The sequence below is a fragment of the Osmia lignaria genome, chromosome 7 (genome assembly GCF_051020975.1).
Source record: "Osmia lignaria lignaria isolate PbOS001 chromosome 7, iyOsmLign1, whole genome shotgun sequence".
NCBI classification, from domain to species: domain Eukaryota; kingdom Metazoa; phylum Arthropoda; class Insecta; order Hymenoptera; family Megachilidae; genus Osmia; species Osmia lignaria.
In genome coordinates, this window is record NC_135038.1 from 8085897 (window position 1) to 9079186 (window position 993290).

Below are 993290 nucleotides of genomic sequence, written 5' to 3' on the forward strand. Positions count from 1 at the left end.
AAAATAGAAATAACCATGCCCAGTATGAAGATAGATCCTCTAATCTAATTTTTCTAATGTTAGGGGCATCTAAAATTTTCCTTCCTGTTTCATTATTTAACAATACGGATCACTAAACACATTAATTTTCTAATCTAACACTTCTAAAAGTGTTCCCCCCTATTAATATTTGGATTTATTAAAAATTCTAAGTTAAACTAATTCTACTCTTTTCTGATGAGAGCTCGTCGAGCTACTGTCTCTATCTCGAAACCACCCGTACGCTTATACCTTCCCATTCCTCAGCCGAAATTCCCTCTTCCTCTTTTTTCTGCGATTGCACGAAGCTAGCTGGCTATTGACCGACCAGCATCATAGTATTTTCCTCGAAGCTTTCTCGAGAAAGCTCGCCTTTGTTTTTATTGCTCGAACGCGGAAGGCGGCGAGGCAGCCGTACGTAAAGGATGGAAAAAGAAGATTCCGCGAGCAAAGAGAGCGAGAGACGGTGAGAAGGAACGAAGGGAATGGGTAAACTGGAGAGGAAAAGCAAATGAGGCTCGATGCTCCGTAGCTGAAAGGATGAGGCCAGTTACGCGAATGGTATGCAAGAAATCGCCAGTCGTTTTCTGTTTTTCCCTTTCGTAACGAGATACTTTTACCTTCCTGCAAAAACTCGTCGGGCATGTACCGCGGCTTTTAAAAGAAACCGATCGAAAATGAAAGGAACCCTCGCGATCGAACACGTTCGACCTTATACATCCGTGTCTTTTGAATCTTTTCAAATCTTCCACGCCGTCTAGCCTTCAAACGACCGACGTTTCAATTCCTCCTAGCTGTTTCACGATTTTAAAAGGTTAGCCGAGACTGTCGGAAGTTCTGGCAACAATCGGACGCTTCGAAATTAATGCTCTGGAGAGAATTCAAACTGCAGACACTCGCGGGACGCACAGATACATTAATTACGCGCGTTAAGCGGCCGTCTGGTGATTAAACGCAACCCTCGAAAGGAGTAGACAACACTGAAGCCGAGTACGCCGCGAGTACGGTATAAATATGCGTATGCGTAACGCGCGTCCTATGACCTTACAAACGCGTTCAACCGGTATGCAAAACACGAACCGCTGACCATCGTCCCTTGAAAAAGACCCACTTCCGAAAATCTTTGCCGAGGGTTGAATTTCGAGCAGCTGCTGCTTCGCCCCTCTTTCACCCCTTGCCCATAATCCCTGTCCATGATCTCTGCGTTTTCCTGGCCGGATAGAATTAACTTTGGATAAAATTTACCAACAGTTAACCCCGTGGATAAACGACGTTACTTGAGAATCATACGAAACCCTTTGTAAATGTAATCGTTTCGGGTTCGAATTTTTATACGTATTTTTCTGAATGATTTTAACGATGTAGCGACAAAGTAATTGGAAGTTACACGAGACAGGACATAAAATTATAGAGGGTACTGGGTGGGGGATGATACGAGGTCAGCAAGCGCGACAGTTTATTGATTTAATTGCACGGCAATTAGTTGGCCGTTTGTCGTTAAATTTCAACCGGAACGAGGGAATCGTCGATTCGCTTATTTAACTAATGATTAATAGTAGCCAGTTTTATCTGCAGCTAACAAATGACGCTAATGGGTAACCAGAAATGCCATAGCCACGAAATATCGAGCAGCACCGCGTCGACATTAGCGGTTACTCGCGCGAATCCCCGCAACTTCGATGCTCCTTCATTCAGTGCCGATCGAGATAGTTTTTCAATTTTCACGGACGATTGGTCACCCTCCGTTCGCAATTTTCCCGTCGCTTGGCTTTTCGATTATCCGCCGATCGCGTTGAAACGACCACGCTGAACTAACGCGTCGAAAATCATCCACGATCCGTCTTACCTCGCTCGATTATGCTGATTGCTCTCGCAAATGAGCGTTTCCCCGACTGTATACCAATCCAGTCAACCCATTATATAATTCTAATTTTTAAAACGGAGGAATAATCTCGGGAAAGAACAATAGACAGAAAAAGAAGGATGAAAAACACAAGAGAATCACGTTGGATAAATTGCGACGTGATAAGAAAAGGCGAGCAGCAAAAACAAAAGGTGATGGCTAGATTGCGAAAATAATAAAGACTTTTTGATTCTACTATAAATTTAAGAGGCTTTGTCTTCGAGACGGGAACATCCAATCGTTGCGACTACATCATTTTTCTTTTCTAAGGGATGAATTGTTTCTCGAGAGACTGTTAATTCGTGGAAGGAAGGTTAGTGGGGCAGGAGAACGAAGGGTTAGCACAAGGGGTTGGGGACGGAAGACTACCGGCTTGAAAACTCGTGTATCGTTAAACAGGTTTCGGACACCCGGAAACCCTTTGGTCAGCTCTTTTTTCGAGCGTCTCTAACCCTTTTTCAGGGCTGTCCAAAATGAGATCCTTTTGCTTTCGGACTTGTGTACACTTAGTGATAAAATTCGAAGGAAGAAACGGTTCTAATTATATTAGAATTTCTTAAGTGCGTTAATTATGAAAGAGAAATATGGGGTCTTGAAGTTATATGGGTCACCTATAATAGGAAAAATGTTGAAACTGTGCATACCGAAATTTGATAAGTAAAACAAAATTGTCGAGAACGCTAGGAAAATTTCAACGAAGCTCGGACGTTCTTAATTAAAGAAAAGTCGAGGATCATTAAACGAGAAACCACCCTCGCGAGTGTAGGGCAGCATATAGATGCCGTTGATCGCGGGACCACTAAAAACTCCAACGTTTTAAACGTCGTTCGGCTCTTTTACGCGCTTGTAAAAAGTACCGGGCAGGGTGATAAAGAATGACCCTGCGGGGTGGCCTCGTAAATTCGGTGAAAATACAAAGGACCCTGGCCTAGTCGTAAAAAGGGGCGTCTAAAAATCTTTAAACTCTCCTCAAAGATTATCCATTCCTTTCTCTCTCCCTTCACCATTTTTCTCCAACGAAAGGAGAGAGAGAGAGAGAAATTAAAGATCCACCCCTTATAACCGTAGGCTCCCCACCAACGAGGTCATCCCCTCCTTTCTTTCGTTTCTTTCCCAGCTTTTTCCTCGTTTCGAGGAGCGTAGAAAACCACCCCGGCGGAGGAGTCTGAAAGAAGAAAGAGGAGTAGGAGCGTGGAGGGTGGCGGAGGGTTAGAAAGGCAGGAAGAAAGAGCGAGGGAACCTCTTGTCGGCCACCTTCGCCGTTCCAGTATTTCAGATAAGAATAAAGTAAACGGCGAATGGGGTTGTTGGAGGGGTGGCTGCAATAACGGCCAGGCTGGGGTGACGGCGATGGGGGAGGGTGATGCTACTCCGACTGGGCCGTATCAAAGCGAAAGGGGTGAAGCAAAAAGTACGACGATCGATGCTACCGGCCACACGGAATACAATGAAGACGCTGCGCGTTACTTTTCATCTTTGCTCCTTGCTTTCTCTTTTGAAATCGGATCTTTCACAATTTTCATCGAGTTCCCGCGATACCATGCAATTATCGAGCTATTGTACGGCTTGCTTTATTGCAATCACTTTACGAAAATGAAGCACCATTTTTATACAGAGCGTATAGATACCGTGGCTTTAATTTCCTACTAATTATTTCTGAACGCAAAAAGGTCAGCTCGTGTCTACTAGCCGCCATTCAATGAGCTGTTAACACGTTTACAGCTGCGAGTGCCCGTAAGAAAAACTACAGCCGCCTAAACGACATCCCCTTTGTTCGTTGTTCGGTAATAGCCCCGTACAAACAATATTTCCTCGACGAGAAGTTCGTGTTTTAATACTCGTTAGAAGTTCGCTACAATTTTCCTCGGTGTTAACTGAAAAACGACGATCGTTACCCCTTTTTTCACCGCCCGTCCGTTCAGCAGCCTGTCTTCGGGGCGAGCTCGAGCGTAATAGAGGCGAATGGGGCGGCGGGATGAATTTCCTAATTAAAACTCGCGGGAAACTATTTAAAACTTAAAAAGGAACCAGGCTAGACCCAAAGCAACCCCGGGCCCCATTATCGCCCTCGCCACGAGTAACTTTGGCAAATTATAAATTTCATCGGACTCGACTCACCCCTTCTTCCGCGAATCAACCCACTCTTCTAGCTTGTTTTATTTTTCTTCGTCTCTTCGCTACCTCCTCGTCCCTCTTCTTTTTCGTTTCGTACCGGGAAAATTGCGGCTCACCAGTGAATTTCCTCTTTGCAAATTGCTTTAATACACCGTTTCTTTTCTTCTTAGGGGTAATTTATACGTTTTACCCCGTTTCAATATGAAATCCCTTTTGATACGTAACGCCTGAAATCGAGAGGATTAAATTAAAGAGGGGGTGGTTCGTGAAAAACTCGTGGCTGGTGCAATTAATCGCATCAAGGGTTTACGTTTCGCTCGCTCGTTTTCTGGGAAATGCAGAATCCAGGAAATACCTCGAACCCACCCTTCTCTTATTGTTCTTTTTATTTCCAGGAACGCTTGCATCCCTTTTAGAGACTTACTTTAACTGCCTTTAACGTGGCGGGCAATTAGAAGCGGCGCCTTTTAAGCCGGGTCATAGATTTTTCCGCGCAGCTACCTCGCTTAAAGCACGGAAATTTAAGGGCAGTTTACAAGCCACTTGATGCATGTGGTCGAAAATGCATTCAATTTCCTCGCCGCTTTCTCATCGACTATCTTTTAAAGTAATTATACAATTCATTTTTCTTTAATTAATTCATTAATAATCACCTAAAATTGTTGATGAGTATCTAGACAGAATTTTTGCTCCACACTGTTCGATCATTTTAGGGGTAGTTCTCGAGGGGTGAGTTTTGGAGAATAGAAAAGGCAACTGCATTATCGGCTTTGGAAACTATACACCCTGCCATCTGCGTTCTTTCTAGGAACTATGCATACAGTTTTCTCTCCGTCGATCAGGGAAAAAGCTTTTCCTCCAGTTGAAAAGCTCTGATAAATAGTAGAAGACAGAGGGCGGCAGGATAAAAGAATTTGATAAAAAACCGAATACTTTCGCGTTAGAAATTCTTAGAAAAATTAAATGTTCAATAAAGAAAAATTAATAACGAATAATTAAAATGATTATTGAACAAAGTTAAAATAAATTTCCATCCCTCCTTGCGTTTTCAATACAAACGGTTTAATTAGAAGCGCAAAGTCGAAGTGAGTAGGCAGCCGGAAATGTCGACGAATCTTCTATTTGTACACGTTAATTAATTCCTAAGTAGCGTGTCACGGTTGCTTGATTCTAGCCTCGGTAAATTCGTAACAAGTCCAGCCACGCGAGTGCCCTTTGAATAAATAAAATCGGCTACGGATCGATGGTGCACGCTCCGGCAAAAATATGTACTCGCCGACGGTGCCTAAACGTCATACAGCTGGGAAACGCTAATGAACTTTATAATTAACGCGACAGACGAGCTCGCAACGCGACCGGATTACATCGTGTCAAACGAATCGCGGCAAATGAAACGATTACCGTCTGGCCAGTACCGTGAAATTCGACGACAGGGAACGTGTGCAGCAGGATCGGCTACGAAATTAATCAACCGATCGCATTTCCTGTCATACGCTTTACATCATCGCTAGATCGTTCTATCATCGATCTCGACTTTCTATCATTCCAACATATTCGACCTCTTAACACGTTGCCATTCACCGATCGTTATTAATATTTCAGTGGTAGAAAAATTTTAGTAACTTTGATAAATTACATTATCGTTAACAAATGGAATAAGTAACTTGAATCGCTTTCTAATTCGATAGCAATTAAAAATTGAAATGAATAACCAGTCAATAATTGTTAGTATATCGATAGACCTCGAGTCAGCAAGGTATTAACAGGTTGGCATGGTAGAAACAGGCATGCGTAGTACGGCAAACTATAATTGCAATTATTCAAGATACGATAGTTTCATTTTTCACTTTGAGCCTTCCACGTGCTACCTTGCGTAATTAATATAATTTAATTAGAGAGGAGAATACATCGCGTTGGCATATATTGCATACGGGATAAATTAATTTCATCGTAGTTAAACGTATTTTATGAGACTCTAGTTTTCGCTTTTAATTTGTAATAAAGATAAAGGGAATGTTTGCAATTCGATTCATCGATCGAATTGTGTTGATGAAAGGTTTAAAAATTCAGGGAATAAGTCGCGTAAGTATCTCTTTCGCGTACGGAGAATAAAATGAATTTTTTATTCGTTGAAACGCGGATAATTTCGAGGAACAATGTGACTTTTTGTCTGCATGAAATCGATACCTATTCGATGGAGCGTCGATATGGCGCAATTATGATAAAATCATTCGCGAGCGTGGTTCGACGCGGGCCCCGAATTTCCGTGGGAAATTAAATACGCGCAATTATACGCTTCCCCGTCCGGTTAATTATTCAGTCGATCGGCCAATTAATTTTTGTAAGCGTCTCCGGTCCCCGCTTGTAATTCGATACGCGTGTATTGGCGGTCCTGATAATCCATTTTCGCTGGCGTGTCCCATGTATCAGCGTGAAATTAAATGACTGCTAACGAGCCTGGTAAAAAGTCTACGACCTAATTTCACTGATCACGCGGCCGTACATCGTTTCACGGCACTCGCTGATTTCCCGATTTATTCAATGTAAATACACGCTGCCGTCGGCTTTTAATTTTACCCGCGAGCGTTAATACCTCACTCGTTCAAGCTCGTTCCACGCTTTTAATTTACTTTTCGCGCGAATCTTTGACACTGATAAATTTTTCTAGAAGCGTAAAAGGATTTTGAAATATTTAAAAAGTATTAGAAAGAAGAAAATGCCAAGGGTAGTTCTCGTCTGAAGTGGTTAGAAGGGTTTGAGATCTTTTTCCACAAAAGCGGAAGCTTAGGGGTTCGTTTAGAAGGGTAAAAGTGCGTTTAGAGTTTCGTGTCGAAGGGACAGAAAGGTGGAGGAGCGAAGCAACCATTGCTAAGGGTTGCCTAAAAATTTCATCCACCTCCCAGCCTGATCTCATCCTTTCGCCAGTAGGAGCACGTCTTTTTTCACCCTTCGCGAACAGCCTTTCTATCTTGCTCGCTCTCTAAGCACGGCTAATTCAAAATGGCGTCCCAGCCCCTATATCATTCGCAGCCCTGCCTGGCCTCCCCGCACCCTCCTGCCGCTCCTACGATCCTCGACCCTAGCCGAAGCAACGCGTCAGGGGTGGGGCCACCGAACTATGGCGCCCCGTACACCCTCCGACCTACACCCTAGATCCTCACGCTCTCCGCGTCTCGGAACTCGACCAACAAATTGAAATCCCGCATTTTCCACGAGCCTAAGCCTAGCTAGCTTCCTGTCTGCTCTGGCTACGATTTCTCGCGGGGCTTCTTGTAAACCTTCCAATATACCGCATGCTTTTTCTTTCCTCTATCAAAAGAATACTATTGAAATTTTATTGTGCTGCGCGAAAATAGAGACAGTAGAATATTTTTCACGATGAGAAAAGTGGTGAAAAAATTGCACGCGTTTCAAGAAAGAATATCATAAAAATATAATGGATGGCTAACTTTCACTTACTTACGCAATTATTTTCTTCAACCTTTTCTAATTTCAATCGAGAAATATATAAAAGAGGATTGAAATTTTATTCGAAACTTTTCGCTGCACCGACTGGTTGATCGTTTCGTCGAAAGCAGGAAACGTGGGGTCGGTGTTGCAACGAGGGTGGCAAAAGAGGGGATGGTTTGGTGTGTTGGAATGCGAATTCGGACATCGTGGCGGAACGGGCGTTCAGAAGGGGAGAGGGAGGGCCGCGTCCGTCCCGCAAATTTCGACGACCGCCGAGATTTCGCTGTCCTGTCCATATAATCACCGTGCTCCGAATTCCTGCAGCTAGATAGTTAGGGCACTTGTGGCGTCCGCGCGGCACTTTCGCACTTTCTTCCGCTTTTTTTCACCCCGTTCGGCCCCGAATTGCCGACGAAATTGCACCGGCCCCGTCGCATAATCGTCGTTCGTCGCAAACCGCATAATCGAGTGCCAGTTCGATGACGGCCACCGCGTCGCGCCTTGCGTACAATTTGGCATTCGGAAAAAACAAATCATCCGTCCACCTGCGCATTTCCTGTCGCTCATGTGTCAGCCAGGAATTCGATTAACCGTTTCGCGTGACAATTTCACTCGGCGATCGTCGGTATGATATTTTATTTCTTTATCAAGTACCACGTCGAAAAGTTGAAAGACAAATTGTTCTCCACTTAAGAAATGAATTCCGAGTTAGAATAATTTATTTTTCAAATTGATTTGTTCACCCTTAAATTATCACCAATTACCAATCACGGCTCGTTTATTACTAGGCAACTTAATTATTCTCAGATTTATCACAAATCGCGTGAAGAAACAGTTTGCTCTCGAAGCGGTGGTTCGTTGGAAGCTTAAAAAGTAGGCCGAGTATTCGCGAGGAATTGCGTGGATTTTTCCACGGCCCGCGTCCAACTGACCTCGCCCTTATTTTTCGCCCCTATTCCTTGTTCCCTACCGCTCCCTTCTCGTCTCCAACCACTCCTTCCAGCCGCTGTGGATTTTTACGATTCTGCGCGTGGAAAAATCGCCTTTTTCCACCGACGGAGCCTGCGCGTTTGTTCGTTCGCAAAGTTTTTTCAAACTTTCGAACAGGAAAGTTACGGAATTTCTACTGACCTACAATTCGCTATAAATCGTGCGCCGTAAGCAACGAAAACTTTCAGACGAGGCGCACGTTGACGCGCGTATCTGGATTATTATTTAAGCGTAGTTAAAAATTGTTAGACGAGGTATGGAACGTGAGAATCGCGTGTCCCTACAGGGCTCCAATCTCAAGGGCCACTGTCGTGGAATAAATCCAGCAAAAGCCCCTGGATTGTCGAGTCGTTGGTGGATGGGATGGCGAGCACGGAAGCAGGCAACTATTATTCAAGAAGATCGGTCGGGGTAGCGGGTATCGGATAAGGGTGCCGTCTGAAGCCGGACGAAGTCTAAAGGAATAGCCAGAGACGAGACGTGGCCGAGGGTGGGTTGAAGGTGGCTGAGAATCGAGCCTCGCGAGACCATAAATTCGCTGCTGGTTCCGAAATTCTCGCACACCTACGCGCACGTGGTGGGAAAGAGAGACACGGATGAACAACACGTTACGACAAGGTGTTCGTTCGCACGTATACACGTACACGCGAAGAGAAAGAGGGTGAACATATAAATTCGCTTCGCGGAATAAGGATCGGCCCCTTTCAGACGTCGGCTGGGTGGCGTAGTGGCAAGGGGGTGGCGTGAGTTCTAACCGGGGGTAGGTCGAGGCGAGGTAGGAGGGTGAGTGCCACCTTCTTGGATCAATAAATGATTTAACATTCACAAAATGGCGGGTGAGCCCCCGGCGGGGGCGGAGAAATAATATAATCTACCTTAGACTCTCTCTGCCGGCTTCCTCCACCCTCTTCGTGGCCGTGGTATCGTCGTTCAGGGGTTGACGGAGGGGTAAGGCAAGACGTAAGGGGGCTCTCGACGGGTAGCAGTTAGAGAGGGTGGGCGCGTCCCCCTTTTCCAACTACCTCCGAACCACCGCACCGGTCCTACACCCCTTCCCCCGCCTTGTCAGCAGACTAGAGACCCTGAGAACTCCGGCAATACCTACGTTTCTGCTTGCACACCGCGTTTACCACCTAAGAGGGAGCGTACCAAGGGTTCGAAAAGGCGGACTCCGACTGCGAATTTTGACTTTTCACGTTCCGCGAATAGTTTCGCGAACCGATTCGAATCCGCGCACCCTCCTTACCGTCGAACGTGCAACGATATTGCTGAAATTCGAGACGGGGGAGGGAGGGTTCGAAGAAAGAACAAATTTTAAGATACATCCTATTACTAATATAAATGCCATTACGCATGTTTTTAGAATTATAGATATCCTGTTCTTTAAAAGGAGATACAAAGTAAGCCTCGAATGTATTTAACCGTAAGAGTAAAGTGGATTTTAAGAGGGTGCAGGGTAAAAGTGTCGGTCGTATGGCTTCGAGGCGGGCGGGACACGCTAGATCCCTAAATATTAAGGGGGCATTAACGTGGTCGGCCATTTTGCAAGGCCACAGAGCTGCGCGTATGCAAACCTTCTCCGGCGAATATTATTATATTATAAGGGAGGGCTATAGAGGCACCCAAGATTACGGAAATCGCGATGGGTATTAAAGGAGGGTGGAGTAAGCGGCGGAAAGGGATCGCAAAGGAACGCGGAACGCAAGCCCTTACCATCCTCCGTCCGCCAATTCCTTCGAGATTAAAAGTGATAATTGATCTTACAACTTGATAATAACTGTTTCTTATCGATAAAGATGGTTCAAAGGGTACGTACATTCCAAGAAACATCTAAGAAATTAGAGGTGGGGAATGTTTGAAGGAGGGTGGAGCGGCGAGATTCGTACGGTGGTTGGTTCTGTCACATATCTTCATTAAGGGGGTGGTAACTGGTAGGACAGGAGGGTACTTAGTTCGCGGAGGGTGGCTGAGGGTGGAACGGGAAGGAGGCAGTAACTACTGTCGGAGAACCAGCTTCGGAGTTCCTCCAAGTTTGTTGTGTGAGAAAACAGGGACTGATTTGAATTTATATTACTTGGCCTCCCCTCTGAATACGGCGCTGGCTAAGGAAATTTCCATATATCTGAGAAAGCCCGGCCGAGTCGAGTTCGCCGCGAAATGAATACCCGTGGCAAATTCGAATTTTGAACGTCGCCGAACTACCGCAAATCTCAATTCGTCGATCGGTTCGGTACGGTTCGATTCGGTTCGGTACGCAGTTTGATTCCTACCACCTTCGTTATCGACTAAACGCCAGGCCACCTGTGTTGCCAGAAATTGCAGCCAAAAATCGAGGGGACAATAATTTCAGTTTCAGCAATTTCTCAACGTGAACGAATCGATTCGAGGACGCGTAAACAGGGAGATCGAAATAGGCTCGTTTAATTCACTTCAACCAGTTTTCCATGCCGGCTCTTAATTCTCGCTTAACCTGCGGCTTTTTACGCTAAATTTTCACCGGTCTCACCCTTGTTACCGCAAACAGGGGTAGGTTAGGTGGCCAGCTATGCGTTTAAGCACTTTTTAAACGTCCCGTATATTTATACCACCCCCGTAGCCAGAACTCGTTCGAGCAGCCCCGCTTTTCTCTTCATCTTTCTCTTCTACCTTCTCGCGCCACGAACACGAAACAATTAAAACGTCGAAACGAGGGTCCGACTGTTTCACGGAGAACCGTGTTTTCGCACCACCATTTTCCACCACCCCCGGCCCGTCCTCTCGCACCCTCTCGGTTACATAATCCGGAATGAGAAAGAAGGTGTCTGCTGGCAGCTCTCCATTTTCCACCGATTCCCCCCTTTTCCTACGAGCAACCAGTATCGCGGAAAATGATTTAATTCTCGCACGTCCAGTTGCATTACCGCGGATCGATTAACCTTCTCTTCGACTTCACTCCGCGACCATCAATCGCGCGATTATACGTTCGAATAATTTTTCGCACGTATTCGTTAAGAGTTCTAAAAATTTTGATCTTCTATTTTATTGAAAATTAATCGTCAACGAAATTTGGATACCGGGGAGGTCGCGAATTTTTCACCGGGGGTATTTCTCGAGGGTAAATAGAAAATCGCGATGTTCCTTCGGCCAGAAACGATACGACACTGTCAAGTTTCGTATCTGAGATCGCCGGCGTCGACGTCTCGTCCACTTCCGAAGATAAACCTGTTGGACACCCGTTGCTGACCAGTCACGTGAGAATCGCAACGCGGTGGCCCGATGAACATTGTGAAAACAGACTCGCTTTCCGTGGCCCACGAATATGGGACAGCTCTACCAGAATTCCCACAGGACTGGTCCTAGTAACCTGTTATCGTTGTTTCTACTTGCATGCACAGCAAATAGATACTGACCAGTCGGCGACTGGTCAAGTTGGCTCGTCAAGCTACCAAGGAAACGACGTCTACGAACCTTCCCCTTTGACAATCAAGCGAAACTTACGACATTGGCGACTTTTACGTGACAACAAGTTTCGCATATTTCTTTAGAATATAACAAATTGAACGTTGGAATTGTTTTTCATTCAAAATAAGGAAGAACTGTTTCGATAAATTAACAGTGTAAATTAACAGTAAGTGTGAATAAAATAAAGATACATTTTTTGATTAAATGGAACTGGAATAAAATCGTAATTATGAGACTCAGCCATTTTCCCGACGGCTCGGTTACGTCGCGACGCTTGCAACAAAAATCTAGGAAATTAGCTACATTAAGCACTTTTGTTATTAAAAAAAGTATCAATTTTTCTTTAAAAAAATTTACATATTTTCATGAACTACTTTAATTGTGACTCACGTACTTGAAAATTTTGACAGTGTTACGAATTCTTCGTACAGCAAACGTCTAATGAAAAAGTTCTAATTGGTTAATTAAAACACTAAGGTCGTGCATTGTTTTCGATCCTTTTTTCGGCATGGTTCATGTAAATCGCGATTGGCAGCGGGTCCGGTGTACGACATTGCGAACAACAGTGCGTCCACAAAGGCCGACAATGCTCATTGTCGTAGCCCGCAGGAGAAACTTAAGTTCTCAAAGGCGACAAGTGTACAATTAAGTCGTTAGGGGGACTTCCGGGAACTTGGACCGTGCAAGTTTTCGCACGAGAATGGACCTAAGCGGCCGTTAAATGGTTTGCAAATTGCAATTTCACCGCTCTTCCGTGCCCGCCGTAGAGATTGATCGCTGGTCCCGCCTGCTCCGTTTCCGGTAAACAGATCAAAACACCCCGAAAGCGTCCCGATGAAAACATACTTCATTGCCGCGTTTTATAAATAAACTTATCCTATTAATAAATGAAAATTAATAACCTGATTCGAATAGGATTAACCGGAGCTGGTAGATACTATTTTTAAACAGAAATCTCAACGAGGAAATGAGAGAAAATTGTTGAATCGAAGCTCCAAAAGCTATTTCATTCGTCGAATGGAAGATTCTTTGGGCAAAAAGCGGCTTCCTCGGCCGTGTCTCGATAGCCCTCGAGGAAATCGAGCGGACGTGTTTTCAGAGGGGTGGGTGGTGATCGAAGTAGGTACCCTCGCGGGAAGCGTAGAGACGTGGTCGGTAGATTCGTAAGACCGACAAAGAGAAAGGTGGAAAGCGAAGGTCGTAGCTCGCTCGAGTCTGTTCGTTCGATTCGATATTCATCTCGAGATTGAATTCAATTTCCCTGTAGGTATCCCGGCGACGTTGGTGTCGAGAATCGCGAGTCATTGGACAGGGTTGAGAGAGAGAGAGAGAGAGTGAGAGAGATATGGTCTCGTTGGAGAAGCTGGAAAATAGGAAGGTGAAAGGGTGGGCCACAGGATGCAGCATTGAAAACCACCGCCTACCACCTCGCCGTGTCTAAGAGGAGATAAAACGAGTCTCGTGAACTACCCCTCGCGAACAACACCCCCTCTGATGAGGCTGACACCCCCGTGGTACCCAGCCTCCTCGTCACCCAACTCTCTCACGATGCCAGAAGGTACTACGCCGTCTCGAGAAACTCTCGTCGAGAGTACGAGGGTGGTTGGGGGTTGCAACGAGGCAAGGACGGGGTTGGAAACTGTTTTCCACTCGGTCTTACTGTACTAACTGTACCTAACCTACGCTCGTATCATTAATTATCTAAATTGAAGCTGCCACGGCGCACCCGAGTGTCTTACATCGAAATTCTCAAAGGAACGCTCCACCCCTCGCATCCCCGTCTCTCTCTCTCTCTCTCGATATCTTTCCCTCTTATGGGAAAATGGCGGATGTTCGCGGGTAGACTATAAGGTTTCGTCTTTGCGTCGTTTCGACCCCTCCGAGATGGATAGTTTCAATTAATTCAGGCCCCGGGAAAACGATACGAAGCTGTTGCTCTATGAAAGCTTTTTAAGGGTACTGATGGTCCTCCGATAAAGGAGACCGGATCTAGCAAGAAGGAAACTTGATGCTACGAAAGTGCTTAGAAAAATTTGGTAAATTAACTGTATAAAAAGTAACGTAATACTACCATAAAATTCTTTAAAATTAAATGAATAATTTTAAATAAAATACTTGCAAAGTTTTTGATCGACGGTGTGTATAAACTGTCCGGTGGAATGGTTATTAAAAAATACACAGAAAATTTAATTAATCGTCCCTGAAGTATCAGATTGAAAGCAAGTTTGTTCTGTCCCCTTGGAATAACGTTCAGAGTAATCAGGACCCTCGTATAAACCTGAGAGAAGTTCCGAGTAAACCCCCATGAAATTTTGCTTTCGCTCAAAGAAAGCTGTCGGTGGTATGGAGAACGGCGGAGCGAAGACGGGCTTCCTCAGGTTGCCTCATATCGACGTATTTTAGGCGTTTTCCCCGGGATCGTCTTGCTTGAACCTAGACGGAGGGTCGTGTGTGGCTGTGTGTGTGTATGTGTGTGCGTGTATGCATGGCCGTGAGTGCGCACGAATCTCCCTCTTTCAAGCCCCAGAGTCTCTACGCTCCCCTACGCCCTCGCTCTACCCTCTCAACCCTCGACTTCCCCGCGACTAGTGAGTAACGATTTTCCTCCATCTTACCCCGATTCCGGAACACACCCTTGGGGCACCATCCCTCTCCGTGCACCGCCGTCAACCCCTTTCCACTGCCGCCATCCCTGATTCCTGCAAGCTGCTGCTCTCGCGTGAGCTGAATTCGGATGAAACCAAACGAGCCAGCAAACTCATTTTTCTTTTCCTTAATAAAGTTGTAGACAATTTTTTTTTTTCTTTTTTTTTTCCCATACAATTTCGGCTGAAGGTTATATCCGATCCTGTTCGTTTCCTCTGGTATTCTCCTTTAATCGCCAGCAACCTGAAAAGAAAACGATTGGTTAGCGAAGTCCTGCAACGATTATGAAAAACGTATTTTCGAAAGAAGGTGGGAGGTGGCCAGTATAAAATCTCCTGACGAGTACAGGTGGATTTTTAGCGGAATCGCGCGCACGCTTCCAAGGGTAGTTTTATCCCGCGCCGCACTTTACCACTCTCTGCGGCGCGAAGCAGTGGTAGGGTGAAATGCGAGGAAAAAACGGGGATTCGTCGGTGGAAAACGAAAAGTCACACCCACTGGGTCGCGGAGACATCGATGCAGGGTGCAAGAATATTCTTTTCTCCGGTAATACATTCATTTTTTCGTGCAGCCTACTGTATCACGCTTAACCGTCCTAATTAACTATCTGAAAATGTGACAAATATTTCTCGGATCCTAATTAGTAAATCTTCGTTCCGTCAAAATATTCATAATTAAGTGATAAAACTCGATATATTAAATGTTCAGTTTTGCTAAGAGTAAGTAACGCGTTAAGACGAGTGTATAGGGGGTGAGGAATGATTCGAATCTAGTCCCTAGACATCCTGCGAGTCGAGCCATTAAGTAAATACGCAGATACGTCATCAGTGATGCGCGTATACTACTGCTAAGCGGATCCTTTTCCAGCTTCCTTGAAGAGGAAAGGGGGACGAAATGGAACGAGGTGCTCTAAGCAGTAACAACGGTTCCAGAAGGAGGTGTAGCGGAGGATGACGGTTCAGCAAGGAAAATCAGACGCGTCTTCGTTGATTACACGAGACGAGCCTCGCGGGTGGTGTTGTCTTGGCTGTTACCATGAAACGTTCCTCGCAAATTCCGTCGTGTTTGGTCTTGGCGCGTTTTCAAAGAGTTGCTCCTCGTCAAAATTTCAACGAACTTCGAACAGGTTCGTTTATTCTGAAAACAGCTGACAGCTATTAACAGTAATTAATGGAAATAATTATTCTACTTTGCAGAGAGTTAATCAGATTCCAGGATCCCTGTTTGAATGTTCGACAACAAAGTTCCATTGCTGGAAGCACGGTTACCAAGGGGTGATTCTTTCCCCGTCGAGGCAAGCCCCGTGAAGCAGCTTGCAGAATCTTGTAAAATGTATAATCAGATGCAAATGGAATCGGGAGTTGGTGGCGGCCATATTCGAGGAAACGAAGCGGGTGTTCCCAAGACAGTGGGTGGTTTTAGTAACGAGTCGGAGGTGCACAGGCATCGAGGAATGTACGCCAGTGTCACGGAAAGAGAGGGAGAGGTTGGAGGGCGGTGGTGGATGGGGGAGTAAGACAAGGAGACAGACAAGCTGCACCCCTTCCTCGAGCGGTGTCTTAAGTCTTACAGGGTGGCTCGGTACGCCTGACAAGCGACGTTAATGTATGTATGAGATCCAAGAGCGCGAAGCCCGTACCCCATCCATCGTTTCATCCCCGTTTTCATTCGGCAACCACCTCGTGGGGGGGCATCCCACCCCTTCCCCCCTCGGTTCGTCCTTCCAACATCCTCCTGCCGTGATCCATCTGTACGTGTAGCAGCGCCTTTGGGATTCTAAGGGGGGCTTGCACAATGAAACGAGAAACATGAGAGACCAAGTAGAGAGTCGAGATGTATCCCCCGACCATTCCGTCTTATTCGAAGCTATCCCTCGTCAGACGTCGCGTATACTCATCCGTTGGAGACGAATAACCCCGGGAAGGCGCGCCAAAGCCGATGCGCGTAGCCTCGTTTCCAAGGAATCTTCCTATTTGAATGACAAAGTGACACGACGCGTTGCTTGCGTCTTGCGTAATCAGAAACGAGACGACGCGACGTTTCGCTGGAATGCCAGCCTTTGCCGGAAATACCTTTGCCCTTCCGAGTAAGAACTGATTTGCCTGCAATCTCTACGCTCTGCTATCACTGATCGTATTCGTCTGATTTTTTCATATGGAAACTTTGTAGGTGAATTTTCAATTGCAAGGCGGAAGGTTTTGAAAAGTCGAGGTTATCGAGTCGAAGAAGCATCGGTAGGACGAAGGAAGAGGGCTAGATTCGGGTAGAAAGAGGAAAGGATGGTGGGGTGTGCAAAGGTTGTGCTGGGGTTTACAGTACAGCATAATATAAGGGTAGTTTGTGTAGGAACAGCTAGTGGTAGTGCGGAGCGCACGTGTCTCCCCCTTCGTCGACACCCGCCACCCCCCCAAGACGCCCGAGCGGGCCTTCTGATTGGTCGACATTATTCAAAATGGCGTCTTCGCCACATAAGATCCGTTTTATTAGCATACCGGGAAAGGAGACGTCGCCCGTTCTCCTGATGACGGGCGAAAAATTATCGAGCGAAGCAAAGTCTTTCGCCGGTCGATCGTTTTTCGCAAATCCATCGCGGTCCGCGCCGTCGATGTTGCATTATGGTCGATCGGTGAACGGTTCGAGGTCATCGATGCTGACCTTGAAGGAAGTACGGTAACTCGGAGGAGCTTTCCACGGACAACACTTTCCAGAGGAGGGTTTTAAGCTGGCAGCTCTGTCTAGGGGGCCAAGGGAGGCAGAGGATCATAATGTTGGATCCCAGGAGCCTTGGATGTTCGGAGGGAAACTTTCATTACTATACCGGAGCTATATATTTATCGCTATGTACTTGGCGCTAGGCAGCGCGCGGTCGGCTGGGTAACGTAAATCCTATATTAGCGTCCTCTGTCTGAAGTCCGTTGCAAGGAAATTTCGTTACGTTCTACTTCCTCTCGTATCATCAATTACGCCAAGGCGGAATTAAATTGGAATCCCCTAGCTGGCTCCGAGCAATCCTCGCAAGTATTCGTCCTGCCGATAAAGGGAGAACTTGAAAATTGAACGGCGAATTCTGCGGATTCTGTAATTTCCGGTCGAACAAAGAGTCCTCCCCCTCCCCCCATCGCCCCCTCACCCGTTGGTGAAGCTTGCCGAAGCAAGAATCGAGGATTCTTGTTCGACCGGTAGAAAGGACAAGCCTGTCTCTGATTAGGCGAACGTGGGATTTGCAAGAATTTTGAAAAGAAGTCTAGCGCGACCGGTTCCTTTTCACCCCCAGATTTTCGAGCGTCCTCGAAGGACGAGCCACAAAGGCAACTTTTGCTCGCCCTTCGCAAACTCGTCCGACGAGCGAGTTGCTTTCGGGTTAGACGCGTACTCTTGCTAGTTATTGTATCCATCGTCACGAACTCGTGCTGCTACATCTTTTCGTCGAATTTCCAAGGTGGCCGACCACCTCGAAGGAAACCAGTTCACCTTCTACCCAACTTTCAGTCGCTTGAGAATCGCGTGAAAATTTGATCGAAACAAGTTTATCGAGATACGAAGCGGACAGTGGGAAAGAAACGGAACTGGAAGTCGATGATCCTGATTTCGTGAGAAACTTCCCCGGCGACTGGTATCGTGAGACAGGATTATAATTAATAATATCAAACTGGAAAGAACATAATCGCATCTGGGATATCGTTTGAATTTAATCAAGCTATTCCGAGCGGTTTCCCGGCGATATTATGACAATTATCGCGCGACGGAAATCGAAGTCTGTCAAAAGTAAATCAAGAATTCTGATGGTATTCTTTGAAGGGTTCGTTAAGAAGTAACAACATTCTCGAAGGAGATTATACGAGTCAGTTTCGTGAATAATTTACACGTGTTATTTTAGATAATTTCTTGACATTTGAAATTTAGCATAATGAGAAACGATACATGTTTCTTACGAGGATTCGAAAGAAAATTCTACAAGTCTCAGAGATCTATTCGAAACTAGTAATACCGGTAGAGTTTCTGCAACCATACGGCACTTTCCCACCGCTGACCAGCGGTCAAGCAACACCGGAGACCCTTGAACTGTCACGTACTAGCCGATACCGAGCGAATACGGAGAAACAATTACTCCAGGTATCGAGCTACGTCAGAACGAGATTATTTCAAGGATAAGGGGTCAGCTAACAGGCTGTACAAGTATCCTTTAAATCAACCAGTCTAAACATTCCTCAAGATCCTGTCTTATAATTCATTGTAAAAATCCCTGTGAAAATTTCCAGCAAGATTCAACGATACAAAGAACCAGTGCAGGTAATACGGTGAACTCGGAGAGAGAAATTTCCGGCAAAGCCGGTGATCTTTCATCGATCTTGCTTGTGTACAACGTGTCCAGACAGCGAGACGGATTGTCAGAGGAGAGTTGCAATCCGAAAATCCCATTCGGACATTAGGAAAGTTCGAGACGCGCGCACGGTCTGGAACAACAAACTCTAATTACCGTAATTAATCCCGTTTAACTCGGTAAATCGGATTTTTCAGTTAGCAGTTGCGGCGGTCGTGTCGCGGCCCGAGTTCCTCGACTGACGTCGCTCGGACATCGAGAAACATCTCCGAGACAATTAGCGAAGACCGAAGGACCGGAGGAAACGCTGATGAAGACGGTTCCTTCAAAATTGTCTCCTTGTTTCCCTAACTGGCCCCTTTGTTTCGTCGTATCGCCACGACAGAATAGAGAGCGAGTACTGTTTTTGTGTATCTTTGAAAGAATAAAAAGATCTTGCAAAAATGTTGAATCTAATCAATTATAAATGAGCTCCTTCCTTGATATAATTTCAAAAATTTCGATTAAGAGCTTTCTCGGGAAAGAAGACGATCAATTTTGTAGAGAATTTAAGAGGCAAGATCTCAGACTGTTGCAGCAAGACACCGATCACATATTCTTCCTACGACACCGTCATAATCCATCTCTGTAGGAACTACTTCGCTAACTACCTCCGCAGACTTGCCCGGGGTGGGTTCTTTCAGGCTAGGACGATCATACTGGCGCGACGTAAGGAGGGAGGGTGAGGGTGGTGAAGCTGCTTTCGGGGCACATTAACGTCAATTTCCATCCAGGCTCTCGAGAACTTACTTCCAGTCCAAGTTGCTCGCAACCAAGGCAGCCGTAAAGTCTAAGCAGGTGGAGGCGGAACAGGGGGACGAATGGGTGGCTGGGTGGGTACGTGGCAGTTCCCTCTTCGCTCGCATTATTAATGTTACGAGACACGCGAGCGTACGATAGAGGAACAGAGAACGCGTACCCGTTTCCGGATAAGACGGATTTAGGAAGAGAGGCGCGCTAAGGCACTGTAAGAGCAGCGAACGGAGGAAGATCAGCGTATCCAGTTGAAGGAACTACCCTTCTGCCGCTTCTGCTTGTGCTGCTGTTGCTGCTCCAGCAACCCTGCACCACTCGCCTGTCCTTTAGTCTTTGCTAATTGTCTCACGGATGTTTCCCGGGGCTACTTCGGGTTCGAGCTCAGCCGAGCAGTAACGAGGGAAATGTTGCGAACTACGAAGAATATTTTCTATAATTTTTCAAGTTCGCCTGGTGAAACGTCTTTTCACCGTTCGGGGAAGGAACGATACTTTTCGAGGGACAGCACGGACTTACCCCAGCAAGGGGCAGTAAATTTTGGTGCAGAATTAAGTTGATTAACCGTTCCTGGGAATTAGAGACGATTAACCGTGATTGAAGCGTCCCTCGACCAAGGGACTTGAGTTTCTCGTGAAAAGTAGGGTTACACCGAGAGCAGACGGGAGTCTCGTTTCTTGAATCGAGGGTTGCCTCGCTCGGAATACAGTTCGAGAGACATAAATTTAGCTGGAAACCGGATTACCCTAGTAATTGCGTAATCGAGTAAAATATCGTCTTTCGAGAGGAGGCTGCGAATCGAAGGACAGAGGGAGGCTTTCCTGTAAGGGAGGCGACGTTAGGAGCGAACGAACAATTCTGAGAGTCAAACTTATCGATTTCTCGGCTTCTCCTTTCGTTACGGATCCGGATGTGCCATTGGTCACTGTTAAAGGTTCGGGAAAAACGAAGAAAAAGTATGGCGGGACCAATGGCCGTGCCGTTTGCCTCGGTTTTCTCTTTTTCCGACTGATTTTTCCGCCGCGGCGGCGCCTCTAAGAAAACGGATTGCAGCGAATCGCAGCGGCGCAAAATCGACCGGTGGCTTCGCGATTGGCGGAGCTGCAGCGTCTTGACGCCGCCCCTCGAGGAACAACCCGGGAAAACAGAGCTCTCGTCGCTTCGTTCCCTCTCTCTTCCAGGCTTTTGCTTCCTCCGTCGGGCCGTGCGTTCGTTTTCTCTCGCTTTCGCCTCGGTTTCTTCTCCGTTCCCTCTTTCTCGGCCACCTGGCGCGTCTCTTATCGTCCTTTTCCCTTCCCCACCGACCAGACACGTTCGCAAACCTCGTTCACCGCGTCTTTCCTCTCTTTCTCTCGCTCGTTCCACCCCTGTCTTCCGCGGTCCTAGCTTCCTTCTTTCCCCCTTTAGGTCTTTCCAACAGCGCCTCCCCGTCGCTTCTACCCGCAACGAACACGTTTCGTTTCCTTCTTGCGCCCGCCGCTACGTCTACGCGTTTGCTCGGGGTGCTACGCGACGAACCAGAGCCTTCCTACGGGCTGGAACAGGCGTGGAGGAAGGGGTAGAGGAGCAAGAGGGCCAACTACTCCGACTAGCGGTACGACGTCGCTTCCTCAGATATTAGATTTTACAAGGAGCGTGCTGGGATTTTAGAGGGGTTATGAAGAGGCAAGGAGGGTACCGTCGGCTCGTACACAGACCCGTCGGCAGGGGGGTGGGAGGGTGGGATAAATATTAATTACGTTCCTAAGGGTTGCCTGCGGCTACCGACCGTTATACTTCCCGGTGTATCGGTGTACGAGCAGTCTTACCTCCAACGAATCTACCGGATTACCTTGCTCGCTTGCTTTCTTATTGATCATCTTATCGCGGTTTCTGGGAACTCGTTACGTCAGACCGGAGAAAATTGTTCCTTAGCTGAGTCTGTGTTTGTTGCTAGGTTCAACACGGAGAACGGGGATCGTTAACCCTTTGATTAGGGAAACAGTTGAATAGCCACCAATTACAAATCGTTCCGAAAAATTAATTTAGAAAATTAATATAGCGGCACAGGACACCTTAAGAGTATCTTAAGGGTTACATCAATTAGCCTAATACATTTGAGAAGAGATCGAAACAGTATTTTGTTCGAAAGCAACGAATGCGGGTATTTTTAAGTAGTACGAGTCAGCGAATAGTCAGACGCGCGTGATACCTAAGGACACTGTTACTTTCAATCGTCTCGCTGGAGAGCGACGTTTATTGGAGAGGAAAAAATACTCGATAGCAGTGGGTAGAAGAACAAAAAGTGGATCGCTGTGTCGTTCGATCGAATTCCACAGTCGGTCCATTATCTCTCCCGCGGGTAAATTGATTCCCATTATTAAACGCAGCCTGAATTGGCCGCGAAAGTTTTTCAATTTCCCTGCCACTGTCTCCGGCCGTAAATTACATTGATAAATTACACAATGCCGCTATTGGGAGAAAGCTGCGTTCGAAGACACGTACCTGGACGTCTAGACGCGTTTGTGTATCTCGGACGAGACGAAAATTTCATTTGCGAATGAAACGCGGAAAATCGACGAGAGTCGAAGCAAACAAAAGAGAATATTTTTAAAGGAAAGAGAAATCAATTCCTACATAGTTTTTTTATTTATCCCCTAAAAGGTGTTCACTGCTTTTTCGTTACGATGGAGATTGATAGGACACGATTAAATCACTTATCGTCGCCCGAGGCATCCGATAGTTGATCCATCGAATCTGCGGGTAATTATACGGGGTGGCGATGGTTGAAATGGAACGAACGCATGATTTCGTGTTACACGTGGTTGGTGATCGCGTCCGATTACCCGTCGAGCACTCTTCCGCTCGCTGGGTAACGAAGCAAATAGCTGTGACTGGTTGGGAACACGGTAGGGAATTGAATTCAAGGGGTAGTTGGTTCGAAACCAGGCTAAGATAGTCGGTGCTGCCACGTCGTGGACGTTTTGACAATTTAGGGGTAGGTAACCCTGCCACCCTTTCACATACAACATATATTTAACAATCAGAAAATCCTTGCTAGTGTAACGTTTCTAGCAAGTTCAAGGTTTCGATGTGTAACGTCAGTTCAACGCGTTACATTTTAACAAACTATGTTTCCAACAAAGTTAAATGATTTTCAAAGACAGTTGTTTGTCAGATACATGTATAAGATACTTTCTGTATCAAAGTACTTGAAATTTTCTGAAGATCGTTAATGGGAATTGCCAGAGGCAAGGGGTTCACGATCGATCGATCGATTCGCAAGATCATCAGCAAGCCTGGACGCAACGCGTTATGGCAATCGAACTCCGCCATTAACCACAAATGACGTGCTTAGGCGGAGGTGATTTCCCGCTGATTCGATCTGACCGTCAATGCTCTGTTCCTTCGGACAATGATTCCGGCCCCTTGGGAGTACACGCGTAGGTTCATGCCCCCTTCTTCGTTCACCCTATTGATTTTCCATTCGCAAGAGGTTCGCTGTTCGAGGCGGCAAACGTCCGTGCGAGCCACTCCGCCGATTGACCGACATTCGATTATCAATCAACGCGTCTCCATCGATCGCCTCGTAACAATTAGCAAAACACCCTTGATACACCTCACGCTTCGAGTGGACCATCGGAATCTAGCGAAACTGGTCTTGGAATTTTTCTTCTTCACCTTTCATTTTATTATTTTATATATCATTCGTTTGATCGAAGAAAAAGCAACCCCCGAATATTATAACGTAAACAGGCGGTGTGATGAAAGGGAAAGACGACGCCGGTAATTAGTCGTGATGTTTGATTTGGACGTCACGGAAGATTCGCGAGTCTGATTGGATGGCTTTCCAGTACGTCTCGCTTTTCGAAGGAAAGAACAGCCCGAGGCCTTTTCCTTTGGGATACGAGACGAGACGGAGGCTAGAGAAGATGTCGGTAGAACGCGACTTAACAACCGACGAAGTCGTCGAGGTCGGATGAGATGCAACACGACGCAACGCGACTCGACGCGGCTACAGGCACCCGCGATGAGACAAGATGAGAAACGCCGGAATGAGATACGCTGGGATGATAAGGGTGTACAAAGCTGGCCCGCGAGGCTGTCTCTTCTGCTTGCAATAACAACACCGAACCCCTCTATTATCGGTCCAACCCCTTCTTTTTCCAATTTCAAATAATGTATTTTTTAATTCGACATCGTATAAGTAGAAAAGGAAGAAATTTGATATTAAGGTCGTAGAAATTCTTAGACTAAAAATATGGAAAGAGTTTCGGAAAGGATAGCTGGTATTCAAGAGTTGAAATCTCCGATTCTATTTTTCTATTCTCGAAACAGCCTTCAATTTTAAAAGAGAAAATGAAGAAATTGAACCATCGAAAGACTGAATTTACTACTATCTTTTAAACAAAGAATCTTATACGGTGATAATACAGAGGAGTGTTGGAAATTACATTTTTTTTACGTTGAGAAATAAAAATGTTAAATAACTATGCTAATATATGGATGATATTTAACAGGATTCTTCAGAGGTTTTCCTAGCTCGCGGGTATTTACTTCGCCAGTCGCGAGGCGGATTTTCCGGGGGCGAGGATGAAGGCAGCGAAGAGGGTGGAAAAGCGAAAGGAAAGGAAGGCAGAGGGGGACGGGGTGAGGAAGAGGGTGCTGGATGTAAGACGAAGGAGGCGTGGCCTCGGCATTGATCCAGAACCCCCACTCCCGTGCTTAAAAGTACGGCCCTGGTTGCTCCGTACCGTACTCACCCCCGTGTCGACCTCCTGTAAGAAACCGGCAAGAAATGAATATTCATGAGCAACCGGCTTCGTCGTCTCTGCCTTCTTGATTCGACCCGGATCAACGGGGAAAAAACGGGATATTCCACGGGAAGATATGAGGACCTTTATTAAATTTCGTGACCAAACTTTGTCTAACAATCAGTTTAATCCTTGTTCCCAACACCGTTGTTTCTTCTTTATTATATCTGCATTATATTTGTAAAACATTATTTGAATAAAGTTCTTGTAATCTTGAAATTCTGTGTCGTTTATTTATTTGTTTCCTTGCACTAGCAAACAGTTGAGTATATTTTACGGTGAAGCTCCTTCTGTCGAGAATTGTGCGCGATCGATTAATCGAACTCTAAAATCTCGATAAATTGGCACATTCTTAAGGAGGGTAGAGTTAGATTTAATTAACAGAGGCTAGAATTTGCGGAACAGTTTCCGCTGGAAATATCCAGCTTCGGATGTATTTAGATTAATTATAGCAATCCTATTCCTATTTACTGTCACAGGATATTGCTTTATCTAATTATCGGTGAGAAGCGAAAGGGAGGAAACGTAGATCTGTCGTTGGATCGGTGGCAACGGGATAGAAAGTTTCACCCACCTCGTTTCACGGGTAACATTGAAATTCGACAAGTTTTCATAGGAAGCATTTCATATAAAAGAATTCCTTTCATTTTCAAGCATCGTACACTTGCGGATCTACCGACCCCCAGGCTCCTTATCGCGGGATTTAACGTTCCCTCGTCAAAACGGTCCCTCGTTTTCCAAGCTTTTCAGTCTCTCATTAAAAAGTACCTTTATCGCGCCGTTACAGAAAACCGCAAGGATCATTTTCAGAAATTTTGCAAAATTACTAGATCCTACGTGGAACGACAATTATAATTAACTCTGCGTACTTTCGACCCTCTTGCTGCGGCGTCCGTAGCGAGATAACTGTGAATCTATTATTAAATTCGACGATCAGAGAAAATATCTGTGCTTGCGGTTTAATTCGGCCTACCTTAAAATTGTCTTCGAGCAGAGGATTGGATGCGTATGAAACCGTATTTTTTCGCGACAGCCACGGACTAAGGTGATCCCCGTTTCTAGATCGACCGCGGACGATGTTATTTTATCCAATTTCGGAGATGCTCGTGATAGACGAAGAGAGAAACGAACGCGTCCAGAAGGAGAGGGTGAAAGAGGGTGGTACGCCGGTGGATTGGTTGCCGGCTACGACGTTCCCAGAGTACACTGGGAGTTTGTTCTAACTTGCAGTCGGTGCCAGTTCTCCTCAAACAGGATAGATTATATTCCACGTCTCTCCATTTCGTTCCCGCCTAGCTCGCGAATCGCTCGCGCGCACCGATTGCTCGTGTTTGTTCAATCTAACTCCACTTCGCCACCGCCATTTCGCTGATTGCGAAAAATTGCCACATGATGACTGCTCTCAGCCAAAGGCTTCCCGAAGACAACGATCCCGGGAGACAGACGGCGAAAGTTCGAGGGAAATCCTGATCGCGATACGACCTTGCTTTCCAATTTAGAATCTTAGGCTATAAACTTTCTGTCCCACCCTTGTTTGATATTTTATATTATTTACTGGAATAATAATCAATGGAAGAATCAAGGAGTTTTTAAAATAATTGAATTCAGATTTACATCGTCCAGTACCGGTATTAAACCCTAAATAGATCCAAGAAGGGTTGATTTACGAAGTAGTTAAGGTATCCGATAAAATAGAAGCATCAATTTTATTGCGGCCATTCCGAGACGAGGAGTTCTCGAGACGGAACGCGTCTCCGTTCGTCCCCTTTCACCTACTCCGCGTCTTGATCGCGGTAATTTCAATTGGCCGTAACGAGCGCGTTACCCCTGCTGATATATTTTTGGAGGGTGACACGGAAAGGGAGAAAGGGAGGATAGAGTCGCGCATACCTCTCCCCATCCCCGCGATTTAATTCACTTTGATCGCGCGGACCGAGTCGGCCGCGAGTGTATAACAGAAAGCTCGAATTCAAATCCGAAAGATAGGATTAACTGGGCTTCGCGGAATATATTGTTCGTGCCGTACTCTTCTCTCGTTGAATCGTTGAATCGTCGCTGTCCAAGATTTTTCTTCAGCCTGGATTGTGCTGAAAGATCGATGAAACTCGCAGGCTGGTTCATCCGTGTCAACTTGCAGCGAGGAAACACCGTTCAAATCGAATTATCGAAGATCGTGTCCGCGTGCTGTGGTCAAAGTAGTCTGCAACATCAAATTAAAATGTCAGCTCACAGGTTAATTACGGTCACTTTAAGGGCCCTTTGAACGCGACGACGTTAAAGGGCGACTGCACACAGGGTCCAGCCGGTGCTGTGATCGGAGACGCTTCGAAGGAGGGATATTAATATCGATGGGGGATGCAGTTTTCCAACGATTCAGCTACAACATCTTTAAACTAAAACGTTAGCAACATCGCGGACAAACTCATAAACTACATTCTCGTGATCCTTTAAAATATTTAGAGGATCTAGCGGAGGAACGGGGAGGACAGAGGGGTGGCGACCGGCAGGCGGTGTAGGTGTAGCTGGCGGAGGAGAGACTCATCCAAGTTGGCAACTTTCGGTCGTATTAGCTTTTGTATATATATTACCTCATTTGCGAGAGGAAAGCTTATACTTCTACCCCCTGTAGACACTATATAGATATATGTGCACTCACCTACCGCCTCCCTTTACAATATACTCGTGCACGTGTTCCGGCTCCGCTGCAGCCTTGTCGCGACCGAGCCGGTTATCGTACCCCAGTCGATCGTCAAGAACATTTTTTTTTTTTCTTTCGAACTTAATATTTATTTGGAAAAACTCGACCGAAAGGGTAGTTTCGTGATCGATAACTCGTCTGTATAGAGACGGTAAACGATGGACGATAAAGGATTGATTGCAATGTTGCGAACGGGCTTTCAAAGAGTCGAAGAAGGGAAGAGGAGTTTCGAAGCGAGAGAGGGTAAGAGAAAAATCGCGAGACGGGAAGCAAACGAGGCGAGAGGAGCAACGAAGGGTATACGGGTGCATGGGTGCAAGTATTGGCCGGTTGTCAGATGGTAGGTAGTAGATAGAAGGTTGGTAGAAGGAAGGTACCTACGCGAAGGTTAGGTCGGAATATAGTTTAAGCTAGACGAATGGGCTGGTGGGTGGTTCTGGAGGCAGAAGAGTGAGCCGAGGCGGGTAGTTTTGCCTGGGTACCTCCACTCCACCTCGCCAACCTCCAGCCCCGCTCCTTCCCGTCACCCCTCTCGAGCCTTCACCCCCCTTTCAGTTACTACTCCACCACCTTCTCCACCTCCTCGACGACGCCATACCCTCGTTCATAATATCCTGCACGTCAGACTTTGAAAACTCCAACAATTTCCTCCTGCCGCCTGGTTGGGGAACCGAAAGAGGAGGAGGCCGGAGGAGGAAGGGGATGGCCGGGGCTCAGGGGGGTGGTTCTACCCGCTACGCGGAGATGGTTCCATGCTGCTGATGCCGGTGCTAGCTCGTCGTGGTGGTAGTGGCGGTAGTGGTGGCGAACCGACGGTGCGAGGGAGACGAGTTTCGAGTTTATATAAAGTTCGGGCCACATCAATAATTATAAGTAGAGAGCCGAGGCAAGATGGCGCGCCCGACTGGCAAACCCCCATCCCCCCGCGTGCCAACCGAGTCATTATTCAAACCATCTCTTACTTCCTCTTGTTTCCTCCTCTGTATCGTCCTTCGCCGCTTCTCCTTGCTGGCTCGGATGATCGACGATCGATCTCTCTCCGATCAACATCTGCCATCTTTTACGCAACGTATCACTAGCTTCCTTGATCCGTCGCGTACAATCCAAACGCGTGCCACCTGAAAACAAGTTGAATGGGTTAGTACATTGACCCTTTGCACCTTTTTCATAGTCCACCACGTCGGCTGTTCTCGATTCTGTTTTGGATTTTCATTCCATAACTGTATCTATCCGTTCGATTCATCCTTCTTCCAAACACCGTCTTCCTCTCGACTCTTGACCCTTGACCCTTCATCCGAACTCGTTTCAAGGGACATTGGCAAAGTTTCGTCTAACCGCAGGAGACCGAAGGTCACGACGGATCGCTTTCGGTATTTGCAATCGCAAATATTCCTCGAATTCGATCGCTTTCGCTCGACAAGGTCCATTCTCAAGAACCGTTCTCACGATCGTTTACAAATTCAACCAACAGCAAACGACTGTACAAAGACAAGTAATACTCGTTCGACTTGCTCAAAGATTCAACGAAGCATAGAATTATTAAGGGGACTAAAAACACGCGAGGGAAGGCGATAGGAGAACGCTCGGTTTCCTGCAAAGATGACGGTTGATTAATGTTGGGGGTAGTTTCTTACTCACCCCCAGCGGTTCGGGATATTCGGTTACAATGGCGGCCGCCACCTTAGATAACGCCGAGAATTAATATCGCGCGTACACCGAGTCAGCTACAGTTCCACCCTGTTCAATTTATAATTTTAAAGATCTCTCTCGGTTGCTGCCTCAACATGGCCGGGGTAGTAAATATCGAACAATTATTCTACTAGCAATCCCTGCCAGATACTGAAGTATGAAAACTGCGTAATTCTTTTATAAAGGATCGAAAGTTTTTCACAAAGGTCCCAATAAACGAGACAGCGGGAAAGCTCGATTTGCCGAAGGAAAAGCGAATTTTTCAACCGGTGGATCGGTTTCCTCGAGTTGGTCGTTACTTCCGGCGCCAAAGGGCGTCCGTCTACAACCGGCCACGTAGATACACAGCGGTACGTTGGCCAGGGGATCGGTTCGAATCTGTCCCTAACGTAGTTTCCAGTTGAAACGCAGATTTGGTGTTACCCTAACTCGGCTGGGGAAACTCAGAAATCTAATGCCAGGAGGACACACACAGGCCGCGCCAACCAGCCAGCCAGCCCGACGTTAACTTTTAATGCACGGGATTAGTAGCGCGGGTGCACGCGGGGCCGCTGGCCAAACTTTGCGCTAATTTGTTCGTCTATTAATCTCGTACTTCCAACAACCGGTCGTGAACTAGTGGCGGAAAGAACGAGTATAGTTCAGCCATACCACGTTTTTCGTTTACACCCTCTGCGCGTTATTTATGCCTTTTTATTCCTTGCATCTTGCAACGAACGACGCGTGCTGCATTGCGAATGAAAATATAAAACAACTCCCTCAATTGAATTTCGAAAGAAAGAGAAGGTATTTCAATTGAAAAAAAAAGAATACTGGAAAGGAAAAGTAGAAAAGCAATCAGGGATAATCGTGCGGGTGAGCGAGGAATCTGGGTCGAACGGTTCGTGCGGCGACCGGACAGTGTAAAAAGAGAAGAAAATTGGGGTATCGGGGGTTGCAGAAGCGACGAGTGGAAAAAAAGAGGAAAAAAGGTGGTTCGTGTGTAACCGGCGCCGCAATGGGATGGGACAGAGGAAAGAGGGTCTGCGCTCAATTTACCGGCCGCGGAAAAAAGGAACGCGGGAAAAGACGGGAAACAGCTTAACGGGGTTAAAACCAGCCCTTCGGGAGCTACGAGGTAGGAGGTAAAAAAGCTAAGCGGCGTTTTATAGACCCAACAAGCAGCCCGCGTACACCGACCCGAGTGGCAACCCCGTTTTTACACCCTCGTTGGAAATTAGAGGCTTTTTGTGCTAAATATACCCCCCTCCTCTTTATCCTCTTCTTCTTTTACTTCCACCCCGTCTCTTTTTCTCTTACGCTTCCGGCCCGGCTCCACCAGTGAATCTCATATTAATTTCAATTCCACGCGAATCTGACCGTGCCATAAATTACTGAATGACACTCTCTTTAATCGTTTTCCAGTAAAAGACCGGCTTTACAGGCGATAACGAGGGTTGTTGTTTTTCATTCTCTTTGAATGAAACTTAATTGAAATATAGCTGGTTAAAAGAAAAAGATGTTGGAAATATGTTGAATGTGTTAAACACGAAGCGAAAAGAGAGGAAGAAAAGGAAGTTTGAGGAGAATCTCGTACGAAGGTCTAAGTGAAAATAAAACGCTCGAGCTAGCGGGTAAGAGGGTGTGAAACGAGGGTGGCGTTTCTCTCACATAAATTAGCCCGCAGGAGTAAAATGCAAAACATTCGTTCAAACCGCAGTTTAACACGGACGAGATTGGTCACGTTGTGGCTTTGTCTGTCCGAATTTGCTAGGGGGTGACCTCGTCCCTTTCCCCTCTCGTACTTGATCTTCCCTCTGACCGCGATCTCCCAGATTTCCCCATTTCACATTCTATGTTTTTATATTTTCTCATAACAAAAATCTTCCACCTTCCACCATCGTTAAATTTTTTACCAAAACAAAAATTCTGTCTTGAAAAATCTTTCGATTCGAACGAAGAAAATGCAACCAAACTGCAATCAGTTGCATCAAGACCCGGAGTTTGCAAAAGCGAAACGATAGAGGAAACGGTGACCATAGTCGAGGCAACATCCGGTCCAAGAAGTCGTAAACGGAACGGAGCCAAAGGGGTGTCCTTAACGGGGTCATTTTTAGCCGTGCGTTATCAGCGATTACGGGGGACGCAAATACCCAGGGGTTCCATCGAAGATGCAGCTAGCTGAAAATTCATGGGTCGCACGAAGGAATCGAATATCGCCGGTGCATCGGAACCGATGCATCTCTGCCTCGTTATTCCCCCGGGGGTGGAATCGGAACGGCGAAGGTTGCTACTCGAAGGTGAAACGTTTCTCTAGGCATTGGAACGGGCTATATGGGGGTGTGTGTGGGCCCAGATAGCGGCCGATTCTAGGAACGACTACGAGAGGTTATAGGTACCGACAGAAAGGTGCAGTAGAAGAGAAGGGACGAGGCATCGACGAGGAAGAGAGGCGAGAAGGGTATAGAAGAGCGAAGAGAACGATGGAGAAGGAGGAAGGTGGTATAGCTGAAGTGGCTCTCTCTTACTCTCTCTTTCTGCTCTTCTCTCCTCTCCTCTCTGCCGCTTCTGGCTTTCGAGGCAATATAACTCGAAAATGGTGGCTGGCTTGCGAGTGCCGTTATCATTTCTTAGCCCGGTATCAGCCCGCCCTCCCGGTTATTACTGCACCCCCGGGGCTACGCCATGGACTCTTAGATAAGCCACCCACCGCGAAGGTGTATTGTCTGTTTCACCTACCCGCTCGCCTTTCTATACAATCCTCCTTCTCCTTTACTCGTGCCCTTCTTGCTTACCGTTCCCTATGCCACCATCTCGCTCTTTCTACGCCTCTCCTCTTACTATCCTCCCCCGCTTACCAGCCACTTCCGACACTCGGGAGATGTATAGAATTGTTTGAGAATCGCCCGAAGCGCCGCGAGATTACTTGGGAAAACGGATATGTCGTTCGTTGCTGCCGGCCGATATCATCGATAAGGATGTCCTTTAACGATTCTTTGTCTGTATACCGGGAGATCCGGCGGGAAACCCTTCGACGTCTTATTCGCATCGAGCTGATAATCCGCCGAAGAATACTCGATATCGCGCGTTGGAATTCCTGTCGCGTGACTGAGCGCGATAAGGCGATTAGCAGAATTCATTTCTACGATCTTTCTTAAAAGAATTATTTATCCTAAGAGCGCGGATTCTTCGTTATATTTTAGAATAAATAAATTTTTCAAAGTACGAGTTTTAATTAGAGACGTAGCTTTGGTCTTGACCAAAGCTCACCTCGGGATGAGGTGTGAAAATAGCTTTCGCTGGGATGGAATGTGTCAGCGTTGAGCGATCAGAGATGGAGATTCACCTGGGACAGGAAATAAATTCGCAGAAGGAGGCGGGTATCCGCGAGCGGCTCGACGATGGCGAAGAAAGGATTTCCATGATGGTTCGAGAGCGAAAGCGCGGGATGGCTTCGAGAGTGCGAACGATTCCAAATGAGGTCGGGCCGACTGACTGATGACGTCATTACTGTCAGGCTTAATGAAAATTTCCGGAAAGTTACCGCTCGCCTCGACTGCTGACGCCATGTTACCTTCGCCAGGGCACAGGAGGCAGCAGTCGTGAGGGGGGAGGGGGGCGTGGGAGAACGGGGGGCGCAGAAGAAGGGGTGGGCTGGCGCCCGCGAGCGAACGAGAAATTTTACGAGAATTTCCGAGACTAATTTCTCCGGCGCTTTGCGCTCGAGGCAGGCGGGCGTCGTTAATTTCTGACGTTAATTGCTAAACCTGAAGTTTCTAGAAATTTCCTGGGCGCCCCTAACCTCGCCTCCACCCAGTCCGTCTCTATCCTCTCCGAAACGTTTCGTCCTCTCTCTTTCGCCGCTACTTCTATCCGTGTACGTGTACCGATCCTCCCGACTCGGTATCCTCTTTCTACCGACCCGTTTCGCCCGCTTTTCTGATATGAAGATTAAGCATCATTTATTCAGACGGAAGCCTGGCCCGCGTACTTCTTCACGCGGCCTCCGAGACACACGGTCATTTTGCGTTCTTCGCTGTGTTGCTTTTGTCCTTCGTGAAAAATTCACGAGGGGATTCCAACAGGGTATTTTCTGCTGAAATTAACTAGGAAGACCGTTCGATAACTCTTTAATTTTCACAACCTTTTTGTCATTTATTTCAACGAAAATGATCTTCTTTAACGGAGAGAAGAAATCGTTCGTTGCGGGAAAGGTCTCGCGGGAAACCACAACAAAACCTCTAGTTCTCTCCTTGGAACGTCGAAAGGGGTCAACGTAGGACGGCGACGGAAAGGGTTACGTCCCTTGATCGGACTCGTGTGCCAGCACGGGAACGGCGTGAGAAGGAGGCGCGGGGTTGTCGAATTGGTCGCGATAAAAGATGGAAAGAGGAAGCGAGAGGGGAATTGTTCCTTGCGCCCTTGCCTAGTTGTTTAGTTTTCCGCCATCTTTGTTCGCGCTTAGACGAAAGGGGGTGCAACGGGCGACGAAGGGGGGCCTGCGGGAGGAGCAGAAGGGAAAGGAGCGGGTTAATAGCGGGCTCCAGCGGTTCTGCAGCCCCGTCGAGGCTTTCCGTCGAGGCAAAGAGAGAGAGAAAACGTGGCGAAAACGGGTGAGAGCGCGGAGGGTGGCCGACGGGGGGTCGACGGGAGGCTAACGAAAGAGGAGCTTCCATGGAAAAGGAAAGAGACAGAGTAGAAAGCGTTTCTAGAGAGGGTGGAAAGAAAGATAGAGAGAGAGCGAGTGAGAAGCGAGTAGAAATAGCAAAAGAGAGAGATGAACGGAGGGTGAAAGAGGGGAGAGAGAGACTTTACTTACTTACACCCTCGCCGAGCTCTCTGTCCGTGGCGAGACGAAACGATGCGAGGTTGGATGCGAAGGAAAAGGAACACCGGAGGTAGGTATTTCCCGTAGCGCGCGCGCAAAAGGCACCGTAACGATTTTCTGCTCCTTCGAAGGAATATGAAAGGCGATATTTGCGCGAACCCAGGACCAGAACACGTTCGCCTGGGACGAGACGGGGACGAGCAGGGTGGGTAGTACGCGAACCGAAGAGGGAGAAGACACGTCGAGCTTCTTCCTCCCTTGCTCCGTTTCACCCTTTCTTTCTCTCTCGCTAATGATGGAAAGCGAGGGAGGCTGGGTCGCCCTGGCAAATACCACTCGGGTGGGATTTAAGGGATGAAAAGGGGCAGGAAGCCTTCTTTGCTGCCTCCGGCAGAGAGAGCTCTTTGATGTCACTCGACCTGCTGCCTAATTTTCACTCCGGCTCGGCGACCTACTCGAAAGACGCGCGAAAAATTATTAATGCTTCCTTGGACGGATTATTAATGCGAGAATTGAACGCGACGAAAGTTCGGGGGCGTCTTCTGGAAAATTTATACGGGACCCTTCGTCTACCTTTCTGCCGGGATCGAGCAGAAACTATCTCAATGATTTATTCAATCTTTTCGTACCTTTGCGAACGATCGCAGAACTTGAATTCTAAGAATCGAACGGAAGACTGTTGAATTTGGAAGGAGATCTTGTATGTCTTGATTACCTTGATTAAAAATTACCCGATGAAAAATCAGCAGAAAATACTCTCTATCCTCAATTGCTTACAACAAAAGCTTCTACTAAAGAATCAGTAGAAAGATTCCATTATGATCAGACGTTCCAAGACGCCCCGCGTTCTTTCTAACGAGAAAAGTTTCTTTAGCCAGAAAGGATAACTAGGCTCGAGCCGCGACGAGAAAACAAGAGTGCGGAGGAATTCCAGGAGTCGTTTAAAGCAAAAGCACGGCGAGGTTGGCATTCGGAAGAAGAGACGTGGGGGAGAAGGTTGCGGGCGCAGAAACGGGGCTCGAGGGTGGCTGTGGATGGTGGCGAAGAAGAGGTGTGCCCGGGTGGAAGCTCCCTCATTCCCGACTGGAGACTTAGAGTTGGTAATTAAATACAAGGAACCTTGCTTCGCCTCGTCTCGCATGGAGTCAGCTCGTGCTCACCGTCTCTTTCCCTTCCCGCCCCCCCCCCCGTCTTCTTGCATCCCCTTTCGGTATGCCCGGAATACAGAGAGGGCTGTATTTAATTCGAGACTTCATTCGATTTACTTCGACTCGCGGATTAGGCGCTGTCGAACTTCGAGCAAACGACCGACTGACGCCATATCCGCGATTGCTTGGAAAACTGGTATCAACATCTGTCGTGATACACAGATTTCCAAGCTACCACTTTTCCTTTTCTATTTACGAAGATCCGAGCTCGAGAAACGAGAAATTCCAAACGATTCGAGGACTAATTATCCTCTAAATTGAAATAAAAGTTAGACAGAGACAGTTTTGTTGCGAAACTGTTGAGAAATATCCAAAATAAGGACAGAAGAGACAGAAGGTGTATCGAGAAGCTTGAAAATCGCACGGCGGACCAGATAATTCTTTTCGTAAATCAATTTCTCGATCAACCAGCGAAGCATGTACGCGCATAGTCGTGCCATTATTGGCAATAACAGTGTTACAGCAGCCCATCCAGCCAGCCAGAGGCCTCTCTCTCCTCTTCCCTCGTCGCGGAATCGAGCTTTCTCCTCGTCTCGTAGGAGCGGCTCCTCTCCGCAGTCTCCTCGCTCTCTCATGAGGCGAAACTCAATTCCCTAGAGCGTGCGGAACGAAGAGGGTGCGCGTACACTTTGCTTGCTCCCGCTACACAAGACGAAATTTCATTCCCGCCCGCGCCCATCCTGTGCCCGGTAATTGTGCACGCGAAGCAACCTGAAACCTGCATTTGCCCTGTAGGTTCGCAAAGGAGCGCCACCTCCTGTCCCCGCTGTCACCCCCTGCCCCCAAGATTCCAGCTACGACCCCGCTTTGGCCGTCTGCCCCCAAGACGATATCGTTCCCAGCACCATCCTACCGTGATTTATCGTCGACCAAAACAAATTGGAAGAAAATCATTCGATGCTATAGAAAGAACAAATTTAATTTTGTACAACGTTTTTTCATAAACATACACGTTGATTTGGAAGATTCTGAACCAGCAACTCTCGAAGGAACTTTCGTAAGCGCGAACGCGTTCTATGAAAAATTGATTTTCCTTCGAGGACGATTATCGTGGAGGAGGTTGCGGCGCAACAATCCTCCACCCACGGGATTTGCGGGATAATCTGAGCTTGCGAGAAGAAGGAACAAGGAGCCGTTCGTACGACCTTCTATTCGACGAGAAAGGCGGTGGGTGAGGAGGGTGAAAGAGGGTGTTCGGCCGGAAAGGCAAAAGCTGAGGAAAGGAAAACAGCGGACGTAGGGAAACAGAGCCGCTAACGTCGTTGGAAACTTGAAGCGGGACCGGCACAATAAGACGGCTCAATGAAAAGCGTCCTTTACTGCGGCTGCATCGTGAATGCTTATATGCCGTTCTCCAACGGTTTCTCTCTTTCCCTCTTCACCCGAATCCGTGCTGTTTCGCTCTGTTTCTCTCTTTCTCTCTTTCTCGCTCCACGTGGCTCGTCGTTTCGTCGTCGCTATTTGCGCGATATCTCGCTCGTTGGGTGCCGGCTCAGCCAATGAAAGCGCGCGGAGGCGAGCTTTTACGGCGTTCTTACGGTATGGCGGGGATTGCAGGGGGTTGGGACCGCTGCCTCCGCAACGTTCTTATTGTTTCAGCCAGCCGAGCCACCCTCGGCAACTACCCCACAGCCTCGCAACCATCCTCCCGGCACCGCTACGCCGGTTTACTCCCTCTTCCCTGGCTGCCGCGGCACTGTGCTTAGAATTTTAATGGACCGGCTTAGAAATTGTTGGCGGAATTAGATTTTAGGACGAGATTAGGCGGGGCTGCTCTCGAAATTACTGCAAGGAGCACGGGAGAAAACGGAACGGGTGGCTGGCCGGGCGGTGTTCGCGCGAAAGAGGCCTCTCCATGGATTTATGCCATTGTGGAAAGAGCACGCGGTCCTACTCGTGAATCTCGGCTTGCTTCGTTGAATTTCCAAGGGGTTGCGAATTTTACGATCGACCCCTTCGCCTTCGGCTTCGCACCCTTTCTCGCTCCGCAGCCTCCTTTCCCAAGGAGACTCGAGGATTTTCTGTTCGAACACCCACGGTAAAACGGCAAGGAACTCTTCTGTTCCTGTGTAAATTCTAATTAACGAAGAACGTATTGGTGGCTAATTCGAAACATGATAATTGTAAGAAATCCGTAAGAAGCGTCTAACGTTTTGAAGAATTGCCGCATTCCAGGGTTAAGGGAATCGTAAGCAGATCATCACCCTTGAAAATCTCAGTCGTCCTAGGCGCGAGAAGAACGGAGAGACGGGAAGCCGGGGGTGAATCGGCCCCCGGTGGTGTTTGAGTTTGAAATTACGAAGCGAGAGAATTTATATGCCTGTGCCGGCTGCTCTTGCGCGGCGCGGTAGAAGTTTCATTTATTTAAGGCATCTTGCGCGAAAGCGAGAACGAGAGGCAACCCCTTGAGAAGAGGGCGAGTAAAGCTAGGGTTTCGTCGGCTCTCTCTCACCCCCGTCAACTTTCTTCCGACACGTCTGAATTCAACTTGCCATGGGAACGCGAGTGGTCTTTCGCCTTATGTTAGTGTCAGCCAACTGCTTCCCCCCAAGAACGAGGAAAATTGAATCGTCGGAAAAGCGAGCAAGACGAGGGGTTAATTGAAAAATATAGAGGCATTCGTTTCGTTCGCGCCTGATATTCAAAACCATTTGGCTAGCGAACGATGTTCCTTCGCGAAGTTTCAGAATTTCGCAGAGAATCAAACGAAACGATGCGATGGATGAAACGACGGGGGGGTCGAAGCGACTTTGAGCTGGTTGCACGAGAGGTGCCCCAAAGTTCTGTAGGTATCTGGTGCCAGCCTCTCGTACCCGCTGGTTCCTTCGTTTCAACGGAATGCTTCCACCTCCCCTTGCCCATCCTAGCCTGCAGCCGGTGTCCTCTGCCTCGCCGGCTTTGTCTGCAACTTCAGAGCCGGGGTGTTTCGCGATTATAATTTAACGACGCCGGCAACGAAGCGAAGTTGGCCCCAGAAATCAATGCGCGCACCGAGACAAAAGCCAGCGACGACAGAAAGTCGGTGACAGAGTGAGAGGAGGAGAAAGAGGGAGGACAGGCAGTCGAATGAAGGAGGACGAAGACAGAACGCGAGAGTTGAGGACCGAGCGGGGCTGTTTTCAGAGAATATAAGGGAGTCGCGTCTCGAAAGGGAACACCGAATGCTTCGAATGTCTGGATCGAATTGTGTACGAATAGGTTCAAAGTATCTTTTGAAACAAGAGAAAGATCTAGAGACTTTGTTATCTCGATCCTTGGTCAAGATTTTATAATGAAATATGAAACAATAAGAGGATACCCGTTATGCAATGATACGAGACAAGTTTCGTCCGTGGAGGCACGTGAACGTTTATGGTATCGTTAGAGCATTGCACCCTCTTCCGATCCAGCCGCGCGACAGAGACCGCCCCCGATTCCTGAACGACGCGGGCACAGACGCCAAGCATTTGCGGCGGGTATTAAGAAATCTCTGCGGACGTTTGGCGGTCCGCCAACATTCCCGACGAATTAAAATACCGTGCCGAACGTGCGGGGTAGTATCCTCGCATTGCCGAGGTTTTCCTAGCTGCCGCAAAAGTGCCGGACGATTTGTCTTCCTAAAGAGGGAAGCCACGTTTCGATAAATTGAGGGAAAAAAACCTTGCGATATTTCACCGTTTCCTTTCACCGCACACATTCGTCTCGGAGCGTGTTTCAACGTCGCTTTAAACGAAGTAACTTGTCGGCTGTTCTCGAAGAAACGTAATCATTGATAAGAGAGAAATTATTTCAACGGCTGACAGAAACAGAAACGGTTGGCGAACGAATAGCGAACAGGCGGTAAGGGCGTTAAGGAAACGGGAGAGACGACGTTTTCAAGGTATTCCAAAGGGGGACGAAAGGGGGGCATAGTACCTGACAGTCACGGACTGGAGCGTTTGCAGACGCGTGTACCCGGCGTACAAAGTCGTAGCTTGCGGCCCTTTCATTTGTAAACGAAATTACAGAATAAGGCTAGCGAGGAGAAGCTGCAGGGCTGAAGAAAGAGAGGAATAGAGAGCTGGCGTCAGCATCGAGCCGACGACGGTTATGCGACGAAGCCGGCGAGGCTAGGCTAGGCGAGGCAAGACGAGGGGGTCTGTTAGAAAAGCGGAGGAAGGGCGGACAGAAGGGGGTGGATTTTACTCCGGAGCAAACGGCTCAAAGGAAATTAAGGAGCATTCACTCTGCGAGAAGCTCCTACGGAGAAATATCTTCTCTCTGAAGAGAGGCAGAGAGAGAGAGAGAGAGAGAAAAGGAAAGGGAGAGAGAACTGAAAGCTATGGACTGGTTTGGAATACGAGAGAATCCGGTCTGAATCTTTCCTTGCAAAGGGCAAGACTTCCCTTTCTCTCTTTAGCGACACAACACTCTACGCGAAGACGGAGAAGCATGCTTTTGATAAATAGTAAACAGTGTCTCTTGCTCTTGAGAAGGTTTCCGTATTTCTTGGAGAAAGATCTGAATGAATTCTAAAAACGATTCATTTTTTATGAACACCCGATTAAGTTATTCTTCATCGATCCAAATGTCGGCCAGTAAAAAGATCAAAAGCATTCATAAATAATTTCGCGGAAGCTTTCTACGTTGCACGAATAAATTGCGTAAAATGAAATAGAAATTTGTTTGTAAAATCAAGTCACACTCGTTTCAGAGATTTTCGCGAGACGCAATTTCTAACGGTAGGAAAAGCAATAAAGGCGACGGGTGGAAGGGTGAATTCCCGATGAAGCTTCGCAAGCAAGGCGGTATGCTTGAGAGCGCTTCCAGAAGCACCATTGCCCTCATCCTGTTTTTCATCCCTTATTTTGCCAGCGGGGGTAGAAGAGGGTCGGTAAGACGGGGGTGGCAGTATGGCCGCTTTACTCCGGGACTCCGCCCTCGAGTGGCTTCCCTCGAAAGGGGAGAGAACTTGGAAAACCTGACTATCCTACAGGGTAGCACAAAGTACGTACTTACGGAGTAGCACGAAACGAAATGGGGGGTGAAGCATTCTATGGCAGGCGGGGGTGGAACGTCGTTTCCTGCGTACCATATACCAAGCGTGCGACGTGCTACGTTTATTTTTATCACCTCGCTAACTGCGATACGCGCTACATTGACCAATGTTTCGACGAGAATAACGTTTATTTTCAAACGGGAAGAAGTAAGAATTATTCAAAGAAATTTAATTTTCAATGGAACTACAAAGAAGACATTGTATCAATTTACTTAAGAACTACCAGCAATACTTAATACTTTCGAACACAGGTAACACTTTAAAATCTCGACTAACCACCGGGTGCACAGGATTTAACTATTTAACATACGGAAGAGATATTATAATAAGAGTGGTTGAGAAAAATGAAAGTAATACCTGAATTATCCAGTTTCTCGTCAGAGAGTTTCAACAGTCGAAAGAAAGAGGCACCGTCGATCACGGGACAAAATCGTAAACTGACCAAAGGACGAGAACGCATCCAGGAACTGGTCACTTCTGGTGCCCCACTCTTCCTGTTCCCCCTGAGTGACCGGTCAGGCCCGTAGATATGTGGGAAAGAAAACCAGTTTCCGTACGGGATAGCGGGCCAAGGAAGATGGACAATCGACCGAAAGGTCAATCTGATTCGGACACTACAAGGAGTACCGAGGAGAAGAAAAAAAATGTGAAGCGAAGGAGACAAGAAGGAAACCTGTTCCGGGTCAGTCCGTGGCCCTTGTGACCCAGAGAAGGGATTCGAACTTTTACCCTCCCCCCTTTCACCTTAAATCTGACCGCGCAGAGCGGTGGGAAAGCAACAAAGTAACAAGTTCAGTTCAAGATTTGTATCAAAGAAAATTTTGGAAGTAGCAAATATTGATAAATCATCGCGCGATTTTCAAACACTCTTTGCAGGATATTTTCTATTATTTCCAACGTGATACTGTTTCTGTAGCGAATCCAACGTGGATTTGAAGCGAAACAAGAGTGACCGGATTTGCAGCCGGCCAATTGGGACCAGTTCCAACGAATCGGTTTCGTGGCGCCTATTCGGCAGAGCGTCTAGTTCGACCAGTTTTCAAATATTTCTGGGACAGGACAATGTCCAGTGGAACGGCAGATGCGGGGCTCGATGAAAGAGCCGCACACCCCGAATGAAATTTACTTTTTGATTCAAATGTCTCGCAACGAAAAGGATTTATCGCGAGCCGTGGATCGAGACTTCCTTTTTCCCTTCTTCGACCTTCTTTCTTTACGTCTTACAATCGTCGAAAAACACCGGTCCGCGACGGAAGATCCGTGAAAATAATGGAGAGCAGTTTCTCCGTGAGTTTCGTGTGCCGATACGCCGGAAGGTAATGACGGCTGCAGCAGCGACGTTCATTAAGAAACTTTAATTAAGTTCCATCAAGTTCGGGCGAAACGACGGACGAATAAGAAGTCCTTCTGGCGTGTTAAAATCGACGTCAGACGCGAACCTCCGTCGTCCTGACGTGGATTACTCTAATCGTGACGAAGGATCTAAACGAAGATTCGTGGAAATATGAATACTAATTAAAGGTACCTAATTTAGCAATCAATTGTTGAATAAAAGGGGTTGCATTCTGCGTCGTTCGATTCAGAATCTCTGCGTGGCGTGCAAGGGACCGGTGCATACATTGCTCGATCAAAGGGGTGCATATAACACAGAAGAAAAGAAGAAAAAAAAAATAAAATTGAGCTTCGGAGTAACAGTGTGACCAGTGGTCAAGCAGCCTTTCTTCGTGGCATCATTAGCCCAGCAGTGGCGTCAATAGGCAACAATAAGGCCGAATCTCTCGCGTGCGGTCAGTTGATCATTAATAAGCAATTATTCAACGGCTCATTAGATCGCGCGGACGCATAAGATCGCGACAAAAGGGTCTGGATGGTTGGAAGAAGAGGGACGCGTGTGTGCTGACCACGTAGGTAGACGCGATGCACACGGTCAACTTGTGTGTGACTTTCTATTAGAGCAAGCATCGCCCCAAGGCATAGGCACCCCTCTGTCCGGTCCTTCTGCCGAACTGCCACTGAACTAGTTCCTGGTCATTGGTCACTCCGAGTCAGATTAACACTCAGAGCTATTAATCCATCGAAACTGAATGATGATCGCTAAATCCCGTTTCCTTCTGATCGGACAGTAAAACGATAGTTGTAATCTCGATACTAATAGAAAAATAATTTCTCAAACAAAAATCTTCAAAGATATTCGTTCGACTTCGATGCCCGAGAAGGAGTTCCTAGCTTCTTTATTCCCCTCATCGGGTATCTTATTAACGAATGATGCGCAGTCTTCGAGTCTCTTCGAGTCAAGTTAATGAATAGGTCGAGTAAGAGGAGCAGAGACGACATAGAAGGAACGAAGGGAAACAGAAAGGGGGTTTCTGATGATGCAAAAGGCAGAGGGGGGGGGGGGGGGGGGGGGGAGAGGATAACATGCCAGGAGGAAGATAGAAGAGCTAAAGAGAGCAAGAGAGAAAGAGGAACGCGGGGCCAGAAGTGGGCGCATGCGGATGGTAGTGCCGAGCATATAAGTAAAGTTTGTTCGCAACTTATAATAGGGACGTCCCCCCTTGCCGCATCGCGAGAAGGATAAGGTAGCAAGGTTTCAGGCTACGTTACTCTCTCGCAGACGAACTTGCACGGTAATAGACCGTGCAGGTGCAATCTACGGGAGCAGGCAAATTGCAAAGAGGACTAGTGCAGCCAGGACGTGGTTATCGATGCTTTGTGCGCGGCCCTCTGTTGCGCTTCTCCTCGCTACCTCTTGTCTCTACGTGCATCGTTACACGCGCTTGAAAACGCGAGACGTTTCGTAACGAGCAATCTCCTACGAAAATATAACACGTACGGGTCTATATCCTGATGCAAAGAATTCAAAACGTTCGCAAAGAATCTCCGCAGCATCTCTGAAACGTTAAACGCAGCTGCACTTGCATACAACTGCATATTGCATTCGTGACTACGTGGGTGGTAATTGGAAATAATGAAATTAAAGTTTTTTGGGGTAGCTAAGGAATTTTAGTGGGGTTAAATGGAGCGTAGAAAAATTATCTGTAAAATCATCTACAGCTAGAAAGGTACCGCCCCTAATGCAAGGGGTACTGTTTGATGCCAGGCCCACAGGGGTACCGAGGCGGGGCCTATTCCAACCCCCCGACTGGAGCGAATCATTGGAAATATGGACGACTAGAAGTGCTGAGAAGAATTCTTCTAAAAGAATTTAATAATCTAAGTTCTGATTAAATCAATTAATTGAAAGTCTCTGCAATCAACAAATGCATCTATTGTAAATTATATGTACTATAAAAAGTTACTAATAATAAAAAGTACTATACTATAAAAAGTATTAATGAATAAAAAGAGAGGAACTTGATTAGAGACATTCATAAATACTCTTTAGAAATAATATGGCACAAATTTTACGTTCTAATAAAAAAATCAAATAATTTTGTATCTAGATTTTCAGTTCATAGTTTTAGCTCGGGGTAGAAAAGTTTCGTGCACGCAGTCGATAGGAAAAAATAGAATGGTCTTTCTATTTCCACTGCAGAGGACGGGGTAGTATAATTCCAGACGGTAATACAGGGTTGGAAAGTTTCCTGTAGGACCAGCAGATGTCGGGACGATTGCGACAGAAAAAACCGGGCTAAAGGGGTGGCATAGGAATTTTTTTCTGTTTTGAAACCGACCCCTCGAGGGTGCAAAAAAATACTCTCATAGGAAACCTATACCCTACTTAATCTAACACCTGTAAAATGAATTTTTCTTTTCTGTACTCGCTTCGTTACATCAAATGAATATTTTAATTGCAGTTTGACGCGTAAACTAAAATTTCATCAGAATGCTAATACATACAGAAACAGTTTAAATAATGAAGGAAAGATTAAGGAAAGATTTGGTTGCTCATTGAGAGAATGCTGGAACCAGTCACTGACAGACGTTCCTGGAAAATATAAAACACACCCTCTCTCCACCCTCCGGCAATTATTCGCAACCCTCGCAGGCACGGCGAATTCTTCGGTTCGCTCGTGCGTCCATCCCCAGACACGGGGAATTATTAAAATCCAGATTGAGACGAGAGCGATCGCTCGCGAAAATCCCGCTCGCAGCCACGAAACAAAACCCGGCGGACCCCTTTCTGCCTGCTAATCGGAATAATCTAGCGGAGAGTAGAGGCCGCCCCGAACCCCTTTCCGCGAGCTCGTTTTCTTTTCCAAACGGCAGAAGATGCTTACGATAACTTCCACTCGGAGAACAATGCTTCTAATTCTAAGGAAACAACCGCGTCCATCCTTAATTGCCAACTTATTCAAAGACGATTTCTACCCCAATATCATCGTTTCGCTTGGAAATCTAACCATGAAATTCGAGTGTGTTTAAATAAATACGAAGAAGCGTAAATTAAGGTTTTCTCGAATTCCTGGTCGAATGTTCGCTTTTCAAGGGCGCTTCCGTCGGTGGCCAGGCGGCTGGAAAGGGCAACAAAAGGAGGATACCCCGGGCAGCTCGCTCGCACAGTTATAAAACGCTTGTTACCGCTGCTGGCTCTCGCAATGTTTAATAATTACAACGGTCGAAGAGGTAAGGTCGGATGGAGCGGACCCGACGGTGAAAGAAACGAGCTGGCTGAACCGGAGAAACTAAGGAAACGATAAAGAAAGACGGAAGGCGCGCGCGGCAACGGCCAGAGGGTGGTTCGAGGGGGGCTTGAAAGCAGGACGAAAGGAACGGACGGTAGCGCGAGGGTGGCTGGCAGGTTGAACAAGAGGGAAAGAAGGCGAGAAAGAGAAGAAGAAATAGAAGAAGAAGAAGAAGAAGAAGAAGAAGAGCCGGGTCGAGGTAAAGTGAAAGAAAGAGAGAGGACCTTGGTAGACTGGAGGTTGGAGGTGGCGAAGAAGGTTCGTGGAAGAGGCAACGCAATGAACGGTACGATGTGCGAGAGCGAGATACAAAGAGGGAGAAAGAAGCGATCTCCGTGGATGTTGGGAGATCTCGTGGCGCGAGAGAGCAGCAGGGAAGGAAAAAGGGGGGAAAATAAATTGAAAGCAAAATTGTACTCGCACAAGAAAATGGAATTATTCCTCGACGCTGTTTCAGCGAGATACGAAGAAAAAGAAGGGTGGCGGCAACGGCGGAGAGTCGAAGGAGAAGCCGGGTAAGGAGGGTAAGGTTGTCCGAGATGGATTCGGGCTCCATTGTGCTCGCAGGAAGAACCGGAAGAGGAGGTGAGGCGGAGGTGGTGTAGCTGGTAGGCAAGCCTGGTCGACGGTGGGTGGCTTGGAGGAGGGGGAGGGCCGGCAACGGTGCCGGGGATGGAAAACTGAAGAAGGCTGCGAGGGAGGTCGGGAGGTACCGTCCGTGTTTCGAGAAATTTTCACCCTCCAGAAAAAAGTAAACTCTGATCCGAGAGAGGCATCTTGGAAACTGGTACACTTTACAACCCTTTCGCGGTTCCACGCGAAAGGACCACGAGAACAGGTCATAGAAGTCAACGAGATCTCTCGATCCTACCAAACAGCTGATTTCCTGTCTATTAATTCATCAAAGAATCTGCCGTCGTTAAAAATATTTCTCACTCAGAGAGTTTGAATTCTCTGCAATGGAAAGCGCGTTGCAATAAAATTACAACGTCCACCGTGAAATCAAAATGAAATTGTGTATCGCGAGCGGGAAAAGAGTGGAGGAGACTAAGGACGGAAGTAGGAAGCGATAAAGAGAGAGTGTCCGTTCTTAAAGGTCTTGCCAGGAGGACGGTCTCAAACGCAAGCCCTAACTAAGTTCCACCGATAATGGCAATTAACGGAAAACACACGACTGGGGTAATGATATTCCCACGCGCGTACGTCGTCTCGGTGTGTATCGTCGTTTCGACGCAAACGCTCGCGTATACAAACGCGCCGGTTAAAGAGGGTGCACTGAAGGGTTGAGAGGGGTGGTATCTGTGTACGCGCGAGCCTACCACCCAATAAGGTCGCCCGCTCTTGGTCTTTTGAACGCGACCTCTGTGCAGCTGCCTCGTACGTTACCTATCTATCTATCCATCCATTTATTGGAAGACAGAATGGAAGCTGGAGGAAGAAGAGGGAGAGGGTGAACGTTGGCGGTAGAGGTGGATGCTAGAGTACTTAGGTCCTCTCAACATCGCTAATTACCCAACGCGATACCGGTGGGCGTCTGTGTGCACGCGTTGCGGGGAATAGCCACCCTCCTCTCGATCGACCATGCCGAACCTCTAGCTGCCGGTTACGCGGAAAAATACCGCTCCCAGCCTATTTTCTACGATGCTCTTTCATGGAACGCGCGAATGGCCAGAGACACGAGAAAACGCTTCTATGGTCGGGTTGAAAGGAGAACCGTTCCGAACGAACTTGCATTTTTTGCTGCTTTTCTTTGCCTCGTATCGATAAGTGCCTCGCGCTTTTAATTGGAAATGCGCGAGCGAGGATAGAGTGCTGCATCGGCAACAGAATGATAAACTGTACGCGTGGGCGATTGGTAATTTTACGATAAGACGTAACAATTAAACGTTTTCGCATTGTAAAAATAACTTTCTTTCTTATTGTTTAAAAATAAAATTAGTGCAACGCAAATTTTACACTTTGTTATTGTACCAACTAATTTATCGGTAAACATCGCCAATAGAAATTTCAAAATTTTGGCATACCTCATACAGTGAGTAATTGGATTTCCTGGTACGTTCGTGTAGATCGAAGTCAAGTCAATGCCGTATCATTGCCAAAAGCTCTTCCCTTTCTCCGATCACTTTCACAACGCGCACGTCTAGTCAGCAGTCACTGAACGCTTTCACATCACTAAAATTCGATCGAAAACCGAATAGGAATCGAACTGAACGTTTCACGACGTGAAATACCGAAGAGACAGACGTACGTTAAATCAAACGCGTCGACACGCGAAGACAACAGCGCGGTGACTGAACTTGTGTTTATCATTTGTCGAGGAATACAGAAGCCGGTTCTATTATTATAGGTCAATCGGCACTTAGCTCGGAAATCGTCGAAGCGAGTATTGTATACATTTGTTGGCCTTGAATGCAAAGTGGAACGCGCGCGACTCTTAAACATACACCGACTAGTTGAGAATGTATATTCTTTTTACAAACAAGTTGGCAATTAATTTATACGCAATATATGTAGATAGATAATGGTTTTCCCTATAGAAAAGACATACAAACTTTGATCCATTTTCAACCATCGACACACATACGTGCCATTCACAAATTCTTCCCACAAAGAGCTATTCAGGAGACAAATTTAGTTTATCCTGTCTCCGAAAACTGCGAAGTAAGCATAGAATTACAGACGCGTATTTACCAGAAGTTTCATTATTCATCGGAGAAGAACGATCCAAGGTAAAAAGCGTGTCGCGAAAACGATTCTCGCGATGAGAAGGCACGAGTGCGGAGGATGAGATGGGGGTGGAGGTGGGTGTCGTTGGGGAAGGACGTTAATATTTTCGCAGGGGTTGGTGGCACGGTGACACGGCCAGAAAGAAGAGGAAGGAGCTTTAGCGAGCGAGCAAAGAAGCGATTCGAAAAGGTGGACGTGGAGAGAGGCGAGAGAGGGCGAACGAACGGAGAAAGGAAGACGGAGTGTCGAGAAGCAAGAACGAAAACCGCAGGGGTAGGAATCCCTTAAAACATTCGTGCAGCTTCCATCTTGCCGATATTATTGACGTTTTTTGCCACCCCTATTTTTCCACCACCCTCCTTCACCACCCATCGTCACGGTGGGGTTGACGGGGTGGTTCAGGGACGAAGAAGTAGGAGGAGGACGAAACGAGGGTGCGAGGGGGTACGTTGCTAGCTCGAACGAAAAGGGGGATGAGGTTGGCTGAGACGGGCGGAAAGGAGCGAGAGGAAGTAAGACGGCTCTTATTCGCGCGGGGTTTTTAGAATACTTTATTGACTGAGCCTTCCTGGAACGAGGGGTGCCGGGCGAGTGGGTGGCCGAGTGGGTGGCTGGTTGGTACTGTTGAAGGAGAGCGGTTTAGGGGGCTTGCCGGGTGAGCTTCGAGAGAAGGATGAGAAACGAGAGAAAAACATTAGGAAAGTCCTTCGGCGGGACGAGGATACAGTGAGAGAAAAGGAAGCAGAGAGTTGGCTCGCTCTCGTTTTTGAATTTAAATACCAGAGCGGAGACTCGGGTCCCCAGGAGCCCCTGCTGCCGGAAAACCCCCGTGACTCTGACACTGTCTTTGCGAGAAATTAATGAAGCGAAATGGGTACCATGGCCGAGATGCCGGCAACAACCTCTCCTTCATCTCTTTCTTCCTCTTTCTCCCGATTCCTCTTTATTCCGACCTCTTCCATTCGCTTTGCGTGCCCCGTCCTCCCTTAAGAACGCCGTCTCTTCGTTCTTCTTTTTTTCTTTTTGCTCTGCTCGAAACGCGTATTGTGAGCAAAATGTTTTGCGTTCGGCCATTCTTGCAGTCTGACGAAAAACACCGACTTCTTATCCTCGTGGCCTCCTTCGTTTTCCATCGCCTTTGATCAAAGACGTTTGCATCGAATTCCTTTGATCCTCGAGTGGAACACGTACTAAGCGATCCATATTTTAAGTAGGAAGCATTTAAACTCGTACACGGGCGAAATATTGAAAGTAAAATGAATTCGCCGTGTTGCTTGAGCGTGATACCGTAGAGAAAAAGGGAGGCGGGTATGGAGAATTGTCCGAAATCAGGAGGGGATCGAATTCGTACGGCGTAATGACTGCTTGGCCCAGGATTTGGGCCATATGTCGAGTGACCCTCGCCGCTGACCCTACAGCCTTCCTCCGAAACGGCTCGTTTGGTACTTTCAATAGATTCGCGGTACAGTCCTGGATACAATTTTACCCTTTCCATCGACAATGTATTCCACTTTTTTTTTCAACTCATTTTCAACCAGTTCACGATATGTAGATTTGCTACCCTTCGAACAGAAGTTTTGTAAACAATTCGATTACTTTGTGTAGTTCTATTGGATTTCGTAAACATTCGCGATGACAAGAATCAGTTTCGGAAAAAGCTTGATCGAGAATAAGTACGAAGGATGATGGCGAAACATCCTTCAAAGTCAATTTTGATATCCGTCCACGTTGTGCCGGTCGACGGGGAGGGAAAGAAGAGAAAAAGGCCGATGGAACGGCAAAGGGTTGGCCGAAACGAAGGATGACCCGTACGCTTCTCTTAGAGAGCAGACTGAGAAGGAAAACTTTCTAATCGAGAATTATGAAAGTTATTTGCTATGCCGGGGCTTCGCGATGAGGGTGGTTTCGACGAGCAGTGTGTCGACGGACCAAAGGGCGACGAAAGAAGACGAACGAGCTCGCTGGCTCGCTCGCGACGGAGAAAGATGAGAAGCTTGGAATCGGAAAAAAGGAAGGAACGCCCAAGGCAAATCGGTAATTTCGTTCTGCGCGTGCGGCTATGATATTTCCAACCGTTTGGCCCCTTCTTCTTCGTCCCCCTGCTCGCCATCCCTCTTACCTTTCTTCTTCCACCCCTCTGGAGAAAGTAGCTAGGCTCTCCGGAGCTCTGCAAAAGACAAGGGCGGCTGGGTGGTGAGCGAGACGGAAGGTGGCTGCGGGGGAACGGGGATGCAAATTAAAATCCTCGCCGTTTTCCCGTTTCTTATTTTCCACGATGGTTCTCAACCATACCGACCATCGCCAGCTACTTTCCTCTCCTTTCTGCGACTGTTTATTCGATTAATATCATCGTTCCTAAGTTGCTGTTTTCATTTCTTCGCTCAACTTTACGTGTGCGCCCAATAACTCAAGTTACGACCTACAAAATAAAGTATTTCTGTAACTGAAACGAGAATGCAATTGAAAGCGACAGATCTAAAACGTAGACTACCCTTTAAGGATCTCGCTTGATTCTTCAACATGTAAGGTCTGCTTGTTTGGCGGAAAAGGCATCGTTAAGGGAGTATCAGGGGTAGAAAGGAACGCGGTCCGTCGTTGCGTGTTTCTCGAGACGAGAAGGCAGCGATCGTCGTCCTGGAACAACAGTTGCATTTGACAACCTCGCGCGGCTCTGGACTAAGACAGATTAAGTATTTTAAATTGAACAGAGGAAGGAGAGGTTCCGTGGCCGGGAAGGCCGTCAGGATAGGGTGGGTGGCAGTCGTTGGAGTCGGGGGCTTTTTCCCTCCTTATCTGCTTCTCTCTTCGTTCTCTCCTGGCCGGAGGGAGTTCAGTTTTTATAATAAAAGACCGTAATTAATGCCGCCCTCCTTCTACCTCGTCCGCCAGCCCCGTCTTCCTTCTTACTTACCCCCGTTGCTCACCCTCCTACGCCCGACCCTTTTCTCTTCGTTGCCTTCTCTGTCCGATTCTCCGGCAAGAGGGGGGTGCGAGAACCGCCCTGAGCTTTGCTTTCTTCTTTTCTCCTTTTTTCAATCCCTCGGACCCGGGGCAGAACGACTCCCGCTTTCGAATTTCTTTTCACGTGAAACTCTGCAGCGTCGTTGATCGCCTTTCAAACGGACGATGCAACTTTATTTTTCAGTCGGACACTCTGGGGAACTCGGTATCGGGGCTAAAAGATTCGGGGTCATCGTTTGTTTGCCGGCAAGCCAACCCGGCTATCGAGAAGTCATTAAGCAAATTGGTCTGTTAGAGGGAAGACCGCCGGTCAAAGGAAAAGAGACCTGTTCAAAGCGATTTCGTTTTCCGTCCAGGCTACATCGTCGCCAGAGTCTACTGTCTCTCTTTATCTCTCTCTCTCTCTCTCTCTCTCTCTCTCTCTCTCTCTCTCTCTCTCTCGGGAGATTCCTGAAGTTTCCAACTCGCTTTTCTGTCGCTCGGAATTAACGTTTGGACGCGTTCGATACGTCTTGCTCGCGATTTATCGCGGTCTACGCTCGACCGTCTTTTCTCCTCGTGGATCAACCGGTGAAACGCTAAATGTGGACGAGAATGAACTTTCCAGAGTAACAACTTCGTATGGTTACGTTAGATACCTCGAAGGCCGCTCTCAAAGTATTCCATGGCTGAAACAAAGAAATCTTTAAGTATCGATTCGAGGGACGAGTAAACGTGGACGCAAAAGTTACAAATCACCGTGTGATCGATGAATGGATGACCAGTGGAAGACAGGGTTGCGTCGACGGCAAAGGAACACGTGTCGTCGAAAACGAGGAACATCGACCGATGGTTGTTGGCACGTTTACCTGAAGGTACGACTCGTTGCAGCCGTTCCCATCCGGGTGACCGTTAAACGTCCGAAAAATCCCGTGGGCTAGGCTGAAAACCGGTTCGGCAATTTTTATGGGGTCATCCGGTCGGTCTAGAGGGGAGGTCATCTCTCATTGAGGTCAGATCTCCCCTTTACGCAAGCCGCCAGGCCAGCACGGGCATCTGGTCATCGGGAATTAAAAAGTGCGAAAAAACTTACCTGACCAGTTCTCGAAGCCCCCTGGCATACCGGTGCACACGTGGACAGCTCTCGCAAGGGTTATGCTAATGTGGAAAGGGCCGTTTGGAAGCTGTTCCTCTACTTCTCTCTCTCTCTCTCTCTCTTTCTCTCTCTTTCCTTCGTTCACCATTCTCTTATACTCTTCTCCTCCCCTCACATGTTCGATCCTTCTACAAAGGCTACGCACACGCCAGGTAGGGTCACTTTTGAGGAACGGGTTTCTGGATTTTTTCGCGCCGATCAAAGGGTCCCTTCGTAAGGGTGGGGGTTGGCCAGCGCGATCTCCGACACGAAACCGAGTTAAACGGCTTGCTGGACACGGGCGAACAACCACTTCCAGATTTCACCTACGATTTCTGTGCTTTCCTTCATTCTACGCGGATGGAATCTGGGAAAGAACATCTTTTCCGGCGGAACAGTTTCGGCTGAGAATAGTGCGTTTTAATTGTAATAGCCAGCTGGGAGGATTTCTTCATACGTCGTCTGCCACGGTGTTAACAGATAGGTTTAGTGAGATTCTTTTTCGTTTTTTGAGTGTTTTGTTTTGGTGACCACCGTGGCAGTCAGCGTGTTCAATGGGAAATTCATGAAAAATCGAAACACGTGGATACTTTTTGGTTCGGGGTTGTTTCTCTTTGAAGATCAATCGAAATTTGTGCAGTTCAGTGACAAGTGTCCGAAAAAGAAAAATTTGCGAGGAAACTGTACCGTCTAGTTGCACGCGCGATCGACTTTAAAGTTTCATCCCAAGGCAGCGCCGCTTTAAGTTCCCTTCGGAATCGCTTTGATTCCAGCGTGTCGTTGCTAAGATTGTCGAAACACTGGAAGCATAGTTAACAACTACCATTATTGCCATAACAATGCTGCCTTTTCTCATAATGTTTTGATAGTGTGACTTGCAACTCGTTTCGTTCACGATTTTTTCTCGTTTATCATCCGAATCCTATAATCGAGGATTTTTCCCGGCTCGAACGAGTGATTAAAACGAAATTAAAACTGCAAGTTTCGCCAAAGCTTCGTTAATCTGCAAGTAAAACGGAACTTTCGAAAAGGGCTACTCTCTGATGAAGCTCTATCTCGAATATCGCGATTTTAAATCAAGCCCGGAACAAAAGTTTTCCCCCGTTCTAGTCTCATTTTTCCAGATACTCCTTCTCGAACGAAAAGTCATCATAAATTCACAGGATAAAATCGTTTATATGGCTTGCAAAGTGTTCCAAAGTTCTCAGTTTCAAAACTTGTTTGTTCTTCTCGACTATGCTCGCACGTGTTTCCCCGAGACTAAACAGATCCCGAAAGTAACCAAGGTTGAAACGTTAGATTACAGACTTCTCCTTTAAACATAACATTTCTCGTGCGAAAGGGGGTTGTCTAAAAATTACGACGACGATCGATTGTCTTCTATTTGTACGGTTTTGTTTTACAGCAAAACATGAGAACAAAGTGACTCGCCTGTCCTTCGAGGCTGATAAGAGAGGCAGAGAAGAAAAACGAGGCAAGTCGACGGGGCTCGGCGGCGAAGTAACGACGAGACGAGAAATGGAAAGAAGGATAAAAGGAATCTGCCACGGCCATTTTACTTCGGAGTTTCTTTTTCCAAGCAATCCCCTCGTCGACTGGCTGCCAGTGGTCCGCAATGGCGAAAGGGGATGGAAGAAAACTCGGGGGAAGGAAGGGTGGCTCAATTGGACGGGGGTGGTTTTTCTGACGTCAACCCACCCTCGAGAACTCTGTCTACCCGCCTCACCCTCGGTTTTCGGCTACGAATGAAAGACGAATAACATGGCCGATAGGTTGCTTAATACCCGCAATGTGCGCGACAGAAGCAAGATTGTTTCCCAACGCGACTATGTCATACGGAAAAGGACCTCGATCCTTGATAGACGCGTTGATAATGAAGGAATAGTAACAAAAGAAATGCCTCCTTTCACAGTTTTCTTTTCTTCTTTCATCGATTCTATAAACAGCTCAAGCAATTGGTTTATGTTTCGCCAAGAAAGTTTTGTTATTTGAAAAAATTATAGATACTAATGAAATTGCTTTACAAGGATCGTTGCAAAAAATGTTGTCAAGTAAATTTTTGAAATTGAAGGCAAGTTAAAACGCGGCCGGAAAATGTGTTCCATTACATTCGATCGTGCAAACAAGCCGAAATCGAATTCAGCGTCTTTCCGCGAGCAAGCAAAGTACCAAACCAAGTTTCCATATTGAGTTTCCGATTAGAGAAACCCTGCCACGAGATTTGCTCGTACTAACATCGTTATCGTTTAATTTCCCGATAGTTATAGCTCGCATAGCCTGGAAGAATCGTTTCAGACTTTTCCTCGAAAAAACTGCCTACGAATTCCACTGAAGAGCCTTAATCGTACCGATTCGTCCGCGAGCCAGCCAACCGGCGGGGGAGGTATTTTTTGTTGGCGGATAAGGGTAATTAAAGTTAGAAACACAACTGCATATCGAAGAAACGGTCAGGGGGTGCGAAAGGGGATGAATCTCGGTACTTGGAAGAGGGACGCTTTTTGTCACTTGAAATATGTCGAGCGACGAGGGGTGCGTTTTCGTTCGCTACGGGGGCGAAGAATGATAAAATGGCGTCACCGAGACAAAGGGTCTTAGGATTTTTACCCCTAACCAGCTTTCTCGCCATCCCTTTTATTCTGCTTCTTTAATGCGACGCCGAGTCAACTCTCGGTCGATCGACCATCTCGCGGCGACTCTCGACAATAATCCCTGTTGACCTACGTGAACCATTGCTCAAAGTTCTTGCAACTTCTTCCTCTTTTCTTTTTCCAACGCGAACCTTTCAATTTTCTTTACCGTAGAACAAACTTCCCTCAGATTTTTCCATTTTCAAATGTTTTGATATCCTTTTATTAACTTTTCCGCGTATATCATTATTTGTTATTGTCGGAACGTTACAACCTGTTGTTTTAGCGTCGAGCAACATTGTAATAGCAAGATGTCGATTGCATTAAACGTAACACCTTGTTTTCTCCCTTTTTCAGCTTCGCTCGACGCTGGAAACGATCGAAACAAACGACAACCGTTAGCCTGGCCGGTATCCTTGCTTTGCATTTTAACGCAGTATTTATAAGCGACGCTCGAGGGTTTTAAACAGGCGTTCACGAAGCTCCTCGAGTACCGCGACCGTTCCCTTCCATACCGAAGAAAATCTTTCGCGGCACGAAGAAGGAACAAAAGAACGTAGCCCCGGATGATTTGCCGGATCGCGGGGGTGTGGGAGGGGCGCGAAGGAACGAGGGTAAAAGAAGCGGGGGATGCCAGCCAGTCTTCGAAGGGGTTGTATTTTAAGATTCACCCTCGGCTATCTCTGCCGCTCTATCGAGAAGGGGTGGATTTTTCCTTCGACTCAGCCGCCCGGAGAAAGGGACGGGTGCACACCTCGATTACCCTACTCGACTCGATACCAAAATATTTATTCCTTATTATTTCTTACAACAAACATTTTTTTCCATCTTTCATGGACAAACAAAATTCTTATATATTCATTCTGAGAAAGTCAAGTAGAATAAGGCAGTGTATAGTCAGACATTGACGAACAGTGCGTAGCTACGTTCTACATGTAGGAAAACAACCCTGGAGCCCTTTAATAGGGTTTCTACACGATGATGTAAAGACTCGATATACTGAAATTTATTCCTTATGTACGCTTATCGCAACAAACTTCTCTCATTATCAAATTATATAAAGCTTTCGTAGTCAAAGGAGGTACCTTTGTACTCGCTTTGATGAAGTTAAGTGAAAAGGGACAGCGTATGATCAGACATTGACGAATACGATGTTGTAACAATGTTCTACGTGCAAGGGAACAATGCTGATTTTTCGGAAAAAGTTTCTGCCTAACGATGTGAATAATTAATGCTTCTTTAGAAGGGAATAAAAAATGTTTGGCGGGTTTGAAACGTTTGCGTTATAGGCGTGAAGCGTCGGTCAAACATTTGCCAGCTTCTTCGAGGAGCGCTTTGCCTTACGAGCACCCTCGACTCTCGAAGGCACTTTGCCACGATCCAGGAACGAGGTGAGGCTAGTTCGAGGGACGCGACAAGGTTCAAGTGCCGCCAGCGGCGCAAAACACATGCCATCACACTTGTAAGCGCGGCAGGAACGCGATGCTATGCTCTACGTTCAAGAAGACCATGCGCGTTAATTTGCAACTACGTAGAGAAATAACATTCTGCGACATTGTTGTAAATAAAAGATTAAATAAAGATGAAAAATTGTAATCTTTCTTGTTGTTTTGTTTTCCCTGAAAATGCATGTCGCTATGCGTTTTCCCAGAGCATTTCCTTATCCTCTTTTCTGAAATTTTTAAACAGTTTCGTGCTGGCTTCGCAGACGCACATTTCAGCCGACAGTTGGCCAGTACCCGAAGAAACACTTTCGTATTTTTATTGATTTGCCTCGTAAGGGGTAGTTAAGGGGCGCCAACCACCAGTCTTACCCCCACCGTTGGTCCAGCGACCCGGCCACCCCTTTTTCAGAGAAGCCGAGGGGGATGGATTCTCCTTACCTCCCTCCTGCTTCTTTTCCTTTCAAACTCCCCCCACCCTGTCCGCGGACTAACTCTCTCCATCCTTGGCTTTTCCGTCGGACGCCGTTAAAGAAAAGTACCCACGAAAAAGAAAGAACTTTTCCCTCCGTTCTCCCTTCTATGCCCGCGTCTTTTTCCGCCGTTGCAAAAGGAAATTTCAGGATGGGGAGAGGAGCTAGAACTATCGCACGCGGCACGGCGAAAAGATTTCCGGTTCCACCAGGGGGCCAATGCAGCGAGAAAAGTGAAAAGTTTCCGTTGATCTCATTGGCCGGACGGCGGAGAGAGCGCGAGAAAAGAAACAGAAGAAAAGGAGAAGTTTTACCGCGGTTTCTCGCCCCGCGGAAAAACTTCGCGGCTGAGATTTCATTTTGCCCAGGCAACTGCAATCTCCTTTGCAGTTTCAATCTAATGGGATTCGTTCTCTGGCTGCTCCTTTTTCACCCTCGACCCGACGTTAAAAGAAGAAATCGCCGGGCTTCTAACGTTTGTAGTAATCGTTCGACTTTGTTTGAGAGGTAAAGAAGGTGCTTTGCCAACTTTGCCGCGGGTATTCGATTAAAATTTCTTCCGTAAATCCTGCCGACTGATAGAAAAAGAAAAACTTGACGGTACACTGAACCGTATAGACGTATGTAGAATTTTAAATCTCTTTCGTTCCAATTATCATTCCAATTCGAAGATCAACATTACGGTCGAAGAAAACGTAGGACCGTTTCGGTGACGCAAATTATACAGCCAAGTATCTCGGCTCGTTTTCACTGCACGCTAATTAACTCTTCACCCCGTGTAATGTCCTGAATGTGTAAAACCGTCCAACGAGGAGACAAAGAGAGCTACGAGGGTTGGCGGAGGGAAAAAATAGCGGCGCTGCGAAGCAATTTGCGGAGCGTGAAAGGAAAAAGACACCGTTCCCGGCATTTTCCCCTGCTATCTTTCTTTCTCTCTTTTTTTCCCGTGTCCGCGCAAAGCGAACGGGGCAGCAGTTTATGACCTCTAATTAAGTGAAAAAGCGTCGAGCAAGTGGCCACTCTGGTCTGCGGTGAATGAATAGGACACCGATGCGAAAGCGGAACCGGGGATAATGGGTGCACCTGTAAAAAAAAAAAAAAGAAAAAAAAGAAACAGACAGGGTGGAACGCGAAAGAAACAGGGAGAAAAAAAACTGCACCGCTGTGGGCCACCACCTGTTAGAAAAAGTACCCTCCCCTGGAGGATCACGAGCCGGGGGATGAGGGAAAAAAACGAGAGAGCCGGGAACGAGCCCGCACACATACACACGAGTACACGTGGGCCGACCAGAGGAAATCTGGGGTGGCGAAGCGTGCCACGTGCCGACAGTCAACCAACCAACACCGACAAACTTACACCAGAGTATAAAAGCTCAAACTTTCATCTCGTTTTAAATTCCTGAGATTTTTTTTCCGAAAAAGTGTTTGGCTAGGTTCAAGATTCCACAAAAATTATTTCTTCCCTCTCTTGTCACGTTTTCGTAACACTTTACGGGGACGAGGTTTCTCGAGGCCTCTGAAAAATTCAGACAACGGTTTTTTAACGCAGCTGCTTTCTAATTTCTTTCGCTATTAAACGCTTTTCGTTAAAGCGAAGTTGCGAGGAGGAAAGATAAAAACTGTGGAAAGAAAGGCGGAAGATAAAGGGTGGACGGCACTTTGCCAGTGAAGAGGGTAAAACACGAGCGGTCGTAAAGTTCCGTGGAAATTGGCTGATAAATTTAAAACACCGTTAAAACAATCCTAATGAAATCTGCACGGTGGATAAGCTCGAATTTTTCTGTAAAAATAGTGTATACAAATTAACAATCAAGGAAAAATAATATATGTGCTCGATATCGAAAAGTGTAAATTGTTCAAGACAGTCTAATCTTCTATGTAGAGTTCAATAAATTTCAATATAGCCGGGATGCGAACCACCGAGGGTAGAACAACCCTGCTGTTGCCATCTACCGTCAGGGTGGCGCACTTTGTGGTAACAGTGCTACCCTACACGACCAACTCGTATTTTTTCAACCCTCTGAGAAACATTCAAAACCTACCCTAAGAAAAAATATAATAAACAATAATTTTGGACCTATTAATAACCACACATACATCCTATCCAATTATATATTTTCAAATCGATATCGAAATTGCACCTGAAACCCTGATCAACCCCTTGGTTCGCGATAAATTTTCCCAAAACGATCAAGCAGTAAATTCTTGTACGTTATAGCACGCGTTGCTGGAGTATCGATGTCCCGATATTCTAAGAGTAAACCACGAAATGAAATATCCTCTGTAAATAGAAAGGGGGTGAGTCTGTAGCGTGGCGCGACACTCGCGGGGAATAAGCGTCGCGGCGTTAAATCTTCATGGAAGTCTGGAAGACCGCGTTAATGTTCGGCTAACCATGTAAAACCGTACTTACTTATCTCGAGGACTGCACCAGCCCCTTGACTGAGGCGGCGAGAGGGTGGCAACTAGAAAAGAGGAGGGCGAACGTAGGAGACAGCGGGTCTTTTGCCTAGCGTTTGCTTTTTAACGAAAATTAACGGCCACGAACCGAGATTCTGCAGATGCTCCTCGTAATCTAATAGCCGGCAAAGTTACCGCGCCAAGGGTGGCGGGTTCGGGCCAAGACGGGGTAGCCCGTGGCTTTTTCTAATTTATTATATCGCCCACGCAGACCAGACCGCCTCTGGACCCCTCCATCTCCTCCCTTGCTTCCTTTCCTTTCCCGCTCAGATTCCACCTACGCCGACAAGTTATTTCTACGATATTACTTGCTCGTAGCCGGTGGAACTCCGGCTACCAGCAGAGTTTTCCACAAATTTATTCCGCGAATCATGTCGATAAGTGTCTGCCTTTCTATGCTTTCGTTTTACAACAGTCTCGTAAATTTTCCTCGTCCGAGCATTCCGTGGGCGCGGAATTATAAACTATGGTACGTGGTCAAATAATTTGCAACAAATTTTAAATTATACGAGATGGTAGTGATGGTTTGTTCATGGAAGTAAACGTAGAGGAAACTTGAGGATCAATTGTGATTTGATTTTTATAATTCTAAAAACTTTCAAGGAGCTATAATAAATAATCCACATCATTTTATTATGATCTCGTTGCAACAAATACATTATAGCTTCTATGAAAATTCATATGTTAATCATCTTAAACGAAAGCACTTTGTATAATGTTTACCCTCGTGAATATAAAATAATTACACGTTTATCCAGTTCCGATGGGACGAGAAACGGGGACGCTTTTATGGCGAAACGTAAAAATCCCAGCTCGGAAGAAATAATCGCAACGCTTGGCCCAGGGCAGCTTTCTAAATTCACATCCGGGGAATTGTATCAAGTAGGAGAATTTTCGGTGGTCCAGCAGAGGGTAACGGGTATACCGTGGGTCAAGGGTAGGAACCCTCTTCGGGGCCGGTGCTTTTTGTACAGTAGCAACGAAGACAGTATGTTTTCACTTAAAGGGCGGTTTAGTCACGATATTCCCAGTGGCACGGAGACGCGACGAGTCCGAGGCAATTTTTCACTCGGCCCGAGCCCCAACGTTGCGAGCGGACGTCGCCGACCACTTCATAAAATTACTTTATTACTTGTCCGGCCCTTGCGGTGGCCCCTGCTGTCCCTTTTCCGAGACCATTTTTTACCGCGACATATGTCGACGAGGGTTTCGCCCTCTGAGGAGGTTACGGCCCGTACCGAGCACACTTTTTCCTTCACCGATTCATCCCGTCCTGGAAACTCTCATTGGATATGGAACTACCCTTTGATCCTTCTTATCGAATGACTAGCGCGACTACAGATGTTGAGTGACAAAGTGGTAAGTCACGCGAGAAGCATAATCTATCCCACAGTAAAATAGCATGAATTACTAAAGGTATTCAATGAATTCATGAAAAATCATCCAGCTAAATTCAGTGTAATCACGTATGGTTAGCGCGTGATCGCAAGCGTCGCGTTTATGTCCGAGTAACGTCGGGTAAGATTTTTCTTAGCGGTTAATTGACTGAGGGGTAATATCGAGCGAACGATGGATATAATTAAAGTTACGGGAGAGAACGCGGGAGCATTATGGTGGACAAGCATGGTGATTCGATCGATAGCAACGCATCCCTATGGATGAACAGGCTATTGTTGATGAAATTATCAACGAACCGCAGCGTCACGAGTCACTTGACAAATGAACTGTAAGTTTCCAACGTTTTCGCGTATCCTCGACTGAATGAATTTACCTGGAACGTTCAGTAACTCTGTGAAAACGTATATACACCGAGGACTTTTTTCAAACGATTCCCTTATTATTCTCTCGGAACAATTATGAGAGGCAGCCCGTGAATCTTTATTTAAAAAATCTAAAGAACAGAGAAATGAACGAAGAAACCTTGCCGTTTAATCGATCCTCGAGATTGCGTTACTCGAGACAGCCTTCTGTAATCTATCCACGCAGCAAACCGACCTGCGACACATTTCCCGCGATGTACACCAATCTAGTCGAGTAGCAAGACGCTGCGGAGATGTAATTTCATTGCATCCAGTCCAATGATACGTTGCCCTGATGGCATCGGTATTACGCACATCGACGTCAACCCTACGTACCGCCACTTTCCCTTCCTCCGCTCCTCCATGTCGTCAGGCTTTCGCATCCTCTCGCTCTTTGCTTTTCTCTCGTTCCTACGCGTCGCATATTAGGGCAATTTTTTACCTGTTCACCTTGTATAGTTGGGTGAAAAATTAGGTGGCTACGAACGGAGAGAAAGGGAAACGAGCGATCCGGGCATCGGATATAAATCCAAAACGGGTACGGGACACGTTCGCACGGGGAACAGGCTGGATTCTCACGTTTTAAGCGCGCCTTGCAGACAAAGTTGGCGACTTAGCTGAACATTTTTCGGGGTTATCTTAATCTCGCCGGGATTAGATGGCTGCGACATCTATGGAAAGGAGCGGGCGTACACGCGCACAGAGAAAGGGTTGAGACCAAACGTGAGTGCAAACCCTCGGTTCCACGAGCCGTACACACACCACTGGCCGGCACGTCGTTGCACATGCACTTGCAATGTGTGCGCGCGAGAGAACACGTTATTGTGTACGTTTCCGCACGAAAAGTTTGCCGCCGTGGATACGGCAACTTCATCGCGATAGCCTTTCCGAAATTTGTCGCCGGTACCTGCGGCAAATCGAATTGGAAATAAAAACCGGACGATGATTTCTCGATATATATGTATAAAATAGAGTGGCATTGAATTGCACCGGTAATTCGAAATGGCAAATTGCATTATCGGATTCGGGAATTAATCCTTAATGCTCTTAATAATCCGAATTATTGTATGACGTAGCATGCATGGTTATTTCTACAGTCAATATGTCAACAATGATTCCGTGAACGATCGTGCGTTATAAAGCGAAAAGAATTTTAATATTTGTCGGAGATCCTTCGCGTTGTCAATTTTTCTCGATAAGGGAAAACGCGAAAAACGCTTCGACGGAGAGTAGGATGGGAGAAAGGGGACGCAAAAGGATACAGGATACACGGCAGAGTCCCGTATTCTCTCGTTGGCGGCTTGTGGTTACAAGCAACAACCTCCTTCCCCGTTTCGTGCCGCGAACACCACCCCCGCTCGACGAGCGAATGAGCACCACCGGTAGAAGGAGGTGGCGTGTAGGTGCGGGTGGCCGCTCGTTATTTTTATTGGCCGCGTTTATCGAAGGGCTCACGGGGCGAGAAAAAGAGAAGGGAGAAAAAAAATGCGCGAAGCAGGCGAGAAAAAGCAGGGCGTCGAGTGAGTCAATCCGGTGATTTTTTCCGCTCTGATTTCACGGGGGATGAGCGGTTCTCGACCCGAGGGGTGAAAAACACAGAGCCGAGTTTTTTTGTCGTGGTTTTTTCTGACAATCACTGTACCGTATGAATAGCGATCTGCTTTTTTTCTCTGTCACCGATCCTGTCTAATTCAACGTGATTTTTAAGACTCGAATCATCCCTTACCGCTGATGAATATTCAACTAATTAAGCTGTATAATTTCTCCGCCTGCCTTCAGCTTCCGTAATATAAATCCTCGATCAGGGAAACGCGTAATAGAGCAAGATGAATAAAAGAAACGTTAAATTTTACACAACAGACAAATGTATTCCACGGTGGAAGCCATCTTGCCCTCGGACGAGGCAACGTAGGGTTTTTCCGGTAGCTTTCCTGGCCATTTTCCGCGGACTATGCGGAAGCACTAAATAATGCGGATGCTAGTGGCGTCCTGAAGGGGCGGCAAGAAGGGAGATGGCTCTACTTTAGGCCACGGGGAAACAGGCGGAACGGGGGTTGGGTAAGGAAAGAGGGGATAGCAGGACGAGCTGGAGATTTTGCGCGCAGAGTTATAGTGAAACTTTCGAGCATTTATTTCACGAATCTGCATACTACGTCCGCCGTCGTGGCTGCCGCGCGAAAGAGGCTACTACCTCTAGCAGCGGGGAGGGGGTTGCACCGAGTAGACGAGTGTCCTCGACTTAGTAAGTACATGCACCGCGAAGAAGAAGGGGTCTTGTGTGTTTTGCTGGCGTCCAGAAAGGGGTTGCGAGAGACGGCCGACTTTGTGACTCCAAACCACGTCCGACGTGGACGCGAAACCCTTTCAGAAATCGCTCTGATTTGCGGCTCGATCCTAATCTCACCCCCTTTCATTTTTCATTCCTGCGGAGAATTTCTACTCGTAGACAAAGTCCAGCGTGTAGAAGCTCTCTGACAGGAAAGTTCTACAGCGAATTTATCTCGACGGCAATTTTTCAGCCCGCCCTTGCTGCATTATCGCGGTGCACAAGTTCGCGGTAAGTTTCACGAGGGAATTATTGATAGAAGATGGTGGAAAGATATGTGGCGGAGGCGAGCGTTCGCGTTTGCCCGCGGCCCTTAACTCCACCCCCTCCTCCACCCCCAGTAACCCTCCCCGCCGTCGGGACCGGGAGAAAATTTACGGCCACGCGAACTACCCTCTTAAACTCCGCGAGACCAGCACCCGCCCCCTTCGACGCCCCCAGTACGCCGCCATTACAGGGAACTTTCAAAATTCGGCCCATAAAACTTTTCGAGAAACTACCGTTTCGTGCTCGGCCACCCGCTTTCTCGATTTACCGAAATTCGTGATCGGCTTTCCAACCTTTCCATCTACGGCGATCGTTTCCCCGTGCTAACATCCCCTTCTTATCTTGAGTATAGCTACGAAAAGAACGCTCGAACGTTTCGACAGAGAATTTCAACCGGGAGTTGAAAATAAAGTTGCAAGTGCAACGCGATAGTCGCACGTCATCAGACGCGTGTCATTTTCGCAGCGTTTCAGGTGGCGCGCGAGTTTCCCGTTACTCCGTTGGAAGAAAATTTCTCAACCCTTTGGGAAAGTGGACTGCCGACGTAAATACTGGTCTCGCGTAAGGTTCACGACAACGACGACGACGGCCTCTCGAGAGCGTTAAGCGATCCGACGGAGCCTCGTTTTAAGAGGCGACATTTTTGAAGAGGTCATTAGCGCACACGTGTAGATGCGTGTCCGCTCGCCACCTTTCTCTTTGCCTCTTTTTGGAGTGGAAACGATTACGTTACAGGGGTGTACAGCCAGCCACGAAGCAGAGTAACGCGTACGTTCGCGTTTCAGCCAAGTAACACGAGTGGCTGAGAGCGAAACGGAGACGGCGAATCGGGTTGGAGAGGGAAAGCAAGCGGAACGAGAAGGATGAGAGGCTTTGCGGGGGCGTGAGGAAAGGGGACGGAAGGGTGGCTGAGCTGCATCCCTGTCTGAACGAACACGAGGGGTGGGTTAAGAGGGTGTATCACTTGTTTACTACCCGGCCGCAAACCGCCGACAAAAACATTAATGTCGAACGTTAACGGCGATAATGCAGCCGACCCAAAGTCCCTCTCTTTCTCTTCTACCCTGAGTACGCTTCAGTCGTCAGACGACCCATTTATCGAATTTGATGCTGAATAAACGTACAGGTGATCTCTTCTGCTTCGTTTACGAATAAAGAGCACGATTACGGTTCACCGTACCAGCGACATTAGAACCGGCGATTTTACAGAAACACGTGGATCGATGATCATTGAAGTAAACGATAGTTTTTCTAACGGGAAACCCCTTGCGAGATCATGAAACGTCTTCGCTGCTGATGGCGGACATAATTCCGAAGAAAATGGCCTCGTTTATCTGAAAATTCTCCGGTGTGGCGTGCTCTAGGCTGAAGAGGATTGGACGAAACTTTATCCATTTTTGCCCCTGCCGGTTCTCTTCTACCCCGACAACCGTCTCATCCACCACCATCCTACCCCTACCCATAGCGGCCCTTCGGAAGCTCGAACCACTTTGCCAGTCTACGAGTGTTAGCATCTACAGCAACCGCTTCGCTAACCGCCCGAAGGCTGCTCTTCCGACTCTTCCAGCTAGCATCGCGAGCACAAAGAAAGAGAAACGCCGCTGTTGCTCAGCGGGGGTGCGACGAGGAGAGAAATCGGGAAGGCAAAGTTGGGCGGTTAGGAAGCGTGGCAAGATGATATTTTCTTATCTTCTCGTTACTTAATTTTACGATTGTCCCTGATACCGGGTCCGTCGCTATGGTTACTCCACTTAAGTGGCCCATAAAAAGATGAATTGCAAGGCAAGCATATTTCCCAACGAGCAGTACCGGAACTCGCTTTCTTCCATCCGCTTTAGACTGCGTCTGGGAATCGTGCGTTCGCGGTAGACAACGAAATCGATTCGGTGTTTAAAGGAATATCAGACACCGGTCTAGCGAAACACGGTTCGTATTTCAAGGACGAGCGATCGTCTCCAGTATTTTATCGGCGACCGCGGCATGGGCTAAAGTTCGCTTCGAAGAAGGGACGAAATTGATCGCGGCGGTGCCGAGCGATTACACAGCGGCGTGCTGGAAATCTTCCGCGCGATCAAGTCCTCTTCTGAGCTATTTCTTGCTGATCGTCGGAGCCAGCCGGGCCAGCTCGAACCCGTTCCGCAGTCTTCTCTCCTCATCACCGTCGTCACGGCTGCCTTCCTCCGAGCTCCTTTATCCTGCAGTATCTATCTTCATTTTCTTAATCGCTTCCAGCCACCCCCTCCCGCTTCCTAGCCACCTCTCAACCCCCTCTCGACCCCTCGTAGCTGGCCAAGATGGCGTCGTTGACGAAGACGTATTACCCGGCACGGCAACGGCTGAAAGGGATCGGCTGCGGATTTCTAAGAGATTGGACTTGCTTCCCGAACGAGTAAGATTCTTTGCCAGTCCAATCGCTGGTAATCCCGGCGTCTTAGGAGGACGGGATTAAGTCGCGAGTTTGCGACGATATTGGCTGAGCAGTTGACGATTTAACGGCGAACAGGATTGTTTGTTTAGCCCCTTCGAGAAACGCCGGGCAAAGTTTTTGGAACCGAAATCCGATTAGAATCACGTAGCTGGTAATGGAAGAGTAACGAGTACCATCCCCCCCCTCCACCCGTGCGAACGTTAATGATCAAAGATAAATGAAAAAATGATTTAGCGGTTACGAGATCGCGTATACTAATTCGACTGCTTTCGTTAATCTCGGTGAGCGCGCGTATACGCACCGGCTGCGCCACGTGTTCCAGCTTTCTCTCTCGAGGTAATCCGTAGACGGGTAAACGTACGCGTGTACGCACATACTCACACACCCCCGAGCCCCGTTCAGCCGGAAGCCGGGAGCACGGAGGAAGCCCGAATGTGGGACAAACTCATACTCCATTCATCCGAACCACGCTAGCCGCGTTTGCCTTTCGGAGAAAGTCGAGAAACCTGTCTCTATCGTTCCGTCTCTTGTACTCCAGCTGTTTCTGTCGTTAAATGTCATTTTTTTCTATCGAATTTAATTTCAAAAATTAAAGAAAAAGATTTTTCAAATTGGAGCATCAAGGATTTTGCAATAACTCGTTGCTATCCGAAAAACGATGAAATCAAGACGGCCTCGAATATTTACAAAGCCGAAATGAAGAAGAAGAAGAAGAAGAAGAAGGCGATGGTGGTGGATGGCTGAAGGAAGTTGCCGGCGAGAAAACGAGTTTCTGCACGGAAAGTCTGGCTGCAGCCCCTTCGCGGAGGCAGGGTGCACTCCCACCCCTAGTGCCGGTGGCAGTATCAACCCCTGTGCCCAGCGGTGGCGTCCTGTAACTCCGTAGGTGTGCAAGAACCAAGTTGCCGGTGTCGGAAAGCGGCGAAAGACAGAGGGGATGAGGAGACGCTGAGACAGAAGGTTGAAGAGAAGCGCAGAAAGAGTGAGAGAAGGAGAGTAGGAAGAAGAAGAAGAAGAAGAAGAAGAAGAAGAAGGGTGCGAGACGATGGAACGAAGCTTTTCCTTAGCTCGCGAGTGGGGGCGGCCATTTTCCCGAGTTCTTAATATTTTCATGATGGCGGCCGGTGCTGGCGGAGCCGCTTGGAAATGGGGAGTGGGTGGCGGTGGGTATCTCGAGGGTGGTTAGGTGTGGGGTGGATGAAAGAGGGTGGGCAAGCGGAACGGAGTAGCAGAGGCGGGCTAAGGGGGGCCAGGCGCGGCGAGAGGGGAGAAATTAGAAAAGGGGAGATTTAAATATCAAGCTCCGAGGGGCGGATCGCGCTCTCTTTCTCTCTTCGTTCACCGCTTCTACTCGCTCTTTCCACCCTCGCTTTCTCGTCTCCGCTTCTTCTCTTTCCCACCCCCTGCCCGTTCGCCCCGCATTACCGTTCTTCGCTTATGCACCCACACTAACCTGTCGCGGACCTATATACCTACAGAGAACAAGTACGCTCACGCACACACGCCTATATCGATCCTCGGCCAGAGAAAAGGAGTCTTAGAGCAGTTCGACGTCGGAGAGGACACTGCTAAGGCGATGCAACGTGCTAATTGGGCGGCCCCTGCCGACGCTTTTGTTCTTCCTGGACCCGACACCAACTTTGTCGATATAACGACACCCTCTGCCGACCACCGTATGCGCGGCACCAACTCCTATCGCGTGCCCGCCTATCTCTCTCCCTCTACCACCTCATCGCAATACACCGGCTGAATATTGACTCGCGCAATTTGGAAAAACTAGAAGACTCCCCCGTGTCACTGAAATCACGCGACACTCTATTGTCTGCTCTCGGAGAATCCTCCAGCGACACCTTCAATTCTCCTCGTCCAAGGAACTTTGCTCTCGCCTTTCGCACCCTTACATCCTTGCTTTCCAACTTGCAACGCGTGTTAAACAGAAATTATTAGTTTCGCTTGCGAAACATCTACGCGTAATCGTATACCAGATTTTCTAATTAACCGATGAACGAAAAATTTCACGAAGAAAAGGGTAAGTTTCACGCGGGAGCCGGAATTGCTCTGTGTTCGAAACGCACGTGTGCCGCATCACGTGTGCGGTGTCACGTGTTTGATGTAGGTCAATGTCTTCGGCATCGGACAACGTTCCAAACGCGTTGCCACAAATCAAATAACTGTGTACTTGCTCTCAAATATAGTGGCCATTTCCAGCGCGTTGAGGATTCAGCAGGATAATTTCCAGCCGGCCGTAACCACCCTACCGTTCGATCGAAAGATCGAGCGAGCAATCGTCGACCCGACTTTACACCCAGCGAATAAGTTCTTTTGATAATTCAACGTTCGCAGCGAAGCGAAATACCAATTACTCGTTCAGACTCGAGGGAGACTCTAGTAGAATTATTCACCGTGGCATTATTTCTTCGTTGCTGCGCGAACGAAGGGGCCTGATACGGAAGTAAGGAAACTTATGAAAATCTATATAAGGAAAATTCTCAAGAGTAAGATCGCGGAGGGTGGGAGGCGACCTGTAGGGGGGGTGGCTGAAAGGGTGGAAGAAGGTGAAAGGGAAGAGGGCGCGAAGAAGGAAGAAGGCGAAGCGAGGGGCAAGGAATAGGTAGGGAACTCGAATTCGTCCTTTGAGAGGCCGACAGCAGGCGCCAGCCGGAGGAAACAGAGTAAAATGTCCTGGAAACAACGAAGTCTTTCGCTACCCCGACCCTTTACCCTTCTCTTTCTCACTCTCTCTCTCTCTTTCGTTCTTTCCTGCGCAGGTATAATACCCCCTCGTTCCAAGAAGCTTACCCGCCCTATATTTTCCGTATCTGGAATAAGTGTGCAGGGGTTTGCAAGACTGTGTTACGCCCCCTTCTTTAATTACGTTCAGCCACCCCTCGCCAGCAACTACTCCACGAGGTACCCCTTCCGAGCAAACCACCCTCGAGCGCCCGACTCGAATACGCCACCCCCGCGCTCACAGACCGCTTCGTTTTATCTATTCATCCTCTGGTATCTTCTGTTTTTAGAGAAGAAAATTTTAATTGGAATTTAGACAGTATCCCCCCCCTCGAGATCTCCCTCGGTCCTTACCGTCTCCCGGTTCGCAAGGCAACAGAGCTCCCTCGCGCAACCCCCGCGACTTCGAACAGAACCGATAATCCAATAGTCGTCGTCTTCTCCGCAGGGTGGTAGATGGATGCATATTAAACGAAGCCTACGATGGCATCGATCCCTCTCTTCGTGGTAGAATGAAATTCAGAGAAAATATCTGCTCTTTTTTCCAACCCCCCCGTTTCGCTGAAACTTCTCGCAATTACACGCGCTTTTCTTCGGGCGTCGATCGCGTCGCGAAGGGATCCAGGATAGAAAGGGACAAGAGGTTGAGAATTACTTTCTTACTAATTGCAAAATCGATAGAAGACGACGGGGCGAAGAAGACGGCTGGGTCGGTCGGCAGACGAGCGTCGGAGACGAGAAAAAATGAAGCCCGGGGTAGGAAAAATTGAAAGCCGCTTAATTAAAAATAGCGGGCCGCGCGTGAAGCGACGCATTACCACCCCCCCCCCCCTATTTGTGACAGCCCAGGAGACGTAGGTGTACGCGTGTATGTGTATGCCGAAGCAAAGCACCGTGTGTTTGCTGCCGAAATAAAGGACGGTTGATTACCCTGACTTTCGCTCCGCTGCCTTTCGACTACCTGCCTCCACCGGCACGTGTTTCTTACGAAATCGTTGAAAATTTTGGCCAAATTGAAAATACGAGAATTACGTCGAAGAATTTCACCGAAGAATCGAAGAACAATAGATCCAAAGAGAAACAAAACGACAATCAATGACCGATTGTCTCGGCTCCTTTCGAAGAAGAAAATGAACACGAAGAAGAAGAAGAGAAAACATTTCCGGCCGACTGAAACGCACAGATTGGCCCCGGCGAAAGAACGAGAAAGGGATAGAGAGGAAAGGATGGCGAACAGAGAGGCGAGGAGAACGAAGCCGGAGATAGAACCGCTCGATTGAGTCCACTGAAACAGTTTGTGTCTGCGGTCCACCGAAATTGATCCGGCAACACCGCGGCAACTGTCTCCAACACTCTCCAACCCTACGCCCACGCTCCTCTCTTCTCTTTCGATCCCTCTTTCTCCCTTTCCGCCGCCATCGGTAACCGCCACCACATCCTCTCGTTCTGGCCACGTGGACACCTGTGGTACGCGTCCTCCAGGATCTTGACCTTCTGCGACAATTTTATCTCGCATCTCGACGATTCCAGACTATCACGATCGAGAAATTCTACGCGCGAAAAGTCGAAAACGATCTTTCTACCATCCCTTCGTCTTCACGAGCCGCCAAGTTTCTTTGCTCGCAAAGCTGTTCTTGGCATTTAGTCACTGAACGTCTACGAATTCTTTCGGAACTAAAAGCTTCTTTGCATCGAACTTCCGTTAAGGCTCTTTACCGTCTCTCCGGCTGATCCTGAAGCGCGATGGTATTCGGATCGATTCGGCTCGGCGAGTACCTCGTCAGCTCGAAAAGTGGTCGATCATCTTCGAGAAGATTCAAACAATGACTTCCAACTATCGCGGGAGAGCCCGCGTTTCCCTGTGCTTTCCTCGTTACCAGCCTTACCTCCTCTAGACGATGGCATAGAGAAGAGAAAAGGAGAGCGCGGCTCGGATGGAAAGCGGTTGGAAGAAGTAGCGGAGGGTGGATGCAAGAATAAGAAGACGTCGAAAGACACGGTTCGAGGGTTCTGGTTTCCTAAAGGTCGAGCTGGCACGCGTGCAAGAGCGACGAAGAGGTACGGCGAGAGAATGGTGAAAGAAGGAGAAGCGAAGAGAGAAAGAGATGGCAAGAGTTTGGGGGAGGAAAAAGAGGGTGAGCTTGGCGAGGCAAGACGGATGGAGGTCGTAGGACCTAGCCCGGAGAAGATGGAGGAGACGAAAGGAGGAGGTGGAGGAGTAGAGGGTCGAGGTGGAGGGTAGGAGAGAAATAAAGATGGCCGCTCGTGCCTCCGGGGCCGAACTACCCACTCGAGCCACCTTACTGCTCACGGTAATAAAAGGAAAAAGGGGAGAAAACTGAGGAGCAGAGCTGAAGGTGGTAGGTTGGCCTGTGGGGGTGCCACGGAACGAACAGCGACGAACGGGGGGGCATCTGCGGGGGAAACAGTTCTTATTGATTCAGAGGAGCCACCCTCACGGAGGAGCAAAAGCCTGGTGGACCCGCTCCTGGACTTCTCTCCTTCTCGGTCTTCCCTCGCCTCATCCCCCGCGTCAGCCTCTGCCTTTTACGAACCATACTCTACTCGCGATCTCCGGTCGCTTCTACTCCACCTTTTCTTACTCCACTCGACATATTCCTTCGACCATCGTATCCTTTTTTTTTCTTTCTCTCCTTAATTTACCTCGTCCCGAATTTCCATCTTCTTTCCTTTCAAATTTCATCCCTCTATCCTAACAGGTACGCGTCCCGAGTCTCAAAGAATCTGGGCCACCGGTCAATATTTACCCGCGGTTAAAAAGTAACGAAGACCGATTAAAAAGTAAAGTGGCATCACGTACAAAGTTTACAAAGTTTACCCTGATTATTAAAGACCCGGCCGGGCTAACAACTTTTGCCAGATTGAAACGAGTACATAATTGCCGGCTACCTTTTTTCCTTTACCCCTGTGTACGTACGTATCATCCTCCACGGTCCGGCCACGTTTGCGTTAACTGTCGGCATGGCCCACGGGTCAAATTGACTCGAGCGGACTTTTTAGCTGTACCGCGTAACGCTCTCGTAAGAGTAGCCGGAGTTTACGAAGGGAAAAGCGATTTCAACCACTTTTTCCGGAGGGCCACCGCCGTCTGTTTACGTTGCCGACACACGGCTCGTACGTTCGCAGGTGTGCGTTTACTCGCCACTGATGCGTCGTCAAATATAAAACGAGTTCGCTTAAAAAGCTTCCTCGTGTCTCTATATCGTGCCTCACTTTGCCTGTCCCATAGCCAAAGTAAAGTAGCAAATTTCCCTTGGTTCGGCTACGTCGAATCGTGAGAACGTTTTCCAGAAATTTTCTTCGGTTGCAGCTCGAAGAGAAACACGTAGGACCTCGATGAAAATTCTCGAAACGATATTCCTCGAAAGGAAGGTAACGCGAAAGGAGAAAGGCAACGTCGTAATTTTGCAGGACTTTTCCGTGAGGCAGCAGCTCGGCAGAATCGCCCGCCCCTTTGCCACCCCCCTTTTCTCTTTCTCCGTACCTCTCTCGCCCGTTCGCCCGGCTCTCTGGGCAAATTGACTTTTCCTAATAAACCAACTCGCGAGGCAACTTCGGCGAAAATCATTTAAAACTTTGCCAGACTCGAATTCGCCTCTCGTTTTAATGCGGAGGCCCGCAGAAAGCTCGCACACGATGCGTGCATCCTCGTCTCATCCCGTCTCCGCTTCGCGCTCCTTCCTCCTTTCTTCCGCTCTTTCCGCGCCGCTTACACGCTACTCTCGCTTCCGTTCATCGTTTTCTCGTTTCGCATTGTGCCGCTTCGCCTTTGTGCGCTAATAGCCGCCGCGTCTAACCGCGGACCCGCTTTTCTCACCGCGTCTCGTGGAAAAACTGACGGAAAATTGAAGATAACCAGCGCCGACGATCATTTCGTATAATCTTCGCGCGAGATATCTTGGAATTTTCGTTCGCGCGATCGACTGTTCGAATAGAAACGTCTCTAGAATTGCCTGCTCCTTTTGAAGAGCGAGCCTAGATCGAAGAATACGATATTGACTACGCGGCTCGATCCCTTACCGCATTAAACTTGCACACGATTCTCGCTTCAACATTATTTCATCCTGGTGAATAATTCAGCAACCGCTTTAACCTGGCTGGCACGCGAGAGCGTCGTAAAACCATGCAGAAGAAATGACGAAGAAGCGGAAGGAGTAGCTGTCGTTGAAGAATTGTCGATGGTAATCGAGTTTTCTCTTAGACGGAGCAACGAAAAAATACCAGAAAGAATGAGCCAGTATTTAATGAACTCGGAGTAAACGTTTCCTCGATTTCTACCACCCCAAAGGGATGGAAAGATCTCGTTCTTCTTTCGAAACGTGCTGGAATTTCAATCTCTGATTAGTTGCATAAACATTAATGCAATGTATGAAAGTTTTTCGCGGATGGAAATCCGGTATATCCGAGAAATTGCGGCTGGTACCTCGTCTCTGAGCTTGTTATTCCTGGTTTATGGGTTTTCGCGTCGTGCTGCAACGACGTCGCTGGTCGTTGGGGGGTGGCTCGTACGTAGAGGATTCCGTTACTATTTATTTCATGGCACACGCCCTGCACATGATCGCTTTGAAGACGGGACAAACAACGGTACATCGCGAACGCCGACACAAAACGAACGACGCGTTTCGATTAAAAATATCTCGGGAATTTCGATTCGTTTCGCGGCGGACACGGGCGATCTCTTGAAGGGTGGATAACGCGTATTCAATTCTTAGAAAAAAAAATGCAATTAAATAAGAAGATAAAATGAATATAGAAATCATTCTTGAACAGCTGTGGATCTCGTTTAAAATTTAAGCCCTCGTTAGGCAGGGGATGACGGAGGGAAGAGTATCTCGAGATAATAACGAGTCCTTCCTTTCGTTTCCTCTTTTTCTCGGCGATGATACACGGGGAACGGGTGCGCGCGGTCTCGAAAAATTAATTATATCTCGAAAGTTAAAATCGAGTTTGGGGGGAGGAAAGGGGGTGGAGCGGCGCGCGTTTGTTTTTGTTCGGCGTCGACCCCCGGCCGCTTCCCAGGGAACGGCAGAAATTTTAAACGAAAGTTTACTAATGAAGGCGACTTCCCTTCCCTCCCCTTACCACCCTCAGGCCACCCTGTAGCGCCAACGTTGCAACGGAGACCGCGAGAAGAGAAGCGATGAGAAGGGAAGAGAGAAAATCGTGGTACGCTTTTCCCGCGGTAGTTTTCCCCGCGTTTCATCGTCCCCGTACGATGCAGACTTTTCTCGAGTATCCTCTTTTTTCACGGACGTCGTCTGTTTCAATGGAGCCGCGCGTCGTCGTCGGGACGCGGCGTGAAGACACCGGTAGCCAGAGGAAATGCGTTTTTCCTGCGCGTTCCCCGTTTTCAATGCGCTCTTGTTTTACACGCTACGCGATTCTGTCCGCTTCTACACAACGTTTTGTGCTTGCTATTCGTTGAGCTGCTCGTTCTTTACCATCGTCAATTTTCTATGTTGATTTATACGCTTCGAACTAGCATCGTTCTTCGATTATTTCCAAATAAGATCAATTTGAAATCGTTTTTAATTAATGATATTTCATGAAAGAGTATCCTTCGAGTATCGACGTTACGAAGTGAATCCTTCGTGGCACGAATCAGTGACCACGAATCAGGACCAAACGGTCAGACGATCAATTGAAAAGGTGGAAATCATTTTAACGCTCAATAAGACATTAACCCTTTCGCTACGACTGAATTCGGTCACACGGATCACTAAATCAGAGCAAAGACTACGGTACAATTTTGAACATCGTTTCGATTCACTTTCATACTGAGACTCTTAGTTTTGGATAACAGAAACGAAATTTTATTCAAATCTACGAAGAGAAGGGTTAATCGGTGAGTTGTGCCGAAGATAAAAGGTTGGCGATCCGCGAGAGAAGAGGTCGAGAAAAAATTCATCGAGCGTGGAATCGTTCGTCAAGTCGACGATCAAAGAGCCTGGCAAACAGCCGTTTTCTCCGTCGGATGTCCCGTTTTTCGAAGATCGATAAGGGAGGAGTTCTTCGAAGCGTGGAGAGAAGCCGAGGGACCAGGCATAATAGAAAGAGATCCCTCCATTTTGCCAGCCATCTTTCGCGCAGGGCCGTCTAACCCACCCTCTCTCGTTCTACTAGCTTTTCTTTCCCCTCGCCGTATCTCTTTCTCTCGTCGTACACCCGGCCGAAACAAACCACCCCCTCCCCTGAGCCCCACGCAGCCTTTCGCCACGGGTAAAAGCTACGAGGATAGCTCGCGAGAGAACCAAGGGTTCCTGCCGAAAGTAAGGGCTTAAAAATGCCCCTCCACGCCTTCCTTCACCCGCCACGAGAAAGCCTGCCTTTCCTGGCAACCCCCAAAAATCATTAAAACCATCCCTCGACGAGTACTCCCTTACCAGAGACGGCAATTCCATCCTCTAGAATGATACTTCGGGAGATTCTTTCCGCGGCAAAGTAGTCCGATTAAACGAGTCTCTGAATTTAAGACCGGCTACGTCGGGAAATTTCTATGAATATCAAAGAATAGGTGAGTCAGTCGCTCGATCGAAATGGAAGGGAAATTACGAGGAAGAAAATAACCGGTTAGCCAACAAAGCGCAATAATTTCCTTGCCGTATCCAAGCTAGCGACGTCCACAAAAATGGTGGTACTATCGAGGGTGGCACGCGAAGGATCCTCCCCCTCGATACGACAAACGCCAGCATCGGTTACCACCCCTCGTTCATCGAAGAAAATTACGGAATCGCTTTCTCCATTGTAATTTATTTACTGTGGGAGCCGCGACACTCGTGATATCCAGAAGAAGGTGGTTGCGTAAGTGGACCGGAAGAAGGTGGTATCGTTAAAAAAATCCAAGAACTGGGTGAAAAAATCACGATGCCGGCCAGATGCCGCGTCATGTGCTCTTCCCTAACCAATTATACACCCCGTGGAAACGACACACGGAACGCTGTGTATTCACTTTCTACTGAAACTTTCTCTCGGAACTTACTCTAACAACAATGCGTATGAGTTTTTCAGGTTTGAAAAACTGAGCTCGTCCGCACGAAAGCACGAAAACGCGATTTCTGTCGCACAAGATCGATGTTCGAGTGTCACTTTTCTCCGATCGCTGAATCGCAGGGGTGTGCGATATAAATTCGTTCAATCTAAATTGAGCCGACTTCAATTCCCTAGATCTCGTTCGAGCCTCGTTGTCGTCTCCTTTTCGCTTAGCTAGTCGCCGAAGATCCTCTGCCTCGTTGCACCTTGTATTCTAGATATACGCTTTCTCTCTCTCTCTCTCTCCCTTCGTCCTTGGTGTTCGCGAGCGAGCGAGTCCTGTTATTCCAGGATTCCAGTTGCCTAAGACGCCTTCGCCGACCGCAGAGTAAAGTATGGGGCCATACTTCACCCACGGGGGTTTCCTCGCTTTCCAAGCCGGCTCCCTGCTCGCTCTATCTAATGAAACTTTGAAAAATCACCGGAATTAACCGAATTTGAATTACACCGAGTTTCCCGGTGAACCTGGGGACAGAGGAGCGAGTCGGAGCAGGTTGAAAAGTGACGCAACGATCGCTTAAAGGGGCTTCGACATTCCTCGAAGCCTTTTCCTCCCTTTCGGATTGCCTCTCCGCCGTCACGAGCCCGTGTTTTCTTAGCTTATTGATATCGATCCTAATCCCACTAACGCACTAGATGACTGTTCCCGTAAAACGTTGTTCCCTAAGAAACCGACGCGTATACGAGCGAAAACTGTCCGGGATGGAGCGTCCAGTGACGACGACTGGAACGGACTGGACTGCCGTTTGAAAAAGTGACCGTCGCAATGGTGTCCCCCGTGGGCCGGCTGGACTTGCTTCTTTTGGGTCCACTCGCGGCCGGCCAACCCCACTGCAGTCGAATAAAGAGGCGAAAACTGGACAAACCAGTTTGCCGTTTACGAAATTAGGCTCCCCCGGCGAACGGGACCTGGACTGGCCGATGTCCACTGTCCGAGGGGTGCACCTATGCCACCGGGCGTTCGAAGCGTTCATGAATAACCAGCAACAATGTCCTGCCTGCGACCGGTTACTCTTTCTTTCCCATTGTCGCCTACCAAGGAGTGTTCTATTGAAACCGCGACGCGAACGAGTCATTCGACTCGTCGAATTGCGTCCATATGCCGATCGCATCGCGATAAGCGTAGGAAACGAAGATCCAAAAGAGATCTCGTGTGAGAAAAACAGTATCCGTTCGACGGGACAACGCGAGACTAGGAAAGGGAAGAAGAAAATGTGATAAAAAGAAAAACGATTCCGCGGACGATCAAGTTCTTGCGGGTCGAGTTTATCAGAGGGGGTGTGCAGCCGTGGAACGAAAGGGGTGACATGGCTCGCGCGTCACGAGGATTGCGAAGAACGCAAAGTGGCAGCCGAGGGGTGTAGGGAGGATAGGAGGGATTAGCGTAGACGAGAGGAAGAACGCGAGGTGGACGAGAGAGGCGAGAAGGGGGTGAGAAGAAGGTGGTTCGGCGAACGAAGCAAAAAGGGGGCCGCAGCATCCAGAAGCCTCGGCCGGGGCTCGTAAACACAGCGACAGAGTCTCTTGTTTTCTTATCTACGACGGCAACAATGGGCCCCCAAGAAACAAAAGACGAAAGACGGGCTATTTATTTCGGTCCATTGTTTCGCAGTAGCTCGCAGTCAGGCTTGCTCGGTTGCTTGGCGTACACGAAGAGAGCGGCAGCGAGATCTGCGAAGGGAGGAGGGTAATGTGGAGAGAAGAGCTACCTCGAGATGGCTGCAGAACCACACGCCATAAAGACTAAACGCTATGAAACGTTCCGCGGGTCCTCCTACCAAGCCGTACATTGCCTCTCACCCGGAGCCAAGGGTCTATCCTACCTTTTGCGGAGATAACGAGCTTACGAGCTTAATACGACGATGAAATACTTACAGCTATAAGTATCGCGAGCTCGTGTAATTATGCCCGTGCATCGTTTCAAATTAACAAATCCCATTTATAGAAAGTAGACCCGCGGTGTGTATGCGTCGCTCGCGAGCATACAAAGGGGTGGTGCAGAATCGCAACCTGAATCGGAACCTTTGCCAGCCTTCAACAGCCACGATATGCAATCTTCTCGTGCGCCTTCTGTCGGAGAATCGCAATCCTCTTCCTGTCCCGTGTTCCGTAGATAAACGGTGGAAAAAATATCGATCGAAAGCAACTAATTGACTGGAGATTATCGTAGAGGGATCAAATCGCGTTCCCGATCGCGAACAGGAAATCGTTTCGTTACCTTTCGCCGCTAGTGGTTCTTGTCCCTAGCCGTTCACGGGGTACCTGGGGAGTTGGTTGAATTAATTAAAATTTTCACCGACGAGACGAGACGACGGTGGGCGGCGAGAGGCTAATTTTCTAGCAAGAAAATTCTGATTCTAATTTCATGCAAATGGCCGCTTGTGCCGGGGCACCGAGCCGTTGGAAGAGGGTTACGAGCGAGTAGAACGGAGAGTAGAGGGTTGCGTGACGAGGGTGGGGGCTAGGGTGGCCCCCCCGACGACTCAACGACAACGATGCCTTTCTTCACGGGGGTGGGCCAAGAGGGGCGTAAGAAGAGCGACAAAACAATGGAACGAAATTTAAATTATGCTCCCCGCAAAATGGCGATCGTATGCAAAACCGATGCTTATCCAACGATGTAGAAAGTGAAGAGGCGCCGACTTTGCAGATGCCGGCAACCGCTTCCATGATTCTTCTTTTCTGTCGTTCCCTGTTTCCTCTTAATCTTGTCCCCTTTTCTTCGGAGACGACCAGCTCGTTGCGCGCACCTTGCATGTCGCTTCTGCACGCGATTCTATCCGGCCTTTCGTGCATCGATACCTATACTTATTTATCTGCTTCGACCACGGGGGAGGCTACCGAACAAGGCTATCGATAATTCAACGGATATAAATAATCAATAGCGAAGCGATTCAAAAGTTCCTTCCTATCCTATAACCCGATCATCGTTTTACTTTCAAATATAATTATAACTTAAACGAGCTGTTAGTAATTAAAACGAATCACAATGTAATATAATTTATCTCGTACCGAAGGCTATTTTAAAACCGTGGAAGAAACATCAACGATGTAAAGCAATTACCCCTGGAGATAATTCTATTCGTTAGCTTCTTTCCCCGGGAAAATGGCAGCGATTTACGAACCGACACGACGGAAAGCAGCCGAGTCGCTATTCTTGTTGCGGCTGATTTTCTCTTCTCTTGCGAAAGTGGGTGGTGGGTGAAGAGGGGCGAACGAAGAGAGACAGCAACGGCGGCGGGGGTAAGAGGATGGATTCATTTATCTTTCCCGTAGATCTAGCTTATATTTCACCGCCCCCTGAGGCAGATACTAAGACGAATGGTCTCTCGAGCAGATCTTGCAAAACATCACCCTCCCCCCCGCGTTTCCTCCATGCCCCGTCCTGGCCCACCCACCGGTGACTTGCCATCGAATGCAAATGTAAAACACTGAAGAGGCGAGCTGAACTCCTTCAACCTACCGTCAACCTATGTCGCGGGTATACGCGACCGATAAAATTCCACGAGAATTATTTTTTAACGATCGTGCTTGTTACTTTAACCTTGAGAATAACGGTGAATTACGAAGCGACAACGGTTCGATCGTGAAGGGATCCGGAAGCAGAGGGAGGGAGGGAGGGTTAAGAGTGATCCGAACCAGGGTGGTCAGGAAGTGACCACCTGGACTTACGTACGTTTGGCTGACCGGTCAAACGGGTTCGCGATAAAAATTCGATGGAAAAATCCTTGCCGTGGTACGGTATACGCGTACGAAAAACCGGTTCCCATAATGCCGAAAGCCAGGGGTTCGCTGACCGTTGGTCGACCCTGAAGGGTAGCTCGCGGCCAGTAGGGTAGCGTAAGAAAGGACCAGGTCACGATAAAAAGGCCGACGCGTCGTTCAAGAAGCCTAAGCTTTCCCACGAGTGCATCCGTTGGACTTTTTCTCATTCACAAACGTGCTTCGAATCATTTTCCTCGAGCAGATGCAACCAGAATGCAATGTTTCCTTTTTTTTTTTAAATAAGTACCAAGAAGGTAAGATTGAAATTGAAGGAAAAATATCAAGGTTAATTGGCAATTTTCTTCGAGAAACAAATCGTTTCTTATAAAGCAAGCTTCAGACCAGGAGGGTTGAACGAAGCTGAAGGGGCGAGAGAGATGGTATAACGGGTTCAAATTGGTAACTCTAGAAGATCAAGATGAAAAACGAGCTAAACACCTCTTACTCCTCTCCTGGCGTGGTCTTTCAACCCCCGCCTACGTTCGCCGTACCTCCAGCGAAGCGAGCACAGTCTGGTATACAGCAGCACCCCTCTTTGAAACAGCCCTCGCGAGGCCACGCTACCGTTTTAATATTAATGGAAAGGCTGATGGGAAAGCTGAAAGGAAGGAAATTGAAGGAAAATAAAAGGAGAAGCGTCCTAATATCTACGTCATACTGAAACACTGAGTCTCGTCCATCCTTCAACTCCTTCGAACTCGAAATTTTCGTTCACCATTGAAACTTTCTATACCCGATTGGAGGATTATTTTTAATAAACCTCGAAAGGTTTGCCGAGCACGTGGATCGAGGGTGCCGTCTTCCTGGTCGACAGGAAATGACTGCGCACCAAGGACTGCTCGATAATTCACGGTTCAGCTGACGTACACCGAACCGAGTAACGCAAAAAGGGCGCGAGACTAATCTCGAAGGCCAACAACGATCGTAAAACAAAGCGGAAGGACAAGAGACGGGACACGGCTGTTGGACGACTCGATTAGACACGATTCTTTTCTACTCTGTCCAAGTTTGTTGGAACGTCATCGCGACATATGCGATGGAAAAAGAAGGGAACGAGAAAGTGACACGAGAATGGACATACGAGGGATAATTAAGTTTAAACAAGCCTCGTTTGGGACGGTCAACTTTTTCGACGAGTGACCTGTACACACTTCTGGCAGGAAGATGTTGAGAGGGAAGATGGATCGATTCTCGATGATTCGTCCGAAAATTAAAATTTCTATACGAAACTCGACGAAGCTGACGTTAATTCGATGAGCATAAACGACATTACGAGTTGCTTGGTATACGAAGAAAAACATTAAATCAAATCAAACTCGGATAAAGGTAAAAGAACCCTTAAACATATTCCACGTGCAATTTTCTAGCGAGAAAAGTAGAAGAAGCAAACGAAAAGGACACCGGTCGTTATCCTTTGTAACGAGAGGATTCAGGAGGACTAGGTAGCGCGGTCCACATAAATCCTGGAAGGTTTCATGAAAATTATAGAACGCGGGGTGGATGGTCCCGCGGTTCGTCTCCAGGAACGGCTTTCGTCCTTTTATCTGGAACTGCGGTGCCGCTCTCTCGCGCCGGGCAAGCCGGGCGTCTTGGAGCGGGCGTCTCCTGGACGACGCCTCGGATCAATACCGACGCCCAGCGTCTCATTGGCCCCTTCTCTTAGGTGCCGTGGAAAATCGCCCAGGAGATGACGGCCAGGAAGAGGCAGGAGGGTGCCTGTGCGAGGGCGGACGGAGGGGGTGCTTCTAAGGGGGTGAACCGAGCGGACCTTCCTTCCTCCATCCTTCCACAGCCTCCAGCCATTCTTTGCAGCCGCTTCACCCTCCGACGCCTCCCTCCTTCCATCTTCTTTTCTGGCCATCGCTCGTTTTCCATAACGCGTCTCTACGACGCTCGCTGACGTCTACGTCCTCTCGTTCCACCGAGAATACCTCTTTCCTTATTCAACGTCGTTTTCCAAAGAGAAACTGTCTCCGCCATTCAAGTTATTACGTAGAAAAATTCAATGTTTCAAACTGAAAGAGCTGCTCCTTTGTACCTCGGTAAAGTATTTCAATTCGAAAACATGCTGATATACTCGGAACAGAATGGATCCTCTCTGTATATTTCATAAAGAAAACTCGCATAATAGCCTCTTCCTTTTTCCAACGCATCGGCGAGTTAAGCATGGTCTAGTAGCTCGTCGAGTAAAACCTCGAACAAACTCACCCTCTTTCCATCGATCCAGGTGACCAAAGTCACGGAGCTTTCCATTCACTTTTTTCCAACCTTTAATCGAACGGGGATGAGAGTCGAGGGAGGTTCATTAGGGCGGGCGAGTAAACTACACGACCACGAGCCAGCACCGGGCGGATTCGCTTTAAAAGCCGAATCGTCTTTTTCTTGCGTAAACTTTCGCGGTTATCGGGAAACGAGGGGGATGGAATCAATGAGAGAGGATCGAGGCGACAACACATACGCGTGGCCAAGTGATTTTTTGCCCGGTCAGCCCCTTTTTTGCGTATCCTCTTTACACCCTCTTGCCCCGTTCCCTTGCTCCTTTTCACCGTCCACCTTTTTTCTCCCGGTTCCTGGCGAACGCAACGCGCGCCACGGGACACATTATTAGCTTAATAACTCCGAGGGACCTTTTTTAATCCCGCCACCGTTTTCGGCAGAAGCTGTGCCCGCGGAAGACTTTAATTAAAAAATAAACAAGCAGAGAGCCGGTAAACGCGAGTGCGGGAAAAAGATTTAAAGCTCGCCCGGACCGGGGACCGCCTCGGGACATTTGCATTTCGATTCTTCTTCCACGATTTGCTTCTTTATCGCGTGTCCGCCAGGCCGGTCGTCGTCGACGCAAAGTTTTGCAACAAATCGTCCGTTCAAACAACGGCCACGCTTTTCAAATCACGCCGCGGCGATTTCCAGCTGGCTGTTGTCGCGGTGAAAAATTAAATTGATCCACGATGAATTATGAAATAACGCGGCTGTCGGTGAAAAGTTCAAAGGTGTGCAAACAAGTGTATTTACCACAGTCGACGGTGTACATACGCAGAGGGAAAAGGAGGGAATGCAAACGCGTATCGCGAGCCACCGAACACCGTTTACGAAACGATAAACAGTTTGCATTTTGTTGCATGGACGACCGTATAATTAGCACTTAATAAATCCGTGGCACGCTTCTACCGTCGCTCTCTTTTACGCGCTGCGCCACTGATAAACAATCGACCGGCAGAATTTGATGAAACAAAGCTCGCGCGAAAGAGTTTCGAACGATTGATCCGTCAAAAATTTATCGTCCTTCGCTTATCCATCAAACGACGACGGTTAAACAAAATGTCGAAGAGAATTGAATAAAATTGAAGGGAGAAAGAAAAATAATCTTCTATCGTGGTTTGGGTTTCAAATGCAACATTTTACTCGTTGCAAACGTTTTTCTAATCGACAGAAATCGAAAGACCAAAAGGATACCATTTTGAACGTCGAAATTTCCGTAGACAAGGCAAAGTCCAAGTTAGCCACGGCTTAAGAAGGACCAATGGTAGGTGGTTCGAGAGGCACGGCAAGGTGTCCAGCGGCTTATTTTTCCAGGAGGGTGGGTGTCCAGGGTGGGGATAAGTCGCGAAGGCGGTAGGGTGAGTGGGATGGCCAGCTGTATGCGAAAGAGGGGAAAAGACGCGAAAGTGGGGTAAAATAGGCCGCAGGGTGGGGAGGAGAGGGCGACACTTAGATGGTTAAATCGAGGGGCAAGAGGGTGCGGAAGAACCGGGGGCCGAGGGAGGGTCGGTTGTCCCGATAGGCGTCCGAGCGACGGAGTCTACACTTCGTTAACCCATCGCAATGTTATTTAATTTGCAAAGTACACGACGAGACGAGAGGCTGCCCCGGGTAATTCCGAAATTTCAACCCGGTGACTCGATGTTAAGACGAACTTGCCTCGATGAAAAACATTCTATAGAAACAACCCTCGACGACTAATAATTTTCTCCATTACATAAACTTCGGCTTATTGAATTGTTTTGGAAATTTATAATCTTAAATCTCTCGAAACTTAGCGTAGAATCTAAGGGGTTGATCGTCTAAATTTGATCATAAGAAAATTACCCGAAAAAAACTTGTCACAAAAAACGTAACACACATCCCATCTCGACCCAGAGCAGAAAAAAGCGTGACCCCTCGCAGCTGGAGGAGATAATCACCCGAAAATGAGGCACCCCCTCGGCTGTTCACCCCGGGTCTCCTTCAGACAGGTGCGCAAAAAATCACAGTTGGAAAACAGGGGTGATGATCTACCCCTAAACAGTGCAACACCTTTTTCTCTCTCTCGGATACAAGTTTTTTCTCGACGCTTTTTCGCATTCTCCCATGGTGCGCCGAGGGTGTAACCGGGCACAGGTAAGCTCGTTGATCTATGGACGAGCTCGTTGACAAAAACGCTTCACCCTCGGCTAGAATGGTGACGACAGTTTGGCTGTTTATATTTATACGGCGCGTTGACCAGACGATGATGATTTATCTGCACGGATGCACGCGTACGGCCGAAAAACATTCGGTAAATATCAAATCTCCTGCGTCCGGCTGTTGACTGATGATAGTAAAAACCCATTGGCCGGACAAACAGCGACGGCTGAATTTAACCGAGGCCCCATTTTGCGCTATTTGACGAGTCGCGGAATTCGAATGAAAAGAAATATTGGACTTTCGGGCAGGTCGTACATTCGAAATTCAATTATCCTTCAGTGTATTTAAAAACCAAACTACCCCTGACGTCCTTTAAAAAAACAACAGATACGAAAAATGTATTAAAATCGTATCATTTGCCATTTGTTACAAACTACGTTTCTCAGCTTGAGACGAAGAAATTCTTTTATAATCGAAGGAGGGTGGAATTAATGAAATTCCCGCGGTCCCATAATATAGCCGAGAAGCAAACCAACGGCATAGCGCGCCGCTTGAAATGTAGTTCGACGATCATCAGTAGGTACCGGAGGCGCCACGAGTCATCTCGATTCGAGGAAAACGGTTGAGTCGGTAAAACGGAATTATTTTTGGATCTCGTCCAATCTAAGAGGATTATTCGATCCTGCCATCGGGCCACCCACGCTCCGCTGACAATCCTTTCTCACCAGAGTAATCCTTTCTACGATGCAACGTTTTCACTCAACCGAGAACCTTTGGCTTCAATGTAGCAAATTGAAAACAACGTTTCCATACCGATCTACGATTATAATTTTAAATATTTTTTCAAAACAACTAACGCGTAGAATGAAATCGCTCCTTTTTTTAAATCAATCATTTGATAATTAGTTAAGATACTTTGTAGTTTGAACGAAAATGATGCAAACAAGTAACGCGAGGTGCCTTCGAAGAATTTCTTTCAAAGGAAAGGTATTTTTTAATTTCGCGCGTAGAAGGTATGGTCAGTTCACCGAGATATTTTCATCAAGGTCGACGTTGTTGGCTCCCTTCTCTCACCCGTGATTTCTTTCTCGTTCTTTTTCAATGGTGCAGTCTTACATCCCTCTCTCTTGAACTCTTTTAGGCGCAAGTGCAATCTCAACCAAAGTCTCATGGAAAACACGCTTTCTGCACCGCTTCCTACTTTGTTCCCAGTTAAATTCGTGAAACTGAACGCTTTTACTCCCCTCTGTTTGGTGGGATGATTTTTTTCAGATAACTAGTGAATTTTCTATCTGATTTCATTCGAGTTACAAATCAGTCGGCGTTAAAAATGATTCTCCGTTCGACTCGGTCCTTCATTTTCAGACGCTTCAGAATTCACCCTCCAGCCACCGCGATATATCAATTCCCTCTTTGCAACGAAGGGGATGATGAATCGCGCGAATCCTCCTGTCCTGCCCTGACGAGTCTCCTCACCCCGCACTTGTTACTCTCTATTGCGAATTGCGTAAGCCTCGAGAATATCGATAGTCTAATAATATGCGACGCGATGCGTTCGTTTGTTAGCGGCGCATCACATCGGTTCGTGCACGGCTTTTTGCCGTTCCTGTTGTTTGCGGTTTCGGGTGCATTCCTCGCTATTTCCTCCCGACGCGTCTCTCTAGCTTCGTATGCCACTATTCTGACGCGAGAAACCATCTCAGCACGCCATAGGGAAAACAGGGATCGCGGTGTATTGGCAAACCCGGTCCCGCCAATTTTAGATGCTTTCCCGGCTTCTTTTTTTCCCTCTGCTCTTCCTCCACCTTGCACACCGCTGATCGGTCGACGCTGCTTTTCGTCTTCGTCCTCTTCTTCTTCTGCCACTGGTCGCACGCGGGTTGCCATTTTATTTTCACGAGCGCGTCCGCTATTTTTGGCTGTTCTAGAAAACCCGCCTGCCTCTCCTTTTTCCGAGTCTTGGCAAGCAGGTTCGAGAGGCGATCGTGCGCGATACGCGCTCGTCGCGAATTTATTTTTATGCATGACTACGAAAAATATTGAAAGGAACCGAGATTGCCAAAAAGCAAGACGCGAGGTCCAGCTTGTAAATTTTTGACGGACGTTCGAGTCTGCCAGGAGGGGGGGTGGAATCTTTCCGCTGTTCCTTTGCCAGAAACTTGAAATTCGTAAACATTGTATCTACTACGTATTTGTATCGAGCCATCCAGCTTTTACTCGCTTCGCGCCATTTCCTCGTTTTTTACCGACGATCAAAATGCAAAGCATTCGCGTCGAAATATCCGATAAATTTCGTAGAGGCACAGAATCGGCGAAAATATTCAATTCGATGTATTTCAAGGGACAGGGTGCAACGGGGTGGGAAATTTATTTAACGCGTCGTGTAAATAACGCGCGCACAGCACACGCCGGGTGAAGCGTTGCACGGATAATGTGTGCAGTCCCAACAGAATTGTGAGTATTGATCGTTTTGTAGTAAATATATATAGTTTGCACTAGCGCGTCCTAGTGTATCCTAATATGTCGATAAATATGGCGGAATAGTGTCCATCGGATGATGACTATCGGGCAAAAGTAGGCACATTTCGTTTCTTCTGCGCGGCGAGCGAGGGGAGCGAAAGGAGGGTCAATGACCTCACGGAAAATCGATCGACTCGAGATCAGAAAGGACGAGGGTCAACGTAGAAATTGCAATCTCGCTAATAACGAATCGCGCGAAAACCGTTCAACTATGAAACACGCAACCCCTTCGTTTTTTCTTTCCTCCGCTTCTCTTCGACCGAAGGATCATCGATCCAAGAATCGAAGAATGCGAAAAATTACCCCCAGCGGTGAAAATTTATATTTAACTTCCTTGTTCACTGCAATTAATCAAGGTTCTCTATTGATAGAATTCCTATAACTTCGGGTTGAATTAGTTAAAAAATTAAAAGTGCTATTCATTATAAACGAAACGAAGTATGAAAAAAGGATCGCAACTGGGAAACGAACGAAGAGAAGATTCTCAAATAGCCGGTAGAAGTGTGTTCGAATGAGTACGCGTGCATCGACGAGGAATACGCAACGTCCCCGTGCGAGGCGCGTCAAGGTGCAGCAGGGGGGTTGCGATCGAATCCCAGGGATCGAGGAAATCTTTTTCGTCGCGCGTTGCTCACGCGTATTGGCTCACCGTGTTTCGTATCCGCGTATTTTCGGACGATTTTCTCCTCTGTCCGTCGCGTGTGAACGATAGAGAGCGGAGAAAGTGAGACGGGAGCAGAGACAGAGAGAATGACTCTTCTCTCTTTCGCTTCGTCGCTCTTCTCTTCTGCCCCTACGCTTTTCCTCCTGCTTTCTCTCGGTCTCTGTCGGTGGCCCGGTGCTCGCCCCTCGGCAACTCTCGCGCGTCTCTGCGGAACGGGAGGCAACGGACCAACGTTTAATGTAAATCGCCACGCACGGGCCGCGCGCGCGCGCCTGTCCGAGAGAGAAAGGAAGAGGGATGCTCGAGAGCGCGAGAGGGTGGCCGAGCGCGAGGGCGAGGACAGGGACGAGGAAACATGCATATGTATAGGTAAATGTGTACCTACGCCCGCACCTCCCTCTTGCACTCGTTCGTTCCTCTCTCATTCTCTCCCTCTCCCCATTCTCTTCATCCTTCTCTTCGATCCTCTCCTTCTCTCCTATCCTCCCACATCTCTTTCACTGGATACTTCCATCCCGTTCGGTGGACGGTCGGCTCTCTTTTTCGTCCTAGCTCCATCCCTGTTCCTCTTCGCGCCACTTCGATCGCTTCACCTTCCTCTCTCCTCGCGCTTTCTTCCTCGCCTCCTCTCTTTCTCCCTCGGTTTCGCGTGACCGTTCTTCATGGACGTGGCAGAGTGGTCCTTTTTTTTTCCCCGTCCTTTTTTCCCCCGTCACGCCCCCAGGCCGACGAGTGATTTTTATAATCTGCTACTTGTTGCGCGGCTCACCGGCGGCCGGCGTGCAGCCCGCCCGGAAAAACCGGAAAATAAAGGAAAATAAAAGCGAGCGGGCCGGCGCGGAGACCGGCTACGTCCAGAGAAGCGGACAGGGTGCCCTGGCCAACGGGCAACCGGGGTGGGAGAATCAGCAGGGTTGGGGCGGGGGAGAAAAAAAAGAAAAAGGCATCGCGGGACCAGCCGACGACGGATGATCAGCGCGCGCCTCTGCACGCTACGCTCGTTTTTACCACCGATTCTGTCCCGTGTCCGCCAATCGGACGGAGACACTTTCCTCTTCAAATTTTTCTTCCAAAGTTCGCTTAATTTCTCGACGAATATTGCCATCTCAGTGACCACTCGAGAAAGATAGAAAGAATAGGATCATAGTCGAGGGGAGGAAGGGAAAAAAGAAACGCGGTGGCGTACGGACGTGGCGCGGAGGAATTATCCCGCGCGCGGCGAAGAGCCGAGAGCGGCGCAAAATGGCTTCCTCCTTTTCAGGAATTATCGCGATGTAGGAAGTCTCGGTGGACGGTGGTGGGGTTGGAGGTGGCCACGAAGCGGCTGTCGGCCGAAAGTTTAAAATAGAATATCTCGCGCGAGTAACTTTCATCGGTCGTCAAAAAATCATACAGTGTCGTACCTAGCGGGGGGCACTGCTTCCCACCCACCACGGCGAAAGAGGCTCGAGAGATTGAGAAAGAAGGAGCAGCGGTGAGGAGAGGAGAGGAGTGAAGGGAGAACGGAGAACGCCGCGGGAAGAACGGTGGAACGAGAAAGAACCGAGGGGGAGAGTAGCCCTCTCCTCTGCACGCCGCGATCCGTCGAGCTCTAGGATAGGCCACGCGGTTCGACGGTGGAAACGCCAGAATGCACGCAGACACATGCACGCGGGCAAACTGTGCCGCGCGCTCGATGCACCGCCGTGCAACGGCGCGACGCGGCAACGAAGAACCGCTCGCGTGCAAGTGTGTGCGGACCGCGACGCGGCGTTCCGCGAGAATTTACCACCGGTAACTGCGCCCAAGGCAGGAAGTTCTCGCACGGCCGAGGAAAGATATTTCAGAGCTTTTGTTGATCCCGCCGACCGATGCCGTATTAGGAATTACCGAGTCAGGGACGCAACCATACGATCTCGCGCCCATTGGAACCAACTTTCCCTTCCGCGACACGCGACCGCTATGAGAAACTTTCAGGGAGACGTTCGCTTTCCTTCGAACCAGAAGGGGGTGCAACCGTACACGCTGTCGCAACGTTCCGATAGCTTTCCAGTCCGGAAAATACGAAATTTCGCCAAAACGATTGAAGCAGCCTTTGAAAGCGTGGTCGGAGGGACGCGTTGCCGATTTACCGGTCGCGCGGAGAGAGCTCTGATTTTCAATCTCCACGCCAATGAATGACGTAGCGAAGATACACCGCGGCGGCGGCGGACGGCGACGACGACGACGACGACGACGACGGCTGCGGCGGCGGGCCGATCCGTTCGCTCATATTCGCTAGAGCTCGCGTTCGCCTAGCCGCGCGCGCGAGTAGAGTACACACGGTCTGATCGAGGGCGCATGCGCAGACGCGTTGCGCGCCGCGACTCGACTCGACTCGCTTCGGCCCGACTTCTCGGCTCTCCGTGGCTCGCCCTCCCCGCCGCCAAGGTGCATGCATGCATTCTATGCGGCGTGCACCGCATTAGATGCATTTCTAAGTCGCGCCGCAATAAATCGCAGAAATATCGAAGTGGAGAAGAGGCCCGCGCGTTCGCACCGAGAGCCTCGAAATCGTGGCCGCGTGACACGCGCGAACGCAACCCGTCTACGAGGACGCGACGCGACGCGACGCGGCTGGACGCGAGGCGAGGCGACCGCATCCAACAGGAAGCAAGCAACACGGGCGTACGAAGAAAAGAGAGAAGGAAAAGGAGACAGCCGGTCGAGGGAACACCGGGACAGAGATACGCTGGCTGCTCGATTTTCCTAGAATCCGATAATCCGGTAAGCGACTCGGGGAGTCTGCTTGCTGTTTCGCGACTCTCTCTCGAGCTACGGATCCCGAGGGAGGAACACGCCGCTACGCAACGCTCGCTTTCGCTACGGACTTCGCTACGGAGATCGTTTTTCGTGGCAGCGTGCGCCGCGTACCTGTACACGCACGTGTAAACCTGGTGACGTCTTCCGACTCGTATCCCGTATAAATCCTTCGCGTTTTCCATCCCGCTACTACCTGGGGTAAGGGCAGTTCGACGTCGCGATCTTTTTCCGTTCTCCTTCCTCTTCGGAACGGACAGGTGAAAAATCGGGACGCGTTGCAGTGATCCGAGGCCCGGAATCGTGATGAACGCTCGTCATTGTCGAATTGGAATAATGATCCACGCTCGTCGTTCAACCGGCAGGAAGTGATAAAGGTTACGTTCACCGACCCGGACGCGCGCTAGCGAGAGAAGCGACGCGAACGCGCGCGCAATTTTCACGGAAAAAGGGCTACCACGGAGCTACGGGAGCACTTCGAAGGAGGAAGAAAAGAATACGACACACTGAGTCACGTGCGAACCAGTCCCTCCCACTTGCGGACGTGGTGCCGCGGATTTCAGTACACGCTGAAAATCGTAACGTCGTCCAACTCGAACAGCTCCGATCGACGTTGTTTAGAGAAAGAAAAGAAAGCAACCAGAGGACCCGGCTGGATCGAGATCGATAAAGAGAAACGAGTGGTAGACACCGAGATACGGTGCCAATATCATCGGGCGCCCCCTCTAGCCGCGAGAAGCGTACAGCCCTGGTGCACGTTTTCACCGATACGGCACACGGCACGGCACTTACGAAAAACTGTACCGCGGAGCTGATCGGAAAGCACACGGCGTTTTTCCACCAGACGGAGAAGACGAGACTCGATCGTACAGTGTGATCGTCGACGTAACGTCGAGTTGAACCGCGGACGTGTGGCCGGAGCGATGCACGCGGAGATCAGTGCTCGTCAGCCAGGGGATCTTTGAAAGAAAACCGGAGAAAGTGGGAAGAATCGGCGCGTTCTTGCATCGGTTACTCGCGATTCTTTGCGAGTCGCTTCGATAAAGAAGTTTGCGCTGCAAACACAGAGGTGTCCTTCCGCGTTTCGTCGAGTTTGCCTGTTTTTCTTTTTTTTTTTTGTTTTTTTTTTTTCGATAATTCGGCAACGTTTTTCTCGCTGATAAGCGGCCGCGAGTGAGTGAAACGAACGAAACTGATCGGTCTCGCGAAACAGTGTCGGATGAACTGGAAAGACGGATTGCATCGAGTGGAAGAGGATGGTGACGAGGACGACGGCGAGAAGGAAGACGACGACGACGACGACGGTGACGAATACGATACAGACGATGATAACGAAGGCCTGCTAGGGAAAGATAATTCGTATTCAGGTAACGTCGTACAATAATTACTTTGAATTCTACTAATATCGAGCTTTGTACTATCGTTGCTAACGTCGAAAAGATCCATCGGAACGATCGAAGAAATTTTACATTTCGCCACGATGCATCTGTTCGACGAAATAATTCGTCTTTCTGCGCTAAACTCTAACAAGTATTAATATTGCTTGCTTGCAGAATTCTGACCGGTACGCTTTAGCCGCAAACTAACAAACCGAAAACACGCGGATTGGAGGAAATTTGCTGAACCAGCTCTGGGCACAGAAAACCTTCGCGTTTTCTTCAGTCTTCCAATCGCTGTGTCGCTTCGTAGCGATGCTGCTTTCTCCGTTGCTTCGCTGATCTGGTCGCACGCACGCTTCGTTACTCCCCCACTCGTTCCTCTTCGAAAGAATGAAGGAAATTCAACGGTAAAGATCGCGATGGAAAATTCGCTGGAAACGCGAAGAGGGTATCGAGGATCGAGCGTAAGCGAGCCATGCCAGGCTTTTGCGGAACGATCGATCGAATAGGTGGCGGAAGGAGAGGGTGGTGTACGGAAAACAGGCTGACCGAGAGACGGGGGGAGGGGGGAGGGGGGAGGGACAGGGTGTAGCGTGGTGATTAGTTGCAGTGTTTTGGAAAACAATGCACAGAATTTCGCCGGTAATAAATAATAAAAGACAAATAAAGTGTATCATCGGGGATGGGAAAGGGTGATGCGGTGTGCGGACCGTGCGTATGAATAAACAACGCGGCCATATGTATTATACATTATCGAATAAAAACTAAATAAAATACAAGCTAGAGAGGTTGTCTGCAAACTCGAAACATTTGTCCGTCCCTTTATTGTCACCTATTCTTGAACGTACCTGAATCGAAATCTTGACGAGTCCATTGCCCTCTAACGTCTACTTCGTCGTAGAATTAAAAAAAAAAAAAGACAGAAAAGAAGACAAAGTAGCAAGCATTATTGTCCCCTCTTCGGTGTGTAACATGCAAAATATACCTGGCTGGAAACGAGGCAATGTTGCAATTCACGCAACGCGTATTCGATTCACCCCTGTCCCACACCCCTCTTCTCCCCTTCCATCCCACCGAGGGAGCCTCGAATTAAACCCCTAAACAGGTCCGACCTGGTGGCACCTTGAAACGCGTTTGCTACCAAGAGACGAGATAATGTTCGAGCAAGGAGTACGCGAAAAGGGAAGAACGAACGGTCCTCTCGAGGGGGTAGAAATATCGATGGAGATGCTGAAGTAGTAGAAAAACTAGAATGAGAAGAATAATAAAATAATTCCAGATAACTCGATGCTCTTTCCCCTTTGTTAGCCCCCACCTATGGACACAGGGCATCACCGATGGGCTCGCCCTTCCCTCTGGGCCCCGTTCCACCCCCCTTTTTTAAGGCGGCCAGCTGCGGGGTCAGTTTTCGACGGGCGCGCGGCGCATTAAGATGCTACGCTCAAAATTTCTCTTTATCGGCCCGGTGTCATCGTGTCCCGATATCGCGTGAAAATTCGTAATTTGGTTCGTTCACTTGTTCGCTCGTACGTTGCAAGCAACGCAACACCGCCACCATCAGACACCCCCGAAAATTTCCAATGGAGAGGAGGTACGAACGTTGGCCAAAGGAAGAGCGCGAGAGAGAAGGGAAGAAAAAACAGCGTGGCGCGAGAACAACCGCCGGATTGCTTCTGCAGTGATGAACGCGTGATGGATATTAAATGGGTGCACGGTACGCATCGACAGATTAATTCCATTTTCAGCAGGCCCTGCTGCTTTTCACGAGCAAGGTTTTAACAAATACGCGACCGAGCCGCGAGCCAGACGTTCCAAAATATTTAACGTTCCTTTCTGTCTCTTTCTTTCTCCCTTATCCATACCACCTACCCTCGTTTTTTTTTGCTCCTCATTTTATCGTTGCTCGAATTTTCATGAACAAATATTTCCCAATCATTCGCCATTCTCGTACGATGGAACAAGCTGGTCCATTGAAACTTTGCTCGTTCAAGCAACCGAGTGCCCTAATTTTAAGGATTACCGTGTTTACTTGGAAAAATAGTGCGAGTTCATTGAAAAATATCGAAATCATCGAAGGGTTGAAAATTCGAACGGTTTCTCGATACCCGGTCGATAGGTAACCACCCTTCGTTTGACGTGCCAATCGTTTCGCGTCGTGCAAATAATTAATCGCAAATAATGCTGTTTTCCGGTGGAAGTAGCGAGGGTGAGATTCCCCTCGATCCTAAAAACGCCGCGGCTACATCGGCTCGTTTAATTTCGCTAATTTCTTTTCTCCCGTTCAAAGTGTGCTCGTCCGCGAAGCAAGGGTCGTCCTCAGCCCTTCGCCGTTTCCTTCTGTCTCGGCCGCGACAGAACAGAAAGAGAGACAAAGGAGGAGAGTCAGAGACGTTAAAGGGTTTGCGAGAGGTTAAAAATCTCAAGGGGGTGCGAGAAGGGTGGAAAAGAGGGTAGAGGGAACGTCGCAAGGATGACGGACCGGAAAAATAATTACTTCTCGTACGCGGCGAGCGGAAGGTATCTGAAACCGCGAGAATAATTGCGGGACTCTGGCGAAATATTTTGACCGAGGAAAAAAAGGAAACTGCGTTTCAAAAATGAAATTAATTTGCACGGTAAAAGATCGCCGAGTGGGCTAAGAAAAATATTAGGAAGCAAGAAATTAATAAACAAAGGAACTTTTCTAGGAATGGAAATTGAAATTAAAAGATGAAACTGCCACTGTGTTCTATTTATTCTACGTTTCATTAAAGAAGCTCGAGGTTGAGCGAGATGCTTGGCAAGTATCGATCCGCGAAAACAATGGCTTAGCAAATTGCGCAAAAGTACGGAAAAACGTTCCCAAAGAATTCTATTATCGTTACCACTGATTGAATCGGCCCAATCATTATCCGGAAATTGGATCTTCTTGTTCCTTTTTAAGCGACAAAAACTTCTCTCTCGTTTTCTTATCACTGAATTACCTATAAAAGTTCCGAATAACAGGTTCCTTGTCAGGGTACAATTGCATCCCTCGATTCGAGCGTGTCTATTTTCATCCCCCGACTCTTAGATTAAATGAAATTTTCTTCCAAACAAATTGCTTATCCTGCACGCGCGTATATCTTTTGTACATATTAAAAGAAAAGAAAAATGAACTCGAGCGTTATTGATTAAAACAATCGAAGAGAATTCGTCTTTCTGCGAGAAGAGTGTCGAGCGAAAGCGTGAAGAACGACGGACAAAGATAGCCGGCGATCCTAAAAGGGGACAGAGCGACGAAGAGAGGGTGGATCGTCGGCGGGAAAAGATGGCGTAAAAATGGAGGGTGAAAAATACGGAGTGGGATGGGTTCCTGTGAATCCCCACCCCCGTTCTTCTCTCGACACTCCTTTTCGGCTGTTCCACTGGGAATACAGCCGCTCGAAAGATCTCAAAATTCCGCATCCCTCGGGCGGGTAGCAACTTTTTAAGACTCTTCCATTAGCGAGGCGTAATGGTTGATGGATACTGATTGTTTAGTCGCATCATTTACAAATGGAAATCGCACTTAGAAGCGGCGTGACGGTTCATCGAAGAAAGGATTTTCCTCTCAAGTATTTTTAAATTTTTCCGCTTGTCGGAGAAACAGTACGCGACCAGTTTGGCAAGACAATAATTCGCAAAAGATTCAACTCGGTATCGAATCGGAAAAGCGGAAGATCTAATTTTACAAAATATTCTGACATTCCGAATAATTCAAGGCTTCGTGCGAGGCTAGCAGGTAGACGGGTGTGTGTGGGGGAAGGCGGCACCGAGTTAAAACAAACATTTTTGCGCGTGCGAGCTTCGGCCATAAAGCTCTGCCCGGCCAAATGCATTGGCCGGCAGTTGCATAACACTCTAGAATAGCTTCGGAAAATGGTGGACCTTCTCTCGCGGCTGGCTTTTTCTTTTTCGGTCTATGCTAGCTGTTCTGCGTCTCAATACCAAGAATTCTCATCCTCCCTTCCCTCGCACCTCATCTCCTCCTTGGATTCCTTTCCGAATACGCGTTTCTTTCAAAAAAAAGAACGATTTTTTCAGAATAGACCATCTGCAACGATCAAATTTTCCTCGCGTTTAATTGTTTCCCTCTCTTAACAATGCGGACGTATAACCGACACGTTTACTATTTTCAAGCTTAAAACAACTTTGTACCGCATTGAATACAATGCTTTATTTATCTTGGCGAGAAAAATGACAATACTGAACGTCAACTAATAACTTGTCAGGCATCGTGCAGACTTTGGATTGTTGTCGCATCCAAGAGCCAAAGTTTGTTCGAGAGAAACACGTGGTTCAGGTTTTATCGTCGCGATTTTGATCCCCGATTACGCGTTGCGCAACGATAGGACCGCTTAAAAATAGCACGCGAAATGGCGGATATTTTTTGGAGGGCTTGAGAGAGGGACGTTTGTAGAAGCCAACACTCCGATGTCTCGAACATTGCGAAACGTAAAACCACGTGGGTAATGAGAATCACTTTTAAAGAAAAAAAGATACGATTCCATGGGGGGTCGATCCCTTTCGAACACTGTCTGAGGCAATTAAAATTATTTATTAAAAGGCACCGGTCGAAAGTAAACAGATAGCGCGAGCAGAGGATTTGGTGAAGAGGCGCGATCCGATTAAAATCTAATTTTTCACGGATACTCTCTTAATTAAAACATTAAATTGATTGCGGCGTGAGGCTGAGGTGGCAAGGGTGCAGTAGCAGCAGCGGCTTCTCGAAGCGGGACGAAGTTACGAGAGACAGGATCGGAGAAAAAGAGAGGAAAAGACGAAGAGGTTCGCGCGAAAATAAATGAAAATGAAATCAATTATAAAACTGTTTGAGGAGACTCCGAGCAGCAGCCAGAGGAGCCGATGGATGGATAGACGGATGGATGGACCGGTATGGGTCGATCTTGAATTTTCTTAATTAAAAATCTACAGACTTTGCTTTCAATTAAAAACCGAAATGCCGTGGCTCGTTCGTTACCGATTCCCTGGTTTCCTTGCCAATCGAACCGGCTGACGTTGCATCTGAAACGATTTCTTCGACACTGCCATCTCGCAGAAAGATAAAGAAAAGAATTGTCACGCTGGTTTAGCGAGAAGCAAGATTTCTACGTCTCTGCCAAAGTTCGTTAGACCGATTCGAGAGAGAAAGGGAGAAAGGAAGAAAGAGTGAGAGTGAGCCTCTAATCTTCGCGAGATTTTCACGGCACCAAGACGTCGCCTCGATTTATGATCCTCCTAAATCTCGACCGTCCTCCCCTCGGTCGGGTTCCTTTGTCCCTCGACACTTTTGCACTTTTAAAACTTACTTCCCCCGCGGAAATTTCATTATAAGTGTCGCGGCTCTCGTCGCGGCGATAAGAGGACGCCAACTTGTTCAAGGCGCGTTTTACATCGCTCTCGCCCGTACCGCCCGTCCGCGCGCGGCCTTTTGAAATATTGCCCTGGATTTCACCGTGTCGCGTCCCTCCCTTACCTTCTGTTTACCGGCCCGACTTTTCCGCGACTTAATCAGCAACGCCACTTTATAGATAAACAAAGTTAACGCGCCGCGAACTCGCCCGCCGAAATATCGCCGCTGCAATTGCCAACTCCGGCTTACAACTAGCCGGGGAAAAACTGAATCAGCAATCGCGGACCTCGCAATCAGCGCGACGATTCTTCAAACTTCACTCTGGCTCGACCAACGACCAAAGAAAAAAACTATATTTATGCAAATTAACCTAATCTATAGAAGGATCACAAAAAAATCTCTCGGAGCTTAGAAAAGCAGACAGAACAGTGTTAGGACCTCTGGTCCTCATTTTTTCCCGACTTTCTGCCTCTTTTGTTCGCCGTCGAAGACGGAACAGACAGTCGAGTACAAAGGGAAGCGAGATGCAAAGGGGTTGGAACAATGAAAAGACTCGGACGACGCGGTGTGACCTCGAAAAGAAACGAGGCCAGGCAACCGCGATTCAAAGGGGAAGAAACTCGAAAAATCACCGCGTATGACGCGAGATTTGCGAAATCGCAGTTTCCTTAGGGACGATAATACACCTTCTCCGCCACTTCCGGGCCCAGGTTTAGCGGGATTATAGCGCAATCGCGATGTCTCGCCGGCGAAGAGTGCAGCTGCCGGTGCTCCGTTAGGCGGCATATGCCGCGTGGTCGGCGCTGCTCTTCCGATTATCCACATGCTACACGTATACCTTCGAGAATGGACATCTGGCCTACCCGCGGTGCTTTGCGGATTATTTGCTCGTTTGTTCGAATCCGCGTATCCGATAGACGCCCGATACGAGGCTTCGAAGAGCCTCGGAAATTCGCAGCCCAGGCGAAAGTTTAATTGAATCGCTTTTCGAGCGTGGTTAGGTGTGGAACCAGCGACAAAGAAGAGAGATTTGTTTATTTAAAAAGACGTACCAACGTTCGATGGGACATTTTAGGATTTTGAAGAATTTTTCTACCCTTTCGACTCGATTAAATTTTTAGAAACGCTAGGAATCTCACTCTTGGCCAATGACGATTTAAGTGATAATAAAAGTATTGTTAGAAAAATAGAAATATTAAAATACTAACGAATAATAAATCGTCATTGCTCGATGGAAACCACGAGAAGGTGGTGAGCATCTTCCATCGGGAACAAAGGAATAATGTAGGATAGGATAAAAAGGGATTTCAGCAGCGTATCGGATCTTTATCAGAGTAGAATTAATGAGAATGAAAGCATCTTAGCTTGCAACGTCTTGGTGAAAAGTGTCCAACGGAGGTGGATCGAAGCGAAGAAAAGGCAGTCGAAGAATAGCTGTCGGTTGAAGAGTAGCCCGAGGGGGTGGTTCACGGTTGAATCGTCCGCAAATTGCGGCGAAAAAGGTAAAAGTTGGCCGCGTAACTTTCTTCCGCTTCGAGGTTGGCCCGTGATTTTTGTTTTCATTTGATTACCTCCGTTCATCGTGGCTCACAGTTTCAACGAAAGGGGGGGGGGGTAGGAAAACGGCTGGTTAGCAACGTGGAGGGCGCGTGCAAGTTGGCGAAAGCTCGCCACGAGAGATTCCGTTATTTTCATGGGTCGGAATCGATAGGGGCCACCCACGCGTACTTTGCCCTCTTCACGCCGCGCCCCGCGTGTGTCGACGCGGTAGCTTGGGTTAGGTTAAGCTCCCGCTTAGCCCGATAGCGCGGCTAGGTCACATCGCACGCTAGGTGTTTACATCGGGGAAGACCACGCGAGGATATCCAGGTGCCATGACCTACCACGAAGAAGGAGTCGCGTGGTCAAAACGCTACCGCTTCCTCTCTTTTCTGCCCCGTTCGTTTTCTATCCTCCTCTCCTTCTTTCCCCGTTACTCGGATCCCGTCGTTCGCCCGTCGCGACTTCGAGGGATTACTTTCTCATTTAGATTTTATCTGGAACTCGCGCACCGCGCCGCGCTGCTTTTCTTATGTTCCTCTCAGACGGCCATTTCCTGCCTCCTTCTCGCGCTCGGGATTCTCCTTTGTTTTTACTAATTACCCGGGACAAGCGAGCCATCGAGTTACCTTCGTCTTCCACCCCGTCTTACTCGCCGATCATTAGGCGGCTGGCCAAAAGGGCGTCCCCGGTGATTCGCTCGATTTCTCTCTTTTAAAGAAAACGCGATCAAACTATTGTTCCAACTATTGTTCGAGGGACAGATTACCTCGGATTCATCAATTTTTCATCCTCGATATCCTATCTTCGGGATGATCGAGTGGGGTTGAACGATATTCTCTTCAACGTACGAAACGTGGCCAATCGTACGATACGTCCAGCCGGGTCGAATCCGTCGAATCGACAGAGGTTTGTCTGCCGCTGCAGCTGTCCCGACAAAAAATCAGCCTCCGATTGTTTTATCGTCCCCAGCGGTTCTATCCGCTGGTCAACCGGTCCTTCTCTACTTATTATGATTATCCTAGCGAAGGGTCGCCAAAGGGGAGAAGCGAACGGTCTCATCCCCGTTACGTTCGAGAGTTTCGAAAGGCTGCCAGCCAGTTTTCATCCCTCTGAAATCGAAGAGAGAAGCTCGTTGCGAGGAGACTGGCTGCTCAAGGAGATCCGTCAAAATTTCACTTTTTTTCCAACTCCTCGGACGCTTGTCTCGTGGTCGACGCTCGACAGAGACGTCCTCGTCGTCGAAATGGGATGTACCACGTGTCACGGTGCCGCTAGTTCGCATATGCAAATGAAACCGTACCATTGTGCCTCCCGTCGTCCCTCCACCCCTCTTTCCTGACAAAAAGATCCAGGTCAAACTTTCATCCGGTTAAGAATTTTTATTTTTCGATGAACGAAACAACAAAAGGGGTCAACCCTGACGTCGGGCCGCGTAGAATACCCGAGGGTCTTTTGGAGGGTGCCAGGGGGAGGGAAGCGGCATTCACCTTTTGGGACGACGCTCAACGGTCGGGACAGTGTCGTGCTAAGACAATCGATACAATTACGAGGAACCGCCATCGACGCTCGAAAGACGACGCGAGAGGGTCGGTCCGCCACTGGAATCCCTCTTTTCTTCGCCGACCACCCCTCCGCAACTTTTCATGCCCCCTCGATCTCGCCCTTGTTTCCTTAACGCGTAAAAAAAAAGGGGTGCGATGAATTCTTAGTCGAACCAGACGCGTCTCAAAATGTTATCCAATCGAGTTTTTATAAATACCTCGCACCATAATGGAACCTGATTCTCAAAAAATAAATTCGTGATTGTAAAACGATTCGCAACTGCATGCATCGAAGTTGCATTTCGTCGATGGCGTATAGTCTAGCAGTCGTAATAAGATTTGGTCTATCGATGAAAGGCTCGCGCTAGGGAATGCAGCTCGAGAATTTCCAGAGGCGAGGCACGCCGTTCTGGCGGTGGTCGATCAACCCCCGTGGATACGCGATGGAGCGAGTTGCGGTCACCGCTAGGATTCGAAATACGACGGTGTACTACTCTGTTACGTCGCGTACGCAACGATGTTATGTTAACCTTATAGTCAGTATGGTGGAAAGGCACGTAGTGTCGTGCTAACACCCCTCGAATTCCTATTTTACCACTGTGAGTCGACGAAATTTTGAAAACTGTTTTTTTTTGGAAATTAATCCTCCTTTCATTATCGTTGAAACGAAAAATTGGAGACTTCGTATGTCGTAAAGTTCGTTCCGCTTCCTCGTCTCTGGAAAGTGATCTGTGTCTCATAAAGCGAGGAGGAGACGAGTTGTGGTCGACGTTGGTATTCGAAATACACGGCGAACGCAAAGTCCATTCTGGCGTGCACGCAACAACGGCGTGCTAACCTTACTGTCACGCCGGGGCCAAAGGGATGTAAAGCCGCGATAACACCTCCGAATCGTTATTGGGTGTGATAGAGAAGCCACCCCTCGCCGTTTACAAACCGGTCTATCATGAAAACGAAGCATCGTAAACAATTGAAAGGTCGATGCGTATCGTCAAAAAATTCTTCACAAATTCTTAAAAAGATTTATAAAATTAATGGACTGCAAAATTGCTATCAAAGATTTTAGTAGATCCTTCGTGGAATTTCAGTCGTGTCGATGAAAAAGAATCATCCAAGTATTTTCCCCCGAATGTAGGAACGTTCGTTCCCCCCCAAAACGAAACTCGAGGCAATAATTCGAAACGGGAATGCTCGTACCGCCGAATCACCGGCGTAGCAATCGAAATAATCGATAAAACGAATGCACCCATTGGTGCGAGGATAACGTTCGGAAGAGGAAACGATACCCCTGTGGTCTTGGTCGTGATAGAAATGGCAAGAGTAAAAACAACTTCCTCGATCGTACGACATTTAGGAGGAAGGTGTCTGAAAAGTGATTTATCTAGGAGATCGAAACGTAGCCCTAAAGACGACACGGATAAACGAAGAGAAATGTAGAGAAACGGTTGGTAAGAGAGAGGTGGACGATGAATTCAGAGTGGAGGACGAGATGATCGGCGTAGGCGGCGGGTATGTCGTTATCCACCTGGCGGGGTTTGCGCAGCGCAAAACGCAAACGCAGGAAAGCGCAGAGAGAGGCGCTTCAGCGCATGGGGCATCGGAGCGCTGGTTAACGAGGGTGTCCGAGGGGGTGGATGGTCGAGAACGGGACAAGGTCCGGCAGAGAGGGCTGCGATGATTCGAGGGAGAGGCTACGAGGGCCACGGTGGAGTTGGGGAGGTCGAGGGGCGCGCGTCCGAGAGAGGGTTGGTGGCTCGGCGGTGCGATAGAGGCGGTGAGGAGGTGAGGTGGGGGTGCCCGGCACGGGGCCACGGCGCAGTTGCTACTCAGACACGGGGATGCTCGCAATGCCTCTATCAAAGGTTACCGAAAATTTCCTAAAATAACCGTGTTTCGTATCGCGATCGGCGAAGAAATCGTGTACGGTGCGGGCCAGGTGTTGCTAGACCGTACGGCAAGATCGGGAAGTCGCGAACCTCTCTCGGGGAGAGGATGATAATCGTTGGGGCACGTCGCGTCCGCTCGCGTTCGCGTACGCCTCGCGTATCGTGCCGTATCCTGGAGTTTCGCGGAAAAGAAGGGCCGAGAAGCGCGGGTCGTGGTTGATCGTGGGATGTCCGATGGTGCGATCGGCGTGTTCGCGAAGGGGACGATGCCGCGGGACGAGGTGAAAGACCTAGGAGAGAGAGAGAGAGAGAGAGAGAGAGAGAGAGGGGGGGGGGGGGGGGTTCAAGGAAGAGCGAAGGAGCAAGGAAGAAGGAAGAAGGCAGAAGGAGCCCTGCTTTCTAGCCAAGATCACCGTCCCGCGACGTGCCAACAGACACTGGCGAGTCGCGAGGAGCACGTGAGGGAGAAAAGTCCGGGAAAGCACGAGGAGCGAGCAAGAGAAAGAGGCTAGGCTGCGAGGGCCGATGAGAGCGAGGGAGAAAGACAGAGTCAGCCTCCCGACGCGTCTTACCACGACGCGCAAGGAGCGACGCCGCGCGCCTCCCTAGAAGGGGAACCACCATCTGGAGGGGAAGGCAAGGGGGTGGATGCGGCGGGGGTAGCAAAGACGCTCATTCGTTCCTCGGGTCACGTGGACCCCTTCTTACAAGCAAGCTTTTTCCTTTCGTCCCGCGGGAAATTCGAACCCTTTATGCCGACGCCACTTACTACCCCCCACTGAGGGCTGACACCTTCGACACCAGGCGCCACGATCTTCGTCTTCGTTTATGCGATGCTTACAGATTCCAATCGAGTTGTTGCGCTTTTATTTTTTCTTATCTTTCGGTTATTTCGTTCATTCTTCGATTTCGCGATACCTTTTCTTCATGGGTTGGGATAAGAAATTCGATTTTCGCGATTCGGATTTTCTCGAGTTAGCTCTTCAACGCTCGGTCCTTCGATTCTTATACCGCGTAAACGCGCACCGCGACTCGTATAACTTCGTTGATAAATCGTGAAAATGAAAATTTGACGCTGCGACGAGCCCCCTCGTATTCTTTCTGTTTCAGACGCGTCGCACTGTGTTGTTATGTGTTGTCATAGTTATTTCATTGAAAAATTAATTTCACCGTTTCCGAAACACGCACCGATTTCTGTCTGTGAAACACACAAAGTCTGAACAACTCCTCTTAAGTTTCTGCCGAAACCGGACTTGATTATTTAGACAAAGATTTCGTTCGAGCGTTCCTCATTTCGAAATTACGACAAATAAGAAGCAGAAGAAGACGACGAAGAAACGAAAGAAGAAGTGGAAAAGAGATATAGGAAACCAAGAAGAAGAAAAAAAATACAAAAAAAGCCAAAAAAAAAGAGAAGAAACGAAATTAAACAAAAAAGCATTGCCTTAAGAGAAAAGAAGAGTATACCTACACTGTCGAAGGAACAAGCAAGAAACACAGGGGGGGAAAAAAGAATAATAAAAAAAAATAATAAAATAACAAAAAAACACTTTAGACGCCTAAACAAAGTAAATTGTAAAGATATGACTAAAGTATATTTTTAACAAGTTTTGAGAAACTTTAGATTTTAAACGTAAATTTTAAAAGCGAAAAATGAAAAAAAGCGATAAAATTCTTAATAAACTAAAAATGTGATCTAAAAGTCGTTGCTACCAAGAGAAGCCTTATGTCCTTGTTTCAATTAGTTCGGTTCCAAACGTAAGTACCCAAGAAACCACGTAAGAAACCAAGTTAATAATAGAAATTTGCATGGCATGTCGCATGTGTTCCGTTCCCCTTTTGCGAAAACGAAGGCTCGCGTCCATTTCGTCGAGTTTCGGATACGCGGCCGATTCGTGGATCGTCCGGGACGATCATCTCGATCGCGTAGCTAGGAAAACCGTGAATCTGGAACGATAAATCGTCTAAACGCCGCTTTCCTTCCCTACAAGTCTTACCAAGTCGTAATAATAATAGCCCTTTACGGAACGGCACACCCAGCAACGACCGCCACGAAAGTTGCCTCTCGTAATTGTATACTTTCGTGCGTACAGCACCGCTTGCCACGGCTCCGCCACTTATTATACTAAATCGGTTAAACGCGAGAGCGTCCGTAATCATAGCAACTACACCGTAATCACTACTGTTAACCGTAGTATTGCCATTACGTGTATTATCATTATAATTCGCAGATTATTAAGTAGTGTGCGACGCCGCTGATGACCGGTCGCCTCGGCGTCCACTAGTTACACGCGAGACGATTCAACTATTTCTACGAGTAAATAGACGTTGGCGATAGTAATCGTAGGGCGAACGTAAAGGACCTTCGTATAGCCAGGGAAACTTCGGTAGGAGTCATTGACCAGTTGGTCTTCTAAGTTTCAGCAAAATGGCGACAGGATTATAACAAACGCGTTTCGGTAGAACGGTTGGAAAATCGGGATAGGTGGATTTCGATGGGTAAAATTTATCGTCGAGGCGAATGGTGAAAAAAAAAAATAAAAAAAAAAAATAGAGACGCGAAGGGTGTGGGGGAGGTAGAAAAATTGCGAACCGGCCGAACGAGCGGCTGGTGGAAATGATTTTATTTTTCATGGAACAATGACGCACAGCTAGCAGACCCGGGAACGGTATCGATGATCAGGGGGTGAGGTGGGCGCGGAAACAAGGTAGAGGGATTCGAGGGGGGGTGTGCAGCAGTTCGATTTGAAATTTCCTATTTCGCAACTGGCAACGAAAGCCTGGCTTGAAAACCAAACGGCGCATGCAACGTAGCAACGAGCAACACGCGAGCAGTTACCTTCTCGTTGGCGAACGAGAAATGATGACGGGGGTGGGTGGGTGGGTGGTTGGATGGTGTTGCAGGGGATCGGCAACAGCGCGCTTTCGCCGAGCATTTTTTCGATGATTTTCAAACGAGAGGGTGCATTTGTTTCGCGCACACATACACACACACGTGCGAACTCAAACGAGTACGGGGGTGTAGAAACGAATGTAGAGGGCTGCAAGGTTTAACGTGTAGGAGCCGGTACGAGTCTATCATCCCATTTGGCTGGGTTCGACGATGGTCGGTCGGTGTTGTTGCGCCGGGAATGCCAGCAGGGGGTGGTGGATAGGAGCGGAAAGGCGTTAGGGTGCCCCGTCAGTGGAAAGAGAAGGCGATGCAACTCGGTGTCGGTGGTAGCATGAGCTACCGAGGGTGAGCGAGAGAGGAAGGGTGAGAGAGGGTGGCGGGCCTGCATGCATTTTTTTTCCACACCCCGCGTATTGATCCCGGAGTCATTCAAAATGGCGGCCGGGGCCGAGTCAGCCAATGACTGCCTGAATCGATGACTGCAGCGAGCCACCCCCGGACCGGCCAATGGGAGGCCAATGGGAGGCCGTCGCACGGCGTTCTATGCGGGAACCACCACCCCGCTCTTGCTATACCAGATACCGGCCTACCACCTTCCTGCTACCGTTCGTACGTGCACATGCGTTTGCACGCGTGTACGTTTCGTGTTCCGGGTTCGAGCTCGTCGATGACCCGGGACACGTCGATGATTTCCACGGAAAATTCCCCTTCCCACGGCGACCGGGCTGCATTTCGACCCCCGAAAAACCGTTCAACTTTCCACCACCGCGCACTCTCGCCGATTTTCGTCCAGACCGTTCGCATTTGCTACGATTCACCCCCTTGCACCCTCTCTTTTATTCCTCCCTCGCGGCACGACGCGAAAATTGCACCCGATGCCCGACAGGCTCGATCAATTTCTTCTATCTCTACCATTTTTTGCCCATAGTATCGTTACACATATTTCAATGATTCTTCCAAGTTTTCGCAATCAATCTAGACCGTCTAGTCGGCTGATTCTTGACACGGTTCAATTTCTAGCGAAGACGCTATCTTGGTCACCTTGATCCTGGATACGCGCCTTCTCTCTTATCTTATCTGCCAGCGTTAGTTCGCGGTGAGTCGCAAAAAAAGTTTCCGACCAATGTCGCGGAAAGAATCTTTTCTTTTAGCCCGATCGTCGAAATCGTTCGGTGGTTGAAAACGAAATCGAGACAAGAGGAGTAACGGACACCGCGGGCACGGCGTGCATCTGCCTCTGAATCGAAGCGCATCAATTTTCTGCGACGGCACTCGTTGCCGCACTTTGTGCTGTGAACGCGGGGCAAAGAGAATGTCGAAACTGCACGAGGCACGAGGCACACGATTGCATCACGGTCTACAGAGCGTGCACTGCGAGCTGCATTACATCTGTGTGTGCATATGTACTTAGATTGGCTTCTATTGACATAGCCACAGACGATGACAGTGGTGGTACAGTCGGGAAAAATGCGAGCGACGCGTTCCACAGTCTCGTCGCGGCGTGTCCGCGCCACGCCGAACCGAGGCCGACACTTTGATCTTCAACGGGGAGACACGCCAGGCTACTCCCGATTTTCCGTCAGAATGAATTAATAGGAATTCGAACGTTTGTTCGCGATACCTTTCCCTCCGAATCCTCGATCGACTTGTAAAAAATTCATCTTCGATCGAAAAGATACGATCATCGATACGGCCGATAAGATTTTTCATTTAATTCGTATGCACGCTCCGGGGAGCGCATAAACGAGCTGGCGTGTTTGTCGAATCGATGCTCTGTACATCGTTCGCGCGGATTTTGTTGATCGTTGTCAATAACGAAGCCGTGTAAACAGCTCCGACAAATTAGCGGTGTCTCGTCGCTATGTGTAATGATTTTGAATCGCTCGACTCCACTCTGACAACCACTGAATCGCTCTACCTTCGAAGTTGATTGTTTCTTCTTTTACCTTCTTCATTTTTTTTTTAATTCGATCACAAGTCTTGCTGCAACTAAAATAGAATGATCGAGCCCCAAACATGTTGTTGTTTCTTTAAAATTATTGCGATTGTATTTGATATCGCGAAGGGAGGGTAGGAACTTTCTGTCGCAGCTGTACTAAACGTACGATGGAATGGTTTTTCTAGCGCGGGCAGTTTTTCTATTAAGCTTCATTTGTTTCTTTCATTGCGTAATGCGCCGGACGCGTCGCTCATTTCATCCTACTGGCGAGCACTCCTACCGTTAGAATTCTTAATCCGGATTGCAGTTTCGATAGTTTGCGTGACGTTCATTCCTCTAATTCGTTGTTCCGATCGTAATCGACGCGAACGAGCTTAACGCCAGCTCTGAATCGTATTCTGTGCGTGGGCTGGATTTACCAGAACTTTGTTTCACCTCGAATCGACAGGTAGTCGATCAATCTTGTGCTAAACTCCAAAAAGTTTGTCAACTTTTTTTATCTTCGTTTAAACGAGCGATCGCGCTTCTCCGTTCCACGCGATCGATACTTTGCGTCGCGTTTAGCACGGACAGAAACCAAAGAACCGAGTCACCCTTTTCTCTACTCGTTCGACCCTTGTTCCCTGCCTCGCCGCCAGGCGTCACCTCTCCACGGGGTGGTTTTCTCTCGAGGGGATGAATCGCGCGGAGAGCAAACAAAAATTCGTACCGTATAGCGAGAGATAAAATTCGACTCGTTCTTTTGTCGTCGAAGAAAAAAGATTCCGACGAAGAAATTTCAAAGAAGACTGGCATCTTCTTCTTACCGAAACCGAACGTCTGAAAGCGCAAAAGTGCGTATCGCAAAACTTTACACACCCAGCAGGAAGCGATGGTACGATCTGACAAGCAATACCTTGGCTCGCGATGCTGAAAGGGTATCGAGAAAACGCGCCCGCGGTTGGCAATTGAAGAAGTAGACGGTTTGAACAGCGAGCGGGTGGAGGGTCTGTCTGGTTTTGGCCGAGAAGTCGGACAATCGAAAGAAAGAAAGCAGGATCGGGGTCAGAAGACAAATGTCTTCCTACGCAAAGCCGTACGCGGAGCGTTCTATCAGCGGAGTCGATCGAGTCGATTTGCAGACGGAGAGAAAAAGGTATAAGAGAGAAGATTGAGGGAGGGTGGGAGAGAGAGAGAGAGAGAGAGGGAAGGAGAGTTGAATCGCGCCGGCATGGCACAACTGGCCGCCAAGATGTAAGTGCACGTGTACGACGATCGTACGCACCGAGTCGAGTATCCTCCTCCACCTCCTCCTCTTCCTCTTGTGTCGGTTAGTTTCGTCGATGTTCCAGCTGCCGAGCGGGATCGGGGGAATCGGGATCGGGATCGGGATCTAAAATGTTACATGAACGTGTGCGCGTACGTAGGTGCAATTGGTCGTTCGCTGGCCGGGCCCGTGTGTACGCTAACCGGTGCATATGTGCGCATGCAGCTCCGCGATCCACCCACCCTTCCTGAAAGAGCCTCGACTCTCACCTGTTTTTACCCTGCCGGTTCATTTGTAATTTAAAACGAGCCTCGATTGCCCAATGCGTTCTTTCCTCCCCTCTGGCCACCTCGCCCCTCCGCACTTATCGCCGTAACCCATAAATTCGTCCGTATTTTTCCCGTTGTTAAACTCGCCAAATACACTTGCTAAAATAACCTCGGGCCTGGTATCCTGTTATTTGCGACAGATCTAATTTGTCGTTCCATCAGTTTACGGTACTCGCGAACGGAATATATCATTGTTGCACGCTGAAATTTCTACCACGGTAACAGGCTGTCGCGGCCGGAAGTTCGATCGTGATCGTGGTACAGGAGCCCTTCTTTATACTGCACTCCCCCGCGCCGTTCTTTCGCGTGTTTATGCAGATGCGTGATCGAAAAATGCGAGTGCGGTTACAGACATCTGTCAGATTCGCCGGTAGATAGATCGTCGGGGTAGGCGTGCGCCGACATTCTCGAACAAATGTGTTTCCCGACTCCTCTGCCTGCGTCTTCTTCTTTCCATCCCCCTACGTTATACACGGTGCTTTTGTCACCGGCCGAAAAATCGGTCCATCGAGGGTGACCGTCACGCGTGGATTGCCGTTTGAACGCGCGTGTCGCGCAAGGGTAGTAAAGGGACAAAGAATCAACATCCACGGTTGGACTGCCTTCTTTGCGAGAACTCGTCCACCTGAAGCGTGGAAAGCGCCTCGTGGCAGGTAGTCGCGTAGGGTGAGCGTCGTGTACAGAACGAGGGTGGGGGTTGTGGCGGAAAAAAAGAGGGTGCGCTTCTCCGCCCTCCGGACTCACACTTCCACGTGGCGTACACGTGGAAAAAAGGACGAGAGCAACGTAAAAAAGCGGCGCGTGGGGGGTCGTTGGCTCCGGTGGTGGGAGACGTGAAAGTAGTGGAACGAAGGAAGGGAAAAGCGGGTTGAGAAAAGGAAGGATTCGCAGAGGGTGGAAGGTTGATGGTGCGAGAGTACGAGCGAGAGAAGAAGCGGTAGAGGGGAAAGACTTTGTCGAGGCAGGAAGGGATGTAAAGCTACTACGGTGGTGGGGTAGTAGACACGTTAGATGGCCGCGGAGAAGGGGCGAGAAGAAGAGAGAAGGGTAGCTCGTCTATTTGACGAGGAGGGTGCGTAAGACGAGTAGGATGACCATCGACCACCCTCGACTATAAAATGAACATCGTCGCGTCCGTTGAAAAGTCGACGTCCTTCTCGAGGTCGACGATCTATCTTTCGATCGAGATCTCGAGCAAACGGAAACAAGCTTCCCTCTTCGAGCATTCTTGGGAGAAAGGTCGCAAGATTCGAATCGAGACGATCGGTGATTACGAGAGAAACTGTTTGACGTTGTACGAAGAAAACGTTTCGATTCGAAGGGTCGACCTAGTGGGAAGGGATAGAAAAAAAGAAAGCTCGTCCCACTCCCCCTCGTTTTAGTTAGTCACGCGTGTGTGGCCATACGGAGCATAAGGGAGGAGGCCATTTTTATACGACGGTCCCCTTCTTTTTATTCGTACCTCAGACTGCCGCTACACCCCCTTACAAGAGCCGCCGACAACAATTTTTCGGTCAGTCGAATTCATCGGTTCGTGACGTTCGCACGTCGCGTGCGAACGGACGGGAAACCTTCGGTAGAAGAAAAACGTCAAAGTGATGTGTATCGGATAGATATTGTTAAGAAGTTGGAGAAGAAAATTTCAAGGGCGATCTCGGTGAAAAGAGAAGAAAAATAAGCGCGCGCCTGTTTATATTGGCGTAGGAAGGCAAAGGTCCGTAAGGAAAGACGGAGGGTGGTATCGGCGATCCAGGTACATAGAGAAAGATGGTCAGAGTTCTTGCACCCTGCTTTTCCGCTGGGTTTCCTTTAGCGTTATGATAGAGAGAGAGAGATAGATAGATAGATAGATAGACAGATAGAAAGAGAGGGAGAAAGAGTGTCTGGTGGAGTAAGGAAGGTGGTGAAAAAGAGGAAAAGGGAGAAAGAGAGAATGGCAACCCCACCACTGGTCGTCTTTCTCATCCCTTTAGAAAGGCTACCCCCGTCGGAGACGTCGACGGAGTCGGCAGCATAGTGTCCCCCACCCACGATGAGGAGCTTGGTCCGAAGAAACGGGGCAAGAGGGGTGGTCGAGCGTTGAGGAAAAGGGGGAGAAGACAGAGCGCGCGCCTCGCGCCTCGCGCCTCGTCGTAGGTCTGGTGGGGTCAAAGGAAAAGAGGGGTAGCTTGAAAACTGCTGTCCTAGGGCAGGCTCAGTTTTTCGTCCTCTGCGAGGTAGATTTTGGTCGTGGGAGGACCGGTCAAGTGTCGGACGTCGGTCGAGGGTGACCTGGGCCGGGGCCCAGGTCCGAAGGACCCTGGCTCGCGAGCCTCTTAGGCGGAAAAGGGAGCCGGCAAAGGGAGACGGAGGCAGCCAGAAATTTCGCGACCGCGCACCACCTAAGACAACGCCCCTACCCGAACACGCGTTCTTTAAGGCACGAGGGGGTGGCTTTTAGTCAGACGCACGCGGTCTGAGAAGCGCGCCACCACCGGCCCCCGACGGAGAAGGACTTAGCGTTTCTCGCGAGCCGCAGACCCGAGTCAGTTTCGGTTCCTCCTCCGTCAAGGACTCGAGAACGCGGAAGAGGAAAGAGCTTTTTCCTCGATCGTACACGCGCCGTTGTTGTATACTCGCCGTCGTGAATCGTCGTCGTCGTCATCGTAGTTGTACTTATCATCGTCGTCGTGCTGCTCCTTCGTCTTCGCGACTGCTACGGGATACTGGAACAACGCATCATCATCTTCTTGTCTGACAGACACATTTTGCACGCTCGATTCTGAGAAGATACTTCTGTCGGTCAAGTGCGTTTACACGATCGTCGACTTCTTCGATCAGCTATCGTCGCTTCTCTCTCCAAGAGAGATCCTTCGATCCGCTCGGGAACGTAAGGGATACAGGATTTTTTCTTCGATTTCCGTGCTTCCTTTGCCTCGTGTTCCGACAGTGTTCTCGATCCACCGTGGGACTTTGAATAAAGTGATCAACCGCTCGGTATACGGACGGTCCTCGCGATCTTTTCTCTTTTTTCCTTCGTGATTTTGGTCAGTTTTCCCCTCTTTCGGCCAACCACCGCTGATCCACCCCCTCCATCCGAGTTCTCTGACATGCCCGGTACACGTCATCGTCGTCTACAGTGTTTCGTCGCGATCGTCAACGACTCGATCCTTTCACGATCTCGCTTCCAGGCCGGATATGGAGTGGCCCGTTAACGCACCACACGACGGACGGAAAAAAGTACGCCAAGAAATCGTCGCATTCGTTTACCGTTCGTCCATGGATTTGCTGAAAGTTTGACAGATTCGTTCGCGAAAATCAAGATCCCGCGAGATCCTCACGCGACCGGCGACGAGTGTCGATGTTGAGCGAAATTTTCGATGTCAAATACGATACGGGTGATCGGTTGCAAGCTGACGAGGAATACGGTTTTCCACTCGACACACTGACGAATCACGATTTTATTAACAATTTCTCCTCGTCTTTTCGTAACGTCCCACGTTGTGGAAATATAAATTCCTCGAGGAAGGAATGCCTCCGCGGAACGTGTCACCCACGCGATTCGGTGTCGCGTTTTAATTAAAGGAATTAAAAACGTATCTCGGCAAATGGAAGCATTCGTCGAATCGCTAATAGTTCGTCAGAATCGTTTCAATCGATCAAAATAACAGTGTTTCCTCGTTGTCTCTGTGCGTGAAAACCTGTGTTGCAACACGACAAGACTGAAAATCGCGATCATTCGGAGATCAGTTTCGATTCCCTGATTTTAGACGATTCCTTTCCCTTCGAAAGTCTACCAGACAATCGCGAAGGTGCGATGTCCACTATTCTATCGCGACACGTTCGGGTTTCCTCAACCGGTAGCCGAGTGTGACGCGACGGCAAAACGTTTCGCGACTCACGTGTTCTCAGGAGTTAATTATCAGCAACTGGAATAAACGAATCGTGATTAGAAATTCAAGCTTAGTTTAGTGATTTTCAACCTGGACCGGTTACAGTGATACGTTTCTAGTCTTGTGATCCAAAACCCTATCCCTCGTCTTCTCCGATCATTGTTCGTTTCGTTTTCAACCTTTTATCCGGAATAGCGATCGTTCGCGAACGAAGGAACGAAAAATAGTTTGCAGTGTGTGAAAATACGTGTGTTCGACCAAAACGATTATTTTCCGAGATCGTGTTTAGTGAGAGGTTGACGACGGCCTGTAACCCTTCCGCTTAGAAACTTTAGATTAATTCGCGTTGCATGATTCGAGCCGCGTCGCTAGATCGAGTGACAACTTGTGCCGGTTCGTCGAGTAAAGTTAGTGAGAAAGGAGCGGCATAAAAATAGCGTTTTCTTTCTGAATTGCAGCTTCAAGCGGGAGACGCGTTGCAGCAAGAGATTCCCGCGCAGGAGAGGAAGACTGGACAAAGCGGAAGAAGCAGAATAAGACGAGCAAAGCAGAAGAAGCGGAGGAACACAAGAGTAAAAGAAGAGCGAAAGCGAGACGCGTAGAAGCGGGGTTGCGACGGAAGTGATTTGATAGCGAAGAAGAGAGCAAGGGAAAAAAAGAGAACGAGTGAACGAAGAGAAGAAGAAGAAGAAGAAGAAGAAGAAGAAGAAGAAGAAGAAGAAGAAGATCTGGAATAGAGATAGAAGTGAACGTTACAAGAAGCAAGAGAAAATCAGTTGAAGAAAGGAATAAAGAAAGGACAAAGGAAAAGGGGAAGAAGAAGACGAAGAAGAAGCAGCAGCAGCAGCAGCTCGTTAGAGAGAAACCTCGCGCCGCATACATATATATTTCAGTGTGTTCAAAAAACGAGTGTACCTAAGTGCAATATTAATAAACCTAAACGATAATAAGAAGCAACCACAACTACCATCGACGATATATCGGTAACGGCGAGCGGTTAAATCGATAATCGAATAGAATTCCTTTTAAAGAGTTAAAGAAAGAAAAAAAAAAAAACCCTAGAGTCGCATTTCGAGGAGGAGTCGTGAACGGACGCGAAAATACCGACGTTCGACGAAGGGAAAAAGTCGTAGTCGTCGAGAGGAAGTGGCAGCGGAAGAAGCAGCGACTTCGTCGACGTGAATTCACACACACAGATACACGCGCGAGAAGAGTGCGGACGGAGTGACCGAAATCCTGTGAGAAGAAGAACTGTCGTCCCGGTTCGAAGAAATCACACGACCTATCATTGGTACACAGTGAACGCGCGAGTCCTTCCTTTTTCACGCTTTCGACCGAGGGCTTGCACGTTCGCGTACACTCACACACGTACACACACACACGTACATCGACATAACGGGGCTACTAACTACTCAGGGCAAAACGGGACGAGCAGTATCATCAATCCGCGAGTGAGATTTCACCACCCGCCAGCACTAAAACGGCCAACGACGACTTACTTCGAACCGAACGAATTCGCGTCTGAACGGACTGTCCTTCTCGTTCACACCGTCCGGGCTGGGCAATCCTGAATTTTAACCTGAACTTAAGTGTACGATAGACTTTAAGTTAGATAGAAGAAAGAAATCGGCTGTTCTCCGCGCAAAAGGAGGACGTCCAATTCGCGCGCGCACTGATTCATCGAGCAGACGACACGCACAAATACGCAATCACGCACATACACAGACACACGGTCATACACGACACTTACACGCGAGAAACAATCGCTACGTATCGACGCGAATACAGACCAGAGGAAGGAGGAGTTGAACGAAGAGTGAAAAGAGAGAGGAGGACGAAAAGTTGAAGAGACAGCAAGCGGGAAACACCGAACCGCGAATACGTACGCACGCACACGATCGAGCAGTAAAGATTCCATGAGCGATCGGTGATCGAGTTACGGGAGACGAGTTTCAAAGATCGGCAAAGGTGGAAGAAGAAGAACCGTGGTTTACGCTACGCGATTCCGACAAATACCAATAAATCGAGGATAGAAGCCGGGGAGAAGCTGCTCGGACAACAAATTCGAAGAAAGAGACGTAGGAGAGGAAGGGACGAAAAACGAGAACAGCGGTGTATCGAAGGAAAGAGTTTGATGAGCCAGCAAGCAGCGTTAGTGAACAACAGAAGCAGAAGCAGCAGCAGCAGCAGGCCCGGAAAGTCAAAGCAGGTGGCGAGTAACTGACGTTGCCCGCCGCCCACGTCGAGCGAGGATCGTTGTCCTTTGGACGATCCTGGGCTAAGGAGAGCAGGATAAAGCGGGTAGCAAGGTAGGAAGGAACGGCGGCAAGCGCGGAAGTGTGCCGGCCGTCGAGCTGCTTACCGAAAGGGTTGCGAAAAAGCGGGCAAGCTGCGCCGGAAGGGGGTAGCCCGGGCTTCTCGCGAAGGCCTCAAAATTTCGGACGCGACGGCGGCCCTGGACCTACGTGCCCAGACGCAAACCCAATCCGACTTTGGCTTGGACCACCACCAGCAACAGCATCACCATCAACAACAGCAGCAGCAGCAACAACAACAACAGCAGCAGCAGCAACACCAACAGCAGCAACAGCAGCAGCATCACCATCATCACCAGCAGCAACAACATCAACAGCAGCAAAGCCAAAATCCAGAGTCGCGTCCACACCATCACCTTCAGCAGCATCATCATCATCAGCATCACCCCGGAAATCATCTCCACTCTGGCGATTCGGGGGGTGGGATAGGAGGTGGAGGAGGTGGCGGTGGAGCCGTTGGAGGTGGCGGTGGTGGTGGCGGTGGCGGTGGCGGAAACGGCGGCGGTGGAAGCGGCGGTGGTGTTGCTGGTGTTGGTGGAGGAGGAACGGTCGGCAACGAGACCCTCGATCCATCGAGATCCATCAAAATCCAGGAAGAGGACGACGAGGATATCACCGAGAGGGAGGACGACGAGGAGGACGAGGATCCTTGTAGCTCGCCCGAACCTGACCTCGACAACGAACCGGAACCCATGGAGGTTCAATCCTCGGCCGTCACGGCGGCCGCTAACCTTCACGTCTTGCGACAACACGTCTTCAAGATGTCCGACTATTGGCAACAGCCGCAACGGGGCCCGCCTCAGCATTCGCCGGGGATACAACACAGCCCTATCTCCAATTCGACTCAACAACAACAGCACCAACAACAAGTGCAACAAATGCACAGTCCTCTCGGCCAACAACAACAGCAACAGCAGCAGCAACACCAGCAGCAACAGACAAACGTCTCGCAGGTGCAACAGACTGGCAACTCGGGATTAGGACAGACCGCCAGTCCGCAACAGCAGATGCAACAACAACAGCACGCCATGTCCATGAACCAACAAACGGCTCAAGGAGGCCAGCATCAATCGTCCCCGGCGCCGACGACGCCGTCGCCACAGGCTGACCACCAGGGTGCAATCGCGTCCAGCATGGCCCAAAGTCTTCACAGCCTGGCGCAGGCACAACAGACCATGTCGCAGGCCTCGAGTCCGTCGCTGGCCGTTCAGGCGGTCCAGGCCGCTCAAGCGGCCCAGGCGCTCAACCAAAATTTGGGACAGGCGTTGACTCAAGCCTTGACGCAGAACATGCAACAGAACCTGGGCCAAACTTTACAGCACAATCTCGCGCAGAACCTCACGCCGAGTTTGTCGCCGCAGCAACAACAACAGCTGCTCAATCAACCGCAAAACCTTAGCCAGACCAGCCAGAACCTGCAACAGAACATCCAGAGTCAGGCGCAGAACCTGTCGCAAACGCTGCAACAACAAGCGCAGAATTTGACACAGAACCTTGGCCAAAGCCTCAGCCAACAGGCGCTGCAGCAACAAGCGGCTCAAAATCTCACGCAAAATTTGCAGCAGCAGGCTCAAAATCTCACGCAAAACCTGCAACAACAGGCGCTGAACATGTCCGGCAGCATCGCTCAAAACGGTGCACTCGCCGGGATGAAGATGTCCAATCAACAACAAAACTCCCAGAACTCGATGCTCAGTCCCGGTGCTACCAGCCAGGACTCCCACGACATCAGCCTGACGGAGAAGCTCGTCAACGAGTTACAGGTGAGCATACGTCTACGATCCATCTATGCAAATCACTATCAGCTTCTCCTTTTTTTTTTTCTCTCTCGCTGTTATTTTTTCCGATCTCGGTTATATTTCTCTCCTCCGTAGCGGCGGAGAGAAGAGATAAATAACTGGGACGAGGCGACCGCGATAAAAGTGCATAATGCGTCGATAAATAGGGTCATTCACTTAGGCCGACCGACGCCGGACAATACTTTCAAGCATTTTCTGCGAACGTAGAAAAACATCTGTCCTCCCTTTTTTCCAAAAACTTTGCCTTCTCGATTGCGAACGCTATCTGAACGCAAACGGTTCGAATATGATCTCGAGTCGATCGTAGATTTCCGAAAAGAGAGTAAAAAGAAATGCTATCAAGCTGAATGATGATCCAGCGATCGCGTCGCGTCAGGGAGGAAAGAAAAAGCTGGCAAAACGTGGCGTATCGGCTTAACTGGATGACATTCGATAAATCGCGTTACATCGTCGACAATTTCGCTGACTGTTTGAATCTACGACTGTACCGAGAGATACACTGACCATGGTTCACGCACATCGGAATACGTTGACTTACCACATCGCGTACTTGGACTCGGCGCGTACGCGTACCCGTTCACGTCCACCCATACACCGAGTTTCGCTGAAACCTACACGCATACACGTAAACGTACACGCATGCAACTAAACGAGCAAGAGAGCGAGAGTGAGCGAGAAAGAGAAAGAGAGAGAGATCGAGTGCAAGAGAGAGTGAATGTTACACGCGCGCAAACAGCCAGCCACGCACGCACACGTTCGAGTCACCGGGCCACAAATGCAAACGCGGCCCACGCACACCGATGCGACCAGATGCAGATACGTCGTCTCTCGGGGTTCTTGACCCGCGCAACACAGATAATACTATACGCATACGTCATACGGTACGCCGAGAAGATGTTCCCGAGAAAATATCGCGGCGTGCTTCTGCGATGCCACAGTCCGCGAGCTTCGATACGAGGAAACTAAGTAAATATATCCCTGCGAATCTGCTTCGCTCTCACCGCTAATAGGAACCCGAACCTTTCTGCTTATTTTTTTTTTTTTTTTTTTTTTTTTTTCTTCTCGTTTCGTTTCTTGCACGGATTATTTCAACAGATTTTCTATGTTTTCCATGTTGCACAGGGTGATTCTAGAAAATAGATTATAATAGCTCTCTTTTGAAATACCCTCAGGACCAAGGTATCGAAATATGAATTTTTAGAATCACTCTGTGTGGAAAGAAAAGGATTTTGTAGTATTGCTGGTTAGATGAAAGGGCAAAGGAAAGTAAACTAACACGAGCCTCCTGTCTTGCCCCGATAGTCTCGTGCCTCTGCGGCGGGACTTGGAGGTGCAGGAGGCGCCGGCGGAGGCGCAGGAATGGGCAACCTCACCTTCGAGGAGTGCTGGTCCGTCGTGCAAGGAGTGAGTTGTACACTCAACCCGTTCAACATCCCATTATTATATCTCTTCCTGATCGTAAACAGCTTCCTCTTATCAATTTATTTTTTTTTTGTTTCGCCCAATTCGTTCAAGCTCGTCGTGGAATGTTTTTTTTTTAATCATACGTTCCTCCCGCACGATTTTCCGTAGAGATCTTTAGTTTCGTTTCGATTCAGTTTCCTCCCGAGGAGCGAGAAAAGCTCTTCGCCAGTGTTTTTCACATCGTTTCTCCCTAATTTTTCGTTGTATTTCTTTGTTTTCTGTCGCAGCTGGCATGCTCTACGTGCGTGTGCTCGTTTGTTTGTCATTTATCTCTTAATTTTTATTCCGTTTCACCTTAACACAAAGGTAACAAGTTCGTCGACTAAACGGACGAACTACGCACACAGGTGCGTGTGCATCGTGTTGTTCCCGTGTCGATCGTCGACACGTCTGACCGTCGTAGCGGTTCGAGAACGATCTTGCAATTCACCAGAAGAGCAGACAATAAGCGGAAAATTTTCGTGATAGACAACGGACGAGAACAGGTAGACGGAGAACGGAACGTCTCGAGGAACGGTACCTACCTCGATACCCCGCGGGACAATACCGCGTTTAATTGTTCCATACGCGTATTCCACGCACGATGTAACCGATTTAATGGGACAGTCCGTCACGATCGATAGTAGCGGTCTTCGCGTATATGGTGTTGTCCTTTTACGAGACAGCACCGAAATGAAGGGAAAGGAAGCACCGCTAACGAGCCGTGAATCCAGTCGGACTATCGTTTGCCTCGAAACAACGGCATGCCCGACGAGTGACGAAGAAAGAAATTAAACCGTAGATATAGAGAGACAGAGAGAAAGAAGGGGTGAAGTGGTGGAAAGTAAGGTAGAACAGGGAGTAGAGGAAAGGCTCGCGGAAACTTTTAAATTCTCGTCCCGAGTACGAAACAACAATTTGTTTCGCTAAGTAGCCGTAGCTTTCTTTTGTTTTTCCCACTTCTTTTATTCTCACCAACTACTGCGAGGGTTGCGAAGAAAGAGTAAGGGAGGGGAAATGGAAAGGTGGAAAATAGGTGGTTAGAAACTGTACCACCCCCGTCTCGTCCATCGCCACCTTGAAAGCGAGTCGCGGGACGAGGCGAAACTTTCGGAAAATCGCAAAAACGCCGCACGATGGCAAAGTTTTCACGTTTTGCAGGGATTTAATTAAAACATTCGCCTCCTTTGTGAAGCTCCTCCGGCCGCGTATCTCCGTCGAAACAGAGTACCGTTACCCTGTATTCCTGATAAAATATTACCGCCGAGTCGTTGCCTGCGCACCCCCTTTGCTAATTTACCCGATCGTTTACGCGATTATCGATAACGATTAACGATCGTTCTTCGCGTCGACGAACGCCATCGAACTCGCTGCCCGGACAATTATAAAACGGTACGAATCGTGGGAAAACAAAGGGCGAGAAATAAAATGGAAAGTCGAAAAACATTAATGCCGTGCAACGTTGTATAAACACTCGTTGCGGAGTGATTCTCATGGCTGTCGATCAACGGAGGAGAGAGCGGTTTTGTTCTTTCACCGGCTTGAAAATTAAAATCCAATTATTTCGACACCTCTGCTCCACGACCCTCCGGCGATTCAAATGAATTTTTTGCGCCCAACTCTTTCCCTCTAAATCTCTCGTTCACCCCGGCTTTAAACCGGTTCGACGTCGAAGGTAACGTTACCAACACATCCAGCTTACCCTTGACCGATCCACCGTCTCGATTTTGAATCGACGACGACAGCTGCGAGAACCGGAACTGCGCCACGGGGAAAAGAAGAAGACGATGGTACAGGGGGGAAGACAAAGGCGAAGAAGAACTTGAACGCGTTCTCGATCGATACCCGCAGAATCTTCGACCGCGTATCGTTCGATACATTAACAGATTTTCACGAATAATCAACAGGAATTATTCTAAATATCCAGGAAAACGATAGTCAAATGAATTTTCGATTCGAAGTAAAAATGACGAGGAAGCAAGCGGTAGATTTCTCTCACGGAACCACGCGTCTTTCTCACGTTCGGTTTCGCATCCCCTTGAGCGCAAGTTTTTTTGCCTTCAACCCCGGCTGAGGTTCCATCGTATTATTTAAATAACGGTGTTCGCGCACGTGCCATTGTTTCACTAACCCTTCTACTATTACGAAGAAGGGGCGAGCTGCTTTCTCTGTGTTTCGAATCGAAGAAGAAAACGCAGAGAGGATGAAAGAGAGAAGAAGGTCGGGCGAGAGGGGCAGGGAACTTCCGTGCCTTGTAGCCGTTATGGCGAAGGCAAAATTACGACATCTCAAGTCCACGGGCAACCGTACCTTCTGCCCGGTTCAGAACGTAGCGCAAACTTTCCTGGCTTTTCAGTAATTTTCTATGATTTTCAGATCGCATGATCGCTAACAATAACGCCGGCCCCGCTTCGGCTGTTAAGATCCTCCTAATCGAATTGTTCGATCTTCGGTGAAACTGTGGGCGAATCCGTTCGAGTCCGGGGTTAATACAGAAATTTCTAAAAGATCCCTGTAAGGAGCGTAGCTCGCCAAGAAATATCGTGGAAATTCATGGAAATCGTTACCGTCTAGTAATCCAAAGACAAATAACTCGTCAAAAACGTGGTCGAACAAAGTAGAAGGGAAAAGGTACGCGTTACAAAGTCGTGCGCCGACGAAACGTTGCACACTCGCGACTCGCGGCGTACGGTTCTTTCTTCCTCTTCTTTTTTCGCCTCCGTCGTCATTCGCTCGCGCGGTTCCGCCATGACCTACCCTAAGCGGTCCACGAGGAAAAGAAGGAGAAAAAGAGCGTGGCTGAAAGCGATGGACGGCGAAGGGCGAGGAGGTAGGCTCACGCGCCCACACACGACCGCCAAGAGCTGCAACGCGGATGAAGAGAGGAAGAGAAGCGGGAGAGAGATGGAAGCGCATCGCGTCGAGTGCAGCGGAGAGAGGAAAAAGGGAGGGCCAGTGCAGCACGGAACAGAGTTTATTCTTTGTGTCGCGTGTATGGCTACGCGCTTTTTTTTTATCGTTCGTTGACTCCGCGCCGTTTTGCACTCGCGTTCGTCACATCGCTCTTTCCACGATAAGATTAGGTTCGCACAGGGGCGGTGGTCATGCGCTACGTTCGTGCATTCCAAAACATCCGTACGCTTTTTCCCTCGACAAGTTTTCGCGACGAGGCTCGTCGCGATTCCGAATTCGACCTCGTTCCGATGAATTCTTATCGCAGAATCCGCGAGACGATGCATAACCTAACCTAACGTTAACGTTCTGAGAATGAAAATCTATACGCGCTTTTCGTTACGTTTTTCGTGCTTATAACCCCCTGGAAACGGTACGCCGAGCGATTAAGAATCAGTCTGTACCGTAGCAAACTCATTAAACAAACCGTTATCCCACGCGTCACCAGTAATTATTACAATCTGGAAACGTGACGTGTACGCGATTGCCATTAATTCTCGTGGTCGTCGGTCTGTAAATGCCTAGAATCCGACTATCGTTCGTTTCGAATGAAAAGAAAATTTCATCGAAGGGTGGTGATAAAGGTGGAAAATGCGAAAGGAGGATAGATGGATAAACTGGTAGGCCTGCGGAGAGTTGAGAAATCTCAGCGGCCGGTCACGAGAGAGACCGCGCGCGTATCCCAGAATCTTTCCTCTCCTCTGGTTGGAGCTGCCGCGGCAAAAGATCGTTGCCCTTCTAAATATAAGTTTGCAAAATCGAACAGCAAAACTGTGGAGTTTTGCCGTGGTCTGTGCGGCTCTGTGTGTATATTGCCGGTAGATCAGCCCCCTTCTTCTTCTTCTTCTTCTTCTTCTTCTTCTTCTTCTTCTTCTTCTTCTTCGTCTTCTTCTTCTTCCTCTTCTTCTGCTTCTTCTTCTTCACTGGCTACACGTTGCTCTCGCGCTCCTCTTTCTAGCATGTCGCTTGGTCCTCCTCCGCCAGACCGTATCCTCCATCGACTCTCTCTCCTACTCCCTCGGCTCTTCGCCCATATCCACCACCTTCTTCGGACCCCCTCTTCGAGTCCCTCCGACGCCGATCCCCACTGCAACATCGTGACCTCGAAGGCCTGCGAATCCGCTCTTTCGTTCGCGTTGACTTTCGGACAAAATTCGCCTGCTCCCCTGGTGCACGTAGTCGTAGGTCAGGATCCGGCCGGGCCACGACTACTGCCGGCCGACCGGCAACCGGAACATCATCTGGAACCCCTTCTTACCCAACGACCGCCATCTCGAAACCTTTCGGCCCGTTTAACCGCTATCCATTCCCAACGTTTCTTCTTTCGCGTGTATCATTTTTTAACGATGTCGATTGAAATTCATTTTCATTGCCATCGGGATAACTGTCGATTAGTGGAAATTCCAAATTCAAAGGGGAGACTGATGGAAAGTTCGGCTCCATGATGGAGCTGGAAAATATTCGCGAGACGATGTCGTCGAGACGTAGCTGGCGATGCTCGAAACAACAGAGATAAAAAAATCCGACAGCGTGGAAAAAATAACCGAGGCGGAATCTGGGTCAGCGGGGCTGTGCAATCGCAATGTGCCAATGTCAGTCGCGTAGATCGCAAGGCCAGCAAAATCGTGAGCAATGAGAAGTCTCTCGATCGAGCATCGATCTTTCCGAACCGATCTGACGAAAAAACTCGTCTCTCTGCTCGCGGTTCGAGCAAAAAGGTGCAACCGATAGATCAAACTAGTCGGAATCATGATCAGAAATCGCGAGATTAGACATGACGACCGGTGTGGAATTTTGATCGGTTGCGTTTTTCCTCCTTTTCTTTTTTTTTATCCTCGACGAACACGTTGATCCCGTGAAACGTACGAAAGAGCAAAGAGCGCTCACAGTGTACGCGTTGTAGCGGCGAGCGGTCGGCGTCATCGTCATCGTCATCTCGTGCATGCGTGGGTGAATAGCCTGGCCGGTCTCGAGCAGCACAGGCGGGACAGAAAGACGAGAGCGTTTCGAGGAGAGAAGAGATGGAGAGGAAGAGAGAGAGAAAGAGAAAGCGAACAAGCCGACAGATCAGAATGAGAAGTTGTCTGAAAAGAAAGACAGCGAGTATCGCGAGGCAAAGGGGGGCGCAGAGAGAAAGAGTTGGCAAGAAAGAGACACCCTGTTACCACTCTGCGCATTGACTCAATTTTGTTTCCTCTTTTCATTATCGGATTTCAAGGCATTCGTAAAAATTCTTGTACGATTCTCCTTTGACCGAGTCCATTAAGTGGACCAGAATGAAGTAGGAAGAGTAACGAAAAAAGAAATCTGGTCCATTGAATCGGGAGCAAAGGTAACTCAACATTCGGAGATTCGTCGAGGGTTGTTCTCGAGGGGCATCGCGATCCCTATCCGTTCGGATGTAGGGAAAACGTAGGCGAATCGCGTTAGCGGGATAGCAAAGGCGCACAACCCCACTCCAAAGTGTCGTGGATCCGCTCTGGTAGCTTCTCGAGGCGAGTATTCTACCTTCGGACCTTCGCGCCAGTGTCCCCCACCGGTTGGTATCCGGCCAATCGGCCGCGAGGACGCCGGCGTGAAGCCTACGCGACGGCGGGCAGGCCGATTCTCGCCGGCGCCCCAGCATTTTATACGGAAAAGACTCTTTAACGAAGCACAAGGTGCGCACGCACGACCAACTTCACGCGACACCACGCGCGCACCGCGTCACACGCACACGGGGAGGCAAGAGTGCGACCAAGACCAAGACGACCACGACCACGACCGCGACCGCGACCAACACGACCGGTGACAGTAACAAAGTTTCTCCTCTCTTCTTCCTTTTCCTTCATCCATCCTTCCTCCCCCTTTCCACGCAATATTTTTACCAGTGCAGACGAGTTGCAAACAGCGGAGAGAACAACATCGAGATAGAGCGTCGGTGCCGCGTAAAACGTGTTAATACGATCGGTGATCGGGAACGGTGAAAGCTCGAAACGTGAAACGTAGCGCAGGAACGAAGGGATTATCGAATTGGAATCGGGATCGTTCGAATGTATCGCGAGGAGAGGATCGAGGAGAGCATCAGCATCAGCATCAGCATCAGCATCAGCATCAGCAGCACGTCAGAGTCTCGCGTCGCGAGGAAAAACCACGCAGGATGAGTGACAACGTGCGCGACATTGACAGCTGACAGCGCGCGAGGAATACCTCTCCGTCTCTCTCCTTTTCCTCTCTTCGTCTTCTCTCCAAGTGTTTTCCCGCTAGCGTTCCTTTCTAGGCTCCCTTCGTACCACATCTTCTTCGTCATTCTCCTCCACCCGTGCTTCGCCGCCCCCACCAGTAAGCAACCGCGCCGCGAAGTGCCGAACGATGAACTCGGGCAACAGTGTGCCATATTTTGTGATCTTTTTACCTAGCTCCTACCACCGCGTTTTAACTGTGATCCACCTACTCTAGAGAACCGTGCACGAGAGGTAAGGAGACCATATACTTGTACTCTTTAATCTCGCTTTAAAACCGAGACCACCCGTTCATTTCGCCCTCCGACTTTCTTTCGTGTATTATTCCGTGGCCTGAAATTCAAGGAAACAGAGAGAGAAAAAGAGAGAGAGAGTTTTAATCGAATTTCCTCGATCGCCATCCACGTGCGTCTGCCGTGTCCGGAGCAAACAAACCGTCCTTCCGCGGAATCGCGTAAGCCGGCTACGCGCATTCCAGAACGAGGACGACGCGCTCCTTCGAGCGCGAAACACCGTCAACTGGATCGACTCCAAGTCAACGTATCTCCACGGAGAAAGATCCTTTCGTCTCCCCCAACGGATGAAACGTACACTTCTCGCGACTGCACGCGTTCCACGCTCTCTCGAAATCGAACGGGGCTCCCTTCCCGATACGTTCCACCCGGTTCTACAAAGAAAGTATTCATCGGTGAAGCTCTGGTCAGCCTCGTTGCAACGATCCTTCACCTTTTGACACGCGTTTCATTGTCCGTTTCTTCAATTCTCTCGAATCGGCACTACGTTTCCGAAGCGTACTGCTACCCGGCGTAATTAATCTCCTCGTCGGAGGAACGGATCCAGCCGATTATCGATACGGCTTTCCATCAGATTATCGTCGATCCGCGCAAATGGAGACGTTTGCATCGATCCGTAAATGGGAAAGGAGCATTGGATCGGATCGAATCGGAGCACCGATCCGAATCCGAGGGTCTCCGGAGATTCGGTCGCGACTCTTTTTCGGCCGGTTGTTACCGGTGCTGTTCGAAGGCGGCCGAGCTTCGGGCCGAACCACGACCTACTCTAACCGTACCACTGATCGAGCTGTCGTTCGAGCTCGACGCTTGCCGCTCGCCGAGAAACTTATCCCGAAACAGTTTCGTACACCTCTCTCCCGGTGCACGTAGAACGCGGCAGGGCATTTTTCACCGGGCCCCATGGCTCCACGGTCGCGAGGAAAGCGATTCTAAGACGGAGAAACGGCGCATTTGCATGTGCCGCGGAGAGAAAGAACGAGGGGGAGAGGAGAGAGAAGGGACAGAGAGATAGAAGGGGGCGGGAGAGAGCTCTGCCGGTTGAAGAGGGACGGTAGATGAGCAAGAGGGAGAAGGAAACAGGCTCTGCTCGAAGGAAAAGAACAGATAAACGGAGATAGATAGCGCGTATGCAGATCGCGGCAGAGCGCTCAAAGAAAAATTCCTTTACCGGCAAAAACTCGACCCTTTGCTGGTGCAAGCCGTGGGAAATTTCGTTGGTCGCGAGCGAGGGGAGGAGCGTTTCGAATTGCGACCAGTGCAAAAACCATCTTGCTAGTGACGATGCTGCTAGTCGATCTAGTTGCGAATCTTCGATCTTCGACCAGTTCGATCGCTTTTCTTCCATTTTTTTTTTTCTTTTCTTTTCGTTATTTCGAGTTCAACGGACTGCCGGCTGACCAGTCGGAGGTGGGACACGGGTTTGAGAAATGTCAAGAAATGCAGGCACCGTCGCGAAGCGGGTCGCAGGGCACGAGAGAGCGGAGAGGACGAGCAGACGAATGCGAAAAGAGAAAGAGAAAGAGACGGAGAACAGTTAAGACAGTCGGACAGATAGAAAAGGAGGATGGGGATAAAGAAAGAAAGAGAAAGAAATAAAGAAAGAAAGAGCCGAGGAGATGCAGCAGACGTGGCAACGGCGCAAATGCAGAATGCACGCTGACATAAAACATACATATATGCAGGATGCAGCGTGCAGCATCCAGGCCTTCTCTTCTAGGAGTGTTGCGAACGTTGCTCGACGCAGCTTTACTCCGAAACGCGGCAAAACTCCCAAAGAAACCATCTGTCCGGCTTCTTTCCCGATACGCGTTTCGCGCCGATCGATCTTTATCGCGGTTCCATCTATACAGGGTGTAACTTAACGTAACGTAACGTGCGCTAAGGCTACGATTTCGAGCGTGGATACGTTTCGAGCAGACCACCTTCGACAAGGTAAATCACTTTCATAGAGTCTTGTCGCGTCCCGAACAGGGATAGCCTTTGTATCAGACCTCTCCGCATCGTTTTTTACAATCTAAATCCACTTGCGTGCAATTGCACGGATCTCCACGCGTTACAAATCACGCACTCTGTATAGTCTGACGACGGCGGCGGCGGCGGCGGCAGTGGAGGCGGGGGGGAAAAAACGGGGTCGTCGACATCGCGAGTTTGTAGATTTTCCGAGCGACCAGACCAAAGGAAACCAACAACCTTCCTATTCTACTTCGGTCGGTCCGATATTTTCGGCATCGAACCCCTTTCTTTTATCTCCGAGCGTGGCTGACTGAACGAGGGACGAATGAAGAGAGGGAACGAACGCATCGTGGCTGCTGAACCTGACCTCCGACAATACGCCGGCGTCGCCGGCATTCCGTCCAAGCCTCCGCCGCGCCGCGCCGCGCCTCGCCATGCCGCTCGCGATCCGCCTCTCTTTTCTTCTCTCCCCGAGTCATCGCGTGCTCGTTATTAAAATAAATTAGAGATCGCGAGAGTCTGTCGCGAGCCTTTCTTTCGATTCCATCCACCCCTCCTCGACGTTTCGCGCTCTTCTACTCACCGCGACCAGCTCCACCGCCCTTAAGAAATGAAAGAGAAAAGAAATCGAACGACGAAATTTCGCGAAAACTTTGTCCGATGCCCTGTCGCGAAACTCGAAGGACATCAACTTCTTTGTCCTTGGCTCGTGATTTGTACGCTGTTACGCGAATGCTTCAGGGTCGTCTCCAGTGTCGAGGATTCAGCAATCGGTCGTACACTCGGTCAAGGTTGCCCGATTATCGCCGCGTTACTACCTTGCTGATCCGCTGTGCAAACCATCCGTTGCGATACCAACGGACCACTCTTTCCCCTCGACTTTGCTAAGTCGGCCCGTGTTGTTCAGTATTTCTGATTCAGAGACGTTCGCGACTTGTGTCAGGCTCGTAGGAGCAGCGAAAGGAATTATATTCCATGGACTGTAGCGGCAATACTGACCGCGGACAAACCCGTTCATATTGTCTTACCTTGCCGCAGCCGCGGCCGCGACCGCGGCCAGGTTCGCCATGTCCACTGTTAGCGTACGCGTGATATGATAAAAGAAAAAAATACTCTGACGCGGACACAAGGTTACTGCCACAAGACGGTGATACGCACCACCCCACCAAGGCTAGCCAGAGTCTTTCGCGGTCGTCTCGGCTGGCCTCTTTAGTTTCGTCAAAGGTGTTCGAAAAAATGTTCTAAACCAACAATTTTCGGTAATCGAAAGTATAAAGAAACACGGCTGGTGTTTCTGTGAATCGACCGTACAATCCCTCGGGCCACGATTCGATTAACGTCGTAAAAGCGCGTTTATAGCTGTTCGTTCGTATCCCGGGTCTCTAAGATTGTGGTTCTGCAACAGGCTGTCGGAGTAGTGCAAGCTAAAGAGCGCAAAAAGAAGAGAGGAGAACAGCGTAGGAAAAGACAGAGAACCGGCGCGTAATCCGACACGTTCTTACATAGATGCAGTTGGATGTTAAATTCAATACACGCCTACTTCTTTTTCTCGACGACGATTACGTTCGATTAATTTCGATCGGTAATTATTCTGAACGACGCGAACGGCGGATAGGTCTCGAACGATCATGAACGCTCGGTTGGCCTAGAGAACGACCGATCTTCGGAGTCAATGGGAACCGTTAGTCGAGAAGGGATCCTGGCCGGTCGAGTCGTATGCAAAACTAGATGACGCGATGCGACTGCATCCTCGCTGCAGCTGCGCCGATCGTCCTCGCTTATAATTCGCGGGAATGCGGAAACAACGTCCCGGCAGACTCGGAGTTCCGTGTACGGGCGTCAAGCCCAACATCGCTAGGAGAAGAAAAAAAAAAAATGAAAACGGCTACCATGAAAAATTGCAACGTGTAAAAGGATACGATGTAGACAGGCGGGTAATCGGGTATCCTGTGTCGTCGCTTCAGACGCGATCCGATTCCTTCTTTTCCTGTATTTCATTCGAGCGGGCGGTAAAGTTGGTCAATTCTCGTGATAAAGAAATAACGCGTGTACTCGCGATTCATTAACTCGAATGATAAAAAGAAAAGCCATCGCTAGGATGGTACAACACGTGTACAATTTCCATATCTAGCAAAGCGCGCGTAACGGAAGGCCGATGTTCCAAAGGGAATATACTTGGCAATTTTCAAGATTATCAGACGGCTTACGGTTTTCTCGCTCGTCGACTAGAAAGAAGGCAGACGTTGCGTCGCTGGCAGCACGGAATACGGTGCGTGTCTCCGAAAAATAAGGGGTTATAAATAAAACGGCAGAATTTCCACGTGGATTTGCTAATAAACATACCACCCATCGTGATGCCCGGTATATTTGTATGCAAATCGATTGTAATGTGCGGCAAAGGGGCGAGGGGGGAACGAAGAGGGACGGAGGAAGAGTGGCAGAGTGTAAATGCACATTTGCCGACGTCGGTTGTACGCAACGTGTACGTGTGTACATACATATTTATACGCGTGCAGAGTGTAAAGCACGAACGCGTGCACGTTAAATACGCATGCGCTCGCGAGAGTGCATGCGTGCACGCACGATGACTCAGAAACGAGTCCACGCGACAATGCGAGTAGCAAGTAGCAGAAGGAACCGAAATCTTGAGAATCGTTTTCTTTTTTTTTTTTTTTTCTACTTCCAAGCAGAGTTTTCTCTCTTACGAGATGGCTAGACTAAACTGGATCGTTTTTCGAATAATGAAAAGTGTCCTCTGACCGAAGATGAATACGTTGCTCCGAATCTCGTCAGGGGAGAGACGGTAGCAGGCGCGAATCGAGCGATCGCGATTCAGGACTCGGGGTGAAAAAGCAAGGCTCTTCGATCGGGAACGTAATCTTTCCCGATGAGAAAAATTGGGACGCGATTTTTTTCAAGATACCAAAGGCCAGGCCGGCGAACTATGATAAACAAATGAGACTTGGCAACGCGGCTTGCAACAACTGCAACTGCAGCAGCCAAGGCCTGCCAGACTTTTCTCTCTCTTTGGTCCTCTCGCTTTTTCTCTTCTCTTCCGTCTTATACCCGCGAGTTAAACTCCGTCTTTCTCGCTGATTCGACCATCTTTCTCCCGTGGCCACGGCTGCGTCTTTCTCTCTCGATGCCAGGGATTTTCCCTCTCCGGCTGTCCCGTTCTCGCCTTCTTGTTCCATTGCTGCTCCCCTCCAGCCGGTTCGGCTACGTGAAAGAGGAGGTTACGCCACTGTAGTGGGGAAAAGCGGAGGAGGAGAAAGAGGAAGAGGCACACAGAGAGACTCTTATTTGCTTCTTTCGTTGTTCCTCTTATTTTCCTGCCCGCCTTCAGCACCGGCACCTTCTTCTTTCGTTGCTCTGCTTCTTCCGAACACCGGAGCCACGGAACTACTCTTCAGCCCCTCGCGAGCACGCGGGTAGATATCGTAGCAGCGTCGGCGGCGGTGTCGGCCACGGTGGTGCTTTATTTTTATCGCAATCTTTTCTTCCCCTCTGTCTTTCCGCCCCTTCCCTCTATCGCTCTTTCTTCCTTTTTTTTCGCCTCCTCCTTCTCCTTCTTTTTCTTTTCCTTCCCTGTTTGCCTCGCACCGCTGTTGTCCGTGGTCAGTACTTTCCAAGAGGGATGGCGACGAGAACGCGCGGCTCGGCCTTCGCCAGATACCTACTCTTCTTCTTCTTCCTTTTTTTCACATTCCTCCATCTCCCTTTCTCGCTTTCTTTTTGCCGCTTCTTTATTTATTCGCGGGATAATCTCGCGCGCACGACTACGTTGAATCACGATCGTTGTAAGGAAAACTCTTGAATCAGATATGTAGATTTTCGGAAATGAAAAATCTGACAAACGGACTTTGCGTTTTATTTTATGACTCGATCGACGCTGCGGGCGGACTTTGAATACGGTATCTCGATTGTCCTGCATTGCTCGATATCGGCCGATACACTTTCTCTGCAGCCACGATGCAACGCAACTCGCTCCGTTCGCCATCGCCGCGCTTTTCCTCTCTTTCTGGTAAAAGCATCCTGATTGATTTCTTCACGCGGCATGGTTTTCGATTAAATCTGCTAGTTTGATTTATTTCTGAAAATCGTCTCGCGTTTTCTACGTTTCCGTATCCGCCGCGAAACTGGAATTCATCCGGCAGAAAAGAGATCTGATCCGATTGGAAAGTTTTCATTGGTGCGCGGGAGGAGCGTGTCTCTATTTTTTCCGAAGTGAAAAAAAAAAAAAAAAAAAACGACGACGAGGGTGAAAACTCGTCGGTTTCGATCTTCCGTTCTCGTTCGAGAGTCTCACGGGTGATAGGCGCGTGCAGCTGTGCGTGAACGTCTTATCATGACGTCATTGATAAAGCGGCCATGATGGATAGGCAAAGTCTGTTCACAAAGAGAGACAGACCCCGCCCTATTTTTTTCCACTCTGCCTCTGGCCGGACACGATTTGAACCGGCCGCTAAACTATGGCACTAACCTTCGGCCGCGTTCCACGCCCAAAATAATTTCTACAAGCCAGGGAAGAAAGATGGCGTACGATTCGAAGAAGTCGGCGCCACGCCGCCGCTGCGCGGAAACTTTTTCCATCGCCGCTTATTTTCGTTCGCCTCGCGAAATCCCGCATCGTCGACGGCTAGGCGATTACGTAAACGTTGTACAGACCGCTTAGAATAGAAAAATTTTCTCAAGGACCTACGTCGTCGATAGTAAAATGATTAGAAAAAGAAATATCGATTCCGCGAAGAGGAGCGTCAACAAAATGATAAAAATACGAGAGTTAATACGATCACATACACCATACGTCTTTCGAGCTTTTCACCATTTTATTTCCCGCGGAGTTGAAACTCTGTCCACTGGAAATTCGTCGAGAGTAAATGAAATCGCCCCTAACGTGGAATCATCGAGTTCTCACCGCGAAAGACATCGGTGGCCGTCGAAGAGATAACTGGAGCTTCTCCGCAGCCCCGAAAGCCGAGTAGTCCGCGAAGAGGATGAAAAATAGGGTGGAATGGAAAAATCCTAATCGTCGGGGGTCGAGGATGACTGTATCGGCAGATAGATACTTCCTGAACGCCGCGGCGGCGTAACGCGTTCGTTCCGTCTCTCGTACCCTGCCTGATCGCGATATCTTTTTATCTCTTTCTAAGAGAGCCGTTGGTCGCGAGGGTGGAGGAAGAGAAGCAGCAAGGTACGTAAGGTTGAGACGGTGGCAGTAGTACGAGTAGCAATACGATGAGGAGTAGTAGTGGAGGAACAAGCTGAAGGAGAAGGAGAGAAAGGGGGAGAGCGGTGTACGCGTATGACGAGAAGAAGTAGGGGAGAGAGCGAGGGAGGTTGTGAAAGAGAGATAGAACCGGGCACGATTGGCCCCTTCCGCAGTGTCAGCGGTGCCGATTGGTTCGCGTTCCCCGGAATCGTGTTATTTCAATCGATATCTCTTCGAGTAGCCGGCGATTTTTCGTCGCGGCGCGTTATCAGCGCCTTTCCACCTTTTTTCTTCCCCCGTTTAGCACACGCACAGCGCGGCAGACCAAGAAATCGCGCTGTCCCCCCCTTCGGATTGCTTAGTTCGCCAGAGACGCCACACGCTGGCGTACAGCGCTGCGTCCGCGATTTTCTCGATTCGGACGCGCCAACCACCCCCGTGGATTACTTTTAAAAAGAAACTAATCGTAAGGAACCCGCCGCGCTCGGACCAGTGACAAATTTCTTAACCGCGCGTCCGTTCTTCGTCCGCGTCGTGCCGATCCGCCCTCCCACTCTTTTCGCGCCAGCTAATTACCGATTTCTCGTCGCCCGATCGTTCCAACGTTCCGTGATAACACAGTGATTCGAAAGCGGAAACGCTTTCGCCTACGTGAAAATAGTGCCTTCGAAAGTATTAAGTGGTTCATCCACCGTGTGTGTTCGTTTCAGTTTTCGTGAACAGCAAAAGGATAGGGCTCGATCGTGTTCAAACGCTTTTCTTCAAGAGGAAATCAAACCAAAGACGTACAATTTACGATAAGCATCCAACTACCGTCCATTCAAGTCCATCCCATAGTCGAAGTACCATGAAACAGACTAGACGAAACGTGTTATCTTCTTAAGTATATCATTCTTCGAACGAAGAAATCGTACACTTATGCAACTGGTCGTTCGTTTCGATTGCGTAAAGAACGAAGGAATACGCGTGCCCGTTGGGGGTGAATCGCGTGGTAGCCTGAAAAAAGGTTCGCGATTCTATTCTGAAACGCTTTTCGATCAGCCAGTCGAGTGGAAAGTACGCGAGTCTGAAAAAGTAAGCACGTGAAAGTGGAACGATACTGTTCTCACACGACGGGATACTAGACGAGGCGACGGACAAAAGAAGAATCACGCCCTCGCGCGTACATGTGCTTCTCAGAGTGTCGCATTCTCACGCAGGAAATTTCTCTTAGTTGGTTGCGCAAACATCACCGGCGGGTACATTATTCTTCGTTATAGAATCTCTTCGAAAATGGAAGAGAATTCGATCGAGACTATAAACTGATACCTGGATAGTTGATTGAGAGAAAGAAAAGAAATCAAAGGAAAGGGGTGGTCGATGTGGAAAGTTGTGGTGAACGATGCGGATAACGTTCGACGGAAGAAGGACTGGTTGGAATCGAGCGTGTCGCGGGTGCTCGCAGAAATAAGGATAGCCATGTCAGTATCAGAGACTTTCGTATCACCGTGCGTGGAGGGCGGGAGGGACTCTTCAGGTCGCGTGCTCGAGATTCTTCCCTGAAGATGTATGGCACCAATGAAAGCCACGGGCCGAACCACGGGCCTTGGACACCGCCTCCTGCGCCCGAACCGCTCCCGCCGCAAGCCCAACATCACAACCATCCCCGACCTCACCTCCACAACCATCCGAGCCACCCGCCGTACGTACCGCCGCCGTATCAGCATCCTCATCACCACTTGCCGCCCGAGGTAATTATTGACGATATTCCTGGCCGCTCGAGCCCGATGTCTTCCCTACAACTCCAAGAATCTTTCGAAATGCTCTATGCCCCCAAGGGCCGACCGTTTGCCCCCGAAATGCGTTCAACGTTCAACCCTTTAGCCGCGTGACTGCTACGAGTCATCGCACGATTCAGACTCCACGAGCCGAGTTACGTCTTTGAAAGTAACTCGAAAAATTCCATTTGCATCGAAGGACACAATTAGCGCTTTACATAGACTCGATTAAACGATGTAATTATTAACTCGCTATGTTATTCGAAACCTCTGACCCGTTTATCTAAAAACCTCGACCAACAGTCGTTGATCTCCGCTTGATCTTGTTTACGAAATTAAAAGCTAGTTTCGATCGTTTAAGGAGACCGAGAGTAGAAAGTGAGCGAAGCACAAGTATGTAAAGCCGTTCGTTCGTTCGTTCGTTCGTTCGTTCGTTCGTTCGTCGTTGCCCTCTTATTGGGCTAATCGAGCACACCGTTTGATCGTGGATTAGAGATTGTTACTTCGCGGTTACACGGCAAGGCGTACGCGTGATTAATATCGTAAAGGAAACCTACAACGATGACTCCTCCAAGTGGCTATAGCACAAGTTCGCTTCCCACCACAAGCTTCGGGTGGTACACAGTCGCAAGTTATAGACGCATAGTGTCCCGTTCGCCAGACAAGTATCGACGATTATTATAGAGTTTGCCGGTGTACGTTTCCAACGTGCTATTTTGACACCGAGTCCGGTTAACCGTCTGGTAACTCAGCTAACCGCCTTTTCCCTTGACGCTTGCATTGGGACTCGTTTCTTCGTGAAATTCAGAATCTTTAATTGGTCACCGGTGGTTCGCGTGTAACCGGCCGACACATCGGCAGAGATTAGTTTCTCGATTCTTGCCACGCGGACAATGACAAAGCAAACATGTCGTTGACGAGCTGTACTTTCCCGACTCTCTCCGTCTCTCCGCTGTTCGCGAGATTATCGAGAAAACAATTTACCGACACCTTTCTGCGTTTCTCCATTCTCCTTCGCAGTCCTATCGAGATTCTTGCAAAATTCTCTACGCTAATATACTCGTAAACAAGATAGCTCAAAGATTATTTTTCAAACCGCTATTACGTGCATACTTAGAGGAACAAAATCAGCGAAAGTAGAATCGATTCAAGGTTTCTCGCGCCTCTCACAATCGCTCGTATTGTGTTTGACGCTATAAAAAGCGAAGGAAAAATCCTAAACTCCATCGCAGATTCGTAGCCTAACTTCTATCTCGGTTGAAATCCGCGTCGTTTCTTTCGTCAGGTGTTCCAAAGATTGAGGGTCAACGGGAGATCCGAAGGGAACGGTACCATTTTCGCGTATCCTCTAATCAGATCCTATCCCTCCAGGATCAAGGGATCTAAAGACAGAAAATAAAAAAACCCGACGAGTCGGTGTTATCGGCAGGTTGGCTTATAACCGGAAGCGTGGGGCACACGAGGCAACGGATCATCGTGCCGCGATTCAGACAGATTAAAGCCGACGATTACGGAAAGAGACGGAGAGCGACAGAAAGAATGAGGGAGATGAAGAGAGAGAGGCGGAGAAGGTCCACCTTTTCCTTTATATTACGGCACTATTCGCGGCCGCAGTTTAGACAGATAGGTGGGTAGGTAGGAGAATGAGTCAGGCAACGCTAGGTAGGTTAGATTGGACGTTGTCTCCGCGCAGCCACTCGCACACACAGCCAGAAATTCGTGTTCACACGTATGCAAAGCCGCGCGAGAGAACACGTGTGCTGTACGTACAGAGAGGCACACATACCTTCGAGTTAATAGCACATGCGAAGTGCTAGATGGCCGGCGTGCGTGGGTGGACGGAACACGTTACCTCTACGTATGTGTGCCATGGAGAAAAGGCATATGGTCAGCAGGTGAGACCTTTGCTTTGTGTTCCAAGTGTATAAAGTAGCCTACTTCCAGTGACCAATGTTATTCCATCGTAATTTACTGCGCCAAGGGAGAGACAAAGGGTTGCGTTGCTCAGCTCCTTCGGATCCCTTCCGAAAAACGGGCCAACTACTCCTACTCCGGCTACGTTCGATCGCGAGCCAGTCTTTCGAATCGAATCACTCGACTTTAAGTTGGAAGGAGACATCTTTAGCATGCGAAGAAAAGCATTACTTTGAATCGAAATTATAAAAGTTCCGACCGAGAGACGAAGAAACGAGAGCAAAGGGTGAAACTGGAATGAGGAATGCCTTTTAGGAAATACACTGGGTGTCGCTTGATATATTTTTCCATTATTAAGGACATTAAGCCGGCGGCCCGCAGGCAACCAACTCTTTCCGTTTTCTTCTTCCTCTTTTCATTTCTTCTCGGAGAAACAGCCGTTCTCCTCTTTTGCTCTCCTTTTTTTCCGCGGCGACGACGACGACGATAAATCAGAAAAAAAGATTCAAACCACCGCTATGGCCCGGGCGACGGAACGCAATTTTCCGTCTGCCAAGAGATAAAAATATGATTAATGGACGTATGGTGTTCGGGTTTGTGAAAAACCAGGAAAACCTTCGTAAGTGAACGACCAAGCCTAATTAGCATTCGCTCGAAACGTCATGATAGAGAAGCGTAAATGTTCGAAACGAATTCGATGACGACTTTCGCGGGAAGTTTACCGAAAAATCTCCACCGTCCACTCGAGACGGTCGTTAAAAATTCGTAACTCGACTTTGTTGCCATCGAATCGTCCCTCGCCCTCTTGACAGCCCTTGGCTACGGTTAATCGCCGCGAAAACGTTCTCCGAGCGTAGATTCTATCATTTCGCGAAGAAAGCGGAAAGGGTGAGCGAGGGAAAAAAAATTACATTCCAACATCCCCGCGGTCTAAATACCGACATCGATATCTCCGGGGATGTTTCCGAACGCAAGCAATTTTATTCAAATCGACGCGAAACAGGACTCGGATTGATTTGTCTCCGGGCGAAAGAAGCGTCCCGGAGAAAAAACGAGGAACGAAATCAAGTTGCAGCCTCTCCCTCTCTCACGGGGATTAAGAATCAGGGATGCCCCGAGTCGAAGGTCGCCCGTCAAATATCCAGGCGTCGCGTCGTCCACCAAAGAAAGGGTTGAAAGTCGTAGAAACTTGAGAACCCTTGGCGACAATTTCAATTCTCTCTCTTTCCCTCTGTCTCTTACTCTTTCTCCGATCTCTCTACCACCGTTCACCGTCTCTCGGGGTTGTCTTTGTCGCGCCCGTTCGCGACAAGGGTGGCCTAAGATTCTTAAAACTTCTCGCGAGATTTTTCGATTTTAATTACAGTTTTAACATATTTTAATAAAATCCTCCCCGGTTCGCCTTTCTCTCGCGCTCGTTCCACGTCCGTTCAACGCTGGCCCCGTCCCCGTCTTTAATTCCGACAACTTCTCTCGGTCTACTCGTCCGAAATTCTCCGCGCTAAATCTCCCTCCTCTCTCTCGACTTTTGCCACGAACTGTACCGCTCGTTTTAACGTTAACCCTTTCGTTCGTTCACCTACACCCACACCGACGACGAGGAGCAACACCTGTTCCCTCAACGAAAACCCGAAATCAAGCGTTCCACCCGCTCGTATACGGCCCTTCCAGCAGTTTTACGTTCCTCCTGATCGCGTCGAGGAATAGCCAAGCGTGCCGGGCCGAGTGCGGAACTTGCGCTCCGTACCCTACGCGTACAATTCGAAAAGCATCGATCGTGTATGGTTGCTTTCGAAAACCACCGGGACGGACGTTGACCCCTTTACCGACCAGCTGTTCCATACGCTTCCTATTTAATTCGCGTAGAATCGTTCTATAATGATGCGAGACGATGCAACAATGTGTCCCTGTACGCGCAAATGAATCGACGTAAGTAAGAAACTTGCGTTTCCCTGTAATTGCGAAAGAATGCTACGAGGATCGCTCGAACCGTCTACGGATAACAAACCAGGTGAAGCTGATCGTTTACTCGCGCGGCTAGTAAAATGATCCCCTAGAAAGATATGGGAATAAATGAAGATTCGTGAATGAAACGAATGAAACGAATGAAACGAATGAAACGTATCAGCCGATCCTTTGAAAGTCCAGGCAGCGATGGCGATCGGCGGTAGCGCGACGGTCAGGGCTCCCGTCGATCGACCATCCTCCGTTTTTCGACCAAAAGTGCAGCGTACCAACTAACTCCGGCAGGTCTTCTCGCAGATCCTCATGCACAAGAGCGCGATGCAGATGCACGCGAGGGAGCTCGGCGCAGCGGGTGCACTGACGGCGAGAGCTGGCGGCGGGATGGCGGGCGGATTGGCAGCGCTTGCACCGATCGGCGTCGGGCCAGGCGGTATGATCGCCGGCAACGAGGTAAAGCCACACCAGTGCCAGCAATGCCTCAAGTCATTCTCCAGCAACCACCAGCTCGTGCAGCACATCAGGGTCCACACCGGCGAGAAACCGTACAAATGCAGCTATTGCGACCGCAGGTTCAAGCAGCTCAGTCATGTACAGCAACATACCCGCTTGCATACGGGTGAGTATCTCTCCTACCCTCTAACGATGCCTGTCCGAAATCCTGCTGGACCGACCTCGGTCATCCCGTTCTCGTCAGGCACGGCAGGATTTTTGCCCCGGTATTAGATACGATCGATCGCGCCACGCGGTGAACTTGATTTCTTTCCTACGCGAATCTTTCTTTTTTCTTTTTTTTTTTCTTTTTCTTAAACGTGACATTCGACGTATCTATTTATTTCAATACACATATTCCTTTTTTTGTTCTCCGCGAGAAATTCCGCCTCCCACTGAACGCGTTTCGATATTAATGTTTCTTCATGGAGAGAAAACCAGTTTGCCGATACAATATTTTTCGATCGCGTGGCGAAATCGACGAGTCACCGAGCTTAATGCATGCGTTCGGTATAGCCGGGACTCTGATAGTAAATTCTATGAATACCGCATTGCATCGCGACCAGTCGATAATCAATAAATTAATATACTATTATAATCTGTACGAGCGATCGTGCGTTCCGATTGTGGCTAATTTTAATGCATACTGCGAGATTGCTCAATGCCCCTCGTACCACGGCCAGAACAGAGCGTGGCTTCCAAGACACCGTTGACTGAACACGTTGTCGTACACCGCGGTGCCCGCCATGCCATGCCATGCCATGCCGTACGTGCGGTATGCATACAAGTTGCGCGTATTGCTGAGATAAGTTCAATTTACGCGGGGCGAACGATCGAATTTATCGAACGACTTGGTCGACTAAGAATAGCAGTGACGGAGAAACGTAGAGAGCAGACGAGGGACCCGTAATAATGAGAAAATTCGACGGCGCAAAGCCAGCCAACGGGTCGCGCTCGGGTAGAAAGAATTTCATTAAGGGATGAGCGTAGTCAATCGGAAGGTATTAGCCTCGAGAAGCGAACGGTCAGCGCCGCGTATGACCGGACCCTTGCGAAAAGTCTCGTTCATCTCGTTCAAGATCTGCTTCCGAATCGGAAGAAAAAAGAAAGGAAAAGAAAAACGAAACGTTGTCGGTATGCCAGCTATTTAATCGAAACGTCCAACGGTAGTATCTACTCTTTGGCTGCTCGCGAGAGGATAACAGAATCGATTCTTAAGAAAACATTCCTTTGTAATCATTGCTCGGAAAACTAATTTCCCCCCAACTGGACACCGATCGGCAAGCGAGCTTCCTTCCGTAGGCTCCTTGGAAAAATAAATTCACCAGCGTTTGCCTTAATCGCGTCTAACGAGGAAAAAAAAGGGCCGACATTGATTTCAACGCAACACTCGTTTCACCCCTTCGTCCTTTTCGACGACTACCAACGAGCAAGTAACTACTGCTCGGCAACCCCTTACATTAATAATCACCCTTCCCGCGTACCGAGCCCCCGTTCAACGTTATTGCGACTGGTACTTCAGCTAACGTCGGTGTACGCGCATCTATCGCATGCACCGTTTACGGGTTCCTCCTTCTTATCGATGAAACGTTTTAAACAGCCGCGAAAGGGTTTGCCGGCCGATATTCTCGATCGACCGTGTGCATCGTTCGATATTCAAAGTTCCGAAGAAGATGGAATTCCTCATTTATAATCGGTGTTTCGCCACGTCGGCATAGCAATTTCTCACGATCGAAAAATCGGCATACTCGCGGCTGAAATTCCTTTCGGATTCCCATCTCGGTCCTCGCCGCTGTTTTCCCAAACGATACCACCGCTTCCGTACACCATTTGCATACCATATTGATTTCTCGTTTCGCATCTCGTTGGCGGGTCGCGATTGGCCGATCAAAGTCAAAAAACGGCGGGAATTTACTGCACCAGTGTCGCGTTCACGCGGCATCCCCGAGCCCACGCCCGCCCCTCGCGCTCACCCCCTTGCTGACCGTCCTATAACGCGAGCGTTACAACAATTTCCATCCGACATAGTCGAATATATACGCGAACGACTATAAAATTTCCAACGTATATGCATATAATTCATTAACCGAAATTCGATAGAATTCGTGCTGTTGCGAGCGGTAGGCAAAACGAGAAACACGGCAAGGTGGGAGGAAGGGTAGGGGCGATAGGGAGAATCAGGGGGAGGGGGGTGGGAAATACTAGCGAGGGTGACAGAAACGAAGGATGGCGAATATAATATCGGTGAGTGTCCACGATATCGATAGCTGGTCAATAGCTGCTGCAGCCTAGACAAATACCTGCCGAGGGTGTACAGTCCATCCTCCCCTCTCTTAAGCGGGCTTACGAGGGTGACTGGGCTCGCGGCCAATAGGAGGTCAGTATTCCCCACTCGGCGAGTCGCACGCGAAAAAGCGCGGGAATTTTTCGATCGTCCGATCGCTCAATAATGGAACCGAAGTTACGCGCCGCCACCGTCGCACGCGCACACCACCACCACCACCACCACCACTGTTTCACCTCCAGCGGCACACCACCGTCGTTACTGGCGCGCGTTACATCAACGCACACATACAGACAACCTACGTGCAACCTAATAAATAGCCGTGCGCATTTGCAAATGTGTTACCGGATAGACGACAGAGTTCGTATGCACCGGGGGGGGGGGGGGGGGTGGGGGAGGGGAGGGGACCAGAGGCTAGCAAAGATTATCCCTTCAGCAACGAGGAAAACTCAATTTTCACGGGGCGAAATCTAATGATCGGGTCCACCCCACGCGCGCGGAATTAATCGGTTTTCCTGAACGCTACGAGCGGTCGCGTTAGCTTTCGAAAGCACCGGCGATTCCTGGCTGGTCGCGCGCGACCATTTGCCACTTTTTAATGAAACGCAATCAAGCAACCCCTCTAGGAGGCACCGGTAGGAAGAGGTTGACGCGAAGAACACGGAGGCTCGCATTAAAATTCGATAGAGTAATAAAGGTGTTCTCTTGAAGAACGTTACAGCGAAACGAGTTCATTAATACCGATACAAACGAGGAGAAGGTGGCAAGGTAAAGTCATCCCTTTCCAGCGAGACGATGGTACGCGCGTGTTTGAAAAAAGGGGCACGTTCCTCGGGCGAAATTGACCGGACAATTTTAAAGCCCACTTAAGACTGCGAAAAATTGCCGTATCGCCGGTGCATGAATAAAAATTAAGTCCTCCGACGCGGGATCTCGTAGAGCGGAAAAACGGGGTAGCTCCGTCATCGGCACGCTTTCGAAAACGAGCTCGCGAAAAAGAGACGACGAGAAAGGATCGAGTACTCTCGAATTCATAGTCATGCTTCTTGTTTTTCCCTCGACGTAGTTTCCGGTTCCCTTTGCCACTGCCGATGCTGACCTCCTGACAGAACCGTGAAGACGCGCCTCCCTTTTCTCCTCCACCTTTTTCCCTTCCTCCCTCCTACTTTTAATTCGCTAATTTCACCCAGTTAAGAATTTATGCGACGGAATGTCTTGCCAGACGTCTCGAGAAAAATCAAAGCGGCGCAGCGGAAAGAACGTCGTCCAGCCCTTTATCACAAATGACGCGAAATGAAAGATTAAACAAAAGCGGCAACGTTTTATGCGTCCAGCGCGAAGGGTGGCGCGGGCAAACGGGAAACGTAAATCGTATCTCGTTTGTAACAGGCAATTTCTTCTTTTCCTCCGGCAATAATATTCTTTCCTACTTCGAGCCAAATTTATAATTATAACGCGTTCTGTTGATTGTTTTCTCGTTCGAGTAGCCGATCGATCGAACGAACGTACGAAACGAACGCGATACCAGTTCGGCACAGCTTACTTAATTAATTCGCGTAATATGAGCTAATCAACTCTCCCCGTAGCCGTACCGTAAATATTTTAACGGCCGATATTAATCCTAATATTAGTTTGCGCGCGGTCATCGTAAATTATTCGTGTATCAAAATTATGCGGTTCGGTTCGAAACGCGGAAAGGCTTTTTGCAACTCGAAACGTCGAGGGTGCGATTCCCTGCAGCCAGCTTATCGGCAATCGAACGATGAAAACCCTCGAAATTCATACGGAACTCGCGTCGGTGCAAGATAATGTAGAGGCGCGTTTGTGAAATTATTGTGAAATAATGAAATTCGCTGGAAAAGACGAATTCTCTAGTGAAATCGAGAATGCAGAGAAGAAGTAACGGTCAGAGAGTTCTGTTGCCCGATAGCGAAGAGAAAGGCAATTAAAGCGTTAAAAGGTAAAAGGTAAAGATAATTAAAACTCGAAGACACCGTATGGCCTGCCAGAAAATGAACGTAGTCATGCCGCATATGCATAGGCCATCGACCAATGAGTCTATTCTAATTTTCTACGAACCCTTCCGCGGCGCTGCATTTTTTCCATGAGGGTTAATTTGAATAGGGTCGCTGGCCCTATACACACCGAGGATGGGATGGTTCGGCGATACGCCTACGCTTTTTTTCAACCTCGACCTACTCTTCTTTCTTTTTTTTTTCCTTCCGCCTTTTTTGGTTCTCGTCGAACGAAACCCGGGCTCAATGCGGCCCGATTGTCGTTGTTTTTTTTTTTTCTCCTCTCTACGCGTGTTTCTCCTTGGGGGTTGATTTCGACGCGGTTGGTCGCGCAACAAACGTTCCATTCGGCAGCCTGCGAAAACGCCACGTCATTTTTTTAAGGTCACCTTTCAACAATCACACGCGTCATTGTCACTGTGTGTACCGTTTGTGATCCGAGATAAGTAATCTCTGTTTCCGCGATGTTTGCTCGAAACCTTGTTGATAGATTCGCATAGGGAACGAGCGATTGCCTATTCCGACCGTCTTTCCATCGCGATTCATAATGAAACGAATTCCTTGAAAAGTTGAATACTAAATAATTAGTATCGAAGAAAAACTGCCATTTGAATTTTTCTTTAAATAAAAAAGGAATTAAATATTTCACGACTTCCTTCCGGTGAAAATGAAAGATCTCTAAAAGCGTCGAACATTTTCCGAAAATAAACTCTCCTAAAAAGAAATATTCAATTTTTCTATAAACGTGATCGGTGAATATTCTTTCAGTAATATTTATCGTTCTATTAGTTTTTCAAAAGCGCACAAATCTGCAACGCGTTCTCAGATTGTTGCCATGAGAGTGATTTTTTTCTACGAGTTATCTTATCTCGCGCGTTACTGATATAGAATAGAATCCGACGATGCACTTACAAGTAATAAGTGTTCTTCAAATCGTAAAAAGCAAAATCAATGCAAACTTTTTGTTCGGGCGTCGTCGGAAAATGCAGTTTCACGAGTTTTCTTGAAAAACGAACAGGATCCTTAATCGAATACTTGGTCGTGTTCAAACGGCACGAGATTATTAATTCATCGCAGACTCGTTTCGCAGGACGAATATCATTTAAAAATTCTTAAAGAGACGCGACTCTTTCGGCCCCTTAGAATCGACGTAACCCTTTCAACCCTTTCGTATCACTGACTTACTTTTCGAAACCTTTAGGGACGAGCGGGAAGTTGCATAATAACTTCCTTGCCAGTCGGAGGAACATCCCTTCGTCCCGTGACCTTGTCTCTTACGTCAGGAAAGAAAGGAGAAAACGGTTATGAAAATATTCCATAGAAATACGTGGACGAATTTAACGAAGGAAAAACTGTTTCTCAACGGTAGGGACAAGATACGCGCGCGATCCGTGTAAGCGTACCAGCAGAAGGTTGTAATCTCGCTTCATACCAGTTCTCTATCTAACGTCTACTCGCATGCGGTAAACGGTCTACGAAATCTAGATTGACTTTCTAAGCTGGCACGAAAGCGACTTTTTGCTCAAAATCAGGTACGATCTTCAACGAGGACTGCACGATCACGCTTCAACCGCAGAACCGGTCTGTAGGTTAAGGATACTTTGCTCTGCTCCGCCACCGGTGTGGCAATAATTTCGCACAAATTCCACTCGGGGCCTTATTAAATTACCATTTTCTCATTCCCCTCTCGTTACTGTGACATTCTTCGTCGTTTACAAACAAATATCCACCGATTAATCGTCGAAATAAAAGGAATCATATTCTGTCCGGTATGAAAACGTGCAGTAAACTGTGAAACCAGTTTCTCGAAACGGCCGCATCAACGACTCTTCCCCGTTAACCGTTCCTAATTAGAGCAGTGATAAAAAAATCTTTATAAGAATATTGATCCTTCGCGATACTTTCTATACTCCGGCAAAAATATCTTTCATTTTTTATTTTTTTTTATTTATATATATATATATATATATATATCTCTTTAGAAAAATAGAATCTGAAAGGAGAAAAGATTTAACATTTATATATCGGACGGTCGGGCGGACGCGGCCGGTTAAGAATATTGAGCACGGTCGGCCGTAAAATAAGATATAGATTTCCATCTAGTAAACTTTCTACACGGCATGTGTGGGAGGCAACGCAGAAACGCCATACGGCATACGAGAACAGCTCTGGCGTCTTACGTTAGAAACTTTGGGCGCAGCCTTGTGTGCACTGCTCGAGTTATACGCTTCGCACACCTAGACGCTGATGTATACCTTGCACCAAGGAACGGGGTTTAAAGACGTGTGGGCACTCGAAACCGGCATTCGAGCTCAACTTTGCTTCCAATGTGGGACGATCTCTACCTTTTCTAAGCTTCGACAATGTGTCTCGAAAAGTCGGCGAAAAAGGACGCAAACGATTAAGAGGACGGCAACAAGAATAAAAACATCTTTGGGGGAAAGTTTTCAACCCCTTCGTAAGCTCGCCATCCTCTTTTGTGTTTGAAGCTCGTGCCGTACGAAAGAATGGTTCGATTCGGGGTTTCTTTGAGCGTCGGTAAACCAGAAACGAGCTCCTCGTCATTGGGAACGTCGGTCCTGTCAATAGCAGGTGGAGGATCTGGTTCCTCCTGGTTTAATAGGTGTTCATTACCCAACCTACTGACCTGCTTCGATTCCTATTACGAATTTTCTGGCTCTTTCATGAGACTTCATTAGCTGACCACCCTTTTCTTCTATTCTCTTTATTCTACCACGACTGGTAACAGTATGATGTAACGCGAACACGACCCTCCGAGTGTAGAAACGATCGTTAAAATTATTACACAGAGACGATGACTACGAGAATCTCTCTCGAGCAAATGGTTCGCGATGAAAAATCGTAAAGACGCGAGAAGGACCATCAGGACTTAGCTTCGGCCACTCGACAGGCCGAACATTCGTTCTGAGACATTAATTTTTACCCCTTTTTACCCCCGACTGCCTAATGACCCGAAGTCTTCTACGACGAGGACGAGGAGGAGGACAGAGAGATTGTAGAAAGAGGTAGGAAAAAAAAAAGGTCTCGACGAACTGTCCGTTAAGTGGCGAGCATCGTCGCCAGGGAAATGGTTCAAGATCTTGTCCTGCATCCAAGAACGATCGTTACCAGTCGGACGGATGTGCCAGAGAACAAGGGTGCTCCTGTCGGTGGGCCGTGTACACTCCTTCCTTCCTTCCGGTATCTTACATAATTCCTCCTCGTCCGTTTTTCTCCACCGCTTCAACCCTTCTTCGTACGACCCCCTTGGCTCGTTTTCACCCCCTTCAAGACGAGAGCGGCAGCCACATCGTCGCAACAATGGGTCTCATCAGGCATCGGGAATAAATTATGCTCGGCTAGGTCTGCCAGAAAAATGACCGAGCCTCGAAATTAGAGCTTGTAGTCGCTAGAGGAGAGAGAGAGAGAGAGAGAGAGAGAAAGAGAAAGAAAAAAAAGCTGCTAGCGAGAGGCTGCGTTTCCACTCGAATTGTTCCTACAATTTCTCGCTAATTAATACTTTGTCGAACGAAACGGAAAGAAGCGAGGTGTATCCTGGCAGGCTGTACTTAAATGGCCGAATCGAAAACGTTCGAACACGGGACACCCCGATGGAGGGGAGGCGAAAAGCGAAGAACAGAGCAACGAGCGTATAACAAATCGGTGAAAATGAGTTCGTCGGCCTGGTTGGGGTAAAAGTAAGCCACAGGAAGAAAGGGTTTCGAGAGCCTGCAGGTCACCGACCCTGACGCTCCCTCGAAGCATTCTAAAAAAACGCGAAGGTATCGGTTGAAAAGAAGAAAAAAAAAAAAAGAGAGAGAGACGATAAAGAGTTTCGGACAGGGCAGGTGAAACGGTGCGAGAGGGTTAGAGGGAGAAAGATGGAAGAAGCTACCATATGCCCGAATAATGTTCCACCCGCGTACGATCCGACCAACCGGCACAACGAGTTTGTTGCCATCAACTCGAACGGGAACCTTCCGAAATACCTGTCGACTCGAAACGTCCGGCTTCACGATGATCGCTCTTCGAAGGATACATCTGGATTCGCTGGGCCGAGATCTCGGTCGATGAATCGAAAGACGCGAATTACAAGGATATCGATCGCGAACGATCGCCTAAACGTCTGCCACTCGACGATTCTCAAACACTCTCGGCACGTTCGGCCGTCGTCGTTCGCGAAGATATCTGAGAAACTAGATTGCTAGACATAGCTATTCGACGCAAACTCCCCGAGCTGCTGAAAATGGTATCGAGCAGCGTACGTATTCCAGAGAAAACAGCCGAAGACTCTACCGAATGATTCCCCCGATCGTGCTTCCGAGTCATTCACCCTTCGCGAACGATTCCGTTCACCCCCCGTCCCTTTCGACTTTGCCATTGAATTTTTTACTTTGAATAAAGAAACATTCAATTGAAGAACGTTGAAGATGGAAGAATGAAACGTTGAAATGTACGGGGTGGTGATTTCGTCGGGATAGCTAAGTAGATTTTGAAGAGGATGTACCGGGGTGATTTGGCCTAGACTACTGATGATGACTGTACCCCGCGTATGCGAGGGATATAGGCACACACACTCGTGAAATTTCGCACGTACGTAGGTGCGGTACATTCGCCAGGGGGTAGAAATCATTAAAGGGGCGTGGCGTGCCCGTGGTTGCCCGGATGACGGTCACGTGAACCAAGATGGCCGCCAAGCGGGAGGGCTCCCCTCTTTGCAACAGTCATTTGTTATCGGCCATTTTATTTTAATGATTTCCATGCATGCGTGAAACGCTCGGCTGCATCGCTCGGGAAAGGGATGTTCTCTCTCTCGCTCTCTCTTACTCTCACTATCTTTCTCGGTATCCATCTCTCTCTGGCTTTCTGTGCTCTCTAGCCGGTTCGTTCGCTCCCTATGCGCCTGGTAACGCGTTCTCCTAGCGCAATACACGTTATATACCACACCGAACGCGCCGCTAACGCTGCTTTCATGGTAATTTCAAAGCCTATAAATTTCAACCGCATCCGCGTTAATGCTCTTCCTTCTTTCGATAAATTTCGTACGATTTCCCGATCATCATTTCCGCCAAATACATAATTCCGCCCGCCGAACCTCCCGAAACGTTAACCCCCCCCCCTAGTTCCAGCCATCGTTCCACGATTTTCTCCCGAAATTACGATCGATCGCAAGAAAATATTGAAATCGAGCTACACAATTAGAAGACGATGAATTTAAATCGTTTCTGTGGCGAAACTCGGTTAGTCGGTGTCGGAGAAATTCATGTAACGACCGATGCCAATGTAATCGTCGATTTGATTATTGAAAATGGAAGGATTTCGCATCATCGGCGACATAATTAATACAGGCTTGTTCGAACAGCAACGCGATCGATGTCTTTTTATATCAGTCTAAGTGATTGCCACTTTCTACCGATTGGAACTTCATTCCATCAAATTCTATCCAATATTTTCACCGTTACAAGTGAAACCGATAGAATTTACCTATTTATATACGCACATATAATGATTACACATCCATTTGAGTTACTCTTGAATTAGTCGCTTTACCGAAACAAATAGCGAGCAAAGCTGTTTTGATTAGCGCGAAACCGAATGTCGCAGCACTCTCTAAAAATACTTTTCGATCGAATCCCGTTGATGTGCCTCGGTCAAACGAACAACCCTCTACCGGCTACCGTCAAATATTCCTCGTTCGTCGAATCGAAGCTGTATAAATTACGCGTGAAATTTCACGTTCGATCGTATTCCCGAGAATAAATTCAGATGTATGCGCGTTATTTCATTCGAATTTCACTGGACAGGGCTGATTCGGCTCGCCGATGAAAAAGAAACGAAAATCATCATCGAACGGGGGTGAGACGCGCATTCGACAAATATCATCGCAACGTACACAAACATTCCAACCGATTCGGGCATAACATTCTCGTTCCCGATTTTTCCCATCCAACTATGCATTTGCTCTTCCCCCTTGTCGCGAAATTCAAGGTATCGCTCGTACGAATAACTCCACGCTAGTATAGCACCGTGCGGAGAGAAAGAGAGAAATAGCGAAAAAGATGGAGGGTGTGGTAGAGCGAGGAGAGGAACCGAGACGAGGTCATCGCAACGAGCGCGACGCACGTGCGTGTGAGTGCATGCAATTTAATGATTTCCAGCCGGAATTTCGATGATGGCAACTGGAATTGTGGGCGCGGGAAAACGCGGAGAAAGAGGAAATCGGCAGGGTGTTCAAAGAGAGGGAAAGAGAGAGAAGGAGAGTGTCGGTCGTATGCAAGTACGGGTTGGTCAGGGCTGGCTTGTTGCACACGCGCAAAATCTCACTAGAGAAACAAAGAACGGAAGAGAGAGAAATAATCAAGGGAGAGACACGAAACGGCTGAAAGAGAGGCAACAAAGGGAGAGAGAGAGAGAGAGAGAAAGGTTGGAGGAAAGCGTGCTCGAGGGAAAGAGAGGGCTGAAGGGGGTGAGAGAGATAGGACGTAAATTTTCTAGCGGTGCGTTCATTTGTTCGTTCAACGAAATGCGAATGCATTATACATGGATTGCAGGGGACATTAATTTTCTGGCGTGGACGTGTAGTGGGCCGTGGAGGGCCGCTGGGTGGTCGGCGCTACGAGGCCGGAGGGGGCTCGTCGTTTCCACGGACTAGGCAAGAGGGTTGCATAGGGTGGGGTGTGTACGAGCATCGAAGAGGGTTAGAGGGAGTAAGCAAAGCAAGAGAAAGGGCAGGATGATGTGTATAGAAGGGATAGTAAAGACAAAGATGGAGAGTACGACGATGGAAAAGAGAAGAAGAAGAAGGCGCGAATCCGTCGCTTGTTTCTCGTACTGGCACACGCGTGGAACCACGTGCCAGCTCGACTTTTTTCCCACCGCCGCCGGACCTTTCTACCTTTTACTTTTACAAGCTCTGCTTCCCGGTGATTTTGACGAGTGGACAAAACGGGCGTACCAGCGGCGGGATAAAAAAAAATCTGCACACGCGCCGAACGAGCGTCCGAGGCGGTGGAAAAACGCGGCAGGAATTTTTCAGCCGAACGGTGGGTGGGAAACGCACGCGCCTGCGAAACCGTCGCACTGACAAATAATCAAATATATCGCCCACTCTCATTTGATATTCGGTGCTAGTGTAGGTGATGAATGTAATGACGTTATACACCGTCGGGGAATTACGGTCGTCAAGCAAAATTTAATGTCGATGCATGTTTAGTGTCGTCAGGACAGATACAGGGAAAGGCATTAAATCGAGGGGAGTAAAAAGAGCATCTCGGGACGGGAGTCGCGGTTGAAAAAAGGAAAAAGGGTTCGAATTATCGCTCGTTCATTCGACCGAATCGAGATCAATTCACTTTGAAATCGTTTCGCGATTTTAATGTATCAGCCTGATTGAAACTCGTCCAACTTTATATCAATCGACGATTCTAAACGCTAACATCAAGAGTGTACTATAACAGTGAAACATTTCAAAGTCGAAGAATCCGTTGAATAAACGTCAACCTATGTCGTTTAATAAATACCGTGGAACGTGGTACGAAGAAAGCGTCATTGATAAATTCATTGGTGATGCGTAAAACGGCTACGTTTCAAAGTAGATGCAAACACGATAAAATTTTACTCCCGTACACGTAGCTCCTAAATAAACGCGTCTCGTAAAACGTAGCCTGGTCGTGCTTACAAAAATGATAAAGTAAAGCTCGTAAAAGTAATAGTTTACGTATTGGCTATAACTTTGCGCCGTGTGTGTTACGCACTATCTTTCAGTATTACTTTACCTCTCTATCTTTCCTGTGTTCTCTTCTTTCAATCGACAAAACGACAATCTCTCATAAATATTAATATATTTAGTTAATATAACGAACGCTACGACACCTCGTAATAAACAATTGACGCATTACCTCTTATTCGATAATAATTATTGCTTGGCTATATACGAGGGAATAAAGCGAACATAAGTACAAGTGGAAAGTGCACGCGACAGATGTTTAGTTAATCGTGAAATTATGACGTTTCGTGTACCACTTTGATCGCGGTAATCAACGCGGTTTTTATCATCTACGATTCTCTATATTCCTGATAATCTATAGATACCCCGCGGGGTAGAAATTTTCTCATTTAGGATACCGTTCAAACTTGACGTTTCTCCGATAGAAAGTTTCCTTTTACATTTTTCTTTTCAAAAGAAGATGATAATTTTTACGCGATCCACATCAAAAGTTATAAAGTGTTATAAAGAATGCAATATCCTGAAGATATTCGATTCGAAAGAAGTTGCGATTCTCCTCGCGGTGTTCGATTGTTGCAAATCGTTGCTTTTAGCAATTTCATTGTTTCCATGTTTTAAAGATAACACCTCGGAGGGAGGTAACGAGCGGAGGTATCGTAAAACGCGGCCAATCTTCTCCGAGTTATTTTTATTAAAACATCGATCGATCTGAATAAAAGATGAATCCCGGTCGAGCAAAGAAACGGAAAGAAGAATTGGCCGGGGTTGAAAAAGAAAGGGAAAAAAAGAACAGGAGCCGAGGAAGAATGTCGATATTAATAAAAGTTAGATCGAATTAGAATAGACGAGGTGAACGAGGAACCGTAGAAAAATTCCAATAAAAGTTGCATCGATGAGCTCTGTTCCTTCAACGTCGAATCAATAGAATAGATTAAACGTCCTTGAAGATATTTCCTCGCTAACATCATAACTGTAATATTAATCGAATTATAAAGTAATCACGAAACGCGCGGATCTCGCGTTAATACGAGAATCCACGAGAGAGACTTTGCCAGTTTGGAATTTATAAAAGCTATCATTGATCTTGCGAACGAGCGACGGGGGTTAAGGTTATTAGCACATGTTAAAAAGAACGAAACGACATCGATTAACGGGTTCACGGTTACGCTTTTAAATCAGGCCACAGGTTACGCGTCGAATTAAAATACCGTCCTCTCTAATGGCCGTTTTAAATCGACTGGCATTTTTTACGCTCATCCCTGAATCTTCTCGCGGCTGATACCTGTTGCACGTGCCCGGAAAAAAGTCATTCGACCGCCGACATCCGTTCGCGTACCTCTGAACCAGCGTTCCCATTAATCTTTTATATTCGAAACGATTGCGTTGTCCCGACGCATTAACCCCCCCTTCGTTTAGCCCGTTTGTTACGTAACAAGCTGAAATCTCTTTAATTAACTCGCCTACAATTTTTCTCCCCGTTAATTCGATTTTTCGCCGCTCCAACGTACGGTTAATTACGAAATTGATTTAAACTGTGCATTCTTTTTTTTTTTTTTTCTTTTTTACCTGGTTACAGGAGAACGACCGTACAAGTGCCATCTACCGGATTGCGGGCGGGCATTCATTCAGCTATCGAATTTGCAGCAACACCTTCGAAATCACGACGCCCAGGTGGAACGGGCGAAGAACCGGCCGTTCCATTGCAACATCTGCGGCAAAGGCTTCGCCACAGAATCCAGCCTTCGTACCCACACGTCGAAGGTCAGTCATGTATGTACCAAATCCGACGTCCAACAACAACAGGCATTTTGGCTACTTAACGCGGTGCTCGCACACGATTTAATCAAAAATCGAACCATGGTCGGAAAGATCCGGAGAACCGAGTCTAGAAAAAAAAAAGATATATCAATCATGTTACACGGTTGTACACGTGCGATACTGTTCGTACAATATCTACATATATAATGCATATAATATCTTATCATACGTAACTCGCAAATTCTCCTCTATTTATTAGACGTAAAATTGTGTAGCCTTTCCTTGCGCGGTACGGAACACGTTTCTCTGAATGCACACATGGTGGTGGGTCACACGCTTCTGTCCTGATGATTTCTGTCAGCAGACCGGTCAATTCCATCGAAAGATAGGCTCCGTTTTATCCTCTCGAATCGTGCAGCCTAGCTGTAACAAACTATCGGTTGACCATCAGAGAGAATTAGTCGAATCGACGGCTAACCGATGTTCGCGAAATGATCGCTCCATGTACGGTACCACCGATCGTTGCGAGGCAGGTTTTAGCGACAGTGATTAACAAACTGTTTAGCAGAAGAATATTCATGGTAGACCGTGCATGGGGTTTCGTTTCGCGACTCGCGGGTAACTTTATCACTATCTCCGCGTGTTGCTGGTGTCGTAACAATAGGGAAAGAGATCCTTTAACGGTAGCTTAGATCGTTCTGCTGGGTTTCCCTGTAACAACGCTTGGGACTGCTTTGGTTGTGGTTTTTTTTTTTTTTTCTTTCACCGACCAGACGCTTCGGACTTGAACGGGATTTCGCAGAGCGATGCACAATTTTCTCGTGGCTTCGATCGTCCATTTATCAATCGCAAACTGACTGCTCGTCGAACGGCATCCTCGACGCGACGTCATCGACCTAAAACAGAAAAAAAAATATGTTACAACGAGAAACTCGTTTCAAAATACGACGACGACGATGTTTGCATAAGAGACGCGACGAGGGAGCGAACAATAAGCGTTCGTTGACGCGTCGATATCGCGTGAAACGCAATGAGAAAAAAGGGAGAAAGCATCGAAGAAGGAGCATCCATTACGAATAGTACGTGAAAGGAAAAAAAAAAAAATGCAACGATCTGGGAAAAAGATCGCGTCTACGACGCTTAATCGAATTCACCCCTGACGGTGAATCGCGGCACGTAGCGATTACCAAAGGAATCTTGTACCGTGGGGTGCTTTTTTGCCCGGTTCGCTCGACCAACTGAATTTCTCAACCCTTTCGCCGCGCCAGGCACATGTCTTGACGAAAAAACGTGGGAAGGCATCTGTCGAGTCCTCTGTACGTGAGTCGGTCTTTTCTCTTGTTTCTCTTCGCTGTCTTCTCGCGCTTCTTTCGTCCCCATGAAAAACCTATATCGACTTCTTTCTCTCCTAGCCAATTAGACCCGAGGAGCACGTTGCGTAACCAGTCGTGAAACTGACATTCTCCCTACACGAGTTCGAAAAGTGGACCCGATCAAGACGATTATCGATTAACGCTGCGATGGCAACGATACGCGTTCCCGTTTAAAAAATACAGAAATTTAATTGATCCGATAGCAAAGCCTCGACGATCTCATCCGAGGCAAGGATGTTGGGAGGAAAAGATGCTCCCCAGGCTGCTTCAGCCTTCTCGAACCACGCTCTCGTTTCGTTGTGGAATCAGGTGCAAGTTTGACGAGCCACGCGACCGTAATCCAGCCCCGCGTCGTTTTCTTGCCAATAAATATCCTTCTTTTAACGCGTCCGGCCCGTCGAGATCCTCTAATTGAAAGCTAATCCTCGGTTAAGACCCTCGGATTCCCCCCTTTTCACAGGAGTTTTCGCATCTCGATAAATTCTCCTGGAGAATCCCATTTTCAACTCGCATCGATTCGCTTCTCGTCGTTAGCAAAATAGACGAACAATCGTGGACGTATTCGTCGCGAGAGGAGGAAGGATTCGAGTTAAACGTAGCCGGTGGTGAATCGCGGTTAAAAGCACAGCCAGAAAGTGGAGAAGTGGAAGATGACGATGACGTGGAAGAGGAACGCGAACACGAAGAGAAGATGTTGCGCGAGAGTGCGGAGAAGTAATTAAAAGCCGCCAGCGCGACAGAAACAGAGTCGGTCCGGTCGGTGAAAATAAAACGAAAGGAAAGGAAAGGAATGGAAAGGAAACGAAACGAAACGAAACGAAACGAAACGAAACGAAACAAATGGAGGGACGAAAAGAGTAAGAGAGAGCGAGAGAGAAGTACCTCGAGAGAGCCCATCTTGCGCGGCTAATCGAATTTTCGCCGGGGCAGATTTCTTGAAATTGTTTTCGCTATTCCAGGCTATCTACTAGCCCCCATCCCTGCCTCGACTACCCTGATAGCTAATGGATCGTTGTTTAAAAAGAAAAAAATAACCGAGAGCGAGAGAGGTTGGCAAGAACCGAAGGAAGAACGATAGAAAGGGGAAATGAAAGAGTTACGCTGTGGGTCGAGACCTGGCGTGTCGGCGAAACATTATCTCGACCAAGAAAGACAATACACTCCGAGTACAATATTATAATAGGGCAGAGTGTAAATGTATTATAGAGAACGATCGGTAGCCAGCCGTAGAAACTTGGATTTCCTCCCTCTGCGCTTCCTTCGTGCGTCTTACGAACTGTATTATCCCTTTCTTTGTTTCCAACCAGCCGAAGAACAAACGGGGCTGATGTGTTTCTTCGAATTCTCCTGAGCTTTACGCGTACACCGACAGGCAACGTGTTCGATCATGAAATTGATCAGCAAATGCAAAAACAAAAGCGTCAGAGTACTGGTGTACGTAGAGAGAGGAAAAAGGGGGTGAAAAATTTCAAGCAAAACCGCTGCCAACTCGCACCCTGCCTGGGTTTCTTTCGCTGCTATTCCCTCTCGTCGCGTCTTACCCACTTTTCCGTGGCACACAGCCTTCGTATTTATCTGTAGTTTAGCGGTACAAGGGTTGAATGTCGTGCAACACGATACACAACCCCTTTTCTGCTGGCGGACTTTCTCGTACCTTCGACCTTCTTCCGATTCACCTCCGGTACTACACCTACCCCCATCGAGCCCCTCTTCTACCCTCTTCTTAATTGCCCAAGCACGGAGCTCGGTAAAAACTCGTTAGCCATTAGATTTATTTTTCCTCGCCACGGGGATTCATTTTCGTGTTCTAGAAAGCCGCGCTCGCGCGCTCGTTATGCTGTGCTTCTTTTTAACTACTTTTGCTTTCGGTTCGCGTCCAATCAAAAATATTCCAAATTTTCTCTCGGATCATCGCGCGCGATTTTACATTAAAGATAATAATTCAAAATAATAAAGAAACGCGCGCGTTACAAAGCACCGTCGAGTCGAAAACGAAACGCTTGTTCATCCTTTTCCTATCGTGCAAAGGACGTTGGAATATGGGCATTCTAAAAAAAAAAAAAAAAAATGCAACTGATTTATTAACTGTCTCGAATTAATGAAAATTGATCTTCATTTCATGCTGGTCTCTCTTTGTCGCAGTGTTCCAAGTACCCGTGGCAACGATTAAAGGTAAAACGATCGGGTCAGAATATTTTCGAGCCCATGGGAATTCCTTTCGAGTGTAATTCCAGTTCGCTTGCAAAATTTCGCTTTTCATTCTCCACGAGAACGATCGGCAAACCGCGGCTCGTACTCTCCATATCCTTCGACTATTATTTCCCCGAAATTCGATGAAATTCGATGAAATTCAGCGGAAATTCGAATACGTTCCACGTGTCTGGTATCTGGCATTCGTTAATGGATCACGTCCTTTGCATCCATCCTAACGATCACGTTTCTTTCTCTCGATTCGACGTCGATCTAAACGATTTCAATATTTTTTTTTCTTTTCTCTTTCATCTTATCCCTCCAGCAGGAACGCGTTTAACGAAGTCGTGAAATTAATACCTACGGTTCAAGAGTCGTCCTTCGATGAAAACCGCAAACCCGTCTCTAGGAAGAAACAGGGCGCAGGGTGCAACATTTACACCTGCTTCGACGTTTTTACAATTGAACCAATTTCCGCTCTTAGCCGAAATAATCTCCTCCCTGCTGTGTTACGCGTCCCCGCGTGAACCGCTCTCGTCGTTAAACATCGCTGTCTGGCGCATCTCCAGAAGAACTATGCTGTTTGTCTCTTTTACGGCGTTAAAATAGAAAAGTGGGACGAACGGAGCTTTCCCGAGAACTTCTTTATACGCGTGTTCGATAGAAAAGCACGACGCGTCGCTTGTTCCGACGAGATCTCCTCTTCGATTCCGGCATTTTTTTTTTCTTTCCTTTCTCTCGCAACCCCCTCGATATTAATTTTTTGCACAGTCTCCGCCCCTGCGGGCCCCCTTTTTTTTCCTCCCTCTGGCTACCGTGTATATGCTCCATCATCGAGACCGAGACCTAATGAAATCATTCCCGCGTCGATTCCGTTGGGGTGGGATTTCTGCCTATTGTGCAACGACACCCCTGCGTTTTTTCGCTCTCCTAGTCGAACGAAAGCGCTAGAGGGTCGCGTCGAAACTGCTATTGGTACAACACTCGGGGGGGATAAAGCTGCGTCCTCAACCCTTTCCCGGTTGTTACATTTTGTTGTGTTTTTTTTTCTCCTCTCTCTGTCTGTATATGCCGGTAGCCTTTCCTCGCTCTTCGGGGGTGATTGGACACGCATAACGCGCGGATTACCAGCGCGTGATACGCCAAAAAACGCGACGGCTCGGAATAATACGCGATAGACGATAGAATGGAAGCAAAAGAGACGCGACAAATCAAACAGCCCGTAATGAAAAAGATCACACGTGTCCCGCCGCGGATTATTTCGCGTTCGTTCAATCTCTGACGCGTACACGTTTTTTATTTTTCTTTTTTTTTTTTTTTTTTTTTTCAATTACATTCGCGGCGATGAAGCGTGACGATCAGGCGTTAATAGCCGGCAGGGATTTTTGTCGCGACACGTTCGAGGACCGAGTTCTTCTTCGAGGATCGCCTTAAGATCGAAGCGAAGATGACGCGGAAAGGGTTTCGCGGCAAAAATCGAGCATCTGGCTGAGAATAAAAGAGGTGAATACCTTTCACAGATTCAAAGTTTATCGGTGTAGCCGAGTATCGTACGAAGGTTGTCTGCCGGCGAGGCTCGCGCGGCCTCGTTGCGGCTAAAAAAGCCAAGGAAAGGAGACGGCCGAGGAAGAAAAAAAAAAAAAGAGGAGAAATGACGCGAAAAGAATTGCGTGTCGCGAGAATAACCTTCGGGCTTTATCGCGTTGCACCGAGAAAAACAGAAGGACCGGCCATAGATTCTCTGGTTCCTACGCGAATTTCCGTCAAAAACCTTTGTCGCGACTTCTTAGAGAGGAAACGCTTTTCTTCGACTCGATCAAAGATGGTCCCTTTTCTTTGAACACAAAATGGCTCCATACACGGCCCAACGTCACGCGTCGCTACGCGTGTGCTCACACCCACTTCCTTTTTACGCCACTCCCTGGTTCGAACCTGCTTTAAACACTCCGACGAGCTTGACCGGATAAACACATCGGTGGTAAACCGGTGAAAACCGAGCAGACATACTCGCGCGGTATCCTAAATCGAGCAGGATCGACGGGACTAGGTCGATCGACAATTTTTTCCCTCGCGTCACGAATGCTGACCCAGATACGGGTCGAGACTGGGCCGATGGATCAGGAAGCATGGAATTGGGAATAGAGGCGAGTAATCGAGCTCGGAGTTAGCTGCTACAGCCACGTAGGTACGTGTAGCGGAGAAGAGAGATGAATCTGGTCACGGCGAATCATAAAGTCCCTTGGGGATTCGCCCACGCTCCAACCACTCTCTCTCGAGTCAGCGCGGCGTGCGAAGAGAGACGGCAAGCGGGGCAAAGAGAAAGGAGAGGAGAGGAGAGAGGAGAGAAAAGCAATGGCCTGCGAAAGAGATAAGAGGAGGACAGATGCATGCCGTGCAGAAGAAACGAGAAGAAAGAGAGCGACGGCCAGGAGAGCCGAGGTATTCGCGGTGCAAAAAGCGAGGATGCAGGCAAAAAAGGAAGAGTGCAACGAAGAAACCGGTTTTTTCCAGTTGGGCCAGGTCGGGGCGTCGAACCTACGGACCGCAGCCTCCCTCCGAGAATAACTTGCATGCTGCTGCTGATGCTGCTGCACCAGCAACACCAGCACCCAGCGACGCCGAAGACGTCGACGACCAGCATCTTCTTCGCGGCGTGCCGTGTCGGCTCGACCGGCTCGGGCTTGCCCTAGGTCCGGGAAGAAAGAAGGACGCCCAGGTCTTTGGCCTGACGAAAACAAGCGAGAAGCGTGCCTTGAAAAGAATATCGTTTATCCGCAAAGAAAGAACGCCGAGAGGAGAGCGTGGGTGTTCGAACGAGCAAAAAGAAGAAGAAGCGAAAGCGGTGGAAGGAAGAAGGGCAAGGACCTCCTAAACACCGGGGTTCGTTCACGTTCTTCTTCCTCCCTGCTGCTATTTTTGCCAACATCTTTTTCTCTATTTTTTTTTTTTTTTTTTTTTTTCATTCGAATCGACCAAGGCTGCCTACGTAGATTGACCCTGGTCAAGGAAGTTTGCACGCGCAAAGAATACGACAGGAACAAAAGCAACTCGGCGATTGCCCTATACCTTAGCGAGAAAAGAAAGGAGTCCTTGACGCTTGAAATATACGCTAATCGTGGGATAAAAAGAAATCATGGAAGTCTGGGAAAAAGTAAGAAAAATAAAAAAACGTGCAATCAGGTGGAAGGTCGAAGAAGTAAAAGTCATTGTTATAAACAATGGAGCCTGATACTTTAGTCGGGTTGACGAAGGGTCGGGGAAGGGGGTAAGGGAAGAATCGCGAGAAAAAAAGGCTAGCCGAAACGTAAGGTCGACGACGCACGCCTGGGTGTTATTTTAAACTGGTCCTGCCCGAGATTCGGCTCTCCACCGTTCGTTGATCGCCTCAACTCGGTTGCGGTTGCCTTAGGTCCGGGAAAAAAGAAGGTTACGAATCGCTTCGGTAAAGATAGAGGTAGGATAAGAGGGGGGGAGGAGAAAAATAAAGAGAGAAGGACGACTCGACGCGATGAGAAAGGAAAAGTTGAAGATGAGAGAGAAACGAGGTGGAGGAAAGAAGAAGAGGAAAAGAAAAAAAAGGAAAAAGGATTCGTTGTATCAAAGTCGAGGGCGGGGAGTAGACAGGAAGAAAGGAACGAGTGGCGCGAAGATCCCAAAACTTTGGGGTCATTGCCGTCCGGTCTCGTTTTAGCCTTTCCTTCCTCCCACCTCGACATCCTCCTTCTTCTTTCCCGCCTTTTCGTATTCTTTTTCTCTCCGTTTTAAGCACTCTTTCGAGCAAGGTTGGCCGCCATGTTTTTCCTCAGCGCGTGCCCCTACCGCCTCGTGTGCCTATAACCGACCTTCGCGTGTGCGAGAGAGAAAAGAAAGAGAAATAATAAAAAAAGAAAGAAAAAATGAAAAGAAAGATCGAAATGATACCACCGCAAAATTGTATCTCGATACGAGGTCGCCAATGACGAAGACAGATACTTGCAATGAGGACGTCGAATTTCGTTCATTACTCTTCGTGTTTGTCCATTCTTAAGGATGGCCTTTGTTGTTCGGCAAAAAGACAAAAGAGCTATGTATTGAACAGAATCGCGAATAGTACGATAATGCAACAGAGGCCATCTTAATTGTGTAGTTAGCTAGTCATGTGATCTATGCTTTGCATTCCCGTTCATCTGCGAGGTCTAACGAGATCAATCGGAGATTCACCAGAGATCTTTTCGCGTTCTTTTCCAAGTAACCACCACAGAAACTTTCTTTGATCGCGTTAGCGGTTCCGATCGTTCTCCAGACCTCGCGCTTTTAATACATTCGTCTGTCTGGGCTTTGCTTTCTCCCATTTTTCCACACAAGTGTCCTTTCACCCTTTCATCGTCTCAGATTACCGAACAATTCCCAAAAGAACGAAACGCATCCCTGTTACCTTGGATCCTCTCGTATCTTACCAGACACTCGAGGTGAATTCCCTTTGCAATATGAAATAGTCTGTGTGGTGGCGGCGGCAAATCGGTGCCCTAACTCTCACTGGTCAATCGTTCTGTTCTGTGCGCTGCCTGTCCTGCGCTTCTGGTTCGCGACTCTGTGGTGGTATTCTGTGGGTCGGCTCTCTACCGGTGCACCGCGTCTGCCTGCTTCCGGTTCCTCTTCTTCCGGCCACCAAAAAAGGAGTTGCAACAGCGTGTTGTGTTCCAGCAACACGCCGCCTTGATCGGCGGCCCGAACGCAACCAGCTGTCCTGTCTGCCACAAACTCTTTCTCGGTGGCGAAGCTCTTATGGAGCACATGAAGCACACCCACAAGGATCCGAATGCCTCCGGCGTAGCCAGTAAGTATCTACGATAACCGAGACCGCCCCTCGATATCGTCCGTCTCATTCTTTCTTTCTCCTTGCTTTTTATCGTTTCACGCGTCTACACGAAAACACCGGCTCTTCTCTTCTCTGTCTGTTTTTTTTAACTCTTTCTTCTTTTTTTTTTTTTTTTTTTTGTCAAATTTTGCATACTAACGCTGAAACACTCTGTCCTCGACTAACGCACGATCCACACGTGTTAATCAAATCTTTTCTGCTTCTCGTCCGTTGGACACGACGCGGAGGAGAGCGAGTTTGCACGCGTTATCCAAGTTATCGCATTTTCACGCGGATTACGATTCGTTACGATCGCTTCCTCCTCGTGGTCTCCGACTTTCGCTGGCGATTCCATCCGGTTCGTCCTTTCTAACACCAGCTAACGAGGGTTTCCCGCGAGAATTCCTTCGAGGAGAAAGAAAGAACGGAGATAGACGTAACGAGGGTACCTTAATTGCGAATAAGACTAAAAGGAAGGAAAGAAAGGGAACTAGGGAGAGAGAGATTGTGTATGCGTGTATACATGATAAGAGTGAAAAGGAGGGTGAATGTAAGAAAGTGAGAATGAGAGAGCGAGAGTGAGAGAGAAATGAAACGACCACTCGTCGAGACACGAGGGGTGGTTCGTCCTTTAGTCTTTTAAGTACGTTTCACATCCCCCACCTAAGAACTTGCTTTGGCGCGGGCGATATGCACACATTGTCCTGTCACTTTCTTCGTACTGTTTCGCTGAACGGGATAAAAGGGGGTGTAGCACTTAGCGCACTCACCGACTAATACTTGCGTACTACTATATTCGCTAATACAAAACCGGTGCTTTAAGAAGGGTGTTTCGTTCGACTTTGGTGCGTGTTCTGTCAAGTGTGTGGGGCGAATACGTATGGATAGACGTACAGAGAAGAAGAATCGACAAAGCGTTGCTTCGCGCCAATGAAAATGAGAATCTCTTGATCTAACGAGAAACAGCATGCCCAGTTTTTCGACGCGTCGTGTCTCCTTTCCTCCATCGTGTTTTTCATAACGTAGACGGAAAAAAAAAAAAAAAAACGAAGGTGTTGAGTGTTTTGTCAAGTAAGACGAGAAAGGTGTTGATAAAATGGTAAACTTTCGTCCGAATGCATCGTTAAACGCATGATTTCCCCTCGTCCGTTTGAAGAAGGCGTTCGAATGTCTCTTCGAAGAGAAAAGGGAGAGAAACGGAATGGCAGAGGGAGAACGAACAATAAGGGAGAAAATAATGAAAAAAAGGGGGAGCGAGCGAGGGGGAGGAAATGGGAAAAAGACTGCTAGAGAAACAAAAGTAAATAGAAAAAAAATAAAAAAATCGAATATAATGAAAGAGAGAGATTCGTCGAACTTTTCTTTGTGCGTCTATAAGCGTGCAACAAGCGCGCGTACGTGCGTGTGCATCTTGGTTTTTGGGCCGACGACCTCGCTCGTGAAAGGGAGTCAGCAACGGCAGAAGCAGCGCTCGGTGCGTCCGAGGTCAGTGCTCTCCTGGTCCTCGGCTATCCGTGTCTGCAAGGATTCTCCCTTCGCCTTCGAGGTCGACTGGAATGTCGACGTACGTACGCGCGTCTGTACACGCGAATGCGTGAGAAATAAGGTGGAGGAGGAGGTGGAGGTGGAGGAGAAGGAGGAGATGGAGGAGGAAAAGAAGGAGGAGAATGATGATGATGATGATGATGAAGATGATAGTGATGATGATAATGAAAAAAAAAAAAATAATAATAATAATAATAAATAAATAAATAAACGAAGAAGGATGATAATGACGATGGTGATATGACGATCGTGACGATGATATGATATGATATATTGATGATTATGATGATGATGATGATGATGATGATGATGATGATAATTGATGGTGGTGGTGGTGATGATAATGATGATGGAGGAGGTGGCTTTCGTTCCTTGGGAAGCTTTATCCTGCTTAGCATTGACCTTGAAATTGTGTCGCCCTATTGTTCCCTCCGCTGACTGCACAACCTCCGTTGTCGGGGTTTACATAGCGAAGCGACGGACCGCCAACCACCCGTGTCCAGTGTGCGGAAAACACTACGTCAACGAGGGTAGTCTTAGGAAACACCTGGCCTGCCATCCTGAGACCAGTCAACTAAGCACGAGCCTCAGGATGTGGCCGTGCTCGGTGTGCCAGGCCGTCTTCACTCACGAGAGCGGTAAGTATATTTTTCTTCTTCACAAAAATCGTATCAAAAATGCAATCTCTTACATTAACTACGTATATATTATATTCCTTCTTCTCCATTATATATTATACATATATGTGTATTCTTCTTACCGTTACTTTCATCTAAACGTTACTCTATCGAACCTTCATTAACTCAATAATTCTTATTCGTTCATCCAAGCTTGCCAAACTAACTGAAAAACTCTATCGAGCGTCTGCTCTGCTTTGCTGTTAAGGTTTGTTGAGTCACATGGAGCACATGAGAATGGACCCGAAGCATCAGTTCGCGGCGCAATATGTTTTAAGTCGCGCCGCCGCCGAGAGGCGGGAGAGAGAGATCCTGGCATCCTCGAGTTTAGGTATGAAACAGAAAAATGAAAAAAAAAGAAAATATAAATCAGCTAGGAAAGAATCGATTCGGATACCGGCAACGATCGTAACGATACATACGATTCTCGTGTACAGGTGCGGGATTGGGTGTGTTGGGAAGTCAATCGGGCGGACCACAAAATTTGCAACAACCACCGATGTGTCCTTCGCCGTCGGCTCACTCGGACAGCAGCAGCGGAAACGGAAGACTATCGTCGGCCGGTAGTGAACCTGGTACGCTCCGATCTTGTTCTTGCAAATGGTCCGTCTGGAATAATGGTTAGAGTGTCGTGAATATGTCGTAGAGTACGAGTAAACCTACTATTTTAAACACCGAAGCGACCTTTCTTTCGTACACACGTTCGCTGTAATCGTCGTGGTGTATCATCGTGTATGGAACTACTAGCGATTTAAGTAAACCACCAAAGCTTCGAAACACAGCGACAGTTATTGTAGTAAACACTATTACACTTGATCTGAGTCAAATAAATCATCTACGAATTCCTGTTGTGAGTAATTTCGTCATACGAACGTTTCGGCTCACTCCGTCATTTTTTTTTTTCTATCATCATTTCTAACATAATGTCTGTGTACTTGCGTATCATCCAACAATACCGACAAACATCGATTAGATGATATTATAAAAATAGGTATAGAGTTAAACGCGCGCGACCTGTTCGCCGTTCGTCGAGCGTACTAACGTGAGCAGACTTTTGCGTAGGTACCGGTCTACTCAACAACAACAACAATAACAACAACAACAATATGGCGTCGCCGGGACCGAGCAGCAACAAGCTGAGCGACATGCTACGAGCGGGAAGTCAGCCAACATCCGCGCAACAGTACCACGACGAGATGCAGTCGCAACAGCAACGCATGGCAGTAATGGCCGCCGCCGTGTCAGCGGGTAAGAATCTCTTCTCTCTCTAATCTGCTTTTCCTCGATCGATCGGTCAACAGAATTGCCGAGATATCCGTTCAAGGCCGTCGATAACGAAGCCTTATCGAGAGACGCGACGTCGCTCGCGACGACAACAGACACGACGGATTCGTTCTAATTATTCCCGATAAAGCTTGATTTACAATTATGTTTTTCCATTCCTAAGATTTTTCCCCCTTATCTATGGTCCAAACTAGCGCGCTCCTCGCGACCGAGCAATAGTTCAACGAGCAGGCCGAATAGAAAAATGAAATTTCCGTTTGACGTTCCGCAGGTTTGCAAAACTCCGTATCGCCGAATTTGTCGCCGGTGGACATGGCGTCCTTGGCGGCGGCGATGAGAATGGGAAACAACGGTGACATGAGCGGCGGTGCGCAAGGATCGACGGGACCGCAACAGCAGGGAGTGCAAGCAACCGGACCAGAACAAACGTTGAGAATGCACCAGGCGGAAGCTTTGTTGCGTTCTCAGGCCGAAGCTGCGCTTAGACTGGCTGTAAGTGTACATCCACGAACGAAGTGGAGATCCTCCTATTTCGAAACAACTTACCATTCCTGATGATTCGTTCTCTAGGTATCGCAAGCAGCAGCGGCGGCGGCCAGTTCCGCGGTTGGCGGAGACGTGAGACATCACCTGGGCCAGCACAACGGTGGCAACACCTCTGGCATGCCTGGACATCACACGAACCAACAGATGTCTCAGCAAGACACCTTACCGCCCGACCTTGGTAAGTTCACCTCCATCGATGCCAACTAAAAAACGTTGAAACTAAAGTTCTCCAAAGGGAAAGATCGTAACTACTTACACGTTTCGCAGGGGAAGCGTTGCGATTACAAGAACAACGACTGGAACAAGCGTTGAGGCTTCACGGTGATCCTCGAGCCTTGAGTTTCACCATCCAGCAGGTCGTCAACCAGCAGAACAGTCAGCAACCATGAAAATTCAGTTACTACTGAGACGAGTGGACCCCTTGGACGTCGGAGCAGTCGAACCTGCAACAGCAGCAACAGCAGCAACAGCAGCAGGCTGAACGCCTCAATCAGCAATCCATTCAATCAGCCGATCGTCCAGGATCTCTGAACGATCAGCAGCAGCAGCAGCAAGGTTCGTCTGGCATCGGTCTTCATTACCATCACCAACAGCAGCAGCAGCAGCAGCAGCAACAACAACAGCAGCAACAGCAGCAGCATCCTGAAGACCGTGGTGTCAAGAGGAAAGCCGACGACATGATCGGTAACTCTGACAACGTGTAAAGAACGACGTACACGGACGATAAACCGATCGAATCGTTGTTTGTCGTCTTCTACGTCGATTCGAGCACAGGCGTCCAAGTGTGGTCACCCGCGAAAACACTAATGTCTCAGCAGTACGAAAGAATTAATTAATCAATCAGAGAGAGGTTCGAAAGGCCTCTCGGCAATCCTATTTTCGCTCATCGTGAAATTCTTCTCTCTCTCTGAATGAATTCAGGGAGAAAGATCAGAGGTCATACGTATCTAGAAATCCGTTAGACGGTGTGTGACTACGGCAGCTGTGGCAACGGTCTTTCAGCAACGCCTGATTTTCTCGCGTTGATCGTGTTGTTCCTACTTCGGTCCTGGATCTAGAGTTCCTAGAACGACGATGCCCGCCGAACGAGAATACCTAAGGCGGTGTTCTCCGTCGTGCGGTACGTCACCTCGATTTCGTCGAGTCGCTCTTTCAGAATTCACAGGACGCGTTGTCACGGCCGCTATCCAAAGTCGCCCCTGAAACGTGCCATAATATTATCGAATGAAAAACTGCTAACTGACGCGTTCGTCTCGGGTTCGTCCCTGTTTTGTCCAGGGATGCTACCCGGAGAGCGCAGAGTACTAAGGTTTTTTTAGTACAAGAGCCGAAAACTCGTAGACCACGATTCAGCTGAGAGAGGTTCAATTCACCTCGGATCCAGCGGTCGGTCTAAGGCTCAACAAACTAACCTATATACATATATACATACCTAAAGATCAACTTAAGGTTCCCCCGGTAATCTTAGCTCCCGTAACGTTTAAGGCAAACAATACGCGTCTGATACGTGCGTAAACGCGGTCAGCTGGATCAGCTTATCGAACGCGTACCCCTTCCCGTTTACCGGACAAACGCGGAAACTGCAAAACGGACGGTCTGATCCGCGATCGAGCGGCACGACGACGACACGGATCGTCGTTGTCCGTCGACCACGTTAGTGATACATGTACACAGAGAACACAAGAAAAAAAAAAAAAAACAAAATTACCCTGTTATACAAAGATACACGAAACACAAAAGTTTTCACAAAACAGCTACACTTATATATATATATATAAATATAGATACACGGACACACACAGATCTACTCGAGAGAAGAATATAAAATGCGCGCAACATGTGCTGATCGGCAGCACGAAAACTATTAGCTCGTAAGCGAACAAACAAAATATAATTATTACAAACAGTTATATTATATATATTATATATATATATATACATACAGAGAGTCTGGAGTGTATGATGAAGATAAAAAAAAAAAAAAATGAGAACACGGGACGGTGGCTAGGAAACAGCCCCTCCTTTGTTGTACATGTGCACATTTTCAAAGAATCGTTAGAGTGTGCGAAGCATTTTTTTTTCGTGAAGATAAACAAAAGAAAAAGCACGCGAGAGATGACGAAGAACATGAAAAAGAAGTTAAAAAATAATGATGAAGAAAGAAAGAGAGAGAGAGAAATTAAAGAAAACTAAATGCTAAATATTATATATATTATATATATAAATATTATAAATAATAAATATAGGGTCTATGAGACTAGGATAAATTAGGCGAAAAAGAAATTGAAGCGAACGAGGTTACGCGTGCCCGTGCACCGCTACCAAGGATCCCGAGCCGCGACGAACGTTAGAACGAAGCAGAAGAGCTGCTGCCAGAACACGAGAGTACACGATGAAAGACAGAGGAGCGAGAGAACGATCGAGAGAACGGGAAACAAGAGTACAAGAGTGCACAGGGTGCAAGATTTTCGTGAATGAAACAACGAGCTTGGGATCGTCGCTAACGTGTACGGGCAGGCGGTCGTATGAATGCGAAGACGAGCGAATCTGAATGCTTCGTGAGCATCAAGGATGAGAGAATGAGAAGAATGAGACGAGAGAATGAGAGAATTTTAGAGTGGCGTGCTTCAGGTAATCTGAGGTCCTGTGATCGTTATAAGCGAAATATTTTTTTATTTCCGGGTATATATCTGAACGCGTAAAAATACTTGCGTCGTTTCGAACTTTTACTTGCAATATACCGTTACGTTCTCGCAATACTTAGAAAGAAGAAGAAGAAGAATAAGACGAAGAAAGGAGAAGCAGAACAGAGAGGTGGATCGATTTAAAAAGAACAACAACAAAAAAAATATACGAAGATGAGGATGACGAGGGAGAGGAGAAGAAGAAGAATATAGAAAGTCCGTAGGTTTGATCGTGGAGCGAACTTTACAAAACTCGGGCCAACCCCTTTACCCCCTGAATACCGTACCCCCTTTGTGATACCCCATCAATCTCGACCCCGATTCCCCTTTTTCCAACCTTTTACAAAACTCATGGACTGTCCGTACTTTCGATGGGGTTTCTTTCGACCGGACCAGACGAGATGAAACGAAACGTTGACCGTGTTTGCCCGCCTGCTATACTCTTGGAACTTGAATCGCGGTTAAAAAATGAAAAATTCCAAAAAGCGGAACCGGTCCAAAGGGCAAAATTCATCAAAAGTATATAAAGGGAAAAAAAAGAAGGTCGTTTCACAAGAAAAATTACCTACGACACGTTCGATTTCTTCGTTTCTTCGACTGGCAATCGCGGACTGAAGTGTGCGGAATTGAATGGTAGCGTGCCGAATTTTTTCTTCCCCGTGACAAATCGAACGTCGACCGCGTTGTTGTTGTTGTTGTTGTTATTCCAAACTTTGGAGATTCTCGACGGATTCCTTTGACTGTTTTACGTTTCATTGTTCCTGGTATCTTCCACACCTTCCGTTCCTTTCAACGATTTTCCTCATTCTGTCCCGAGATAATAGAAAAAAAAAGAATCCTAGAAAGAGGCAAACGTTTCGGCGAAAAGAAGTAATTTCATGAAAAATTATCGAGTAAATGGAAATCCATAGATTCTAAATTGTATCCTCTCCGTTCCTCTTCAGGGGATGCCTTTAATTCAACCCCTTTGTTCGCCACTTACGAAAGTAGCCTAACGTCGTCATCTTCGTTGAACGTAAAAATGAGACACGCGCCGAGAAGCCGCCGGATAGCCAGGCTTTTTTCACCATCTGGGACGAGAGAAGGAAAGATTGCTAAAAAGATTCATCGTCAAAGCTACATTTAACGATTGCACTCGCCTCGCGACTGGAACTCGTAGGACATTCTCACCTGAAAATGAAGCTTTCAATTACCTTCGAAATCGATTAAAAGCAATTTCAATTTCGCATCGAAACGTTGGACATTAGAAATCTATTGGGAAAAATTTGAAAGAATTTGGAAAAATCGGAGCACCTCGAGTTCCGAGTACCGTGCACGCGAGTCGATCATTGGTCGTTCTTATTATAACAGTTTTTGCGTTACAGGGCGTTTTTTCCTCGGATTAAGTAGTATGTAAATACACCTTGATATCACAAGCATAAACTGAGAATTTACTGGTAAACTTAAATCAAGTACATAATGCGAAATAGGGTTAGTTTCTATGTAAATACCTAAAGCTGGACGAGTGCATACACCTCGTTCATGCAACCAACGATAATCGTTTTTATCGAATCAATGCTTCTGTTCGTCGTCGGTGCACGCCTGATCGTTCGACGATCGCTCTTGACGATTTAACGCCATAGCATTCACCGAAACGGGCGTGTTGCCGATCGGGAAATTTTTTTTTCTCGACACCGGTACACCAATACACACCTACACGGACACGCTCACAAACACACACACACACACACAGCATTGCGATGGATTGTACAGCTACGATAGGATAGATAAGTAAGCCTAAAGAAAAAAAAGAAAAACACACAAATTCTTCACACACTCGCACCACCGGCACCGACCAGCCTCCAAATTAAGACAGGGACCAAACGTTTGGCGAACACAATTTCCCGAGATATTTCAGGAGGTATTCGTAGGAGAACGCGACAACAGTTTCTTTTGGAGATAATCACGTTTCCGGCGCGAACACGATTCGTTTGTTTCGGCAAAGGTGCAAAGATTTCTTCGATATAGGGAAAGGTGCTTCGAATGAGAGAGCGAATGAGCGAGTATCTGTGAGATTAGGCAACGATTAGGGGTGTAATTCCTAAAAAGATTAGATATTGAAAAGAAACGAAAATGCAATTGAAAACCAAAGAATAAAATTAAATCAAGGATGGCAAAGAATCATCGCTGGATTATTAAAAAAAAAAAAAAAAAGAGTCATCTTTCCAAAACAAACGAAGAGACAAAAGAGATTTTTCTACGGTCCCTCGACAAAACATACAATCGAGCAACAAAAGGAAAAAAAAAATCAATTATACAAAAAGGAAAAAATAACAATGGTGCACGAAAGTAGGAGCGGAGGAGATGATACGAAGAGATTTAAAAAAGCAACAGCATCACCACTTTTCACCATCACTTATCGCCATTATTCAGCTAATGTTTAAACAAAAAATCAAAAAACAAAAAACAAAAATTTAACAACAACAACAATTATACAATAAACACAAAACCACCACCACCAGCACAACGTCGAGATCCTTCATGACGGTGATGAGAACTGCATGCAACACGACGGTCATGAAACGATTCCGAGACGACAGCTTTTCACCGGTGCATCCTGCCGTGCGCCGAGGGTTGCTTTTTTATTCGGAACGAAGTTCAAGACGAAAAAGGGAACGTAAGGATGATGGTAAAAAAATGTTCAGAATCGGTAGAAGTACGGGGCAGCCGACTAAAAACTCTCCCCGCAACAACCTCAACCACCCCCGCGCGAAACGAAGGAATGTTCATTCCCGAGGCGCCGGCCCATGCCCCGCGAACGTGTACCATAATTATTAAAAATTAAACAAAACACACAGCAAGTTACAATAGCTCTAGTAGTGTATGTTCTGTAATCAAAGAATGATAAGCGAAGATAACGAATTAAAATAAAATAAATAAAAAAAAAAAATGGCGTGCCCGCCGTCGCAGGCGTGCCGGCAGAAAAAAAAGCACAAAAAAATAATTTACAAATATATTGATTTACATATGCCCGTAACTCGTAAGCGGGCCGGTGGCGCAGATACGTCTACCTTCGACGGATTTTCACCGAGCTTTACCCACTGTCGACGAGTTAGAAACGCAACATCGGGACCTAGCAAAAGGACAGAGTAACCGTGTAAAACGAAGAAAGCGAGTCCCGAATGAAATTCGGAAGAATTCATGCGACCACCCACCGACTCGGGGAAAAAAGAGAAACCGAACAACAGCCTCGTCGTGGTCGTCCAAGTGATTCGACTCCTTAAGAACGATGGACGATCGAAAGGGATGATCGATCGACGCGAAGAAACAAAGATTAACGACGCGACCGAGGTAAACGAGTACGGCGGCAGGAAACTAAACGCGACAGGAAAAGCGACGGAAATGTTGTGAGGAAAATCTAACGGCCGAGGGAAGCGCGCGTTCTGCAAAACTAGCCCGAAACCATAATCTTAATCTCTTTCATGTAAATTTGCTAAATGTTTAAATAATCTAAAAAATGCCATAGCCCGGATGCGCTGGTGTATACTCCCAGTGCATACACACTCACAAATACGACTCGACCTCACGAATTAAACGCAAAAAAGAAAACCGTGTCACCGATTCTTCGGATAAAACGGTGCCACGGTAGAATTGGTATTCTCGCCAAGGAGCAAACAGTTCACAAGAACAGAATCACAGACAAGCACACACAGAAGAAGACAAAATGACCGAGAATCGCGTGGATTCTCTTGGTGACGAGCGAAATGAAATACGAGATATCGTCACGGCAGACTCGCGATCTCGGTATCGATACACAATCGAATCAAAGTTGCCCTGGTTCTCGAGCGTGCAACCCCGCGCGCTCAAACACTCTTCATACACAAGGTGCACTCGTCGCATCGTCGACGATTGTATCCTACACTCTTGCGCGAATCGCATGCACGCACACTTACACGCGTACACATAATGTACACTCGATTACACTTAATTACACTTAATTACACACGCTACGGATATGTAAAGCCAATTGATTTTGTAAATTGTCCATGAGAAAGAAAATGAACAAGAAATTAACAGCGGACTTTGAAAAAAACCATGAAAAAATACGATTCGGCCTCACACGGTACTTTTTCATCATATATTAATATAATATATACATTGCGGAAAATAATGAAAACGTTTACTACCGATTCGTTTGAAAAGATCCGCGCGTGGATCGTAACCGATTCGTTCTCGCTTTTCAAGCGGAGAGGAATCGTTTCGAGCGGCAGTGAACGAGGATTTTACGGTCAAAATGAAATGCAATTGATTTCAAAAAGCATGTTAAAGTAAATAGAAAAACACGATGCAAAATTCGCGGCCTTTGGCATACGTTTGGATGCAGAACCGATGATGAAACGGCGTTCGCGTCTCGACGCGGTCGTCAACCATGCATCCCGGACTTGACGCCACTATACCCGAACACGACGCGACATCATACTCTTTATCGAGGAATGTCGAAAATACCGTGGGGACCAGGCTAAACGAGGTGAACCGCTCGATACGAACAACAACCAAATGCAAATGAAACGTTCAAAGATGGTGAACGTTGCTAAAAGGATAATGCTGGTCCCTCGATCGTTAAACGAGCACGAGAAAAGCCTGTGTCCCTTGCGATGAAACCAACTGAAATAAAAACCATTCTATAGCAAAAGTAGCAGCGGCATTAGAAGGAAGAGCCGTTGTTCAAATTCGCGGCTTTACAAGCAAAAACCGTTGATTTGTTTTCGATCGGGTTTTAATTTTTTAATGAAATAATCTCACAACGAATATACCACGTACGATCGTACGGTTGCGGTTCGTTCCGCGATGCGACGGACCCAGCTTCCAGACGTATGTGTATATTCGTGAACAGTGTGTATCGTAAGTGCGCAGCATATGATAAAACCGACAGTCTAGCAGTGCGAGCGCCTCGGCGGCATTCGCGTTTTCACGCGGTGTCTCTGACCGAGCCTCCGTGATTAAAAACCGGAATAAGTTGTTTCAATGTCCACTATATAAATGAAGAGGCATAGCTGGTAAGACGGAGGGTTCGCGTTCGCCGTTCACGAATCGTTCGCCGTTCGTTCGTCCCGCTTCGTTCGGACGAAGCAAGTGACGCGTTTTTGACGATCGAAGCGTAATCGAGAGATCGCTTCGTTCGAGACGTACAATGGATTAATACTCAGTACAAAATGGAGGCTGTTGCGATAACATCCCCGGAGTTCTAAGGACCAAACCCGTTATCTTCTTTCTTTTTTTTTTCGCGAGCTTAATCGACGAACCCTTTGGAATATCAAATTGAACAAACGTATTCGTCCGATCTTATTTGGCTAAAGTTGATCAAGTTCGGTTTCAAATTTCAAAGTAAAATCAAAATTTCCTGAAAATTTCTGTCGATCGTCTTGATGATCTTCAGGCACTTTGGCAAAGTAGAGAACACAAAACTGGCTACAAAAGGAAAGACGAGAAGACAAAATCTCTTCCTAGGAAACTCGAGCAGAGTAGTAACGTGCCGTGAATATGATCGATCGAGACGACAATCGATAAAGCGATCGTCGGCGACGAACGTGCGAACCCACCGTGCTCAGGCTGGTCGTTGAAATTCCTCGGATCGTCGTGATCCGATGAATTTCCCGACGAGCCGATACTCTTTTCAAAATATTCTTCAAATTTTCGTTCACGGGAATGTGTTTTCTTTACCCTGGATCCAATCGAAACCCCCCGTATGCGCGTTCGAGCTGAATCACCGAGTCCACCAATTTTCTATTGGCATTATAGAATAAGAAAAACGAATAGGAATCGGATCTATCCGAAAATAAGAAACAATCTATAACAAGTTGAAAAGAAAGGAATTTTAACGAGTTACAGATTAAAGTACAATCAGATTCAACGTTAATGATGGTAAAAAAAAAAAAAAAAATTGCAAAAATAATATGAAAATATGAGATAATCAAAATCCGTTTAGTGGGTGCCTTCGTCAGGGTTTTATGTTACAGTTAAACAAACGTTCTCAAGTATAACTCACAAGTAGTAGTACTATGGTAGAGCAGTTATTACAGTGTACCACAATAAACAATTAACTAAGTAAGTATACAGGAAACACGTGGTCTTTTTCAGTGTTTACAGTCTCGTCGTACACCACCGCCAATCGCGTAGTGGAACGACCGGAAATACCGGATTCATTTCGTACGCAATTTCCTTCACCCCCGATGAAACATCTCCCTTGACCCGATTATCAAAATTCAATCCCCGATTAACGTTCAAAATTCGTCCGGCTCTCAAGAAACGGCGGTCTGTACTAAACGAGAAAAAGATCGTTCGAAGCATACAAAATTCTCTTTGAGAATGAAAGAAAAGGAAAACGAAGCTTAGAAATTAAAAAAAAAAAAAAAAAAGAAAGAAAACTTCCAATTTCCCAGCCGTCCGATCCGACCGCCGTTTTCCTCCCCGCCCCCGACTTCCCGTTTCTTCCCAATGTCCAATCAGTATTTAACGGAATAAATATGCTAATAAGTGTACTAAGTGTTTGTAGTTTAGGCAACGTGTACGTTGTATACTCCGAATAGGTTGAGAGAGATAGGTACCAAGAGTGCGAGAGCGAGAACGCGAGAGGGAGACGATTGTACGGTGGAGTCACACATATTTAAACTAACAGATAATAATTAATTAATTACAGTACCGTAACCATTTGTCAAGTCAAGTTAATTAACAGGTAACCGTAACGCATACACGCATAATTATTAATTAAACGTACTCGACTCTATATTCTAAGGACAGGAAGCGATCGCACCCACAGCGTCGCGTTTATTCGATAAATCGCGAAGGCACTTACTACGGGGAAAGGGAAGTTAAAGGGCTACGGTGCTCGGACACGGATCGGAGGGTGCTTGAACGAACGTCGAGTCGCGGTTAGAGGTGGTGAAATCGATGATTGTTGAAAATCTCCAGGCTACGTTTAGAAACATCTTCGAAGGACAGCGAAACGACGAACGTTCAAGTTTCCCCAGTTTTTCATTAGTCTTTCAAGTGCAGCGTTCAGTTACTTCACTTATAACGTTGCTTTCAACACAATACAAAACACCCCGCCACCCATCCCTACAGATCAACCCATTCACCGTATCCTCAATCCACTGGTAATCCTCTCAGAACCCATCACACCCAGTTTCACGTGTACGCATTGTTTCAAATTCGTTCGCGAACTTTCAATTATGGGTTTCGTGCCTCGTCAATCATTCTCCCGATCGTGTTCACCTGGCCTTCATTTTCGGATCGAAGAAAAATCAGCCGTTCGATTTACACGAGAACGAATCACGTGAAAAATAATTATTAGATATGAAAAATAAAGTGATCGTTCGATGAAATTTTGTAGAAACGGGAGGCGATTGACGTGGAGCATTGAAAACAGGCAAAAAGAAAAAAACTAGTTGAGTTTCAATTTCAGAACGTTTACGTACGGTTAGTTATCGAGTAACACAAACGCAAATTATCGTTAATTTTTGGCGCCCGTTTTCGTCGCGTTTCTATCGTCTCCGATGAGGATGAAACTATTAAAACGTTATCGAAGAAACTGCGAAGCAATTGGTGGCAAAACGGCAGTCTGGCACGATGCGACGAAAATGTGCGTGCAGGTTTAATGGTATCGATTGAGTTTGGTCGAAGTCCCCTTTTGGGCAAATTATATATCGACGCACTTCCGGTCCCGCGGGCCTGTCTAAATTCAGATCGAAATACGAGCCTCCTTTCGTCCTGATCTTCCATTCGAAATTCAATTCTAGTCAAAAAAGGGTACAAAGCCGAGGCGAGTTGTCATCGTACGGCAAAATCGGTACTTATATTTATCGCGAAACGAACGATTCGATCGTTGGGAAATCGATTGATGTCGATCGACACGAAGGGTGGGAAAAGAAATACTAGAAAGACTAACGTGTCGATCGAAATTGGCGTAGAGGGGAAAAAAAGAAGCAAAACGAGGACGAATTCTGAAAGAAAAAATGGGTCAGCGGGATCGTACACGAAAAAAAAAAAAATAATAATAATATCCGCGTTGTTGACAAAAGCAAGTAGCCTCTTTTCGTTATAAACAAAAGTCGGCCAAAGTCCGATCGATCCTTGTATAAGCAAAAACGACACTCTTTCAAAAATCGTAAAAAAATGGATGTACGGTGCGAATGAATCTTTCGAAAGCTTCGATGATAAATTGTTATTGTTCTTTCGTGTTTTCATTTTTGTATTTTGTAAAATGCCTGCCCATTCACGCTTTCTAGCGAGGGCGCTCTAACTGGATCCTTGTTCGCGTTTCGTTTAATAAAACATATCGTTCGATCCAACATTCTTTTTTTCGAACAGATCGAATTAAAAATTATATATCTTGAAGAATCAAAGGAATAAACGCGACACGATGATCCGTTAAAGGTCCGAGCATTTAGATACTGCGATTAATCCACTACCTATTATTATTATCACTATTATTACTGCTATTATTATTATCATTATTGCTATTATTATCGCTATTAGCTAATAACGACTAGTTAATTATACCAGAAAATTGCTAAGAGGGCAATTGGAGGCGTATTTTTTAGAGAGAACCGAGAGGAAGAGCAAGGTACAAGTTCGCTCGAATCATCCAGGCCATATGTTTAGAATTATCAAACGATCGTTTGTGATCTTTCAAACAGCGAATCGACGAAAAAAAACAAAATCGATAGTAAAAGGATAGTAGCCACGTTTCGAGATTCTCCTTTTTTTCTGTTTAGTTTTTTTTTTCCTCTATTATCCTTTTTTTGTAAGAACATAGCGCATATAGATTTATATATATATATATATATATAAAGAGAGAGAGAGAGAGTTATACTCGTTAAATATTATATTTTATTTGTATACTTATTTATACACGAGCGAAGCCGGTACGTAAAAGTTGTAAGTAGAAGAAGCGCGTTTCAAAATGATCGCCAAGTTCTCTAATCTCGTTTTTTTCACATTGGCACGGAATGAAAATGATGTTATCGAGAAGATTTCATTTCTACGTGGCCCCTTTATTTTGTGTTCGATGTCTTCCCTTTAATTTTAATTATAATCTTACGCGTAATATCGCGCACGACTGACAGTTATACGTACGTCACTGACACTCGTGTCGTTTGTTAAGCTTTATACTTCTTACGTTATCGTAGATACACGAAAAAATCCTCGCCCTTCTCATTTCATTTCTTTTCTTTTATTTTGTCATTGAAAAGTCGCGCGCGCTTTAGTTGATCGAGGAGTTTAACAAAAATATATATTCGCGTTATACGTTCCTCTTTGTCTCTTTTATGTATACCATACATTGTATGTACATCCTCGTTCGAGTTCGAAGAGTATCGCGGAGAAGAAAAGGAACCCCCTTTGTTTTCTATTTCGTCACTTTCAAAATGAACGACTCGCTGCTTTTGGATCTAAAAGAAAAGAAAAATATTCTCCCGTGTTACTCTTCAATCGCACTTCGCTACGTTTTTATTCACCGTTCGTCGCGTCGCGAATGAGAGTTCCTACTTCGAGAGCTAAGAAATTGAAGGTAAAACGAAAAGAAAATTGATAAACTTTCGTGAGATTCAGGAGAAACGGAATTGTTTTGAGTTTTATAGATAGAAACGGGTCGATCGGTGAATAGAAACACCGCGTCGAGTTATGTTTGCTAGTCAGAATTGGTTAAAACGAAGGATGAAGCAACAATCTAGGAAGTTTACGATTAGTTACTGCCTATTAAATTAATTAATTTTGTTTAATCGTTTTTATCGTCTAACTAGTGGTTTAATGACACGGCTCCGATAAACATCGAGCCATACGCGTCCTTAAGTAAGAACGGATAGAAACGTACACGCGTACTCGCGTAACACGTGTATACAAAACTACGGTTCTTTAGTTACTATTCGCGTAGAAATGTCGCGCCGAATCGCCGGTCTTAACGAAAATTTCTCACCATTACTATTTTCCAAGCGTCGAGTTGTAAACGTCTCGAACGCAGTATCGTTTCGTTCAAATTTCTATTCCGAACAAACATATGATTTTCATTCTAACGTTTATCCGGCTCGCGACCGGTGTACTGCTACTATTATTACTACCGTCTGTCGCCAGGAGACACCATTAGTTTATCACTTTTTATTACCTTTAATCTTCGTACTATTAGTTACGCTACTATTACTATTACGATTAGTTACTATTAATTAATTGCCATCGTTATGATATCATCACTTTGTCATTGCACATCGGAAACATCGTCGTGATTCGCGTTATTTTTCACACGTCCAGTTTTGTTCTCACGGCAGTCTAGCCATCTTAAACCCTTTTTTTTTTTTTTTTTTCGTTTTATCGTTAGATTAATTTGTCTCATCAATGTGGTTCCTTGACGCCGTGGTTCGCTATCGACGGCCAAACTAAAGCATCCCTCCACGGAGGGATTGCGTCGCGATTAACAAATCTCTGAAATACGCTGACGATTGTCACACGAAATTTAGGACACGTGCATTTATTAAATATTATCGTTACCTATTGTTCCGTTGACGAACCGTTGCAAGTGTACATTCAATCGGTAAATCTTTTCGAAATTCCAACAAATCGGGAGGAGTTTTATGTTCGACCGAAGGATCACACTTTCAACGGTACCTCAATCTTATCAGTTGTCGCTATTAATTATCATTAGTTAGTGCTATTGCTATTATTACCACTATTATTAGTTATCGCCATCGATTCTTGATGCGAGCCTACTATCGATCGGCGAGCAAGGTAACCGTTTCGATCGCTTCTCGTCTCTTTTCGTGAAAACGAACCACTATCTTATCGCGAATTATAATTGACGATTAACATCGATGGTCAATCAATCAAACGAACGATCTATATATAAATATATCAAATACGGATAGTCCAAGAGACGAGAAGAGCGTGCGATTAAAAATATATTTCGAAGAAAGGTTAACATCCGGAATGCGATAACGAGCTGAAGATACAAAATTTCTATATAATCCACGATCACGTCGTCGAACACGAGTATCGTCCAAAAGACGTTCCTTTCGACAACGTCGTCCTGGAAACGAATACACTTTCGAAGATGCCGTATCCACAAGAATCCTCGAAGCGCCGCGTACGTAGTGAGCAGCGTTTACAATTTCGATTTTCGGAAATGGTCGACGCAGAAAAAAAAAATAATAAATGATAAAAAAAAAAATAAAATAAAATGGGAAAAACAAGCTGGTAAACAATCCTGAAAAGAAGCAATGTGAGAAATATAAATATATATAGAGCGAGAAATAGAGAGATAGCGAGAGAAAAATATAACGAAACGATAATTCAGCAGTCTCTTTCGGTTACGAGCAAGTTCCGCATTGTGTAGGATTTCTCATTAAATGGTTCTATGTATGATGATATACATGTGATGCAATATCTAGGAGAAAGAGCAACGTTTTCGATGATTGCGAGAAACGATGAAATGAACAATCTAAAGAATTTTAGAAATCGCGAGAGCCTTTTTTGCGTAAGTCTATTCAAAATACAACAACAGTCTAGGATCCAACAACAAAGGCGTTTTTTTATTCTTTTCATCATCGTTACGTTCGTCAACGAGTGCTTCCGTGCGACGGAACCACTTCCGGGCACACGCGGAAGAACAAATCGAAATTTTCAAACTCTTACCGTGCCACCAGCGTCAACCCTTTGCGACCATGGTGGGCAGTGTTCGATGCGATTAACTACTTTTGGTATCGGAAATTAGGGAGAACAAAGTTGAAACCGTGTATACCGGAAAAAGGAAATGTTCTTGGAGAAGCTTTTCCCTCGATTCACGCTTCTCATAGCATTTTTTTCGTCGCGAGAAGGTTGCGGTTGTTTCGTCGGAAAAGCTTGTTCAAAATTTTTTCATGAAAATTTCTTCCAACTATCGTTTGTACTCCAAGGGAGCTCTGTTTCGTCGGAGCGTCTGCCCCAAACACGATTATATCCAGATAATATTTCACAATCGCCGCTCGAAAGCACGCGAAAACGCTTAAATTTAATCTTCCGGTTGTTCGAGCGACCAGTAACGCAGGCCACTTTGAAACAGGGCTGCCGAATCTTAATTAGACATATCAAAACGATATAAATTATTTTCAACTGTCTAGAAGTAAGAGAACGTATATCCTTTGAAAAAGGACAGCGCAAGCAGTGTTTCAGATACTTGCAAGTAGATACCATTGAACACTGCAAAATCAAATGTTTTGCAAATAATAGTGTAATCGCGAAAGGAAGAAAAAAGCAACCATATGTTATGTATGAAAAGTGTTTCGGGCTTCCTGTAAAAAGCGTACCGGTTCGTTTCAACGAAAGTTCCTCGAGACAGGGTCGGTTTCGTGTGAAAAAATAATCCCCGTTTCTGGAAATCAAAGTCGCGAAACCGATCGTCCAAACGAAGCGCGGAACGAAATTCTTTCCGCGCGGAGAAACACGTCCCGATGACAAAACTAAAATAAAGAAGATTGTTGTTTAGCGAAGTCTTGAAGCTTTTGTTTGGACGAGTTTGTACGCGAGCCGAGTCAGAATTAAAGCCGTTCGAGTTGTCGAAGAAGAAACTTGACGAAATGCAATCGAACGACTGTAAATATACTATAACGTGAGGTAGAGTAGAAAATTAAGCGCGTATTTCCGGTGAAAATTTTGTTCTGGTTGCGAGCGCCGTTGGAAGCTCGTCGATTCTGGAAGCACGCGATTGGCCAGCCGAAAATTTCATGTCTTTTCGATGTTAAAGGCAAAAAAAGGCTGATGTATCGCGACAGCGATTATCGCTAAAATTTTGAATGAAAGGTGTACGATCCGAGTGTGTTGAATATTAAAATTACGAGAAAATGTGAATATGTGATACGTGAGAGAAGCGTGCAGATATATCGAGCAAATGGAAGAGAAAGAATGAAAAACGGAACGTGTGATAATTTGGTATAAATCAAATGAAAGAGTGAAAGAGAGGGAGAAAGAGTAAGGAAGTTAAAGAGAAAACGAGCACGAATGAGAGCGTGTGAAAAACTAAACAAAATTTTACTACCAAGTGGACTAGAATCGCAACCGATGGGCATTATTAAGCGAAAATAAAATTTTCGGAGCGTTTTTTCGACAAAGAAAAGCGTCCAAAATTGTACCTATTTTCATTTTATAAATTATATATATATATATGTATATGTATATGTATATGTATATGTATAGATATACGACGACCTAAACGATCATTATTGTGAAGATGTAACGCGAAAGAAAGAAAGAAAGGGCGGGAGAAGTTGAAGAGAGATGATGATGAAGAAGAAAAAAAAAATTATTGTATCTATATTCGGAGGTGATCGATGATGTATTCGAGTCGTGATTATTATGATTATTATTATTATTATATATTATGATTATTGTGTATAGTTAAGGCGAAAATGGAATTTTAGACGAAATTATCGAACTCGAAGTATATAGGGAGCGCGAATAGTGAGAGAAAGAGAGAGAAAGCGAGAGAAAAAGAGAGAATGAAAGAGTTGCGAGAAAAAATTTTTTTTTCTACGGTGATTGCACACTGTAATTGTCGGCAGGTAACAAAAGTCCCCCTCCCCTCGAGCGAAAATGAGCAAAAAGATAATGAAACAAAACGATAACTTTTCGGCCATTGGAAAGGAAGGAAAAAAAAGAAAGAACAGAGGAAGAAAGGTAGAGAGCACATGCGACGAAAAAATCAAACAAACATCCGTTTCGACACAAACGCATAATAGAAGCAACAATAGCAGGCAATAGAGTTTGGGTTCACTGGAATGATTTCTTTGTTTCCGATACACATAGAGAATTTTCGTAAATGCAAAAGACAAACGACTCAGATCCTTGGTTTCTTTTCGTACGACCATCAAAAGCAGAGATAAATAAAAATAACAAAATAGCCGATGATACAAACGAATGTTATATAATATATCTATATATAAAGATATACATATATGTATGTATGTACGCACGCATACGTACATCAAATGCAAAAACGCGAACGCGTACGCGATGTGCTTCCTCGTTCGTGACAATGTCGCCCGATCAAACATCCATTTCCGACGAAATCCCAAATGCTCGTTAAGAAACATCCCCCGGTTTTCATTTCAACCTTTTTTCACCCAACCAGAAGTGGAACCACTGAACAAACACGATTCGAAACCGCGAAAGGGCGCATTGTCGCGTTCCAGGACGAGCAGAGGAGGAGAGGCGACGGAGACGAAAAAGAAAAGAAAAAAAAGAAAAAGAATAAATAGCTCGGGCAGTGAGAGATAAAGAACGGAATTCGATAGAGAATCGCGTTAGACGAGCGCGACGAAATCGCGGAAATCCAGATCGAACTTCGGTTTCCCAATCGCGCGATCGTAGGCGACTGTTATCGATTTTCGACGCTCTCGGCACCGCGGAAAATGTCCCTCGGTCGACGAATTTCGGACGGTTTCGGAGAACATTAATCAGATAAAAAAAATCCTTGGAAAAGATTCGGTCAAAAATAGGGTAAAGCAAACGTTGGTCGCCAAATCAAACAAACGTCAAAGTGAAAAAAAAAGAAAAAAGAAAAATAGAAATAGGTCCGTTGACCGGAGGGGGCAACATGTAATATAGAGCCTTCTGTTTTCACCGCGTCATATCCATTTTCCTTTTAATTAATTCTTTCCTTCGATCCTTCTCCCGAATCCTTACCATACGTCGTTATTCACCTACACCCGCACCCACCCTTCTCCACACTCCTCAACCACCAACGGCACACCCACCTCTCAACTTCCAAATCCACAGCCACCCCCTTTATAGTCCCTCCACTAGCGAACCGATTAACCAATGTGAGTGAATGTGTCAACACGTGCTACAAGGAAAAATAGCGGATTTCAAAGAGGATGTGGCGGAAAATGCAAAATATTTAAAAAACAAAAAAAAGGGTATAATAATAATATCATAGAGAAAGCGTCGAGCAAACGATCTACGACCCGGAGGAAGAAAAAAATCGATCGATCGGAAAAACGTACACACACACACATTCGTCGGACTGTGTAGGGACATTTTGCATCAATTGTGTAAACACGAGACAGAGGGAGAAAGTATGCGTGTGTGTGAGAGAAAGAAGTCGAAAAAAAAGGCGAGAGAGAATGCGCGTGTGGAAGAGCGAGAGCGAGAGGTAAAGAAGAGACTAAAAGAAAAAAAAAAAGAAAAAGCGCGAGCGAGAAGAATAAGACGACGGAAGCTAAAAGAAAAAAAAAAAAATGTATGAACGAACAATTGATACTGTCTTCGTTTTTTAAGGTCGTTTCTCCGTTCGACACGCTACTATATGACTATTGACATTTGTCATTGGATTATTACCGACGACGATGAATTGTCATTATTATTATTATGAAACTATTGCTATTATTATTATTATGACGAATGATTATTATTATTATTATTAACATTTTATTATTGACATTATTATCACAATTTATTATTGCGATGATGATTATTGCGATTATTACTATTGTCATTATTATTATTATGATTATTATTATTATTATTAATTATTATTATTATTACGTGGTACAATAAAAATTTAATAAGCATTCGACGTGTACAGGTCTTGTGACTATCACCATCTCCCTTCCTATCGCGAACATATGCTACAGATACTCCAACGGTGTTCTATTTGCTCTTATCGTTTCCGACTTTAATACCACGCTGACCTCTCTTACGCGCGAAAATAACGATAACTGTTATTGGTGGCCCGGTATCATGAGAGAAAATATCAATTTATCGCGAGGCCTTCCTTTATCGTTCCTACGTTACAACATCTATAGTACACCAGATGCTTGGGCAACGTTTCTCGAACAACAATCAGGAGCGCACCGGTAAACAAACGCGGCTCAAAAAAATATCTCGAGTTTCGGGGAAACATGAAAATGAGCACGTCGAAGAATTTACATAATTCGTGGACGCAAAGCAATTTCCAGAAAATTTCTCTTTCTACTCCTCATCTCTTCCATCATTGATTACTGAAGTAATAGATTCGAAATAACCGACATGCATACGCGTATTTCATAACGTATCGTGTACTTATCGAAATAATAATAGCCTGTGTTCATCGAACAAATTATAAAATCGTATTTGCGTCACGAACACAACGGCTGATTACCGAATCCGAGTCTGAAATATGCCTCGTGTCAACGGGGTCATCGTGGTAAGCACCATTTCTGCTTCGACCGGCATTCTTCTCAGTACACGAGATACCGGTACCAAGAAAGAACGATGCTTCGTTTCGGTGTACGCGGCCAGCCAATTTGCTTGGACAATATCGAGAAATGTTTCGAGACGATAGGAGGCATACGGGAATCGTCTAATTTCGCTGCGATCTCGAGGACCAGCGCGAAACACGCCGTCCCAAAGTGCCGTTCGAGATGTTTGATCGATTTGAAAGCAAACGGAACCGAATGCCGTCGTTTGTCGACGACCACGCAGGCGCCTGAGCCAAGGAAAACTAGTCTGTACGATTTTCACGTGAAAAATCGAGGTAAGAATCGAGAAATTACTTTCCACGCTGACAGGATCTGTCAATCGTATCTTTTTCAGGTAAAATGGTCGATTTCTCGGGTTGGTTGTTACCAGTCCAGTATCAAGAAGCGATAGCTGCATCGCATCAACACACGAGAACGTTCGCGTCGCTTTTCGACGTCAGTCACATGATGCAGACACGAGTTTCCGGTCGCGACGCCACCGATTTCTTAGAATCCCTAACTACCAGCGATCTGAAGAACCTGAAGAACGGTTGCGCGGTTCTTACGGTGTTCACAAACGAAAACGGGGGCATCCTCGACGATCTGATCATCACGAAAGACGACGAGAGCACATACTTCGTGGTATCGAATGCCGGAAGACGGGCAGAAGATTCTAATTTACTGTTTCAACGACAGGTAAACTTTCCCAGTGAGTTGAAAGAAATATGACGAATTTCATTTTCTACAACTATCCGATGTCATTTTCAGAAAGAATTCAGAGCCCAAAAGAAATCAGTGCACCTAGAGTTCTTAGATCCCGAGGAACAGAGTTTAGTTGCATTGCAAGGACCTACCGCAGCATCGGTTCTACAGTCTATATTAAAAATCAATTTGAGTTACTTGAAATTCATGAACAGCGTAGAGACCGAACTGTTAGGGAATGAAATCAGAATAACTCGATGTGGATACACAGGTGAAGATGGTTTTGAGATCTCTATGCCGTCTGAAATTGCACCTCAACTGGTGGAAACGATCTTAGCAACGTCTGACACGAAACTGGCCGGTCTAGGGGCCAGAGATAGTTTAAGGTAAATCATTTACGAGTGTTTAATCTGTTCGCAATTAACAATTACTACGAATGTTTGTAGACTAGAAGCAGGCCTTTGCCTCTATGGACACGATATCGATGAAAATACAACTCCAGTCGAGGCTAGTCTTACTTGGCTAGTAGGTCGGTACAAAACCTCCATTATTGCTTTATAATTAAAAATTCAATGATTAATAGAAATATTTCTATTTCTAGCCAAGAGAAGAAGAGCAGAGGCAAACTTTCCAGGTGCTCAGAGAATACTGTCGCAGATCAAATCGAGCCCTAGTAAAAAACGAGTAGGATTGACGATAGTACACGGACCGCCAGCTAGAGAGGGTGCGTGTATATTAACACCGGAAGGTGAACGGGTAGGTAAGATCACATCCGGTGGCCCTAGTCCAACCCTTGGACGCTCTATCGCTATGGGGTACGTTCCTACGGAACTATCTCAATGCGGTCATGGAGTATTGGTCGAAGTTCGTGGGAAAACTTACAAAGCTACCGTCACAAAAATGCCTTTCGTCAAGACGAACTATTACACTGCAAAGTGATCGATAACGCTTCTTTGATTCACCTGTGCTATTTGAAAAGAACATTAAACATTCGTTTTTACTCTCGATGATAATCAGTCAGTGTTTCTGTACAAGTTTGTAGTTGACTTCAAGGTAGAAGGATAAGCAACGAACCTCAGAAGTATTCTCTTTCAAAAACCAATATTAAAAATTTTGTTACAAAGTAACAATCGTTGAACATTGTTTTTTAATAATCACACGTCGTAAACAAGAAAACATTATACAATACTCTAACGTATAAAAGTATTTTTATAAATGAAAACTAATTATTATTTTCCTATAAAAATAAACTATATGAGAAGATGGCATCATTACTTGTTGGTGTTAAGGCAAACCTTTTTACCAACTGCAGAAGGGAACAAGACTACGCGTCGGTATGAAATTAATGCATCATAAGTATCTGCAGAAAAGGTCTGACCAGATATCGGTATTAAAGTGAACTATTTTATAAACTATTGATTCTACAGTATACTAAATTACCATCAGTGGCAAAAAACAATTTCTATATGCAACACTTTAATTACAAACTAGGGCGATTTGTTAATCTTTTAGCCCAATATACTATAATAACGTAAAAATGAAATGAAAGTTAATTAAAGTTAATGCAAAAATTAATGAAAAAGTATAACAGAAATAAAATAGAAAAGCAAACAACAAATCTCGCAGCCAATTAGCTCGTATTAGTTGTTGCATGATTAATAAATCTACCATAAAAATAATGATGCACTTATTAATTATCCACCAAATAATACGATTGCCCAGGTCTCACCACGAGGAGGTTGCCGCGTTTTGGAGACCCGCCCTACCTCATCCCATCCACCCTCCATTTATGCAAATTTCTATTTTCATTCAACAAAATCATCCTCTTGATGCACATTTGCAAAACGTTTTGACTGTTGTGCAAACGAACAACAAAAGGAGCATTATCTTTATTCACTACCTAATTTTAATTACAGATCTGTAATTAATAATATGCAATTGCATATTTTATATTTTATATGCAATTGCATAGACATAAATACTAAGAATAAATACTAGTATAATGACAAACATTTGCTTAAATCTAAAATTTCCTAATTAAACACTGCAGTGTTTAAACTTAAATACATACTTATTCAATTACCTAATCCTACCAAATCATTAATTGACAACCTGTCTGTATAATTTGTTGATTTGGTTATCCTTACCACAGTACTTCCTGAAATAAACTAAAAAAGATTAAACATAATTTAACATAATTAAATAAAGCTTATATTGACTTAACCATAGACGTACAACCCGCCTATATAAAAATCTAAAAGGATATAAACAAATACCTGTAATACATTTGCTGGTTCGATTTTTCTTAACAGCATATTTCGTGAAACAAACTAAAAAGGTTTAGGTAAAATTTTAAATTATTTTTACACCATTTTAGTTAATTGAATACCTTAACTTCCTACTTCCTATAAAGATATTTCTCTGTAACAGAAACTGATTAATTGAATCCAGATAAAGACAAATAAATTAATAGCTGGAAAGAAGATACATTAGTAACAATAAAATTTTACAAAAATCAAAACGATTGTTAATAACACAATATGAATTAAAAGCAAATTTCTGTACCAATAAAATTAGCTTCTCCGTAAGCTTGAAACGTAACATCGCGATACTTTAGTTTAAATAAAGTAGAAATAAATTTTAATAAACTATTTCAAATGAACAAATATTCCTTGAAATAATTTATCACCAATTATCACAAAATAAAATGAATATCCATTTTAAATAAAACTTTGAATAAAGTTCCATTTAAAACTTTATTGTATTTAATAATATTCTGGAAACATTAAAATCATATATTATTTAACATTATTTCCAACAACCGAATGCTCAAAATTTTCAAAATTAAAAAAAAAAAAAAAAAAAATGAAAAACCTGAAAAGAAAAGTTTGATTGCCCATAAGAGCAATCCCTAAGCAAACCCTATAAAACAAACCGAAAATACACGCAACACTAATTTAATAAATGCAAAAAAGTGACAAATTTAATAACAATCACGAATTCATTCGCAACACTAATTTCATTAATATATAATACAAAAGGCTTTCGCGTAAAGGCTGCTCCAATATACGCAACGCTAAGCTGAAAAAAAGAAAAGAAAAAACCCGAACTATAACGCAACACTACTCAAATCTACCGAATTTTGTAAAACGCAACACTAATCTAAAAGCCATTCCAAGGCTGTTCTTCTGCAGCTTGTCCATAGCTGCCTTATGAACCATGGCAGCTCCATTGGATCGTTTTTGGGCATTTCATCATTTCATATATCGCAACTCTAATGCAAAACGCGAATATTCATTATCGCAACACTAATTAATAGGGAACTCTATAAACTAATGCAAAGCAATCGCGTATTTATAAGTCGCAACACTGGGAAGCAATCGCGCTAATGTCATTCGCAACGCTATCTTTAACAGACTTGTAATTAAAATGCAAAATAAGGGGATTCTCAAACCGTGAATTTTTTATTCGCAACATTAAAGCAATCAACATCGGAGAGCAAAACTCTAAAAAATCTTAAAGCAATCAACATTGGAAAGTTAAATTCTATTTTGAAGCAATGCAAGGGAAACGCGATATTTAAAGTTTGCAACACTAAATGATAATCGCGATAATCATGCATACGCAACACTAAATTGAACCGTGACCAATATTCGCAACACTAAATTGAAAACGCGATTTGCCCAAAATCATGGGGGTCACGGGCCCCCTCTTCTCCTGAAATTACAAAACTACAACTACAGGCGAGCACAGTGACAAAGTAGTAACGATAATGATTTTCCATTCCTTTTTGCAAAAGGATGCAAAATCATTAGTAGTTCCCCTCTTGAAAGACAGTTTGTCGGGGCGCTTCGGCATATAGCCACTTCTTTCTTCGGGCGGTCCACCCACCTGAAACTTATATCTAAAGCTCGAGACTTGCAAATTCGCAAAACAAGAAACAAACAATGAACAAAAAAGAAAAATCGCGAAACTCTAATTGACACGTGGACGAAAAAGGACTTTATATAAGTCGTTGTTCGTGCACACGTGCCGTGCTCGAGCAGAACTTGTACGTTTCGTGCCATCGCGATCGCGTATGACGACTTATGAAGTCGCCAAAAATTTGAAAAATTGTACAGATAGAATCGAAGGCGAACGGCATACTCCGTTCGTATTGATTGGATCGTCAATTCTTCAAATATATTCCAGGTACAGGTTGATCACGCGAAATCGCGCCTACCCGACCTAGAGACTGTGACAACCTGTCCCGGCCCTACCTACTTACAATCTATCACACACACCAGAAGGTATACTACCTACCTACCTAACGCTATATTTAAAAAAGGCAAAATCATATTCTCACAAAAATTCATTCCACGACCCCCATACACTCCACCCGGGCGCAAGAGCCTAAACTAGGGAGAACGTCCCGGGACGCCTCCGTCACCCGAGTTTCATCTCACATCACACTCTACGGTACGTACCATTTTTCACTGAAATCGTCTGGCAAGGCTAGCAATCATTGCGTATAATGATAATTACAAAATTTAATTAACTACTTTGATATAGAATATTTCATAATAATGGTAATAATCATGGTAATAGTAATGGCAATATATAATAGTAATAGTAATGGTAATAATACTATTTGGTTTGTACGTTCATTGTACATCTTGTTGAATAAAATATTATTTCAAATTAAAAGTTAAATGAAAAACTTATTAAACCGACGCAATCCCACAGCCTAAAACCACACACACCATATGTGGAAATTACGTCGTGCACGATATACTAACACAATGCCAGCCGCTTATTAATTATTATTCTTATGAACTAAGTCATCGTGCCCATTGCCTCTACCCATCCAAGTAGCACCTGGGCACGTGAATGGGCTTTGGCAATAAACACGGAAAGGGTTAAACCTGAAAATCCTGATCTACAAACATGATTAGTACATAAACATCTAACGGGCTAATATTTCACTATTTTAATAAAAGTGACTCGACTCTGTAAATATAAAGCTTTAAGAACAAATACAGAAAAGTAACATTGAGCAACTATGACGCAAACATGGTGCACTGCTAATACCAGCTGGCAACGAAGGGTCTCACGCCCCCTAGACTTACGCCAGACGCTACATACCACCCACCCCGCCTGGACGTCGTAACGCCAGGACAGAGTGCACCCCTTCGCTAAGAACGCTACCCGCCCGTCCAACACGTTGCATCCAACGGTGTCAGATTGACGGACGCCCATAGTATAGACAAAAGGACTACAGTTTAGAATATGGTAACATATTTTCATATGTTCCGCATTCTAAATCTGCGCCTGCAAAGGCCTAGTAATGCATGGGTATATCTCCCAGAGATGGTGTTCACGGTCTTATGCCGCGGAATCCTTATAACTAATTTGATTAATTAAATAATACATAGGATTGAGATTAAAAACCAAAAGGATTCCCACCGAATACTAGTCAGTGCATCGTCATATTTACTCTCGCGTCGGAAATTTCTCGCAACACTAATTTAATAAAGGCAAAACTCTAATAAAAAGGAATTTAATGTCAAAATTGAATTTGATATTTTATTAAAAGCAAAATGACTAATTAAAAATTCTTTACAATGAAAAAAGAATATATTGTGAAAATTAATAAAAAATTAAAACATCCTCGGGCGACTCCCTCCTCAGAGTAACTTTTCAAGAATACGCAAAATGTGTTGAAATAAATCACTCTGACTTGGAAGTCTACCCGTCACGAATTGTCTTCTTGCACATAAATTGTTCATTTTTTCATGAACGTGTAAATAAGTTAAACTACTCGGAAAAAATTCTCAAATTATATTTGAATTTATAATGTACAAAATGTAATTAAATCAATGTAATAGCATCATTAATATGTATATCCAATATACATATTACATAATACTATCGATATTATATTGCTTTGAACCATCGCAATAACTAAGTATTTGACTTCTCTATTACAGACAAACTAAATAAAATTGTTTCGGTATTAAAAAATTCTAATTCCACATTTAAGAACATTTAAGAACATTTAAGAGCATTCATATATTTCAGAAATATCTATTAGAATATGTGGAATTGAAATGATATTAAAACGCGGAGTGCAAGAAGACCTAGCCTAACTAAATGAAATGAAACAATAAAAATGTTACTACTCATGGGTATGTATAATCATACCCATGGTCACTATGCTCGCCAAACAAGTATACAACCAGTAACCCGTGTCGATTCGGACCATTCGTCCTACGACATGATTGGGCACTGGAGGAACCATAAAACATGCGACTCACCGTTCGCAGATATACTCTTCGTCCGACACTCAAGAGTAGGAGGATGCCCAACAGCCAAGTAGCAGGTTGCCTTATAGAAGAAGACGGAAGTTGTGAAGAAAGCCATCAGGATATCCAGGAACTCGGCAAAATAATAAAAATTCATCTGTAACAAAACAAAAAAGAATTACGATTAATTTTGCAAATTATCAATCTTTATTCTAATAAAATTATGTATGAATTTGGATTTTATAAAATATTAGCAATAGCAATTATTCTATTTTAATAAAAAGCAATTAAATAAAGTAATAAGATACTTACACTCTTTCCTTGCGAAGCAACTGCCAAGACTCCTCTTCAGTAATGACTCCTCTTCAAGACTCTAATCCTTTTCAATAAACAAAGTTCAATATATAATTAATCATACTTAAACAACATGTAATTTAATAACGTGATTATATTTTAATTTTAATTTGCACCGAAAGCTGTATGTTATAATACATTTACTATGATTTAAGGAGAACAGATTGATTAAAATAATCAAAATATAATTAAATAATTGCAGAAGAAAGGAATTATTTGCAGTAAAATACAAAATGTTTCAATTTTGTTCTAATTTACAACAGATGCATGAAACTACTATTTAAAATTATTCAATAAAATGAAAAATTAATTATTCTTTTTCTATTAATTGATCAAAGAAAATAAAGTTCCTCAAATCTTTTCTTCCTTGATCTTGGTACCAATAATTAATTATCAAAGATGGTTACAATTAACAACCAATAAAAGTCATTTAACAATCAATTTTTAAAAAGTAATAAGAAATATTACTAATTGATTACAATAAATCAAAACCTTACCAATTTTTTACGAAATTCTGTTTCAAACCAATATGAAGTGTGATGATGTCGTATCGCATTGCGCCTTTTCAGTATCGATAAAATATCTGTAACAAATAAGAAAGAGAAATTTATATAAATAAAATTTAACCAACAGCAATAAAATTATGATTAACAAATGATCGAACTTTGTAATTTATTTAAAATATTTGAACAGATGAACTGCGCGTGCCGATTATGTATGTACGCTGAGTTGCATTGAACTTGTCACAGTGAATTTGTAGCCAACTTCACTGCGACAAGTTCAATGCAACTCAGGGTACATACTACCGGCACTGTTCGGTACTATTCGGTATTGTTCGACACCGAAGCCGGTAAACGAACAGATCTCATAATATTACGACGTACAAGGAATAACATCATTAATAAAACAATAAATTATAGGAAACAGTAGTAAAATTACTAAATGATACTAAAACATTCAGTAATATTTAAGAAATAAACGATATAAAAGGGAAAGTAATTGAGATTCTGCTATTCCAACCTTATTCTGTATTCGCGGCAAGAGCAAAAATTTTTAACTCACGTATTATTGAAGCAAACGCGGAATTAATGCCAAAAATCAAGAATCTAGACCTTTCTTCGAATTTTCTTTTTGTTTTTTGTACCTCTAACACCCGAAAGACAATTTAATTTAATATTTGAAGATAATTTAATCTTACCTATTGCAGACGCGTGCAAAACGGACGAAGCTTCGAAGAGCAATGATGCACTGCGCCACACTCTGCACACTTCAACTTGTAACCGACGAATCTGATTGGTCGAAAAGAGAGGACGCCATAATGGATGACCAATCGTAGCCATTGGTAGAAATTTCATATTGCTTCGAAGCTTTAACAGTAAAATAAGGAAAAGGTTCGTTAAAAATTATCAACGCCATATTGAAATAAAATCTCGATTATTTTTTTCAACCTAAAGCACCAAGATATAGAAAAAAAGTAGGAAAAAACATAAGATATTAGTGATTTTGAATAAATCATCGCTATAAAAGCAGAATAAATGAAGAAAATATTATTTTAATTCGTATTTATATGGGCAGAATACTTAGTCAAAAACGACGAAATTGATCATTACAATTTATAATAACAAATTATTGGAAGAATGTATTAAAAACATGAAAAATGTAATAATATTCAAGAAATAAACGATATAAAAGGGAAAATGATTGAGATTCTGCTATTCCAACCTCATTCTGTACCCGCGGCAAGAGCAAAAATTTTCAATTCAGGTATTATTGAAGAAAACCCGGAATTAATGCCAAAAATCAAGAATCTAGAGCTTCCTTCGACTTTTCTTTTTGTTTTTTGTACCCCTAACACCCGAAAGACAATTTAATTTAATATTTGAAGATAATTTAAACTTACCTGTTGCAGACGCGTGCAAAACGGACGAAGCTTCGAAGAGCAATGATACACTGCGCCACGCTTTGCACACTTCACTCGGTAACCGACGGATCTGATTGGTCGAAAAGAGAGGACGCCATAATGGATGACCAATCATAGCCATTGGTAGAAATTTCATATTGCTTCGAAGCTTTAACAGTAAAATAAGGGAAAGGTTCGTGAAAAATTATCAACGCCATATTGAAATAAAGTCTAGATTATTTTTTTCTACCTAATTAAGTTGAAAAAGCTAAATCAATTTCCAAAGTTTGAAACAGTAAATTAAGAAAACAAAGTAAGAAATTGTCGATATAGAGAAGAAACAATTGAAATAATACTACGTCAATGTGATTCTGAATTCGGGGAAAGAGTAGAAAATATCACCTCACGCATTATTGAAGACAACGTGGAATCGATGTCAGACATCATGAAGCTTGACTTCTCTCCAACTTTTCTTTCTGTTTTTCGTACTTTTTATAGCACGAATACAATTTAATATAATGTTTTAATGCAATTTATTATCACTTTCCACAAACGCGTGCACTCACGGCCAAGACAGTTGCGAAGGGAAGTGACGTACTAAGTCAGACCTGCGCACATCACCTATAGCAACGATTCTGATTGGTCGAAATTAGATGGCAACTGCCATTGGTGGAAATTAAAGGTTGCGTAGTTCAAAACTTTAATACTAAAATAAAAATTTAAATCATAAATACAAACAGAAAAACTAAATAATATAGTTTTGTAGTTTCCTTACAGTACCCAAGCTTTAGTTATTTGTAATTAACTAATGAATAAAGCGAAATATTAATTTAATATGTATATGGTAATATACATCCTTCCTTATCTTCAATGGTAAGTAAGATATTGAAGAGTAAATAATTACGTGAGAAGCCGGGTATTTAATTAATAAGTTTAAAAAGATCTAAATACAAAATGCTTGAAGAACAACAACAACGATACAAAGATCAGACAAGTAAAGTAGTCGAAGAAATTAATAAACCAATAAGAAAAATGCAGGTACTTCAAGCCCACACTGTATTTTCAGGTTATATTGTAAAACATGCTGCTTTCAACGTTATAATTTATCGTCACATTTTATACAAATTATATTATGGTTTACAAAAATCATGAAATAAAGAAATAATGAAAAAATGTATTTAATTGTAGGGTGATGCATATAGATGTGCAGCGAATTGTTGTGATAATGAAAAGTATAGCATGCAACATTTACAGGACTGTGTAGAAAATTGCACAGATTCATGGGATAGAGCACAAAAATACGTCGGTGGAGAACTTGAAAGGGTGCAGGTATATTTTGGATTCTTAAAGATTTGTAATAATAATTATAAACCATGTCGTGTATAATAAGTATTATGTTTTCAGAATCGATTACAAAGATGTTTTATGGATTGCTATGATAAAATAAAAGATCAAGTTGGACCAAATCCATCACAGCGTGATATGGATATATATAAAGATCAAATGGATAAATGTTCAACAAAATGCTTAGATAATTATTGTGAAATGTTACCTACTTTAGAAAAAAGAATAAAAGAAGTTCTAGCTGAAAGAAAGTATGAATAGGAATATTAATAAAATTAATAATTCAATAATGTACAGTCATCAGATTTATTGAAACCAACTTGCCAATAGAAGTGTACTGCCACTAAGTATGCATTTGCATGTTTTCTCAAGTGCAACCACTAGATTCTTTTTACGCAAATGAGATCTTCTTATCATGTGTACATAATTCTTCTTATCTGTATATAAAAATTCTAAAATATTATTGTACTGGTGCACAAAAGAATTTATATGATGAAAAGATGATCCTTATTATGATATTTAATTTTCTCTATTAGTTTTGGGAACTTTTACATACAACAAAGCTATAGTTTGTTCCAGTTCCTAAAATCAACTTGTATATACAATAAACAATTGATTGTATCGTAAGAAATAATATATATTTGAACAATGTGCAACTTGTCTCTTTTTTCCTTTCTCTATGAATCTTATGTATAAGAAGAAAAGCAGAATATAATGAATTTCATGATCATTGTATTTATTAACTAATACATTTGATGATCGCAATGGTACATTTTTGTTTCTTTTTATTTTCTCTCTCTCGCTCTCGCTCTTTCTCCCTTTCTTTCGCTCTCTCGTTCGTTCAATGTAATAACAAATTCACTGTTGCAATTAATATCATTTCTTTATTGTTACAATAGACATTACGCTTATTGCACACTTGTTCATGATATAAAACCTTTCCACCACTCTCGCTTGATACAAAATAATCGGTCAAAATGTGTTGCGTAAATTCTGATCTAAACTGTAGAAATGTCTGCAAATAAATTGTTTAAATAGTAATAATAATTTAAATATAAATATCAACACAACATAATCCACTTTCTTCTTCGTATGTTTGTGTACAAGTTTCTATGAAAAAGGTAGACATTCAGCTTTGGATTGTTTTCCATTTATCTTTCTCGTATAAGATTAAAACAGAATGAACGTTCGATTCTTGTATATAATGTAGCTGCATAGATTGAGGTGGTTCTTGGTGCACTGATTTGCGCAATGTAATTAGATGAGCGAAGTGACTTTTTGCAACAAGCGACTCTTCTTCGCTGATATGCAAACTCGCAAAAAAATTCAACGAGAGTGATTACATATCGGCAACGACACAACTTCGCTAATTCTTCTTCATACGCGTGTCTCAAAAATTCCTAAATGTGACTCGTACACGTGTTTTTATCAATTGTGGCTCAATGTCGTTAAGTGGAATGGCATGAGTTTTGGAAAAAAATTGTCAATTTCTTTTTTTCTCAGATGTCACGAGATATTATATATTATTAGTGAATGTTCGGGTAATATTTCGCACCTGGCATCGCACAGATTGAGAAAAAAAAACGAGGTCTATGCGTAACATTTTGTATCCCAATCAGTTAGACACTTCGGACTAGATTTTATTTTTGTTTTTAGTTAGATTGAGATTTACGCTTGATTTCTTTATCAAACGCTGGTCATAAATGTTGAATAACTGTAGGTACATCTGGTAGAAAAAAAAAAGAATTGAAGGTACAAGGTGAATGTTAAGTTATGGCGCTGTGGCAACAAATTTGGCCAGTGTGTTTCGCCTTATACGAAAATTTCATTTCCAATCATTGCGTGTGTTATATTTTTGCTTGAATCTTTTTCTTTTGCATCTTCATATGGAAATTGAACTAGATTCGATGATGGTACAAAACAAGACAAAGTACCTACGTATTTTCTGTTCCTTCGATTTTGAGGTAATTGTATATCACAAAAATACAAATAACACGGTGTTCATTTTTTTTTTCTTCTTTTTAGGAAATTACTGCGTTGTAATATGCAAAATTAGAAAATGTTGGACAATGCTTTGAAACGGATGTAAACAATTTTACAACACCTTTCAAGCGATAAACTTTTCGTAGAAATTCAACTAATAAGTTCGTAAGATAAAATAGAAATCACATATGATTCACATTCAATTAAATTGCAATTCTTTCTAATCTCTTTTCCTCTCTCTCTCAAGGAGAGGTAGAAATCACTTTTCTAACACCAAGGACGGGTCTTCGTTTTCATCTTTGTCAAGCACCCATCCTCATTTAAACCATAATGCGAAACATATTAAGAGTACTGGTCAAGTTTGCCGGAACATCCATTCGAAAAATTTCTAAATAGAACTGCGTTTCTTGGTCCTATCCTAAGCTATCACCGATTGTAAATTAGTTTTCTTCGATCTTCATTGCTTAATTAATATCGTGTTTAATTGTGCACCTGCAGAGTGGAACTATCACAAGTATCCTATCAGCAGGTTCACACCGCACTATATTATAATGCTATGATCGCGGAGCAAAACAGTCGTTTTCGCAGCTGTGTGTGCAACTAGTTCATATGATCACCAGAATTTTCTTTTCTTTCGTGTGTGTATATGTGTTTATGTGTGGTGTGTCTCTTCACTCTTGTAGAATTAGATCTCAAGTTCTCAGAAAATAGCACATTGTTATTGTTAACAATTCTGCATTGTATATAATCGTAGGCGTTACGAACTCGCTGCGTTGCTTGCCGTATCATCATCATCGTCATTATCATCATCATCATCGCAACTCGCCTAATATGGCTGACACAAGGGCTTGTCCACGTCGTTACGAATTTTCCCTCTACTTACATTGATATTCAATTTGTACTTTGAAATTGAGTCAACTATTTATTTCCTTCGTGTGCTTTGGTTGAAATCAATTTCCATACAGTTGCTAGAAAACTATTTTCAAATAAGATTTTACTTGAACAAAAGAAATTTAAGTGTCATTTAATAAATGAGTTAATTAATACTTTTACTGCGACGAAGTTGTAACTATATACTTTAAACATTACCTGAACAGGTAGTTGGAAATTGATAAATATTTTATGGCGAATATCTCAGACACATTTGATGTTATTGATTTCTATCAAAGCACAATTTAACCTGCTTAAAGAAACTCGAACGCCATGGACAAGCCTTTCATTTCAATTAAATAATAACTTTGTTAGCCAACCTAGCTAATCTGCGTTTAAACAAAAAAAAAAAGAAAGATCAAACAACTAGGAAGAAAGACTACTGATTTTAAAGAAGAGAGTGCGTACTTTTAGGTAGAGTTAGTAAGTATCTTCGAAGTCGTCGAATACGTGAGAATCGTTTTATTTTTTGTTTGGCACTCGAGCCTTAAACATTACCTCTACTTTTTCTCTTAAGTCATAAAAAGGCGTTTTAAAACCAATGATTCTAACGATATCGAAAAGAAACGTTTTGAGGTCTGTAATTATTCATTTTCATCAAAATTTTCTATAAGAAAAATGGAACTTTGAAGAGTTTTATTATCGATTGATTCATTAAATTCAAAATAAGAAAGCGCGACGTTTAGCATCGCAAGTATACGAATGACTCTCACGCATTCCTCAGACTCCTATCACGTACATATTTTTTTCTTCTCTCTAAACATTAGGGCTACCCATAATGATTACGTTACAAAGTAGTGACTTTACTTTGGAAAACAGACCTCGCTAGAGTGTCGACAACATCGGGGGAGTAAAAAAAAAAACATCGAAAAAAATATATAATCGTGTAGAAAGTAACAGAAATAACGTGAGCAGCCCCTTTAACTCTTCAGCCTGCCTTGCAGAAAACCAAGTCGCGCTTAAAAAAGGCTTAGAACACACTTTGAATATCGATCCCTGTAGGCGAATGAGACAACTCGCATCCACTGGTGCGCGTATTTACCCGTTAACTCTAAAAAGAAGAACAACGCCGTGTTCCCTACTCTCGCTCACGTTTAGTAAACCTTTCTATTTAAATGAAAAAAAATGGAATATCTCGTGCGCCTTGGAATATATGTTAACTGCAGAAAGATCGAGCAAACCGTACTTGAAAGTTATTGATCAATTTCCAAAGAAATTTTGTAAGATTCTAAATACTGAAAATATTTCACTCTGTATATCGTGTGGGAGCCGTATAATTTAAAAAGAATATTTTGTCCTTCGAGTTAGAATTATCATCTTAAATTCTATTTTAAGTACGTCAAAAGATTCATGTATCGCTCGATCATCTCGTAAAGTCACCATCAATGAGTGTAATTTACTATCAGATACCAATTCAGAGACAGGATCAATTCGTTGATCCTTAAGAAATTTCCATGCATTTTAGTTGTACAAAATACGGTCTTTCTTACTCTCTTTCTCTCTCTCTCTCTCGCTCTCTTGTTCTCTTAGTTAAATTTAATTAGCAGTTTTGAAATTGTATAAACGAGCGTCGCACGAGTCTTCCTTTCTTAAATGTTCTTCTTAAATCTTAGTATATTCGATGCGCCGACCAATTGCCAAGATCTTGAAATCACATATTTTTTAAATGTTTTTTTTTGTTTTTTTTTTTTAATTTTTTTTTTTTTGCTTTTACAATAAATCAGCAAACCACCTTGCCTATTGGAGTCCATGGAAAAAAAACAAACTAACAAAAACGTACTATGCTTTGGAACGTCGCGAATTTCGCGTAGGAAAATGCCATCTTCGCGATCGGTCCACGCATAAAATATACTAATCAATAGCTGCTCCCAATGTGAAAATAGTAGAACTCTAACACAAATCAGATTTGCCTACATGGATCATCTTGACAACAATGCCTTTGTTTAGACTTAGTGTTTCACAAAAGGTTTATAATGTTTACCAAAAGGTGTAACCGCCTTCTGTTCCTCCTCCTAGGAAGTTTTTCTTTTGCGATATAGCCACACTGTGGCTTGCCATTGCAGCTAATTGGGCCGCATTTGGAACTGTTGGTGGCGGTGGCAAGACGGGTTGTGAGATACTATCAAATCGATTGGTAGCATCGAACCCATTCTTTAAAATACAAAGTACAAATCAACGATTGTTCAAAGTATTACAAGAAAATGAATGAAAGTTAATCCGAACAACTTACGGGCATCACAAGTGTAGGAGGTCTAACTGGAGGCTGCATCGCTGGGTAATACGCTGCAGCTGCAGCCAACGGGGGATAATATTGCAATGGCCCATAGGCAGGATAACATGAGCCCGCTAAGTATCCTGGATATCCTTGACCATACATAGGTTGATACATCTAAAAATATTCATGATATTACTAAAATGTAGATGACCCTTCTACAACATAGCACTTTTATAACACATTTTCATTAATGATTCAAAGAATAAAGTAACCAAGAAGATATTTATTACCTTTAATCTTAAAATAAAAAAGTGTATTTTTGATATGGAATTCTCACCATCGGATGGGTAAGAGTTTGATCATATGTAGGCGGTGGTGGACCTTGCGCTGCATAAAGTTGTGGTTGATTAGGAAACACTCCATACGGTGCGGCACCTGCAACTAATGTTAAAAGCTCGCATGTAATCCGGCTCGTTTGGAACACCTTTGTAGAAAAAAAAAAAAAAAACGGCACATCGAAACACATTGAGATGATTCTCTTACGTGTACCACCGTAGGTAGCAGGTTGTGCCGGCGCAGGGACAAAACCTGTTGGTGGATGAGGTGTCACCGGGTACGCTGTAACACATGCAATGCAAAATGCAGGTCCGTTCATTTTGTTGGCCGCAGGTTCGATCTAAGCCAACGGTACGTGGTACCACTGCCAGAAAGGACAGATGACAACACGTTTTAACAATAATACAGGAAACGTTGGAACCATTCAACTTAAAACATAAATTAACATCAATTTCTTTGGTAAGTTCCTCCTATCGTTTCCTAATCATCGTGTAATTCGTGTTGTCGTTATCGAGACATATTTGACGCGTGTCTTTTTGTCAAATAAAAATTTATGTTCACTTGAATTATTGATACTTATGTGTGTATATATATAGAGAAATGATCTTATTCAGACTAGGCATCTAATATATCTCGATTTAACAAGTGGTACTCCCACACCCAAGTATATCTTACACATGACATACACCGTTTTTATCAAGGTACTATTCAAAGCTCAAACAATGTTAGTCACTAAATAATGGTGAAAAGAAATAACCGAAAAAACGGTATTGTTGCCTTCTTGTTACCCTTCGAGTTTACACTGCAGTTCGCAATCGTTTGATTCATACAAGTGGAGAACAAGAATAACAATCGGAACGTGTTAGAAATTAAATAAAAAAAAAAGAGAAAAAAAAGAAAACTAACAATGCATAGCCGCGTAAACTTCAATGGCACAAGACAGGCTTTATTTTAATAATAAAAGACATTTACGACTCTTTCGAAAATCCATGTTCCATGTACAATTTGATTTTCCTTTAATTATCAGAAAAATGGTAAAACATGTAATGAGAAAAATTTCTTTCATTTACTTTGGAGGATTCTCGATAGAAACGTAGTTGAAAGCGAGACACTTGAGAATAGCTTAGCAAACTATGTTTCTGATATCTTAACCGTGAATAAATGAACAACAGCACGTATATTATATATATATTTGGAATCTGACATGGAGCAATCTGTGGTACATCTTGTCACTAAAATTCAATGGAAGTCTCGTTTTTTTTTTATTTTTCATTTTTTTAAAGAAAAACAAAATGGAAAAGTTCGTCGAATTCTTTTCACCTTCTTAGAACGTAAATACACAGAAAAATTGTACAAACAAGTCTAACAATACAGCCACTACGGATGATGTGTAAATGTTCGACAGTCAAAAGAATCGTCAGGCAGTCTGTCAGAAATATTGAAGGTGGAAAAAAAAAAAGAAAAAAAGATACAAAAAACAGAGGGAGGATAAGAACGAGAAGAAGAAAATGAGAAACTATTCTCAAATGAAAACTCGCGTTAATTGACCTACCTTTTACTTCTAAAACTAAGATATAATACGAAACCGATCTCAAAGCAAATAGCGTTACGCAATCAAAGGTAAAAGCCAAATACATTCGTCTAAATTAGTCGAACCTTAAAATATTTATCAACTGACCACTCTATGCATTGTAGAAAGAACTTTGATCTCAAATATACAAAGATTACAATTAAAAATTGCAAACGATCTTTAAACACAGTCGTGAAACATTCAGGTTCGACTACGTCAAAAAATAAAAGAACGAAAAAAAATATATATATAAAAAAAGAAGGAAATGACAAATAGAAAAAAAACAGAGCTAAAAAATAAAGCCATGGGTTAAGAAGGGTAAACAGTTTGTTCCATATAAAAGTGATGTTAAAAAAAAAAAAAACAAGCCCAGTTAATTAAAATTCGATTAAGTAAGACTTAATGTTCCAATTCAATTACGATTTTTCGTTTCGATTAACCGAAGAGAAATTATTCAATCGTATCGGGCGGTGAATGTGTAATTTATACAATGAGTACAGTGGTACGATGAAAAAAAAAGAGAAGTATACATATACATATGTACGTATACACGTTCATGGTACAATATATGTGTATACATACGTGCATATATGTATACATATAACAAGTTCCACACATTCAAAAAAAGTTGTGACAAGATTCAGCAAACCACAAATTTCTGCAAATATCCATAAATAAAGGTCAAACATGATTAAAAGTTCTTTGTAATTGCGTAATATATATATATTATTAATTGGGCGCTGCTCGCTTAATAATACACTTGCCACGAGCAAACTTTGTCGTATAATATGATTAAATTGCTCATTCCTTCGCTAGCAATCGCAAGAACGCCCAATTTCCTTTTTTTTTCTTTTTTTTTTTTTTTAAGTAGAGACTAAATTGCGCCCTGTGCCATTGCTATTTAATATACGCAAATTGCATTCACGCTAACCAACTGCAAGGAAGGATGAAGCAAGCTGTGTGTTTCATTCTTTCTTCTTTTTTTTTTTTTTATTATACACATAGTTCAATAAGTTGTCTAGCCAATTCAGTGAATTTAACGTTAAAATAGATTTAGCCTCGCGTATGATAAATAGCTCAAGCTCAGCGACAGTGGATGGACATGTTGTACTCTAACATAGACGTCAGCCCACACCAAATTGTCCATGATAATTGAATACTGGTCCAACGCGTGGAAACGAGCACTCTTCTCGAATTACGTTATATTACTCTTTATCATCTCGTACAGAAGTGTAGGATGATACCGTTTCCGGTTTGCTGGAAACGGTGTTGAACGTCGGGGCTCGTGGATCCTCATTGATCGGATCAGTATTCAATGGAATAATAAATTCATGTGTCAGTGCCACGGTGCAAACAATCATCGAATCCAATAACAATTGATCAATAATATTTATATGCTAGTACGAGTTTACTGGGTAAGTTTTTCAACAATGTATTCTCTGCTTCTTTCTCTCATTACGTTCTTTCTCCTAATTTTCTTTCTTTTTTCCCCCGACTCTCTGTCTCTGCCTCCCTCTTTTTTTTTTCCTTCGACTCTTTTTCTTTTTTTTTTTCCTCCCTTCCTTTCTCTCGTACACGCACGCATTCCTCTCATCTTTCTCTCTTTTGTCTTATCTTCGAAACCTAATTTTGTCCCAATGAGCATGTTCGACCTAATTTGCTGAATGATCTTTTTTTTTTTCTCGCGCAAGAAACTGGGCTAATCACGCCCCTGTTCTTGTTTCTTTCTTTTCATTGTTTTGCGGCCCATCTAGGATTGCTAGACGATTTTCATTCATCGACAATGCTTCGGTGGAACAGTCTTCGTACCTCGAGCAACCCAGCGACCAAGGGATGTGATCGACAATCTGATTTTCCAAATATGAAAAGCTTCTTTATGCTTAAAGACTACCACCAAATGTTTCCATTAAAGATAAGTCACTGCGTACCCAATATCGAGCTTCTTTTATAAATGAAAATTAATGAACAAGTACTCTAAAAACATTAAAATATTTCACAGGTGTATCTCCAGTAAAAGAAAATATTATCTTTCTAAAGCAGAAGTCGGCGCTTCGCGATGCTTTCTGTTTTCTCATTTTACTTTAATAGCAATCATTTTATTCTACTCTATTAGAAAAAATTCAAATGATTAAAATTGATCCATAATTAATTGACTAGATTCCCATTGATATATTAAAATATTTAAACCAAAAATCACATTTCCCTGTTTAATGATTGTCGTTCCTCGAACATATCCAGGCCGCTGGGTTTCAGAAAGTAGAGACACTTTTGTATTCTTGATACCTCTCGATTAATATCATTGAATACTTTGTATCTCATATTTTAAGCTCACTATTAACAGTATACATGATATACTCTGCCAAACATGCACATGCAGTTCAAAAATGCTCGAGAGATTCCTATGACCATTTTCGTCTTTTTCCTTGTATCGTTTGAAGGTATCAAATAGTGATTCAATCGAACCAATTTTTCCAACGATTCTTGAAATCTTTCAATTTCATGATGTTAATGAATTCGATGGTTCGTTCACGACAGGAATATATAGGAACGTCTCTGTATCGAGTCTAAGACCTTTACACGAGATTGTTCAGCTGCACGACGATCAAAAAACGACTAAAACAATTCGCTCGATTCCTTCTCAACGTCAAGATTCAAAGTCAATCTGTAATGATTAATTTAAATGTAAATAATACAATTGTTGAGAGAAAGATCGAATGATTTGACAATTTGAGAAGGCAACGAGCGTCGAACAAACGTAAAAAAGATAGAATTATGGAAAAATCTATAATAACAACATATCATAAACATGCAGTTATTTTAAACATGACGTGCGAGCTACTTTTTTAAATAAATCTTAAATCCGTCATTTTTCAACCGACTTCTCTCGGTCGTTGCTCGATGAAAAAGATAACACTGATAAATTATTAATCACGATAAAGAAACTCGCACGTCCCTGTGTTTCTCTAGCAAACACATTCCAAGCATGCAAACTAAAATACAAATACGTGAAAAATGATCAAAGCTACGTATACATGTATATACTTGCACATTAAAATCGATTAAATATGCGGACGAACGTAATTTCTTTCAAAATTTCTCTCCCTACGTCATACAGTTTGAATAAATCAGAGACGAAATTTTGTAAAACACGTTTCATCGCTTTTCATTCTATTTTCTTCGAATCGATGAACCATGTTCTATGTTCATTTTCTTCTTTTATCATTTGCAACACTTTAATTGCAATATTAATATTGACTTTGGAACGAGTTAAAAAATTGCTCAACGAGTATCTTGTACGTAAGTGTACGTATGTATACGTATATACGCTATACTTTATGTTTTCTTTTCCAATTAAACGGAAATAAACAATATGCTACTGTTTTTTTGAAGGAAGAAATATATTTATCATTATATATTAACTACACGTACGTGCAAAATCGACCACAAGTTTCATCTGTTAATAAAACTGGTTTAATCCTGATTTACTTTGTATCATGATCTCAAAAAAAGAAAATAGACATTCGATCATGTAACTCGCGTAAAGTACATAAAAAATAGATCAATTAGCATTCTTATTTTTCTGTAATTAATTTTTTTACATTAAGAAACTTGTAGCCCAAGTCGAAGCAACATGCACTATTGTTAAAAGTGAGCTACCAAGTTTCTATTGAGTAGAAGTATTATAAATACGCTGAGCTTAAATACAGCATTCGTGTCCACCCCGCTAACTCGCCGTACCATCTTGTAACATATCATTTTTCTAAGAGAAATTAATTTATTCGTAGAAAAAAAAAGAAGAAAAGAATCATTAATGTTTCACTCTCCTCAAATGCTAATTTTTCGCTCTTGAAAATTTGTCACAAGATAGACGGCGAGTGTTAAAACAGAAAAAAATATTTTTAAAAAAAATAGAAAAAAAATGTAGAAAAAATGAGAAGAAAATAAGCAATCAGCCAATACCACGGTTTCAGTACAAAGTAATTTGTACACCCATATCAATATCTTACGTTCATATTGATTTGGATATATAGCAGCCGACGTCTCCAATTCAAAAAGTATAAGTGTCGATCGATAAATTCATTTTTCAAAGAACTTACAAATACCATTGATGATCCTAAGCGATCTCTATTTAAGCGATTTTTTAGAATGTCGCGAGGCGACGGCTTCGTTCGAGAAGCCCGCCATTTAATTGTACGCGGCGGTTGGAAGTTATGTGTCATTTCTTCAATCGTATACACGAGGAGCACGCTCGTGTATCATACTTCCGTTTTAGACCGGCAGATTTTCAACGAGCAACCACTTTTTAACTCGTATTTCTCGGATTTCTTCCGATGCTTTTTTTTAATACTTGCCGACTCTGAGTAACATAACCAACGCAGGCCTGGAAAAACGAGGAAACTAGCATTAGTCTATCGAATCAATTTAGTTAACGTGGCATTTCCCAATATTGTTTCGCGATATTCATTCTTTATGTTGCTTTTACAAACCAGTAGGTAAATCCACGATTTCTTGTGGGGTCTGAATCTGCCGATAGGGCGTTTAACGACACCGGACGAGGCTGGTCAAAAATTGATCACTTGAACGACCGGAAGGTGGGAAACAAAGGCAATTCGATGTTCACGAATTTCATTTTTTTTTTCCTTCACTTTTTGAATCGGGAGGCGCACGGTGCGTCTATATCTTCATATATATATTTGGTGGAATATATATATATATATATATATGTGTGTGTGTGTATACGTAATATATGTTGGTATATAAACACGTAGTGAGTTAGGTAATATATAGAGTAAGGTGAGGTTAGATACGTGGCTTAGGCTGCGCGAACGCCGGTCTCCGAAGCTCCACCTACTGACTGGGATCAAATCGTCTTTGTAATGGTCCGCTGCAAACATATTGACAGCCACAACTGTAGGCGCTATCCTTCAGTTTTTTAGCGGCTATACCGTCACGGTAATACGCTCGCAGATTTGCACCAGTATTATCCTCGATTCTCGTATTAACTCACGTTGTATCACTAACAGTGTATACTGATTTACTTACAGACTAAACTTTTACACATCCCTTAAACGCTATGCTCTGTAATCATATGTCTGCCTTAGGAACAGAGCGGACTGAATTAGGAATAATCACATAAGTGTCCGAGCTGTTAATTAAGTATGACAGTAGATTACTATGAAATCGTGTAGTGGTCCAAGCTGTATGTCAAGTACTTCCATATGGACGTATAAAATTTAAGAAAATCAGTGATAATATTAAACTACATACCTCACTCGTACGAGTTATTAACCAACTTCTTTATGAAAGCTTTAATATGTACCAATTATTAAGAACTGGTCTTTGATATATAGTATCAATTGATTTTGATACACAAAGATTAGAAATCTTAATGAAAACAATTCAAAACTCATTTCTATCAAATAGATGTGATATCAATTCTTATTTTCTTTTTTGCAAAGAACTTATTTTGTGTATAATAAACTTTAAGTTATCAAAATTATATTATTTGAATACTGTAAATTATAAAAATAACAATTATATTTTATTACGAGTATTTTAAGGTCATAAATAAACACAATTTCTAATCATTTTTATACATTTGTATGCACCATCATGAAATAAAACCAAAATATAAATGGCTTCCAGGAATATTTCACAATCAAATCCTGCATCATTTTTTAGCATAATATCAATTAAAATTACTTGATTACATTTATTACAAAGAGCAAAATATTTTATTACAAATTAATCATACTATAGAAATGTATGACATAAAGTATTTTATTTATTTAATTGTTTCTGCATATAAAAAGAGTAGTACTTCTTGTGTTCAATTCAAGTATCATTCAAAAAAAATTTCTATACTTTCTTTATCATTAACATTATTAATATTTTTAAATGTTATATAAAATATTTTATAAAAATATTTCAATTAATATTTTTCCTGTTTTGTAGTAAAAAAAAGTAAGAATATATAATGAAATAGTATCATTTGCTCTAGCGTTCAATAAATTGTTTCAAACGCGTACAGCATATCACAATTGATATACATATATATGTATATAGATATATGTAATGCGTTCTTAAGTATGCTACATCAGTTGTTCCAATGAAAAATAGACAAGTGAAGTTACATATGACACAAAACTAACAATACTGATATTATTGTACAAAAATAGGATGTTTTAAACAACATAAGACTCTTAATAAAGATTCATCGCGAAAATTATTCAAGACGAACTCTGGAAGCCATTTTGTATTTCCCACACACAATGCGGTATTGATTTATCTGTCACTGGGCAGAAATTCAAGTTTTCTTCATCGTATTAAGACGAGAATTCGTTTGTATAATAAAGATACGAGCTTTGATCGAATTTAAATGTGCACCATTTTTCACAAGTATCGAATAATATCGCTAACATAAAAAAACTCCGTCGTACGAGTGACAAGTGGTATTCCCGACTCGAAAACACGAAATATTCTTAACGTGTGTAACACATATTGCTAGTCGAATTACGCGATTACGATGTATAGTTACCTTTCTTGTCGGTCATTATTGCTTAAAGTTTCACAAATTCTAGAAAAAAATACGTTATTCCTAATTAAATCACCGATTTAAGTTACAATACTGAAGAGACGAGCAACGGCTGTGACACTTGACGGACACTAGCGCCCTTTATTGAGCTTGCCCCTGGCTCTCCTGATGCTTCGATTCCTATTCGTCCAAAATTTTACACAGTATTCTCCAATGGATGCAAAGGACTCGATCTACAATTGGGCGGCAAATATTTGATAAATTTTACTGAATCATAAATGTTTAAACATTTCCATGTAGAAACAAAAAGTATTTGAATACAAATTTGTATAATTAGTTTACAAGCCTTTTACTTTAAGTAGAGTAGAAACCAAGCCAACTTTACCTTAGCTTTCTACTTTAATTTAGGATATCTATTCTTTTTTTACGTTTCTTTTTTTCATTTAATGCAGCAAGCAATATAAAAAACAAACTTTACTAATAAAAAGAAAACAACTCATAAATGTAACATTTAATGTTCTTATTATATTTCTTGTGCACTGCATGTTTATGATAAATTTTCAGGATTTTGATACAATTAAATAATTGTTGAGATCCTAAGTAACCTTGTATATACTTTTTATTTTACCCCATTGCAAATCACAATTGCAGTTATTTAATTGTAAAAAATTATTAATATAAAGCCAATTGCACACAAGGCTGTAAAAATGCGTCGCCTGCATTGAAAAGACAACCAGAAATAGAGTGCACCATATGCAATTGATTGTATAGGTGCGTCGTTATCATATGTAAAGTTGATTACGTTTGTTTTGGAAAAAGTAAGTTGTCAGTATGCATTTTACAAGAAACATTAATATTATTCACATGTTTGTTAATAAATCAATTTTTAAAAACGCACGAAAACGTACTTTATTTGACAATTTCACCTATTGTGATAGTATTATGTATTCTGTCGTTATATTTGACAATGTTTAATATAACATTACTAAAGTTGATTGTAATTAAGTATTATAAGAAACAATTCTCCGTGCAACAATTTGTCATTTTTACATTATTATTTACTTAATATTTAAATTTTAGTTCTCTAACCTCAATGATTTCAAGGTTTTGCATTAGTTTTGCATTATTTGTTACAGACAATTGAATAAATTAGTTAAGAATTTTCCATGGCTCATGATAAAAAGACTGTAAGACGAAGTCGGTCGCGTGAACGTGATCGCGATCGTGAAAGAGAACGAGAACGACGAGATCGAAGGCGATCAAGAAGCCGATCAAAAGATCGAAAAAAGGATAGGAAACGATCGAGATCACGAGAACGATCAAGAGAAAGGGATAGATCCCGTGAAAAAGATCGGGATAGATCAAGAGAAAGACGAGAATCTAAAGATAAATCAAAAGATGATAAAAAACGTAAACCAAGTCCTATATTTGTCTTAGACGATGAAAATAAAAAGGACAACAAGAATGAACAAAAAAAGGAGGAAGAGGAAGGTGAAGAAAAGACAAAATCTCTTCCAAAGAAGGAACCGCTCAGTTTGGAAGAATTGTTAGCTAAAAAGAAAGCAGAGGAGGAAGCACGTGCTAAACCAAAATTTTTAACTAAAGAAGAACGTGCTGCTTTAGCATTGCAAAAGCGACAAGAAGAAGTTGAAGCTATGAGAAAGCAACAAGAGGAAGCACGAAAATCTTTCTTTCATAATGAAAATACTGGAAAAGATAGAGAATGGGATGATAGGGATAGGTATATAATGTTCAAGTATATTAATTAAATTTACATTATGTAAATATATTCATTTAATAATTCACGATATAGGCGTAGAGAAGGCCAACGCGCGAGAGAAGAGGAAATTAAGGACAAAGATAAGGAGAAAGAAGTAGAAGCTATTAAGGAGCGTTATTTAGGATTGGTAAAGAAAAAACGTCGTGTTAGAAGACTAAATGATAGAAAATTTGTGTTTGATTGGGATACTTCAGAGGATACATCTGTTGACTATAACAGTATTTATAAAGAAAGGCATCAGGTTCAATTCTTTGGTAGAGGAAATCTTGCTGGTATAGATATCAAAGCACAAAAACGAGATCAAAGCAAATTTTATGGAGAGCTTCTAGAGAAAAGAAGAACAGAAGCAGAAAAAGAACAAGAGAAGTATGTTACCTTTTGTTTTTGTTAATATAAATATTATTAATGTCTCTATATTTTTTTATATTTTTGTAGAATGAGATTGAAAAAGGTGAAACGTAAAGAAGAGAAGCAGAAGTGGGATGATAGACATTGGTCAGAGAAAGCCTTACACGAGATGACAGAAAGAGATTGGCGTATATTTAGAGAGGATTATAATATCACAATAAAAGGAGGACGTATTCCTGATCCTATTAGGTCCTGGAAAGAATCAGGATTTCCAAAAGAAATTCTTGACATTATTGATAAAGTGGGGTACAAAGACTTAACGCCTATTCAAAGACAAGCTATTCCTATCGGATTGCAAAATCGCGATATTATTGGCGTTGCTGAAACCGGATCTGGAAAAACCCTGGCATTCTTAATTCCTCTATTATTATGGATTACCAGTTTACCAAAGATCGAAAGATTAGAAGAAGCAGATCAGGGTCCTTACAGTATAATCTTAGCACCAACCCGGTAAATTTATCATTCGTAAAGTTATTTAATTACTTCTATTTGTTATTTAAAATATTGAAATTTATTTTAAAAAAACTATAATTCTAGTGAGTTGGCTCAGCAAATTGAAGAAGAGACAAATAAATTTGGGCAACCACTAGGTATAAGAACAGTCGTCGTTGTTGGTGGGCTTTCTAGAGAAGAACAAGGATTTAGATTAAGAATGGGTTGTGAGGTATTTTCTTAATACAATACAAAAAAAAAACAGTGCACTACCCATTATTTGTTTTTGATATTTCAAATAACTTTTTACTATTACAGATTGTAATAGCCACACCAGGACGTTTGATAGACGTATTAGAAAATCGATACTTGGTTTTAAATCAGTGTACATATATTGTATTGGATGAAGCTGATAGAATGATAGATATGGGTTTTGAACCAGGTAAGTTCCTCAGTATGTGTTTCTTTATATCCAAATACTGATTTTTATATGAATTTCCAGATGTTCAAAAAATTTTGGAATATATGCCAGTTACAAATCTAAAACCGGACAATGAAGATGCCGAAAATGAAGAAAAACTATTAGCCAATTATAATACGAAGAAAAAATACAGACAGGTAAGAAATAATAGTTTATTCCATGGTTTTTAATGCCTCAAAATAACAACTATTATTACTTTTGTTTTCAGACTGTAATGTTTACAGCAACTATGCCTCCTGCGGTAGAAAGACTAGCCAGAACTTACTTAAGGCGGCCCGCGGTTGTATATATTGGTAGCGTGGGCAAACCAACAGAAAGAACAGAACAAATTGTTCATATAATGGGAGAAGCTGATAAACGCAAGAAACTTATGGAAATACTTAGCAGAGGTGTTGAACCACCAGTTATTATATTCGTTAATCAAAAGAAGGGCGCTGATGTTCTTGCAAGAGGTCTAGAAAAACTAGGCGTACGTTTGTTCTTCAATTATTTTCTATAACATCTTGCTATCAAATATTACATTATTTTTTCACTATCTTTATTATTTTTCAGTATAATGCTTGTACCCTTCATGGTGGTAAAGGGCAAGAACAGAGAGAATATGCGCTTGCATCTCTTAAGAGTGGAAGCAAAGATATATTAGTAGCTACCGATGTCGCAGGTCGTGGTATCGATATTAAAGACGTATCTATGGTTATTAATTATGATATGGCTAAGACTATAGAAGGTAAATATCCTATACATATTATTACAAAAAAAAATTTTTTTAAATTACTAACAATTTTTTACCTGTTTGTAGATTATACACATCGTATTGGTAGAACTGGTCGTGCAGGAAAAGCTGGTCTTGCTATTTCATTCTGTACAAAGGATGATAGTCACCTGTTCTATGATCTAAAACAAACAATCCTTTCGAGTCCAATATCTACCTGTCCTCCTGAATTGTTGAATCATCCAGACGCTCAACACAAACCTGGCACAGTAGTTACGAAAAAACGTCGAGAAGAGAAAATATTTGCCTAAGAACATAAACAGTTGATTGTAAGATTTGCTTATAAGTAACTCGTACGTTCATGTTTTATATAAGTACATATTTTTTATAGCAAAATAATAGACTATGTGAAATGTTAGTATGTATATGGAATGAAATAAATTCAATTGTAAATATGTGTGTATAACGAAACTTGAAATTATTTTATTTCTGCTAATACTTCCGGAAATATGTAACATATTTTATCCTGTAATTTTTATTTGTGCGTTACAGAATTAAAATTTTTAATAATAAAATCACTTATTGCTCACTTTACATTTTTATAAAATAAATTATATTCAAGGAACTGGAGCGGGTGGGAGTGTATAATCTCCATCGACTTTACATTCTTCTTCCCAATTGTCTGGTATCATGGGTTTTAAAATGTGTATAAATTTTTCAAGAGGACAAATTGTTGTACATCCAGGAATCGTCAAACGATACGGTTCACGTTCAGTGGTATTTCTTAGGAAAACCTAAGAAAAAATTGTTGCAGTGATTTTTATATCCGCGCAGTTTTAAATTGTTAACTCGACGCATAAACAATATGAATTTTTACCTGAACATTCCATCCACAACTATCTTCATGTAATTCAATCATTGTCATGATATTGTAATTCGGAATTTGATTATTCCATACATGCATGACATCTAACAAACTTACAATAGAACTGTCATGACCAATATACATAAACATTTTCCTTTCTTGAGGCTTTAAAGTATTGTCTTTTTTTGCCAGCATATCAATAACAATCTTCTTAAGAAAAGGTCCTCCTTTCAGTCTTTTTAAAGGATCATTATATACATTGAGTTGGAGATCATATAATGTTAATGGTATTAATTTATCAGGATAATAATCATTAGTCCACTCGGGAAGAGTTAATTTCATATGTTTCTAAAATATTAAAAATGTTGATGAAACATGATTTTAATGTATACTTATTTCATTTTCAGTTTACAATTAAAATTGACATAAACCTCTGCTGTTAATGTTGAATAAAGCGAACCTACGTCAGCTGGATTTGAAATTACCATACCCGTTAAGTTTGTTAATTTCTTGTACAATTGTTTATTATCTTCTTGAACTTTTTGAACTTCCGGTAAACTATTAACTGTTTGTCGTAATTTGGTATATTTTGGGCATGTATCCCATATTAGCATCAACTATGAATATATAAATTACTAATCAACACAAACGCACAATGAAAATCATTCATGCTGTAAAATAAAATATATGCATACCGTGTCTTCTGAACGTGGTTGATAGAATAAAGTGACAGGTTGCCAAGGTAGATCAGGCTTAAATGACTGTTTTTCGTTTGGTTTCCATAAAGCTGCTGCTTCCAACATTGCAGACATTTTTGTACGATCAACCGCAGTACATTGTAAATAAAATATGTCGGGACTGTACGTTGGACCCAGAAAATGACTATAACGTTCTCGTAAGAAAAGTCCTTGATTGTACTGATTTCTTCGTCCTTCCTACATAAATACATATATACGCATATGTAACACAGTATTAAATCGGATAATGCCGTATGAAAATTGAATAATCTATTACATTTGTCAGTTGACCCCAACCATAAGGTTCCATTGAGTTATTAACATAAGGATCATTTGGATAAGTATCCTGTGGTGCTCTGTCCCCATGCCGCATTACCTACAAATTTATTTCCACAATCATTAAAAGAGCAATGATAACTATCGAAACAAGCAATAAGCATATTATTAACTTAAAAAATTAAAAGTTCAAGATAAAGATAGGATCAGACATTGTCAAAGAAATACTAAAGATCCTACCATATCTCTTTTATTGATCATATGATAACGTTAATCTAACTGCAAATACCTTCAATATATGTACATGGTAGTTGAAGTAAAAATAAAAGTAACATAAAAACACTAAACAATAGAACTTTAATATTTTTTACCTAGTTCTTTAGTTTATACTTACTATTGTAACTAAACGAAGCGTATTACTCTTAGCTTTTTCATGATCTTTATCGTCACTCCTCTCAGGGCTTTTAATTTGTACAGGTGATTCTAAAAGTAATGAAAATATGATACTTTAAAATATTGCAATGACGTGTTTGAAACTGAATACTCGAGCGTTGAAAATAATATCTTAATAGAAATCTTAGCTTAATTGTTTGGAAATCATAATTTCTTTCCAATTTTTGTAAAACAATTAAATAACAATTACCTAAAGTAAAACTGATAGTAGCCAAGAAGAGTAGAAGTTTAGGTATAATCATTATTGAAAATCTAGAAAAAAATTTTTGAAAATTGTCTTCCTATTTACCAATGAACTCCCACGAGTTACTACACGTGCGGAACGAGCACGTACTGGGACTTTAAGAACTGTCAGTAGATAAATCCTATGTCCCCACCATTTGAAAAGCAGTATTATACAATACAATGTTACTTGCAATAAGGCTATATGTTGTATACTCAAGTGCCCAACATTTATTCCATTGGTGTCAACTGTATAGCCGCATGAAATATAAAAGATATACTCTTCGTATGTAGGCCAATTTTTGCACTCCACATGTCTGCTTACGTTTTGGGTGTATCTGAAAAAATACACAACGAAAATATTAATAAAAAATTTGTCAATTAGTCTTGTTTATTTAATAAACATTATATGCAATTTATTCAAGGCATTGTTCTTTATAATTGTATTCTACAAAATTTTAATCAGCAACTTTTTTTATCTACTTCTAACAATTTACGATATACGATAATGTATGCAATCGAAAGAAGTATAAAGGAAACGACGACTACGTAGTTATGCAATAAGCTCATTGACTTGCAATCATTTTTGCCTGCTATTATTTCAAATTTATTACCTAATAATGTTTTAATTTATTACTTTTTTACGTAGATCAATCTACCTTCATTTTCACTATTGTTAAACAAAAATTCAATGATATTAAGAATACGTTTATAAGACACTGTTACGGTAGATTTTGAAAATTTGTAATACTAACAAGTCATCGTACAAATTACATTGAATCGAGTCAAAATTATAGTTTTCAATCGTTGAATTCATAATTGTGGGACAATACGTCAAAAAAATGATTGTGCGAAAAATAAGCGGGCATTCAAGTCACTACTTGCAAATATAAAATGCAAATATAATAGCAGTATTGCGATAAAAATAAAATATTATTTGACATAATGAACATATTTAAACATAATTATATGTAATAGGCAAATATTTAGAGCATATATTAAAGGAAAAACACGATTACTGCATCACAGTCACGTCGACAGATAATTATTATCCCTTTCGCCTTGAGTCTCCTTATTGATTGCTTCTTATTACCATTGAAAAATTGCAATAAAATGAAACATATATCGCGCTGAAGAATATATGTATATAAAATTAAGAGAATGGTTGCATAAATGTTTCATTTAGTTCTAAATACTTTTATAAAATGAGGCAACTCGTACTTTCAAAGTAGATCAAGAACTGTAAGAGAAAAGGAAACTGCATTTACCTGTTTGTTTATATTATAACTAAATATGATCATGATATTTCAAACGCTGTGCATGATTGTATCCTTACATAAAATTAAAGAACACAATCAATTAAGTATCAAATAAATTGTTCCATTTGAAATGTTCCTACTGCTAGTCTCTTGTCATTTTTTATTGTCAGGGCAACGAAGCAATCAACCAAGACACTCATTTGTTTCAATCGAAATATCATCTAATCGCATCATCCTCAGTAGAAATCTCTACACAAATCCGAGTATTGGTTTCCTTGAAGCGATCCACGAAATCGTGGGATCACAGAAGAAAAAAAAAGGCAAGGCTGAAGTCACACATGCGAGCATCTTCGTGAAATCAAATAGTAGAAAACTTGCCAAAGACGTGGCAATTCTTTGTAAGAACCTGAACTTGTAGGTACTTAAAACCGTTTCAGCCGTGGATCGCCTAAACGAGAGTGGTCAAACGGCGGTGTCGAAACCCCGGAAATCCCGTCGTAAGAAGCCAAAAAACGCGGCCGCCAATTCCAAGGTCTTTTTCCAATTCTTTAGCTAATGATCCGTGAAATGTTTATTAATAGAATTCCATTTCCGTTAACTTTCCCCTTTTGCAATGAAATCTCATTGACTTGTTCCTATGTAATTAATTGTAAAGATATTTGTTTCAGCTGACTTTGTACATCCCTTTCTTCCTTATTTCTTCTTTCTTATTGAAGATTTTAATAATTTTTATTTCTTATTATTAATTAAAGGCAAAAGCTATGGCAACTCCTTGCGGCGAACATCGAAAAGAAATCCAAAAGTGTAATGCTCAGACAGGAAGCCAAGTGGTGAACCAATGTTCTATGTCAACAATTCAAAATCAAACTACCTCAACGGCACCCATGCGACCCAGATCTCTTTACACGGCGCACAGTTATCACTCGCAGACAGATGAAACTAATTTTCAGGTACTTTCAAGTATATTTTTCAACGAGGACTAAATAATCTTCAAAAGTTAACTCTTTGCCTGTTCTTTTTCTATCTTTCGTTCGCTCTCTCTCTCTCCCTCTTTCTATCTCTCTAGCGATACAGTGAATTTTCCAAATATTTCGAAGCACCTCCGTCAGAACAGTGGGGCGGACTGGCTGGTGCAACAGCATATTCTAATTCAACAGGATTTTGGCGGCAACCACGTAATTGTAAAACGATTGCACCGTTCTATGAGGAATCGTGTGTCTATGCAGAAAACTGGCGTGAACATGACACTGATGCTGCGATCGTTACAACACCGCATGGTACAATTTCTCTGAGACTTCATAATAGGATTCGGGTTGACATGACGATCGATCGTGCAGTTAGAGTAATCAATCTTAAGGTATCCTCTTTTTCTTCTATTTTATACCGAGAGGAACTCCCTTTCTGAAGAACTCATAAATGATGTTGATTAGAATTTATATATGTATACTAAGTAATATGAAATTATGAGTTTACTAACTCAAACAGAAAATAAACATATAATGCTTACATGATTCTTATGTGAATTGCATTTATGGTCAGCGTAGAATAACATTGTACTATCGTTGAGTGGTTCTGGATCAACTGCAGCATTATTACATCCAAATGGAAGAATATATCAGTACGGTTCGCGAGTTGAAATCTTGGCCCACGATGCCCACGGCAATAACAAGTTAGTGGTATCTGTAACATGATTAAAGTACCATTAATAAGGTTTATTATCTTTCCTCAGATATGCAAAGATGTGGTATAAAGGAGTCAGCTTTACTTCAGAGCAGTGTGCTCTTGTGTATTTAGTTGATACGGCAGGGACGAGAACAACGACAGATTCATTTTCAGACATGAGCCAGGTATAGGAAGAAGATATTTTAAATATAAAATAGAATGAACTCTATTAAAGGAATATTCCAACTTTCAGGACTTTTCTTTAAGCGTTTTTTACTCTCGTTCTCGTCATGGTTCAGCATGTTTGCAAGAAGCTGCAGCTGCATTAAATGCTGCTCAATATTGGTTGACCAATGAGGGTGTGGAAAACTGGATTGTTAATAATGTTCGAGTTTCACAAACACCTGATGGTCTTGTTAGGTATTTCATTTAATGACAGTAATTGAAAAGTAGTAGATAAAAACATGATTTATCTCTTTGATAGGATTGCACGTAACAGTAACAAGTATCAATTACGTACGTCACCTAGTAATGGAACAGCTTCATTGACAACGCCATTTTTACATTGTACCGCATCCCTGGGTCAGACGTCTCATCTTTTTGTACGTCGAGGTGAACGACGCATGCACTACGATGGAACCAGTTTTATCGTACGAAATGCAGGTCACAGTGCTGGATTTGATGATAATAATCAACTAAAAGTTTATTAATAAATTCTAGTGTGAACTTATTGCTGCGAGCCTTATAGATGTTTATTCGCGGCAATGTAACAATTCTATTCAGTATATAGATTTATTACTAACGTCATAAATACACACACACAGTTATGTGAAAATGAAAAGTTACATGTTTGGAATTAATCTCTGATAAAATAACTTGCACCTGAAATCTATAAAACATTCTATCCAGTTTTTAAGTTCAGAAATTTAATTTCATTTTAAAGATGTTTACATCATTTAATTGAATTGTCTTCATTTAGAGTCTGTACAAAATGCAGTTACAATAAGATAGAGCATAATGTATTCTATAAAAGATTTCTTTAAATTTTGAATGATTGATATTTTCACTAACTTGTTCCTGATACTTATTTTGTACACTTCTCAATAAAAAAAGATAATTTAAATACATTATTCTCCCTATTATGAACCTATTATAGTTTATTGTTACAGTATAATACACTTACAGACAAAAGATGTATTCTTTATTAAATGTTCTTTTCGTTTTTTTTCAGTCAAAATTTTCTGTCGAATCAGAGTCATAATCTTCAACATCTAATGCTTCATCTTCTGAATTATTAGAATCTGATTGAAAGCCACCATTAATATACGAGCGTATTTTTTTCTTATAATTACCTTTCCTAAAAAACATAACTCTATATAAGTTAGTAAACAGTTAATAGAAACATCTTATTATGTGAATATACATACATATGAGATAATTTTTTATGTTCCTCTTTTGAAGTTGAAGGATATATCTGTTCTTTATCAATTTCATTTTTTATTTGCTGCCTTTTTCTTTGTTCTTCTAAAGCTTGAATGTCACCCACAATTTCCTCAGCTATATTTGCATTAAATAATTTTAAAGAACCATCTGCATTACTTCTACATATCAGTGCCTGTTTCTTAGATTCATAAATTTTGCTTAATTCACTAATCTTTGATAATACTTGTCCCTTTTCAGTTAAATCTTTCAAACTTGATAATACAGAATATGGATTAAAGCACTGTGCATTTTTCACACGATAATGTTTCTCTAAACCAAACTAAAACCAAAAAAGATAACATGAGAATGAAATTTGTAAAATACTGTTTATGTTAGAAACATTCGATTAAATGTACCTCTTGATCAAACATACAAAAAATAAATGCATTATCTGTAATTAGTTTACATAATATATAATTAGCATCCAAGTGTTCTGCCTCTTTTATTTCTGCATGAAGCTCCATAATATTTCGCCAATCATCTAATTTCATTCTAATTTTGAACTGCTCTACTGGCATTTTGTAGTATATTCCGTACAAAAGGTACAATCCTCCAATACGTTCTTTGAAACGAGGAGGCAAAAGAAGAAACTGTTTACATATATTTAAAGCTTCTTCACAAAATTCTAACAATTCTAAAAAGCTTGGACGACCCCTAAAAAGTAAATACATATAAATTAAAATTAGTTATCTCTCATATGCTTAACCATAGTATGTAAAAATGTTACTGTTCTTTTTTTCTCAATACTCACGTAAAGATCAATGAGAATTTCATCTCTTTCCATATTTCGCAAAAAGTCTGAAATCTAATATCGTCCGCTCGTTCGAAACGAACAATTAATTCTTCACAATCTTCTATAAAACCGTTCAAAATCGATGATTTGTCTGCTGCCATTTTTACATCATAAAAACCCACAACTGATTTAAAATCAATTATCACAATAATAAGGTAATTAAACAATATCTTCTCAACTACGTATTTACTACTGTTGCTGTTATTTTAATCTACACTGTATACATCTTCAAATACTATAGTGAGTGTATGTATTTACAGATGCAAAAAGATGCCATCCCGGGGGGTCCTAAACACCCCGAGTTGATATTAGGTTTACATATACAGACCACAGTTCGTATAACAATCGTGCCAGTTTCACCAGTTTTTTTTCTACCACACTTTGCACTTACAACTGAAAAGACACAATTTTAACTCCCATTGATTCTATTTTTTTAGAAATCAGTCAAAATCAGCTCAAGAGCGAATAATTGGATTTTAAAAAGACCGCCATAAAGCAGGTATTGCTTTTAAAAAATCGACTCCGGCGCCATCTATACGAAAACGGCTGAAACCACTCGATGAGTAGTTTCCACCTCTTTTTAATAGATGGCGCTAGTGTTCCAGTCGATAAGTCAATCGGTAAGTTATTCCGTCGATAAGTAGTTTCCACCGTTTTTGTATAGATGGCGCAAGGATCGAATTTTTAAAAAATTGTAATTTATAGCGGTATTTTTAAAATACTAGTACTGATCTTGACTGATCGAATTTAAGATTCCCTTTTATGGGCGATTTAATTTTGCAATTAAGTTATAATTAATATGTAATGCTACTAAAAGCTTCATAATGAAGCCTTCATCTGGTACGAGATTTTTTCACACGCGGTGTATTCAAAATTAATACCTATAAACCAGGAGCAGATATAGCACTTCCCTGTTTGTAAATTTTACATTCATATGATTACAATATCGATATGATTACTTACAAAGAAATTCTGGGCACTTAAAACTTTTATAAAATTATTTATTTACCAATTAGTGCTAAATAATTGCACAATTATATACGTTATATACTTAAAAATAACATTATATAAGCAGTTTGAAATTTATGGAGTAATACGCTTAGGATCGCGAGGGAACATAGAAACTTTTCTAATATTATCTAAACCAAGATACAACATAACAACACGCTCCATTCCAATCCCACCACCGGCATGAGGAGGGCAACCGTATTTGAACGCATCGATATACGACCTTATCTTTTCTAAGTCTAAAATACAGAAAAAAGAACTGTAGATGTACTGCGTTATAATTATTAACATATAAAAATCAGAAGTATGCATACCAATTCCATGATGTTTCGCACGTTCGGTAAGAAGTTCAGGATCGTGAATACGTTGCGCTCCTGAAATAATTTCTTCACCGCGCATAAACATATCGTAAGAATTCGATGTTTTCTGTAAGAGAATTAACAGTGTACAATCGCTAAAAGATCACAATAAGTTATGTAAACTCACAGGATTATTAGGATCCGGCATTGTATAAAACGGTCTCACTGCCAACGGATACTTATCCAAGATATAAAAGTCAGTATCGTACTGAAAAGAGATAAATTGATGTATACAAGCAGTATATTTTGATAATGTAAATAGCGTGCAACGAAACATTACTTTTGCCTTGACAAGTTTACCCAGCAGTTTTTCATCTGGTGTAGACAAATCATCTTCTTCGCCTAAAGTTACACCAGCTTCTGCCAATAATTCAATTGCATCGCTAAATTCTAACTTCAGAGGCGGATCTAAAAACTTGAAAGGCTCGACATTATATTGTTGACGAACGGCCTCGATATCAGCAGCGTAACTGAAAATAAGTTTGATAAAAAGATTCTAATACACTTAAAAAACAACTTTCAATGTTTAATAAACAATTTTTACTAACTTGTCGCGAAGACCTTTAAACATCTCGGTAAATAACTGCCCAATAGTATCAATTACTTCATGGTAATGATATTTGAATGCCATTTCTAAATCCAATCCAACAAATTCCGTTAAGTGCCTATGTGTATTGGAATCTTCAGCTCTAAAAACTATTACAAATAATTGTAATACATAATAAATATAAATGATAAATGGTAAATTACCTGCTCCTACAGTAAAAACTTTGTCGAAATCGGCTGCTATCGCCATTTGCTTGTAAAGTTGAGGAGACTGTGCTAGATAAGCATTTCCTTTAAAATATGACACCGTAAATACATTTGCTCCACCTTCACTTGCTGCAGATATGATTTTTGGTGTATGAATTTCAACAAAACCCTATTAATAAAATACAAAGCATGCAATTTCATATAATTGTAATAGTTTAATAAGAAAGTTATTACACAGTTTCACTATCTACTTACTTTACTTGTGAGAATGTCTCTGAATAACTTACAAATGCCTGCTTCTACTCTGTATATAGCTTGATTAGCTGGAGTCCTGAGATCTAAGACTCTATTATCTAATCTAGTGTCTTGATTTACTTTAATATTAAGAGTATTTTCATCTGCTTCTGTTACAGGTCTTGATGCATCTTCAATTTGTAAAGGTAACTGTGGTTTTGCAGCACTTACTACAAAAACTTTTTCGATATGAACCTCTACATCTTTCTGTGTACATGATTCAATTTTAGAAGGCACGCGTTTTACGACTGCTTCTACATCCACAATTGATTCTTTAGTAATACTATAAAATTACTTTGTTAAATATGAAACGATATTGATGTAGTAGTTATTTTATTATTTTTATAACTTACTTAGATATAAATTTAATCATTTGCTTGCTAATTGTTTCATTTACTGCAGCCAAACCTTGCACTGTAGATGATTGTTGTCTTAAAACAATAAAACACTGTTTACCTGTAAAAATATATTGTACATATTTTGATTCAATAGATAAGTAAATAACATATGATGTAATAACATACCTTTGGCACGACTAGTGTGCAAACGACCTCTCAGCCATACAGTCTGATTCTCTAGCTCAGGTTTCAAATTTTTAATGTCAATAAATTTTCTCTCTGAGTATTTTTCTTTACTTTGTATCAACCCCATCTCTCCATATTTTCCAACTGATACATCTTCTTGATTCATTTCTTGTTGTGCTTGCTATGTAGATATATTTAAACATACTTTGTTACTAAATAAAATTATGTATTATATAAAATTAATTAACATAAAATAACTTATTTTACATTTTGAACTTTACGTTCAGCTTTCTTTGCTGCTTTCTCTGCTTCTTTCTGTTGTTTCTTAAGAGCCTTCTTAGACAGTTCATCTCTTTGTGTTTAAGAGAAAAAAGGTATTTTTAAAATATTGTTGAATTCCATAAAGTTTTGAGAAACATATGATTTGCCTTACCCTCCTGAAGATGATTCCATACTTTTATCTTCTCCCATCTATAAAAATGATGTAATATCACTTCAATAGAATATAATAATACTGTATATGTACAAAAAGTACATAAACAGTATAGTGTATGTATAATATTATATACTTCAAATGTAAATGTAATAGATCATATTCCTTTATGAAGAGTACTTCATAAAAAACAGATAGAAGTAAAGGTTAACTCGAAAATATGACCCATATGATAATATTTACATAAATATATATATTGTTGCTTGAAAAATACATACCTTTAGTGTATTTCAATCGAAATATACTATAAGAAACTATTAAAAATAGATTATATTATAAGAAATTATTTATTTTCCGTGTGAACACTTTAAAAGCTGCCGGAAATTTATCGCGTAGCTCCAAAGTATCTTTTGAAATTATCTAATGTTTTATTCTTTTCTATTTAATCTATCATTAATTAAAACTTCAGATACACCGACTTATTAGTATTGGTAACAAACTATAATTAAATTGTACTAATTCCAAAAAAATGATATTTATAACAAAAAATAGTTCATAAATTTTATTGTTTATACAAGTCTTATAAATCCCTTAAAGTAGCTTTTGGTTTAACAAAACTTTTATAGAAACATCTATATACATTAAAATGACAAAACATGAATAGTACTTATGTAGAAAGTTCATGATGAAGATATATAATAAACTGTACCCAGATTTTAAGACTTGCAAAAATGAAATTTTTTAAAATTATTGAGATAATCGTTCATATGATTAAAAAATAGGTTGTTTTATTTTGCAGCTTCGACAAAATGAGGATAATAGATTGGATAAGGAACGTGTTAGAAAAGACGAGCTCGCATCGCAAAATCTCTTTGAAGCCTAAAATTGAAATTTTGAATTTATGATACTATAATTTTTGCTCCATTATCTGCTGAATCCAATAAAATACTTATTTGTTCTTCTGGAGGTATTGATACAGATGATTTAATCAATGGATTTTCGTAATTTTTCACTGTCGGCTGATGGTCGGACACTAAAGATTTCATTGCGCTTTGCGTAGCATCATTCCAGTTTTTCGGGTTCGTCCTTTCAAGACCTAGAAACACACGAACTCGAGATTTTCGAGCGAGCTTCATCGTCGTACAGGATATAAAGATTGAAACATGAATATGTATAATGATATCTTTATATCTACAGCCATCTAATATATCTTATTAACAATAATTGTTTTTCTTAATTACAATGTAGCATTAAAAATCATTTGCAATTATACAAAATTAAACATAACAAAAAAGAGAATAAATGCATGAAAAAATATGCCTGTATTTGTTTTTATTTCTTACTTTTTAATTTGTCTGATGCAACATCAAATGCTGGATCTTGAATATTCAACATCAAACTGTTACCGCTAAGGTATAGACGATTTGGAGAGTTTGCGATCTGAAACGAAAATTATTTTTAGACTGTAATTATTCTTTAAATTATCGGAAACAATACAATTTTTACATTAATTACCATGCGAGAAATAGTTTGCGCTGCCCGAATTTTTCTCAACTTTAAATAACCAGGATTTTGACTAAGAGCTAAACCAAGGTACACTGGAGTTAAGGATAATTGTATCTAAACGTGTGATAATAAAAATCTATGAATATGATTGTTAGTTTTTAAAAGGATATCATTTTAGCTGCTTCTGCTTCACCCTCAGCCTGAACAATTTTTTGCTGCTTTTCTTGTATCGCTTTTTCTACAAAGAAAGCTGCTCTTTGTGCCTCCTGCTGGGCAACCTGTTTAGATTCTACAGCAGCAGTATATTCTTTACCAAAGCTTAATTCAGTTATTGATACATCATCCAAAACAATGTTGAAATCCCTAGCACGTTCAGTTAATTCTTTTCTTACCATATTTGATACTTGCTGTCTTTGTGTAATTAGCTGAGATGCATTAAACTTTGCAACCACTGATTTTAATACTTCATTACAAATACTTGGTAAGACCTATAACATATTTTTTCTTATTGAAATAAAATGTAACAACATTATAATAATATTTTCACTTACCTTTTCATCATAATCAAGACCTAAGTTACGGTATACTATAGGTAATTTACTTGCATCAGGCCTAGAAAGTACACGAAGAGAAATATTAACCATTTGTAAATCTTTAGATCCTGTAGGTGAAGATAATTTTCTAGGTCTGCTCCTAATATCGTAAATAATTGGCCAATGGAACCATGGAACACGGAAATGAAGGCCTTCAGTCCTAATTTCTTCTTGAATACCTCCCAAACGGGAAAATATAATTGCTCTGTGACCAGCATCCACTGAAAAAAAATATACTTATGTATTGAAAAGTATTTAAAAGTAACTATTGCTATAAGTATCATGAAATAATATTTCAAATATATTCCAATAAAACTAAGTAATTAAAAATAAAAGTGTTCCTTAATCTACTGCTGATTTATGGCATAAAATATAATAATTTAGTATATATATAATAAAAAGTTTTTTACATAGAACTATATTAGTAGTTATAATTAAAATTAGTTATTAAAATACAGATAACAAACCCGTATACATGGACTTCGAGATACCATAAGCAGCCATGCCGGCTGCCGCAAGACATGAAACCCCAAGGGACATCCCATTTGGAGCTTTCGGTATCTTAATATCAATCATTTTATTTTATATTAATAGTTGCCGTTAAAATAAAAATTGACCTCTTGTAACAAAATATATCCTAACGTGGTTGAAATCAAAATTACAATAACGATCTTCGGTTGAAAATGGAAAGCACAGTTTAGAATATGTAAAGCAGAACACAATAGAGGGAGTCCGCAGCTATTTTACCACAGACGAGATATAAGATAGAGTAACAACCCGATGTTATTTACATTATTTTATTTTTCATATGAGATAATTTTTGTTTCTTTTATCTGATCTGTTAAGTAGAGCTTATGTAATTTATCTGTAAGAACCAAAATAAAAAAATTATAATTCGTAACTTTGTCACGTGGATAAAACATTCATTTGTGTAATTAAAAGGACAGGGTACATACAAGAAACATGGCGCTGTGTTATACGAGGTAACAAATTATAGCCTACATTTTTATAATATTTTATTGTATTCGAGAATTATATGAAAATAATTTGATGTTTTTCAGACTGCTATGTCGCCGTACTGTCGATTTTCGTAATTTTCGAAATTTGTATACGTGCAGGTAAAATGTTATGTAACACGTTATACCCTTCGTTTTAGTTAAATGTCACCTATGTTTTCAATATATTTTAATCTGTTGCTTGCATTGACACAAGTTAGAATTAATTAAACTTTTTGTCTTTTAGTATTTGCTACTTATCAGATTTTGTTTTTATGAAATATAGACAACAATTATTGAAATAAATTTTTTTAGCCCACGTAATGTTGCCATCTCAGCACCATGTATGGGAAGCACAATTTGTGAATCTCATGATGAGAGAAATATGCGCCTTAAGAGACCTATGTCACCACACTTAACTATTTATCAAGTTCAAATAACATCACTTCTTTCCATTACGCATCGTACAACAGGCCTAATATTGTCAAGTTATGCAATGATGCTTGGTTTAGGTAAATTCTTTTTTAATCTCAGCATGAAAATGAAGAAAAACTTTTTAAATCAATAATTGATATTATAATTACAGGAACATTACTTATCCCTGGAGGTATTCCTTGCCTTATAGAAATGATTTCAGATTTAGGTTTATCACCTCCTATTCTTTTTGTTGGCAAAACTTTACTTGCTCTTCCTGCTACTTATCATACACTCAACGGATTTCGTCATTTGGTAATATAGATCTTAAAAAAATTGATGTCAACTAATAATTAAATAGTTAGTATAGTTCTTTCTTAGCATTGGTTGATATTTAAATTTTCATTGTTACACTTTGCAGTTTTGGGATTTAGGAATGTTCCTTACAATTAAAGAAGTATATAGTACTGGATATGCAGTGACTGCATTGTCTGCAATTGCTGCTGTTCTTCTTGCTGCATTGTAAGTTTCATCAATTACATTGTCATACAATTTTTACTGAAAATTAACTGTATTATCAGATCAATTTGTCCGACAAATTGTACAAAATTTAGAGTAAAACATTAGAATAACAAATCTAAAAAATACAGATTGTTATTAGTTACTTTATAAATAATAAATATACATGATTTAGAAATATAAGAACTTATTTAACAAATTTGTATTTGCATAATTGTATTTGAAATGTATGTAAGTACATGAATTAATGTATTAAACAAAGCCTTCAAGAGATGAATCAATGAATTTTTTATAAATTGCCATAAATCGCGCGACAAATGCTTCCAAATGAAAAATTGATTTTGATCCTCTATGCATTTTATGCTCGTATTCAGCCGCAACAGTTGCGATTTCAATTTTTAGCTGAAGATCACAATTTTTTATACATTCTTGTAAAAGACCTTTAAATATTAAATCACAGGGTATAGCATGGGTAAGTAATTCATAAAGTCTGTTTCTTATTTCAAGAAGTTTCTTTGGACTCTGTTCACTGACCATCATATTAGCTGTATTACGAATATATACTTGCCAATCTGGTTCTGCAATTTTTTGATCTGCAGTAAATGGATACCTAATAAAAAACAATTAATGAAACACTAAAATTTGTATTACATTCATAGACATGTAGACATACTTACTGTTCAACCTTACAAGCTTCAAGCATTAATATCGCTCTTCTAAGATTTCTACCACTAGCTTCAGCTACTCTGGTAGCTAATTCATTTGGTAAAGTTAAACCTTCACGTTTACAAATTGAATACAAAATATTTTTTATATCTGATACTGTTGGAGCTGGTACCCTGATTCCTAAACACCTTGATCTAATAGCTGGTAAAACACGTGATGTTGAATTTGCACAAAGTATCAGTCTACATGTAGCAACATATTTTTCCATTGTTCTTCTAAGAGCATGCTGTGCATCTTTTGTAAGTTGGTCCACATTAGTTAACAATACCACTAATATCAATTTATTATGATTAAAAGAACATGAAAACAATCGTATAATGGTATTAGTTTTAACTTTAATATTTACCTTTAAATTCTCTTTGTCCACTTGGATCTATTTGATGAGTTTGAGCAGTAGTTTTTACCAAATCCATTACTACAACTCTATCATATATACCCACATCACTGGGGTTTACCTCAATGTGATAGTTACTACTTATTGTTGTTATCTCTAGCTTCTTTTTAGATGGTGTCTAAAAATATAGATATGTTAATTATTCACAAAATCAATAATTAACAGATTGTATATTTTGATGAAAGCAAATATAAGATACTTCAAATGTCATAGATTCCATCCTCAGCTTCTCAACTCCACTTCCATACAATTCTTTTATGATACATAGTATACGAGTTTTCTTTCCTGCACCTGATGGTCCATACACTAATAAATGCGGAAAATCACCTTTCTTCACCTATAATTATGATATAAAAATAACTGATTAAAAATAAAGTCTTTGGGGTAGTTAAAAACGTAAGTTCATAACAAATAATGGCGCGTTTTCGATATAACCTTTTCAATTCATGTAATGTTATGATATAAGTTATTACCATATTTCTCAAGTATTCTGCTTGTTCTCGATGATAATCCAATTTCCCGAGTGTTGTCGGGCGATATTTATCCACCCACAAGCTCATATTTGCTTAAATGTTGTAGAATCTGACTTGGTTTATGATTTTACCTATTATGAATTGTTATTAAATATCACATTCTAATAATGTATTCTTATTTCGAATATTTATACTTTATAAGAAATAAAATATTTTATTCAATTATTTATGTATTTCAACAATTATGAACTAAAGACAGAATACGGATATCTTCTGCGAAATAAATTGAATAAATGTGACGACTTTAAAAGCGCGCGAAACTAAACAGCCATACGTAAATGTATACCGCAGTTCACCAGAGTCCATAACTGCGACGCGCAGGTTGGAAGATGGTGCGATGGTGGGGGAACGCAGCGAGCTCTCTGCTAATCGCTTTCCACTTCGTTTGGGAGTATCGCCAATCAGGGCGAAGATGCGCACTGGAGAAGCGCGAAGAACGAAAACTGGTCTTTTCGCAGTTATGGACTCTGGTGAACTGCGGTATACATATATATACATACATATATAGTATAGAACAGTTTCTGTATGTGTTAATTAAAATTTTTAGGTAATTAATTATAGAAATTCTTAATAATATAAAAGCAATATGTTTACATCGTACCGCAATATTTTATATCGATAATTTTGGTATTTCTATTTATTTCTACTGTATGCAATTAATTAATTAATTAGCATTCAGCCATTTTTTATTAAGAATATTAATGAAGCGCCTAGATAATTATCTTCAATTAGGTTTAAACTTTAAATTGATATACTATAAGTGCCATTTTACGGTACTTTTATGTCATAAAATCATGCGATAAGATCCCATCTATCAGATAACGTTGTCAAATTTTTAAAAATTGGACGCCGAGCGTTATCGATGGTGTACATTAGCGTGATGCTTTTTTAATTAATAATTGTGATAATTTTAAGTAAACTGACTTTAATCAAGGAAATATAATAATATGATGATTTAATTTATAAAAAGAATATGACGTGGTAAGTTGCATAAGATGTTTTGATAACCTGAAAAGTTAATATGACAATTTTGAATTACATTTATACAGGAATCCTTTAAAGAAAAATCATTTGACTCAAAGACCTACACCAGCACCTCCTTTGTTATCTCATACAGAAGATAGAGAGCTTGATGTTGCCGTTCAAAAGCTCATTTAGTATGTAATGACTGCAATCTAATTTGTCTGTCCTACAGATTATTAAAGAGTATTTACATATTATACATATTCTTATATAATTTTCAATTTTATCTTTAAGTGTTGAAGACACAATTAGAAAGCTAACAAAAGAAATGAAAAGGTACATAGAGTCTATAGTAAACTTGGATCGAGCAGATCAGAGATTAACACTAAATTTGACAACTTGTGGCTTAGCGCATCTTAGCGACGAATTTAGAAAAGTAGTAGAAGATTATCATTCAGTCACAACACAGGTATGTTTATAAGAATACTTTCCTTTAATGTTGAACAGAATGAAGATTTTTATATTTGTAACAGGTTGGAAAAACTGTGCAAGAAATGGCAGTACTTTGTCAGAAAACTTTTATAGAACCTTTAAAAAAGTTACGAGACGAGTTTGTTTTAATAGCTGTAGCAATAGCCAAACGAGAGGAGTTGGTAACTGCTTGGAAATACTCTTATAATCGCGTGAAAAAGTTGCAAGAGAAAAAAGATAGAACCGCTAGTCATATTGCGAAATTAGAAAGAGAACGTCGAGCTGAAGAAGCTGCTGCTAAGGATTTAAAGACTGTACATGCTCAATTACTTGTAGAACTACCCCTGTTTTTAGATAAGAGATTGGAATACATTAAGCCTAGTGTACATGCTTTAATCATGATACAGTTAGATTACTATGGAAGTACAACACAATTATTTACACATTTAATGCCAGTTCCAAATGCTTCAGGATCCCCGTCTAGCGCTATGATGCCTGAACACGAATATCAACAAGCAGTGTCTAATCAAATGAATAGAATAAGAGCTCTTACCATTGTTAAAGATCACTGAAGATCGTAAGGATCGTTACAGCAATAATACAGTATGACGATATTGTGTAGGGGTTCAGGTACTATGGAGGTATGGGTACGAATGTATTTATCACATGGCAGTATTTACACTGTTATTGTAAAAGTATAAGTAGATTTAAGATGGAATCATTCCTTGATTTCGTTTGTACTGAGCACCAGAACGACGATTATGATTAGCTTGCGTCGATTTATGGGCATTCTTTTGTTGTCTGTTGTGCATGACGTTCTTCTCTTGCCCTCGCCCTTTTGGTTTACCTATGTATAATGCAATAATAACAACTGTTACAATATTTGTAACGCCACCTTACTGCGTTACACAAATGCTGTACGCAAATTAAAAAGCATACCAGTTACATTTGGTGTAGATTTTCCGCCTCGCATTGCTTGCCTTCGTTGTTCAGCTCTAGCACGTAGTTCTTCCGGATTCTGTACAAAGTGATCTTTTCCATTTTCTACCGCCGTCTCTTCGTCCTCTGATTCCGATTCATCTACAGTTTCTACCTTCTTCTTTCCAAGAAGCACCTAAAATTATTGCTCGTTTTAAAAATGATTGTAACTAATACTTGTTAGTAATAAATGTGTTATATATTTATAAATACTAACTCGTGGTGTAGTGAACGGTCTTGAATCTATTTCAACGGAATTGTCTTGTGCATTGCCGCGTATATCACGATTGTCGTACGTATCGTCGTACTCATCTTCGTAATCGTCTAAGACAAGGCTGTAGCTGTAATATATTTTTTGTTAGACTCAATAAAAATATTTTTATATGTTGTGCGTATTAACGAGTAAATAATTATTCAGTTCCTGAACGCTTACTTCTTAGTTATATAATCCTTTGGTACTTCAACAATTTCGCGAGTTTTGACGCGAACGGTATCATCGGTATAATCCTCAAACATACTAAGGCTTTCAATGTTAGAAATCAGATTATCATTGTTTACAGTCTCCTAAAAGAATAAAAAATTCGCATCTACATTGTGTAAAATATTAAAGTTTATCTTTGTATAATAAACGAAATTTATTTACCATGTAACTTGGTAGTGCATTATTTACTGAAGCTTCTGAATCTTTTAATTTCTGCAACTTAGGTGGTAATGTTTCTTCTAATACAGCATTTATCACAGATGCAGCATTATAATCGTAATGATCCAAACACAACTGTAAAATGTTAAACATGTTCTTGCAATCCACTTCTTTATTATTTATTAAAGTATCGAAATCGTTACCTCAATAAAACGTTCATCTAGATCGCATAAAATATCCTTAACTTCCGAGATAAGAGATAATAATTTAACAGAATCCTCTTTTATAGACATTTTTTTCTTATTTGATGAGTTTGTATTATTGGATGTGATTGCTTGCCTTGTAACACCACTAGGTCCAGCAACTGCTTCCTATAAAAGACAAATATGTAAAAATCATATGGAAATGATATTGATTTGTATTTTTTTCGTTAACTTACATTTACATTATTAGATAAAGTAACAGGTGAAGTAGTTGATTTGCCAGTAACTACGTTCACCGATTGTAATACATAGTCATACTTTATTTTATCACTGAATATTTGTTAAGTATTAAAAAAAATGTATGCTCATAATCGTTTTAAATATATCGTATCAGAAAAGGATACAATTCAGGACAAATATTTAATAACATCATTAAATCTCGTTGAACGGGATAAAATCGATCATAATCTGTAATGAATTCTTTTTCAGAACTGGCATTGGCTAAAAGGTTGATATAGTCATCCATTCGTTCTTTTATTTCTGCTTCCGAAATTGTGTTTCTATGTATAATTTTAATTATGTTCGTAAACTTTATATTAATTAAAACACATAATAAACTTTTACATCTTTTAACTTACAAATTTTCTTGGGTATTCAATACTGGCTCGTATATAATAACGCGGTAAAGGTTTAGAAGTTCGATCCTTGTTACATCCAAACGATGTTTCAATTCCATGTATTTCGGCATGTTCTCTTCATTACATGCAAGTTTGTCTAACGTTTTATACATTTCAGGTATTGTATTCCCATATATTGAAACGATTCTAATTATTGTTAAATGATAAGATATGAATAAAAAAGTCTTTGGAAACAAACAACAGTATAAATTTAAGCACTTACTTATTCATAAAATCCTCTGTGTGAAATATACTCACTGCAGGAGGATGATTTTTTAAAAATATAGTGATTGTTGATGATATATCTAGCACATATAACGTCATATCTTCTAAATTACATAGTGTAAGTTTTGGAATAGGTCTATATCTCTCTGACAATGAAACTGCTTCATTGGTATATCCAGTGGAATAATTATCAAACTTCCTTTCAACATTTTCAAGAGCCTAAACTAACAATACTCATGTTTAGTTCTACTTTTATATAATATTAATTAGTCTGTATATATTAATATGTCACCTCTATGAAACAAGGAACAGCTCCTTGAAGATCGATATTGTATCGTGGTTCTAATATAAATAAACAATTTAAAAGTTTTCCGATTATTTTTTCGTTTTCTCGTCCGTAAAGTTGACAGAGATCTAAGATAATTGGAACCGTAAATATGTATTTCTCATACAATAAATTTCCAAGAAATGGACGGCTCATATGTTCTTCTTCGCTCTCCTTGTTTGTTACAAGTCTTGTGAAAACCATAAGAACATAACGGTGGAGTGCCTCTAAGAGTTTTAACATTTCAGGACAATTTGGAAAACTTTCTAAAGCATAAAATGGTGGAGCTTCTTGTAAAAAAGATACCAATACATCTATGATCGACGTATTGAATACAATGTTTGACCAAAATCTAAATAAAAAAGGAATATAAAACATGACACAGGAAAGTATACACTTGTAATAAATTACTACCTTATTAATTTACTAATTATATTTACCTATAAAAAGGAAGACTAAGTAACCATTTTAAATCATTAATAATATAATTGACAATATTCATCCAGTGTTCTTTTGCCCCCGAAATTTCACTTCCATCATCGTCGTATATAGCAGGAGCCTCATAATGCAAAAAATAACGATCACTTGCCCATCTTTTGTTCTAAAAAATTAGTAAAAAATAAAATATGTTTCAAAGTTGTAAACATAATTAAAATCTAGGTATCTTCAGCTGTGTACTGCTTTTTATAAACATACCAAAGCGTTAACGTATTCAACGATTCCTTCGGTTTTGATTTTTAATTTTAATTCCTCCAACGGTAAAAGATCAGGATTCTATTAAACATACAAAATCATTATGTGATATAACAATTATAATCAACCTAACCCTATACTGTTAATAATTTTATATTTAGAAACTGTGTAAAAATAATTGGAAATATGTTACCTCGTAGGGATCCATGTTCTCGTATAATTCATTTTCCGTCATAAATACTTTTAAGCGTCGTTAAACAATTGAAGATATAATAAATTAATTGTTAACCAATACGCTTTCGATAACGCACGGTGTAAATGCGATTGTCTTTTCACCGACTAACCGTCAAATTTCAAGAGCATGCACATCGGGTAATCCCAGAGGAAAAACATGATGATTTTAACAATGATTGGTAGTATGTATGTATGTATGGTCAAAGGACAATCCGGACATCAGACGAGACACGAGTACAAATTGTCAAACTTGATTATTGCGTTATAACAAATAAGTTTATCGTTTTTAAGCTATATAAATACATATGTAATAGAAATTTAACATAAACTGTAACGTGTTAAGTGTCATACGCAATAGAAAATGAAAATTAGTGATATTTTATATATACAGTCGGATCAAACTGGTTATTTATTTTCCTTCGAATTTACATGGTCGAATCAGTTGTGAAGAGTGTCTTTTCTCTGTAAATACCCTTATTAGAAACTGTTGTATTGGACTGCATTTTAGCAGGACCAGCAGGACTCAATCACAGATTAAAGAGAATATACATATAAATAGGGTTGATAATAAGAGATTAGTCTAAGATTTTACAGTCAATTGTTTAAGTTATATGTAAATATATAATTCAGCAACTATGTTGTCAACAAACTCTGTGATAGAAGAAATTTCGAAACTTCAGTGTGTTAAACGTATGCGGGCTTCTGTTAATATTGCAATAAAATATGGAACTATGGTTGGAGCGATAACAATTACATCTGGTATTCTTGGTGGACCAGTAGGATTAGCAGTTGGTAATTATTAAATAATTCAATATAATATTTAATTTATTCTCTTTGTCATGTCTTGCATAAATTTTTAGGTGGTATGATCAGCAGTTGTGCATTAGGTTTTATGTCACAAGGAGAGTTAAAATCGGTTCCTGATATTCTTCTTTATGATACCACTCCAGAACAAAGGGAGAAACTGGCAAAGTTAATAATGCAACTTGTAAAATCAAAACCCACAACAATTTGCGACTTTATATATGATATAGGAAATGATACACAATTACAACAAACAATAATACAAGTATTAACAGCATTTTTATTTGCTGAGCTTGGTGTAAAAGTTCAGGTATGAAAAAAGAATATAAACAAATATGTAAACACATTTGTTATTAATTTTGCAATATAAAAATTCATTGATTGCTTTGCACAAGAAAATTTTAAGTATATTAAAAAATTGTTATGGTGTTTTGTTTTTTAACTAATTTATACCATTTTCTTGAAATTTATCTTGCATTCAATAAAATTAGCTATGTCATAAATGAAACAGTACGAATTGATTTTAATAAGGTAGATCTAATAATGGTATGAAATATCTTTCTCTACATAATATATAATGTAAAAATAATAAAAAATAGTATTTGTACACATTTGTAATCCTATTATTTTATTAATCTTATACCACTGAAGCTGAATATTAATGTAAAATTACAATAAATACTATTCTATACCATTTACATAAGTGTATCTTTTCCTTACTCAAATTTTTTCTCATTTTATATTTTGATTTTCAATTATGAATATAACAATAATAAATTGCTAAATCATAAACTATTTATTCTTCAATTACTCGCAACTTTCTTTTTTAAACCATGACGTAAGAATTGTTAAATGTTCGGTGATATTGATGCGAAGAATTAATATAAAGCCGTGTTTCTATATGTTCAAATATATTGAAGATTTATGATTATTAGCATAAATATGTAAAGTTTTTATTTTCAATTGAATAAAATTAAATACTCTTTAATTATGGATAATTTAGATTATAAAATTGTTTAGTATATTTATAAATGAATTAAATTTGTATAACACCAGATGGCGTTAATTATTTCTTCAATTCAGAGTATCCTCACTATCAATTTCTTTCCTTATGTGCATGGCGTAGTTGAAGGTAAGTTTTACAATAAATCTTGAAAATTATTGAAAAATAAGAATTGTTTAAGCGTTCCATTTATATTGTTTATATTTACAATTTTTATAAATGCATTCAAAAGAGTCAGTGCATTTATAGTTGTTCTATCTTACTTACTTTCAAAGTACATTTCGATTGAACACATGGCACGTTGCAATAAATGTGATTGATACACCTTATAATTAATAAAAACCAATTTAATGTATCAATATTTTTATGTATAATGAAACTGTGTATTAAATATTACAAATTTTTGAAAAGGTAATATTTTTAATAGAAGCAAAGTGAACAATATTAATTGTATTGTTACCATTTATTTGAATTTCACAATGCTGTGAAATATGCAAGCAGAATTCTAGTTTACATTTATACGTGCACAATTCGTGAACAATTTAATGTATTTAAATGTAAAACAGCAAGTTATAGGTATATATATATAGGTAGGTATAATTATATATACTATGTATTGGTATCGTAAACTTGTTGTAACATATATAAAATGTATTAGAATTGAAACTTTCCATTTTCAGAATTTTCAAACCAAAGTAATTTATTTTATAGATAATTTGCAACTGAAGGTGTAACAACAATCATCATGCCACAAAACGAATACATTGAAAGACACCGTAAACTGTATGGAAGACGGTTGGATTATGAAGAAAGGAAAAGAAAAAGAGAGGCTCGTGAGCCTCACAAACGAGCAGAGCGCGCTCGTACTTTGCGTGGTATCAAAGCAAAGATCTTTAACAAAGAGAGACGAAATGAAAAGATACAAATGAAAAAGAAAATTAAATCTCACATGGAAAAGAAAGTAAAAGAAAAGTCGAACGATGTACCTAACGGAGCGTTACCTGTATATCTATTGGATCGTGACGTTAAGAAGGATGCAAAAGTTTTATCCAATATGATAAAACAAAAACGAAAAGAAAAAGTTGGCAAATGGGATGTACCGATACCAAAAGTTAAAACGCAATCAGAATCAGAAGTATTCAAAATAATGAGAACCGGAAAGTCTAGACGTAAATCTTGGAAACGAATGGTAACAAAAGTAACGTTTGTCGGTGAAAACTTCACAAGAAAACCACCAAAATTTGAAAGGTTTATTAGACCTATGGCGTTGCGTTTTAAGAAGGCGCACGTAACTCACCCTGAATTAAAGGCCACCTTCTGTTTACCAATTATTGGAGTTAAAAAGAATCCAAGCTCATCAATGTATACGAGTTTAGGTGTTATTACTAAAGGAACAATCATCGAAGTAAATATTTCGGAATTAGGTCTTGTAACACAGTCTGGAAAAGTAGTTTGGGGAAAATATGCTCAAGTTACAAACAACCCTGAAAATGATGGTTGCATTAATGCTGTATTACTTGTATAAATGATCATTATTGTATGATTAATTTACATGTTTACAAGAAGCGTCTGTAATAAAAAAGAAAATAAGCTTGAATACAAATTGCTGTTTTAGTTATTTCCTTAAATTCTTCGTGAAATTTGATAAATTATAAGACAGTTTTTTTTATTATAAATATTTAAGATTGTAAAAAATATGGGAACTGTTTATTTTTTACAGTTACCTTGATTTCACCATGCAGATATTTGTGAAGACTCTTACTGGGAAGACCATCACCCTCGAGGTTGAGGCATCGGACACTATCGAAAATGTGAAAGCAAAAATTCAAGATAAAGAAGGTAATAATATAATAAAATGATATTAGTTGTTTTATGGAAAGTTTGTAAATAACATTTTCATTTACATTTTAGGCATTCCACCTGATCAACAAAGATTAATTTTTGCTGGCAAACAATTGGAAGATGGTAGAACTTTGTCAGATTACAACATTCAAAAAGAATCTACGTTGCATTTGGTGTTACGTTTAAGAGGAGGAGCTAAGAAACGTAAGAAGAAGAATTATTCGACTCCGAAAAAAATTAAACACAAGAAGAAGAAGGTTAAGCTTGCTGTACTCAAATTTTATAAAGTATGTAAATATTTTTTAATATGTAAATAGGATAAAGTTATAGATTATTTTCTTACATAAAAATTTGGTATTGTACAGGTAGATGAAAATGGAAAAATTCATCGATTGAGAAGAGAATGCCCAATGGAACAGTGTGGTGCAGGAGTTTTTATGGCTGCAATGGAAGACCGACATTACTGTGGCAAATGTGGTTACACGCTTGTATTTAACAAGCCAGAAGACAAATAAAATGTAAAATGTATGATTACTTAATTACAAAAGTTTGATAAATATATAGGTATTATTTGTTTTTATATACCCTAATATCGGTTCATAATTATAAAAAATTCAATTTATACTTTTAACTGCCCAATGAAGTAAAATAAAGGGCTGTTGTTCTAAAAATTATTTATTTTTCTGCTTTACATTGTGCTAATATACATCTTCTATCCACACACATAAACATTATAAATATAAATATTATGTATATTATTAATATTCATACTTATATATATTTGGGTGTGTGTATTTATATACAAAGAATATATTGAAAATGTAACTTAATTTAACTTAACATTTTATACGAAAAACTTTTATATATATATAATATTCTACAAATACTTAAACAATATAAATGAATAAATTTAAATCACATTTTCTGTAGATCATAAATAATTTACATGCGTATTGTTGCGCATTTGAAGTAATCAGCAATCATCATCACAGCGTACTTGTTTACCTAATTACGTTATATGCAAGTACAACAATTATATATAACATTGGTGTCATTAAGTACACTTAAGTTGTATTAATAATGATTTTCAATAATATTTCCTGTTAATACTCACGTTATTTTTAACCAAGATATTTTACATATGTTTCATTTTACATTTCCGAATGACTTCGCTGCTCTGTATGCGAATTAAAACTCTTGAGACTTGGTTTCAACACTGAAAACATTTTTTCCGTTGCAGTCGGATGAATACTCATTTGTAATTCCGTTAATGATTCTTCTGTCTTTAAGTACAATGAAAGAATTTGATTAATTCATACGATTAAATACAACATAATATAAATATTAAACTAAATGTTTTACTTGTCTAAGTAACTGTGCAGCAGTATGAAGTACTCTTTGCCATTTTCTCATCTCTACATTATGCAAGCTTTCTTGTTGTTGTAACAAATGAATCCAATCTTCTTCAGTCTTTGGAGTATTCCTGACAAGTCAAACAATTTGTAACAAGTTATAAATATATATTATATTACATGTTAAATATGTGTATAGCATCGAGCGAAGTAGACTTCGAAGACCGCCTACCGGTCTTTCCGGAGAGGACCGAAAACCTGGGAATCCAGATTTGCGGTATGTCTAATACGTACTTTAGTACATGTAAGTCCATAATTGTATAGGCTGCAGCTTCTTCTAAACCCCATAGTTTATAGTATAGTAGACCATTGATCACCATTAAGCATAATACCGCAATTAGAAGCATCGAACTAATTATCATGTTAGAATCACCTCGAGCACCGGAAACTAGATATAAAAATATATAAATTATTGATATTCTTATATCGATGTAAAGTACGTGTTATAGTGGAATGTTGTACCATTCATTTCATACCAGTATTATCATTAATATGTGGCAAATTCAGAGAGTTCTGTAAGCTTGGAGACGTAAGATCAGCAGAATGAGTTTGTAAAACGATCCCGGGACCTGTAGCACGACGTCTTCTCCTTGCTTTCCTTTTTACTCCTCCAGTTCCGCTATTTTCTTCACATTCTATAGTTAATGCTTTTATCAAACTCGTAAAATATTCTTCTAACCCAGCCCAGCAGTTTTTCTCAATAACACCTGTGTTTTATTATTTAAAGTATTTAATTATTTTTTTTATCATTAATTGTATTTCATGTATATTTACCTTTCACAAAACCCCATACACTTTTTTTGTACTTTATTTGAGCGTAAACTGAGATACTCGTTTCATTTTCAGTAATGCTGTTCATACAGTAATGAACGAATACAGAAAAAGAGTCTGCGTATGGAATTCCAGCGTTTACACTTTCTACGTCGATACTATACAAATGACCTGGCCTGCTACATGGTAACATTATCTAAAAATATATTAAACAGTTCTTTGGACAGTTGATAAATTACATTAGAATAAAGATATACTAAATAAATATTGATACATATTTAATGAACTTAAAAAGAATTACCTGAGTTTCTGAAATATGACAACTCCTTGGTCCAATAGCTTGAGAAAGTGCCATTGTAAATGACAATGTTCTAACTTTCTGACCTGTTTGCTCATTTTGCGTCCATGCTGACTGTACTAAATCTTAATAACAGAAATATTGGGTAATATAATATTTCAAAGTAACTTTATTTCAATAATAATTACCTATCTTATGTACTGTATCTTACCGGTAGTTTTGCGAGCAGTTTGAAAATCTAAGAAAAACTTTGAATTTGTAAACAGCAAAGTGAATAATTGATCGATATGAATAGGAAATATAGCCTTGCTTATTTGACGACCTTCGTGCAGTGAAGTACATACTATATTACTTCGAACGCTTGATTTCACTGTAAACATAATATTAGAGACAATTAAATACAAAGACAGAATGTTTCATTTGTTAAGCATTCAACTGTGTCAACTTTCGAAAATTGTACATATAATAACTCTTCAATTCCTTAAATGGTGTCATCAATATAGATTTTATTACATACATGCGTGTTTTTCGGCTTCACTTTCTGTTGTATCGCTTAGATCAGTTGCGTCAAGAATAGGGTTTGACCGAGGTAGATGATGAACTTCTGGTTTCGATTCAATAATTGCATCCATTGTTCCAGTCATCGAATGATCCATATTACTATGTTCTACCTTTAATTTAAAATATACAAAATAAAATTGTTTTTTTCTTCTTCACATAATCACATATTAAATTACCTCTGAAAATGATTCAATAGACAATCTTGTAGACAACTTTTCATCGTCAACTGGAGGTAATGGTGGAACATAGTCTTCGTCGTCCGATGTTAAACCCAATTCATCTCCGTAACAAGAGTGTACAAGTTGCCACATTTCAGCTGCATTCATTGGCTAAAACATTAAACATTACAAATACAAATTTTAATAACAGCATGGAAAATAAACTTAACGTGTTGGCTAGTGGTAAATTAATACTTCGTGATGTTAGAGACATTTTATACGGTTCTCGTACCTTGCCGATAAGAGCATTTTGCCAGACACGAAATAACATAACGTATGTTTTATCTCTTGCTCCGAACGATGTGAAAAAAAACTTATCAGTGGCAGTGCATATTAAAATTGCGTTAGGAATAACGAGTGCAGTTTTTTCTTTGGTAATAGATGTAACATCCTTCCAACGTAGACATACTAAAGTTTCCCAACTGAAGATATTTGCGTAAAAGCATACATAATTTTGAGAAACATAAAGCCTACCATGAACTAATATTTCACGTTGTAGTGCACACGAATAGTCTGAAAAGCATGTATTTTGTTATATTAATGATATATTTATAATTTAATTCATACCATTAAAATTACAAAAAAAATTATTTTATTAAATAAGTATTTCATTGAATTCTAACGAGTACTAAAATATGCCATTATTGGACCCAGAAAATAATTAATTACCCTTCTCTCAGCGGTCTCCGGGTTTACTAAGATCTAACTTATAAACTACTTATCAGTCGTACATAGATGTTTGTGTCGTTTCGGTAGCTTACATTGCGCACATTTCTTCTATAATCCATTTTCTTATAGTCATCTTGTTTACATTATTGGAAAAAAAAAAAAAAAACACCACCCTATAGTGATAAAGTGAAATGTGTGCATCTGAGAAGTATGTTTAAAATTTAGTAGATGCGTAAAAAAAAATATGTTTATAACTGTTAGCAATATTTAATATTATCTATTTTCAATCATTAGGGATAAATATTATTTATTCACTCTTCCCCCTTTTTTTATTTAATATAATTTTGAATAAGGAAAGAATTTGTAATACAAAATTCAATAATTTAATAGCAAATAAGACCAAATATACCCAGAGTCCGCCTAGGGCACTATGTTACGCGACCGTTAATTACTTACCAACAACTAATCTTTCATCATCTGGTACATCTTTAAAAATTCGCTTAAAATCTTCAGATCGAGATTTATAGGTAGGATATAGAACATTATACCAAGATGATTTCTTTTTACTTCGTTCGCTTCCACGCGTTTCTTTCTTCCCTTCGTGCGAACTTTTCACAGCTTGAGAGGAGTCCGATGACTTGTTTGCTAAATCCTGTTGCTACATTATGAATATTTGAAAAACTAAACATAAATTTTATGAGGAAATAAAATGATAAAATCTTACATGTAAATCATCCGTTTTGTTCACATTATTATGTTCTTTGGCAGTTGAATCGTAATTAGTCTTAGAATGATCTCGTTTAGAGCGTACTTTTGGGCTAAGACGTGGAGACAAATTTGGACTAGAAACTGGGCTACCTCGATCTCCTGTTCCTCCAGTGATTGTTTCCTGAACATTATCTGATATACCATTTCCCACATTTGGTGCTGAATTTTGATTTTCTAATCCAGTGGAATTGACGGTGTTCATGACTTCACGGCTAGATATTAGCAAATCTTCCACTGATTTATTCCTGTTTCAAGCAATATTGAATATCATTAAAAATAATTATACATTAAAGCATCTGTTTTAGAAGATAAATAAATAAGAAAATAAAAGTATTTTGAAATAATAATATTTTAATTTTACGTACATAGTTGGATATTTTTGAATAGATTCCACTTCAAAGTACATAATAATTTGATAGTACAAATTATTAACTTTGATAGATCTGTGAATATGTCACAGCTTTATAATATACACTTGATTAGACTGTATTTAAAGATAGTATTAGAACGTTCAATGACAGTTATCATTAATAAAATACACTATTTTTATTGTAAATACATTTTGAAAACACACTGTATATACGATACTCGAAAAATGTGTAATCGTTGCGGTAGTGACAATCCATTTCAAGAAAAAATGTTGACAATCATAGATCACACGACAGTTCGTACAGTTTAGATATAATTAAACTGCTATCATGTTTTCGTGTAATCATTAGATCCTCACTTCCTTATCAAAATTTTTATCAATGCAAAGCCACTGTTCAAAATGAAACAAAAAACAGTGACGATCTCAAAAATTTTCCACCATATTGAATTATTCTATCCTTGTCTATCCCTGACACAAAATGGAACATAAAGTTTTTCAAAAATTATTACTAATTCAGCTTTTTTAAACAATAAGTCAACATTAGTTATTTAAAAATAAGCAAATTTCATTTTTAAGTACGCCTGCAAATCCTTATGAATGCAATTCCATCGGTTTTTATTAATCGGTACAGATTAAAACAATACAATTGTATATATAGTTATAAAAATGAAACTTCATAAAAAATTTCTAATGTAATGTATATATTTGTTCAATTATTTATGAATTATTAATCTTAAACTAGTTTCTATTTATATACTTAGGTAAAATTTTCAATGTAATATTCGCGCAATGATTCTCATGAACAGTATTAATTCGTTGATTTGTATAGTTGTATCTTGCATTTTACAGATTGCATTCCGCAGATGTGAATTATGTATCAACTGAAAAAGAAGATATAAAAACTTATAAGGATATATGATTCAAAACTGCTACTTATTACTTGTGGCCTGAGCGTACGTTGCCACTGTTATAATGCTTGATAGTTATCTGTAAGGTTACATGAAACTGACACGCTTCCATTAAAATAAAAAAAAAACACCCGGTTTTATAATACTTGACTCATTTATCAGGATTGAAAATTACTTCCATCAGTTTAAGAGTTATAAGTGAAATTTAATGATGGAATTTAAACGCCCTGATCTACCAAGTCGTTGCTCGTGGAAACCAAATGCAACAAATTCACCACATACATGTAGAATGGGGTGAGTTGATAAAAGAAAATATTCATTAATTAAACAAATTTAAAACTAACAAAAACCTCATATTATGATTATTATTTCAGGAAACCTGATCGTAGCAAGATTCTCCCTGATATTTTAACTACTATTGGACAGACACCACTTATAAAATTAAACAACATTCCTAAATCTTATGGGATTAAATGTGAAATATGTTAGTATTAACAAATACATTACTTGTAAGCTTGTAATAATACATATGTTTAATTTCAGATGTAAAATGTGAATTCTTTAATCCTGGTGGGTCTGTGAAAGATAGAATTGCATACAGAATGATTCAAGATGCGGAGGAAAAGGGTCTTATAAAACCAGGCTATACTATTATTGAACCCACAAGCGGTAATACGGGAATCGGTTTAGCTATGGCTTGTGCGATTAAAGGATATAGATGTATCATTGTTATGCCAGAAAAAATGTCAAATGAAAAAGCTTCTACTTTAATCGCGCTTGGTGCTGAAATTGTTCGAACGCCGACTGAAGCAAGTTGGAATAGTCCAGAAGCACATATCAGTGTTGCGCAAAAAATACAAAGCGAAACACCGAACAGTATTGTTCTGGATCAAGTAATATTTTATATAAGTATGAATATTAAGTATTTTTATTGTATTCTTATCACATTATATTTCTAGTACACTAACCCTGGAAATCCATTGGCTCATTACGATCAAACCGCGACTGAAATCTGGGAACAATGCGAAGGGAAGATAGATTATTTGATAGCCGGTGCAGGTACAGGTGGTACTATTAGTGGTATTGGACGAAAATTGAAAGAATTATCGCCGGATATAAAAATTATTGCTGTGGATCCTAAAGGAAGTATTTTAGATCCATCCGCTGAGTCTGAGAATGAAATTGGTTTTTATGAAGTGGAAGGAATTGGGTAGATAATGTTTTTCTATTGTATTTAACGTACAATTTAGATTGAAAAATATTAATTAATATCTTTTCAGATATGATTTCGTACCTACAGTGTTAGATCGTAATGTAATTGATAAATGGATACAGACTGAAGATGCTGAATCATTCAATGCTGCAAGAATGCTTATACGTCAGGAAGGTTTATTGTGCGGCGGTAGTAGCGGTACTGTACTCGTAGCTGCTCTTAAACTAGCCAAAGACATTCCCGAAGGAAAACGTATCGTTCTTATTTTGCCTGATGGAATACGAAATTATTTGACTAAATTTGTGTCTGATCATTGGATGGAAGTTAGAGGATTCTTGGTAAATTATTTTATTTTGTTGTATGTAGAACGTAAATATTACACATTTGACTAATACATTGTTATAATAAATTATAGGAACCTAAATGTAACAATGAGGTGAACAATTGGTGGTGGAATATGCAAGTTTCAAATTTATCATTTGATAAACCACTATTGTTAAAGGAAAATACGATAACGTGTCACGAAGCTATTCATATTTTTGAAGATAGAAAATCTCAGCCATTAGTCATTAGCAATGACAATGTACATGTAAAAGGTGTTATTATCTTGAATAAACTCATGTCGAATTTAATATCTGGTACAGTAAAACACACAGATTTTGTAGAAAAGACTATGATTAAACAATATGTGAAAGTTAAACCTTCAACAACTATTGGTTTATTATCGCGTATTCTTGAAAAAGAATCACACGCGATTATTTTAGATGACGAACGCGATGATGCTTTTGTTGGGATTGTAAACCAATTTCACATTCTAAATTTTATTACAAAAAATAACGATAAATTAACATTGAATAATTCAACCAATTAAATCGTTAAAATACAAAATACAATGTTATTCGCATTTCCATTTTTTATTATCTTTATTAATAAGAAAAAAATAATTTTATGCGAGAACTTGTATGTTAAACACAGATTCAGTTGTATTCTACGTTTAGGCTGATTATGTTAACATAAAAGTACAAATACATAATGTAAGGGATTGCTACAGTATAAGTAATACTTATGTACAATTATATGAACCTTATACTGAATTATACAAATTATAATATACGAATAAAATGCATTTATTATTTTGTTGTATAATTTTTTATGATTAAATATATCAGGTTTATTAACATTAAATTCGTTGTACTTGTACATGAAATTTACAACTTGGTAATGTAGAAATTTCCGCATTAACAGTACTAATAATTCCAAGATTTGCTAAACTTCCTCTTAGAAGTCCACAAGTAAATGCTAATAACCGTGGACTTTCTTGAAGATATTGTTTATTATTACTAGTACCTATTTTTTCTAATAATCTAAATGAGTTATCTTGTAATACATATACACCATGATGATTTGTTCTTAAATTATCGATTTGTTTATGATATAGACTAGACCAAAAATCTGTACAGATAAATTTGATCATATCCAATTCATCTTTAAATCGATTCCATTCCCGTGTCAATCGTTCAATGATTCTGTAACCAACACTGAATCCCATCCATTCAAGTCGAGACAATTCTTCTTCCCCTTCCTTGATATTTCAAATATTACAAACAAGCATAATTTTAATCAAGTTTATTATAATTTATGAATAGTTACCTTATTTTTACAAGTTTTGCTTAGAGCATAGTTAACCATTTCTGTATGTAAATATTCAAACAGACATTCATCAGCTTCTCCAGAATTATGAGAACTGTTTTTTGCGTCAAGTATTTGTTGTCTCATTTTGGTTTTAGTAAAATTACGAATTTACAGAACCCTTGACACACAAGTAATAAATGAATTACTAGGTTAACTATCAAGAAAAAGACAATCAGTGTACAATTTGTTCATCTTTTAAATGATATAATACTAATTTTAATCTTACTACATTGTCACAAAATTTGATACAATAAAAAGTAAATTTTTCAAATATATTTTGATAAGATAATCTATTTTTTTATAACGAAATCCACTGGTATGCATGTGTATGTTTATAACCTTTATAACCAATTAACCCTTTGATTACAATTAATATAGACTTACCTTAACCTAAGTTGATTTTCTATTATTATTTAAAAATTGTTACGTGAAAATATTCTTAATTATAGAAGAAAAAAATATTGCATTATTCTTTCAACAAGAGACCATAGCTGTCATATGCTGTCATACGAGTAGGGACGAATTTTCGTTCATTCTGCGCATGTTAGAGCATTGACCATGCGTATTCAACTTGTTTCTTTTTGAATTCAAATTTATTTTCAAAATTGTAGAGGTGAAAATAAACGAAACATCAAACATATATTAATAATATGTTTTTATTTCTGTTATTCAATATTGCTGTTGTTATAAGTGAAAACTTGATTCTCACCGAAGTGATTGAGTACCGGTAAAAATACATTATCGCACTGGGTGCGGTAATATTTGAAGTCAAATGTATTATAGTCACAATGTCCTCGTTTTATTTATTTCCCCAACCCCAAAGACCTTTAACAAATCCTGTAAGACCAGCTTGACCAGTTTTCTTAGCTTGATCACCGAGTTTTTCGCTCAAATCTGGAAATTCGACCATATTGAAAGCTAAATCGAAAAACAGTGGTTTGCAAGGAATAGGTTGCATAGATGGTGGTAATTTAAAAACGTTAGGTTGCTTGGTAAGAAGTGCAGAATCCTCTCTGTACTCGTGTAGACGTTCATACAGTGGTTTCTTCGATTTTGTATATTTATTCACTCCAGATTCCTCTTCTTGTCCTTCTTCTAAAACGCTGTGCGCGTGTGCCGCATACTTGGCACCTTCTATAGAAGTCTCCAATTTCTCTAGAGTATTTCTCAATGATTTTGGAAGTGCTTTACCATATTCTAACGCATCTTTTACATGTCGTGCAGATCTTTGATACAAAGCCATCGCTTCTCGCCATCGATGAAGATTCGCCAAAGATTGCGCCATGTAGTAACATCTAAAGGCTCTGTAACCTCTGGTCTTAGCTTCCTGTTCACGCAGAAATTCCTCGTCCTCTTGTAATTGTGATATTTCTACAAGATTGTGAAGAGTTGCTTCGTACAATCGTACGATATCTTGTGGTTTTGCTTTTGCAGATTCTTCAGCTACTTTTATCAAAGCTAAATTTCTCTCTAAAGTACGGGATAATCTGATATATTGTAAGTAAGTAATTAAATGCTGTGATGGTGATAGTTTATCGTTATCTTTGCTCTTCAATTCATTCTTGAAGTGATCTCGTACAGCTGAAATCGCATCTTTACAGTCTATCAAGTGCGCTTCCAGCAGATCGATCTTAGTTTGATTCGTAGCTGCTTTCTCCAACGTTTGATTTAATCTAGAATCGGCAATCAAAAGACCCGCCGCTCTTGATGGGACTACACCGCACGATTTTCCACGCCAGGTTACTTCCTCTGCGCTTGTTTGCTTCTCTCGTGTTTGTGCTATAAGCGAATCTAAACTAGCTAGTAACTCTCCACTCAGTTGACCTCTCATTTGCATCAGATCGTCTATGGCAGTGGTATCTCCAATATTATAGGCACAGTATCTAAGGCTAGGATTGAGTTCCTCAACACGCGCGTTGTACATTACTTGTTCGGATTCCGGTAGCGCGGAAGCCAGCTTTCCATACACTACCTGAGCCTTTTTTAAATTCTCCATAGCTTTCTTCCATAGTTGTAATTCAAAGTGTAGGGAACCGTGTATCCAAGCTGTGTAAGCTTGAGCTTCTAGCTTTGTTCTTGCATCGCAATTGATATTCTGTAATAATTGTTAATAATGAAAGCTCAATATTGGTTGGTATATCAAGATTTGGCTTACCTCTATTAACTCTTGTAACTGTAAAGAATATGTAGCAGCTTTTCTCAACCTGGATATCAAATGAAACTTTTTTCTTGGTTCTGTGTTAGATTCCTGACGTAGTTGCATGGCATAACTCCAAGCTCTCTCTGCCATCATCAAAGGAACTTGTAGAAATTTATCATCGGTAACCATTATAGATGTTATGTCTTTTCTCTTGAAATGCCGTCTGTCTCCTTGTGGAACTTTTAATACTTTCCTTAGGCGTCTGAGCCTTCTGGAGCAGTAACCACGATACCGTTGGTAATCACCATGTCTTAACCCATGTTGTTGTTGAGCTTCTTTTATTATTTTTAAAACTATATGACTATTAAGTGTTCATACAATTTATACAGGTGTCTCAGATATTAAAATAAGATCGTCAATTAATCACGTATAACAATATTCCATTAATATGGCAATAAATATTAATATTTGTATAAACATAAATTAAAATATTACCGCAGTTTTTAAACAAAATTTTCTACAATAGTTTAATGATAGGTAGATTTACGTAAACAAATGTTCTTGCCATAATTTTAGGCAGGAAAAAATGTATTTGATTTTAAAGAGCATCATGATAGAAACAGGTTAGAAAATGACATATGGCATTGACAGAACTCTGTCTGTGTTTAACAAACTTTTTAAAAAGGATACTTTCCAAGGAGTATGTCTTTTGTTCCTTCGATACTGCGTCATCGTTTACTTGATTTTCTTTTAATGATTCGCTACTTTTCTCCTCGATAACCATTGTACCTTTACCACGTATCCAATTTTCACCAAATTTTCTGCTATGTCCTCCTCAATTACAAAATAATATGATGGCGCGATTCACGTTCCAGCAAGTAGACGTATGGCGGCTACTTCAAATATATCCTAAAAATAACAGAATACTTGCATGAAATTATAAAGTAAGTTTAGAAAATACATCGTTTACCATTTATCTTTGCCCTATATTTATTAACTCTTTCCTAATGTATTCCTTTGTTGTAATTAGAAGTCACAAAGTAACCCTTAAGTACTCATACATACTGTTTGTACTTTTTTATTTGATAATAATAAATTAAAATGAACGAAGAACATTTATTAAACATCATACCACATCATACCAGCAGTGTAAGTTATTAGAACTTCCTAATGTGTATAATACTTTTAAAAACTAATGGTCAGTAAACTAATTAGAAATTGAACCATTGCGCCATCTATTAAAAGACGCCGGAAACTATTCAACACCTTGGCGACCGATACCGGCTGTTGAAGTTGGTAAGTAGTTTCCCCTGCTCTTTAATAGGTGGCGCCGTTAGTTTATTTAAGTTATCATAAGGTGTTGAAAAGTTTCCGCTGTTTTCAAATAGATGGCGCAGAGATCGAATTTGGAACTACTTTTGCGGGCGATTTAATTTTGCAATTAAATTATTAATTAACGTTTTAATTTTGAAACTGAATGCAGCTAAAACTTGGTTATCAATAAATTACGCGTTTACACATTCATTTCACAAGCTAATAAAAGAAGTCTGCCAAAAACTAGAAGTATGTTAATTACCTTATGTCAAATGTCAACTCATCTGTTTCAGATTGATAGCGCTTCCGAAATATTTATAGTATTCTATGTAATTGTTGTATTTAATAAATTTATAAATAAGCTACACGTATCTTATAATTCATTGCTTTAACGATAATAATTTATTGTTATGTATGTATTATGTAGGTATGTAAGTATGTAAATACATACCGGGATTGTTTGTTTTGCAATTTGCGGGGCATTTATGTTACGTATATGTGCATAAATAAAAAATGTCTTTAGATCAAACAGTTTGTGAAGGTAAAAAGAAGAATCTATTAATTGAAAATATTTATTAATTGATGTAGCGAAAGATATAGTCCTGTACTGACGATGTATACGGCGATAAGAGTGAATAATTTTAAGGTTATCTCTTTTTTTCATTATTTCCAGACCTAAAAGCTTTCGAAAGACGTCTTACTGAAGTTATTGCGAGTTTGCAACCAGCTACTTTGCGATGGAGAAGTACGTTTTTATATTTATCTGTACGTGTTATGTATCAATTTTGTGCATTCAAAAATTTATCTTCTAAAATAATAACATATATTTTCTATCGTTTCTTTACTTAAATTTCTTACTGTATTAATTTAAAAATAATTTTAGGATTATCATAATTAATATTATTTACAGTGCTACTGGGTTTTATCTCTGTTTGTACTGCTGTGGGTGCATGGCATTGGTTGACAGATCCAAATACACCTGCTGTATCATTCACACAGAGCTTATGTAACCATCCGTTTTTTGCAATTGCTAGTATTATTTTAGGTAAGTATAATACTACACAGCTTTTATTAATGTACAGAAAGAATATTATCATCTTATTTTAGTGATATTATTTATGATGGGAGTTCATAGACGTGTTATAGCACCAAGTATCATAACTCAAAGAGCTAGAAGTGTTCTTGGTGACTTTAATATGAGTTGTGATGATACTGGAAAGCTTATTCTTAAACCAACAAGACCACCACATCCACACGAAACTTAAAAAAAAGACAATCTTAAATTTACGTTACCTTTTTAAATGACTGTACAAGATGTCCACAAAGAATGTATGTATGAAACCCACTTTCAGTGTTAGTATACTATTCAAAATATTTCGTTTTCTTTGTCCTTAGAATAAAAAATTAATAATCATGTTAAAATATGTAAACTTTCAATTATTTGATATTATTTAAAGTGTTAATATTACATTGAAAGTGGAATGCCAGTACTGAAACTTTCTAAATTGCATTATGTTTAGTTATGAAAATATTTTAAAGAAGTGCTAAATATTCGTTGTTTTTATTTATTGTATATATTGTGATAGAAATACCTATAAAACAATGACAAATATTTGTCCCTCAATCAAAGAAATGTACAATACAGCTCTTGCCAAATATACTTGCCAAGAGTTAGCACAAGTTCAAATTTTTGTATAATATAATTTGATTAGTTTAAATCGTACGTGGAAAAAAAACAATTACAAATATGAGCGTTTCATTAAATTCTTCCAATCTTATAAATATATACAATATAATAGTATATATGAGTAATGTAAAATAAATTTGTTAAAATACTTTCAACAGATACAATTCATTGTGACAAGCTTTAATTAAAATTTTTTATCACACTAGTACCGTTCTATTGTTTACTTTTTATTGTATGAAAACAATTAAGGGTTTAAAACAATCATATTATTTTATGTACAAATAATTAAATAAAAAAGTAACAAATAATACAAATTTATTTTTCTAAATGATAATCAAAAAGTTTAATGAATATTATACCTTTTACTTTTAACTGTCTATTCTATTTTCTTTTTCTTCTTCATTAGTATCAAACATTGAAGTGCAACGTTAAATAAAAGATACTATTATAACGATCAAAACATTTATTCGTATTAATATTTTGCATATTATTACAATTTCGCCAATGCACAATCACGCTATTTACTTCGTACCATATTACATATACAATATTATTTATTTACGCACGTCAGTATTTGTTCAAAATCAACTGTAACGTTATATTTTAAGACATGTTTCTCAGTCCAAGAATTATATTACCTACAATATATATATATACAAGGGATGATTACCAAATGTTGTAAGTGCAACATTCTAAGCACTGCTTGCAAATAAAGATCGGATAACTAAAAATTTTTAGTATATGAGATATATTTTTTTTCCTTCTACTGGAATTCTTCATAACAATTAAGTTAAAGTAATTCAATATTTGAAATTATTATATACTTATTAGAATGTATTATACGTTTTACTTTTTTTATAATAAACTCTGTGAGTAACGTATTCAAAAATTATTTGTCGATTAAATACATTTGTTTATTAGTATAAAATGAGACTGTAAGAAATTGTACAATGTTTTAAGTTCCTTATGCATTGTGCATATGACAAAACAGGAACATTATTACTTTTAAACAAAAATTTCTATAAATTTTCATTTTGAAGTCCAATCATAAAACAGAATTTACATATGTTCTTTATTAACTTTCACTTGGAGAAACAAAAAACATACTCAAATGAGTAATTTTCAACAAAACTACAACACTGAAAATTACTGGCACAACAGTTTCAAGAATTTTGAATTGTATATAATTACTTGGTTCATTTGTATCTTCGTGTTATTAAAGTGTTGTGTAAAATGATTTTACATTATCACTTATCAGTACTTTTTCCTTTCATAATTTGTAATTACATGCGAGGAGTTTAATCAATATTTAATATATTAAATATTGAAAAGTAGAAAGTTATTATATATTTCATCACAAAAACCAAGCTAACATAGCATGGTTGTATTCATTTATGCGTGGAACTCAAAAATAATTCAATGATCGTGCTCTTTAAACTCACGTGCTAGTGCATAGAAAATAAATCACCAGCTGAAGGAAGAGGTGCTAAACCACCTGTGACATCGGGTAACTGTGTTAAATCAGGCAAATTGGAAATATGTGACTTTACTTCAGATCGGACTGCACACACTTTTTTAAGCTTCTCCTTATAATCCTGCAACATATCAGTACATCCATATTCAGTAAAAGTTATATGTTTAATAAGTGCAGAGTAAAAAGAGTAAAAAATAGTCATACTTCTAAAGTTGATTGTGCCTGTTGAAGTAATTGCCTTTGTGCCAAAGTATAATCTCTAAGCATAGTTAATAATCTTCTTCTATCTTCCATTTCTGCTTGCAACCGTCCATTGTAGTCTGCTAACAGTGCAGCAGCTTCATTTACTGCAACACTCAATTGATCTGCAGCTGCTCGATCAGCTAGGTTTGCAAGAAGCGAAACTTCAGAAACTTCCGGTGGTAAAGATGCGATACGTTCTCTAACGCCAGCATCCGAGGATGCTGTATTTTCCAAATCCTGAAATAAAGAAGGCGTTTTAGTGCTTGCCTTCGATATTTTTATGTACAGATATCTTATACTTTTCATATACGATATTTAAGTAAAACTTGAGTAAAAGAAAAAGAAACCTCGTCGTATAAAAACATTAATTCGCTTAAATAAAATTATAAACTAACTACTTATTATGTACATGTACAAAAAATTAATGTAATAATTTTCCTGCTTTGATAGTAGACAACGAATATAAAAATTTAGAGTAAAATCGGAAATAATATATCGTAAAACACATTAAGAGTAAAACAAATCATCGTAAATAGAATAAAATTACTGTTGGGGATGGACATATCAAACTGTATAAATATGCCTGCCAATATGCCTTATGGATTCAACATATATTTTTCTATATATAAGATAGTTTATTGCTAACGATACATATTCCGAATTTTTGATGGTTTTATAAATGGTATTAACCATTAAGGCTTTGATGAGTTCCTCTGTTTCTGGTGGATCTCCAGCAGGAGTACGAGGACTTAAAGTTACATGTAGCTCTTTGGTTCCATCCACTTCAATTTCAGTCTCTGACTTTTTCCTCTCCTTTTTCTCCTTCTACAATATAAAATAAATATATTAATCAATTACAAATATTATATTCTGTGCTATTTAAAATTAATATCTTTATTACCTTTACTTTCTCTATGTCATTCTTAAGTTTCTTTTTTGGAGGTGGTGTTGCTGAATCTTTTGATGTATCTGTAAAAGCAGCTTTAAATTCTGAAATTTGTGCCTTATCATAAACTCCTCTCTCTTCCCAAATCTGAAGAAGCCTATTTAATCTTTCTCTTGTCTTTTCATCAAATCCTTTCATATGTTCAAAAGCTTTTGGTAACACTGTTTCAAATTCTTTTCCAAATTCAGGCCCTTTCTTTTTACTGTTTTGAATAACATCATTTGCCAGATACATGAACATTAGTTTACGATTATCCTTTACTGCAAAAATATATAACTTAATATACTCTAAACAATTTCAGAACACATTGATTTGTATTTTATCTATGTTGAAAAAAAAAGCGTTTAACAATCAATTAAATATAATTGACTAAATTTTATTGATTATAAGTCAATATAAACAATATATTTACATAGGTATGTTTAATTATCATTATTATTGTCACTATTGTTATTACTACTATTTGGATGATTTTATAACAAATAAATGATAAAAATGAATGAAGATTTTAAAAAAGTCGATGAATAAAACTATAAACAATAAATTTGTTTTACAATTATAGGTGAAAACATATTACTGAATTAGCTTTGTGTCAAGTATAATATTGTGTAAAATGCAATTTTGGCTACAACAGATAATTACTAGCAATTTAACTGCAATTTTGCAGTTGACAAGTTGTTAAAAGAAATATGTCTACAATTACGTAGTGAAGATCCAATACAGAAATTAACCTAGAAATTTTGACAAAAATTACTTCGTCTTTGTTACGCCTGGATGTCTTTTAAAATAAATCTGCGGCGACATAATATTCGAAATGCAGAGTTTCGAAGATAAAACATATGAATAAAGATATACTTACGAAAATTGTCACGTACCTTTACACATCTCTTTAAACCAGACTTTCACGATGGTCGGATGATGTTTTCTGTGATGAATTAACCAAAGAGAAAGTGTTTGAATACTTTGTTGAGAAGGATTTAAGTCCATTAATCTTTTCACAAGTGCACTTTCTGTAAATCCTGTCATTTTCTAATTATAACGTTTCGTCAGCAAAAAATATAGGGAACAGTTCGTATCCCAACTCACGAGCCGCACAAGTGTACGACTCAACAGCTGAAATACAAACATGAACGGCATATAAAACCACGCAACTCTACCGCATATTGTCTATATAATTTGTGGCGTATTTATAATTACTAAAATATTATTTCAACACTTCTCGATACTATATGATATATTATTTATAATTCAACATGATTTATTATCACAATTTAATTTAATCAATTAATTTATTTAAACTTTTTACAAACTTTACCTCACTCAATTAATACGCTATGACATCTCGAAACTCTGTAACTTTTTATAACATGAATTGTACCGATCATGAAATTAAAATAAATGAAATATATGATCAATGTTATTAAATATTTTTAAATTATAAAGAAAATAAGTGATGTAACTGGAACAATCCATAAAAAACAGAACTGTCAGTGCCATCCAATGGATAGCAGAGAAACTAAGAAAAACAGAAAACTGCGTCGTTTTCATCAAGCTCCGTAAGATGGTGATCTGGTACCGTCGGTAAATGAATCTAACAGTGTAAGTGTAAATAAGTGTAGAACACTAATTTATCCACCGCATCGACATCGGTGTCCACTGTAACTGCTTCCAACGACAAGATATGTCTTGCAATTACCCCGTCGGTGCTGCTTCGAAAAGAGCAATTATGTTCATTCTTGCGCATCATCCCATGTAAGATTCCATGAAGATATGGTTCACTGATTTGGCTTCTGTTATATTTCTTATTTCGATCTCTATTCTAGAGGGCGTTAAAGAACAGCGAATTTTTCAGGAGACTCGATATTCCATAAGGCTGACAGTCTTTAATAGCATCTCGTCGGTGATTTTGGTTTTCCAAAATTTCAAAAATGTTCAGTTTGAGTTCAGTCGATAAGATATTATCGATTAGTGGCGCATGCGCAGTAACGCGTAACGGAAAGAAGGGTGCGGGCGTATAGGCCATGATTCGGTTTAGGACGCCAGCAGTCGCCACTGGTCTAACTGGTAACCTGGAGTCCAGTCTGCCATGACAGTCGTCGGTGTCACACGAGTGCGACGTTAAAACTTTTCCTCGATTTTGGACTGTCTTTCTGACAAGAGGAACGATCCAATGGGCTAGGTTGTTATAAGTTCCGATGGGCACGTATACGATAGTTATGGAGCGATGGCATAGCTGTTTCAAGTAATAGTCCAGTGCAAAGTTAACAAGAATCGCACGCGTCTTCGGTTTTAGTGAATGGCGGCGGGTGGTGTGGTGGCGGTGTTGTGACGTGTGTCTCGTGCCGTGCTGGCTGTCAGTTTCTTAGAGTATCGAAAATCGCGTCGGTGTTCGATTCTCGTATGACATCGCGGAGAAGTTTTAACGTTCTGCTCGATCGTGGCGTCGGAGGAATTAGTTAACGCGTGTTGCATGCCGCAACGCATAAGGTTCATTCTCAACGTTGCCCGTTGGCATTTGTTTACAAGCAGAAGCTTTCCGTTAGTTAAAGAGCATGCGAGTAAGGTGTGGTGAAAAATGACATGTAGATTCTCGTTGCTCTTTCACTCGTACTTCTCTTTCTCCTTTCTAACCCTCCCCCCTTCCTCTTTGTTCTAGGCACGCGTATTCCTATCCTTCCCTTCCGCCTTCCCCCGTTGCTTGTACCGGCGACTCGAAAGCCTCGCGAAGGCAAAAGTTCGCTGTCACGCGCTGATCGTCACGATATTGTTTTCGCATGAAACACCGATGCATTTTTATTGGCCAAGCTAACGAGCAAAAGTTCACGCGACCAACATAGAGACGTATCGTTAAAGTTGTGCTTTTCATTAAACTTACTCTTGTTTATGTAAGAACCCGATAAGAAAAAAAAACCAAGTATTATATACATATCTCTTCGTACACACGACAAACCGCATCAAGGAAAAGGACAAGGGGGAAAAAAAAGAGAATCTTTCAAGAATTTCGCACACCTTATCAGGATCGAATGCCGGAAACGACCGGCCATGAAGAAACAGTTTGCTGCGGTAGGTTCACGCCCCTGTACTCGTCACGTCTCACCGTACCGTCGATCATCGACAAAAAGTTTACCAACGCATTCAGTGTCCCGTGATCCGTGCCGCGTTAGAACCTAGTGCAGACATTCGTCGTGCTTTCGTGTCGATCGTTCTCTGTTCCGAGTGGGAATATCGTAGTCGTAACGGATGGAACGTGCCTCGTATTTTATTGTACAATAACGGGGCATCGAAAGTGACGTACCGTTTATTCGGTATTCGCTCGTGACAGGAAATTTCCTGTTGCCGATTTGCGCTCGGTTGGCGCGTATGCGACTTGCCCCGAGTGTGTGCACATGCCCCCGCTCGATGCCCCCCCGTTTTCCTCAGCCATCGCACCACTCTGTACACATACGTAAAGGAAACAATACCGTCGTGTTTTTATTCGATTAGAGCGATATGCGTTCCGTGTTCGAGCACGTTTAGTCGTTTCTCGATGGACAGTGTCGTCGCGTTATGCGTGTGGGGCCGAAAACCGAAATACGCGACTGCGCGTAAAACTGCACGCGCTGTCAATCAAGAGAGGAGATATCCACCGTAATATCTCTTTCTCACGTTCGATTCGAGATCCTGTGCTGTGAATGAGAAGATGTTTAACTTTATGAAGAAGGCTACGGAGAAGGACGACAAGGAGAAACGAAAGCGAGAGAAGAAGGAACGAAAAGATGTCAAGAAACGAGATCGCAGTAGTATGTCCGCTGAGGAATTACTACGTTTGGATGAAGTATGTATTTCTTTTTCTTTTTCTTTTTTTTTTTCGAATACATCTCATCGATTTCAATGATCTTGAAACGCGAAGGTTAACTCGTTGACTACCGTAGGGGGTCACCGGTGACCGGCGCGCCGCCTCAAATCTATTGAGATCGTTGCGCTGTATCCTATTCACTATGACGAACTGTTTTCCTTTTAAGCGTTAATTGAGTTAAGAAAGTTTTTCTTTTAATTACGTACCGTATAATTTGTCGAACGATTCTCTTTTCATTATACGAAATGTGAAATGCAGCTGTGCAAGGTTTATCTCTGTTGGGTGATAAAAAATAAAAAAAAATTCTCGAATAACACCACAGTTCTATATATCGAGTATTGACCTTTGAATGCATGTTACGTGCGTTCTATGTCATGCTTATCGACGACAAAGTGGAGGTACACAGATAATTCTACCGATTTGTCGGGCTTGACTCATGATGGGTAATCTGTCCTTTTTATCTATGCTTTTTTTCCTTTTCGAGCACCTTGGAATAGCTGATGTACCAATATACTAAAAATATTATATTTTGTTATAAATTTTAAATATTCGAACTTTGATGACATTATTTTCATTTTCAATATCACACCATTCAGAAGTCTGTATCTTTTAAACAAATTCGAAATCAACAGAATGATGACTTAAACTCCCCATAATTTCATAGTTGAGACTTAAAAAAGTATTAATGACTCAATCAGTCATAGTAATGATATGAGATGTTATAAATATGCAAATTGATAGTCACATTTGTTATCGTTGTATATTATTTCTCGACTTTTCGTATGAGAAGTTTTAGATAAATGCTAAAATAAATTTCTGTTTGTTAACAAAATGTTTATCAGCATACCGGGTTTAATAATATAATCGAAGGGAAGTGTTATTGGACGGATGAGATACTACGCGATAAGGAAGAGTGTTTGTATACAGAGGCAGTTTCCGTAGACAGTATACCGGGTGTCTTAAAATAATCACTTTGTATTAAAAATATCGATAAGGCTTTTAGGTAGTCATATTCGTAAAGCTTTAAGCTTTAAATTGATATATTATAAATAAGATTTTACAATACTTTTATGTCATCAAATTGTGTTGGACTTTTTATATTTTAAGATTTTTAAAATCAATGAAGATTTATTGTTTCAATGTAGTTTATCTTCAGACATCATTCATAATTGACGTATAATTATGTTTGCACGTATTTTTCAATTAGATCTAGTTTAACAACGTGTTCGTGTATTAACAATTGAAGATAATCACGTGTGTGCATCGCGCAAACGTTTAACCCCATTGCTCTCTCTCTCTTTTGTTAATCGAATTAAAATGGTCAATGTATTCAAGATGTATTTGATTAATACATTTGGGAAGTGAATTTAGAAGGATATAGAGCGTTGCAACCCGGTCACTTCCAATTTATTTCTCTACGTTCTTGTATTAATTTCTCTTCAACACTTACCGTTATCATACGTTGCTTTTTATCGAGGAATTATATTTCTCATTCGAAGTAAAAATGTTTATCACCGTTTCTTAGTGATAAATTCATTTTTATTTCTTTACATTTCTTTTCTGATTGCACGTTGCTTTGTAATTTTCATTTTATTTTTAGCAAAAATATTTCATAATCCCTTATCTCGGTGATAAATTTATTTCTATCGTTTCAGTAACAAAAAAACGATACCCATTTGCATAAACGAATGTTTATTTAGAATTCTGTTTAAAAGATATTTATCTCCATTTAAGATAATCTTGATAAGAATTCGCTTGAAACTCTTGAAAAGCGTTATAACGTTCTATCGTCATACATATTTTCCCACATTAAACTCAATAACTTTCCTTCTTGTTTGCTTCATTGAAAGTCAAATGCGATTGCGGAATCAAGATGTATGCTTTTAGTACTCTGTTCAGATACAAGAGGGAAGGTTAACACTTGGTATCTCTTCGTATCGGGGATCGATATTTTCATAATTGACTGCACAGTGAAAAAAGTTGCAAACAATTGATACAATTGGTTTCAGTTTGAAATGTATTAGAATTTACCCGAAGCGAACATTTAAATCTGAAAGGTTTTCATGGAACAACGAAAGATAAATTGGCAATTTTGCGAAATTCGAGGGGTATTATTATTTTGCGTGGGGAAATATCTGGCCACACGCAGACGTTAATGACCCAGGAAAGATTAAACGGCTTAGGGTGGTTCTGACAATGAGTCACACACCATATTCGCCTAAACCTCGCCCCCCTTCAATTAACGCTTATTTCAGTTCCCACAGGACTTTTTAGGCGGAAGACAAATGTTAATAACGTACCACCATACCCAAAGGGTAGTTGAAGAATATTTGAATAAGAAATGAGAATAGTTGCATGCATAAGGTACCTATTATCAAAGTCATTTTTCAAGAAAATACATTGTTATTTTTATGATAATGAAACACTTTGATATGTATAATATAATTATTTATACGATGCATGTATGATGTAAATATACTGATAAATATATTGATTGAACAAAACCATAGGAATTTTCTTATCCCTACATAGAATAAATAGTATAGGACGCACACCCTGCGTCATTGGTTAAGAGAGTATGCTTGTTCAGGAGAGCCAAGAGTACAAAAAAATGAGCAGAATATATTTTTAAAAAATCCCAAAGAATTCCTATTCCTTTCGGCTCTCCTGAATAAAAATAAATTATCTCTATTTTTAAAATTATTCCAATGAAAATGATTTTTTTAACTACTCGATTGATTAATTACTTCATATTTTTGTTCGCAGGTTCGGAGATCGTTGAAGATACCTGGTCGTCGGAAGGAAAAGGAGAAGCTGCCAAGTGGTATCACCGCGGACTATAGTGCTTCGTTTTTCGCTTATTTGGACCGTGATCTGTTGGAGAACTCGCAGAACTCGTCGAGTTCCGGTCAAAGTGTACGAACTGGTAACAATTGGAACACGAGGACGCCGGATGGTTTAACTCAGAGCGATTCATCGGAAACTTCGCTTACTTCCTTGACGATCACCACCACGTCCTCGGCGACCCCGACGAACACGAGCAGCGGACAATCGAGCAAGAATTTGCCACCGTTGCCTCCAAAGCCACCGAAACGTGGAATTTTGAAGGGGCCACGTTTGAGTATCAGCGGCACGACCAACTCGTTGGCGGAGGAGAACGCGTTGCCGAACGGGAACGAGACAAACTATCAGGAAGCCAGCAATCTATTAGTCAGGAACACGTTGCAAAACGAGGTGATAGCATATCAAAACGTACCTGTACATCTGACTGGATACGGGAACGCTGTGAACAAGGAGGAAGGTTGTAGCGAAGAAGAAACACAGACACAGGGTTCGTGGCAGGTCTCTCCTCAGCGTGCTGCTCAACAAAATCAGCATCAGCATCAGCAACATCATCAGCAACATCATCATCATCATCATCATCAGGGTGACGGGAAGCTTTTACAGGTTTGTTGAAGATTTCTCAATTTTAACGAGGGTATATCAAATGTTAGCTAATATCTTCTATATTTTTTATTATTTTTGCATACAAAAATTAGTGGTAGTTTGTGAAGATATGCTTTTTAAAATGAAAAAACATTTGTTTGAAAAAGTTGATAGGATTTTCTAAAAAAAATTCCGAAATATGCACTAGAAATTTGCAAACAATATGAAGAATCATATTCATATTTATAATTCTGTACATGTTGTGAGCGACACGTACATAAATAACGAGCTGTGAGAACGTAGAAATCGACATTAGTTCGACTTTCATTTCTCCTGAACTCTGTACATCAATATTAAACATATAGACGGTTAGGGCAAAAGGATAGCACGCTTAAATTGTATTTGCAAAGTATTCAGTCAGTGTTCATTCTGCTTTCACTGTAATAAGATATAACGTTGCCGCAACGTGTAAATTCGTAACACGTTTCGTGGCAAAAAATTAATAGAAAGTGAAATTGCACAAATTCTTGCTTTTACTGTTTCTAAAACTGAAGAAACAATTAACGTATGTTTATTGAAAAGTTGTATAAAATTGATTGAAGAATTATGGAACAAAGAAGAGCGGTACAAGGTTAGTTAATGAGGATATTTCTCAACTGGACATTGATGCTGGAAATTCTGCCTAGTCACATTTTTCAAAAAAGGAGAATAGTTAATTGAAAAATCTTAAGTGGAATACAAAACTATTAAGGACTATTATGGATATAGAATTCCCATAAAAGGAAATTGTAAAATACTTCATGAAATCTTGAAATAGAGGTGATTAGAGTCGTCTAATACAAAGCGTTTAAATTTCAAAATAAGCAAATTATCGTGTGGTAATTAAAAACAAAAATATCTACGCCATAGAATTTGTTGGAAATAAAATTTTATTAATTTTATTTTATTTACATTAATATTGGGAGACAGTACACGTTACTCGTAGGAATTAACTCCCATTCCTATTTTACTTCAGCATAATCCTTCTGATTCCAGGTTGTGACCAGCGCGAGTCCATCAGCGGACTCCTTAACCGACACCACGAATTCCAGTTTCGCCACACCACCCTTCAGCCTGTCGCCCGTAGGAGAATCCCAGGGTTTGTCCCGGTGGAGGTCATCGGCGTCCTTCGAGGAACAAGGTGTCGAGCTCCAGTTACCGGAGATCATTTCGCTGGAGTTACCAGAGCCTCGGGAATTGACGATCCAGCGGCAACCACCGCCACGAAATGATTTCGGATTTTCCTTGCGGCGTGCCGTGATCGTCGAACGATCGGCAAACGGTGTCACTCAGATGAGACCAGTGATCTTTGCCGAGCCTGGTTCACTGATACAACACAACAACGACACCGGGTTGTTGCCCGGGGACAGACTAATCGAGGTCAATGGGATCAACGTCGATGACAAATCGCGAGAGGAAATTATCGATCTTATTAAGGGGTCAGTCAACAGTGTTACCGTGAAGGTAAGTGTATAGAAACATCAACAACGATTATACACTGATCCTGATAATTAATGATTCATATTTTGTATATTTTATATGTAAAACTATAGCTTGGCTTAAGTTAATACCGAAAGGGTTAAAAAAAGATGAGAGAATTTCTGATGGAACAGGATGGATGATTGTTGTGCCGGTAAAAGTGAGAGCGTTCACAGGTATGCTTGGTCAGTTGGAAAGGTGGTCGCGACGGGACAGCGAAACTGGTGTTTCCCCGGTGATGTTGGCTTGGTTCATTGCCACTGGTGCACCGAATATAGCGGCATCGTGACTCACGATCCATAATAAAACTATACTCGGACCGTGAGTGTCGCGTGAAAATAACTTCTTACCAAGAAACCTAACTGATCTTTCATTGTTCCTGGAAATTATCGAAGACGACCCCGTTCTAACGTCACGGGGACGCAGCATTTCGCTCCTCGTCCCGTGTCTCTTCCAGTTAAACGATGCTTGAGGAAAAATTAGCACTTGCCTTTTCAATTGGCACTGTGCAAAGGTTTTATCACCGTCGACTGGCTGAATGGATGATAAACGAAATTTACAAACCCGTCGTGGTTCCCATCGGTTTTAATTTTACAAAATTATATCGGTACCTAGAAATATGATACTGCTATAGTAATATACTTATCGAAGATACTGTTACGTTGTAAGAGCGCGAAAGTGAAAAAACAGCGCGAGTTGTTGCAAGGGGAAAGATATTTGACCTTGCGCCATAGCAATGGAATGCCAAAAATGTCAGGACGCTCGTGTTGCAAGAATGGAAAATACGAGCGTGTCGTATTCGTTCGCTTTATTCTCCTTCTCCTGTGCGTTATGCATATAAATACGTTCGTTAAAAGGGGACTGAAGTATAATCCGGTTGCTCTATGCATCGGCGCACATGTCTGTTGCAAATCGGGCGGGAAACGAATTATACAGGACGTTCTATGCAACTGGGCCAAGCTATAGTTTTACAATAACGATAGAGAATAGACAGAATAAAATGGCATTGAATGAAGTATCGCGTGATGAGTGTGTTAGCTCCGGAAGTTGAGGGGTTCCAAAGATTTCAATATTTTTTTTTTTTAAATAAATTGTATACTTTGTTATACATCAATTGAAGCGTCTTTTTATTCTCTACAAAAAATATTCAGACACTTTGGTCGAAAATTGATTTGTTCAAAAGATATCTTAGGGAGAGACCATGAGGCTCTCCCGGTCTCTCCCTAAGATAACTTTTAAACTGATGAATTTTCGACTTAGGTACCTTAATACTTTCTTATAGAGAATTAAAATACGCTTCAATTGGTGTATAGCAAAGTGAAAAATTCCATTAAAAAAAATGAAGATGAATTTGAAATTTTGAAAAAATTTTATTGGAATTCTGCACTTTTCTTGACGTCATTCGAAGCATATTTTAATTCTTTACAAAAAGTATTCAGCTACTTTGGTCGAAAATCAATTAGTTCAAAAGATATTTTAAAGAGAGTCCATTAGGCTCTCCCTAAGATATTTTTTGAACTAATCAATTTTCAATCCAACTATCTGAATATTTTTTATAGAGAATGTTCCAATGAATTATTTAACGCAAAGAAAAATACAAGAATAAGAAGTTGTTGAACGTCATCGTAGGAATAAGTGAGCAGGTAGGCGGTTATTGACACACCGGTTAAAATAAGAAAGATGCTGTTGTGTAACTGGCTGTATTAGATCAAAGTAATACGGGTTCGTTTAGGTTCGTTCTTGGAACATTTCCAATTCGGGCTGTAGGCTTAACAGGAGGATGTATCGATTAGAGTAGCAAGCCTCTCGTGCAGGTTCATGCCCTGGTTCTCTTTCTCGATCGACGAAGAAGCGGTCTTAACAGAAACAACGTAACGTGATTTACATACTTATGTACAGCTAGGTACCGCTTGCAGGTGTTCTCTCGGTCAACATCCTGTTTCCTGTAGCCCGATCGTTATATGGGGCCCACCTTAATTTTCAACAGCTTATGCACGCGGATAGAAACTAGATGTACCACCGTACATCGCGTCCGTTACTTAGCTGATTATTATTGAAAATGCGTACTGTTATCTGTCACTGTTTTACAGTTACTAACGTTTCAATCACTTGTTCGTGTACGACGAATGTTGTTCTGAGAATTTTTATACTAGTGGAATTAATTCTGGACAGTTTGAATAAAAATATTCTTTATTTTATATTTGTGCAGAAAATGTATATTTTACTATGGTGTAACAGTTGTTTTACAATGGGTGAAATTGTACTTCAACTTGTCATCTGCTCTAATGATTCTGTCAAGAAATGGCACAAATTTCTATCTGTACAAGAACGAAAATGGCTATGATTACTTGTACCGTGCAATTTTTTCATTTAACCCTTTCATTGCTTCAAACATACCTACTCGAATAAAAATGCAAAACTATATGTTAAGCCTGTGGTTCTTGTTAAATGAAATTTATAAAAATCTCGTTAAACTTCTTAAGATTCTTTCGTGTCACGAAATCGTGTCAGATTTTACGTTTCGAAATCCGGCGGTTTAATATGCAACGGTCCGATATTCCATTAAACCATGGATATTGATTTTTAATGAATTTTAATTGGACGTAATGGTAATTTATTAAGATAACACCGTATTACTTTCGTTCAATGAATTCACCTCGCGTAATACGTATTTTACACCGTAAGCTTGTTATTTATCCTCGAAATCTCTTTGAACATTAAATATGGATATTTTCTTGTTTGCAGGTGCAACCGGTTGCAGAATTGTCGGAATTATCGAGACGGGGTGGTAGCGACGGACGACAGGTCGAACTTGCAGCCGCGAATATTCGCGGTGGTACTCTTCGACGATCTGGTAGTTTGCGCTTTCATCAAAACATGGTGAGTCTTTTTTAATTACTTCAATCCTACCCGAGAAAAATATTATTTTGGATAACATTATTATTACCACGCGTTATCGCGCGCTGAACAACAATACAGAGTGAGCGACTCCGTTTTGGTAGCAAAATTTGAAATTTGGAAATTAATTATACGCCTAACGCAACAAGTATAGTTTCAAAGGTTTAACTGGTAGTAGAATATCTAATGCAGAAGATAAATAGCTAGGAGGGGCAAAGGTGTGGTGATGAGACAGGTAGAAAAATTCTGGAACACAGGTAAGCTGTTTCTGGAGCCGTAAATGCAGTAATATTGCTGGCAAAACGTTACTTTCAGGAATTTAGCTATATCTTCTAGAAAGTGGACTAGTGATTAGATGTTTCCTGTCAATTTCACTGACCGTGTCTAATTGATTAGTTGCGTGGAATATTAGTTAAGGGGTTCAAGTTAGAACTATAAATATAGCCAGTTATCGGAAATAAAAGAATCTAGAAATTCAGGTGCGATCTTGAAAGTCTATTAAGGAACGTGCATTTAAGTCCCGTATTCTTAAGCGGTACCATTCAGTGGGTAAAAATTCCCACATTTTAGATGCTAAAAGCGGAAATCTCCCGTTAAAAATAAGCGAAAGACGATCGGAAAGAGTAGGGAAGACGGGTGAATATCAGGTAGAAAAGGAAGGAACAGGTAAGCACGCGGAAAAAGTGAAAGATGAAGAGATTGTTGGGCACTTCTAGGTACGAGAAGAGAAAAAGACAATAGAGCAGGGACGAACGCTTTCCACCCACATTCCTGTTGGCGGTGCAGTGGCATAGTAATCGTTTAACGGTACATCTGCTGACTTGCTTGTTCTGTAATGCCACCTTTTCAGTTAAATTGAAAACTAGAATCCCTGTAATAATAGAATAATTGCATCGCAAAAAAAATCCTGACGTAATTATGATTTTTTTCGGGGGTGGGCCAAGTCCTCTTAATTTCATTAAAGCGTCAAGCGTAACTCCACTTTAAGATTTTTCATTAGAAACTGTTCACCCTGGTATTCAATGTTGCGTGCACTGGCAGGGTTTTCTTTTTGTTTGCACCTCGTAAATGTGTCAGTTGCATTCCGTTTGGAATGTATAATAAGATGGGCGTGATACAAAAATACGCAGGGCGCGTCTTGTAATTGGGTCGAATCGCATCTCCCGTTTCTCTGAGGATAGGAAGAAAATAATGAGGGAACGATAGGATAAAATGTATTTCTGTGTAATCTCGTTCTTCTTCGTTAAAGCATTTAATTTATGTTTGTAAATTCTTTTTTTTTTTAATGATTATACTTATTTTAGTATGAATGGATTCCTTGTTCTGATTGTTCGTCTGTGATATTACTGTGTTTTACATGGTACTTTGAGTTAGGTTTCATATTTTCTGATTTATATTGTTTCAGTAGAAAAAAGGTGAACACAAATATATTTAATTAATGATATTAATAAAAATAATTATAGTAACAGCACTAATAATAGTATAGTATTAGTAATAGTAAAAATTTGAATGGTTCATACATTTCACGAATTAAAACTAACATTACCATAATTGATACACTATATATATCTAACATTTTAAGTTATAAATTAATTATTTACATAAATTAAGGTTTATATCTTTGCTAAGTGATCCAGTTGAATAAACTGTGTACTGCCAGTCGGTAAAATAGAAAACATGATGCACTCTGCATTCAATATACTTACAGTTGATATTTTAGGGATGGAGTAATTTATTTGAATTTCTTTTCTACGTAAACAATTCATTATTTATTTAAAGAAAAGGGTATCGTTAGAATTCTTTTTTATCAAATTACAAGAAATTATTTATTTTATTTTATTTGAAGTATTTTTCAAAATTAAATGATATTTTATTTTTGTTTCTTCTATTTACCATATTATATAATAATTCCAACTTGAAAGCTAATTTTGTAATGTACATTACACAAGTTCCCAGACAGAATTTTCTCAATGATCCCTTTTTCCTTAGAAAGAAGTTTTATTGATTCTACGTATCTTGATGCACGAAAACAAACTTCAAAACTGAAATATGAAATTGCAAATTTAAAGCGAGCAAAGTAATCCTTAACGAAACGCGATACTCTCGTTTAACCGATTAATCATGTAAACCGCGTGCGCTTAATTTGTATTCGCAGCGTGTACGTTAATGCAGAATTACACGATTGAAATTACATGGTACTGCGTTACGTGCAACTGCATTATTTCATGGTGTCCATTGTCATGCTCGCTGAACACTCCCTTAGATGCAGCAAGAAAATTTCTCATCGAAGGAATTTTTCGCTTGAATTCACTTCCATAACGTTAATGCACTTTCTTTCATCGTTTTCCTTAAGAAAATTTCAAATTTCCCTTATGATTTAATTTATAGAAAAATTGATATTTATTAATTATCGAATAGCTGACCACTGAACAGTGTCGTGGATCAATTTTGATTCCTATACTTTAAGATTCCAGGTTATTGATCCTAGAAAAAAATCCAAGTAGAACATACCACAAACGTAATATTAAACGATATATTTGAAACCGTAACGATAGTGTTACTCCCACCTATTAGAAAAATGTTTGATACTAAATATCGCTTATTTGATCCGACCAACCCTATCGTGAAAAAAAAAAAATGAAAGAAATAAAAAAGTACACTTGTATTGTGATAGTTAGATATAATCAGTAAATTTGATAGGAAAATGATGGAAGTTTACGCGAACAGCTGATAATTTAGGACGGCTAAGTAACGTTACGCAGGAACACGTGGTACCGAAAAGGATGCACCTAAAGGTGCAGTCAGAGAATGACGTCAACCTATTGCCTTTCTATAAATATCGAGTTTCCAAAAGAAGTTCGTTGCCCACGCTCGCTACATGAACAAGCTACAAGAGTTTAATGACCGTCTACATCATCCTTTTAGATCTAAAGCGTGTTGTATTCTTCAGGGATTCGGCTAAAATTTCTGCTTTCCATCACGATAAAATTTGATTAAAAAAGCGATTTCACCCTCTCGCACAGTATTTATCGTGGAAATTGAAGTATTCTATTTTTATCTTCGATTATAATTTTCAGAATCGCATAGTTCTATCATTCGTCGATAGTTTGTTATTCGCGGAGCAGCAAGAGGGTTGTATACTTGCCTACATTTGATCGATGATAATAGGATTGCGTGCTTCGAATGCGGATTCCACAGTTACCCTGCATCATTGCAGGGTTTCTTTGTTTTCTTTAATTCTACAGTAACTCGGTGCTAATTGTACCGATCGATACCGTGTAACTTTCAAACGCAATCCTGTGTTTTGTCAGAGCTTTTTCATAAACTGATAACAAATAACATTCTTCTGTAAACAAGAATCATTTATGATTCAGATAAAGGAAATACTTACGAAGGTGAATAACGACGAAGAATCTTGTTTTCCGTAGCCTGGTTAGCAATGAACAATAGTACTTTGAAATGTTAGAAAGTGAGTAATTAAATCTTCGCTATTGTTCTTTGTGATTTGCTAAGTCACTAAGCTGCGTTGGTCGCCTTCGAACGGAATAAGTCTTGCAATGCTACCTTCACAATCGCGTTCCTTGTCAAGCTGCATGACCGATGAATCCAGCATCATCAATCGAAACCGCCTTCCTTTCGTCGTTGAAAAACACGTGTCATTTATAAATCTATTAAATTAACTGCCAGGCTATATTTCTTCGGCGACTGTACTCTTAAAAAAAGATCCAAAGCATCAATATGTACATTTTTCAATGCGATCCTAGTCGAGATTTTACCTCTGCATCTCCTCTAAATTACTGTGTATAGTCTGCTGAATTTTTCTGTATCGACTTCGGAAATATAGCGTCATTGAAAAGAATCTGAGTTTTTAGAAGACTGGGAAGTTGAACCTCGTTCGAATTACGAATTAACATTTTGCAGGCTGAGATTTAAAATGAAAATGCTTCTATTTGCGAATAGTTTTGATCGGTATGAATGGTCCATAAGGATCCGGCTGCTGCAGCCTACGCTTTAAATGTGCTTGTTTCGCCTCCGAGGAACGTTCTCCTTTCCATATTCGAGCTCTCTGTGCTTTCTGAATGACATTCTTGCCAAGTGACGCTGTATCAAACACACTTTTCATACGTTTCAAAAACTGTTACTTGCCTCGTGTTACACTGTGTAATTGAATGTAATACGGAAACGGCGCTTACGTATTACGACGCGGTAGCATCATCGCTGATGACTAACTCTTCTACAGGGTGTAATTCAATCGTTCGTTCCCTGTTATTAATTATTTTTATTAAAGTAAAGTGTTCATTAGCAGCTTTGATATTCGAGTTACTTATACTGTACTCCTTATTTACCGTATCCTTTCAATCTTGGCAGTTGTCGGCAAGTAACTTTACTAAAATAGTACGACGGGAAGTACGAAAAGTTTCGCGTTAAATCGTCCAGGAACGCGGCTCGGAGGAGTTCTTTGATCCGATTAACCCCTTGGTTACTTGGGAAAATTAAGTAGGGCGACAGTCAGCCATTTCCAAATATAACTTTTAACTAAGTGTCCTCAGTTTTTGAAGCGGTTGTTAACCCACGCGACTCGTCGGCTTTTCGACTATTTTAGCATACTTCAATTTAATAAACTGTGAATAATAATAGCTTTTTTACTTAGGAAGGATTATGGATTGCGCAACGGACGGTTTTGTCAGGATTGAAAGCTTGTTACAGGCTTGATCTTCTACGAGTAGTGTGGTGATTCGCCCACACAAGAACACGATCTCATCGATCCTTGTATTAAAATTCGAATTATTTAATTTCTTTCTTTTTTCATTGAAACAGTCGATCACCACTGACCAACTATTATTAGGAATTTTGATAGATAGTTTACGTTTTGATTGTTAAACGCGTGACATCGGTATGTCGTTGTGGCGGGAACGATTTCACGAGGCGGAGCGCCAGTGACATATTTCAACGGTTTAAAAAACCTCGCACAAAGGAATTCTTCTGAAAGGATTGAGAGCCCGACTTCCCACGCCTTCCGCGATGTAGTCTCGTTCATCTGTTGCGTATACCCTTTCAATGCAACGTGTTACCACGCGTTCAATCTTCCATGTTTCTGTTGCTCGTCGCTGCGTTGATGATTGAAACGTAAGGGTCGTGGTCGTTGTCCAGATAAGTAAAATAGAATGAAAAATCTCCGGAGAAAATTCGTTTAGAAATGGCTCTCTTTGAACCTTAGAATTAGAATATTTTGAAACACAGAAGGTCTCGTGTGTCTTGATGACATAAAAGAATTAAGAAATGACACCTGCGACTAAGCTTTGATAAAAAGTAAATAAAATTAATTTGTCGGCTAACAAAGACGCGAGAATTTTAAGAAAACAGAATGCAGAAACACCGCAGACGTTTGTTGCGATGCGTGGAGGGAAACTAAAAAAAAAAAAAACATGAAAGGAAGGAAAAAAGGGAGGGACGTCCCCAACTGCGAACCGATGCATTCGCAGATTCATCACGTGCATCTCGGTGCACGCGATCTGCGTGCTGAGGGCAGCAGAGTTACTATTTTATGTTACTATTTTAAGAAGCTCGAAACACCAAGCATTACGTCCATCAAAGCCAGCCTCTTCAAGCCCGTAACACAAAGATGGGATAGCTTCTTTATATTTACCTCACGTTGCTTCGAACACCAGACGGTTCTTTCACGTAGCTCGCCTGGTTAATCTTCGACGAATGCTTGGGAAATAATTATTTAGCTAAAAACGACTCGGTTTCTTTCAACGACTAAGACACCTAAATTTTATATCGTACAAATCGTTTTGCACGGTCGATTGGATAAAATTGAAATTGATATTTAAACGAGTTGGGGTAGAATTTCTGATTCGTCGCGGTTTAGCAAGTAGTCGCTCTGCTGATGCATACAGACAGGGAAAGGGAACGAGGTCATCGAAGAGATTAAATAGGAGGAAACGTCTTCGATATGCATAGATTTCCCTGTCTTCGTGTTGTTTGCATGAAAATCGTGTTTATGCAAATTGCCGGTTGAATAGGCGCGCGAATTGTTCCTTTCGAAAGGAGAGGATTGCGTGAAAAGGTGAACTGACAGCTTCTTTCTTTGATTTCATCGAAACGATGAGCTACACTCTTGATATTTTCAAATTTTTGCTATTTCAAAAATGATTACATCGTAGAAAAGATGATTAAAAGATGATTTAAGGTGGATTAATTAGAGCGTAGGGAATGTTTTAAAATTTCTGGCGGATGAACAATTTGTCAACACAGAAACAACAACAACCTGTTCGCATCGGCAAAACCGCGTATCGCGGAGGAAAATGTCGCGAGTAAAGTGAAAGAGTTATTGGCGGGACGAAGAAGAAGGGATCAACAGGAGTAAGAGAAAGACGTTTGAACAGGAGGAGAAGGAACACGCCAATCGTGGGAGCACGCCTGCCTCTTTCGTTTCTTTTTGATCTCCTTCGGTCTGGAGAGATACCACTCTTGTCTTTTCCTTCAGTCGAGACTCGGTGAGCTCGAGGTGCTCCTCGTAATGGAGCCCTGTCTCGCGGTTCTCTTGTCTTCTCTTTCGTATCATCTTATCGCGCGGGAAGTCTCGATTTCCGCGGTGCCGCGAAATCACTGATCGATTGAAATTTTCACGAAGAACTTTTCTGTGAACAGTGATTCGGTGTTTCATTTCTGTGTTCAAATTAAGCAACATCTTCCATATTTATCGCGAGTTTGATTAAACGTGTCGTATTCAAATTAAACTTAATTTCAAACTGAAAATTCATATATTAATAGAGAAGTAAAAGATTTAGTGATTAGGATTTATTCAGTGTGTGATTATAATACTTTGTGAATTCTTTAAATTGTTCATACTCTAATTCTTCATACCCGAATCCCTAAGTTTAATAATCTGAAAGACAATGATAACAACGGTGTCATCATCAACGAGAAACATTCAGCTATTTCTTCAGCAAAAACATTCAAAAATATCTAAAATCGAACAAAATATTTTTCCCAAAGAAAACGGTGTCTCTCAAGGAGGAAAAAGAAAAAACGAAACGAGATCAAGCTACTGTTCTGCGGCCAATTAACAAACGTGAAAGCGAGAGGGCAAAAAACACGTGGGTCATTTTTTCCCGGGATCGAGATGCCTTTAAACAAGGAGACGAGCGACAAAGAGTCCCTGAGAGCGCATCACCTGCTTCACAGATCGTGCAGGGGCAAAGCTCACGGTAATGGCATAGCGAAACAAAGCAATCGTCGCGCGACTATTTCCTTTCCCGCCACCAGCTTCCGGAAGCCGGACGACACAGAGGCGTACGTCGAGTCGGTTAACGCGGTAAAAAATCCGAGCAGAAGAATCAGTAGAAATGGCACGAGTTCTTGGGAATGTAGCGACACCGACAGCATGCATTCGTCCGAGACGGGTCAGAACGCTTTTGGAAATGATCGATGCCGATCGTCGATCGATCGATCACCGAGCAACGCGATTAACGCGAGGAAGAGGGCTTGTCGTGGCGCCCACGTGTCCTCTTGCTCCTCCAAGTCGGCCAACTCGAGGAAGAAGGAAAACTGGGCGGATACGTTGCGTGTTGGATCCATAGACGATCGGATCAAAAGGATGGAACAAGGATGGAACGACAGTAACGTGATCAGGGCTCCTAGAGAGAGGAAGTGGAGGAGGATCACCGCGGAAGTGGAGCAGAGGGTGCCGAATACCGTGTCCGATCTACGAATTCTCAGCTTGAGAGGATCCTCCATGAAGAGCTGGAACGGTGGTTTGCAGAAGAGGAATCGATGTAACGGTGTCCAGAGGAATTCCAAACAGTTTGTTGATATTATAGCGTGGGAGGAGATAGTGGAGATGGCTCTGGCGAAGAAAATTGGGAGAGGAAGGGGGAAGAGAAGGCGCAGGAATGGGGAGGATACGGTGGACGAGGGTTGCGAACGTCGAAGGGAGAATGATGTCGCGAAGGGTGCCGGAGAGTGCATGAAACGGCTGGAAGTGCTTCTGCAGAATAGAATACCGCCGCAAATAGAGGTACGTCGTTATGGACACACCTTGAGGAGAGAGCTGTCTCCTATGGGGTGGGTTGCTTGGGGATGGAAGAGTTCCCTTCAAATCATCGACACCACTGATTATTCATAACTACAATTTTAAAATAATAATTCCTCTTTGTATCAAATAATCTCCCACCCCTGGATTACAATATTTTCAAAGTACCATAAAATGGCACTTACAGTGGGTGATCAGATTATTAGAGCCATTCGCATAAATTGATGATTTTACATAAATAATATTAATTCTTAAATGAAAACCGAGTTAAACGAAGTTTTTGTTATTTTATTTATACGTTCGATAGAAGTATGGGTTAGAAATAAAGCTTAATTGCTTAAAATGCATCGAAAGTACATCGAAAAGAATTGAGGCAGTAATTGCAGCAAAAGGTGGCGTTACGAAATATTAATAGTAGAGAATTATTGATTAAAAGTTACACAATGTAAAAACCTTAAAATCCTGGCTCTATTTCTACAGAAACACGAAAAACCCATTTTTCATACCATGGCTCCAATAATTTGATCATCCACTGTATGTTATATCAATTGAAAACTTAAACTTTATTGAAAACAAATTGACTGGTAGCTTCCTCTATTCACAGATCTACAGGTGACACCTTTACGACCAATCGTAGATTCAAATGGTACGCCCTACGCTTAATGGTAATCACCTTGAATAAAGAATTAGCCGATCGAACGGAGTCGTTCAATCGGACGTTAAATACCGTTCGGTAAAGTTACCAACTCGTAATTACCAGGATGACGGTGGTTTAGTAGCCTCACCAGAAATAGCGACATTGTTCCCGCCATGGACACTGGCTAGAAACTCAGCTAAAGGGCACACGCTTCTCGTAATCGTGTAATTCTCCCGTTTAGGATTTGCTTAGCCGATGGCAGGCGGTGCGGCGCTCTGTTTGTTTCGCCAAACAATGCGACTCTTGTACTCTGCTTACCACGAAGAGAGAGAGAGAGCCTGATTCATGGTAATTTATTACCAGGAAGTCAGCAGACCGTCGTTCTTACATGGTAGAATAGAACGAGTCACGGCGCCTTCCAGCAAAACGGCTGACACGACGCGGAAATCGATACGCAGCTGCACCTTAGCGTGATTCGAGAAATTAGGGGATTTGTTCGCTGCTGTCTTGTACATGGAAAAAGATGTTGACACTTCGAACGACCCACAATAGTTCGAAATTACGTTACACGGAACCGTGTACAGTAGTTACAACCTCTTTCCTAGAGAAAATGGCACTGTAGAGAAAGGAGACTCTAGGAAGCGGATAAAGGGGTGGTCCAAGATTCTCAGATTTCTAAATTTTTTAATTTCAATGTTTTTAAGATTGATTCGAAATTAGTACTGCCTTTTTTCCAGACTTTTACAAACCTTGGAATTTTAAAATTGTTCTACTTGATTAAGGTCAGGCACGCAAAGGCGTTATGCAAGTGGAAGTATTAGGCGTACGAAACCGGTATTAAACGATCCTGATGTTTCGAAGGATGCCGATAATTTAAACGACAGTTCGATATTTTTCGTTACAAAATATCCTCTTTAGAGGAATTCCATTTTCGGCTTAGAAATGTCATCATTTATTTTTGATGCTTTGGAACCGTTCCTTATACGGTGAATCTTAATTGGCGCCGAGAAATTTCAATATTTTCTATGTATCGTAATGAAACAGAGAGATGTAATAATATAAGAAAAAAAGTAGGTAGAAATAAATGTGAAACCGTAATATGAAAATAAAAAGAAAAGAATAATCATAAATTGATGAAATTGTTCGTTTCTTTAAAATCATTTGATAGGTGGTACAAGTAATCCTGTAAATGGAAAACGAAACCTTTGTAATTTATTTCAACATTGAATTTCATTTGCGCTCATTCCATGTTGGATAGTGTCGCAACTCTCTAACGTCACAAGGTTGTCAAGTCACACCTTCAACTTTAACGCGTTCATTGCCAAGGAATTTTAAGAGAAAACTTTTACAGGGGGCTAAAATATGGATATTATTATGCTAATGTTATGTATCCAGAAAGCAATCTGTGTTACATTGGGACCAGAATGTTCCTGGATCGCAGGAAATCAACGTTTCCTTAATCAGGATTTGTCAGAATCTTATCCAATTATAAGTAAGCTCATTAAAGACTGCTGAAGTACAAAATGTAAAAGTATTAAAATAACTGAGTCTTCGTCACGAAGAGTCTTTCTCTTAGAAATTTTTAGTTCATAAACGTGGATAGAAGATTAAAACAACATTAATTAAATAATTGTTCTGTTTTTATTGAAATACAGGCACGATCGGAGGAACATCTCGCGCAAGAACAAGCATGGCTAAGCTCCGAAAGGATTTGGTTGCTGCACCGGGGTGGTTTCACCCCCGCGACAAAGTGTGGCCACGCGGATCCGGACACCGGGAAACTGAGAATTCGCTTGACTACTTCCGGCGAAGAACTTCTGGTCGACGAAGAAGACGTTGAGAAGGTAAATACCGGCGCAACAAGATGATATAGCAATCAGTAGAGACAAGTGGAAAAGTGAATTTAACGTAACACGTTTGGCACGATAGAGATGCATCGGTCTGACAAGTAGGTTGAATCAAATTGATCGTTTATTTTCTTTTGCAGGCGAATCCCCCGCAGTTCGACAAGGCCGAGGAGCTCTCGCAATTACGCTTTCTCAATGAATCCTCTGTTCTCCACACGCTGAGACAACGTTACGCCAGCAATTTAATACACACTTACGCAGGAGATAGCATGATCATTATCAATCCGGTGGCGCCGTTGGCAATTTACTCGGAAAAGGCAAGTGGAATTTCTAAATTGCTCCGCTTCCTTCAGCGTTTATCGAATTTGATTTTTAACATTCATATTTAGTGTATTAATATTATCGTAAATGTACGTTGGGTATCACAAAATAGAAAGTTATTATCCACGTAGCGAGACGAGGGTTCTAAAGCTGAGAGCATGAAGACGCTGTTTTAAAGGTAGCGAAGGGTAGATAAGGGTGGTAAAAGTGGGAAGACACGGTGGATAAGAGTAAAGTTCGTAGACGTTGAAAAAGTTTCAAGGGTATATTGTGCTTGTAGTAAAATATGGGGGTATAAAAATCAGAGTTAAATCTGAGAATTTTCCTGTCAAATGTTTCCCATTTGAATTATATTAATTTCTAATTAATTTGTCTTCTTGTTTTAGGTGGCACACATGTTTAGAGGATGCAAAAGCGAGGATATGCCACCACATGTTTATGCAATGGCGCAAGCAGCTTACAGGGGGATGCTAGCAACCCGAAGAGATCATTCCTTAGTTTTTCTTGGTCGTAGCGGTTCAGGAAAAACTACCAACTTCAAACATGCCCTTCATTATCTCGTACTGGCTGCAGGCACAGTTAACAAGGTGAATTATCTGTCTAGAATAAATTATATTATACTTAATTCGTCATTGATTTATATTTTCTTTTGTAGATCCTGACTATTGAGAAGCTGAACGCTCTTTTCACGGTGCTGGAAGCTTTTGGAAACAGTAGAACACATATGAATTCGAACGCAACACGATTTACACAAATCTTTAGCTTGGACTTTGATCAGTCGGGTCAAGTAGCATCTGCTTCCTTACAGGTGATAAGAATGAAGCTGATTCTACACAAAAATATCAAAATTAATCAAAAAAATAACAAAGGTAGGATCTTATTTTAATCTTTTTCTTCTGTTTACAAGGTGTTGCTTTTGGAGAAATCAAGGATAGGTAGGAGAGCAAACGGAGACCCGACCTTCCACGCTATTTACCGTTTGCTAGCAGGTGCTGAGGGTGCACTGAGAAAGGAGTTGCATCTTACTAATCTAGTCGCGGAGAACAATGCATTTATTACACCTCTTCAGAAGCACGAAGACAAGCAACGTGCCATGGTTGAGTTCAATCGAATCGTGGCTGCCTTTCGGATCCTTGGTGTTTCTGAAACCGAGGAGAAGGTTATCTGGCTCGTACTCGCCGGCATTTATCATTTGAGCTGTGCTGGTGCTGTTAAAGCTGGCACTAGTTCCCAAAGTCGATGGCAATTCGCGAGAGTAGAATGTGCCGAGAAAGCTGCCACATTGTTGGGTACTACAGTCGAGGAATTGAGTAGAATAGTGTTTTCTTCAAACGGAGGTGGTGCTGGTACACCGAGTACTCCGAGACCTGCACTTCGAACACCAAGCCCGACGGAGCAGGGAAAAGATATAATGGGTTTGGACGCTCTGGAAGGTCTTCTCATAGGACTTTATTCCGAAGTGTTCCATTGCGTAGCGGCTCTTATCAATAGGTACTTTTCTTTCAAAGAATTTTCATTATTTAATTTCTACTGTAGGATTCTTTTGATTAAGGATAAAGAGAGGAGTCCGCACACTACTTATTTTTAATTTAATTTATTTTATTTAAATGGAACTTATTTTTTTGTATTAACAGATCCATATCATCTTCTGTGCACGCGGTATCTTCCTTATTGCTGTGCGATTCTCCAGGATTTCAGAATCCAGCCTCCTGCGGACGACAAACTGGTGCTTGCTTTGAAGATCTTTGTCATAATTATTTGCAGGAACGATTGCAGTTGCTGTTTCATCATACTACCCTCGTAGCACCAAAAGACAGGTGAAAATAAATTAAAATTTTCTCTCATATTAATGATCTTAAACAATATATTTATTGTATTATAAAATATTATCTTCAGAGATAAAAACTAATTACATAGGAATATCCTAAAGTTCTAGTTCTAATAATCCTTTTTTTGATATTTGCCTCATTAATTGTTACCACCTATGATTAATGAATTAATGATACAACAAACAATTACATATTTATATATTTCTAATTAAATGTTTATAAATCCGTCTGAAATAATTAAACAGCATTTTTCTGTGTTTCTATTTTTATTATTCACTTTTGGATTCTAGCTTGCAACAGTTAGCGAGGTATTACTATACTCGTGTCTGATCCTGAACCTCAAAAAAGTAATAATAATTTTATTAGTCATTCATTTCGCTTAAGAGACATGGTTCTTGATACGGTCCATGTAAAGTTATAATTAAATTAATGGTTTCGCGCCATTTCGAATCCAGGTATGTTCAAGAAGGGATCGACGTCGATTATGAAGACGATTGCGACGAAGATGGTATTGGATCACCTCAGGGTTTGATTTCGCTGTTAGATCGCGGGAGTTCGCAAGGGGCGACAATGTTGCGAACTAGTCAAAGTGACCTTAGCGGAAGTAGACAAATGGAACGGAAGGGCCTTTTGTGGTTATTGGACGAGGAAACGGTGTGTCCTGGCGGTAGCGATGAAACATTTCTGGACCGATTGTTCTCGCATTATGGAGATCGAGGTATGTTGCAATTTTTACGAATAATTTATCGAGTGACAATACAAATATCTTTTTTTGTTTCTTTCGAAAGATCATCAAATGCTTCTACGAAAAGCACCTGGAAACAATCAGTTTGTTTTACAACATTTATTGGGTACTAATCCTGTACTCTACACAGCAACAGGATGGCTTAAAGCAACTCGAGAAAATCCTGTTACTAAAAGTGCCATTACAATTTTGCAAGAAAGTTCAAGGTATCTTTTTCAAATAAATTTTAATCAAATCAACTTTTCGTCAATCTTGAGATCGATATTATAGGTATTCTCTAATGTTACCTACTTGTTATAGAAATAAAACATGGCGTCCGATAATTTCGAATAGACAATACATAAAACGGATGCGAAAAAATCCGTTTAATTGTTATAATTTTAACTAATACTAATTGAATATTAATTTTATATTTTATCTTGATATTAGGGAAGATGTCAGCATGCTATTTGTCAGTGCCCGTGGAGCTGGTGTTTCTGGGGCTTTGTGCTCTTCTATGCCTGGCTTAGAAGGTTCACAGTCTCTAAGAAGAGCTTCAAGTATACGAAGAACATTCACTGCTGTGAAAAGGAAAAATATTTGTTTGCAGGTCAAATTTACCGTTGTAAGTATGCAAATCGTATCTGCAAAGATAATGTTCAAATAACGTAACATGTACAGTGTCAACATAATGTGAATCAAATATGCTTGTATGAAGTTATAATTCCGTCTATCTGTCCCATAATGTGTGTATATAAGATAAAGTCACGTGTCATGTTATTTACTACCTTATCATTAAACAGTGACTCAACTGACATAAGTGTAGGAATAATTAGAATTAAATTGGCCTTCGTTCTATGAACATGATACACATAGAGTTGAAAATGTTCATTGAATTGAGATGCACGTTATTTTGGTATCATTTACTATTTTTATTCCTTACTTTTGTTGTTGGTTTATGTATAGCAAAGGCAAGGAACAAGGAAAAGTTTTTTTTTAATTCACCAATATTTGCTCCTCAAAAATAAATAGGATGATATCATTATTTACAGGATGGACTAATTGAAACTTTGCGTAGAACGCGAGTTAAATTCATCCATTGTATACTTCCGCAACACAACGCCGGGTGCACCGATAATAAGAGTCTGTTATCCGTAAAGTCGAATCAAAGCGAGGATAGCGTTATCAATGTACCCCTTTTGCGGTCACAGGTAAATATTTTATTTAGAATTTAATTTATTTTTCTTTGAGTTATTTGATTATATTAAATAGTACCTATTGTACTAAAAAATTTCTTTCATTTTTGTTGCAGATTCGTGGTAGTCAAATAATTGACGCTGTTCGGCTGCATAAGGTCGGTTTCCCTAAATATATGGCTGTAAGTGAATTCAGAAGACGATTTAGTTTGCTGTCAAGCGACGTTAATGCTCGACCAGGTAGTCCTGTAGCCGATGAACGTCGTGCTGTTGAAGATATGATGCTCACCATCGACGTCGATCCAGCTTTGTATCGAGTTGGTCAAAGTCAGGTAAGTCTACTCTGCATGTTCATATACTGAATATAATTTCATTTTGGAAGACAGTGTAACTTTCATACAGAGTTTATGAATTAAAATTGGTAAAAATGTGAAATAAGCTAATACATAAAATTTGCAATTACTATATTTTTATTTAAAGAAATCGGACATTTTATTTGAATGTCTTTATATCCTAGCAAATATATAGTGGATTTATTATCCTATAGCTAATCAATTCACATATCTCTTAAATTTCCAATACGTCCATTTCACTTTAAGAGAAGTACTTTCACTTTCTTCTAAACTTTCTTAAAAATCTCTTCGTATATTCACATTACAACTGAAACGAAGAGCCCACATAATACATGTACACAAACCAGTTGCAATGTTGGTTTTAAATATCAATATGTTATTCAATATCGCCGGCAGCCACAGGTGTTCGGCACTTCCGCAATTCAATGTAACGCATCCGATCGAGTACTATGCTTTTGAATTTATCCTTTGAAGGATCACTTTACTAATAATGTAAAATTGCAGATTGAAAGGTTGAAATTTGATGTTTGAAAATTAATTACTCTTGTTCTCAATAATTGCCATTTTTAAAATGTGAACATTTTTCATTGGGCAATAATAATCTTCCTTAGCAGTGAAAGGGTTAAAAGTATATCAGGAACTATATATATAGATCTTGTTTTCTTCCTGTACTGATGGTGGTTGATTTTCGTCGCGAAAATGAATTCGAGGCTGCAGGTCCACGTACGATTTTGTTTGACCGCGAAAGTGCAAAAGGGTCAAATATCTCTTTCTTTCGAAAAAGAAGAAAAAAAAGCGACACGCGCTAGTAACTTTCTCGTGGCCCACATAGAAATCGTTGCACTCTTCAGAACCTCTCCTTGTTCGCAGAACTCATGTTCCTCGGGGCCTTTTCATCACGAAAGTGTTTCACCTTGCTCGTACGTACGTCTCTTTTCCTTTTACCCGTTCTTCTCTTTTATCAGGTCATCCTATAGGTAATAATATCATTACTCATTTTAAATGAAAACCATCCATTTACTGATGTACGATGTTCATCATGATAGAATGCAGGGAGGATTATTATAAAAACAGAAACAGAGTGAATTATACTAATTTTAACACTCTCAATTTTAGTAAGGATTCATCAGAATGAAATATCATTTTTTAACACCTTGAATGAGGGTCATCGGTAACTGGCATTGCAAATTAGATTCTTCTCAATATATATTTTATAATTGAAGAAATAGTTTAAAATGTAGGTAATGAAAATGAAAAAAGTAGAAAAGAGAATATTAGCGGATAGAAAGAGAAAATTGAAGAGTTCGAAGATTTATGTTTACACGCTTAAATCGAATGAAATAATCAACAGTTAACGAAGCGTAACGTAGCATTTCGTTTTCGTTTTCAATAGTACGACTTACGTATTGACTGTTGGAAATGGTCATCATCGATTGCATGACAGTTACACATTATATACACTCGTCTATTTTCCATTTTATCTTCGTTTCTACAAGAGACGTTCTGTGTGCCAATTCCAACTTTCAACCAGCAAATCGTTCATTTTTTTTGTACAATTATTTATTCATGAATTCTGATAATCTTTGACATAGATTAGAAATATATTCATTTTTCTTTCACACATTGCACAGTTTACTGGTAATGTAAATGTGCTGATTTCAAAGGAGGACAGTGTATATTATACAAAATTGGTCGTACACTTATCATAATCATTACAGACTTTCCAGTTTATCCACCGCTGTATCTTTACTCGTCAAATTGAATTGAACCTGTGTGCAGGTTTTAAATGTTCCTAGGAGACATGTGAGTGAGCATTCGTTCGAGTCGGTTAAACAGCCATTGAATCTCTAAGTAGAAACGGTTCTCAGCAGAATAAATTTAGAAAGTATATCATAAATATCTGCGGACGCTTTGAAAGCACGATTGAAGCGAGTTTTACGAATGCCACACGGAAAACTTTCAATTGACATGACAGTTCGAAGATGACACGTTAAATAGAAAGTACTGTGAGAGTACTTAATGTCGCTATCAAAATTGTTACTTTAACATTTCTTCTGTCTTATTCTGAGATCTGCTATATTTTTAGAAATTCATTAAATGGCCAATTTCGAAACATTAAAATTCTGACAAGATTTGATGACATAAAAGTATTACAAAATAGCACTTATGGTACATCAATTTGTAGCTTAAAGTTTCCTTTAAATGACCATATAAATGCTTTATCGATACTGTTAGTACAGAATGATTGGTCGTGGATTGCAACGAACAATGTTTTACGAGGTAATCAAACTTCTGGTGTTTCGAAATGAGCCATTTAGTACACAACCATCCGATATATTTTTGACTTATTTTTTTGTGTGAATGATTTTTTTTTTACACACCCTGTATAATCGATAACGGGAACATAGGGTTATTTGAATACGATCGCTTCTGTTTAAACGTGCAGCCAGGAGTCCCGAAATCTCGAGTCCCGAAATATCCGGAGTAAGGTTTCCACAGCGGAAATGTGACCGTTGATCGTGTGTGCCTGCGATTCGTGCGTGTCTAGCATCGCAAATAATTCGCTGTTCGATTCCACTAATCAATACCTGACGCCACGAATAGCCCGTCCGTGCTAAAATCCATCTAGAACTATTGGAAGCTTTAACGTTTGTCCAGTGGCTTATTAACGACAATATGGGTTATTAGAGGATACGATTCTTTTTATTAGAGCAGTTAATGTTCTTTATTATTAACGATCGGACTGGTCATCTGTCTTTCCTCTGTTTTGCACGAATTCAATTTTTTATAATGCAGTATCATAAACTTTCCCAGTCGAGATGACTTTCGTGATCTCGATCGTACTTTCTCTTCTGTCAAAAGATACGTAGCCCTGTTACCTTAAAAAAAATTAAAGCATTTTTTAAATGCTTAAAAGAATTGAATAATCTCTTTATTGCATATTATTCTGATCTCAGAGAATACTAAAAGCGTCATCGGTTCTATACAAACAGAGACAAGTTTCCCATACAAGTCGCGTAAGAAAAACGGCTCGTAAATAAATGCAAAAAAGGAGAACGGTGAAAACATTACGGAATGTGTCGTTAAGAAGGTTTACGTAACGAACCAACGCAAATGTACGGAATAATAAAAAAAAAAGGGGGAGGGTGGTAAGAAGAAACGGTAATGACTTCTCGATGGTCGGCTCGGAAAACGTGTCCGAGATTGCATTTTAACTAATTCCTAACCAGACGTGGAATTTTCCAGTTTGCCAGTGTATTTTGCTCGGCGAATCGGTTTTCCACGTTCTGTTAATGCCCCGTACGTTTCGACTATTCATCAGCAGGATGGTAATGGAGAAACGCGACGAGTTTTAATTTAACTGTCTTAACAAGCTAGGTCAGGTTCGCACGACGAACACGTGACTAGCCAGATCGTGATCGAGATCACGGAACTACTAAGATCACGCCCGTGTTAATTGTTATTATGCAGATACGACTATCAGTATCTATTTCAAATCTTGAAGATCTGACGAAGTTGAACCATCGAAGAAGAGCATAATATAATAAAATGGAATGCGAGGAACATCAATTTCCTCAATTTCTTCGAGGGACATGGTTTGATGCCTCTGCAGAGATGCTTGAATAATTCTCGGTTTGTCACGAGACAGCTGCAAAGCGCAAGAAAATATAAAGTATTCTAAAAACGAGGAAAGAGAACGGAAGAAATGGAAGGAAACGATGCATCTCGGCGAAGTTGATGCATCGAGAGAACTTGATAAAAGCATCGGATATTAAATAACCGAGTATCAGGCCCGGTGGAGGGATCTTCTATTTTCCTGAAGGGAAGCCTACCCTGTTCGATGCAAAAACTCTCCGTACCGTCGCACTTCCGGCAGTCCGTCTATCCAGCTGTCCACCTCATTAATCACACATCGGTCTATTTGCTGCAAGAATTCCTGACACTAAAAAAGAATCATTCCTGATCTGATGGAGCTTCCGCTTTCGCGACACTTCGAGAGGGAGGTACCTGTTCCTCGGCGCCGCCGACTGTCGGCTCGGCCTCGGAGTAGGTCGTAAACGAGTGCGAGCGAGATGGATGTTTCGCATTTACCGGCTGTTACGTTCAAGGAAACTCTATAAAATTTCTAGAGAAATGGCATCCGCTAATCCGTCAGGTAAAACGAACATCATCGCGAAGCGCTTAAAGATCCTGCGGAGACTGGATGAAGGCGCGAGTAAACTGGCGGTTACTTACGAAGCGAACGAGAGAATTCAACGAATGGTCCCGAGCGTCCTTGCATCCAACAGGATAATCACCATAAGTCATTTTATTTCTAACAGTAATTGGCAATAAAATGTTCCTCCGGTGTTCTTTCACTGACTTACCTTTAAAAACATAGTCGCCAGTGGAATGAAATGAACGTTAACCAGCTGAAGAGGATCCGGTGATAACGAGATACGAGGATCAAAGAACCCTCTGCGTTCGCGCAAGAAGCAGTAGAACTTCGTACAATGAACTTCTCACACGTCGTTCCTTAGTTGCGGAAGCGGATGCGTCGTAGAACCGCGGTGCCTTTCTGTTGCGTCGACTTTATTCTTCGGGTTAGATATTTCGTTCAAACCTCGCGGTTTAATTGCTCGCGAGAAGAGGAGTCCTCTTCTTGTAATTTTTCCTCGCTTCTCCCGCAGCGAACTTAACGAAGGCGCGCTAATTAATTGAACGACCCCCGCGTGCGCTCGTCCGGTGCTCTAATTTGATACCCGTTTAGGGACTGCAATGTTTCTTTCGAGGTTTCACGAGGAAATCGTGGTTTTACTAATTGAATATTATAAACTACTTTGCAATTTTTATTTTGTTAATTGATGAAGCGTAACGTTTGATTATTAGAGTCACACTGTGTATGTGCCATCGAAACATAATCTAGATAGTGAAAATAGAGAAAGGTGAGAACAGGGAATTCAAACGATTCAATTAGAATCTGAAGCAGAGAGGTTTATTTAATAACTGGTACCTTTTATAGACTATGTTGTTTTCAAATTTTTCTATAATTTAGAAAATAATAATTTTCATTATTTTATCTGAAATTTTCAATTTTATGCGGTGTTTGAAAAGAATATACAGGGAATGTTGAAACAAGTAACGTGTTAAGTGAAACTAGAGTCAATGTAAATATCAGCATTGTTTGAATTTATGACGGTATTAAATAAAAAAGAGTGTTGACACAAAGATACGATGTTTTAAGAGAAAGCGTCAATGCAGAGACACAGAAAATATATGCGGGCTTAGGGTGATTAAACAAAGCGTACATATGCGAACCTGTTAATTAGAAAAGTCAATTATTATTACCTATATCAATTTCACGTATAAATATTCAGTTATATCGCATATTGCATTTCAGTTCAAATATTTGTTTTCGTTAAAGAAAAATTTTGTAACCAATGATTTCTTGGTGTCCAGCTAGTTACGCGAATGGGTTTCACATATATTTTCTATTGATCAATGTCAAACACGTTATTAGTGTCTCTGTTAAACGATCAATTTGCTGTGGTTAAACATTGGTAGTTTCATTGGGTGAAAGTGGTTTTCGATAAATGATTTCTTAATTCCATCGAATGGTCAGTGTAACTTTCTTCCTATATCACTCTTCTGTAGTATTCAATTTTACTTGCACCCTTTATACAGGGTGTCCCAGAAAGAGTGTCAGTCCTTTAAGGGGGTGGTAGCTGGGGTGATTCTGAACAACATTTTCCTTTGTGTATAAATGTTGTTCGAAGCTTCGTTTTTGAATTATTAAGAAATATTTTTATCGATGGTATTTGAATTTGAATACAAAGAATCATATGGAAGGGAATTAACGAGCGCCTCTATAGAAAGAAAGAGTAGAATCCAATTTTATATTGAACAAAACTCGACGAAAAAGAGTCGGATGGCATAGAAAGGGTAATAAAGCTGAAGCAATTAAAACGCATCGGGTATGTTCCTTAATGTGAAAAAGAATCGCGATTTCATAATGCGGCCAGCGGTCTTTTCTCCTTACCGATGCTCTCCCGTATCTCCTCCCATGTCATCTCCTTTCTCCAGTTCGTCAGTAGGCCAGCGGACATTCCCGGCGGCAGCTTTCGAACGGCGTCCTCCTGGTGGCTTCCAATTTCTCGATGCAGCTGCCATCTCTGCGAGATCTATCGATCGGCACCGAACACACCGGGTCTTTTCTATGCGTACGGGAGGAACGTCCCCGCGACCTCGCTTTCGCGGAGACCCGCGAAATTTCCGTGGCGACTTGCACGAACGATACACCGGGTGACCCAAAAACGTCCATCGCGAACGCTCCGAAAGCTGCATCGACGGATACGCGTCGTTCATTCACTGGGATCGACCTTAAAATTTTAATCGTCATTGTTTCTCTTCGATTTGCCATTTCCTAGATTTATCATTTGTCAAATTGGAGCTCTGATTATCAGAAGAAAAGTATTATTTTTAATAAGATTGAAATTTTAAAATACATAGCGAGTTAACCCTTGATACAGGATTATATTCGCCATTTCCTAGATTTATCATTTGTCAAGTTGGAGCTCTGATTATCAGAAAAAAAATATTATTTTTAATGGAATTAAAATTTTTAAATTGAGGCTCTCTCCATGGTCCGCCACCCAAGGGTTAACGAACGATCAGTATTTCCATTCACGATTTCCTGTACCGTGTTCTTTCCTACGTTTTCCGAGCGTATCATTTACAGCTGATTTGCCTATTAACGCATAGCAATTAACGTTACACGTAATAGTATGGGAAAACGGTCTCATCTGATGATAGGTTAATTCCTAGATGCAACATTATGATTGCTTTCATCTGCTGTTGATATAAATGGCCAGGAACGCGATCCAAGATGCTTTTATGGTCATTGTACTCATTACAGTTCATTATTGAAGAATTCAGTACAGCTACACAGGGTGCTAAGCAATTATCAACATAGTCTAATAATTGAAAGAAATTTGAAAAAATTTCAAGTAGCATTAATAAATTTCATTCATTCGAGGAAATCTTTCTTTTTACATTATTGAAATAGAATGAATCTATAAATCCATTAGCGCAGGATAGATTTGATAAATGATTCAGTGTACGAGTTTAATCTACTGATATCTTGAATATATTACGTTGCTCGTCTTCAGGTTACAGTGGCAGGCAATCGCAATGGTTGAAAGACACTTGCTAGAACTCATTTGTAAAATGAGGAACAAGAAAGATACTTATGGTCAGTGAGAGAAAGTTGGTCTGACAAACAGATGCTTCTGTCTTCGTGGTTTGCTTGGAGCTTTGAAAAAAAAAAAAAGATTAACCCGTCGGAGGCGGTGTATGAATATCGTCGATGTTATTATGGAGTGAAAATATTAAATTAATTTCTTTTTTCTGCAGATAGAAATTATAGAAGTAATCGACGATGATAGAATCTTGACAGGAGTTTGTTTCTTCTATCGTGAGATTTAGAAATTCCATTTAACTTGAGATTAATTTAAATCTTAAAAAGAAAATGATAAAAGCTACGAATATTAAAATTCTTGTAATTAACCCTTTCATTTACATTGCCTCGAACTTGAATCAAGCAATCCTTCATGCATTTTCTCTGGAATTCTTTAAATTACAGAGGAAGATTGGATCACGTTCAGTGCATCAATTCATTGTAATTCTTTTTCGCTCGTATCTCCACCAACAAGAATACTAATTCATTCATTATGCAACAACTGTAAGCGCTGCCACCCTCGACGTAACCGTACGTCGTTAAAAAAAAAAAAGAGTGTCTTTTACATATTCAAATCGTGACTTCTGTTGGTTAACCCTTTCTCTACAGTGCACTTGGACTATAAATCGTTCATTATATTTTTTGACACCGATGGTGAAGCAATGGTCGAACTTTCGTAAACAAGTTATCGGATAGTTACTTATTGTTTGCACAGGGTCAGACGCGAATAAGACCACCAACGGTACTTCCTATTCGAGCAGGTTTACTTCCGTTGCAAATCGGTTAGGTTACTGTACACTATAGGTCGCTGAATTTATTTTAAGACACGTTATTAAATGACCCGAAATAAAATCATTTATCAGCCTTTTACATTAAAAAAAATATAGAAAAAAAAGAAGAAAGCAGCGAATCGGCATAAATTAATAAAAGCAAAACAGAAAGGTAGATATGTTTAGCTTTAATTACTTTTCAATGTAGTCTCCTCTAACTATCCAAAACCGGTTTGCCCACTTTTAAATTAATTAATTGAACAAGGATGAAACACCTCAGTCCACCCTCGTAAAATACCAATCACTGTAATTTCTAATAAAGAAACAGCAAAACGGTATCTAAAATAACTTGTTCATTAAATAGAAATTAGCCATCTCTTCGTTACTCTTTTTCTGGCTATCTTTGTATACATTTCTATTTCTATGTTACTGTAGAAAGGACTCAGGTAAACGTATACCTGAGATTCATGCTTCATTGGACGAAGTGCGATCAAAGTAATCCAGGTACCGATTTTACCTGGCCAGCAGGTACTAAGGTTTGATCGCTTGTATTCAAGGAAAGCATTAAAATTTCTCTGTTTAACGATGCAACAGTAAGTGGTTACATCGAAAACACTGATTGCCTTATTAATTTAAGTACGATAATAAAAAGAAAGACTTTTACTTGACAAATTGACGAAGGAATTTTTAATTACTCATCAATGCTACGAAGTAGTTCGATCGTTTAAAAATTGATTTTTCGAATATGTGTGATACTTTTTCGTGGGGATTCAGTATTCGTACGTAGTATGAAACTTTCGGGACCACAACTCGATCTCGACCGACTTTTCCTCACTCGATTCGAGCCTTGAATATATATACACCCTTGCAGTTGAAATTTCGTTCTAACGATAACGATTTTAACAGCAATATTGTTCCATTCAAAATTGCATTATAAAATCTAACATCCCTTACTAATCGAAGTAACATTAAATTTTTAAATAACACACGAATGATTAAATGAAATAAAAATTCTAATTTGGAAAATATTAATTTAGAACAATTTAACCGTTGTTCAACCCCTATTTAACCATTTTACTTAAGGGAAGCCTATGGTGTACCTTAAGAATGGTCCATGTAAAAGGGAATAAACTGTCCGAGCAAGCGAAAGAGGAAGAAGGGAAAGAGAGGAGGGTCGAGTTACAGGTGGAAGGGAGGGACAGGAACTTGCACCTGACTCGTACAAAGTTTTCTGCACTCGGTGGCAGTCAGTTCGCGGTTGGTCTCGATTCCGATCAGGGCCATCGTGGAAGTCGTGTTGTTCTCTGTTAGAAACTCTTTTTTCGCCGGTGTGTTCACTTTCGTTTCGTTCCATTTACATTTCATTTGAGACAACGTGCGCCACCGAAAAACTTTCGAAACCGATACCTCCCTGTCGGATATCTTCGTTTCTTTCTTTTTTCTCTTCTATTTCCGTTAACCAGTGCAGACGAAAGGGTTGTAATCATTGAACAAACGATGTGTCAGATGATTCGTTGTAAGATAAGTGCCTCGAGATAACGTTACGATCGCTGAATTTAGGTAGGTAGAAAATTAATTAGTTAATTTTCGTAACGAGCCGCGAGTGAGTACCGATTATTAAAAATGTACAAGGTAATCAGCCGATTTCTCAATTAATCGAAGAGAGAGAAGTATCCTTCTATGCTATGGTACCTTTTATGTTCGATAACGGTAAATACGGATCGAGCTGGAAGTAGCGGACTGCTCGGGTGCTTTCTTCGTGATTATCTCTCGCTTGAATTAACCCGACGAAAGCATTTGCTCGACGGATACCTTTCAATGGGCAATCATAAAGGATGCCCGTTCGATCGGCCTCTACACATCCGGCCAACGACCAATTGGACCGTTTTGGTTTAACGATAGAAAGTCCGTGTCGTAACAGGACTTGCTGCTTGGACGATGTCGATCGTTATTGTACAGTAAACCTGCCGTTCCATTATGGGCAGCCGTAATAACAGGGAATGTCCCATGCAAATGGGCCGAATCATAGCTCTGAAACAATAGAAGATTTCATTAGGCAAAATGGACGAAATAGAGTTTATAAAATGGTACCTGCAGTAGAAAATTCAAAAATAGAGTAGACGTTCTTTTTTTGTTTCAAATAAAAATAAAATTGTAAATTATTTATCGACGCCTCTCGGGTGTCTGTAATATTTCAAAATTCCATGGAAATAAATTCAAGGTCCCGTCGTTACGGTTGGTGGTCCCGCGTTATCCGTTACGATAACCGGCTCGATTTTATTTCCGTTTGAGAGAAACGGCTTCCTTCAATGAAAATGATAAACCACTAAACGGTTCTATCTATCCGCGTTGCAAGAAGCTGCGAAGATAATATTCCCGTCTTTCTCTCCTCGAGACTCATCTTCTCTCTTCATTCCTAATCTCCTTCAACTTTCTCTCTCTTTCTCTCTTCCCTTTCTCCCGCCATTTTATCCCTCCCCGTATCTTCCTTTCACTCCCACCGAACTGTCTCTTCCTCCTTCTATCCTCGACCATAAAATGCACGTCCACTTTTACGCGGCTTTTACGGTACTTAGTCGCGGCTCGTTCTCCACCGAGCAAGAGGAAGCCAACTGAAGGTCCATTGCTGAACGCGAATGCAGGAAGCGTGTGCGCGAGACGAAGGGCCGGAAGTCAAGTTAGCCGATGACAACAGCCGCTGGATCGAGAAAGATGCCGTTCCAGATCAGCGTTGAAGAGGAAGACGAGACAAGGACCTCCGTCAACTGATCGAATCGATAGGAAGATTCTCCTTCTAGGAATTCATACGTTTACATTTTCTTCTTCGTTGATTTCCAATAAATAACAACAGCCACGATGCTGGAGAACGTAACGAGATGGCCAACGAACGTTGGTCCTCGACTTGTCAAGGCAAGAAGCAGCCCGAACGTATCGAAACCTATGTCACTTCCAAAGAAGCAGCCGGTACCCGAGCAGAACAGATCTACTCTGGCGAACAAGTCTACAAGCCGGCCGGCAAAAAGTACGGTTACCATGAAGACGTCCAGCAGGATCTCTTCTAATGACCATACCAGTACACGCGTCGGTTTTTCCTCGGAGCCAGGCAAGAAGAGTGCTTCCTGCTCGAGCAAGCCACGTCGCCCCGTTGCAGAAACAAAATCGTCGCCGGTGATTTTCAAAAATGAGAAGAAGCAAAACCCGAGGACCCTCTGCAAAACAACCTCGTGCACGATTCTCGAGGACAGAGCGTTGTTGAAGAAGGGATTGTCGTACGCGCCTACGAAGCCGCCGAAGAAACCGGATGCCCTGAAGAAGAAGGCAACTCTGGATCGTTCGGTCAGCCTGAGCTGCGTCTCTATAAGAGCTCGTCCCGAGGATCAACACTTCCGTACGTCCTCGCAGACGATCGTCGAGAAGAAACAGGAGATCCCACGAGGTAAATCCATCAACAGATCTACCAGCCTGTGGAGCGTGCAATCGATCCCGAGGAACGAACCTCCGAGTAGAAGAAACCTCGGAGTCTCCTCGAGACCGAGCAAGATTCCACTTCTGACCCATAGAAACCGAATAGGTCGATCTCTGGCCGATCTATCGCAGGTAGATCGAGCCGTCGAGCCGACGATCCTTCCTATACCATTGGACATCGATCTTGATCGCTCGATGGACGAGCGGATCTACGAAAATTGTCGCGAGGCGTTCGGTTATTCCCCGGAAAATCGGCGCGAACCTGCTCGAGGGTACAGCAGCAATCTCGAAGAGCGTGTCGCCAGACTGATGGCTCAATTGGACGACGACGATGACGAGGAGCAAACTGCGTCGACCGATTGCGTTGATTCTGCTCCACCTCGTAGAACTACCTACGAGGACGATAGATCCACCGGGAAGCAGTATCACGCGACTGTGATCAAGATCGAAGATCCACCTGGCAACGATCAGAAAGAGAGCAACGAGAAGAATAATTCAGAAGAGAAGAAAGCGGTGATCAGGGTGGAATACGAGCCGAGTATCAGGCAAAGTGTTATCGAGGAATCGAAGAAGAAGAAAGAAAGCTCTAGTATTCAAGAACTTAAGAAGAACTGGGAGAAACAGGCTAAGGGATCGTTGATCAAGGATCAAACACCTGTTCCAAACGTGGACACTTTGAAGACTGTTTGTCAGAGGAACGAGGAGATTAAACAGGAAATTAAGAGAGCACAGTCTGTGGGTAAAAGAACGAAGGAGATCGAGCATCTGGTGAACTTCTTTAATTGCAAGAACGCAGAGGCGACCAAAGAGGTGAAGGATCCTTGGATAAAAACAAGATCCACTCAGGATGTTACTCCGACCATAGAGTCCGTGACCAGCCTGAAGAAGAACGTCGACGTTAAAAGTTTGAACGATTACAATGGATACACTTCTGATGGCAATTGCTCCGAGGATAGCGGGCACATGAGTAACGAGAACGAAGTTGAATGGAAGGAGAACGTTCAGAGCGAGACTCGAGATTTTCGGAAGGAACGATTTTTCGAGAGGAACGGTATCGGCGTGTTCGATTCGCCGATTAATAGACTGGAATCGGAGAAGAAGACCGTCGTTGTTCGAAACAGTGTGTCGACTTCCAGTGGTGCCAGCAGTATCGATAGTTGCAAAGGAGAGAACGCGAAAGTCGCGGAGAAAAATCAGAGGAATGCTTGCAGGACCTTCGAGGATGGACGACAGGTCCGTCACGTAATCATCGCTCTTGTATTTTCTTGTTAGATGTTTATCGATGAATGATTGCTAATTTAAGGCGTTCGATATTGCGAGGGTCATTGACATTGAATTCCGGTGTACCTGGCTAAGTTAATTCTAATGTTTCATGATACTTTTAGAAAGAGGAAGGATTGAAATAATTCTTGTAACGTTATGAAAGTGTTTAGGTATCAAGTATCTAAAGTGGATGCAATTACGCTAGTTGCACGAAATGAGATCAAACATCTGCACCAGCTTCTCTTTATTTTTTTTTTTTTTTTGTAGTTAAATTGTCTATTAGAGAAATGCTGTTAATGGAATATTATAAATTACTCGAGTATCAAAAGTTAAATGAAGAAAGAATTGTTATTAAAACCTGTGATATTTCATTATTTAATTAAACGCCGGGGAGAGTACTTTTTATACCATAACATTCTTCATGCTGAATGTAATCATGAAAATCGTGTCAGGGATATCTCCGTTCGTTTTTCTATTCTCCTTGCGGCTTCTAATATATACGCACAGTCACATTCACACGTGTTTAATTAAATCTAATGGAATTCATTATTGTCGGTATACCATTTAAATATAACTCTGACTAAGTAACTCGTTAAAGACAAAACAAGGAACGTGAATCCTTGCTGGTAATTACTTTTTCAACACGCCCCAAGAGACTGTTAATTAAAAGTTGGAAACCTTTAAGAAATTTTGCTAGGAAAATAATAACTTATAATTCTTGCTGGTATGAAAGTTACAACTATAATGATACTTTTAATCATTACAGGCATTCGTTTGAAGGAAGTGAATTAATCTGTTGGTTCTTTGTGTTTTTGTTTTTTTGTCAACAGATATTTTTCAGATCCGGCACCCTGGAGCGATTGGAGGCCCAAAGAGACGAGAAGCTGACTGGACACATTATTCTTCTTCAGGCAAGGTGCAGGGGTTATCTGGCACGTCGTAAACTCAACACTCTGAAAGTATGTCATGACATCTTCTTGCCTTTGTAAAAGTGCACCTTCACTTGCCAGCTCGTACGGTAGTTTTCACTCATCCTGAGAAATTTCGAGCCAACTTCTTTTATACTCCATGTTTATCTTTTATCCTAGTGTTATATCCACCGACAAAGAATCATGTTATCGTGGCATAATAGTTCCTTCCATACAGAGTACATTTTATTTGAAAGGTATTCTTCTAATTGTTATAATTTCCAAAATAATTAAAATGGTAATTTGTAAATATCCAAGAAGGATGCAAATGTATAAATAAAAATATTCCGAGTTTCATTCAAGGCTTGCTATGAAACTATGAATATTTATGTAAATATATTTATGCCTTTAAATCATTCTCTCTGTTATTTTGCATATTACAAAAGCGTTTAGCATACTTCAATGCGGTATAAACATATAAACAAATCAGGTATTCTATTCAGGTCAACTGTTTCTATTTTCGAGTAAATTTATCTGAACAGTAAAAAGAGATGTACACATATGAATAACATTATCTGTTGCGAATTTCAGTTGCAAGATCTGGCAGTCAGATGTATCCAGAGGAACGTAAGGAAGTGGATGTCCGTAAGAGAATGGCCATGGTGGAGATTATACGTGAAAGTTGCACCTTTATTGAACGTTCATCGGACTGAGGATCAGTTAAAGGCAAAGACGGTGAGAACATAGCTATTTATTCTTACATACTAATGATTTTCTATTATGAGACCTTGGAAGAGAAACCTGGATTAATGTAATTGATTCTAGAAATCGAGAAACAGATGTTAGATATTCTCCAACGATGAATGGAAGGTAGAGGGAATTGAATAATTGAAAGGATCAACGATCTTTGTGATTTTATATTTCTAAACAGAAAATCTTTTTGTAATATGATCAGGTTTCAGATTATTTATTTATAGAAATAGAGTAAAGGATACTAATATACAAAGTTTGTTAGAATTTGCAAATTGTAAGGAGGCCAAAAACTGATATTATTTATGATATTTTGAACCAGTTATCATTTCAAATTGTGTTAAACATAAATGTGTATTGTTAAATTGATTGTTACATTTTTGCTAACAGGAAGAGCTTGAAATTCTCAGAACAAAGTTGGAGAGATTGGAACAGGAACGGAATCATCTGAAACACGACAACGACAAACTAGAAGCTAAGGTATGGAAAACCATAAAATAAGATACCAATTTACTACTTTCTTCTACTAAACTCTGATTATTATTTTCCTATCAGCATTTAATTAGGTAAAAGTATATAAATCCTAGTTGATCTATTTAAATCATTCCATCGTATCAAGGTAATTTCATGATTATCGAAAGGAGAACATCGTTTATGAAGACACTAATTTCCATATGATTGATTGGTTTGAACGACTTAAGTGACAAAACTACTTAATTTCTACTTAAGCTTGTTTTGCTTGCCACGGTAAATCCTCGTGCAACGTGAATACACTTTTAAATAATATGGTTTCATATACAATGCTGGTCACGCAACTGGGACGAGATGTATCTCTCTTTTTCTTGCTAATAGAGAAAGGTGGTACAAGAAAAAGTGGGATGTTTCAACTAGTATATCTTCTAATGATCGCAATCCTTTTTTGCAAGTATTCTCTTTAAGCGATACAGGTACCTTTGTACTTAAAAGTCTGACATGATTTGATGACATAAAAGTTGCACAAGTTGAAGCTTGAACTTTTATAAAATGAACAGAATCAATGAACTGTATTGCATAATTATATCATTATACTCAAGCTAAAATGATTCCCCAATTATCATTAACATCAAAGCATGTAGAAGCAAGAAGTCGTTTTTCCAGAAACAAGAAGAGACTTGTTTAAACAGGATCGTTCGCCTGGCTATAGTTATTAGTCACGATACGCGTGACGTTGTGTCGCGCAATTGGGTTAACTGTGCCAGACGGAGCATGTTTTCAAGCGTGCATTTATCGCTTTATGAATCTGCTCGACGAAGCATCACGAAGCATCGACCTCGTCCGCACCGATAACCGTGCAGAAGTTCCAGTGACCGAGATTTCCCATCAAGTGTCTGATGAAAACTCTCCGCACGACCTTGACATCGCTTGAGCCAAGCCATCCGTTATCATTTCAAGATACTGTCTCTTTCAAGCCAGCCTTCCCAATTCATTCATCAATATAAAGTTATTAATAAATTGTAAAAGATGAATGATAATAGAGAGGAACACTATTATTATTCTGAATGACACATAAATACGGACCTAAGTCCTAAGCAAAATAAATGAACTATTCAGTAAAATTCGAAGCTACTTGGATCCCATCACAACTTCGTACGAGGAACCTGTTGCTTTCTAAGTCAGCTCGACCTTTCGAGCGATTTTCTCTGTTCACCATTTCCTGCTCCGCTCCTCTGCTCGGCCAACACTTTTCTCGCGACGTACAAGTCAGGTTTGGCGTCGATCCAAAATCTTGGCCCGTGCTACGAACCTCCCTCCTACTCTTCGCTCCGTTTTTCCGTCTTCATCGCTCTCCGTTTCCCTTAGAATAACTCAGAGGTGACCGTCTCCTCCAACAGACGGTACACCGGCACCAGGTCCATCGGCTGACCCAGGAAGAGGCAGTTGCACCGCGACTCCCTCTCGATACGGGCGTTGTCGTTCGATGTTACGCAATTAAATGCTCGTGCCAGGCCGATCGAGCCGACCCGGACCAGAGAACCGAGAGCATCTCCGTCGCTGACCATGGGAATAGCTCGTTGAACATCCACGGCGCCGACTCTCCATCAACATCCACCAGCAGTGATCTTTTTATCGAATCGTTATGGATCTGCGTTGCAAAGGATACATCGTAGGCAATGATGAGGAACGTTGGCAGTTCAGAATCCCTGTATCAATAACGGTACTTTGAGAAACCATCCAAAATGCCGTCTGTACCGACGTACTCCACGGCAAGGTCGCCTTCCAACGACACATCCAGCTTGGAGGACCTGCTGATGAACAACTCGAGCGACAGTCTGTCCAGATCCATGGAGTCGAGGAATCTGACGAAAAGACCTCCGTTACCACCGTGCATATTGAGGAGACCAGCTAGCAGGATACACATGTTGGGTCCCAGCTCGACCAGAAGTCCATCACCTTGCAGCCTTTCCTCGAGTTTGTCTCATCGGTCGAGGTCCATGTCCATCGTCTCGTCGAGACCTCGCACTAGCCTAGACTCACCTGGAAACTTCTCCATACTACCCAGAAGAATGTACCCCATGGAGAACCTGTCCAGTATGGACACCCTGGAAGACATGTCTGTCAAGGAACAAGCTCCAGTTGTATTCGATGCCAGCTTGAATTTCGTAATGGGCTGTGAGAGACAGAGGGTCAGACAGTCTTTCAGACCGACAGCTTCTCATATGGAACCTTCGACCGCCTCTTCCTATCTGTCCTCGAAGATCGCACAGTTTTTGAAGAGGACTGATCATATCATGGAGGAGTGGAGAAGTCTGGGTCACAGGGATGATTCTGGTGACGATTTGAGCCTGCAGGCCATGTCTAGACAGCAGGATGGACGTGGTATGGGAAGGAGTCAGAGTGCTACGAACATTATGATCCGTGGTTATCAATATTATAGCAGGTCGAACAGTGTCGCGAAGAGCTCTTGTTCCAGGCGTTCTTTGTCGCATGCTTCTGAGGACAGGACCATCTCTGACAGCGTTGATCAAGGGGAGGTATAAGAATTGGTTCGATGGTCGTCGTTTCTTATAAATTTAAAAAATTAGGGTGGTCAGAATTTAGAAAATCCATAACACATTTTGTCCATGTCTCTGATGATTTTTGTAATTTTTCCCCATTATATTTTTGTTCCAGTTAAGCGAAATGACCGCCGACTTCGCAGAGGAGCATTCGACGTCGACGCTAGCAGCGGAGAGGATCGACGCCGAGACGTCCGAACGTCTGCGACTGGAAAGAGAACTTCAGGATGTGACAGAGGCGAACAAGAATCTTCAACAAACGACAGAGCGGCTGGAAATGGAGCTTCTGTATGCAAGAGCTGCCGATTTGAATGGCGTTGCCTCTGATGCCGAGGACGGCGAAGATGGTGGTGTTTACAAACAGAGATACGAGCACGCTGTGAGAGAACTCGAGTTCACCAAGAGGAAGATGGCGCAACAACACGAGGATGACTTGGAACAATTGGTGGGACTCAAGAAACAATTAGAGAAGAAGGTACGCGTAGTCTTACGAAATGGTTACCTGAATCATGTATCCATCAAAAGAATAATGTATTTTAAAATATCTATTCTTGATATTTTAGTTAGCTGACGCGTACGAAGAGGTTGAAGAACAGCGTCAAGTGGTTGGACAATGGAAACGTCGTGTACAAAAATTGAACGGTGAAATGCATGATCTGAGGCTGCTGTTAGAAGAACAAACAGCCAGGAATAATCTTTTAGAGAAGAAGCAACGCAAGTGCGTGCTATTTGAAACTTTTACACTTTCTTTTTTTATCCGGTATCCCGGGTAACTTTTCCCCATTTGCTTGAACGCTGCTATGTAGAATGTATTTTTAGGCAGTTTTTTACGTATGCCCAGCTAGAGTGGTCGAAAAAGTTTGGCAAATGTTGAATACATGTAATAGAATATTTCCTGTCACTCTTAATGATCTGAACTATTTTTTAACAGTGAAACAATGGATTGCATTTCTTGCGCGCTAGTGTACCTTATGAAACTAGTAGTTTGAATTGCTTTGATGGTTCTGTTCGCAGTCACCGAATTTTCATAGTATCAAGAGTAGTTTCATTCTCATCTCATTCGCGGCAACAAGTGTTTTTGGCTGTTTGCCAAGCTGGTAATTTTGCGCGTCGGACAACATCAGCCACTGCTTCACTGGCTGCATAAACTGTGATTGACTATTTCAAAAATAGAGCCTCGGATAGCCTGAATCCAGAACTACATTGTTTGTAATAAGAGGGGACCGATTATTCAATCATTTTTTAAAATAAATTAGCCCCGACTCTAAGATTTTTAAAAATGAATATTAAGAAAACTTGAAGCAGTATAAATATATCAAACGATGTTTAACTGGATTTAATTTGTTTAATTAGATTCGACTCGGAAACGCAGAATCTGATGAACGATCTCCGGCAAGAGAAAGCTCAACGAGAAAGGCTTGCCAGAGAAAAGGAGATTGCAATCGCAGAAAAATTCACCATAGAACAAAATCTGAGTGTAAGTATATATTTCTCTATTCATCGATTGATTTCCAGAGAACTATATTATTTTGAAAATCAGTGATTGCTATGATTCAATTTTTAACTTGTCTATGATTTTCGAACTCAGGATGCGAGATTAGAAATCGAATTGAAAGAAGAAAGGCTGCGAACATTAAGCCAGGAACTGGAAGAGTTAACATTCGGTGGTAAAACGGAAGAGGAAGTGGCACAGTTGAAGAAAGCCAAGCACGAGTTAGAGAAGAGGTCAAAGGATCAAGAAGAAGAACTCGATGACCTTGCTGGACAAGTACAGCTTCTTGAGCAAGCTAAATTGAGGCTTGAAATGAGCATCGAGCAGCAACGCAAAGAAATGCGAAAAGAACTGCAACAGAGGGACGAGGAATTAGAGGATGTGCGTGGTAATTCATTGAAGAAGGTTAAAGCGCTGGAATCGCAGCTTGAAAATGAACATGAAGAGAGAACAATACTTCTTCGAGAGAAACACGAATTGGAACGACGTTTAGTGGCCATAGAAGAACAGGACCGAGCTGAACGAGCCGTGGAGGCTGAAACTATGCATAGGTTAAAGAGAGATCTAAAGAGGACCAAAGCACTGCTCAGAGATGCTCAGACCATGTTAGAAAGATCCAAAGGCGACTCGACAGGCAAGGCAGCCCTGCGACAACTGAAGAATCAATTAGAAGATGCTGAATGCGCAAGAGCTGCTGCAGTTAAAGCGAAACAAGCGTTGGAACAAGAATTAAACGAGACTCAAGCTTCTCTCGAGGAAGCACTGCGGCAGCGTTCTGAAGCAGAAGAACGTGCCAACGTAGCCAGTCGCGAACGAACCGAATTACTGTCACAACTGGAAGAAAACGAGGAAGAACTTGCTGAAGTAAGCTTCAATATAATTATTTCAGTTTCTAGTCACTTGTATATCATTCAAGGTTTTAACACCCAGTTTGCCATGTAATTAAATAATTTTTTCCTTCCTTAATCAAAGGTGTTGAAGAAGTACCGTGCAGCTGTTCAGCAAGTGTCAGCAGAACAGGCGCAGTTACAAGAGGCGCAGGTACAAATTGCTGCACTGGAAGCAGAGAAATCCTCGCTGAAGGATCAACTTTCGGAATTGACTCAACGTTTGGAATCTGTGGAACAGCTTGGAGATCCTACTGCAAACAGTCTTGCTACGAGGCGACTGGAATTCCGTGCCAAGGAGCTCGAGAGTAAGCTTGAATTGGAGCAAACTACTAGAGCACGCTTGGAGGTAAACCTATTGTTATTTTTCTAAATTAAAAATAAATCATTTATGATTATTTACTTTGAATATTTTATGTTAGAAATGTTTCAAACGTCACTTTATTTCATTTTAGACGCAGATAGCAAGATTGAAGGAGAACGTTGAAAAGCTGCAAACTGAATCAGCATTACTGAGGACAAAGGAGCAGACCGCGCAAGATGCGGCGAGGAGATTGCAAAGATCGTTACGCGAAGCGAGAGAAGAGGCTAGCTCTGCATTGGCACGCGAACAAGAAGCCACACGGGCTCGTCGCGAATTAGAAAAGTCTCTTGAGGCTGCTGAAGCAGAGACCAAAGTCGCTAGAGACGATCTTAGGTTGGCGCTTCAACGAATCGACGATTTGCAAAGCGCCATTCAAGGTGAACTCGATTTGGATTGTAGCGAGGAGGGAACAACCGAAAATAGCGATAGGTATAAATGAATTCCTTGGCAATTAATTTGAATACAAAGCTAGACCACCAAGTGTGATCATTTTAAATTATTCTTGAATAATATAGTTTAAAGAGTCCTTCGAGATGACTGTATATACACGGTTTTCTCTTTTTCCTTCTAGTGATTGATGCGAGCAGTTGTCGGACCTCGAGTCCGACGAGAGCAAGGACAAAAAACCGACTGATCAACGCATCGTCGAGAATCTCCCTGACGAAGCATCGTTCACTGACCCCTCACTGGATAATTGTTGATCGGCCAAGTCGGAAGAAATGAAACGAGCAATAAGGGGTATACCAAAAAAAAAACAATCCATGTGCTAGTTCAAAACTGATAGACTTAGTTTCTTCTAAACATCATCGCCACTGCCGAATAGAAAGAAGAAGCATTATTTGCGCGACAAAACAGCGAATCAAAATTGAAATTTGAAAATCAAACGGACTAACTGCGTTCAGCAGAGACCTATACCGAACCGACCAACAAAATCAATGAAATTTGTACTGATGTTTACTCTCTCTTTATATTCTTCAATTTTACTTGTTGCTCGAAGCGATGACGAAGTTTGTAATACTGTATAAATGTCTCTAGAAAACGTCGATGTCGTGGCTATTTGTATTCTGCTTCATAAACGCGTGTTTTGGTGCTACTTTAATCCGACAGTGTAGTTATCGTCGACGAACAATGTCGTTGTTCCAGTCTTCCAAGGGAGATCAATCATCTCGATGTTATATATCGTCGAAGCGTGCATATTTTACGCATACGATTACCAAATGATCGCTTTCACAATGGCGTATAGATCACAATTGCAATGTATACGTGGATGTATTGAAAAAAAAAACAACAAAAAAACAGGGAATCTTAATTGTTCACAAGCGAAAAGCATTTTACGCTTTTTTAAAACTTCGCTACCTAGCCAATAATTATATTGGTTATACAGTTTGTATCATAAGACGCGGACTACGACTCAGTTCTTTGGTTTCTTATAAGGATTCACATGTAACTTATTGCTTTGTAAAATGCAGATATCTTATTTAATTAACTACTGTGTTGGTTTTCTTCTTATCCTCATCTTGTTTTTAGACAAAGTAAAGTTAATAGGTGTTTCTATATCTTTAAAATAACAAATCTTCAGAGTAACAAGGATATTATCTAGTAAAGAAATGGGTACTCAGTTCTTGCCAAGTACCTGCTTTCTAATCTTCATTATTTTCCCAAAATTCTGACCTATTTTCTAAACTTTCATGATTGCATTACAGAGATCAAGGTTTCCTTTAATTTTTAATATCAATTTTCTAAAAGTCTACGTCTTCAGTAATTTATAATTACTATTTCAATTCGAATCTACATTTTGCCCTACATACTGTGTAAATATTTCTATTTATTTCTCAAAACTTTAATATATTTTATCATCTTTTATATTTGCATAAAATAGTACAAGGTTCAAGTAATTTATTTTATATGAATTAACAACGTGGATGATCAGCAATTAATAAATAATTATATCGTTAATTTATTTCATGCATCTCTGAAATGTGTAAAATTAATGAACTCCAGTGATTACATTTGCTCAAAAAGCTCCCCTAATAATAGGCTAACAGAATGTGCAGAAAGGTAGCACGATTTCTGGGGCGGTAGAGTGGGGGAACCTACGGTTTGAAATCTACTCCTGGTATCAGGATAGTAGAATGTGCAAAGAGGTAGCACGATTCTTGGGTAGGCAGGGTGAGGGAAACTACGGTCTGAATTGTACTCCTGGTATCAGGATAATAGGATGCGCAAAGAGGTGGCACGACTTCTGCGCATGCGCAAATTTTCCCCGCGCAATCTGCGCAGGACAGCTGCGCAGTGGTCTGATCGTGGGCGCATGCGCAGAGGTCTCCGCGCTGATGCACAGAATACATAGACGTGATAATCATTAATTACATGTTTATTACTAATAAAAGCTACACTTTTATAATTTATTCTTGAAGAACAATGCCTGAGGAATTTTCTAATATCACTTTCATGCGTAGTTTACTTGTAATTATTGAGTTATTAGTAATTGTTTTAGCGATTGCGTAGTCACCGGCCGCATGAACTACCCTCTGAATTTTTATTAATTTCATCGCACACAGCAACAATCTGTAACACTTTATGCGTGCATCATGAAGAGAAAGGTCCAAACTAATTTCTTTAATCGTTTTTGATAACATTTGAATTGCTGGTAATTAGTAAATATTGATTCTTCTAACCATAATATCATTCCGTACCAGAGTAGCATACTCCCGAATTTTCATTAATTTCTCAAATTTGAGAATTATTCTGTGAACTTTTATGATTGCATTAGAAAGAGTAGAGTTTGAGGAACTTTCTCGTACCAATTTTACACAGAACAATGTTTAATTAACGTTGATTTTATTGAATTTTGCTTCTGCAGTCATGGATTAGATATGAAGTGCATACTCCGATTAGTACCATCGTTTCGCCGCTACGCGGCGCTAGTATTTCACTGTCCATAAAATGCTATTTTTTTTATTTTCTATTTGAGCGCTTTAAATAAGTAACAAAGACATTATTTCTATTAATTTGAGTCCGTAGAATAATATTCTACCACTCAAAAGTTCCAAAAGTTGCTCATTTTTGCAAAAAACGCAATTTTATTTTTTTGTGTTTCCTTAATTGTCCGCTAGATGGCGCTAGTGGTATCGTTTTGATACCGACCGGTAGAAAAATTAAGAAAAATAGCTAATTATTAAATTTATGCGACATTTTCAGTATATTAAGTTAATTAATATACAATTCCACGATATTCTAAGTGATCAGTGTAAGAATTATACAGTGATTACGTTTTAATTATCGATATGTCAGGTTGACTTATCAAGAGGGGCAGTTCGAATACAAAAAGGGCGGCAAGTGTCAGTGATACCACGTGCGGGTGATTTTTCTTAAAAACAAGTAAGTTAAAATTTAATCTTTTGTTTAACTTAACAATTCAGTATCATAAACACATAGAATACAATAATTATTACGTGTTTATATGTTTATAAAAGTGTATTCACCCCACCTGTCAAAGTTAACCTAACATATTTTCACTCTGCTTACTTGAAAATGAAATAACACAAATATTTCATTATAATAGTAAATTGCTGGCATGAATTTATGCATAATTATACATTTAGTAACTACTTTAGTATCTCAATAATTTATTTACTGTTTTATTATGGTACCGATGCTAGAGTTGGTACAGTATACCCGCTGCATTTGCATTTAAATTTGCTCATGTATTTACATTTAGATTGTTGTAATTATCATTTTAAAATGCAAATTTTCATATTTTCGGTTTTATTACAGGATCTTTGTGTCATTCAAAATGGATTCGGTGAGGATCAACAAGTTCAACAACAATGTGGACAACTATCAACAACCCCAAGGTCTTCATCTCAGTGAGTCACATATTTACAAACAAATTTTATTAAGATTGATTAATTAAGGACGTATTTATTAGCTTAACAATTTATGCAAAAATTAAACGCGTTAGGTACAATAATTCAACAACGTAGATTACTAGTTCTTCCAACACTTATTTATTATTAATAGTACCTATCACATATTAACACATTATTTACAATAATTTCCTCCGATTATTCGATCAAACAATTACCATACAAATGTTCCACGATTAAACCTCTCTTATCCACAGATTATTTACACTCGTTGCATTATAATAGACAGCCGGACAGCGTAAACTCTTCTGTCCATTTCGAACCGGAAGTAGCCTTTTATCATCCGCGTACAAATAGTCGAAAAATTACGTAAAATCCTGAAGAATCGAATGACGTAACAAGAGACGCGGAACAAAACAAACGTCTTTATTATTTTTTACTAAAGTTGCCCTTTGAGGTGAATCACAGCCTGGTCGTTATCTCTTTTATTCTCTAAATCGCGTCGTTTCCGGCGGCCATACGAGCGTTCTTGAATTTCTACCTCGTATAAGATTCTTTTGATTCTCATCTACGACCGCTCGTTAGCCGTACAAACGAGACGGATTGAAAAAGAAAGAATCCTTCTTCTGAATACTTTAAAGACAATCACTCAAGATCCACATTTTTCCCAAACGTTTCGAATACTTTCAAGAAAACGCACGGAGAAGGGGGGAGGGGATTTCCCGTCCGCAAGGTCGTTCGAGTTCAAACAGTCCCCCGTCTCCTTTTCAAACCTTCTGGAATCTCGACGGCAATATTCGTAACGGAACAGGCGGTTGTTAAAAAAGCGGCGCTCGATGCGTGCGCGAGGGGCCAAAAATGGCGCATAAAGCAACGGCAAAGAAACACAAACCTTTTATCAACTCCGAATCTGTTTCCTGGGAAAAAGAAACCTGTTGTTCCTACCTGGATCTTCTTTTTCATTTCTTCGCATTACGATGCCTCTGCTGTTTGCCATTTCCCTTTGCAGCCTCTGTGTTTACCTCTGACGTTTCCTCTTCAAACGAAAAAATGTATCCTGGTCCGTCCAAAAACGGGCAGAATTTACCAGAAGGAAATATTCGAAGGAAGAAGGATCTCGGTTACACTTAGCGTGTGGTAATCTCAAATCTTCTCAGGTTGCTAGAATTTAGAAGGCTTCTTAGAAAAAGATAGTAATTAATTGCCAGACACGATTGATACTCGTTACTTTGCTGCTTCACTCGGCTGGCGCGTTCAGAAACCCGGAAGCGGAGGATTTTGATGGACGCTGATGCTGAAGAGGTCGATACACCCTGGTCTCTCTAGATTTATCAATGAACTCTTCAACAGTGTTCCTCGACGTTACCGATAAGCGCTTCTAGGAAGCGAGGAAGATGATGAAGTAGCATTTATAAAGGCAACATTGTGCTTCAGTTTGGAGAACGTCTAAACTTTGGCTTCTCTATCAATCAGCTCTGTGTTTATATTGGTACATTAAATTCCACTTTATTTTTTTTTTTTTATTAAAGAAAAAATCTCCCTAGGCTTCTCGAGTCTCATGGGAGAATCAAGCAGATTTTGATCGAGTCCCACGTCTAAACTTCGGCTTCTCTATCAATCAGCTCTGTGTTTATATTAGTACATTAAATTCCACTTTTTTTTTTTATTAAAGAAAAGATCTCCCTGGGCTTCTCGAGTCCTATGGGAGAATCAAGCAGATTTTAATCGAGTCTCCATTGAGGATTATTAGCAAGGATAAAATTGTCTCTTTTTGTACCTTTTAAATGAATCAACTTTAGAACTCAACTATTCAATTAAAAGCAATTCTCCCTCGATTTAAGAATAGAGAAAAAGATACAAAGAGGCCGTTTCTCTTACAAGGTTTGATCATTACGCTTTGAATGGCGGCGTTTTATTTCATAGCCGTCCGGTGGCACTGAAATTCCGCATCGACTACCGTATAAAAATGTCCAAGAGACGCTAGCATCTTCCCTGGCGGTAATAGCAACGCGGATCGGTAGGAATAGTGTTCCCAGGAAGTCGAGGAGGATCCACGAAGATCCGGACAGCGTTTAGCGGGGACGTAACAGCTTGTTTGATGATTTTTCAAAGCGCCCGAGTCGTCGATCCTCTCTTCAGGATATTTTAAGCTCGTTTCTGCGTGGTCAAACGAACCTTTCCTCTACGACGAATAAATTCCAGCCGCTTGCGTAGGACGTGGCCATGTTTGTAACAGGGAGCGAGAACCTATCGAGGGAAGATCAAGTTCAAGAACGAGGTTCGATGCGATCCGTCGAAGGTGGGAGATCCTGAAGAGGCTTGTCCTCCTCTGGGCCAAGGTCTTCGAAATTTGTATTCGACCGACGCGTTCGAATTCGAGCTCGTCTCTCTATCTTCCATCTACACGCCTTACACGCGACCTTTTTCTCTTCACTTACACCGGTAATTAGCTGACGTTTATTGGATTATCATAGAGATCAAGATGGCATAAACAACGAGTCTACGCTACCGTGATACGCGTTTCCTGGGATCGATAGATTTCGGACAGAGATTTCTAGGAACTTCGAAGAAACCGAAATCCGTGTCCGGTTTTAGAGTAAAATTAGCTCGAGAGTATTTCTCGCGGGTAGAGTGGAAATTTCTTGATTTGTACTGGAAAATTAACAGAGGGTATTATAGGACCAACCCTTTTTCCGTCATTTCTGATCAGACCAGAAGTGGTAAAAATAAAAAACAAAATTTTGGCCATTCGTTGACCCTTTCGACAACTCTTACCGTTTAACCTGTACCAAAGTGACAGGAAGTCTAAATGCTGTAGTCCCCTTCTCGAGGTTTTCAATCTTAGATACGGGTTGACTAATAAATACAAAGTTCGACTGTTGTATAAACGAAGGTGGAATCCAACGGTTAACTGTATCCCGATCATAAAATTGTGGGCAAGATCGGGATACGATCCAGGTTTAATATCCCGCGAATTTCCTTATTGGCCCTGGTGTCATTGTGACTCACAACAGGGCTGCTCGGAATTCTGGTAACACGACTTACACTACTGTAGCTTCTAAATTCAGTGGGTAGATAATTACCGTGTAATTTAGAATTAGCTTCGAGTAAAAATAAAGCAAATCTTGGGTACCATTCATTATTCTACAGTCCTGAGATCCTAGGATCTTAAAATTCTAAAATTCCAACATGATATTGAAAAATTAAGGTATCGATCCATCCCTGAAAATCCCAGTTGCCCCACCGCCGATCGATTTTTGGTAAAATTCGGTAGCTCAGGTAATCGAGCTTACAAAATAATAAAAAAGAGATTCGCAGTCAGGGTATCCGGTATCCGCGGTTAGATTCCTTGTTAGCAAAGTGTAAGGTGTCCACAGGGTGCTAAGAGAAAAAATTCAGTCCACCGTTGCAACGTCCACAAGGACTATCTTTCGAGGCAGGAATCCCGAAGTAACGTTATGCTAGTAAGGAAATCGGTATGAGGGAATGTGTCGTCTCGGGTTAATTTGCACACCTTTCTGCACTTCTTTATTGCCTTGCAGTAGTAACCTCTCCTCTTATACCGTTAACGTTATGGTATTCTTGCAAACCTCTCTTTAAACCGAGTGTAACGAAATGTGCAGACAATAAAACGTTTATCTACATTTGCAAATTCCTATTATTTAGAAATTAATTATTTAGAAAAGCATTATTATTTAAATTAAATATGAAATACCAAATTACATTATAATTGGGCCTCTCTCCATGGTCCGCCGTCCGAGGGTTCAATGGATATAAGTCAAACGCTAATAAGTCAGAATCACTTAACACACTCGTAAAGATTCAATTTTTCATAGAAAAAGGTTCGTTAACGAAAAGTTACGGGGCTCTTAGCTCGATTAACATAAATTAATCGCGATTAACATAATCCTGGCACGATTATCGTAATAAGAGTGATTCGGAACGTTAGGCAGTTTGAAATATTCCATCGGAATTTCCAAATGGACAAGGTTCTCATTCTTGATAGCAATATCATTTCGTATATAATTCCGGCGAATTGACACGTTTGTATTTCTTTTTATTGCCTCTCGGATACGTCAGCTGTTTACCGTTAACGTTTTCGGAGGCGAACATTTCCGAAAGATTTATCGAACGATCCTGAGGAAACGCTTGTATACAAGAACCGATTACCGGGACATTGAATTCGATCGAAGACACCGAAGAATAATGAAGCGATATGGAATTACTTTGATGTTAGAGATAACCGATACACGTGTACCGGATACCGATTTTTTGAATGAACAACTTTGGAAATGTATCAAACGTGAATCAACGTTTACTAGTGATACGATCGAACGAAACAAGGCTTTCGGTGTAATTGAAATGTTAACTCGATAAGTTCTTCTGAACACGATTAGTAGAATTTTTGCTGGATAGATGGATAAAAGGATTATCGTCGTTAACAGAGATTCTGTGTTCTGCAATTTCAAATTTTATTTTACAAGGTTTATTTTCGTAAACAGAGATTCTGTGTTCTGCAATTACAAATTTTATTTTACAAGGTTTATTTTCGTAAACAGAGATTTTGTGTTTTGCATTTTCAAATTTATTTTCATAAAATTCCTCTGCGTTTCTGGGCCCCCTTCTCTTTTCCACGGTGATAAATTAACGCGACCGATTATGAATATGAAACTAACTATTGGTGCGTGGTTGTTTTGAAAGAATTCGAGAATGGACGGGCCCATTTTTCACCATTCCCTAACCAGTTTTCAATTACGCCTTCGCATTCGATTCACCGAGTTCCGTTACAATTTTGCCGAAGAAATGAAAATACGCGAGTTTTCATAAGCCCCGTGTAATTTTCATTATGAAGAAGGTGTATCAATTCGAATGATACGCAAAATTAAGAAATCAGGGATTAAAATGGTGCACGTCGAGAGAATCATTTATTTATTTATTTGTTTTCTCGAAAGCCTAGTCTCGCATCCGTTATATTAATCAGATGTATCGCGACGCTGGCTGTTTATGTTGCTGATATTTCTCAAGAGGAACGCTATTTGACAGCGACACATTATCGACATACGGCTCCTCCGTTCGACGACACGCTGGTCGTAAAGAATAAAAAAGCAGAAGGTACACTCTCGATCAAATCAGTCTTCCCTAAGAAAAATATCGATGTCCTGGTTCCCATCCTTCCCCATCCGCGTCCTCGGGGAAACTGCCACTGCGTGGGCGGAGGCCCCTTATATATAGGTCAGTGACCCCCCACCACTCGCGCGCAAATATTCACGCGGGAAAATTTGAACGAACGTTAACTACGAGAAGGCTGATTTGATCTCGAGTGTACCAAGAGGGAAGTTCTCATGGAATCTCGAATATATATTCAAAAGGTCGATTCTGTATACGTCATATCGATTAATCTCAATTACATCCGTGAAATACCAACGAGTTCTCGCACGGTGATCGATAATTTCGGTCACGGAATTCGGTTTTCTTCTGGGTCAAGGATAACCTTCGATCGCCTACGTTATTTCGAAAATGGAACATTTCCTTCTTGTAATTCACAGTGTTCGCTGATAGATTCGCGTTAGAATTTCAGATCCAGTATTTTTCACCGATAAACTTCTGTGTTCGTTATCGTTAATTTATCGATGATCCATAGAGCGGATAGAGATACGCGTCATGATATTTGAATTCAGCAAAGGCTGAGATGACGTCCGCGAGGTGTAAGCACGACCGATGGAATTTTATAGACCGTTAATGATTCTCGTGCCAGCCAAATGATTCAATCGACCTCCGTTCCCGATTAATCGAAATGGTCGATACTGGCGAACAAAGGACACAGAGGGAAAGTCAGTTGTTGAGGAAATATTGCAGTTCGAAGCGTGGAAAGATCAAAGACCTTGCGAATATTAGAAGTTTCAAGGATCTATTGAATCCTTATAGAACTAAAATAATAAAAGAAAGGAAGGTGGTGCAGGGAGAAAGATTAAAAAACTAGGTCACTGATAATAGTTACGGCCTTCATACTTAGTTTATCGTCATACATTTGTTCCTTCCGAACACGACAGCGACTCTGATAAGGACGTCGCTCTGTCCTCGCTAATTCGTCATTTTTATCAGCAGTCAGACGTTCCACCTTTATCCTCTGAATGGAAAACGGAAAAACATGGATATTGAACGTTTGAAAAATGAAAAAGAAATGAAAGAGACCTTGTATTTTATTTATTAAAATTGAAGATGTACAGTTGTCAAAAATGAGAACGACGAGCGTATCGAATTAGCCGTCGATCAAGGGAGGAATCGCGATCGCGCCTTCGATTCAGCCGCGCAAAAATGTCGGGAATGTTGAATGAATCTTTCAAGAAGGATGCCTCGGTGTGCGCGGAATAAATGAATAAAAGAACTCGACACGACCCGTAGGAACCGACTGCTGACACTTTTACCTATGCTCAAACCCGTGTCCTTGTGTACGTTCATTTTGTTTCCGTCGGTTCTTCAGGGTCCGTTAGCAAAAGGCGTATAGCTTCGTTCAGATTTTCTCCGCAGATATCGTTCAACCTTCTCAGCGTAAGGATACGAATAACGATCTTAATTATCTTAATAATTTTTCCAATTAATCGAGAAACCGTGTATGGGTATTCTTCTTGAAAATAATTCTACAGCTTCTGTTCGAGTTTACCTTTGAATTTTATACGCTTCTGTTTTGTTAATCTTTCGACTGGTCTCGCAAAACATTCTGGAAGGAACCGTTACGTAGATTCTTTCGGAGATGGACATCCGTCCGGTGTACGACGAGGCAAAAAGTTGACAAAACAATTTACATAAACCCCCCGCCTTCTTTGGTACGCGAAATGCGAACGATTGCACTCGAGTTCCTCTTCAAGTTGACCTAAATTCTCTTTTATTCGGACACCGCTGTTTTCGATGCCTCATCGAATTCAATTTTTTTTTTTCTTCCTCTTCATCGTTGAATTTTAACGAACGCTCCTTTTTCTCGGCGACGCGTGTTCTCCTTATCGCGGCTCGAGGGTTGCGCGCCTAATTAAAAGTTATGGCAATCGTTTTCGGAGCGATCGAAGAGCTAGCTTCGAGATTGATTTTGTAAAATAGTTTAAAGACTGGAGGAAAATTTATTTTCATAAGAAAATAATATTGAAAAGTCTACCTGAATTTCTTTCGAGCTAATCGAAATTTCTTATCAGAATCTTGGGTGGATCATTAGTCACGCGTTATCAGCGGTCTATCGCTTTTGTGCCGAGGATCATCAATAATTATTCCCTCGAAACGTTAGCCGAAAGCTGGCGTCGACCTCGTCTTTCAACGGCTGGCTGAATCCTCGTTTCCTCTTCCTCCAACCTGCTAATTATTTCTAACTCGCGGGGCAGATTCGTGGCTTTGCGAACAAGATATCTACTCCTCGTCGCTTCCTCTTTGAACGTTCAAGGATGATCCCTTTCCCGTGACCAATTCTTCGTTTCCTTTCGATTCAGCTCCTTTCGAAAATGTATCATTTTCGATGTAGAAAATAATCCGAAGGATCAAAAGTGTAATTATTTATCTATTAGAATATACGGGCATGGCCCTTTTTATAAGTGGATACATATTGCATTCGATTGTTCAACCATTTACATAACTTGTGATTAATAACATTTTTGTTTTGTACGGACATGCTATTGCTGATTTGTACGAAGCTGGTACAGTACATAGAAAAATAAAAAAATTAAGAAAGAAAAATACAAGAAAAAAGAAAAAACATATATATAATAGTGTAATGATTAATACTAGGAAAATAGTAGTGCAATATAAAGTATGCGCTGAAGTTGAGGTATTAGAGAGCGACTAATGTTTGCTAATTATAATTATAATCCTTTCGTTCTGAGGAACTTATGTTACGTTCCTTGAGTTGACGCTTATGTCAGAATGACGAATACGTGACACTGATTGTGAAAAATTGTTAGTATGCAACGTGTGATGCATTTTTGCCACCGTGTAGAAGAACGCGATGGAGCTGGTCGAAAATTTATAGGTAGCTGATCAGCTGGCCGTGTCCTTCGGGTATTATAACGCCCGAACGATCGCCTTGCCATTTGCATATCATGTTCAGTCATTAAGGTAGCAAATTAGGGAGCCAGGAAAATTATTAGTGATTTCTGGCTGATTCACGAGCGCATCCTTCTTATTAGTCAGCGATATATTTAACCGTCCCGTGATATTTCTATATAGAAATATATATCGATTAATCAGAGCAACGTTTCCGATTCGACTTAATTAACGAACATAAAGAAAATGAATCGTTTCGAGGTATCCTGGCCATCCTCGAATGGTTATTATCTACTTCGCGATCCTCTTTGGTGAATTTCGAAAAGAGGTGAATAAAAATTCTACGCGAGTCGTTATCTGTTCACGATTCTTCCACGTTCTATGTTATTAACCCTTAAAAAGTATGCTCTGTCGTGGCTCCCCTTAATTCATGAAAATTGAATAAAACTTGCTCGGTTTTTTGCATCGGCCACGCCGTCTTTTTCACCCGGCCATCACGGGGAATAAATAATCGGTCCTCGTAATGAATTTGAACGAGCAACCACCACTTAAAGATGCAGCCCTCCCCTCCCCATGCTTTTGTTTTTTCGGCTTACCGAGAAATGCTTTCGGTACCATCAGGCCATTTCGGTGCATCGTGATTAAAACAACGTTTCCAACCGGCTTCATGCACTCGCCAGGATAATCATTGGTAAATTTATTACGTTCATTTGGACGATCAAAATGGTCCCAAACGACCCTCTAATTTCTTTCGTATTTTTCGTAAGCCCTTTCTACCTTGCTTCTTTTCGAAATAATATAAAATTTGGAAAATAACAAAAGAAGATGGATAAATACCGAGCGTTACAAATTGGAAGCGCATGCGAGGAGAATAACAGGGTTAAACTGGACAAATTAAATAATTTTCATGCTCAAAGGTTCGCTTGTTTTCAAGCTTGTCTTTTTTTTTCCAACAAATACAAATGAAGAGTTCAGCTTTCTGGCAGCGGACATTAATTGCGCCGATTGTACCCGCGTACGTGCGAAGGAACCTGAATTACGGGGTCTCTGAACGCAAAAACGTGTGCGTCGGAGGTGAGCAAAGGAATGAGAAGAGAAGAGAAGAGAAGAGAAAGAAAAGAAGCGCAAAGAGATGCAAAGAGGCGCTTGGTTATTTATAGGTTGCGCCCGGTTTCGAAGCCTTCCAAGCAAGGGTTCTCTCTCCTTTCTGCTTGCCATCGACGCCACGGCACAGGTAAAAAAAAAAAGAGAGAGGAAAAAAGGGTGTTCCATGGGTGATCTTTATTATTCCTTGTCATTATTCGTTCGATACTCCGTGCAGCAAGTGAGTAACAGGTGCATCCTGATCACTTTCTCGTTTGGCGCCTCCTCTCCTTTCATCTTATCTTCAAATGCCTTAAGACGTTTCAATTTCGTTCAATTGAAAAGAATATTACAGAGTATCAGTGTCCCGAGGAAATTGAAATGATAGCAGTCGGAAGGTACAAAATCCTCAGTGTTAGCTTTCAGGATAATAAATACACAAGCGGGTAAGGAAAAGTTCAGAGGGAGGATGCAAATTCCTCCTGAAAGAATAGTCGCGGCCGTCTGTAAACAGAAATCGCAACCCCGTCGGCGAGTTCCTCTGCTTTTCCTCCTGGAAAAATCTGAGGAGACAGGAGAATCGAGTTAGTCGTTCGTGGTAGAATAATTCATGGATCGGAGCTGCGCGGCTGAGGATGCTTGGATCCATGGCAGCGCACTTCCGCGCTTTATTCCTACGCTCGTTAATTCACTTACTTTTCCCTCGAATGAATCGCCTCCTCCCTTGTTGGAATCCGCAAGGTAAAACGACAGCTATAATCGCTCGGACAGTCGTGCTGACTTTTTCCTCGGTGACGTTTATGGTTTGCCGAGCCACTTGAGAGATACGGTCCATTGTTACTCTCTTTCTCGCGGGGATCGTATATTTTCTCTATGCAACCTACGTGTCTGCCCATTGCTAACCTATTCTACTACCTGCAACTCCGCTCGTGTTTCTCCATTGACGTTTACAGACGTTCTGTTATTCGCTCGTTACAATTAGCGGCTGACTCATCCGCTCAACTATTTGCATTCGAATGGTAAACACGCTCGCTTATCGTTCGACAACATTTGTTTCACTCGTAAAATACTCTGAGCGTCGTCCTTTATGATATTCGCAAAGGGATTATTTACAATTATTCGATTACATTTAATTTTTAGTGTTTCTTGTTTGAATTAAAATTAGGCCGCTCTCCATGGTCCGCCGTCCGAGGGAGAGATACCCGAAGAAAATGACCTGGTACACCGTAATTAATCGATTTTCTCACTCGCTGAAAGGAGCCTCTCGACGAGAGGAAATTAAAAAAAGAGTCCAGGCCTTTGATAAACGAACCTGTTGCTTTTAAATAACCACTCCGCCGTCTGGTGTTTTCAGAAGTTTCGTTTCGTCTCGTCATGATTTCCTTGTCACCGACGATGACTCGTCAGGAGGTTATTAGTTTTCTTATTTGATTTTAATTTCAGGTAGTATATAATCAAGGCGTTAAAACGGAACTGTTCAATGTTATCTTTACACGTATCTCCGTGGTATATTCAAACGGTTCGCTCGTATAATGAGACTAAGTGTTGATTAAAGTCAGCTAGCTATCCATAAGTCGCATACCCGTGATCGCGCATTCTCGTAGGACGTTTACGGCCAGCTTGTTACCTCGGGAATAATACTGTTCGCGAACCGAGAAACCATGAACGCGAGTTAAGGGTTTCGTTCACCTGAAACTGTTTACCGGTGACTGGGTTTGTATCCAGCGAATTCGTTGTTAGAGGATTCTCTACCGAGTTGTACGCTTCCGTCGTTTCTCAGAGACGTTGTCCACGGGCATCCTTGGGCGATGAGAAGGAAAAGAAGCGGACATGTGCGGTGAAATTCCCACGGGGCGCATCGTTATTCCGGAATCCGCGTGAAACGGGCACGCGAGAACAATCCGCTGATAATAATTGTTGACGATCGACACGTCCCTTCGCGTTTTTTTTTCTATATCAGAATTACGATCAACAGTTTCTTTCTGGACTAGCAATTTCAGTTATGCTATCAAGTTCGACGAACCTTCGATGCTTTTAATTTTGGTGAAACAATCGGAGGAGTAATCTATCGTTTAACCCTTTTGTTAGAAATGAAACTAACATTTTGTTTTTCTAAAATTCTTAATATAGAATTGCTTGGTTGTGTCTATAAATTCTCTTCAGAATTTCAAAGAAATCTCCTTTCGTGACAGAAACAGAAAGGAGCTGTTTGTCTCGTATAAATCAAAAGTACGAGTCGTTATCAGATACCGGATCCAGCTCCGCGAATGATCTTTTTCGTTTTTTTTTTTTTTTTTTTTTTTTTTTTTTGAAATCGCTTCGGGCGTTATCATTAATTTCAACAGGTGATTCCAGGAACCCGATGACGATCTCCGGGCCAACGTTCGACAGATCGGAGCGATCTTCTTTTTCGGTTCGTGTGTCGATTGAGATATTAATAGCGGGACCAGTTGGCGGGCATTCGCGTGGAAAAGTAACGTGTAAGAGTTACAAGACACGAAGAAAACGAAATAACGCGTCGGATGAATCTCTAGATGATTTGTGACGATCAAACAGACTCCGTTTCTTGTCACCTTTGATTTATGACCGATTCTAGTTCTCATCGTTTATCACCGTAAACACGCTTTACGGTTCTTGTAATTTCTCAAGTTACACGATATTTGTAAATAACAAATACTGCGTTTAATAAATCTTTTAGAATTATTCCAGAGATGTTCGAGGAATAGATAAGTTAGAAATGGAAAGCTGGTTTCGAGATAAGAGCCGATCGCGTTAATTAGATTCCTACGTTTTAATTATCTATCATTGAAAGAAAAGTGGACACATTTATTCCAGCGAATCAAAGGTAGATTTTATTGCAATCGACAGGAGCCGAGGGTCATTCTCGTGGAAATAGTCGGGGATAAACGAGGAGAATCTGAACGTACCGATTGTGGTATCCTCGAGAAACCTCAATTCATGATAGTAAACACAGCGGCATGCAATGAAACCTGTTCCACGCGATCCATCGCATGGATCAACGTGCATATACGATTCTTGATTGTTCGTTGATAAAACAACGGTACGAAATATTCGCGAGCAAATTTACGTCTTCCAAATCGCTTTCCCTCGCTTTAGTGACCATTGTACAAGACAGACGAGTATCGACTTTAAAGAATTAAACATTCGTATCGTTTTTTTTCTCCCTGATACAGCAAAATACCGTTAGTGTTTGGTATTTTAATTGGACTCGATTCGACGTCGCTCTGAAATATTTCTAATAACCCTTTCGGTATGAAAAATTTCCAACGAAGCTTGGATTTGCAAAACTTTCAGAGCGTGCTTAAAATTCGCTTGAAAATTCGCGAAATGGGATCTTCGAATATTTATCCCTACTTTGAGACACCGTTGCAGAATAGGATTAAAAATCGGACGAAAGGCGGAGGTTTGAAATGAAATTGAAAACGAAACGATTTGGCAAAGAGGCACCGACTCGTTCGACTCGGCATTGACTCTCTCTGTGTAATGTGTAACAGCAGCATCGAGCGTATAACGATCGGAACACGGTTTGTGCCCCCTTCTACCTTCGACGAAGCCCACGATTCCTTCTTGTGTACACACGCAGACACGCATACCTACGCACGTGCAGGGGGTACCGACTTACGTAGACGTTGAACACACACGTGGAAGCCAATTGGAGAGCCAAGTCTTGGCCAAGTCTTTATAAGTAGGAGCCATCCGCGTCCTCAGGACTTACTCCCTCTCGAGAACGTGGCACGATCGGCAACCGATTTCCAGAATAAGTTCCTGAAAACGTCTCGCGAACTCGTATCCACGTTCGACAATATTCGATCGTCCAACGAGGTGCTTGAAATTTTCAATTAACCGCGAGATGACGAGGATCTGTTAAAGAGGACTCTTCGGTTCGTCGTTGATCCCGTGAACAGGTGAGTGGTGTCTATCACCGATCCTCTTTTCTAGATCGCGATCCTCGACGGGGGTCGCAGTGTTAAACAAGTGAATCTCAAGTGTAAGGATCTTCGAGTGTAAGTTTCGTCGTTCGATAGATAAATATCCCCGGTAGCTTCGAGGAGTGTCTGAAATTTGAAATTCTCGAGTAAACGGTGAATTTACGAGAGTAAACCTCGAGATAGATTACAAACATCTCTCGAGACGCAAGAAAGAGATTAGTATAGATTTATAGAGGAAATCCGTGGACAGTTTACACGACACATTAGATAACTGAATTGAATTAATTAGGTTCCTGGTTGAATCAGTAGTTTGTTTAATATTTCTTTCACGCGTGGTAATAATCGTGTAACGGTGACGTCAAAATTTCAGTGATATTAATGGGATACACCTCTCGATTTCTCGAGTCCTTGCATTAAGCTTTCCTCGCGCGTTCTGTGTTTAATTAATACATGGCTCTTAATTCGACGAAAGGAAGGCTGATCGAAACCTGCTTTTTTCCGACTGATTAATACGTTGCTCGCCTAAGCGTGTCTGGTAATTATGTTTGATAAAGGTTCTCGGTTGCGAAACGCATCCATCGCGCTCTTGTAATTTACCCTCCTGCTATTATCGAACGATTAATTATCGATACGCGTGTTTCTTTATCGACACGCAGGAAAAATCGATCGATTGCGAAACGTTAGAAAAGATAATCGACGATCGGATACTCCGACACGATTCTTTTCGATTTTCTTTCCCCGTTCGTGGTTTACAATCGGCAGAGTCACGTAACTGTTTTACCGGGTTACAGGCACGATTTACAGAGGTTACAACGTGTCGGTGAACGTACGTGTGCCGACCGAAAAATCCCCGATTCTCGATCGTCGATTCACGTCGCGTAGCCCGGCCGAAAATCGCGAGCTGTATTTGGATCGATCGAGCGTTCCGCTTCGAATTCATCGATCTTGGCATTGGATCGATGCAACCGCTTGTCCTCGGCATTGCCTCGTCACGATCCTCCTTTTGCTCCATAAACGCATCCTTTTTGTATTTCGAAGGTCGTTGGAAATTATTTTTTCGAGCTGCAGCGATTGCTTCCAGACGTTCCAGAATGTAGATGAGCTTGAAGTACCTCGGTTAAACGCGACGTTGGTAATAATAATATCAGTTGCGTGTAACGGCGAGTTTCTAATTGAAGGATACAAAGTGCAATAAACAGGATGCATTGTGCACGGATGCACGCGGTGCTTTTTCGCGTCCCTTAACGAGTCGCTCTTCCCGGATTCGCGATAAAAACTGGGAATCTTCGAAGGACATTCCGCTTGGTTCGTGAGCAGCCAGTTGAACGGTACGGTTTTTCTCTCGCACCCGGCTTTATTTCATTGTCACAGGCAAGAAGTCGATTAAAAGTGGATTACATCAACCGATACACTGTCGTTCAGAAATGTTTGCTCATCGCTAACCCTTTCGAAGAACGTATCGCACGATGACTGATAGCGAATATGTACTTTTGATCGTTAATGTAACTTCTTGAAATTCTTTACTTTTTTATTATTTCTAAACTTTGATATAATTGTTATCGAAAGAAACAAAGAGAATGTTGGAAAAATTTCTTCGACAAATTTAATAAACGTATCGTACGATCTCTGATAGCGAATACTTTTGATCGTTAATGTAACTTCTTGAAATTCTTTACTTTTTTCCTTCTAAACTTTGATATAATTGTTATCGAAAGAAACAAAGGGAATGTTGGGAAAATTTCATCGACAGTTTTAATTGAGAGTAGAACCTTGGAGGATTGCAGAATTAGCGGTAAAAAATGATTTTCCATAATGCAAAAATAAAAGAGATTTCTTCCTCGACTGAGTCATTCAATTGTCTAATGATATTCTCCTTGTACAATGAATTTATGCCTTGATACACCATACTCGACGTTATTCTGGCATCGATGAGATAACGATCGTAATTCACTCGAACGTTCTCCGGAGAACGTCGTTCTTTTCCACGTTGTTTAATTAACCTGAATGGTAATTGACACTTATCGTTATGTAATTGTTGCTCGAGAAACGTGGCTGGATTGTTAATCGTCAGGCACGCGTTTCACCGGATATCGAGACTTCGTTTTACTCTCGAATCCGAGGAAGGAAATTCAATTTCCTGTGGCAACGAAAGCTCTATGTATTCATCTCGCGTAAATAATCATCGTCGCGATGAAATATCTAACAGAAAATCGTTATTAACAGATCCAAAGAAGGCTGACGAGACTCGCGGTCTCAGCCATTCCTTTACGTTTATCTTATTTCGTTCGATCGCGTGCAATTACGCTCTATTTAGGGGGACTTTAATGCAGCAGGGACGGGATTTCTCATTTTCTCGTAAACGTGATACATAGAGCATTATCCGAAGCCTTGAACCTCGTTCGAGCCGAGCCCGCATGCGATGCATGATAAATCTACGGGTTGGCTCCGTCGCGAATAAGGGATATAATGGAAAAATGAAGAGGACGAAGTAAACGGTACGAATGGGATGGCTTTTGCGCTGTGCAATTTACAAGTATCCCTTTAATTGCGAGCCGCCGAGGATACGATTACCTCGAGATACTCGTTGCCGTCTTGGAAATTATTTTGTTTCAACGGGTTTAAACGGTGACGTTAAACTTCTTCCATTAATAAATCGAACGGATATTAAAGTGACATCGAAATAATTAACGCCTAAACAAGTTTGTTCCATCTGAACTATATTTTGCATAAATCTTCTGAAATATTCTAAGTATCTTTCTTTCATATACAGAGAGGGAGAAACGCGAAGGAGAAGGAAAAGTAGGGGAGATTGGGTATGATTGTCACACGGGTTCGTTGTCACAATTGTTATAAAAAAGACACTAAATAATAGAAATGTACTGATAACCGATAACCCATGGCACCACGAGGATATATTGTTGCCTCTTCCTCGCGATCGCTCAGTTCGCTGTAGATTAGTATTAAAACACGACGGGACATTGTTAGTTTTTATACATTTGAAGTAAATTTTTGTAATATCCATTAGGTAAGTATATTGGTTTCTTAGTATTTCAAATCCGATAGTTTAGAGTTTTATCTAATTTATTCTGATAATATTTTTGCATTTTTCGAACTTCCTAATAAATTAGTGTATAGTTTAAATTATTTAACGTCGTGGGTCAAGTTGTCACAGAAAATTTGGGGTTATTTGTCACATGTATTCGCAATGATTAACAATGTATATCTGCCATCACTGCGATTCAGATGATTCTGATTAACGATAAGACTGCTGGCTTAATGATCTTCAATAATTGACAAGTTTTCTACAACTACTTTTTAATGATTTAAAATTCTCAATTTTATTATAAATATTTAAAAATTTAATTTTATATTTAATATCGTTTAGGATTCGTAATCAATACAAAGAGTTATATTTTTAATTTTCTTTTTTTTTAATAATTGTAAGTTTAATTTTGTGTTCAAGACAAATGCAAATAAAATTGTTACTTTTTCAATCGAATTGATTTTTTCTTAATAAATTTGGCTATTTATAATGTGTGTACATTGTCACAAAATAATTACTACAGATAATGTGAATTAACTCCCAATCTTATTGGTAATATTCATAAAACTAATTTTTTTTATAAACTTAGCAGTTTGTATTAAACTATGTTCGAATGAACTTTCCTGCAACTATAAACTGTAAAAAATAAAAATTAAAAAAATGTGACAACCATACCCGGTCTCCCCTGTAATCAGGCGGGAGAAAAATCGTCCCTGCAAATTTCAAAGCTATTCTTATCGCAACCAGCCACGCTATCGTAACAGTTTAAGTTCATCGCACTGGGTAAATATCAATGTTGTTTCTTTGTTCTTACTCTCGATCAAATCCTCCTATCGTTGTTTACCCCACATCTCCTCTCAAGATGTATCTAAAAGAACTGGATCCATTAAATGGATTCCTTATTTCGCTTTCAAGAGGACGCTTTGAATTCCAGACACGATCCACCGTCGCATCTGTATCATTCTTCATCGAGTTTTCCTCTGTAATAAATATGCTAAACTGTACCGTCGACATGGCAATTCGCGATGCCGAAGGAATCGTCTCTTTGGAACCGCAGCTTTTATAGTTTCGAGGAACGTTCGATCGTCATTTTGCGTTTCGATCAAGAACTGGTTCGATTAAACCGACCATTCCGAGCTCTTCAAGGGCGTACATCGTTCTTGTATCTCATAGGATCGAAGGACAATTTTCGATGAAAAACATCACGCGCCGTGTAATTTACGATAACGCGATGTAAGAACTTCTCTTTCCTCCGCGGATTCATCGAGGGAAAACTTTCTCTACGATTTTTCTCGCCGACTATTATCCGCGAGGATAACTACACCCTGATTTCCTGAATCGTGATTAGCGCGGCTCATCAGGCAAATTGATTCTAATTCGAGGCCACGCGTTTCGAGCGTACAATTATACGACTGTCTTCGATAAGAAAATCGTCGTGTTTCAATGGAAAAATACATTTTCTTCTCTATTAAATAAAGATAATCTCAGTGTGCTGAGATATGCAGATTACCGTAAAATTGATAGGATTTCTGAGAAGGGTTTATTACCTTCAGTCAAAAATTGAAGAAGAACTCGTCCGTTAGGTTTAACGAGCGGTTTCCTGGGTCGTTGAACGGGCTTTGTGTTTTGCAACACCGATAGAGAAGGCATTAATTAAATCGTTTGCTCGGCATCCGAAATCGCCTATCTTCCGGGTGCCTTTAGTTAAATCACAGCCCTCGGAAGATGTACACCTAATGATAGCCTAGGAAGAGGGCACGCGAAACAATCTTTTCTTTAAACAATGCGTATCGAATCGCGTTTGATTCAATTTTTAATTCAATTTTTTCACCAGCATCGAAGCGATCGTCTAAAAGAACTCAAGGTAATACACGACACGGACCGTCCTTGAGTTCTCTTCTTCTCTTCTTCGAGTTCTCTCGTTCCTCGGATACCTAACAGCAGGTGGCAGAACGGCTCGAATCGGTTTATAAATAAGTCGTGTAACTTCTTACCGGGCTGTCGTTACCTCCGTGCACCTTCGTGCCGTATTTCGGAGATGCATTTACATTGGTAATCGTCGATGATCGGGAACGAAATATGTTCGACCCGCAATTAGAGGTAAACGATCGGTTAAGAGGTCAATATATCAGCCGTCGTGTTCGAATAATCATTAGCAGAGTCTGGCAAATTGTATTCAACGACGAACAGACCGAACTATGAATAATAATGATACCATTACGTGCGGCAACGTTTTAGAGAAGATATCCATTTACATTTAAACGCGAATACCTCGTCGATTAATAATTTCACTTTGTTTCTGCCGGATGATTTTTCGGAATTTTCAGACACTCGCTGTAAAAACTGTTTCGAACGCGATCCACGAAACGTATCCCTCTGTTTTTCGTGCGATTCTTGACGAAACGAGAACACCGTCCACATGGGATACCATCGATTTGTATTCAAGCAACGGATCTCGTGTGAACGGGGCCTGAACCCTCGGCACGGAAAATGTTTCATTCAACGAGGAGAGAAGCTTTTGCCGAATCGTACCGACGATAAAATTGAATCCGCGACCTACGTACTCTATTTGTACACATTTTTCAAGAATTCCCGGGTACAAGGAATTTTGCGGGTGCAAGGAATTACGATGCGTCACCCGGGGAAGATACAGTGGGTCCAAAAAAGTACCTCTGTTTTAAAATTCAACCAAATGACGAGGTTTTTTGAGAATCTATACAAATTAATTTACTAAGATATGCGCTTTTAAATTTGTCGAAATCGGGAAAGAAATAGTAAAAGGCAATTTTTGTACTTTTTTATTTGAATGATCGATGAAATTTTCAACGTAAACATAATTTATTTGAAAAAATTCCCTTCACTATTTTTTTCCACGATTTCAATAAATTATAATTTTTTAAAACGACAAAGGCACATATCTTACAATTAGTAAATTAATTTGTACAGCTTCTCGAGAAACCTCAAGTCATTTGGTCCAATTTTAAACGAGATACTCTGTTTTAAATGGTGTACAAATCTTTTTTGGACTCACTGTATATTCCAAGAGAGGAATATAAAGTTTATCACTTTAGATTGAACGAAAGCCAGCTGATATCGGCGTTCACAACACGCAACGTTCGCCTGTTAGCTTCGTAAATCAGAGTCTCACGCGAGTCTATCAAACGATCCTCCTCGTAAAGGGTTAAGTAAACTGGTTTCCAATAACCAAACTCCTTAACTAACGAACGCTCCAGAGAATTGGATACAGAAGATCGGTTGCCATTTCAATGCGCAAGTCTGTTCCAATGTCAGGATCACCGACAATGACATTGACTCTGCTCGCGAGTTATGTCACCGTGATTCTCGCCTGTTCTTGCGTTTCACAATGTTGCACTGATAGCCAGCTGAGAGACGGCATTCCTATGTTATGTCAGCAGCGTTCATGCAATCCTCTTTTTCATTCGAGCCAGCGAGAGAAAGGACCCGAACGACCGTGGGCTTCGTTTTCAGCTTTCTCTCGCTGGAACACCTTTGAATCCTTTTCCCTTTTGCCCAGGTTCAGATTGATCGTTGGCTCCATTCGTCGACGAGTCGTAGGTCGTGCACACTGCGATTCGTTGCGAGATCCCTGCATGGTGATGATATTTATGCCACCCTTTGTCAGACCTGGATCATGTAAATTAGACGGATGATTAACGACGGGGTACAATCTAACTCGTTTTCATTCTTGAAAGAAAGATCACAGGGTTAACGATGTGTAAATTAACAGTAAAGAGTCAATTTTAGAGAGTATATTTTATTTAATAGTCATTTTACAACGTCATTTTCCTTGGGGATGCTTATGGGAAAGGGTGAGAATCCAGGATCTAATCATCTTTCCTGGGGAAGATTTCTTCCATCTCGATAAATTCTAACAATTTCTAACACAGGGGTATCGATACATTTGAATAAACCATGAAAGAATTCTTATTCTATTCGCGAAGAGGACTAGAGGCGATTTACGGTCTCGCGAGAACAACGTATCGTGTTAAATGATTAAAGGCGTGTCGGAGATCGCGGCTAACGTGTAACTGTACAAGGGAATCGGGCATGGGTAAATATTCAAATTGTTGTAGCACGTGTATATATCTATCGGACGATGATCGAATGGGAAAAAAAATGATATCGAGGTCAGCGATCGGTGAGGACGCGGCGGAACGGGAACCGTTTGATCCTGAAGCGTCGATGATGCGTGAATTATTCCAAGTAAGGTCACCGGGTCTGACAGTTAGAATCCTTTGGACGTCGATCAAGGGGAAGATTGGACGTGGGCCAAGCATGACGTTTAAGTAACTGTTCGTAGGTTGCTTATCTTCGGCTGTTTATGCGAAATTCTCGATTGAGGAAATCCACGCCTTTCGTCCTACAAAACGATGCAGATTACGTCACGTTGTCTTATCCCGTTAAAATGATAGGGTTCCACCGTTAATGAACACTGGATTATGATCACTGTTCATCTGTTCGAAATGGAAGGGTAATTTAAATTTTAATTCGATTCTCTCTTTATTCTTTTAGACCAGATAAACTGGTGCCATGTGGATATGCCTGCAGGCATTAGGCCTGCTGATAGCAGCGATTTTATCAGCGTCGGGAGAAATTGGTAAGATTTCGTTGACCTCCGTTTCGAGGTTGAATCGCTTTGGAATATTCATAGTCTGAGGTGAGAGATTCGCGGTAAATGTGTTTTTCATCGCCATTGAGAATGCGCGAACTAGCTGTTTTCTTGACAAGCTCATTTATAGTACAGTTCAGGAAACGCGTGATACGCCTACTGATATTTCATGGGATATTGCCACTATTTTTGTTTCTCTTCATCTCTGTCAGTGGCGTCTTGTTTCTTATTATCGCTGGTCTTCTTAAACTGGTTTTGCATGAAACGTAGAGCTGCGAAGCTTTGTCAATTAAATCTATTTTATGTTTGCTGTATCATAAAACTTGACTGCAAATCCTTCACCCTGATGAAGAATGATCAATATTACAGTCGTATATAAGAGGATGTTGAGAACCGTGTAATCTGTAAATTTTCAGATATTTCTACTCTTTTAGACTCGTATCGTATCTTTCGTGCGCAAAACGGACGAGGAAACGATGCTTTCGTGTGTACGGAGGAAGGATATCATCCTGATCCTCACGACTGTAGGGTGTACTACAGATGCGTCGATTGGGGCAACGATAGTCCACTGACAAAGTTCGAATTCGAGTGCGGTGTTGGGACGGTGTTCTCGAAGGATAAAGGTGACATCTGCACTCATCCAAACGACAGCGGTCGACCGGAGTGTGGTGGGAATGAGAACGAGATCGATTCGAATGAATCTACCGTGTCGCAAGTATCCTCCGCTCAATGGCCGACGACACCAGTTAGCGAAACCAGCCGCACGACCGCGATACCTACGACTACGACTCATATTACGACCCCAACTGGACCACCGCAAACGTCTTACCAAACGGCTACCAGTAGTCCATCGACGACCAGTCGGCCTCCGGTAACCAGCGGTTCATGGGAGAACGATGTTGAGCAAGGTCAGAATCAGTGCACTCAGGAAGGATTTATGTCCGATCCGAACGACTGCAGAAAATTCTACAGATGCGTCAAAGACGGCAACGGCAAATTCATTAAGTACGAATTCTCGTGCGGAGTTGAAACTGTTTGGGATCCAGAAATTCCAGGGTGCAATCATCCTTGGGCGGTAACACGCGAAGATTGTAGGCAAGGTTCGGGGACTGGTGCCGATAATGGTGGACAATGGAACGGAGATAACGGTGGACAATGGGATGGAGATACGGGAGATAATGGAGGACAATGGAATGGTGATACCGGAGATAATGACGGACAATGGAACGGTGATACAGGCAGTCCCGGACAGCCCGGAGACCCTAATGGTCAATCGGGACAACCGGGTCAACCTGGTGATCCTACTGGACAGCCTGGTTCTCCTGGATCTCAAGGTACCCCTGGCACACCTGGAACTCCTGGAACCACTGGCACTTCTGGAACACCTGGCACGCCTGACGCTCCTATCCCTCCTCCCGGATCGCCTGGTACTCCTGGCACTGCTGGAACACCTGGAACTGCTGGCTATCCTGGACCAGGGGAACCTGGTATTCCTGGCATTCCGGGCCCTCCTGGAACCCCTGGTATACCTGGAACATCTGCCCATCCTGGCACTGCTGGGACCCCTGGTACTCCTGGTACACCGGGTACTCCTGGTACACCTGGCACTCCTGGTTTGCCTAATGTTGCAGGAATCTCTGGAATACAAGGAATACCTGGTATTAATGGCATTAATGGTATTCCTGGAGTCCCTGCTCCTGTTGGTAATCCTGGAAACCCTGGTACTCCTGGCACTCCGGGCCTTCCTGGGACCCCTGGTACACCTGGATCACCTGCCCATCCTGGCAGTCCTGGGACCCCTGGTACTCCCGGTACACCGGGTACTCCTGGTGCCCCTGGCACTCCTGGTTTGCCTAATTACGTTCCAGGAACCCCTGGTAGACCAGGAATAATTGGTACTCCCGGTACACCGGGAACTCCTGGTATCCCTAGCAATTCTGGTTTGCCTAATAATATTCCAGGAACCCCTGGTAGACCAGGAGTAATTGGTACTGCAGGCCCTCCAGGTACTCCCGGAACTCCTGGAACTCCAGAATCTCCTGGCACGCCCGAAACTCCTATTCCTCCTCCCGGATCGCCTGGCACTGCTGGAACACAAGGAACTTCTAGTACTCTTGGAGGGCCTGGCACACCAGGAAAACCTGGTATTCCTGGCACTCCGGGCGCTCCTGGAACTCCCGGTACACCTGGAACACCTGCCCATCCTGGCACTCATGGATCGCCTGGTACTCCCGGTACACTGGGTACTCCTGGTACCCCTGGCACTGCTGGTATGCCTAATATTCCAGGAATCCCTGGCCTACCAGGAGAACCTGGTACTCCTGGCGTCCCTGGTACTCCTGGAACCCCTAGTACTTCTGATACTACTGGAACTGCTGACACTCCTGAGGCTCCTGGAGCCCCTGGTGTTCCTGGCACTCCGGGCGCTCCTGGAACCCCTGGTACACCTGGAACACCTGCCCATCCTGGCAGTCCTGGGACCCTTGGTACTCCCGGTACACCGGGTACTCCTGGTACCGCTGGCACTCCTGGTTCGCCTGGTAAACCAGGAACACCTGGCATACCAGGAGACATTGGCACTCCTGGAATTCCTGGTACTCCTGGAACCCCTGGTACTCTTGACACTTCTGGAACACCTGGCACTCCAGAATCTCCTGGCACACCCGAAGCTCCTATCCCTCCTCCCGGATCGCCTGGTACTCCAGGGACTGCTGGCACTGCTGGAACACCTGGAACTGTAGTACTTGGAAATCCTGGCACACCAGGAAAACCTGGTACTCCTGGAGTTCCAGGCCGTCCTGGAACTCCTGGTAGACCTGGAGTACCTGCCCATCCTGGCACTCCTGGGACTCCCGGTACTCCCGGTACACCGGGCACTCCCGGTACTCCCGGTACACCGGGTACTCCTGGTACCCCTGGCACTCCTGGTTCGCATGGTGTTCCTGGAACCCCTGGCATACCAGGACAAATTGGTACTCCTGGCACTGATGGTACTCCCGGTACTCCTGGAACCCATGGTACGCCCGAAACTCCTAGCACTCCTCACACACCCGGAACTCCTAGCACACCTGATACACCAGGTACGCCTGGCACTCCTGGCACACCTGGCACGCCTGGTACACCTAGCACACCTGATACACCAGGTACGCCTGGCACTCCTGGCACACCTGGCACGCCTGGTACACCTTCAGGTATTCTTATTGTTGCTGATGTATGTATGATTACAAACGATTGTAACAGCATTACTAACGGTGTGTATTTCCAGAAACTCCAGGTACAACAAGACCGCCAGGAACTTGTACACAAGAAGGATTCTTCCCCGATCCTAAGGACTGCCGGAGATTTTATCGCTGCGTTGGAAGTGGTTCAAAGTTTACGAAGTACGAATTCCATTGTGGTACTGGTACTGCATGGGATTCGGCACTTCAGAGCTGTAATCACGAGCATCTTGTTCCTAATTGTCAAGGTGGAACCAGTCCCCCTGATTCTTCAGAGAACAAAGTTCCAGACGAATCAAACAATGAAATCGGTGGAGTCACTGATAAGCCAGGTACATCTGAAAGTGAAACAAGTAATCCCCCGCCGGTATCATCGTCAAGTGTTGCACCGTCCTCAACTAGTTCCACTACTCCATCAACTAGCACATCATCAAGCGTCTCAACAACATCTGTGTCAACCTCATCTCATCGTCCATCCACTAGTGGTTCGACATCACAATCCACGTCTTCCACTTCTACAGTTCAATCAAGCACAACTAGTCCTCAGTCCACACTTTCAGATCCCACGGAATCTGTCTCTTCCTTGCCTCCTTCAACTTCCACTATGTCTAACGTTGAAACTACAACGATTAACTCGTCTTCTGGAACGTCAGAATGTACCGAAGAAGGATTCTTCCCTAACCTTCAGGATTGTCGAAAATTTTATCGTTGCGTTGGTAGTGGTTCTATGTTCACTAAATACGAATTCCAATGCGGTACTGGAACTGTATGGGACCAAACCATTCAAAGCTGTAATCACGAGTATGCTGTTCCTAATTGTAAGGATGGATCTGGTTCACCAGCTTCTTCAAACGGCACCAAACCAGATTCATCCACTGATGAAGTGAGTAACACTACTAACCAACCAGAAGCATCACAGACACAAACAAGTGCACCATCAAGTGATCACGCACCATCTTCATCTACTAAACCTGCACCTACCGTCACAACGTCAAGCACGCCATCGACTTCTACATCAACCGAATCATCATCAACATCTGTGTCGTCAACTCTGTCATCGACTAGTACATCAACCTCACAGTCCCCTGCCACGTCTGCAACTGAAACCAGTTCAGTCAGTTCTCAGTCTACATCTTCAGATGTTACAGAATCTGTCCCAGAAGGCAGTACCGCATCCGACATACAAACACCTACTGGACCCAGTGCATCTCCAGGAACATCAGGATGCACGCAAGAAGGTTTCTTCCCAAATCCAGCCGACTGTAGAAAATTCTACCGTTGCGTGAGTTCTGGAAAGCAGTTCCACAGATACGACTTCAACTGTCCATCGGGTACAGCTTGGGATTCGTCTATCGTCACTTGCAACCACATCAGTAAAGTAGCTTCCTGTTCGACTGAAAGTAACAAGATCGACCATGGTGATCAAGGATCCACGGATAGTACTTCAATAACTGGTTCAACGACAACTGTTAGTTCTACTTCGGGAGCTGGTACTACATCTGGATCTGATACTGATCAAACTGACTCAACAACTTCGTCGTCAACGGATGAAACTGCAAGCAGTTCATCGAGACCCTCTGAAATTCAGGAACCTTTAACCACCGAAAGTTCGTCTACTTCGTCAACCTCAGAGTCGTCTTCCACTTCCTCAACTTCACAGTCATCTTCCAGTGAATCCGGCGTTCCAGACTGCACCACGAAGAAGCCTAATAATACTATAGTCTGCAACAGCGAAGGCTTCTATCCACATCCAACACAGTGCGATAAATTTTATCGTTGCGTTGACAATGGAAAAGGATTCAACGTATACCATTTCGACTGTGCACCTGGAACCATATTCGACCCCAGCATTGATGTATGCAATTATCCTGAGTCGGTCTATCCTGCAAGAGATTGCATGACGCCCACGTCCGGTACGTCAGAAGATTCTACCACGGAAGAAATATCGTCCACTACTGAAAGCAGTGCAGAATCCACGACAGAGTCTAGGGGAACCGAAGGTACTACTGAATCTACATCAACGTCATCCTCGATGGAAACGACAACTTCTACGGAACCTGTATCAGAAACGACCGAGTCTACTCAGACTACTGCCTTGACTACTGAAGCAGCTACTACAGAATCTACGTCTGAAGCGACTACAGAATCCACTTCTGAACCCACGTCTGAAGCAACTACAGAATCTACGTCTGAAGCAACTACAGAATCCACTTCTGAACCTACTTCTGAAGCAACTACAGAATCCACTTCTGAACCTACTTCTGAAGCAACTACAGAGTCCACTTCTGAATCAACTTCAGAGCCTACATCTGAATCAAGTACAGAATCTACATCAGAACCAAGTACAGATTCTACAACTGAATTTACATCCGCGGCAACAACAGAGTCCACTTCTGAAGCGACTACAGAATCTACATCCACAGTGACAACAGAATCTACTTCCGAAGGAACCAGTGAAAGTAGTACAATCCCAAGCTCGGAACAGACTACGGAAATAACAACTTCGACAACCGATTCTTCCGTTTCGACGCCTTGCCCAATTGGAAACTTGACCGACGAACAAATCGTGTTGGCTTGTCCAACTGGTTTCCGAAGACATCCAAAATATTGTAATTTGTTCTATCAATGCACCAGTGAAGGTAACATGGAGATCAAAGTACTCGTGTTGAGCTGTCCGGAGAATACCGTCTTCGATGAACAAAAGATACAATGTTTGCCTGAAGAGAAGAGTAGCCAGGCTTGTACGACTCCCAAAGCTAGTGGAAGATTTTATAGAGGATTAGAGGACAGTCCTGTATCTCCTGTAAGTATATTCATCTGATATTTCCAGTACTTCTGCATCATTATTTATAATGTTCCTTTGGTTTCAGGTGAAAGTATCAACTGATCAACTCTGCCCAGGAGAAGGACACTTTCCTTATAGACAAGGTTGCAGCTCGGCGTTCTATAAATGCAGACGGGACTCTAGAAATAATATTCAAGGATATCTGTACAAGTGTCCGCAAGAATTTATATACTGGTCGGTATCGAGAAGGTGCGAGCGTGCAACACGATTACCCATGTGCGCGCATTTAGCATACAGAACGAAGAGCGAATATTGGGACAATAGATGGCAGATACCAGTAGAAGACTATAATCTGTCTGCTAGAAATCTGCGTTTCCTTTAAATCGTTAATACCTTCGTTGCGAAGAACGAAACATTAGAATGAATCTTTAAATGATAGAAAAATACGTAACTCTCTTCTGTACAACATGGCTGCGGAAGATCCCACAAAAGTATTGTACAGATCTTCAGCAGTCATCTTGTTATTATGTGTAATTAATCGAAAGACGATCAGTGGTTTTTGAACCACTGATCTCTTAGTCTTTATCTAATTACAAAAAGAATGATAATCGTTTGCTAATAATTGTAGACGAATATAATTGATGTTTTTCTACGATTTTTCTCGTGCGTGGTAGTAAAATCGTTGGAAAACCATGTATCGCGAATGTTGGGAATTTTTGGTTGTGGGAACCGTAAGCAATATTAGACTGTATTCAGTAATTTATATCATGTATTTATTAGGTTGATCATTCTTTTGCGTATGCGTGTTCATGTTTCTAAAGTATCTCGTTTTAAAATATTCTTTTTATATCCTGAATTTTAGTGCACGTATGAAATTTGACAAACGTCTAGAGGAATGAAGAGAGGATTGATTATAGATTAGAAAGTTTAACGCCAATTCTATTGCATTTATTTCGCGGATTTAATAGTGCTTAGCACTATCTTCTGAATACAGTACAAATCAATAACCTTGAAAAGATATTCTTGTACATAATTACGTCTTAATGACTTTAATCGGTGTTTCCTTTATGTAAAACATTATTCATTGTCCTTAGTTTCTTTTCTCGATGCTAAGGTATCTTTAAAAGGAAACTATATACATTTAAGACCTTTTCCATAATATAGTATAGTTATGGAATAGTACTAGTTTAGTTATCGAACGTATATAAATACTGAGCGTATTTGTACTAGATCTCTGTGAAAATTTACATTAATAAACGATGAGATCTTCCGTGGAAAGCATCGAATCCTCCTTCACGTCCTAATAAACTTTCTAATAAATGAATGCACAAGACATTCATTGATTTCGTTTTATAGATCCTTAAACAGATTATAAATAATTTAATTTTAAAATAAAAGGAAAGTATGCATTACGAATAATATTAACTTTTCATAATATTCAATTCAAGTTAAAAATTAATTGAACGGAACGATTATCTCGTTCCTCCCTTCTAGTAGTCGATAGTCCTAATCGATTGTAATTTATGTTTGCGTGACTCATATTTTGCTATACTACTGTTACACTACAGTCGGCAGAATAGTGCTGTCGGAGTAGGTGTTTGTCAAATTGAATTAATTGTCAGACGTACTACAAATTTTTTGAAGTTTAAGCACATTAGAAAAATCGAAAACAAGAAAGTTATTCTTGTCGAAACAAAATGTTTCGTAGCTCGCCTACTTTTGATAAATTATTAGGTAAGATTTTGCTGTCTATACGGAACAAACAAAATGTCCGACTTTCAAATTTATTAATTATCATTACGTTTGTTGTAGAGAAAGCGACGACTAATTTACAACTTGAAACAGATTGGGTTGCAATTCTTCAAATTTGTGATTTAATACGTCAAGGAGATGTGCAGTGAGTGACTACTATCTAAAGCTAACCTCTATTCCTTGATCACCTTAAAGAAATAGATTATATATTTTTAATATTCTACGTTTACTTTACATGTTTTAAAATATTACTATCATCCCTTAATCCTTATTACTTTATTCTTGTATTATCCTTGGGTTATTAGTTCTAAATTAATAATAAGGAATTCTTTAAAAACCATAAATTTTTATCCATGAAAAATTGAAATGTCATGTTCTATATGTATCTAGGCCTAAAGCAGCACTTGCAGCCATAAAGAAGAAAGTAACAAATAGTAATCCACATGTAGCTTCATATGCTTTAATGGTAAGAAATAATTGGACCATTGTTACTAAGAACCACTTAGTAGAATTTTTAATCTAAATATGTCTTCATTCAGGTGCTGGAATCTTGTGTAAAAAATTGTGGCACACTGATACATGATGAAATCGGTACAAAACAATACATGGAGCAGCTTAAAGAACTAGTTAAAACAACACCACACGAAAATGTTAAACTGAAAACTTTAGAATTGATTCAAGCCTGGGCACATGCTTTTCGGAATAGTCCTAAATACAGAGCAGTACAAGTATGTCTGTTAAATGTATTGATATGTTTCAAATGATATAAAACATTGATATTAATAACAAATGTATGTATGCTAGGATACGCTTAATATTATGAAAGCTGAAGGCCATAAGTTTCCTACTTTGAAAGAAAGCGATGCCATGTTTCGTGCTGATATTGCTCCACAATGGGTAGATGGTGATGTATGTCATAGGTGTCGCGTATCGTTTACTTTGGTGCAACGAAAACATCATTGTAGAGCATGTGGGCAAGTGTTTTGTAACCAATGTTCAAGTAAAAACTGTACTTTACCAAAATTTGGATTTGAGAAGGAAGTTCGAGTTTGTGAAGCATGTTATGAACAAGTACATAAGTAAGTACAAATTAATTACTATTTGATTTTAATGACTTCTTTGGTTTTATGATTTTGTCATTTATTTTAATAGACCGTCAACTGCACCAATTAAGGAACCAGATCTGCCTGCTGAATATCTCAATAGCTCTCTGGCTCAACAGCAACAAGTGTGTAATTTTTTCCTAAGATGGATACAAATTTTTAAAAATGTATTTGAAAATACGATGTATTTTCGCGATAGGTACCGCCTAGAAAAACGGCAACAGAACTTCAAGAAGAAGAGGAGCTCAATCTTGCTATAGCTTTAAGCCAAAGTGAAGCAGAACATAAAGAAAAGGAAAAGAAACGAGCAACCAGCGCTTTAAAGTCAAATACCGGAACGATATCCAGGACAACGTATTCTCCACCACCTTCACCCGTTAGTTTTTGAAATCGAAACGAGCTTATTCGGAAAATCCGTAACGATTTTTTATTTCCAGGGTCCTAGTCCATCGAAGTTGCAAGAAGAGGAAGAAGTTGAACCTGAACTTGCAAAATATTTAAATCGTAAATATTGGGAACAGAGACAAACGGCAATCGAAGAACACGGTTCTAGAGTAGATGTTACAAGTCCTTCTGCTCCTAATATAAGCAGTCCAATGCCTCAAAAAGTCGTAATCGTGAAGCAACAAAATGGCGAAGTTGATAATCAGATGGAAGAATTTGTCAGTGCTTTACGTTCCCAGGTTGAAATTTTTGTTAACAGAATGAAGAGCAACTCGTCGAGAGGTAGATCGATTGCTAACGATAGTTCTGTGCAAACCTTATTTTTGAATATCACCGCTATGCACTCGAGGTTCGTTAAAACACTGATTAATATGGAAAACGATTACAATATCTGTGATATATATAAACTTAATGAACTTCTGTAGATTACTAACGTACATTCAAGAACAAGATGATAGTAGAGTATATTACGAGGGTCTTCAAGATAAATTAACGCAAATGAAAGATGCTAGAGCCGCGTTAGACGCATTGCGAGAGGAACACAGAGAAAAATTACGGAGACAAGCTGAAGAAGCTGAAAGGCAAAGGCAGATGTTGATGGCTCAGAAATTGGCTATTATGAGAAAGAAAAAACAAGAATATCTACAATATCAACGTCAGCTTGCTTTGCAGAAAATTCAAGAGCAAGAAAGAGAAATGCAAATGAGACAAGAACAGCAAAAGCAGCAATACATAATGGGTACAGTACAAATAAGTAATGTGTCATTGTAACGTGATTTTATATTTCTTATTAAATTATAGGTGGCTATCAAGCTGTTTCTGGTTTTATCGGGCCATCTCAAGGTTCACCAGTTCGTCACATGCAGTATCAAACGCCTGGATCAAACTATAATCCTATGTCTCCGACAAGTCAAGGATTCATGTACGGACAACCTTCGATGAAGCAATATCCGTTACAAAATTACAATATGCCACCAATGAATTCCATGTTACCGCACGTGATGGGACCGATGCCTAATCCAGAGCAACAACCAACAGATCCATCCATTCAAGGACACGAAGCTATGGGTCGGGTTTCTGTTTCTGGACCTGGGATGGTAATCCATATACTCTAAAATTTCTTTATCTTTTTATGTTCGTTTTAATGTTTTTCTCGCATTTCGTTTCATCACTTTCAAGATGAGTTTGTTTGTTTTTATTTTCCTTCTTTTTTTTTTAAAGATATCTCAAATGACCAATCCCATACCGCAACTTCAGCAGGTAGGTGGACATCAGATGGGACCGCCACCGCCACAACAGGGTCCACCAAGTCATATAACACAAGGACAACCTACACCGGGACATATACCACAACAACAAGGTGCTCCTCCGCAAATTGCACAAGCAGGACCACCGAGTCAAATAGGTATGCCCCAGGTACCTCAGGGTCACATGGGTCCTTCACCTACACAAATCGGATCTGGTGCACACGGTCCTCCGGGTCAAGTAGTCGGCCTTCCACCACAGATGGGACCGCAACAACAATCTACAGGTCCTCAAGGACCTTCGATGCCGCCTCATGTTTCGAATACTCCTATTTCATCCCAGGGATCAACTTCTATTAAGGTACCCCCAGGAACTACGACCACGTCGATTCTGACATCGAATCAAACGATGCAAGGTCCGCAAGGACCTGCTGTACCAACGATGCAAGGTATGCCCCAGGCCCCCATATCCCAGGGACAACAGATGCAATTTCAACCATCAACTCCTATGTCAGCGGCATCCAACGAAAGTACATCGGTGAAAGAAGATGCGAAACCGGAAACAGCAGAGTTGATTTCCTTCGATTGAAAGATCCTTTCGTACATAAAGATTAACTGATAATGAGAAGTGCATTTAAGGTAATTATTAATTGCATATACATTTTTATTTTACGTTGGCATTGTTTTTATTTAGCTTATAAAATTTTTATGCTCTTTGTAGAATTAAAAAAAAATTCATTTTTTAAACTATTAATAAAATAAAAATGAATTAACAGAAACTTATAATATTGGTGATACCTACCACGTTTAATATTGGTTTCTGTTTGTTAAATTTTATTTACGTTATACAAGTTTCTAATATTCCATAATGGTTTCTTGGTGATATTACGTTTTGTTAGTACATTGAAAGAAACAGGTTATTGCATCATTTATTTCGTGTTTATAGAAATTGCCAACAATATATACAGAAATTAAATACAAGATTTTGTTGCATAATTGTAAAGTATACCATGCCTAGTGAGACGTTATTTGTAATATTTAAATAGCAAAAACATAAACTTCCAATTATATTGTATCTAGATGAAATGTATGTACAAAATACTTGTATGTTACATAGCATAAAGGAACTGAAGAAAATTAGTTTCACCTCATACCCGACCTTTCACTAAATATACAATAGCTTGTTTTTTTTTTTTTTACAAGATTTATTTTAAAATACGTTCTCTATTAAAACAAAATATTACGAAACATAGGATATCCCAAGTCATCGTTTAAAAAAAGAACCTTGTAGTAAAACGTTTTATTACATCAATGAAAAATGTTTCTTTGTTAACTGAAAATTACATACACATTTTCATTCATTCTCTAAATTGCCTAAAGAGATTTTGAACTTATTCTACTCTTTTTTTTGTTATTTTCTTAAAAATTTTTTTTTTTTAATCATACTGTTTCCACTTGACCTTTTCTACGTGGTTTCACTTCTTGTGGACAGGTGAATGACGTTTCCTCAGAATGTTTTCTAATCACAGTCGATGGTTCACCGTTAGTCGAAGAAGCAGAAATTTGACCATCATTCTTTTCTTGACATATATGTGATATGCTCAGTCCATTGGATGTTAATGATGCTTTTCGAAGACGCATATCTTCCAAAGGAATTTCCTCGCTACGTGGCCTTGGCATCTTGGGTGAACTGTCTCGAGAACGTAAACCGTTTTCATGGCCCTTTTCACTCGTGTTATTATCGGCACGTTTTGGAGTTGATGTCGAAACACCAGAGGTAGGTCTAGTAGTATTATCTCTACGCATTTGTGCTGCGAAGCCAGGAACTTTGTTTACAGTGAACATTGGACGCGGTTGATCTTTCTGCCTTTGTCCGCGTCCTAATCCTGAAATCAAACCACTCAGTGTTATTTAGTTCTTCTGTCCTTCAACAGTCGGTTCTCTTTTCCATGACACATATATATCTTACGTTCGTGTCGTAAACCACGTAAAGCGTAATTGGGTGGTGTCGAAGAATGAGGTATACTGGTGGGAATGTCTAGTAATCGTGCAATTTGGTTCATTTTCTTCTGACGTGCTTTTATCCTCCCCTTCGTTAACCTTTAATCAGAGATAAGTAGAATAAATAAATGTATTATTTTTAACACGCGTTAGTCGTACTGTAATTACTCACCTTTGTTTGGCGGCCAAACATCTAATATGGTCATCGAAAATGAACTTTGTTGATAACAGTGGAACACGATTACCGGTACTACTACTCAGTGGTTTGTAAATTGTTAAGTGCAAACATCTGGAATCATCTTTGTCGCCAGCTACTTCGATATCTTGCAAAAAACCTACTAGTTTTGCTACTCCCCAACCGAGTTTGCTAGTATCAGGTTCAACAAGAATTAGTTGTACAACATCGATGACTAGAAAACGGCGGATCTTCTGGCCATCTTTCCATACAACCGTACACGCGATTAAATCGCTGTTATCTATTTAAAAGTGTGTTTATTAGCGTCTAATTTATTTTCTAATTTAAAGTCAAATAATATATGAAAATGGAAAGGTTTTTACTTAGATCAAGAACATTATCGACTTGAACACAGTTGGCTGGATTTGTCAAGGGCAACTGTGCTTCTACTTCCATGTTTAGAGTCAATGAAAGTTCTCTTATTAAAAAGAATACTCTTATAGCGCGTCGTGCTCTTTCAACCTGTACAAGCATTAATTTTGTTTTCTATTAGTAAATGTAACAAACACACTATATTAATAATATACGTTACAAGGTAAAAAAAAATTTATACTTAATATACTTACTTCTCCACATGGTAATCTCTTAGTAAATTCGATACCCGTCATCGGGGTTCCCGTTGGAGGTAATAAAATGTTACTGTCCATCATTAGCCACTCGACGTTTAATGGTCGTTTCTGAATTTCGCTATATTCATCTTCAAACATGTCTAGGAATATGTCTTCGCTCTAGAGACGAAATAAAATTTTAATTTAGTGACAGTTTTTAAACCAGAGTAAGAGACAATAAGTTATAATAACGAACCTTATAAAAATTTTTTAATAACGATGTGCTTTGTTCTTTAGCTGCTTCAATTGCTGTCATATGCGTGTCTTTTAGTGTATTTTGTCCATCTGACATTACCAATTGAATTAACAATTTAATCGTCAATTCCAATGTAACGAGTCTCACTTTAGAATCTGAAAAAAATATCATTTGTAAAAACGTAAATCATTAATTGAAATATCTAATAAGCTTTGAAAATTGACTCACTTGTTTGACAACTTAACGTTATAATATGAATTAGTCTACCGATTAAAAGTTCGTTATAAAGACTCGTTGAATTTCGCGGATTACATAAAATTGGTTCCAAAGTTTTACGATCTATGCCCTTAAACAATTATTTCATTAAAATAATTGTACGAAATAATTGCACAAAATAGTTTTTAAAATATCTTACCTGGTTGTTAACTAGAGCATAGAGTAAACATAACGCAAATAATGTTGCGTAATCGTTCTCAGTGCAAAACAAGGAATTTAAGATCGTTTCTAAGAACGGCTTATTCGACAATGATTCGCTTTTCTTTCGTGCCAAAGGTATCATAGGGCTTTCCAATGCTAGTCGTTCTTTTTCTTCGTCAGTAATATTCAAATGATTCATTTCTTCTAAGCCTTCTGATGGAATGGTTATATTTAATTGCTCAGGACTCATAAATACAGATGTATCACTAGAGGATGCAGTATCAAATGATGTGCTAGGATGATTTGTTTCTAATACTTCTTCGCCCTCATTTTCAGTGCTATCTTTCGTTTCTTCTAAATTAACTTCTTCTTCGCAAAGTTCATCCGATACAGTTAGAGATTCGCTTAAATTTTCAAGAGATTTTTCTAAACTTTCTTTTGGCGGTGAAAAAGCAATTGGTTTATTCGATGAAATATCGCCGTACATTTCGAGCACTTTACTCGCCCCTGTTTGAATTGTTTCTAAATCTGATAGTACCATTACTGCTGCTAATGTATGTACAAGAGGACCATGAGAAATTATTAGAAACACTTGAGAAAGTAGGAACAGGGCTACTACAGTGCTCACGTGTTTCCTCTCTTCCTGTTAAAAAAAAAAAAAAAATTATTGCCATATCATGATCATGAAATTCAGTAACCGAAAACATACCTGATTTTGGCATAGAAGGTTCTTCTGTCTCATAAGAGAATAAACGTATAATGGAACTAACAGTTTGTGAAGCAAATGTTCCGATAAAACTTTATTTAAATCGGATATATTTAAACAAAGAATATCATTTAAATAATGTAAATGATCCAAGTGTTCCGCCACTAAATCTGATAATCTGTTTTGACTTTGATGACTGAAACATATTATATACATGATAAAAATTTCTTTTCGATAGAAATAAAAATGCTATAAAATTACTTACTCAGCATCATTTCTAACACAAGTGTCAAGCTCTATAATGTGATTACCAATAAACCATACAAGATTGCTGAAATAGGGTGCAGCAGTGCGATCTCGTATAAATGCGAGCATAGACGCATCTTCTACTCGATATACATTTAAAGTTAACGTTCGCACCGCTATACGAACCATTCCTTCCGAATGATTAAAAAATTTAATTGCCTCCGTATACAATGGAAAATCATTGGTATGCTGATAAAAAAGAATTAAGTTAAAGGATATCCTTTCTTATATGCTTAGTGCAGAATCGAAATGATGATGATATGATGAAAACTAAATAATGATCACAGTAAAAAGCATTATATGAATTGATTTAACTAAAATGCTTTAGTTTAGTAGTAGTAAATGTATATTGGGTAGTTTTATTGTTAAAATTAATGAGCATGAGGTTAGCAAATGTGAACAAAGAGACACAAAAAATTATTATGTGTACCTCGTTTACCTCGTTATAAAAGAAATGGATGGTATGCGCATTCAACTTCAAACTTAAAGTTTTTAAGAAACTAATATAATATGCCATTACTTCTTCATCACTGAAGTCAAATTTGTGCACTATTATACTGTTTACATGATTGTTGCTAAGTAAGTAATCTATAAAGTAAATAATTTAATTAGAAGATGGCCACAAATAATAAGTTAATTGCAATCATAAAGTTGACAAGGAACTTACACAGGGATGTCTCATTACGTATGTTTTCAAATAATATGTTTAATGTTTGTAGTAATTGAACACATACGTAGCTTCCACACTTCTGTTTCATTATACGTAGAAAGAATGAAAGCATATTTTTCTCCAGGAAGAAACTAGAAATGAAATATTAAATTATTGTTTGATATACAAGTATGTAAACTTGTTAATTATACTTACTCAAATACGCTGCTATCATTTTGGTCACCCCATATTAAAATTTCAGCTATCGAACGAAGAGTTTCTACCAGCAAACCTCTGTTGTTCTCAGATACAGTTTGATTTTTTGATAATACATTGTATAGATACCTACATATAAGAATGAAAAAGAAAATTAGATAATGCAACAATTTTTAAATAGATATACATACTTAAGATGTTCTAAAGAATGAGGGTTTTTGGGTTTCCAGAGCCCTCCTCCAAACCAACTTCGGCTTCGAAACATTTTTTAATATTATAATCGCATTTGGGTGGTGCCCAGCACTTAATTCATGCCTTTTCTCTTGTTAAAGAAATAATATCAGAATCTGTTAGCGTCATTAAAATTATAAAAAATATGTACTCGATGTTTTTTAAATTCTCTTAAACGTTAGAACAATTGTCGAGACCACGGTAAAAGTCAACACATTGTTCAGGTTAATCTTCTTATTTTTAGTCCATACATTCTTAGTTATATTTTAATCATTAGTTATCGTATTCTTCGAAAGACTACAGTTACATTTTTCGTAGATTCTTCTAATCACACCATAAATAAATTTCTTAAGTATCGTTAATCGAGTATGCGTAAGTTAGCACGACGCAAAACGGGCCTATCTTCCATTACCAAACGAACTATGGAATTACACGTTAGGTTAGTTCAATTATTTTGTCATTATTTATGATTTTTGAACGTTGAAAAACGTGTTATTAATACAAGAAGACACTTCTTTTGTAAATTGTCTGATTTCGTTTAAATTCGAACAAAGTAACTGAACAAAAATTTAAAACAAATGAAAGAAGGTCACTGCAGTGTGATGGAAGAATTTTGTTGACAATGAATAAGATACGTTTGTGGACATTTATATTGAAGAAATCTCTGATGAATCATTAATGATGAGAGTATTAGAATTATATAGCGGTATTGGTGGTATGCATTATGCACTTCAAGGTGAGATCATGTTGTAATGATGTTTTATATCGTTGAAAATAATTTAACCTATACATGGTTAAAATCATGTGATCTCTTTGTATCATGGTTCAAAGGTATCTTTATTAAAAAATGAAATTAAAATGGAACAAATTTTATATTTTCAGAAAGTGGGGTTGAAGGTAACATTGTTGCAGCAGTTGATATAAATACTATTGCAAACAGTGTATACAAACATAATTTTCCAAATGTTTTACTTATGAATCGCAATATTCAATCGCTTGTTGTGCAAGAAATAAATGATTTAAGTATAGATACTATATTAATGAGTCCTCCATGCCAACCTTACACAAGGGTAGGACTTCAAAAAGACATATCAGATAACAGATCGTCTTCGTTGTCTTCTGTTCTTGAACTTATTCCTCGAATACAGTCACTAAAATATGTATTACTTGAAAATGTAAAAGGATTTGAAAAGTCAGAGATGAGAAATACAGTGTTAAAATGTATGAATGATTGTAGGTTTCACTATAAAGAAGTGATTGTAAGTCCTTGTCAGTTTGGTATTCCAAATACCAGATACAGATATTATTTATTGGCTAAAAGAAAGGACCATAAGTTTTGTTTTGATCATTTCATATCAAATTTTCATCTACCAGAAGATGTTTTAAAAGTACTACCAAAAAGTAAACACAATCTATTAGCGGAAAAATATTGTACAGAAAATTCTAAGACAGATAAAAAATGTTATACATTACAGAATATTTTGGAGAATGTTGAAAGTACAGAATATATAATTTCTAAAAAGTTGTTACAAAAGAGAGCCTGGTTAATGGATATAAGAACATCACAAAGTAATGGTTCTTGCTGTTTTACAAAAGCCTATGGACGTTATGTAGAAGGTACAGGATCTGTATATTGTCCTTATTCAGAAGAAGTTATTAAAGAAACATTTTTAAAAGCTCGTGAATACAACTGTCAATCATCAGAAGTAGCAGAAATTTTAGAAAAATTAAAATTACGATATTTTACACCCAGAGAGGTATGCAGATTAATGTGCTTTCCAGAAGAGTTTACATTTCCAGAGACTTTAACGTGTAAACAGAAGTACAGGTTGCTAGGTAATTCAATTAATGTGCATGTAGTTAGTAGATTAATATCTTTATTATATACTGAACAAAAAATTATATGAGTTTGTCTACACAAATATATTTCATATATTTTTTTTACTAAAATATATTTTTTAGTACCTTAAAATAAAAGTACAAATAAATTCTTGATATTTTTTATATAACATTTTATATCCTAATGAGAACATTTGTAAAAAATACATAAATGGACATTGTACAAAAGATCATTCAATTTTCATAAAACAAAAATCATTCATGTATGTTTGTTCAGTAACTTCACATACTTTATTCCTTAGTCATATAAATATATTTGCATTCCTATATTTAAGATTATAACACTGCTTGTTCACCATATACTTTTCTTTTGGATTATTAGACATCCAATTATTTTATTACTTTTAATAAATATACATATCTCTAGTAGATACATTACAAATACTTTACATTGTTTCCAGTTCAGGTGGAATGTGAATTTTCTTTTCTGCTGCAAATTTCTTTAGTGCTTGATACTTAGAGTGCCATGATTCTATTTCTTCTCTCATCCGATTATTATCTTCTTGCATAGCTTCCATATCACGGTATTCTTGTGTCTTTTCTGACTCTAGTTCATCTTTTTGTTCAATTCTTTTAATGCGACAACTGGCTGCGTATCCTCTGTTTTTTAAAGTACGTCTACGTTGCTTCATACGTACAATTTCCTCTCTTGACAGTCCACGTAATTTTAGTTGCCTGTTTAAGTCCCTCACTGATATAGTTACTAGTTCATCATCACTGATATCTAAACAGGGTCCAGGTGATAAAGGGTCCTGTGTATAAAAGAGTCAGAATATTGTTGGTGAATTTTATTTATACAATAAAAAACAGTAAAACAATTATGGCCCGCATGTTCAATTATTCTATAGTGTTACAAATGAATCAGAAAATTTGTATTTTTATAAATAAGTATAAAAGTCATTTGCAATGCGTAATATCTTGTGAAGTTGATGTGTACGATGCGTCGAGCAAATAGAGATTACAGCTTTGTCTCTGAAGTAACGTACCATTTTTATCGACCGCTTTCCATCCATGGATGTTTTCTAAACAAAATTTATCAGGTTCCGGGCCCCAATAACCACAAAAGTCTCAATTTTCTTCTAGCTTTCACGCTTTGAAGAAAAATTTGCTTAGTCATCGTATACATAGTTTCGAGCGTATCAATTCGCCATTTCACTGACAGAGTATACCTTCCTAAAAACATGATTTCTTCTAGTTTATTATAAGCATGTAATAATTTGATTTATGGATGAAAACAAATATTATACGGATTTTCTTTTATAATTTTTCTAAATACATTAAATTTTATAATTATTAAGCAACTAAAATTCTACAGATGGCGCGTCATGGTAGTAAATTGAACGTGTTGATGCTTTTAGTTAAATTATTTCTCGATAGAGGGTTAGATACGGAAACGTAATTTCTCGCTTGTCCTCGTGTTGATCAAATTTAAGTTAAAAGGAGAAGCAAGGACAAGTTTAGAAGGGATTTACGAGTGAAACATTAAGTGTCTGGAAGGCTCACCGAGTATGTTTGAGGTTTTCTAACCTAACCTAAACTTTCAGAAATAAAGGTTTAGTTTATGGGTGCCAAATATGTGTTAATGATTTGACATCCTAATAAAATCTTCCTTTATTTCTGATTTGGTTTGTTCGCCCTTCATCCAATTAAAACAAATAGTAAGGGTATTCTCGTTAAATCCTTAATTTTTAAAAATTTTTGCGAGGTAAAGATTATCCATTCTGATATTTTGAAAATTGGCGCCGTGAAAGCGTGGATACAACATCCGTTACAAAATATTGATATATCTTTTGTATTTGTATTATTTGTATTTTACTAATATTTTAATACGTGTTTTCCTATTATTTCTTTAATATTATTTGAAATTAAATGTTACTTGGTTATATACATATAAATGATTTGCGTAGTACTCTATTACAGATGGCGCTTCTAGAGTGTTCGAATCGTTCCGCGAAGCAGTTGTGTCTTATTCGAGTAGCTTCTTTTTCCAGTGTTTTAATAGTTAAAAGTGTCGATTTAGAGTGCGATTATTATGATTTTAACAGAGAATATATAGGTACGTAAAAATAATTACACTTGAAGAAGAATAATACAGTAAAATCATTGATAAGAGAGAATATTCTGTATCGCGTCATTGGTACATCCTATATATGGTTATTCAGTTACTATACAATAAAGTTTTCGCGGGAATCTTATACTTTATAGTTAAAAATAAACGAAAGATTAATGTCTGGATGAACGTTAATGCTATAATGTATATTTATCGAAAGTAGAGTGGATAGTCGTACTGTTATCAAAAGCCAATTGTTAGATTTAAATAGGAAGTAACTTTAAGCTGTAACAAGGGAACCATTTTGTTTAATAGTAAACGCATAACGAAATTTATGCTTTCTAATTCGTCATTTTACTTCATTTTACATAAAGATTGTTATTTAAATTTATACATCGCTTAGGTTGATAAATTAATTATCCACTATTGGAAAAAAACAATTTATGTTGTATTAATGTTTACGGTCTTATTTTTCTGTTCCAGATATCAAAAACTGCCTATTACTTGATAGCAGTAACCCAATAGCAAGGAACATGGCGGAAATGACGTTGCTCTGCAGGAAGGAGGGAGACAGCAATATGAAGCAGAGGAGAAAAGGGAAGAAATGTTTGTCAGGAGAAAATACAGGTAAGTTGACACTCAAGAAATACCATAGTAGTTGAACAAAGGATAAAATTGCGAAGTACATTGCACAAAACAATTAGAAGGTCAAATTTCTAAATGAGAATGAATCAATTTACCCTATCTTTATATATTACTTATAGTAAAATAAATTATTTAACCTATCACATTAACAACAATAGTATTATTTGCAAATCTTTTTATATTTTAATATATTTAATTACCTTAAAACTTTTAATAATTACTATAATTGACAATTTCTAATTATTTTGTGTAATGTACTTAAAGTAGACTAAGGAAAAGTACATCTAAGGTAATCCATTTCAACGGCTATATTCTGACCAACGTATTTAATTACTCTGGTAACTTATTAATTGATTATCGGAGTGAAAGTTGGAACGCAAGTACAGTTCCTCGAAGGGAAAGTTGTACACTAGGCGTTGAACAAGCGCGATGAACTTTTTTGAAGCGAGCTATTATTGGTAACATAGAATTGTTACCGCGATATGATTATCGGAAAATTGCGGTCCCCAAGGGAGCGTTGAATCGATACGAAACTTCTTAAACGCCTCTATTTCCCGGCACGTTCGAATAAATATATTATCGTGACATCGGTCGGTGTTTTTCCGGGACGCTGATAGAATTTTGACCAGCCTTTCCCGAGACGTGCGAATTTATTTAACAACAGCCAGAAATAGGATGCTCGAAATAGAAATTTTCGTTCAACGACAAATTATTTTTAAACGAAACGGACGAAACATATTTCACGGAATAATTTTATTAACTCGTTCGACCGCATAATTGCTTCTCTTAAAATTCAACAACGCTAAAGCTTATCGAATTGCCTCGCCCACGGCATCGCGTTATTCAAATCCAGACGATTTCCAGCACGATCGCGCAGTTACACCATTTATAGCTCCTAACCACGAATCAGGAATAATTAAACCCGTCGCGATACGCCTAACGACCGTGTTGACTCGGCTTATTTTCACCCTAATCTATATATCCTTAAGCGTATTAGAGTAGACGGTAATAGAATCGGTTTCGATCGAATATTGCTTAGAGTCTTTCAAGGTATCCGCGCTCTCTTTGCACGGTAATCGTTTTACTGGTGCATCGCTAGAAAAAGGGTTAAGCCCGGATTGTCGCATTGCGGACGATCGAGTGGCCAGGTATTTCGATCTCCTTCGTCGCGAATCGTTCGGAAATCTCTGACGATTGATTCGCTAGCAGCGGGAATGCTTTTGAATCGCAGATACGATTTTCCTCCGGGAATTTCGGGAAAGGTGCCAGCATAATGAACACGGAGATCTATCTTCCGAGGTAATGGATAAGGATGTTAGACATGAAACTAAATATTTGTATAACACCAATGATATAATCTCTAAAAGAATCTCAGCTCGATAGAAATAAAAATGGTGGAATTAATTCTGGACACTTTGAATAAAAATATTCTTTATTTCATTTCTGCTATGCAAAATTGATACCGTAATATTTTCATTGTAATCTATAATCTTTATACTTAATATTTTCATATGATTTGGTTTGTAAATGTTTGAAAATTTTAATTTAAAAAAATCTAAATTTTGTTATTTTTATTTTTGCACCTGGCAACACGAAACGTCGCATATCCAACGAAATCTTAATTTTTCTCTACCTTCTTTGATGTGTTGAAATTGTAATTTTTATTGTATATTAAAAGTATGACTGTAAATGGTCTTTTTACTGATTTTTTTATATGAGCGACTAAAATTAGAAAACAATGATTAGAATATAAAATATAAATTATATGCGAAATTTAAGTAAAAATTTAAAAGTGTCCAGAATTAATTCCACTAGTGTAGATACTCCCTGATGTTCAGGCTGTAATTTCCGTTGCTCGTTTCTAAATTTAATTGCAACACGGTGAACCGTGATCGCGAATGCATTAAACAATGCTGGGACCAATTTCGAGGAACTGTTGCTGACGTAATCGGTCAGTTTCAATGGTGCGAATTGATAGGTACATTTGAAATCCGCATCAAACGCGTTTCAATGTTCCACTGAAGGTTTGTCGGTGAATAAATTTTCCCCCCAGCACTGGCAGTTAATGAATCAGAGAAGTCAGACGCGGTTTTTCTAATCGTTCGCCTTTGATTCTCTCCTCGTTGGATAGATGGTATTCTGTTGTTCGATTACTATCTAAATTAGAGCAATTACGACGCGAATTCGTAGCACGGTGTTGAACAGCTTATCTATCGCTGGTTGAAGTTCATTAGCGAGCATCAGATACCCCCTGACTCTATCTCCATCTACGCGGCACACTATTCATCCCGTGTCTCTTAATCTTTTAATTTGTCATCCCGTCGTGATTCCCCTGTTTTTCCCTAAAAAACACCTTATCACGATGCTGTCGCGAGTACTATATTCCTTGGAACCCCTTCGGCGACGCGTATTTATCGAAGAGGGTGCTCTGCATTTTTCAAAACGTTTTTAAATCAAAAGAAAATGTAACAGACATCTTGAAGAATTTTTATTATTTTCTCTTCCTTCTACGAAATATTCATTTTTACAAATTTGCAACCCTTTCTGAAGCATTCGAATTGCTTAGAAATCTAGTAAATTTTCAAGTCGCTGGAAAAACTCGTCGGCGGCGATCGTCGGGGGTCGTTCCCGACGTCCTCGGTCGTCCTCGTAACCGCTCGGGCGTCGCGCCGTCGTTCCGTCGCGACGCAGCTGACAGTCGGTGGTCGAGCATCGCGACGCGCGCACCGTACACGCGTGCCACGCGAGACGCTTTTGATTCGCGACGCGCGACGTCCCTCTTATCGCGTACCTCCAGATAAGAGGAAAACCGTGATTCGACACGCGATTAAATATAAACAAGTTTAAACACGGCTCGTTCTAATCGCATGTAAAACGCGTCTCGAAGTTGAACGACTTCCTTCTGTTTACCCCGAGCGATCGTGAGCCTGGGACAAAAAGGGAACGATTGGTGTGAATTGAAAAACTTTGCGGAAAATGCACAACAGCTGCCGTCTGTCACGCGGACGACACTGATGGTTTGTATTCGAACCGATCAACGATTAATCGTGCTTTTTCAGAAATTTTAATAAGCCTGGTTTTTAAAGAAACTTATAGGTAAAATTATATTTAGGGTTGTTTTCAAGGAAAATTAATTTTTCTATCACGATTCCTTCGTTTTTCTTATCTATCGTTATGCACCCTTTCCTGGAACAAAATGATTTATGATAATACCTCTCGTTGGAACTGTGATCCGTACCTATTCTAGGTGGGTCAGCAGGAGTGTAATGTTTCACGTAGGAATTCGTATACGGTGGAACCGGGAGAAAATACAAGAAGGGTCGTGAACGGATTTTCTCGGACGTTTCCGGATCGGAGATTAAACAGTTCTATGTTTGAAACTTGCGATCGATTCGTTTTGAAGTGTAACATATGTTTGCAGCCGAGTTTGATCCATAGTTCGTACCGTGGAGTCGAAGGAAATTGTAGTCGTGGAAACGGTGGAAAATAGTGTACGATATCATTTTTATCGGTTCTCGATGAAAAAAATATTATTCCTCCTTTGTTTCTGCATCGTTCCTTTTCTCGCTGGTAGAAGAAATTCTGTTCAACCTACGCATATTTCGAGGAAATACGCTTGTTTACTCCAGAGGTACTTCTATTCGAGCGTCCTGGAGATATAAATCCTTGTCAGTCCGATGTTCATTGATGAGAAAGTCCTTCATCCCTCCGACGGAAGTTTCTGCGCGTTTTATCAGACCACGGATATCCTGAAGATTTTTCTTGTCAGCTTACTCTTTTAATATATAAAACGGGAAATCTGATGATCATCACGAAAGCGTTTTTAACCGACTTCGAAAAGGAGGAGGTTACTCAATTCGATCAGTATATATTTTTTTTGTAATCGTTAGAGATAAAGAAAGGTACGGTGACTACTCAATTAAAATTGTTCATCGGTGAAACAGTGTTAATAAATTGTCAATTACCATCTGGCAGGATTGAAATATTGAATTATCAGTGATAATTTAAGGCAGGAAACGGAAATCATCGATGTTTGCCATTCCCTTTATTGAATTCATCCTGTATTTCCATTTATTTGAACACTAATTCCAATTAAGCTTCGAACGACGGACCATGGAGAGAGACTCGATTTTAATTCAATTTTTTATTTCATATTATTTTCTTCTACTAAATTTGACACTGTTCCTGTAAACATGATGAAATACTTTTATTATCTGACTTCAGGTTAATATCTTTGTACATGTTTTGTAAATTTGGATCACGATTGACCCAGGCTCGAAGGATTATAAAGTATTCTTCGTTTATTTGACGATATTAAACAGCGAAAAGCGAGGGATTCCGACCGCTTTTCTTAACAGTAAATCAGGATCATCCTTGAAACCTTCTGGCTTTCTTACTTCCTTTCTTTTTCTTTTTCTTTTTCGTTAAGTTGGTCGATTTGTCAAGCTACGTCTTGCTGTACACGCGCCCTTTGCTTTTCCATGTAGCCTACTTTTATATGTTCCATAGTTGCTGCCATTTTTCAAGATTTATAAGGGCGCAGCCTTTTACTCTGAAACGTCTTATTTCTTTTTCTCTTCTTATCGGTTTTCACTTTGTTATCGAACTCACTTTGTTAATTTCTCCGAACGAAAATTGAACGACCCCGTGTGTCTCGATTTAAAAAAATTTTCTTTGAGAAATAAAATTTATTTTCGAAGGTAACGTTCACGCGTCGAATTACGATGTTATCTCAGATCGTAGCCTCCCGTCGAGTACAGTCGAAAATTCTTTCAAATTCTTTTTCATTCAAGAGGAATCGTTTTTATGGCTCTTATCGAGCTTCAAGCTGACTCACGATACTTTCGTCACCTTCTTTTTCACCCTGTTTCCTCGATTCGTTTCAATCACCGAATCCCATCCCAGTCGTCCCCAATAATGGTACAAATCTCGTTAATTCGAGAAACGTCCCTTAAACGGAACCCCCTTAGACCCTTCGGGCTGTTATCGTTCAAATATAAAGTATAATTTAAATTTCATTAGCATTTCATTTATACATTTCTTAAACATTAAAATTTAACATCGAAGCGTCGATCGAAGGATTGCAACGTTCGATTAGGTAAGCATAGGATTTAGCTATTATCAGTTCGAGACGTGTTAATTATGAAGTTAAGAGGTTCAACGGGTGCATCCTTTGCATGCACGGCTCTCCTTGCCGCACCTTCGCGATAATCTGCTTAACGTCGATTTTATAGCCCTCGATGTCTGTTGGAATCGTATTCCAGTTCCAGCTAATGGAATCCTTGAAATTGGACTCCCCCCGTATCTTGGGTTGTTCGAGGATTCTTCGAAAAGATCGCAAGTAACTATAAATTTAAACAATCTCATCTTCTTCAGTCGTTTTTCGATGTTTCTGCTAATTTCAAATTTAACCTCCTCGAACGAGTGGGTCGAGATCATTTAATTAACTTTGCACACCTACGTGAATTTCTGGAAACAGAAAGGTTCTATAATTATCCTGAAAATAACAGCGTTTCGTTGAAACGAACGTTGAAAATTAATCAGCAGTTAGCTGGATTTAGAGAAGAAACGAAATTCCGATTAGAAGCATAAATTTTTGGTAATTACGGTCGGGCGAGACCATTGATCGCTATCGTGGAATAAACGACACTGTTATCAGTCAAGATACAAAGTATAAAATAGTGTAAGCGAGACTATACGGTTATCCACGCGAATGATATTCCCAATGGGAGAAGGAATTTGTATCTTTCCGTGAAATTTCCGGCTTAGCCGTTGGTAATACAGGCGTGTTCTACGTGTCGCCGTAATTGCATCGTTAATTGATTTTCTCGTTATCGTGCTAACAGAGTAAATATACTTAGCCGCATATCGAGGAACATTGAATATTCAATCTTTCGATGGAACACACCTTGAAATTACGTCAAAATGATGAAATTATCAGGTACTTAAATTGGTACAATACCTTCGTTCGTCAATTTTTAATTAATTACAAATCATTTCTTCGTTTTCTTCGATTTTCCTTCTGTAAATAGAGTTTCGTACGTAACGCGACACAGTTCTAGTCGATAAAAAGAAACAAGGAGAACAATAATCCTTGTTCCAGGCAATAATCCTTGCCCAAGGATACTGTGATCGTAATTTATCGTTATTTCCCACGTCTTTGCCTCTTCCCGAGGAGATCTTCGATCTCGCGAACACCTTTCGATCGTGGACGCTTGAAACCCTCCTCTACGATCGTTTTAACCCTTTGAGTGCCACATAGTTGCTCTCGTTTTATCCTCCTCTCCACTTTCGTGGAAAAGTGCCATCGTACCGTGGCTCCTTCGTTTAATGGCGCACTCGAATTCTCTGCAAAGTAGTTTCCCTAATTGAATGAATCAATCGTGTGTTAAATGTCGAATGAACGATTTTACTATTTCTAGATTGTAAATAATATTTTAATATTCGAAACTTTATAGAATTTTAACCCTTATTGAAAATTGAATTAAGAGTCTCTCCATGGTCCGTCATCCGAGGATTAATATTCTAAACCGTAGACGACTAACCTCGGCTAATTTGACTAATTATCTTATAATTATTATAATCTCTGCTGAAAAGGGTCTCGAACGTCCCAGTACTCCGTGGGTTAAGCTAATGTCTGGTCGTATTCAATTAGCGCGGCACAATATATCATTATCTCGAAGGTTGTTTCTCTTAGCCTTTGCTTTTTCCGTGTCACGGCCTATCGCCGTAAATTTTTCAATAGCCACCTGTCAGCGGAAAATGAAACAGCCTCTGTCAAACAATGAGCATCGGCCCCCTTCTGTTTGGCGATGCGCCAGCGGCTCCTTCCCGAAGCCGATTCCCTTTTTTCTTCATCTCTGCACCCTCGCGTTTGGAAAAATGAATCGAAGACACCGCGGGGAAACGTGTCCACGCATTTTTCTTTGCTATCGCAGGCGGAAGAAAGAATCCTTCGGTAAAAAGCCCAGACACGATCGTCGAATGCTTTCTCGTGAAAATTCCTTTTCCTTTGGATTCTCGGAGAAATGAAAGTTTCTCCTTCGTCGTGTTTTCCTTTCGCGGTTCAAACGAAGTATTGGAATACGTTAGCTGTGCCTTTTTTCTAGATGCATCTAAATGCATCGGAAATAGAGGAAATAGATCTTCGTAAATTGCAAAATATAATAACTCTTCGCAGAGGAAGGATTAAACATATTTTTTTTTTTGAAGAAACAAAATAGTTGATCGTTGCTGTTCAACGATGGATTTTATTTCGGATTACGGTATCCTCTGTGGAAGGATTTCAAGGTACATCCGTCGCTTCGTTTTCCCATTGGTTGCAATCAATTTTTATTGAGAGACCCTCGATCGGATTCCCTTTGAAAGCCTCGTACGGTGTGTTTGGGAAACACAGTGATCTCTCTTGAATTTTGTTGGGGGACGAGCAAAGCGGCTTGTCCTCCGTACCCAAAGCTTTCTAAATGGCTTTCGAAGTGGATTTGACTGTTGTAAAAATGTAAAAGGGTTCTCTAGTTTTCAGCGTTTAGGAAAGGAACGTATCCGAATGCTTTTTACCTGTATTTCTGTTCCTGGAAATCACGATAAAGGTAAAGATTATGTTAAAAATTAAGAAAACAAACGAGGGAGCAGGATAAAGCGAGCCATGCTAAATTCAATGGTTCCTTTGTTGGTAAATTGGATTAATTTAGAAGCTTTCCGATTCTATTTTCGAGCATAGCGAATGTAGAACAGGAATCCGAAAACCACGAGGATAGTTTCGTTTTGGATGCGAATCGATTTCCCTTCAGTCCATTGTTTTCTGATTTTCTTGCAATTAGTAATTGACACCATTTCTTTCATCCTGTCGATCGATACCTTTCTTCAAAAACCAAGACCATTCAGCTTGTCTATCCGGAAAGGAGATTTCATTATTTTTTCGTGCTCATCCTTTGCTCCTGAAAGTTGGCTGTCCCTTGCCGCAAGGAGCAATATCAAATATCGTAATCGATAATTCGAACGAGGCTCGTTGAGCGTTGCCTAGTCGAGGGTTCGGTTGAATGTTCCAGGAATAGAGTCTGGAGGTTGACAAGCGAACGAGATAAAGCAAAGGCTACGTCAAAGGGGCCAGAGACAGGATAAACTAGTTGGAAAGTCACGATGGCAATTTTTCATTGACGACGCGTCACGGGCTCGCAAATTTGTTTGCCCGCTCGATACACATCCATCGCACACATAGGGATAGTGCGAAAGTTTTGGATTAGTCGTTCGAAGCGTATCCGGTTTGCGACATTGGCTTCGATCCAGAGGCAATAAAAACGAGAACGATTGTGCAAGCGAAACGTTTGCGACACGATTCCTTTTATCATTTATTTGTACCACTGATACCAGATAAACATGTTCCCATAAATATTCCTTGTATCCAAAAGATTTTAGCTTTCTTTCTAAGTTTTCAGACTTGGTCTGAAAAATAGAGATTCGAACAAAAATTCATATTTGCCTTTGCCTTTGAGAAAATCTCTTTTAATTAGAATTTATTTAATTAAAAATTAAATGTTGTCCCTTTATTTTCACCGGTTCTATAAAAAAGAAAGGAAAATATGAATAAAATTTGTTGGTATTTTTCTTTGTCATTGAAAAAATTTCTCTTGATTAGAATTTATTTAATTAAAAATTTTTTCTCATACACTTAATAAGAGATGAAGAACATATTATGTACATTCTCGCTTTATTTTTACCAGTTCTATAAAAAAGAAAGAAAAATATGAATAAAATTTGTTGGTATTTTTCTTTGACTATGAGAAAATCTCTTTTAATTAGAATTTATTTAATTAAAAATTTTTTTTTCATACACTAAGTAAAAGATGAAGAGCACAGTATATACGTTGTCGCATTATTTTCATCAGTTCTATAAAAAAAGAAAGGAAAATATGAAACTGTGGTTTTTTAGAGCGAGGACGATTTTTCCTTTATACGTTGAGTTTTACTACTGAAAGTAGTAAAGCAGGCGGTTGATTCATACCGACAGCCTCTTTGTTATTAGTTTTCGTTCTACGGTCATATAAAATTCTGAAATATAAAGCCGTTCACTTCCACCCTCGTTGTTACACGGTTTTCGTGACTGTGCAACTTGGTCCCATAAAAGTTTATGGACTATCTAGGTAGAAATAAAAAGGAGCGAAGCTGACCGAATGAAATCGTCTGTGATGTTTCACATATTGGACATTCGCGATCATTCCTATCAATTTAATGACTATCTATCAATTTCTTATCGCTGTAACTAATCATTTCCTTGAAACAACATACTTTCTTTTCACACTTTTCAATTAAGAATTTTTATTTTTCCAAATTCTTATGCTACCAAGAAATGAAATTAAAAATTCACAAAGTTGTCCATTAGAAAAATGTTAGATACTCGAAGTAGGTTGTGGAAAGAGAATTAAAGAATCGTTTATGATCGATGAATCGAAGCGAGCAAAGTTCCTCTGCTGCAATTTTTAGCATTGACGCACGACGGTTGTCTTTAGTCATTGACTCGTTGTTTTTCGTACGTCAGTGAAACGCTTTTACCAGCGGGCTGTAAGCAGATTTGATTTATAGAATGTTGATGGAAGGACCAAATGGGTGACGCTTGAAAACCGGAAGTATTTCGGTCACTCGTCTATTATAGTCGAAATAAAATTCTCCATTTCTTTTATTATAGAAATAATTCCTATGTCATTACGGCCAAAGTTGTTAGACTACATTCAGTTTTATCCTCTCATTGAATAACATGTTAATTTATCTGATGATTTTCTGACCTGAGTATATTGAAGCGGTAATTTCCGTCATATTGTTTGTCGCACTTTGAGTATCGCTTGTTACCAGCCAGGTAGTTATCATGCAAATGATATCTTTACTAGAGTCAACTATATGTGTACGTGGCTTTTTCAATGGAAATTTCGTTTCCCTCCAGCTACGGGCACAAAACCGGTAGTTACTTTAATTTACGTTGTGCGGCAATGAAATTTACATTTATGCATCTACGTATTTTCCTTGATAAAGACAGAACATATAAAAGCGTATTAGTTACATTTAGTTAAATAATATGCATAGGATGAAGGTTTCGAAATTTTGTAAATTACGGTGGGTGATCAAATTATTAGAGCCATGGTATGAAAAATGGGTTTTTCGTATTTGAGCAGAAATAGAGCTACAATTTTAAGGTTTTTATATTGTGTAACTTTTAATCGATAATTCCCCACTATTAATATACAAAAAATATTTATAAAAATAAATAAGTATATCTAAAAGATTATATTTATCTCAATTGCCTCAATTCATTTTGATTGCTTTATTTCTAGCCCATACTTTTATCAAATGTTCAATCAATTGACATTTATTACTAATAATAAATATTTCCACAAATTTTCAATGGGGTTGAGGTCCAAAGAATTTCTAGGTCAGTCAAGAATTTTCACTTTTCTCAACTGTGTATCATAATTTTACAAGTATGAATACATCATAAAAAAATAACAAAAACTCTGTTTAACTCGGTTTTCATTTAAGAATTAGTGATATTTATGTGAAATCATCAATTTATGCGAGCGGCTCTAATAATTTGATCACCCACTATATAATCAGTTTATTTTCTCAATCCAGGATTTCTTTCTTTTTTATTGTTTATAAGATGATCTTGTTAATGACAGATTGATACGAATAACGCGAGGTCATTGCTTTCGGTAGGGCCTGTAAATTATGGATAGAGCGTGTGCGCGTCGTTATGGCGACCTCAACTGATTAATAATTAATTAGCACGTGCCTCGTACTTGAGGCTCCTTCGATTAAAATTCTTATTAACGAACTCGTTGAAAGTGCTTAAATGGAAATATTACGATCTAATTCCGTTCCTTGCGCCGAGTGAATTTCAGACTTAAATTATGCATCAGCGCGATTAAAATCATGGATGATGAAAGGCGTGAAAATCAATGATTTTTATCACTCGAAATAGGAATAAATTTCAGTCGAATCAGAATCAGAGACGGTGTCGATCAAAATCAGAGACACTGGTGAAATAATGTCAAAGAAATCAACACGACCCTCCTAAGACACTGACCGAATAATACAGAGGGAAACGAGACCGGATGTTTCCCTGTATTTCCAAAAGACGATTGTTACTTTCAATTTTCGTCACGTCCTCGGAGGCAACGAAATTTCTCAGGGGTTAAGCCAATGTCTGTCACTCCGTACGGAATGTTACAACATGTATGCTGCCTTCTGCGGTCGGCGGTCTTCTCTCCTCCCTCGGATTCCGTTAATTTCTATCCAGACGAGGCCTGGGTCCTGAACACTCGTCCTGAATAGTTGTAATCCCCTGCTAGGACGTCGACTGGTATGCGAAATTCCCTAAATGATTCCCCATCGATCGGATGCGATTCTCCTGCAATAATTCGATTACTTAAACAATCAGACATTCGTGCTGCACGCTGTGTAACTCGATCGATCACAATTGGAAATGCGCGAACCAGGTTACATTATTATTATGTTCATATTTGCTTTGGACTTTGGTATAATTCATTCGGGGATTCAACATCAATTTTCATAGAAATTCCTTTGTTTAGATACTTAATCCTTTCGCTGCCACGGTGGTCCCATGGGACCGGAGCTTTTCTTTTCATTTGAGCCATGGTACCGGTGACCAGTAAGAAAAATGTGCGATTGGCAAGATTGTATTGTGGGCCACTGGTGCAAGTTCGAAAATTCCCATGGCAGCGAAAGGGTTAATTGAAAATTCAAGAGATAAATTGTCGAAAGGAAATACTTTCAATTTCATTACTCTCACAGTTGAAGGTAATTAGATCTGGTCTTTATTAATCTCCACGCAAATTCGATTCCATACAGGAATTACCATCTAGGTCGACTAATTTCCGTGATCTCTCGAGTTCCTGACAAGTCGAACGTCTCGAGTTCCACGTTCCGTTTCCGCTTCCATTCGCTACGGATCCCCTGGATAGATCATTCCGGTAATCGTTACAGACTACAATTTGCTTTTCTCCTCGACGAAATCCCAATTTCCCCGTTCGTTTTCCATCGAATTTGCAATTCTTAATTCCAATACGAGAATTGATTAGGCTAGCGGAGGGTCAGCGTATCTAGTGTCCCCGTTTCTAATTGTTTACTCGTGAAATGGATGTTCCGAAGACGGAAAGCTTGCGCGCATGGTCAACAGGACAGTGGCAAACAGATCCTCGTAAATCAGCCTCTGTTTACGCCAGTCGCTCACCCTTAATCCTTGTTTCCTCCGAAAGGGATGCCGAGTAACGTCATCGTGACGAATGTTGCCTGAACTTCTCGAAAAGCTGTATTTTGCTTCGAACTTTTTATGAATTTCATCCTCGAGAGGCAATTAAATTAAGAACTTCGATTCCACGTCTTACGAGATCAAACTTCTGGCATTAACAAAACCAACACCGTCGAGATAAACTGAGAAGATCCATAGTTTCACGATTTATAAAATTATTAACTGTTACGATCGTTTCCTGTATTTGCCGTTGCATTTAATAACTCGTCTTTCGATTCGAAATGAATCACGTTGTTAGGCACCTTTTGATCGTCGATTTATCGCGTCTGCTTTTTACCGGCGATTAAACCGTAATACCAAGCTCTTTATTGTCCTCCGCGTTGAAATATTAACGTCCCTCCTCTAAACTGTAACTCGAAATGTCGAACGAGCACGCGATAAACTATTAAATACGCAAAAAATACCAGGCATTAACGGATCGATAGAAAAATATGTTCGGTGTAGGAAGAGAAAACGATTCGGTTCGCGCATTTTTATTCCCAACGAAGAGATTTCGTGAATTCCTTCTTCCCTTACATCACTATTTTCCCAAAGTAAGCGACTAGTGTATTTTTAACGAGACAGGAATATTTTTTCAACCGACTCGTTCCTGAAAATGTTGTATCCCTGTTTTAGAAGCGACATTTACCGTCGCGCTTGTTTGTTTTACAGGAATTCTATGGAAATTTTTTCTCCTCCGCTGCGTGTACATACGTAACGTTGCTGTTGTAGCGAACGAAAAGCGTCGCGACGAGATGAAATATTCTGATTCGGTCTCGTTACGTTTTCTTCGCACGCTCTCTTGCTCTCGTTTTTCATTTAACGAGTACACCGGGTGGACCAGGAAGTTATGTATGTCGGAGATTACTGAAAGTGGGTCGGTAAATTTAAACGCACAGTTAGGTGAATAAAAAATGGAACAGTATGAAACAGTACACCGTAACAAGGGGTTGTTTTTCAAACTATTGATCAGGATTCGTTTTTTTTTTCTGTTTCAATAGGGGGTTTCTACGCGAACCTCAGATCAATAACGCGTTTTTCTGCGGTTCTTCTGTACAGAAAAGTTCTTAAATTATGATTCTGTAATATTTATCAACCTACTGTGGGTGTACACGAGGTTTCTTCTATTTTTCTTTGGAGGTAATTTGCAAGTTGCCGACAGAAAACATTTGATAAATTCATTGAGCTGTTTGAGACGATTGCTCCAAGTGGACTATACTTTATAATTTAGAATTGTAAATTCGTTGTCGCGTCGTCTGTGTTGTAAATGTTCTTTGCTCTCATTTGTTGCTCTCGTCCTTTATTTCATCATATTCTTTCATTTAGCCGGACAAACGTTTTCCTCGCCGCTTTCATCCCGTCGCGACGGATTCATTTTAACTCCGTGTATCGCGATATCGCCGTGCCGGGGCCGAGAGATTTACTAGATTAGGAAAGTCCTAGGGTTTAAGATTACCTTCCACCAGGTACAACCGCAAATCCCTCGAGAGCACTTAAAAAACAAAGTCAAACAGAGAAGAAAAGGGGAGAACAGGGCGTGAAACTCAAGGTTGCCCAGATAGTTTCATCCATCGATCTTCTTTGTAATTAAAAAATCCTTTCTTGCAGTTTTATTTATAGCACGGAATTCGGAACTTTCTAAATGAGTTCCGAGTACATGAAATAACGAACGCAGCATACAATCGTTGTATAATTAATGAAATTTACATTCACGATTGTAATATGGTAAATTGCATTTATTTTTGTTTATCATTGGTAATTTAGAAATTTCTTTGTGATTTTAATCTATACGATAATAATTCTTTAATTAAATTGTAAAACTGGTTACTATGTAATTATGTCGAATGATACAAGTAATAAGGGTCATGAGAGTTCTAATTTGTTAATTAGCATTGTTGGGATAAACCATGACCTTCCTATTGTGTACCCATGGAATAGGCGTGGTTCGCTATCGATCCTTTGATCGTGGTAAACTTTATGAAGTTCTTGTAACCATTGTGTTCAGTTCCGATTAATTTTCAATAATGGATGCACTTTGTTGCACCAGTTCTCTGTCGAAATAGGTTTCTCGATTGTGATTCAAATGAAAATCATTTATTACCGATAGTATCTCTCGTTTCCTCAATTTTTCAGAAAAATAATAACAGCAATGTTTTATTGAAAAAAACAAATTTTTAAATATCGTATCAATTCAATCAGAACGATGCACCGTAGTCAAAACAACGTTGCACCAACTCTTTTCTCAAATTGCATCGTTCATATTCAAATATCGAATATCAAGGAATAGATAACAAAGACACCGAGGTATGCGTATAGGTGTTGCAGCAAGGATTCAAAGCCTCGAATGCGGTAAATTAGTTTAACGTGGATGTTGGACGGAGTTTGATAGTTATACGAGAAGTTTGAGTACCTCCTGCCATGGAGCAAAATCAAACTGTATTACTATTCTCAAATCGAACAAGTGGATCGCATTCCTTCGCAAATTCCGAACTCTCGTTTAAAGGAAATCACGATTAACATCCTATGTACCTTGATTAAATTTGTGAGACTGGAAGTTGAGGGAACTTAATTAAAATTAGGACCCATGTCACTGATTTCTCAATGAAAAGTTCATCATTCAACCATCAAATACTCGGATCGATGATAAAATTTGAGTGCTTAAGTTTAATCGAGGCATCGTTATCTGGGTCACGATTGATCCGAATCCGTCATTCGTAGCAGAAAAAAAAGGCATATCCCAAGTTCGTTTCGAAGACCTATTAATTAATTTTTCAATGCGAAATTAATAACCTGGAAACGGCGAGTGTCTCGTATAACGGTGATTAACGTCGAATATAAAAATGGTTCCAATTTTAGGATCGTTACATAACGTAGTATTCGGCGGGGGTGGTAGGATATTGGGTCATCATTAATCATTGTCTTTTATCGATCGCCGGTTCAATAAAATCGAGGAATCACGCGAAAAGCTGGGACGAAAGTAGGCATTATCGACTCGGCTTTAGCTTTATCTTCAGCAATTTAGCAAATGTTAATAGCCGACGGTTAGATAGGGAAGAGAAACTGTTGCAAACAGTGTTTCCTTTAGTTTCGTATCCGCTTTGATAATCAGCGAGCAATTTATCGACGTTTCCTCGAACTGTCGATCGTTACGAGCTGATACGAACGTTATTCCGAATGTTTCTACTTATCTCTACCCTTTTATTTTCACGTAATCTCGATTTTATCTTATTAACAGATTTCATCGAGCCAAGAGTTTCGTTCACCGGCGACTCGTGTATCTTTTGTCGTAAGTTAATTAACAAAAGGAGCTGCTCCTCGTTAACAAGATTCGTAACTCTTCGTTTGGATCAGTGTCAAGCGTTCTCGAGCCCTGTTGAAAGAAACATTTAAGCCTTTCATCGAATTTATGCACCTGTTCCCGATATTGCGATGCGAATTTATATAACCGTTACCCTTTCCCCATTGAAAGTCTCAACTTGTCGCGTTAAATTCTCTGGAAGTTCTGAAAAGCGGTTCGTTTGTTTCTAGTAAATTTATAACCACCGGGGTCTCGATTCAACGGCAGCTAATTTAACTCCATGGTAGATTTTTAAATTTAATGTTATTCAGTTCAAGCATGGTATATCGAAGAATTCAAGCAGCTGTGCTTGGTACTCCGTTGCCGTCGCGACGGAGGATCTAGCGCATTGTCCTTTTAAGAAAATGAAGCTGGACACAGCCGGCTCGTGTTTACAAAATAGTACTATTCAGAAATAAAACTCGAGTCTGGTCAGTTGCGTGTTGTATAAGCTGATGCATAATACGATCGAACGTAGAAATAGCTCGACTACTAGTTCCACTCGGAGAAAATGAATTTTTTATTGTCGAACAATGATCAGCGCCCGGACAGTGTTTACATCGAAAACTTTCCTTTCTGTCTGTTAATTAATTGAAAGGTCGGCTCGATTATAGACCAGCGGAAACTGAAGGTTGATGCTTCAGTCAAGGATAAACACAAAGGCAAGGGGATGAGCGTTCGAAATTTCAAGCCAGTGTACCGTGACCCGTGAACGAGACAACATCGCGAGTTGTAACATGTCTCTCCGGTTGCGTGTAAATCAATGGGATATTTTGATAAAGTGTTCGTTTAATGTGTAAAGTGTTCGCGTGATATATTCTTAATTAATAAATTAAGTCGAAACTTCTGGTAACCCGTCATCGACGCTCCTCGTGTGTTAACAAAGGATTTTCGTAAGATAATCGGATTAGGAAGTAACGTTTCTGGTGACCAAGACGGAAGAGGATTTCCATGATCGCATTAGCTCCAATGTGACAACCTGACGGTGGTTACACGCCAATCTCGAAGAATCTCGCCGTTCTAATTGAACGGAACGAAGCATTTATCCTCTAACGTAACACACGATCAACGTTCGCGTTTCAGAAGTGCTTCTCTTATCTTGAATTTACAAATGTTATCGGAGTTCATGGTTGGATTAATCTGTCTGTTTCGTTTAATTAACAGCGACTATTTATGAGCGTATTAAACAACATTTAACATTGCGGTGAGTCGAAGTTCTTCGAATATTTAGAGGTGTTGCGTAGTATTGAATGCACGCTAATTAACAGGAACTATTCCGTGGTACGTTCAATCCGTTAAACATTGTGGCGAGCATGTAGCATCAGATATTTAGGGTACGTTACTACGCCATGGGTTGTTGTAAAGTAACCAGATATGTCTGTTTGATTTACGTTACGAGTTAAACGTTGCTAATTAGCAGTAGCTATTCCCGAAGGGCGTATTCAATTTCGTTAAACGTTGTGGCGAATCGAATCCGGTGATGTAATATTATCTAATAATTAAAGTAAAGGGTGTAAAATTATCTGGTACGCGAATTTAAATATTGAACAGAGGAGAGTTTAACTCTTTAGGATTAGGTGGGTTAAAAAGCTTTTTATGCATGACGGGATATATTTTAACCCAGCTCGAAAAGTTGAAGTTATTCATCGTCGTGTTTTTCAAAAAAAAAATTCTGCGCAACTAGGGTTTTTATTTTCTTTAAAATCGTGTGCCTCAAAGAGTAGGAAGTAAACACGAAGTTGGATTAAAATTGGGGCTCTCTCCATGGTCCGCCATTAGTAACATTTTTTATCTCGAGTTTAATCCTTTAAATATCAACGTTTTCATAATCAAGAAAGGTGAAAAAAACGTGTTGTATTATTAAAATAAATGTTTTCCTTGTCGTGTGCAGGTGTTAGGAGGACTTGGACGCAGGATGTCGAGCGGCGACAAGGCTTCACCGAGCCTGACCATCGATCGCGCCGCTTTTCTCCTCCTGAGGGTCAAGAAAGCCTTCAGGAAGAAGAAGCAACAGCGGAAAGAAAAGAGGTGAGTACTGTTCTTCCTATCCTTTTTAAACGTTCACCTAAAAACAAAAGGTTCAGAGGTGAAAAATGGTGCAACAAATGGAGGATCGTTAGGAAGATCCTTGCTTCGTTTCCTTTTTTTACGAGCTAAGTAAAAGCGAAATAAGGATAACATTCTTTTGTAGCATTAGTAGTAATATTCCTTCGTTTTATTACGCGTTATCAGTGTTCCTCCTCGAAAAAGATCCTGTTCCCTTGGTCAAAGAATTATTCGCGAAGCTTTTTACCTCGCGGTGGTTCAATTTAATACACGGTTACATATTTTCGCGTTGTCTGGGGATGTCGTGGGCGAAGTTAAGGGAGATCAATCAAGCCATCGAGGCTTGCAATACCATCGGACGGAATCAGGGAAGCGTGAAAATTCGAAAAACATTGCCGTTTTCTGGATAGTTGGATGACAATCGTATTATGCAAGATGAAAACATCGAACTTCTATTTTCTTATTATGAAAAGATAGAGTGGTAGAAGATTAAAATTTTCTACTTGCATAAGTTAAATTGAGATTTCTATCGCGTACACCAATTTGTGGAAATAATTTGAAGGTTCCGAGTTGCTACTTGTAGCTCCAAGTGTAAAGGGTTAAATTTTCTACTCGAACAAGTAGAATTGTCAGCATTTCTATCACGTACTCTTCATTCAAAGATTCGCAAGCAGAACGTTATACATTCTCGCGCTATGAAATGAACAAACGGTACAGGGGTCGCCTAAGAGTCTGACATTTTCTGTTTGCTCGCGATATTAATAATTCTCGGACCGACTAGCCTGAATATTCATGAAGCCTCCTATTCAGACGCGTCGAGTTAACAAACATTTCGCGTTTCCACTGTAATTTCCACTGGAACATAATTAAATGAATTCGAACGATTGAGCATCGGTTTTTGAAAAGTACGATAATGGGAACAGATTAAATGCATTAAATCGGTTTTGTTCGCTGTGAAGCGTGAAATCGAGATGGGATTAAATTCTTTTCGAAGAATTTCATTCGATTGATATTAATTTATTCAACTGCTTTTCGTAATATTTGATATTATTAAATTTGAAAGAAATTAAATTCAAATCTACAAAAGCCCACTCTAGAATAACATTTTTCATTCTGGAATAGTAATAATTAAATTTGACACAATTCACAATTGACGTAATTAAAATTTCATTCCAGAGTGAGCTTTTATGAATTTGTACATTTTTTTATTTTTAAAATGTATGGAATTTAAAAGTTCGGAAATTTCTCAAACTTTTACCGAAAGTATCGATATCATTGCATTGTTAAGAATTTTCTAATTACATTTGATGGTCAGGAAAGTTGGCGCTTTCATTCGAAGTTTATTTAATCGGAGCGGTTTACAGTGAGCTGAGGGTAGTTCGAATTTTCCATTGAAACATGCAAATTTATGTTAACTGAACAACGCCGGGTATGCGCTTATACAATATATATTTACTTTGAAACATAATCAACATCAGGTATGTATCTAGGAACGATTTCAACGGCTCCTCTCGAAGCTTTACTATTCAGGTCGCGGTAAAATTCGATGCTTGGTCGATTCGTGTTCACTCGGAGTGGTTGTCATGAATTTTGATAACCGGAAACCGGAGTGCTCGTCGACGAGCATCCAGGTAATAATGGTACGAATTGCAACGAATGTGCTCACCGAATCTATAAGAAGAACGTAAATTTCCTTTGTAAAAGAATAATGCTACAAAATTGCATCTTCCTTAGAATTTCTTCTCTTATTTCGAATCTTCTATGTATTCGTTACTTTCAAATTCCTGCGAACTTCTTAAACAAACATAGACGTCGGTGTGCCTAATTAACGATGCTTAACGCTTGAGAACACGATCACGTTCGTTTCATTCCTAACGAATATCCGTCGGATTATTCGACGGCAAAGGAAACATGGAAATTTCGTGACTCGAATATTCGCGACGACGGCCAATTTTCAATCTTTGTGTAAACGATGTCACGACCCCGATTACTAATTAACCCGAATGGCGATCGGCCTCTCGCCTCGCTTTATCAAGGAGCGAAACAAAACCAGAGGGAGATAGAGGGTGTTAAGTGAATTATTGCAAGGGGTTCGTCTTTCAAGGAACTTCCTCGCGATTCTTCCACTGTTGCTAACGCGTTTAATCGACCGGAGAAAAGAAAAGTTTCGATCGAATTTCGTAGCTGTGTTTAAACACCGTTAGTTAATTAATTTCGAACACCATATAACACCAAGTAAATTCGTACGTTTTCGTGTGGAACAAAGTTGATACCGTTAGGGGATGATTTTTTTTCTTTTTCCTATCGCTTAGCTGGTATCGATAATCGACTCTTTCTTATGGAAAGAGTCTGTTCTCTGTTTATACGTTTTATATTAAAACAACTGGAGTTCTGAAGTCTGAGATATAGATTCACGTGTTTCCAATTTCTCGAAAGATACTGCGGTTCGGGGTATAATTTAAGATTCTCGATTATGGTAGTAATATGAGAATTTCTCTTGCCAAAATGAGACTTTGACGAAAAAGAAGGGGGAGAAGAATTTCAGAATCAGGTCATGGAAAATCGAATGGTGCATTTTACAAAAGACTGCAGTAAGATACAGGAAAGTTTTCTAGCATTGTAACGTACCGAAATAGAAGTATTTCCGCAATCGTGCATGAAAATTGCTGAACACGAAGGGAACCTGCGATATTTACTAGAATATTCAAAGTCGGAAAGTTAGTTCTCAGTTATTCCTCTCCGACATTTTCAAACTGCAAAATCTTGGCGCGAGTATTTTAGATAAATCATTGCGTAGAAGAATAATTTCCTCCTAGAGAGACATGTATATTAGAAAATTGAAGAAATCGATAGATTTTCTACCGTTGAGTCATTTTTCCGATCGAAATGTAAGAATAGAAGATTCGTGTTTTTCTTTTGTCAGTTAAACGGATAATCATCTTAGATTTGCGTCAGTTCCAGGACAGATGGAGTGTTTTTCTTCTGTCTACCCCCGACTTTTTGCGACGTTACGTTATCGAACGTCGATTTCGTATTCCTTCGATTTTTCCCCAATCTTTCGAAGAATAACCGCGATTTCGTGTCCCGATCCCTCCGACGCAACGCGACACTTTGAATCTACTCCTCCGCCGAATTGCTAAACCTTTTTTTGGGGGGTAAATATCGGAAAACGTTTTCCACTTTATGTGATAATTATTGCCATCTGGATAGAAATTTACATTGGGTAATCAAATTATTAGAGCCACTCGCATAAATTGATCATTATTCTAAATATCATTCATTCTTAAATGAAAACCGAGTTAAACAGAGTTTTTGTTATTTTTTTATGATGTATTGATACTTGTAAAATTATGATACACAGTTGAAAAAAGTGAAATTCTTCGGACCATCAACCCCATTGAAAATTTGTGGAAATATTTATAATAAATGCATTTGTTTATTTTTATAAGTAATTTTTTGTATATTAATAGTAGAGAATTATTGATTAAAAGTTACACAATGTAAAAACTTTAAGGCAAAAAGAATTGAGGCAGTAATTGCAGAAATTCTTTAGACAAGCTATTAATTCTCTAAATAGAGAATATAATTTTAAATAATTCTCTAAATAGAGCAGGAGAGCTCTATTTCTACGCAAACACGAAAACCCCATTTTTCATACCATCCCTCTAATAATTTGATCACCCACTGTACAAATTGTATTTTACATTTCGAAATCATTGAACGTCCGTTAATTTCGTGAATCGTTTCGTTCGCGAATGAATCAGGAAAATTCGTTAACTCTACACAGTTATTTAATTCGAACGAGTTGAATGAATTAAATCGAAAGTGCTCTCAACCGAGCTCGACATCGACGCGATATTCAAACGAAAATTTCGACCGACGTCGAATAAAAAGGGAAACAAATAAAATTTCGTTCGCGAACGCGATAAATCATGATTCCGCATATTTATACGACGCGTATATCGTTCGTCTCTCGTTTAAATAAAATGCAATTCACACGCGTATCAAACGCACAGACGCGTTATGGATATTCGTTGAATCAAATTCATGTTCTTTTCTTTCTACGCTACTCTGGCCATTTTTCACGATGCCAGAGATAACGCGGCAAGCATTCGATCCTCGAAGGAAACGTAACACAGACATTTCTTATAATGCTTTAGTAAAACGTTACCCGCCTGCACTTTCCACAGACAAGATAATTCCGGAGATACTTCTTTCTCGATTCACCGTGTAATTGCGACAGTTATTTCGCTGTTCATTTTATTAAATATCCTATTGGAGAACTTGAAACTTTTCTGGCTGAAGATAACGAAAAAGCGTTTGATCAAGATTAATAAATAACCATAATCGAAGAAATGGAATTATTTTCTTCCCTCGCTCGTCACACTGATATACAGTGGGTGATTAAATTATTAAATTGATGATTTTACATAAATATTATTAATTGTTAAATGAAATTCTTAAACGGAATTTTTGTTATTTTATATATAAAATACTCGAAAAACCGATTTTTCATATCGTGGCTCTAATAATCTGATCACCCACTGTAGTTCTTAGCGTACATAGTTAATGCCCTGCAATTATTCTTAATGGAACGTATTTCTAAAAACGTCTTTCTCCCTGAAAGCTGGAATTGCGAGGGTACGAATTGCCGCCCCTTAACTCGTTCCACTTTTTCTCTCAAGATCCTCCTCGAAGCGAACCAACCCTAATTGCCATTGTCACAGAATTGTCACGGTCCCGGGGAAGTGAAGGCTGGCTAAAGATCTACGCGAAATCGATGATTCTACGGTATTCTTCGAAATTCGATTACTTAGAGATTTTTCCCACCCATAATCTTTTGCCATATCATTTTTAAGACATTAAGGCACCTTTTAAACAAAAAAAATATTTCGATTTTTTCAAAATCCTAGAGTGGCTCTGAATTATTATTCCTTAAGTCCTTCTGTTCGATTTTACAAAATGTCACTCCTGGGACGGTAAAGTTTAAAGAACTTTTTTTCTACCTCTCCCATGGTAGTAATTCATCGTGCATTTAAATAATCTCGTAAATGCCGCGTTGTACTTCGCAAAGCCTTCGGACCTTGTCTCTTTATCTTACACTCGACGAAACACTTTTGACGGACGATATCCTCGAAGAAATATCCTTCCGTTGTTCCTTTCTTCTCGAACAATAAAACACCGCTGCTTGATAAAGATTCTGATTGATGATCGCGGTCTTCTGTTCTCGCGCATTACTCGAGCACGATTTTTTCCCTTCACCGATGCTGAATGTATCTTCCCTTGATTATTTTCGACGTCAGCTTCAGTGAAAATATTTTCTCGTTGAAAATAGAGTTCGATGGTTCAAAGGTCTGTTATTATTTCCTTTCTCAAAGATCTTCCTCGTATCAAAGGTTTCCCCTTCGTTCTCGAGTAGTTTCGCGTGACTTGACGGTGAAAAATATTTTTCGTTGCTCTTTATTCGCGCATTCTGCGATGAGACATCGTTGTTCGATGAAGTTCTTACCAGGCTATAAATTCCAGATGGTCGCATTTGTATTCTCATATTCTCGGAGAGCAGAGGAGGAAAGGAGATTCGAAAATCATTTTTAATATTTCTCCTTGCAGACTTTATTGCTTGATTTTGGAGGAAAATCTTTCCATTTCTCGCGCTTCGACGGTGATGTTATATTAAGTTTATTGCGGGAAGAAGAAATTGTAAATTGTCTGTTTTTCGAGAAAAATTTCTCCTCTTCCAGATCGAATTTCAGCGAAACGAATTGATGGGGTTTCAGGCTATGCCTGCGGTTCGGGGGAAGTTGGTAGCTTCTGTCACCTATGACCCGATGCAGGTGATTATAGGGTGGAGAAGTTAGCTCGGGTAAATTCGTTGCAACTGCCGCCGGCGCAGCTTGTAAATTGGCCAACTATTTATCGAAGAAATCAGCAATCAGGATGACCGTTTCACCGGATTACTCCTATTTTGCAATCTTATTTTCTTTCACTCGATATTCCGAATTTAATTAACCTGCTCTCTGAATTGCATCTAATAGTTGCAGAATAAAATATCGAAGGGGTTAAAAATGAACCGTCCAATGTATCGATGAAGGTTATAGAGACAGATTATAGAGATTATGGAAGCTTTCGTGGTCGGCTGATTGGTAGAGTAATTTCCCTTTCGCTACCTTCTTTCCGCAAAATCCAGCGAGTTTCGTTTCAGACGGGAATTTAAATTATTCGGCGTAAACGATTTTCCGCTCGACGTGCAACGGGTAACGAAAGGCTAGGCCGATCGGTAATTTCGATGAATATTCATTGGTTCGCCGTATTTGTTTGCGGGATAATAAATTGCATCGTCAGCTTGAATTTATGCGCCGACGGATAATGGACATCGAAAGCAACAGTCGAAAGGAATAAACGAACCCTCTTCTTTAGGGAGGGAACTCAATTGTTTTCTAAAATACATTCTTCTTATCGAGACAATGGAAGCCTGATCATCCTTGTGCATAAATCTCTTCTAGGATATTTATTATATTTCATAAAATTTGGTCCAATTAATTAGCTGAAACAATTTTTTGATGTACCTACCTTAACACTGACTGCCATGTGATCCATATGTGGGTGACACTTGAATTTCAATAGGAATCCATTACTCATATTATTAGGAATTCTTTGACTTATTTAATTGATACTTGAAATTATGGATAAAAATATAATGAAGTATTTTAAAGATAATATACATAACATTTGTGAAGACAAAAGATTATTTCAATTATTATATTTCAATTTGAGGAGCTAATGAAACGTACACTATATCTTTTAACAAAAAAATTTCACCTCATATTTGCTTATTAATTATTGAAAAGTAATAAAAGTAATATTTAATGAAATTTTCAACGTCTTTAGTGTGGCAGTCAAAGTGTAATAATATAGATTATTATATTTTTGCAAAACTCAGAAATTACTGTATTTAATCATTACAATTTATTAGTTGTACTTGTTTTACAATTCGTTAATTAAAACCACGTCGCCAGTAAAATCATTACCGATTGATAACACATTGTTTCTGCCAATTACAGAAATTTATTTACAATTTGTCGAGTTTCATATTCAATGACCCAATATTTACAAAAGTATAAAACTTAAAATAAGATTTGAAACACTTGACGTTCTTTGTTGATGAACACCATCTGTTCCATGGAAGTTGGCTCGACTACCATTTTCAATGACGTCGCGAAACCATTAGCTGCATTTATACGTGCCGTAAATGGCTACCACTATACACGTACAGTTCCATTTTGTCACCCCGTCGATCTACCTACACTTGAAAACTGTCACGCTCCCCCGAACGGATGTCGCGCAACGTTAAATCCGTGGAGAAAAGTAGATCACGGAGAAAATTTCGAAAAATTTCACGTAAATTGTAAGTGGAGGTAGAATGAATCTACAGTGATTTTGTTGAAGGAACGATGTAGAAAGTTGGCGTGTGTAACGCGAGCGATGCGCAACGGGTAATAAGGAGGATTTTATTGTAGACTATCGTGGGGCAACGCTCTGGAAGAAAGATTGCCTCATTCAGGCCTATATGTGCATACGAATCGCCACGAATTTCTATTCATGTCGGTGCATTCGTTGCAACGATGTTCCATCAAGTCGTTTCCCTCAGTGTTCATGAATCTTCGAAGCTCGTTGAGAGGCAAACTAGATCAATCTATAATTTATCAATAGCACCGAAGAATTGTATTTTTAAATGAAAAGTACCTAAAGTATTTACAGAATTTCAGTCTTTCATTTGGTGGATTATATACGAAGATCCTCTAAGTATTTTCGAGGTGACGTTGAAAAATTTCCACCGTCACGGCTCGTTTATCAACTGAATCTTGCACCGTCGAAGCTTATTTTCGCAGGAACTATCGCGTCGGAGAAAATTCTAGTTGCATCTTCGGTTATGTGAAAAATATTCATAGGAAAATTCGTCGGAAAAATACATTTCACTCGAGAGGATAAACGAGAGTTTCATTAAGGATGCAGGAAAAGCTCGTTAGCCTTAATGAGATGTAACTAGCTAATTTTCTATCACACTTCAGATCCATTCGAAAGAGTCTTTTTATTCTTTAAATGTATCCATCGATTTCTCAACACTTCTAGCAAGGAATTACTTCCTGTGATCTCTGATTGATCCCGAATTTAATCGTGTTCTTAATTGGCCAAACCTTCTTGGAATGTTTCGATTAAATTCTTTTCTTCTCGATCGGAAAACGGAGAGAGACCGTTTCGTTACACTTTCTGATAGACACCGAAAGAATGAAAATAGCACGAGACGATTAATCTTTCAAACAGGGATTGGGAATTTCGAATGTTCCGAGAGAAACTTGATTTTAATCCTTCAATCATGATCGACGGGCATGTACTTTGAATAATTTAGGATAATTCGAACGAGCTAAAAGTAGACGTTCAATCTGGGAGATGAATTATTATACTTCATCTTGTCACTCGTTCAGACTCTCTTTAAACGTACTGTTTACCTTTTCCAAGAGATTAAAGAATAGTGGACGACACCAGGAAATAGGGAAAATGACAGTTCCATTTTCTCGGCCAGCTGAATGGACACATTGTTATTTCGCTTGGTAACGTTCACCACGATTGTGTATTCGATGATGGCGTTTCGTTTAAAAGAGATTATGTAAACCGCCTACGTGTGTACATTGCTGTTCAAACAAGTATCAATTGAAATCAAGTGAAAATGTTGGAGTTGAAATGAAAAATGAATTTTCTTCGTTGACAAAAGTCGTGAAAAATGTCATAATCTCTGATCAGATTTCCAATGGTTCCTGAATGTACCTCGAAGGATCTGTGATCGCCTTAAAAATCTGAACGAGCCGAATCTAGGCCAGGTCTTTGATCAGGAACCTAAAGAGGCAGAGATTTCTTGGAACTCTTTTCATTCGAGAAGAAAATCTGCCCGAAATAGCGAGCCTATTCTTTGCTCCAAAATATTAGAAAGTAATAGTATAAAACTTGAAGCTTTTAATATGAAATTTGCGATATTTTACAATTTAAAAACATGAAATCTGTTTGCATTCTGTCGAGGAATTTCAGATTTTCAATTTTATATTTTTTCTCTTTGTTGAATTTCAAGTGTCAAGCTCAAATAACGTTGAAATTCTATCGTATCTCGTAGCGTAGTCTGTTATTTATATTACATAATAATTTTATTTTTTTTATAACAGACGGTTTTCAATTCGTTGAAAAACTAATAAAACGTCGATACGATAGGATTATTCGCGTATTATTCGTTATTGTTTCAAGCTTTGTAATTGCAGATTGATTTTACGCTCCGTTTAATATTTAAAAATGCGAGGGAAGATGTTAATTTTGTAATAATAAACGACGCGAGTAGTATTCAAAAAGAATTGAGGGAATTATGATAGCGCGAAGATTACCAAGCAAAATAAACATTACGGTACAAGACAGGAACAAGCAAATCGGTCATCTTCGATCTCATAGACTAAGATTGATCATGTTGAAAGCTTGTGTTAACACGGTATCCATCTCTGCTTCATATTTAATCTAAGAATCTGTCCAATGATTCAATCACACCCTTTGATTTACCAAAGAAAAATCAATTTCTCTGGCATTTTAAAATAATCTTAGGAAGCCATTATGATTTCTCTGGTTTCTTATTAGAGCTTTTATTTCTTTACTGTGGTTTCGTAAGGCAAACACGTTTCAAAAACTAATTAATGAAAATAATATTTAATTTTAATTATAATTTTATTCGAGACAAGTATTCGAACTGCTACAGATAATTATATTTTATTATTTAACCTCTAAAAATAATATAAAATTCAAAATTAAATTGAAATTGGAGCTCTCTCCGTGGTCCGCCGTCTTGTGGCGGCCTCTCTTCATGGTCCGCCGTCCGAAGGTTCAGAAACTCATTATATGTTTCTTCCTTTTTTAGGAAAAGGGTCAATCTTTATATAGCGATCAACAACTGTATACGTTATCCTATTTGATATCGAAAAATACCTATTGGTATTTGCTTGTATCGATCGAACCCTACCCGCAGAGTAATGACAATCGATTAAATCCCGACTAGTGCTCGTTTTATTTCGTTTTCACGCTTGTAACTGTCTGGTCGAGGTGCATTTGTGGAAATGGTAGCTGTGTTATACATCCAACTTGCGATGACCCAGTTTCGGGTCTCGCTTTTGTACAGGTTTATCTGCCACGCTTCGTCACCTTGCACACGTTAATAAAGTCGCTGGCTCGTACAAGTTTGCGGTAACCCTTCATCCCTGCTTCTCTCCTCTCTTTGTCCGAAGACAGCTCGGAATCCGAGATGGGAATCGAAGGATCAATTAAGGGTCGAGCCGGGGTTCGAACTTGCCTCGCAATGAATCGAGGGTGAAGGTTTCTGTCGGTGACCTCGAAATGCATTAAAACTTCGATCCTCCTACTTAACACCTCAGGCTCGATAATTCACCGAGGAATGCGTGCTGAATTTCGAATTATTTTCATAAAAATTATATAGATTTGCCTTGTAAAAAAGGAAAAGATTCAAATGCACTCGATATTAAAATAACTAGAACGCGTATCCATATTTTTACATTAACAAGTATAATCAAACAGCGTCAGAATTATTAACTCTCGAACGAGAAATTTTGTATAACGAGTGTTTCAATTAAATGCAAATGCCGTGTTTTGCATTTTATTTGTGTCGTCGAACGTTCTAGCCGATTCGATTTAATCCAGGAACATTCAGGGTTACGCGAAATGGATACGTCAGTCGAACGAGAGAGATTTGATTGGCAGCTTCGCTGTTTCCGATCGGGTCTTATCGGGATGCAGGGAATTTAGAAGATCACTCCTACAGGATTTTCATCGACAACTTCCGATTTCCTTGTTCCCAACGTTCCCTCGTTCTATTTTACGAAATTTCTCCTCGTGAAAAATCTAATTTTAGCCAGTGGAAAAGTGCAGCGTGAAATGTGAGCATAATGCTAGAAGAGTTTTCCCTCTCGAAGAGTAACCGTAAACCCTTGTAAAACGCTGACATTTTTTCGACCTGGTTAAGCCCTGTCACGAGTTGAATGTATCTATTCGCAGCACGCTTTTCAAGAGGATAAAATATCAGGATAAAATTGCATCGCATTCTTTATGACACCGCGACGAAATTTGTCATCCGAGAAGTGTATCGCCACTCTTGTAATTTCTGATGTAGGAAAAATACTCGAGTTTCACTTTGGATAATGTCTGTAACGAGATAAAAAGCCGGCCTAATTTTAATCTTTGAATATTTTAATAAGTACCAGGAAATTAATTTACCGAAGTGCTAGTTTTAAAATAATTCAAGCAATTTTGAATTAATTAATTTTCAAATTTTCTCGTCTAAACTTTTATACATTAATATATGGCCTATATATATGGAGCCTCCTCCTCCATCGTCATTTTCCACGTGAGAAAATTTTCTACCTAAGAGGAAGGGTTGAACTTTGCTCGATGCTGTACACATTTCAGTAGTACAGGTAAAGCATCGGTCAGACAAGTAGAACAAGTGTCCCAATATTTCGATACCAACAACGTGCCGGGTCTTTATGTCCCAATCTAAGGATCTTATTACCTTAGGGGTCATCTTTGAATCCGTTCACAGACCGTGGACACTATTCAATTTCCAATAGACCGATTCTTGTTTGCAGTGGTTTCTAAAGGTCCATTGTTATCGGTATCGGTTCCTCTCTACAGTTCCAATAAATCAAGATAGTCTGTTTGAATTCCTGCTGTTCCCGAAGTGTGTTTCTATCGATCAATCTAACCGGTGTCGTTTGTATCGATTCAGGATTATTTCCCAACATCTGTTCGAAGAAGCTTTTCCACATCATACGAGGAATTTAATTAGCTCGCCGATACGTAGACGAAATCATAAGCGTCTAGGATTACGAAGTTTCTCGGGGTTTGTCTTATGCGATTATGGTCTCGGTTGTTAGATCAATGGAAGTTTGTTCTCGAGCTCGAGGCATTTTAGTGGCTTCGAAGGATACTACTTGCTGCAGGAAGTGGTAGTTTTTCTCCTGTCTATTGCTCGTCTTTTCACCGTCAATCGTTGGTAATTTTGAAATTGTTAGATACAGGCGGAATTATTGACCTCTCCTTTTCGTCCGGGAGAAAATTCGAATCGAAGGTAATATTTTTATGGGTAAAAAGATAAACGAATCGTCACAATCTACGGTTTCGTTCTCGATATATTAGCTTGACTTCGATGATCGGACGAGAACCGGTAGTTTTTTTTTTTTATTTAATGCGATGTTTTTTTATTTGTCAATAACTATAGCAAAGTAGATGGTTTATTGGAGTTAAAAACCCTTAAAACCCGAAGAAATATAAAATATAATTAAAATACAATTAGTTATTCATATCCGTGGTTGCATGAAAATGTGGTTGATATAGTTGCACCTTTCATGCACTTTGGTGCATCGTTGCAGTTGCAAACTGCACTCGGAATCCCGCGTTCCTGGAAACTTTTAAACATAGGATTAAAGCACTTTTTTTATAAAACTTGTGGAAAACATTGATTAGCGAATCTAAAAATAGTACAATATTTCCACCTGCGATGATTTTAAAAATACGCTTCGATCCATTCGAAGCGCGTACAGAAGATCCTCGGGTGTCGCGAACTTTTCCAATCTTTCAAAATGAAGGAAAAATTCTCTAACCTCGCGGAACACCGCGTAAGGTTCGAGAGAAAAATTCTAAGAGAGCGGTCCAGAGGCAACGGGTAGTCGGGTAAAAAAATAAAACGCGACGACCGTGGAAGAGTTTCCGGGATGCAAGAAAACTGTTGCCGGCTTTGAAGAATTTCTCGTCACGTCTCGAAGCTGAAAACGTGCCGTCGACGAGGTGCACACGGCTTTCTCGGTAATACAGAACAATCACCATAGAAAAGTAACGCGCTTTCTTTTTTTTTTCTTCAAAAGAAAAAATTCCTAGCGGAGTCTGCTTCATTAGGAAACCCACGTGAAACGTTGATAATTATCTCTGGAAAGAGGCGAGATAAACCGATCGCGTAGGTTTATTTAATAAACACCATCTTCCCTTTATGCAAATCGATCATTTCGAATAATCAACTCCTGTGATCAGAGGATTAAAAGGAAAATCGCCCTGGTTATTTTCCTTTCATTAAACGCGACGTTCTCGTTCGCTTCATTGAAGTAATCCAAAGTGAATACGCCATCGTTCAGGGAATCTGACACTCTCGATGGGAAAACGTTCTATAATTGACAGAGATAAATTTCCCGACACCGGTGATTTTCGACACGGTTGTTTACCGCAATTGCAAACACACGGTGATGTTGCCGCGATGCTGGCGGAATTGATCAATGGTCTCGATAGTTGAGCGAATGATGGTCGGGGATCGAATCGTGGCAAGGTCAGGTTGGATATTTATGGCTGGTCTATCGAGAGAAGTTTCTGAAAAATCGTGAAACGAGATTTGGAAACTGTCGGGTAAATATACAAAGGTTAAGATCCGACATCCTTGCCCAGACGCAGCTGTAATCGTCCAGCAGGGATCTCAAAAATATTTTTATTATTTTCTTCGTTTCTCAAAATATTCCTATATTCATTAGAAATATATATTTTTAACCTTCGGAGTCTAGTTGCATTACTGTCGATCGATCTTTGATATTTCAGTCCATTGCAGAGTATAATCTAGCGTTAGCATAAAACCATTTAACGGATACACAGGAGACGATGGAAAACGGACAAAGGATGCATCGGGCGTACGATTTCCCAGCTATCATCAGCACGGTTCCCTTTGTTTCCGGCGCGATTTCGAGAACCGCGATTGCAAAAGGTGTCTTCGATTAACAAACACCAGCCGGTTTGAAGCTTGTCATCTTTTACTCGCCAACCTCTCGCGCGTTCTTCGCAGAAATTCGATAAGTTGTTATTCCAAAACCACTCTCGTCGATGCTTTTACCCGACCGAAAAAGCTTTCCGAAGCTGTGTAAGATCCTTCAACGTCTTATGTGTTTTGCAGGGAAACCGGAAGCTTAGGTTCCTTTGATGCGGCGAGAAGTGATTCAACCTTTTGCCTCGGATTTATTTTATCCATTTCTATGTTTATTTATTCCTCTACAAACATTATGATACTCTCGTGTGTACACGGTGTGTTTTGTAATTTAGAAACTTTCAATCGAACGGCAATTCAAGTACAAACCTTTATCGAATAGTTATCGATCTTCGAAAGGTCGTGGAAAATCAGAAGGCAAACGTGGGATCAGTTTTCAAAGTAGAACGAACGATATCGATTTTTCACGCGGTGGAAAAACGAGCGATGGATTCTACGATCCTTCGTGAAGTTTCTTGAAAACACATCCTTTTCGTTCGATGGTATGTTTTTAGCAGAATTTTGGAACATTTTCTCCGACAGTTTTCGCGATTCCGATCGTTCGAGGTTTTCAATCGTTCTTAGAAAAGTTGGAATTAAATTGAAGAGAACCTTGCCAGAAATAAAATATTAAATGCAATTATTCTTGATAATTAAAGCTGTTTGTAGTTCGGTCAGTGAATTTCTCTCTTTGTAAACGCGTTAATTGTACATCCCACTAGTTCTCGCATCATGTACAATTTAATGATTAAATTTCAACGTACAGTCGGCCATGTTTAACCGCGTAACAAACGCAACATACCGATAACGAGGATAGTTTCAATAGGAATTGCAATCGAATGGGAAAATCGTGGAAATAAAAATCAAAAGCTATTTTCCACGAGTCTCTCGTGAATGATGGAGAGATTCTTGAAAAATTGGATAAAAATGGGGAACGTGTTTGGGAGAAAAAAAATACACTGTTAAAGGAGAAGAAGGGGAAGAAAGTAGGAAAGAATTGAACATTAGCGAGTTGCAGACATCACTTAAAAGGAACTCGAGTACTTTCTGTTTGTTTAATGGATTTCTCTTCCGGTTCCTTTACATTTCTTTTTCGATGATTCGAAACATCTTTGCTGGCTCGGAAAGCTTGCGAGATAGATTCAATTACCCGCTCGTCTTTTAACCCTTTCGCTGCCAGGCGAATTTTTGAATTTGCACCAGTGGGCCAGAAATTTCATATTATAAATTTTATAATGGCAAACAACTGCGAAATATATTAAAATAACGGTACAATCTTGACCACCATGGCAGCGAAAGGGTTAAAGGTAAAGTGCAAAATGAATTCGAATTCGAAAGACGGCCTTATTTTTACAAGATATGAACGATACGACGAGAGACTAAGAAAGAATAGCTGGTTGTAAGCTGGAGAATCAATAGCTTGCTATTTATACTGTCAGAAAGATTATTGATCGTGGTTGAAAGACAACCAATCCTCCTCTTATCTAAAATCGTTTTGGCTGATCAGAGGCTTGCTCTGACTACTTGCGACCGACGCCGTACACCTGTGCGGCGTCGCCTTTGTGGTTGATCTGTTTCACTGATAAACTCCACTCTTCGTCACCTTCGTCTCTCTACGATGCTTCAATTAACCAGACTCTACTTAACTTTCATTAGAGTATCAAAATAATCCTCTTAATTAAGATTAAATTAAGAATCGAAATTAATCGAACAAAAATATATTTAGATTACGAGTACATTTATTATTTATAATTGTCAGAGTGGTGATTGTTACCAAAGGAAAAACAATTGGAGTTCCTCGTCCACTCGACGTAACATCGATATCGATCTCTTTCACTTGCATTCTGTCTCTCTGTTTATTCGTCCAGAGTCTAAGAGAAAAACCTCTTGCCAATTACGAGTTAGCTTTCAATTGCACGCAATGAAACGATGAAAACGAGAAATCTCTGGTCAATATGTAGCTCGTAGTAAGTCGGAATAGCGCAGTTGGAAGAAAAATTACGACCTAATTCGCTGACTGCCCGACAGGTCGATGTACAATATCGGCGGAAAGTTTGGAGGGTTTGTAATTTTAGGTAGAATCCGGAGTGCAAGTACCGTGCGTCGCCGACTCTCCGGACGGATCCTTGGTTTCTATATCGAAGCCTAGGAGCGAGTTGACATGGAAACTTCTGAAAGTTCATGTTTCGCGAAGCTTGCCGAACAACAGTTCCACCGAACACTCAATTCTTCCAAAGCTACACTGCATCGAAACTTTCAGTCGCTAGTGTACAAACACACACAGAGGTGCAGTTAGTCGCGTGAACGAGAGAAAACGAGGGGAAACTCGTCGAGAATATGTCGCAACATTTGATAATTCCCTCTTTTCTAAGCTGAAACGAGCATGAAAAGCATCTCGCTTTTGCGGGCGTGGGACCGCGATCGATAACAATACGCGATTCCGCGCGCGAAAGATTCGCGAGACAAAGCTCGTTCTCGTTGAATCTCTTTTTTTTTTCTCTTTCTTTCCAATTAGCGTGGATTATAATAGAGAGCTGGAAAGCGGGAAATAACGTCGCTGGAAAGCTGAAAGTGTAGAATACGGATATTTCGAAAAAAGAAACGCTGGACTGGAGAATGCATCGCGCGACAAGTACACCGTTCGTTCATAAATTTTCTCTCTTTATTTCTCGGAATATTTCATTTAACTTGGCTGTTACGTTTCGCGCAAACCCGTGGCCCGGGTTGTTTCTTTGAATTTATGAGCAATTATTTCTGCGGCGTAATGTTTCGTCGATGCAGTTTTTTTCGTTGTTAATTTTTAATTTTTCTCGCAAGAATAATTGTTCCCCTTTTGGAGGACAAATATTGTTGCAATTTCACTCGGTTCTCGTCTCTGCTTACAGTTAGACAGAGGCACCGATAGTGGTTTGTTTCTATGAAAATTTATCGTTCGAAGTCAAAGCGTTCGCAGCGCACGCCTGCAGGCTGTTCTACTTCGCGACCAGACATCGGGGCGAAATTTACGAGGATGTTAAGCGGTAATGGATGCCAGAAAGTTCACCACCCGTGTAGTATATCGTGTTTCATGAGAAACGATTAATTCTAATTTCGGAGACTTTCGATTTTACGGCCTCGTAATCCATCATTGGAAAGCGCAGATTCGACGTTCAAGTGTGTGCAAACTAAGGATGCCTCTTACCGATAGAATTTCTCCTAGCCACGAAGGAAGGCAAGTGAAAGCAGTCAATGTATATCCAGACACGTTTCCCATCTTCATTACAGCCGCATCGATCCACTCGAGATTGAAATTAAAATTAAAAATTGGCAGACGTTCGCGAGTGCCGAGTACACTCGCGGTCCTGAGATTATTTGTCCTCTCGAAAATTTTATAATATCTAAAAATAACAAATTATTCAATCGAAGTTAAAATTTTAATTTGCCATTTCCCTTGGGGGAAGTCTGTTTTGATACACACTGAGCGTTTCGATGAATTATTCATCCTAGTTTTTGAAACGAGACAGACGTTTCATAAATTTTCCGTATTTGCATTTTCACTCCGTTTTATCTTTGATAATACGGTCCGTTTCAAGAGAGACACTTTGTACGCAAACAGTCCTGGAAATCGGGAAATCTGTGCAGTATTTTCGCAAGTTTGGTCACGTACCCGTATTTTAGGTCGAGTTGAACGTATGTACGTGTTTCCCGCTGGTTTTCCAGCGAGAAATCTTTGGCCATTCGAAAGTTTCTCGCCAAAAATACATGCATCATTGCTCACGGTTTATTGAATAACGCGGAAAAATCGATAGATAAGTGGAACGCGTACGAAGCCAATCGTATCTTTACATCGGCTCGTTTATTCGACGACGATTTGTACATAGGAAATCGTTTGCTCTCGAGCGAAATCGAGGGGAACTAAAGGTCGAAAGGTTGCACCCGAAAAATTTTTCTTCTCCTTTTCGATCTTCGAACAAAGATAGGATAAAGTAGAAATTCGATTCCTCTGTTTACGAGGATGGAACAGAGAGTAGTTGAAGAAATTCGTAACGTTTATAAAAAGAGGTTTTGAAGCAATAGCTTTGAACGTTGTTTCGCAAAGAAAGCAATTTCTCTTTGTTTCCGTCGTATTCAGGGGGACGAAAGGAAAATTACCGTGAACAAGAAAGGACGATAGATCAAGAGAGAAACTCGTGTTTCAACGCTCTTGGATGACTTCAGACGCGAGGGCGTTGAAAAGTTGCTTTGGAAAAGATAAATGTGAAATTTATATCTTGAAAAATTGAGTGTTTTTTTTCTTAATTATCCTCTTACCAATAATTATTGAACCTCCCTCGGTTCGAGGGGTTTTTAGACGGGAGCTTAGACGGGTCGAAGTTTCTAGAGGGTTGGTTAAATCGCAGAACTATTCGCGTCGAAGCTTCATCGATTTCTCTTGTATAATTCAAGCAATAACGTGGTGGCAAGTCATCCCGCTCGATTTCTCAATTACCCTGTCGGGTAAATGTGATCGACCTCGTAACGTTATTAAGAGGAGCACTTTAATACTCTATATCCAATTTGTTATTCCTTTAAAATAGAATATAATAAAAATAAGTATCCATAGTTTAGTTGTCTGTCTTAATAGCTGATCTTTTTTATCAGATATTTCGTAGAATCAATTAAGTAAGATCGTTAATCATAAGAGGGTGATAAGATTTTTATGGTGATTCGTTTATCACCCATCCAAATATGGATGAAGAGGTAATGAAAGTGTTAAATATAACGTATCGAATATTTCCTCGTCGAGTAGGTTCGCTTGTTAAAATGCTATCCTGAAGTGTTGTAGGGGTTTCTTTATTAGTGCTTGAATTTAGGAGAGAAAATTGCGCGGGAAAAGTGTGTCTCTATTGTTCGACAGAGCATTGTGCCAACGTTGCGTAATTCGATAATATTACCAGACTAGAGGAGATACCGGTGATAAGCTTCCATGAAGGGGAAACGAATTTCCTTTGGTTGATCTTGCGACGAAGGTTAGGTTCATTGCCGACTTCATCCTTCGAACGTCGAAACGAGAACGTTCTGCTGACTGCGAGCGTGTAAGGCGCTTCGCAAACACCTCCTTGAATATTTTACTACCCTTCGGAGGATTCATTATCCTTTGCACATATCAATTAGGAAATCTGTTTGCTTTTAGAGCATCCACTGATTTTAGGTGTTTGATGACGCCCCCGCTTCAGAGATATCGAATCGTTAAATTTGGAAATTTTCAGATTCGGAATTTGGGAAGTTGGAGACTGGGGTAGTTGGGAATTTGAGGAACTTGGGGACTTGAGGACTTAGAGACTTGAGAATTTAAGAATTTGGGAACTTGGGGACTTAGGAACTTGGAAATTTGGGAATTTGAGGACTTAGAGACTTCGGAACTTGGGAATTTGGAAATTTGCGAACTTGGGGACTTGAGGACTTGGAGACTTGGGAACTTGGGAACTTCAGGACTTAGGAAATTTGGGGGACTTAGAAACTTAGAAATTTCGGAATTTCAGAACTTGACGACTTGAGGATTTAGAGACTTGGAAATTTGAAAATTTAGAAATTTGCGGACTTGGGGACTTGAGGATTTAGAGACTTGAAAACTTGGGAATTTAGGAATTTGAGGATTTGAAGAATTAGGGAATTTGGGGGACTTAGGAACTTGGAAATTTGGGAATTTGGGCACCTGAGGACTTGGAAACTGAGAAACTTAGGAATTTAGAAATTTGGAAAATAAAAATATCAAATTTACAAATTTACAAATTTGAAAAATTGCCTCGGGTGCAGGTTGCTCCTCAGTTGCCCTTCGCTGCACTATTTCCCTACAAATCCCCCTGATAATTTTCGGCAATCTTTATCTATTATCCCCGCAAAATCTCTATCAACAAAGGCGCACTTTCTCTTCGAAACTCATTTCTAAAAGAATCAGCGATATCGTTCAGCTCGTAGAAAGACTGTCTATTACACTGCAACGAGATTCCCTGTACTTTCGACGTCGTTTCACGACGCATTCCAGACAGTGCTTTTCTTAATTTGACGCCTTACGAGAGAAGATACAGAGGATGGTGAATAACCGCAGTCACGAAATTCCGAGAATTAAATCGAGAATCTTCCGTAACGAACACGTAACGAATCAAGTGAAACTCGAGTCGCATCCTTGCGAGGGAAACCGCTCCCTGAAGAATCCTTAACAGGGAAGAAGAAGAAGAAGAAAAAAATAAATTCAATTGGTGCTTCGGTCTGTCGTGAACGAAGAAAAAAGAAGACGTCTTCTGTCGTCTGGTAACCCCTTACCGACAAAATCTAGTTAATATTCTTCGATACCTTTCCTGCGATATTCTTCAATATCTGTTAGTAGAAAAAAAGGAATTTAGTTTTACAAGGGCTTTGTGTTAGATTGCTCAAAAGGAGTTTTGTCGATGGAAGTTGAATAAGTAGAAATATTTCCTACTTTTTCTCTTTCACCGAACGAAAGTTGGATGAAAATAGAACAAAGTGCAGGGAATAATATATTTTATTTAACTTTGAAAATTATACTTCTTTCGAAACCTTTCTATCTCAGGTGATATTTAATTAAAATTCTTCTCTTTGTTTATTAATTTAAAATAATGCAGCTTCGTAATTTTTTATCTTTCCAAAGATACCATATTCGATTAAAAAGGGTTGATGAAATCAATCTTGGGCACCCAGAGAGATTTTCTTCGATTTTCTTTACGAATTCCGATCGCAGGAAGGTCGGGTTGGTCGCGCGAATTTTCACGCTGCAAGGAAAAGCAATCCGAGTCGGGTTTCAGCGGATTCAATGAAAAGGGAGCTCGCGATCCTCCTCGAAGCGAAGCTTCCGTTGAACGTGTTCCGTCTGAAATTTCGTCATTGGAAAAGCTGATCATCTTGGATAAGGCCGTTTGATTTATACCGAGCAAACAGTTTCTTCCCTTCTTTCCACGAAGGATCCTCCTTGAAATATCGTATCTTCGATTCGAGTGCTCGGATAACTTTTATTTGGGAACCAGCAAATGGATTTATTTCAACCGAGACGAGAATTCTGTGTCAATTGCAAGATTTAAAAAAATTTCTCTTGTTATTCAAACTCGAAATTCCTTTTTAAGATTGCTATTTTCAAAGCTGCAATTATCTTCGCATCAAGCGGATAGTTTGAGCTCGAAGCGATGAGAAAAAATGTCTTTCTTTATCGCCGCGGTTAATTAACTCGAGAAAGGGCCGCTTTTGATTGCGTATACGTGAAAATTCATGGCTTTTCTTGTTATCTGATGTAATTAACGTGAATTTCGTAGTCTAATTGCGTCATTAGTAGTCGTTATTCGAGCAACTCGCGCGACATTTTAATGAGAAAAAGGCGGCAAAGAAACGCTTCGCTGGCTTTTCTACATCCCCTTCAGACCCTCGCTCTTGGTCTTGGTTAAAAATTCATTTTCATCCCGTTATATAAACATACACAAAGCGCATATATTCACGTCACAGCGACGTGATTTGCCAAGCAAACCAACGATTAATCAACGAATTATTAAACGTACAGTTTCCCCTGTTAATTACATTTAATTATATTCGTCACATTAGTTTACATCATCGGCTCGTTCGCTCGTGAAAATCGAAATTGTCACACAATAATTTCCACCATTCCGCGTTGTAAAATTTCAATCATTTTCATTTTTATTCGAAGATAAATACAATTTTCAAAGAATTCCATCAGCATAGATTGTGCTTCTTGAATCAGAAATATTTCCTGATTTAAATTCAGAAGTGTACAGAAAGTTTCGAAAAATTTCCAGAGATAGAATCTCCTTCAAACTTTACGAATCCCCTGCACATCCGTATGCGAAGAAAATTTAATAATGTCGTGATATTTTGGGAAGGTAGGAAAATTTCACGCTCTAAGAACACAACGAGGTGTTTTATCCTATTTAATTTTTCTAGTAAAAGTTCGAAAGTTTCTCCAAGTTTATTTCTTTTCGAAAGGGGAAAAAAAAGGTGTAGGAGGTTTTCGACGATGAATCAAAGAATTAAAGGCGAGTGGGAAGCTCGTTAAAGGAATATCGAGGACGGCCAACGAGCGGAACGATTCGGATACAGACTCGCACGTTCGTACACAATGTTCCTTCGTCCAAGAAACAATGCCACTTTGCATCGGTCTTTACCACGCTATTGGTCGTCCGATTTCCAACGAGAGCGTGAAAACAGCGTGATTCGAAGCGGAAAAAACAGGGGTTGAATCGAAACGCGTCGATGCAGAAGACCGCTCGACGAAATGAATGCCGAACGAGATACACGCCTCCTATACCTTCCACCTTTTCTCCGATATTTTTTTTTTTTTCTCTGCTCTCCCTCTCGCTTCTCACTTTTCATTCCGTGACGTTTATTGTTTCGATTTGCTGGAACTTCGAAGGTCTGCAAGGAAAAAAAAGATGCGACATCACGCCGGGAAATTCGGGAAATCAAAGGGAAACGAGACGGACATTTTTCGGACGGAACGATTCGTTTCGTGTTTTCAATTTTTTTTTTTTTTTTGTTTATTTTTTTTTATGAAGAGAAGAAATGTTTGCTAGGTACACTTGTTTCGGTAGATCGATAGAATATATCCGTAATGAAGAATACAGGGAGGGAAATCAAGTTTTTAGGAAATCTGTTTGAAACTGTTTGCAGTAAAATAATTAATGTCAGCGTTTTGTCGTTGATTTTTGTGAGGGAAAATAAGAAAATTTAGGTGGCAATCAAGAATCTGACAAGACGGAAAATTTACAAACGAATCCTTGAAGTTTCGTGTTCTCTCGCTTCGTTAAGGTTCCCTTCATCGTCGAAACGCTTTCTTCAGAATTTAAAGTAGCAGAATCCTCGCAGCTGCCTCGAGGTTGTTTAATTTCACGGAACGAGGACGGTCGGTGGGAAACACCGGTGGAAAACAAAGAGGAACTGTAGCCAAAGTGTGTACAACAATATTTTCAAAGTATCTCGTTGCATTGTTATTACAAAATAATGCCACAATTTCTCAGCGAAGCTTCTCAGAACTATGTTTATATTTATTTACTTATCGTGAACATCTTGTATATAAACGGTGTTCTGGACGATCTGTAAAGGAAAACCGAGTCTTCTCGTTTGACAAATGAAAACGTCTTCCCTAGGGAAATTCAAGAGCTTTCGACAAGTTCTCGAAAATCAAAGTTCTCGCAAACTAGCCCGCAGATGTCGATTTCCTCTTCATTAAACAATTTTAAATTAACCATAAACCGTGTGGAAACGCGAGATATTCGATCGATTTGCGATTACCGCAGGGATTATTATGAAATAAATTCAACGTGTTGAATTATTACAGGTAAAAGGATAAAATTCTACCTTTTGTAATTAATTCTACGATATTTCTCTTGTAATTAATTTGAATGTAAATTTCCAGAAAAACTTCAAAGGAAGTTGAAGGGACGGTGTACTTCTTTTCAGCTCTTTTACAACATTTATGCAAATATTTTCTCAAAAAAGCATGAAAAGCTTCTTAACGAATTGCATTGCAAATATTTAACAGAAAATTGTGCAGCTTTTTTCTCGCGATAATAATTTAAAGTTTTAATCGAATGCAGAATCTGACTGGGAACTTTACAATGCAACCGAAACGCGAACGAGATGCAGTTGCATCGATAATGCGTTTACCACAATTCAATAAAGTTGAAAGTTGAAGCTTTTGAACATCCAACAAGTTTGTCTCTTCTTTGTTTGGCACAGGCTAAACAGGATTTCGAGTACGAGAATTGTTTCCGACAGGACTGCTTCAGAGTCATCAAGTTACCTATAGAAATTAATTAAAACTTTCATTAAGTTTAGATGCATTGAATGGAAATTTTGAAATTCATTTCCTGTGAAATTGTATTTTCTTATTGTTGTACGAATTGAATTTCATCGAAATTCAGTTGCTCGACGTTGGAGATTCGATTCCGAATCAAAGGTGAAACAATTTCCGTCCGGGCTTGATTTCCGACCGATCTTCGATACCTTCGATTCGTTTAATAAACCTCTGTTCAATCGAGAGGATAACGTAGAATTCAGTGGTTGGTTCGTGACGCGGTTGCTTCTTTGCTCTTATACACACCGACGTGATCATCGAAGGGGAATAAAAGGAAGTCGTTGCTTTTCCTCGGGAGACAAAGCACTCGACGAGCAGATGAACTTCCTGCGAGTCAGGATCCGTAATCCTGATCCTCGTCACAATGCTTTCCTTGTTCGTTTATTCGAAGGGTTACTTCGGTTCATTGCCACTGACCTTTCTTTCTCGATTCACCATAGTATAAAATATAAATAAAAAAGAAAGAAATATATAATGTATTTCTGAACTATCGGACGGCGGACCATGGAGAGAGCCCGCCCCAAAACGACGGACCGCGAAGAGAGCCTCAATTTCAATTTAATTTTGAATTTCATATTATTCTTAAAGGTTAAATAATAAAATATCGAATAGTTGTCCCGAATAAAATTATAATTAAAATTAAAAATTCTGAAGCTTTCAAATAAAATTAAAAAAATCATTATCGTTTGTTTCAGTATCCCTGCAGTAGAATGCAAACCGGAAAACAGATCAGCTCGAGGTCCTGGAGGACGTCCTGCACCCCTTTTGCGGTCCAGGACTCTACCAGCGATCGTCGCGCCTGGATTAAGCATCCTTCAAGCTCAGATCGATGCTCGTTACAATGGTACGTTTTTTACAAAATTTCTATGTATTATAACGTTTCTTATCTACGATAGTTTGCGTGTATACAGCGATTGTCATTGTAGAAACAATAGAATCGCCTCTGAATGGTTACAGCAACCTCAACGGGTCTATCCGTTCCATCCCCTGCAGAGAGTGGAACTTCCGCGAAACGTGGGAGTACCGTTTCCCATTGCGCCAAACTGCTCGCGCCGAGGATATCCTTCACGGACGACACGATAGGTAAGGTAGCGGAAGTTCATCCTGCGACTTACAACCTTTATTTTTCGATACTTGAAACCCTACCCATCGACGAACGCGATTTATCTTTCTCAGATACTAGAGAAAAATGAATCCTAAAAAAATGAAACTCGAGATTTTTCAATATCATTGCTAAATATTAAAATTTTTTAAATTTCTGTCAACTTTCGATTATGTTGTTTAGAACGTCGCGTCTCGGATTCCGGACAAGGAACTAGAGAATCCTCGAAGGAACACTCGGCGAGGAGCGGCAGATTGAGCACCGCCAGTATCGGTGGTTCTCAACCTTTGACCAGACTGGCGAGGCTCTTGAACCAGAGGCCGAGCTTCACCCCGAGCGATGAAATTCCACGAAGACTCTCCTGGGAAAGGTACGTCATGAAATCGGTTATACCAGCGAATCCTTAATATGTCCTCCGAAAATTATTGCCACCGAGACTCGGGAAATTGGTTAGAGACTGTCTTTAGAATGTCCAACCAAATAGAATCTGTCCTCCTTTGATCTATATCATTGAACCGTGACTCGTTTTCCAAGGATTTAATTCCCTGGAAGGACCTCTTCAGGACGTTAAACCCTTGGTACCATTACGCTGATCCTTTCTTTCCTTTATTTCTAAATTTTTATTCATAATTTATTTTCTCTTTTCTCTTACTAATTATTTTGTTACACCAAATATATTTAATATCCTCTAAAACATCCCTTATCTCACAACGCGTGGGGGTTCCAACGATCAACGAAGGTTATCTTAAAGCTTACACGACCAACAAAGAAGACCGTTGAAACAAAGATCTATTGCACGATAGGGAGGGAAACATCGCAGTGCATCGAATGTATAGGGATAGAGCGATATACAGGAGTTTTATTCGTGCGGGGGTGAAGAAAGTTCAATTTGCAAATGGACGCGACCCGCTTTCGACGAACGGAGACGCGAGTTCCGAACAAGGAACGCGATATAGGATATTGCCACTAGAACCGAAATATATATTCTGTTACACGGGGAGGTTCGTATTTATCTGAATGCCGCCACTCGAAAGCTCTCCATGAAAGGCACCCTTTGAAAGCTTTCGCTGCTTGCTCGATGTTCCTGATAGAAATTCAGAGAAATTTAAACTGCAAATTTTATTTAATAAATATCTATTAATAGATTATTTTTCTTCGGTAGTTAAGAGAGCTTAATGTTAATCCAGCTTCGACCACCAGGAGGGAAAAAAATATAGTCGAATTTAACTTGGCTGAGTAGATGGTACCTCTTTTTTTTTTTTATATCACAGTTAGTGTTATCTTCTCTTGTGTCTGACCTTTCCTTGGCCATCAAGTCTGAAACCTTATCCCCCTAGCCAAGAGGAAAAGCAATTATCTTCCCCCTGGCGGTGGTGAAAATTATTTATAGTTCACACGTTTCCTAGGAACAACTAGTTGCAACGAAATTAATATGTTCCTCGATAAAAGTACCGAACCTGTAATCTACAAATAATTTATCGGATTCTCAAACTCGCTACGATTTTCCAATCAACCCCCCCGGGGATAGAAATACGAATCTTCGCCTCTATTTTTTTTTTTTAAATTACTGATAATTCAATCTGCGATCATATAAAGGGGTATTTCGGTTCGCCTAATCAGACGAGGAGACTGCAGTTTTTTCCCTCTTGCAAATGACTAACAAACAAGTCGTTATACGTATGCATGTTACGAAGGACGTTGAATTACGATCAATGGTAGACAGAAACGAGCGTGTTCTTTTTTTCCACGAGATAAAGTAACTTCGACCGCCACCGACTGGGCAATTTTAAGTCGCTACTGTGTAATTTGAGCGAAGATAATTGTGCTGGCAAAAAAGGTACTTGACCACCAAGAGCGACCAGTGGAAAGATTTTTTACGCTCTGACAAATACAGTCGTCGGTTTTTTTTTTCCCCGATAAAAAACAGAACAGAGTATTCTGTTAATCAAGACGATATTCAAATTTCAAACAAAGTTAGCTCTATTTCGTATTCATTGAAGCACTGATATCGCGTGTATCGCTAAATTGAACCGGATCACCGAGATCGGTGTCGAGTGATTCGATTTGCAGCGGCGATTAATTGGATCGGCGCCAAGGGAAGGGGGAAATGGAAGAAAAAAATCGAACTTTGGAGGGAAACGATGCTGGTCGGGTGTGAAATGAAAAACGCTAGAGAACCGCGAAAGGACAAAGTGTGTCTGCCTCGGAGGTTAGCTTCTTCCAGTTACTTTGACGAGCTGAAAATCAGAACGAACCCTTTCGTTTGTTAGAAGAAAGCTTGTAATCTGGCAGCCCAATCTATTCGAATACCATGTACAAAGGTGGTCCTTCCTTTTTTCCCCTAAAAGAGTGGGGATTAAAAATAGAGAACTTTGCGGCTGAGAAAGCAAAAGTGTCCGAATTAATTAGAGCCAGTTGATCGTTCAAAGAATCCTTTCCTCTTTGAATCTTTCGGTTTTGTTCGTCGCAAGGAATATTAAAAGTTTCGAAGCCAGTGTTATTTCCTGCGAGGAACGATCTACAGTTTGAAGAGATCAACGTCGTTTTGCGACTCGTAGCAAGGAGAATAAGGAAATTTTATGAAATTTCCGCGAATATATCTGCTTTAAAAGCGCACTACGCACGCCTCGTTTCCCTTGCATTCTTTATTTTCCTTAGCTAGAATATTTCACGAAGTGCTGTTTCATGAAATTGTGTCGACGATTTCTAAGCATCTGCTCCTTAGAAAGAAATAGAAATGAGATAAAAAAAGAAACTCGTGGAAGAGATAATTTTACCGCTGCTTGGAATTTAAATCAATTATTAAATTACTAACATCGCTCACCTTTTTTCCTTCTCTTGTTTACTTTCAAATTAAAGAAGACAGCGAATTGGAAAAATAACAGGATCAAACGAAGAATAATATTTCCTTTTCCACTTTATTTATTCTTTCTATTTCGTTGAGCTGGTAGAAGAAAAAGTAATGATGATATCGCACGGATGGTTTGGCTAATTTGTATACACGCGGGGTTAAACGGCGAAGATCGCGGGGGTGGTGGAAAAATAATACGGAGAAAAACGAACGGTTCGTTAACTTTACGGGGTTAATATTATTACCTCGGTGCAATTTTGAATAAACACGATTACAGCCGTGGAGTATGGCTGGTGTAACGAGTAGCTAACAACGTGCGTCAAAGGTCAGCAAACATCGGAAAAGGGGTGGATTTAAACGAGTGGCTAAATGGGGTGAAGATCAACTGTTTCGCAATTGAGCGAAAATTGAAGAGCAATTATCGTGCATGAAAATTTAATCACTGTTTATTACAATTTAAAATGAATAAAAAAAAGAGCCTCATTTTTCCTAATTATAATTTTATTCAATCTTCGAAAGATCAACCCTCTGTATATTTTATTTTAATATCGTCGCGTGAAAAATTGCAATTTCCCTTTCAAATTTGAAACTAACTGCATGGCAGAAATCGGAGAGAAATTTATGAATCGATTTCTCTGATTGACAGACGGGATTGCAGTACAACGAGCTCGTGCCTTCCAAGAAGCAGCTCGATCGACAGCGTGGCGGAATGGGGTGCCGCCGGAGGGGTGGGAACTGTCAGTGCCAGTACCACCCCGATCGCAGGGAGTAGCTATGGACTTTTCGTTGATCAACCACCACCAAGAAGGAGTCCAAGTCCCCTGTTGGGTGCCAGAGGTGACAGACTCAGCCTCGTCTCACCAAACATCGGTAGGAGGGTCAAGGGTCACAGAGCGGTATTGGGTAAGTATCCTGTCTTCCCTTTTTTTTTTTTTGCATACGGAAATGGATTCCGTTTGGATTCCATAAATCGTTCCTCGATATTGGAACATATGTAAATACATGGAAAATGCGATTCGATTTTTTCCTATACGAAGATTTATTTTCTGGTCAGATCCAGGCAATTTTATACATATCCTGGGAAATATTCTAAATGCGTTTGAATATTACTAAGGGGATGTTAATGTCGAGTAACATTATCTTTCCCAAAGAATATAAATATTAATAGAATGATTTATAAAATTTTCGGAGAATTTCCAGGCGTCGATTAAATTCGATAGCCACGAAACGTGTGTATTCGACAAAGTCCTGTTTGACTCTGGAGGACCGGCTCGTCCTCGAGGAACAATCGAACGATGAAAAGTTTCCGGCCGCTGGGAGTGCTGGTAGTTTGAAGTTAAATTGCAGGAACGCCGCGTTATTATCACGCTTTTAGAGACTTGGTGATTATTTCGAGTACATTAACGAATAGGGACTTCAATTCAGGCGCTGGAAGTTCGTACGAATGGAAAAATGTTTATTTTACTTAATTTTCTTTAATTTTACACCTATGCACTTATACCGTTGCTGAAACACAATGCGATAATTACCTCGCCCACGCGTTGGATGTTCAGGTATCTCCCTTTAAATCTTCTCCGCTTATTCCCGTTAGAGAAGCGACGTTAGATACGCTCCTGGGCGCGAGTTCCATTTCCAACCAATCGTTGGGTAGTTTTAACAGCAACTCGTGGATACGCGAAGAGAAGAACCGGTCGTCCCCACCTGGTTCGCCAGAAGGGAGCAACGTTCCCGCCGCAGGAAGGTGCACGAGCATCGTGAATTTCGTGACATTCGGGGGCTCCTTTCACGTGTTCCTGCCCATCCTGGCTTCCGTAACACGAGATTCCATGGTTCGTCTACGCCTTCGACTACCTGGATACGTTGAAACCTCCGCGTCAGCGTATCTCAGTGGAGAACGCCTTCGAACTTGACCGAACGAACGTTCGGCGCGTACACTTCGCGAATTTTCTTTTCGTCCACGTGGCGTGACTGCTCGGTATACGGTAGGAAATTATTCGGTATCTCGTGTACAGCAACGTAACTGTACGTCGAGCGTGTAAACAATGAGGTGAAAGTAAAAGAATGCTTGCTTGACCATCGTGGAGAACGTTACGGGTCTGACTCATAATAGAAATCAATTGTAAATTCATAGCGGCGTGGACAATTAAACATTCCGTGTAATGAGCGAATAGAGTGAGTGAATTGATTGTTAAGTTTCATATAATTTCATCAAAATTAAGTTTCCATAGATCATTAACTAGTTTTCTTAAATTTTTCCTAACTCGGGTGGCGGACCAGGGAGAGAGGCCCGATTCTAACGTGACTTTATATATCGTATTATTTTCTCATTCTAAATTTTACAATATTTCTTTACAAAATTATTCTTTCTACATATGAAACTCTTTAATTCATAAATTATGAAATTATTTTTCGATTAATGTCGGAGTTCAAGGATTAATGTAACTGCAAGTGTTTCTTTCTTTACTTTCAACGACTCCCATCGATGAACCTGCTGGCATCGAAATCAAAGATTCATATTAAAGAGGATTTCTTTGCGATGGTCAGGCCAGAAAGCGGCCACGAACGACCCAGTATACCTGAATGGTCAGGTAGAGTCTCGGCCAATCGTGTTGCACGCTTTGTTTACGTCCTCGTGTTCGGTCACGCGGTTGGCTACTCGGAGTCGCTTGTCTAAAGAGCCTCTCAGTCCACGATTGTTCGCGTGCGCGGTTGTTTCTCCACGGAAAGGTCTTTCGTTCGTGTCGCGACTCCGATCCGAGAGTCACCGCAGGTGTATTTCTATTACGCGAACAGGTGAACGAGAGACGTACTCGTTGAATTTTCCCAGTATTCTTTCCCGTGGTGAAGTGCGCGGCTTGGAAATCAAAGGATGTTGTGAAAATCAGCTGAAAATTCTTATCGCGTGCCAGTGACAAAAGCAAGGAGAAACAATGGAGTACCGGTTGATTCCATCGAATGCCTACGATTGAACGTTCACCCTCTGCTGGCCTGGATTTTCTGGTAATTCGATCGACCTATGGTAACGAGATCACTTTTAGAAAATACGATAGTCTTTGGCGAACGACACGGCCTCTAATGTGTGGCATCCTTGATTAGATACCTCTCGTACCATCCCGGGACTTTGTTAATCAACCCTTTGTAACTTGCTTCAATTTATTCCAAGACCCACCATCTCGCGTCTTTGATGTTTCGAGTAGCTGATCGTTAATTAATGCGGCAGAAAATTTGCTAGGTAATCTTAGGATTTTTTTTTTCTTTTAATAACAAGAAATCTTGATGGAGTTTCGAAATCACTTTGGAAAGGTCGTTTCACGGTTCCAAGTTTCTATAAGCGAGATCTTGCAACGTCTAAAATTTTCAGTTAAAAGTTATAACAGAATTAGATGGCGAAGTGGAGGAGGGATTAGATTCTCTGCTTTTATGATCACCCAAATTTCCATGGAATTAAAATGTAATTATATTCCAAGGTGCTCTGTTCAAAATCTGATAGCAAAGGTTTATTATAAAAAATTTCCAAAGGGTTGAAGAATGACTGTGCTCGGTAACTCGAAGTATGCCAAGACGATCATAAATTCTCGTCACAAAGTGATACGGATAGAAGGCAGGTGTCGTTGGTAGAAGATAGCGTCGCCTCGGGTGTCGATTAAGTAAGTCGGCGAAAGTCTAAGCGCAGAGGGTGTGACGTTTTTTTCAGCCTGTGAAAAAGCGCGTGGTAGCCGCAGGATGCGGCCGAAGAAAAAACAGTTTCGTTTCGCGAGATATCGAGAACATCCCGTGGAACGAGACCCGACGAAAATGAACGTGGCTCGTCTCTGAGGGACACGGTGCTAAAGGTGGAGGACCTTGCCACGGCATCCCAGAAGGAGAGAACTTAAACCGGTTTCTGCATTTGGTGCAACGACGACCCGGCTGCCGTCTTTCACCGGCGAGTTTTCGGCAAGAAAATTTTCACGTCCCTTTCGTTCCATCGCTTTTTCTCTAATCTGTCGCTCGGAAAAGCGCCACGTCCGTTTTCATCCCTCCATGGAAAACGTCTTCGTCACCTTGACACGGATGAAATCGTAGGGTACGTCTTGATTTTTTTCTTATTTTTATTTTTCTTCTTAGGTAAATCGTTTGAAATAGTTCCGAGGAAAGTGGTTTCATACGCGGGTGAAGTGAAAGCGGTGTAAGAATTGAATTTAAAACACTATTAATTGAATATTAATTTAATTGATGCCCCGAGTGTCTCGATATGTAAACTTGGAAAAATCTGCTAGGAGAAGAAAATATTTGCAGTTCTGTTATGAGTGTTATTACAAACACGAATATCCGATCTTTGCCTAGGGTTCTTCCTTCCCTCTTTTGCAAAAATATATTCGAGATTAAAAGCATCGACCATGCTTCAGATTGAGATTAAAGGACCTGCAACTTTTTTGCATCCTTTATTCCTCCTCTATTTTGCTTTAAGCTGTTTTATTTTCAATCGCCTCTGTTAATTTACCTCCGTCAGCTTTTTCCTTAATCACTTTCAGTCTAATTTCCTCTTGTCAACTTTTTATTTATCAATTCAGAAGAAGTTTATGCAAATAATAATTTGAAATTCTGCATTTTATTTGATTTTTCTATCAAAGTGTTAGAACTCTGTCGGATGAATAATATACGAATGTGGGCGATACGAATTTTCAAAAGTTTTCCTTCCATCAGCCACGATTAATGAGACACGTCGAGGAAGATTTAAACATTTTTCAAAGTTTCCACGAATGATATTTTTCCCCGGAAATAAAATTGGCTCCTTATAAAGTTCAATACATTTCCGGGATACCAAAAATTCTTCCTCGAATGCGAAAGGTGGATTTGTAAAACGGTTGCGTAAAAATACAATAAATTTGCCGATATCTGAAAATTAGATTGTCTTTCGATAAAAGCGTAGAACACGTGCACTACGAACGCGTTATATTGGCAATTGTCGTCGTTTCTGCTGAGAGAATGGCCGGACGATTTCTAGGCAACGATTTTACGACTCAAGGAATATTCCATGGGAATAAGCATAAGGGAATTGCACTTTGAAACTGGTCTTTACGATTATTCCTTCCCTCGTTTCCTCATCCCGCACGCGAAATTTCATACAATGAGAATATATTCCCCTTGCAAGACAGTTTCCTTTGAAAGTGGAATAAATAACGAATGAAATGTATCTTCTTCATCATGCACTTTATTTTCTGCAATCTCTTGAAAAGGAACAATTTTTCAATTCCGAATAGTTTAATTATACAAATGAAACATTAGAGCAGAATAGAAGTTTCATTCCACAAGTGTATCATGTTTCAAGGAAATTAACTATTATTAAAGTTACATCTAAAATTACGTAATTTATGTTAAATTAGCATGTTCAGCATTGGAGAGTCTATCGATGGATCGAGATATGTATAATTTATAATCTTTAACCTTTAAGCTGTATAATTAATAATCATTAAGTCTTCTATTAATGGCTAGTTTGTTTTCTGTGTCACTGTAATAGATGAACGTGATCCGATTGCACGTTCCCATAATCCTTTATCCCGTGTCCTTTTCAAATTTTGCATTAAATTACCCGTGTATAGAAGCAGTCTATAACTGTCCGTTACGGGTTCACCCTTCTTCCTGTCGCAGACTCGAAGAAAAACAGTCCGGAAAAGGGCGGCACCTGTAACACAGGTATTGACATACAGGGTGTCCTAAAATAAATTTACATTTTTTTTTTGAATTATTATGAAAAGAAATTATTATAATTCTTCATCGTTGCAAAATTATATTACAATCTCTGGTGTATTAATATATTCGTTAGAATTACAGTAGACTCTCGTTATATCGCCAGATTTTCAAGCACAATAATACCACTTTTTCATCATCAATCTACGAAAATGATACATTTTTATCTTCATTTTTTCTCTAAAATTGAAAGTTTGGAGTTCGAAAATTTTTTCGACGGCAATATAACGAGAGTCCACTCTAAACTCGGTTCGAACTTAAGTCGAAGTTTGCTGAAAAAATATTTTTCAAGGGGAACTTGCAATCGTGTTAGTCGAGAAAATACTCAGGGAATGATAGAGGAGAGAAACTTTATTTTCTTGTTTCGTGTGGCGATCTCCGTTGATTTTACCGATGTCGATTATATGGCTCCCCGAGGATACAGCCAACTTCTTAACAATGTTCGACCGTTGTTATCTTGATACATAGCGAGGCGAACTAAAGAGTCGGAAGTTTCTGTTCGATGTACGAAAAGTTCGCTCAGCTCACCCAGTAGGTGATGAACTAAGAAACAGGTGGCCTTCAGGCTACTCTTTCTTTCCTCCTTTTAACAATCAGCCGCACAGAAATTCACGTTAGTTTCTTGTAATCCCATGTGGAACAACGTTAGCAGAAGTTACACCGGTGTTAGATGAAATTTTATCTACCTTAGAAACATCATTAGTAAGTTTTCTAAATATATTAAAATATATACTATTAATATTGTCAAATGATCGTGTGACAAATTTCCAATAGAATTACTTATTTAATTTTGAATTTTAAAATTGAAAATTCCTTAATGAAAGTGAAATGAGGTGTTCGTAATTATCCCTCGTACTTCTAATGATGCATACGGCCCTGAGTTTTAACGAAATTCGAACTCACCTGCCCTGGTGTCATGCCCAGTTGCCCAGCAGTCCTGTGCATCTGTTGCAAAGCCTTCCTTTCAGTCGTTGTCCTTCCTCGGTCTCGTAAAGACCTATTTTTCGAGCACGTTAACGCTCCCGTTCTTCCATTCACGATCAAGGTCGATCGGGGATCGAACAGTGATCGAATTCGCGCGGGTAGAATTCAAAGTATAATTGCAAATTAATTTCGAACATTCGATTAATATCAAACCTCATGAAGAACAATAGATAATGATGAGATTTGACGCGTGGGAAAATGAGAAAGGATTACGAGAATTGGTGAGTGAAAAAGTTGATTGACATTCGATAACATCCTGGAAAAAAATTGCTGATAAATATCCTTTTTAATAAAAATTATGTTAGAGATCAAAGCAGGGAAAGAATATTTTTTATTATTTTATAAAAGAGTGCAAGGTGAAATATTTGACGCCTAAACGAGAAGGGATAATTTTTAATAAAGATGAAAGGGATAATTTGAAGTCTGGTCATGAAAAACAAAAAATAGATGCAAATTTCGGACCACTTCGTGGACTGAATTTTTACTACGGAAAAATATACTTTCATTCATGCCGGTCACGATTGCTCGATTCATATGAATCGTTCCGCGACAACGCGGTTAATCATCACCTTTTTTAATCGGAATGTTAGTTAGACTTTAACGAGTTTACAGAGACGCTTGAAATAATATAAAACAACGTCTGTGGTAAAATACTTGGAATAGAGAAATCGTTAAAAAGGTGTACACGCGACACGTAGTCGCGGAGGAGCCGCAATAAGAGAACGACAATGAAGAATTCCGTCCATGAAGGACTTTATTATGCCGAGTATAACGTGGCATGATAATAACTGCATAATGCGAGTGAATCAAAACTGCACTCCCATAAGAATATGTATTACGTGGCTCTTCACCGCGTCATTACGAGCGCGATACGTTCTTGGAAATGGTGATCAACCATAGATAATTAGTATTTCAACAAGTGCATCGGATTTATTTAGCGAGAATACTTTTGTCTCGTATCGATAAATTTGCATTCGAAATTTGTTCATTAATTTATTCTCCGCCAAAGGTATACACCTCGATTCAATATTAATTTTCCTACGTAATTGACTCGAAGGTAAATTAAAATATGAAATTTCCTTTCTGTTGAAATTTCATCCACCACTGTCGTCTCATTTAAATTTTTTCTTTCGAAGCAGACTTCCTTTTTTGATCAGAATTAAAACGCGGAATCCCCGGGTACGGTCAATTGAATTTCTGAAACGAAAGACAGTAGAGGACCCTGTGGCCTCTTGATCGTTTTAATTAATTTCGGCAGTCGAATGTGTCGAATAGAAAGGAAGTGGCACGTAACAGATGCAGCAACAAGATCGCATGCGCTACGTTCACCTGTGATGTACGATGCACTTTGTAATCGACAATGCGGAAACGAATAGCCGTGGAAGCTTTATCGACCAGGTCACACATGTCGTGGACACACCTACGTTTTAATGACTATCGCTCTGTGTCAGCTCGAAAATCGTTATCAAACGTCGATGGATCATTGTTCTGAACATTCGTGATGCGTTGCTCGATTTAACAACTATCGCGTGTAAATGAAACGGGGGCAAAATATTTTGCCATAAATCCAGAGCAGACTAAGTGGCCGCCTAGGGCCCCCATAAGACGATTTTGCGTCTAAGAATGCAAGAAGATTAATATTTACTTGAATAATAATTGAAACAAATTTAAATTAGTTATACAAGCTTTAATGTTAATTTTATAAATTTTATATATTTTATTTCAGGTATTTTTTTTTATCTCATATATGTGAAGAGGCACTTTTTCGTAGCTTGCCTCGGACCCCCGAAAATTCAGGCCCTGCATAAATCAAATTTAAAATAATTGTCATTCAATTGATGAAATTTTAAATATTGGAAGCAGGGTCGTTTCTTGATATCATATAAATTCCAACTTCGATTCTATGATATTCCGTTGATCTATATGACAATCTAATCTTAAAATACAACGCATATCCCGTTGATTTTCACGATTTCGCGTCGCGTTATTCGTTGGTTCTGACAGATGAACCGATATCGGCTGAAACGCGAAATCTAATATAGGTACACACATGTTTCGATAGGAGAAACGTGTGTGCATCGGTGACGTATGCAATCGATGTGATCGTCTGATGTGTGACTCGGTGTGTCGTTGATACACACCTACGGTTCAATCACGATTTTACGCAAACTTGCCAGTGGAATATTAATCTTTTGCACTCCGGCAGTGCGAGAGATTTTCGATCAAGGAGCGGAGATTAAAAATGATGAAAAATGAAACTAAGAATTTCCGTGGATTGATCGAATAAATTTAACTTGATTTTGAAAAACTTGATTAACTATTTGAGAATAATACTTTTTCGTACAAAGGTCTGAAAGAAAATTGAATAATTGGAAAAAAGGGACGGAAAATTGTCGGTCAAATCTTGTTACGCTTTCTTTAACTGGAAAAGTTTACACGATTTCGTTAACGAGATCGTAACTGGCTGGAAAAACGTTTTTTCCCCTTGAATTTTCATTGCAAATTGGTATCTAGATTCGCTGAAAACTCTAATGAAAATGGAAACAAAGTTAGCGGCGTGCTTGAAAACTATACCCTAAACTTCTCGTCCTGGAAAATCCCATGGCGTGCCATTGTTGGAAAACTCATTACAAACACGTATGCATCATGTAAATCGCAATAATATTCAGACACGTTACGTCCTAGTTTCCGTCGCGGAAAAACTATCTGTTTATCTGATGAAAATTTGTCGGGAAATATTTGCATTCGCATCGGTGTCGCATGAAAAGTTTTCGTTTCGCACGCATACGGGAAATGTATCGATTTCTCGGTTATTCATTGTCACCTTTTGTCGAATCAATTGTGAGATATTATTCGTTGATATTTCATATAGACGTTTTCAATTCTCGACGAAAATATTACCGGTAGAATGGAGGAATTTCAGCAATTTCTACGGAATCAAATACAAATCGCTTCCTACGCTCACGGTATTATATTCGGATTTAATTATTCTAAAATGGAAATTATTGAACGATTATAATTAACTTATATTGTAAAAGAATACTATTGTTAAGAATTTAAAACGTACCAAGTTTCTTTTCCATCTCGGTAATGATCTTTTAAATATTCTAGTGAAAATCATTTTCCAGCCGCTGGGATTTAATTCATTCATTTTCCTTTGAGCTACTCGTTACGAGATTTTCCTAGAAAACCGTGGCATATTTCCTTCTGAAAATAATAATGCATTAAAGAGCTTGTTGATTGTGACTGCATAATGCATACGTTAACTAATTATCCTCCCTCTTTTCATCCATCGATCTCTACTTTCATTCATTTCTCTTCGCTTCGTTTCTATGGAATTCATCGGATAAATTTGTTCATTTATTTATCCGATGCATCAAACCTCTTAGCTGGCACATCAGATTTTCTACTTTTCTAATTTGCAAGAATAACTAAAGATACTTATTTAAAATTCCTTATCATGGAAAGTTTATTCTTTCATGAAACATTAATGAACGAAGATGCGATTTTTCGTCGAGTTGAAGTTTCCGTCCTGAAGTCGCTCGTGTAATGAACGATACTTATAGTGTAATTAAATTTCGTTAACATGCTAAAGCACAGGGTTCACCTTTCCCATAACGAGATCATGAAGTTCCAAGGGAATAGATTATTCGCCGGCAGGATAAAAGATTTTAATTAGATTCACCGGTTGAAAGGATTGTTTCGTTAGGTTTGAAAAATCACCGAATCGAAATGCCAGCTTTTGCCTTTGTTTCCTTATGCAAGCGAGGGGAATTTCGAGAAAGAAATTTAATTAAACGTTTCAAACCGTGGATTGCGATTACAAAGTACGAAAATATTATTCCCATTTTTCTTTAAACGAAACTTGGTACGTTCAATGATTTTAGTCCGATAGATTAACCGTGTTCGGTTGCGGTCATTTCTGATTACGCGGATTAATTAAACCGGCCTATTAGTTTACTAAATTATCGCGATTGATTGCGCTGGCAATTAGATCGACATTGGATTTAATAATCGTGATTCTGATTTTGACTCCCGTGTTTGTTCGCGGATATAGAAGTCATTAATTATTCTTGAAATTACGCTTCTTCTTTGTAAATTATCTACAAGAACAAAGTTGTAATTTGTCCGTAGCATCCTGTGTCTTTCTGGGTCACGTACGTATTTCGTAAATCGAACTCGTACCCCTCGTTCCTGTATATCGCATCACGTTCCACCATATTTCCCGGCCTGACACGGTCCGTTTCTTTGAACCATTTTTCGTCGTAGTGGCTTTAATTGCGACCATTTCCTCTAATTGACAGAAAGATACAAAGGACACGTTTATCCGTGCTGCGCAGCGCGTTGGATTTATTTGCGAATATAATACCTTTTAAAACGATAACAAATGAATCTCAAAGAGATTTAAATTCACGACTGTTCACTTTTTTCGTCAGAAAATAACCAGTTTACAAAGCGTAACTGATATTCGATAAAGTTGATAAAAATAAGGGAATAAATAATAACGTAAAGAAGTAAGCGTCAAAATACGTGACGCGTACCATCAAAGTGTTTTTTATAAAAGTTAGTGTATGAAAAAAAAAAATGCGGACGTAATGATCCACAAAGTGAAGTAGATAGACAGGAAAGCTTCACGAATCAGTGAATTTTTCATTAAAATATCGTGGGAAACGCTTTTGAAACCGTTGCTCTTCGAGGTTTTATCGATCCTCACACTCGAGGCTATCCATTGCATTGAGAAAATTCGTCGTTCGTTAATCGCGAGAAAATTCAACTTGATAAACATTGATTATTTTCAATCGAAAAATAAATGGTCGGTATTCGCGACGATTAATGCGTACACTTTGCTCGACTAATTACTGGATGTCTCTAGCGGTTTGTCTTCTTAATGAGAAACTGGAAAACAGATCTTTCGGGTAACCCATTGCATTTTCTCTTAATTGCGCTTTGGGTACGAAACATTCCATGCGAAGTTTAGAAATTAACTTAATGTTGTTCAATTTATTGAGAAACAAATGGTTAGGGAATAATGTTTTTTTTCTATTTTTCCAATATATGAAAGTTTTTCACTTGAAAATTCGAGTATACTTAATTTTAAATAGGACGTTTTAAATCAGGGTCTCCCCAGTCTCTCCCTTTGTTCTTTCAAGAACGAAGGGACGTCCCGACCCTTACCTTGACCCTTAACCTATGCTGCACCCGAGTGCACATGTTTCGAGAGTCTGGATCATCATTGACCCAGCTACTCGAGGGTTAATAATTGTTCCCAGAAATTATCACGCTTGGTTAGAAGAGTTTTCCCATGACAAAGATTACCAACGAACGTATGGTAAATAGAAGTTTCCTTTTCGATTATAATCAGCAATGGAGATTCTCTTTCGTGCGAACAAAAGTGCATTGTTCCTGGTGCATCCGAAAGAGTGGAAATTAAATTCTCATTGAACAATAGACGCCTTTCCTCACGGAGTTTCACTTAACGAGATGGCCGTCTACTTTCCCTTAACCCTGTGCTTTTTCATTCGTAATACTGTTTTGAAAGCCGTACACCTTTGGATGGATTTGCATTAAGAGGGATTAAACGAGCAAACAAGAATTTTGTTAACTACCTTGTTTTCTTTTTTTTTTTTTTCACAGAATTACATTTCATTAGCATAAGACAATTAAATTACGTAGAAAATTAATTTTCTACGTAAGAGATTTTTAATAACAGTAGAAACGATGCACTTGCATTTTCTTGAATAATCAAACTGTCTACATTGCACGCTTCCTTTTCTGAATATAAAGAATAATTATTAACATGCGAGAGTTGTTTCCCTTAAATATCTCACAATCAGATACGCACGTGTTTCTCAAGTCACCGGAAACGTGCGTTTCATACCTGGCTTTGTACTTTCGTATACCTGCCCACAATTGTACACATCCACGTTCTTGGCTATCACGTTTTATGGGCTCGAAAGAAAAATGTATCTGTATTCCTCTGTTGACTTTCAGGAATGTTAATATAAATCTTACACTGATTAAAAAACTAGTTAATTACACAGATGGGTGGATATAATCAATCTCTAATAATTAAATTCACCCATCAGCGGGAAGTATTATATATATCTAGGCAAGAAACAGATGTTCAATCAAAGAACAGTAATCGCTCGAGGGTTTTGGTCAAATATTGACAGTGGAAATATTGCGGGTTCTGGATGAAGAGATTTTTCTCTCGAAATTGACGTCAGATCGTTACTCATTAATTTAAAAAAGAAAAAAGGAAAGAATTAAGCATGCGAAATCAATAATTATAATCTCTCATTTTTCCCTTGGGGCCCTTTTTTATTAAAATGAACCCAGCGGTTAATTTATTTTTTAAAGAATATTTAAAAATATATTTATTAAATTTAAACGATGGGTGGTTCGAAAATTGTGATGTTTCATTGATAAAAAGGTGCGCCGGGGGAAGGGTACGGTCAAAACGATGGGGGCGTCCAGTTGGTGGGGATAGACGGCAGCTGTTTGCTCGGCCACACTGGCGAGGGTCGCGTTCCATGTGTACCCGCCAGCAATGCCACATCGCTGTCGCTGCTGTCCGCACAGCATCGCGTGTATTTCACTTGTGATAACTGGTGCCTAACAATGTTTATCAAAAAAAGAAAACGTGACATTTGGTTACCTGTTTAAATATAAACCCGTCGCTAACAGTGTGTGCAAGTGTAAATGGAAGAAAGACGAGGGAAAAGAAGAAACAAGTGAAAATGGTTATCCGTTAGAAGCAACGAAGGACATGGAAAGGATGGATGAAGCAATTGTTGTACGATGTTGTGAAAACTAACCACATCACAGAGAAACGTTAGTGGGCGACTGGTAAAAGGAGGTTGGCGTTTGAAACACAACGAATTTATTGCGAAAAAGCTGTGACAGACAGGTTAAGTTTCGAACAGGGGACGCGGTTGCCTCCAAACAATCGTCCTCCTCGGTCGGTAACGCAACACTTATCGATTGTATTTACTCGACCGATGTACGAAATTCAAATTTCCGCGCCATTTTTTCATTCCAAAGAATAATGCAATTACCGTGAAACGAATATTGAAAATTCCCTAAATCGTTCAACGAACGGTGATTTAATTACACTATTAACAATTTTACGAGTTTATAATTGAAATTATAACGTCACGTGGTGATAAAAGCGTTCTCGTTTCGAAGCGCGGGAAAATAAATGAAAGTAACAAGATTCAATTATAAACGGGACCATAGTGTGTCCTAAAGGGAACATTCGACATACGGGTAATTTTTAACTTTCATTCATATTGAAACAATCATTTTTATCTTTTATTGCTAAATAAAGCGCGTTCAATTTTTAAAGCGTGTATGATAAAAATGATTGTCGGATTCTTTCTCTTTCTCGGGAAACACGATGAACGATATCTAAACTGGAGTGATCGATTTGCCATCGATGGTATTTGAACGGTAGTGAACGGACACACGTGCGTCCTTGCGAGGTGAACCTCCATGCAAGGAAGGTTGCATAACCATAAGTAGATCGCTCATGGACGTTTTCCAACCAGTTTCAGTCATTTTCTTTTTCTACGAACAAATACCATCGACCATATTTCCACCCCATATTTCTCTTCATTGTTTTATTGATTCCTTTAAGATTCTTACACAATAAATTTCGCGAACAAGTTTCTGAAACTCGATTCAGAGTTCCGTTGGTTTATTATTCAAAATTCTCTTCCATAGCTTTCTCAAGTTGAACAAGTTGAAAACATTTGTCGAGCGGAAAGAGGCGTTAGCCGATGTCAAAGAACCGTAGTTGCGCGCCGGAAGGCCGGTAGATTGCAGTTTATCGCTGGTTCTTCGATAAGAAGCACAAAGTCTCCAAAGGATACGGCTGTTTCCATGAAACGACGGGCTGCTTCCAGCTTCCAATTAGCCTAGTTTTCTAATTGAAAATATCGATTGAAACTGTGGGATCACACTCTGTGAAATTGTAAAAATTTCAGAATCTTAGGTGCATTTGACCCTGAATTTTATTTTAAATAATTTAATATTTATTTCATAAATTTTGTCACACGATATCGTAGAAAATTTCAAATATCATGCATAGAGAGGCTCGTTTTCTCTAATTTAATCTCCCGTATCGAACATTCTAATCGAGGCCTTGGAAAGTAACGAAGAATCCTAATAAAAGCCTATGCTTTTCCATTTTGCACACCTTCCGGCGAGTTTTTCTCACCGATTCATTAATTCCACGCTCGGTGGTTCGCAACAGGGACGTACTCGTCACGGAACAACGATGTATTAACAATAGCAGGAGAACGGTAACCGAACGGAGGAAGTAGATTGTTGTTTATCGAAGTGATAACGAGGAAGATGTCATAAAAGGGAGTAAATAACGAGCGTCGACAAAAGGTATAGGAACGCTTTAATTGCTATTTGTCCAGACTGCTCTTTTCCGCTTCTCTGTGTTTCAGCTTTCTTCGTTAAACTGGAATTCATTTTATATAGAGCAAACAGCAAGTAACTGGTGCTACCAGCAGAAATAAAGCATAAGAGGCGATTCAAATGTGAGAAAATAAATAGAAAATGTTAAGTAACGTTTCCTTGGATAACACTTGGTATCACCGATTAGAATCGCTTCGGAGATCAGAAAAGTGCAGATAATCGTTTGATTTTTTACTTTTTATATTTTTATTTGATCGTCGAGACAGGCAGGCAGCGTAGAAGAGGCCCGTTAGAGTTGGGGAATCAGTATTTTCAGGATTTCTGCATCGCTGACAGAGCGTCCAGGTTCACCGTGGAAATAAAAGAAAAATAATCGTAATAGAATACTCGTTTGTTAGCTCGTTTCTCCGGTTACTCTGTTTCGTGTCTCTCTGCTTGTACGAACGTTTTCACCGAAATCCAGGGCTACCCAGATTACAATTTCTATGCAACCTTTTCCTCGTCTTTTAACGCGGCTGGTCGCGTGCACGTTCCATCGACAGATTTATTCATCATCCTTCGAACGAGCTGCAATTTTCTCTAATGTAATCCACTTTCGTTGGCGTTCTCTTAATGGCCGCGAAGAGAAGTTCCTCGAACGTTGCTCGAGGAAGTAGTAAAAGTTCTAATCTAATTCGCCCCCGGAGGAAAGTAATATCGTTGGATCGGTGCCGAGTCCAGTCGATGTCTCGAAACGCAAACCACCTTTCTATCGCACTTTTTCCTCTGATAAGTAATCTCTTCTTTTTTTTTCTTTTCGAAAAAATATTGCTCCACGATGAGAATCGTGACGCTTCTTTCAGGAGAAAGATCGTATCGGTTTTATTAACCTCTTATCGCTCGGATTAATATTTATGAAGATAGGTGTTGCCAAGATTTAATTAAATCGTACACGATATTAGTTTCTATATCGATGACTTTATATATCGTGAAAAGTAAAAGCATAAGAGATACTTCCAGTTATTATCTTCAATTCTCCTGGAAATCTGCTCGATATGATTCACGATAACAATCGTGAGACACAATCACGAAGAAGAAAGGGGCAACGGAAGCATTGTTAGCGATTATTAGCCGCAACGAGCGTTGAAACGTTCCTCTTCGTTTCTGCTCTATTTCTTTTTTTTTCTGCTCTGAAGATCGACGAAGACGTTCGTGTACCGTTATCGGCGCTAAGCGGCAATTAAAAAGCAAACAATTTTTCTAATAACGCAAACTTTTAACCAAACTTTGTCTATTTCTGTTAACCTACTGAAGAAATTCTTTTTAATCCTCGTTTGATCTAAGTTTCGCGAATCAACGTCGAAGCGAATCTCCAACGAATCTACTTACCTCGGACTTTAATTATCCCATTATCAATCGGACGAGCCGTAATTGGCTCGTTAACTTCTAACGAAGTCCATCCTAGGAGGGTGGTTCTATTCCTCTCGATTCGATCCGAGTGCGTGGAAGCGCTCGTTTTTCTTTATTTTTCTTTAACACTTTTACCTGTTTCCCTTTCGTTCCGTGTTTACATTAACAAACGACCATCTGTTCTTTCGTCGAGCTTTGCATTTTATTTAATCATCCAGGCGTTTATAATATCATTTCCCTGGTTTTGTTTATATTGCACTCGTCGTCGCTCGTTGTAACAAGTGTCGATCGATTTTTCACGACCGAGTGATACTAATTGCTCATCCGTGTTCCGTCAGAATTTTCGTTTGATTTGCGATAAAATTAGATTGTTAGATCTAATCGAGTTTATATTCCCAGAATATCTCGATTCTACCACTGAACACTTTCAACCGACGATGGTAACGCACGTTCTTTATCGAATATAAAATTAATTGATTTGAGAGAAAGGAAAAGACAGGGTATCAGTTTTGTTACGTCGGTGAGATTTGTTTTGAAGAATTTCATTTATCTCGTTCATTTCCGCAAAGTTCCTCCAATATTATGGTAAATCTAGAAACTTGTCTGTGCAAATTATTTCCTTTTATCCTTTTATTAATATTCTTTTTTAAAAAGGAAAAAAAAATAGATAACAATTAATTACGTTCCAGGAAGGTTGTATTTTCCATCCTTGTTAACCAATGTTTTACAACAGTTCTTTATTCCTTCGTTCTACTATTCGAGAAGCTTTTCTCTCGGCTTTACGATTATGGTGCATTACCCGATCCTTTTCCTCGCTATATAGCCCATAAGTTCTCTATGGGGTTCGTGTGGTAGCCATTATCTCCAGGAGGAAGAGGTTCCTGCGCTGATCAATCAGGAACTCGGTGACAGTGTTAACTCGGTGCACCATTATGCAGAAAAATGTAATCTCCCTCTTCTTCTGGAAAGGAGTTTTTATAAGAAATATAAGAGAATTAAGAACTTTATATTCAAAGGAAAATTCTGAATTTATTTTCCAAGAAATTGGAAGATTTTACCTTCATTTCCCCCGAGTTTTACCTTATTCTCGATACCGATTCTATCCGGATACAATGCCCTCGATCTTGTCCGATCCAACGACCAGTCTACGGACGCTGGCAATAGGTTTGATTGGGCTAACAAATTGTCACGCTCGTCTCGAGGAGGAAGAGGCGACGCGTTCAGGCCACTTCTTCGTAATGGGCAATTGTAGGCTGGCGCACTGGAATCGTCCGGGTGCCTAAGTAAATAATAAAATCGTTTCATTCGGCTTACGCGACGTCCCAGACGACACGCATCAATTTCATCAGTCCTTTGTCTCAACTGATCCCAAACGCTTCTTCGAAATAAATTTCTACCTCCTCGTTTAACCGTATTCGAAATTGGTGCATCCAAGTTTCAGTGATCAATTAAACGCCGTTGAACCTCGAGATGTGATCCATGTGCAGTGATCTCGTTTCTTGGCATTCGTGTCGTTTATCGTCTCGTTGCACGTGTCGTCGTCGTCGTTAACATCGTTTTTGCTCCGAAGAAAGCGGCTAACCTTGTTGATTACCCGAGTATATCGGCACGTAACGTTATTAATTACACCTCGAAGATGTTGATCGTGTTTTCCGTGATAAAAGAGCGAGGATAATCGAATCTGTCGTCGTTCCTCGATCGATTCGTCGTTTCTATTTTCAGCTCGAACCAAAGAAGTGCCCCGAAGGGTCCCGGGAGACACTCGTTCAAAATCTTTCCTTGCCAAAGATCAAAGAAAAAGCTCCTGTACCTGTATGTAAGATTAAAGATATTTATCTTGAATCGTTTTTAATCGAGGCCGAACAGCAAGTGCAATTTACGAGGATAATAAAATAAATAGTATTCGAAGGATCCTCCAGATGAAATTTCGCAAATCGTCCGTATCCAGCCCGAAGATGGAATTGCTCTCGAGGCGGTCGTCGAACGACACAAGGATGTCGACCCTGAAGAGGTCGAGGTCCTTTCGAGCATCGATGAAGCTTATGTCGAAGCTGAAGAGTCACGCGAATCTTCATTTAAATCGTAACGCCGGTTTCGATTTGTCCCCGGTCGCCTCGCGTGATCAACGTTCGAATAAAGGACGAAACAAATTATCCATCGTCGAGGAATCATCCTCGAGTCCTGTCGGTAGCAACACCGAATGCATCACGGAGGAGGGGATACCGGAGGATCCTGAAAGGGATTCGGTGTCGTTGAACGAGCTCGAGTCTCGCAGGATCAGCAAAGAATTGAAGAACAAATTATGCCTGACCGACAGGATAATGAGGAGGAATCGCAAGGATACCGAGAAAAATTCCAAGAAAAACAGCGATCCTTTGTCACCGAAGGTGGGACATATTTTTCGATGGAAAAGCAACGAGGAAAATGCAACTATCTCTTGTACGGAGAAAAAGGATGTATCTCGTCCTGACGGAGGACGCGTGTCCTATGAAAATCCTACTTTCTGCTTGGATAGCTCGTTGGACTCGTCCGTGTCGAGTTTCTTATTCGACCCGGAGAATTCCAGTCAGATTGATATCGAATGCAAGGACGAGGTATTCTTGGAGAATCCTTGTCAGGACACCGTGCTGACTCTGCTGGTGGATTCTCGACGATGTTACGAGAAGGAAACGGAGAAACTAGAGATCATCGAGACGACGGTGTTCGAAGGGGTGGAGAATTTCGAGTGCAATAAGAACAATCGTCCTTTGTTCAACAGCCCGAAAGCGAGGAGCTTGTCGGTGAACGACGTAATCGTGCAGGAGGACGAAGAGATTGGCAGGAGTTTGGATTTAAACGATTACGAGAGGAATTTCTGTTGCCAGTCCCACCGGGACGACGATTTAGCCTCGAAGGGACGGAAATCGTCGGAGAAAATTAGGAAAACTTCCGTCTGTTCCTCCAAGTCCTGCAGGATCAGGACGGTGGATAATATAACGAACTTTTGGACAAACGCCCGGGGTAGCAGCTTCCGTAATAAAGGGTCGGCGGGGAGAAAGAAGTCGATGAAAGATTCGAGGGACGAATCCATCGGGCAGGATAGGCAACTCGTTACAACTGCTTCTGGATCAAGTACGGCTCATCAGCTTTTTAATTAGTCGGACAAATTTAAATAAACTTCGCTCGTCCGTTTCGTATTTTCCAAATCTTACGGTTTCTAATAAAAGATTGAAATTTCGATGGTCGAAAGTTGAATCTTGCGAAAGAAAATCGAAAGAGGAAAAGCTTGGCAAAACGACGAGAAAGCATTGTTACAAATCCAACAAACGTGTTTCCGCTTTCTTCTTGTATTATGCAACAGTTGGTCACCATAACAAGTTCAACCAACGCAAAGCTTTGTTAAGCTGTTGCAGAAAGCCAGTCCTTGGTAAAATCCCTTTTTTCCCCGTTCACTCTTTTCCCGGTTGCGCTTCTTTTATTTATCGTGCACTCGCGTTACCTCCAATTGCTCTCTTTTCGTTTCCATTTTCTTTTCTTCTTTTATTCAGTTTCTGTTGTTTGTGTTCACGCAGAGCTGTACTCTTTGCAAGGGATGGAGTTCCTGGAGGGTTTCGGCAAGAAAAAGCAACAACCCCATCAACAATCGAACAGTATTTCGTCGGTGCACATCAATCCCCTATCGGCACAGTCTCTCAACATACATCTGCAGGGTATCTTTTATTTAATTTTTTATTTACCATCTTTCCCTGTTGATTTTTATTAATTTTCTGTTATTTTAACCCTTGAGCAATTATCCAGTGGATGATTCAATTTTTTGCATTTTATTTTAGACCATTGTTAGTCGAATTATTCAATCGTCTCCCTCATTATTCGAAGATTAATTGTATCTTAACTTAAGTTTAAAAATGTATTTTTATTCGTTTGATGGAAAATTGAAAACAAACGGTGATTGATATATAGGGATACTGAATGGATGCTGGTTTCTAACTTCTCCAATATTGTAGAATTCTAAAGAGAAGAATGATTTTTATCGTGCAACGGGTATTCACCGGGGAATTTTTATTTTATTTTTCAGCACTCTTCGTAGCCGTGGAGCACGGTCATCTCGACAAAGCCAGAACAATTTTGGAATCGACAGACGTGGATGTGAACAGGTGAGTCGATCGAATGTGTTTCGAACACCTTTTTTTCCCTCCCCCGCATTCGTTTCTCGTTTTCCAGAGCGTTAGGATACGATTTTCAGATTTGTTTTTCATTTAATTAAGAGACAAAACGAGGCGCGATGCTACAGAAATTGCGAAACTTATTCGAAAACACGAACAACTAGCCAAACAGTGGCTCTCCACGCGTCGTAATGTAGGTTAATTACAGTTGTTAATTAATTTTCTCGCCAGTCCCAGAAAACAAGCCAATTAACGGAGGATTGGACAACGTCAGCTTCGACTTGAAAGTTTCGTAACGGTCTCGAAAGTTCATTGATTCGAATTTTTAATTAGTTACTCAACAAACTTGTACTTTTTACCTCTTCTGCTCGAAATAGTGCACTCGCGATCGAATCAGGTTTCTTTAGGGAAACTAATAATAAAATTTGAAAATTTGGGTATTTTAAAACCTTAGAACCTTAATACATTAAAATTCCAAGAAACCAGATCCGTTTAGTTACGCCGGTGTGCAAACAATTTTTGTTATCAATTCTTATTTCATTAAAACAGAATCTAGTGATTACTAGTTATTAACCCTTTAGATTATTTCTTGTATATACTAATCATAATTAAATAAAAGTGATCAACGCATATTTCTAATTACACACCACATGTTATCACTGAAAAAGAAATGAAAAAATAAACTGAGAAATGAAATGGAATAAAAAGAAAAGTAATAAGCGTTTAAGCACAGAACGTTCAAGCCTAGAATTCTCAGCAATCAAATGGTTAACCATCGAATGGCGCAATAAAGGCGGAGAACGAGGCGGATGTATACGGTAGAGCATAAATTTTCATTTACCGTCAGGCTGGATTCTGTTAGCACGCGTTAATTGGCGTTCGATGTGACGATCGCTGCCGAGACAAAGCCCTATACGCATTTCGACCTGTTACACAGCTTCTACATTGTAATCGTATCGATCGCTGACCGAAGGCTCGTTGGATTGCCAACGATAATTAGGTTTCCTCCAGTAGATGGACACCATAGACACAGATATTCCACAACATCACCGACACTAGCGAGCTTTGATTAAACATATAATTCACTTAAACTATCATTTTCTTCGTCCCAAAGAAATAGTACTTTATTTCGAAGAAGAAAATTTACAGCATTGAATTTTCCTTCTGAAAAGTTATTTCTTTCATAATTGGAAAATATGAGAGAACACTGTGTGGTAACAAGAAAATATCGAAGCCAAGATTTTCTCTTTCTTTTCAACCGAAACGAAGATAAAAGAGCAAACACCAGTGTTTCAGTGAGAAAGTCGAGGAAAAAATGAAAATTAGACGTGTTTCTTGATAAAGGAAATCTGACTGCTATTTTTCATTTCATAGGGAAATAAAAATCGATCCTGGATTCGGATAATATGGGTCGGTGAATCCGACATCTGCGTTGCAACCGGTGCAAATACAAGCCTAGCCTCGTGATCGTCGTTGAATGTCCATTCGGTGCAACAATAATCCGTTTATCCACTTCTCTCGTTTTGCTAATGGCAGTTCGCGATAGCGCGTTTATGCAAGAACGAAATTGATGCCGATTACCTCGGTTTGTTTTTCATGGATCGACGAACGCGTCCTCGAGAACAGTTCCGCTTGTACAGTGGATGCGTCAGTTTTTCTCTGTCTTCATGCGATTAATTTTCATTTTCAGCGTGAACAGCGACGGTTTGTCACCCCTGGACGTGGCGGTGCTCAGCAACAATAGGCCCCTTGCAAAAATGCTGGTCGCGTTTGGTGCGCAAGAAGGCAATCAATGTAAGTATTCTCTTTAAAAAATATCCATTTATCGTCTTCGATCTTGTATTTCCGATTGAAACGAGGGAACCGAAAAGAGCGGCGGAATTTCATTCAGGAACTCGGTTCTTTGATAAACAGTGATACACATTGAAGGTATTCCGATCGATACCTCTTCGTTTTGTGAAACAATAGTCTCGCAAATTTTCCCATTGTCTACTGGGAGTGTAAAAACACGCGAAAAGAGGTTGATGAATGGGCGAACGTCAGCAATTTTTTATTCCCATCCACGGTATAATTGCACGAAACACTGATTCGCTTTTCACGGTGGAACGAGAAATATGGATTCTTCATATGAGGCTTTCATTACATTCGGTGCAATGTTTCAAAAGCTTCGTGCCAGTTTCGGGTAGCTTGGATAAAGGGGAAAAAATTGAATGGAATATGGAATTCCAATTCTTTTTTCTTTTTTTTAAATTTTTTTTGTGATGAGGTTGAGAGACGTAAGTTGTCCCTGCGGGCAAATACTCGGTTATCAACCAATAAAAATTATCTTGGCGTTACAGACATGAATATAACTATGAAGATTTGAGCGGGGAGCAGGAAAATTTTCAAAAAACCTGCTAACAAAGTAATCGGAATAGGAAAATGAATGGAATATGGAATTCCAGTAAGGGCTGCAATTATTAACTCTCGGACGGCGGACCATGGAGAGAGCCCCGATTTTAATATTCTTTTATATGTTTTGTAAATTTGGGTCACGTTTGATTCAAACTTCTCTGTTCAATAATTGATATTAAATTAACGACTAATTATAAGAAAAAAGCGATCAGAATAATTAAGTATGAAGCAATTAAAAAAGTTATCAAAAGCTGCAATTGTGCTCCAAATGAACGAAGACGGACTGATTAACGATAGCTGGAATATTTATGATTTTATAATTGATCAGACATCGCAAATCAAGTCCAATTTGCATAACAGTAGTCGGATGTGAATAGATTGGTATTATCAATCGTGCCTGCGGTTAAATCGATCGTTAACGTTGATATTACGAGATGTAACTACGAAGATCTCATATTAAGCCAGTGTTCGATGCAATTAGGAGTATGATCCTTGGGAAGATAATTGGAAAGCTACTGATCCATGCATTATAATTCAGTTTAATAATAATAGTTTATGCTGGCGTTAAAGTCACTGGAATTAAAATCCTCCTTTTTCCATTAAAATAAAAATAAAATTTTTAAGTCTCGATCGAATAAAATTCTGATGATTTTTAATTTTTCAACGATTGTCTGGTTAATCTTTCGAATCGTATTTCTCGCGGAAAGCAAGGCGTAAGTCGTAAAATAATCCGCTGGAAGATAAAGTGTCTGGATAGAAAGTGGAAATCGATATCTCCGGTGTGGACACAATTGCGGTGAAACGGATCCGCGATACATAACCGGCCATTCTGTCCGGAATTCATCATAGATTTTGCATTCATAAGCATCGGAAACAGTTGAATCGAATTCAATTAGCTGAACGATTTTTTCTCCGCTCACAAACCACGCCGATTCGTGCAATTCACTCTTTCAACTCCATTCTAAATTTCGTTGCTCCTTTTCCACGTGATTTCTCGAACGATCGTCGCAACCTTCGAACGATTTTCTACGTCCCTTATTAAACTATATTCGTGATAAAAACGTAAAAGGAATAATTAATCAGTCATTTAATTAAGAGCCATTTATTTATTAAAAAAATGATTTTATTTTAACAGTCAAGTCTCCGGAGTCCCTGGGCAGTCATTTGGCGTCGTTGCTGTCGGAAGCGGAACACAGAGTTCAAGAACTCGGGGGGAGTACTTCCGGTAGCGGTGGGACCACCCTGTTGGAGCCACCGAGCAGCCATAGATCAAGTTTTTCGTCTCAGCACAACAATCTGACGGGATGCGGCGGTAGCGCGGAGGACAAGCAACTTGCTCAATGGGAAAGAAGAGCTAGAGCTCTGAGAAAGATGCTTCTTGGATTCGATCAAGCGAGTAAGTCCCATCGACGAACATTATACCGTTGAAAACAATGAAATCGTTTGAAATTGAAATGTTCTCTTCTTAATTTGTTGTCCTAGGGCCACCAGATATGCCGTTCCTGGTGGCAGTCGACGTGACAGGAACAAATTCTGTAACAGTAAGGTTCCAGGAGCCGGACTCTCACGATTCACCGATCTGCACCAAGTTCAAGGTACAATGGAGCAGCAAGGAAGACTTCTCGGTGATCTGTGGAGAAAGAGAGGTCCTGGACATGAAGCAAAGAGAGTGCAGGATCGACGACCTGATGCAGGGACAGAAATACTATTTTCGAGCTGCTGCTGGCAACCTGAAGGGTTACAGCAGGTTCAGGAACTCGACACCTGCCCACGTTACGCCTAGCAGTACGATCATTGTTCATTATTACATCTGTTGAGCTTAGAATAACTGAGAAATGTTAGGAGTAAATAATCGATTCGATTCATATTTAGGTCGAGTCTAAATTTATTCGTTGAAACGAAGTTAATTTCGGAACTGGCACTTGCTCATAGATTAATCGTTGTGTCAGAATTGATTTATTATTAGACCCGTGGAAAGTGTGAACGTTTCCGAGACAGAGAATGATCGTTTCCAGGTTGGAGGGACATCGATGGCCGAGTGCCAAGATTTGCCGGCCGATTGGAACAATTGAACACTCTGTTCACGGACATAAGGCGACCGGAGTACACTCAAGAGACGCCGGCTGTACAGCGGCGTAATCACAAGAAAAAGACGACGATAAAGCAGCTGTTCACGGCGACCAGTAAGTTTCAGAAGAATCTCAGACGCGGAGTTTTCCTCGCTTGCTTGCTATACCACGAGGACAAGGTGCTCGTGACGAACGAGGATTTTTTGCCTGTGATCGAAGTCGACGAGACTTATCCTAGCTGTATTTACAACGATTTCCATTGGCTGATGAAGGTTGCTTGCACCTGGGACGACGTTAAGACCCTCCGCCAGGACATGGAGAAAAGTCACAGCAGCTCGACGAATCATTTCAGGATAAAATTGTTGCAGGCAGCTGCGCAAATGCAGGTTTGTCTTTCTATGCGATGAATAATACACTCATTTTTTCTTCAATTTATATTCATTGTTAAGAATAACAATTCATATTTCTTTTGCGATCCTCGCAGGCAGCCCTGTGCATACAGGATCTTGGACAACTGTACCACAAACCTATCAGAGACGTCCAAGGGACCCTGGTCTTCTCTACGGTGAATTACATAAAATCCCCGAAACTGATCTCAGTACTGAACAGCAGATGGTTACCTCTCAGCAAAGTCACAAAGAAAGTCATACCTCACGAAGACAGCAACGTAGCGGATATTTTAATAGCCAGTATACAGGAACAGATGACCTATCATCAAGTTAGCAGTATTAAACTATCAAAGGGACTTTACCTTGGCTACTTGAAAATGCAAAGTAGCGTGGATCTTATTCAGGTTGTGGTGCCAGCAAAATCGCCTAACGTTTTGCCACATTGTAAAATCCGTGACAATCCTCACGTTTCTGCGTAAGTGTCACTTCAGAGGAGATAATATTTTTGTATAGATTAACGATAGATTCTTATCTCTTGGTTCATTCCAGAGAGGAATGGGATTATCTTAAAAGGATAACTCGTATGTACGCGTCGGACGTTTCTGTGAAAGATCCCGAAGAAAAGGAGAACGTGACCAATGAATTGCAAGGCACCGAGCAACAAAAATTGTTCGTTGAATTAGTGTCTGCTACCGCGAGAAGATTGTTCAATTACATGGAGATCAATCCTGAAGATTCATTGATCCATCGACTATACGATGCCGAGGTTATCGATTTGACTCACGATGTGTCCTTTCTGATCGCTGTACCACCCGCTGAGACAGCCTGTTGCGTACCTGGTACCAGAGAGATCCTCCTTCAACGCGGTGATCTTCTGTCGTTGCCCATCCAAGTGTTCGAAATGGTTCATTTGAACACGTATCAGAGGGACGTGATCAGCAGATACTCGAGATTGAGTTGTATCTTAGAGCTCGATACCGCTCAAGCACAGCACAACCACAGAGAAGCATTCAGTTCATTGGAATTGAGCGTGGCAAAGGATAAGTTGGCGAGGTTGCAAGATCTTCAGACCCAAGTGAATACAGTGTGGAAGGGTGCCAGATGGCTCATAGACGTGATCACTTTTGCGAGGGATCGTGGATCTTCGCAGCAAAGCGTAAGTAATATTGATTGGAAATTTAATCGGCTGTCGAGCGTCTTCGTTACCTAGAATCTGATCAATGATTTTAGGCCGCGTCGCAAACCGTTGGAATTTCAATGAAGCACCTGCTCAGCCTCGACAGGAACAAAAGCAACAGCAATAGCAACAGCCTGAAGAGAAGTTTGCTACAGTTACCTCCTCGCGATCCAAAGCTCGTGAAATCCAGTCCAGGTAGAGGCAGTTGGCCAGGACCTAACGTTGCGAACTCTTCCTCGAATCTGCTTACGACTGAGTTCAGTAAAAGCGAGCAACAATTGCCCAGCGGTCAGTACGTTCGCAAAGGTAGCAACACCTCGAACGTGTCGACCGGTTCGGAACCTCCGAAATCCTCTATACCCATGAGCAGCACGAGCAACCTGAGCAACACGACCAGCGGTGGCAGCAACAATCATCTGGTACCGTTGCAAAACAGCAGGCTACCGCCTTCTAAATCCGAGGACACTTTGATCCTAACGAAATACAAACACAGCCCCAGAAATAGGTCGGCCACGATCACCTCCGCGTCAGCGAGCACCAGTCCTTTGCTCAGTATAAAGCCCATGATATATGGTGGCTCGCTTCTGAGCGTATCAACGGCCATGACAAACACCACTAGTCTCCTAAGCGTCAGCAACACTAATTCTGACAGTTTGCACTCGCTAAGCAGCGACGAGTACTCGACGCCAAATTCGAGCGTTTGCATAAAGAGCAGCCACGCGAAAAGCAAATCGACGAAACCCACCGCCAGTGTCGCAGCAATGGCGACTGGATCTCTTGAGAGCCAGCTGGAGGAGGAAAAGGACGAGGCTACGATGATGCCGGCTCCTTTACCTGGTATTCTTCAGGTAATCATTAAACCGCATGTGTAATTTAAGCAAAAAAGATATTTTTAAACTTTGTGACTAATGGGGTTGGTCTGGTAGGGTGAGTTAAAAATTGTGATATAAAAAGAAACAGCGTGGTAAATGTATTTTAGAATATACTTAAAAGTGCATGATGATTTTTAACTCACCTTGTATGGTGTATTTTTAAAAGAAAACATACACGAATCCTGATCTTGGAATTCCTATTTACAGTTGCTTCCTATTAGATGAGAGATCATATTTTGCGCAAGCTTTCCTAGATTAAACACGTTTACTTTGATTCTGACCACAAAGCTTGTCACCACTCGAGTGCCACCCCGTTGAGTTTAAATAATATTTTTCCTTGTAGGGAACACAAGTCTAACCCGATTGTAGTTAAAAACAGCTCACTCTTGGTCTTCTAGTGCAGACCGATGTAGCAGACATACGAGTAAGCCGTAACAACCGCTAAATCTTCAGTGCTTGTGTTTCGCTTTCAAAATAACGCTTTACGTGTATTATCGATCTGGTTGAGCATGAAATTTCATGAAAAATTTCAAATTATATATTATATATACACATATGAGTTTCTGTAAACTCATGTGTAGAATTAAGAAAAATTGATTGCACATGATATACTCTGTGTCTATTTGTCACTTTCAATTATTCTTTTAGTATCTTGTTAGCAAGTTCATCACTAATTTCCATTTTATTTACTGTTAATTCATTGATAACAGCCAGCTGTATCGAGCAACGTGCTGTCGCTGCCCTGCCAACTGAATGTCACTGCAAACGCTGATTTTTACAACAGATAATTTCTATATTCGTGCTATCGATCGTAATCTGACAAACGTTCTAGCAAGAGAATCCGATGTCTTTTCAGGTTTACGCGGCCTACGAGACTGGCCTGGCTTCCGGAACCAGCCTAAAATTGCACGTGACACCAAGAACCACGGCCAGAGAAGTGGTGAACCTGGTCGTGAAGCAGCTTAACATGGCTGTGGTTCTGAAAGGGCAAGAAGGTCCCATTTATACAGCCGACGAGCTGCCGAATTTCTGTTTGGTCGCCGTGATCGGTGCCAGGGAGCGTTGCCTCAGGGACGACTTCAAGTTACTTCAACTTCAAAATCCTTGGAAGAAAGGCAGGCTGTACGTGAGGCAGAAACAAGACGTCCTTGCGGCTCTCGAGCACAGTAGCAAACACACCGCGTATTTATAGCATAAGTAAGGCATGAAAGAGACCGGATACGATTAGATAAAAAAGGGATCTCGATGAAACAAAATCCCTATCAGTATAAGAAACTCCGTCTCGTACATAATTGGCAATAGTAGCGAAAGATTGACTCACTTCAACGCGTCTCTGTTACCTGTGATATCTTTCTGATTAGACTTTGACAATTTTTCTTTTTATTTCATGTTCAAATAGAAGAAACGATTAGTTGATAATTTACCAGGTATAAAACGCGTTGAAGTGTACGTAAATGGCTACAAGAGAAACCTTCGGTTATACCTCTCGAGGCTCTAAGTAAATTACACGTAATTAATTAGACGAATGAAAGAGAAGAGCGACAGGTCGTCCGACGGACAGGGATTAAAATTGTATTTAGCTGACCCGTACATTCCAACCGAGTTTACGATTCGACTACGACCTAAGTAGATTGTAAAGGAATGAATAATACTCAAGGTAATATTGTACTGTTATATTTTAGCTACCGATCTCAGTGTTTTAATCGATATACGCGTCACCGAGTGTAAAATGCGTCAAATGTTTAAAAGATCTCGTTCGTATCAATTGTATATTCAAAGTGTCCAAGCTGTTATCAATTTATCTTCGCGATCAGACAAGGTATACCGTACGAAGAGCTTGGACATTTCGAACGGACCGAGAGCACAGGCGTGTACGAACATAGGGAAGATTTTGTATTTATATTTTTAAATTCATGTAAACGCGTAGGATGCGATTTATTTTTTAACGACACGCGCGTTCCGCTTGATCGTGACTTTGTTAGCAGTATCTTTTATTCGATAGTTCTGCTAACATCGTTCTGTTCTCAACGAGATACGCGAGGAGATTCTGGTACGTTCGTCTTTCGATGGGAACAATAGAAGGATTCTACGGAATTAACCGAGGATCACCTCGAGGTGCTTAACTTTAGAGGATATAAAAGAATGAGGAATGAAATGTTAGAGAGTGAAGAAACGTGATCCAGACGAAAAAGAGGCTTTATAGACTGTTGCGTAGTTAATGAGAGTATTACTATCGTTAATTAAGATTTTTATTCTCGCTGAGATTAACCGTGACTGCATTTGAAACGTAAAGCGAGCGTTTTACTTACGTCCATTCTCGATAGGCAAAGAATTTGGTGTGTATATTTTATTATAGGTGATCGTTCGCTCTCTTTCGTGTTCTCTGAATTCAATTCTACTGTTTTCTGTTCGCTTACAATGCAAGCATTGTATACTTTAGTTTCCTGTTTTAATTCTATATCAAAATCGTTCTTGGTAGAATTACAAACACTTCCTGAAATCGTGGCTTGGACGATGCATTGGTGATAAATTAGGTGCAGAGTGGATTGTAAAAACACACCATAAACGCATGGTACCACTGTCCAGTAATTGAAAGTTTTGTAATTATGATCGAAGCTTCAGAGAACAAGAAAAGGTAGGCAAATTTTTAAATTAGAGCTTGATTTACTATTGAGAAATGTATTCTAGGTATGCTAATTTATCCATATCGGCTCGTCGCACGCTACAATTGAAATCGATAGGAACGTTAAGATCCGTCCTTGTGAATCTTCAAAATTTAGGTCAGATCGAACAGTGGTATCGTGCATCGTGGGGAGGGGGGCCAGCTAAGTTCAAACGAGAATATACGATGCACATATTTTTTTATCGAGAAAACAAAAGAGAGGGAGAGACAAGAGAAGAGATGTTTTCTATATTTTACCAGAATGTGTACTGATCGACGAGAGAAACGCGATCGGTGCGCATTTTCATGGAAAAATAAAAATGTTGATCTGCGTATCATGCAGAGAGGAGACTAACGAAGAGAGAAAGAGAGAGAGAGATTGAGAGAGAACAAGTTTGTAGAATGAAAGCGCAAGAAGAAATCTTAACAAAACGCTAGAAAATTTATTAGCTCTACCTGAGTGTTTATCGATGTTGAGTGTAAAATAATCATTAGCAGTTAAGTGTTACTATTTGGAAGGAAAAACGAACACTGTGTGAGACACGAGAAATCCAGATTTTCATCCTTAGACAGGTGTTTCGATATGGACGAGGAAAACGAACGAGGAGAATGAACTATTTGTAAATATTCGAAGAAGTCTATGTATGTATAAAAATATAAATGAGAATTATCGAAAGAAGATGGATTACTTATTTCGTCGACAATGCAACGACAGAGAAGAAACATACAATACAATCTCCTAGAATAAAATAATTTCAACTTCTTCGAGGGATCGAATCAATTCTTCAAACTCTATGGATCATTTTCAAAGAGTAGATCATTTTTAAAAAATTCATCCTCCTTTCTCACAAGATTGATCTGTTTGTTACCCTACTTGGTCTCGATCTCAGAGTCTTTTTGTAGGTTTTAGTTCGTTAGCCGGAGCTCGGCGTAATTCTCGTGGAGAGGAGAAACGAACCCGGACCCTCACGACCGAGAATCCCGGTGACCCACTTCCGTCTTCTTTCTCGCCTCATCTCGTCGAGCCACCTACTCCTTATTTATCCCCCACCTTGTGTAACTCTACGCTCGTCTCTTCCGGCTAGCTCCCAAGAGGAGATCACCGGTAATGAAAAACTGCGCTAGGCCATCCCTCTTCGAAGATTAATGCTCATCTTTGGTCACGTTTCATTCCTACGATCACGAATCAATTTTCCAATAACAGTTTCTTCGATAACAGATCTAAGAAAATAATTCGAATTGAATAATTTTTGGAAAAAAACCAAAAATCCCTCGATAAAATTTATAATTTAAAATAACAAACTGTAAACCAATTTTGACCTCTTTGGTAGTTCCAGTGTTAATCATCGCTGGCTACTGAACCGGAAATCCAATACCGTAATCAGAATTCATCTCGAGTTCTCTAAGTTCCATTCGTCTCTACAGACATTTCCATAAAATACATGAAAATTGTCGCATCTCTTGTTCCATCTAGTAATTACAGTTCACGTAACATTGTACTATTACAATGATATAATACTCGTAATTGCATCGCCTCTAGGTAAATTTGCTTTTGTGGGTGCATATACAGTTAATAGTCATTGTCAGGAGGACGGAGGCTGACGCGGTGATTGGTTGACCCGCAGTCCGGATTCGCCCTCCGCTGACCCCGTTGTTAACTGACCCACTGACGATACTGATAGCGGGATACCGTGTGCTCGGTTCACCTCGCTCCTTCTCTCTTACATTTTTCAACTAAACAAATAATCGAAGAAATTTTTACATGAAAATTCTGTAACGAGGGCGGTGCATTTAATAATCCGCTTGAAGTTGAAACATTTCTCCTGGGGAACGTAATAATCTGTTTTCAATAATTTTAGGTTCAACGTAGTGGAAGTTTATAGAATCACCGGGTAGCCTAGTTTCACAACAGGATCGCTAATAACAACGTCAGAAGGCTATAAACAACGAGCCACGATCCGTTCGACTGACAAAAATCCATCCGGACGCATCTGGGATCCCTGTTCACGCGTCTCTCTCGATCGGTCCCACGATTGCAAAACACGCTTGCATTGTGCTGGAAATTGCTCCGTAGCCTGTCACGAGAGCCAGATTGCCGTAATAATTTGATTGATATTCGCTCTCCTTCTCCTCCGGGAAACGCTCGGAGGATTAAGATCGAGCAACCGGTCACGGCTTCTGTTGCGACAAGGATGGCTGTGTAGTTGAGCAAATCCGAGGAGATCGAGAAACGAACGTTGTAAATTATTTCGAATGATTCATGGATGTTTCCTTGCCCGTTTGGAAGAATTTAAAAAGACTCCAAGAAGTCGAAGAACAAAGTGGCGGACGTTGAGATAACAGGAAGCACGGTAGGAGATTAACCAGTAGGTCAACTGGTAGAACGAGGCTAGAGACTCGTTGCAAATCCGGTGTCAATGAGATCGATTCACCCGAGTCTTAAGTCGCTCTAGTTATTGACAGGGAACTGGATCGTCTGGTTCTTTCGCGATGACGTCCTCCTGCGACCACCGTAACCGTACCAACGTCAGGGGAACTTAGAACGTGTAGCAAGAAAGGATATCCACTCTCCTATGTACGGAAGCTTCAGTTCTACATTCAGTTTTAATCCTAACTCGTTTCATTAACTTTGTTAATTAGCCTTCGATTAAGGGAGGGTTGCGTTAATTGGACCACCGTTCCAGTTTAAGAGATATAAAAATTGGAGTTTGAGTTAATTTCTAAATTATTTTTTTTTATAGAATGATAGAGTTTTATTGTTTCATTGCGTAGACGTTGATAGAAAAAGGGTCGTCCAGGAGATCCGGTACCGGGAAGCCGACGATCGGCATGGGGCTGGATTTTACACGGATCTTTAAGGCTCTCGTGCACGTGTACCAGCTGGATTGCGAAAGAATTATACGGGGCACAAGGTCTGGCCGTTCGCCGGTCGAATTTTTACCGATCGAAGGTTAGGTTTCGCAGTTGGGTCCGCGTACCGATCTCTGGCCTCTGCATGCCCTCTCCCCTACTTCGCCAATGTCCCCATATCACGGTACAGTCAGCTCCGCTATCACCTTGCTTTTCCTTAAACGGTCCTTATTTTTCTCCTCGCGAATTCTTCTCTCACGTTTCACTTTATACCTCTCGGAGGCATTCTTAAGACCTGGAGGAATTGAAAAGTTTTAGAAGATACCGGTCTTCTTCCATCTTTTCAGAATTTCAGAAATTTCAGAAAATTCTATTAATCAGGATAATCGAGGTGAGAGGTTCTGTTATAGAATGCAGTTGATATCCCTTATCATGGCGTTGAATGCCCTTATCAAAATTCTAAAGAGGCGTCGTGTTATCAGGAACGACTGTACTTCAGGATCGTGAGTCAGAGCAGGCAAAAGAGTGGAGGCCGGTTGCCCGGGTGTCCCCTCCTGCGGGGACACGTTATTGTCGGTGGACAACGGCGACGACGACGACGACGACGAGGGCGACCGGCAGTAAGACCCCGACGAAGAAGAAAAGAGAGACGAGCGGCCCGTGGTGCAGCTTACCACGAGGCCGTCGCGAGCGATCAGTTTGTTCGACGTACACAACCGGCTCGGACGTGGCCGTCGTCGCTGATTGTGAACCAGCAGTGAGCTACCATAGAGTACGAGCCGGACCATAGAGAGCACCAGCTGGATGATGCTTCGTATCTTCGTTGGATAACGATCCTTCTGTACGTTTCTAAATCACTCGGGATAATTATTTTCTTTTTCCCAAACTTCCAGTTTCATTAATATTGGGGATAGGTTGACAGATGACGCACAACGTGCGTCCTGTTCAGGGTTTATTAACTTCGTAATCACGTTTGATTATCTTTTATCAATTTAATTTGTTCCTTTGAGACGTGTAATTGATTGAAAAGTGATGACGCACCATATGCGTCTTGCATTGTGCATCCTATGCAATTGGTGACGCACCGTGTGCGTCTTGCATTGTGCATCCAATGCAATTTGATGATGCACCATATGCGTCTTGTATTGAAAAATTAATATTTCTCGGAAATATTATTCTTGTTGGGAAAAAATATTCGCTGTTTGTATGAAAAATTCTAGGTCACCGTCTTCTCTTAAATCTTTCTCCTTCCCTCGAATGCAGCAGCCAGAAAATCGTTGAATATCGTTCCATTAAGGAACATTGTTCTTGCTTCGTTGCTGTAAAATTCGCTTTAACGATCGTGCCGGGGAAGTTAGCAGGTCTCGCCTTTTTCCGGTAAGGTCGCCGGTAGGAAAGCTCGCCTTATACTGCCATTAGTATAATTAACCCAGATTTTCCCGGATTTATGGTGAACGGCGCACGGGTCAGAGCTGTGCCCGGCTACATAATAATGCCTCGTCCACACAGTTATTTCCTTTGCATATATACCATGGAGGAATTATGTTTTTAAAATCAAATTGAAACACTTGACCTTTGTATCTTTTTTTTTTCTATCTAATTGAAACGTTAGGAGAATTTAGAAAGTACCGATGAAATGTCTGAGATTAACCGCAGGTAGTGTGAACGCGGCATTAATGATCGATGATATTCCTTTAATTAGCGAGAAACGCGATCGAAAAGATTGCGTAGCGTATGTTAATGATTGCAACGCGTTGCACAAGATTAATTCGTATTCTTCACGAGCAATTAGCTGCGAAACGCGTCCACCGTATTGATGAATAGCTTTCGGTGAATGGAGCAAAGGGTGATATCAACCGTGAATGTTTCACTGTTCCTAATTAGTCGTTGTAATTGGTCTTCACGGCTGTTTAAATTAACGTTTAAAATTACTACTCGTCGAATTACGGGCCTATCTTTGATAGTTATAAATCAGATTGAGAAATAGTAAAATATGATTTCGTTCAGGAAACAAATTCGCGTTTAACACGAAAGGATATTCAGGAAACGAGAATGTCGGAGGGCTGCACGAGTTGCAGGGGCGCGAATTATGCAGGCGCCAGCCTGCAGTTAGGCTCGACTTCCGGCGGCGGGACCGGAAGCGGGTCCTCCGCGCCCGGAAGCTCTTGCACAACCACCAGGAGAGTCCAAGTACGGGCGAAAGTGTTGTACGGGTCTGGAAAAGCGATTGCCAGCTTGCAAGCACAAGAGAAAGCTGCCAGACACTGAAAAGGTACGTACCATCGATCGTAATCTTGAAATTTCTGGGATAAAATAAATATAAAATTAATATTGGAACAAGGAAAGTTAAAAAAAAATTTCAATCTCTAATTTTGACAAATTTTATTGTTCTAATATTAAATCTACAATCATTCACAGTCCATTTATTAATTACTCCATAATTAAAACTCTCCATTGCTTGATCCTAATCAAAGAAAAATAAGAGGCCATCGACCACCAACTAAGAATTACCATAATTCCCTCCAAATGACTACTCTAACAGGAATTAAGTGACGTGTTCGTTCGGCGAACAGATTCTTTGCCATCTTTGTCTCTGTTACGTCTGTTAAGCTCGAATGAAAAAGAGAAAGAAGTTGGAGTGTAGATCGATGAAGAAGTTGGTCGAAATCGCAGAGGTGACGGCCGGAGGGCAACCGAGTAACAGTAAAAATCCCAGAAAAAGGTGCACGACCGACTGATCGATCGAGCAAAAAAAAGAAAAAAAAGAAATGGACAAAAAAATATCTCCTGCATCCTTGGTCGTGGATAAGACCGGTCGATCAGCCTCCACGAGGCTTAGTACTTGGTGAACCGTGTTCGAGAAGGCCGCGTTTACCGAAGGACGCCTCCGGTGAACCTAGCCAGGGGTTGAATCCCTCATTTCATTTCAATTGCGATTCGGCCAACCTTCTTACAGACATGCAATCTTCTTCTTTGTGAGTCCAGAAATTATATATCTATATACATACACGTTGTCATTGGTTCTTTTGAATTTTTATTCTCATATTTATCATTACTTTACTTTATAGGATATATAGGAACTCTATTGGCTGACATATTATAATTTTCTTTTTTTTTTTTTTTTTTCTAATAAGGTTCAAGGTTTTTTGTATATTTTTCTGGGAACAAGGGAAACGTTTCGTTGTTTGGTATCGTAGTAAGATCTCACAATCGGTGGTCCCGTTACATCTCTTGACATTCCAAATAAAGGATTTGTGTTAGTTGGTCGTGGTTACTTGTAGCCTTTCTCTGTTATCTACCTATTAATTAATCCACATTAATCACCCTAGATTTTCATCTCTTCCTCCTGTAAATTCTTAACTACTGAAACACGTCCTATTCATTCATTGACATCCATTTATTTGGATTACGAATTCTTTGAACATTGTAAAATAAAAGTATTTCCTTTTTCTATAATAAATAACTTATAAATATTCTTGATTAATACCAACAGCTAAATCGATTTAATTGATCATTTAATTAAGGTGAATAAGTTATCTATTAGTATAATAGATAATAAATAAGTAAAACTATTCTATATACGTGTTTGTCCTTCGAAATCGGTATTCGCGGCGAGTAATTAACTGGTAAAAGCTGATAACGGGTATTTGCATATTACGAATGCGTATCTGTGCATCGTTGATCGATAATCCAGTTCGATTTCACCGTGACACGAATAACGATGCTCGACGACGATTCTTCTAGCGATTAAACGCTGTTTACGCGACGGAATGCAAATCAAACGGTATTCAATCGGCGCTAAAACAAACCATTAACGATTTATGTAATTTATTCAATGAGAAAGTTGCCGCAACTCACGGTCATTCACGTAATATTATGACATTGCAAGATGTTTTATCTCCTCTTACAATAACGAGGTTATACTTTCGCTTGAAATTAATGAAAACGAGCATCGACACTGTTACAATTAATTTCAATACGAAGATCAATCAGATCTCTATCGGTATAGGTGTTTAACACAGTTAAATTATGTTTCATTCTTTATCTATTTAATTTTCTATATTATTTTCATCTGAAAAATAAGTGTTCATCAAACGCCGGTAATTCTAGCGCCAATAACGTATAATTACAATTTTTTTTAATAAAGAAACTTAACTTTTATTTCATAAGCGTTTACACCTTGTCCTTAATGCGATTATGTTACCCAACTAATGGTTATCTATTTTGTAACACACCTCTCTCTGTACATTGTTTATTAAAACAATGATAATTTATAAATTTTCTTTCAATTAATAACTGCTTTCCAGTATTCTCTTCGTTCTCCTAACTTCCGCGCAATCAAAATCAACGACGAAACATGAATTACTCGAACCAACTACCACAGAAGGGTCACCATTAGATTTCACAAAGAAAGAAAAAGAAAATTACGATTCCGGACCCGTAGAAACATTGTTTGTTCCTGAAGATCCGAATAAGTACGAGGAGATCCTTGCCTACGTACGAAAACTGTTCGAAAGAGTCCCGGAATTCGATCAGGGTATCCTGGAGAACCCTGATCCAAACGAAACGTGGTCTAAAGATCCTCAGGATCAATTTTCGAGCCTCGAAGATCTTTGGGAAAAGAATTCGGAAGGACTTTTAGCAAGGACGAACGTAGAGGATAATAGAAAGGCTGAGATAACGTTGATGAAAAGAAATAAAAATGATGGAACTGGACCTGAAGAAGAGGATTTTCTGGAGGCGGCTAATTTCGGATTGGAAGCTATGAACGAGTTGTATACCATCAAGGAACCGATGCTATACTCGAAGGGTAGGTTTTAGGGTGTTTTAAATGAATCAATCTATATTTTCTATATTTTTTGTATGATAAACTTTATTAAAATCAAGTTTTCAAAGGCTTATACATGGCTATAATCTTATACAGTATTAGTACTATCACGGTAAAAAGAATAAATTAATAACCTTCTAACACTAATTAATCTATAGAAAGAATATTTGTTAGTGATATTGTCTCTCAGCACGCTATCAGCTAGTTAGAAATACTCTCGATATCTTCTCGCGCGAGTTTTACTCTCACTCTGGTTTTGCACGATTTTCGGGGTGGCATGGTGGGGGAACCTACGGTTCGAAATGTACTCCTGGTATCAGGATAGTAGAATGTGCAAAGAGGTAGCACGATTCTTGGGTAGACAGGGTGGGGGAAACTACGGTTTGAATTCTGCTCCTGGTATTAGGATAATAGGATGTGCAAAGAGGTGGCACGACTTGTGCGCATGCGCGAAATTTCCCCGCGCAATCTGCGCAGAACAGCTGCGCAGTGGTCTGGTCGTGGGCGCATGCGCAGAAGTACCGCGCTAATGCACAGACGCATAGACCATGTGATAATTATTAATTACACGTTTATTACTATTAAAAACTACACTTTCATAATTTATTCTTGAACAACAATGCCTGAAGAATTTTCTAATATCACTTTTATGCATAGTTTACTTGTAATTACTGAGTTATTAGTAATTGTTGTAGCAATTGCGTGGTCACCGGTCTCATTAAATACCCATCGAAGTTTTATTAATTTCTCTGTAAATAGCAACCGTCTATAATACTTTATGATTATATCGTGGGGACAAATGTTCAGACTACGTTCTTTAATGGTTTTCAGTGACATTTAATTCGTGAGCATTTAATAAAAAATTGATTTTTGTAACCATAATATCACTCCGTACCGCAGTAACATACTCCCGAATATTCATTAAATACTCACGATTATGGATTATTTTATGAACTTTTATGATTGCATTAGAAAGAGTAGGGTTTGAGGAATTTTCTCATAGCAATTTTATATAGAACAATGTTTAATTAATGATGATTTTATTGAAATTTACTTCGACAGTTTCGTGTTACATATGAAGTATATGTTCCGATTAGTACCACCGTTTGCCGCTATGCGGCGCTAGTATTTCCATGTCCATAAAATGCTATTTTTTTTATTTTCGATTTAAACGCTTTAAACTAACTACAAAGACATTATTCCTATTATTTTGAGTCCGCAGAATAATAATCTTCCACTCATAGGTCGCAAAAGTTGCTAGTTTTTGCAAAAAACGCAATTTAATTTTTTTGTGTTTCCTCGGTTGTCCGCTAGATGGCGCTAGTGGTATCATTTTGATACCGACCGGTAGAAAAATTTAAAAAAATAGATAATTATAAAGTTTTTGCAATATTTTTATATATTAAGTTAATTATTATATAATTACGTGATATTCTAAGTGGTTAGTAGGAGAATTATATAGTTATTACGTTTTAATTAATGCAGTATACAATTAACAATTACTATTTTATTTAAGTACAATTTCCATACAAGATAAATACACAATTTCAGATTTATTGTTAATTTTACACTATTGAATTATCGAACTATTGAAAATATACATTAAAAACATATTATGAATCATGGCTCCAACAGTGCCTCCTGATAGTAGGAGAACAGAATATGCGAAGAGAATAACTATTAATTAAACAATTATTACTATCAAAAAGTGAACTTTTATGATATAATATTGAAGAACTATGCACGTCGGGATTTCTAATACCACGTTTGTACATATTTCAATTGTAATTAAATAGTTATTAATGACTAATACTGTGATTACCTGCTTAACACAGGCGCTAAACATCTCTTGAATTTTCATTAATTTTATCGTACATAGCAACAATTTATAACATTTTATGATTGTATCGTGAAGAGAAAGGTCCAAACTACATTCTTTAATGATTTTCAGTAACACTTGACTTGTTAATATTTAATAAATATTGATTCTTATAACCGCTATAATATCGCTCCGTATCAAGTGCATACTTTCGAATTTTTATTGAATTCTCAGATTTAATGATTATTCTATGAACTTTTGTAACTGCATTTTAAAGGATAGGGTTCACGCAATTTTCTCATACTAATTTTATAAACATCTGTACAGTTATTACTTAATAACAATTATTTCTTTGGTTACAATTTCTGTTACAAGAAATTGCATACTAATCTCCCTCACAATTTTCAGTAATTACTCAAATATTCGAAACATTCTGTGAACTTTTATGACCCATTTATTGAAAACTGATTATAAACAATATGTTACAGGTATATATTTGGATTCCGATAATCCAGCAAGGCACGTGGCAATTTTTAACGATCAAACGGAAGAGGCAAGAGCTCTCGCTAAATATGGATTCGCGGTGCTTCAAGGCACCACAAGGTTCAAACGAAAGTAAGAATTCCATCCATATTTCCAGCACTTCCATAACTTTCTACACGCTATTTAATCCCGAAATTTCGTTTGCCCAAGATTCCCAGATGCACCGACAGACTCGCTCGTGTTTCGTCGAAGTCAAAGCAATCTACTCCAACGGCACTGTCCAAACAGAGGAGTTCCTATCTGCCCAACGGCTAGTTTGAGGTACAGAACATCCGATGGAAGTTGTAATAATCTTCATCATCTCTGGTGGGGCTCCGCCATGTCGTCCATGCAGAGGTAATCAGCTAAACAATCGTTAACCAAAATTAAAACAACAGTACCTAGCAAAATTTACTCGTTTTCAACGAGTTTTCCTTAGATTTCTGCCGCCAGTGTACGGTGACGGAGTACAAAGTATCCGGAAATCTGTAACAGGAAGACGACTTCCTACCGCAAGAGAAGTGACAATCGTAGTCCACGAAGACAAAGACGTACCTCTGGCATCAGTTACCCACATGCTGATGCAGTGGGGACAATTCGTTGATCACGATCTGACCGGTAGTTATCGAAAATCATCTAACGAAACATCAATCGAACGAATGAAAATATTTTTCTTTTATACTTTTATTAGCCACAGGACAAAGCCGAGGTTTCAACGGTACAGTTCCTCAATGCTGTCTCAAATTTGGCTCCGGCTTTCAACCACCAGAATTTATGGTACGAATTACCGTCGATTTAATACCATCCCATTGAATCTTCCTGGGTTTAGACAGAAGCATTTGGAATGTATCTTTGTAGCATCCGGAGTGTCTGCCGATACCTGTCAGCTCGAAAGACAGTTTCTTCGGTCCCCTGGGCGTGAAATGTTTAGAATTTGTTCGAAGTGGTCCAGCACCGAAGGAGGATTGCGAATTCGGCCCCAGGGAACAGTTGACGCAGGTGACTAGCTACCTGGACGCCTCCACCGTCTACAGCAGTAATGCCTTTCAAACTGACACTCTAAGACTGTTCAGAAACGGTGAGATATTTATTCAAAGGCATGTTTCTACAATTTTCTAATTTCTATTTTTAGTTAAATTTATAAGTTAATGGTGGTTTCAGGTTTACTGCAATACGGAAAGCTTCAATCTCAAAGGCCGGTGCTTCCAAAGCTGGACTCGGATCTCTGCAAGCGTGGATCGTTGTCGACGAACTGCTTCAGAGCCGGGGATGGTCGTCTAGGAGAGCAACCAGCACTCACATCGCTCCACGTCGCTTTTCTAAGGCTCCACAATAGGATAGCGACGAAGTTAGCCGCGTTAAATCCTCACTGGAGCGACGAGAAGCTATTTCAAGAATCTCGGCGAATCGTCGGTGCGATTGTCCAACATATCACCTACAGAGAATTTCTACCCATTGTTCTCGGTAAATATTCGATCGGATTAATCTGTCCGATTATTAACTCGCGATCCTCGAATCTTAAGGATAGACGAAAAATATTCTAGGTCAGGACGTGATGAAAATATTCGACCTCGAGTTGCTGAAGAAGGGCTATTACGAAGGCTACGATCCCAAAGTAAATCCGACCATCGCGAATGAATTCTCCACCGCTGCTTATCGTTTCGGTCACTCTTTGGTGCAACACAGTTTCGTTAGATTCAACAGCGATCATCAACCCATCTTCAATAGTAAGTGCACCCTTGGCATAAAAATGGAGCCATAATAAAAAAAAAGAACCATAACTATATTGTTATAATATTATACAAAAATTATAATGGTAAAATATAATAATTAATAATTAAAGTAAATATTTAATACATATATTTAATATATATGTGTTTATTTTTCAATGAACAATTTAATTCAATATTATATATTGAATAAAATATTATTGTATATTCTAAAATATATTATATATTTATCATTAATCATTATATAATATTATATAATATATTTTAGAATATACAATAATAATATTTTTAATTAAATTGTTATAATAATATCATTCCAGACGTCTCGATTCACAACGAGCTGAGTAACCCGGCGAACCTGGAAACAGCAGGTTCGGTGGATCGTCTTCTCCTCGGATTGATCAATCAGCCCTCTCAAAGAAGGGACGAGCACATCAGTGAAGAGTTAACCAATCACCTCTTCCAAACCCCCAGTTTCCCTTTCGGCATGGATCTCGCCTCGATCAACATCCAAAGAGGCAGAGATCACGGTATCCCTCCGTACGTTCAATGGCGAGAGCCTTGCGGCTTATCGTCGATAAATAGCTTCGACGATTTAGACAAAGCGATGCCACCGTCCGCCGGTAGAAAATTCAGGTTCGTCTACTCTTCGGTGAACGATATCGATCTCTTCAGTGCCGGACTCGCCGAGAAGTCGGTTAAGGGCGGTTTAGTGGGTCCCACCTTCGCCTGCATAATTGGCCAACAATTCAGCAACGTTCGCCGTGGCGACAGGTTCTGGTACGAGAATCCTGACCAGGAGAGCAGCTTCACTCCCGGTCAACTTCAGCAAATCAGACGAGTCAGCCTGGCCCAAGTGCTCTGCGCCACAATGGACAACGTAGAGACTGTCCAACCCTTTGTCTTCTTAATTGCGGACAGCTTGAAGAATCAACGTTTATCCTGCAGCGATCCTATTATCGGACAGTTGGATCTCGAGTTCTGGGCGGAGAAACCGTCCGAGACGAGGGGCAGAGCCGGGATCCTGGATAAATTCAAGAGAACCACTACCGAATCCAGCACCACGAAGATCAACTCGGCACAGAAGACTCTACCGCAGATCCTGAAGCCTCCGAAAGCGAGTATCCATCAGCAGAACAGAATCGTCGTGAAGAAACCTCTCGGTCCTCCAGATAACGTGACCATAGTTGTACAAAATAACGCCATTAATTCACCTATATTCGTGAACGACGCTATACATGGGTCAAGTATCAAGGTGAATCCTTCTTTGCACCAGCAGACTCACCAGTCTAATTCACCTAACGATCAAGTACCAGCTTACACGGACCATTTGCAATCCGTCCCAGTGTTCCTACCTCCCAGACCAATCCCCACTGCGCCTCCTGCGATGAACCTCCTCTTCGCGAATCCTTACATCCCGTATGCTTTCAAGGATCCCAATAATCCCAACCCTCTCAGCCAAGGTTTCCATTCCAGTTACCTTCCCAACGACGTCGTGTTCGAGAGTTATCCAGGATCTACTCCAAGGCCCACTTTGTACACATATTACACCAATTTTCATAAGACTACCGAGAAACCTGGGCAGAACGCGAACGTCTACCTGGTGGGTTACGTGCCGCAGGATCAAGAAGCGAAACCGACGCAGACACCCTGGCCTCGTCCCGATCAGCTGTCCAGACCTGTCTACGATTGGCAGAAGCTACAATATCAGCAGAGTTCGATTGATCAAGCTGGACAATCGAATTCGCAAGGGTACAGAGACAGACCTGATGGATCGATCGATTCTGACAATAGGTATCAATCGAACAAGCCTTATCAGAATGAGTTTCTTCATCAATCTTCTGTCGGAATAAAGGAATTCCTCGGCACGGTTAATCCTAACGGTGTCTATTTCTCCAGTCCCTCGAATAAACCCGATTCTCAAAACGATCACGGCTTTCATTCGACGCAAAGCTATTACAAAACGACTAGTAAACCGCATTACGATGAAACTGATAAGGCGATCGGAGGATCTTATCAGGATTCGACGAAACCATCGAAGACTCACAGTGTCACTATCATCGGGACGGACGCGATGAGTCAAGGTGGACACGAGATCGACAGAGTGGAGAATCGAGTGACCGGTGAAATTCCGAAACCGTTGATCTCGCAGATAAACAGACCAGCGATCAGGAAACCTGGGCAATATTATTACGAAAGGAACGTTCTGCATCGGTATCCCGAACAGACTTCGAAGGAAGATACGGAAGAGAGACACAAATGGGTGATCGATGGAGAATCAATCGATCGATCGCTTATCAATAACACGAATTCTCAGACTACTGGCGAGAACGATACGATTGTTGCTGAAATAGTGAGTCAATCGAGAAACGGAACGAACGATACTGTAAAGGATCACGTGGATCTTGATTTTCCGAAAGTGATCGATGACGTTGCGTCGATGAACAGGTAGTTATTAATTACAATTCTATTCTCTTAGGGAATAAACATACGGATAGCTTATCAACTATCGTCGATAAGATTCTTATCTTAATTGATAGACACACACACGAGACACATTTAATTTATTGTACAAGGATTTCTCATTTTCTTACCATCCGATAAGAATAGAACGGATGTAAGAAATTTCGTAGGGTAATTAGAAGTTGAATTGCCAGATAGTTAGCTAATACAAAAAGAAGATTCTCTTTGAAGTTGAAGATGCTCGTTAAGAGAATTCCTCGACGAGACGAGAGACCAGGAAGTGTTTCACCTATTTTGCTTCTGTTTTCAGCGGGAGCCACTGGCTGAATCCGCGAGAGGATTCGAGCGTGCCGTCAGCTCTGGAGGTGCCAAAAATTTCGTCCGACGACGCCAGCTTCGCCAAGGAATTGCCGAGGCCTATTAAATCCTGAAGTTACGCTTCCTAAGCCCTCTTCGCGTTCCAGTTCCTCTTTTTACGCGTCTTATCGAGTCGTTCGACCTCACGCGAACGAGTCTCGTCTTATTTATCGCTATCTCTACGAGTTCAAATCGTAATGCAATCATCGTTTGAATTAACTGCGACACCGCATTCGTCATCGCGCAACGCTATTTATTTATTGTTCACCGTAGGAGAAAGTGTTTTTTATGTAGTTTTGAGAGATAAGCCTCGAGGACGATAAGAATATCGTTGACGGCTTCGAAAGGGTCGTGCGGAGCATAGCCTAGTTTTCTGCCAATTTTAAACACGTCGGCTATGACTGGAACCATTCCGTACTATTTTCAGATGCACTCGCCGACACCGACGGACACATTTGTAATAAAGAATTGCACGATTTCTTTCGTTCGCACGCAGGAATTTTTGTATGTCCAATTTTAGTGTCCTTATTTTTGAAAATTGGAGGACAGACAGGATTATATTCTCATTTTTTTTTCAGATTTTTCAATGTTTACTATTATAAATTTTCTTTAAATGAAATAATTTTTATTAGCTACTCCCATGTCTCTACTTTAAGTACCTGAACGCTCGTTTCTATCAGTTCGTTAGTTCTGCAGTTATAATTTATTGTAAAAATTGTAAAATCAACAATTTGAAAAATTTTTTTAAATTCTTCAAGACACGTTTCTAGTGTGATTCTAGGGATCAAAATAAGACGAAAATCAAGAATAATGAAATAGCGTTTGGAGATTTGTTTTCCAGTAATTAACGTTTAGGTTTCAGGGGCTTTTTACTCGAATTTTTAAACGTTAATTACTGGAAAACATAGCCGCAAACGCTATTTCGTTATTCTTGATTTTCGTCTTATTTTGATCCCTAGAATCATCCCTTCAAACTTTGTTCACCTGTTGTCGAACACCCTGTATCTTTTGAGCATGGTGCTCCGAAACGTGTCTAATTTCGCATGGAACTTTCATAAGCTACTTGGACTCGTTACATCGAGGGAATAGTATAATTTGTAAAACTCGTTTGTAGATAAAATTGATTAAGCGACGATGAGTTGGTTAATACCGGACGAGTCGTTTAATTTTTCCCTTCCCGATTCATTAAAGCTTCGTTCAGTGAAAAACCGTCGCGTATAAAAGATGTTTCAGTCGAGTAACTTTCTTCGCGAACGAAGTTTCCGAGGAAGTTTCTCGGAAATAAAGCTCACCAGCTGAATCACTGGAAGGGTATTTCTCGGGTAGTGTCGGCCATCCGCGTAGAAAACTCAACTCTTTAACACAATACTGTACGAAACATCGAACGGTGTTTTCGCAAACTATTCAACTTCCAAGTTTTACTGGAAAACTTGGTATCTCGAATAACTAACTAACCGCGGGATAGAATTCCTTTCTCGAGATACGAGTGAAAAAGCGAAGTTAAGAAACGTAATGGTATCGTATTAAAGCATCCTTTTCTTTTCGCGAGAATTCTCGACGCATGATCTAAGCGGTTGCTAAGTCGTCGTTTTCGGGTCAGCAGAAAACAGAGGCAGAGACCGATCGAAATGCAGTTTTCGATGTCGTGACCTGGATTCGGTGTTTCTGCGTTTAGTTAATCGAGCCCGGTGATGAGAAACGATGAACACTCTCGTTGATCGAACGAGTTCGTGTGATATTCAATTACGTATTGATTCGATCGTTTATTTCTTCGATGTCGCAGAAATTGCGACAATGTTTCTCTGCTAATTACTTGGGTAACGACACTAACGACTCGTTTATATCGACGCGACGAGATTTTCTTCTTAATTATAGGGGATGACTTTTTGCTGGAAATCTCTCCTTTTTTTTCCTTATGTTTTCGTTCGATTAAACTGGTCTTTAAAAGTGGATCTCTACGTGAAAGCTTGAACAGACTGGTATCGAGTGACACGGATAAAAAGAGGCAATTGCAGGTGCATCGATTTCCATGTTTCGTTGGAAATTCATTCTTCGTTTTTCAATAAACGCGACATTGTACTTTGCTACCAGTTGCTCGTGAAAACGATACCTTGATAGTATGCCAGGTGGATCGTTAATCATCTTAACAGTTGGAATCCGTTAAGCTACCGAAACTGACCTAAAGATCGATATCGATTAGATTAAAACGATTTTATAATTCTGGTAGAATGTGATGATACAGCTACGTTTATCAGAAACATAAGATTAAATTCGTTTAATCGAAACGATTACAACCATTTCTTAATATTTATCGAGTAGAGTTACGGGTCTGTAACAAGATTGCTATCTATTTACTATCTAAGATTTTGCTACCTATTAAATTAATCTTGATCGTGCTTTTAAACGTGTATAATTCAATATCAGTTTGAAACACTTAAAATTCTTCTTTATTAACATGATATTCAATTTCAGGTTGAAAGAACGAGCTGGAAATTAGAGACAACAGGATGGTTTAACGCAAGAATTTCTCGAGACAGTATCTGGTGGAATCATTGCATCAAGTCAATTAAATGACGCAAGAAACGCTGCTCATCTTTCGTCACGATTCTCACGTTAATTTGTTGTTTCTGCTCCTTTCGCTGATGCGATTATTGCACGAAAACAGTCGTCACATCGCGTTTAATTAAAATGCAATCTTTCACGTTACAGGAACAAGGACGCGCGATTTCAAAATAGCGGGGAAAATCCCGCGCGCTGATTGAGTCGTTCCTGGTACCCCAGCCAATCGAAGGAATCCGCAAAAATCAATTTTTATGACAATTATAAACATTCATAACAAATTTCTCAGCCACTGAAATATAGTTAGCCGTGCAATTAACTTCAATCAACGTAATAAAACTAAATAATCTAATAAATCGTAATAAAAAATTTTAGTACCGCTATTCACTTACTACGGTCCTAACGTCAAGGAACGACTGGACAAGGAACAACAGGATTTACATTTAAGGTTTACAGTTATTAAAAATTCACATATTCGATATTTAAATCATTTATTACAGTTCACTGACACAGTAAAATACAATTTAAATAACTCGAGTAAAATTGTTTGCAGAATAAACAGAAATCTATTTTCGCCGAGGTCGTTGAACGGTAGGAACGCACGAACCAGGACTACGGGCTCGGTGACAATATGGCGGCGCGCGGCGAAGTGGGGATGGTTCGGTTCCGCGTGCCTTGGAACTAGACGAGCCATCAGTCCGTAGCGACGCGTCCCCGGGGCAAGTCGCTAGATGATGGTGTCACGTTATTCGTTCGGTTCTCGGCTCAATGCCATGGTGTATCATGGATTCGCGATTCTCGTTCTGTTCTCTGTTCTTCTCGTGTCGTGTCCAGTTACCTGTCAAGAGACGTTAACGAATCGGATGCGTGTGATCAGCGAGGATCTGGACCGGCAGCTAAACGGAATCATGGCCTTGCAGGCCCTCAACTACACGACGATTAACACGACCGGGCTGCTATACAACGCCACCACGAAGTTCAACCCCAAGGGCATGGGCCAGCTGTACAACGTGACCAACACGTTCATCGACTTCGTGCAGAGCAAACAAGCCTACCCAGAAGGTAAGTGTTTGAAATTTTTTATATGCATGTATCACGTCTAGAACGTTGCGCGAACCCTTAGTAGGGTTAGGGACAAGCTTTTTTCCGCGGCCTTGGTTACGCCCTGTACCGCGCGCTCGAAAATGGCCGGCTCCTTGTTGGTAAACAGATCGCTGTCAAGAAAACGAAAGAATTAATTACTTTTAACTTAGCATTTTCTTAAGGGTTATTTTTGCATCGGTGAAGTAATTAGTAAATTTAATAATTTTCTTTCCCCTTAACCTGTCATATATTGCGTATATTTACTAAACATGTATTACTTCGATAAATGATCATTTTATATGTATATGTGTGATGATAATCTGCCTTGCCGTGACGTAAAAGGAAAGGCTTTTACAAATTCTTCTTTTCTTTTATAAAATTACTAAATAATTCATAAAGTGTACCAAACTTTCCGAGACAAATCGTGTCCCGCTTACGTCAGTGATTAACCTAACCCTTCGCGGTAGGAAGCCATTTGTTAACCCATTAATTCCCACAGCTGGCAAATATATCATTTCCAAGTTGCTAATTTTTATCATAAATAATTAATGCCGAATTTGCTATCTACCGTCATACTTAAACGTCGATGATCGAGTACGCAATATCGCGTGGTAAGAGATTAATTAATTACTCGAATGAATTTTTGATTGAAAACTTTCCTATGGTAGAGTATTAAACGCTTAAAATAAGAATTTACGATTGATAAAAGTTTGGAAAGCAGCTGTGTTTACTGATTCCCGGCGAAAAACGACCGGTCATTGGGAATAAAAAACGCGATAACTAGCTGAACGAACCGGATCAATGACCCTTTCGTCGCGTGAACGTAGGAGCAGGGCTCGTGCATCTATATCAATTCCAACAGGAAGTTGATAGCGGAGCGTTCGTCATCGTCTAACAGACCTGACGTCTGCAACAAGCTCGTCTCCGTTCTTTCTATCCGTTTCCTTCTTCGATATCGTATACGCGATCTTATTCTTTCCCTCCTTCTTCCGATTCGGAAGAGCATTGACAATGAAAGAAGAGCTGTCGATGATCCGTTCGTTTTGCGGCCAACGGCCCAGTGGTTCTCAATCGATCCTCGATTCGCCCGCGAGAAGTCGAATGAGTATCGATTAACGCTTCGCGCGCTTACTCTCGTATGATTCCTGAATTTCAACTTTTTACATTTTACGCGATTAATACCTCTTGGAATTCGATAGTTTTACGATTTTAATCAGTAGATAATTTGATAAAGCGATAAATTCTTTAGAATTATAAATATGCGATATAGGTTTATCAAAGTGTTAAAATATATTAAAATTAAATATTTGCCGTAACAGAATTTTAAATTTAGCAAGTTTTTTAATTTGAATTTTTCTTAACATTGGAGTTGTGATTTGATAACGATTAGGGTTTTACACGAATGTAAGAGAGAATCTGGACTCGCGTATAGATTTAGACGGACAGGAAGCCGCAACTCGCTTTTAAAGTCGCTGAAAATTACGAGAGCGGATCCACGCTCGAATCGTTTCCAGATAAATGCGAAAGAAGCCGATTTTCTGCTTAGTAGTCCACGACCAGTGTTTTTTTAACTTACGACGTTCGATTCATTTCCTCGTTGATGTTTTATGTTCTTTCACCTCTCTTATCGGTCTTGTGTGTACAGCGATTTGTACAGTGAATCACTGTTCGTTTTTCTTATTAAATATTATTCGTAAGTTCAGCTGAATGTACCTTTCATCGTTTTGGTAGCGACAGATGGATGTGCAGTTTTATTGGCCAGTTCGAGATGCTTCTATTACTTCCGTACCACGAACAATTGCGTCTTATTAGCTGTTATTGTTTTATGAGCCAAGAAATAGTGTCGCTGCGTTCCTTTTCTTTTGCGACTTTAAGACTTAAGCTGGTAGATTTCTATAAAATTATATAATAGCAATGCTTGTTGGTGAAACCTTGTTTATGGAGCTTTGGAATTTGGAAATTTAGAGCGTTGGGATTTTAGAATTTTAGAATTTGGAAAATTAGTCTTAGAATTTTAGAGCGTTAGAGTCTTAGAATTTTAGAATTTGCAAATTTAGAGCATTAGAGTCTTAGAATTTTAGAATTTGCAAATTTAGAGCGTTAGGGTCTTAGAATCTTAGATTTTGCAAATTTGGAAAATTAGTCTTAGAATTTTAGAATTTGCAAATTTAGGGCGTTAGGGTCTTAGAATTTTAGATTTTGCAAATTTGCAAATTTAAAGCATTAGGAGCTTAGAATTTTTCAATTTTGCAAATTTGGAAAATAGAGTCTTAGAATTTCAGAATTTGCAAACTTGGAATCATAGTCTTAAAATTAAAAACTTTGCAAGTGTGGAACTTCAAAATCGTAGAATTTGCAAATTTGGAAATTAAAAACCTCAGAGTTATAGAATTTTATAATTATAGAATTTTAGAACAGCGAGGTCAATTCTCCCCTGACCCATACTTAATTACAGCAACGGCTACACAGGAAACGTTTTCTGATAAACTAATATTCCAATGAATATCCTGAAACTGTTCTTTCATACAACGTAACCACAGCTTTATCAGAATATTCGATAGTATTTCAATTCTGATTTCCCTTCTAACGATGTTTACAGGCTCTCGTTGTTTCGATTTTAATTTACCAAGCGTTCGTAGCCGCCATTTATCTTCAATAACGGGTTAATGAAATTCCTGGCCTTTCAATCAGGTGAACCACACTTCAGCCTGTAGAAAAATGGAGGAATTTCAGCGAGTTGGATGAAAAATTTACAAACATCCCATGAAAACTTGTACTCGTGATTCACTCTCGTTGTTTCAAAACAGATACAAAACATTCCATTAGTTTGGCTCGTCAACTTTTACCTGACAAAATATATTAAACACTTTTTATCATTCCCCATGGAATGCAGACGAGAAAGTAAACGATAAAATTCTCGTTGCACTCGCGTTAAAATTTATTGAATCAACAGATGTTCAGGGATCAACAAATTCACTTGCTAGTTATTCTCATACTTGAGATACGGTATCGTCATTAACAATAAGACGATAAGAAGGAAAAGAAATTAATGGAAAAACACGATCGCTTTCTCAATGGAGAGTAACCGATAACGATCAAAACAGAATTCTAGTAAACTGAGAAGAGGATAAACAATAATTGTAATCTCAATGCGTAGGGAAGTAGATAGTACGAAACTGCTTGTGTAGAGGAGAAAATAAATAATCCTTCGAATGCAAATGAAAGGACTGGTAAATATGTACTCTGGCTAGAGCAGTGTCGGGAACAGAAGCGATTCGAGGGGTCAGAACGAACCGGAACACTGAGAAACGAAGGGGTTCGCGATGAAACCCCCGGCGAGAAGTTTACGTGTGCAGTGTAGTCGAGGTAAATTGCAGCTTATACTGTCCAAACAGTGCAGCTACGAAGGAAACTGCATTAACATTCTAGGACTCGTTCTTCTGAAAAGACTGGCGGGTCAGCGTAGAAATTAAATTGAATTTAGATCCATGTCGAGAAAGTTTGATTTATATTAGTCCCTCGGCGAAAGGAAGCAGCTATAGCTGCAACAAAGTTTCCCCTTTCGTTGATGAAATTCTTTATTTTCTTCTTTTTTCTTCCACGTCGCGTGAATTTAATTTTTCTCACTTGAAATGTCTTTGATTAACGCGACGAATTCGCGGCTCGTTAAGCAAAATTTAATCTGGCTCGCCTAAAATTCGAGCAACTGAATTCTTTTGTTCTAATCACAGCTGGAAAAAAGAAGAGTCTCTGTTTGCTATGAAAATAAACCGAGCTCGAAATCCCTTTTCACGTCCGCTGAAAAAGTCCAATCAGCCGGTATCGAAACTTACCCGTAATCTGGAATCGAACAACATTCTGCCGCAAAGGTAGCCAGCGAGCAAATTAAATTCCTCTTTCTCTCCATTCACACGAAATACCAGCGAGGCGACGGTATTTTTCCGAACGAAAAACCGATTTTTTCGAAAGTCCAAGAGTCGCGTGATTCGATCGGCCGCGCCGGGTGCATTGAACTTGGGTGGAAAACACGTATCTGACAATTTAATAGAGAAGCATCGTTTTCACGGGATTTACTAGAACGATTTCGCGAAGAGAAGCGGATAGAAAAGAACGAAGCTGATATCACGAGCGACGAAGAACGACGTTAATGAGCCAGACGAAGCTGGGAATTGAATTCAATGTCGCGCGGACCGGACAGAGAGACCTCTTTCGACGACCAATTGCTCCGGAATTCAATTAAAACGTTCCTTACGTCTGTCAGGAATACAAGATAGACGTTGAAATGTTGAATAGAATTTTTTTTTAATTGCTTATCTTATTTAGGTCACTCTGATTCGAGTATATTTTCAACGAACTTCATTTATTTTTTGTTTAATTTCACCGGTGAAATCGGTCGTTCCACGAAAGTTCACTGAGTTTACCGTTGCCTTGCTGAAAACACCATCGATCCGTTCTATTTTCATTTTACGTTGCAACCCCTGTCGAGTGTAATCGCATTCGTGCTATAAACAATAAATAAACGTGACACTTGGCGTATGCGCTCGGTAAAAAGAGAACCGTGATAAAAGGCTAGGCGAAATAAAGTTGGATAGGTTATAGGATGAAATATTGCTTTCTAAAAAAACGTCGATATGCAATCGACATCGATATCAAGTTAGAATGGAATTGCTCGAACTGATGTCATCGATGTTAATAGAAAACTGACACTACGGATAAGTAAATTAAAAGAACGGTTTCAATGATAATTGATATAAAGAAGAAATTTTAATCGAAACATGTGATTCGTTTTGTTAATTTGAGTCACGATTGACCCAGCTTTCACGTTCGTGGAAAGAGAACGACTCTTTGTTCTCGATTAAACGGAGGAAAAACAACGCTCAGATATGAAAACATGCAATTTTCTGCAAGATTTCAACAGATAAATCTTGCGAAATAAAAGTGGCATGAAGTTTCTTTCGCGGATGTTGTCGGAGATTTTTGTCGCCGTTCAGAGACGGTTCCCATCCTCTTCGAGCCGTGTAGAACATGTGTTTCGCAGGTGCATACAAGCGGGTGCATGCGCGACACTGCACACGTGTGTCCGCGATGCATTTCTCCTTCCCCTCGGCTGCAGTCGGTGCAATCTCCGCTGCAAATCCGGGGTTCAACGCGCCTCTTAATCGCCGATTAAACGACACTGCTGTTTCTTTTGCATTTCTACTGAAAAAAAAAAAATCCTTAGCTTGCGAAATGGCCTCCTCGCTTCGCTTGAGAAGTGCATCGATTTTGTTGCAATTTTCTAATTTTCTTTTCTTACACAGAAACGAACTCACAGTCGACCGTGAAACGTTTCTCGCGCTATTGTAAACATTTCGCTCGAAGTTTGCCAGCTTTCTGATTGAATTTAACAGGGGGAAACGGAGGGAAGGCACTCGCGTGTGCAAACGTGACTCAGCCAAAGGAAAACAGCACTCGTTGGTTTTACCATTGAACCTTCCAACAGGGCGAGCATACTCTCGAATCGTTACTTTCTGCCCTTCGTTTTACGCACACCCACGCGACCGTTTTCCATTGTGCCTTCACCCTTCTGTAACCACTCGCTCACGTATTCTGACATTCATTAAATAAGTAGCGTGTAAAGTCTTCGTTGCCGACAGCTGCGACCGATGTAACCGCAGACCAGGGGAACAAGTTACGCTCTGACTCTCTTTATTAAGACCATTGTCTTTATTGCCGGTGTTTTTCTTTGGACACTTACTCGTTTGCTCGCTCGGTTACTTACCAACTTGCGTTCTTTAATCATCGAATCACCCGACCATCAACCGCTCGATTTTCATCCATTGAATTCGGAATCTTGCAAAATGCAAGATTGGCCCACACCCCAAAAATTCTTTTTACACCAAGATACTTGGTACTCGTATTCGAGATTTGTTACCTCTTAAATGAGATACGATCGTTAATTAATATTCCGAATATCTACAGGAATCTTTTTGATAATTCAAGTCTCGCTGCTGATTCATTTACCGAGTCATCCATTCATTCGCATTTGTATTCCTTTAGTCATTCTGTTGGATATTATGGAATATTCTAATAAAAATACAGGGCTAGGCCCCCCAAGGTCCAGAGCCCCCATGAGTCGATTTTGCGTCTAAGAATGCAAGAATTTAAATGTAAATCTAAAATACAAGGTTTAATGTTAATTTTATAAATTTTATTTGAGCTACATTTTTTATGTCATATATGTGGAGGGGTCCTTTTTCGGAGCTCGCCTCGGACCCCCGAAATCTCAGGATCGGCCCTGTAAAAATACTATTATAATATTCGTTACTAACAGATTATTCTTCAAGGGTTGCAGAGCGTCTAAGATCATAAGAGTCATAAGGCACCAACGATCAAATGACACTTTTCGCTATCGCTATTCTATAAACAAAATTTTTTGCAAAATTATCATAAAAAAAAAAAAATTGGGAACCAAGGATTTGAACCGAGGACCTTCAGATTGCGAGTCATGGATCCGCTCCGTGGTTGAACACACGACTTGCAATGTAAAGATGCTCGGTTCAAATCCTTAGTTCTCAACAAATTTTTTTATTTTTTTTTTATGATAATTTTTATGTAATAGTTATTTAAAAAGGGACCAATTATCATTAAAAAAAAAAAAAAATGTTGGGAACCAAGGATTTGAACCGTGGATCTCTAGATTGCAGGGTTGTATGTGTGAGTTTGTTATACTTCAGAATGTAAGGAGTAACTAACTGTAATTGTTAATATCTTTTAAACAATTAGCCGTCTGCCCCCAAAAGGGGGTATAGGCGTGTTCAGCTCCTCGAGCTCTACAAGCTGGCAAAGTTTCATTAATAAGTGAGTGTAACACTTGGGTAGCTCTCCGTAAAAGATACTCGTTTCATTTTTTCTTATTTTATTATAGGATTTCCAGCATTTATTTTCTCATTTGTACATTCTACTTTTACCAAGATTTTTCCCTGTACCCTGGACATTTTCACAAATATCCCTGCCTGTCTGGAGGACCCATTGTTTCTCCCGTGTTTTTTCATCGTCGCGTTTTTCTTTCACGTCTACGGCGCAACAACGCCGAGGTTGATCCTCTATTTTTTCCCCTATGGAAAATAGAAATTTCGCTGAATGTACGAGGTAGAAGCTGTCCCGTCGCCGGTGTTTTCCACTCCTCCCCATAAATTCGTCTCGTAAACGAGCTCGATACACACCGTAAGATTGCGCCGGAGAAATTGCAGTCTTCCAGATGAACGACGAACCTCGAAATTGCTTTTCTCCGGAATTTTCCGTTCCGAAACTTCGAGGAGTATAGAATTAGAATTATACTACTCGTCCGCGAGTAATATAAACAGTTTGAAAAATAATTCTCTGTCCCGACTGTACCCACCGTTTAAATTACCATAGAGATTCATCCATAAAGATGATATCCCTCCGTCTTTCTCATCCTTCGTGTCTCTCCTTCCTTCTTTCCTCGGCGAGTTCTGCATGGCAGAAGTCTCGAGGACGATCTCTTTGAAAGGAGAAGGGTTGCTGATTATTTCAGCATGCACGGATGTACAGCCGACAAATAGAGAAAAGGGAGACAAGCGTGAAAGCGTGCGCGTCGAGCTTTTCTTTCAGTCAGGGTTCAAGTTTGTTTGAAGAACCTTGAATTCTTTGATAGAGCTTTTCAAACACACGGATATTTCTACTTCCGGCTTATAGATTGAAAGAAAAAAAGAAAAGGATATCAAAAGAGAATCTTCCAAACGAAGAGAAAAATAATAGAGCAAATTAGAAATTCTTTGTAAATTGGAAGGTTTAATATTCGCTTAATTATTTCTCCTATTAGCATAGAGAACTCGCGAATGTTTTTTCATAGAAACGAATAATTCTCCTGAGTAAATTACTAACGGGATGTATTCATAGAGGTGAAAGGTGTTGTTGAAAAAAAAGGAACGAATCGTTTTAGCAAGGACTGTGCGCTTTAATCTGCAGGGTGTTTAGTCGTGCACCCCTTGGCTCATCCTCTTTGCCCTTTCTTTCGCTTGCACAAGCAGAACTCTATGGAGCGGAAGGCTCGAGGACATTCCCTTTTCAAAGCTCCAAGGTTCCAGATTATTTCAACATGTCTGGTGATAAATCGAGGCAAGAAATATTCACCTGGTTACGTATCTTTCCTTCTAGATAAACAATGCACCTAATGTAATCACAAACGCGTGATACCAACAAAATCTTTTAATAACATAACGGCAATGTGACTCGATGTAATTCCACTGATCTTAATAATCTTCATCAAACGATAACAGGTTTAAGAACTTTTGTCATTTAACGATACTTTTATCTGACGGCAATTAGCCGCTGGCTTTAAGAAATCACCTTATCTCTGGTTGAAATTAGCGAAGATTCTTCAAAGCACAGAGCTGATGCATTTTTATCTGACATTGTGTTTCTCGGAATATTCTTGTTCAAATAAGCTTATCTTTATGCAAGGACACGCTGGTGCTCCCTCGTTTACGATGTATTAATTTCCTGCCATTGTGTGCACCAAGTGCATGCTGAAGGATACCTGAGACGCGAATGCGAATAAGCGAAAGGACGAATCACCAGGTAACCCTTTCTTTGACGATGGAATAATAAAAATAAACGTTGATTCGTTCTTAAAGTTTGAGACGTCATGCGATGGATAGAAAAATTCCCGGTGAATTTATAAAAATTTGGGATCTGATTAATGAAATTCAGGGCCCGGATCTCCCGGTAGAAATTTAAATCTCAGTCCGCCCCTGGTTGAGGGTGCGCCTTATATGGGGTGGTTCGACGGCAATCCGGTTCGCAGCCGCTAGTTTTTATTCAGACTCGCGTGCATTTCTTATTCTGGATCGAGTTCTGCTGAAACGACGAATACGAGCTGCTCTGCTATCGTAAAACCCGAAGGGATGAGTCCACCCACCCCCCGAATGGGATCCATAAATTTGTCCGGCATTGTTCTCGCCGTTTGTAGAAAACTTGCCGGGACTTAGCAGCAATTTACGAGTTCTTTCCATGTCGATAAGCTCCAGCTTTTATTCATCTTCTTTTACGCTAAAAGTTCCTCTACCATTTTGCAATCTGCGACTCCGTTTTCGAGATACAAGAATTCGAAAATTTCCATGACGGACCACGGAGAGAGCCCTAATTTTAATATCCTTGTTGTTTCGTAAGATTGAGTCACGATTGACTCCGGCTGTTGAAGGGTTAATTATCTCTTATTTATAGTTAAATATTTCATGGTACACGTAAGATTTATTTATTTCAAGCAATGATTCATTGATGCGAAGCAGGTACAGAGTGAAAGGAAAATTTACGATTGAATTCTGTTACCGTTTTTATAGATTGTTTATTTCAACTGCAATGTCCCTAGAGAATTGTGCAATATTTCTAGAGGCATTCAAAGGCGTCACCTTAAAAATAGAAACACTCGTCGGGAAAGAATTTCTGAATAGAAGAGATTGATTATAATTAACCACTTTCATACTAGCTCGTACACTCGTCCTTGTCCAACATCAAATATCTGTGTCAGCTATTTATAACGCTGAGAAAGTGTAATTATTTTATCAAATTACTCGTATTCTTCAACCCTGAATCGCGCACGTTTCATTGAACGAACGTTACTCGTTAAACTTTCGAGTGGTAAACTAATCTTCTAAATTGTTCGCCCTTTTCCACAGATGTAGAAACTTTCGTTATCGTTAATTACTATTTTACCAGAACTTTTCTACGGTCGATAGGTTACAAATGAAACTGCGTTCGTTCGTCGCAATCGGAGTGAATGAGGAGTATAAAAATAAAAGAGAACGAACGTTCTTCCTACGCTCGGTCCCAATTAGATCGAAGCTAATTCTGCATGCCGATCGAGCGTGCACTCGTTAATTTTAATGCATGATTTATCGGTGTTCGATAACGCCTCGCGAAGCCTACGGAAGAACAATCTCGTTTCACGAGGAATCGTATCGAACAATTGAAACGACAGCTTTACGATTGTCGCTTGGAAACACGATCAATGAACGCGTGATCTAATACGCAATCAAATGAAATAGATTTCACGATTTTTAACATTCGTCCAGTGAAGTATAGAAAATTAGAGGAACCTTGTTTGCGTTTGTCTAACGCACGAAGCATTGTGTCAGGTCAGTCTCGCAATTAAATTCAACATAAATATTTATGTCACTCGTGCGAACACGTTTCGTTCGCTTACGGTGCATGTGCACGTGGCGGGCATCGTGCGCGCAAGTTAAATCAATTACGAATTTCCCTGAATGCCGGAAGAAACTGGGAATTCTCTTGCCGTTCACACTTTATTCAAGTTTACTTCGAATTTAATCGTGATTGGAAATACCGAAACCAGTTATCAGAAATGGAAATGACGTGTGCGATTTGCGGTCTGTTTTTGCCGGATGTTTAGATGCATTTAGTTTGAAGAGGAAAATTACAGAGGCCTGCGAAATTGAAGTTTTTGAAAAATACAAGAGAAGTTTTCGTAATTTGGTGTACTGATTTCGAAAATGACCTCCATTTTTTTCTATCGCGTCAAGATTTTTTGTATAATCGATATCGATATTTTTGCTAAAATCCTATTTGAAAATTTTGCATTTACTATCTGGCAACAGTGGTTTTTATCCATTTAAATCTGTGTAAAATAAATAAATCGATTCTTGCCGAGGCAAATTGATTTTTCAGCAATCGAACCAAGGTGATGAGATAAGGATTCGCGCGACGCTATTGGTAGAGAGAGATTGCAGGCAGGGAGAGAAGTAAATGTTCATAAAAATCCAAGTAAAATTGAATTTTTCAAGAAAACGTGACGTGATAGAAATTTTTCATAATTTTTTTTTGAAATCAGCACCAAAAAATACATAAAGTTCAGCTATCAATTCCCTTATATTTTTTTCATCACAGGCCTTTGTTATTTCTAATCTTCGAGCGTTCTATTTTACTTGTTATTAGAACTTAAAATATTATTTTCTACGTTAAATTTATGTTAGTTTCGAAATTTTCTAATCTTCACCGTCCATCCAGATTCTGTCTCCCCGGAGTATCGTAAAAGTGGTTTCATTGTTCGGCAAGAAAATTGTGGTTTCACGGTGGCTATGCTTTTTCAAGTGTTCGCGAACAATTATGTGGCGGTGCAATGATAACACCGTTTTAACGACCGCAGGTGAATAGCGTTGCAGTTGGCACGTTGCCTTCGCGACTGCCAACGAGAAATCGCAATAATCGCTGTTGAAGAAGGTCTATCCTTCATTTCTTTTCTTCCTTTGATTCGAAACGATTCACGGGTAGAAATTTCGTTATCGCTAATTTTATTTCCATTTTTCATCAATTCGAGCTCTTTCCGTTAGGAAAATCGAGTTTTCTTCGCCTCGATCTCTGACAATGAATCCGCCGGGTGAATTTTTCTATTTTCTTTTCGTCCCCGGAAATTCCGTTCGCGGGCAACTCGAATGAATCCAGCGAAGTCATAACCAGCGGAGGAATTCCAGCTGAAATTTTCCGCGATTTAATTCCTCTGGTTTTATTCCCGGAATAATTCTGCTTCCGCGGTTCAACGCATCACAGATATTCCCGAGAAATGAACGATCCGAGGACAGAGAAGTTTTCGAATTAAGAATAATTCTTTCGTATTATAAAATCGTTCGATTCCCTCTCGGTTCGTTCGCGAACGGCTACCGGTTTTAAATTATTTTAATTATTTTCCTGAAAGTTCTTTAAATATGAAACCTCATCTCGGTCGAAGTTGAAAGTCCATCAACCTTGGCAGGAAACTCTCAAACGAGATATATATATATATATATTTTTTTTTTTTCTTGAGCATGGGCCAACTCCCGAATAAGCTTACGGGAAGGCTCAATTAACACTCGGCTAGCAATTAAGCGACCGACATTCCCCGATGCACGAGTCACGAAGAGTTTCTGCTGTTAGGTACGGGCTCGTGCTAGGAACGAACGATGAATAACGAGGCCGAGTGTGGTTCCGTTTAAAACTTCGACGAAGCATCCGGTCACTGATATCATTAAGAGTCTCGTATTTTAATTTGATACGTTCGTTACTTCGGATAGTAGAAATTTCTGATAATTCTTGCGAATAAGATTCGACCCATTTCCAGGAGAAATTTTCCACCGAATGAGAATTATTCGTAGACGATGCATTTCGGTGCATACGCAACTGCACCGTAATGACGTCTGTCTGCAATGAGGTGCATCATGGTCGTTGCAGTTACCCGCCACGATTACACCGCGAAATTAACTTTCCACTCGGGACATTGGTCGTTAAAGTAATTAGGGACAAGTGGAGAGATACTAGCCACTTCGATGCGCAACACATAAATACCGTGTAGAAATATTTCCCAAATGACATTACTCCTTGTTCTTCTTTTTTCTTCTTCTTGCGGACAGTTGCCTTTTATTTGTTCTATCGAACGTGGAAGAACTTCTTTCTCGTTAAGTTTCTTTCACTCGCCTTACTTTTTCAAGATGCTGCATGTTCGAAAGAAAATAACTGCTCCGATAGTGGAAAGTTTCTTGAGCTGCAGAGATTAGATTCGGCGAAGCTTTTATCTTGCTCAAATAATGCATCGCGGGTGCAGTTCGAAATTGCATCGTTGCAGATGCCGACCACGTGCAATAAAGTGTTCTTTTCTCTACGATAAACGATAAAGTTGCGACTTTCGTTAATCATTTTCTTGTCAGAAATTTCTATTTATCGCTCCTCTTATCGGCGACCAAGTGGGCCTATCACGAAAACGGCAGACAGCGAGGGCGAATGATTCGAATACGGGGAAGCAATTAACTCGAAGGCATTGTCTAATGGAGTCTGAAAGAGGAGCTTCGTTTTATCGCAAAATTTTTCCCAGCCAGGTCGAAATGAAAGCTGCTTTTCGACCCGTTAAAACCCGGGGACAATGCGTGGCACACTGACAGTCGCATATCTGGGACACCGTCGAGGCTGCAGCGTTGCAACTGCACCTGCACTCGTTGCATCTCCTCTCGGTATCCACCGTTTCTCTCTGACTCTCGCCTCGTACCATCTTCACCTCGCTTACGCGTAGCACTTTTTTTTTTTCCTTTCTCCGTTCTTTGATCCCTCTCATTACGCTTCCTTTTGTATCGAAGAGAATGCAACCGTGCACTGCCGCTTCCACGACAATGGAACACCGGAGCCACTCATGGGCGTCATAAATATTAAAATCGAGCGAAGTCGAACGTGTTTCGTCGATCCTTGCCACGATTAAACGAACTTCGCTTTTCCGTTCGAACTCGGCTCCTCCGAGTACCGTTACAGGATATGTAAATAACTTTAGCCGAGGAAACGTTGGTTCAACCTCTCGAATGAAATCTAAGATGAATTTTTTACCGCGAAAACAATTCGCGGTTGCGTCACAGAAACGAGACCAGAAAACCCACGCGAAACGAAAGTCACCGAGGAAAGGCATAAACCACAGCCGAACGTTATTCCACCGGAAACAGTTCCCCTTCTGTTACACCTACAGGTAAAAAGGAAAAGGTAAAGTCGACCGGGTCGAGCAGACGATGAGATCACCTGCGAGCTACGGATGAATCAGAAAGTCCCGTGTACCGGGCTTCTGCAGGATCCTAACGGCACTCTCGAGAAATTAACGATCCCGAGGAACGGTGGCGGGCACGCGCGGTCTTGAATGGAAATAAAAAAATATCCGTAAGAGTAAGGGAAATAAAAATAGCGAGGGCGGGTACGCACCAAGGCGTCCTCGAAATACTGCGTCGCGAGGGTGAAATATATACACCCTGCGGCCAAGGATCGATTGTGCACAGCGAAAATTGCTATATATTCCACGCCCACGACACTTCAACAACAGCCACCCCGTTACGCGATTAATTTCACGAATGTTTGCCTAGACTGACGTGTATTGATCACTGTATAATGATCGACCCTTTCCCTCAAAAAGTAGAAAATATAATATAATAATAGCGTCGTTATTATTAAATCAAAATTGAATTAAAATCGTGGCTCTCTCCATGGTCCGCCGCGCAGTCCCGGGCCTCTCTCCATGGTCCGTCATCCGAATTTCAAGAAATGCATTGTATTATATTCTTATTTTAGGATAAAAACAAGAGTGTAATATTAAATACTGAAAATAATATTCAATCTCAGCAATAACTGTAAAAATATAGCAAAATAAGCCAGGTTTCTTTTCGTCGATCTATTGCAAAATAACAATTTCTCCCGCGCAATTTTTACCTACCGCCTGATACGTAACACCTTTGAATTATATCAGAGCATTATATTCGTAATAGAAACTTTCGAAGGAAGTGCGATGAACAGATAACGTTACACACGCCAGGTATGCGTTATATTCCACGTGTTTAGTGCATATATCTCGTTACATTCATCGGTATCAGAGTTTGCAAACCGCATTGTGCAAGCATTAGAATCGTGTGGGAAGCGTTAATGACTTTCTAAGCGTTCGCATATTCCTGCTAGAAGGACATAACTAAATGGCCACGATTACTGGTACGACCTCGTATGATTTTATCCTCCTAACAAGAGAAAGCCGTATTCCGTAGGACCTCATTTTCAACAACCTCTGACTTATCATTGTGCTAAGCGTTAAGTACCGTACGCGACCTATCAACTGTTCGCTAATTATTATTTGCATTTCACTTGTGCCCTTTCGTATTTCTCTACCTTGAACGACGATTTTTATATTTCTGTTCTTTGAATCTATTTCTTATCTGTGATTTCATTAATTCAGCTTCGTTTTCATTTAATAGCATCTCGGTGAACAAACGCAGGAAGTGGCTGGATTAATTTACAAGCGTAAAATAATACACGTAATATCTCCAACAGATTATAGATAACATTAAACAATGCCGAGATTTATCATCTTACAAAGCTATGCAATACTTGTAGCACTTCCCGTCAAGCTTCACAGGCTTCTGTGATACGAGTACCTTTTTTTTATTTTTATGCATCACGCTTCTTTGAACGCGTAACGAAAAACCGTTTCTTCTTTCTCGAAGGATCCTCGTTGCATAAATTCAAGGAGATCTGATAGAAAAATTCGATCGTTTAAATCAACAGTCTCCTTTCGTTCTGCTTTCCTTTTCGAAACTCCCCAGGGTGCCGGTAATCGCTCGAACGTGCCTCCACGTTCTGGCATCGCGTTTCCTTTTTCGACAATGCACCGGAAGTTCGGGACGGCTCAGCGTGTCCTCTAGGTATCACGTTTATTCTCACCTCTTAAGAATCCGTCTCGTATTTATCCAGCAAACGATTCCATTCGAAGTACCTTTTAACCAACGGTGTTACTTCGCTTTTTCTTATCGAATAAATAATTTTTCTTTGGACGTTTAAAATTCTGAAATTTGAAATTCATTCGTTCGGCCTGCAAATCCTGGCACGGTTAATTATTTCGTTTCGCCGACGACGGCGGAATGGAAACAAAAGGGGTGAAAGCTGCGTGACAAGACTGGAAGTGGAGGTGTCTTCGGGTTTTTCAGTCGGGCTCGAAAGCACGGAGCACTTTGCCCTCGGGAATAATGAGATGTGTGTCTGGCGAACGCTGGAAAAGCGAACCGAAGGGAAAACTCGGGTTACAAATTATCCAGATCCTTTTATCGTTTCTTTTTCTTGGGAATTTTTAAGTTATCGATACGTTTGATAGAGTGGTTAGGTCGAAGCATGAATTTCGTTTCTAACGACGCTACGTCTTCGTTCAACCAAGAATTATTTCAACCGAGCTGATAAATCGATATCATCGCGCATCCGCGAGCGGACGGGTTGAGATATTCAATCGGAATATTCGATATACCAATATTTACCGTGCGAGAAGCTAATGGATTTCTTCATTACGGTAATGGCGAACGTTTCCATTGGGATTACAAGGGAGAAGGTTCGTCTTAAAATCGTTTTTCCTTTTATCGATCACCAAGCGATCTTATCTTCTATTGGAAAATCTAGCTGTAAAGCTGGGAAAAAACTTTGGTAATTAAAACGAAAATTAACTCGGATAGTCGTGTATTAGGTTTCTAATTACAGAGCTCCGCGAATCGTTTAATCATTCGAGCGTTACATCAGAATCGAGATCATCTTCCGCGAACGTGGCTGTTAAATCCTTTTGCATCGTGGCAAACCGGAAATCCACGGAGGTCGAGGTTTTCTCGTGTTACAAAGCCACGGTTACATTGCACCGCAGCGCAGGATGCGTCAGGTGCACCGTGAAAATAAAAAAAATTCGAGCAACGAGTTAAAAATAGCAATAACGGGAAGTTTGAAAATTATTATTTTCACGTCTTTGATTAGGCAAAATGTATTAGGAAATAAAACAGGCCGTTTCTTCTGCTAAATTAAAAATTATACTTCATTATTGTCAGAAAAAAATAATAGATTAATTTTCGCCTTTATCATGTTTAACACGTTGAACGTTATGGGAGTCGTCGGTAGCCGGCTCTGCAATTTACAATAATTAAAAGAAAACGATAGAAAAACATTATTTTAAATAATATTGCTATGGTACAAATAATGTGAAATTAATTTGAAAATTGATTATTACTATTCTTAGTAATTAGAGCTTTAATACTGTGGCGTTCAACGTGTTAATAAATTCAACAAAATAATATACAATAATGTTTAAATCGTTATGAAAGTACGTGGTTGAATATTCCATGGTGTATATGAGGAACATAGGTGAAAGAAGTTGAGTCAGAAGAAAACCCTTTGAATAATTAAAGAAGGGCATTACAGTCAGGTGAGCGCTCGTTGCACCGGTGCAACAGACTCACTGTCGTCCAGGGTTTCGATCGATTTCCCAGTCATTGACCTCTAGCACGATTATGCTAATACCCTGCCACGGGTTTCGGTCTTAGCCTCTTCCATAACATCGCCTGTATCTATTTTTCAAAGCGTATCCTTGTAGAATTTCAATGCACAGTCAAGAATAGCCAGAATTATTATGTATAATTTTTTTCTCTCAAGAAAAAATATTCAGACACGAAATATCATAATTTACGTGCTCCATTCGCTTATCAGTACCATAATAACTTTCAAGATAGCGAATATTTCTGCTTACGAGCATTTTATCTTTTACCTTTTTCTCTACCCTCTCATTTATCACCCTCGAATGATATCATTTATGAAAGTTGAATCTTTTTATATTGCCATGCAATTTGTTAAGTAATCAAGATTCTTTTGAAAAGATGCAATTAAAATACGTATAAATGAAAGTAAAAATAAGGTCACCCTCGTGATACTTGAATGGAAATAAATTTTTTCTGAAAATTTAGGAGAAATAAGGTCACTCTTTCGTGATATTCGTACGCAAACAAATTTATTTCAATTACAAAAGTGAAATCTTCGCGTTCGTTCATTTTCCAACGGGAAATACGTGTCGTCGACTGTTCCACCGGGATGCATCGCAAACATCAGCACCTCTCTACTCGTTCCCCCGTTTCAAACTGGTATATAAAAGCGTTAACGACGATCTTTCTGACGGCTATTATCACTGACTATCGTTAACTACCTCTGCCCCTCTGTTCGTAGATTGCCAGTGGCCTCCGTTTTTCATTCCTCTCTTCACAGTTTGATCTCCTTTCGGACACGTTGAAAAATTCGTCATCGAAATCTTTGCCCTTTGAATTCTCGAGAGAATTTAATTATAAAATTTCAAAACAGGCTGCTTGTTTGCTGGCGGTTCTGTAAGAACAACGCAGCCACGATGCATCGAAAAATCAATGCAGCCGGTCCAGCTGGGGTCTTAATCCGACCCGACCGGTCATCGACGTTTGATCCATTTTTCCCAGGACCAACTAGGAAATAAATTTCCCTCCTCTGTCCCCGTTACGTTCACCCTTCGACCTGGCAACCCTTCCTGACCTACGCTCTACATCCGACCGTGTCCTCGTTTCCCCCGCTCTGTTCTCGCCCCAAAAAGCGTTATCGGGGCTGCAGATGGAAAATAATACTATTCCACTCTGCGTTTCTTTTCTTTCCTTTCACAATTTCTCTTTCACCCGCTTCATTAGCAAGTCTTGTATTCGAAAGAAAAATTAGAGGACTGATCGACGGTGTTAAAAAATGAAAATAAATAAAAAATTTTCATTCTTACCAATGGTTTCGTTTGTTGCAGGGATGTTCACCGTTGAAAATCAAGTACCAACGTTTCGGTACACTTTGTCCGAATGGAGGATCATCGTGACCCATTACGGTGGTTTAGCTGGTCTAGCATTCGTTGGTCTCCTTTTGGCGGCGATTTTACCATGCGTGGGTTTGTTCTTTTGTTGCTGCAGATGCGCCGGTCACTGCGGTGCCAGAAGCCAGCCGTTCGACAAGAAACACGATCATTGTAGAAAGGTGTTGCTCAGCATGGTGCTCATAGCAGTAGCTACTATTATATTGTAAGTATAATTGAGTATCAACGAACGAACGAAAAAGGAACCTCGTTCGAAAAGTAGAACGATTGTCTTCTCCAGTTTTCGATTTTCCATTTTCCCTGAAAGCGATCACTGTGTTTCGACGAATGTTAAAAGACATTCGAATTGAGTATCTCGAAGAATATTTGTCGCGAATAAATCGTTCCCTCGACGATCGGTTTCTCGGGAGAGAAAAAAAAGAGATTACGGAGTAGTGCATTCGATGCAAATTACAGGTTCGGCGTTGTCTGCGCGTTTGTGACGAACGAGTACATGCAGGATGGCATCAAGGAGCTTCCGAGCAACGTGAAAACCAGCCTGAAGGATGTGAAACTGTACCTGAGCACCACCAAGGAAGAGATCAATAATCTTCTCATAACTAATTTCGACGAGCTTGAAATTAATCTGAACAACATACTTCAAGCGAGCGGCAGAATCGTTACCGAACAGCTCGCCGAATATTCTCATGCGGTCTCTCTTACTAATCTCAGCGATATTGTGGCTGGATTGGAGTCCATCAAGGAGGATCTGAAGACCATGCATATAATCACTAGGGATCTGAGGACGAACGCCAGTGAACTGGACAATGGTACAGCATCGAGCAAAGTAGTCTTATTATGGAAAGAAAAGGGATAAAATAGTTGAATTAATTCTGGACACTTTGAATAAAAATATTCTTTTATTTCATATTTGTACAGTAAATGTATATTCTGCTATGCTAAATTGATACCGCAATATTTTGTATAATGTTTATAATTAATATTTTCACATGATTTGGTTTGTAAATGTTTTTCAAATTTTAATTTAAAGAAATCTAAACTGTGTTATTATTTTTGTTTGAAAGGATTATTCAACGAAATATTAATTTTTTTTTTCTACCTCCTTTGATGTGTTGAAATTGTAATTTTTGTAATGATTAGAATATAAAATATAAATGATTATGTATTAAATAATTTGAATAAATGCGAAATTTAAGTGTCCAGAATTAATTCCACTAGCGTAGGAAAGCAGGAATAGTAAAATTGATTTGCTTCTTGCAGTTGTACGAGGTGTTAAAAATAATTTGCTTCACACGCTCGCAGCTTGCAAGACCCAGCATTGCAAACAGGTGTTGAACGATTACAAAGTGAATCAAATGTCCGTTCAAGTGGACTTCGACAAGGTAACATCTTTTCGTTTGCCTCTTTCTATCCAACGTCCGCGATCGTTCATTCAGTGACGTTAATCTGCTTTCTGTTTTACACGCATGCAGTACATGGACCGATATTTCCCGAAGGTATGAGTTTATTATTACCCTGGACCATGCTAATTCAAATTTTCTGCTTATTTCTGTTTTTTTGTTGCTTATTTTTTGCATAGTACCGCGAGGAGAGTTGCTTTTCAAACGGATGAATCACTTGGCCGACAGATTTAGATATTGGGGAATAAAAAGGAACGCTTTGAAAGATTGCTTTACGTTTGAAATTCAATGGAAACAAATGAAATCTTTGATTTTTCCTTTAAATATCACGCTAACTTTATTTCAGCTTATCGAAGATGATAAAAGTAATCGAGGATAGGGTGATAGGGGTGTTTTTTTAACACCCTACGGTCTCTCTGTCTTAATACGAATTTCTTCTTTTAATCTTATGACTGTGCAATCATTGATTTTGCAAGCAAAATCACTGTATCAATTTGTCTGATTCCATGCTTGCCACAATAGCTTCAGTCTGTAAGTTGTAAGCTCTAAAAGCATGTCAATCTCCGATTCTGTGTATCGTTCCATATGTGTGTGTCGTTCATTGGACAAATCTTTGTTGAGTGTGACGTTCGAACTGTCCAATGTTTAGTTCCATAAATGATTAGGGACAGAAAAGTTGCGATTATTTTTTTAAATATATTTTAACAGCGACACTTGTTTTACTTTGCACGTTCGAATAAAGTGCACAATTTTATAGATCACTTATTTATTTCTCATCTAAACTTATCAAACACTTTACTTTTAACCAAGCACTCTTTGTATTCTGACACTTTCAAACTTCAACTCTTCTTTTTTCTTTTTATTTAGTATTCAATCATAATAATTGTTACTCTTTTCACCGATAGATATGATCGTTCATCGCCTCGATAATTTTCATTAACAATGTCAATGTGATTCTTTCAGTTACCAAACGTCACATCAGCCTTGCACAACATTACCATGCTGATGAAAGGTAACATCGTGTCGGAAGTGAGCCAAGGTAAAGAATCGTTCCTGAAGATACAAAAGGATATTCAGCACGCGGTGAATCAGACCATCCCTGTGGTCAGTGCTAGCATAGATATAACCGGAAACTTTTCCAAGAACCTGGCGAACAACATGACGATGCTTATCGATAGGATAAACGTCGATATTGATAGAGTTTACATCAAGCATCTGGATTATGCTCGAACGCATATTGATCAGTATTCACCGTACAGGTAAATCAATAAGTGATCTGAAATGAAAACTGATAATTCTTTTCTAATACAATTCCTTTTCTTCCAGGTACTATCTGGGCCTTGGAATATCAGGAATTCTGTTAACCGTTTTAATGTGTCTGACTTTTGGTCTCTTCTGTGGAATTTGTGGGAAACGTCCAGATGGTTACGGGGACGACTGCTGTAATAAAGGTTCAGGAGCACGATTCCTCATGATGTAAGCCTCTGGGACAGATAAATGAAAGGTCATGAAGTAACACAGCAGATGGTTTTACTTTGCACTATTTATGTTCAGGGCTGTCTGGATTATTTTCCTTTTAACCAGCGTCCTAATGGTGATCACTGTAGCACACATGGTCACCGGTGTTCTCGTTCAGCGAGCGATTTGCGAACCTTTGAAGAATCCTCAGGACAACAGGATGTTCGCTCTGGTCGATGAAATTGTCCAGGTGAAGAAGACACTCTACCCGCAGAATCCGAATATTGATATAAACATGAGTTACATTGTCACGTAAGTGTTCCAGGATGAAAGTGTTACGTTGAAAATTGAAAATACATCATTGATTTTATTTTCTTATCACAGAAATTGCCATCGAAACGAACCATTGTACCGGGTTCTGAAGCTGAACAATCTCTTTGATCCGAACTCGTTGCGCGAATACGCTGGTCGTTACGATATCAACAACACTATTCAACAGTTACGTCGTAAAATTAGTTTGTCACCAGGTGTAGTAATCCTCACAGAGAGCGCCAAGTCAAAGCTGAACGACCTCGCCCAAAGCGGTCTGAGCGATATTAAATTTTATCAATATGCTGAGATCCTTGCCGATAATATTACCAACATCAATCTGGAACATTTGGCAAGGCAGCTGTGGGAGGTCTCAGCCAAATTACCGGAAGGACAGGACGACATTCGGGACAGTCTGGAGAAAAATGCGATGAATCTGGAACATTATCATAGAGATCTAGTGGTGCCGATGTCGACGCTTAGCGAACAGTTAGCCGCGAAGGCTCTCGCACTTGAGGAGAAGATAAAGTTCAATCATAGCTCGATGGCGGAGGCAATTCATGACCTCGTTGACGAAGTCACGAAAGCGCAGCAGTTCCTGAACAAAGACGGGCCAGAATACGTGCAAGATGTACGTCTTCTTTGTCTTAGATAATTAATAATAAATACTCTTATCATTATTTTTATCTTTATTGCAGCTAGCAACTAAGTTTGGAAACGCTTTTCTTCGTCAAGTCGATGACTTCCTCGAACGTGTGATCGATCACGCTTTGTTTCACATTGGAAGTTGCGCTCCTGTTTCAAACGCTTACAATGCCACTTTGGTTGCAGGCTGTAACAGGATCTTAGATCCATTCGTGAGTGTCAATGAAATGAAATGCAAGGATAGATCTTTCAATATGTTATATTTTATTATATTCCTTGATATGCAGAACGGTTTCTGGGCGAGTGTCGGATGGTGTTTGATCCTCTTCATTCCAACCATAGTACTCTGCGTGAAACTGAGCGCGCTGTATCAAAAATCAGACCCTTATCCAGGACCTCTAGTCGAAGCGTAAGTTTCTGATATTTTAACAGCAATTAAACCCGATCGATAGATTAAACGCTATTATATGTTTTCAATTTATAATTAAATACCTGATGCATGTCGACCATCAAGATACCAATCTCCCTTTTGGTGTGAAGCCAGGGTTATTCATTATCATTCATTTGATTGAACTAAAGAAAATCATGAATGAAACAAGAATGATGAACATATAACTTAGAGAAGATAATAGTTAATATCGTTACCGTTGAAAAAGTTTAGTTTATTAAGATACTCATAACATTCACTCGAAAACAATCGCTTCCATTATCTCTCCGCTCATTTCTTCGCCAAACAAATTCTGACCACTCCTTATTGTAGCAAGTATTGAGTCTTCTGTCTTCGGTCTGGTAGTTAATCGAGCTTCCATACGTATCCAAAAGCATGCATTTAATCGCGCTTGCAACATCTTTCAGTTTTCTAGTCGGCATGAATGATCCTTAATTAGAGAATCTCGTGATTATCTCGCGCGATCTCGTGCTAATCGACAAACTTAAATCATAAGTGCCAGTCTCTTTTCGTCACCTCTGTGTGCCCTATTAACTAATCATTGATCCTGTCAATCGCGCGCAAAAATGCAACAAGAAAATAGTAAGAAGTCCAATGGAAAATATGTTCTCTTGCGGCAGGAATTCAATTGTATTAATCTTTCATTGAAATGTTCTGATTTTATTGTTTTTTTTTTTTTAACGTAACAATCGAATCCCTGCTCGACTTTCCAATGCTGTAGTTTATATTAAGTTAAAAGTAGCTGTCTAATGTGTGGAATGGTTGTTGGAATCTAACCGCTAACACGCTCCGTTCCAGTGAATATTTGTATGACGCGTATGCAGACAGGGATAACATACCCCTTACTCAGTAAGTATCCAACGAAGAAAAGCCAAATTGCTCGCATGCAGAATTCTGTTCTTTGTATCGCATGTCCTGTACATCCTTGGACACAACGCCAACCGTTTCTTTCACGATCCATTTAGTCTCACTATCCCAAATTCAATCACACATCTCACAAGAATTCATTTAGATAGGTCCAGTAGATCTCTCTGATTGCATGGAACACTCTGTAGCTTTAGTACAACGAGCACCTTGGTTGAAATATTGTGGGATCTGAAAACACGTTGAAGAATATTTCTTATAAAGGATATTACATTGAAAGTTAAATATTTCTTATGGATCCTACAGTATCATTTTTTAATTTTAATATAATTGTACCTTGATAATTTCCTCTTTCAACATCTTCTTGACTAGATCCTTCTTATTGCTTCAAAACAGATGAATTAGAAATACAGATCATTTGTCCAGAAGGTGTTGAATATCTCTATTGTATTACTAACTGTAGTATTGATATGAAAATGAACAGCTTTGAAAGTTCCTTGCATACAAAAGTACATACACACAGTAGTAAAGTGGATGCGAGTCTACAAAGCTACTTAGGACGTTAATTACCCACTTAACACGCAGAAACAGCTTTAGCGAACAGTATAATTTCCTCTAACTCGCATGTCGAGTCGTAAACGAGCGACGATTATCCGGACTAAAGTGTACCTTTTAATTGCAGTGTCCACGACAAGAAATACGTGTCTCATAGTAGAGACCCATACGCCAAGTACGAAAGCTACGACGGACCAGCAGGTGGATACAGCGAGCGAGAAAGGGTAGCAGATGCCCATCAAAGCACATCCCATTACCATCATCACTATTCAAGATATTCTGATGTAGCGCCAAAGTAAGTGTCCGAACTGACAAGTTCGTGATACGAGATAGAAAGCTCTATCGAGAGCAGATTTTCTTTCCAATCATTCCACTTCGATCGTGTTCTTACATTTCTCGTATAAGAAAGAAACTGTCATCGTTTTCTAAAAGAAAAAATGTGTAAAAAACTTCAGGATTATTGATTCTCTGAAACGATATCCTGTGATCGTTCAGGGTTATATTAAGAAAAAACTACGATCTCTATCCTTTTTCCGTTTCTCTCCGGTTTTTCACTAGTTCACCTATGGTTTATTTTACAGTTCAACCCCTTCGTGGCGAAGCCACGAATCTACCGCCCCCTCCAAAACAGAACCTCACAATAAAGTCTTTAGCATATCGATAGAAGCGCAGTAAGTCTTGAAATTAATCACGGAGCGACAATCATAAATTCCGCTTTCTGTGACACGTTATGCAATTTTCTGTTCACTCGGTTCCTCTGTTTCGGGACCATTTTTGGTCTCTTACTGCCACCAATATTTTTGTTTTTCATTTCTCTTCTCCCTTCACCGGTGAGCAGGGTTCCCACTCATTACGCGACATTTCTTTATGCATTCTCTCCTCTCATGTATTTTTTTTTTCTTTTTCTACTTTTTTTTCTTGTTTTTTTTTTTTTTTATCTTTATAAAAACGCTCGAATTAAACGCGAGGATGGGATCAAGGTCTGAATAGAAGCTTGCATGGATACTTAATAAAATCAAGATAATATTGAAACTTGATCCATATTCAGTAAGTACTTCATCTATTTTATAATCCAGATTCTAATTTCATTGGAGATATCGGTAAAGTTGTTACGAAAGAATCGAGTGTTCAAATTATTCTTGATTCTATTTGCAATTTTACTTGATCCCATCCCGTACATGTCATGCAACCTCGATGGTCACGCTTTTTTTCCCGGTTATTTCCAGGTGAGTGGGAACCTTGCGGGGGGGCAACTTCTCGCGTCTCTCGAAACGCCTCTGCACGTAAGTCGCAAGACAGATTTGTTATCAAATGTGTCACCGTACTTCGTTCTCCTTTTTTTCGTTCCTATCTTTTGTTCGAATCGTTTGCGTGGCAAACAATAGCTTCGCTAAAGCTTTTTGCGGGACAAGATAATAATAATAATAATAATAAAAAAAAAAAAATGAAACAAGTAGGTCGAGTGAGAATACAAAAGACATGGCTGTCTTTCATTCAGTTTCAAATGTACGTAGGTGATTTGAAAAATAGAACAGCATGTCCGATTCTCGAGATGAAGTCTCGTTTATTTTTCTACAGGACATTCACGGTACATAAAGTTTACTTTCATTTTGCTTCAGCAGCTTCGTCATTCGTTTGTTCGCTAAGGCATACGTGCGCTATTGCCAGTGATAACTTCCTTTAATGTTCAAGAATTTTGTCTTTTTTTCTTTATTTTGTTCGCGTCTGACGAAGAAAATATAGAATAAGTTATAATTGATAACCGTAATGTAGTTGGACTAATACAATCAACGTTATTTGCAGAAACTGTGATTTTCCTAATGGTGGACCTCCTGGTTACCAGCCAGCCGCAGCAGCTCCTCCGCCTTTGAGCACAGAGTACGAACGACCACCCCCCTATTATTACTATCCTGGGCCAGGGTGAGTTTTACAAAGACTTCAATGGTTCCACGTAGACTGGGATTTAGAAGATAGAGATGAAATTTAAATTAAAACTGTCTCAATGATCCATAATCTTAGGGTGAATGTATTTTTAGAGATACTACGGTTTATATATTTTTCAGGGACACAAATTAGGAAACAAGTGCCGTGGCATGCACAAAGTTAGCGCTGAGTAGCGTCGCTACTCACAGTCTCACTCGCAGTTACAGGAGGACACTCAGGAAGAAAGAGAAGTCCAGGTGCAGGCGAGACTACGTTTAATTGTAGCGTTTCTATTTGAGCGTGCCACGGACCGTGCGAACGGCGGTATCAATGAAAGACCAAGTTTAATACAGACTGAGGTAGGCTAAATGGATCCTTCAGCGAGTGCAAGTAGTGTGATCAATGTGTGCGATTCGTTTTCTTTAGTAATTATTATTTAGACTCGCGAAAGGGACGTTACGTTGTGTCGAATGGTTTTCTGCGACTCGACAGCCTTTTTATTAGCGCAACAATGTTTTCTTCATTTATGTCTTTCTTTTATTTTATTATTATTACTAGATGAACTGTAATGAAGCGATGATTTGCATCGTTTGTGCTATGTTAATCGTTGGACAATCGATTTTTAACACGACTGATTATTTACCACCGTTTATAACCCTTTTCTCTCATGAGAATGCCATTATGATTATCTTTTTTTTTTTTTATTCGATTTGTCTTCAAGATTTACATGCATCAAGTTTAATCGTGACTCTCGAAGACGCGTTGATCTTTTATCGTTTTTTTTTTTTTTTTCAAGAATAATCATTCTAATGCTTTACAAAGAAATTTCTCTGAAAGCTCAGTTTCTCATCCGGCATTTAGTTCCTAGTTACACACGCTCACACACAGGATTGAAATCATCGTCTGCATTAATCATTATTAATGAAAGTTCATTGTCGTGCCTCCCTTATTGACCCACTGGCGTACGCTTCTATTTCACCGAACACAAAACCTGTCTATTCAGAAAGTAGCGAACGTGTATATAATTCAGCCGCTTGTGTCTTATGAATTTTCACTGTCTTGTACGCGAACTGCCTACCAAGGAACAACAGGAACAAGAAAATAAGGAAATACACAGAATTAACAAACGATTGTGACAATGACCCTACGCCAAGACGTCAATGAGCCGTCGTTACGAAGAGACTGTGCGATCGATTCGAAAACGTATCAACGTTTCTATAAATTTATTCGTTAGAAATAACAAATATCTCATTGCGTCGAATATTGACTCTTTGCGTGGACCAATTTGTTTCTCTATATCGATGTCTTTACTCTTAATATTATAAGCAGAATCGTTCTTGATCTAAATATTTCATGAGATCATTCAAGAATTTCCAGTGTTTAAACATTGGAGGATGCGTTGTTAAGCGTCGACAGCAAGGAGTTAATATTAAATATCTCGGTGTTTTATTGTGTATAGATTTAGATTTAGCCGCTTACAGATTCGTTCATGAAATTCTGTTCACTTCAAATTACACTGCCGTCTTGAACGAGTCGAGTCGAGTAGAGTAATTGAAGCATGTAAAGCACCGGGTTTAACGTCGCGTCGATCGCATGGTCTCTAAAAAAGAAAAAAATTATATGTGTGAACGTTCTTCGAGCGAACAAGCGACTCGACGAAACGATTCGTCAGAATTTCGAGCACTAAACAACGCCATATGTAAATGCCAAACGACAATTTCTTCGAATGGCCCGTGAAGTTTGAACGTTACACTCTGTCACGTTCGTTCGAATTTCACGATTCATCGTCGTCCTCGATCTTGCCGAGGATCGTTCGGTAATTGTAAGGTAAAAATCCTGAGGCTAACTTCCATTTAAATTCCCATTAACGGGAACAGTGATTTCTTGAGGATGGAAGATAGTTTCTTGGCAAGATCGTCGTCACAAAATACTCTATGTAAATGGTCCTTTAAGTAGACGTTCTTCGTTTCTTACTATTAACTTTATCGTGTAATTTACCGATGTATAAGCACCTAGAGGAATATTTACACGTCGCATAGAGGCGTTGTAAGCGTTATGTTGAATCTACGCGACGCGAGAATATTTTTGGTGAACAGATGCAACATCCGCTGTGGTTGATAGATCTTCAATATTTTTTTTTTCTCTTTTTTTTTTTAATGGCGAAAGAATAAGATTATCTGCTAGTTAGATTCGTTGTTTGTAAGTTATAGAGCGTTTAAGGGATAATAAAAACCTCTTCGAATGAAAGTCTTTTTGAGAGCTTTAGTGTCTTTAGAGGGAAGCAACCCCTTTGCGGTAGGACCACGTTCAAAGGTGCAATGAATATCTGATTTCTGATAGGGAACTACGCAGTGAACCGCAAGGGGTTAATGTAACGAGTTATAAGCACGTTTCAAGTTTTACATTTAGATACTTTAGGGAGTTGAATCGTCGACTGACAAAAAGCTATTTAACTTGGATCCTGAAACGTCTTACAGTTTCAGTATCCATCAGAAATGGACTTCTACCGTTTGGTATCTGAAACTTCTTCTTCGTAGATTCAATTTCGACGATGTTTCCCACGTGCTTTCGATTGAACTGTAGACAATACCGTGCTACAGAAACACGTAAGGATGTTGCATTATCGTAGAGAAATTGTTCGTCGTAGTCGTTGCCAGGCGAACAGCGAGTTTTAATGTTAACATTGTACGGTAGATTACGCCGCCCATGCTACTGTCTTTGATCGACTGTTAGCTGATTGCCAAAAGACGAAAAACAAAAAACAGCAAAAAAAAAAAAGAAATGTACTTCCCTCTTGTTGTATAAAGATGCGAGAACGTGGGAGCACAAAATCATTAGAGTCTTTTTAACGATAACGATAGCAAGGAGTAAATGAGGATCGCGTGAAAGGGAAACATATTTCTGAATGACTGTTCAATAATGTAAGGAGAGATGAGAGAAAGAAAGAAATTGACGAAAGTAAGAAGACGATTTTCCGCTCTATCATTAATGTATTTACGTACACAATTTAGCATAGTGGAAAGTAAGCTAACGTTTTTAGCGTAATATCGACGTTCAAAGGACGCAATATCATCGTCATCGTATGTATGGAAACTAGGGATGTGCGAGAACCCAATAGTACGGGGCTCGGGCGGACTCGGAAAAAATCGGGCGGGCTCGGGCGGGTCCGACTTTTTCGGGTTCGGTCGGGCTCAGTCGGGCTGATTCGAACGAGCTCCCGCGGGCCGCGGCCCACGACCCAACTCTCATGTACTTGTTAATACTTGCAATAAGCATGTGCAAAATCTATTTTGTATAAAATGAATATACAGGTGACATGGATTTTTCCACATAATAAAAATTATCTTATTCCAAAATTCCATATAAAACAGATTATGCACATGCTTATTGCAAGTATTAACGAATACATGAGAGCGGAAGCTCGTCCGGATCAGCCCGACTGAGCCCGATCGAACCCGAAAAAGTCGGGCTACCCGATTGCATGGATGTATCGGACCCGCCCGAGTCCGCACGATGTTTTTCGAACCGACCCGACTAGTCGGGTTCCACATCACTAATGGAAACCAAGGAACCGTGATGTTTCGTTACTATTTCTCTGTTATTTTATTTCTCTGTAAAGGAAGAAGGAGAGAAAGGTACAGGAACGTAATAATCGAATTACTGTGTCGTCTCTATTTTATCCGGTGGACTATATTAACTAATGTCTCGTATAGTGTATGTAACTAGCCGGAGAACGAGTGCCGTGTGAACATTCGTGTGATAAGCACGAGTGATGAAAATTGTAATCTTACATGCCGTTGGAAGGCATCCCGCGAACCCTTTTTTCTGGTGCTATTTTTATATGGAAAAACGTAGCGATGATTTGATACTAGGCACTCCTTCTCTACGTTCAGAGACGCGAAAAGTAAAGTTTAAGGCGTGCGAAAAAAAAAGAAAGAAAACTCTTTTTACTGCCTTTTGGGAAAAAAAAACGACGGAACATAAGTTGAAATTTTTGAAGACTTATAGCAGTCGACTCTCCCATTGATAGTTTAGATTCTTTTTCAAATTGTATTTAGTTCCATGAATGCACCCAGGCTTCTGACAAAATAATCATGTATATTATTGTAAAATTTTACTTGTAGTAGTCTTCGCTAAAGAGTAGCCAAACAATTATTAAACCTTAGTCGTTTTCTGACAGATTTGAAAATGACAAATTAAACTGTGTTTAAGTTGAAAGCGTTAACTATCGATGGGTGACATGTGTACGAGTTTTTGATGATTTCAATGTAGATGTATTTATATTTTCAAGAGTATCGTTCGAGAGTTTCCTTGCATTCTCGTGTCTGCTCAATCTTTTGGACTCCTTTGTCCTTCGTTTCTTTCGCTGAACTTCAGCAAGCCATTCCATCGGAATTGTTTTTAGAAAATTGCATCGAATGATCGAGGAAATTTAATCCCGTGCAATTTTCGAAAAATCCATTCTGTTCCGAAGAATGTCGAATCTTTGATCGGAGATGTGCAAGTATGCGTATGTGGTGTATGCCATTGATTATGGTGTTTTTACAATTCACCGATTGTGTTTGTTAAAATTTAATTATTATTGCTATTACGATGATTATTAATATTATTATTAGATTATTATTATAAAATGAGTGTATCACAGTTTAAATATATCTATTTTATATTAAATCATTAACGGTACGTGTTAATGTCATTCGTATAGAATTTTTCAGGCAAATATTTCTCGTACGTCTATCTATCAAAATTCATACACATAATTTGTGTACACATATCAAACACGTTAGTATTTACTGTACGAATATTTACTGTACGATAAGGACACTTTTGATAATGCAACGATAACGTCGGCCAAAAATCTCTCGATTTTCATCATCAGCAATTAATCCTGTTATCTTTACCCCATTTACGCATTACTCGAATAATTTGCTCCACTTGTGAATTAGAAGTGTTCTTTAGAAGTTGGATAATTTCGGGTAACAGCTCCCTGTAAAAAAAAAATAGATAAAGGAACTATCACAAAAGGATAATCGAGGCTGAAGGAACATACTTTGGTTGTCTATCAGCCACAATATACTGAAACGTTCCACAACAAGCACCGCGTTTCCCTTCCCAATTTTCTGGACTAGGATCCATACGTTCTAACATATCAAACGCTTTAGCAGCATACCAAAATTCACCAACTTTGTAACAGTCATTCGCTATTAATTGTAATAGATTAAATGACTCTGTTGAGGTATCCATTTTCAAGTACAAATCCCAAGCCAGTTGTGGTTTCTTATTCATTATATCTGCAGCAAAAGAATGCGAATGATATATTGGTAGGATCTAATATAATACTATACTACTCACAGCAATGTGCCAAGAGGCTGATATAGATGTAATCATTTTTATATCTTTCATTTCTAACGTTCTGGAAAGCCTCTTCAGCCTCCTTAAAGTAACCTGCCGCGGCTCGTGCCTGGGCGTAATTAAAATTAAAGTTGTCCTCGTTAGAAAAGTATGTCTTGATGGAGCTTAGATATACTAAGACATCTTCGAATTGACGGTATAGAAAGAAACAAGAAGCCATACATTGTCTACCAGGTATGGTGTCACACTCTGATGCAGAGGAACCCACTAGTTGAAAATACTGTTGTGCAGTTTTTATATTGTCACGCTGAAAAATAATTCTACTATTAATTTCTTCAATTAATTAACAAAATATTGATTTCTGTTGAAGCTTACGGAATTAGTTTCTTGTCCCATCACTGCATTAACTATTCCTTTTAAGATGTATTCTTGTGGCACAGCTGGCTCGAGATCTTTAATTAATTCAAACGCTTCTCGCACGTCGTCTTGTTTCAAATAATATATTACTAAATTGAGCCTAGCCTCTGGTATAACATCCACTAAATTCGGTAGAATTTGTAAGGCACCTTCTCCACCTTTAAATACCTGCAAACATTCATTTTTATTATACTTCTTAAGACTAGGTAAATTCAGATTGTTACGTACAACTGTGTTGTGTCTTATCAAGTCATGACTGAAGCTGAAGGAATTGGACATTTTTTCTATTAATTGTTTCATTTCATTCTGTGCAGCTGTACCATTGTACAGTCGAAAATGATTGCATGCTTTTAGATTAATTGCAATTGCACTGTCAGGATACTTCTGCAAGTAAACTTGAAGAACTTCTTGAGCTGCATCATAGTAGTCTAGTTTGTAATAACACAAAGCAACATACACATTTAATGCAAAATATTCCCTGCAAAAGAAAGATAATATTTATTTTTGAATATGTGTAGTAATTCAATAGTAAATTTAGAGAAACCATGTTGGAAGTTGTAGGATTAGGAAGAAGGTGGGTACCTGGAATCATGCAACACTCTAATTAAACGGATATCTGATTTTCTGTTAATCATATTCTCATCGATACTATCTGAACTATCACTGTCTGAATCCCTAAATAATAACGTGATTTAGATTATCAAAATTCTACCTACTTATCAGAAAAGATAAAAAATGTAACAACCTGTTATCTAATAGAATCTTTTTATATACATCAATTGCCTCTTGATAGTGAGCTCTAAGATAATGAATAGATGCCAAACATAGTTGATCCTCGATTACATCCTCCAGCATATGATTGTACTCCATTAATTTTGGTTCGTTGCCCATTTTATGAGCTAAATGGAATAATAGTCTATTCTTCAGTTTACTGTATGGAGCATCCTCCAAAATTTGTTGCGATTCAGGGTACATTCCAAGATAGAAATAACAACATGCTAAATTTGTGGATACATATGTTGGAACTTGATCTTTCTTCCTCAAATTTTCGTATATCGTTGCTGCACGTTTGTAGTCGCCTAGGTGGAAAGTACAATAACCCATCCATAGTTCAGAGTTTAAATTGTTCTCTGAAGCATTGTTGAATTCTAAGAGCGTTAAAGCACCGGTATAATCACGCTTCTCCAAGAACTCTTCTAATTTAGGAATCTTTTTCTCTGATGCTGATTTTTTCACTCCCTCAGAAGAGACTGGTTTAGCTCTTGACAATATCTGTTACAGTTTAAAATGATTTTTAGAATATTAATAATAGTAACAATTAAAAAATGAAAATACAGCACACAATGTAATGTTTACCATTTTTAGGCATCTGTTGCTAACAGATACATCAATATATTGATTACTATGAAGGATTGAAAACGTAAAATATACAGTGAAATAAATTGTACATACATACTTACGCTAAAATCTTATTTCTACGAAAAGGAATTTTTTAATCGTAACACAATCCTTCTATTAAAAATATCTGTGAAAATCCTTATTTTATGTTGAATAGTTTCAAATTAAATTCTTCGATTATTATCTGTAGATGTCGCTTTAGTTAGTAGCGGTAGAATTTAAATAATAGTTTTATTCAAAATTTGGCAATGTTTTATTTTTTTGCATTATTTCTACAAGAATATGTATATAAGAAATTCAAGTTTATGTCATGAAATATTTATATTTGTATTATTAAATTTGAACTAAATGTTTATAACAATGAATATTTCATCGGTAAAAAATGTTTGTGAAAATGTGTCCATCTTGAGGCTTGACAAATTTAAAAATAATTTTAATTGCATTATTCTAAGCTTCCGTAAGAATTATCTCTCTTTAAATTGATGTTTCAAAACATGATATAAATCAGAATGCGGCCGACTGTCGTCGAGGTTACATCGCCGGTGGTGCTTATACATTTCTTATCGTAATGTTGGAAGGTGTCAAACATGTTTTATTAGTGCTTTCTGGTAAAGGTGGTGTTGGGAAATCAACAGTTAGCACACAATTGGCCCTTGCACTCAAGGAGTCAGGATTTCGAGTGAGTTCATTTATTTTCTATTGTTTTAGGTTAGATTGCTTACTTGTCAAAAATGTTATAGGTAGGTTTACTAGATGTTGATCTATGCGGACCCAGCGTACCTTACCTGTTAAACTTGGAGGGCAGAGATGTTCATCAGTCTTCTGATGGGTACATAACGTATCTTCTATAAAAAGATGTTTCTTTGACACATAAATTCATTCTAAAATTTTTAACTGATACTCATGCGTTTCTTCAATTTTTGTATATAATATACTGTATTGAATAGGAACTGTATTTAATTGTTGATACTTTCTTAATATTAACATTATTTTATTATTTTAGATGGATCCCAGTGTTTGCAGACAAAGAACAAAAGCTGGCTGTCATGTCGATAGGATTTTTATTAAAAAATCAAAATGATAGCGTCGTTTGGAGAGGTCCAAAAAAAACTGGAATGATTAAACAATTTTTAAACGATGTTGTTTGGCAAGATATCGATTATTTGATCATTGACACACCACCAGGAACATCAGATGAGCATATCACAGTAATGGAAAACTTGAGGTAACATTAGATTTTGTTTCAGATTATTTTTATTCACTTATCATTTTACATATATGTTTCTGACATATAATAGAAAACAATACGATGTTTTGTTCTGTAAATCTCTAGTTAGAGTGTCATGTGCTTTTGGCTGTTCACATGTGACTATGATTAATAATCATGTGATGTTCAAACGAAACATAACTCTAGGTAGATAAGCGATTGGTCATAAGATTGATAAGCTCAGACATTTCTTTGAAACGTATACTGGCATGAAGAAATATTACTAGTACTAAAGTGATATAATGATTTTTTATTATAATTAAGAAATAATATGTTACAGGAATGTTAAATGTGATGGTGCACTTATAGTAACTACCCCGCAAGCAGTTGCAGTGGATGATGTCTTGAGGGAAATAACATTTTGTAGAAAAACTGGCATTCACATATTTGGTATAGTCGAAAATATGAGTGGTTTTGTCTGTCCATCTTGTTCGGTTTGTATACAGTGTCTAAGCTATTTGTATTGTAAAACTAGATTTCATTCTCTGTACAAAGAATAACAATTTTAGGAATGTACAAATATATTTTCGGCGGGTGGAGGAATAGCTCTTTCGAAAATGGTAAATGTACCATTTCTAGCAAAAGTGCCCATTGATCCTCAAGTTGGTAAACTAGCAGAAACAGGTCAGAGTGTTCTGGTGACATTACCGGATAGTCAAGTAGCGCAGGTGTTTCGGAAACTAGTCGAAGAACTTACCAAGAGCAAAGAAGCATAGGAGTGAACGTTTGAATTATACAACTCTAGAACTTCTTCTGAAATACAATACTTGCTCATAATTTTACAGTTCACTTTGGTCCTTTGAGAGCAGTAATGTAATGCATTTTTTTATTGTGTTATGGTAGGTGACATAAATTAATTTCGGTAAACACGTAGTTCATTATGGAAAATATATATGTATTTCATGACAGTGTAGCATACACGTAACATTGTAAAATATTTATATTTTATACACATAATCTATGAGATTGAGAAAAAAAGATTAATCTAATCGCATTTTATACAAAAGAGGTACAGTGTACAGGTATAAATATAACGATTTTTGTATAATACCACATGGACATATTATACTGTATCAGGGTTAACGGGAACATGTGAATATATTTTGAATCTTTTGTACAAAACTGTGAATAGATCAATGTATTGTTGTATAATATATATACATTGAAATCTTTGTAAATTTACGTATCGTTCTATTTACAGTCTACAAAGACTAATTGTTACCTAATTAATTACAGTTTTTAAATGCTGCGCACATATTTTCAAAAATAATAAAAAGAATATATATTTTCCTCGTACCGTAATGTTAGTTATTTGAGGAATAGCTAAAATTATTGGTTCGATATTCGTTTCTCGTAAGCTGTCCAAAGTTCCTTTTTATATTCCAGCGTTGCAGCTAATTTATCTTGTGCTTCGGTAATACCTCTACCGACTACAGTTAAATCGGCCCCAGAATTTATAACCGATTCTGGAGTATTGTATTGCTGTCCTAAATTATCGGAACTTTTCGACAACTTTACTCCAGGTGTCAATTGAACAAGTCCTATAGTCGAGAAAATATTTGATTGACAAACGACACCGGTTACCATGTCTGAACTTTGCGCGATGGATACCGCGTTTTGTGCGTATTCACCGCTCGTCAAAGCACCCTTGGAAGACATTTCTGCTAATATAAAAATACCACGTGGTTCAGTTACATGTTTCAAACCCTGTTTTAAACCGTCGATGATACTTTGACCAGCAACGGCATGTACTGTAACAATATCTGCCCATTCTACTATTCTATAAATGCCTTTCTCATATTGCAAGGATACTGTGTTACCGATATCGGCAAACTTTCTATCCTCCATCACTAAGAAATCGTGTTTTTTAGCTAATTCCTTCAAGCGCTTTATAAAATCGTTATTAAAATCTTCTATTATATCAACATGCGTTTTTAAAACCACAATGTGCGGTCCTATTAAGTCTGCCAACTCTAAAATCGCGTCCACTTTAGTCAAATCCACTGCTAAACATAGAGTGGATTGTTTTGCTTCCATTAAATTAAAAAGCTTGGTTGCAATTTCATTTTTAGCTTTGGTTGCACGAACGTGAAACGGGGTCTTTAATCGTTTTTCTGGAACGTCTAAAATGAAAAATTTATGTTATTAAAGTTTAATCAATACTGTTTGTTAGAATAACAATTTTTACCTTGAACAAAAACAATAGGTGCTTGGTATTTCAACAAATAGTCAGTTACTTCTTTTACAATGTATGGTTTGATTTTATTAGTCTCTAGAAGGTATGCCATCAATCTAGTAACTGTGAACAGACTTTTCATTTGAATTCCATGATTTTCAATGTTCTTTTTACCACCCTGTTCCCTGTCAATTACTACAAGAGTTTTTGTTACTTTTAAACCTTCTTTTCTTAGAGTTTGTACAGTTTCTAAGATACTGCTACCACTAGTAACCACATCCTCAATAATTATACAGTGGTCTCCTTGCTTAAAATGACCTTCTACCATCTTTTTTGTACCATATGTTTTTGCTTCTTTCCTTTTAATCAACATAGGAATGTCAGTATCAACAGATATTAAAGTGGCTATTGGTAAAGCTGTATAGGGAACACCACAAATCTGATCTACTTTCGAACAGTCTTCTGAAAGTTTCCATAATGTTTTAGCCAAACGAGCCTACATAACATACAATAGTAAATATAAATTTTAATTAAATTTTTATATAAATGTAACAAATGCTTGTAACTAGCGAACTGACAAACCTTACCATTACTTTTGGATACGAGATTATTACTCGTAAATCAAAGTACACTGGAGTTTTTAAACCGATTTTAGTTTCAAATTCTCCAAACTTTAATGCATTTATTTCGTAAAGTGAAACAGCCAATTCTTTTAATTCAGCATCCATTGTGTATAAAGTTTTTGACATATTCGTGTTTTTATTATAAATCCACAATTTGGAAAAATAACCCTAACATGAAAGGATATTGCACTAATTATGGATGACTGGATATGTTAATGATAAAATATTTTTATTCTTTTACACTAAAATTGTTTGTATACAATTTTGTATACAAAATATAGGTTAGTATCACATTTGTGGATTATGTAATTAAGCAAAAAATCGAGTATTCATTGAGCGAATAATTTTCACCAATACAATGATGACTTAAGGTAGCGACCGAAAATCGTTTTTTAAAAATACGGCTTACAGGAAGGTGCAATGATCCGGTATAGAAGTTGCGTGGAACGTATGCGCAAGGATAAAATTATGTACTGCGCATGCGCAAGTAGTACAGGGCACGGTCTATATGAATTAGAAACCATTCCGGTCGCGTTTCTTCAGTTGGCCGGTTAAAATGTTGAGTGCCGTGTCGAAAGCAGCTGTTGGCTCCCTAAGGGCCGTCAAACCCACCCTTCTTCAAAATGAAGTTGCTAAAATTTCAGGAGCACTGTCAGTGAACAGTAAGTATTACGAAAAAAATAATATTTCGAACTTCATTAATACATTTTCTTTTTTATATTCTTAGCCAGAATTTGTGCTGTGCTTCGTTGTACTGCAATCAGAAAGTTATAATTGTTAGTACTGATCACATTTTATCATCATTTCCTTCTATCTTCATTGAGTTAACATTTTTTCTCTTCGATCGCACATAATTGTCGAGAAGAAGTACTTTATTGATTATATAATCTGTGTTATTCAGCCGAACTGCAGTGGTAATACCACTGTGCCAACATGGCGGCATTAAGGTCACCGACTAATTTTTAAATTTTCTGAAATGATTTATTAATACGATCACAATCTATCACTGATAATATGAAATCTATACAAATTCTATTTATCCTTTTTGAATATTAATATCTACAGTACAACCAATTTTTTTCACCTTTTTTGTACCACTATCACTGATGTCTCGTGGACAAGACGTGCTTTTCGATACAAATTTCTTAGGCATCGTACACAAACGATTATTAATGTTTATTGTAATAAAATTTCAATGGTTATAAAGATTCATATAACAAAGAATGTCATAATTTATTTTTTTTTATGAAATGTACACCCAGTTTGTATTATGTAACTTACTTTGATCAGAATTATCTAATATTTTGTTAAGTTTTTGTTGATATTACCTGCGCTTATTTTTACATAAGTTTATTATTTATAAAATTCAACTAGATACTAATTGAATCAAAAATGAATATTACATACTTTTTGATATGATGTTTATTTATTAATTATTAGGTAGGGATTATGCCAAAGCTGCTAACTCTAAGGGTGGTGCCCAAGGAAAAGTTGTGGCTGTCATTGGTGCTGTTGTTGATGTACAATTTGACGATTATCTTCCACCAATTCTGAATGCCCTGGAAGTCCAAAATCGCTCTCCCAGGCTGGTCCTTGAGATAGCTCAGCATCTGGGAGAGAACACAGTACGAACCATTGCTATGGATGGTAATTTCATTTAAAATTTTTATAAAACATATGTAACCCAATATGATTGAAACTTGAAATGAATATGAATTAATATTTTCTCTTAACTATTCTACAGTTTGTAATAATTTGATGCAAATATATAGGTACCGAAGGTCTGGTACGCGGTCATATTGTTTTGGATTCTGGATACCCTATTCGTATCCCTGTTGGTGCAGAGACTTTGGGTCGCATCATTAATGTTATTGGTGAACCAATTGATGAACGTGGACCCATTCCTACTGACAAACTTGCAGCCATTCATGCTGATGCTCCCGAATTCGTAGACATGTCTGTAGAGCAGGAGATTCTGGTAACTGGAATTAAAGTTGTAGATCTCCTTGCTCCTTACGCCAAGGGAGGAAAGATTGGTAAAATTTCTTTTATATAACTGTATTCAACGACTTATTTTACAAACATTAATTAATATTTATTAAATTAAATAGGTTTGTTCGGCGGCGCCGGTGTCGGTAAAACTGTATTGATTATGGAGCTGATCAATAACGTAGCCAAAGCCCATGGTGGTTATTCTGTATTTGCTGGCGTGGGTGAGCGTACACGTGAAGGCAACGATTTGTATCATGAAATGATTGAATCTGGTGTAATTTCACTGAAAGATAAGACCTCCAAGGTAGCTCTGGTATATGGACAAATGAACGAACCACCGGGCGCTCGCGCTCGTGTTGCCTTGACTGGTTTAACCGTTGCCGAATATTTCCGTGATCAAGAAGGACAAGATGTACTGCTGTTTATTGATAACATTTTCAGGTTTACTCAGGCTGGTTCGGAAGTACGTTTTAACGTACTCGGCTATATTACAATTACAAAATCAAAATCCTACTAATCGTTTATTATCTTTTATAAGGTATCGGCTTTGTTGGGTCGTATTCCATCAGCTGTAGGTTATCAGCCAACTTTGGCAACTGATATGGGTAGTATGCAGGAGCGTATTACGACAACGAAAAAGGGATCTATCACATCTGTGCAGGCTATTTATGTACCTGCTGATGACTTGACAGATCCCGCACCCGCCACCACCTTTGCTCATTTGGACGCTACTACCGTGTTGTCTCGAGCTATTGCCGAACTTGGTAACTACGCACAATAGTTCTTATATTTAATAAGTTTTTAATAAAAATCGATAAATGTTTTACATAAAATTTAAATTTTTCTGCGATAACATTTAGGTATCTATCCTGCTGTCGACCCCCTCGATTCTACTTCCCGTATCATGGACCCCAACATCATCGGTGCTGAGCATTACAACGTTGCTCGTGGTGTGCAGAAAATTCTGCAAGATTACAAATCACTTCAAGATATTATTGCTATCTTAGGTATGGACGAATTGTCCGAAGAAGACAAACTCACTGTAGCGCGCGCGCGTAAGATTCAGAGGTTCTTGTCTCAACCATTCCAGGTATGTAAGCGTATGGTTGTTCATATTAAAGTTTTTTTTGGTATTATTTTAATAATCCTTTTTTTTTTCAGGTTGCCGAGGTGTTCACCGGTCATGCCGGCAAATTAGTACCACTACAAGAAACTATTAAAGGATTCCAAAAAATCTTAGGTGGTGAATACGATCATCTGCCAGAAGTCGCATTCTATATGGTCGGGCCAATCGAAGAAGTAGTAGCAAAGGCAGAAACATTGGCCAAACAATAAATGAACTCGCGTTCATCGTAATCGTGTCATTAAAAAAATAATTAAAACGATCTTCTAATAATACAAGCCTATTTCTTTTATATCTATTATAGTGTTGGCTTCTATCCAGGAGTATAAGTATCTTCGATCAAAGTTGCTGAACGAAAATTAGAAGATTGTTTTTTGTTAATCAGAAATTCACAAGAAGGCATACAAAATTGTTGAGAACATCGTGAACAATTTTGTATAAATTTATATAATTCTGTTCACTGATGTTTTCAGTATTCATAAGTCGAGTCAGTAAATCACATTGTTATTAACATATACTTTAACATTTTAGTATATGTTAGGAGGTAATAAAAATTTTACAAAAACATATGGATGTATGTACAGTTTGAAAGATCCTTCGTTTTTGTGTAACACTTTTAATTCAGTAAGGAAATAGACATACAAATTCCTTTTTAGGTATACAAAAATATTCACATCTCTAAAATACCGCGATATCACATAATACTGTTAACTCTTAATATAAATAATGTTCAAGTTGTGTCATGCCTTATTATCAAAATTAAGCATCGGTTTTTCTAATTTATAAATACCTTTCAGAATCTGAAATGTAAAATAACCTCATTTAGTATAAAAATAATCTCTGCGTATATAATTCGGAAACATTAATAATAATATAACCTTCCACTGCTCCATGTCCAGAGAAATCACATTTTGAATATTAGGTGTATTCTCTAGTTTTGTTCGAGCTATTATTTCTTTGGTACATGGTTGAACAACAAGCATATTAGAGTCATCTGTTAAAAAAGGAATTTTTAAATAAGCGCGACAGAATAGGAATTAGTTTTTTCACTAATTAAATCAAGTGACGATACCTTTTGTTATTTTAACTTTTCCATCTCGAACGAGAAAAGATACTTGCAAAATATTTTCAACACTTTTTCCAAAATCATTTGGATGTAAAACTAGTCGAAAGAAATCAATTGGTTTACGGTGAGTCTTACAGTATCGAGAGATAAATTGTTGCACTCGTACGGTTTGTTCTAAACCTTCTTCTTCTTTATTAACTGCTACAACATTATCTGGTCTTTTTATTTGTGCTTGAGCTTCTTTAGCTGCTGGCTTTTTTCTAATAATTTCCTTCCTTTCCAATGGTGCTAAAGTACCTACACCCATAAAAGAAATATGTAAAACATTTATTTCTTAGCATAATTATACACATTTTATCAACGGAATAAAACCTAGTAATGTGCTATACTGGGGTGTTCTTTTGAAACATTTTGTAACTTTTGCTTCTAAAAGTGACCAGTCTGGTGTTTCTGATTCAATATCCGGAAGCTGTTTTACATATTTTACCTAAGTCAAACATGTATTCAGTAAATATCAGATAAATAATTAACTACAGTAAGAATAAAAATAATATGTATAATATTTTTATACCACTCTTTTAGCAAATTCTACATGATTATATGAGGACATGCGTTTTGTTAAAGACCTGGTGCATTGTTTTAAAACTTTAGACGACATGTTCACTACTTCAGAATCTAATAATACTTCTTCTTGATTATGTACTGAAAATAACATACCATAAAATAAGAATACATATTTGAAAACATGTACAACATATAGAAATATCTAAACACTATGTACTTTTTTCTTCTATATTTGTTTCATGGTTGATATCATCTGTTTGTTCCATGTATGATTCTAACTGTTGTATAGTGTTATCAGTGACTGTCTCTTCTGTAAAATATAAATTAACTATAAGATTTATTTCCGTTATAGTGTATAATACATTACTATAAGTAATAGATTGAAACCTTACGAAGAACTTCAGTTTCAGTTATAATTTTTCTTAAAATTTCTTTCCGTTCTTGGGGTGATCGTCGGGGTGATCGTCTGAGCGATCCGTTCGTGGTAGAATTGTTTCTGGACATTCTTTTCCGCTGAACAATTGTATTAACAGTAACGTATAACAATTAAATTAAAAAATTAACAATGATTCTTTTGTTTCTATTTAGCACTGGCGAAAATATTCAATATTTGTAAAAGAACAAAATTCAAAGTGCTTCGTTACTCTTAATGTTAATATATTATAAATACAGAAACAATTATTTTAAATAGTTACAATTAACGTTAAATAAAACAATTTAAATTTTCTTTATTGTTAATATAATGACAACAATTATAAGTACTGTACTTTTCACGAGAGAATAGTATCATTTTGCGCAGCTCGACTGAGCTCAGAAAGTTCCCCCACCAATAGCGCTACCCCACCATAATTTACTTCCCATTACATTCGCCATATACACGGTGGATAAAATATACTAATATAGGAACGGCTTATTATAGGGCAGAGGTAGTGAATTATAATTCACAAGTTTATGATCACCGGATATACCTTGGTAACGGAGCGTGGCAGAACCAATCAGAGCCAACACGCGCAACAGAACCAAAATTCGTTCATCCGACGGTACTATTCTCTTATGAAAAATATATACATACAATACTCTACTTTCATGAGAAGTTAACGAGTCAAGGTCACGTTCTCATTTTATTCCATTTCTCTAGGTATCATACGCATTATCCTTATTGGTTACAGCCGGTGACTAAGGATAATGACAAACATAATTATCAGTAAACCTAGCATTAACTGACATTAACCTTTCGTCACTATTACAGTTCACCAGAGTCCATAACTGCGAAAAGACCAGTTTTCGTTCTTCGCGCTTCTCCAGTGCGCATCTTCGCCCTGATTGGCGATACTTCCAAACGAAAGGAAAGCGATTAGCAGAGAGCTCGCTGCGTTCCCCCACCATCTTCCAACCTGCGCGTCGCAGTTATGGACTCTGGTGAACTGCAGTATATATACTAATATTTTCGAACTGATGTACATGGTTAACATGATTGTGCTTTTATACAATTCCTTCCAAAATAAGGTTTTCATGTAATAGATTTCCTATAATTGTTTTTTTAATTTACTGATTTAAAATACAAGTGTCAAAACGGGACGTGAGAAAGCAATTCGCAGCATATAAATAAGCGAAACGCATCCCTGAAAAAGGTTTTGACAGTTCATGGTTACGAACATTCGTGAGTTTTGATTCAGTTGAAGAATTTTAATAAAAACGGGCATGGAAAATACTTCAAATAAGGTATTACATTTCATTCCTGAATAAAAAAAAAAAAAACATTAGACGTTAACCGAATGAAATTAATTTATAGGAAGAACAAAATAACCAGGATGATTCAGACTCGGAAATAGACGAAGTAGAACCAAGGCTGAAATATGTTAGGATGCGAAATGATTTGGAGAATATATTGCAAAATGATGCAGCTAGTTGCATTGCAGTGCATCCCAAGGTGTGAAATATAATTACCTAATATTTGCACAAATTTTTTGGTGAAGCTGATTCAATGCTTTCATGCTATGGAGGTTAAGCCACTTTCTTTAGATCATACAATAAAAGTTTTGTACAGTACTTTTCAAGTACATTTGATTCAAACGAGTCATTTGATGCTGTAACTTATAAACTATTTATGTTATAACAATTACATATTATAGCAATTAAATTTTTTAGTTCCTATGCCTGGGCACCCATTGGGGTAAAATACACCTTTTAGACCATCAGGGAAATAATATCCAATCCAAAAGTCTACAGGCACACACAGTTGCTGTCAACCAAATTTCTATAGATCACAATGGAGATTTTATTGCATCCTGCAGCGATGATGGAAAGGTTTTTATATATGGTCTTTATAGTACTGAAAATAACCATAATATGAGTATGGGTAGATCAGTCAAAAGTATAGCTATAGATCCAAATTATTATAAAAGCAGTAGTGGAAGAAGATTTATTACAGGTAGTTATTTTGATTTATCCCTTCTTAAATCCATTCGAGCAACTAATATCAGTACTTTCAGGAGATGATAAATTGGCTTTGTATGAGAAAACCTTTTTATCCAGAATGAAAGTAACTGTATTGTGCGAAGCAGAAGGTGGAGTAAGATCAGTTGCATGGATTGGACATTTTGTAGCTTGGGCATCTGACATTGGAGTTAGGGTTTATGATTTAAATGCCAGATGTTCACTAGGTCTTATTAAGTGGTCTAGGTCTGCCGAGTGAGTAAAAGAATGATGTATAATATTTGTTTAAAATATTAGAAGTTTCCAAGAGTGGAATAATCCTTAATTAGATAATTCTATTTCAGCGCATTACCAGAACATTATCGATGTAATCTTCGATGGTCAGACGACCGAACGTTATTAATTGGTTGGGTTGACATAGTACGAATTTGTCAAATTAGAAAAAGATCGATACAAGAGATGGTGAATAGAGATCTGCCAGAATATGTTGTAGATCCAGGTATAAAGTTTGCGATGAAATGTGAACAAACAATGAGAATGCAATGAATAATAGTATTTTAATTTTAGTTTCAACTTTTCAAGTGGATTTTTACATTTCTGGTATTGCTCCTTTAGAAAATCAGTTAGTATTATTAGGATGTTTGAAGGAATTTGATGAAAATGGAAAGAGTCAACGACCAATGTTACATGTTGTTGAACCGAAATATCAGGATTTCTCTATTGTTTGTACAAGTTCTCTTACACTTCGTGGTTATAAAGAATATAGTTGCAACGATTATCATTTAGACTGTTTAAAAGAAGAAAACAGGTATTTCATTTAACCGGACTATTTTTATCATATTGATTAAAAATGTTCTTATTTCTATATATTTATATTTAGGTTTTTTATTGTAAGTCCAAAGGATATTGTTGTAGCTAGTTTATATGATGCTGATGACAGAATTGAATGGCTCTTGAGTCATGGAAAATTTGAACAAGCATTAGAAGCAGTAACAATAAATAATGGCAAAAATTGTAAAAGACACACTTTAGTTAATGTCGGCCGTGTATATTTAGATCATTTGCTAGCTTGCGGAAAATATGATGAAGCAGGAAAATTGTGCTTGAAAATTTTAGGAAAGGATAAAAAATTGTGGGAAGAAGAAGTTAATATTATTAATTAAACTAATTGAACTATGATATTTGGTATTAATTAGGATTTTATTGACGCTATTTTGTTGCAGGTATATAAATTTGCAAGAGTTCATCAATTACGATCAATTTCTTCGTATCTTCCAAGAGGTGACGTGACGTTAGATCCATTAATTTACGAGATGGTTTTGTATGAATATCTGAAAATGGATCCCGACGGATTTCTTCAACTAGTCAAAGAGTGGTCTCCGAAGTTGTATAAAGTTGCAGCTGTTGTAAATGGTGTTCTAGAACACCTTTTACTGCATAATCAACGACAAAACGTGCTTTTAGAGGCTTTAGCTATTTTATATATTCATGATGGAAAATATGACAAAGCATTGGCTATGTACTTAAAGTTGAGGCACAAAGATGTATTTCAACTTATTCAAAAATATCAGCTGTATAATACTGTATATGACATGATAGAAGGTTTAATGGATTTAGACGCAGAACGTGCTATACAATTTTTTTTGGAAAAGGATAAAGATAAAGGATTAGAAAAGAATAGAGTGCCATCTGATATTGTTGTACAAAAATTGCAGCATAATCATCGATATTTATATTTGGTAAGATATATTAAAAAAGTATCTGAAAATAGATATTATAATTCATGTTTCTTAATAATTATACTTTAACAATTATTTGTATCAGTATTTAGATGCATTAGATAAAACGAATATGAAAGATTCAAAAGGCAAATACCATGGACTGTTGGTCCGACTTTATGCCGATTACTCTCGGGATAAATTATTACCACTTTTACGCCGTTCTGATAATTATCCGATTCAGCAAGCGCTAGATATTTGTAGTCAACGACAATTTTATCCGGAAATGGTATATTTGCTCGGTAGAATTGGGAATACTTCCGAAGCTTTAGCACTTATGACGAGAGAACTAAATGATATGGAAAGTGCGATCGCGTTCTGTCAAGAACACGACGATGAAGAATTATGGAAGGATTTAATTAATTATTCCGTAGATAAGCCCAGTAAGTAATAGAAGAAACGGTATAGTTTAGAATTATACTAAATTAATATACTTTCTTTCAGAGGCAATCACATTTCTCCTTCAGAAGATAGGCACATATGTCGATCCTAGGCTTATGGTTAAAAGGATAGATCCAACTCTAGAAATTCCTGGCTTGAAAAATGCTTTAGTTAAAATGATGTGCGATTATAATCTTCAAGTTTCGGTACAAGAAGGTTGCAAAAAAATTTTATCTAGCGATTATTTTAATTTACACGAAAGATTGGTTAAATGCCACCAGAAAGGAATATTTATAGATGGTTGGTACGAAAAACTTATAAATGGAGAAATTATAATGGTGATATTTGTATTAATGATTATGATACTTTTCTTCATTAGATGATCAAATGTGTGGAGCTTGCCATAGGAAAATAATTGTAAGAGGTATCTAATAAAATAATATAAGTATGCTCAAACTCAACACTAGCTTTATTTTGATTATGTTATTTATTACAGAACCAAGGAATTTAGTTGTATTTTATTGTAAACATTCGTTTCACGAAGATTGTTTACCGAACTTCGAAGTAGTGGTACGTATCTTAGTTTTAGACAATGTGTACAGTATTTGATACAATTTAACATATTTTAATTTTATTTCCCAGGAAAATTGCGTTATATGTAATTCACAAAAGGATTCATCACCAGGCAAAAAATGATACAGGTAAAATTTAAGCAGTTACCAGATCTTTATAAAAAATGTTACATCATGTGTGTATAAATTTTAATGTTTCAATTTTTGTAATATTTTATCAATGGCAGAACATTTTCTACATATTTTGAATGTTCTAAGACATCCTGGACATTTAGGAGAAGGCTAAAAATTAAAGTAATTGAATAATCATAACGTAAAATTTCAACGTAAATATAATAAAATTTTACTTGATAGTTGTAAATTTTCATAGTTTCACATCGATCGCAAGTTTTCTCCTGTTCTGGAAGAGTGGTATCGTAGACGATATTTTGTTCTTTTGTACTTATTTCATTTAAAGTATCGGTCTTTTCTTGTACTTCAGTCCTACTGTCATTCGAACTTTCCACACGAGTAGATTGTGCAGAATCATCGGAACTCTAAAATTAAGCTTCGTTTTAATTATTAGCATATTTTAAACTTCAAAAGATTTACCATCATTTCTTGGCATTCCCCTTCAAATTCTGAAGAAGCTTTGTCTAAAACCCCACAAGGTATGAAAAATCCACAGATGTTGCACATAGTTGTACTTGATCTTTCTTCTGCCAGCTGTGATTTTACATCAGTGTCATCATTTTCGTTCAATGTACTGGTCTCCCAAGTCTTAGGATGTTTGGAAAATGCTATGAAATGTTGAATTGTGAAGTCCAACACATTTTCAGGTTTTACTGTGGAGACCAGTAAAATTTAAACAATGTTAATATGTTATTATAACATAGAAATACATTTGAATACAAAGTGTGACCTGTCTGAGAAGTATTGATACAATGTTATTCCAGTTGTCAAACTGATTACCAACTAGCAATGTTTGAACATAATCTGCAATTAGTTGCTTTACTTCTGGGTGGTCAGCTAAGTACTCCTTTTGTTCCGCAGTTTTAGAATACTATTAACGATACAAGGTTTTATCCAAACAAATTACTGTATACATTAAAAATACTTAATACTGTATTTTACTTTCATATCTAAATATATAGAGAACATTTCGATGTCTTCCTCCCAGTGATCTTTTAATGGTGCTTCTATCCTCATTGTTTTTTGTGGAATCTTCGGATCAGCTAATGGATTAATCCTCAAGATATAAGGCACATCCAACCAATTGTGCCGAAGTATTCTACCCTTTGGTGTTAAATAAGTTTTTATAAGATACGTGGTACCATCTTGTTTGCATATTTTACGTTCAATGATATAAACGTCCAAAAAATGACCATCTATTTCCATTTGTTCCATAGGTGTACATGTCTGTTAAAAAACTATTTCATTACCTAAATTTTTTAACATCAGTTTATATTTTCTTACATAACTGGATACAGTAAGATCTCCATCTATGGTAATACTTTCAAAGCATAATGTTCCTTCATAATTTATAATTGCCAAATAACGCATAAGCAGTATATTGACTCCTTCGCTTATTAGTTTATCATTGGAGCAAAAAGATAAATCTTTGGTTTCTGTAGACTTATCGCATGGACAAATGCGCGTTAATTTCACATAATAGTTATTGTCTTCAATGCCCATAAAAATGACTTTTTCGTGAAATCCATTATCATACACAAATCTGAAATTATTATTCACTGTCAATGCTATTCTGGTAAATTTATAATTATGAACTAACTCTGTTCTTTTTTCTTCCAGGCAATGGAATTTTGATGTTGCTGAGCTAGTAACTTTTGACCCACCGAAATGACCGTCGATGGACATCGAAGATTGCACATGTACTAAAAATTCATGAGCTTGAGGCCCGATGGATTCTACCAGAATGCAATAACCGCCTATCGGCTTTGTATTCCTTTCAGGTTCATTTTTTAAACATATTATCAAAGTCTCTCGAAAACATAAAGCTGCTCTTTTTACATTATCTGAAGTACAAAAAAGAAACAGGAATATTTACTTATTATACAAGAATATTAATATTTGTAACATAATATATTTTTTTTTTGACAATATTCTACTGTCTAACAGTGGAAAAAGATTATAGCTTGAAAGGCATGCATATGCTACATTCCAAATACGCCTGATTTAATTAGCGACGAATAAATCTACCCGTTTATATATTATATATTTTTCTATTAGATTTTGTTGTGCGCCATTTTTGTGAATATTTTGTTTGTTTTATTTATATAATATCTTTATTCGTTGTTGAAGAAATTTGGTTAGAACGAATTATGAGGATAAAATGTTAGATGAACATGTTTTATCTACCAAGTTTTTAACAGTTTTTATTGTCATTGAACGATTATTTTATTTGAAATCTGATCGATCATAAGCTCACAACTTGCTGTACATACTAATGTATGCACTGAAATTCTTAAATGAAATTATTATAAGATAAAAGAAATAGTTAAGGTACTTATGTGCAATGAATCCTTACAAATAAAAGAAGTTTCTTACAAATTTATATATTAGTATGTGCAGTAAAAACTCCATAGGATTGTTACAATATCAAATATTCTGTATTTTGTACAAGAACGTGCCATTACTGTATAAAACGATTTTAGTATGTTCCGTAGTACATAAGAAAAATATTTATCGGTACACAGTCTTTACATACGTAATATTACAATTGATACCTAGGATATTACACCTAGGTTTCCATGTAAATACTGTTTCTAAGTTACAGCATAAAACAACAATAACATGTAAAATATAATTAATATATAAATTTTTCACGTCGCTCTTAAAACTGTATGTTTGATCATTTTTAGAGTTTCTTTGTGGTAATGCTTATAATTAAAATACGTTTTTGTCTAAACGAATGGAAGTTATTTGACACGTTTATTCAGATTAAAAATAACAAATAGATTACCAATTAGAAATCCAGGGATCCACTTGTTTATATCAAATAATTTACAGGAAATTTCTTTTTCGCTCGACATTACAACTAACTTCTGTAATTCAACAAAGAGAAGTTGGCATCTTTTAATTGCAGTTCAATTTGAAAATATAGCTTGTTTATAAAGTTATGCTGAAATCTATACAAGAAGAAAAATGAGGAGAAGACAATTGGATATTCATATCTGTGAGCTACCGAAGACATCTAATAGCAATTTGCCGAAATTACCGCCAAATGCGAAATTTTACGTTCACTGGAAGAGGAATTTTCAGAAATTCTTTCTCGTGTCTGTGAACCATCCGTTAACACGAAACTTTTTACGTAGTTATGCGGCGATTGCTTTTGAAAAAAGGAGACATGGCCGTTCTTCATTTTGGTGGGTAATACATCCCTGTAGTAGTTTAAGGTAATCCACCTCCATAGTAAAATAGTCTTAATCATAAATTAAATTTATATGTATTCATTTTTGCAGATATTACTGGGATCTTTTAATGACGTTGATTTTTCTGTACACCTTCATATCAATACCGTACATTCTGGCCTTTCATAGAGTAGCTAAAAATGCTGACGCAGAAAGTTGGACTCCTGTATATCCTGCATATATAATTTGCATAATCGACATTGTTCTAAACTTCCTGACTGGATTCAGTTCACCAGACGGTCATGAAATCTTCTTAGATCCCTTTTTGATAATGCGGTAATTTATTTATTTATTCATCCTTTATTTATAATTAATCCCAATATCTAAAATATTCATTTTCATCCAGGCACTATATAAAAGGATTTTTCTTAGTTGATTTTATATCCTCAATTCCATATACGTGGTTTTATGATTATGATATAATAACTCCAGGCCCTAATTCAAATTCTATCCTACTGATTCCTGAATTTTTACCGGTTCTGAAAATTCTACGTATTTATACATTACGTTTTTACATCGGACAAATAATCGCGGTAAGAGATAGCGAGGAATTTTTGAAAATATCAGTAGAAAAGTAAGAGAATCTTTGTTACTTTTCTTTTTTAGAATTTCACAATTTCTCATGCTGAAGAAAAGACTATTTGGTTGGTTCTTCTGACAATGTTAACGTTTCATTGGTGTAGCTGTATAAGCCATATGTTTCCGTTTCTTGTTTTACACGTAACCGGAAGAACCATACAGGTACATTCATGTTTATTCAACTTTATTGTTCAATATAAGATGCAATGTGATTATAATCATTTCAGGAATCAGAAATGTATTATTTGGTTAACAGATTATTTGAGAAGTCTGATGCAGAGATATATTTAATTTATTTTCATATCGGCATGAGTAATTTTTTCGGCTCATGTTTTATCGAGTTTGACTCGTTGGGTAAATCTGACACCGTAATACGTTGTATATTGTTGTTAATAGGAAAAGGATATGTAATTTATTTAATGGGTAATTCATTTACTGTATAATTTATTGCGAGCGTTAAAAGAGTATTTTATGTAATTGTATGGTATATATTACAGTCATAGTATTGCAATTGGTCGAATCAGCGGTAGAACCGGAATTAAAGTATCAAAAAATTATGCACCAGGTAAAAGAATACATCCGTGAGAAAAAACTGCCAGAAAAGCTTAAGCGTAAGCTGATCGATTATTATGAGTTTCGTTTTCAAGGAAGTTATTTCAAAGAAAATGCAATATCTGGCACTTTGTCAAGTAATAGTCAATACATAACAAACTACATATTCTATAAACAATTTTTATTTATCCTGTGTAATTCTCCATTGTTTTGTTTAGACCATTTAAACCAAGAAATCATAATTCATAGTAGCCGTGGATTATTAGATACAGCTACTATTTTGCATTATTTGCCACGTAATGTTATTGGAAGTTTGATGGGTAAGATGTAGAAAAATAGCCTTTATGATCTCATTTTATCACCAGGAATAATTGCAGGAGTTTTGAAACCAGTCATTTATCTTAATGAAGATATTATTTACAAGTGCGACACCGAAGGCGATTGTATGTTCTTTGTAGTTAGCGGTACTGTTGCACTTATTTCGTTTGATGGTTTAGAAGTATGTAAAATTTATTTGATTATTATATGCGATGATTAAATGATATTAAATGTAATTTCTCATTTTCGAGGTATCTCACGAGAAAGACGGAGGATACTTTGGCGAAGCTTCTTTAATTTTTCCGGATCGAAAGAGAATAGTATCTGTAATCGCTCTAGAAATATGCGAATTGTTGCGGCTGTCTCGTCGCGATTTTAAACGTATGTTCTCTCCGACGTCGACTTTTTATAAAAGATTAGAAAAGGTTGCAAAGGAAAGATACCAGGATATTGTACAACTGACATTGAGTAATATGATTAATAAAACAACCGGTACTAAGCAACAAGGACGTTCTGAATCCTTTTCTAATAAGAACATGAAGAGAAATGATGACAGTAAAAGAAATTGAAATGTTAAACAAATTGTTACAGCATGTTTATAACTGTTTCACAGAATTGTGATTTAAATCATATCTCTACGGATTGCATTCGTCCTTATCGATTACCGTCATTGTCATCTCTATGCGTGCGGCTTCCCAGCTGTTTTCGGTTTTACAAGTTTCGAAGTTTCGGATTTTGAAAAGAAGCTGTGCAATGTAAAATTAAATTTCAATATTAAAATATATACATAATCTTAAGTAACTATTTAATTCAATGTTCTTATGATTTTAATTTGAAATCATTTGAAATCGATTCATTATAGACAGCTGCATGTTCTTAATCATTTTATGTTAATATTATCTTATTTGTTATTGTAATTGCATATAATTTTATTCATTAAAGAAATAATGTAATATCAGTTACTGAATTGAGGTTTAAACAAAATATTAATAGGTTAAGTTTATAGATTTTTGACGTGACTGGTCATATACACGTGACGAGTGTATAGGTACACGTGTCTCATTTTGTTTAAAGAATTAATTGTATAATCTGTTACATTGTTATATTTTAAAAATATGATTCATTGTCCTTTGTATAGAATAAAAACCGACATGGTTGAATTGAAGTGGGAAGAAAAATATGAACTTATCACTAGAAATTTGGCTGAATGGCTTGGTGATGAAAAACTCAAAAGTATTTTGAAAGAACGAGACCTCAAGCTTTATTGGGGTACTGCTACAACTGGTAAACCACACATCGGGTATTTTACACCAATGTCCAAAATAGCAGACTTCTTGAGAGCTGGATCAGAGGTTACAATATTGTTCGCTGATCTTCATGCTTATTTGGATAATATGAAAGCACCTTGGGAACTTTTAGAGCTTCGTACTCAATACTATGAGACAGTTATTAAAGCAATGCTTAAATCTATAGATGTACCTTTGGATAAATTAAAGTTTGTTAAGGGAACAGATTATCAATTATCTAAGTAAGTAATTCCCTGTAAATAAAGAAACAATTGTAAAAATGTAGACTGTGAAAACTTTTTCTTATTTCAGAGAGTATACATTAGATGTATATCGCTTAACTTCTACAGTTACCGAGCATGATGCCAAGAAAGCAGGTGCTGAAGTAGTTAAACAGGTTGCAAATCCTTTGCTTTCTGGACTTCTGTATCCAGGATTGCAAGCTTTGGATGAGCAGTATCTCAAAATTGATGCACAATTTGGTGGTGTAGACCAAAGAAAAATATTCACTTTCTCTGAAAAATATTTACCAATGCTTGGGTATGAAAAACGTATCCATTTAATGAATCCCATGAGTATGTACACAGTGTAAAGATATTAGGTATAAAACATATCCTTTAGAGACAGAACGATGCAACACAAATTTTTATTTTAGTTCCTGGATTGGCAGGATCAAAAATGTCTTCTTCTGAAGAAGACTCTAAGATTGATCTTTTAGACAATGCAGCTGCAGTTAAAAAGAAATTAAAAAAGGCATTCTGTGAACCTGGTAATATAACAGACAATGGAGTTCTTTCATTTGCTAAACATGTGATATATCCATTATTAAAAGAAGGGAAATGTTTTAATGTACATAGAGCTGCTGAATTTGGTATGTGTAAATTTTAATGCTTTTCTTTAATTTACCTCCATGTAAGTTTTTACTAACAAGGAATATGTATTTACAGGTGGGGACGTATCATTTCATAACTATGAGGACTTGGAAAATGCATTTGCTAAGGAAGAAATACATCCTGGAGATCTGAAGAATGCAGTTGAAATTTATATTAATCAACTTTTGGATCCAATTAGAAAAGAGTTTGAAGCAGATCCAAAACTGAAAACTTTGGCTAGTAAAGCATATCCTGCACAAAAGCCAAGTAATATTTGATTCACAAGATAACAATTAAATACAGTGTACTTTCTTGTAATAATGTATAATTTGTGTTAAATATTTAGAAGTTCTGGAGGTATTATCACCAGCTAGATTAGACATCAGAGTTGGACAAATAGTTGAAGTATCAAAGCATCCTGATGCTGATTCACTTTATGTGGAGAAAATAGATGTTGGAGACCCTAGTGGACCTCGTACAATAGTCAGTGGGCTTGTGAATTATGTACCATTAGAAGAAATGAAAGACAGAATGGTAGTGATTCTTGCTAACTTGAAACCAGCAACACTCAGAGGCATCCAATCTCACGGAATGGTTTTATGTGCATCGGTGTATGTTTTAATTACGTTTTCTTATATCATACAATTCTCTTTGATAATGTATTTACAATTCAAATAGAGATGAACCTACGAGGCGAGTTGAACCTTTGAGACCTCCTTCGAATAGTAAACCAGGCGATAAAGTTCTCGTGGACGGATACGAAGACGGAACACCGGATGATATATTGAATCCAAAGAAGAAAGTGTGGGAAAAGTTACAGGTATGTTTATTGTGTTTTATATAACGAAACAAAAATGATTACGCGTTCGTCATTTATTAAAATTTTTCATACAGGTCGATCTTGTAGTAAATGGTAGTGGAGAAGCATCTTGGTGTGGGAATCTGTTGCTCACTTCAAGTGGTGGGAAAATTATTACTGACAGTCTTAAGAACGTGGCAATTAAATAATATGCTTCAGATATTTAGGTATTCCAGCAGTTTTATTTTTTATTATGTAAAATTTAATCAAATCTTGATCGAACCGAGGAATGCTTGATATTTAAAACTGCCATTTCCGTTTTATTTTATTATTTGCATTGCAATTTTGTATTTTTCAACTGTACGTGTACGACACAGAAATAGATAGAAAAAATGCATTTATGCAAGAAATTTTACATGATATTCATCCAACCTTTATTGAATTTATAACATGTATGTAGTGATTATTAAATTGTAGCTACAATATCAATTTAAATTTGTTGGTACAATAGTTGATGAAATATTCGGTATTGTATTTCTTGCGTTACTATCCATTGGTGAACAAGGAGATCGCGGTCTTTTATCAGTTACATGGATGATAAATATAGCAGAGTAATTTGTTTTTTTTAAACACAAAATCATACTTCAACATTAGCAGCTACGAATCCTTTCTACATGGCCGTTACGTTGCACGTTTACAACAATACTTTTATTCATTAAATTAAAAAAATTCATATTGTTTGTTTCAATCTTTTCTGTGAGTATACTGCAGGCTTAATAGAAATTGAAAAAGTTTAATCTAGGTAAAACAGATGGAAGTAATTGTTAAATTCTGGACGAAAATTCGTACGAAAGTATTTCATTCTTTTGCAATTGATTATGATGGATTTGAATTATTTAAATAAAATTTGAATATTTAGTTGCATTTTATTTGGTTGTAAATGTGTACATATGAGCACACACAAGTTTTGTACAACGCATATGGTATATCTTGTACATTGTGCGATCTTTTTTTATAAATTTTGTTTTCCTTATGTACAGGTATATGAATTTGACACAATTAAATAGAAATATTTATATAGAACAGTTTTTATAACTGTTCTATTGTACTATGTATGTAATTTGTACTTGATAGATTATTTTCTAATCAGTCATATTCTGAATAATTCAAGTAAATACTGTATTTATTTAATTATTAAAGAATAAAATATAGCCTTTCTTTAATATATGGGAAATATATAAAAGATATGGTTTTAAGTTTAAATTTGCAAATAGTTCTATTTCAATATTAATAGCAACATATATTAATTTCTTAAACCGATAAAAATAACTAAAATTATCGATTTTGTTTACAAACCAGCTTATACCAATCAATCTACATTGTTTTATTATAAGTCATAACATTATTAGAACTTAATATTAAAAGTAATCTTTCTTTTTCGTTAGATTTGTGCTTTTTTATCGGTAAAATAAAATATCTTGAAATCCGTTTTCACTCATTTCTTTATGGTATCATTAAATAAATAAAAACTGACAAATAAGACATTAGGAAGGGTCGAATGATGAAAAATTACAACATAGTTGTGATCAACAACAAAAACTCAATTGTTAAAATAGTTGATGAATTAAATAATATAGACTGTTTACTTCAATATATTAAACAAACACGGTAAAACCAGTCTATCATAATACAATTGCTATTCATACGTAATATTACCTATCCACACATTACCGATGAGGATATACAAAATTTATAATAAGTTATTTACAAACAAATACTATCATTTCTAGTCACAGCAGCAGTTCTTATCAGAATATTATTTGTCCGTAAAAACTAAAATTTCTTACTATTCAATGCATGAATAGAAACTTTTGCAGATAGTCTTTGAACACTACATAAAATAGAAGCCTATCCGTTATCTTTTTTTTCCCGTCGGGGTGAACAATATTGAAGTATAATTTATAACAAACATTTGACTAGCTTTTATAGTCTCATTCCGTGTCGTCAGCTTCTGAGGATTGTGCAACCGGTAAAGGCGATGGTATAACCAACTCGTCATCTTCAACTTCTTCTTCAGCTAGTAAAAACTCTTCTCCTTCTGGAATTTCCTCTTCCCTCGCTGGCTCAGGTGGAGCTAGCACATCCTGACCATGTTGTTTCAAATGATCTTTTAATGCGAACGCTCTACCATATGATGCACCGCATATATAACAACTGAACTTCAAATTGTTGTCCTTTTTATGCGTTTGTATATGAGCACGCGCGGCATATAATGAAGCAAATGGCCGGGAACATTCGGTGCAACGAAATGGTTTAGTATGGCTGTTCTTGTGTCCCGCAAGTTGAACGCGTGTTTTAAATGTTTTCGGGCAATACGGGCACGTGTACGCGCGTTCTTCTCCATGCGTAAGTAAATGATGATTATACACCGAAGAAGCTTTAAATCTTTTGCCGCAATGTTGACATCCGTACGGTCTGACGCCGGTATGAGTTCTCATGTGTAACGTCAAACAGTAAGATACACGGAAAGTTTTACCGCAAACCTGTTACACAAAATGGTTTCTTAATAAAAATTAGACTTCTTATAATAGTATTAATATTTTTATCAAACTATATTTACCTCGCAAGCATGAGGTTTCTCTCCTGTATGAATACGTTCATGTTTTACTTTCTCGTGAGGTCTTGTAAATCTTCGACCACAATGCTGGCATTGATACGGTTTCTGATTTTCTGAAGGTTCACTACTTGCAGTGTCCATGGCAGGTGGTGTTGGTGAATGTGGTTGGCTAAGTTCCGTGTGTACCGCAGCATGCATTGCTAAACTATCAGCAGAATCAAATTTTCTATTGCAAACTGTGCAAGTTACAGAATCACCGGAGTGCAATGCCATATGCGCCTCTTTATACGATTCCGCTAATGTTTTACCTATGAATGAAGAACATGTAATTAAATGTAAATCTTCTTGGAATGTAAGAATGAAAAAAGATGAATTATATAAAGTAGTACCACACTCGGGGCATGTAAATGTTCCACTAGGCGTCCCTTCAGGTGCGTCAACGTGTCTTGCTCTCACCGGAGCGTGCATTCGAGAATGCAAACGCAAACTTTTATGGGAACAAAACTCCGTACCACAGGTTTCACATATGAAAGTTTTTTGATTTGGATCAGGTTCACCCTCGTGTACCTTCGCGTGTAGTTGCAACGCTTTGGGTGTTGCAAATGTTTGATCACAACTGTCGCAACGATTATTGCCATGGAGACACGCGTGTACTCGAAAATTTCCTAATTTCGAGAACTGCTGAAGGCACTGATTACATCTATACATTCTCATCGGAGTTGCTTCCAATCTCTTTTCGCGTACCTATGATCAATGATCACAAATTAATTGTTACTATCATTTTTTTTTACAGAGCAGATAATTCTTCATACCTTTACTCCTTCCACATTGGAAAAAAATTTTTCAATCATTGGTGCCTTGGCCGATTGAAGCGATGTTTGAGCCGGACTTCTATCCCAGAACCTTTCTATTTGTACTACTTTCCTTGTATACAATCTTCCTTCACTGTCTACGCATTCTTCTGTACGAAGTGTATTCATACTCTGTCTCTGGCGAGTATTAACCACGCTTCCTCCTGATTCTGAAGGTAAGGTACTAGCTGCAGGTACAGCTGGTATATCATCTAACTGATCAGCTATTTCAAGTAATACTTCTTGTCCGTCGTGAAACTGTTTTATGTGTTCCACAACAGAATTGAAACTCATGTCGCAACTAGTGCAACTGTAAACTGCTTCCGGTTCTATCTACAAAAGTTAAGTACATTGTTATAGCGATTACAATTTTAGCTATAATTAAAATGAAATAATTTTTTTTAGATTTATACCTCGCAAAGTTCTTGCTTCACATGTAATAGCCCATCTTCGTCTAATTCACCTACATCATTTATGTGATCCATATTTATCAGAGCATTGGTGTCACCATCAAGCAGTTCAGAGCCATCAGGTAAAATAGTAATTACATTTTTATTGCTGCATTTATCATCTGTTTTTGAAGTGGAAATTGTAACTAGTTGGTCTTGGGACAAAGGTTTTTCTTCTGCTTTGCTAGTAGGAACTTTTTCCATTTTAAATTCCAAAGGATTTTGCTCCATCTCTGCCTCTTCAGTGTCCATCTTTTCTACGACTTTGATATCTCCTGATACGTTTGTTAGAAGTAATAGTCAAATAAATAGAATTGATACATATTACGTTAGAATTTTTACACACCATTTTCGTCAACTTGTATAGTTTGAGGCCCTCCAACTATCATGATTCCACTGTCATTTACCGTTGCTAGGAAACTTTGATCTATCCCCTCAACATTTGCATCCTAAAATTAAAATTATTAAACAAAGACCAAAACAAAGGCCGGTAGATAAATTTGTGGGTGATGCCAACCATTAGCACCTCTGTGTCCGGTTCAGACTCCTGTTGAGCCTCTTGTCCAGGTTCATGCTTGGGCTCAGGTGGTACATCATCAGATTCAACACTCTGTCCACACCGATCCAAATGCTGAATGAGTGCCATTACCGAGTCGGATCGCTGCGAACAACCAGGACAGTATAGGTTGTCCGTCATGCTTAATAAATGGTACTTTAACGACTGTGGATTGTTAAACGTTTCGCCACAGCACATCGGGCAAACAAGGTTCAACGATCCCATTATCTTTTTGATTTTCACGCTGACCTCGTAAAGGGTCTTCGGTGACTTTAACTTGACCCTATATTTTATTATTAACCTAATTTGATTTTGTTACGTTCGCCTATTCTAGTCTTAATTCGAAAACGGAACCGGCTTTCCGATGAGAACCTAACCTGATGATGAATTACAGAAATGAGTGAAATGGTCTAAACGCGTCTGGATACTGAACAATGTCATATTGTTTCGTCCTAAGAGGTGAGTTTTTCAAAGAACGTCTACTTATTTGTAACCAATTATGTTACACTAAATTAAACAGCACCTTCTTGTAATAAATGCAATAACAAAACTCATTAGAGACGAACTTCAGCGCAAACAAATGCCGCACACAACAATCATGAAGTTAGGGATGTGATAAGTGAATCGCGAAGTCGGCCATTACATGCGAGTTTTGCTATATAACTATCGAAGTCATATTCGGGCTGTACCATTTTCAATTCAATGATTATTTTATTACGATATCAATTATGACGACTTTATCTTACCTCTTTTTATGAACGTGTTTAATTATCTCGTATTACGATCTGTGGACCGATGCGGCTTGACAACAGTTAGAAACAAATTAGATGCTCAATTGACAAAAGGCGCGCGTTATGCTGAGATTTTGTTTGAACAAACTTCACAACTGCAAAACTTCCCGCAATTCAAAAGCATTTGTCTGAAGTATGCTCCATAATAGATCAATTTTTATTGTCACATCAATTAATTATCAGATTTTATTTTAAAATTGCATCAAACTCGTTATAAAAGGGTTAAAAAATAAAATATGAAGGAACGACTTTTCAAATAATAATATATATTACTTATTTGTCAACATACATATATTTACATCGTCTTACTTAACAGTTACCACAAATATTATCACACAACTTAATAGTTTTGTAATACCATGAGTCATTTCATACCATGCTTTCGCACATGGAATATCAATTTTCTTTTAACACTTCAATCAGCATGTTCATGTTGAGCATTGCTTTCACGCCATGTATTTTGAACTAATTCTATAAACTGCTGCCACCATCTACTCTGTGATGTAAAGTATAATCCACAGGCAGCAATGAAGACCCATGAAAGGACTAGACAATAGTCAGTTTCATTAGATGGTGTACTGGAAACAGGACCAACAAAATCCAAAGATGTAACATATAATGATCCATTTGGTTGTAAATTAGTTATGTGGGTTATAAATCTTGCAAAAGATTCTAGTGTATAGACGGTATCATTAAATTTTGCTACTGGTTTCCCATTGTGAACAAGCATTAATGTTGGAACTCCAACAATTCCATACTGAGCATTGAAGCTGAAAATAACAAAAAATACATGAAGTTATATCGCTTAAATTAATAAGATAAATAAATATATTTTATAGTATTACTTTTGATATTTAATAGCATCAATTGCTACAGCTTTGATATGTGGAAATGAACGTGGTAGTGCATTAAAGTGTGGTGCAGCCTGACTGCTAAATATACACCATCTTGCATAAAATAATACTATTACACATGTTCCTGGTAGCATTCTACCTTCTTTGTCATTTCTACTTCTATTTGATGGCCCAGGTTCTAAGATCAATAATTTCATTAATCTGGTTGCATTGACAATCTGCAATAATAAGTGTTTGTAACTAATTTTATATAATTTATTAATTAATTATCTAAATATCTGAATATCCTACTTCTACTGGTCCATAGACTGTGTCCATCAAACAATTGACTTTGGTCACATTAGAGGTAGAATTATTTACTGTCACATTTGATTCAATAGTTTTATTTTCCTCTTTGACTCTTCCCTCTGGTAAATCAAGCTCAGTCCCTTGTTCGGCGTTTTTAAAAGGAACTGCTTGTATTCTTTCACAAACATCCATTCGCCCGAGGACATTTATCATTTGAACTAAATGGATAAAATAGGATGAATTCTTGTGTAGTATTATTAATGCACAACAAAAAACATTAATGCCTTACCTAAAATTATGATAAATAAACACAAATTCCTCCTAGAAACATACATTTTATGTATATAACCTAAAAATGTGTATACAAGTTTCCGTTCAAAAATTTGGAATAAGCGTATTAAATTCACAAGTAATTTAAACGATTTTGCGTAAACGCACGATATTTAACGAACAGTCATAATTAAAAAGTAATTGGCAGTATGACACCTGTGACAAACGAATTTAAGCATTATTTTTATTTTCATTCTCTATATATTGACGAAACAAAGATTCACTGTAATTGCTGTAATCGATTGTTCGAGGTCGCGTCGATCGCGTATCTCGCAAATCGATTTATTCTATAGTTTGTTCTCCGTTCATCTTGAGCGCTGATGTCGCTCTTTTAATACTCGTGTGATTCCTTGTGATTAACATTGTTTGTATCATTATTAATTGTCAATTCTAGATATGACAGCTTCACCACCAAAACCGGTGGGGCTGACAGGGAGTGAGGGCTTCAGACGCCTTTGCACACAGCCCGAATAAAAGTCGGCACTGAGTGCGACCCCTGGCGTTGGCCACATGATAGGCACCCCAGATGGGCACCAATTTGTCAGGCGTGGAGGGCTTCAGGGTAATACACATACATAAGGTCCCATCCCTTCCTTTAACGCCCGTGTTTAAAAAAATATATATATATTTGCAGCCACTGATTCGAGTAAAGGTAACTGCGGCACTGTTATCATCCGTTCGACCTAGAACGCAGTGAAACAGCATCAGTCTTATAGCGACCGCCGAGGGGTGCAGATCTACCTGCTAAACATACATATATCTATATTTTATTTTCTGCGTTCATTTAATTTGCTGTATTTATCTTCTTAGTTTATTGAATAAACTCACTAGGAGGACGAACGTGTTGATTTTATTACTCCCGTGTGTACCCTTTACAACTCAGATTCCTTTACATTTCTGCACCCCTTATATCTCTGCATTCCTTACATCTCTCCATTCCTTACATCCCTACATCTCTCCATTCCTTACATCCCTACATCTCTCCATTCCTTACATCCCTACATCCCTCACATCTCCATATGTCTTACATCCCTCCATCCTTTACACCCTTCAATCCTTTACATCTGTCAATCCCTTAAATGTCTGTTCCTTTTACAACCCTGCTTCCCTTATAGCCCTGCATCCCACAAATCACTCTATTTCCTACAATCTGCGGTGCCTTACATCCCTTTATCCTTGAAATGACGCTTTCGGCGTTCGTATCAGCGCCCCTTAGCGGCGGAAAAAGGAACTAAAGTACGAATAAATTTAGCGCCCTCTGGGGGCGAAAAAAGGAACTAAAGCTTGCCAAAATTCTGGTCCTCTAGCGGGAAAAATGCGAACTAAATTTTCGACGTTCGATCAGCGCCATCTGGTTTCGGAAAAGGGAACTAAAGCTTGCTAAAATTTTGGCCCTCTAGCGGGAAAAATGTGAACTAAAATCTCGACGTTCGATCAGCGCCATCTGGTTTTGGAAAAAGGAACTAAATCATGCACCATTTTTGGCCCTCTGGCGGCAAAAATGTGAACTAAATTTTCGACGTCCGATCAGCGCCATCTGGTTTCGGAAAAAGGAACTAAATCATGCACCATTTTTGGCCCTCTGGCGGCAAAAATGTGAACTAAATTTTCGACGTCCGATCAGCGCCATCTGGTTTTGGAAAAGGGAACTAAATCATGCACCATTTTTGGCCCTCTGGCGGCAAAAATGTGAACTAAAATCTCGACGTTCGATCAGCGCCATCTGGTTTTGGAAAAGGGAACTAAATCATGCACCATTTTTGGCCCTCTGGCGGCAAAAATGTGAACTAAAATCTCGACGTTCGATCAGCGCCATCTGGTTTTGGAAAAGGGAACTAAATCATGCACCATTTTTGGCCCTCTGGCGGCAAAAATGTGAACTAAAATCTCGAGATGTAAGGGACGCAGGGATGTAAAGGATGCAGCGATGTAAGGAATGCAGAGATGTAAGGGTTGCAGGGATGTAAGGGATTCAGGGATCTAAGGGATGCGAGGCTATAGTGATTTGGGGGTAGTCCCTGCGTGGTATATGAAAAGAATGAAAAGAATAAATAACTGTAAAGGGAGACCTTGGTCCATAAAGAGTAGGAATAGGATAAACAATAACTGGGAAGGGTGGTCCCCGTGGGGCCCATAAAGAGAAATAAATTAATAAATAATTGGGAAGTGTGGGTTTGACCCATAAAGGAGAACAAAATAATTAATCACTGAAAAGAGTGGACTTTATAAGGAAGAATAAAATAATAAATAACTGGAAAAAGTGAGGCGAGGCTCATAAGGAAGGATAAAATAATTATTAAAAGGGTGGTCGGCCGAGGCCCAGAAGAGAGATAAAATCATAAAATTTATCCCCCTTTGATGAGCTTGTTAATAAGCGGAAAAAATAAATAAAATAAATTAAATAAACTCTGAAGGTAAATTAGAAGTATATGTATGTTTAATAAGTTGATCCGCATCCCTCGGCGGTCGCTATAAGACTGAGGAGGTCGCACCTCGTTCTAGGTCAACTTCTCATATTGAGAAGTAATTACTGTGTTTTGATTTAAGTTTGATTTTCATGTATATCATGTTTTTAATTTATTAAAGATCAAACAGTTGTTTTATACATAAATAAATGAGAAATGAAGTTAAGTACATTGAATAACTAAAATGATAGAAGAATTTAAGTGAATTAAATAAATAACTGAGAATAGAAATTACAAGTATTAAATAAATAACTCAGAAATGAAATTGGATAAATTAAATAATAACTCAGTTGCTTTTTTCAAATGATTTCTTTACAAAAATGCATGAAGTGAATACAAGTTTTTTAAACAATTACAATAATAACTGTTCAGATTTGTGCTGCTTTTGACTGATTTAAAATAAAAATAGAATCAAAGGGAGTGGAAATTGTCTTCTCAGATGTCAGTTTAAAGTGCGGTAAAAGAGTCACTGGTAAAACAGGCGATCATACTGGCTGTGCTCTCTGCATGCAGATCTACTCTCATCTGGGGTGTCTGGGACCCCTCGAATCCTGAGCCCTGGAAAACAAAGGCATGCCAAGTCTTCTACATCTGTAGTCACTGACAGCACGAAAGACGGGAGTTTCGAGGCCCTCAAGTGAAATCTAAAATATTTCAAGCGAAACACGTTTTAAAATTCTCCCACGATTCTATTACCAGTATAAATTTACCCCGGGTGGATGGAAATTCTATTTCAGAGCCATACACAATAATATTGTGTAATTACGATTAATCACTTTTGTAGTTATTCGACTATTATCAACGACAGGTTTCTTGAACATTATTTTTCTAATTTAATTCAATAATACATTAAATATTTACTATTCAAATCATCAATTACATTAACATTATAAATTTTCATAAATAATCTTAAAACAAGTATCTCGTGGAATATTTCGTAAGTTCGAAACATCCTTAATGCGTAGATTTATCTACAGAATCATTATTACAGATTCATTTGCAAATTATGAAATCGTTGATTTATAGCGCAAACCTGAAGCGATGTTGCGATCAAGCTCAGTACTTTTAAGCGAATTCCACGCACCGCCGGAAGAAGAAGGAAAGGAAGACTTCAGAGTAGGAGCTACCGCGCGTATCCAGCCACTTTCATTGTTATTCGATCTGCCTTACACCAAAGGTGCAACATAAGCACTCTCATCTTCGGAGGAATCAACAAACACTTGTCATACTAGCTTTTCCATTTTCTGGAAAAATCGTTCTCGCAACACCGAATTTTCAGTGAGTATCAAAATTTAAAAAATTACAATTGCCTATCACTATCACACGTTTATGGTAATCGAAGCGCTTTCTTCTTGCCGCTACTTTGGATTAAGAAAAAGTTGCGCACTTTTATTTTCTGTTAGCAATTAATTTACTGCTGTAAATATTTAATAATTTATACTAATTTAATATTTCATAAAGAAGGATAAGGACACGGTAGCCGCCTCTTAATAAAAAATCATAAGAACGATTTTTCACTTTAAAAAAATTTTTAAATCGTTTACTGCACAGACATCACTGCACTTATGAAAGGTACATGGTTTTACAAATTCTTTATATTCTTTGAATTATTCATCTTCTTTTAACTAACATTATTTCTTTTTAATTTTAGTGAGAATAATAATAATTCCATCTTGCACCTAATATTTTTAATCTTTGCACGGAAAGAACGAGAAAGGAGAGATTTGTAATCAGAACAGATAGGAGAAAATACAATAATTCTGTTGGGAAAAAATTGCAAAATCGGTATAGTGGTAGCGGGTTAACGGAGCGCGGAAGCAACAGATGAAATCAACGTTGAGTCGCGCATTAGCATACAAAAATAGTGGAGTTGGCCTTATTCGTTTCTTACGCTCGCGATTCATACGTTCTGCCGAGACAATAAGATTTCGCGTCGGACGTTGTAAAAAAGAAAAATAGTTGCGTGTACCTGAATGAAACACCATGGTGTTCTAGTATCGGCCAATTAGGAAATTGGGAAACTTACGTTGCATTTGTTACTGGGAAACTGTATTGTTTTTCATGCTGTAACGTTGTCCGTTTGTTTCAGCGTTCAAGAACAAAGTTCGCTGTAAAAAGGATCGTTTGAATTTGCAAATCGAAGAAGCGTTGAGTAACACGAGAAAGAAGCTTTGCCGAGTAGAAAATATTACTACCATATAAAAAGGGTGAATTTAATTTACGTTCTATTCGCTTTGAATGGGTAGCAGGAAATTAATTCAGCGAAGATAAGAAACGAAACTCTATATACATATAATAGGAAATCGAGGAGTAACAATAGAGGCAGCTCGAGTTGAACAAACTGTCCGAATTATGCTTCCTGGTTTTCACCCGATTGTCGCTGAAACAGAGACGGAAGGAAGACGCATTCATGCTCTGTTTCAGCGGCTCGGATTCGCTGAGTTTCTACAGGATATACCTACGGCGATATTTTAATGTTACCGTCACACGTGAATCTGTACGGTTCCTTGCATTCACCGAATCTCGAAAGTGTCATTGCAACTGTGTTTACCATTGAAACTCGAGGAACAATGACTTGGCCACCTCTTTTCTATGTACACGTTAAACGTTTAATGGTTTTCACCTTGAGTTCTTTCTGCTTTGATGATCTGTAGATTTCAGAGTGCATCCTCCTGTTGCAATTTCACCAAGTTGAAAGCCAGGATGAAATATTTTATTTTAAATTGTCAAGGAAAGAATGCCAACTACTCCTTGGTTCATTTAATTAAATTATGATTAGATTGTAGATTTTATTTACTCATTTTCTATATTATTGGTACAGATGACGATCATCTGGCTACCAGTGATTTTGTTGCTGACGTTCAGGTCGATTATTCCTGTTCTTTCAAACGTTGGTAATTGGGAAGTCTGCGGTGGAAGATTGGAACGTGCTCTGGATACACTTCACAAAGATTCTAGTAGAAGAAACAGATTAAAAGAAGAAGAGGCTGGCATGTTTTATCAACAAGAACTACGTTCTGCACCTCTCGAGATGTCAGTCTCCCGGATTGCCGTTAAAGTAATATTAACTGCATGAATTGTATGAAAAATTCATTTATAGATTTACCTTTTTTCAAATTTATTATACTTTGCAACAGTTCTATAGAGGTATATTTATTATTATTGATTTTATTTGACTGCTTTATTATGTTTTTAGCTACCACAAGGGGCCAGAGACACTGGAAATCCATGGGCAAGGGTGGAAAAGTGTGTTTATGAGCCTAATAATAATTCCCTTCAAACTCGAGTGATGTTCAACGACTTGTCTGTAACTGGATTGGTATCATTAATGCCACGGGATCATCAACCACCGATACCAGCAGAGTCTTGTAGGATGACACTAAGATTAAGAAGAGCAGGAGTGGATTTTTTGACTAGCCCAATTGCTCGTGGCAGAGGGCAGATGCGTATTCGAACAGAGTCTAGTTTTCTAGAGCCAAGATTCGCCTCTATTTACGCTTATGGTTGTCATCCAACGCGTTTGGATAAACAGATCAAGAGGCAGGATAAATGGCCTCCATTCTATCCACCTCGAGACGAGGTACATTTTCTTTTTTTAATAATTTCATTATACTTTGAATGTAAGGAGTAGAGTGTAAAATTATTATATCATTTACAGTACACATTGTTGTCTGCAACACATGGCGAGGACTACGAGGCAGCAGAACCAAGGCAGTTGGTGGGTGTTTCAAAGGAAGTGGATGTTGTAATTCCAAACGAGACTCGTCAGTCTCGTTTCCTAAGTTCACCAGTTGCAAAACTAGGTATTTGGAGGAAAAACGTTTGGCTCACTAAGCCTTCGCCACAGGAAAGAGGAGCTCTCGTCGAGTCCAGCTTTCTGAAAGGTCCCTTGAGCATTCTACGCTTTCCAGGATCTTTCGAAAGTAGCCAGGAAGTCAGTGATCGTTCCATAAGAATCTCAAGATCAGTGGAGACAATCGCCTCTCAGGGTTGTGCAAGCTCGTTGACCAGTAAGAGACCTACAGCCAATGAAACTGGCAATTGTACCGAAGGACAGAAGAGTCTGAATAATGTGACTGAGATTTCTTTGAGGAGTTTGAACGACAGCGAGATAAAGACGAATTTTAAAAGAGAGAACACGTATCACGATGCTCCAAAGGAGACCAGACAATTGTACATTGATGAAACTTTGGATAATATATTTCCAACCGATTTGGAGAATGATAGTAGAAGTTGGCAGTCTAAAGAACACATTGCCAGAGAAATGGAAGATGTATTTCTTCGAGGTGCTAGCCAGGCTTTGACCAGATATATTGAGAAACAATTGCATCCTGCAATTAAGGAGACACTGATGATTTCTATGGGATACACCATTAGTTATGGATAACGCACGCTTCCTTTTTCGCTTGTTAGCAACTTTTAGATGGCTAATTTCAGTTGTAGCACATGGTATAGATAGCGAGGAAATCCAAGTACAATTGGAGTCACGGTTTTGACGTTGATGTCTAGTCTTATCTTAATTAAATTGGAATTACAGTTTAGTTAGACAGAAGGCTTTAATGAAAGAATAAGCTGATCGAAGCTGTACAGCAATAAACGAAAATTTCAAAGTATTATAGAATTATTCATGTAATAGAATAACGGTTTTAAATTCTGAGGGACGTTGGTTCCTTCTTTGGGGTATTTAATGTATTCTAGTACTTGTAAAATGTTATAAATTTTTAAATATATAATTAAGTTAAAATACTTTTGCGAAGTTATTCTTTTACCCTATTCTATGTACCTACTCCATTTTCCTGATTATTTTTTTCTAAGTTTATGTATTTTAAAATTATAGCTATTTATGAGCAGTAAATTAATTAAAGAATTTTCGTAATACTGCATACCGACATGATATCATCTTGGGGTGTTAGGGACCCCGAAGCACCGATGGTACTCTGTATACAGACATTATGGCATCTGGGGTGTCAGGGACCCCGGTGCATCGGTGGTACTCTCCGTATACCGGTATGATAACATCTGGGGTGCCAGGGACCCCAATGCATCGGTAGCGCTCTCATCATACCGACCTGAAATCATTTGGGGTGTTAGGGACCCCGATGCATCGGTGGCGCTATCTATATACCGACCTGATATCATTTGGGGTGTCAGGGACCCCGGTGCGTCGGTGGTGCTTTCTGTATATCGGCATGATAACATCTGGGGTGCCAGGGACCCCAATGCATCGGTGGCACTCTCAGCATACCGACCTGAAATCATTTGGGGTGTTAGAGACCCCGAAGCACCGGCTATTCTCTTTGTATACCGACATCATGGCATTTGGGGTATCAGGGACCCCGGTGCATCGGCGGTGTTCTCTGCATACAAGCATAACATTTGGGGTGCCAGGGACCCCGATGCATCGGTGGCACTTTCAGCATACCGACCTGAAAGCAGTTGGGGTGTTAGAAACCCCAAAGACTCGGTGACACTCTTTGCATACCGACATTATGGCATCTGGGGTTTCAGGGACCCCGATGCATCGATGGCGCTTTCTGTATACCGACCTGATATCATCTGGGGTGTCAGAGACCCCGAAGCACCGGCTATTCTCTTTGTATACCGACATATCATCCTGGGTTGTCTGGGACCCCATTGGTCGCGAGACCTCGAAAACAAAGGCGGTCAGTTGTCGTGAAGTTTCCACCGTTTATGTACAGCTGGCGCTAAGATCGAATTTTAAAAATTATAGCGGTCTTTTTAAAATACGAATTTGTCAAACCTTTATTTTGATAGTTCTTCGATCTCGTTGTTAAATAAAATAATAATTAATTATTCATTATTAATGAAGTAAACGTGTATAAAACTGGTCTTACAAGGTCGTGACAACTTCGTTTTTAATTATATATCTGTAAAATTAACAGTAATCTTGTACGAAAGTTGTACTCAAATCAAATAGCAATTATTAATTATTTACTGCATAAATGGCCATAAAACCGATATGAGAAAATTGCGGGAACCTTACTCTTTATAATGCAATTATAAAAGTTCACAGAATAATTTTCAAACTTGAGAAATTAATAAAATATCGGAAGTATGTAACTGCGGTACGGAGTGATATGATGGTTACAAAAATCAATTTTTATTAAATACTCACGAATTAAATGTTACTAAAAACCATTGAGGAACGTAGGTTGAACCGTTGGCTTCAAGATGTAATCATAAAGTGTTATAAATTGTTGCTAAATACGCTAAAATTAATAAAAATTCAATGGGTATTTAATGAGACCGGCGACTACACAATCCCTACAATAATAATTGCTAATAACTCAGTAATTACAAGTAAAATGTACACAAAATAGATATTAGAAAATTTGTCAGGTATTGTTCTTCGAGGATAAATTATGAAAGTGTAGTTCTTAGCAGTAATTAACGCGTAATTAACGATTGTTGTATGGTTTATGTGTTTAATAGAACGCGTGTGCTTCTCCGACCACGCCCACTATCTGACCACTACGCAACTGTTCTGCGCAGGTTGCGCCGGCCATAATGCGCGCATGCGCAGAAGACGTGCCACCTCTTTGCACCTCCTACTATCCTAATGGCCGCCGTATAATCCAGACCATAGTTTCCCCCACCCCGTCTACCCAAGAATCGTGCCACCTCTTTGCACATTCTATTATCCTGATACCAGGAGTACATTTCAGCCCGTAGATTCCCCTACCCTACCTCCTCAAAAATCATACTACCTCTTTGGTCATTCTGTTATCCTATTATCAGGAGCAGTTTCTGAAACTGAAATTTTTAGGCCGAGCATCACTATCGTTCGTTAATATTATAATTGTAAACAATCAGTTATTTAATTATGTTTATCATTTACACAATTTATTATTAATTTAGACTTGTTTATTTCTAATGAAATAATTTATTTTCTCATACATTAGAAAAATATTAAATTATAATTAAATAATAATATTATAAATTGAGTGAATAATATATTTCTTTTACTGGTAAAGAATAAAAAGACAATGATAGATTTAAAAAGCTGTAGAATATTGTACATTTTTAATAAAAGTTTCTAACTACTAATTATGTGATTTTTATTGTTTTACGAACATTATTTGACCAAATCGTTTTTGTAGGATTATTTAAATAATTGTATTTCAAAATTAGAACAGCATACTACCAATATATTACATGCTCTCCTGATATAATTTTCTAATTTTTAATTAAAAACGTTGATTATTAACATATTTATTCATGCAAATTTTAAAGTTTTACACATAGTATAATAATTATATGATAAAATGTATATAATAGTCAATTTTTATAATAATCAATTTATAATAATCAATTTAGTATGCCACAAATTTCATTTTCCACGACGAAGTTTTTCATTATCTGTAAAAGAGAATTATCATCTTTAATACAAGTTATTCATTTGTTAAATAAAATTTTACAGTTTCAAATAAAAGCCTTACAGTGTGAAATTCTGAGATATTCTACGATTCTATGTGGAAAATTCTATTTAGAAACCTATCTATTTACATTTATACGTACAAACGGAATGCTTTTGAACGATACTTAACATGAGAATGGGTCGATTCGAACGACAAAGCCACGGTGTAGTGAAAAGAAACACTCTTCCCGTCTTGCGAATCCGTTGCGATTATGCAAACGATGCATTAAAGTGTATCCCATCGAAACATGTTCGACGTTCTCGTGAAAACTGCATTCTCAAAATGCTACGTCGCATTGCTGTTCTCCTTTGTAATCTCAAGAATCCCTTTGAATATAACATTTTCATAAATGATTGCCACTAGAGGAAATAAGATCTCTTTGATTTTCTATAAGAGAAGGGAAACTAGATTAAATATCTCTGTTAAATTATGCAATGATAAACGGTTAAACTAGTTTGAATAGATTTATCACCTTTCAATTAGAAGACTGTGACTACTCTTCACCATGAAAAAGATTTCTACAATTTTGTTCTCTGATTTCCTGTAAATAAGAAAGGAAATGTTAAATTATGCAATGATAAAAGGCAAACGAGTTTAAATAATCACCTTTCAATTAGAAGATTGATTGCTCTTCAATTACAGGGGATACATACAAGGATACAGTGTTGCTAATTTTGCAATGTTGTTCATTATATCAGGTACTAATTACACTTTGAAAAGCTTTAACTGCAGCTCTTAAATATAAATCCATCGATATTCTTCTATGTATCTGATATAAAAATGAAGATAAAACCTGCAACAGTTATAGATTCTATAAAATATGCAACCATCAAAGTGTTAAATCATGCAATGATGAAATGGAAACGAGTTTGAATAAATTATTTTACTTTTCGATTAGAGGTGCATCAGAGCCTCGACGATTGCTTTCCTCTGTGTTGTGTCTTCTTAAAAATTTTCTATCTTATGATTTCATCTGCTCACAGTAATAATATTCAAATATTCTTCCTGATTTATTCATCAATTATTCCATCAGCAGAGATCTGAAAAAAAAATACAATTCCTGGTTAGAAAATAAAAATTTGAAGGAAGAGTTATAGAAATTTGACGAACCTTTGTTAAAAATGAATGTTGATTCGCTGAGACAGCATCAGGAAGAAGAGGGTCCGAGTGAAACCTGGATAATATTTATTAGAGAGCATTGAACCATGAGTTTTTTCACTTTACCCCATAAATCAACCCTTAACGTTCGTCCCTTTGCAATCTTCAACGACGTTTTCAACTTTCTTCTGGCCAAGTGACTGGAGACGGGGAAAACTTTTCATTTTTTTTTTTTTTATTCCCACTAGGGGAGGGAAGAAAAGTTGCCCTCATAAAACTATCAACGATTCTATTCGACATTCTCCAGCTCGAAAGTGACCATTACTTCAAGAACTTGGGGATCTGAAACACGACGACTAAGAGTGAATGTTTATTCCTTTCTAAAGTGAATATTATTTGAGATAATTGAAATACATCTATACCTTAGAGAGTAAATTTTGATAAAAGACAAAAGAGAAAAGTTCTGTGTTGTTAAGGTATTATCGATTAAGTGAAGATTTCTTGAATTTATATATTGTTCTGAGCTTTCTTCTTCGAGGACAAAGGCGCGTAACGTCAAATCAAGCCAGCCCTTAGTCTACGCAGAGAGGAAATTCGAGCTGTCAGGAAACAGACGTCCTGGCCAGGACGTCTAACGTCATAGGCAAACCCGAGATCGCGTAATTAACGGGATATATCCTTCCCAATCCACCCTAGCATCGGTGGAAACGGCTTCTCCGTCTTGCGAACGGGGATTGAGATCGCGTTACGCTGCTGTCGGTTACAGCAGCCACTTGCTAAAGTCACCTAAGACGATTAACAAGATTGATTGGAATTTCTGAGCTCTTGTTTACCCGCTCTATCGATTGTTTTCTTCTTTTTACCATCCTAATCACTTTGATACTCTGTTCAACCCAATTAACTCTACAAACCAGCGGGGCAATCATTATTGACCTAAGGAGGAATTAACAAAAGTATTAAGTGTAAATTTTAATTTTTAATTCTTAACGTTCCTGACAAAGTTGTTGGAAATTTTTAAAAAGATTCTCGGATTTATCGACGAAGAAGTGTTTAATTTCTTAATAGAGGGATCAGCTGATTCTTCTGATCCCTTCTAATTAAGCTATTTTTAAGAAGATTAAGAAACGAAGCTCGTTGAAATATTAAACAGCTCTTTTCACTAAATAAAATTTATATGAGTACTAATGTATTATAGTCCTGATCAATTCACTTCATAGATCAATGTTCTAACTATCTATCAATCATATAAAACGTTCCTACTTTTAACTGTACTTCCAAATAATAAATGATTTCTCATTTTTAATCAATCTAACGTTAATATTAATACAATATATATGTATATTATTAATGTAAGTTTAAATATAAGAAACATAGTCGAACAAGTTCGTCCAGTCAGCGATGACGAGTTAGGATTAAATAAGAGCCGCAAGAACGTTGTTCACGATCATTTAATAATTTCGCGTCTGTAAATACGGCATGATTAAACGCACGGTTGCTGCAGGAACCGGAAACTTGCTCCTGTTCGTGCAGCTTTATTGATCTTTCGTGAAAATTTCGTCGTTTACTTTAGCACGTGAAGGCGAAAAGTTGCTGGGTAGGAAAGTTTCCCTAGAAATAAGGGTGCTAACCGTCTTGGAATAAAGTGGCAACTACCTAACACGCGAGTTACACCTGTATCTGCGCGAAACCCCATCAACTTTGCAACAACGTTCCTGGGAAATCCTGTTTCTCTCTGTCGACTATGGAAATCGAAGGATCGTGCTGAAAATAAGAAATATTTTTTTTTTTATAAATTTCAATCGTAGCAAGAGTAAATTTTTCGCTATTAATTTGAAAACTTTGACGTACCTTTAAAACCGATCTCCAAAGATATGAATAATTGCTTAGAGAATGAATTATTCAATTGTTTCCTCCCCCAACGGTCGGTTACTATTTTCAAAATGTTATAAAAGTCCACGAACAATGTTCCTTATTTCCGAAAAAAAGGGTTGGATGAAATCTGAAAGGGTAAGCTTGATGAAAAAAAAAAGGAAATTCTATGGTAGATCGGAATCGACGGGATGGAAATAAAACGTTCTAGGCTCTGGTGGTTAATAATGAAAAGCAACGGCGAAGATAGTCTGGGAACTCTTAAATTCTGCAGCACGGCGTAATTAAAAGGACCCACTGAATCTTTCAGATTCGCTTAATGAAACGCCGTGAAAATTGATTTTTTACCTTCTTTCGCTCCTTGTTTCTTTCACGTACCACTGCGACACCACTGGACACGGTTCCTTCTCGATTTTAATAATTCTGAGGATAATAAAGGTGAGGAAAATTAAGGAAAATGATGTATGAAATAGTATAAGATAAATAATAATGAAAACTTTTTGAAAATTTCAACTGAATTAATGTACCAGTGAAAGATTCAAAAAGAAAAGAGTTTGGAAAATATGGAGATCAACTGGTTTAATCGCATAAAATTCTCTGTTCTTTAACTTCCAGAGGGAAGAATTAAAAAAGAGGGAAAGAAGTTTGATCAGTAATATTATTAAACTAACACAGTCCGGAAGGATGTTTAAGCTTCCAGGCTAAAGTTGGTGTACTTCTAAAGAAATTACAATATTGAATCGCATGAAATTAATTCTGAAGAACTCTACATTCGCCTGGCTTTATCAGAGGCAAACGAGTGAAAGAAAAATAAAGTTTAATAAGTCAGGCCTTATCAGGACTAACAAAATTGACTAAAAAATTAATGCAATAATTTCAACGTCTAACAAACTCTTTCCTTATAAACAATTGAATCTATCTGTTTTAGTTTAAATGAAAGAAAAAGGAAGCAAGAGGGAAAGAAGGAACTTCTGAGGGTACCTGATGCTTTCAGTTTCAAAGAAACAACCCCAAAGATTTTTCAACAGAGCTCTTTTCTTTTCCTCACTGCCCAAAAAAGAGAAAAAAAAGTCCACTTACAAGTACAGGTGCACTTTGGAAACGTTTCACAGAAGTATCATGCGTATGAAAAGCACACTTTACAAAAGACGCCTCTCACGCACACATCAGACAAACACGCTCCTCGCCTTATCTCTCCTCGAAGACTCGATTTCTGTAAAAAAATTTGACTTTAGATCATCGAGCAATAGTGCATCGTATTATCGCGAGGAACTCAGAAAACTTCTTCGTTTTCTTGAGGACGAGTTTCATCGTTGAGGAAAGATTCAACATCAAAGAGAATTAAATCAAGTTGAAGTCGAATCACTGATGGAAAAATTATTCTGATCCTGAAAAGCGATATTGACTCTTCTCTGGTGTTCTATGTACACGAAAAGCAGTGCGTTTTAAACTGATTTCAATACCTCTCTTTCTCTATTCTATGATACATACACTATGTACACAGTCTGTCTTTGTACAATGTTTCCTTAGAATACAAAACAATGAAACAGAGAAGAAGAAAAGAAGTGGGATAATTATACAGAACAAGTTCCCATTTTAATTTACCATTTAAGAATAAATCTTATTGAGAAATTTTTAGATAGAATAATGGAAAGTGTTCCTATTTAAAATAAAATATATCTGGATCAATTCTGTTCTGCATAATAATCAAAGTAAGAATGTTGGACCGATAACAAATAACAATTTCAAGTAAATTTCAACGAAAGCTTCGAATGGACGAAGACAAATCAACGTTAAAGCTATAAAAGTCAATGACTTTAATTAACAACGAATACCCCCTAGTAACCGTGAATAGACTTCTTATATTCACTCGCTCAGTTTCATCACTCAGACGTTCACCACTAGCCTTTTGTTATACGCAGGTAGTTCATCTTCTTTTTTTACAGATTCTTTTTACAGGAAGTTGCGATCGAAACGTAGGTCCCTCTCGCTTTCTAACAACAGTTTCATTTAGTTTCTTTCACTGTGAAGCCTCGACGAGGCTAGGACGCGGCGTTCTCAGTTCTTTCGTGCACAACCTGGCCCGAATCGTCGCGATTTATACAGTCCCTGATGGCTTGGAGCACGACTCGCACCCTTCTGTCGAGGGCTGTAAGGTGGGGTTCCCATAAAACAGGTGCCACGGGGTCCTTTGCCATGCTTCTCTTCAACGCTTCGCTCAATGGCATCGGTCCGTTATGAAATCTGTTAAAAAAAAAAAAGAACAATGAGATATTAATTAATCAAGGGGTTAAACGTACGCGTTTTATATAAACGACAATTTCTTTTTCATTTAACCGGCGCAAAGAATTTATTCGACGATATAACTCCCCGGTTCGGGGCGAATAAAAACACGGGCCGTAAACAAGCCAGAAAACGAGAGTAAATCTAAAACTGCTCGCGGCAGCTCCGAATGCTCGAAATCCCGGCATATTTAAGAGAAAAGCTCGAAGATAAACCTGTTCCATTAAAATACAAACAAACCACGAGACTGGTGGCATAAAGATAAATTCATCTCCCAATGGGCATCATTATCGGACAAATAAACAGAGAACATTTGTATTTCTATCGTTGGTTAACAATTTACTGAGAAAAAAAAGAAGGAAAAAAGGAAGATTCTTTACCAAACATGGGATAGGCTCCTTTCAGCCCGGAACAATGTTCCCACCACCGGGGCTTTCAATATTCACGGAATCAAAGTAACTCGAACGTTTTTAATAAACATGCAAATCCGTGGACGCAGAAGTCGTCGGGAGTCGAAAGATTAAAAAACGTGACCCTTCGGGTCGCCGGATTGATCATGTCAGCGACCGGGTAGCACAAGGAATTTTTCAATAAAAATGCAAATACCACGGGTAATTAGAAGTTGGAACGGTAAGACGCGATCCTTTTTGTACGTCCCGAAGAAGTTCGCGCCTTACGTTTGTCTGGAAAGGCTGCAGGAAAATTATACTCCCGGTGATATTCGAGCCCGCAGGAACGTCCTTCGAGATTTCGAGAGACACGGTCCGATGATAATGGAAGATCTGGCTCCTCCTTGCGGAACAGCCGATGAATAAAGTATCGACTTAAGCGTACGGCTCGCGAATCCTATTTGTACCATGTACTGGGTGATCTATCCGATTCTTCTCTATTTCAAGGTGTTGAATTTCGAAGCGGGAACAAAGCGAATTCGATCACAGGAACGTTAGAAATTTTTATTTCTCTGAATTTTGGAAAAATGGGATTAAATTGACTAAACTTTAGATATAAAAGGCTTTTGAAAAAATTAAATTATAATTTGGAAATAAATTTTCTCACCTGATATATATAAAATGACACACGGTTGATCTAGGAAAGAAAATGAAAGGTAAATAGAATTTCTATTTGTTCAACTGCTGAATAGTTTCTTAAAGGAACACCTAGTACGTGGACACATAGGTACACTTAAGGACACATTCCCAAAGAAGCACGTGGGGATAAAAGTATTTTTCTGGGTGGCTACTTTTCGATGTCACTGGGGAACGCAGAAAAGCACGCTTTCGACGAGAAAGGGATAAAGACTCGATCGAACGGCTTTTATACCATTTGTACGATTATGGTACTCGAGGAAATTGATGACCCTAAATGACAGAGCCGTTTAATATTTATATGATAAAAATTTCAGTCACCTTTTGCTAATATTTCTCATTCGAAACACAATGCGAGTATAAAAATTTCACGATCTATTATTCTTACTATTGTCTCGGTCTTATTATTACAAGGAGATCGCTGGCACGAGTATAAATTCGAATGAAATCGTGCTGGTAGTTTCAGCCGCATTAAAGAAGCCCACACGCTGTCCATTAAACCCGACATTATAGGATAATTGCATCCTGTGGCTACTTCATTGCAGCTACTTCATCGTGTCAGTCACGGTTGCTTCTTTCATTATGACTTCGTTTTCATTCAATTCCCCTTTCATCTACGAAACAGGGACGACGCGAGCTTGCTAAATAATTAAATCTACAACATGATACCGTCTCTAATTAGCCGACAGACTAACGTGTGTCCAATTACCTATTCATAATTTCGTTTAGCAAGGAAATCAGTGTCGTGATAAATTCAACTCGAAGGAGGTTGATGAATATTTTATAATTAAATTCTCATCTGATGGAAATTTGGGAAACTGAAAATTGTAAAAGGATCAACGAGCGATACAAGAAACGGGGAAGACGAATGGTGACCCGTTAAAGGGTTAAAGGAATGAGAGGATCTAACGCCTTTTACCTGAAGTGAAATTCAATCCGAGGATTGTAGAATTTTTATCGAGACAGCGGCAGGTGTCGGGAGCGTTGCCCGAAGAAGATATCCGAGTTAGCGGCTCGTAACGACGGCTTAAAGCAATCTGCCGAACAAATCGATGATCGAACGTTGAAATCGTGCATCGTTCACCGATGTGTGTACACGCTCGCTACCGGGGACAAATGGTACAAGCTAGGCGCGAGTACGAAATCCGCTCTGGTCGAATTTATCGCGACCGTAAAAAGCCCGTCCCCGTGAATCCGCATCAAAGCGGAGATTCACGAGCGATGCCGGCCAATTCTGGTAAAACGTTTCACTCCGAAATCCGCCTTATCCAGCTTCGGGGCCACGGCTCGTAAAGTTTTCCCGGCGTTTCCCTTTTTCGAAATCCGCCGAGAGGCTCTGCTGTCCGTTCTGAATTGTAAATTTCCTGCCTGATCGATCTGTCGCTCGGCGAACGTCTCGAAAGACCGACGATCTCTGAATCTCATCAACAATTTGTTAAATGAAATTTGTTTACAATTTCCAGTTGGATGCACATTGCCTAAATAATTATAAACAGAGGAAGGTAAATTTCAGTGAGGATTATCACGATGAAAAGCTTTCAATCTTACTAGAAAGTTAAAAGAATCGAGAAGGAAAAAGGATGCGGTTTACTAGAGTACACTTCGCTACTTTCCTTCCTACGCAAAGATTTCCAAAGCGTTCGTGAAAACTTACTTTAAAAGGGTGCTCAAGGTGGTCTGCCTGATCATGCAGCACTGCAAAATAGGAGCCAAGATGGATATTTCATCGTGGAAAGGCCTGCCAAATCCTCTGCCGTGATCCAAGTGCAGAGGGAACGTGTTGTTGCCGAATATTTTGAAGGTCTCGTAATGGTGTCTGTCCATGTTGCCCATGAGAAAGTCGAAAACAGCCATATCCATCAGATCCAGCAACCTTCGACCCTCGTCGTAAGGCGGTATTTCCTTCACCAACGAACAGTAATCGGAATCTGAAATCATACACAGACGTGTTATTTAAAATATCGTAGAAATAATATAAACGCATATGTCGATGCTCGCAACACAACTGCCCTTTTAACCTCTCGATTTGTTATCCTCTCGATGGCTCGCAAAACTCTGGGCCCTCAGGCCGAAAAACTTTCCCTCTTTTCGGCCAGTTTTCAGAGGCCGCTCGCTGTCCCTTATGCGAGGACCTTAGTCCTCGAGGCACCTTAGGTGTACGAATCGTACGCCATGGGTGACGTGGAAACCTATTGATACGAATGTAGCCTCGATACGCCCTGAAAAGTTCATACGGCACCCAAGGTGCATCGAAGGCCCTCGCCCTAGGGCCACCCTTACTCGCACCCACCACCCACGCAAGAGTCTATCGACTCTTCGGCGCCGACATCTATACCTTAGCCTAAACTTTAGGGCCTAAACAGTTACTCGGATTCACTTAGTTCTAAATAATCGTCATTCGCACCCATGTGACCACCCAGTTCACCCACCCACGCCAGAATATTATTTCTTATTCTTTATCCCGTAACGTTAATAGATCGTTACCGTGCTCCCATTGCGCCTTTTTCCGCTTGTGATAACTTCTTCTCCAGGGATGTCGCCAGGCTTTCCTAGCGGCGAAAGATTTATCCGGCAGGTACGCGGCGAAGCTACCTTCCAGAGTGTCCGGATTTCCGCAAATCGCGTGAGCGGTATCGCAGTAATAACTGCACTTCCCGTGGAAGCAGATATTTCCAGCCGGACTGACGAAGAACGTCTTCAACAGTTCACCGTCGGCGATCTGATAAATCTCTGTCGTTAGGTTCAACGTTCGACCGGTGACCGGCATCGCCCTGCGGAATCCCAGAAGCCTGGAAAAAGGAAATTCGATTGGAACTGTATCTAAAAACTAGAATTCTTTTAATGAAACTTACTGCAAATAAATTTCTTGATTTTTTGGAAATGATTGTTTCATTTTTATTTTAATTACCTGTCCAAATGGAACGCCGCTATTTCCGCCGTGTGCCTCTCGAAATCGGTGAAATAGAAATGATTCGGCAGGGTCTGTTGTTCCCGCGGAAACCTGTCGCAGAAAGATAAACACCGTTCTCGTCAAGTCATTAAGTCGTTTCCTTTCCGCCACGCGATAAACGCGCGTTTTACAAGAAACGCGAGTTCCCGTGAAAATGTTTTCGCAGCCAGTCCCGTGGGAAATCCATTGTTTTCTCGGATATATTTTCCTGTTCAAGGGCATTCGTCAAGGTTCGTCGAGGAGAAGTTCCCGTGAAAACAGGCGAAAGAAGAGAGAAGAGAAAGTGGAAACGGAAAGTGACTCCTTTCGTCGGGATGTTTGATCATCCGTGAAGAAACGATGTCTTCCATGATTAAACGCAACGACATCGTTTTTTCAACAGGAAGCGATGACAGAAAATAAATCTCTACTTTCATTTTCCATTTCTCGAATTCACTCGATTCGACTACTAACGACGCTCGCTAAATGCCCGCCGTGTAATTCCCGCCTTCGAATCAAGCGCCGTTATTTTATGTCATTTCGAAAATTGCCTTTCCGATGGAGTCACTCGATTACCATCAATTTGAAACACGTCACGTCATCGGCAATCGCGTTACCATCAACGCAAGAATTTTCCAGCCTCGGAACCGTTCGACGAATCGAATTAAATCGAGGCGGAAGGAATTTTTCGTCGATCAAACTGTTTTCCCCTCGACGCTTTTCCACGCTGGAAAAATATTTTCCTCGTTCAAGGCCGCGGCACGTACGAGCGAACGGAGCCTCGAGACGTTGGAATCTAAAAAGGAGACGATTTTCCCGAGAAAACACAACCGTCGTATGCGGGGGTGGAGGAGAAAGACAGTGGAAGTTAAGAAAACGGAAGAGACGCCTATACTTTCTTTTTCTACGCTTCCATCGCGAAAATCGACGACGATAAATAAAAAAAGACCTTCCCCGAGGAATCCTTCTCGTACGTGTACACCTTTCCTCTTTCGGAATATATCAGAAGGGACAAAAAAGTACTGGAAAATTCTGGAGATGTACCGACGTTGAACGAATACGCGTCACCGAAACTTCATGAAAATGTAAATAACGGAAGAAACCTGTTCGCGAAAACAATCATCCCCAAAACGAAATTTCTCGATAAAGATATTATCAACGCTTCGAGCAACAATATGTATTCAACAATAAATTATATATGAAATATTCAAAGAATCAGCGTTTTAATTACCGGAGTACCCAGTTTGAAAATTTTTAATGTCCTATTAATTCAGAGTTCTGCAGAGCAATTTATTGCAATTACGGTGGTAATATAGTTCTAATTACGCTTCGGATATAATTTTACAACGCACCAATTGATATTTAATATAAATTACCATTAATTTCCCTGCAACTTCGTGTTGGATTTTATCGTTATTCCATCTAATTGGCTAATGAGAAACATCATTTCTCACCCCTGCAACAAGGTGAAGTGTTTCACTGGTAATTACGATGATCAAGATCATCCAGTGCAGAAACTAATTACCACGGAACGATAGCTTCATCGTGTAATGAAACAAGGGAATCGAATAAATAAGAAGAAGAAGAAAAAAAAAAGAAGGTAAAGTGGAGAACCGAGATCGTTGTACTTTATCGGCCCCCGTGGTAACGGGAAGGGAAAAAGAACGAACCGTGCAATCCGGTAAGCCACCCCAGAAGATTCTTTCCTCGATCAAATATTTACCCACGATCTTCATGTAGATTTTACGAGCCACCTGGTACGTATTCGATGGATCTATGAACGAGGCTACCGCGAAACTGGCGCAACCGACTGCCTTCTTTTAAACATGTTGGTACACACTTTCGGTTTTAATCAAATGATACACATAATTCCTTATAAAATAAAAAACTGGAATTTCTGGTAATAAAGGGAGTGTTATTGTTCCATCTGAAATGTCAGCCGAGAAATTCAACGTTTCACTGTGACTTTTTATCGACGAACCTGATAACGTTTGAAGCAAATTTAAAAAATAGTAATTAAAAATTAAAAAATAGTAATAGAAGTAATTTAAAAAATGGAATATTTTTGAACAGTGAGGAAAAGGTGCTAAGTAGTTAGATTCTCATGAAAAATGATTGTTAAATAAGACATGGTCAAGTTGGAAGAAGCGAAACAAGGCGTGGAAAACCGCAGACCGAATGCAGCGACTTTTCCGTGCGGGCCAGGCTAATTAATACGACGGTCGCCCGGTAATTAGCGCGTAATTTGCATCTGATTAAAAGTTAACTGGCGTCGCGAGGCTGCCAGACCAGCCGTTGCCTCCTGACCTTCCGACTTTGCTGGCATAATTTTGTTTACCAAGAGGTTCTTCGTCCGCGAATTTTCGTTCCTCGAAAGTGCACGGAAAAGATAACCGGTATTTAGCTGGAATAATTGCACGGATCAAGAAGGTGTCGCTGTTATTTCACGTTCAAACTACGACTACTTCTGACGAATTGTTTCAAACGTTAATTGCACGAGTTTATTAAAAAAAAAAGTGTGAATGAAAAGTGAAGTTCGCCTTTCAATTAAGATATTAATACAAAATTATTACCATTCAGGTCGAATTTTTATTAAAAAATTCTTCGATTAAATAAATGTACATTTGAACAATTCCTGCATGGTTGCTGAGTACTCGAGTGTTTAGGATTTTCGTGAATCCAGCAAAACCAGTTCCATTGGAATTCACTATACCGCGAATGGCGTAACGCTAATTGCACTGCTAGTTAATTATGTAGGTCGATGGTAATTATCGATGCTCGATCGGTCGACAAGTGGCGAAGTGAAAAAATAATGTCCGCTATTTATCGTGCCATTTCCTTTTTTCAATCGATTAAATCGAACATATTGGTCCGGTCGATCGTTAATGTACCAATTACTTGGTACACAAAGTATCTTGAAAAAATATCGACGTTTTTTCTTATTTTCTCGTTTATAATTTCCTGGACTATAAACATTACCAGATGAGAGGAAAGAAAATGATTGAAATTTCGTTGGACGCGAAACAGGAGCAAAAGGGAAGCTGTTTTTAATAATCAACTAAAAGTCAAACGCTGAAGTTCAACGAGAAATTTAATATAAACGTCGACTTTGGAACTCGTCAGAAAGTATAATAAAGAGGGAAACTTTTATTTTCAATGAGTCACCGTTTGAAATTCAAAACGTAACATTTCGAGCAAACAACTGGAAAATTAAATCATTAACACCTATGTTTTAAAGGGTTAATTTCTAACTGAAGTTGCAAGTTTAGCTGCGATAAATATAATAAAATAAATTTAGTAACATCCACAGGTGTAATTGCTAAAAATTCTCGTTTACTTCCATTTTTCCTTCCCTAAAGGAATCGGAAATCATCGGAAAGTAAATCGTTCGAATTGCCAAAAAAGCATGGTCCGCAATCAAAGAGCGTTCAGGCTGCCTCGCAATAAAAATGCTCGACAGGAGGAAATAATTTCCGAGGAAAAGAGCGTCGCCAGGAATTGTCCATTCAATGAATCCTCACGAGTCCGAGAGAGGAAAAGAAAGGCAGGACTCGTTCGTTTCGAACGAGGGAAAAAGGGGTGTCCTCCTTAACGTGTAACGAGAGCTTATTGCGGGATTGGCGGCGTCGGGACGCTCGCAATTTCAACCCGAATTCTCTCTTTCTAACGTTTAGCGAGGGTGTAAGGGGGGTTCCACGGCCGGAAACTTTCCATGGAACTTATTGGGGAACTTATTACCGGAGTTTAAGCCGGCCTCGGCCACTTATCGCGGAATCTTCGGCCGACCGGAAGTTTAAAGGGCCAAGTGTGTGCACGGAAGTGGTTCGAGGAGGGTCGAAGACGGGACGGGGGATAAAAAGAATCGCAATAAGCGTCTCGACGAGCCTCGCTTGTCTCGAATTTTCTTCTCCACTTCTGGATATTACGTTTTCTCTGCTTTATTCTCCTGACCCGTTCCATTCTTCCGTTTCAGAACGATCGACCTCCTCGGAATCGTCCTTGAATAGATATTTCGGACGAGTTGAAAGGAGAAAATGTTAGTTTCAAGATAGGATAATGAATACAGTTCTTCATCTCTTTGCAATTATTGACACTTTTCCTAAGGAAGTAAGAGATAATATAGGGAGTTTCTTCACCCTCGAACGGTGGACCATGGAGAGAGCTCAGATTTTGTACTTCATATTATTTTCTTTTGTATTAAAATTACAAGGATTAAATAATAAAATATAACTATATTTTCTGAAGAGTGTCGATCATTGTAAAAATTCCAAATCCTTATAATAAAAGTGTTAAGCACCAAAGTCAAGTGTTCGAGTGATTTTCATTGCGGTAGCGAGGGTGAGGATCAAAAGGCCGTCGAATATCGATTGGAATACCTCAAAGAAGTAGAAAGAACAATTACCACGTTATTCTGTCCCCTCGAGGAAAGGTCTCTGTTCGATTAAAGAGAATACGAGGCCTGCGGTTTTTCCTGCTGCGAGGCTGACGAAGTTACGTGGATAGGATTACGAGCACAATTACATAAGTGGAGGGGCCAAGTAGTTCCTCGTGCCGTGAAAGAGCCACTCGAACTGTCCTTGCCACTTCTATTCAATTATCATAGCCCACTCTCACTCGCTCTTTCTCCCTTCAGAAAACGCGATACGTCACATCCTCCTATTGTCCCAGGGCTTAAGAACTTTTGCCTTCCGTGAACGAGCTAAGGCGAGCCGAGCATCGAGGGCTGGCGATCGTGACTTTTTTTTTACGCCCTTCGCTAGGGTTCGTTGGGTCAAATAAAAAGAGACGATTTATACAAAGTGGCGATGAAACGCTTATACATTCACAGCGACTCGGTTACATTAGATCTAAAGGTTCGCGAAGAGATTTTTAACGAAAAATTTCAGTTAATTATAGGTACAATTTTCTATCTCTATCTCCCATTATTTTCTTATCGAACGAACGACTTCTTAACGAGACCGTACGCGTCGTTTTTCCCTCCACGGTCAATTGGTTCGACAGGAAGTTGCGGGGGACCGATGTTTCACCGTTAATTTCCCGTTCTTATCGGCGCCGATCTGTTCGCCGAGTCTCGTGGGATTTCGCGAGGACGACTAGCCACGTCACAGACAAACTGGCGAAGTAATTTCGCGCTGGCTGCGACCTAAAGATACGAAACTTTCTCGCCCTATCTTTCCACCTTGCCACCATCCTTCCTAAAACTAGCGAGCATCCTTCCCAGGAAGCTTCTAATCGCGACTTTCAGCTCGATTCACGAGAATTTGGAAAATGAATGCAGGAATACAAAGTACGACTGCTATAATTTTATATTTTTTTTTTTTGGTTGAAATAATTTAATTGCACTCACCTCATCGGCTTGAAGAGCGCCTGCATGTTCGAATAGTTTATCTGGAGCTTCAACTGCGTGCCACCTTCCTTCTGGACTGAAAAATAAATAGAAGAAAAAAAAAATTAGATAATTATTCCATGCGAAACATGCAAATTGTTTGGAAACTCTGTTCGACGGAATTCGAGCAATCAAGACTTTAGATTTAATTTCATTCGTTTTGACGAGTTTCTCTTTGAGAAATATAATTTGAAGAACGGTATAGAGCAGGAAAAAATTCTTGCCAGAAACGCAGCAGGATATCGATCGCGGCTCGTCCACTGTGTCAATTTCATAAATGATATATGCCTAATTTAGGTGCCAGCCGTCCGGGTTACCCGCGGACAATTTATCACACGAGACAATTAATCGTCGACCTCTTGTCCTGTCGATGAAATTATCGACTCGAACTACTTGGACCCCCACGGTTAAACCCGTACGATGTCATCGTTTCTTTTTTCGATCAACTTCTTCTAAATAAATTCAATTCTTCGATTAATCAAATTTCAATTAACATACTGATATAAAAAATTTAATGAAAAGATAATTTTAATTGGCATTGCTATTGTTACGCTGAAGGTCCTACAAATAACGCGAATTAAACGAGCAGAATGATATTACGCAACGAAACACATAAAAGTTCTTTATTCCACTCCGTTGTTGTTGACGTCTGGCATTTCCTGGAATTCCGTGAATAGCAATTGCTCGGAATCGCGAAGTAAAACCAGCGGCAATGGCACTTTACGCGGATAGTACCAATCGATTTTCGAAGTGAACCGATGGTAATTTCACCTTGAACTCGAGTAAAGTTCGAAGGTGAAAAAGAGGAAAAATGTGCATGAACAAGGACGTCGAGAGAACTTTCTGAAAGCTCCTCGAACATCGTTTAATCGATGGCTCGAATTAACAATTCTTTTTTAACCCCACAAGCTAAGCCATCCTTTTAATTATTAACACTTTGATGGCCACTGTCCTGTATCTTTTGTTCTACATAATTTATAACTTTATGATTTTATTGAAAATCAGTTTCACGTCTCATTTAACGAAAAACGATTTAGATGAGAATCGTTCTGAGAAATAGAAGAGAAAATGTTAGTTGCAAGATAGGAATGAATACAGTTGTTGATCTCTGTGCAATTATTGACACTTTTCCTAAGAAAGTAAGAGATATAATATGAGTTTCTTCGCCCTCGAACGGCGGACCATGGAGAGAGTTACGATCTTAACTTAATTTTGCACTTCATATCATTTTCTTTTATTTAAAAATTACGCTCCGGTGTTCAAGGATTAAATAATAAAATTTAATTAGATTTTTTACATTTTTAGGAAAAGAGAAATAGAGAAACGATCGCGAACTGTGTCATCGAGATTGCCGGATGATTAAACATCTAATCTCACGGACCGTGACTATGTATCGAAATCAGCTTTCATCGTATCGGATGGTAATAGTCTTGCCGGTGCAATTTAATTATTGTTTAGCAAGTTGGATCGATCTCCTTTGTCGCCGAGATATACCAAGGAACCGTCTTTGTCCTCCTCGATCTAATTTCCCACGGCAGCTCGATACTTGCATCCTTACCAACGTTGCGACTCCTTCGCGTTGATTTAACTTCCTTCTACCCCGACGTTTCCTTAACAAACTATCAATTATTCGAACCGAAATTAAACCCACCCTTCCCTTAATCGAAGAAATTATAAATGTATAATTTACCTCCCGGTTTTAATTAATCCGTCTATCATAATTTTTTAGTAAAAATTCAAAAGACAATGTGTCACGAGTATAAATAACCGTACAAGAGTCGAAAGATAAAGAGATATCGAGCCGGAAATTAGACGCGCAACATCGTGCCAGATCTAATTTTAAAACGTTCCGCTTCGAGCGAGTGAGATCAGAGGTTCCTATTCTTTTCTTCTTTCGGATCGTACGATCGTGGCATTGTTAGTCAATGAACCGTGTCGTGGCAATTACTAAGCACAAAGCCACGGTCACAATAACGCCGGTTAATTGTCTAGCTTCATGGGCCGAAGAGAAATTAATTCCAACAGAGAAGATTATTCCAGCGTCGTTTCCAGATTAATTTTATGCCTACGCGTTTAATTCCCTTCCCTCTACCTGTTCGATTCATTTGCCTGCATCGGCTTTGTTACATTTGCCTGCCACGATTAGGATAATACGAATCAGATGCGTTCCCTCTTACAATTCCATTCGATGAAACGCTGTGACGAGAATCGAGCCACGGGATATTGTCGGGATATAATTAACCTTTGAGATGAAATTAGGTATTGTTCATTTAATCTCACGCAAATCTGAGATTACTAATTGGAAACGTGAAATAACGTAGCTAAGAGATGTATGTAAAATAGAAATGAAATGAAGTGGTTTCTTCAAATATATTCTACTCTGTATTGTACGGTTATTGAAGAAAGGATCCTCTAGTCGATTTATTTTGATTCACGTGAAATTTAATAAAGGTCCACGTACGGCTACCGGCTTACCATTTATTACTTTGCCGAACGGAAAAATTCCAGGCACGATTTGCGTGCACTGTCACTCGAAAATTTATATTACAGCATGTTCGATCGTGTATTACGTTGGAAGGAGCTGAACGAGGAGCGCTCAAGAATTTCGATTATCATGCACTCGGTACCGATCGAATGTCTGACCAATGTCGTCTGATTCTACTTAGCGATACGATTCAGCTCTTACAAGATTTTAAAAATTTCGTATTCGGTATTTTTGATGAAATATTGTTGTAAAAAGATGCTCACCAACGTGTATAATAGGCTCTGTTGCGAGTTCGTGCAACAATTGGTCCACGTATTTAGAGCTCGTTGGGTAGAGTTCCGTCCTGGAGATCTTTAGGTGAAACTTCTCCAGTGTCGAGCTGTTTTTCCTGTAATCAGTAAAGAATGTTTGTGTTAAATATTGTGGTAACGTAAATGAATATATTTCATTAGAATGTATAATAAAAAGGTTAATGAATATACAGAGATAGGGAATTTACACCAAAGTAGCTCGTAAAATCAATGTTCTTCACTCTCCAAAAATCAACTCAATTCTATCGCACTTTGAAAAGGCACTCTTGTTTATAGTATTTTTCACACCACTCCACAGTTCTCACAAGAGTCGAAAACTAAGGCCTCGCACGACCCTTCGGGTCTGGTTTTCGTCATTTTCCATTTTATGGCCCTCTTCCTGCCTTTAGAAATATAAACTACTCTAAACTACGATACCACGATATTGATGTGTCAATTTGGAGCAGGGTTAAAAATAAATTTGGTTTAGTAATTTCACCGTTTTCAAATTAAGAGTACTGATATATTTAGATTAGTAGAGTGAATTCATTAATATTTTAGTCGTGTCAAGAAAGTTCACTCTCGAGAGAAAGATAAAGTTCTCAGCGATATATATATTTATAATAATTTTTCATCTGATATTTGAATTTTCCGAATATAAATATAAACATCTGAATCCTTTATTCTTTTCGTGTTTGCAAAAGGGATCTTTGGAGAGTGTTAATCAAAAAATGGTAATCCTTTCGGAAATAATCTAAAGAAGTCTGTAATTAAATATTACGTTTGACAAGCTGTTTTAATTATAATCAAATACTCAAAGCACGGAAGTTGGAGAATAATAGGGAAAAAATATTCGAGGAATTTTATGTATAACAAGAGGACACTGTTCAAACATTCGCTTCATAAATTTTTCAAGGATTTTCCACGATATAACGAGTACCAGGAACGGTTGCGAACGTTCTTTTTTCTGAAAACTTTATTACCCATCACGGCCAGTCGTGAAACGATCTATTAAAATTAATCAGCAGACTAATTGTCACCTTAATCACTCCTCGCCTCTTTCTCTTTTCCACGCCTGTTATGTAACACTTTTCTAACCAGAAAATCCAAAACTCATTCGTTTAATAATTTTTAAACAATTTATAAATCGTTTTTATTACGAATACCAACGTGTTAATATTCTGATAGAATTCACAAGGTATAAAAAGGAGAAGATTTTCCTTATACACCGAGTTAATTCTTGAGGAACTGAATGCATCTCAAGAACCTTCTTTGAAGTGAATCAGTTTCACAGAAGGAAACCTGACAAGGGTGTGGATCACGCGACACCTTAATTACGTAACTTTAGAGGTGTCTGAATTAATTGCTTTCAACTTTACGTGTGCATCATATATTACCGTCTTTATATCACCTTCGAACATTCAGAAATGAACGAATATCATTATCATTATAATTATATAATCCATAATTTTGCCTGAATAGATCAACGCTCTAATTAACACCTTTTCTTCCGGAACGATTGCCTCAGAACTCGGTGAATGACAGTTTCTCGAATAGTAATTGATTCTGGAAATCATAAAACGACCTCTGTCATGCTAATTCCCTTTGTCCATGCTGATATTAATTCCAAGGACTGTTCGCATGCAGTTTTATAAATATCAACCAACAACGGGGAACATATTAATGCGTTTATGATTCAGACGAACTCATCGACCGATGACTAATTCCCTTCGCAACATCGGAAATTCGTCATCCTCTGGAAAAATCTTTTTTCTGCGTAATTTCATGTCGTTCGCGAGTCAGTAATTAACGATTCACTTTCGCGCATGGTAATTAATCATGCGATCCGCTTTTCATTGTATTCCAAATGACGTAATGCGAAAATCAATTAAATCGATTATCATCGTTACAATGATTTTCTTCGATATCAGAGTATGGCTGGTGTCTGTTGAAATCTGCATTTCTCGAACCACACTGTTCCTCCTAATTCATGCGCGTGTCTCCATTCCGCGTAGATGCGCTTAATATGCATGTAGCATGATGTGTATTGTCGAGGATTAAACTCTGTACTAGGGCAAAGCATCGGATTATCCGCAAAACTGCATTCCCTCGTCATTGTGACGACAATGTTCGCCAAAATCGCGCCAGCCTATTCGATAATTTCCATTATTCCAATAAAAATATATCAAAGAAATTTTTCCCTTCAAAGATCGATCCTCTTTTTTTCAATCTCCATTCAACTGGTACAATTCGAAGAATGTAATGCGATAATTTATTAAGATAATTCCCGATCATCGATTACCGTATCGCGACAAAATACCCGCCCTTGTTTTCACGATTCGTTAAACAGATCGTTAATTAGCCGAGCGTCGACCCACGTTTCGTTTCACGTTCGCCTTTGGTAATTTTCCTGGGAACGGGCCAAGGATCTTAGCATTCTCGAAAGGTAAGGATTCTGTTTTCAATTATCCCCTCGAGGATCCTCGAAAGCGAGGCTTTAATTTATAATACGATTGGACCAAGGCTCTCGCGGTTGGATTAGAATCATCTTGGAGAATGCGGCGATGTCTTTGACGCGAGGTATCAGCGGGATGATCGAAAGCATCGCGGATTCGTTAGGGAGATTAATTTTAATTCATCTTTGAAACCGTCGCACCCTGACGATCCGGTGAATTCTCAAGGAAAGCTGAAGGGATCTCGAGAAGATTTGACTAAGATGGTTTTTCTTAAAAAATTTTCCTCTGATTAGAAATTTCAATCTTTCGAGTTACGCGAGATATAGAAAATAAACAGGAAAGTTAATTAATTGGAAAGAAAGGTGGAAGCGATACGGGGGGTAGGTTCGATTTCGCGTCGAATCGTTTTCATAAAACGACACCCGGACAAGTCTAGTTACCATCGGGTGCACATCCACAGGCAAGACGTAATCAGTCAGTGTACATGAAAGCGTGACCTAAGCCTTCGTTACTGCACGTGCATGCGCCATGAAATTGCATTAGCGATCACTGCATATTGAGGCAGACTGTGTGCATTCTGACCTGTGCACACAGAGACGTGCACCGGGACTCAGTATACGTACGTATCCCGTGTACACTTGCACGAATTGTACGAAACCCCAACTATATATACACGGTGTGCCTACTTTAACGATCTCATCAATTGTCAGCCGGCCAATGTGTGCCGACGGTCGTTGCTTCTACTATCGATTTTCACACCCGTGTACATATCTCGAAAAATCATCGAAACTTTCATTATGATCGCAGTAATAAATTATCTTGATAGTGATTGCATTAACGTTTTGAAATTTCAATATTTTAGGATTGAATTTAATTAATTATTGTCACGACTATTTCTCGTTAATGGATACTCAATTTTACTTCATTTTAACCCTTAAACAGCGGAGCCTGGATCAATTATATAATTCTTAAACAAGAGAAAATAATATGAAATAGAAAATTAAATAAAAATTGTAGCTCGTCAAAATTGCGAGCATCTTTTTGGCATTAAAATTCCAATATTTTAGGATTGAATTTAATTAATTATTGTCTCAACTATTTCTCGTTAACGGATACTCAATTTTACTTAATTTTAACCCTTAAACAGCGGAGCCTGGATTAACTGCATAATTCCTAAACAAAAGAAAATTGAATAAAAATTGTGGCTCTCTCCATGGTCCGCTGTCTTAAAGCGGGCTCTCTCCATGGTCCGCCGTTCGAACCGAAAGTTAAATGTATAGTTTATATGAATAATTTTCAAAAAAACCGTGTAAAATTTAGAAAACTGCGTGGAATCTCTCCATGGTCCGCTGTCCGAGGGTCAATGTAACGCGACGTAGTAAAAACATCCAGCCCACTGGTCATTAATAAATTATTAAATTAAGCTGGTATCGGTTAATTCAAGAAGATCCGAGACGTGGCAAACGAGCCCGGCCTGATTACGGGATTGTCTGATTAGTCTGTTTCCCTGGGAGATTTCGGGAACAGGTGCGGGTAGCCGGAAGTCAAGGAAGCATCGTGAGTCTTCCAGTGTGCCTGGCAAGCGGCGTGTTCGCGGAACAAGCCAAACTGCAAACCGAATCTTCCAGAGTAGATTGAGTTCGGAAACACACGCGCCAGTCGAAATAATCTCACCCGATCCTTGGACGGGTGTACCGGAGTAACTCCTCTCACCGCCGTCTGTAACTCTATCAGAACTCGGATTTAAGCTTCGTTCGCATGTACGGAAGCGATCGCTGGCCAACAGATTCGAAATTGAACCTTCGGATGCCCGTTGAATTTCTCCGCTCAACGAGAACCGATCAATTCACGATCTTCGAATCTTTCGCGAAAGCTATCAGTTTCAGAAATTTACATTTCGTATCCATGAATTCCGCTGAATTTGTTGAAAATCTATTTTCCACTGATCGCAAACTCGTCGATTTAAAATATAATAAAAAATTTTTTAAAAATGAGAAAAATTGCAGAGAGGCCGTAAAACAGAGGGATGGTTAATGGTCGACACTTACCACTGAATTTTTTAAAATGGTTTATCCAGGCGATAGTGGACACCAAGGGGAACGTAAAACGGGCTTAGAAGAAGAATAAAGAGAAGAGGCTGGAGAGAGCCAACGAAGGTGGCGTTCATTTGTTATTCATAGGGTCGGCATCGCACCCTGGCACGTCGTCGAACTGGTTTCGTTCGAACACGTCTCCACAGAAACGCGACGGAAGGCCGCAAAGCTCGCGAACTCATCTGGCAACTTCAATTACACAGATATCTTTTACATTCAACCGCCGGTAAACTCGTGTCCGGTTGCTTTCAAATGTTTTTTCACAGCTTCCATTCCTCTTTCCCTCTATTTTCAATGATAAAAATCACTGTTCCTTTTATAAACAGCATGCATTTAATTGAAATAAAACAAACGGTATGAATCGTACCCAGTTGGATAGCGATAATAAATTAAGAATAATTCCATGGTAAATATAAATGATAAAAATAGTACACTTATGCGGGAAAGATGGATTCGATATCAAAATTACAAGTGCGTTCGTAATTTGATGGAAATCTGATGAATTGTTTCATAAAATATGGAGATGTTTAAAATTAAATTAATTTCGCGGAACAACTTCGTTAATTGCCAGGTAATTAACAACGTAGAGTTTACTTTTCGGAAACAGTGAAACTACTTGACCAAAATCACGTTCGTTCTCCAATTCATCCCTTCGTATATATCTTCATTTTTTTTTTTAATATGCAAACATTTTGCCAAGGAATTGAAAGATGCTTTTAGCAAAATTGATACCGAAGCAGTAAGAGAAATTGATTGCTAATTTTATTAATACCTTGGTTACTTTTTAAATAAGGACTCTCAGTTCTCGTCGACTTCTCAAAGATGCAAGGCATCGTGCATACGAAACGAGCTCGATGCAACCCTTCAAAGTGCACAAACACGTGGCCGGAAGTTATCTCTTTGATAAGTAAGTTATCGCGGTACATACTGTAATTCGATCATTTATTATATCGAACAGGGAAAGATTCATCCGTAAACGTTAAATTATCGAAGAAAATTTAATTGACTGACATTTTAAATTATTGTTTCATTGAAATGGAACAATATTATTATTTTTACGAAGATTATACCATTGTTTATAACCAGCGATAAATACCGGACCGTTGGCGCGATGAATTATTTAAACACCGAAACTTAATTGATTGGCATTTGTTGTTATATAAATAACAGTATATTTTTGTAGAATATTTGTGCCATTTCTTTATAGCTTTATATGAAATATGCAGCTAATAGAATTTAATTTACATCGCTTGTCGGCAAAATATTATTTTCGTAAATTATTCAGGATTCGTAAAATTATTCCAAGAATTTTTAATATAAAACGGTATTCAAAGTGAATCGAAATTTTCATAGATTAACAAAGTATTATTGGTGATTCCAGGGAAGATTTATCGGCTGAACAAAACGGAGACAGAGACTGTAGAGGGTCACGTATTTTACGAGGCATCAGCAATTCTCCTGAGCAAATATGTCGGTTGTTTGTTTTAGAGGCGGTTCACCGCGATTCGCGAATTCCAACGGCAGTCGCCCTCTTCTCTGAAAATTTATGCACCAAGAGCGCGGAAAGGGTCGTTCGAGAGTTCCGTTCGCGTGTTGCGAACTCGATCTTCTCGCTACGCTTGTTGAACGTTTCGAAACTTTCCAGAAATCCGTACAAATAGTTGTTTCCATTTAACGCTTCCTCGAGGTGGTTCGCATTTTAAATCAGCATCGATACGAAAGAATTTACAGGAATCAAAGATCGGAATTTCGCGAAACGAAGTTCGATTCGTTACATAACTGTTACACAAAAATTATCATATAAAAAAAAAAAAAAAAAAAAAAAACGTTGGGAACCAAGGATTTGAACCGAGGACCTTCAGATTGCGAGTCATGGATCCGCTCCGTGGTTAAACACATGACTCGCAATGTAAAGGTCACCGGTTCAAATCCTTGGTTCCCATTTTTTTTTTTTTTTTTTTTTTTAAATGATAATTTGTCTCTTTTTGAATAACTAAAATTCTATATAATTCTAAACTAAAATTCTATAAAAATTGCAGTGTATGTAATTAATTATTAATAAATGCAATGATTATAGCACAGCTGTAATAGTTATTCAACAAGGGACAAATTATAATTTAAAAAAAAAACTTGGGAACCATGGATTTGAACCGTGGACCTTTAGATTGCAAGTCAAGCGTTTTATCACAGCGTTAACTGTTTGTATGTGTGAGTCTGTCATACTTCTCAATGTAAGCAGTAACTAACTTTAATTATTAATATCTTTTAAACAATTAGCCGTCTGCCCACAAAACGGGGTATAGGTGTGTTCAAGCTGGCAAAGTTTCATTAATAAGTGAGTGTAACACTTGGGTAGTTCTCCGTATAAGATCCGTGGAGTAGTTCAAGGAATCCCATAGGATCCCGAGGGTTAAAGATTCCGAGAAACCTCCAAAGATTCCTAGACCCAATCTACTGGAGAATCCTCGAGGATTTGCCAACCATAACGCGAGGCGGTAATAAAAATCTGCCGATCAATTTCGAGTGAAACAAACGCACATACGTTTTCACTTATCGTCAGTTTGATGGACATTTTTCGGCAACGCCACTCTGTTCTGTTCGAACATTCCGAAAGAGGAGCGATGAATTTTCATTATTTATCTCCTTGGTATTCTTTGTCCAGGCTACGTGTGTCACCGAATCGGATTCAGGCAAACGAAACGACACTCTCTCTCATCTCTTCGCATTGATATTCACCGAGCCGATGATATTTCCTCGTGATGCGGTCCAGATCTGGTAAGTGCACAATATGCATTATGCATACCCTACTGACGTCGCGGAACATGTGCAACGATGGTCCACGATTTTCGATCGTATCGCGAGACTGAATAAAGGTCCGTGACTATTTTCGAATCTCGTCGGAAAAATGGCAGGCGAAATGAAACAATAAAATAAATGAAAGATAAATTTAACCGTTTGTATATGAACGATGCAATATTCCATCTGTCTTTTATCATGATCGACAGAGGGAATACAAAAGTTTTTCATTTTCACTTTGCCAATGAATAGAATTCCTTTGCATCCTGAGTGCATCCTTCATGCATATGGATCAGCAATTCATCATATTTTGAAGGGAGATCCTCTTTTTATTCCTCAGTCTTCTCTTAACAGTCGGAATAATTATTTCTGGTTATCAACTGATAACCGATTTCGACAATTTTCAGAGTCTCATCAATCATTTCTTAGGATTTTTCTTTTAAATATTAACGATCGAGTTCACCCTCGATAATCGCAAGGGGAGAATTATTAAATGTTTAAGAAGCAATAAAAACCTGTCCAGCATCCGTACGTTTCGCTAATAATTACGAAAATGATTACTTTCAGAGGTAATTGCAAGCTGCGAGCAGATCTGCAGATTGCATCTTCCAGTTGCATAGCGATTGTACAAGAAAGTGCATAATTAAGAAGCGCAGGAAGATGAATATCGTTCGATCATGAACTGCGAGAGAATTGTAATCATTCTGAGGTGATTCGATCAATTATGAAACAGCGAAAGCTTTGTAATTATAAAGTCGATAAATTACTATTAATTAGAAAAATATTGCCTTTCTATTGGTTATAAAGGAAATTATTAATTTTCTATTAAATACGAGGGGAAAATTAATGTAATCCCTCTTCGTACTTCATCATCGATTAATGCAAATTGAATAGCATGAATTAATTGCTAGGTGACAAGATGGCGTCGCGATATTGCAATAACCCTACGGCAAACTCAATCATGCGTTCATTTACTTGCATTCCGCTTGGAATTCATTTTCGAGAATATCTCCGATATTATTCAGAACTGTAACGATTAAAAGGAATAATAAATGATAGGCTCTTTTGAAAATCAAAATCTCGAGGATTTCAATAATTTTCGTAGCAATTCTTTGATGTATGTTAATCCATTAAGATATTATACTTTCAACGATTTAATTCGTTTACCTTCTTTGGAAATTATTTAAATCTCTTTACAAGTCGTAACGTTACCGTGAAATGAAACAGATTGAAATTTCATTAAATAGAAGATGAAACGCAAATAGAATACAGGTAACAAGATTGAGTTTATGAAACGCTAATATTCCTCGGCGTTCAATTTAAGTCCGACAGTTTTATCGATGATACTTCCAAGCTAACGTTAATTGAAGGTACCGAAAATAGAAAAGAACTCGTACCATTTGAAGTCGGCTAATAGAATTGACTAATTCGCGTATAATTAGAACGTCCAAAAATTCACTGCATCAAATTAATGGATGAAATAAAATTAAGAACAGTTGAAATATTTAACGAAGGCATCGTGATTTCCATCGAAATAATGAGTAATAATTGCATTGTTCCTTCATTTGAAAATGTTAAGTGTCTTCTGTTAAATTAATTTCTGTATTAATCGAGAATTAATTGAATTTCAAAAACACGTCGGCGACGAGATGTCTTCGTTCAATTTGAGAAATATTTTATGCCAGATGTTCTTGCCTCGAATCGGCCGATTGACCGGATTTATCGAAGAAAGGAGCGATTTCCCTACGAAAACTGATTACCATCGAACCTCGACGCAGTTTCCCGACAAGAGAGTTTCAAGCTTCGAAACTTCCGGCGACGACAATATTCCTCGGCCTCTGTAAACACCTGTCGCTGTTCGTAACTCAGTTTCATCGGTAACTCGTTTAACTCGCGGACAATTTTTTTTCTTGGCACACCATGGACTCGTGAAATATGATTATTGAACTTCCTGCTACCTGTCTAGTTAAAATGCAGAGAGAGAAACACAATGGAGTTGCATTCGAGGAGACTCGCCTTTGCTTTCGCAATTTCTCTGCTACATAAATCATCTAAAAGAGATGATTTATAATAGCTTATAAATTTCGTAATATCACGTATAATTAATATATTTTAATTGCAAATTAATTACCAAGCGGGGTATCGATCTATCAGGTCGTGGCTAATATTTCTTCAATTATTTCGTGTAACAACGCGACACTTGCAAAGTCTCCGTTTCCACGAGGCGACATTTTACACCGGGGCATTCAGTGCCCGACACTCGATCGGGTTCCTCGTTAATTGCCCAATTAATTAAGCGTCATTGACACGTGCGCGTACACGTGCAAACACACATACACATATGTACAATCTTTGCCCCACTTAACGACCAAACACGTTATACGACACGCGAGAACTTTAATTACCTTCTTTGGTAATAATCACCTCAACTATCGGAGTAATATGATAATTAACGCTTCTAAAAATTATTTCACCAATATCCCAGGTCTCGACAGATATTTCATTGGGTTATCAATTAATTAATGGTAGGACCTCATCGATAATTGAAGGGTGATTTTATCCCCTCGTTAAATTACCCTTTCCGAAGACTAATTAATTATGAATTTCATGGGAGATTAATAAGTACAGCCAGCTGATTAACCCTTTCGCTACGAAGGGTGTACAAATCAGTCAAGATTACAATTTGAAATATCGCGCTGCTTTTGTACTTGATTTTCGGTATTAGAAAGAGGATCAATGAGTATCGTAAGATATTTAAAGGGTAATTAGAGGGTCCATGAATTCACGCTCCAGCCCCGTCCACCTGCTCTGTTCTAATTCTCACAGTGTACAAAGTGTCGCTGCGGCTTCGAGGCTCTTTTCAAAAGTTTCTGCGCTTCTTTCAAGGGGTCGTTTCGAGTCAATAGGCCATCTGGCTTGAAGATTCGGTCGTCGGGCTGCAAGTACGGCGGACAGAGAGGAGGAGCCTCCCTCGGGAGGAGAAAAGAAGTGGCTCAAATATTTGACCAAAGAGTGACCACAGAGAGAAAGAGTAGATGGCTATCTTTAAAATTCAGTGCTCTCCGAATGTAACGGGTGTCGTCGAAAAAAAAAAATCTTCGCTTCCTCTTCGGGGAAATAAACGAAACCAATTTTCGAATATTCGATAATAATAGAAAATTATTATTTTCCATAATTTTCATTTTCTAATGAAATCAGGGTTCCTTGTACTCTATAAAAAAAAAATAAAATTGAAAAATCACGGTGTCGACGTGAATTGACCTATCGAGATGACGATTACACCACCGCTCGATTCTGAAGCGCTCTCACGCTCTCCTCGCAAAACTGTGGGATCGAGTACGACGAAGAGAAAAATAATGCCAGCTCCGCTCGGTTATGTGCAACCAGGCGAAGAAACAATGCCGACTCGTTGCACGGGACGGATGTGAGAAAAAAAAAGGAAGAAAAAAAAAAAAAATAGATTCGACTGCTCTTCTTCTCGTAACGTTAACGCAATAACCGCTATTTAGAAACTCTACCGTTAAACTATTAATACCGTTCAAGGATCAAAGCGAGTAATCAACCGGTTCTCAACAAATAAATGAATGAAAGAAGTAGTACAATTATTCGCACGGTTCTACGGTAATGAAAGTGTACCACCATTGTATGCTAATTATGATAATTAGCTGAAAGATAATTAACGATGAGACGTAGGATCATACCGGTCCATAAATAAAATATCATACGGAAAATTACAAATATGAAACTTGTTAAAAAATTCATTCTTTTCGAACCACCCTGTATTGTTGTTTCAACCCTTTCAACGACCCCCATGGGTCGTTCGATCTTGTCCCATTCATTTTTACGGTGGCCCGTTAACGGGGATCGACGAACGTGGATTACACGGAGCGCGGGCCGCAACTTTTAATTATAATTAATATTCCCCCGGTGCGGCTGTAAAATCACCCCTGGCATTTTGCAGTCATCTTATGCGATCGTGAGCGTGTACGTGGGTGTGTTTGTTTGTTTGCAAGCCTGTGGAATGTGTTGGAGAGAAAATCAATACAGCGTGCATATCGTGTTTGACGAACCAACGATTTTCCTCAATTTTCTTCGATCATTCGTTTACCTATCGAAACGAGAACCCTTATTAATTTATCCTTTATTTCGACGTAGTTTTGTGCATGAAATCGAACCGGCTCGAAATTTCACGGTTGAATTCAGGTTTTTGATCTCTCCGATTTTCGACGCTCGGATTTTTGGAAAAAAAGGATAGAAAGATACGCGATTTCGTTCACGGTTGAAAAACTCGTGATACGTGTAATAAATCGTTGGAGGGTGGTTTTATTTACTCCGACCTATTTACCAGCGGCAACTTCGTAATTGCAAACTAATTTTCAACTTCGACATTTCCTCGTCGGACCGGCGGTAACCCAGGCGAAATTGAAAATCCATCCGCAATCGAAAGTTATAATTTATCCCAGTCGCCTTTTAATTACTCCTTTCACGTTGTTCTCAACTTTCTACCAATCAGCGCGGAAAAAAAGGTGTGAAACGCGCGGCGACAACCGTGTACGTCTCCCTTTTTCCATCAACAGAAATTGAGAAATGTCCTAAAAAGATTTTCCAATATCATTTCCTTTCAGACTTTCTTTTTTCTGTTCTCATATTTTCCGTCCACACTTTATTCGTCATATTTATCTGATTCGCTGGTTTTAAATAAAAAGAAGCTCGTTTTATCAAGTTTAACCAGATTTTCTCTGATTAACATGGCTTCATTCATTCACTCGTATCCCGCCAACTATTTCCCTTGGAAATTCAGAAACGTCCAGCGAAGTCTATCTCGTAAATCTGGAAATTCACGGTTTCGCAAGAAAATCAACGACGAGAAGCTTCGTTGAACTTTCGGAATCAATGCGGCGTTAACAAGGATCGCTTACTGTACATGAAAAGCACGCCGGAAAACGCGATTCGCTGTGTTTATTTCTACTTAACGTTCATTTTCCGAACTTTTCTTCCTTTTACGTATATCGAAATCGATCTTTAACGGTAGAGGAAACCTCGAAGGAATTGATAATTTCAAAGGAGGAAGTTTACAGCGAGGAAGAATGAAGGGAGAAATCAAAAGAGCGAAGAAAAATGGCCAAGTTTTCATCGTTCAACTTCATTTTTTAAGTCGGGATTGTAAAGAAAGTTTCAGGAAAATGTATCGTGATCCGAAACGAGAGGATTCGTTTCACAATCGATGGTTTTTATCAGGAAAAACGTATGTAGGTATCGACGTTTTTTAAACTTCGACAAATATCCAGGAGGCTTGCAAAATTGATTACCGGCCTCTCTAATCCGCTCATCAATCATCTATATCGAGGAACAAACATCTACCGTTCGATAACAAATTTTCGATAATTATACTTTTAGCTTTACACGTGCTCCGAAGATCAACGATTTGGATAAAACGAAATAGAAGGTGTAGATTATTAAATTTAGGACACCTAATTGGGTGAAAAGGGACAGTCCAGACCCCTGCAGAGTCACAGGAGGGGTCAAGAATAATATAAATAAATATGTAGCAAATAAAAGGGCATCCTTAAGTAGGCCAAGGACCTATCTTTGTCAACGCACTCAAAATATAGTATAATATCAAATTTCGCCATACCTCTCCCTACAAAGGAAAATTTTCCAATCGTCAATTCGAAACGATCTAAATTTCAAATACCATGACAGAGATATCCAAAGTCAACACAGTCTGAACGTTCGCGATGGATCAAGCCGCCCCATGAACACATCAGCCATCTTCAAACGGAGTTGAAAGTGGCTTTCAAGCCCAGCAGGGCAGGCAGGGTGGCCATAGAGGCAGCGCTCTGGAAAACCCAAGCAATTTCAGGAGGTGGTCTAATTGCGGATGTGCTGGCAGGCGCGTACGAATAACTAATCAGTGCAAATGTCACCGGCTGTATGCGCTAGCTGCATGCATACACGTTCCTGCCTGTACAAAGCGCGCCTTGTGCACCGTTGCAACGACGAATATGTCTAGCACGTGCAGCTTAGTCCGGCTCCGAATCGAATAGAATCGAATCTAGCGATGCTTTTCCGGGCATCGAATTAGCTTCGGATCCAACAGGTTTAAAATTAGTGAGATCGTTAGAAGAACGAGAAGAAAATTTGTGTTATTTTAAAAATTGAATTATCGATACTCCGATTACAAATAGATGTGATCGGAATTTGAATCGATAACCCTTTTATCTTGGAATTAATAAATTTTTCATTTTCCACCGCTGAAATGTTTTAATAACAAAATTCACAGTTGGTAGCTGAGTGGATTGCGAAGGAATGCGATATGAAAATAATAAAGGAAGAACAGAGCGCATCGTAAAGTAATCGACCACGACAAGTGTCCGAAAGCATTTTGGAATTTCTATCAGCAAACTGGAATTTGTATACCATTTCTGGCGACCAATCAACGGACCACGATTTTCAATGAGCATCGTTTTATCTCCTAATTCGGGGACAAATTGGAAAACTCATTAGTGAAATTCTTGGAATATAATGCGCAGGGAGAAACGAATCTATTCTAGCTTCAAAGGAAAAGCGTTTTGATAAGAGTAGGAAAATCTTTGGCGCTAATAAATATTTTGATATAAATTTTCAACTTTGCAAAGGAGATAAATCTTTGGAATAATTGGTACGCTGTGCAAAATGGTCGTAAATTAAAATGAAAATTAATTCTTAAATAACGGGACAGCGTGACGCAGGTTGTTAATAAGACCTGATAACAGGAAAATATATTTCCTGTTATAAATTCCAGTCAGAGAGGAATTTCGATAACGAGCAACGGACCTGTTCGACGCGCGTCCTGTCTTAACGGCCAACAAATTGAGACGTATTTCAAATAAATAACCACGAACGGACTGATTTTTCCGTGATTATGGAACTGGTTTTCCGATGACGATGACGAATCAAGAATTTATGTAATGGAAGCAACATCCGCCACGCGACATCCTGTCTGTCCGGTCTATTATTCCTCTTTCATCGACGAGCCTGTTTTTCTATGGGTTTACGCAATCGATGTGCTCGATATACGAGAGGATTACAGCACACCTGTGCGTTCCTTTTAACCTTCGTCTCGTTTCGATGCGTTTCAGACAAATTGCGACGATAAATAAAGTTGACAAAATTGAGATAAAAAACCGGAGGCGCAGTGACGATCAATAAAGATGCGTAACAATCGGAAAATGAAATTTTTCCAAATTAATACTACGTCCCCCTAATTTATTGTCTTCGTGGTAACATTCAATTTATTAGCACAAAAATGAGGGAAACAATCTTCTTTCCGAACTTCTTTCATCAACAAACTCATTCGAACTCATTTAAATTTATTCATTCGAGCGTAATACTCATGGAACTTTATTTTATAATAATATGTATATAAATTTCTGTAAAGAAAAGAAAGTTTCAAGATACGATAGAAACTTCGCGGACTTCTCGGTTCGCCAGTGAAAAACCGCGAAAAATGCGCGTTTCGAAGTTGAAAGAAAAAAAAAAAGAAGATTGCAGAATGTATCACGCTCGACGTTTCAAACACGAAACAATTTCGTTTCCGCCAGTGTGTTTGCCAGTCTAGAAACACGATAGAGTTCTTTTAGCTGACGATACGTCATTCTGGAGAACCGGAAGAATTTATCTCCGGCGTGTGGTTTCTGGATTCGTCGAGTAACGCTGCATTAGCACATAATGTGATACGTCTTTGCAAGTTTCCTTCCTTATGGCGACTTAAATTCGCGAACAGATTCCTAACGAAACAGAAAATATAATATAATGCGTTTCCTGAAAGGAACGGTGTAAGATTTAGAAAAGAAAATTGGGGCTTTCTCCATGGTCCGCCGCGCCGTCTCGGGGCGGGCTCTCTCCGTGGTCCGCCAACTTAGGAAAACGCTATATTATAATTTTAAGCTCGCAGGGACAACGCTTCGAATCATCGTCAAACTTAATAAAAAAAAAAAGAAAATACTATTTTTACGTCATAAAATTTTAGATTTTGTTTGAGAATCGGCGGATTCGATATGCGACAACTTAATAGTTGTAATCTGCACACTTAGCGAAATCACTTCGAAAGTAAAATGACGATAAAAGGTTAACGAGTCGGAGTCGACAAAGTTTGCCGGGATCGACGGAAAGTTTTGGAATCCGTTCGAGGGCTGAGGGGGAAGGAGAATCGTCGATTCGGGGGACGAATCGTCGGGACGTCGTAAACAAGAGGCAGCCAGCCAGCGTGCAATGGAAATTATAAATGACCCGGGGTAAACAAGCGGCGCGAGGCGAGAAAATGGCTTTTCCTCGGGAGAAATGCATCTCCGTTTTCCAGAGCGGAACACCGAGCCGGTTCCTCTCTTCCTCCCACTACACTCTCTTTCTTCCACTCTCAGTTTTCTCGGTTACATTCGATTCGACTGGTCGTTTTGCAGTGCAAAAAGCTAAAGTCGTTCGACTCGAATCGATTCGATCGATTATTCGACCAGGCTCGTCCTTCGCGTGGAAAGCTCGTCGGGATTTCCCTGCTTTCCTCCTCCCGATTTTCTCCATATTTATTTTCACTCTCTTTCCCGACCGCTTCTTCTTCTTCTTCTTCTTTTTTCGGTCGCCTCGGTCGAGAGAGGAAAAGCTGTTTGAAAGCTTTCGAAATCTCCTCGAGGCCCTTTGAAACGAGCCACTAGAGAACGATGAACGCGAATGAGAAGGACATCTTCGCCGCGACGATGGTTAACGAAGAGAGAATCCTAATTAGGATCGAGTCGAACGGCGACATTTAATTAACGGAAAATCAATTTCCCCTCTCGAAGGCCTTCGGATGAGAAGGGCTGGAAAAGTAGCGGGAATCAATTAGCATTGTAATTAATCCCAACGGAGGGATCGATGTTGACCGCGTTTTTCTCGCTGATCATCAACGCGTGTTCGCGGTTTTATCACCAATTTTCATCCCCTTCTTTTCAATGCTTTTCGTTTCTATACGAGTTTCTTTACCGATTAATGTTTCGCGAGAATCAAAAACGGAACCGTTTATTCATTCGCGGTGAATAAATTTTGAATTGCCATTAGACCGTATTTCATATCGATCCCGCTCGAAACCGTTCAATACGAGCCGAGAAATCTTGAATCGTTGGAATACCGGAGGCAAACAAGAGGAGAGCACCGCGTGAAAATCACGAAACAAGCGACATCCGTTTGGAACTGGTGGAGGAGCAGCGTCGAAACGGATCCGTTCTAGTTTCTAGCGATTTCAACGGGCACAAAGCGACGGTGTGTTCGTTAGCAAGGGCAATTATTCGACGTGGAAGGATGCGATCTAGCGACAACAAGCGGGAATGCCTCGACTCGAGCCGTCTTCGAACAACAAACACGCTATACTCTCCAACTTCCAATCCTTTTACCTTCCAACTGTACCCTCTTTGCTCCATTTCCTCCTTCGATTCTCGTAATCCCTTAAGATCATCCACTCGAAGAAGAAGAACACCGACAACGAGTCTTCGATCATCTTTAAAACTTAAACGAAGAATATTTCCAAGACCGAGATTCGATGAAATTTAGGAAACGGAATGTTATTCGAGCCGTAAATAGTCGCAAAGCGACTCTGTTCGAAACGTTTCAATCTCGGAACGTTTGTTTCGATTCTCGACGGTAGAAACCGCGAGGAGATCAGGATTTCGATTAATTTTCGTCAACGAACAGACCAACGTAACTCGGACCCGGGATTGCCTTTAAATCGTCGTCCAACAGGGCCGGATGAAAAATGTCCGAGCTGCCGGAAAATATACACGCCCCATCGCGGGAAGAGGAAAAAAGGAAGCAAATCGGTCGTCTCGATTCGAACGTTGCAACTTTAACGATATATTTTAACTCGATCCTGCCCTCTTTTTTTCTTTATCGAACGTTTCAAAGAAATATGCCTCGTTTCCCTTCTACAGGGAACAGTTTTCAAGAATATTGTAAATTACTACCTGGCTACTTCGAGAGCCCGTTGATTAATGACTCGACGAGCGGAGATTTGAAAAATTATTCCCTTTGCCTTGGTAACTTCCTGTCACACCAGCGATACGGGTTACCAGTTCAAGTGTAACAAACGCGAATCACGAACAGGGTGTCGAGAAATGAAATAAAAATTGTTATACCCTGAAACTGTTTTTCTCTTTATCGTACTCGTGTTGGGAATTTTGATTAAAAAATTGATTGTCGGTTATTCTGGACAGCGAATCGAAGGATCGGATTAGAAAATGAATTCTTGATGTCTCTGATACGTTAAATACCGCGTGGATCGTTAATAATTGACGATATAATTGGATACCAAACTGATAGGTAAAATCCGAAAATTAATCGATCGCATCCTTAATAATTCCATTTTAATAAATCCATTTGCACCGTGACAGTTAACGCGTTAATAATTCAGATTGTGTGCCGTATTAGATACCTACGGCTATTTCTGCCCAGATCAACAATTTAAAAGAATTTAGCGTGTCAATCAAAATTTTCCGTTCTTCTAATTTAAGAAAAGATTCTCACGCTAAATTCTTTTTAATTGTTGATCGCCTGGACAGAAATAGCCGTATCTAATACGGCACATGTATTATTTAACTGAATTATTGAATTAATTATTATTTAATGTGACAATCACAATATTCCTTCTAATTTAAAAAAAGTTCTTCTAATTTAAAAAAAGATTCTCACGCTAAATTCTTTTTAATTGTTGATCGCCTGGACAGAAATAGCCGTATCTAATACGGCACATGTATTATTTAACTGAATTATTGAATTAATTATTATTTAACGTATCAGAGACATCAATATTATGGCTTCGTTCGCCAAGGAAGACTTTTGTGTAGGATATTTTTCGGCTGCTATCTAATCTAAAAATTCCCTCGTTCAATTTCCGCTTCTACTTCTATGATCGATTTATCCACCTTCTTCTTCGCTATCGCGTCTACGATTTTTCTGGGAGAGCCATTATGAAAGTAACTTTCGGGGGCAGTAAATTTTCAGATACGTCTGTCACCGGTGTAAATAACGAACCAGTCAACTTTGGGACGTTGGATAAAGATCGATTCGAAACGAGATCCATTTCGATACGGGTCGAACGTTCTACCAGTATTTCCGGTAAACCCGGAAAATCCAGCTTTTCAATTCAATCTATCTAGCTTCTGATAATTACACAACTTTCCTTCGACCTGATGACATTTTCAATTTATTTCAATCCCGATTTAGGAAGAAAAGAATCTTTATTTTTAATTCTACAATTTCATTTATTTCACGATTCCGTTGAATTTTCTTGAAGAACCACGGATATTCCTCGTCCGAGGATGCATTGAAAAAGTTTCCCTATTAATAGGAAGTTTCCCAGTGCGACGGGACTATCAATAGAGGATCCTGTAAGCTCGTAGACCGAAGCTTACTTCCTGTGTTCACCTGAAATTCACCTGCCGTCGCTCGGCCGAGTTACGAGACGATGAATTATTTCCGGACAAACAAAGCTTCCCGGTTCGAATACCTTTGTCATCCTCGGCTCAGAGATTCCACGGGCTTTGTACGTTTCTGAAGTCACCGAGGCGACGTTTGCACTGCCTTGAAAATTCCGTCGATCAATCGATACAATACACGCGTTAACCCGTTCGACGATGATGCACACGGTGTTTGTTCTCGCCAGTACACGCACACACCCGCTGGCGTGCAATCTCAGGTGTGTACACGCGCAGTGAGCTCTGTTGGTTACCAGGTATCACACATATACACACGAATAATAATGTGTACATTCATAACGGTAATTTGCGACGACTAATTTCTACCGTAAGAATACGCTCGAGGGAGGATGTTTACACGGTCGACCATGAAAACTTGATTTTCCTCGACGAAGAGTAATCGCACGCTCGATTCAGGAAGTTAATTAACGTTCCCTTCGTACCTGGTGAAATATCTCTCTTTGTTATTCGTCTGGTCAGCGTTATTAAGTAGCAGCTGTTTGATTTTCTCAAAGTTTTTAGAAATTATCGCACCGGTGAATATCGAATTGATCTCTGTTCTATATTCGAGGTATATTTGCTGTTAGTTCGCCTATAAACGGTACGTTTCGTTGCTACACCCAGAACGCGTGCCCGTCTATTCAAAGTGAAACCCTGAACGGCGACATTAAGGTATTGTCGAGGCTTGTGCAGCGGGAAACAATGCTGTTTATTCCCTAGATACCAGGGTCACTAGAGCTGTCTATCTAGTGAGAACGAAGAGCCGGGGCTTACGAGCGAGCTTATAGCTTGCACAACCTTCGGGGAAATGCTAGTCCTTGTTTTCCTTGCCAGACGCTCGATAATACGAGCAGCTCGCTTACCCTTTGCTCCTTCCGTTCCCGAGGATCGGGGAAATGCAATGAAAAATGCACTACACCCGGGTCTCGATGCAACTTTTTCAGTTTCGCCTTAGAGACCAGTAGGGAATTATTCATGCACGAATTCTGGTTATTATCAAATGAGTATAGGGTAAAAAAAGAGTTCTTTATAATAAAAGAATAATTTTTAAAGAGAGAGTGTAAAATTTAGAAAATGAAAATGATTAAAGTTGTGGCTCTCTCCGCGGTCCGCCATCTTGGCGCGGTCTCTCTCCCTGGTCCGCCGTTCGCGGATTGAAAAATTCATTGCATTATCTTTATTACACTTTTAGGAAAAGGGTCAATGATTGTATAGGGGTCACAAATGGACACGTAACCCTAGCATAAATCCTATTTTCGATTATTTTTATGTTACGAAATAGCGTTGGATCAATTTCCTGTTTCGCAGTCACCGATGATTCGTACGGTAGTCGACGCGTGAAATTAATTCGAAAATTGAGCAAAGTGAAAAGAAACGATGTACTATTCAGGAATTCAATCAACAGACGACGGCCTAATTTGATCGAACCTTTCCAGATTATAACGATTCAATGCGGTCCGAATCGTCGATTGGCTATGCGTTCATTGTCCACGACAATTACACGTGCTTCGGACCGGGACGAATTAGGTCCCGATGAAAAGAGGGGTAAAGCGAGGGAGGAGGAGAAAAGGAGAGGAAAATCGGCACGGAAATCACTGGCACGTGAATGGCTGGTATTTCCTATCGAATGGAAAAAGATTCACGCGATGAAAGCAACGTTCAACCAGTAGTCGATGAGAACGCGTTCAGAAATTAACTCGCGATCATCGTTAATTTTTAACTCCGCGATAATTAATAATAAATTAGCGAATCTTTCTCTGCTGTCATTGGAAACTTCTCTACAAGAAATCGTACGTTTTAGGAAGAATCGAAGGAAATCAAGCGAATGTTTTTTCTACGGCGAGTGAAAAGGATTCGACGTCGATCTATGGTCGATGGGAACCCATCCATGCAAACACAGCCGTGAATAATTACATTTGCCGTTGGACAAGCTGCTCGCACAGCACGGTATGGATATGTGAGAGAATACACAACACATGGACACGGTTGGCAAGTGGATCCTAATACAAGCGGTTGTGTATCGAGGCTCGCGCAACGTGACTGATATTTGCTTGCCGGACAATAAAATTGCTTAAACACGGTGAATTAGCGTTCGAAGACTTAACGAATCGAGCTTGGTAAAAAATCTAGGCGATATAAAAATAAAATTATGGAACTTGGAAAATTATCGCGAATTTTATTCTGGAATTGGATTTCGTTCTACATTCGCTAATTCTTCAGATAAGAAGAATAGCAGAGCAGAAAATAACATTCCTGCGTCAGATATTGCGCTTCTTATCAGTTTGTTACGAAAGTGTTTCTTGATTCCTCTGAATCGAAGATGCGCCTTGCTCTACTTTGACACAAATTGTTTCAAAGAAAACGTTCCAAGTTATCGCTGTTAACACTTTCGTGACCTTACGATACGAAACTCGCGAAATCTTGCCAGTTGAATCAAGAAAACGAAATAAAAAATTCAAGATTTTAATGGAAAAATTATATCCCAACTTAGGATGCAGATTTTCCGTAAAAACTCGGACCGTTCGAAGTCAAACCGATTTTCCTTGTTTCAACTGATTGCTTTTTCCCCGGGGGGCTTTTCGTTCGACCAAAACGAAACTTTTCCAACCGAGCGAACGAGGCGGGGGGGGGGCGAAAAAAAAACAACGAGCTTCCGTCGAAAGTTCGTGAAATCGGTTTAGGAGATTTCGATGCCCGACAACGGGGAGATTTAAACTTGTTACTTTCGACGTTGTTCCGGTTAATTAGGTGTCGCGTTCCAGCCGCTGAAAAGCTGCCTTATCTTACGCAGAAACGGGGACGGATATTTTCACCGGTTACCCGCGATAACAACGGAAAATTTTCACGTAACCTCGCCTCTGATCGTCGTTATCGAACTAGATAAAGGAATATCATTTCTAGTCTACGAATGCGTTCAAACCCATTGTCCATAATAATTAAATCTCCAACTGTGATCGTGAAAATGAAAACGATCCGAATCGTATACATTGAGAAACGTTTCACTCTGTTTACCTTCTTCAAGATAATTCGAGTATCAATAGATACAACCGTTGACCCACTTACTGAAACGCGATTCTGTGTAATTCTAACAAGGGACATTATCCAATCGACACACGCCGATTTTGATGCCCTTTGAGTATGATATAGAACTGAAAAAAATATTTGACCTGCTGAAGGGGTGAAAAAAATGACAAAAATAGATTATTTTTCAATATATTTTTTAAACAAATAAATTTATCAAAACGGTGGCTACATAGAAAAATTTGCTGTTCAAAAACACACCAATTCCATTTTGAATTTTTCGCCTACACCTAATAGTTCCTGAGATATTCAAGAAAATATATTTTGCAACCCCAATTTGAGGGCTATTTTCACCCCTTCAGCATGGACGATTGCCGATAAAAAAAATACGTGTCAAATATTTTGTTCCTTATTTGTTTCATTATTTTGTAATGTCCCTTGTAAGATACCCAGAAAACATAGAAAAATATCGAGAAATAATCTCAAGAAAGAAAAATAAATGACTCACTTTGGGCCGACTTTCCTCAGTTCCCCCAAGGTCGGATTGTACGAATGATCCTCCCCGCTGATCCTGGCCACACCCTCGTACGCACCGACACCGTAACCGTTCACCACAAGGTCCACTAAATCCGAGAAACTATCGTGCACCTGGTTCTTCTCGGTCCTCGACTCTTTAGCTTCGTTACCGGACACCTTACCGCTGTTCTGAGTGGTGCCAACCGCGTCGCCGCTCGTCTGTTCCTTGCTAGCGTTAGCACGCTGCAAGAATTTCCGTCGAAACGTGTTATAAATCGTGTCCGTGTTCGGATCGTCGCCGACCCTAACCCGTCCGTGGCTAGGGACCAGATGATGTCCACTGTAACCCAGATCCATCTGAAGGTCCATCACTAACAGTACAGTGAACAATATCGCGAAGGCGCTCAGGCATAACATCAGTTTATCGCGGATCCGAATCATCCTGAAGGTGAATTTCATTTTCAAGCTGTTGGAATCTTGAATGCTTCTATATTTACCTTTCACCTTTTTCTTACGCACTGATCTTACTTGAAATTTATTCGTAGACTTTCCCGAAGTCTGATCGTTTAAATGATGACACAACTGGGGTTCGAGCACTACGTTGGTCCTCGGTACATCTTCGCCAGGGTTGGACAGATTGACACGAACGGTCACGAGGTCAGAATTATTTCTCCCAGGGAATACCGGTAGGTGATCGTCGATTCGTTCATCTTTCACTGTGTAGAACGGAGCAGATTCTATCTCGACGCTGGAACAGTGGACAGACGTCGTGGGGTGACGAGTGTTCGAGTTGACTAGCTGTTCACTCGTCCTCTTCGTAGGCTCCGAGTGTCTGCTCTCTGCCTCGTCCCCGCCCGGTTGCTGGCGGGCATCCGTGAAATTCGCAAGTTTGCATTTTACGCGGACGGTCGACGCGTGCAGCTCGTCGCCGCGTATCCCTGACTTCCTAGCCGAGACGCGTTGCTTATCGTCTGACCCGTGCTTCTTATCACCCAGCTCGAGCCTCGACGACCTATGAACCTGCCACTCGTCAGGCGGAGGCGAGCGTTTAGCCTTCCACCACTTGTCGCAGTTATCTACCTTGTCCCTATCCGACGACCTTGAATTTTCTCTCCTGATTCTCCTCTCCACTGATTTATCCACACGGACGAATCGTCTGTGAGCGATCGGCGAGCAGTCGACCGCCACGGAATCAGCGGACACTCCGCAGATAGGAAATGCCGTCCAAAGTTTCCGATGAACCTGTTCGATACCTGGACTCAGACTCTCCTCGCTCCAAGATCTTCGATGGCTAAGGTGAAGAGTCTGGAGGATCTTTGTGGACTTCTCCAAACGTCTTCTGATTAAGACACGTTCTTCGAGCAGTCTTAGGTTGTCTTCTATTCGGATCAGGTCCTCCACGTCCTCTATGGACACACTTTTGGAGGAATCGTAGTTGTCTTCTATGAAAAAGGGTCTTCTATGATTTTTGGGAGATTGATTAGAGGGGACTAAAGGATGGTGATTGTTATTTTGTATCTGAGGTGAATGATCTTTGAATTCGTCCTCTGGATCGATAACAGAGATACGGATGTTGGAGGATTCTGTAACTTTAGAATCCTTGGAAGACTTTTTAATTGGATCAATTTCCAGAGATCTGCTTCCGGATTTCTTTCTTCTGACTGGAGGAACAGGTCTGTCCTCGTCGCTGCTACTGGACAAGAATTTCTTCCGTAGAACCTGAGGACTTTTTTGAATATTTCTGACCAGCCTCTCGCAACCTTCTGTGATATTATCCTTCGAGTTCTTTACAAGTCTTCTGAGAAAGGAATCGCTTTTATGTAATTTGCTGCGAGGTGCTTCCTCTTTGGGGTCGGGGATATCAACAGCCTCCTGTTCCTTGGTGCTTTCCGAAGATCTTTTATTTCTATCTTTGAAAAACTTGAATCTAGGCCTGTCTGAGGATTCTGTTCTCCTTTTATTGTTCTTCGATGACCGAACGCGATCGCTCAGGCTCTGCTTGATCTTTCCTTCGTTCCTTCGAGCTCTGAATCGCGAATCTTCATCGTTTTCGGTCCAACTCGATGACGTCCGCGGCTGTCGAAACGATCTCGGCTCGCTATCTTCCAATATCCGGAGGTTTGAACGCGTCGTCTCCTCGCTGGAACCACTTGTGGGACATCTCCTCTCGTCCAGAGTTCCTCTCGCTCGCGAAACGACGCGGAATTTTGGAATGTCGCTCGCGAATCGCGAACAAAGTCTCTTCGATTCGAATCACTGACTCACCGATTGTTTCCAATTTTTTGGGGGTTGTTTCGGGGTTTCTCGACACTGTCAGCCTTTCGATCTCACCGATTCACCGTCTGGAAAATAAAGGAGAAGAAAAATGTTAGAAAGAGTTAGAATTGCCGGCGAAGTAACAAAGTTTCACGGGGAATCTTCTAAAGGCAAGACAGCCTGGTCGCGAATATTCAGATAAACCGATTTCGTTCTCTGGATATTAAAGTCACCTCAGATATTGAATTACGCGGCTCCGCTGGATGCAACGGTGTTTCCTGGTGTAAAAGACAGGAAAGGAACGAAGCCTTTACGAGCTATCCTTCTCTCACCCTCCCTGTATCCTCTATAACGTTCTCACAGCATTGCCTTTATGACGCGACTTTTGCGATAACTGTAATGGCCACTCTCGCAACACGAAGCACACCATTACCGTCACTCTATTTCACAGTTGATATCTCCTCCCTCTTTCAACCACTGCGCCCGCCCACACATTCGAGCATCCCCTTGAAGGCTGCACCTTGACCCACTGCATCTAACTACCTGCATGCACCTGCAGGCAAATTCGATAAAATGCCTGCAAACCTGCTATTATTTTTATATCCACCCACCGTTCATTTATTTTAGGATTGTTGAATTATTTAAATTAGAAATAGGTTACTCAAATATCTACAATAATGAAAATATGCCTGTATATAACTGCAAGCAAATTCAATAAAATTTTTATACCCGTCCACCGTTTATTTATTTTAGGATTATTCAATTATTTAAATTAGAAAAACGTTAATCAAATATCTATAATAATGTAAGCAAATTCAATAAAATTTTTATATCCATCCACTGTTTATTTATTTGAAGATTATCAAATTATTTAAATTAGATAAACGTTAATCAAATATCTATAATAATGTAAGCAAATTCAATAAAATTTTTATATCCATCCACCGTTTATTTATTTCAGAATCATTTAAATCATTTAAACCGGAAAAGGGTTACTCAAATATCTTATAATAATGAAAATATCATTACTGAAACCTGTCTATAAACGATAAATAAATTATTTATCAAGTTTCATTGATCGATTCGCTGAAAGTGAAAGGGTTAAAAGTTTAATCGCGCGTGAACAGAGACAACAAGGCTATATCAGATGAGTCCAGTTTTATAGAAGCACTCTTTTAGCCCGATAAGAGGATGCTTCTCCCGGCTATCTTTATTATCGTCGAAGAATAGGAAGAATCTGAAACGGTGGTTCTTCCAGTATCGTCCGAGGAAAGTTACAACGTTTCGTTTCCTTATGTTAGAGGCCTGCGACCCGGCAGTCGTTCAGATCAAAGATTTCAGCGAAACGACACCGATTTCCAATCGTTTCGTAGCATGCACGAAGGGACGAGCTAAGGGTAGTGGCGGTAAATCGAGTAACAATCTCTTTTTCGTAACATTAGCAGCAGCAATTTCGCGGAAACTGCGCTCTCAGTTAGCGGAACGACTTCGCTACTGTACCTGGGCCAAACTACGAGAAATACTTTTCCCTTCCTATCCCTCGACCATACGGTGCCTGAATGACCCGTTTAACCCATTACCTCTTTCAATGCCCGGTCACAATTTAACGTGACAAACGCAAATTGTATTTACGACGCGATACGATCGAACCCGATTGTTTTTTGATTAAAGATAGAAGAATAATCGAAAGGATAATTCAAGAAACGATACTGTTAATCTATAAGGGGCAAATGAATATCTATTCTCAGCCGAACGATCGGCAGGAATCAAAGGATGGAAATAAATTATACGGGGAATGAGTTCATGAATTAAACAGATATCGAACGATTCTAGTCTTGATAGATGTTAAAGACAGAAATCAAGTGCAAGTTATTCTAGTCGACGGGATAGAAGGAAATTGGATTTAAAATAACCACGAATATCGAGAATATTTCACATTGTCTAGACGGTATTTCTCTCCGAAAGATAATAAATTATGTGGCCGAGTTGAAATATTGCCTCGAAATAAGATGATTCTTCAAATTTTTCGACGGCTACGTGATTGAAATAAAAAAAAAAGTAATGAAATTTTAGAAACGAGACCATAGAGGATCGAGAAAGATAAAGATAAAATTTAACAACGAGCAGATTTTCGGTATAAAAGTAAAGGAATCCGGGATTCTTGCAGAGTTCAACCTGGTCGCACGTATGGCTTTCGCAAATATAAATACAATGGATAATTGTAAGCTGGAGCCGATTCGGTGCGATAACGTTAAAAGCTCGGCTTTCGTGCTACCTTCTAATTAGAAATTTCGATTATTAAGGTGAACACACGATCCTTGGTAAACGCGATTCCGTCGTGCAATTAGAAACCATTGGATTAGAAGCTGAAACTACTAACTCCATTTATCTAGATAGTTACAGAAATGCAAACACCATTTGTCTCGTCTATTTTCTAATTTACCATTTGAGTTAATGAAAGAGCCTCATTTTCATTTCAGCGAAGTCTTAAGCTGTAGAAAGAAAACGTTTACAAATTTGTTTTTCAAAGCTGTTTATACGTTTACAGAATTTTTCATTTACTATTCGAGTCCATTGTTCCACGAAGGAAGTTTCATAGAGAGCAGAAAATGGAATCTCTGTTACCTGCTTGTAATCTTAATATTAAACCACGATATTAAAACCGATATTAAAACAGTACCCTCGGAATTTACCGAGATAATACTTATTTTAAGCTCGACAACAAGAACATAGTAATACGAGGAAGAATTTTTTGAATAACGTAGAAGTATGAAAGGAAAACCATTATGTACATATTTGAAATAAATTGGAAAAATGAATAAACGAAGCGATCGAACGGTTTTTGATCGTGAAAATTAACGAAGAATCAATCCGTTTATCCAGCGAGTCGACTGGAAAAATAAGAATCAAAATCCTATACCGTAGCTCGGATTCCTTCTTTTGTCGTCGGTTTCACCTCCGGGGCGAATTCGAGTTTTCTCGCAGGACTCGCGGATAATGCGGCTGAATCTCGAGATATACTTCTTATTTTCCATCTGACGCCCGACGAATAATAAACGCGAATGCTTCCAGAGATACGCTTGGCAACAATCACGGTGCGATTCTATTTCGAGGAAACAACAGCAAGCTGGAATTCGTTTTCTTGCTTACCAGCCTCCCGGTCGTTTCATTTCCAAATGAAAAACCATTTCCTTCTTTATCCTTCAATTATCCGTCGCTGGAGATCGTTTATCTCCGTCGTGCCGTTCGATGCGTTTAACTGATTTTTCACTCGCCCCTTTTGTTTTCTGTTTGAAAAGCAAAAGAGGAATCTCAACTTCCTTTCAACGCGAACAAAGTTGTACGACGCGAACTCGTGCTTCTGACAGAGAAGTTATTTTCGGAGAGTGTAAACAGCGCAGTTCTTCCAAAAATAACGAAACAACAATAGAGACGAAATATCTGATCAACTATCTACTAGTTTTCGTTCACCGAAACGTGTCCGAGAACTCGAGGAGCAATCAGTTGAAAAACAATGCCTCCTTTTTACGACATCCTTATCTTTATATGTATTTTTTCGAGACGCTGTTTTACTCGTTGTCCTTGCTTTAAAAAAAGACTCCTCGGTTTATTTGTTGCGCGACCGACGCGCATGGCAAACTCAAAATCGGAATCATTCATTGCATATGAATCTTGCGAAAGAAATTTATGCGACGTCTATGACTAGACTGCGAATGTTTCCGTAACGTTTACAACATCCTTTACCTTGTTTTGCAATTCTTGCAGTAATATTTAAACGATAAATCTTTTAGAAAATAAGGTCGCAAGTAGGGTAACGGATAACCTGTTTCTCAACCCTCGAACGGCGGACCATGGAGAGAGCCCGCCCCGAGACGGCGGACCATGGAGAGAGCCACAATTTTAATAATAAAATATAATTATCTTTCGTAGCTCGAATACTTTTCGTTTTAAATAGAATTATCATTTATTATGTAACAAACGTATTATACTATATTTTAATAGTATAATAAATGTATACATTAGCCTAATTTCAAGTAATTTTTTAATATAGAAAAAATTCATGATCCATCGATGGAAATGAAAGATTAATCAATCGAGGATTCACGACATTCTGGTAGGAAGAAGAGGCAGAGTTTCAAGATGGATCTCATGAAATATTGAAGGACCAAAAAATTATGTCGACAGCTTAACGTCCGACGAGTGTTCCCTGGGCGTCTCGAGCGCAAAAGAATATGCAAAACAGAAGGATGCAGTTGAGCAGAAGAGAAGGGGGAGAATCCGAAGAAGGTGCTCGAAACTCGACTCGTGGATCATTTAAATATTGCACAGGGAAATGAGTAAATAAAAGCAGCAGGTCGAGAGCGTACGGATAGAATCTGGAATCAACTCACTCTCTCGAAATTGTCGGAAAAGTTCATCGACTAGTTTCATCGGGAATTTTTACAAATTTTCATTTACTCAACGATCCTTTGATCGAAACCTCTGAAGCGAGGTTTTCAAATGAGAAACACGCGTCGATCCGGGTCGTAAAACGAGCTACGTTCCGAGTTTAATTCGTACGTCAAATCCTTTGTCGAAGTGTCGATAAAAAGTAATTCGAAAATTTAACGGTGTGAAATTTTACGAGTTCGGAGATTGATTCATTGGAGAACTCAGCGCGAGATGAATTAAAAAGGAGGAGATGAAAATTCGTTGGGTAGAAATTGCCGTAATGATGAAATTTAAAAATGAAACGACGGAATGGTGGAGTTTGCCAAAAGCGTTAATTAACATCCCCTAAATATTCAATTAAACAATTCGCCTTCGGTGGTACCGCTACGAATCGCGATTAATTAAATTTCAGAAACGTTTCGTTACGCGCTGACCTTTTAATTTCTAATCAGACGACGGCTGCCGAAATGGTTAACATTTTGGAAATTAGCTGACGATATAAAATAAAGCATCCGAGTGTGGGGAAAAGTGAAACCGCGTTCCCTTTCCATTCGACACAGAGATCCTAGCTTTTCTTTGACCCTTCTGTTTTCCTCTCGTTCCGCAGCTTACACGTGCAGCCCGCTTGGACGCCCTAATTAATTGCAATCCGTTCTCCCGAAACGAGAGCTTAACTCCGCTTGGAAGAATAGTGGTATTAAAATGCGCGATGGTGTTAAAACAACCCCGTTTTTCCGCCGCACCGAATCCCGGCGAATTATTAAAGGTGCGATGACGAACGGAGGAAGGAAAATCAAAGTACCGAGGGGAAAATAATTAGAAAATTTCACAGGACCACCCACTAGCCTCGCGAATAGGTCGTTGAAATAAAAAGTCAAGTTATAATGTTAAGTTAACAAATTATTTTTTTTGTTCTTTGATTCGACTGTGTACTCATATTCCAGCTAGGTAACCGTGAAACTCAAGCGCAGTTTAAGCCCGCTAATTAATTGCAGTCTGTTCTGGAACGCGTGCCAACGGAGTTTACATTACCCCAGGCTCGTTCTCTAATTATTAACATAATTAATAATTCGATCTTTACGGCTATGAATCACAACTTTCTTACTGCTCTATTCGACACCATGAATCTCGCGTTATTACACCGTGCTTGAATTTTGACCAATTACTACTAGCTGCACTTAATTAACGACGTAATTAACGATCCACCCTTGGCAACCATCCCTCTGCTTGCGAACCCTAAAAAGACGTCATTAAGGGGTAAAAATGACAGCGATATAAGTCACCTGGTTCTCATTTTGTAAATGAAAGATCATCTCGAATTTTATCATCAATTCTTTTTTTTTTAATTTCAACGTTTATGTAATTATCCTGTATCCGTTAACGGGAATTTATTATAAAAGCCAAGAGATTATTTTGATTAGACAAGAAGAAATTGACGTTGTAAAGTGGTTGTAATCACAGTAATTAACGAGATTATTGTTTCAATTAATTCTCAGGCGACGAATGTATCTTAACTGCAATCTTTTAACTAATTTTGATCGATATCCTTGTCTTGCACTCTCGTTTTAATCGCCGCGCGATCATCACGGTAATTAAAACCCCTTCTTATCAATGAAAATGACCGGTGTCTCTTCGTTATAACTGTTAATCTAACCAACGATCCTGCAACGATAAGAGGATACCTTTATTCGATCAATTAGTCGTTGCCGGCCGCAAATTACGGGATCACTGTCCTTGATGAACGTAGATTCGACGCCGAGCCGAATGAATAAACCGTGGATGAATGGGGATTAATTAGACGACTAATTAACACATCCCTTTCTAAACGAAAATGATCACTCTTTAATTTGAATAATTGTTTTAACACGAAATTGAGAGTTTACTCGAAAAGAAGCCTTTTTATTCTCGCAAAAGGTCGCTCATTGAATTTCACGGAAAATTTGCCCGACGGGTCGGGAGAAAAGTGAAAATCTCGCGTGATTTTCATCGTACCTAACGAGATTATCAACGTGACATGTAATTTCAGCAGAGCAACAACGCGAAAAGTGTCTCCCGAACGAATTCACGACTTATCAACGATGAAACGTCTATGCGCGTGTATACTAAAATAATTATCATCGAAAAATTCAATTTCTCCTGTTGTCGGCGTTTCGAATTTTAGAAAAATTTCATGGAACAATGGTTATGATTTATAACAATTCAACGTGGCACGCGTTTCTAATTAACAAAGACAAGTTGAACGAGCAAAGGGTGGATTAATGAGTTAAAAAATGAAACGCGTATCTGCTGGGAAAAAGGTGCATCTCGTTGCGTACAATCATAAATGCAATTTTTGTGTACCGACGAATCTAAATCGCGTTTACTCGTCCGTTTTGCCGTGAAATTTTTAATTAAACGTCATCCGCATCCCGTTGCAACCCTTCCAGAATCACCGGCTTCGTTCGTCGGACGGAAAGAAAAATTCTACTATCGAGAAAATTTTATTAACCTCCGAATCGATTCCTATTTCATCGAGGTTTTACCAATTTCGCGTTTCTACTTCGGCTCCGTCGACTTTTCATATCGATTTGACTACTTGTCGTTCGATAATCAGTAGCTTCCAGTCACTGGAATTTAATCAGAAATGTAGGAAATTATTTTTATTATTTCCTGAAATTTTATTTCAATTTTTATTCCGAAAACTCGTTTTGATTGTAATATAAAATATTATCTCGTGGGATCATCTTTCGCGCGATTGATATTTCATAAAAATTAGGTTAATATTTTCGCATAGAAGCTCGACGAGATACTCGTATCGATGATGCTTCGATCGATTAATTTGATCGCCGAATCAACGGGAACAAATAGGAATAACATAATCATACACGAATGACGGGTGTTTCGGTGAGGGTTGCGTGGCTTTCCGCGTCGTGTTGGAATTATTTTTGGATGGCAAGCAGAGGCCATCCGCCAAGAATACTCGGCATGCTAATAGCGGGTTGACAAGTCGCATACAACCGGTGGGAAATGAGAACGTTTCTGACGTGAACCGAGAAACTGTTAAACCGCACGCGAACGCGTTACCTCGTAAACCTCTGATAAATATAAATAACGTCGAATCAACAAACGAGCCGGTGAAAATTTAAAAACAAGAAACGACTAAAAATACTTCTCTTAAATTAATATAAACAGGAAAGTTTTAAATTATTCCTCGAATTAGAGAGGGTAAAATATTTCTAACTAGCGTGAAATCCAATCGCACCGTTGACATCAATTATACCCCGTCCATTAATTAAGCGTCCGTGAACGCACAATGTTTATGATTGTTAATGTACCCGTGCTATGTATCAAATTATGTCAAACGAACGGATGTTCTATCACAATTCAACGATAAATGAGACGAAACGATCGAACGAGGTCGAATATATTAACCGAAAGCCAAACAATTTGTGTATTCTAATAAATGTTATGCTAATTAATCAATTTAAATGCCATAAGTAATCAACGATTATTATTTAAAATTTACAATTCTGAAGGGTCGATCTTTCGCGCAATTTTATTGACAAATTCATCTTCTTATTTGCGAGATAATATTTCTCGATCAAAGGGAAGACAATTTGTCGCGCGGCTCGCAACGATGGATCGTCAATAAAAGCTTTTATTTCGCGCGATCGCGTCGGGGAGGAGTTCGACGTCAACGCGGACCACCACCGTTTCCTGCCAACCGTAATTAACCTTCGTCGGGACTTTCGTCGACGAAAACTTTCGTGGCACGATAAACACGCTCGTTAACTCGTCCAAGAATCCGTGTCGTCTTTGAGTAGCCGCGTTAACAAGAAACGTGAACTCGCGTCATTAGAACCGCTTCCCATTCTCTGCTTTTTCCACCGCGATGATTAACCCATTTTTTAAACCATAAGTCTCCTCTCGTATGTTAAGTGTTTCTAACATTTCTGTTGATTCATCTTAACAAAAGACAAGGATTCTGTTTTTAAAAAAAAAAGAAAATTGTTATTTTTCAAGCCTGGTGTTTCTATGAAAGACTAACATCTTAAATTATTCAACAATAATAATCATAATACTATTAGTGCTAACATATTTGAGGACATATAAAAATTTCTCTTAACCCTTTGACTGCTTTGTCTTCACAAATTTGATCTATATTATCTTTAAAATATTTTATTATTTTTAATTAACACTAGAACTACCAAACCAATCAAAACGAGTGGTTTCAACTTTCTTATTTTAATTTAGAAATATTAAATTATGTTTCATCCCTTATCTATTTATTTCCTACAATTATTTTCAAAGAAGTCAATTAAATCAAAGAATTCCTAATAATATGAATGACGGATTCCTTTAGAAATTCAAGTAGTCAAAATATTAAACCGTTCAAAGAAGCCATACACGTCATTCAAAAAACCATCAATGAACGAAGAAATGAATCAAGTCGGTGTTAAATGTTCGTCTCGTGTTCCCGTCTGGCAATAACATCCTCCGGTGTTCGCAGCTGTCTTTTGTCTTATCGTGGCTATTGTCGATAAGTCGAAACAAATATACTCGCGAATCGCCATTTGCTCCTTCACTCGGTCTTTTCTCTGTCCCGTAACGTCGCGAATAAATTTATATGTTCTTCTCGAAGAAACAGCTAGCACGCGTCAAAGTGAACAGCCTCTTTTATATCGTCGATAAATAACGCGTGCTTCGTTGCTGGCTGTAAAACGCGACCCGTTCTAGCAATATTCGCGAAACAGTGCAAGACGAGCGGGAGCTTTTGTTGGATATCGTACAAAAGGAGACACTTTCTTAACGCCTCGAAAGGAGACGCTCTGTAATCGAGATGAAAACGTCTTGAAATGAATTTTTTATATCCTTCTCGGCTATCGTGAAACGAAACATCGATAAATGTTTCACCGTGCTACGAGTTTCAATTTTTAAATTAACAACAGCATTCCTTTGTGGTAAACGATCGACGTTCGAGCACGCGAGAAAAGAATTAAAGAGAAATCGAACTGATAATCGAGACGTAATTTTGAAAGCAAATGAAAAGCATCGAGCTTAGGAAAAGTGTGTTAAAAAATAGTTAAACTACGCTGTTCTAAATCGAAACATACAAGTGTTTCTTTTCCAGCTAATTTTAGACCGTCACACATCTCTATCCTTCGCCTCTAAATATACAGTGTCTGATATACAAGCGTCATTTTATGTAAGAGAATGAAATTTCTTTATAAATTTATCGTTTTTAAGAAAATTCAATTTTTTCCCCCTCGTTTTATTTGAAACACAACTGAATCATCCTGTATAGTGTTCGTATTTTCGATTCGCGGTCAAGCTGGTTGCTGTTGGTACCAAAAGAGCCAAGTAATGCGCGCATATTAATTATTCAGAATGGCGGCCGATTGCACCAGTTTCTCCGTCGAGTGGGCTCTATCGGTTGGAAAGTTTCACCAAGTTTCCAGCCTCGTGCGATTAAACTGTGTCAATAAATTGTCACACGCGATTCGCGGACCGACGATACTTGATGTCGCGGTGGCACGCAACCTGAAACCGTTTTCCACCGGCAAAGAAAAGGACATTTATAAAGTGACTATTTTCAACAACTTTCCTTTTTATTAATACGTTGCCTACGCGAAAATCTGTCAACCCTTTGACAAAGTCGTTTGAATAAAAACGATGGAATCGAAGGTGGAAGATGGGAAACGTCGTTAACTCTTTGGCATCGAGATACAAGTTTCAAAATAAGAGTGAAAAATGATTAAAATAATCAAGATCTAACACGATGACGTCAACGAGTTAGGTGTTGATCGTCGGATTTTCAAGCCGGTGAATTTCGTTGTCTAAAATTGTGCCGTGCCCTCGTGTATGATCGTTCTGACGTAAGCGATACAAACAAGTGCCAAATCGCGGTTGAATTACACGCGTAATAAACGTGACCGGCTTTTAATCGAGCCAATTGCTAATTTCTCGGACGATCGTGATACAAAACAAAGTTACAGAATCACACGAGCCGATAAACGTGAAAGAATTTTCATGAATAATTTAATATGTGTTTTTTTTTTGAACGATCTCCAAGAATATGACGCTTTAGAATGATTGCACAGTTCTAAATATATCGACTGCTATCTTCAATTATCTCTGGAAAACAGCACGGATGCCTTTACAAATATTCATCGTATTATCGTAACTGCAGCCGGGTACGTACTTCGCAAACGAACTGAAAGAGGGATTGAAAACGAAGCTCTGTCGGTTCTTTGGGATGAAAATTAAGCTGAAAAGCTGGAGCAACAGTTGACGCGTCATTTAATTAGTTTCGCTTTCTGCATCGAACGAGACCTCGTGTGATTCTGTAAACGCTACCGGTTCTTCATTTCCCTCCACGCGAATCAACTTTCCAAGGGAATTTGTCAATACGCTTCGATACAAATGTTTTCCATCCAATTAACTTCGTATATCGAAATTAATTTTTTTGAAAAACAATGCTTTGTAAATAAAAAGAAATTTGAAATATCGAAGAATTTATGAAAAGAAATTAGCAAACGTTTCATCCTCGAACGAATTAATTTCTTTTTTTAAACAATGCTTTGTAAATAAAAAGAAATTTAAGATATGGAAGAATTTATGAAAAGAAATTAGCAAACGTTTCATCCTCGAACGAATTAATTTCTTTTTTTTAAACAATGCTTCGTAAATAAAAAGAAATTTAAGATATCGAAGAACATATTAAAAAGAAATTAGCAAACGTTTCACCCTCGAATGAATTCGAGGAGAAACGCTTAATTGTTCCGAATTTCGAGAGACAACAATCGAGCGAAGAAGCCAATTTTCTGCCACGCTTAATTCGAAGCCGACGGGAACTCGCTACGAAGACTGGCCTTACACAATCGAATTAATGACAGGAAGCAATGATACAATTACTCTGCAGACGCTTAAACAGAGCCCTGACTCCGTTCAACCGTGATTGCTCGAGAAGAAACGGAATCCGCTGAAATCTGAATATCTTCTCGTGTCGCTTGGAATTAGTTTAATGAAATTAACCTGCTCCAATTGCAACCATGTTTTCCAGCTACGAAAATCACGGGTCCCGATAGCCGCGCAACATGCAACAGTTTCATTTTTAATCGTTAACCCTTTGATTCGTTTCGAACTCGTGATTAATGAGAAAAGAAATTTCAAGCGAAAAAGAAACTTCGGAATGGTTACATAAAAAATTTCTATTCCACGTGAAACGAAAAGGTTCGGCTGGCAATTAGAAACAATTGGCGCGCAATTAACCGATGCAATCGTAAAAGCGAGCTTCTAATAGACTGGAGAAACACAAGTTCGTTGAATGACACTCGCGTTCGAGGTCGAAGAAGAAATTAACACTGCGATAGTAAGTTGATTAAACAGTGACTAAATTTCCGTCCTTCTAACATTGTTCAATGACAAACACTGCAATCTGGTGCTAAGTGCTTGCAATTACCATTTTTCGATCTTCCTTCAATTGTGTAACGTTATTACGTAATACGAATATTATTTCATAAGAATGTTAAAGAAAATTTCTAACGAAATTCTAATTGATGAATTCTTTCGATAAGCAGTTAGTAAAACGCGTTTACAGGCACGTTTCGAGCGAAAGGGTCGTTAGATGATTAAGCGGACAATAAAAGTTTCCCATCACGTTTTCCATCGACACCGAAATAACCTTCGTGTTTACGAGATCTTCGAGATTCACGATAACAGGCTGCGGCTGATGAGGCGTTGCTCTTCGCGGTCAGAAGATAAAACTTATGCAAATTACCTAATAACACGACGGCGAAAACTTATTCGTGTGACCAGGGTAATGCAACTTTTACAGTTTAAACACGCCGCTTCAACGACTCCTATCGAAAGGAAGGAAGACATAAATTTTTTTTACCACGTTTATACTAACAGATATCGATTAGCATATCATTTCCGTCAGGTATCATCCGTGCAATCTGCTGTTAATTAACGCTTTAACTATACTGATAATACGTACAAAATTTCTACCAGCGTACTAGTTGCCTTATGAAGTGTAATCGATTAGCATGTCGGTCACTGGTGAAAGAAAATGCAAATTTCCATCATTTTCTTCGACGAACGCGTATTGTCATGTATTTTTTCTTTTATTTTTGCGAGTGCGTAAAGGTGAACGAGATCTCCTTATATAATTTCTCTGTAATCTAGTCTCGTAACTGAACTGAGTTATCTCATCGGGTGTCGTAGAACTGGTCTTAGATTTTTTGGAAACGGAGATATTCACCTCTCCGGGTGACTGGCCGGTTGAAAAAGAGACGAAGAACCAGCTATGAAATCGCTTTCCTTCTCGTACCTGTCCCCGTAGGATCTTTTCAAAGGATCGTACACGAACGAGCCGCGCTACGAATAACTCGATTCCGTTTGATAAACCACAGGTAACGCGAGAACGCTGGTACGATCAGGATTCAACCGGAGAATTTATTACTGCACGATGTGCGCCGTGCATTTTGCGATTAATCGAAACGCAAGGAAAAATGTACAAAAGCGAATGGAAAGATCTGTCGGAGAAAATTTTGTAACTTTCTTTCTGCGAAGAAAAGAATTTTTTTCACAACGGGTCAGGCGAGCCGGAAAAGACGACGATTCTGATTTATCTTTGATTCCCGACGATGCTGTCGGACTAATCCCTTAAGAGCGTCGCGCGAACGAAAGGGAGCAAGTTGAGAAGAGTGGAATAAACAGGAATAAAAAAGAAGTACGCTGACAGAATCCTACGGGGACACGGTTTCATTGAAATGCCGTGGAGCTCGGAAGAAAAACAACATCTGGGTTAAATTCCCGAGGATATTTCGGCCCCGCAGTCAGCTCTTCCGCCACGGCTGATAGAATTCCCCTTGCGACGACGGAGGAGACAAGGATAGGTGAGAGAAGAAACAACATCGTCGGAGCTGTTGAAACGATGAAGCCTTGCGACGACGGCGAGCCCGCGGGAAATAAACGCGACGGACGGGCCGCGAATTTGCGGATCGCGGACCAGGATTCTCCGAGGAAGAATACGGATACCTGGGGCGAAACTCCTTGAAATTCATCAAAATTTCGAGCTGTTCTATAATAACAAAGGTGTAGATAATCTGATCATCTATTATCTAACGTTGAATTATGATCCTCCAACCGCGGACCATGGAGAGATCCCGAAAATGCCGCGGCGGACCATGGAGAGAGTCCCAATACGAAGCGAAGTATCCGACAATTTCGAATGAAATTAAATTAAAAAACACTATTAGTACTTTATGTTTCGTCAAAGAAAATCTAACAAGGATAAAATCACGAATTAATCGCGCGATTAGCGAGCAAAGTGCTCGATGTTAACTTGTTAATAGAGCAAAAAATTTGTCTTTGTTCGCGTTCCAGACAGGTGTAAAAAGTTTCACAAGACAGCTTCGATAGCCGAGATACTGGTCAGAGAGGAGAAGTCATTACACGGTACGTGACTACGCAACAAATAGACCGAGAATACGCAAATCTCTCGGCTCTGCATCCTTGAATCTTAAGAAAAGTCAAACCTACGGATCGCTGATAGTCATAAACCGTGACTAGATGAAAAACGAGACGGGAAGCATAATGGCTACTAGCCACGGAAGTCTAATAAATACCACAGCCCGGGTTAATTAGATAGTTTAGAAGCCGTGACGTGTGGGTTTATTAAATGGAAAATATTTGAAGAATCTAAATAGTCTCTATGAAATTTATTCCAAATTTTCAATATACGTTAAATTTGGATGAAAAATAATTTATAAGAAAATACATCCCCTTTTCTCTGAAATATTAACCTCTGGAGAATGGAACCCGATATATGCATTAAATACTCCTTATTTTTTAAAACTATGCATTTGAAATTTGAATTTATGTGCATTCGAGACCTTCATCCTGAAAGGGTTAATTTTTTCAGTAATTTTTCATTCTTTCTATATGAATCATTGTACGTAGATAACAATGGAGGTACTATTGATTGAAAATAAAAAAATCTCGACACCTGTTGAAAAATAAAAGGTCCGCCGGGACAAGGAATGGCATTCATACCGTCTGGCAAGGCTTGAGTGACAAGGCTCGATGAGTACAGATGCATTCTGCGTACAGGTAGGGAAATGATGCGTTCTTATGCACCGGCACGTGCATCGTGGATTATGCAAGACGAGTATATAGCCTCGTGCCGATCGAGGAGCGCTGTTTAAAATGCTCGCCACGAGTAAGCCGAGTTACCTTCGCTGCTCTTGATCACGATCGAAATAAAGAGAAGTCACGCGAAAGTCCGTCGGAGACGACACTTCCCCAGACCGGCATTAAATTTTCACAGAATAATTCCGTGATCCGTGTCTGCGTCGACCACGAAATCCCATCTCCATTCACTTTTCCTCGCATTTATTTTTCACCGACCCATTCGCGATCCTCCGTTCGATGAAAAATCTCTACCCGATAATTGATAGTTTCATTAACAATAATTTATATAGTTAACAAGATTTTCCTTAGGATTAATTCAATTTATTGTTACACAATCTAAGCGACCTCGAACCGATGATTATCTCTTTTCGATTCGCGATGACAACATTTTAATCGCGGTGTATTGAATCGAAACATTTAAAATCTAAGTTGTCAAGAAACGAGAAAGTCAATCGCACTGCGGTTACCAGATGAAATTATAGGAGGCCTAGGAACGATCTCGAGGCGACAGGACTCGAGGTATTTTCACGTTTTACGATCCTGCCGGCGAACAACGCGAAAACGGAGCAGAGAACGGGACCGAACGAAACCGAAAGTGAATTGTCGGCACGTAAGCCTGCGTTTCGCTAATTTGTTTCTCGGAACAAATGGAGAGAACCTGTTTTTGACCCCTTTCGATTTTCCACACCACGGCTGAAAAGCATAAAATGTTCCCTGTACGTGTTCGAACTGCTGAGCTTTGTACGCTGGTTAAAACATGGCGTACACGGGTTCGAGTCGATGACTAAATTGATTGTCGATTCGATTGTTTACTTAATACGTCGGACGTGGTTGAAATTTTCGAGTAGATGCAAAAATGATAGAGTCAAAGTTTAATTATTACGCTAAATTGTAACTCTCTCCAAAACGGCGGACCATGGAGAGAGCCCGAAAATTTTGTAAGTTTGAGTTACGATTAATCCAGGCTTCGTTGTTTAAGGGATAATACAATGATTAAAGTCTCAAAAGGAAATATTTTCATTCGATTAACCCTAATTTGTAAAATCGCAAAGGAAAATATTTTGACCCTATTTGAAGAACATACTTACTTTAATTAAATTAGCACAAACTTAGCTCCGAGTGGTAAATGGCGAAAGGGTTAGAGGAGACAGACGCATGCAATCGTTCAAGAAACTGGATACAGCGTAACAAGTGGTGTAAAAGTGAAAATCGACTTACCCTTGGTGGCTCTCGGATTACTCCAACGTAAGCTGCAGGCCTTCTCCATGATTACTTTCGCGTTGTTCGTTACATGACGTTAATAACACGCTGTTAATGCGGCTCTCACTTCAACACTCGGTTAATTTCCACACTCTGTTAGTAGATGGATCTCTCTCATCTTCACCACTCTCGTTTACGTTTGTGCTCTCTTTAAGGTCCGATCTGAAAAATTTCAACGCATACTCTGTCAGTGCTTTGATTTTTTATTAAATAAAGCAACCAAGCCCTCTCTCTATATAACTATAGATAAAATTAATATTTAATTTGATTTTTAATATCCATCAAATGTTTTATATTTTATTCATCTATGGAGGTTCCGTTTCAAATTCACCGTTTTGGAAACGATATTTAAAAAAAGTTATTCGTCTTCGTGGGAATGGAAGAAATTTCGTGTTGAATAAATATCGTACGATGAAATATGTTGAATGAAAACGTGATTAAAGGATTAATCGGAGGGTTGAAAAATGCAATGAAACGGGGGTGGGTGAATTAAAGTGAGAAAATGCGAGGGTAATCTCGACGATACTGCGAAATCGATCGGTTCCCAGCGAAAGAGGAAAAATGGGGAAAAACGAATGGACGAACGTGAAAAATTGGCATCACTCTTTAACGCCGTCGTGTTTTTTTATATGGATACGAATCGGTTACCATCGATCAGACACGACACCATTTATCTCCCCACCAAAAATGCCAATAAAAACACCATTTTTTTTCTCTTGCTACTTCTAATAAATTCCAAGATAAAGATGTACGCCTTGATCACTTGTAAGTTCAATTAAATAAAGAAATCCTATCAAAAATTTTCTATTCCTCCTTCTAATAAATTCCAAATTAAAAATGTATCACTTGTAAGTTCAATTAAATAAAGAAATCCTATCAAAAATTTTCTATTCCTCCTTCTAATAAATTCCAAATTAAAAATGTATCACTTGTAAGTTCAATTAAATCAAGAAATCCTATCAAAAACAAAGAGTAATGATTATTTTATTAAAAATTTTTCAATTAATTTTCTTTTCGATTAGAATATCGTTAATCGAACGAGTCAATTGTACTTCCCTTTGATAAATGAGTTTAGGAGAATCTATAAAGAGTTGAAATACGATACTGAACAAACAGCAAGAGTCTAACTGGTACGTTTATTACCGCGATATGTATCCAGAAAGGTATTTATGGAGGAAGAATACTAGTCGAAAGAAGATTATCCACGTCCTTCGTCGCTAACTATGTACCAAGAAATACGACGAAACGCCAAGTGATAACGAACGATTACACTTCTGTTACGTTGGCTCATAAATATTCGGTCGATTATTATCGTACGTTCCTTGCAATTTACCTGACAATGAGTTAGCCATTAACGAAACGAAAAAGAGAACAGTAACGTTCTTAATTCGTATGAAATTACAGGTTACAGGATAAGAATCGTTAAACTAATTTATAATTGGAAGCAACTATAACGTTCCTGACAATTTATCCTTACTTTATAATTATCAAAATAAAAGACGAACGTGCAATAAAAATATAAGTACGGACTGTAAACAGTGTTGCAATAGCGAAACGGTTGAAAGAAAAATGAATGCAAATGAGCCATGCAAGCAGCCAGATTATACAGCCCTGAATCCGTCTTTTCGCACGAGCGAATATTAATCACCGGCGAAAATATTTGCCTGTAAATTTACCGCGTTACTTGTGCCCTATTAATTTCTGATTAATCAAACGGATCCGCGTTATCATCGAGCATGCTTCCTCGTTAACGTTTGCATTGTCGTTGGTTAGACCCGATTTCACAGCAGTCATGATATATCATATATCGTGGCTACGTTGAAAATGATCCTTTTCCATTCTTGAAATATTCAACCTCGATTTCTGGCTGAAACTTTGCGCCACGTTGAAGGATTGAATATTAACTTTTCGAAACACCAGTCATCGTCGAAGGGTGTTTTCGAACGGTATTCGAAAAGTTTATGCGAACTTCTATTTATCTTCTGTTCCGAATATAATATTGGAAACTTGTATATTGATATTGAAATAAAAATTCACCCCGGGGAACGTGATAAATAACGCGGCGGGCAATGAATTCGATGAAATCATGCAAAATTAATTTCGACCAAACGCATCGCTGCAGCGGGATTTAAAATGATTTAAAAACGACATTTAATGCCGGACGGTTTAACGTTTCAACAGATTTCTTGGTGAAAATAATATCGAACAAACGAGCGAAATCCAGTAACTGATGTTCCAGATAGAAGCCGCAACACCCACGCCTCGGTCCGCGATGCACATACACGCGTACATCTTTCTAAGAATTTAATTCCGGCTCATCGTGATCAACGACACCGTACTCGTGTTCGACTAAAAACAGAGACGACTCTTTGTTCAAATTGTGTGAGGAAGAGAAAAAATTATTACACTGCGGGTAACCAATAAAGTGTACCTATTCTACGATGAAAAACTATGCATTAAGGTCTGATGTAACCAAAGATTTAATCCCTCAATGTCCCAAGAGCTCCATCAAAGAATGAGAGGATAAGAAACGCTGAAACCGCATCTATCCTCAAGCTGAATGAGATCTCGACAAAATTAAACGGACATTTTTCCATTACGAATTGCACAACGGTAAAATGCTAGGAGGAATCTTGAGATTACCATTTTTCTGAAAGTTTAAGTACTTTGAAGGGGTGTTTACGATTTTCGAAGATTTTAGTAAAATTGAAAATAAATAGGGGAAGGGTGGTTTAAATTAATTCTCTTCGATCTGGGGAGGGCCAAGGGAGAAGGTAGGAAAAAAACGGTAAAAAATTTACCCTCGTGGCAAGTTACTGACCGAGGTTAGGGAGAGCCTAGGAAGAGCTTATAGAGTGCCTAGGGAAAGCCTAGGAAACGTCTAGGGATAGATACAGAGAGCCTGGGGAAAGCCTAGGAAAAGCTTACAGAGTGCTTAGGGAAAATCTAGGGAGAATTTACAGAGTGCCTAGGGAAAGCCTAGGAAAAGCTTACAGAGTGCTTAGGAAAAATCTAGGGAGAATTGACAGAGTGCCTAGAGAAAATCCAGGGAAAGTCTAGGGAAAGCTTACAGAGTGCTTAGGGAAAACCTAGGGAGAAATTACAGAGTGCCTAGGAAAAGTCTAGGAAAAGCTTACAGAGTTAGGAAAAACTTAAAACCTAGGGAGAACTTACAAAGTGCCTAGAGAAAGCTTACAGAGTGCTTAGGAAAAATCTAGGGAGAATTGACAGAGTGCCTAGAGAAAATCCAGGGAAAGTCTAGGGAAAGCTTACAGAGTGCTTAGGGAAAACCTAGGGAGAAATTACAGAGTGCCTAGGAAAAGTCTAGGAAAAGCTTACAGAGTTAGGAAAAACTTAAAACCTAGGGAGAACTTACAAAGTGCCTAGAGAAAGCTTACCGAGTGCCTAGGAAAAGTCTAGGAAAATTCTATGAGGAATTCAACTTAAAACTGAACTCACGGAATCCTTAATCGCCACGAGCTCCCGTGAACAGGTTTCCAGTGGATTACACAATTCACCATGAGATTCCTTTCGCTAGTCGAAATTAAATACCGTGAATGGTGTGCAGGCTTTTACGGCACGTATCCAAGTACGAAGGAGGCTATAACCGAATTCAGTCGTCCGATTTATCATCTCTTGGTCCACCTCTGAATGGATCCACGTTTAATCGCGTGTTTTACGGCTCCCGTTCTATCTCAAAAGAACGCCAATCCAATTAGTCATCTTCCGTAAAACGAACGACTGTTAACGCGATGATTCCTACGGGCTCTATTCGTTTAATCCTTTTCACTCTTCCATTTTACGTGTACCAAGGGCATTATAAAACAATTATTTTAATGTCGAATTCTGTTCATCGTCGCTCGATCGAATCACCTTGTTATCTACTTAAACATCTCTCACGAAAACAAAAGAATAGGAAAAAGAAAAAGTAACGAATCAAAGGAATTCAGTCAGATCCTTGCAACTTCTTTTTCCGCGAGGAGTCGATAAAAATTCATTGTTCCAAGGAATCCGGTAAACATTTAGCCAAGAAAGGGTCGTGGTTCCGCGGTTAATTTGACTTTCATTAACCGGGAAAAGGGAACCAGGGACAGTGGGGTGACGGAATATCGACGACTTTCAAATTCACCGTCGCTAATAACGTTCCACTGGGGGTGGTGTCAAGGAAACGTATGGCGGTTTATTTACTCGGCATCCAGCTGGCCGATCGCTTTCAGAAACGGAGCATCGTGCCAACAAACTCCGCTCACTGGGAAAAACAATATTCGATTCGGTGTTAAAAAGAAAATAGAAAGAAACAATGGACCGCGATGTAAGAATCAGAGTATCGAGCCGTCAGGAACGTTAACGACTTCCTTTTAATTACTTTCCGTTAAAATTCGCATTAAAAAATAAGAGGGTACGCGAAACGACAAAGATTTACGATTGGCTCGAAGCACGCAACTGCCATACACTACGGGAATGAAATTTTAAGACCGTGCTCGGAATTAATTAAACGACAACGCGTTCATGCGCGCATAAAAGTATGCGTTTGCTCAACGATGTTACAATCAGAATGATGTCGAACTTATCGAACGGCAAAGAAAATAGAGTTTACAATGAACTGAAATTATTTTGAAAAAAAAGAGGATAAACCATTGGTGATCATTGATCTGGAGTTTAAGAATCTCTTCCCCAGCCAATTTGCGTGCCCAATCATGGATGAACGTAGATAATCAACAGCGATTCTCGCGAGAGGCAACGCGTATTCATCGTTTTTCTTTCATTTACAAATAAAAAAATTTATAGAAAGCGCAGTGGTTTGCAAATAAACCAAGTGGCTGTTCGAGTTAACGAAGCGTCAAACGAACGAGGAAAAACAATTGAGAACGTCAGCCAAATGACGGTATGAAAAATGAACACTTCAAGAATAGACAGAGAGCTATGTATATCCTAAATAAATTTAGAGAGATATCAATAGAATCTTCAAGCTCGAACTATATCTCGAGAGTGAAGAAATATGCGCGAGTCAAAGAGTATTCCCCGAGGAATTCATATTTTTCACCTCGTTTTATCAACTCTGTACGACGATCCTCCTCGAACGGTTGACAACTTCTTTACCAGGAAGAATGGGAGGAAATTTATTATAGGTGGCTCTCGTTAGGTGTTTGTCAGCTGCCAAAACGATTTTTCCTCCTCTCCGTTGAACCGGCGGGTAACGAGGTTACAGCTTCCCGCGACAGTTTCGAGAAGCAGGCGAACAAGATTTTCCGAGCAAGTGAAAGGTAATCGAGAAAAAAGGTAACGAGTTTCTTGCGCGGCGAACTGATAAAACGGCCCCGATAAACCGTTCATGCCCGATCGATCGACGTTCACGCAGAATTTTATTGCCGTTCCCGACGTCCACGGATTAACCTGAACATCTCCCTGTCTGATAAGACAACGAGGAAAGTGGCGAACGTTCGAACGCAAGATGATGCGGGTAAAACTGGTATCGCTACATGTTGAACGCGATGAAAACAAATGTCAGACGCTTGACAAGTTTCCACCTACTCGGTGGAGCTAGAGTGGGTCAGTAAATTATTCGCTCGCCGTTTAAAACAGAATATCTCATTTTAAATTGGACCAAATAATCTGAAGCTTTTTGAGAAGCTATTAAAATTAATTTTCTAAGACATGTACTTTTGCTGTTTTAAAAAATTAGTCCATAACACACTTAAATCTGCAAATGTCATTTTAAATTTTCGTTACAGTTAAAAAATTGCCTTTTACTATTTCTTTCCCGATTTCGACAATGAAATTAATTTGTATAGCTTCTCGAGAAACCTCAAGTCATTTGGTCCAATTTTAAATGAGGTATTCTGTTTCAAACGGTGAGCGAATAATTTTATGACTCACTGTATTTCAAAATGTTAAGAAATATTTGTCCGCGGACCTTCGGGATTTTCAAACGAGTTAAAACAAAGCCACGTGTCGGTGATTAAGTTTTATCTAAAGCGTACGGTACGGATGTGTTAGCAGGACTTCCGTATGTAAACCACGTACGACTAATGCCTGCGATACGAAACAGAAAAGCCAGAAGGCGAAGAAGACGAATATCATCCATTTTCTATCTCGGTATTTCATTAAACCGGCCAATAAAATAAAAAGTTAACCTCTGACAAATTAGCGAGTCGGAGAAAAGCCTTGAAAATTCAACGTAAAGAAATTACAAGGTTTCTTCTTCTATTTCCCCTTGCTCATCAGAAATATTCTGCAGGAGGAGCGTTAAACGGACGCGTTTCGCAATTAATTCGCGAACGGTAACGCGTTCTCCAGAAGCGGAGTTTTCCGTTCTTCCGACGCGGGGAAAGCAAAGTGCGCGCGGGATCGTTACGGGTCCAAAGTATTCGAAAGACTCGACCAGAATGGAAAAAAGGTAGAAAGAATGGTGGAACTCGGTGAAAAGAAACTCTCTCTCACTCCTGGCTCGCTGCAATTTGACGAGAGAATTCCTGTTTCGCGAGACCCGTCGCGGGAAACTTCATTTATTCGGGCAAGTTTTTCAATATCGAGATGAACAGCTCGGCGAATACACAGCCGAGCGATGAAATACCTCTATCGCGAGGAAGAAGGAAAAATTAAACTGTCCGGATGTTCCTTGAAAGAAGAATAGCTAAACTTCGATCATCGAGAAGTTTCGGAGCCGAAGGAAACCTTTTGTAAGAAATCTCTTTGATTTTCACCAAAATTTTTCCAATTATTTAACAATCAAATTATTAGAATGGAATGAGAAAGATAAGCCTGGAACGATATAAAATTGAAACGAATTTGTTCGATCAATTGCCAAGTATCCGGCAATTTACTCTGGAAAATGTTGTCCACCGACTTTACGACTATTTTTACACGATTGCATCACCGGCACACGTATTCGCATCTCGATTACATGTAAGTCACCAGCAATATATCTCACTCTCGAGGTTCTATCCTCTTGATTGCCCTTTATCCCGTCCACCCACGACCGCGATATTAAGAAGAACACGCGAGACGCGTGCGATGGGAATTCAATAGCCCCGAGTGGGTTTGTATCGAATAAAGAAATAGAAAGAAGAAACAAGAAAAGTTTGCAATGTAATTATCGAGTCTGTGTTGATACAAATTATTCTTACATCGGGTTAAAATCGAGCAAAATAATTTTCCGTTTAATAAAAGAGACGCGTACAGGAATCTTTAGGAACCAGGAGGAATAAAAGTAAAAAAAAAAAAAGGATATCCTTTGCTGATCGTAAGTGTGTAACGAGAAGCTGACTTACAGCGAAACGTCCACGTGGCGAAAAATTTTTCGCGCGATCTGCAGAATTAACAGATTCTGGAGGAGGCGAAGAGACTTCAGGGGCGACGATAAAAATTTTACTCCGATCGGGAGCTTCGATTATCATCGGGCCAAAAGAAATTTCCCGATATTGCGATAATAAAGACGATACGCGTCGCGTTGCGGGGGCGGCGAGCAGACGCGAGATTAAAGGAAACGCGAGTGGAAAGAGGGGAAAAAAATGGGAAGCAGTCGTGAACGTCGGCAGCGTGTAACGACGATAAAATTGCGATGACTATAAAAATTCCTCGCGTATCGGTGCATCGACATGCAGATGCGCCGGGACAATAAGCGCTCGCAGTGAAAAATTTGAAGAAAAAGAGAACAAGGGAAGAATAAACATTCGTAATCGTTATTAAAATTTGCAATATTTCCAAAACAATGATAAGCGAAATTTTTCAGCATAAATTATTAAACACACTTTGTATATTTTCAAATGGCACGTCAAGGAAAAACACGTTTGATAAACGATCCTGATAAGAGTTCGTTTCGAATGTTATCTATAATCGATTGATCTATTTACAGAACACAATTTCCAGACGAAAACAATACGAGCAATATAACGTCGCGACAAATGGAGAAGGAATAATCGAAGTATCTCGACTCCACTGATTGTATATGAAACTTAACATCAAGCAATTAACACGGATAATAATTGGTCGTTCGTGATACGCGCTATTCGGCTGATAAAAAGCTTAACGAAGCGTAGTTAAAATAGACGTCGATAATCATCGATCGTTCTAATCTAATCTTTTCAATATGAAGTTATTTAACTCATGGAATTATATAATAAAAATTCACGTTTAATTGCAAAGATATAAATAAACATTGAACTTACCAGCTTCGCGTGGTTTCGTGTTCGAAGCTGCGAATCCAATTGCGATGAGAAATTCTGCTTCTATTTTCACTTGATTATCGATCTACGAATTAAAACGAACCTTGACAACTATGACTCTAGAATTTTTATTCTAAAACTAATGGAGTTTCACGAACTCTCGTTGAAATAGTTTAATATCGGTGTCGACGCGTTTCACGACGTGTTTTGTTGACACGAGGAATCTTCCCCGAGACCGACCTTGTTCGAAACGAGCCTGCGGCGGAGCATTTTCCAATAACCGAACGCAACGATCCAAGTAAACTTCGTCGACTATCGTTTAAACAACGTTAAACCAGACGTGTACGACCTTTACAACGTGTCTCGAGCGAACAAATTGAACGCATGTCCGATGCTCGAAGATGCGTCGCGACTTTCACGAATCCCTTCGACGATGCGTCTACCGTTTAATCAAGCCTCGTTATGCAACGGATAAATACGTGGCTCTGTGCAAATGACGACTTTATTTGCTGCGATTTCTTAAAAAATAAAAATGATCGCCATTTAAAAATTCGTAACCGTTCGCGATAATAGTTCATTCTCAAAAGAGACATAGTAGAATCGAATCGAAGGGACCACAAATCTTCCGTGAAATCCTTAAGTAACTTTGCCGAGTGAAAACTGCAAGCATTCTCAGCACGAAGTTGAAAAAGTAACGTAAATCAAGGTCTATATGACTAGCCTGCTAATATCATCGTTTACACGAACCTACTCAAACTTCCCGCGGAGGATTCGATGATTTACGAGGCCGCGATTCAATGACAAAATACTTTCCAGAGATCTCTCGGTCTCGGTTAAATCATGTAACTCCTCGTTACCCCGTCTTCCATAAAATTACAATGAAACACGTAACAACGTGAGAGTTTTGATGCTCCTACCTGAGCATGTCTTATCAGGACGCAAACACCGTGCGATTTCTGTCATTACGCAACGGAGCCCAGGAATCTCGATGGCAGAAAAGTTTTCCAACAATAATAGAGGAATTTGAAAATTGAAATTAAGAAATTGTAATATTAATTTATTCCCGTAATTGAAAAAAAAGGAACAGGACGATAGGAATCTGGATCGAATTGAAAGCGACGAGAAATGCTTCGACACCGGGAGCACGCAACAACACACGTACGATTTTCACTGGTATCGAGAGATAAGCGTTATCGCGTTGTTGTCACGCTACCAAACAGAATAACAAAAAAAAGCGGAGAAAAAAAAGGCCGGACAGATCGATGTTTTTTGTCTTTCGAGGGCGATACCGCGAGGCGACGTGATAAATGAAACGGAGCGAGGAAAAAAGAAAGAAAGAAATGAAAAGAACGAGTACCTACGGAAAAGAGAGACGAGGCAGGAGCCGAAAAGTGGCCCGATATAATTCGACTCGATTTGAATTTCAATAACCTTCGACCCGGTTTTTCGTCGGTCACGCGAACACGCGAACCCTTTTTATTTTTTTTTTCGAAACTCGTCCACACCACCGATGCACCTGTTTGCTGTTTTCCCGACGACGCGGGACGCAACGTCGTAGCTGCTTTATCTTTGCAAAACTGGATACCCGGTTCGGTGAAAGTTGCGAGGAACAAGCACGTGGCACCGAGAGTTTTCGGGGCACCGATAACGAGACCAACGTTTACGCGCCGAGAGCTCGCTGCTCACTGACGCTTCGATGCCGCGCCAGGCTAGACTTATCCCTCCTCACAACCCACACTCCCCATCCCGCCGTCGCGACGCCGCGCGACGCGACGCTGTCGCGTGAAATGACACGAGGATTTTTGTTTCAATTTTTTTCCTTTCTACCTTTATCTTTGCAAATATTATGACACTTGCATCTCATTGTCGTTATTAACTCATCGATGACAGTGGAGATTTTCCAGTATTCTTCGAACACGCATAGATCCTTCGGTTAATTAAATGTAATTTAATTAATTTTTGATAAATATTCGGAAATGCAACTCGAATTTGGAAGAACAGAATATTTCTTTTAGAAACCTTGAAAAAAAGTTCGAAAGATCGACGAATAAAAATCTTTCAAAAAATATTTATTGACATTGTTTTTATTGATGCGCTGCCATAATAACATTAAATATGATGTTTTTTAACAGTAAGAAACCACACAAAAAAAAATCAGCTCGATTCTGACACTTCCGAATATTTACCTAATTTTTTTATAATTAATCGTAATCTAACATGAGCAATGAAAAATTCTAATTTTCTCCCTTTCTTTTTAGATATTTTGATCAAATAAGTATAATTAAAGCCTCGTTATCTTGATCATCTGGACGTGATTCTCGACGTTAATATGTGTACATGAACGTCGAAACGTCACTATCAGCTGTGTTTATTTAACCATGAATATAAACCATCGGGTATAAAGTAACGAGACATAAAGTTAATTGCAAGATTGATTTCGAAGGTCAATTGGATTAAATCTTCCCCTATCGAGTAAGATGTCAACCTTTTGTTAATGGACCGAGCTTACTTGAAATCTCAAGAAACTCCTTGTTAAAATAAAACCGAAAACAAGATAACTTCTGAAACAGGCAGAAAATATGAAGAACTGTCTGTGAACGTTGCGAACATTTATTAAATGAAAAGTTAATGACATAAACCATCAACATCGCGAATGAACGACAGCAGTCATCAGAGCCGTTAAGAAAAGGAGAAAAAGGAACGGGAGGCAAACAAATCTCCTGGATCCCCTATCCTCTTTAACTCTCGAGAGAATCTGAAGAGCATCGTCGCTCGTAAATCCAGTCGCGGCTCGTTAATCAATTTAAGCTCGCAATCTCGATCGACGATAACTCCGAGCTAAGAAGAACGTACATTCGACCGCGTAATTAATACCAAGTAACAAGCTTGTTCTACCGTATTGACTCGGCTAACAACGGGACAGTAAGCGGATCGACGATTCTGTCCGATCGAAATACTTACAACTCGCTCCGCTCCCCACTGAGAGCTGGCAGTAAAATGCAAACGACTTGACCCGAGCGAAGATCGAACCGAGACAAGACACGTACCGGGTCATCGTCTTTCTGTTTCAGTGTCTAACCGCCGATGCAACGAGCGCATAAGTTCGAACAAAGAAACGTGGTAGATGGAAAGAGAGATCGTGGTCCGAGTACGGTTGGGAATTCAATTACAATCTGTCCCATTAAGAGACACGCCTCGTGTCTCGTCTATTCCGCTCGACGATGCGCTTTGAAATATCGATAGTCCGTCGAGAGAAATGGGATATTAGATTTAGACTCGAAATTAAAAATGGTTTAGAAATTTTCGATAACGTTACTAATATCGTAAAGGGAGAAATTAAGAAAAACTTGGAGATCCTTGGAAGAGAAATAGCAGGATTTGTAGATATCTGAAATGACTTCTTACGTCCTCGGTGAAAATCATTTATCAACGAAGGAGTGCTGACGTTTCTCGAGATTCCGTCGTCGAAGCAATGACTCAAGAATGGTCGTCGATTACGAGACACACGGTGATGAATCGGCGGACCAGGAAGAGTGGCTTGCAGAAACTCTACCTACCGTAATCTTAACACACGTTACCCAATCGTCTTGTTTCCTTCAACAATGATTTCGCGAAATTTACATTTACAGAACTGTTATGAAAATAACTTATCAATTGTTTGCTAGAACTTAAATGGATCAAGATGTCGACGGTGGAAGCAAAGACGAGCGAGCGTTTAGGCACGATTTCGAAAAGTCGTAATAGGATAGGAAGGAAGGAAGAATCGAATGCACGAATGGTAGATTCTTATGCTGATCTGCCAGGCAAACAGCCCTAAGCGACCAAATTTCCCACTGCTTCGACGAAATTTCGATGTTTGCGCAAACTAGTCTGCATACCAAGCACCGATCAAGATTCGAATCTCGCCGCGAATCGCTCGCTCGGACCAGCTTTCCAACCGAGTTCCATACACTTTTTCTCTGTCCCTTGGGAATAAAATAGCTGAATTTTATTGCGATCTAATCTCGCAAAAGTTATTCCCTCGACGGTAAGCGGAAACACGTCGCTCGCGCAATTTTAAGTCCCAATTAAACCGTCCTCCCTTCGCGAATAAAATGAAAGGATTTTCTATGATTTCAACTGGACATTTCAAGTATTAACGTTCCAATACTCTTCCGAGTAAATAAAAATGGCTAATGAACCTTGCAATTGAAGAAACAATGACACTCTGATGTACGAAGAAAAGAAAATTTTGCTATCACTTTCTCGCACTTGTTCAAATATTGAGCAATTTGTAAAAATAAGAAACGTGTGGTAAGACTAAAGAATTGTGGAATGGAAATTAACTAGTAGTAGACAAGTACACAAAGGTTAACGAGATAACAGGAAATCACACATGTCGAGTTTCAGATATTTCATAAAATCACGAAATCAGCTGAAGGTGCTCCTTTGGGAGAAATATTTAGACCCGTTAATAAATTTTCAGCTATCAATCAGGTTGACATTTATATCAAAACGCTTCTCCTGAGACAAGCAGATCATAAAACGAAGTCACCTGAAATAATTTTACCTTTCTTCTCTGCAAGAATATTTGCACAGATGTGATCTTGTTACTCGGCAAACTCGATTGAAAATTATCGTTATTTCCGAGATCCTCCGAACCTTACTATAGAACATTAATTTAATTAATTTCTCTGGAGAAATGTTAAAATTTTAACATCCTATCAAAAGATGAGAGACGTCTTCGATCGAAGCAGAGAAATTTAAAATTAGGTTCATTAGCGCCTGGGTGCCTAAAAATAATTAACCAATGAAAGTTATCGAAGCTCCGTTTCGACGAGAAAAATAAAAAGAATAAAGAATACTATTCCCCGACGACGGAGCGGAATAAAATGGTAATAGAGATCCGACGCGGAGGCCGATAGTCGAGCAGACAATCACATTTAGCAGTGTAATCTGTCGGGGGCCGAGAAGAAGGGTAAGGTGGATACGCATCGCGGACGTCTTTTTTACGACGAAATGTCGTCGCCTTTCCATTTTTTGATGACGCTGCCTCTTAAAGTTCCACGCTAGACGCGCTGGGATACGAGCAATTTAAATTTAATGCCGCTTTTACACTCCCGCCCTTCAAACCCGTCCCTCTTAGCATCCCTTTCCGTCACCGTACACGTACGTTACGTTCCTTCCTTTCTTCCTCCAACGTTCTCGTTCTCTGTCAATGCGTTCTGCGCGGTGATTTTTATCTCGAGATTGCGACTTCCAAAGGAGCAACCACGACCACTCTTTTGGCCCAGTTTGAAAAGAGCAGGCCTCTCCAAGCGATCGCGATCCATCTAGATATCGCTGTGTCTACTTTGACCAACAAACCACTCGCCTTGACCCGATAGTTTTTATTTTTGTTTCTGTAGGCGTTTAGTGGAGGGGGAGAAGGTTAGGTTAGGTTTACCCCTAGGATCCCGGACGCCTTTGGTTCGGGCCGGGGACCGCTAGGTGGCGGCGAGATGATCCGATGATCGGTGTTCTCGCTGGTGCACAGTGGGCAAACAATCACTTTTTTCGTTCAAAATTGTCTGGAGTTCTCAATTTTTAACGGAATCGAACGTGTGGCGGCTCAAATTACTCGTAGAAAGATTTTGAAGAGAAGTAAGGAAGCCGATTTTTGAATCGTTCCACACATTAATCCATGCGTTCCACACATTTTTTATCGAGTTTCACCTTTCGTGGTGTATTGTATTCCGAATCTCTGTTCCACCTCTTATTTTAAGTCTGTGTTCTATCTTTTATTTCCAGTGTTCTATGACCTAATATTCCATCTCCTAGATTTTTGAGATACTTAAAAAAAATAAAAAACCGAGAAAATACACAAAACAAACAAAGAACTGTCTCGTTCTTTGCATTATTGGCTACGCATCGGCTCATGGATTAATTGGGATATAGGTTCTTGGAGTGAAATTTTTTCGAAAATCGGCTTCCTTCTCTTCAAAATCTTTCTACGAATAATTTGAGCCGCCATGCGTTCGATTCCGTTAAAAATTGAGAACTCCAGATAATTTTGAACAAAAAAATGTCATTTTTTGCCCACTGTGTGGCGGTCGAATGTATAGGAGTTCCGAATTGCGGTATAATAGGTGTCTGGGGCAGGGATCGTCTGTTGTCAGCCTCACTGACGAGTCTGACAGACGATCCCGAGACGAAACGCTTTTTTCTCTATCTACATTGCCACCTGTCTTTTTATAACGCGTGAAACTTTGAATTTTATTTGCAAGGTGAATCGGACAGACTGCAGGGTGACAGTCTGATTTTTACTACCACGATCCATCAAACATTAGCAGACTCCAATATGTTGTACGATAATTTGAATAAATTATCTCGTCGATGACAATAATTCTTTCTGTAAATTTATTTAGTCGGTAACGAACCAGACGCTCCGAGTATTTTCGCGTGTTTCAATGTCGCGGAAAATACACGAGTAATAAATTTCACGATGATCCGTGCAACAACGGATGAATTGTTGAAAAATAAGCGAGGCTGCGAAAGGACAGGAATGTCTTGATTCGGAATCGAATTGGCTTCGATCGTAGGAAGGGTAGAAAAATATTTCAGCTTCTGAAAAATTCGGTGGGAAACAGAGAAAAATTTAGCTGGGAAGAGGATTGTTTATTCAAACGCGTCCAACCTCCGCAAACCACGAGTACAGGAAACAAGAAACGAAACGTGTACCTTCCTCGAAATTTCCCGTTGCTCTGCGCGCGATTAATAAATAACTGGAAAACAGGTGTCGCGTATCGCTGGCCATACACGGAAGAGAAACGATCGCACGAGCAACAGCCCCCATTTTCCCTGATTGCGAATACTTTCGTGCAACTGCTCTCGTCGACGCGTGAAAAGCGTTCGCAGGCCTGGGATAAACTGCATATTTCGGATAATTTTACACGCGATAGACCGGCCGGATCAATCGCGTGCAAATTCTTGTCAGCGAATCGACGACTATCCCATTATGCGACACAAATCACACCCAATAAATTCGAACATCATTTTCCACCCGAACTTTCAACGATATATTATAAATTGATTTACGACCGCGAAAATATTAACGACACCACTCGAAACACTATATCCCAGAGAAATTGCACTTCTATTATTAAAATTGAAACCATACCCTGAATAAATAAAAATTATGTTTTCAACCATGGAACGGAAGAAAAATCGCGAAGGAAAATTTGTTTGAAATAAAAGTCGACTGATGAATCTGATATAACGTATAGAATTTATGTGCCGTGATTACAAGTTGCTACAACTTTTGTAATCGTTGCAAACACGATTTTCTTTTCCCTGGCACAAAAATGACCGTACCCTGAAAGCAGCGGTAACGTGTAATTTACCTTTCCGCGATAGAAAACACCGGTCTCGTTACAAGCGCGCTGTTTAACCACTCATTGAGATATAAATTTTAATTTATTCTCGTATTTCGATCATGTGTAGTACCATCGTTTTAAGCAGATGATCAATTTTCAAATACGGCTCCGACAAAGAACAGATTTTCTGAAGATAGAAAAGCATCGTTTGACTCAGTGGAGCGTATTAAAAGAAAGTGTTCTCGTAAAACTATTTTTGGAATCTTTTTATAGAGGTAAGAAAGAAACTTTTTGCTTCGTTTTTAAGAAGTTCATAAAGACTTGGAAGATAAAAATAAACACTTTGATGACGAAGAGGATATTATCGGATAATCGGGAAGAAATGAGAATCTTTCGTATTTCCGGTCATACGACTCGTGCGTAACACGAAATTCTACCTCGAATCAGAAGGAAACGTGGCGATGCATTATTCAGAAGAGTATCACGGCCACGAAAACACCGGTCAAGCGTTTTTCGCTGGAAAGCGAAATTAAAAAACCGGAAGCCGGATAGAGACGGCGTGAAGAAGTTCGAAATTTCGCAGAAATTCCAGCTTTTAACGTCTGTGGCCGTAACTAGACGAGCTATCTCTCTCCCTGAGAGGAATATTGGAATCTCGAGCAGCTTGCCACACGAGACATCATAGCCCTCGTGCATGCATATTCCATTTGCTTCCTGGCCCTTATTAACCTAAGTTTTGGACGCAATACTCTGTTCGTAATTCACCTTCCTTCTATTTCAACTTCCCTTTCTACTTCCTTTTCCCTTTTCAACAGTAATACAAATTTGGAAACTGATAATTTTATAAATCGTCTAAAATTTTTCACTCATTCCACTTAATTTCAACTTCCCTTTCATTTTTTTTAATTTTCTTTCCCCTTCTCAACAGTAATAAAAATTTGAAAATTGATAATTTTATAAACCATCTAAAATTTTTCACTCATTCCACTTAATTTCAACTTCCCTTTCATTTCCTTTAATTTTCTTTTCCCTTCTCAACAGTAATAAAAATTTGAAAATTGATAATTTTATAAACCATCTAAAGTTTTTCATTTATTTCCACCTTCCTTCTATTTCAACTTCCCTTTTTTCCCTTCTCAACAGTAATAAAAATTAAAAAATTGATAATTTTATAGACCATCTAAAAAGATTTTCCACTTATTACCCAGCAAAAGTGTTATGAATTCAAAATACTCTAAAATTCGTTAAATTACACGGTTCGAACGATCTCGAATTCTTATTTCGTTGGCCGCAAAAAAAAAAAAAGCAAATCGTACGGGAAGTTTGGCTGCGGGCCCCGTATTTAGAGAACCATGCTCGAACGTTTCCATCGTTCGTTCGATAAGAAACACGAACGGTGATTTCTGTCGTTGTGTCGCGGACCGTGAAGATAATGCTCGGATACGTCAATGCGTTAGAAAGTCGTTGTAACGAGTGCTCGTTAAAAATCACGGGAAGCGACGAGGAGGAAGTTGCGATGAAACATGAAGCGTGTCGCGCGAGATAGAAATTTGTCTATCTACCATAATTGCGTTTCCGATCGTTTTTTCAACTGGCACAATCACAGCCCGAGCTGTACACAACGCTTCGTTAATGTATTCGTTTTGTTACCCTTGTTCTCTTCGATTCGCTTTCTAAATTGTTACCGATATTCCGATATTTGTCACGCAACGATCGTAGAAAGTGTGAATCACAAAAATGAAGAACAATTTCGAAAAAAATCATGCATCTACGGTACGTTTATAATCTTCATAAGATTCAAGAGCTTCAGGATTAAAAATTAAGCCCGGATTAACCGTCAAAGTGTTAACATTCGACAATGATTCCGCTAATTCATAGGATTTTTGCAGTAATCCACGCTTAATTACAAAAAGATAAAGCTTCCCTTTTTTACGACGGAAATATTGAAATCTTGGAAAATCATGAAGAGAGAAGTAGCTTAGCTCAAACGATAATTCTCATTCTGCTTGATAACTATATTCCAGAAACTTTTGACGTACGTTCAAATCGCGATTGCGCAACGATTCTCTTTTATTCTGAACTTCGAATGTCACGATGGGAAAAATGATTGGTATGCACCGTGTTGCGTCAAGTGATGTAAATTTAATGTTGATACAGTTGAAATAAGAAGGCTTGGATAAGACCTAAAAGTGCATGTAAGGATCATTGCACTTTGAATGCAACGATTATCATATTATGTTCGGGGCATTCCATGCGAATCCCTACTATTATAAAATTGCATTTGTTTAAAACAATTGTAAAACAAGCGATAAAAACACTTTTCTTTTAATTAAAATAATTTCTATTAGTCCACTTTAGGTACCTAAACGGTAATTTCTATCAGTTTATTAGTTCTGTAGTAATAATTTATTGAAAAAATGCGAATACTAAATTTCAAACTGCTGTAAAATGAACAACTTGAAAAATTTTTTAAAATCCCTTAAAAACTACAAAATATCTAATTTTTAGCAAAATCCGACATGGTGCTCCGAAACGTGTCCGATTTCGCATGGAATGTTTTAAGTCCTAAATAAGTGCAACAGCAAAATGACCTTACCTAAATTATCTCGTTGGTGAAACTTAACAACTGTTGTAAAAAAAAAAATGGTAGCATATTAAATACTGATAAGAATACGAGATTATTCTCGACGGAAATACTAATGAAATAGTGTGTTTTTATCGCTAGTGCTGAGTAAAAATGTTAACTAAAAAAGCGTCGATTATCTGTCTCCTAAGGACCTTGCAACGCGGTTAACTTATCACAAACTTAAACGGCACGCGTTGGAAATACAAAGAACAGTGTTGATAAAATGGATCAGTAATTTATGTATCGTTAGCCGGGTAATTAATTAACAATTCTAACAGACTTATATACAAAAAGTGTAATTTTTTTGTTTACAGAAATTTAAATGAAAAAAGGAACATCTGCAAAAATTTTTAGGGAAAAATTATTTCAGGGATATGTATTATCGAGCGAAAATTTCCAGTTCAACTTCGTCGTGGGTTTCAACAGATGGTGTTCTCGTCGAAGAAATGACTTTGATACACGAATCTCGTCTAGAAACAAATAATCAACGACGAAAAGGAAAATGATTTTTGATAACAGAAGCTGGAGACCGATTTCGAAGCAGCTGTAATCAAGTTTACTGACAGTACTTGCAGCGTGACTGATAAAGAGGAAAGGAGGGGCCAAGATGCAAGAGAATACTCGACCTTAACGCTATCGATCACCGTGAAGCTGTTTAATGATGAGAGAAAATGTATACTCCGAATGAATTGGTGATTGAAACGTTGCGTGAAAATGAACGTCAGATGGCCTTAAATTTAACATGACGATTATTGTTATAATTATACGATTATTATAAAGTACTTATAGAAATCAATGATCAAATTATGTATGAAATTTCTAATGGTATTTGTTGTGAAACCAATGAGATTATAATATACTGTTAAATAAGTGTATATAATTAAGAAATTAGCAGGAAGATTTGATAAGGTCGAACAAAATGGGATCAGAGCAAAGTTCTCAGGGTGGTACGCAAGGTGCTAACGCTAACAGAGCCAGAAACATCCCACTGAGACGTGGTAAGAGTGTTCCAAATCGTGAGAGAGTACCAGATGATACCCCACCAAGATGTATAAGTCCTGGTGCCAGTATTTGTTCGGATTCTGATCTACCATATATATCGTATACAGTAAATAGACCTATAGGGGATTCACCAAAAATGACTAACAAACAGTCCCAGTTATATAGAGGAAAGAGTTTGGGTGCACAAGATATATCTAGACGTAAAAATAGCTTAGGTTCCAATAGCCACAGGTAAGATATTTATATATGCTTCAATGTTTCTTCAATTTGTTATTTATTAATATAACAAAAGTCTAACTTATTGTGACAGGAAAACTACCTCTGATAAGATTCATAATATAGTGGTAGTGAAGTCAGCTGCTGCAGATCCTACAACTGACAAGGATCCTGATTTGGTTAAGCTACAGAGCATTCCAATGTTCCTACCCATCATGCGTGGTACCCTAAATTTACCCCCAGGTGTAAGGGATCCAGAGGTTCTAGAAAGACTGGATCCCATTGGTTTGTTCAATTTATGCGCACGCTATCAACATCACCTTAACACTAATGCTCAAATGATTGCTGCTGAACAAGCTGCTCTGTATATCAACATAGAACCAGAAGTTACCAAAATTCTGAATCTGGCAACAGACAGGCAAAAGAGGTTTGCCAAGTTTGCTGAACAACTGAACAAAGTCCATGAGCTTAGCAAACAGCTGACTAAATGTCACTCTCTTCTAAATCAAACTTTAGAAAGTCTTGAAACACTGAACAATCTATTACCTATAGAGGAAAGGTTGGAACCATTTGTATGGACTACAGGATGAGATTAATGTATCAAATGGTAACTCCAAAAATTAAATTATATTCGAAATGTGTTTAATGGTGCTAAGATAATTCGGATAAATCTAACACAAAACCTGTTTCAATTCTTTTTGTTTTTACTGTTATTTATTAATCAAGAATGAATACCGTTAACTTCTATCCAAAGATTTCTAGTACCTATAGTATGTCATGCACAGAAATCTTTCACACGAAATATATATATTTTTTTGTTAATCCTAACAAACTTACGATTGTACAAACGAAAATGTAATTTTAAATGTTTAATTCCAAAAATACATACAATTTCCTATGACCAAAATTTGTATCTTTTATTAAACAAGAATAATTTTATGATTACAAAAAAATCATTCATCATAGAAATGCAACAAAAATCTACTAAAATAATACATTCCATAGCTTTTTTGTACATACCCTAGGTGTCAAAACCAGCAGACTTTTGTAGTTTTAACTTTCTGTATGTTGCTATAATATCGCTTTGCTGCTTTTCCAGTTGCCTCCTTTCTCCAATTGGCAAATTTTTACGTTTGCCTGATTTGTCTATAGAAACTTTCTTAGTATTCATTTTGGGTGCTTTACTCTTCTTTAGAACTGAATGTAACAAGAGATCTTTCTTGCCAGGCTATAAGAAAAGTTAAGTAGGTTTTAATTCAAATGTATGAATAAATAATAGGCATAGTAGAAGAATATGCACCTTGGTGGCACTTAAAGAGTCAGCCTTTTTTGGCCTAACTTTTATCTGTGGTGGTTCATGAACAATTTCCCCAAATTCAACTTCATCCTTCAAACTTTCAAACTCATCCACTTCATCCTCCTTCAGTTTTTCTTTTTTCAATTTCAATTTTTCCTTCCTTTTCTGAGCCTTTGTCATTTTAGGCTTATCAACAGCTTTCTTCTTCTTCTTTTTCTTGGTATCTTTATCTTTTACTTTTAACTTTTTAATGTTGTCCAATTCATCTTTGCTACACTTTGTAACTCCTTCGATGTTCCCTGTTTTTGGATTCCTATTTACTAGGACACCATACTTCTTTTCAAATTGAGTTTCCTTGAGAAAAGCATGAGTATCCCTGTCAACTCTGTGCAAAAATTGCTCTTTGCTTTCTCCAGCTTTCTGTCGAAATATAGGAACAACCTTATCCGGTTTAGCTTTCGGATGGGACAGTTTAGAATTCTGCTCGCCGACAGATATAAGAGCATTCTTTCTTTTCTTTTTCTTGTTCTTTACTTTAGTTATCTTCCCTGATTTCACTGCTTCTTTCAATCTCACTATTTTTTCTAAACTCTTCGGTATAGCTTGATCGTCCGCATCTTTTGGCGGTGCATTTATCTTCGTTTCTAACCTACAAGACAGATGTTCCTAACCTATGTAAATAATTCGAGAACAAAACTTATTTTACGCTCAACTCACTCTGCTTTTCGCTTTGCCTGCTGTTTGAAAGGGTCTTTCACACCTCGGTGCTTTTTTCCAGGAATTTTTCGACCCATTTTTCTTTGATAAATAAAGGAACACAACTTTCACGTGGTCGACAGTGTCGTCTGCTCGACGGTAAACACGACGCACAATGACGTTCAAAAGAACAATAAATTAAAATTGAAATTTCCTATTATCAATGAAGAAATTTAGAAAATGTTATCTTTAAATTAAACGCAGTAATTAAAATTTGATGACAAGATTTTAAATTTGTAAAATGAATCTAGGAGCCACAAAAAAAAAGAAAAATGTGCATCTCCATTAGAATCAGTAGTAAAACCCACGATATAGTAGACAGCACTTATATCTCCAACAAATCACGCTACATTTCAAGATTAAAAATATTTAAAACTCGAAAGATGTATAGGTAGCAAATTACAACTAGAGACATCTAGAAATTCATTTATCTGCGATGTACCCAAACGTATTTACAGCGATTGAGGTTAGATGACAGTGTTTGTTCAATCATTAACAATTGTTCATAGGTAGTTCATTGTATTAAAACTACTAGATTAATAGTGCAACCAATACTAATTTTACAATTAGCACGATTTCTTATCTCACATGATTATCACAAATTTGATTGCTTCAGAATCAGGTGGAGGAAATCATGAATCTGATTCGATCATCAATTTCCATTGCAAAAAATCAAAAGTGCAATTGTCGACAAGTGTATTCCACTTGTGAACGATGTATCCATGGGACACAAAAGCTGTTATCATCAGAGGAGAAAAGCGATAAGGACAAAGATTCCAACTCGGTAGACGATATGTCAGAACCGACGAATTGTTGCATGTCAGGATGTGCTAATTGCGTTTGGATCGAATACGCGGAAAAATTAAGCGCCACTTTGAAAAATAGCGACGCGGACGTTCAGAAGATGATCTTGGATAAAGTACAAGATCCCAACATGAGGGCGTTCCTCTCGATGGAGCTGCGATTTCGAAAGATCATTAAGGATTAAGTGTCAAAACACTTGAAACACTGTATATATGTACATATGAATAACGAGTTAGACAATAAATGTTACCGTTAATTTAATCGTGCATTCAATTACGTTTCTTGAAACCCTTCCAATTACTACACAATCGAAATAGACAGTAACGAAAATAAATTTACGTTTTCTATAACTGTAGATAGATAGGGTAAAAATTTTGAGTGGTTCTACGAATTTATTTGCGACGTTGTGTCTGCTCGTCTCTCCTGATTTATCACTATTGCGAGAATTCTCATTAACGTTTCGTAATTAGCAACTTTCTGCTGAATTTCGAGCGCGGAAAATTCGAATTCAGAGCGAATGCATCGACACCCGCAAAGCTGTGCAACTTGTTTTCAGATGGCGGCACGCGTACGGAAGCGGTTCGAGATTAAATATTTATAATTGCAATGTATAAATTAAACACTGATCTTCTAGTCGGGTATTTTTGCTTTTTATTATTATTTGGAAAAATTTGGAAAAATTGAGTATGATGACTAGTTTCACCGGAAGTTAAATGATCTTAATTTTACAAATTATTCAAACTTTCAAACTTGGCAACAAATGCCATCGAGTTTGATATTAAACGATGACTCGATAATTAAAATATTACATATAGTAAATTTCTCTCAATGGTTTCAAACTCTCATATCCTTTGATTAGAGCAATGAAAATAAATTGTAATTATTATCATCTCTGTTTCTATACTGTACCATAAATCCGGCATAACGCGTATTTTTGCGCACCGTTTACATTACACGGTCGTTATTTACATTACATACATATGTATAAAGCCACTTGTGCCGCTTACGCCAGTCAGGAGAATGTGTGACACGTAGAAACGTGTTGGCGATCGAGGAGGCGTACGTGCCACTCGTTTTTCTATTTATTCAACGAATATGTTTAACAAAGACATTAACCGAGTTTACGATAATCGAAGCGGAATCAATTCCGATCGTGAAAGTTTAGAACGTGAATCTATTATAATTTGATTCTCGATTCAGAATAAATTAAAACGAGTTAATTATAAATGGGACACATATATTACAATAATTAAATTGCTGGAGTAATTAAATGAAGAAAATCCTCGATCTATGGATCAATGCGCTGATATTATTGGAGCAAGATAGAAAATAAAGATTGAAACTGAAACACTTCTGTTTTTACTGCAAAAATAAAATTACCCTGATTTTCAATTCAGACTAAATTAAAACGAGTTAATTACAAACGAGACATACGTTACAATAATTAAACTGCTGGAGTAATTAAATGAAGAAAATCTTTGATCTATGGATCAATGCGCTGATATTATTGGAGCAAGATAGAAAATAAAGATTGAAACTGAAACACTTCTGTTTTTACTGCAAAAGTAAAATTACCCTGATTTTCAGTGGTAAATTCGAGGCACCTTTCTAAAATCGTACATCGAACAATTGCCCATTGTAAGAACCAGAAAGAAAATAGCAGAAGTCGAACAGAAATCATGCCCAACCTTAAGAACGACTATCATTGTTCGAACACACGTGGTAAGTAGGCGCGCCGGTACAGAAGATGTTTGTTAAAAGGCGAGGAGGATTGACAATGAGGCCACTGAATTTCCCCACTGATCAAACAGAAATCAACGGAGCCCTCAGCAGCCATCTTTAAAAATCATCCGGAAAGAGAAAGATAAATGCAACGCCTTGCGTCTAAATTCCTCTAGAATACTCCTTCGTCCTGCCAACCGTTCACTCTTTACCCAACATCTCCGCCGCAAGTTCCTGCTCGTTACATACCGCGATAACGATTCCATTGTCCTTGTTCCAAAAAAAGAAAAAAAAAAAAATCGCGATGCAAACATTGCCAGAAAAATTTAGCAAAAACGATATGAGCGTCTGTCGAAAAGGTTCGGCAAAACCGTTGCTCGTAATCTTATCTCTGCCCCTGCCCACGTATCGGCTCTTTCCAAACGAGTGTACGCACGCGTGCACGAGTACAGTCGAACGGACGAGCGTATTCCGCGCGGACACGCTCGCTTTTTCCACGCGCACAGCCGGCGTTTCGAGTTCGCGTGCGCGCCTTTCCGCGTGTTTCCACACGCACACTGGTAATCAGGATAGACGTGTGGGTCGATTGGTATACGGAGCTGGTTTAAATGTGAGCGTGGATTATTTTCGCATATGCCGTGGCGCACGCAATCTTAGAAGTGGTTCTCGCGTTGACAGGTTCCGAGCGAGTTTTAGCCGGCTTCCAGCGTCGATCGGCAGTGCTTTCGTATCGAACTGTTGTTCGAATAGTGAGATTGACGATCGAAGGGAATCTTCGTGGAGGATCTATGCTCCTCAGACGGCTGGATCAATAATCCAGCGCGGAGCTTAAACGGCGGGTGCAACGATCTACGATGCTTGGATAGCGGAATCGAGGATTTATGGTGCTTAGACAGCGGGAACGACGGTCTAACCTATCTTAGATCTATGGTGTTTGGACTCGACAATTCTATCGCAGCTGACGATCCTTGATCCTACGAAGAAACAAACCAATCAGGAAGTGTCGCGATAGCGAATTTGGAACGCGACACGCGAAGGAATTCTTATGCAACGCGTCGTCGTACAGACGAGTAATCGTGTAAAAGGAGGAACCATCGAGACGCAGGAAAACGCGAATACTAATCGCGGAGAATTATGAATGATCTCGGTAACGAGGATATTCACGCGGTGCAGGGTGCTCGGCTGCTGGAAATAGCGTGCAATCCGTGCACGGAAACGCCGACAACTGGACAAATATACATGTTAGCCGCGTTGTTCGTCGCAACGTTCTACTCTATAGTTCAGTCGTGACGAACGGAGAACTCGGATCTCTTCTATGAAATAAAGAAATTGCGAAGATCGCGAATAGTATACCGGGGATCGAACAAGAATAATTTCGAAACACGCGATCGTTTCCGATCTTTCGCGAAGTCCACGGTGACAAAATCCAAAGTACACGCGAAACAAAGTATACCTATCGTGCGTAATTATTTTCAACGAGATTCCGATCGCTCGGACGGTTGCTAGAGGATATTCGTGGTCATCGTGCGCGGGCATCGCGGAAAAGTGATAACGATGACGAACCTGGACGAGAATAAACGATAGAATGCGTGCTCGTAGTAGATGAGAAATCGTACGGGATACGCGCGTACCTGACCGTTGAACATCGAGGATAGCCGTGTGAATTTTTAAACTATAACTCTCCATTGGAAACGAACCGTTCCCCTCGAAACTGTTCGCAATTTCGGCGACATTTTGCGATTCTCTACGATGACGGAAGCTATTCCGACCGCAACGGAGGAATGTAAAAGGATAGACGATAAAGTTAATCAGTGATGCTCGTAGGAAATCGTAAATACGATTGACGTCATCAAAATAAGCTTCGAGTTATCGTCGCTTTTTATATTCGACGATTTGATCGTTTATTTGAAAATAGTCTTAAAAAAATTTATGAAATCTCCGTATACCATGGATTAGAGGTACATAGTGTAAAGTGAAGCGGTATTATTTTCGAAGATTTTCTTTAATTATTCCAAGAGTGAAAATTTAGGAATTTGTCGATGAAATCGATGGGAAATTGGTGAGACGAGAGAAGAGACACGGGTGGCATCGAAATCGTGCAACGAAATGCTTATGATCGACAAAGGTTCTTTCACGAAAGGAACCAACGAGGAATTGGACGAGCATAGAACCACCAACGTTAACAGCATAGTGCCATTGAACGAGTTACTCGTTAATTCAACCGTTCCCGCGGCCACGGTTGCAGTAAAAGTGTGCGATGATTCCGCGGACGAAACCGGAAGGTGCCAGGAGAAACAGAAACGGGGCATTCTCAGCAACTTCCAGAGAAGAACCTTCAGCAGGATCAGTTTCAAAGGGGAGACTGGTCCTTTATTGAGCAGGTGGAATTTTCTTTTATTTTTTTTCGTTTTCGCGCATTCGCGAAACTGATGTTTCGTTTCAATTTATCGCTAGCCGACTTATGACACCTCTAATTAGCTCAATTTTCTACGATAGATAGTAGTACTATAAAAACTCGAATATTTTCGAAACATTCGTAAACAATGTTGCTGCGTGTACGAAAATCATGGTAGTTCCACCGAACGTCTTTTCTTTCATTTATTCTTTGTAAGTATTTTACAATCTTTATGTTTGTTTCTTCGGAATGAAATTTGAAACAACCCATTTTGTGGTTTAGTATCTTTTTACACGTTTTGAAGCGAATGAGATTTCGGGGGTCCGAGGGCCCTTCACATATATGAGATTAAAAAAAGTACCTCAAATAAAATTTATAAAATTAACATTAAAAATTGTATAACTAATTTAAATTTGTATTTACATCGATTAATATTCAAGTAAACATTTGCATTCTTACAAGGGACATTACCCAATCGACACACGCCGATTTTGATGCCCTTTGAGTATGATATAAAACTCAAAAAAATATTTGACCTGCTGAAGGGGTGAAAAAAATGAAAAAATAGATTACTTTTCAATATATTTTTTAAACAAATAAATTTATCAAAAAGATGGCTACATAGAAAAATTTGCTGTTCAAAAACACACAAATTCTATTTTAAATTTTTCGCCTACATCTAATAATTCCTGAGATATTCAAGAAAATATGTTTTGCAACCCCAACTTTAAGGGCTATTTTCACCCCTTCAGCATGGATGATTGCCGATAAAAAAAAATACGTGTCAAATATTTTTTTCAGTTCTATATCATACTCAAAGGGCATCAAAATCGTCGTGTATCCCTTGTTAGACGCAAAATCGTCTTATAAGGGCCCTGGACCTAGTCTGCCTAGGCCTAGGGCCGGCCCTGATTTAAGTAAACGTTTATCTTTACCATTGAAAAGCCCCGAGACAAGTATATTATTAATAAAACAAGAATAATTCAAAATTGAATGAAGACGGTAGTTTCTCTTGAAATACGAAAGATTTCTCGGAAACGCTATCGCGAGATGTTCTTGGAATACTTTATAACGGGAGAGACGTGATAATTTCGTGCAAGACGCCGCGAAATTTTCGTCGGCGCCGTCAAAAATACCCGCAAGATCGTAGTGAAAACTGGATCACAATACATGGCTCGCGACCCCGCGAAAATAGCGCCGGACCGTTCCCGTTTCCCTGCCACGATCGGCAGAAATCCTGCTTTCCACGACGAGAATAGAAGCGCCTAATTGCGGAAGACGCCTCGGTGGGAAGCAGGGATTCCCGACGCGACGCTGGGCGTCGCTCGATTTACGTGGGCGCGCGATGAAAATCCTGAATGTATCATCGGTAATCCTTTTTCCATTACCGGGCATAAAATCTAAGAATCTTCACTTTTTAAAACATTATAACGTCTTCAATTTCAAAATTAGTTTGTTTTAAATGAAATTAAGGTTCAAGTAAAGTTTGAATTTCAAACAATTTCGATCATGAATTTGCTCGCATAAATCGCTAGATTTCTAAACATTTTCTCCTCTAAAATGTAGATTTACATATCAGGTTATTATCATGATTCATCTTTTCCGTCTTGTACTTAAGTAAACAGTAATGCATCTATAATGGGATCGAAGGATAACACGTTTAATATTTCCCTTGAGGATAATTTTAAAAGAAATGAAATAGCAAGATTTGCGATCTACAATCACACTATGCGTTACGATTCATCGAACTCTGATTCATCCCCTGAAAATTGATCTCTGATGCAATTGGAACCTCGAAGAAGAAACACTTCTATCGTAGTCGGAGGATTCATCAATGAAAACGCACCTTATCCGAAATGATCGATGAATAAAAATTGCAATGATCATCTGTTTCGAATATCGTTTCGTGTAATCGAGGCTCCATCTCTGGCGGATCAAAGGAATCTGTCCGATTGGCGAACGCTGCCAAGCTGGCGTGCAAAGACAAAAGGGAAATTCGTACGCCAAGGGTCGAAATTGGATCGTCTCAGTATCTTGCGAGCCTCGGTTCGCTAACGAACCATTAACGGATACTTAATTAACCAGCCCATCGTGACCGCCCTTTTCTTATCCTCCGTCTTACCTTGAATTGTATTTTATTTTCTTCTTATTTCTCGATCATTTCCCTCGATGACGCGACGTTTTTATAAATAGTCCGCGAAGTGCGTAAATCAGTGGGTTCGGCAGAAAATTTTCTTTCGCACTGAAGGAGAAAGGAAAGAAATGTCGAATCGTGGAGGTGCGGTGATAGTGATAAGTTAAAAGTTCGAGGAAGAAGTTTCGGTGTACAGTGTGGATCGGATGTGATCCGTTTGGTGAACCGTCGGTAGCGATCGCGGATAAACGGATGTGGTGCAAAAGACTGATATGGATTTTCCAGTGGCTCTGGACAGGCTGCGATATTTGGCTCTGACGATGCGTTCTTTATTCGTTCTGTCTTGAGAGCATCCGCTAGAACGGCGGCCTCGCTCGAGAAAGCTTAAACTTAGACGCCGAAATTCCGTTGCAGCTCGAACCGAAATACATGTGTCGAGTTCTAAACGATGTTTAAACGTCGAGCCATTGTTCATTTTCCTCTTCTTTCTTTATTATTTTTTTTCTTTCCTCTTGTTAAATAAAAGTAGCTTAGAATAGATACAACGGGCAACGATTAATTAGATTCCCCCACCGAGGCATTTATTTTTATTATTCAATTTCGTTTCGTGACGAAAGAACGGTGATCGATCGTCGCTTCGGTGTTTACCGATCATGTGGTACAAGTGGTACGATAAATCGAAACTCGGACCGTCCCTTTCGAGATACTGTTGAATCGATACTGCGAGGGAATCGAAGTGAAGCGCTAGAAAATGGACGGTACCACGTCTAAAACACTTTCGCCGAGTTCTTCGGGCTCCGGAAAGGTCCACTTGGGCGAAGGAATGGCGTTATCCGGTTTAAGAAGGGCGCTCTCTCAAGTCTCGATGTTGGTCGTTAAGGCGACCACCTCTGGAGAAGCTGCTTGGAGAGAGGAATTGCAAAAGTATGAAAAAATTACCTTGCAAACCCTTCCATGATATAACACGATATCATTTAATTTAAATAAATAACATTGCGTTAACTTTAACAGTTCAAGACACGATCGTCTATATTAAATTATCAAAAATCTTCTTTCAACTAATTAAACGCGATAAAAAGAAATAATTTCCAATGCATCTCGTTCATTGTCGGTCGCAATAGATCAAAATGAAAGTGTCTGAACCAGGAACGATTTCCAACAGTCGAGTTAACGCTCGTTTCATCAGGACGTTGGCATTCTTTGAACAACAATCTCTTCGAACGGTTTATATCATTAGGTTTATTGCGTCTAGTTATCATAATCGCAGCCACTTTCTCGTCTGCTCTAAATCGTTCCGTTTTAACGGACGCGTGGGTCGAGGAGCTTTCGAAACCTTCGTTGCGAAGCGTTGTTTCCTAATCGATCCTTCTATTTTTTAATCGTTCTTCCAGAAATTCATTTTTTATTCTTTCGCACTATCATAGAATCTTCTTGCGGCTTTTCCTGATTAAATTCAGCTGGATAAATAAAAGAAAAAGGAAAATAAGTTCCCTCTAGCCGAGACGTTTCAAATCTTGCGAGTTTCCGACGTTTCTCTGAAAGTGTTCGCCGACGTAACGTTTCCTTCTGACAGATAAGAGCATCTTCCACGTCTCGAAACGACATCTTCCAGCCTCGTAAGCAACAGCTCGAACAGGTGTGGAAGTCTTAATCTATTTTCATCTTGGGTCAATATGTCAGGGTTGAACGATGCGAAAGCACACGAATTTAGAACGTCGTTTGCCAGGAGAACGAACCAAGCCAAACCGTTACCTTCTTCCATCAATATCCTAAGCTGTAATTGTTATTCTTTGAGAGAAACGACAACGTTTCACTGATTCCCGTGTTCGATCACTGTTCGATACCATCAACCAAGCCTCTGATCAAGTTATTTTTATCGTTCGAAGAATCCCCAGAGAGGCAGAAGGAAAAAACAGTGGCAGTCCATTTCTTGAGGATCCATCCAGAAAATTGGCAAAAAGACATGTTCGAGCCGCTTCGTGCAGGTATACAGACAAAAGGTACACTAGTGGAATTAATTCAGGACACTTTTAAATTTTTACTTGAATTTCGAATTTCTTCAAATTATTTAATATAATAATCATTGTTTTCTAATTTTAGGGCGTCGTTTGTATAAAAATTACAATTTCAACATATCCAAGGAGGTAGAAAAAAATTAATATTTTGTTGAATATTCTTTCAACCATTTACAAAGCAATTCATGTGAAAATATTAAGTATAAACATGATAGATTACAGTATCAATTTAGCATAGCAGAATATACATTTTCTGCAGAAATATGATATAAAGAATATTTTTATTCAAAGTGTCCAGAATAAATTCCACCAGTGTAATTCTACGAGCAAAGATAAATTGAAATTGTAGAATGAAATTCTATTCTACACTTTCAATTTATTTTTCTCCGCTATCAATATTCATATTCTAGCTTACCCTGTATACTCGAAGGACATCTCTTTCGTCAGGATAATCGAACGAAACGAAAATATACGATACTGTTTTACACCAGATAGATGCGGTGCGTTTCGTCGAAATCCCTCTGACGTCGAGAAATGAGAAAGAAAATTCGTATTTCCCCGAACAATTTCGTTCAGGTACGTGAAGAGGCAAGTTCAAAGTGACAAAGATCGCGGGTCATCCTCGTCGGAGTCTGCCAAGAAAACTTTACCGCCTTTGACACAGGAATCGTAATAATCCGTGGCTGCGCAACACTGTCTGTAAACAGCCGGACTTGACTGTTCTAATCTCGATCTTGTCTAGCTTTACGAATTTTCGGTGTTCCTCATGGCCGAGTTTATTTCGGGACGAGTCGATCAGACGGGAACTCGTGTCTCGTCTGGCGAAACGTAACTGGAATCTTCAATCACACCCGGAAACTCTAGTTAAACCCTAACGCACGTGATTATCTTTCATTCTTCTTTAGAAAGATTTTCAAGGAAAATGAACCGAAGTAAACCGAATTTGCAATTTTCAATATTTGTTAATTACCTTCTTCCAATCGATATTAAATTCTGAAGATATTTTTAAAATTCCACTTTTCCTAACTACCATTAAACGTTTCCAATCGTTTAAATTCCAAATGCAACAAGTAGTTTCCAATAGAGTTCACCCCATTCTTCTCCAAATCGAACAATTTCTCCTCGAACGCCCACCGTTCGATAAAGAAAGTTCGAAGACCGCGTGGTATGTCACAAGGAAAAGCTTTCACACTGTATTTATATTCGAAATAGTCACAGGTTATTTGGAAACATTTCGCAAGATTCGCGAACTCTTTTGGACGAGATGGGTCAGTTTACGCCAGACTAAATTACGAGCTTTTTTACGAATTATTAAGGTCGATAGATTAATACTAACAACTTGTTCAAACGTTTCTCTATACTCTGCTGAAGTGACCCAGATAAAACAAGATCGATCAAATATTTGGATGAACCCAGTTTCTCGATACTTATTTTCATATTCAGGGAATTGAACTTTCCTCTGTTTGCTTTGGAAGATTATGGAAACCATCAGAAAAAGATTCCTCAATTTTAAATTTTCTAAAAATTTCTTTAAATTATGAATTTTGAAAATTCCAAATGAACTTGGATGAATCAAGTTTCTCGATACTTATTTACATATTCAGGAAATCGAACTTTGCTCTGTTTGCTTTGGAAGATTATGGAAACCATCAGGAAAAGATTCCTCAGTTTTAAATTTTCTAAAAACTTCTTTAAATTATGAATTTTGAAAATTCCAGATGAACTTGGATGAATCAAGTTTCTCGATACTTATTTACATATTCAGGAAATCGAACTTTGCTCTGTTTGCTTTGGAAGATTATGGAAACCATCAGAAAAAGATTCCTCAGTTTTAAATTTTCTAAAAACTTCTTTAAATTATGAATTTTGAAAATTCCAAATGAACTTGGATGAATCAAGTTTCTCAATACTGATTTGCGTATTCAGGGAATCGAATTTTGCTCTGTTTGCTTTGGAGGTTTATGGAAACCTTCAGAAAAAGATTCCTCAGTTTTAAATTTTCTAAAAATTTCTGTAAATTATGAATTTTGAAAATTCCAAATGAACTTGGATGAATCAAGTTTCCCGATACTGATTTGCATATTCAGGGAATCGAACTTTGCTCTGTTTGCTTCAGGAGAAATTCCTCAGTTTTAAATTTTCTAAATGATGAATTTTCCAAGTTCCAAGGATTGAAAATGTTAAATTATTTTGCAAAAGGATTTCAACTGTTCAGAAGTGCAATTCATATTATTAAGTGTGAACTGTTGGTCATAAAAGCTTTCATCAAAAGAGCTGCTCCACGAAATTCTCATCGAACCGATCGAAAATCGTGATTCACGTGGAAGGGGAAGACGATCATGTTCGTCTATCGATTTTTTAGCGGATTGCCTTCGATCGGTCCCTGTCCTGGCGCGAACGATAGCATTTCGACGATAAATTACATCCTTTGGCATTAAACTTCGTATATTTCCGAGCAGACGATACGACCGTTTTAAACGGCCTTTAGAGTAGCCGTGGGTGGCAAGCTGGTGTCTCGTTTTTCATTTACCACGAAACGCAACTGTGTAACCATTTCTTTCGTCAAACCGTGAATAAATAAAATAATAACCAGTTGCACAAACAACTGTACACCTTTCACTCTTCTCGCGACCATTAAACCGAAGATAATAAGAAATTATCCAAATAACAAGATTAATTCGAGAAAAGGAAGATGATATTGAATGAAAATAATAATTGATTTCCAATAGAGATGAAAATATACATTCTACGATGAACGACTGGATAGAAATCCCATTCAAACAAATAAGAAATGATTGATTCTTCATCCAATTTCAATTGTTATTACAATAACGATCATTGTTTTCAGATATCGCCAGACGAGGTTCAGTTCTCGAAGGATACGAAAGAGGGTGGTTTTCAAGCACGGCGATTGCAATGTCGTACAAGGAAATGTGGCGAAACGACGACGACGTTACCTTCAGGTAATTTTAAAGCATTTCTAAAATCGTACGCTTATGTTCGTCGAGCTCTGCCGTTCAAGGCGATCGCGCAAGTGTCTGGCAGTAAAAATGATCGTTTACCTTTTTACACGATCTCCTTCGGTCCAGTACAAGGAGACGAACTTCGCGTGTCTCGATCTATTTTGTGAATACGATTACTTGCCAAATTGCCGCACGCTTTGATGTAATATCATCGTATCCACTCGAAACGTTTACTATAGAAGAATACTAAAATTACCTTCCTTTCTCCTCATTTTAACAAACACAAAGGCGCCAGGTTTCATTCTTCGATTTCTAATTTTGACCACCAACGTCAGAGTTTCAATAATTTTTCTTTTCTTTCTTTTTTTTTTTTTTTTTTTTTGTTTTTCAGGACATTTTCACGACACTGGTGGACGCGCAATGGAGATGGACACTGTTGGTGTTCTCCATGAATTTTCTACTGTCCTGGCTTGGTTTCGCTCTGATATGGTGGCTGATCGCGTACAGCCACGGCGATCTAGATCCAGAGAATTATACGAATCCGAATCAGACGTTCACACCGTGTATCGTCGACATTCGTGGATTCACCAGCTCGTTCCTATTCTCGATCGAGACACAGCACACGATCGGGTGACTAATCAAATATTTCCCCACGTATTATCAATTATCTTTGATCAGTGATTCGAACGAATTTCAGACGCTATTAATCAAACAGCCGCTTTTGGATGAAGTTTCCCTACCCTTCGATTATTTAACATTCAATTAAACTGTTCGTGCAGTAGAATGGGACTTGATATTAGGACAATTAACGAACGAGAAGAGTAAGAGAATAGAGAACGAATTGATGGAGATTTCTCGTCTTAGAAAATCGAGACAAGATATAAAACTATGCATGTTACCGAGCCTTGAACAGGAGGTATCCTGACAGAAAAAAAAAAAAAAAAAGTACTACACGTAATTCGAGTTTATCTCGGTTTAACGTACTTTCTAAAACCTATAATTAGTTCTCGATACGAGAACATTAACACGTTGACTGGAGTCAAGAAAATGATCACGTGTAATGAAATACACAGTAATAACAGTTATTAAGAGATAATTAAATTTGCTTTAAAATTACTCAAATTTTTTCTGCAGACAATTTTGATTAAATTTATAACATAGTTCGCCAATGATCTATGTTACAGTCGACGTGTTAAAATATTCAAATTAGGTACGTTTAATCGAGAAATAACGAGACACCTTGTCTCCTTCACTGATTCCCTACGATCTTCAATAAATCATTGAATTAGAAATGAATTATTCAAAAGGTACGTGTAAATCTTCGATATAAATTGAGAGTAACATTTCTATAGATAAGTGTCTTCTCAAGGAAATACTCAACTGAACGAACCATTTAACGAAGATTTAATTTTCTATCGTCGCATCGACGAATAATTAGTGTCATTTTCGTAGGTACGGTTCGAAGCATCCAACGGACGAGTGTCCAGAGGCGGTGTTCGTCATATGCATCCAATCGATGACCGGTGTGATACTGCAGGCCTTTATGGTCGGTATAGTGTTCGCGAAACTGTCCCGACCGAAGAAGAGGACGCAGACGTTGCTATTTTCGAGAAATGCCGTGATATGTCAGAGGGACGGTCAACCGTGTCTGATGTTTCGCGTCGGTGACATGAGAAAAAGTCACATCATCGAGGCTCATGTCAGAGCTCAGATGATCAAAAGGAAGGTGAGCTACGCGAAAGAAACAAGTGCGGTCAAGCTTAAACTCAAAGTACGCTCCTTGATTCAATAAATCAGAGGCGGGCCAACAAGTAAAAATTTCACTTTGTGCAATATTTTTGTTAATATACCTTGAATGAATTCCTCAAATATCGATTCATCATAAAAAAAATAAGTTTAATTATATTATTAAACATAAATTTAATTTAATTAATAGAAGTATATGACCCTTATTCAAAATCTTGGCGCACCTTACCAAAAAATCTGAAAAAATTCTGTAATATGTGCCTCACAAATAGAAATGTCTCTGATTTTTTTCAGAATTTTCGAATGTCATTAAATAGGAGAAATTGGCCAAAAACTTGGCGATTACATTTTTACCCTTAATTATCCTCCCAGATGAGATACAGGGTTGAAACTTGGCACAGATTGTTTTTTTTTATCACCTATCGATTGGTTCGAAGCAAGTCGAATTTGGTTTGGTGGCACTTTTGACCATCTTATCCGGCTAAAGTTATTTTAACCTGAAACACTTGCCACTTACGGTCACTGTGTTTCTCTATAATTAGACGCTCGATGCATTCGTTATTCTTCTCTCTGACGAAGGATATCGATGAAAACGATTCGATAAACAAATATGTGAATCAACCGTTGGAATTTTAGGTGACCAGGGAAGGAGAATTGTTGCCGTTCTTCCAGACGGAATTGAAAGTGGGCGGAGATGGCGAGGAGGATAAGATATTTTTTATTTGGCCAACCACCATTGTACACAAGATCGACGAACAGTCACCGCTTTATCACATATCAGCCAGTGATATGCTGCGAGAGCGATTCGAGATCGTGGTTATATTGGAAGGTAGAAGAATTTATTTAGAATTACAGCGGTTGATCAAATTATTAGCCAACTAGTTTCTAAGATTGAAAATCTTCTTAAGGGGGCTGTAGCATTTAGACTTTTTGTCACTTTTGTACAGGCCAAACGATAAGAGTTATCGAAAAAATTCTTGCGCCATTGTGTTTGTGCCGGAAAAAAATTTTTTTTGTGCCACTTTCAGTCTGACCGGAAATGGCCAAAAAAGGGTTGGCTCTAGAGCGAATCTCGCTCTAATTCACTTTAGCTTGTTATTAGAGCCACTCGCATAAATTGATGATTTTACATAGAAATCATTAATTCTTAAATGAAAACCGAGTTTTTGTTATTTTTTTATGGTGTATTGATGCTTGTAAAATTATGATACACAGTTGAAAAGAGTGAAAGTTCTTGACTTCAACCCCATCGAAAATTTGTGGAAACACTTATTATTAATAATAAATGTTAATTGATCGAAATATGGGCCAGAAATAAAGCAATCAAATTTTTTGTATATTATTATTGAAGGATTATCGATTAATTGGATCTACAGTGGCTCTATTTCTACAGAAACACGAAAAACCTATTTTTCATACCGTGGCTCTAATAATTTCACCACCCACTGTATATTATTCAAACTAAAAGACAGAAATTTTAATAACTCTCTGATTCCAGGTGTAATCGAGTCGACAGGTATGACTACTCAGGCTAGAAGCTCCTATCTACCGTCCGAAATTCTATGGGGTCACAGATTCGAACACATAATTACTTTTAAAAAGGAGACCGGAGAGTACGAAGTGAATTACACTTTGTTTAATAACACGTACGAAGTTGATACACCGTTGTGTTCAGCAGCTGATCTGGATAAGATCAGAGCTATACAACGTGCGAAAGGAGGTACAGAAAACTTGCAGCACTTTTTTAAATATTTAAATGACTAAAAGAGTGCAGGATCAATGGCGAAAATAAAAAGCGAACTCTATTTCATGAATAATTAACTCTATACCTCGATCAACATGAATCGAGTTTATTAAATTCACTGTGCAAACTTTCATTTAAATGACTTCCCGAGTTAGCAATTTTATTTCCAATAAATTTAACATAATCGAACGACATAACATCCAAAGTATATATTTAGAACTTTCTGTATAATTTTCATAATTTTCCAATTAATACTCGTTTTCTTTATAACAAAAAATCAAATGGTTGCTTTGAAAAAAGAAATAATAAACGAGGAACCAGATTCCTGCAGTCTCTTATCGAGCTGGGTTATTTTTGCTGCATCTTCTATCCGATTATCATATTCAGATTCTCGTTACGATTTCAGAACGTATGAGCACCAGTGGATTCGCTCATTATCGCGACGCGTCCAGCAGTTCTTTGACCACCGGATCCGGTTCCAGCTTGGCATCGTCAACCGGCGGGCTACACATGAACATCCCTATGGCGCCACTGACTCCGATCCCGGTCATGATCACCGGCCCTGACGGTTCTCTGAGACGCGAGAGCATGCAAAGCGGTCAAACCGAGGCGAAACAGCCGGTATTTTATACCCAGAACGAGGTGCATATTTTCTATACTTCACGATTTTCCAATTTTTAAAAAAATCATTTTTATTCCCACGCAGTTCCTGGACAACGAGTCCCATCCAATCGGCTACATTCCGGAGGACTCAACGGGCCAGGAAGATTACAACCGCGTACTGGAGGACATTAACGCGACGTTGAGGAAAAATCGCGTACACGGCAAGGAAGAGAAACGACTGCACAGAGAACCATCGAGGTGTACGTTAGATTCAAGGAAAAGCGAATCTAGATCTAACGTGGATATTATTAGAAGATCCAGTTCGAGGACGACTATAGATCAAATTCCAGGGCTTAATAATCCTCTTCCCCCAAAATCACCCTCTCGACAGCATTTAGACCCCAGGTAGAAAAGAAATTACTGGAATGTTGAAATTAACACGTTGAACGCCACTCGTCAGGGCCGACCCTGAGATTTCTGGAGCCCGAGGCGAGCTCCGAAAAATGACATATAATAAAGTACCTCAAATAAAATTTATAAAATTAACTAATTTAGTCTTCTTGCATTCTTAGACGCAAAATCGTCTTAAGGGAGCCCTAGGCAATCGCCTAGTCTGCCCAAGCCCAGGGCCGGCCCTACCATTCGCTGTAGGACGTATTGAAGCTCTAATTATTATAAATAGAAGTAATTAATTTTCAAGTTTTAAGCTTTCCATAACAATATTATTTAAAATAATGTTTCTCTATTTTCTTTTAATTATTCAGGCATGTGTAATTTACGGTGTCGTTCACCGGTGACCCCCATGGCGTTCAACGTATTAAAATTCCTAAGCTCCTTTTACAAGAATATACTCATTCCTTGAATTTTATTTCTCTAGGCACACAAAGTTCGCTGAATCAGGAGAAGCGTACCGCGAGCCTCCGCCTCATCCTCACCCTTCCTCCAGGAGATCGAGTTTAGGCGAGAATCAGAAATCGAAGGAGATGCACAAGAAGACTACTTTCATCGTCGGCGACGACGAGCACGTTATAAACGTGGAGCCGACGATCGCGAAGGGATACCTGCCTCGACACGAAGCGTTGGACTTCGATTCATCGAAGACGAATCATCATCCCCGGCACAGAGGCCCTCAGGAACAAGTTTAGGTGAGCGACGCTTCGCATCTTATACCAAGTAAAGATCCTTGGAAAGTATAATCGTTCCGTTTCGCGATCGAAGACTTAAGGATTCCCGCCAGGCAAATTGCCTTCGTCGGATCAATTACTCCGCAGGCGATTTGCAACGATCGAGCCCTCTTAAAACAACTCGACTTCACCGTAGAAGTGGTCTTCTAAATTGTTCTAACTGGGACACAAAGACGTCATGCCGAGTACTTTTCATGCATATGCGCCGTTGGCTCAAGTTTGTCTAACTACTCTGCATCCGGTTCGTTTCTGACGATCAGAGTATCTCTGTCTTTCGTTTCCCCGTTTTGCATTTGTTCCAATTTCTCAATGACGGAATAGGAAGCTGACTAAAGACCCGGGGGGGGGGGATTGCAGATTGTAGAAATATTCAAATTACAGAAATAACAAGTTTCTATTTTCTTTTTTTTTCAAATGCAAAATTAATTTGTCGAGAATGGACACTTGTAAATAAAGATTTTTTTATTTGATTTTCTATCATAGTAGCAGAATAGCAACGCGCAGGAGAAATTCTCCTCCCTGTAGTAATATAGATAACGACACAACACGTACAGAGAAGACGCTCTATAAATAACTCGGTGTATGTTGAATTTAGAACGACATTATCAACTATAACGCTCCGATTCATAGCCCGAGGCTGTGTCATCGTTTTAATCGAGCCACTGCCAGTTCACTTTACACGCGATAGATAACGAGATCCTGATGTGCAACGGGTCGCGAGACTCGGCTGAAACGTCGATCGAGTTTCGTGATAAAATTAACAAAATAGAATTACTTCTATTTTTAATAATCAGAGCTTCGATACGTCCCACAACAAATGGCAGGGCCCGCCCTGAGCCTAGGCAGATTAGGCGATTGCCTAGGTGCTCGTCGTTTAACAGTAATTAAATTTAATATATTTCCACTGCAAAGTGTTTATCTTGAAACATCTAAAAGATTTTTAACGATGATCGGTACGAGCCCCGGTTCGAACTACAGTAAAAGCTGGATATATGCAACAAACATTGGGACCCAGACGTTGCATGTATCCAGCCGAGGTGTCGATTCTAGGCATTTAATGTTTCATATATCCAGCCGAGGTGTCGATTCTGGGCATTGAATGTTTCATATATCCAGCCGAGGTGTTGATTCTGGGCATTTAATGTTTCATATATCCAGTCGAGGTGTCGATTCTACATTCGTGCATAACATGCGACGTGTTGCATGTTGCATGTTGCGTGTTTGATGCATCTTTGGTGTACGGCCTGCCTTATGTTTGGTATCATTTTAATCAGAAAAATCTCACAAATGCGTTAGTAAAAGTTTCATTAAGAAAAAGTTAAAAATAAAAAAGTTTTATCGTTGAATTAGTATTAGTCACGCCGATATAACGGTTCGGAACGTATTACACGGCTTCCTCGTCGAGCGTCTCGGTTCGCTTAGGGAGATCCCCCCAAGTGGAGGGAATAGCGATGTTGCATATATCCAGCCAATTTTTCGTTGCATATATCCAGCTTTTACTGTATGTCGCGAGATGAGGTTAAACGGGTGCGGAAATCGTCAGTTAAATGACACGACAGAACGATCTTAATGGCGATAAGGCAAAAGGAATTATCCCTTTCATTCAATTTAAGTCGGCGATGCACGATTCGGAACGGGAACAACACACCGTTTCGTCAGGGTATTCCAGATCGTGCGTGACGCAACGCGCGATTGTTGAAGGGCAGATGGATGAGTAGAGGATTAAGTGGATATCCAGAGAGCCGTAGGTTAGTTAGACGACACGACAGGATGAGTTTAGTGGCGGGAAGTGCCCTCGTTATCACGCCAGTCAATTGTTTAATCTCGGCCTAGGCCTCTTCCCTCTTCGCTACCCGCTTCTTTCGTCGTGCTTTTCATCCACACGCGACGGGCACATGACACCGCGCGAAACACGGTAAACCGGCTATCAAGTTACTCGAGCACGTAGATTTCGCGCGAGTAACACACGGACGACCCGTGTCCTTGCTTACGGGCTACATTTCACCTGTCTCGTCGAGCAGCCTCGCGAAACGAACAACTAGGATACTCCGGGATCAAGGGATCCGCTAAAGCCGAAGAATTTAACCTTCTTAACCCTTTAATCGCTACGAAAGAGTTGGCAGTTTCAAAGTTGAAATAATTAATATTGAAAAATGGAAAAAATTGCAAATTAGAAATTTCACTGTTAACGATATGGGTGATAAATGAAAATGAACTTATTTTCTCGGGAGTTAATTTCTTCTCGGATCATTGGCGTCAACGACCTTTATTACGTCAAGTCAACCGGGTGTAATTGCACGTCTCGATTCTTCTGTCGCTCCTCGCAATCGCGTTATCGCGAATCTCTCCGTTTCTTATTCAAAACAGCTATTGTCTGGACGACAATGAGCACCGTCTAGAATGACAGCCGACACACACGGGGATAGAAAAAACAGCGAAGCCGTATCACCTTGCAACGCGAATTGCGACATCCTCCTTCGGGATTGTCCTCGGTCTGATATGCTGATTATATGCGACAACTATCTTGCGTAGAACGATTCGCGTCTAACGCCGATCTCCTTACGAATCCTGCTTTGAATGTAAATTAACGATTCCAGTTTGATTTGGAAAAATTAGCAACGAAAGAAATGAGGAAAAATGAAACTTGCGAAGGAAGTAGAAAATGCAGTTTTAAAAATAGAAGAAATAAGATAAATTCAAGGAGCGAAGAAGAGGATGGGGTTCGACTTTCCCGCGATAAAATCACCGTCGTTTCACTGAACGCGAGAAAAAGAGTAATTGTTTGAAAAACAATTTTATTACACGCTTGTTTACCTCATTTTCACGGCAATCATGACTAAGATAGCTCGAAGGTCGTCACACTTTTAAAAGCGAGACGACTTACGTGTTACCACAGTCCTGCATACGCATAATTCACGCTTTTTCAACGGAAATTTCATCCTGACATTTCGAAGAAACAAACAACCATTCAAACAGGTTCATGAACGATAATTAACGAGATGAACGCTTGCAATTACCACTGACTTAACGACGGATGAACGTATGAAAAATTGCATTTTTTACGCTTTCTGCGTTAGTGAATCAGACGTTCGAGAAATTCTAATACGTCAACTTTCCGATTAACCCTTGGATTAATTGGATTAACCCTTGGATTCGGCGCCCCGCGACGGCGGACCATGAAGGGAGCCCCAATTTTAATTTAATTTTGTATTTCGAGAGATGATTCTAAAATTTTCAACACATTATCTAATACGTTAACTTTCCGATTAACTCTTGGATTTGGCACCCCGCGATGGCGGACCATGAAGAGAGCCCCAATTTTAATTTAATTTTGTATTTCGGGAGATGATTCTAAAATTTTCAACACATTATCTAATACGTCAACTTTCCAATTAACCCTTGGATTAATTGGATTAACCCTTGGATTTGGCGCCCCGCGACGGCGGACCATGAAGAAAGCCCCAATTTTAATTCAATTTTGTATTTCGAGAGATGATTCTAAAATTTTCAACACATTAACATAACATAACACAAAACATCATAATGATTTAAATATAAGAATTTCCTCGAAGAAACGACAGGTGTATAATTAAAAATATTTTTAGATAACAACGGTATCAGACGTCTGATCTAAAAGTCTCGAGATTAATTACAGCCACGTTCAAGGTTTCCAACATTCAACGATCAAATCTGAAAAATTCATTAAGAAAAGAGGAAAAATTTCGTTGATCCAAGGGAAAAGGAGGATGGTCAGTTGTCAAAGTACCAATGGTGTTCGTCGAAACGTCACGGTCGTGCCCTCCGGCCTCGTTGACGTAATTGGTTATTATCACGGCGAAGTGTGTCCCCTATTAGTGGATACCAGTGTACACAGTGTGCCCTGTTAGTGCGCATTAGCGTGTACACCGTGCATACAAGCTGCGAACGCACGTGCTCTGCTCGCGAAACGATCTGACGATCAACGAAAAATCAGCTCAACGACCAAGTTCTAACTGTTCTCCAATGGAATAATGGATGGGAACGGTGGTAGATATACTAGTCCAGCCCATCGAAATTTATTCACAAATTACTCGTTCAACCCAGTAATATCAAATATAATTATAATTGCAAAATTGTCTAACGATAAAAGTACTTGATCGAGAAACAGTTTCAGGGTGATAGAAAATGAGAAAGTATAAATATTCTAAGCAAAGAAACAGTTGACAGGTGTTGATGAATTAATACACCTTGAACAACGTGGCAGAACACGCATAATAAGATAACGGCGTCCTCTAAAGAACCTAATTTCCATATCGCCAAAAATTCAGCCTTTGACAGCCTAGCACTCGACGTTCTATGAATCTCATAAAATATGCATAACATCCATATGTGAATGTTGTTTTCGAATAATGATATCATAAATTCTCGTAAACCTGTCAAGGTTCGCGAGACTCACCACTGAATAGATAGCTCTCCACCGTTCAAAGTGATCAATTTACGGGAAAATTTGATTTGCCTATAAATCAGACGGTCATTTTTCAAGAAATTTTGCCAACAATTTTTAACGCTGTTATAAAACAACCCTGAAGTATTCTACTTGAAATTTATCTAATCCTCTGTATCTTCTATTTCTTGAAAAAAGAAAAAAATTATTTTTTCTGATAAATTGAGATTTTTTAATGGCTTAGGTGGCCAAGTTAGATCGCGAATGCTGCATATTTTATAACAACTTCCTAGAATCAGAAATCGTTTCATAATAACAACAATCTCGTGAAGTCATCCGACGTCACGATTTTCGCTTCCAAAGGTGAATATCTGAAAAAAATTTAGCACGCGTGAAACTTTCAGATGAATAAATTAAAAGGAATTCGTAGCCAGGCCGTGATTTCTAAAAATCCATCGATTCACGTTGAAAATCGTTTCGCCGGAGGTGAACGAACACCTGCGATTCCGTGTAAACAAACGATCGAAAATTCTCGAGGCGGAGGATTCATCGAAGACGAGCTAAAAGATTAAAAGATACATCGGGTATGTTCAGCAACAGGTTCGCGATCGTGTGTGTACGTGACGCGTTGCTGAGGATCCTCGATCTCGTTGAAGAGGTAGGAGGAAAAGGCTAAGTAAGAGAGAAAGGAGAAGGGATAAAGACGGGCGAGGAAGGCTCGTTGACGTCACTGGACAAGCTCGCTGCTTGGTACGCTGGTTGCCAACGCGAACGCAGTTTCACGAGGCTTCCACGTCGACCTCGTATCTCTACGCCTTTTTTTTTTTCCAGCATTTCTATCGAAAAATCCAGTTACCCGAGTGCGAAAAATCACGCGGAGAATTCTCCGTTGTCCCGAGAAAAGTGTGGCGGGAAATTCGTAATTCAAAAAAAAAATAAAAAATAAAACGCTACCGGTGCCGAACGACATCTGTGGATGCAAGGTGCACCACGTGGCGAACAGTGTCAATGACTCGTGTTTGAAACACGATCGCAAAAGGTGTCGATTTCCCGCGTCTCCGCTCTGATTATCGCTCGGAATCTCGCGGATATTGTAAGGAAATCTGTTCGAGGAGACAGTGGATATAGAGAGACGTTTCCGATGGAATCGAGCGGCGATCGTTGGCATCGCTGTGCCGTCTGAAAGGTAAACGCCGATGACGTGAGAGAATGCGTTAATTGATCGGCGGAACAGTTCACGTGATCCGTTAGATGATGATCGGTGATTAATGGCGGGCGGGACGCGAATTTTCCGACATCCGATCGCGTGTCGACCTCGTTTTCTATGAAATCGTTGTTGTTGTTTTTTTTTTTTAATCGAAAAGGAAGAACAGTTTGCAATTTGTAAATGGAAACTTCTGATACAGCATTCAAAGAACTGCGCCGAGCCAACCTAACCCGAGACGGTTTGATAGGCTCACGTGCAGATTTCTGCGTTCTCCCTACCGGAAACGTCCCTCTTCTGTCTGGATCCCTATGCAACGATCACAATTAAACCCGCAATTATAACAATGGAAGTACCGCGATGTTTATCGATAAACGTCATTTCATTCGCGAAGGAATAAGAAAACCGATTGCCCATTAAAACGGGTAAACAAGAACACTCGAATTGCAGGTGAATTTATTTCTAAGAGCCAGACGATCTTGTTAAATTGTAGGAAATATATTTTAAACGCGCCAGGTTTAACTGCATTTTATTCCAGCGTGTTAATTAATAAAACATTTAATTGATGTTCTGTGTAGAGGCTGATAATTTTGATAAGATCTATCGTGCAGTGATTTGATCGATGAACGATTCGGTAATTTCTTAATCCAAATCGAGGGGAATGTTCTTTGATGAAAATCGAAAATTATCTCTAACGACGTCACAAATATAAAGTGAAATCATTCTTATTTTCTACCTATCGAAATACCGACACGTTTGCTGAACGTTGGATTAAACGCCTTAAATCCAGATATTAATATTATTCAAAATTAGTCACCAGTAGGATTTGTATTTTCTTAAAAGTCCAAATGATCTCACGAGGTGTAATGATTTGATAAAACCTCACCTTTCACAGGTGACGCAATAAGAATAACTGTATCGCGTGTGTGACACATATACATAAATATTCGGAATTAAAATTTTTTCCGATTCGATGATTTCTTCAAATTCCTTTCTCTGTATCATTTTTCTGGAGCTCAATTATTTATCTGTACTACTGAAATGTATCCCTGATGTGCAATTGTACACCGTTTAAAACAGAATGCCTTATTTAAAATTGGACCAAATGACTTGAGGCTTTTGGAGAAGCTATAAAAATTAATTTACTAAGATATGTACTTTTGCTGTTTTAAAAAATTACAGTTCGAAGTGGTGAAAAAAATAATGAAGGGTAATTTTTCGACTTTTCCATATAAGTCACGTTCTTAAATAAAAAGTCGTGATTTTCGGAAATTTTAATTACTTGCAACTTTTAAGTGCATTGATCGATATCGATGAAATTTTCAGCATACACATAACTGATTTGAATCTACGAAAGACATATTTTATATTTTCATTATAGACTCATATAAAAAGGTTGAAAAATTACCCTTTACTATTTTTTTTCACGATTTCGATAAATTGTAATTTTTTAAAACAGCAAAAATACATATTTTATTAAATTAATTTTTGTAGCTTCTCCAAACGCCTCAAATCATTTTTTAAACGGTGTACGAAGACTTTCGTGATTGACTGTACGAAGATAATTCGAGGAGCAAAGGGCTCGTGTTTCGCATCCGACGAAATTCACGAATAATCGACGGGCGAGCGGTGTTTTGCGTTTCGCACACGTGCCAGGCTGGTTCGCGCGTATGTGGCACCGTGCCTGCATTATCCCCGCCATAAGAGGTAAACGCCATGGCATCCGTTGGCCACAATCTCGTGCTACCGACGCGAATCTGAAACAGTTGCGAGTCCGACGCGCTTACGTGCGCTACTCCAGCTGGAAAACGCGGGAAACGTTCGAACCCCGAACGAGACCAGTCTGATCAGTGAGAATTTCATTTATTTTCATTCTACCTTATACTACTGCATTTCATTGCCGCGTACCAATTAAAATTCACGAATTATCGCAAGCTTTGCATCGATTTTGAAAAATTAGAATTTTAAGAAATTTAAATCTGACTATTTCTTTTTTGCTCGAGATTAATTTCAATTCTTTCAGTTTATTAAAATTTCATTAACATCGACTGTACTGTGAATGTTTTTATTCTACCGAAGGAATGTTACTCGTTGATAAGGAAATTGTATTCTTAATTAATCATTTATGCAGACTTGTCTGCGTTTTAACGAAGAAACGTGTTGTTTGCCTCGAATAACGGTCGGAACTTTCACTTTTACCCTGTATAATAGAATCGTTTTCTCCAAATCTACTTCGGTCTCGTATTCAAATTTGTTAAGTTCCTATTTTCGACAAATTTTTACACGGCCACGGCGCGATAAGGACGTATTTGTGAAAAGAAACATCAGTGAATCACGTACTAGGGAGTATAATTTATGCCAGCGAGTCAGATAAGCGGTATTTGAACAGAGTTTACGTTCTCGTGTTTGTCAAGATATCTGCAACAAGTGTGTTTCGTCGTTCGCCGGCTGACAGTTCTCCAGATTGTTCGAGACGATAAATTTGAGAAAGGCGCGAATAAATAAAAATCGTAGGAAGATCCTTTTCAATCGAATCGCGTTACGTATCGTTATTCGATGATTCAGAGATTCCGATTCCGTTGCAATCAGTCGAATCGACCGAATAATTACATAATAACTCTTTGATCGCCCAATCTATCGAACCGTCATTTTTCCAAGTACGTTTCGCCCATTTTTTCCTCCGCGTAATTCCTCATTTTTCTTCTTAACCGTGAAGCAATCAACGCGTAATCGCACAGTCATTAACGCTTCGATTTTCTAGTGTTCAGGTATCTTTAATTACAAAAATTAACTGCTCGGTATCTACAGCGAACGTTTTCATTAAAAAAGGAAATATTTTCAGTTATCAGCGACACAACTGGTTCGAACGTAGAAATAAAGATAACATTGAATTTCGTTTAAGCCGAGAGACGTATTTCCGGTTAATAAAATCAGCATCGATCTCGTGTCATTATTAATTCATCAATGATTCATTCCGTCAAGCTAATTTCCTAAACATCATTCAGAGACTATCCCTTCACGATATTGAATAAAAACCGGAAATCGTCTCGCTGGCACCCCAATCGACACGCGTGTTTCCGTTCGTCGTCGTGACGTAAATTCATCGGCATTTATCACCCTTCCCCGTTCATTCCATAAACCAGTGCTTCCCAACTTTTTTCCCGATCAGTAATTTCTTTTTATAATAATTTAAACATTTCACCCCTGTGCCTGTTACAAAACATTTATAAATTTTGAATTTTCTGTAAAAATAATTAATTAAAAATAACAGAGTCGACACCTTTGCAATTAGAAATATTTTGCAACTCCTTAGCCAGGTTGGAAATCCGAGTATCAAACGATTCTCCCTCGAATAGTTTAATCTGACCCGTGGCAGAAATTAATAATAAAAGAAAATAATGGTCGATTAACGGTGAGATCGATTGTCCCTATTAGGGACGTGGAATGGTGGGATTCCAGGAACGGAAGGACGGTGCGAATGCCGTAGGAAAGTGAGAGGGAAACGAAGGAACGATGGCAGCAGAAAACAGAACTTTGCTCTTCGTGGCCGACAGCCGTGAGTCATCGTCGCGTGGTCACTTCCAGCGACTTCATTCATCCTCGATGATGATACAAGAAGAGATCAGTCGTCTCCGTTCTTGATCCTCGAATCGGAGGGAAAACGAGCGGCGAACATTCGGACGCGTTTGAATAGGTTCGAGCTGTGAAAGACCGCGCTTAACAGAGACTCGAGAAACGAAAGAGAAGAATATAAATCGAGGATGAGTTTGATTTGCTCGATGGAGGTTTCTTTGGACGAGTAAAGGTGATAAAAAAAATTAAAAAAAAAGAAAAGATCGAAGCAGCATGGAGGAGCCACAGAAACTCTTTCGTCTACCGGGTACCATCGAGGAGGAGGAAGAAAAGGATACCGAGGTTCAAGGAAATATGGCCATTACAGAGAACCCGATCACAGCCGATTCACCCTTGCTAGGACAAAGGAACACTGGAACCTTGTCCAGTCTCCCCAGGAACATCACCCTCGTCAGGGTGAGCACCCAGAGCAGTAGCATCGGTGGTGTTGGTCGGCAAGATTCCACCAGGTAAGATTATTTTCTAAAATAATTTAACTAAAATAACACAGGCCTGCGATGAGAAAAATACAAAGGAATTGATAGCTGAACTTTATGTATTTTTTGGTGCTGATTTCAAAAAAATAATGAAAAATTTCTATCACGTTTTCTTGAAAAATTCAATTTTACTTGGATTTTTATGAACATTTACTAGCATAAAAAATTTTGTTCGGCGTTGAATTTCTTCCCTCCTTGCCTGACCATTATTATACCTACGGAATACCCCTCTGTGACACCTCCCTGTCGCAGGGAATCCTTATCTCATCACTATCTTGGTTCGATTGCTGAAAAATCAATTTGCCTCAGCAAGAATCGATTTATTTATTTTACATAGATTTAAATGGATAAGAATCACTGTTGCTAGAGATAGTACATGCAAAATTGTTCGCGAGAATTCCTTTTCAAATAGGATTTTAGCAAAAATATCGATATCGATTTTACAAAAAATCCTGACGTGATAGAAAAAAATGGAGGTCATTTTCGAAATCAGCACACTAAATACTTCTCTTGTGTTTTTCAAATACTTCAATTTCGCTGGCCTGTGTAAACGACTGATCAGGATTTTTGTGACTTTTTAACTGAAAATCTAGATTATCAATTTTGATCATTCTTTGCAAGCCGATCACAGTGGTCACTGTGAGTGTTTATATAAAATAAAATCGGAGGTCGGTGGTGTCCTTGAGAAATGGTCACAGAAACCGATATCCATGTTAAATCTATGAAAGAAATCGGATTTTTAAATCACAATATTGCTCCAGTATGCCAGCGGATGGCGGCCTAGTTTAAACTAGTCATAGGAAAATTACGAATTATAATTTTTCGTGTTGGTTTTGGTATTTATAGGGTACTTCCGTGTAAAATAGTTAACGTAGGTTAGTATCATACCACAAACATTAATAATTCATAGAGCTGATATTATCTTTGGATTTAACACCACGATTATCACCTCGCCTATTTCTAGAATTTGTCGTACAATTAACGAGTGACAATTTTACCAAGCAGATATAATACTTGATCCAACCCTCGTTCTATCCGAGCATTGAAACAAAAAATTGAACAAATATTTCTTGCAAATATGAAAAATTTTTATTTGCTCGATGCGAAGTGTTAAAACGAATACCGAAGGCAAAAACTAACCCGAGAGCTATGTTTTCTCAGGGAAAAAAAGTAGAATAGCACGGAACCGGAAATTTCTACTTTGCATGCGAAAAATCAACGTATCGCCGGTTCTAGCAAAGCAGATGTAATCGCGAGGCGATTACAAAACAAAACATGGCAGTTTAAGAATCACGTGTTACCCTATCCAAGGTAGCGTATATCGGGAAACGTAGATCATTCCGAGCCGAAGTATGTTATGCTTTGTTTGAGGAAATCATTTTCGGTGTCCCGCGGAGCACAGATGGTGTTTGGGATTTTAAATAAATGAGGAAAGAACCAGGAAAATACCGATCCTCCGACGAAAGCTTTCAAACAGCTTAATTAATGTTTTGAAGAAATGAAAACAATTTCTTTTTCGAATACTTGAAACAAATGTTAAAGCCAAACTCCCAGAGAATTCATCGGTCTACATTGCTGAATTAACCGCCATCTTTCAGGCCCTCAAAATTGCCCTCGACAAAGCTTACCAAAACAGCTTAATACTCACAGACTCCAAAAGTGTAACAACAGCTATCAAAAATCTAGAATCAAATAATGAAACTATATTACAAATCTTCGAAACTCATCAAAAAATGTAAGTATAATATAATCGGCAATGAAAAAGTCGATCAACTTGCCAAAAAAGCAGCAAACACTCAAAGGATAATTAATGAAGACAAATTACACTTATACGGAGAACTACTCAAGTGTTACACTCACTTATTAATGAAACTTTGCCAGCTTGTAGAGCTCGTCGAGCTTAACACGCCTATACCCCGTTTTGTAGGCAGACGGCTAATTGTTTAAAAGATACTAATAATTATAGTTAGTCAAAATAGAATATAGAATTTTAGTTTAGAATTATATAGAATTTTAGTTATTCAAAAAGAGACAAATTATCATTAAAAAAATAAAAAATAAAAAAATGGGAACCAGGGATTTGAACCGATGACCTTTAGATTACGAGTCATGTGTTTAACCACGGAGCGGATCCAAGACTCGCAATTTGAAGGTCCTCGGTTCAAATCCTTGGTTCTCAACATTTTTTTTTTTTTTTATATAATAATTTTTATGTAATAGTTATTCAAAAAGAGACAAATTATCATTTAAAAAAAAAAAAAAAAATGTTGGGAACCAAGGATTTGAACCGTGGATCTCTAGATTGCGAGTTGTATGTGTGAGTTTGTCATACTTCAGAATGTAAGGAGTAACTAACTGTAATTGTTAATATCTTTTAAACAATTAGCCGTCTGCCCCCAAAAGGGGGTATAAGCATGTTCAGCTCGACGAGCATAAACTATTAGAATCTTCACTCAAGGATAACTTAAAAAACAGTAAAATCCAGGACTTAATTAAATTTATAAAAGATACCAAATTGATAGAACAGATAATGTAAGTTTTACCTACTCCTTGATGTCCCTAAATAAAAAAAAACCAATATCAATCTGACGTGATTCGAACGACCGAATCGTTCATAATTATTTACAGGTATAATTTATCGAACGGTGGTCTATTAACGTCGTCCCTGCAATATATCGTTTTATCGAGGTCGCTTAACGAACTGTTTTGTTTACCCTTTACCTTTAATTCACGTTCTGCAAAAGGTGTCGTCGCGATAAGTGCGTTACAAATGCGAGTCTTGTCACCGAGTTGCAAAATTTGCAAACGAGCCGCCTGACCTTCGCGAAGACTCGCCAATTTATCTCTTTTCGTTTCACTTCTCCGAGATGTATTTGCAAAAACGAGTGCTAATTGTATTCGAATCAGCCGGACTGAATTATCCAGTTACGATGCGATGAGTTACGACCAGCTGCTGGTCTCCTTTTGTAACACGAGTTTTGCGAAACTACGAAATTAATTTGCAAACCGTAGGACGGCTTGATTAATATCCTTCATCTGCATACGCGTCGTTCGAATGAAAAAACGCGTTTCATCGTTTATTTCCAATCGCATGATTTTTCTATCGTTTTATTATTTCTCCTGTATTTCTGTGCAATTGCGAATCGTCGCTGGAATTTCTGACATTCTCTCGGGTCTCTTTTCAAGAAACTCTGCGCCAAGACTGGAGAACGGTAACGAATGAAAGAAAAAAAAAAAAGAAACAGAACTAATTAAACGACGGTTAAAAATAACTGGAATTCTTTGACGAAGACCTATATTCGAAGCGTTGTCGCAAGATTGCAGCTACGTTTCATTCTTGCCGGATACGTTTTTACTGGTTCGTAACTCGACGCCTCGGTCGACGATGTTGTTAAGAAACTGACACGTTAAACACCAAGGAAATGCAATTAATTTATGAATAGTTCGAAGAATTTAACTCTTTCGCTAGCTCACCTTCCACGAGCCGAAAGGTGACCGATGTTAATCTATGATCGCGGTCAGAATTAATCGCGGAAACTCGTTACGATTTCTCGCGGCTGTATCAGATTTCGCGTTTCCTGTATGAAACGTGAAACACGTAGCGAATCTTCGTTAATTTTTCCTGAATTTCTATTAACCCCTCGGACGACGGACCATGGAGAGAGGCAATATTTCAATGCAATTCTATGTTTCATATTACTTCCATTTTCTAAATTTTACACTGTTCCTTTAAAAATATTATATTTTATAAATTTAGGTCCGTTATTCGAAGATTAAACTACGTTCGGCGATTTAGAAGCAATCGGCACACTTTGATCGATAATGATTCATTTTCCGTTCGATAGAAAAATGAAACTGTACTTCGATAAAAAGGAACTCGTTAATACGGATTAGTCTTTCCAATTTTTATTTATTATTACGTTACAAAGCGACGGCGTGTATCATTGATTTAAGACCCGACGATAAACGAATATCTATCGGGATCAACGACAACATGTACCGAGCTAACACAAGTAATCCAATTATTACCTGTCCGTCTAATCTGTCGCGTTTATCTGCGCGGATTAAATGTGCAATAGATACGATAAACGAAACCTAAGGACTTTAGATATATTGATTCCAATTCGAATCGAATACCCTACTATTGATGGTAAAAGAATTTTGAATAAATATTTCGTCACTCGAAAATTCAAGATTCCCAATTAAAACTCGCGAATTTCGAAAAATCTCGCTGAAAAAAAAAACACGAATTTCTCTCTGGATGGGAGTGAAAAAAAGAATCTTCGTGCGCCTCAACCTCGTAGCTCGTCCGATCTCGTTAGTTTAATTAAAAGCTCGTTATCGAAGCCGACGACGTTACGGTTGGGCAGCTCGCAATGAGACTCGACCCACAGTGAGCTTACACCCGATCGCATTAACGGTGCTGCCACTTTCGATCCTTCGAAAGAACGCGAATCCCGCAAGTGTCCTTCGTCCTACGATGTCGAACCGAGGCAAATCAGTTGTCAGTACCGGAAGAAGGACAAGAGTCTTCTCGCCCCGAACGAAATCGAACTCGAATCGACGCCGTGAGAAACGAGACACCTGGTTGGTTTTGTTCAAAGAGGTAGAACATGTGTTCTTACAAAATGATTCGATTTAAACGTGAAGTTACCTCGTGAGAGAAATGAAAATTGTGTATCTTGTGAATCGTAAGAAAAATCGTGTCCCTTTGTGAGTAACTAAAGATCAATTTTCTGGAATCTGATTTTCGTTTCACGTTCACTGTTTCGAAATGAGAACGGTTTGCATGAAAATTATTCATTTTTCTATGCTTAATTCAATTATACATTCTTATCAATTTTCTGTGCATTTAGAATTGTGTCGAATATAATAATTATAATTGTTTTAAAGGAAAAAGAATGTTAGTTTCTTTTTCATGAACGATTCGTGAAACACGTGAGAGAAGCTGCTTTCGAGCACTCGTTCTGTAGAATTAATACTGTTCTCAATTGACGCCTACAAGCGATACGACCTCTTCCACTATGGGATAGCGCCATTATAATGCGCACGGAATAAATTACTAACAGCTGATGCGATTCAGCGTTACCGGTCTTGAACGAGCCCTTCCGGTAACGGTTTCTTTCTGCGATCATTGCCGAATCTCTTTTTTTCCACCAGGATGCTCCAATTCATCGACAAAGGATCGGGTTAATATGCTTTAATGACCGGGATGCTTCTCGTGACTCTGATATGTCATTTTTTTACGCTAGCATTCTGTACTTCGTTAATTTTTCATTTGAAAAAGTGACGATTATATGTCACGCAACGAGATCCTCTGTTCCCATAAATTATTCAAAATGATAGAAATCCTAATTAATCTTCAATTAAAAAAATCTTATAATCCCTTTCTTGTGTTCTCTTTTTTATTGTTCTTGCATGGTTAATTAAGCAAGCTTGAAAAATTGATAAATAATTCGGTGGAAGGGAAATGTTCAAACAGATAAAGACACGTATCAACATAAATCTGTGCCACGAAATAATCCTTTAGAAAATACGTGGTAAAAGGGGGAACATGTTAATTCGTGATAAATTCGCGTGCATGCAGTAATTGATAAAATGTTTGAAAAGAGGATCTTAATCAATACGACAATTTAATCACCGTCAGAGATAATTTTGAATTACGATTTTCTTATTTCCGAGTCATCAGCGTAAGGTGACGATGTTAATAAACGTCACGAGTAATGTCGCTCAGCTGATTAAACTATAATGACCTAAAATTTCCTACGACCTAATTAATTCAAACTTTTATCCAAAACTAACAAAATTTTTGTGCGATTTCAATCTCCAATTCCGTGTAAATTAAATATTAGAAAATATTGAAATAAAATGAAATAAAATGAAATAATCGCACGGAAAAATTTGTTTTCGTAGGTTATCGAGAGTAAAAAGTAATAAAATTATATCTGAATTTCGTGTTTACGAGTTCAAAATGTCACCGATATCAATTATTTTATTACCTCGTAAACAACATTAAAATTTGTATGATACGATAGTTGGAAAAGTTTCCCTTCGTTCGCGTAGGATCCGCTTTCATTGGGCGCGCGAAAACGCGTCCGCTTGCGTACGATCAGCAATTTCACCAAGTACGATTCTGATAAGAGATGCCTGCTCGTTGATAAGACATGCCCCCGGACTTTCAGTCAAACCGAGTCAGTGGAACATCGCGGCTGAGTGAATCTCGCCGGTCGTGTTTTACCAACACGCTCGCGGTTTCGCGAGTAACACTAAGAACGCGTTATCGCGGGCCCATTACGTTCGGTTAATGAGCAACAGATAACAACAATAAACGAAGAGGACACAAAAAAGTGCAATCTTGTAAACGATGTTTTTTCCACCCTGGATTTAATAGTAACAGCAATAAAACCGTGCGATAGCTTCGTCCTCTCTTGTTGAATCTGTGATATCAGTATTAATTTTCGAAGCTTTAAAAGCATCTAAACGATCAACATCTCCTTCATTTTGTGAGTAGTTCTCTGAGATATTGTGTCAGTCGAAGATCGAGTAATTTTATGTTAATTTAAAAATTTTGTATTATTACCCTGCAAAATTATAATTGTTAAATTGCAACGTTTGAAAAAATAAAAATAAGATAAAGAGAAATGAAATTAGAATACACTACACCAGGGATCAAAATGTTAATATCAGTTTGAAATCTAAGGCTCTGGTGATTTTATATTAATCTGAAAATTTCTATCATCTGTAATTTGTAAAATTACCAATTGTCAAATTGCAACATTTGAAGAAATAAAAATAAGGTGAAAAGTAATAAAATAACGATACACGACACCAGGGATCAAAGTGTTGATATCATTTCGAGATCTGACTCATGATTTTAAAGCTAATCTGAAAATTTCTGTCATCTATAATTTGCAAAATTATGAATTGTCAAATTGTCATAAGACGGAAAGTAATAAAATAACAATACACGACACCGAGTATCGAAATTTGCAATTGCTAGAAAATTTTAATATAAAAATTCCAAAAGAGTGCAAAGTGTAAATGGAAGCGATTGAAATGCAGTTCTGAGCACCGATTGTTGTGAAACAATGACATGTCAAGGATGATCGAAGAAGATCCATCTAACTGTCGTTAGATATCGTGAACGAAAAATAGAGGAAGCGGAGGAAGTTGTCAAGGGAACCGATAGGACAGGTGTTTGCAGTGACGTAATCAGTCCATTTTCTTGCAAATGAAAAGAGCAAACGTTATTGTTAGTAACTGATAAGTGGAGACCGGTGGTCAGGTATTGGCTCGTGCGTATAAGACGTCCTACATCATTGCTCGTACATCAGTAGATCCTCCAGCGGTTAACTCGACACCTTGCGATCATCGAATACCCAGCTGTTTCATCGACAAACAAGATTGGACGATGATGTCGAAGAGGATTTAAAGGTCAACGTTTAAAAAAGATCTGGACGAGAAGACTAGTGAAATTTTTATCGTGTTCTAATTAAAGATAATAATCATCGAACGCCGAAAACAGACTGTGATCATAGCAAAATAACCCAAACAAATTCGATCGCGGTGGAAGTCAAAATAACTTCAGATAATCATCGGGAATGTCTTCGCTTTTTGCCTCGATGGTGATTATCATTGGAGATCGATCGCGATAAATTAAAAGACGATAATTAACAACGGGAACTGGATTTTCCATTTTGATCGCCAATAAAAGTGATAAATAAACAGAAACCGTACGAGGCTGGCAATTATTCAGGAAAGTATCAGGAACTATCGACACTCGAGGTGAGTGAAAGAGTGTAAGGATTTTTCTCGTGAGAAATTCCTTGGCTTATCGATAAGTCGCTGGTCGACGATCTAATCGCGGGATCTTCAAGATCGCGGAAAGAAGAGGTGTTTGCTTGAAGAAAAAATCCTTCGGCCAGGGATCCTTGATCGATAAGAAACGAGAAATTGAGGTCTCGACTAAGAAGAATAAATAATAATAAAGAGATGACAGAAAATTCTAAGAAAATCGTGTTTTGAATAAGAAAGTTCTTTCACCTCAAACGCACACCTGATTAAAAGATCCAACGAGACGATTGAATATAAAAATAAAAAAAATGAACGGAGAAGTACCAAAGAGTGTAGTTTCGAATGAAAAATCCTCAGCAGAGAAAGAAGAGAAACAAAATCTGTTGCCGACGTTGGTGCAAACTGTTCCGGTGATCGTAAAAGTACCAAACAGTACGTGCGCCTCGTTCAGAAGCAGGTAAATCGCGTTTCAGCAATAATTACCTGTCGAGAGAAGTTTTTTCGCTGCGCAATTGCTTCCGCGTTAATAAACGGAATAGCGTTGATTATCTATTCATTAATGCCGGGAATTAACGTTCATTGCATTAGGCTCGTCTCGCGTTTTCTCTCCGATCTAATGTACTTTTATCCCCGCCTCTTTCTCCTATTTAATTACAACCGGCGCGACATCTTAATTCGATAAGAGGATATTTTTCCACTGATCACTCTCCTTTTGTTCAGTTATCTAGTAAAATGTACGCGCGTCTGTTCTCAGAATAAACACTTCTATCCGTACGTGTTAATTGAATAATCAACTGGAAGAAGAAAAAAAAAAAAACACTAAAATTCCAACCGAAATCGCGATGCAAATATTTCAATTTTAAATATTAAATCAAAACATTCTTCGAGTAAGTGATAATAAAAGAAACACAAAAGTGCAATAAAACTTTTTTTACAAAATGTTTCTTCTAAAAGCAATTCTCTGTTATCAATTTATCCGAGAATTAAGTTGATTGAAAAGTTGCAGTTCGATGCTTTGATCCCGGTTGTCGATTAGAAATCAATCGAGAAACTTCTCGAATTTCTCTCGCAGAATCATAGGAAAATCTCTTATCAGAATTTCACCGATAACGAGAAAATTCAGATCGATCGATATCTCGAATCGTTCGAGGTCAAGTATGCTATCGCGTACGAAGAGATCTCGTCTTGCGAAAGTATGCAGAAAGTACAGAATCCGATGAAAACAATCGTTATCGATATAAAAATAATCGGAAATCGTGATCGTTCTTCGATCCGATCGAACGATTAAACGGACGAAAGAAATCACGGTGTTCACCGCGTGTCGACGGCACGCCGATTGATTTACGCGTGGCAATAAATAAATTGGTAGATAACAGTTGCTCGGTTATCGTACGGAGCCAAAATGGCGACTTCCTTTCGACCGTGTAGCAAAGGGTGGCGAGCACGAAGGTCTCAGACGGATCATCGAACCGGTCGCGACCGAGTGTTGTATCCGCGACGCTTCTCTTTCCTCTTAAAAAACCAAATTTCAAATCATCCGTTCGCATCGTAATTCGTTTTAAGTAATCGGTGCTCGATTAAAAATCAATTCCGATAGTTATTCAAACGATCAATTTCGATGAAAAACAGTGTTCTATCTTCGTCTTCATTAATCCTAACGAAAGGATGATCTAGAAATGGGTGTAAACGTTTGTTCAAAATTATCAGAGCTCCAAGTTTAACGAGGTTCGATAATTGTGTTGTTAAAAAGAAATTAGTTCGATTTCGAGTGAGTGTTTCGTTGGATTCGCGGTTTCTTTTTCGAGGGCGGAGAAAGTTGACGAATTATCGAGACGATAGGGCTTGTCATGGAAATCTTCAAGAACGATGACGTACAATGCGAAGAGATCCATCGTGAGTATCTTGGAAAGACGAAAATTCTACTGGAAGGGACATTTATTATTTAGTAGTCGAGTAGTATCACTTCCGAAAGTGGAACGTTCAGAGTAATTAGCTAAATAACACTTCCTAAATTCTTAATTGCCTGTTTGTCATTTACGAATTCGGATGAATCTACGGATAGAAACTTCCCCGATGGATGGAATAAAATTTTCCATTCCCGATGGTCGCGCGACGCGTTCATCTTCTCGAAGATTATCGGAATAAAAATATGCTAGTAACGCGATAAATTGTCGGTTAGAATTTTCATAACAAGTTCGAGGAAGAAGGAGAACGGGTGTGAAACAATCGGTCGACGCTGAACGAGAAACAATATGATCCTCGAAATTTGTTATTCAAATCTGGTCTGATCTTCTCGAGACAGCCGCAGACCTTGGTGACAATTTTGCAACGCGCGTAGCATCTCAGCGATCGGTGGCATTCGAACAAATAATTTATGCCTATGCATGTTGTGTAAGAAAGAAAAAAAATGAGAGAAGAGAAATACATATTGTTATTACGTCGCGTTCGAAAGATAACTCTTTCGTTTCGAGTCGTTCGTAATTTCCACTTAGAATTGATTTTCACACGAGTCGCGATCGGACAACGAAACATCCTTCGTGGAAGCGTACGTCACGATTAAATAATTGACGTTGCTATGGATAAGATCGAAACTGGTAGTCGTGCTAGAGATAATCATCTCGTACGAAATCACAGTCTCTAATCACCGTACGAGCTTTCCATGGCCTCTCCTATCTCTGTCGACCAGATAAAAAATTCTTATTGTTCAAATTTCAACTTTCTTAACCCTTCTAGAGAGCGGTCATTCTAATCGCAATCCGTTCCTTCAATTATTTTCGTGTATCAGAGGCAATCGGAAGTAGGCGACTACGTCGACGAAATTTTGCAATCAAAAACACGTTCGTCTTGTTAAAGAGGTATTCCTCTGCTAGAATAATCGTTTTAACAAGCGATTCCGGTCATAGACCTTAGCCAAACGAGCAGAATGAAAACGATACAAGTAACCATCAGGATGGTCCAATTATCATTTATCTGAAACCTAATTCCCGTTCGATAAACATTAGTATTAAGATTTGGCGCGACTCGGAGATTAGAAACGAATATTCCATTAAAACTTGGAAAAATTTTCAGGAGTCGTTACAGAGCAGGTCCAACGCGGAAGCTTCGTCGACGAGCGGTGTTAAAGAACGGGGACTGCAACGTGCTGCAGTCGCGGATCTCCAGACGTTCCCTCCGTTTCCTCCAGGACATATTCACCACCCTAGTGGACACGCAATGGCGATGGACGTTGCTCTGCTTCAGTTTGAGCTTCGTCCTCTCCTGGTTAGGATTCGCGGTGATCTGGTGGTTGATCGCCTTCACCCACGGCGACTTCGACGAACGTCACCTGCCGCCATACCAGACGGAGAACAACTGGACACCATGCATCTACAACATATTCTCCTTCACCAGTTGCTTCCTGTTCAGCATCGAGACGCAGCACACGATCGGTTACGGTAGCCGTTCGACCACCGAGGAGTGTCCCGAGGCGATCTTCGTAATGTGCATTCAGAGTATCGCCGGTGTGATGATACAAGCGTTCATGGTCGGCATAGTGTTCGCAAAGATGAGCAGACCGAAACAGAGGACCCAGACGCTGTTGTTCTCGAGGAACGCGGTCATTTGTCAAAGGGACGGTGAATTGTCACTGATGTTCCGTGTCGGTGACATGAGGAAGAGTCACATAATTGGAGCTGCGATCAGGGCTCAGGTGATTCGTTCGAAGACCACAAAGGAGGGGGAGATATTGTCGCAGAATCAACAGGAATTAGCCGTCGGCACCGACGGTCAGAACGAGAATCTGTTCTTCATCTGGCCGACCACGATCGTCCACAAGATCAACGCGGACTCGCCGTTTTATAACATGTCCGCGGAGGACATGCTGACGGAGAGGTTCGAGGTAGTGGCGATCCTCGAGGGTACGATAGAGTCTACCGGGCAAACGACTCAAGCTAGATCCAGCTACCTGCCCCAGGAGATACTCTGGGGTCACAGATTCGAGCCGATGGTATCCTATTCGAAGGAGAGACAAGGATACGAGGTGGATTACTCGCTGTTCAATAGCACGACCCAGGTCGACACGCCTCTGTGCTCCGGCAGAGAGCTCGCTGAGTTTTATAAGGTGCAGGAGGAGCTTCGTCATGGGAACGGTAAGTGGTTCGGTACGTTAGGAACGATTTAGAGTTAGAAGATCTTAGTTGGAGACCTAACGCGTTCGCTGCAGTGGATAATTGAATGACTGGCAGCGAACTTGTTAACGAATGCAAGAGGAATGATAGAATTGCAAGCAGGGGCAAATTAGTCGAGACTAGCGCGAAATCTTGGCAAAAGCAAGTTTTTCTTGGATTTAAGAAAATGGGTTACCCCCTGATCGAGCTGATTTTCCTTCACCTGGCGAATCCAATGGTGGCCATCCCATCCCTTAACTCCCCCCAGGGGTCGGAAACTGAAATGATCCGAAAAGTGGTTTTTTGCACCGATCTTAATGAGTACATCGTTTCTAACCTGACCCCACTTGCCTCCATCCCGCCCCCCAGGGGTCAAAAACTGGTCCCAACAGGTCCTTAGGTTAGGTTAGCATAGGCAAAAAACCACTTTTTGAACCATTTCAGTTTCTGACCCCTGGGGGGGGGCTATCTATGGCAAAAAAATCAGCTCGATCGGAGGGTACCCCATTTTCTTAAATCCAACCCAGGTTTTGTTTTCGATGTTCAAATTCGATTCCCTCGAAAACAAAGTCCTTCCTTTTCCATCGAAACACTCTCCTACCCCGCGCTGCGTATTGTATCAATTGCACGGAACGAGTCGTTCGAGTTTTACTAGAGCGGAATGTCCGGTGCAATTAAAAATTTCCGTCGCGTGGCATGGCAATAACAGGTTGCAAAACAACCACTAACGATCGGCAACAAGGTCGTGCGTGTACGTAGTTTAATTGGGATGCATACGCGAATGAAACTAATCGATACCGAAGCAACCAGCCCGCTAGCCTCGTGCACCAATCTCTGTTCCCGCTTCCCTTCGCTTTCGGCTTTCGCTTCGTCTCTTGCATGTTTCATAGCTCTGTGAACGGGTTTCGTTTTCTCTCTTTGATTCTGTTGGTGCTGGATATATCGTAGATGGAGGCCTGAGGAAAATTCCTAGCGAGCCGAAATCCGCGACGGTGATAACGAACCAACAGCCAGACGCCACGGAGTTCCTTGTGTCGCAAGGACACTCTTCTTCCCACGGATCATCGAAACTTCACATTGACATTCCGTCGATCGACGACTGCCCTGGAGTCTGAGCAAACTTCCGCTTTAAAATAAGGAGAAGGGTACCACGGTTTACGATATCCAGCTCTGCCGAAGATATCCATCGTCGAAACGGCTTGGAAAAACCTCTCCCTTTTGGCGTCAGACGATTTATACCAACAGAAGGAAGACTCTCTACCAACTATCGCTATTAATGAATCTCTTTAACCCTTTCTATGCTATCGTCCCTTAAAGGTGTCTCGAAAATTCAGAAATTTCATTATTTTAATCAGCGAATCTCTTAGCGCTGAAAGGGTTGAAAAATCTTTCCGAGACTGATGGATTTCACGAAGGAAATCTCGAAGAATTGTGACTCTGATCTGTCTGTTTCCGTGCTTCTGTCTGTCTTTCGTGTTGTCCTGATTCCGCTGAAGATCGTATTGCGACACGATGCGAGGCAACTGGCAGGTTGTTGGTAAAGGGTTTATATAGGACCAATCGCTGAATCACCCATTTTTCCCGTCAAAAATTCGAAAATTCAATTACAATTATCCCCTTTTCCCGTGTAGAAAGATATCTCTGCGACGAAACCCTTGTCTAAGCTCTGTCTAAGCGTTAGGCTGATTTCCAGGTGCGATAATCGACGAGGATTTCCTAGGGGAGCCCTGTCAGGACGCCCAGTGGCATTGCGGTCACCGTCCAGCCACCGTGTCTAACCATCACCACCATAACCATCCCGTGACGTACGTAGACAGTGCCAGAAGCGAGACCAGCACCGAGGAGACGATACCCTGTCGTAACGCTTGCAGGGACACCTCCGTTTATCACGGACCGACGATACCGTCTCGAGATCACGGCCAGTACAAGATCCTCGACTTAGATCCCGACGGTATTCAAGTGATGGCCGAGTGCGAGCTTCAGCAGCTGCCGGAAGCGGTGAACAAGGAGATCCTGAAGAACAGTCGCGAGATCATCTTCGAGGAGCCAGAGACATGGAGAGAAGGGAGCCCGTTACTCAGATCCACCTGTCGACGTGGGGTAAACAAACATCCTCTGCTGGACGAAGAGAGGAGATCATTGAACAGTTCCAGAAGAAGCCTCTACCATAGGAACATTATCAGAGGGATGGAAGAGGAGAAGAGATCTCTCGATGGTTCCAGGAAGAACCTTACCGCGTCCAGAAGGTATCTGTTGATTCCTTTGGACAGCAAGACTCCAGAAACGAACAAGGACAATCTTCCGGTAACCAGAAGACACACTGGGAGCAGGGAGCGTTTGAACTCGATGAGGAAGAACATTTGTGTGAAAGGATCGAAGGAGACACCGGAATTGATCAACCGAGGGAGATTGAACTTCAACGACGACAGACTGATCATCGAAACGGAGAAATGTCCGAAATTACCTCGGACCCAGGAGTTGTTGTCCGAAAGCAACAGGACGTCTCTGTCCGATCCGAATCTATCACCGAACGGGTATGCTTCCTCGAGGTGTTGCCAGTCGCCGATTCTGGGTCATCCTATATCTCCAGAGTCCGGGTTCTACGAAGGAACCCAATGGAGCTCCAGTCCGGAGTGCGTCAGAAAGGATCTCCGGGTTCCAAACGAAGCGGCGATGACGAGAAACAGAAGGAGCTACGAGAATGCTCAACTACAGGACGTGAACGAGGCTCTCTCGAGGCCGAACAGCGACAACAGCTCGCTGGACAGCGACGAGTGCGGCAAGAATTCGTGCAACGACACCGTTCCTCGGAAATATCCCGAGAGGAACGTTGTTTCGAAACAGCCGATCTCTTACACGAGCGTCTGACGAAGAAAGTGTGCCTTTCCCCGGACCTTAGTGCCTTATCGCTTCCAAGTGCCAGTGCGATCGCGTTTTACGTACGATTCGATCGTTTCCGAAACAAGGTATTCGTGATCGGTCGTTGCTCAACCCTCGATTGCAAAAACGTAACACACTTATACGTTTCAGGATTTTTTTTTTTCTTTCTTTCTTTCTTTCTTTTCAATCTACAATCGCGATACGAGAAATTCTCTCGGTCGTACTTTCTCTTCGTTTCGTCAGAACGATTAATAAAGGAAGGATATTTTAGATTCTAGTCGATTCCGATTGGTCGTCGAGGGTTGAAGGACTGAGAATAAAGATAGACTAATCCACGGGCTTGTTTATATAATTAGATATCGGGTCATTCCATAAATAAGTGTCGTTTTTCACGCGCAAGTTTAATTAAGGACGGATTCTTATGAAAATATTTTCGAAATTTTGTCGAATAAAGAGCGATGTTAATTATGGAACGAGTCGATCGATTTATTATCTACGAAAACCGAGTATTTTTCTGATTCATTTTTTGCATTGATTGTAAATCGCTTCGAGGCCGCAGGTCGGTTTCGAGGAATCAAACTCGCGTTAATTTAGAAAAGATTAATCTCGTAGAAAGCGTATGTTCTTCACGGATATATTTTCGAGAATGTGTTCGAAAGCGAAGCATGCAAAACGCTTTAGTCAAGTGAATCTCTCTATCTCTCTTGACGATAAAAAGAAAAAAGAAAACGAAAGTTCGAGCATTTAAAGTCAGCATGTTTTGTTTATAGACTTAGGCGTATACTAGGTATCGCGAGAATGTCTCTGCACTAAGATGAAAAGTGTATTTTTGCAATTTAGAAACGTACAAACGTGTTAGCGAATTAAGTCGAAGACGAAAATCACAGATACATTGAATATTTCTGTGCTTTCTTCGGTTTCCGAAACTTTCACGATCGTACGCGAACAAACTTTCTACACTTTTGCGCTCATTCTCGAGGAACAAAACGATCTGGAAGTTTGAAACTGTATTGGCGATGGAAGACAAAAGAAAATCGTCTTGTATCTTATAAGGAGAAACGTAATTAAAAACACTCGTTTAATTAAAAAAAAAAAAAAGGATAATTAAATAAAAATCATAGATTTTTTCCTTGTAAGATAAAGTAGCCATTCAGCTACGAAAAAAGTGCCTTGTTTCTATCCTCGCCAGAAAGAAGGTAACGTTTGTTCATTGTCCGATCAGCCTCGTTGATATTTATTGCTTCCACGTTATTTTAAGTAATTAGCTGGTCGTTTGTATATAAAATGTAATTACAAAAAAGACAGTGTCTTCGATCGAGTATCGGTTGAACTCGGTTCCACTGTTTCAGCCGGATCGATTGAGAAAACAATTATTCTGATATTTAATTTAGGTGGAGAGCATCGAGAAAACCTCGGTTTGAATGGTTGTAACTCTGAGTGTTCCTCGGGGACATGGATTAACCTGCCATCGTGACTTCTAGCGTAAATTGTGAAAATGTTATTTGTAATAAAGACCATTCGAAACCTACATCAGTTTCTATGTTCCCTTAATCCTCGAATTATAATTTTATCAAAGATTTCTTATTAGGTCACCCCTTAATTTTAATTTTAATTTAATTTTTCCTTAATGAAAATAGAACGCAAACGATTTCGTCTGAATATCGCAAACGTTGTATCGAAAAAAAAAAACAAAAAAACAAGAAGAAACAAATGAAAGCGATATGATACGGATTTCGCGAAGTTTGCAATTGAAGAATTGTCATTTCGCGAACGATCGCGCGTTTTTCTTGAACGAAACGCGTTTCGATGCTCCACTTTGATTGTTTCTCTGTTCGACGTAGCCCTCTGCTCCTTAGTTTTGCAAATAGTCGTGACTCAATTTAAATACGGCCAATTATTTCGAAATGCTGACTCGACGAACTTGGCTACCAACCGCATGAACGACCGGCGACCGAGGACGAGCGTTGTTAACAGTGTGAAAGTATCGACATTATGCCGAGCACGAAGGGTAAGTGATCGAAGAGAAGACGTTTAAAACTCGTTAACTTCGTCGTACGTATCTGTACCAATCGTTCCGATTACTTGTTTACCGTTTTTCCTTTCGAAACATCGAGAAACGAAATGGTGATCGAATTTATCCGAATCGAATCCGTTCGAACGTGTTACGTACCGATGGCTCGTTTAAAACTTCCACATTTCATTAAAACGTATAATAATAAGAAAAGTAGCGACAAGTTAATTACGACCTCGAGAAAGATCGAATCATGAACGATGCCGCGATTCTGAAGTTGACTGACGATTGCAAAATATTTTACCGACGAGATTTTCATTCTGAGATCGGACATGTTTGGACGCGGTTCAAAAACAAAGTTCAATATACAAGGTGGTTCAGATTCTTCTGTTATACCGTGCCAATATCATTTAAGAATGAAAGTACTACTTTAACTTTTGAAAATTTACCAAACTTTTCATTTCTTTCACTCTTGCAGTTTTCGAAAATTTGAATATTTAATTTTAGCTCAAGCTTTTATTTTAGCTTTAGCCTTAGCTCTCGCCTTAGTTTTCGCCTTAGCCTTAGCTTTCACCTTAGCTTTCACTTTAGCTTTAGCTTTAGTTTTCGTCTTAGCTTTCGCCATAGTTTTCGTCTTAGCCATAGCTTTAGTTTTCGCCTTAGCTTTAGTTTTAGCTTTCGCCTTAGCTTTAACTCTAGCTTTCACCTTAACTTTCACTTTAGCCTTAGCTTTAGTTTTCGTCTTAGCTTTAACTTTAGCTTTCGCCTTAGTTTTCACCTTAGCCTTAACTTTAGTTTTCGCCTTAGCCTTAGCTTTAGTTTTCGCCTTAGCTTTAGCTTGACCTTTCACCATAGCTTTCACCTTAGTCTTAGCTTTAGTTATCGCCTTAGCTTTCGCCTTAGCCTCAGCTTTAATTTAAGCTTGCGCTCATTCTATCTCTTTAATCTTAACAAATGTTTAAATTTAAACTCAAATAACCTTTGAAAACATACAGATTCTTACGGTGAAGACGTGTCTCTTCTCTACCCGGATAACCAGAACGATAAGTTCAATAGATTCTCAGAAACGCACTGCGAGACACCGATAATCAAAGGTGTGGTGAACCAACTAAAAAAATGGCCGACGGATTTGTTCTTCGCATTTCTAGCAGCCTGTCTGATACTCGGAAGTCTTGTATTTCTAATATTTGTCACGGTAGCTGTTTCTTTGCCAACCGTCGTTTGCTGTCGGTAAGAAGAAAATTCTAAAAGATCCAATTTTTCTTTTTATACGATTATCGAAATGAGTGTTCGATATTTCAGAGAGGAAGAAATGGCGATGTTAGAAATGGGACCATCGCCCAGCGTCTATTTCCTTAAATTGGGGAACCAAAACTGGTCCACCATGGACCTTTGCTATATCGAAACCGCTGCTTACAGACATCCCGACTTAAATGTAAAATTTCAATTGAAATATTTAAATTTCAACGTTAATAACGTCGGAATTTGTCACGCAGATATATTTGATAAAATTAACGAGGGAGGAGCCTTTTGGAACGAGTTTCAACGAATCCATCGTAAATAAAACAAATTCGGAATCCAGACAATATGATTCTTCGTTGGTAACTATGGAAGATAAATTGAGAGAAAGATTAGCACGTGCTAATTCTAATATAAAGAACATCAATGTCTCCATCGACAGATTTTTCAAAGGGTAAGATAAAAGATCAAGTAACGAAATTCTTTGATTAATTTAAATAATCTTCTTTTCCAGCTCGAAATTATCGAAAATCGTAAGAGAATTGAACGACGAAACGCTGGAAATTGCAGCCAAATCCCAGTTACTTTGGAGTGTTCCTGGAATTGCTATCCAACCAAATATGTTCTGCAATTTAGACTCTATGAAAGAGTTCCTTTGCAAGTGAGGATAATTAACTCAATTAACGCTCGAGTGATAAAGGAGAATAGAAAAAATAAACAGTTTACTTTGGTCGCGAATTTTTCAGCAGGAACAAAGAGAATCAAGAGGAATGTCTGCCAGATAAACTGGCAACTATTGAACCAGATAACGATATTCAGATAACAGGAGTTCCATGCCAGGCTTTCATGGGATTCCTTTTGCAAGAAATATCAAAGAAACACCAAAATGGAAAATTCACGTTAAGAGAAGCTTTAAAGAAATATTGTCCAAGGTGAAACTCGAATTTAAAATGTACATAAATGAGGATCAAATTTATCGATTACTACATTTTGTTACAGATCGCATTATTGCCCGGAAATCCGGATTCTCGACACGAAGACAAAATGTCCAACCGATGCTTTAAATTGCCCTCTGATTTATTCCAGCATTCTGATGCACGATTATCTGAATCTCGAAAATCTTATAACGTGACAATACTTTATTAATAAACTGTACACGTGTAGTTTACAAAATACAAAATACAAATACGCTGTATCAAATTTACACTTGTCTTGATCTTCGATATCTATGAATTTTCTTTTATTTGAACGTTCTCTGTTCGTAGAGACGAAGGACACCCATCCATATCCAAACTTCTCCGACTAAATAATAAAATTTATCGTTCAATTAATAATCTACTTTGATAATTAAGAATTTGAAAACGTACGTATCAAGAGTATCGTTCCGAACGCGTAAGAGAAGGCCATTGAGGTAGGGAGATTCGAGAAAAGTAGCCAAATTACAATGAAAGCACCGCTTACATCGTACACCAGATCAATCAGATAGAGTATTATCGATGGAATGCTCCAGCGTGGACGTTTCTATAATATTCATAGATTCAACTAATAAAAGAATCTTCTTTAACCCTTTAACCGCGGGTGTGATTTATAAACCAAACACTAAAATTATAGCCAGAGTAATTTTTAAAATAAAAATAAAATAAATACAATAAAAAAAAATCTTTTAAAATAGAATATCATTTCAGTAATATAATTTAAAATTAGAATATAATCGGCTAAAAGTACCCGCAGTTAAAGGGTTAATACCGAAGAGAAACGATTGATTCTCACCGTTACAATGGAATAGGCAAGCATGCCGATTGCCAGGAAAGAAATCACCGAATAAGAAATCGAATACCCTAAGCTCAACGTGACCACAGCTTTGTGCGCGTATCCTTGAGTAATTTTACCATTTGCCAATATACTATACTCGGTTCTACCGTAACGTACGCTATGGTAGCTCATCAACAGCATACAAGTGGATAATAATAAAGCTTGACAAATTCGAAGATTTTCATTTTGCTTGAGAGTGAATGATTCCTGGTCCGCTGTATCGGTAGCGGATGGATAACTCGTTTTAATCGTTCGGTTTGAGAATCCATGATCGATCATCTAGAAAATACATTTTTACAAGAGAAATCAGAAACGTTAAGAGAAGATGAAATTTTCACGAGGACTCACGGTCGATGTGTGATAATCTCCGAATACGGATTGAACTCTACCAGGGTACTGGTCCATCGCGAGAATTTTTCCAATTTTGTTTGTCCCTTCGAAAACGAAATACCGAAAACAGATGCTTGAAGTGAATATCACGGCGTTATTCAGATTGTTCGTCGGAGAACGAATAGGAAAATCGTAAAGTGCATCTCGCGCAACCTCTAACCGGACAAATTTTCGTGGATTCTATCGAAAGAAAATGATCGAGCCTGTTTATCGGATAAATCGCGGGAAAACTTAGAAGAAATGGCGCGACGTCGTAAACGTTCCATCTTCTCTTCTCTGGAAACGGTGGTAGGAAGGAATAAGAATTCGGTAAGATTGAGATGCACCTGTGTGCGTGTATGTGTATTGTTTCAACGTCAAGAACATAGCAGTATTCATAATAGATGCATCGAAATTGAAACGAAATCATCGAGCTCTGATTTGTACAAAATCAATCAAAGGAATCGTCCGTGTTTGATAACATCGTTCGATTAATTAATTAACCCGTGTGCTTACAAGGGACGATCGAAAAATTTCCTAGAATTATTTGGTTAACCTTTGAAGTTTTACGAAAGAAACAATGAGATTTCGATGTAGACGAAAGATCAGCGAACGTAGAGGATACTTAGTTGGTGTTTCTTGTAGTATCGAATGAAAGGATGATGAAAAATGAATGAATAATGAATCTGATACTTTTTCAGCAGATTGGACAATTAGCATGCACCCTGTGCGATCATTACATCATGGGAAATTCGATTTACGTGACATTGCTCGGCTTCATTGGGACCGTTAGTCCATCGTAATACTCGTTAATTGTTTTGTGTATTGAGCCATGATTTACTTGCAATTAACCGACTGAATTGAGGATTATTTATCACCGATATTTTATTAATGTTTTTCTATTTACCAGGTGATCACTGCGTTCGATATTGTTCGAATAATGAATTGCAAATCTACGAGTAGATCTGTGTCTCAAACGAGGAGCAACGAAAGTGGTAAAATGATAAAAATAATTCTATTTGAAATATTTATCGTACGATCTAACGATTATTTTATTTTATATCAGTCCCTTTAGAAGTGGAAAGGGACCTTAAACTGATGACTTCGATTCTAGGAATCGAACATTACACCTTTATCATGCTGGGTGCAATTACAGTAAGTGATTGAACGAAACTTTTCTTGCAAATTAATTAATTAATTATTTTCGATTAAATATTTTCTTAGGAATACCCTGTGTTGCACACGCCCTGGCTGTTGATGCAACTATGCGTGATCATCGTGGAAATCATCGTATTCTGTGTGAAAGTGTTTATAGACGGATTGCATATGAAACGCGATGAAATATTGCAGTCTATTTTAACTGTGCACAATTGGCTCCAAGTCTTTTGTTTATTCTTTCGTCAAGCGCGACATACTCGTTAAAATCGATACGAAATTGACATAAGTATGCAAATTCACGAATAATTAAATTATTGTAATAAAATTAAAACGATAAAAATCGTATTGTAATACTTGAAGTTGTATACTATATCCTTGTTGTTTTTTGTTTAAAATACAGTTTATAACCGACAAATATTTCTATCATGAATAAATAAGTAAATAAAGTTCGATAATAATGGTGAAATTAAAAAAGAATCTCGATTGGTCGAGAATGAAAGACGAGAAAGAATATGAAATGAATAATCGCAAGAAAAGTTTCTCCAAGGTACACAAAATGTAATTATATTTCGCATTAAATAATTACATATCTGGTAACTTTATTAGGTAGAAGCACTTTATTTGACTCTAATGTGTTTTTCAACATACTGTTTGAGTTCTATTGCTTTGGAAACTGGAGGACGTTCTTCAGTTGGGAATACAATGACAAAATCAGCTGCATTTAATGCACTTTTCAGGAGAACTTATAGTAATAATATTTAAATAACATATTATGTTAATAGAAAATAATCTGATAATTCATTTAAAAAATATTAAACGAGATATCTCGTGTGAAAATTCTATATAAAAATTCTGCTCTATTTGCAGATTTAAAAATTATAATTCACGTGAAAAATGTAATCAGCGGACTGATAAGTACGGTAATGATGGTACTCGGTGATAAATATGGTATTCCTTATCTCTATTTACCGTGGTTAGTGAATACCATAAAAGGAATGGCTTTATATGAAGGACCAACGCTTGTGAGCCTGGCTAATGTGCTCCTACCCAACGTTACCGTCCCTACCGGGACTTTTATCTTTACCACCTTCTTTTTATACGGTACAAAGATCACGTATATTCGCCTTTTATCAATTAACAAATCAATTAGCAAATTACCCTATTACAGCGGAAGAGCTTTTTATTTGGAGCGACGTTTTCGCGAAATTTCAACATTGTTGGAAAGATTATCACTATCAAAAGCAAATTGCCATGGAAAAAATTAAAGAGAAATTGTTTATTGCACGTAACAAGAAAATTCTCTACCAAGGAAACAGGAATTATAAAAGGAATACCATTGTTGAAAAGATAAAAATTGAACAAAAACCAGTGGAAATTTGTAACAAAATTAATAATTCAAATTCTTTGGATTTTCGTTTGAGATCCATTAAAAGTTCAATTGGGGATAATAATTTATTTCCAAGTCAATTTTTAGACGTGACTGGTTAATCAACTTTTTACATAATTTTTAGAATTTATCGAAGTTTTGAAACTTATTTTTACATAATATTTATTGTTCATACAATTTTCATTTTTTTATTAAATTCTTTAATAATATACAAATAATTAATGTCGACATTTGGCGTACGTGATTCTTTATACCGTATTTTTCAAAAAGCGTCACATGCAAGCAATAAAAATTGTAAAAATAAGACACTCACATTTCGTTGTCTTCGATCAGCCACCAGTTACTGCGTGTTGTTTTGCTTCTACTGCGATGAAAAGGTGAAGATGGCTCGTGATCACAATAATTTCGTCGTTGGTATCGAATCAAACAGCTAATAAGGGTGTCCATTGCACATACTGGAAACACATGTTTGTTGGTTGTACATTTTTAAGATTTTCTAATTAGATAAGTATTTTCGATGGTTATAAATTATATTACTTACGAGATTTCACTATGACGAGTGTTTTCAGCACACTGAGTACTTTATTTTCATACTTTTGCCACTTTTTCACTCTTAAAACACGGAGCTGAAATTTCATGCGTTTCGAACTAGACGCCGGTATCCAAAATGGCTGCCACTTTTCAGATTTCGATAGTTTCCCGCTGAAAGTTATGAAGTATGACGTCACACATTTCTACGAGAACTTTCGAAACAGAAATATCATATTTTATGCCAGAATAAAGCACATAAAGTGCTCTATTCTGGTTATTTTGTCAGGAATGATGTTAATTCAAGTGAAAATCGGCAATTTGAAGTAAAATTTGCAAATATATATTGATATACACCAAGGGTAGGTAGCTAGCAATGGACGCCAATAGGCATATTATGCTTTATGCAAATATTATCGTACATTATCAAGACTCACATATAAATTATTATCTATTATGAAGATGGATCGATAATTAACATTCTGTGCATACTCACCTATTCGTAATTAACAATTTTCCAGCATTTTTCTTGAAATTCATAGCACCACGCGACCTGCCTCTACAACGAAACTGCGCGAAATAATGGAAGCTGCGCATAATTTGAAAGGGTCGCATTGCGCAGATCATGAATATCGAACAACTTTAATCGATAGCAATCTTCAATATATGTAAATTGTTTAAAACATTTTTCTAGCCTCATTGTTATAAAATTAAGCATTCTAATGTTGCAGTTGTAGTAACTAAAATCAAGAGAAAATATTAATTTTAATTATTATATCTTAATTTATGATTGACCTACTTCGATATATCGAACTGATTTTGTTCGATACAAATTGACCGTTAATGTTTAAGTACATTATAGAACTGCGTATAACCGACGTCAGAATTATAGATATAATTAAAAACTGTGTATATTTTTAAGAAATTATTGAATTCCAACTATCACATTTGTAAAATAAGTGTATCCCGCCTTTCAGCTAGAAATGGCGGTAAAAAGAACACGCATGCGTTACTGGAGTGCAGTTCACATTGATGCAGGTTTTATCGTTGTACTCATGTTGTGCTTGACACTCGTACATACAAGTTGCACGCGTGCCGGTAATAAACCGTTGTTTGGTATAACGGTCGTTCCGTTAAATCTCTCTGAGCTTTTGTACATAAATCTGCTCATAATTATTAAAATAAAGCTTGTGATTTTCAAAATTTTGCGTGCAAACAACGAGCAATATAGTGAAAGCGTGTCTGTCCTTAAAAGAACGTTAATTCTTCAATAATTCGAGGAAAGGCGAGGTATGTAACTTTCTTTATATTCTATATACATTAATCTTCTTCTCCACGTTTTTGTTACATAATTGATAAAGGTTTATACCAATAAAAATGTTTAAAAATGGTGTTTCGCATATTTACAGAACAAGGTCGTCCTTATTTGAACGATTTTAACGGATATCATGCATAACGTGGAGTTTATTTTTATACATAGATACTTAATTATCAATGAGTTCACGCTTAATTACTCGCTTAATAACAAGCTTATTGTTACAAAAAATATTTGGATCCGCGAGACGTTGTGATATATTCATGGATATGTGTGTATAGAATGTTATTGAATGTAAAGTACAGCGTGTCCCGCGTTACATACACTTGTAACGACAGGTCACGTGTCCAGTATTTAAGTGTTCATATTGTAGAACACCGACTTGTATTAGTATGACTGCGTGTGGTTTCTCGACGAGATCCATATTTTTGCAAACATTGTTTGCGAAACATAACCTTTCAATTACATGAATATATTTTTAATTTCTTAATGACATATATGTTACAAAAAATATGAGATACTGTATGACAGTAAATGTTATTCTTTAAAGGTTATGAGAAAACTTGTTCAATACAGGTTTTCAAGGTTTTCTAAATGATTGATACAGTTTTCACAGTAATGGTCTTTTGTTACACATTGGGAAATTGCTGTAAATTGCAATAAAAATTGCTGTATCAGTGTTGTTTATACATAGCTTATTCTTTTTATTGCATTTATGGTACATTAATTTCAATGTAACAAATAACAAGGATCAGGTAAAAAATATGACAATCAAGAAAATATTATCAGAAAAATGCATTTTGTTTAAATAAACACTTGGAGAAAAGTTTTGCAAGCTTATTCATAAATCTTGTTATTTTATCTATGAATTAGCAAAACTTAATCTCCAGGTATGATGGATGCTTTCTCTTGAAGCATCTTTATTTTCCTTAAATCTTAATGGACGAATTGTAACTCACAATCCTTCATACGTTATACATTTTGTTGGTATATGTCCTCTTTTTCGCAGTAACAAGTTGTAGCAAAAGCTAAATTCTTCCTGCTGGCACGCATCGTTGCTTGTGTTGGCTCGAACAAGTTTAATGCTATGCTAATGCATATTACAAACATGCTTATTTCTCTAACTGTAAGGCGATTGAATTATACTATGGGCATCTATATTATACATTACGCTCTGTGTTTAAATTTTTAAGCAAAATTCAATAAATTTCACTTTAGCCTCTAGAAGATCTGAAATTACTTTGAGTTTCAAATCAAGCCTAATATAAACTTAAATATCTATTACAGCTTTTTGAAATAAACCGATTTGAAAAGTTGTTGACTAAATGTATAGACTAGAAGAAGTACGATAGCATTCTTCTTACATTAATTGACTAATTTCACTGCAAATAAAAACTGAGATAACTTTGTATTCTGTTCCGTAATGTTTCTGTTCTACTTATCATAGTACATCTTAGTTTCTTCAGCCCGGAAAGCTTACTTTCTTCCTACACGTTATCTTATATTCATGCACTTATAAATATTTTACGTTGCTGTAAAGATCTATATGAAGAGAAGATCTTTGAATTATTCAAACACTCAAATCCATCATAATGTATAAAAAGGCAGAAAAAATAAAACATGAAAAATCTAGAAGTATAAGATTTAGAATTTCAAAACCTTTTTATCGCACAGGTATCTTGCACAACCCTTCTCTACATATAGTTCTTTGCCCAATTATTTATCTTTTTATTTATTTTCTTTTTTTTTGTCAAAGACTAGAGATTATTTGATAAATTGTACAAAACATTGCGTTCAGAAGGATGGCCAAAAATTGTGCTCCTTCTTACTCGTGGTGCCTTACACAGATTCAAGCTAGATTCGACAAACAATATGCAACACACGTTACCTGTTAATAAAACAAATGATGCGCCTTCGAGGTGGTCATTTTCAATTGTCATTTCAATTTCTGAAAAAGAAAATACACTGAAAGTTTGTCCCAATGCCCGACCCTGTATCCAAACTGTTCCCCTTAAATATCAAAGTTTATGCGATACACCTGAGTTTCTTTAATTTTCAAGATAGAATTGACAACTCCTCAAGATTGATCATGAAAGCAGGATTGAAATTTCACATCTCACCGAGCAATTCGCATCAGTGAACCAGCTGATTCACTTGATATTTGGACAAACCGAAGCTTTCCAGTCCAATCAGCGAGCCATGTTACATTATGGATGAACATTCTCTCCTGCCGAGCGCACAGCAAGGGTCGCCGACATCGAAACAGTATCATAACTCTTGGAAACGACCTTAGACCTCGAAGGCCTCCCACTGCTACGCTATCATAGCCGCGATGGGGCTGAAACGCATTATTTTGCTTAGCAAGATCCACGCGGCCGAGGCGAGGGCGCAAAGCGTAACTCCGCCCCATCCGAAGTCCATGCTCCAGGAGCTGGTGAATCGTCTCGCCTTGAGGACGTTACGCGGAGCCGGTCCACCGATAACACCATCCTCAGGACCGTCCAATATCCGCGCCCCTCGATCCTGGGCTCTTTTGAAATGAATGATCGTCAAGGTGAACAATGCGAAAGTGGCTGCAACGATGAACGTTCTCAATTAAAAATATTATCTCTTCTTTTATCTGAAATACTTGAAACCAACAGGATTTATTATTTTGCATTCACATTAAAATATACGTTTGAAAGGCTTCTAGATTCTGGAGTGTTTGAGGATATCTTATCGACGATAAAAGATGTTTACCTTTTATCGCAAACTCGCTGGATACGGAGGATACGAGCAAGAAGGAAAACTATTTTATGGAAAAAGAAAACATCTTTGGAATTCATGAAAGGAGGTCGGAGTCTTCTATTTAACTCCGGATAAGCATATTTCTTGGATAAGTAAATTATGGAACGGCATTCGTTACATTGAACGCTTGAATTTATCGACTGGCTTACAAAAAAGCAGGATTGTAAACGTATCGAACTTGAAACTTTGTAATATGCGGTCTCTGCTGTTACGGCGAGCAGCTCGTTTTGCGGTCGACTTCGCTAGAGAGCGCAGAAATCCTTGCGGTCACCGAGTTTCCCGCAACCAGGATATGCTTCACACCGATGAAGTTTATTCAGCTAAAGCGATTACCATTGTAACGTTGCTTCCCGACGATTTAACGACAAACTTACCTGCCAGTAGGTACATCACACCGGTAACGAGAACCGCCGATATCTGATGCCTGCACAGTCCAAAAAATCCAATGAGAACAGCGGTGCCCAGAATGATCAGGCAAACTAGAGAACACGAGATACTCAAATTCTGCATCCCTGCAAAGAAAAATGAATTTCCAGCTGTGGTATAACATTTTTTCTACCCTTTCCGACTCTTAATCTTTTGGAATATAAAATAACATGAAGCTAAAAAGGAGAAATCTATCTTTGAATGCTTCTTTTCAGGAGGATCATTAAGCTTCAAAGACACTTTAAAGCGCCAGGACGTAACAATAACGCTGGAAATAAAATGAGGAAAGAAAGGAAACATTGACCGTACTCACGGTTTTGCCAGGCGGCACGAATCTCCTCGTGTTCTTCGTCGGGTGTCAAGTAGTTAATGCACCTCTGCTGCGGGAAACGTACCTGACCCAGTAGTCGTATTTCCTCCTCTAAAACGGTAGAAATAAAGAGAAAAAAAAAGGGGAAGTGTAAAGTTTAACGCCGCGAAACGAGACTGAACTTTCACGTTTTATTCCCCCATTTCTACGACTCGATTTCTCAATTAAACGATCCCTGGCATTTCCTTCTTTTCTACTATGAAATTTCGATGAAAAGTTTGCAATGTTCAGCCTTCGCATTTATAGCGAGGAGGAATGTCGTGCTGGAGTTGGAATTTTATTCTTTCTTTTCGTTTTAATTCTCCTCGACTGGAGGTTCATTCTTATGAAAATTTCCTCGCAAATGGAATGAGCCTTTATCTCCTCCGAGTGGGTGCAACATCGAATTCGCATTTAGAAATATGGCAACAACACGTCGATATATTCTCGGTGATTTAATTAAAATTGAACCAACAAACATCCGCTTCTATAATTTCAATTTTCAGCCCGATAGAAACGTTCGTCAATGTTGAATCAATTTTTATCGTCCGCTTAAGGATTTCGTTTACAAATGGATTTACCTACACGTTATCGATTAATCGGCTACGCCTAACGAGTAGTCGGATTAAGATGGACCACGAGCACGGAATAGTTGGAGCGTGAGATTCGATATCAGATTCCGAATGCTATCGTTGGAGAGGACGAACTTGAACGTGGATTTCCGTGAAATGTCAGGAAGACGAGGAGTAAGGCCGTCGAGGTCGTGGAAACTTTGAGAATTGAGTAATAATAAATCCTGAAGCAGAAATAGATCGACCCTCGAGTTCACCGGGTCTAGGTTGCCCGTCTTCAAGCTTACACACGTGCTAGAAACTCGCACATCGATCCAGGATAATTAAAGAGTATGTTTTCTTATTTTTAATGAGCCTCGACTACTCAAGCGTTCGATCATCGCACGTTAACAGGAAAATGAATTCATGAAGATCAGATTGATAAAAGAATAATGTACAAATTTTTCTTCTAATTCTAGGAGCTACCAACTTGCCTTTGTCTCGAGATCCAAAGCGAATCCGATTACCATTCATCATCAAACGCATGAAATTTTAATACCTAACAAGCTATGCTCATCTACACGCTACAAATGAAGTCGAGTAATCTCCATCTCTATCAGAACAGTACAATCGAGCGACTTAATTCACGTGAAAACAGGGAAACAAGATGTTAAAGAAAATTACACGTTCGCTTAGGATAACTAACGTTGCTCGAGGATTTATGAGCACAGTTTTCGACTGATTTTCATGAAGAGATCGCGTTGCTTCAAGGAACCTATACACGCTTTGTTCCAGACAGAACGGTTCGTGCCTGGCGTGACCAGGAACAATCAAAGGAACCTTCCTAAAAAAACGCTGAACGAACAAATCATGCAGTCATGCTCGTAGAAGGTCAAGTTTGTCTGTTCAAAAAAACACTGATAATTGAGCGACGATGGTGCATCATAAATTTCGAACGTGTTAAATTAAAACGTTTAGCGGTTACACGGTAAAACGATTCAATTTCTACAGAAAACACTCATCTTTCCTCGATGAAACAGGAAAATTGAACGTTCCGAAGGTACGATCGATCATGATTGCGCGCCCACTCGTATCATCAGGAATGGAGTTGTCCGTAAACGAGGAAAAGTTAAAGTTTCGGAGTTCTGATGTAGGGAGTTTTTTCAATTAAACGTTCGACGACAACGACGTTGATGAAAGGTCGAGCAACAACTTGGAACGGTTTCATTTTTCTCCTGTTTTGTCTCGCGGAGAATGTCCACTGAATTTTCTGCTCCTCTGTGTGAACGTTAACGAATCGTATCGCGAAATAATTGCACTGCTCGTTACCGAGTGCAGAGGTAGAAATTAATAATAAAGAGTTATTAGATGTAGAGGACCAATTATCTCCTTTGTTAAAGGAAAAAATGCTCTAAAATTATTCGCTGGAATTTGTTAAATTAATATGTTCATCAATCATTCTGATGATCTATATTCCACTGTAGGATTGCAAATCTTCTAATGAAAGATCAATTGATCTACCATACAATTGGTCGTTTTTATATCGTTTATCCAGTTGATTTTATCGCATCTTAAAATGCTCATTTCTTTTCAGATATGGGAATCAATAGGAATGTTTGCCGCGAGCAATAATTCTTCGCTCGGTACAAAGAGGCACAATGGTCATTTTTCGAACGGAGTTTAATTGAAGTTTGATAGCGGAGAAAAAGTAGTTTGATCGGAAGTACGAGCAAACTGTAATTACGAGGGGTAGATAATGTTTTTCTGTTCGACTGGCTGTCGGCGTCACACCCTTTCGTACTTTTCCACGATTGACTTTTTCCGGGACGCTTTGCCCGTTTTTCCCCCCGGGAAAAACGACCCAATTTCTCCGCTGTTTTCTTGAGATTTCATAAAGCTACCACAGGCATTTGGTAGAATCCGAGGGAACGTCGTAACATAGGTGAAGGGATCTAAGATTTGTCAATTGTTATCGTCGAAAAGGACCATGAGTTATTGGAAAGGAACAAATGTACTGATCGATTCGAGGAAGGTCTACGATTTCTCTGCTCTTTCCTCTAAGCCGAAGAAAATGATTGGCATGAAGTTTCAACGAAGAAACATCCAAGATGTTCACGGTCACGACACGGTTACTCAGATAGCACGATATTTCAGATCCTAATCGACTGGTCGATAGACTGGTCAGAGTCAAGGTGATGGTCTCCATGCATAGAAAATGTTCATACAGAAACGCGTCATTGGAGGGGCGATTAGGTGAAAAGGTGTGTACACACAGCTGTATCATTGAAAATACACATGGGCACGAAATCGATTTTCCATACGAGTCGAGAAAGGAAATTCTCCACTGTCCAATAAAATAACTTTGACTTCTCTTATTAGGAGAAACGTTTGGCTTTCAGAAAGAACGCTTAGATTTTATTAAATCTGGAGATACACCGAGGTAATCCTAATTTATCTATTTCATATTATTAATCAGAATTCCCTGATGATCGTCATGAATGAATTTAATATTTCATAGCTTACCCGTAAGGGAGACGCACATGATCCAAATACCGCCGTACATCGGGACGAGAAATGTGGGTCGTCTGCCAGAATGATGGTTCCTATGACCGGAAGCCGGCTCCAGCAACGCGACTTGTCCGTCCAAGTACCATGTGAGAGTAACGTTCGCATGGCTGAGAGCCTCTTTGTCCCATCCGACTTCTTCCCAATGGTCCGACATTATCGCGCCGCATAACAATCCAGTTGCTGAAACAAAAGCAGAGAATTGTTAGCAGACGAGTCGGAATTCTGTATCGCGTTTCGTTGACTGAAAGTTAGACACTTCCTTTCTGACCAAGTGGCCTCGTTATTTTAAGTCTGGAGAAGTCGGTGATCTCGAAGACCCTCCGGCGATATGCATAATAATGGAACAGTGCCATGAATAGAGTTACGTAGTGTACTTATCAAGCTTTACATTAAACTCTTGAAACTTTCGATCTTCGTCGATTTTCTTTCAAGGAATGTCTTTCATATCTCTTCTTAGACGTTGTTACAACAGTCCTTAAATTCTTCATTGAGTAAGATTAATAGTTGCCATTTTAAAAAATGATTATAGGGGTAGAAGGTTTATCTTCTATAAAGTTGGAAAGCAAAATTAAGATTACCGAGTTAATTAGTTGTCGGATGATCATGAGGTAATCTTTCAAGAAAAGAGAATCCAGTGTCTCTGAGTTGTCTCAGAGTTTACTCGTCGCAAAAAGAGTACAGCTGTCGCGTTCTTGCGACGTGCTGATCTCATTACGAAAGACTGGAAAGAACGATTCCACAACGCTGGTCGGGATCGATGCTAATAAGCGAGAATTTCCGCGTTTAATACTCGCCACGAGCCGCACGACGAGGGGCTTCTTCCTTGCTTTTCCTCCGCGTCACAGCTGCACCGCAGAGAAAATTTTATTGCATAAGAAATCTGTTAGCCGATGCTGTTGAGGACCCTCTAGCATAATAAGAGCACTTCTCTCGAGTGACCATATCCTCCTTGGCTAAAGAAAAAAAAGTGTGCACGGTGCAATGAATTCAACCGGTGGTTGCTGACCCTGTCGCGAGAACTTCCTCTAGAAAAGATACTAAATAAACGAGACTCTGTTACCAATAGACAATGATTGATGTACTTCGTTTCTTAACCCGTTCGAGGTCTTGATGTGATTGTATGATCTTCAAAAGGAAACATTTTTGTCTAGTTATTGTAACAGGTAGATAGCTCACTTCTTTTTTATTTTACTTTGGAAGGAATATTAATTTCAATTTTTACACGCTCATTTCAGATTTGCACAGTGTTATCTCTGAGAAAGGTTGTGGATTCCATGATACAATTTGTCCTTGATCAATTGAAAATTAATTAAAACACCTGGGAAAGTATGAAGAAGAAACGAAAAAGCTTGCATAGATTAGTTCCTCAGATTACTCTGTTTACCTCAACTAAGTGATTTAAAAACGTCTTACGAAGACTGTTAATGGGAAGAATAAATTCAGGCATGATCGAGCAGAAGAAATCCACGATAACTGTTCAGAGAACAAAATTGAGTGAGTTACGAAAGCATGATTATCCACGTGTTCCTCTTCAAACAGTCGAGATTCGCTTAATTAGAAAATCAAATACAGAACCATTCGTCTTAACATTCATAAGCACACCATCAATTATCAGTTAACACGATAAAACGACAAAAATTCACGTGATCGTTGGAAGAATTCGATCAATCACAATTTCGAAGAACGATCAAACGTATCGAAAGCATCTCGTGCCATACATGCCAGAAGTTCAACACAAATGTATCTCCAATAATCCTGGTATTCGAATCATCCTTCAAAATGGCACAGAAACGCGATCCTGCGGATCAGCTGATCGCATACCAAGGTGTTTAATACTTGAATACAGATGGGGATAAACGATACAGCTTGAGACCACGAAGCAAATGACTAAAAGGAAACGCTTTTTCACTTGTTTATTACGTAATGTTTAACGTACGGATGTTGATGGAAGCCGGTTGAACGAATCTAAACAAAAACAGAACGCTAGGAATGGGATGATGATAGGTAAAAGCAGATTTTCAAAGATGAGAAATTGAAATTGAAGAGTTATTACCTGCGAAAGTGAGAGCTAGCGTGGCAACGAGAAAAATCAGACGTGGACCAGGGGCCCTGGGTACACGGGTAGGCTCCATCCATGCAGGTAGTGCCCAGGGCGACCGCTGGCAGCCCACTGAAAGCCCGAACAACCGCACCGACACTCGCTAGTTACGCACTGACCAATCGTCACCCCCTGAGCCCCTGTGTTTTCGGCGACCCTCCACCACGTCGAGAGGGCAAACGACCAGCACGCCCTCTCCGTTCTGCGTCGAAGCGCACGAAAATCGACCGACGTACCACCCAACCGACTACCCCACCCGGATGCTGCGGACAACCCATTTTCTGATCCTCTACAATTTCCATTCGCTTCATCATCTTCTTCTCTTCTAGCTCTTCCACGCGTCTCTTCCTTGGCCTGTCCTCCTAATTTCTCATCTATCCAAACAGAGGATGTTTGTTGTTTGATCTGTGGTTCTTACTCTGAGCAAGAGTAGATGATCTATAGGGTAATTTGCTTGGTGATACTTGGACACTTCATCTATGGAAAGATTCAGGAGATGATTAAATGAACTACTTTAGTACCTTGAACGTATCAAGGGTAGTTGGTGTATAATTAAAATCATTGATGTCTTCATTTTTAATTTTAGGATTCTAGAAAATTCCTTTATGTTATTTTTCTATTGTCCATGGAAGCTTCTACGATTGTTCCAGTAATTACATATGTTAAAATTAGTTGAACACTGTAATAGAGAGATTTTAGAGATTCTCCACTGTGCAGACTGTAATTAGAAGTAAAATTACTGTGGTGTGAACTATAAACTGCGCCGCGAGTGTGACTGGATATTATAAGGGGTTAAGATGGCATTAGGGGTGTCTTATGTTTGCACACTGCTTACGCAATGTACTTAAGATGTTGTTTACCCAGCAGAGCATAATTTTATTTACCTTCGTTCTCTAGAAAAATAATTTTCTGAAATATCACTTTCACTGCTCAATAGCAGAATAGATGATAAATATCTTCTGAAATCTGAATCTCTTCCAGGTCATTAATCATCAAAGCCAAAGTTACAAGCGTTTCAAACTCTATCTCTCAAAGAAAATCGATTAAGACGTAAGAAACTTAGTCGAGGTACTCGACTTGTTAGCGGTAGCTCGTTTGCAAGAGAATCAGGAAACGACGATTGTGTCTTAACGAGGTGCTCCGGCAGTCTGCGCACCGACTCGGTGGCTCGAAGGCCATTCGGGTGCCCACCCTCTTCCCCAGAATCTGTTTAACGGTTGTTAAATTCGTAACACACTCGAAGGTCCTCGGTTCATTAATATTAACTAACGTATTCCACTGCCAAGGAAGAAATTATGCACGATCCTCGTGGAAGGCCCAACACGTATCATGCGTGGGTGGATTGCTCTGTACACGTCTTGATTGCATCGTGACAATCGAGTAACCATAGTGGGTGGACACACGATCAAAGAGTTCATTTTTCTCTGGCAAGGTGGAATTAAAAGGACCATCGGACCATTAATTAATTTGTGAAAGATGTATCGTTGTTGAAGAAATTCTTAGGAATTAATTGGCAATTTTCCTTGAAACTTTTGGTGTAATTGGTCTGAGATTGATTGATGTAACTGAACAGTCTGTTTTCTTGTTACAGATGGCTGACTACGTGGAGAGTGCAGCGTTCACCGATCCAACGACCGCGATATCCCACGGGAAACGGCACCTGTTAGTACGTGATTACACCATGGCCGTGACCGCGTTGGCGCAAGCTTGTCAGATGCTCGTCGAGAAACACGGTGACACTGCGGACGAGCTGGGCGAGCCTTATCTTCTCTACGGTCGTGCTCTCCTCGGTCTGGCCAGGGAAGAGGCTGGAGTGTTGGGCGGTGGTGTACCGGGCACCGAGGAATCCGTAGAAGCCGACGAGGAGGACGAAGAGGAAGGCGAAGATGAGAAGCTGAGCAACGTGGACGAGAAAGAGGACGAGGAGAGCGAAGAGCGTGCTAGCGACAATGGCACCAGCAAAGAGGAAGTCGACGGGAAAGAGGACTCGAAAACAGCTGAGAAAGCAGTGAAATCAGACACAGAAAAGAAGGAAGAAAAAGTAGAATCGAGTAGCGATAAGAAAGAAGAAAAGGTAGAATCAAGTAACAAGGAAAAAGAAAAGAAAGTAGAATCGAGTAGCAAGGAAAAAGAAGAAAAAGTAGAATCAAGTAGCGATAAGAAAGAAAAAAAAGTAGAATCGAGTAGCGAGAAGAAAGAAGAAAAGATAGAGTCGACTAGCGAGAAGAAAGAAGATAAAGTAGAACCGAGTAGCGAAAAGAAAGAAGGAAAACTGGATTCTAATAAAACTGAAGACAAGAAAAGCGAGCAGGTAGCGCAGAAGAAAGGCGAGGAAGCTAAAGCGGGCTCTAGCAAAGACCCGAATCACGTCAATGGACCTTCTTGTTCCACCGAACAGAATGGAGATATAAAAGAAAATGGAGAGGAGGCTGGTGAGGATATTGGAAAGGAGGATGAAGATGACGAGGTCAATAATTTACAGGTACGCTGAGCAATATAAGCATTCCTATAATTTACAAATAAAATATCTAACATTTGCTTTTATGTTAAAGGTGGCTTGGGAAGTGCTGGAGCTAGCAAAGCTGATTTTAATGAATCGCAGACAGCCTGGCTGGAAGCTACTAGCGGACGCTTATCGACTTCTAGGAGAGGTAGCCATGGAAGGTGGTAATTTCCAAGGCGCCCTGAACGATTTGCATCGATGCTTGGAACTGCTGCAACAAATTGAACCTCGCGAACCAAGAGCGATAGCAGAGATCCATTATCAACTGGCGTTGGCTCATTCTTTGGGCAACGAGTTCGACGCAAGCATCGAGGAGTTCCACAAAGCAACGGAATTGTTGGAGTCTCGTATAAAAGAGCTGGAGGAGATGAAGGAACCACCTAAAACGGACGATTCTTTCTACACCGTCGAAGGAGAGATACAAGAATTGAAAGAGCTTTTACCAGAGATCCAAGAGAAGATTTCAGACATGAAAGATTTCAAGCAAGAAGCTTGCAAGCTTGTTATAGAAGGCATTAAGAGCAAAGTGGCCGGTGGCTGTTCAAATGGTGCTGGACCGAGTGGCAGCAGCGATTCTACATCAAAAATTCAGAAACCCGCCAGTGATATATCGCATTTAGTGCGTAAGAAGCGAAAAGCCGAAGAACCAGAGACAGAGATTGCGTCTCCGTGCAAAAAACCAACGCCAGAGAAGACTGTTTGAACGGTTCTACCTAGTTCGGTGCACTTCAGACATTCTTGATACCTTGTTGCTTCGTTTTACGCGATAAAAATTGAACGAAAAAGAAAGAGAAACTCTATCGCAATGTGAAACTTTTAACGTTGGACCAAGATTATAGAGTAACGATCACCGATTCCAGCTAGGACGTCACAAATTGTGAAAATTTCAACACAACGTGGAACATGCTTTAATTTTAGAACCCGAACCGAGCACACTCGTTTGATTCTCTTATTTTATTTCATGATTAGGATTCGTGTAGTAAGTGCCTACATATTTTATTTTAGTTCTATTCGTTTAGCCTGTACGTTTCATTTATTTATTATGTATCTAATTAGCATTGACGAAGTTGCTGTTTACCATTTAAAATTATAATCATTTACGAAATCTTCTTTTCTAGAACATAATGAAACATTAGGGAATAAGGCTGTTTATGTATAAGTCTGATTAATAAACGTTAAATGATGATTTTTTTTTTAAGTGTGTCATACATTGCACAGGTACAGAAGAGTCTATTACCGTCGAATAGCACTATCTACTTAAAATCTGCAATCACACTTCTGGACGGATTAGTAATTTATTGCATACAGTGAGAGGCAAAAATAAATAGACACTGTTCAAAATAGAATACCTCCGTTAAAATTGGACTAAATAATTTGAGGTTTTCTGAGAAGCTATAAAAATTAATTCACTAAAATATGTATTTCATCGTTTTAAAAAATTACAATTTGTTGAAATTTGCAGCATACACATAACTTATCTGAATCTACGAAAGACATATTTTAAATTTTCATTATAGACTCAGATAAAAAAGGTTGAAAAATTACCATTCACTATTTTCTTTCACAAATTGAATTTTTTTAAAACGATGAAAATACATATTTTAGCTAATTAATTTTTATAGCTTCTCAAAAAACCTCAAGTTATTTAATCCAATTTTAACCGAGGTATTCCATTTTGAACAGTGTCTACTTATTTTTGGCTCTCCCTGTATGTACTTTGCTTGCTACTTATTTATTCACCTAAAAGTTCCTCTATATCATCTTCCTTCTCAGAGCTTTCTTCTCTTTGTATTTTCATTTTGTAACCCAGTGCTTCCAACACGCTTACATTATAATAATACGTTAAATTAATCCCAGGTACTAAACGCTTCAACTCCTCTATACTAGCACGTGCTTTATCCGTGTCACCGATATCGATGTAATGTTGGGTGATGGTTGCAAACAAGTCACCACGACGTACTGATTGCTCCAAATCAGGTCCTTGAGAGTCTAGCAATTGACGCACCTGTTGCATTGCTGCACCTGTTTCGCCCCTATCGAACAACCTGCGACAGTACCACTTTATTAGTATTTATATTTTCTAATGGTATTTTATATAAAATAGTAAAAACATTAACATACTTCTTGATATCTAGGTAACGTTTAATTACAGTTACTCTGTTGTTCACCAAATCAACAGCTCTTTTATGAATATCAGGATCCCTCGGTGTGACTACCTTGGCAAGACACCTGCTGGCTTGATTCAAAGCATCCAGAGCTTTATCATAGTTCTGAAACTCGTCGATCTCCACTTGCGCGCAAGCAACATAAAAGTTTGCCAACAGATCCATCGCTTTTCCCTTGGAATAGAAATTAATAATATTCTTCAATACCTCCGGTTGATTTTGCCAATCCAACGACTGCAGGTAATTCCCAGCCATTATATAAATCTCTCTTTGCCTCGAGACTTGTGCGAAGAAGCAGATCTTCTCGGTATCACCAGATTTCAATAAAGCCTTCATGGCTCTCAATTTGTTTCCAGCTTGAGTGAACTTCTTGGTAGCTAAATGATAATTACCTTGCTCGAAAGCAATTTCTCCTATCCTCTGTAATATAGAGATTCGAACTTTCTCGCGTTCTACATCATTGTCTACTTTGTCCAGGGTCATCTTCTCTGCTAAATCTTCGCTTAAGAGAATGTTGTGCTGTTGGATCAGTTCCAAAGCTTCCATGTACTTCCTTCCTGTAGCCAGCAAGTCAACGGCTTTCTCAATCTGATCGTTTTCAACAAAGTAACTGGCGCATTTCTCTATCAATGCTGGGTCGGAATCTGCGTTAACGTCCATGATAATAAGCTGCAAGGCACTGTATTGTTTAGTCCTGAAAGCAATATCCAAAGCCTTGTGCAAAAGGCCAGCTTTATGGTACAATAAAACAGCCTTATCTGGTTGATCATTCTCTTCATAGTATTTCGCAACATCTATTTGCGTCTGCCTTGGTGCAAGCACAGCCAGGGGCCATAATTCTTCAAACATGTCGTGCTCCTTACACAAACGAATCGCGTTCGTGTAAGCTTTGGCTATCGTGTAAAAGTGAATGGCGTGTGCTACATTATTTTTTGATTCATAGTACGCAGCCAAGTGGTACGCCGAGGCAGCGTGATTTGTTCGTAACACTAAGTCACTGGCTTCATCTTCTCTGCCAAAATAACAGAGTAGTCTTGTCATTGCTAGAGTGTTTTTGGCTTGTTCGTACAGTCGTAACGCTCCCTCCATGTCTCCTGTAGATTCTATATACTGTGCATGCCAATTTTTAATTTCTGGATCATCAGAATTATTAAGATACGCTAGGAGTTCTCTTGGTCTCACGAGCAACATCCTTGGGACTTCGAATCTATGACATTCCGCTTTTGTGTACATCTCTATTGCCTCTGCTATTTTCCCTTCCTTCTCAAGAGATTTCGCATAATTGTAACAGCTTGTCTTTTCGCGAATTTTGTTCTCGTTTCTAGCCAACTCTATGGCTTCCTTAAACTTATCTCGAGCTTCCAGAAGCTTGCCCAATAGATCCAGCCTTTCCGCTTCGCGAAAAAGGTGTTCAGCATCGTTATATAATCCCAGCTCAACAGCTAATATTCCCACCTTGGCTTCCAGATTTAAACTATCATCTTGCATAGCTTCTCTAAGCGCCCTCGCAGCCTTAGCTTGTTTCATATGCCCCAAACACAAAAGAGCCATGTTCAACTGCTTTGTCTTCACGCACATTCTAGCCAAACTCTTCCAAATACCTTCGTTTTTTATGGACTTTATCGCCTTGAAAGCTTCATCCATATTAGCAACACTGATATGGAAGCTGAAGTCTAGTACAGCTTTCTTTGTAACAGCATCACATGTACCCAGTTCCTCAAAATCTCTCATGAGCACTTTCCTTACCTTGCTACTGCTTTCTGCAGTTTTTTCTGAGTTTAGAATAATGATATGCGGAGTCTGAACACCCAGTACTCTACAGTTTTCATCTGCAACTGGTTTTATGTCCTGTATGACAATCCCATGATCTGATGTGGCGAATATTGACACCAAGACTACAGTAGCCTTTGAAACGTCATAGTCGTTTCCATTTGTCTGTTTTGTTGAGTATTTAGAATCTCGACTATCCAATCTTTGAGCACGACATACTAGTAGTCTAGGATCATCCACGTCCCAATAATGAGTAGTTACCAATCTTCCTCTACATTTAACAGCTAGACTGTTATCGTCTTCGTCGATATCATTAGATTCTGCAAAATCGAATTCGTGTATCTGATCGCTTTCTATATCCCAAACGTACAGAATTGAACTAGGCATCAAGTTAGTCATAGCAACTGTAATGGACACTAAACGACAGTCCATGTTACACCTTGCCTCGATGATTTCAGCAAAGTCATTGATCGCTTCGTAAGTTGCCATTGCTCTGGTATGCAACTTAGCTTCTCTTTTACTCAAGTCCCAGATTTTTAAGATACCGTTTAAAGATGCAACTGTTAGGTATTGTCCGGTGAGGTCCATCGTAATCGGTTCGCCTTCTTCTGGTAAGGTAGGTAACGTCTGAAGAACTGTACCTTCCATCGATCGTAATTGTATAACTAGAGGAGTCAGAACGATCAAAGTGTGGTCGTACATTAAGAGTTTCTCTGTGTCGCAATGGAAACTTGTGACTAGGGTAGTATTCACAGAACTATCTCTGTGCATTCTGTAAATCACCATTTGCCTACCCGAGGAAACAGCAATGTACTCTTTGTTAATAGCGACCAGTTGTACTTGAATATCAGTTTTCAAAGTGTAAGAAACGTCATCGATTTCTATTAAGATCTGAGTGGGAGTGAGTTGACTGGCACAAACGCCATCATTGTATGCAGCACACATTGGTTGTTGGTGTAAGATGAAAACATTCGTGATGCAATTAACTGCAAGCAATTGATTCCTCAATAAAGTAGCACCCCATGTAAGCTGTTTCACTGTTCCATGAATGGTACAAGATTCTGGTACACTTAGCCAACCATTTTCGTCATAGTCCACTTCAATTTTTCGTTTCCATAGATAGATTGTTCCCAGATTTGTACCAGCAGCCAAAGTACCTGAAAAACTTGAATAATGTATTTACTTATACACTTATGGTGTAAGTAAAATACCAATAGTACCATTGCTTTTACAGAAAGATATGCTAGTACAAATCTCCTGTGGTGTAGCAATATTTCCAGGAGATAAATCTGGCGGAGACAGCACGTAAGTGTCGCCAGTATGAAGATCCCAACAACGAACACCTAATTCTCCTGTTAGAATTGCTAGAGTATTTCCACCAGCCCAGCAAAGTGCTGGACCAGTTCGTGATACATCGGATCTACCGCTAAATTTCACCTAGAAATAAAAATTGATATAAAATTTGAAATGAAAATAAATAATTACAAATTAATTACTTTTGTTAATTCAACGAGTCGTCCAGTAATGGGGTCTGCCTGAAAATGTCCTATATTCAAACCATCTGTCATAATGATAATAGAATCCCTAGTTTGATGGTGCAACAGGAACTGTAATGCAGCACCATTTGTGTTAAGAACTTCTGTACACTGGCCCTGGTTATCGACAAAGTATATCACGCCGCTGGTGGTCCCAACATAAAATGCATAATTATCTTTTTGAGTTGCAACTGCTGTTGGTGCAGCTGTTCTAGGGCGCCAAGAGCTAAATATATCTAATGCTCTTTCATCTCCTGCAACTGCAGCTTTTGCTAAACCACTGTAAATAATTAATACTTCTTAATCCTTTCTAACAACAGGAAAGTGAAAACCATAAATGTTATACCTTATATCAAACACTGGTTTTGGTGGAATTGTTTTAAATACTATTTCTGCAAAAGAATCCTTTAGCTCATGGTGAAACATCATCAGCAATTGACCTCTGGAGTCAATTTTCCAGCCAACTATAGAACCAGTTATATCTGCAGATACTAATCTTCCTCCATGCTGACTCCATTGCAGAATTGTAATAGGATCACGATGGGGTGTGACTATCAAATTGAATTCGACGCTACCAGTATCACCTGGCCATACCTAAACATATATTCTCTCATCCACTGTTTGAAAGTTTAATGAAATTTTCAAAATTATTTACCTTCAATTCTCCGCTTTCCCATCCTGCTGAAAGCCACCGTCTTTCTGGATGCCAACCAAGAGCTGTCACCTGTGATACCGAATGTCTAGGTGATTCCACATCCTGTAAGGGCTCTCCTTGATCATCGTAGACAGTAACAAAGCCACCTTTATCTTGAGAGTATGCAGCAACAGCTAACAAGGGATAATTGGCATGCCAAATCGCATGAGTACTTATAGATGCTGTTTCCGGATTTTGTACACGCTTATCAAAGTACAGCGACATTATTTTTCAATTGTTGTACTTTTACTGTCAGTGTCGGAACTGTCATACGAGTTGATTTCGGTACGTTTTGTAAAAAGTACGTGTTCTTCTTTTAAGTTTGTTAATAGGAACTGTTCTTTTATATCGTTATAAAATACTGTATGTACATGGAAACTAGGAACCCATTGAGAAATTTATTATATTTACATATTGAAAATCCAAACCTTCTCATCTGACATTTGTGAGCTTGGTTGACATAAATGTTGCCATGGCAATTTCAGCTTTAGCGCCATCTTTTAGTCGAATATATCCGTACAGCGGGAAAATTAAAATATTGCTACTATTTCCATGCTATTTATTATGAAGAAGCATGATATACAATTATGATGTGTTATAAGCTACTTTACTGTTCTATAGACTCCAGTCGAACATTCTTCATATGAAGTATTTGATTTTCTAGGGCAGCTATTCTCTACAATTTTCAATACTTTGAATTAGAAAGTAAAACTTTACATTTAAAATAACATTTCTGATGTATAGTACCCTGAGATACTCCTGGGTCTGACATTCTGCTTTAGCCTCTGTTTCTGCTAGAAGCGTTCTATACTGTTCTTCTAGCAAGCCAACAACTTTGTCCATTTCACTTTGCTTTTTTCTATTCAAATACGTACATAACTCATTTTTCTGTTCTTGTAATCGTAGTTGTAAGGTTTTTATTTCTATATCCTTGTTCTGTGACAAAGCGTATCAAGTAATATAATGTTATAGATTAAGTGTGAACAGGATTACCTTGATTATGTTCGACATTTTCTTCTCATAATCGTACTCCAATCTCTCTTTCGACTTTTCAAGCTTCATAACAGCTTTCTTCAAAGCAGAAACTTTAGACATTAAGTGTTCATTTTGCTTTTGACTTTCGTGATCTATTTCAATTCTCATTTTGCTGAATTCTTCTTTCATTGTTGTATATTGCTCAATTAACATTGCCTGCAATTTATCCCCCTAAAAAAAAGTACAATACTATTCAGTAATGTAGATGTAAATAAATTTTGATATTTGCAATTCGTAACAAAATACATCTTTAATCTTGGTTTCCAATTTTGCTTCTAAATCAGAAATTTTATCGCTCAACGTTTCAATTTCTTCTTTTCTTCCCGCATCTTTCTTTAACAGTTCAGCGTCTTTCTTTTCAAGTAAATCTTGTTTCTGTTGCAGCTCTTTATCCTTTTCTCTTGTTAGCGCATCAAATCGTTCGCATATCAGATTAATTTTGTCCATCCACTGTTTCTCCATCTCTTTAATTCCTATATCCTTCAAAATAACTTGTGTACTTCTTGCTTTAAAAATAAAACTTTCACCTCTTACCTTACCATGGATGATTTCTTCTAACTTTTCACTTATCATAATTATGCTGTTATTCAGTGTCTCGTTCTTCATTCGCTCATCCTCTAATTGATGCTTTAATTTAGTAAACTGTTCTACAACTGAATAATGATACTCTTGTATAGTTTCTTTGTAACTTTCCTCTAAGTAATTTTTTATTTTCTGCACCTCTGGCAACCTTTAACAATTTATAATTAATTTAAACGTATTAACTCTTTCCATTAGTATTTAGTGATATACTAACTTAGCTTTTAAAGCAATTACATCAGCAGTTAATCGACTGACACTTGCGGATAAATAATTATCCGCATTTCCATTATGATTCCCCCGATATTCTACCAACTGATTTTTTAAATATTCATTCTGTGCCTGTAGTTCTGTAATAACGGTATTAGATATGCATTTATACGTTGCTCATAGATTCTTTTGGTTTATTCTGATTAGTACTACAATTTCATACTCCTCATATCCATCATATGGTGTTTTATCAATGCATTACTTCGTTGATGTTGAACACATTTTGCACTTGGCCTTAAACAATTACGATGAGATTTCATGGCACAATCTGATAGATCACTTACCGATGAACTAATACAGACCTGTATCACATATTCATTATTTCTTTTCTGTTAGGGCAAAATTTAAAAATCCTAATATAAGTACCGTATGATGGGGCTTAGGTAATGGTAGAAGAAGTCCATTACACGGAGGCCTACTGAAAATTCCTTTTATGTGACCTGTTTTCAGCTGCCTGTACAATTCCAAAAGATATTCGTTTCTCAAACGACGCTGCGAGGAAGCAGCGTTTAATTTATTAAGCCAAACCTTGCATAACTGTGCACTTTCTGCAGACGACAATTCTAATACATAAGGCCTGACACGTGCTAATGTTTCCTTATAACATTCGTCCAGTATTACATCAGTCTTGTTCATTATATTCTTCAATTTTTTACATGATCTCTACATTTGTCAGTATTATTTCATTAGCCTGGCTATAGATACCATTTGAAACATGTAACTTAAGAAAAAGGCATTTTTTAAGATATTGATGCCTTTTAACAACTTGTTGCTTTTGTTTTTCACTAAATAACGAATATCACGAGATAGCCATGGATCACATAAAAGGTGAAAAAAACACGAAACCTTTGTTTTGCTCGATAAATAATTTGCTTAATATTTTAGAAGAGATTTATGTCATATAAAATAAAATCGTAAGTTGTGTGCTTGTTACATATATTTTATACAAAAACATTTATTTACTACTATCACTTTGATATAAGCTTTATCTACGTTCAATCCTTTACTATTTCTCTTGCATTATTACATCGATAAGTATATTTTAAAAACAATTATTGGTTCAGAAATTTAGTAATAAAAAAGATTCCAGGAAATATATTGCGTATCGCATAAAATCTTTTTATACGGTTGGTTAATATATAGTTTTCATTAAATTTTTTCAGAGATTTCTAAAAGAAGTACAACCAGTATTTTCACATGCTATGGCTATAGTAAACGCAGATAGTTAGAAGCATATGCCATTAAGCACAATAGCCAAGAAATGTCTATCGAGCTTGATTACGTTACAAGAATCCTTTCATAGCCAAATATCACAGTACAGCTCATAAAATGACAAAACTCCGTGACAAAATCATTGTCACGAGCTTGTTCACTCCTAAGCCATGTATTAAAATAATCGTTCCATCTTTTATAAAATTATATTCCATGCATACAGCACAGTATCACTTTTTCAAATCTATTTTTACTCTCCTACGCTATTTATAAAATAAAATTGTACAATTTACTAAATCTTTTCGTACTTTGTTCATCAGCGTATCGCCGCCTGTATCGGAAGTTGGTCATTGAGATCTAAAGCAGTAAATTCTGCAACATTTTTACGAAAGCATTAAATTCGACTATTTAATTTGATTTGATTTTCCGTAGTTTGCTTTAACTCTACGAGTTTTCCTTTCATGGGCTGAATATTTGTACCTATCCATTCATCGATCGTTGACGAAAAGAAAATACTTTCCATTTGAAATCTTAGGTATCCTTCTAAAGAAGATAATTCTAATAGCAATCTGAAAAAATCATGTCCATCATTATGAAATCTTCTGGTGCAGATTGCTATAGAAATAAATCAGCTTACTCTGTAAAAGCAGGTACTAAGTTTTCTAACTGCATAGGATTCGTGTAATTATTTGCAACTTGCCAAGGATTCATCCATGTAGATATTCTGTAATATTATTATGACAGAAAAAGATAAGAATCGAAACTTCTTTTCCAAGATTAATTTAAATTATACTTACTGTTCACTAGTAGTGATATTATGATATTTAACTCTAAAATTTAAAAACCATTCTATGCCTACTGCAACCTGCCATCCAGGAAACAGTAAGTTACTGGGTATTGGCGCGGGTCTTGGTTGTGGTGTTATATGCAAAGGATGATCAATGTATCCTAAACTCTTAGCCACTTGATTGTGAATTTGTTCAGAATACCCATGAAGCCAAACTTTCAAGCATAACGCTAATGATGGTATTGCTGTCGGTAATAATTCACACAATGTTGCATAATGGTCATACCTAAAATACAGAATTATTAGAACTATTTCTTGTTCAACACAAACTTCGAATAAATTACCGGGACCATCCGGTAAAAGCTGTTCCCCGAAATTCATGAACTTTGTTCACGTGTACACCCAATTCCTCTAGCCACTTTTCATGATTACTTATATGGTGCCTTGTAACTGGTACATGTTGAGAGGATCCAGTAGCGCCTTTAAATGCAGTAGCTGCCCAAATATGGGGAAATACTGCAGCATATTTGTCCCATAATCCTGAAAAATAATTTTAATATCATGTATTACAACAATTAAATATCAGTATTTAAAACAATAAAAAATGTAAATTTTACCGGGAGGGAGAGCAAAATTATCTCTAGGATTGTAATGCCAAATCATAGGCTCTACATATTTTCCGATGTAATGATCTGAAAATTAGACAAAATATTTTTATGAAATTCTATGTGATACAGAGTAACAAAAATAAGTTATCAAGGTACCATTCAAAACCTGTAAATCTATAGATCTTAACATATCATCCCATATGACGATCTTTAAGTAGGGATATGTTTCTTGTACATATTGTGCAATGGCCAAAACATGTTCCAGGAACAAAGATGGTTTTCCATATTTGTTAGAGGCAGCGCGTTTTGTACAAATTGAGCAAAGGCCTAAATGCCAGACTTCATCTGCACCTATGTGCAGATATTGTATGTCTGGGTGAAAACTAACTATTTGTCGAATCAAAGACTTTACCAAAGGTAATGTCCTTGGATTAGATGGGCAAATTGAGCTTGGAAAATTTTCTACCTCTCTCAAGGATCTCCATTCATCGTGTTTCAAAACAAACTGAAAATATTTACTCATTAGTCAAAATTATAATAACGTGTAACTCCTGAATGATTCTCTCTTACCTCCATGTGGCCAAAGGTTTGCACTAAAGGAACAACTGCTAAGCCACAGTCTCCTGCAATCTGTAAAATGTGCTTAGCCTCTTGAGCTGTATATCCAATAGTTAAACTGTTTAATCCATTGCTCCCTATCTGAGATAGTTCTCGATTGTATGGGAATGTATCTTCCCATTCTAGGAGAAGCCCGGTGGCACCCCATGTCCTCAAAAGTGGAAACAACTAAAATGACAATTGCATATTGTTAAAGATTATTTAACATTACAAAAATAGATAACACATATACATTAAATCATCTTTAAGAAATATCATGTACAGTTATAGCTATATATATGTATAATTTACGTATATATGAACATCATGCCGTATTACGCACACAAGTTCGTTCTATACGTCAGAAATTGAAGATAGCTTTTGTAACTGAAAGGACATCGATCAAATAAAAAAACCACATGTTAATGACATTTGAGAAGCGTCATGGTAATTATGATTCGACGGCACTGCTGTCAGATAAGAGATATGGTGTGTAAACAATGCGGTTGTTTATTCGGATAACAAACCTTTTCGAAATAACAGACTCGTGGTGGAGCACCCTTGAGATCTAAGTGAACTAGCCTACAAAAAAAAGAACATTACTCTATGACACGACAGTTACTCAATCGTAAAATATTTAGAAATTTATGTCAACCCATCGGCCGTTTACCTGTGCGAGCCAAACGTCAAGGCGTCCATCTTTCCTCCATTACTACAACGTTAATTAAAGAGCATAATATATCAGAATACTATTAATATTTTCTGTTATACAGATAACGGCATTTATTTTTTTGTTCTCCATTATTTTACATTTATATTCATTCATCAACCTACAATTTTATGCCATATTTTGATTAAAACGCGCGGACCATGATTCAAATTTGAACGCTTAAGTAAAATATTCTTCTCGAGTCTTATACAATTTTATGAAAGACATACGGTAAAATATATTTCTAAAAACGAACTTCGAAATATCCTTATCCTGTACGCATCCATTCTTAAGTTTGCATTGTATAAGATAAGGAGTTATCGATATAAATGCTGATAATGAAATAGCTGCATAGCTGTGTACGCAAAACATAAAAGAAGTAGGTTAAATTAAAAACCGTTCATCGACGAAATATAACTTTATTTCTGTATACGTTCAGCCTTATATAAAACATTACAACTGCACGCGTAATATGAACTTCCAAATGTATAGGTATTATTGGTCGTGTCCAAATGTGTAGGTATTACAGGTGCAGTCGGTTGTTGTAATGCGTACGATTGATGAATACGTCGGACGACAAAGTTATTTTATTTTTCTCATATCTTTTTTCGTACATTATTTTGTACGTCGTTAAACAAGATTATCTTCCCTTGTTTTGCGAATATAATTACACACACAAGTCTCTCTTAATAGTCTTAATATTTCGACAATGTATTGTACATTTTCGTCGTGTACGCATAACATACCAAACGAATCATTCGAATGGTACACCGATTAGATGTATGTTATAATCTTCTTTCAGGTGTCATTTAATTATCCGTAAGATTAGTACACGAGTCTAGTGTTTCATGGAAACATTACGCAAGGTTTCAACGCACATAGTATAGAAAATAATAACTTACGATAACGATAGGCACAGAATTGAAAACTATGAATGCAATGAATACTTGGCACTTTTCGTACGATTTATTTTACGGAAAGTGAACGTAGAATTATCGGATCTTATATCAGAGGAATATACGTTTCTTTTTTCGGTTGCTTTTCACATCTTTTACAATCTATATCATTGCGTTTGTACAGCAAGGTAAAACGATCAATTAGAAAAGAAAATATGTTAAACAGTGATTTTTATTATTCACAGTCACGCGAAATAATTCGCCTTGTTTGGATAATATTATCCTCATTCTTTTTCTTTTTTGCTATATGTTATCTCGTTTGTACAAGACTGATTCACCAAAGAATGGCTGACACGATGACCTTGAAAGTAAATTAATATTTCTTCTTACTTTAATCTTTACATAAGAGAAAGCTTATTAACTGGAACATAATTTTGATATATAATTAATGAAAGATATTAGTCGCGTGAACCACTCTTGGTGTCTCATGTATACAAGTGTCAGGGCAGGAATATAACAACAGTCAGCGATATACAAAAATGCGATCGGTCATTTTAAAAAAATTGAGCTAATCTTAAAACTACGCTTATGTTACTTTAGGACACGAACAGGGGAAATCGATCGCCGTGTACGCCAGCCTAGATTTCATCGAACGTAGAAAAAAAAACAAAAAAAAAAAAAAACAGAACAGTGGAAAAGAGAACTGAAATAGAGCAACGAACGCGATCGTTATTTTATTTTCGAAGGTTGACAATTAAAAGTTTCGTAACAACACGACAAACAGCTATGCTAACAGAGCGACATCCGGTCGATCTTGACTATTTTTTTAACAATTATTAATTTCTAGTTTCTCTCTTTTTGATCGCACGATCAAAGCGTAATAGTATAGTTGTTCGTTAAATTCTCTCTTCTAATTTTCAAAAGTAACTCCATCCGTGCCACTTTTTAACGATTATCGTTACAAATAGGAATTTCAAATCTTTTTTTTCTTTTTTTTTTTGAGGCCTTTGTTTCTTTGTTTTCTTTCCTGTCGCATAGATCATATACGTCCAACCGATAAATGAATTTGCGTATTACATGATTTTCCTTACTTTTTCTTTCTTTTTTTTTTTTTCTTAAAGATACTAAAGAAAACTTAAGTCTACCGCCCATGATACGTCGTGATAAATAAATTAATTATACAATCTAAAGTTTACACCTTGGTATTTCGACCGTACTCCAAAATTTGTTTATGATAAAAAAGAAGATACCTGAAAAGGAAACGTTTTTTCACTGGTTCCTTCGTAATGGTACTAACTGCACTGTGGCAAGTGCCGCGAACTCACCCTTCGCTAGTCAAGACATCTTTTAATCTTGCTCTCGTGATCAAATGGTCGTCACATTTAAACCACTGATCTCTTTGCTGCCGTATGAAGGCAGTGTAGTGTCCAGTCTCCAAAGAACCTTCATGATTTATCACCGCAAACAGGGAATACCTATTATCGCTGAATGCCATTTCTTCTCCATTCTTTGACAGCCCGTCCATCATTGCGCTATTGTTGTTACCGTTTCGCCTATGTGACATAAAAGGTGTCATGTCTAATTGTTCTGGAAACGAGATGAACGTAGAGATCTTCTTGTCCTGAATGCTAGAGTGTTCGAATCGTTTTAAATGAAAACTGGCCACAATTGGTAGCTGCTTCATCGTCAATTGTTTGGTACTCTCTTGGTAGGTCTGACAATTGCTACACTTTATTTTCGCGCTAGATCCCAAATGCTCGGCGCGCGTGAACCTTTCCAAACAATCTAATAATGAGGTAGGAGGACCAGAGCTATCGGAACCAGACGCACTAGCTGCTGGGCCAAGATCCAAGGATATATCCCAGAACGGATCTATCGTCGTGGACACTCCGCTAAAAAAATAATTATATTAATATAGATACTTTTCGGTTACGATACAGTGTATTGTGCATTTGTGTCGTACTTGCACGCCTGACAAACCACGTCGCTTTGTAGACCACCGGTAAAGATCTGATCGATGATACAATTACAATGATGTGGATTATCTTTTACTAAAATCGGCGCTGCCTCGCAGTGTCTATGCAAAACGTCAAGTGTAGCTATAAAGAATTCATGAGCATCCTGCTGTTCGTAACCTGCTAAATGTCTCGCGTGCGTCCAGATCAAATGAAGAAGCTTGTGTAGCGTCAACGGTGCTTTGCTACCGGAGTAAAATTCCTGAAAAAGGTGGGACACTTCACAGACCAGGCATCGAGTCGGTTGTGGGCAGTGATGACGGTCAGCAAGGAAATAATCTCTTAACAACGGTGTGTGGATCAGTGCCTGGACAATGCAGTTCATGAAACATGTACTTCCAAGATTTATGAGTCCTCTTAAACCTACAAAACATTATACGACAATTAGTATACATTTAACGTTTACTTGGCTCGAATGAACTCATATGATTCTTACCTATGGTAGAATTTTCTATAACGCGTCTTCTGCGCGGATGCTTCCTCAACAAATCTGCCTCTATTTGTGTGGGCTCCCATGCTCGATAAAATTCTCCAAAGCTCAATGATTTTGCAGATTCGCTCCACTGTGATTTGGCAACTGCCAATAATTCTCTATCGTATACGTAATCACCACATTGGAAGCACAAAATATTTCCATAAGACAGGTCAACAGCTGTAACAATCAATCGTATAATTTATAAGAAATAAACTGTTTAAACAGGCAATGTCAGTTTCTACACATAATTACCTAAAAAATGCTTTTTTGTCTTCGCATGTTCTTGTATATGACCCTTTACATAGCAGCCAAAGAATATACAGTGAAGACAAGAGTGAAGACGATCTTTGTATGTTTTACAAGTATGACACAAACAGCTGACAGCCTAAAAAGTACACAAGTTATTCATTTCTTGTATTGTATGAAACAAATATTGTTGTATTATGAAGTCAAGTATCATACAGATCAGATGAAAGCATTATTTCAGAAAAAATTTTGGAATATTTATGGAGTATTTTTTCATGCAAGGGTATGTTTAATGAAATACAATTGCATTGTATTGTAGAGTGCTGCAAATATTCATCAGACGAACGGTACCAGCAGAATCATAAATCTGCAATACCGTTACTTTACAGGAGCAACAAATCTGGCAAAACTGTGTACCGGCAGAGTAATCGTACAAAGCGGCCATTTTTAAATCCATCCAGGGAAGTACCAATTCGGAGCTAACAAATAAATTGCATCAAAATCGACATTTTTCTTTTATTGTATCTCTCAATTATCGCGACTAATTGATACATTTATTTTGTATTTATCTTTATTCAAGAAATCATTTTGAAACGACTGTTGTTTTCGAATCGAAACATCTCGTAAGGAATAACGAAGAAAAAAAAAATATATACTGATCGAATTGAGCAACCTCCTCCTTTTTCGAAGTCGGTTAAAAAAGAAAAATATTAGGAGAAAAGAATGAAGAAGGAATTTCGAGTAAATTTTGCTTTTACGAATTTTCCAAAATGTTTTGCTAAGTATACATCAAAGTGTTTAATGTTCCCAAATAACGTAGCCAAAGATTGTTGAAGTTAACCGTTATATTTGAACAGAAAAATAAATTTCTCAGCTAAACGTCGCAGTAAACGATGAGAAGCATCGATGGATCTCTTAAACCTACAAACACGAATGGACCACGAGAAAAGAGATAACACATTCCTGTTTTTAAAGTCCTGTAAACAATACGTGCGTGTTTGAAGATCGGGTTGTCATTCTAACATTTGCATACCCTGCGACTCAAGATTGCGAGTGACACTAGAAATGACAAAGAAAGAGAATGATCTTGCAACTTCCTATACTGCTAAGGTCTTCGATACCGCAACAATTTCTCACTCTTTTTTTTCTTTTAATTGATCATTTTATCGTACGTCTAACGAATACGATACGTAGTAAGGCTAGCAGAGTGCGAAATGAAAAATAATAAACGATGAAACGGTAAAAACATCCGAGTAAAGGCGAAAGTGAGAGAAAGAGACAAAGACAGAACCTTGGCCATGGATCACGCAAGAAAAAGATAGTCGCACCTTTCTTACGCGTGCCTCGGTCGACGTGCTGGTCACGAAATAGGAGTGTATCACTTTGTACGGCTGGATACCCTTGGCTGCTTTGAAATTATTCAAGTGTATGCAGCCATGGTCGCTCATCTCAGGCTGGCACGACCGACGCTGCCGTGTCTCCTTCTCCTCAGCCTGGCAAAAGCCGTGGACGAACTTTGATGCTCGCCGGCCTTCCTCGAAGCTAACCACCAAAACGATGACCACGACGAACAGAAATCTGACCACCGACGCGACGCAGACAACGACGGGCCGTCGACGACGGGCACGATTACGTGGATCAGTCGCTTGACGACGACGACGGCGGCAGCAGCGACGACGACGATGACGGAGGCTGCTCTGTGCGGGGCGTAGCACGCTGGCCTTGGCAGGAGCGCGCGTGTCGTTGACATGGAAAACCGCGTGAGCCTTGGAAAAAAAGAGCGCAAGGGTTGCCCGTACAGTGTCGTAGCCGGTCGATCGCTGTCACTCCGCACCGATCTATCCCCGATGGGTGGAAAGAGACGGACAAATGGAAGAGGAGAGATAGACGAACAGAGATAGAGGCGCGCGCGACTGACCGACGAGACAGACGTTATTTCTTTATACCCACGATATAGGGGTAGCCCGCAAATCCTCTCGAAGTCGATCTTTTCAAGGGAAAGCACCGTTTCGGATCTTACGACTTCTCGTGTCCACGTTTTTCGATACCCGGGTGCTTACAGACACCAGCCGGTCACTGCAGGCGCTGCCGGTACGAGGCAGCCCCTCTGTGTCCCCACCACTAACGGTAGAACGTTCTCAGGAATGACTCTTGGAAGGGTGCTTAGGGTTCCTTTCCTTTTGTTTCAGTTTCTACCACCAGGAACTAAAATCATCTCGGAAATAAAACATTTAACTTTAGAATTTGGCAGTATTAACGAAATTGGAAGAGATTTCGTAATGTTGTTCTCGTCTGGGAAAAGATTTCTGATTGACAGAGCGCACGTGGTTTCAGATCCTGGAATCGGAATCGATTATGTATTGATGCAAACAATGTCTACCAATAACAAGGTTTGTACTTTACGTATTTATTTATGATTGGCTATAGAAGCTCTTTTTCTCAAATTTCATAATGAGAGATTGTTTAGAGAGAGATTCAGGGATGAGAGATGCAAGTATGTAACAGATGCAGGAATGTAAAGAATGCTGGGACGTAAGGAAAACAAGAGATGTAAGGGATGGGCGGTGTGTAAGGGATGCAGGGATGTAAGGAGTGCAGAAATGTAAGGGATGCAGGGATTGATACATTGAAGAACTAAAATAATAGAAGAATTTAAGTCAATTAAATAAATAACTGAGAAAATAAATTACGGGCATTAAATAAATAACTCAGAAATGAAATTGGGTGAATTAAATAATAACTCATTGTCAGTTGCTTTTTTGAAATGACTTATTTACCAAGGTGCACGAGGTGAATATAAGTTTGTCAAACAATTATAATGATAAATTGTTCAATCTTGTGCTGCTTTTGATTGATTTCTAAAAAAAAAATAGAGAACAAAGAAATATCGATTGAAACGATTTGATTTGAAAAAGAATGCTTTTTATCGACTTTCAAAACGGCGGTCGTAAATTAAATTTTTTTAAATTCGATCCTAGCGCCATCTATACAGAAACGGCTGAAACTACTCGACAAGTTATCGATCGATTTTCCGAAACAAGGGAACACTAGCGCCAACTATCGGAGAACAGCGGAAACTACTGTAAGTCGGTAAGTAGCTTCTGTTGGTCGAGTAGTTTCAGCCGTTTTTGTATAGATGGCGCTGGGATCGAATTTTAAAAAATTCAATTTATCGCGGTCTTTTTAAAATACAAGTTTGTCAAACAATTATTTTAATAATTTTTCAGTTTTGTGCTGATTTGAAAAGAAAATAGAATCAGAGGGAATGAAAATTGGTTCTTTTCAGAAAATAATCGGTACTGAACTCTTCGGAATAAACCGCGCATGCCAAACAATTCCGCTTGACAACCACTGATCCAAATAACGTCAACGTGCTGTCAATACTGACAGCTACTAAGACGGCCTATCAGATTATCGAACTCTATTCATTTTCCTCTTTTTATTCACAGGGTTCAAGCAATTCAACGAATGCATTAGAAGAGAAGATCGAATTTCCATTACAGAAAGTAAGTAGCATGTTTCTAACATGTACTTTGCTCGATTTTGCCTATCAGAAGTATTTTACATATAGTACAATTTTACATCTGTTAATGTAAAGAAACGTGTTTCAAACAATATACTTTACATTTACAATTCTCTTCTATTCTATCGCAACAACATATCTAATTATTAATTAACTGCAACAGTTACTTGGTTGAAACACATCTCAACAGGCTACTACTTTTTCTCAGACAGTAACTTTAAAAGAAAAGTCTCCCTTATACATTGGACGTGGAGACGAGCTTTTTTTAGAACGTCGCATGTGAACGACCGACAAAGTGAAAAGACTGGCTTGAATAAAGTACAAGCTGAATTAAGCGAGAATGACCGATACCACGAGATTATGCCAGCCTCATCAGATCCGGAAGAAGATGAAGAAGCCTTTCCAGTAAAGAGAATTCTTCAAGTAGATTCGATTCATACGTGTATTTTGAAAAAAATAATTAAAAATCTATGATTAGAAACTATGACCAATTATAAAATTTAAATTTTTACGTACTAAGCAGAAATGATAAATTACTAAAGTTATAATATAGATAATTTTGCTATGTAGAACACAGTACTACTTTACAAAGGGACATGAACATCTGGGAAAAGCGAGAAACGTTTTCGAGGAGCGATCGCCGTTCGGTTATCCCCCTTGCTCTCTCATGTTCTCATATTTTCAATATTGGAAAGCGCAGAAACGTTCCGCGAATTTGGCACGAAGGAGTGGAGTTTATCAAGATAAAGAAGGACATGAACTTTTGCGAACACTTCGTGTGAGCAGTCTGAATCTATCGTTGTTCAAAAGCCAACAAGAATTTACACACTAAATAGCTGTATGATTTTCACTAAGGTCGACGTGGATATTGAAGCTTTTGAGGCGAAGAAGCATAAAGATTTACACGAAGGAATAGCCATCACTGACGTGGATCCAGAATTCTTTAAAGAATTGGCTGGCAGAGTTGTGAAAGAAAAGTTCTCAGTGAACGAATACGTGAACGATATCCGCAACATTTTCAAGGCTCGACTATTAGCGGGACAGGAAATGGATGATTGCATCCTCATCGACCAGCAGTTCGTCGAGGAACAGAGAATATTAAACAAAATCAAGGTCTTATCCTATTTCCTTTGGCTCGGTACCAACATTTAACAACCTCTCCACTAACTATATTAATGAAATTTCCCTATCAGAAACGTTATCGTCAATACGTCAGCGCCTTCGAGGACTTCCTGTCGAAGGATCACGAGCAAAGCATGAAGATCCTCGAGGAGGCCGAAAATGAGAGCAAAAAGACAAAAGAGATCACTCTGAGAAGAAATCAGCTCTCCAAGGAATTCGGTCAGGTTAGACTTGACGTGTATTACTGGGAGGAGAACTGGAGAATGGTGAAGATGTGCCAAAGATTTTTGTACCAAGTGTCACCAGACTCTTGGCGCACGGAGCACGATTGGATCTATCGTACAGAATCCGCAGAGACCATTGATACAGTTCATACTGACGTTATATTCGGTCGTTATCGAATGCTGGAGAAAGTTCCATCCATCGACGTCTTGATAAGTAATGTATCTCCCTTCTTCCTTGAAATCTTGAAAGACAAATTTTGTATTACTATATTATTATATCGTTCAGGCAATTAATTTTTTATCTTACCCTATATATTGTTAGAAAAGAATGATATTCTCAGAGAGGAAATTTAGGGCAACAGAGCAATCTTTGTGAGACTCCTCTCTGCCCATTCCTGATCTATAAAGTGTGAATAGAAATGAGCAGAAGTTTGTAGAGTAGTTGGAGGATTTTAGGTGTGAATGAGGAGTGGTTAGAATCGAACAGAAGGCTCGAATGTCTGCGAGAGGGAAGAATACTTACAGCTGCGAGATTTTCTAGAGCGTATCTCCGTATAAAATCAAGTCAATATACAATTGTTAACTTACTTTAAGCCTTTCAAAGGGAATCATTGATTTTCAGATTTGTTCGAGGAGGATATTAGATACGCAGGTCCAGCCGAGCTGTACTTCGAGGATCCACAGGACCTGATCCGGGTATTTAGATCAATAGAGATGCAAAATTTGAACGCGTTGATTCATCTGGAATCTCTGGCAGAACCACTGACGGAGATGATATTGACAATCCACACTGCGGAAGCTAAGATCAAGTCAGAAGTCGAGGAGCTGACCAACGCCATCGACGAGCTGAAAGCAAGTACTCTTATCAGTAAAAATGATTAAAATATAGAAACAGAAGAAGAATATTGATTCTCTTTTTGTGTTAATCAAAAGAAGGATAAAAGAATAAGTAAAGAACGAAAGCAAATGAAGAAAGCTCATGTTCGTTGAAGGATTCCATTGATAAGCTGGAGACGAGGGCGGTGGATTTGGAGCAGTACGCGAACAAGCTATTGGAGAACATGTTTCGCGAGGCTGTTTGTTCCGAGGAGGTGCTCCGTCTTCAAGTGTTCATCGAGGATGCTTACGAGTCTTGTGTCGGCCCGAATGACGCTGATTTGGACACTTTCGCGATGATGAAGTGGATCGAGAAGACCCACGAGGAGCTAAATCTGACGCTGGACTCTCTGCCGCCGGAAGTGGTACAGACTTATGAGAAGGAAGGCTTCAAGCAAGAGCTCAAGGCACTGAAGGAAACTGAGAGCGCTGCTAGAAAGGCGAGAGACAGAAATTACTATTCAAAGTTTCACAGAATTTTACTTTACCAAATAATGCTCACCGTGTTTTTCTGTTTCACAGTTCGAGCTTATGCACAGATTGTTAGCCTCTTTGAAGCGTGCAATGGAACCTCCTCCGATAAAAAGACGACCTTTAATGTGGCGTTCGATACCGACCAGTCAAAGGATTAAAGAAACTTCACGTCGACTGGAGCCTACCGAAGAAGAAGTTCAGTATCTTACCTTCTTCACCAAGTATTGCAAGGCGGAAGACTTCGTCGCCTATCGTTCTCAATTTCCTGACGACTTCGACCTCACTTTCCAACCTCGACGTCGCGAGACCATCCTTGAAGACGACGAGGAAAGCTCCGAGAACGAGGACAAGGAGGACAAGGAGGACAACGAGAATCCTGACAGCTGATCGATCCATCTTTTCGTAATAATTTAATAATAGAACATTGTGTTGAAGTCTGCTAACGTTGTACCTTATACATGGGCGAGTCTCTCATTTTATATTCATTTATTTCCATATTTATCCAGATGTATTTTATCCTGGTAAAAGAAAATGTATTATTTATTAAGAACTTTTTCTATTACACTAATAACTAGTTATATTACCAGTTAGGGGAGTGGAAAATTTTTGGAATTAGTAATATAAGGAGAGTAGAAATTACTGTAGAAATTACAGTGGTACCTAGGTATACGACCTTACTTACTTGAGATAATTATTTAAAAATGATGCAAATTCACACAAAAAATTTATGTCGAGCAAAATTTGTCACGTCCAAATAGGACGTATTCCAAAGCAGACGTATACCAAGGTACCACTGTACTTAGAATGGTACCTTAAAATTCTCTAATTTAAGACATAAATTTCTCAATAAAATCGATGAGACTTGCATAACCACAAGTGCAGAGACGTAATCGATTCGCAGCTATAGAAGATCGAATCGTTCCAAGATCGTTCCGCTACTCGTCAATTATTCAGTCTACCATATTCCATGATTTCAATATTACTTTCACAGACGGGCCGTTCTGAATAATTCATCAAGCTTTCAGGATCGAAAATCTTCGTCGTCCAATTAAGTAATTGAATTAATCAAATCTGCACGCTCGAACGGTCGATAGGAAACTTCCGTGTTTCTTGCGATTCTTCTTTTTATTTCACAAATTGAAATTGCTCGCGCGGCGTGGAAACGATGCACCCGTTGCAGTTTTTTAACGCCGGCTCCATGTGTTTCTTGTTTACGAGCGAAACCGCAGACGCGTGCTAACGCGAATTATGGCGTTTCAAGTTTTAATGGAGCGAGCGTTCCTCGAAGCACAGACGTCTATTCGGTGGGTTAAAAATGAAAATTTCACGAGTCCCCTTCACGGGAACGGGTTCCTTTATCTCGCCCTGGATTTCTCTGAAATTTCTTTCCTTCCTTCCTTTCATTTCCATCTCAAGCTCCTCAGCATTTAAAATTGCAAACTTCCAAGATCAATTTCATATCGGTATTTCTGAAACAGAAAGTTGAAACTTGAAAATTTACACCACTTTCATCTGTCGCGAATGGTTTATTCTGCTCGGCTGAATTACCGCGAGACCAGAGAAACGAAATTAAGAGAGCACCATAGGTTCTCGCGATTCCTGGCAAACTCGATTCGAGAGGGAGCAGCTTCATCACGAAATTCCTACGCGACAAGAGAAAAAGAGAAACCACCAGCCTCCATAACTCGAGATTACTTTCGCGAAAAAAGCTTGCTGCGAAGAATGCTCATAGGTTCCTTCTTTGCATTCTTCTATCCCAAAGGACACTAGCTGGAGTCTAGCAAGAACAAGAGGATCCCCGTTGCCGGATGGGAAGACAGAGAGAAGACGCGTGTACGAGCCGGGAAAAACAATCTGAAAAAAGAGGGAAAGAGTTTAAAGGAGGGAAAGTAATTTCAGGAGTGATGCAGTGAAAAAAAAAAAAAAAGTAGGACAGAAACGAGAAAATGCACGTCAAGAATTATATGGCGAATCGTTCATCTCGGAGAGAATAATTTCCATGAACAGGGACAAACAAATTGGCATTGCTATTAATTTATGAACCGAATTAACGCTTAATAAACGCGGTTATTAATTTACCACGGCCGATCTGATTCTCTGCAATTACCAGATTTCATTAGCGAATTAATGATTATTTTGATTCGCTTATCTCTTTGATAATTTATAAATGACGTTAATTATTTCAAGTTTCATAGTAACATATTTTAACAGTTTGTAACAATGATATCCAACTATCCAATCCTCCATTCCTTTGCTCTACAAGTGAAATCGATGGCAGACACGTGCTACTCGACTGACTCCAGCCACCCTCTCACCTTTACCCTTCCATTTCTGGTTATTTCGTGTCGAGACGATAGACCCTGAAGAATTCTCACTTACTTACGCGTTTCAACCCTGATTCTGACCCTCGATTCCACTCTATCTGTTAATAAAAATGTTGAGCAGTTAATATTATGAAATAAGATCCTTATTGACTATCAAATAATATTTCCTTTGAACCAAGATAATAATTGTCATAAAGATACAATAGGCGTTCGTTAATTCCCTGCTAGGAATGGCTACATAGCTAGACAGATGAATGCATAATTGTTTCACAGAAACAAACGAGTAGCCAACGAATAGCACTGTGATAATTCCTCGTTTCTTAAAAAGATCAGCCAGCGAAGGTTCGTATTACAGGGAATAATCGAGCGGTTATTGTAGTTTGCATGGTCCTAGAAGAATGGCAAAGGTCGGATTTTACGTACCTTCGGCAGACCTATCGTGATTATCCCCATGGCAACGAGGATTTGCTCGATAGCGCAGTGGCTAGGGTGCTCTTCAACCAGCGCCAACCACCCCTTCTTTCTCTCCCCTGTTTATCGTCCGTCTGTTTTCAACCCTCGGCTACCTTCTCTCCTTTCGAACCGCGTACTTTGCCCTTTATCACGTTCCTCTGCTCCTCCTCTGCTATATTATTCACCATTCAACTGTCCGTGAACTGTTCGCGAAAAGAGAGCCTCTTTTGTCTCGTCCAACACTCATCTTCGCGTTCGAAACCGACTTCCCTGCATCGGATCACGCCTCCTAATATTTATGCTTGTTTTTCTATGCTGATTCTTCTAAGGGAAAGTCGAAAGGGTTTAGTCATGAAAAAACTGTGCCGTTATAGGACATCAACTGTTCAAGGTGTTTATGCAGAAAGTGACGAAGTGGAATTTCAAGATTTTATGAAAGAGAGTTGAATTCTGAGAATATTAATAAGGTATTTGACAAAAATTATATTGTTATAATATAGAAATTACCGAGGAAGCGAAATTTCTAGGTGGCCACCTAGGGCCCCCATAAGACGATTTTGCATCTAAGAACTTTTTACTTGAATATTAATCGATGTAAATGGAAATCTAAATTAGTTATACAAGCTTTAATGTTAATTTTATAAATTTTATTTCAGGTACTTTTTTTATGTCAAATATGTGAAGGGGCCCTTTTTCTCAGAGCCGGTCCTGAGGGAGCTGTAATTCCACCCTTTTTTCAAAATACTAATCCTTCCTTAATTAGATAACGTAACTACCTTTTACATTTTCAAAAGAAGAAACAAAAAGCTTCTTTATGTCACACTCTCCTCCTCCTGCAAACTCCTCTTTCTTTCATACCTCTACGCCACGTGAACGCGTCCTCTTTGATTTTCGCGGGGAAAGCTAAAAAAAAAGAACAGAACAGAAAACGTAAATCTGCTGTTAATCCAGCAGCAGCCGGACAATTTCAACAATGGATCTCCGTAGTCCTGGTGAACTACTTTATTCGTTATTCAGCCGTCCGTGAACTCGGAATAAAAGAGCTCTTTGTCTCGAGTGCTACTCGTCCACGCGTTTCAAATACGAAACCGTCTCTGCTGTATGCTCTCCTACACGAGGCGATATTGTTTATAGTACCTAGTTGAATATTATGACGATTGAAAAATAGTTAATGAAATTATTAACTAAATAGCAGGTTTCTATAAATGTTTTCCAAAAATTAAATCATATAAGACGAGGAAACTTACAGCTATTTCTTGGTGAAATTCAATTCGTAAATAAAGTAATCGTCGGAAAGTCGTGTAATTGATCTTTCAAACTTTCTCACGAGCTGCACTTGGAAAACCGAGCTGATCTTGTAAAGACAAGAATAATTAGCTGTTCTTTCTTGATTGATCTATCTTGTGCATAGAATGCTTGAAAATAAAAAGAAATAAAGTATAATAAATTGAATTCTGTTAAAAGCAATTATTCCTTATTCGAACGATTGAAAGATCTTAAAAAATTAATCAAAAAAATCATTAATTTATACTAAGAATTCTATTTTGTTTGTTAGCAAACAAACAAAGTTAAATTGGATGCTGTTAATCTGTTCAATTTTAGGTCGCCGACTTCGCCAGTGAAACTAATGCCATCTTGTCCCCCTCGTGGCTACACATTCGGGTTAATTAGGTTCATTAAACTAGACGGGCAGCGGCAACACGAGCTCTTAGCGTCTTTGTTCGTACTTATAAACGTCTTCGATAAGAAACCAAGAAAAATTGTAATTGCGTTCGACTTATTTGCTTCAGCCGAAAGAAAAATAAAAGCGTAGTCATTTGAAAAAATTCACTCGATTGAATCCAAACTTTATTCAAAGTCTTTTGATCTAAAATTAAAATATGAAACTTTTATTTCTGTTCCTCTGGCAATTTCAATCGTATCGAGTTCTCACTTGGTACCATTTCCGGTAAAGGAAAGAGCCTTTGAACAGGCGCCAGGCGAGTGGGCGTTCATGATATCGGAAGAGAGATTAATTTCATAAAATCCTACGCTACCTTATACGTGCGTATGTGCAATCTTGTTCGGCTGGGGAACCGCGTCGCCTTTTCTATCCACGTTTCTATACAAGGAGCGAACTATAACCCGAGGCGCCCACGAATCGGCGCCCACGTCGATTTTCAGCACTTTTGATACCGGATGTCTTTTCATCTTTCCTGTGTTCCCTGTTACCATCATTTGTAGATCAATCGTATCATTTAAATCTATAACAATATGAAAACTGTCAATCTGTATCTCTTTAAACCCTTTCACACCGGACGGGACATATGCTGTCCCAGTCTGGAAAATTTGATGTACCATCAATAAAGCTTGTAAGATCATTGATGTTGTTGATGGTGCGTCGTAATGCGTTTCTAAGATCTTCAAACTTTCAAGCAGAAAAATTATTTAATCTTGATAATAATCACCTGGAGGAGAAGTAACTGTTCCCGGTAATGGGGCGCACTCGAACTGATTTTTTCGCCGTATTGAAAGGGTTGAACCCTTTTTGATTTGATCCCGAGTGTACACACATGGTTGTCTCTCCTTCGTTTAACACTTTCAGACGGCACTGTACGCACATGTGCATCTAAATATATTCGCATACGAAGCACGTGCTGCACCGCCTACAAGCAACACTACGTATTCTCCACGATGATCCGAGGAAAGCCCTCTCGTGTCTCGAGAACACTCGCGGCAAAGTTTTCTCGGGAAAAAATCTCTGTTGAAAAATAATTTATCTTTGTTTCCGTGCGCTCGTTTTAGTCGCGTTCGGATTAACAGAGCGAAAAAGCATCGTTGCCACGAGGAAACTTTGCGTTACGTTAATAAAGCGAACGGTGCGAACATGTTTTTGAAAATTATTTAATGTACCGTCGTTTAGTCTGTCTGGGCTTATTTGCAAGCTCAGTGTACTCGTCTCTCGAGTATTTTCAATGCAAAGAGAGCACTCTGATCACTCTCTTCCGGCAATTATGCTTACCACTTCTTCTTCCCCGGCATGATAATAACAAGGCGAATGTTTCAATTGAAAATAGGGTAATGTATACACTTATTGACCCCTGAACAATGATTTTTTTTCTAAGTTGATAATGAGTGGAATTCTATCTGAGAAAGTATTTTTCAGTTAGCCTTTTAAAGATTTAATTTATAAAAGATGAAATAATAGAAATGGAAAATTTTTGAAAAAATTATTAAAAGCGAAAGAAAAAAGAAGCGAGATCGTCCGACCGGATGTAGTTGGGTAAAGAGTAACAAAGGGAAAAGGTTTATTAGAGAAGAAAAATGAACAAGACATTAATGTCGATAAATCAAGTATTACAGAAGCGTGAAGCAAGCGGAAACGGGATTTTAATTTGTAGGTCGATAAGTCCCGAATATTGATCCCTGCACAATGATTAACCCTTTTCCTGAGAAGTAAGTTGGGTAGCGGACCATGGAGAGACACCCAAGACGGCGCGGCGGACCAAGGAGAGAGCCACAGTTTTTTAATTATTATAATAAAATATAATTATCTTCCATGGTCCGAATAGAAATATAGAATTAATTCTACTTTTTTAGGAAAAGGATCAATTACCCTATCCTGTAGAAACAATATCCCAACGTTACAGTGATATTATTGAATTCTAAAAGTCTGCGAAATCTTCTTCGATATGCACACTGTACGAAAGTGTCCAATTATTCGTTTATTTCGAGAAGTTCATCAGATGGTATCTAATTTTCGCCGCATCCGTCGTCCAAACGTACATATATTGTTCCCATTGTAACGATACAAACTTTCTATCATTGTTTCCGCGAACGTTCGCAGACTTCCTCTCTAACGAGGCAACGTTTTACAGCTTGTAAACGCGAACGCTTTCCATCCGGACGGATGCTATCGACGTTTCCATACAATCAAACTGAACCTTGATGGAACAGGGTAAATTACGAAGTAACTTTTTTACAAAATCGTTTGTAATTATTACATGCAACTGGGTTACTTTAATTTACAGTTTCCCTTTTTTATTTTCTTCCCGAGTAATTGACTCGACTAATTGAATAAAAAGAAGGCACTTTCTTTCAATTTCCCTTTCTTTCACCTCTTCTTTATTTTCTTCTAATTAATATTACAGCAAACAGATCTTTGCTAGTTGGTTCGTGAATCACCGAGGCAATTAAATAAACTTGTTTCAACCGGGAAAAAAAAAAGAATCTCTATACCTCGTTGAATCGTCATCAAGCATAATGGTGTACTGTTTTCACCAGGAGATAGCCTTGTTTGCTTTACTCTCTATCATGATTCTCAATGCATTTTTTGCCGAGTGCATACAACTTTACCGTGTCACACGTTACAAACGCGACACAATGTTCGAGCATCGGGAGCATCGCGACGTCGACTTCTAACGAGCCTTCCGGTAATTACATGGCACCATGCGAACTTTCTATGGCGGGCTTACAACAACGCTGCACTGTCTAAGCGAATGTGCGCGTTCTATTATCGAACGACTCGATCTTGTGGATTTTTTTAATTATCTTCGCCTGCAATTTGTCCGCAGTCTAAGACAAGTATTATCGAAAAAATTTTTAATAAAAAAAATATTTAATTTCTTAATAGGGTGTAGAAGATAATCACTCCTATTTAGAAATATTTTAATATAATTCTCAAATAGCAAAATATATCGTTGTTCCGTATTAAAAGGGTTAATAAAAAAAAAAATTTAATTTCTTAATAGAGTGTAGAAGATAATCACTCCTATTTAGAAATATTTTAATATAATTCTCGAATATCAAAATGTATCGTTGTTCCGTATTAAAAGGGTTAATAAAAAAAACTATATATTTTCTTAATAGGGTGTAGAAGGGAATCACCCCTATTTAGAAATATTCTAATATAATTCTCGAATATCAAAATGTATCGTTGTTTCGTATTGAAAGGGTTAATAAAAAAAATACTTAATTTGTTAATAGGGTGTAGAAGGGAATATCCCTATTTAGAAATATTCTAATATAATTCTCGAATATCAAAATGTATCGTTGTTCGGCACTAAAAGGGTTAATAAAAAAGAAAATATTTAGCTTCTTAATAGAGTGTAAAAGGGTCAACCCTGTTTGAAAATATTTTAATATAATCCTCGAGTACCGAGCGTAGAATTCGTGAAACAAGTTGGACAACTGGTTCTCCATCTGGTAGCTATTCGTGTCGGCCCCATTGAGCCGGATCCTCCTCCAGGATCCTGAAAACAGTGCTCCCTTTGAAGCTGCAATCGCGTCGACGGTGCGTGCACGGCGTAAATGGCCGCATCTGAGTGCCACGTGCCGCGTATCCTATCCAAAGGGAACAATAACCGCGCACCGCGAAACACTCCTTTCCTCTTTTCCTTTTTACCCGTCTCGTTTTTTCCAGCGTGCACGACGCCGACTGATCCGCATGAACAAGTAGCCTGAGAGGAAACGCAACGAACGACCCACCAGCCAATTGTTATTGACCGGACGAAGGTAATTTCAAGGTTCGAGGAGACCGCTTCTTGGCTCGTGCTCGGAACTTGATGAGCTCGAGACTTATCCTCATTTCTGGGCTAATTTCTCAGAGTTTAATTAACGGAATTTCTTCGATCTTTGCTTTTCTATTGAATATGATTTAGCGTTTTCTGGATTTTAGGAAATTTCCGGGCCAAAAAAATTTCTGGGCCTTATAGAAAAAATCGATACCCTTCAATTTCGCGGGCCCTTATTTTGCCTGGGACCCTAGTTCTGGATGCCTTCTGGTAGAATTGAAGAAATAATCATCGGTTAAAACATAACGGAATTAGCTGATTTATTTGGAAAAAAAAAAATTCTTGCTCACGATCGAAATGGATCCACTCAGTCTGACGGAACGACTCGTTCCAGGGTACAGTCGACATTCATATGGTGCACCCTTAGCACGCATGACAACTATACACGCACCATACACCCACGTACACACGCGCGAGATTTGCGGAGGCTACTACATAAATATACGAATATTCGTCAAGCAGCGAACGACAATGCAATAATTGTTCTCGTTACAGTAAAAACATGTTCCTTTTCATTTTTACAATTGTCCGCTATGGATAAACCGTATTCGATAATACATAAATATACGATCTATCGTTCGATCGAAGCACGAGATAAAATATTTGAAAGGTAATAAAACACAACAAGGGCAAGTATAGTATACAATAGAATTTTGAACGACAGTCGATATAAAAAACAACAACCATATTCGACAGATATTGGTCGATTTCCGTTTTAGCTGAAAAATTCATTGGCGCCTATCGGATAATCAATTATTATATCGTTTCTGATATGTTGATAGGTTTATTTTTTTAATTTTATTTTTTAATGACTCGCATAATGTTCAATTATTCAAGGAATTTAACAGAACGAACATTTAACTACTTTTATATATTATTTTAAATGATTGTAACGAATTTCATTGTTTCGTGCACTTAGCTTTGGTTGCAATTTCTGTTTAGAATGCAAGAAACAATTAAATTCCTATGAATTATTTATCTAAATTACCTATCAATTAAATTCTATTCAACTTCCTCTAGAATAAAATTCATAAAACAGAAAATCAAAATTAACAATGATTATACTTCCTGATTAGCGCCAACAAATTTTCTGGTGGCCAGGAAATCCTACGAAACTTACAGCCTGCGATTATCTATTTACAAAGTGTTCTTACAGTATAAACTTCGTTTTATACTCCCTACATCTTGTTCCTCGAAATAATTCTCGGGTCGACTAGCATCGTCACTCGTTACAGTCAAAATTTCATTTCTGTCGCTTTCATTCTTTTCTGTTTTCATTGATACAAGTGGATCGTGTGCTCTCGTCGCGAAACCCTTCTAAATCCTTCGAAATTAACACATTAATTAAGATATCATTCGATGACAATCGATGTACCATTGGAGGTTGAAACTGTTCCTTTAATTTCTTTGAAAAATGAAAGAAAGGATGAACATTCCAAGCACAAAGTGTGAAGAAATAGATTCCATTTCGAACGCTTCATCTTTCCTCGTGTTCAATGTATAAAAAAGAACCTATATGGATTTTATTTCATCGAATGTTTACCGATGTTTGTGTCAGGAATTTGAATATCAATGCAGCTGAGCGAATCTTATGAATATTTCACAATGCGCCCCAGAAACTCGTAGAAATTTTTCAAATGTAAAAGCCTCGAAAAAAAGTATGTTTCATCTATTTCCTGGTGACAGTGGAGAATGTGTACCATCGGAGCATTTGATCGTTTTCCGGTTTCTGCGACACGTCGTTCCATTTCATGCATCGCTGATGCATTTTTATTTCCCTTCGTCCTTCTTTTGCTTACGTTTGCATACCATCGATGACACGGTTCTTCCTTAGCCTTCTTATACCTTCTTTCAGGAAGTTTCACCTGGAAGCACACTCTTTCTCCTCACGTTTTATCACAGTTTTTCCTGGATCTTCGAAAATCGCGTGATCACTTTGCCTCGCATTTCTGCGAATAGCAAATTGCTATATCGTTAAGCCTCTCGTAACTCCTTGCACCGTTATCGATTTCGAGTTTCCACTTTGCTCCTTAAGGCATTCGTTTCGATATTCTCTGCATAATTTAGTGGAAACGAGGGATGGATAAATGTAATTCCATTTTTAGATAAAAATGAGAAAAGGGAAGTTTCCTGAGATTTATAACAGAAATAAGAAACTTGCAATTGCACTTTTTTAATTTCATTTCTTTTCTTTTTGTCCCATTTTCATGTAATATTGAACTGGAAATTATCTTTCGAAGGCAGTTACTGTCAGTCTTCATTTTCGCGAAGAACACTTCCGATTTTGCATTCACTTCCGCCAGGGAAGGTCGTTGTTCCGGATAACAAATGTGCCGCGTGTATCATTCACCGCAAACCGCGGTTTCCGGTCTCGCCTTGCCCCTCGTTTCTCGGTTTAATATCGATCAATGCAGTGCGATAAATAACGAGTAAAATTGTCTCATCCGACGTTTCATTTCCTCTCTTCATTCCCAAGTTGATTCTCCTTTCCCAAAAGATCTGCCCCTTTTAATTTCTTCTTTGCGAAGGGGACTTTTTTCAAACGGGAAGAACTGGCAAATATGGAAGAACTGTAGTGTTTAAAGAAATCATAATAAAATACGTAGAAAGAAAGAAGGGAGAGCCACGAGAACACCGAATAAAATCGCTCCTTTAAGATGATGTTCATCTACTGCAATTTCAGATCCAATAACAACATTCATTTCAGATGAAGCAATTCTTATCACCATAATTAGACACGATACTTTGCAAAAGAAAGAAGAGTTGTGCTATCTTTTGTGCGTGTGTTCAATTAGCAGTTATCGAATCATCTGTAATTATTTAAGATTTTTGAAAGAACATCGTTATTTATTTTATTTATCACGATGATTCCAGGAATATTACAGTAACTGATAGCGATTCTTGTTAATCGCTGATTAATTAACACAGGAATTATGAAGAAATGCAAATCAAATATTTGCAATTATAAGTTGAAATAATGGAAAATTCACAGGTACTCCATAACACATCATGTCGATAAGAATTGCCTGCACCGGAAGTGCATGCGTCGAAAGGATCTCGACAAAGATAAAACACACTGGCAAGAAAACAACCCATCGTTTTGAGCTCCACAAATTCCCAATAAAACCTGAGCGCAATCTTTCAAAAGAACACTTCGAACCCTATCAGCCTAAAAAGCATCTTCCTAAAAAACGATTCTCTAAATGTTGCAAAAATATTCAACACCTTAATCGATAATCAAACTTCAACAAACGAATGAATTCTAATGCTAATGAAAAAAAGATATACATATCAGCACCATTGAACTTTCACGAGATATGTTTTTTTTTTTTTTTTTTTCGATCAAGCTCAAAACGATCGATTCGTTTTATTCCATCGAATTTCTTCTTCCATTTAGCACGATACAGCAAATACGATACACACGTAAAATGGTACTAAATATTTGGGAAAAATGGGGAAGGGTTTTTATCACATCGTTCTATGTTCCTTTTTTTGTAGCTTTTCGTTTTTTTTTTTTTACAAAAAATTTCGTCCGTCAGGAAGAAGCCATGTTCACGCATCGTTTATCATTTTCTCCCTCTTGTATAAAGGTGCAAAAAATTAGAGAGGCACGGTCATTATCGGAACGCCTAGGGTCCGCGATTCACCTCTATTTGTCGTCTACGATAAACTGATAATCACGATCCGTTGATCTACTCGCTGCTTCGATAATAGTATCGATTCAGAGTTCTCTACAAATACGAAGTCTTTGATCTTATCGTGACTTGAAAAAGTTGAGCCCGTCAGTGAACTGTTATCTTCGGACTATTTTGGAGGATTTAAATAGGTCTATGGTTCTTTCTTCTTCCATCTGGACTATCAGTGTGTCATTCTCATTAAACTGATGCATAAGTTCCGTTTATCGTAAGTATCTTTCGTCTTAAAATTTAGTATAACATTTACTATTCAATGTATCAACTAAATATAAAAACGTCCACTATACATTCGTTTATCTAGTTCCATTATATTAAAAAATATACGTCTATTACCCAAATGGTAACACTGGAAAATTTGCATAGATAGAACTTATGCAGCAGTCTAACGTTTAACCCTTTGCACCCCAAATAATATATCCCAGACGTAATAATTATATGTATATCCTAATTATTACCATTCTGATTTCAATCAATTCAATCAATTCTGACTACTGTAAAAAAAGATACAGTAAATTTCATTATTGAAATAATGAATGTGTATATAGTTTAAAGAGATAAGAATGGATCATAATTAGTAATAAAGTAAATGGAGTAAAATAGTGGAGTGCAAAGGGTTAACAATCATCCGGTATCTTGGTCCGTCTAAACTGGACCCGCGTCAGCGTTATTAATACAATCCAACGTCATCGTTATCAACAACGAAGCCGTCGATGATCCCTCGTTATCGCGACTCCTTATTGACCTCTTCCACAAAAAACAAAATACACGTTTCCAGCCTCTGGTACCTCGAAACCGAGCTCGTTATCGACAACAAAGCCAATAAAACTCGTCGGTTTCGTCGTTAAAAAAGTTTCCCAAGGAACGTCTCGCGATGGAGAAATTTTGGCAAAATAGAGCTTCTATAGAACAGTGAAGAAGCACTTTGTTTCGTTGTCGTCCGGTCAGCAATCGAGTTTCAAAGGAATTATTCTCAAGTTGTTGTAGCAAAATTGTTTAAATCCTTACATTTATTATCCTACGATCCTTGAACTTCATTTTCAGAGGACAGGCTCGTTTGCAGCCTTTCAGAGAATAGCCATAAAAGAGGTCTAGATATCCTTACTATCATTTTTGACCTTCCTTTCCAAAGGAGGATAGGCTCTTACACCCATTCCGATTGATAAAAAGCAGCCAGTAAGTGTAAAAAGTAGCCATTAGGTGTAGAGTAACATCTATACCCTCTGTTCCTTGTATCCTTGCAATAACTACCAGTTCTTGAACTTTCTTCACAGAATACAGGCTTCTTGCGCCTTTTTTAAATTTCCAGGAAAATAGCCAGCAGGTCCAGAATCATTTCTAGAACCTACAGAAAGCCTCCTACCTCTCCTCCAAACGTACGAGCTGTCTTCAAACTCCTCTCTTCGAAAAAACGAGCTTGATTATCAGCTTGCAGCTTCGAGACTGGTCTAAGAACGATCTCGTCAAATGGAATAGTCCATGTGAACGATACAGAGCGCAGCAGTTCACTGGAACGCCTCGTGGATGCGACTGTCGCAGCAGGACGAAGAGGACGAGGAAGAAGACACCGTGGAAGGCGTGGCTGTGTCCAAAGGAGAGACTGTCCGCGACTTACAATATCAGAAGACGCAAGTGCAGTCCTCCGAAGCCCTGGCCTACCTGGCCCGTTTCCTGTTCAGTTTCGCCAGCTTACGCCGCTTCAGTATCAGCTGATACAACGTGTCCAGACCCTCGTGGAGACCCTCGCCGGTGATGGCGCACGCTGGTTGCACTCTGATGCACGCGCTACCTGGCATTCCTGCCAGTTCAAGAACGCCCAGGTGTTTCTCTAGCTCGCCAACTTCTTTAGCACCTGTGGACAGCAATTTGAATATCGTCTGGTCAGTTGGGATCCACTGGGAGGTGTCTTGAATGAACTAGGAGGTCCTAGATGGTGGATAAGGTCCTTTGGACTGATGATTTTGATTCAGGATGGCAAACGTGATTGATGTTTTTAGGTTCTCATTGGTTCTGTTTCAGCTTGGACGTTGGTGAATATGGTCTGGACTTGTATCCTTTGAATGTACTCAGGATCTTGGTTCAGGATGACTTGACGAACAGTATTCAAGTAGCTGTCTTGATATTTTACTCGATGGATATTTCTGGATTCATAGGAACATTGTAACTGGAGAGGAGTCTTCTTAATAAGGATTCCCTTGATCCTGGATTACATCGGCTTAATCGAAGATAACAAATTTACACTGTTAAGCATTAAGAGCATCCGATACTGTTATGTTAGATGAACCGTAATACATAATCTAAATAAGCTCGATAAATTGCAGTCAAGTGTATTCATACATACACTTCATGGTCTTCAGAAGTGAAACCATACGTTTTGAATCGATATAACGATGTTCCATCGACCACTTGTTCCCATCCACTTAAGAATTAAAAAAAGATCCTATTTTCTTTTTACCATCCCGATGATGTACCGCGTGTTACAAGAGATACAGTTTAAAAATACAACTCGAGATCTGACCCAGTTTTCTCGTATCGTTTCAAAACAAAACGAGCTGAATGAATATAAATTCACGTCAAGGTTTAAACAATATCCGTCGACGCGTTTTATAGGTAGACGGATAAAACCTTCTTACCTGGCAGATCCTGTTTGTTCGCCAGGATCAAAATAGGTACTCCAGCGTTGTCCGGGCTCCTGGCCGTCCTGGTCAGCTCCATCTTCGCCTCCTCGAGCCGTTCCGCGTCGCAGGAGTCGACCACGAAGATAATACCATCGGTGCAACGGGTGTACGACTTCCATAATGGTCGCAATTTCTCTTGCCCGCCCACATCCCATACGAGGAAATTTACACCTGAAACAAATCATCACGGAAATCTATTTTATTCCCTGATCCTTTCTAAAACCATTTCATGACATAAAAGTATCACGGAGCAGCACTTATGGCACGTCAATTTCAAGCTGAATGTTCAATAAAAAAGACCACCTAAACGTTTCGTTAATATCGTTAACAGAAAATCGTTGATTCTTTGTTAGAACTAGGACACCTCTCAAGCTCCCAGGAAACGATAAGAAATCTTTCACCGTGCAATCTGTATTTCAAAGAAAGTAGATTGTACAGGATAACGTAGAAAAAGGATAAAAAGAGGCTAAACGTTGCAATTCCTTCGGTCGATCGATGCTACCAGGTTTCTGGGACGTCGAGAGATCTATTCGGTACCAAGAGGAAACTGGCGCCGACACATTTCCCCGTCGCGATAACTGTAATAAGTCGTTTTCGTGGGGCTTATCCTAACCGTGTAACTATTACGTGTCCAGTTACTGTTATTTGCATGTTACGACCACGTCGAACCCGTCATTGCGTGCGATAATTTCAGCTCTATTACACGCGGTACCAAAATCATCGTGATAACTGTGAGATTCGTGCCAGGGTCATTTGTTACGTTCCAGATATTCACGGATTATACGTTAGAACGATAGTTCGACGGTTTTCCATTACCGTGGGTACGACGGCTATCGCGTTAGTAAACGAAGAATTCCATTTACCTTTCGCTTTTCCGATGCCACCGCGGATTCTCTCGCAGTTGAAGCCTATGGTGGGCACAGTGTTGAGATACTGATCGAACTTTAATCTGTACAACGCGGTGGTCTTGCCAGCACTGTCCAGGCCAAGCATAGCCACGTGGAGCGGCGTTCCCGTAGGAAGTGCCTCGAGGAAGCCGCCGCTCGTGCCGCTCCTGCCCATCCCGGCACCCATTCCTTTCCTTCACAGCAGCTTCCTTCGCTCGAGACACCCGCCGCTTTATCCTTCCTTTTTCTTCTTCTCTGTTATCCTTCTTTTATCTGGCATTTAGCTTCTTTATTCCTCAGCGGGAATGTAGAAACACCTTACCACACTGTTCTGGATATTTTCTTCTTTACCTCTTTCTCCTGAAATCTTCTGAATTCATTCGTCATTCACGCGGTATTTTTCTATTTTATCACCCTAGAGAGGTTTCTCGTTTGAGTATTCTTCCAAGTACCATGTTCTCTCCAGCATCTCGTTTATTTCATCGCGCTCGATACCTGGTGGCTAGCGTCTAGTTTTCGACGTTTCTCCTTCGGATCTCGTTCTATTCGTTTTTCCCTCTTCGTGGTCGTTCCCCGTTGCTCCCTAGGCGGTGGGCGCCTTTCGTGTCCGCGGGCCAAAGTCGAGGATGGCGAAGGAGGGTCACCGCTTTCGATGCTCGTCCCCGCCGTAAAAGGACTCGCTTCGAGGCCACGATCACTACCGCACAGGCTGAAAATGAAAGGAGAAACGCGTTAGCGATGCTGCCTCTGCTCGATTCTTTTCGACTTGTCTCTTTCATTTATCCCCGAACGAACGTGTCGCGATTATTCGAGCAATGTTTCACCGCCCTCTTTTGCACGCGAACGTAATTGAAATCGAAAGTTACCAATTTTAGATACTCGAATTCGCTTGATGCACCTTCGAGAATCCTGTGTTACTAATTTTTGAACAATTCCGTTCGAGATTAAAGGGGAAGATGAAAAATTCTTCAACTGGTTGATCGAACGAGTATATTAATTATATAAATGATCTTCTACCAGTGAGATTCTTCTATTTGTGATTCGAAAATAACTTGGAAGATATTAATGTAACCTATTAATATCTTCTTTCGTTGATGGTATCAGCGCGAAAAGTCGCGTCTCTCGTCGCTAGTCGAGAAAAAGTCGAGTCGAAGGACTTCTCTAAATGGTTCACAAAGAGAATTCTTTCCTCGGCTCTCCGGGGAGCGAGGCCGAAATGGCCAGGTGAGCTCCCTAAGCCCATCATAAAGCAATTCTAAAACTCCCCGATTCGTGATGCTCACAAAAGGATTGTTCGGAGATTGCCCAACAGGTAGGAAACTTCGTGTTCGACTAAAAGGAAAATTCGAATATTATTAGAAATATTTTTGCGAAGGAAAATATTAAATTTTCTAGAAGCGTTAATTAACGGTTGAATTTAGAGGAAATATTCTTTGGCGATGAAAAGAACAGAACGGAAGGAGAACATTAACCTTGGCAATAAACAGCACAAGTTTAACCGGTGCACATGCAAATCTGACGACTGAATATGTATTCCAGTTCTACGAGCCACGATTAATCTCTTTCCAGATCGGCTAACTTTATGGATAACAACGGTTACGGATTATGCAGTTCTGTTTTTCAACTATTAAACGTGTTGCATGCATGCTACACGTTGATACGGGACCCCAATTGATCCTGTGTCCATTTCTAGTTACACGAACTGGAGAAAAATCAGGGAAAGATCAAAAAATACTTAATTTTGATATACTTGATTGATCTTATTAATTTATTATTCTATAGTCCTTAAATTATTAATTTTTAAACAAAAGAGTTTCATATATTGGAAGAATATTTTTTAAAAGAATGTACAATTTAAAAAATGAAAATATAATTTAGAAAATGAAAATATGAATTAATAAATTGAATTAAAATTACGTTCATCTTGATGGCAATAATTTGATAAATGAGATTAATTGTTATTTTGGGTAATTGGGATTTGGCAATTAAGGTGGGTCATTGTTATTTTTTAGAAACTGCTGAAAATACTGTAATTCATTGTTATATAGAAATGTTTACGTATTGATCACAATAGATGAAAACAGCCTTTTAGATACATATAAAATACAGCACGTTCTGTCAGCTTCTTCCGGTCTATTGTACCGGTCTTCCGGTGTCTAGCGCAGGGTTTTTCATCGAGTTAGGTGAATCCTTTATTCTTATTTCCGTCACGCGGCTATAACTTCCGCGTTCGCATCGATTCAATCTTTCGATTTCCGGATATAAATGCGAATATACCATCTTTCTCTTTGCGAATTTTCAATATCTTTCTAATTTCGAATGGTATTCGAAACGATTATTAGCCTCCTTCCGAACAAGCGAACGTAGATATTTATCGATAGCTAATCACGACTGATAATAGTCGCTATCACCGAGTATCGCTCGAATTATTTCCTCTTCTTTTCTTCTTCTTTCGCTCATCTTCTCGGCCATTGTTCTCCGTACCTTCATTTTCTCTAATGACGCAACTTGCCACTTTTCTTCTTACTTCCTAACTAATCCAACGCAATCACCAGTCATTCTCGGTTATTTACTCATTTAATTGCGGGTATCTTCATATGTATAATTTTAGAGTCATGCAATTTCTTTTTTCTATGACAGTAACCTGACTCGTTGAAAAATAACCAGGAAGAGATCAAAGTTGAAAATATTCAATTTTCAGGTAGATAATTGATTCATTTTATTAATTCATTACTCTATAGTTCTCGAATTATTAATTTTTAAAAGAGTTTCATATATTGGAAAAATAATTTAGAAAATGAAAATAATATGAAATAGAAAAAAAATTGAATTGAAATTGGGTCTCTCTCCGTGGTCCGCCCTCCGCCGCCCTCGTGATTGTTTGAATAATTTTGCTAAAAAATCGCTTTATCCGCTGTTTTATTATACTAGTAATATTTTTCCAGGAAAGGTGTGTTTGAAAGACGCGTAAAACGACACTTGGTGTTAGCCGGCACTCCTTCCAATGACTCTTAAATTCCTCGCCTCGACTGTCTAGACTAGACGAAACTCGTAATCCGTACGTGCTGAAGTGAATTTAAGGCTTCTTGGTTCTCAAAGTACACGAGTCACAGAAAGGTAAAGCCGAGTTAATAAACCACGAACAAACAGCAGACAATTATTTTTATCACAGCCCCTTCGTACGATTTTTAACATAAATCTACAGTAAGAGGATGTGTTCGTTTCTAGAAAGAAATACCAAAGGACACCAACGAGAACAGATTCTGTTCTTAACACGAAAAGAAAAAAAAATGAGAAAATGTTGCTGGCAGGTGCCGCAGACTGGTCCAGAAAAAAAAAGAAGATAAAAGTGGGTCGGGATGCGAGCCAATGCAGATGCACATGCATCAGATGCAGTTTACAGATATCGCTGCCAATATTTTGTATTTCTCATTTTTCTCACGAATATGTTTCCAATTAACTTAATTCAAGTAAACTCCAAATTTCCAAATAAAATAAATCCAATTCTATCAACGAATAATTCACACATTCAGCAATGTAAATTTCCGATGCACCCTGATGGAATCCATCAGGATCGTTTCGAAACGAGGAAGGTTCTTCCAAAAATTCCCCCGTCCAATTTGTATTCATTAATTTCCAGACAGACACCGGTTCACGTTGATCCTCAATTATGAGCATCGTCGTTAACGAACGTTCAATGTAATTACTAGGTAGTAGGAAAAAGCTGCTCGAGGTTCAATGTAACATTAACGAGATTCGTGTGTACCGGCTCTTTTTCCCTGGCGGCGAAACGTTTACATGGGTAAACAGGAACGATTCAAAGGGGTTGAAAGAGCGCAGACACACCCCCTCGTGAAACCACCACTAATTTTCAGCCACCAGACTCGCTCTTCTCCTTCGTCTTTCTCTCGCACGTTTCATTCGCGTTTTCAAGCATTCAAGAAACAGAAACGAGACTGCAGAAAGTGCAGCAGACAGAGATGCACTTTTGAGGAAGAAAAATGCATTTCGCGATTGTTGATCGAGGAGCTTGCAACAATAGGTAACTTCCGCTATTCTGATCTTTCCTTTTTTTTCCGAGTAGATGATCGATCGAATCGAAAGGAGAGGCTGAACGATGACCCAGAACGGCAGATTTCTCCGACCGTGTGTATCCTCCCGCCTTAAATTTGATTTACCTACTTTTGCACGTGCACGCTAAGTGTACCTGCTGCCTCGTCTTGGCCCCCGTGCATTCGAGGTCGCATAAATTAAAATCCGTGGCACGTCGAGCCTCTGAATATTTATAGAAATCATGCCAACTCTCTGTTGTACTACACAATATTGCATAATCGTTGGATAACGCGCATTCTCTCCGCCTCACTCTCGATAAAATCGAAATTTCAATTTCAATAATTATGTTCTTCGTGGACTATCGGGGGTTCGGAAAAATTCCCAATGGACTGGAAAGAATTTCTGACCTAATTAATTAAAATTAATGCTCTGTTAACACCTAGGTAAAAATTTAAGTTCTCTCTGTTCCTGATTTAGAAATCAACTGCTTGACCAATTTTCACGAAATTCTTGATAACCGACCCCATTAGCAGTGATCGATAGCATAGCAATAATTTCTTCGAAACGAGGAAAACCATTAGGGAAAATGAGGAACATTACTCGATCTTGATAAGCGGGAATGAGATCGATAACAGGATCGCGCGTGCCTTAAATCATTCCACGGTTACGTTCCAGAAATGGTAAATGAAAACGTCGAGCTTCTTCTTACGCCTCTATTAAACTTGATTCCAGAAATTTCAGAATTTTTCCTCTTCAGCTAGGATCTCGAAAACTCGATATTTTCAGGAAATATGATTTATTTAAACGTTCGGCATCAATATTTACGCGTTCGATTCGCGGAACAGGTGTATTTCGAGGTTCCTAGGTGACCTGAAAACGCATCGAGCGACCAACATATTCAGAGGCAGACGGAGAAGTAGGTAAATCGAATTTAAACCACAATACAAGATGGACCGATAAAATACCATTCCAAAAACGAAATTTTTATTTTCTGTACGTGTCTTTCGATATTATTATAAATGAAATAATAGAATCTTGTCTAGGCTGCCTCGAATGGGGATTAAAAATGAATTGGTAGGAGGTGGAGATGGAAAGGTCGAAAATATTTCCACGACCCCCTGGCACGATGGAGGCAACTGAAACTAATAATAGAGCATGTAACAGCACCAGGCCCGTTACATAGGCTGGTTAAAAGTTAGGTATAGCGTATCTGGAACGCGGGACTTTGCGAAGGGAAATCAGTCTATCGAGTAAAGTGGGCCTCGTTATTCACGATCTCGCTTGATAACCCTAGCCTCCTGTTTCCTACGATCCACCGTCGCTCTTCGACCGCTTATCTAGATCCTGATAATAGCGTTACACGCGCTCCGACGAACACGATCTTCCTGATAAGTCACGAAAAAAGTGAGAGCGAAAACGCGGTCTCGATCGTCTTCCTCTGAGAATAGAAAAAGATTTCAGATTTTTATTATAAATTTTAGAACGAAATTGTAACAATAACGGGCGATCTTTGAGAAATATTTATCTGGTTCGTAAGTAATTTCGTACGAAGGAATTTGTTCTTTTTCTAAAAATAAATATAGGTTTCGGAGGAAATACAGAAGGTGTTTGTTAACGATTGAAGCACGACCTAAAAACATTTCACTGTTTCAGAGGCACGAAACTCGGCTCGGAATTCTTTGCGTGCCGTAACGTTACGTGAGCCTTGAGAATTGGTCTGCAATTTGCAGTAAAAGCGAGATAATTAAGCCGCCGTTTGATCGTTTCAGTGATTCACTTGGAACGGCTCGCGGCGTATATTTGTAGCACCGAACACCGTGAAAGAATTTCACTTTGTGATGTATTGCTGATTCGTTTGATTAATATTCTTTGATCAGAATATTCTTTGTTCAATTTCTAAAGTATTAAGAGATTGAATCTTAAAATATGAAGTTTTCTACGAGAAATACATCATAATAATGAAATGAAAGAACCTCGCTTATTCTATTTTCGTAGGAAACAGAAGAAGAATAACTGAGAGGAAAATCGCGGGGGGATTTGGAGCCAGAACGAAATTAAATCGTCGATTTGGCATCGTTTTATGGAAAGCAGATCATTGCGAGGATTTCGTATGGTGTCAAGGATAATAGCGTTTAATAATAGAAAATGTCAGCGTGGAATCGTGGACAAGTGTTAACGTAATCACACGTGGCATGCAAGTATGCGGTGAAACTTAAGACTAGTGGCATTCGTGAGAAACATGGTGTTAATTAGACGAATGACTGAATTAGCGGCTATTTATCCCTGAGAAAAGATCGAGTGTTCACTTTCATACCGGCTACACCATATGAAAGTGGATCTCTCATTCAGTTTCACTGCGATTGAATTTAAATTCCTTCGCACGATGCCATTCAGAACTTTCGTGATCGTGGATCAATCCTTTTCTGAGATTGTCGAAAATTTAATTGTTTTTTGGGTTAACGCAGAGGTGGGCAAATGCAACTGGGAGGGCAAGTGGGATGCACTCGAGGGCAGGGATGGATTGGCAATTTCTATATTTCTTAATTTTCAAATTACCAAATTTGGTATTTCTAAATTCCCAAATTGCCAAATTTGGAATTTCTATATTTCTAATTTCCCAAGTTCCTAAATTCCTAAATTGCCAAATGTGGAATTTCTATATTTCAAAAATTCCTAAGTTCCAAATTCCTAAATTCCCAAATTGCCAAATGTGGAATTTCTATACTTTTAAATTTCTAAATTTCCAAATGATTAAATTGCAAACTCTGCAATTTCTAAATTCCCAAACTCCCAAACCTCCAAACTCTCAACCTCCCAAACTCCCAAATTCCCAAATTCCCAAACTCCCTTTGGTAATTTGATACCTATTTATTTCTGAGTTCTGAATACAACTATACCACAAAGAAAGAAAAGAATCTAGGAAGCGAAATCCACAAGGAAGCATGCTCCTCGATTTAACCACCTCCTTACGCTATGCACTGTTGTCTCTCAAATGCATCTTGCACCGATGCACCTACGGTCTAGAATAATTACCTACACTTTCCTTGTGCGTTTTACGCATTCGTGGTCATTGTTTTTCCGCTGAACTGACTAGATTCCCGTTATCATTTTTTATTAACATTTATCGAACCGATAAATAATAATTCATCCTCGATAAGGTATTATTTTCGCGACAAAATTGCTGGCAATTAAGATACAAACCAAAATGAGAGATAAGAAATTATAAATGATAAAGGCATTAATATCGTTCAAATTAATGATCGATCGAAATGATTGATTACCGCATACCTTCTGTCGTGTTGCATTCGATACGATGTAATGGAACTTTATGGACAATTTAACGGTATCTCAGAAAAATAATTTCTTTTCCTTTTACAAGTACCAAAAATAAGAAACATAGAAAGTAAAGTCGTGGTTTGAAAAATATTCCGAGAACAATGCTGCAGGAATATTTTTGCGAACCTTTGTCTCAGAATATTCAACGCATCTATGCTCGTGATGCATCTATGCAGCAATCAACGATACACGAGGTTGGTGCATTTCAGAGCTCGGCAAAAACAAAAACAGGAAGGAGAAAAAAAAAAAAGAAATACCGAAGGAGGCTTTCACTTCACGCCCGATGAGCAGACGGAACCGTCTCGAGGGCTTTTCGTTTCGATTCCGCGGTTCGTACGATTTTTAATGACCTCTGAAATCCGGAGGGGAACGAACGAAGGAGTGCCCACTATTAACAGACGTCAATTAAACGCCAATTAATCGAATGCATCCTGTCTGTGCGTATTTAATATATATACTCATCAAGAAATGTTTAATGGTTGAATACAAAGAAGAAGAAAAAAGGTGTTATCAGAATTCGGGTATAGTTTGAATGCACTATATATTTAGTTTAGATTATTTCTAGTTAAGGTCTCATTAAGTTCTAATGGAATTTTGGTCGAGGTTTAATCGAAAGCTCTTGGAGTTTTAATTGAATTCTAATCAAGGTTTAATCTAGATCTAGGCGAAGTCTAGTCAAGGTCTAGGATTTAGTTTAGATTTTAGTTTTAGTTGGAGACTGGGTCTAGGTCTAGGTCTAGTGTTAATTAGGTCGAAGTCTTAGTCTAGGTCTAAGTCTAGGCTTGAGTCTAAGTCTAGGTCTAGGTCGAAATCTAGCTTTAACTCTAAATTTAATTCTAAGTCGAAGTCTAAGTCTAAGTCTAGTTCTAGGTTTTGATCTAAGTCTAAGTCTAACTCTAAATCTCGGTCTAACTTTAGCTTTAAGTCTAGATCTAAATTTCAATTTAAACCAAAATCTACATCTAACACTAAGTCTAGGTCTAGATTTAAGTCCATGCCTAAATCGAACAAGTCCACACCGAAATCTAGACCCATGCCTAAGTCTGGATCCACTCCTAAATCTAGGTCCCTATCAAAAAACACTGAACCAATTAATTAAAACTGAACATCGGAAAAAAGAGTACCATCCTAGAGTACAGTTTCATCGAGCTGCTCATCCGAAAAAACTTGTGACGCAGTCAACCAGGATGATCTTCGATGAACATACCGTTACACTGATGTAACAGACCTGTCGACCCGTAAACTTACTCTTGCGTACTAACATAGTGAGAAAAAAATAAGATGCAACCTTGAAGAATGCGACGACCGAGGTAAGATAACTTCAAGGATGAATGATCATTCCTAATTAAATCTTTTTTTAGCGGTACTAATTGACCATTTCTGCAAGAAATACTACGATTCTTCGGTAGCGTATCTACATAAATCTAAGTATTCTTTTTTAATTTTACATTCTAAAGAAACTTTCACCAAGGAAGAATTTTGCCATTTCGAAGATTTAAATCTCTTACGATCTCAATTTATTTTTCAACGAGAAATCGGGTCCACCGGATCGAATTATTTTATCAGTCGATGTTTATCGGCATCGAGAACGTTTCGCTCGTAACCGTTAATTTCTAAAAGAGACAAAGTTTATGAGCGAATATTAAATTCACGAACAACGAGGGAGCCAGCGTTGAAATTAAAGAATCCATAATAAACGAAGTCTCGTGAAAGTTGATGAAAATGATTTTTCGTGCAAGGGAAACCGACCACGCAGATAGGAATCGTTTAAAACACGTTCTCGCGATGGTGAATCCTCGTTCGCTGAGCTATTCACGATTTATTGTTCATCGTCTCGTTTATATAATAAAACAGGGCTCTTCTCTTCTCGTTTTCAGGACGTTACCATCTCGCTTTCACTTCTCTTGTATCCACTTATCGATGGAGATAATACGTGATTACACTTGTTAAAAATACTGAAGAAGTATTATCCACTGATGTAACTAGGATTTTTTAGGGGATGGGCCAGATTTCTTAGGCTTATTTACAATGTGAAATATTTGATATCTTGCATTTTGCAAAATTTTATCAGAGAATCTTTGAATTTGGGAATTTGGAAATTTGGAAATTGGGAAATTTGAAAATCTTAGAATATTAGAATTTGGGAATTTGAAAATTTGGAAATTTGGAAACTTGAGAATATTAGAATATTAGAATTTGGGTGTTTAGAAATTTAAAAACTAAAGAATCTTAGAATATTAAAATTTAGAAATTTTTGAATTTGTCAGTTTGGGAATTTGAAAACTTTAGAATGTTAGAAATGAAAAATTTTAAAAATAAATCATGTAGTAAAGCAAAGTTTTGCAAATTCCCTTGAAACAGCCACCTGTTTCGCTTCCTCCATATCCGAAACGAGGTGGAAATCAGGCTAACGGTCCTTTCGGAGAAAGGACAACTCGTTTCTCTTGTTCGTTACCTAGATTAAGCTCAACAAGGTAAAAGTCGATACATCTTATACGATCGACGCACACGTGTATGCCTAAAACTTATTGCCGGAAGGGCCCTTTCTCTTCCCAAAGATTTATTAATCCTATCATCATCCCTACTCCTCCAGATCCATTTCATTTTTCATTCAAAATTTCACCAACTATACATCTCTAAAAAAAAAAAAAATCTATTACTTTAAAATTAAATTCAACAACCGGGAGACAGTATTATTATTAGAATAATGTTCTGACAAAAGAAATAAGACAAAAGCAAGGGTGTAAGGTCAAGATGCTTTCAAGAATACTTCTTTTAGACCAGAAAAGTTAAAAATGGCAAGTACATGTTTCTATAGTTTCGTGTTCCCAAAGTTCGACGACTTCCCTGGGCTAATTCGAGCGATTTCAATTGACTCACGGGGAAATTGCACCAGTGGCGCCTGACAATGTCCCTGAAATGCACATCTGCACCATACCGAATAAATCGGTCTCGAATTAGAATCCACTTTCGACTCAATTTGTGTGCACCAGATTACCAGCCAGAACAATAACATCCCCAAACAATCTAAAATCTATTTTCTTATTGCTCACGAAAATGTGCAATACATTGCACTGTTTTAAGATGAATATGCATGGGAGCTTCGTGTACGATTCACGGAATAGCAAGATTTCCGGTGTCTGATCCTGCGTGAGCGTCGATATCCGGTACAACCGGAAATTCATTTAGGAAGGAGAGCCGATCGATTTTAATCGAATTTTCAATCGATAGGAGAAGACCCAAAGATATTATTAAATTAGAAATTTTTAACAAACTTTTTTCACAAAAATTTTCCATTCTTTTTCAAAGTTTTTAAAAGTTTCGAAAATGTTTGATTTTGAATAATTATTGCAGTGATCGAATCGTTTTAATTTAAGGAGACTAACGAGCATCCTACTATTTACAGGATCAGCGTAGGATTAGCAATGTGGATCGGTGTGTCAATGTTGCAGCTAGCAACGCAGCTGGTTGCTTTGCTGCCGGGGGTGTTATCGACTGATAAAGGGGCGCATGCGTGCGAAGCAACCCCCATTCTTCCAGCAGGACGTCCATGACGACGTCGGCATCGTCGTCGTCGTTTCCAGGAGACCGTTGAATTCTCTAAACAAATGGTATCTGATCCTGGTAACCATAAACCACCCCCCTATCAATTCAACCCCTCCTCGAAATCAAATGAATATTTCATGAGAAATTTATTTTATTTTTATACCGAAGAACCATTTTGCAATATAGCAGTGCCTCGTTTCACAATTTCCCGTGAATCTTTTTAAAATAGTCAACAAATTAACACTTTGTCCATAAAGAAGTTAATCACAGAATCAACATTCTCTATCTCTCGTAATTATTCCATCAATTTTTATCTAATTCTCTACTCGATGAGATTTTTATCTACTTTCTCACGCAAACGTTTTGTTTTTATCGAAGAGTTGCTTCACCTTTAACTATCCAAGCGAATTATCACGTTTCCCAGCGTTACGGATTAACATGTAGCTCAGACACCCTTTCTAAATACACACAAAGTATAAACCGTGAATCGGAAGTTTCCTTCGAGTGGTTTTTCGAACAACGCTTCAACTTGCACGGCGAAATCTTCACTGATAAGAAATTCAAATAGATTTATCTAGAGTTTCACAAGGTGATAGGTGCTCTTTAAACAGACTTGTCTAATCTGAATCATAGTGCAAATGAACAAAGAACCTGTACTTCAAAATTCTACTCTATTTCATTATTCTCCTCAAAGACATCCGGTCTTCGATCATTCTAATACCCTATTGACTGAAAATTTTAATGATCCTACAATTTCTCTGATTTCTACATCAAAATAGAACGACTTAATTCTCTGATTTCTACATCAAGATAGTTAGATTTACCGATTAACTTCGGTGTTTAATAAACGCGTTGACCGAGAATCATCAAATTTCAGTCGGATAACGAACGTGTTTACAGAAGAAGAACAATCTGAAGAGGCTTCAGCCGGTCAACAGGAGCTTGTAATCGAGAACTGCAACGCTGCACTAACTTTTGTCCACGCTGCAGGCACGGAGATGCAGCGCAAGCGGATAATCTTCCGTCCCTTTGTCTCTATATCGCAAAGAAACATACTGGATTAACAAAATGATATTTAAAAAAAAAAGCAAAAGCGACCTTCTTCGATTTTCCGGAACAACCTTCGCACGGTTCACGACCTCCATCGACGGACCCCTTTTTATTGAGTTATTAAACTCATCCGCGTCATTTCCCTCCAATTCAGAGGGATCCCTTTGATTGTCCTATTTGTTTAACGAGACGAGTCCATATCGCTTGAAATTCGTTCACAAAAAGAATCCCTGCTTTAATTGCCTCACTCAATTATGCTTAATCACCCTCTCGAGGGGAGGCTCGTTTAAAAAGTAACCAGCGACGAAATTGCCTCAACATTTTTGCAAATTTCAATCCTTTTTTATTTCCTTGATATTAAAATTTCAAACTACGAAAGATAATAATCATTCTATCGGGGAATGTTTCTTCGAAACGCGGTTTAAGCCACGATGAACTCTATTGCGCGACCGATCACTTTCCTCTTGTAAATCGGTATAGCAACATCGGGTAACGATTATAATCGCCACGTGCAGCTAGTAACGGCATTCTTCGTTCGCCCGTTCTCTCGCGAAAGCCGCTCATTTTCTGATGCTTCCTACAACAGAACTAGGCGAATCGAATCCCATCGAACACGACCGACAGGAGTTCGAGAATTTCACGTGGAAATATATGCGGTAGAGAGGCGAGAGAACCGGTTGTTTTCACAGCTGTGACGATCCTCTCTACATCTTTCCATGTTATGATCGTTTGTTTCTGCTTAAACAATCCGTACACGATGTTGGAACGTGACGAGAACCTCGGTATTCCGTGTTTAAGGATACCCCTTTGAGCACGTACAGACGAAATACAATAACAATTAATATCTACGTTATCGGTAATGCATGAAAGGCAAGCATCGCACAGAATGCCTGACGTTATTTGGCAAAGTACGAAACGATTAATATTTCACACATTTCCTAGAAGACAAATCGGCAAAGTATAAAATACTCCCGCTATCGACATTTCTAATGTCACCTGGCATTTTCTTTCGTTCATTTATATATTTTTAATGAAGGCCTTTTCATCATTTTTTTTCTCAAGCTTTACCTTTTTGTGAAAAAGACAATTAAATGCAATTCTAGATTAAATTCTTTTCTTCCTGATTGCAACAAGTAGGTTCGTATTCTATTTTCTCTCGTTTTCCTCAATAATATAGTCCTATATTTTAGTTTTCATGAACGTCTTTTCAACAAAAGCCTCTTCACGGCTCGCTTTTAATCTTTTGCCTAAATAACATTTGTCATTCTATGTAATGCCTAGGAAAAGTTTATATAATATTAAAATAATTCGGATATTTTATACTTCGACCAAGAACGCCAGACATTCTATGTATACAATGGCTGCTTTTCATACATAAATACAGTACGCAAGGTTTCAGACCTTATTCACAATTATTCTATATTTAAATCAAAATCCAATCAGGGATTAAACCCCACCAACGATCAAAGGATCAAAGTTAACATTTAACCCGTCACCCGTTAATCCGTTAGCCTTTAATATAAGAAAAAAAGGAAAGAATCTAGGCCTTGACTTTTAACCCTCCGCTCGTGTACGTATATTCCCTATTCTTTGAAGGTTTTAGTTGTGCGAGTAATTATTGGAAATCCATTACTTCTGAATGAAAAGTTTCTTCCATGCTTTACCGAGCCCGCCTACATCTATCTGCAAAATACAGTATGTATTTATGCTCTCGATGGACATCGAAACTTTTTGATTAGTTTAGAGTGAATTTTGGGAAACTTCTTCATCGTTGCTCCATTAAAAAACTTTGAACACTGTAACTGCAATATTAACCCTCCGTTGGCAATCTTTTATTTGAGGACCTGACTTTATATTGTTCTAGACCTTAAAAAAATCTGAAAAAATTCTGAGATATTTATTGAACCTAAAAATAAAAACTCGAAGAATGAATTTGGAAAAATGAAAATTTCGCCTGGAACTCGGCGACCCGCTTTGCCAGCGGAAGATTTGATTAATTTATTTAATAAAACGATGGAAGTATCGTTAAACCTTGTTGGACGAATACAGGGTCATTTTAATTCATTATTTATTGTGTAATAATATGTATACTCCTCTTCTCTATGAAAATATATTTAAAAATTGCTACGGGTCGAAACGACCCTTTCATAAAGCATCCGCCTGCCGAGGATTAAATTGGCCATTCGTCAAAGTGACACGAAGACGATACGCCCGTTACATTCATGAGGACAATTAAGGGCGGGCCTGGGACGTCGCGCAATTAACGTGACGTTGTTACACGTATGCAGATAGACCATCGAAAATACGGTCATCGTCCTCCGGCGAACGTGTGAAAAATATATTTTTCATGAACGAAAATCTTGAGAAGCGTTAGGTGAACCTGTACGCATGAAGCGACTGCCAGCCGACGGGTTTATGGGACGATTGAATATTTATAAAGCGTGGCAATGACTCTGTCCGAATATTAATTGCATCACCGGTCGTGTATCTTGCATACGCACCGATGGTACACCTAACTCGAATATGATTGTTCTTGGGGAATTTGTTTGTAAACGGACGTATAATTTGAAAGAGGATTAAAGAAGCCATCTGATTCATTGGACAGCGACGTTCCATCCGTTTACCATCCGATGGTATTTTCTATGATTTTTACGGCGATTAAAGGGCACTGAGAACAGGTATCCTATCCATTCATAAGGCACGGTGAGAGGAACGCGATAACCTTGATTCCTCTTCGAAGCTGTCACATCGATAGTCACAGCCTCCAACACAAGGATTCATTCACACGCGATTTAAATCATGCGACCATCAAGGGAATTAACAATGGACCGCGATTTACCGACACGTAACACTTGTCGAAATTAACGAAATTAATCGCCATCCCTGGCACAGGTTCTGTTACATAAGTTGCTTTATTTTGAGTAAGACGTTTTTAACTCACCATCTTTTTTGGGGCTGTATCCGAGCTCCGAAGACACAGCTATGTTGATTATGGACGCACAGAAACACGTTACATCGGCTTTGACACACTTCTCTCGAAACCTGGAAGACCGGTTGAATATCGTTTCCTAGTACGAACGGAGGTAACGATGTTTCCGTTAATTATTAAGCGGAAGCACACGCGAATAAAGTAAAGTCGGTATCGTAACGGGTTTAGACGGATGACATTCGAGCACAACAAAACAATCACTCACCGGTTGACGTTTAGGAGAAAACTCCCAACACATCCGGCGACTTTCAACAACCGAAACAGACTGGCTGCATCCTCCTTCAGTCGCACCCTATTTTCATGGACAGCCAATAGGAGGCGACACAATCCAATGGGCGCCATGTTTAACCGCCAATAAGAGCGCCCCTCCTTTCGATTGTTGCTCCAATCAGAGCAAAGTGTCTACGTGCCGAAATTCTCGTTGAAATATCTATGGGGTGTCGAAATATTTTATAAAATGAAAACAACATTCAGAAATATTATATTAATATAAAAAAGACCTTCTAATGAATAACAGGAGAATTTTTAGATACAAAAATTATTCCACATAGGAAGGAAATAAAGATCTGGATCCTTCCAATCGGATTGTTTTTTTGAAAATATGCAATGTTACTGACAAAATACAATGTTCTTTAAAATTAAGCGTTTGTACCATGCAAATGGTACTCTTTGTACCATTTACCATTTGTTTATATCATCCTATGAATTTCATTGTAAATTATGCAAAAATATGAATAATAAACAAGAAAGATTTTGGAGTAAAATGAAAGATATCACCCTGTATAATTCCTTTGGCTTTACAAGCTGTCTACGTCCTCAGATTGGTCCCCCTAAGAAACGGCGGACCATCCAAGTCAATTGTTCTTAAATAATATAAATTGAAGACCAAGAACGTAGGCCAACAGCGACCGAGCTCGGACAAACAATTCGTCTTTCACTCGTGCGATCGAGCGGAACACAATGCACGGGAAAAAGAACGAAGCGAACGACCAATGCAATCCCCATTAAATAATTTATCGTGTTTCTCTGGGGCTTCACCCTTATTTGTTATGTTCAAGATCGTGGGACTTGGTCATCCGAGTTTTTATTCCTCGTGTTACACAAATATTTTTCTAAACTTACTACGAAACTATTTGAAAAACTTGATAAGAAAAAAGAAAAATGAATGATCGGAGTTTTGAACAGAGATGCTTAGGGTTAGGAATAAAAAATTTGAAGTACCTGTAAATCTAAGGTAGGAACAGGTGCATGACAAAGTTTGCATTTGCTGTTTCCGCGTGAAATTTCATGACAGCATGACTTGCGAATGGTATCTAATAAACCTTCTGTCCCTGCCAGATGCATCCAATTATTGTTAGATTGCGCATTCGTAGATGAACAGACTCTCCAAGCTTCACTTTTGTAAACTTGAAACGGATTTTAGTTTGGTCCCTCTTATACTTGGTGCGCTGATGTCGCTCCTCCCACATACATACCCTGTGTATCAACAATTTTGCACACAAGTTAAAGCGTCGAGATCGAACTCAGAATTCCGCGTCGGTAAAACAGTCAACGTTTCATTGAAAATTAGACCGAACAGAAACTGATTTAAGCGCCACCTCAGTTATTGCATCCAACTAAGTACGGCATACACCTACATAAATGACACATGTATGCTGCGATAGCTATATCTATCTATGCATTCATTATTTTCTTTCCGTAAAATTGTATTTGCAATGTGGTACACTTTAGAATCTCAAAGGCATAGTTCCTGAAAAAAATATAACAGAGATTAAATAGAAAAAAAAAAAAACATAAATTTCGCAGCCAATTCGCTCGTATTATTTGCTGCATAATTAATAAATGTACCATAGGAATAATGATACAGGTGTTAATTAGTCATCAAATAATAACGATTGCCCAGGTCTCACCACGGGGAGGTTGCTGCGGGTGGAGACCCGCCCTACCTCATCCCATCCACCCTCCATTTATGCAAATTTTTACTTTTATTGAATAGCATCATCCTCTTGATGCAGATTTGCAAAACTACTGTTGTGCAAACGAACAACAAAAGGAGCATTATTTTTACTCACTACCTGCCTATCTACTTATATTTTTGTTTTTCAATCCTACTTCAACATTTTTTTATATTGATTACAGATCTGTAATTAATAAATATGCAATTGCATATTTGTCCTACATACTTATAAATACTAAGAATACCTGTTTATACGAGCGCTCGAAATTATCTTAAAAATACACTTAAATATAAAACTTAAATCTAATTAAACACTGCAGTGCTTAAGACTACTTATTGTACATATTTGTTCAATTACCTGATCATAATAACTTTATGGTCATATGATTGTCTTACATATCAATAAACTTACAATCACCTTACATAAAAACCTAAAGAGATATAAATGAATACCTATAACAAATTTGTTGGTTTCCTTATCCTTATCAAGATACTTCCTGAAAAAAAATAAAAGGAATTAGAGAATTTTCAACAATAATCAGTTTTTCCTTTTCCAATCGTTTTCACACCATCTTAATTGGATTCACTGAATTCCATCTTTCGATCTTAGATTTTATATTAAATTTCTTCCAGTTCAAATTACCAATTCACACTTCCTATAAAGGTACTTCTCTGTAACAGAAACTCATTAATTGAATCCATACAAAGACAAAAAAAATTTAATGGCTGGAAAGAAGATACATTATTAGCAATAAAATTTTACAAAAGTCAGAGTGGTTGTTAATAACTCAAAATCAATTTGATACGAAATATGAATTAAAAGCAAATTTTAGTACCAAAATAAAGAGAAAAAGATTTAGAAAAATATATATTTGAATAAAATGATTTGAGTTAAGAACATTAATTATTTCATTTTATTGTATTTAATATTCGTTCATTTCTCAACAAATAGTACATAATATTTTAATTGAAACAACTGCCTTTTACTGCAATATATAATATGTACAACCACGACTCTACTCGACTTTATTGCATTATATTATTCAATACACCTTTCAATGCAAATTTATTGTAAATGGAAAAACTGGAAGAAAAATCACGAGTGGACTTTGCTTATGAGGAAAAGAATTTGAAAATTTATAAAAGTAATTTAATTAGCTTCTCCGTAAGCTTGAAACAAAACATTGCGATCAAAAATTAAAACTAAACAACTCGAACAACAATTATCCACTACTTTCGTTTAAATAAAGTAGAATTAAAATTTAATAAGTTATCTCGAATGAACAAATATTCCTTGAAATAATTTATCACCAATCATCACAAAATAAAATGAACTTTCATTTTAAAAAAAAGTTTGAATAAAGTTCTATTTAAAACTTTATCGTATTTAATAATATTCTGAAAACATTAAATTCATATATTATTTAACAGTATTTCCAACAAACGAATGTTCAAAATTTTCAAAATTAAAAAATGGGAAGAAAAAAGAATGGGGGTGTGGCAGTGGGAGGGAGGGTACAGGGGAACCTGAAAAGAAAAGTTTGACTGCCCATAAGAGCAATCCCTAAGCAAACCCTACAAAACAAACCGAAATCACACGCAACACTAATTTCAAAATTGCAAACATTCTGAACTATGACAAAACATCGGCTGGCAACGAAGGGTCTCACGCCCCCTAGACTTACGCCAGACGCTACATACCACCCACCCCGCCTGGACGTCGTAACGCCAGGACAGAGTGCACCCCTTCGCTAAGAGCGCTACCCGCCCGTCCAACACGTTGCATCCAACGGTGTCAGATTGACGGACGCCCATAGTATAGACAAAAGGACTACAGTTTAGAATATGGTAACATATTTTCATATGTTCCGTATTCTAAAGCTGCGCCTGCAAAGGCCTAGTAATGCATGGGTATATCTCCCAGAGATGGTGTTCACGGTCTTAGGCCGCGGAATCCTTGACTAGCAATGGACTCCCACCGAATGTTAGTCATAGTTACTTCCACTAATTTAATAAATGCAAAAAAGTAAAATATTTAATAACAATCGCGAATTCATTCGCAACACTAATTTCATTAATTATATAATATGTACAAAAGCGTACGCGTGAAGGCTGCTCCATTATGCGCAACACTAAGCTGAAAAAAAGAAAAAAAGAGAAAACGCGAACTGTAACGCAACACTACTCAAATCTACCGAATTTTGTAAGACGCAACACTAATCTAAAAAAGGGGTACAGCCAATCCAAGGCTGTACCACGGCAGCTGATCCATAGCTGCCTTATGGACCATAGCAACTCCACTGGATCGTTTTGGGGCATTTCATCATATATCAAAATTCTAATGCAAAACGCGAATATTTATTACCGCAACATTAATTAGCAGGGAACTCTATATACTAATGCAAAGCAATCGCGTATTTATAAGTCGCAACACTGGGAAACAATCGCGCTAATGTCATTCGCAACGCTATCTTTAAGAGACATGCAATTAAAATGCAAAAAAGGGGATTCTCAAACCGTGAATTTTGTACTCGCAACACTAATTTCATTAATTATATAATATGTGCAAAAGCGTACGCGTGAAGGCTGCTCCATTATGCGCAACACTAAGCTGAAAAAAAGAGAAAAAGAGAAAACGCGAACTGTAACGCAACACTACTCAAATCTACCGAATTTTGTAAGACGCAACACTAATCTAAAAAAGGGGTACAGCCAATCCAAGGCTGTATCACGGCAGCTGGTCCATAGCTGCCTTATGGACCATGGCAACTCCACTGGATCGTTTTTGGGCATTTCATCATATATCGCAACTCTAATGCAAAACGCGAATATTCATTACCGCAACACTAATTAGCAGGGAACTCTATAAACTAATGCAAAGCAATCGCGTATTTATAAGTCGCAACACTGGGAAACAATCGCGCTAATGTCATTCGCAACGCTATCTTTAAGTGACATGCAATTAAAATGCAAAAAAGGGGGATCCTCAAACCGTGAATTTTTTACTCGCAACACTAAAGCAATCAACATTAAAAAGCAAAACTCTCAAAAATCTTAAAGCAATCAACATTGAAAAGTTAAATTCTATTTTAAAGAAATGCAAGAAAGAAACGCGATATTTAAAGTTTGCAACACTAAATGAAAATCACGATAATCATGCACACGCAACATTAAATTGAACCGTGATCGATATTCATTCGCAACACTAAATTGAACCGTGGTCAATATTCGCAACACTAAATTGAAAACGCGATTTGCCCAAAATCATGGGGGTCACGGGCCCCCTCTTCTCCTGCAATTACAAAACTACAACTACAGGCAAGCACAGTGACAAAGTAGTAACGATAATGATTTCCCATCCTTTTTTGCAAAAGGATGCAAAATCATTAGTAGTTCCCCTCTTGAAAGACAGTTTGTCGGGGCGCTTCGGCATATAGCCTTTTCTTTCTTCGGGCGGTCCACCCACCTGAAACTTATATCTAAAGCTCGAGACTTGCAAATTCGCAAAACAAAAAAAAACAATCAACAAAAAAGAAAAATCGCGAAACTCTAATTGACACGTGGACGAAAAAGGACTTTATATAAGTCGTTGTTCGTGCACACGTGCCGTGCTCGAGCAGAACTTGTGCGTTTCGTGCCATCGCGATCGCGTATGACGACTTATGAAGTCGCCAAAAATTTGAAAAATTGTACAGATAGAATCGAAGGCGAACGGCATACTCCGTTCGTATCGATTGGATCGTCAATTCTTCAAATATATTCCAGGTACAGGTTGATCACGCGAAATCGCGCCTACCCGACCAAGAGACTGTGACAACCTGTCCCGGCCCTACCTACTTACAATCTATCACACACACCAGAAGGTATACTACCTACCTACCTAACGCTATATTTAAAAAAGGCAAAATCACATTCTCACAAAAATTCATTCCACGACCCCCATACACTCCACCCGGGCGCAAGAGCCTAAACTAGGGAGAACGTCCCGGGACGCCTCCGTCACCCGAGTTTCATCTCACATCACACTCTACGGTACGTACCATTTTTCACTGAAATCGTCTGGCAAGGCTAGCAATCATTGCGTATAATGATAATTACAAAATTTAATTAACTACTTTGATATAGAATATTTCATAATAATGGTAATAATCATGGTAATAGTAATGGTAATATATAATAGTAATAGTAATGGTAATAATACTATTTGGTTTGTACGTTCATTGTACATCTTGTTGAATAAAATATTATTTCAAATTAAAAGTTAAATGAAAAACTTATTAAACCGACGCAATCCCACAGCCTAAAAACACACACACCATATGTGGAAATTACGTCGTGCACGATATACTAACACAATGCCAGCCGCTTATTAATTATTATTCTTATGAACTAGGTCATCGTGCCCATTGCCTCTACCCATCCAAGTAGCACCTGGGCACGTGAATGGGCTTTGGCAATAAACACGGAAAGGGTTAAACCTGAAAATCCTGATCTACAAACATGATTAGTACATAAACATCTAACGGGCTAATATTTCACTATTTTAATAAAAGTGACTCGACTTTGTAAATATAAAGCTTTAAGAACAAATACAGAAAAGTAACATTGAGCAACTATGACGCAAACATGGTGCACTGCTAATATCAGCTGGCAACGAAGGGTCTCACGCCCCCTAGACTTACGCCAGACGCTACATACCACCCACCCCGCCTGGACGTCGTAACGCCAGGACAGAGTGCACCCCTTCGCTAAGAACGCTACCCGCCCGTCCAACACGTTGCATCCAACGGTGTCAGATTGACGGACGCCCATAGTATAGACAAAAGGACTACAGTTTAGAATATGGTAACATATTTTCATATGTTCCGCATTCTAAATCTGCGCCTGCAAAGGCCTAGTAATGCATGGGTATATCTCCCAGAGATGGTGTTCACGGTCTTATGCCGCGGAATCCTTATAACTAATTTGATTAATTAAATAATACATAGGATTGAGTTTAAAAACCAAAAGGATTCCCACCGAATACTAGTCAGTGCATCGTCATATTTACTCTCGCGTCGGAAATTTCTCGCAACACTAATTTAATAAAGGCAAAACTCTAATAAAAAGGAATTTAATGTCAAAATTGAATTTAATATTTTATTAAAAGCAAAATAACTAATTAAAAATTCTTTACAATGAAAAAAGAATATATTGTGAAAATTAATAAAAAATTAAAACATCCTCGGGCGACTCCCTCCTCAGAGCAACTTTTCAAGAATACGCAAAATGTGTTGAAATAGATCACTCTGACTTGGAAGTCTACCCGTCACGAATTGTCTTCTTGCACATAAATTGTTCATTTTTTCATGAACGTGTAAATAAGTTAAACTACTCGGAAAAAATTCTCAAATTATATTTGAATTTATAATGTACAAAATGTAATTAAATCAATGTAATAGCATCATTAATATGTATATCCAGTATACATATTACATAATACTATCGATATTATATTGCTTTGAACCATCGCAATAACTAAGTATTTGACTTCTCTATTACAGACAAACTAAATAAAATTGTTTCGGTATTAAAAAATTCTAATTCCACAGTTAAGAATATTTAAGAGCATTCATATATTTCAAAAATATCTATTAGAATATGTGGAATTGAAATGATATTAAAACGCGTAGTGCAAGAAGACCTAGCCTAACTAAATGAAATGAAACAATAAAAATGTTACTACTCATGGGTATGTATAATCATACCCATGGTCACTATGCTTGCCAAGCACGTATACAACTGGTAACCCGTGTCGATTCGGACCATTCGTCCTACGACATGATTGGGCACCAGAGGAACCATAAAACATGCGACTCACCGTTCGCAGATATACTTTTCTTCCGACAGTCAAGTAGGAGGATGGACAACACCAGGTAGGAGGCTGCCTTGTAGGAGAAGACGGAAGTCGTGAAGAAACTTCATCTGTAACAAAACAAAAAAGAATCACGGTTAATTTTGCAAATTATCAATTTTTATTCTAATAAAATTATACATGAAATTGAATTTTATAAAATATTAGCAATAGCAGTTAAGAAGAACTCTCAATTATCAAGTATTGAAATTGTAAATTATTCTATTTTAATAAAAAGCAATTAAGTGACGTACCAAGACGGAAGTCGTGAAGAAAGCCATCATCAGGATATCCAGGAACTCGGCAAAATCAAAAAATTCATCTGTAACAAATCAAAAAAGAATTTCGGTTAATTTTGAAAATTATCAATTCTTATTGTAATAAAATTATATATAAATTTGGATTTTATCAAATATTAACAATGAAAAATAACTCTCAACCATCAAGTATTAAAATTGTAAATTATTCTACTTGAATTAAAATTAATTAAATAAAGTAATAAGATACTTACACTCTTTCCTTATGGAGCAACGCCCAAGACTCCTCTTCAGTGGTGCACTGACTCTAATACCGAATATATCGAGCAATTAAAAATTAAAAATTAAAAATAAAAATATAGATATGAAATACTAGTAACGCGACCGTGAATAATTTCCGGCGAACAATTGTAGTAACTCTACTTTCACGGTGAAAAAGGAAAAATCAGAGCCGCGATGCTCTAGAAAATATTTTATAACACGCAGCAAACACTGACTCTACTTTCGCGTGATTCCTAATTATACAAACGCAACTCTATTCAGGGCCAGTTCACCCTTGAAAAAATCAAAACATTGGAACTATGTTCGTACAAACACTGACTCTACCGACCGCCTTGCGCGCGGCCACAACAATTCCTGAAAGAAAAGATTAGTGCGAAGGTTGGGGATGGGTGGAAATATACAAAACAAAACCAACATTCTTCTTATTGAACGTTCATTAAGGAAATACTGTTATTACGTGTAAATGAAAATATCAGTGTTCGTGAAATATTTTCAACGAACACGAATATTATTCAAGTTGAATATTGATTCTAGATTAGAACGTAATAATGAGATGTATTAAATAATTGTTGATAATTATTTCAATGAATATTACAAGGATAAAATATCATTGTTAAATAAATATAATAGACCATTTTATTAAAGTAGAGGATTTCTGTTGTTAAAATTGTAAGCATACCAAAAATTGTTGGAAATTCTATTACGTCGTAATTTATAAATTGTCTAAATTCCTTTCAATAAACAAAGTCCAATAATTAATCATACTTAACCAGCATGTAATTCAATAACGTGATTCTATTTTAATTTAAACTCACACCGAAAGTTGTATATTATAATACAATTACTATGTGTTAAGGAAAACAGATTGTTTAAAATAATCAAAATATAATTAAATAATTCCAGAAGAGAAACAATTATCTGCAGTAGAATACAAACTGTTTCAATTTTGTTCTGATTTACAACAGATGCATGAAACTACTAGTTAAAATTATTCAATAAAATGAAAAATTAATTATCCTTTTTCTATTAATTGATCAAAGAAAAGAAAATTTCTCGAATCTTTTCTTCCTTGACCTTGGTACCAATAATTATCAAAGATGCTTACAATTAACAACTAATAAAAATCAATTAACAATCAATAAAAAAAGTAATAATAAATATTACTAATTGATTACAATAAATCAAAACGTTACCAATTCTTTACGAAATTGTGTATCAAACCAATATCAAGTGTGACAGCATTATATTGCATTGCGCCTTTTCAGTATCAAGAGAATATCTGTAACAAATAAGAAATACAAATTTAACCAGCAGCAATAAAATTGTGATTAACAAATGATCGAACTTTGTAAATTATGCAAAATGTTTGAACAGATGAACTGCGTGTACCTACTATGTACTACCGGGACACAAGGAAGGACGAGTTCAACACGTCTTACCTCTTCGACGTTCGCGAAAGAAATGACGCAACCTTCCTTCTCGACGAAGACCAGTCGGCACCATTCGGTATTATTCGGTACTATTCGGTATCGTTCGGTACCGACTGATACCGAAACAGGTAGACGAACAAATCTTATAATATTACGAGGCTCAAGGAAGAACATTATTAATAAAACAGTAAATTGTAGGAAACGATACTAAAATCATTCAATAATGTTTAAGAAATAAACGATATAAAAGGGAAAGTAATTGAGATTCTGCTATTCCAACCTCATTGTGTATTCGCGGCAAGAGCAAAAATTTTCAACTCATGTATTATTGAAGAAAACGCGGAATTAATGCCAAAAATCAAGAGTTTAGACCTTCCTTCGACTTTTCTTTTTGTTTTTTGTACCTCTAACACCCAAAAGACAATTTAATTTAATATTTGAAGATAATTTAATCTTACCTGTTGCAGACACGTGCTAAACGGACGAAGCTTCGAAAAGCAATGATGCTCTCCACCATACTCCACGCACCGCGCCCTCCAACGATGAATCTGATTGGTCTAAATGGGAAGACGCAATAACGGACGACCAATCACAGCCATTGGTAGAAACTTCAAATTGTTTCGAAATTTTAATACTAAAATAAGAAAAAGGTTCATTGAAAATTATCGAGACCATATTGAAATAAAATCAAGATTACTTTTTTCAATTTAAAGCACCGAAATGTAGAAAAGAAGATAGAAAAAAACATAAGATGTTAATGGTATTTAATAAATTATCATCATAAAAGCAGAATAATTGAGAAAGATGTTATTTAATTCGTATGTATATCGGCAAAATAGGGTATAAATTTTCAGCTTACGCATTTCTGAAGACTATGTGAAAATGATGTTAGAAATCATGACTCCGATCTCCTCTTCAACTTTGTTTGTCTCCTCTTATTTGTCTTCTGTTTTTTGTATTTTTGATACCTAATACACAATTTAATATGAGAATTCGGGAGCTGCGAATGAACTGCGCTCTAGAGAAAAAATGAGGAACTAAATCATGACGGTCAAGAGAGGTATATCATGAGTGTGACATGAATGAATACAGTGTAAATTATACAAAAGACAACTATAAAAACATATAAAAAAGATAGTCAAAATGTATTCAACAAAAACGCCTTCACTAAGAATTGATGAAGCTGACCTTAAGTGTAAAAATGGTTGTGGATTTTACGGAAATGTTGAATGGGAAGGTTATTGTAGCAAATGTCATCGAGAATATTTACAAAAACAGAGATCACAAACAGAATGTAATACTTATGGACAAGGATACGATTTGTACGTTAATTGATTGATTTACATTAAATGATTAAATGCTTGTAGTTAATGTTATTAATGTTTTAGTGCTGCTTCTAATAAAGGTACCAGTAGTGGTCATCAAAAGTATGAAGAGAAAAAAGTTCAGCAAGAGAAGAAGTATAAATTGTTAAATATATCTTTTAGAAAGCCAGTTGCAAAAGGTATATGTTTAACTTTAATTTTAAGTTACTACAATCTTTGTTTTATAATTTAAGAAACAAGTTTGAAATTAATTTTATTATTTATTTAAATGAATTATCCAAAAAGCTATAATTTTTGGTAAAAGCACAGGGATACCAAGAATTATTTTATGAGTTGATGAAAGAGAACTCAGATTTGGAAAAAGTCAAGAATGAAAATCGTGATCTAATAGCAATGATTGCAAAAACACCAGTGGAAAAAGACGTTAGAAAGTGTATGCATTCTTTCATAATTGACATACTTCAAAATAAGGATGTTAAAAGAACAGAAGAACTTTCAGAGATTACACAAAACTTTTATCAAGTATTTGCTAAACGCTTGGAGAATAGTGCAAAATATGCAGGTATAAGAAATTGCAATTGAAGTACACTAAACTCTCACTATATTGCTGATTATGGGACTGTAGTAATATAAACAGTGGCAATACAACAAGAATTTATTGTAATTCAAAATTAAATTAAATTAAAATGTAAAGTCATATTATAGATACTCAAAAAATTTTATCTTTTACTATTATTTCAGATATAGCACCAGAAATTAAAGAAAAATTGTTAGATTATGTAGAAAGATATGCAATGACTTTGCTTTACAGAATCCTCTTTTGTCCTCCCTTTACAAATGACGAGGAAAAGGATTTAGCAATTCAAAACAGGTTTGTATTAGACACAAACAAGCTTAATATGATTCTATATTAACATTATAATAAGATATTTCTACAGAATTCGACAATTAAACTGGGTTAGTGGAAAAAATTTAGAATGTAGGATACATGAAACTAGTTCTGAAGTTAGAGAACTTGTTTATGCTTCGATAACAGGTTTGTTCCAGAAGTATTAAATTAATATCTTAATTTCGAATATTTTTAGTTACTTACTTTTTATTACAGACTTATTAAATATGGATTCTGCAAAAGCTCCACAAGAAAAACTCTCTTGTATTATTTATTGCTGTCGAAATATATTCTTAATGCTGCAACAATCTGTCGGAGGACCTGCATCCGCGGACGAATTTCTTCCAGCCTTAATTTTCATTGTTCTCAAAGCTAATCCTGCTCGTCTTAAAAGTAACATCAATTTTATCACTAGGTTTTGTAATGCAAGTAGATTAATGACTGGAGAAGGTGGATATTACTTTACAAATCTGGTAAAGACTAAAATTTATAATACTTAAATGAATAAAAGAAATGTAATATTAAAGAAACGTACAATATCTTTCAGTGCTGTGCTGTATCCTTTATTGAAAATTTAACAGCCGAGTCGTTAAACATGGATGAGAAAGATTTCAATGCTTATATGTCTGGAGAACGTGTACCTGCCAATACTTGGGAATCTGCTTTAATGATGTGTGAAGTATGTATTGAATTTCTTCCTTTCATAACTTCGTGTATTTTCCACATAATTTATCAAAATTCTTTATGTAGAGCTTACATTTAATGTGTGAAGACATAACACTCCTTGACGAGATGAAAGCTAAAAATACAGAGATAATGAACGAAGCGCTAAATTTAAAAGAAAAAATGTTACAATTTCAAGAAGAAATAGAATCAGAAGTAAATGAAGTTTTGAACAGAACTCCGTTATTGATTATTCATAGTCAAAGATTACCTACAAATTTAGACTGTGAAGATATCGAAAGTTATCAGTTACCACCTCCAATTATTCCACAAGTAAGTTATTATTCACAATTGATTCAAATTTACTGTAAATAATTAATCGTGATGATTAAAAATTGATTTTAGGTTTGTTCTACTACAGTTAATAATTCCGTGCAACAAACTGATGGAAAAACTTCTTTAATAGAAGATTGTGTTACACCATCTCCTACTTTTGATTTTCCATCCTTCATTGGTGATGACAGCTTTGATGTAAGCAAAGCAGAAGATGAAACTAGTCTTATAAGCTTGGATACCCAAAGCGATTTTAATATTCAGCCGGAGAGGTCTACAAGTGAACTAGTATCTACACATCTGAATGTACCTTCAACTACAGATTCACAGAAAGAAGATTATCATGGATTTACTATTCAGGGTTCAAATATACCTACAATTCCTTGTAGCACAGGAGATTTATCCTTTACTTCGGTAGAAGCAGACTGTGAAAATTATACAGATTATTTTCATAATGTATAAAACAGAATAGTTTATTTGGATGAAACTTTAAAAATGTTTAATTTAGTGTGATAAATTGATTATGCTATAGTATTCATTGTAAAATATATAAATAACTTAAATTTTTCCGATGTTACAAGTCTGTTCTGAAGAAATTTTAAAGTAAGTGTTCAATTTCACAATTTATCTATATAATACTAAGATGATATTTTACTGCACCCATTTTTTCCAGAGCAAACGTAATGGAAGTAAATTATCTCTCCTTTGTAATTTTGAATCAAAGATATTAAAATCTACCTTTCTCAATTTGTTTAAATAATTGTTTAAACAGACTACTGGTAAAAAGATCAAATTTGCTTTTTTCCCTATATCATATTTAAGGGACATTGCCTGAAAATAAAGTATAAAGATAGAACATTATTTTTCTGTTTATGTATTTTTATTGCAGTATTGTTATAAAAAAATACTTACCGCGTCTAGATGCAGTTTTCCATGGGAAGCAACTTCATGTATTACATCCTTAAGTTCTTTGCTTGATTGACTTTGCAACACAGCTTCTGTAGAAACACTGTGTTTCATTAAAATATCTTGTGGTAACATATTGATTCTTTTTTTGGCATTATAAGGAACTGATCTAAGTAAATTAATAATTCCATGTGCTTTGCCTATATGACTTGCAACATGATCCGCATTAATATTATTTATACCGTGTGCTTCCAATAAAAGATAATAGATAGAAGAAGAACTATGCTCTGCATATTGCTCTATTGCATTCAAGCTATTAAATGAATAATCATAAAGTTTCACTAATCGTACATTAATCAAACGATTGAAATAATGTTTGGAAAGAGGAGACTTCTGTAAAACCTGTAAGTAATCTTGTTACAAATATTACAACTTTTAATTGATATTATATTTATGATAACATGCTAAACATTATATTGTATTATAATTATGTATTAAAGAGATAGAAAAATAAAACCCTACCCTATATAATTCTAACATAACAGGACTTTTGGGAGGATTTCCTTTGTACGTATTACTCAGTGCATCTGTCCAAAATTTTAATCTCATTTCCCCTATTTTATGATCATGTACTTGATCTTTTACTTGAGCCACTTCAACATTGAATGCATGAATTGCAAATGCACTGGCTCTAATTTCAGGCGGTAATAATAATGTACATAAAAAGTTTTCATAATCATTTTTTCTGAAAATATTAACAATACAAAATAAAATATATCTTTTTGTTTATCAATAAAAGAATGAATAAAGTTCGATTTTGTAATATTAACAATATTTAAAACAATCATAACATTCATTATCATTGATCATGGCATACCGAACTAATTCCAAACAATATTCAGCCGGCGTTTGTTTCGGAGTATTCCTTAAATATCTTGACGTTTGAAATAATATATTTAGTTTAAAATAAAGTAATTTTCCTCTCTTAACAAACATGTTTTAAAACATTAACATCTTTCCTAACAGAGAAAATGTAAACACGCTTTGCAATCGATATTAACCTATATTTTATGTAGAATCAACTAAACGAAGTAAATACTGTTTTACAAAGTACCGGTTATTTTTAAATCTTTAAATATATGTTTTACAATCATTTATCGAGACTATTTATAAAGAATTAATTTAATTACTCTATTTTTTTACTTAATTTAATTATAAATATCCCATAGTGCTATGTATCCATCTTTTGCAGCTGTAGCCATTATATACTTATCATCATAAGTTTTCATTTTTTGTGTAGAAAAAGTAATATCGTGTACAGTATCCTTATGTTGGTTTAAAACAGCCAGTGGTTTTAAACTTTTCCAAGAAAATATTCTAACTCTGCTATCCCATCCTCCGACTGCTACAATTTTAGCATCCGGTCTTATCGTAATCACAGAAGTGCCAGGATTTTTTAGAATTATCTTGCTTTTATCATGCAACGAATGATTAGATGATAAACTAAATATCTATAAATTAAAAATCTATTTATATAATTTGTTCTTTTTTAAATCATTCCTTGCTTTTTTAGTTGTTACCTGTATTTGATCAGAGGGCCCTCCAATAATACCTTTCATCAAAACAGTATCAAAATCCAATGACATTGGGCAGGATTCTATTGTAAGAGAACTTAAACTACTTTTGTTCCGAATATCCCATAGTATTAACTTTCCTCCTTCATAGCCAACAAGCACCAATTTTTCATTTCTCAATGGTTTAATCACCATTACTTCTCCAAGTTTTTCAAAGTTTGAAGAATTTAATTTCAATTCTACATTAAAAGTATTTAAAGATAATAGTCCAATAGTGGATTCCTTGAGTGGTACAAGTATTTCATTTTCAGAAAATGTTTGAAACCTGCCATGGATATGATAAAGAATTACCTTGCTTTATTTCTATATACATGTATGTATATGTTTATTTATACCTGCAATAATGATAAAAGTCAATGTCAATCGATTTGTTTAGGACCCATTGACTTTCTGTCCTTTTATATTCCTTTATTAAACCATTTTTGTGTTGTATAAATAAGTTATCGTTACTTAAACTTTGCAAACATAAACAAGAGTCCTGTTCTGATTTAATCTGATATATCTCTCGATTTGTCTTTAACAGAAGGAACAATTATTTTATTTTTGTTTATCTGTTACTCAATAAGAATGTATTATAGCAAGAAATCCAATATTAAAATGCTTCATTTACATTTAAATCCCAAATATGAACATTGCCAGCAGCTGTACCTGCATAAAGACTTTCTACATCAGAAGTTACTTGGAAAAGAATACAATGAATACAACCCATATCACCACGAAGAAGATATTTTGGATCTGGAGGAAGCATCGCCATTGCAATAAATTTTCTGTAATAACAATTGCGTATAATTAATTTCTTCAGCTTCCAGGAATTTATTTATAAACATGTACAGAAATACATATACAAAAAATAACAGTGTATTCAGTTATATCTAAATTGATTAATAGGTTACATATATTTAAAAAATAGTAAATTAATATTTTTGAACCTTTTACAATGTTTGACAACAGTACTCTGACCACGTGCAACTATTTACACGGTGGAGGCGCCCTCCCTCAGAAGAAGTTACTGCCAGCGCTATCTAATAACCCAAGGCTGAACTATGATAAAATAGTTGAACTCAACCGGTATCTTATTAGATAGCATTGATAATAACATCCTCTGAGCGCTTAACGGTATGGTAACAAAAGAACTGGTAATACCGACTGTGGATGCTCAAAATGACCATCCTTCGGTAACAAAGGCCTGTCCGGTCTTCTACTATCTATAGTCATTGTATGAGCAGAAAGTGAAAAGGGGGCTGTAGAGGGATACCACATTGGTGGTGAAAGAACCTTGAATGCAGCTGAGATGCGCGAAACAAGTTGTATATTTTCTTGCGACGGGGACTATAGGAGGCCCTCCTAAAGAGGGGTGTTCTCTGTAGTTATACGCCGACTCCCAAGATTGAAAACGATTGGTGGGAGGCTCCTTCCTCTGTATTTCCTTCCTAATCAAGAAAAATTTACATTGTACATGAATGTATACATACAGTAATCATTTGTATGTATCCACCAACTAATTGTAAACTGGTGTATTATTCATAATAAATGAAACATATAGTTTCACAGTTCACGTAACATTATGTTTGATTATGTTCCAGGTAAGCCCCATTGTCAAATGAAAATGTAAGGTTACGGAGGGAACTTCATTTTGGCTTAGAATGGCTATTATCAGTTTAATAATTATCTTGACTGCGTGTTTTTTCAGACTTGTTCTCTTCTCTGATGGTAAGTAATACTCTTTCATTCAAAGTATTATTTCAACATCCACCCATGTTCCATTCATTTTTTCGTCTTATAAACTAATTGAAAACTTTGTTATAATGCAGAAACATTTTCACAGTACGAATTATTATTTTTAGGATCGCCAACGCTTCTCTTTGTCACACAGAAGGATATTAAAATGGCTAATGCCTCTCGTACCAACAAAGTAACTACTATTATAAAAGATCTCTCCGAAGGTGCAGCCATAGATTTTTATTTTGAGCATGATTTGGTATGTTGGTCGGATAGTGGTTTAGAAATAATTCAATGTGTTCAAACAAATGGGACACACATGGGTGAAAGAACAATTGTAGTAAATTCTAGTTTAATCTCTCCGGATGGTTTAGCCTGCGATTGGTATACAGGAAAATTATATTGGACAGATGGAGAAAAGAACAGAATAGAAGTGACCAGCATCGATGGACGTCACAGAAAAGTCCTTTTTTGGACTGATATTTATCAACCGAGAGCTATTGCTCTTGTGCCGATGAGGAGCATACTATTTTGGACAGATTGGGGTGATGTACCTAAAATAGAAAGAGCCGCGATGAACGGAGATCCGTCGACGAGAGAAGTGATCATTTCCGATGATATATTTTGGCCGAACGGTCTAACCGTAGATTATGAAAATGAATTGGTTTATTGGGTAGATGGAAGACTGAAATTTATCGCGGTAATGGATTATTATGGAAAGAACAGACGGAAAGTGGTAGAGCAAGGATTAGATTATCCTTTCGCGGTGACATTTTTTGATCACAAATTATATTGGACCGATTGGAAAACATGGTGTGTACATTCGTACGATGTGCGACAATATCAAGCGCATCCTAGAGAATTATTACACGGAGAATATATCCCTGGTGATATAGAAGTTTGGGATATTAGGAGACAACCACGCGGTAATCATCCGTGTGAAAAAAATAACGGAAACTGTTCGCATTTGTGTCTTTTAAGTATGACAGAACCTGGATATACTTGCGCCTGTCCTACAGGCGTTAAATTGGTGGACAACTTAACATGTGCGGAAGGGCCAGAAGAATTACTATTAATAGTTCAAAGAAACGAAATTTGTCGAATATCATTGGATTCTCCTGATTATACCAATTTTGTACTACCATTAACAGGTATATCTTTTTATATCATAATATTATGACTGCTATGGAAATAACTAATAATAATTTCTTCCAGGAATTAAACATGCAATAGCAATAGATTTTGATCCTGTACAAGAGATGCTTTACTGGACCGACGAAGAAGCTCGTGCGATACGCAGAGCTTCATTGGACGGTACTAATCAAGAAAATATTATAACTACCGAAGTAGGGAATCCTGATGGGATAGCTGTTGATTGGCTAGCTAGGAATCTTTATTGGACTGATACAGGAACAGATCGAATAGAAGTGGCTCGACTGAATGGCACAAGTAGAAAGGTGTTAATAAATGAGGATCTAATTGAACCTAGAGCGATCGCTTTGGCTCCGGAGCATGGATGGATGTTTTGGACAGATTGGAACGAGAAACGACCGAAAATAGAGCGGAGTAATCTTGATGGAACGGAACGTACCCTTTTAGTAACTAAAGATATTGTTTGGCCGAATGGAATTGCATTAGATCTTGCAAGATGGAAAATTTATTGGTGCGACGCGAAGACGGACAAAATTGAAGTGTGCAATATGGATGGGACAGATAGGAGAGAAGTGATTACAGATAATCTGCCGCATCTTTTTGGATTGAGTCTGTTAGGAGATTATTTATACTGGACTGACTGGCAAAGACGAAGCGTGGATAGGGCGCATAAACTTACAGGCGGTGAAAGGGAAGTAATCGTTGATCAAGTTCCAAATGTCATGGGTTTGAAAGCGGTTCATTTAGGAAAAGTAAATGGTACAAATCCTTGCGTAAAAAATAACGGTGGTTGTAGTCATTTATGCTTAAATCGACCAGAAAATAAATATGTATGCGCTTGTCAAATTGGATACGAGCTAACGAAAGATAAAAGAACTTGCGTCGTTCCTGATGCATTTATGTTATTCGCAAGAAAAGGGAACATTGGGAGAATTAGTATCGAAAATGCAAATAATGACAACATCATTCCATTGACTGGTGTTAGAGATGCAAGGTAAATTTTATATTTACAAACGATAATGTTTATTGTATTAAATGTTTATCATACATGTTTGTTATTTGCACTAGCGCCTTGGATTTTAATATAGCAGACAATCGTATTTATTGGACAGATGTTAAGTTAAAAACAATCACGAGGGCTTTTATAAATGGTTCCGATATGGAACGAGTTGTTGATCTTGGCTTAGAAACACCTGAAGGTTTGGCAATTGATTGGATTGCTCATAATTTATATTGGAGCGATACTGGTACTCGAAGAATAGAGATGGTTCGATTAAAAGGTTGTAGTAGGAAAGTTCTTATTTGGAGTAATATCATTGAACCTAGATGCTTGGCTCTCGATCCAAGAAGAGGGTAATTATCCTATATTAATTTTTTAATTAAATTTCCAAAACATCTTAATTCGGAAGCTTAAAAAATTAATCTTCTTTTGTTTTATTTACAAGCTATATGTATTGGACTGAATGGGGAAATTCTGGAAGCATAGAAAGATCTTTCTTAGATGGTACCAATCGTGAAGTAATACTTTCTAATATCGGAAAAGCAAATGGTCTAACAATCGACCATTCAGCACGGAAATTGTATTGGGCAGATTTATCAACTCCTGCTATCGATAGTTTTGATTTACACACGAGAAAAAGAAATGCGGTTATAACACAAAATATCGTGTATCCGTTCAGTATTACTCAATATCAAGATTATATTTATTGGACAGATTGGAATACAGGTATTAAAAAAATAATTAATATTTATAATGAATTTCCATTTTGTTTTCTAATATTATTTTCTTATTCTTTTAATCAACAGGCGACATAGAGAAAGCTAATAAAACAACTGGAGTAAATAGAGTGAAAATACATAATAAATTAGAATCTGTGACAGATTTGTTAGTTTACCATGCTTCTAGACAAGCAGGCTGGAATCCTTGCGCAGTAACAAATGGCAATTGCAGTCATCTTTGTATAGCTTTGCCTGGAGAAAATGAAAGTATATCTAATTCTGTTAAATGCGATTGCCCTACTCATTATAATTTGGGGGACGACAACGAAACTTGTATTGGTTGGTATATTTAAATTCCTTATAATATTAATTATTATTGTTAAATGTAGTCATTTATTATTTCATTTATAGGACCAAAGAATTTCATGATGTATAGTTTGCGCAATGCAATTTATCGTTTTCTTCCCGATACTAATGATTGCCCAGATGTAGTTCTGCGGATTCAAGGTCTAAAGAATGTACGATCCATAGAATTCGATCCTATAACTCAACACATTTATTGGATAGATGGTCGAACTTTGTCTATCAGAAAAACATTGGAAAATAAAACCCACTCTAGTATAATGGTTTCTGGAAATTCCGGACACCCCGTCGATCTTGCTATAGATTCCTTGGGAAGACTGTTATTCTGGTCTTGTGCTGTAAACGATGCGATTAATGTTACAAAACTTGATAATGGTTCCGCTTTGGGCGTTGTAGTTAAAGGTGATGGAGAAAAACCAAGAAATATTGCGATACATTCAGAAAAGAGGCTACTCTTTTGGACAGATGTTGGAAGAAAGATGAGAATAATGCGTAGCAAAATGGACGGAAAAGAAAGAGTTGTAGTAGCAACTGATCTTGAAGCACCGACAGGTATCGCGGTTGATGCTGCTTCAAATATCGTATACTGGGTACATGGAAATCAGATTGAATGCGCCGACTTTGATGGAAATAATAGAAGAGTTTTGGTTTCTCCTGTTGGAAAAGGATCAACTGTTTATTTGTCTGTATTTTTTGATTACATTTATTGGTTTGATAGAGAAACATCAAACCTGGAACGTGTTAATAAATTTGGAAGCGGAAGAAAAATAATTATGAACAAAGTACTTACAGATCTAATTACAGTAAATACTCCACAAGAAGATGTTATGAAAACACACATTTGTAGCCCCTTTCGTGATCACGGTGGATGTTCTCATTTTTGTATTGGAACCATTTCTTCTAGGTAACATTAAAATATTTTCTTTCATACGTTGTTGATATAAATTTCCTAATAAAACATTATAATGTTATTTACAGATGTTCTTGTCCAAAGTCACTGGTTTTATCTGAAGACGAAAAGACATGTAGAGCTGCTCCAGCTTGTGGATCGGATCATTTTACTTGTGCTGCTCCTAGTTCTACCGTAGCGAAAGATTGTATACCTGCAACATGGAAATGTGACGGTCAAACGGATTGTCCTGATGGAAGTGATGAATTAGGTTGTCCAGCTTGTAGTCGTGAACAATTCAAATGTCAAAGTGGTCATTGCATCGGTAATAAAAATATTGAAATACAAATTTAAGGAAAATTAAAAATAATGAATATAATGTTTATAAGATATTATTAAATATTTTAGATATGGCTTGGGTATGCGATGGAACAGCTCAGTGTCACGACGGTCTCGACGAAGCTCATTGCTGCCGTCCTGGTCAATTTCAGTGTATCGGGAACCGCGTTTGTATCTCTGGTTCTGCACTTTGTGATGGTTGGGATGATTGTGCCGATGGTAGCGACGAACATGCATCAGCGTGTACACCTGCAAATAATCCTCGTCAAGAAAATAATTCATTAGAACCTGGAAAAATCACCTATGTCATTATTGTACCTATCGGATTAATTGTAACAATCGCTACAATTGCTTCCGGATTTTATTACTGCAGAAGAAAATTTATAAATAACGAGGAATTACCAGATATATTACATGATTCAGCTGGTGATCCTTTATCGCCAAAGCCAACAAGATTAGTGAAACCAATGTTTGCACAGAAAAACTGTAGAAAAGATTTAAAAATGGGAATGGAGACTGTAAGAATGTCAATGTTGAATGGGAGTAGTATTGGATCAAGTTATGACCGAAGTCATATAACTGGTAAGTTTCTTTCTTATAATTAGTGTAATAAAATACTAATCTGAATTGTTATTTAAGGGGCATCGAGTTCAACCCGTGGTAGTTCTGCGGGGGGTTATCCGCAAGAAACATTGAACCCACCTCCGAGTCCAGCAACAACAGCCAACTCTACTAGATGTTCAAGCAGTAATGCATCGAGGTATAAACCTTATAGACATTACAGAAGCATAAATCAACCACCCCCTCCGACGCCATGCAGTACAGATGTTTGTGACGAGTCGGATACCAATTATCCAGCAAGATATCGGTATGAAAGTGAACCTTATCCTCCACCTCCTACCCCAAGGTCTGTTTATCAGAGCGATGCAGGGATTAGTTGCCCTCCATCCCCTAGTTCCAGATCTTCAACATATTTTAGTCCTCTTCCACCACCCCCATCACCTGTTCCTTAAACTCATTAAAACCTTTTAGGATCTTATTTTCCAAAGAATCAATGTTTTCTATTCATTCTTGGAAACAATTATTATATACCATTGTGCCTCGAAAACGCTGTAAATATTGTAACAATGTATAAAAACTGTATATGATTTTTAGCCGTTAAGACATATATAAGTTGTTTAAGAAAAAGTTTTTTTGTATCAATACTATTTTTTAGGTTTTTTAAATATATAAAATTTATTCTAGTAATATAAGTATGCATAATTATACACGAGAATTTAATTATGTAAATTTGAAATTTACAACCAAAACATATCAGATTTGTATAACAAATTACAGTAATAAGTGTAATAATAGTTTAACATTTTTTAAGATAGCTAAAAAGAATTGAAAATTATTTCTAACGAGAATGAAATCAAAATAATAGTAATGAATCGTCTAATTAAAAAATACTCAAATTTCTGTATTTATTTGCATTTTTCTATAAGAATTAACGAGAGTAGGAAAAGTTATGTTACAATTTCCAGATAATTACATAAAATGCAAAGTAATACAGTTCCTGCAATTCGTAACGGACTGTGCCATAAAATATGTAGGATATTTAGTAAATTAAATTCAAAATTCAAATGTATATGTACATATATATGCAAGATGTCCGGGTGATTCCCAGCAGTTTATTCTACAAATAAAAATGTGAAGAAAAATGGTATATAAAGGTCGGTTATAAACAAATTTAAACAACTATTGCAGAGGACTGGTCTTTTGTCACTTGAGTTCATCATATAACATTTTTTTTTAATTTTTATCTATAAAATATCTTTTCGTATTTTGTTGGGAATAACTTGGTGCAACCTGTATAAGTTGGTTTATATTGTACATTATCATACAAAATGTATAATATAAAATGTATTACGATTACGAGAATGGTTTTTTACCTCGCACTGCCATTACACAAGACTCGAGGAAATTATTCAATTATTGTCCTTGTTTGGCATTAAAGACTGAAATAATTCTTCTATATTTTTTTTACATTTACAACAAAAAATGTATTGTCATATGTAGTATAATTGTATAAAGGAATAAAACTTTTGTTACATATTTTATACGATACTTATTATTCTATCTATTAAATATTATGTTCCCTAGTTGTAATAAAAATAAATTATTAATTGTTAGTTCTGTTTTCGATTAATGTTTCGTTTTTCTTATGATCGTTGTTTATTAATCCTTTTTTTTCTCTTTTTAAGTACAAAAGCATAAATGTAATTTAACATATATATATATATTTATTAAAAGTTGTTTACTATTTACATTCGCAATATCTGTGTACATTCGAAGAACATAGAAATATTAATAAAAACATCGAATAGAATACTATGCATACTAATTCACTATACAGACATACTATTTACATTGGTCCCTGTTTATTTCTATCTATTTTACAGATTTCGTACTGTAATCAGTACAACAATTGTTCCAAAAGTATTTTTCTTTTTTCAATGAGAGGGGGATACTTAAAATTTTCTGGCGTATATTTATCTCGATTTAAATCCTCGTTTGAAAATATATTTTTCTCTCTTCGACTGTAAAATGTTACAAAGTAAGGCACAAGTACAAACAAGGATCAAAATCTCGTGTATTAAAATCCTTATGTATAAAAGTATAAATTTTTCATATCTCCCTTTATTTTACGAATAAAGGATAAATTGGACGACAGTTTAGGCTATTTGAATACAATTAATTAATAAAAAATCTCAATGTACAACCTCCAAAAGTAGTTTACCTTCCATTCGACTGAACAAGATTTTAAATCATTCTTTTAATATTTCATGCCGATTTTTAACTATTCTCGTTTTTATTGCACATATATGTATTCTTCACTGTTAAAATAGTCTACTAAATTGGTTAGCAAATAGTCAGCGGCACCCACATCCAAGAACAGCCATGTCCTGATAATTTTTTAAGACCACTTTGTTTTCTTCGTCGAGATATAGCATAGATATTGAACTGAGAGCGGTAGGTACACAGCAAGCTTTTGGCACCATGCTTGGTTTCGTCGAATAAACCAAGTTTTGAACAATCGCATGATTAGTAGAATTCAAATGATCTGCCAATGGAAAAGGACAATCACCGTGACAATAAAAAGCATCGTAACCAGGAGGAGCAACGATCCAGTCATTCCAACCAACATCCGCAAAGTCAACGTAAAGTGGATGTCGCCTGCAGTTCTCCCGACCGTCTTTTCTGCGATTTTTTCGAAGAGCCGCTCTTCTAGCACGACGATTCATTATTTGGCTTGCAGAAGACATCTTATACCTAGTATTAAAATGATAAAATGTTGAAAGTATTATCTTGGATAGATGAAAAATGAAAATGAAATTCTTCAGTTACTCGTTTCTTGAAAGAATATAAAGAAAGACTATTTTATACCTGCCATCATCTGTGTAGGTAAATAACATTGGACGACTAACGACCCATGTATCGTTTCTTTCATCTGCGCTTCTTTTTAAACGTACATGTTCCTGTTTCATTCCACGTACATGTACTAACAGTCCATGATTATTCTTGGGATCTTTTATCCATCTTTCCACAGCAGGATGAACATCTAGACTGACTGTATCGTTCTTTTTAATGTCTATCGGTTTACTGTCGATTAAACGTAGAAGTGCAGTGCTATGCCCTTTCATACCAGGACGTAGAATGTCGTATACGAGTATTCTACTCAGTTTCCGATCAGAATCTTCGTTTAAGATAGGTATACGAGAAAGACTTAACTCTGCAGCTTGTAATTTCTCTCCTGATGGTATGCTACTTAAATCAAAGGACAGGCGGAAACGGTTTGGAGATTGAAATTTATGATCCAGCTCACTTTCTGTGTTCAAAAAAAGAAAATAAGATTAACATGTTATTATAAACTGTTAAAAATATAGAATTCAAATAGTTTTTGAGTATATATGCTTACCAATGTGTGAAAAAGAGCGAACTGTATTAGCAGATCTAGCATGGATTCCTGGTTTAGCAATATCAGCCATTCCAATGGTATTCTGTTTGACGTAAAGCTTTTTCAATGATTCTGGAACATAAGCTGGACCTTGAGGTTTTGGTCGTTTGGCAAAACCAAGAAGGGAAAGAAGGCTAGCTTCAATTCCAGCAATTGCTTGCTCTCGTTCACCAATAACAAGATGATTGGTAGTGTCGGAATGCAAGTGCAAATGCATATTTGCTTTGGTAGTTGCCAGCAGCAAACCTGCTGCGACGAAAACCAACCTCAGTGGCAGCAACATGCGCATTGTGATGTCGTTGCTCACGGATGTTGCCTCCCTAATAACAGAAAATTGAAATCTTTTCATTTCATATGAATTACATATACTTTTTCTTAAATATAAAGCATAAATTCTACTCTTGTAACTTAATTAATAATTTTAAATGGAAATGCAATTCAATTGCGTGCTTTTAGAATAAGATAAATAAATTACAAATCATTTCAATATAAATTAACATATACAATTGAGTTTTTAATCTCATTTATGAAATTTATTATCTAACTAATTCAAATCAAATTTTCCCGCGTAAACGTTTACACCCACGTGATAAGGCATCAGAATTTGGGGCCGCAACCCCTGCGCCGCCATTTTCCCCAGGGAAGTTCACTGCCACAGTCACTGCGCTCTTTAGTGTATGTATATACATTTTTTACGTTATCATAAAATTTAAAGTATTTAACGGAATAAAAATAAGTTTGAGAACCACTGCAACAGACCTGTTGTCTATTAAAGACAGAGATAAAAGCAGAAAGGTTTAGAAACTAGTGCCAAGCTGTCTGTTGCCGTAATAATCATGGGATTAATCTAACCGCGGATTTTCAACGCATGCGTGCTGACGAATACCACGCTTACTGATTCTGAGGCTATTTCATAAAGCTATTCCTTCATAAACATTTAATAATATTAATACAAACTTTTCTTGATTACTCTTCTTATTAATTAATGTATCAATTATCAAATCAATTTTATAAGAGCAGTTTTATAATATCGGAGGAAATAAAAGCGCAGTTAAAAATATTGAGAAACGAGGGAAATGTTAATCGAAATATGTATTTAAAAAACGAGAGACAAGAGAGTAGGTAATTTTCAAGATAACGTAGGAATGCACAAGCATCCAAAAGTCCATGAATGTACTTAGGGAGCCTTTCTACTTCCAGGAAACAAGCTGTCTACCTGCTCTCCACGAGGGAAATTAGTAAACTGGCCCTATCCCGTATCCTCTCGAGATCCTAACTTTAAAAAAAGGATATAATAAACCTACAGCTGTAACGAGAACGCAGACAACTGTACTGGATGCTCTTATTTAGATGAATAAATTGAACGTGGGTGGTCGCTTACTTTAAAAGTGACGGTAAAATTTCATATATAAAGTAAAATACATAATTGAAAGTAATTCAACAAATACTATATCCGATCAAACCACCTCCGTTCATAATAAATTCAAAATCATAAAAAATGCGCGGATTATGTTATTTATGTTTTCTTGAATTGTAATAAATAATAATGATTTAAAAAAATGCATTTATTAGAAAAGTTTAAATAACAATATACTGTTTTACTTCGTAATATAATCGTACTGAATATTGCTGAATATAATCAACATTATTTCATGTATCCTATAATGTTTATATATATCGATACTTGTATTCCTCACATTGTTGAACTCATGATATTATTATTAATTTTTATTTATTTTCTACGTCTAGGTTGAAAACACTAAGAGGTGGAAACGTTGGTATCCTGTTTAACTCAAACATCGCACAGTTGCACCGAAGGAATGCGGCACGGGTAAAGATACAAGGTATTGAGTATACATAAGCAGCACGTCATCGTCTAAAATAATCGGGCCAGCAACAATCAATAAAAGCTACTCTTCCAAACCGATGAAAATCGCGTGTATCTTCGTTCTAAACAATCCTATCACAATCGAATTCCATTTAAATGAAACTTACCTGAGCTAATCGTAAGTCCGTCGTTCGAGGAACCACGACATTTCAATGAGTCCATGTAACCTCACTCAGAAACTATTGTCTCAAAACCTCGCCCCCGGGAGTCTTTAGTATCGATACATCGATGTTGAAACTTCGTTGCGCTATCTGATATTTTCGCACTCGTGTGTATCGAAAGAGAGAAAAATTAAGACGAAGAGCAATGAAAAAAAAAATGAGGAAAAATAAGAAATTTTGATTGCAGTCTTCTTTCCGTAAGCAGTTCACAAATTTGAGTCGAATATAATCATTAATTTTTTAAACACTCCGATTGTTTATGCAAATAGAGAACGTTTAGGATGGTACGCACTGATGTTGAACTCAACTCGATACGCGGAAATCTTCGAGAAGTCGAGAGGAAGAGTACAACTATAGTTATTGAGAGGGGATAAAGAAAAAAGAAAAACAAGTAAAACGAAAGATCCGTAAAGACACTATCTCCCACTAGTAGCAGATTGTAGCAGATACAAGTTAGCGCCACGTGTGATTAGTTTGTAAATTAAAGTAGCATAATAGAGTTATATTTACGTATATAGAATTTATGTAACCCCAAAATAATAACGAGAATCATATTGTTATAAGCAAATCATGTAATTATAATCTCTAACATGAAGTATATAGTTTATATTATATATATTCTTAAGTAAATGTAACAATTAAATATTAAAACAACCATTCAATCATGTATAATATATTGAATATATAGCATTAAAAATTATCAACATCATAATAAAACCATCTTATTAACTGTAAGATGATAAAGATGAAAATGTAAATAAAATTCTGCAAATTATCTTAATATGTATAAAATTTGATAAAATGTAATTTGAATTTGGTAAAATTCTAACCAAAAATTTTTTTATGATTTACGAGATAAATTGTTACTAGATATAAATTAAAGGAGTATTTTCAATACAGTATTTAGATTCGCCTGAATAAGTCATGTTACTATAGCATAAAATCAAAATAGAAGCACTAAATTTTGTTGAAATTTCTTTTCTCACGTTCTTATAATCTATGCTAGTTTACTCGAATTTTTATTCTCGGCTTCTCTGTTTCTAATGTCAGTTACATCGTGATGTTCGAAGTTTATTAAAAAAGGTTTTTAGTTGTTTATAACCAATCGTCAAGATTTTAACACATATGAAATATACGTAAAAAATTTTAGTTGCATGTGCATTCTTTAAATGCTTTTTATTTATTGAGCGAAGTAGTCCTCGCTTTTTGTACTTGACCAGGTACGTTTAATTTTTCCTTTATCCACATTATTTATTTCTATAGAACCAATTATTTTCATGACTTTTAATGGTTAAATTATTACCTAATGTTTCATCATAGTAACAATTATTGTATTCTGAATTTCTTATCAGTTATTGAATTTTTTCAACAAAGATAATCTTTTTGGAAAATTATTATTAAAAGTATAAATGTTAAAGAAATTTAAAAAGTAATTAAGATGTTTAAATAACTTTAAATATAACAAGATTAATACAATAGGATATTGAAATGTAACAAGAAATCTTTTTATTAATAGTTTAATCATTTTGTAAACATAAAACTTTATGAATAATATATTTATTTGAATAAGTGGTTAATACATATCATTTTCAGCAAAGGCTATTACTTGTTAAGATGGCTGATTCTAGTGACTTGGATCGGCAAATAGAACAACTGAAGAAATGTGAAATTATCAAAGAAGCTGAAGTTAAAGCTCTTTGCGCAAAAGCACGGGAAATTCTTATAGAAGAAAGTAATGTGCAAAGAGTTGATTCTCCAGTCACTGTACGTCATTACAAAAAAAGAAAAGAAGGAAAGAGAATGATTACAATTACAATTTATAAAATCTATTATTTATTTTCAGGTATGTGGAGATATTCATGGACAGTTTTATGACTTGAAAGAACTATTTAAAGTTGGGGGAGCTGTACCAGAAACAAATTACCTGTTTATGGGAGATTTTGTTGACAGAGGATTTTATAGCGTTGAAACATTCCTTCTTCTTTTGGCATTAAAAGTAATTGTAAAAGTTTAACTTATATATAAGTAACAAATATATTTAACATATTTGCAATTACAGGTTCGTTATCCTGATAGGATTACATTAATAAGAGGCAATCACGAGTCCCGACAAATTACACAAGTATATGGTTTTTATGATGAATGTTTACGTAAATATGGCAGCATTATGGTTTGGCGATATTGTACCGAAATATTTGATTACTTATCCCTTTCCGCGATAATCGATGGAAAAATATTTTGTGTTCATGGGGGATTATCTCCAAGCATTCAAACTCTTGATCAAATAAGAACTATAGACAGAAAGCAAGAAGTAAATAGGAATTATATATATGTCCTATGCAAAAGAAATTGAATCTAATGTAATACACAAATAACTTTAACAGGTTCCACATGATGGCCCGATGTGTGATTTACTTTGGTCAGATCCAGAAGATACTCAAGGTTGGGGAGTCTCGCCGCGTGGAGCTGGTTATCTTTTTGGAAGCGACGTTGTAGCACAGTTTAATACTGCGAACGATATTGACATGATATGTAGAGCACATCAATTAGTTATGGAAGGATTTAAATGGCATTTCAATGAAACTGTTCTAACTGTTTGGTCAGCGCCTAATTATTGTTACAGGTACATACATTAAATTTTACGCTAAAAATGTAAAAATATTACATGTTTTCAGTAAATTATTTATGTAATAGGTGCGGAAACGTAGCTGCCATATTAGAATTAAATGAGCATCTTCACCGAGATTTTATAATATTTGAAGCAGCACCACAAGAAAGTCGAGGAATTCCTAGTAAAAAGCCTCAGGCTGATTACTTTTTATAAAATTTTCATTAAATATGACTGTATAAACCAAAACATCTCCAAACATTTTTTTAAAAGAAAAAGTAACCAATTACATAATATGTATTTACACAGACGTAAGCTTGTCGAATAAAAGGAAAGGAAGACCATCATGAAACTATGATAAACAAAGGACAAAGTTGATCAATTTGTAGTTGAATATTATCAACAGACTGCTGACGGTATTAAAAATACCAATTTGATATAATAAATATTACGAATACATGTGTTTTTTAATATTATGTTTTTTGTTAGTCACGAAATTGATTAGTATTTGAATTTTTTGTGCATATTAAATAGTTTTATTTTTAATGTTTAATTACGAATCATACTTGTTTCTACATTAATTCCAAGAGATTTATGATTATAAAACAATTTTCAATGGAACAATATAAATTATAATACAAATATTCCGTTTGATTTTAAAATTTAAGACCAAGTATATATGTAAAACATTAATGTGTATAATGGATTAATGTATCAACCGTTTTTCTAATTCCTGTCGAGTTAAAATTTCCTATTAAATTTGATATATTTAATATACTAATATATTTAAAATTAACACTATTGTAAATGTTAAATTTATATTAATTTATGTGTGAAAAAAGTATCATTTAAGTAATTCTCAGTTGAAATATAATTACATATAAGTTGTCAAGTATTTTTTTATATAAGATAGTAATACAAAGGTACTTTAATTTTATAGTATCAACCTACATTAAATATATCAAAGCTTTAAATATAGTATTATTATTTCTAACTAATTATTTTATTTCAGTGCAATGTTTTACAGTGATTAGTTTTATTCAAATTTGAAATAGTGAAGAATGTGCTACACAATGAAAAGTTAGTTTTATTTTCTTATGAATGTTGGCTGCCCTATTGCGTTTAGTAAAGTTGCTTGGTGTGGTAATGGATTGGTGTTTATTACATATAAAAAGTGTAAAACGTTTTGGCTACTTAAACAACTACTGATGAAATTGATAAACAATTTACATTCATTAGATTCTAGTCAATATTGTGTTATTAATTGTACAATGACATAGGTCATTTGTATGGTAGTGATTGCTTGTTTATATTAAGCTAACCTATAAAACTATGGATATTCCAACTCCTTCGAATGTAAATCACGGATTTTCTCAGAATACGGATGGATTTTTAAACATACCTATTGAATCTGCAAACTTGGATCCATTGTCTACAAAACGTAGAAGGTGATTATTAATTTTCTAAATGATAAAATATGGAACGAAATATAAGGGTTGTGTTTAGAAAAACAAATTTGGCTTTGAAACACCTTTATAAATAAATTGATTGTATCTAGCATAAGATGTCCCTTGTTGAATAAGATGTATTTTATATAAATAACAAAAGAAGTAATATTAAATTATCAAGATGTAATTTATTGAATAAAAACTGTTTAACCATTGTTATTAAAATTATAGCTCTTCACGTACAATAAAACGCAGAAAATTTGATGATGAACTTGTTGAAACAACATTTAACTTACAACCTCCAGCTGCGAGTACAAAATCTGCCTCTAGATCTAGAACTGTTTCAATTTCTACTACTCCAATGGAATCAGCTGTCCCTCAGCAAAATGTCCCAAGCCCTATTCAAGTTTCTGCAAATGTTTCTCAATCGGATAGATGTAATCGACGGACAAGTAGACCAGGTGGATCAAATGCTCCTGGAAGAAAAAACAAAAAGAGTAAAAATCATTCGCATTCAGTGAATGCTACAAAGGATTTAGGAAGATGGAAGCCAACAGACGATCTTGCATTAATCACTGGTGTACAACAGACAAATGACTTAAGAATGGTATTGGTCCAAATGTTAATTAATATGTTTTGTATAAGGAAAATTACAAATATATTTAAACAATATATTAAAAGTGTTGATTTTAAATAGGTTCACAGAGGTACAAAATTCTCTTGTCGTTTTACATTGCAAGAGATACAGCAAAGGTGGTATGCACTGCTATATGACAGTGCAGTCTCAAGAGTAGCAGTACAAGCTATGCGTAATTTACATCCAGAATTAATTGCCAGTGTGCAAGCCAGAACTTTGTATAGTAAAGCAGAAGAAGATCTCCTTGGTACAATAAAATCGGTAATTAAATCTTTGTTTAGATTTAATAACTATTAATTTATTTAAATACGAGGAAATTGTATATGTTTTTTTTTTTAGACTCCTCAACCAACATTGGAAGTGTTTCAAGAACTTCTTGAAGCAAATGCCCACACATTCTATTCTGCAAGAACTGCTAAAGCTTTATTAGCACATTGGCAATTAATGAAACAGTATCATTTACTTCCTGATCAAACTGTACAAAGTTTACCAAGAGGTGAACATGTTCTCAACTTTTCCGACGCGGAAGAAATGATTAACGATACAGAATTGATCGAACAAAAAGATGAGTTAGTAGATGCAGAACTTATTGCAGCGGACAGAAGAAATAAAAGAGAGATAAGAGTGTTAGAAAATGAATTAAGCAGGTGGCAGGTTCTGGTTGATAGTGTAACAGGAGTAAATCCACCAGATTTTGATAATCAAACTTTAGCAATACTTAGAGGAAGACTTGTTAGATATCTGATGCGATCGCGGGAGGTAATATTCTACAAAATTATTTCACGTTAATTTTTGACTAATAAATATTAATGCAGTAAGAAATATTTAAATGAAATGTTTAGATTACTGTAGGTCGTTCAACGAAAGATCACAGTGTTGATGTAGACTTGACATTGGAAGGACCGGCATGGAAAGTTTCACGAAGACAAGGAACTATACGTTTAAGAAATAATGGAGATTTCTTTCTTTCTTCGGAAGGGAAGCGACCAATTTTTGTCGATAGCAGACCTATTCTTGCTGGAAATAAAATGAAACTTAACAATAATAGCGTAATCGAGGTATCAACATTATTTATGCAGCGTTTATTTTTATTGTATAAGAAATTTAATACTAACATTTTTTTTTAGATTGCAGGGCTCAGATTTATATTTTTAATAAATCAGGAACTCATTTCTGTCATACGTCAGGAAGTAGTTAAATTGAATCTAAAACCATGAATATTTCATCTCATTCCTTAATTAGCACTTCTTTTATAAGTGTATACAGAACTCTGTATAAAGCACGTAATTGTTCAATTCAGAAGGTAATAAATTTTGCTCAATTTTTTACTACCATTTTTTGCATTATTATTATCAATCTGTAGGTGTAACAAGAATTTCTCAGTTTATTGTTAAACATAAATCGGTTAAATGTTTAGTTCGAAACAGTTTTCTGTTATCAACCGTACAAATTAAATTGTATATAAGAATATATGTACATATGAAATAATTGAACGGATTTTAATTAATACTAAATTATAGTTATTTGTTAGAAGTAATAAAGCCTTAATAAAAGTATTATTGTAAATAAGAGTTTGATAATAATAATTGCATATGAAAATTTGCTAAATATTATACTTTTATACTAATATTTTAGTTTAAAATTGGTTTATTTTCATTTACTAGAAGAAAACACTGAATATTTATATGTAATGTTTATACCTAAGTAAGTACAATTACAACTAATACTAGTAAATATGATATTTAATCTTTAAAACTTTGTAGAACATATTTAACTGTAAAATACTACATGAAAATAAACATAAAGAAAAAGGTAGGAATTACTTCTGATGTTTAAAATTTGCGAATAGGATTTATTTAAAAATAATGAGAGATTAAATCACAAAATACATAATTATATCGAGGGTAATGAAAGTACAAAAATTGTAGTACAATTTTAGAACGTAGAATGTGAAGCTTTATCCGTCTTTCACCACCATCCACCGTTCCATACTCATCCTCTCCAGCCCCAACCACCTCTCCATCCGTAACGCCATGGTCTCGAGTACCTTGAGATATCATTAAATAATGAATAAATTTTTGTTAAAATTGAAACATATTTAACACTACAATCGGGAATCTCAAAACCCCCTTAATTACGGGAAGATTGGTATGGTTCTGGGCTCACCCCCCACCACTTCATCGGCGCGCGCAGCGCACCTAACGAATGATCAGTAAATCAGTATACGCTCGGCTCTCGGTGCGTACGGACATAAGTGAGCGAGTATAAAAATATCATCCACTTATGCTTTTGAAATCAAACAAAGAACCTCTTTTTAATAACATAAATTAAATTACTTAACTTACCCCCAATAGGATGCATCAGCATCTAAATCATTAGCGTCACTTAAAGATGGTTCACCTTCTGTGTTAACAGGTTCCGAAGGATCTTTTGAGGCGGCCACCAAGACCACCACTGCCAAGAGAAAAAGAACCTACACACAGAAAAGGTTGAATTTGAATTAGCCGTAATTAGAAACATTTTTATTTTCTATTTAATTATTCCATTTAATGATTATAATTTGCGGTGTTTATCACTAATGACTATCAAAATATTCAACGCATTAAGTTTAAAAGAAGAAAATTAAATATTCGAAACGTCCGGAACACCCCTTCAGATTATTTAAATAAACTTACAATTAGTAGATTTACTTACCAAGCGTAGTGATCGCGGCATATTGGGAACTGACTAAGATGCGTCGGTCAGGACCGGCTTTATATATATACCTTCAAGCGCGAAAAACTATGGAAAGATCCGAGGATATATGTATAAAAAAAGGAATAGGATGACACAAAAAAAGTTGAAATACTTTGTCAGGTGATTTACGCTTAAATCATTTAGAACGTATTCAAATTTAATTCCTTCTAAAAAGTATGTTCTTTAGGTTTGTCAATGTAAAATTATTTTATATATTAAATAAAATAAAGTTAATTATTTAATTATTCAGATAATCGTTTGAAATTAGTAACATTTGAATTCGTAGAAGCGCGGGAAATTATTCAAATTTAAAATAGTAATTAACAACATTGACGAACATGAATAAATTGTATTTTTCAAATTCATTACAAAGAAAGTTAGGGTCAATATATTTAGCGAATACGCATCAGTTTTCAAGGTAGGCTGGTTGCATTCCATTTCTTCTGAAGCACAGCTTACTCTTCCTTTTCTGAAGAAGGGATAACTATATTTGTTTTTTTTTTACAAGATAACTCTGAGCACCGTCATTGCTGTAAACATTAAACGTTGCAGGCGCGTTTTATAAAACTGAATTTGTAAATAATAAATATTTATGGCACTTAAATCTCAATGTTGGAATTGATTTTTCACGACTAGTATAAAATAAATCTTTTCTTGTGTTTGAAAAAATGACTCTCTATGTATTAAATGAAATTATAAATTTACGTTGTTTGAATGATTCACCATGTAGGTTCTGAATGCGCGTAAAAGAGATTTTAAGTGAAAAATCAAGGAAAACATCTTCAAGGTTGAATTTTTTCCTCATCGAAGTTTATTGCGACGAATAGTTCATGGGAAGTATAAAATGTATCGAATCTTTACACGAATTTACATCTGATTAATTCTACTAACTACGTGCTAACAAATTTATATTTCATGCGTGTAATTATATATGTAATTAAAAATTATAAGTAATCTAAGCATTAGGAGCCCATTCTGGCCAATCTTGAATTTGTGCATAAAGTTCAGATCCAGGATCCACTGTATTCTGAACTTGTCTAGCTCCAATTACGCGAACGTCTTCTCTAAGTATTCCTTTTGACTTGCCGCAAATAATTAATTTATGTGCTGCCTCCACCATTTGGTCGCTTGCTGGTTTGTCTAAATGAATAGTTATTAAATATTAAAATAACATTGCAAAATAAGATTGAAATAATCTTCAATACATAGTATGTACTTTGGAAATTTCCTATGAAACCAATTCCTAGAGATTTTTTATTGTACCCATAAGTATGAGCTCCTTCCCTGTTCCATCCAGCACCTTCGTATATATTCCCATCGCCACCGATTAAAAATCTATTAATTGGATAAGAAGCAGGGAATAATCATTGCAAATTATAAAATATATTTAATAAAAAAGTACTTAAGAGTATCCGATGTCGTCCCATCCAAGAACATCCATATGATAAGAGCGAATATTGTCGGCTCTAGAAATGCATTGTGATTTGGTGGTACACTCTGGGGTAACTGAATGATGAATGACCACATAAGGAAGGGGAATAATTATATAATTTACGCTCTTTGCATTCTGAGTACTCCATTGACTCCGTTTAATAATTTTAGGGCAATTTTTATCAACATCTGAAACATATAAAATATTAGAAGAATAAAAAATAGGAGCCAAATAAGTAACAGAACACAATTTCGTAAAACATAATGAATTCTTGATTTATATAATACATACAGATAATTTTGAAGTTTTAAAACTGCGACTTTAAAAAATTTTCTTTGATAATGTAGGTAATTTCTTATCAAAGAAAAGAAACGTACTAATCGAAAAAAAAGAAAAGTAATTTGCAACGCGTACTGCACTAACTTTGTTTAAATAAATCATCGATTCTTTGTTTATTTAAATAACATTTGATATCTTACCAGCAATACAAAGGTGAACCAAAAGAACTATTGTGATTATTGTTTTATACATCTTTTTAAACGTTAAACAGTGACTGTAGTCACTGCGTTAAAGTAGAATTTACGCACGTTGTCACTTGTGAAACTTTCAGCACAAATGACTCTCTTGTTTGAATATTGTTATTTATAATACATTCAACAATCATGAACGCACTTGTAGTCAAAAGATAACTCAGACGACTAAAGTTTGCGTAACCCCCGACAAAGTTGTTCTTTCTTTTGATCTTTTTGCGTTTTGAAGAAAACTGAAAGCAAAGCAAGATAATTACTTAGATAACTGGATTTTGCGTTTTAATTATTTCTAATCTACGTAAAAGTGTTTATAATTTAATAATAAAATTAAATCACGTATCTACTTAGTTTCAAATTCGACCATTGCGCCATCTATACAAAAACGGCGGAAACTACTCCAGGACTTACCGGCCGCGATTTCCAAATTAATTTGATATGTGGCGCCATCTATACGAACACGATGGAAACTGCTCAATAACTTACCGGCCGCGATTTCCAAACTAGTTTGACCTATGGCTCCATCTATACCAAAATGGCGGAAACTATTCGGCGAGTAGTTTCCGCTATTTTTGTATAGATGGCGCAATGATCGAATTTGAAACTCCATTTACAGGTGATTTAATTTAACAATTATATTATAATTAACGTTTTAATTTGCAAACTAGTTGTAAAATTGCTTACAAATGAAGTTACATATTTTTTTAAACAATAAATCTACTTTAAATTTGTCTATGTAGTTTCTGTTCTAATGAATTAAAAAGAAGATACATTCAGTCTTATTCGTGAAATGTTGAACATAATCAAATTAACAATTTGTGTAGAAAATAAATACATTAACAAAAGGCACTTAATTTAATAACAGTCGGTCATAAAGTTTCTATTATTTTATAGTTCATCTTGTAATAATAAATAATATTCGTTTTATCTTCACATTTTGGTCCACCCTTTTCTGTCTTCATTTTCAGTTGATTTAATTACGAAAAAAACAAAGACAGTATTTCAGTATACTTGTGATTGTAATATAGCTTTTTGTAGTAACATACAAAAGGTTTCGTTAACTTCTTGACATAACAAATCCGCAGATTTATCTCCTAACGCAGCCTGCGCAGAATTAACTCTACCAAGTTGTAACAACAAACCAGTGGTATCTTCAGCCAGTGGTGGAAATGCTAAACATATACGAGTTAATGCTGGTAGTACAGGCATAAATAAAATCACTCTGTCTTTCGCGGATAACACCCCCAAAAGTGTTATCAACGTATTTATCGCTAAACGAGAAACGCTCAAAGCCTTTGGCAGAGCGTACTGGATCGCAAGATGCGAAGCTAAATCTACAGCAAATATTTGTTTTTCTGGTTCTGGCTGTGACAACAATTCAGGAATCCAATCAAGGCAAATATGCATAGACGGAATACCGGTAACTGTAATGGGTAACAATTCTCTTGGATATCCCTATATACAAAAATAATACTAGATTATTATAAATTCATTGTACATTTGAAATGTCCATGTACACTAGCATTATTTTGTCAATGAAATTATATTATAACATACATACTTGAAAATGAACCAATTTAGCCAAAGATGGATCTGCTATAAATACTTGATGCAAATACGAACAGATAATGCTTCGAATTTCTCTTAACGACCACATTTGCCCCGGTGTTTCTCTGTCTTCTTCTGTTTCTAAACATGCTTCCAATAGTATTTGAACAGCTGCACTTTCTTGCCCGGCTACTAAAGCTGTTCTTAAATCTTCTCTTTCAGTTTCGCTCGACAATTGACCAACTTTTTCTGTCAATGGTTTGTCCTGTATGTGTCTAGACAACTGAGATCGAGATGCAGCTAATGCAGCTTGTAAAATTCTAAAAATATCTCTCATAAATAATTAAATACATTTCATGTGTTTAAAAGCTTACCTTAAAATAACAGACAAAATTGGAGCGCATCTAAAAACTCTTGTATCGCATCTCAACACTTGTAACGGATCCAATACAATGTTTTCTTGAGTTAAAAAAACATTTTTCACTAGAGAATTCTCTATCAATAAAGCATTTATCGATAAAACCCACAGGCATCTAGGTAAAACTGTGTTCAACCTGAGCCATACTTGCTTGTATAATTCTGGAATAATAAATTTTACAATATTATTAGTTATTCCTGTAGAGTGAAGTCTCAGAAATATAATTAATTTACCTTGAATGTATCTAGGAACTCTTGGGCTCAATGTCGCTTTAAAATAATGAATTATAACTTCAGCGTGTGGCCAGATATCTGTAGGTTTCATAGACATTAACTGTCTTAAAAGCCTTCCTGTCCTCGATGGACACGTTTGAATATGTGAAAATGTCTCAATGATCATAATATCGGTAACTTTTACGTCTTCATAGTTTGTAGCCGAAGAGTCTATGTTAATCACTTCGTTATCAAGCCAATCATCTACTAAGGAAAGATGAGGAAAATGGGTTGCCAGTAGTCTAAGAAGAGGGGAAAATAAACCAGCGTAATTCATTTGATCTCTCTGAACCAACTGAAGTAAATACTTAATTGGCAATTCGGATAAAAATTCCGTCGAGTATGATTTAACTTTTCTATCCTGAGATATAAAAGTATGCATGTTAGATAATCTCACATCTTCGTACAGTAATAAATAATACAACAACAACAGTTGCGACGTGAGAGAAGGTTTTGGAATATCAATATCCATATTATCCGTATCATTTTGAGGGATGCTACTCGCATTTTTCTTGAAGTCAAAATTAGCACCAAAAACGCTATTTTGAAATACCCTTCTGATTTCATCTTCTGTAATTGGTTTGTTCGTGTGCTCCGATGTTTTGTTATTTACAACTAAAATTGAATTAACGTATACTTCGACTAAAGCAGGAAGAACTGGATGCAACGGTGGCACGCTGTTACAAATCTGTCTGTAAATCCAATTTTTGATCGGTACTCGGTGTTTAGCAAATGCTCTTGACTTCAACAATTGATGAATACAATGTACAGGCAGGAATCCTGGTATATTTGCGTTTAAATTAGCTGTTACTGGTACTTTAACCGCATGAGCAGTGACCACCTGTTCGGTAAATATCTCTTGCATAAAAATTTGTTTCATTCTGGTCAAATTATTCGGTCTGATCGGTATTTTCATCCCTAAAGTTGCGCAAACTAGTTCACAAATGGCTGACAGTTGATTGCTATGAAAATGTATCGCCATTAGAAGTAACATTTCTCCAAAGCTTGCAGTTACACCGCTGGCGCTTTCGAAATAGGCTTCTTCGCGAACGAGCCACTGTACCCATTCTATGCTTCGTTTTTCAAGATTGTGATGGCCTATCAACGAGGAACACGCGATCAGCATACAGAGACCTAGAGAAACGAATCTCACGCCAGCTGGCGACGGAGGAGGATGAGACGTCAGTAACTGAACGATCATTGTTACTTCGTCGTCTTGAAATTTAATACCTCCGATACCTCTTAACGCGCAATAAAGACGTAACAATGCACTGGCTTGAACAACTTGACTTTCCGCTAATTGGCCCGCATTTTGAGAAGCGATTGCTTGTAATCGTTTAAGTAATTCTTCCCTTAAAGACTGCAACGCAGTATGGGATTCCCATTTACGTTTCTGACCGTTTCTGATGAACATTGCGATCCATGTTCTTACTTGTTGATCGCTACCAAGTAATAACCCTGAAACAAAGGCAACAACGTCGCTTTCCGATACCGTGTTATCTATGCTTTCGTGTTCCAAACTTAATGTAATCGCCAAAGCAGGCATTCTACAGAGTTCCACGCATTTGGCTCTTACCGCCAATGCTTGACTGGGATTCATTTGACACAACATCGTCAGGGCCAATGTTCGGATCCTGCCTAATGCAGATTCTTCTTGTCTTTCTCCATTGGCAATTAAATGTGCGCAAACTTCAGAGAAACTGTCAGGAATATTAGCAACGATCCAACAGATTATTTCTGGCCCGTGTTTAACATGTAACAACGTTTCTGTAATGTCCAATATCGACAATACCGTCGGTAATTCTGATAACGCGACACAGATCACGTAACTAATTTCCTCCATGTATACAGCGTTATCGAATAGATCGGATTGTTTTATTTGGAACTCTTGATTCTTCTGCTGTTCTTGTACTTGAGAAGCTATGTACAGTAATTCGCTTAGAACTAATCTTATTCTTCTAGTGGATTCACTGCGCTCAAATTCCAAAGCAAGACCACTTTGTAACGACTGAGTGAGTACACTGTCTCGTTGCAAACTGCCCATCTTTTGTCTGGAAAAATTAATTATTTAATAAGACATCCAACAGCATTGTTAATGGTTACAATGAGACTGACCTTAATTGTTGTTCCTTTCTAACATCAGTTTCTAATGCATGAAAATCGATTGAAAGCAGTGCAATTATTGAATTAACTGATTCAATTCCAGATAAAATTGTTAAAACCTGTTTTCTTTGTTCCACACATTCTTTTGTTACATCCAAAGGGGAAATAAGACTCATTCGTACCAAACATGGCAGAATTGGTCTGATCTCTTTATGAGAACACATAGCTAATACTGGTATATCTACATTTTGTATGGCGGTAAAAATTCGTGGCGATACACGTGCACTGTCTTGCATGATTATTATTTAAATACCAATAAATCACTTGCCTCTATAACATTTGAATTGGTTATAACCTAATATGTACATATATGTATATATTTATATATTATTCTTTCATTTATGTCACAATATATTTAGATAGCTTAAAATTGAATTTATATATTTCCTTGAACAAAACATTTTTCAATACTTATTAATTCCACTATTAGTCTATAATGTGTATATAACCACAAGCGTTATTTCATTTAACTTTAGTTAGGTTAGAAAGTATAGGTTTATTACCTTATTTCTCACGTATAATGCTTTATAATTAAGGAACGTATTTTAACAGGTAATAAGTAATAAGTCATTAATATACAGTGTTTCATATTTCCAAACCAAGTTAAAATTATAATACACAAAAGAGAGGAAATTATAAAACGTTAAAAAAAATGAAGTCAATGTTATGAATATCTACAGTCGGTAATGTGTTTGTATTATCGTCCCCTACCGGTGAGATAGGAAGATAATTTTAAATAGTTTTCAATAGTTTTACACAGGCAACGTGGAAGAGGATTTAACTGTGATATCTCTTAAAATATGGAATATATGTACCGTTTACCATTTTTGGCATTAGAAGTACCTAATTTGAAGTTAAAAAAGCCATCATGGTTCGTGAAACCCAGTGCTATGGTCGTTTTCTCATTCATACTGTTTTCATATTTTCTAGTAACAGGAGGTTAGGATTATATCAAATATGAATCTTTTATCACTTTTTTCAACTATATGAAATTAAGTATTCGATGATACGTTTTTTGAAGGTATAATATATGACGTAATTGTGGAACCACCTAGTGTAGGCTCAACAACTGATGAACATGGTCACACAAGGCCTGTAAGTAAACAGAGGAAGTAGTTTTATATTGGATTATCATCAGTTATAATTATAAAATGTTTATTGTAGGTGGCATTTATGCCATATCGTGTGAATGGTCAATATATCATGGAAGGATTAGCGTCTAGCTTTCTTTTCACTTTAGGTGGAGTTGGCTTTATAGTATTAGATCAAACACATAGTCCATCAACTCCCAAACTTAATAGAATTCTTTTAATATGTGTTGGATTTATTAGCATTACAGTATCATTTATTACCTGTTGGATTTTCATGAGGATGAAGTTACCGTAAGATTTTTATATAAAAAACTTTAAAAGCAATAATGTATGATAAAATCAGAGATTTTTATTATGTTTTTTTTCAGGGGATATTTACAATCATAGGCTTAAATTAATGTAACATGGAATTTAATATTTTTACATAATAAATTCATCTTATTTTATACCAAACATATTAAGAATGTAATTTATCAACAACAATATCATAAGAATGTTTGTAAAATACATTTCAAAAGATATAAAAGATTCGTGTTTCGTATCCTTTTCACTTGTAACTTTTGTTTTAGTAATAAATTATAAGTAGTTTCAGTGGGTATATGAAAAGTGGGAGGGGGAAGGTGGGATAGTGACAACCATAGGTGACATGAGAAGGTTATTTTCTATATATGACAAATTATTCCATTCATTTTTTACCATATAATATTGTCTCAATGTATTATTAAACTGTTACAAATACAGAATGTAGTGCTAATAGAAGTACTGTTGATAAAACAATTTACCATGTAAGGTAAAAGTATGAATATGATGTTTAAGTGCCATAATATTTTTAATTTAAATCATTTAATTTTGGTTTTATAAACATGGGAATAAGAGTTATTTTTGTAATCTTTAGCATTAGTACAATGTTTGTTTTGTTTTATACTATGCTAAAAACAGATTTCATAAATAATACAGAAAAAGAATTGAAATCTATATACAATGAGAGTTTCACAGATAAAAATGTTTCAACATTCATAACAGAACCAATGTGTGGCTCCAGTTTTATCATTTGGATTGTCACATCTTCTGCAAACAATCCTTTGCAAAGAATAGCTGTGAGACACTCGTATCCAAATGAAATGTTAAAAAGTTTAGGTATCAGGAGGGTCTTTTTATTAGGAATGCCTAAAGAAAAAGATATATGGACATATATTTTCAAAGAATCAGAAATCCACAATGATTTATTACAAGGAAACTTTTTAGAAGATTATAGAAATCTTACTCTGAAGCATTTAATGGGCTTGAAATGGGCATCCAGGAATTGTAAAGCTACCTTTTTAATAAAAACTGATGATGATATTGTGCTAAATATTTTTGAAGTATTAAGATTTTTACATAAAAGAACAATAAATGAAAATGTTCTATCTGGATATGTTTTAAGAAAAATGAAACCAATAAGAACATCGAACAATAAATGGTTTGTAACTAAAGAAGATTTCTCAGGAGATGTTTATCCTGATTTTCTTTCTGGATGGTTTTATATAACTAATTTAAAAAATGCGCACCTGTTAGTTTCTGCAAGTGAAACAGTTAAGAATTTCTTTTGGATAGATGATGTATATATCACTGGTATGTTAAGACAAGAATGTGATATTAAAATTGAAGAGTTGAACAATTTTTATGCAACAGATTATAGGTAATTATAATTTATAAAAATATAGTATTACTTTATTAAGAAAATTAATTTCTGCAGGTATTTGGAATGCTGTATTCAAGGCAGAAAGAAAAAACTTAAATGTGAGTTTATTGCTGGTCCTGATGGAGGCAAGAAAGAACTACACATTAAATTTAAAGAATTTTCAGAATTCTGTCAGTGGAATTGTGTAAAAAGAATGAAAGAACAATTAGTATCAAGAACTTGTGTAGCTGCCTATGAAGAGAAAATAAATGTTGAGAATTTTGAAGTGCAAGTTCATTATATTTAGTATATGATATGAAATTAGTATCAAACATTCAACCACATTGCATCATAAGTAAACAAAACAATAATTAGGTTTTAAAAATTAATGAATTTACTTTGTAGCAAATATAATTTTTATTTTTTTTTTTTGCTTGGGTTGTTGGAGAGTTATTTAATTACTACATATTCTACTTTATTGTATAATTATGTTTTGCCTATTACATAAAATCAAATTCTTTCTAAGCATTTCTTTCAATAAATCTGCTTTTTTTAAAAGAAAGATTACACTGTATAAATGCATCTAGATTTTATGTATTTATTTTGTCTCTGAATCATTTTATAACTTTGGGTTAATCATTGTACATTCGCGACTCCGTGGTCCAAATAATTATGTTAGAAATGATACACGTCTAACTAGGACTTTTAATATGTATACATATATGAAAAATGCTTACTTTACATTACATTACATAATGTAGCAGTACAATAAGTACAATCATTCCAAAAGTTATCTTTTAATTCTATAATATTAGAATTATTGTACACATATAAATGTATAACTATTCTCTTTTCTTTTCAAAGATTAACGTTAATAAATATTTCGGGAATTAAGTTACATCGAGTTCTATAAAGACACATATTTCTATTTACAACATGATACTATTTTTCAATATATCACCTCGTTTAACTTTTTTGCACTATCACAAAACGAGTTCATTGATATATTTAACTTAACATTTCTATATTTATATTTAACTATAATATCAATCTTAAGTAATGTTTATTTGATATATGTAGTAAAAAATTAAATATGTGTATATAAATAACAATAAATACAAAATGTTCACGCAATTTACAGATCTTAAATTGAAGTTACTTTGTAAATGAAAAGAACTGAAACATTTTCTTTGTTATTAAAATCATAAAGAATAATTACTTATGAAAATGTTTTTTCAAAAAGGAGTATCAGTACTTTCTTATGGTGAAAGTATTAGTTAGTCAGATATGTAATAACATCTGAAAGGAATATGTTTATGTATTCACAAAAAATGATAGCTTCCTGATGCGTTCTTTTATTATATGCCCCTCTTAACGTTATATACGTAAATTATATTATGTTTATACGAACATATGCTTTATCTATCAGTTAAAAAATTGACTTTTATGATTATACTTCTTCAATTACGAAGTAACCTCATTTTACAATAATAAAAAGTATGACATACTTTAAAAAGTAATATTAGATCAAATGTGAGTTTTGATCTTACTTTTTAGTTAGGCTTTCTATCATAATAAATATAATACAACTGATTTTATATACAATACATAATGAAGACAATGGTAATGATGATGTTTGGCGATAATGATAATGAAAACAACAACATAATAATAATAATAATAATAATAATAATAATAATAATAATTATGTAAATCAGTCGTTTTTTTGCAAACAGAAAATTAAGAAAATATTGCACATCACTTTATACATATCGTAAATTGAAATTACAGTTTTAAAACTCACATTAAGAGTTTCTTAAATATAGCCTTCATAATTTTCTATTGTAAATTGTTGCCGTTCTTTATTTTGTTTTCGACTGATCGCTCGTATAGTCATTCAACGAACTGGATTAACGTTGATTCTGAAAGTATTGATGAAAGGAAACTTATGGCAAAGCAGACAGTTTTCATATAAATTTCAAGCTGATGTAATTTTACTAATGTGCCATAATAAAATTAATTTTATTTTTCAAATAAGTTCTACTTAAAAGATATCTTACTTAATAGTTACAGTTACATCTATGAATGCGAAACAGTTCCGTATAAGAGATGCGTACACATCTTAAGCCTAAAGCAAACGTCAACAAACCTTAAGTTTTCAATACACTACAATTCATACGAGCGAAGCATTCGAATCAAGCGTACTCTATGCTTAAAATATCTTAAGTTCCAACAATTTCATACTATCTTTTCAGTCAGCTATCATTGGCAAGCCTATTTTAATCAAAAAAATTTTCTCACCATTTTCCTAAAACTAGAACCTTTTTTATCTCTCTTTTTCGACACGGATGTAATACTACTGCTTGTAGATTCATCGCTTTGATCCAATAACAGACCATTAGTAGGCGTTAGATCAGCATGGGGATGAATTTTTGAAACGGCCGAACTTGCTTCAACCGATTTACCCTCTGAATCCTCCAAATTTCGGCTCCATTCCCCATTCATATCATTTAAATTTGCTTTTCTCTTCTTTCTGCTACTCCAAGCGCTTCTCATAAAGGAAGATGTTGCACTCAATTTGATATCCTTTAATATAACACTGCTATTTTTGGAATTTAAAACATCTGTGGATGATTCGTTAACAGTATGTTCACTTAAAGGAATCGTTTTAGGAATCATATTTGTCAACAATGAATTTGATTCGTCTAAATTATCAATACAAGAATTACTCAATTCTGAACTTCTTACAGACTCTGTTTCTAAGTTTTCCGTACACGGTGTTATTAATTGAGTCTGACAAACAGTATTGCTAAACCAATCTGTATTCTCTGGTGCAGATTTTAGTCGTCTGCAAATTTGTTTCTGAGAATCATCCGTCTGCAATGTTTCATACGAGGAAATAGTTTTCATTGGAATTTCCACATTATCTGTAAGAGAAGTTTTGCGTCGCGTTGTCGAACTTCTTTCTGCTTCGGTATTTGTCTGACGATTACTTATAACAGTACCTTTCTTACGTTTCTTTTTCTTTTCCTTCTTAGTTTCCTGAGATTTATCATTTATCATTAACTCACGATACGTACCCGAAATGTGAGAAGCTATTTCGCTTGGTCGTCGCTTTTTCGTTTTTCTCGTGTGCGAACTAAAATTTTCCGCGCTTTTCCGACGCACCGGATCTTTCTGCGCCAGTTGATTCTCTTTTATTTGCGATCTCTTATTACTTTTTCGGCAATATAAAACAAATAAGTATATCACAAAAACTTCCGAACACATTAGTAATATATGTTGACTTATCATTAAGAGCTTTCCACGCCAACTATCACGGTCGTACAGAAGATTTTTCATCGAATTTGAAAGATCGGCAAGCTCCTCTCTCAATATGGCAATTTCTTCTGCTCTCTTTGACTCGCGTTCTTCTCTTTTTCGTGTCTCCTCGTTCATCGCCGATACCGTTCGTTCGAGTGATCTTTGCATCTCTTCAACTTGCTTTTTATACCGACGACTTAATTCTTCTAAGTATTGTCCGCTCAATGACATGTTCCTTTCTAACGCCTAAAAACAATAATGTGAATAATATAAAACATTATAGATAATATTATAAATAAACATTTACCTTAATTCTATTGGACAGTCTGAGAAAAACAGATTCTTTCTGTGGCATGGTATTTGTTGCTAATTGTATCACAGAAGCACTCGCAGCAGGCTCGTTCTGAATATGCGGCGCTTCTCCTTCCAAATCCTTCAAATCAGATAACAAAGTATCGATCAAAGGATCTTGAGGAGGTAACTTAACATCCTGCTCTACATTTGACTCTGCTTGTCCTTGTTTTCCTTCCTGATCAAAAGGTTCCACTTTATTTTGCATGCCAGCAAATTCCAAAGGCTCTACGTCAGATCCTATCTCATCATTTGGAAGTTCGGTACTCTCAATAGTGGTTGTCGGAACAGACACAGTGATCGGAGGTGAATTATCAATAGAAATGCCAGAAGTAGTCAATGGTTTTTCAACTTTCAAAGTAGAGTGCTGTCCATCCTTCAAAGGTATGGAATCAGTGGTCAATACATCAGCTTGAACCGTTTCCTCGATACTACCTTTAATGGATTCCAAAATCGGAACCGATGAATCATTCTTTATCTCTTCTTTCTCAAAGGTCTTCGTTGGATTTATTTCTGGGTTTATGTTTTCGGTACTTAAGAAAATTTCAATAGGCGCACCTGTAAATTTCACTTCTTTGTTAGGCGGTTCTTGAGTGTTTTTTTGAAATACTTTAGAAGATTCTAATTTTGAACTGTCCACGTTCGAGCTGGGAGAACACGTAGTTGATGCATGTTGAAAAGCTTTAATTCCATCCTCGCTGTAGTCTTCTTTGTGTTTAGCCGGTACATCTTCTTTAACGGCATCCTTAAAATTGTTAAACGGTATTTCATGGCTTGTATTCATCACCATTTTCCGTTCTTTTATCGCTAATACGTTGCAGAGCGCAGCAATGTATTCGGATTTAAATATAGATGTAATGAATGTCAACTGAAAATTCTTCGTCGAATCTTTATATTCCACATCTTTTACATTCTCACCAAATTCTTTCATTTCTTTCTTCTCAAAAGTTTCCACTCCTACCCCATGAGCCTTGCAAAGTCCACTTTGTCTCAAGGTTCTATTTACAAGATCAATCTTTAACAATTGATTCAGTTGTTTTTCTCTACAACTTACTAATTGGAAAATTTTAGCGAATTTCTGATCCGAGCAATTCTCACAAAGGATTGTATACCTTGGTGTAGTACAACTAAGGAAAGAATTCTCAAATATATTTCCACTGTCCATACTCTGTTGGATTTTTGTAATATTGTTGCCAGTCAATTCACTGGATTTCACCAATACTTCAGCCGCTTTCTTCATGATACTCAATACAGCGTCTCTGGCGCTGCCAAATAAATTTCTCGGTGGTTCGCCAGTCTCAGCATCCAGAACTTCCTCCTCGTCGCTGTCCTCTTCATCGTCTACATCGGTACTCGTCTCTCTCGAGATTTGATTTTCCGTTTCCGTTTCTAAAACCTCGAATTCACTGGTACCGTATGCGCGAAACAAAGAGATTGGACAAAAATGTTCAGATCCGTAATAGGTGTGAAGTTCTATCTTGATAAATTTTCCAAATAGATGCGGCTGTAAAGGAAAACTTTGAATATCCTTCGTGTCTTTCGCGGTGAACTGACCAACGAGGCTCCAGTCTCTCGTAGGAAAACGATCGCTAATGTAAACGGAAAAGTCCTTTGGCGATGAACTGAAAAGCTCAAAATTGGCCAGTTCGATTTTCTTCGCTTGAATCGCTTCGCAAAGTTCTACGACAAACCATATCCTTGATGTACACGTATTCAACATATATTCGTCTCTGGTGGATACTAACACGCTTCTGGCGCTTCGAGCCTCCGGATTTGCCGCTACAATTTTAGCTCCACAATCTGGGGAAGCATAGTTCTTTGAACGAACCTTCATGCCACCGACTCCCCTTGTCGGGGTTCCTGCATTTTGAACAGACGCGTTTGGATGCGCTATAAAAGGAGTAATGGTTTATATTTTAATTAATTATCGTAATTGATCATACTAATTCAAATACTTACTTTTCTTCTTTTCAGCCTCTTCTAGTCTCTTCTGTGTCCATTCGCTGAAAGATGGAATATCCTCGTGAGGGTTCGTAGATCCCACTGGTACGATACTTTCGCCAAGAACAACCGTAGCTGCTTCGTCCCTGTTATCCCCTACTAAACGAGCTTTGGCCTCGGCGTCACTTAACTCTGGAGTTGTTGCAAACGTGCCATCAACTTTAGGTACCTCGTCGGGAAGCGCTTTAACATCATCTTCCTGTTTAAATTCTAATTCATCGGTGGTAATAGGACCCTGTTCGGCTCTCACTACTACTACTACTTCTGGTATCTCTTCTGTAACCGAATCTGGCAACAACAAAGATTCATCTTGGAGAATATCCGTCCCGTTAGTCGTTTCCTTGATTTCGTCAATACTCGGCGGTGAGGGAGTTTGCGTGCTAGGTGAAATTTCTTGTTGCTCCTTTTTTGTCGTCTGTCCAAGATTAGCATTCTTTGTTAATAACGATGAATTCTTTCCGAATGCTCTCGTTCTTGAAAATTCTGCATTTAGCTTCGGTTCTGCTAAACTTTGTAATTCTGCCACAGTTGTGTCCACCAAAGGTAAAACTGTTGCTTGTTCACTTTCAGAAATTCTGTTAAAAAACATTTATATGTGATTATATTTGTTCGTTTGGTAATAGATAAAATAGTGTACTATTTGTAGTATTGTAATTCAATTGAATGTTTCTCTACAATCTGTTGATAACATGATCTGCCAAAAGGGATAGCAAGCTACTTAGAAGGCTTCACCTGTAGACTCTCACCTATTTAAACTCTGAAGGACTTTACTTCGGTTTGTCAAGTAAATTAAGAGCAATTTTTATTTCAGAATCTTGCACACAAAGCATTGAAATTTAGTTTATAAAAGAGACTATTCAAGAAAAACATGCTTTATGTAACTGAAAGTAATAAGATTCTCTTGTATAATGTTTACAGATAAACACTTACCCCTGGGATAAATTAGGTTGTTGAGTAAGACTCTCGGCTACAATGTCTGGATTGTTATATGGATTCTCTTTTCTCCTTGTTTTACTTGTTATAACATTTTCAAAGTCAATAGCATTTTTTACAAATTTCTCCTGAAATTTCATTTAAATAAGTCACATGTTTCTTGATAATGATATAACTTGGTACATAATTTATAATACCTTATCCTCTTTCATTCTTACTTCATAATAATGATCTTCATAAGGGATGTCCAACTTTTTTGAATTCTTTAGCCTGGCAAGTGCTATATTAGATGTCTCTATACTATTATCCTCTATATGATCCAATGTATCATTATCATAAATCTCTTTAGTTTCATTCTTTTTGAGAGGTAAATAATAATTAGTTTGTGCATTTTCACAAGCTACTATAATAAACAGCAATGCACTGGAAAAAGAAAATATTGTACCATGAGAGGATAGTATATATAGTATTTTAAATATTAAATACAGAATGTTTTTTTTTCTTATATATCATTATTATTTAAAAATTCGATTGAAAAAAACACATACAAAGATGAGATTTATAAAAAGGAAATAGTTTATTTATATCGTAATAGTATACATTAAATTGACATTTCTGTATGGGTGAACAAATTGTTGTTAAAACTTAAAATATAACAAATATAAATCGTAATTATTAAATGTTTAAAATCCATACATTCGTAAAGTTGGAATAATAAATCCATCAACACCCACTGATATCTTCAATATTAAAAAACGTAATGGTAAAAGAACATTTAATAATAACCTTATACTTTTTTCCATTTTCGTAAATTTAGATCAGACACACCGGTTTAGCAATATGCTTTACTAATACTATGAAAATGAAGCGCGTGGTAAACTTCTTGAATAGTTAAGTTACGTGTGTGTATGTGATTTGTCGGTACAAGAAGAAAAAGACAAAGTACTTGCCTGGAAGCAACTGATATAAAAAGTAATGTCCAATAGATGCACGTTATACAAATCTTCATTTTTTAAATTAAAGGTTTACATTACTTTTTACATTGAAAATTCTACTGTCAACGAATAGATACTTTTTATAAATGTGATGAACATATCATTTCTTTATCACTATACCATCGTGACTACCGCCATTACTACCGTCAGTATTGTATTAACTATATTCATAACCTCTTTTGTTGCTATCACTGTCGCCACCACAGTGACTATAGCATAAAAAACTGACGTGGTATTATAACCAAAATGTTTACAGCGTACAAAAAGTGAAATTTTCCATGATTCATTACGTGTCCTGTTACTATAGCTTCTCGAAATTGTCTTTATCAAGTAACAATTTTGTACGTACAAAGAAAGTTATTTCATCTTGAAAATCTTTGACAAATAATGACGCATGCGCGACAAGTGTTGTCAACTGATTAACCTGTTTATTTAACGATTTTACATGATGCAATTCTAACATTTATTATGCGATGAATATATATCATGTCATCGATACTTCCATAAATATTGTAATCACGACACATCAGATAAATGTAGTCCTTCAATATTTGGCAAATCTAACTTTTATCTATGTAATTTTGAGATGTTTTGAAATGTCCACCTGGATCACTGCTACCAATAGCTGAAGCAGCTGAAGTAATTACTGTCAGTTGTTAATGTCACAAAACATTACAAATTTGTCTGATATTTGTGGAATATTCAAAATACTTTATTGAAAAGTAATGTGCAATATATGTGAATTATATTCATAGCAATATATGTAAAAATTTAAGTTAATTTTTATATGTAAAATATTACAGAAAAGCTTTGTTGTGTAAGATCATGAAAGCACATTATTGCTCAAATTAAAATAATGTTAATGTTACATTGTAATATAATGTATAAGCACAATGTAACAGTGTGCTCATTTTATATTTGAATTGTAAAGAAAACCAATTTCATGTATTTCTTATTATAACAGAGAGTTTAGATTAAATAAATCAGCAAAATGACATCGATGTTTGACCAGTATGAGCAGGCATCTCAAAGATCCAAACAAGTTTATGTACCACTGGTACGTCCTGATATTGTGAGTATCTTTATATATGTATACAATGAATACTATGATATAAACATATAACAATTAATATTACTTAACCATGTTTAGAGTACAGCAGGATTCATCCAAATGAAATTACAAGATGATGGGCCAATTTTTATAAAACAAAAAGTTAATTTTTTACCACCTGACAAAATTTTACATCTTGTTGTTAATAATAATATCATTGTTATTGCTATGGCTAATAATATTCTCCTTCGAATTGATATGAAACACCCAGATACACCGGAAGGTATTTCTTCATAATAGAAATGATATAAAAATATAATTTGATTTGGAACAATCATTTCAGAAATTGATATATCTAAGTATGCAGTGAATATGAAAATGTCAGGGATGTTTCTTGATCCTTTGGGTAATCATTTATTGATAGCATTAGTTTCAAAATCCCAAGATAATCCTGCACCTGAATTATTTTATTTGCACAGAAAAACAACAAAACTAAAGCAGGTAAATGAGATAAGTAAATACAACAAAAAATGTATGTATTGTATATATCACATTAAAAGAATTATAATCTTAAAGATTTATTCATTTAGGCAAGCAAATTCAAAGGTCACGAAATTACTGCTGTTGGATGGAATTTTTTAAATTCTTCAGAGACCACCACAGGTCCAATTCTTTTAGGAACTTTGAAAGGTCTCATTTTTGAAACAGAAATTGGTTTAGACGGTGATAAAATATTTAACACAAGTTTGGAACAATACTGGAGACAGGTATAAATGAAATTTAAAAACTAATTCTCAATATCATTGTCAGTATACATTATCATTTCATGATAGTAGAAGCATTTCCCTCATACCACTATTAATTATGTCCAAAGCTTCCTAACTATTTACCTCTTTATGGTGCTAAAGAGGTAGAAGGATTGGTGAGTTAGAAGTTATACTTTACGCACGTGTAAAATGTTTGTAGGCTTTAAATACACACATGTGTCTCTGAAATTTTGAATAAAAATGTTGTGAAAAATTGAAAAATTTATCACAAGTTCGAAGTTTTTGATTATACTATGCTTGTTATTGTTGGGCTATTTTCATACCATACACATATTTTATCATACAAATGATGTACAATATTATTATATCATACATAATTTGTTAAATATTGTAGGTATTTGATATAGGTAAAGATAGTAAGCCACCAATTACCGGTTTGGAGTTTCATAAAATACCAAATACCGATAAGTACGTGATTATTGTTACTACCCTCATGCGCATTTATCAGTATATCGGATCGGTACCAAACCCAGAAGAAAAGCCTTTGTTGCAACAAGTATTTAATAAATATTTAAACGTTGAAGGTAAACAATTGTACATCTCAGGCATTTTTAGTTAAACCAAATTTCTATATAATCACAAAAGTATTATTTCTGTAGAAAGTTTTAACGAAGTAATGAGTTCCTTGTCTTATTCTAAAATGCAATTTTATTATCCTGCACTTGGTGCTTTACCAAAATCATTTGGTTGGTTAACCGAAACTGGTATATTATATGCTCAGGTAATATTTCATTACTATTTATTATACAGCAAATACAATATAGTTTTATGTAATTTCCATTTATTTAGGTTGATGCAAAAGTAGATCCCAAAAACGTGTTGATCAATCAACAAATGTTGTCTTGTCCTGAAACAAGTCTCATGGGAACCAATATATCACAAACAACGACAGTACCGTTATCATTTGTTTTAACAGAATTCCATGGATTGTTACTATACGCAGATCGTGTAAAAGGAATATCTCTTTTGAATCAGGAACTGATATTCGAAGATATCTACAACGACGTACGTACGGAGAATAAATCAGAATAAATTATCGTCTTGAGTGATACAATTGAAAAAATAACTTTAATGTTCACAGGCCGTTGGAAAATTACTTAACATTACTAAAGATTACGTAACTCGTTCTGTTTGGACTTACAGTGAAAGAGCAGTATTCAAATACAAAGTTAATAAAGAAGATAGAAACGTTTGGCAGGTAATTCGATAGATTTAATAAAATGTTTTATTTTAAATTAATAAATACATAAACTACTTTTTATAGGTTTATGTTGATAAAGGTGAATTCGAGCTTGCAAAACAATATTGTAAAAATAATCCAGCTCATATAGATCAGGTACTTGTAAAACAAGCAGAAATGCTGTTTAAAAATAAAGAGTAAGTTTTATTTTAAAGTTTTAATTGTGTACTTTTCACGCCTTAATTAACTTGTTTTTAAATGCTATTTTATAGGTACGAAAAAAGTGCTCTTATCTATGCTGATACTCATTCATCTTTTGAAGAAATTTCTTTAAAGTTTCTTCAAGAATGGCAAATAGAGGCTTTAAAAACATTCCTTGAAAAGGTACATTAGTTGAATGTAAATATTTAACATAGTGCAAATGAACATATATATTTTATGTTTAGAAACTTGAAGGACTGAAAACACAAGACAAAACGCAAATAACTATGATTGTTGTATGGGTAACCGAATTATTTATGAATCAAATGGGTGTATTACGAAGTAGTAATACATCATACTTACACGATACTCAGTACTTAGAATTGCAGAAACAATTTGATAGTTTTCTTGCAATACCAAAAGTTGAGGTATTAAATAATATTATATTGTTTTGAAAAAAAAATTTATTTATACATAGAAGGTTATTATCATTTTAGGAATGTATAAAACGAAACCGCAGTACTATATACGATTTGCTGGCGAGCCATGGTGATAAAGATCATCTTATTCGTTTAACTATAATGCACTGTAACTATGAAGAAGTGATACGCCAGCATTTGTATAAAAATAATTATTTAGAAGCCCTTGAAGTCTTAAAGAGTCAAAATAATAAGGATCTATTTTATCAGTTTTCGGGTATCCTTTTACAAGAGTTGCCACGTCCTGCGGTGACGGCTTTAATATCACAAGGTTCTTTATTAAAACCATCCAAGCTTCTTCCAGCTTTAGTATCTTGTAATAGCGATGAAAAGCATGTAAGATATTACAATTTACATTTTCGACTTGTATCATTGATTTAGGAGCCTTAATAATTAATGAATTTGTTAAATTATCGCAGGCAAAAGAAGTAATCAGATATTTAGAATTTTGTGTGTATAAACAAAGTTGTCAAGAACAAGCAATTCATAATTTTCTATTATCGTTATATGCTCGTTATAAACAAGATGAAGTAATGCGTTATATCAGTTCTCAAGGTAGTTTCCAGACTACACTTATTAAGCATTGAAAAAGAAATGCGCGAAACAGAAACATTTTCATTTTTTCTTTTAGGACAGGATATAAATATGGTACATTATGATGTGCATTATGCGTTACGATTATGTCAAGAAGTTGGTTTAACCGAAGCTTGTGTTCAATTGTCTGCTTTGCTTGGACTTTGGACAACCGCAGTCGATTTAGCTTTGACAATTAGCGTTGATCTTGCAAAACAAATAGCTTCTATGCCTCCCGATCATGATCACGAATTAAGGAAAAAATTATGGTTAAAAATTGGTAATTATTGAAGATATAAGTATAGTAAATCTTTTAGTTTGATCCAATCCTTACTCGTTTTATTTTTAGCTGAACACGTGGTTCGAGAAAAGGACGATATAAAACAAGCGATGGAATTCTTACAAAATTGTGATATAGTTAGAATAGAAGATATATTACCATTTTTTTCAGACTTTGTCACTATTGATCACTTTGAAGATGCTATTTGCAATTCATTACAGGTGAAATAGTTGTACATATAATATTTAATCATTTGTTAAATAAATGCAATTAGATATTTATTTTTAATCGAAATCGATAGGAATATAATCAGCATATTCAAGATCTCAAGGAAGAAATGCAGGAAGCAACAAAAGCAGCTGAACTTATTAGAAAAGATATACAGGAGTTTAGAACAAGGTAAATAGGAAAATAATAAATATTTTGATAATATAATTGAACTTTTTTTTAGGTGCACATATGTACATGCAAAAGACACGTGCAATAGTTGTGATGTTCAGTTATTGTTGCGACCGTTTTATGTATTTCCCTGTGGACATAGATTTCATAGCGATTGTCTCGTAGCTGCATTAACACCTATGCTATCAATGACTCAGAGGACAAAGCTAGCTGATCTCCAAAGACAACTTACCGCTCTTTCAAACAGACCCGAAGATACAACATCTGTTGGATCTGTATCTTTATCTACTAAAGATCAAATTAAGGCTGACATTGATGAATTAGTAGCATCCGAATGTTTATATTGTGGAGAACTTATGATAGAGTGAGTTTGATTACGAGATTATATAAACAATTACTTTAACAGCAACTAAGTTAAAATGTTACAGGTCTATAGACAAACCGTTTATCGAGGAAGAAGATTACGAAAGTGTAATGAAAGAATGGGCATGATTAATACAAAGCATTGCCCGTTTGTAAAACAAACAGAGTAAAACATGTAAAACATACATGTTACATTTATTTATCACGATTATTATTTGTAACAAACAGAGTATATATTACATCTTATTGAACGTGAAAACTATTTATTTTATACATGTATTATAATTATTTGTAAATTTAAAAATAAAAAATTGAAATAATCCGAAAACACCATAGGATCATAGAAATATAAATTCGTGCAATATATTAAATCGTCTCAAAAAAACAAATTTTGGTTCACATTACATTGATTATAATTTAATTTAGTCCTAATAGTAGTTCAGCATCTTTGTTTCGTTTACTCACGGCTTTGTTACCGTGAATGTAATATCGCAATGGCTTGTTGGTCCATTCTTCTCCATAGTTATCTATTCCTATTCTACGACATTTCACGATTTCGATATTCTCTATGTCACCATCTTCAATCCACAAACCTTTCCAAGTGCACAAAGAATATTTACTGTGACTTTTATGGAGTTGAAAAGCCATACATAACTTTGATGGGCCATTACACAATTCGTGTGTCTTAAAATTTTTCTGTGTCTTTTTAGATGTACTTGATGTTCCTTTTGAAGTTCGTTGACTACTCATATATTGCATACCCTCCAAGGGTTCAACAGCTCTTATCAAAACAGCACACCCTTCACCTAAAATCTTACCATGAGATTTCTATGTGGCAGAACATTGCACATGAAAAAGGAAGAAATGTTTAAATAACATAAGCATGTTCTTCAGATTTAATATCTCTATGACTGACGCTAGAACTTCCTAACACATAATATCTGCACATTTTTTCTTCGAAATCATTATGGGAACTTGCTGCTACAATAGTAGTTGATTTTATGTAAGGATCATATTCTACCCATAAATTATTACATTCATAAATTTTTTTCTGGTTGAAGTTATCTTCATCAATGACAAATGCTATGCAAATATTGGATGGACTATTACAAAGCTCATGTCTTTTGAAGAATTGTACATTTTTCACAATTCTCTTTTCTCTACTATTTTTTTCATACTTCATATTTCTTAGTAATTCCATATAATCAAGACCAAGCACAGGTTCCACTGCTTTAATTAGCACATATCCTCCTGACTCTAAATATTTCTTACTGTACTAGGTACGCTTTGTTATATTTTGTTTTAATTATTTCAAACTACATATACTACACCTAGATATTTTTTTAAATAATTGCTAGGGATTTTGACTCACCTTGGCTAGATATGTTGAAACAATGATACATTCCGTATGTCATATACACATATATGGTACCAGGTGGCATGTACATTGGCATATTACGAGGAGTAACTTTATTTTTATATGTATGAGATGCCTTATCCATTGTTCCTAAATAACTTTCTGTTTCAACAATCCTACCCTTTAAAATAGTTCCATTGTCTAGGTAACGAACCAATACTTTTCCTAAATGTAATACGTACATTAATAGTGATAATAATCCATTTGTAAAAGACTAAGAAAAGAAAATATCTATTGAGAGTACCTAACAAATTTTGAGCTAATTCTTCACAAGGAGAATCAAAGAATGAATATGGCAATCTATTGGAACATAGTTCCTTCTCCCATGCAGTTGTTGGTGGATCCTCTAACTGTTTTAGTTCTGCTTGCATCATTTTAAGATCTACCACTGCTCTAACTTTATTTTTTGAAGGAAGCGTATTTGGTTCCAACTCTTCTTGATTGCTTCTCTTATTTCCTATATTAACAAATTATATAAATGTTAAAGCTAATGTTTAAATGTTAGTTTTAAAATGACTCAGCTTCTACATAATATTATTTAAATTGACTTACTATCTTTTAGACTCTTTAAGTTAAGTTTACTTTTCTGTTTTTGATCAGAAATTTTAACATCTTCTGATGATGGTTCTAACATGTCACTCAGTTTCTCATCTTGTAAATTTTCAACCACTAAATGTTGTTCAGAATCCTAGCAAAAATTTATTTAGTTTAATTATCAAAAATCTACATGGCCTGTACTATTGACAAACCTTTGGTTTTGTTTCCACTTCATCATTATTGGAATCATCTTTATTTTCTTTTTTTGCAGAACTTGTCGCACGTGTTCTCTTCATTGATGAATTATAAGTAACAAGATGAAGCGCTACAAAATAGTTAAATATTTGTCGACTAATTTAATATCGTTAAACGATAGGTTAAATTGACTTGATAAATTCAAATTTTAAGCGCGCTGAAGTTTCCAGCGGAAACCACGTGACAAACGTCAGTGCTACCACAGCTATGGAAAGAGCAAGAGGTTCGGACAATTTCCCGCTAAAAGTTTTGGAAATAAGCGGTATTTTCTTCTTGCATCGTAGAAAATAGTAAGATAAGTTTTCAGAGTTTCATATACGAGCATAAATTGTTTGTAATAAGTTAATTAGTTAATACATACGAGTTTTCAGTAATCTGCAATTGACGAAGGTTTTTAGGCTGACTATTGCAGGCAACATCTACTTTCGATTCAACAAGAATATCCGGTACGAAAATGAAATAAATTTTACTCTTATAATTAATTACAAATTACTTTTTGAGCTAACAAATGTTGTATAATTAGCATGTATATTCGAATGTTTCGATGGAGACTGTTTTATAGCATGAGCGGAATCATAGGTTGCAGTCAGGGATAGCATAGAGCAACGTAGTTTCCAGGGCTCCCATAAGACGATTTAGCGTCTAAGAATGCAAGAAGAGTAATGTTTACTTGAATATTAATCGATGTAAATGGAAATCTAAATTAGTTATACAAGCTTTAATGTTAATTTTATAAATTTTATTTGAGGTACTTTTTTTATGTCATATATGTGAAGGGGCCCTTTTTTGGAGCTCGCCTCGGGCCCCCAAAATCTCGGGGCCGGCCCTGTAGACTTCCTTCCTTACCATACAAGTTAAATTTAATTCAGTTCTGTTATTTTTTCGTAGATTGTTGAATTTCCAAGAGACTCTTACCCGTGGTTTCCGGGATCAAAAAGAGAGCATATGGTACCGAGAATATTGAGCAAATGCCATAAGTCCAGTACACGTACTTTTCGCCAACCAAGTTTACAAAGGGTTGATAAGTTTTCGCGCTGGTGAAGGACATCAACGAATTGTTAGTATTCACGCACATCGATGCTATATTTTTCATGTTAGAATTAAACATTTCACCTAACAGAGTACTTGGAATTGCTTGCAGCCCCGAGGACATGGATAAATTGAACAATAACATAGAAAATATAGGTAACCATGTCAGACTTGCCGCGTTATAGTTCAAAGAAAGAAGATGAAAATGTAGACCTAACAATGCCAACGACATAGACGTCCCTACGCCGGAGATGATTAAAAAGAATCTTCTGTCAAATTTATCAGCCAGTAAAGTTGCTGCTAAACCCGCCAAGATCGTTGAAAACCCGAGGATCGTTACTACAAGGCTGGGTGTTATAGTAATTTTACTTCTTGTGAGGATTATTTCCGCGTAAGAGTTGAGAGCGTTGTATCCGGTCATGTAAGAAAATACATAGAGGCCGATCACGATCAGAGCTTTTTTGAAATTATCTAAAAGAAAATACAAAAATGTAAGATAAAAAATAAAATTAAACGCTTAGCTAAAGGTAATTACCAGGCATAAGGAACTCTTTTAACTTGACGAAAATATTAGTTTCAGCCCCTTCGACGAATTCCTGAAGCTCCCGGATCTCGGCTTTCACATCGGTTTCTCGCCTGAACCACTTCAGGGATGCCTCGGCCTTGTCGATATCCCCGTGCAGAAGGTAATGGTAGGGTGATTCGGGTATCATGCTGAAGAGGATTATGAAGAGGATATTCGGGACGAGACTCACGTACCCGAACATCTCCATGGACAGATAAGGACCCATTGCATTTCCCAGGAACATACCAACGGAAGATGCGTTCACGTTAAAGGATATCTGAGGACGTGACCACAAATATAATTTTTATCAATCGATTTAACTGTCTATGAAAAAAAAAAATACTATTTTGACTATTGCGAAACAATAAACGAAGCATGTTTTTAAATTTATTTATTTTTTCATAGATTGCGGAAACGAAGAAATTAATAAAGATTTACCAGTGATCCTCGGATGCTGGGATCGGCGATCTCGCTTAAATACAAGGATATAGCGCACCATATCATTCCAGAGCCGATTCCTGAACAGAATCTCGACGTGTAAAGCCACGAGACCGACGTGGCGTAGATACTGAACACCCAACTTGCAGCCAACGGTATTCCACTGACCAGAAGCACCTTCTTTCGTCCGATGTACTCTGAAGACGAGGTTGCAACGCGTTAAAGATACAATTTCCCTGAGAACAAGATCACCGCAACTCAGAACTAACGATCCCTTGTTGTTGGATCAAAGAAATTTTTATTACATTGCTTTGCATCTTCCTTTCACGTACCATGATTTTGTATCACGTTTTTCTACGAGTCCTGAGTCGTGGCTGCCTTGTTCTTATCGAATTCTGAATTAATTCTGGATTGTTTGCCTTGGTTGGTCACTCGATCGTGGGCTGGAAGAGAGGATCGAACTGATCAACGATGGATTTATACCAAAACAAACCCTTTAAATGGAACAAATTGGTAATTCTTAATGGAATAATTTCTGCGAGTTTACCAGATAGGTATAAATTGTAATTATACATTGTCGTTAGGGGAAACAGCTAATGGAGCTTGGCAGACAAATTTTCTGTCCGACAACGAAGAAAGGACTTTACCTTGACACAGTGCGCTGAGCAAAGCGCCGGTGAACCGGCCAAGATTTAAAAGGGACGCCACCCAGGATGCTTCGGTGTCTGTCAGTCTCAAAGGCATGTTCGCTTCCGTTGATGTCAGTTGAGCCAAGTACGGTGATGCCCAGCCATTCGCGAGGCCACTTCCGATAACAACTAAGCTGACTGTCACAAACGGCCATGAAACAGTTGCGTCAACGGATGCGAGAGTAATTTCATTAGCTCATTCATAGGCACATCTCTACAACCGCCTTGATGTACGGGACACGGTGCATCTCGATGTTCCAGCAATTATATTAGAGCATCTTAATCGAGTTTCACGTCGAGCAAACATCTTGCGTGTAAACTTTCAACAAATACTACATGTAATAATGATTATACTTTTGTTACAGATTTACTGTAGATTGAAAGCGATCGTTGAATCAATTAAGATTAATGGAGAATCGAGAATCGTCACCGTTAGATGAAAGGAAAAGGGATCATTTGAAGCCCCCTCAATACTCACGTGTACATGCAGCCAGCCATTGCGGCCAGACCGTAATCCTTTTATCCCGACCCTTCTTCGGATTCTCATCGAGCATCTCGATTTTGACTGTTAAACGAGATGCACAAGACGCAGCAGCTGGCTTGCCTGTTTGTGAGATGTTTCCCGAACTGACTCATGCAATCTTGATGGAACTTAGCAGGAAGATCCTAGTTGAGATCGGATGATTTGCATTTCGATAAGATCCCTGATATATTTATGCGCCGCCTGTAAGAATTTGATCACTATGCGTGTCGCACGTGTTTGCCTTCAACCGGGGCCCATAAAAAATCTTTATCTCATAAATTTCCTACGGTCATATTTTTCTTATCTTTGATTATCCTTTTCTGCTTCTAACCAGACCAAAGGCGTAAGCGTACTGAAAAACAGCGGGTTACGCAAACATCGGATAGCCGTGATTGACAGTCTCACATCGTTATCGCTGAATCTTCTCATAAATAGCGCATTGCAAATGACAATATTAGAAGGCACTGTTTCTTTCTGAGATTTATTGCTGTTGCTTGGAAGATTGACGCAAGGATATCGTGAATATGTGCACGATTCAATAGCAGCGTGCTATATACCCATAATCACTGTTAAATGTGGAAAGATACAGGGAAAACATATAAGAGGAAACGTATAAAAATATAAATCCGCATAAACTTCCATAGCTTATTTGTTATTTGTCTGTTATATTTTTGTTTAGCGAGTTGTTTTTACGAAGATATTGAAGATAAATATTGTTCTGATATTTAGTGGAATGTAAATGAAAAAATAGAGCAACATATATAGCTCGGTAATTAGTTCCGAAAGCAATTAAAATTTTGAGTAAACAATTCTTCACTGATCACCCTGTGTAACCATCGAACGTAGACTGTCAATTAAACTACGATTTCAAGTTGTTTTATTTTCTTTGCTTTAATTATTTTACTCGTTTCAGGATAAAAATTGTACAAAATGGAAAAGAAACAGGTATTGGCGAGCGATACGAGTCTCCCGGATCCTTTGAATGTTTTTGTGAAAAAAATTGGAAGAAGAATCCATGACCCGGAAGGTAAAAGGTAAAATTTTCCCTTTCAATACACGGAACACAGAGTTTCAACATTTAAAACGTTCTATAATTTCATCAGCAAAGAAACTTTGAAAGAACTGTTGATGACAAATTTAATGCCTAATCAACACCAACCGACATGTTTACCTTATACAACAAACTTAGAAATATGTGATGAAATAAATGGTAAAGTTGAGGATTCTTCTGAAAACAATAAGGACAAAGATAATGATAAGCAGGTTGAAGAAACGATAAAACCCGGGATTGGTAAGTTAATGAAATTATATAAAACTATTAATTTTTATTAAAATAAAAATTTAATTTTGAAAGAACCTATCAAAGAGGAAGAGGATGAATCAGAATGTTCTTCTAGTGACATGGATGAAATAGAATTGTCTTTTGATGGTAAATGGTTGAGGGATCATTTGCAATTACCACTGAAAATGGCGATTAAAGAATTGGTCGCGAAGAAACCGTACGACCCAATTAATTACCTTGGATTTTGGTTGATGCATTATAAAAGATGTCAAGAGCGTAATCAATGGCGATTAGAGAAAGATCAAGAGCTTAATTATCTTCGATCAGTGATCCGAGAACCAGTACGTGTAAATCAGTAAATAAGATATAATTAAAAGATTAAAAAATTAATGTAAGGCGATGTTCCAGATACCGGAAGTGGAGGAATCTATTCCTGTAGACATGGGAGAAGAAGAAGAGGAAACTAGGGACTGGAATTTTGAACATTACAACATAATGTGATCGTAAATTTTTACTAAATTAGTATTTTATTCTTTTGCTAATTACACTAGGAATATTTTCAACAACTTTTACGATTCATTTGTTGTTTAATCGCCAGGTAAGGTATAAGATAAAATTTTTATATTCAAGCGTATTTGATACAAAATTGATAGTACATATTCAGTAACAGAGTTATTGGATCAATTATAAAAGTGTCGGTTATAAAAACGATACAAACAACAAATAGTAGCCCTTTTAAAATCAATCAAAGGGTTAAAAGCATCGTTAGAAATGATTTTACGATGTAGCGCACGACGAGTAAACATCAGTGGGTTGATTCTCAACCTTTTATCGATATTATTCTGTTTGCCTCGACGTGGTTTACATTGGTTTGATCCACTTATTGAACGAATAGGTCGCTGTCTGACCATAGGATACTTTTCACCCCTTAAAATCGACAGGAAGTCGCGTTGAAAGTTCGATAGATCGTTTCCAGGTGTCTCGACGTTCGACGAGACTCGGGTTTCGGCTACGTTCGTTCGGGCTCGTGTATTTCCGTGTTCGGGTCGCGGTTCCCATGCGAAGCTGCGCTCAGTTCGAATCGCGCAGCCGCTAGTTGTAGTTCCGTTCGCGGTTAACGAAAATACCGTCGAATATCGTGCGTTGTAACACGCGAGGAAGAACATTTCGATTTTCCGGCGGCGAATCTTTTTCCAGACATGAGGAGTATCGGCTAGCGAAAGAATGACGTTGGCGCGGGGCGACGCGAACGGTGCAGCGAGACACGCGTTCTATGTCATTCAATTGTTATTGACGCAAGGGTTGGTTGCGCGGCCATGGCAGTCGTCGGGTCAGCGGTTTAATCGTCAGATGGCGCGGCGTTCGTTTCGGTCCACCCTGCCTGCGCTGGAATGCCCTCAACGAGGAGCCTCTCGAAGCTGTCGTCTTTCGTGGAGCTTTTTTCCACGCCACGATCAGGTGACCGGGCCGAGGCCCTTTTTCGACCCTACAAACCGTGCCCACGTCGTTAGGGATCAGCCGTGAAGGGACGCGAATCCGTGAAAAGGAACGCGTCGACCCGCCAGCCTTGTGGTCCACTTAACGCGTAGGTAGTGTGTTGTGTTGTGCACCAAAAGGCGGTTCCAGTGCACTCGACTCGATCTCAATCTTCGCCATTTTACGGTCTCGATAGTTTGTGATCCCGTTCAAGATTCGTGCCTACCCTTCGCGCGATTTCGAAGCTGTCTACACGGGGGTTGTTAACCGAGGGAAGTGGACGAGGCCGCGAAGGGGATCGTGTTAAAGCGGAACACGGGAGTGTCGTCCACCATTTTGGCTGCGCGAGGTTATTCGATGCGTGCACCATTCCCGTCGTACCTTCGCTGTTTTCGCGTATGCCCTCGTGAAGTATCCTTCGCGATGTCCACGAGATTATCCGCCGACTCGAGGGACGATCGGGAACGGTGTTTCGAGAGGTAATTGGGAATAAAATGATACGGTAAAATCGTCGTTTAAATGGAGCAAGGCGAGGGGCTGTTTTCATCGTCACCATCTCGACGCTGTCAGCTGGTGTCCTAGTGACAGTGTTGAAAATTGACAGTGATCGTAAAAACCCTAGATCGGTGTACCGTGGAAGCTAGCGGAAGTAACGCGACCCGACGATAATACCCAACATCCTGGATACGAAACGAAAGGGTAAAAAACGATGTCGCTCGAAAGTGGGTTACCATAAGTGCCGTCCCTGTTGTTGGTGAAAGAAAACAAAAAGAAAAAAGCTTCGGTTCACGACTGCACTCGTGATTTTACGGTGACTGTGTTCATAATTTATTTCATTTTTTTTCTCTTCTCTCTCTCATTTCCTTCGATACCGATTGATTTGTGAGGTTAGTGCAGCTGATCGGGAAGCGACGCGTTCGAGGGAGGCTGCCACTGTGGAGCGTCTCGAGTGCCGTTAACCTCGTTTCGTGGCCACCTCGCGGCCGCGAACGAGCCTGCTTTTGCGATTTTCCACGGACCATGTTTTCCACGGACTTGCTTGCAACGCGAGCCGAGATGGACGACGGTAGGTGATCGTCGCGGATAACAAGTGGTTATGAAACGAAGGATCCCGTGCCACGGACACGGTGCACCAAGTAAGTTATCCCATAAAAACGCGGGAAACCCTGATTATTCAAAAAGATGTGCATTCAATCGCTCGTATTCGCTTCGAGCTACGTTCGTGTTGACATAACCTCTACTCTATATACAGTGGTGAATTATATTTCAGGCACAGATAAACAGAGAGAGAGAGAGAGAGATAGGTGGATGAAATGGTGAAGTAGAAAGAACTGTTTTCCGGTTCGGATGAAACGGACATTCGCGATGGAGAAGAAGTGACTGACTTTTTTTTTTCTTTTCTTATCCTGGATGGAATCCGGAGTAGTTGTAGATGTTTCGTGCGATTATTTGACCAAAGTGAACTGGTTTCTTGTGCTGGATCAGTGCTACGAGTGTGTGCCGTTTTTGACGAGGATTAGCTGTGCTTGTTCCCGTTACTCCGGTTCACCAAACACCCGTGAGTATCATTTTCATTTACCTAAACACCGATGGCCATGCATTTCTATAGAGTTATCCAAATTGAGTGTCACATCGTCGAATTGAAATAAAACGCAAAGTATTTGATTTTTGTATGGTTATTATATTTTAATACAAAGTCTATTTTATGACGTTAATTATGGAAAACAATATCATTCAACGGTCCTTCTCCGCTTTTTTTTGCGAGCTTGATACGTTTGACCAAATTTAATAAACGAGTAATTTTTCATGAGAAGAAGATACCAATTGTCGCCAAGATCGGATGATTTAACACCATTAGATTTTTTTATGGGGTTTATGGAAAGTGAGGTTTGCACCAATAATCCAAAGATTATTGAAGAGCTGAGCAAGAAAATCACAGTTGCTATTGATGAAATTCAATTCCACTTGTGTGAATATATAATGAAAAATTGGGTGAAACATAAAAAAATCCGAGAAGGGCATTTGAATAATATTGTCTTTGATAATTAATGTCATACAGTAGACTTTGTGTTAAAATAAAGAAACCATAGAAAAATCACATACTTCCCGTTTTATTTCAATTTGAAGATGTGACATTAAATTTGGATCCTATATCAGATCCTAAATAAAATTGTAAGAATCATGGAATCCATGAAATGCAGTTTCACAAACGCTGTAACGTACAATGATAAACGGTACAATTGGAAGAAATCGCTTGACTAAACATTCCTTATCATCTTGTTAAAGATACAACATCTGTTATGTACAAATGAAGCATTGTATTTCTACACGAGTTAAACATCGTGTTTCCATTGTTACTGTTATTTGCATAAGCCTCACGATTTATTTGTAAACGAGATCCCCTCTTTGTGTTTATTTTTATTTATCTTGTAAGCAAATAATCACGTGCGTTTATTTGCAATCTTTTATAGTAGGAAACCGTCTGTGCGGTTCATTCGTTACCAGTGGAAACAGCTGTTTGTAGTCAGACATAATCAAGGAGGTAGTGTCCTAATACTTTGAAGACTGCATATTTCATGGAATCTATGATTCTACGATCCCAGAATTCTTTTTATATTTCAAAGAATGTTTATAGAATCGTATTCGAGGGTTTCGTTTAAAATTCCAAAATTCATCATGTAGATACTTTTATCTCCCTCGTAACGTAACTTTGGAGAGATTCTCGTGGATAGTCGGTTTGATAAATGTGGGATTTGACGATGGTAAGGTGGAAACGAATTCTGGTTCTATTGGAATTAGGTGAAGATTATATTTGTATAAACTAAACTACGACGAAAGTCATAGTGACTACGACTTTAGTCACCCTAGACGGTGAATTTCGCAATCGTTTTTAACTTTGGTAGAGCAGAATATTATTGCATTGTTATTTTTATAGTTGCCGATTTCTTGTATTTAATTTCTATTTTATTTTATATCACGAGATTGTTATTTTGTTATTTTTATTTTTTAACCACGTCTGCGTTAGGGTTGCCCCGTAGCCAAAAAAGGTTAATACTAGAGAATGTCCACTATCCTACATATAAAAATGCCCGTTTATCGGTGCTTTGATAAACCTTCGTTTGTCGTTCTCGCGACATCCACCTAGCGGGGTCGTACATTTTAAGTTTAATGCGAAATCATCGAACATGGAAAGCTGGCGGCATTCCAGTTACCCCTACCATCTCTCAAATCCGTTCCCCTACATACAAACCCTTTATACACAGTGGTAGTTCACGTAACACGTGTTCAACTGTGTACGTGACATACGTTGCGGGCATAGGTAGCTGCATAACTGCACGGGGAAGCGAATTTATTGGGAATGTAAATTGAAAGTCAACGTCGCTTAGATATCTACAGGCTGTCCGGTGTATTATTAGCCAGGTGTAACAAAATAGAAGAAGAATCTTATTTACCACTCTCGCTGATTAATGTTAAATTCAATTTAGAAAGCTCTTTATTTTTTCCATTACTCAGCTTTGAACAGTCATACTTTCATCAGTGAAAAAAAAAAGAGAAAGAAAGGATGGAACGTTGAATTACTAGAGTTTTGGTAAGAAACACGGCAAAGAACTGTTCTGCACTTTATGCACTTTTTCTTTTCCCTTTCTTCCCGCTAGACGCTTTAATTACCGGCGCAATTTATTGTTGCAGCCCGCAACGACAGCAAAATTAATGCCTGTTAATGCGCCCCGCGGTATAGAGTGGTAATTTAAAAAAATCAATAAACCGCAACAGTGCGTTCCGAGCCTGTTCAATTTATTCATACTTAACAATTTCACGTTATTATGTGATAAATAGTAATGATACTTCGGTATTTAAACTTCCTGCTACACGTTATTGCACTTTGAAAGCGACTTTCATTCTTACCGGGAAACCCTGGTGACGGCGGACCAGGGAGAGAGACCGAATTTTTCAGAGAGCAACCCGAACCGCTGTTTTTCCTTTTGCCCGTAACAAAGTGATTACTCGTTTGTCATCGATATCGTTCGACGTTCCCCTTTTTCCTTCATCCTCTTGAATATCGTGGCCGGCCACGATTTATCAAGGAACGAGGACACGCGAGAGCGAGCGGCGCGCCGGGGTGGGAACGTTTTCAAGAACAAATGTTCGTGAATTTCGCCTGACGTTAGGACGGGCCGAAAAAAGAACCATTCTTCTTTTTTTCCCCCTCGGAAAACCACGCTCGTTCCAACGCGACGTTTTATCAATAACGTTGCAGAAGCAGCGCGTACAGTTAACGCGTTATTCATCCGGTTAGGCGTAGGTGTACGCGAGGGATGTATCGCGGAGCCGTTTTCATTTTGCCAACTGAATATGATTTGCCGCGCGAATGAATATGTAGGTTAACGCTTTTCCACTTTTACCGAACCGCCTCCGAATCGTTCCACCGTGTGTCTCGACTTCCGAACAGACAAATTTTCGAGATACGCTCGAGATCCGAAGGGAAATCAGAAACGATCGTGTCGGCGGTTCGATGAAATTAGGATTGATTTTACCGAGAAGTTGAAGAAAAAATTCATTTTATACCGAACTCTCGTAGCGACGAACTTTGAAGAGAGTTAGAGATGAGTCGGTTGTTGAACGAGAACCACTTTCCGACGACGGACCTGAAAGAAAGTCGCTTGATTCACTGTTTTACCGTGGATATTGCGTTACTGGTATCTTCCTCGATTTCATATCGCCTCTCGTATTTTTCATATTCCAAATTGCGAGAAATATCGTCGAAAGTTCGCGGTAAACAGTGGATTGCGCGATAAATAACGTAAATCGTGATAAAAATACAAAGGTGTCACGTTTGCGAACGAAATAAATTTGAATCAAAACATGAGCGTATTTATGCTATAAACACGCTTTCGCGTTAATTACCAATTTACTCGGTGATTCGAAAAGCGAAATAATGTTGGAAAGAAACGCGAATTTGATTAAGGGATAATCATTCAAGCACCTTTCCAGGAATACTATCGCAGAAAATTGGATTTCTTTTCTATTTCCTTCATTCTCCGCGAAGCTAGTCGCTCTGTTTCTTTTAATCGTGCCTGAACAAGGTTACGGTTCTATAATTTCCGTTTCCGTTTAAACGAAATTCCCGATTCTTTTGTTTATGAAATCTGAAATTACTTTGTTCTTGGCGCGTTCGATAGGTGAGCTCTGTTCCGAAGAATTTAATATTAAAGTTGAAAAAGTATCAGAAACGATGCGGACGGCGGGTACTTGGAGGGAACGATTCGTGGAACAAAGAAAGTTGGGTAATGAAATTCATCAAAGACTCGTTCGTAATATTCGCCGGTATACCGACGGATGTTTTCACGATTATTCACCGAAGAAATTTTTGTTTTTCAGCGTTTTCGTGGAGCAATGCGATTAGGAAGGGAGAAAAGGAACGTCGACCGTCTCGTTCTTGCTCGTTCAATTTTAATACAGACCAGAGTGGTATTATTTTCCAGCATCGTGAATTAGATTCCCGTTAAATGGAATTCTCGTTTCCCTTCGCTGGTAAAAAGCTTTCTCCAACGTTCTCTTCGTTTTCTTTCGCCATACCTCTGGCGTTCGCTTTTCGCTCAATTTCCAAATTCCAACCGGATCCCAACTGAACGCGCGAAAAATCTAAGTAGGGTATCGAAAATCTTCCCTCGCGTCGAAGATAGGGCGTTGTTTCGACGAGATTGATAACTCGTCGAGGCAATCCCGACTTTGCGAAATCCCTACACGTTTATGTACATAACCCGGCTCGTCGTTCGTTAGCACTGTTTGTTCAGAGATTAATAATCCCTGTGTCCTGGCAGAATCTTTGTTGAAGTTATATTTAAATGTTTACCGATTATATCGCCGTTTCCAAGACGTTCCTAATTACCGTCGATTGTTAATTATCGAAAGATCTTTGAAAAGTTATCGATCCACCGAGGTTCTTTAACACGTTGAACGCCACAGTGAAATTGGGATTTTTTTTGGGACGTGTTAAAGCTTTAATTACTAAGAATAGTGATAATTAATTTTCAAATTTCAAATTTCAAGCTTTCTATTTGCGATTCCACGTTATTTGTACCATAGCAATATTATTTAAAATAATGTTTTTCTATTGTTTTCATTTAATTATTTAGGCGTTTGTAATTATGGCGTTCAACGCGTTAACCCTTTCCACTCGTATGTCGCCATATAGTCATGTATTTTTCTAATTTTTTCTACTAAACCGATAAATTAAATTATAATATGTTCCCATAAAAATGTTTTCATTTTGATCGAATATGAAAAAGAAATTCAGAGTTGATTGGTAGTCTTCTCAAATGTAAATACGAGTGCAAAGGGTTAAAGGTTGAAATAATAAGGAATGCGAGTTGTAGCAGCGCGTTATCCAATTTCGAAAATATAATCTGCCGTCGTAAAAAGGAGTAATGAAACAAGTTGGTCGCGAGTCGGCCAAGAAAGTTGGCCAGTCTCGTAAAACACGCGGAATTTTAATGAACAAGTTGAGAAATTTTAGTGAGAAATAAAGTGCAGACGAAAGGAAGTCTCTCGAGCGTTCCTGGATGCTCTCAAATTATAGTTGAAACGCCCCGAGTGGAGCTGAAGAAAGCGATGCCAGAAGGAAGAGAAATAAAAGTAGGGAAGAAAAAGGATTTTGACTGTATTACGAATATGTACAGACGACCAACAGTTTTCCATGTCGCTTCTGTCTCGAACAATAGTTCCTCCTCTTCCCGGCTCGTTTTCTCTTTAATATTTTATCCCGACCCGAAGCTACGTCCAAACAGTAAATCTCTTTTACTCCGATTCTTGTTACGTACCTTCCTTGTGAAATTTTCCTCCGCAAGTACCAGCACAGGTGTTCTTCGAATCGCGATAAAAGCGTGATAGTTAAATCCGAAAAGCGTGAAAACACGGATTTAAATAAGGTGGAAAAGATTTCTTCTTGCTTTCATTTGTTCACGCGTTTCCCAATCGAATTTATTCGCGATCGCGATCGCCTCGTGTAAACACTCGAAGGGGTTAATCCTGTTTTGAAATTTCCCGAGCGCGTCCTATTGATTTTTGGCAAAAACCCTCCATTTATTCGGGATTAATTGATATTTAGGTTTTTCCGATCAGTGAAGTATTTGTTGGACGGTTTTCCGAGGGAATCGAGCGTAACGGTGATTTCGCCAAAAGCGGCTTTCGATCACAAATTAGGTAAAACCAGTTTCAGTGATCCTGCATTTTTTATCGGATCTCTGGTAAAAATGAAATTGGATAATCGTCGGTTACTTTTCAAAATCCTCGCTTCGTTTTAAACAAAATTTAACTTTGAACGATTAAACGGATAACCTGGTTGCTTTCGCTCTTTCATACGTTGCCAATGAAATTCCTGTAGAATTATCTATTAAAATTCATTATTTTATTGCTCTATAAAATACAATTCTACTAAAATTGATCTAATAATTCTGAGAATTCATATGGAGACGGAATTATCTCTTAAAAAGTTGATCTTTGAACGGCGGACCATGGAGAGAGGCCGCCCGAAGAAGGCGGACCATAAAGAAACTCTTCAACCGAAAACTTATACAGTTAACTTTAGATTATTATCCTTGTATATCTTTTGCCAGTTTAGATCTCGATCGACCCAGACTCCGCTGTTTAAGGGTTAATGATCCTCCAACGATACCGTCTACTTGGATGATTTCCAATTCAAACATTTGCCTACGATTGATCGACCAGTTGATTGACACACGTCGAGAGTAGAATATTGCATGGTTGAAATACTATTATCAGCCGAATCTAACCCATCGACGAGTGTTGTTGGAACGAGTGTTGTTAGTCCCTGGAGCGTGTATCGGTCTCGTTAGCTTTATGTAATTATGTTCCTCCCGATTTGCAGTCCGATTGAAAGCCGCAGACTCGATCTGCCATTAATGCACGGTTCATTATCGTGGATAATTGTTAATTCGACAATAGGACTGTATGATCCTCTACACTACCCTATAGAGTTTCACTACTTTTCTAGGTAAATTGTTTACTGTTATCAGCGCATTCACTGAAATACCCATGAAATTTTCATAACACTTTGAATAGAATTCCAACCGCGCGACGTCGGTGGTTAAACCGTTGAAAGTTTCAACCTTTCGCGGTTGAAATGGGATGTTTGCGGGCTCAGGTTGCTAAGATAGTCATCGAAATAGTCAGATCACCTTACGGTCATTTGAGTCTTGAAAGCCGAGGGAGAATATTCTCACCGAAGATCGGGATAGCTTAATGGTTAGAACGACAAGCGGAAAATCCGGCATCGAGTTTCCCTCTGGTAATCCGATCGGCCGAAATTTTTCGATAAATTGTCAAGGGTTGAAGTTACCGAGATAGAATTTGAATTTCAATCTCGGAATATCGTTAACGAACGTTTTAATGTTGGAGTTGTTTAGCATTCAGATATAACTCGTTGATATTTACCATACAAACAGGTGATTCTTTAATTATTTCCCAGTTTGTATTAGGCTGTAGTGTTGAAACAGGTTCAGCTTGTAGTGCTTGGCAAATATTCGGCTCGTTAAAGCTTCGGTTAACACGCTCGAGAGTATTTCGATAAATCGTTCCTAGACGCAGACGGTCGATTTACTTTCTCAAATATACTTGAGGATGAGGCAACAGTTACGGCTGCGATTCGGGTCAAAAGTTCGTGTTCGCGAAAATGCGTGTCTCCGCTTTGATATCGTTACGTTTGGATTTTCTTCAGTTTTATTTAGCACATACTTTGACATTTAGATTCACCGATTATTCATATTTTTTATATCGTTAGACTCTTTTAGAAGACGAAAGCAGAAATGATCGAATTTTCACGTAGCTGATTTTGAGACCCGAACAGTCTGATTTAATTTCATGACATAAAAGTATCACGAAATATTACTTACGACACATCAAATTAAAGCTTGAACTATGAACGAAATAACTACCTAATGGTTTCGTCGGTTTTATAAATACAAAATGACTGGCATAGATTGGAAGAAACAATGATGGACGAGCTACCATTGATTGTTCTATTGTTTCCTTTAACGATGAATCGGCCATTTTGTATGAAGAATATTGATGAAACGTTTACATAGCTATTTTCTTCACACTTTAAGCTTTAATTTGATGTGCTACAAGTACTATTTTGTAATACTTTTATGTCATGAAATTGCGTTAGACTGTACGTTTCAATATGTCTGACTAATTATATACTTGTACTACTTAATTTAAAGTCTAACGCAATTTCATGACATAAAAGTATTACGAAATGGTACTTATGGCACATCAAATTAAAGCTGAAAGTACAAGGAAAATAACTATGTAAATATTTCATAGATATTATTCGTACAAAATGGCTGTTTGCAAGTTGCAACAAACACTGACCAATGTCGAAGTATATCAAACTCCACTATACACAAATATTCGTATAATTTGTGGCAACGATACCATGAATGCTTTCGAAGAGAAGTTTCCTTCTCAATTTACTCGAAAATTTGGTTACGGCTTGATGAAAGCGTCGTCGTTACGAACTAAGTCGATTTCAGCTGACTGCAAGATTCAAGCTTAATTATGAAAGTTTCTCGTAAAGCATCGTTCCTCTTTATTATCGATCTACTTCCTGTCTTCTTTCCTTATTTCCAAATGATCAACATTCGAGAATGATGAACAAAATAGAAACCAAATTGAAACACTCGCTCTTCGAAAACATCCACGGAGCTGTAAAAAGGTAAAGGTAAACTTTCATTTTATTTCTTACAGAGCAATTAGTACACCTCGTAGAAACGATATTGATTTCTTCAATTTTCTTCAAATATTTTCTCCTCTGAACGTGTACAGTTCAAGATTCCTGTTTACGTTTCATTCCTTTCAATATCCAGTCGCGAAAAGACGGAAATTTCAAGAATTCTCCCTGACATTTTCCTTCCCCTCGTCACGTATCTAATTTACCCGGCGAGCCGAGTGTGACGCGTTGAAAGGGCGCCGTTCATAGGCATTCATCGAGCCGTAAAACGGATATAGAACGCATAGTTCCGACCGGGCTGGATAGAGGAAAGTGTATTCACGCGATCCTGTTGGCCAGGTTTTATCCAAGGACTCGGATAGGACATTAGGATATTGCGGCCGAACGAGCTACATCGTTATTCAACGGGAATCGAACATCTATGCGATCATCCCCGTTCCGTTCGTTCCGATAATTCGCATCGAGCCGGTATAATAGTCGTTGAAATACCTTGATACTTCTGGAACGAACAAAGGCGAAAATCCTTGAAAAGTATAGCCGGGTAAAGTAGGCAAAACTTCTACTTCGAATTTTTATTTCCTGTTTTTTCAGAATATGTATTAAGTACTTTTAAATGGATTCACATTCATATTCTAACTTTTTCATGCGAAATAATTGGTTTTTGATTTTTTTAACTACGTTGCAAAACAACAAAAAATGTGAAAAAATTCAAGAGTAATAGTTATATTAATATGTTATTGCCATAGTAATATAAAAGTAGTGCTCTTAAATTTTCAATAACAAAACGCGTTTCTTTAGATTGTTTGTTCGGTTTTTCATTTTTTACAACTAGGATTTGCAATGAAAAAATCTGAAAAAATTCCCTAATATGCGCAACCGTGTTTGTAGTGTATCAGAATTTTTTCAGAATTTTCGGATGTTATTAAATAGGAGAAATGGGGCACCCCTCTTTTGCTCCCCCTCACTGCACCTCTGGTTAAGATAAAGGGTTGAAAATTGGTGTGCAGTATTTTCTTTTGATATGCTATCGAATGACGCATTCTGAATTTAATTTGGTTCAAGTTCTTTTCTTTGAATGAAAAGAATCAAACTAAACTGGAATATCTACGAGACAAACAAAGTCTTTATTTCAGCTGAATTTACCGTCGTCCACAGATTTATGTTATTTCCTTATGAGAACAGTTTTTCAGCGGTAGTTGGCGCGAATAAATCTGAAAATAAGGAATTGCCAGGGCAAAGCGAAACTTTTTCGTTGCTCCATTTTTCAGCACCGCGAACGAACGGTTTCCTTGGTTTCTCCATTGGTTCAGCAAAGTAGCCTGCTTTTCCTCCTCGTTACTTCCGTCTTCGATTCCAGATCGATACGATATTTTCTGTTTAGAAAATGTTTCCCCCCCATCGATGAAATTCACCGATTCGGCGCCGTATTTTCTTCTTTATTCTTTTTAAATATAAAGCGTTTGAAGCGTGTATCGTAAAATCTGTCGAGTCCGTTGGGAAACGTTGAGAGGAGGAAAATATTTCTTTAGCTTAATTCAACTCACTCGGTTGGCGCAGTGAAATTTCTAATGGCATTAAGGTCTTACACACGGGCACGTGCTAAAGCTGTCTGAAGATATTTCACGCAGCCCGGGATAATTCATGACCACATCCTGTAGAAACGGTAATATTCCTGGTTTTCCCTTGACGCCTTCCGCCGTGTAAATCACCTCGTCCGAACCCTATCTTAAACCACCCTCTTCCTGAAGACGGGCAGGTCGAGTAAAGTGGATAGGAAAGTCCGGATGTCATTTTTCCGAAAAATAATTCCCGCGTCTGAACGGAACAGACGTCTCGTCTTTTCCATTAAAAAGTTTGATTCCTCGATTCGAAAGGTGGATCCATCGACGGAATGAAAGTTTGTCATTTTCCCGGAAGAAAGAAAGATATTCGAACGTCGCGCGAGATCTGACTGCGAAACCCCATCCACCGTCCCGTACACTTTCGAATCTTCCCTTTGTCCGTGAACGATCATTTATCATCCGGTTTTCTCGTTGATTTTATTCGGATTATACCGTCGCGACAGCTATTCGTCCCATTCATTCGTACCTACTAATTGCTCCGCCATTTCCCCCCGGGCTTTGGCTAACGTTGAGATATTTGCATTCGCGAGAACAACCGTCCGTGGAATTCGCCCCTTTCCCGACAAATCACCCGTCGAAAGGATGGATATTACGCGCGCGTGTATAAATGGAATTTGAAAAATCTTAGTTTTCTAAATATCGCTGTTTCTTCCGTTGTTGGATTATAAAGTGCCCGTGTAAAGATTATTGTGTATTCGGGAGCTTTGCGGGATTAAGAACCCGGTCTGTGAACCGGGGGTGTCAAAGGGTGCAATAGCGCAATGGCGGGCTGCGTGCCGTTTTTTGGGAAAAGGTTTTCCGGGTCTTTATTTTTTGAAGGACTGAAAAATTCTATTATCGTTTGACGTACAATCAAAATTGCATAGATTTTTTAAAATATCAAAGATATGAACAACCGGTCCAGTAAAATTGAACATTTGATTTTGAATAGTTACCATTTCTCACAAAATATCATTTTCTCGCTGATAAATAAATCCTAAAATTTAACAAAAGTATGATATAAACATACAAAATTTCAAATTAGTTTCAAAAATGTATTCACGACAAAAAGAAACTCCCCCTTAACTCTTCATTGGCGTAAGGAATTTTCTTCTTGCATCGAAAAAAATAAAACCTGAGTGAGTTAGCATCAACACCCACCCTTTACGCCAGTAAAGAGCAAGGACGCGGGATCCGGGAGAAGGGTAGAGGAAAATATCACGCGTTTAAGCGAATGCACACCCCTTGTCGGGCACCTGTGCGAAATACACGTGTGCGATAGGTGTATCGATTCCGCGGAAACAGGCCAACGATACCACTTCGCCGGCTATGTGCATCGAATCCATTTTCGAACATCCTTATCTATCGTTGATGAAACGCGTTGAAGAAAAGGAAAAAGAAATGAAATTGATTTTCGTCTTCGAAAATGCCGTGCAATATTTAATAACCCGGTATAAACTGGAGGAATAACGTTTCGGTTATCGATGTCCACTCGAAAACTCGATGCAGAAAGTTTCGCGGGTAACGATATGAGTTTTTAAGGGTGCAACGCGTATACCCAGCCTTTCCCTCGGAAATTCAATCGTCCGTTATTGAAATATCCAGGAAAGTTTGATTGAATCAGGCTGTAACTTCCGCCAGTCGCGTGTATCCGTTGATTAAACCGAGGAATCGATGTATTGCAATTACACTTTTTTAATATTTTCCGGGGGTTGCGATGTTACCGCGTTAATGTCCTTCTCAGTTAGAAGCGGCGAAATTCCGCGGGAATTCAGAAGGCACAGGGTTGTAATAACTGTCAGATGTTGAGATGTAATTACCAGGAGCCAGTGAGAGGAACATCGGTCGCTCATTTCCAGGGAAGATTTGTTTCGCTACGCGTTTCGAACGATGACGCTTGAAATGACGGGGATTCCATCCGGAAGGTTGGAATTCGCGCGAGCCTTTCGAAATTGGAAATATCGGAAATGGCGCCTTAATTATTGCGAATGAAAAAAATTTCGATCCCGATTCTTCCATCGGGTACCGTTGTACCCATAACTTTCCATTAACCGGCGCGTTGTATCGGCGGGATTGTAAAAAGAATTCGAAAGGTGTAGAAGGAAAAAGAAAGCCATCTGTCTCAATTTCTTCTCACCTAACCCTCGACCGTCCTTTTCCCCTCGCGAAACTCCTCTCGCCGCTTCGGCCCGGCAAGAAACGTGCTCGGTAAACGACGTAACTTTTATCGACGAGCATCATCTCGACTTTGCAAACTGAGTTGTTACAAGTAAAACGGGCCTCGCGTCGCATGATGGGCGAAAGGTTGAAAGAGGTTCGATGTCGTTTAAACTTCTACGAGGGTTCGACGTCTCTTCTTCCCTTCGCGAATCGTCCCGCGGACGATCGCCGTGAAAAATAACGACAGAAGGAGAGAAGAACCGTTCTTACTCTTCTTTTTTCGGTAAACCTTGCCTAATGGAATGGAAAAGAGCATTCGTTCCGCGAGAAAAAGCAGACTTTGCTTCGCCGTTCCATTATGCAAATGCAGTCGATCCGGTGTAATTGATCGTGTAACGAATCTATGGAAAGGGAAAAGGTGATTCGATTCTATTCATAGATTTTATTAGGATATTGTTAATGAAATCTACCCTTTGGCTACCAAAGGTAACTGTGATAAACAGCAGAAACACAAAAGGGTTGTTCTGTAACAGATTTACCATTTGATATTTTTAATCTCATCAGTTGATTTGCATACCGACACGAAATTCGCTAATTATTTGAAACATTCTGCCGTTCATTATTATCTGGTAATTATTCAACAACGAACCCTTTCGTTCGTAGCCAAAGGTTATCATCGGCATGATATATTAATATAAATACATGCAATTTACATCGTTATTATTGTAAATTGTTGATTGCAACGATTGCTTAATGACAGCGATGTTAATTGGAGTGTATCGTTAACGCGACGTGTTAATTATATCGTTCTTTGAAATAATAAACTGAACCACTGAATGTTTCAAACGATATTCGTTAAAATGCTGATTCTTTTTGGAGTATTCAAAGATGAACGAAAAGGATCATTTTTCCTGTTCGATTGACAAGCGTCTCTGTTCTGGTTTCAGAATTCTTGGCATGCGTAGGCCGAAGAAGGAATCAGGGGGTGGATTGAACAGGAGCGTGGAGCATGGCGTAGTGTTCGTTTTGGGGGTTGCTGGCAGATCAAAGGAGGCGAAAGAGGGTCTGGCCGGTCTCGAGCGATTCGAGGGCCGGTGAGCATCGCGACGGGGCGAGCAACCCCGTTGCCTCGGCCAACGTCTAACAACCCTCCTCCCGTCTGTCACTGTCGACGAACAACAGAACAGGTAAGGGATGCAGCATTCTATTCCGTCAAAAGAATTTCATCCCCTTCGACGAGGCATTAACCTTTACCGGATAAATGAATCTTAAACGAGAGCTAAACGAACGGGGGTGAAATTGACGATGATCTACCTAATTAAGAGTGAATTCATTTTAATATTACGTAATTACGAATTTATTTTAATATTCCGTAATTAAGAATTTATTTTAATATTACGTAATTACGAATTTATTTTAATATTACGTTAACGAGAAAAGGAACGTCGAGTGGAAATTTGACAATTTTTTATTTCACGAACGCCCGTGTTTTTCTCTAATTACTCGGGGCTTCTTATTATCATGTAGATAACGTGGCTTTTGCTAGAGGTGTTGAGACGACACGGCCGCAATTGCGGTTTGCACGTCGCCAAACGTTTCGTGGCGGTATGTCAGGACGGCGTGCTAAACCACGAAATTCACTCTCTAAACCACGATCCCGTGCTTGAGAGCGTATCTATGGGGTGTCTAGGACGCTTATATTTGCCGAAGAAAATTCGAAAAGACTTGGAAAATTAATTCGATAGCGAGGAGACGAAAGAGTCTTAATCGGTGGATATTCCCGGGTACATTTTGCAATTCTAAGTTCCGAAGCGTTAAGTAAACCTGCTATATTCCGTAATCGTGTAGAAACTCAAGCAGCAGTTAAGGAACTGTAGTGTTTGAACTTTAGAAAGCGTAGAAGTGCATATAGGAAGAGGAGCGCGAGAATGCGCGGTAAGATCGTTAAGATTTAGCCCGCAACTTTTGTAAGGAAATATGAAATTATCGATAACAGGGACATTAATATGATAGTCGAAGGAACACGCAAACGAAGGGTTGATTCGAACAAGGAAACCCCGTCGAGCATCATTTGCAGAGGTCATTAAGAATTTACTAATTTACGCTTCTTCTGGAAGGCACTTCTGGTTTTAAATTGAAGGGTCAGTTCTTGTTACACTGAGGGTTTCTTGAAGAATCCTTCAAACCGAGGGTTGTATACTTTTTAGTCGAAAGAGAGGACGGGTTGCAGAAAATATTCGTAAATTTTAGACTCTTCCTTTAACCCTAGGATTGACGGACCACGGAGAGAGTCCCAATTTTAATTTACTTTTTGTTTCATATATTTTCTAAGTTTGCTTCTCGATTGAAATGATATACGAATCAATTTTAATTTAAAATGAAACGAAGGGTGAAATAAATTAGAATACAAAGTAGGTACTATCCGAAACTTTGGAAGTTTCTTTTTAATTATGCGCTTCAAAGGGAAAATATAAATTTAAAATATAGGGTACGGAAAATATAAATTTGAAACTCTGCGTTTTCTTTTCTTAACAGACTCGTTGCGAATGGGATCGGGATTAAATTAACTAGGATCTTTGGTCCATTTTCGGATTTTCAAAATTTCTTTTTCATTAGGCACATGGTTATTCGAAGTAACGTTGATACATTTTGAAATTTCATCAACTGGAATTAAATGAAATATTTTTTTTATCTTCGATAATGTAACATTATGCATACAGCATTGTACGTGGATTCGAAGAACACTGCAGGCGATTCATTTGCATTTGTAATGTGCATGGTCGGGATTGCACTCTGGAGAGCAATAAACATTACATAATAAATAGAGCAACATAATGGGTAGTCGTAATTGGTCGTTACACTATACGACTAATTAACCTCATAGATCGGTGTTTATTAATTCGATTTTACGATTTTTCTCTGTTTCAAATAGAATATCTCTTATTTCCATCGTTTCCCAACGCATTAAAGATCTTTTAATTAAATAAAATACATTAAGCTTTGATCGAGGTTAATCAATGAGAAAAAGCATTAAGCAACGAACGGTGAATGAATAGGGACAGGGATACCGAGTTTGTTGTTTCAAAATGAAAGCGTTTTATTCCAACAGGAAGTAACTACGAGTAGATGAAGCTGCGAATATGCAGGCTCAGATGGAATTAATCCCATGGGATTAAATGTTCATCGTGCTAATGTCTATCGGCTTTTTCCGTTCATCTAACGAACGAAAGAGCTTATGAATGATGCCACTTACCGTAATTCGATCGTGCATAACGTAATAAATTCATCTTGAAAAGAAGAAAAAAAAGAGAAAAAAGTAAAATCCAAGGGGGTAGAAATTCATAAAAAATTATATTTTATTAGAAATATAATATTTTTATTAAGTTCTGTAATATTAAGAAAAACAAAGATTTTTATTTCAAAAACTTTCCACGACGAATTGTTAATCGATCGATCGGAGTAGAGAAAAATAAATGGATTATCGAGATTCGGCGATTTATTCGACCGTGATAGACCGGATGATCGGTGGACGATGACACTTTTCGAGCGAATTAAAAGGCTCGATTTAGGTGGGCCCTTTCCAACCCCCTTTTTCTTTATCAACGGTCATAATGGGTTCCCAGGAGTCTTGTTTCAGCCGCGATTCTATTAAAAGCAGCCAGCCAAGATCCTTTGTCGGCCGGCGACGAATAGGAAACGAGGATGGAGAAATTAATCTCTGGCGATTGCACGAACGTCGCATTAATGTCCGTTGACTTTCTCGGCAATCACTCGAAGAATACAGGGGCTTTGAAACGAAAATATACGCGTGAAACGAATGAAAATAAAGAGGGGGTCGTTTAGAAATTGCACCAACCACAGTCCCGAACGCGATGATTAATGAGAAAACATCCATTAGTTGGTTTTTTGCGGCCGGAAATGCCGGGGAATTGAAGAAAATTCTTACGAATAAAAGCACGGCGGAAAATGGTTGAATTTCATAATTCGAAGGATCGATAAAGAATTTCTATTATATAATTGATAATTCGCCTTCAGATTCAGGATTATTTGGGGTTGGATTTCGATGGGCGTTTCGGATTTATCGAACCCCTCGATGGAAAAAAATAAAGATCGAAGGGTGTTCGAGTTGATTTCCGGTTCGAATAATGGCGAAAATGAGAGTGGTTCGGGTTCGGTCGTTTCTTCGAACGAAGGGGTCGTAATTGTCGGGGAGTGGCGATCGTGGATTTCACGAGGGTTGCGACTTCTTCCATTAATTAACACGGCGAAAGAAACGTGTTCTTTCGATAATATAAATTTAAAAACTTTCAAAACAATGGAGTAATTGAATCGTTCTTTTTGCATTGGTAGATTCTCGGTGAACGTAGAATCGTCGAGTTGCAAAAAGATTTGGCAAGCTGGTGATTTAAAGGATCGAGGTTTGTTGGACGGAGACTGATGCAAGGTTTGAAAGGCATTGCAGTCTCGTTCATCAATCAGTGCGCTTAAAATGAACCGCGCTCCGCGAAGCGCGTTTCACCCCTTTGCTTTTTATCCTTTATGCTCGCCCCTCGGATCCACCATTGCCGTTCAATATTGTAGTCGACGGGAGGGTGGGAAGAAAAAATCTCGATCTCTGCTAGTCGCTATCCACGAACGAAACCGTAAAATTCTCATTCGATGGTTAATTGCGCGGACTCGCAGCTCCCGGGGAAATTGATTCCTTCTCTCCTCTTTGCCGCGTTTCGTCCTTGCTAAAGAACGTCAAAAACGAGACCGAGTTTGGTTCTTTTCTTTTTGTTTTTTTTTTTTTTTTTTTTTCACGTGTTCAGAGAGCGCCGACATGGAATATTCGATTCGAACGGGCGAACGGGTTTCGTTTTCAATATCGAAACGCGTATGTTTAATTAAAATGAGTAGGTGACAAATTATTTATCCGGAAGCGTGTTACTGCAACGTTTGCAACCGGGGGAGTTTAATTTGCCGGAAGTTGAAATCAGGTTAAATTTTCCTGTGATATCGTAGAAGAAGAAGCCTCGGAGAAGATAAGGATCCGGGGGTAGTTTGTTATTTATATCCTTATTAATATATGTAGAAACGAGAGGACGAGGTAATTTAGTCACGTATCATGAATTATTTTTTTTCCCTTTTTAATTTATGCATCCACGACCTGAAAAACGAAGTACGTGACGTGTTTTACATGGTGGAAATTCAATATTTTAATATGACATCGCTTCTTCTTGGAATAAGTTAATATCACTAAATTACATTTCTAGAATTTTTATTAAAAGAGGAGGTAAATATAAAAATCCATATCGAGTTTGAAATTACTGAAAATAATAGCCTTGACATTTTTCTGAATACATTAGAGGCTTGCTTTTAGACAGACAGGTTTGCGATAGAATGAATGGAGAAAGTTGGAATGCTTTCTAGAGGCAAAGTTTCGATGGTTAGCTGCTCCTGTCGGGTGATGAAAGGATGCCTTAACGTCGGGGAATTTCATTTTAATTGTCAGAATTTCTGGTCAATTATGAGTTCAGGCATTTCCAAATTAGCGTAACTAATACATGATATAATCACGTATTTCAATTTTCCTTTTTATTTAACTTCATTCGATTCGAAGAATATATTCAAAGAAACTCGTATTTCTCGAATTCGCTTTATTATACGCGATCGTCGATAATCGATACGAAAAGCGATTTATAAGCCCCGTTAAATTGCATAGTGAAAACCCTTTAAACGAGGCTGGGAATCCGGTGCCGTTAAAAATTACATTACCCTCACGGAGAAAAGGGAATTGTACTCTTCGATCTTTCAAGTTCCCCAGATTTATTCATCCCCCGTGTCGTTCTTGATACAAGGATCTACAATTTCATTGGCGTTTCCTGAAATTTCACGTCGCTTAAATGGGATTTCTTTCACGATACTGATTCCATTCCGTCCGATTTCGTGCCACCGAATGCATCGAATCGATGGCTTACAATTTGTCCGACGCGGAATCGTTGTTATAATTCCGTCTAACCGATCGGATATTTACGAGACAGAAGAGCAAATTACGAGTGATAAATAAGTAATCTATCTGTCATCGAGCGATTTTCCGCAGATAATTCATTCCCTTTTGAAATTACATTAACGTGGTTGAACTTAATCAGATTGAAACATCGTTAACGATAATAAATTATTAATTCATCAGATAATTCCCCATTAAGGTACAGAAGTTTAATTATATCAGAAATATTGTTGGGAACATAGGACTCTTAAGATTTATTTTTCAACTGGATGTATTACTAATTTAATGAAATTAAACTTTATTCTGTTCCTTTGGACATTATTTTTTCAATATAAGAGCATTTCATTAGAAAATTAGGTTTCCACGGGGAAAATGATGCCCTGGTTTCCCATCCTACCCCTTAGGCTTCCCCGGGGAGAATGACAATGCGTGGGTGGAGCTTCTCTATATATAGGTCTCTGGCGGACCGTCACTTTTACGCGGGAAATTTTGAATAATTCTCTACTCTGTTATTCGCAAATATTATAATATATAATTATTTTCTTTCTAAATTACTTTTAATATTAATATCATGAAAATTAGGATTTTTAGAGTCTCTTCTTCTATATCGTTATCTTCTCTAAGGAAAATATTTTCTTTTTCCTTGATCGAATGATAGATTACAACTGACGATAGGATTTAGCGAAAATAATATTGTTTAATACTTAAGAATAGTCGTACGATCGAACAGTTTGAAACGTTACAGCAATTTTGCCATCAGTTTCCTCGAAACATCGAAACTGTTGATCGAAAGGGGATCACAGGGTTCGATGGATCGAATCGTATTCTCCGGATGGTAGCACATTACACGTCGATACCGGGAAGACTTATATTCCCGGTAAATTGCATCCTAAAGGTGAAGTCCGCGATTCACGATAGTAATTTACCGGGAAAGTAGGTCCCTGCGTTCGTACTCGTCCCATAATGTTCTTTCATCCGTGGAAGACAATTTAAATTGTCTGAAATCCGTAGTAGAATTACTCCGCACGGTAAATTGCACGAACATTCTGCATGGCTCATTCAATCTTCCCGAACCTGAAATTCGTGACATTTCCGTGTTTCCGGGGGGTCTCGTTGGATTCGGTATGAACCAAGACGACCAACGAAATCGTCCTCGCGCGTTTTGAATAACTTAACCGAGATACAGGCGTGTCTTAGGTTGATTTTCGACAATCAACAATTTATAACAAAATAATTGAATTCTTTCCACGGGTCTTTCTTGCCCCTTATCGTTAGTCTGAAAGAGTCTCCCATCTTTTTCTCCCCATTTGTCAGCCACTTCTCAGGGCTTGACAAGTAAATCCAACAGCGTAGACTAAAGCTAATTTTCATGCATTAAGAAAATTTCTCCCTTTTTCTTCGACACTCGGAGACCTGTAAAACCTATCGAGAATTGTAACTCGGTAAACATCGGCCTCACTGTAAGATATGCGAGGAAAGTTTTCTCGTTCGATAGCCTTCAGAGGCTTTCACCAGGGGATGATCGAGTCTTGGCCGAGGGAGAGGGCGGATGTTTGCGTCTGGAATAGAGCGGAAACGGGACGTCGTTTTCGAGTATCGAAGAAACGAATGAGTAGTCGGAGTTTTATTTCAAATAGAGTTGAATAAGGGTGAAATTCTATCCATTATATAGTACCCTTGGAAAGCTTTGAATTTTAAAGAAATTTCAAGCACCCTAATTAGACTACCGGACTCACATCCGTCAAAATAAGTATAGCACGTATGGATTTTTGGAACTAAGGAGGGGAGGGATTCATAATTCTATTAAAAAGCAAAATATGTTTAAAATAAAATTATTTAAGTTTTTTTATATATATAGCAATAAAATCTAGTGTTAACGAATATTCAATAATTCATTAACTTCTAATAGAATTCAATATTTTGATAAATTTTCTATTAACCCCTTGACACCCTTGGCCTCATATGTGGACATTTAATTTGTATAAAATCATTTCACTTATAAATTACTATTAATACTCACTGGCCACAAATATGGACGTTATGGTTTTTTGTACATTTTTATTGTTTTTTCATTTTTTTGCTTTTTGAATTCCTGTCAATATAAAATGAATAACTCAATTTTTTCTCACTATAAAAAAATCCTCCCTGAAGAGTTTAATTCTATTATTATACCGAATTTGGTAATTGGTCATTTTTGGCCGATGGTGTACGTTTCTAACAGAATCGCTGATGCTCGCAGCTCGGTTAGATCCATTGTAAACAGAAGCATTTGTCACTAGCTGGCTACTAGACGGTATCCCTCCAGCAAAACCCTTCCCAAAGCGTTGTCCCTTTTCAGTCCGCGTCAACAAACTTCGCTCGTCGTCGAACCTGGCTCTGGTGGACGTCGCTCGATGAGGATCAACCTCTCGAACAATAGCCGCGTATAAGGCAGCCGAGTACAATGCCGTCAGCCAAAATGTATCTATTGTCGAGACACTGTGCGCGAAGGTGGCTTAACGCGAACGGCCCATTGTTGTTCGTCCCATAAATTTTCACCTGTTCGACGATCACCGAAAGCATCTTAACAATCCGAGTTCTATATCGTAAAAGAAAAAAAAAAAAAAAAAAAAGGAAAAAAAAAAGAAAAAGAAAAATGAAGGGTAGCGCGATGAAATCACGAAGAAATCGTGCGGATCGTACTAAACTGGAATCGAAAGCGGTTGGATACGGATGGGGTGAGAAACGTAACACCGTTTGGTCGACGATTTCCAGAGCATTATCAATGACTGCAGATGCTTTTACCGGACCGTTTGTTTTACGATCGATATTATTCTTCGGTCGGGCGGGGCACATGATAAATGAACTGCGGAACCATGAGGTTTCCCTTGGAAAAACTTCCGTAGTCTCTTTGTATCTGTCGGGGATACAGGCTATTTCGCGGAAGACTGCCTTCGAATTTAACCTTCGTTCTTGTTTATTATCCTTCGTCTGGTCCTCACGGAACAGCAGACCGAAGTAAATGCGAATCCTTCCCGGCTATGTGCTAAGCTTTTCGGTTATCCGGAACCGCTCGATTTAGCAACGCTTCTTATCGAGAGAGCCCGTTCCTTCTTTCAAATGAACAGAAACTTCTCCTCTTTCTTCCTTTTTTCTCTCTCTCTTTTTTTTTTTTTTTTTTTTATACTCCTTTCTCTTCCCGTTCTCTGGTACTCGCTAGAATTCTCCACGATTCGATACCTACAAAAGCCCAACAGCCTTTCACCTGTTAATTGCTATTGAAGTTTCCTATCGGATATCGAGGGAGAGGAGTTTCGGGGAAAGAGTTAACGTTTCTCTCGCAGTCGGCGAGCACGTTTGAATAATAATTTCTTAAATAACACCGGTAGTTAGTCCGCCAAGTGGTACAGAAGTAAAAGGTTTCACGATGGAAATTGGAAAGGAGTGCCTTTACGACTCCGAACGAGGAACTTCTTTGGGTCGATCAAGACCCACGCTTACATTTATAAAAGAGAGTTTCATATATTGAAAGAATAATTTATAAAGAAGCAGTGTAAAATTTAGAAAATTAAAATAATATGTGATAGAGAATGGAATTAAGATTGGGGCTCTCTCCCTGGTCCGTCATCCGAGGGAGATGATTTTTCTCTTACAACCCTTTCTTTTTGACGCGATTTCTAACAAAATCGTGTAATTAAATAATGTTGTTTACGGTGTCGATAACCGTGCCAGTGATTTATCAAAGAAAAGCGGGGTTCAAAGTTTCCAAAGGTTTAGGTATCTGTTGATAAAAGTTTCTACGAATCTTTTTCATCTTTCGGTACTTTAAACCGATTAGACGTAGCGAAACATTTTTGTTGCTCTTCCTGCGAGAACTCCTTCGGAAGAATGAGAATCGGAAAGTTTCGAAACTGGATCAGCTGGCTGTTCACCAACGACTTGAAAAACTCGTTCAAGTGTCGAGGTCGACAAAGCCGGCACTCGGAACGCCCGTTACCTCGGGGTCACGGGTCATTCGGAAAGTATTCGATGGTATTGGGCGGGACTGTCGGCCGCATCTATGAAACTTCGTTTTACAGACACTTACGCGATTCTCGCCATCCATTTTCACTCCATTTATACTGTAGGCACGGTTTAAACGAACGTACTACCCGGTTCGATAACTTCCCCCCGACAAACTGATCGACAAAAACCGGAAGGGAAACTTAATATTATGTTTGGATAAAATGGTCAAAAGTGCCTCCAAACCAAATTCGACTTACAATGGCTCATTCGATAGCTTATCAAGAAAAATCAGTCTGTGCCAAGTTCCAGCCCTGTATCTGGGAGGTAGTAATGGGCAAAAATGTAAAACACGTTTTGGTCAAAAATTCTGGAAAAAATCAGATATATTTCTATTCACGCAGATTTTTAGATTGAAAACCCGAGCTGTAAAAAATCAAAATCCTCAAAAAATTCTGAAAAATGGCGATTTTGTATGGAAGTATTTTTTTATAAGTGTATATTATTAACATTATTATTCTCAATTTTTTTGAGAATTTTTAGTCAGGCGCATTATAGTTAAAAAAATTAAAAACCCAGTTGTGAAATGTTTTACATTTTTACCCATTACTATTCTCCCAGATGAGATACAGGGCTGAAACTTGGTACAGACTGTTTTCTCTTGATAAGCTATCGAATGAGCCATTGCAAGTCGAATTTGGTTTTGGGGCAATTGACACTTTCGAGATTAGACGAGGAAATGAAAATATAGAATCGAAGAAGAATTTCTGAGATATCGAAATTCCTTGGTGTATCGTGCAAAGGTAAATTCCTCGCTTCTTTTACCACTTTGCCTTTCAACGGACAACGTCGAGTAACCCACATCATTCGGTTCCATCTCCGCGCAAGAGAGAACCAGTAAACCATCAATCTATATCAATCGCAACCGCGTGATAAAACCGAAAGCAATTTCTTCCTCGGAGATAACTGCTTTTCACCCTCTACCATTTTCCATCCTTACGATGATACCGCTGCAGCGTACAGTTTCATTTTCCAGAAAATGCTGCCCGTCTCTGCGTCCGACGTTAATACCTTTGCTGAATTGTTCTGGATCGCATCCGGCGACCTTTATTTCCTCCGCTTCGTTTTGTTTACGAATATTCTTCTGCCCGAGCCGAAAAACGATATTCCTCTTCCGACGCGGTCGAAAGAAAATTGGAACGTAGGATTATTAAAGGAAACTCTCGAACAGCGCTGGCTAGATTCGAGGGTAGTTATTTTTTCGAACGTTAAGTACTTCAGTCGTTTCACGAGCGATTCCCTCGACACTTTCACCGAAATTCAGAAGTCTCGCGGTAGAAAGTTGAAATTATCTTGTTATCGCAGCTAGGTTTTCGACAAATTCGCGAGCGTCTTGAAAATTGGCCGGGTAAAAGTTGCAACAGGGGAGGAAGATCATCTAAAGAGAGAGAAGGGGGATGAAGCTTCTGCAAGAGTGGATGAGGGTTGTTTAGTTGGCGGCATCGTTAGACGCGATATTCCTTCCTCCATTAGGGAAATGAATTTCACCCCCATCTCTTCCGATCATCCCTCTCGCGGACTTTAAGAAAGAAAAAAAAGAAACATAAAGAACTTCTCTTCTAGACACCCTTCGTTACCCCTCTACCTTGCTTTCGTATCCCACGATGAGCAACTTCTTCTACCCCTCTCCACTTGTCTCGAATCCTTATCTCGAGGCCAGACACAACCCCCTCCACTGTCTAGCCTGGCTTGCCGGCCAATTATTTTCCGTAATTAACGAGCTCTTCCTCGGAACGAGACGATTGTATTGCGTGTTCTCGTGCCGGCGAGATCTGATACAACCCCGGACCAACCCGGTCGATACATTTTCGCGAACAATGCGATAATTGTTTAGCCTTATACGCTTGCTCGGAGGGATGTTCGAGGGGTTCGCAAATGACTTGCACGGTCATGGTTGTTTCGCATTAGTAGGCCAACCCGAGGGTCCATGAAACGTACACTATCGTGGAAAAGTACAGGGTGATCCTCTCGCTAGTTTACTCAAGGGAAATGCCGAAGGAAATAACACCGGTATGAATGGACCCACATGTTGACAGGGTGCATACTGTATTGTAAGCGTCTACTAAGTTGAGACTCGAGGTGTGAAACGCTCCGCCTGATCCTTACCTCGAACCCTCGTCTAGTAGTAGTAGTAGTAGTAGTTTCTACTAGTAGTTGTAACCTAGAGAGCAAATAGCGAGAATGCGTGTGGGTCAACTGTATAAGTGTGCGTGTCTAAGTCTGGCCCATCTAGCTCCGACCAATCAGACCCAATTCCTTAGGAGTCTCAACTTAGCAGACGCGTACAGTAGCTATGTCCGTGAAAAGGGCTTGGGTCCATTCATACTGGTGTGGGGGCATTTCCTTTGAGTAAACTAGCGAGAGAATCACCCTGTAGCTTTCGTTATGTAAGTACACCGATGAGATGTTGCGGAGGCTAAGGAGTGACTCCTCGGTCTGTCCCACCTAGTCCCAACGTCGTCACGCACCCACACCACTTGACTTTGCGGTGTGCAAGCGGCGGGCTTAGTATGTGTGAGCGTTTCGACCAATAACGCGCGACGGTCTAGAATGCGTGTGCATTAGGCGTGACTAGAAACCTCTGACCAATCGTACCCGCATTCCTTAGCCTCCGCAACATCTCATCGGGATGCAGTAGGCGTTTAGTGGAAGGGGAAGGCGGTGAGTCTCCCCGGACGCTCTTAGTTCGGGTCGGCGACCGCTAGGTGGCAGCGGGCTTGAGTGTGTTCTCGCTGGCGGTCCCCCGGCATGTGATTATAGTTCTGAAAATCTGGGTCATAGGCGTCTGAGGCAATGATCGTCTGTCGTCAGCCCCACTGAGGAGTCTGGCAAACGATCCCGAGACGAAAATGCCTTTTTCTCTCTCCCTACAGTTAGATATTATTTTATATATTAATTCCATTGTAATACGTAAAATCACGATTGTTGCCGGGTAGAATAATAATAAGCGTAGAACAAACTGCGAGTTATAATTCACTCGTCTCTTTGAAATTTATGTCTCCTTCTTGCGCTTAATTTGTTGCGTAACTACTGTTGTAAATTTCTATAACAGTTAGCCTCGTTTCGTGTTAGCTAACAAAGTTTGCATACGAATTACAATTGAATTCTCCCGACAAGAAAATACATTCTGTCCCGATTTTCAGGGAGTTTCGGAATTTTGTAGATTGTTTTTGGAACGAACGCTCGTAGAATCGGGGAAGTTGTAGCGAAACTAATTGAACGCTATAAATTTCTGAAATATCGAGACGTCGATACGTTACAGATCGATGGTGTTCATTTTTTTCCCTCTGAAAGTTCTTCCAATGTTACTTGTTTCATCGGTGTTGAGAAAAAGTTTTGTTAGATTACATTTTTGCAGCTTCGCTTTTCGTTTTAGAAAAAATATTAAAGATGATTTGAGATAGACGGTTCGATACGAATCGAATTTGTTCAATTAATTCCACTTGCGCGTATAAAATTCAATACGACATCGTCGGGAAAAATGTTAATGCCTTCCAATAAATTGTTCCCTGAATTTCGCTCGCAATTGCATATTTTTACTACGACGACAGAGCTAATTACAAGAAACGTAATCAACGCGGCGAATCTGCGCCACTGGGATTCAATTATATTATTGTCGGGAATTGTTCGTTAAAAGTCAGAAAACAATTTTGCAATGGCTAAATTCGATATCACATTTTTAAAATTGTATAATTATTCTACTTTTTTCAATTCTATTCTGAAATAATTTCATCTCTCTGTATATTATACATATTATATTTCAATTACGTTTAATTCAACCAATTTTTCGAAATAACTAAATTTGATATCACGTATTAAAGTCATTCTACTTTTTCCAACTCCATCATGAAATAGTTTCATTTCTCTGTATATTAAACATATTATATTTCAATTAAATATAATTCAATAAATTTTTAGTAATAACTAAATTTGATATTACATTTTAGAGTTATTCTACTTTGTTCAATTCCATCGTGGAACAATTTCATCTCTGTACATATTAAACATATTATATTTCAATTAAATTTAATTCAACAAATTCTGCATATGTAAAAGGGACGATCGAGGAACATTTGCAGATCGATTTCTTGCCGATCCAACGATTATTCCTATCGTTGTATCGCGTTGCTCGCAGTCGTAATGCCTCGCATTAATGAGTGCAATTAATCCAGGAGAATTAATGCGACCGACAGCCGTCACGCGTGTGTTCGTGTTCGTTGTAGACGCATTGCCGCCGCCACCCTTAGCCATCCTCCACCCACCCTTTTCCGAGATATTATTTATTACTGCAACGGTCGCGTTATATTTCGCGGGGATCGGCCGTTACACACCGTACCAGCAGGAAGTGCCTTTTGCATTTCCTCCCATTCGACGTTGCATTTAATTGCATTCCCCCGTCAGGTATGTCGCCTATGAGGATCCCTTATTTTACAGCGTTATTACGGGCTCGCCTGTTATGCTTGGCCAACAAATGGGAATTTCTCGTTTTAGAATAATATATGGATTTTTTTTCAAATTAGGAGAGAAGGGGGAGAAAAAATTCAGGGAAGACGGAGTAAAATTGCCTTTTTAATTAGAAAAATTCGGCACCAGGTTGGGACACCCTGACCTGGGGATGCAAAAACAAAGCCCTGGATGGGGGGATGCGACTGGGGTACGGCTGGACCCCTCGTTATTTTGTAACCGAGCTTGGGCCCCCTGGAAGGAGACTCCTTGCGTTATCAAGGGGATTGCAAAATGAGGGGCCCAGCCGTACCCAGCATCCATCGCCGGAAGTGCTCCAATTTTTCGACGGGCACCGAATTTCGAAATAACACTTCGACTATCATAGAATTATCTCCTAATACGCGACATTGGCAGTAAATTTGTAATTAGACGATAATGGTTTATTAGATCCATTAAGAGGAATTTGATATTATTAGATGAACGAATTGGTCGTTTGTTGGGTAGCTGGCGGGAATAATTCGACGGAAGGAAGAGAATAAACCGTGGCCGTTCGTTATGAAATATCGCTCTATTATACGGACGCGAGGAAGGTTCCTTTAAATTGAACAGAGATTTGACGGGGCCAGTGACACAACTCCATTGTGTTTAGTACGCGTCGTTGTTCCGCTGCCGGCCAGAATAATGCAGGAAACAAGCGCAACACAAAGGGCCAACCAGAAGGGCTCGAATGAAAATGTTTCATAAACGTGGATTGCGTTGTGGTTTCTGCCGGAAGCGGAGGATGATGAGAATGCTTCTTGTTCCTTACTCTCTCAAGGCATTATACAAATTGTATCCCGTACGAGACTCGGTTTATCCACTTTTCGACTCAGCACGCTCTTTCAATTATCTATTTTCGTCAAAATAAAACGTTTCAAGCTGTACCGGATTTTTCATCGACCGAGCGGTATGTTATTTTTTTATCCGTCGGATAAAAACCTTCCCGGGTTCCCTAGCTGGGAGCCAATCAGGACGATTCAGTGCCATTGTTACATTTATTTAATAAAAGTGTTAAATATCACGCAAACAGTTTTTTCCCTCTTAAACAGCGATTCAAATATTGCAAACTTGCCAGGCCCCTCGAAATTCTTCTTCTCAACCTCCCGAACTTTTACCAAAAGCCTTTTTCTATTCCGTTTGCTTTCGTTTGGCGCGTCGAAAACGAGATGTACGGGATACACGTCGAGTCGAGTTGAAATAATACCATGTGTAGATATTATTAATCGGTTTCGCAGGTGTCGCTCGGCCGTGCTTTCCACTCGTAGCTGTGTTAAAAGCAAAGCTTTTAAGGACAAGCCTCTCCTAGCAGATGTAAGACGTCGTTACGTTACCTTCGCTAAAACTTCGCCTTTTGTTCAAAAGCAGAATTCCGGGCTGAGTAGCTGGTTAACTTTGTTACGGGCCTTTGTAAATGCACGCCGGCTCGTGTAATAGAACGTTTTACATGGAAACGCGATACGACACGTGAAACAGGATAAACGGGGACGGTTAAGGGAAGAACGACACAGGTCGAAGAAATAGATTGTTAGAACTTATTTTTAATACCATTTCATCGAATTTGATACTCTCGGAAACCTAATCGCTATTGCGTTGCACTCAATCATTGTTGCGGAAATTGCACTGGTAACTGGACTCCTTTACGTAGTTTCTTCCTACTACGAGTTACCTGATCTTTTCGTCACGTTGAAAGCGAGTTATACCGTTCCGCGAGAAAATCCAGGGCCCCCGTTAAACCTGGTCGCAACGTTTTCACGAGAAACAATGGCGCACATAATTTCCAGAATGCAGTTGTCCGCGTTTTCACGAGGATCGTTCGTAAATTACTTCATCCCGCGGACACTCGTAGCACGAATTTCATTTTACCTGGAAATAGAACGGCGTTCCTTCTATTACGGTAACAGTGTTTTCGGAAACGTAACGATCGTGTATCTTGCGAAATTCTTTAAAGGGTAATTGGAATTTCGAGTAGAACGAAGGAGGCGGGAAGAAAATCGAGCCAGCGATCTTCCAGTTGAATCGGTTGAAAGCAGAAACGTGTCGAACGACAGATGTCTAACGATGACAAATCGGAATGATAGATCGTTACGGATCACGGTACCATCGCTTGAATTTTCCACGAATTTTCAACGATTCGAGGAAAGGAAAATAGTTTAATAGAGGGCGATTCGAGGAAGAAATGGAAAAATCAGAAGCAGTAATAATAAGCAAGATAGGAGGGGAAAAAGATAGATGGAACATAAATTACGAACGAACAAAAGTATGTACATTGTTCGAAAGAGGGTTGCATCCGGAAACGGGGGTCGAAGTAAAATCTCGGACAAAGAGCTGGCATCGACGAGTGGTTCAATTCTTTTCTCGACCCTCGCCGGTCGACGAAAACGCATTCCACCAATCACCGACGAAATACGTACACGGTGACCCGTAAATATCCACGCTACGGTGGTCCACCCTTCGGAAACTACCCTCTCAGCAGGATAGCCCCGGGCTTTTCCCTGAAATCGTACGATAGAAGGCTCACGGTGCCAACTGTGCGTCTCCTTCGCGATGGAAACTCGCCCCTTTTTCCTATTTTACGAATGGAAAAAAATGTCGAACGATGTTGAATCGAAGATTTAGAAAAAGGAAGTAGGGTAACGTGCACAGTTATTGGTTCCTTTTTCTCAAAAAAGTAGAAAATAGAATAATTCTATTTGGAACAAACAGTATTCGGGCTACGGAAGATAATTATATTTTATTTATAAAATTGGGGTTTCTCTCCGTGGTCCGCCGTCTCGGGATGGATTCTCTCCATGGTCCGCCATCCGAGAGTCAAAAAATACGTTATATTATATTTTCTACTTGTTTAGAAAAAGTAATAATTATATTTTATTTATAAAATTGGGGATCTCTCCGTGGTCCGCCGTCCGAGAGTCAAAAAATACGTTATATTATATTTTCTACTTGTTTAGAAAATTAATATCTAGTTTTAGTAATTTATTTAGTAATTTATTTCAGTTTTATTAATTTATTAATCTTGGTGCTCGAACTAAAGGCCATGTTCTGGTGATTTCTCCGAATGGATAGAGTTTGTTTCTTGGCTTCGATAATCGTAGTTTGAATAGCTGGCTAATAGGATACGTAAATATCCGAATTCGTGGTTGGCCGAGGAACTTGTACCATTTCGGTATCCTGATATCCTACCATTTTGATTATATTTGAAGGGGAATGTTATCGCGCTGCTCTCGATTATGCAGACGATATCAGTTCAGAAATAAAGTAGAATTCAATTGCACTTAAATAGGAGCATTTTAACACGTTAATTGCTAATGGACTTGTTACGACTTCCATTTAATCAGTTAATTAACAAACTTGAAATAGCAAACTCATCGAATTAGAAGATTAATGGTAAACTCTTTGAATAATCCGCACCATCGCGTTTAATTTTAGACATCTTTGAAACGAGATTTTTCTATCGCCCCATATGTATTTCGTTCTTCTGTTTTTTATTTCTCCCCTGAAAGAAGAGAAGCGCCATGAATTCTTTTGACTAGCTGCTACTAAAAATTTTATCGCCTGACGAAAAATAGGATATATGGGTCAGAATGCGGTGGCTGCGCTTTAATAGCGGCGGTTTTATGATCTTCGAAAAATATGGATTGTCGGGGAGGGAAGAAAATGAAGAATTTACAGCAAGAATACGGCGGTGAATCGTGTCAAGCATATTGTACATTGCGCGGATAAGAATCTGCGATAACGTATCACCTAAATTAAATAGTACCGATGATAATTTACACCATAAATTAATCGTACCGAATGTAAAAATAAATAAAAAAATGAGAGCAAGTCGAATAGTCGTTTAATAGAAGAAAACTTTGCACTATTTGGCAGTCGTTTTTCTCCTGGCCGATCAATAAAGAGTACTCTGCTATTGGAAAGCCATCTTTCCCTCTCTTTTCACAGAGTTTTCTCTTCCCCTGCTGCGTGTGCATACTCGAAGTAGATTGTGCATCGACGTCGGTTTGCATATGCCGTTCGTATGCCATTTCACCCTAGTCACCGTGTTTATATTCTATTATACTCGACACGACGTATGCTTGCACTCACGATACCAATACACTTAACGAAACTTTCGATTAAGATACTTTTACGAAGCTCGAGGCGATGCTGTATTTTCTCGTTGCTGGAGCAGATCGTAAAACGTACAATTTCATTTTTCATTTTCCGCGCGTCTCCCTTAAAGAGGACAACTGGGATTCTTAATATTTTATTTCACTTTTGTTTCAGGTACGTGTCATGAAACGTTCCAGTATCGTCTGAACGTAAGTAAAAAACAGCATTTGTGTTTCACGGGTAAACAGAATCTCGACGATCCGAAAGCCTAATTGCATGCACTGAAATTTCGTCGATGCATAATTATATATTTTTCTTCCCCTAATTATCAAACATCGTTCCACGAGCTGAGCTTTATAATTATGTACATGCGAAGGCTCGTTCAGGGTTGTTCCGAGTACCGCTGTTACAAAGGTGTCTGGCGCATTCAGGCACTTTCTCCCCTCTCTTTTGTCCCCGTCGTTATAATGCCTTCAATGTACAACTCGTTTTATAAATACCCTTAATTGCCGCGGAATTTCGGTTCCTTCGCTTTCCTAGCATCTGATTATCCTTGGATTCGCTTTAATTACTGACATCGCCGATGAATCGAGCCCTCGACGAACGCCCCATTGACCGGAGTTAAAAGGAGACGATTAACGCGCGACAAACGCGTGCAATTAATCTCGATCGAAGTTAAACGCTCGCAGGACAAGTTTTCGTTGAAATTCTAGTCAACTAGAACCTTCGTCTTTCCACTAATTGATTCTCTTTCGCGTGGAAATCGCGAAATACGGAGTTGGTTTCGTCCGCCCTCGAACGGCGGACCATGGAGAGAGCCCCGACATTAACATACGCTCCCTTATGAAAACTCCGCAAGCTGTTCCTACAAACTCGCTCCTAAACTGTTTCTACATGAATACAACGATCGCGTTTGCATCTGAACAATCGATAAAATCACGGATTCACCCGGAACGAAAATTCAAAATAATGGCGGAATATTCATAAGCGAGCTGTTAAAGTTGAACGCGCGATGTTTCGCAGATATACAGGGAAAGTAATCCCTGTGGAAGGGAAAAAAGTACGCGGTTAGGTGTACCAGGGAGAGCATAATAGTCGTTAGGTTCGCGTCAGAAGGATGACACAGTGAAATTTGCTGGCTGCTCGCGGCGAAACGCGGCGAGATAAAAGGGACAGGGGTGGACGAGTTTCATCAAACTTTTGCAACTTCTAGCCGGGGTGGAATGTTAGGCGGCAAGTTTTTCTTGATTACTGGAAACCTGAGGAGCCCGTTTACCCCGAATCACCGTGAAATCCATTCGTCCAGGATCGCGACGTGTCGTTTTGACCGAGAGGTCCGCGAGGTTCGGTAGGGGAAGGTCCCTTCCCCGTAGGTGGAGAACGCTTAGCTTGATATTGATCGACCTTTCTCTCCCTCCAAACCCTCCCTCTCATCCCTTTCCACGCTTCCTCGCTCTTTCTCTTTTCCACTTTAACAGCCACCTACAGGCTGCTCCATTTATGTCGATCAACGCGACGCTTTCTTTCCTCGCCTCGTTCCGCTGACACTGTCGAACGAGGAACACACATTTTTTCCATCGTTAGGTCATCTTCGTACACCCCTGTTTCCTTTATAATAGTACGCAGGTACACTGGTGGAATTAATTCTGGACAGTTTGCATGAAAATATTCTTTATTTCATATTTCTGCAATGCTAAATTGATACCGTAATATTTTTATTGTAATCTGTGATGTTTATACTTCATATTTTCACATGATTTGCTTTGCAAATGTTTGAAAATTTTAATTTAAAAAAATCTAAACTGTGCTGTTATTTTTGTTTTTGCGCCTGGCAACATGAAACGTAGCATGATGTGAAATAGCCAATCACAGGATGAAAGGATATTTAACGAAATATTAATTTTTTTTGTAAATTGTCATTTTTATTGTATATTAAAAGTATGGCTGTAAATGGTCCTTTTACTGATTTTTTTATATAAGCAACGCTCTAAAATTAGAATTATATATTAAATAATTTGAACAAATGCGAAATTTAAGTAGAAATTTAAAAGTGTCCAGAATTAATTCCACTAGTGTACTTTTGTTTAGAACAGAAAATGACTTCTCTTTCAATGATTATTCGAAATCGAGGTCAAATTTCGTGACAGATACCTGGTACACGTACAATTTCAGTTTCTCAGTGCTATGGTTATGGACAGGAAGCGATTGCTTTCCGGGATAGTCGATTAATCTCGTTCGATTAATAGAACCAGTTTCGTACCGGTGATCTAGATACGTAAATAGGAATTCGGCGAGTAAATTGCGCGTGTAAGATAGCACGAAAGGACAATTAAATAGCCTCGATAATAATTTCTCTTAGAATCCTTCCATTAATCCTGCAAGATTTCGGTCTCGTACGGGGAACTAATTTAAGAAACTTTTTAGAATCTCTTCACCCTGAACGGAAACTTCTCGCGTTAAGAATTTTATACCGGATCAAGATAGAGAAATTGGTGAAAGGAATAATTTGCAAAATCGTTAGAATTTTTTCGTATTTTTCTTTTATTTGTCGATCCGAAGAAAGCTTCTTTTTTCCCTAAGAAATGATTCGTCAGCTTCAACACGCGTAAACTTTTGTCCAGAAGTAATTCCCTCGTTCCGCTTGGCCTACGCCGAGCGACCGTTCCACGATTTACTTCCTCTTCCGCGTTTGTCTTTAATGCCCCAGCGAGAAGTCGTCGAAACGTCCTGAAACGTGGCTGTTGCCGGATGAAAGGGTCGTTTAACGACCATTTTTTCCCGCTCCATTAAATACATTGTTCGAGTCGCCTGCTCGCTGGCCAGTCTCTGTCTTTCGAATGCTTTTAAGCCGTGTTTACAGCACCGAATCAATCGAACCGAGCTGCGATTCGTCTCCTACAAAAGATTGCTTATTTTCAATTGAAAGTTTCTTCCGGTATGAAAAGTTGTGGGTCGAAAGCATCGTCTATCTTCAAATGGTAAACAAGTTTGTAGAGGAAATTCGGGATAGTTTCGAGGTTTTAGGGGAGGACATTTTTAGGAAACGAAAATTTAGCAAATGTGAAGACGATTGAGATAGCTAATATTTAGAAAATAATTAAAGACTGTGACAAATGGTATTCTAGGGATATGGAAATGGTATTAGTATTAGGGGAGGAAATTTCTAGGAAATTAAAAATTAGCAAATGTGAAGACAGTCACATTTTGGAAATAGTATTAGTAAAAATAGATAGATTTCTGTGGAAAATTATCAAGAGCCCACTGTCTACATTAGTTTTAGAAAATTTCGACGCCTCAGATATCTAATATTTCCAAAATAATTAAATACTCCGTCAAATCAGACGCGTGAAAAATGGTATTGATGGAAATAGACGCTAAGACCAATTGACTTCTACGAGAAGTTATCAAAAGTTTACCTTCGACATTCGTGTATCAAGAAATTTCGCTTGCCAGTATTGGATCTAGATTGGATTAGACATGGACTAAGCCAGATTCAAACTGCGATAGTCTAACAAACGGCAAGTTTGAACTGTATCATACACGATAACAGTGTTAGCTTTGCTAAGTCTACCGTTCTCCAGATACCAGATCGCTGTTCTACGAGTAGACTTTGACAAAAGGGAGGAAAAAAAGTTATTTGATTGGATTGCTGTATCTGGATTTGAAACCGTACGTATGCAACAATCAATTGTGCTGTCTGTCCATGGATACTAAGCTTTGGATTTGAAAATTGTTACTACACAATGTAACGAGCTTTCTTCTAAGCTTTGTTCATCGAAATCGATGATCATTAGGCAGAGAATATCTTAAAGTAATTTCTCTCGTCGTCGAAACTTTCGATTGCCCGTTCCGTCGTTGCATGCATGCACTGTTGTGCGCGTGATTATACGCGATGCAATTGTTCGCGAACCGATTCACGAAGGAACTTAGAGAATCAATTGAACGTAGCTGGAAGTTGGCAGTTCCGTGATACCAGTTCGCTTGTTTGTTGAACATATTGATAAGGGTGCTCCGGTTCGAAACTCATTGCCTAATGCAATCGTTTTAACCCTTTCGCTAGTCACCCAACGCCTGACTCGCGCTATGCTTTAGTCTCACTTTAGTCATTTGTTAAATTTCACATTCATTTTTAACTTTGGTAGAGCAGAATAATATTGCATTGTTATTTCTATAGTTACCGATTTCTTGTATTTAATTTCTATTTTATTTTATATTACGAGATTATTATTTTGCTATATTTATTTTTTAAGTGCGTCTGCGTTAAGGTTAATGAAACTTTAAGCTTCGAATCGATGCACCAAGAGTAGTGCATTTTCGTGCTACTTTTAAGTTATCGAATCGCGTTAGACTTTGGTTGTTTCCGGGAAAGCGTGGAAAAATATTTATGAATTTTCCTGTTCGGAGTGCCGAACTTCTCTTCGGCTTCGCTAAATTTTAGATCACTTTATCTCGACGTATACAAAGGCGAAACGCGATCATTGTATTTATCCCGGGGGGTTGCACCGCGCGGCAGGAAACTACTGTGCATATTTAACGCGAGCTCGTAGATTGTTTAATAACGCGATTGCAAGGAAACTTAGTTGTTTGTTCCTTCGACGGAGTCTGTTATCGCGAAAGAAGCGATCTGTTGAAATGGGTAATTAAGATTCATGAGTGTCGAAACGTAGCGAGTGAAATCTTGATAACGAACGTGGAGTTTCAACGGGCGGACATGCGAGAAATAATGATGCGATCGCATGTTTCCGTAGAAAAATATGAAAATCGAACGGATAAACAGATATCGCGTTTTGTCTTTTCACGTTCGCTACCATTTATTTACAATTTCCACGCGTCGCGTCGGCAGGCACGCGACGCATTGTGTAAACTCGGAACGTTTGCCGGCGATTGGTCTCACAACTAGGTGTTGAGAAATTATTGACTAATCAATTATACCGGCAAAATGGTTTGCAATATTAACCATTTAGCGAATGTGTTGCGAATTACAGGGTTAGGAATCGATAATGCGAGTCCATCGAATCGTCGAGAAAGGAATGGAATTGTAAATGTTATAAACATTTAACATGTTTCACGATTTTTATACGAAACATAATTTGAAAATATTATTTTCTCGCTCTAGAAACATACAGTGGATAATTAAATTATTAGAGCCACGGTATGAAAAATGGGTATATTTTCGTGTTTTTGTAAAAATAGAGCCAGAATTTTAAGGTTTTTACATTGAATAAATTTTAATCAATAATTCTCTACTATTGATATACAAAAAAATACTTATAAAAATAAACAAGTACATCTAAAAGATTATATTTACACATGTATGTTAGTATTTCGTAACGCCACTTTTTGCTGCAATTACTGCTTCAATTATATCAAACGTTTATTATTTATTATTAATAATAAATGTTCCCACAAACTTTTATTTTTTTCAACTATGTATCGTAACTTTACAAGCATCGATACGTCATAAAAAAAATAACAGCAACTCCGTTTAACTTTTCATTTAAGGATTAATCATTTTTATATAAAATCGTCAATTCATGCGAGTGTCTAATAATTTCATCACCCACTGTATATTCGCGCGAGGCAAGCTTTGCGCATAAATTAAACAGTCCACTGATTACGTTTACTTTCATACAGGAAACTCGTAGTAGTTGAGCGAATTAACTTTATTTCCCCGAAATTCAACGAGAAGAAATTTTGTTTATATTTCAGACTTGGCGATAGGCGTATTTTGTAGTCTGCTCGCCTGAAATCGAATTTGCATGGTGCATCGGTCGGATAGGATGCATTCTCGTAGGAATATGCATTCTGACGAAGGTATACAGGTACATTATACCGTGGGGGGGGGGGCTAATGGTCGGCACGCCGATTAATTGACAACTGTCCCGTGCACGTCGGTAGTAGGAGCTTTCCGAGAGGCCGGCGATTCCGTTGGGCCGAGTACGCATAGCGGGTTAAACTCGGGTGTGTCGAGTATCGAAATCAATTCGATCGCCGGCAAATTAATTGGCAACGGAGCGTGTGTCGTGGCCGATGCGTACCGAGGGAAGAGATTGCCTCGACTTGCCGAGAATTGACGTATCGCTCGTCAGCGTAACAGCAATTTCCGGATTACTCGACAATTTCGTTTCACCTGCCTCGATCACCTTTGCGATCACCGTTTCTATGGATCTTCTCGCGATCTTTCCCGTTTCTATATACATCTTTCGAAAATACTCGAAACCCTTCAGGAAGTCATATCCGATTCCGAATCAATTTATAAGAGGATGTCAGTATCTTGCGATACACCTGGAGGAAACGTCCCGAGAGGATACACGATCGGTTGGATACTTTTATTCCAAGTTATTTCTCTAAAACTTTCGCATCAATTCTAGAACGAATAAGAGAAAAAGGAAATTTCCCTTTCTTTTTAGGAAAATTTTACGACTCGCGTTTCTCTCCGTAAGAAGAGAGGAGCAACAATTTTATTCGCTTCAACTTTCCCTCGTCCTACGGACAGGAATGCACACTCCTGAATGCATAGAATTTTTCAGTGTACCCTGAACAAAGTATTCCATTTACCTCTTACCCCGTTCGCGTTTAGTTGTTCCCACTGCATTACACGGATTTTGAACGTACAGATTCATTTGTCCAATTTTCGTGAATCTTTCATTTTAACAGATGGTTCAATACTTTTTGCTGTTTAAACTGTTCGCTTCGGGTTCGCTTTTTTCCCTTCGCACATATATTTCGGATGCATCTAGGTGTCATTAACAAATACGAAGCAACTAGAAAGCTCCCTGGAGGCTTTCGAAAAAATGAGAGACGAGTTGATGGCGAGGATGAGGACAAGGTCGAAACGAAACATCTCCTCGACTCGTTCCTTCCCAAGGTGATGCTTAATGATCTACTTCTTCGTCCCTTCCTTACACTCGGGGTACATTCTATGGAAACAAACGACCCGACGGTATGCTTAAAAACAATGTATCTTCACGTGAACTTGTCGTCAGAATAGGGTAATCTATACCGTTATTAACCCTTTTTTTTTAAAAGTGGGATTATCTGGGTTTCTTAGGTATTTGAAACAGAAGGATAATTATATTTTATTATTTAACCCTTTAACTCCGGGTGTGGTTTATAAACCACATACTAAAATTATAGCCAGAGGCGGGTGTGGTATATAAACATGTTATTTTTTGCTAATATCAAATAGCGGCTGTGCCTTATATACCACTAAAATAAAAATAAAATAAAAAGAATCTTTTAAAATACAATATCACTTCAGTAATATAATTTAAAATTAAAGCAATCGGCTATGCTAAAAGTACCCGCAGTTAAAGGATTAATCATTGAAAATAATATTAGATAGAAAATTAAATTAAAGTTGGGAGTCTCTCCATGGTCCGCCGTCCGAGAGCGAGGAAACAAATTAAATTACATTTCTTATGGTAATAATTAGAAGAAAGAAAACTCGTGATATACTTTTTTCTCAACTTCAGTACACTTTTGGAAATTGAAATGATTTTTCTTTATCCGACTTCTCTGCGTTCTCCAAGAAGTTTCGGTGTCGTTGCGGAACGGTAGCCCGAAACAAGAGGCTCTTCATCAATTAACGTAGCTCGGTAGTCAGGGAATGCATCAAAAGCGCATTGCGAGTGCGCGTCAAAATCCAAATCCATACTTTCGCAGCTTTCAAGGCGCGCGTACCCTGGAAAACTGGGTCGCTTAACCCACGCCAGCTGTAGATTAATCCCTGCAGCTAACGTTTCTTCCTTTCCGGGACATTAATAATTATTAACACCGGCAATTACGATGCCGGTGTTAGCGCGTTGTCCAAGATAAATCAGAAACATCGCGCCGTTATTCTAACGCCGGATATTAAGAGGAATCATACGGGTGTTTAACGTTGGATAAATATTTCCCGTAGGGAGAAAACCGTTCGATATTGGGTCGGTTCTGATAAAAACGATCGACCGACAAAGCGTTGACCCGTTTTTCATCGGGTCCGGCCAGTGTACGACAAAGATCGTTGGACACGGGGTGGGTGTATTAGCAGGTTCGCCGAGCAGAAGGGATTTATTTTGCCCGGGGAGAATGAACGGCATTGTGTCCGATCGGTCGTGGTCTGAAATTCTCGTGCGAGCGATTCTTCCGTGGCTTTCTTGAGGGTACGGCTTGCGGCTGGTCACTGTTCCCCCTGCTTTAGTTTGCACGCTTAATTCCGTGCCGCCTCGTTCGACGAGATGCTCCATTCTGGTTGCTCTTCGAAGAAAAATTCATTTTCCACCGCGACACAGGTGAACCTGAAAATCTTTCCTGTTTCGTAGAGTTTAAACGACGCGAAGTTTAAATAAAATTTCGAATCTAATACAGTGACAACGATAGCTAGTAGAAAGTTGGTATAGTTTTCACCGGGACAAAGGCGGGTGCCATTTAGCGTGAAGATTTACCGTCACGTGGAGACGTGGCCAGAAGTCGTTCGTTTCCTTCGGAATGGAAGTAATCGAAATTCGATCGGGCCAGGATCAGAAACGCGGGGACAGGTTATCGGGTTCTTTGGTGGAAACGCAGGAGAATGATTGGGAAACGAGGGCGAAAGTAATTCGATTCTGTTGCTTCGAACATATTGGATGATTGGAGGGAAATTTATGTGATTTGACTGGGAGCTGAGTTTCGACTTTGTTAGCTGGAAGTTTTCGCATGCGGTCGGGGGAAAAGGGGGTGGACGACAGGAAATTACAATCGCGACTACCGTTTCTCGGTTTTCTTACGAATACCTTGTTTCGAGTTCTTCGAATATCAAATCGAATCGCGTGCGAATAAATGAATTAATAAACCGGTCCGCATCGAATCAGAATTTTATCGGCAACGAATCACGTATGCGCGTTGCATGGAAATTGGAGAAAGGCGTTGACGACGAACATGGACGGACGCGAATTCCATGAAATCGCGCGTTGTCTCTTGAGAATTCGAAACAGCGCGAGAGGGAAAGGGCGAGGGCAGACAGAGGGATAAGAGAAACCACTGTGTTGCGTCACGGCAGTCGAGCATGTTTGTTAATTAACGTTAATTAATTAAGGAGCCACGGTGTCCGACTGCAGCCTCTTCCTCTCGCAATGTATAACCGCCAACGGGATTACAACGCCTTTGCATAACTACTAAATCGTTTCTGAAGTTTCCGGAGTACCGGAATCACCGGGCAGACACTTTGTAAAATAATTTTCACTGATTTTTCTTCTTTCAAACTTCGACGCGTTTGAAAATCCAAACGTTCCATCCATTGACCGACGTTTAACACTTTCACTGCTATCCGAATTTTTTAACTTGCACCAGTGGGACACAATACAAATTTCATATTAAAAATTGTATAATAGACTACAGTGTTATGCTAATACTTGAAATATTGTGTTTGGGAAATATTATTTTAAAACCTTGTAAGAGAAGTTTTTATTTATTATCATCGAGTAGCGCACTTTTTAATCTATAAGGTTATATACATATTTGCATAATTCATTAATTTCTAACTCGAGAGCATTTGTCTGAAAATGAATGATTTTAAAAACAAATTCATGGTGGTCACCGGTCCAAATGAAAAGACAAGCGCCGGTCCCATGGGAAAGGGTTAATATAATCAACTGGACGTAACAATTAGAGACCTCGAGACGCTGGGAAATGGTATAATACTATGTTGGTTAGGCCGTGTTTGCCAGGAAATTGGGATCGAAATGTTGGTCTCGAGCAGATAGGGTTAATTGATGAAATTTCTCCTGTCCTATATCGCTTCTCCATTACCTGTGCTATAATTATCCCCGAAAACACGTGCACCGTAGATACAGAACGCTAACAATAGTTTGCTTGGAAGGAAAAAATTAATTTAACCAATTAACCGTATATACTCATTAGTCGGTGGGAGAAGGAAAATTCAAGGGAACCCTTAAAGCTGCCAGAAAAGACCGCTCTACGTTCCTGATCGTAGTACGTCCGTGAAATTAGTTGGAAGTTAACAGCCATCCGAGCGGATGGAACGGATCTCTTAATTAAAGAGTCACGCGGTTGAATTAGCCGGTCGAGTGTCGAAGCTCGTGCGGATTTTCGATTGGAATCGAAGTCCGCTTAGAAATCGCACGAAATTCCTCGTGACTTTTCATTCGAACGTTTGACGTTATTTTCCAATCAAAGGAATTTCCAAAGTTTTGTTGCTCTCGTTTTTGAACCAGTCGACTCTGGAAACGAATTCGCGCAACCATCTGTCGGAAAAAGAATAAGGGAGTTGTCTGTTGAAAACGACAACCCCGTATGCAAATGAAAATCGTTCCACGGATTTTTCTTTTTCTAATCGTAGATTTATTAAATTCTTTGACCTATGGAAATGAATTACAGCGAAATGATTAACGGTACTTAACTATCGGCTGGTAGGTTCATTTATCTTGCTACTTCCAAAGAAATCGGCTTGTAATCGAGCGGTCTTATCACGGATACCGCTGGAAAATTCGTAATGCGCGAGACTTAAGGTACGCGATTGCCGGCTGATACCAGCTCGGCTGCACCGTCTGAAGACAGAAGGTGGATAAGACGCGAGAACGGAGGAAGAAAAATGGGCGAAATTCGAGGTTGCCGACCTAGTCACGCGAATCACCATTTAACTCGCCAGAAGACGAAACTCGAGTACATACCTGAACTTCTTTCAAACCTCTTCTCTGATATAATACTTTTCAATCTCTTTCAAACGATATTTTACGATTTCGAAATTAACCCTTTCGCTGTTACGGTGGTTCCATGGGACGGGCGCTTGTCTTTTCATTTGGACCATGGTGGTCATTTGTTTTTAGAATCATTCATTTTGAGACAAATGGTCTTGAATAAAAATTAATGAATTATGCGATATTCAATAATAACAAATAAAAATTTCGATCCCAATTTCCTGGCAAACACGGCCTAACCAACATAGTATTATACCATTTCCCAGCGCCTCGAGGTCTCTAATTGTTACGTCCAGTCGATTGTATTAACCCTTTCACATGGGACGGGTGCTTGTCTTTTCATTTGGACCATGGTGGTCATTTGTTTCTAAAATAATTCATTTTGAGACAAATGCTCTCGAATAAAAATTAATGAATTATGCAAATATGTATATAACTTTTTAATTAAAAATTGCGCTACTCAATAATAACAAATAAAAATTTCACTTACAAGGTCTTAAAATAATATTTTCTAAGCACAGTATTTCAAGTATTAGCATAATACTGTAATCTAACTCCTTTGAGGAATACTCACAGCTGTCTAAATTATTCAAAATTATCTTTCAAACATATTTTCCATTTCCCTCCATCATTTCTGAAATTTGTTATGACTATACTAAGAAAAATGTGCCATTGGCAAGATTGTACAATTATTTTAATATATTTCGCAGTTCTTTGACATTTAAAAATTTTTAATATGAAATTTGTGGCCCACTGGTGTAACTTCAAAAATTCGCGTGGCAGCGAAAGGGTTAAATAATGGTCGATTAGAAATTAGTCGAAACACGAAGTTATTAGGTGTAACAATATCGTCACGTACGGTGCAGATCCATACGTTATTTCGATAAAATCATCGCATTAGTAATAGTATATACGTAGAAGGAGGATGGACTCGTGCGAGAGTTGTTATCGCGACTTTTCGCGATTTATAGTACAGCCGTGAGGTATACGCAAAAAGCACGTGGCAGTAAATTTCTCTCTGTTTCAAAGAAAAGAAAGAAAGAAAGGCTTTGCTATCTTGAGCCTCTACAATTTTACCGTTTGATGTCTTTTTACATTGTTCGACGTTATCGCGTTTCTCTGGAGCGAGTGCAATTAATACGGATTAATTGGTAGTAATTTTCATTCGTGTAGATTTCGTAGTCTCAGTCGGGCGAAAGGAACGGCGGTGTCCGCGAGTCATCGAGATTAATGATTTCGTTAGAGGAAATGAAAGGTTCGTTTGCACGAAACGTGTCCGGATGCGATTGATAACGGCTGATATCGTGGAAATGCTTGTCGAGAAATTTGTTGTCTATCTGTACGTGACTGGCGTTTTCAAGGTACTAAGGGCTGCTTCTAGAAAGCCACTGTCAATCTTTGTCGTCGCTTTTAACGATCAGTTAATGTATGCACTTGCTGACAGCAACCCTTTCCCTCTGGAAAATTTGACAATTACATGCGGTTCTCATAAATCATTTGCCCTTTTGTTTGGAGGAAAATTCATTTTTGAAAAATCAAATCAAAGTTGAGCAAATTATTACAAATTTTAACTATTTTTTAATTGTTCAATTTAAACCGTGTTTTCTTTTTCCCAAACATTTTTTTTTAAATATCGACGCTTTCGCGCGAAGGCTGTGAAAATTGCACAACCTGTTATCGGCGAGCGATGAAGAGCATTGTTAAAACCTTGTTAAACAATCAAATTACACGAATCCTCGGGCGCCGAACGCGGCTCGAAATATCGAGCCGCCGTTATTGTAAGCAACAATATTACAGATTTTAATTAACTCGACGCGCGGCTGTTAAAAAATTACGCCGAAACCCAATTAAATATCGGAGATCCTTTTGACGCAAATGAACCTGTAACCCCTTTATTATCTCGCTATTCGAATAAACAACGTTTCGCACGCTCGATGAAAAGGTCAATTTTCTGTATTTTTAAAATTTCTGTTCGATTAAAAATAAATCGAATTTGTGAATTGGCTGAAATGGCATTCGCCGAAATGTTGGTTAAACTCTGTTTAGTTGGAAGTTCATCGAGTTTGAAGTGAGAATTACATTGCAGTGAAGTTGCAGTGGTAATTCATGCAGATGCAATTTAAGTCAGTTGCAGTAATATCGGTGATTTGCAATTTCTATACTCGTAATTAAATGGCACATTTAATAAAATTCTAAAAGAAACCATAGAAAATCCTTTCGTCCAGGGTATCGAAGAGAATTGAATGGTCCGGATCGATTGATTTTTAGGGAATCAACTTCCGCTCGAATTTTGGCAAAAAGATATTGGCTCGCGTGCATCGGGCATATCAATTTTATCTCGATCACGCCCTGTCACGAATCGTGACGAACGTCAGCATCCCTTTCACGTATTTTTTCATTATCCCGACGGGTTTTACTGCAAGCAAGAAGCATACGGAAACGTTGCAACTCCCTGAAGAATCGACACGTACGCGTCGATACGTTTTACTACCCCTCTGGAATATCATTTTATCGTTACGACCATAATTTACTGCCCTCCCGTCTATACTCGACGCGTTTCTTTTCTTATTTTCTCGCTGGTTAATTCAACCGTGAATTCTACGAAAGGCAAAAAAAATTCGAAGAACTCGAAGCTCGGTGAGAAAAGTGCATTCAATTCCGGTGCAACGAAATGCAGGAGTTGAAACGAGCTTCGACGAGATCGAGTCGACTAATGAAGCGTTAATAAACTGCTTTTCCTGCCGAATAAAGGCTATTGGAACGATTCGCGAAAAATTCTCCTTTCGAACGAGCACAGCCGTTCGTTGAACGACACTCGATGCAACGCGGTGCACCGATGCACCGCGTTGCATCGAGTGCAGACGTTGGGGGGTCTGGTACGTCGGAAGTTTCGTGATAACGTGCTCGTAAACGCCAAGGTGTAACTTTCGACGTAGTTGCTCCCTGAACTATACACGCACACATGTACAGGTGCATACCCTCTGATTACCCCGAGATGCATACACGTGTAAGTGCACAGAGGCGTGCGCGCGTGTGGGGCGTCTTTTACGCGCGTATGCATCCAGCCTATGCCCGTGTCTATGGGAAACAATATCACGTAGCAAACGGCTAACGAGGCTGCTGCTGCGGCTACAGGAAGCACGATCTTACCGACAGCGTACAGCTTCCGTTTTGTAATTAGAGGGAGCACGACGTATGCCGAGTAGATGCGTTTGCGTGCACGAACTGCTGCCGCTGCAACCTGTGCTATTCCAAGATTAATTATCCCAGGATAATTAAAACGGATACAGCTTACGCCTCATTTTTCTCACTTTAATCGATCCCTTCGATTTAAATCGTACCTTATCTTGAAATTTCGAACGAGTGCCAAGGAAAGGTTCTTAAAAGAATAGAAAAAAAAAAAAGAAGAAACATTCAGAGACAATTCGAGGAGAAGAAAATTAAATTCTAAAACGAACGAACAAACAGCCGAACTTTTATTTCCATTCACGGGACAAGAAGAAGAGAAGCTTCGAACAAGAAAAAGTTCATCTTTCGATCCGAATGGAATAAAGGGAAAGCAGTTGTTGAAAGTTCATAGTGAATAAGCGTCGATGCTTACACGACGTTCTTTTAAAGCTTAATTGATCAGACTCGTTGAAAGGGGTAGAGGTGAGCCTGAAAGGACTGGCCGAGATAGAGAAGAAATTAATGAACGCGATAAATAATATCGAACAATGGTGAACGACCCAGTTCCTGAGAAATAGAATGCAAGTCCGGTAGAGGAGAGAGAGAATAAAAAAATACAAGTGATACCAGAGGAACGTTTGAATAATAGATATTACACGGTGCAACAAACGAAATGTTATGGCGGTTTTATCTAGGCGATAATTCAGCGAGCTTTTATCCCGACTGGTTCAAGTTAGCCGGATTCCGCGAAACGGTGCTTATTCCTCGATAAACACTCTTCAGTATTTAGGACGACTATTAATATCGTTTCACCGGTTCGCCTCGGGTCTAAACGTGGCATTGATAGATTGACTACGATCCTTATCGTCGAAAGAAAGACGGTTAAACGTGCAACTCAGCTCGGCTACCACCTATGACCTACTATTTATACGCAACGCTTGGCAATTTTCATTTCCAATAATTTAAACGATTCCTCGTATCCACCCGAACGATGATTAAGGTTCAATCGAGGCGTTCGAAATTCATCGGGGATATTTTTATATTTTCAAAAGCTTGTCCCTCGGACTTCTGGGTTCGAAGTATCGGGTTACAATGTAACAGGGAATTTCCACGTTGAAAGGGGACAGAAATTTATTACAGCAGACGGGAAATCAGGAAAGCGATTGACGACGGATGGCGGTCGAAAAAGGCTGCTCCTATGGCTCCGGTCTGGATGTCGCTTATTATACTTTCTTCTTATTTATCGACCACCATAAATAACCCCTTCCGACCGTGCTTGCTACCGGGCGACTTCGGATTTATGGGGGTCTTGAATTAGTGTCATCCAACGGGATATTTTTCATCGCAGTACTTTGAATAGTTGAACTATTCGAAATTATCAAATTCGATTCGAGGGTGAGCGATCGGTCGCGTTTCTATTCGAGCTCTCTTTACGAGCAACTTCCTTTATCACGACGAGAGAGAATTTTCTTCGCAGCCTAAAGTGCTTCCAGGTTTCGTCGTGCTGCTTTCTGAAGCCATTCACGATCCGTTGGTTTGTGGAGGGAGCAAGTTTTATTGCTATTAAGGGAATTCAGTGTTCGCGGGGTGTGTATCGTGGCTTCTACCCTCGTGGTACATGCTGTGGAAGATGTAGTCTTCTTCTTCCGAATTGTTCTTCAATACAGACACGTAATTTTAGGCTTTTTCTCTTACATTATTCGAGGAACATGTAAATTCTACCCAGGGCCGGCACTGGGCCCAGGGTGCCCGTAAAACGATTTTGCGTCTAACAAGGGGAACTACCCAAGTGTTACACTCACTTATTAATGAAACTTTGCCAGCTTGTAGAGCTCGTCGAGCTGAACACGCCTATACCCCCTTTTGGGGGCAGACGGCTAATTGTTTAAAAGATATTAACAATTACAGTTAGTTACTCCTTACATTCTGAAGTATGACAAACTCACACATACAACTCGCAATCTAGAGATCCACGGTTCAAATCCTTGGTTTCCAACATTTTTTTTTCTTTTTTAATAATTTGCTTCTCTTTTTGAATAACCATTACATAAAAATTATCATTAAAAAAAAAAAAAAAAAAAAAAAAAAAAATTGTTGGGAACCAAGGATTTGAACCGAAGACCTTCAGATTGCGAGTCACGAGTCCGCTCTGTGGTTAAACACATGACTCGCAATCTAAAGGTCCTCGGTTCAAATCCTTGGTTTCCATTTTTTTTTTTTTTATGGTAATTTGTTTCTTCGACCAGTTAATTATTCTAAGATTTTAATGATACATAAAAGATGAGCTTTATTTCTTCCTCTATTCTTGAAATAAAACTCCAGTATCCTTATTTTAAAACAATAATTTTTCAAGAAGGAACCAATAAACGGCTTTCGCCTTACTTGAAGTATTTTGAAAAATGTATCAATTATAGATAAAATGAGAAATGTAAAATTCGTGATTTCGAACGATTTCCTTCGGGCGTTAATAAGACCCGATGGAAATAATGGATTAAAAATAACGTTGCATTCGAAAGATCGACCTCATTGTTGATCTAAATTCTTCTACCATTTATCTTTCAAGATTCCGATCTTCTCGCACGGATCGTTCGGTTATTCCACTGTTTTCGAAGCTTCATACATCACTAATGATGGCCATTTAGCTGGCAATGTCCGCGCAGCTGCACACCGTTTCAGTTCTACTGAAACTTGGGTCATTCCGCGAGGCTGGAATAAATGGCGCCTCGAGCATTGATTTAATACGAGCCGGTTATTATGCGAGCAGACCGAACGGGAAACGAGAAGTAAATCTATCAGGGTGAATTATCAACGCGAGCATGCGAAATCGGTCGTTACGAGGAACGATCCGCTGATGTTTTACATCATCTTCCAAGATGACAGTTAATAATCGGTTGAAAGCCGGCTAATTAATGTTATCGAATTACATTATCCTGGCTATTGTACGTAATAGAATAGAAGTACCATGTTATTTAACCCTTTGAGGGGTAGTGGTACGTATTTGCACCACCTTTTTGTTTTTTAGTTTTTTCTTCAATTCGAAATTAATTTGCAGATTTTCTTGGGGTTCCAAGATGGAAAGCTGTAAATGTGTTTACTTCTAATTAGTTGTAAATAATTAAAACCCAAAATACCCGTTTTTTGGTGTTACTGACATAAAGTGATTTTACAAAGGATTAGTAACGAAGAAAAGCTCAAAGATAGCTGTGGATATCGGTTCGAACAGTGGCGGACCAGGGAGAGACTCCTGAAACTTTAACCCGCGCCTGAGCTCGAACGGATTTAAGGGAATCTAAAATTCGTACCGCTAACCAGGGGATATTCGATACCCGGTTTATAGGATGCGAACGTTTGTTCTGGTAAAAGGTCGACGGTAGACAGGCTTTTACCGAGCGTTTCTGACCCGTCGATTCGTCGTTACTTCTGCTTCGGCGTCGTTGCAACCAGCCGTTTCGTACTTTTACGAGCGAATTTACGCGATTTCCAATACAAAGCTCGTTCTCGTTTTATCGCGTCGTCGTTCCGGCAGTCTGCGGTCGTGCCGAGTGTCCGCGGCGCGTGAAGAAAATCTGCGAGCTCGGCCTTTTCCCACCCCCGCTCTCCCAGTTTCCTACGCGTAAATCACTGGTAGCGATCCCTATCCGGCTACGAATCGTCCTGATTTCGCAAATCTTCCCGCGCCACCGTTCGGCAAAATAAAACTGGCCAATTTTCGAATGATTTTCTTAAATCGAAAATCCGTGTCTGAATGAATTCAAGGCTCGGATGATCGATCGGCGAGGAATCCGAGCGTCGCGTCGGTCCGTAAGGAATCGGGAGGAATTCCTGCAGAAAGGAATTCAACTGGTTCACGGTTTCTCGGGATTTTTCGATTCCGCGACGCTTGGCACGTCGATTCGAGACGTCTCTGCCGGTAGAATAGCCGTTTCCTCTATGGAAAGCTTTTGATGCGCTCTCAATATATGCTCTTCCCGATACAAAGTTCATTCTGTTGGCGTCGTTCCGTGCTCCCACGGGATACGACGTCGCTTCAAGGCCACGATGACGAGAGAAAATCCATTTGACGCAACTTTCCGCCAATAAATCCGTTGAACGTGTTTCCGTTCGCGGGTCTGGAAAACGATCGGATGTTTTTTTTCTTACTTTTATCGCGTTATCGCCATAGGTACGAAAGTTTTCAGAATTTTCGATGAAACCCTTCCGGTTACTTAAAATTGCAGAAATATTTTGAACGAAAACACGTTAGGTACAGTATATGAATTTTAATTACTTGTCATCATTTGTACAAATGAGCGTAATACACACAAAGATGATAGCATTGCAATAAATTGCAATCATACAGTAGTGGAATTAATTCTGGACACTTTAAAATTTTTACTTAATTATTTAATATATAATCATTGTTTTCTAATTTTAGGGCGTCGCTTATATAAAACAATCAGTAAAAAGACAATTTACAGCCATACTTTTAATACACAATAAAAATTACAATTTTAACACAACAAAGGAGGTAGAAAAAAATTAATATTTCGTTGATTGGCTATTTCGCTATTTCAAAAATAAAAATAACAACACAGTTTAGATTTTTTTTAATTAAAATTTTCAAACATTTGCAAACCAAATCATGTGAAAATATTAAGTATGAACATTTTAGATTCGAATAAAATTATTACGGTATCAATTTAGCATAAAATATTTTTATTCAAACTGTGCAGAATTAATTCCACCAGTGTAAATGATAATTGGACAGGTCGACGTTGGGTTGCTTTTATTTAAGAGAATCCTTTGGATAGCATAGGTTCAGAAACGGTGACAGAAGGTTGAAGCGTCCTCGTAGCTCTTCCGGAAAGATTATCCTTGGGTCATACTCGGTTCCTTTGTTATGCACGGAACGAGGACACTCGGTGGAAACGGTCCTAAAACGGACCTATTTCTTGACAATCGCCTTCCCTTTCTGTATTTCATCCGTAAGCTTCTTCTTATCTCCAGTCCTTTCCCTTCGTCCTATATACCCGAGTTGCTATTTCCGCATTCCTTCGACTTTCCACTCCGTGGAATTCCGATAAGACAGTGTATATTCGCTGCTCGTTTCGAGTGAAATTTTCATCAACTCGTCGAATATCATTCGAAAATGAATTCATTTTCACCTCGTATCGATCAACGTAGAATCGTTAAGCATGAAAGATTCAATGTCGACGAGGAAGGGAAATGATCCTCCGAAAGGTAGACACGGTGTGCATTAATAGGTTTTTCAGCAAGGGCTTTTAACGATCGAAGGATCTCATGAAATCGGGAATTAAAAGGTGCCAGAAGGCGCAAGAAGGCCAAGTATTTAAATGGATTCAATTTGGAGTGAGGCCAACTGTCGGCCGACCTCGTGCCAAGCGACGAAGGATAGACGCTCGTAAAGGATGCGACTCGGTTCGTTGAACGAATTAATAGCAATCTCGAGCAATCGGCCGGCTATTAGAATGTTCGAATACGATTTCCTTGATTGATCGCGAAACTCTGATACATCGATTCGAGTTGAAAAACTTTCCTTTAAATACGTCGGTCAAAGGGTTAATAATAATTCTGTAAGACAATTCTAAAGAACAAAATGCGAACTCCCCGCGTCGTATTCGAATCCCTTCGCAATGAGATTCGTTGTAAAAGGGTGCTACCTTTTTTTAAGGGTGTTTTTTTTATTTTTTCCATCGAGCTCGTTAACCCACAGCGTGGGAAGCTGCGAAGCGTGCAACAAAAGTAGCGAAAGGAAACGACCTCGGACGTATCGGCCACATAATCGATACACGGCAATGGCCACGACGACGACGACGACGACGTCGACGCCCTACGGTAATTTGCCGTCTCTTATTTCCGGCCTCATTAACCGTCCCTGGATGCCGGCGGATATATTGTCGAGATTTTCTGAAAATGGTACCGATGTTCTCTCGCGCGGCTCCGCGGTACCTTTCAATAGGGTTGAAGTAGTATAACACGATGAATAGTCAGACACATTGCGTATACTTCTAGTCGACGCTTGAACCGTAAATGCATCAATCAGACGTTTATCAGTCGCTGAATGGTCGATTGATTACTTGGCTTTTTTAAAAAAAAGAGAAATTAGATAAGAATGGTGATCTGTAAGAAAATTGTTCGATCGATCCGTTCAATTTACAGGAATTCGAAACGGTCTCTATCCTCGTACGTTTCTCGTTCGTTCGAAACCTCTTCGCGAGAAAGTAGTCGCGTTATTCGAGAACGTTTTCGAGCCATCTGGGAGAATGGTCCTTTTATTACGAGGTAAATCCGCGCGTTATACCCAATCACCCGTTCCTTGCTAAAAATCCCCTTACAAACGATATTGAGTTTCGCCCTTTTCCATTACCATCCCGATGCAATTGAATAGTAATTCGGCATTCGATGGATTCCGTTGACATCTGATCCAGGAATGGTCTGTTATCGAATTGATTCGATGTACATTCCAAGAATATCATGTATAAATTGATCGATTCGAAAGAAGAGGATGCTTTTAGGATTTTCTTGGGTAAAGAGATTATTTAATTTGAATCATCGTTGAACGCGTTCATTTTAAAATATTTATTGTGGCTCTCTCCATGGTCCGCCGTCTTATCGGGCCCTCTACATGGTCCGTCATCTAATTGTTAGCGATCCCTCTCCATGGTCCGCCGTCTCAGAATTAAAAAACACATTATATCATATTTCCTACTCTTTCAGGAAAAGGGTCTTGACGGTATTAGCTTAATTTTCAGTTTCCGACGAACGTTTCACGCTGAAAAGCCGAATTTTTTCCCGATCTAAAATAACTAGCACTCTCGTGGCACGTTGAAGAGGTTCCCCCGGAAGCAAAATCTTTTTAGCGTTCCATTTATCCGAAATATGCGGAAACATGCCTCTTATTTCTGGCAGGAAACCGTTCGCGGCATAACTAGAGCCATTTACTTCGGTCGCATCAACGAGCTCTTCTTCGTTTCTGCATGACGTAGATTCCTGGTATCGCGTTTGGTATGCTTGTCCCACCTTTGAGGCCCGATATCCACGGAAGATAAGGGTGTTTCCTTAACCACTTCAGAAATAGATCTTTCAAACTTTAATTAAGCGTGGACATTTATTTTTCGGTACAAAGGTTTGCAAATCCATTAAACGTGTAAACAGAATTCCTGTTCAGTCGTTGAACGGCAATTCAGGACAGATTTACCGTCGAACGTTATACAACGACCATCAGCTTCCGTTATTGGATAACACTTGAGTTACATGTGTTTTGCTTCGCGTCTGTTTAACGCTGTAAGTTAATTAATTCGCAATCGGGCGTAAGTGCGCGCCGAACATGGGCAGAATTTCGATTGCTCCCGCTCGAACGTCAATCTCGACACAGTTTATTCCTTTGCCTCGTTAATCGTCGATTTGTCATTAAAGGACGATATGAATTCAATTCGACGCTATAATTATTTTAATTTGAAACAATATAGAATAGCAAGGACGTGTTAAGGATATAAACGTTTCGAAACATTCATAAGGTGTTTCTTGGACGGTGATGTTCTAGCAGGGCGCAGAAAGCGAAACGAAAGCGAGCTGCTCGTTTTGGACGTTATTTTCGCGGAGGCAGTTACCCGGAAAATTTGCATCTTTTTCTGCTCGTCCTTCGCAGCGGTGCTTCTTTTCATCGTCGAAGGAACGACTTGGCCACGGCAGCGAAAGAGGAGATAGCGCGGTGGCAAATTTCTTGGCGACTCTTATCGCGAACCGGAGGTACGTTCGTTCGTCGTTTGCGACCGACCGACGAACACGACGACGTCATTTTCTTTCGTGGACGTACCTTAAACTCGCTTCCACCGTTTCACCGAAGACAAATGGTTTTTGTTGCTCGCTCCACTTTTTCGAACGCAATTCTTCCAACGACCCGGTACTATTCTCTTTTCACCGTCTTAGCTGTAATTGAACTCTGAACGGCCGGTTGTAATTCTTCAGAAAAATATCGCGTGTTTATAGAAATTTCTAAAGTAAATCAGGAAGAAATCCATCAAGGTTCGCGCACCTTATTTCGTCGGAACATCCGCTTCCTCCCGGTGACACGACGACGACGATGTCATCGTCAGTTTGTACTCTCATCCCCTCACAGGCATCGATCAGGCATGTTTTCTTTCCCGTCGGGATAATGTCGAAGATTCCTCGATGAAAATTCGCGGAATTCAGCTGTGTGCGGAATACCTAACGGGCAGGGAGGCAGGATCCGTGGAAGGAGATTTGACAAATGGTTTTATCCGGCAGTTGACGCCTCAGTTGACGCGCGTACGTGCAGGTGACACGTGTCGCGTGTGTCGCTTCGTGTGACCCCAGCCCCAATGGGAACCTGAGAATATGTCATTCCTCGACGTTCGTGAAATGGATGGTGCGGCTTGACGCACCCTCGATGCTGAAATTTCGGACGACGACGCCGCGTCGGTGCCGATTTCACGCGTTTCCGTCGGAGATTTTCAGCTGGACGAAATAATCCCTTTGATGATCCGATTATCGATCGTAGGAACATCGATCCAGATTTAATAACGAGGCAATTTCCAAAGATTTATGAAAATAATATAGGGTAACGTATGCAATTGTAACCCTTTTCCTCTGACGGCGGACCACGGAGAGCGTCCGATAAGACGGCGGACCATGGAGAGGGCCCGATAAGACGGCAGACCATGGAGAGGGCCCGCTAAAACAGCGGACCCTGGAAAGAGGCCACAATTTTAATTTAATTTTGCTATATAATAACTGTAGATAGACATTATCCTACGTCAGGTTCGCGCACATGGCCGCGTGTTTCGAAATTGCGTGTCGAGGACGGCAAGCGGGGAAAATCGAGTCTGAAAAGCGATCAGGAACGACTGTGCCGGAGGAAAAGGGGAGGAGGCCGTGGAACTCGCTAATTGCAAAAAACTTACTGCAACATCGTCCACGGCGTTCTTCGACTAACAAAGAAACAACGAAGCAACTGAAATACACGATGTATTTGGTCAGCTTGGACGCTTTCCACGTTGCTCGTTCACGCGCGCCACCAGGTGCTGCCGGTTTAATTAATTTTTCCCTCTGCAAACAGCGCGTCGTTTCCTCCAATTCACCCTTGTTCCCTTGTTTGATCGGTAGAGAATTGCTGTTCCCGTGTAAACACCGGGATTACGTGATCGCGGGATTCGATCAGTGGTTCTCGGATCGTCTGGAAAATTTTCGAGGATCCTTAACCCCTGCGACCGTCTAACGATCGAATCGCGTGATCTCAGGAAAAATTAAACAGCCGTAAATTTAATATACCCTCTTAGATTAACCCATCGACGAATCGTATTTCCCGCGATGTAAGAAAAATTAAAGAGGAGGAATCTCGAATCGTTTCTCTCTGCTCATATTACACGAACCGCGGTAAACGTAGAAGAAAAAAAAGGAACGTATAAGTGGCTCGTGAATTGTTCGCTATTTTGTGGAACGCCAGCTGCGTTTTATCTTTACGACACCGGCAACGCGTGCCGTTTCCACCTTCTGCAAACTTTTCCCACCGCTCTAATAGACGCATTGCAGAGCTCTCGAACGTCTCTGTTTCGTGTATCCCTGCGAAGGAGAAAGCAATCAACCAAGATGAATTTCATTATTCTTGCGTCTCGTGAGGAAAATTAATTTTGCGAGATAAGTGGCGAATGGGAGGATGAAATATATGGTCAGCGATTAAATGGTACCTTTACAAACAACAGGAGTAAGGTAATCGATATTTCAGTCGAGCCATCATCTTTCACGGGGAAACGTCGGATCAATTATACGGTTCATTCTGTTCACGAGTGATTGTAGGTTCAGCCCTCGCTTCTAATGTGGGCCTAATTATTCCTCTCTCTATGGCGTCCTTTGTAACCGGTACACACGATCGAATTACCGATGTACGTGTTACGTTTTCACTTTCGTGTCGCTCGAGGCTTTGGTGAAATTATTTTCCAAGTAGCGAACGATCGAAATCTGTAAACGAGATACTCCACGTTCGAGCGTGTAATTAGCGTATTGCTTAATCAGTTGGCGATGAAATTTCGAGGGAATTCGTTGGACGGTTAGTTAAACGGGAAGATAATTGAGCGGCACTTGAATTGATTCTTTTATGAACGCGATACATCTCTTAATTAATTTCTTCAGCGACGCTTGAATAAAGATTAATCACTAGTGTTTTATCATAGCTTGCGCGCGAAACCGTTCGTCCCTCGTTAAATACTAAGGAAAAACGTTTAATCTACCCCCCCCCCCCCCCCCGCGTAACTCGCGGTCAAAGTTAAATTACCGAAAGCGATCAAGTTAAATTACCGAAAGAATAATGAATCGCGAACTCTCTGTTTCGTGTCTGACCGCGTACCGACACTTTCTACTTAACCAATTATTTCACTTGCTTTAACGTTGAATCATCGACTCGTTAATTACGCAGCCGGCCGTGTTAAAGTGTTAATTATTGACCGCACGATCGGTTAATTTTCAAATTTCAACTTTCAATTTACCAGGTTACATTATTAATATAATAGCTAGTAATTTGATTATATATAAAATTTGATACCGCGATCGACGCTTTAACATGTTTAATTCGAACGCGATTAACACGTGTCGCGATTCTTGAATTCCAATTTTCCAATTGCTCCAAAATTGATATAACGCGATTTAAAATCTCCTTTAATTTATTTTCTATCATTCGTCCGATTACGGTTGAGGCGACGGTCATTAGCGAGTCCCGGTACGACGCGTTAATTATTTGACTAAATTAAATTGGTAATGTCAGTCACAGGCGGTGAACGTCGCGGTAGTTTGTAACGACGATTAGGTCGAGCGAAACGAACGGTCGCAGGCATGTAGAAAAAAAAAAAAAAAAAAAAAAAAAACCAGAGAGACAGGGTAGATTTGGTTTTGCTTTTTAGGTTTGCTCGTAGCGAAAGTTTCATGGGCCGAACTGACCGGTGCCATTCGATACCCTTTAGGGGATTTAAGCAGTGATCGATGAAATCGTTGTGTTTCGCAGCAATTCGCTGCAGGCTTGCCAGTGGTTACGTACGACCGCACGCGTCACTCGTTTCGACATGTTTGAGCATAGCGAAACGCGGCCAAGCGTGCTCCCAATTAATTTCCAATCGATTATACAAGCTGCGTTTTAATGTCACGTAACAGGCAATCTCTGCCTGCTGGTTATATTACTATATTACATTTCACGATTGGGATATTTCAAAGAAATACGCAAGATTCTGTTTACCAACGTCAGCAGTGTCTTTATTCAAAATATACAAATTTTATGATCTTTAGATTAATAGTAAAATATATATATATCAAAATAGAACATCTCAATTAAAATTAGACCAAATGACTTGAAGTGTTTTTGAAAAGCTATAAAAATTAATTTACTAAAATATGTGCTTTTGTCGTTTTGAAAAATTACAATTTGTTGAAATCGTGACAAAAAAATAGTGAAGGGTAGTTTCTTAACTTCTTTATGTGAGTCTATAATGAAAATTTAAGATCTGTCTTTCGTAGATTCAGATACGTTACGTGTACGCTGAAAATTTCACTGAGATCGGTCAAGGCAATTAAAAGTTATGAGTAATGAAAATTTTCGAAAAATCGTGACATTTTTTGTAGTTATGATTTTAGGTGAAAAGTCGCGATTTTCGGAAATTTTCAATAAATATATCTGTTTCAGATGTCCTGACAGCGGGCCCCGGGCCACCAGGATGCCGACAGACGACGACTATGGCCGAAGAGAACGTCTCCTATTGCACCAACATCCGATCTCTCAGTTCGGGCCCTCGTCATCTCCGGTTCCAGGATCGAACGCCGGCACATCCGGGAGCGTGGGTCCTCAGATCGGTTCGAACGGCACCTCAGACTGCTACAAGCAACAACAACAACAACAACAACAACAACAGCAAACGGATCTACGATCCGCTAACACATCGAACGCCTCCGGTCAGGATCGTTACCAGTCCGAGCAACCGAATCAAGGTAACGAACACGTTGATTATGGAGGCCGCGAACGGATGTCGGGGATCGAGCGGCAAGACAAGTCAACGGACAAGCCGTCGATCGAGGATTTTCCAAAATCCTGCCCGGACGCTCGCTCGATACAATCGGGTTGCGAGCGATTCGGCCATTATCAGAATCAAGAGAGATACGTACAATCCTCTTTGCAAACTCAGCATCAGTTCACCCCAGGGAGATCTAGCTCGAGCAGCGGACAAACGCTGTCGCAGAACGTGTTGGGGGAACGTTTTCCACGATTCAACGAGCTCGCGGGGCTGCACGGTGAGCAGAGGTTATCCTTGGCTCCGAGCGAACGGTATCAACAGGCTAACGGTAGCGGGAACGAGTTGCGGTTCCATCATCCCGGCAACGAGCTGGTGTCGTCGACGGGAAACGAATACGCGAACAGTCAGATCCTGGTGTCCGGTTGCGCGACCAGTCCGTTCTCGTCAGAGACGTTTCCATCACCGCCGTCGCCGGCGCCCGCGAACGATCGTTTCGTCCCACCGCCGCCATTGTCGCCCAGCCCGAGCGAGAAGTATGCCTCGACCCAGAGTCTGGCTGGTTATTCTCCTGCTGATAGGATTCTGCCCCCAAGTTCTCCAAGCGCCCGATATGGGGGCGGCACAGCACCAGCCTCACCGATGCCAGCTAAGGAACGATTCTCATCGGCCGAACGATTATTGGCCAATCAACAGTCGTCGAGCGGCGTGCACGAGTCCAAGGATCAGCAACGATACACTGGAAGCAACGATCGACTGTTGTCAGGCTCGTCGCCGGTGTTGGGAAGCTTACAAGGCGACCGAGGTAACGTGTACGCGGCCAACAAGGATTCGACCGGATCGCGATACAGTGCTATCTCAACGGACAGATTGCTCTCTGCGTCGCCTGTACACGCACCGGTCCCGGAGAGGTTCGCCGGTAAATCGACGGACAGGTACATCGGTGATTCACCGGTTCACGAACGATACCACAGACAGGAGACGGCATCGAGCGTTCATCACGAGCGTTACACGACGATGTCGTCGAGCAACGACAGATTCATCGCGAGTTCGCCAAATCCCGAGGGCGCGCATCAGCGATACTCGTCGACGGAAAGGTCCCTGCAAGCATCGAGCAACGCCACTAACGAACAGAGACGTTTGTACACGGATCGTGGGGTCGAGACGGTTTGCCAGAAGTATACCGATCGATCGAACGGCTCACCGGTGCCCACGGAGTTCAGCAGGTACTCCAGCTTCCAGGAGGTGGGCGCCGGTCCAGCGGGCAGGTACGTCAGCACCGGCGATCGTTTCAACGAGCTCGCGATACAACGTTGCGGTCAGTCGCGAGCCAACGATAGATTCTGCGTCTCCACCGATCGCTATCTCGCCAATTCATCCCCGGGACACGATGGAAGACTCGCGAACACCAGCGATTCCAGGTACACCGTCTCGGCCTCCTCCACCGAAAGACTACTCTCGGCTACCTCTTCCTCCTCTTCTTCCTCCAGCGATACCCTCGCCAGGTATCACTCCTCCTACACGAACACCACCGCCGCCGCCCAGTCGTCCACGTCCAACGACCGCTTCACCTCCATCTCGCCCACTCCCGAAACGGCGAACGCCGCTCTCAGAGGTGGAACCGGGACCGCGACGGGTACCGGAGGCTCCAGCTACCAGCCTGCTGCAAAGACCAGCGTGGACAAGTACCTCCAGGTGTCAAAGTCTATCCAGAGCTACGGGAACGATCGGTACAACCCGGTGTCGAATCCGGGGGATCAGTTCGACCGGCTCAGCCAGGATCGTTACGACAGATTCTCGAACGCGGTCGGTAACAGCGATCGATTTACAGCCTCGAACGCTACTCCTGATCGTTTTCACTCTGCTGCTGATCGATACTCTCCGGCGCGTACCGCGGACAAGTACCTGTCCCTGCCGAAGCCGAAGGATCGATACACCAGTCGCATAACACCGATATCCTCCTCCTGCGGCACCTCGGTCGTCGCCACCTCGACCGATCGCACCTACGGCTCGTCCAACGCCACCGGAAGTTACGTCCCGCCTACGGCCCACACCCCGGTCGAACGATACGTGCCCCAACCACCACCGGAGGTGCTGTACCCCGACAGATACGTGGACAGGTACGTGCCACCGTCGGCTCACACGCCGACCGATCGTTACGTGCCCACCAACGATCCCGGTGATCCTTACATGAGACGAGATCTCGGCTTTCACCATCATTATCGGCTACCACCACCCGCCGGTTACCCGTACCATCAGTCCCACTTCCGTCTACGCGGTTTCGCTTACGCGTCGCCCGGCCGTCTCGGCGGCAGCCCCGGCTCCAGCAGTTCCAGCAGCTCCGCCTCCAACCAGAGGGACGGCTTTTCGATGTCGCCGTTGCTGAGACCCAAGGTGCGCGCCTCGGCCGTCGAATTCTCCGCCACGTCCACCGGCGTCGTCGGACGTCACGTCTGCACCAATCCACCGTCTTGCTGCAGCGAAGCGACTGGTGGGAACGGGAGGTCCTGTTGCCAGGCCATCAGGAGATCTCTACCACCCGGGCCGCTACCCTCGATACCTACGCAGTCGTCCTGGTGAGTCTCATACGTATACACGTTTTTATTTCAAACGCTAATTGTAACAACTCGATCCTCCCTCTCCCCTCCGCTCGTTAAATCGCGCTTCTTGGAAAATGAAAAGGATCTCTCAGCTAACGATCGCAACGTTGCAAAGAGTTTCAAACGCGAACGTGTTGCGTTAATCCTAGAAACCAGAGGAGAAATTCTGAGGGTAGAGAGGAAAAAAAAAAAGAATTAATTGCAGCACAAATGAAAGTCAACGAACGGATAAAAGGATATCGCGCGAGCGGAGAGCTGAGCAGTGTAGCCGGGGATTAAGGAATACAGAGGATTCAAGATAATATACGTGTTTCCTCGTAATCGTACGCCTTTATGATAAAGCTCAGGAATTAGAATAGCCGAGCTATTTAATTGCTGGATGAACGTTATTTATAGACCGGCGAAGAAAGTTACGACGAATCGTTCTAACTTTCTTTCATCTTCCTTCGATATAAAAGCTGGTCGGGATTAATACGCGCCTACGAATTTCCGCGCCGCGAATTTATAGCGGCCTTAATGTACCGATACCGGCCACGCGTTCAATTTTTCATCGTTAACGCCGCAAGTTTACGCCGTATCGGGCTTCCGATGAAATTGATTCAATTCGACGCTCGGCTTTCCATCGAAACGTATTAAGCGTTACACGGGAATTTCATTTCGCCGGAACGTTTTTTTTTTTTATCATCGATGCTCCTTTGACCGCGAAAGTTATTGCATATTTTGAAAATACTTTTAATCTATCCGTTAAGTGTTCGCGGTTTAACCCATTCGTATCGGTGAGACAACACTAATGCAGCGATTCAATTTTTTATCTTTCATTTTTTTTAACATATCGGTGAGATTTTTCTGATTAAAATCCAAACATGGTATTCTTATAATAATTTTAAAATAATCTTATGTTTTGTATCTTTCTGCAACTTCATATGATTTTTTACAGTACGAATAATTTTGTAATTATTTGTAATTTTTTATAAGAATCAACAATTTTAATCAGAAAAATTTCATGTATTAATATCATTTTTATTTAAAAACATAGTGTTGTTTCACGAATATATGTCAGCTCCAAATCTTCTCCTTTTATCTAATGTCTCTTTCTACGTTCGCCTGTCCCAAATTCTGAACACCTATCTTCTCATCGATCTGTAATAAAAAACAGAAAAATTTACCTCGATTTTGATAGAACAGAATCGAAAAATAGTAGGAAGATCCGGGAGGTGTCCAGGAGAGGACTGTTTGTTCGAGAGTAGGTAAATCGGTGTTTGAAAGAACGTTAGTTGAAAACGAACTGGAATATAGGCCGTGTCCACATTTAGCAACGTTGCGCGGAAGCCGCGAGGGTAGAAAGGGTCGTTACTTTCGCGGCAGTAATCAGGTTAATGGAGTATCGTGGCCCACTTTATTTTTTCATCTTCATCGGCTCGCGCGTCTCTCTGACTTCGCCTCTTCCTTTCCTCGCGTTTCAAAGTCAATGATGCATTACAATCCGAAAGCTTTAGCACGTTCTACCCGACCGCGGAACCTTGCTGATTTTTTTTCCGATCCATTGTCTACGTCGTGTACGCTTTTCGAAGGAAACAGTTTCGAAAGAAACGGAGAAAGAATAAATCTCGATGATCTTAGCCGTTCTCTGCACAGTTGCCAAGACGAGTTACAATTGTAACGCGATTTAAATGGTCGACGATAGTCGGAGATAGGGTCATTTTAATCCTGCCTCGTTACCGGCAATTTCCTGTTAACCGGAGGGCTGTTTAATTAAAGTCTAGAAACGACGTCAGCAAATGTTCCCGCCGGAAAACAGACGGATACTGGCTGGAGTTTCAGCGAGTGTACCGAAAGTTGAGGGTACAATGGACCGACAGAGAAGGGGGGTAGTTCCTCCCCTTCGCCCGAAAACCGAGCCAAGGCTGACTCCCTTCGGTCCGAAAGGGTGCAGGAGATTACGTAGGCACGCTCGTTCCGCTGAGCGTTTCAGTTTGCTTTCGGATATCGGCTTTACCCTCGCGAATTCTACGCGCCAGTTTGCCGACAGCTTTGTGCTGGTCAAACCGATCGTCGTCGTCCACCATGCTCGACTATTCCGTACGAAAACATAGACCGTGTCTTTATGTATATTTAAAGACGCGGTAATTTCTCTTCGAACCTGTTGTAGTTTATTAAGATTGACAAGGGTACGAACGATTTAAGCTCGGTCGTTTGATCAGAGAATAGACTTGGACGAACTCGAAGAAACTTCGTTGTTAGCTTTCATCTTTCATGCATGAGAATTTTCTCCTCGTGTCAGCCTAGTTTCCGGCGAGTTCGTTTGTGTTAACAACCGGAAAGACCCGACACGGTGAAAGTTCGATCCGTGTTCGCGATACATTCGGATTAACGAGGCGATTAGAACGATGTGTGGGTGTTTCTGAAATTAAACGAGTTAGAATTACAGTTGTACATTCGCGATCAAACGAGCCCTCCCGGTTTCCGGATTCCCGGATGTTCATTCCCCCTTGGGTGGTACCGGGAAGAATGAGAGAAGGGATGTCAAAATTAAAATTTTTAAGAATTCCTGCTTTTTCTTGGAGAAAGTTTGATTTCTTATCGTTAGATACACTTTTGTCATTGCTTTATTTTATAATTTTAATTGATCTCGTTATTTCGTTTCATCTAATATGGAATTAATTATTACTCATACTTCTCAATTATATACCAAATTTTATAATATTCAATGATTTAAAACTGTATTATTTTATTTCTAATTTATTTCTAATTAATTAATATCGTCAAAATTAAAATTTTGAGAATTCCTGCATTTCCTTATAGAAAATTTTATTTTTTATTGTTAGATATATTTTTGTCATTGTTTAATTTTACAATTTCAATTGATTCCCTCGTTTCACCTAACGCGGAATTAATTATTGCCAACACTTCTCGGTTATATACCAAATTTTATAATATTTAATGATTTAAAACTGAATTATTTTATTTCTAATTCATTTCTAATTAATTAATATCGTCAAAATTAAAATTTTGAGAACTTCTGCATTTCCTTATAGAAAATTTTATCTCTTATCGTTAGATACACTTGAAATTTCAATTGATTTTCACGTTTCGTTTCACCTAACGCGAAAAACTGAAATCCTATCAATCTCCCCCGACATTATTCGCGTCTGTTTACTTTGCTCTGGCAAATAATGTTCGAGACGTCTGCAAATAATCGCGGGACAACATTTCCGGCGCAAAGGATACCGCGAGAGCTGCTTCTTTCATTTTGCTGCCGGCTGAAATGAAACTCGTTAACAACAATCGTTTCCGGGTAGAAGAAAAATATTGCCTCCAACCTCTAAACGATTTTCTCGTTCCTTCTCTTTTTTTTCTGCAACGCGTTGTGCATTAGCCTCGGTGCAGTTCGCATAAAATCAACATCGTTGCGCGCTGTTCAACGAAACTAATGAAACCCCGCCAGGGGAGAAAACTTCTCGTGCGATCAGAGAATTGCAAATCCAGCTCGCGCGATTCCTTGAATATTACACCAGATACATCGTCTTCGAACACTTTGCGAATATATAGTGTTATCCAAATTGAATGTCACTTCTTCAAATTGAAATAAAACGCAAAGTACGTGATTTTTGTATGGTTTCTTTATTTAAACACAAAGTTTACTTTATGCCATTAATTATCAAAGACAATATTATTCAAATATCCTTGGCTCTTTTCACCCAATGTTTGACCCAATTTTCCATTCCATTTTCACGCAACTGGAATTGAATTTCATCAATGGCGTCTGTGATTTTGTTTCTCAGCTCGTCAATAATCTTTAGATAAACTTCACTTTTCAAAAACCCCATAAAGAAGTCTAATGGTGTTAAATCACCCAATCATGTTCGCGTGAAAAATTACTCGTCATTTTTGGAGAATGACCCTTGAATAATATTGTCTTTCATAATTAATGTCATAAAGCAGACTTTTTATTAAAATAAACGAACCATATAAAAATCAGATACTTCGCGTTTTATTTCAATTTGAAGATGCGACACTTAATTTGGATAACTATATTTTCAAGCTCGTATGGTTCTGATTTATACCAGCTTTCGCGTCCCATCGACAAATGATTATTTGACGATAGTTGGCCTGTTTTGTAGCGAACAGGAGTTGACAATGGGGAAGATTCGTAGGCAGGAACGAGGCGGAAGTCATAAGGTTAACACCGTCTGCCGTTGTCTTACGGAAACGACGAGTTCCCACGTGCCTTGTTGGCAAGTTCGGTAATTACGTCGCGTCCTTCGTCGTACGAAATTGCACCCTGACACCGGTCGTTCCCACGCGAGATCATGCCCGACCCTTTCAATTAAGCCTTTTTATTCCCGCGACACCGAAAATTGCCCGCTCGTGAGTCGCCTACGAACGATCGGTGTTTTCAAAACAGCACGATTATGGTTATTAAATGGCCCTCCTCTAGGATCTTATTAAAAATCCTCTCCTCTTCCCTCTGAAAAACGGAGGAGATATTTTTCGTTGATTTTTGTAAATTTCAATTTTTCTTCGTCGATTCTTTTCGAGGGATCTTATTAAAAATCCTTTCCTCTTCATAAAAATTTATTTAAAATTGTAAAAATTTTACATTTCTCGTTGATTTTTCTAATATTCAATTTTTCTTCGTCGATTCCTCTCGAGGGAATCGAGTTAATCGCCGGCCGAAATCCGTGCTCCAAATTATGCGTCCGGACGCCAATCCAGCCGGCGAGTTTAATTACTCCCGATAATCGAGTAGATCCTTCGTAACCTTCTCCTCAAAGGAACAGATTGCACCGACTTCGAATGCTATTCCGACACCGAACCGGAAATCAGGGAATATAAATGAGAGACATCCTTGGCGTAAGGAATCGCTTGTTCGCACTTCCAGAGTAATAAATTCTCGTCGAACTCGTACGAAGACAAGTTCATCGTATCCTTCGAGTTGCATAAAAATTTTGAAAATTTTGTATTCGAGTATCGTTCTCAGTTTATTTAAATTTACTCTTTCGGTATGGAATTATTTTATTTACTATAAGTCCGTTGCATCGGTCGACGATGTAAACGACGTCAGAAATCATTTGTAACATCTAGCCATTGTCACGCGCTATTCTCTGCCGTTACAGCATAAACTAAAGCGGATGGTTTCTACGGGGGCGGGGGTGCAAACATGACCAGAGGGAGGGGGTGGCTTTACTACTCCATAAATCGCAAGACATCGGGTCGGTCGTGTTTGTGACGTTGCTGAATTCAGAGTGGAAGCAGATATTTATTGCACGGCGAATAATTTACGACAACGACGTAATAAATTCGCCGGTACAAAAATTCTCTATCTCATGACTTTTATCATCCTACATTTCTTACGCGTTACCGGACGCGTACCTTCTGTTATCCATTGAAATTTTCATAAACCTGATGTATCGAATCGCGAAATTTTAAATTGGACAAATCTTTCACGGTGATTATTTACGAATTCGAGACGTTCGTCGACGGATAGATGGTATCCCGTTTTAGGGTTTAACGTTGGCTGGTATAATGAATACTAATACGTAAGCTCGCATCGAGCTAAGTCTAGATAAAGGAGACCGTCATCCCTTGTTAGTTTGTCGTTGATTGAGTCGGCTGGCCGGAAGAGGGGAAACTTTTAATTAGTTACTGATCCCACGGACGAAATAATTCCCTGCTGCGGGGCAAGCATGACGGGAATAAATTGAAATTGCACCGCTCTTGGGTTTAACATACTTTCGGCTAACTCCTCAGCTTAACGACGACCGAGGAAAAACTGGCCGATCGAACGAAGGATTAGAGTTGTCGATGAATTTTACGCTTCGACCGATCCACGTAGGGAGAACTGTTTTTTTTTCCCTTCAAATATCGTCGAATTAATTAAACATCATTTTTCATCGCGTACCAACGAAATTTCAATAGCTCTCTATGAAAAGGGCCGAGGATCTCGAAGGATTTTCCTTTGAAACGTTATTAATCCTCGTCAGTATCGTCGGATGACAAGGTTCCAGTTCCAGTTTATACGAACTGAAGTAACTACATCATCTAAGCGGGAATGCTGATCCATAAACGTCCTTCTGGACGCGTTTATGGACAGGATAATGGTAGGATCGTTGGGAAATGCCACGGAATGGTCTTGCGTCGGTAGAACGCGAATATTCTGTTCTAACTAGGAGGAAACCCGCAGGATCCGACCGCCAAGATCCTTATGTTATCCTGGTTGCATCTGTATGTGCAAGGACAGATCTGCGGGATCATTGAGTCTCTTCTGATGATTAAGGGATTACGCCTAGTTGGGAGTAAAAGTGAAATATACCATCGAAAAATACATGTTTTAAAGTAGTTTTAAGATTTTTTTAAAAGTAAAATGTTAAATAATGAAGGAAATACAGTTTTTCTCGAGATCACTTGCGGTGGCCACGATATCTTCTAAACCAATTATTTGAAATCAAAACTAAAGAAGATGAGTTGGTATATTATATCGTTAAGGGCCGGAACGAAGGGTTTTGCGAAATTTTGATTTTCACCAAAATGACAAGAATTTTACTGAAAAATCCGGTTTCTGAAGTGGTCAAATTTTGTTTTCTTTGCGATAAGAAAACAATTTTTCAACGGAATTAAAAATCCTTAATCTACCTTAATCTTCTTTAGTTTTGATTTCAAATAAGCGGTTTGGAAGATATCGTGGCCACCGCAAGTGATCTCGAGAGAAAGGCGTTCTACGAGCGTTTTACTTTTTAAAAAATCTTAAAACAACCTTAAAACATGTATTTTTCGATGGTATATTTCACTTCATAATAAATATTTATTAGGATGGCAAAAAAAATAATCTTAAATTGCATTTCACAGTGTTTAACATTTCGCAAACTGAAATTTCCTTCCTGCCATGCAAGGGTTAATGACGAAACAAATTTCGCGTCCTCCGTAGTTTTTCATCAATCTTTCCTTATTTAGAAAAATCGCGCCGGAGATACAAATCGTAGGTAATTCCATTGATATACAGCATCACGCGTCGCGACAGAAGGTGATTCAAGCCTGTGTTTAATCATTTAAAGGACTGACCCGTGAATATTTAAGACGTTCTATAAATTTCCTCGCCTTTATCGTGTTGTTACATCTTCTAAACCGTTTAAGAAGTTCTGCAAATTCTTCTCCATCCTATTTTCAGTCAGAATTCCTCTACGTCGTTCGTTCTTTTCGCTCGTTTTCTCTCGAGCTTTCTAACTTTCCTTTTTAACTTGACGCGACAGATCGGACGGCTGGATTTGCTCGCGGGACCTCTGCGAAACTATAAATCTTTGCATATAAAACATCCCGTCCGCGACAGTAAAATGAACAGAGGTGGCGCAAAAAACTTCTGGAAGATTATTCAAATAGCGGTGGAATTTAATGCTCTAGAAGCACCTGAGGTATCCTCACTACTACCAACGTTATTTCCAATATCGTGGAAAAATTTTTCCGATATCATACACACGCGTGCTACCAGGGTACGATGAAAAATAGCAAACTATCGATAGGTTTAATCACTTTTCTCGAACGCTTCACAAGTATTCGATAAATTCTATGGACAAACTTTCCAACGATCGAAATCATTTCTCCTTTATCACAGGATGATTAATAGTTTTCCTAAAAAGATAGAAAATATAATTCGGAAGAAAAAGTATTTCGACTACGAAAGATAATCATGTTTTATTATTAAAATTGTGGCTCTCTCCGTGGTCCGCCGCGCCGTCTCGGGACTCTCTCCATGGTCCGCCAATTGTCGCGCGCGCAACTTCCAAACAAACGATCCGCCTTTTCCAATTTACGCGGACGTTCCGAAATCTCGTTAGGATCTCCATATTCGCGGTAATAAATTTCGACAGGTCATCCATCAAAGCCAGCTTCGGATAAATCGTTCGGTGCGTTTGGCGAACGAGATGAAGTGACTTCGCGTTTAAACAGGTGTCAGGATATTTGTAAGAATATCCATAAATTATACAAAATGTCCTTCTAGGTGGTTTGAAATCTTCAATAATTGAATTCCAAGATTATCCATAAAACAGGTTACAGTTTTAGAGACGCGAAATTTAAATCGTCGATCGACGAACATTATTTTAAAGGAATTTCTCGATTAGCAAGGTACATTTGCGCGGTACTAATCGTTCAGAATTTTCATCGCTCGATCGAGTCGCGGATGCTAATCACCAACGTCAACCCCATCCATTTACGTAGCCCCGATTCGATGATGGATGTACACATATCAATTTGTATTCAGTATAAATAAGTCGTCCATGTGGGCGTTCTCTGTCCTAAATGCGTCCATATGAATTGTTCGAATTTACCGTTGCAGCGTAACGTGCAAATCAGCCGTCTGATAACAGGGACAGCCTGCCTCTGAACAATAACATTGTTCACGGTACAACTGTATAATTTACGTTTATCGTACTCGGTTAACGAACGGCATCGTTTAGAAACACGGGTTCGTATTGTGAAGGGAGAATTTCTTTGTCATCGGATAATGATAACGCAACGAAAGATTTGGAAATAAGAAAATGTGGTATAGATGTATTTTCTTATCTTCTTTTTACATTGTAATACTTAAGATTCTGGTTAGGAAATTCTTCTGGATGTATCGTTTCATGGTAGGAAAGAATTTTTAAAAGAACCGAGATATCACGTTTTATGCATACACCGTGTTTCCCGACTTTCCGACTGAATTTCCAAGATCGCGTAGACTTGTTCGAGCGTACAAAGAAATATTCAGTCCGCGAGAAGTTACGGTTGTTTCTGAAATTTCAATTTGCAACAAAATTTACCGCTACATTTCCTTCCCTTCTGTTTCTTGTTCATTTTGAGGACGGATCGATGGAACGAATTTTGACCAACTGTCGCGTTTGATAAGCCTAATCAGCGGTCAGAGTTTAGCCGTCCACCTGTCGGATTTCCTCGCGGAACGTCCGGCACGTTGCTAATTAATTGTCCGCAGCTTCGATCAGCCAGGCGTAATTAAATTAGGGTTACACGCGTCGCGTACGAGATTCGTCGGTAATGTATTTAACAATTTCGCAGTCCCTTGTGATCTCGTAAATAATTTTAAATTCTTCATTTTCAAGGAACCAAGTCATCTCAGAAATATTTAATTTCATTTTTTTCATTTTTTATTCTTGCAAGGATAGACAAAAGTACTGTAATAGAATGGTTCTTTTCAAATCAGATATACAATTTAAAATTACACCAGAGAGCTGGGAAAACAACGTGTCATTGAGGTCACGTTTTCTCTGGCAGTAGATGCCTTTCACTGGTAGTCTGTTCGTGTCCTCGATATTTCCTCTCTCGTTTCTTGTCTCTTTTCTACCATTACCGTGACTATAGTAAAATGTACACTTTCCCTTCAGATTTATAGAAAATGCATTATTTTTTTTTTATAGATTTTAAATTCAATCCTAAACGTAAAAGAATTCCTTGTTATTTTATCTTCCGTTATTTAATCCATTATTTAATTTTCTTTTAACTTTCGATAAAAAATTAATTTTATAATATTTGAAACAATATAAAAATTGAACGTCTTATTGAAATTTTTTCATTTATCCATTTAAAGTACGTAGGGAGTACCAGAATCTAGAGAGTATTTGTTTTGAATCGGCAAAGTCATTAACCGAATCTATAGCGAAGGTTTATTGAAAAACAACACATCTGTCCTCAGAATGCATTCAAACGTAACGCGGTAAGCCGCCAGCACGTGTGCCGGTGCGGCGCGCATCCGGTCTGCGCAGTTCAACACGAGCCACGGTCAGTGGCACGTCGTGTCGATCGCGTCGTACATTTTTCCAATCATTCTAATTACCGTACGCGTAATTACTGTCAACGTGGGTCGTGATTTAACGATAAAAGTATAAAGTACGCCGTGTTTATTCGATAAGTGTGATTTCTCTTGGGAATAGTGAGTCAGTGTGATAAACAAGGCGACGCAACCGGCGTCTTTGTGGGGGTCAAGTATTGGAACTACGATTCGAGTTAAAGCAGTGCTGGTAAGCATTTAAAATGTTTCTTAGTGAATTAAAGATTGGAATTTTTGGAATGGCTTATATATCTTTCTAAACAATGACTGCTCGAGAAAGCGTTACTTATCTTTTAATATATTAATTGTTGATCTCGTAGACACTTGTTGATAGAAGTTTTACACAGTCTCATAGAAATATTTACGTAGTGACATACTTCGACTGAACTTTGTTTTAAAGGGCATAAAATTATTAATTCTTATGGTTGTTATTTAATAGTTCTTTTTGTGTAAATCAAATGTCTATCTACATGTGTATTATGCGTCATAGGTTAGGTTCGTTTTTCGATAGCATTCTGATATTCGTCTCTGTGGACGATCACATTAAGGATATAAACAAAATGGCATCCAACTAATATACAGAATTCGCTATAATCGTTCGATTTTAAATACGTATAACTTTTAAACCGCTGATTTCCTAATGTTAAAAACATTTTTGGGTTCTGTGCGTAGGAAACTATTAAATAGCAAATGAAAATATTAATAATTTTGTGTCCTTTAAAACAAAATTCAATTTCATTTTTATTCCATTAACATAGGTAAAGGTAAAATTATCTAGAAATAATATCGTTATCTAACAAGGTTATGTCTCATATATCAAACGATAAAATGATAAAACTGATATGTGTCACAGAGAAAGGAAGGTAATTGTTTCCTTAAAGATTACAGTGACTCAGGCATGAATCTTAGACACACCCAGATGTTTAGGAAAAATTTTCAAATTATTCTTTCTTCCTTTCTCTTAAAACTGAAGGAACATTCGTTAATTTCTTTACTATTGTAAATATTTATTTAAATAATAATGGCATAAAAATTATTTAATCAGATAATAATATTCATCAAATTGTATAGTATTTAAAAGAATGAATAACCTAGCTGTTTCTATAAATGCTCGTTAAAATGTTGCTACGAAAAATTTCCATTCATAACACGGGACCTTTGGAATAGTATTCAAGGATATCCTTTGCGTGTCGAGAACGGAGAGTTCTCTTTTCTTTTCCATGGAATAACGAAGTAGCGAAGACCTCGGGGCACAAAAACACTGAATTAAAGTTGTTTACAGTAACGCTGTACCGTCTGCTATATAGATTTTCACGAAAAAAAAAAAAAAAATCGCGAAATCGTATTATTCTTATTATATTACGTTACTGAAATTTCAACAAATTAAGCCATTCCAAAAAGAACAATAAAAACAGTATTCGTCTGGCTTCGTTGTTTTTGACGATTCATTTTAAAAACACGCAGAGTCGAATGCACCGCTATTCTCGAGGAGAACGAAAATGTGTAATTTGTTACGAGCTTAAAGGGAAGTATAGAAGGCGAAACAGTGTTGAGTGTTCCACGAAACGAGTTCTTCACGACCTTTGCCGAAGTCGGTGATACATTTCTAGCTGTATCTCTCTTGCTCGGGCAACAAAATGTGAGTAACAGAAATAAGACTACCATAATTGTTCTTATTACGTCAGCTTTGCGTCGTATAATTATCTAAAATTATCGTGTTTCCTTTCAAACACCTGATGATTAGCATCTATAATATCGTTTTTCTCTGTGATTTCACTTCTGTACTGAATCTCATCTGAAATCTATAATTTATAGCGTACTTTAGGTTTTCCTAGGAAGAATGGCGATATAGGAAAAGCAGGAATTCCCCAAACCTTAATTTTAATAATATTAATATTAAAAGTAATTTAGAAACAAAATAATTCAATTTTTAGTTATTAAGTACTATAAAATTTAGTATATAAGTGAGAAATATGAATGTTAAATAAATTTCAATTCAAATTTTTGCGCGTCAATTTGTACACCCACGCAGTAGGGCCGACCTCTACAGTAGTGGGGCCCGCGCTCTATGGGCGCTCCGATTGGTCACTGTTTTTTCTTAATAATTCAAAAACGAAGCTTTAAACAACATTTTTGCAAAGGAAAATGTTGTTCAGAATCACCCCAGCTATCACCCTCTTAAGCAGCTTAGAGAAGAGGAGAAAATTTTATTTGATTTCGACTGTACATAAAATAAAACGCATATGACGCATCTCCCATTTCCTTATACATGTATAAATAGTAGTACATAAAGCACACAATGCCTGATCGGTTATCTCGGCTATATAGCGTAGGACGCATATGGTGCGTCATCAGTCTTATCATTATCATCGCGTGTACGATCGCCTAATACATCTGACGGTAATGTACATCGTCGTCGACGGTGATACATGGAGGTGTTGATCTCATTTCCGGTATAGTAGAGGCAACGTTGCCCTGATACACGTGCGTTTGATTTACTCCTCTCCTTTCTGTGCTGCGGTTCCACGAATGTGTCAGAACTTGCACGGTGGTGTCTAATTAGACAATAGTTCAATTACATCAAATTATAAAAAAATAGTAATTTCTTAGGGAGTAATACAGACAGGTAACTATATTAACACTAGAACTACCGACGTTTGATGAACACTTATTTTAAGGTTGAAAATAATATAGAAAATTAATTAGGAAAAGAATGAAATTAATTTGATTTATACATCCATTCGTTATCTCGACAATAGCGAACATACATTTCAACCAAAGTACCTCCGTAAAATTTGTAATTTAAAATAAGAAACTTGAAACCAGTGGTTTGGTAGTTCTAGTGTTAATCCTTGATTCAGTGAAAAAAATGACGAGACATCGCGAGAATGTCGAGGGTCGAAAAATTACCAAGTAAATTGCGAGTAGATCTCCGACAGCCAGTTCACGAGTATCAAAAGCAGATCCCGGGAATTAAAGAGCTGGAATACCACCCGGTTTCCACTCCAGGGTGTCTCGTTGGCGACAAAATATTTCCCTGGAAAATTTCAACGATTTCAAAAAAAACGCGACAGAAAAATTGAAGAATTTCCAAATTCGAGGCGCACCCTTTCCTTCCATCACTTCACGATAATCGATAGTTAGGATTGTTCTCTGGCGGCAAACTTTAGAATAAGTTATTTCGACTGCTAGATACTCTAGGAAACTGATTTCAGAATTTTCCTTAAGCGTGGAGAGGTCGAAAGCGGAAAAGCGCGCTCCGTGTGAACGACTGGCCTGGGAATTAAGCGTATAGTCGCAGCTGTCTTCTTCGAAAGTTGCTGTTGTTAACTTCCGCTAACGTATTTCTAGCCAGTGTCGCGAATAACTAGCAGCACCCGTTGCATTTTTAACACCCTACCCTCGGACAAAGGGAATAATTCGCTTCGAAGAAAGTTAAAGGAGATTCAATTAGCCATCGATTCTGTAGTAAAGTATACAGTGCAAAAGAAAATTAGTGGTTGTAAGAATGAATGTTCATTTCTTTTTCATAGCTTTTTTTTTTTTCAAATAATTTTGAGGGGCAATGATACATATTTAAATCAGAATTAATTTGCAAATTGTTTCATTATGTGAGTACTTTTTAGTCTTTTGGAATTCCAAGTTATATAATTTTCATGGAAAGCTAAAAAGTTCCTAAATTTTATATTAAAATTTAATTTCTTAAATTTTTATTTATCTATTTTTTAATAGGATTAGAAAAATTTGTCATTATTAAATTTATATAAATGTGTTCACTTATAATTGTAAAGAATTAAAACACAAAAAAAACTCGTTTTTTCCGAAATAAATTCGGTTATTCTTGAACGAAAAATCCTGCAGCTCTGAAAATGTTTGTGCATACATATATTTTTCGCGTGCCAGTTTTCTAGAAAAGAATTTTCGTTTTTTCCACAAATGGAACTCTGCAATTCTAACACCAGAATCGTAATCAGCGATCCCGGAAACGTTTAGATAACCTTTGATTTCAGTAATTTGTTCGAAAGAAAAATGTGCCCCCCAAAGGGTTAACGAGGCGAAGTTCTCGAAAAGGATCGACGCCGCCGTATTGGCGCGGTCTTCATTATTTATTCGAGCGATTTGAATAAAGCGAGCGGAAATATCTTGGAAGCGTCCGCAAACACTTGGCAACTTCGGCGTCGACTGTATAATGTCTCGGTTGTTCACCGGCGACCTTATACACGCCGATATCTTCTCGCGACCCGTCAAGTAGAATTCGAAACTTCCTCGTTCTCCGTTTTATTCATACCGGTTGTGGTCGTTAGACGTTGCAGATGGAATTCTGAATTAAAATCCTACCGATACCCGAAGAATCGAGAAACGTTCACCAACGTTCCTCGATAAAAGAATTTAACTTCCCCCAAAAAGTCAATCATTATCCTTTATACTTTGATCCCGAAATTTCGTCAAATTCGCGCCTGTTCAAGTACCGTTTAAATTGCAAAAAAATTCTCGATCCCCTTTCGCGTTAGATTTTTAACCACATATTTACCGCGTTAATTGCGCGCCCGGCAGATGGGATATCCGTATTTAAAAGGCTCAAAGAGGATCTCCATTATACCGCGTTAATTTCCATCGGGGAGAAAGAAGGAACGAAAGGGTTGCCGTCGGCTTTGTCGGTAATTACGATGGGAGAGAGATACATCTGGCGATGGAAGAAGCGTTCCCCGTGTCTCTAAGAAGGGTATCCGCAGGATATTGCACGGTTCGCGGAGGAGAACGAGAACGAACCGCGAGATTATGCGACAGTGCACGCAGCAGCTAGCTTTTTCATCTCTCCGACGAGAGGGGGTAGATTGTCGTACAAAGGGATACAGAGAGGGATGGTAGAGGGTGAAGTTTTCGATACACGACGGGACGGGTATGAAATATTCATGGAACCAACGGGAAAGTCAACCCCCTTTCGTTACAACGAATCCACGGGGCTCGAAGGGTTGGTCGGACACGTTCAACCGTAGACAATCTTGTTTTCGAGGGGGATGCAAATCGCGATCCTCCCCCCTCTCCTCGATGCACCCTGCGAGAAATCGAATTTCGGATAAATTCTTGAAAGCTCGCGTCGTTTTGTAAATAACCGAGACGGGAAAGCATCGAAATAAATTGGCGGATTCGTTGGATGAAATATCGTTGCGGCTCTTGTAATCGTTCAGCGGGATGTAATCGGAACGGGGTCGATTTCTGTCCAACAAACGCGTCGAAACGTTTTCCCGTGAAACGTGTCCGTTGTAGTTGAATGAAAAATTGTGGCGACAGATGAAAAATCTCGTTGCTTTTCTGCCACTTCCCGCGCGGTTGTAACGAGCTAATATTTCCGTATCCGTTTACCTTATTAAATTGGAGAATGTTTCTTATGCAAACCGACATTAACATATTTAATTCGGAAAACAGCGACAAAATTGTGCGGAGACAAGGCTGACGTACGGGATTTTTTTCCGAGAGCAGAGGGTTAATTAATTATCGTCAGGCGGCTTCGTTAAACGTTGAAAAATGTGGGTAGCCCCGGATAAATGACGGAATCGTGGTGACCCGGGCGAATAAATGTGGACCGACGCGAGACGATGAACACGTCTGAGGGTAATCTCGGAGGAAACGATCCGGGGATTTCTTTGGGAAGGAAAAAAGATCCTATGCTTTGTTGCATGCGCCATTGTGGGCTGTGTGAACCTGGCACCCGACTTTGAAAAAACTAATTTTTTTTTACGGAAAATGATGGTGTTTTGTTCATAGTTGATTGTAGTTTTATCAATTAATAAATAAAAAAAATTGAAAAAATGACTCGCTATAAATTTTGTAACTCAAAAAAGCATGGTTCTTAGGCGTATAAACAATTGCTTGTAACTTTTAAACTATTCAACTACAAACGATTCCCTATCACATAGAAAAAACCTATTTGAGATATCTCAATGTCGGATGCGAGTCAATTCTTCAATTTTATTTATTTATTAATTGATCCAACTACAAACGAAGCTATTGTTAGTACAATCAACTACAAACAAAATACTATCATTTTCCATAAAAGAAAGTTAATTTTTTAAAAGTCGGGTGCTAGGTTCACATAGTTCCCAAGCGAATTTGAGATATTTCAATGTCAGGTGCGAATCATTTTTTCAATTTTTGTATTTATTAATTGATAAAACTACAATCAACTACAAACAAAATACCATCATTTTCCATAAAAAAAATTCGTTTTCTCAAAGTCGGGTGCCAGGTCAGCTACCAGCTGACGCGTGTAATTACTCGCTCGCCGATCAAACCAGAGAAAACCACCCCCGAAACACTCTCCCCTGTTTCTCTCGATTCGGAATTTGATTTAGTAATTTCCAAGAATCGAAAATCAGCTTCTTCGAGGAAATCTGTCGAAAGGAATGTTCACGGTTCGAATCGGTAGGCAAAACACAGGTCGGTCGCGAGTCGCGTTTGTAGGAAATGTCGGTGCAGAGCTCCGGGTAAATCGATAATGCACCGTCGACGTGTACCTGGCTGGCTCTCGCATATCTGCATCCATTCTCCCGCTTTCTCAGTCATTTCCCTCCGTCCTGGCGTTCTCCAGGCATCTCGAGATGCAACGGTAAGCACTGTATCCTCGGATTCCATAGACGGTGGAAACATTCTTCGCGGAGAATGGTTGCTGAAGTATTAAAACGAAAGGTTCAAGGGAAAGAGCAGCCTTTTCCATAGGCTTCTTTGACTTTTCCGCGTTGCATCTCAAAGGATTCAACACGAGAGACGCGAGGGGGGAGAGGAGGAAAGGGTATATCGCTGCGAGTCCAATCTCGTATTTCAGAAATTGCCCATTTTCCGCTTGGCTCCATCTATTTCCTTCTCCTTTCTCCTCTCTCCCGTTAATTTCTCCTCGCGAATTCGTCGCTTCTCGAGGATTTCGCAAAGGACGAACGGTTCGAAGAGTCCCGTGATTTCGGTGCGATCGATACGTCGCATTGTCTCCTCGCTGAATTATTTACCGCGGACCTTTTCGTCGCTCGGACAACCAGCTCGTTCCACCGCTTTTCCCCTCGCCTTTATTTTAGAAACCCTGAGAGACAGGGACGATGGACAGCTGATTGGTTCGATATTTCGGTTCATGGAAATCCGGGGAAACTTCGATCGTTCACGGTTCGGATGAATTAACATCGCGTGAAACAGTTTTGATTGCTTCCCCGAAGTCTCGCGAGAATCGATGACATAAAAGTAATACATCAATTTGAAGCTTAATGTTTAACGAAAATTACTGTATAAACGTTTCTTTAATATTCTTAATAGAAAATTAATGGTTCTTAATTGAAAGAAAGAAAGAATCAATTTGTATCATCTGCAATTTAATTTGATTTTATTTTAAAAATATCAGTACTGTTAATAGGACATTTATATGGTTGTTTTCGTAAGATTTTAAGCTTTAAATTGATACACATCAAGTACTATTTCGCGTAACTTTTGTGTCATGAATTCGTGTCAGACAAGCGACTCCTAAAAATAAGAGGAAAACTTTGAATTTACTTCACGATCGTTTCTCGTTTCTACCTTGATAAAGTGCAAATATATTCTGAATACTCCGTTACTCTTTAACCCAGAAGACTATTAAGAAGGGCGGGATAGCGAGAAGAAAAAGAAAACCGTCCGCTTATCGATTAGCCTGGCGGCAAGCGATTTTGCCTTCCAAATTCGTGCTCGGTGTCTCGATGGAATCGTCCTCGCTGTTATTCATGCAATCGTTGCATCATTATATCTTAGAGTTATCTTGAACGTTCGTTTTCGTAAGCACCGATTATTGATTTCACCTTTAAAGACCGTCCACGCGAGAGTAAAAGGAGTTAGCTGATAGCTCGGTCGAGAGAGGAAGAGAAACGGGAACGAGGATGAGCTTTAATTGGATTAAAATTTCATCGACTGGATGACTCGTAGTGTTTTCCCTTCTCGTCGTTGAGCTTGGACTTATTCGTTAGCAAGCCTCGTACTTTAACTGTATCCAGAGGCACATGGTTTCAAGGGTGGATTACAGCGAACCTTTATCAGCCATCGCGCGTTTCCACTGGGATAGGCTGTGTTTAAAGACGTTTTCAGGAAGTTTATACGCGTCCTCGCGTCTCGATTCGTGTTTTACGAGGATAATGAAAGGGGAACGTGGAAATCCATTAAGTTTTCATCGGTTACCTTTGCCGGTGAAGTTGCTATTTTCCACTGGAAGACGTATGGACAGCGGTTCTCGTAAAAATAATATTCTCTCTCTACTTTCTTTTTTCGCGAACCATCCTCTGTTGCTCGGAAACGAGCTTTTATTACACCGATTTCGGTCCACGTCACGTGTTCCCATGAATAGCTATGGTACTTTTTGTTCCCAACCGAGGAACCAATTCCGGCTCGTCGATTTCCACTTTTACTTTTCTCCCCGAAACTTTCCCGTTATTTCCCCCTTTTTTTTCTCATCCGGGAAACAGGAACTTTCCTCGGCCGACGCGAGGTTCCTTCGAAAACATCGGGAATGATAGAGAGAACTTTCCGTTCCCGAAATGGTCGTAGAATTTTGATGAAACGACGATTACACCCGAGTCTTTGACTCGACTGTTTCGACATCGGAATTTTGTTGTTCTTAAGATTGGAGCGCGTGAATTATCATCGTTTCACTGAAACACTCTCGGTAGCATCTTCCTTTCGACGCGGAAGAGAAATGGATGATTTCAATTTCGTAGCCGATAATGTACAGACACGGGAACGGTATTACAGACCATTACTCTCTGTTCCTACGAAAATCTCGGTACTCTGTTCGCGAGCTACACCGATCAGCAGAATCCCGGTTAAGAATGTTCTCCTTCGTGTTCTTTCTTTCCTTTTATTTTATTCCCCTTCGCTACAGTTACGACGAATCGTTCGAAAGATATACGCGAAGCATGTGAAAAGTTTCAGCAACTCGTCTCCATGTTATTTTCTTATCGCGTCGAGGGGAGAAGCTTTTAAATTATTCCGCGGAGCTTTGAAAAATTCGCCGCGTCAACCAACTCGAACGTAGAAGAAATTTATGCAAATGAATAAAGCATGGAGGATGCGGTTTCTGGGTACTGTTCGAAAAGCGCGCGTTGTTTCCGCGCGGTTACAGGGAAAATCGAAAATCGTTGAGAATCGCGAGAAACGATTCCGCGGTCGAACGAACGAACGGTAGATTTACATTCGTTATGCTCTCGCGGAAAATGGAGCTCGGGATTGCGAAACTCGCTGCGTTTTTATCGGGCCTTGTTCGTTCGAATCATCGAACTCGATCGCGAATTTTGTTGAATAATTTGCACGGGGCTCTCTCCGTGGTCCGCCGTCGCGACGGTTCGAAGCTGTAAGTTTCGTTCGAAGAATAAACTTTGCGCTTTTTGATTACGATTGTCTCCCGGCGAGAAACTTGACGATGATCTAACGAGAAACTGGCGGTTTCGAAATTTGACGAGGATCGCGCGACAAGTATCCCCCCGGACTACGGACTGATGTAATTTACAACGACACTTGGCGGATGACTTTCTGACACGTTACAAAGAACGCGTTTCATATACCCGGTGAAATTTGCCTGTCTCTCTTTGCGTCCCCGGCGATATTATTCCACGTCGATCCGCCGAAGCGAACGATAACTTACCTCGAGAAAAGTTGCGCGATATCCAAATGAAACTTTCCGCGAACGCTCGTGTCAGAGGTATTCTACTTATTTCTTTTTTTTTTCTTCTTCCTCTCCCCGGAGCATGCGATTTCGAACGGATCTCTCGAAATAGTCTTTCGAAAAGAATTAATTAGGCGTGAAATCGAGAAGTTTTCAGCGTGATTTCGAATCGAAACTTTCGAACGAGCTTGGAAATTATCGCGAACCTTCGAGGCTCGTTGATTTTTCCTCTCAAAGGGCGTGAAGGCATTAATTTTCTCGCCTACCGTTCACCAGTGGCATGTATTAATTAGTTCCCTTTAGAAATCCCGCCTCTCCTTCGTTTTGTATCCTGCTAATTAATCCACGTTGAATATTTCTCTCGTCGGTCGATTCGGTCTAATCGGTCGTTTTGTTTAATTAAGAATCGGTTGAACAAGATCTCTTCTAATTGTAAATTAACAATTCGATAAAATTTCTTCAAGCTTCCCGATGAGGAAAGTAACGATGTGAGAATTAATTTTTGGACGACGGACCATGGAGGGAGCCTCAATGTTAATATAATTATTCGGCTTCTATAATTGTTAAGCTTCAAACTTTCCGATAGGGAAAGTAACCATATAAGCGTTTACTTTTGTATGGCGGACCATAGAGGGAGCCCCAATTTTAATAGTTAAGCTTCAAGCTTTCCAATGAGGAAAGTAACGATATGAGAATTAATTTTTGGACGACGGACCATGGAGGGAGCCCCAATGTTAATATAATTATTCGGTTTCTATAATTGTTAAGCTTCAAACTTTCCGATAGGGAAAGTAGCCATATGAGAATTAATTTTTAGATGACGGACCACGGAGAGAGCCCCAATTTTAACATAATTGTTAGGCTCGTAGATAAGAAAAACCGTGTCCATTTTTCCACGATACTACGCTCGTGGACACGTTCGATAGAGAAAAGAAAACGAGAGACAAGCCGTAGAAACGTAAAAATCCTCATGGGAAAAGGTTAATCCCTCCCCGGGAGCAATCTTTTGTATCTTGCCCTATCTCACAGACCTTAATGGATCGGCGTGGCTGGTTTTACGCCGCACCAAAGGGGTTGTTTTCCGTCGAGTTTTCTCCTTCTCCGTTCTTACTCGCCTCTCATTCTTCCCAGCTAACCACAAATTCTCCGGTTTTATGTGTCTGTCCGTTGCATTCGCTGAGTTTCCCCGAAATGCACCCGAAACGATCCCCGATGATAAAACTTTCACCATCCTTGCGGCTATTTTCGATGCAACGGCCAAATTTTCGAAGGAACTTTGATTGTTCGAATCGAACTCTCTCCCTTTCTCTCTCGAGAAACAGCTACAGGAACAATAGACTGTTTCCTGTCGGATAGAAAATAGTTTATCGAAATGATCTAGCGTTTAACCCTTTGGTGTCGAGTCGATGAATGATTCGTTTTTAGAGATAATGGTAATAAATTTCACAACAGTGATTGTTTTTCCGTATTATTCCGATTGGATCGTTTCACGAGAATTTTGCGTATATCCGTGATAGGGAAAATGATGTCGGATCATTTGCCTGTCGCACGATATCGATGACGTTCTCTCGATTCGACGGCTGACCTATTTCCCGAGGATCGCTTCTCTACTGAAATTTAAATGTTGCTTCATCTTGCGATAAAATTGATACCACTCGGCGGACGTACGTTTTCGTAAAATCAAATCAGTCACTTTCGACGAAGAACCGAGCAACTTTAATGTATTATAATCGTGATTCAGTAGTATAGGTAAAGCATAACGCAGGCAGACTGGTAACGGTGCAGGTGGGAAGTTATTTTCGCGTCGCTAGGGAATCATCGATGCAAATTTGCAAATTTCTCCCGTGAAACGATCGCACCTAAAGGGAATGATATCCGTTTTCTCTACTCGCGTAATCGGCTGTTTAAAATAAATAAACGTTCGCTGACCAACGGACCGAAATTTCCCGCCAGTCAGGAACACCGGTCGGTGACGTTTATCCCGGAAGAAAATGGATCCTCGAACCGGATATCCGCGACAGAGTCCGTACAGCCATTTCGGCGCGGAAGGAACCACCAAGTCGAGAGGATCGATGGTATCGACAGCCTGTCCTCGACCATCTCCCGATACAATCCCAACCGGACTTCCGTTCCGAAAACTAGATGCCTCATGATCCGAGCTTCGATCAAATCGTATCTATTCATCTTCTATTCCTAATATTCTTCATTTATAGTTTGTCTGTCTTCTATTATTTTGTATTTGGTGATTTCGGTTGATTTCGATTGATTTCTATTAATTTCGATTGATTTCTATTGATTTCGATTGACTTCGGTTGATTTCGGTTAACTTTGATTGGTTTAGGTTCACTGCGGTTGACTTCGATTGGCTTCGATTCACCGCGGTTGACTTCGATTAACTTCGATTAACTTCGGTCGAATTACGCTACCCTTAACAGCCACGCTACCCGAGTACTCGTACGTCTCGAATACCGAGCCAACTATTCGGATACTCGACCGATCCGAGTACTATAGATACACCAATACTCTAAATAGCAATGTTACTAAATTAGTCGATTATTTCCCACGGACGTAATGGTCAAAGTTTGTAAGGATCAGACCCAGGCAACGTTCAAAAGAAAAAGAAAAAAAAAAGGGAAGGAGAAAGTAAAGTTTGAACGTAACAGTGGAGAGTTCGGTAGCATCGAAGCGAGAGAAACATCAGAGCACAATCATTCGCAGTTCCGTAGGAAAGAAAAGTTTCTTTACATGCAACGAGTGCTGTTAAACTGTGCCCGTGTTCAAAGCTTGCTGCAACGTGTAACGATGCCATTTCGAGTGCAATCTTCTTCTCTGTTTATTGCGCCCGTATTTTATCTTGGAATTTCCTCGGATCCGCCTCGTTGCAGAACTGCTCCGCGCAATCATTGAGTGTATAAATTGGGAGAATTATGCCGGAGAAATTAACGGAGCTTTAAGGAGGACGATAACGATTTCGCGAATTCCCAGAGGCGCATTGTCTTGTTGTTCAAACACCGTATAGGCATACATATTTCCCAGCAAATCTGCTCGAACATATTCGTTATTTCTTATTAATTAGTGCTACTCTGCACCGCGATAATTTAACGCGTTCAAAGGAGATGGCCATCTCCATACCTTAGTCGACCCCCATTGTCCCGGCAAATTTTTACCCCATGGAATCCATAGAATAGGCCGCCAAGATGATCCATACCAAGTTTTATCCAAATCGATTAATGGGAACATGGTCAAAATGGCGCTCAAAGTTGACCATTTTAACACGAGGCTTTATGGGGAGTGGTCGAAATCGTGCTTTCGGCATCCTAGTTTCCGGATATGTTAAACTAGGCGATAATACCTTTCAAATGAACCCATGAGCATCAAAATCGTCAAACGGGAACTTGGTCAAAATCCGCTAAATAGTTTGGTTAGAAATCGACTTTGAAGATTTTCTTCATTTCTTCACAACGGGTTTTGACCAGGTTCCTGTTTGACGATTTTGATGCCCATGGGCTCATTTGAAAGGTATTATCGTCTAGTTTAACATATCCGGAAACTAGGATGCTGAAAGCACGATTTCGACCACTCCCCATAAAGCCCCTTATTAGAATGGTCAACTTTGGGTGCCAATTTTGACCATGTTCCCATTAATCGATTTGGATAAAACTTGGTATGGATCATCTTGGCGGTCTATTCTATGGATTCCATGGGGTAAAAATTTGCCGAGACAATGGGGGTCGACTAAGTTACAGAGATGGCATACGAAAATTCTTTATAAAAGTTCCTCCATTCGAATTAGCTAAAATGTAGCTAACTATCAAACATCTCGAGATCCCTGCAGTCTATCCAATGGCAGACGAAGCTTCGCCGAGTTATCCAAAAGGATGGTAAAGCCGTTTCGGTCCGTCTGGTCGCGAACGAAACCGTATTTACTTTTATGTCGAACGTAGACCTGGCTACGGTTTTCAAGCGGCGTTATTCAAACTCTTTCACCGCGGCGAAATCTACGGGTTTCGTGATGGTAGCTAAAGAATCCGCGGTAGAAGGAGAGGACGGGGATGAGTGTGAATTATGAAGTTGGGAACTCGAAGAACGGACAAAGGGAGAGCTTTGCGAGGGAGTCGTATGGGGTCCCAAAGAGGGATTTGCTAAGATGCCTCGCCAGCCGAGGCTGTTTCCAGCCTCTTCTCTGGCACGGATCGAGCTTAAATATGGCAGGAACGATGAATCTTTAAGAACCGTCTGCCTCGCTTTCCGCAACAACCCCCTCGCCGCCCGTATTATTGAAATCGCTTCCCAGATTTCGGGCAAAGACCGGGGGTCCTTCTCGCTGTATTCGCTCGAAACGTTCTGAAATATATTCTTCGATTTAGCCTCGCTGAATCTTCGACTTTGCACCGAGGAAAATTGTAAGCGACGGAATCGTAAGATAAAGGATTAATCATTTTCTCCTTCTACGATCGACGTTCATCTCCGATGAACGTTGTGCAAGATGCATATCCTGCGGGATGAAGTTTCGACGTAATTCGATCCACCCGGGCTGCTTCATTCGGAGAAATTCGATTAATCCTTTGATAGTTTAACCCTCGAATATCGGACATCGCCGAATTGAAACAGGGTTCGATAATAAAAATTTAAATTTCTCAGGTTAATTAACGTAGATTTATTGGAATAATTATTTATCTTAATTATTGCATAGAAATTTATCTATCATTTTGAGAGTTCCTTTTGTTCCCGAGGAAACAAGGCTCGATAATAAAAATTTAAATGTGTCAGGTTAATTAATGTAGATTTACTGGAATAATTATTTATCTTAATTAATACATAGAAATTTATCTATCATTTTGAGAGTTCCTTTTGTTTCGTTTCATCCTGCTTTCAACTTTATTGTAGCAGTGTCGTTTTACTGTCCATCAAACTATATGGACGTCCATTTCCGTTTTATCTCATTTTATTCATAAGCAGACGTTATGGATAGTATAGTTTTTATTTTTTTATTATTCGCTATTTTCACGATCGGAAAAGTGATAAACATAGTTCGAGTCGTCGATTATTCAACTTTTCCCGAGGAAAAGTTGCACCGTGTCGTTGGGAACGAGTTTTTGATGGAGTCACGTGTCGAGGAGGGAAGACGATAATTCGCATTCATATAAAGGCGCGAAAGGTTGAAATTTGATCAGCCTAGCGAATATGTACGTCGCCGGGTGCAGCTGCGAAACTCGGAAAATTTTTCTCCGCGAAGCGCGCTTTCTCGTGCAGTTTCCCCGGGAAACTTTACATCCGTCGGTTACGTGACCGAAGCACGGACATTTATAAGACCTGCGCCGGCTAGCATCCAAAAAGGATATAAACAGAGAGACCGAAAACGCCGAGCCGTTCCAGTTTGTTTGCGTTGGCGAGCGTGTTTTCACGCGACCGTATTTCCCGAGGAAAAATAGCTTGTTCTTTGGCGTTCCCACGTTTCGGGATAAAAAGGAACGCAATGCCCGACCGATGCATTAAAGAAACCCTCGACGATGCTATTCGTTAAATAAAAGGTCTTTCTTTTACTGAAAAATCGAGTTGAACTTTTAGAAAAATTAACTGGGCGAAGGGATTTGGAAATAGTAAATATCTCCGCCATTTTGTAACTTATTCAATTTCCAAAAATTGGAATACAAAGTGAAAAGTTAGCTTTACATGTTTGAAAAAGAATCACTTATACAGTGATTGATTCTTTTCCTAAAAAAAGTAAAAAATATAACGTGTCTCTCAACCCTCGAATGGCGGACCATGGAGAGAGCCACGATTATAATATAATTCAACATTAATATATTCAACTTTAGGCTTCACTGTTGAAGGGTTAAATAATAAAATATCATTTTCGTGGTCTATGAAAACAATTTCCAAAGGAAATGAGTATCTTTAGACACTGCAAGTAGTATAAGTCAACGATATTTCCGACATATAGAAATTAGTCCATCGAATAAATGAAAATTTAGTTGAATATAATAAAATGAAGATTCTTTCCGTTACAATGAAACAAGAGAATACAATAGATCGATTCTTAATATGGTTAGCATGTATCATATTCGATAAGCGTGACCAGTTGCCGAACGACTGTTGCCGACTTATCGACAAAACTAATGCCCCGTTCGATCGTCTGAAAAGAAGCAAATAAATGGAACGTGTGCACACAGGATCGTAGCAAGCGTCATCCATTTTCAAGGGAATATTAACCGTGCTACGCTTTTCACTAGCACGAGTAAATGTTCGGTCGAGCGTTCACGGATACACGTATAGCGAGGCGGCCGAAGAAAAAGAAAGAAAAAAAGAAAGATAAAGAAAATCGTGCGAGCCCATTTCTCAGAAACGTCGAAAGAAACTAGCTCAGTCATTTCCCTCTTTAAAAAAACACCCTCGATATTTATTTGTTGCCTCATTTCCTGTGCGCGTAATACTAGATCCTTCGAACCCTTTCCTTCCCAAGGAACATTAATCCTTTGTTCAGTTTTATTTATAAAAGATCGTAAATCTGGCTGATGAATTTTCCTCTTTCAGTGTCCGGTGTGTTTCCTCGAATTTTTCAAATTTTCCACCGCGACGCGGTGTGTTTCTCTGCTTTTGTACTTTTTTTCAGCTTGTTGGAAACATTTTTCGAGTCACCCCCAATTAGCTAAGGTGAATTTTCATGTTCCCTCGCTTCGTTTCTTTTTGTCAGCCCCGTTTCGCTGCGCTTTCGCTTTGAACGATTCTGTCCGTCGCGTTTACGCGTTTCTTGCGAGCCTTTTGCATGCGGAAAATTCGTCGGATCGTAATTTCAGCTATCGCGAGCCTTCGTTTGCATGCAGAATTTTACATCGCCGCTTTGGTTAACTCCGTGTTGATTAAATCTTCTTGCGCGGTGCCTTCGTTTATTTCTCCGCTGTTCCGTGTTATTTACACCGGTTTCTCGTATTGTCCCGGCAACTATGCTCTGTACCTTTCCGCGAAACACTGGCTTTGTAACGTCCTTTACAAGTCTGTTTTTCATTAAGGGGTTAGGTCACTCTAGAATTTTGAAAAAATCGAAATTTTAGAAGGTGCCTTAATGTCTTAAAAATGATATGGCAAAAGATTATGGGCGGGAAAAATCGATTACTGAAGACTTTAAACTCATTTTTCAAACTGGGCGGACCCATAAATCAAACAGATCATCACCGAACGATTTGAAAATTTAACAATATATTCAAAACTAAATTCTCTACCGAACAACGTAGGATTTTTTCATTATATTGTATAGTTCTTTTGTTATAAATAATTTTCTAGCGATATTTTTTTGAAATTTTCTCTTAAAAAATACGCCATTTTTGCAAAAATCAATATCCTACATAGTTCGGTAGCTCATATATAACCGAAAATATTTTGGTTTTTTATCCTAAATTAAAAATTGCAAGAAATGCTGCAGAGCTCATATTTTCATTTGAATCACTATACAAAAATTAATTTTTAAAGTTTATTAGTTGTAAAATAGAGGCATCCTTACAGAATTTGGATTTATTCCATTAATTTTTTTTTTTTTAATTCCCAAAATATGCCTATTTTTTCTTGTTCTAGAGTGGCCTAAGCCCTTAATTCGAATTCGTTTATCACGGGTAGTTTCGTTCGAGCCACGCGTGCGGAGGTATCGAGCTCTTTCCTAAAACGTTAGGCAAAGGGTTGGAGCACGGTAACCCAGTTAATTTCCCGGCTTCCGTCGTTGGACAGAATTCTTGGCGTTTCCTGCTAATTGGATCGCCACGATGACGCAATGAATATTAACGTCCTAGTCATTTACCCGGCTCTGCGAAGCCCATTGAAGTTTATCAAAGGATGTATTACTAACGTTATTCAAATGTTATGTCACACTTCCAGACGTCCATCGACGGAAATTATTTCTTGTATAATTTTCATTTCATTAACGGAATATTGCTCCTTGGTACTTTAGTCGAAGTTCGATGTCTGAAGACAAAGTACACGCGACTTCCATAAATCAAACAGATTAAAGTCTTCGAATAACAGAATATTAAATATGTCGATCGACGTAGACGTTGCTCCTCTCTTTTTCTTTCCTCGACGAAAGAAAAAGAAGATTGTTAAATATAGCGGTGAAAAAAGAGTCATACTTATCTCTTAAATTTCACGTTTCACATACCGGATACGGAAAAGGTAGCCCCGGGGAAAAAATGAAGCGAGCTTGGAGTCTGTAAAAGTAGTCCACCGTGGAGATTGAAAAATGAAGTTAACGTTTGAAAATTGCCAAAAAATTCGGGCCGCACTCGCGATATTGATGTTTCGCGTTGAAAGATAATCGAGTTTATTATTTTTTGCCTGAAATAACCTTGTTCGCGCATCTTCTTATTCTTAATAAACGCAAATATTTGAGATAGCGGAATACAAGAAAAAAGGATGGATCTTTTTCTTAAGGAAAGAATGTTGGAAATTGCCGGAAGGGAGATCGGTGGGAGGGGAAGTTTCGCGATAAACAATGCGCAAAATATTCTTGTTATCTGCGCTATTTATTCGGCTGGGATACGGTTTATTAGCAAAAGCACGCAACGTTCCGGCGCTCTTATCTATCTCGGCAAAATATGGCTACATTTTTGCGGGTCTGCGTTTCGTTAAGGAGCTTCGAAATAACGAGCCACGGCGAACAATAAAGCGAAGAGTCATATTTTTATCACGATGGACCGATGTAATATGAAATACGAGATTATATTAAAATTGGAGCTCTCTCCATGGTCCGCCGTCGGAGGGTTTGGAAACGCATTATGTTATATTTCTTTTTTAATAAAAGGATAAATCATTGTACAGGGGTTAACAATTGTAAACGTTGCTCTTTATTATTCGGGATTAAATGAGAAACGAGGTTAAATTAAAACGTCGAGAACAGATGGAATACGAAAAGAAAGATTTCTCTAAATAGCCTTTGTTTGATTTCTCTTGAAAAGAAACTCGATTTCCGCTGAAATTTCTGATAAACCTCACAGATTTTTCTTGATCATTCACAGTATTTTAGAATCGAGAAATTAGATTCCTATTCCTGCGCTCTGGGCACGAGAAAATGCTCGGTAATAAAGTCACGTAAGTTTTCTCAATGCAAATGCGTTTCGAGGAATATCCGAGAAGATAAATTCTCGTAGCTGTTCGTCTTGATTCCCGCATGAAACGTATCGTGAAATTATTCTCTCCCTTCCGCCATTCGATCATCATTCCCTTTGATAACTCGTCTTTTACACTCGCGTTTTATAACTGGCTTCTTTTCCCTTTTCCCGCGCCTCTTCGTTTGCCGAAGCAGCTTAGAGCTGAGAAATTCTCGAAATTCCTTATCCTTTAACCCTTTAGAAACGATATTTATCTTCATCTGAATTTTTGTAAAATATTTTTGAAAAATATTTTCGAAATGCCTTTGAAGTTTATAAACCTTCCCGGCGCAACAGCGGGAGATGTTAAATAACAAATGAATTTATTGTGCTATTGTAAAGCGGTTCGTGTAATTTTCGAAATTCCACTGAGCTTTCCTTTTACCATCGCCCGCACGGACCCTGTTTTTATCGAGTTTTCTCGTATCTGGTCGTTTCTTTGGTGCATTGCACGTTCTCTGGATCTGACACTCAGCAGACGTGATCTGAGATCGAGCGGAAGCTCGTTGAATTAGAGATAGATAGTGAATTTTTTAATCTATCGTCTCCATAGCGGGCACAAAAGTCGCCGGAAGCTTTACGATTTTTCCTACCTTCGTTCGATTATTTTCAATCTCTCCTTACCGTATACATCAAAAACAATACACGCTTCGGGTTCTCTTTTTTAATTGAAATTTTGCTGCGAAAATTGAGATTTCTGTCGGGAATAATTGTGAAAATCAGTCGGCTCGTATTCAGAGATTTTCCGGATGTTCCAAACAAACGCCACTCGGTTTCTCTTAGTTAGATTGAATCTCATCTTCCGGCATTTTTCCGACGATTTTCTGCCACGATAAATCGCAAAAGGTCCGTTTCTAAATTTTGAATCAAATCTTTTTCTTCTTGTATCGAAATTATTGCAACAGATTATTTCTTTCGATGAAAATCTGATTCGAATTTGAGTAATAATTATTGATCGAAGAGCGAAACGGGGAACCGGATGAATCGATCGGTTCTAATTTCTAATCCGAGCCATAACCTCGCGAGAATATGGTTTCGGTGGCGAGGCTGCGGCCCTATCCGAGAATTCCATGAATGGTTGGCATAGTTTTCGACGATGGTATTTAGTAATTAGCCTACTGCCATCGGAGCGTCGTGCTTCTCGTGCTTGCACGCTCCAGAAAGCCGATCTTTCTTCCGAAACGGAGAAACCGCGATTTAACCGCGTCCAACGGATGCATTTTCCTCCGAACGACCTCGTCCCCTGATTTTCCCAATTTTTCTGCTTCAATCTCGTTCGCGAAGATGAACGTTCCTCGGAATGATTCATTTTCTCGCGTTTAAATCGACGAGTTATTCGTAGAATAAATCGAGATTTAAACGATGATATCCAGTTATTGCATTCAGGGAATTTAAACGCTGCGGTTGTCCGATTTTCCTTTGATTTCCTTCTGAATGCTTCATAATGTTTAACATTCTTCGGGTAATCACAGTTCGATGGTTTGACCGATGTTCGATTGAAAAATTAATGACTGAAAATGATTCTCTGATAATTGATCATCAAGTGCAATTAACACTGCGAATATTATTATCAGATTATTTATTAACACATTGTTTGAATTTTCATGTTATAAAGAATTCTCCTAGTCGATTAATTAGAAATACTTGTTTCCTTTGTTAATTTCAAGTTCACGCAGCAGGATTTAATTATATAACGGAAAGTTGTTTAGTTTTCTTGAATACGAACAATGGAGAGGTGAAATAACCGTGTGAAAAGCAGTCGTGATTGACGTCGTACGTGAAACTGACGGTTGCGGTGTTTTCGCTGAAAATGCGATTAGCTAAATTTTCACGCGTCTCGACGCTGGGAAAACTCTACCTCTTCTTCTGCATTGACGATAAATTTGAAACAGAGACATTGATCGTTTTATGGGGATACGAATACTAGATTTTACAAAATCATATTTTTCGGACGGCGGACCATGGAGAGAGCCCCCGCTACGTTCAAAGGTTAATGGATAACGAATGGTTCGAAACGAGTTAACGAATCGTTGAACCCCGGTAATATATAAATGCTTCGAAAGAAAAACATATTTCAAGGTGTATAATTCACGTTTCACGTATGAATCCCTGCGCAAACAATGCGAAAATAGTCGTTCATTCGAAACGTTCTCGTTCGTTTCCATGCGTGAAATTAAAATCGATGATTCGTTCGCGCGATGATTATTTACGTTACCCCTATCGTCTGGCAAATATACTAATGTGCTCTTTTCTGTTTGTGTGTTTCAGGTGAGTGTCTATTCAACCCTTTATTTTAATCAAACGACACCGCAGTGAGTACGGATAAATTTGTATTTATTTTATAAATAATATATTCAAACGACGAGAGTTTATCTTATCTCGACTGTATAAAAAGTGCATAAAAATGTTGTTTCCTTGGAAAGATATTTAATATGGTCGTGGAGGGTAAAATTGCGAAACGATCGTACCGTCTCTCGAGAGGGCAAGCACACGTTCGTCCCCATAACAATAGAACATACGGTTCAGGTTAGACACCATGATCAGATAATGGAGCACCAAGAGTGCATTACACTGTATAGTCAAATTATGCATTTCTGAGAGTACCCTGTACTTGCTTATCACGTACAAGCCTGTATATTCCCGTTGACCCGTGTCCCATTAAACGTGCACAGATTTCAGCCACGAAAGACCCGCCATCGTCGCTTCTTTTCGCTTAATTTTCCAGGAATAATGAAATTCACCTTTCGCTATTTTCACCAATACCGATGCATTTTCCGTTCCGCGTCATCTCGTGAAAGGGGTAGTTTAAAAATTTTCAAGAATTCGATTTGAACGAGCTTGGTTGTTGTCAAAGCGTTATTTCTGCAGGGTTGCGCGCTTTTAATTACCCATCTCTTTCCGCGGAAAACCCTATGGCAATTTCGATGTTTCTACGATGGTACAAAGGGTCCGGTAAATGAATTGAATTAAGTAGAACGAGGCCGGTGATCAGACAAAAGCTGGCCACTTCTTTCGTTCAGTTTTACGGCTGAAACTCGATATTCAGCGGAAGTCTGTTTAGAACACTGTGCACAGGAAATGAAAGTTGATCGTATTTGATGAGAAAAAAAAAAGGGAACACAGGATATTGCGTATTTCAAATCGATTTATTTATAGAGGTACAGTGTGTATGTACTAACATTTTTTCAAATAATTTTCTAATTCAATCTCGTCTACATTTTTCCAAATATCTTTTTAATTCAATCTCGTCTACACTTTTCCAAATAATTTTCTAATTCAATCTCGTATACATTTTTCCAAATAATTTTCTAATTCAATCTCGTCTATATTTTTCCAATTAATTTTCTAATTCAATCTCGTCTACATTTTTCCAAATAATTTTCTAATTCAATCTCGTCTACATTTTTCCAATTAATTTTCTAATTCAATCTCGTCTACATTTTTCCAAATAATTTTCTAATTCAATCTCGTCTACATTTTTCCAATTAATTTTCTAATTCAATCTCGTATCCTTTTTTCCACAAATTTTTCTAATTCAATCTCGTCTATTTTGTCAAATAATTTTCTAATTCAATCTCGTCTACATTTTTCCAAATAATTTTCTACTTCAATCTCCTCTATTCTATTTCAAATAATTTTCTAATTCAATTTCTACACTTTTAATCAGAGTTGTCAAGCAAAGTGTAGAAGTCGTCCCATCGATTGATCGCAATTAAAAGCACTAAACATCGGTAATAAAGAGAATTCAACTTCTCGAGCCTCGAAACCAGCCTCCAGTTTATTAACGACGCCGGGGGCTAGTCTGGCAAAGTTGCAGGAAATCGCCAAATGAGTTTACAAGTCCTCTGTTGAAACTCCCAAGGAAAACAACAATATTTTTCACACGTTCCTCCCAGTCCCGTCTAATCGATACTTTTTTCTTTAGATAAACCGAACAGGATAAAATTGCAAATGAAAATGACGCAGCGAGAGAATGTTGAAAATTGATATTCTAATCTTCATCGACTAGCCATCGTGCTTCCCGTACCGTGAAGTAGTTTCGTCGGACAAAGGCTAAAAGCGACTTCCGCTCGATACAACGTGTGCCTATATAATCTGTTGGCCATAGGCCAGACCAGCCATTCGACAGATTTCTGTTTTCCTGCGTTTCGTCGTTTGCAGTCCCTCGCATGGAGATTACAGGCTGGCTCGATGGGTCTCGTGTTTCATAGTCCTCCCTTAGCTCGTTAAAAGTTAGCGGCGGAAAAATTCGATGGGGCCTCGCTGAAGCTACCCGAAACCTTTGTAACGCGAACGGAAATCCATTTGCAGCCGCGATTTTCCGCGAAACATTCGCACGCGTACGAAACGAGAGAAGCATAGAATTTTCTGTCACACGCGAGGGTAACTTTAAGCTTCCCAAATTAATGGGAAACAATTTATCGCGAGGGAAACTCGGTTCCCTTCGAATAGAGAATATTTTTTGTTAAAAATAAGCGATTTTTAATAAAAGCTACCAGAGCAAGTGATAAGCGCGACAAAAGAATGCAGTGGAGTAGAAATTATTTTTCTTGAAGGTATCATTAGCTTATCTCGTTAATAGATATTTTTTAGTTCTACCTTGATTAATTTTATATATTATATATTTTGTTCTTCATTGAAGAATCGAAAGAAAGAGAAAAAGTTTGATTTTCGGATGACGGACCATGGAGAGAGGCCCCAGACTCCGCTATTCAAGGGCTAATTGCGAGTCTCTGGGTGTTTCTTTTTTGACGCCAACTTTATCCCTGACAAATAAGGAGACTCTGTTGAAAAACGCACGTGGAAACGTCACGGAAAAACTGACGAAATTGCTTTCTTGATAAAAGATAGCATCCTCGTATCGATGGTTGAGCTTTGAGGAGGCGCGCAACAAACGGTCAACAGGAACGGATCACTCTCGAGTCTTGGTCTTTTCACGAATCGAAAGGTCCTCGAGACGTTTTCGAGGCTTTCATCGATCGCTCGCCACCTCAAAGATTTTAATTCCTAACGAAAGCTTTCAACGACGTCGAAATCTTTGAGACTTTCAACTGCCTCCGACTTTTCGGTACTCATCGAAAAGCCGATGTCTCTGTCGGTTTTTCCCTTCGACCTGTTTCCATTGACGTTGAAAATGACAAGGAAACGGTCAGACTTACCAAATCCTCTTAAATTTCTCGAAGGAATATCCTGAAACTTTGCCATTTCTGCAAAATTTCTCAAGTTTCTTACTTCAACGTTTTCGATAATTAACGAATTAATAGTTTCTGTTGGTCGTAAATAATTAAAATCGGTGTAGGGTTAATATCCAGCTGCTTGCCGATTGACAATCGACGAGAGTATCAGAAGCAAAAGCCGATCAATCGCGTCAAGATCAGAAGCTGTTCAAACTGAAATCCTGGACAGAGATTGTTCCCAATAGTTCGGCTCGAAATTCCCTCCCTCTTGGAGGGAGTACAAGCTACCGATTAATTACGCGACGCGTTATCAGACTGTATTGTACATTATCGGCTTCCCGCACAAATCTGTCATCCTGTCGGATACGCGTTTCTCATCGAATAGACGTCTGCCTGACGACGAATCTGCGAAACGCGAAATTTTGAAAATTTTCAAGAGAAACTGTTTACCGATCTTCTGTATTAAAATGACATTTTCATTATTAATTAATGACACTCCGGTTGAATTTATTTATTTCAAGGGAGAATTCTGAAATCGAATACAAAGATGGGGAGAGGAAAATTGCAGCTCGTTAATCTGCTGGAAATCTTAATCTCAGCTCGAACGCGGGATCGATATTATGCAAATCGTCGCCGATAAATTGGTAGCAGCCAGGTTAAGGCCCTCTTTACTGTTCCCATAGTTTGCTTGCGCAACCGGATTCACCGGCTGTTTCTCCTCGATTGTTGTTAATCGTTCCAGTATCGTAAAGCCGCTATTAAATTCGCGTTATCGTCGCTTTGAGTGATACCGCGCCAATTGGATTTCGCCTTCTCTGATCTCCCAGCAAGGCTGCGTCGAAACGCGAGTAAACTTCCTCGTTAATTACGACGTAGATTTTACGTAGAATTTACGTAGATGTAAATTTGAAATCGTCGCGAAACTTTTGCAATATCGAGTTGTTGCGATGCGTAGTTTTTACGAAATGAAATTATTTCAGAAACTTAAAAAACAAAAAAGAAAAACGCTTTTGTAGGTAGTTGGGAACGAAGGTGTTTTCCGTTTCTGGACCTTGGAAACTTGTCCGGAGTTTGAAGTTCGCGTGCTAACCAATTTGCATAATTAAATTGCTTCTGGTTTCTACTTTGTAAAAATGTACTCGCTCGATACCGTGGGGCATAGCTAACAAGCTGTTACTTCTTTCAAATTTTAACATCTTTTATTTATTTAACGGATTATCCATCGGCCATAAATAGATACGCACTACCATTTTATAATTAACCCTTTGCCGTATAATGACGAGTTACACTGGTGATGCACTTTGCAGTTCAAAAGTGACAAAATTGAACCGTACCTATATTATATTTTAATTTCAAGTAAAATTTCAATTAGAATTTGCAAAGCCAGGAATCTCTAAATGCAATATATGAACAATATTTCAATTTGCTTAATTTGCCTCAATATTACAGCAGTGAGTAATTAGCTTTGACAGACTTAGTAGGCAAAGGGTTAACAGTAACTAAAGATTAAAAGACACAAGCTTTCTTTTCAATTTTTTTTTAATTGAATTATTTCATTATTTCAACTGAGTTATACGTGAATTTGTGATAATCAAAAGATTATTAATTAATTTTTTATCAGCTATTAATAAAATTCCGATAGATAAGAGAATCGAAATTCCAATGATTCTCGGTATTGGAATATTTGATTAACAAAGAGAAATATTTATGGAGAATAAAAGAATTGCACGTTCTCCGTGGCAGGATTTTCACGTGACATAAATATTCCATTGGAAGTCAAAAGCTTCCTTAATCCAACAGTTTTGTCGCTAAATTTATCCTCCGGTATAAAGAGCTTATCCCGACTATCGACGAGGAGTCGTTTTATTTTTTTATTTTTTTTTCCTCTTTCTACCCTTGTTCTTTCATCCCTCTCGGAACGATGAAACGTTCGTGTCCTAAACCTTCCTGTCTATCCACCTAGCCACGATCATCCACGACGATCGATTTATCCCCATGATGGTTAGTCAGCCTTCTGGAAACGCGATAATCAGTTTCCGACACGTCTTGCCGCATAATGCACAAAGAGGGTCGGAAGTGCATTCCGTTTTATCGGCACCCTTCTCTTTCAATCGACGGGTAAACACCCTCTTCCATTTCTAATCTTCCAACGATCTCCGGCTTCCTTGTTTGCCACCATTTCAAACTAGATTGAGATACGTCGAAGAATATTCCAGGGAATCTTCTTTTGTTTCGCGACACCTGGAAAGATTGTGTTCGAGTTTGGGAAACTTTTCGACTTGTTTCGCTTTCGGATATCGTTAAGGTAGATCGATTGGACGTGGAGTAATTGTGTTTCGTGTGGACGGGGTGTGCTCGAGTTGAATTTCGTTTACCAGCCAATTAGAGGTAGCTCGACGGAAAGAGAAGGAGCAGAGATCCTGATAACCGGATAGGTCGGATATCCAGATAAGCAGGCTTTCAAGCCAGGTCCCAGGCCCGGTGTCGTGTTGGATTTATAGAGTGAAGGTATTCTCGAGTCGTAAATTCAGGTGTGCTTGCTTGATAGGCAGAGTCACGAGGGAAGCAAGCCTTCGACTTCCGGTAACAATCGTTCAACAGCTGGATACCCACTCGCGTGTGCTCTTATCTCGGTTTGTTGTTTTAACAGCGCCGCCCCGACTTCCGGGATACGGACGATTACTCGAACGGTTTACCTTTCGCAGTATTAATCGTTTTCAGAAATATATTTATTTTCTAACTGGATAATTCTTAGAGGACGACTAATACGGAGAACTACCCAAGTGTTACACTCACTTATTAATGTAACTTTGCCAGCTTGTAGAGCTCATCTAGCTGAACACGCCGTTTTGTGGGCAGACGGCTAATTGTTTAAAAGATATTAATAATTAAAGTTAGTTACTACTTACATTGAGAAGTATGACAGACTCACACATACAAACGGTTAACTCTGTGGTAAAACGCTTGACTCGCAATCTAAAGTTTTTTTTTTTTTTTTTTCAATTATAATTTGTCTCTTTTTGAATAACTATTACAGCTGTGCTATACTCATTGCATTTATTAATAATTAATTACATACACTGCAATTTTTATAGAATTTTAGTTATTCAAAAAGAGACAAATTATCGTTTAAAAAAATAAAAAAAAAAAAAAAAATGGGAACCAAGGATTTGAACCGAGAACCTTTACATTGCGAGTCATGTGTTTAACCACGGGTGGATCCATGACTCGCAATCTGAAGGTCTTCGGTTCAAATCCTTGGTTCCCAACAATTTTTTTTTTTTTTTTTTTTTTTTTTTATAATAATTTTTATATAATAGTTATTCAAAAAGAGACAAATTATCATTTTAAAAAAAAATGTTGGGAACCAAGGATTTGAACCGTGGATCTCTAGATTGCGAGTTGTATGTGTGAATTTGTCATACTTCAGAATGTAAGGAGTAACTAACTGTAATTGTTAATATCTTTTAAACAATTAGCCCCCAAAAGGGGGTATAGGCGTGTTCAGCTCGACGAGCTCTACAAGCTGGCAAAGTTTCATCAATAAGTGAGTGTAACACTTGGGTAGTTCCCTTTGTAAGAGAAATTCAGAAAAATCCAGGGAAACTGCTTTAACTTTTCAGTCGATAAAAGCTCCCTCTGTCTTCTTGAGTTTAATTGACGGCTACAGAGAAAACACGCTGATCGACGTCTTTTTTATTATGACACCATCGGCCGTCTTCCGTCGAAAAGTTTCCAAAAGGGAAACGCTCCGTCGAGCTTTGTTTCCATCGACGTTGCTTTTAAGGGAGTGTGAAATTTTTAGTTCGCTGAGAAGAGACCGTTGAAAGTTTCCACGTTCAGTTATCATCCGGTTAGTCTTCGCGTGTAACTTAACGCGATTTGTGCCAACTAACTTACTCCATCGAAGTCTTATCCCATTAAGAGTTTGCACTGTCGCCGATGCTCCTTTCTTCTCTATCTTTGTGTTTTTCCTACCATTCCAAACTCGGAATTTTAGCATTTAATATTTTGACACAGTAAATGGAAGGGAACCCCTGTTAATCCGGCACTGACCTTCAAGAATAAATTTCATGTTTCTTCTGTTATCGTTCTTCGAAGGTTTCGGAAGTGTTTGATCGATGAAGCTGAATTTTTCTGACGAACCCGGTGACCATTCGCTCAAGACTGGTAATAAACGACACGATCGCGTGTTCCGCATAATAGTAAATTCTCTTGTAACCCTATGGTTTTGTGTCGCGTTACTTTGATCATCGTTCGCGATTTAAATTGGACTTCAACCTTTTTTTCGTGTCAGAAATAGGACGAAATTAGGGCAAACTCAAGGCTCAGTTATCAAGAAATCGTTTGATTCTTTGTTAATAAAATTTGTTTTATTCTAGAAAATTCATGGAAGGTGGTTGTAAAAATTGGATTTCATCGTTTTTTCGTATTAGAAATAATTTTCTCTTTAATAGAACAAAATTAGAGCAAACACAGAATTGAAATATTAAAGAATCATTCGATTTTTTGTTAATAAAATCTGTTTTATTCTAGAAAATTGTTAGAAGACGCATGTAAAAAACGAGTATGGCCTCGAGAGGCAAGTCCTGATACAAACATTGCTTTATTCATGACGAAGAAGGGTTTCCTCGCGATTTTCACTTCTCGGCCAGACCCGTGTCTGCCGTGCTTGAATAATTAACACGGATAAGTTAGCTGCGGCCTGACGTGCTACATCTTCTCCGACTTTCCCTTCGTGTTCCCGAAACTTTCCGTCGAGCCTTTCGCCCGGACTTGTTACGTCCGATCTTTCTTCGCGGACGTTAAATAAAAGCGTAAGAATTCGTGATAACCGTGGCGGGAGAGGAAAACAGAGGAAATATTTCGTTGCCCGGTTGGAACAAGTTCCTCGAAGTATCTCGTAAAAGAATTTTCATATTCGGGATACTTCTTCTTTTCCAGCGTTGATTCAGGCCCGACGTTTCGTGTTTGAAGAACTCCTGGAAGAAAGGAAAAATCGGCAAGTATTTTTCATGAAACTTTTACCCCCTTTCCGAACGAAGCAGGGTGACGGTAGGATTGATAAGAAGAGAAGGATTTAGATAAGGTCGCGAGGTGCGGTTTTTTTTCAACAATACAAATGGAAACTTTTCCCGTCGAGGGGATTTTTCCCTCTGTCAGTTTCATAGACGTTTGTCGCGAGACTAACTTTCGGACAATACTAACGATGACTCGTTATTTTTCCTCCCGAGGTAACTTCTATGCATATTCTTGTCGACGATTTCCGCCGAGGGAAATTCGTTCTCTTTTCCATGTTCTATTTAATCGTCTAATGACACTGGATGGGTCAATTAAAGCTGAGACTTTTAAAAAGGATAGATCTTCGAATAATTATCACCATTTTCTAATAAGTATTTTTTATTCGCTTGGAAGGAATATATATATTTATATTTAAGAAATGGAAAATTAATTTAATTAAAATTACAGATTTAAATTAAAATAGATAATTTAATAACATATTAATAAAGATTAATTCTTATTTAAAATTTAATAAATTATTATTTATAAGTTGATTTACAGATATATATAAATTATTATATTATATATATTTAATATATAACGAATAAAAAGAACGGTATATCGTCGAAGCAATATGAAAAGGGAAAACGACAGTAATAATAGTAGCTGAAAGTAGGGGGTTGAATTGGTGAAAATATGACAAACTGTCGGGGGGTAGTCGCTGGACGGTCGGTATAATGGGAGGACGGCATGAAATATACAAAGTTGGAAAATTGGGTTGTAAGTGAAGTTAATCCCTGAGCGTGCTTAACTTTTGCACGCGCATGGAATATGAAATTTTCGAACCCGTGGGAATTCAGCTTTAATGCTACGTTAATGGTACATCGCTTTCGATGATAATATGAAACAGAGACTTCATTTCGTGCTTCTGATATCATTCTATCGTCATTCAACCCTTCAACAGCAAAGTCTGGGTCAATCGAATGAAAATATATTATATAAATATATATTAATTTAAAGATGAATATATAATTCTTAAAGGAACGGTGTAAAATTTAGAAAACAAAACCGGGTCTCTCTCCATGGTCCGCCATCCAAAAATTCAATCCCTTCTCTTGATGTATCAAAGAGAAACGTGTATATTTAAAAAAAATTCTTCCTTTGTTAAAAATTTTCCAATCTACATTTCATTCTTCTTCATTTCTATCTGAAACGAGAGCGAAAAAATGAAATTCCAACGACGATAACGGGTCGACAGAAACATTTTGTCCCGTTTTACGTGCAGATCGATACGAGATAGCGTTACAAAGCCAGCATCGCTGCGCCGAGTTATAATTACAGACAGTATCTGGCCGTGTACATTCGTCATTATTATCAGTTTCCATGCGACGCGCATCTTTGTCGACGATCAAACGAGCGCGAGCGATTCGACGCTTGGAATAGTTTGCAAGACCGATCGTTATCGTACAACTGGAAAGATAACACTGTAGGATAATACGCGATGAAAAGGATGTGTAGCTTGATGTTTCAATTATCTGTTTCTGTCGAAGAAGAAAAATTAAAAGTATATCGATTTCGCGTTAATCAACTTAACTTTTTCCATTAACAAACCCGAGGTTTGGTTCGTTGAGAAATTTTTATTCGGCGCGGAACGATTGAATATTCACGAAAGTATTTGTATGATTAATTACAAAGGCAAATGGTTAAATATTCGTGTTAAAAGCTCGTTCATATCTTTGTGGAAGAATCGGAAACCAAGAGGGAAGGGCAAACAGTAAGACCACCGTTTGCGAGAGAATATTTAACGAATTCCACTGAAGTGCTGCATCAATAACGGTGATTTAAATTTTAATTAGACCAGTGCAGCCGAATTTACATCACTTTGAATATTAATCATCGTTACTTCAACATTGAACATGATTCTTCTTTTTTTTTAAACTTTAACTTCTTCGGTTAAAAAATTATTCATGAAGAAGTTATTTTCTATAGAATCGTTAAAAAGATGAAAATTAGAACCTTGCACACTTGTGTTTTTATTAAAATGAATGATAACACAAGATGAAGATCTTTCGATTGCAGAATCATTTTATAAAACTTGAAATCACACACAATATTTTTCTAAATTCAAGTAAATGTAATTTTGTAACTTTTGTTAATGATGCACCGTCGGATGAAAATTGAAATAGAGAAGAAAAGCGAATTGTCATCTAGATGATTCGTCGCGTGTCAGTGTAGCCTAACGTGATCGTCGACAGTAGAAGAAGCACTACTGGCACGTCCGCGAAAATATCGAGCGACACCACTTCCCTTGGTCGTAGGATGGGCGAGGGTGGTGCGAACACGCTCGAACCACCACGATTTCGCCCGATCTCAGCTAACTATGACCCAAGTAACTCTGGGTCAGGTCAGCCAGGTCAATCGCCCCGGCTGTTCGTGTCGCGAGAGAGCTCGACAACTCTCCTCCCTTCGATCCGCTTCGCCCTTTGGATCTCGTTCATGTTTGTCGCGCTTTCCTTCTGCAGAACACTAAGTTATTTTTTCATTTTTTTGAAAAAATTACAAGACTTAAGGAGAATTCTTAAGAATCAAGTAATGTCTGATCAATGTTGGTTTATACTACTAGAGCGAATGGAATCTACGAAGCTATAAAATAGGATGTACAGTTGTTCTTGCTAAAAAATAATATGAAATGCAAAATTAAATTTAAATTGTGGCTCTCTCCATGGTCCGCCGCGCCGTTTTGGGACTCTCTCCGTGGTCCGCCATCCGCGGATCGAGAAACTCGTTATATTTTACTTCTTAATTTTTAGAAAAAGGTGTCAATCGTTACACAGGGTTGAATAATATACGTTACCCTAATTATTACCCTTTTATTAATTATCCAAGGCATCTATTCGTTAAATATCGTTAAGTTTCAATAACTGATCGAGATGAGCGATTAGAAAGCAGCGGTTTCGCGAGACCACGATTTGATCGTGTATTTTGTATCAGATAACATCAGACCGGAAACGTGTAATAGCGTACCAGAGAAACGGAACTGTTTTCAGACCACTTTAACTAGTATAAAAGCAGCGTGACCCCGGAGTCACGCAATACACTCTGCTCACGCAAGCTGCATCTCTAAGCCGTGGATTATCTAACCCGGTAGCATGGCGAACGACAAAAATAATTTCCACTTTTCACTTCCGACTAGTTTCGCTTTGTTCTTTTTATTCTAGTCTGGAGAGTTGACCTTGTTCGGCAACTTCGTTATTCTAAATATAAATACTCGGTAATTAAATTACGCTCATTTCGAATGTTAAATAGGAGAAAACGAAGTTGGTATCGACGGCGGTCTCTTCTAAAAGAGTTAAATGAAAAGTTTTTCGCTTCATTAAATCGGCTACCAGCGCGAAACGAAAGTTCGCCATCATTCAGATCCCTCGTCGACGCTGTTTAATTTTATTGCTTCTCGATCATTTCGAAAATTTGTTGACCGTTTCAACGTTATCGAGCAAATATTGGAAAACTTATTAACGAGATTGATTGGAGATGATGAGCACCAACGAGGATGCTTGATCGATTAAGCTTTCATTGATTTGCGAATGAATTTTAACTGGAACATTGATTAACCGAAATTCGATCCGTAATTAATATCGTTAAACGAACTTGTCCCCTTGTTTATTTCATTTTCCTTTAAAAAAATTGCTCTTCACAGGTGAAAATATTAATAATCATTTACCGTGTTTCAATCAAATAATTGCAATTCCTCTCTTTTTATCTCTTTTCATTTTTTAACGATCGGATATCGAATGATTGCGAGTTTGAAAGAATATTAGAAAATTTGTAAGAAAGTGCTGAATGAAAAAGAAAGATATCCATCAGAGGAATCGTAAGGGAAATGCATATCGCGATTAATATCAAGCTTGAAATGAGCAATCGCGATGGAATGGAACGGCAGCTTCCTTGACAATGTCTTATGGGTCGATCCACTTCCTCGAATGATACCGTCAATGATTTATGAGCCACTAAGCTTCGTCCTGCATGATCTCTTCCATCTGATGCCACTTTATCAGAGTAGCAGCCGTGTAAACACGGTTCCTAGAGACCGATTGGATGTTTCTCGGAGATGGGCATAGGAGACAGTGTTGGCCATCTTCCTAAACGAACTTGAACCATCCCCTCTGGTAAAGTGAAATTAATTTTCCACCCGGTCTCAGACCGTCCGCTCTTTAACATTTTAATTCGTCTGTCAAACACAAAGAGCGAGGTAATTTTCATTTCAATTAGTGTACTCGCTCTCTGCTTGTTCGATTGATAATTAAAGTTGACACATTTAAGAGATCAATTTACTCTGATAAGAAAGGAAACGAGATAAGTTGATTTTCGATTCGCTCGTTGAAATAGAAAACGATTCGGTTTCGAGTATCCTTCGAACGGTCGTTGCAATTTTCATCAGGAAGCACGTGTTCGGTGTGTCTCGAGACAGTTTTCCAACAACGAGGTAGGAAATAGAAAAATTCGCAGGAATCGAATCACGACACACGTATCGTATCGTGTCGAATCATTGCCGACACGAAAAGCCCTCCTATCCTGACTTTCCACTAGGTCCGATAATAAAGACAGATCGCAGCAGCGCAGAGGAGAAGGACTGACGCGTGACAGAAATTTCTAATGCCGTTTGACGAGCTATCCTGGCTCTATCCACGATGCATTGGAAATTCCTCTTGATACTTGCACGTGACTTTTTACATGGTAACTCGTACCGACGACGAATCCCAAAGGAGTAGAGCCTTAAAACGCGTCCAGGGACACAGGAATTCTAGAGGTATTCAAAACGTGATACGTGGGGGATAATGAAAAAGAAACTGTTTGAAAATTAGAAAAAGATTTGCTTTTATTCAGTTTTAATCCTTGAACAGCAAAGTTTATATGTACAAAGATATTAGAATACAAAATTAAAATTGGGACTCTCTCCCTGGTCCGCCATGGCGTCCGAGGGTTAATTCAATAAAACTGTTCGTTTCGAAAGCAATTTATGTTCAGTAGATTTCTATGGACTATCTCCCTTTCGCGTGGAACAAAAATCTATCTTCTTTCAAGAAGAATCCCACTCTGATGTCGTTTCTTTCGTCTCCAACAGACACGACTAATTTATCTGGGAAAGTTTTCGATTCAGCTGGAATTTCTGTTCTCCGAATGTCTTGTTCGTATTCACGCAGGGAGATTAAAGCAGATCAGAGGAGAAAAGGAGAATCTCGAAGGCCGACTTCTTCGTCTCGTTCATTTTCGGTTTCAATTTTCCAGCTATACCGATGCATTATGTTGCTTTCTTGCCCCTCCCTCGGCCCGATGACAAAGTGGCGCTCGTAATTCACCCAGAATTGCGTTTCTTTCGCGTCTGCGATCCCCCAACCCTCCGCCTTATCGTTTCAACCCGTGGCAAAAGTATCGGTCGTTTGATATTATCCGAATTAAAGTCGAGGGAGGATTATAACGCGCGGGACGAGCTTCACCTTTAAACTTTTCTTTGAGGTAATTCCTCCAGGAATAAACAGGCTCGAGTTAAATTAGAAAATGTTAATTCGATGCTGTTGTGTCTTACGCTTTCTTAGATTTCTTCTTGAACGAAGTTTTGCAATTTTCCTTCTCACGGAATGACGCTGTTTTCTTTTCGCTTATTTCCGTTTCATTTGGGATTGAAATTTAATGGAATTCTCGGGTTGTTCGTGGAACGATTTATTCTTATTATTAGGACGATACAAGGTATTGATTAATAATTACAGCTAATGGCCAGTCGAATACAGTCGGAAGGGGTGTTTGTTTTTTACTTGTTTGCGTTCTTTTACCACGAAAGATCTCGTCACGGAATATTAATGAACCTCCTGGTCGCGAATATTAATGATCGGTCTAATGAAAAATGATGGAGAACTTGTCCACCCTTCCTCGAGGGTCATTCTCGAAATCTTATTTCAAGCACCTTCTTTCTTTGCGTTTTCCACGGGGTTGATTAATCGCCGGAGATTATTCCCTGTAATTATAATTGTACAAAGAATACTTTAATTCAATATTATATTAGACTTCCGCGTATTTGCAAATGAAAAGCCGGGTGGCGAAGTTACAAACGAAATGTCAGAATAATTAATTACCGAGTTCCGGTTACATTTCATCGTTCGTAATCATATAGAAATTTCACGGTAAATACAATGATATATTTGACGCAGTGAAAAGCGTCGCGAGCTGTTTAACGAATCAAAATGTTTTCGAAATTTACAAAGCGATTCGACCCTCTATATTTCGTGCCAAACGGTTGTTCGCATTATATTTTTCGGTAATTGAACAAAGTTTCCTCTGGATACGCGATACACTTCCTTCATTTTCTATTTTTAATTGAATTGAGATTGTTGGAAATATAATATTCGGAGGTGAATTTTCCGTTTGTCCTTTGATTACAGATCCTTTGCGCTTTTGATTTTCCACTTAATTATTACAAAATTTTCATTTAACGTGAAAATTCGAACGTTTCGAGAGGAAAATTTGTCTCCGTTCCGCTAAACGAGTGAAAATTCGGTAAAAGCTATGGATAAAGGATTTCGACGAGAAGATAAAGCCAAGATATAGAGTCCCACGATACCGTGGTACTTTCTATTTCGAACACATCAGCGATATTGTATCGTATCCGATAGCCGCTCTAAGGTATCGTCCTTTGTTCTCTCTGCAACACTTATCGGGTATCCGATATTTTCGGGAAGCGAGCTTCATCGTCGGGGACATATTGAGCTTAACCGAGTTCCTCGTCGGACACTTTGACGATGTTATCGCGTTTAATCTGTTCGCCATCTCGTCTCTACCGGACGTTCGATGTCTCTTTCCTCTTTACCTCGTGAAATTTCAACGCTCGACATGGCTATCCAGGTTTGGACATTATTTCATATAATCCTCTGATACATATATTTTAAATAAAATGTAAATATTTAAAAATAAAAGATAATTTGCTATTTGAATGAAAATTTATTTATAGATCTTCGAAAATAGCAAATAATTTACAATTTAAAGTTATTTATATTTGGTACAAACTTTTATTTAAAATAAAATTTGATCTTTTCTCTTATTTTCAAGTGATTAAAAATTCAGTTTTATTAAAAATCTGTAAATTTGCAACACAACATTTTTATTCAAGATAATTTATTTTTCATTCTTGAATATCTTTGTTTTAACCCCAAAATTTGTGTTAGAAGATTATTTAAAATGATCCCCAAATCTGTCTCTAAGGAATTTTCCTAAAAATTCTTTTCTGAAATGAAAGAAAATGGATTCGATTCCGATTTCTGTTTCTCCTAAACAAATTCCATTTCGCTTACCCCGTTATCAGCCGCGCGTTTGATAGCGCTGTCTGTGGTGCACCTCGACACGGCCGTCCAAAAGCCGCAAATAATAATTACGATCGCGTGTGAGCCGGTTATTAGCACGAGTACCGGAAACTGCTTCTGTTACTAATGATTATGTTCGTTATTCAAGTACCACCCCCAAACGGGGCGCCACTTAATCAGTACCACTTCGCGAACACGTTGGCCAGCTGACTAAATCATCGGAGAAATCCGTGAAAATGCCGGAGGAAAAAAGTCCTCCGTGAAATGACGATCCATTTCACCGGTATTCCCTACTTTCACCCTACCGTTAGCAATCTTGCGTTGTAAAATGTGTTATAAAACAGATGGAGGTATTACACTTGGAACGTTTCGTTGGTAATAAATTGTTTCGAGAAAGGCAACATGAATTTTCGAAATTTCTATTTTTCCGAATCGAACGTTTCTCGAATTTATTTATTAAAATAATATCAGGAAGAACAACCGCATTGCGTAGAATGTCAGTGGAATCGCATGACGTAAATACACTATTACCCTTACCGAGTGGGATAAAAAGTCGTATACGCGTTAATCTACCATAACTGCACGTCTACAGTTTTAATGTCGCTATTAGAGGAGCGTTATTATCAAGGGACGTGAGCTACATCAAACACGAAACTACGAAACGAATGAAACATTTCAAAAGTATTCTTTCGTTCTCTGTTTCTTGATACAAAAGGTAGCATTCGTTTAGACGTTGGTATTTAAAAAAAAAACAAAAACGGAGAATAATGAAAGGGATAAAAAGGGCCACGGAAATTGCATGGAAATTAAGGAAAATTCTTGGCGGTCGATTAAGGGAGTTCCATCTTCTTAAAACGGAAGAACGTTTGTTTTTCCAGCAGTGCCGTTGTAACGCGAAACAATAGCGGCATTGTAAGTTCATATTACGCGGAAAATCTTCTTCTTTTTTCTCCTTTTAACTTTCCATACAACCGTGGAAATACATTTCCGCGTCGCGGAAATCTCTTCTCTCAAACTGTTACGCAATAAAAATAGCCGCCAGTTCGTGTTCGTTAAAAACGAGCGAACGGTCTGGTTTAATATTCTCCCTTCTGTTTTCTTCTCTTTTTTTTTTTTACGCTTCTTTGGTCAGCGCATATACGCGGATTGCGAAATTTCTCACAAAGAACCGTCGGAAAATTGAACGGCAACGTGGAACACGTTTCGTCGTCTCGCTTCGTGACGTGAAAGTCGAGACGGACGGGTTTGCAGTTTCGCGATCGTTATTCGTTTGTAAAACACGCGCCGATCCGGGTTTGTTTCGCGAGGAATGGAAATGAAAATCGTTCTTTGTCAACGGGAAAACGGGAGCACGAATAATTCTTTCGAGTAGAGTAATTATGAAACTTCTAATTACCGGCCGTGAGAGGCTTCTAAACACGTGGACCGTCTCGGTTAGCCGGTTACAATAATTAGAAGGATTTTCTTTCGAGGGTGGCTGAGCGCGAGATTTCCCCACTCGTTCCTCGATGGTGGTTCTGAAGGGTCATCCTGTGAAAAATGCCAGTTTCACGAGCAAATGCTCCCTGAAAAAGTGGAGTAATAATGGCCTAGTCACCCTGCGTCGCCGCGCCCTGTCGCGGTAACTCGATCTCACCGGTGAGAAGGGGCGAATAATATTTCTCATTTTCGCTTTAGTATCCTGGAAAATGTGTGATCGTGTTATTTTCCTCTTCTCCCCGGCTTTTACGATATTTACCGTGATACGCTGTAGAGAAACATTCTCGTGTTTCTAAGGGCGTATAGTAATCTGCCGTTTACCTATGCTTTAAGCAAATTTTATCGACAGTTAAGTGGAACATAAAGATTGTAAATAAATTTTATGTTTCAATTTTGTCAATTTTCTAGCAAGAAATAATATTTGATGGGTCAAAGTAATGATAATGTAAATATGAATTCAAATTTTCCCGCGTAAATGCTAATAGGCAAATGGAGGTCCGCCATAGGCCTATATATAGGGAGCGCTCTCCCCTCCATCGTCATTCTTCCCGTGGCCACCGACGGGGTAGGATGGGCACCCGGAGGAATCTTATAGAAAAGGGGGTCATCGCCATTTTTTATTAATATTCTCATATTTTAAAGGTTGTATAGTAATATTCCGTTTATCTATACTCTATGCAAACCTTATCGACACTTAGGAGGAACATAAAAATTGTAAATAAATTTTCTAAGCGATAGTAGCGAGGGTGGAATTTCTTTCTCGTTCACCCTCTCTCTTTTCATTCGCGAGATTCCTTAATTGGTCTAATGATCGCGCTGGAAAATAAAGTAAAAAGCTGCTCTAGTTACATTTTTTTCCGCGATTCCGGTCGGCAGGAATTCTAAAGACACTTATTTCGTGAGCTTTGGCCGTTCCCTCGTGTAACAATGACTGCACTTTGCGCCAACTTGACCCACTTGTCGCTTTTCTTCCTATTTATTTTTTAGCTCGAGCTCGACTCGCCTGCGCGATCGACGCGGACCATAAGCCGGCAAATGAATTTTTCCATTGATCAAGAATTTACGGTGTAAATAGTCGTCGCTGACCCCTTCGGCATAAAAGGAATCTTTGCAAAAGACGAAACGCTCGAAGACAATAAAACTGTTCCTCTTCGCGTCCAAACGTGTCGGGGTAGTTTTATCGAAACAAGAACTTGTTTCGTCCCGGCAGCAGCGTTTCGGTTCGCTGAAAAATAACGCTTTCGGTGGGTCACGGTGTCGAATGTTCCGACTGGAAACACGAATACACGGTCTAAGTTTCGACATAAATACGTCGAGGTGTCGCGAGACAAACAGGAACCAACGTCAGAACTCGTTTCGTTATGGTCCCGCGTACCGGAAATTAAATGCAGATACCTCGATGCTCATTTCCAGCAGCGCAGTTAGCGGCTAGTTTATCATGAAACCCGTTACTGTTCGCGTTCAAACTATTCGAATCAATTGTACACCGGCATTTCAATTATTATTAATACCTCTCGATCGTACGGTGCTTCGTTTCTTCGAAGTTTCCTTTAAAACGTGAATTTTGTTTAATCGAATCGGTAAGGATCAGATTCGTCCTTGTTCAAGTTTAAAATTACTCGAGCTAATTATCATCATCGTTATCATATTTTATACCGAGTTTATAGTTACTATTTAATTAACCAAGAACGACAAGTTCGCCGCGACGGATCGAAGGAAAAACCATTTCGAATCATGTTTCATTAATTAATATCCGATGTAATTAGAGATTCTTGCTTTTCAAGTAACACAATGGTAATCGGAAGAACGCGAAGAACAGCAGGAATTATTACGTCCTACCGATAAATTCTCAGTACGTGAATATCCATTTCAATATGTATGCAAATTGAAAAGGTAGCGCGGTAGTTGCTGTTTTAATATAAAATTTATCAGAAAAGGGCGCGGTGAAACGACGTGTGCAGCAGAACTTCAAATATTGTGCGTGCATTGAAACAACCTTTAGAAATTAAATAATCAGTTGCAATTTTGTTACTTTTCTAGCAAAAAATAATATGGAAAAGATCCGATCATTTATTAAGAAATATAAATGATAATATAAATATCAATTCAAATTTTCCCGCGTAAACGCTAGTACCTGAATGGTGGTCCGTCACAGACCTATATATAGAGGGTCCTATCCCCTCCACTCGTCAGTCTCCCCGTGACCACCGACGGGGTAGAATGGGATCCCGGGGAGAACTATAAAAGGAGGGGGATTATCGCCATTTTTTTTTTAATTAATCAATATCTGTAAAACTAATAATTCAACGTGTCTTGTTTAGATAAAATGAATTTCCTTTCGAAACTTTGATTTTCCTATTGAAAAGAAAATTAGCAGGAATGCTAGAAAAATTTTAAGCGCGAACAAACACTGCAGTGCACATTTTTTTTTCATCGACAGAGAAGGGAATTTGCCGGGAAACTCAACGACCAACCACCAATTTCCTTCCGCTTTCTGCTCCCTATTCGTACGTCCCACATTCGCATCGGGAAAAGTAAGCCGTGCATCGCGCTCACCTCGTTTCCACGGCCGGATATTAGAGTTTTATTGTCACGGGACACAATTATACCTCTGTCTATCGCCTTTTTTTCCTTCCAACACTCGTGCACGTGAAATGCATCTGTGAGAACCAGCTGGAAATCGCGTCTACCGTTGCAATATTCGTCTCGAAACACCTATAACTTCGCTCTTCGAAACATTTCCTCGCGAAGGCAATCAGTTTTTCGAAAAAAGAAATTTGGGAATTTTCTCTTCAAGAGAAACTTTGGAAATTTCGTGCCCTCCCTTTTTAAACGTTTCACGGGAAGTCACACTTATCAGGCATCCGGTAGCAGCGCGCTCTCGATTGTTTCTAGGAGCTCGTCCGTACAAGAAAATCCCTTAAAAGAATGTCGGGACACGAAAGCAGCAGCGAGTCATGAATAGATGAGAGGCAGATAAAATTGAAAAAGTTTCATAGGGGATCCTGTACAGAGGGTGGCTACGGGTCGTCACTTTCGGCCAGCTTCCTCTCGCTGGACAGGGCTTATACTTCCTCTTTGGCGATGCCGGGATTACGTCGCCGTCTTCATAAGCATGCACATTCAAGCACGGAAACGCTCCGTGATTTCCGATCTGACCACAAAGAAAGAAAGGGTCTTTTTAGTGTCTACTTTCAGATTTTTTTCAATCATTTTTCAACGAACCCTTGATGAATTACAATTATCCGTATTCACTGGAGAAACTTGAAATTCTTCACGATTCTTTTAATTAACGATGGATTTTCATTAATGTCACAGGCAACCATCTCCAGGATCTGGAACGACAGGCACGTCCACGGTATCCTCGAGCGGTCCTGATGCAGAAAATGGGCAAAGTATCGGTTTGTACCCTGTTGGTAGCGTGGGTCCAACACCAACGGACCCAACGACCGTTCCACCGAATACAACAACCACCACGATACCATTGGCGAGTGCTTGCACCGTTGTTGGTGCAGCAACGGGAAGCAACATCACCAGGAGCGTGTCGGCACCCACTGCACCGAGACCCGTTGTTCAGGTAACCAGCTCTGCCAGCGCTGTTGGATCGTCCCAGAAGCCAAGATTGAGGAGGACCATGAGTCGCACGGAGGCCATCAGGAAGTAAGTTAAAAAACTGTGTACGAAAGGTACACACCTTTCTATCGAATTCAATTCGATGAAAGTCTTTCCTCTCCATTTGTGTTTCATGGGGGAAAAAGGTACGAGAAGGCGGAGAGAATATTCCGTCGAGCGAGTAACTCGAACGATGCTTTGTTTTCTGTTTCAGCTACATCAGGCGAGAAACGGCACAGTTCTTCGGGGTGGACGAGGAGTCTGAAGCGATAGAAAGACAAAGATGGCTGGATCGAAGACGGAGAATGGCATCGAGGAAATACGGCGCCCTTGTTCCGGAACACAGGCCACCGGATCCCGATATTACAAGGGACGTGCCGGATACTACGGATATACCAGAAGTAAGTTTCTTGGTTATTAATCTCCCGTTTGGGAGTGTTTCACTATGAAAACATGGAGAACGGATACATTCTCGCCTTTCTGTCGATAATTTAAAAGATTAGATTAAATTATCTAATATTTAATTAGGTAATTAAATTAGATGATTAAGCGCGCTCCGCACTTCATCAATTTCTATAATCTGTAGAAAAATACACTTAATCTCAATTTTTGCGATATACAATGCTTCTGGCGTGTCTATTTAGTTGAGATTAGGAAAAATTTCTCGAGAATCTCTAGCTTTTCTTTCGATGAAGTGAAATAGAAAATTAAGATTGTGCCTCTCTCCATGGTCCGCGCATCAAAAGTTCAGACACACCAACTTCTGCAATTTGGAATAAAATATGCTTCCAGTCTGTCTGATTGGAATGACGAAACTTTAATTAACGAAGAGGGTTTTATTTCTACAGGGTGTCACATTGAGAAGATGGCAGCAACCGGTCAGACGAAAAGATTCCGTGGCAAGAATGACTCTCTCGGGTCTCCATTACGTGGTCGAGGTAAGTTCAAAGAATTCACTGGATTAATTGAAAAGGAAACGGTACATCGAGCTCGAAGGGTGTCTCGTTTCCTGTTATTACCGATGGGAATCAAGGTAAACGAGTAAGGAGTTAATCAGCGTTTCGTTATCGCCGAGAGACGCACTGCTCGGCCGCGAAACGAGGCTAAGTTTCCTTCGAGTTAAGTTGTACGTTTCGACGGAAGTCTGTACGATCATTAAGCTAACGAGGTTGCGGTAACCCGTTCCGGAATCCGTTCATCGTCGAATTGCCTTTGATATCTGGCAAAGTTGCTCCCCCTCCCTCTAGCTTAGTAATTTCGAAGCTGCGTTAATTACCGATACGCCAGTCCCCGTTGATTAGGAATTTTGCGAAATTTCAAACCCGCAATCTTCTCACAATTAATTCGCTTCCTTTAGAAATTTTCATTCTTAAATAAAAAATTTATTTCTTATTCTTGAAAACTCACCCGTTTCGCTGTAACGAACGTTTAATCGTTGTAATCGAATTATGAAGTCGAACGTTTTAACAGACTTGCTGGCAGTCGAAAGTTTTTTAATTAACAGAAATTAGTCGAACGGGACTGGAAGAGTTAAAAACATCGTTCGGACGATTTTCGATTATAAACTAACGTTCAGTTTCGTTTAATTGATAGAAAATTTTATCGAGGATATTCGCTTTTATTACCACCGCGTGGAAAGTACGCAAATTTTTATTGAATGAAACAATCCCGTTTACCATAACTTCTCCGTCGGTATTCTCGTTGATTTTCATCCGCGCAGAACTTCTTCCTTTTTAATTAGCTTTTCGACTTCGTTTCGAATTCCATTGCCCAACGCGGAGATGCGAAGAGACCAGCTTCCGGCGGACACCGTCAACTTTATTTTTACAAATTCTCTTAAAATCAGAGTTTGCGAAAGATTATTTAATCGTCGAATGGAGAAAAGCACAGCGAACGGCGTTAACTCGAAGACACTTTGTTTCGTTTTCAAGACCGTTATTCAGGTAGAAACGACTCTACCGTCTGACTTGCTAGATAGAATGACACTTCTGTCGCTTTGCATCGAGCTGCGAGCACAAGCTTTCTGTGTACGAACGACAAAGAGAAGTTTGTCAAGAACGAGCCGGCAAAGAAAGTAGATTTAAACGAGAGACAACGACGCACCGTGTAAACCCACTTTGACACTTTTCTCTCGGTTGAATCTTCTTTCCGCTTTCGTTCGCTGTTATTCTCAGCGAGCAGAATCGTCGAACGCGATCAAAATCGATCGCTGTTTCTTCTACGTTTCTAAATTAATTTGCTAACGAGCTTAACGAAGAAACAGTCCAATTTTTATCCTGATAAATTTTCCCTCATCCACAATAATCCTACTCGCGCATCGGATAGAAAAAGAAGAGGCGTTTCATCTGGTTCGTTTAGCCGGTGAATATCCGCGTGCATTTAACAGAATTCCTCAGGTATCACGGGCCATTAAGCGCGGATTTCCGGCCGGTTAAAACGGAGGCTCGATCGTGGATCCGGCCTCTCGGCAGGGCTCCACGATCTTATCTCCGGCCCCGATAACCAGGTGATTCACCTTTATTTAAATGCATGCTATGTAAATTCTATAATGGATCCCGGTGAACGGGGATCGGACGCGTAGGTGCTCTGCGATGGAGAAGAAAGTGCGTTTCATCGGGCGGAAGTTTTTGTTCCCTTTTCCATCGTACCTGTCGACGCTCGAATGGATTCGATGAAAGCCGCGAGATCGTGAATGATCCGAGAGGAACGTCATTAATAGAGGTCTTTTATTAAATTAAATGATGCCTCTTCATGGATAAAATTGTTTTCGTAGATTTAAACCCGGGATTGTAAAAATAATATGAAATAAATTGGGACTCTCTCCGTGGTCCGTCGTCTAACGAAATCGTGAATAATTCAGAAGTATTTTCAAAATAAATGATGCCTATCCCTGGATCAAATTGTTTTTGCGAACTTGAGCCCGGGTTGATTGTAAAAATAATATGAAATAACAAATTGGAGCTTTCTCCGTGGTCCGCCGTTTTGGGACTCTCTCCATGGTCCGCCGTCTAACGAAATCGTGAATAATTCGAGAGGAACGTTGTTGTAGAATTATTTTGAACGTAAATGATGCCTCTCCCTGGATAAAATTGTTTTTGTAGGTCTGAGCCTGGGTCAATCGTAAAAATAATATGAAATAACAAATTGGGACTCTCTCCATGGTCCGCCGTCCGAGGCGGAAAAATATATTTGTTTCCATTCTAATTTCCGCTATCTCGTATCCTATTAATACAAAATAAATGAATGTATCGTTGAAATAGAAATTTATTAAACCTAGAAATTTCATAATTCATCGAGAGATGTGTTTAAATCCCAACAAAATCAGGGATGATTTTCAACGAGCCACCTTCTCGAAGGTATCTCATCCGGTAGATATTTTTCGTGCGATGAAACGTCGTCGAGACGGTGGAACGTGTTACGGGGATCCGTTCGTGTTTAACCGCAAATATCAGGAAAATTGGAATTATAATTGGATCGTGCGGAACAATAATTGCCGTAGGAGAATATAGCGTTTGTTCGGTCGCGCGCGATTTCCCGTTGCTCGTTCAAGCACATATTTTACGTCGAGCCTCTCGTTTCGATTTTCGGATAAATCAAATATATTTTATCGGCCCGGGTAACACGTACCTATCAGAGAATCATCGCAAACCAAAGAAATTATTTTCCTTTCCACGATTCTATTTTACCATTTCGATCACCGTAAAAGAAATGTCCTTTTTTCAATTTCCCGCTTATATTGCCGGAATAACGACGAACGGTTCGCATAAAACGAAACCTTGCATAATTACTGGATTATTGTTTGACCGTGTTAGCTCGTGGTGACACTAAATAAATGTAGATCCACCGTTGTAATTTCGACGGCTACGGAGGAAATTGATTCCCGACAGGATTCACCTATTGTTCCTGTATTTGAATGCCTCCATTGTAGCGGCATTCTGTCTGTTCCCTTCGATCCGCTAGCTTCACGTGTCTCTCTTTATTACCTGTTCTTTGTTCTTGCTCATAACACTGGCTATATAGACTGATGCGCAAACATTTTATGGGAAAAAAAATTTCATTAGGTGCTCGATAGAGACGAGACAAACTCGTTAACGCTTTTCACCCTTCCGTTTCCTTGCGTTTCGAAAATTGTTCTATCGATCGAAGAATCATTAAGAGTTTCAGAATTTTTCAAATTTATTCTCGTTAAAATTATATTCCTTTCACAAATCGTTTTGTTCAAATAAACTCGTAACGAGCATCCTTTTCATAAATTTGAAAAGTGTTCCACGTAGACGCTCGTAACGCGGCATGCAGCTAATTATTCATTTCGGAGTTTAATTACTCTATTGATCGTTCGGCCGTGTTTGCTTTCAATTATACAATACCGCTTCGTAAAACGTTCACGGTTCGTAGTTAGGTCTATTGTTAAATTTCATTCACGTGTCTGTATCGGTGGAGAACTGGAAAGTAGATTTGTTTTAATACTCGACGATCGATACTATGCCGCTGTTGTGGAAATTGTTACGTTTAATTAGCACTTTTCGCGGTAGGCTGGAAAAAAAATTTTGCAATTTGTTTGAAAAAAAATTCGTTACCGTACGGTGAAAACTGTTTGCTCTAAATTCGCGAAAAATTTGATATTTTTTTTCCAGTTGTTAAAACACCTTACAATAAAAAATACATATATATTTGTTTTATTGCTGTTATTCGACCGTGTCTCTCATACGTTCGATGCGCAGCATTTTATTAGAGATAAAAGGAAATTGAAGGAGGAACAGCGGTGCATAGATGAAAAAAGGTGCTGGTTACGAAACGAGCGTTGGGAAATAAAAAACAGCTGTTTTTTTTTTTTGAGAAGTTTGAAATAAACTTTCCTCGAAGCAAGCTACGCGGCCGTCCTACTGCACCCAACGGTGCCTTAAATTTATTTCTTAAGCCGACATCTTTCACAACTTTCCCGGAAATAAATCTGCAGCATTCAGGCATCGGGGAATAGGTCGAAAAATTAGCGTGACCCAGATACAACTGCATTCTACCAGGGATTTATGAAAGAGGATCGGTTCTCTTAGTTCTAGGCAATTTTTTCCATTGTAAAAATATGACAAAATTTGCTAATTAAGGGAAAATACCTTGAAACGTTCTCTCGCTAACAATGTACTTTTATTTACATTATTATGAAATTCGGTGAACAGATTTATGGAAGAGGATCGGTTCTCTTAGTTCTTCTTAATTTTTCATAGGCAATTTTTTCCATTGTAAAAATATGACAAAATTTGCTAATTAAGGGAAGATACCTTGAAACGTTCTCTCGCTAACAATGTACTTTTATTTACATTATTATGAAATTCGGTGAACAGATTTATGGGAGGACGATATTCATCGTCGGAACAATAACGTTGCTATCCAAGTAGTATTTTAACATGACAAAATAACGCGAGGAAAAAGCGTACATTCGTATCGAACTCGGTGTCGCATTTTTCTGCATGCATAGAGGAGAGCGTAGCATAACGAAAATATACAGGATCCAACGTTCTATGTATTTCTCCATTCGTTTTTATTTATACAGCGACGGAATCACGTGGACGGAATTTATAGCCGACATTTGCTATCGACATCTCGGCCGAAAGACGTATCCCCTTTGTTGATATCCTCTTTAACTATCTCTCGTCGGATATTTTCTAACTTCGCTCGACGATTTTACCCAATTTCCCTGCTTCTTTCCACTTTTTAATAATTTCATAGACGTTTATTCAACGCCCGTGAAAAATAAGGGTTCGAAATTTAACGAAAAGATAGGTAATAATTAAATTTCGGAGGGCGGACCATGGAGAGAGTCCCAAAAACGGCGCGATGGACCACGAAGAGAGCCTCCTTTTTTAACATTTAAACGACAACTCGTCTTCTCCGATTTATGGGGTTAAGTGGTTGAGATTAGAAGGTCGATTAGCATGGTAACTGGGTGTTCTTGGTGCGTTTCACTGAATTAATAGCAGTCAGCATATTGTATCGCGCGACTTACACGGAACACGTGCACGCGATCCTGTTGGAACCGAGCGAGAAAGCGAGGTTCACGAGGGTTTTTATTAAAATTTACATCGTTTCGCCGCGCCGTAATAAGGAGAGCATGGGGTCATTTATTAGCGGAAACCTGATAAAACCGTTATTAACTAACATCGGCGTTACCTTAATCAGAACTCGGCGTTATTAAAGAAACTTCTCCTATTTTCCAACTCTTCTTTCATCTCTCTCTCTCTCTCTCTCTCCCATAATTTTCATCAAACTCTAATCTTAGATTCGATATTTTTACACAGTTATTTTCTCCAAACTTTAACCTTCAATTTGACGTACGACAAATATAATTCCGATACTTTTATATGTTATGAAATTTAAATGATTCCCAGGATCGTTTCAACGCGTTCAGGTACGCATCGCTGAAAACGTTTGAATATTTCCCCTCTCCAGTCTCCCGTAAGGATCCCAATGGTCCGTTCGTGTTCCGTTTTCAGTCCGATACCGTAATTTCGGCAATTTAAATGCATGTGCATGCGACTCGATAGACACGGCCGGATATCTCCGCGGCGCGTCTACGCGTTTACGTGCGTCGCATCCCGCGGCCGTTCCCGGTGATCAACCGAGAGATATCGTAATGAATTGTGTATCGATTCGAACGTCAACCAGCCGGTTGGCCGCGAGTTTCTGAATATTTATACTTTCATTATTGCGAAACACAGGGGGCGACGACGCGTTCGTAACGAGTTGCACGCGTCGACGACGTTCAACGGGGAAATCGAACTGTCTAACCGGATCGATTCGAACGCAATTACCTTCCTTGTTACGAGCTGAAAGCATGATATTTTCGCGGTACACGTGGAACGTCTACGTGACACGGTAATTACACCGGGAAAAAGAAAAAGAAAAAAGAAAGAATGAAAAGGAACCTTCCATTCGCGCAGCAACGTTTCGTCGATGCGCGCGGTTGTTCAAAGCTCGAAAAATGAATTCTTCTCTTTTGAAGGTTCATTTTCTGCCTTTCCGAAGACCTCGCTAATTGGTTAGCTAATTGTAACCTAACCCCATAAATCGGAGAAGACGAGTTGTCGTTTAAATGTTAAAAAAGGAGGCTCTCTCCGTGGTCCGCCGGGCCGTTTTTGGGACTCTCTCCATGGTCCGCCCTCCGAAATTTAATTATACCCATTTTTTCGTTAAATTTCGAACCCTTATTTTTCACGGGCGTTGAATAAACGTCTATGAAATTATTAAAAAGTGGAAAGAAGCGGGGCGAAGAAAATCGAGGAAAAATGAAAGCTGGTTTCAAGAAAATTAATTATCCCATACGTTTCGTATTAATGTTCCCCGTGACTCGCGGGAGTTTCCGCGTATAAATGCAACTGCGACGATGTCTTCGGCTAACGTTCAGGGGTAAAATTCAAATATTAGCGAGGGAACAACAGCCGGAGGTGGAGTGTAAGCTTTCTTCGTTCTAAACAGTGGAAACGCACACGAGAAGCCCGTTTCCTGGCCGGCACCGAACAGTTGTCCACCGGAAGTTTGGTCTACTAAAGTTTCAACGGACTACCACTGCCGGGCGTATTTCAAAACTTGCCACTTAGCTCGACTACTAGCTGAGAACAAGCCGGACAACGACCGGTTACCCTCGTCTCACTGTTCTAGCCGAGGAAAGTGTGCCGTTTCTGCGCACAAAGGCCCATTAGAATATTTTACGCGTGACCTACAAAAGAATAACGCTCGACCGAGTGTTTTTTTACCGTCTACCCCCTTTTTTCCCTCCCTTTTCTTTCCTTTATTTTCCATGCGCGCTGCATCGATTTTTCTTAAAACTATTATCCAGAATTTATCGAGTTAGATGTTTGCTTTCGTCGCCGAATGGAGATAATAAACGAAGCGGGATATTTTTCCATTGCACGGGCCCTTTCGATATATACTACACTGCTTAATTGCCAGCAAGGACCAAACCGATCGGCCAATTAACGATCGGAGTCGCGACAATATAAAATCCCATCAGATCGGTTCGATACGGTGCAATAAACATGGAGAATGTTAATTCCGACATGTCGGGCACGAAATTAAATTTCATTCGATTTTACATTCGACTTGATTCAACCGCTCTTCTCCGATCGTCGGCGTTGCATAATTCTGCTTTCTTTTCTCCTTTATTTTATCCTCCGCGGAGAGTGGAATATTAAAATCGATGGGAAACAACGTTCGATAGAAAACTGTGATCAGAAATATTCGGCTGCATTATCGGTTGTCGATAATGTTTTCCTAGCGTTTATTAATCGCGTGCTAATCTGTGTCGCACCTATTTCCATCCTCGAAATAGAAACGTATTCTGGCAGTGTTCCACGGTACGCGTGTCTATGATAGCTTGCTAATTTCGTGATTCATTAATATTAAAACAGCGCGTGTACCCGCGCGTCCGTTAACAATATCATACCGATCAATTGATTGGAAGCTTCGTAATGATATTTTACGCTGGCCGATAACGATCCCGGGAATTATTTAACCCAATTAAACGTACGATTATTCACGCGATAGAAGGACCGGTACGTAACTAATGTTCTCGTGTTAATTCGAAGCAGGATGGACGGTAATGCCGGGGAAAATAGCTGCATACCGATTACCATTTGCACGAATCTCTATCTTTGCCCTCTTAACCAACCATTTTAATTACCCACCGTAAACTGTGTACACGTGAAACGTCTCAAGACGTTATTTTCCCCCTCAAGTTAACGACCTGTCGTGACAGTATGTCGTTTCTTTCTCGCTTCGATCGACCATGGTTTAACTCCTCGCGACACGTTTTAACTGCACCGTAACGCTTTAACCGGCTCCAGTCTGTGCTATTAAAATACTGACTAATTTTAACGGGATAAATACTCTCGAAATTGGTTGCAATGGGAATTTAGAAAAGAAAGTAATCGGAATTCCATCGGTTCGTTCGGAATGTTTCAAAGTTTTCCGCAGGCATTTCTGTAACATTACGTATGGAAATTTCTGTTCAATTACGCGACCGCGAAACAACAAACGTTTCTAGCGAATACTCGTTAAACGTGTCGCTAGAGTGATCGATATTAATGACGAATCAACGGTGTAATCCAATATCATCGGGAGGGCAGGCTAGCGAACGGACCTCTGGGGTTATCAAGGTGCGCGAATTAATATGAATTATTGCCGATCGAGCAGCGTTATTCCAATTAAAATCTACCCTAACCGGAGCTCAAAAATGAAATCCGATACAACAGCCATCCTCCGCATAATTGATACATGTATACATTCTTTTTTCTTCGAACAGCAGACTGTGCAATTATATCGTTCGTTTAGAAGGTGAAAAAATCAAGCGGATTTTACGGTCCGGCTCGATCGAACGTGAAAATAACAAATTATTCTCTTCTCTTCCCTCTCTCTCCTCCTCACCCTCTGTTGATCCTTTTTTCGGTTAGCCAGGATTAATCGAGCGAGCGTGTAACAAATGCGATTAAATTGCTGGCTGGAAAATCTTTTCCGCATTGTTTCCTCGCTTCGAAGAGGAACGTGTAAAATGAGGAGAAAATTCGCGTAGATTTTATCGACAGGATAGCAGTCTCGTTGTTGAAATTCCTTTTTTATAAAATGCCCAATTATTTTCGTCGATAATTGCTTTTTAGAACAGAGTACGCTCCACTTTTGTCCACCTATTTTCGACATATATCTTCGCGCGAGACACGTTGACGAATCGACGTGATTTTGTCGCAGTCGTTGTCGAGACAACGATCCCGGGAGATGTCGCAAACCAGGCCCGAATCGCGAAGCTTTCCACCGAGCGTGATTCCCTATATGACGAGGACGGAGACGGCATCGTCTCCGGAGAACAACCAGGAAGAGGAGGTGTCGTTTTTCGACAGGCCACCACCGCCACCTCCGCCTCTTCCACCGCCAGCCTCGCAACAATCTCAATCGCAGATCGATCCGAGCATCGGTGCATTGGTCAAAGACGAAGAGGGCAGCGCGAAGATTGCGGATCAGCTCGATTCCACGGCCGAGCGTGAAACGTCCGAGGAATTGGTCAGGTGAGACTTTGCGGATCTGCTTTCGCGCACGGAGAATACATGGAAATTTTTCCGGGGATTTTTTTTAGATTCGCTCCGCAGAAAGCCGAGAGGACAGCAATCGACGGACAGATCAGACGACATCGTCACATCCCCAGGGACCATTACATTTCGAGGTAAAAATCCAAATATTCCGGGTTACAAAATGATCGTTTACGTTCGATACTCGATGGTGGATGAGATGTTATATCCAACATCGAGTACGAAATGTCATGTTTTACAACGAGAAAGAGATTACAGAAAAACGAGTTGGAGCAGGTCGAGGTACGACAGCCCGTTGGCCGAGGGTACTAGGGTGCAGCAGGACGAGGGGGTCTCTCTTAGAAGGGATTTAACCGGTGGTACGAGAATTTCTCCGAGCACCATCGATCGAATATTCGACAACAGTAATAGGAGGCAATATGGGATGGGAATCGTTGGCAGATTCTTAGGGTGAGTAAGAAAGTTTCATTAAAATTGGTTACAAACATATATTAAATATAGATACAGTTCCAATAGAATATTTCGTCAAATATTTCATTAAACTGAATTACTAAAATTCCTTCTATCGGAAAAGATGATAAATAAATAGCTTATAATATAAAGGAAAGTGTGCTGAAGATAACGCAATTTGTTGTACATTGATATCTTGCTTGGTTCTCGAGATATAAGAGTTTAAAGATCTCGTAAGGGTGCACTTACGCACGGAGTTATGAATGGAACGAAATTGGCGGGAACGCGGTGACCTACATTTTTTTCAGGAAGTGCGTATACTACGCGTAGTAATAGTAAAGACGTTCGCTCATTGATCGCTTGCGATTGGTTATGAATGAAAGTGCGAGTGAGAGGTCCGCTAGCGCGAGCGAAAAATACCTTTCCCTTCCAACAACGATATCTCGAGAACCATAAGACATATCTACGTGCATCAAAGACCATTTTAAAGGGCAAGATTTCTACTTTCTTACAATATAAAATTTATTGAAATATCTCGAATAGTTTCAAAATGGCGGCGCTCCAAAGTTTTACCAATTTTAATACGTTTTTCGTGTGTCCAAAACACACATGTACAGGTATATTTGAGATTGCAGATATTTTTTAAATAAATATCTTTATTCTAGGTTCATAAAATAATAATAATAATACAGATTTGTTTGAATATATACGTTTAATTGGAATATTTTATCCCCGCAACAATGCAAATGTTTCACAGGATAAATCAAATTATTTAATTTCGGTACGGCTTTATTGTATTCGTCTACAGTATGCGTGTCGTTATTAACATCGTATGTGGATATGTTTGGTAAAAAAAAAACAAGAAAAAAAAGGTGTAGTGAAAAATCACGGTTTTCCTATCAGTTTATTTTGGCATCCTGCGTACACGTTTATCAGATATCGGACAGTCATTGTATATTGATGCGACCGTTGTTCCACGTCGATGAAGAAATTGATTTTGGAGCGGTCAATAAATGAATTTCCATATGAATAATTTTATTGGCTGATATTTTTGTCGTGGCTCGTAAAAATTTCTCGTCCGACGACAATTCGTCATCGCACGAATTTCGAGCAGGAAAACGAATCGGTAACGATAGGGAAAAAAGATATGCAATGCAAAAATAGTATCGCACAGGAGTTACAAACAATCGTTTCAATTTATCTTTCGATTATACATAATTCCCTGAATTCTCCTGGCGTGGAGGGAGAAAAAAAAAGGCATTCGAGGAAAAGCTGTGTATTATACAAAATTTGTCTTTCCGACGTTTGTTTCATTTCGCCAGTTTCTACGTTCTATGGATGGGATGGTAATGTGGCTTTATTAAATAAACTTCCTCTCTCCTGCATTTCGCTTTAACGATCGCGTGAAGGTTTTATTATGTAGCCACGACCCAGTTGGAGATACACCTGAAACACAAATAACAAACGTGGACAGGCGGGAAATGTCAGAAATGAAAAGAACCGTGACGCAAATCTTGCCGTAGCAAGGTGGTATTTGAAAAATGCCAACGGTGATTGTAATTTTAGTTATCGATTTCACGATGCAATCTTTCCGTCGAAAGGTTACCGTGAAAAATCTATTATTCTCCTTTCGTTGCTTTCGAAATCGATGGAAAGAACGTGCATTTTCTGATTGCAGTAGGTCTTTTCGAAAAAGCGTGTCACAGAACCCGGACGTTAGAAAGCAGCTGGATGACTTCGAAGATAATCGACCGTACTTTACGTATTGGATCACCACCGTACAAATCCTCATTTTGATAATATCATTGGCGTGTTACGGTTTCGGACCGGTTGGCATGGATCTTAGTCACAGATCAGGATTGGTGAGTTTATAAAAAAAATTGGGTAACGTACAAAGGTATTGACCCTTTTCCTAAAAAAGTAGAAAACATTGTTAGAAAAGACGGTTTGAAATTACAATCCGCATGTTTGTGCCGTGCGTCTGTTTACGCGTGAGCGGGTTATTTTGAATATCAGCTGACAATCCAAATCTAGGTCATGTTGTTTGTTTTCAGTCAGTCAGTCGAAACTAAACTCTTAGTACGAGTAAGTCGTTTCTTGATTCTTGTCGCAAAGTTTAAATAACTCTTCTGTATTCACTATCTAACCACTTTTAAATATACTTTCGATATTTTCTCTCAAAATATCTGGCGCAGAATATATTTCTTTCCATTTTTCCATCGCCATATCAAATATAATAAAATATAATTCTATTTGAAATAAAAAAATATGACGATCCACCGCCTTGAGATTCTCTCCATGGTCCGCCGTGCTAGGTTTAAAAAAAGGCCTTATATATTTCTTACTTTTATAGGAAAAGGATCAATCTCTATGTAGAAGTCACCTATATACGTAACCCTGTAAAAAGATGGATTTCTATAATCATAAGGGAATCTCTTTGATAGGTTCTTGTGACGAGCTTATCGTTGCAACAAGTGGACTACCAGGAACCAGCGAATTTCTGGTTTGGTCCTAGAGCGGCGGATTTGATTCATCTTGGCGCAAAGTTTGCACCGTGTATGCGTCGTGATATTAAAATTCTGAAGGAGATCGACGTTTGGCGGGAAAGAGAACGGGACACGGCGTGCTGCATCCGAAACGACGATTCGGGCTGCGTTCAATCGAGCAAAGCCGACTGCTCTGTGAGTTCTCATTTTATTCACCTCGAAAATATCCAACCTGACATCGATAAAAGCATCCTTCACGATTTATCCCTCGTGCCACGTTTATAATATAACCTTCTGTTTTGCAAACCAATTGGTCCGGGGATTGAGATCAACTGCTACGGTAAATTTCACTGGAATATCCCTCATATTCTTAATTAATCGATTACGATTTTAATTTTGCACGATGCCGTCGTTGATAGACGTTTCATTTTAATCAAACATCCTTGCGAAAATCATAGAACACGATATCAACGTGGAAGAAATGGGGACCCGGTGACAGTGGACCTGGCGGACGAATAAGCGGATCGGTTTGCGGATTGGATCCAAAGTTTTGCGACGCCCCGGCGAGCATAGCACCGTACGAGTGGCCGGACGACATCACCAAATGGCCGATTTGTCGGAAGACTAATTCGTTCAACCAACGGTTCAGGTAAATCGTTATAAGTCATCATTTCTCTCGGCGATTATCCTTCATAGCCGGAAGAGCAGCCTAATATCGAGGAAAACGTTTTACCCTTATCAACAGTAGAAACGGGAGTCAACGGGGCAACGTGAACTTCCCGGTCGGTCGGTACAAAGATAAGATGGCAGAACACATGGTGTGCGAGGTGATAGGGCACCCATGTTGCATCGGTATCCACGGGATGTGCCGAATAACCACGAAAGAATACTGCGATTTCGTTCACGGTTATTTCCACGAGGAAGCATCCCTTTGTTCCCAGGTCGAGTGTTTGCACGACGTCTGCGGCATGATACCGTTTCTTCATCCAGAATGGCCGGATCAATTCTACAGGCTCTTTACAACTACTTTTCTTCATGCTGGGTAAGGTTCATAACGTGTAGGATAAAGGACCGAGATACCGGACACAATATTAATTTTCATGATTTGTAAAATCCAGGCTATATAAATTAGAATATGGTATCCTCTTCGTAACATTTGAAATTACAGCTTTCTAAATAAATTAAGAATTAAGACTAAGGAATAGTTACATTTCAAACTCGATGTAATAATAATTAAATTGATTTAATGAACAAAAATAAGCATCTAGTGATAGTATTAGATTTAAATAATAATTTGTTGAAATTTTTTAACAGCTTTCATATCCAGTATATGGATTCTTTATCCTATTTATTTGTAAAGAAATCAATAAGATTCAAGAGGAAAGTTTGATCAGAAGAAAATCTGTTTTATTGATTCGTTTGTATGCTTTTGATTACAGAATTCTTCATCTGTGTATTACGCTATTGGTTCAATACTTCCTAATGCGGGACTTGGAGAAACTAACGGGCTCGTTTCGGATCGCTTTGATTTATTTCATCGGAGCACTAGCTGGAAACCTGGCCAGTGCGATATTCGTTCCTTACAGAGCAGAGGTAGGTTCTTTTTTAAATGAGAGAATCGTTCGAAGGGAAGCAGGAAGATCGAGACTAGTAGACAAATTTAAAAGGTAGCTTGGAAAGAGTAATAATTTAAACGAAGATCAATGACCGATTATTCATCGAGCCGGGACGGTTTTATTACTCGCGTCACGGCTAAGTTTTAATTGAATAATCTCACGGGACGCTTAGCGGTGCGTTTCATTGTGTATCGTCGATTTAATCGACTCTTTGACCCAACGGGGTAAAGTAATTGCTCGGGGACCGGCTTGCACCGTGACTTATATCCATGAAAGGGGTTAACACTATAACAATCGTTTCCTTTACGGCACCGTTCTCGAGCTCCCGGTCTACGCCGTCTTATCGCTCGATAGTTTACCTCTTAACACTTGGCTAAACTTCCAGTTATACGTCAATTCCGTTTCCATCGTCTACGTTTCCACTGTTCCCTTCTATCAGCAGCCGTGCACCCGCACCCAAGAGAACGGACAGCGAATAAAAGCGGACAGAAAGCGGCGTTCGAGGAGAACTAATACCGTCCAATTTGTTCTAATTAGTTCGGTTAAACGCAACTTAATTCCATCCGCTATTCTCTCCGCGATATACCCGCTGTTAATTAACGTTTACACTTTGATTGACTGTACGCGTTCCTTCTCGTCTGGATTATTATCACATAAAAATATAAAAATATTTCAAGAAATCAATCGTCTGATTACAGGTCGGACCAGCAGGAGCGCACTTCGCCCTCCTCGCAACGTTGATCGTCGAGGTGTTACACTGTTGGCCGATGTTGAAGCACCCACGACGAGCCTTGTCCAAGTTGATCTTCACCCTGTTCGCACTTCTGATCCTGGGTATTCTTCCATGGGTCGACAACTATGCTCATCTGTTCGGTTTCATCTTCGGCTTCCTAGCCGCGTACGCTCTGATGCCTTTCATCTCGTTCGGCCACTACGATCGTCGTCGCAAAATCTGGCTGATCTGGATATGTTTGATCCTGATCGTTGTACTGTTCGCCTTGTTACTGACCCTGTTCTACAACGTGCCGGTATACGAGTGCGAAGTGTGCAAGCTGTTCAACTGTATACCGTTCACACGTGACTTCTGCGCCTCCCAGAACATCAATTTCAAGAGGGAGGAGCCCGTATGACACACGGGGCCGTGCTTCGAATTCGAGCTCGAATCGTCCTTAAGCCTGGTCCAGGCTCGTACCGACGCCTGGAGGCTGCTTCTGCTCGCTCTCCTACGTCCGCGTAGTCTGGATCGAATCTGAGAAGACCGTATTGATCGTGAAGGAATACGATCGGTTGAAAGCACGGACCTTAGAAAACGCTGTACCGGATAATCCGGTCGCGTTTTACTGCCAACGAATAACGGAGGAGGAAGCTCGTGTTCGTCGCCGACGAACGACACTGCCTTAAAGAAAAAAAAAAAGAAAAAAAAAACAAGCAAAAGGATAAACCCGGTGCTCCCTCGTCCAATGGACTTGTCCCTCTGCGGTCCTCGGTGTGAATGTAAATATTTAGACACACGCGCCTTTAACCGAGCGACCAGATCGTGATTCGACGACGATGGATCGAGCAGGTCGAACGAAGAAAATAGTGTGGGACTAGATGTACGAACTGTACCATCCACCCCTTTGGGATCTTGCTCGTTCGACGAACGAGAGGACACACCTGTACATAGAGACTCTTGTTACATATACCATACGCACGATGTAAGAACGACCTTACTAAGTTTAATTTTCAAAGGATGAAGTAGACGATGAAAGAGAGAGTGTGTATGTATGTCTGCGCGTGCATACGTTTAATTTTTCTTTTTATCCTTTCTTCTTTTATCGTACCTCTGACGCTGGAACGATCTGTGATGGGCCACACGATTGTATTCAAGAATATTTTTCCATAACGTCGCGCAGCTGGTGTAACATCAAACGGGGCGAGGTTTGATTTTTTAAGCCTGGCGAAGGATGATCGAAGGAGAAGTGATGAGGAAAGTGATCTTGGTGAGAAAAAAAAACGAATCAATTTTTTATAACGGCGTGTAAGTGAGGGAGAAAGTGGAGATTATCAGAGAACACTTTAATCAATTTCCATCTTGTATATAAATAATTAGAACGATGAGAATCTCCTTAGGGAGGAAGGCGGGAACGGGATGTACGAGTAAAAGGTTCATTTCGTCTTAAGGTCATACAAAGAAACAACAAAGTACCGTTACATTCGTGAATGTGTATTTTATTATAACGGGTAATGTAAATGTAAGGGAATGCGTATGAGTGATACGTCTTCGTATTGCGTCTTGTCTCGTGCGTGAACGCGTTGATACCAGTATTTAACGAAATAGCAATAGCGAACGTGACGTGCCAGAACGTGGAGATCGTCGCAAATCTGAAAGTGATCGGAGGTCGTACTTCGGTCTTTCGCGATTTTATTTTATGCGTAACGTCATCGACGAGAGGCTCGTTCGTTTCGTCGACAGGCTACGTTGACCCGTTTACAGGTCGCCCGAACATTCCATGGAAAAGAAATGTTACTTTCTGTTTGTACACGGGTGTTAACTGAACATCACCTTCAGTATTTATTTCTTTACCTTCGTCTTATTTCCTTGGTATTATTTTTGATCCATTACCTATTAGATGCTAATTGTAATTTAAATATTAATCATTCTGCAGTGTATATTAACCCTTTGTTTTATAATATCGAATCATAACTTACAGTTCAATTGTGTCAAATTCGACTGGCATTTTTAGTATATTCTAATTATAATTTAAATTACCGTCTGATCATGATATTTCAATTTTCTTTATTTATTTTAAAATTCAAGCAATGAATAGTTCACAATTAATCACAATTAATCAAAATTATTAGAAATGTACCCGGTGCAAACAGAAACATCATTTCCTTCTCTAAAGAACGTCTCTCTTCGTCTAGTTTTTAAGAGTTAGACTCTTAGCGTTCTTTATTTTAAAAGCTAATTAACAGTAAGGCATGGTTTTTCATCTTCGTACGTGTTGAAAGAGCTTTCTCTTCGAAAGCATTAGAAACGTTGTGTCAATCATTTTGCCGAGTCACTTTGACAGCGTGAAATTAAAATACGGCGAATGCGACAATTACATACGATAATCGAAAACCATGCTCGTTGAAAGGAAACATTTCTCGACCAATCTTGCCTTGTATTTCTTATCGCGATCGTGGTCATTCATGCTTCCCAGTTGAATATTTTTCACCGTTCGCCTGTGCCCAGGCTATGCACAAATTTTTTGCCTCGTAACACCGCTAACGAATTCACGAAAAAAAAAAGAAAAAAATGAAATCAACATTATAAAACGATTAAGCGAGAATTAATGGAGAAGGCGGGTCCTGTTCTCGCGACGTTAAGAACGATGACTTTCTCTTTCGTCGAATTATACGTGCTTTTATCTTTGCTCCTGCAATTCGATGATATCTATTTTATAGTAGCGTCGTTTATACGGAAAAATTATTTCGTCTTGAAATTCTTGCTTGCTCGTCTGTTTTCATTATCGAAATCTCGCCTTGAATCGGTAACAGATGGAGACTAAAAATCAGTACAAATTTTTTCTTATGCTAAATGATCTTTCAATAGCAGTAGATAAATCATCGAACGTTGGTACAATTTCACTGTTTTTAGTCTCCCAGTATACCATTAGATCTTTTGCAAATTTTTCATTTCTCAACGTTGTTATCTTAACATTCACCAGGACGAATGATAAATCGTCCATGCTTCGAGAATTAGAGTTAGAATAATTTCGAGAAAAGTGAGAAATAGAGACGTTCGAGGTGGCGTTGACAAATTTTGTGATACCCGATCGAGCAAGTGAGAAACGAGACGCGAGAAAGGGGGTGTGAGATGTGAGAGGAATGGACAGAGGGGGTCCAGGACCTTTTGAGAAAAAGAAATGAAAAACACACACACACACGTACATACGAGCGACACACTGAACTTTTCGGATTATATAAATATATAAATATATAAATATGAGTATATATATACACGTATACATAATGAAGGAAGAAAAAAAAAATTTGAAGTACGAGTTTAAGGTGAGAACGGGGTGGACCGTGACGATTGTCGACGAGTAACATATTGTTATTATTGTAAATGTGTCATATACAGGTAATAGCATGCCATACAAAGAGGAAAAAAGCGACGGTGAGAACGAGGAAAACGTTTGAGAATACCTTCGATATTTCCATACCGATCACGGCGAGGTGGAATATCGTCTTTCGCCCCGGGGACGATGAGAGTTGACTGCGTTACACTCGCCTTAACCCTTAAGAGAGGATTGAAAAGTGGTTACCAGTTGTTATTATTTATTTATTCAGAGAAAAACAATGCTTTTTTCGCGTTTGAAGTATCTTAGAATTCAGCCCTCGAACGGCGGACCAGGGAGAGAGCTCCAAGATGGCGGACCACGGAGAGAGTCCCAATTATAATTCACTATTGTACTTTATATTATTTTTATTTTCTAAATTTTACATCGTTCCTTTAATAATTATACGTTTAATTTTAGGTTAACATCTTTGCACGTGTTTTTGTAAATTACAGGCTCCGCTGTTCAAGGGTTAATGAAAGGAAGCCGTATGCGTTTACTTGTACTACTTGATTCTCGGCCGCGTCAGACAACAGTAGTTAGGATCAACGGTTAGTCAGACTTCTTCGTTTCCAACACTTTCACCGCCGCGATAGAAATAGAAATTTTCAAATCATTTCGATCCAATGTACAAATTAAATGGATCGTTAATTATCGAAGGGTAATTAATCAAGTTCGGCTCTCTCTTAAGGGAAGGTCTCGGCCAAAAGTGCTTAACTAACATTTAATCCGACGAAGAACCATCCGATTAATAGTATTCCTTCGAGGTGCTCGTTTTTCGATCGCTCGATCGAAAACGAGCCAATGAGAAAATTCAACGCCCTAGTTTCTCTCGATCATCCACTTGTCGACGCGTGCAAAACGATTTATACACAGGCAGTTATCCTCTCGACGATTCGCTCTCGATTCCCTCGTGAACAGGACACTTAACGCAACTATAAAAGAGAGAGAGAGAGAGAGTGAGAGAGAAGTTGATTAAGTGGTAATGCACGCACCAAAGAGAAATAAAAAAAGTAATAAACGTCTTGTAAATAAAACGTATGCGTCGAAAATGGACCAAGGACCTAAATAGTGCAGCTCGTGTTGTAAAATTGATATACCGATCTCGCTAATCACGTAGACGAGCTCGGATGGTAGGATCGTTAAGTAAAGCCACAATTTATCTCCTAATGTTGTTTAAAGAGATGGTGCGAAGTACGATTGCAACGTCATCTGAGATTTCATCGAGAATCGATCGTCAGGAAGAATGAATTAATCTTCTAGTATAGAAAACTGGTAATTTTATATAGATTCTTCTTTTATTTATATAAGAGAGAGCTTGTTTTATTTACTTAATTTTTACTTAGGAGAAATTGATAATTTTAATGAGAAAATTGTAATAAGAGTCGAGAAGGCGAATTCTTCAAGCAAATCGATACTTTGCTTTTCACAAAGTTCATTCCTCCTAATGGTGGACAACGCATCAATCATCCACGCTCCAAAGAGGCATAAAAGAAACAATTGCCGTTCAGCTACATCCCTGAAATATCCATTCATCTATTTCATCCGAAAGACATGTCTATCATTAATCAAAAGAAATTGTACAGTCGCCGAGAGAAAAGGTAATATCTAATCTTCCATCTATGCACTCTATCGTGGCTGGAATAAATTTACAACTTTTCCTATGCAAATCATTCTTTTCATAAGGTTAGATTTTCGTGACGATTGATTCGTGATCGATCTTTTAGATCTATCGTTGATAGTCGACATACATATAAAAAAAAAACAAATATGGAGACAGAGCGAATCTGTGCGAGAGTAGAAAAAAAAAATTCTAATTCTAATGACAGTCCTCGATCCCCTTTTATAATATACATATATATATACATATACATATTACACGTGCACAGAATATATATGTATACATATATATAAATGTAGTGGAAGAAAATTCCACCACAGCCGCGCGGTATTATTTTTCTGTATCCCTGTATCTATAATGAGTGATATAAGTATTAAACGATGGACTTAAGGGTTACAAGTAATACGACTGTACTATTAAACGATCATTACGATTACTTCGCCAGTTTTGTTTTCATCTAGTAATCGGTAAGGTTTTCGATTACGATTATTATTACTGATCATAAACGATGCATTGTAATTGTCGCTGTTATATACAATACATACATACGTGCGTAATATAGACATATACGGTGTGTGGAAGTGATCGTGAAATGGATGGCGGATCAGTCGCTTTACAGACACGATCCTACACACACGCGTATATGTGTATAAGTCTTGAACAACATATTAATTTAATAACAATAAAGAAAACGTGAAACTCATATTACGGATGTTTCATTCGTGCACCGTATTATTTTTTCTTTTAGTTATTGAAATTTTATAAAATTATTGTTTCAAACAGAACGTTATGTTTATAACAATTTAAATGCATACGTCATTTGGCGCGTTTTCTTTAGTGGCGCTCTCTGCTGGCGGCGGGAAGAACTAAAGGATGGAGCTTCCTATCGGTATAATCAAAAAGCTCATTTTCAACCCTAAACAGTAGATGACGATACTTGTTTTCCCGCGAATTTTTTAAAATATCGAAATTTCAAAGAATTCTTTACATTGATTTATTCAGAAATGAATCCTCTGACGTCTGGTTGATTCTTAATCTTTATACCCATAGCAACTTTCCAATATAGGTTTTGTGAGAATCCAGCCAGTAATTAATTAATTATAATACAAAAGTGGCTCCTATGAATTGGAGGGTAATGCCAGGCGATTCAAGTGAGTGGTGGAGACACCTTCCCCTCCGCAGGCTTTGACCGCCATTTTCCCCAGAGGGATGGTGAGCATGCTGAAGGGTGTATCTTTAGTTCAAAATCACCATTAGTCTGGTCCTTATATTATCCAAATCGTCAAAAAGTTATAAAATATTGAAATTGCTGTCTGTCAACGGTCAAGAAAATGGCGGATCGGACTCACCTGCATTGATTTATTCGTAATATAAACATTTATGTCCAAATAAGGACCCGACTAATATTCTTTGGGTCGGATAGAATAAAACGAGCACCCAAGGGATGATGTACAAGTCTCCAGGTAGAAGTAATTTGAAAACTACGATTTCGATGATTGTTCACACGCGAAAGACGTCAACAAGGTAAAACAGACCAGAAATTTAGTTTCTCGTTCATTCTGTAGGGCGCAGTTCGTTCGTTTGATTAATAAACAATTGTAAAATTAAAAATAATAATTAAATAATTTTTAATAGAATAATTAAACAAAACTTTGCAATATACCCACACGGAGATGTAAAGAAATAAACAATTTAAATAGATATAACAATAATTTGATTAATAAACAATTGTAAAATATAAAATAATAATTAAACAAATATTAACAAATATCAGATAGAAATAGTTAAATCTGCGGAACCGGTGAAGCGGAACGTCATGCTTGATTGCGCGCGCCGCGCGCCGGTACACGCGCGACCTGTAGAGAGGTCAAATCTAATCAGTCTTATCGCGACCGCCGAAGGATATGGGTCGAGATGTCAAACATATACCGGTACGGGTTGACACTATGGATATTCGTGCATGGATTTATCAGTGTATTCCCACAAGTGTTACTATGTGTGCCTATAGTGTTTCCTATAGTGTTTCCCATGTTTTGGAATATTTATACGGATATATTAGTGCGACTTATGGTGTGGTCACCCATGTGTTCTGACATTTTTATACAAGTGCATTAGTGTGCTGTGTGGTGTGGTACCCCATGTACCTGCATGTGCTTTATTGTGTTTTATGGTGTGGTTTCCTTTGTGCTTTGGCATATATTTACGGATTTATTAGTGGGTTTTATGGGGTGATACCCTATGTGTTTTGGCATATTTATACGGATTTATTAGTGGGTTTTATGGAGTAGTACCCTTTGTGTTTTGGCATATTTATACGGATTTATTAGTAGGTTTTATGGATTGGTACCCTATGTGTTTTACTATAATTTTGCAAATATTTTATAGTGTTCTATGGTTTTGATCTTCAAGTGTTTTTGGGATGTATTTGCATGTGTTTTACCGCGTTTTATGGTGTAGTTATTCCCATATAGTTTTGCATGCATATTTTTGAATTATCCTATGTATTAGCATATTAACTACAACAAATTGAGAGAAAACATATATCGTTCAAGAATCGTGATTTTTATGCTTTCAGATGAGTGCTTTGGCCAGTGGGGATACCGTTTCTTTGACGAGCCAACAGACGCGCTAATAAGATGCGTGGCGATTGCAGTAGTGCAAGTCAACGATCGGTGAGTCGCATGCTTTAAAGTTCCTCCGGTTCCCATCATGTCGTAGGACGAATGGTCCGTAGCGACACGGGAATTGGTTGTAATTTTTGTTTTTTGAGCGAGCATAGTGACCCACGAATATCACTGTATCATTTTATACAATGATAATCGTGCAAATTGCTTTTTTGTGTATTTTATGCCTTAGCTCAGGATAGGGTTTTCTTGTACATATTTACATATATAGATTTCAAGTTTAAAAATGTAGAGAAGTCGGATGACCCTCCGACTTCACAATACACTTTCCTTTTTATATGTACAAGAATTTATTTCGCGATGAGCGGATTTCAATATCAAAGTAATAAGCATGAATACTATTAATTATTATAACTACTTACTTTGATAACGAAATCGCTCTTGAAATTGAAACGTATTTCCGATTTTACTCGTGAAATTGGCATCAGTTTAGTATATGGGCTGGCCCCCAGGGGGGTTGGTATTTGCTCTTCAAGCATTGTATAAAGTTCCCCTTTGGAACTTGAAGTTCATTCTGTCACGTTCACGGTTCTCGACCCTAAACACTCATCATTCGCACTTCAGCCTCACGAACTCTATCACATAATCATTTATCCACCTGCATACCGTTGTGTAGTGAAATATTACCCCGTTAGGATTTTCAAGTTTAAGTAGTGTTGCGAAAAATTTTCAACGCGGGAGTAAATATTACCCCGTTAGAATTTTCAAGTTTAAGTAGTGTTGCGAAAATTTTTCAACGCGAGAGTAAATATTACCCAGTTAGAATTTTCAAGTTTAAGTAGTGTTGCGAAAAATTTTCAACGCGAGAGTAAATATTACCCAGTTAGAATTTTCAAGTTTAAGTAGTGTTGCGAAAAATTTCCGGCGCGAGAGTAAATATGATAATGCACTGTCTAGTATTCGGTGGGAATCCTTTTGGTTTTTAAACTCAATCCAATATTTTATTTATTTAATCAAATTAGTTACAAGGATTCCGCGGCATAAGACCGTGAAACACCATCTCATGGGAGATAAACCCATGCATTACTAGGCCTTTGCAGGCGCAGCTTTAGAATACGGAACATATGAAAATATGTTACCATATTCTAAACTGTAGTCCTTTTGTCTATACTATGGGCGTCCGTCAATCTGACACGTTGGATGCAACGTGTTGGACGGGCGGGTAGCGCTCTTAGCGAAGGGGTGCATCCTGTCCTGGCGTTACGACGTCCAGGCGGGGTGGGTGGTATGTAGCGTCGGGCGCAAGTCCAGGGGGCCTAAGAACCTCCGTTGCCAACTGATATTAGCAGTGCACCATGTTTTATGTCATAGTTGCTCAATTTTGCTTTTCTGTATTTGCTCTTCATCCTTTATATTTGCAAAGTCTAGTCACTTTTATTAAAAATTAAACCCCCTGGGGGGGGCAGCCCATATACTAAATCGGAGCCGTGAAATTTCGCCGATATTCTTACTTTTAATAAAGTGAGAATATCATCTTTAGTTTTTGCTAATCATACGTTTTAGCTTAGGCATTTCAGCACACATGAAGAAAACTGGTAGGTGAAAATACCTTTGGCCTTGTTCATTTTTATGCCCAAAGCTCATTCGGGTACTTAGATGTACTCGCGTGGGTGGAGGGCGGTGGACAAGGTTTAGTTTTAAGTGTAATACATTTTGGCGACTGACAAAAGTAGTGAACCAATAGTGAACCACGATAGAAGTTCCACATGTGTGTGTGTGGTTAGGATGTGGGATTTGTATCGTTTATTAACAATCTTAACTTACTATAACATTACAAAATACTTATCAAGAATAAATTGAAAAATTTTTACATTAGATAATTCAATAGAATACGAAAATGAAATGTATTACTTTAGCATAATGTTCACTATTATTTGTCAGTCGATTTCAGCAAAAAGGTATGATTTTATTAAAGTGTGAATGTTGAATTGAACTCGGGTGTCGGAGGCGTCCCGGGACGTTCTCCCTAGGTGTAGGCATTTTTGCACCCGGGTGGTTGTATGAGAACCGTGGAGTGAATTTTTGTGAGAATGATTTTTGCCCTTTTTTAAATATAGCGATAGGCAGGCAGGTAGTTTACTTCTGGTGTGATTGAGTTTAGTTTATAAGTAGGCAGGGCCAGAGCAAGCTTTCATGTTTCTCTTCGTATTCTCCTCTAATACGTGAGAAGCTTGTATCTGGGGTTGGAAATTAAAAAATCAAGAGGAAAAATGAAAATGCAAATTAATTAGTTGATTAATTAATTAATTTAGCATTCTCTCTTGATTTTTTCGAGGCCAAGCCTTATTAGTTTGTAAGACGTAGTCGTGGTACTAGACCCGATTACAAAAATGAAGTATTAAAGTGAAAGTGCAGTGAAGTGAAGTGAAGTGAAATTAAAAAGTGTTTTGTGATTAGACATATGCAAAAATTGTGCAGGTATGCGAGTAGCGATTCAAGGGATCGTTGCTCGTTTACGTGTTACGTTTTTACAAATGTCTGAGCAAACGTAAAATTTTCGCGAGTGATTTTTGTGAGGCTATTGCCGAAGGAAGAAGAGGCTATATGCTGAAGAGCCCCGGCAAAATTTGCCCAGAAGAGGGGAACTACTAATGGCTCTCCATCTTCGGATGGACAGTCATTCTGTCACTATGCTCGCTAATTTGTTTTTTCATTTTTTGTGTTTTTCTTTGAACGGTATGAATAGTACCGTCCAGGACGTATTGAACTCGAAATTTTACGAGTTCAATACCCAGCTCGTTGAATGGTCAACTCGCGATTTTATTTCCCCTATTTCTTTTTTGTTTATTGCTTTATTGAAATAAATTATTCTTTTCTTATTGATTTGCACATTAATTATATTTCATGTTCTTATTTTAATTATGTTCTATTTATTTAAAACATACTCTGAGATTGTAATGGTAATTATATTTTTTGTTGTCAGCATTTTTCATTTCAATTGTAATCGAAATTATGATGTTAATTATATTTTCTATTTCAGCATTTTATTGTTGAATTATTTTTTAATTGTTACTGAAATTATGATGTTAATTATATTTTCTATTTCAGCATTTTATTGTTGAACTGTTATTTTGTTAATTGTTACAGAAATTATGATGTTAATTATATTTTCTATTTCAGCATTTTATTGTTGAATTGTTATTTTCTCAATTGTTTCTGATATTAAGATGTTAATTCTATTTTCTATTTCAAGATTGTATTGTTTAAATTTTTATTTTATGTTGTCTGTTTTGAATGGTTTCACGTTCTTATGATTTTAGGGTGGGTCACTAACGTAGCCACCTCCACGTGGTGTGACCTGGTAATTGATATCGTTTTCTAAAGATAACTTTTAGAAAGCGATATCAAGCTAAGAGCTACTATAAAAAGATTTATATATTTTTTAATTGGGAAACAATAGCTTAAATTCAGAAAAGTATTTTCGGGATTGCAATATTACCATATAGAACGTATAACTATAGTAATTTTATAGTTCCTGAAAAAGGAACTTGTATGATTTTTGACTAATTACAAATGACTAATTACCTCCTTCTTTTCGAAGTCGGTTAAAAATAAAATAAAAAGAAAATCACAAAATATGGAATTTAGAAAGAGCGAAGTTGTTTGATACGCAATGGTAGAAAGAAATCAACCCTGGCGAAGATATTTCAAGCAGAGACGCTATACATTGGAAAGGCCATGACTTTATCCATGACTTTGGTCAGACGCCAGATCTCGCTCTTGTCCACAGAACACATAATTTCTGCTTTTCATTTGATAGAAATTCGCTACGTTAACTAACAAATATTTTTCTTATAACAATTTTCGAGAGGAATTCATTATTGAATGAAAGTAAAAATTTGCATAAATGGAGGGTGGATGGGATGAGGTAGGGCGGGTCTCCAAACCATAGCAACCTCCTCGTGGTGAAAACTGGGCAATCGTTTTTATTTGATGACTAATTAATAACTGTATCATTATTTCTATGGTACATTTATTAATTATATAGCAAATAATACGAGCGAATTGGCTGCGAAATTTATGCTTTCTTTTCTATTTAATCTTTGTTATATATTTTTCAGGAACTATGCCTTTCAGATTTTGAAGTGTATCACATTGCAACTACAATTTTACGGACCGAAAATTAATAATAATGAATGCAGGGTCAGTACTGTGTAATTATGTACTTATTATACATATAGCTATCGTAGCATCCACGTGTCATTTAGGTGTATGTGAAAGGTGACGTAATAGTATAGCATGCCGTTAGTTGATAGGGTTGATAGCATGCGATAATTGAGATGGCGCTTAAATCAGTTTCTGTTCGGCCTAATTTTCGATGAAACATTGACTGTTTTACCAACGCGGAATTCGAAGTTCGGTCTCGACGCTCGCATCACCTTAATAGTATTATTTAATAATAATTAGTATTTTTTTTTGGAGAAATGGACACAGTTCGACCATGTGGTTGTAAAGGAATAAGATCCTGTCTTCTTTGTGAAGCGGAATACAACATTGTGAAACCTGATTTTAAAGCTTATTTAGAGGTTAAGTTTAGTTAAATTGTAACCTTATATTTCTTATTCAACTAACATTATTTCATATTTCAGGGATGTTCGAGTTACGTTTACTGCCCGCATTGTGATAAATCTTGGCCCGGATGGGATATTGATTTATATAAAAGCCATCCAAATCACCAGGGAGAAGCCATAGAATTTCCAGGTGTATACATACAGGTATTCATTCAACAGCATTATTCTATTCCATCATTGTTCTATTTAATATTATGTTATCTTTTGTAATCAAATAGTTAGGCTTCCTGAATTCTTGTGAAATTGCTTCATTGGTGAAAGCACTCGATGATATTCCTTGGGAAGCTTCACAAAGTGGAAGGAGGAAACAGGTATTTTCTCTAGTAATAGTTACTTGTGTATTTATTTTTATAGCATTTAGGAAAACTATAATCTTCTAAAATATTAACTATAAACAAAGGGGGTAATGATAAAATTGAATGATTTAAAATTTAGAACTTTGGTCCAAAATGTAATTTCAAGAAAAGAAAGCTTCGTTTGGGTTCTTTCAATGGGTTTCCAATATCCACTCAATTTGTGCAAGACAAATTTTCTAAAGTACCCATACTTAGTGATTTTCAAACAATAGAACAGTGTACTTTAGAGTATGACCCATTAAGAGGAGCTTCAATAGATCCCCATATTGATGATTGCTGGGTTTGGGGTGAAAGAATAGTTACTGTCAATGTGATGGGTGACTCAGTTTTAACAATGAGTCCTTATCATGGCTTAGATACAAAGTACAATTTGAACAGTATTACAGAGTATTCTACAACATGCAAGGATTTGAAATTTGATGTAGAAAATGAAAGAAATAATGATAAAGATGTAATTGTAAGGCTTCCAATGCCTGAGGGGTCTCTCATGGTTCTTTATGGTAGTGCAAGGTAAAGGAATTTTCTTTCGGGGTACAAAGAATGCACAGTACATTGTTCCCTATCTTTTTTTAGATATAAGTGGGAACACTGTGTCTTGAGGGAAGATGTAAAATCTAGACGAATTTGTTTGGCGTATCGCGAATTTACGCCGCCTTACTTAAATGATTTGGTAAAAAACGAGGAAGTTAAAGAGATTTTCAAACGAACTTTAATCTTTCAATGACATACAAATGAAAATTAAAAAACAATTTATTCCAATAAAAAAAAAATTGTAAGAAATATTTAAGTATACATTTTATTGTATTTACAGAAATGTATATATTAAATCTTCATACACATTACCTACAATTGCAGTTCTATATAAAAATATAACGTAGCATAAGTTACAATTATTATTATAAAGAATTTGAAGTCATAGGATTATTAGCTATATCTATAAAATTTTAATGAGTAATCTACAAAAGTGAATAATATAGTTCGATCACAATGTAGACTTAGTAATTTTCAAAATTGTAAACGATCGAAATACATAAATACTTTTAAAAAATGAAAAATATTATTAGGGAGGCGAGAATATTTTTAAAAACTGGTTAAAAATTCTTATGGTAAGAAAGGATACTAAGCGTTCTTTAAGGTTTCAGCGGGGGACATGTAAATAACTGGGAATGTAGTGAAAGGATCTGATTTTCCTAATGGTTGATAACCATTGACTAAACTTTCTCTTAATTCCCATTTACGCCTTTCCCTCTCGGTTTTCTGCCTTCTGATTGCTCGGCCTAACATGCAGGCAAACATTATTCCAGTCAACTGAAAAATAAAAACAGAATGTGAAATTCATTTTATAATCTTAAAATCCTGTAAGTTAGACAATAATTAGGGAAATATAAACCTGAATAAGAGCGATGGCCACAGCGCCGGTACTAATATACAGTGCACTCCTGTAAATAATAACTGAAAGGTGTTTAATACATCCAGGTGCATAAGGAGCAAAAGCAATTTCATCGTTATCAATTGTAGAGGTAGTGTTTTCATTAATGTCTGCCCATGGTCGGCAAGATTTTGGGAGATCCATATGATTTTCTTTCATAATTTCCGTCCAGTCTTCGTATCCATTATATCCACAGCAGTAAAGCTATAACATAATGATATACGTACACGAAAAATAAATAAAGATGTAATTTTAGAGTTTTATCTAATTTTGGTTGCTGATAAAAAATAATCTTATCTATTTCCTGGCCATGGATACTGTTCCTCATATATTTTAGCAATACAAATATTACCCTTGATTGTAGAAAATCAATAGCATCCGTAGCTTCTTCATTTTTTCCATATTGATGCATGGTAACATTAATTTTATCTGCAAGAAGGTCCTTTATTCCATCTTGAAGAGCATAAGCTGAAATTGCAGCAGCTAACTCCAGTACAAGGACGATTGATAATGATACTGCAAACTATAAATACAGCATTTTTAATTTGTTCAATTAATCTAAATCTAATGCATTACCACTTGACAATGCTTACCACTAGAACCATACAAGTACTTTCTCTAAGAGCTCCACAACAACCTAGGAAAGCTATTACAAAAACAAGAATTCCAACGACGATTAACAAAGTTGCTGGAGAAACGTAACTGTAGTCAAGAAAATGAGAGAAGTCTTCATAAACTGCATAAATTGTTGTTCCAACAGATATTATCATAATCCCAGTCAACTATAAACAAATTGAAGGAAAACATTAAGATTATTTAATATTAAAATATGATGTAAATATATCCTTCATTTGAAAATTAACATCATATTACGAATAAGCCATATTATGATAGATGTTACTTTATCAAAAACAATAAGAACGACTGGCTTAAGTCTCATAAGTAGAAAAGCTGACAAATTAAACATTTAATCTTAAAAAAGAAACTAGGCAAAACCTACTAATAATTTATCAACAACAACGAATACTATTCTGACGCAGTTTAAAAAATCTGGACGATATTGCAGTTCCCTGTAACAAGGGTTGTCGAACCCGTATCGCGTAAAAAGCAATTTTCATTTATTCTCTACAGATATTTGTTAGAGAAAGACAATGGAATTCTGTTATCAGTATCGGAGATTATACAAGTTTATCTAAACTGATAAGACAAGCCGTTTACGTTTGCAAGGCAACGGTTTCCGACTTTGATACCGATCACAGAATACGAGAATTTTCATGCATCAGGGAAAACGATAAATTTATCATTAGTAAAATTTATCGGTAAAATTTTGTAATGGAAAAAATGAGTAACAAGGTGGAAGACGTCGATGGCGACGTAAACTTTCTCCACAGTGTAATAATTCATCGGGGTCAACCTCATCTAGTCGATATCGATTGAGTTGCTCATTCGAATGGCGACGCGAAGTTACGATCAACCCTCGTGCGGAGGGTTGACCTAACCTCCTGAATCTCAGGGCCGAGTTATAGTTATTCCCGTGAGGGAAAATCGACATGATTGTAATTATAGTCGGAGCCAACTTCGACTTTATTTCTCGTTCCTCTTTTATCCTTGCATTGTTATTAACATTTGCCTCTGTTTATCATATGTTTCCTTGTCTTAATGTATTTTAACGATTCATATAACACAAATTACTTGTGCCCCGCGATATGTAAGTACTTATTAATATTTATTTATTTAAGGAATGGTAAAATTGAATTTTACGTCTAAATCCTTCTACTCGAACAATCGATCATTGATCGATAGATAATTGATTTTGAATTGGATACATATGTAAACAGATAAGAAATAATAATTATTAGAAAACGTGGCGAAGTAATACATGATCGATAAAAATCGATCTTTGGTACAATCTTATTGAGTCACAGGATATCGATATCCAGTGACTCACAATTCCATAATGAAATAATTTCAGTTATATTTTTTTTAAATGCATTTGATTTATATAATCATTCAAACTAAAGGGAATAAAACTAATACTAAAAATTGATAAAGATTGGGTGACAGATTTGAACGTAACAGGTGTAGGTATAATCAATACAATCGAACGATATTTGTTTGGTTAATCGACTGGAATAGAAATGGATATCGTACACACGAAGGAAACAAGGTAACTTAGTAACGTTGAAAGGACATATAAAAAGATGATTGAAAAAAATGTGGTTACAGACCACAAAAAGGGAGTTAACCGCGCAAAGCAGGTACTTGATGCAGCGTAGACCAACATCGAGATGTGTGGCAGCCATTTTGGTGCACGTTCTCCGGGAATCCTTTCACACGTAGGTGCACTACGGAACAACACTGCTCCTTCTCTCTCGCGAGCAACGAGGAAGAACCAACTGAACGTGGAAAACACCTAAACTCGATTCGATGTATCGCATTATCTACTGATAAAGACGTGTACGTACCGACGACACACGTAGCGCTACTCGGTTACGTGTTTTTACAAATGCGCTCACCTTTTTTCCCTTTCATTCCTACGCATCTTATTTCTTCACTATGCATTCGTGAATGACGATTACATAATAATAAATAACTAAAGAATGTAAATGAAATTCTAAATTACATGTTGTATATTAGATTGATTTTTTGCGTCGTATACTGAAACAAAAAGAATTTTTTTTATCAGTTCGATAATTAGTCTTATTTCCAGTATCTTTATCGCAGTTGTTGTCGAAACATTCTTATTTGTTGTAAAGAATTTTGTTATATTCATAGAATCTACAGAAAAATTGAGAAACAGATAAATTAGAAAAAAGTAATTAAAAATAATTGAACTAAATTGGCCCTAAAAGTAATACTAATATCATTTGAAACCATGAAATATGGATAATTTTTAAGGAACATTAAATATAATTGATCCCTATAAACTTAAACCTCTAAGCAGCTTAGTATTTTAAGAACCATATCAGTTGTTTGAGGAATGATCTATTTACAGTGAAGGACTTCAAAGTAGTGGTACAGTGGACATCGACCGGTTTCTAAGCTCATGCGTGAAAACAGCATATGACTCATGCGTATCATAGTGTGGGTAATTCAGCACACGTTCATTATTCATACACGGAAAAGTATTACAAACTGTGTACGCTAAATTTCATTTCAAACCAGGATCAGTTATTCCCCTTATCAATAAATCCTTCAACAAATTGTAGTATCTTTTATTGCACAAAAACATGGTTGGATACAATATTGTTTTCTTTTCTACTAATTAAAATCTCACAAGACGTTTACATTATATTCAAATGGAAGCATACGCGGACATGTACATTCACATATGTACTCCATGAATCCACAGTTTCTTAATAGCAAACTTTACATTATATAAAATATTTCATTTTATATGAACTTCATTCCTTAACACTATAACGATGTTTTCTTCTTACAATTAAGCATCGATTAGGGGTAGTTTTCACCTGATATCTTTCAACATTTCATACACTTTCATAACTGTTTCTGATCGATCGCGCCAGGTAAACTGAGAACCAGACGCCTAGGGCCTGAAAAATAAATAATAAAAATATAAATAGAATCGTTTACTATATAGCTTTTTAAAATTTTTGAATTTATATATTGTGATTACCTGAACAAAGGCAATACCAAGGCCAACAGCGCCCAGTTGAACGGCGTGGGATTTAATGAAAGAAAGGAACTCGTGGTAACAACCCTCGTTATGTAGGGTAGAGGAAGAAACGGTACAATTTCCGTCTCCTGCTCCCAGTTGATTGTTACAACATGTTGGAGGAAGGACTTTCGAATTCAAACTCTCCGTCCAGTCGGTCGCATTATTCATTCCACAACAATGGAACTGGAATAATTAACATTTTATGTAACAATTTTCAAATAGAATTTTGAAGAGATGGCAATGAAGTTACAAAGTTCATAATAGATGAGCTTAATGAAAAAAACTTTACATCGATTTGAACTTTATCCCAAACGTATTTTATTTCTGAGTTGTTCTGGTACGACTTCATTGTGTCTATCATGTTTTCTTGAATGATCGATGATGCTCTGGCTCTCAAAACGTATCCAGATATACCACCTGACAGTTCCATAATAAAGACAACGACTAGTAACGATGTAAACTAGAAAAAAAGAAGTCATTTAATATGTTTTATTAAGAATAATGAACATATAGTTAAAAATAGATAATTACCGTAACAATCATGCAATAATTCTCACGAACGGCACCGCAACATCCGAAGAAAGCGATAAAGAAGATGATTGCACCGATTGCGATGAGTAACGACGGAACAGACAAAAATTTATTATCCAAGAAATGCTGATAGCTGTGATATACTCCATGAATCGCAACGCCAATGGATAATAAAATTATTCCTGTTATCTGAAAATAAAAATCGTTTTTTTAAGTTCGAAACGTTCTATTTTAACGCGGTAATAGGATAAAATTAATTAGCTCTGTTTACATGGGAAAGTGGAGCGAAAGAAAATAAGATTATGGGAGAAACGAGGCTACAATGAAGCCATCGTTTACAAAAATGCAAATACTTTAAACGATACACCTAGTAACATAATTATTTGTTTTATTCTGATAGGAAATGAAATTAAAAATTATTTTTGAATAATTCATTCAAATTATTAAATATCAAGTATCGTGTATCTTTTTGTTCAAAATATTGCTTTGCATATTGTGGAAAATAACTGCAATAACAATAGCATATAGTGTATGAATGTTATTATTTATTTATTTCAATTACACAAGCGGTATATGTTCTTTAAAAGAAGTGAGTTTTCAACTGCTGCGGTGTCCGAGCGGTTAAGGAGATGGACTTGAAATCCATTGGGTTCTACCCGCGCAGGTTCGAATCCTGTCCGCAGCGAAAATTTTTTTTCTTTTAAATAATGTACAAAAAGGGTTTGCATATTCATAAAAGTTCATAAAATATATTACAAATATATTACAATGAAAATATGTTACAAATATTACTACGTAACAGCGGAAACTTTACGTTCCTTCTTTTATTCCATTATAGTATTTTATCTTTATGTACTGCACTTAGGGGATACCATATCAATGAATATTACGTACTTTTTAACCAAAATAAACGTGAAAAAAGAATATTATTAACAGGAATTTATCATTTTTATGCATACATATTTATACGTATTTAAACTTCTCTGAAGTTATTAATTAATTTTAGAGAAATTTGTAATATATTTACTACGTAAGAATACTAGTGTAAGAATATAAAAACAAGACGCAAATAATATGTGCATATAACGTTCATCGATATATCGGATGTTTTATGACGCATAAGATGATCTAGAAGAAAACAGATTATGTATTTCCCAATGACAAACAATTATACGTTATTAATTTTATATTTCATTCTAAATTTCAATCCAGATTGCATTTAAATTATCCTCACAACATCCGTAAGGATCTATATTAATATTTATATCAATAATGTCTTTAGGTTATAAAGAGGTTAGCAAAATTAATATAGAGGTTAATAAATCTAGATCGATATTATTTATTATGAGTCATCAGTGAAAATAAAAGAGGGAGGAAAATTATAATATATCAGTAATTATATGGAAACATTTGAAATACAAAGAACATTCTGAAGTACTTCACGATCTTTCGATCAAAGGATATTTAAATTCACAAATTTATCATTTTTCTTGTATCAATGTATCTATGACGTTAAACTTTACTACATATGTTAGGAATTAAAAAAATTACTATCTGCAAAAAATACGCTAATTGTATTTACACCATCCATGTAATAATTATGACAAAGATAAAAAATTACTTACAACGAAGAGCAGATTGAAGATAAACATGAGATATTTGACACATCGCGAACCAATTGATAGTTTCATAGTGTTAACCATTTTCTTTTATCACTGACAAAGTAAAATATTGTTCGTTAATCGTAATAAATAAAAATTTATAGACACGTTATGTTTTTCTCCGGATTTTTAACAATAAAAAAAAGCGCACAAACCGGCCAAGAACATAACGACAATTCACTACTTTTAGACTGTTATCGCGTGGCTGCGTGTTCGTGCGCATGCGCAACCATAATGCTCTTAACCAAGGTTGCGAAACTTCAAAGGTTACCAACCGCAATCCTTTTTAATTTATTTTTTATTCTAATTCTGCCTTCCCTCATTCAAATTTTTAAACGTTGTATAGTTGAGTTTGTAATTATGTAAGAGAAATTTTGAAAGTAAAGCTAATTGTTTAAAGAAATATGAAATAGCATGTCGACATATTTTTTTTAGCTGCATGCACTTCATCATTTAAATTCAAATTTGTATGTGTATCATAAAACATTTGATATTTTTCTTTTATTTCATTGATGATAGATTGAATCTTTCATTGTTTATTAAAACAATGCAAAATTAAATAGCTTCTTCTGATTCAAATATAGGTTGCATCAATTGGATGTTTAAGTAATTCATTTTTAAAATGATAATTCAATCACTCGGATCATTTTTCTCCTTATATTGTAGAAATTAAAATTATCAACAAATAACAAACACAATCTAATTTATACTTTTATACATCTGTATTAATTTTTAAGTAATTATAATGCAAATTATTAGTTTGCGAATGGTTCTAAATAATAAGTATGGTTAGTGGGAAAGAGGAAAACTAAAAGGACAGAGAAAAACTAAAATTTAAATCGATAATAATCATAAGGTAAGCGTCGTTTAGAACTGGAACAGGGGACATGCATTGTATCGTCCCTATTATAATGCACGGAATCAATGTTAAGAGATTATAAGGATAGACCTACCAACGTGCATTGCATTACAACTAGAATCTTTTACGTTTTCCTGCGTCCCATTTTAGAATTAAAGCATTTTATAAAATTTTAGTCCATAGTTTTGTTATGTTATTTGAAAAAGTTAATTCTGTGTAATAATAATTTGTTACAAAGTCATATATGAAAGAACATATTTTTTTTAGTGTTTTAACAAATGTAAGATTTTGATTGTTATGATAATATAAATTTAGTAATCGATAGTAAAACTGTATGTACCGTTATTCGGTGCAACGCAAAAGATGTAAAGTCGATAAACGATGTTGCATTGTGCATGCTCAGGGCCGTATTATTACTTTTCTGTAATAATTATTGCTACGCTTAAATTGAATCTTTTGGATTTAATTAATTTGATATGTCCATAGATTGAGATATATGGATTAAAATGTTAAAATTGGAAAGCTATGGTTCTATGATAAACGTAGTTGATTATGAGTAAATTATTGGGAAGGTGCGCGCGCATTCAAGTCAGCCAGGGTGGGCTGATGAAAATACGGCTATTCTTCAGTGAGCTATTGAGGTGCGCTTGACCTGTTATCCATTGCTTCAACATAATATCTGTAAACGACGTATATAGCTCTCGTTCTGTTTTCTTGTGCTGGTATTTTGACAAGTTCTGTGGTCAGTCGTATTTCTTTCGACGACAGTTTAACAGTGAATATAACAAAATGGTGTCCGGTGGAATGGCTTGCGTTAAATATCTAACTTTTCTTTTCAACTTGATATTTGCGGTGAGTTCTCCATGTTGTATTTATTCTTCTATAGATTGATGTTGCTTTATTTTTATATTATTTGACACAGATTCGTTAATTGTTACTTTAAACGAATTCAAAGAGAAATATTAATCAAATATATTTAATTATAGCAAATATTTCATTTATATCTTTAATATGTTATCATACAAATGTAATTAAAAATTGATTGTATCTATCGTTTGATTGTTACTCATAGGTATTTTTCAAATTGATAAGGTGTCATGCTCTTTCTTTGAAAATTTGACATTTTCTTTTCTTTATTCTATTGTCAAGTTATTGGACACCCCAGAAATTTCGTGTGATTTTCCCCGCACGGTAAAGTTTTATACTTTACCGTTTTGTATGTACTTTCTTTATTACTTGTAAAGAGAATTTTAAAGAGTAAATTAAAGAATGCTATTGAAAAAAAGATTAGGAGACCGTACGGAAACGTATATACATAGCATGGTCCTAGAAAGGCATACAGAGTGGGAAGACAGTTATAGATATACCGTATGAACTCGCATACGATCAAACATGATCAAACACGCGAAAGCACGCCAGGGAATCGCCGCATATGCTCCGCTCTTTTTTTGTCGTAAAAATAAAACAATATTAGGTCACTTATTAACATGACGGAACTATTTAGGGCACCTAATATTTCTATATAATTACATAATTGTTATTCTAATAATCTTGCGTTCAAACTTGTATTGAAATGTTTTTAATAAAATTTGTATACACATGTATGTTCCATAAATCCTGTAATTTCGATAATGTCAAATATAAATCATTAATTTGTTAAATTTTTTTTATTACAGATAACTGGAATTGTATTTATCGCAGTTGGTACTGTGATTCTTGTGGTTTACAGTGGCTACAATAATTTTATGGACAGTTGGTTCTTCGCAGCACCAGTATTAATGATAACAGTAGGCGCTGTTGTATTTATTGTATCATTCTTTGGTTGCTGCGGTGCTGTTAAAGAGAATCATTGTATGATATTAACGGTAATGCTCAGTTGATATTCTAGCATTTATTATTTCAAATAAAATATATTTTTAATTGTATCAACTGTGATTTAAAGGATAGCTAAAATCTAGATTTCTTTGTTTGTTTTCTATGTAGTTCTCTGTAATGCTTCTTTTAATCTTTGCACTGGAACTTGGTGCTGGTATTGCCGGATATATGATGCAAGGAGATGTTCACAAGATGGTAGAAAATCGATTGAATATCACTATGGGAGAATATTTATCCAATGATGATGTCCATAGATCTTGGGATATCATGCAACATGATGTAAGTGTATATAATATCATTCTAACAAAGCTTGAAGTTTAAATAAATTATTAATTTTTAGTTAAAATGCTGTGGAATGAACGATGCAACTGATTGGGCTCGTGTGGGATTCTCAGAAAATATTGTACCAAATTCCTGTTGTAAAGAGATACCAGACGGGGATAAATGTGATTCAAATTCAGTTCATGTATATACACATGGTTGTATGAACAATCTTCAGAGTGCTATTGAAAACAATGCTTTGATTTTGGGTGGTGTTGGCATTGGTATTGCTATTATTCAGGTAACGTTTGAATCTTTTACAGGATCGTTGCGTCTAGAGCTTTCCGGGCCTAGGAGTGAACGCGACCCTGAAGTCTTGTTAAATTTGTTTTAACTCGTAAAATATAATAACATTCTTTTATTTCAGTTAATCGGAGTAATCTTTGCTTGCTGTTTAGCTCGTTCAATCCGCCGCGAGTACGAGACTGTGTAAGCAGACAGATAACTACAATTTTAATGTCTAAAAATTGCACTGAGACTCAAAAATACGCTCTTTTCCTTTCTCTTTCACATATTCATGCATCAGCTCTTATATTTTTTCTTTAAGTAATTAAACATTGCACAAATTGCACATTTATATGTCTGTTTATTATGCTGCACAAAACATACAAAAATTTACTTTTGTATAAAATTATCAATTAATATTTTCATCATTGATGATATTATCAACGCAATTAAACACGATCTTATACTTTATTATGTATGTGTAAATAATCACGTTCAATTTTGTTATTATTATTACTATTGTTAATGTTGCTATTACTGTTACTACTGCTACCGTTACTGCTTCCACTACTGTCATTACTATTATTATGATATTAGTAATGGTGATAATGTTAGTAGTATCATAATTTTCACCTTGGATTTTCTCTTAATTATTCTGTTTCAATATTCATAGTTTTCATGTCAATTGAAACAAAGACTTGTGCAGTAAAATGTTTTTATGACTGTTTTTTAAAGACTGATTGCTTTTATTCTATATCAGTGGAAAAGAAAAAATTGTTATACTTTGTTTATAAAGTGTGTGCAGGCATATAAAAACCATAAACCAAAAACAGATGTATGTTAAGAACTCAAAGTTGGATACACGAATATTAATATGCTTTTCGTTATTAGTTACACATAATTTTATCGTGGAACATGATCTGAAATATCCATATATAGTATTTAATATTTTACCAATCTTACATTAAAGATTACCATAATTGTTAAAAGTACGAAGCAAATATATTTAGCTTTCTTATAATTCTGTTAAAAGTACATGTAATAACTTTTCTTTTCACACTTTGTATGGTATTTTTTTAATTTATTACCTATTTTAAGCTATAAACAAAATTTAAAAAAATACCAAACAAAGATAATATTAAAAATAATATATAATCTTTAATTAAAAAACAAGAAAATAATATATTGAAAAGGTACTATGGTTTAATCATCGTACAAAATAAGCATATTTATAGTTTCTAATTACTTTCTTTAATTTCTATTCACTCGATTTTTTATGTCTCGAGCGACAATTTGAATCTTACGAACCGAACAATTGAATATTCGATCGGTTGAGATTAAATATCTTTCTTCCTGCAATACTATTTACTTGATTAAATCATTGTATCTAAAACAGGAAGATAAATAATGATCACAGAAAAAAATGATTTAAAAAGATATCTATTTATCTAAGAATTAAAATGGTGTTCCATTGTTCATATAAAGTTTACATAATGTTGACATAATAAATTATTTATTATAAGCAGTAAACAACAATACGATACGATTGCACAGTTGTATATTAACAAATTTTCAAGACAGCAGTTGGATGTATTAGATGGAGCAGTACATTCTTTGCACCCATAAGAATTTAATTCTATTAATAAACAACTGTGTACAATTAACACAAATGCTGTACGATTCTTTATAAACATAATTTTAATATTTATGCTTTCCTTGATACGGACTTTAGAAATTTGCATCGTTTCGTTGTCTTTCTTTTTAATGTCGACAAGATTAACAAGTATTAATTGAAAGAAGTATTATATTATTAAAGTTCCTTATTTTTGGAAAACATAAATCGTGCACCTCTCGCTTCGCCACGAAAAGGCATTCAATGTAATCTATTAGAATCGATGTGTTGTCACAGGTGACTTAATTAATTTCTAATTCCAGCGAAACTGCAGCGCACTGATTCGACACCCATTAGGAGGCATTATAAAATATTATTCGTCGTGCATTCATTAAGCGAATAATTCTAGAGTCGTCGCAAGACCATTTACTTAGAACTTGGCCATAAACTAACGAGTATTCATCCGCAGTCTAGTTTAAGAAGAAATCAGAGTATTGGAGAATATAATTCAATGTACTGCCATTATCTGCCAAATGGTTGAAACCAAACTTCTGTTTCTTAGAGACTATGTTACAATGAGAAATTTAAGCTCATGGCATAAGAATGTTTGAAAAAGAGATTAGAACAATATACACGTTTGATTTTTACATGTGTCCCAGTCTAGAAGGCCTTTGCCTTGCCTTGACTTGTTAAAAAGAAAAATTGTTTTTTAAATTTTGTATTGTGACATTAACAAAATTTGTTATATAATATAATTGTTTAATGTTAGAGATATTTTTTCCAGCTTCACGTATATACACAACAAATGTTTCTATTATTAATGATCTCTTTTAAAAAAGAAACGAAAAAAAATTTACAAACCAGCACATCTATCATAGTGTATTTTTAAGCAATTTTACAAATTGTATTCGAAATAACTATGCTCTTTTGTATAGCTGTAGTTTGTATAATTTTAGTGTTAACAAAAAGAGAATTATTTTTGCATTTTGCAAAATTATTCGAAACCTAGAGATAAAAGTATATAACAAAGAAAAAGAAAACAAAAAGATATATGAAACTTAACAGTATTATATACTTTCATTGATAGTTACATTATATTGTGACTTTAAGTAAAGTAATTATGTTGGGACCAAAATTCTAATTTCTTTGATGAAAATAAAAAAAAATAAAATTCAACAATCTGGCATAAAGGACAAAGAAAAAAATTTTGCGGCGACAAATTTTTTTTTATCGTTCACGCAGAATAGCTTCCAAAAGTATTACAAGCTTTGCGAAATAAAATTACAAACTTATGGCATTGCGTCGATTTATCGAATTTTATTGTAATTATTGTAATCATAATTGCAATTCTGTTTCTTCTTTATTTGAAATCTCGCATATTTTGATATTAGACAAAAAAGGGGATAAAGTCAAAACGTGAGAAACAATTAATTATTTGATCAATTGGTAACTTAAATACGCGAGGTTTCAATAGTGTTTAAGTAATGAAACATCACAAAGGGAGAGAATTAGTATATACTTCTCAATAGGTAATACTGAAACATTAAGGTGTGCCTAATGTTCTACAATGTATTTGAATCATTAATTAACATATTAACATCGACCAGAATAATCAATGAAAATAATTATTATTTTAATTAAAAAACGAAGCACTTACAAATGTTCGCTCCTTTAAGCTAACAATTCAGTATGTAATAATCTTATATTATTAATCATTTTTTCTTTCTCTCAGTTGTTTGTTCGTTCTTGAGTTATGAAGTTTTTTATTCTGTTTTTATTAATATTTTATTTATTGGATTGTAATCTTTTTTTGTTCTGTTTAAGAATTTATATAACAATGTTTTAATTTGTAGCCTTAAATTGCATAAATATATACATTAGGACATCCATGTTAAAGTAACTTCGATGTATAGGCATTTAATATTAAATAATTATATTAGAAGTTACACATAGTGACATATTACATGTTAAATCATAAAACTTTAATACTCGATTAAAAAACGAATTCTCATTTAATGGTAACATACTAATTAATGTAATTTCTTTAAAAGCAAAAAAGAAATTGTAAATCGTAATGAAACGAAAATTTGTATTCAAAATATATTTTAGGTATATTCAATGATTGGCTAACAAAGGAAAAAGAAAGACTGATAATAATGTAGTAGAAACAAAATGAGGTATCAGTATTAAATGAGAAGTAAACGATTGCTTTTTATGACATTTAGTCGCTTACGATATTTTTCTACTTGTAATTGAATGAATTGATTAATTAATATATTACTAACATTCTTTAGGAGCCAATCACTTTAGCACATCTTGTTCGTATAGTTTTTATCTATATTAATAAAGTATGTTAAGTAAACATAAAGTTCATGTAATCCTAAAACTATTTTCTTAATTTTACAGGAACCTATAGGTTTTCATCTGAAAACTAGAATTAATTCTTTAAACTATTATTAATTTGTTCCAAGGAAATTAGAATGAAAGAAGAAAATTGGTACAAAATTCTATGTAATCAGTTTTTTCTTTTATTTTATTTTGTATTCACTTATAAGATTAGCAGACTAACATTCATTACTTATATAGGATGCTCTTTTGTAGCTTCTTATAAACTATTTGTGAAGAACAAAAATACTTAAAAGAAAAATTCGCAGGAGATAGTAGGGGTTGAATACGTTCGTCTTAAAAACCCTTTTTAAGTATTGTTAAAATTTCCAAACATCCAAACATACATTAAATACAGTCTTGAAATTTTTACAGAATCCCTAGTTTACAAAGATTCATAGTTATTTCAACTTAGAATACTTAGAAAATTATTAAAATATTAACTTTTTGTTTTTCTTATTGATCCAAAGAATCATTTCACTTTCTTTTATATAATATCTTAGATGGAATACGTTACGTTAAAAATGTTTGTTAACGTTTAATTACAAAAGAGCAAATTCTACGTGCAATCTATATACAGTTTTAGGGGTCCAAAAGATTTGTAGATCATTTTCTTTCAAGAACCTCGCAGAATATATTTACAAGAATCTCAACAGCAATTCCAATCAAATAAAAGTGAAATCTTTTCGCGCTTTTATGACCTGTACAATAATTAATTAACTGAAATAGTGAATTTTCTGCTTTTTAGATATTTTTAATTATTTTAAATTCTATCATTCATAACTATTTGCGATATATAACACTGTGACATTCATCGATAAACATTTTTTTTTCTACAAATTTGTTCTGTAAAAGGAACAATTATTATTATTATTATTATCCGAATAATTAGTCGACATAAAACGTTTATTTTACAATTTAAATAATCAATTTGTTTTCATCAATTCATATTTAAAAAGAACACAATTTTATATAGTCTTTAGATAATACCATTGTTTAATAGTAATTTCATTAATATGATAGACAAAAATCTGGTGAAAACTCTAATTTGCAATTTATCATTAATATACAGAAAATTATGTCTATTTACAATTACGACGATTTAAATTTTACGGGGGCCGATCATATTGTTAAAAAAAGAAATTTTCAAATTATTAAAAGTTCAATTTTATGAACTTAGTTAAGCATTATATTTAAGTAATTGCAATCGCCACTCATTTATCATTTAATGTTAGATTTGTAAAAATTTAATACTCCATGAATAAATATAAGTACGATAATGTTTGCATTCGAGCAGAGTAAGTTTCTGTCTTATTTTGATAGAACGAAATCGTTTCAAGTTCCGTATTTTATGCAAAATAGTGAATTGAAAAATTTGTAGGGCCCCTTCTGATAACTACCAGCTTAATTACAAGTCGGGTTATTCGTATTGTTCATAATATTGCCTAACCTATCAATATTATTTGGTACTACCAATGGACGTACCATTTTAAATACTATCTCATCGCAAATTCTTAAAACGAGCAGATGAACAAAACAAGCAAAGGACAAAAGAAAAGAACGGAAAACTCTCGCTTTCACTCTTTCACTCTTGAGGAACACTTTTGAAAAGAACCAAATTTAAGTATTCAATTAATTACAATTAAAAAATTATTATTTACGTTATTGGAAGACACTGCATAACAATTTTTATTTAGAAAACTTTAGGACTTTAGGCTGTACTTTTCTTTGAATACACTATAAAAAATATTACTTTTTTTTCCAGTTGAATATACTACTCATACAAGTTACTAACGTTAACACTAAACATATAATTCGTTGTTTAAAAGAAATTACATTTTATTTAGCAACTCAAATGTGGATGCATACTTTTTACTATACTGAAAATGAAATATATTCATAAAAATACAGTCTCGAAGATATGAATTTTACCTCAAGAGTTGTAAGGTGAAAAAGAGAGTATTGGTTGCACATACACACACATTCATTCATCTTAGGCACATTTACATACTCAATATAAAAGCACATCACAATGATCGAATCGACGATCTCGAAGAGTCTTTCATTTAAAGCAATCCTTCGATCGACATACATATACAGACGATAAATTGTCGAAGGTGCGAAGAGTCAAAAGTATGATTATTCGAATGATCAATTTATCAAATAATTATTATTCGTAAAGAGACACAAATTAAATAGACGAGAATTCAATACATTATTAAATTCTTTTTTGGGAAATTTGTTCGAATAACCGAGTATTCGTTTTCATTAGTAAAATACTAACACTTAAATAAATTACCGATTAATTTAATTTCTTACAAATTTTATTTACCTTTTATAAATTTTCATCCTATGTTTAAAAATATTATCGACAGATTAAATATCATTTTATTTTTTCTTTAATTCACTTAACTTCTATCGATGATAATAAAAGTACAATAAATAATTTTAAGTAAACTATAACTTGTAGAACTTTCAATGTATCAAAAATAACGTTCGAATAATCGAGAAAAACGCGATTATCTCTGATTGATTATAATTAATTTCACTACAATTATTTCACTAACTTTGATTAATTCATTAAATATAATTGATCAGTTCGAATAATCAAAACTTTAATATAGATAAACAGGCTCCCTTAAGTATCCGTTCCTCAATTTGAGAGAACGGAGATAACTGTTTTGACAAATCGTTCATGTAGCATAACGCTTTGTCCAAAGCCGTGCTATACGATCATGTTCCTCTCTGTTCTGTAGATACTGCGTTGCTATACTTCCTACTAAAGGATCCGCTGAAATATTATAATTAATCTGTTATGTTTCATATCCTATGCGATAAGTTATATTCTATGTTTGTATTAACCGAATGATTAGATTGAACTTTACCTGGATTACAGTCTGTTAAGAGGGAACAGATAGACAATAAAACCTTGGAAATGGTCAACGCGGGAGACCAATTGTCCTTTAATATATCTAGGCAAATTACACCTTGACTATTTATATTGCAATGATAGATACGCGTTCGGAATGTGACCTAAAAATATAAGAAACATTATGTTAACAATTAATTGTACATAATCCTCCGTACGCACCCCGTAATCGCTACGGACTACCGGTACGATTAATATACCTTTGGAGGTTTAAAAGGATATTCTGGAGAAAAGTGTATATCCAAGAAGAATACTCCTCCCTCGTAAACTGAACCAGGAGGTCCAAGTATTGTTGATACCCATTCATATAAATTATCACCTTTAGGTCCTGCACTATAATAAAAATTATGTAAATTATTTTCAAGTTCAAAGAAATGGGAAATAAACGTAACTTGACTCGACGTACCCTCGACAGTAAAATGATAGAAAAAAGGCAAACCTGCAATTTGGCGGTGGGTCTAATGTGATTTCCGCCAATTCTTTTTGTATCCTGCGACAAGAAGATTAGTTTTAGACTGATCACGAGCCTCCATGGCACTGTTTAATTTTGGAGGATGGATGTGCTACCTTTTGGCAGATGTTCCTAAAGCTTTTGACATCTTTGGATTTGGCTTTGCTTCTTTGCTCTCTGGCTTATTGTCTGCCAGCGATGAACCACGCCCCCGGCCAGTTCCACTGGAACCTGCGCCTGATGACATGGCTCTGAAATAATTGAAATTTTATTACAAAGTAAACACTGCCATTTAAGAGGAAGAACAACAACAAACAATGTGAGTCTTAGCAATATATTTATTCAACATAAATAATATATAATTAATTTAAATAAGAGAACAAACCTCGTGTCCTTGCTTATGGACGTCGAGAACCTCTTGGAACAAGGTACACGAGTAAAGAATATTCTTACTAGTACTGGTAGTGTACCCACACTAACAATCAAGGAATGAGTAATTCTATAACCTAAAATTTGATCAAAAAACAATTTTAATAATCATTAGATAATGGTCTTTAATGCAGCAATGCAAATCTAATATCTTCTTTGTAACATTAATTCATAGACTGTTTTTAATAATATTCTTCTATTACAATACTACTACAAAATAAGAATACATACTTTACAATTCTTCTTGACAAAAATAATGATAACTAGATTATCAATAATAATTAATAAAAATAACAGCTCTATACTTAAAAATAAATTCAATGCATGGGTTAAATTTATTATGTAAATATTGAACTGAACTCTGTCTAAACAAAAATAGTAATAACAACCAAGCAATTGTAGTAAACACTAAACTTACTAAACATTTTGTTGATTCAAACTATAGTCAATAAAACATGAAATAGAATAGATTAATAAAAATCTATAATATCGTATAAATTAATCGAACACGAAATTCCATAGTGGTTGAATGAAAATATAAAAAAATAATTGTCAAAAATTAGAATCTATAAAAATATCAAAGACCTTTACAAAAGAATAAGTTGAAATATATTAAGTCGCACTACTAATCAACCTATCCATAAGATCGTTGAAACGAATTACTTCTATCGGATAGAAGGATTTGATGATTGATTAATGAAAGATCGTACTGTAATTATTTATGATTTCTGTTTGAAAAAGAGGATCACAGAACCATTCATGATTCAAAGGAAGAGGTGTGTTACCTCGTTGGTAGAACGGGTAGCCTCTCGATCGTTTTATGATCAAATTTAGGACGAAAAAGTGAGCTTATGTAAATCCCGAATGACGCGGGCGAATCCGTTGTCGCACGTACTGCTGGAAGCGAGTGTGCTCCTCAGGTGCTGGTGTGCAGGCTAGCGGGCTTCATCGTCGCTCTCATGTCCCGAAGTCACGATCGCGGCGTCCCTTTTCCCTCGGCGAGCGCCGAAACGTGCGCATCTCTGCGTCGCCGGATGTTGACTCTATCGCCGCTGCGGCGGACGTCGGTAGCAGCATTGCCAGAGGTAGGGTAAAAATGGCCGCGTAGGGTAAAACTAGATCTATAGGAATTACTAGGAACAGAGAACAGAAATGCACAAGCCCTTTTAGTATGTACAGATCTACGTGACATTACCTTAGCCCTACAGTAGGGACTTCTTCTGGTTGACATTACATCCTCGATAAAATCGCTAGGATAAGGGCGAAGAATATAATATAATTATCCGCTTCGCGTTGAAGCGCATCAATCTGTCTTTGGATATTAAAAAATGAAGAGTGTTTGCCTCTCAAATTTAAATTTGAATTTAAAATAAATCGCCTATAAAAAGTAATCTAAGATTCGATCGTTGCGCCATCTATACAAAAATGGCGGAAACTACTCCACAATTTACCGACCGAGTTTCCGAAACCAGGTGGATCAGTGGCGCTATTCTTTTGGAACTAATTTTTACAGGCGATTCAACTTTGCAATTAAATTCTAATTAGCGTTTACATACAATTAATAATACAACAAATGACTACTATTCATTTTCAAATTATCTGGGAGAATGGTTAATTTATGAAACTAGATATAGTTTTAGTTCAATGATTCATATTTAGCTTACAAAGTAATTCGCTTCTCGTCATGCAGCCATTTTCGCCCTATTTCTGGCAATGATAATTTGAACGTTGATAGTTTGTATACAAACTTAATTTGAGGGTGACAAGAAGCAGACTGAATTGTTTATAAATTAGGAGAAACTTAAATACAAACATGATAGAAGCAGAAACTGTAGGTAATTTAGTTCAAAAAATGATTATTTCACTCTGTGGAGAACAAAAGCCAGGTAAATACTACTGTTTGTTTCTGTATTTAAAAGAAATTCCTCCTAACCAACACTGATTTCAAATTATTATTTCAGAGATAATTCGAAAATGGATGCGTTTTTCACTTGGGTTACTGTCATCCACTCAAGGAGTAGAAACATTACGTGAAGATGAAATCACTGTAGCAAGTCAGATAAAAGAAAAGTTACAAATATGCGAAGCAGTACAGTTTGATAAATTGTATAATGAACTAAGAGCTGGGGTATGGTCTAAATTTTATATAAAAATTTATGATTAAGAATAATATAAACTAATATTTATTTATAGCCACTGAAGAACAGAGCACGGATTCTTATATTTCTATTGAATATGTGCCAGCCAGGAGAACAATTAAGAGAAAAAGTATTCTCTGTACCTGATTTAAAATTAGGTTCATGTTCATCTACTGCATCCACCAGTGGTAAATAACACATTGTAAACCATCCTATGGTATACCATAATATAAGCTTCTTCTATCAACCTTCCAATTTTTCTACTCGAAGCATCTAATATTTTAATTACTACTTTCAGGGCAAACACCAGAAATCTGTGCATCCTCGCAAATCATATCCATAAATAATACAGAGAAAAGTACAAGAGATTATTTAACAAGCTCTTACAAAATATATGGAGAAGAGTATATTTCAGAAGATGCATTAGTACAAGATCTGATATATTCCTTCCAGGGTATAGAAGGAAAGATATTAAAATTGGATTCCAGTTATGGTTTTCAAATTGATCCGATGATCAGTATTGATAGGCCACGTAAACAAGCGACTCTAAGATTGAGCGAACTTGGATATTTACACAATATAGTGCAAAAAGGATTAGAAAGAATGTCGGCTGCTTCGAGCGGCCAGGTGGCTGATAGTTTCGTCGCAGCGATGCATTCTGAATTATCCGAATATTACAGATTTATAGCTCTCATTCAAGAAGAAGTAAACAGGTATTAAATGAAATTTAACGTAATTATTTATATGAATTTGTTGTAAATGATAATGTGTTTAAACGTGTAATAGAGTACAGACTCAACCAGGATTATACAGAGTTACTCTCTCCCATTTACATCTCTGGGCGTATGATCCTTTAGAAACTTTAAAATGGCTGGCCAGTATAGTAAGAACTTGCCAAGGGCAAAAAGGTGGTGCGTTAGCTTCTGCGGTATATGAATTCAGCAACCATGGAGATGCTAGTGTGAAAAAATTAGTTAAGAGGATATTGGAAAGTGTTTGCGATCCTTTGTACAACATGTTGATAAGATGGATCGCAGATGGTGAATTGGATGATCCTTACAGAGAATTTTTCATTGAAACTTGTGCCGATATTACCGGGGATAGAATGTGGCACGAGAAATACCAAGTTCGCAATAGCATGTTGCCATCTTTTATCACAAAAATGCAAGCGAAAAAGATTCTAGGAACCGGGAAAAGTATTAACTTTTTGCGGGAGGTATGCAAAGATTTTACTCCTTGGCAAGGGAAACATACGGAAATGTTTAAAAATTTTAGCGAGCAATATAAAGGTAAGTATTCGAATGTTAATGAAAGCGAGAGCTTTCTATTTTTCTAACCAAGTTATTTTGTTCTTTTAGTTGATGTTCTTTTCGATATGGATCCGGATGGTCGGTTGCAAACAATGATGGACACAGCATACAAGGATACTTCAACTAGAGTAGTAGAAGTATTGACAAAACAGTATCATCTAATGGAACATTTGCACGCAATTAAGGGTTATCTTTTACTAGGACAAGGACACTTCATCCAACATTTGATGCATTTATTAGAGTAAGCATTTTATTTAAAGATATGTCCGTTTAAATATTAGAAATATATATAATTGATATTTTAGGCCAGAATTGGATAAACCAGCTAGTTCTTTATATCCACATAATATATCTTCTATTTTGGAAACAGGGATAAGAGCTACTGCTACAAAGTTAGATGATTTAGATATACACAGGAGATTGGATGTAAGGTTGTTAGCGCCCTCGGAGAATGAAAGAGGCTGGGATGTTTTTATCCTTGATTATAATGTAGGAGGTCCTATTGGAACGGTATGTAAAAATATCCTTTACGGATTTTGGAAATTATTCATGTAATAAAAATTATTTATTTAGATTTTAGAACCGTGTAGACAAACATATCAAACTGTATTTTTCGCCTTGTGGAGAGCTAAAAGGATGGAGTCTATACTATCTACAATTTGGAAACATCAAATAACATCGGCCAAAATGTTTAGTAAAATGCCTGAAGTATTATCCATTCAAACTCATATACATTTAATCACGAGCAGTATGGTTCACTTGGTTCATCAAATGCAATATTTTTTCTTGTTTGAAGTAAGATTAAAAATTCACATAAATTATTCCAAGTATTTTAATTTTATTTTTTGATACATTACGTTTTCTATTCATTTTATAATATAATGATTAAAAAATTGTTAGGTAATTGAATGTTCTTGGGATGCATTTGCAAAACAATTGGGACAGGCAGCATCTTTAGATGATATAATCACGTCACATAGTCGTTTCATAGATGCAGTAAGACGCGGTACACTGCTTGATGAAAAATCCCAAGTAAGTAAGTGTACATGTGTAGTTATTCTAAGTATTACATAGTTTTATAATAAATTTAAGATGTTTTTACTCGGTGTGTTAACGTTTTTAATAGGAGCTAATGGATCATCTACGCTCCGTTTATGGTCCGATATTGGACTTACAAAATCTTGAAGAAACGTTTCTTACACGTGCTACGCAAGAATACGAGGCACGATTAAAAGATAATTATTCAGTAAATGTAGCTTACGTGTCGTCGAATCAGTTAGATATTTCAGACACAGAGAGTGCAGAAATTGCTAAACGTCAAGCTGGATTTTCCAAGTATTTAAATACGCTTTCAATTCAACTTAGACTGCTTTCAAGGACCTATCAAGTAACGTTCACGTTGTTAATTATTTTGAATGAAATTAAACTGACATTTTCAGCCCCTATCATATAGTGTGTCTATTTTTTTTCAGGATAGAGTAAAGAAGTTTCTTATAATGCTTGCGTCAGCTGAAGATGTCTCTTTACAATTGTTGAGTGTAAGATTAGACTTTAACGAATATTACAAAAGTAAAGACAGTCGTCTTGTTGTGCCATTAACGTATTTACACCGCAGACAAAGCGATCAAAGTTATCTTAGTTGTAAATAATGAAAGCGGACAAAAATTTTCGCGTTATATCATTTAAAAAAAATTTCTTAAACAGGTATTTAATTTATATTCACTTTCCTATAAATCAGTATCCAATTTTTTGACTTACATCCGCCCATAGGTATCAATGAATAAACAAATGCATATATAACATTTAATTAATTTTTATTTTTATTTGTATATTCCATTACATAATGTATGCTTATTTTAAACACAAAATTAAAACACTTTGGTAAACACATTATTATAAGAAACAGATCTTAATATTGACAATGAAATGATTATATACTAAAAGGTGTATACATTTTGTATAAAAATGAAATTACGAAGTAAAATAATTATTATATTTAAAAAATTATTGCTAATAATGGCAGTGTGTGGACATCGTTTTAACTACTGTTCGAGATTTTCTGGCGTAAACCGAGTGTTTTAGGATTCGACATAGTAACGAATACGTATTCTTGATAAAATATCGAATATTCGAAAGAGTTTATTCGCTAAAAACCTCGAACAGTAGCAATCTAGGCTATGAAAGCTCGAAACCACTCATCATTTTGATGATGTATGCTAATAATGAATATATAAAACAATAGAAAATGTTACTACCACATATTACATGTTACAAATAACAAAGCAAAATATACTGTTTGAATAAATGAATGTAACTGAATCTTTTATACAAAAAGATAAATTTACTTTTGATAGATGGAAAATCTATTGTTGAAATACGATTGAAAAGGAAGGCTTAAATACTTAAAAATGCAATTAATGTACACTAGAATGTTTTCAATAACATATTTCAGACTTCGTTATCACATACTTTCAAGGATATGTTACAAGATAAATATAGTATATGTACTATGTTGGTATTTTAATTGTATAGTGCACCAAAATGTAAATGCTCGAGTCACAGAATTATTTTGATTATAGAAAATATATAAATTCATCTTGAATAATATCAAGAAAACTACAAGAATTTATAAGTACGTTTTCTTAAGTCATACATAAATCATGTAAGTGCATTGCATGATTTGTAATTTTAATACTTTGGATAAATATATATTGCCGAATATTCTTTTTTTATCCTGTATATACATAACTCATATTTAAAATTACTAGTCAACACTTAGAGCTAAATTTGCTGAAAATCATATGGCAGGTGGACAAAACAATTATAATATGTATTCGCGTACGATATTTCATTTACTTACGTCGTTCTTACTAATCGTGCATATAAAATTGCACATATAATCCTATATGAAATGTTTAATTGATTACCGTATGAAAAATATTATTTTCAATATACCGAAATATATCGAACAGTAAATATTTATACCCAAACGCCGTGGGGATTTTTACTTGTAGGTACAGCAGTTTCTAATTGCCTCGGTGAACCTATCATTTTACGTGTACTACCAGGTTTGTGGGCACCTAGATTATAAATATATGTAAGCAAATTTGTAAATTGTTAAACTTTCACAATTTTACTTCGATTTAAATTTAAGTACCTTCAAGTAATGACTTTACTTGTTCGTCTTGACAAGCGACGGCTAAACTTTGTAAATTAGCCTCTTTCATATCCGCTACTAAACGCTCCACTTGCAATTTTTTCTCAACAATTGCTGATTCCAAACTTACTACCTCGAGTTTCAGTGATTCCGCGCACTGAGAAGCTAATTCAGCTGAACGTTTGGCTTGTTCTACTTCATTTTGAAGATGTTCAACTTCAGTTATAATTTTACGTTCCATTAATTGTCTTTCGTCCGTTTCACGATTTATATTGTGTTGTTCTATAGCCAGTTCTTCCATAACTAATCTGTAACGTAAAGATACAATACAGATCCTACATTCTATTTATTGTGTAAAAAAATTAAGAATTCCAATGTTTTACCTAATTTTATTTTTACATTGAAGTAACTCTGTTTCACAGTTTGCAAGCTTTGATCTAAGCAACGTAATCTCCGATTTCAATGTTTTCTCTTGTTGCCTTACTATTTCACTTTCTTCTTCAACATGTGCTAGTTCCTTTAACTTTAAAAATATTAGATGTTATCGTTATTATAACAGTAATGTTTATAACAAAATACATGCCTGTTCTTCGATAAGACGACCTGTGGACTCCATACGACTCACTTCCTGTGAAATGAAGTCCATCTGATGCATTTGTTCTCTGTTTTTCGTTTCCCAATATAATATTTCAGCATCAAACTGAAAGTAATTAATTAAATGTATATTTCACGTTTTTAATTTAATATCGCAGTTACAATTATAGTAATTCATACTTTAGTAAGATCGGCTTGCTGTGCATTTATAGTATCACGTTGCTTATTGACTAGTCTGATAAGTTCAACATATCGTTGAGTATAAGCAACAGTGACCATATTTTGAGTCTGACCAGATAGTTGATTTATAGATTGAGTTTGTCCTTTCGTGTCCTGGAATTCCTAAACAAAGGAGATTTAAAAGTGTAAAAACATATCAGTACTGTTATATTATATGCGCATTATATTATATATATAAATGTATTCTTTGTAGAACCTGAATAAGGTTTCTCTTTAGTTTGACAGAGTTACTAGATGATGATGGTTGATCCTCTTTATGAAGATGAGGACTTCCAACATTTGTACCCGATTGAAATTGGGATCGTCCAGGGCTATTTAAATTAGGTGGTGGAGGATCTCTGTAGGGGGGTAAAGTTCTTAGAGGTGGTGAACCCGGACCCGGAGGATCCCTGTATGGAGGAACTTCACGCACTTTCTTCTGTGATAAATGTATGTTACTTTCACTGCTGCTAGCACAGGTGGGAGACTGAGCTGGCTTTTGTATATTTTTTCTTATATTTAATTCCTTGTTTTTTAAATGTGGCGTAGGTTGAACTATGGCAACATTTTCCATTTGAATCTAAAATATATAAGTATAATGTAAAATTTATTTTTAACATATACAACATAATTCAAATGCTTCTGTTTACTTCTGTATTATTTTCTATGACATTTCCATGCAATCCTCCAAATGTTAACGACATCCTGATATCGCGATTTCTGTCAAGACATCCTTGTAGATCATCAAATTCAGAACTTGAAGTTGTGGTATTCTTAGCATCATCTTGCCCGCTGTTGGATGTTGCGACATTCTCAGAGGCAGAACTTATTATACCATTCGATCTTGCGCTATGAGTTAACCGGGTTCCTAACGAACTAGAGGCCTTATTGTTTTCTGCAGTAGAGCGCCTTAGGATCAATTGAACTTCTGAAGAATATTCTCCCCATTTCATTAGAATCTTACGAAAGAAATTATATTATTACATTGATTATATGAACTACATTATTTTATTTTGAAATTAATCGCATTGGTACCTTTAAAGGATTTTCATATGGAGCCAAGAGTCGTTCGTTAGTTCGCCACCTTTCTACTAAAGTAAATCTACCGGTTTGTCCTGTAGCATGAGCAAGAGCATATACTACATCCTGAAAGTTTATACTGTATTATTGCTTCGCAAATCATTGTAGACAAATAATATTTCGTATAAAGTTATTCAATTTACTTGTTAGAAATGTTAAGTGTTATAGAACTTAATGTAACTTTAAATGTAAGGAAAAATTTCAACCTGACATGTAGTGGTTTCTGTAACACCACATACAATACGTTGTATGCCTTCCACCCATACTTTCAGCTCCATTACGTCACCAATTTAGAATTGCAAGATTAAACCTTTGCATCGCAAGGTATCTTAATATTGAAAAATTATAAAACACTCGTTAGACTTTCATTTAAATCGCACCGTTCGAATCGATGTTTCTTACATGGAGAAAAAATGAAATTTCTTTACTGACTAATACAATTCACTGACAATTATTTCCAAATCTTTCCAAATGATCATGTTTTATTTAAACTTAAATAATGTTACAATAAAATTCATTGCCTATAACCTGTAACTGTGTAATTATCAAAATGACAGATTTATGTTCATGATATTACAGAAGATAGGAAAACGCAATTCTTTGAGTGCCTCTGTTATCGCTTCTGTAATCGGTAATTAATTCCACAGTGTATGAAATTAACATATGCTTGTTCCATATTTTAGTAGTATAAATTCTATAAATTTAATGCAAAGAATTATTTAATGCAAAAATAGACAGCTAACAAAGAACATTTAATAATTGAAACTTCACCAAACCTTAACTTTACTGCACTGTGTAAGAGGGAGCTGAAGGCGTTAATGTAGAAATAAATTAATCGTTTCACTCCCTGTGGCTGGGGGGTTTAGAATACAGCCACGGTATCCCCTGCCTGTCGTAAGAGGCGACTAAAAGGGGGCGCAAGGGGAAGACAGAAAAGAAGAATAAAAAGTATGGAAATAATGTAAGGAAAGAACATGTAACGAGCAAAGGAAAAATGTAACACGAAAAGCAGAATAATGTAAATTGAAAATGGCGCGGGAAAGGATTGGCAGCAATGCCAACCTTGTAGGCGCGCGTAGCCGACAAGTGCCGACAACTTTTCGGTGCGTAAAAACGGACAAAGTCCCTAGTTATTTTTATTATCCGCACGTGACTGTTGTGTCACACATTAATTGTTAGTTGTGTTTAGTATATTGTTTAAAACGATTACAAAATGCCGAAAGTACGTAGTCAAAAAACATCCCGTGTTCACAAAGAAGTTGCAAAACAGGGTATGAGATATATATATTTATTCTTTTAACTATGCAAGAAACTTATTAACTAATGAACCGTATAATATGTATTATTCCTTATAATTTCATTGCAAAACAGGAATCCTGTTTAATAAGGATATTGGACAACATATTTTGAAAAATCCACTTGTAATACAGAGTATGGTTGAGAAGGCTGCAGTTAGACCGACAGATGTTATATTAGAAATAGGTCCTGGTACAGGTAATATGACAGTAAAACTATTGGACAAAGCTAAAAAAGTAATAGCATGTGAAGTGGATACTCGAATGGTGGCTGAATTACAAAAGCGTGTACAGGGCACTCCGTACCAGTCAAAATTGCAAATTATGATAGGAGATGTTTTGAAAACAGAATTGCCGTTCTTTGATTTGTGCGTTGCCAATATACCATACCAAATATCATCCCCATTAGTATTTAAATTACTTCTGCATAGACCGTTATTTAGGTAAGTTTATTTTAAAAATTCAATTTAGCGTTACTGAAAGATTATAGGATGTTTTACAAGCATAATACAGTAATGTAACGTAGTTTTAAAGATTTTATGCCAATTTCTGAAATACAGGAGGCACAAGAGGAAATGGACTTGATTAGCAGATTATTTTCTACAGATGTGCAGTACTTATGTTTCAAAGAGAATTTGCCGAACGTTTAGTGGCAAAACCAGGAGATAAACTATACTGTCGTCTAAGTATAAATACTCAGTTGTTGGCTCGGATAGATTTGCTGATGAAAGTAGGAAAAAATAACTTCAGGCCACCACCAAAAGTAGAATCAAGTGTAGTTAGGATAGAACCACGTAATCCACCACCGCCGATTAATTATCAGGAATGGGACGGTTTAACGCGAATCGCGTTCGTTAGAAAAAATAAAACTCTCGCAGCAGCATTTAAACAAACTACGGTGTTAACGATGTTAGAAAAAAATTATAAACTTCATTGCAGTTTGAATAACAAGGTAATTGTAAAGGTGTTAAATGTAAGAAGGGGATACTTTTAGATATTTAAAAATGCTTTTTCTTTTTCATGCATTATGTAGCCGGTACCTGAAGGATTTGATATCAAAGAATTAGTGAGCACAATTTTACAAAAAGTAGGGGCGGAAAACAAACGTGCCAGAACTATGGATATAGACGATTTTATCAGGTGAATAAATATTTTACTAATACTTATGGTAGCGTACTTATTTATGATAGTTACGTAATAAAATGTTTATTTCAGCATTTTACACGCATTTAACACGGAAGGAGTGCATTTTACATAATTCAATTTTTAATTTATGTAGAAAAAGAAAACAGCGTAACGCTATATATAAATCGAAATATGTAATATCCGCGAATAAAGTAAATTTGTTTAAATAATACAGAATTAGTCTTGAATTAAATTTAACATCCACGCCACAAGTATGTAGTGTTTAAAGAAAAATGGAAGAATTACTATTTATCCACTGTAAATCAATCATTTTACGATTTACATGTAACATGTATCATTGAGACTTAACATTCTTAAATCTGCGTATTTTACAAAAAACCATCCATGTAAACTTTTAATTAAATTATTTGTTCCTAACATACATGTATATTTACAAACATTCTTTGGGAATTAAAATCGTAAAGAAATATACTCAACTTTATTGTACAATTATGAAGGTTATGGTGAGATATATACTACATTTACCTTTATATGTACCATGTTTTAGCTTTCCTTCACATATCATTTCAAATTTCGAATAATAATTTTCAATGAAATTGGTTATTATTTTACTCAATCAGTTTACACTGTGTAAAAAAATCATAAATAGAATCTATTACTTAATGTCAGTATTTTTATACACAGCTTTTACCTATATATTTTGTTTATAAAACAAATGGAAGCCATTTTTATATAAAACGTAAAGGAACGAAACATTACTATTCCGTCTAATACAGTACACTTATATTTAAAAGTTTTCATCTACTTTTGTTATGACTTAAAAGAAATTTGAATAATCAGAAACAAATTCAGTATGCTTCATCGTTGTTTGCAGTATCTGCACACATGAATATTTAAAAAAAAAAAAAAAACTCGTTAGAGATTTTCAATTAAATGACGTTATCTATGACGCCATTTCTGAATTCGGATTTATCGATCAAATGCATCTTTATTTTTATTGGTTTTGATTTGATTTTACCCTGAGATCTCATGTAACTCCATGCAACTATTGCAGGACATGCATGTTTTCTTCTCTCTTGTTTTAATCCTTTAGTTGAATTATTTTTCGAATCGGAATGTTTTAACATGGCATGTTAATTCTTAAACGGGATGTCGTCGAGTTAATCGTGATCGATTAGATGAACTACGCGTTCTACTGTTTGATCGTTTCTTCTTCTTGCTTTTATGTCTATTTTTATGCTTTGATTTCTTTTTATGTGTGTACGATTTACTTGAATAATTACTGCACTGACTATGGGATCTATAATGATCGTCGTCAAAGTCTGTACTACTCAGAGCTCCTTCTCTGCTTTTAGATTTAAATTCACGTTCCTTCCTTGATACAGCCCAGTAGCTTTTCCAAGAATCATCGTCTTCGCTATCTCGTTGTGAATCTCGTCGTTTCGAATTTAATTTTTTCCCTTGTTGCGACGTGTAGGAAGATGCACTACTACTTCGCGACGGGGATCGTCTGTTATCCTTGTATCTTGATTCTTTTCGATGGGATTCCTTTGTATCTGATACTTGTCTTGATTTACCCCTAGTTCTAGTCACTTTTTCGTTTCTACTAGGCTCGAAGTCACTCGAACTGGTTACGTATTTTCTTTTCGATCTCCTTATCGTACGAGATCTTGTATTTTTAGTAGTTTCATCGTAATCGGAGCTGCTATTACTGCTGGACGATTGGTCGTCCGTATATCGATTTTCTTTCTTAATTAAATCTTTACGAACGCGTACCATGCTTTTCATAGAACGCTGCGGGGTCCTCGACTTCTTCTCATCGATCGCTTTTGATTCGGTTTCGTTTGAACTCGAATCGCTGCTACTGATCATCCTTTTTTTCATCGTGCGCTGAATATTTCTTCTGGTTCCCTTCTTTCTAGAATCACTTTCTCCGGAGCTTGATAAATTTCTACTTGCTCGGTTACGAACTCTCGTTTCTCTCGATCGGTTTCGTTTCTTAGCGGTTATACTTCTTCTAGACTTTTTAGCACGGCTTTGATACTTTCTGCTTCTTCTACAAATATAATCATTGTCCGAATCCGTCTCACTTTCAGTAGACGATGTACTAGATGCTCTTTTCTTGATCTCATGAGATGTACTGGGTTGGGTGTTGTCTTCGAAATAAGCAGACGAGGGTCTGGTAAAAATATTAAGTTAGTTTATAAATTTCACTTTGATTATAATTCATTTCAAAGTAAGATGTTTTCTACTCACTGTGGATGGTCATTTGGTACATGAGAAACATTTATCTCTTCAGGATCGGATGATACTAATTCTATAATTTCTGGTGTTCTTTCGTGACGAGGTTTCACGTATCCAATTACCTCGCAATCGTCCGACGCGGAAGAATCGGAGGAAATAGTCAATATATCCGGTGGCGCATTATACGGAATATCTAATTGAAACGTTTGTGCCACAGTACTCGGGCCTATATAGTTAAATAAATATTTTATAGTTATAATGTAAAGCGATTAAAGATGAAATAAAAAATTTACCAGGAATACTAATCCCATGGGGTCCTACACTAGGCATCTCTGTGTTCATTCTAAGGTCGATCGCTTCATCAAGAACTCGAACATCTGAATCATCAGAACTACTACTATTACTACTAGATGCAGGAGATATAATATTTGATAGATATTCATTTGACAATCCTATAATAAATATAATTAGTTTCATCTAATATTAAAGTGTCATATACGATACATAAGACAAAAATATTGTATACCTTGTGGTAAATAAGTTACAGACTGGTCGTATCCAACCAAATCAAAATTAGTTCGTGCATAATTAAGTAGTTCGTGTACAAAGTGATCGGTGAATGTATTGAAATGAGGACGAACTAAGTCTCGAAATTCTGGGCTTCTAATATCAAATTCAGTGAGAGCCTCCAATATAATTCTTAATACATATGCAACATGCGAAGGATTGTTATTAAGAAGTAACACTTGCAATTCGCGATTGAGCCATGGTATAAGTCGATTTAATTCTCTTGGCTCTCTCCTGTAAACAGAATAAAATAACATTGTGAAAAATTGACTTGTAATAGGAGAAATATACGAACAACTTACCGATAAAATTCAGCACTACATTCTCGAAAACGGCCAAATACATCTCTTAACGCAGTAGCCCAAATCCCGTGCCTATAAATGGTACGACGATAATCGGTTGGATTTGCTCGTCTGCGTAAGCGTTCTTCCATCGAAACTCGTGGTGCTATACTTGGCAACTGTTCCCTTCTTGCAACCTGTTCTGGATTAAGGACTATTTCGTGAGGACGTCGATGATGTCCAGTCATTGTTGTCCTAAAATGATCAAAATTATTTATAAATGTTACGCGTTTAAAAGCTGCTGTTAATTTAAATTAAATCTTATATGTAATATATACCTGTAATGGAAACGGGTGCCTACATCCCCAGTGTAACCCAATTCAAAATTAAGATCCAAAGTAGCCAATTCTCTAGGTACATGATACTGATCGTAATCTTCTTCTGATCTAACATTGTGTATGATCGATTTGAAGGTCTGTTTACATAATGGACATTCTGTCTTTATTTTAGACCACTGAAGCAAACAAGTGAAACAGAATTGATGGAGACAACTATCCGTAAACGATGTGTTCACTAGCTTGCCCAAGCAAATGCTACAATTCGGAGGAGGTGAGACTGCACCATCGCTCCGATCGCTGCTATCCGGATTCTGTATAGGTGCTTCTGATTTAATAGATTCTTCTGCACCTGCAGCAGAATCTTTTATTTCTAAAGGACCTTCCATTATGCGTTAATGCATTTGTCCATTTAATAGAAGAAATTTTCCTAAAACATATTACATTATATATACTATTAAAATGAAATTTTATTTCCATGTTTATATATAATTTAAATATTTCTGTTACTTCTTTATTGTTCACAAATGAAATACATTATAACCAAAAACAACTCAAACAAAATAGGTAAAAATTTATACAACACTGTATAAGTTGCATACAATTTGAAGGCTACAATACTTTAATGTAGAAAATATTATTGAATGTCAATACAGAATCCAATAGAATTTTTATATACTGACTTCATAAGAAATATTGCACCATTATAGCTCACAGATTTTTACTCAGAATGATCTTTAGATTCTTTAAGATATTATATCTATGAAACTGTGATGCACTTTTTTAAAAATGTAATAAAAAAAATATGATTACCTAGTATTTGATTTTTTAAGTTTCACGTAAAATAATAGTTAGCGACAAACAGAAAATTAATTATAAATCTTGTTATCTACGTATTCGTAGAATTCATGATATTTACGAAATTGTAGTATTAACAGGCAAAAATTTTTTCAACCTTGAAATCCGATGAGAAATGATAAGATTGAGTCAATCTTTCAGTCTATTTTCTAAAAGAAAAAAAAAGATACGTCATACGTAACAGAAAGAAGCATACAATATAAAGCTGTTTGATAATCGGTACGTTTCCATTTTATTCACCTTGTTATTGATCATCGATGTCACTATTTTTTTTTTCTTACAAATTGCATACTTTAATTAATACAGTTCCTTACCTTTAAGAAACACGGAAACAAATTTAATAGTGGGATTAATATGCAAAATAATATCTCGATAAAGCTATCTTTTTTCAGAAATAGTACTCTTGCTGTAGTCCATGATCACAAAGCGGAAACTGGTATAGCATAATGCCATGAATGAGACAGATATTAACCGAAGGTAAGAAAGAATTACTTCTCATCAGTGATACCCCTCCATAAAAATTCCTAGCATTAACAGAAATGCACAATAGTATTTAGTTACCGTAATAATTTCTTTGGATTATACGTATCATATTTCCATCTTCTAGCATTAATTATTTACATTATCTATTGCGTTATATTATTCTTTATTGATATGTTATATCTGCTAACTTAATGGTGTTAAGAAATAGTGCAGCCAATACTTCAATACTTAATTTCTAACTGATTTGTAGGATTTCTTCACAACATTTACAAGAGCTTTTTTGTCCCCCTGTGGCTGGGGGGGTTTAGAATACAGCCACGGTATCCCCTGCCTGTCGTAGGAGGCGACTAAAAGGGGGCGCAAACGAAAGGAGTGAATGCTAAAAGTATTGTGAAACAAGTATGGCAAAATGTAAAGGAAAATGTAACTGCCAGAATGTGAAACGAAATGTGAAAAGGACGTAATGTAAATTTGAAAATGGCGCCCAAAAGGATTGGCAGTGATGCCAACCTTGTCGGCGCGCATGGCCGCCAATTTCGGTAAGTATATAGGGACCGCTTGTCCCTAGAGTACGCCATCCGTGGCCATCTCTATGAAAAGGGGAAAACTGTAAGGAAAGGGTTTTTTTGCAATCTTTTTGTATTTCTAGTCACTGATATATGCAAGAAAAAATGTATGAATTGTTGGCTTTATTACAAGTAAAACTATGTGCTGCAGATAAGTATGAAGATGTGTTTAATGAATTCAAAACTTTACACGCAAATGAGGAACGTGTAAGATTTATTCTTAAACTTATGCTAGAATATGGTATGATTCCTCAAGTATGTCCAGATAGCAAAAATGTAAATAAATCTACAGAGTTAAGAGAACAAGGAAATAAAAAATATATGTCAAAATCATTAACAAGCTCTCTGTGTATTGATGCACTAAAACTGTATACAAAAAGTATAGCGTATGCACCTTGTACATCTGAACAACTTGCATTGGCGTATGCTAATAGATCTGCTGTTCTAAAAAAAATACACAAATACAAAGAATGTATTGAAGACATAGATAGAGCATTAGCCTTACCATATCCAAATAATTTAAGAAGTAAATTATATTTAAGAAAAATTGAGTGTTTAAGTATATTAAAACATCCCAAAACAGAAGATGCTATTAAGGAAGCGCAAAATTGGCTGGACAGCATGTCCTTGGATGATGTCAGTCATAAAAAAACAAATAATATGTTCATTTCTGCCAAAAAAATATCAGTATCAAATACATCAAAAGAACAAAGTATTGTAAAACAATCTCCTTTGCCTGAATTAAAGCAATGCAACATGGAAGTTCCTTGTGCCTCTGATGCGTTAACTATAAAATATGATGAAAAATATGGCAGACACATCGTAGCTACTCGTGACATAAATATTGGTGAAATAATTGCTATAGAAAAACCTTATTCGCTAATATTAAATCCTAACAATTTACAGACGCATTGTTCAAATTGCTTAGAAGTATGCTGGGCTAATATACCTTGTAACTATTGTATATATGCTATGTATTGTTCAGAAGAATGTAAAGCTTCGGACTGGAAAAAATATCATGACATAGAATGTAAGGTATTTCCTTACCTTTTTAAAGTGAATTTTACACAAATTTATCTCTTTAGCCTAAGACTTGCTGTTCAAGCAGTAAGAGAGAGTAATAACATACAGAACTTAAAAGAAGAACTAAAAGAAGTTGAAAATTGTGATAGTAAGTATCTGGGATAATTTTGTAAAAAGTTATAGGTCATAATTATGTATTATTTTAGATCCTCGTACAAAGGGTTTTTCGAAGAATGGAACATTTGAAAGTGATGCGTACAGAAGTGTATTAAGTTTGGTTACTAACGTTGAAAAACAGTTGTTACAAGATCTCTTTACAAGATCCGCAGAAGCTAGTTTTATATTGTATTACCTAGCAACATGTACTGATATATTTGGAAGTTCAATGAAAGATTTATCTGAATTAATAGAAAACACTGATGCTATCTTTGTTGGGGGGCTTATACTAAGGCATCTGCAGTTGATCCCTCCTAATGCTCATTCTGTAATATATACATGTAATAAATTTGAGGCAAAGATTATATTTATTATTTAACAATTAAATTAATATTTATAGTTTACGGAAGAATATAAAATGGCTTCGGAAGACCGTGGTGTAGCACTTATGCCATTTCTTAGTCTGATTAATCACAGTTGTAACCCAAACATTCTAAGAGTTTCAAGGCCTGGGCATATAATTGTTTATGCAATGTATCCTATCAAAAAAGATGAACAGGTACTAAAACGTATTTTGTGAACGATTATTTACGATGAATTTCATTTTTATTGATAAAACAATTAACTTTTACAAGATATTTGATAACTATGGTCAATTATATGCAATGGTACCAAAATCCATGAGGCAGATGGAACTTCTAAAGCACTATCGCTTCACTTGCGACTGTGTAGCTTGTGTGGAGAACTGGCCATTATTTCATGAATTAAAATCTAGGGTGAGTTAATTAATTATTAAGTACGTACCGAAAGACTTTCTTATATTTGCTATTAATTTCCATAATATTTCTCCATTTAGCAGAAACTCAATTTAGGAACAGAATATCTTCTCACGTTGCAAAAGTATCCTAAATATGCTCAAATGGCGAAAGAAGGAAATGTATTTGACAATGATATGATAGATGATTTGTTACAGATGTTTCAACGAGTATATAACGCGTTGCAAATGCCTCACTGGGCAGTGGCCGAGATATCAGAAATTTTTAAACGCGTCTATTGCTTAAATGGAAACAGATTTGATATTCCTGAACTATAATATGCATCAAATGCGCTCACGTAATGAAATGTTAATTTCTTTCTTTATGTTTTTTTTTAATTTTTGTTCCTAATTCATTAACAGTTAAAATTTTTGTTTCATAACTACCTTTGACTCACCCTTAAATTTAAAGTATGTATAAAAAACTCTTTGTATAAAATCTGTAGATTTAAATACTGAAGATTGATTATTCAACATATATCCTATTGTTCCTATCTTACAAATAGACAGCTGATTATTGATAACAAAGTATCACATTGCGCTCGCAGGATTTGGATCGCAGAATTTGAATTTTGACAAACTAATAATTACACGTTTCTCTTTTACAATTAATTTGTAAGTTTTAAAACTTTTATCACTAAAATTCTATTATTTGTAAATGTTCTCGTTCAAATTACCTCGTGATTAATAATGTTACAGACACAAATTCAAGACACTGATTGAAATAGCCAGTGGTAAAGCGGAACGTCATGGCTGATTGGGCACCGTTGTCAACCGTTTTACTAGAGCGAATTAAAATCCCGTCAGTTTTATACCGGCTGCCGAGAGGTGCGCATCAACCAATCAAAGATAAATATGCTTCCAATTTATATCACTGCATCCCTCATGTCCCTGCATTTCTTGTATCCATACGTGTTTTTATATCCCCGCATTTCTTACGTCTGCTTTCTTTATATCCCTACATTTCTTACATCTCTGCATCCATTATATCCCCGCATACTATACATCCTTGCTTTCCTTATATTCTCACAGTCCTTACACTCCTGCTCCCTTCATATCCCTACATCCCTTACAACCCTGCATCCCTTGCATCCCTGCATCCCTTACATCCTTCCATCTCTTGTATCACTGCAAACCTTATAATAAATATATTTGTGGCCACTGGTTCGAGTAAAGATGAGTAAAGGTAAGTAAAGGTATGTAAAGGTAAGTAAAGGTAAGTAAAGCTTTGTGAGACCGCAATATTGTTGCAAACGCGCATCCTGGTCTCACGTTTTTGAATTTTTGGCCCTCTGGCGGGAAAAATGTGAACTAAATTTTCGATGTCGAATCAGCACCACCTGGTGGCAAGAAAAGGAACTAAACCTTGCAAGATTTTTGGCCCTCTGGCGGGAAAAATGTGAACTAAATTTTCGATGTCGAATCAGCGCCATCTGGTGGCGAGAAAAGGAACTAAACCTCGCGAGATGTTTGGCCCTCTGGCGGGAAAAATGTGAACTAAATTTTCGATGTCGAATCAGCGCCATCTAGTGGCGAGAAAAGGAACTAAACCTCGCGAGATTTTTGGCCCTCTGGCGGGAAAAATGTGAACTAAATTTTCGATGTCGAATCAGCGCCATCTAGTGGCGAGAAAAGGAACTAAACCTCGCGAGATTTTTGGCCCTCTGGCGGGAAAAATGTGAACTAAATTTTCGATGTCGAATCAGCGCCATCTGGTGGCGAAAAAAGGAACCAAACCACGCAAGATTTTTGGCCCTCTAGCGGGAAAAATGTGAACTAAATTTTCGATGTCGAATCAGCGCCATCTGGTGGCGAGAAAAGGAACTAAACCACGCAAGATTTTTGGCCCTCTAGCGGGAAAAATGTGAACTAAATTTTCGATGTCGGATCAGCGCTCTCTGGCGGCGAGAAAAGGAACTAAATTTAGTACGATTGTCTTCTGTGTGGTACCGGAATATGAGGGATGCCGAGATGTAAATGATGTAGGGGGTAGGGGGATGTAACTGATGTAGGATATGAAGCGGTACAGGGATGTGGGGAATGCACAGATGTAGGAGTTGCAGGGATAGAAGGAAAAAAAATAAATAACTGCGAACAATAACTTACGATGTTTCATTTTTATTGGTAAAACAATTAATTTTTACAAGATATTTGATAACTACGGTCACTTATATGCAATGGTACCAAAATTCACGAGGCGCTTGGGACTTCTAACACGCTATTGCTTCACTTGCGATTGTGTAGCTTGTACGGAGGACTGGCCATTATTTTATGAATTAAAATCAAAGGTGAGTTAATTAATAATTAAGTATCGAAAGACTTTCTTATATTTGCTATTTATTTCCACAATATTTTTCCTTTTAACAGGAATCCAGTTTAGGAATAGAATCTCTTAACGCGTTGCAAAATTATCCTAAATATCGTCGTATGGCGGAAAAAGGAAATGTATTTAACAAAGATATGATAGATGACTTGTTACAAATGTTTCAACGAATATATAACGCGGTGCAAAAGCCTCACTGCGCAGTAACTGAGATATTAGTAATTATTAAACGGGTCTATTGTTTAAGTGGAAACAGATTTGATAAGTGTCCACGTGAAGACATGTTAATTCCTTTCTTTGTTTTGTTTTTTTATTTTTGTTTCTAATTCATTAACAGTTAAAATTTTTCTTTCATAACTAAATTTGAGGTAGTGACAAAGGTAAAGTATGTATAAAAAACTCTTTGTATAAAATCTATAGATTTAAATACTGAAGACTGATTATTCATCGTATATCCTACTATATCTATCTTACAAATAGACAGCTGATTATTGATAACAAAATCGTCAAACTGACGGGTCGATACATGTTGATAGAACCATTCTTATTATCATTATTTTTATCATTATTTTTATCATTATTTTTATCATTATTTTCATTACTATTTACATGACTGATCCTCCATTCAATGCCAGGATGGACTGGGCTATGTTTCTTCAAGTATTCTACAAGTGCATCTGCCGTAGTAACACCTTTAACAAAATATATTGTTACGTTTATTAATTATCTCGAGGAGTTTATTATGAAAACATATTTTGAAAAATTTATATAAACATACCAAGGGTTTGAGCCTTGAGATCTTTCAGCATATAATATCCGTCACCACCGTCTTTCATAAAATCAAGTAGAAGTACAGTATAAGTTTCATTCTTTTGAAGTTTACTATATGCTGGTATATTACAGAATGCACACTGTACTTGTACTGAAACTACTCTCGAATTCTTTGGTTTGGACAAATCATAAACTACCTGTAAATATGAGAAATAAATAAATTTTCAGTTGGTTTTCTCTCTTAATATGAAATACCTGAAGTCCAGAAACTTGTGTAAATGCACCAAATAGATTTGCAGTTGTATCCATCTTCAAGTTTTGAACGCTCCATTCTAATACGGACAGAATGAGTTCTCCAGTCATTGAAACTTTCATAATAGTATTATGAAAAGGTAATACGCTAAGGACATCTCCCATAGTAATTTTGTCATCATTTGCCCTGGTGATAGAAGTTCTGATGCTACCGCCATTATGAAGAGCTATTGCCGCATCAGTCCAACCATTTTTGTCTGCATATTCTCCAACATTATAGTCAATCATAGCATCCGTGATTAGATTACCCAGATTGCATTCCTCGCGTCTGCATATTTTGCTATCTCCTTCAAGAAGAACCCGAGTTCTTCCAACCACCGTTAGACTGATATTATCAATGGCTCCTCTCATTTGTTTCAATTCGTCCAAAACATCCTTTGCCTACATAAAATTGATCAATAGAAATTGTTAATAAAAGAAGATTATTAATATTATAGAAACTTGCAGAAGATTACAAATTAATTTATTAGACTCATGCATTTGGTTTCTACAAATTTTCGTTTTTTGGCAATAGGATCATAGAATATTTAGAGGAGGTTTTAGGACGGAGGATAGGTAAGGAAAATAATTTATTAATTCCATATAGTTATGTGCTCGTATTATATCAGCACCTTTTAGTAATAGAAGCGCATGCATGCAAGAAAGTACTATGAAAGAGTTCGCGCGTGCAACTTTCGTTCATTCATGTGCCTCTGTCACTAAGAAAACCTCCAGTAACAGGAAAGTAGGAAATGATAGAGGTAAACGATAGAAAGCGAAAGTAGCTAGTCGATTATATGCGCGTATCACATTGCGCAGACAGGTAACAGGATCGTAGAATTTGAATTTAGACAGAAAATGTTAATTACACGTAAATTTTAAAACTCATATGTGATATTACATATATGCTATACGAGTATGTGCTGCGGCATTTACGTTTACATCTTCCCTGACGCGTTTTTTACCTATATACATATATTTTAATGGGCGCCACGATAATCTTGCCCAGGGCGCCAATATTGCTAAAACCGACACGTTGACAGGACTTGATTTAAAGAAAAAGCGGGAAAAGCAAAACGTGAAAACTCACCTCCTCGATACTGCTGTCGACGAGTACAGGATTTCCTTTGATATTGGTCACTTCTCCCTTAGTGTCAAAGGTCACAGTAAAATCTCCCATATACTTGGTATACGCGTACGCTTGGACCGCGTATACCTTCCTCCCGCTTTTCTGCTCTACTACCGTTGGATAGGGTCCCTCGGGAACCTCCAAATCGGGCTGTTTCCCGCTATAGAGGAAGGTGTTTGTATGTCCACCGATCACCAGATCGATGTCCTCCACTTCTCTGGCGATTCGTTTGTCCACCTCGAAGCCAGAGTGTCCCAAAGCGATTAATATATTGACGCCTTGTTCTTTCAACGCTTTCGCCTCTCTACGGACGCTCGCCACTTCGTCCAAGAAGATCACCTCTTCCGATCTGGAGATTAACGTCGTCTCTTGCGTCAAATAACCGATCACACCGATCTTTATATTGTTCACGACGAGTACCGTACTGTTCAATAAATTTGTAGCAGCTAAATTCGGCTGTTTGCTTAGGTCCAGATTCGAGGTTAGTATAGGGAACGTGGAGTTTTGAATGAAGGGTATCAGACCATCAACACCGTCGTCGAATTCGTGGTTGCCCAAACTCTGCACAAATCAAATGAATTTTACATACTGATGGTAAGGTAGGTTTTGACGAATATTAAAGTAAGATATTTCTATGGATTTTGATGATTTACCATGCAAATATGAAATGGTAGGATCAAAAGAAACTGTTTCATAGTTACAGTACTGAAATTATGGATACCGAATACAACGTTATCCTGTGAGCTCATCAAATTAAATGAATTGTTGAAGAAGCCTTGCGGCGACATCCATGTCAACGAGTATTATAATAGATTCGCATTATAATAGATGACTAGCAGATTCGAAAGGACATTGTGAAAAATTTATTTTTACAGAAGCATCCTCGTTTACCTTGATAGGTAAAAGTACCAGATGTAAAAAAGATAAATGTAAATAGAATATGGGAATTTTGTTAAATAAATAAATGTCTTATTAACATAAATAAATTTTGTTAAATAAATGTCTTATATACCGTTGCGTTTGGAGCCAACAGGTTCAGGAACTTGGTTACCACTTTCCATTTGTACACATTGTACCAAATAGATCCTTGATAAGTATCCCCAGCATTCAGAAAGATAGTAGGGACTGGAGATTTTCGTGCTTCGCGTATCAGGGTTGCTATTCTGGCGAATCCTCCGTAACATTTTCCTGCTTTTGAATCGTTTGGTGAACAGACACCCGATACCTGCGATGTCTCCTCGAATCTGTAACAGATGGTATTATATAATTAGTGAGAATTTAGGGATGGTAATTACTATGAGGTAATACAAAGGATTACCAGGAAATTTAGGTTAGATAACAGTAGACAATTCAGTATTTAACGTTCAGAGGGTGCTCATTTTAATTTCCTTCTAATTATTCAAACAATTAAGTATAATTTCTCTTTCATGATAAATAAAATTTATTTTAAAGCGATATCCATGACGATTATTCAACGTTACAAAGTTATACACAATAATCACGAGTTTTTCTTCAAACTCCTACATATTTATCGACCCGCCCTGAATTAAATTTACTTCCGAGGCTCGTTAATCATCGGTCGGGATAAGAAACGAGAATAAAAATGGGCCGGAAAGCCATGAAACGTTGATCGAATTGCAAAATACGTTAAATTCATAAAAAAATAAAAATAAAAAGAAAACGAGAAATACAGAAGATAAACGATAGGAAAAGGTTGAACGTAATTTATAGAGGGCAGGAAATTCGTTTCAATTTGGAAAAGATACTTCTTCCACGCGATGTGATAAGCGATCGGGAATATAAATTAACATTGAATCGCTGATTGAGCGGCGTTAATTATCCTTAGCCTGTTCTTAATTAACGTTTCACTCTGCGACCATTAGCTGCACTCCAACCTATTCGATATTTAAATTAAACAACAGAAACTTGGAAAAAAAAAGAAGAATAGGAACTGATACTTTTACACGATAGCAGAGTAGAGTAATTAATCTTGTCACGTTATTCTCTTTTTAATTATCCTTACGTAAACATCGTTAAGCATCGTGGTCGATTAAAACATCGTGGGACATTTGTTAGCGACAAGAATTCATCAACTTTTGTTTTTGCACGAAGTAACAAGGAGTATAATTAATAAAGATTATTCAGAATGTTTTGATAAATGAGAGATTAGCAGAATAAATGTTTCTCGAAGAGTCATTCATTCTCCACTGAATTCCTTTAAATTAATGAAAATTGGAATTAGAAAATTTAAAGAGTTTACCTTGAATGCATGTCGTTCGTATGAAGGATCCTCAGGGTGAGTCCCTCCTTCGCGGAAACAGGATTTCCAAGGACATAATTGGAGAACACCGGAATGGCGCAAATTATCATCCAAATCTTCAGCATTTTCTCTTCGTTACTCGAATTCTTCTTCGGTTTCCTTTATTTTTATTATCTGGCGTTTCAAACAATAACGAAAGGAAAATTGTTCAATACAGAAAAGACAAACCTATTATTCTTTCACTTCAAAGACAGCAGCTCTTAACAATTATTATTCTCGTTTAGCTGGCAGTTTAGAAGACTTGCAAATCTTTAGATTCTTTTATCTTGAAGAAAAAGAAAAAACACTGCAATCGATACTTTTATTTCTTTACCGCAACAAAAGCTAATTGTATTCTTTTCTTTTAAGTCGTTACTCATCATTACGAAAGAAACTATTAACTTCTTCGAGACTTGTAGAAACGTCATCAGAAAGATTACGGTATGACATGACACGAATACAAAAAAAAAGAACAGTAGCTACTGAATGTTACAAAATAAATTCACTGGTAAAAAAATTTATGATGTCAAGCTCCAAGTGGAACGGCAGTTAATAATCGAAATAATAATTTCTTGTGAAACGCGTTATTAACGTTATTTATAACTGATTAATTATCTAAACATCTACAAATTAATCAAAATGATACGATAAGGAAAAATTTTCTTAAATTTATCAGTAACAGAAACATCCTTCGATGAAATTTTCAAAATAATTCCGCACTGTTTTATTTTATTCTTTTTTTCAGATTTATCATTCCCTCGCAATTATTTTTCGCAATTTTTCTTCTGTCAGCAACAAGTGGTTGCGACCGAGGAATTTCTCAATGAATTTTTCAGTTGATTTTCTTTTTTATTTATTGCAAGCTGGCGAAAATTTCGCTAGCTCGAAACCCTGTGTAATCGAAATTAATAATGATCGATGAAATTTCACCAGTGGACGAATATTAGCAAAAAGGCATCGAGTATTTTTCAAAGAGTTATTGTCTGTTAAAAATTAGCGACCTTGCTGGTGGAATCGCGTAAAAAAGGAAAAGTTTCGCGTTACGTAAAGATGATTCAATGATTGAAGGTGGAAAAATGTTAGTCCTTTCATCGAGTGGAAATCCAAGTTTCATTTGTTGTTTCGAGAATGGTATGCAAAGGAGGAATCGTACCTGATGTAAGGTAAATTATTCGAATCGGTTGTTTAAATTACCTGTATTTACGTCACGTATGTGCTTACATTCCCGAAGCGGTTTGCACATTTGTTCTTATCGCCGAATATAACTCGTGTCTCTTGTATGTCAATTTATTGGTATTTCGTTTTAATTTAGGGTTTCGAGCGAAAGATTCTCTGTAAATAAATGATAAATAATATATTTCTTTATCTGAGATTTCTGTATTCCCGAACCTTTCTTCTGTATGCAAATATTTTAATAGGGCTTTTAATTACAGTTCGTGCATCTGACTGTGTAAATATTAGTGAAATTTCAATTAATTATCAAGAAGATTTGGACAAATTTGAAATTAACAAATTTCAACTAGCCTGAGGTGTATTTTCATTCCTGTGCACAGAGGGAAGAGTAAATTCTAAAATTATCATTTGACAATGGTATTCGAAATTGTTTATCCTCCTCATTCGTAACGATCCTCGTAAATGACAATCGTGGCGATAAACGCGTTGATGGAGCAATGAAATCTTCGGAGAAGATGTACCTGTTTTTAAATACAGACGAACACGTGCTGTTTGAATGCTTGAAATGAGGTTAAATTGGATAGCTATGTTTCCATGACACTCAGCTGAATAAATTTCTTTTAAATCCAAATGATTTATAAATGAATCACGAAAGACTGAAGAATTCTTTTTCAATTTTAGCAGAGATGCACCTGATTAGTATCGATGAAATTCGATTAATTAAACAGTATATAGAATTTTAATGAGAGATATTCATCATTAATTTACACAGCTTTGGCTGAAGTATTTTCACCGAAAGAATTTGGGAATCGTTGATATAATTGAGACATGTTAATTTCGTGTCACTGCTGTTCTCATAAGAGCCATTCAAGATTCTTATCAGTGTCCTATTTGCTTTTAAATTATACAATCATCTTAAATATTGTATTTATCAAGATATTTTTATCGTATGTTTCGTGGGTCAACGATATCTTCTGTGAATTAATTACACAATAGTACCGAGTTATAATTAATTAATGATCACTTCTGGCAAATTAAATTCTAAATTTAAATCTGTTAATTTTTAATAAACGACTCATGATCGAAAAACAAGCAGAGTGTAATCAATACCTAAAAAATTAACAAAAAATTAATTTAATCATTTTTATAAGAAACTATGTATCTCTATCTGGTCGTTGAAACGAGTTATAATTAATTAACGATCTCTTCCGGCAAATTAAATTCTAAATTTAAATCTGTTAATTTTTAATAAACGACTCATGATCGAAAAACAAGCAGAGTGTAATCAATACCTCCAAAATTAACAAAAAATTAATTTAATCATTTTTATAAGAAACTATGTATCTCTGTCTGGTCGTTGAAACAAGTTATAATTAATTAATAATCTCTTCCGGCAAATTAAATTCTAAATTTAAATCTGTACATTTTTAATAAATAACTCATGGTCGAATAACAAATAGAGTGTAATCAATACCTCCATAATTAACAAAAAATTAATTAAATCATTTTTATAAGAAACTATGTATCTGAATATAAAATGCTGTAAATCTATCTACACGAGTTCCACGTGAAAGAGGCTGGTAAACAATTGTTTACACAAGTGATATGAAAGTTTTGGCCGGCAATGAACGTAGAGCGAAGCATCGCCAAGCTACCTGAGCGCGATCTAAAAATATGTTCGATGCCCGCGAAGAAAAAGAGAGGTGTCTGGATTGCAATCACTCACTGGGTATGCAGATACGTCGACGGACACAATGGTTACGGTGGGTCGATCGCACAATCGACCACCGACACCGGCGGGGATCGTCGGCTGCGCGAGGAGAAACGGCACGCGTTTATCAGACGCTAAAGCGAACCGATTTTGTCGAACGACAAACGACGACTGAACGCGATCGTCGAACGAAAAGCTCGAGTAACCTTCGTCTGTCCCCGATCTACTGGGGAACGCCGATTCGTGGATATCAACGGGATCGGTCGCTGAACGAGCCATCCGAGCTTTTTTATTCCAATGGACATATCGATTTCATCGCGATCTAACAGTTAGACGATTTTCTTCCCCTTTCCATAATTAACGAATTCATTATTCGTGCCGGATTAACCCATTAACTGCCACGATCTTCATTTGGGGATTTTGGAATTTTACTTATTATATTATATAACTTATCCGGGTAAAAATTAAAAAAAAAAATTTGGCAGTTAATGGGTTAAGGAAAGGTTTAACACTAAAACTACTGAAAATAATACTATATATTAATAATATAAATTAATAACTATAAATTAATAATAATATATATATCAATTCTTTATCTCGACAATAGCCAGCAAAAATAGCTCGATAAAATTTATAATTTAAAATAAGAAACTGGAAAGCAGTCCCCCAATTTCCAGGAGGTCCTTTTTCTTTAAGATCAAGTGTTAAGATAAATTTAACCCTTTCAATACAGCGAAAAAATCAGTTCGAGTGCGCCTGGTAATGACCGGGAACAGTTATTTCTCCTCCAGGTGATTATTACGATGAAATAACTTTTCTGCCTGAAAGGCTGAAGGTCTTAGAGACGCGTAAACGACCCCATAACGACGCACCATCAATAACAGTGATGTTACAAGCTTCATTGATGGGACAGCATATGTCCCGTCCGGTGTGAAAGGGTTAAATTTTGAAATTAAAGAGAAGAGAAATATTAATCAGTTTCTAATAACTAAACGTTAGCTATGGGGAAATGTTTCAACAACCCGAGATACATAGTTTTTTATAAAAATAATTAAATTAATTTTTTGTTAATTTTGGAACCAGTTTATTAAAAACTAACAGATTTAAATTTAGAATTTAATTTCCCGGAAGAGATCATAGCTTTAGTTATGGCGAATATTAGAAATGTTTTTTTCACTTAATGAACCTTCGATCGATAAAATTGATCGATTGGTGTACACTTGAGACACGTTGGATTTATAAAAATGACGGGTGAATTGGATCGTCTGTTAATAGGAAATAGTATCAGACGTAATTGAATAAGTAATAAAGTTTCTTTGACACTTACCGAGTTTCGAATTAGGGATCGATCATTACAGAAGAGCCGTCAAAACGAAATTGCGAGGACGAAGTGCATATCCATAAATACGATCATAGTAATCTCGAAGGCTGGCCGCGATAGCGTGTTAAATTAAAACAGAAGGTGCTAGTTGAGATAAAACGATATCAGTTTCATTTTCCTCCAGTCAGTTTACCTGCGTAATGACGGTAATCGTTTTACGCAAAAGTCACGAAAAATGTAATTCTACAAACATTTACCATCCGTCAGTTTACGTCGATGTTCCGAAAACAAATTACATTCTTTCTTTTTTGTCTTTTTATATCATTACGAATACCGCGTTCGGTAACTGGAACAATGCTTTTCAATGTCGGCTTCTCGTTTTATCTCGACATTTTGAACGTGCTTGCTAGGAAACAATGATTGCTTTATCGTTTGATATCTCGGCTTCGAATCGTTGATTAAATTCCTCGCAGGGTGACGTTAGAAAAAAAAAATCAGATTCTCAGCTTGAAATTCGTCAACTGATTTCCTCCAATTAATTCACGATTTTTGAAAAATTGCAATAAAATCTTCGGGATAAATCAATGGAACGTATTTTTTTTTTTAATCTTCGAACGATAAATCACGTGTCAGCCACGCGTCGGCGTCATAATTCGAATATAGAATAATTTTCTTGTCAAAATGCCAGGACGTCGACGCTCGGCGTCTATCAGTTGCTCAAAACATGCGATCAATTGCATATGCATTCTCTTCGTTTGTTCAACAAACCCGTCGACTTTGAGTATCGAAGTACTTCTAAAAAAACAGGAAATAAAAATTCGAAGTAGAAGTTACTTTTTCATGCGAAATAATTGATTTTTGATTTTTTTAGCTACGTTGCATCACAACAAAAAATCTGAAAAAATTCAAGAGTAATAGTTATACTAATATGTTATTACCACAGTAATATAAAAGTAGTGTTCTTAAATTTTCAATAACAAAACGCGTTTCTTCAGATTGTTTGTTCGGTTTTTCATTTTTCACAACTAGGATTTGCAATGAAAAAATCTGAAAAAATTTCCTAATATGCGTTATCGTGTTTGTAGTGTATCAGAATTTTTTCAGAATTTTCGGATGTTATTAAATAGGAGAAATGGGGCACGATCTGGCGTCTCTTTTGCCCCCCCTCACTGTCCCCCTGGTTAAGATAGGGGGTTGAAAATTGGTATACAGAATTTTCTTTTTATATGCTATCGAATGATGCATTCTGAATTTAATTTGGTTCAAGGACCATTTTGTCTACCTTACCCCTTTTAGAATGAAATTTAAATGAATTTCCACGGTTAATAATGAGTCTCACTAGCGACAGCTGACTATCACGCTACTTACGATAGTAATTTAAATACTGATAGCCGTGAAATCTCCTGTGGATTATTGCATTCTCTTATCTTCCATAAAAGAAGATCGTAAAAGACTTTGTACGATGAAGTCAACGTGATTGCAACATCGATACAAAATTAATTTTTCAATATTTTCAATTATCTTCTATGTATTCTATATTTTTATAATGAGCGAGATTTCTCTGCTAAAAGAAAAGAAATCGAAGCAAATAACGAAGGATTTTATTCAAGTGTTACAAAGTTGATTAAATCAGTAATTGCTTGCAATAACGAGTGGAATATTTTCCTCTGTTGATTTTCTATCAATACGATTTATCGAGATAGAGAACAGGTTCGTCATGCTAATCGTGGCTCATTTCCGTTTCGATACGAGGTCTTTTTTTTTCTAAATATATTGTGGAACGCTTTTAAAATCGTACGAAGGTGGATAAGTTACGTACATTCTGTAACTTGTATTCCTAGTTTCGTAGGAAATAAAATATACAACATTTGAAACTAGTTCGAGGATAATTATGCACATTGCCGATACCAAATCTTGAATACTAATTGGCGAATAAATTATTTAAAGCAGCTGCGTGATCGAAATGATTGCGTTTAAATTTCCTCATGATTTTCTTATCATATTATGGACTGAAATTCTAGTGTTTGACTTAAGTAGTATATGATACCGATATCACATACTTTTGTCGTTTTCGTTATTAAAGTGTGTTTGTGATACTAAAAATAATTCGATAGCAATTAAGGTAATTAAAGTTTTTATCTGAGATAGAAATTTAGAATTTTGGAACTCTAGAACTCTAGAAGTGTGGAACTCGGGAACTCGGGAACTCTAGAAAGGAGCGCTGGAACTCGGGAACTCCTGAATTCTGGTATTTTAGAATTTTGGGACTTTGGAACTTTGGAATTCTGGAACTCCAGAAAGTTGGAACTTTAGAATTTTTGAACTGTGGAATTCTGGAATTCTAGAACTTTGGAATTTTGAAACTCTATTTTTTTTGAATTTTGGAACTATGGAATTCTGGAACTCTAGAACTTTGGAATTTTAGAATTTTGAAACTCTGCTATTTTGGAATTTTGGAATTCTGGAATTCTGGAACTCTAGAACTTTGGAATTTTAGAATTTTGAAACCCTGCTATTTCGGAATTTTGGAAATATGGAATTCTGGAATTCTAAAACTTTGGAATTTTAGAATTTTAAAACTCTATTATATTAGAACCTTGGAACTTTAGAATTCTAAAATTCTAGAACTCTAAAATTGTAGAATTCTAAACCTCTATAAAATTAAATAAAATGATATTTATTTAGTACCCTAATTTTCTCCTATCACCTATTGGAACAGTAATTCAAATATTAGTGAAATAAAAAGAATCACGTACCTATTTGATACGACAATCGAAGTCAGCTTACGTAAAGGATATCATGAAGAATTCCATTGAAAAGGAAGTTTCGATCGATGTGACCTAGCCCGTTCAAAGGACACGCACAAACTGAGGTCAGATAAAAAGGATTTCGCTAGTAAGAACCTAACCGATGGATTTTTACCCTCTCTTCGAAATCATTCAATTCTCCTCCCTCTTCAACGCCCATTTACCAACCACCATGTAAGTCACCTGATACATTGACCAAAACTACTTCGATTCACTTTTAACGATGTTGACCGAAGCTGTTGAAAGTTTCATCAGCTATTATTTCTTATTTTTCACAAACGAACCTCTCACAAGCCAAAGTGCATAATTAAATTTCTATATTACACCAATTTTTCTACTTTCTCTTTTCTGAAATAAATCAAACTTTAATAAAAAATTTGTTAATTAAATACTTGTTAAAAGAAAAGTTTACTCTTAGACCTTACCGTTCGTCTAAACAAAATAACAATATAACTGTCTACTGATGATTTTTATCGCTGTTGTATAACGATCAAAGTATGACTGATAAGCTGGATCTTTGAAGTAGACAGTTCTCGACGAACGTTCACTGCAGACAGGTGTGTTTTGTGTTTTATTCGTTTCTAATTTTAATTTCCATAACCTAGCTGCTTTTTCATTAAAATTAAAATTTTCATTGACTTCGCCAATGGTACCTTTATACTCCCTTCCGGAAACATTTTACTGTGCCGCCGTTTCACGATAATAATCGTGAGAGAGGCATAGGATTTAGAGCGAGTAAACATTGTTTCTTTTATTGAGAGCGGTGGATCTTCAGAAAAGAAGTAAAACAAATGAAACTGTTTCGACACACATTTTCTTTTATGCTTCTTTTCGATCACCCTATTGGCAAATACGATTTCTTGCAATCCATTCAATATTTCTCTTGCGTTCGCAAAGAAATTGCATGCAAATTCATTGATTTCTCTGCTCAAAGATTGGGCGAGCTTTGTGTCCTTTTTATTCATAATCTTTTATTTTTATCTTTCGATAGGGTCTCAAAGAAATTAAGTTTGCATTGCAGAGAAGAAAAATTACGAGTACTCGATCGACGATGCAATCGTTTTTATTATTGCCATTTCTGTTTCAAATATCACTGGGACAAACGGATTTATTTCAGCTCTCAGTGATACACTTGAACGATTTCCACGCAAGGTAAGTCACAGAGTCATCTAATTAATTTTTATTCAAACAGAGTGTATCAATATTTGAATGAAAATTAAAAAGGTAGTACGATTTAAGTAAAGTTAAGTACGATAAATATGAAACGTAAATATTGAAAGTGTAAACATTGCGGGATTAACTGACCCATTGATCGAATGCCAATCGTTAATCATTCATCGATAATGAATTTGCATCGCGATTACATAAGCGGTAGAAACAATTGATTGCATAATCGATAGATAAAGAGCGGAGGAGTATGAAAGCGATTGGTGTTTGTACAGTTCGTGATTTGTAAAGTGAAATCACAGGGTCATGGGCATGACGATTCGGGTTAATCGTTCGAGTTTATCCGCGTTCCTTTTTCTATCAGCCTCATTGCTCAATCGTCAGACTATAAATATTTCCATTCCATTCGTGAATTGCCTTTAACTAAAACAAGAAAGAGATTTTCGAACTCCTATAAAATGATTGACCCTTCCTTTTTTTTTTAATTTTGCAATGAGGTTTGGAGGCAGGAAGGGTGTGCCCCAAATGCTCGCTTACCAATAAAAATTATCTTGACGTTACTGATATGAATGTAATTATTGAAAGATTTGAGTGAAGATTTTAACAAAATAATCAGAGTAGGAAAATTTGTGAAATAAGTTGAAAGAGCACTGGGGGCGCTAGTGCATATACAGGGCAAAAGCCAAAGAATTAAAATTAAAATCGGGGGCTCTCTCCATGGTCCGTCGCGCCGCCTTGGGGGTCTCTCCCTGGTCCGCCGTCCGAAAAACGCATTATATTACATTTCTTATCTTTTTATATGTTACCCTAATCGCTGTAAATTACATAATTATTTTTATTTCACCGTTTTTGAGGATCTTCTAAAAATCTTTTTAGGTTCGAGGAAACGGGACCACGATCGGGAATATGTCACAAAGATAACGAAACGTCATGTATCGGAGGAATCGCGCGGGTAATGACGGTGGTGAAAGAATTAATGAAAGATAGACCAAACGCAATCTTCCTGAATGCCGGTGACAATTTTCAAGGGTCATTTTGGTACAACGTGCATCGTTGGAACGCGACCGCAACCTTCATGAACCTGTTACCGCACGACGCCATGGTAAATTTGATTAAACGAAATATAAAAAGTCGAAATCAAGATAGCAGCGAGTTCCTTCTCGATCGTACACCGTATGATCCGTTTAATTGGGTCACAGTGTTAACGATCGATTATTTGAACGAAGCTTTAACGAGAATTCCGCGTGAAAGCGATAAAAACCCGAACGGATCGTCTCGAATTTCGAAGGGAAAAAAAGCAGGAAGAACGGTGCAATCATCTGTTAATTGAATCGATTACGGTGATTCCAATAAAGAGCGTAAGAAAATAATGATCCTATCCGGATCGGAGTGAATTAATTGGTAGGAGGAGATGGATTAAACTTAAAACAACTGAAAGAACGATTAATTTCGTAATTGGTACCAGGGGAATGATAACAGGATGATAATCAATTTTCAATGAAAATTTTCGATTAATTTCAGATATCTTTTCAATCATTAATTTTCTAAATTTTTTTTAATTAATTGAATTGCTCAAGAACGTGCAAAAGATAATATATAAATTCACACTCTGGGACCTACACAGATAACGATATAACAATAAATCAGTTAATTAAATCACAGATAATCTTATCGAACTTTCAGAATTGTGGAACGATTATTCAAATAAGTTTATCTTATCTGACGTTTAATAAATTACACTTAATAAAGAACGACAATCCTTGCAGACATTAGGAAATCATGAATTCGATAATGGAGTGGCGGGTGTCGTACCTTTCATGAAAATGGTCAAGGCCCCGATCGTGGTGACGAACATAGACGCGACCGAGGAGCCAACAATGCAGGTTGTTATTAGAATTTCAATAAAATTTATATGTATTCTAGGACATGATTGAATTTTCTATCAAGTATTACGACAGATATCGTTGTTTCTCAGGGTCTCTACAAGAACAGTACCATCATTGAGAGAGGAGGTAGAAAAATCGGAATCATCGGCGTTATTGTACAAAACACACCCGTTCGTATTCGCGATAAAATTTTCTGTATAAAACTTTCGTTCAAACCTCCGTCGGTGATAATTGAATTAAAAATCTTTCAAGTAATCGACGAATTCAATTTTTTCTCTAACGAATACGACAAACAGGGTCGTTAAATAATTTCTTACCGCGGCTGTTAATCAATTTAATACGATTGAAACGATCTCTAAGAAAACTACCGAGCAGATGAGATTACATAGCCGGAGGTTTGACCGGAAGAGTGACTCGAGTGATTTCCCGACGCTGTTTAATTGTAACTTACGAATCGTCAGAATATCTCCGTTACCGAGAAATTAAAGTTTCTGGACGAGGTAGAAACGGTGAACGAAGAGGCACGAAAATTAAAGTCCCAAGGAATTGAAATTATTATCGTCCTAAGTCACTGTGGCTTAAACGTGGACAGGAAGATGGCAGCTTCCTGTCCTTTGGTCGACGTCATCGTCGGAGGACACTCGCATACATTTTTATACACAGGTAGATAAGAATAAATGAATGAATATTAATTGAGAATTAACAATTACGAATTATTATGTATAGGAGAAACACCTCCTTTCACCGACGTCCCTGAAGACGTGTACCCTGTGGTGGTGGATCAAGAATTCACCAAAAGAAAAGTGGTGATTGTCCAAGCAGCAGCGTTCACCAAGTTTGTATCTGGAATAAATATTCTTTGTGGAATTAAATAAATTATTACATTGGTGTCGTTATTAGGTACGTGGGAAACTTGACGGTGTGGTTCGATAAAGGAGGGGAGGTTGTCCAGTGGGCTGGAAATCCAATTTTTCTTAGTCACTCGATCGAGCAAGGTAATTGAATATGATATTTTCAATGAAGGTGATTAAAAATGGAATTTTTATTCAGATCCTGAGACAGTCAAAGCTCTGGAACCCTGGAAAGAAGGCGTAGACGCTCAAGCATCAATCATAATTGCTCCCTCCAAGGTTTTCCTTGATAATAGGTGTCGCACAAAGGAGTGCAATTTTGGAAATCTGATCGTTGATGCTATGGTGGATTCTGTACGTGAAAAGTATCTCTCTATTGTTGTAAAATATAGAATTTCTATATAATCACATTACCTTAAACGTTTGCAGTACGTAGACCAAGCAGAGAACCAGACCTTCTGGACATACGCTGCTGTCGCAGTTACAAACCCTGGGGGAATTCGTGCCTCCATTGATTCTGTAGGTAGAAACATCACTTTAGGTGATTTGATAACATCCTCACCCTTTGAAAACACATGGGATGTTCTTGAATTAAATGGTAGCTGCATCAAACAGGTATCTGTAACAAATTATATGATTAGTTTTTATAAACTGTCCAATATAAAGCTATGTTTATATATTAAATTAGTTAAAAATGTATTTTAATTAGAGTTACATTCAATTTGAATAATTTACATTGCCCCTGTTAGGGATTGCCTTTATTACCGAGGTGTATGGATTGTTGCCATACTTCAGGCACTTTTCCTTAAAATCTTCATAAAAGTTTCTTCATTGCAAATACTAGAAATGAATGGAATTTTAGTATGCTCAGAACTGAAAATAACTTATAATGAAACTATCTGAGACTGTCCAATATAAACCTATGTTTATATATTAAATTAATTAAAAACGTATTTTAGTATTACATTCAATTTGAATAATTTATACTGCCCCTGTTAGAGACTGCCTTTGTCATCGAAGTGTATCGAGCGTTGCCATACTTCAGGCGCTTTAAAATCTCAATAAAAATTTCCTCGTTACAGACCCTAGAAATGAATAAAATTTTAGTATGGTCAGGACTGAAAATAATTTATGATACGAATGGTTTACCCAGAAACGCACTGGATGTTAAGATAAGGTAAAGAATGTTTGTCCATTTGATTTTATGAATCGTTTCAGTCTTATACAAGTAATACTTTATTCAGGTGCCGAGCTTGTGAAGTGCCGAGGTTCGAGAACTTAGTGGAAGACGAATGGTACAGGATAGTGGTTCCAAACTACTTGGTCGCTGGCGGAGATGGATTCGACACGTTCGAAAAGTGCGGCCGAAATCACAAAGTCGGATATCTTGATTCCGATCTGCTCGCAGCGTACATGAAGAAAATCAGTCCAATAATAGTTGGAACCGACGGTCGACTGATTGTTCTGAAGACTATCCCATCAAGGAAAGAACAGAATTTCTTATAGAGTCAAAGTTACAAGACTTCATTGAAAAATGATAACAACCGAATTGCTTCGGTACATTTACTTTGAAACGGAGCTTGTTTCAAGCGGAGGGAAGAGTAAGAGGGAATATTGTAATTAATTAAATTATTTTCTCCAAATAATTTGTCTCTAATTATTCAAACATTGTCAAATCCAAGATTTTTAAACTTTATTCAATTTTCTTTCCTCAACCTTCCCTTAAAACCTCCAAGTTTCAAATTCAAGAAGAAAAGCCTGATGGATTAATTTCGCGAGCTTGTTCCCCGAAGTAAAAAAGTTCCTCGAGAAAGAAGCGGCGACGAAAATCTCGCGTGATATCGTCGTGAAAGCAGGAAACGTTTGGCCGCTTATCTCGCGGTATCTTGACATCGCGGCAGGTGAAGCATTTAAATAATATATCGAACAGGTGAAATAGCAGCTGTTCGTCTGCATCGTTGCCCTCCGCCAGAACGCGTGAATCGCTTTGTAGTGCCGCGAGAATGTTCCTTTTTACGCACGAAATTCGCTTTAAGCACTTTTCTCTCATAGTGACACAGTTTCAACATTCTTCTATCTTCCTTTTCGTCAAAATCTAACAAGCGTGACTCAAATATTAATTTTAGGCTATTTAAAAGATTTTCAGTATAACTCTTTCAGCAGGGAGATAAATATGGTAATAAAATTTTGTTTGGAAGAATCTTGGAAATAATTAGGGAGATAAGAAATATTAGTAGACAGATTATCAGGATTAATCGAAGCAATAACATCTGCAAGTGACAGATATGAGCAATAATGTACACCGGACGGATCGGGTCGTAAATATTAGCCTAAATTCTCTGTTCACCAATCTCTTAATGAACACTCTAATCCTCGTCTTAAAAGTCCACGATTCAATTTACAGAGAATATATGACAGGCCAACAGCTGCTTCTCAATTCCTGAAATTCCTCTGTTCATCCATGAACCATCCAACTACCACCTGACCAATCTATCTCCAAACGTTCAGCATCCTCATAACCCATCAAACTGGATCATCCAGACAGTTGAATTAAAATGAAGAAATTATAAGATAAATTATGACTCAAATACAAGTGGTATAGGTAAAGCAATGCAGAGGCTACTGCGGAGTCTATAAAGTCATAATCGATCAAATCTTACATCGATAAATCCTGATCAATGAAAACAGTGCGAAACACCTATTCAATTTTGTCGAGGACTGCAGTGTCGCCACCTATAATGCCGACCCAAATGAGGCCCTCACTCCGCGAGGACTAGAGCGTCCATGTACTTAATTATGTTACATGCCTTTTTTACTCTATAACGTTACACTATGTAGTTTTATTTATGGTATTATTAAAGTAGTAATAAGTTCAGAATACAGTCGTATTAATAATGGCCTTACCCAAACTCTAACAAATTTCATATTTCTTCCGCTAAAGTCATTTGAAATCCGCGGTTCTCCAGCTCCTCCGACTCCTACAAGATACATCCATGATCAGCGAGAAAACTCCACTCTATCAAAGAAAGAACACCAACAACGGTGAAACAGAGAGAGAGCAGTATAAAAAGCATAGAGGAGAAACATCAGGAAAATACAGTGCGAAGAAGTAGAGGGGCATGTATGCGAGAGAAAGGAAGAGGATAGACTGGGCGAGGGAGGAGGATACTCTGACGCGTTCCAGCAGGGAATCTGGAAGAGGGGAAACGTTGGTAACCGTGGTGGGGAGAAAAGGCAGCTGCAAGCAACTGGTGCAACGGAGAAAGTTGCAAAGGATAGAAAGAGATGGTTATACTGTCATGGAGGCAGACCTGCCTGCTGGTTGTTCGTCGACCTGCTCCCTGCTTTACCTGACACCGCTCGCCAGTGTTTCCATAGCCGCGTACACCGATGGATCGACTCGGGATCCTCTCGTGAGTCCGTTGAGCTCGCCACGCTCGGATCGTCACCCCCCCAAGTCGAATAAAAAAACCATTCGGAACGATCGCGGAATTTCGACTTGGAATTCGAAAGTTTGTGCCCGTGTAATCCGTTGGACAAGTCAAACGAGCACAGTGAACAGAGGTAGACGAAGAGTGACACGTTGCGATACGATCGATCCAACGTAGCCAACTTCTACACGCGTTTACGAGGATCGAAACAACAATGTGCTCGTGACAGAGAGAGGGAAGGATCGTTGGTCGGGTTCGGTTTCATGAGGAAAGTTCACGTTCCCTTAGACGATTTTTTCGTTAGACTTGAAGAAGACTGAGGAAGGAAACGGATAAAACGTGGGCGTTGAGTGATTGTTGTCGGTGCTAGGTTCCATCGGGAGTCATGAAAGATACCAGCGATATGATGAAGGACGACTTGCCCGCGGTATGTAATATTTAATCAATTAAAAACATCTTCTATTCATCTTAACCCGAAGCCTTTAACTTCAACGAGACTCGAAAGACAAATCTCGAGGTATGATCCTGAAATCATTTGATCTATAACCATCGAACAGCGTGCGGTTGAAAGAACGATAAATTAAATTCAACACTTTGATGGCGGGCGTCACGTGACCGTCATTTTGACGTTTAACGTCTTACGCCATTATTCGCTATATCAAATACTAATTACACTTCAAAAATTACTAAGTCTTATCCGGGTTGGGATTTGTAAATGATAGATATTAAAAGAATTCTTACAAAGAGGATTATAAGACACTCATGAGAAAGTAATTCCATGATACAGTAACACCTTGTGCGAAGCGTGTAGTGGCCCGTCTATGGGGTCCCGTACAGGAAACGCGTTCTAACTCACTCTGCATAATCCCGAATGAAAATTTTCATTCATTTAGAGCTCAAAGGGTGTATAGAACTCATGTTCCGTATAATATTTTTGCAAACAAATGCTCCATAAAGGAGATTACCCCGCTATTGATTTCTCTTTCATAAAATATTTCTTCAAAGGTTATGTTTGCGTCATCGAATTTGATACACTTTCCCGTTGCTGTATAGCATTCAATTCAACAGGAATACGTGAACCGAACGACCATTATCGTCTATACTGCATTATCGAACGTGTGTATGTAAATTTGCATTGGACGATGTTGGTTTCTATAGCTCCCGGTGTAGCCGAGTTTTATTCGACTCGTTTCACCAGCGAAATAGAATTTTGCTGGCAATTTTCTTAAGCTGTCTTATCAAAGATGAAACAAGTTTGCTTTCACGCAGATTGCTGGTTTCTGCGGTGAATACCGGCGGAAACGTTATTTGAAATTCAGTACCAATTAAAAACTTCAAACTTTTCAGTTTACCATAAAGCTTGCTCGCTTAAAAGCTCAATTATAAAAAGACTTTTCTAACCTTAAAAACTTTCTTTTTCAAGATCGTTAATTAAAAAGGTCTCTAATTATAAGCGCGTTGCAAATATTCTCAGAATATTACAAATGCAATAGTTGTTCTATTAGAAATTTTAATTACGAATTCTATTCCGTGTAATCTGGAACGAGTTCAACGTTTTTAGAGCAGGTCATACATATTTCAATGGAAGATGGTTCGAAGAGAATTATGGTAGTTTTCAAAGCACTGATTCTCGAACGGGGACGATTATTAAACTCGCGAAATTACTATTAATACAGTTGACGGGAACGCATCGACTATAATTGGTATGCGCCGAGTACCATTAACGTTTTAATTAGGGGCAAAGCAAGCTCGATACACGTCGACCGACATTTCCTCTACGGTACGATCGATGCTTTAGCATTACCAGCTAAACGGCAACATTCTATTTATAGTACAAACACACTTTGTTCTCCGGGGTCGAGAGCGTACTACCGAAAAGTCCTTCTCGTTGGAAATCCAATTAACGCCAGTCTCCACAAGGATTTTGATTCATTAACTTCCTTCCGCTCCTCTGTTCCTTTTTATTTCTGTCTCAAAACAGAAAATTTGAACCAAGCAACTATTATATAAAGTATCCAGTAGCGTAACTAGGAGGGGTTAAAAGAGTCTGCAGTTATTGGCTGAGCTTATTGTTAGTTTTAAAGGACATAAAATTATTAATTTTTTTATTTTCCATTGAATAGTTTTTGATGTGTATAAAATCCAAAATTGTAAATCTTAGGTTAGATTAGTTTCTTTGACAGCATCCTGATAGGCCGTCTCGGTCGACCAATCACATTACGAATAGAACCAATATGGCGTCGTGCTAACTTGCATAATATGCTAAAAATGCTCGAACTGCTCATAATATGCTAATATGATGAAATGCTTAAATACGCATAACTTTTAAACCTCCGAGTTTCTAAAGTTAGGAATTTCATTTTTTAGTTCTTAAGTGGTCAATAATTTCGCGTTCTTCAAAACGAAGTTTAACCAATAAAATAATTTTTTCAAAGAAGTGGACTTAATACACTCCGGCTGGGAGATTCAGATATTTAAGCAATTCGACGGAGTGAAAAGCAGCGGAAAATTGAAATCGATCCACCGACAGTCATTGTGATTCCGATTAAAGTTTCAACTACGTAGAAAACCGCAATCTAACCAAAGATCGACGCCGTCTCTATACACACGGTTTGGTTGTACGTGTGTATATCTAGCCGGAAGGGAGAAGTTCAAAGAGGAGAATACACGGTGAAAAGTAATATCAAGCCAGTAGGAACTTATGCGGCAGCCGGCGTGTAATCGCACTTTGTATTTTATCAAGATCCTGATGCGACGGTGAATTATGTAATTGCAACGACGCTACCCCTCGAGGGGGTTCCGGCCGCCATTTTCTGAAACGTTGAAAACCGCTCCGCGGAAGAAAATGTTTTTCCCCTCTTTGAGGCTTGCTTGATACGGAAAAATTGCGGATGAAAAGTTCCCCGCTGGAAATTGCAGAATGGATAGAGGAGGAAAGAAGAAAAGCTCGCGTCTCGTTTCTTTCAACGTTCGACGGAATCGAGGAACCGGAAGTGGGGGGATAATTGGAAAGCGACAACTTCAAGTGATACAAGCTTTTAATTACCGACCTCTTCGTCGAGCTTATTCAAGAATTATTCATAAAAGAGAAAACGATTTACATTTGGATTTAAAATTTTCATGCTGGTCTTTAAAATGACGCACCTTATGCGTCTTATGATACATGCATGACACAATAGACGACGCACCGGGTGCGTCTTGCAATAAAATCAATCAAAAAGCTAAGAAACTTTTATCATTAAATTCTCCTAAGGGGAATTCTGACATTTATATCGAAATAAATGGAATTAAAAGTTGGTAAGGATATCCGTGTACCTATATATCTTCTAGCGGGATTGAATTTCCGGAACAAACCGCGGAGAAAAGAAACAAAGTTCAAAGGAGGTACCGTGAATAAAAAAAAGAAAACAAAAGAGAGAATTGGAAAGTTTTCGGTCGCGAAATAAGATTCCATTTGAAATTTAGATTCCGCGTTGGCGGAATGCGAACCGGGAGAACCAGAATGATTCAACGAAGGGGGAGGAGATTGTGGAGGAAGCTGGAGAAGTTGTTGAAGCTTTTGCAAACTCTGCAACAAGCTCGGATGATTCGTGCAATTGGTCGCAACGTAGCAATTCCAAGGAAGGAATTTTCATTGAAATCTACCTTTCGATCCGGCGTTCGTGGTGTTTATTTAAAATCACGCGAATTCCTGCGAAACGAAACGAACGGAAAGCCGCGCAATGGGTATTCGTAATAAAGCGATAATCGACTAATCGGTAGGAATAAATGCAGGAAACGAGCTGCCGCGTACCAGTGATTCGGTTAATACAATTTTTATTCACTGCCCGTTTTTATTGGAACGACCAGTTATTGGCAGGTAGTGATATCAAATATCGATACTCTTACACGGGGCGGATGTGCAGGGTACCGTAAAGAGGCGAACAAAACATGGAGTTCGCCTCGTAAACGATATATGTATATATTGGTGTATCGTAAATGATACCGATACGGGACAGCCAGGTTTTGCATCCTATAAATCGATTTTACACCAGCCACCGATAAAACGGGATGGTTAACGGAATCCCTGTTGTGCAACGAATAAATGCTCTCTCGACGGAGAGTTGAGAAATTCGAATAAAGAGGGAATCGGGGATGAGCAAATACAGGGGATGATTCCTTTCCACGAGTAAGGCTGATTTAACGCGTTCACTGTGCCATTGGAAATGGAAATATGGTAAGGAATACGCTTAATAATCCTTTTTCTAAAAAAAGTAAGGAAAGTAACGTAACGCGTTTTTTAATCCTCTGACAGCGGACCATGGAGAGAGCCCGCTCCGAGACGGCGGACCAGGGAGAGAGGCATAATTTTATCTCCCTCTTCACCTCGAACTGAAAGTTTGGAAGCTTGAAAGATTACCCCATCCGCGGTACTATAATGAGAATTTATTGTAGCTAATTTGTAATATCAAATAAATAAATAAATCTCGACCCTGTCAGAGTAAACGATGTTTTATTTCTTGGTTAATTAATTTAATTTCCATTAATGTTCTAAGGGTGAACGTTCTGGTGATTGAAATTCCTTTGGATTTGCAATTTAGATCGATGGCAGACAGGGAAATAGCGGAACTAATTTGCGCGAACGTTTTATGGATAAATTAGTTGCGTTTATCGGGCATTTATGCGCGTTTAAAATTGATAAGCTTGATGAGGGGTTACTAGCCATAACGAGGCTGATTCGCGATTAACGTTTCACGAGTAAATTATTCTGGATTAACGCGGAATAGAAACGTTTCGTATAGTGGAGTTGAAATTTCATTATTAATTGAAAAATCATTAAAAAATTCATTGTTTTAAACGAAGTACAAAATTAAATTAAATTAAAATTGTGTCCGCCGTCCGGGGGTTAAACTGTGATCAGGATTTTATTTTGTTAACGAGCAAAAATAATTAATTATTCCAATAGATGAAAATCGCAATTTTTTTAATTAAAAAAGAATCAACTAACGAGTGTTTATTTATCGTCGAACATGAGATAACAAGAGCGTCAGTTTTATACGTCAGTTCTAAGCGCTTTAATCCATCTTCTTGTACGTTCATTTTCTACCTCGTTACAGACGTTTATTTAACGAGGTACGTCGGTCTATTACGTTCCCCTGTTGTCTCTTATTTTCATCGCAAAAACACGACGTTTGAAAAAAGGTGAAAAAAGGAAATCAACCAACCAACACGAGCAAGCATTTTCGTTTGCGTGCGTTCGCTATCAGTGATCTTACAGTTTGCCCTACCACTGTTTTAATTTATTTGTCACACGATCGTTGCTGTAATCGCGTTATTACATTACCGTTAGTTTAACAACGTGGCAGTTTTATTCAACTAATAATTTTGTTTCTAATTTTCTAAATGTTTGGACATGGTTCTGTAAGGGTTGCAACCCCTTTAGTATAAAATGAAACCTTCTATTTTATTTTCTGTAGAATTACCTTTGATTTTATTATTTCTCGGACGGCGGACCATGGAGAGAGCCCAAATTGAATTCAATTTTTTACTTCCTTCCAGAATATGAAACCCTTTGATTAATAATAAAATTTTTCTAATTTATAATAATTTTCTGACTTTAAAATTTCCTTTGATTTTATTATCTCTCGGACGGCGGACCATGGAGAGAGCCCAAATTGAATTCAATTTTTTACTTCCTTCCAGAATATGAAACCCTTTGATTAATAATAAAATTTTTCTATTTTATAATAATTTTCTGACTGAATATTACAACCCCTGTTAATTCTTAATACCAGAGAATATTATATAATTAAATACTAAAGTTTCTTTGAATTTTTATTTATAACTCGTGATGAATTACATCGTCGAATTAATTTCCCCAAAAGTGTGCATTATTTTTTACACGCTCCTCGGCATTTCCGAGCATGTTCGATCGTCGTTTATTGCCTCGTTTCGCGAATGAAAATATATTTTTTCCTCTGCTCGTTGAGGGGTTCTTTATTTTTCCTCCACGAGGGTTTCTCTCTTTTTCTTTTTTCAAATTACAATGAAGCGGACTCTCGAACCGTACGATCGATCCGATTCCCGTCTACGTTTTAATCGCGCATAAATCGAGCAATCCTCTTTAATTACGGCCTGCAAGTTGTTTCCCCGCCACGAGGATTTACATATTCCGAACTACTTTGTGAACTAACGGACGAAATCGCGTTTCTTGCTCGATTAAAATGCATACACCTCGCTACTTTCTTCTCTTTATTATCATCGAATATTTTATTCAAGATCATCGGGGAAAAATTCCTCGAGCCCAATCAGAAAATATTGAAAATACATTATTTTTATTATTAAAAATTTCAATTTTAATTTCAATTTCAATAGACGGGACAATAGTGTAAATAAATGAATTTTATAAAGTTTTGAATGAATACTTTCCAGAATTGAGGGTTGAAAGAATCATGGAAGGATATGATTTGAAAATCAGTTTTTCCTGAGGAAAAGAAAAATTTTGGGAAGCGTTTATGCTTTCCCTGGATAGAAGGAGGGTAAAATTTTCCAAACACTTGAACGACCGTTCTGCTACCGAGTGGCCAGTTTATGGCTGACCTTGGTCGACGGTAAATTCGTGAAATTTATTGCCAGCCACCGGGGGTTGGTAGTGGGTGCACGTGAAAATGAGTGTGCACCCTAGTGACCCAGAGACACCGAGCAATAAATGTGAAAAGCATCGGTGGCTGATCCTCTCTGGCTTCTGGCCATTTTTTCCTCCATTCCCAATTTCACGCTGTCATATTTACGATAGAGAAAGGTACCTTCCTATTTAGAGGAAAGTCTCGGGTGAAAATCTTATGCAAACTAGAGAGAAAGTGTGAAATTGCTATGAAACGAAGAAGCAAAGGATAAAATCGTGAAACATGAAAGAGGGACATAAAAGTCATGGAAGGAAATATTTAAGGGTAGGCGTGGATGCTTAAGAGGGCATAAAATCATTAAAATTTCGAATAACAAACGAGGATTTTTAATATAGCCATAAAAGTGGGAGGAGAGAAACTGTCGGTAGAAAAAAAGCTGGATCTTCTTTTTCAAAGAAACGAGGAGTATCCATCAGAAGGGTTAACGAGATTCCAGGAGATGGTCGGCATTTCCTGTTGACGGGTCTCGATAAGTTCGAAAATTGAAACGGCACGAAAAGACAGCTCCGGCGAACCGGTCCCCGTAGGGTGGCAATCGTGTTAACCAGCTCCTCTGTAATCGGCCAACGTTAATTACGACTTTCTCACATGCAATAACGATTGCAACTGAATTGCATGTTGCAACCGGATCGCTGTAAACGTTTAATTACCCTCGATTTTTCCGTAAATCCATCGTTCGTTATCCAAGGAATTAAACGGTGACATGGATCCTTTAAACCGTTACCGGGGCTCTTTAATTTTTTTTTTAAACCATTAATAATAAAAGTCTGCAATTTTAATTCCTAATGCAATAATAAAATTAGTAAGCTTGATAATTTCTAATTTTTTGAAAAAACCCCGTTTAGAAATATAAAAATAAAAAAGTCACGAAATGAATATCAACGATAGATAAATGAATTTTTAGTGGTAGATTTGTAATTTTCCTTTAAACCGTTCTTCGAGGTTCTTTAATTTTTTCTAAAGATCATTAATAATAAAAGTCTGCAATTTTAATTCCTACTGCAATAATAAAATTAGAAAGCTTTATAATTTCTAATTTTTTGAAAAAACCCCGTTTAGAAATATAAAAATAAAAAAGTCACGAAATGAATATCAACGATAGATAAATGAATTTTTAGGGGTAGATTTGTAATTTTCCTTTAAACCGTTCTTCGAGGTTCTTTAATTTTTTCTAAAGATCATTAATAATAAAAGTCTGCAATTTTAATTCCTACTGCAATAATAAGATTAGAAAGCTTTATAATTTCTAATTTTTTGAAAAAACCCCGTTTAGAAATATAAAAATAAAAAAGTCACGAAATGAATATCAACGATAGATAAACTAATTTTTAGTGGTGGACTTGTAATTAAAATTCTTCCGAGATTCTCAATTTATCTAAAGAAGGAAAGAGGCATCTAACGTAGCGATAATCGAATCAAGCGACGGTAATTTGTTCGAGTGCCTTTTAAAAGAGCTTTCTAAAAGAAGTTTCCAATTTCAGGACACGTTGATGGACTGCGAGGGTGACGGCGGAGGGTTGGAGGATCTCACGAACGACGTCGCAGATTCATCTCCGACTATTCGAGGTAATTAAACTTTCATTCTTCACCCTACCGCGTTCCTTTTTTTATCCACCTTCTATCAACGACAAACCCCGAATGTTTTCGTTCAAATGGGGGTGGCTTTTCGAGGGGTTGAAATCGAGCAGGTTTATATCCCAGCTGAATTCTCCTCGATCCCGTAATTGTATCCTTCAAAAATATAACAACCCAAAAATCTTGAAAACATCAACCCCTGCGTTTCATCCCTTAAATACAAATACATCCAGAATTCGCGTTTACAATCTCTCGGATAAAACGTTTTCAATATCTTTCCGTCCGGAGAATCTTATTCACAGTCGCATCCGTGTTTTCATCCCCCGACTTCCGTTCTCGTTCACGAATAATACCATTACTCCCCCCCTCCGTAGCTATTTATAAAAGCGTGCAAACAAGTTTCTTGCAATGCAAATGCACCCCGGAATATCCTCCTCCTCTGTTTCTGTTCCTAACTACCCTCTTGTTTTACACCCTTCCTCTGCCCCTCCATCTGCTGGAAAGCAGTGCATTCGTGCACTTTATTTGCTCGTTAATTAGATCGTCGAGAAGAGGAGGCAGGGAGAGGGGGGTTAGTGGACGTGTAACGAGACAGAATAATATCGTTGATAGGGAGGAGGGCGAATGGGGGTTGCTTCTGGGAAATTGTTAAGCTAAATAAACGTCGGCTTGCGGGGAGGGAAATTGGAAGGAATGCAATTACTGGGACCGGTACAAAAGCTGGAATATTTTCTCTCTAATATCCCCGGGATGGAATAATTATTTACACCCGCAAGAAAGCGTCACTCTCTTTCATTCTAACGAATTATAAAATGTCTCATTAAAATGTTTCCTATCAAACCTATAGAAGAAAATATTTCCAGGGGACACAATTGGAAAAGAAATATTTGTAACTTGTAATTTTTAATAATATAATAAATTCCAGAGTGTAAGGAGCAGATCGAGGTGAACGTTAATCGATACAGTTTAAAGTATCGCGTGACGAAAAATTGGCCCAGTAATTTAGTGGAATTACCATTAAGAGGCGAAAGACACGGGAAACTGGTAATTAGGAACGATTCAAAAGAGTCGCTTGATTACAAGGTGGCGAACCGTGGCATATTTTGTCGCGAAGTCATCGATAGTAATTACCATTGATCACGGGCCATTTCGTATACTGAACAGAATTTTCTTTACGCCTTTTCACGACGATCCGAACGAGGAACGTCCGTTTCATCGACTTTTCTCGAGTACCGAATAAGAGGTCGAGAAGAGGGTCACCGAAAACAGGGATAATCGAGTTTCCCTGGAAATATGGGAAATTCTGTTGCTCCTTCGAAATATTGCCCTTTTGGGAGTATACCTGCTTCCCTGGGATCCGCAGAAATCCAAGGAAATTTTTATTGTACCAGTCGTAAAGGGTCGTGTCTCTTCGGTGGGTTACCTTTTCCGCCCCTCTTCGATTTCCCTGGGAATTTCAATGAACGAATGTTCTAATTTTTTCATGGAAATATTTTTCTATTTAGATCGCAAATTTTAAATAACGGTGGAAGAAATTTTTGAATTGGTGCAATTTTTTAAACCGGATGTTGGCGATAATTAAACCGACCCCCTGTGTATCGGTAGGGCGCACAGATAACGAGCGTGTCGCAGGACTGTTTCAAACTCCATTTATAAGATTCATTAAAGTTCCGCGGCTCGTTACCATTAATCACGAGCTTGTACGCCACGCCCTTGGAAAATAACTTTTCCCTTAACGCAGTTCGAATTCACTGACCCCATTTTCTGAGATATGAATTTTATATGCTAATGCGGACAAACGGACGTCTTCGCGAGAATTTCAATCTTCCGACGAAAAGTTCGGGACATAAGCAATTTCATCCCTGCCACACGCTGTCCCGTTGAATAATAGAAAGGGCAAATCGTGCGTTTCCATCGAATTTGTCGCGATTTACGATCAATAAATTTCCTCGAGACCAAACAGCCTTATTCCATCCCGAGCCCCATCTCCATGGTTCTTCCATTTTCGATGGGTTCACTGATTTTTTCGACGATTTATTTCAACGATCTTCGCGTTATCTTTCGTAAACTTGCGAGAATGTCCAAGTTTATTTCTCTTTTGGACTTCTTCACGATTCAATGGGAGAACATTATTCGTGAAACTTTTCTTTAAGAGATTGCATTCGAATAAAACGAAACAGGGTAATGTAAACGAATAAGAAACATAATATGATGCGTTTTTTAATTTTCGAACGACGGACCATGGAGAGAGTCCTAATACCGCGCGGCGGACCATGGAGAGAGCCTCAATTTCAATTTAATTTCATACCTCATATTGTTTTCTTTTATTTAAAAATTATATATTTAATTGTAAAATAATGTCCTTGTATATTTTTTGTGAATGTGTACCCAAGTTTCATATTTCTTTTAGCTTTTAAAATAATTGCAAATTGTTTCCTAGAGAGTTTCTTTTTTCGATAGACACATGGGTTACCCTTCGAGACCTTTAAATCGTTGACTAACCTAACTCAATCCAGCTTCTCCTCGTCCTGAGGGAGCATAGAAAAGAGACATTTAAATCTAGGTATCCCTGTGGGAACGTCCGGCGTCCACGTCCTGGGGGGTTGTCCTCAGGTGGGAAAAAAACAATGAAGTCGTTCATGACTGGTCCAGACTCTATTCTGGTGTCAATGGAACGAAAAGAGAGAGAAAAAAAAGGAAGCGGCTAATGTGTAAGGATTCTGAAAAAAAACAGTCCTATCGAGGGAGAAAAAAATCGTCTGGTTCGTGAGATGGACATAATCTGGTCGCTCTCGTCGGTTTCCTTTTCAACTTTATGCAAATCAAGATCTTAATCGAAACTCGTTTACTCCATGGATTGAAATTGAAGAATCGTAGAATTTCTAATTTTCTAATTTTTATTTGAATTTCCTTGAAACTTGTTCGCTGGCGAAACGTCGTTTATCAACAATCGTATACTCAATTGCTTAGGAAAATACGGTCTATTTATACAAACGCAATTTCCATAAGAGAAACGCAAATTTTGCTTTCCGTCTACTCTCGCGGCGGCAACGTGTTACATAATTCATAGAAGGTACTTCCTCGTTCAATCTCCGCCTCTGTTTATTCGAAAACAATCTCTAAATCGTCCTTGGTCTCTCACAAAATGTTGGAATGATTTTAAAATACCAGCGTAAAACATAAAAAATAAAACTAACCGAGATCGGTTAAGATCCGGCCTCTCTCCATGGTCCGCCATCCGGGAGCGAATATTTCTCCAGCGACCCTTTTCTCACACTATAAAATATTCCCTATCAGTTTCCTTTATTCCACCAAAAATTTCACCCATCGTTTCCCAAAGTATCGTTCCGTCTGCCTCGATCGATGCCCCCCCCCTTTTCAAAGCAAACATCGGTCGATTCCCTGAAAAATATCTTCTCATAAAATATTCGTTAATTGAACACCCTCTGCACGGATGATATCCGCTAGGTTCCCAGGAACAGGTAAGCATGAACTGGCCCTACCTGACGTCCCTTCACCGAGGGGTTCTCACAAGGGGTGCGTGTACATACATGTACACACTAGTTCCGCGCCACAACGGAGAGGATGAAAGAAAAGAGAGAAAAAAAAAGAAGAGAGGCTCGTGCGAAATTCGATGATTCGCAGGACGGATGATGGGGTGGGTAGCGACAGGTAGTTCCCATGGGAGGTTCATGGTGCACGATTCCCACAGGAGAGCCGCGAAACCGGGCCACCGAGTCGAAATGAAATTCCGGTCGACGATATCCTCTCTTTGATTCTTTCCAGAGTCCCTGGTGGTCCCGATTTATCGGACACTGGTTAGTCTTTCCGTCTCATCATCGTTTCATATCCTTTCATACTCGTTTAGTGATAGAAAACTGGACGTATCCTTTGTAGGGAAAATATACATAGCTTTGATAAATATTACAAATGATACTCCAAGTATTTACATTTCAGTAAATATTAATTTCTTCCTTTTATATAGATGCTGCGGAGAGGTTGCTGACGTTATTGGGGGTGGACGAAGACGAGGACCTGATGTCGTCCTCCGAGGACGAGGGTGTGGAGCTGGACGATTTAGAAGACGAAGAAGAAGAAGAGGAAGAGAATACCAGGTTATTACATCAATTGGTCGCTTCATTAGCCAAGGAATTAAAGCAACAATCTCATCAGAAACAAACGTCGACTAGGATCCTTGGTAGAAGTTCCTTCAAGGACTCTAAGGAGCACACAGAGACCGGTTACCTGGACCGTGCTTGCCTTCAGGAACAAAATTTCAAATCGACCAGCTGTTATCGCGAGAGTTTGCCTGACAAGTGCCAGAAACAAGGCTCTTCTCGTTTCCTATCCAAGGATCATGGGTTTTTAGATTCCCATCAGTGGGTGAATCCTTGTTCAAGGATGAATCAGCAGGCAGAAGGTGGTAGCCATCAAGTATCAGGATCTTGGAACGCTGGTTGGGATGCATGCGCAACGGAAGCTCTTAGATATCTGGTCGAAGACGAAGGTCTACATCCTCATCATCCCACGGTGGTGGCCATGAAGAGCCATCTGGAGTTGCAGAGGGAACGAGCCTTATTCGCTCAGTACACCGCGTAAACGAATTTCGGATCTTATCGAAGGGCGAGAGACGGTATTTTTTTAAAAGCAAGCCTGGTTGACTTTCACCGAGGGATGCTTTCGAGGCGAGGGCAATCGCGAGAAGGAATCGATTCAAGAGAGAGGGTGTTTCCGGTTTCTACTTTGGGGATTGAACGCGGTGAATGTGGGCGAGGAGCTGGCGAAATCTCTGCTCTTGGAAAGCTGGCCACCTGTTACGATATCCTTTGTAAGCGGATGCTCTTTTGTGGATATACTTCTCTGATTCGTTAAGGTGAAAGAATCATTAACAGGTATCTATCATTCTACTTGTTAACAAGAATCGAAGAGTTACTTCTGGATGAGTAGGAACACTTTCAATCCTTTCTAAATTATTTATATTAATTTTGGAAGATTTTCAATCAGGATGAATAGGAACACTTTTAATCCTTTTCAAATTACTCATATTAATTTTGGAAGATTTTTAATCTAGACAAATAGGAGCACTTTTAAATCTTTACAAATTACTCCTATTAATTTTGAAAGCTTTCCAATCTGGATGAGTAGGATCACTTTTAATCCTTTTCGAGTTAGTCATATTAATTTTGGAATCCTTTCAATCTGGATGAGTAGGATCACTTTTAACCCTTTCCAAATCACTCATATTAATTTTGGAAGCTCTTCAATCTCTCCAAATTACTAATATCAATTTTGAAATGATTTTAAGATATTTTACAAGAAGAGTCAATTGAAATATACCATTTGAAATGAACCATCATTAGAAATACATAATTTTGAATTTTCAATTAATTTAAATTCCCACTACAGAATAGGTGTACAAGTGTAAAGGGTTAAAGTTTCACCTACCCCATACTGATGATTCTTCTAAGAGGGTACATTATGTACATGGATTTCAATAGCTTGTCCCACATTCGCTTTTTCAATCACCTCGAGTCATCAGGATCATCCAGAACGACAATCTTGCCCGAGCAGAAGTTCCTGCCACGATAAAGTGGAAAGAATCTCTCTTTCCATTCAGATAAAAATGCATTCACCGTGTGTTTGTCAAGCAAACGACGCGCTTTCATACGTTCTCAACCGTGAGACTGTGCTCGTCAAGTGAATTCGAACTTCACCATAACTTCAGCCACTCCGTAGGGTTGCGCTTTCGTACCAAGCCACCCTTAAATATAACTTTTCATTAAGAGAACGTCACTTCCCTTGGGACGTTTTCTCTTTTCCATTTCAAAAGTACAACATTTAAATTTCCAAGAAAATTTCTTGTTTAAATATTTTCAAGTTTCAAGGGTGGAACGATTGAAATCAAAATGAAAATCTTCAGTTTTATACTTTTTTTATACCTTCTTTTTTTTATATATCGCCATTAGTTGTTAAGATTATCGTCTCTCTTTCTTTTTTTCTCTTTTTAATTACACGCATTATTTATTGTATTTGTAACGACTTAGGATTAAGATACACGCGAAAATTCTCTCTTCTGACATGCTTTCAATCCATTCGACGTTAGATTCACTCGACGAGAAACGAATGTCAATAAACGATGTCAATAACAGAGAGAGAGAAAAAGTTCATACGCTGGATCGATATGAACGAAGAAGAAGAATTTTCAATTTTCATCGTGGAGTGTGTTTTTGACAAATTCTGCAAGATTTTATATTCCGATGCGGTTCAACTCTCTGAAGGGGGGGGGGGGGGGGGGGGGGGGGGTGAGAAATTCAATTTAGCTGTTTCGTGTTTCCAAATATTTTCGGTCAGTTTTTTTCAGAGTCAGTGGGTTGAACAGGGAGGAAAGTGCGAAGAGACGTCCGTCGAAATCAAAAAGAAAATATTCTTAGGCTATTTTATCGTAAGAACAATCACGAACAAAAAATTAGGGAAGTTAATGAAATATATTAATCGTCGAATGGCGGAGGGTTGATTGTAACCCGAGCTAACGAAAAAGAAATATTTAAAATTTGAATAATTGAAATAGAAATAAAATTCTAGAATTAAAGTTGGTCCGCCGTTCGAGGATTAATTTGCATAAATTGTTTAAACGTAGCATCTCATCCAATATTCCTAAATTTATATAAATTTCACCAACGCCAAGTGCCTCCGTTTCAATTCAATTCCACCCACCTTTTCCATATTCTAAAGTGTATTAAATATAAAAAGTTTGAAAAAGAAACTGAACGATGGGATGCAACGTTTGATGAAATTCAAAGATGGTAAATTGTATACGATAAATTTAGATCCAAAAATATTTTGGATGAAAAATATTTTCTTCTAAAGTGAATGAGATCACCTTGGTTTTTGGTAGACAAGGTGTTCGACGAATCGTCACGAGTGATTTTAGATCGATATTTCCTTGATCGTGAATCACTCGTTTTCAAAAAATCCAAGTTAATTCTGTGGTCACGAATATTTCGAGTCGTATGATGTTCTTTAGAACCAATCAAAAGGGACGTGGAGATGGTCGATGATTAGACGCATCGTTTGTACATATGTATGATATATCGTTTTAACTTATACACGACTATTGTTACTTTTACAATAAATCATTGTAGATAACATTGACCAGTAAAATAAACGAACGCTAAGTTAATTAATTATTTCGTGTTTTGTTTCAACCTTCTTGTGATCCCTCCTTAGGTGGAGGATTAATTCCTAATAATAATCTAATGAAAATTATAATTGAGATATTAATTAAGAATAATTATTCCATTTCCAGATTTCATATGCTTCCTTTCCTTTCGAAAATTGGGATCCTCCTTGACTATTAGATACTGAGGTATGGAATCTAATAATAATCTAATGCAAATTACATTTGAAATATTAATTAATAATAATCATTCCAATTCCAGATCACAGACACTTCCCTTCCTTTTGAAACTTGGATCCACCTTGACCATTAGGTACTGATGTTTGGAATCTAATAATAATCTAATGCAAATTACATTTGAAATATTAATTAAAAATAATTACTCCAATTCTAGATCACAGATACTTCCCTTCCTTTTGAAACTTGGATCCACCTTGACCATTAGGTACTGATGTATGGAATCTAATAATAATCTAATGCAAATTACATTTGAAATATTAATTAAAAATAATCATTCCAATTCTAGATCACAGATACTTCCCTTCCTTTTGAAACTTGGATCCACCTCGACCATTAGGTACTGATGTTTAGAATCTAATAATAATCTAATGCAAGTTATAACAGAGGCATTAATTAAGAATAATCATTACATTTCCAGATTTCACACACTTCCAATCCTGTTCAAATTCTGATCCATTTTGACCACTCCAAATCCACGGAAGTAGAAGGGGATGGAAAGGAGGATGAATCTCGATGGGTCGCCGGTGAACCCATAGGAAAGGTTCTATCTGGCACGCGACCAGCTTGAAAAGAATCCCATGGGCAGGTTTATCGTGGTTGCTTGCCACGGGGATCTCTACGCCAATGGGGCATCTGGTGTCGGGTTCGTAGCACATGCCATGCATCTGCTCCGTCGAGGTACTTTTGTTGTCTTCTTCGACGTTCGTCCGGCGAAAATAAGTCGAGGCTGCTGTTACCAAGGGAATCTATGCTTTCTTACAGCAACCGGAATCATTCGCGACCATCTTTCGCGTGAAAGGATCTAGTTGAACGATAATGATCCCGGGCAATTAGCGTTCGGTTACTTTTGTCGACTATTCCGATCCCAAGGACTAGATTCCTTATTCAGGACTCTGGTCCGATGGGAAATAGATCATTACATTCTATCAACTGGATTTCTTTGTTTAAATATCGCCAACTTTCTGGATTAAAGACATTTTGTTAATTGGAGTAGCGATTTTTAATTCACCCTCTGATGGCGGACCATGGAGAGATCCCCAAGACGGCGGACCACGGAGAGCGCCCCAATTTCAATTTAATTACATATTTCATATCACTTTCATTTTCTAAAATTATTCTTCAAATAATTATTCTCTAATGATCCAACTTGAAAATTTGCAAATTACCCTAACGATCTATAATCTTCCTCCAAACTTCATTAACTTCTCCAAGGTGATCTCCGATCACCCTACCGTTGGGTGCTCGTAATTTCTCCTACCGAGTCGAAGGAATCGTTTCGATTTTTCGGGGAGAAGAAGAGGGTGGCCGTAAGGGGAGGGAACAGCTGTTTCTGGGTAACCGTCAGGTGGTATCCCGCGCTCGTCAGCTGCGGGGGTGAGAATACGAAAAAGGGTTGAGCGGTCTCGGATATTTTTCGACCACTCGAAATTCCCCCGGCCAGGTCGATCGGAAAATCGAGACACGAATATTCCTGGGATCCAGATTCCTCTGCTTCCTTTTTTTTTTTTATCAACGCCTCATGGTGTTAAGTGTCCCGCAGATGCTCGGGATCAACGGGTCAGATATCTCTTCTCCGAGGGGGATGAAATTATTTTTTGCTAACGAGATAAAGAACGATCGAAGGATCGTCAAACGAACCGTTTAATGGAGCAGGAAGAAAAAGTGGCGAACGAAAGCGTTGCTGTCGGGGATCAATTTTTATACCGTGTCGGATTCAGATAAGAACGTTTACTTGAAATTTCGAAGGCTGATCGATTCTTGTAATGCGTTAATTAAACTCGGCGAACCGGTTGCATCCTCCTCAAGATCGACAGGATAGTAACGTATGTTGATATTCCCCTCCATCCAATTTAATCGCGCGCACAATTATCTCCCACGATGTCCAGCAAATTATTCATAAATTACAATTCTAATTTGGTAAACATTACTTTGGAAATTATAGGTGTTTGAACCGTGAAAAGATCCTCCTTTGTTCGAAATTCGAGTGCCTTTCACCGTTTCAACCTGGAGGAGCCAAGGTGTTCAGCACGAGCCTGGCCCTAATCAAGGATCACTGTTTCCTGGCAGATGTTTCTGATTTTCCGAAACGAGGTCCATTTTTTCTTTCTTTCAGTCGTTTCTCTATTATTTTTAATAGCAATTCATTTATATCTATTTTTCAGAATCGTTGGGTCTATGAAGTTGCAAGGAAGTTTGATGGAATGACGTTGTACAGAGTGGATTTAATTGCGAAATGATTGTGAAAAATGGACACATGTGTGTGTGTGTGTGTTGTGATGGAAAGGTGGGCCAAACTGCACGGTACGGTTAGTAGAAGCCGGCAGATGTATACTTCCGGCAGCTGTAAGAGCGGTGTCGTGTGCCTTTATACTGCACGCGCCGATTGGCCATTAAAGAATAGGCGCAGCTGGGGGATTCGATGATTTCCAGTGAAATCAATTTTCTGACCCTAACGATCGATATTTTTGATGGTCGATGGATTTTAGGAAAGATCAACTTTAATAACAAACCGTTATTTCGTTAATCTCTAATTAGAGGTTCATCGATAATTTCATGACATAAAAGTATCTTCAATTAGCACTTACCATATATCAATTTAAAGCTTGAAGTTTGTACAAAATAACTGTATAAAGTTTCTTTATTTTTTTAAATCATAAGCAATTGAAAATTGGATAATTATTAATAGATCTATACATTGATTGATCCTTTGTTTCAATGAAGGACCAGCCATTTTGTAGTAAAAAAATCGACGAAGCATTTATGCAATTATATTCTTGAGATTCTAAGCTTTAATTTGATATATCACAAGTGCCATTTCGTGACACTTTTCTGTCATGAAATCACCCTAGACTTCTTAGGTTTCGAAATTAGATACAGTACAAGTACATTGTTCGTTGCGATCCACGATTACTCATCTTGTATTAAGAATACTAACGAACCATTTATATAGTAATTTTCTTCAAACTATAAGCTTTAATTTAATATATCACAAGTGGTATTTGAACATACTTTTATGTCATGAAATCATGGGACAATTTTAATAATCAAAAAAAGATTTACGACGAAAGTGTTCTGAAATAAGAAACATGAAAACACGATGAAGAATTCGTTCCATTGCACGGGCAATAATTTACACGGTGAATTCTCAACTTTTTTTAATATCTTGCAACTCGTTGCACATATTGCAGCCATCTGTCGGTGCACGAAACTTTTCACTTTCATAGTTACGCTCGCCAGACTTTTATTGTCGGTCTATACATCGTGCTTTGTGTTCCAACGTTTTAGCTTAAGGAAACTTTTTCTCTAAGGTAAAAATAGCTTTTTCTGTGGTCTCGTAATTCATACAAACATATGCAAGCCTATAAATAAAAAGAAAGTTACCATTTCATATTAACACTTTCCTATTATTTCACAGGATCTTCATTAAATATATAAATAAATGAATGGAAACAAAAGCTTTTATAAATTGGCCAATATATTCTCAAAAAGAAGAGGACGAGAGAATTAATTTTGGTGGCAGTTGGATCCCTGACGATCCGGGCTTATTGTGCATGGAAACATCAACGTGTTCCTGTCCGAACCATTGTACATTGTAATTCGAGTGATTCTATCTCGCGACTGCATCGACGTGCTACGATTCTCGGACGTGGCAATTCAGCCAATTCACTTGATTCCCTACGCGTTTCACAACGGGCTAGGAGAACCCCATTACAATACCCTGGACATCGTGGAATGCTTCAGACTAAATAGATCCATTTTCACTTCCAATCTCCATTGTTTCATCTTAATAGAGAAAGCATCCCTCATTATATATAAATGGAAAATTTATTTAACTCTATCAATTTTTCTTTGTATTTTTACTGAATTATTTTATTTTTTTTGTAGGTTTTGAAAAATCTCTGGAATATTTATTGAAGTCTCTGGTTAGTTCCATTATAGAATTAAAGATAAATGAAAAATTTATTTGTCTATTGAAAATCTCTATCAATTTTTCTTTGTATTTTTACTGAATTATTTTATTTTTTGTTTTAGGTTCTGAAAAATCTCTGGAATATTTATTAAAATCTCTGGTTAATTCTATTATAAAATTACAAATAAATGGAAAATCTCTGCATTTTCCTTGAATTATTTTATTCTTCTTACATTCTGAAAAATCTCTGGAGTACTTATTAAAGTCTCTAATTAGCTATATACTAATTCATATAATCATCTATTTACCCTTCACTAAATCAATTTACCGTTTTAGGTTTTCAAGAAACTCCAAGATACTAATGAAAATCTCTGCTTGAACATTAAAAATTTTGTCGATGAAAAATTTCAAATGGATAAATGGTAAGGAGGGAAATCATTGGCACGCGAGTTAAGAACGGAAGTAGCGACACGAGGGTGCAAACGAAAGAGGTGGGTACCCCGGTTGTCTGTCGAGCCCTCCTCGACCATTTTTCCCCCCATATGGTCGGCACATGTGGGTTCACGGAGCCGTAGAGGGGGGTCGAGTAATCGGGAAACCAGCTGATGGTCGCCGTTTGTTGGCCTTATTCAGTTACTCTTGGACCGTGGTCTGTTCCGAATCCGCTTTTTCGTCCGCGTTCCATCGAATCGTCTCCGATTTCCTTCATCGTACCATCATCCTCGTGAGAAACGACCTTAACCCGTACGTTTAATTGGATCAAGGAGAGGAGAGGAAAGAAGGGGACAACGCAAGAGGACGCTGCTCGACGAGGTGGGTTCAACGAAACTTTCTATCATTTTTTTATTTTTCAAGCATCCCTTACGAGAGAAACTTTGACGTTTATTAGGTCGTTCCATAAGTTCCTACCATTTTTCACATTGATATTCAGAATAACCATCAACTCGTTTATTTTGAACAGAAATTATGCTGAAACTTTCTTAGTTTTTCATTGAAATATTTTGCAACTCTCTTGATTTATGAGTTTCACTTTAAAAGTTAGAAAAGTTGTTTCTTTTTTATTAACAAGCCAGCTTGCAGTAACTTTTCTTTATTAAATATCGAAGCCATGGTATTTTATTTAATACCTTTGCTAATTACTTCAAGCTTTCCTGTTAATAAGCTAAGTTTTCTTCTACTGATTGAATATTGAAGAAGCCTTCTTGTATTTTACTTTATGCTTTACGCTGATCAGTCTGCGGACTTTAAACTCGGTTGATTGTGTTAAATTTTTCACTCTCGATCGTTCAATTAGCACTGTATGAATTAAACTCGTTAACTGCTACTCGAAAGTCTCGAGTCTTCGCGTTTCGAAACGTCGAGCTAGTATTCGTAGAATAATATTCGATATTTCAATGAAATATAAAGATTGATGCAATCAGCATAGCATTGTAATATTGATTTTTTTTTATGTTGATAAACTATTGCAATATCCTTGGAAAGTTTCGTTGATACAAGTTTCTTCGGGCTGGCCAACTAAAAGCGTTCAATGTCTGCGAATTTTCGAAGAAGATAAATGTTTATCGTTGCTAGGAGGAACGGAAGCGGAAAAAGTTAAAGTGCCTCTCTCCCGGAGTCTTTCAGAACTTCTTAGCTATGCTTCAAGTTTCCCAGCGTAAATAGAAGAGAAGAGAAAGGAAATTTAACTTTTTTCCAGTCATAAAGGCAGCGATTCTTACATTACGTCGTCCTTCAAATTATTGCCCCCTTCCTATTGGAGCAGGATCTTTTTCTGGGATGGGTGAAGTAACTTGGTTTTATTAACATTAGGGGAGAATTTTAGGATTTTATTATTTTATAATTTGGAATTTTGGAATTTTGAAATCTTCGAATTTTGGAACTTGGTATTTAGAATTTTGGAATCTTAGAATTTGGAATTTTGGAACCTTAGGATTTGGAATTTGGAATTTTGGAATCTTAGAACCTTTGAATCCTAGAATTTGGAATCATGGAATTTTGGAACCTTAGAATCTTAGAATTTGGAATTTGGAATGTTGGAATCTTAGAACCTTTGAATTCTAGAATTTAGAATTTTGGAATTTTAGAATCTTAGAATTTGGAATTTGGAATGTTGGAATCTTAGAACCTTTGAATTCTAGAATTTGGAATCATGGAATTTTGGAACCTTAGAATCTTAGAATTTGGAATTTGGAATGTTGGAATCTTAGAACCTTTGAATTCTAGAATTTAGAATTTTGGAATTTTAGAATCTTAGAATTTGGAATTTGGAATGTTGGAATCTTAGAACCTTTGAATTCTAGAATTTGGAATTTTGGAATTTTAGAATCTTGGAATCTTAGAAGCGTAGAACTTTGGAATCTTAGAATCTTAGAATCTTAAAATATTAGAATCTTAGAATCTCAGAATGATGGGAGACCGTCCCACATTTTTGAACTCTGCCTAACTCCAATAATTGTTATTATAAAACCAATACCCTTTCACAAACACACACCATAAATTCATAATACTCCAGTAACAACAAAAATTGCAAGAGCAACGAGATTCAAACACGCAACTCACCCTTTCCCCGATAGCTTTCATCTCGTGGAAAACGAAGGGGTGAATCTCATCGCAAAAATTCCATTTTGCATTCCATTCTCGTTCCGCACGAAAAAACAGAAAAAAATCTCGTAGCTTCATTGTATTCGATTGTTCATCTTACCAACCCACTCACTGAGTGGGAAAACAACGAAACGCTTTTTTTAAAAGCTGCACCGTTCAGATAAAGCAATACGCTTTCATCGTTTTCCGTGCAATCGAGTCGACTCTGTTCTGAAAGCTCTGAATACAAAATAAAAAAAATAAAAAAAAGAGTGAGAGTGAGACAATCGAAGGCAGGAGGGTGGCGGTCTATTTCAAAGTGTAACGCAACGAGGCCTGTATTTTGGCCATTGAACCCCTCTGGCTGTGGCTGGCACGGGGGTGAATCTGACGATGGGGGATGGGAATCCTTAGTAACAGTGTAATGCCGAGTATTGATTTCGGGGGCTGGCTTTAGGCTTGTGTTACATGTGTATACACGGCGTCCTACAAACATCGGTCAACCTGAGCAAACGTTCCCAGATCGAGACTCGTGATTAAACGGAAGCTTTTGTAGCCTGTCGAGCGAATTACAGGAGCCAGGAAAATTGGTAACAATTAGTCGTACCGATAGAAAAACAGAGCTGAATTAATCCTTCTACCGTGAGAGAGAAACATTTGCGTTAATTAAGCTAATTGTCGCGTTGAGTGGATAATTAAATATACATCTGTACTGTAATTGTTGATGCAAGCTAGATTCGATCTAGGGAAATGTAGAATAATGATGATGAGTTGGGAATTTTAGAAATTTAGAATCTTTGGGTTTTGAGATTTCGAATTTGGAATTTTGGAATTTTGCAACTTTGGAATTTTGCAATTTAGAACTTGCAACTTCGAAATTTTAGAATTTTAAAATTTGGAATTTTAGAAATTGGAATTTGGAAATTTGGAATTTTGCAATTTTAAAAATTGGAATTTTGCAATTTTGGAATTTTAGAAATTGGAATTTGGAAATTTGGAATTTTGCAATTTAGAACTTGCAACTTTGGAATTTTGAAAGTTGGAATTCTAGAAATTGGAATTTGGAAATTCGCAACTTTGCAATTTGGAATTTCACAATTTGAAATTCTAGAATTTGGAATTTTGAAATTTGCAACCTTGCAATTTGGAGTTTTGCACCTTATTAAAGTTGGAATATTGCACCTATGGAATTTTAGAACCTTAGGCCTTTAAAACTATACTTGCAAGGAATTTGCAAGGAACAGAGCTCGAGTGACTAACAATAAGTGGAATATACCAGGATTAACTTACCCCACCGGAAACAATTGGATCGTGTTTCCCATAATAAAAGTGAATTTTAATTGGACCGGAGGTGTTAAAGGGCTCGGTGATTTATCATAGACTCTCTTTCGAAATGGAACAATGGCTGGCTGGGAGGGCTTAAGAGCTTGTACAATTTAGCAAATGGAAACATCGAGCTTTCAGAACGGTTTAAGAGAATGGACTTGGAACTTTTACGAGGACAAAAGACGAACGAGAAAAAACCTTGCAATTTTAATCTTCTCTAATTGATAATATTCTAACTCTCCTGATTCTAATCACAAAAACCAGAGATATTTCAAAACTTAAAAATAATATGTTTCATGTACAATTATAGATGATACCGGATACGGAAGGCGTGTGTCAGACTTCCGAGGCTGCGGTCAGGAGCACGGATGTGTATCAGAAGATTAAGAACGCACCGGAAGGGGAAGCGGCCTCGGTGACCGCTTGGAAACGATATCAGCAACTGGTGGCGATCGTCGAGGCCAGGGGTGGAAGTTTTAATCGGACGTCAATGATCGAGGCGATTTTTCGTGGGAACGATCTCGTCTATGCTACTCATTGATCTCAACACCAACGACATAGATCTATTTTTACAATTGTTATTACCAAAGCGAACGGATTCCTATTTTTATAAAAGTCTACATTAATGTAAATGCACTGAGTATCCTAATTTTTATTCTGTCAGAGTGTTTTGATGTATTCCATGAGGAAAAATGAGAAATAATTTTGTAATTAGTATAACTAGGTAGGGACTGGGGGGCCTGCCCCCTTAAAAATGTCAGAATTTCAAAATTTCTGTGGGGCCTGTCCTCCTCAAAATGTGGGCTGGCTCGCTCACTATTCAAAATTTCAGAATTTCAAAATTTCTAAGGAGCCAAGCTTATTCCTCAATTAAAAATTTTGAAATCATAATTGATATAGTGACATAGCAATAATTTAGATAATTAATTTCGTTGTTTTAATTCAAAATCATGGAATATATTGTATAATTAAATGGATACTCATGCATTTTTCTCTGGAACCTGTAGGATAATCTGTTAGCATAATTTAAGATACTATTAACGATGCCAAACAGTGTATTGCTAGTCAACATGAACATAACAGAATGCTATGTGCGATTTAATTAGGTAATTAAGCGATGATTAGAGTCTATTGGAGGGCGTGCACGGTAGAAAAAGAACAACGAATATTGATATTAACCGCACGTAGTATGTAATAATTATAGTATATTAGTCGTAAACAGGTTTTGTGATCAACTTAGAAAGCGATTCTAGTTAGTAGTAATGATAGTAATTAATTGGAGAGATTTTCGTACGAGGTTAAGAATAATCTTTCTAATGGAAGATTGAATAAGTTACCGTAGAATCGAAAATATAATTGTTTTTCTAAGTAACTAACAAAAGTATATTCTAAATATTTGTTACCATTCATTTTCTCTTGTTTCTATCTCTTGATATTTCATTAAAGTACATTAAATTTCAATTAGATAAAAGGATGAACTCTGTAATTACTTTATGTAACTCTGCATTTTCCTCCTTAGAAGGAAAAACAGATGAATTAAATAGAAAGAGACATGTATAATATCCTCTTGTATTGTTAAAAGAATATTAAGTGAGCCTAGCAGAATTCATGATAGAGTAACATTATAATTTTCAAAAATGTTAATTATACTATATCCATATTGAAAACTATTTTGGAACTTTGTAATTAATTTCATTAGAAAAAAAAAAATTGAATAAATGTAAAATTAAAGAGATATACTGTTTATGTATTTAAAAACCTAACCTAGAATCCTACAACGTCCAAAGATTCTATTTAAGAAGCAATTCTCTAAGCCTAAATAAATATGAAAAAAAAATAAATATAGAAAAATATACTCTGGAATTAATAAAAATAAAAAATCAATTAATTAGTTTTAAGGAGCTTAATTAATTTAAAGAATGTGATTATATCATGTAAGTAATATAGGAGCAATAGTACGCGAAACAAGTGTATTAGAATGTTTATAAATTACCGTTCCAGAAACTGCTCCTGGTAATAGGATAGTAGAATGTGCGAAGAGGTTGCACGACTCCTGGGTTGGCGGAGTGGGAGAACCTACGGTTCGAAACGTACTCCTGGTAGTAGGGTAACAGAATGCGCGAAGAGGTAACGCGAGACTAGACTACCCGCGCGCACGCGCAGAACGGACTGCGCAGAACAAGTTGCGCAGTGGACCGATGGGGCGGTATGGTGGGAGAACCCCTCCGAATTATGCAAGTTATATAGGGTACACAATAATCATTAATTACGGGTTTAATACTAATAAAATCTGAACTTTTATAATTAATTCTTGAAGAATGAGGCCTGCTGAATTTTTTGATGCTAGTTTCGTTCATATTTTAATTATAATTACTGAGATATTAATAATTATAGTACGGTTAATATTCCCGCAAAATACCTTTGGAATTTTTATTAATTCTATTGAATATAGAAATTATTTGTAATACTTTATGATTTAAACGTGAAGAGAAAGGTCGAAAATATATTCTTTAATCATTTTTGATAACATTTTGTTTGTTAATAACGAATAATTCCGTTAGCAGCTATTGTCCCATATGAAAATACACGGGAATTCCATACCATCGAATTTTCATTATTTTCTAAATTTCGATGATTATTTTCTAAACTTTTATGATTGCATTATAAAGAAGAGAGTTAATACGAATTTCTAATACCAATTTCGTTGACAGTTTTACTCTCAGTAATCTATAATTATTAAATTACCAATCTCAATATATACGCATATTATTCGTATTAATTTTTCGAAAATAATAAATATTTTCTTAACCTTTATAATTAAAAGAAATATTACAAGGTTCTAACAATTGTTTCATATCAAGATTATATATGTCAATGATGTATATGCTGAATAATTCATTAATTATGTTATTCTACAATATA

General features: G+C 39.1%; 90 protein-coding genes, 8 long non-coding RNA genes and 1 other non-coding gene across 247 annotated transcripts; 51 read left to right on the forward strand and 48 right to left on the reverse strand.

The window, feature by feature from the left end:
* Positions 1 to 24408: 24408 nt before the first annotated feature.
* Positions 24409 to 62727, reverse strand: LOC117604499 (uncharacterized). 2 transcript variants are annotated; one of them, XR_013062358.1, is made up of 8 exons: positions 51274 to 62727; positions 50940 to 51122; positions 50840 to 50869; positions 49732 to 50779; positions 49360 to 49659; positions 28130 to 28285; positions 26218 to 26669; positions 24409 to 25971 (listed from the first exon to the last, which is right to left on the reverse strand). It is a non-coding gene; the product is annotated as an uncharacterized LOC117604499 (long non-coding RNA). The 2 variants fall into 2 exon arrangements; XR_013062357.1 differs by lacking the exons at positions 49360 to 49659; positions 49732 to 50779; positions 50840 to 50869; positions 50940 to 51122; positions 51274 to 62727 and adding an exon at positions 40246 to 40341 and having other exon boundaries at positions 24418 to 25971.
* A 25804-nt stretch (positions 62728 to 88531) lies between these two features.
* On the forward strand, positions 88532 to 112065 carry LOC117604381 (uncharacterized). Its single transcript, XM_034324359.2, has 2 exons — positions 88532 to 90394; positions 111466 to 112065. Exons 1-2 carry the CDS (start codon positions 90247 to 90249, stop codon positions 111630 to 111632), a joined length of 315 nt encoding a protein of 104 aa, XP_034180250.1. The 5' UTR covers positions 88532 to 90246; the 3' UTR covers positions 111633 to 112065.
* Positions 112066 to 113803: 1738 nt separating this feature from the next.
* dati (zinc finger protein datilografo) lies at positions 113804 to 162964 on the forward strand. Of its 16 annotated transcripts, none has more exons than XM_034324343.2 (13): positions 113804 to 115085; positions 116424 to 116525; positions 136117 to 136447; positions 149922 to 150115; positions 153619 to 153648; positions 158323 to 158482; positions 160474 to 160686; positions 160934 to 161056; positions 161163 to 161300; positions 161776 to 161973; positions 162281 to 162501; positions 162580 to 162733; positions 162823 to 162964. In XM_034324343.2, exons 1-13 carry the CDS (start codon positions 114015 to 114017, stop codon positions 162942 to 162944), a joined length of 3057 nt encoding a protein of 1018 aa, XP_034180234.1. In that variant the 5' UTR covers positions 113804 to 114014; the 3' UTR covers positions 162945 to 162964. The 16 variants fall into 16 exon arrangements, with proteins under 16 accessions (XP_034180234.1, XP_034180237.1, XP_034180243.1 ...); XM_034324346.2 differs by having other exon boundaries at positions 161788 to 161973; XM_034324352.2 differs by having other exon boundaries at positions 160519 to 160686.
* LOC117604382 (uncharacterized) lies at positions 150837 to 161777 on the reverse strand. Its single transcript, XR_004581426.2, has 2 exons — positions 161410 to 161777; positions 150837 to 161334 (listed from the first exon to the last, which is right to left on the reverse strand). It is a non-coding gene; the product is annotated as an uncharacterized LOC117604382 (long non-coding RNA).
* Positions 162965 to 181422: 18458 nt separating the features above from the next.
* LOC117604379 (aminomethyltransferase, mitochondrial) lies at positions 181423 to 183777 on the forward strand. Its single transcript, XM_034324358.2, has 5 exons — positions 181423 to 181752; positions 181812 to 182152; positions 182225 to 182544; positions 182605 to 182687; positions 182760 to 183777. Exons 1-5 carry the CDS (start codon positions 181491 to 181493, stop codon positions 183095 to 183097), a joined length of 1344 nt encoding a protein of 447 aa, XP_034180249.1. The 5' UTR covers positions 181423 to 181490; the 3' UTR covers positions 183098 to 183777.
* Positions 183778 to 191555: 7778 nt separating this feature from the next.
* On the forward strand, positions 191556 to 192379 carry LOC117604596 (protein FAM136A). Its single transcript, XM_034324858.2, has 3 exons — positions 191556 to 191734; positions 191885 to 192025; positions 192101 to 192379. The coding sequence occupies exons 1-3, from the start codon at positions 191651 to 191653 to the stop codon at positions 192299 to 192301; spliced, it is 426 nt and encodes a 141-aa protein (XP_034180749.1). The 5' UTR covers positions 191556 to 191650; the 3' UTR covers positions 192302 to 192379.
* On the reverse strand, positions 192333 to 205773 carry LOC117604595 (DAZ-associated protein 2). 3 transcript variants are annotated; one of them, XM_034324854.2, is made up of 6 exons: positions 205613 to 205773; positions 197712 to 197786; positions 197506 to 197609; positions 197184 to 197342; positions 196935 to 197104; positions 192333 to 192477 (listed from the first exon to the last, which is right to left on the reverse strand). In XM_034324854.2, coding segments are annotated over exons 1-6 (525 nt in total). In that variant the 5' UTR covers positions 205629 to 205773; the 3' UTR covers positions 192333 to 192476. The 3 variants fall into 3 exon arrangements, with proteins under 3 accessions (XP_034180745.1, XP_034180744.1, XP_034180748.1); XM_034324853.2 differs by lacking the exon at positions 192333 to 192477 and having other exon boundaries at positions 193774 to 197104; XM_034324857.2 differs by lacking the exons at positions 192333 to 192477; positions 197712 to 197786 and having other exon boundaries at positions 193774 to 197104; positions 205613 to 205767.
* Positions 198953 to 203695, reverse strand: LOC117604597 (uncharacterized). The gene is made up of 2 exons (XR_004581475.2): positions 203562 to 203695; positions 198953 to 203455 (listed from the first exon to the last, which is right to left on the reverse strand). It is a non-coding gene; the product is annotated as an uncharacterized LOC117604597 (long non-coding RNA).
* Positions 205774 to 206324: 551 nt separating the features above from the next.
* Positions 206325 to 209880, forward strand: LOC117604306 (putative ATP-dependent RNA helicase DDX23). The gene is made up of 10 exons (XM_034324211.2): positions 206325 to 206427; positions 206746 to 207350; positions 207423 to 207755; positions 207825 to 208247; positions 208335 to 208461; positions 208548 to 208671; positions 208732 to 208847; positions 208919 to 209179; positions 209263 to 209437; positions 209510 to 209880. Exons 2-10 carry the CDS (start codon positions 206776 to 206778, stop codon positions 209731 to 209733), a joined length of 2358 nt encoding a protein of 785 aa, XP_034180102.1. The 5' UTR covers positions 206325 to 206427; positions 206746 to 206775; the 3' UTR covers positions 209734 to 209880.
* Positions 209881 to 209913: 33 nt separating this feature from the next.
* Positions 209914 to 214884, reverse strand: LOC117604307 (testicular acid phosphatase homolog). Of its 4 annotated transcripts, none has more exons than XM_034324215.2 (8): positions 214742 to 214884; positions 212043 to 212313; positions 211695 to 211783; positions 211302 to 211400; positions 210983 to 211222; positions 210719 to 210904; positions 210300 to 210635; positions 209914 to 210216 (listed from the first exon to the last, which is right to left on the reverse strand). In XM_034324215.2, exons 4-8 carry the CDS (start codon positions 211395 to 211397, stop codon positions 210040 to 210042), a joined length of 1035 nt encoding a protein of 344 aa, XP_034180106.1. In that variant the 5' UTR covers positions 211398 to 211400; positions 211695 to 211783; positions 212043 to 212313; positions 214742 to 214884; the 3' UTR covers positions 209914 to 210039. The 4 variants fall into 4 exon arrangements, with proteins under 4 accessions (XP_034180106.1, XP_034180105.1, XP_034180104.1 ...); XM_034324214.2 differs by having other exon boundaries at positions 211944 to 212313; XM_034324213.2 differs by lacking the exon at positions 214742 to 214884 and adding an exon at positions 213244 to 213462 and having other exon boundaries at positions 211944 to 212313.
* Positions 213269 to 215606, forward strand: fest (wurstfest). The gene is made up of 9 exons (XM_076689163.1): positions 213269 to 213301; positions 213405 to 213554; positions 213653 to 213766; positions 213987 to 214184; positions 214301 to 214591; positions 214779 to 214903; positions 214964 to 215081; positions 215150 to 215316; positions 215381 to 215606. The coding sequence occupies exons 1-9, from the start codon at positions 213269 to 213271 to the stop codon at positions 215604 to 215606; spliced, it is 1422 nt and encodes a 473-aa protein (XP_076545278.1).
* Positions 215450 to 217424, reverse strand: Pbp45 (proximal sequence element A Pbp45). Its single transcript, XM_034324220.2, has 5 exons — positions 217130 to 217424; positions 216735 to 217032; positions 216324 to 216658; positions 216080 to 216253; positions 215450 to 215591 (listed from the first exon to the last, which is right to left on the reverse strand). The coding sequence occupies exons 1-4, from the start codon at positions 217270 to 217272 to the stop codon at positions 216124 to 216126; spliced, it is 906 nt and encodes a 301-aa protein (XP_034180111.1). The 5' UTR covers positions 217273 to 217424; the 3' UTR covers positions 215450 to 215591; positions 216080 to 216123.
* Positions 217425 to 218194: 770 nt separating this feature from the next.
* Positions 218195 to 221002, reverse strand: AspRS (aspartyl-tRNA synthetase). The gene is made up of 12 exons (XM_034324276.2): positions 220821 to 221002; positions 220543 to 220580; positions 220377 to 220461; positions 220110 to 220290; positions 219939 to 220041; positions 219547 to 219868; positions 219289 to 219460; positions 219087 to 219234; positions 218819 to 219008; positions 218666 to 218746; positions 218494 to 218605; positions 218195 to 218418 (listed from the first exon to the last, which is right to left on the reverse strand). The coding sequence occupies exons 2-12, from the start codon at positions 220578 to 220580 to the stop codon at positions 218255 to 218257; spliced, it is 1596 nt and encodes a 531-aa protein (XP_034180167.1). The 5' UTR covers positions 220821 to 221002; the 3' UTR covers positions 218195 to 218254.
* Positions 221003 to 221225: 223 nt separating this feature from the next.
* Phb2 (prohibitin 2) lies at positions 221226 to 223226 on the reverse strand. Its single transcript, XM_076689042.1, has 6 exons — positions 223109 to 223226; positions 222600 to 222862; positions 222219 to 222536; positions 222058 to 222135; positions 221886 to 221982; positions 221226 to 221638 (listed from the first exon to the last, which is right to left on the reverse strand). Exons 1-6 carry the CDS (start codon positions 223215 to 223217, stop codon positions 221442 to 221444), a joined length of 1062 nt encoding a protein of 353 aa, XP_076545157.1. The 5' UTR covers positions 223218 to 223226; the 3' UTR covers positions 221226 to 221441.
* LOC117604332 (succinate dehydrogenase cytochrome b560 subunit, mitochondrial) lies at positions 223221 to 224613 on the forward strand. Its single transcript, XM_034324279.2, has 5 exons — positions 223221 to 223624; positions 223703 to 223759; positions 223952 to 224148; positions 224223 to 224365; positions 224472 to 224613. Exons 1-5 carry the CDS (start codon positions 223605 to 223607, stop codon positions 224574 to 224576), a joined length of 522 nt encoding a protein of 173 aa, XP_034180170.2. The 5' UTR covers positions 223221 to 223604; the 3' UTR covers positions 224577 to 224613.
* Positions 224614 to 224746: 133 nt separating this feature from the next.
* RfC38 (replication factor C subunit RfC38) lies at positions 224747 to 226520 on the reverse strand. Its single transcript, XM_034324278.2, has 5 exons — positions 226163 to 226520; positions 225889 to 226026; positions 225642 to 225807; positions 225247 to 225565; positions 224747 to 225179 (listed from the first exon to the last, which is right to left on the reverse strand). Exons 1-5 carry the CDS (start codon positions 226247 to 226249, stop codon positions 224822 to 224824), a joined length of 1068 nt encoding a protein of 355 aa, XP_034180169.1. The 5' UTR covers positions 226250 to 226520; the 3' UTR covers positions 224747 to 224821.
* A 407-nt stretch (positions 226521 to 226927) lies between these two features.
* LOC117604342 (bridging integrator 3 homolog) lies at positions 226928 to 228228 on the forward strand. The gene is made up of 4 exons (XM_034324295.2): positions 226928 to 227203; positions 227272 to 227379; positions 227480 to 227654; positions 227719 to 228228. The coding sequence occupies exons 1-4, from the start codon at positions 227196 to 227198 to the stop codon at positions 228226 to 228228; spliced, it is 801 nt and encodes a 266-aa protein (XP_034180186.2). The 5' UTR covers positions 226928 to 227195.
* Positions 228229 to 228363: 135 nt separating this feature from the next.
* On the reverse strand, positions 228364 to 231733 carry LOC117604341 (activating signal cointegrator 1 complex subunit 2). The gene is made up of 14 exons (XM_034324293.2): positions 231591 to 231733; positions 231401 to 231478; positions 231145 to 231305; positions 230672 to 231056; positions 230378 to 230598; positions 230116 to 230301; positions 229882 to 230037; positions 229714 to 229807; positions 229478 to 229645; positions 229278 to 229409; positions 229068 to 229198; positions 228852 to 228975; positions 228596 to 228770; positions 228364 to 228503 (listed from the first exon to the last, which is right to left on the reverse strand). The coding sequence occupies exons 1-14, from the start codon at positions 231630 to 231632 to the stop codon at positions 228364 to 228366; spliced, it is 2193 nt and encodes a 730-aa protein (XP_034180184.2). The 5' UTR covers positions 231633 to 231733.
* A 533-nt stretch (positions 231734 to 232266) lies between these two features.
* Positions 232267 to 232978, forward strand: LOC117604343 (protein C19orf12 homolog). Its single transcript, XM_034324296.2, has 2 exons — positions 232267 to 232423; positions 232492 to 232978. Exons 1-2 carry the CDS (start codon positions 232267 to 232269, stop codon positions 232749 to 232751), a joined length of 417 nt encoding a protein of 138 aa, XP_034180187.2. The 3' UTR covers positions 232752 to 232978.
* Positions 232979 to 233450: 472 nt separating this feature from the next.
* On the forward strand, positions 233451 to 235839 carry RpS27A (ribosomal protein S27A). The gene is made up of 4 exons (XM_034324549.2): positions 233451 to 233567; positions 235159 to 235277; positions 235350 to 235567; positions 235646 to 235839. Exons 2-4 carry the CDS (start codon positions 235175 to 235177, stop codon positions 235793 to 235795), a joined length of 471 nt encoding a protein of 156 aa, XP_034180440.1. The 5' UTR covers positions 233451 to 233567; positions 235159 to 235174; the 3' UTR covers positions 235796 to 235839.
* Ip259 (NSA2 ribosome biogenesis factor-like IP259) lies at positions 233508 to 235049 on the forward strand. Of its 3 annotated transcripts, none has more exons than XM_034324545.2 (2): positions 233508 to 233567; positions 234150 to 235049. In XM_034324545.2, exon 2 carries the CDS (start codon positions 234184 to 234186, stop codon positions 234961 to 234963), a length of 780 nt encoding a protein of 259 aa, XP_034180436.1. In that variant the 5' UTR covers positions 233508 to 233567; positions 234150 to 234183; the 3' UTR covers positions 234964 to 235049. The 3 variants fall into 3 exon arrangements, with proteins under 3 accessions (XP_034180436.1, XP_034180435.1, XP_034180437.1); XM_034324544.2 differs by lacking the exon at positions 233508 to 233567 and adding an exon at positions 233607 to 234028 and having other exon boundaries at positions 234119 to 235049; XM_034324546.2 differs by lacking the exon at positions 233508 to 233567 and adding an exon at positions 233607 to 234028.
* Positions 235646 to 240781, reverse strand: LOC117604459 (protein Aster-B). 4 transcript variants are annotated; one of them, XM_034324535.2, is made up of 14 exons: positions 240343 to 240777; positions 239934 to 240222; positions 239666 to 239867; positions 238773 to 239053; positions 238499 to 238651; positions 238279 to 238432; positions 237973 to 238131; positions 237765 to 237886; positions 237467 to 237659; positions 237169 to 237399; positions 236927 to 237080; positions 236643 to 236763; positions 236395 to 236563; positions 235646 to 236285 (listed from the first exon to the last, which is right to left on the reverse strand). In XM_034324535.2, the coding sequence occupies exons 1-13, from the start codon at positions 240381 to 240383 to the stop codon at positions 236432 to 236434; spliced, it is 2232 nt and encodes a 743-aa protein (XP_034180426.1). In that variant the 5' UTR covers positions 240384 to 240777; the 3' UTR covers positions 235646 to 236285; positions 236395 to 236431. The 4 variants fall into 4 exon arrangements, with proteins under 4 accessions (XP_034180426.1, XP_034180427.1, XP_034180425.1 ...); XM_034324536.2 differs by having other exon boundaries at positions 235646 to 236563; positions 239666 to 239861; positions 240343 to 240781; XM_034324534.2 differs by having other exon boundaries at positions 235646 to 236563; positions 240343 to 240776.
* A 54-nt stretch (positions 240782 to 240835) lies between these two features.
* Positions 240836 to 243527, forward strand: Cbs (cystathionine beta-synthase). Of its 2 annotated transcripts, XM_076689041.1 has the most exons (8): positions 240836 to 240972; positions 241197 to 241300; positions 241418 to 241549; positions 241630 to 241739; positions 241799 to 242148; positions 242215 to 242465; positions 242536 to 242806; positions 242884 to 243527. In XM_076689041.1, the coding sequence occupies exons 3-8, from the start codon at positions 241464 to 241466 to the stop codon at positions 243337 to 243339; spliced, it is 1524 nt and encodes a 507-aa protein (XP_076545156.1). In that variant the 5' UTR covers positions 240836 to 240972; positions 241197 to 241300; positions 241418 to 241463; the 3' UTR covers positions 243340 to 243527. The 2 variants fall into 2 exon arrangements, with proteins under 2 accessions (XP_076545156.1, XP_076545155.1); XM_076689040.1 differs by lacking the exon at positions 240836 to 240972 and having other exon boundaries at positions 241138 to 241336.
* Positions 242884 to 244684, reverse strand: Trs33 (trafficking protein particle complex subunit Trs33). Of its 2 annotated transcripts, none has more exons than XM_034324547.2 (3): positions 244545 to 244684; positions 244119 to 244314; positions 242884 to 244050 (listed from the first exon to the last, which is right to left on the reverse strand). In XM_034324547.2, the coding sequence occupies exons 2-3, from the start codon at positions 244242 to 244244 to the stop codon at positions 243649 to 243651; spliced, it is 528 nt and encodes a 175-aa protein (XP_034180438.1). In that variant the 5' UTR covers positions 244245 to 244314; positions 244545 to 244684; the 3' UTR covers positions 242884 to 243648. The 2 variants fall into 2 exon arrangements, with proteins under 2 accessions (XP_034180438.1, XP_034180439.1); XM_034324548.2 differs by having other exon boundaries at positions 244119 to 244278; positions 244545 to 244680.
* Positions 243816 to 247438, reverse strand: Srp68 (signal recognition particle 68). The gene is made up of 5 exons (XM_034324537.2): positions 247271 to 247438; positions 246991 to 247209; positions 246316 to 246653; positions 244545 to 246255; positions 243816 to 244050 (listed from the first exon to the last, which is right to left on the reverse strand). Exons 2-4 carry the CDS (start codon positions 247082 to 247084, stop codon positions 244960 to 244962), a joined length of 1728 nt encoding a protein of 575 aa, XP_034180428.2. The 5' UTR covers positions 247085 to 247209; positions 247271 to 247438; the 3' UTR covers positions 243816 to 244050; positions 244545 to 244959.
* A 480-nt stretch (positions 247439 to 247918) lies between these two features.
* On the forward strand, positions 247919 to 249528 carry Cnep1r2 (CTD nuclear envelope phosphatase 1 regulatory subunit 2). Of its 2 annotated transcripts, none has more exons than XM_034324552.2 (4): positions 247919 to 248155; positions 248288 to 248379; positions 248525 to 248659; positions 248722 to 249528. In XM_034324552.2, exons 2-4 carry the CDS (start codon positions 248352 to 248354, stop codon positions 248877 to 248879), a joined length of 321 nt encoding a protein of 106 aa, XP_034180443.1. In that variant the 5' UTR covers positions 247919 to 248155; positions 248288 to 248351; the 3' UTR covers positions 248880 to 249528. The 2 variants fall into 2 exon arrangements, with proteins under 2 accessions (XP_034180443.1, XP_034180441.1); XM_034324550.2 differs by having other exon boundaries at positions 247921 to 248155; positions 248288 to 248359.
* Positions 249529 to 249668: 140 nt separating this feature from the next.
* Positions 249669 to 253430, reverse strand: LOC117604462 (regulation of nuclear pre-mRNA domain-containing protein 1B). Of its 2 annotated transcripts, XM_034324542.2 has the most exons (6): positions 253280 to 253430; positions 252840 to 253077; positions 251920 to 252224; positions 251709 to 251843; positions 250980 to 251255; positions 249672 to 250896 (listed from the first exon to the last, which is right to left on the reverse strand). In XM_034324542.2, exons 2-6 carry the CDS (start codon positions 252988 to 252990, stop codon positions 250747 to 250749), a joined length of 1017 nt encoding a protein of 338 aa, XP_034180433.1. In that variant the 5' UTR covers positions 252991 to 253077; positions 253280 to 253430; the 3' UTR covers positions 249672 to 250746. The 2 variants fall into 2 exon arrangements, with proteins under 2 accessions (XP_034180434.1, XP_034180433.1); XM_034324543.2 differs by lacking the exon at positions 253280 to 253430 and having other exon boundaries at positions 249669 to 250896; positions 252824 to 252962.
* A 569-nt stretch (positions 253431 to 253999) lies between these two features.
* On the forward strand, positions 254000 to 300222 carry LOC117604458 (Myosin heavy chain-like). 6 transcript variants are annotated; one of them, XM_034324526.2, is made up of 25 exons: positions 254000 to 255778; positions 258566 to 259246; positions 260261 to 260728; positions 263489 to 263623; positions 273972 to 274160; positions 274304 to 274480; positions 274871 to 275071; positions 275140 to 275292; positions 275392 to 275975; positions 276119 to 276301; positions 276769 to 277031; positions 277102 to 277264; positions 277488 to 277662; positions 278090 to 278248; positions 278350 to 278565; positions 292131 to 292259; positions 292800 to 292943; positions 293349 to 293438; positions 296109 to 296468; positions 296557 to 296711; positions 297347 to 297470; positions 297582 to 298349; positions 298458 to 298721; positions 298828 to 299165; positions 299308 to 300222. In XM_034324526.2, exons 1-25 carry the CDS (start codon positions 255644 to 255646, stop codon positions 299312 to 299314), a joined length of 6261 nt encoding a protein of 2086 aa, XP_034180417.1. In that variant the 5' UTR covers positions 254000 to 255643; the 3' UTR covers positions 299315 to 300222. The 6 variants fall into 6 exon arrangements, with proteins under 6 accessions (XP_034180417.1, XP_034180418.1, XP_034180419.1 ...); XM_034324527.2 differs by having other exon boundaries at positions 254000 to 255027; XM_034324528.2 differs by lacking the exons at positions 254000 to 255778; positions 258566 to 259246; positions 260261 to 260728; positions 263489 to 263623 and adding an exon at positions 270122 to 271664.
* Positions 300223 to 315434: 15212 nt separating this feature from the next.
* On the forward strand, positions 315435 to 330635 carry LOC117604421 (uncharacterized). 6 transcript variants are annotated; one of them, XM_034324449.2, is made up of 6 exons: positions 318559 to 318685; positions 323237 to 323321; positions 323750 to 326524; positions 326599 to 326883; positions 327691 to 329354; positions 329422 to 330634. In XM_034324449.2, the coding sequence occupies exons 2-6, from the start codon at positions 323255 to 323257 to the stop codon at positions 329716 to 329718; spliced, it is 5088 nt and encodes a 1695-aa protein (XP_034180340.2). In that variant the 5' UTR covers positions 318559 to 318685; positions 323237 to 323254; the 3' UTR covers positions 329719 to 330634. The 6 variants fall into 6 exon arrangements, with proteins under 6 accessions (XP_034180337.2, XP_034180339.2, XP_034180340.2 ...); XM_034324451.2 differs by having other exon boundaries at positions 327700 to 329354; XM_034324446.2 differs by lacking the exon at positions 318559 to 318685 and adding an exon at positions 315435 to 315636 and having other exon boundaries at positions 326599 to 329354; positions 329422 to 330635.
* A 244-nt stretch (positions 330636 to 330879) lies between these two features.
* On the forward strand, positions 330880 to 334602 carry Hrs (Hepatocyte growth factor regulated tyrosine kinase substrate). Of its 2 annotated transcripts, none has more exons than XM_034324466.2 (11): positions 330880 to 331070; positions 331149 to 331233; positions 331479 to 331554; positions 331628 to 331816; positions 331893 to 332167; positions 332241 to 332316; positions 332391 to 332567; positions 332629 to 332984; positions 333061 to 333374; positions 333437 to 333732; positions 333857 to 334602. In XM_034324466.2, exons 1-11 carry the CDS (start codon positions 331034 to 331036, stop codon positions 334466 to 334468), a joined length of 2493 nt encoding a protein of 830 aa, XP_034180357.1. In that variant the 5' UTR covers positions 330880 to 331033; the 3' UTR covers positions 334469 to 334602. The 2 variants fall into 2 exon arrangements, with proteins under 2 accessions (XP_034180357.1, XP_034180358.1); XM_034324467.2 differs by having other exon boundaries at positions 333893 to 334602.
* Positions 334603 to 335301: 699 nt separating this feature from the next.
* On the reverse strand, positions 335302 to 339541 carry ema (C-type lectin domain containing ema). Of its 4 annotated transcripts, none has more exons than XM_034324465.2 (14): positions 339405 to 339541; positions 339214 to 339342; positions 339016 to 339149; positions 338788 to 338936; positions 338308 to 338537; positions 338046 to 338238; positions 337335 to 337979; positions 337148 to 337265; positions 336920 to 337074; positions 336682 to 336843; positions 336439 to 336577; positions 336053 to 336356; positions 335849 to 335979; positions 335302 to 335765 (listed from the first exon to the last, which is right to left on the reverse strand). In XM_034324465.2, exons 1-14 carry the CDS (start codon positions 339476 to 339478, stop codon positions 335320 to 335322), a joined length of 3009 nt encoding a protein of 1002 aa, XP_034180356.2. In that variant the 5' UTR covers positions 339479 to 339541; the 3' UTR covers positions 335302 to 335319. The 4 variants fall into 4 exon arrangements, with proteins under 4 accessions (XP_034180356.2, XP_076545342.1, XP_034180355.2 ...); XM_076689227.1 differs by having other exon boundaries at positions 336439 to 336601; XM_034324464.2 differs by having other exon boundaries at positions 338779 to 338936.
* A 496-nt stretch (positions 339542 to 340037) lies between these two features.
* Positions 340038 to 341366, forward strand: Mt2 (tRNA (cytosine(38)-C(5))-methyltransferase). 2 transcript variants are annotated; one of them, XM_076689228.1, is made up of 3 exons: positions 340038 to 340180; positions 340327 to 340845; positions 340920 to 341077. In XM_076689228.1, exons 1-3 carry the CDS (start codon positions 340123 to 340125, stop codon positions 340937 to 340939), a joined length of 597 nt encoding a protein of 198 aa, XP_076545343.1. In that variant the 5' UTR covers positions 340038 to 340122; the 3' UTR covers positions 340940 to 341077. The 2 variants fall into 2 exon arrangements, with proteins under 2 accessions (XP_076545343.1, XP_034180360.1); XM_034324469.2 differs by having other exon boundaries at positions 340327 to 341366.
* A 363-nt stretch (positions 341367 to 341729) lies between these two features.
* maf-S (MAF bZIP transcription factor K) lies at positions 341730 to 342470 on the reverse strand. Its single transcript, XM_034324471.2, has 2 exons — positions 342330 to 342470; positions 341730 to 342095 (listed from the first exon to the last, which is right to left on the reverse strand). Exons 1-2 carry the CDS (start codon positions 342354 to 342356, stop codon positions 341730 to 341732), a joined length of 393 nt encoding a protein of 130 aa, XP_034180362.1. The 5' UTR covers positions 342357 to 342470.
* Positions 342471 to 343880: 1410 nt separating this feature from the next.
* On the forward strand, positions 343881 to 418391 carry wake (ankyrin repeat and fibronectin type III domain containing protein wide awake). Of its 11 annotated transcripts, XM_034324454.2 has the most exons (17): positions 346751 to 347055; positions 360288 to 360877; positions 361565 to 361701; positions 386123 to 386271; positions 386385 to 386510; positions 386713 to 386899; positions 390027 to 390283; positions 409465 to 409602; positions 409968 to 410046; positions 411746 to 411849; positions 413585 to 413845; positions 413932 to 414234; positions 414465 to 414904; positions 415003 to 415382; positions 415457 to 416063; positions 416138 to 416932; positions 417813 to 418391. In XM_034324454.2, exons 3-17 carry the CDS (start codon positions 361589 to 361591, stop codon positions 418146 to 418148), a joined length of 4275 nt encoding a protein of 1424 aa, XP_034180345.2. In that variant the 5' UTR covers positions 346751 to 347055; positions 360288 to 360877; positions 361565 to 361588; the 3' UTR covers positions 418149 to 418391. The 11 variants fall into 11 exon arrangements, 10 of the variants coding, with proteins under 10 accessions (XP_034180346.2, XP_034180345.2, XP_034180347.2 ...); XM_034324455.2 differs by lacking the exons at positions 346751 to 347055; positions 360288 to 360877 and adding an exon at positions 343881 to 344020; XM_034324456.2 differs by lacking the exon at positions 409465 to 409602.
* A 6390-nt stretch (positions 418392 to 424781) lies between these two features.
* On the forward strand, positions 424782 to 437194 carry LOC117604423 (uncharacterized). The gene is made up of 11 exons (XM_034324463.2): positions 424782 to 425443; positions 426776 to 427278; positions 429604 to 429730; positions 429809 to 429994; positions 430077 to 430255; positions 430329 to 430414; positions 430496 to 430715; positions 430799 to 431101; positions 431182 to 431364; positions 431688 to 433815; positions 434141 to 437194. Exons 1-11 carry the CDS (start codon positions 425427 to 425429, stop codon positions 434259 to 434261), a joined length of 4053 nt encoding a protein of 1350 aa, XP_034180354.2. The 5' UTR covers positions 424782 to 425426; the 3' UTR covers positions 434262 to 437194.
* LOC117604428 (uncharacterized) lies at positions 425692 to 426429 on the reverse strand. The gene is made up of 3 exons (XR_004581438.1): positions 426327 to 426429; positions 426051 to 426266; positions 425692 to 425767 (listed from the first exon to the last, which is right to left on the reverse strand). It is a non-coding gene; the product is annotated as an uncharacterized LOC117604428 (long non-coding RNA).
* A 168-nt stretch (positions 437195 to 437362) lies between the features above and the next one.
* On the forward strand, positions 437363 to 464407 carry LOC117604430 (prominin-1-A). The gene is given in 18 exon segments (XM_034324472.2): positions 437363 to 437420; positions 437423 to 437475; positions 437478 to 437808; positions 455942 to 456209; positions 456461 to 456813; positions 457265 to 457386; positions 457477 to 457500; positions 458368 to 458663; positions 458731 to 458880; positions 458959 to 459174; positions 459247 to 459802; positions 459870 to 460028; positions 460104 to 460225; positions 461063 to 461113; positions 461811 to 461978; positions 462265 to 462354; positions 463487 to 463603; positions 463747 to 464407. Coding segments are annotated over 18 exon segments (3132 nt in total). The 5' UTR covers positions 437363 to 437377; the 3' UTR covers positions 463760 to 464407.
* LOC117604442 (uncharacterized) lies at positions 460219 to 461588 on the reverse strand. Its single transcript, XR_004581444.2, has 3 exons — positions 461465 to 461588; positions 460462 to 461359; positions 460219 to 460389 (listed from the first exon to the last, which is right to left on the reverse strand). It is a non-coding gene; the product is annotated as an uncharacterized LOC117604442 (long non-coding RNA).
* A 2120-nt stretch (positions 464408 to 466527) lies between the features above and the next one.
* Positions 466528 to 470949, reverse strand: Ttc26 (tetratricopeptide repeat domain 26). 5 transcript variants are annotated; one of them, XM_034324479.2, is made up of 8 exons: positions 470732 to 470812; positions 470121 to 470647; positions 469958 to 470050; positions 469604 to 469853; positions 469334 to 469543; positions 468959 to 469265; positions 468657 to 468897; positions 466528 to 468593 (listed from the first exon to the last, which is right to left on the reverse strand). In XM_034324479.2, exons 1-8 carry the CDS (start codon positions 470732 to 470734, stop codon positions 468482 to 468484), a joined length of 1743 nt encoding a protein of 580 aa, XP_034180370.1. In that variant the 5' UTR covers positions 470735 to 470812; the 3' UTR covers positions 466528 to 468481. The 5 variants fall into 5 exon arrangements, with proteins under 5 accessions (XP_034180370.1, XP_076545276.1, XP_034180372.1 ...); XM_076689161.1 differs by lacking the exon at positions 470732 to 470812 and adding an exon at positions 470836 to 470949 and having other exon boundaries at positions 469334 to 469853; XM_034324481.2 differs by lacking the exon at positions 469958 to 470050.
* A 231-nt stretch (positions 470950 to 471180) lies between these two features.
* On the forward strand, positions 471181 to 473565 carry Nubp2 (NUBP iron-sulfur cluster assembly factor 2). Of its 2 annotated transcripts, XR_004581442.2 has the most exons (6): positions 471181 to 471452; positions 471514 to 471602; positions 471777 to 471998; positions 472321 to 472474; positions 472550 to 472879; positions 473427 to 473565. XR_004581442.2 is itself a non-coding variant. In XM_034324497.2 (5 exons), the coding sequence occupies exons 1-5, from the start codon at positions 471342 to 471344 to the stop codon at positions 472754 to 472756; spliced, it is 783 nt and encodes a 260-aa protein (XP_034180388.1). In that variant the 5' UTR covers positions 471181 to 471341; the 3' UTR covers positions 472757 to 473244. The 2 variants fall into 2 exon arrangements, 1 of the variants encoding a protein (XP_034180388.1); XM_034324497.2 differs by lacking the exon at positions 473427 to 473565 and having other exon boundaries at positions 472550 to 473244.
* r-l (rudimentary-like) lies at positions 472915 to 475165 on the reverse strand. The gene is made up of 3 exons (XM_034324491.2): positions 474804 to 475165; positions 474229 to 474712; positions 472915 to 474163 (listed from the first exon to the last, which is right to left on the reverse strand). Exons 1-3 carry the CDS (start codon positions 474963 to 474965, stop codon positions 473370 to 473372), a joined length of 1440 nt encoding a protein of 479 aa, XP_034180382.1. The 5' UTR covers positions 474966 to 475165; the 3' UTR covers positions 472915 to 473369.
* A 176-nt stretch (positions 475166 to 475341) lies between these two features.
* On the forward strand, positions 475342 to 478167 carry ATPsynbeta (ATP synthase, beta subunit). The gene is made up of 7 exons (XM_034324488.2): positions 475342 to 475501; positions 476280 to 476486; positions 476612 to 476875; positions 476951 to 477294; positions 477370 to 477595; positions 477692 to 477921; positions 477993 to 478167. The coding sequence occupies exons 1-7, from the start codon at positions 475396 to 475398 to the stop codon at positions 478164 to 478166; spliced, it is 1551 nt and encodes a 516-aa protein (XP_034180379.1). The 5' UTR covers positions 475342 to 475395; the 3' UTR covers position 478167.
* A 120-nt stretch (positions 478168 to 478287) lies between these two features.
* Positions 478288 to 480675, reverse strand: Nse4 (SMC5-SMC6 complex kleisin component Non-SMC element 1). 4 transcript variants are annotated; one of them, XM_034324495.2, is made up of 8 exons: positions 480657 to 480675; positions 479977 to 480097; positions 479802 to 479894; positions 479592 to 479722; positions 479393 to 479507; positions 479027 to 479317; positions 478833 to 478948; positions 478288 to 478754 (listed from the first exon to the last, which is right to left on the reverse strand). In XM_034324495.2, the coding sequence occupies exons 2-8, from the start codon at positions 480086 to 480088 to the stop codon at positions 478695 to 478697; spliced, it is 918 nt and encodes a 305-aa protein (XP_034180386.1). In that variant the 5' UTR covers positions 480089 to 480097; positions 480657 to 480675; the 3' UTR covers positions 478288 to 478694. The 4 variants fall into 4 exon arrangements, with proteins under 4 accessions (XP_034180386.1, XP_034180385.1, XP_034180384.1 ...); XM_034324494.2 differs by lacking the exon at positions 480657 to 480675 and adding an exon at positions 480553 to 480571; XM_034324493.2 differs by lacking the exon at positions 480657 to 480675 and adding an exon at positions 480352 to 480452.
* A 117-nt stretch (positions 480676 to 480792) lies between these two features.
* Positions 480793 to 486625, forward strand: lt (vacuolar protein sorting-associated protein light). 3 transcript variants are annotated; one of them, XR_004581440.2, is made up of 14 exons: positions 480793 to 481306; positions 481377 to 481514; positions 481733 to 482015; positions 482077 to 482275; positions 482365 to 482519; positions 482588 to 482828; positions 482901 to 483165; positions 483244 to 483759; positions 483845 to 484181; positions 484243 to 484479; positions 484559 to 484596; positions 484676 to 484749; positions 484822 to 484880; positions 486543 to 486625. XR_004581440.2 is itself a non-coding variant. In XM_034324473.2 (14 exons), exons 1-13 carry the CDS (start codon positions 481286 to 481288, stop codon positions 484873 to 484875), a joined length of 2565 nt encoding a protein of 854 aa, XP_034180364.1. In that variant the 5' UTR covers positions 480793 to 481285; the 3' UTR covers positions 484876 to 484880; positions 486543 to 486625. The 3 variants fall into 3 exon arrangements, 2 of the variants coding, with proteins under 2 accessions (XP_034180364.1, XP_034180365.1); XM_034324473.2 differs by having other exon boundaries at positions 484559 to 484603; XM_034324474.2 differs by lacking the exon at positions 480793 to 481306 and having other exon boundaries at positions 481381 to 481587; positions 484559 to 484603.
* Positions 484898 to 487847, reverse strand: LOC117604436 (ciliogenesis-associated TTC17-interacting protein). Its single transcript, XM_034324489.2, has 8 exons — positions 487714 to 487847; positions 486523 to 486766; positions 486207 to 486465; positions 485865 to 486149; positions 485703 to 485793; positions 485343 to 485575; positions 485099 to 485287; positions 484898 to 485033 (listed from the first exon to the last, which is right to left on the reverse strand). The coding sequence occupies exons 1-8, from the start codon at positions 487781 to 487783 to the stop codon at positions 484941 to 484943; spliced, it is 1464 nt and encodes a 487-aa protein (XP_034180380.1). The 5' UTR covers positions 487784 to 487847; the 3' UTR covers positions 484898 to 484940.
* Positions 487848 to 487895: 48 nt separating this feature from the next.
* TyrRS (Tyrosyl-tRNA synthetase) lies at positions 487896 to 494199 on the forward strand. Of its 4 annotated transcripts, XM_034324487.2 has the most exons (15): positions 487896 to 488146; positions 488213 to 488437; positions 488508 to 488694; positions 488768 to 488902; positions 488968 to 489163; positions 489238 to 489612; positions 489670 to 489791; positions 489862 to 489965; positions 490749 to 491138; positions 491209 to 491471; positions 491552 to 491767; positions 491844 to 492035; positions 492115 to 492379; positions 492447 to 492588; positions 492663 to 494199. In XM_034324487.2, the coding sequence occupies exons 1-15, from the start codon at positions 487896 to 487898 to the stop codon at positions 492774 to 492776; spliced, it is 3177 nt and encodes a 1058-aa protein (XP_034180378.1). In that variant the 3' UTR covers positions 492777 to 494199. The 4 variants fall into 4 exon arrangements, with proteins under 4 accessions (XP_034180378.1, XP_034180377.1, XP_034180374.1 ...); XM_034324486.2 differs by lacking the exons at positions 487896 to 488146; positions 488213 to 488437; positions 488508 to 488694; ... (2 more) ...; positions 489238 to 489612; positions 489670 to 489791 and having other exon boundaries at positions 489862 to 489991; XM_034324483.2 differs by lacking the exons at positions 487896 to 488146; positions 488213 to 488437; positions 488508 to 488694; ... (3 more) ...; positions 489670 to 489791; positions 489862 to 489965 and adding an exon at positions 490007 to 490365.
* Positions 494200 to 494351: 152 nt separating this feature from the next.
* LOC117604432 (uncharacterized) lies at positions 494352 to 497885 on the reverse strand. 2 transcript variants are annotated; one of them, XM_034324477.2, is made up of 8 exons: positions 497787 to 497885; positions 497002 to 497145; positions 496831 to 496933; positions 496449 to 496759; positions 495997 to 496368; positions 495574 to 495928; positions 495188 to 495492; positions 494352 to 495110 (listed from the first exon to the last, which is right to left on the reverse strand). In XM_034324477.2, the coding sequence occupies exons 2-8, from the start codon at positions 497128 to 497130 to the stop codon at positions 494559 to 494561; spliced, it is 2127 nt and encodes a 708-aa protein (XP_034180368.1). In that variant the 5' UTR covers positions 497131 to 497145; positions 497787 to 497885; the 3' UTR covers positions 494352 to 494558. The 2 variants fall into 2 exon arrangements, with proteins under 2 accessions (XP_034180368.1, XP_034180367.1); XM_034324476.2 differs by lacking the exon at positions 497787 to 497885 and having other exon boundaries at positions 497002 to 497692.
* Positions 497886 to 498094: 209 nt separating this feature from the next.
* bug (thioredoxin domain-containing protein bug) lies at positions 498095 to 499844 on the reverse strand. The gene is made up of 4 exons (XM_076689162.1): positions 499263 to 499844; positions 498977 to 499191; positions 498677 to 498903; positions 498095 to 498601 (listed from the first exon to the last, which is right to left on the reverse strand). Exons 1-4 carry the CDS (start codon positions 499306 to 499308, stop codon positions 498247 to 498249), a joined length of 843 nt encoding a protein of 280 aa, XP_076545277.1. The 5' UTR covers positions 499309 to 499844; the 3' UTR covers positions 498095 to 498246.
* Positions 499845 to 502345: 2501 nt separating this feature from the next.
* LOC117604540 (uncharacterized) lies at positions 502346 to 506483 on the forward strand. Of its 6 annotated transcripts, XM_034324731.2 has the most exons (9): positions 502348 to 502576; positions 502688 to 502705; positions 502795 to 503046; positions 503230 to 503340; positions 503420 to 503553; positions 503858 to 503975; positions 504590 to 504826; positions 504965 to 505348; positions 505427 to 506483. In XM_034324731.2, exons 7-9 carry the CDS (start codon positions 504590 to 504592, stop codon positions 506153 to 506155), a joined length of 1350 nt encoding a protein of 449 aa, XP_034180622.2. In that variant the 5' UTR covers positions 502348 to 502576; positions 502688 to 502705; positions 502795 to 503046; positions 503230 to 503340; positions 503420 to 503553; positions 503858 to 503975; the 3' UTR covers positions 506156 to 506483. The 6 variants fall into 6 exon arrangements, with proteins under 6 accessions (XP_034180621.2, XP_034180622.2, XP_034180619.2 ...); XM_034324728.2 differs by having other exon boundaries at positions 502348 to 502705; XM_034324729.2 differs by having other exon boundaries at positions 502348 to 502705; positions 503233 to 503340.
* A 2507-nt stretch (positions 506484 to 508990) lies between these two features.
* On the reverse strand, positions 508991 to 551232 carry LOC117604539 (extracellular serine/threonine protein CG31145). Of its 4 annotated transcripts, XM_076689321.1 has the most exons (16): positions 548987 to 551232; positions 526606 to 526730; positions 523819 to 523894; positions 518451 to 518543; positions 518027 to 518331; positions 517197 to 517470; positions 513255 to 514418; positions 512523 to 512597; positions 512154 to 512304; positions 510728 to 512066; positions 510318 to 510647; positions 510095 to 510247; positions 509814 to 510000; positions 509680 to 509748; positions 509337 to 509594; positions 508991 to 509148 (listed from the first exon to the last, which is right to left on the reverse strand). In XM_076689321.1, exons 1-7 carry the CDS (start codon positions 549451 to 549453, stop codon positions 514217 to 514219), a joined length of 1542 nt encoding a protein of 513 aa, XP_076545436.1. In that variant the 5' UTR covers positions 549454 to 551232; the 3' UTR covers positions 508991 to 509148; positions 509337 to 509594; positions 509680 to 509748; positions 509814 to 510000; positions 510095 to 510247; positions 510318 to 510647; positions 510728 to 512066; positions 512154 to 512304; positions 512523 to 512597; positions 513255 to 514216. The 4 variants fall into 4 exon arrangements, with proteins under 4 accessions (XP_076545436.1, XP_076545435.1, XP_076545437.1 ...); XM_076689320.1 differs by having other exon boundaries at positions 510728 to 512304; XM_076689322.1 differs by having other exon boundaries at positions 509814 to 510018; positions 510728 to 512304.
* LOC117604541 (coiled-coil domain-containing protein 137) lies at positions 551194 to 588899 on the reverse strand. The gene is made up of 5 exons (XM_034324735.2): positions 588475 to 588899; positions 587761 to 588406; positions 587481 to 587688; positions 567076 to 567279; positions 551194 to 551336 (listed from the first exon to the last, which is right to left on the reverse strand). Exons 1-3 carry the CDS (start codon positions 588549 to 588551, stop codon positions 587482 to 587484), a joined length of 930 nt encoding a protein of 309 aa, XP_034180626.1. The 5' UTR covers positions 588552 to 588899; the 3' UTR covers positions 551194 to 551336; positions 567076 to 567279; position 587481.
* Positions 585705 to 587357, forward strand: BORCS5 (BLOC-1 related complex subunit 5). The gene is made up of 2 exons (XM_034324736.2): positions 585705 to 586475; positions 586555 to 587357. Exons 1-2 carry the CDS (start codon positions 586162 to 586164, stop codon positions 587048 to 587050), a joined length of 810 nt encoding a protein of 269 aa, XP_034180627.1. The 5' UTR covers positions 585705 to 586161; the 3' UTR covers positions 587051 to 587357.
* On the forward strand, positions 588848 to 589576 carry LOC117604543 (uncharacterized). Its single transcript, XM_034324737.2, has 2 exons — positions 588848 to 588979; positions 589130 to 589576. The coding sequence occupies exons 1-2, from the start codon at positions 588950 to 588952 to the stop codon at positions 589499 to 589501; spliced, it is 402 nt and encodes a 133-aa protein (XP_034180628.1). The 5' UTR covers positions 588848 to 588949; the 3' UTR covers positions 589502 to 589576.
* Positions 589577 to 591481: 1905 nt separating this feature from the next.
* Positions 591482 to 626561, forward strand: LOC117604516 (G protein-activated inward rectifier potassium channel 2). Of its 6 annotated transcripts, none has more exons than XM_034324641.2 (11): positions 591482 to 593420; positions 597455 to 597553; positions 600432 to 600546; positions 600938 to 601176; positions 601999 to 602272; positions 602929 to 603121; positions 603791 to 604012; positions 604443 to 604657; positions 604743 to 605044; positions 605517 to 605784; positions 614886 to 615284. In XM_034324641.2, the coding sequence occupies exons 1-10, from the start codon at positions 593146 to 593148 to the stop codon at positions 605782 to 605784; spliced, it is 2202 nt and encodes a 733-aa protein (XP_034180532.1). In that variant the 5' UTR covers positions 591482 to 593145; the 3' UTR covers positions 614886 to 615284. The 6 variants fall into 6 exon arrangements, with proteins under 6 accessions (XP_034180532.1, XP_034180531.1, XP_034180530.1 ...); XM_034324640.2 differs by lacking the exon at positions 614886 to 615284 and adding an exon at positions 626423 to 626561 and having other exon boundaries at positions 591483 to 593420; positions 604443 to 604678; XM_034324639.2 differs by having other exon boundaries at positions 591483 to 593420; positions 604443 to 604678.
* Positions 615297 to 631476, forward strand: LOC117604515 (uncharacterized). 5 transcript variants are annotated; one of them, XM_034324635.2, is made up of 4 exons: positions 615297 to 615532; positions 626423 to 627480; positions 629192 to 629303; positions 629370 to 631476. In XM_034324635.2, the coding sequence occupies exons 1-4, from the start codon at positions 615297 to 615299 to the stop codon at positions 630364 to 630366; spliced, it is 2403 nt and encodes an 800-aa protein (XP_034180526.1). In that variant the 3' UTR covers positions 630367 to 631476. The 5 variants fall into 5 exon arrangements, with proteins under 5 accessions (XP_034180526.1, XP_034180525.1, XP_034180528.1 ...); XM_034324634.2 differs by having other exon boundaries at positions 629192 to 631476; XM_034324637.2 differs by lacking the exon at positions 615297 to 615532 and adding an exon at positions 618184 to 620146 and having other exon boundaries at positions 629192 to 631476.
* A 601-nt stretch (positions 631477 to 632077) lies between these two features.
* LOC117604517 (uncharacterized) lies at positions 632078 to 634940 on the forward strand. The gene is made up of 7 exons (XM_034324648.2): positions 632078 to 632386; positions 633385 to 633619; positions 633692 to 633824; positions 633886 to 634082; positions 634143 to 634289; positions 634375 to 634560; positions 634628 to 634940. The coding sequence occupies exons 1-7, from the start codon at positions 632371 to 632373 to the stop codon at positions 634758 to 634760; spliced, it is 1047 nt and encodes a 348-aa protein (XP_034180539.1). The 5' UTR covers positions 632078 to 632370; the 3' UTR covers positions 634761 to 634940.
* Positions 634789 to 635916, reverse strand: LOC117604519 (uncharacterized). Its single transcript, XM_034324657.2, has 4 exons — positions 635789 to 635916; positions 635399 to 635719; positions 634996 to 635149; positions 634789 to 634930 (listed from the first exon to the last, which is right to left on the reverse strand). Exons 1-4 carry the CDS (start codon positions 635843 to 635845, stop codon positions 634869 to 634871), a joined length of 594 nt encoding a protein of 197 aa, XP_034180548.2. The 5' UTR covers positions 635846 to 635916; the 3' UTR covers positions 634789 to 634868.
* Positions 635917 to 636002: 86 nt separating this feature from the next.
* LOC117604518 (uncharacterized) lies at positions 636003 to 638647 on the forward strand. Of its 7 annotated transcripts, XM_034324651.2 has the most exons (9): positions 636003 to 636139; positions 636511 to 636597; positions 636720 to 636804; positions 636876 to 636964; positions 637034 to 637253; positions 637368 to 637514; positions 637574 to 637715; positions 637835 to 638068; positions 638136 to 638579. In XM_034324651.2, exons 1-5 carry the CDS (start codon positions 636071 to 636073, stop codon positions 637229 to 637231), a joined length of 528 nt encoding a protein of 175 aa, XP_034180542.1. In that variant the 5' UTR covers positions 636003 to 636070; the 3' UTR covers positions 637232 to 637253; positions 637368 to 637514; positions 637574 to 637715; positions 637835 to 638068; positions 638136 to 638579. The 7 variants fall into 7 exon arrangements, with proteins under 7 accessions (XP_034180542.1, XP_034180541.1, XP_034180543.1 ...); XM_034324650.2 differs by having other exon boundaries at positions 637034 to 637514; XM_034324652.2 differs by having other exon boundaries at positions 636004 to 636139; positions 636514 to 636597; positions 637034 to 637514.
* Positions 638648 to 638663: 16 nt separating this feature from the next.
* LOC117604520 (uncharacterized) lies at positions 638664 to 639440 on the reverse strand. Its single transcript, XM_034324659.2, has 3 exons — positions 639379 to 639440; positions 638896 to 639056; positions 638664 to 638809 (listed from the first exon to the last, which is right to left on the reverse strand). The coding sequence occupies exons 1-3, from the start codon at positions 639420 to 639422 to the stop codon at positions 638664 to 638666; spliced, it is 351 nt and encodes a 116-aa protein (XP_034180550.2). The 5' UTR covers positions 639423 to 639440.
* A 513-nt stretch (positions 639441 to 639953) lies between these two features.
* Nasp (Nuclear autoantigenic sperm protein) lies at positions 639954 to 652561 on the forward strand. Its single transcript, XM_034324586.2, has 3 exons — positions 639954 to 640172; positions 650568 to 651458; positions 651529 to 652561. The coding sequence occupies exons 2-3, from the start codon at positions 650568 to 650570 to the stop codon at positions 652180 to 652182; spliced, it is 1545 nt and encodes a 514-aa protein (XP_034180477.1). The 5' UTR covers positions 639954 to 640172; the 3' UTR covers positions 652183 to 652561.
* Positions 640244 to 657869, reverse strand: LOC117604485 (intraflagellar transport protein 140 homolog). 5 transcript variants are annotated; one of them, XM_034324581.2, is made up of 10 exons: positions 657605 to 657869; positions 657296 to 657543; positions 656911 to 657229; positions 656635 to 656851; positions 653601 to 656571; positions 653220 to 653524; positions 646834 to 647058; positions 643724 to 643831; positions 643359 to 643496; positions 640274 to 642770 (listed from the first exon to the last, which is right to left on the reverse strand). In XM_034324581.2, the coding sequence occupies exons 1-10, from the start codon at positions 657866 to 657868 to the stop codon at positions 642511 to 642513; spliced, it is 5055 nt and encodes a 1684-aa protein (XP_034180472.1). In that variant the 5' UTR covers position 657869; the 3' UTR covers positions 640274 to 642510. The 5 variants fall into 5 exon arrangements, with proteins under 5 accessions (XP_034180475.1, XP_034180472.1, XP_076545337.1 ...); XM_076689222.1 differs by having other exon boundaries at positions 642540 to 642825; XM_034324582.2 differs by having other exon boundaries at positions 642685 to 643304.
* A 314-nt stretch (positions 657870 to 658183) lies between these two features.
* LOC117604489 (uncharacterized) lies at positions 658184 to 660163 on the reverse strand. 4 transcript variants are annotated; one of them, XM_034324590.2, is made up of 7 exons: positions 659894 to 660163; positions 659691 to 659829; positions 659475 to 659607; positions 658925 to 659408; positions 658637 to 658849; positions 658391 to 658579; positions 658184 to 658319 (listed from the first exon to the last, which is right to left on the reverse strand). In XM_034324590.2, the coding sequence occupies exons 1-7, from the start codon at positions 660161 to 660163 to the stop codon at positions 658251 to 658253; spliced, it is 1497 nt and encodes a 498-aa protein (XP_034180481.1). In that variant the 3' UTR covers positions 658184 to 658250. The 4 variants fall into 4 exon arrangements, with proteins under 4 accessions (XP_034180481.1, XP_034180483.1, XP_034180482.1 ...); XM_034324592.2 differs by having other exon boundaries at positions 658255 to 658579; positions 658925 to 659151; positions 659218 to 659408; XM_034324591.2 differs by having other exon boundaries at positions 658255 to 658579; positions 658925 to 659158; positions 659213 to 659408.
* Positions 660164 to 661133: 970 nt separating this feature from the next.
* Positions 661134 to 665272, reverse strand: LOC117604490 (hexosaminidase D). The gene is made up of 9 exons (XM_034324593.2): positions 663402 to 665272; positions 663259 to 663313; positions 662705 to 662920; positions 662291 to 662639; positions 662144 to 662218; positions 661871 to 662066; positions 661537 to 661812; positions 661377 to 661463; positions 661134 to 661308 (listed from the first exon to the last, which is right to left on the reverse strand). Exons 1-9 carry the CDS (start codon positions 663428 to 663430, stop codon positions 661134 to 661136), a joined length of 1458 nt encoding a protein of 485 aa, XP_034180484.2. The 5' UTR covers positions 663431 to 665272.
* Positions 665273 to 665417: 145 nt separating this feature from the next.
* not (ubiquitin carboxyl-terminal hydrolase nonstop) lies at positions 665418 to 669164 on the reverse strand. The gene is made up of 7 exons (XM_034324588.2): positions 669023 to 669164; positions 668401 to 668838; positions 667079 to 667211; positions 666788 to 667003; positions 666300 to 666714; positions 665662 to 666228; positions 665418 to 665586 (listed from the first exon to the last, which is right to left on the reverse strand). Exons 2-7 carry the CDS (start codon positions 668518 to 668520, stop codon positions 665529 to 665531), a joined length of 1509 nt encoding a protein of 502 aa, XP_034180479.1. The 5' UTR covers positions 668521 to 668838; positions 669023 to 669164; the 3' UTR covers positions 665418 to 665528.
* On the forward strand, positions 669063 to 673786 carry LOC117604486 (cilia- and flagella-associated protein 100). The gene is made up of 10 exons (XM_034324585.2): positions 669063 to 669199; positions 669262 to 669462; positions 670522 to 670578; positions 670804 to 671000; positions 671166 to 671373; positions 671451 to 671708; positions 671789 to 672155; positions 672564 to 672793; positions 672934 to 673257; positions 673340 to 673786. The coding sequence occupies exons 4-10, from the start codon at positions 670936 to 670938 to the stop codon at positions 673676 to 673678; spliced, it is 1791 nt and encodes a 596-aa protein (XP_034180476.2). The 5' UTR covers positions 669063 to 669199; positions 669262 to 669462; positions 670522 to 670578; positions 670804 to 670935; the 3' UTR covers positions 673679 to 673786.
* A 2611-nt stretch (positions 673787 to 676397) lies between these two features.
* Arl4 (ADP ribosylation factor-like 4) lies at positions 676398 to 704131 on the reverse strand. 2 transcript variants are annotated; one of them, XM_076689223.1, is made up of 4 exons: positions 703804 to 704131; positions 688854 to 689586; positions 687946 to 688161; positions 676398 to 676971 (listed from the first exon to the last, which is right to left on the reverse strand). In XM_076689223.1, exons 2-4 carry the CDS (start codon positions 689062 to 689064, stop codon positions 676886 to 676888), a joined length of 513 nt encoding a protein of 170 aa, XP_076545338.1. In that variant the 5' UTR covers positions 689065 to 689586; positions 703804 to 704131; the 3' UTR covers positions 676398 to 676885. The 2 variants fall into 2 exon arrangements, with proteins under 2 accessions (XP_076545338.1, XP_034180485.1); XM_034324594.2 differs by lacking the exon at positions 676398 to 676971 and adding an exon at positions 686503 to 687164.
* A 7519-nt stretch (positions 704132 to 711650) lies between these two features.
* LOC143305471 (uncharacterized) lies at positions 711651 to 712748 on the reverse strand. The gene is made up of 3 exons (XR_013062427.1): positions 712213 to 712748; positions 711956 to 712023; positions 711651 to 711772 (listed from the first exon to the last, which is right to left on the reverse strand). It is a non-coding gene; the product is annotated as an uncharacterized LOC143305471 (long non-coding RNA).
* A 1941-nt stretch (positions 712749 to 714689) lies between these two features.
* Rabex-5 (Rabaptin-5-associated exchange factor for Rab5) lies at positions 714690 to 717342 on the forward strand. 3 transcript variants are annotated; one of them, XM_034324306.2, is made up of 9 exons: positions 714690 to 714992; positions 715059 to 715174; positions 715300 to 715557; positions 715737 to 715866; positions 715934 to 716031; positions 716101 to 716357; positions 716432 to 716563; positions 716635 to 716880; positions 716953 to 717342. In XM_034324306.2, the coding sequence occupies exons 1-9, from the start codon at positions 714814 to 714816 to the stop codon at positions 717340 to 717342; spliced, it is 1806 nt and encodes a 601-aa protein (XP_034180197.1). In that variant the 5' UTR covers positions 714690 to 714813. The 3 variants fall into 3 exon arrangements, with proteins under 3 accessions (XP_034180197.1, XP_034180198.2, XP_034180200.1); XM_034324307.2 differs by having other exon boundaries at positions 714874 to 714992; positions 715076 to 715174; XM_034324309.2 differs by lacking the exon at positions 714690 to 714992 and having other exon boundaries at positions 715076 to 715174; positions 715281 to 715557.
* Positions 717343 to 717531: 189 nt separating this feature from the next.
* Positions 717532 to 718804, reverse strand: sicily (NADH dehydrogenase (ubiquinone) complex I, assembly factor 6 homolog sicily). Its single transcript, XM_034324311.2, has 4 exons — positions 718664 to 718804; positions 718309 to 718531; positions 717793 to 718188; positions 717532 to 717711 (listed from the first exon to the last, which is right to left on the reverse strand). The coding sequence occupies exons 1-4, from the start codon at positions 718780 to 718782 to the stop codon at positions 717532 to 717534; spliced, it is 918 nt and encodes a 305-aa protein (XP_034180202.2). The 5' UTR covers positions 718783 to 718804.
* Positions 718805 to 718994: 190 nt separating this feature from the next.
* Positions 718995 to 720411, reverse strand: LOC117604349 (guanine nucleotide-binding protein subunit beta-like protein 1). The gene is made up of 5 exons (XM_034324310.2): positions 720350 to 720411; positions 720031 to 720187; positions 719756 to 719934; positions 719367 to 719685; positions 718995 to 719297 (listed from the first exon to the last, which is right to left on the reverse strand). The coding sequence occupies exons 2-5, from the start codon at positions 720172 to 720174 to the stop codon at positions 718995 to 718997; spliced, it is 945 nt and encodes a 314-aa protein (XP_034180201.1). The 5' UTR covers positions 720175 to 720187; positions 720350 to 720411.
* Positions 720412 to 720671: 260 nt separating this feature from the next.
* Positions 720672 to 727580, forward strand: arr (low-density lipoprotein receptor-related protein 6). The gene is made up of 11 exons (XM_034325030.2): positions 720672 to 720903; positions 721004 to 721130; positions 721265 to 722290; positions 722355 to 723285; positions 723360 to 723644; positions 723737 to 724017; positions 724098 to 724349; positions 724422 to 725277; positions 725352 to 725587; positions 725671 to 726183; positions 726241 to 727580. The coding sequence occupies exons 2-11, from the start codon at positions 721064 to 721066 to the stop codon at positions 726612 to 726614; spliced, it is 4821 nt and encodes a 1606-aa protein (XP_034180921.2). The 5' UTR covers positions 720672 to 720903; positions 721004 to 721063; the 3' UTR covers positions 726615 to 727580.
* Positions 727581 to 727838: 258 nt separating this feature from the next.
* Positions 727839 to 732127, reverse strand: LOC117604679 (protein decapentaplegic). Its single transcript, XM_034325032.2, has 4 exons — positions 731597 to 732127; positions 729563 to 729921; positions 729031 to 729472; positions 727839 to 728916 (listed from the first exon to the last, which is right to left on the reverse strand). Exons 2-4 carry the CDS (start codon positions 729888 to 729890, stop codon positions 728517 to 728519), a joined length of 1170 nt encoding a protein of 389 aa, XP_034180923.1. The 5' UTR covers positions 729891 to 729921; positions 731597 to 732127; the 3' UTR covers positions 727839 to 728516.
* Positions 730287 to 731866, forward strand: LOC143305416 (uncharacterized). Its single transcript, XR_013062332.1, has 3 exons — positions 730287 to 730723; positions 730802 to 730995; positions 731351 to 731866. It is a non-coding gene; the product is annotated as an uncharacterized LOC143305416 (long non-coding RNA).
* A 530-nt stretch (positions 732128 to 732657) lies between the features above and the next one.
* Positions 732658 to 734868, forward strand: Pp4-19C (protein phosphatase 19C). Its single transcript, XM_034325033.2, has 6 exons — positions 732658 to 732870; positions 733244 to 733414; positions 733494 to 733646; positions 733710 to 733961; positions 734035 to 734273; positions 734345 to 734868. The coding sequence occupies exons 2-6, from the start codon at positions 733265 to 733267 to the stop codon at positions 734472 to 734474; spliced, it is 924 nt and encodes a 307-aa protein (XP_034180924.1). The 5' UTR covers positions 732658 to 732870; positions 733244 to 733264; the 3' UTR covers positions 734475 to 734868.
* A 439-nt stretch (positions 734869 to 735307) lies between these two features.
* On the forward strand, positions 735308 to 739591 carry Rcd5 (microspherule protein Rcd5). Of its 2 annotated transcripts, XR_004581500.2 has the most exons (7): positions 735308 to 735706; positions 735938 to 736313; positions 736404 to 736604; positions 736683 to 737102; positions 737186 to 737401; positions 737471 to 737646; positions 738008 to 739591. XR_004581500.2 is itself a non-coding variant. In XM_034325031.2 (6 exons), exons 1-6 carry the CDS (start codon positions 735591 to 735593, stop codon positions 737558 to 737560), a joined length of 1419 nt encoding a protein of 472 aa, XP_034180922.1. In that variant the 5' UTR covers positions 735308 to 735590; the 3' UTR covers positions 737561 to 737850. The 2 variants fall into 2 exon arrangements, 1 of the variants encoding a protein (XP_034180922.1); XM_034325031.2 differs by lacking the exon at positions 738008 to 739591 and having other exon boundaries at positions 737471 to 737850.
* LOC143305425 (uncharacterized) lies at positions 738175 to 739149 on the reverse strand. The gene is made up of 3 exons (XM_076689008.1): positions 739038 to 739149; positions 738689 to 738816; positions 738175 to 738390 (listed from the first exon to the last, which is right to left on the reverse strand). The coding sequence occupies exons 1-3, from the start codon at positions 739056 to 739058 to the stop codon at positions 738336 to 738338; spliced, it is 204 nt and encodes a 67-aa protein (XP_076545123.1). The 5' UTR covers positions 739059 to 739149; the 3' UTR covers positions 738175 to 738335.
* Positions 739592 to 739829: 238 nt separating the features above from the next.
* Positions 739830 to 741278, reverse strand: PGRP-S3 (peptidoglycan recognition protein S3). The gene is made up of 4 exons (XM_034325035.2): positions 740991 to 741278; positions 740486 to 740699; positions 740296 to 740414; positions 739830 to 740219 (listed from the first exon to the last, which is right to left on the reverse strand). Exons 1-4 carry the CDS (start codon positions 741040 to 741042, stop codon positions 740035 to 740037), a joined length of 570 nt encoding a protein of 189 aa, XP_034180926.1. The 5' UTR covers positions 741043 to 741278; the 3' UTR covers positions 739830 to 740034.
* A 531-nt stretch (positions 741279 to 741809) lies between these two features.
* Positions 741810 to 746100, reverse strand: IntS2 (integrator complex subunit 2). 2 transcript variants are annotated; one of them, XM_034324620.2, is made up of 6 exons: positions 745943 to 746100; positions 745392 to 745709; positions 743238 to 745327; positions 742961 to 743165; positions 742600 to 742906; positions 741810 to 742493 (listed from the first exon to the last, which is right to left on the reverse strand). In XM_034324620.2, exons 2-6 carry the CDS (start codon positions 745673 to 745675, stop codon positions 742041 to 742043), a joined length of 3339 nt encoding a protein of 1112 aa, XP_034180511.1. In that variant the 5' UTR covers positions 745676 to 745709; positions 745943 to 746100; the 3' UTR covers positions 741810 to 742040. The 2 variants fall into 2 exon arrangements, with proteins under 2 accessions (XP_034180511.1, XP_034180512.1); XM_034324621.2 differs by having other exon boundaries at positions 745392 to 745734; positions 745943 to 746096.
* A 61-nt stretch (positions 746101 to 746161) lies between these two features.
* Positions 746162 to 747053, forward strand: LOC117604514 (oligosaccharyltransferase complex subunit ostc-B). The gene is made up of 4 exons (XM_034324633.2): positions 746162 to 746378; positions 746461 to 746534; positions 746604 to 746821; positions 746899 to 747053. The coding sequence occupies exons 1-4, from the start codon at positions 746240 to 746242 to the stop codon at positions 746915 to 746917; spliced, it is 450 nt and encodes a 149-aa protein (XP_034180524.1). The 5' UTR covers positions 746162 to 746239; the 3' UTR covers positions 746918 to 747053.
* Positions 747054 to 747062: 9 nt separating this feature from the next.
* Positions 747063 to 749098, forward strand: LOC117604512 (beta-1,3-galactosyltransferase 5). Its single transcript, XM_034324627.2, has 2 exons — positions 747063 to 748208; positions 748266 to 749098. The coding sequence occupies exons 1-2, from the start codon at positions 747394 to 747396 to the stop codon at positions 748495 to 748497; spliced, it is 1047 nt and encodes a 348-aa protein (XP_034180518.1). The 5' UTR covers positions 747063 to 747393; the 3' UTR covers positions 748498 to 749098.
* Positions 749099 to 749876: 778 nt separating this feature from the next.
* Positions 749877 to 755871, reverse strand: LOC117604506 (uncharacterized). Of its 3 annotated transcripts, none has more exons than XM_034324618.2 (6): positions 755729 to 755871; positions 754997 to 755201; positions 754776 to 754906; positions 753804 to 754420; positions 751801 to 753734; positions 749877 to 751739 (listed from the first exon to the last, which is right to left on the reverse strand). In XM_034324618.2, exons 1-6 carry the CDS (start codon positions 755785 to 755787, stop codon positions 750474 to 750476), a joined length of 4212 nt encoding a protein of 1403 aa, XP_034180509.2. In that variant the 5' UTR covers positions 755788 to 755871; the 3' UTR covers positions 749877 to 750473. The 3 variants fall into 3 exon arrangements, with proteins under 3 accessions (XP_034180509.2, XP_034180508.2, XP_034180510.2); XM_034324617.2 differs by having other exon boundaries at positions 754976 to 755201; XM_034324619.2 differs by lacking the exon at positions 755729 to 755871 and adding an exon at positions 755565 to 755699 and having other exon boundaries at positions 754976 to 755201.
* Positions 755681 to 761398, forward strand: dor (vacuolar protein sorting-associated protein 18 dor). 4 transcript variants are annotated; one of them, XM_076689270.1, is made up of 19 exons: positions 755681 to 755750; positions 756738 to 756845; positions 756924 to 757107; positions 757168 to 757325; positions 757415 to 757591; positions 757986 to 758175; positions 758251 to 758372; positions 758441 to 758656; positions 758733 to 758849; positions 758916 to 759028; positions 759104 to 759215; positions 759278 to 759460; positions 759530 to 759847; positions 759931 to 760066; positions 760143 to 760364; positions 760434 to 760585; positions 760666 to 760763; positions 760816 to 761127; positions 761192 to 761398. In XM_076689270.1, the coding sequence occupies exons 2-19, from the start codon at positions 756765 to 756767 to the stop codon at positions 761253 to 761255; spliced, it is 2955 nt and encodes a 984-aa protein (XP_076545385.1). In that variant the 5' UTR covers positions 755681 to 755750; positions 756738 to 756764; the 3' UTR covers positions 761256 to 761398. The 4 variants fall into 4 exon arrangements, with proteins under 4 accessions (XP_076545385.1, XP_076545384.1, XP_076545382.1 ...); XM_076689269.1 differs by lacking the exon at positions 755681 to 755750 and adding an exon at positions 755977 to 756114; XM_076689267.1 differs by lacking the exon at positions 755681 to 755750 and adding an exon at positions 756386 to 756495.
* A 69-nt stretch (positions 761399 to 761467) lies between these two features.
* On the reverse strand, positions 761468 to 763836 carry LOC117604511 (putative 3-methyladenine DNA glycosylase). 2 transcript variants are annotated; one of them, XM_034324626.2, is made up of 6 exons: positions 763697 to 763836; positions 763293 to 763405; positions 763096 to 763231; positions 762788 to 763000; positions 762499 to 762708; positions 761468 to 761932 (listed from the first exon to the last, which is right to left on the reverse strand). In XM_034324626.2, exons 1-6 carry the CDS (start codon positions 763752 to 763754, stop codon positions 761544 to 761546), a joined length of 1119 nt encoding a protein of 372 aa, XP_034180517.2. In that variant the 5' UTR covers positions 763755 to 763836; the 3' UTR covers positions 761468 to 761543. The 2 variants fall into 2 exon arrangements, with proteins under 2 accessions (XP_034180517.2, XP_034180516.2); XM_034324625.2 differs by having other exon boundaries at positions 761795 to 762383.
* A 373-nt stretch (positions 763837 to 764209) lies between these two features.
* On the reverse strand, positions 764210 to 766902 carry LOC117604510 (facilitated trehalose transporter Tret1). Its single transcript, XM_034324624.2, has 5 exons — positions 766535 to 766902; positions 766015 to 766194; positions 765368 to 765564; positions 764900 to 765206; positions 764210 to 764835 (listed from the first exon to the last, which is right to left on the reverse strand). Exons 1-5 carry the CDS (start codon positions 766608 to 766610, stop codon positions 764210 to 764212), a joined length of 1386 nt encoding a protein of 461 aa, XP_034180515.1. The 5' UTR covers positions 766611 to 766902.
* A 1495-nt stretch (positions 766903 to 768397) lies between these two features.
* Positions 768398 to 901787, forward strand: rho-5 (rhomboid-5). 17 transcript variants are annotated; one of them, XM_034324615.2, is made up of 18 exons: positions 768399 to 770473; positions 770608 to 770895; positions 783797 to 784036; positions 826984 to 828726; positions 828796 to 829881; positions 880848 to 881189; positions 881356 to 881542; positions 881990 to 882079; positions 890877 to 891190; positions 891259 to 891345; positions 891470 to 891661; positions 893340 to 893523; positions 894106 to 894342; positions 894461 to 894487; positions 894606 to 894796; positions 894893 to 895189; positions 895587 to 895740; positions 896462 to 901787. In XM_034324615.2, exons 4-18 carry the CDS (start codon positions 827015 to 827017, stop codon positions 896891 to 896893), a joined length of 5532 nt encoding a protein of 1843 aa, XP_034180506.2. In that variant the 5' UTR covers positions 768399 to 770473; positions 770608 to 770895; positions 783797 to 784036; positions 826984 to 827014; the 3' UTR covers positions 896894 to 901787. The 17 variants fall into 17 exon arrangements, 16 of the variants coding, with proteins under 16 accessions (XP_034180503.2, XP_034180504.2, XP_034180507.2 ...); XR_004581454.2 differs by having other exon boundaries at positions 768400 to 770473; positions 826984 to 829881; positions 896462 to 897460; positions 897634 to 901787; XM_034324608.2 differs by having other exon boundaries at positions 768400 to 770148; positions 770230 to 770473; positions 826984 to 829881.
* On the forward strand, positions 839480 to 861747 carry LOC143305470 (uncharacterized). The gene is made up of 3 exons (XR_013062426.1): positions 839480 to 839912; positions 841187 to 841361; positions 860792 to 861747. It is a non-coding gene; the product is annotated as an uncharacterized LOC143305470 (long non-coding RNA).
* A 6669-nt stretch (positions 901788 to 908456) lies between the features above and the next one.
* On the forward strand, positions 908457 to 911295 carry LOC117604311 (alpha-ketoglutarate-dependent dioxygenase alkB homolog 4). Its single transcript, XM_034324221.2, has 5 exons — positions 908457 to 908682; positions 908746 to 908871; positions 908946 to 909038; positions 909163 to 909593; positions 909657 to 911295. The coding sequence occupies exons 1-5, from the start codon at positions 908581 to 908583 to the stop codon at positions 909805 to 909807; spliced, it is 903 nt and encodes a 300-aa protein (XP_034180112.1). The 5' UTR covers positions 908457 to 908580; the 3' UTR covers positions 909808 to 911295.
* LOC117604312 (uncharacterized) lies at positions 909818 to 916603 on the reverse strand. Its single transcript, XM_034324222.2, has 8 exons — positions 916348 to 916603; positions 914723 to 914911; positions 914481 to 914651; positions 914150 to 914374; positions 911106 to 911294; positions 910865 to 911035; positions 910474 to 910716; positions 909818 to 910391 (listed from the first exon to the last, which is right to left on the reverse strand). Exons 1-8 carry the CDS (start codon positions 916423 to 916425, stop codon positions 910203 to 910205), a joined length of 1455 nt encoding a protein of 484 aa, XP_034180113.1. The 5' UTR covers positions 916426 to 916603; the 3' UTR covers positions 909818 to 910202.
* Positions 915326 to 915407, forward strand: TRNAS-UGA (transfer RNA serine (anticodon UGA)). Its single transcript has one exon. It is a non-coding gene; the product is annotated as a tRNA-Ser (tRNA).
* Positions 916604 to 917829: 1226 nt separating the features above from the next.
* Positions 917830 to 923706, forward strand: LOC117604527 (CD63 antigen). 2 transcript variants are annotated; one of them, XM_034324694.2, is made up of 6 exons: positions 917830 to 918094; positions 918919 to 919107; positions 919226 to 919396; positions 919458 to 919679; positions 919806 to 919867; positions 923682 to 923706. In XM_034324694.2, the coding sequence occupies exons 1-6, from the start codon at positions 918032 to 918034 to the stop codon at positions 923689 to 923691; spliced, it is 717 nt and encodes a 238-aa protein (XP_034180585.1). In that variant the 5' UTR covers positions 917830 to 918031; the 3' UTR covers positions 923692 to 923706. The 2 variants fall into 2 exon arrangements, with proteins under 2 accessions (XP_034180585.1, XP_034180584.1); XM_034324693.2 differs by lacking the exon at positions 923682 to 923706 and adding an exon at positions 921599 to 921712.
* A 398-nt stretch (positions 923707 to 924104) lies between these two features.
* On the reverse strand, positions 924105 to 928520 carry Ubc2 (ubiquitin conjugating enzyme 2). Its single transcript, XM_034324695.2, has 7 exons — positions 928255 to 928520; positions 927426 to 927546; positions 927157 to 927291; positions 927029 to 927079; positions 926790 to 926922; positions 926546 to 926693; positions 924105 to 926451 (listed from the first exon to the last, which is right to left on the reverse strand). The coding sequence occupies exons 3-7, from the start codon at positions 927285 to 927287 to the stop codon at positions 926354 to 926356; spliced, it is 561 nt and encodes a 186-aa protein (XP_034180586.1). The 5' UTR covers positions 927288 to 927291; positions 927426 to 927546; positions 928255 to 928520; the 3' UTR covers positions 924105 to 926353.
* Positions 928521 to 928917: 397 nt separating this feature from the next.
* Positions 928918 to 932730, forward strand: Grip91 (gamma-tubulin complex component 3). 2 transcript variants are annotated; one of them, XM_034324660.2, is made up of 11 exons: positions 928920 to 929355; positions 929431 to 929597; positions 929663 to 929795; positions 929906 to 930320; positions 930394 to 930896; positions 930966 to 931158; positions 931223 to 931427; positions 931491 to 931712; positions 931818 to 931949; positions 932044 to 932304; positions 932390 to 932730. In XM_034324660.2, exons 1-11 carry the CDS (start codon positions 929283 to 929285, stop codon positions 932564 to 932566), a joined length of 2481 nt encoding a protein of 826 aa, XP_034180551.1. In that variant the 5' UTR covers positions 928920 to 929282; the 3' UTR covers positions 932567 to 932730. The 2 variants fall into 2 exon arrangements, with proteins under 2 accessions (XP_034180552.1, XP_034180551.1); XM_034324661.2 differs by lacking the exon at positions 932390 to 932730 and having other exon boundaries at positions 928918 to 929355; positions 931818 to 931953; positions 932044 to 932245.
* An 848-nt stretch (positions 932731 to 933578) lies between these two features.
* Positions 933579 to 936878, reverse strand: RASSF8 (ras association domain-containing protein 8). Of its 4 annotated transcripts, XM_034324689.2 has the most exons (10): positions 936744 to 936878; positions 936174 to 936661; positions 935923 to 936033; positions 935538 to 935846; positions 935105 to 935467; positions 934849 to 935010; positions 934658 to 934774; positions 934458 to 934597; positions 934075 to 934382; positions 933590 to 933997 (listed from the first exon to the last, which is right to left on the reverse strand). In XM_034324689.2, exons 2-10 carry the CDS (start codon positions 936243 to 936245, stop codon positions 933897 to 933899), a joined length of 1683 nt encoding a protein of 560 aa, XP_034180580.2. In that variant the 5' UTR covers positions 936246 to 936661; positions 936744 to 936878; the 3' UTR covers positions 933590 to 933896. The 4 variants fall into 4 exon arrangements, with proteins under 4 accessions (XP_034180581.2, XP_034180580.2, XP_034180579.2 ...); XM_034324690.2 differs by lacking the exon at positions 936744 to 936878 and having other exon boundaries at positions 933579 to 933997; positions 934458 to 934591; positions 936174 to 936737; XM_034324688.2 differs by lacking the exon at positions 936744 to 936878 and having other exon boundaries at positions 936174 to 936737.
* A 148-nt stretch (positions 936879 to 937026) lies between these two features.
* LOC117604526 (putative dimethyladenosine transferase) lies at positions 937027 to 939277 on the forward strand. Its single transcript, XM_034324692.2, has 5 exons — positions 937027 to 937238; positions 937339 to 937705; positions 937869 to 938214; positions 938296 to 938402; positions 938478 to 939277. Exons 1-5 carry the CDS (start codon positions 937181 to 937183, stop codon positions 938518 to 938520), a joined length of 921 nt encoding a protein of 306 aa, XP_034180583.1. The 5' UTR covers positions 937027 to 937180; the 3' UTR covers positions 938521 to 939277.
* A 23-nt stretch (positions 939278 to 939300) lies between these two features.
* LOC117604522 (uncharacterized) lies at positions 939301 to 943318 on the reverse strand. Of its 5 annotated transcripts, XM_034324662.2 has the most exons (9): positions 942934 to 943318; positions 942791 to 942842; positions 942649 to 942697; positions 941839 to 942265; positions 941522 to 941755; positions 941179 to 941453; positions 940946 to 941104; positions 940665 to 940878; positions 939301 to 940587 (listed from the first exon to the last, which is right to left on the reverse strand). In XM_034324662.2, exons 4-9 carry the CDS (start codon positions 942222 to 942224, stop codon positions 939549 to 939551), a joined length of 2307 nt encoding a protein of 768 aa, XP_034180553.2. In that variant the 5' UTR covers positions 942225 to 942265; positions 942649 to 942697; positions 942791 to 942842; positions 942934 to 943318; the 3' UTR covers positions 939301 to 939548. The 5 variants fall into 5 exon arrangements, with proteins under 5 accessions (XP_034180553.2, XP_076545391.1, XP_076545390.1 ...); XM_076689276.1 differs by having other exon boundaries at positions 942649 to 942842; positions 943008 to 943318; XM_076689275.1 differs by having other exon boundaries at positions 942649 to 942842.
* Positions 943319 to 943733: 415 nt separating this feature from the next.
* Positions 943734 to 947959, forward strand: LOC117604523 (protein-lysine N-methyltransferase SMYD4). Of its 12 annotated transcripts, none has more exons than XR_013062432.1 (8): positions 943734 to 944913; positions 944972 to 945249; positions 945322 to 945480; positions 945557 to 945697; positions 945778 to 945821; positions 945895 to 946034; positions 946182 to 946350; positions 946435 to 947959. XR_013062432.1 is itself a non-coding variant. In XM_034324672.2 (6 exons), the coding sequence occupies exons 1-5, from the start codon at positions 943836 to 943838 to the stop codon at positions 946012 to 946014; spliced, it is 1893 nt and encodes a 630-aa protein (XP_034180563.2). In that variant the 5' UTR covers positions 943734 to 943835; the 3' UTR covers positions 946015 to 946044; positions 946182 to 946196. The 12 variants fall into 12 exon arrangements, 6 of the variants coding, with proteins under 6 accessions (XP_034180563.2, XP_076545394.1, XP_076545395.1 ...); XR_013062431.1 differs by having other exon boundaries at positions 945895 to 946044; positions 946246 to 946350; positions 946435 to 947460; XR_013062433.1 differs by having other exon boundaries at positions 946246 to 946350; positions 946435 to 947460.
* Positions 947960 to 948473: 514 nt separating this feature from the next.
* Positions 948474 to 957014, reverse strand: LOC117604524 (protein 5NUC). 3 transcript variants are annotated; one of them, XM_034324686.2, is made up of 8 exons: positions 955448 to 955614; positions 953743 to 953880; positions 952510 to 952683; positions 951262 to 951493; positions 950211 to 950810; positions 949085 to 949522; positions 948837 to 949026; positions 948474 to 948750 (listed from the first exon to the last, which is right to left on the reverse strand). In XM_034324686.2, exons 3-8 carry the CDS (start codon positions 952632 to 952634, stop codon positions 948524 to 948526), a joined length of 1812 nt encoding a protein of 603 aa, XP_034180577.2. In that variant the 5' UTR covers positions 952635 to 952683; positions 953743 to 953880; positions 955448 to 955614; the 3' UTR covers positions 948474 to 948523. The 3 variants fall into 3 exon arrangements, with proteins under 3 accessions (XP_034180577.2, XP_034180576.2, XP_034180578.2); XM_034324685.2 differs by lacking the exons at positions 953743 to 953880; positions 955448 to 955614 and adding an exon at positions 956760 to 957014; XM_034324687.2 differs by lacking the exon at positions 953743 to 953880.
* A 3036-nt stretch (positions 957015 to 960050) lies between these two features.
* Positions 960051 to 965097, forward strand: LOC117604335 (apyrase). The gene is made up of 12 exons (XM_034324285.2): positions 960051 to 960117; positions 960552 to 960712; positions 961604 to 961829; positions 962494 to 962610; positions 962703 to 962783; positions 963075 to 963276; positions 963340 to 963448; positions 963514 to 963608; positions 963664 to 963818; positions 963894 to 964079; positions 964547 to 964641; positions 964709 to 965097. Exons 2-12 carry the CDS (start codon positions 960612 to 960614, stop codon positions 964968 to 964970), a joined length of 1629 nt encoding a protein of 542 aa, XP_034180176.2. The 5' UTR covers positions 960051 to 960117; positions 960552 to 960611; the 3' UTR covers positions 964971 to 965097.
* A 1682-nt stretch (positions 965098 to 966779) lies between these two features.
* LOC117604336 (uncharacterized) lies at positions 966780 to 981413 on the forward strand. Its single transcript, XM_034324286.2, has 3 exons — positions 966780 to 967322; positions 975042 to 975126; positions 979121 to 981413. The coding sequence occupies exons 1-3, from the start codon at positions 967281 to 967283 to the stop codon at positions 979732 to 979734; spliced, it is 741 nt and encodes a 246-aa protein (XP_034180177.1). The 5' UTR covers positions 966780 to 967280; the 3' UTR covers positions 979735 to 981413.
* Positions 981414 to 993290: the final 11877 nt, after the last annotated feature.

Excerpts from the sequence above, each read along its gene's own strand:
- LOC117604515 (XM_034324634.2), top strand. The coding sequence starts at position 615,297 with ATGGAGGAGCCACAGAAACTCTTTCGTCTACCGGGTACCATCGAGGAG. Across the intron at positions 615,533-626,422 it reads GGTCGGCAAGATTCCACCAG|GAGTCGTTACAGAGCAGGTC; the intron begins GTAAGATTATTT and ends AAAAATTTTCAG. Across the intron at positions 627,481-629,191 it reads GGAGCTTCGTCATGGGAACG|GTGCGATAATCGACGAGGAT; the intron begins GTAAGTGGTTCG and ends GCTGATTTCCAG.
- LOC117604520 (XM_034324659.2), bottom strand. The coding sequence starts at position 639,422 with ATGAATTTCAAGAAAAATGCTGGAAAATTGTTAATTACGAATAG. Across the intron at positions 639,057-639,378 it reads AAATTGTTAATTACGAATAG|CGGGAAACTATCGAAATCTG; the intron begins GTGAGTATGCAC and ends CATAACTTTCAG. Across the intron at positions 638,810-638,895 it reads ACTCGTCATAGTGAAATCTC|TATGTGCAATGGACACCCTT; the intron begins GTAAGTAATATA and ends ATGTGTTTCCAG.
- Nse4 (XM_034324495.2), bottom strand. The coding sequence starts at position 480,088 with ATGTCCAGAAACAATTCTACCACGAACGGATCGCTCAGACGATCACCC. Across the intron at positions 479,895-479,976 it reads AACTGAAACTGAAGTTCTTC|AAGAGACAGTCACTGATAAC; the intron begins GTAAGGTTTCAA and ends TATATTTTACAG. Across the intron at positions 478,949-479,026 it reads AAAAGTTAAAATAACAAAAG|ATGACTCTAATATGCTTGTT; the intron begins GTATCGTCACTT and ends CTTTTTTAACAG.
- arr (XM_034325030.2), top strand. The coding sequence starts at position 721,064 with ATGGCTATTATCAGTTTAATAATTATCTTGACTGCGTGTTTTTTCAGA. Across the intron at positions 723,286-723,359 it reads ACTGGTGTTAGAGATGCAAG|CGCCTTGGATTTTAATATAG; the intron begins GTAAATTTTATA and ends TATTTGCACTAG. Across the intron at positions 724,350-724,421 it reads CGACAACGAAACTTGTATTG|GACCAAAGAATTTCATGATG; the intron begins GTTGGTATATTT and ends TTTCATTTATAG.
- LOC117604306 (XM_034324211.2), top strand. The coding sequence starts at position 206,776 with ATGGCTCATGATAAAAAGACTGTAAGACGAAGTCGGTCGCGTGAACGT. Across the intron at positions 207,351-207,422 it reads GAATGGGATGATAGGGATAG|GCGTAGAGAAGGCCAACGCG; the intron begins GTATATAATGTT and ends TTCACGATATAG. Across the intron at positions 208,672-208,731 it reads AGATATGGGTTTTGAACCAG|ATGTTCAAAAAATTTTGGAA; the intron begins GTAAGTTCCTCA and ends ATGAATTTCCAG.
- r-l (XM_034324491.2), bottom strand. The coding sequence starts at position 474,965 with ATGTCAAAAACTTTATACACAATGGATGCTGAATTAAAAGAATTGGCT. Across the intron at positions 474,713-474,803 it reads TCTCGTATCCAAAAGTAATG|GCTCGTTTGGCTAAAACATT; the intron begins GTAAGGTTTGTC and ends TATGTTATGTAG. Across the intron at positions 474,164-474,228 it reads ACCTATTGTTTTTGTTCAAG|ACGTTCCAGAAAAACGATTA; the intron begins GTAAAAATTGTT and ends TTTTCATTTTAG.
- LOC117604512 (XM_034324627.2), top strand. The coding sequence starts at position 747,394 with ATGGGAATAAGAGTTATTTTTGTAATCTTTAGCATTAGTACAATGTTT. Across the intron at positions 748,209-748,265 it reads TTTTATGCAACAGATTATAG|GTATTTGGAATGCTGTATTC; the intron begins GTAATTATAATT and ends TAATTTCTGCAG.
- LOC117604514 (XM_034324633.2), top strand. The coding sequence starts at position 746,240 with ATGGAATATATGTACCGTTTACCATTTTTGGCATTAGAAGTACCTAAT. Across the intron at positions 746,379-746,460 it reads ATATTTTCTAGTAACAGGAG|GTATAATATATGACGTAATT; the intron begins GTTAGGATTATA and ends CGTTTTTTGAAG. Across the intron at positions 746,535-746,603 it reads AACATGGTCACACAAGGCCT|GTGGCATTTATGCCATATCG; the intron begins GTAAGTAAACAG and ends TGTTTATTGTAG.
- BORCS5 (XM_034324736.2), top strand. The coding sequence starts at position 586,162 with ATGGGATCAGAGCAAAGTTCTCAGGGTGGTACGCAAGGTGCTAACGCT. Across the intron at positions 586,476-586,554 it reads TTAGGTTCCAATAGCCACAG|GAAAACTACCTCTGATAAGA; the intron begins GTAAGATATTTA and ends TTATTGTGACAG.
- LOC117604312 (XM_034324222.2), bottom strand. The coding sequence starts at position 916,425 with ATGGTTAACACTATGAAACTATCAATTGGTTCGCGATGTGTCAAATAT. Across the intron at positions 914,912-916,347 it reads TCTTCAATCTGCTCTTCGTT|ATAACAGGAATAATTTTATT; the intron begins GTAAGTAATTTT and ends TTTTATTTTCAG. Across the intron at positions 914,652-914,722 it reads ATTATTGCATGATTGTTACG|TTTACATCGTTACTAGTCGT; the intron begins GTAATTATCTAT and ends CTTTTTTTCTAG.
- Pp4-19C (XM_034325033.2), top strand. The coding sequence starts at position 733,265 with ATGGCTGATTCTAGTGACTTGGATCGGCAAATAGAACAACTGAAGAAA. Across the intron at positions 733,647-733,709 it reads TTCTTCTTTTGGCATTAAAA|GTTCGTTATCCTGATAGGAT; the intron begins GTAATTGTAAAA and ends TTGCAATTACAG. Across the intron at positions 734,274-734,344 it reads GCGCCTAATTATTGTTACAG|GTGCGGAAACGTAGCTGCCA; the intron begins GTACATACATTA and ends TTTATGTAATAG.
- LOC117604490 (XM_034324593.2), bottom strand. The coding sequence starts at position 663,430 with ATGGACGCCTTGACGTTTGGCTCGCACAG. Across the intron at positions 662,067-662,143 it reads TAATTTTGCTCTCCCTCCCG|GATTATGGGACAAATATGCT; the intron begins GTAAAATTTACA and ends ATTATTTTTCAG. Across the intron at positions 661,813-661,870 it reads GCTTTTACCGGATGGTCCCG|GTATGACCATTATGCAACAT; the intron begins GTAATTTATTCG and ends TCTGTATTTTAG.
- Cbs (XM_076689041.1), top strand. The coding sequence starts at position 241,464 with ATGATGGAATTTAAACGCCCTGATCTACCAAGTCGTTGCTCGTGGAAA. Across the intron at positions 241,550-241,629 it reads CCACATACATGTAGAATGGG|GAAACCTGATCGTAGCAAGA; the intron begins GTGAGTTGATAA and ends TTATTATTTCAG. Across the intron at positions 242,807-242,883 it reads TGGAAGTTAGAGGATTCTTG|GAACCTAAATGTAACAATGA; the intron begins GTAAATTATTTT and ends AATAAATTATAG.
- LOC117604489 (XM_034324589.2), bottom strand. The coding sequence starts at position 660,163 with ATGAACAAGACTGATGTAATACTGGACGAATGTTATAAGGAAACATTA. Across the intron at positions 659,608-659,690 it reads CCATATGATGGATATGAGGA|AACTACAGGCACAGAATGAA; the intron begins GTATGAAATTGT and ends CCGTTATTACAG. Across the intron at positions 659,409-659,474 it reads GTAATTGCTTTAAAAGCTAA|GTTGCCAGAGGTGCAGAAAA; the intron begins GTTAGTATATCA and ends AAATTGTTAAAG.
- LOC117604459 (XM_034324535.2), bottom strand. The coding sequence starts at position 240,383 with ATGTACTTTGAAGTGGAATCTATTCAAAAATATCCAACTAT. Across the intron at positions 238,433-238,498 it reads CTATTGAATCATTTTCAGAG|GTAGAACATAGTAATATGGA; the intron begins GTAATTTAATAT and ends TTTAAATTAAAG. Across the intron at positions 237,081-237,168 it reads ACATATTAATGATAATACTG|TTTCCGGTGCTCGAGGTGAT; the intron begins GTATGAAATGAA and ends TTTTATATCTAG.
- LOC117604524 (XM_034324685.2), bottom strand. The coding sequence starts at position 952,634 with ATGCTGAAGATTTGGATGATAATTTGCGCCATTCCGGTGTTCTCCAAT. Across the intron at positions 951,494-952,509 it reads ACGAACGACATGCATTCAAG|ATTCGAGGAGACATCGCAGG; the intron begins GTAAACTCTTTA and ends CATCTGTTACAG. Across the intron at positions 949,027-949,084 it reads CACAAGTTTCTGGACTTCAG|GTAGTTTATGATTTGTCCAA; the intron begins GTATTTCATATT and ends TCATATTTACAG.
- LOC117604335 (XM_034324285.2), top strand. The coding sequence starts at position 960,612 with ATGCAATCGTTTTTATTATTGCCATTTCTGTTTCAAATATCACTGGGA. Across the intron at positions 963,609-963,663 it reads TAGTCACTCGATCGAGCAAG|ATCCTGAGACAGTCAAAGCT; the intron begins GTAATTGAATAT and ends ATTTTTATTCAG. Across the intron at positions 963,819-963,893 it reads TTGATGCTATGGTGGATTCT|TACGTAGACCAAGCAGAGAA; the intron begins GTACGTGAAAAG and ends AAACGTTTGCAG.
- rho-5 (XM_034324608.2), top strand. The coding sequence starts at position 827,015 with ATGCCGACAGACGACGACTATGGCCGAAGAGAACGTCTCCTATTGCAC. Across the intron at positions 881,190-881,355 it reads CGCACGGAGGCCATCAGGAA|CTACATCAGGCGAGAAACGG; the intron begins GTAAGTTAAAAA and ends TTTCTGTTTCAG. Across the intron at positions 894,488-894,605 it reads GATTGAGATCAACTGCTACG|AACACGATATCAACGTGGAA; the intron begins GTAAATTTCACT and ends CGAAAATCATAG.
- wake (XM_034324452.2), top strand. The coding sequence starts at position 407,833 with ATGAAATTTCGCAAATCGTCCGTATCCAGCCCGAAGATGGAATTGCTC. Across the intron at positions 409,025-409,464 it reads TACAACTGCTTCTGGATCAA|AGCTGTACTCTTTGCAAGGG; the intron begins GTACGGCTCATC and ends GTGTTCACGCAG. Across the intron at positions 410,047-411,745 it reads ACAGACGTGGATGTGAACAG|CGTGAACAGCGACGGTTTGT; the intron begins GTGAGTCGATCG and ends TTTCATTTTCAG.
- Grip91 (XM_034324660.2), top strand. The coding sequence starts at position 929,283 with ATGATAGAAGCAGAAACTGTAGGTAATTTAGTTCAAAAAATGATTATT. Across the intron at positions 931,159-931,222 it reads CATTTGATGCATTTATTAGA|GCCAGAATTGGATAAACCAG; the intron begins GTAAGCATTTTA and ends TTGATATTTTAG. Across the intron at positions 931,950-932,043 it reads TGCTTGATGAAAAATCCCAA|GAGCTAATGGATCATCTACG; the intron begins GTAAGTAAGTGT and ends CGTTTTTAATAG.
- LOC117604679 (XM_034325032.2), bottom strand. The coding sequence starts at position 729,890 with ATGCGCATGTTGCTGCCACTGAGGTTGGTTTTCGTCGCAGCAGGTTTG. Across the intron at positions 729,473-729,562 it reads TCGCTCTTTTTCACACATTG|AAAGTGAGCTGGATCATAAA; the intron begins GTAAGCATATAT and ends TTTTGAACACAG. Across the intron at positions 728,917-729,030 it reads ACCTACACAGATGATGGCAG|GTATAAGATGTCTTCTGCAA; the intron begins GTATAAAATAGT and ends TTTTAATACTAG.
- Cnep1r2 (XM_034324550.2), top strand. The coding sequence starts at position 248,128 with ATGTCTTTAGATCAAACAGTTTGTGAAG. Across the intron at positions 248,156-248,287 it reads AGATCAAACAGTTTGTGAAG|ACCTAAAAGCTTTCGAAAGA; the intron begins GTAAAAAGAAGA and ends CATTATTTCCAG. Across the intron at positions 248,660-248,721 it reads AATTGCTAGTATTATTTTAG|TGATATTATTTATGATGGGA; the intron begins GTAAGTATAATA and ends ATCTTATTTTAG.
- Ip259 (XM_034324545.2), top strand. The coding sequence starts at position 234,184 with ATGCCACAAAACGAATACATTGAAAGACACCGTAAACTGTATGGAAGA.
- LOC117604518 (XM_034324649.2), top strand. The coding sequence starts at position 637,425 with ATGGTGAAATTAAAAAAGAATCTCGATTGGTCGAGAATGAAAGACGAG. Across the intron at positions 637,716-637,834 it reads ACTTTTCAGGAGAACTTATA|ATTTAAAAATTATAATTCAC; the intron begins GTAATAATATTT and ends CTCTATTTGCAG. Across the intron at positions 638,069-638,135 it reads TACCACCTTCTTTTTATACG|CGGAAGAGCTTTTTATTTGG; the intron begins GTACAAAGATCA and ends ACCCTATTACAG.
- RASSF8 (XM_034324689.2), bottom strand. The coding sequence starts at position 936,245 with ATGGAGCTGAAAGTATGGGTGGAAGGCATACAACGTATTGTATGTGGT. Across the intron at positions 934,383-934,457 it reads CAATGTAAAAATAAAATTAG|ATTAGTTATGGAAGAACTGG; the intron begins GTAAAACATTGG and ends TTTACGTTACAG. Across the intron at positions 933,998-934,074 it reads AGTAAAGTCATTACTTGAAG|GTGCCCACAAACCTGGTAGT; the intron begins GTACTTAAATTT and ends TTTATAATCTAG.
- LOC117604539 (XM_076689321.1), bottom strand. The coding sequence starts at position 549,453 with ATGAAATTCACCTTCAGGATGATTCGGATCCGCGATAAACTGATGTTA. Across the intron at positions 523,895-526,605 it reads AGAGCCTATTATACACGTTG|TCCAGAAGGAAGGTGGCACG; the intron begins GTGAGCATCTTT and ends TTTATTTTTCAG. Across the intron at positions 517,471-518,026 it reads AAAGGCGCAATGGGAGCACG|ATTCCGATTACTGTTCGTTG; the intron begins GTAACGATCTAT and ends GTATGATTTCAG.
- LOC117604596 (XM_034324858.2), top strand. The coding sequence starts at position 191,651 with ATGCTTGAAGAACAACAACAACGATACAAAGATCAGACAAGTAAAGTA. Across the intron at positions 191,735-191,884 it reads AACCAATAAGAAAAATGCAG|GGTGATGCATATAGATGTGC; the intron begins GTACTTCAAGCC and ends ATTTAATTGTAG. Across the intron at positions 192,026-192,100 it reads GAGAACTTGAAAGGGTGCAG|AATCGATTACAAAGATGTTT; the intron begins GTATATTTTGGA and ends TTATGTTTTCAG.
- fest (XM_076689163.1), top strand. The coding sequence starts at position 213,269 with ATGATCATGATATTTCAAACGCTGTGCATGATT. Across the intron at positions 213,302-213,404 it reads TTCAAACGCTGTGCATGATT|GGCAACGAAGCAATCAACCA; the intron begins GTATCCTTACAT and ends TTTTATTGTCAG. Across the intron at positions 215,082-215,149 it reads CATTTTCAGACATGAGCCAG|GACTTTTCTTTAAGCGTTTT; the intron begins GTATAGGAAGAA and ends TCCAACTTTCAG.
- LOC117604511 (XM_034324626.2), bottom strand. The coding sequence starts at position 763,754 with ATGTTGCCTGCAATAGTCAGCCTAAAAACCTTCGTCAATTGCAGATTA. Across the intron at positions 763,406-763,696 it reads TTGCAGATTACTGAAAACTC|CGCTTCATCTTGTTACTTAT; the intron begins GTATGTATTAAC and ends ACTATTTTGTAG. Across the intron at positions 761,933-762,498 it reads TTTCAACATATCTAGCCAAG|GTGAAGGGTGTGCTGTTTTG; the intron begins GTGAGTCAAAAT and ends GTAAGATTTTAG.
- Rabex-5 (XM_034324306.2), top strand. The coding sequence starts at position 714,814 with ATGTATTCAACAAAAACGCCTTCACTAAGAATTGATGAAGCTGACCTT. Across the intron at positions 716,358-716,431 it reads GATATTACTTTACAAATCTG|TGCTGTGCTGTATCCTTTAT; the intron begins GTAAAGACTAAA and ends AATATCTTTCAG. Across the intron at positions 716,564-716,634 it reads CTGCTTTAATGATGTGTGAA|AGCTTACATTTAATGTGTGA; the intron begins GTATGTATTGAA and ends TTCTTTATGTAG.
- TyrRS (XM_034324487.2), top strand. The coding sequence starts at position 487,896 with ATGAGGAGAAGACAATTGGATATTCATATCTGTGAGCTACCGAAGACA. Across the intron at positions 489,792-489,861 it reads TTTCGTTTGATGGTTTAGAA|GTATCTCACGAGAAAGACGG; the intron begins GTATGTAAAATT and ends CTCATTTTCGAG. Across the intron at positions 491,472-491,551 it reads CCATTTAATGAATCCCATGA|TTCCTGGATTGGCAGGATCA; the intron begins GTATGTACACAG and ends TTTTTATTTTAG.
- LOC117604527 (XM_034324693.2), top strand. The coding sequence starts at position 918,032 with ATGGTGTCCGGTGGAATGGCTTGCGTTAAATATCTAACTTTTCTTTTC. Across the intron at positions 919,108-919,225 it reads ATCATTGTATGATATTAACG|TTCTCTGTAATGCTTCTTTT; the intron begins GTAATGCTCAGT and ends TTTTCTATGTAG. Across the intron at positions 919,397-919,457 it reads GGGATATCATGCAACATGAT|TTAAAATGCTGTGGAATGAA; the intron begins GTAAGTGTATAT and ends ATTAATTTTTAG.
- LOC117604526 (XM_034324692.2), top strand. The coding sequence starts at position 937,181 with ATGCCGAAAGTACGTAGTCAAAAAACATCCCGTGTTCACAAAGAAGTT. Across the intron at positions 937,706-937,868 it reads CTGCATAGACCGTTATTTAG|ATGTGCAGTACTTATGTTTC; the intron begins GTAAGTTTATTT and ends TATTTTCTACAG. Across the intron at positions 938,215-938,295 it reads ATTGCAGTTTGAATAACAAG|CCGGTACCTGAAGGATTTGA; the intron begins GTAATTGTAAAG and ends TGCATTATGTAG.
- LOC117604541 (XM_034324735.2), bottom strand. The coding sequence starts at position 588,551 with ATGGGTCGAAAAATTCCTGGAAAAAAGCACCGAGGTGTGAAAGACCCT. Across the intron at positions 588,407-588,474 it reads CAGGCAAAGCGAAAAGCAGA|GTTAGAAACGAAGATAAATG; the intron begins GTGAGTTGAGCG and ends TCTGTCTTGTAG. Across the intron at positions 587,689-587,760 it reads ACTCTTTAAGTGCCACCAAG|CCTGGCAAGAAAGATCTCTT; the intron begins GTGCATATTCTT and ends CTTTTCTTATAG.
- LOC117604432 (XM_034324476.2), bottom strand. The coding sequence starts at position 497,265 with ATGGGATCGTTGAACCTTGTTTGCCCGATGTGCTGTGGCGAAACGTTT. Across the intron at positions 496,369-496,448 it reads TGAAGCAAGAACTTTGCGAG|ATAGAACCGGAAGCAGTTTA; the intron begins GTATAAATCTAA and ends TAACTTTTGTAG. Across the intron at positions 495,111-495,187 it reads AGAAACCTCATGCTTGCGAG|GTTTGCGGTAAAACTTTCCG; the intron begins GTAAATATAGTT and ends TTTGTGTAACAG.
- LOC117604311 (XM_034324221.2), top strand. The coding sequence starts at position 908,581 with ATGGACACAGTTCGACCATGTGGTTGTAAAGGAATAAGATCCTGTCTT. Across the intron at positions 908,872-908,945 it reads TTCCAGGTGTATACATACAG|TTAGGCTTCCTGAATTCTTG; the intron begins GTATTCATTCAA and ends GTAATCAAATAG. Across the intron at positions 909,594-909,656 it reads GTTCTTTATGGTAGTGCAAG|ATATAAGTGGGAACACTGTG; the intron begins GTAAAGGAATTT and ends ATCTTTTTTTAG.
- Rcd5 (XM_034325031.2), top strand. The coding sequence starts at position 735,591 with ATGGATATTCCAACTCCTTCGAATGTAAATCACGGATTTTCTCAGAAT. Across the intron at positions 736,605-736,682 it reads TCCTTGGTACAATAAAATCG|ACTCCTCAACCAACATTGGA; the intron begins GTAATTAAATCT and ends TTTTTTTTTTAG. Across the intron at positions 737,402-737,470 it reads ACAATAATAGCGTAATCGAG|ATTGCAGGGCTCAGATTTAT; the intron begins GTATCAACATTA and ends ATTTTTTTTTAG.
- Mt2 (XM_034324469.2), top strand. The coding sequence starts at position 340,123 with ATGATGAGAGTATTAGAATTATATAGCGGTATTGGTGGTATGCATTAT. Across the intron at positions 340,181-340,326 it reads TATGCATTATGCACTTCAAG|AAAGTGGGGTTGAAGGTAAC; the intron begins GTGAGATCATGT and ends TTATATTTTCAG.
- LOC117604485 (XM_034324581.2), bottom strand. The coding sequence starts at position 657,868 with ATGTCGCTGTACTTTGATAAGCGTGTACAAAATCCGGAAACAGCATCT. Across the intron at positions 643,832-646,833 it reads CATGTGCGTCTCCCTTACGG|AGGAGGAAATACGACTACTG; the intron begins GTAAGCTATGAA and ends CTACCGTTTTAG. Across the intron at positions 643,497-643,723 it reads TCGTGCCGCCTGGCAAAACC|GGATGCAGAATTTGAGTATC; the intron begins GTGAGTACGGTC and ends TTTTCTTTGCAG.
- bug (XM_076689162.1), bottom strand. The coding sequence starts at position 499,308 with ATGTATGTTTCTAGGAGGAATTTGTGTTTATTTATCATAATTTTAG. Across the intron at positions 498,904-498,976 it reads CAGTCTATGGACCAGTAGAA|ATTGTCAATGCAACCAGATT; the intron begins GTAGGATATTCA and ends TTATTATTGCAG. Across the intron at positions 498,602-498,676 it reads GATGCTATTAAATATCAAAA|CTTCAATGCTCAGTATGGAA; the intron begins GTAATACTATAA and ends TGTTATTTTCAG.
- LOC117604506 (XM_034324617.2), bottom strand. The coding sequence starts at position 755,787 with ATGAAGATTTGTATAACGTGCATCTATTGGACATTACTTTTTATATCA. Across the intron at positions 754,421-754,775 it reads CAACCTAATTTATCCCAGGG|AATTTCTGAAAGTGAACAAG; the intron begins GTAAGTGTTTAT and ends GTTTTTTAACAG. Across the intron at positions 753,735-753,803 it reads AGAGGCTGAAAAGAAGAAAA|CGCATCCAAACGCGTCTGTT; the intron begins GTAAGTATTTGA and ends CTCCTTTTATAG.
- LOC117604595 (XM_034324853.2), bottom strand. Across the intron at positions 197,343-197,505 it reads AAACTCTTACCCATCCGATG|ATGTATCAACCTATGTATGG; the intron begins GTGAGAATTCCA and ends GAATATTTTTAG. Across the intron at positions 197,105-197,183 it reads CTCCTACACTTGTGATGCCC|AATGGGTTCGATGCTACCAA; the intron begins GTAAGTTGTTCG and ends TGTATTTTAAAG.
- LOC117604486 (XM_034324585.2), top strand. The coding sequence starts at position 670,936 with ATGACCGATACCACGAGATTATGCCAGCCTCATCAGATCCGGAAGAAG. Across the intron at positions 671,001-671,165 it reads AAGATGAAGAAGCCTTTCCA|AACACAGTACTACTTTACAA; the intron begins GTAAAGAGAATT and ends TTTGCTATGTAG. Across the intron at positions 673,258-673,339 it reads CTGAGAGCGCTGCTAGAAAG|TTCGAGCTTATGCACAGATT; the intron begins GCGAGAGACAGA and ends TCTGTTTCACAG.
- Srp68 (XM_034324537.2), bottom strand. The coding sequence starts at position 247,084 with ATGGTTATCGAGGAGAAAAGTAGCGAATCATTAAAAGAAAATCAAGTA. Across the intron at positions 246,654-246,990 it reads AAAGACATACTCCTTGGAAA|TTTTAAAAATAATAAAAGAA; the intron begins GTATCCTTTTTA and ends ATAGTCATATAG. Across the intron at positions 246,256-246,315 it reads AGTTACAAGAGTTAATAGAG|AATATCAATTGCGATGCAAG; the intron begins GTAAGCCAAATC and ends CAATTATTACAG.
- LOC117604381 (XM_034324359.2), top strand. The coding sequence starts at position 90,247 with ATGAACTGGAAAGACGGATTGCATCGAGTGGAAGAGGATGGTGACGAG. Across the intron at positions 90,395-111,465 it reads GAAAGATAATTCGTATTCAG|CTTCAAGCGGGAGACGCGTT; the intron begins GTAACGTCGTAC and ends TCTGAATTGCAG.
- Pbp45 (XM_034324220.2), bottom strand. The coding sequence starts at position 217,272 with ATGGCAGCAGACAAATCATCGATTTTGAACGGTTTTATAGAAGATTGT. Across the intron at positions 216,659-216,734 it reads TTTGTATGTTTGATCAAGAG|TTTGGTTTAGAGAAACATTA; the intron begins GTACATTTAATC and ends TTTTGGTTTTAG. Across the intron at positions 216,254-216,323 it reads CATAAAAAATTATCTCATAT|GAAAGGTAATTATAAGAAAA; the intron begins GTATGTATATTC and ends TATGTTTTTTAG.
- LOC117604423 (XM_034324463.2), top strand. Across the intron at positions 429,995-430,076 it reads GCCATGTCGTCCATGCAGAG|ATTTCTGCCGCCAGTGTACG; the intron begins GTAATCAGCTAA and ends AGTTTTCCTTAG. Across the intron at positions 431,102-431,181 it reads ATTTCTACCCATTGTTCTCG|GTCAGGACGTGATGAAAATA; the intron begins GTAAATATTCGA and ends AAAATATTCTAG.
- Ttc26 (XM_034324478.2), bottom strand. Across the intron at positions 469,854-469,957 it reads AGAGTGTTGCATGATTCCAG|GGAATATTTTGCATTAAATG; the intron begins GTACCCACCTTC and ends TTTCTTTTGCAG. Across the intron at positions 468,594-468,656 it reads GTGGCTGATAGACAACCAAA|GGAGCTGTTACCCGAAATTA; the intron begins GTATGTTCCTTC and ends TTTTTTTTACAG.
- IntS2 (XM_034324620.2), bottom strand. The coding sequence starts at position 745,675 with ATGCAAGACAGTGCACGTGTATCGCCACGAATTTTTACCGCCATACAA. Across the intron at positions 745,328-745,391 it reads AGAAAGGAACAACAATTAAG|ACAAAAGATGGGCAGTTTGC; the intron begins GTCAGTCTCATT and ends TAATTTTTCCAG. Across the intron at positions 742,494-742,599 it reads CTAAATTGGTTCATTTTCAA|GGATATCCAAGAGAATTGTT; the intron begins GTATGTATGTTA and ends TTTTGTATATAG.
- LOC117604543 (XM_034324737.2), top strand. The coding sequence starts at position 588,950 with ATGTACCCAAACGTATTTACAGCGATTGAG. Across the intron at positions 588,980-589,129 it reads ACGTATTTACAGCGATTGAG|AATCAGGTGGAGGAAATCAT; the intron begins GTTAGATGACAG and ends TGATTGCTTCAG.
- Phb2 (XM_076689042.1), bottom strand. The coding sequence starts at position 223,217 with ATGATTGATATTAAGATACCGAAAGCTCCAAATGGGATGTCCCTTGGG. Across the intron at positions 222,863-223,108 it reads CTCGAAGTCCATGTATACGG|TGGATGCTGGTCACAGAGCA; the intron begins GTTTGTTATCTG and ends ATTTTTTTTCAG. Across the intron at positions 222,136-222,218 it reads AAGCAGAAGCAGCTAAAATG|CTTGGTTTAGCTCTTAGTCA; the intron begins ATATCCTTTTAA and ends ACTCCAGTGTAC.
- LOC143305425 (XM_076689008.1), bottom strand. The coding sequence starts at position 739,058 with ATGCCGCGATCACTACGCTTG. Across the intron at positions 738,817-739,037 it reads TGCCGCGATCACTACGCTTG|GTTCTTTTTCTCTTGGCAGT; the intron begins GTAAGTAAATCT and ends TTCTGTGTGTAG. Across the intron at positions 738,391-738,688 it reads GCTGATGCATCCTATTGGGG|GTACTCGAGACCATGGCGTT; the intron begins GTAAGTTAAGTA and ends TGATATCTCAAG.
- dor (XM_076689270.1), top strand. The coding sequence starts at position 756,765 with ATGACATCGATGTTTGACCAGTATGAGCAGGCATCTCAAAGATCCAAA. Across the intron at positions 758,850-758,915 it reads AAGATAGAAACGTTTGGCAG|GTTTATGTTGATAAAGGTGA; the intron begins GTAATTCGATAG and ends TACTTTTTATAG. Across the intron at positions 760,764-760,815 it reads ATACAGGAGTTTAGAACAAG|GTGCACATATGTACATGCAA; the intron begins GTAAATAGGAAA and ends ACTTTTTTTTAG.
- ATPsynbeta (XM_034324488.2), top strand. The coding sequence starts at position 475,396 with ATGTTGAGTGCCGTGTCGAAAGCAGCTGTTGGCTCCCTAAGGGCCGTC. Across the intron at positions 476,487-476,611 it reads ACGAACCATTGCTATGGATG|GTACCGAAGGTCTGGTACGC; the intron begins GTAATTTCATTT and ends GCAAATATATAG. Across the intron at positions 477,295-477,369 it reads TTACTCAGGCTGGTTCGGAA|GTATCGGCTTTGTTGGGTCG; the intron begins GTACGTTTTAAC and ends ATCTTTTATAAG.
- LOC117604519 (XM_034324657.2), bottom strand. The coding sequence starts at position 635,845 with ATGGACCAGTACCCTGGTAGAGTTCAATCCGTATTCGGAGATTATCAC. Across the intron at positions 635,720-635,788 it reads GAGATTATCACACATCGACC|ATGATCGATCATGGATTCTC; the intron begins GTGAGTCCTCGT and ends TGTATTTTCTAG. Across the intron at positions 634,931-634,995 it reads CGGAACGATACTCTTGATAC|TCGGAGAAGTTTGGATATGG; the intron begins GTACGTTTTCAA and ends TTTATTATTTAG.
- LOC117604336 (XM_034324286.2), top strand. The coding sequence starts at position 967,281 with ATGAAAGATACCAGCGATATGATGAAGGACGACTTGCCCGCG. Across the intron at positions 967,323-975,041 it reads TGAAGGACGACTTGCCCGCG|GACACGTTGATGGACTGCGA; the intron begins GTATGTAATATT and ends TTCCAATTTCAG. Across the intron at positions 975,127-979,120 it reads TTCATCTCCGACTATTCGAG|ATGCTGCGGAGAGGTTGCTG; the intron begins GTAATTAAACTT and ends CCTTTTATATAG.
- LOC117604458 (XM_034324526.2), top strand. The coding sequence starts at position 255,644 with ATGTTTAACTTTATGAAGAAGGCTACGGAGAAGGACGACAAGGAGAAA. Across the intron at positions 274,161-274,303 it reads ACGAAGAAGACGTTGAGAAG|GCGAATCCCCCGCAGTTCGA; the intron begins GTAAATACCGGC and ends TTTCTTTTGCAG. Across the intron at positions 296,469-296,556 it reads AGAAACAATTAGAGAAGAAG|TTAGCTGACGCGTACGAAGA; the intron begins GTACGCGTAGTC and ends TTGATATTTTAG.
- RpS27A (XM_034324549.2), top strand. The coding sequence starts at position 235,175 with ATGCAGATATTTGTGAAGACTCTTACTGGGAAGACCATCACCCTCGAG. Across the intron at positions 235,278-235,349 it reads AAAAATTCAAGATAAAGAAG|GCATTCCACCTGATCAACAA; the intron begins GTAATAATATAA and ends TTTACATTTTAG. Across the intron at positions 235,568-235,645 it reads CTGTACTCAAATTTTATAAA|GTAGATGAAAATGGAAAAAT; the intron begins GTATGTAAATAT and ends GGTATTGTACAG.
- Arl4 (XM_034324594.2), bottom strand. The coding sequence starts at position 689,064 with ATGGGTGCCGGGATGGGCAGGAGCGGCACGAGCGGCGGCTTCCTCGAG. Across the intron at positions 688,162-688,853 it reads TGGCATCGGAAAAGCGAAAG|GTGTAAATTTCCTCGTATGG; the intron begins GTAAATGGAATT and ends GATTTGTTTCAG. Across the intron at positions 687,165-687,945 it reads GAACAAACAGGATCTGCCAG|GTGCTAAAGAAGTTGGCGAG; the intron begins GTAAGAAGGTTT and ends TGCTGTCCACAG.
- LOC117604421 (XM_034324446.2), top strand. The coding sequence starts at position 323,255 with ATGTGGATATGCCTGCAGGCATTAGGCCTGCTGATAGCAGCGATTTTA. Across the intron at positions 323,322-323,749 it reads ATCAGCGTCGGGAGAAATTG|ATATTTCTACTCTTTTAGAC; the intron begins GTAAGATTTCGT and ends GTAAATTTTCAG. Across the intron at positions 326,525-326,598 it reads CACGCCTGGTACACCTTCAG|AAACTCCAGGTACAACAAGA; the intron begins GTATTCTTATTG and ends GTGTATTTCCAG.
- Trs33 (XM_034324547.2), bottom strand. The coding sequence starts at position 244,244 with ATGAGACAACAAATACTTGACGCAAAAAACAGTTCTCATAATTCTGGA. Across the intron at positions 244,051-244,118 it reads GCAAAACTTGTAAAAATAAG|GAAGGGGAAGAAGAATTGTC; the intron begins GTAACTATTCAT and ends TGAAATATCAAG.
- AspRS (XM_034324276.2), bottom strand. The coding sequence starts at position 220,580 with ATGGGAGAAGATAAAAGTATGGAATCATCTTCAGGAGG. Across the intron at positions 219,461-219,546 it reads GAGACATTCTCACAAGTAAA|GGTTTTGTTGAAATTCATAC; the intron begins GTAAGTAGATAG and ends TTTTATTAATAG. Across the intron at positions 218,606-218,665 it reads TGCCGGATCCTAATAATCCT|AAAACATCGAATTCTTACGA; the intron begins GTGAGTTTACAT and ends ATTCTCTTACAG.
- dati (XM_034324343.2), top strand. The coding sequence starts at position 114,015 with ATGGAGGTTCAATCCTCGGCCGTCACGGCGGCCGCTAACCTTCACGTC. Across the intron at positions 115,086-116,423 it reads AGCTCGTCAACGAGTTACAG|TCTCGTGCCTCTGCGGCGGG; the intron begins GTGAGCATACGT and ends TTGCCCCGATAG. Across the intron at positions 153,649-158,322 it reads ACCCGTGGCAACGATTAAAG|GAGTTGCAACAGCGTGTTGT; the intron begins GTAAAACGATCG and ends CCACCAAAAAAG.
- LOC117604349 (XM_034324310.2), bottom strand. The coding sequence starts at position 720,174 with ATGGCGATGCTTCCTCCAGATCCAAAATATCTTCTTCGTGGTGATATG. Across the intron at positions 719,686-719,755 it reads GACTTTTATCATTATTGCAG|GTTTCAAACATTTTCTGAAA; the intron begins GTATAAATAAAC and ends TATCCATGGCAG. Across the intron at positions 719,298-719,366 it reads GGCCCTCTGATCAAATACAG|ATATTTAGTTTATCATCTAA; the intron begins GTAACAACTAAA and ends TTTAATTTATAG.
- Hrs (XM_034324466.2), top strand. The coding sequence starts at position 331,034 with ATGTTTCGTAGCTCGCCTACTTTTGATAAATTATTAG. Across the intron at positions 331,071-331,148 it reads TACTTTTGATAAATTATTAG|AGAAAGCGACGACTAATTTA; the intron begins GTAAGATTTTGC and ends CGTTTGTTGTAG. Across the intron at positions 331,234-331,478 it reads ATACGTCAAGGAGATGTGCA|GCCTAAAGCAGCACTTGCAG; the intron begins GTGAGTGACTAC and ends ATATGTATCTAG.
- sicily (XM_034324311.2), bottom strand. The coding sequence starts at position 718,782 with ATGTTTGTTAAGAGAGGAAAATTACTTTATTTTAAACTAAATATATTA. Across the intron at positions 718,189-718,308 it reads TTATGTTAGAATTATATAGG|GTTTTACAGAAGTCTCCTCT; the intron begins GTAGGGTTTTAT and ends GATTACTTACAG. Across the intron at positions 717,712-717,792 it reads GAAAACTGCATCTAGACGCG|GCAATGTCCCTTAAATATGA; the intron begins GTAAGTATTTTT and ends CTTTATTTTCAG.
- LOC117604379 (XM_034324358.2), top strand. The coding sequence starts at position 181,491 with ATGCTTCGTTTCGGTGTACGCGGCCAGCCAATTTGCTTGGACAATATC. Across the intron at positions 182,153-182,224 it reads ATTTACTGTTTCAACGACAG|AAAGAATTCAGAGCCCAAAA; the intron begins GTAAACTTTCCC and ends TGTCATTTTCAG. Across the intron at positions 182,688-182,759 it reads TAGTCTTACTTGGCTAGTAG|CCAAGAGAAGAAGAGCAGAG; the intron begins GTCGGTACAAAA and ends TTCTATTTCTAG.
- PGRP-S3 (XM_034325035.2), bottom strand. The coding sequence starts at position 741,042 with ATGTATAAAACAATAATCACAATAGTTCTTTTGGTTCACCTTTGTATT. Across the intron at positions 740,415-740,485 it reads TGGGACGACATCGGATACTC|ATTTTTAATCGGTGGCGATG; the intron begins TTAAGTACTTTT and ends TCCAATTAATAG. Across the intron at positions 740,220-740,295 it reads TTTCATAGGAAATTTCCAAA|ACAAACCAGCAAGCGACCAA; the intron begins GTACATACTATG and ends CTATTCATTTAG.
- LOC117604540 (XM_034324730.2), top strand. The coding sequence starts at position 504,590 with ATGACGATCATCTGGCTACCAGTGATTTTGTTGCTGACGTTCAGGTCG. Across the intron at positions 504,827-504,964 it reads TCTCCCGGATTGCCGTTAAA|CTACCACAAGGGGCCAGAGA; the intron begins GTAATATTAACT and ends TTATGTTTTTAG. Across the intron at positions 505,349-505,426 it reads TCTATCCACCTCGAGACGAG|TACACATTGTTGTCTGCAAC; the intron begins GTACATTTTCTT and ends TATCATTTACAG.
- lt (XM_034324473.2), top strand. The coding sequence starts at position 481,286 with ATGGAAAATACTTCAAATAAG. Across the intron at positions 483,166-483,243 it reads AAAAATTGTGGGAAGAAGAA|GTATATAAATTTGCAAGAGT; the intron begins GTTAATATTATT and ends ATTTTGTTGCAG. Across the intron at positions 483,760-483,844 it reads ATCATCGATATTTATATTTG|TATTTAGATGCATTAGATAA; the intron begins GTAAGATATATT and ends TATTTGTATCAG.
- LOC117604307 (XM_034324214.2), bottom strand. The coding sequence starts at position 211,995 with ATGATTATACCTAAACTTCTACTCTTCTTGGCTACTATCAGTTTTACT. Across the intron at positions 211,784-211,943 it reads TACTATCAGTTTTACTTTAG|AATCACCTGTACAAATTAAA; the intron begins GTAATTGTTATT and ends CATTACTTTTAG. Across the intron at positions 211,223-211,301 it reads GTTGGGGTCAACTGACAAAT|GAAGGACGAAGAAATCAGTA; the intron begins GTAATAGATTAT and ends GTATTTATGTAG.
- LOC117604436 (XM_034324489.2), bottom strand. The coding sequence starts at position 487,783 with ATGTCGAGCGAAAAAGAAATTTCCTGTAAATTATTTGATATAAACAAG. Across the intron at positions 486,150-486,206 it reads ATCTTACTGTATCCAGTTAT|ACATGTACACCTATGGAACA; the intron begins GTAAGAAAATAT and ends GTTTTTTAACAG. Across the intron at positions 485,576-485,702 it reads TGTTCAAACATTGCTAGTTG|TAAAACCTGAAAATGTGTTG; the intron begins GTAATCAGTTTG and ends TGGTCTCCACAG.
- not (XM_034324588.2), bottom strand. The coding sequence starts at position 668,520 with ATGAGCGACCATGGCTGCATACACTTGAATAATTTCAAAGCAGCCAAG. Across the intron at positions 667,004-667,078 it reads GACAAAAAAGCATTTTTTAG|CTGTTGACCTGTCTTATGGA; the intron begins GTAATTATGTGT and ends TGATTGTTACAG. Across the intron at positions 666,715-666,787 it reads TATAGAAAATTCTACCATAG|GTTTAAGAGGACTCATAAAT; the intron begins GTAAGAATCATA and ends AATGTTTTGTAG.
- ema (XM_076689226.1), bottom strand. The coding sequence starts at position 339,478 with ATGTTTCGAAGCCGAAGTTGGTTTGGAGGAGGGCTCTGGAAACCCAAA. Across the intron at positions 338,937-339,015 it reads ACGTAATGAGACATCCCTGT|ATTACTTACTTAGCAACAAT; the intron begins GTAAGTTCCTTG and ends TTTACTTTATAG. Across the intron at positions 336,844-336,919 it reads TATTAAAAAATTTTTATAAG|AGCGAAGACATATTCCTAGA; the intron begins GTTCGTTATTAT and ends TTTCGTCTCTAG.
- LOC117604510 (XM_034324624.2), bottom strand. The coding sequence starts at position 766,610 with ATGCTCGATGAGAATCCGAAGAAGGGTCGGGATAAAAGGATTACGGTC. Across the intron at positions 765,565-766,014 it reads GCTCAGCGCACTGTGTCAAG|AGTACATCGGACGAAAGAAG; the intron begins GTAAAGTCCTTT and ends CCTCGTCTTCAG. Across the intron at positions 765,207-765,367 it reads CCAGCATCCGAGGATCACTG|ATATCCTTTAACGTGAACGC; the intron begins GTAAATCTTTAT and ends TCACGTCCTCAG.
- LOC117604462 (XM_034324542.2), bottom strand. The coding sequence starts at position 252,990 with ATGACAGGATTTACAGAAAGTGCACTTGTGAAAAGATTAATGGACTTA. Across the intron at positions 252,225-252,839 it reads GTTTAAAGAGATGTGTAAAG|TAAAGGATAATCGTAAACTA; the intron begins GTACGTGACAAT and ends ATATTTTTGCAG. Across the intron at positions 251,844-251,919 it reads ATGACATAGAGAAAGTAAAG|AAGGAGAAAAAGGAGAGGAA; the intron begins GTAATAAAGATA and ends TTTATATTGTAG.
- Nubp2 (XM_034324497.2), top strand. The coding sequence starts at position 471,342 with ATGTTGGAAGGTGTCAAACATGTTTTATTAGTGCTTTCTGGTAAAGGT. Across the intron at positions 471,603-471,776 it reads GTTCATCAGTCTTCTGATGG|ATGGATCCCAGTGTTTGCAG; the intron begins GTACATAACGTA and ends TTATTATTTTAG. Across the intron at positions 472,475-472,549 it reads TTGTCTGTCCATCTTGTTCG|GAATGTACAAATATATTTTC; the intron begins GTTTGTATACAG and ends TAACAATTTTAG.
- LOC117604342 (XM_034324295.2), top strand. Across the intron at positions 227,380-227,479 it reads GCCGTTCAAAAGCTCATTTA|TGTTGAAGACACAATTAGAA; the intron begins GTATGTAATGAC and ends TTTATCTTTAAG. Across the intron at positions 227,655-227,718 it reads ATCATTCAGTCACAACACAG|GTTGGAAAAACTGTGCAAGA; the intron begins GTATGTTTATAA and ends TATTTGTAACAG.
- LOC117604343 (XM_034324296.2), top strand. The coding sequence starts at position 232,267 with ATGTTGTCAACAAACTCTGTGATAGAAGAAATTTCGAAACTTCAGTGT. Across the intron at positions 232,424-232,491 it reads ACCAGTAGGATTAGCAGTTG|GTGGTATGATCAGCAGTTGT; the intron begins GTAATTATTAAA and ends ATAAATTTTTAG.
- LOC117604517 (XM_034324648.2), top strand. Across the intron at positions 633,620-633,691 it reads CCAACCGTCGTTTGCTGTCG|AGAGGAAGAAATGGCGATGT; the intron begins GTAAGAAGAAAA and ends TCGATATTTCAG. Across the intron at positions 634,083-634,142 it reads ATCGACAGATTTTTCAAAGG|CTCGAAATTATCGAAAATCG; the intron begins GTAAGATAAAAG and ends CTTCTTTTCCAG.
- maf-S (XM_034324471.2), bottom strand. The coding sequence starts at position 342,356 with ATGGATGGAAAGCGGTCGATAAAAATG. Across the intron at positions 342,096-342,329 it reads GAAAGCGGTCGATAAAAATG|GACCCTTTATCACCTGGACC; the intron begins GTACGTTACTTC and ends TTTTATACACAG.
- LOC117604341 (XM_034324293.2), bottom strand. The coding sequence starts at position 231,632 with ATGACGGAAAATGAATTATACGAGAACATGGATCCCTACGAG. Across the intron at positions 228,976-229,067 it reads AAGGATTATATAACTAAGAA|CTACAGCCTTGTCTTAGACG; the intron begins GTAAGCGTTCAG and ends AATATATTACAG. Across the intron at positions 228,504-228,595 it reads ATCTACACCAAATGTAACTG|GTAAACCAAAAGGGCGAGGG; the intron begins GTATGCTTTTTA and ends CATTATACATAG.
- Ubc2 (XM_034324695.2), bottom strand. The coding sequence starts at position 927,287 with ATGTCATCAGGCGCAGGTTCCAGTGGAACTGGCCGGGGGCGTGGTTCA. Across the intron at positions 926,923-927,028 it reads GACCCACCGCCAAATTGCAG|TGCAGGACCTAAAGGTGATA; the intron begins GTTTGCCTTTTT and ends TTTTTATTATAG. Across the intron at positions 926,694-926,789 it reads ATCCTTTTAAACCTCCAAAG|GTCACATTCCGAACGCGTAT; the intron begins GTATATTAATCG and ends TTATATTTTTAG.
- LOC117604522 (XM_034324666.2), bottom strand. The coding sequence starts at position 942,224 with ATGGAAGGTCCTTTAGAAATAAAAGATTCTGCTGCAGGTGCAGAAGAA. Across the intron at positions 941,105-941,178 it reads TGTAACTTATTTACCACAAG|GATTGTCAAATGAATATCTA; the intron begins GTATACAATATT and ends TATTTATTATAG. Across the intron at positions 940,879-940,945 it reads CCATGGGATTAGTATTCCTG|GCCCGAGTACTGTGGCACAA; the intron begins GTAAATTTTTTA and ends TTAACTATATAG.
- LOC117604523 (XM_034324672.2), top strand. The coding sequence starts at position 943,836 with ATGCAAGAAAAAATGTATGAATTGTTGGCTTTATTACAAGTAAAACTA. Across the intron at positions 945,250-945,321 it reads TCCCTCCTAATGCTCATTCT|TTTACGGAAGAATATAAAAT; the intron begins GTAATATATACA and ends TAATATTTATAG. Across the intron at positions 945,698-945,777 it reads TTCATGAATTAAAATCTAGG|CAGAAACTCAATTTAGGAAC; the intron begins GTGAGTTAATTA and ends TTCTCCATTTAG.
- RfC38 (XM_034324278.2), bottom strand. The coding sequence starts at position 226,249 with ATGAGCTTGTGGGTGGATAAATATCGCCCGACAACACTCGGGAAATTG. Across the intron at positions 225,566-225,641 it reads TGGACAAAGAGAATTTAAAG|TGGTATTGTTAACTAATGTG; the intron begins GTAAATATTAAA and ends AATTGATATTAG. Across the intron at positions 225,180-225,246 it reads GAAGCTTGTAAGGTTGAACA|GTATCCATTTACTGCAGATC; the intron begins GTAAGTATGTCT and ends GTTTTTTATTAG.
- LOC117604332 (XM_034324279.2), top strand. The coding sequence starts at position 223,605 with ATGGCGCTGTGTTATACGAG. Across the intron at positions 223,625-223,702 it reads ATGGCGCTGTGTTATACGAG|ACTGCTATGTCGCCGTACTG; the intron begins GTAACAAATTAT and ends GATGTTTTTCAG. Across the intron at positions 224,149-224,222 it reads TGCAATGATGCTTGGTTTAG|GAACATTACTTATCCCTGGA; the intron begins GTAAATTCTTTT and ends TTATAATTACAG.
- Nasp (XM_034324586.2), top strand. The coding sequence starts at position 650,568 with ATGGCTGACTACGTGGAGAGTGCAGCGTTCACCGATCCAACGACCGCG. Across the intron at positions 651,459-651,528 it reads ACGAGGTCAATAATTTACAG|GTGGCTTGGGAAGTGCTGGA; the intron begins GTACGCTGAGCA and ends TTTATGTTAAAG.
- LOC117604516 (XM_034324640.2), top strand. The coding sequence starts at position 593,146 with ATGCTTATGATCGACAAAGGTTCTTTCACGAAAGGAACCAACGAGGAA. Across the intron at positions 597,554-600,431 it reads GTTCGAGCCGCTTCGTGCAG|ATATCGCCAGACGAGGTTCA; the intron begins GTATACAGACAA and ends CATTGTTTTCAG. Across the intron at positions 600,547-600,937 it reads GACGACGACGTTACCTTCAG|GACATTTTCACGACACTGGT; the intron begins GTAATTTTAAAG and ends TTTGTTTTTCAG.